Below are 1152126 nucleotides of genomic sequence, written 5' to 3'. Positions count from 1 at the left end.
AAAATTTCTGCTACCGGTTCACCAGAACCTGTCAGAACCTGCTGGATTTCACCCCTGCTCTGAAACCTCCATTTGGGAAGCTGGGCGGGGCTACATTCGGAGTATAAGATGCATTCAGATTTTCACCCTTTTGGGGGGGGGAAAGATGCGTCTTATACTCTGAAAAATATGGTATATATCAAAATCTGGTCCTGCAAGTTCTCACCCCAAGACTATTTTTTTTTCTGTCGAAGAAAATAAAATATATGAGCATAATTTATAACTGTGGCTACTGTGCAATTGATAAAAATTGCATATTTGCTTTCTCTCAACTTAATTCTCCAGTTGAATGAAGAACTGTTTCAGTGAAACAGAGTAGATCAAATGGCTCGGTTTTCTATCTGGGCGAATCAAGCGACCAAGCAAGTCCAAGGCTGGTTGCTAAGGTAGTTCTTATTTGTTGTGGAGAGAAGTATGTTCAACTGGTATGTGGCCATGAGATCAGATGTAACACATCTACCGGTAGGAACTCTGTCAATGCCTGTTAGATGTGCACATAAGTTAGGCTCGGGTTGTTGAGAGTTGATATCTACCTCCAAGATCAGGGGTGTCAAACTCACGTTGTCACGGCGTTTTAAGTGCTATTGCTGTTGCTATATTCCCCACCACCAAGTGGTGAATGACTCTCCCTCAGATTGTGTGTAGAATTAAAATGAGATTTCATCTTCAGGTCTTAGTTTCTGCATGCTGAGGGTGAAGTAGAGCTGGGTTAATACAGTACACCAAATACATTTATATGACGTATAATCAGAGGTGGGTTTCAGCAGGTTCTGACCAGTTCTGGAGAACCCGGTAGAGGAAATTCTGAGTAGTTCGGAGAACCGGTAGTAAAAATTATGACTCGCCCCGCCCCCATCTCTTCTCTGCCTCCTGAGTCCCAGCTGATTGGGAGGAAATAGGGATTTTGCAGTTACCTTCCCCTGGAGTGGGGTGGGAATGGAGATTTTACAGTATCTTTCCCCTGCCACGCTCACCAAGCCACGCCCACCATGCCACACCCACAGAACCGGTAGTAAAGAAAATTGAAGCCCACTCAATTTAATTCACTTGGGAGGAACACAAAGGGACGAAGTCAAAGGCTTCCCAGAAAAAAATAAATTATGAGATGAAATAAGCTGTGACTGAGACACCAGAGCAATGATGACACAGAGATTCACAAGTTCTTGTTTCCACTATATAGTACAAGTGACAAATATAACACACCTCTCCATGACTTGTACTGGAAGGTCCATTTATTCTTTACTTGCAGCCTTCCAACAGCGCAGGTGCATTTTTTAATAAGTGTACCGGTATGTGCATTCATATAAGTAATGTCATATTTTGCCGGGGTGGTGGTGGTGTTGAACAAATCAAGAATTTTCATGGAGAAAATATTTCAATTTACAACTCTATTTGTTTTTATGCCCCTGGATTTTAATCTCTGTTATGCAATACTGGCATTTTAACGTGTAAGTAACTTTTGCAATCCTTAGGAAATGCCAATTCCAATCGAATAATTAACAATGTTCAGGTTTTTGAACAAAATACAGTAGATAGTTGCCCATTGTTTTCTCTACATAGATAATTTGTAAAGCCACCGGATATGGCAATCCAGGTTCACCACCAAATGACAGCAGAAGGAATTGTCTGTATTTCTTTACTGCCAACATTGTACAGATCCTTTCACACCAGATCAGATATCTGTATAATTTCTTATGAGATCCAACCAATTCTTCAAAAACATTGAACAATGTACACTATAACACAGGGGTCTCCAATCTTGGCAACTTTAAGACTTGTGGACTGCAACTCCCAGAATTCCTCAGCCAGCTTTGCTTTCAAGTCTTTCAAAGATCCTGGAGCATAGGGGAGCTGCCAGAGGACTGGAAAAGAGCTGATGTAGTTCCCATCTTCAAAAAAGGAAAAAAAAACAGATCCAGGAAACTACAGACCTATCAGCCTGACCTCAATACCGAGGAAGATTCTGGAAAAGATAATCAAGCAACGAATCACCGAACACCTAGAAGCAAACAAAGTAATAATCAAAAGCCAACATGGGTTCGTCAAAAACAGATCATGCCAGACTAATCTTATTGCATTCTTTGACAAAGTGACAAAATTAGTAGACCAGAGGAATGCTGTCGATATAATTTACTTGGACTTCAGCAAAGCATTTGATAAAGTAGACCATAACCTACTACTAGATAAAGTAGAAAAATGTGGGTTAGACAGCACCACCACCAGATGGATTCGTAACTGGCTGACCAACCGCACTCAATGTGTAGTCCTCAATGGAACTACATCCACATGGAGGGAAGTATGCAGTACCCCAAGGCTCTGTTTTAGGCCCAGTACTCTTCAACATCTTCATCAATGACTTGGACGAGGGGATAGATGGGGAATTCATCAAATTTGCAAATGACACCAAGCTGGCAGGAATAGCCAACACTCCAGAAGATAGGCTCAAGTTACAGAAAGATCTTGACAGACTTGAACATTGGGTGCTATCTAACAAAATGAAATTCAACAGTGAAAAAAGTAAGATTCTACATTTAGGCAAAAAATACAAAATGCACAGGTACCATATATGTGGTACCTTGCTCAATAGTAGTACCTATGAGAGGGATCTTGGAGTCCTAGTGGATAACCATTTAGATATGAGCCAGCAGTGTGCAGCAGCTGCTAAAAAAGCCAACACAGTTCTGGGCTGCATAAACAGAGGGATAGAATCAAGATCACGTGAAGTGTTAGTGCCACTTTATAATGCCTTGGTAAGGCCACACTTGGAATACTGCATTCAGTTTGGGTCGCCGCGATGTAAAAAAGATGCTGAGACTCTAGAAAGAGTGCAGAGAAGAGCAACAAAGATGATTAGGGGACTGGAGGCTAAAACATATGAAGAACGGTTGCAGGAACTCGGTATGTCTAGTTTAATAAAAGAAGGACTAGGGGAGACATGATAGCAGTGTTCCAATATCTCAGGGGTTGCCACAAAGAAGAGGGAGTCGTGCTGTTCTCCAAAGCACCTGAGGGTAGAACAAGAAGCAATGGGTGGAAACTGATCAAGGAAAGAAGCAACTTAGAACTAAGAAGAAATTTCCTGACAGTTAGAACAATTAATAAGTGGAACGATTTGCCTGCAGAAGTTGTGAATGCTCCAACACTGGAAATTTTTAAGAAAATATTGGATAACCATCTGTCTGAGATGGTGTAGGGTTTCCTGCCTGGGCAGGGGGTTGGACTAGAAGGCCTCCAAGGTCCCTTCCAACTCTGTTGTTTTATATTATATTATATTATATTATATTATATTATATTATATTATATTATATTATATTATATTATATTATATTATATTATATTATATTATATTATATTATATTATATTATATTATATTATATTATATTATATTATATTATATTATATTATATTATATTATATTATATTATATTATATTATATTAAGTTGCCAAGGATGGAGACCCCTGCATAACAATCTAATACTATTTTCATTTTCTTTTGCAATTAATAGTGTTGTGGCTGCTGCTGCCTTGGCCATTCGATTTGTTAGTGACACTGCATATTTCCAAGGACATCCCTTGGTTCTGGTGTCAATAACAACAAAATATTTGCTAATGTCATTTAATCTGGTCTTCATAAATCAATCGTTTTGAAACAGTGGTAAAGCTGTGGATCAAGGGTGAAAACTATTGGTTCATAAGGTCACCCAGGTAAATCTTAGAGTTCCCTACAGATTTAAATACAATTCATGCATAAGTCTTCATTTTATCATATTCTAAAACTTGAGTGTATATCTGTGAGCCATTGAAAATGATATAACTGCAGGAATCCTTTAGAATATGATTGTGGCAGTGCCCCAAGCAGCTGTACCAAAATGTCAAAACGGCTTACACAGCTGACATAAGCTACTCAAAACAGAATATGGCAGCACCTCCATAAATTTTCTTGCTCTGGCTAAGCCCTGCTTAATTTAGATGTACCATATGTTTCAATCCTCCCTCACTCTTCCTGAAGCATCATCTAAGACAGAGCTGTGTTGTTCTCTCTGAAGGGGGCAAAAAAATACACACACACACACAAACACCAAGGAACCCTGAAAATTTTTCATAAGGCCGCCAAAGGATTTACCATCCTTTCTTCTACTTTGGACGTTTGTCTTTTTTTCTCCAAGTATCTGCCCTGTGGTTATTATTATTTTTTTAATCAATAAAGAACATGTCTGATCTCAGCCAAAACTCTGATCAAGAAGACGTCTGTTCGGGAGAGATAGATGAAGATGAAATCTTAGCAAACCTATCTCCTGAGGAACTGAGGGAACTACAGTGTGAAATGGAAGTCATGGCTCCAGACCCCAAAGTGCCAGTCGGAATGATACAGAAGGATCAGACGGAGAAACCCCCGACCGGAAACTTTGATCACAGATCTCTTGTTGATTACCTGTATTGGGAGAAGGCCTCCAGACGAATGCATGAGGATGAAAGGGTACCAGTCACGCTTTTACCCTCAGAGGTAAGGAGCAGGAAATGTAAATATTCTGCATACAGGTGCTGTTCCATATTTTATCGCCATGTTTGATGAGCATCTGCTAGCATGCTGCTCTTATCCACACTTCCAATAAATAGGTCTTGAATTTAAGCAGATGTATGCACTTTAAAATAGGCTTTAGAATATTTTTTTACATGTAGTAAACTAAGGCATGCTAATAATATATTTTATTATTCCTGCACTACACAGCAGATTGAACCTGCAAGCCTTTCTAGGCTCTGTAATTTTATGGTTTAGATAATTTTATGGATCCCTAGGATTTACGGGGATGCGGTGGCTTAGTGGTAAGACGCTGAGCTTGTCAATCAAAAGGTCAGCAGTTCAGCGGTTTGAATCCCTAGTAAGCTCCCGTTACTTATCCCAGCTTCTGCCAACCTAGCAGTTCGAAAGCACATAAAAAATGCAAGTAGAAAAATCGGGACCACCTTTGGTAGGAAGGTAACAGCGTTCTGTGCGCCTTTGGCATTGAGTCATGCCGGCCACATGACCACAGAGATGTCTTCAGACAGAGTTGGCTCTTCAGCATTGAAACGGAAATGAGCACCGCCCCCTAGAGTCAGGAACAACTAGCACATATGTGCAAGGAGAACCTTTACCTTTACCTTTAGGATAAAATTTACACCTCCAGTCTGGTTGAATAAAAAATAGTCTAAAATACATGATATTCCATGTATTCCTATTTACTGTTACCTGATACAAAAATATAAATAGCTATTGCAATCAAATAATCTTGAAATCCCAATCCAGCTAATGTATTATATTAATAATGAAAATTCCAGAAAAAATGTTTTTTCTTTTTTTTACTAATTTTATTGCATTTATATTCCTATATACCTGCCTGAGTTCCTTCTGGGCAGCTGAATAAATTTGTTCAATAAAAATAGCAATAACAATAGCAACATCACTTAGATTTATATACCGCTTCATAGTGCTTTACAGCACTCTGTGGGCAGTTTACAGAGTCAGCATATTGCCTGCATCTGAATCCTCATTTTATCAACCTTGGAAGGATGGAAGGCTGAGTCAACCTTGAGCTAGTCAGGATCGAACTCCAGGTTGTGGGCAGAGTTTGCCCGCAATACTGCATTCTAACTATTGCACCCCCATAATGAACAGTTATTAGATTAATTAAATTATGCAAACTAAACTGTTTCCTATACAGAGAAGAATATTTCACAAGATTTTTATCAGACAAAATCACAAAGGTCTGGAAAAAAGTCCATAAGGACCATCTTCACCTAATAAAGCCCATGCTCCACAAAGAGCCAAGTGAATCTGCCTAAGTCATACTATCTGGACCTTCTTTTGGTGTCTTCTGATATGTCTGACTTCATCTCCCATGAATTTTCTAAGTGCTACAACTCCCAGAATTCTTAGCAATGATCAAACTGAATAGGGAATTCTAGGAATTGAAGACCATGTATCTGCAAGTTGCCATGGTTTGGAAACATTGACTAAGCCGGTCCTTAGAGAAAATGATAGACAAGCTGTTGCATTTCCTAGGTTTTTTTCTGATTTGTTAGATGTGTTTCAACTCTTGTCTTATGATTTAGCGTCAATGAAATACCAGATATCAGTACAGAAGCAGATGGTTACTAAAGTGAAGTCTGATAATTTATGTATGTTTAATCATATTAAAAGTGGATAATCCTGTTAATAGGATCGACATACTTTTATTATAATTAGTTTAGCAGATTTAACAGAAATTTTATGGAGAGTATGCAATTATTTTAATTTAACTTGATTTTGACTTGATCAATTTTGGGAGGCAGGCAATCAATGCAGATATCAAAGGGTTAGTGAGTGACTCTCAGCCAGAAAAAAACTGCTTACCCATAGTATGTACAATATAGAAAGATTTCACAGATTCCCAGTAAAAGGCTGATACTAGAATTACCAAACAGATACATAGAATTAGAATCTTTCACCTGGTGCTGAGGAAATCTACTTTGATAAGTATTGTCTCAAAGGTGTTTTTTCAAAAGGCAATTGGACTTTCCTTGAGATTGGCAACTTTTAACACAGTTGTTAACAAGATGTAATATTATGCACATAATAAATTCTGCCATAGTTATAATTTTCGTACTTCAGGATAATCCCACATAGAATTCAGTTACCATCATCCAATCTTGAATTTACAAATAATCCCAGACTGAGAAGGAATCTGGCTGATAGAGTGATTGTAGGTGCTGTTAGCATGAAGATCAACAACAACAAGTCAACACCCCAAACTGAAAATTCTCTTCTTCGTAGGAAAAATATCCTTGTATTAATATAAGGCAGGCAGTTCCTGAAGTTCCTGAACCACTCAGTTTCTGAATGCACTGAATCCAAATTCTCATAATGAAATGTGAGTTTATTGATCCTCATACAATCCAGAACCAGATTAGGCAGTTTGCGGCCTCCTATGATGATGCTGATGTTAGAGAAGAATAAAGTTGGGTGTTGTCACTCACTGTTGTTAGCTTATACCCCACTTTATAACTCCTAGAATCCATACCAAGCAGTTTCCTGCATATCTTGAATAGCATCAGAGACAAGATCATCTTGGTAAGGCTCTTGAGGTATTCAATAACTAGACTGCCAAGAAGCCAACCTCATGCCATTCTCTGGAAGACATTAACTGATATGATGGTGTACAGAAAAAAACATTCCAGAGGTATTCAGTAAGCGTGTTCTGCAATAGCATTTAACCCCTAAAAGGGTATTGTATATATCATTTTATCAGTAAATTTACTGTCTATTTTGCTATTGTTAGTTGCGAAGTCGTGTCCGATCCATCATGACCCCATGGACAATGTTCCTCCTGTCCTATACCATCCTCTGGAATCCATTTAAGCTCACGCTAACTGCTTCAGTGACTCCATCCAGCCTCCTCATTCTCTGTCGTCCCCTTCTTCTTTTGCCCTCAATCTTTCCCAGCATTAGGCTCTTCTCCAGTGAGTCCTTCCTTCTCATTAGGTGGCCAAAGTATTTGAGTTTCATCTTCAGGATCTGGCCTTCTAAAGAGCAGTCAGGGTTGATCTCCTCTAAGACTGACCGGTTTGATTGCCTTGCAGTCCAAGGGACTTGCAGGAGTCTTCTCCAGCACCAGAGTTCAAAGCAGGGGTGAAATGCTCCTGGTTCGGACCGGATCACTTGATCCGGTAGCGATGGAGGCAGGTGGTTTGGAGAACCGGTAGCAAAAATCCCGGGGGCCCCCATGCCCAGCTGAGCCACGCAATCATCAGAGGGTTTGTTTTTTTTTTTACTTTTAAAAGCACTTTTCTTCGGCTGAAAAAATGACCATCAAGCAACTTAGCTGGGATCATCAGAGGAGCCTTTTAAAAGCATTTTTTTTACAACCTCTTCAGCTGAAGAGATTGTAGAAAAAATGCTTTTAAAAGTATATATATATATATATATATATATATATATATATATATATATATACAAGTTATATATACATATATATATAAAAGTTGGCATATATATATATATACAAGTTATATATACATATATATATAACAAGTTGGCAACGCCCACCCAGTCACATTACCCTCCCCCCAAGACATGCCCACAGAACCGTAGTAACAAATTTTACATTTCACCACTGGTTCAAAACCCTCAGTTCTTTGGCACAGTGCTTAAAAAATGAGTTTATGGAACCACTGAAAAAAGCTCTTGAATTAAGAATAAATTGTACATGAGATACATTCTGTCATATTGGAACAGGCTTAACTGTGATGAGAATAAGTTAACATCATGCTTCCTTTTCTTATGAGGTAATTCTCAAATTAAAGCATAATCAAATGTACAAATTCTATAATAAGGGAGTCATGTTTTATATTATTTCTCTCTTCTAAACCAGTCTTAGCAAATGATGCTTGGGAGTACAGAAGTTCGGAATGATGATCCCTCCATCGAGCAGATGCGGAAGGAAAAGAGATTGGTGGAAGAGCAGAGAATGAGACTGAAAAGTTACATCAGGGATGTTTCCAAATGATATGCATATTTCAAAAGAGGGCAAGCACGAAAAGGCACATAAGCAGGATTATAACCAGGCTCAGGTTTTAATTCCACAAAGTATAAACATGTATCCCTTCCAACTATACATATTTGAGTCATGGTGGCGCAGTGGTTAGAATGCAGTACTGCAGGCCAACTCACTGCTCATTCCAGGAGTTCGATTCTGAGCTGCTCACAGTTTACTCACCCTTCCATCCTTCTGAGGTCGGTAAAGTGAGGACCCAGATTGTTCGGGGCAATATATTAACATTGTAAACCGCTTAGAGAGGCTGTAAAGCACTATGAAGGGGTATGTAAGTCTAAGTGCTATTGCTAAATGTATTTGGCCCAATGGCTTGCCATAAAGTATGCTCTAAAGAACATGCAGTATGTAGACTGGACCAGAAATTACCAAAATGATTATGTTGTGTCTGCGCCCCCTGAGCCAGGCCCCCTACCAGAAAGTGACTCAGAAAGTGAGGGGGAAGGGTCATCAGGACTTACCTCTGGAGCACCGGCTTCCCTGGCTCAGCTCCAGAAGCCAGAGGCAGGCCAGGTGGAGGAGATAATGAGGCCTCCGTCACCTGACTCTTTCCCCACCCAGGCCACGCCTCCAGACTTGGCTGATGGCAATCAGGCCTGGTTGGACCCTAGGTTTCGTAGACAGGAGAGGCAGGAACAACAGAGGCAGGGGTGGGGCAGGCCTAGGAAGTGCTGAGTCATGGAGCCACACCCCACAGGATATAAAAGCAGCAAGGGCTGCTATACTACTTCGTGGCAAGCAAATCAACTGTTTAACTAGAGCTGAAGTACTGTTTGTTCCTGGTTGACTCATCGGCATCAAGAGAGATAACAGAGACACTTGGCAGACACTCGCTAGTTTGCTGCCAGAGCTGATAGTTGCTGGCTAATTAAGTCATTGCTCGGACTGAGGCGAGGGGGACAGAACAGATTATTTGGTGCAACTGCTACTCTAGCCCATTTTTTTTTAAAAAAAAATCTTCTTTAGATACCTGATTACTACTAGTTTTAAGTCAGTCCTTATTTTAAAAAACTAGGTTGAAACTAACTTGTGCAAAAACAACAACAACCAGTTACTACTCATCTTTTAATACAGGAAGGACAATTGTGCAGCACACAATAATAGCAAACCTGCATTTTGTTGACAAGAAAGTTAGCACAAAGGCCATTGAAATCTGGTTTTGGTTATGTACTATGAACAGAAAGGAAAAAGTAGGCTAGGAAAATGGCATAATTTAGGGCTGCAGGTTACATAGTAAGGCACTGAATTCCAGCATAAAACTGGTGTGTTGATACCTATCACTATCTTGAATACTTCAACCTTTGCTCCTCAAAACATGGGAGTTTGCAGGAGTGAGGGAATGGATGCCAACATAAGCTCTACATGGCTTAGGGGCAGGCTACATATGTCCCATCATATTGGCCCATCCCATCCAGTCAGGCAGGGAAGTCATCTTGCAGATCCCAACTTCTGCCACAGGGTCTAGGAAGACGCTTCTCTGCTGTTACCCCCACCCTGTGGAATATTCTTCCCCTGAAGGTGAAGCAGGCCTCCATGCTCTCCTGGCCTTCCGAAAGAAGTCAAAACATGGCCGTGAACCTATGGCATTCATAGCCATATCGATAGGCACGCAAGCTCAGCTCCAGTGCGCATGCGTGTGCGGCCAACTGATTTTCGGGCCTTCTGGGCCCACCAGAAGTAGGGAAACAGGCTGTTTCCCGCCTCTGGAGGACCTTGGGAGGTGGTGGGGAAAGCCAGGGTGGGAATGGCCAGCTCAACGTCACTCGAGGCTCCATTTTCAACTGCGGTGCCCTCCTGCAGCCCTCTGCCAGTGAAAATGGAGCCCAGGGGCATGCACGCGGCCTCCCCAACCTCCATTTTCACTGGCAGAGGCACTGTGGGCCAGTCCTTTACTGTTTCCAGGGTGGGTAAGTTTGACACCACTGGGCTAGGAGATCTCCAGGGTCCATTACAACTCTGTTATTCTGTTATTCTGAGATGGGCAGTCCAAAAATCTGAAAAATAAATTAATATCTTAATGATTATATTTTATGATGCCTTTCCTTTTAAACTTGTAAATCTTCATAACAGAAAAACAAATTCATCAACCTTCTTAGTCTCATTCAAATGATGTGGCAAAATGATTTAAAATTATTTCAGCTCTTAGCATTTTGTTTTTATAGAGACCCATCAGAGAATATTCTCAAGAAAATGTTGCCAATAGTAGCAGTGAAAAGCCAATGGCCAATGATGCTGCAAATGAAGATGTAAATGATTACAAAAAGAACAAACAAATGGATGAGGAAGAGGAAGAGGAGGAAGAGGAGGAAGAAGAGGAAGAAGAGGAGGAGGAAGAGGAGGAGGAAGGCGAAGAAGAAGAAGAGAAAGTAGAAGAATCAGAGAAGAGAGATCTGGAAACAAAAAAACTTCATGAGAATGGCAAAAACACACAGGAAACTAAAGGATCATCATACACAGAATCGGGTGAAAAAGAAGGAGAAAATGAAAAGAAAGTTTCAAAATTAAATATTCCCAAAAAATTAGCTCTAGACACTAGTTTTATTAAATTAAGTGCACGGCCTTCAGGAAATCAAACTAATTTAGAAGGGAGTCTAGAAAGAGTCCGGAGAAATGACCCAGAAATGACAGAACTCAACTTAAACAACATTGAGAACATCCCCAAGGAGATGCTAGTGGACTTTGTCAATGCCATGAAGAAGAACAAGCACATTAAAACATTCAGTTTAGCCAATGTTGGGGCAGATGACAACGTAGCTTTTGCTTTGGCCAACATGCTGCGTGAAAATAGGAGTATTACCACTCTGAATATCGATTCCAATTTCATCTCAGGTAAAGGGATTGTTGCCATCATGAGATGCCTGCAGTACAACGAGAAGCTTACAGAGCTACGTTTCCACAACCAGAGAAGTATGTTGGGTCATCAGTCAGAAATGGAGATTGCCAGACTCCTGAAAGCCAACCCTACACTTCTTAAGATAGGCTACCACTTTGAACTTCCAGGACCCAGAATGGTGGTCACTAATCTCCTCAGCAGAAACCTTGATAAGCAGAGACAGAAAAGGATGGAGGAGCAAAAACTGCAACAGTTAAAACAGCAGAAAGAATTCATTGCCATGTTGGAGAACGGACTTGGGTTGCCTCCTGGGATGTGGGAATTGCTAGGAGGACCGATACCGGCTTCAATGATGCCTCTTTCAATGGAACCTCCAAGGACACCAGTTCCCAAAGCCCCACCTGTTGGCCGAAGAAATGAACCTGCTATAAGAGAAGAACCTGAGAAGGAAAGCAGTAGTAACCTTCCCGCTTTCAAGATAGTGAAGCTCAAGAGGACAAAGCGCAAACCTTCTATCCAGGAATATGTAGAGCCAGCTGAAAAAACCAATCTCAAAGATGTGATTAAGACCCTTAAACCTATTCCGAGAAGGCGGCCCCCTCCTTTGGTTGAGACCACTCCAAGAGACAAGCTACTTAATGATATTCGCCAGAGTAATGTAGCTTATTTGAAACCGGTAAGTGTTGGGTGACTCAAGGAAGAACCAATGTATTGCAATATGAGTAAGTCCTTAGCTGTTGATTTGATTGCTGCTTTTAGAAAAGGCAGAAATAACAGCTGATAAAGTATGATTAGTATTATAGGTAGTCCTCAGCTTATTACCATAATGGAGCCAGCCCATTAGGGTCATGTCATAATAGTCATAAAGCAGGTCATCAATTTTACTACCTTTTTTGCAGTGATTGTTAAGTGAATATTGTAGTCATTAAGCAAACCCATTGTGGTTTTTTTCCCCACCAAAACCTGGAAGTAAAAGTCAGGTTTTGGCAAAAATGTCTTAAATCAGTCACATGATCATGTGTAAATGTTCATAAATGCCAATTTGCCAAGCACCTGGAATGTAGTCATGTGACCACAGGAGTGGGGCTGGCCACCAGAACTTCAGAACTGGGTTGTAAGTACCTTTTGGAATACGGGTCTGTGGTAACTTTGAATAGACGTTACATGACCAGTCGTAAGTCAAGGACTACCTCTAAAAGCTGTTCTCTTTCACACAACAATTCAATTTTAGTTATCATAGGATTTCTTTGCTTCAGCAGGAAGATAGGCAGCTTCATACTCTTCAGATATTTTGGAGGGGCCAGCCAGGAGTGGATTTTGGGAGTTCTTCAAACTGCACAGAATCTTAGCTAGAGGTTCTCCCGAACCCCTGCGAACCCCCAGCAGCCCATACCTGTATACAAGCCATTTTACAATAATATCTATAGGAAACAAATTTGATCTTTTCATATCCTCCTGCTCATAATATTTTTTCCTAGAATAAGACTTTTTTTGACTAAAATCAGAAAGAGTCCATGCAGACAAGTATTCTATAATGCTTAAATGGTTTTCTATATGTTGGCCTGTGAATTTAGGAGAATTCTTGTCAAGGGGTGAATGATCAATAGAAACAAGGAGGCAAATTAGTACATTTCTAAGTTGCGGATGTTTGGAACGTGCCCATCAATGGTGACTGCTAATGTAAGGTATCCTTTTGCTATGTAATCTGATAACCAAAAACGAAACTGCAATACTTTATAAGGATCTCTAGTAACGTTATATGGGCTTCAACTTAAAGCACTTGAAGTACTGTATCCATACACGTCTCTATGTTTCATGCAGGCACCTGCATACCCTCAAGGAAGTAGGTAAAAGAAAGCTAATAATTTGCTGCTTCACTGGGTTGATTTTTCCTTCTCTAGCCATTGCACTTGAGAATGTTTACAAATCCTTCGAAGTTGGGGCGAGGCTTCTCAAATAACGTATCTACTGAAAGCACTGTAGGAGATGAACTGCATTTTCTGCCACAATCCCCCCTTCTCATTTACACAGCAGGCTGGGTTTCATATCGAACCAGCTGTGGATTCAATGTCTCTCTTTAGATTGATTGGGATGCCTCAGAAGCTCTCACTTGGGGCAAGGCCAGTACGATGCACCTGTTAATGAGTGAAGTCATTCCCCAGTAGTAAATTATGCCTCCCTCAGAGGTGCTGATATAAGTTTCCAAGGTCAAAGTCAAGCAGTATATACTACAGCCAGTGGTAGTTCTTTGCACTATGGCATTATGGGTAAATTGTCTTTTCAAAAGAGAAAATGTAGGAAAATCCTAGTCAGTTTCAAATGTGATTGATCAATCAATTTATTTTCTGTCTTTATTATTTGCATAAATAACTTAAGGCAGTGAACATACCTAACATTCTTTCCCTCTTCTACTTTCCCCATATCAATAACCCTGTGTGTGGTGGGTTGGGCTGAGAGAGAATGACTGGGCCAAGATCACTCACTCAACTTTCATGCCTAAAGCTGAACTAGTATGCACAGTTTTTATTCTGGTGAAGGCTAGAAATAGTGTGTGGGTGTGGGAAACAGAACAGGAATTGCAAATCAACCCCTAGAAAATACAAATTATTAGTAATGATTATAGGATAAAAATTGCATTGAGATGAAGACTCTAACCAGATTTGGGTATAACTGAGTTTAAGTTCTGAATTTTGTGTTTAATGAGGGAGGGATCAGTACATTATCTGTGAAGAATTTTTAAAATTTATCTTAAAATGTACAACTTATTCTAAATATGCATAGAAACAATAAATTTCTACTTGCAAGTGGGAAAAACTTAAAACAGTATTAACATTTTCTTGTTTGTCAGATTCTTTCTTTGGAAAACCTTAATTGTTACTTAAAATTGCATTGAACTAAATCTGATACAAAAAAATGATGACAGCTATTAAGAGGTTAAGGATTTTTACCAGATACATAAAACATGATAAGACTGTTCCCAAACTCTTGTGGCCTTGATTTATTATGTTACTTGCATTCAGTAGCCACTTTGTTGTACGGGTGGAAACAAGCGTTTGGTGTGGGATACCACAGTAAATGTTTTACTTTTGGAACAGCAAAATCTTGGGTTATTGAATAGCATTTCTCTGCAACCAAGTTACTTTCCAAGAAAAATACTTTAGCTTCACTGTATGTTTTGTTACAATAAGAGCTGCTTTGATGTTTTGCCAGAAAGTTATGTCAAGAAATTGTTTTCAATTTTATTGTGTCTTTTACAACATTTATGCCGCTTATTTAATTTAAAAGCTTTCTCTCTGACGATTCCCTTCTCCAATTCATACATTTTATTACAATTCCCACACAGGTACCTGTTCCCAAAGAGCTGGAATAAAACACCCTGTTCTGCTGAAGGAAAAAAACTAGAAAAATGACCAGACTATTCAAGTGTTGCTTCAGAAGGTTTAGGAATCGATTCCTTCAGCTGGGTGTCATGAAGACATGGGAACAATGTTTAAAAGCATGCGGTCTGTTGAAGTGATGATTGCTGACTTATGATCTCAAGCAACCAGATGTATTTTTATTTTGGGGGGAGGCAGAAGTGGAAAGGGCTACTTCACCTGTCTCGTTTAATCATTGCGCCATCCCTGTCATCAGTTCTCCAGGAAAATGTACTGTCTCCATATGACCTTCTCTCCTACGTTTTACAGAAGCACACTGTGCATCCTGTTGTGGTATTATTGTTTCATTCTTCCACTCACCTGTAGTTGTGGGGCATACCTGCCAGTTTTAAAACCTTATCTTTTTGTTAATCACAACTAATTTTATTTTTGTTAGATGAAGAATGTTACAAGAGAAAATAAACACCAACTTTCAGATGAATATATCTGTTTTTAGCTTGAAGTAACTGCTATGGAGATTATAAACAGGGCATACTATATGCTTAGAATAGGGAGCTCTCTTCTCAAAATAAGTGTTCCTTTTTAAGATTTCTGCATATTACATCTTTGGGTCAGCAGTAGTAACTATGATAATAACCCGGCTCTACAGTAGTAATTTTGAAAAGGATTTGTGGGTCTTAGTAGACCACCACTTAAGTATGAGCCAGTAGTATGCTCCAATTGCCAAAAAAACCCAATGCCCAGTCTTAGACTGCATCAACAAAGGGACAGAATGAAGATCACAAGAAGTGATAGTATCACTCGGTATTGTACTAATAAGGCTGCACTCATCCATTTATGGTCACCATGATACAAAAAAAAGATGTTAAGACTCTAGAAAGAGTGCAGAGAAGAGCAAGATGGTAAGAAATCTGGAAGCTAAATGATATGATAAATAGTTAAGGGAATAAGATATATCTAGCCTAACAAAGAGAAGGATGAGGGGTGATACGATAGCTGCCTTCCAGTACTTGAGGGTGGTCACAGAAATAAGATCAACTTATTCTCCAAAGCACCTGAGGGCAGGCAAGAAGCAATGAGTGAAAATCTGTTAAAGAGTTACCCAACCTGGATATCTAAGGAAAAAATTCCTGAAGTGAGAACAATTAACCAAAGGAATAGCTTGCATCCCAGAACTGTGAGTGCCCCATCCTTGGAGATTTTTAAGAAAAGATTGGACAGCCATTTGTCTGGGATGGAATAGTCTTCTGTCTTAGGTCTAGGTCAATGATGGCTAACCTTTTTGTTGTGTGCCGAAAGCACGTGTATACACGCATGTGCGTGGCAGCATCCATAATGCAATGTATGTGTGACACCCTTTGTGCCCCGGCCCCTGTGCATGCATGCACGACCTCCCTGTGCTTCCCCTGCACATGCGCACATGACCCCCCCATGCTTCCCCTCCCCCACACATGCGCACGCAACCCCAACCCCCCGCATGCAGCACGACCCCTGTGCATGCGTGGCAGAGACCCAAAAATCAGCTGGCCAGCAGGAGAAGTGCACACATGCGCAATGGAGTTGAGCTGGGCGATGGTTCACGTGCCTGCCGAGAGGGCTCCATGTGCTAACTGTGGCATGAGTGCCGTAGGTTCACCATCATGGGTCTAGGTGGTCTTAGACCTCCAAAGTATCTTTAGAATCCTACAGTTTTTTGTGGGTGATAGAACTGGGCAGTCTTTTCCAACACTCAGGGAGATTTTTGTCAACGCTCCTTCAGCGTATGGCTCCTGGATTTGATTCCCAATCTCACCTCAGTTCCATTTTTTTTTTTTTGTTTACATTTATACCCCGCCCTTCTCTGAAGACTCAGGGCGGCTTACAGTGTATAAGGCAATAGTCTCATTCTATTTGTATATTTTTTACAAAGTCAACTTATTGCCCCCCCAACCATCTGGGTCCTCATTTTACCTACCTTATAAAGGATGGAAGGCTGAGTCAACCTTGGGCCGGGCTCGAACCTGCAGTAATTGCAGGCAGCTGTGTTCTTAATAACAGGCTTTACCAGCGTGAGCTAAACCGGCCCCTTTCAGGCACCACCACCACAATAATGTGACCCTGCCCACAGGCTAGAGGCAAACAAGTACGTAAGGCAGGTATAAATCACCTCTGAAGAGTTGCAGTTACAAATAGGAGGTAGAGCAAAAATCTGGATAACCACTAAATTACAGGTAGTCCTCGACTTACAATCACAATTGAGCCCAAAATTTGTTGCCAAGCGAGACAGTTGTTAAGTGAATTTTGTCCCATTTTGTGACCTTTCTTGCCAGTTGTTAAGTGGATCATTGCAGTTGTTAAGTGAGTAACACGGTTGTTAGGTGAATCTGGCTTCCTCATTGACTTTGCTTGTCAGAAGGTCGCAAAAGGGGATCACGTGTCCCAGGGACAATTCAACAGTCCTGAGTCAGTTGCCAAGGGCCTGGATTTTGATCACGTGACCACGGGGATGCTGCAAAGGTCCTAAGTATGAAAAAGGGTCATAAGTCACTTTTTTCTGTGCCATTGTAACTTTAAACAGTCACTAAATGAACTGTGGTAAGTCAAGGATTACCTAGAGTTTCCTGTATCTTTGTTACCGTCTAGTCATCAGCCTAGAACTGACAGCCTTAAGGTACCAAACCAACATCAGCAAGTTTCTAAGCATGGCATTTATTTCTTTTTATAAATCTAGGCACATGGAATTTAGGCAGTGGTTTGCCTTCCAAGCTTGTTTCAATTTAGTTTCTGAACGTTTCTTTACCAGACTAGGTAACATCAGTAGCAGGATTTTCTTGTCCTGTTTGTGAAGCCTCCAAGTAACATGTGTCATCTTCAGAGTCGACACTATTCTCCTTAGCTTATAAATATCTTGTGTGCCAGTGTGGTCAGTTGGTCGTTTGGTTGTTCAGAAATGTTCAGAAACTAAATTGAAACAAGCTTGGAGGGCAAACCACTGCCAAAATTTGAGTATGTCTAGTTTGATGAAAAGAAGGACTAGAGGTGACATGATAGCACTGTTCCAGTATCTCAGGGGCTGCCACAAAGAAGAGGGAGTCAAGCTATTCTCCAAAGCACTTGAAGGCAGGACAAGAAGCAATGGGTGGAAACTAATCCCAGAGAGAAGCAACTATGGAGAAATTTCCTGAGAGTTAGAACAATTAATCAGTGGAGCAACTTGCCTCCAGAAGTTGTAAATGCTCCAACACTGGAAGTTTTTAAGAAGAGATTGGATAACCATTTGTCTGGAATGGTATAGGAATGGCAGGGGTTTGGATTAGAAGATCTCTAAGGTCCCTTCCAACTCTTCTATTCTATTCTATTCTATTCTATTCTATTCTATTCTATTCTATTCTATTCTATTCTATTCTATTCTATTCTATTCTATTCTATTCCTAAAACAAAAGCTACAAGTATTTTTTATTATTTCAAATGGAGTTTAGTTTTCGTACTTCTTGATTAGGTGATTTACGTCATCAAGTTGTTGTCAACTCTTAGTGACCATATAGCAGGGGTGAAATGCTCCCAGTTTGGACTGGATCACCCGATCTGGTAGCAATGGTGGCAGGTGGTTCGGAGAACTGGTAGCAAAAATTCCTGCCCCCCCCCCATGCCCAGCTGAGCCATGCGATCTTCAGAGTTTTTAATTTTTTTTTACTTTTAAAAGCATTTTTTCTTCGGCCACAAAAATGCTTTTAAAAGTAAAAAAAAAGCCTCTGATGAACGTGCGGCTCAGCTGGGATCGTCAGAGCCTTTTAAAAGCATTTTTTACAACCTCTTCAGCCAACAAGGTTGTAGAAAAAATGCTTTTAAAAGTAAAAAAAAAAGTTAAAAAAAACGTCCACCCAGTCACATTACCCACCCCCTCCCACAAGTCAGAACCGGTAGTAAACAAATTTTATATTTCACTACTGCCACATAGTTTTCTCCTTGAGAGCCTGCCCCTCACCAGATCCTTCAGCTCTTCCAACACTGCACTCATCACTGTTGTAAAAGAGTCTATCCACCGTGCTGCACGGTTGTCCTCTTCTTCTCTTTCCTTTCACCTTTGCCAGGATTAGACCTTTTTCTAGAGAGCTCCCTGCATGGTATAACAGAATTACGATAATTCAAGCCTGATCATTTGTGCCTCAGTTGAAAACTCTGGATTGATTTGTTCAACGACCCATCGGTTTGTTTTCTTGGCTGTCTGTGGTATCCTCAGCAGTTCTCTGTAACATCAAAGTTCAAAAGCATCAATACTTCACCTATCCTGTTCAACTTTCACTTCCATAGAGTGTCAGAGGGAGCTATCCTGATTTGCATGATTCAAAATTGACTGATCAAAAGAGGTTAGCCATCACTTTCTGTTTTTGAATGCCTATCACTGCATGATACATCTTAATCACATCTAACAAAACAGATAGGTACAATAAGAAGAATAAAGTCGGCGCTATCAAGCAATCATAAGTTACCATGTATTGTTATAGTCCTCCTTGTCATAAGGCATAATCCTTTCCATGCACTACTTTATTATTCTGTTTTTAAATATGCCTTTATCTAAATTAGGTACAATATTTGGGCTACCAGATCTGTGCTGTGAAAATACATATAATCACTAGATGGCAGAATTTTCTGACATTCTCAATGCCATCAACTGGTTATCCAAATTTTCATTGTGGTAGCCCAACACAATATTAGCTTCTCCCCAAAGGCAGATAAAGCAGTGGTGAAAGAACCATTTAATTTGCTACAAAAACAAAACCTAAAACTATATGAGGTTATGAACTTTATTCAGTCATTGAAGAAATGCTAGCGAAGAATCCAAAAGTGAAGTTAAAGTCTACAGTAACAACTCTTCCAACTCTTACCTATGTTCCTAATAGGTAACATGGCTTACCTATTAGCTATCTTCTCCTTTTCACTTGGTTTTAGCACATGCACAATTTATTCCAAGACCAAATATGGAGGTTCTCTTCTTTGGAATTTTGCTTTATATAACAATTCCATAAGAATAACTTGGTAGCGTTAACTTTGTATAGAATAGTAATACAAAAACCTGAAAGGACCTCCTCTACCTTAAACTGATAAAGTAATTGTTACCAAGGGCAAATGTCAACCAAATGGGGTGCCTGTTAATTATTTATTGGAATGATGTATTTCAGAGACACATCTATTTAAATAAGGACATTAAGGGAACGTTGTTCAAAATTATAGTGGCATTTCTACATACTAAATACAACTTTACTATCTCATAATTTAATTAAAATGACAAAGCTGGAAACTAAACATTGAAAGAACCAATGCATTGTAAGACAAGAAGCAAATCAAATGTAGGTCGCTAGTCTTTTAATGCTGGAAAACACACACACATTCTCCACCAAATAACTTACTGTATTTTACAAGTAACTTTACAGTCTGCATGTAATAAATAAAATGTTACTATTTTAGTTCCAGTTCCAGACGGAAGAGCTTGGGATAGGGAGTTACAGAACTAATGTTAGTTAATATCAGTCTCACAAACGGAGAATTGGATGAATTTCTCTTCTAACTTGCTATTTGCTGCATGAATAATGCTGCACGTAAGTGGAACAGAAAAAGGAAAGGAAGAAGTTTGCGGTATTTTAAATATTATTTATTTTTCTTGCACAAAATTTAAATTAGGTGTCATTATGAGATATTAATAAACACTAAGATTTGGTTTTCCAGTCATACACTCATAATTCTATGTAATGGCAGATCTCAAGCCTGACATTTACTAAATATTATTACTAAAGCATGTATAATACCTGTGTGTGGGCATGCACAGAAAGTCATGTTCCTCCTGTTACAAAATTTGCCCCTAACAGTACAATTCTTCATATGCATACAGAAAGAACAAAGAAGGAATGTTATTGGCTAGATGTTATCTGTGCAAGCTTGCAACTCATGCAGGTGGGGTGGGGGAAGGATTCAGCTGCTAGATGGGAGACGGATTCAAATATCCCACAACAAAATGGGGATATCATACTTCTAATTGAAGGTCTCTATTTCTCCATAGGGAAACCATGTCCCACTCAAAAAGGATGTACATAAATTAAGGTTTATTTTTGCACTCAAAAACAGTCGTTTGGATAATGTGCAGTAGCACACAGTCACGTTGCTTGAAGGTCAAAAGAATACTGTGCATTTAGAATGGCCACAAAATATGCAGTTTGGAAAATACTTAACATAGAGATAAAAGAATCTGAAAGAAATTAAGTCTACCTTTCTACACTAGTGAATGCCATAAATCAGGGGGTCTCCAACCTTGGCAACTTTAAGCCTGGAGGACTTCAATTCCCAGCTTTGCTGGCTGGGGAATTCTGGGAGTTGAAGTCCGCCAGGCTTAATGTTGCCAAGGTTGGAGACCCTTGCTGTAAATTACCCAATGCATTTGTATCTCAGACACTTTGACAGGTTATAAATGGGATACTACTACCCTGTGCAGACGAAACCCAGACAAGTTGGGGTGTTTTATTTTGCCATACTTCAACTCTTGCAGTCTGCATCGACTTCCCGCTCGCAGACTGAGAAATGATGTTGGACAAAATGTACAAATTCCCCAATGCAAGCTGCCTGTTTAATTAATCCTTTGCTTTAGCCAGGTAATCGGCTAGTTTGGAAATGGTCTCCTCCTGTTGCTCGAGAAGATCCAGGATAATGCCCATGGGAGTCTTCTTTAAGCCAATGCTTTCTATCTTGTTCTCCATCTTGTTCTTTAAGTTTCGAAGCCTGAAGGATGCATGAAGAAACATCACTAGGGAAAGGAAAGCAAGAGTAAGCCACAGGTGTTCTTCCCTTAGATAAAAAAAGACTTGACAATGTTACAGTGGCAACCAACAAAACTGCTCTATTGACATACTGTGTTAAAACAATGTTGTCAAGGTTTTTTTAATATTGTTTAATATTGTAAATATTGTACCTTGATGAAGGTATCTTTTATGTACACTGAGAGCATATGCACCAAGACAAATTCCTTGTGTGTCCAATCACACTTGGCCAATAAAAATTCTATTCTATTCTATTCTATTCTATTCTATTCTATTCTATTCTATTCTATTCTATTCTATTCTATTCTATTCTATTCTTCAAGTTGAAATGATGAATTATAAGTAAATCCTTTCTAAGACTCCTATTAGCAACATTTTTAGCTAACATAGCCACTGAGAAAAACAAAATCCATTTGGGAGCAAAATCTTATCATGCATATGCACAACGTAACATTTATATTTTTCAGATCCTTGATTCTGAATGAAGAAATTATTAATTTTTTGTTCTGCTGGTGATGGAGTTCTGCAATCTAGCCTAGTCCAATTAATGTAATAGTTCATCTAAATGAACAGCTAGACAGATTTTTATGTATTTATTAATCCAATTCATACAGCCATCAATCTAGCCCCAAAATTCTTGGTGGCAAACAAAAGAAAATACTGCTAAACGTGGCTGCAGGCTTCACAGTTAAAACTGTTACCCTGCCATCTGGACTGTAAATAAAAATCCCTGCACCTGAATATCACTGGTAAAAGCATCTACTGATATCTCTGTCTATTTGCAGTTAATGAAAAATGTTTCTTGACGCCTAACGTTTTACAGAGAGAAATGAAAGCAGCTGCATTCAGTTTTATGCTTGGCTATGGACATAAGAAAAACTCACAGAACAAAGGAAACGTGATTCCAAACAGAAACACCATGACGCCTCCGAAAAAGGATATCAGGATGTAGCTCAGTAACATAATTGCTATGACAAAGGCAGCAGGATAGTGCTTCTTAAACTTGCAAATGAAGTCTTTTTTGTGGGATGCACACACGAATGCTGTGAAGACCAGGATCACCACAAGGATGCCAAGCAACATTTTCAGGGGATTCAGAAATCTGCAAAGATATGGACAATGGTGAACAGGGGTGAACGAGTGAGAATGGCACAACAGGACAAGCCAGCTTCTTTGTACCTAAGCAGAACCACGAGACTCTTGGCTTCAGATTCTCTGCCTGTGAGCTGATTAGTTTCCACCCATTGCTTCTTGTCCTGCCCTCAAGTGCTTTGGAGAATAGCTTGACACCCTCTTCTTTGTGGCAACCCCTTAGATATCAGAACACTGCTATCATGCCTCCCCTAGTCCTTGTTTTCATTAAACTAGATATACTCAACTCCAGCAACACTTCTTTGTAAGTTTTAGCCTCAAATCCCCTCATCAACTTTGTTGCTCTTCTCTGCACTCTTTCTAGAGTCTCAGCATCTTTTTTACATCGTGGTGACCAAAACTGGATGTAGTATTCCAAGTGTGGCCTTACCAAGGCTTTATAAAGTGGTATTAACACTTCACGTGATCTTGATTCTATCCCTCTGTTAATGCAATCTAATCCCTCTGTTAATGCAGATTGTTGAAAGCTGCCCAAAGTCACTGGGAGTCAGATGGAATACAAGTTTGAAAAATAATTGCAATTAAATTGAACAGCAGAATACAAACACACCACATTACAATTCTAATAAATAAGATGGTTGTAAAGTCCTTTGCATCCTAAAAACCTAACATAGCTCAGGAAAGAACTACTGGTATTTAAACTCCAAAATGGCAGAGAAGTATAGTTAGTGAATGATTAACAATGAAAAATATATACGCCAAGTCTCTTGAACTGTTGCCTTCATTTATACGACACACTGTGAGTGTGTGTGTGTGTGTGTGTGTGTGTGTGTGTGTGTGTGTGTAATTCAAGAATTTATTCAATTTTCTCTAAAACATCCTCAAGAAATGCCAGATGACAAGTCCCATCATCCCTAGACAGTATGGCAGACATTTAATTGGGGAAGACTGCATTAGATCCACAAATTTTATCTTCCTTATCTGCATCAAAGGAAACTATAGTTTGATCACTGATCGCAGCTAAACTATTGGAAAAGTTTTGGAAAATAATCATGATCTATCTTTGTTTAGTCAAAGAAGGATAATAAACCAATGGCAACTCTTACAAAACAACATGGAAGAACAGACCACTGGACTTTTGACTATGGTCACGGTGAAACATCCATAATAATGTTGTACTATGAAGTATATTTGGGTTGCCAGCTATGTTCTGGGCAAAGAAATATGTCCTGTTCCAAATGCCTAGTTTGTGAATGAACCATTCTTGATGTCCTGTCCAAAGCTAATTCTGGAACACTGCCTGCTATGACACGTCCACTAGCATCCACTCTCATAAAAATCCAGTAGGGTTCAGTTCGTTTAAGATTCATTGTCAAAATATTGGATGCCAAAGATACAGCTAGAATTAGCAAGTGTCAGCCACCTTTCCTTCAAAACAGTTGTTGACCACCTGCTGTTGTCATTTGAAATCCAGAGTGTCATACTATAAGCATGTCTGAGTCACTTCTGGTCAGCCACAGCTATATTTAGAGAAGCGGGGAGGAAAAAACCTTTCTGGAAATTCTGCCCGGAAAAACTGAACTGTTAACTCCAGGCAGAAATCACTGCTGTGTATTTATTTCATAGGGAATCACTCTTAAAAAGTAAGCTTTGTATACTGCATTTAGTACAAAAAAAAAAAAATTACTGCAACAACTTAATTTAAAAGACTATTGCTTAACACAATGTAAGCCGCCCTGAGTCTTCGGAGAAGGGCGGGATATAAATTCAAATAAAAAAAAATAAAAAAAATAAAAATAAATAAAAATAAAAGTTAGCTCAGAAATATTAGGCCAAGACTAAGTCGGGGATTAGTTGAACCCCATGCAAAGCTATCTTTCTAATGTTGTCCAGAGCCTAATCTATATGTACATGTTTAATCTACACCAGGGGCAGGAGTTTCAAAATCAAGGCCTTGGGGGCCAGATCTGGCCTGAGGGGTACTTCGAACTGGCCCACAGGGCCGCCCTGGAAACAGTGAAGTATTGGCCCGTGGTGCTTCTGTCAGTGAAAACAGAGCTTGTGAGCTCTCCCGAGCTCTGTTTTGGCTGGCAGAGGGTTGCAGGAGGCTATTGCAGCTGAAAATGGAGCTTGGAAGCCTGTTTTCACTGGCAGAGTGCTCGGGCCACCACAAGCGCCCCCGACATGAGTGACATTGAGCTGGCCACACCCACCCTGGCCACATCCACCCCTGCCCCCCAAGGTCAAACACAACCCTGATGCGGCCCTCCATGAAATTGAGTTTGACACCCTTGATCTAGGGGATGCAGTGGTACAACCGTTTAATGATGCTGGAACTGCCGGTCAGAAATGGATCAGCACTCCAGCTGTTTGAGACTGGCTCTGCGAGATGGGCCAAGCTCCCACTGCATGCTTCCTGCCCATCCAGCAATTCAAAATCATGTGATACTACAAGTAGATAAATGGGTACCACTTCAGTGGGAAAAACCTGTGTTTGTGAGCGCGGAGAGCAGAAGCCAGCACTTGACGTGAGCTGGACGTGAGCCATCGCAACACAAGGTGAAACGAGGAGAGACTGGTGGGGGAACCTGGAAGAGTCAGCAACCCAAATGCCACTAGTTTGCTGGTGTAAGCTAGTTCGCCCCCTGTGGTGCACCAGGATAGGCACGGAAGCACCAAACAGAAGGAACTAGCAATTTAGGTTGTCAAGACTGAATTGTGTCTAGCATGTGTAGAATTCCCTGACATTGTATGCCATATGCTAAATAAATACATACATCTAGAAGCATGGATTGATGAGCTGCTATTAGTTTGGTGAGTCACAAACTAATGCAGTACAAATATCACATTTCTATCAGGATGCAGAGCAAGGAATTTAACTCAGCTGATACGAAATTACATTTGAGTTTTTGGCTTCCACATTACACCTGAGCTACCATGTTTTGGAGACAGTAATTGTTGACCTTGCTACATGCCAGAGAGGCTAAGAGGAGTCACACTCTCTCAGATTAATCAACTTCAGAGGATTGTTTAACGGAAGCATTGACCGAGCCCTGACCAATTATTTTACAGCTGCTAGAAACTCTGGTCTGACACATGAAGGTGGTTGTATAACAAAACTCACATTTGTCACAGGTAACATCATACTGAATCCCCTGTCACGCATGGTCAGGTCACTTCTGGTCTAAGCAAAATTGACTGCTACTTAGGACACACACACCCCTCCACAGGGCAGCACCCTGATGGATCTGAAGCACCTTCAGATGTTGCTTAAGATGTTTTTCAATATTCTAACACAGGGGTATCCAACCTTGGCAACTTTAAGCTTTGGTGGACTTCAACTTCCAGATTCTGAGAGTTGAAGTCCGCCAAGGCTTAAAGTTGCCAAGGTTGGAGACCCCTGTTCTAACACGTTGCTGATTGTCTTTCAATATGACAGTCTTAGGGTGAACATTACTATCCTGCAAATCCTCGGAAGATGAAGCATCAGAAACAACGCACCAGAAGAGAAAGACCAGGTGTAAATCTGATTGATCCCTGATATGAACTCGAATAAACAAGTATAAGGCAAGAAAAGCTTTCATTTTTAAAGCTTATTGGTTTTTTTAAAATATTCTCATTATTTGGTGACAACTGCCTAGAGTTGCTTGACAGTGTGATTGGTATGTAAATCGAATAAATAAAATAAAAGCACCATGATTTCTTCTCTCCGGCTGCTTTATTTAAAATAATACGTTCTCTTAGGCAAGGATGATTTCCTGCCTAGAAAGATTCAGCACATTTAAAGCAGTAATCATAACAACAGCAGACAGATGGCAACCTTACTAGATTTGGCAGAAAGAGATCAGGAAAGGTTTACTAGGTTGCCATATGTTTCCCTGCAGTGAGTCAACATTCAATGTTCTAGTTTTTCATAAGACAGTGAATGGAAATAGAAACCACAATAAGGTGGAATTGCACACATGGGCAATTCAAATTGATATTTAGGTCTCTTGTATTGGGTCTGTTATCGATTCCAACCTTAAGGTTAGTGATGTCATCTGAATAAAACAACATAACCAAGATTAGGTTTTTAAAAATTCTGTAACAACAAATACCCTCTTAATGGTAAGCAATTAGCATGTCCCAAGATTAGCCATTCAGAATATTTAACTGCATAAATGTTTGTAGATTCATATAGTGTGTAACCATATGGAATCTTATTTTTAAACTAGATTCGAAGTAAACAATTCCAGTTGTTCTCAAAACTATCCACACTAAAAATTATTTCATCATTTTATTTCCCTATTGTTAGAAGAAATATCCTTCTGGGTTCAGTTCCAAGTGGGGGAAAAAGACACTGGACTCATGGAAGTTGCTTGGTAAGAAGGTTTATTGATGAACAGGATCACATGCCTTGGAGATCTTGGGCGAAAAAAGGACAGAGACACTGAGAGTGCCTGGATTTTATGCTCTCTGTTGGGCTTTGAATTTGAGCTTGTGTTCTGATTGGTTGTCAGACTCCCATGGGGCAGGGGTAACTTTGTAGGTTGTCTTTTGAGTCCCAGGCTGGGTTGACTCTTGCTGATTGATGATGTAATGAAAGGGCTTTGGGCAATTCCTACTATGGCTGTGCCTGAAGGAGGTCGATCTTTGCTGTGTAGAATAGACTGGCCCAGGACTTAATGGCTCACTGACAAAGGTGGGGGGTGGTGAGTTTCTGCCTCTCTTTTAGGGGAAATATTCTGCCCTTTTAATATTTCCGAAAATATTTCATTTTCTAGGAGAGGGGTAGGTTTTAACTTCCTACAGTATCTATTATGGCTATGCTGTCTTTTGAATTCTATTCTGAGAAGGTGGTTTGGAGCATGTATGAGTGTGAAATTGTTTTTAAAACAGCTGCAACTCGTTTCAAGACTGCATGACTGCCCTCTCTCCTCCAATTCACAGAAAAGTCATGGACCTTTCTGAGCACAATCCAAAATGTTCCACCTTAACAAATGTAATTTATATAGTATACAGTGGTATCTTGGTACTCAACTGCTTTCAAGTTCATCGAATTTGGTACTCAAGACTTTTTGACGCATTGCCCTGATACTCATTGTTCGTTTGGTACTCAACACAAAAGCTACAATTTGTCAGTATCATCTGCCTTGAGACTCGGTACATTATTCTTTATGAGGAAAATTTGTTTGGTTCTCATAATTTTTGGTACTCTTTGAGCCTCCCGGAAGCAATTAAGGATGAGTACCAAGGTCATACAAAAAACTCAGATTTTCAAGGATTCTATAGATTTGTGATGGCGAACCTATGGCACAGGTGCCACATCTGTAGGCATGTGAGCGTTGCCCTAGCTCAGCTTCAGCGTGTATGCGCGCGCTAGCCAGCTGATTTTCGGGCTTTCTGGGCCCACCAGAAGTCAGGAAGCAGGCCATTTCTGGCCTCCAGAAGGCCTCTGCGGGGTGGGGAAGGCTATTTTCACTCTCCCCAGGCTCCTAGAAAGCATCTGGAGCTGGGGAGGGCAAAAAATGGGCCCACTGGGCCCACCTTGCCATCGTGTGTCAAAAGTGGGGGAGGACAGGAGAGGTCATGTGCACATGCACGGGGAGACATTGAATTATGGGTGTGGACACGTGCATGTGTGATCTGCCTGCATCCCTCCTGCTTTTGGCATGCGATGGCAAAAAGCTTAGCCATCACTGCTATAGAGCTAGTTTAAAATCTTTAAAAATAGTGTTTAAATCAGTTTTTCCCCAATCAGATCCTTCTAGATATGCCAGACAATAATTCCCAATTCTCACTATCCCAAACCAGCACAACCATAGAGGAGCGATGTGTAGGTTTAATTCCTGTAATTCCCAATCGTCCCAATATGACTCAATGATTCAAAATTGCTATTAGTCATTTCACTAACAGACTAGATTTTCCTTTGAGTTGTCTGCTTCTGGTGCTCAAGGAATGCAGAAAACGAATAGCTGAGTTGGCAGCATGCATTACAATTTGGATGTACATTTCATTGTAATCAAAGATTTGCATCTTTGTAATTTAGAAATTATAATTTTTATTAAGAAGTTATTAAGAAGGCCAATAAGGGTTATGAACCATTTCCAACTCCTAAATATAAATGATATTTTAAAAATTGGGATAGAAATGTGTTTTATTCTGTTGTGGGAAGCCACCCCCCCACTCCTAGAAGAATGAAATATTTTGAGGAATATTAAAAAGGCAGAATATTGTATTTCCCTAAAGGGAGAAATGAAGACACATGCTCTTGGAGACAGAAAGCAGCTCCCACCTTTCTTAATAGCCCTCAGCAAGATGTCAGCACTTAAGAGATAAAGAGCTTGTTGAAAGAAGCCAAGTATCTAGGTAGCTTTATTCATAGGCAAAGCAAATACTGCAGGCAGAAATCCATTCAAGACATGATATTTTGAAATTCCCCGCAGCAAGATCTCAACAAAAGTAGGATTAGCACTCAGCCACAGTATGAATTGCTCAATGCCCCTTCACTGCATCACCCTCCAGAAACTTCAACTTCAGACTTATCTCAGACAAACATCTAGGATTTGTACTTTGCCTATAGAGCCAGCTATGATCCCTACCATTATAAACTCAGTGAGGGTCTGCATGAATGAGGAGATGGCTTGTAACACGATCCATTTATTGATGACAAAGGCAACTCCTGAACAGAATCAACATTAGAAAAAGTTGACAGCTCTTATATACTGAGCTGTCAAAACAACAACCAATAGCGAAGCCTTAATTTTCCCGCCTGAAGGGATGCACAAATAAACCAATCAGATCATGTCGCGTCAGCACGCTCTGCAGTCACAACACCTACATAAACCCTACATGGCCCCATAGGAGTCTGACAACAGCTAATAAAATACATGTTCTTGCACAAGAACAGGAAGTTCAAGTGCACAGCACAAAGGAGGTTTAAAACCCCCTCACTCTCAACTCCATTTTGTCAGCTGCACCAGAATCACAAACAGGTGCTTCTGTTCATCAAAAAATGGACCCTCTTTCTTCCAATCAGCCTCCAGCCTCCATTTTGTCTCCAGTGCCTTTCTCCCAGCTTGGAATTGAACCACATGGATACAGTATTTCTTCCCACACTGTCTTCTGGATAAATCAGCTTTACTAATAGAATTATTTAAAAATTTATTCACATTGTCCCAAACTATATGACATTATATCTCCACATATCCAAAACAGAGATAATAAACAGAGTATATTTACTACTCTTCAGTCACAAATTTTATTCCCGAATCCAAAATATATATGAGTTGGGGTTCCGATTCATGGTTTGACTAATATTGATGTAGAAGTAGCACCATCTATATATGCAGATCATAATCCAATATTGTAAAACTGAACATGGAAATCTCTAGATTGAACAAACGTAATAAAAACCATTTAAGTTTCTGAGACAACATTAGAGATACGTGTCAACAGAAATTGAAATGTCAACAGGAATTTAATTTCTGAAACTTCTAAATCACAATATGGGAGACTAATAAAGCATTTATGAGAAGGTTGTTCACTTTTCTTGCATCCAATAGAAAGCTGTTTAAAAGCATAAAGGTATCTTGCCAAATGATGTGAAACAATTAGAAAAAAGTCATAACCGAAAATTATATTGCAGATAGCAAAAATGGATGAATATTTGAATGGCATATTACTTTTAAAATTTACTGAACAACAAACTAAAAAAAAAAAAAAGTAAATTGCAATCATTTTCCTGGGCTCTAAAATCGACCGAAGTGCTGACTGCATCCCTGAGATCAGAAGACATAAAGCACTTGGAAGAACTGCAATTTCTGCCATGAATAATGTCTGGAAGAGTAAAGACATCAGCCACACAACCAAACTCAGATTAGTTAACACAGTAATTTTTCCAATTGCTACTTGTGCTGCGAAACCTGGGCCTGAAAAAGGTAGATAGGAGAAGAGTAGACGCCTTTGAACTGTGGTGCTCTGGAGGTGACTATTATGCATCCCGTGGACTGCAAAAACCACAAAAACAAAGCAGTCCTAGACCGAACCTCACCAAAAATATCACTTGAAGCCAAGATCGCCAAACAGAGACTGTCATACTTTGGTCACATCATGAGAGCTGACTCACTTGAAGAGCCAATCATGCTGGGAATGATCAGCAGAAAAAAGAGAACGGGGCCATCCTAGTACTTGCTGGCTGGACACTATAAAACAGGGGTGTCAAACTCAAGGCCCATGGGCCAGATCCAGCCAGTGGGTATTTAGATCTGGCCCACGGGGCTGCCCTGGAAAAAGCAAAGGACCGGACCGCAGTGCCTCTGCCAGCAAAAACGGAGCTTGGGAGGGGGTTGCAGGAGGCCATCCTGAGCTTCATTTTTGTCTGCGCCGTCCTCCTGCAGCCCTCTGCCAGTGAAAACGGAGCTCAGGAGAGGCATGCATGGGCTGCAGGATTTTGAGATGGCCATACCCAATCCGAGGTCAAACACAACCCCGATGTGGCCCTCAAAGAAATCAAGTTTGATAACCCTGCTATAAAAGATGACACTGAGATGACCGTGGCAGATCTGAAGCAAGACAGAGGGGCATGGAGACTGCTGATCCATGGAGTGGCCGACGGTTGGACACGACTGAATGAATGACAACAATAAATCTCATTAATAAATAACCAAATAAATGAATAAATATTGCAAACCCTGGGAATGGCTGGAAACTTTCTTCCTCGAACTTAAATTGCTAGTGCATTCTGAAACTGAGGAAAGAAGCAGCATAGCACCTATCAAACCTATCCCGGTATGCTTCCTACCATTATTTGGTCTTGCAAGAGCAACAGTTGAATCAGTGAGTCTGTATGCATTGTTATTTTTAAAAAATGTTAAGCCATTACAGAATAGCTTCTTCTCCAATGGCAGACATTCAGTATTGATACCATCTTATTGAAGATAAGTAATCCATCAGGCCTGATATCATCTGAAGTTCTCCAAGCTATAGTCATTACATACCATAGATGATATCAGAAGCAAGGTTAGTCATATGATTCCCCCCGTAAATATAGTTCTTGTTAAGAGAGATTTCCTGAGTGTTATCAGCCAGCACAAACTTCTTTGTAGATATAGAATAACTTGGTAGTACTCTGGTAATCTGAGGCTGATGTTATGTAGACAATGTTCAAACCAGAGAGACTTGAGAAGAACGTTAGTTCCCCTTACTGAGGAAGAGGTTTGTTTATTTATTTGTTATATATATATATATATTTTCTGAGGTTTTCGTGGGTGTTTGTATGTAGGTCTTTGGTTATTCGGGTTTTCTCCCACGTAAAATTGGAAGTGTCTTGGCGACGTTTCGACGAAGTCTCATTCGTCATCTTCAGGCTTCAGCTTCATTGCTCCCAGAAGCACGAAGCTGAAGCCTGAAGATGACGAATGAGACTTCGTCAAAACGTCGCCAAGACACTTCCAATTTTACGCGGGAGAAAACCCGAATAACCAAAGACTTACATATATATATATATATATATATATATATAGGAGAGGAAAGTATCCAGTATCAATAATCAACTGAATGGATGCTCTGTGCTCCTGCTCAGAAATAGAAGGTGTCCCTGGGTGGAAAATGTTGCCTCAAAAGTCAGCTGGTGGCACCACGAAACCAGCAACAACTATGCTAAAAGTTCCTCTGAATAAACAAGCAAACAAACAATCTGATGCTGGATTATTTTCCAACATCTGTTGTACAGGAAATAGAAAACATTCTCCAACCTACATATAGCAACAAGCAAAATGTTGGTTATGTGAACCACACAAAAGCAATGCAGCTACCTCTCCTGGAACCCACTAGCTTCCTGCTCACCCACAGCGGAAGTGTCAAGTACAAACTTAAATCTAGTATCATTTTTTGGGCTCAGAATGCCTCTAGGTTCCTGATAGGCCCCATATTTATATTTAGAAAATAAAAATGATAAACCCAGCCTGGTATTTTGGCTGTTTAAACCCCCATAATAATATAAGTATCAATAACTGCTGCGAGGGTTCCTACAAATATGGATATCTTCATGATTTTAAGAATCCGAAACCACTCCAAGGAAGCCCTGCAGAAGAGGAAAGTCTTCAAATGAAAGGATAAATGAATGGGGGAGGGGGCAGACTAACCCCAGAGGGGGCTGCCACTGTGAATGTCATTTGCTGGATTTCCAACCCCTTTGATTTCTCTATGGGTAATAACTCATAGCATCCTCTTCAGATCAAATTCTCATTTGGAGAAGACCAGTGGTGGGATTCAACTGGTTCAGGCCACTTCGGGTGAACCGGTAGTTAAATTGCTGGCTGGCTCCACCCCTCCATGCCCTGCCCCTTCCAGGAGTCCCCACGCACCCCATTTTGGCTCCCAGGGAAGCCTCCTAGGCCCAAAACCGGGTGTGTGTGGGGGCAGCACATTCTCCCCCACCCTGGCCTGTTTTTACGGCCTGTGAAGAAGGCCAAGTGCTGCCTGTCACACCTGGCCATGCCCACCATGGCCACACCCACCCAGACGGTCATTAGGGCAGAGAACTGGTTATTAAATTATTTGAATCCTACCACAGGAGAAGACCAACCTGAAGATAGCAAGGTGCCAAGCTTCAAGTGATGACATGTAAAATTATCGGTGGTTTAGAAACATGATGCATAAAAAATTGTCTTCTCCTATAGCCTCTTGCCCATCAACGGAAATATTCAAAGGCCCTCTTTGTTTCTGTGAGCTGTCATAAACGTTGAGGCAGATAGTTGTGATATAATCATTTCAAAGAAACAAACCAACTTTATCTGAGGTGGGGGCATTATAAAGCAGCACTGTGGATCACATATGCTACAGAGAACACCAATTCAATTTTAGAGAAGATATAAAGCGACATAGGAGATAAAGAGAACACACACAAATCGCAACATTAGACTCCAGTCACTTTAAACGAACAGCAATATAACCAGTGGTGGGTTGCTACCAGTGCTCCTCGGATTGGGCAAACCGGTAGGAGCGGGAGGCTCTGCCTACCCGCCTGGACGCCCTGTGCAGAAGCTTCTGCGCACAAGCATGTGCGCACGAGCGAACCAGTAGCAAACTACCATGTTTCCCCGAAAATATTTTTTTTGAACCCCACAATAAGTGCTTGGCCTTATTTTCGGGGAGTGTTTTATTATTTTAGGGCACATGGAGGAAACTAGAGGAAATGGCGGGGACCAGCTGCACAGGTGTTTAAATATTTTCGGAGAGGGCTTATTTTCGAGGATGGGGCTTATTTTAGTGCATGCACTCAAAAGCCCGATTGGGCTTATTATCAGGGGATGTCTTATTTTGGGGGAAACAGTGCAATATTTTACTTTTCACTTGCCAGGCCCAAGCCTGAGACAAGACGGTGAAATCCAATTGAATCCAATCCTTTAATTATACCTAATGGATAGAATCTTGCCAAACTAAAGCTATAATCTTCTAATCTACTAGATATACCAAGATTTTTTTTTTTAATTTGCATTTATATCCCGCCCTTCTCCGAAGACTCAAGGCGGCTTACACTATGTTAGCAATAGTCTTCATCCTATTTGTATATTTATATACAAAGTCAACTTATTGCCCCCAACAATCTGGGTCCTCATTTTACCTACCTTATAAAGGATGGAAGGCTGAGTCAACCTTGGGCCTGGTGGGACTAGAACCTGCAGTAATTGCAGGCAGCTGTGTTAATAACAGACTGTCTTACCAGTCTGAGCCACAGAGGCCCAGATTCTATGGTGTTGCTCTCTTAAGCCTCTTTCCCCTCCCTCATCCAGATTGGGACAGTGGAGTCTGTGAATTTGGGCAGCTCTCTGGGAAAGCCCTGTGTTGCTAACCCCTCCCCCCACTCCTGTAGGTGCACATTCCATTATATAACATGTCTTTTAGTTATAGACCATTGTATGTTAATGTATTTTATATATCAACATACAATAGTTTTAAGCAATAATTTGAAGCAGATAGTCCTTGATATACGACTATTTGTTTAGCAACAGTTCGAAATTACAAGAGCACTGAAAAAAGTGACTTCTGACCATTTTTAATGTTTTTTTTTTAACTTTTTATTTTTTAGCTTATATGTAACTGTAAGTCTATCAAAGTTACCCTAGGGTAAAATGGGTAACCAATGAATTTTATAAATAAAATATATTTTTCACACAACCAATGCAGCATCCCCATAGTCACATGATCAAAATTTTTGGCAAGTGGCCTGAATTTATGATGGTTGCAGTGTCCGGGGTCACGTGATCAACTTTTGCAACCACCTGACAAAATCAATGGGGAAGCCAGATTCACTTAACAATTGCAGTAATTCACTTAACTTGTAACAAGAAAAATTGCAAAGGGTAAAATTCACTTAACTGTCTTGCTTTTGCACTCAATTGGTCGTAAATCAAGGATTACCTGTAAATGGACTTCCGGTTTGGCACCGTAGGTGATGGCGGTGATCTTTACGATCACCAACCTCTGGATTATGTGGAATCGCTAGGACAGCTTAAATCTGCTGTCCAGCGTTTCGGAAAACCCCCTCTTCGGGAGAAGGAGAAGGTGGTGAGCTGAGGGCAGAGGTTGAATTTCCCTAAAGCCCCTGAGAAAAAGGGGTTTGAAGGGTTAAGTTCCCTCCAGTAACCCGAAGTGCTCCAGATCCGAGGATTCTTCTGCTTTGGCGGAACCAATCACCACGACCAAACGCCGAGATTTATTTTGGACAATAAAGGATTATACCGGACAGAACGAAAGTGGGAGAACTTTATGCAAGTAGCCAAGCCGATTCCCCGATACTTTGTAACAAGCTTGAAAACAGCAAGAAAATGGAGGCAAATTGTTAACAAGTTAACGAGTGGAAAGCGAAAGCGATACTTTCAGCGTTTGCCGTCTGCAGTTGGTAATTTGCATGTTACTTGCTGCTTTTACTCTTTAACTCTTTGCTGCCTGCTGATAGAATCTAGGGGAGATTTTTAAATACTGCTTTAAAAGACTGTGTTTCTTAGAGGTTAAGAAGATTTAAAGTGAATATTAAGTTGGAAATAAATAAATAAATAATTTTATAGAAGATGGCAGCCAAACAATTAAAGTCTACTGTAACAAAGAGCTCTGGAACTTTATCAGCTGGTGCCTCTCCAGCTCATACAGCAGAGACTAGAACATTGAATTTAGAGGCGTTACAAGAGAACTTAAAAGGCTTTATAGAAGAAAAATTTAAAGTAATAACTGATGAGATGTCTGAAATGAAAGAGCAGATATCAGAAATTCAAGTGGGAAATAAAGAAGTTAAAGAAGGATTTGTAATGGCAGTACAAGTTTGGCAACGAATGTGACTTTATTGGAAGCGGAGGTTGAAGAAATTAAGCAACATAATTTAAAATTAGAAAATAAAATGGATGAATTTCAAAGTAAAATGGAAAAACAGAGGATGAAATAGTTTTGATACAATATAGAAATATGGAATTTGCTCTTAGAATTCGAGGTTTGAAAGAAAATAAGGAAGAGAATTTAAGGAAATTTTTCTGAAGTATTTGCTGAGATATTAGCAGCTCGTCCAGCAGATGTGGCTTATCAAATTGATAAAATATATCGTGAATTCTTGGATAGCAAGGCAAAAAAGTTGCCAAGGGATGTTGTTATTTATTTTACAAACAGAACAGTGAGAAATCAGATTTTGCAAGCTTCATATAAGGGGAGAAGATTCAGATTGCTGGTCAAGATATTTTGATATTAAAGGAAATTCCACCAAAATGTTAAGGGCTAGGAAGGAATTTGCCTTCCTGGTGAATGAACTTAAAAACATCAGATTGAATATAGATGGGATATTCCAACTGGTATAATAGTATATTATGCAGGAAAGTACATCGTTTCAATACGGTTGGAAAAGCAAGAGAATTTTATGTTGAGGTATTAAAGTTGGAAGTCTTCCCCATTGGAAGCTAGAAGAAGGGGGGCTGAAGTGAAGGAAAGAGAAGTGAAGCAGGTACAAGAACAGATTGTGATGGAAGAAGATTTATTACAAGTGTTGGAAATACCTACGACGGGTTTAGATTCAAAAGAACAAAGGCTGACAAGAGCTGCTGCTAAACGCAAGGAACAAGAGATGAAGGCACAACAACAACTGGCAACTACTACAACGGGAGGAGCAAGGCCTAAAGTAAAATGTGATCTGCGGCTGGTGTTCCAAAAGTTTCCTTTGGCCGATAATGGCAATTAAACTATTATCTTGGAATGTTAATGGCCTGAATTCACCGCAGAAGAGAAGGAAAGTATTTCATTATTTGAAACAATTTAAAAATGACATTACCTGTTTACAAGAAACACATATTAGATCTTGCTAAATGTTGGAGATGCGATTGTGAAGATGCTACTTATTACCATATATGGTGGACTTGTAAAAAAGTTAAAGCATTTTGGATTAAAGTATGGTGGATCATGCAGAATATTTTGAAAAAGAAGATTAAGTTTACTCCGCAGTTCTTTCTACTAGGAATAATTATGGACTATACAGCTATAGAGACTAAATTGATTTTGAACTTAATAACAGTCGCAAGACTTTTGATTGCTCAGTATTGGAAGAAAGAAGAATTACCTACAATCAAGAATGGACACTCAAAGTATCAAATCTGGCAGAGATGACAAAATCTCCGCTTACTTGAAAGACTATACACTAGAAAAATATATTTTAGAATGGAAAATGTGGATTGATTATATTCAAAATAAGTATCAGATAAAAAAATATCGAATAGCATATGAGTAAATTTAGGAAATATTTTGTATTAGATATATTTTTGAAGGAGAGGGGAATTGAGAGTGTGACTAAGTGTGGTGTGACTAGAGATTATAATTTAGGAATTATTTTAGATTATGATTGTTAGTTTTGATACCCTGCATTTTGTTCTGGGAAGTCGGGGTGGGGGTGGGGGTAAGGGGAGGGAATTGGGGGTTTGGTAGAGATGGAGTGATGGTTAATGTACAGGGATTATTGAAGAAATATAATTAATGTAGGGTCGGGTCTGCATAGTTACCATTTTAGAACGGTGAGGAGGGAGAAAAGAGAGAGTAGGAGGTAGGAAAGAGGAGAAGAGGAAGGAAGAGGGATAGTAGAGGGAGAAGGAAGGTGGAGGGTGGAGGGAGGAGCGGATGTAGATAAGAGAAGGAGAGGAAGGTTTGGAAAGTAAAAGAAGGTAGAAGAGGGAAGAGTGTTAAAAAGGGTGGTGGTGACTGGGCAAGCCCGACTAATTGTATATAACTGTACATTGGATGAATTATTTGATATGATTGTAAAAATAAAACTTTTTATAAAAAAAAAAAAGGATTACCTGTAAATGCACGTTCCGTGAAGACAAAAATATTACCCAACAAACTTCATTGGTTATACTGAATATGTATTAACTGGCTGCATTTTATTTATACAATGGTAGCACCAAATGCATTTTCATATTTCATAATTTTTTCATGTCCAGAGGAAATGGTGTTCATGTTTAAGGAGAGTTATATCTTTTCAAAAGGTCATGTCGCCATAGTTAACTGAGAAATGCCTTTGAAATGCTGAATTATTTAAACAGTGACACATCATTTACTTTTTCAAGCAGCACCAATCAATACGGCTACTGAAATGCTAAACATACTCTAGACACAAAGTAGCACTGTGATGATTTCATCTTTATTGCTCCCATGAGCAGTGCAGAAACAAAACACTATTTTAAAGATACAGCTGCATTTAAAAGAGAGAGACACCCATTTTAAACAAAAGAATTTTTTGATAATCCCTTTAAAGGCCACTGATGGCCAAAATATATACTATTAGTCACATCTTACGTCATCAATGGCCTCCAAAGAGAAACTTAGTGTTCACTTGCTCCACCTCAAACCACACCTTAGAAAGCCTACAAACCAAAAACCTTCTGTGGCAAAAAATGCATTTTTAATTTTTGTTTTTTTTGCCGGAGCTGCATCCCTTGCAGTTTATTACCGAAAGCAGAAATATCTTTTTTTAAAATTATAAAATGAAGGATGAAAACCGGACTGCCTTGACTGTATCTAAATATTTATCCTGAGTTTACATCCAAGATTCTCAAATATGCCCAGCTCTCGCTTGTTAAAACCATCCCATTCGCTGCTTTACCACCAAGCCTGGTTAATTTTAGGAGGGCAAACAGCTGCGTATACATTATATTCCCTCCATCTTAAAAACGGGGAAGGTAGGCCTAATTCCGGGAGTTGTCACTGCAACGGGGCCGCGGTGCTCCAGGTGAGGAAGACGGACCAAGGCATTTGGGGGGGAAGCTCTCCTTAAGCGGAAGCCTTATTACTCCATAGGGTTGCTTCCCACATCAGAAGGGCAGCCTAAACGCAATCCTATTGCAAGCGATGCCATCCTTCCCCCCCCCACTCCCCACGGCGATCCTTCTGCAATGTGGGGCGGGGGGGGACCCCGAGAGAGAGCTTAAACTTCGCCGTCTCCCCTGCTTAGCTTTAGGGGGCAAAGCTATTCCCCGGGGATCCACGCCACTCATCCCTCCGAGACACACGCTTACCCCACGATGGAAAATACCGCGGCAGCCACCACGAGGTAATTGGTCTGGTAATAGAGCAGGTTGCTGACCACCCGGTTGTTCCATTTGGAGATGTCTTTGAAATCCGGCACGGCGAAGCGGTCGTGGCCCGGGATGAAATCATCCCACGATCTCAGCGGCGCAACTTGCACGTCCATAGTGACTCTCCCATCCGGCTTTCTGCGGCAGGAGCGGCGGCGGCGGCAGCAGCAGCGCTAAAAGAGGCGGCAGCGAGACGTCAGCACAACTGAGTTAAGAGCGACGGGCTGGCCAAGTTCATCAGCCTTGCATTTATAGTTGCCTTGCTTGCAAAATTAGCAAACACACACACACAGAGAATTGGTAGTATTTTCTGTTTTTAAAAAACCTCCTCTCCTTCCTTCTTGAAGTGCTTTTCGAAGATACCTAGGGACGTTCTGTTTCTTTTCCTAAAGCGACTTTTTTAAAAATTTATTTATTTTTGTCACAACATTATATAAAGCACATATAATGAAAGAAAACAATAGGACAGGAACGGTAGGCACTTTGTGCACGTATGCACACCCCTTATAGTCCTCTTAGGAATGGGGCGAGGTCAATAGTAGACAGTTTTTGATTGAAGATTTTGGGAGTTTGAGAAGAAATCACAGAATCAGGTAGTGTGTTCCAAGCGTTAACAACTCTGTTACAAAAGTCATATTTTCTGCAATCAAGATTGAAGCGGTTAACATTAAGTCTGAATCTATTGTTTGCTCTTGTATTATTGCTATTGAAGCTGAAGTAGTCTTTAACAGGAAGGACATTGCAATAGATGATTCTGTGTGTTACAGGTCATGTCGGAGTCGGTGGAGTTCTAAGTTTTCTCATATTTTCTCTCTCTTTCAAAACATTCTGTGAAATACCTCTGATTGGAGATGTTACTGTAAGGCAGAATAATTGAGTTGGCTTTAGTGTTTCAGGATGTGACCCTATAAGCCCTATAAGTGAAGAGTAGGGTCAGAATTTTATTTATTTATCTGTCAAGCATTTATAAGATAACAGATAAACGTAATTTGAGTGCATGAAAAAGATCAATTCAAGAAGACTGAATTATGACCTTGCAAGCATGGAGGAACATGTAATGAAATTTATTTAAGATCTGAAATGAACTTAAACATAATTTTTTTTAAAAAGGCCAAGATGTATTTATGCTAGTGGGTTAAACATAATTATAATATACAGGAAGTGTATTTCGTACATATCCACCATGCTATTTTCTGTTAGGGTAAACAAAAGTTATAATGTGTCAAAATGATATGTAATTAGTAAAAGTGATTGAAGTAAGATTTAAGAAAAGAAAAGAAAATCTAAACTAGTGGTTAAGGTGCTGGCCTCAGATTGAGGAAGTGAGTTCTAATTTTACTTTAGGCATAAAAAACCAGCTGGGTGACTTTGGATCAATCTCTCTCAGCCCAATGCACCTGTTGAGGGAAAATAGGAGGGAGGAGTATTAGGTACCTTTGCTCCCTTGAGTTATTTATAAATAATAAAGGCACAATTAAAAAAAATATAGTTTATACCAACAGTGTACCCTAGAGCTCTCCTTTACTCTTTCATCCTTGCACATTGTCCTTCCTTCCTTTTCAAGGCAAAGATTTATACGAAGCAGGTGTAAGTTTATTCATATGTAAAGAATGCTTGGAGCTATTGTACAATTTTTCCCTTGGCTTCCAGCTCAACTGGAATAAAGTGTCATTTATCCACCTCTAAGCCAATGAAAAGCTGGCCCTATTAATGACATAACCACCCACCAGCTGGATGGTAATGAAGTGGATAAGGTCGATGTTAGCCTTATAATTTTTTTTTAAAGTTAGGCTGAAATCCATCTGGAAACTATTTCGACATTGTTCTTGGCCTGATCATAACAGTATATAATATCTTCTTTGATCCAGTTTGTTCATGTTGTATCTTGACTAGCTTATCTTGTACAGGTAGTCCTTGACTTACAACCATTCATTTAGTGACTTCATTTAGCAGCACTGTCACATGATCAAAATTTGCACACTTGGCAACTGGCATGTATTTATGGTGGCTGCAGGTCAGGCTCTTTTGCAACCTTCTGACAATTGTCAATGAGGAAGCCAGATTCACTTAAGCATACTACTAAAGTTAGAAAAACTCCAGTGATTTACTTAACAAGTGTGGTAAGAAAGGAAAAGGAGCAAAACTCATTTAACAACTGTCTTGCTTAGCAATGGAAATTTGGTGCTCAATTGTGGTCATAAGTCGAGGACTACCTGTAGACCACGAATACCATGGTATGGTATATATGAATACCAATAGATCTTTCTCTCAAATAAGAGTGCAGGGACATATAGCATAATTTTCTTGCTCTGAATACTGATTTCATAGTCCTTCTCAAGCCTTTAACAATCTAGTAAATGTTTTATAGAAGTTTTGGAAAAGTGCAAAGTTGGAGATACAACTATTCCTTTGAAATGGTTATGTCAGTTTTAAAGATGCAATTACAGAAACTACATATCAATCAACTGTTCCAAAGGGGCAGAATCTATATCAGAAAAATCAGTGAAAAAAATGGAATACAGTTTCTCCTGCAGATCTTAACAATTGGGTCAGTTTATAGGAGAAGGGTGAGTGCTACCTCAAGTAGCTAGATCCTAAGTTTTAAAGTTTCTGAATCGGGTCTAAAAATTAATTGACTACTTGTGAAAACTTTTCAGTAAGGGAGGGGCCTTGTTGACTCTTCAACAGGATCTCTTCAATAACAAACTGATTAGATTCACTCCAGTAGCATACCCCAATTAATATTGCAACATTTTGCTGCAATAAACCCTCTTCAAGGTAGCTTATCTCAGATCACAATGGCTAATTTAGTTGCGAGTAAAGAATGACTCCGCAGCAATTCCAACTAATGCACTGAATGTAAACATATAAAAACACCTCGTGACTAATAATCTGTGAAAATCCATGGACCAATCTATGGAACTGATCTTTCAGAGTGAATTGTCAGAAAACAAATTCTTAGAGGAGCTGGGAACACATTAGTAAACTAGAAAATACAAGGAATGTGTACTAATTGGCCTCTAAAAAGGCAACCTTGAAGTGCCTGGGTTCTCAGTAAATCTTATCAAAATTTCTGTTGCAACATAATTTGTTTCTTTCTCATCTGGATGGTTCTTTCTTGAAGATAATGACAGTAGAAGGGTGGGGAAGTAACTTGAGGTTTGAATATTTATGCTTTCATCACCTTTTATTATACATATGTATGACTTATCACTTTCTGCTCCTTTCTGAAATGTATAGTGCATTCTTTCGTCTGCAGGCCTTCCAATATTCTCTGGAGGGAATTCCTCCAGTGTACACCATTAACAATAAGTACTGCAGTGAGCCTTATTTGCTTTGGGTTCCCTGTTTTGAATCAGCAGGAAACAACCTTTCTAAAACAGACTGAACTAGGAGTAAAACGTTTTATTCAATAATAAGCATCCCTGCCTAGACTGGATTTAATCTGTTGGCTGATTGTCAGTCAACCCATTATAGATCACTCCTAGTAAGGTTAAAGGATAGGAATAACTTTTTTTTTTTTTACAGATTAAGAATTGGAAGGGACCTTGTAGTTCATCTAGTCCAACCCCCCCAAGCAGGACACCCTACACTATTTCTGACAAATGGCAGTTCAGTCTCTTCTTGAAAGTCTCAAGCGATGAAGGTCCCACAACTTCTGAAGGCGAGCTGTTCCATTGGTTGATTGTTCTCAATGTTAGAAAATTTCTCCTTATTTCCAGGTTAAATCTCTCCTTGTTCAGTTTCCATCCATTATTCCTTGTCTGGCCTTCAGGTGCTTTAGAAAATACCTTGACCCCTTCCTCTCTGTGGCAGCCCCTCAAATACTGGAAGGCAGCTATCATGTCTCCCCTGGTCCCCTTCGCTAGACTAGCCATGCTCAGTTCCTGTAACCGTCCTTCATGTGTTTTAGTCTCAGACAAAACTTCAATCTAGAAGCCCTATTCAAAGATGCTCATCTTGCACTTCTTGTCTTTAAAAAGAAGACGGAGCATCTTTGTCTTTTAGTGAGTAATGCCTTATGTGAGAATCTTAATTTCATTAGAAGGAAAGTGATTAGTTTAGCAAGATTGTGGATTCAATAAATATTGAAGAAATCCACATCAATCCTCATTATGGCTAATAGAAAATTTTAGGCTGCCTACTATTTAATCCTAGAGTTTAATCGTTTCAAACTTTGCTTTTGGCGGGAAAAGCACTTATTATTTATTCCATCCCTACTGGTTTTGTTGCAGTATTAGGTCATTTTTTCCGGAGTCCCCATAGATTTTTTGGCTGTCTCTCCCCGCGATATCCCTTAGGTGACGCTCTACCGGCGCCCTGAATTGGTATCTCGTCCCTTTAGGACCTTAACATCAACTTAACGATTATCGTTCCCGTCTTTAAGAGACCAATTCAACACGTCCGGTTCCGATTTGCAAGCGACAAGAACCCAGCCTTAACCGCACCACTAGCGTTTCTTGATATACTTCTTCGATATACATGCTCAATCAGAGCAGCAAGCCCCGCAGTATTGATGTAATGGCTTGCTTTGCGAGACCCGCCGAACCTGACAACCGGAGGTGGCGGCAGTAACCTTCCCCTTTTAACTCTACATCGAACTCCGAGACCCAGCAACAACAAAGCTCTAACCCGCATCCCGCCGGCAAAACAGAACTCTATGGCTTCAGCACGTGGCCGGCAAGGCACTTCCTGTCGTGGTGCATTGTGGGAAGAGAAAAAAAAAAGGCCGGGGGGTTTACAATGGCGGATGGCGAGGAGCCGTAAGTACCACGGCGCCTGCTCGGTTTCCTTCCTTAATCCCTCCCCGCCGTCGCTGCCTGGAACAGGCTCCGGGATGGTGGCGGGGAGCCCCCCCCCTTTTCGCCTCTGCCCCCCCCTCCCATCCCCGCCCGCCTTCCTGGTCGTGGCGGGGGAGCGAGACTATGAGCCTGACCCGGTCGGTGACTGACCCTTCTTTTATTCTCTCTCGTTATAGGGAGAAGAAAAGAAGGAGGCTAGAGGAGCGGCGGCGGCGGCTAGCGGGAGAGAGGCAGAGAGAGATGGGGTCAGTGCGGGGGAGGGCAAGAGGGGGAGCGCTGAAGAGCAAGGAAGAGGCGAGGCGGGCGGGGGGGTGGCTGGGGAGCCGCGGACGCGGGGCTTGCTCGGAAGGGATGCAGGAGCCCGGCTTGCCTTACTTACCATCACCACCACCGCCCGGGCTGTTCCGCAGAGCACGTGGGACTAGCGCCTACGGCACTGAAAAGGTCGGGGCGGCAGCAACAGCAATGTTGTTCATGGCAGGAGGATTTGGGGGTGTTGGTTGGTGGTGGAGGATCTAAACTAGTAATAGTTTTACATATATACATACACACACACATATACATACATATACATATATACACACACACACATGTATGTGTGTATGTATATGTATGTGTGTGTGTGTGTGTATATATATCTATATATTCTGAGGTTTTCGCGGGTGTTTGTATGTAGGTCTTTGATTATTCGGGTTTTTTCCCACGTAAACCAAAGACATATATATGTATGTGTGTGTGTGTGTGTGTGTTTTCTGAGGTTTCCGTGGGTGTTTGTATGTAAACACCTAGCCTGAAGATGCCGAATGGGATTTCGTCGAAACGTCGCCAAGACACTTCCAATTTTACACAGGAGAAAACCCGAATAACCAAAGACCTACATATAAATATAAATATAAATATAAATAAGATAATTCCCAGGTCCTCGTATATATATTCTAAGATCACCCGATATAATTCTCTCCCTCTAATTTTCTACTCTGCTTGCCTTGAAACACAAATTGTAGAAACTATTTTGCAGGATTTGAAGCTGTCATATACATACATACATACATACATACATACATACATACATACATACATGAATATGTCATGGCATATTTGAGTCTTTTCCCATGTAAGGTTGAGAATATCTTGGCGATGTTTCGATGAGGTCTCACTCATCATCTTCAGGCTGCTTCTTTCAGCTTCATGCTAGTGCGAGCAAAGATGATGAGTGAGACCTCGTCGAAACGTCGCCAAGATATTCTCAACCTTACATGGGAAAAGACCCGAATATGCCAAGACCTACATACCTATAACCGTGAAAACCTACAAAAACACACAGACAGACAGACAGACAGACACACACACATATAAATGCGGCATGCATAAGCACACCAGCGTCCCTACCATCCCTGTCCTAATGTTCCCTTTTATTCATATCCATTTCATGTATTCAAATCATGTTTATACTTATATATGTTACCTAATACTTGTGCTTGACAAAATAAATAAATTATATGTGTGTGTGTGTGTGTATGTGTATATATATATATATATATATATATATATATATATATATATATATATATATATATATATATATATATATATATATATATATATATATTTTCCTGAGGTTTCATGGTGTTTGTATATAGGTCTTTGGTAATTGGGTTTTCTCCTCGTAAAATTGGAAGTGTCTTGGCGACGTTTGATGAAGTCTCATTCGTCATCTTCAGGCTTCAGCTTCCCAGAAGCACGGAGCTGAAGCCTGAAGATGACGAATGAGACTTTGTCGAAATGTCGCCAAGACACTTCCAATTTTACGTGGGAGAAAACCCGAATTACCAAAGACATATATATATATCTCTATATATATATCTATATATATATCTATATATATGTCTGTGTATAATCTAATAATATGATTCTAAAAATACGAGTTTCAGGTATACTTGTAAAGAAAGAAACAGACGTTCTGCGAACTCCAGAACTAAAATAATTAAAATTTTATTCTACTAAGCTTTCGTCAGCCATCTGCTGACATCGTCAGATATTAAACTACCATTACAGAGAACTCTGCCTTTATATGTCATTAGTCAATTTGGACATTGTGTGCGTGATAGGCCCTTCCAATTGCCTTCTGCTTAGCTAGGAGGGAGGAAACAGTAGGAATTAAGCCTCCATCAACCAGCATGACAGCAGCAAAAACAACACAGCTAATTACAAGTATAATTATATATACACGGCTTTGAATCCTGCAAAGTAGCTTCTACCTTTTGTGTTTTAAGGCAAGCAGAGTACAGAGGGAGAGAATTATGGGGTGATCTTAGAAAGGTAGTCCTTGGCTTACAATCACAATTGAACCCCAAAATTGATATTGCTGAGTAGGACCTTTGTAAAGTGAGGTCCCCCCCCCTTTGCAACTTTTCTTGCCATATTTGTTAAAGCGAATCACTGTAATATGGTGGTTAAGTGAATCTAGTTTCCCCATAGACTTTGCTTGTCAGAAGGTTGTAAAAAGGTGGATCACTTTTTTGACCTCGCGACACTGCAGCCCTCATAAATGTGAGTCAGTTGTTAAGCATTCCGAATGTAAATCACGTGACGTGGAGATGCTACAGTCATGTGTGAAAAAATAGTCATAACTTGCTTTTTTCATTGCCGTTGTAACTTTGAATGGTCACTAAGTGAACTGTTGTAAATCAAGGACTACCTGTATTCACTGATATAATTAGGTGTTTTTTTTTAAATGAAACTTGTGTGTTATCCAATCCCAACAATTAGGGGTAAATTACACAGGTACAAAATAGAAAACTAGCAAATTAGCAACTTAAAACAAATCAGCAACTGAAGACAAATACATATCTAATGAATGTTTGTGAAAAAGGATAGAATCCCTTTTCCTTAATTTTGGCAGATGTTTGTTCCATCAATATAGGCCACTTCATGGAATTATTGTTAAATATTTCTGCATAAGAAATTGGAAATGATGCCTGATGTATTTCTGCCTATTCTCATTAGGAGTAGAAAATTTGGGTTATTGCTGCATTAAGCTTTGTATAGTATATTGAGCAACTGGCAACAAGTGCAGTTGTTCCAATGCAGGGCTAAAGTCACGTCCAAGGCACATTACTGTCAAATTGAAGAGATTAAACATTGTAATAAGATTGTGGCAAGGGCTGAATTACGGTAAACTATATTTAACATGAAAAGAACTGGTCACAAGTATCTGTTAATCACAGATGTGGATTCCCTTCCTGTGTTGTTCCTTTTCTAATATCCACTTTTCCTGTCATTTTGCCATTTACCATCACCTTTGCCGATTGGTCTTTGTATATGGTTTTAATCATATTTATAAATCTCTCCCCAAAGTCGATCATTTTTAATTGTATTATCATAAATTGCCAGTTCGCGTTATCAAAAGCTTTCTGTGCATATATAAAAAACAGCAACACTATTTGCTTCTTTGAATGTGCTTCATAATATTCCAAAGTGTTTAATATAATCCACATATTGACTCTAATCTGCCTTTTTGGTAAGAAATTATTTTGGTCCATATATATAAACTCATTTAAAAGTTTTTTTCAATCTGTCAGCCATAATTCTTGCAAACATTTTATAATCCGCATTTAAGAGGGATATTGGCCTGTAATTCTTTACTTGTTGTAAATCCGACTCTTCGTTTGGTATCAAGGTTATATATGCCTCCATCCATGAGTCCGGAATCTTGGCTTTTAATAGTAATTCATTAAATACCTGCAGCATCACATTACTAAATACATCTTGTAGGGTTTTATATACCTTTGCTTGTAATCCATCCGGACTTGGTGTTTTCCCATTCTTTGATCTTTTAATTCCCTCCACTAATTCCATCATTGATATTCTTTCTTCTAGCATTTAAAAAAAAAATTCTGGAATCTTGGGTATTTCCGCTTTTTCTAAATATTGTTCTAATTTTTCTTCTGCAACTATCTCTTGTTGATACAGTCCATTATAGTATTTCTCAATTATTCTTTTCTTTTCCTCATTTTTGTAACATACATTTTCATCTTGGTCTAATAATTGACTTGTTAGCTTCTTTTCTTTCTCTTTTTTCATTTTATATGCTAGCCACCGTCCTGGTTTATTTGCATTTTCAAAAAGGTTTTGCTTTTTAGATTTTATTTTGTTTGCCAGCTCTTAATTTTCCATTAAGTTCCACTTGTGTTTTTTCAAGTCCATCAGATTCTTAATCTTTTTATCTTGTGGATTTTTCTGTAACTCCATCTCTAACTTCTTGTACTCCTCCTCTAATTTCTTATGCATTTATCTATTTTGCTTATTCCATTTTCCTAAATATGTCATTGTCAATCCTCTAATATATGCTTTGCTAGTGTCCCACACATTTTGTAGTGATGTATCTTCTTTCCTGTTCTCTTTAAAGAAAAAAGTCAATCTTTTTCCATGTATTGTTGAAAGCTCTTTTCATTTAGTAATTTTTGATTTAATGTCCATCTCATTTTTTTCTTGCGGCCCTTCCATGTCATTGTTATCGGATTGCCCATGTACTTGTTTCTATATCAGTCTTTTGTATTTTAGATATTAATTCTGTTGACATCCACATCATATCTATTCTTGACCAAGACAAGTGTCTATTTGAATAGAATGTGTACTGCTTTTTTGGGGGGTATCTTTGTCTCCAAGCATCTTGCTAGATGAACTTAATTCATCTAGCATTGTAAAAAATGTTTTTGGAAGTGTCTTTCTTAATTTCTTGTTCACTTTTTTGGATTTGTAATCCAATTTTGCTGTTGTTATTGACGGTGATGATAAGTGTGCTGTTAGTTTCTTCATCTTGATCTTTGTTTTCAAACCACAAAATTTGTAATCCAAATACTGAATATAGTTATAATCCACGTTTGTTATCTTAGTGTCCACAAATCTTCAGGTTCTTGTTACCCTAATCCATATAGTTTGAAGGCAATGGTAGAAAATACTAAACAAGATATTACACACACACGCACGCACACATACATACACAAAAAAAAACACAAAAAAGAGGTGTCTACCAAAAAAGAGAGAGAAAGAGAGAGAGAAAAGGAAAAAGAAGGAAAAAGAAAAAAAATCCCCAAAATGGATAATTTAAAAAAGAATGAAGAGGAGAGGAAAAAAAAGAGAAAAAATAAGCACAAAAAATAAAAAAATGATAAAAAAGAAAAATTATCCAAGCATTTAATCCCCAAAATTTCCAATGTTAGGAAAAAATCCCAAAATTCACAGTCATAAATCCAAAAAGGAAAAAATAATAATAAAGCAGTGAGTAATAAAAAATAAGACTAAAACAATAAAATATTTAATCTATTATGCAGCTGGTAGCTTTTTTCTTTTTTCTTACTCCCAACAAGTCACAAGGCATTTATCTTCAAAGTCTATTTCACAGTCAAGTTATTCAAGGTCATTCTTTATTCTTTTACTCCATTGATTTTCCAATATTCCCTTTTACACCACTAGATGGCACTAGATGTCTCTGCCATTCAGTTCCATTAATCATAAGTCTGTTTAGTCCAATGCAGATCTTTCCACTGTAAATTTTAAACTCCAAAGTTCATCCGTATTTAACAAAAATAAAACTCACTCTACCTAATTTGCTTTCCATTTATTTCCAAATCAGTTTTCAGATTTCTTAAAAATTGTCTTTTATTTTCTGGCCACCACTCTTTCACTGCTAGCACCGGAAATGGGGAGGTAGCCAGACATCTGCTTCCTCCCGTTTCACTTTTGCATTCTTCTTCAACTATAACTCTTTTTTTAAAACAGGGAATATAGTAAAAATAGGAGTCTTGTTTTCAAGACAATAACTTCAATCTCACCCAGATGATTTACCTCGCTTTCTTCTTCTCTCTTTGTGCCCGGCCGCTCCAGCTTTGAGACAGCTCCCAATAGCTGTCTTTCCAGTCGCTGAGTCGAAGGCTCTTTACCAGTGCTACAGGGAATTTGTGACTTCCCTGTTCACATCAGCCTGTGCCCCCGTTCTTCACCGTCCCTACGAGATGGCTACGGTCCTCTGCGGACCCCCAAATCGGCTGGAATGTTGATGCTCCTCCGGAGCCCCAAAGTTCGTCATATCGCTGCGGTGCTGGCCAGCCCCCCCCCTCCACAGTTCTTCCTCAGGCAATTACAGTTCTGTGAGAAAGTGTTTACCCCCTTTTGGATTTTCTAAAATGTTTTACTTCTTAGTCACCAAAAATGTCATCTACAGGTATACCTTATTTAGTGACTACCCTGGACAGTGACTGCAGTTACAAGAGTGATGAAATAGTAACTTTGCTACCAATACCTGCATTTATGACCTTTGTAGTGTCTTTCGATGACTGTTCATCATATAGGCAGTACATGTTGTCCTTCGCCTGTCCTATTCTTTGCTCTCCCGAGAAAGGTTTTCTAAACAAGCAATCTGCCTGAGCTGCTTTTCTGCAGCACTTCCCTAAAAAGTGCTAACTGCAAGTTAACAAACTCTGCTCTGTGATCTTAATTGATTAGAACCATCCTCTCTGCTGACTGACATGGACAAGATCCTAATCTGTTTTATACTAAAAGTTTTTATTTGCCTCCCAGGTGGCTGGTGGGGGGGCGGACTGCGCTGGTAGCTGCACCTGTACTAGGCAAACAGCTGGAACTAGCACATTCCTTTTGATGTGCTTACCCATTATGTACCTGCTTACTGAGTTGTAATCTCCCCACTGCCACCACCATGTAAATAGTAATGTCAATCCCCTTTTTTTACTGATTATCACTGCAGGATAATCAGGATGATGATTCCAAAGGGTGGAGGAGTGGGTATTCAATTCAATTCAAATCTTTATTTGAAAATAAAGATTTTTCTTCTTTGTGGGTAAAAGGAAACCATAGTCATGATCAGGTAATTTCCCATTTAGTGACCATTTTGCGTAATGACAACGCTGCCTGTCCCAGTTGTGACTGCTAAATGAGGGCTATTTGTACTAATGTTATGTAGCAGGACCTGAAATAACACTCCTCATAAAATTCCTAAATTGACAACTGGTAACCAATTATAGGAACCGTTTGGTTTCCATTCTTAAGTTGTACAGCAGATAATTGAATCTAAGGGGTTGTTACTTTTTTTTACAGCAGCACATATCCATATTGGATAATATTAAGAAATAAATGAAGCAAACATCTCATTTTACTTCAATTTGTTTATTAAGAAATATGAAACTAACATTAAATGTCAAAAATGTGGAAAATCCAAAAGCAGGAAAAACAGTTTTTCACAGAACTCTTATCTCTTGATTATCCAAGTTCAGATTGGGAAGAAGCCTACTAGGATTGAGTTTCTTCTCCTCTGATAGCTTTCTATATGCAGGGGAGATTCAGGAATATGTGAATTCAACCCCACTCTAAACTGGGTATCGTCCTTCCTACTTCATTAAGAACTATGATTGAATGAGAATTCCATTCACATATTTTAACCACGTTTTTGTAAAGGATACTTGCGTATCAACATTTTACCACATTAAAAAAAAAATCCAAAATCAGGATCTTAAATTTTGCCAAAAAAGTTATCTGCTTTTAAGTAAATGCTAAAATAAGTGATACTCCTGCAGAGATTAAAAAGGGAAGTGTGTCTTTCATGACATTTCATGTTTGCCAGCACATAATGTAAAAAGAAAATAATTAGCATTACGAGCAGTTAACTAATTACAGATGAAGAAAAACTGGACAAAGATAACTCTTGGTATGGTTACTCCCTAAACTTGTGATGTGATATTTTTTTTATTAGCATAATTTTCATACCATCCCAGTTTTATGGCTGCGGGCAGTGTACATGGCATAACAGTAGTCTTGAAATAAAGATTATCACACAAAAAATAAACATACTATTTTGGTTTTTAAAACTAAAAGATACATTTTTGTGGGAAAGGTATATTTGGGTTATATTTCTTGGGGATGAATGATTTTTCAAACACAATCATAAAAAAATATTTAAAATAAAATACAAAATTACATTTAAAAAATAATTTAAAATATTTATTGGCTGCAAAATGTACTATTTCTCAATTTTATAAAATGTGCCCAGTGTTTTGCATTTCAAACATTTTGAGCTTCATGCAGGTTGTTCTGGCCATGTCAGAAGTATTGTGCAGAGCAATGAGGAGATTACAGAAAAAATTCTTTTCTGTGCAAATAAAATTCAACATTTTTTTAATATTCATAGTCTGCACAAGTCTTTTGACTGTATTATTTATTAGATGTGAAAAAACCTATAGGTTTGAACAGCAGATTTAAATTAAAAACTTCCATACATGGGAGAAAATTATTTTCACTGGAATATTGAAAACAGTATTGGACAATTCACTATGTAACAACAAAATATGATTTCAAAGCTATCAAACTTAAGGAGAAAAATTTCTAACTCATATCTCTGATTTCAGATTTAAAGCAAACTTAATTTTGTAAGGCTTAGATGGAACCATTTTGAGCTTGGAATGTTCCAGAATAATCAGAATAACTCATAATAGAATCTATAATTTTATGATTGATAGTAAGTTGGAAATAGATTTTTATGAATTGAAAGCATGTTAAATTTGGAATGTTTCCATACCTTCTGCCAACCTACATTGTTCCCAGCAACTACACTTTCATGTTAATTTTTAACATTATCAAAGACTACTATTTATTTGTTTGATTTATACTCCACCTTTTAATAGATCCAGATGAAAACTTTCACAAATTGCCCTACAGTGAAGCATAGTTAAAAAGTAAACACATAATAGCAATATAATTGAAAATTTTTTAGAGTACATGTCTAAATTTTAATTTATTTAAATTAGGTATTTTAAAAGTATTTGGATTATTTATCAGATTTGAAAATGAATTATTCAAACAATCGATCTTCTTTTGGATTGGATGGCCTATATGCATCTATGTCAAATGCCCTAAGCTTAATTGGTTTTTTTGTAAACAGAATCTGAGTAAGTAGATTTTTGCTTTTTTTGTTCTTTTTCAGTTCAAGTAGTATTTTCATATTTATTCTAGAAAGCAACCAGAACATTCAGTATTTAAGAGTACATAACGTAATACTTAATTTAATTTTAAAAGGATTTTTTTAGTAAATCTACAATAAACAGGTATATGTTAATTGTCCATAATCAACACAGCCAATTTTTCTATAGCTATGTACTTTTATTTCCTTAATATTATCCAATGAAACTGATAATACCCCTAGCTCATTATGACTTGTACAGAGATAAACATATTTCAGCAGATCAAAGGGAAAGGCTAAGCTTGGAGGGATCGTGTATTTTGTCTATTTGTGCGTGTTTTCATACCCTTTTTGCAGCTGAGTTTCTATGTTCTGTGCAGAATGGCTGTTGATGGTGGGTGTGGGGACAATGGAGACTGGGAAGGTCGCTGGAACCATGTCAAGAAGTTCCTCGAGCGATCTGGACCATTCACACACCCTGATTTCGAGCCAGGCACTCAAGTGAGAAACGGTTCTTTTAAATACAAGTATTGTGTTGCAAACTATTGTGAATGCTTCTGTTTGTTATTCAATAATGAAAGATGAGCAAGTCTGCAAACTTCTAAAAATGAACCAACTACTTTTCTAATATTTTTGCAAAATGTAATATGTTAAAAGATCATGTTTAGTATCGAAAATAAGAATAAAATCTTGGGACACTGGGTAGAGAAGTATAGAAGCTGTATTGAAAAGAGTAATATAATATTGAATTTGCTTATTTCAGTTTTGTCATATATATTACCAATTTATAAGTGCAGTTCTTAAAAATCTTGAATTGTTTATCCACTCAAGATACTTAAATGCACATTTAACTGTAGGAAGATGGATAAGTTGAATGAATTTAACACTGAGCCTTTGGCCTTCTGGTTTAAAGAAAAATAGATTGCTATGGGATTGTGTGTTTCCTTCTCCCGACAACCTCATGGCATGTGTGCACACTTGCTGAATGTTTCTGGACATTGAGACTTTTCTCTGCATCTGATCATTTTGATATTGATTAAAATAAATCTGAGAGTACTCGTTAATGTTGTTCCAAACCCTGATTAATGAATGCACATACAATTTAAAGAATATAGTCTGAGAAGAATTCATGCTTATGTCAGTGGGATTCACTGCTGAATATATAAAAGCTTGTGTGTGCCTGTAAAACAAACGAAGTCTTAAAAAGTTATGATATTTATGTAGTTACTTACCAAGCACATCTAAATTATATTAAAGTAACCAAAATATTTTTTACAATCCCCAAGACATGTCACAACTTTTGAACTCCCCAATGTTTGGAAGTTGAAAGTTGAAACATTTGACACGTGTATTTGTACATGCACATACATTAAAAGACATTGCTTTGCCCAGAGAGGGAAGCATTTAAAGACAATTATAATGAGAATTTCATTGTATACATTATACCAAGTAATGCAGGGATATGCAGTCTGATGTTAAATCCATTGAGATTAATTGTATTGCCATTCAATTCTTTGCATTCTGCTTAAATATTTATTGCATGTAGAAGCATCAGTGCAGGATTTTCTGTACTAATTCTATACTGCCAGAAGGCAAATTCTAATCTACAGTGTATTGTACAAGTTTTGGCTTTTTAAGGTATTGTTTAATGCAATCATTTTGGTAAAAGTATTATGTTTTGCTTTCAATAAATTGCTTGTTTTGGTTCTTTACAGCCCCTTGATTTTCTCTTAAATACATGTAAAGTTCTAGTAATTGGAGCTGGAGGATTAGGATGTGAACTCCTGAAAAATCTGGTAATTTTTTAAAAATCTTTTTACATTTTACCTTATTCGCTTTATTTACTATGATAGTTCATTTTGCCTGGTTTCCTCTTGACTTATGCTAGTGGATTACGCCATGTGGTTTGATGTGCATATACATAAAATATAAGAGTTTTCAGGCAATAAGGTTACTACAAATAGCATGCAGAAATTTAAAAAAAATATACAGAATGAATAGATAAAACACATCTATCTGTCAGATTGTTCATATCTATGTAACCCTATAAAAGAAAAATATAAGCATGTTTTTTCAGAGGTTTATTTTATTTTATTTTATTATTTACATTTGTATACCGCCCTTCTCCCGAAGGACTCAGGGCGGTTCACAGCCAAATAAAAATACAATACTATAAATACAAATTAAAAATACAATTAAAAAACTTATTAAAATTGGCCAGGATTAAAATTTGGAACTAAAAACCCATTAAAACCCATTAAAACACTAACCCAGTCCAGCGCAGATGAATAAATAGATTTTAAGCTCGCGGCGAAAGGTTCGGAGGTCCGGAAGTTGACGAAGTCCTGGGGGGAGTTCGTTCCAGAGGGCGGGAGCCCCCACAGAGAAGGCCCTTCCCCTGGGTGTCGCCAGACGACACTGTCGCGCCGATGGCACCCTGAGGAGCCCCTCTCTGTGAGAGCGCACGGGTCGGTGAGAGGTATTCGGTAGCAGCAGGCGGTCCCGTAAGTATCCCGGCCCTATGCCATGGAGCGCTTTAAAGACATTCACCAACACCTTGAAGCGCACCCGGAAGGCCACAGGTAGCCAGTGCAGCCGGCGCAGGATAGGTGTCACTCGGGAGCCACGAGGGGCTCCCTCAATCACCCGCGCCGCTGCATTCTGGACTAACTGTAGCCTCCGGATGCCCCTCAAGGGGAGCCCCATGTAGAGAGAATTGCAGTAGTCCAGGCGAGGCGTCACAAGGCGTGAGTGACTGTGCACAAGGCATCCCGGTCTAGAAAGGGGCGCACTTGGCGCACCAGGCGAACCTGGTGGAAAGCTCTCCTGGAGACGGCCGTCAAATGGTCTTCAAAAGACAGCCATTCATCCAGGAGAACGCCCAAATTGCGCACTCTCTCCATCGGGGCCAATGACTCGCTCCCGACAGTCAGCCGCGGACTCAGCTGGCTGTACCGGGATGCCGGCATCCACAGCCACTCCGTCTTGGAGGGATTGAGCTTGAGCCTGTTCCTCCCCATCCAGACCCGTACGGCCTCCAGACACCGGGACAGCACTTCGATGGCTTCATTGGGGTGGCCCGGTGTGGAAAAGTACAGCTGGGTGTCATCAGCGTACAGCTGGTACCTCACACCGAAGCCACTGATGATCTCACCCAGCGGCTTCATATAGATGTTGAACAGAAGGGGCGAGAGAATCGACCCCTGCGGCACCCCACAAGTGAGGCGCTGCGGGGCCGACCTCTGCCCCCCCGCCAACACCGTCTGCGACCGGTCGGAGAGATAGGAGGAGAACCACCGATAAACAGTGCCTCCCACTCCCAATCCCCCCAACCGGCGCAGCAGGATACCATGGTCGATGGTATCAAAAGCCGCTGAGAGGTCTAATAGGACCAGGGCAGAGGAATAACCCCTATCCCTGGCCCTCCAGAGATCATCCACCAACGCGACCAAAGCCGTCTCAGTGCTGTAACCGGGCCGGAAGCCGGACTGGAACGGGTCCAGATAGACAGTTTCCTCCAGGTGAAGGGGGAACTGATATGCCACCATACTCTCTACAACCTTCGCCGCGAAGCGGAGGTTGGAGACTGGACGATAATTACCGAAAACAGCCGGGTCCAGGGAAGGCTTCTTGAGGAGGGGCCTCACCACCGCCTCTTTCAAGGCGGCCGGAAAGACTCCCTCCAACAAGGAAGCACTCGTAATCCCTGGTAATTTTTTAAAAATCTTTTTACATTTTACCTTATTCGCTTTATTTACTATGATAGTTCATTTTGCCTGGTTTCCTCTTGACTTATGCTAGTGGATTACGCCATGTGGTTTGATGTGCATATACATAAAATATAAGAGTTTTCAGGCAATAAGGTTACTACAAATAGCATGCAGAAATTTAAAAAAAATATACAGAATGAATAGATAAAACACATCTATCTGTCAGATTGTTCATATCTATGTAACCCTATAAAAGAAAAATATAAGCATGTTTTTTCAGAGGTTTATTTTATTTTATTTTATTATTTACATTTGTATACCGCCCTTCTCCCGAAGGACTCAGGGCGGTTCACAGCCAAATAAAAATACAATACTATAAATACAAATTAAAAATACAATTAAAAAACTTATTAAAATTGGCCAGGATTAAAATTTGGAACTAAAAACCCATTAAAACCCATTAAAACACTAACCCAGTCCAGCGCAGATGAATAAATAGATTTTAAGCTCGCGGCGAAAGGTTCGGAGGTCCGGAAGTTGACGAAGTCCTGGGGGGAGTTCGTTCCAGAGGGCGGAGCCCCACAGAAGGCCCTTCCTGGGTGTCGCCAGGCGACACTGTCGCTACCGATGGCACCCTGAGGAGCCCCTCTGTGAGAGCGCACGGGTCGGTGAGAGGTATTCGGTAGCAGCAGGCGGTCCCGTAAGTATCCCGGCCCTATGCCATGGGCGCTTTAAAGACATTCACCAACACCTTGAAGCGCACCGGAAGGCCACAGGTAGCCAGTGCAGCCGGCGCAGGATAGGTGTCACTCGGGAGCCACGAGGGCTCCCTCAATCACCCGCAGCTGCATTCTGGACTAACTGTAGCCTCCGGATGCCCCTCAAGGGAGCCCCATGTAGAGAGCATTGCAGTAGTCCAGACGAGACGTCACAAGGGCGTGAGTGACTGTGCACAAGGCATCCCGGTCTAGAAAGGCGCACTTGGCGCACCAGGCGAACCTGGTGGAAAGCTCTCCTGGAGGCGGCCGTCAAATGGTCTTCAAAGACAGCCATTCATCCAGGAGAACGCCCAAATTGCGCACCCTCTCCATCGGGGCCAATGACTCGCTCCCGACAGTCAGCCGCGGACTCAGCTGGCTGTGCGGGATGCCGGCATCCACAGCCACTCCGTCTTGGAGGATTGAGCTTGAGCCTGTTCCTCCCCATCCAGACCCGTCGGCCTCCAGACACCGGGACAGCACTTCGATGGCTTCATTGGGGTGGCCCGGTGTGGAAAAGTACAGCTGGGTGTCATCAGCGTACAGCTGGTACCTCACACCGAAGCCACTGATGATCTCACCCAGCGGCTTCCTATAGGTGTTGGACAGAAGGCGAGAGAATCGACCCCTGCGGCACCCCACAAGTGAGGCGCTGCGGGGCCGACCTCTGCCCCCCCGCCAACACCGTCTGCGGCCGGTCGGGGAGGTAGGAGGGGGACCACCGGTAAACAGTGCCTCCCACTCCCAATCCCCCCAACCGGCGCAGCAGGATACCATGGTCGATGGTATCAAAAGCCGCTGAGAGGTCTAATAGGACCAGGGCAGAGGAATAACCCCTATCCCTGGCCCTCCAGAGATCATCCACCAACGCGACCAAAGCCGTCTCAGTGCTGTAACCGGGCCGGAAGCCGGACGGGACCGGGTCCAGATAGACAGTTCCCCCCGGGTGAGGGGGGAACTGATATGCCACCATACTCTCTACAACCTTCGCGGCGAAGCGAAGGTTGGAGACTGGACGATAATTACCTAAAACAGCCGGGTCCAGGGAAGGCTTCTTGAGGAGGGGCCTCACCACCGCCTCTTTCAAGGCGGCCGGAAAGACTCCCTCCAACAAGGAAGCACTCGTAATCCCTGGAGCCAGCCTCGTGTCACCTCCTGAGTGGCCAGCACCAGCCAGGAGGGGCACGGGTCCAGTAAACATGTGGTGGCATTCAATCTACCCAGCAACCTGTCCATGTCCTCGGGAGTCACAGGGTCAAACTCATCCCATACAACATCACCAAGACCGCCCTCAGACGTCTCGTCCGAATCGCTGCAATCTTGGTCCAGACCGTCCTTCAGCTGAACGATTTTATCGTATAGATAACCGTTAAACTCCTCAGCACGTCCCTGTAACGGGTCATCCCGCTCCCCCTGGTGAAGGGGGGAGGGGGTCACCCCGAACAGGGCAGCTGGGCGGGTATCTGCCGGCGCAATGGGGGAGGCGTAGCAACGCCTCGCTTCCCTCAGTGCCACTAGGTAGGTCCTAGTATAGGATCTAACTAGTGTCCGATCAACCTCTGAGCGGCTGGACCTCCAGGAACTCTCTAGGCGTCTTCTCCGGCGTTTCATCCCCTCAGCTCCTCGGAGAACCAAGGGCGGTTGGGATCTATGCCGGGTCAGAGGCCGCAAAGGCACGACACGGTCTAAAGCCCCGGCCGCAGCCCGTTCCCAGGCTGCAGCCAGTTCCTCTGCCGTGCCGTGAGCCAGATCCTCAGGAAGTGGCCCAAGCTCCGTCCGGAACCTCTCTGGGTCCATCAGGCGCCTGGGGCGGTACCCACGTAATGGTTCCGTCTCCCTGCGGTGTTGGGTAGCGGGCAGAAAGTCCAGGCGAAGGAGAGTGATCTGACCATGACAAAGGTTCAATGACTATTTCCTTTAAGTCCAGATCTCTCGACCACTGACCAGAGACAAAAATCAGGTCCAGTGTGCCACCCCCGATGTGAGTGGGGCCATCCACTACTTGAGTCAGGTCCAAGGCCGTCATGGAGGCCAAGAACTCCCGAGCTACCGTCGATGACGAGCCGGCAGATGGCAGGTTAAAGTCCCCCATGACTAAGAGTCTGGGGGTCTCCACCGCCACCCCGGCAAGCACCTCTAGGAGCTCGGGCAGGGCCGCTGTCACGCAGCAAGGAGCCAGGTACGCGACCAGCAAGCCCATCTGACATCTATGACCCCACCTCACAAAGAGGGATTCACACCCGGATATCTGAGGTACAGTGGTCTCCCTCGGCTCTAGACTCTCTTTAATCACAACCGCCACCCCTCCACCCCTACCCTGGGCCCTCGGCTGATGGAATGCACGGAAACCCGGTGGGCACATCTCAACCAGGGGCACACCCCCTTCATTGCCCAACCAGGTCTCCGTAACGCCTATAATATCCTATAATATCCGCGGCACCCCCCTGAATTAGATCATGTATTAGGGGGGCCTTATTGGCCACGGACCGTGCGTTGCATAACATCAGACGAAGGCCCAGGCCCTGAGGGTCCTGACCATCCGGGGAACGGGTAAAGTTAGGGGGATCGGGGCACGCGATCGCCTGCATACATCGAACGCGTGACCCCCTATATCGATACGATCCCCCCCTTCCGCCATATCTGCCCCTCCCACTTACCGTGCCAATAGACTCACCCTCACACAAAGGAACACCCTCCCCCCCCATAACCTCCGAACCCATTTGATAATCGCCACGAGCATGCGCTGGAACTGGTTTCCCTCCCGACGGGCTACCCCCATCACCCGCCCTACCCTCCCACCCCTTAAAATGCCCTGTCTAAAACCCCAAAGGCTCTTTCTTCTCGCATGCCACCTCTGTGGGTCCCAAGGCCCGTCATTGAGGCCGGCCCTTGGTAGCGATATGGGCCATTCCTGCGAGGCGCAAGAGTTCACGTGCAGTGTAGCGCATAGGAAAGTGCGAATCGGCGAGGGATGCTAAGGTGGTAAAATCCCAAAGTAATAGAAATGGTGAGTCTTCTAGCGGGAGTCCAGTTGGTCAAAGGACAGATGGAGCAGGAACCGGATAGCGATAACAGAACAGGAACAGACAGGCCGACAGTCTCCATAGCGTGCCTATGGGAAGCAGTTCTACAGATCTTAATCAGGTAGACGTGGCTAGCGGTCAGCCCAAGTCCCTAGACCAGTCCAAGCTAGTCCAATCCAGTCCAATCCACTCCATCCCGCTGATGGAAATGCATGACCGCCCAGTTTAGATGACCCATGGTCCGGGATAGGGATAGAGGGGAGCGGAAATAAAATGGAGCAAGCCAGGCCATAAGGCCACAAAGGAAAATACGATGGAGCAAGCCAGGCCACCAAGGGCCATTCGATGACACATGATGGAAAGCTGCGACCAAACAGGCCACAAGAGGGGACAAACCTCAGCCACGGTTCCGGCCTCCTCTCCCACCGAGGCGTTACCACACCCATCCTCGGTGGGGCTGCCAAATACAGGGCGCCGTTGGACAGGCACCTCGCGGTCCACACAGCCCCGCCGGGCACAACCAGCGCCGATGGAACTGGCGCCGATGGAACTGGCGCCGAAGGAGCCGGCAAGCCCACCGTATATTTAAAATACTGGCAACTTTTACAAAATAATAACAAACATTAATTTATAAGGAAGAACTAGGTAGCCTTAGCCGCGATGAAGCCTAGATAAAAATTTTAAATTCTACCTGTAGACTTATAGGTCAAGTTGGTCATAAAGTGAAATGCAGTTTTGCATGGACAAAAGAAGGACATTTGGTTGTGTTATTAACTGACAGGGTTCATTTTAGTTAATTCAAATAAGAGGACACAATTGAAAAATAAGTTGTCATGAAAGTTATCCAGTCATACATCTCCATCCTGGCTGGACAGGTGATGCTGTTGTCATGCTGACCAAGTATTGGAAGGTGTCAGTGTCTGAATGGGAAGGAACTTAGTTTGACTCAACCCTGGCAAGATGGATTGGCTTTGGGTCTTTGCTGCCCCCCCCTCTCCCAAAAGGCCTGATGGTTTGTCATCTTTGATTTTGAACGGGATGGCACCCCTTCTAGATTCACAGCTTCTACTTGATGACCAAGTGACAAGAATGGTTAGGGGGACTTTGCACACAGATCCATCTTCTACACTAATTGCTGCCTTTCCTGGATGGGGAGTCCTTGCTCACAGTCACTCATTTTTGGATTACTGCAGTGTACTCTCTGTGGGGCAGTCCTTGAAAACCACCCAAAGGTTACTAGTTGTCACTTAATGATGGTAATTGGAATCAGAATTTCCATCCCCAAGTGATGTGGCCATAATGGGCAACATCACATAACTGTATTGTTTAGCAATGGCAATCCCAACCATTCCTATTCCCATCACAAGCAAGGTCAATGGGGAAGCTAGCAAGAAGTTGCAAATCCTGGGTGTCTCACAAAGAGGCTGATAAGTAGAGAAGTGGCTGCTGTGGTGCAAGCATGGCTCAGCAGACAGGAGGCGACTTATCTCAGGTGTGGGTGGATGAGTTGGAGGCCACTATGGTGCTGTGCTACAGAGTGCAGGCTGAGGGTGTGAGCTGGTTGCCAAGCATCCAAATCACTATCACATGTCTGCAGAATTGCTGAAATGTAACATTGAGCCGTAACTTCAAGTTGTTGCTGAATGAGTGGTCATTAACCAAGGACTACCTGTGAAAGTCCAGAACATAGCAGCGTAGTGTATAATGTTGAGCACCCTAGGTTCACCTATATTACACTGCTATTGCGTGAGCTGCTGTAGCTCCCAGTTTCATTCCAGGTGCAATTCAAGGTGCTGGTTATCACCTTTGAAGCCCACATGGCATGGGACCATGGTTTTCTGCCAGACTCTCTCTCCTTGAAGTTGTGTTCCCATCCCACAAAGGAGAAATACGTTCCATAGATTTTTATAGATTTTAGCTGGGCGGACTTTGTGAGCTGTATAGCCTCAAATAAGAGCTGGGGGACTATGACTTGTTCAGTTCCTTTATTATTAACTACAATACTGCCAAATATTGATAGTTTTCAAAAGCAGCAAGTTCATAGCTATGAAAACAATATATATTATTTTTATAACCTTCTTTTCTCCATCTTTGCAGGCACTTTCTGGTTTTAGACAGATTCATGTAATTGATATGGACACTATTGATGTATCCAACTTAAACAGGCAGTTCTTGTTTCGGTAAGCTTTAAACTTAACGCTTCTCTTTGGGGATGAACAATATCCTCAGACAATGCAGTATTACATCATTTTGTACAAAGATCAGTACCATTCCAACCTGAATCTGTTGGACTTTTTAGATCATCTAGGGAGAAATATGCCTAGTACCTCCACCATTAGCAAATAAATGCTGCTGAAGGAAGATGGTGCTACTTTTCAGGGGCAGCATCAGCCCTCCAGAGCAGACAGCCTAGAGATCAAATTGACAACATCCCTGAGGACATTTAGACAGATGTTGAAGATGGAAGCGTTAACCTATTTGGAGCTGTCTTTAATTGTATTGTTTACATTGGTCTTATTTCACAGTTGGAAGTTTTATTTTACCCCTGTACTCTTACTGTGAATGTTTTAAATTTCTACTGAGAATTGAAATGAAGCCAAATGCAAATTTAATAATAGCAATAATTTTAATTCTCTCTTTCCTAAACTATATCATCACTGTCTTTACCATTGCTTATCTGCCATTTTCAGTTTTTTCACAGTCTTATTAATTTGGGGGGATATAAGAAGTGTATCAATCAGGATAATTCTGTGAGGCTTATCTGTTACCCATCTATCAGATATCAAAAAAGCACTTTTGAGGAAATCTTGATGCTTGTTATATGAAACCACGATTCAATACATCTGTTCTGCTGGCAAGGAAAATATTTAATGTATGTACCAGACATTTACAAAGCTTGTTTCTGACAACAATTGTCCATTTTGTTATCAAGCCGTATCCAGGTCAATTAATAATATTTGGAAGCAAGAAACTCTCTTATATATGGTTCTTCATCAGGTTTAGGAGGATTTTTTTTAAAAAAAATCAGTGATATATATATGTATATGCAGAACCTTCCATTCTGCTTTGATGCTTTGAGCCATACTCTGATGTAAGATTGGAACATTTATTTGTGGAAAAGTAGAAGTCCACCTTTGCAATAGGAGGATCAGTAGGGTCTGCTGGAAGGTTTGAATCAGAGTTGGGTTTCAGCAGATTCTGACCAGTTCTGGAGAACTGGTAGTGGAAATTTTGAGTACTTCGGAGAACCGGTAAATACCACTTTTGACTGGCCTTGCCCCCATCTATTCTCTGTCTCCCGAATCCCAGCTGATCGGGAGGAAATGGGGATTTTGCAGTAACCTTCGCCTGAAGTGGGGAGGGAATGGAGATTTTACAATATCTTTCCCCTGGAGTTAGGTGGGAATGGAGATTTTACAGTATCCTTCCCTTGCCATGCCTACCATGCCACGCCCACCAAACCATGCCATGCCCACCAAGCCACACCCACAGAACCGGTAGTAAAAAATTTGAAACCCACCCCTTGTTTGAATGTATTAGAATTTCACCAGAAGTCCTGTTCTCAAAACAGTAGATATTGTGAAGCATCTAATCGTATTTTACTGAGGCTAATCAAGTCTTACAGATGTAGAAATCTGTTTATACAACCGAATATCTTTTTGAAGTTCCCCTTGTAACTCCCTCACTTATTCAGATCACAGGAGATTTGGGAGACATCCCCTTCCCACGCAATTGGGAAGGTGTGACGTTTCCCTCTGCATCATCAGAGACCAGACTGAGAAATAGGTGTTTGAAGAGATTTCACATAATTGGGTCTTAGGATTCAAGTAAAAAACTTGGGAGAAAGGGAGCCAGTAAAGTAACATGGATAGGAAACGCTTATTTAAATACATGATAACATTTAAGTCTGATTAAATTAGTAGTTATATAATTAGTAGTTTATTATTTAAACCTGTAACCATTTAACCATATGGCCCCTGGGACCAATTCTTGCCCCTGTAGAAATGTTGTTTCTATCTCCTTGGTTTTTTTTTACTTAGATGTTCTGGACTACTGGTTTTGGAAAAACAAATTTCAGTCACATGTAGTTTGTTGCAATTAAACTATTCCCAATTCTCTACTTTGTTGGTTTTATTCAGATCATAATCCTACTTTTCTGGATTACACCAGTATTGTACTGATTACAGTATTATTATTATTGTAACACTGTTATATTACAATACCTGTATTGATTATAACAGTATTGTAAAGAAAGGACATAAACAGGGTTTGTAAACTAGCCCCATGTTCTCCAAAGTTGCTTTGGGCTAATAATTGTGGTTCAGAGGGGAAACTGAAATAATTCATTTAAAAATTGATTGCTGGGAAAGTGTGAATTTTCTGTGTCATCTTTGATTTTGCCTACTTTGAAGAGCGGACATCATCATTGTCGATACAGAATACATTATGTGAGTGTGAGAAATTTAATGCTCTATCATGTACTGATGCTTTGCAGACCTAAAGATGTTGGGCGTCCTAAGGCAGAAGTTGCTGCTGAGTTTCTCAATAGCCGCATTCCCAATTGTGCCGTTGTACCGTATCCTTCCTTGAAGAAATACTGTATGATGCTTGGTTTCTTTAAAAAATAATTAAAAAGCACGGAATACTTCCAGAGATGGATAGCTGCAGTCCCATCTTTTCTTTATTGTTAGAGTCATTGTGTGGCATTAAAAGGCAGTGGTTATTTTTTAAACCTACAAGGAATATGCGTTCTACTTATTTGTAATACTATAATACAGGTAATCCTCCACTTAATACCACAATTTAATAATAATAATAATAATAATAATAATAATAATAATAATAATAATAATAATAATAATAATAATAATAATAATAATATTTTAATTTGTATACCGCCCTTCTCCCGAAGGACTCAGGGCGGTGCACAGCCAAAATAAAATACAAAAAGAACAGCACATACAGTACTAAGAACAACCCTTAAAAAACTTATTCAATTGGCCAAATTTAAAATACAGTAACACCCTATAAAATTTACAAAAATTTAAAACCCATAAAAGCAAATTAAAATTTTAAAAATCAAGCCAGTCCAGCAAGACGGAATAAATAGGTTTTCAGTTTGCGGCGAAAGGTCCCAAGGTCGGATAGTTGTCGAAGTCCAGGGGGAAGTTCGTTCCACAGGGTAGGAGCCCCCACATTTCTGTTGTTAAGTGAGACATTCTATTGTTAAGTGAATTTTGCTCCATTTTATGACTTTTCTTAGAATGGTTGTTAAGTGAATCACTGAAATTGTTAAGCTAGTAACACGGTTGTTAAGTGACTCTAGCTTCCCCATTGACTTTGCTTGTCAGAAGATCACAGAAGATGATCATGTGATGACCCAAGGACACCGCAGCCCGTCATAAATATGAACCAGTTGCCAAGCATCCAAATTTTGATCACATGACCACAGGGATGCTGCAGTGGTCATAAGTGTAAAAAAACGGCCACAAGTCACTTTTTTCAATGCTGTTGTAGCTTCGAACAGTCACTAAATGAACTGTTGTAATTCGAGGACTACCTGTAGGTAATTGCACCTTGGAATCTTCTTAACTAAGCACTTATTCTGAGAGATGTATTTTAACTCTGAAAGATTACATTTATTAGAATAATGCAGCATGAAAATAGATTGATTTTTCTAAGGCAATGTGGTACATTGCTGATGAAATATACAACAGCTGATGTTAATTTTTGCCTGACCAGGCTTGTGTACTCTCACTAACATTTTTTAAGTACTTCAGAGCCCTTCAGGGGTTGAAAACTATAAGGAAAAAGCACACTGTATAAACCCAGACATATCTATTCCAATAGGGATATTCAAGTCACTTTCCTAGAAAACTACAGGTAGCTTTTGACTTATAATCACCATTCATCACAGAATTTTGGTCGTAAGTTGTTGCGATCAATAAGTGAGTCCACATACGACCTGACTCAATTTTACAACTTTTTTTTAATGGTTGTTGAATTACCACAGTCGTTCAGCAAATCTAGACTATGGGTGTTTTTGCCATTTTCTGCTGGAAAACGGTAAAAATGTTGCAAATTGTGATTACATGACCATGGGACACTATAACAGGTCATAAATGCAAACCGGTTGCTAAGAGCCCGAAATGCAATTATGTCACGGCATGTATGTGTTTGTGTCAGTCATAAATTTAACGGCAGGCTGTAGTTTTTTAAAGTAGTTTTTTAAAAGTCCCATCATAACTTGAAACAGTTATTTTTTTTTATTTTTTTTTTGTTTACATTTATACCCCGCCCTTCTCCGAAGACTCAGGGCGGCTTACAGTGTATAAGGCAATAGTCTCATTCTATTTGTATATTTTTTTTTTACAAAGTCAACTTATTGCCCCCCCAACAATCTGGGTCCTCATTTTACCTACCTTATAAAGGATGGAAGGCTGAGTCAACCTTGGGCCGGGCTCGAACCTGCAGTAATTGCAGGCTACTGTGTTCTTAATAAGCCTTAATAACAGGCTTTTACCAGCGTGAGCTAAACCGGCCCTTATTAAGCAAGGACTACCTGTATAATACCAGAATTCTTCAGAAATTGCCAGATTGGTGTTGTCTAGAAGAAAAATAGAACATTGCAATGTTCTCCAGAACAGTAGTATTTGGACTACTGCTGTATGAGAGCTTGAATGGTCTATTGGGCAAAGCACTGGAGTAGGACTGAAGAAAACGCAAGTTCTAATTCTACCTTATGTATAGAAGCCAACTTTAGGCCATAGGCTCTTTCTCAATCAGAAGACCGCTCCAATCTTGATTGCAGAAAATATGACTTCAGTAACAGAGTTGTTAATACTTGGAATACACTACCAGACTCTGTGGTCTCTTTCCAAAATCCCCAAAGCTTTAACCAAAAACTGTCTACTATTGACCTCACCCCATTCCTAAGAGGTCTGTAAGGGGCGTGCATAAGAGCACAAGTGTGCCTACCGTTCCTGTCCTAATTTCCCTTTCATTATATCCAATTAATATAGTTATTACACACTTATGCTTATATATATGCTTATATATCGTATAGTTATTTCATGCTTATGCTTATATATACTGTTGTGACAAATAAATAAATAAAAATAAATAAAATAAAATAAAATAAAATAAAATAAAATAAATAAAGACAAAAATGGCAAAACCCTTCCAAAAATGTTGCCCCAAAACCTGCATGGACTTGTCCATTGTAGTTGCCAGGAATCAGTTCTGACTTGAAGGCAAAACAGAGAGAATATTCCAGAAACTTTTTGCCATGGTATTGGATTACATCCACAGCTATCTGTTTTTCTCCAGTTGTTGAAAATGGTTAGTTTATTCCATAAAAGCTGCTGAACTTCATCAATTTAATTTTAAACAATGTTTCAAATACTTCAAACATTAATCAACGGGGGAGCCTTTCAAAGCCATTAGTGTTAGTGTTAAATATTTGTTCTCTTTGTAGACTGTGATATTAATAGCCATTTTACAGCGACCCCATAATTGCATAAAATATTTCCTTTACTGTGTGCTTTTAGACATTATAAAAAGATTCAGGATCTGGATGAAAGTTTCTATAGACGTAAGTTGTCATGCCCTATTGTGAAAATAGCAATTCCTGTTTTGCCAAGTAAGATGATAATCCTTTCCTTAAGAAAGAGGAGAATTCTCAACCCATACACTGTAATTAGTATAGCTAATTATTTGGAACAAAGGAATGATTATATTTGTTTTATTTTAGAATTTCATATAATTGTATGTGGTTTGGATTCAATTATTGCAAGAAGATGGATAAATGGCATGTTGGTAAGTATTTTTATTAAAATTTGCGGGGGTGTTTAAATAAAATACTGACACTAGAATTCAGTAATTCAAGAATGTTTCATTTTTAGTTTAGATATAAAATATATGACAACATTCTTTTTAGGTACATGGTCATGCACATTTTTTTTCATAAATTTTTCTGCTTTCAGTCTTGGGTTAATGTTCAAAATCCACATAGGTGATTCACAAGATTATGACTTTTAGAATTACCGCAAAGAATTTCACATTGATTTTGACTGAACTTCAATAAATTACTTTGTTTTCCATTATTCTGAATGTTTTTCCCATTAATACGCGTTTATATATTTTATAAAATGTATATCATTTAATATAATCGCAGTATAATTTCAAGAATAGTTTTTTTAATTAAGAAAACAGATATATCAAATTAAAATTTGAAGAATGGCTTTAACACATAATTGCCTGAGTTGTATTTTTCACCAGCAATTTATTATGACAGTTGATAGGTTCTAATGAGCTGGCTGTTTTTAGAGGGTTTAAGCTGCTGACAACCCATGCTTTTCATTTGCAGTATGAAAATTAGAATAGCATTCTCTTGCAGTCAAAGGTTATATTGCATATATAAGATGTGTCAATATATACTTCATTTTCACTATAGGGTTGAAATTACTTGAAGAGGACAGTATCCAGTCAATGTACTTACAGAAATGAGACATAATAATTTCCTCTTAGTTTTGAAAGATGGATTGTTATAATTCTGTCACACTCTGGACCAGAAATGGCCACTGCTGTTAATCCTATAATTATTTCAGATACTACCACTTCTGCTTATCTTGCTGAATTATACATTTTGTTGCTGAGAGAAAGAAGGAAAGAACCTAATAAAATGCGTTCTATTTTGTTCCCTAGATTTCCCTTTTAAACTATGAAGATGGGGTGATAGATCCAAGTTCTATTATACCTTTGATTGATGGAGGAACAGAAGGTTTTAAAGGAAATGCACGTGTGATTATTCCAGGCATGACAGCTTGTATTGAATGTACACTTGAACTTTATCCACCACAGGTAGCTGAAAAATAATTGTCTTTTAAAAATAGTCAACCTTTTAAACCTCTTGAAAAATTCACGTTATTCATTTTTTTTTCCAGGTGAATTTTCCTATGTGTACAATTGCTTCAATGCCTCGTCTACCAGAACACTGTATTGAGTATGTTAGGATATTGCAATGGCCCAAAGAACAACCTTTTGGAGGTAAATCAGTAAACTCTGTTTAAAGCTGAATCAGTGTAAGAAATGAAAGAATAATGTACAGAATGTCTGTCTCTTTGTATGATACATTTAAGATCATGGTTAGCCTGTTTCATTGTATTGTAATTTTTCTGATTTTTTTAGAAAAAATCAATACTTGTAAAATTTATTCTAGTTATTAGTAGGCTGTAATGGAGCCTGCCTATTAAAGTTGTAAGTCTTGATAGTTGTAAAACGGGTCACCCACATGACTGACCTGATTTTATGACCTTTTATTTTTTGCAATGGTTGTTAAGTGAATGCCAAGATCATATTGTTTGCTTTAGAAATTTTTTGCTGAAAACCAAAAATAAATGACATGGTTTTTTTGGGGGGCAGAAATATAAATGTTGTAATTATAGGAACGCAGGACACTACAAACACTTCTAAATGCAGATTGGTTGCTGAGCGCCTGAAATGTCATGTCATTTCAGGGAGGGCATTTGGGGCCGAGTCTGTTAGAACTTTGAAAGATTGTACATTGTTCAAAGTATATAATTTTGATATAAGATAAATTACAAGTAATGAAGATTGTATGTTTAAATAAAGTGCTTTATCTATTCTGTTGCAGAAGGTGTTTCCTTAGATGGAGATGACCCAGAACACATACAATGGATTTTTGAAAAATCTATAGAGAGGGCATCACAATTTAATATTAAAGGTCTAACCTATAGGCTTACACAGGGTAAGATACAGCAAGAACTCTTGGTCAACTTTGTATTTTTTATACTCAGTGGTGACTTAGAATGGGCTGTGTTTTATTCACATGTTGCATGTACTCTGTTGTGATCCACAGAATGGACAGGGATGACATTTTAGAACCCATGTTTTCACAGTAAAATATGCCCTTTTCCAAAGTTGAAAAAAGCCTGAAAGTGTTAACTTTGGTCAGTTTATTTATTTATTTATTTAGTTAGTTAGTTAGTTAGTTAGTTCATTTGTTCATTTGTTTTGTTTGTTGCCCTTGTTATGAACATCACCACCCATGCGCCTTGTGATCCCAGGTAGGGCAGAGTCAGAATGTCTGGTACCAAGGAAAAATGGTTTCCCATTCCAAGTTATATGTTAACTGCTGCTGTTAATTCTAAAGATACTCTGCTTGGAATTTTTGTTAGTTGGTAAGTCAGTTCACAGGTATACAACATGTTTTATTGCTGTTTTCTATAAAAAAGAAATAACATGATGTATGGTGCTTCCCCAAATGCAGGAGTTGTAAAGCGGATCATTCCAGCAGTAGCATCAACAAATGCTGTAATTGCAGGTATAGTACTATCAGACATCAATTACTTGTTTGTGTTTAACAATAATGCTGGAGATTCCAGATAAAAACAGGGTAGTTTCTGATGGTTTTCTTTCTATACAAGACTAGCCTAAATAGAACAGAAAAAAAGAATTTTATGGTACACACTTAACAGAATAACTTAAATGTATCCAGAAAAGGAAGTTCATCCTGAGTTAAAAGGGACTTATTGCCAATAAACTATAGTGAAATTAATGAGGTTTATTTCCAAATAAATAAATTTGGATAGAGTTGGCTGAAAACAGTTGAGTAGAAGGTTAAGTCTTTAGAATGTTATATTTTAGCAATTCTATAGACAAACTAGATTTCAGGAACATAGGGTTAAAAGTTCTGGCTATGTTTAGTTTAATATATAACTTAATGCTAAAATTTCTTTTTCAACTAGAATCATGAACTGTATGGGAAAAATGCTGCTAATCCATCACTATTACCCGTAGTGTTTCCCTGAAAATAAGACCGTCTTATATTTTTTTGAACCCAGAAATAAACACTTGGCCTTGTTTTCAGGGAGGTCTTATTATTTTGGGGCGCATGGAGCAAGATGGGGCTACTCTTGCCGTCTTACCTGATTTCCAGCTCTGCATTTAAATATTTTTGGGTAGGGCTTATTTTTTTGGGAGGCTTATTTTAGCGCATGCACTCAAAAGCCCGATTGGGCTTATTATCAGGGGATGTCTTATTTTTGGGGAAACGGTAAAAAAATGGGAAAGGGGAAGCTAGGAGGGGTTACTTTTGGGGAGGCTTGTTTTATAGAAAAACCTTACCCAGTAGGTTTGGCTTTCCCTGTCCTTACTAACTTTCTAGATATTTGTGAAAATGGTGCTCTTCCTGAAATCTTTTAAGTAGTTAAAATTGACATATTGAAGGTTAACTATTATTGGCATGTAGTTTAGCAACTGCCTTGAACAGTGATGGTTCACAGTTATGACAATGATGAAAAAGTAACTTTGTGACCGATGTGCACTTTTACAACCTTGGCAGCATCTTTCTGTTTTACGGGTTCACCATTGCAGTCAGTATGGTTGTCCTATGCCTGGCTCTTTCTCTCCTCACCCCCTTTGCAGGATGGAGAGCTTGCTTCAACATCTCTTCCTGAGCTGCTTTCTCTGCAGCACAGTTTTTCCCTAAAAAGTGCTAAATACAAGTTAACAAGCACAGCTCTGTGACTTTAATTGGTTAATTAGAACCCTCCTACTTGCTGCTTCTGCTGCCTGATACTGACAAGACTTTATAATCAGTTTCACACGAAAGGTTTTTGTTTGCCTCCTAAGTGGCTGGGAGCTTGCTGTAACTGCACAACCCTATTTCCCCCCAAATAAGGTAATTATTTTCCCCCTGATAATAAGCCCAATCGGGCTTTTGAGCGCATGGCAATAAGGCCAAGCACTTATTTCAAGGTTCAAAAAAATATAAGACAGGGTCTTATTTTTGGAGAAACACAGTAGACAATGTCATAAGCACATTGCTTTTGCTCTTGCTCTATATTCTCCATTGTGTAATTGCTTACTCGCTAGTAATCTCTTTCTCACCAAAGTGCGTAAATAGAAGCATTAGTTTCCTTCTTGCTAATTATGCCAATGCTGGGGTGAGCATTCCAAAGAGGAGGGGAAGGGCTATAAGATTTGTTTTTTTTATTTGGTTTCCTTGTGAGTCAAGTTCCAGAAACTTTCCCTGCCCATGCTTAGTATGTAACTTTATTTAAATAAAAGCTGACTTTCTTAAATATAAACACATCAAAACTTTCAAGAATGTTTAAACACAATTAAAATTCTTATATTTCTAGATTGTTATAAACAGTATGTTTTACCTATACTTTTCCCTTTTAAATATTTAAATAATTTGGTTATTTTTCTATTTCTAGCTATATGTGCTACTGAAGTCTTTAAAATAGCCACAAGGTAACTTAATTAATATTTTTTGTCAACTAGCTGCTTATAAACACTTAGCAGGCTTCCTGCTTATAGACTAATAGTCGTTTCCTTGCAGTGCATACATGCCTCTGAACAACTATTTGGTGTTCAATGATGTTGATGGTCTTTATACATACACATTTGAAGCTGAAAAGAAGGTTAGTATTGCTGCTTACAGTTTTCTTACCTTTGTTTGGTTTTGATCTTCATTTACTTTATTCTCAAGTGCTGTACACAAAAACTCAAAAGTTTATTTAACTATCCTAATTCAAAATTCTGTATTCATCTGTCTTGTTGGCTATTGGAAGGGGCATGTTAGATGGTGGTAAGAACTCATCTGTTAAGGTTACTAAAGAAAATGTGATGTATTCCTGACCTAGAGTTGTCATTGGTATGGTAGTACATATATCACACTGATTCCAACGCTGGAGAAAATTAGCATATTTTAATAGATGCTTCAATTGAATTTTGTTCAAAAGCTGCAAGTACTCTAAGCCATTAAAATCACAGAATCAGCATACTTTGTCAAATGTTCATTTTACATCTATACAAGAAGTTGGTTATATAACTTCTTTTATGCTCCCCCATTATTACGCAAAGCAATTAGATTGGAATAATAAAAGGCTATAAATAGCATCCTTTGATGAGTTTCAGTGTATAGAAGTAGTTTCCATTAGTAGAAAGAAAGGGGATAATTTCCTTCCTCTTGCAGCCATCTACATATCTTTCAAATCTTTTCTGATTGCTATCCTTGTAATTTTTCTGGACTCTTGACCAAATAGTCTAGTTCTTCATTGTCTGTTGTCCAGCCGTAGGTTGGGCATGTGACTGGGCAAACACAGATTTCTTTTAGAACAGGTTAATCCTTTTTGGATTTGAATGCCTACCCTGTGTATGTGTATTTAGAATAAAAAAGAAAAAAAGCTCTGCCAATTTCCTTTTTGACACATAGGGATGCCAAAGTTAACATACATCTGTTCAATAGCAATATTTCAATTATAGGCTACAGACAATAACCAACTTTTATAAGGAGCAAAAATACTCAGTAATACCTGTTACAGAAATTAGCAGTTCTTAAGTACTCTTATATGTTGAAGTGTATAGCATTGATTGTGATTCCCATTTTTCTGTTAGAAAAACCTGATACAGCTCTATGCAAGCATAATCCCAAAGCACAGGGGGAGGCTAGGATATGACTAAAAATAGGTTTGCAAGTACACAGCTTTTGTAATTCCGGGTATTTACTTGTGGGAGCTGAAATTTGGAACGTTCAGAAAATCAGCTGTCCATCCCTGAATTCCACTTACTTCCTGAAATGCTAGTATAAGAATTTCATAGTCACATACAGTATATCAAACATCATTGATGACAGAGAATTTAGGATTAGTTAGTAAGCTGTCATGTGAACCTGAACACAATGTTAAGATTATATATGAATGTAGAAAGAAAGAATAACAGCAAAGAAAGCACTGTGTATTGGAACTGATTTTTTTTTTCATTTGAAGAAAATTCCTTTTATCTTTGGACAGGATTTGGGTCAATTTGACCGAGCAATCCGATTTCAAAATCATGGAGTTCTGACAGATACAAGGCTTTGCTTCAATAGAAGGGACTAATTGATCAGAGACTTCTATTGTTTGGGGAGGGGAAGAGTTAGTACTGGATCATTCAGATTTAAAAGTGCTCCTGATCCATTCCTTTCCTTTGGAAACTTTATTTCCCTCACCTCAGGAAAGGGGTGAGTACAATTGTACAAAAAGGTACAATTCTACCATTGAATTGTAGCCTTTTTGATTTCATTACTACTTTTTAAAATGATATCAGATGTTTCATTTGTTGCTTTCTAGGAGAATTGTCTGGCTTGTAGTCAACTTCCTCAAAATATAGAATTTTCTCCATTGGCTAAACTACAGGAAGTCTTGGATTATTTAACAAATAGTGCTTCACTGTAAGTATTGGATACAGTTATTTATAGATTTGTAAATAATATTAGAGTCTAAAAATGTAGGTTTGGTAGATCGGGTTTTAAAATTTTAACTAGTTGTCTTGATATTTTTTTCTTTGCACAGACAAATGAAATCTCCTGCAATAACTGCTACAATATATGGAAGAAATAAAACACTTTATTTACAGGTAACTAATATATAGTTGTGATTCATTTTAGCACTCACAAACATTCAAAATTTATGTTTGGAACTAGGTAAAATAATAGACTGCATGTTGTATATTTTCTCTCCTCCTGTAGTCAGTAGCTTCAATTGAAGAACGAACAAGGCCAAACCTTTCAAAGACTTTAAAAGGTAATCTTTAATAGTTAACAATTAAAACATGTTGGGGCATGCCACCAAATTAAAAAAAAACTGTGTGCATTCTTGATGCCTGTTTGTATTTATCTGGTATGCAATAGGTGTCAAAAAATGCTTCTAAAATTTGCTTTAGGCAAATATGGCATATGGCATTGGCATATAATAAAATACAGTGGCATCCTCTTACACATTAAAATAATTTTCTTCAAAGCTTGTAGGTTTTGAAACAGCAATATAAGGCAGGTATATCATACTATTAGAATGTATATACACAAAGTGATTAAAAACTGTCAAAGGGGTTTGATTTAGTTTTCAGTTTTTTCTAGACATGTGGAAGTTTTGTGGGCCACATTCACCTTCGTGAAATTCCCATTATATAACTGCATAGTGGAAAGAAAATTGAAGTCATGCAGTAAAGCACCCTTTTGCTGTGTCATTGCACCAGTGAATAGATTGAAAGAATATATGGACAATATTAGAGTAAATCATGTATATTACATAAAACCATCAATGACCAGCAGCTTTACAAATAATAGGAATGTTAAATTCCTATATAATCAACTGCTTTTGAGCTGCTTATGCAGCTCCTAAGTTTTTCTTATTTTCAGTGATGAGTTTACCTACCACTTGTATTAAAAAGGCAAAAACAAGAGTTGGTCTATTAAGAATCAACAGCTTGTGCCAACTGTAACAAAAGTGAATAGAATTTTAAAATAAAACTGATAATTTTATAATGATATTTTGGTATATGTTATACAGATAGTCCTTGTAGTCATTCGTTTAGCACTGAAAAAAAGTGACTTAGGACCAGTTTTCACACTTACGATGGTTGCACTATCACCATGGTCATGTGAACAAAATTGAATGCTTGGAAAATGGCATGTTATTTATGACAGTTGCACTGTCCCAGGGTCATGTGATCACCATTTGTAATCTCCCAGCTGGCTTCCAACAAGCAAAGACAATGGGGGAAGCCAATTTGCTAAACAACTGTATGATTCATTTAACAACTGCAGCTGTTCACTTAACAATTTTGGCAAAAGCTCCTAAAATGAGGCAAAACTCACTTAACAATTACTGTACTTTTTGGACTATAAGACGCTCTGGACTATTAGCTTTAGAGGAGGAAAACAAGAAAAAAAAATCTGCCTCTGCCTCCGCTCGTTTGCCGCTGCATGTTTGCTGCCGGTGTGGCCCGTTCACCATGGCCCATTTGCTGCTGGCATGGCCCATTCTCCACCACCCATTCGCTGCAGCTGCGGCCCATTCGCCACGGCCTGTTCACCGCCGATTGTGGCGAATGGATGGCAGGGATCCCTGCCACCTAGAACAGCTGATCGGCACCGCACCAACCTCCCTCCCCCCCACAATATTCGCTGTATAAGACGCACACATTTCCACCCACTTTTTGGGGGAGGAAAGTGCATCTTATTGTGTTGTAAATCTTATTGTGTTGTAAAATAAGATTTATTGTAATTTATTTTGTATTGTAAATACAAAATAAATAAATATTTATATTTTTATAAATATTTAATATATTTAATATATTTATTTAATACATTTATATATTTAATATAAAAATATTTAATATATAAATATATAAATAAATATTTATAAATAAATATATTGTAAATTATTTATTGTAAATCTTATTGTGTTGTAAATGTTGTACCTTGATGAACGTAGCTTTTCTTTTATGTACACTGAGAGCATATGCGCCAAGACAAATTCCTTGTGTGTCCAATCACACTTGGCCAATTAAAAAAAACAATTCTAGTCCAAAAAATATGGTACCTTACTTGACAATAGAAATTCTGGGCTCAATTGTGGTTGTAATTTGAGGGTTACCTGCAGACCAATAATAATTTTGAACAAACCTAATTATACATATTTTATAGAGAAGCTTTATATCTGTACTATTTCAGTTTTCTCCAAATGTGTTTTTGTTCCATAAAAAATCCAGATTTTATTTCCTGTTTCGATTCTGGAAATATCTCTTTATATAAAAATGACTTAAATATTATGCTTTTAACATTGCAGAGCTGGGCCTCGTCGATGGTCAGGAGCTTGCAGTTGCGGATATCACAACACCGCAAACTGTACTTTTCAGACTTCATTTTACTACTTGAAATGAATGCAGGTGATATAAACAGACACTGAAGAACATCTCCAAACTACTTCTGTACAGGGGAAAAAGCTTGAGTTATCCTGACATAATCTCTATTTATATAAGCATTGATGAAAGTTTAAATAAATTGCTCTTATTTTGGAACTGTTCTTGGAAACCAATATTTGGTTGATGTTACTTGTGTAAAAGCTCATAATGTACAGAAAGCTGCTGTATAGTAATTTTTTTCAATATGTAATCTCATATTGCCAATACTCTCCTACACGAAACTCCTGAAGGCCAATGGATTCATTCTTAAAACACCTATGAACTCTGGATGCACACAAGAGTACAGTGGACACAGATCTTAAATTGCATTTTAATATGTATACATAATTTAGTTCAGAGAACCAGTTTAATAAAACAGCCTATTTCTCATTTTAGTAAATGCCTTTATTGCGTTGTCAGTTATATGTACTGCCAAATTTAGATTCCCCCCCCCAAACTGAGTGAAAGATTGTACACAAGTACCATTGATGGATAATTAAATTTGTATATTGGCAAATATTAATTTGTGACTATTATGCATGGTGTTGCCCACTGATATTCAGGATTGGTGTTTCACTATTAGACTATTTATTAATAAATACTATCTAAAATTAACCTATTTTGTTAATTTATGTGGGTACTATGAGGTTGAAAACTGCAGAATGAATGTAAATTTTAATAATTGTTTTAAAACAAAAGCCATCTCTAAACAGATAACACTCAAGAAGCAACTAATAGTGGATAATTACACTGAGCTAGATCACTAAATCCACTAAATCCCACTGACAGTGTATGATATTGTAGTTTTTCTTCCTGTCTTCTACAAAAGAGCTCAACTGAAGTTCTTTGCAAAAAGAGCCTTTGCATGTTCCAAACGGGGTCCCTCTGAACCTCGCTGGGCTGTTGGCAGTTAATAAAACACCGCTTATTTAAAAATAAATTATATCGATTTAAATAGAGAGGAGAACCCGGTATAACCAGAAAAAGTCGAAAAGTATACCGGTGCGGAAATGAAAAATTTCTCCCCAGTGACGTCACGAAAGCGAGGTAGGGAGGAGGAGAAATTTACCACGACGAAATCCCTACGCCTGGGTGACCGGCGCTTCGCGTGACCATGGCAACAAGAATTGGCGTCACGTGGGCTGTATGCTGCGCGAGGGCGCGCCGGCTTGTTTTCCTACGTGGAAGCTGGACGACCGCGCCTGCGCAGGCAACGCGACCATCCTCCTGGCGCGTGCCATATCCGGGTTGGTAGTTCCGCCATGGCCGACGACGGGCGGCGGGTCGAGCATTACAGCTCTGGAGACCGCTGAGAGAGAAGCGAGGAAGGTCGAGGCGGAGGGGCCCGGTCGGGCTCCAGCAGAGGAAAATGAGTTGGTTCAACGCGTCGCAACTCTCGACCTTCGCCAAGCAGGCTCTGTCTCAGGCGCAGAAGTCCATCGACCGAGTGCTGGATATCCAAGGCGAGGAGGAAGAGGAGGGCGAGGGGGGTCCTGACGGAGCTGCCCCGTCCCGTGTAGGAGAAGCAGGTAAGGTGGCCGTGGAGGGGAAGTGGGAGGAGGAGGAGGAGGAGGAGGAGGGGGAGAGGTTTTACCCCTTCCCGTCCCTACCTCGAGGGACCGCACACCACGTAAAAATCGGCAAACCCTTCGCTTCAGGCGCCTCTCGTATACCTTCTTGCACGCCTTTGCCGCCTTTGGTGGCAGCCCTGTATTTTGTTTGTTTCTTAAGTGGTGTCAACATGATGAGGTCAACCCTTTCGCCCAGGCTTGCTTCTTGAAAAAGGTCTTCGAATAATAATAATAATAATAATAACAACAACAACAACAACAACCACAACAACATATATTTTAAGAAGATACTTGGTTGATACCTAGGACGCTGGCAGCAACCCGTATCAACCATGAGCACCAGTCAATCACGTTTGTAACACATTTTTAAGTGTTCAGTTGACTGAGTTTCATGTTTAATGAATAAAAATTAATAGTAATAATAATGATGATGATGCTTTGGATTAAAGGTAAAGAAGTTTGTGCAGAAAGTAACAGGTTACAATAACATTGGTTCTGTGATCGGATTCTGCATAATGAACATACACTGCACATTACTATGTGTTTTCTTGGACTATTTATTTTTATTTATTTATTTATTTATTTTGTCACAACAATATATATAAGCATTGTACAAAAGGTTATATAATATATAAACATATATATGAGTAAATATTAGGAGGTATAAGCATATATATATATATATATAGGAACAAGAAAAGAAAAACAATAGGATAGATAGATGGGGATTGAGATTGGGATTGGGAAAAATACAAACACACACACACGCAAACATACCTGCCGCTATCCTCATTGATACCGCACTTCTGTAAATATGTACCAAATTCAATTCCAATTCAAACCTTTATTGTCAATGCACAACATGTGTACAATGAGATTGGATAATAGAATAGAATAGAATAGAATTTTTATTGGCCAAGTGTGATTGGACACACAAGGAATTTGTCTTGGTGCATATGCTCTCAGTGTACATAAAAGAAAAGATACATTCATCAAGGTACAACATTTACAACACAATATATATATTATAATAATTCTTATAAGCCTCTTTTAGTGCAGCCCCCCCAACACAAAATACATCTCAGTGACTCATAAGTGAAAGAAAGAAAGAAAAACCCTAACCCAATAGATCATACTAACAGACACAGATTCCTATATACATATATGTGCATAACATAACATTATATTATATTACACCAATGTACCCATTAAATGTACCCATTAAAATGAATGGCTTTCATTTCCAGGAAGTTGGGAATAAAGTTACATTTCAAATTTTCTTTAAATGTGTCCTGATATTTCTAAGTCACCCACTTCTGTTCCTTTTAGACACTTAATCTTTATTTACCGTACATGAAATCCTGCCATGCTGGAATTAGAGGGATAGAGGGGAATAACAGTTCAGACACTTTAAAAACATTACATTTTACGCTTGTTAACTCATAACAATTGTGTGTTTTATATTTCCTGTTCTCATCTTTTGGTGATTCCATATTTTCTCTATTTCCTTTAGTTATATAATACGAGCATTGTTATTCGGTTCTGTTTATGGCTTTCTTGGTCTACAGAAGATCACATTGATGTACTGAGTAACTTCAGTATAAAAATTACACTATGATCTTGTAACTACTCTATCTGTAATAGTATAATTACACTATCCCAGAGGAGTGTTGAATTTGTTTTTCTAAAGTGTAGTTTGCCATGGCAAAGTTAATAAGTTACAGAATATTGTCATACTGAAATAGTGGGAGGAAAAAGTAAATTAATGTAGCATCTATTCTAACTCTATTAGAGTTAGATGAATTAGAGTTAGAGTTAGCACAATGAACTACTTGGAAAAAAATAGTTTGTTATAATCATTTTTCCTCTATTTTTTCCCTTTATTTGTTCAGTTAGAATGCAGTTGATGAGTAGATGCATTAAATAGGTGAAAGAACAGCTTTTCACAAAAGAAAACCAAAACATGAATTATTTTTGATAAGTCTTTTCTAAGAACATTAGTTCATTTGAATTATGCTGTCTTAGTAGTTTTACATATAAATACTTTGATTTCTCACAAATTGCTATATTCTTTTTTTTTTTTTTAATCACAACAGTATACGTAAACATCAACATAAAACAACAACACATCATAAAAGAAAAACATATATATAAGTAAAGGTATGCAGTAACTATATTAATTTGATATAATGAAAGGGAACAATAGGACAGGAACGGTAGGCACTTTTGTGCTCTTATGCACATCCCTTATAGTCCACTTAGGAATGGGGTGAGGTCAATAGTAGACAGTTTTTGGTTGAAGTTTTTGGGATTTTGAGTAGAGACTATAGAGTCAGGTGGTGAGTTCCAAGCGTTAACAACTCTGTTACAGAAGTCATATTTTCTGCAATCAAGTTTGAAGCGGTTGACATTAAGTTTGAATCTATTGTTTGCTCTTGTATTATTGCAATTGAAGCTGAAGTAGTCTTTTACAGGAAGGATATTGCAATAGATGATTCTGTGTGTTAAACAGGTCATGTCGGAGTCGGCGGAGTTCTAAATTTTCTAATCTGTTTTAATCTGTTTGATTAAATTGCATAAGAAATAATTATGTAGGTTTATAATATTGCCATTCACATTTCTAGACTATGTAAGGAATATAATATAATATCCTCCTGAGGAGAAGCCTTTGATCCGGATTTTGTGTGACATAATGTTTTTTTGGAGCTTTGAATTACCAGATATATATTTTACCTAAAACTTAATTAAAAATAGGAAGAAGGTAAACAATCTATAATGTAGTTGTGCAATGAACTTTTAGTACTTGAGTGTTTTTGTGAAGATGTTTGAAAAGTGTTAACAATTCAAAGTATACAAATATAATTTATAAACAGTGAAAGAAGCTGCAAGAATTTATTAAACAATATCCGGAATAACATATTTCTTTAACTGATGCATCATTAAAAATTCCTTATCTAACATGGATATTGTTTCTTGCATACATATGTTGCATCTGATTCTGTTGAGCCTCCCAAAATATAACTTTGTCCAATATAAATTTTCTGCAATTTTCTTTATAAATAGACTGTGTCAGTCTTTTAGATACATTGTTCTTGTAATTCTTAAAATTACCAATAACTGCTAACTGTATGTGTGAGACTTCTATTCTGTGGCTTTGCTTCTTGAGATACAGTTTTTTTGAAGTCCTTGTATGATCAATGCAAAACTTCCTAAACACTGATAGAATAGCATTATAATAGAGAGGACAGCTGTTTCTGTAGCAATGGTTCAGTGGACAATGGACTAACTTTTTTGTGCAGCATTTATATTACAACATTCCAAGAAAGAATAATATTCAGAAGTATTTAATTTGTTTTATATGTTAATTAATTATGTTAATTAAAGATATAAATATTAAAAGCACTATAGAAAATGCAAAGTCATATTGGAACAATATAAATATTTACATAAAATATAAATAGCAGAACTCTCAGTATTGAAAACTCGTACACTAAAGTGATGCTTATATAAATGATTAAGCAGAAATATGAGAAAGAGAGAGCATGAGCACTGTCTGATTTGTCAGGGAGTTCAAAAGTCTGAGAATAGCAGTGAATATATGTTAACTACATTTTATATTATATAGACCTAAGAATTAGGATTTACTATTAGAGAAACAAACTTTGGATGCCCTTTCTACTATGATTAAAAGAAAAAGGTTACCATTTTCAACTTCAGATTTTATTTGATCACGTTTACTGCTGTGTCTAAGATATAAACTTCGGCTGATTGTAATTTGTTTTGATTTAAAAGACTATTTTTCATCTAGAGATTTAATTTCAGTGAACTGTATTTAACTAATTCCAAATTATTTAGAGTCTAACATAATCCTTTAAATGCAGTCAGTTAAAAATAAAGCAGAAGATTCTAATTTTTAAATGAAGAGAACTTTAGAAAAGAAAACATAATTTATTATTATGCCTGGACGTACTGTAGCTAATACCTGCAACCAACTTTCCCCCCACCTTTGTATTGGTCTGTGATAAATAAAGGTATTTTTGAGAATCATGACCCTTTAGAAGTACAGAAAGGTAGAAACCTTGTGGGCATGGTATATGCTATATAAGAAATTAACTGATCTGGGTTGTTATGTAATTCTTAATATACTATATGTTTAACTGTTTACCTTTGATTTCTCTTTTTTTCTCATTTGTAATAGGAAAAAGTTCTTTAACAAGTGGAAGATGGGATACTTCTACTTGGGGGACCAATACAAATGTAGAAGCCCAAAGTCAGCCAATATCATCTCCTGCAGCCATTACCAAACCAGTTCAGAGAACTGTGGTAGATGAATCAGAATCTTTCTTTAGTGCCTTTCTCCCACCAACCGGTGTCCAGAGCATACAGCAAAGCCCAGTGGTATCTAAGCCACCTGCCAAATCGCAGCATCCCAAAGAAGAAATAAAAAGCACACTGCAGGAACCTCTGCATATTGACCTGCCAGAAACAGAAACAAAAGACTTTTCTGTAGAATTGAAGAGCTTTAATGATGATCAGGAAAACTTAGAGGAAACCAATTCAGAACCATTCAATCTCACCATCAGCTATGATGGAAACAATAGTATAAGCACTGGTCAAGAAGCATCTTCTCAGAATATCACAGTAGCAGAATCCATTTCTGTTGTGAAGTCAGATTCAAGAAGTGATAGTTCTGGGCATGAGAATGATATCTCTCCACAAGCTCTGCCAGTAGACACAAAAAATTCAAGTTTGGACACTAAAGAGCGAAAAAGCGAAGACAGGCAAAGCAATACCCCTTCACCTCCAATTAGCACTTTCTCCTCAGGGACATCTACAACTAGTGATATTGAAGTTTTGGACCATGAAAGTGTTATAAGTGAGAGCTCAGCTAGTTCAAGACAAGAAGGAGCTGATTCAAAAGCTAGTCTCCATCTGATGCAAACCTCCTTTCAGCTTCTGACGGCATCTGCTTGTACAGAATACAATCGCCTAGAAGATTTTAATAAATTGACAGAGAGTTGCTGTTCCTCTGATGCTTTTGAAAGAATAGACTCATTTAGTGTACAGTCTTTAGACAGTCGTAGCATAAGTGAAATAAACTCGGATGATGAATTATCAAGTCGGGGGGGTGTTTCAACTTCCATAGCTGTCAACTCTCCATCTCCAAAGAGTGATGAGACTGAACCTATAAAAAGTATGTCTGATGAAATCCTAACTGAAAATCTTGTCGTTCCCATGGAAGAAATGGAAATGGAAGAGAGTGGGCGAAGTGCAACCCCTGTTAATTCTGAACAGCCCGATGTCTTGGCTATTTCAGCGCAGACTGATGAAGAACAAAGTCAGAAGGAAGAGAAAGTGGTACTTCAGCTCCCAAATGAAAAATTGTCTAGGGTACAATGTGAAAAACAAGAGCTTTGCAAGGTAATACTTATTTTTATTTTTGTTCTCTTAAGATGGGTTATATCATGTCTCTCTAATGAAAAGTTGTGTGGCATTCTTCTCCTCAGATCTGTTTTGATGTGGTTTCTGTTTTATCTGCTTTTTATTTTTATCACAACTGGTTGCCATTGTTAATCAGATCCTCTATCCTTATTAAGTGATGTCAGATGATTTGCAGCTTTCTACCAGCTTCCCTCTTTGACTTTCCTTGTCGAAAGCCAGCAATGAAGGTTGTACCATTATTAAGCATGATGTTAACCATTCGTGATATCCTGTTACTCTTCCCGTTAACTTTGCTTGTTGGAAGCCAGGGGTGAAGGTTGCAAATGGCGATCACGTCACCCCAGAACTCTGGAACATTTTACTTGGAAGTCAATCACCAAGTGTCCTGATTACAATTATGTGACACTGATTGTTGTAAGTAGGAAGCTTGGTTGTAAGTACCACTTGTTCAGCCTCATTGTAAGTAGAATGCTGAGTGAATGGTTGTTAAGGACTATCTGCAGAGTGAATATTATAAAATAACTTCTGTGTCTCCTATTCATATGTGCATTCAATTCTGTGCACGAAATCATAGGTGGAAAATGTATTTTTGCTTTGGATTTGTTGAGATATATTTGATAAAATCCAAGCCAAATTTTATATCCTAGAAAATTGTTCCATTAAAATAGTTACAATTTTACAGTGGAGGGAATATCTTCTTCAATAAAATATTTTATGCCACATATTTTATCCAAGAATCTGCATTTTATATTGAATAACTCTATGGAATAAGTTTTTGTGTCAAAAAAGTCGTAGGTTTCAAGTTTCCAGAGGGCTTTAGAGCTGAGTGAGGCTTGAATTTGAGTCTCTAAACTTTAGCAAAAGTAGATCATTGCATAGTTCTATATATATTTATTTTATTTTATTTATTTTGTCACAACAGTATATATAAGCATAAGCATGAAAATAAGTATATAATATATAAGCATAAGTATGTAATAACTATATTAATTGGATATAATGAAAGGAAACAATACGACAGGAACGGTAGGCACGTTTGTGCTCTTATGCACGCCCTTACAGCCTCTTAGGAATGGGGTGAGGTCAATAGTAGACAGTTTTTGGTTAAAGCTTTGGGGATTTTGAGAAGAGACCATGAAGTCAGGTAGTGTGTTCCAAGCATTAACAACTCTGTTACAGAAGTCATATTTTCTGCAATCAAGATTGGAGCGGTTAACATTAAGTTTAAATCTATTGTTTGCTCTTGTATTGTTGTGATTGAAGCTGAAGTAATCTTCAACAGGAAGGATATTGCAATAGATGATTCTATGAGTTAAACACAGGTTCTGTCGAAGGCGGCGGAGTTCTAAGTTTTCTAAACCCAAGATTTCAAGTCTGGTGACATAAGGTATTTTGTTGTATTCAGAGGAGTGGAGAACTCTTCTTGTAAAATATTTCTGGACACGTTCAATTGTATTGATGTCTGAAATGTGGTATGGGTTCAAAACAGGTGAGCTGTATTCAAGAATTGGTCTAGCAAATATTTTATAAGCTCTGGTTATTAGTGTAGTGTTTCTGGAGAAGAAGCTACGTAAGATTAGGTTTACAACTCTTAAAGCCTTTTTTGCGATGTAGTTGCAGTGGGCTTTGGCACTTAGATCACTGGATATGAAAAATATGTTTGTTCTGCATAAAAAAAATCCTTTGGAAAGTTTCCAAATTGTCATAGGTTAACTCTTAAATTTCTTTGTAGCATTAAAGGAAGTTTTTGAGAAGACTTCTATGTTTTGTTTTTACATTAAAGCCCCCAAAGACTTCATTTTTAACAACTGCCATTTTTATAATCTACAGATTATTGATTCACTGACGGAAAAACTAGAGGTGAGGGAAGCACGTCTACTAAGTGTTAGTAAAGAAAAAGCACACTTAGAAGAAAGCTGTGATAACCTTAAAGAGTAAGTTTCCTATTCAGAGTATGTTAAAAGATTGTGATCCCTTTGGTAAATGGATGTTGATGTATTTTGCGTAAATGATTTTGTGTTTGAAATTTAATTTATTATAACTGCTCATTTAAAATCTTGAATGCAGTTTAAATGAATTAACATAAATGAATAATACAGAATTGATTGGAATCTGTTTAATAAGAAGGATAAATAGATACATAAGGCAACACCAACATAGCCACAGTTGGTCTCTGATGCTACCTATATGAACTGTGTCAAGGAATTTAATAAGAGCTTAGCTCAATCATTAAATAAAAATAAGACTGGAAAATATGACTGTGTGAGCCACTGAGTTTGTTCTCTTCAGTGGATGATACTCAATTGACTTTGTCACTTGTTTTAGTACCTTCAACTTGAGAACTGAAAAATACAGTTTGTAAGCTATTGTTTTATTTATATATGTATGTATGTATGTATGTATGTATTTATTTATTTATTTATTCGTACTTTTATACTGTATTTTTAGAAAGATTTCAAATGTATGTCAGCACACACATAATTATTTAATTATTTTATGTTTAGTGAAATCTTCAAAATGAAAGAAGAGAATAGTAGTATTTCATCTCTTAAGGAAGAATTTGCTCAACGAATAGCAGATGCAGAAAAAAAAGTTCAGCTTGCATGCAAAGAAAGAGATACAGCTAAAAAGGTAATTGCCCTTTGTTTATGAGTGAGATGTGTTAATCTCTGATCCATGTTATAAAAGTTACTTTGGAAGCCACCATAAATGATGTGAAATAACTATAAGGCTGGAGAAACATGATGTTTGGTAGAAAAGATTTGTGCAGTATTGGTTGATCAGACTTCACTGGAAGTATTCTGATATAATTATGGGAATACTTCAAGTTTCAGTACAATTTAAAATATTTCATACACCTTGAGAAAATCATAGACCTGATAGCAGTCATTTAAGTCATCAAATCTAACAATCTGCTAAGTTCAGAAATAGAGATGAACATGTTGTTTGTTGGCTCCATTACTGAACTATGAATATTTTCCTAAATGTAGTCAGAATTTCTTCATATAATTACTTCATGTCCTGCCTTCTATGGTGATGCAGAATAGGGATTAAATTTCTTTATTTTTTCAGATACTTAAAGAGTGGTATTACAGCTGTTCTCCTTTCTTCTCAAGGCTCAGTATATTTAGTTCCTTCTGTCTCTCTTCCTAGGATTTCATTTTTGGTTGTCTTCTATGAATTTGTTCTACTTTGTCTGAATTTTTGTTTTTGACTTACTTTATATTTTTACTTGGGTTATATGCTGCTCCGATCATAACTTTATTCTGAATTTATACATACCCAATACAATAAAACTATTTTTTTATGACCCTGTAATCCTTTAATTCGGGAAACTGGATGGAGCTGAGTGTTTATTGGCCGGATGCCTTTGATGCCACATGAAGTTCACAGCAGGTATTTTCTCTTTGTGCCTTAGGAAAGAAACATCTGCTGCTACCTAGGATTGAACTCTCAACCTTCCGAGTGGGAGGAAAGGTCTTCACCACTAGGCTACCCCGCCACTCAATACAAAACAAAAATTGGATATAAAAACTATACAATTGTATTATGAACAATATAAGAAATATGTCAAAATATGCCAGATAGTATTAACAACCCATACAATAATCCCCCTCACTGCAGATGGGTTCAAAGATGACAACTGAGATTCCAAAAGCACATCAGAAAACTCAGCTCTTAATAGTTTTTTGAAAGCTCAGGAATGACTGTTCCAGTAAGAGAGGACATTTACTGGGGAGGCCCTACTTCATGAGCCCTCAGATGAAACTTTCTTTTTTCAAGCCATGTTTAATGTATACAAATAATATGAATGAACTGTGTTTATCTTAGGAAATAAAGGTTCTCAAAGAAGATCTAGCGACTAGATTGAACAGCAATGAAACAGCAGAATTACTAAAGGAGAAAGATGAACAAATTAAAGGATTACTAGAAGAAGGTGAGTATGAAGTATTATTTTAAAATGGAACTTAGTTAAAGCAAATTGTAATATTAATACTTGTAATAAATGTTTCAACTGCTTGGATAATTTGAGTGGTGCCCCAGAATGTAAAAAGTTATACTCCTCTATTAGTTATGCATAGCATTAATTAATTAGATCCAATATTTCTTTTCAGGAGAAAAACTTTCAAAACAGCAATTACAAAATTCTAACATTATTAAGAAATTAAGAGCCAAGGAGAAAGAAAGAGAAAACACCAATACAAAGCAGAATAAGAAAATTAAGGAATTGGAAGAAGAGTTGCAACATCTGAAACAGGTTGGATTAATTTTTAGACTTTTAGACTGCACCCATTCTTCCTGGGCTGATTATTTTATTTTTGTAAATCTATCTCCTAAGGCTGAAAGCAACTGCCAAAAGGAAATGTACTGAAATGCAATGTTGTGAATTTCAGAGCTATTATGTTACAGCTCCAGCTTCCTTGTACAGATGTTTATATCTCAAGCAGTATGGGCAGACAAATCAGGAATTTTTCTACAGAAGACAATAGTTTAATACAGCAGTTTCTAGACTTCCTGACACTTTGGTTGTGTAAAATGATAATTGAATTTGTGCAACTCTCCCCTTGAATAATACTTCCATATTTTTCAATGGCAGACTTTTTGTTTACGTTTTCAGTGTTTTATTTTAAATAATTTTGAAGGGAATATTTCTATAGGTTGGGTGCAGACACATTCAACATGCACTATGGTGTCTCTTACTTTTATGACTGTAGAGCAAAAAAATTCCAGTAGTGGTTTATTTCAGGCTTCCATTATTCTCTTTTGCAGAACATTTGAAATAATTTGTGTGCTTTTGCTCTGTCTGAATGCATGGTACTCAGGAAATCACAATGAAAATTTGTTTTCAAAAATCAAAACATTTTTCTTTTTCATGAAAATGTCTAAAGTTAAATGGGGCTAAATAAATTGATAAATCAATACATGCTTAACTGATTAAAAACAATCTGGTTTGTTTTTACTTTTTTCGGACATACAAAATAAATCTTTGGAAATACATGCACTTTTTAATTTGCTTTTTAAAAAATTAAACATGAAGGCATGCAAGCACATCGCTTGCAGCAAAACTGTCTGCTGCTTTTGTCATACTTAAAATATTTTATACAATTAAATAGCTGGCTGTTTTGTTTTCACTGCTTATTTTTCTAACTATGTTTTTGCATTCTGACACAAGATATTCTGAAAGTCATTTCATGCATAAAGTAATTTCAATTGTTTCATAGATTAAAATCTGTAAATTAGATGGTTATAGCTTTTCTTTATTGCAGGTGTTGGATGGCAAAGAAGAAATTGAAAAACAACATAGAGAGAACATCAAGCAGCTAAATAGTGTTGTTGAATGCCAAGTGAAGGATCTTACACGACTTCAAGTAGATCTTGAAGATCTTGAAGAAAAAAACAGAAGTTCACAGGCAGCTCTTGATAATGCATACAAGTAAGTCTGTTATCAGAATAATGAATCAGGGCTAGGAATGCTTTCCCTTTTTAGCACTTAAATATTGTATTGTGCAACATGCGTGCTATTTCATTTTAAAATATCGAACAATATGGTAGGAGTCAGAGAAAGCTGCTGTCATAGAGGATATATCCAACATGATGCATTGATTCTGACTGCCAGCCTCCAAAAAGAATCTTGAAAAGTTGTCTCCTCTCCCTATCTCTCCCCTGTCACTGGGCCAGTATGATATATGTGCCCATTTTAAGCTGTAGTTTTTAACACTCTGCAGCCAATATACTTGAATATTGTGATATTTCGATTTTTTACTACTCTATTAATTATAATGGCATGGGGATAACAATATAAATTGAATTAATAAATATACATTAATGAAATACCCAATTTTATCAATTATTAAGTTATGAGCTTCTACATGCTCAGCACAATTTTCCTCATTTCTTCTTCCTATAGCCATTTTTATTGTTTGATTGTTGCTCTTGGTTGCTGTTTTATATTTTGTGTTTATATAATCTGTTTGTTTTATATTCTTTTGGATTTATTTTTCTGCTTTATTGTTTGTTTTTGTATATAATGGTGCCCAAAGCCACTAAGCTACTGAATTGGGTAACTTTATAAATCTGTCTAAACTAAAATGAACCTTTCTCAGATATTACTTCTAATCCTAGACCACATTTGGAGGATACCAAGATACAAATATTCAGATGATAATCCATAGATAATAATCCATCTCTTTTTTTCCAGAGAACTTGCAGATCTTCATAAAACTAATGCTGCAAAAGACTGTGAAGTGCAAGAAGCAGCATTAAGTCATGAAATGAAAGTTAAGGAGGAGCTGGGTTTAATTCTGGAAAAGGCCCAGGAGGAGGCTCATCAACAACAAGAAGCTTTAGCAATTCAGGTAAATGTTCAATTAAACGTTGAATAAGTCTTGCATGCGGTATTATAATACTGTCTTTTGCAATGTATTTTTCAGGGCTTAGATTTAACATCAAAGAAATATCTTGTGTCAGATAGTTAGACATCATCAGGCCATGTGTAAGTCTTGGGTATACACATTCAAATGCTCACCATCAATAACCTGCATTTCTTCCTAAAACAGTATTGAATTTAATACATTTCTTTATCCATTGTTTTCTTTAGCATTACTTCTCTCAACTTTGCCAGATATAATATTGTTTCTACTTATTATATGTTCAAAGTTTGAAAATTTCTGCTTTCTGATCATTTCCTCAAGGAAATGGAAGCAGTGATCTTTGTTTTGATCCAGAAGTGATTGGATGGTCCGTCTTACCATCCATGGTATTTTGATTGCTATTTCCAAATTAATACTTTGAAGATTTTACTTGATCTTTCTCTGAATCTGCCTTTTGCAATCATATTACAGTATCATTGCTTTTACTATTCTGATATTCCTTGTTCTTAAAAATTGGTGTTATCCTTAATGGTCTTGTTTTTCTAAACATATTTATAGTTATGAATAGATGAATTATTAAGACTGTTATGTCAGAAACAAGTAAACTGATGAAACTTTTTAAGTAAAATATACGTGAAAGTTTATATATTTCTGATGGATTACTACCTTTGAATGTTGAAGGATTTGTTTGTTCGTTTGTTTGTTTTATTAAATTTCTATGCTGCCCATTTCACTGTTGCATCAATTCTGCAGCAACATTTGTCTGTTATGGCATTCAAATAAAGCATTGTTCTTGTACCTCAAATTGTTTGCTGGTGATCCATACTATGCCTTAAAAATGTTAATTTATTAAGCAGAATAATAGTTCCAAACATGAATTTCCTAAATCTAGCAACCTGAATATATTGTATGATACTAGTAGACTAAAGTGTGCTAGATTTGCATCTTTAGTGTTTGGTCCATTGTATCTTTATTTCTGTTGTATAGGTAGCAGACTTGAGAATTGCATTGCAGCGGGCAGAACAACAAGCAGCTAGAAAGGAGGATTATTTACGCCAGGAAATTAGTGACCTTCAGCAGGTACCATAGCAGTTTCTTTTGAATTGATATAGTGTCTTTACTTTTTCCATAATGTTATAAAGCTACATTGACAGTTCTGATTTTCTTTCAGTGAGCAGAAGTAGAAATAGAAGTTATAAAGGGAGAAAATAATAGATTCTTTGGTAGTACTAGAACGATATACTTGTTATTTTGTTCTACATACAACAACTAGTCTGGGAAAAAGATGGGATAAAAATCAATGGTGCCTATTTAAATCACTTAAGATTTGCAGATGGTATTTTCTTCTCATAACATAACATAACATAACATAACATTTGCACAAAGCAGGAGAACCATTTGGCTTAATAATAAACCTGAAAAAGAGCCAGGTTACGTTTAATAAATTCACCAAAGAAAGAAAAAAATATATATCTGAAGAAGAACTAGACGTAGTAGACCACTACATACACCTCAGCCAACAGATCTCAATGGTGGGTGATACAATAAAGGAAATTGAAAGGCGTGTTAAATGTGATTGGCAGGCATTCGGCAAGCTAAGCATAATTTTCAAGAACAGCCTCCCCCTATGTCTGAAGGGAAGTTTTTGATCAGTGTGTACTACCTGCTCTAACATATATATGCCAGTGAAACATGGACAGTAACCTCACAATCAATACGAAAGCTAGGAATGGCGCAAAGAGCCATGAAAAGATACATGCTCAGCATTACAAGATAGAAAGACCTGCACATGGATTAGAGAACAAACAAAAGTATATAATATCATCAAGAGAATAAAAGAATGGAAATGGAAATGGGCTGGTCACATAGCAAGAAGAATTGATGGCAGGTGGACCAAGACAATCATAGAATGGATCCCACTGGATCAAAAGCATCCACAAAAGAGACCTAAAACAAGATGGATTGACGACATCAGCAAGTATTGCGGGCCTAATTGGCAAAAGAAAGCTCAGGACCGTATCAGTCGGAAACATGTGGAAGAGGCCTCCATCCTGCAGTGGACAGACAATGGCTAAAATGATGATAATGACACTGTGTATTGCAAACATTTTAAAACTTTTTTTAAAAAAAATATTTCAAACATGAAATAACTGTCTCAACTTTATTAGATGTGTTCTTAATCTGGAGTGCATTTATTTGGAGTTCAAACCACTTTTAATAAGATCAGAACAATCTAGACAAGATCAGCATGACCAATTTCCCAATTAAAACAGTTACTCCAAGCTCAGAGCAGGCGGTTCCATGCTATGCACATTTCTGTTAGGTACTTGAATTCAGTTTAGCATTCGTGTGTGAAATATTAACATAATTGTTCAGTAGCAGAATTTATCCTCCATAGCAATGTTAATTGTGTTAGAACAACACACTGCATGTAAACACCAATTAACATTCTTAGGGTTGTTTCCTGTAAGGAACTTGACCATATATATATGGCTCTGGGAAAATTTCACGTTACTCCTGGTTTTCTTGAACACAAGTGATACTTATCCTGCTTAAAATTTCAGAGACTTCAAGAAGCTGAGACTCGCAACCAAGAACTCAGTCAAAGTGTTACATCTGCAACTAGGCCTTTGCTCCGGCAGATAGAAAACTTGCAAGCTACTCTGGGAGCACAGACCTCGTCATGGGAAAAACTAGAGAAAAATCTTTCTGAGAGACTTGGTAAGGAAAAAAAAATTGTCACTCTCTTAGACCGAATGTGTCAGAAACCTTTTATGCAGAGCACTTTAGTTGATTGTGGATATGCACATATTCCTGGAATAATTAAATATGCATCCGACTCTGGAATTTCTGTTAGGAGCATTAGACTGGCTGTGATATCATGAACTAATTCATGTCCAAAAATGAATGGTATATATATCTACCTAAAATTGGCCCTTTGGCTGTAGTCATGTTAGTAGAATTAATGAACCTCATGTTTCATTTTGGCCTTAAATCTCACTTGGCCATATCAATCTGTTTTTCCAAGATTAAAAACAGCTTGGCTTTGTTTGCAAGCCAGTGCTGAATTTGTATCTGTTGTCAGTCTAGTGTGGAAACACTTCTTCCATCCCACACCTACCTGGTATGCTGCCCTTCAGGCAGCTATAGTCTTATTCCGTTTTTCATCTTATCAGAGAATTTTTTTTTATTCCTTTCAATCCACAATAGTTCTTAATAGCAGAAAGGCTCTTATTTGTCATTTGTGTAAAAACAAGTCAGTAAAATTAGAAAACGGTTATTGTGAGAGAGACTGGATATGGGGTAGGGAGTTACGGCAGGTAAACTTTCTTATCTTTTGTTCACAGGGTTGTTTCATTCCCCATTCCCACTCTTTATAGTGGGAAAGTAGCCTATACAAATATGGAGACCACCCTCAAAATGTCATTTCCATTTTCTTGCCTGCGTAGCACATCCAAAGGCCAAACTAGATGAGCGTGAAAATTTAATGTATCTTGTTTTTCCTCCTAAAAATAATAAATGTATGGTGAGGTAGTTATTGAGTATAGAAGGCAAATGAAGGAAAAGTTCATCTTTGTCATCTTATGCTTACATCCTGAAGAAATTTCTCTGTGTACCTGCCATTATCCTAGTGACAGATTTTCTCCCATGAAAGTAGAGTTTTGGGGGTTGGGGAGAAGGGGTCATTAGATTGACACATAAAAGAAGAATTAAGCTCTCCTCACAGTGCAGGGTAAAACTCTACTTTCATGGCAACAATTTTCAAATAACTATATCAGATTTAATGTATTGGATTGACTAGTTTGACTGATGACTACTTTGCTTCCCTGACAACATTTTTCATCAAAAGTTGTGCTTTTTAAAATACCAGATTGTAAACTCGTAAGAATTCATAGTGCACCATATTTTTATTCTTGCCACTAGGTGAATCTCAAGCTGCCTTAGCAGCACAGACTGAAAGAGAACGGGCTGCTACAGAAGAACTTCTTTCCCACAAGATCCAACTTTCTTCCACTGAATCACAAAATAGTCTCCTGAGGCAAGAAAACAGTCGCCTTCAAGCTCAACTCGAAGCAGAAAAATCCAGGCTAAAGAAACTAGAAAATGAAAACAATAGGTAAAATTTTATAATCTCTCAATTTCTGTAAAAACTGCATGCACATGGTTCAATGAATGAAGTTGGGATGTGATGGAGGTGTAATTTAAAAAAATATTTTGAAAGCAATTTCTGTAATGCTATTATATATGATGAATTAGGATCTTAACCACTGATACATTTGTGAATAGGTGCTGTTACCACAACATGCACCACTCCGTGGCAACCAAATCTAACTGTAGTGTTGATAAACACAGATGGTGATCATATCACATAGCCAAACTGATCACGTGTAGATTTAGTAAACAGTTGCACGTTTAATACCAGTTCAGGATATGTGTAATACCTTTTTTCTGTAATTTCCTTTTCACAAAGGTATGAAGTTGAGCTAGAAAATCTTAAAGAAGAATATGTAAAAGTTATTGAAGGGGCAAAGAAAGAAAAGGTTTGTTTAACTAACAATTCTTTGTATAATGTTGCTTCACCAGGAAAAAGAATCAGTTAATAAATATTATTTTGCTTTCCTCAGATGTTGTTATCTACTCAGTTAGAAATGGAAAAAATGAAAGTTGAACAAGAAAAAAAGAAAACAATATTTGTCCAAGAATCTGCAAGAGAAAAGGTACAATACTTGATCTTGTCTGTCCAATAATTCTGGATGTTAAAAACTTAAACAAATGTTGGAAGATGGGAGATATTTTGAATTTTAGTACTTTAGTTTTGGTTCATGTCTTTTTTTTTTTTTTTAGACTCAGGGCGGCTTAAATTGTGTTAAGCAATAGTCTTCATCCATTTGTATATTATATTCAAAGTCAACTTTTATTGCCCCCAACAATCTGGGTCCTCATTTTACCTACCTTATAAAGGATGGAAGGCTGAGTCAACCTTGGGCCTGGTGGGACTTTAACTTGCAGTAATTGCAAGCAGCTGTGTTAATAACAGACTTAGTCTGCTGAGCCACCAGAGGCCCCAGAAAGTCTTGAAAGTATCATCTTTTCTAGACAGCATCAATATAGGTTTTGCACTATATATTATATGCTTTGGGTAAGGAAGGATCTTTCTAATTCATGGCCTACTATTTCCTGTTTCATTGTGTTTCCTCTACTGATTTTGTTTTTCTCTTGGTTGTATTAAGAAATCCTCTTTTATTCTGTTGGAATATTAACTCGGACATAATTTGAGATGTTTATTTCATTGTATTAAATAAATTACAGCTGACACAAAACAGTAATGATTTCAGTAATGCATCAGGTACTAATAGAAAATTGAATACTCATGAGCCTGAGCATTTTCTGGTGGAATAGCAGGTTCTACATATAACTTAAAATGAAAGGGATAAATCTAGATCCCTGGTTGCAAAGTGGTTAGAATGCATTATTGCAGGCTAAACTTTGTGTATAGCCTGGAGTTCGATCCTGACGGGGCTCAAAGTTGACTCAGCCTTCCATCCTTCCGACATCAATAAAATAAGGACCCAGATTTTTGTGGGCGATATGCTGACACTGTAAACTGTCCAGAGAATGGTCTAAAGCATTATGAACCGGTATACAAGTCTTAAGTGCTATTGCTATTAAACTGTTTGAAAATAGGACAATTCTACTTGTAAGAGAAGAAATTGCATTTTCTTTGTCTGTACTATTGGAATTTATTATCTCTCCAAAATGCTATTTTGCATGGTTTTCTTGTTTCTTTTTCCTCTCAGGAGCGTAAATTATACATTTCATCAACAATGGAAACTGTTTCCAGCACCCCAACACTCTCACGCTCAAGCTCCATAAGTGGAGTTGATATGGCAGGACTCCAAACATCCTTCATATATCAGGTATTGCTCTTTATACATTTCAATCCTTTTTTGATATTTGTGCATGTTTCTGGAGCATTATGTTTAAAGCATTTTATTAGCATTTCTGTTGAATCCACTAAAAGCTGCTTTGCTCAGATGAGGGCATATTTTCAAATAGTTTTATCACTAAATGTGAAATAGGAATGGTAAAGGCCGCAGAGCAAAATATGGGGCATAAATAAAATTAGATTTTTGTCTTAATCCACTTTTGGTGAATTCAGATTAAAGTTTATATATCACGTGTAAGATCAGATAATAAAATTATTTTGCAGTAAACTTTCTCAAACATTAATTTATAACAGTAATCATTTTGCTACTATTATTTCCAAGGCATCTTTTAATCTCTTAAAAGTTACATTCATCTGTCATATGTAATCTCTTTCCAAACAATTAAATCTTTACGAGAAATGAAAAATATATTAGGCTGTAAAAATAGTGACTAGCTAGAGGGCATTTCATGCCTGTCATGGCTATGCAGGGATTTCTGTCTGCTTGGTCTGTCCACATTGCCATACTGTGACATTTTATTAGCTTTCTTTTCAGAGTTAAAAAAAAAATCAACATTATTATGGTACAAAATCATAAATAATGTGGCTTATTTAACTTCATGGTTATATTGCATTGCAGGATGACCAGTATGACCATTCTTTTGGTTCAGTGTCTGCAAGTGGGACCAATCTGTATGACGTAATGAGAATGGGAGCAGGTTCAAGTATTATGGAAAATCTTCAGTCACAATTAAAATTACGGGATGGAGAGATTTCTCATCTCCAGGTAAACAGAGAATCACGTATCAATTCTTTAGATAGTGTGTGATCAAGATTAATAACATGCCAGTCAGAGAAATTAACTAATATAGGTTCAACTGTAGTTGGATTAATATAGTAGGATGAGCATATATTTTAGATAGTTTCTCTTGTTACAAGCCAAAAATAAGAAGAAATAATTGAAATAATTACACCTACTGTGTTTCCCCAAAAATAAAACCCTGTATTATATTTTTTTGAACCCCGAAATAAGCGTTTGGCCTTATTTTCGGGAAGGTCTTATTATTTTGGGGCACATGGAGCAAGATGGATCCTCTTGCCGTCTTACCTGATTTCCGGCTCTGTCTCCCTAACCCTAACCAGAGGAAATGGCAGGGACCGGCTGCACGTGCATTTAAATATTTTTGGGGAGGGCTTGTTTTCAGAGGAGGGCTTATTTTTAGGGAAACACGGTAATAATTATTTTGCAAAGCAACATAGCTGAGAGAGACCTTTAGGGAGGAGGAATGATTGCACAGATAGAAGACTTTTCTAAATGTTGAGTTCATGAGCTTGCATTTCCTTAAGTCAAACCTGAGTTTTTGTGTACGCTAGTAAAGTATTTTCATTTATTCATTTTACTTTATCCTGTGTACGTCAAGTTAGAAAATATAGAAATTTGCAGTCTTTCCCAAGTTCACAGTGACTATTCAGACTTAACATTATAAATGAATGAATTGGTTTTAAAATGTATTCTTTATTTGTATTAGGGTCTTATTTTGCATACAGTACTATTAATATAAAATGTAGGTTTGCACTAGAAACACTTTAACTAATGAAAAACAAATTAAATTAAAAACTTAGTGAATGGGTTTTGAACTCTTATTGTCAAATATTATTTTAGTTGGAAATTGGAAATCTTGAAAGAACTCGATCAGTAATGGCTGAAGAGCTGGTGAAATTAACAAATCAAAACGATGACTTAGAAGAAAAAATAAAGGAGATCCCCAAGTTACGTGCACAATTAAGGGTAGGTTTCTGTCAATTTATTTCAGAATAAACTTAAAGGAGAGTATTACTAATGTAAAACCATGAAGTGAACAACAGCAACAGACTTTTGGGCAACTACTATTATTTTTACAATAAAAAAATAACTCTTGTTTTGACTACATAAAAAGGATTATATCTTATATTAAACAAAAAATTAATGACAGAAAAAAGTAAGAATCTTTGTGGGAACAGTTTTATAATTACTGGACAATATTGTTCCAGGATTTGGATCAGAGATACAATACCATTCTGCAGATGTATGGAGAGAAAGCAGAAGAAGCGCAAGAATTGAGATTGGACCTTGAGGATGTAAAAAATATGTACAAGACTCAGATTGATGAACTTCTGAAGCAAAGGCATAGCTAATTATTGTTCAGGTTTTGATCTGAAAACAATGTTGCATTAAACTGTAGAGCTGTTTCTGTACATGTAGTTAATTTGTAAAAAAATGTATTATAAATGATTATAATGTTGAGTTGATATGATGGCAGGAATCATTGTGCTTTTATGATGACCGGCTGTCAGCCATTAAATTATTTGTTAATATTTAAAATCTTTTATCTCCAGCTTGCTCTCGTCTCTCATAGTATACATATTTACTTGTACAGTAATAACTTTAATTGTGAAAACATATGATTGAAACTCTCACATTGATGGTGTTGTACTGTGTCCTTATGCCAGTAAAAGGGATACTGCTGGCAATTGGGATTCTCTTACCTCTGCAATTCTTGCATTGGTTCCAGATCTGCTCCTGAGAGGTTGGGAATCTCTGAGGAAAAAATACAAAAAATTGGAAAAGAAGAAAGCAAGAAAAAGTTATATTGTGAAAAAATATATTAATATGGCATTGGTTTTCAAAAAATGTATCTGAAAATTTGCACTGATATAAATTTACTTCTTCATACTTATCTATTCCTATATAAATGGATATTTAAAGGAAAATATTGTGGGTACTTTAACTATATTAATAGCAATGACTTGATTTGCTATAGGTAATAAAAGAATGGTATGTCTTTATATCCTTGGTATCCTGCTCATCAGGGGTGGGTTCTACTTATCTTTACTACTGGTTTCGCAATGGGAGCGCGCACACGCTCTCTTCGCTTGCATGCGCGTGCTTCTGCGCATGCGCAGATCGTATCTTATTACGTCCGGGCAGGTGGGTGGAGCCTCCCGCTGCTTTTACTACCAGTTCGCAAGAACCGGACAGAACCAGGAACAACCCACCACTACATGAGGTTTACTATACTGCCTCTTTAAAGCAAGCAACACTGAGCAACTTATATTTTAAAAGCAACCATACCCTCTACTTGATACAATTTGGTATATTTTTAAATGTTTTGCTGTGTTTCAGCATAATATAGAGAAACAGATAGCCTAACGTTTATTAGTTTAAAGAATTGTGAAAGGCAATGCAGGGATATGTTTGTAAGAAAGTTCACACTTAAATAGTTCTTTTTGCGTCGTGGCTTAATTCGGTGTTTGTCAGTGTGCTAATATTTCAAAAGCGAGTAAACCTGTTTCAAATGAGATGCAATGGTTTGAAGAACCATTTTTTAAGAAAATATTTGTCAGAATATAAATAAGTAATAGTATTGTACTTTAAATTATCTTTCTAGCTCTTTAAATGAAGCAGAAGAATCACCAATATCAGATTCTTAATATTCATACGGTTTTCAGAATATTACTGTTGTCATTTTATTGTGCTTCATTGTTTTTACATTGTTATAAGGAACTTTTTAGAAAATTAATTTTATTTTACTGAGATATTTGACTTGATAAATCTTTTAAGGTTTTAAAAATATATTCCTAAAAAGTGAAAAAATATTTGATATGTTTACCAAAACTTTACCTGCTGGCAAACAGATAAAGATCACTCTCTGAAAATATGGAGAGGTAACTTACTTCTTAGCTGGTTAACAGAATTATCTTATGTTAGTAAGATTTGCTTTCCCTGGGTTACTCTCTACAAAGGTTTCACTTAGCTTGAAGTAGAAACTTGGTAACTAACTTATATGAATCATACTCGGAAGAAACACATAATAATAACCTCCTGCAACTGAATTGTTTCTGAATAGTTAAAGAAAGTGTTATAATATGGGCTCCTGCTACACTGAGGAAAATAATTTTTTATACTATATGCAAAAAGCTGTAGCACAGATAGTGATATTAAATTATTCAAGAAAACGTGAAATGTTTATATTTTATAGTATGCATACATTTTCCTGACTATATTGAATTGCAGTACACACTAATGAGAAAATCTATTGACTCAAAAATAACTTGTGTTAGCAATTCAGTAATTCTGAAATAAAAATGAGCAATGGTTGCTGACAATATAATTTTCCTTTATAAGATGTGACTAATCACCAAAATAGTACATTAATGAATACAAAATAACATGATTATTGGATCTAAAATTCAATCTATGACTTTTTATAAAAAGATATGCATATTATTTAGTTTTAAATTACTTCTGTATTTTATTTGAATTACATTAATTTAGAATAAATATTCTTCACTTTTGAGAAGTGGAATACAATCTGTTATGGGGACACCTCTGTTTGCCTTAAGAACAAAATCCTTAAAAGGTTTTTAACTCAACCCTTGAATAAGTTGTCCTTTTAGATAATTATTATCACATGTGGCCTATTCATGACCATTGGTTAAACTTAGACCTATAATACAGGCAATCTGCAATGTATTTTTGGCAGTTTGACAGCCTATTTCCTTTACATTTCTTCAATTTACTAATTTCAGTCAAGAAATGTTATGTCTATGAAATTTAATCTACCTTTACATTTTAAAATAATTAAAAATTAAAAAATATATGTTTCAGACTGTTTCTCTCTTATTCTGAAAATAATTTGATAACTTTTAATGTGTTCTTCCCCTATAAATCTGTTCCACAGTTTTTGCATGTCTGTAGACACGTGATTGTTTTGATATGTACAAGGACATGAATATATTCATTTTATATTCTGAAAAATGGTTATCTTCATAATGTTAACATAAAAAGTGATTGCAAGAATTTATTATTTTTCTACTATAGAAATAAGGTTACACATTTGATTGCGAGGAATAGAGAATAAGATTTGAGAAACAAATTACTAAGAAATATATAGCTTAGCATATATAGTAAAATACTTCTGCCAATAGGCACTTTGGGCAACTCAGTACACTTCAGTGGGACAAATAATCAGGCCAGGTCCTTCTTAATATCCATTGGGAATATTAGTTTGGCTTTTAATAAAAAATATAATGAATTAGAGCATTATATTTTAGTTGTTTAAATCTTTATTCTGTCTGTATTAACATGATTTATCTTTTTGGCTATCTAAGAAAATCGAACATTTTATAAAGTAAATTAGTTTTAAATAAGGTGTATACATTAATATGTTACAGTACTATAAAACACTGTTAACATTGTGTAAATAGTATGTTTAAATTTTGATTGGTCTGAGTAAAATATTTGAAATAATACTTTATGTTTTCTTAAATTAAAAAATTGTATTCTGATGGCTGTTAATTAATTAATTAATTAATTAATTAATTAATTTAATCAAATTTTTATACCGCCCTATCTCCCGAAGGTCTCAGGGCGGTTTACAGCCCAATAAAATACAAATATAATACAAGATAAAACACTAATTAAAAAACTTATTTAAATAGGCCAAAATTTAAAATTACAATTAAAATAATAAAACCCCATTAAAATTAATTTTAAAATTAGAATTCTAGTCCAGTCCTGCACAAATAAATAGATGTGTTTTAAGCTCGCGGCGGAAGGTTCGAAGGTCAGGAAGTTGACGGAGTCCTGGGGGAAGTTTATTCCAGAGGGTGGGAGCCCCCACAGAGAAGGCCCTTCCCCTGGGTGTCGCCAGTCGGCACTGCCTGGCTGACGGCACCCTAAGGAGTCCCTCCCTGTGAAAGCGCACGGGTCAGTGGGAGGCAATCAGTGGCAGCAGACGGTCCCGTAAGTAGCCCGGCCCTAAGCCATGGAGCGCTTTGAAGATAGTTACCAAAACCTTGAAGCGCACCCGGAAGGCCACAGGCAGCCAGTGCAGTCTGCGCAGGAGTGGTGTCACATGGGAGCCACGAGGGGCTCCCTCTATCACCCGCGCAGCCGCATTCTGGACTAACGAGCCTCCGGGTGCTCCTCAAGGGAAGCCCCATGTAGAGAGCATTGCAGTAATCCAGGCGAGATGTCACGAGAGCATGAGTGACCGTGCATAGGGCATCCCAGTCCAGGAAGGGGCGCAACTGGCGAACCAGGCGAACCTGGTAAAAAGCTCTCCTGGAGACGGCCGCCAAATGATCTTCAAAGGACAGCCGTCCATCCAGGAGAACGCCCAAGTTGCGCACCCTTTCCATTGGGGCCAATGACTCGCCCCCAACAGCTGCAATTGCAGCTGACTGTACCAGGGTGCCGGCATCCACAGCCACTCTGTCTTGGAGGGATTGAGCATGAGCCTGTTTCTCCCCATCCAGACCCGTACGGCTTCCAAGCACCGGTACAGCACTTCAGCAGCTTCGTTGGGGTGGCCCGGTGTGGAAAACTCACACCAAAACCACTGATGATCTCACCCAGCGGCTTCATATAGATGTTGAACAGGAGAGGCGAGAGAATCGACCCCTGCGGCACCCCACAAGTGAGGTGCTTCGGGGTCGACCTCTGCCCTCCCGTCAACACCGACTGCGACAAACTAATAATAGTTTGCAAGCAAATAATCAGTGATTAAATAGGTTCTCAATGCATGGGTTGGGTTTTTATGGGTACATACGGTGATATAAAATTATCATGATTCCCTTTTAAGGTAAGCAAAAAGTATTAATAATAAGCCAAATATATTAAAGACGGAACATAGCAAAATGAAATATAGTTAAACCTAGTTTATAACATCATTTACTATTCTTCCCAGTGTTCATACAGTGCTTTCTAATATTGCCTTTTATTCTTTAAACTTCTCATCTTTTATTCTGAAGATCTCTTCAACTCCATCCAACCACAAAATTCTTGATCTTTGTTCTGTTGACTCATTCATTCCTCCTCGATATATTTATTTTGCAATTCTTCCTATATGGTCAAACTACCTCAGTGTACAGTGTTCATAATGGTTTAATTGGTATCTATTAGTTGTTGATGCTCATCTTTCATTGCACAACCTTCTTAGGTACCACATTCGCACTGGACTCACCTTTTTTGTTAGTCATGCTGTACCTGTAAGAAAAAAAATCCATCTGGTTCAGCCGGGAGAAAGGCTCTGGAAATAAAATGGAGGCTGATTGGAAAGAAGGATTCCATTTACTGACAAAGTGAATTGCCTTTATTTTTTCACCTAATAAAAATTAATGTTAGGACTTGTGGAGGAGATATTAATGCTAGTCATTTAACTATATGCTATTTCTTTTCTTGAAGCCAACAAAATATACAGTGTTTCAAACTTGAAATACTAGGGCATCAATTTTGTCATTGATTAAATTTTATGTACAGCGTTCAAAAAATACACAAAAATTCAGTGTTTCTCCCTTTTTAAAATAGAGGCAATTCTTTCTATTGTTTTTCAAGATTGCAAACTGTTGATTTCTGTGTTGCCATTTTATGAACAATTTAGAAACAAAGAAGTGAGTTCAGTACTTAGAGATTAATATCACAATACTGTGAGAAAATATCAGTGCCTTTCTGAATTTCAAACTTCTGTACCTTATTGCTTTATAAAACCATCCTTTTTCTGGGATATAACAGACTGAAATGAGAAAAAAAAGTGCATTGCAAGAAGCAAGAGAGCCTATATTCAACTAAAATCCTTAATTGTTTAATTTTTGAAAGAGAGGGGAACAAGGACTCTTCACAGAAAAAGACATTCAAATGGTAGAATTGGATGCCAAGCTGTGGCAAGTTTTTTTTTTTTTATTTTAAATTCATATCCCACCCTTCTCCGAAGACTCAGGGCGGCTTAAATTGTGTTAAGCAATAGTCTTCATCCATTTGTATATTATATTCAAAGTCAACTTTTATTGCCCCCAACAATCTGGGTCCTCATTTTACCTACCTTATAAAGGATGGAAGGCTGAGTCAACCTTGGGCCTGGTGGGACTTGAACTTGCAGTAATTGCAAGCAGCTGTGTTAATAACAGACTGCTTAGTCTCTTGAGCCACCAGAGGCCCTAAGTGAGAAGAGTATGATTGCAGTTCTGGATATACCCACTTCTGATCTAATTGTCTCCAAAAGAGGATGCTATGTGGCACATATTTGGCATACATTGTCTCAGTGGCATAAATCCTGTTGGTTAAAGAAAAAAATTAACTGTTTTTAATGAACTTAACGTAATCGTACTGGATCAATTAATTCTGGACTGGGAACTATCTTGTGTCACATAAAAAGAATATACCTGTAGAGATTGCAGAAGCATATTGGTGCAAATTTAAAACTGCAAATAGGCAGTGACTCTCTTCCCTCTCAAAAATTAAGCAATTAAGGATTTTAGTTGAATATAGGCTGTATTGCTTCTTTCAATCCAGTTAAATTAGGATTTAAAAGTTCTTAGGCGTTTTAGGACATCGCTAGAAAATTTCTTCACTAGGCAATTATGCTGCCATAACTACCGTAGCAATAGATGGTCTCCATTAGTGATATATCCCCTTAACAATACTGTACTGTAGTTGTGTAATGTTACAAAAACTTCATGTGAGACTTTGGAAGAGCATTTTCAATTTTGCTTTTGATAGCAATCCAATTTCATTGATTCATCAAAACAGCTAAAGACGTCTCAGAATTTGCAACCTAGATTATACAAGTTCCTGAATCAGAAACAATTTCAATTAGATGGGACAGAAGATTTTCTGGATACATTTCACTAAAGAAACAAATAATGAATCCAAGAATGAAGAAGACATCACTAGAAGAGTTTTGAATGAAAGCACACAAACAATATCCAAAGAGGACACTGAGGTCTTTGCTTCAACATACATTTTCTGAAAGATTAATTGTATTCACTACTATGAATAACAAATACTGAAATACAGTTGTCTCAATCACTTGATATTATTCCAGACATGGATATGATATCATCACATGTATTTAAGTCTCATTTTAAGATTTATAATTAATGTATTTTAACACATTGATCCAAGATTGGGAAAACCCAGGGTGACTTGGGCAAACCATTCCAGACCTTCCTACCTTGCGATTGTTTGCTACTGTGAATAAAGGAAACTCCCAATACAAGCCACCTTGAGCTGCTGAAGAAAAGGTGGGATAACAATATTTAAAAAGTGAAGATGCCCTGCATCGAGGGCATTCTTGGCAAGAATCATTTATTTTTCCAAGATCTTTTTGTAGGACGTTCCTCAACTTCCCCATCAAATCAGGCTCTGATTCCCTGTTAATCTTCGTTCCCTGTCCAACTAGGCTTCATCTATCCCTACCATGACTTGGATGACTGGGAAGCTCCATAGACTGTAAGGTGCATTTAGTTACCTTCTGTTATTCTCACCTGCTTCTTAATGAAAAATATGCCCTATTTCAATATTCATTCCTCCCGTTTTAGAAAGAAGTAGCCCTCGGTGTCCCTGATTTTCTTTTTTTTTTTTATATTTTATTTGTTTGGTCTTCCAGAGTTTATTAAAGTTCGAGACATACTGTTTTAAGACTCTCCAGGGCTTGGGCATCTTCCGAGATGACGTGAACGTGGGAAAGCGCCTCTGTTCACATCCCAGAGAGCTGTGGCCGTTGCCAAGGAGAGGCCCCCGGGAGACACCCACAGCCTGCTTGGATGCCGATCCTCCCGGTTAAAACAAGTCTCGGACTATCCGGCGCGGCACTCTTGCCCTCGCAACCCCTAGGGACGCAAGGCCGGCGGAGAAGTCTCTCCCGGCTTCCCCAATTGCGCTTCCCCAGCAGCGCGGCTCGGCTTCCGGAGGGCCGAGCCACCCCGCGCTGGCTCCTCCTTCCGCAGCTGCCATCGGGGCTCCCTGTCTGTCTGCCGGCCTGCCTGCCTTCTTTCCTCGCGGGGGAAGGAAGGAAGGAAGGTCCGGGCCGTGGCCAGAGAAGCTCCGCAGAGGCGGCCGCTGAGAACTAGGCGAGGTGCTTCTGCTCCCTTCGCTCGCCTTGCGCGCTTTTCCCATCGCGATCGGGGTTGGAGAGTTTTGGCGCGTCCCGGTGTAAGTGTGACTCTCCCGGGACGGGCGCTTGGGACCTTCCCGCCTTTCAGCCGCGGGGGGTCTTCTTCTGGGGGTCTCGCTCGTCCCGTCGGGCATTTGCAGCGGGGGACAGGGCTTTCGCTCCATGCCAGCCTCGTGGAAGAAAAATCGCTTATTGGGCTCTTCCCCTTTCGTAAAATGAGGCTGGCAGGAAATCCCATTCATCTCAAGCCAGAGTGTTTGCAAGCTCCAAATAAGAGATCTCTTATTTGATCAATCATCTCCATAAAGATCATTGCTGATTTTAGGGGTTGGGATTTCTGTTATCAGAAAATGCCTTCCTGAACAATTTTTTCTGGCATCTTTTCTTGCTCTCTTTTAAATATCCTCAGAAAGCTCACCTGCCCTGTGAAACTCTTATTACCACTGTTTTCATTACAATTTTCCCAAGCCGGTGGTCCAAATATCTTGGATGACAGACTTCCCTTTTCACCCATCTGGATCGGTCCTAGGAATGATAACTAAAGATCTATATGGGGCTTTTGTATACTCAGGCTTCCATTGTCCCCTTCCTCTGTTGTCTTTGGAAACTTGGCTCTAGTTTACGGAAACCTTTCCCCTTCCTCTCTAATTCTGCAGTGCTAACTTTTAAACGGTTTATTGCTGATTTACTCCTGTAGTTTTCATGCATTATTCCCTGTGCCATAATCTGAATTTACATTTTAGAATTTTACATGGGTGGTGGGTGGGATAAAGTGAGATACTTTTCAGATGAATAGAACAATATAAGATTGTTTCGGCTACATGTAGTTATACTGGGGCCACTAACAATGTTGGAATTTGGGAACTACAAGAATATAGCAAAGGCTTCAAGAAGAACTTTAGAAGAAGTCAAAAGCGTGACTTTTAAATTTGGAGATAGCTGTAGACATGAGGAACAAAAGAGGAAGAAAAGAGACAGCTTCTGTTTACCAAATAAATACCATCTTCTTGGAGATGAAATAAATGTTGCAATGAGAGAAAAGCAGTTTGCGGCAAGGTTCAGAATACGGTTGGTTTGGTTTTGTACAATTTGTGAACTCAGATTTTTTGGTTTATGACGCAGGATTTGGGGACAAATCCCTCTAATTCATTGAATGGCTGATTAAGTGAACCACAATTCTGGCTCCCCAGTTTTGGATCTGACACTGGAGAAAAGTAACCGGCCTCTTTCTAGGCAGTGTGTGAAGCAGTGTATGGACCTAAAAAGGATAGAAAGGTATGGTAGTGCTCATTACATTCAAGTCTGCTTTCTTTTTTTTTCATATTTCACATCTTGAATAATTTTTACTTACTATTTCTAACTCCTTTCCACATTTTGCATACATTTTGCACACTTCTTAACCTGAAAGGGCATAGAGATAATGGGCTGTTTCTCTGCCTAAATTAAGAACACAGGAATGCTGATGGTTGGCTTGGCTTCCTTTCCCATTCCACTTCTCTCCCTGCAAACCCATCTCTAAGAAGAGAAAAACCAAAAGATAGAATTAGAAGTTAAAATGGTCAATTTGAAATATGGGGTCAACATTTGAATACCTGCAGGCTAGTTAAATTTCATGCTTTAAAAAAAAGTGAAAAATAGTCCTGCATATTTTATATTATACATAACATAACATAACATAACAACAGAGTTGGAAGGGACCTTGGAGGCCTTCTAGTCCAACCCCCTGCCCAGGCAGGAAACCCTACACCATCTTAGTCAGATGGTTATCCAACATTTTCTTAAAAATTTCCAGTGTTGGAGCATTCACAACTTCTGAAGGCAAGTCGTTCCACTTATTAATTGTTCTAACTGTCAGGAAATTTCTCCTTAGTTCTAAGTTGCTTCTTTCTTTGATCAGTTTCCACCCATTGCTTCTTGTTCTACCCTCAGGTGCTTTGGAGAACAGCCCGACTCCCTCTTCTCTGTGGCAGCCCCTAGATATTGGAACACAGCTATCATGTCTCCCCTAGTCCTTCTTTTTGTTAAACTAGACATACCCAGTTCCTGCAACCGTTCTTCATATGTTTTAGCTTCCAGTCCCCTAATCATCTTTGTTGCTCTTCTCTGCACTCTTTCTAGAGTCTCAACATCTTTTTTACATCGTGGCGACCAAAACTGGATGCAGTATTCCAAGTGTGGCCTTACCAAGGCATTATAAAGTGGTACTAACACTTCACGTGATCTTGATTCTATCCCTCTGTTTATTCAGCCCAGAACTGTGTTGGCTTTTTTAACAGCTGCTGCACACTGCTGGCTCATATCTAAATGGTTATCCACTAGGACTCCAAGATCCCTCTCACAGTCACCACTGTTGAGCAAGGTACCACATATACGGTACTGGTGCATTTTATTTTTTTGGCCTAAATGTAGAACCTTACTTTTTTCACTGTTGAATTTCATTTTGTTAGATAGCACCCAATGTTCAAGTCTGTCAAGATCTTTCTGTAACTTGAGCCTATCTTCTGGAGTGTTGGCTATTCCTGCCAGCTTGGTGTCATCTGCAAATTTGATGAGTTCCCCATCTATCCCCTCGTCCAAGTCATTGATGAAGATGTTGAAGAGTACTGGGCCTAAAACAGAGCCTTGGGGTACTCCACTGCATACTTCCCTCCATGTGGATGTAGTTCCGTTGAGGACTACACGTTGAGTGCGGTTGGTCAGCCAGTTACGAATCCATCTGGTGGTGGTGCTGTCTAACCCACATTTTTCTACTTTATCTAGTAGTAGGTTATGGTCTACTTTATCAAATGCTTTACTGAAGTCCAAGTAAATTATATCGACAGCATTCCTCTGGTCTACTAATTTTGTCAAAGAATGCGATAAGATTAGTCTGGCATGATCTGTTTTTGACAAACCCATGTTGGCTTTTGGTTATTACTTTGTTTGCTTCTAGGTGTTCGGTGATTCGTTGCTTGATTATCTTTTCCAGAATCTTCCCCGGTATTGAGGTCAGACTGATAAGTCTGTAGTTTCCTGGATCTGTTTTTTTTCCTTTTTTGAAGATGGGAACTACATCAGCTCCATATACTATGGAATAGAAATCGGTTGTTAAATTTCTAGGATTTACAAGGCAAATCAAGTTAGGCTAAATCTAGATGAGTTTTTGTTGGTTGAGTTTAAACAGCATGTCCAGCCCAAGCCAAATAAATCACCTCATTATATACTATGATGTGACCTCTATTCAGTATATTGGACTATAGTATTTATTTAATAATTATAATTGTATAATAACAGTAAACTCTGAGCTTAATAGACTTGTTTATAAGGGCAGACTGTTAATTGTTAATTCATGCAATCAAATAAAATATTTTTTACAAATATTTTAATGTATTTATTTTGTAAATATTTAAAATACTAGATGAGATTTTGTGCATGAACAAAACCATATTAGTTTTTGTAACTAAAATTTAATAAATGAAAATTTATTGCTTAACACACAGGAAGTATTTTGAATATTTAGAAGTACAGATAGTCCTTGATTTACCACTGTAATTGCATCCAGAATTATAGTTGTAAGGTGTGCGGGACTGATTTTATGACCTTCCTTGAGATAGTTGTTAAGTAGATCACAGGTCGTTAAATGAACACCATGTTTGTTAAGCAATTCCATTGCTGCAGTTTTTTGGCAGAAACTGGAAGTTAACACTGGTTTCTGGCAAAAAAAAAAAAAGCAGTTATGTGAATGTGGGATTTTGCAAACGGACATAAATACAGGCTTGTTGCTGAGTGCCTAAAATATGGTTGTGCCTAAAATATGAGGCCTGGTCAAGGGACCTTCAAATCCAGTTGTAAGTATTCTTGGGGGAGGGGTGTTCCATTGGAGCTTTGAAAGATTGATAAACATCCAATCGTAAATGCATAAATACAGGTAGCCCTTGAGTTACAACCATTTGTTTGGTAACCATTCAAAGTTAAATGGCACTGAAAAAAGTGACTTATCCGTTTTCACACTCACATTCATTGTAGCATCCCCATGGTCACATGATCAAAATTCTGGCGCCTGGCAACTGGCGGGTATTTATCATAGCTGCACTGTCCTGGGGTCATGTGATCACCATTTGCAACCTTCCCAGCTGGCTTCCGACAATGTCAATAGGAGAAGCTAGATTTACTTAATGACCACATATTTCACTAAACTACTGGAATGATTTACTTAACAACAAAAAAGGTCATAAAATGGGGCAAACTCACTTAACAACTGCCTAGCTTAGCAATGAAAATCTTGGGCTCAGTGGTGGTCATAGGTTGAGGAGTACCTTTGTGCTGCCCACTTTATCCATTAGTGCATAAATCAATTAAATGATTTTTATTGCTTTTGTTTCTTTTTTTAATCCAGCATTTAGTTTAGAGCACTCCTCAGATCCATCGGCTTATTTTGGCTGTCATGTACTTTTTTTCTTCATCCAGTGGGTTAGTGTTAAGGTTATTGACAGTTACCTCTGAAAGTTTATGTCATATTGTAATCACAACCTAGGTATTATATTAATTAATTGATTATGTCTGCTGTAGGTAAACACCTTTTGTACATCAGATTTTCACACTAGTGGTGAGCAAAAATAAAAAAGCAAGAGCCAATTTTATTACCAATTTTTTTCCCTCCATAATACTAATATCAGTCTATCAGAGTTGGGTGACATATAAATTCAAATAAACAAGATCTTTTTTTAAAAAAATACACAGTTAGTAACAGCACTTAAAAGATGCAAACATATCCATTTGTATTCATGAAAATAATTCCAGATACTATTTTGTGTGGAGTTTGTATCAGATCTGATCTCACCTCATGTCTTAAAAAAACTTCTTACAATAGAGTTTGACTCCCTTCCTTAACAATAAGGCTAAATGTTTTTATTTTATTATTTATTTATTTATTTGTCAAGAACTATTAGGTAGTAAGTATAAATATGGATTGGATACATAAAATATATACAAATAGAGGAAACATTAGGACAGGTTCGATAGGCACGCTAGTGCTCTTATGCACACTCCTTACAGACCTCTTAGGAACAGGGTGAAGTCAACAGTAGACAGTCTTAGGTTAAAATTTTGGGGGTCTGGGGATGAAACCACAGTCAGATAGTACATTCCAGGCATTGACCACTCTGTTGCTGAAGTCATATTTTCTGCAATCTGTTTACATTCTGCAAATGTAAAAGTTTTTTTAATGCACATGTACAGCCTTATTTTCAGAGAAACAAGATAGACATTTTATGAAATTTAATACACTGTCTTATGAGATGTTTCTGCACTATGTTTATTTTATTTTCCATTCTTTTTTAGAAGCAGAGAAAATAGATCTCTTGGGAAACCTACATAGTTTCTCCTGTCTGATTCCCAAGAATCTCTTGGGGATGACAGATTTCTCTTACTCATTGGTTTAGTATCTATAATATTAATAGTATGCCAGTGTCAAGAATTTTTTGGTGTCAGGGAATATAACTGCATGAGTTTAAAAATAAACGTTCAAAGGCTGATGAATTGTTATTCTACAGCCCATAAATCTTTGGTGTGTTTACTTTAGGTTTTTCCCACTGCCATGTTAATACTGCTTACGTTGGGAGCTCTATTTCCAAAAATAGTGGCCAGGGGACCAGATGAACATCTTCACAATGGCAGCAACATTTTGCAAGAGCCAAGGTATCCTTATAAAAGCATCATGTTGCCAGAAGAACACATCCCATATTTTTTGCAAAATAATGCAGGCATTGCCACTGCTTGCAGGCAAGATCCCTTTTGCCCATATAAAGTAAGTATTCCTTTTCCTAATCCAATGGAGACTTGTTTCAGTCTTAGAATCATATTGGTTAAAAGTGATGCAAACATTAGATAAATTCCAATCAGTTTTTAGCTTCGGTGGTAGAATCATTGCCATCATTGCCACTGAAGATACTAGACCAGGGATGTCAAACTCAATTTCATTGAGGGCTGCATCAGGGTTGTGTTTGACCTTGGGGGGGGGCAGAGTGGGCATGGCCAGGTTGGGCATGGCCAGCTTGACGTTACTCATGTTGGGAGCACCTGTGGTGGCTCGAGCACTCTGCCAGAGAAAGCGGACTCCTGAGCTCTGTTTTTTTGGCTGCGATGGCCTCCTGCAACCCTCTGCCAGCAAAAACTGAATCAATCAATACACCGTCCCAACTGGAGATACCTCCCAGTCACACCACTCCAGGTGCAGGGCAGGCTGTCCTTGACTCTCAGAGGAAAGAATGTAATTATGACTAGTTATCTCCCAGCTCCATACAATCCCCCCTTCCAGTTTCCCACAGCACTAAATTTGGCAGCCCTGAAGACCCAAAGTAAAAGATGGCTTCCAGAGCTGACATGGAGCTTGAGAGGACCCGTGTGCGGCCCTCCCAAGCTCCATTTTCACTGACAGAGGCACCATGGGCCAGTCCTTCACTGTTTCCAGGGTGGCTCCGCGAGCCAGATATAACCACCTCACCGGCTGGATCCAGCCTCCGGGCCTTGAGTTTGACACTCCTTTATTAGACAGTGGATCCTTATTCCCTGATGATAGAAGAATAGGAAAACAATAGGAGTACATGAATATTGTTCACAGTGGCCAGTGCCCAGTGACCTATAATACCTTTTCCCTTGGGATTTGCCAATGCCCCACTCTCTTGGCCGTCCAGAAACATGTAAAAAGCTGGTTCTTTCTCCATAAAGTGAAGTTGGAACTTGGGAAATAACACATTGGAGGAAGAGGTTGGAGATACCAATTTTTCACTTTTTTCTTTGTTTTGTTTTATTGCTGTTGCAAACCTGCCAGAATTGTATTTTTCAAAGATGAATGGCCATCTTATATGTTGATATAACATAATAGTATATAATGCATAACTGGTGGCACTGAGTAATATGTTTACTCTGTTATATGTATTTATTTACTTATGTGTTAGAACACACTTCCCTGACCTTCAGATTACAACCTCCATAATGTCCAGCTGGAATGGATTTATAAGACTGTGAAAGGCTGTATTAAATTGACGCTTCTTTCTTTTGTAGTCTGGTGGGTATGAGTTTAGAATAATGATACATTCGTAGTTTTTTACAAGCAATGAATATAACAATATGCAGTTCTGATTTTTTATTTTTGCTTTGTAAAAAAAACAAACCCCAAGATTTAAAAAAATGTTTAATCAACTTTTTTCAAAAGCAGCAATTGACATCTTAATTGCATGATTGACTGAGTTAACTTCGATTGCATCATTTTAATGGTAATTTTGTATTGACAGAAACATTTGAAGAAATTGAAAGCTTGTTGGGGTTATGAGAAATCCTGCAAGCCAGAAAACAGGTTTGGATATCCAACATGTGATTATGCTGAAATTGGATGGTAAGTGAAGAAAAATGGATGAAATAAAATTTCATATGAAATTCAGTGTTTACATATTATGTACTTACTGAACACCTGAATACATATCATGAGTATTGCGAAATGGCTTCTCTCGGGTGCTTGTGCATTCAGACAATGTCTGCACAGGATGCTCTCTGTTGATATGGATGCTTTAGAAATTTGTCTTTTTTTTAAAAAAAAAAGTGAGATTCTTGATTTTTGAAAAAATAAATATTTGAATTAGAAAGTTCCACTTTGGTTAAGTTTTGTAATGTGGAGATCTCTGTCTTTTAAGAATACTGCAGAGGTTTAGCAACATGGAATCTTAAATTCGCTGGATTTGAAAGGGATTGTTGAATGACTGTTCCTGTGTATTTGCAAAACTTTTATACAGAAAAATGAAGATAGCAGAATGCTCATGGAACAACAAAGTTTTTCAAAGCAAACAGGTAGTTGGGGAAAAACTGCAGGAAAACACTCTCTCTTTCCCACCGGTATATTGAACATATTCAGGCCAGAAAACCCGAATTACAGGTGGTCCTTTACTTACGACCACAGTTGAACCCAAAATTTCAACTGCTAAGCAAGACAGTTATTCAGAGAGTTTTGCCCCATTTTGTGACCTTACTTGACACAGCTGTTAATCAAATCACTGCAGTTGTTAACTAATGAGCCGCCATGGCACAGTGGTTAGAGTGCAGTACTGCAGGCTACATCTGCTAACTGCTGGCTGCAGTTTAACAGATCGAATCTCACCAGGCTCAAGGTTGACTCAGCCTTCCATCCTTCCGAGGTCGGTAAAATGAGAACCCAGATTGTTGGGGGCAATATGCTGGCTCTGTAAACCACTTAGAGAGGGCTGTAAAGCACTATGAAGCGGTATATACTGTAAGTCTAAGTGCTATTGCTATTGTTATTGCTAGTAACACAGTTGTTAAGTGAATCTGGCTTCCACATTGGCTTTGCTTCTCAGAAGGTTGCAAAAGGTGATCACATGATCCCAGGACACTGCAACCATCATAAATACATGCTGGTTGCCAAGCATCCAAATTTTGTAATCATGGGTATGTTGGGATAGCCAAGTGTGGAAAAATGATCATAAGTCACTTTTTTCTGTGCTGCTGTAACTTTGAATGATTGTAAGTTGAGGACTACCTGTAGCTGGGAAAGAAAACTTAACAGTTTCCTGGTAGGAAGTGGGTAATGAAGAAATGAGTATGGCTAGAAAAAACTAGAAAGCATTAAAATGGTGTTGATAAAAAGGACAGATAGAATAATGGCGAGGAGAGTAGAACCATTTTATCTCAGTCCAGGGGTGGGTTTCACTTACCTTGGCTACCGGTTCGCTTGCACGCCACTTCTGCGTATGCGCAGAGCGTATTTAATAAAGTCCGGGGGGGTGAGGGGGGGGGGTCTCTTGCTGCTGCTGCTACTAGTTTGTCTGAACTGGGGTGAAGCAGTAACAACCCACCATTGTCTCAATCCCTTCCTTGGTTTGTTTATTGCATCATTTTTGTTCTTCACTTTCATCCTTCAGCAGAAATGAGAAAAGCCCTTGGATATAAAAGACAGAGGAAGCTTCATTTTATGAATAGATCATTTTCTCATTCACATGAACAAATCGTTTTTAAAAGTTCCTGTGAAGGGAAGTGAGGCCAGTCCAAACAAATCCAGGAAGTGGGATCACTCCATGGAAATCAGTGGAAGAAATCAGGTTGTGATCGGGGCAGCAATATGCCCACGAACATGCATTTAAGCTAGCATCTTCCACTTGTTAAATTAGAGAAGGAACTTATTTTGCTTGAAATCTTTAGGAAATTAAATTCCTGAGGAAGGTGGTTTATTGTCCCCCTGTAGAAGGTTAAGAGCTTTATAAGTGCCCTGCAGTGTTGTAACAAGTGAAGACTGAGTCAGGCCATCTTATAGGCATGGAACTAGGCATACAGTACACATACACACAATTCACCAATCTGGGACCACAGCTCTATAGAGTATGTATTCGGTAGCTTCTAGAAGTAAGTTCTGCACCTCTGAAGAAGTCTGAGGCATTCCAGGGTCTTCCAATCCTCTGCTCACAATAGAATATCTTATGCCACCAGGCTTGAAATTTTAGACCTGGACAACCTAGAACTACGCCGCCTATGATCTGACCTAAGCTTAGTACACAAAATTGTCTGCTACAACGTCCTACCTGTCAATGACTACTTCAGCTTCAACAATGATACACAGGCAAACAATAGATACAAACTCAAAGTAAACCACTCCAAACTCGATTGCAGAAAATACGACTTCAGCAACAGAGTGATCAATGCCTGGAACTCACTACCTGACTCTGTTGTTACATCCTCAAACCCTCAAACCTTTAACCCCTCAACCTTTAAAGCCCCCCTCATCTTTGATCTTATACAGCAGGGGTGTGGGGTGTGGACCTAATGGGCATTTCGGAGACCTGGTTGGACACTGAAGGGGGGGTGCCCCTTGTGGAAATGTGCCCACTGGGTTTCCGAGCATTTCATCAGCCGAGGGCCCAAGGCAGGGGTGGGGTGGTGGGGGTTATTATTAAGGAGAGTCTGGAACCGAGGGAGACCACTGTACCACAGATAACCGGTTGTGAATCCCTCTATGTGAAGTGGGGTCAGAAGATGCAGGTGGGCTTGCTGATCACGTACTTGGCTCCTCATGACAGCAGCCCTGCCCGAGCTGTTAGATATGATAGCCGGGATGGCGGTTGATACCCCCAGACTTATGGTTATGGGGGATTTCAACCTGCCGTCAACCAGTGAAGCATCAGTGGCAGCTCGGGTGTTCATGGCTTCCATGACGGCCATGGACCTGACCCAGTTAGTTAATGGCCCCACTCACACCGGTGGAAACACGCTGGACTTGATTTTTGTCTCTGGACAGTGGCTGAATGATCTGGAATTAGGGGAATTAGTTATTGAACCTCTGTCATGGTCAGACCATTCGCTCCTTCGACTTGACTTTCGTACCGCTATCCAACACCGCAGGGAGACAGGGCCGATGCGTTGGTTCCGTCCCAGCCGCCTGATGGACCCAGAGAGGTTCCTGATGGAGCTTGGGCCATTTCCTGAGGATCTAGCCCATGGCTCGGTTGAAGAACTAGTTGCCGCCTGGGAAAGGGCGGCGGCTGGGGCTTTGGACTGTGTCGTGCCTTTGCGGCCTCTGACCCGGTGTCGATCTCAACTGGCTCCTTGGTTTTCTGAGGAACTGAGGGAGATGAAACGCCGGAAAAGATGCCTAGAGAGTGGATGGAGGGCCAGCCGTTCGGAATCCGACCGAACACTAGTAAGGTCTTATATTCAGACCTATCTAGTGGCGATAAGGGCGGCTAAACGTGATTATGTTTCCGCCCTTATTTCATCGGCAGATAACTGCCCAGCCGCCCTGTTTAGGGTGACCTGCTCCCTCCTTCATCAGGAGGCGTGGGATGACCCTTTGCAAGGGCGCGCTGAGGATTTTGGACAATATCTGCTTGATAAAATCGCTCATTCGGGATGGTTTGGACTCAAATTGGGTAGATTCAGGCGGGATGATGGAGGTAAGTCTGGATGATATTATCTGGGATGAGTTTGATACCGTGATTCCTGAGGACATGGACAGGATACTGGGAAGGCTGAATGCGACCACATGTTTATTGGACCCGTGTCCCTCCTGGTTGGTATTGGCCACACAGGAGGTTACACGAGGCTGGCTCCAAGGAATTGTCAACGCTCTTTGACTGAGGGTGTCATCCCTACCGCTCTGAAAGAGGCGGTGGAGAGGCCCCTCCTCAAGAAGCCCTCCCTGGACCCAGTTGTTTTGGTGAACTACCGTCCTGTCTCCAACCTTCGTTTTGTGGCGAAGGTTATTGAGAGTGTGGTGGCACGGCAGCTTCCCCAGTACCTGGATGAAACTGTCTATCTAGACCCGTTCCAGTCCGGTTTCAGGCCTGGGTACAGCACAGAGACGGCTTTGGTCGCGTTGGTAGATGATCTCTGGAGGGCTCGGGACAGGGGTCATTCCTCTGCCCTGGTCCTATTAGATCTCTCAGCGGCTTTCAATACCATCGACTATGGTATCTTGCTGCGACGGTTGGGGAGTTTAGGAGTGGGGGGCACTGTTTTTGGGTGGTTCTCCTCCTATCTCTCTGACTGGTCACAGACGGTGCTGTTGGGAGGGCAGAGATCGACCGCAAGGCACCTCATGTGTGGGGTGCCACAGGGGTCTGTTCTCTCACCTCTCCTGTTCAACATCTATATGAAGCCTCTGGGTGAGATCATTCGTGATTTTGGGGTGCAATACCATCTGTATGCTGATGATACTCAGCTATACATTTCCACCCCTAACCACCCCAACGAAGTCGTTGAAGTGATATCCCGGTGTCTGGAGGCCGTGCGGGTTTGGATGGGCAAGAATAGGCTTCAACTCAACCCCTCCAAGACTGAGTGGCTGTGGAGCCGGCATCCTGGTACAGTCAGTTGAAGCCATTGCTGACTGTTGGGGGCGAATCATTGGCCCCAATGGAGAGGGTGCGCAACTTAGGCGTTCTCCTAGATGGACGGTTGTCTTTTGAAGAACATATGACGACCGTCTCCAGGGGAGCTTTCTATCAGGTACGCCTGATACTCCAGTTGCGCCCCTTTCTAGACTGGGATTCCCTATGCACGGTCACTCATGCCCTCGTCACTTCCTGCCTGGACTACTGCAATGCTCTCTACATGGGGCTCCCCTTGAAAAGCACCCGGAGGCTCCAGCTGTCCAGAACGCGGCTGCGCGGGTGATAGAGGGAGCGACTCGAGGATCCCATATAACACCTCTCCTGCGCAAGCTGCACTGGCTTCCTGTAGTCTTCTCGGTGCAATTCAAGGTGTTGGTTACCACCTTTAAAGCGCTCCATGGCTTAGGACAGGATTATTTACGGGACTGCCTGCTGCCACCTATAGCCTCCCATCGACCTGTGCGCTCCCATAGGGAGGGCTTCCTCAGGGTGCTGTCAGTCAAACAATGTAGACTGGCGACCCCCAGTGGGAGAGCCTTCTCTGTGGGGGCACCTGCCCTCTGGAATGAGCAGGATTACGACAACTTCCTGACCTCTGGACTTTTCGTCGCGAGTTGAAGACATATTTGTTCTACCGCGCAAGGCTGGCTTGAAATAATTAGTAATTTTAATTGGGGTTTATTATACTTTTATTTTTGTTTTTAAATTTTAAATTGGCCAAATTGAATTAGTTTTTTAACATATTTTTAAATTTTATATTATATGTATATCTATGTTTTATCTGGCTGGAAACAGCCCTGAGTCTTTTGGGAGAAGGGCGGTATAGAAATCAAATAAATAAATAAATAAATAAAATAAACCTTAAACTGTCTACTGTAGACCTCACTCCATTCCTAAGAGGTCTGTAATGGGGGGGCGTGCATAAGCGCACCAGTGTGCCTACTGTCCCTGTCCTCTTGTCCCCATTTATTTATACTCATGTATATACTTATTCCTGTTTATACTTACATGTTTATATGTTATGTTCATGCCTATGCTTGTTTTCTCATACATGTTTGACAAAATCAACCAATCAGTCAATCAATCAATCAATCCTGAAGGAGAAAATCTTGCATTCGGACCACCTCAAATGGATTCAGATGATTTACTTCAAGAAAGAACTGAATTCCCCCTCTCCTCACTGGCACCTCATGGAATTGAGGAGGTTCATCGCAGTTCAGAACAACAACAAAAAAATGTTTCAGATGGAAATGGAGTTGTTTGTTCTTGGATTGTTTCCTTTGAACAATATTCCTTAACATAGCCCAATATGTTGCTGGCTTTGTGAGAATTGTAGTCCATTCTGGATGAGAGCTGGAAGAAACGGCATCTGCCACCTTTCTCTATTTTTAACCTCTTGTATTTCCCCTGGATCTGTTCCAGAAAGGGAAGGAGAACAGCAAAGGCGAATATTTTTGCTCTTGGATAATGTTAGATACATTCCCATGATCCGTAGCCAAAAAAATCTTCATACTTTTCAACGAAGACCATTCTATTTAAATTGCCCCCTTAGGTCAACTCCAATACTAAACATTCTCATGTTTATTTTATTTTTAAATATTCATTGATGCATATATGCATTCCAAAATGTGAGAAGCATAGTCATTGTTTGGGCTAGCTTTTAAACCTTCTGATATGTACCAGAAATATATATATTAGTGATATTAAGGGTCTAATTTATAGAATAGAATAATTTAGCAATCTAACATCCATACCTTTTAATCTCTAGTAAAAAAATTGGCCAGAAAAGACTCTAATACTGGGAAATATGGAAAAAAAGAGAAGAGGATGACCAGCAACAGGGTGGATGGACTGAGTTACACTGGAGAGACATGATAGCAATGTTCCAATATTTGAGGGGCTGCCACAGAGAGAAGGTGGTCAAGCTATTTTCTAAAGCACCTGAAGACCAGACAACGAATAATGGATGGAAACTGAACAAGGAGAGATTCAAGGAGAAAATTTCTGACGGTGATAAACCAATGGAACAGCTTGTCTTTGGAAGTTGTGGGAGCTTCATCACTGGAGACTTTCAAGAAGAGATTGGACTGCCATTTGTCAGAAATGGTGTAGGGTCTCCTGCTTGGGTGGGGGTTGGACTAGATGACCTACAAGGTCCCTTCCAACACTGTTAATCTGTATCTGGTGATAAGTCACATTATAAGACTAGAAAGGCCAAATTAGGGATAGATCGTCATGGAGAAGATCTGTCTATGTGGTTGCTAGGAGTCAAAAACAACTTGATGGCACATAATCAGTCAAATAGCTGTCCGTCATTGACTTGATTTGGCAGCTGAGAAAACTTTTGTAATACCAATGTAGAATCCTGAGGTTGTAAGTCAAGAAACAACAAAAGAAAAAAAAAACATACAGAAACTATATATTGCCAAAAAACCTGCATGTTTATGCACAGGTAGCCACCATGAGGTTATCCTTTTTTTTAAGGATTTATTTACTTTTTTGCCTTAATCAAGGTATCCACAAGTGTTATTTTTTTCTGCATAGAGGAAGAACAATTGAAAACAATATCCTTTTTATTGCTTCACTAATTTAGGGCATTGTTTATAACATGGGTGTCAAACTCGATTTCATTGAGGGCCGTATCAGAGTTGTGTTTGACCTTGTGGGGAGGGGGCGTGGCCAAGGTTGGGCATGGCCAACTCGACTTCACTTGTATTGGGGGCGCCTGTAGTGGCCTGAGCGCTCTGCCAGGGAAAATGGGCTCCCGAGCTTCATTTTTGGCTTCCATGGCCTCCTGCAACTCTCTGCCATTTTCATTGGCAGAAGCACTGTGAGCCGATCCTTCACTGTTTTCAGGGTGGCCCCGTGGGCCAGATCTAAGCACCCCGTGGGCTGGATTTGGGCCCCAGGCCTTGAGTTTGACACCCCTGGTTTATAAGATTATGCAGCAGAACCTAGCAGTCTGTAGCCTGAGGTTTTACTGTAGTTCACTTTTCTCAAAGAGATTCCTTTTGTTTGTTTTGTATGTCAGGGCTAATACCATTGAGGAAGCCCAGGATATTTTCTGGAAGCAAGCTGATTTTGGTTACATTAAAGAAAAGATGAAAGATGTGAAGACTCATTGCAAGCCTAAGAATGTGGTAGGCATGTTTATTTTTATTTAAAAAGAATATAGACCACTCTAATCAACTGAGTGGTATAAAATTCTCCAGATTTCTAATTTGGGATTAAAAAGAGCTAATCAGATTTTAAAACTAAAAGCATTTGTTAAAAAAAGAAAGCTATATGAAATCTGGGAGTTAGTACTCAAAATATGATAAAATGAATTAATCCTCTAGTGCAGGGGTCAGCAACCTGCGACTCTGGAGCCGCATGTGGCTCTTTCGTCCCTCTGCTGTGGCTCCCTGTTGCTGGTCGGCTCCAAATTGATAGGGCTTTCAGTTAGGATAGGTAGAGGAAAAAGGATGCCGTGCTAGGAGGAGACTCTATGGTGGTGGTGGTGGTGGTGGAACTGGACTTCCGGTCAGCAGAGGAAAAAGGACGCCATACTAGGAGGAGTCTCTATGGTGGGAGAACAGGACTTCCGGTCGGCTTCAGAAATGAATGGGGGGGGGCTTCTGTTTAGGAACTTTGTAGCTCTTTGAGTGTTTAAGGTTGCTGACCCCTGCTCTAGTGGCATAGTACAAGAACCTTGCCTCTGAGTCTTGGTGGAATAACCAAATCTTCACCAACTTTCTAAAAATTGTGTGTGTGTGTGTGTGTGTGTGTGTGTGTGTGTGTGTGTGTGTGTTTCAAATATCTGGGGGGATGCTTATCTCAGCTACTGAGAAGTCATGTATCCACAGCCCAAATAGGGACAATGTCTAATCAAGGGATTATGAAATCCTTTCATCTAGAGCAGTGTTTCTCAACCTTGGCAATCTGAAGATGTATGTGGACTTCAACTCCCAGAATTCCCCACCCAGCACTCTAAAGTCCACACATTTTCAAGTTGCCCAGGTTGAAAAACACTGATCCGGATTGGAATGAATCAGGAGGGAATAATTGTGCAGTTAGGTGGTTCTCCATTTACAGCCATTTGTGTAATGATGGTTCAGGATTATGGCAGTCTCGGAAAAAGTGACTTATGACCGAAGCTGTCACTTAAACTGTCATATCCCCTCCACGGTTCCGTGATCACAATTTGGGCCTTTGGAAAATGGCTCACATTTATCACTGGTTGCAGTCCCGTGATTATTATTTGCAAACCTTTTGGTCAACTTTGGCAAAATATGTCCATTGGGGAAGATGGATTCACCAATCAATCCCCACAGTGATTTGCTTAATGAATGCCAGAAAAATTGTCATAGAATCCAGGTCCGACTTGACGTAACAGCTGCAATGACTTATGATGAAAATTCCGGTTGCAATTGTGTTGGTAAGTTGAGGGCTTCCTGCATCCAGGTCTTGAACCCTGAAGTGGTTTTTTTTAGATTACAGCCAGCATGTTGAATGATGAAGGTTGTGATTTGTGTCCAAGATGGAACTGTGCAAAGGCTGTGCAACACTTTGGATTCAAAGACAAAAACGTCTCGTTGAATATGGGAGCAGGGAAGATTAGCAGTCACTACCACCTCAGCCCCAATGAGTGACCTTTTTAATATTCAAACCCATAGTGCTGTAGACTTTTGATTTAGTTCGACTAATACATTTTCACTTGTCAGCCAGCCTGCATCATAGTAACCTACAGATCTCTATGTCATTTTCTTTCAGGGAGATTCTTCACTTGAATGTTCCCGTTACCTTCAGTATTGCAAAGCAACAGATTTATATATTGATTTAAGGCATCCGAAAAGAAACCATGATAGGTTTGTGCCAGCTTCGTATTTCATAATCATTCAATAATCCTGTTTAAGAAATTGCATTCTGAGTTTAAGGCACTTGGTCATGCAGCAACATTTTACTGTTTTTCTTCTTTTATTTCCACTTATTAATAGATCAATATTGGGATACAGAAATCTGCAGCATTTAACAGAGGGTGTGACTGATTTTCATAGCTGTAGAGAAAAGCTTGAAGAATGAATTACTGTAAGAAGCTTAAAGGATCAGAAATAATCTACTGTGTTTCCATGAGGGAACAGATTGGGCTTAGTCACCTTTATCAGTCCAGTATCTTATCTGCCACCCTCAACCACTGCTTCTTATAAGAAATTGCCTTAGATCAGATTAGATTTGTGGGCTATCTACTTCACTAATGTCAACACTGACTGGTAATATTTTCAAGAAGTTCAGACCTTAAGAATCTTGGAAGTTTTCAGTGATTCAACTTCTTCATGTCAAACTGTGTAAGCTGCCCAGAATCCCTTTTTGTGAGATACATATGTGCTAAAGAACTAAAGCTTATGCTCTTCCATTAAATTGTAACCATGTTCTATCGTATATCGGTTTCTAATAAGCACAAAAGAATTGTCAGAATCAGAACAGAGCTAGAAGGGACCTTGGAGTAGCAGATCCTAGACCAGTGATGGCTAACCTTTTTGCCATCGCGTGCCAAAAGTGGGGGGAGTGCTGGGTGTGTGTGTTACATGTGCGTGCCCACACCCATAATTCTATGTGCCCCCCCCCCGTGCAAGTATGCACAACCACCCCGCACTCCCCCTGCTTTTGGCACGTGATGGCATGGTGGGCCCGGTAGGCCCGTTTTTCTCTCTCCCCAGGCTCCAGAGCCTTTCTAGGAGCCTGGGGCGGGTGAAAATGGGCTCCCCCCACCGGGAGGCCCTTCGGAGGCCGGAAATGGCCCATTTGCTGACTTCCAGTGGGCCCAGAAGGCCCCAAAATCAGCTGGTGGAGCTGAGCTCACGTGCCCACCAATATGGCTTTGTGTGCCACCTGTGGCACGCATGCCATAGGTTCGCCATGACGGTCCTAGACCATTTTAGACAAGTGACTGTCCAGTCTCTTCTTAAAGCCCCCCAGGGATGAAGCACCCATAATTTCTGATGGCAAGCTGATCCACTGGTTAATTGTCCTCACTATTGGAGGTTTCTCCTTAATTCCAGGTGGCTTCTCTCCTTGATTAGTTTCCATCCATTGTTTCTTGTCCTGCTCTCTGGTGTTTTGGAAAATAAATTGATCCCCTCCTCTTTGTGGCAGCCTCTCAAATACTGGAATACTCCTCTCATGACCCCCTAGTCCTTCTTTTCTCCAGATTAGCCAAACTCAAATCCTACAACTGTTCTTCATATGCCTTAGTCTCCAGGCCTTTAATCATCTTAGTTGCTCTTTTTTGCACTTTCTTCAAATCTCAATATCTTTTTTGTAATATGGTGACCAAACCTGGCTGCAGCATTCCCGGTGTGGCCTTATTAAAGTTTTATAAAGCGGTACTGATACTTCACTGTTCTAAATGCACGTTGAGCATTGTAAATTTTGAAAGGGCCAAATAAATGAATACTTTTTTTTTTTTTCATGTTGTGGTTATTATAACTCTCCCTTCTTCAAACAAACTTTCTAACTTGCTAATTTGGGAAGGCTTCGGATGTAGGGAACTATTGTCAGCTTTAAGAGAGAGTCTTTCAAGTTGGAAGTACAGGAATAAATCATAAGCTGGAGGTTTACAGCAGGGGTGAAATCTAAAAATTTTCCCTACCGGTTCTGTGGGCGTGGCTTAATTGGTGGGTGTGGCTAGGTGGTCAGATGACTGGGTGGGCATGGCTAATAACAATAAATAATAAATATAATAACAAAGTATACAAAACAATAAGTGGTACCAAAAACCATCTTTCACACTTTACACACACACAACACAACACAACACAACTGACACACACACAATGTAAAAACAGCTGCACTTCACTCAAAATGACCCTTGCAACAAGCAGGAACCTCACACAGACACAAAAAGCTCAAAAACCAACTTTCACACTTTACATGTACACAACACAACACAACACAACACAACTGACTCACACACAATGTAAAAGCAGCTGTACTTCATCCAAAATGGCCCTTGCAACAAGCAGGAACCTCACACAGCCACAAAAAGCTCAAAAACCAACTTTCACACTTCACACACACACAACACAACTGACTCACACACACACACACACACACACAAAATGCCACATACAGCTTTGTGAGATTTTATGTGTTTGTATAGTTAGAGTGAAACACTACAGAAACACCAAATCTCAGAAAGCTGCAGAAATATTTTATTTTATTATTTTATTTTATTTATATTTTTAGATCAGGGGTCTCCAACCTTAGTAACTTTAAGGTTTGTGGACTTCAATTCCCAGAGTTCCTCAGCCAGCAAAGCAGGCAGATTAGTTGCTCACCGAGGAAATGGATTAGCTAGCAACTGAATCTGCCTGCATGCTGAAACTGCTTCTTTTGGGCTGGGAAAGCCATGCGTTAAATCAGTAGTTAGGTAAGTGCTTTAGAATCTCTTTTGTGAGATACATATGTGCTAAAGAACTAAAGCTTATGCTCTTCCATTAAATTGTAACCATGTTCTATCGTATATCGGTTTCTAATAAGCACAAAAGAATTGTCAGAATCAGAACAGAGCTAGAAGGGACCTTGGAATAGCAGATCCTAGACCAGTGATGGCTAACCTTTTTGCCATCGCATGCCAAAAGTGGGGGGAGTGCTGGGGGTGTGTGTTACATGTGCGTGCCCACACCCATAATACTATGCGCCCTGCCCCCCCCCCCCCGTGCAGGCATGCACAACCCCCCCGCACTCCCCCTGCTTTTGGCACGTGATGGCATGGTGGGCCCGGTAGGCCCGTTTTTCTCTCTCCCCAGGCTCCAGAGCCTTTCTAGGAGCCTGGGGCAGGTGAAAATGGGCGCCCCCCACCGGGAGGCCCTTCGGAGGCCGGAAATGGCCCATTTGCTGACTTCCAGTGCGCCCAGAAGGCCCCAAAATCAGCTGGTGGAGCTGAGCTCACGTGCCCACCAATATGGCTCCGTGTGCCACCTGTGGCACGCATGCCATAGGTTCGCCATGACGGTCCTAGACCATTTTAGACAAGTGACTGTCCAGTCTCTTCTTAAAGCCCCCCAGGGATGAAGCACCCATAATTTCTGATGGCAAGCTGATCCACTGGTTAATTGTCCTCACTATTGGAGGTTTCTCCTTAATTCCAGGTGGCTTCTCTCCTTGATTAGTTTCCATCCATTGTTTCTTGTCCTGCTCTCTGGTGTTTTGGAAAATAAATTGATCCCCTCCTCTTTGTGGCAGCCTCTCAAATACTGGAATACTCCTCTCATGGCCCCCTAGTCCTTCTTTTCTCCAGATTAGCCAAACTCAAATCCTACAACTGTTCTTCATATGCCTTAGTCTCCAGGCCTTTAATCATCTTAGTTGCTCTTTTTTGCACTTTCTTCAAATCTCAATATCTTTTTTGTAATGTGGTGACCAAACCTGGCTGCAGCATTCCCGGTGTGGCCTTATTAAAGTTTTATAAAGCGGTACTGATACTTCACTGTTCTAAATGCACGTTGAGCATTGTAAATTTTGAAAGGGCCAAATAAATGAATACTTTTTTTTTTTTGCATGTTGTGGTTATTATAACTCTCCCTTCTTCAAATAAACTTTCTAACTTGCTAATTTGGGAAGGCTTCGGATGTAGGGAACTATTGTCAGCTTTAAGAGAGAGTCTTTCAAGTTGGAAGTACAGGAATAAATCATAAGCTGGAGGTTTACAGCAGGGGTGAAATCTAAAAATTTTCCCTACTGGTTCTGTGGGCGTGGCTTAATTGGTGGGTGTGGCTAGGTGGTCAGATGACTGGGTGGGCATGGCTAATAACAATAAATAATAAATATAATAACAAAGTATACAAAACAATAAGTGGTACCAAAAACCATCTTTCACACTTTACACACACACAACACAACACAACACACACTGTAAAAACAGCTGCACTTCACTCAAAATGACCCTTGCAACAAGCAGGAACCTCACACAGACACAAAAAGCTCAAAAACCAACTTTCACACTTTACATGTACACAACACAACACAACACAACACAACACAACTGACTCACACACAATGTAAAAGCAGCTGTACTTCATCCAAAATGGCCCTTGCAACAAGCAGGAACCTCACACAGCCACAAAAAGCTCAAAAACCAACTTTCACACTTCACACACACACAACACAACTGACTCACACACACACACACAAAATGCCACATACAGCTTTGTGAGATTTTATGTGTTTGTATAGTTAGAGTGAAACACTACAGAAACACCAAATCTCAGAAAGCTGCAGAAATATTTTATTTTATTATTTTATTTTATTTATATTTTTTAGATCAGGGGTCTCCAACCTTAGTAACTTTAAGCTTTGTGGACTTCAATTCCCAGAGTTCCTCAGCCAGCAAAGCAGGCAGATTAGTTGCTCACTGAGGAAATGGATTAGCTAGCAACTGATTCTGCCTGGGTGCTGAAACTGCTCCTTTTGGGTTGGGAAAGCCATTCTTTAGATCAGTAATTAGGTAAGTGCCTTAGAATCTCTTAAAAGGAGGTTTTCTACAAGCTCTTCGGCTGAAGAGCTTGTAGAAAACATGTTTTTTAAGGTTCTGCTGATGAGGAACTCAGCTGCAATCGCCAGAGGAGCCTTTTAAAACTTTTTTTTTACAACCTCTTCGGCTGAAGAGGTTGTTAAAAAAAAGAGTTTAAAGGGTTCTGACAATCTCAGCTGAGCCGCCGGATCTCAAAGGTTTTTTTTTACTTTTAAAGGCATGTTTTCGGCTGAAGAAAAACTGCTTTTAAAAGTAAAAAAAAAAACTCTGCTAATGGTGCGGCTCAGCAGAGGCGGGGGTGCGGGGACAGAACCGGGAGCATTTCAGCCCTGGTTTACAGTCACGGCAATCAAGGAGGGTTTTTCATACCACCATTAAGCTTTCGGTTTGCAACAAAGTAATTCCTCTTTATCATCTATTGGAATTTCTTGGAACCTGTGAAACTTCAGAGCATGACATTTATATAATTCTTCTTGAGGTATCATAATCAACCAAAGCCTGTGGAGGCCATATCTTCGGTGATACATTTCGAGAGAAAGGAATTGTTCATGACTCCTTATGTGTTGGATTGTACATGGAAATATAGTACCCTTTCGTCGCGAGCTCAAAATATAGAACCTTTCGTCGCGAGCTCAAAACACACCTATTTATTTGCGCGGGGCTGGGTTAGCTTTTAAATTTATTGGTTTTAATGGGGTTTTTAGTATTTATATTGTTTTTTATTAATCTGGCTATTGAATAAGTTTTTTATGTCTGATTTTAAATTGTATTTATATGTTTGTTTTTTAATTGCCTGTGAACCGCCCTGAGTCCTTAGGGAGATAGGGCGGTATATAAATCTGAAAAATAAATAAATAAATAAATAAATACCCGAAGCAGCTAACAATCCCTTAGAATTCTTGTATGTTATAAAAAAAGAAAAATGTTTTTGTATATTTCTTGATTGCTTCTAGTGGGAGGAAAAACTGTTAGAAATGAACTAGATTTCTTTCCTTATGATCTGTTTTAAGATTCTAGCACATTAAAAAAAAAACGAAGCTCAGCCTAAGAGAAAGCATTTTCTAAATCCTAAATTTCAAAAATGAGCTTTTTTTTTTTGCTTTTTTTTTTTTTAAATCCCTGTTTTAACTTTTTTTCCTTCCCTGTTTAGATTTAATGAAGATTTCTTCAAGAAAGGTCAAATCGGTGGCCACTGCAATATGAATACTAAAGCTTTCCTTGTTGAAGGTCAACAAAAGAGTCCTTTGCAATCTTGGTAAGTCTTGTAAGTATGGTATTTTATTTCTTCACGACATCTTGGCAGAATGGGCATCTTCGATGCTCCTTTTCTGTTCCAGTAATCATGACTGAGCTATAGCAATAGCCCTTAGACTTATATAGTGCTTCATAGTGCTTTACAGCACACTCAAAGTGGTTTATAGAGTCGGCATATTTTCCCCAACAATCTGGCTCCTCATTTTACCTATCTCAGAAGGATGGGAGGCTGAGTCAAACTTGAACCGGTCAGGATCGAACTCCTGGCTATGGGCAGAGTTAGCCTGCAATACTGCATTCTAACCACTATGCTAAAAAGTTCAAAGAAGAGCAACTAAGATGATCAAAAGCCTGGAGACCAAACATATGAAAAATAGCTACAGGATTTGGGTTTGGCTAGTTTAGAGAAAAGAAGAATTAGGGGCAACCTGATAGCAGTATTTCAGTACTTGATGGACTGCCACGAAGAAGAGGGGGTCAAATTATTCTCCAAAGCACCAGAGAGCAGGATAAGAAACAATGGTTGGAAACTAATCAAAGAGAGAAGCAACCTGGAATTAAGGAGAAACTTCCTAACAGTGAGGACAATTAACCAGTGGAACAGTTTGCCTCCAGAAATCGTGGGCACTCCATCACTGGATGTGTCTAGACAGTCACTTATCTAAATTGCTATAGGTTCTTCTCCTTGAGTAGGAGCTAGACTAGAAGATCTCAAGGTCCCTTCTATTCTATTCTATTCTATTCTATTCTATTCTAATGTTATAAGATAGTTTTTCCCAACTCTTTTCAGCTGGTGTTTACTTTTGGAATATTGAGAGCATACTCAAGCTATGCTCAGAAAATGTGTCTCCAGAGAGTGGGGGGAATTTGCTTATTTACCAGATAGCTGCTATTACGAGTTTGGCTTGCTAGAAAAATAGAAAAATTCCCTTGTCAAAAGACAAAACTGGTGAGGATGCTCCCTACCACTTAGCCTAGCTTTTAGCAAACACTCTTTTTTGGGAGGAATAGGTAAATATGCTTGTAAACACAGCACCAAACTGCAATTACCTATAATTTTTATTTTCAAAGCATATCCACAGAGACAATATGGTAGCATTGTCCTGAGTCCTTCGGGAGAAGGGCGGTATAAAAATCGAATAAATAATAATAATAATAATAATAATAATAATAATAATAATAATAATAATAATAATAATAATAATAATAATAATAATAATAGCAATAAGTTGTTTATTTATTTATTTAGAAAACCTTAAAGAAGAAAACCTTTTACGCACAAATTCCAATCGTGCCTTTTATAATTTTGTCAACAGTAAACTTAAAGATTCAAGATCCATCCCACCACTAAAAGATTCTAACAACAAAGAATGCAATGACGAAACAGTCAAAGCAAACCTCTTCAACATTTTCTTTGGCTCAGTTTTTGTTAACTCCGATAACACATATCCAACATTCCACAAACGAACCAGCAATGACTATGATGATCTAACTCATATAGATTTCACAGAAGACAACGTTGGTAAAGCTCTTCACAACTTAAAACCATCGCTTTCTATTGGACCTGATGGTCTATGTGCATATTTCTTAAAAAAACTTTCCATTAATATAGCTGAACCCCTAAGTATTATCTTTGATAAAGCTTTCACTACCAGTTCTCTTCCCAAACTTTGGTCACTAGCCACAGTCATCCCCATCTTCAAAAAAGGAGACCCCAGCTTAGTCGAAAACTACAGACCGATCTCCCTTTGCTGCGTCACCTGCAAAGTCATGGAATCTATCATCAATCAATCCATTACCTCACACTTAGAAACTAACAACCTACTCTCCAACAAACAATTTGGTTTCAGGAAAAGTTATCATGTAACTTACAACTTCTCCACTGCAAAAACATATGGACTTCAAATCTAGATCAAGGCAAATCAATAGATGCAATCTACATAGACTTCTGCAAAGCTTTTGACTCAGTAGTACACGATAAACTTCTCCTTAAACTAACATCCTATGGCATCTCAGGACCCCTCCACAAATGGATATCTGCTTTTCTGTCTAACAGACAACAAGTGGTCAAAATTGGCAATGCTTTATCAAATCCTGTTCCTGTCAAGAGTGGCGTTCCTCAAGGCAGCGTCCTTGGACCAACACTCTTTATTCTATACATTAATGATCTTTGTGACCATATCTCAAGTAATTGTGTTCTCTTTGCTGACGATGTCAAACTATTTAACACCACAGACAACACTTCTATCATTCAAAACGACCTTGACCATCTAACCGCTTGGTCTAAAAATTGGCAGCTCCAAATTTCAACCAGCAAATGCTCAGTCTTACATATAGGAAAAAAGAACTCTAAAACTAAGTACATACTAGATGGACATTACCTTACAGACGACCCCCATCCCGTTAAAGACCTTGGAGTTTTCATGTCAAATGATCTAAGTGCCAAAGCCCACTGCAACTACATAGCAAAAAGCTCTAAGAGTTGTAAACCTAATTTTGCAGCTTCTTTTCCAAAACACCACACTACTAACCAGAGCATATAAAACATTTGCTAGACCAATTCTAGAATACAGCTCACCTGTTTGGAACCCTCACCACATCTCTGACATCAATACAATTGAACGTGTCCAGAAATATTTTACAAGAAGAGTTCTCCATTCCTCTGAAAACAACAAAATACCTTATCCCACCAGACTTGAAATCCTAGGCTTAGAAAACTTGGAACTCCGCCTTCGACAAGACCTAAGTTTAACTCACAGAATCATCTATTGTAATGTCCTTCCTGTCAAAGACTACTTCAGCTTTAATTGCAATAATACAAGGGCAACGAATAGATTTAAACTTAATGTAAACCGCTTTAATCTAGATTGCAGAAAATATGACTTCTGCAACAGAATCATCAGTGCTTGGAACAGTTTGCCTCCAGAAATCGTGGGCACTCCATCACTGGATGTGTCTAGACAGTCACTTATCTAAATTGCTATAGGTTCTCCTCCTTGAGTAGGAGCTAGACTAGAAGATCTCAAGGTCCCTTCTATTCTATTCTATTCTATTCTATTCTATTCTATTCTATTCTATTCTATTCTATTCTATTCTATTCTATTCTAATGTTATAAGATAGTTTTTCCCAACTCTTTTCAGCTGGTGTTTACTTTTGGAATATTGAGAGCATACTCAAGCTATGCTCAGAAAATGTGTCTCCAGAGAGTGGGGGGAATTTGCTTATTTACTAGATAGCTGCTATTACGAGTTTGGCTTGCTAGAAAAATAGAAAAATTCCCTTGTCAAAAGACAAAACTGGTGAGGATGCTCCCTACCACTTAGCCTAGCTTTTAGCAAACACTCTTTTTTGGGAGGAATAGGTAAATATGCTTGTAAACACAGCACCAAACTGCAATTACCTATAATTTTTATTTTCAAAGCATATCCACAGAGACAATATGGTAGCATTGTCCTGAGGGCGGTATAAAAATCGAATAAATAATAATAATAATAATAATAATAATAATAATAATAATAATAATAATAATAATAATAATAATAATAATAATAATAGCAATAAGTTGTTTATTTATTTATTTAGAAAATGTTTATGGCTGCCCATTTTAAAAAACATAAATCTAGACAGTTTATTAAAAATATATTTTTAAAGCTCACAACCAAGCAAAAATGTAATAGAAATAATCCACTACAAAAGGAAACAGAGCCACTATGTTAATATTTGTCTTACTACATGGTGGCTCAATTTCCTTTTTTATATTGGATTGTTTCTATTATATTTTTGTTCGATTATGAGCTTTTTAAATGTATTTTTACATTTACGATTTATATTTTACAATGTCAACTTATGTATTATACACTCCTGTAATATCCAGACTAATCAAGAAACTAATTAAGAAGACAAACAACCTAGAACTAAGGAGAAATTTCCTGACAGTTAGAACAATTAATCAGTGGCTTCCCTTCCAAAGTTATGGGTGCTCCATCACTAGAGGCTTTTAAGAAGAGGTTGGGCAATCATTTATCTGAAAATTGGTTTCTTGTCTGAGCAGGGGGTTGAACTAGAAGATCTCCAACCTTCCTTCCAACTCTGCTATTCTTTTATTCTGTTACTTAATCCCAGGGGAAAATAAAGTTAAAGGTTCCCCTAGGGGGCGATGCTCATCTCCGTTTCAAAGCCAAAGAGCCAGCGCTGTCCGAAGATGTGTGGTCATGTGGCTGGCATGACTAAACACCAAAGCCGCACAGAACGCTGTTACCTTCCCACCAAAGGTGGTCCCTATTTTTCTACTTGCATTTTTTACGTGCTTTCAAACTGCTTGGTTGGCAGACGCTGGGACAAATAACGGGAGCTCACCCCTATATGCGGCAATAGGGATTCGAACTGCTGAACTGCTGACCTTTCGATCGAGAAGCTCAGCATCTTAGCCCTGAGCCTGGCTAATTTCCCCTCAGGGAAAATTAGCCAGGTCTTAATAACTTTTCGAAAGGCTAAGAAGGTTGGTCTTCTAAGGCTAAGAATCTCAGAAGGGAGGCTATTCCAGAGGGCAGACATTGTACAAAGTAGCAACTTTCCTTAGTTTCCTGCAAAATGATCATGTTTAATGAAGGGGACCTGGCGCTACCCTGTTGTAAGTCACCCTTACAGCATTTTTTGAAAGCTGATGATTCCTCCTGGCAACTTGCTCATGCTAGACTGTTCTGTGGATCTTGCTAATTGGTCTCAAATTCTATCTGTTATGTAGCTGCAGTCACTAATAACTATGTCTTTGCTGATATAGCTTGAAATTCATGGTAAACACATTTGACATGAATCTTCCAATTAACTGGATCTATGAAAGTTGGACAGAGGGAATACTGTCTCTACTTTTCCCAACCCTTCATTTATAGATCAAAGACGTTGCACAAGGCTGAATTCAAAGCAGAGCTTAACCTTTTGAAGCCTTATAGAAGAGGCGTCAGTTACAATTAAAAATAATTTTAATTGTCAAATTCGGTAAAACTTCACCAACAGTAGCCGAAAGTGCATGTCGTGTATTGCTTAAAAATCAGACTGGAATATATTTTCGAAGCCTAATTTAAATGGTGGTAATTAGAATAGAATAGAGAATAGACTAGAACAGGTGCGTCAAACTCAAGGCCCATGGGCCAGATTTGGCCCATGGAATGCTTAGATCTGGCCAGTGGGGCTGCCTTGGAAACAGAGAAGGACTGGCCCATGGTGCGTCTGCCAGCGAAAATGGAGTCTTGGGGGGGGGCACTGGCAGAGGCCTGTGGGAGGCTGTCGTGGTCGATAATGGGGCCCAGGAGGGCTGCGTGCGGCACCCCTGAGCTCTGTTTTTGCTTCCAGAGGGCTGCAGGAGACCATTGCGGCTGAAAACGGAACTCAGGAGCCCCTTTTCCCTGGCAGAGCGTTCGGTCCGCCACAGGCCACACTGACACGAGTGACATCAAGCTTGCCATTCCCACCCTGGCCATGCCCCCCAAGGTCAGACACAACCCTGATGCTGCCCTCAATGAAATTGAATTTGACACCCCTGGACTAGAATAATTTGATTGTCACTTTGAATGTACACTAATCGGCATACATTAAAATGAAAATTCTTTGCATATAGCTCTCGAAGGGTCACCACCTCCAATATATACTATATAAGCTTGACTAAATAAATAAATAAATAAATAAATATGCATATACCCACATATATTATATGACACAGAGAAACAACACAGTCTAGTTGGATGTATACATGTACATGATGAGAAAAATGAAACTTTCGAATTTACCAGGTGGATGGCATAGGGAACAAAGCTGTTACAGAATCTGGAAGTCCTGCTAGAAATATTCTGAAATCTCCTTCCAGAGGGGAGCAACAGAAACAGGCCATAAAGTGGTTGTGTGGGGTCTCTAACAATGTTTTGAGCTCTAAGCATATAGCGCTTATAAGCAGTATCCGGAATGACAGGAAATGAGCTTCTTATAATCTTCTCGGCTGTCCTTATCACTCTCTGTAGGGACTTTCTCTTTGAGGCACTGCAGTCACCAGACCAAACAATGATGCAATTTGTTAAAACGCTCTCAATCTTGCCTGTATAAAAAAATGGCCAGGACAGAAGGAGAAGGATGTGCTCTACTCTACGATTCACTTTACAGGTTTGCTGAACTCCAGACTTACGCAGAGATGAGTTCCAGACCATTGGAAGACGGCAGCTGTGATGTCATTGTTGAGAAGCCAACTTATTTCATGAAGCTTGATGCAGGTACAAGGTATTTCAATGTTTTCAAATTCCAAAATGTAACCTCATTTCTATACTGATAAGACAGGCTCTATTTCTGTAAACGTTAAGAGGTACGGATTATAAACTTCAGGTTGTCCTTGACTTAAGACTGGTTGCATAATGACCATTCAAATTTACAATGGATTTGAAAAAAGTTACTTTTGACCTATCCTTGAAGTTATGACTACTGTACCATTCCACTGTCATGTGATTGTTTTTCATTTGCTTGTCAATTTGCTTGCATTTATGACCAATTGCAGCATCCCATAGTCACATGTTCACGTTTTACGACTTTTTTTGCTGTTTGTTGGCAAGATATGCCTTTTGGATAAGCTGCATTCAGACTTACAACCATGTGATTTGGGTAACAACTACAGTGATTCACGTAACGGCCATCATGAAAACAGTTGTAAAATTGACATCTGGTCATGTTGTGACTCAAGTTACGACCACAATGACTTACTGACTAAAGTTTCAGGTTCAGTTGTGGTCGTAAGCCTAGGACTACCTATGCTTTGATTAATCTCTAAAGTTAGTGTTTCTTAACCTTGGTATGTGGATGTCAACTTCTAGAGTTTCCCAGCTAACATGCTGGCTGTGGAACTCTGGAAGTTGAAGTCCATATGTCTTAGAGTTGCTAAAGTTGAGAAACTATGGTGTAAAGACTATTTGTGCATAAACCTATGCAATTGTTTAAAGCAGGGATCTCCAACCTTGGCAACTTTAAGCCTAGCGGACTTCAATTCCCATAATTCTGGGAGTTGAAGTCCGCCAGGCTAAAAGTTGCCAAAGACTTGGCACATTTGGTTCATATTACATTGATATGAACATGCCTTAATGACCTGATTCACACATAATGTGAATTAGTAATAGAGAGGCTTGTATATCATACTGAGCCCAAACTAACAAATCCAATATTTCCATTGCAGTTGTTAAGTGAATTCTGCCCCAATTTACCAACCTTTTTTTTTTTTGGCCACAGTTAAGCAAATCACTCTAGTTGTTAAGTATATCATGCAGTCATTGAGCGAGTCTGGTTTCTCCCATTGATTTTGCTTGTTGGAAGCAGCTGGGAAGGTTAGAAATTATGATTACATGACCCATTTGCCAGATGCCCTAATTTTGATCCCATGACCAAAAATAATTTGATCGTGTGAATTAGGAAATGATCGTTTCACATAGGTGGGAAAAAGGGTCATAAGTCACCTTTTTTAGTGCTATTGCAACTTCAAAGAGTCACTAAATGAATGGTTGTAAGTTGAGGGCTATCTGTATAGCTTGGAGTTCAGTGAAATAAGCTGAGCTGAGCAAACTATCATAACTTGATTTTTTTTTTACTGAACTCATTAAGGTTTTCTTAAAAACCTTTTTATCAAGGATATAAAATCCTTCAAGATTACTGCTCTGATCAAATTAGTAGCTTCTTATGACTGGATTTCATTTAAAACCCATATGCTGGCAATAATAATGAGCTAGTCTCAAAGCTCATCCTTGCTCAGCTTCTTAAATGTGTTTTTAATGGTAACTTCATGAACTAATTAAGTAACTCATAATTCTGTACCTGTATTTTAGCATTAAGTGGGACGCGGTGGTTCAGTGGCTAAGACGCTGAGCTTGTCGATCAGAAAGGTCGGCAGTTCAGTGGTTCGAATCCCTAGTGCCGCATAAAGGGGTGAGCTCCTGTTACTTGTCCCAGCTTCTGCCAACCTAGCAGTTCGAAAGCACGTAAAAAATTCAAAAGTAGGGACCACCTTTGGTGGGAAGGTAACAGCATTCTGTGCGGCTTTGGTGTTTAGTCATGCCAGCCACATGACCACACGTCTTCGGACAGCGCTGGCTCTTCGGCTTTGTAACAAAGATGAGCACTGCCCCCTAGAGTCGGGAACGACTAGCACATATGTGCGAGGGGAACCTTTACCTTTACTTTTATTTTAGCATTGTGGCATGGGTGCACCTATGGAACATAGTTTTTTGCATAAAGCCTTAGTTGTAAATGACTGTCTATGTAGTTCTGGTTGTGTTTACTACAACAAGCTTAATTTTTCTTCCTTCTTTTAGGTGTCAACATGTACCATCATTTTTGTGACTTTGTGAATCTTTACATCACTCAGCATGTTACCAACACCTTCAGCACTGATATCAACATTGTTATGTGGGATACTGTAAGTAGCAGCATAAGAATACTTAGGGTTAGGTTAGCACGTAACATTATTTGAGATATTATTTTTGTCTGATGTAAACAGTTCCAGGTTTAGGAGGAATTGTAATTATGCTATCGTGGGAGGATTGTTAATTAGTCAGCTGTAGATTGGTATAAACTACCGCAGTTAGCATGATTAAATGAGGTAACCATTTGCCTCATTTACCTTTTGGTTAAGGCTCTGCTCAAGGAATAAGATTTGGCTTTTTTATTAAGTTTTTAAAATTTTATTCTTAATGCTTATCTTCTTTCCCCCCCCCCCGGTCTATGAGGCTGTGTTTACCAAGAAATCACTCTACATCCAGAATTATGGTTAAAAGTGCTCGTGATGATAAATTGAGGCATCATTTAACTGGATCTGATTTTTTGACCTTTTTTAGAATAGAATAGAATTTTTTATTGGCCAAGTGAGATTGGACACACAAGGAATTTGTCTTGGTGCATATGCTCTCAGTTAACATAAAAGAAAAGATACATTCATCAAGGTACAACATTTACAACACAAATGATGGTCAATATATCAATATAAATCATAAGGATTACCAGCAACAAAGTTACAGTCATACAGTCATAAGTGGAAAGAGATTGGTGATGGGAATGATGAGAAGATTAATAGTAGTGCAGATTTAGTAAATAGTTTGACAGTGTTGAGGGAATTATTTGTTTAGCAGAGTGATGGCCTTTGGGAAAAAACTGTTCTTGTGTCTAGTTGTTCTGGTGTGCAGTGCTCTATAGCGTCGTTTTGAGGGTAGGAGTTGAAACAGTTTATGTCCTGGATGTGAGGGATCTGTAAATATTTTCACGGCCCTCTTCTTGATTCGTGCAGTATACAGGTCCTCAATGGAAGGCAGGTTGGTAGCAATTATTTTTTCTGCAGTTCTAATTATCCTCTGAAGTCTGTGTCTTTCTTGTTGGGTTGCAGAACCGAACCAGACAGTTATAGAGGTGCAAATGACAGACTCAATAATTCCTCTGTAGAACTGAATCAGCAGCTCCTTGGGCAGTTTGAGCTTTCTGAGTTGGCGCAGAAAGAACATTCTTTGTTGTCCTTTTTTGGTGGTTGTTAATCAAATGCTATGGTTAAATGAATCAATTTCCCCTAACGGGTGTTTTTTTTTTTGCCAGAAACCAGAAATAAATTCCACAAAGCAGCAAAAAATTGTTGTCCTGGGATTACAGGATGCTGCAAACAGCCATAAAGTTGAGCTGGTTGCCAAGTGCCCAAAATGCGATCATGTGACCGTGGGCTTTGGGGGCATCCATAATAAGTTGCATGGTCACTAAGTGGCTTGTTATAAATTGAGGACTACCTGCCTGTCTAACTTGTGGTTTTTCTGCTGGATTTCTCATTTGAATGTCTCCTATTTGGGAAAAAAAAAGCATTCTGTGTGCATTTTTGATACATCTAGATCAGTGGTGTCAAACTTGTGGCTAGATGTGTCACGCTCTGGCTGCGCCCATCCCTGGTTTAGCAAAGGGAAAAACTCGCAATATGTCCCGTGATATATTCGTGACGCCACGAGTTTGATACCCCTGATCTAGATAGTACTGTAATGTGAATTTGTCCTAAGCTATTCTATTTTCAAAATTGTTATGGTATATTTAATTCCTAGTATTGCCAGTTGATGGCGCCAGTGTACTGTTTTAACTCAACTGTATAAAGCTGAAGAAGTTTATGCCTTCTCTTGTAGGGTGCATTGGTTTAACTGTTGCAGGTTTACAAACCTTATTAATTTTTTGTTTATTTAGTAAAGCTGATCTTTCTTTTTTATTAAGTAAATTTTTACATATACAGCTTTCTACTCAAATGTCCCAAAGGTGCTCCCCCCCCCCCCCAGGAGACAATTGGACTTTCTTGTTTTTCTTTGAAGATATTTCGCTTCACATCCAAAAAGCTTCTTCAGAAAAACCAGAAAGTCCAGTTCCCTCGTGAAAAAGCACCTTTGGGACAACTATGACCTGGATGACTGAGAATCTCCATATACATTTTTCTACTCAAATGTTTGGAAAGTTTTAGCTTTTTAATAAAAAGTTAAAAAGTTCTATGTAAGTGAAATGAAACAGAAATGCAATTTTATATTAAAAAACCATGCTTTTAGCATGTTTCTGAACAAATATAAATGACAAATTCATTATTTATAAAGGGCCTTTGGTAACACATCAGTTCAGTATATGATGGTAGGATAGTTGTTAGATCAGTTTAGCACAGTGGTGAAATCCAATTTTTTTTACTATCGGTTCTGTGGCCGTGGCTTGGTGGGGGTGGTGTGGCTTGGTGGGCGTGGCAGGGGAAGGATACTGCAAAATCTCCATTCCTACCCCACTCTGGGGCCAGCCAGAGGTGGTATTTGCCAGTTCTCTGAACTACTCAAAATTTCCGCTACCGGTTCTCCAGAACCTGTCAGAACCTGCTGGATTTCACCCCTGCTTTAGTATCTTCCAGTTGTATTGAACTCTGATCTTTAATTGGCATTGGTTGTGTTGATGAGCAGACTTCCAATATTCTTCGAGTCTGTAAAAAACCTTCATATTTATTAAAATATAATTGCAAACATATGTGGAAAATGGAAAAAAACACCTTAGTTTAACGTGGTTAAATATGAAATTATGTGAACTTTTTAAAGAATATATTTATTGTACACTATTATTTCGGCTATTAAAATCAGAAAAAGAGCATTGAAACTGCAGAACAGAACATGTTCAGTTATCAGATCATATTCCTACAGTCTGCACCAATGTCGTATTTTTCTTCACATATCTTAGTTGTATTTTTTTTTTTAAATTTTTGGAGACTACTAAAATTTATATTTATTTTTACCATATCTTAATCTCCTTTATGCTGAATTCTTTTAGAAATTCGTTTGAATCTTATTGCTTGAAATGGACACATACAAATTTGGACTATATTAAGGGAAATCTTATTGGCATTGGTTTGGTGTTTTTTTTCAGAGTACATATGGATATGGAGATTTATTCAGTGAAACATGGAAGGCATTTACAGACTATGAAATAATACATTTGAAATCGTACGATTCAAAAAGGGTATGGAATATTGTATCATTTTAAAATTTTACTGTTTTATTTGAAACATAATGAATAATTTGTTTTGTGGTATTTGTGTTTAATGTTTTTGTAGTGATTAATTTCATCTGGTCCTTTGATTGCTGGTGTTGTAATAGTTAAAGTAAAGATAAGAATTTGCCTGTTTGCAGTTGACCCAGCTGCATAAACTAGGAAGTCATCTTACTTGAATTTGAATGAATCAAGGAACTACATTATAGTTTAATGTAACCTAGGAATGAATCCCAAAATACAGGAAGGGAAAGGGAAAGGGAAAGGGAAAGGGAAGGAAAGGAAAGGAAAGGAAAGGAAAGGAAAGGAAAGGAAAGGAAAGGAAAGGAAACTATAATAGTTCTTCCCAGTTTCACAAAACATAGCTTAAATTCAATAATCTTATTGATTATATGATAATTGATTATATTACATATGATATCTATCTATCTATCAAAAGCCACCTAGAATTGCCTAGAGTCACCTTGGTGAGATGGATGGTATGGAAGTCTAATAACAAATAAATAACAAATAATTCAAACTTTTGTTGTCCATGGTAGTAAAAATTAGTAAATGAAAGTGCATGTCTGGAATGGCAACATGATGCCAGTTACCTTTCAAAATCGTGCCATAACTTTCACCATTAAACTAGCATTACAATACTTCTTGAAAGTATTTTATGTTATGAGAGTTTATGATGATCATATATCACAAGAGAAATCACCCATCTCTCAAAACAAATGACTCTGGGCCGCGTACAACAAAGTTACCAAAAATATTCTGAACTACTTTCCATCGCAGTGTTAATACTTCATAACAGAATAACAGAGTTGGAAGGGACCTTGGGGGTCTTCTAGTCCAATTCCCGGCTCAAGCAGGAAACCCTATACTATTTCAGACAAATGATTGTCCAGTCTGTTTTTTAAAAACTCCACTGTTGGAGCACCCACAACTTCTGGAGACAAGTCGTTCTGCTAACTCCTTCAGGAAATTTCTCCTTAGTTCTAGGTTTCTTCTCTCTTTGATTAGTTTCCATCCATTGCTTCATGTTCTGCCTTCAGGTGCTTTGGACGGTAGGTTGACTCCCTCTTCTTTGTGGCAGCATCTCAGATATTGAGGCGCTACTACTATGTCACCCCTACTACTATGTCACTCCTTCTTTTCATTATATTAGACATACCCAATTCCTTCAACAGTTCTTCATATGTTTTAGTCTCCAGTCCCCTAATCATCTTTGTTGTTCTTCTCTGTGCTCTTTATTTGCCTCTCTCCTTATATATTAAGGAAAATCCTTGTAAATCGTTAATCTTCTTTTCCAGGTCTGCTTCAAAGAAGCAGTTTTTACACTATTGCCTCGAATGAGGTTTGGCCTGTTTTATAATACACCATTGGTGAGTAAATCTGGTGAGATTACCACACTCTTTTTTAAAAAAACACAAGCAGAATATTTGGGTCTGAATAAACATGATGGTTTTTATCCCTCTCTCTCTCATTCTATATTAAAGCATAAACATGTTTACATTTTATTCCTATGTCTGGTCTAATTGCAGATCTCCGGCTGTCATGGGACAGGACTATTCAGAGCCTTTTCCCAACATGTGTTGCACAGATTAAATATCACCCAAGATGGGCCTAAGGTACTAGTTCGGTTGCAATAGGAGTCCTTGACATATGACCATAACGTAGGCTGGGATTACAGTCATGCTGGTTATTAAATGGTTAACCATGTGACTTAGAAGTGTCAAACTGGTGGCCAGCGGGTCAGATGCGTCACCCACAGGCCACACCCACCCCAGCTCCGAGAAGGGGAAAAACATCACGTAACGTTACATGATGGCCACATGATGCCGCGAGTTTGACACTCATGTGACTGATCAATTTTACAAACTTTTCTGTAGTGGTCATTAAATGAATGTGACGGTGGTAATGTGAATATTGTCATTACGCAAATGCTGCACTCATTAAGTTAATCCATTGTCTCCAATTGGTGTTCTTTGCCAGAAACTAGAAGTTAATAGCAATAGCACTTAGACTTAGCAATACCGCTTAACAGTGCTTTACAGTCCTCTCTCAGCGGTTTACAGAGTCAGCATATTGCCCCAACAATCTGGGCGCTCATGCTGGTTAATTTGCAGTCATGTGACTGCAGGATATTGCAAACAGCTGTGAATGCAGGCAGTTGCTAAGCATGCAAAGTGCAATGATGTGACCTGGGGTGGGAGCCAGTTAATTGACTAATCATAACTTGAAGACTAGCTGTGCTGAAATGAAACTGAAATTGTATGCTTTCCCCCACTTCCTCCCAATTTCTGCTTCCAAGATTTTTCTCATAGCCTGAAAGTGTTTCTTAAAGTGTGGTCTGGGTACCACTGAGAGTCCTTTCAAGGATCTCTGAAATCAAAATTATTTAAAAGATCTTGACGATATTTGCAAAAACAATGTCTCTTCTCATTGTTACTTTTATTTTAAAAAAATAATAGGATTTTTAATGGAAAATAGGTTAGTATCTAATGGCTTTAATATTGCCATTTTTACATGAGTCAGTAAGTAACTATTCTATAAATGTGTCCATTTTAATTTTCAATACAGTAAATATCAGCAAATATAACTGACATAAGCAAAATCTCTTTTGGAGTCCTCCCTTAATTTTTTAAAAGTAGGAAGGAATCCTGAGAGAAAAGAAGTTTTAAGAAACTGTGTCCTCACAATTCTGATAGCTTGTATCGGTGTATTTGTAGTTTAAGTGTTCCTATTTTTACATGGGAAGACACTATAGAGAATTCTGTATTTGAAAAGATGGCTATTGCCAGAGAATTGGATTAGGGCAGAATATATTACAAGTTAACCCCATCCCCCACCACTATGTAACTGGTTGAGCCAATCATTTCTTTTCAATTCAAGATACCCACAAGATTGTGAGGATTTTGTCAAGCGCAGGAAATCAGGAACCGAAGCAGTTCAAATGAATGCAGGTTTATTGCATGCTAACATTCTCTACAAGAATCTGAACATCTAATGGTCCAAGTGAATTGGCAGTAGATAAGAATCAATGGAATTCAAGGTGGGCTGGACTTAGATATCTTGTGGGAACGAAGAGACTCAAGACTGATGGTGTGCTTGACCCCTCAAGGTCAGCCTGGTCATCTTCTACAGTTATTCTTGCAGGGCTCAAGCAAATGCTGGCTATATAGAATAGAATAGAATAGAATTTTTTATTGGCCAAGTGTGATTGGACACACAAGGAATTTGTCTTGGTGCATATGCTCTCAGTGTACATAAAAGAAAAGATACGTTCATCAAGGTCAGGGGCCGGGATAGCTCAGGCAATAGAGAAGCCTGTTATTAAAAACACAGAGCCTGCAATTACTGCAGGTTCGAACCCGGCCCAAGGTTGACTCAGCCTTCCACCCTTTATAAGGTAGGTAAAATGAGGACCCAGATTGTTGGGGGGGCAATAAGTTGACTTTGTAAAAAAATATACAAATAGAATGAGACTATTGCCTTATACATTGTAAGCCGCCCTGAGTCTTCGGAGAAGGGCGGGGTATAAATGTAAACAAAAAAAAAAAAAAGGTACAACATTTACAACACAATTGATGATCAATATATCAATATAAATCATAAGGATTGCCAGCAACAAGTTATAGTCATACAGTCATAAGTGGAAAGAGATTGGCGATGGGAACTATGAAACGATTAATAATATGCATTGTCAGTGGTGATATAGAGGAAAGAGAACATAAAAAGCAACCAACAAATAACAATACATAATGATAATTAGGATAGGGCCTTGGACAGCAAAGTCCAGTAGCTCTGATATATCCAGTCGCCCAAGAATAATTTTCACTACTCAAGAGTTTTCTTTTCTTCTACTAGGAAGTCTATTCTCTAAAAGCCACCTGATAAATCCTTGACCGCTGTTTGTTTCCTATTCAGTAATTTTCCTGATTTTTCAGTTAACTTGGTTGTTATTTTTGTCAGTTTTTACAAGCTGCGGAAGAAAAATTAGTTCAGTTCCTTAAAGTATTAACTATAGAATATAAAGCATATTCATCACGAGGGGCTTTCCACATCCATTTGCTACATGTTTCCTGCTGGTCTTAATAGATTTCATGCCGTTACACCTTTGTATTCCTTTTTTTACAATCTACCCCTGAGGATTAAATGATTTTTTTTTTAAATTGGGAAGGAAAATAACTTTATTTGGCGGGCTAATCTTACTTTTTTCCTCCATTACTCACCTGCATGTTAAGTGGCCCTGTTCAGATTCAGTAATAGTATTCAGTGATGCTGTCAACTTTATATTCAGTAAATATAAAGTATTTAAAAGCCCATGCCTCTTCAGGGACATTCTGAGTTGGCATAGAGATAGCTGAAAGACTCTTAAATGGCTTTGTTGTTTGTGGCAAATACTCCTACTAAAGCTTCAGCTGAGGTATTTGCGGCCTTCTTGCATATTCTATAAATGAGGTGATTAAAAGAAAAAGACAGTTTAATCGCCCTACTAATTGTTGCTGTTAAGGCCAGTAATTTTTTCTGTTGTCACTCTACTGGTTTTTTCTTTGTTTTGGTGCAATGAATTGATTAATGAACTGTTTTTGCTTAATTTGTTTGTTTTTGTTTTTCAATAGGATAAGAAAATCAGAGTTACAATACTTGCCCGGACTACAGAGTATAGAAAGATATTAAACCAGAATGAGGTTTGTTCATTTTTTACTTCACTTAAATCTCTTTGCTGTATGGTTGCCACATAGAAAAAGGTAACTTTAATACTGCCTTGAACATTTTTGTTTTTTCCTCTCCCTCTTCAGCTTGCCAGTGCTTTGAAAACATTGCCATTGTTTGATGTCCAGATAGTGAATTACAAATACAAGTAAGTATATTTGAAAGGAGAAGTAGAGCTGGTCTGCAATTCTTCATACCAAATCAGCATATGACATATCAGTATCTGCAGGGATGGGGGTCTGTCTGTTCTGTCGTGTCCTGTCCTGTCCTGTCCTGGTCTGGTTTGGTCTGGTCTGGTCTGGTCTGGTCTGTCTGTCTGTCTTTCTATCCATCCATCCATCCATCCATCCATCCATCCATCCATCCATCCATCCATCCATCCATCTTAGGAACTGCCCATCTTCTTCATAGGAGGACTCCAGGCGGTGTAGAAATAAAATGTGAAAAACTAAAATAAAACCTAAAATAGGCAAGGTGAGTTAAAGTTTTTACATTAAGAGTTAATTAAAAAGCAGGAGGGGAGGAGAATTTCAGGGCACTAACCAGCCCCATTGCTGCGTGCTCTTTGGTGAGTCCCAATCAATAAGGCCGAACAATCTTTAAATATTTATGGAAGGCCAGGAGAGTGGGGGCTCACCTTGCTTAACTGAGGAGGGGGAGAATGTTCCAAAGAGCAGGGACAGTGGGAGAAAAGGCTCTCTTCCCAAATTCTGCCAGTCAAAATTCTTGTAACTGAGAGGGTTAAAAGAACATATTTTCCCTTCCTACCCAGGTGGTACAGTAATGTGATGGGGTAAAGATGGTTTTTAGATAGTTTGGCCCTATGCCATGTAGGGCTTTAAAGGTCATTGTTGTGGTCCGCCAGCAGAGCTGGCAGCAGATTCGGACAGTGAGGTTGTGGAGGAACATGGGCCAGTCCTGGAGTCTGCAGAAGGCTCTGATGAGGGTTCTGCATCAGAGGCAGAGAGGGGACCGTATACCAGTTATCAGCTGCCTTCGGAGTCAGACATCAGTGAGGCAGACAAACAGCTGGAGCCTGTTCCCAGCGTGAGCATCTGCAGAGTTGCCAGACGACGGGAACAGTTAAAGAACAAGGGTTGATTTGGGAGTAAGGCCACAGGTGGATGATGAATGGCCCCTCCTAGAGGGAATAAAAGAGAAGTGAAAGGGGAGTGGACTTTGCAGGAGACAATTAATTCACTTATTTATTTTATTTATTTATTTTTCGTATTTTTATACCGCCTTTCTCCGAACACTCAGGGCTGTGTACAGCAGAAATAAAACATAAATATCGAAAAAAAATTAAAATAAAATAAACAATTAAGAATCTGACTGTCTGAGACACCTTGTCAAGTTTTGAAGATATTGGCCTGGCAGCTCTCCAAGCCAGATAAGGTCTGTGACTAAATTCTCCCTTGAAAGACATTGTTGGATGTGAATGAGAAGAATTCACAGTAACTTAATAAAAAGGGGTTTTTGTCGGGACAAGGAGTGTGCTTTATGCTCTTGGGAAACCTAAGTCAGAACAGTCATAGCTACCATCTTAAATTGGGCTCAGAAACACACCAGCATCCAATGCAGCTCGTACAGCAAAGATGTTACTTGCACTATTCTTATACGCAGAGGTGGCTAGCATGAGACCATCATCGATCCTCCTTACTTAATAGGAGTCTGTAGTTCAGAAGGTTCCCCACAACCTCTGAGGAGCAATTGCAGTGGGCTGAGAGCAAACATTCAATGTCTTCCGTTGGACAAGCCAAAATGCTTTTCCAAAGGCACCATTAGGTACAGCCCAATTGCTTTGAATTGCTGAAATTGTAGGACACTTTCTAATGAATGAACCACCATGATGTATAACAGGGTTTCTCTCTTACTTCTTAGAGTATACTTCTGAAAAACTTACTGACATAAAGAGCAGTCCATGGATTTGAATTTAGCAATGTGCATGTCTAAGCATAGCGCTAGACAATGAAATATACATTTTTAAAAAATGTATATTTGCATGGCAATCTTGTAAGGTGCTTCTAGGCAGTCAAATACTGCAGTGAATGGATCCATTGACTGACCAGTCTTAATCATAGACCCTCCTCCAGTTACCTTAAAATAGAATAACAGAGTTGGAAGGGACCTTGGAGGTCTTCAAGTCCAATCCCCTGCTTAGACAGGAAACCCTATACCATTTCAGACAAATGATTGTCCAATCTCTTCTTAAAAACTTCCAGTGTTGAAGTATTCACAACTTCTGGAAGCAAGTTGTTCCACTGATTAATTGTTCTGTCAGGAAAATTCTCTTTAGTTCTAGGTTGCTTCTCTCCTTGATTAGTTTCCATCCATTGCTTCTTATCCTACCTTCAGGTGCTTTGGAGAATAGCTTGACTCCCTCTTCTTTGTAGCAGCCCCTGAAATGTCAGAACACTGCTATCATGTCACTGCTAGTCCTTCTTTTCATCAAACTAGACATATCCAATTCCAGCAACCATTCTTTATACGTTTTAACCTCCAGTCCCCTAATCTTCTTTGTTGCTCTTCTCTGCACTCTTTCTAGAGTCTCAACATCTTTTTTACATCGTGGTCACCAAAACTAGATGCAGTATTCCAAGTGTGGCCTTACCAAGGCATTATAAAGTGGTATTAACACTTCAGTTGATCTTTATTCTATCCCTCTATTAAAGCAGCCTAGAACTGTGTTTGCTTTTTTGGCAGCTGCTGCACAGTGCTTGGCTTATATTTAAACAGTTGTCCACTAGAACTCCAAGATCCCTCTCAGAGTTACTACTATTGAGCCAAGTACTACATATGCATTTTGTGCATTTTGTTTTTCTTGCTTAAATGTAGAACCTTACTTTTTTCACCATTGAATTTCATTTTGTTAGAGAAGGAGATTTCTTATTGCTGGTACCCATCAGTGAAATTGTTTCCCCAGAAATAATGTGCAGGATGAACATTTTGAAAGATGTTATTATTTCAGGCACTTTAGGAAATCCTGCTTCTGTTTTGCCATTGGCTCTACTTTGATTTTTGTCAGCTGCATTTTCATTTGCTATTATTGCTAGTGGTTTTAATCACTATCATGCTGTCGTTTGGTCATTTTGTGTCCCTTTGATTTATATTGTACATTTAAATAGATTTGCAAACTACCTAGGGAAGTGTAGTTGCGAGGCAGTTTAGAAATACACAAGATGGTGTAGCTCAAGGACATTTTTATTTTAATGTGTTTCTTATGCATTACATTCCTAGAGGACTTTTTTCATAGCCTTGAGCTGTGTTCAAATGGTGATCTCTTGTGCTTTTTCTGGCATGCGCATACTTGTGTATATATGAATTTGTATTTGTATGTGTGTATGTGTGTGTAAAGGGATGTGATGGCTCAGTGGCTAAGACGCTGAGCTTGTCGATTGAAAGGTCGGCAGTTCAACAGTTTGAATCCCTAGTGCCGCGTAACGGGGTGGGTTCCTGTTACTTGTCCCAGATTCTGCCAATTTAGCAGTTCGAAAGCACATAAAAAAAATGCAAGTAGAAAAATAGGGACCATCTTTGGTGGGAAAGCAACAGCGTTCCTTGCGCCTTTGGCATTTAGTCATGCCACATGACCACAGAGACATCTTCGGACAGCGCTGGCTCTTCAGCTTTGAAACGGAGATGAGCACTGCCCCCTAGAGCCTTTACTTATGTGTGTGTATGTGTGTGTAGGTATATGTTGGGGTTTTTGCGTGTGTGTGTGTGTGTGTGTGTGTGTGTGCATATGTGTATATAGTCTTACTTATGCTGGTTTATATAGGGAGCTCGAATTTAAGGAGCAGCTGAAGATAACCCACAATTCTGATATCTTCATTGGAATGCATGGAGCAGGCCTTACTCATCTTCTCTTTTTGCCAGATTGGGCTGTCATCTTTGAACTGTAAGTCTTTCCTTGGTGGTTATGCTTATATGTTTAATATCTTTGTATGAGGGTGTGGGCATGCATTACACGAAGATGGATTTCCTGCTGCGGAGAAAGCTCCAAATTTGTGTTTTTTAATATATGCGTGACAGTGAAGGATGGCACGACTTCCTGTGTCACAGGAGCTGTCAAAATTACCTGGGTGGTAATTGGTAAAAATCAAGAAATGCTTCTTTGAATCGATGTGGTAACCCTGTTTGCTGACTTTTATTGGATTGAAGTTGACAGCAGGCAGCCTCCAGGCTAAACCCAGTCTCCTTTTCTGGGTGGTTTGTCAGAAAAACTAGTTGTTGCCTGGATCATTTTTAAACAGACCTTAAAAATCACATCTAATCTTTCACTCTGAGGCAAGTCATGTGGATATCAACCACAAAGAAGATATGCTTACTTTTTGTGGCTGCTTCTTTCTTTATCTTTTCTCTCATGAGAACATGGCCAAGTTTGTTGATTGGATTACTCTTGCTGCCTGTGAAGATACTATGTTTTAAAACTGTGTGTGACTGCTGCAGTTTTCTCTCTATTCTCTGGTTTCATAGGTGATACAACTACACACTGGCAATGATAAACATGAAGTATTTGATCTTTGGCTTTCCATAACTTGCTTCTCCTTTCTATAGGGACCGAGCTGGAAAAAAAAACCACAGCTGGTTAGTTTTCTGGTAAAACTGTCTCTGACAAATCCCCATCATTTCTGCATCTCTATAGGTACAATTGTAAAGATGAACGTTGCTACTTAGATCTTGCAAGGCTGCGAGGTATCCGTTACATCACCTGGCAGCAGAAGGATAAAGTGTTCCCTCAGGATGAGGTACTAGAAGGTTGAGTGGGATGGATCAGAAGTGGGTTTCAGCAGATTCTGACCAGTTCTGGAGAACCGGTAGTGAAAATTTTGAGTAGTTTGGAGAACCAGTAGTAAAAATTCTGACTGGCCCTGTCCCCATCTATTCTCTGCCTCCCGAGTCCCAGCTGATCGGGAGGAAATGGGGATTTTGCAGTAACCTTCCCCTGGAGTGGGGTGGGAATGGAGATTTTATGGTATCCTTCCCCTGCCACGCCCACCAAGCCATGCCACGCCCACCAAGCCATGCCCACAGAATCAGTAGTAAAAAAATTTGAAACCCACCACTGGGATGGATGGAAAGGACTTTATTTCCTTGGGTCTTAATTGTTTTTGTATTACCCTTCTCAGTTTTACATGAAATATGATTCTGTTCTACAGCCCAAATTAAATTCTCTGCTCTGATTAAGGAGTCATTTTATATTAATAGCTGGGGGAGGAAGAGTAATGAAATTAATTGGCCATTAGTTTAGGCTGTCAATAGCATTGCTGTGAGGGTTTTTTAACTGATACGGTAGTTTTGGGGTGGATCAATAAATCAGCTATTATGAATTATAATAATTACTCAATATGCTAGTTTTACCTCCATGCTTCCTTAAAATAATTTTAACTTCTATTTCTTCAGGGGCATCACCCGACATTAGGAAAACATCCAAAATTTACAAATTACGCCTTCGATGTGGAAGAATTTGTCCGTCTGGTTCTGTTGGCAGCTGATCATGTGTCACAACACTCCAAATGGCCATTTAGGAGAAAACATGATGAATTCTAGGTCAGATAATTGGCCTCCTTTGCAGAGTTTTTAAATACTAGAGTATTCAGAATGTCGGCTCTTTTGAAGTAGAATCATGAATTATGAACCTGTTTGAAGAGGGAGAAGTGAAAAAGGTTAAATGGGCAGGAGTCATATATAATGTCTCCCTCCAAGCATGTTATTTCTGTATTATTACTTTCTTACTGACAATCCCTGTCCTAATTTACTTGAGGAATTTGCATTATGCATGATCTATTTATTAAGGTGACCATGTTTGCACTATAATCTTCCTATTTATTTTAGGATTGTCAGCCTCATTGCTCCAGAGCAGTGAAGTGAAAGATAAGCACACTGGACCCTTTTCCCCCCTGCTTCTTTTTGTGACATGTAGCAAGACCTTGCAGCCGTGTTATCTCCTTCCTTCCTTCCTTCCTTCCTTCCTTCCTTCCTTCCTTCCTTCCTTCCTTCCTTCCTTCCTTCCTTCCTCAGGACTGACAGTGATCTGGAAATGAAAATCCAGCTGAGCTGCATCTAGTCAGTATTTTTTTTGTGTGTAATGGAAAAGCCAAGAAATCAGGTTGATAATGCAGCTTAGGTGTGACTTGCTTAAATGTTACACTTTTTTTAAAGGAGCAAATCACAGCTGAGGGAGGGGGATTTTGGCATGAAATTCACAGAGGGCCCCAGTCCTAATCAGCAGTGCAATCCCAATCTGGCACTCTGACTTCATTTTTAATTACAAGAGAAGTGTCTCTCTGAAATATGCTTATCCATGTTTTTGTTTCTATTGCTATATGCATTTCACATTATACTGTCATTATACATGTAATCCTTGGTTAATGGCCATTTATTCAGCAACCATTCAAAGTTATGACAGGGCTGAATGAGGAGACTTGTGCCTGGTCCTCAAAGTTGTGGCCATCGTAGTGTCCCCATAGTCTTGTGATCCTGATTCAGGCACTTGGAAACTGGCTTGCAATTACAATGGTTGCAGCATCCTGTGGTCACATGGCCATTATTTGCAACTCCCGCTGCTAGCTTCGAACAAGCAAAGGCAATGGGGAAGCCAGCAGGAGGTCGCAAATAGCGATCACATGACATAATGGAAGGTTCTTCTAATGGCAACTAGAGCTGCTGGAACTGTTGTCATAGGTCAGTGTAGTCATTGTCACTTCATGACAAAGTTATTGGTCCCAATTGCCATTGTTAACTGAGGACTACCTGCACATTTAGTTTTACTCATTAATCATTCCTCTTGTTTGCTTCCTTATGGGTGTACATGCTCCATTACACATGGGATAGCAGCTGTATGGATGAAATATTTTAATTTGTTACTGTAAAAGTTTTCTCCATGAGATTATGAGCCGTGGTGACGCAGTGGTTAGAATGAAGTACTGCAGGCTACTTCTACTGATCACCAGCTGCCAGCAGTTTGGCACATCGAATCTCACCAGGCTCAAGGTTAACTCAGCCTTCCATCCTTCCGAGGTGGGTAAAATGAGGACCCAGATTGTTGGGGGCAATTATGTTGACTCTGTAAACTGCTTAGAGAGGACCATAAAAGCATTATGAAGCGGTATATAAGTCTAAGTGCTATTGCTATTGTTATTTTACTGTGTTTATCTTAGCAATTTATTCATCTTAAATATTACTTTGTATATTTTTCTTACTTGGACAAAATTTTCACTCTTTTTAATCTTGATTTAGCTTGATAACCATGCTACAATCATTCTAACTTTGTCTAACCCTCAACATTATGTACGTCCTATTTAAACTTTTGTTACCATTGTTTTAAACAACTGCCCAAATGGTTCAGTGGGGTTTTTTTGGGGTGGGAGGGGAGAGGGAGAATGTATACAATTGTATACAATTGAATAGTATTTCCTAAATAATTTTCCATGAATGCACATCAGGGCTGTCAAACTCACAGGCCGGATGCATCACGCGCTGGCCACGCCCACACCCGGTTTAGCGAAAGGGGGAAAAGTCTCAACACATCACATGTCACCACCGTGACGCTGCGAGTTTGACACTCCTGAATGTACATCATTGGCTATTTTTCATTTAATTGCGATGCACCTTCCAAAAGTCCAAATGGGACTAGGATAGGATAGTTTCTTGTTACTAAATTTCTTCTTATTTCATATGAAAATAACCACAATACTAAAGTTGACTAGAATTAATTTTATCCCTTGCCATTGAGAGTATAGGACAAAAAAAAAGCATAAGAATGATATTGATTCTAATTTGCACTGTGTGTAGCTGGAATGCTTGCAACCTTCATTTAGGGTGTTCCGCCCTTGGCAAAAAGGACTCCTCCTTATTTGTATGCAAAAGTAGACAAGCATAAATATTTGGATGATACATAATGATTGATATTATTGACCCCTTTTCAAATAATCAAAAGCAATTGTTTAGAGAGTGGCCCTATTGGCTGTTGTGTTTATAGGAGCGGATAAAAAAGAGCAGCCTATGGACTCTTATAAGGAGATTCACCGCAAAAGGGAACTGAAGACTTTTGAAACGGGCTGGATTATGAAGATTTGCCTTTCCTTCTTAGACTGAGGAAATTGGTTGGGAAAAAAAAACTTGAAAATTGTACACAGACCACATCTTAAAAAGGGGGGAAAAAATACATGTCAACCAGTATCGAAGTGTTTTCCTTTGGAAAAAAAAAAATCAAAGGGAAATTTACTTTGTAAAATATAGGCATTTATTTGTGAATGGACATTTATACATCATGTCAGATCACTGTAAATATTTATTATCAGATGTGCCAGGGTTTAAAAATGTATGTTCTGCAACCATTTTTCCTCTGGAGCAAACATTTATTCCTTAATTATTGGAAAAGCATTAGGATCCTTAATGCATTCTCATCTGTCATCAGATTAAAGCTTTGGAGTCTGTCTTGGAAAGATACACTGACTTTGAATGGTCATCTTAATAACTAAGTGGGCAGCACACGGTCAAGAGCCCCGTTTGCTGTCCAGCACTGACGGTTAATTATCTGCTAAGAAATAGAATCAAAGAAAGCAAAGTGAGCTGGAACCTATTACTGTCCCAAAATAGTGAAGAGAAATGGAAGACTGTACTGATGAGTTTGGAGATTAGTTCATCATTCCTAGTGTGAGGAAAGGCTTGGCGAAAACTAATATTCATATTATAGTAATTAGAATAACTTTTGTTAGACTTAGAATAACTTTACTGTCACACTAATCGACATGCATTAAAATGAAATTTCTTTGCATGCAGCTCTGAAAGGGATACCGCCTCCAATATACACTACAGCAGGGGTGTCCAAACTTGGCGACTTTAAGACTTGTGGACTTCAACTCCCAGCTTTGCTGGCTGAGGAATTCTGGGAGTTGAAGTCCACAAGTCTTAAAGTTGCCAAGTTTGGACACCCCTGCACTACGTAAACATGACAAAAACTTGCTTCTTTCATGAACATCAAGTGGGAATGTAATATTTTGTCCATGGGTAGTTTCATGACAAACGTCAAAATCTGGATGTAGCATTTGGTGATACATGTATATATATGGATCTGAATGAAACCTGTACTGAAATGGGAACTGGATAGGCACTGGAAGAATAACTTAGATATTTGGGCAAGTTGGAGGCTTTCTCCGTCCACTCTCTGTTTAGCGAAAGACTTTCATTTTAACAATCAGGTTGTTAAGTGAAATGATTGCTGAGTGAACACCTGATAGAGAAAGAGAGAGGCCTACTGTGAAGATCACATTAAAATAAAGTTCTCTCTTACAGCTAAAGTACACCAGTGTTACTCTTTCCAGTGTGCATTGTTGTTAGGTGCACAAAATTTAGTCATAAATATGGACACTGATTGGAAAATGAATTATTGCCATCCTATTTGCAAATGGTCACTAACCAGGCTAGTTGCTAAACGAAGAGTGGGTGCAGTGACATGGCTATATAATGCCAGGCTTAGGACTCGCGTTAGATTCGTTGGAAATACTCCCCACAAAAGCTTATAGGGCTGTTTCATAAATTGTCTAGTAATTGCATATCTCTCTGTCATAATTCCAAAACTACATTTCTACAGTGTAATAGTAGGTGATGAATGCATGTTGATAATAATGTGATACAATAATGTAAAGTATTGCCTGAAAATATTTTGGGAGGCTATAATCAATACATAGAGAACAGTGACCTACACATTGTTTTTTTATATTATCACTCTGTTATGAAATGTTGCTCCATGCACTCCAGTTACTTATGTGCAGGTATTTCAAAATGTATGAAGCCATTCACTTGAAAAGAACAAGGATTTTTGAGGACTGGAACAGTTCATTTTATCTTTGAATACAGATTGAGAAGAATTGTGTTTAATTTTAAAGGCGAGTAAACTATTTCTTATTCATTTGAAAAGCTTTGTCCTATGCCACCAGTTTCTGAATTGGTTTTTGTTTTATTCCTGAACAGCCTTTTGCTATTGACTTTTTAAATAAAACCCTAGCTTTTGATCTTTGAGCATTTTTTATTTTTTGATAAAGCAATTTCTTTGGGGGGAAAAAAAGGTTTCAGTGTGAGATTTTGCTTTCTCTACATGCTCATCCATCCATTAGGGAGAGTGACTTTAAAAAGTTGTAAGGAGGTGTACTATTCGCAGTCCAATGTGTTTCATGCAATAGAGTGTATGCACTATGCAGTTATTTTATATATATTTTATGGTGTGTAATCTATTTGCAGGCTCCTTTATCATTTTTTTCAATATTTAATAGCCACTAGATGGTGCCAAAATACTGTCAGGTTAAGAATGATAATTCAAATGCTCTGGAGAATGAAATTTAGGATCTACAAGTATAGTTTAGAAACTCCAATATTCACTTATAATTAGATGTGAGCACACTAACAGAGTCATTTAATTATTATGGGTTGGGTCTAGGCTTAATTATATCTAGATTGAATTCAATGAAATCAACCGAGCTTAAGTTAATCACGACAAATTGATTTCCATTTATTTCAATGGATCTACTCGAAAGGGTAGATCCAACATGCAAAAGTTTTATAATCCCCTCTTTTTATCAACTAGGTCCTCCAGGTGGCGTACAAACATAATTCCACAGCACTATAAAAATGTCAACAATAAAACGTACAAACAAGCAGTTTAATGTATTTTAGCTGCAGATTAAAATGTTTGTTTTAATTGGAACCGTCCCTGTAAGCAGATGTTCGGTGATGATAGTTTGTTACATTTAACCTCTGCACATCTTGATGCAGCGAGCAGGCTTTTTTCCAAACAATACATTATTTGCCTTCTGGGCAAATGTTAACCTTGACTAAAGAGACTCGGCATTTCAGATGTGTCTTTTCTGTGATAAGCGCATCTGGATCTTCATAAACTATAGAAAATGGTGGGTTTTGCTTTTCCACATATAGATTGAGCTGTCAGATTAAAGCTTTTTCTAAGTCTTGGGGAAAACTGACTTCTGAGGCGTTCCGATGGGTAAAAAGTCTAGTCATCTATGACATATCAGTGACAACTATATTTGACTTTAGTGATGTCTCCCAAAACCATATTGTTATGCTATAACTCTGTCATTAATTCTTCATTTCTGAGGTATCCTTTCCCATATTTGTGATAGCCATGTGACATTGTGAAGCTCTTCAGTTCTGCCACACGTACATAGATTTCTCCATTAAAAGCAGGAGAAGATATAGGGAAAAAATTTGGGCTAAAAAAAAAAATCTAATTTCATCCAATCAAGACATCCCACAATAGTATTTAGCTAGTAGATATAAATAGAATTTGAGATAATGTGATGTACCTCTCTTTTGTATGAAATGACCGAAGCACGATTAAAACATTAATGAGGATCCTCCTAATTAAATAAATTAGGCTCAGTTTTTCAAATTAAGCTTGATGATAACAAAGAGTCTGGTTCCTTAGAAATACCGATACTCAAAATTTCCCCAATCCTCTAATGTCTGCAGATTCCTCAAATTAAATCCTTACTCAATTAGTATATATCATTATGGATATCATGTATGCTGCTGATCAGGTGACAACTTGCTAGTTGTTTGTTAAACATTTTTAATCCGGTTACCAAATTAATATATTTCCTGCTTATGTAATATGCAAACAATTAACCAGATTATCCTGGTTTATATAATTAAGCCAAAGGACACCCTCCCTTTCAAATTTAGCACATTATTGCTGCTGCTAGTTTGGTACTTGACATGGTTAAATATGTCATACAAGTCAACAGTTATCTATGCTGCTGATCTTATCCTATGTCCAAGGTAAGCATAGGAAAAAGAAATAGAGCCACTCTGATCTAGTCATTAAATCCTCAGGCTAGAAAGCAGGAGTCCAAAATCTGTAATCCTGTCACTCTCTCTCAGCCAAACCTACCTCACAGGGTTGCCGTTTTGGGGAAAATAAAAGGCAGGTGTGTTGAATATGTTCACCATCTTGAGTTATATAAATGAATAACAGACCAATCCCCAGAAAAATTGACAAGGCATGCTACTGCATTTAAACCAGAAGTGGTTTTCAGTCAGTTCGCGCGAACTGTTGGCAGAAATTTGGCCAAGGTCGCCAAACTGGTAGAGATGGTCGGCTGGCCACATCCCAAACCAGTCCCCTGGTTGCTGCTCGCTCGCCTCGCCTGCCATGTTTGTCACTGCCATGTTCTTTGTGCATGTGCATCCCATTGCCTTGTAAGTCCAATGGGATGCGCATGTGTGAAGAACATGGCGACGGCAGCAGCTTTTTCTGCGACCTCCGGTACTTTTTGGCGGCCTGCGGCCAACCACCTCAGCCACAAAATGGCTCTCAGGGAGGGTTCTTTGTTAGCTACTTTCCAGCAGCGGCAGCTGGTTGGGGGCCGCCAAAAACTCTGGTCAGCTTGCCTTCTGGACTCTGGACCAGCCGTCGCGGAAGGTAAGCAGCCTGAACAAAGAGGCGATGGTGGGGGAGGAAGCAGGGCTAGGTCTGGGGCCACTAAAGGAGGGGAAACGGGGGCGACTGGCGAAGGGAGGGCGGAGGTAGATAGGTGGAAATACCAAAAATTTTCCAACTTTTTCCTGCGGGTATGGCTAGGTGGGGAGGGGTCATGTGACTGAGTGCTGTGAGTGACATCAGTTGGACATGCCCACTCAGTCATATGCCCCCTCCCACCGAACCGGTAGCGAAATTTTTTGAAACCCACCACTAATATAAACAGACAGAAAACCCATACACTGATGATATTTCCTAGGTGAGTATTGAAATGCCTGTAAGCAAGCAGTCAACCTCAAAACATAAAATTTCTTTTCCACAGACACAAAAATATTTAAGAGTCTATGTGGCAGATTTACTTGTTTACATTTGCAAACATTAAGATGGCTTAGCACGCCGGCCAAAGCATATTCAGTGTGAATATCAGATCCCTATAGCTGTCTATGTTTTGGATCCATCCGAAAGATTAAATTAATTATAATTTTAAGACATATTACCAAGTTTCTCATATATCCCCGTGCACTAGGATAAAAATGTGCCAATTCATATAGCTTATAGACATCATGCACATGCAATGCAGATTCTAGTGTATTGATAAACAGTGCATGTAACTGTCTTAAATACTTTAACCTTCCGTATCCTAAGCTAGTTAGTAACCCCAGGACCTAAAGGATCAGAATTTGCAATGCTAATGGAAGCCATTTACAAAGCAGAATGTTTTGAAGAGGGCAGTTTGAATAAATTTGCCTTCTGTTTTACTAATGGGTGAATAGGAAAGTAGAAAATCATTAGCAATGAAATTGTTTTGAATAGATACCCACTCCTCAATCACAGTTCATTTATAATGCAGTTTTTCTGTGCAGGATGAAACCCTCCTAGCACAAAGAGAATATTTCCACTGAAAAAGTCAAATGAAAGTCAACAAATGATAAGAAGAAATATAGCCTGTAAGCAATGAAACAAAATGCCACTAATTTCCAGAACTTGGAATTAAAGCAGATGCAATATAAAAGGACTTTCAGAGAAGTCTTCAGCTGCAGCCCAGTACAAGCTAACCTCTAACGTGTTTTGAAAGGCAAAGGAATTTAGATTTGCTTCCTTACCATTCCTTCTTAATTCTTGCTTTCCGATGTCTGTATGCTCCACTGTCCACATTTAAAAAGAAAAAAAGGTTTTCTCCAGCCTTCCCCCACCCCCCGGCCCCGAGGCTCTCCAGAGGATAGAAATAGCCTGTTTCCTGACTTCTGGTGGGCCTGGAAGGCCCGAAAATCAGCTGGCCAGTGCACTCATGCACTCTGAAGCTGAGTTAGGGCAACGCTTGCGTGCCCACAGATATGGCTCCGCGTGCCACCTGTGGCACACGTGTCTTAGGTTCGCCATCACGGGACTAGGAGATCTCCAAGGTGTCTTCCAACTTTGTTATTATGTGATTTTAACATTGCACTGTTAAAATTGGTGTGACCATTGGAGACACTTTTCCTGGAGCTTGTACACCCAATGTAGAAGGACTGAGTTCATAATTTCATATAGAAATATGAATGGGGACAATTCCACATATTTTAGTCGACCATTAGTTTTATGCGTTGTAATAATTCTCAGTTTTTAAAACACTGTCCCAAAAGAAACTTTTATCCCTGTGTGGTTTTGAGAGGAGGGAGCTTTGTTCCCAGGCACTTACGAATAGTCTGGTAAAAATCTATACAAGGAATAGGTGGCCTTTTAAAAACTAACTGTAGATTTGGGATTTTAAATACCTCTAATAATCTCTGTCACGAAATACTGCCCAAATGGCGGCAGAAGAAGATATGGCCAACTGAAAACATTAAGTGTTGGATGTTCTGTGCTGGGAGACATTTGTGAGGCACCTCCAAAGCAGAGGAGCACATAAAGACAATTTATTGTCTCTTGGTGCTTTAAAGCAGGGATCTCCAACCTTTAAGACTTTAAGACTTGTGGACTTCAACTCCCAGAATTCCTGAGCCAGCAAAGCTGGCTGAGGAACTCTGGGAGTTGAAGTCCACAAGTCTTAAAGTTGCCAAGGTTGGAGACCCCTGCTTTAAAGAGAGCAATTAGTAGTGAACGGCATTTAAGAAAGATGCTTTTACCTGGTTAAAAGAAAACCCAATCACCACGCATACACCACTGGGTGAATCCCATGTAGCATGTGATTAAATCTTCACATGACAACTCAACCTTTCATAGAAGTTTAGAACTGCAGGATGACGCTGGACTTAAGACCAGCAATAAGACTGGCATGGAAGTAGATTTAATACAATTACTTCAGCCTTTCCTAGCTGCAGAGTTGATCCGTGGTCAGTTAGCATCGTTCTTATAGTACTCCTGTAGCAGATGGGCTCACGATGGAATTCCCCTGTTTCCATGTCTCTAAGTTCTGCAAATCGTAACAGAATAACAGTTGGAAGGGACCTTGGAGATCTTGTAGTCCAACCCTGTGCTCAAGCAGGAGACCCTATCCTATACCATTTCGGACCAACGGTTGTCTTCTTCTTAAAAACCTCCACTGATGGAGCATCCACAACTTCAGAAGGCCAGTTGTTCCATTGATTAATTGTTCTCACTGTCAGGAAATTTATCCTTAGTTCTGGATTGGTTCTCTCCTTGGTTAGTTTCCATCCATTGCTTCTTGTCCTGCCTTCAGGTGCTTTGGAAAATAGGTTGACCCCCTCCCCCCTCTTCTTTCTTATAACCCCTTAGATATTGGGAGACTATTCTCATGACACCCTTTGTCCTTTTTATACCCATACCAGATATATCCAATTACCAGACATATCCAATATCCAATTCCTGCAATCATTCTTCATATGTTTTAGCGTCCAGTCACATGGCTTCCCACAAAACTATTTTACTGATATATTGACCATTATTTGTGTTGCAAATGTTGTACCTTGATAAACGTATCTTTTTTTTTAATGTACACCGAGAGCATATGCACCAAGACAAATTCCTTGTGTGTCCAATCACACTTGGCCAATAAAAAAAATAATTCTATTCTATTCTATTCTATTATCCAGTGTGGCCCTTTTTCGTTACTTGTTGCTTTTGATGTACATTTGGTTTGCATGTACATTGAGAGCTTCTGCAATGGAGATAAATTTCTTGTGTGTCTAATCACACTTGGACAAATAAAGCATTCAATTCAATTCAATTCAACTCAGTTCAATTCAATTCAATTGTCTTGAAGAATGAAGAATTATACTCCAATAATTGTCATAAGGAAATGTATCTTATGCCAGGGTAATGTATATGTGCGTGTATGTGTTACATTCCTCGCTACTGATACTTAACTGTTCATGATAAGTCCACTGGCTGTTCAGCCTAACTTGAGATTCCAACCAGTTTAATCATAGCCATTCCTTCTTTAAACACAAAACAAATCATAGTTAAGCTCCAAATGCTGCAGGTTACAAAGCAGAAAGGGTCACTTACTAGTAAAAAAAGGCAGTTGTGTCATCCTTGGATGGCCACAGCTTAAATTGTTTGTCTTTCCATGGAATAGGTTAAATAGATTAGCTGACAATCAGATCAAGTGCTAACCTTTCCATTTCTGTCCTCAGACAAGTTTATCGTGATGGGGATGAGAATGGCTGCACATGCAGGATTTTCTTCTTCTACTTTACGAAATAATATGATGCCAGGCAATGTAATAATTCCGTCAATTATTATATTCCTTCTGACTGTGTTCTCTGGCGCAAAGCACTCTGTTGCTGAAGGGTGCCAGCACTTTCTGACAGAAGGAAATAAGGGACATCTTATAACTTTATTTTGTAAAATGATCTACTGCTTTGTTTCTCCATGCTAAACCAGGTCTCAGTGAATCACAATAAGAAAATGTACTATTAATAGTGCTCACTTAATGACCTTGGTGGGAAGGTAACAGCGTTCCGTGCGCCTTTGGCGTTGAGTCATGCCGGCCACATGACCACGGAGATGTCTTCGGACAGCGCTGGCTCTTCGGCTTTGAAACGGAGATGAGCACCGCCCCCTAGAGTCGGCAACGACTAGCACGTATGTGCGAGGGGAACCTTTACCTTTACCTTTAATGACCACAATTAGGATTGGCAACTCTGTTGTTAAGCAAACCTCACATGACCATGCCGGACTTACAGCTTTGCATTCACCAAAGTGAATCACCTGTGGGTATTAAGATGTCACATGATCATGACTCACAATTTTACTGCAAGCCATTGACTTTGCTTATTGGAAGCCAGCTGTGAAGTGTGCAATGATTGATCAAGACTGTGGGATGCTTCGATATTCGCAAGTCTGAGAACCCGGTTGTAAAATTACTTTTTCAGAAGCATAACTTTGAACAGACTTTAAACAGGGCAGTCATTAAGGAAATGGTATAGTTTCCTGCCTGAGCAAGAGTTGGATTAGAACAGGGGTCTCCAACCTTGGTTACTTTAAGACTTGTGGACTTCAACTCCCAGAATTCATCAGCCAGCTTTGCTGGCTGAGGAACTCTGGGAGTTGAAGTCCACAAGTCTTAAAGTGACTAAGGTTGGAGACCCCTGGGCCAGAAGATCTCTAAGGTCCCTTCCAATTCTGTATCAATACAAGAAAATATCTCTAGCTCAGGGTTGAAATGAGTCATTAGCACGGATAATGTTACCTAGTTTGGGTCATGAAATGTCTGCAAGAAAGTAAACAAATTCAGAGAGCACCAAAGACTCATCTGTTGTCATTTATTCTATTCTGTATATACAGGATAACATTCTAACCTATCAGACTTAATACTTTGGTCAGCCAAATCTAAGTTACTAAACCTTTACTTCCTCAATCAGCAGATTCCATCTCTTATTATTGCGCCCATAAAGCAAACAAACAGGTTTGGCTACTGACTTGTTTGTATAGGCATCTATGTAGGTGGTTGGATGATGCTCAGGACTGAAGGCTTGTGCCCAGAGCTGATATTCCACTAGGGCTGTTTGTCAGGGTTCATTATCATAAACCCAATCCAATGATTCTGGACCTGATTAACAGGCACGCTTTAGATTATAGAGGAGAAGAAAAAGAAACATGCTGGCTCTGACAGTCGTAATTAAAGGCCATTCTGATTATAACTGCAGTGGGGATTTCCACACTAAGCTAGGCAGCTGGAGGCAAGAGAAGGAATGATTACTGATTCAAGCAAGGCTACTATCGTTTCCTATTCAAACTGTAGGTTCAAGTGAAAAGGTTGAGAAAGGCATTGCAAAAGGGGGGCGGGGAGGAAGCAGCAAACAGAAGTGCAATCAAATAGACATTGGGCATCTGTATCAGTTGACTTGGCTGCTCTATGCAGGTGTGAAACTTTCCAAGTTATGTTTTCACATTGTTCCATGAGCAGAACAGTGGTGGGTTGCTCTCAGTTTGCCCCGGTTCAGGAGAACTGGTAGCGGCAGGCAGCAGGAGACTTTGCCCACCCCACCCCCTGGATGTCTCTTCAAATGCACAGAAGTGTTGCACGCGCGCCCATGCGCACGTGCCCATAAGCAAATTAGTAGTGACAGGATTTGAACCCCACTACTGGAGCAGAAGGTAGGGCAGGTTGTCCTAATCAGGAGAACTGAGTGAAATGATTTTAATTAACCTGTTCCAATTCAATCTGGTTTAGTGGCAGTGGTTTCACCAGAGGCCTGGCAAGGAAGAATTGGATAGTGCAGAATACACTAAACATTATATTCCCATATAACTTTTGGAGGGGTTGGCCTTCAAATCAGTCTTGACTTCCGGTGAATTTCTGGACTCGGTTTCTGCAGTTATCTCAGCAAGATTTTAGGCAGGGATTTGACATTGCCTCCTTCCTAAGCCTGAGAGAAAACAAATGGCCATGGATCACCCAACAGGCTTCATGCCTAAGATAGAACTAGAATTCCCAGTCTCCCAATTTCTGGCCTGGTGCCATAACTACTATAAAATTGACTTATAAAAGTGATTAAGTAGAATTTTAAAAAACATTTATTTGTAGTCAATAAATGATTATATTCTGTTTTGACCAGTCTTTGATGTGAGACATCTATGTAGAGTAGGATTTTTTTCCCACCTTGACAGCAAAGTCTTGAGATGGTTTTGTTGCTGCTTGTTGTAAACAAATACTCCTTAATCTTCATGATTTCACCCTTGGCAGGAATAGGTAAAGCAGTCCCAGAATAAAATAACCCAGATTTGCCATTTTGTCCCTGTCAAAATCAAGTAAAACTCGGATCCATTGAAATGAGCTGTAATTTATTGTGTTTTAGCGCCTATGTGAGCTAGTTGGAGCAACTGCATGCAATAGAATGCACCAAGTCAAATTCCATGCGTGTCCAATCACACTTGGCCAATACAATTCTATTCTATTCTATTCTATTCTATTCTATTCTATTCTATTCTATTATTTCAACCCATATAATACATGCACTGATAATACAGACATAATTGGGAGGGTATGCATTGCAGCTGTCTATGAAGGCCTCTGCTTAGCATCATCTCTCGAGTTCCTGACTGGCAGAATGGATGCAAGAATTTTTTTTTAGAATAGAATAGAATAACAGAGTTGGAAGGGACCTTGGAGGTCTTCTAGTTCAACCCCCTGCTTAGGCAGGAAACTCTACACCACTTCAGACAAATGGTTACCTAATCTCTTCTTAAAAACTTCCAGTGTTGGAGCAGTCACAACTTCTGGAGGCAAGTCGTTCCATTGATTAATTGTTCTAACTGTCAGGAAATTTCTCCTTAGTTCTAGGTTGCTTCTCTCCTTGATTAGTTTCCATCCAATGCTTTTTGTCCTGCCTTCAGGTGCTTTGGAGACTAACCTGAATCCCTCTTCTTTGTGGCAGCCCCTGAGATATTGGAACACTGCTATCCTGTCACCCCAGTCTTTCTTTTCATCAAACTAGACATATCCAGTTCCATCAGCTGTTCTTTATATATTTTATCATCGAGTCCCCTAGTCATATTTGTTGCTCTTCTCTCCACTCTTTCTAGAGTCTCAACATCTTTTTTACATCGTGGCGACCAAAATTGGATGTAGTATTCCAAGTGTGGCCTTACCAAGGCATTATAAAGTTGTATTAACACTTCATGTGATCTTGCTTCTATCCCTGTTTATGCAGTCTAGAACTGTGTTGGCTTTTTTGCCAGCTGCAGCACACTGCTGGCTCATATTTAAGTGATTGTCCACTAGGACTCCAAGAGCCCTCCCACAGTCACCACTATTGAGCAAGGTACCACATATACTGTATCTGTGCATTTTGTTTTTCTTGCCTAAATGTAGAACCTTACTTTTTTCACCATTGACATTCATTTTGTTAGATAGCGCCTAATGCTCACGTCTGTCAAGATCCTTCTGTATCTTAAGCCTATCTTCCGGAGTGTTGGCTATTCCTGCTACTGTAGCTTGGTGGCGTCTGTAAATTTGATGAGTTCCCCATCTATCTCCTTGTCCAAATCATTGATGAATATGTTGAAGAGTGCTGGGCCTAAAACAGAGCCCTGGGGTACTCCACTGTATACCTCTCTACTTTTTCTAGTTGTATTCTTGATTATTCTTTAATTGGTGTTTAATATTATTTTCTCATATTGCCTTGGAATAAAGCCCTAAATGCTCCTATTACGTGATCATTGTTTCTGAATCCCAAAGTACCTGTGACCCAGCTTGGCTGGGCTTGGGACAGAGCAATAGATCTAGTTATCACCATCTATGTGGACTTTAGTCCCCAGAATTCTCAGCATTGACTATGCTGGTGGCATATTTTTGGGAGGTGAAGTCTTCACACCCTGTTGAGTATACTACAGAATATCAATGGGAAATGTGAATAGGCTAAATCTTGCATGTAAAATCCATTATCCACAAAAAACAAACAAACAAACACATGTACAAAATTATATTTTAACAATCGTTGGTATAAAATCCCTTTCTTTTAAGTGATAAAACAGGATCAACAAATATCAGATAATGAAAAAAAAACTTATATGCATAATAAAAACTATGGATAGTGATTAATACATGAAGAGAATACTGAAAAATATGTAGATTATATGTCATGCTAAAATATAAACCACATTTTGGATGTGGCATCATTTCATGTGTAGAGCGGTTGTTTCAAATGGTTTCCAAATAAAATTGAATGGCATATCAGATTTACTTTTTAAACATTAAGTTATTTTAGGTCTTTGAAACCTATCCCCACAGTTTAGTTAGCCATCTTCCATAGAGGGGATCAAAGATTCTTTTCAGATAAAAATAAGCATACAGAATCCTTGCCACTGTTACAAATTCACAATGCCAGCTTGGTATACTTTACAGAAATATATGGGTTGCTGAAGTTTAATAAACATATCTCAGGATGGAATGGAATTATGGCTTTCAAAACCTGTTCCATTCTATGATGAATCATTTTCCAATACTGTTGCATTTTGCAACTCTGCTACTGCATACGGAAGAAGGATCCAATCTATTCATTGGATTTCTGGCATTTTGCAAAAAAGGAGATATATTTCCATAATCCCTTTGCAGCTGTGAAAATATTGAAACTCTTTTAAGTGTGGAACTGCACAGGTTAAGGCATAAAAGTTCTTAATTGTATCCCATTAATAAAATCTTGTAATCTCAGTAAATTGTTGTCTCTTGTCTAAGCAACTGAATTCCTTCCTCATAGAGGTTCTAGATATCTGAACAGGCAAAGGAGAGCACAGACAATCGGATAAGGAGGACAAATTTTTTAACTTTTGATATCCATAACAAAAGTTACAGCAAAAAGAGCAAAAAAAAAAAAAGGACTCGGGCTATAAGTTATATATACAGCATCAGAAAGACTGTTTGTTTTTTTCAACAGCAGTATTTTTCCAACAAATCTTTATTTTCACAAATACATGCTAGTGATAATATATATATTTAATGGCAATACATTTTTCAAACTTCATAAAAACATGTGACAAATCACGTGATCTACAGACTACAGTGATCATAGATTTGAATGGCTGGATTGAAACCAATTGCTGGAATGGGGAAATGAATAAAGCAAATCTAGTCCGTAAAGACTAGACAAGGAAAAGAAAGAATCAGACAAATTTCAAGGTCACACAATACATGAAAAGTTTGACTGCTGTTGTGAAAACAACCCAAACCCTCAGTCCCCTACTCCAACAGGACATTCAAAAAAGCAACATTTCATTTTAAGGTAATGCCTGCATAACAGAGTTGGAAGGGGCTCTGGAGGTCTTCTAGTCCAACCTCCTGCCCATAGCAGGAGATCCTACACCATTCCACATAAATGGCTATCCAGTCTCCTCTTAAAAACCTTCAGTAATGAAGCACCCACAACTTCTGTAGATAAGCTGTTCTACTAATGAACTGTTCACACTGTCAGTAAAATGCGAACAATTCTCCTCAGTTTCTCCTCAGTTCTATTTATCTTTATTTATTTATTTATTTTGTCACAACAATATATGTAAGTATCATACAGAAAGGTTATATAGTATATAAACATATATATGAGTAAATATTAGGAGGTATAAGCATATATATATATATATATATATATATAGGAAGAAGAAAAGAAAAACAATAGGACAGGAATGGTAGGCATGTTTGTGCTAGTTTGTTCTAGGTTTGTTCTAGGTTTGTTCTAGGTTGTTTGTGCTAGTTCGTTCTAGGTTGGATCTCTCTTTAACAAGCTTCCACCCATAACTTCTTGTCTTGCCCTCAGGTGCTTTGGAGAATAGGTCAACCCATTCTTCGGTATGATAGCCTCTCAAATACTAGAAGACTGCCATCATATAATTCCTAATTTTTCTCTTTATGACTAAACATTCTCAGTTCCCTCAGTTGTTCCTCATATAGTTTAGCCTCCATACCCTTTAACATAGACATGTACTCCTCCTGCCTCCTGCCTCATCATAAATTAAATAATGAAGGAAGAAGAGACAATTTGGATTGTTCTCTTCCTCTTTTCACTCAAACATTTCATAAGTTACTTAAAGTTATGAAGTGCCTTGAAAATTGTTTATTTCTGTGCGTATCAACCCAAACACAACTATGCAGCCTTCTGAAATTTCTGCCTCTTATATTGAGGTGATGGAAGCATAGGAAATATAAATTTGGGTATCGAGATGAGTACCATATACATTTAATTAATAAATCAAATAATAAATAATCCATTATAATACCCCTGTCAGAGTTGTATGATAGTAATATCATCTCATTTTATGGAATCCTATGAGTTCTTTAATCCTTGGCTTCTGTTAGTCCATATGTGGTCCATATGTGTTATAACACACACACACACACACACACACACACACACACATATAATATAATGTGTTATAACACACACACACACACACACACACACACACACACACACACACACACACACACACACACACACACACACACATATATATATATATATATATATATATATATATATATATATATATATATATATATATGTCTTTGGTTATTGGGTTTTCTCCGTGTAAAATTGGAAGTGTCTTGGCGGCGTTTGTGAAGTCTCATTCGTCATCTTCAGGCTTCAACCGTGCTTCTGGGAGCAATGTGTGATCAGCTGTTTCTTCCTTTTAACTGCTAGTGGGGGTTGAACTGATTGGGTGGGAGCTTGGCTGTGCTCTGATTGGATGGTGGGTTTTGTGCTCTGATTGGCTGGGGTGTGTCCTGTGTTGGTGGGGGCTTGGTTGTGCTCAGTTTAGTCAGTGTTGCAGGGGATTTGAGCTGGTGAGCTGCATAGCTGTTGTTTGGCTTTGTGGTGGTGCTACATCTTCATAGTGGGTGTCAGTCTGCTGCATGTATGGATTGGAGGGGTTTGAAATGGCTAATGTTGCAGCTGCGACATTAGCCATTTCAAACCCCTCCAGTCCATACATGCAGCAGACTGACACCCACTATGAAGATGTAGCACGACCACAAAGCCAAACAACAGCTATTCAGCTCACCAGCTCAAATCCCCCTGCAACACTGACTAAACTGAGCACAACCAAGCCCCCACCAACACAGGACACACCCCCAGCCAATCAGAGCACAAAAAACCCACCATCCAATCAGAGCACAGCCAAGCTCCCACCCAATCAGTTCAACCCCCCACTAGCAGTTAAAAGGAAGAAACAGCTGCGATCACACATTGCTCCCAGAAGCACGAAGCTGAAGCCTGAAGATGACGAATGAGACTTCGTCGAAACGTCGCCAAGACACTTCCAATTTTACACGGGAGAAAACCCGAACAACCAAAGACCTATATACAAACACCCGTGAAAACAATTCTTGAATACAGCTCGCCTGTCTGGAACCCTTACCACATTTCAGACATCAATACAATTGAACGTGTCCAGAAATATTTTACAAGAAGAATTCTCCACTCCTCTGAATACAACAAAATACCTTATGCCACCAGACTTGAAATCCTGGGTTTAGAAAACTTAGAACTCCGCCGCCTTCGACATGACCTGAGTTTAACTCATAAAATCATCTATTACAATGTCCTTCCTGTTGAAGACTACTTCAGCTTCCATTGCAACAATACACGAGCACACAATAGATTTAAGCTTAATGTTAACTGCTCCAATCTTGATTGCAGAAAATATGACTTCAGTAACAAGAGTTGTTAATACTTGGAATGCACTACCTGACTCTGTGGTCTCTTCCCAAAATCCTCAAAGCTTCAACCAAAAACTGTCTACTATTGACTTCACCTCATTTCTAAGAGGTCTGTAAGGGGCGTGCAAAAGAGCAGAAGGATGCCTACTGTTCCTGTCCTATTGTTTCCTTTCATTATATCCAATAGCCGGTTTAGCTCACGCTGGTAAAAGCCTGTTATTAAGAACACAGTAGCCTGCAATTACTGCAGGTTCGAGCCCGGCCCAAGGTTGACTCAGCCTTCCATCCTTTATAAGGTAGGTAAAATGAGGACCCAGATTGTTGGGGGGCCAATAAATTGACTTTGTAAAAATATACAAATAGAATGAGACTATTGCCTTATACACTGTAAGCCGCCCTGAGTCTTCGGAGAAGGGCGGGGTATAAATGTAAACAAAACAAAAAAATTAATATAGTTATTACATACTTATGCTTATATATATGCTTATATATTGTATAGTTATTTCATGCTTATGCTTATATATACTGTGTGACAAAATAAATAAATAAAATAAATAAAAATAAAATATATAACCCATTATTTTTCAATGCCTGTCATTTCATGTCTTTTTACTCAATAAAGATTGAAGTAATTTGAAATGAAATATTTAGTCTTGATAATACATTTATTTTGATCTTTGTAATTCCTCCTAATCAAGAGAGGGTTGATACGTTTTATTTATTTCTGTTGCTGTTATTTTATTGCGTTTTAAATGTTAGGCACTTTGAAAACCTTTGGGCTGAAGGAGAGAAGATAAATTGTTTGAATAAATAATTAGGAAGTGGAAATAACAGTATTAATTATTAAGTGTCCATTTGGAGTGGCAACCACTTACGATTTTTAAAAATTAGCAGGAAAGCAGTTTGGGAGAATGTGGACAAGGGAAGCTAAAACTTTCTCTTAGCCATGGGCTCTTTACATTTGATTTCTATGTCTTGTTAGCAGCATGATATTAGCACTAATCCCGATGGAACCAAAAAGATACTGAAATAGCAATATCAATAGCACTTAGACTTATATACCGCTTCACAGTGCTTTACAGCCCTTTCTAAGCGGTTTACAGAGTCAGCCTATTGCCCCCGACAACCTGGGTCCTCATTTTATCCACCTTGGAAGGATGGAAGGCTTAGTCAACCTTGAACCGATCAGGATTGAACTGTGGGCACGTTAGCCTGCAATACACATTCTAACCACTGTGCCACCAGGGCTTTTACATGAAAACAATTATTTCAGCCAGATTTAGTAGGCCCACCCTGCAGTAGATGGAGCACTGTATGATAAGAGACCATTGCTATTTATGGAAGTTTACTTATAGAATGCCTGGTGCGAACCCAAGGCAGCCATTTCTGTTTCAAACTTGCTTCAATTTCATTTCCTGCAAACTGGAAAAGGTGGTAAAAGCAACACTCTGAATTTGGACAAAGGGCCACATGCATTATGATGAGTGGGCAAAATTAGTGTCAATACAGTCACATTAACCTAGAATGTCTGGGGCAGGGGTCTCCAATCTTGGTCCCTTTAAGACTTGTGGACTTCAACTCCCAGAGTTCCTCAGCCAGCAAAGCAGTCTTACAGTGTCATTCAATTTTAAATTGTAAATAGTAAATTCAATTAAGGGGCGTGCATAAGAGCACCAGCGTGCCTACCGTTCCTGTCCTAATGTTCCCTTTGGTTGTATTCATTTTGTGTGGTTATTTCATGCTTATACTTATATATATTGTTGTGTTTGACAAAATCAATCAATCAATCAATCAATATAGTGTTAGTCTCTCAGGACATACAGTAAGTATGCATCTACATTCTTATATGGTGGGATGGTATCTTACATGCAATAAATCAATAATTCCAGTCAAGGTTTTCAAATATTAGGAATGTAAAATTTTCTCTTTCAAGTCTTCTATCAAAACTAATATGCTCTACAGAAGAAAAGATGTAGAAATCTCCTGTTTTCTTAGCTGGTTTTTCCTAGCATCTCAGTGCAGATTCAACTTTGAAAAAAAAAGTATTCAACAAGCACTAATGTTATTTATAAAGTGTTTCTCACCCAGGCATGGTCTAACAACATTAAAAAATTAAAAACTAAACAATTAAAATTAGAGAAAAACTAAAAATCAATATACAACATGATGTATTTATAGCCACAATAAAAATAACGCACAATCATAAAATCCTAAGCCTACTTTATTAACGTTGCTAATAAGATTTACAGCACAATGGCCCTGCTATTATTCTCGGCATCTGCTTACAATCACTTCCACAAATCAGTTTGCTTTAATAAATAAAATGTTTTCCACTCTTCCTTAAATGCATTCAAAGATCCATGCAACTAGAGTTGTGGGGCAGTAAGGATTCCTTAATTGGTGATCTAGATCTTGAAATTCACATAACAAAAAACAAAACAAAAAATCATGTAAAAAAGGTCTATGGAGATTGTCAGTCATCCAGGTCCTGGTTGTACCAAAGTTACTTCTTGAAAAAACAGCTTTGGGACATGTAGACACCTTTGGGAATAGAAATAAACTTTGATTTATTGATTGCATTGTATTATACACAGTAAATAGGACCATATCTTGAAGGGAACTGTTGTGGCCCGCCAGCTGCCAGCAGAGCTGGTGGCAGACTCAGATGATGAGGAGGTTGGGGAGGAACTTGGGCCAGTTCTGGAGTCTGGGGAAGGCTCTGATGGATGCTCTGCATCGGACACAAAGATAATGCCAGGGCTGTCTGACATTTTCCAGCCACCGGAGAGGCAGCTGCCTTTGGAGGCTGATATGAGTGAGGAGGAAGAACAGCTGGGGCCTGTTCCAGATGCACATATGCCCAGAGCAGTTATGAGAGGTGAGCAATGGAGGACAGGAGTTGACTCAGGAAGCAAAGCACACGTGGACGCTGAATGGCCCCTCCCTGGCTGGGGAATAAATAGAAGGAAAGGGGAGTGGTTGTCGTATGACACTACAGTTCGTATTTCTGGAGATTTTGCTCATTGTGTTTCGTGCATCAAAGACAGCTTGCCGGAACTTAATTTGCAGCCTTTTGGCTGGGAGCTCACAGCCTTGCAATTATCGCAAGGAATTGATAAAGTCTGTTACTGCAGTTAACTGCTTGAAGGACTATTGCCTGGACTTTTTGGTGGGTGAATGCAATTAATTAACAAGAGGTAAATAAAGGGGGGAGGGGTTTCATGACAAGGAGTCTGTTTCTTGCTTCTGCTAAGGCTGGGTCAGAACAGGAGCTGGGACAAATAGTGAGAGATGGCTTATTCCTGTTTACACGGGATTTTGGGTCTAAGCGGAAGCCAGTGTAAGGTCTAGCAATAGGAAGCTTTCAGAAACAAGGGAGATCCACTGTACTGTGTACAGGTAGTCCTCGACTTACAAGCATTCATTTAAAGACCGTTCAAAGTTACAATGGCACTGAAAAAAACTGATTTATGACCAGTCCTCAAATTTATAACCATCGCCGCGTCTCCATAATCATGTGATCAAAATTTGGGAGCTTGGCAACCAGAATGTACTTATAAGCATAGCAGCATCACCATGATCACTACTTGTGACCTTCCCAGTCAGTTTCCGACAAGCAAGCTCAGTAGAGGAAGTCAGATTCACTCAATAACCACGTGAGTCACTTAACAACTGAAGTAATTCACTTAACAACTGTGGTAAAAAAACCTTCGTCAAACTGGGCACAACTTGCTTAACAAAATGTCTTGCTTAGTAATGGAAATTTTGGTCATAACTGTGATCTTAAGTAGGGTTGGCCCTACTGGGAAGTCTCTTGAGACACAGAATTATCCCCTGAGAGTCCTCTGAGTCATCTTGACCCTGAGAACAGCAATTCCTTGGCTGACAAGTTCCTGCACACTTTCAGATATGTAACTGTGCTCATTTCCATAGACACCCCATATCTATCCATTTGATTTCACATGGAGACAATTGTGCAGGATTCATCGATACTCAGCTCTTCACATTTAGTATTTAGCAAATGCTGTTTTCCTACTACATTGCCTACTACTCTATAGAAATACTACCAGATGTAGGCTGGTTATCAGCAAGCTATCACAGTTGCAATACAACCTTTATGGTATAGAGAACAGGCATTGCCTTGAAAGGACTTTTGACCAGCATACTAGAGTCTATTTGTTCTGCTTTATTGTCCTTTAATTCATTGGTCACTGAAAGCTTTGGAGAGAAACTAGCTAAACCTGAGATTGGTAGTAACTTCATAAGATGCAGGGCTATGTCAGATGACAGCAAGAAAATTCCAAAATTGTGTTCATGTTTTTGAAAACGAGATGGAGAAAGTGCTTCCTGATGGTTGTTTGGGTAGGGTGCAACTGAACTCCTCCAGATAGGAAAAATAGGATAAAAAAAAAGAAAAGAAATTATATACAGCAGAATAAAAGTTGGAAAAGTTGAAAAGTTGGAGTTCTAGTCCAACCCTATGCTCAAGCAGTAAACCCTTTACTATCTCTATCATCTGTTTGTCTATCATCTATCTGTCGATCCATCCATCCATCCATCCACCCACCCACCCACCCATCCAATCAGCTCACATTATCCATTTTGCTAATGCAAGAACAAACTAAATCTCATCTCATCTCTTAAAGCACCGCCTCCCGCCCCCCCCCCCCCCAGCCTTCTTTTTCTACCAAAATTTAGTACCTGGGCATTTTAACAGCTTAGATAAAAAATAGAAATTTAAATTTATCAGTCCAAAGCATTCTTTGTATCTGTTTAGGATATATAGTCATGCATTTGAGATTCATCCTTTGACCGGATTTTAAATATTATTCTAGAAAAACAGTAAAACCCTTTGAAATCTCATTACAGTTTTGGAATCACTGTCTGTGCAAACTCAGTAAAAGTGGAATTATCCTCTGTGTACTGGAGACCTGACAGCCAATACGATATTCAGTAATCCTTCAAGAATTCAGGTAAAATAAATTGTTGTACCAGGAAATGCTTCTGTTGAATATAGAAATCTATACCTGGCATATAATGGGCATAATGGCTTGAATAGCTTGTTCTGTAAAAGGGATAAACAGATCATGCTTTCTTCTGCTTAAAATAAAATGCCATCAGATTATTTAAAAATGCTGCATGATCTCCTTATTACAAAAGTTTCTGAAACTTGAAAATCATGATAGATTATTATATTATGTCCTGGGCATAAACAAGCTGAATGACAGGAATTTAGACACGATAGGATAATGATGGATTTGGGAAAGATCAAGTTTCTAGAGCCTATGAAGAATGCTTTATTTCTTTCCATCATTCGGAATTGCAGCCATTACCTAGAGCTGTTTTCAAAACAGTCTGATCTAATCAATAAAAGAGTTTTACATCAAATGACTGCAACAATATTTTTCTCCTTTTTTTCCTTTTTGTTTCAAAACACTTATCTCTCTCCTGGATTCCCTGCTTCAAAGAAAATCATTAAGGTTATTAAGTGTAGTAATGATTGATTTATTACATAACATTCCAAAGTGTAGGCTTTGAACACTGAATTAAAAGGTCTCATATTCTCATTTTTTTTTCCTTAAGGGCTGAATACTAAAAATGCTGAGCAGATATTATCAAAGGCAGCCTTGTAACCAAGGGCATTGGAAGGTGGCTTTGCAGCATCTGAACTCTCTTCCACATTTACTTAGCTGTATTTTAATGACATGTTTAATATTCTGCCTAGGATTTGGGTGATAGTTCTTTTTTATTTTCTGAGTAGAAAAAAAAAATTGAGCGAGTGGGGAAGGTGAGTTTAAAGATATTGCTTCATACATGTCCTGCCGACTTATTGATTTATTTATTAAATTTTTATGCCGCCCATCTTTCTGGGTGGCTTACAAATTATAAAAAGACAAATAGAAAAATTATTAAAATATTAAAACTACACAAATTAAAAATTTAAAGCTATACAAACTAGGACTAAGAGACGAACAGCATGGGATGAGGTCTTTGTATCCTGTCAAGCATATCCAAAGAAGGGCGCCCCCCTCAGGCTCCCTCAACAAGTTAGAATGCAATGCACTAAGGAAAAATCAATTCCATTCTATTGAGGCCCCACATTCAAGTCCAATATACCTTGATGAACGTATCTTTTCTTTTATGTACACTGAGAGCATATGCACCAAGACAAATTCCTTGTGTGTCCAATCACACTTGGCCAATAAAATTCTATTCTATTCTATTCTCAATATCTGTGGGAGAAATGGATTCTCCCTTGCATTCCATTGACAGCATAATACAGTGATGGCGAAGGTTTTGGATTCAGCATCTGAACCCCAAATTTTCCAGCATCTGGAAAATGCCTAACTTGACTCTGTTGGTGTATCACCCCCCCAGCCCAAACAAAAGAGAAATGGGCTTGGTTGTCTTCAGACTCTCTTTAGCACAGTAAAAGATAACATTATTCAACTTTTTACTTTTAGAGTAGACAATAGCAATAGCGCTTAGGCTTATATATTGCTTCACAGTGCTTTACAGCTCTCTCTAAGCGGTTTACAGAGTCCGCATATTGACCCCCAATAATCTGGGTCCTCATTTTACCGACCTTGGAAGGATGGAAGGCTGAGTCAACCTTGAGCCTGGTGAGATTCGAACTGCCAAACTGCTGGCTGTCAACAGTCAGCAGAAGTAGCCTGCAGTACTGCACTCTAATCACTACGCCACCAAGGCTCTTAACAATAATATATACTAGCCATTTCTATAGCAACAAACCTATCACCAAAATCAAAATGTCACTTTTCCCATCACAAGCGCAAAATCCAGAAGTGGTTTCCAAATGGAAACCCCAAACTTTCTTTTTTTCCCTTTCTTTTCCGCTAGGTTTCTCATTATTTTCATTTTCTTTGTATTTTATATTCTAATTTATAAACTAATAAAAATATTTGTGATAAAAAAGAGAAATGGAAGTTAGCACAACTTCCTGAGGATCCGCAGGCTATATGAGAACACCCATCATGCTCATGCCATTTCGGCAGCCTTGGAAAAATGCACAAGAGCATACCCTGATCTCACACAATTTTCAGAGATTCCAGAGACCATACAAAAGTATGGCCCTCTCATGCAATTTCAGGACGGTCCAGATGCCCCATAAGAGGACACCTCATTCTCATGTGGCCTCCACAAACTACAAAAATCCTGCAAGAATAAGGCATGCTTTCAAAAACAGTTGTTGGTGAATGCTGGTATGTCACTCAAAATGTCATGGCGTTTCACCTTTGACATGCTTGTCATAGGTTTGCCATCACTGGCATAATGCATTGCTCTTAGACTTCACAACATACAAATTGATCTGCATTCCGCACCATCACAACCTCTTGATGCTGATTATGTTACGTAAATTACAGTAAAACAATAATGTTCTAGCTTAGCAATGATGCTTCATGGTCTCTTTCAAGAATCTTCATGGAAGAAAAAATAGAAGTAAAATAGAAAGACCATGAAGATCCATTACTAAAACCTGCACTGGCTTCCAGTTTGCTCCTAGGCAAAATCTCAATGCATTGGGTAGGAACAGCGTTCCCTGCAGAAACCTACCTGTCTACTGAAATGAATTTCGGAGGGTATGATGTGCATCTCCCACTCTTTTGAGATCTGTGTAGCTACGACAAAACAGAGGATGTTTGGCTGTCTCTATGCTCTAGAATTTCCAAAGTGTATTTTCATTTTGTATTTTCAGTAAGAGTCTTCCAGAAACTGAAGTTTTTCTCTTTTTAGAAAGATCATTATTGTACAAACATTTCCTGCTTTTATCGATTGCCATGCTTACTAATTTAAATCAAGCTGCATTAAAGTGTGTACTCCCCTTCATGGTCATCTCGGTTATGAAGGATTTGTCCTGAAAGACTGATCATCTGAACTTGCAGAGCCACATAGACAAACTGCATTTTTCTGAAACAAAAAAAGAAAAGAAACTATAACGTGTAGAGCTGTGGCTGAGGGAGGAATATTAACAATCAGCTACCATAAAAAGATGAAATAACTTTCTCTTCTCAGTCCTTTCTCATTGTAAAGAGAAAGCCTAGAACCTCATAAATCCAAGTGGTAGGATTTTAAAATTCTTTTAAAAGGGTTTTGTTTTGTTTTGTTTTAATGCTCACACTGAGTTCTGTATTTGTACTTTAAAGTCCTATTTCAACTTTTATGAGTTGGGAATCAGCTGGAATATAGAGGAAGATCAGAGTAGAAGCAGAACAATAGGATTGAAAGGGACCTTGGAGATCTCCTTACCTAACCCCCTGCTCAAGCAGAACCTGGAGCATTCCAGAAAAATGGCTCTCTAGTCTCTTCTTGAAAACCTCCAGTGTTGGTCCACCCACAATTCTGAAGAGCAATCTGTTCCATTGACGAATCCTTCTTACTGTCAGGAAATTCCTCCTTATTTCCAGATTGTATCTCTCTTTGGTAAATTTCCAACCCTTACTTCTTATCTTGCCCTCAGATGCTTTGGAGAATAGATTGACCTCCTCTTCTCTCTGACAACCCTCAAGTAAATATAAATATAAATATAATATATAAAGAGTGATATAAATTCTTTCAATAAATAAATAAATAAATAAATAAATAAATAAATATAAATTCGCCACGACTGCAAATAAATATATAATTAAATAATAAAGAAAAAGTAACTAAATAAGAAAAAGTTGTGTTGATTCAGGCTGAGGGCCTCTTCTGTCCAGTATTTGGTTCCCCAAATGATTAATCTGATAAGTATAAGGTGATCATTGGCAGGACCTGAAGAGCAATTTCTGAAGACATTCCCTAGCTACTGGGATTATATACAGCTTCTGATTCTGGAGATAATGTATAGCCATCATGATTAGTATCCACTAAGAGCTTTCTCCTCTATAAATCTGTCTCCTTCCTTTTAGCCCATCCAAGTCATCACAATATCTTGTGGTAGCAACTCTTCCTGGTTAATTATGGGTTTGTGCAAAAGTGCTTCCTTTCATCTGCCCTGAATTATTTGCCATTTGGCTACATTGGATCGCTCAAAAATGTGGAAAAAGAATGGGAAAGGGGAACAAAAGAGGGAAAAGAATTACTTTTTCTTCACTTTTTTTCCCACAAAAGTATAATTTTGTATCACTTTATCATGTCACAATTGACTATTTTTCTCCAATTTAGTTCCTTTCATTGCTGTTACCCTTTGTTGTTTGGCTTTTATTTAATTCACAGTTGCTTCAATCTAATTAATTTATTTTAGATTTTACATAATGCTTTATTACATTTGTGCGCTTAATAGTATTACAAATGGTATTTCACAAATAACAAATGAAATAATAATAATAATAATAATAATAATAATAATAATAATAATAATAATAATAATAATAATAATAATATTTTAATTTTTATACCGCCCTTCTCCCGAAGGACTCAGAGCGGTGAACAGCCAAGTAAAACAATACAATATATTACAATAAAAACTATTTTAAAAACTTATTCCATATGGCCTAAATTTAAATATAAAATACATAATATAAAAATAAACCCCATTTAAAACGAATTAAAAACCCCTATTAAGCCAGTCCTGCTCGGAAGAATAGGTATGTTTTCAGCTCGCGGCGAAAAGTCCGGAGGTCAGGAAGTTGTCGAAGTCCTGGGGGAAGCTCGTTCCAGAGGGTAGGTGCCCCCACAGAGAAGGCTCTCCCCCTGGGGGTCGCCAGCCGACACTGTTTGGCTGACACCCTGAGGAGACCCTCTCTATGGGAGCGTACCGGTCGGTGGGAGGCATGTGGTAGCAGAAGGCGGTCCCGAAGATATCCCGGTCCTATGCCATGGAGCGCTTTAAAGGTGATAACCAACACCTTGAAGTGCACCCGGAAGACCACAGGTAGCCAGTGCAGTCTGCGCAGGATTGGTGTTATATGGGAGCCACGAGTGGCTCCCTCTATCACCCGCGCAGCTGCATTCTGGACTAACTGAAGCCTCCGGGTGCTCCCCAAGGGGAGCCCCATGTACAGAGCATTGCAGTAGTCCAGGCGAGAAGTGACGAGGGTGTGACTGACCGTGCATAAGGCATCCCGATCTAGAAAGGGGCGCAACTGATGGACCAGGCGAACCTGGTAAAAAGCTCTCCTGGAGACGGTCACCAAATGATCTTCAAAAGACAACTGTCCATCCAGGAGAACACCCAGATTGCGCACTCTCTCCATTGGGGCCAATGATTCGCCCCCAACAGTCAGCCGCAGTTGCAGCTGGCTGTACCGGGATGCTGGCATCCACAGCCACTCAGTCTTGGAGGGGTTGAGCTTGAGCCTGTTTCTCCCCATCCAGACCTGCACGGCCTCCAAACACCGAGACAACATTTTGACAGCTTCATTGGGGTGGTCAGGGGTGGAAATGTACAGCTGGGTGTCATCCGCGTACAGTTGATAACTCACCCCAAAACCAATGATGACCTCACCCAGCGGCTTCATATAGATGTTGAACAGGAGAGGCGAGAGAACTGACCCCTGTGGCACCCCACAAAGGAGGCACCTCGAGGTCGATCTCTGCCCCCCTGCCAACACCATCTGCAATCGGTCGGAGAGATAGGACGAGAACCACCGAAACACGGTGCCTCCCACTCCTAAACTCCCCAACCGTCGCAGCAGGATACCATGGTCGATGGTATCGAAAGCCGCTGAGAGATCTAGGAGAACCAGGGCAGAGGAATAACCCCTATCCCGGGCCCTCCAGAGGTCATCCACCAGCGCGACCAAAGCTGTCTCCGTGCTGTACCCGGGTCGGAAACCGGACTGGAACAGGTCTAGATAGACAGATTTCTCCAGGTACTGGGGTAACTGATGTGCCACCACACTCTCAACAACCTTCACCACAAAGCGAAGGTTGGAGACTTGACGATAGTTACCCAAAACAGCTGGGTCCAGGGAGGGCTTCTTGAGGAGGGGCCTCACCACCGCCTCTTTCAAGGCGGTGGGAACAACACCCTCTCCCAAGGAAGCGTTGACAATTCCCTGGAGCCAGCCTCGTGTAACCTCCCGGGTGGCCAGCACCAACCAGGAGGGACACGGGTCCAATAAACATGTGGTGGCATTCAGCCGTCCCAGCAACCTGTCCATGTCCTCGGGAGCCACAGGATCAAACTCCTCCCAGATGGTCTCAACAAGACTAGCCTCCGTCACCTCGCCCGAAACTATCCAATTTTGGTCCAGACCGTCCCGAAGCTGAGCAATTTTGTCAAACAGATACCTGCTGAAATCCTCAGCACAACCCTGTAAGGGATCATCGCATCCCCCCTGGTGAAGGAGGGAGCGAGTCACCCTAAACAGGGAGGCTGGGCGGTTCTCTGCTGACGCAATGAGGGTAGAAACATAGGCCCGCTTGGCCTCCCTCAATGCCACTAGATAGGTCTGGGTGAAAGACCTATCTAGTGTACGGTCAGCTTCAGAACGGCTGGACCTCCAAGCGCTCTCTAGGCGTCTTCTCCGGCGCTTCATCTCCCTCAGCTCCTCGGAAAACCAAGGAGCTGGTTGAGACCTACGCCGGGTCAGAGGCCGCAAAGGCACGACACGGTCCAAGGCTCCAACCGCGGCCTGTTCCCAGGCCGCAACAAGCTCCTCGGCCGAGCCGTGGGCCAGATCGCCAGGGAACGGCCCAAGCTCCATCAGGAACCTCTCTGGGTCCATCAGTCGCCTGGGATGGAACCAACGCATTGGCCCATCTCCCTGCGGTGCTGAGCGGTGGTCCGAAAGTCCAGACGAAGGAGAGAGTGATCTGACCATGACAAAGGTTCAGTGACTAATTCTCGTACTTCCAGATCACTCAACCACTGTCCAGAGACAAAAATCAGATCCAGTATGTTTCCCCCAACGTGGGTGGGGCCGTCAACTAATTGGGTCAGGTCCATGGCCGTCATGGAGGCCATGAACTCCCGAGCCGCCGTTGACGATGTACCGGCTGATGGCAGGTTGAAGTTCCCCACGACCATAAGCCTAGGGGTATCAGCCGCCATCCCGGCTATCATCTCCAGCAACTTGGGCAGGGCTGTTGTCACGCAGCAAGGAGCCAGGTACGCGATCAACAAGCCCACCTGCACCCTACGACCCCACTTCATGTAAAGGGATTCACAACCGGCTATCTGAGGTACAGTGGCCTCCATCAGCTCTAGACTCTCTTTAATAACCACCGCCACTCCTCCACCCCTACCTTGGGCCCTTGGCTGATGAAATACCCGGAAACCTGGTGGGCACATCTCCACTAGGGGCATCCCTCCCTCAATGCCCAACCAAGTCTCCGAAATGCCCATAAGGTCCGCAGCCCCCCCGTATAAGATCATAAATCAGGCGGGCTTTATTTACTACGGACCTGGCATTGCATAACATCAGCCGAAGGTCCAAGCCCTGAGGAGACTGGCCACTCGGGGAACGGGAAAAGTCTGAGGGGCTGGAGCGCGCAATCGCTTTTAAACAGCGAGTGCGCACCCCCTGAACATGATACGGCCCCCCACTTCCGCCATATCTGCCTCTCCCACTTACCGTACTGATGGAACAGCCCTCTGGAATTGGAACGAGAAGCTTCCCCTTAACCTCCAGACCTGATGAAATATCGCTGCGAGCAATTGCTAGAACTGGCTCCCTCCCCAACGGGTTTCCCCCGATACCCGTTTTTACCCTCCCACCCCTTAAAAATTGTTTATCTAAAAAATCCCATAGGTTCTTTTTCAACGCATGCTATCTCTCTGGGTCCCAAAACCCGTCATTGAGATAGGTCCTCGATAACGTTGAGGGCCATTTCTGCGAAGCGGAGGACCCTCGCAGATGATGGAGTTCAGCCGAAGAATAAATCATATCTCGAATCAGGCATAAATGGCGCATAGATGAAAATGTGTCTCTCATCTGTAGAAGATGGTAAAGCAGTCATATTTGGGTCGATGACATAAGACCCAGAGATGGTAAAAACGATGAACATTCTCTCATGGAATCCTCTTTCCAGATGTTAAAATAGTCGGTGCCAGCATCCTCCCCCTATAAACAACAGACGCCCGAAAGGGTATGCAGGAGAGGAGGGGGAGGAACCAAGGATAGGGCTGATCTTAACCTGGACTAGCCAAAAAGCTAACCCGAAGCCCACACATGATCTTATAGCGATCCTAATAGGTAGCCCCAGCTACCCCCATCCACACTCCAGAATTCCAAAGGGGGGGGGAGACTAGCTCCAGAATCTAAATTCCCCAAGTCAGAGTCCTGAGTCTGGGGGGGGGGAAAGAAAGGAACATCCACGGAGAAATAAATAGTCCATCGCCGAATCACAGCAAAAACGACCCGGCCCGAGGCAGTCCATCCAGTCCAGAAAGTGTCCAAGGAAAGGGGAACGAGGAGGAAAGAGTCTACTGCCGTTTCCACCACCGGAAAGGCTCCGACGCCGTCCAAATCCACAACGGACGTCCTCGCCATCACCGTCGCGGCCACGACCATGCCCCCCCACAACGATCCCTGTGCCATAAAGGACCTCGCTGGGGCTCCACGATGTATTTCTGCTGTTCCGAGCGAAGAGTAGAGGCTGGATGAAACCCTCGTCGCTACCATCGCTGCCGTCACCCTCCCCCCGCAGCAAAAAGATCGAAACCAAGCTGCTGGGAGAGTAGGCCGGAGTAGGCCGATGTAGGCCCGAACGCCAGCCGGGAGAATAGGCCGGGGTAACAAACGAAGACCTAAGAACCTTGGCTGTTAGATATTGTAGAAATGCAGAAAGTAAATTAGGTAAGCAAAATTACCAGTAATTTCCTTCAGTAACATATGGGAAGATTTTTTAAAAAAAAAAACCTATAAATACCTATATTACTATTTTATATAACATATAAAAATACCTATTAAATATTTTCCCATGGAGATCAGAAAATAGAGAGTTCTGAATTTAATATATTAAACAATATTTAATCAATATAAACTAAATCCAAATTGCAATTTTTGCTTGCTTGATACTTTGCAGCAAAATCATTCTTAATTTTAAGTGAAACATTTTTAATATACCAATATCATGACATTATGAGAAAAATACATTATATATGTATCTTTTAATATATCTAAAGAAAAAACATGTCTTTAGATTTTTAAAGAAGACTGAAACTTTTTTCCGCAAAAAGTTGTATATTTTTGTTGTGGTCTGTGTGTGAATTGAAAAACTGAGAAGATATTGGTTGATGGAATTTTCCTCCTTTTTATATTTCTAAAAAATGGACATTATTGAATACTTGCATATATTCACATGCCAAACTCTTACACAATGTAAGCTGCCCTGAGTCTTCGGAGAAGGGCGGGATATAAATTCAAATAATAATAAAAAAAACCTAGAAACTCATCAACAAATGTTAGAGATTTTTACTTCCAGTTGGTCGTCTTCTTTGATGCCACCACATAATCATTCTCTCTTCCCATCCATCATAAAAGATTAGCCAAGCAAGAATGCTGGATAAAAATGAAAAGAGAATATGACTACTATCTGACCCCATGACACACCTATTGGTACTGGTAGAAAGAGCTGGGGTAGCTCCAAGCTTCTATTTGTTTGAATGGTCCTTTTCCCCCACTGCTTAGTGCAAACATTCTAAAACATGAAACAGCCAGAAGTAGCTACAGGTCAAATGAAAACAACAATAGGACAATCACATTTGATATGATGGCATTGTAAGTCCCTGAGTTCCTAATCATCAATATGGCCGTATGGACACATAATACGAAATTGAGGCATTTAAAATTCATATAAAAGGATTTTCTCTCCATTATGTTTTTAAATTGTTTTCAAAGTCATCCAACTGTGTTTCATTCTAAACCAGAGTGGAACAAGAGAGTACTATCAAAGAAAAAAAAAATCTTCTGACTAACAAATATATTATCACATAAGCTGGTGAACCTTTAAAAGACCAAAATAATCATTTGCTGAATCTAAATGGTTACCTCTATGGAAGCTAACCAGCCTGAGTTGACAAATGGAAAAGATATTTTTTGATAAGATGATGTAAAAATCTTGATGTCAGCATTAGACTACAAGGTGTGAAAGGAAGGGAGCTTTAAAAAGCCAGTAGGATCTAGGCTTCTTCAATAATGAATAACGATGCATCAGAGGAAGATGTCAGAGGGCTGAAAGGGCAGATGTGATATTTTAAAGTAACTTAGCACCATAGTAAATAAATTATGAGGAAGATTTGTACAGCCCTGAAAATAAATGAAGTTAGTGGAAAGGGAACTTTGGCTCTGTGACAATGTAACTTCAATATCCAAAGTGTTGTTTGCAAAGTGATGTTGTCCATCTATCTCCTTTGGTTTATAAAACAACATGGGAATAGGATCAAGATTCTGGTATTTTATCCAGACCATGCCTTCCACCCTTGAAATTTTCCTTCCATCCTTCTTCAGGGCTGTGAGCTGATTTTGGTGTCAGTGACAAAGGAAGCTCTGGACTCTGACAGATGATGCACCATTAGCCCTTTAGCTCTTTATAGTGGCAACCGTTACCTTCACTTTATTGAACATCTATAGTACCAGGAGGTTCCAGTGTATTGCTACTGCATGCTTATTCATTCAGGTCCTGATGGCCTTTTGCCTGAACTACTTCAGCCATCTTTGAATGCTCTTTTGCCTGGATACTGGGAGGTTTAAAATTGATTGATTTAGCGCTGGCTCTTTGGCTTTGAAACGGAGATGAGCACCGCCCCCTAGAGTCGGCAACGACTAGCACGTATGTGCGAGGGGAACCTTTACCTTTACCTTTTACTTCTCTTTTCAGGAATATAGCTGCACCCCCACCATATGAACAAGCATCGGAAATCACTTTCTCGTATCATTTTCAAAGACACATAGTCACAATTTTGGAATTTTCTTGATGCCACCAGTATCTTTATGACGCTTGCAAGTATGGTCACCTCCAGGTTTATGTGATTGCTCCCAAAAGCTTTCAGTAACCACTGAATTAGAGGACCATGAAGCAGAACAAGTGGACTATAATATATTGGTCAAAAGTTCTTTCAGTGGGATACTTGTTCTCTGTACCATAAAATGTTGTATTGCAAATTGTCATATTATAGTCTGTTACGCTGATAATTGACCTACATCTAATAGCATGTCTATAGAGTCCTAGACAATGTATGAAAATGGCATTTGCTAAATCCTGAATAATAAGTTGGGAAAGAACTGAGTATCTCCAGTATGAATTTAAACGGATTGATGGATATATGGGGCATTATGGAAATGAGCACAGCTACTTATTTGCAAGGGTCTGTGCAGCATTTATGATCTATAAGCACTTCCCCTTCCTAGTCAATAGCTAAGAAAAGAAATGTCTCAGCCAATCACTGTTAATTTGTTGGTCAGCCAGGGAGGAACACCTCAATCTGGCCCCTCTGTTCTATGTGCATGTTTGTCTATGTATGTTATGTATGGTGTGTGTGGGTGTTGTGTGTATAAAATTTAGAAACTCACAGAGCAATTCCCTCTGCGATGAAATATAATACAGTGATGGAATCCTGCCAAGCTGTTGTATGCCTAGGTGTCTTTGCCCAGTTCTGCCATAAAGAAGCCATGTCAGAATTAATAGGAGCTGAGAGAAATGGAACCAGACACCCACTGGAATGCCGGCACAAACAGTTTAACCCAACCAAATGAAATGCTTCCCTTAGTGCCTGTGGCTGCTTGAAATGGAAATGCAATGGTGAACGTAATATGATGGTGACCACTGCCCATAATAGCATGTGATTAGCTAAGGGATCAAGTACCTACTAACTGGAAGTGCCCTATTTAAAATACACGTACAATACGGTTTGTATGAGAGTCTTGCCTCAGAATAGTAGGAAACTATGCCCTTGATTTTTTAGCAAAGGCGGAGAGCCTGGGCAGCCCTGATGAGGCCTTCCCTAACCCATTAGACCAATTTTTCTCAACCTTGGCAAATTTAAGATGCATGGGCTTCAACTCCCAGAATTCCCCAGCTAGCCACGGTTGGCTGGGGAAATCTGAGGATTGAAATCCATGCATCTTAAAGTTGTCATGCTTGAGAAACGCTGCATTAGGCCACAGGACTCTCTATATTCTCCAATATTGCAAACTACTCTTGAAAGTGAAAGGAATTTCAAAGTACCTTTAGATATGGCAATGAGGCATGCTGGTTAAAAAAAATAAAATTTCCTGGGTGTACCTAAAACCATTTTTTTCAGATTGCCAGCTCCTCTATCAGCATTTTTTAGTTTTAAAAGCTTATTTGAATGGTTGTATACATCTAAAATAACCACACACTGAAAAAAAACTGTAGATAGTTTGTAATACTATAAGCATTAATTTCCCCGGGTTAATTAAAAGATAATGTCATTGAACTTGAAGATTGGAACTTGGTTACAGGCTGTAGCATTAAGATTAATGCAGTAGGAATAAGCAACGGATTTGCAGAAAATTAAAGCAAGGGAAAATAGCTTGTTCCACAAAGCACTAGGTTTGCACATAGTAGTGAGATAAGAAAGATCAGTACACATACCTGCCTGTGTAAAGAGAACAGCCTCCTCCAATCTGTACAATGTGAATGGTTTGGACTTCAATTCCCATATTTCTCAGCTGGCATAGTTAATATTGATTATGGGAGTTGATATCTAGCAATTAGGAGGATGCTTGGGTGGAAGTGTGCTTTAGAGCAGGGGTGTCAAACTTGTGGCCGGTGGGCCGGATGCGTCACGTTCTGGCCCTGGTTTAATGAATGGAAAAGAAGTTGTGATATGTCACATGACAACGTTATCAGTAACACTAGCAGAGTTGGAAGGGACCTTGGAGGTCATCTAGTCCAACCCCCTGCTCACGCAGGAGACCTGTGCCAGGGATTCAAACCGCCGAACTGCCAACCTTTCTGATTGACAAGCTCAGTGTCTTAGCCACTGAGCCACCTAGTCAGGCTCATGTCGTTGTGAGTTTGACACCCCTGCCATAGAGTATAATTAACAGATCAGTTTCCAATCAGTCATACATATAATCCGGTATGTAATTTTGATTGTTCTATGGATGAAAGCTACCAATCAGCAAAAAGAGAGAAGGTTGTTTATGGTTCAAGCTCCTCCATCCCAATTGGTTGGCTGCAGAGGGACTTGGTTTTACAGTTTCATCTCTCTCTTTCCATGTTCCATTACAGGTACTCCTCAATTTACAACAACAATTGTACAACAATTGTACAAACAACAATTAACAAAAGTTAATAAGTCAATGACATGGTCATTAAGTGAGACTGGCTTTTCTCATTGACCTTGCTTGTAGGAAGCTGGCTGGAAAAGTCTCAAATCTCGATAACATGGCCTGGGACACTGCAACTATCAAACCAGGGGTGAAATGCTCCTGGTTTGGACCGGATGATGTGATCCGGGTAGCGATAGGGACGGGCAATTCGGAGAACCGGTAGAAACATTTTTAGACATAGCAATTTAAAGTTAAGGAAGTTTTAAAGTTAGTTGCTTTTATCTAAAAATATAAATAAAATAAAATATTTTTGCAGCTTTCTGAGATTTGGTGTGTTTCTGTAGTGTTTCACTCTAGCTTCACAAACACACAAAATCTCACAAAGCTGTATATGGCATTTTGTGTGTGTCTCTCTCTCTGTGTGTGTGTGTGTGTGAATCAGTTGTGTTGTGTTGTGTTGTTTGTGTGTAAAGTATGAAAGTTGGTTTTTGGGCTTTTTGTGGCTGTGTGAGGTTCCTGCTTGTTGCGGGGGCCATTTTGGGTGAGGTGCAGCTGCAGCTGCTTTTACATTGTGTGTGAATCAGTTGTGTTGTGTTGTGTGTGTGTAAAGTGTGAAAGTTGGTTTTTGGTACCTCTTATTGTTTTGTGTACTTTGTTTATTATTTTTATTATTTATTGCTATTGGCCACGCCCACCCGGTCATCTGACCACCAAGCCACGGCCACCAATTAAGCCACGCCCACAGAACCGGTAGGGAAAATTTTTAGATTTCACCCCTGTATCAAACATGCCATTTGCTACGTGCCTGAATTTTGATGCCATGTCTGTGGGAATGCTGTGATGGTCATAAACACGAGGACCGGTCATAAGTCACTTCTTCAGTGCCACCGTAACTTCGAATGATCACTAAACAAATGGTTATAAGTTGAGGACTGCTTGTACTGGGGTAATACTAAATGAATGCAATCCGTAGCTCCTCTGGTTTTGTAGATGACTTGATCATGTTGCTAATCCCAGCTAATCCCTTGCCAGCTTTCTCTTTAAAGGCTGAGCTTTTGATCAGCTCAGTAAAAATGCCAAATTCAGGTGCTGTCACGAATGGGGAGGGTGTGTATGAAGACAAGAACGGGCATTATTGAAGTTTAGGCTTTGGTGCAGAGGAGGCATATGGGTTTCCTCCAGGCAGCAAAATATCCTGGTAACTATCGTAAGTGGTCATTTCCATGTCTGGATGGCATGAGGGTCTGTAGTCTCACAGAGCTCTTATCCTCATCATTAGCTCATCAGTGGGACCCTCACATTCACCTGGGAGCTTGATCAGAACTCCACAAACAGTACATGACCACACACATAGTAATCTCTTTCCATTATGTGTCTCCCCAGTTTCTTGGACTACAAGTAGTCCTTGACTTACAACAGTTCATTTAGTGTCTGTTTGAAGTTACAATGTCACTACCAAAAGTGAGTCATGACTGTTTCACATTTATAACCTACCGTACTTTTTGGAGTATAAGATGCACTTCCCTGCCCCACAAAAGTGGGTGAAAATTGTGATGCATCTTATACACCGAATGTTGCCGAAGGCCCACCCAGCCGCTGGCCCCCACCCTTTGGCAATTTTCACCCTCCGCGCATCACATTTTCGTCCTCTGCACACCCCGTTTTAGACCTGTTCCAAGCTGCGGGGATCGCGATAGCACATTGCCGCCGATCACTGCCTCCATACATTGCATTTTTGGCCTCCATGCATCACATTTTTGGCTGATTCCAGACCAAAAACGCAACACTCGAAGGTCAAAAACGTGACATGCGGAGGTGGCGATGGGCTCTGGCGATCCCACCAGATCTGGAACATTTGATTGGGGGTATTCCAGGAGGCCGATCCGACTGCCAATCAGCTGTTTGTGCTCAATCAGGCTGCGATAATGTGCTGAAGCTAACCAGGCTGTTTGCTGTTTATTGCAAGGACACTAGCCAGATGGATGCTGGTAGGCAGAGGCAGATTTTTTTCCCTTGTTTTCCTCCCCAAAAACTAATGTGCGTCTTATACTCCAGAGCATCTTATACTCCAGAAAATACGGTACTTGCATCCTCCTAATTGCAGCATTCCCATAGTCAGGTGATCAAAATTCAGAAGCTTGGCAACTGACTCATATTTATGGCAGTTGTAGTGTGATTTACCTTTTGTGCTCTTCCGTCGCAAAAGGTAAGCAAAGCCAAATCAACAGAGAAGCCAGATTCACTTAATAGATTTGACTCATATATTATTTGATTGCTGTTCGTATAAGGGGGCGAGAGATAAGTACCTTGATCCATATGTTAAACGTTTGACCTAGTGGGAGGCACTGATTGGTGTAAATTGCAGGGGTGATACAGAAATATAATTTTAGGTCATTTTATTCTAATTTACATATTTAAGTATTAAATTATTGTATTTATCCTGTAACTATTGTATTTTACCTTACTCTTATTTTAAATTGTTTGTATAGGATTTTATTGATAATACGTGTTTGAACCTTGTACGTTGATATGGCCTATAGGCTAATCAATAAATAAAGAGAAAATCAAAGCAAAACTAATGGAGAAGCCAGATTCTCTTCACAACTGTGTTACTAACGTAACGACTTTAGTGATTCGTTTAAAAATGGTGGCAAGGCAGATTGTCAAATGAGGCAAAAGCACACTTGACTGTCTTGCTTAGCGGCAGAAATTTTGGGCTCAATTTGGTCGTAAGTCAAGGACTACTTTGTACAATTTCCAAAATTGCCTTTTGGATAGACTCGATTTGGAATTTTGAGATTGGAATTTGGCACATCTAGAGGACATGCAGGTGGGCATGGCTAATTAAATTTTACTGCAAACTTTGAGGTGTCTTTTAAAAAATAGGATCAGACATCACCAGCAGCAGTGGCTAATCTAACACTAGGTGCAGCACTCCAATCCAAATACTTTAGGCAATCTGTTGCTAAAAAGAAGCAATGCTAAGAAATACTGATAACACCTTCTGTCAGAAGAGCAATACCATTTTCTAATTAAGCTTATTTCATATCAACCATTATGGCCAAAAAATAGCAGAGCAATATTTTCAAATTACACTTACATATGGAAGATCTAAAAATTAATTCCTCTGCCAGATGGAACTAACAATTCCAGATGACACAGACAAAGTGTCTTATAAGAGCAGATCTTGGTTGCTTTCATACCTGGACTGGGATTTCTTAAAAGGGCTGCCCAATTTAATAACAACCATATCTATGCTCACTAATAAATCCGTTGCAGATTTAACATAACATAACATAACATAACATAACATAACATAACATAACATAACATAACATAACATAACATAACATAACATAACATAACATAATAACAGAGTTGAAAGGGACCTTGGAGGTCTTCTAGTCCAACCCCCTGCCCAGGCAGGAAACCCTACACCATTTCAGACAAATGGCTATCCAACATTTTCTTAAAAACTTCCAACGTTGGAGCATTCGCAACTTCTGGAGGCAAGTTGTTCCACTTGTTGATTGTTCTAACTAAGGAGGAAATTTCTCCTTAGTTCTAAGTTGTTTCTCTCCTTGATTAGTTTCCACCCATTGCTTCTTGTCCTGCCTTCAGGTGCTTTGGAGAATAGCTTGACTCCATCTTCTTTGTGGCAGCCCCTGAGATATTGGAACACTGCTATCATGTCTCCCCTAGTCCTTCTTTTCATTAAACTAGACATACCGAGTTCTTGCAACCGTTCTTCATATGTTTTAGTCTCCAGTCCCCTAATCATCTTTGTTGCTCTTCTCTGCACTCTTTCTAGAATCTCAATATCTTTTCTACATCATGGCGACCAAAACTGAATGCAGTATTCCAAGTGTGGCCTTACCAAGGCATTATAAAGTGGTATTTATAATGATCACGTGATCTTCACGTGATCTTGATTCTATCCCTCTGTTTATGTAGCCCAGAACTGTGTTGGCTTTTTTAGCAGCTGCTGCACACTGCTGGCTCATATCTAAATGGTTGTCCACTAGGACTCCAACATCCCTCTCACAGGTACTACTATTGAGCAAGGTACCACATATACAGTACCTGTGCATTTTGTGTTTTTGTTTTTTTGGCCTAAATATAGAACCTTACTTTTTTCACTGTTGAATTTCATTTTGTTAGATAGAGCCCAATGTTCAAGTCTGTCAAGATCTTTCTGTATCTTGAGCCTATCTTCTGGAGTGTTGGCTATTCCTGCCAGCTTGGTGTCATCTGCAAATTTGATGAGTTCCGCATCTATCCCCTCGTCCAAGTCATTGATGAAGATGTTGAAGAGTACTGGGCCTAAAACAGAGCCTTGGGGTACTCCACTGCATACTTCCCTCCATGTGGATGTAGTTCCATTGAGGACTACATGTTGAATGTGGTTGGTCAGCCAGTTACGAATCCATTTGGTGGTGGTGCTGTTTAACCCATATTTTTCTACTTTATCTAGTAGTAGGTTATGGTCTACTTTATCAAATGCTTTACTGAAGTCCAAGTAAATTATATCGACAGCATTCTTCTGGTCCACTAATTTTGTCATTTTGTCAAAGAATGCAATGAGATGAGTCTGGCAGATCTGTTTTTGACAAACCCATGTTGGCTTTTGGTTATTATTTTGTTTGCTTCTAGGTGTTCAATGATTCGTTGCTTGATTTACTAGCTACCGTGTATCTCTGAAACCAGAGAAAAGTGAATCACATGTCTAAAAAAACTTGCACAGGAGGACAATAGTCAATAAATAGAAAAGTTGAAATGTAGAACAGGGGTGAAATGTAAAATTTGTTACTACTGGTTCTGTGGGCGTGGCTTGGAGGGGTGGGGTAATATGACTGGATGGGCGTGGCCAACTTTTTTTTTTTACTTTTAAAAGCATTTTTTCTACAACCTCTTTGGTTGAAAAATGCTTTTAAAAGTCTCCTCTGACGATCCCAGCTGAATTGCCTGATCATTAGAGGCTTTTCTTTTCTTTTAAAAGCTTTTTTTTTGTCTTTAAAAGAAAAAAAGCCTCTGATGATCAGGCAACTCAGCTGGGATCATCAGAGGAGTCTTTTAAAAGAATTTTTTCTACAACTACTTCAACTGAAGAAGTTTTAAAAGTCTCTGACGATCCCAGCTGAGCCATGTGATCATCAGACTTTTTTTTTTACTTTTAAAAGCATTTTTTTGGCCAAAGAAAAAATGCTTTTTTTAAAAAAAAAAACAACACCCTCTGATGATCATGCGGCTCAGCTGGGCATGGGGGGGGGAGGGATTTTTGCTACTGGTTCTCTGAACCACTCACCACCATCGCTACCGGATCGGGTGATCCGGTCTGAACCGGGAACATTTCATCCCGATGTAGAACTAAGAAGTGACCAAGATGTGACCATTAGAAGATCAGGTGACCATGATTCGGGAATCTCCAAGTACAGTGTGAATGGGTGCTAATCAGGGGTGTAATGCTACCAGTTCACTCTGGTTCAGGAGAACCAATAGCAGCGGCGGCACGTGGTTCGGTAAACTGGTAGCGGTGGCAGTGCGAGGAAGTAACCTGTTTTTGACCCTCTGCGCATGCACAGAAGGCTTTGCACATGCAGAGAGGGTCTACAATCGGACCTGACAATGGCACACGCACTTCCGAACTGGTAGGGAAGGTAAGTAGATTTCACCCCTGGTGCCAATGTATCTGCAGATACTTTCTTGTTCTTTGCCAAATCTTTAATCCCACCTACCATTGGGGAAAAAAATGAAATGGCGTTGGCTTACTACAGCTTTATCTTTGTTTGTTTCCAAGGCTATCTTGGGAACCAAATTCTCTTATTCGGTATTTTTAGAAAATAATAACTGCAGATAGCAGCAGTCTAGTAGTTTGAATGGAGGGACATTTACCCATTCATAAAATGTAAATTGGGTACTATGTTGTACAGAACGTTGGAAAGGCAGGGTCTTTGATGGATAGTGAGCAGGATCCTCACTGGTTATTCTTTGGTAAATGAGTATGTTGTGATTCATGTTGCAGCTGTTTTGTGAATGAGCAATAAGGTTTCACAATGACCGATATTTTTTGACAGCATCCATTCTTAAATTTTCAGATATACTGAACAAAAGAGATTGGGGGGGGGGGTTGGGTTCTCAGTCACTGAACTCAGTGATAGTAGAATAGAATAGAATAGAATATAACAGAACAGAACAGAACAAAATAGAGAGTTCGAAAGGACCTTGGAAGTCTTCTAGTCCAGCCCCCTGCAGGAAACTCTATACCATTTCAGACAAATGGTTGTCCAATCTCTTCTTAAAACCTCCAGTGTTGGTGCATTCAAAACTTTGGGAGGCAAGTTGTTCCACTGATAGATTGTTCTAACTGTCAAGAAATTTCTCCTTAGTTCTAGGTTGCTTCTTGGTTAATTTCCATTCATTTCTTCTTGTCCTATACCCACCGTCCAAATTTTGATCACATGACCATGGGGATGCTGCAATGGTTGTGAATGTGAAAAATGGTCATAAGTCACTTTTTTCAGTGTCATTGTAACTTTGAATGGTCACTAAACGAATGGTTGTAAGTTGAGGTTGTAGTTACCCGTACTAACTTAAGAACCATATACATGGACAGTAATTGATTTTGTCAATTGCATGTGGGGGTTGAAGTAAGTTTCTGGAATAAATACTGAAATTGTTTCTTCTAATTATATGAGCTAGAAACTTTGTCCGATTAAGCAAAAACAGAAGAAAATGTGATTCTGTTTGCTAGTAACAGTAATGCTTAATAAAGCATTAAAACTAACAAAATTCCCACGAGAATTAGTGTTGGATTGTTTATTTTTAGTTCTTAACCTAAGAACTCTAGAATTCCCTCATTTTCTAGCTCAGAGAATATAAATGTCTACCTTGAGTGAGTTCACATGTGCTCATTCTCAAAATATGATTCATGTTATCTTTATTCCCTTTTCTATGTTCCCATATGCAAAATAATGTTTATATATAAAGGCATTTTTGTAGACAATTATCCCTTAAAGGCTATATTAGAAAAAAATCAGTTGGCATTAAGGTTTGGACTGTGTGATGAATATTTTAATAGTTAAACATCTTGTGAGGGAGAAGAGGCGGGGTTAATGTAGAAAATAAATCTCACTGTGGCTTTTAATGTGCAAAAATGGACAGTGGTGGTTTAAAAAAGTTTCTACGAGGGCTTAGAACTGTACTTAGTCTCTCTACATCTGTAGCCAGTGATGTTTTATTGTTAGTTTCAAGTAATGTGCAAACTTTTTTCTAGTTTCAATGAACACTAAACTACGATAAATAGTTCAGGCATTTTCAGAAAATGACACTGGCCAGTTGAATTAAGTTAATTGCAGTCCTGTCAATTTCAACAGATAATTCAAAATCACACTGAGATAAAATTAATGTATAACTCAGCAGATTCGGCTTTCTCTCAGAGAAAACTGATACAGTAGAACCTCTGGTCACGAACGCTTCTGACCACGACCAAATCGGGTTCCGACCAAAAAAATTCACAATTTTTTTAAATCTGGTCACAAACACATACTTTTTTTTAATTTCATTTTGTCACAACAGTATACACAAACATTGTCATAAATAAAACAATATATCTTGAAGAATATATATATATATATATATAAGTAAAAAAATATGCATCAGCTATATTAATTTGATATAATGAAGGGAACAATAGGACAGGAACGGTAGGCACTTTTGTGCTCTTATGCACGCCCCTTATAGTCCTCTTAGGAATGGGGTGAGATCAATAGTACACAGTTTTTGGTTGAAGATTTTGGGATTTTGAGTAGACACTATGGAGTCAGGTAATGAGTTCCAAGCATTAACAACTCTGTTACAGAAGTCATATTTTCTGCAATCAAGTTTGAAGCGGTTGACATTAAGCTTGAATCTATTTTTTGCTCTTGTAATATTGCAATTGAAGCTGAAGTAGTCTTTTACAGGAAGGATATTGCAATATGATGATTTTGTGTGTTTAACACAGGTCATGTCGAATTCGACGGAGTTGTAAGTTTTCTAATCCCAGGATTTCAAGCCTGGTGGTATAAGGTATTTTGTTGTTTTCGGAGGAGCGAAGAACTCTTCTAGTAAAATATTTCTCGACTTGCGTAAACAAACACAACCGCACTGATTTCCCTTTCTGCATCATTTTTTTTGTAAGCACCAAATTTCCTGTTGTTTGTATACAACAGGGAAATTAGGTTTGGGTTGCGACCAAATCAAGGTTGTGATCAAAGTTATGAAATGAATTATGGTTGTGACCAGAGGTTCTACTGTATTACTCTGATGTTTGTGTAAAGGCTGAAGGTAATCAACAACTGGCAGATGACCTGAATGAGTTTTACTGCAGGTTTGAAAGGAAACTACAGCCACAACCCCCATCTCAGACACACCAGCAACAGCCAAGACTCCTACAACTGACCCCATTCCATTGGGTTCACAACCCCTAGTGATCACAGAAAAGGAAGTGCAAGATCTATTTCACAGACAAAAGCCAGGAAAAGCTCCAGGCCCAGACAAGATAACTCCTTCTTGCTTAAAAGTCTGTGCTGACCAATTGGCCCCCAACTTCACCCATATTTTCAATAAATCACTAGAGATGTGTTATGTTCCTTCTTGCTTCAAACGCTCTACCATCATCCCAGTGCCGAAGAAGCCCACCATCAAGGAACTGAATGACTACAGACCAGTTGCTTTAACATCTGTAGTCATGAAAACCTTTGAAAGGCTAGTGCTTTCCTACTTGAAAACCATCACGGGTCCACTGTTAGACCCCTTGCAATTTGCACATCGAGCAAATAGATCAACAGATGATGCTGTTAATATGGCTCTGCACTACATCCTACAACATCTTGAGTCTCCAAAGACCTATGCAAGGGTCTTCATTGTAGACTTTAGTTCAGCATTCAATACCATCATTCCAGACACTCTTCTAACTAAGCTAAACCAGCTACAGGTACCGGAACAGACTTGTAAGTGGATCACAAGCTTCCTAACAAACAGGAAGCAGCAGGTGAAGCTAAGCAAGATCACATCAAATACCTGTACAATTAGCACAGGGGCCCCCCAAGACTGTGTGCTCTCCCCACTTCTCTTCTCTCTGTATACCAATGACTGCATCTCCAACGATCCATCTGTTAAGCTACTGAAGTTCGCAGATGACACAACAGTGATTGGTCTCATTCGAGACAATGACAAATCCGCATATAGACGAGAGGTCGAACGACTAGCCTTGTGGTGCAACCAAAACAATCTGGAACTGAACACACTCAAAACCGTAGAAATGGTGGTAGACTTTAGGAGAAACCCTTCCATACTTCCACCTCTCACAATACTTGACAACACAGTATCAACAGTAGAAACCTTCAAATTTCTAGGTTCTATCATATCGCAAGATCTAAAATGGACAGCTAACATCAAAAACATCATTAAAAAAGGACAACAAAGAATGTTCTCAGTAAGCTCAAACTGCCCAAGGAGCTGCTGATTCAGTTCTACAGAGGAATTATTGAGTCTGTCATTTGCACCTCTATAACTGTCTGGTTCGGTTCTGCAACCCAACAAGAAAGACATAGACTTCAGAGGATAATTAGAACTGCAGAAAAAATAATTGCTACCAACCTGCCTTCCATTGAGGACCTGTATACTTCACGAAACAAGAAGAGGGCCGTGAAAATATTTGCAGATCCCTCGCATCCTGGACATAAACTGTTTCAACTCCTACCCTCAAAACGACGCTATAGAGCACTGCACACCAGAACAACTAGACACAAGAACAGTTTTTTCCCGAAGGACATCACTCTGCTAAACAAATAATTCTCTCAACACTGTCAAACTGTTTACTAAATCCGCACTACTATTAATCTTCTCATCGTTCCCATCACCAATCTCTTTCCACTTATGACTGTATGACTGTAACTTTGTTGCTGGCAATCCTTATGATTTATATTGATATATTAACCATCATTTGTGTTGTAAATGTTGTACCTTGATGAACGTATCTTTTCTTTTATGTACACTGAGAACATATGCACCAAGACAAATTCCTTGTGTGTCCAATCACACTTGGCCAATAAAAAATTCTATTCTATTCTATTCTATTCTATTCTATTCTATTCTATTCTATTCTAAAGAGCCCCAGGAGAAGAAAGAGGCAAAGGTATATCTATAAAAGAGAACATGTGAAGTTCATAGTTGAACTATGAGGTCCTTGGTCTTTTCTGAGCTTGGTTGTTTGCTTGCAGACATTTAATTAACTCACTAGATATCACTGATGATGTTACCTAGTTGGGTAATGAAACATCTGTAAGAAAACAACCAAGCTGAGAGAAGCTCTAAGGGTCCCAAATATTTATCTTTTTAGTATGGAACTGCAGTGCCGTAAGTCTTCTATAGGGTGTTGAAGCATATAGCTTCCTGGGACAGTTTCAGAGGTGGGTTTCAGCAGGTTCTCACCAGTTCTGGAAAACCGGTAGCAGAAATTTTGAGTAGTTCGGAGAACCATTAGTAAAAATCCTGACTGTCCCTGTCCCCATCTATTCTCTGCCTCCCAAGTCCCAGCTGATTGGGAGGAAATGGAGATTTTGCAGTATCCTTTCCCTGGAATGGGGACAAAATGGGGATTTTACAGTATCCTTCCCCTGCCACGCCCACCAAACCACACTCACCAAGCCATGCCATGCCCACAGAATTGGTAGTAAAAAAAATTGGATTTCACCACTGGACAGCTTTATTTCTTTCTTCAGCTATTCCTCTGGACAGAAGGATATTGATATTGCCTTGATTTTTACTATTCTGACCTATAAGCTTTAGAAATGCTTTCATTAAGAAAAATGAAAAAAGGTAGGCGAAGCATGCTGAACATGGCTCCTAGAATTTTTTCCAATATATTACCAGTGGGGCCAAACATTTCTGTAAACATGGTCATACAGAAGGCTGCAGATATATTTACTATGGGTTGCACAACTGGGAGGAGGCAGCCAATCTGAATGCGCTGGTTTCCCCCCCCTCCCTCCCACAGTTCCCAGCTGGATTGGGACCTTTTTCAAAGGTGATCTTTCTTTTCTGCAGGTTCATTTCCATATCAATTTTGGTCTCATTGTGATCAGATTTTGGAGAGTTATTGTATTGATGAATAGAACATCCAATCTCCTCACGTGAATACTTTTCTATACATTACTGGGTTGCAAAGAATAAATGATTCTTCAGAAAATAAAAAAGGGAGAAATAACCCTCCCACGAACACCCCTGCTGATCCAGCAGGGCCCTGCTTATGTTCTTATCTTCTTAATCCATTTTTGCAAGAATTCTTGCAATGGGTTTTGTTAATTACTGTGAAATTGCCAGCTGCATTTGGTAAGTTTAAATGCAGGCTTTTTAACCTACAATTTGACAGAGAGAACTGAGGACTTTTTCATTCCCAAACTTTCTATTCTGCAAGTTGAAAAAAAGAGGGATGAGAATTAAAAACGTAGTTGTTTTGATTATGACACCCTCATTCATTCTTACACATAAAATTCATTTAAAAATGAAAAACATTTGTGCATTGCTCTTCGTGTGAAGAATCTGAAATTTACCCAGATAATGCACATTTTAAAATAACTCTTTCCTTAGTGATGCTTCATACAGACTGAATATCATGTATTCAGGTAACTCTTTCCTAGACGTGCATTTTCATCAGACATTTGAAGAAAATTAAGCGTTATGGAGGATACTCAGATTTAAAAATCATTCGCTGATTTCTTATCTTTCCTACAAGGAGCTCTGTTGGATACACAGATCATTCTATTTTATCTTTAATGAAACCTGTAAAACAGACTAAACTAAAGGTCAAAGCCTCTTAATCAGCTTCATGGCTGAATAAGGGTTTGATTTTAATGATCTCCCTGGCCCTTTTAGCATCACTTCCGGATGTCTGACCTACTTAGTTCCCAATATTTACTGTTACTGGTCGTATTGCTTTAATCATATAGGAGATGAAGTAGAACACATCTCCACTTGTCCGCATTGGAGATATGGATCATCTGGTATGTGTATCCATGTCCCATAACACCAGAGGTGGGATTCAACCGGTTCGGGTGAACCGGTATCTCCAAGATCAGCTGGGAGTGAACCAGCTTGCTCCGACAATCTGTCGCTCCCCCCCCCATCTCTGCACTTTACTTACCTTTATCTTCTCAGCTGACTGACGTAGCAGAGTGTATTGCTGCGCCTCAGCTGTGTTACTCCCAAGTGGTAACACAAAAGGTTAGTATTTGTAAAACTGCGCGCAACGCACACAATCACCGAATTGGTTGTTAAACTGGCAACATCCCACCATTGCATAACACTGATTATATTAATGTCTTAGGGAGCACTGATACAAGAACCTTTATCTTCATTCTGATGTCTTCATTCAAGTTAGGAAAAGAAATGGTGACCAGCCCACTGGGCTTGAAACTTTTTGGGGGTTATGAATCTTGATCACCCCGTTTCTATTTTGCTTTCAGAGGGGAAAAAAATTAGTGTTATGCTTTTTGCAGCCAGAACACCTGGCATTCACTGGCTTTTATAAATTAATAATAGGCTGTTCCTTTCCATTAGCTTTACAAAAGAAAACACTGAGCAGTATTTTTGGCTAATTGTTCACCTAGGTTTAATGCTGAGGCAGAAGGCCTGCAGGTTTTTGTTACACACTCAATAATTCGAGAATGAGTATTTAGACCAGCCCTCCCCAGCTGCTATGAATATCCATATGGGTTGGATATATTCTCACAATTCCCTAACTGACACGCAGAAGGGGATTATTCGAGTTATTCTGTGGTAAAATAAGACAGTCGATACATTTTCTAAATAAATAAATAAATAAAGTCCAATCCATCTAATAGGCCTCAAGTTGGCAATACCCTAACTGACAAGAGAAAGGGGATTACCAGTAGTCCTCAATTTAGACCACAATGGAGCCCAAAATTTCTGTTGCTAAGTGAAACATTTGTTTTGAGTTTTGCCCCATTTTATGACTTGTCTTGCCACAGTTGTTAAGTGAATCACTACAGTTGGTAAATTAGTAACGCAGCTGTTAAATGAAATTAACATTGACTTTGCTTATCAGAAGGTCACAAAAGCAGATCACATGATCCCTAGACACCGAAACCATCATAAATACTAGTCAGTTGCTAAGCATCTAAATTTTGATCACGTGACCATGGGGATACTACAATGGCTATAAGTGTGAAAAACAGTCTTAACTCACTTTTTTTCAGTGATGTTGTAACTTTGAATGGTCATTAAATGAATTGTTGTCAGTTGAGGACTAACTCTATCAGAGTTACCTAAGCTAAGATAGAAAGCCAATAAATTTTATACATACATACATACATACTTACATGCATACATACATACATAGTGTGGAAGTCCAGTCCCTCTAATAGTCCTCAAGTTGGCAATCCCCTAACTGACAAGAGGAAGGGGATTATTAAAGATACCTTGAGGTAAAATAGACAGCCAATAAATTTTATACATATATACATACATACATACATGCATACATACATACATGCATGCATGCATATGTACATGGAATGGATAAATGGTATCCAGTCCATCTAATAGGCCTCAAATTGGCAAAATTGCCCTAGAGAATTGGATTATCCTGCAAACAAATGTTAAAGAATAAATACAGGATTAATAGCAAGATAGTGCACTGGGAAGTGGTTGGAAAGGAATGGTAACAAGTTTGATGTATGACTGATGTCACAGAAAAGAACGATTTGATGCTCCCGAGACTTCAAAATCAATAACAGTCAATAAGGAGGAAAAGAGAGAAATATTAAATTATGACAAACTATCTTCTGGAGGCATTTGCCAGTATCCAATTGCAGGCTCCAGCATATTCTTTTTTTTCCCCCCGAAGAAAGCCAAGCAAATTGTAATTTCAAAAGAAAGACCTGGCTTCCATTAGAGACCATTCGGTTACTCTAAATGGAGTTGCAGTATTTTAGTACACCGGGTAATTGAGAATGGCTTTTGTTCCCTAGCTGGTCTCATTATGCTTCCCCCTTCAGAAAGGAAGATTGGAAATAATCTTACTTAAACCAAGCGGCAAGCGACTTTAATCGCCCAGCACGGAGAGCACCAGAACTACACAGAGGGGAGTTTAAAAAAAAAAAATCTAAAAAAGGTACGAGAATCCTCTAATCTTTGGTTTAGTTGTAATGAAATTGTACAGGATAAAGAAGAAACAGATGGATCCTGATTAATTTTTCACTGAGAAGGGTGGAGGGGGGGTTGAAAGGGAGTCGGGGTGGGGGGAGAGAGAGAGAAGGAAAAAAACAAAATAAGCTGATCTTGATACCCAGCATCAACAAACAAACATTGACTGAGAACACCTCATACACGCAAAGCAGACACAAAAGTGCTGCAACCAAACATTATGATTCATATCTACGTTGGATACATAGCTCATGGGAGAATGACAGTATTTATCCTTCCTATTTAGCCAATTATTAAACAATGCAGATATGACTAACGTTGTTTTTGGGCCTTTCCTCAACATTTTTGAACTATAATAAATGGAATACAAGCATCTGCATGCAGTTGCCGTTTCTTCTTACTATGATTCACTGTTTCTTGCAGCTCAAGGTTAACTAAAAAGAGTAGCCGCCATTGGAAGGGCCTTCTCTGTGGGGGCTCCCACACTCTGGAACGAGCTTCCCCCGGGTTTACGCCAAATACCTGACCTTCGGACATTCCGTCGCGAACTGAAGACACATCTTTTTATCCGCACGGGGCTGGCTTAAATTGGAATCTTAAAATGGCAAATTTTAATCTCCAGGCTAATTTAAATAAGTTTTTTAAATTGTATTTTAACCTGTATATTGTATTGCTGGTTTTATCTTGCCTGAGTCCTTCGGGAGAAGGGCGGTATAAAAATCAAATAAATAAATAAAATAAATAAATAAATCATAATAAGTGATTGACTAATTTTTTCTTGCATAAATGATGGCAAAATATTGGATGTTGGGAGAGAGAATGTGGGACACAACCCAACCCAGATAATTGCAGGTAGAGATCAGGTATAGATTATGTTTTTTCTAGTGTGATTCCTTCCATATCTCTTAGGCCACAACTCCTCCCATTAATGCCGGACAGCATGGCCAATGAAAAAGCCAATGATAAAGCTTGATGAGTCCAAAGGGCGTCAGACTGCGAAATGCTAACAGGTTATTTTCTCCATCCAGTGCCTCTACATATGAGGGGAAATATGCCATTCCCCCCCAAATGATATTCTGTTTTACAGTCTGATTCTTGGACTTGTTTTATTGAAGGATTAAACCAATATTAGAGTCTCGGTATGTAACAGCATCACCAGACCTTCCCTGCAACCCTAAGAGCAATTTTGGCTGTTTCAGTCATTGGCTATTTGTTGTTATTTCGACAATGCTTTCATCCCTAGGGTTCTCAATGAGGACATCAGGCAAAAAGCAAAGGAAAAAAAAGAAAGAAACAGCAAAAGAAACAACCCTCTCTATACACAGAGAATAATATCAACCAGTAACATTCATAAAGAGCAGCTAGAATCATTATTAGCTTCACTGGAAATGCTTGGCTGAAGAGGAAAGACTTAGAGGAGGAATTAGATGTTACTGCAGAAGAAATCTATTCCTTTACTTGGGGGTGGGATGCAGGCCAGCATATCGAAGAAACGGTGGCCTTTTAAAAACATCTGGCTGGCTGTTTCACAAGCTATGATATCTTCATACAGCACCCAAAAGTTCAGATGCTTGTTCTGTTGTAACTAGAGTTGTCCCTTGAGGCACAAAGGACGAATCTCATGTTATTCTACTTTGGATAGATTATGCAAAGACTCAGCTCTTTAGAGAAGTCTCCAATGCTGGGAAAGATGGAAGGAAAGAGAAAAGAATGACCAGCTACAAGATGGGTAGATACAGTAGTCGTGAATGGAAGATCTGAAGGATCAGATTAGGGATTGTTTGTCATAGACTAGTAACGGCTAACCTTTTTGCTGTAGCGTGCCAAAAGCGGAGGGAGGGAGCGCGGGTGGGTCACGCGCACACGTGCCCACACCTATAATTCAATGACCCCATGGGTGTGCGACGCTCCTGCGCTCCCCCGCTTTTGGCACACGATGGCATGGAGGGCACGGTAGGCCTGTTTTTCACTCTCCCTAGGCTCCAGAGGCTTTCTAGGAGCCTGGGGAGTGCAAAAACAGTCTTCCCCACCCCCCTGGAGGCCCTCTGGAGGCTGGAAATGGCCCATTTCCCAACTTCTGGTGAGACCAGAAGGCCCAGTTTTGACCCTCCCCAGGCTCCAGAGGCTTTCTAGGAAACAACCCTCCCCAGAGGCCCTTCAGAGGCCAGAAATAGCCTGTTTCATGATTTCCGGTGGGCCTGGAAGGCCCGAAAATCAGCTGGCTGGTGCACGCATGTGCTCTGGAACTGAGCTAGGGCGACACTCACGTGTCCACAGATATGGCTCCACGTGCCATAGGTTCACCATCACGGTCATAGACAAACAAAATGCCATCAAGTCATTTTGAACTAACAACCACATAGATAGGAGTTCAAAATGACTTGATGGAACACCGTCAATCAATCACTGTTGCATTTTCCAACGGGTCACAATAGCAGCAGCAACGTTGTGTTAATCTTACAAAAACTAAACACTGACTGAATCTGGTTAGGACTTCGATTGGGGAAATCAAGAGGAAATTCCAAACATGAAAAATGGATTTGGACTCAAAACAGAGGCATCCCGGACATTGGTGAACCATTTTCTCATTGGGCCAAATAAACAAAATGGAAATGTCCTTATAGTTGCCACAAGTGGTCCGTTCTTGATTACCGAATGAATGTAAATGAGATTGAAATGTTTCTGTCCTGTGTATAATGGCAGAAAACAATTTCATTGCTGGTGTAACTTTGAGCGGTCGTTAAAATAAATGGTTATAAGTTGAGAACTATGTGTATCCTGAAGAGCTAATGTGCGATAGTAATAATATCCTGAAGAGCCAGGATATAATCCAAACGGGCAACATGGCTCTTTTATACCTGTTTCTGAGCACTGCAATGGGACATAGTTGTTCTGTTGTGCAGAAGTGCTGAGGTTAAAGAGGCTAGTAGCAAAAGACAGCAGGATGTACAGAAGAGTTTGTTTTTTTGATTATACTCCGTTTACAATGTGTAATTGAATTAGATTTTTTTGAAGTATATTTTAAGCCTTTTGCATTCAGCCTCTCTGTTCTTAATTAATCAGACCCTGCTAGCTCTTGTAAATTATTATGAGGCTTTCCATTAGCATTCAATTAGGTTACAGGATTTAGGCTTCTAAATAAAATGCCACAACAAAAGGAAGAGGATGCCTTTCATTTCCCCCCTTGAACCACGGATTAATAAGCAATTGTTTAATATTTTCCATTTGCTGACAATCTGTACCATTTTGTGCAGCAAATATAGGGAAGGGAAGAAAATTGAAGGACTGCTCTGTAACCTTTCAGAAATATTCATGTAATAGCAACAATAACAATATAAATGTCGGGTTTATTAAGCATACAGTACAGTGTACTCCTTTTGAGTGGGAACAACCTCAGTAGAATACAACCAAAGGGGCAAAAATAAGATTTGTGTATTTTTGCCCCATCAGTGACCTTCTGCTTTCTAATTTGAAGCAAGAATCCTTTCACAGGCTTTGCAGGTGAACTTTTCTGAGGTCTCAGGGTCATTCTATAGATCATTTGATGGCCTTCAGACATCATTGAATGCTGGAAGGGATCCTAGAGCAGTGGCCACCAACCTTTCGGACCTCAAGGACCACTAAATTTATAATTTTCAATCCCGCAGACCAATATGATCTGCCTAATGACCGACTGGGTGGGCGTGGCTAAGTGGTCACGTGACTGAGTAGGCATGGCCAACTCGATGCCATTCATGTCAAGGGGCGCCTCACCAGCCTCTACTCGCCCCTCCATTCCCAGCCACTCTTCACCTGCCCGCTCAGGCTCCTTAGGGCCCCAACAGGTAGCAGTTGTTGGAACTAAGCAGCCACCATGAGAAAGAGTCCATAGTTTGAGGACCCCTGATTTCATGCAATATAAAAAATGCAAATAATTTTTCTGCGGACCACCAAAATTTTCTCGCGGACCACCAGTGCTCCATGGACCACCAGTTGGTGACCACTGTCCTAGAGTAATGGGGCAGCCAGTTCTCACAGCCCCCAACACTAGCATAGTGAAGGATGGGTTCCTTCTGCTCCAAATGGCAGCATAAAGGGAAGAGATGGCATTGGCTGAGTGTGAACTGGCAAGGTAAAAATGCACTATGTCACTGCAACGTGATGACAATTCATCACTTCTTCCATAGGAACCACTTTAATCTGTGAGCTACATGTGATTGCATCTCCTGTTGGTTGAAATCTGCTAGCTTGTGATCACTTGTAATCACTTGTGCTGGAAGTGCAGTTTCCTATCACTTTTGGAAAGGGAGAAAAACACCATGTATTTCCTGAATCCCCTGTCTGTACTCAGCAAATACTGCAATTGCACCAGAGGGTGAGTAGGAGAGGAGTGAATCTGAGCACCTTAATCAGAACTAAGAGCTAGAAAGGATGTGTCAGATGCAAAGAAACAGGACCATAGGTTAAGTTGCAGTTAAAAAGATATATTGCTCAAGCCTACTCACAAGAATCTAGTCAATTAACCTTCAGTACAAAATTGGCACTAGATAAGGGTCAATGGAATTCAAGAAGGGTTGGACTTAAGACCTTTTGTGGGAATGTAATGACTCTAGGCTGATGACTTGTTTAACTCCAACTCCCCAGCTCTGCCAGCTCTTCTCTTACAGGATGTTTGGTTCTAAAATGAGTGAATAATAAGATCTTTGGCATTCGAATAATCCAATTTACCCTAAAAAACAAAAATCAGTGGTGATACTTAAAGAAAACTGAATACAACAGGGGACTCCAACCGTCGTCCCTTTAAGACTTCTGGACTTCAACTCCCAGAATTCCTCAGCCAGCTTTGCTGCCTGAGGGACTCTGGGAGTTGAAGTCCAGATGTCTTAAAGGGACCCAGGTTGGAGACCCCTGGAATAGAAGGCTCACTCTTAGACAGTCTTTTTAAAGTTGAACTTTATTTATATAAAAAAACAGTCCACTGTTTTCTGCTTTTGAGAGAAATTTTCTTTCTATCAGTGTTTAGGTTCCGTAAATAATGTTTATGGAAAAGTCAACAACAAAACGTCTTCATTCACTGCTGAGCCCAGACTTAGCCCTCTTGGGAATCTGAAATGTCTTTGTTCTGTTACCGGAGTACCAACAAGTAGGAAGCAATACACAGTTGAGTTCTTATAACAAAGGCATATTTAAAAACAGTGCATCTCAGGATTGGTGATCACACCTGCCTCAGAGAAAGGGCTGGATTTTATGCAGGAATAACCCGAAGGCATGAGGAGAAATGACAGTGAAGGAGAAATAGCAGTCATTGGGCAAACAGCATTTAAGCAGGACTGAGAGGATCATAAGAGGTTACTAGTAATCGATAGGAATCGAACCATAGCTTTGGAGGTGAAAGCAAGCCATGCTCAGTTCAAGCCATTCCCTCTGCTTTTGAGAGTTTTGGATAACTTGGGAAAGAGGAGACTGGCATATCAGTGGTGGGATTCAAATTTTTTTACTACTGGTTCTGTGGGCGTGGCTTGGTGGGCGTGGCATGGCTTGGTGGGTGGGGCAGGGGAAGGATACTGTAAAATCTGCGTTCCCTCCCCAATCCAGGGGAAGGTTACTGCAAAATCCCCATTTCCTCCAGATCAGCTGGGACTCGGGAGGCAGAAAATAGATGGGACCGGGGCCAGTCAGAGGTGGTTTTTATCAGTTCTCCAAACTACTCAAAATTTCTGCTACTGGTTCTCCAGAACTGGTCAGAACCTGCTGAAATCCACCTCTGTGGCACATGTACCTTAGTTTTGGGAGTCAAGAGTTCAGCAGGACAATGATGGAGATTTGAACAGCTAGGCTGATCTGGAGTAGCTAATGAGGAGAAACTGGCTAACTCCTCCAGGTTGCAATTACCAACTCAGGGCAGCTTGCGCTTCTGAGGTTTAAGGAGGCAACATACCAGGAAGGCTGAATTCAGCACTTTCTTGGGGATAAGACTACAAATCCAAGTCAGTTGAGGATCTTGACAGGCCCCTTCCATCTTGTGGTCACATTGATTAGGCCAAGATCCTGTCCATTAAGAAGACTTGGAAAAAAATAACTTGCAAAGACCCAGAGTGACTTCAATTCTCAATTAGAGAGGCAGAGGTCATAGTAAGGGTTCAGACAGGATTTTAATACAATATGCACTCAGTTGAGGGTGGTTAGGGAATGTGGAATCATCCCTTCACCCAGATGAAATTTACAAGTGGCTCCCAAGTTCTGAGTATCTTACAAATAGGCTATCTTTTTACATCTACTTTCAAGGTGATCAGCTTTAATGTGATTTGTAATCCAATCAACCTTTCAGCAGGTTGTCTTCTTTCTTGTTCTCTCTCTACAATGGCATCTTTATTCTTGCAGAAAGCGTTAAATCAGGGCAACAGCTCCATTTCACTAGTGGGAGTGGAAGAGGAGATTCCCAATACATTCCATGTTAGGAAGATATTTCTTTCTTCCATTATTGGGCTTTCAGAAGTGAGCGATTTCCCATCAGATGGGGGATCCCTTACAACTCTCTTTGAAAAAGACCTACTTTGAACAGAGGGTCCTTGAGTGGCTCAGACTGCTAAGACAGTCTGTTATTAACAGCAGCTGCTTGCAATTACTGCAGGTTCTAGTCCCACCAGGCCCAAGGTTGACTCAGCCTTCCATCCTTTATAAGGTAGGTAAAATGAGGACCCAGATTGTTGGGGGCAATAAGTTGACTTTGTATATAATATACAAATGGATGAAGACTATTGCTTGACATAGTGTAAGCCGCCCTGAGTCTTCGGAGAAGGACGGGATATAAATGGAAAAAAAAAACAAAACCAAGAAAGAACACCCACCCACCCCGATTCAGCGGAGAAATCCTACCAGTTCACACTGCTTTGGGCGAACCAGTAGCAATAAAAACTACCGGTTCAGGTAGTAAAAAAGACCTACCGGTTCCTGCGAACCGGTATTTCTGATGATCAGCTGTGCGTGTGATTTAAAATCGCTAGAAAGCAGGAAATCATAGCTGTTCCCCCCCCTCGCTTTTATATTTACCTTTTGAAGCCTCCCTTTTCTGCATGTTTTGTGAGCACTGCGCATGCGTGTGCACAGCGCGTGCTTGGTGCAGAGCAAACAGGTTCAGATTTCATCGCTGCCCTGACTCCATTGAAGTAGAGAAGAGGTACTTTTACTGAGTTTGAAACGATAGCAGTGAAAGAAAAGCAAGATCTGAGCCAAAAGGCTTGAAAGTTACATATTGAAAGTTTCCCCAAATCCCTCCCGCCCCCAGGCTGAATGTCCAATCCACATCCCACATAGTGTCATGTGGGGCACATCTTTGTCCATCTGGAGTTCCAGGATGGTTGGCCTTGATTGGGTGTAAACAGCTGGAGAACAAACCTCCCTTTTAGTTCACATGGGCCTTCATCACACCAGCACTGAAAATATTTACAGATCCCTCGCATCCTGGACATAAACTGTTTCAACTCCTACCATCAAAACGACGCTATAGAGCATTGCACACCAGAACAACTAACAAATAATTCCCTCAACACTGTCAAAATATTTACTAAATCTACATTACTATTAATCTTCTCATCGTTCCCATCACCAATCTCTTTCCACTTATGACTGTATGACTGTAACTTTTTGTTGCTATCATTAAGGGTTAAATTGCAACCTATGACCATCATTTGTGTTGTAAATGTTGTACCTTTGATGAAGGTATTTTTTTTCTTTTATGTACACTGAGAGCATATGCACCAAAACAAATTCCTTGTGTCCAATCACACTTGGCCAATAAAACAACTATTCTATTCTGTTCTGTTCTGTTCTGTTCTGTTCTACTCTACTCTACTCTACTCTACTCTACTCTACTCTACTCTACTCTATTCTATTCTATTCTATTCTATTCTATTCTATTCTATTCTATTCTATTCTATTCACACTTCCCAAACACCAATGCCATGCCCCCCCCACCCCGTTTCTATGGCAGCTGATAGCAAGCAGGCATCAAAGGGAAAACCCATGCTGGAGATCTGGCTGACACCTACTTCTATCTCTTTTGCAGAGATCGAACTTTTACAGGAAAAGCAGAAAAGTTGCCTAACCTTGGAGGTGGTGGAGGCAGTGTTGGTGTGCCTTCTTTTTATATTTTAAAAAAGGTTCTTGTACATTCCTTTGCTAATATGGGTAGTCCTCGGCTTACAACAGTTCATTTAGTGACCGTTCAAAGTCACGACGACAAAAGTGACTTAGGACAATTTTTCACAGTTACAACCTTTGCAGAATCCCTATGATCATGTGATCAAAATTCAGATGGGTGGCAACTGGTTCATTCTTAATGACCATTGCAACGTCCTGGGGCTCCTTTTACGACCTTCTGAGGAACAAAATCAATGGGGAAGCCAGGTTCACTTAACAACCAGATTACTAATTTATCAACTGCAGTGATTCACTCAACCACTGTGGTAAGAAATGTCGTAAAATGGGGCAAAACTCACTTAAAATATCTTACTTAAAAACATAAATCTTGGGCTCAATTGTGGTCATATGTCGAGGACTACCTGTTATCAGTATGGGAGCTCCCCTCTATTATGCAGCGACTTCTGAAAATCATCATCTCTGCACAACTGTACCTGGCTTCTTAATCAATGTTGCAGGCTCAGGTGATCCATTTCCAGAAGGAGTTGCAAGACAGAGAAGATTACCTGGATTACAGCACGAATGCATCTGTGAGGCCTTTTTATAGTTGACGAACAAAAAGGCCTTCTACCATAATCACCTCCTGCAAAGAAAAGCCATCTGCTCCTTCTCAAAATTCCATTAAGGATTTTGAACAGAATTCTCACCTCTTTATTTTTGTTTGTTCCTGTTAAAATTCATTTGACTTCACAGTGGAGCATATTACAAGGCAGCAAACAGATTGGCATGGTGCTATTTTTGGAATTTTAAATTAGGTTTGGAACTTTTGGACAGAAGCATGTTGAGCAGGTTCAGAGTGCCCTCTCTTCAGCATCGAATAATCATGGCCCACGTTCATCCGCTTAAAATTAGGAGCAAAATTCGAGAGGAGATTTCTCAGAGAGGGCTAAGCTCTTTCGCTTTTATTACTTTTATTGCTGAATAATAAAATTAAAAAAACCCACAAATATTCAAACGGGTGTCTTAGTCAAGGTTTCCATGACTGCAGCAATCTGGGTAAATCAAATAATTTGTTAGACTTCGTTATCTGCCATCCTAATTGCCGTGTGCAAAGACAGAGCACTTGTTATAAACCTATAAAAAGGGTTTGCTCTAAAACCATCTTTCTCCAACCTGATGTTTCTGAAGCTGTTGCATGTGGACTGAAAATGATGGGAATCAGCTATTTGAAGGAGTGTGGCTTGTTCTGGATGAAATTAGTTTGTCCATTATGTATTTTAATATTATAGACAAATGGACCCAGGCTTAAAGACAGGAGGTTAAATATGCTGAAGCAACTGGATATCTTTCAGTCTGGAAGACAGGAGCCAGAAGACAAAGGATTGTTTTCTAAACATTTGAAGGGCTGCAAGATGGTTTATTTGTGTTTTATTTTTAATCCATTCCAATGTTAGCCCTGATTCCAGTTTCAGTCCCGTGAATTTTGATTTGTGACTTTAATGTTTCAGTTTTACTATCTACGTCAGCACAACAGCACAACATCCACATGTGCAAGACTCCTGATAACAATTCAACATTCCTGGAACTGAATGATGTAGTGAATGCAAGTAACATTGGAAAAGATGCACTTAAAAATCATTGGGCAGCTAAATAGATAATATTGACATAGCGTCTGGACCACCGTATTAAGAATGCTGAATTATCTAATCCTGGGCCCATTACTCCATGACTCAAGTACCCTGTGGTTTGTATTGTCTCTGACCCCTATTTTAATTTAAAGTACACACGACTGCAAGTGACAGAAGATCAAATATGGGCGGAAGTCTGGTGTTTTTAAAGTTTCAGCAGCCAATGCACACATTTACAGGCGGTTCCAGGGGTGCTGTTTGAGCCAACAGAACGGTATAGATCTTCAAGGGGTTATCTGAGTAAAACAAATCTGCAGAATGAAGCATTGCCCTGTTTCCAGGGGTGAAATCCAGCAGGTTCTGACAGGTTCTGGAGAACCGGTAGCGGAAATTTTGAGTCGTTCGGAGAACCGGCAAATACCATCTCTAGCTGGCCCCAGAGTGGGGTGGGAATGAAGATTTTACAATATCCTTCCCCCAAGAGTGGGGAGGGAATGGGGATTTTGCAGTACCCTTCCCCTGGAGTGGGGGGGAATGGAGATTTTGCAGTATCATTCCCCTGCCACTCCCACCAAGCCACGCCCAAAGAACCGGTAGTAAAATTAAATTGAATTCCACCACTGCCTGTTTCTAATAAGCAGAAGTGAAGGAGACACCCCACTTTGCTTGGTAACAACAGGTCTTGTTACTGAGCAGCTACTGCTTGTGAGGTGGATTGCTTGAGCCGCAGTGGCCCCTTCTATTATATTATTTCAAGGTGCACACACCTCCAGGAAGGGAAGGGCCTCAACAAGGTGGATGATTTGCAATCTGAATTTTCTTTTCAGCCAGAACAATGGCATCCCAAGTTAGCTATTACTGTTACGGTATGCAAAAAGTCATGTTCCCACGAAGTACTGAAAATTATTTTAGCATTTGGAATTAAGAGAGCATTTCTTTCTAGCCGACCAGTTTAGGAATTGCCACAATTCCATGTCTGGTGCATACCTCTTTGTAGCCTAGCAGAACTGACCCATATGCAAAAGTATGGCAGCAATCTAGTGATAGTAGATCTCTTATAACCTTGGTTCCTTCTCTGATCAGTGACTGAAAGATTAGCTTTATCTCACTCTTATGGTCATCTTATATATGTATATGGCAATTTTCATGGAGCATTGGACATTTTGGGAACATGATGGTAATATCTCCAATGTTTCCTGTTTCTGGTCCACAATGCTGCCTAAGTTAATTGTGTGTGAAAACTCCAGCCAGAGTTACCCTGTGGTAAGGTGGGTGGCCAATAAATTTTAGAAATAAATGAATAGTACTTAGCAATAGCATTTAAGACTTATATACCACTTAATAGTGCTTTACAGCCCTCTCTAAGTGGTTTACAAAGTCAATGTATTGCCACCAACAATCCGGGTCCTCATTTTACCAATCCTGGAAGGATGGAATTCTGAGTCAATTTTGAGCTTGTCAGGATTGAACTCTTGGCGGTGGGCGGAGTTAGCCTGCAATATAGCATTCTAACACTGTGCCATCTTGGCTCTTAAAATAAATACATACATAAATAAAACTGCTCTTCTGAAATAAATCACCAATGACAAACATGCTTGGAACTGAAATACAAGCTGTTTATTAAAACAGAATCTTATTTTCAGAATTATAAAATGCAGTTCTTACTATTCATTTCTGTTTAATTAATAAAATCAAACCTGGCATTTTTGCAGATCTACCAAAAGGTTTTTTTTTACTAAGGTTTATTATTTTGCTCATGCAAATAAACTTGTCTGATCTGAATAACCAAATGGTGTTAGTTCCATTTTTTTTTGCAGTTGGATTTTGTGATGGAAAATTGTTAAAATACAATAATTAAAAAAAATCACAATAGATTACTATACTTAGTAGACTACTACTATACTTAAGACAAAGTGATCAATTGCTTATAGGATTTGTTATAACATGAGTGAACTTGTGGGAAACTAATTAGAACAGCTCATGGGGAAACATTTTTAAATGTGTTTTGTAGCTGAGTAACAATCAGGGAAAATGGATATCAGTGCTTGATTGGAATGTGATCAGGAATGGAAAGCTGAGGACATTAATTACCCTTTGTTGCACATATATAATTTCTACGTGCACAAATGTGGGCACGATGTTTAAAAGGGTTATGCCACATCAAAATATCTGCAATATATTTAAACATGATATAAAATAGGTACTCCTAAAATGAAGAGTTACTATAGACTAAATCCAGTTCAGCTTTTTTTCTCACAAGTATACACACTTGAACAGTTTACACAGTATAGATGAGTGGTGGCGAACCCATGGCACAGGTGGCATGCAGAGCCCTCTCTGTGGGTATGTGCACCATTACCCCAGCTCAGTTCCGCTGCGCATGCGCACCTGCCTCCCGTCGGCCAGCTGGTCTTTAGATCTCTGCCATGCATGCGTGGGGGTAGGGTGCATGTGTAGGGGGGCGGGGTGCATGTGCGGAGATGCGTGCATGCATGGGGCATGCATGTGTATGTGGGTTGTACATGCACAGGGGGTGCAGGCGCGTGTTGCGTTTTTTGTATGTACTTGTGTACGTGCGCTTTGGGCACTTGGTGCCAAAAAGATTCACCATCACTGGTATAGACCAGTGGTGAGTTGCCCCCGGTTCGGACCGGTTCTAAAGAACCAATAGTAAAACCGGCGGGAGGCTCCTCCCACTGACCCAAACTTCATCAAAACTCTTCTGCACATGCGCAAAAGAGTGCGGGCACACGCAAGCAGAGCACGCACATGGGCACGATGCGAACCGATACTAAAGGTAAGTAGAAAACACCCCTGGTATAGACCTAAAGTATCAGCTACACTTTTTAAGATCTCAAACACATTTGGGCCAGTTTTTGTTTGAGGAATTAAACTCCCCCCCTCAAAAAAAAGTGTCAAAAAGTTTACCTCACTTGCTTTGCTGACACTGTGACTTTCTATGTCTCTAAAACTGCATAAGATGTAGACCACAAAAGGCTTATTTTTGTTCAAGGAGCACAATTTCCCATAAGCATCTGATCCTTCCAGATAGCAATCCCTGAACAAGACTGGTGACTTCACTTCATTCTTTCCTAAGCAATGGAATCAGGCCTCTCACTGAGATTCAGCAGTGATCCTCATTTACCAAATATTTTGATTAGTTTGTAAACTATTTATAATAAGCAAAAGGGATGGAGAAAGGTCTGCTGTATATATATTAAAAGGAAGGTAATCTTCAACTTACAATCACTCGTTTAGTGACTGTTTGTAGTTACAATGGCATGGAAAAAACTGACTTATGACCCATCTTTGCAGAATCCCCACATAATCAAAATTCAGCTGCTTGGCAACCAGCATGTATTTGCCATGGTTGCAGTGTTCTGGGGTCGTGTGATTGCCATTTGTGACTTTCCTAGTCAGTTTCCAACAAGGAAAGTCAAAGGAGGAAACCAGATTCACTTAACAACCATATGATTCCTTTAACAACTGCAGCAATTCACTTAAGCATGCCAAAAAAAGGTCATAAAATTGGGTGCAACTCACTTAACCATCGCTTTGCATAGCAATGTAAATTCTGGTTCCTAAATGTGGTTGTAAGCAGAGAACTATCGGTATACATTTTTGCATGCTGGGAAAAGTTAAGTGCTTATAAAATAGTAATGCTATGAGAATGAAATATGCCAATTTGAGAAGAAAATAAGTGTGGCAAAAGTAGTTATAATCATTCCAGAAAAAACCTTCACTTTCAGGTTGATTCTAGATAATTAGGAAATATGTGGAAGTAGGCTACTCCCTTTATAGTTATGAATTCAACATTGGAAATAGACATAATTGGCCATGTTGACACCTTTGAGGATTATCCTGGCCAAAAATATCATTCCAAAAGCACTTCCGGCACAATCGGTTGAATGGAGAAATTAAGAGTGCAAAATAGATGCAGCTAAAACAAATCTTGAGAACTTTCCAAAAGTTCTCAATGGCTGAGTTAACCATCACAAGTGGAAATGAAGAGGGTGATAAAAGAGGAACCTGTGGAATTAATCCAGAAGACTGAGCAAAGTCTGGCCATTGCTGCCTAAAGAAACATACAAGGAAGGATGGAAGACAAAATTGTTTCAATTTTAAGAACTTTAAGAATGAATGGAAACTACAGGAAATTTTTTATTCTTTTGTGTTAGATGTACTTGACAAAAACAACTGATAAACCTTTATTTCTCAACCTTGGCAACTTTTATCAAATATGGATTACAACTCCCAGAATTTCCCAGTCAGCATGCTGACTGAGGAATTCTGGGAGTTGAAGTCCATACATCTTAAAGTTGTCAGGGTTGAGAAACACTGGATTAGCAAACAAAATATGCTGAAGGATTTTTAGATGACTGCCTTATTTTTTTCCAGACATGTTTTCAATTGCCTTGGTTGCTGAATTGACTGTGATATATTATATTGTTATTGCTTATAGTGGTAATTCTCCAGGAGCAGTTTTAATCTTCGCAACAAAGGAAATACGTAAGCAGTAGGCTCTCAATATTTATTTATTTAATGATTTTCATGGCTACTCATGTCAAAGCAATGACTCTGAGCAGCTTACTTCTACTCTTTTTCATAGTTTTCTAAACATCTTGATTTGTTCCTTTTTTCCAGCTTCCTGAGCCAAAGACAGGACACACATTTTTTAAAATGCAAGATTCAATTAAATCTGAACAGAGGTGTAGTATATCTGTGGTTTTCGGCAACATGTGTAAACTTCTATAAAATATTATTGTCTCTCCCTTTCCACCACTGGGTTTAAAAGCTTGCTGCCAAGGCTTCCAGTTACAATTGTATGCAATTGTTGCATGCAATTACTCTGAGAAAAAACTTCGCTTAGGAATCAGAGCAATTAAGTTGAACCAAGTGAAGAATGGGCTTAGGAGTGACCACTTCTCTAAGGTGGAGAGATTTCTGACAATCACTAACAACCAATAACTAACAGCAACTAGAACTCCTGTGCTGGAATTTTCCTGACAGCTGAAAGCAAGGATTCCATGGTCCATAGAGCCCGTCCTTCTAAACTGATTACGATCAAAGATATTAGGGTAAGTCCTGCAGGAATAAAGCATCACCTGCAGATCATTTAATTAAATTCTTCCTTGCAATGTGTTCTTTTTCTCAGGAAGTGACACATGGATGTGGTCTTGTTCCTTTGGGGTATCAGCATGAAGCACAGAGGTAAGAAATGGGGCTACAGTCCTATATACTAACTACATCCTTCTTAAATAAATGCTCTTGAAGCCCATGCAACTTCCTATGTTTGAGTAACAACTCCAAGCTAACACCTCAGTTGAAATCGAGCTTAACTTTTGCTTTCATTCACAACCCCACACTTGGAGGGGAGGGGAAATCCCTTCACTGCAGTGATTCCCTTAACTGTCCCAAGACAGGTCGCAAAACGGGGCAAAATTCACTTAACAAATGTCTCACTTAGCAACAGAAACATCGGACTCAATTGTGGTTGTTAAATCGAAGACGACCTGTAGTTTTCTTTTGCACCTGGAAGAGTGTCAAAAAGTGGGAGAGACACTTCTGCACTTGGAAGAGTGTCAAAAAGTGGGAGAGACACGCTTGCCTGCTTCACAATCAGCAATCCGTAGGAGATTAACAGAGTTGGAAGGGACTTTATAGGCCATCGAGTCCAACCCCCACTCCTCAAGCAGGCGACCTTATACCATTTCTGACAAATGGCAATCCAATCTTTTCTTGAAAGTCTCAAGTGATGAAGCTCCCACACCTTCCGAAGGTTCAACTCTGGGATCTCCCAACTAGATAAAGCGCACCTCAACGTTCAGCCTTTCCAATTCCGACACGGTTCTCCAACAGGCGGGAGATTTAGACCAGGGCGAGAAGCGCTCCTTCGCGTCTCGGGGAGAAATCAGAATTCCCTCCTTCTTCGGCCTTACCTCGAACTGAGCACGGGGATAGTGACGCGCACCGGAGGAGGAGTGTGGGGGGGAGGAAAGCAAACGAGCCTTCACTTTGAGGTGGAGAAGCAACGCCGGAGCCTGGGAAAGGAGGCGGGCAGCTCGTCCTGTCGCCCAATCAGGACCGCCCGACCCGGGGAGCTTTGAAAGAAGCTCGGCGAGCGCTCGCGGTCTTCTTTGCCGGCTTTCCAAGCAGAGCCGGTGGCCGCTCGGCTTCTGCTACCGTGTTGGTGGTCGCAAATTCCCGTCGTGGTGGAACTTTTCCTAGTGCTCTTTCTTACCGTTTTAGACCTATTGCTGTTTCTCTCCTTTTCTCCTCCTGGCTTTCACCTCTTCTTCTTCTTCTGACGACGACGAAGACCACACAAGCAAGGATCTCTCTTGTCCCCGGGCTCTTGGCAAACCATCCATTCCTTCCGCTGCTGGGTCGAGCTTTGTTTTTTTCATCCTGCTTCCCCCCCCCCCCCCAAGCCGCGAGCGCCAAGTAGCCCGTTTCGGTTCTTCGGCGCCATCCGAAGCTTTACCGTGGTGGGGAGGCTAAAGGCAAAGGCGGCTTTGAATGGGGTCTTGTGCTTGTTTTGCGCCGGTCTCCTGCCAGGCGGCTGCATCCTGAGCATCCTTCCGAACGCGCTCCAGGTAAGGATCGCGGGCAGGAAAGCCCGCGCGACGCTTTCTCTCCTTCCCGTGCAAGCGGGAAAGTCCTGCAAACGGGGTGGTGGTGGTATATAATTTCGGTGGCGCCGATGCAGTCGTTAAGTTGCGTGCGGGTGTTTCCCCTCCTACATATATAGTACTCGCGGGTCGAGAAAGGCTCTCTGCCTGATCCCGTGGCTGACACTGATCCTCTTTCCGAGGGGGTTGGAATCCACTGCAGTCGGGGGGTTGGAATTCACTGTGGCCAGCAATCGAGCGCTGCTTCCCAGTCCATCCTGGAGGAATCCCGGTCCGGTCAAAAGGCTCGATTTGCGGGGAAGAGAAGCTGCAGGCGAGAGGAGGAAGCGCTAGCGGGCGGCAGAGTAGGAGTTTGCAAGCGAGCCTTGGGAGCAGAAGCGTTTCTCCTTTCCCCCCTTAGGGACCCGGAGAACTGGAGCCGAGCAACTTGCAGAGCTCGCTGCCCCCCCCCCCGCCCCGGGAGCGATGGAAAAAGACCTTCGGGAGCCGGGCTGGTGTCATTTCCCACGCGCTTAGTTTGGAAAATAGCCACCCGCTGGATATACAGGTTGTCTTCGACTTACGACCACCATCGAGCCCAGTGTTTCCGTTGTTAGGTGAGACATTGGTAAGTGAGTTTAGCCTCCTTTTAAGCCCTTTCTTGCCCCAGTGGTTAAGGGAATCACTGTTAAGTTGATAAATGAGTCCACCGGTTGTTAAGTGAATCAGGCGGCTTCCTCATCGACTGAGCTCGTCAGAAGTCGCAAAAGGGGAAAATCACATGACCTTGGGGCACAGCAACGCTCATAAATACGAACCAGTTGCCAAGGGTCTGAATTTTGATTGGGGGGGGGGAGATGCTGCCAAGGTCATAACTGTGAAAAAAACGGCCGTGAGTCCCATTTTTTTCAGTGCCGTTGCAACTTTGAACGGTCACTAAATGGACTGTTGTAAATCGAGGACTAGCTTTGTGGCGATACCTTAGTCTCGATGACCCCTCTCAAGGTTGCCGGGGTTTTTTTCTTCCACCTCTGGCTTTACATAGGGCGGTCTCAATCCCCCTTTCCCCATAACTTGACCGGGGAAAGGTTAGCTGCGGTCACTCGTAGCCGAGAGTAGTGGGAGAACGAAGGCTGGCGGGACAGCCCGTTGCCGGCGGCGCTTCTACTCCAGAGGCTTCATCCTTACGGAGTTCCAGCAAACTTCCCTCCAAGATGGGGAGGGAAGAGAGCGGCCTGCAAGACGGTGGTGTTTGGCGCCGGAAGAAACCCAGGCACCGCCTTGGAAAGCGGGGGGCCTGAAACGCTCCTCGGCTCGCGGGGACGAGGAGCGAACAGCAAAGCCTCGGCCGCCCGTTGCTCCTGAGCCCAGGAGAGCCTTTGTTTCTCGGCCATGTGATCGGGCTAGCGGTGCAGCCCAGACGCAGCCTGCTCGCCCGCCCGCTCCTCTTTGGGTGGTTGCAGCGGGGTTTATCCCGAGGTCGGCTTGCTCAGCCAACGAATTCGATTGAGAAGCGGCACCGGAGTAGGTTGAGTGGGTGGTGGAGAACGAGGAGTCACTGCGCCCTAGCCTAGTAACTGCGCCCTATCCTGCGCTCAAAGGACATGTGAGCGCAAAAGGTCAATCCCTCCTCCTGGAGAGTTAGGCGCTTCCTTGCCACCCGTGTCTCCTAGACACACGTTGGTCCTCGTTTACCTGTTTTGGTGAGATGCTTTGGCGTGCAGAGGTGAAGAATGATCGGGGACGTTGGTGTTCATGGCTGGTGGACAAGGACCTCCTTGCCCCCTCCCCCGCCCTTCCATCTCTGTTTTAGCAAGGGTCGCTTTTTGCTTGCTTCCATACGTGCACCCTGAACCTGGTTGCAAGGAGCTATGCAGAAGGAGCCGCTCCCCCAGGCCCAACCAGGCTGGGTAAATGAGATTTCTGGCGTGGGGTGGGTTGTCCAGAGCAAAACAAAGCCTTAGCTTGCTTCATCTATAGATGCTCCTAATAGGATACCGCGGATCCTTCCTTTTGTTGGAAGACAAAGGAACTGCTTGGGGAAGTTTTGGTTCATTTATTCCCCGCTGCAAAGGAATAATTAGTTTTCTAAGTTACACTGTACAGCTTCTGAAGTTTTATATTCCTATCACAACTGGGGAAGGAGTGGCTTTGCTGATGAAATACAGCCATAGTGTTTTGTGTTCTTGCCATATTGGTGGACTTTGTTCACAAGCTGCATCTACTGACTTAGGGCGACAGTTTCATCCTACAGAATAACATTTCTTGTTCGGGTGCAATTGCACACTGCATGACATGAATTAATTGAATTCTGTTGATGTTTCTTCCAAGTACACGAGCAAACAATAGATTTAAGCTTAATATGAACCGTTCCAATCTTGATTGCAGAAAATATGACTTCAGTAATAGAGTTGTTAATGCCTGGAATGCACTACCTGACTCTTCCCAAAATCCCCAAAGCTTTAACCAAAGACTATCTACTATTGACCTCACCCCATTCCTAAGCGGTCTGTAGGGGCATGCATAAGAGCACCAGCATGCCTACCGTTCCTGTCCTAATGTTCACTTTGATTGTATCCAATTCATATAGTTATTTCATGCTTAGGCTTATATATATATGCTTATATATCGTATAGTTATTTCTTGCTTATGCTTATATGTACTGTTGTGACAAAAAAATAAATAAATAAAGTAAAAAAAAGTTATGTGGTAGATTAAGGAATGTAATATTAGGAACATAATCTTGATAAATTCAGACCTCTTATGAGTGCAATTTAATATAAAAATACTTATGAATATACAACCTTCTCTTGATCACATCTTTGATTCTGTTAAGTCTAGTATCAATACTTCAGCATTGCAGCATCAACTTCAATATAGTTAATATTTATTGACTTTTTCAGAATGGGTTTGGAATGTACCAAGGCTTGAACCAGGATAACTACTGGTAGTTAATAATTCCATGCAGTTTTCTAGGCAACATTTTCAGAAGTGGTTTATCATTGCCTCCTTCCTCTAGGGCAGAGAGATGGGGAAGGAGGAGGAGGGAGAGAACTGGTCCAAGATTACCCAGCTGGCTTTTTCTCTAAAGCAGAACCTTGAAGTTCCCTCAGTTTTTACCCTGGTGCCTTAACTACTGGACCAAAGTGACTACCATAAACAGGTTTGGCTGTAAAAGCATTTCTATCCTTTAAAGCTTCAATTAGTAATTCCTGGAATTTTTAGATACTCACTTGAGGTAAGCACCACAAAAACATCCAATTTTAATTCCATTTGCTATAAATGCTGATATTTGCAGTATACCAGACAGTATATTCTAAGATACATGCTTAAAAATTGCATGCGTACCTTTGCACAGACATGTTTCCAAATTGACACATTTTTCCCCCTTAAACAAGTTGCATTTACATAGCTGGCATTCATTTTCTGCATGTTTTGAAAGAGATATTTGAAAGAAAGCACCCTAAATTCATTGTTTTTAATTGTAGTGCTCTACTGAGTAATTGTGATTTTTCTGTTCATAGCAAGTAGTCTAAATATCATATTATTTGGCAGAAGTAAACAGCTCTGTCACCTTGCCCACTAAACAATAGAAATGTGTCTATTGTGATAACTTAAAACAACAATGATAATGAACTGTGAAGATAGTCTGTTCCAAAGAGACCATCTGGCTCTTTGCAGGCAGTCTGCTACTTCTATGGAAAAATATTAACAACTCACTGTATCGCTTAAATATCCATATCTATATATTTAGAATTTGGAATATTTTCATGACCTGGTTATCTTGCTAAAGGAGATGTCATCTCTTGAAAATGTTGAATCAGGTGTATTTTGATTAGGTGTAGCATCTATCCATATGCCTCACAAATGTGAACATACTGTGTTAAGCCATGGCTTCTTCAACTATAACATGGTTAATTTCTATTTTATCATAATTTATTGAATAAAACATGCTGAACAAGATGAAAAAAATTACATGATGATTTAATGTGGTAAATAAACCCAGCCACTGAGTTCAATAAGGCTTACTCACATTAAAGGTACATAATATTCACATGCTGTTTATCAGAATCTTAAGGAAAAATTTAAATTTTCCTGCAAGGAAATTCTGGAAAGAGGAAGAAAGCAAGCTTTTGTAACTGTGGACTTTCCTGATGACAAAATACTGTTTTATGCCAAACTCCCTTAATGTTTCAACAAGTTATTGAAGTATATTAGTGTCTTAGTAATACTCTCTCCACTTAACATTTAGAAGAATACTTTTGCTTATAAGCTGCTAAGAGGATGCCTAAGAGATGCTGAAACTTCACTTAATGGAAATCAAGTCTATGCTTACATTATTAATAAGAGAAAGTGGACCGTCCTCTGTTAGAAACGTTCTGTGTCACAATCAAAGCAAACTCAAATATGAGGCTTTTTTTTAATCCAGTCATTTTTGGCGTTACTAGATCTGGGCTGCAGAAATCATGATTCCACTAGAGATGGCAGCAAGAACAAGGATTTTGCTGCTAATTTCTCATCCAGATTTTTGTATCCCACAGTAGTCCCTAGCCATTTCAGCTTTGCTCTAAGTCTAAGAACCTAAAGAATTTGTGTATATGTGCATATGTATGTTTGTGTAACACATATCTAGATGGAAGCAATGCCTGTAGATTTCCATAGCAGTTTTTAAGAACCTTCCTTAAAGCTGAACATTTGGATTCCTTCAGAGGTGGTATTCAGCAGGTTCTGACCCATTCTGGAGAACCAGTAGCGGAAATTTTGAGTAGTTCAGAGAACTGATAAATACCACTTCTGACTGGCCCCACCCCCATCTATTCTCTGCCTTGTGAATCCCAGCTGATCGGGAGGAAATGGATATTTTATAATATCCTTCCCCTGGAGTGGGGTGGGAATGGATATTTTACAGTATCCTTCCCCACCACACCCACCAAGCCACGCCCACAGAACCGGTAGTAAAATTTTTTGAATCCCACCAGTCATTTGCTTCCTGAAGAAAGACATGTTCAATTGCACTAACTGTGTTTAGGTTTTCTCTTATTATTAAAACTCTTAAATGTCTCATTTCTCAATGTGTATATGCCTGCATATTACCATTAATTTTGGAATCTTTGTTCCTTGGAGTTAAGTGTGCAGGAAAGAGAGAGGTGCTGTTCTTGTTATGCTACCCTGAAAGTTAAGCCCCAGGTTTAATTAAGGTTTAGTTCATTTGAGTTTGATGCTTTCTCAGTGAAGGCCATGTTTAAGTAGCAAAATCTTACTGCCTCTTCTGCTTTGACCTGGATCTGTTTTTTTGCCTCATTGATTATCATTATTTTACATTTGTTCATTAACTCATTTGGGATATGAATACCACTAAAGAAAGCAAGTTGATGTGATCAAATACAGGTAGTCCTGAATTTACTATGACAACTGAGCCAAAAATTTATGTTGTTAAATGGGAGATTCATTAAATTGAATTTTGCCCCACTTTTACAACTTTTCTCGCCACATTTGTTAAGGGAATCACTGCAATTGCTAAATTAGTAACACGGTTCTTAAGTCAATCCGGCTTCCCTATTGATTTTGCTTGTCAGAAGGTCGCAAAAGGGGATCACATGACTCTCGGATTCTGCAAACGTCATAAATGTGAGTCAGTTGCTAAGCATACAAATGTAAATCATGTGACCATGGGGTTGCTGCAACGGTTATAAGTGTGAAAAATAGTGACAAGTGCTGTTTTAAAGAGCTGTTGTAATTTTGAATGGTCATTAAATGAACTGTTGTAAATTGAGGATGTTCTGTATTTTATTTATTTATTATTTATTTATTTATTAATCGTATTTATATACCGCCCTATCTCCCGAAGGACTCAGGGCGGTTCACAGGCAAATAAAAACACATAAATACAGATTAAAATAACAATTAAAAAACTTATTCTAAAAGGCCGAATGTTTAAAAACAATATAAAAAATAAAACCCATTTAAAACCAATAAATTTAAAATCTAATCCAGTCCTGCGCAGATAAATAAGTGTGTTTTAAGCTCGCGACGGAAGGTTCGGAGGTCCGGAAGTTGACGAAGTCCTGGGGATTTCACTTTCTTGGCTAGGAAATATGCTGAAAATGTTAATGGTATTTTTGTTATTGTGATTTATACATTGGCCATCTTTAATACTTTTTTGTTTTGTTTATCTGCACAGCCCTATTTTTCAGATAATTAAATTGCATCTGTGCTAGTTGATTCTTCTACCTGAGGTAAAACTTCATGTGATCCAGTAAGAGCAGTGAGGAGTAGCACCACTGATGATGCTTTAGAGCAGCCTACCCTAAGCCACTGTCCTTCAGGTGTTCAGCTATTTCCTTGAGAATGGTGGTGCAAGTTTTTGTCCACTGGGACTATCAGAAAAAAATGGAGAACAGGTGCTGAGGAAAGGCCAGAACAACTTGGGTGGTGGTTAAGGTGCTAAACTAGAAACTAGCAGACTTGGAATTCTGGTTTTTCCTTCCATACAAACTCTGGCCAGGTGATTTGGGCAAGTCTCTATCAACCCATTGAATTCCAGTGGTGGAATTCATTTTTTTTTACTACCGGTTCTGAGGGCGTAGCTTGGTGGGCATGGCGTGGCTTGGTGGGCATGGCAGGGGAAGGATACTGCAAAATCCCCATTCCCTCCCCACTCCTGGGGGAAGGATATTGCAAAATCTCCATTCCCATCCTACTCTGAGGCCAGCCAGAGGTGATATTTGCCAGTTCTCCAAACTACTCAAAATCTCCGCTACCTGTTCTCCAGAACCTGTCAGAACCTGCTGAATTTCATCCTTGCCCCACCCCCTCAATGGTTGTGGGCAAAATAGGAAGCGGTAGCATATCCTCTATTTGGAGCTGTATAAGTAATAAAAGTGGAATATAAATCTAATATATAACATTTAGAGTTGCTTTATTGGTGAGATGGCAGCATATGAATGTAACAAAATAAATATTTTGTGACAAAACCAGGCCACTTGTACATTATGCAATAAAAGCTGGATTTGAGAGTATTCATAACCAATCTATTTACCAAGTCACCAGGGCAGAATATATGAAATAAAATTGTTTCTTTTCTTTTTTCTTTTCTTTTCTTTTTTTTTTGCTACCATAGGGGTAGGTCCTCTAAATGTTTTGGGCATCAGCTTTCATTACCGAGCTAATATGGCCAATGGTGTGGGATTGTGGAAGCTATAGTTCTAATATTTGCAGAAATGAATAAAACCTACCAGAAATTGAAGTTGCCTATTCCAGTCTTTGCATACAAAATATGTGAGGCCATTAGACTTGTTTAATCCAATTAAGGGAAGTATTTTCCTTGGCAGCTTGCATGGATAGGTGCATATTGAAACAAACTCTGTAGAAAAGGATGGCCAGTGAATTCCTTGATGTAATTTATTTGAACTTGTGTATAATTTATTTTCAGTTGGCCAGGAAATGTTCATGAGTTGAATTAATTTAAATTAGAAAATAGTAAATAACTTTTCAGTTATCATGGGAATATTTAAATAAGCAGAATATTAACTTTGCTTGATAAGTTATTCCACTTTTAAAATGCAAGTTAGAAAATGACATTGGCACCTGTTGATTAAGAAACTGCTAGGGAATAAAAGAAACTGTTATAAGCATTCTGAGTTATTTTAAATTGTTTAAATTGTGTTTAAGGTTCTGCCCTATTTAAATTTGATAATTAGATTTACATGAAGAAAACAATCACGTTGATTACAAAAAATAGGAACTGTAGTTCAACACATCAGCAATTAGGCAAGGTTAAATACTGGAGCAAGGAATCACTGAGTTGGAAGAGGTCATTAAAACTACTAAGGACTAAATGTGTGCCTATAAAGATCCGGATTTAAAACATTAAAAGATGGAGATCATGCCCATTTCCCTTTGTGACTGATACTGCTGTCAGACTCTATTTTATTATTATTTTATTTATTTATTTATTTTGTCGAATACATATTAAATAATATATATAAGTATAAGCATGAATTGAATACATAAAATGAATACAATTAAAGGGAACATTAGGACAGGGATGGTAGGTACGCTGGTGCTCTTTTGCACGCCCCTTACAGTTCTCTTAGGAATGGGGTGAGGTCAACAGTAGACAGTCTTAGGTTAAAGTTTTGGGGGTTTGGGGATGAGACCACAGAGTCTGGTAGTGCATTCCAGGCATTAACAACTCTGTTACTGAAGTCATATTTTCTGCAATCGAGATTGGAGCGGTTCACTTTAAGTTTGAATCTATTGTGTGCTCGTGTATTGTTGTGGTTGAAGCTGAAGTAGTCATTGACAGGTAGGACATTGTAGCAGATGATTTTATGAGCTATGCTCAGGTCATACTCTCTTATTGTCTGGATATTTGCTCTATATTCCAGAAGAATCTACCTTCCTGTAGTTCAGATCCAATGATTCTGCATCCTGAAGTGTCAGCCTTCCTCTGTGTATTATTAGTTTGTCAAACTTATACACCTACTCTGAAGTGTTATCATTTGCGCTTGATTTTTCTTGTTCCTTCCAGTCATTATTGGACCAACTTCCTAGATCCTTCTATGTCAAAGGAGCTAAAAATCCACTTAATCTAGAGATCACTTGTGAATCCCATTACAAACTCAAGGTAAACCGCTTCAAACTTGATTGCAGAAAATACGACTTCAGCAACAGAGTGGTCAACGCCTGGAATGCTCTTCCCGAGTCCATTGTTACATCCTCTAACCCTCACAGCTTCAACTTTAAACTGTCTACCGTGGACCTCACCCCATTCCTAAGAGGTCCGTAAAGGGGGTGTGCATAAGCACACCCCCCCGTACCTACTGTCCCTGTCCTACTGTCCCCATTCATTTGTATTCATTTCTTCCGTTCAGATCCATGTTTATATTTATACCTGCTATCGTGTACAAGTTTGACAAACTAATAAATACATTGTCTTAACAGAAAGTACTAGATAAAAGTAAAGGCATTTTTGTCATCCACCTGTAAATGCATGAATGACCTCATTGTTTGGATCTTTTTTGTTAACTTTTTAAAATTAACTTTTATTAACTTCAACTGACAGAAGGTTTCAGAATTGACTTTGTTTTTTTATACTGCATCTAATTGTTAGTCTCTATGATGATCAGTTAAGAATGAAAAGTGCAGCTTAGAGACTTGAGAGGGGAGACTAAATATAAGAACTAATAATTGTATTAGTTTTGTTGGAAGAAATATCCATCTGGTTCAGTCCCAATTTGGGAGAAAGACACTGGAAACATGGAGGCTGCTTGGAAAGTTGGTTTAATGATGAAGCAGAACCACCAGCAGTCCTGGGTTCTGGGCAGCTGACCACATGGAGTTGAGGTTTTTATACCTTCTCTTGGGCCTTGAACTTGAGCTTTCTGTTCCTGTGCAAGAACATATATTCTATTGGCTGTTGTCAGACTCCCATGGGTTATGTAGAGGTCATAGCTGGCTCTGTAGGTGATCTGTGCTAAGTTTGTTGAAGTTTGGAGGGTGATGCAATGTCCTTAGGAGATTGTGCAATATGGTGAGCTCTGCTGCTAAATGGTAGTGGATTAATCCTATTATGTCCTGGAGGGTCATATCTTAACCCCATTACCCTGGAGCTGAAAGTCTTTTGTTTTGTAGATAGGCTGGCCCCTGGGAGGGAGATTGAGTCTGCTTACTGTCTTTTAAGAAAAACATGTTTCTTCACTTCTCCCTTTGGGAAATATAATATTCTGCCTTTTTAAATATTTCCTAAAATATTTCATTCTTCTAGGAGAGGGGTGGGTGCCAACTTTCTACAGTTTGTATCTATGACAGATAGGTATGATAAAGCAGTTGGAATTTTCTAAACAGTAGAATGATAACAAATGTGATAAATACTTTACTGGTTATTTCAGTAGTTCTAGAAAAGCAAGGTTACTTGTCCTGCAAACAATGAGTAGGCTGGATTTTATTTATTGGTAATTTTATAGGTATATGGCTTTAGTTATTTTGTATCCTAATTTCTTCCAGCAGGAGGTAAATTGGTCATTAACCTGAGATTTACAGGGCTTTTTTAAAAAATAAACCATGCACTCTCTGTGAAGTCAAACCCCAATATGTACGTTTTCTTCTCCACCCCCCCCTCCGCCGGTTTCAAAATGTATGAAGGGACCCAGTGTGGCTAACCAAATGGAATGGAGCATATACATCCAGTCCCTGATTCTAAGGATAAAGAAAGGCTCATTTAAAACTACAGAGAGAAACCAGAAGAATTAACATTAAAAAGAAAAATGGGTCCTATTGGAGATTTATTATCTTGATTTATACGTACATTTCTTATTCCTAATGTCATGCCCATATCATAACAGCTTAAAGCCATATCTGTCTTCCATTTATTTTTTGAGAGAGAACATGACATGCCATATTTTTTTACAAAATCTAGACAGCACAAAACTCAAGTTGAGCACAGAATGACATGCTGATCTTTTAGGTCTTCAGAATGATTTACCAGGTATGATTGTAAAGCGGCAAGTAACAGGCAGTCCTCCACTTACGACCACAATTGAGTTCAGTATTTCCATTGCTGAGCAAAAGAGTTGTTAACTGAGGTTTGCCCTATTTTATGACCTTCGTTGCCATAGTGGTTAAATGGATCACTGCTGTTAAGTTAGTAACACGGTTGTTAAGTGAATCTGACTTCCCCATTGACTTTACTTGCCAGAAAGTTCAAAAGGTGATCACATGACCCTGGGATACTGCAACCGTCATAAATACATGCCAGTGCCAAAAGGTCAAATTTTGATCATGTGATCACGGGGATACTTCAACAGTGGTAATATAAAAACTGGTCATAAGTAACTTTCTTCAGTGCTATTGTAATTTTGAACTGTTATTAAACTGTAGGAATTTAGCACCCACCCCCCACCTTTGCTAATGGGCCATCATCTGCATCATAATAGAACCCATCTAGAACAGAAACTCACCACATGGCAAGGCTCAGGCAAGCTTGAGGGACAACCTACAATGTTAGCTAAGACCCCCCCACCCCCTGGGAGTCTGACAGCCAATTAGGGTACTCTTCTTGTGCCCCAGGAAATTCAAAGCTCAGAAAAAGCATAAAACCAGGGAGCACACAGGATCTCAGCCCTTTTCTGTTCAGGAACTCAAGCCATGTGATCCTGACCACCATTAAACCATCTTTCCAAGCAGCCTCCATGTTTCCAGTGTCTTTGTCCCCACTTGGAACTGAACCCAGATGGATATTTCTTCCAACAAAACAAATGGTTGTAGTCATCCAACTTTTATCCCTATTCACTCATCGTTGCAGACAACACTGCAATCCATTCATCAAATTCATCAAAGGTTCAAAATTAGCATCTTATCACTGGCGTTCTGGTTCCTCCTTTTTTTCGTGCTATCTTATCTTATTAATCATTAAACATTATCCTTCAAGTTATCTTCCTGTCTTCTCTCTTCCTTCCCAGCAACAGTGACTTCATAGTTTATTTATTTATTTATGTCCTACCATTTTTATGTTTATTAATAACTCAAGGTGATGAATAGTTCCCTCTTTTTTGTTTGTGTTGGTTTTTTTTATTTTATATAAAAATACACTTCTTGGAAGAAAGAAAGACAATAGGACAGCTGGAAAACTCTTATTTTTTGATTGCTCAATGTAGTAAATTTTATATTACTCACTTTAACATAAAATGGTTAGAAAATAATTTAAAAATTGGCCATGAGTGGATCATAAAAAGCTGTGGACTGTTAAGAGATGTAAAAGTTTTTTAGGCTGAGAACTACAGTTCTTTGAATGATATATAAAAGCTTCAGAGTGCCAGATCAGCAAGTACAAAGAATTGGGCAGAGCAGCAAAATACTGAATGTGTTTGAATTGAATTTAAATATAATTAAACTAAGAGTTAGTTTACTATTGACTTTCTAAGCACATAATGATTACTCTCTTTTGTCACTTAGTATATGACAAACCTGTGATGTCTTTTACAGGATTTCTGGGCACGTCATCGAAGACTTTCATGAGCCTACTTGGCTGGGGTTTCAAGTTATATATTCCACTTACAAAAAAATAAGCTTATTTTATTCATCTGACTCTTATCAGTAAAAGTCAGATGGATACGTGCCCAAGAGAATACTTAAGAAAAGGGAAAATTGAAATTAATAATATTTTGAAAAAATAATAGATTATGTAGAATAGATACTTGCAAATGAGGAGAACCTTTGCAAAATGAAATCAGTTTTTTCCTTTTTCTTTATTTTGGACAGAGGGAGCTAATATGCTATAACCATACAGACATATAGTAAGCACAGTAGGAGGTCACATTTCAATTGGCCTCTCACTGCTGCTACAGTGAACATGATATATTAATAATGTGATTGATTTAAGATTTACCTGTTTTAAAAGGATGTGCAATGGCTGTGATTGATCCTACCACTCACTGTAGCGGAACAATGAGAATATCCCAGCAGGGTAAGTTGCTAATACCACACACAGAAATTAATTCTGCTTGCTTCAAGCATTAAATAATTAGAGGCAGTCGTCAAACTAACTTCATCAGTGCATCTAAAAAGAAGAAAAATGACAATCGGGTTTTTGTTCCCTTATCTTATCTAACATTCATAGTGATAAATTCAAAAACTCTCTGTGATTTGCTCCAATGAATTTCCACATTTCGAATAGGAAATGTTAGCCTGCCAAGCTTCCAGATTTGGCCTATATCTCCAAGGGTTGACAAGCACTTGATTTCTTGGAACTTCTATTTTAAAGCTTTCTGTCTCTCCAGAACTTCAGTGGAGCATATGTGCACACATACACACACATTTCTTAATGGAAAAAATGTGCGTGTGTGTGCGCGCGCACATCACCTCATCTGCATTCTCTGCTTTTAGGTGCCCCTGACCTTCAAAAGATATCAATAGATGGAGCGGTGGAAAGGAAGGAGTTGTGATCCTTTTTCTCCAACCTCCGTAATCTCAAGAATAACATATTGCATACCATACTCATCCACTATATAAATATATCTCTTTTGTATAGTGACAGATGGGTTAGGTGTGCTGTAAGTTCGGTTGAACTGAGATACAACAACTGTCCAATTATTCCATAAATTTCCATAGCTCAGGTTAGACTTGAACCTGAGATCTCACCCTTATTCAATACTCTAACCATTGTACTGTTCTTGCTACCCCTGAGCTTGGATGAAATTTATAGTATAAGAATTTATTTGCATTTGTGTTTGGTTTAACTCTTGAGTTTTAACAGCACAATGCTTTGCGAACAGCAGGAGCTTTGTACTTTAGAATAGCAATTTGAAGATATTGTCTTACAGATGTTCCAAACTGGAATTTTTCATTGCACAAACAGGTGTGCAGTTTACAAATCTTTTGTAAATTGGTATATCTTCCCATGTTTCCGGATTCAATATACAGATTTGGAGAATTCTGTACAAAGAAGTAAACATTTAGGAAAGCTGAGCAGACACAAAAAATATTTAGGAAAGATATCTCAGGTGTAGTCTTTTTACAGTTTCTTTATTCTTACAGATAATTCTTATAAAATTTGACAGAACTGAAGAATTACTTAAGTGCATGCAATATTGATATATGGATTGGATTTTTATTGATCTGCATATTGATGAATTATCAAATAGAATATACTTGCTTAAGGAACTATTTTGATCAGAATAAAGAACCTTTTCAATACATTGCTTGATGCTGTTCTCTGAAATGTTGCACAAAACCCCCTATCTGAATCAAAACAAAATTTCAGGAAGAAAGCATGATGCTATAGTGAAGCTATAAAGAGCCATGAAGAGAAGCTTTGATTTTTCAGTTATAGAGTCAAATGCATAGAAGAGGAAGTAGCAGAAGAGCAGACTTTATATAGCCTGCAATGTTAGAGAAAAAAAATGTAAGAAAGGAATTGTAAGGCAGTAGAACCCTTTAACAAACTTTAATAGGTCAGTATATCTAATTGCTTGGAGTCATTTTGTTTGAGATTGGTTACATTACAGTAAGTAAAAGAACATTTAATTGCACTACATTTTACAGCTTTGTCCTCTCCCACATTTTATTCAATATCTCCATGAAACCTCTCCATGAGTTCAAGGAGGGGGGGGGGGACTCAGTTGTATATCTCTACCCTAAACTCAGTGTAAGATTGTGGTGCAATCCTAATTCAGTGTCTAAGGACAGTTAGAGAGAAAGGCAAGTACAGATTCAACCAAGCAAGGTAGAGTTGTTCAAGGACTGTTCCATTTAAAAATAGTTGTGGATCCTTTTTGTGTGTGGTGTGCGGATATGTGTGTGTCTTTCTAGACTTAAGGCTCCTGCTACAGTAAAAGAGCAGGTAAAACATGTGATTGGGATAGGCTTCACCCAGGTTTTGTAGGTATGCTAGTTGCCATCTTTCCTAGAAGTAAGAGTACTTCATACCTTTTCCAGCTCTTTATTGTGCTATTATAATTTGCTTTTCATGGAGCTGACCTTGAAAATGATCAATACAGAATTCATTTTTCTGATGTGGTCATGGTTCAGACCAGGGGTGAAATGCTCCCGGATCAAACCGGATCGCGCGATTCAGTAGCGATCTTCGCCGGTAGATCGGAGATCTGCTAGCGATTGTGGAACAAAGCTCCGCCCACCCGCCCGGGTGTCTCATTACTTCCTGCTTTTAACCAGGAAGTAATGTGTTTTTTACTTTCTGTGCATGCACAGAAGGTCTGCGCACGCATGTGATGCATGCACGCACTTCCAAACCGGTAAGGAAGGTAGTAGATTTCACCCCTGGTTCAGACTCTGAATAATATTACACAATCTGCACTGGTTATCAATAGGTTTCTGGGTTGTATTTACAGTTATGGTTATCACCGCTGTCTGGCTTTTGGGAGCTGGGTATCTCTGAGAGTTCTTGTTACAGGTAGACTCTGTCCCTACATTTCATGCAAGCTGAAAGTGCTGATTGACAGCCCCTGGAATTGAGATGTTTGGTGAAAGCAGGCATTCTTTCTAGGAGTTGTTGGGGCAAGATAGTACTTTCCCTTTTGGCGTGCCTGAATGCCTTCGAGGAGTAGCTGAACCGTATGTTGTTTATTAAGTTAATGGCACCATCTAATATATTACTATAATCTAATGTATTCCATCTTTTTATTATTATCTTATTGTAGTTTATTGTGCTACTGTAAGGTTATATCATTGTATATTTTGAGTACCACTGATAGTCTCATCCTGACTCTGGGATATACATTTCATTGATATGTACATATGAACTGTATATGTGTATGTATATATGAATGAAGTTGAAAATGTATATATATATATATGAATGTACATATAGATATACATATATATGAAAATGAAATTCATATATATGTAGATACATTTGTATGTACATATACATATAGACATAATTATATGTATACATATACACATAAATATTCATATGTATATATGGATACACACATAAACACACACATGTATTCATATGTATACAGGAATACATATGTATATGTACAGGAATATGCATATTCATTCTATCCCTCTGTTAATGCAGCCTAGAACTGTATTGGCTTTTTTGGCAGCTGTAGAACACTGCTGGCTCATCAGCCAGTGTTAAGATTCCCCATTTGACAGGCTCTAACCTTGCTGAAGATTTCTTATACCCCGAACAAAGCAAGATCAATAAAGCATCCTTAATGCGCCCTAGGAACAATGCCACTTCAAACAATTGGGCTGATTTTTGATAGTTAAAAGATTGTTGACAACGTCTATACTGCTGAATTTTAACTCAGTAGCTCTTCTCCCCACTTCTCCCCTTGTTTACACAATTCCCCCTCTGTGCTAAATGACAGCTGGTTATTGACAATTTCATCCTTCGTAGTTCGTACCCTAGAGGACTATCTAGCTTCCAATGTATCTCCCATACAGAGGATCCACTGCTGATTTACTGAGATTTTCTCTCCTTGCCATTGCCATCTACTCTACGGAATTGAAGGAAAACATGGCTGCCATGTTTGAATGAAATGAAATGGGCTACTTGCAGGCATGACAAGATGGACCCCACTGAACCTTTTTTCACCTCAGGCACGCTCCTCAAAATTAGGCTAGGTTGCAATCCCAGAAATCTTCATATTAATTGTTTCTTCCATTAAAAGGATGGCACTTGCATGCACTACTGTAGTTCTAAATAAAATGGACACATTAGATCATTCCTCTTAACAGGTTCCCGATGTAATCTACACTCATGAATTGTAAGGCCACACTTGGAATACTGCATCCAGTTTTGGTCGCCACAATGTAAAAAAGACATTGAGACTCTAGAAAGAGTGCAGCGAAGAGCAACAAAGAAGATTAGGGGACTGGAGGCTAAAACATACAAAGAACAGTTGCTGGAACTGGGTATGTCTAGTTTAATGAAAAGAAGGACTAGGGCTAACATGATAGCAGTGTTCCAATATCTCAGGGGCTGCTACAAAAAAGAGGGACTCAAGTTATTTTCTAAAGCACCAGAGGGCAGGACAAGAAGCAATGGAGGAAACTAATCAAAGAGAAAACCAACCTAGAACTAAGGAGAAATATCTTGACAGATGGAACAATTGATCAGTGGAACAACTTGCCTCCAGAAGTTGTAAATGCTCCAACACTGGAAGTTTTAAAGAAGAGATTAGGTAACCATTTGTCTGAAATGGTGTAGGGTTTCCTGCCTAAGCAGCGGGTTGGACTAGAAGACCTCCAAGGTCCCTTTCAACTTTGTTATTTTGTTGTGTTCTGCAATGCTGTCAACACCTGGAGGATGGAAGCAAGGGTTATCTATATAATTTATCACAATGAAATGGCCACCTGTTCCTTACAAAAAGAAATGATGCTTTACATAAAATTTACATGTATTAATTGATATGTGCAGATGCAAATGTGGGAATAATCGTTAGAATTTAAAGCGATGCAGCAAAGGGGAAGACGCCAAGGAAGCGCCTGATGTGCTTGCTTAATTTGCTGCTTGCCCAGGTGCTGCCTGTTGGTGACAATGTTCAGGGTCCTTATTCTTTAAATCTTACGGATAAATTGTCCAGCTGGAGATCCCTTTAAAGTCAGATGTTCCTCTGTAAGATACAATCACTCTACTAATTTGGTTTGTTTTCATTCAAACTCTGGTACATTTCTAAGAGTCTGTTATTATACCCTATCACAACATACCGTAGTATTTCTCTAATCTAAGGGGGTCAAACTGGTGGCCCCCGGGCCGGATGCATCACGTGCAGGTCACGCCCACCCCAGTTCCGCAAAGGGAAAAAAGGTCACAATACATCACGAGAAGGCAACGTGACCACGAATTTGACACCTGCGCTCTAATCCTTGTGTCATCTGTATCCTGATTTGGCATCCTTGAAAGGGCTGACCTTTGGGCACAGACAAATGGCCTCTTTCTTGCCCTGTACTTTGTGACAATTTGTAGCTATTCCAGGCAGATATTGTTAATAATCCTGAACCTGTCATTGCTTTTCTCTTTTTCTGCTTTCCTCAATTTTCATATTCTAGCCCAGGGGTGTCAAACTCGATTTCATTGAGGGCCGCATCAGGGTTGTGTTTGACCTTGGAGGGGGTGGAGGGGGCTTGGCCAGCTTGACGTCACTTGTGTCAGAGGTGCCTGTGGGGGCCCAAGCACTCTGTCAGCGCAAACAGGTTCCCGAGCTGTATTTTTGACTGCAATGGTCTCTCGCAACCCTCTGCCAGTGAAAATGGAGATCGGAAAGGCTGCCCGTGGTCCTCCCGAACTCTCTTTTTGGCTGCAACAGCCGTCTGCAACCCTCTGTCAGCGAAAACAGAGCTTGGGAGGGCTGCCTGCTGTTTCCAGGGTGGCCCCACAGGCTAGATCTAAGCACCCTGTGGGCCAGCTCCCAGATCAGGCCCCTGTGCCTTGAGTTTGACACCATGTTCTAGCCCATTTTCTAATCATCTATGTGCATCGTCTATCCACACGTACCTCTTACTAATGTGTGTTTTGCTTCAGCCCTAATGATGCTCTTCTGAGTTTTCCAGTAAGCCTAATTCATTAGTCCTCAATTAAACACCATTCATTCAGTGACTGTTTGAAGTTACGATAATGTTGAGAAAGGAGACTTACAACCAATTCTCAAGATTCTGGCTGTCACAACATCCCCGTCAGTGGCGGGTTGTTCCCGGTTTGCCTTAGTTTGGGTGAACTGGTAGTGGCAGTGGCAGGAGGCTCCACCCACCCACCCAGACGTCATCAAAAACACTCTGCGCATGCGCAAAAGTGCCGTGCTAGCAAAGCGAGCACACCCGCCTGTGCACTACCGATAGCGAACTGGTAGCACTGGGATTTAAAACCCATTACTGATCCCGTGGTCATGTGATGGCAAACTGGGTGCTTGGCAACCATCTCATATTTAAGATGGTTGCAGCAGCCCATGGTCACATGATCATCATTTGTGATCTTCCTTACTGACTTCATGCAAGCAAAGTCAATGGGGAAACTAGCAGGGAAGGTTGTAAGTTATTATAGTAAGTCACTTGCGCCCTCTCGCACCTAGCAGTAGCCAACCCTCGCACTGCATTTCGTGGTTCACTCCTGTATCTTCCCTTGCTGGGCAGCAGCCACCTGTGGCTCCATTGTGCAGCTAGCAGGCAAGTAAGGCCATGTGCAGTGCCGTACTTGCCTGCTAGCTGCTAGAAAGCCACAATCCTTGCCTAATAACAACATTGGATAGTGCTGGGATTGCCATCACTAAGTGATATAATCATGTGACATCATGCTTTACAATCGCATTGCTTAACGATGGATATTCTGGTCTGAATTACTGTATTGTCATTAATTGAGGATTACCTGTACTTAGTTTTTATTGTCTCTCAGAGAGACGCTACCAGCTCTTTCTCTTATCTTGGTGACTGTCCCCATGATGAAAATGCATTTTTGTGGCAGGTGCTGAGAGCTTTAAAATATCTGTTTAGGTCCACATTTAGCAAAACCAGTCAGAACCAGTTTATGGGTATAAAATTGTTGTGGTTGTAGCATTGCAACAGTAGTTAAACTTTTAGCTTCTTGGCATTAAGGATTGTTTTTGCATTCCAAGCTCATTTTTGTCAAATAATCCTATTGCCCAACTATCCCTGCTTAATTTTATTTTTAGAATTAATATTCGCTAGCTGCAAAAACTTAACTAAACCATATTTTGCTTCCACTATGTCCACAGATTTAACTATATGGCTGTTCTACTTTTGAACGTGACTTCAATAATGAATAAATTATCTAAGCTAATTTGGAACTATATAGTAGATAGCAACAATGCTAAAAGATTCTCTTGCCATATATTTCTTACCACAAAACACAGTCTTGTTCCTTTCCTTTTTTTTAATTCCTTACTAGTTTTAGCTAAATTGCTTTACTGAAGATACGTTTATTTTTTTAAAAAAATCCTTTATGGATTTGTTGAAAGTAATGCTTTGCTGTTTGCAGGCCTCAAGCAAAAGATTTCACAGAGAAAAAGGCCTATTTTGAATCTATTCTTGGGATGACTATTGTCAATAAGGTTAACAAAGTTTACATGAGAAAAAATGGGTATCTAGGAGACTTTGCTTTCAATAACAAGTTTGCTTTAATGGCACATTGTGTAGCTGATAATACAGTGGCTTTAAGAGTTTTAGAAGAACTTGTTTATACTGCTAATTGAAATACTAACTATATAATTGCCTAAAAGAACAAGAGAAGGTTTGGAAGATATTGAGATGGTGTCTGGTGTCTTAATCTCACAAACAGGAGTTGGTTCACGTACTGACAGGAGGATACTTTACCATCTGCTTAAGAAATAGAATTAGCGATTGATCTGCTTGTTAGATCAAAGACTTTCATAAACACGACATGTTTATTCATTATAGTCATTACTTTGTGGGAAGTAGTTGTGCTGATAGTCAGTAATGCAAAACGTCAAAGTATTGAACTGTGCTTGAATTTTTTTTGCACTGATTGAGCCCTTGTGTGTGAATTGTATCAATGTACACTTTGTCAGAATACATATGAATATTTCCAAACATTACAGTTCAAACAAACAGTTCTGGGCTGCATAAACAGAGGGATGAATCAAGATCATGTGAAGTGTTAGTGCCACTTTATAATGCCTTGGTAAGGCCACACTTGGAATACTGCATCCAGTTTTGGTCGCCACGATGTAAAAAAGATGCTGAGACTCTAGAAAGAGTGCAGAGAAGAGCAACAAAGATAATTAGGGGACTGGAGGCTAAAATATATGAAGAACGGTTGCAGGAACTGGATATGTCTAGTTTAATAAAAAGGACTAGGGGAGACATGATAGCTGTGTTCCAATATCTCAGGGGTTGCCACAAAGAAGAGGGAGTCGGGCTGTTCTCCAAAGCACCTGAGGGTAGAACAAGAAGCAATGGGTGGAAACTGATCAAGGAAAGAAGCAACTTAGAACTAAGGGGAAATTTCCTGATAGTTAGAACAATTAATAAGTGGAACGACTTGCTTGCAGAAGTTGTGAATGCTCCAACACTGGAAATTTTTAAGAAAATGTTGGATAACCATCTGACTGAGATGGTGTAGGGTTTCCTGCCTGGGCAGGGGGTTGGACTAGAAGGCCTCCAAGGTCCCTTCCAACTTTGTTGTTATATTATATTATCTGTTAAAGGGGAACAGATTATAGCATCTCCCCCCCCCCAAACATTAGTAAATGTTATGAGATGTACATATGGAAAAGCTTCCTTCTGAATTGTGTTAAACAGTGTTTTAGAATAAAAATATGTAGAAGTGTGAACTGACAAAAGACGTACAAAACCACTGTGGCATTGGTAGAAAGTGTGGGAGAAAGAGAAAGGGGGGGAGGGATTTTCTCTAACAAAGATTAATTGATTATTCATTTGGAATAAACAAAAATCAGTTTAAATCAGCAATAGTCAATAGCATGGTCTTTTTAAAAAATAAATTTTTGCTTTTGAACAGATTTCTGTCCACTATATTTTCTAATATATAAAGAAGATAAATAATCATTACACCAAAAAGAATTGATTGTTGGCACATAGGCATCCATCCACAAAAATAAACACCGTGCCTTTTAAAAATATGATCTCCCAGGACTTGTGAACGTCAACTCCCAGAATTCTGGGAATTGAAGTCCACAGTCTTAAAGCTTGCATAAGAACACAAGTGTGCCTACCGTTCCTATCCTATTGTTTCCTTTCATTATATCCAATTAATATAGTTATTACATACTTATGCTTATATATATATGCTTATATATAGTATAGTTATTTCGTGCTTATGCTTATATATACCGTTGTGACAAATAAATAAATAAATAAATAAATAAAGTTTGAAGACCTCTGCATTAGATGTACAGAATGGCTGATGTTTGATTGAAAGATGGGGGGGAAGGCTGTGGGGGGAGGAGGAGGGGAAGATAAGTTTGTTATACAGATGCAGGAAACATAATTGTCACCTAACTGATGGGAAGGGACGCCTTTGAGTCAGTCTTGACTCCTGGCATTTACATGAACAAATCCCTGCAGTGTTCTTAGCAAGATTTCGGAAGTGGATTGCCATTGCCTCTTCCCTAGGGCTGAGAGAGAGTGACTGGCTCAAGATCATCCAGCTGATTTTGTGCTTTGGGTAAAAGTTGAACTCCTGGTCTCCAGGTTTCTAGCTCAGTGCCTTGACCACAGCAACGAAGTAGCTCTCTACCTCATATTAGTTATTAGTTATCAGTTATCAGTGATAACTGAGCTTTACAAGCCTGTTTTTTTCTGAAAACTTCTAAAAATTTTGCTGTATTAATATAGACCAGAGATGTCAAGCTCAATTTCATCGAGGACGGCATCAGGGTTGTGTTTGACCTCATAGGCCAGGGTGAGCATGGCCAGGGTGGGTATGTTATCGACCACGACGGCCTCCTACAGCTCCATTTTCACTGGCAGAGGCACTGTGGGCCGGTCCTTCGCTTTTCCAGGCCAGCCCTGTGGGTCAGATCTAAGCATCCCACAGGCCAGATTGGGCCCACAGGCCTTGAGCTTTTTTTTTTTTTTTTTACATTTATATCCCGCCCTTCTCCGAGGACTCAGGACGGCTTACACTATGTTAGCAATAGTCTTCATTCTATTTGTATATTTATATACAAAGTCAACTTATTGCCCCCAACAATCTGGGTCCTCATTTTACCTACCTTATAAAGGATGGAAGGCTGAGTCAACCTTGGGCCTGGTGGGACTAGAACCTGCAGTAATTGCCGGCAGCTGCTGTTAATAACAGACTGCATTAGCAGCCTGAGCCACAGAGGCCAGCCTGACACCCCTGATATAGACGGTATTAGAGTAGTTATATATACAGATAGTCCTGTATTTACAATTGGTGGCTTAATGACCGTTCAGAGTTACGATGGATTCAAACCTGCCCTGGAAGTTATGCTGCAATCCTACCCCAACCCCCCATTGTCCTGCAATGACACGATTGCATTTTAGGGGCTTGGTAACCAGCTTGCATTTACGACCAGTTGCAGTGTCCCACAGTCATAGGATCATATTTTGTGATGTTTCTTGCCATTTTCCAGCAAAAAGCACCTTTTGAATAAGCTGGACCTGGACTTACAGCCTTGTGATTCATTTAATGACAGTATGATTTGCTTCATGACCATTGTAATAACGGTACTAAAATTGAGTCCGGTCATATGGTGATTCAGCTTATGACCTGAATGAGTTACAGTCAAAATTGTGGTTCCATTGTACCTGTAAGTTGAGGACTACCTGTACTACTAAAACTCTTGTGTCTGTTTGATTGTAACCTTCACTTGGGCAAAAGGATGCATTAACAGGGCAGCACTTTTTAAATCGGTGTACCTCAAATAGGTTAACTTACAAAATGTGTCCAAATTCCAGGATCCACAGCTCGATTTAGGATTAAAATTGGGATCAGAATTTTGGTTGCTAAGCAGTAGGGCCATAAAGTGAGTTGTCACATGACTGCAGTAGTTGCAGTTATTTTAGTTATCTCTTTTGCTACTAGTAAGCAAATTTTACCAGTTGTTCTCCCAGGATCCAAGCCATTAAAAAAAAAAAAAAGGGGGGGGGGAAGCACAAGTAACTCTTTCCTGAGCTGGAGCATACCAAATGGAACTTTTCCCCATGTTGTTGTACCATATGGGAGTGGCTTTGTGTTGTGAAAAAGGAGAAAAAGTGCAAAGTAGTCCCTCTCTCAGCTTGAGGGTGCTCCTTTTCGCTGTACTCCAGGACTATATCTAGCTGGCTTTGGACTGTAGAAATTCTTTAGCAATAGCAATAGCACTTAGACTTATATACCACTTCACAGCCCTCTCTAAGTGGTTTTACAGAGTTGGCATATTGCCTCCAACAATTTGGGCCTTCATTTTACCCACCTCGGAAGTATAGAAGGCGGAGTCAACCTTGAACCTGGGGAGATTCGAACTGCTGAATTGCAGCCAGCTGGCAGCCAGCATAAGTAGTCTGCAGTACTGCATTCTAACCACTGCGCCACTATGGTTCCTCTTTAAAAAGTTAAAAGCCTCCCTCTGTTCTTTCTCATAGTGCAAAGCCAGTCCTGGCCCGCTCAAAAGCTCTTTGCAGTTTGCTCCTAGGCAGGGCTGGTCCTCTGCTTTGTGCTGTGAAACATAGCGGGGAAAAACCTCATCAACTCTCATTTTGCAGCACAAGATAGCCTTGTGTACCCCACTGGTCACACCAGGCACATCTTGTGAGCCGAGGGAGCAAGAAGACGGACCGGGGGTGGGTGGGGAATTGAAGTGCAGGGGGCTAAATGGACATCTGTGGGGGGGGAGATAGGCAGGTGGGAGAGTTGCAGCACCTCTGCGGTTGTAAGTGCAGGCAGGCACCTGAATTTTGATCATGTGACCATGGGAGTGCCATAACATCAGGGAAGGGTTGCAAGTCTCTCCATTCAGTACTGTAATGATTGGTTGCTGAATGAATGTTCGTAAGTGGAGGGCAGCTTGCAGTTTCCTGTACTGTTTATATACGTAGAGTAGAGCAACGTAATGACATTTTAACTGTGATGTTTTGTGTGTTGGTTAGGAAGACAGTTTCATTTTTTTAAAGTGCTGCTTTCTTACACCTATGTTCAGAACAAACTTTTGGACATTAATGCAGTGAGGCTGTTACTATTTTCATTCTCCCAATAGTAAATAATGCTACTTCCAAACCAGTTGCTTTCATTTTTATTTCCTCCACTAAACGAAGATGGAAGTGTAAATACTTTTAATCTGTGATCAAAGGAATGGAGGCCTAGAGGGGTAATTCTTGGTAGCTCTATGCACTTCTTTTCCTCCAGGGCGCTGGGAGATTCCACCTTGCTTGCTTTTCACAACGTGGTTAAAAACATTGCATGGTTGGCTTTAACTATCAGGGGCGAAGCTGGGTAGCCTCAGTTGTTTTTTTTCTTTCAAAGACCCTGTAATCCCTTGCATCAGGGTGGAATTGGGGTGACTTGAATGGAGTTGAGCCTTTACTGGCCGGATGCCCTTCCTGATGCCTATGCAGAGCTCACAGCAGATATTTTTTTCTTTGTACCCAGAGAGACAAATATCTGCTGCTATCTAGGATCAAATTTACAGCCTCCTGATCCTGAGGCGAGAGCTCCACCTCTAGGCCACTGCACCACTTAACTGGGCAGCCTCAATACTTTAATTGGTTTGGGTTGTGTGGGTTGAGCCTCCTCCTGTCTGGGTTTATTTTTATTTTGCCTTTGTTTGTATTTTGTTATAAACTGCCTTGCGGATTCTGAAGTAGGGCAATATAAAGATCTTTATAAATAAAGCCACAATTTGACTGAATAAGTACCTTTTTCCTGCTTTTGCAATTTATCTTCCCTTGCACCCCTCTATAACCAGCCATCTGCTTGGCTGGGATTTTTATCTTAAAAAAGATAACCATTCAACAGATGGAAAGGCATCATTAGATGAAATGTGACCAAAAAGCATGGCACATGCTGGCAAGTATGTCATTGGCATCCACAATAAATGTAGATCTGTCTTCTTTTCTGAAGGTATATATGATTATTAGCATGGGCTTCCAGTATATAAACAATCTCTGGTCTGTAGTATTTTGTATGCATATGCTCAGTGCGTATGCTTCATTTTTCTCCTGCTAGGTTGTGCGACAACTTTGGTAGTGTTAAGATGTCAGAAGATATGATTATGCTCTTAAACATCAGCACAGAAATGGACTCTTAATTGTGAAAGTAGGGGTTTGTGTTAGAGCAATAAAGCAGCTTTAAATTGTTTAAGGCTGTTAAAATAATCAAATATTCTTTAAATTACTTTGGAAATGGGTTTAAAGGAAGCCAATGTAGAGTGATGTATATTGGGACAAATAATCTGAACAGTGAGATTGAGGTCCATTTTTTTATCGCAATTCAAGCTACCAGATAATGCCGCCAAAATGGAACATTTTCTGTATGACTTTGCTGCCATCTAGTGGTCACCTGGATTTTACAGCCTTGGAATCAAAAATCATGCTTTGAACAAAGGAACTATTTTATGGTTCTTTTCAAGTATAAAATAACAAATAAAATGCACAATACCCGAGTGCCCAATGCTATAAGAACACTAGCATTTCCACTTTGTTAAAAATATGCAAGAGGATTAGATGCCTTTCAGGCAAATTCTCACTTTGAACGATGTACTCTTCTGACTTAGCAGATTGCAATAAGGCTACAGGCTCTGAAGTTATAAATATTAGAGAGACCACTGGTTTCTGCCATAGTTTTTTTTAAAAAAGAAGGCGGGGTGTTGGCAGACTGATGCACTTGGGGAAAATATCATGAAAGATCTATGAAATGCTGTGGTATAGCCAGTGGTGAAGCATGCTGGGAATTGTAGTTAAAGTTAATTCATCGTGTGCATTATTGTCAAACCATCTGGTTATCAATGAGATCACTATGCAGGTAAAGAAAAGAATAAACATATCTGGTTTTTTTTTATTCAGTCATTGTTTGTTCTTTGCTGCTGTTTGTTCTTTTTTTTCTTCTTCTTTTTATTTCTGGCACATCTCCCAGTTCTAATTTTGATTAAACATATATTTGGTTTCACTGCAAAGAAGTTTTAAACACCTGCTACTTTAATAAGGCTTTAGCTACAGATGAAGCAACAGAATGGAAGGTGATGTTTTTAGTTTAAGAAATGGAAAACTATCAGAATCAAAGATGTAAATAAGATCTGCTGCCAGATCTAGTTTGTCAGCTCCCTCTCCTCCAGTTGTTGAAAACATGGCTTCAGAGATAACATTGGCAAAGTAATATAATGAGAAAGTCCTCCTTTTCAATAAACCTGGTAGTTTATGGGAGAAATAATTGTGTCATATTAAAGTAAAGAAAAAATAAAATAAATTAGAAGATGTTTAAAGTCTGTCTAAGTTGATTAAAATTACATGTGATTAATTTAAAGTCTTGGTAGCTGATAAGAATAGTAAATTAGCTTAACAAATTGCAAAAATTTACACCACCTTACCCGATAATCCTGTCCATATTTGCTTGGAAGAAAGTCTTGCTATATATAGAAAGGTAATATTGTTCTCTCCTTACTAAATGTGTTTAGGAAATAATCTTTTTTTAAAAAACCTTTATTAACATTTTAAATCCTAAAATACAAGTAAAAATACATCTATAACAAAAATACATCCGTAATAATTATACAATTCAACGTCGTTCTGACAGTACATAATTCTTAACTTTGTTCATCTATTCCCACGTATTCCTACTTAATCAACATATTTAAACACATTTTATATCTTATTTTATTCTAAACATTCCTTATTTTTAATTTCTATCCATTGATATCAATTTTCCCAGGTTAAGTAGTATTCCGGGTCTTCCTTATTATTTAATTCTAAAGTAAGTTTGTCCATTTCTGCACATTTGAAAATTTTCTGGGTTATTACACAGTCTGTTAATATAGTGGACATTTTTAGGCTTGTGCGACTACGATTCTTGCTGCTGTGGTTATATGAATAATCAAATATTTAATCCTTTTAGGGTAATTTCCTTTAATAATCCCCAGAAGAAACAGTTCAGGTTTCAATTCTATATTACAGTATGTGATTTCTTTTAGCCATTTTTGTATTTTAATCCAGAATTTTTTGACTTCTGGGTAAAGCGACCATACATGGAAGTTGGTACCTTGTACTTGTTTGCATTTCCAGCAATTGGGTTTTAGGTTGGGGTACATTTTTGCGAATCTTGTTTAGGCTAAATGTCACCAATAGAACATTTTATACTGGTTTTCTTTATTTGTGGCAGATTTTGTTAATGTATAGTTTTTCTCTCAAATTTTTTCCCAATCTTCTAACTCAATATTGTGCCCAATATTTTTAGCCTATGCTATCATTGATCCCTTTAAAATTTCTCCTTCTAAATCAAAATTTAATAATTAATTGTATATTTTAATATTTTGGAAATAATCTAATCTGCTCTTATTTTGTGAATTATTCTTGCTAATTTGCTGTGCTATCATGCTTCAGCTTCCTCTTCATTAATTAAGGCATGAAGTCTCTGTAGCCATTTAATAAATGGAAAGTAGGAGTGTGGAAAGAAGGAAACATCTTTTCATATAAACAAAGAATTGGAAGGTATCTAAGAGGTCATCAGGCCCAACCCTCTGTACACTGCAGGATTCACTACAACAAAATTTTCTCCCTCTCTCTGTCTCTTGAACATAGATCCTGGTATAATTTCTGAGTCCTGGGTTGATCAAGTAGCATAACTGGATGTGATGCTTCCTGCAATGCATTTCCAAAGCTAGCAACTTCGTCCCATCTGCTGCCACCTGATCATTTTCATATTCAGTTGTTTTAAATAAAAAGAAGACTATGTGGAAATTAGGCATGGCTGCCCCTTTGAACTTGGACCACAAAACCCAAAAAGAATAACTTAATAGTAAATTAGATTTTTCTCAATCTTACTTGGAACTGTAAATGAAAAAAAGAACTATCAATAAATGGTGCCTAATTTATACAACACTACAAAAATACTTCCAGAACAGACGTTGGTGACTCTCAGCCCTTCTCAATCTATTGGTTTTCTTTTTTCTTTAGGTTCTTTTAATTAAAAATGAAATGGGTTAGTAGTAAAAAGCCTGTTCCTGCTGTAAGAATTGGAGGAAGCTTCTATTAAGCAGCTAATAATTATGGTTGATTTTGAAAACAGCTAAGCACACTTGGATCTGGTTAGTAATTTGATGGAAGATCAGAAAATTCCTAGCTATAGGCTGGAGGAAGGTGATGATAAACCAAGAAGACAAGGTGGATGAATCCATGTTGCATATTTAGAATGAAATGGTACAGTACAGTATAGAAAATATGAGTTGGAAGGGACCTTGGAGGTCTTCTAGTCTAACCCCCTGCTCAGGCAGGAAACCTTATACTGTTTCAGACAAATGGTTGTCCAATCTCTTCTTAAAAACTTCCAGTGTTAGAGCATTCACAACTTCTGGAGGCAAGCTGTTCCACTGATTAATTGTTCTAACCGTCAAGAAATTTCTCCTTAGTTCTAGGTTACTTCTCTCCTTGATTAGTTTCCACCCACTGCTTCTTGCTCTACCCTCAGGTGCTTTAGTGTTTGATATTCCACTGTTTTCAGTACCAGCAATTACAGGTTCCTTTTGCCACTTTGGCAATTGTAGTATTCTGTTTTAACAGGTTTTCCTGAGCAAGGATATATTCCATATGCTGCTGTATTGCAGATGCATCCAACTAAGACCATAGTGTGAAATTATGGATCCCTCTGTGTTGCATTGGCATCCTTAACTAAGCAACCTGTTACTTTCTCTAGATGGGAAGAGAATGGATCAGGAAACCTCCTTAGTCTGATACATAGAAAAAGGGCTTTCCCTTAAAATCACCATTCAGTGTAGATTTATTAAGTGAAGCAAGGAAGTCTACTGGTTGGCAGAAAGAACAAGGGTTAATGAATGAATGAATTAAAGTAATTAAAATTGTGAAGCCTAGATTTTCATTGACTCTTGTTGGAATCTTTAATAGGATGAACATCCAAGCCATGTGATAAAGCATGGGTGGACTGTATCAACCCTTGGCCATTCTTTTCATAGTTCCCAAAAGCCCGAACCATTTCCTCCTCTGGCTGAGAGAAAGCAGTGCTTCCGTATTCCCACAGCTGCTTCAGGGTGTTTCTTCCCTGCCATCAAAGCTCTGGTTCAGATTAGTAGGAGGAAGGATGCTGACACTTCTGGTTGCCTTGCTCAAGATATCTGCTTCCCTTTAATCGCTAGCATCAAGGAAACGGCAGGCTTTGGTTAAATAAAAGCTTGTAAGGAACACATAGCTGTGAGTAATTGGTTATTCTTCTCCTTATTCATATTCAAAGGAATAAAAAAAATTGCTGGGAGGGCGGAGCAGGGAATAGGAACCTAATAGTGTACAGGTAATCCTTTATTTACAATCATTTCTTTAGTGATTGTTCAAATAGCAATAGCACTATTCACAGTTCTTTATAGGTCTCTCTAAGCGGTTTAGAGTCCGCATATTGCCCCCAACAATCTGGGTCCTCACTTTACCCACCTCAGAGGAATGGAAGGCTGAGTTAACCTTGAGCCTGGTGAGATTCAAATTGCTGAATTGCTGGCGGCCGGTGATCAGCAGAAGTAGCCAGCAGTAATGCACTCTAACCACTGCGCCACCGTTACAAGGGCACTAGAAAAAAAAATGATGATTTTTTTTACACAACTGTTTCACATTTCCACAGTCACATGATCAAAATTCAGATCCTTAGTGATTGATGGTTGCAGTGTCCCGGGGTCATGTGATCACCTTTTGTGACCTTCTGACAAGCAAAGTCAATGGGGAAATCAGATTCACTTAACCATTGTGTTACCAACTTAACCAGAGGTGGAATTCAAATTTTTTTACTGCCGGTTCTGTGGCCGTGGCTTAGTGGGTGTGGCTTGGTGGGCGTGGCAGGGGAAGGATACTGCAAAATCTCCATTCCCACCCCACTCCATGGGAAGGATGCTACAAAATCTCCATTCCTTCCCCGTTCCTGGGGGAAGTATATTGCAAAATTTCCGCTACCGGTTCTCCAGAACCTGTGAGAACCTGGTGAACTTCATCCCTGAACTTAACAACTGCAGTGATTCACTTAAAAACTGTGGCAAGAAAGGTCATAAAACAGGGCAAGCCTCAGTTAACCACTGTCTCGCTTAGCAATGAAAATGTTGAACTCAACTGTGGTCATAAATCAAGGATTACCCTGTAATCCTATGGGTTGATAGGTGCTGTTTTGGTTATTGGAGCAAAATTATTAAAGTCTCCAGTGCTTTTCATCCCAGAGTAACATCCTGCCACTAATGAAATGAACAAAACCATTACTAGCTTCCACATTTTGCCAAGGACATGCATACATAGAATTTTTTGTGCAACATTTTAAAATAAGCAAACAGTTTTAGAAGCATAATGTCTAAAACAAGCATCATTTTTTATAGTGGCTGCAATCCAGTAGAAAATTAAGCCCATTGATTTGATAGGTCAGTATACCCCAGTCAGTTTTGGACTGTGCCCGATAAATATTAATCCTCAACCTTTGTTTTAAACAGATCTGCCCAATTCTCTATCAATTTTCAAATGAAACTTCATTATTCTTTTATTAACTCTAGCCAAAGCCAATGTGAAAGAGATTTTTTTTTAAAATTTGAATTTATATCCCGCCCTTCTCCGAAGACTCAGGGCGGCTTACATTGTGTAAGGCAATAGTCTCATCCATTTGTATATTATATACAGTCAACTTGTATTGCTCCCCCCAACAATCTGGGTCCTCATTTTACCTACCTTATAAAGGATGGAAGGCTGAGTCAACCTTGGGCCTGGTGGGATTCGAACCTGCAGTAATTGTAATTGCAGGCAGCTGTGTTAATAACAGACTGCATTAGCCTGTTGAGCCAGAAGAGGCCCTTATCATCTGGAAGTAAAATTTCTCAAGTGTTTTTATCAAGAGATATGTCAAATCTGTCAATGGGGGGTTGGACTAGATCAGGGGTCTCCAACCTTGGCAACTTGAAGACTTGTGGACTTCAACTCAAATTGAAGTCCACAAGTCTTCAAGTTGCCAAGATTGGAGACCCCTGGACTAGATGACCTACAACTCTGTTAATCTGTAAATGTAAGAGGTATTTTAAAAAAAATAGAAAATCCTTCATTCAGGATGGAAAACCTGAGGTTTCTGTCTGCATTTATGTTGCTCCTTCATGTTTTAAACTGCTAAGGCAGTTTAACATAGGGCTCTTGGGATCGGTGAGGGGCTATCCAGTGTTAATATGAGCAACATGTTTGTTGAATTGGTTTTTGTTGCCCCGAAACAGGATGAAATGTAAAATTTATTACTACCGGTTCTGTGGGCGTGGCTTGGTGGTGGTGGTGTAATGTGACTGGGTGGGCGTGGCCAACTTTTTTTTAAACTTTTAAAAGCATTTTTTCTACAACCTCTACGGCCGAAGAGGTTGTAAAAAAATGCTTTTAAAAGCCTGTGAAGATCAGGCAACTCACCTGGGATCTCCAGAGGGAAAACAGCTTTTAAAATGTTCTGACATTCCTAGCTGAGTGGCCTGATCGCCAGAACCTTTTAAAAGCATTTTTTACAACCTCTTCAGCTGAAGAGGTTGTAGAAAAAAATGCTTTTAAAGGGTTCTGATGATCCCAGCTGAGCTGCACGATCATCAGAGGCTTTTTTTTACTTTTAAAAGCATTTTTTTGACCGAAGAAAAAATGCTTTTAAAAGTAAAAAAACCCAAAACCAACCTCTGATGATTGCGCGGCTCAACTGGGCATGGGGGGTGGGCAGGGATTTTTGCTCTGGGAGTTGAAGTCCACAAGTCTTCAAGTTGCCAGGGTTGGAGACCCCTGGACTAGATGACCTACAAGGTCCTTCCAACTCTGTTAATCTGTAAATGTAAGAGGTCTTTTGCTACCGGTTCTCCGCCGCCACCATCGCTACTGGATCAGGCGATCCGGTCTGAACCGGGAGCATTTCACCCCTGCCCGAAAGTAAAACTTGGTTTTAACTTTGCCGAATTGTACTGCTACCCATGTTATAAACTTTGTGTCTGAATCAGGAACATCTGCTTCTGGATGGTTTTTTTAAAAAAAAAACAAAAACAACCCCCCCCCCACACCTCTTCTTGCAGAACATGAATAGTGAAGGGAGTTCAGCAGAGAATCACTGGAACGTGTAAAGGTTTCACTTTTACGTCCCACCGCATCAATCATTAATGGAGACTCTGGCAGGTTAAGCAGGCCTAATTAGCTGATTTACAAGAAGAATCACTTCCAAAAGAGGGTTGCAGTTCATTTGCAGCATGAAATTAAAAGCAAAACTCGCCCCCACACAAAAAGTTCTCATTGGATGGTAAATTAATGCTCATGTTTGCCCCTCCAAATGAGAGCATCAGGGCCTTAAAAACAATCTCATGCTTGAACTGGAAAGCTCCCTAAACTTTCAAAATCTTTGATAAAATGTCCTAGAAGATATGGGGAAAATAGTGCATTATGAGTGATTTTTTTGTTTATGAAATTTCTCCTCTTAGAGATGCTTATGTATCAAGAGCTGTCAAGATATTTTTCATAACTTTCTGCAGTGCTAATGCAATTAATAGCAAATCGGGATAATATGAGCCCACAAGATTAACCAGCAGCTATGAATTGTGTCTTTAAGACTGTTCAAATTGCCTTTCCTGCTTGCTGACTGTTCAAATTGCCTTTCTGCATGTCAGGGTGGCCAAAATTATTTTTGGAAGTCTATAAAGTAACAAAAAGCAGAGCAAGTATGTGGAGAGAAGTTTACTTTCTCACAAAATAAAACAGGCTGGTAATCAATTTGTGAAAGATTACAAGCTATGTAAGCTTTAGCATGTGAACATCTTTCAAAATACACATAGATGCAAATGTTGCACCTGTTTACATTCTTTTTTTTAAAAAAAGGCATCTTTTTCTAGGATTGTGAAGCAGCCACACAGATGTGGGAAAAGATAAAGCTGCGTTAAGGAGTTCTGGAAAGACAGTTGTAATTCTGTGCATTCCAAACTACTTTTTTTTCTTTCATATCAAAAGCTCCGCACAGCCCTAAGAGATCATCTCCATTTAATGACTCCGTAATCCCTTGCAGGTTGGAGTCTGGGCAACTGAATGGAGCCGAGTGCTTACTGGCCAGATACCCTTCCTCTTGCCACACAGCCCTAAGAGATAACTAGTAAAAATGTACTTCTTCACAGATAGTCCTCGACTTATCACAATTTGGAGCAGCATTTCTGTTGTTAAGAAGGAGGTTGTTAAGCAATTGTGTCCAGTTTTATGACCTTTTCGCCACAGTTGATAAGAAAATCATTGCAGTTGTTAAGTGAATTATGCGGTCATTAAGTGAATCTGGCTTCCCACCATTGACTTTGCTTGTCAGAAGCTAGTGATCATGTGACCTCAGGACACTGCAATCATTGTAAATACATATTTTGGTCACGTGACCATGGGGATGCTGGCATTGGTTGTAAGTGCAAGGACTGGTTATCAACTTTTTTCAGTGCTGTTATAACTTTGGCTAGTCACTAAACGAATCATTGTAAATCGAGGATTACCTGTATTCATTTCATAGCAAACTCATGAGAACTACAGCCATAATTAATAACAATTTCCCTTTGTTTGGAATGAGAGTCAGCAACATGAAAACGTGAGCTTTTAGTCTAGTGCAGGGGTCTCCAAACTTGGCAACTTTAAGACTTGTGGACTTCAACTCCCAGAATTCCTCAGCCAGTTGGCTGAGGAATTCTGGAAGTTGAAGTCCACAAGTCTTAAAGTTGCCAAGTTTGAAGACCCTTGGTCTAGTGGCAAAGGTACCAGGTTAGGAAGCAAGAGACTGTGAATTCCAGATCCACTTTAGGTATGAAAGCTGGCTGGATGATTTTGGACTAGTCAATCTCTCTCAGCTCATGCTATCAGGCTCGGACAACGATCCGGTCAGTCAGTTTCTGTTGCAATCAATGAATAAACCCTTGATTGATCTGAAAAAAAAAAAAAGTCAAACCTGCACTTGTCGAAAAATGCTAGGAAGAAAAACAAGGTCAATTATAAATAGGAGGAAATGAATTTTACCTGCATCTCGAACCTCTCCAATTTGGCATCCATCTATATCTAATACACATAATAATTTAATCCACGTTATAAAAATTTGCATATGTATTTCATCCTGCTTTGCAGCAGTTGAGATAAAATGCTGAAATAGATATTATGAATTACAGCCTTCAAAAATTTATTTTATTTTATTTATTTATTTATTTGTCACAACAGTATATATAAGCATAAGCATGAAATAACTATATGAATTTGATACAATCAAAGGGAACACTAGGAAAGGAACAGTAGGCACACTGGTGCTCTAAGGCACGCCCCTTACAGACCTCTTAGGAATGGGGTGAGGTCAATAGTAGATAGTCTTTGGTTAAAGCTTTGGGGATTTTGGGAAGAGACCACAGAGTCAGGTAGTAATTCACCACCAGGTCAAGATTTCTGTCATTCATCTATACCAGGGGTCCCCAACCTTGGCAACTTTTAGACTTGTGGACTTGCACTCCCAGAATTCCTCAGCCAACCATTGCAACGGTTCAAAACATGGCAAAATTTGTGGGAAACTTTCCTGCCTGTTGAAAAGCAGTGTTTCAGGACATCGTATCTGGGAATGAAGTCTCCAAGTTTTCTTTTTTCTTTTTAAATATACTTTATTAAACTTTTTTACATTAAAAACATAGAAAGAAAAAAAAAGGAAAAGGTTATATCACTTAAAAGCTATTTGTGGTGTTTTTCTTATAACAATAATCCGTGCAATGATTACAAACATTAAATTTGTGTTCTTGTATTATTTGTGTTCTTGTTTTATCTATTATTTATACTTAGTAACTAAATATCCTTGTCTATCTCCTTTCTATCCATTTATACCACTGTTCCCATATATTATAAAATACCGATGTCTCTTTATCTTTTAAACTCAGTGTTAGTTTGTCCATTTCTGCGCAGTTCATGACCTTTTGTATAACAAGTTTCTCTGTGGGTATACATGGCTGTTTCCAACATTGAGCGAAGGTCATCCTAGCAACAGTTAATATGTGTAGTATTAAATATTTTATACTCTTCACATATTTTTTTTTGAAAATCCCCAATAAAAAGAGATCTAGATCTAGATCCAATTGTTCATTCGTTATTTCCTGTAGCCACTCTTTAATTTTTAACCAATATTTATGGGATTCGGGGCAGGACCACCACATATGGTAATATGTTCCCTCTTTATTTTTACATTTCCAGCATATGGGGCTCATTTTGGGATACCAAGTCTCGAAGTTTTCATTGGCTGGTCTTGGTGGTGATACTGAAACTCTCCATAGAATAGAGCTGAGCCAAATTTTAAGCTTTTGTTTATCTTACAGAACTTTCCATGAGGAGAAGCTGTAATCTATAGGCTGCTTTCCCAAAGGTGCTTTTTCAAGAGGCAGCTGGACTTTTTGGTTTTTCTTTGAAGGTGTTTCGCTTCTCATCCAAGAAGCTTCTTTGGCTCTCACTGGATGATGGCGAATGGAAGGATTTATATGGAAGTCAGAGCTGAAGAAGCTTCTTGGATGAGAAGCGAAACGTCTTTGAAGAAAAACTGGAAAGTCCAATTGCCTCTTGAAAAAGCACCTTTGGGACAACCATGACTTGAATGACTGAGAATCGTCTGCTGCTTTGTTTCCCTGCTATACTGGGGACATCGGACCAAAGATAAAAGAAGCATGTAAATACATTTTAGCATTTGTATTCATTTGGGTGACCTTCCAAAATGTACGCTAAAAGCAAGAAGGTCTCCCTGAGTGCAGTATTATAAGACCAGATAACAGATTTGATCTGCCTTCTTTATACGCTCTAATCTTACTTAATGTGCACCTTATCTCATGTAAAGCTAATCTTGTGTGGAGATTTTGAAAGATATGATTTGATATAGTACTCAAATGCTTGGATTCTCAAGGTGACCTGTAAAAATGACATCTTCCAGAGAGGAAAGATTTCTCAGTCACTGCTAGCCATGAGGAGTTCTATTGAGTCTCCATGATTAGGGGCAATGGATGCTTGTTTGCAGTGAGCCAATAGGGATAGCAGCTGATGCATTCCATCCAGATGCCATTGTTGGGAGACCAACTGGATAATAGATCAAGACTGGGGGTTATTTTATTTTTCCCAGCCAGAGGGATGAATTAATTTTGGACTGCGTACTACCATTTCCCCCCAAAAATAAGACAGGGGATTATATTATTATAATATAATATATAATATATTATATTATTATATATTATATTATTTTTTGCTGCAAAAGTTGCATTAGGGCTTTTTTTCCAGTGGGTCTTATTTTGGGGGAAAATATGGTACTAATTGTGTCCATCTGGCTAATGATCTTAACTGGGGCTTATTTTTGGGGTAGGGCTTATATTACGAGCATCCTGAAAAAAATCATGCTGGGCTTATTTTCCGGTTGGGTCTTATTTTTGGGGAAACAGGGTAGTAGTGGAAAAGTCTATGTCAAACTAGGGGAGGGAACCCCTCTGATGAAAATGGGTGGAGCCATTGGTGGCACATGCCACTTACTCTCTCTTGTGGATGTAGACACATTAAAAGGATCATGGAACCTGAGAGATGGCTTGATATAAGGAATGAAATAGCTGGGAAGGGAAGTCAGATTCCATGCGAGAAAGGACTATTGTCTCACTCTCTCTCTGTTTCTCTGTCCCCCCACACACATTACTTACCCTGAAGTAAAACTCCAGTTCTTGTAAGATTGGATCCTGCAGCATTATCATGGGACACGTATATTCGTCTTCTGTTGTGTCTTGCCCGCTCTCACAGCAGCCGGGGCCTTCTTATCTGCTCCCAAACACGGAGGAATGTATGCCTCCCGGCCCCAGTCCTGGCTCCATGCCCAGACAAGCTGAAGAGGAGGGGGCACCTCCCGGTCCCAGCCCTGATTCCATGCCCAAGCAGGCTGCAGAGGAGGGAGCACCCCCCGGCCCCAGCCCTGGCTCCATGCCCAGGCAAACGGAGCAGCTAGACCCCTCCCCCTCCTCCATAGCATGTGAGCCTGAGGAAAGTTTATTTCCAACAGCTGCTGATTGGAGTGACCCTCGCATCAGAAGACTGGATAGGCGGAGGCAACAGAAGGAAGGGAGGGGCAGGCCTTAATGAGTGCTGAGTCGTGGAGCCACACCCCATGGCCTATATAAAGGATCTGCTTTCTGGCATCTCTGAGTCAGGCAAAGTCGAACTTATCTTGCTGAAGTCACTTACTGGTCTCCTGCCTGCTCTGAGGACTTTGCTAGGACTTTGGGCAGAGCTGCAGAGGCAAGCCTGATTCGGATTTCCCTGACCCGGCCGTCAGCGGAGGAGTGGGACACGACACCTTCATTCTTGTAAGAGATATATAGAAAATGAAATTAATTATGAAGTACGGGCAGTCTTTGACTTATAGCCGTAACTGAACCCAGTTGTAGTATGTGCTGGTCATAAAGCAAGTCATTATGTGACTGATCTAATTTTATGACATTTATTCTGCAGCGGTCATTAAGCAAACACAAGAGTTGTTAAGAAAACCCATTGTCTGCAGTGGGGTTTTGTGGGGTTTTTTTTTTTGCCTGAAATCAGAAGTAATTGTTGGTTTCTGGCAAAAAAAAAAAGGGTTACAAACCCTAAATGCAATTAGACTTGGGGTGTGTGTGTGTGTGCAGGCCGAATCCAGGTTGTAAGTTACCTTTTGGGGGATCCTTCACAACTTTGAAGAAATGCTAAGTGACCAGTTGTTAGACAAGGATTATTGACTGTTGACCTATTGACTGTTTTGTTTGTATATGTTTTTATTTTTCTTCTTGTACCAAAGGTGCTTTTTCAGTAGGCAACTGGACTTCAGTTCAGAAGAAGAACCAAAGAAGAAAAACAAAAGTCCAGTTGCCTTCTGAAAAAATACCTTTGGAACATGACCCGACCTAAAAGTACCTTTGGAACATTGAGAATCTCCATAGCCTTTTTTTTTCCTTGTAGGTTTTTAGTGGTGAATTTGAATACATACCTGATGTTGTGGTGATCTGGCTGTGACATCTGTTACTCTAGGATGATTCAGTTGATTTGACTGGCTAGGCCTGTATTTTCCTCTCCCACTCCCCAAAGCTGTGGGCTCACGCTGTGGGCTTATGTGCGTCTCCCCAAAGCTGTGGGCTCAGTGGAAGAAGACGACCATCCTAAATAGTGCTCTTCAGCCAAGAATATATGAAACTGGGTTCTCCTTGGTAGAACCTTCAAAAAGTCCAGGGGCACTTGTTATATTTATGAAAACTTTTAATAAAATGAGATTCTTTTTTCAGACTCTCATGACATTAATTTGTAATTTGCTGATATATTGTTTTTAAGTATTAGGATGTATACTACTTGGATGGAACAATATACTATGGATATAATTTCAAGATGATTATTAAGATATTACCTCAATATTATACCCATTAGGATCATTTAACACCTTTCCATGGTCTTGGAAAGGGTCCTGAAATTAAGCCCTGGATTTCCCCCAGTGCTGAGCTTTAAAAAAAAAATGTCAAAAGAGATATAGGTATCTAGGCTATCAATATTCAGTGTCTGGCCTCCTGCAGCAGAGGCCCGGCGGGAAAAAAAATCAATGCTCCAGTGAGCCATAAATTTTGAAAGCACTTGTGTAACATCATCTATAGTTGCCCTGTCTGATATTGGTAAACCAGAAGTAGATAAAGATATGTGGGAACTCTTTTCTGAATGTATTTTAGCCACTTAACTAGAAAAAAGATTGGATGAGATTGGGTTAATCTTTTAAGTGCAATTATTTATTGATCAGGCTTTGAATCATCGCACTGGTACAAATGCCTCTGTAGTTTCTTACCTGTGTTTTGCTTTCAGTCTGTGAATTATAGAAAATGAAGAGTGACATTAAACATGCCATCTTCGGGAATAAGTTACCAGACTGCAGCAGATGAAGAAGTCATGGAAATCAACGCCAATGTTCTCCCATTTTAAAAGATGCAGATAGGGAAAATGGCATTTTATACTTTCAAGATAATTTTAGAAATGCATTCTCTGAAATGGACGCAGTCCTTAACTCTACAAAGAAACACTTTAGCAGTGAGATCAATGCTTCCCCATAAGAAATAATTTAGAACAATTCAGGTTGGAAGAACAAAACAGAGACACATTATTTTATCATTTGACTAGTTATTTAGCACTTTCCTCTCACTGAAAGTAAATTGTGACTTCTTGATCCTTCTTCATATTGTCGAAGAACACAAACCGCCTTTGAAGAAAAGAATGTGTTGTTGTAGCTATGTTTAACTTATTTGATACATTTCACAAGTATATCGTTTGCAATCTCCCTTAAATCCAAGAAAGCAAAATGTTTTTGCTTCATCATCAACAGCCATCAATTCAGTGTGATGCCCAATGTATTAGTTATCCTGTGGTAGATGACAGGAGCGATCACTGAAAAAGTACATTATTTTGAGTGAAGTATAGGTTTTTCATTAAGTTGGATTGTCTTAATAATTTTACACGATATTTTTATTTATTTATTCTTGCAAGAGCCCAGAGTTTTCTATTCCATCTGCTTCCCAGTGCCAAGACAATAATTCATAAGGTAAAAGTAAAGGTTCCCCTCGCACATATGTACTAGTCGTTCCCGACTCTAGGGGGCGGTGCTCATCTCTGTTTCAAAGCCGAAGAGCCAGCGCTGTCCAAAGACATCTCCGTGGCCATGTGGCCGGCATGACTAAACACCAAAGGTGCACGGAACTCTGTTACCTTCCCATCAAAGGTAGTCCCTATTTTTCTACTTGCATTTTTTACATGCTTTTGAACTGGAACTATTGGGTCAGTTGGTTTTATGCACTAAAATTTAGGACGTGTGTTAAGTTTATTTGCCACTGAAAGTGATTTGTTTTATCATTGTTTTGGCATTTGTTTACACATGATATTGAGCCACAAATCCAGGCTGCAAAGGAGCCCCTGACAAGGCAAAGCTAGGGAATTGCATGATGAATTAACATGTTGTAAACCAGCTGCTATTTCTTTAGTTGATTTTTACTACAGCGCGATTTTCTTTTTTGTAATGCCGTTTGATTTCAGTGTGCTCAATTCTGCTTAGTAGCTCAAGACTGAAAGCCAGATCGAGATTGGTGGGTCTGTCTGACATGCTCATCTTCAGCCTCCGTTCACACATTTGCAGAATCATAGCTAGTTAGGGTTGGTGTGTAAATTTTTGGATAGATTATCCCAGTGGTGAGATTCAGCCAGTTCGCACCACTTCAGGAGAACCGGTTGTTAACTGTCTGAGCAGTTTGGCAAACTGGTTGTTGGAAGAAATCATTAGGGCAGAGAACCGGTTGTTAAATTACCGTATATACTCGAGTATAAGCCGAGTTTTTCAGCACGTTTTTTGTGCTGAAAAACGTCCCCTCGGCTTATACTCGAGTATATACGGCTTATACTCGAGTTTTTTTTTTTCTTCTTTTTTTCACATTATACCGGATGGTGCAAACTTGGCGGGCTTTTGCATTAGCGTGGGGAAGCCCTGCCGGTGCAGTGAGAGGGCGGGGCGGGGGAGCCGCCAGCCTTCTCGGCTGAGGGAGGGAGGGTTTCCCTGACCGGTAGCTGCCTCATTTCCCTCCCTCGGCTTATACTCGAGTCCCCAGTTTACCCCAGTTTTTTGGGGTAAAATTGGGGACCTCGGCTTATACTCGGATCGGCTTATATTCGAGTATATACGGTACTTGAATCCCACCGCTGGATTATCCCTGTATATTTCACCACCTTGCTTAGCAACCGAAATTCTAGTCCTTATTATATTCATAAATTGAAAATTACTTTAGTCAGAGTTCTTGAAACACAGTAATCTTTCTCTTGCTTTTTCAAATGGCTTTGTTATAGTAAGTAAGTCCATCCACAGAGATAAATACAAATTCCCCAGATGAGATGCTACCATTAAGTACAGACATACAGCTCAAAGCTTATTCCAGGTCAGATCGCAGTTTAAGTACATAACTTTAACATTTGAACGTTAATTCATCTTTCACCAACGTGTAGAACTGACAACAGCCCAGGAAATGCAAAAGGCAAGTTATTTTTAAATCTCTACCTAGCTGACTCCTTAAAACAAAAAACCGGCAGAGGAATATTTATCACCCTTTCTGGCTTTCCTGATCAATACAAGCAACGAAATAGCTGCTGCTTCCTGCTCATCAGGATTGGGGAATATGTATATAATTATATAAGCATCCCTTTTTCTGCCTGGCTCCTATGATATATATGAAGTTACTTTCTACGAGTCAGAGTATCGGCCCCAAGTAGTTTTCAACTGCGGTGTCAGTAGCTGTAGCTAAAATGCTTACAACCATCTCGCAACTCTCAAGGGTATGTCACTTTACAGCATGTGCTCCCTACCTAGAATAAAATTTCTGAAATGTTGTGACAACCTGATAACAGTGAAGATCCCTTGAAACAGTATCTTTAAGCTTCAGAACCGGCTCAGGATATTTTGGTGACTGAACTGATGACATCCTGCGCATAGGATGGCAACGGAATCATATTTTGACAGGCTTCTGACCTAAGGCCCGCATATTAAGTGAATGCAAGAAGGCTGTGTGACAACACACAGCATCCAACATCTCATCGCTACTTTGTACCTCGTGGATTTACTTCGCATGGGAGGCTCTTACACCATAGGACATAGGATAATAGGGTTGGAAGGAACCTTTGAGCTCTTCTAGTCCAACCCCCTACTTCACTCTGCTTAACAAGAAAGACTTGCTCTGCTTAATTTCTTAGGAGATAGGAGGCATTGAACACTCTTGAGGATTTTGGTTTTTTCTGTTAGTGGTCCACGGATACATAAAGATGAACAGCAGAATCATCATACTGGTCCCAATAAAACATAAGTGTCAAACTCAAGGCCTGTGGGTGATTAGATCTGGCCCACAGGGTGATTAGATCTGGCTCACTGGGCTGCCCCGGAAACAGCGAAGGACCAGCCTGTGGTGCCTCTGCCAGTGAAAACGGAGCTTGGGAGGGCTGTGTGCAGCCGTCCCAGGCTCTGTTTTCGGCCACGATCGTCTCTGCAGCCCGCTGCCAGTGAAAATGGATTCGAGGTGTATGTGCATGCCCCCGCCCCCCGAGCTCTGTTTTTGCCGGCAGAGGGCTGTTTTTGCTCACCTGACATTAATGATGTCGAGCTGGCAATCCTCACCCGGGTCACTACGTCCACCCAGCCCCCTGAGGTCAAACACAACCCAGATATGGGTTCAAATCAAACTCAATGAAATCTAGTTTGACACCCCTGCAATAAAGTGACCTTCTCTGCTGATATATTGACATTGGTAGTGGACCAAGTGCTCTTGGCTTCCATTCGACCTCTGGTGAATACAGGTAGTCCTCAATATACGACCACCATGAGCCCAATTTTTTTGTTGTTGCAAAGTGAGACAATTGTTAAGTGAGAGTTTTGCCCCGTTTTGTGATTTGTCTTGCCGCAGTTGTTAAGTGAATCATTCATTTGTTAAATTAGTAACTCGGTAGTTAAATGAATCTGGCCAGAAGGTCACAAAAGGTGATCACATGTCCCCAGGATGCTGCAACGGTCATAAATATGAACCAGTTGCCAAGCATCCGAATTTTGGTCATGTGACCTTGGGGAATGCTGCAATGGCCCCAAGTGTGAAAAATGGTGATAAGTCACTTTTGATCAAGTCCGTTGTAGGTTCAAATGATCAGTAAATGAGTGGTTGCAAATCAAGAACTACCTCTACATGTAAGTTTACAGGTAGTCCTCGACTTACAACAGTTCATTTAGTGACCGTTTGAAGTTAAAATGGCACTGAAAAAAGTGACTTATGACCATTTTTCACACTTAACAACCATCGGAGCATCCCTTTGGTCACGGGATCAAAATTCAGATGCTTGGTAACTGACTCATGCGACTTCCTGGGGTCATGTGATCTCCTTTTGCCACCTTCTGACAAGCAAAGTCAACGGGGAAGCCAGATTTGCTTAACAACCATGTCACTAACTTACCAACTACAGTGCTTCACTTAACAACTCCGGCAAAAAACTGCAGTAAAATGGGGCAAAATTCACTTAAGCCCGAGTGGCGCAGTGGTTAGAGTGTAGTACTGCAAGCTACTTCTGCTGACTGCCTGCAATTTGGCAGTTCAAACCTCACGAAGCTCAAGGTTGACTCAGCCTTCCGTCCTTCTGAGGCGGGTAAAATGAGGACCCAGTTTGTTGGGGGCAATGTGCTGACTCTGTAAACCGCTTAGAGAGGGCTGTAAAAGCACTAAGAAGGGGTATATAAGTCCAAATGCTATTGCTAAATGCTATTAGAAAGAATGTTCTTTCTGCGCCAACTCAGTAAGCTCAAACTGCCCAAGGAGCTGCTGATCCAATTCTACAGAGGAATTATTGAGTCTGTCATTTGCACCTCTATAACTGTCTGGTTCGGTTCTGCAACCCAACAAGAAAGACACAGACTTCAGAGGATAGTTAGAACTGCAGAAAAAATAGTAGCTACCAACCTGCCTTCCATTGAGGACCTGTATACTGCACAAATCAAGAAGAGGGCCGTGAAAATATTTGCAGATCCCTCGCATCCTGGACATAAACTGTTTCAACTCCTACCCTCAAAACGACACTATAGAGCACTGCACACCAGAACAACTAGACACAAGAACAGTTTTTTCCCGAAGGCCATCACTCTGCTAAACAAATAATTCCCTCAACACTGTCAGACTATTTACTGAATCTGCACTACTATTAATCGTTTCATAGTTCCCATCACCAATCTCTTTCCACTTATGACTGTATGACTATAACTTGTTGCTGGCAATCCTTATGATTTATATTGATATATTGATCATCAATTGTGTTGTAAATGTTGTACCTTGATGAACGTATCTTTTCTTTTATGTACACTGAGAGCATATGCACCAAGACAAATTCCTTGTGTGTCCAATCACACTTGGCCAATAAAATTCTATTCTAATTCTAATTCTAATTCTATTAACAAATGTTTCACTTAGCAACGGAAAGGTTGGGCTCAGTTGTGGTCGTAAGCCGAGGACTACCTGTACTTCTTAACAATACAAAGGCAGGGCTAGTATTCTTCCTCTTTCCAACCAGTTCCCATAGGACCTGCCTGTCTCAGTAAAAGAAAAACGATTTAATGGAAGGAAAGCAGCGTGGGCAGGTGGGCTAGAGGAAATCGGTCCCTGAAAACGGAGGCATGCCAAAGTAACCAACTGCTTGATACTTCCCAATCCTGGTCCGAGCGGAGGAGCAGGACATTCCATTACATCTGTTCAATTTTCTGTCCGTGCACAATCCTGAGCAGACAGTCAGTGCATTGACAGTCTTGAGGTCAGGATGTCGTGGACCTTATTTACCAGTTACGTAGCTAGCTATCATCGCACAGCAGCTGTGTGGGGGTCTCCCCCTCTGGGATCGCAGGTTCCTTTCTAGCATCGTGTGCTGCCTTAGTTTTTTGATTGAGGCTAAAAGGTGAATTGCTGGAGGGAAGGCCGCTGCCTGGTTGTGTAGCTTAAAATGTTTATTGCTGTTTAGGCCAGTTTGCCTCCATGAAAGGCAAATAGGATAAAGCTCAGTAACTCTGAAAAAAAGAACAAGAACTCAACTTTCAGGAAATCGTCTCTTGAGTGGCCAGCCGCGGTAGATCCGGCCAGAATAGGGAATAAGGTGCTAGTGACTGGGAAGCTTCTGTCTCAGTGGCTTGATATCTGGCACAGTGCGGAAGGAAAAAGATGAATGGGAGGCTGGGATGGCCCCGGCACATGAATATGAAGAATGACGCAATTTAATTTTCATAGGTGATTCATGTCCGCACAAAAGAGAATTCTCAGATTAGTAGCTTTGCGGCAAGGATGGCTGGCTTTGAAAGGAGTTGTCAGAGGGCAAGAAAGAGTAGAGAGAATGGAAGAGTATGGCACAGCAATTCTGTGAAATGAGTTGTAATGAGATTACGACCCAAAATTAGAAATATTAAATATCTTTTTATCGCTGTAAATTATAAGTATATAGTTTAATGATCTTCCTTCACTTCCCAGAAGGCAGGAATAATTTAATTGGACTCTGAAACAAGGATAGATTTCATTTAGACCTTTTCTGATTATTTTTAAAGCACGGCTGAAATGATAATGAAGTGCGCAAGCCACAAATGGCAGCAGCTGCTGTTGCTGGAGCCGATCTGAGAATTCTGCTTTAGAAAGCCACAAGAGGGCAACCTTGTAACGCTCAAGTCAGAAATTCACACCACAAACTTGCAGAATTCATGCTAAAATCCTTTATATACAGGTGCAGTTAGGCTGTCTCAACCTTTTAAGCTGATCTTTTGCCATAGGATAGCTTGAATCAATGATGTTTGTAAACTTTATGGATTTTCTCTATGAAGTTTTGTGTCTGTCTGTCTCTCTCTCTCTCTCTCTCATCACCTATATGTTTGTCTATCATCACATATCTATGTATGTTTGTATGTGTCTGTCTGTCTGTCTGTCTGTCTGTCTGTCTGTCTGTCTGTCTGTCTATCTATCTATCTATCTATCTATCTATCTATCTATCTATCTATCTATCTATCTATCTATCTATCTATCTATCTATCTTGTCTATCCGTCCATCTGCCCACCTAAGTACTATCATCTACCATCTACCATCTATTACCTATCTCTATTTATAAATGTCTCTCTCTCTCTCATCACCTATATGTCTATCTATCATCACATGTGTATGTATGTATGTATGTATGTATGTATGTATCATCCTCTATCTATGTATCTACCGTATCTATCCGTCATTGCCTATATATGTGTCTGTCTGTCTATCATTTATCTATTTATCTATACATGGGGCTCCCCTTGAAGAGCACCAGGAGGCTCCAGTTAGTCCAGAATGCGGCCGTGCGGGTGATAGAGGGAGCACCGCGTTGCTCCCACATAACACCCATCCTGCGCGGCCTACACTGGCTGCTGGTAGCCTTCCAGGTGTAATTCAAGGTTCTGGTCACTATCTTTAAAGCGCTCCATGGCTTAGGACCGGGATATCTACGAGACCGCCTTCTGCCGCCGATAGCCTCCCAACGACCGGTGCGTTCCCACAGAGCGGGCCTCCTCCGGGTCCGTCGCCCAAGCAATGTAGGTTGGCGATCCCCAGGGGGAGGGCCTTCTCTGTGGCAGCACTGGCCCTGTGGAATGAGCTTCCTCCAGGGTTACGGCAACTCCCTGACCTCCGGACGTTCAGGCGTGAACTGAAGACTTTATTATTTCAGCAAGCTGGACTAGCCTAAGAATAAAATATTTTTAGTTAATTTTAATGGGTTTTAACCGGTTTTCACCGTTTTAGTGATTTGGCTATTATAATATTTTGTTTTAATTGGGTTTTAAATTGCTTATTTATTATTGTTTTTTAATATGCCTGTGAACCGCCCTGAGTCCTACGGGAGATGGTGCGGTATAAAAGTATAAAAATAAATAAATAAATAAATAAATAAATAAATAAATAAATAAATAAATAAATAAATAAATAAATATTCTCTCTCTCTCTCTCTCTCTCTCTCTGTCTAGCTAGCATCTCAAAGGTGTTGGACTAAAGCAAGTGGCAGGAAAATCCCAGGATGCTTTGTGGGAATTAATTTAAGAGCAGAATAAGAATTCAGGCAATAACAATATGCCATGGGTTGGGATGAGAGCAAGTGAGAAAAGATAGCCTGTGGCATTTTTTTCCACGGAGAGGCATTTTTGTAAAATGGTGTGAAATATTTGATGGATGACTGGGTTATATATTTGTAACTCTGCTCTTGTTCAGATGTTGTCAAGGGTCTGTTGTACCTGGTATAAATGTTTCCTAGCCAAGTAGGCTTTTGTCGTGTCCCACTCCTCCGCTGAAGGCCGGGTCAGGGAAATCCGAATCAGGCGTGCCTCTGCAGCTCTGCCAAAGTCCTAGCAAAGTTCTCAAGGCAGGCAGGAGATCAGAAAGTGATTTCAGCAAGATAAGGTAGACTTTGCCTGACTCAGAGAATGCCAGAAAGCAGATCCTTTATATAGGCCATGGGGGGTGGCTCCATGACTCAGCACTTATCCCGGCCTGCCCCTCCCTTCCTTCTGTTGACGCCGCTTATCAATTCTCCTGAAGCGAGGGTCACTCCAGTCTGCAGCTGTTGGTAATTGACCTTCCTCAGGCTCACATGCTGTGGGGGAGGGGGAGGGGTCTAGTTGCTCCGTTTGCCTGGGCATGGAGCCAGGGCTGGGGGCTGGAGGCGCTTCTTCTTCCTCAGCCTGTCTGGGCATGGAGCCAGGGCTGGGGCCGGGAGGCATGCTAGGACATTCCTCAGCGTTCGGAAGCAGATAAGAAGGCCCCGGCTGCGGGGAAAACGGACGAGGCACAACAGCCTTGTCTCTGGAGAGACAATCTATACCTACTAGATGCAGTACATAGTGTGCACGCTGAACCTAGAACACATGGGGTTTTGCTCCTGCAAAAGTGCAGCAGGAGGTCAACATGATAATCGTTTAGTCTTTGCTGAATGTTAATTTTCAATATCCCTGAGGATTTATTGTTTTTTTAGATGGTTCAAGTTCCCCAATTTTTTTTATTTGGTAGAAAATAATTTGTTATTGACCAGCTCAGTGGTGAGGAGCTATGGCACCACCAAAGCCTAAATCACTGTTCTGACTTAGAAATTGGAGCTAGTCATAACTGAATAGTAGAAAATATGTTTTGTTCACAGATGGTCCTTGTCCTATTTATTTGCAATGCTTGTATGTCATCATATTTTAAAACAACTTCAATGGTTCACATAGAAAACACATAGAAAACTTTAAAACAAAATGCTGAGCTGCCTCCGGGGCTCTGCCAACTCCCCAACCTTCGGACCTTCCGCTGTGAGCTGAAGACTCTTTTATTCCATCGAGCTGGGCTAGCCTGAATAAGTAATTTTAAATGGGGTTTTAGTTTTCATATTGTTTAGTTTTTAATATTTTGGCCACTATTTATATAAATTTTAGTCTGTTTTTAATTTGTATTTATTGTATTTTTTAACTGGCTGTGAACCACCCTGAGTCCTTTGGGAGAAGGGCGGTATACAAATGTAATTATAAATTATAAATAAAGCAAAATAACCAACAAAAAAGCAGTTAAAACAATTCCACCTAAATCATCATCTTTGTCGTTGTCAATCATCTGTCAACATCCAAGACAGCGCGCTGTTCAAAGTTGCCACAATGCGCCATTTCGGAGTTGCCACACACGCGCAGGGGAAGGGGGTGCATGGGGGTCACAAATGGGGTGTCGGGTGATGGGACTCATGCTGGGAGTGGAGCCAGAAAGGCAAGCCAGCTGCAGTCAGTTCAGAAGCCATCCACACCTGAAGAGTACTTGCTGGAGGCCGGCCCAAAAAGTACTTGCTAGAGCCAGCCCGGAACAGGAGGATGGGGCCTGCTGAGTGTATAGCCAGCTGGTTAGCAGAAGTCAGTAATGCTGGCTAGAAATCCTTTTACTTGTATTGTTCACCACGTGCCAAGTGAGACTTCAGTAAAGAGACCCGTTCTGCGCAGTGTGGCAACAGTGTGGCCTCTTCTCTTGCTGGCTTGGTTTGAAACTGTGACATCAACATCTGCAGGCACATAACCCTACCGATAACAAATCAAATCCCTTATTAAAAGAGATTTAAGGCACAGTTATAGAGAACTTGTGGCCCAGGGTGTCCTGGAAACATGATCAGATGAAAACTAATTCTACTTTATTGCAAGGCTATATTTAAAGAATCTCATAAGTCTGAAAGCACAAATATCTCGCCATCTCTTTTTACAGCCTGATAAGTTAGGGAGGATCCTGACTTCCTTTCTGTTATGCAGCTTTGGGCTCTCCCCCCCCCCCCCCGTCCCCATTGATCTGGTTGTTCCTACACAGGACCTCTTCTTCCCTTCCCCTCCCCCAAGGCCATTCCCACTACACAGGGGTTAAATGAGCTCCAGCAGGAAAGTTGCATATAGAGTAGCTGCCTGTGAATTCCATGGTACTGTCCTTTATCCAAATGCTTTGTATGAAAAAGAGAGAATGGAGGGTTGTTTTTGTTTTTTGTTCATATCACTGTTTCTTTTAAATCTCAGAATCTGCTGACGATGGTCATCACTATAAAAGTATGTGTAAAAAATGAAACAAAGAGTTGAATCAATTAAAATAATACTGATGCTTAATTGCAGGTAGTCCTCGACTTATGACCACAATTGAGCCTCAAGATTTCAGTTGCTGAACAAGAGAGTTGTTAAGTGAGTTTCCCCCCATTTTACAATCTTTCCTGACACAGTTATTAAGTAAATCATTGCAGTTATTAGTAAGACAGTGATTCTGGGCTTTCCACCTGTCAGAAGGTGTCAAAAGGTGATCACATGAGCCGGGACCCTGCATTTGCCATAAATACAGTCCACTTGACAAGCATCCAGATTTTTATCATGGGATCATGGGTATGCTACAAGGGTCATATGTGTGAAAAATGGCCCTAAGCCACTTTTTTTCAGCACCGTTGTAACTTTTAATAAATGAATGTTTGTAAATGAATGCTTGTAACTTGAGGATTAACTATATTGTGATGTTTTTTTTCTCATCTACATTTTCAATGTGCTTCCCTCTTTTTCCCCCAATTTCCCCCTTTTGTATCACGCTATAAATTACCCTGGGGGGGGCAACTTTTAGTGGAATTTAGGAGTGTTCAAAAGGACTGTTCTAACCACGGGGGCCTCCAATTGTGCAAATCTGTCTCAGTGTTATCAAATGAGCAGATTTATTAAAAATGGCAACAGCACTTTAGACCGAACATATTGGAGAGAAAATTGCTCTGAGCCTGGAACATTTTATGCCACAAATGTGACTGTTAAAAACACCTGTTAATACCTACTGTTCAGAAAGCTTGATGGGCCTGTAGATTCCTGACAAACTGACAATTCTACTTTGGTGTCAGGTTGCTCAGAATTGACTTTAAAAGTCTACGTGCTTCATTGAAGGTCCATATAGTGGATTTTTTTAAAAAAATTCGTCTGAAAGTAAGGTTCAGAATTATGAAGAAAATGCTGCACTAAAGGGAGATGCGTATGCATAGTGGCGATTACCCTGTACTCTTAGCAGGCTAAACATGTAAAGCAATGAAACACAGTGTGGAGACCAATGGAAGCTTCTGAAGTACAGGTAGTCCTTGACTTACATCCACAATTGTAAGTTACAACCAGTTTAAGTTGGTTATTAAGATGTGATGGTTAAGCAAATCTGGCTTCCCTCAAAAGCCAACTGGGAAGGCCACAAACCAGTCTGCAGCCAATGTAAACACATGGTGGTTTCCAAGCTCCTAAATTTTAATCATGTGACCATGGGCATGCTGCAGTGGTCATAAGTGCAAGGACCAGTCATAATTCCCTTTTGGTGCCATTGTAATATCGCTAGGCAAATCAAGGACTATCCTGTAGCTGATTTAATTATTAAAAAAGAGATGCTTCATATGGGCTCCAAAATATCTCTTTCTAAGGATTTGCATAGCCATACATACCATCCGTGTCTATTCAGGCAGATAAGAGGTTTCTACATGCATAATATTCTCCTCATCAGAAATATTCGATTTATGAAGAAACAGAATCAGGATGACAACACTCTGGAGTTGGTAGGCACATTTAGACTGGATTATGTATATTCCCCAAGAATGGCAACCATTGGCAGAGATGGCTTCCCAAGATAGCTACTTTGGTAGCTCTGACCAGACAAAATAATACTTCGTTAAAAGCTCAGTTGATGAAGCTGTTTCCTACTTCCCAATATATGCTCTGCTTTCTTAGCTTAGTCTTGTCATTTTCTTGGCCAGAGGGAGAGACATCTAAATAAGGCACCGGCCAATTGTTTGTATCTTCTAAGATGGCATATAAAACCAGGCAGGGGCTACAAGCTCTCTTAAGAACCGATAGACTTCAAAGGCTTTGTGGCAGCCCAGCTTCTTATTCAATTATTATTGTTTTTAATTAAAGCAACCTTTTGAAAATGAAAATTAAGGAAGGAAAACCTGGCATGTGTTGAGAGGATGTGTTCATGGGCACATAGGGGTTCAGACACCTGCTGGTTTTTTTGGAGCTCCTTTCTCATCCTGTCTCAGCGATTCCTGGAAATCCCTTGGAAGCCTGTAATTGTGACAAAGAGATGTTAATGAAAGCAGCAGGACAAATGAAGATCATCGTAATTGATTTGGTCATGCCCTCTGGTCGTTCTATTTTGATTGAATATCCTTAATACGGTGAATCAGGTTCAAGGATGAGATTTAAAGGTTTAATTAATTGTTGAATTATAGTCCCCCAAATTTGGAATTATCTGCTTATGGAGAGCTTTGGATCTGTTTGAATATTGCAAAAAGACTGTTCTTGGGAAGACATTTGTGCACCAGACAGCAACGTTTTGGCTTGATGACATGTATCGTCAGCCTTTGAATAGTTCCTTCACTGACATAATGAGAGACTGAACAGGATGGTTTTGGGACAGTCAAAGTTTAACCTGTTATTTAAAAACATAAGTTATTTTTTATTTATTTATAAAATTTAAGTTATTGTATTTTTGTATTTTTTTCATGTTTTACTTGTGTGCATCTGTGTGTATACATTTGTGTTCTGTTTTTTTCTTCATGGTTCCAGTTATATTAAAGCAGTTTTTAAAAATATATTTCTATTAATATAGACAAGAATTATTTTTATTGTAAGATTACATTAACAGAATCAGCTGGGACTTGGGAGGAAGAGAATAGATGGGGGTGGGGTCAGTCAGAATTTTTACTACCAGTTTTCCAAACTAATCAAAATTTCCGCTACCAGTTCTCCAGAACTGGTCAGAACCTGCTGAAACCCACCTCTAATTCATGGGCAATATTTTTTTTATCAGAAAAGAGAAAGCTAAGGAACCAAATCATGATAACTCAAGAGCAGGTATTGTTTTTTTAATTTTTATTTTTTCACATTCAGGGAAATCCTTTCGCTGTACATGAAGTTAGGGCTAAAGCACTTTTTTTTAAAAAAATGGTCCAATCATTTAAAAAAGTAGAACAGAAACAGAGCTAATTGGCCTTTAGGGATTCGATGTTAACTATCCATTACAGTTCACGTTTGTTTAGGCTATTAAAGGACAGTCTGACTTGGACAGCAGATTATGTTAAGGATTTGGTAAGTGCATTTTTGTTTTACTTTGTTATTTTTTTGCTTTGATGATTTTTAAAGCTACCTGAACAATAGTAGCATGAGTTGATTTCCCCCCTTTTTCTAACATTTCTTGGAAAATGTAGTTCATTTACATAACATTTGGTGATAATAGATTCTTTCTCAGCTGCTTTTTAATAGCCTTCATTTTGTAAACGTTGCAAACATGGTATACTTGTTTATTTCATAGTTATAAATGTTACAAAGCACTTCTTAAAATGGTGATACTGTAGAGGGAGTAAGAACAAGCAGTGGACTGCTTATTTTAAAACATGAAGACAAACTGGGGAATAATTCAGATTAAATCCACATTCATATTGAATATTCATATTCAAATCCACATTCATATTTAATTGCTTGGCGTGTGTCTGGGTAAAATATTACACCCATTAAACATGATGATTATGCATGTGTGTTTGTTTGTGTGTGTGTGTGTGTGTGTAAAATTGTATTGAGAATAAATGATTATAGAGGGCTAGAAAAGGCATTTCATAATATATACATCTTGATGGGAAAAGCAGCAATTAGCTTTAAAGAATGTTGTGATTTAGAAAGTCATTATAATCAAAAGGTAAAATGCTCTTCTTGAACCTTAAGCCCCAATAATTTTGTTGCAATATTAACGCTTCCTGGGTCAAATTGCTCATTTGAACCTTCAAGTTTATGTATTGCCTGAATCTGGGCAGCTTCCTCTTAGTGTGTCGCGTAAATAAAAACCAATTATGAATCATGCTGTCAGGACTATAATGCACTGAATGGGGAAGCCTAACAGGTAAATATAAGAACCAATCAGAATGTTCCTACAGCAGGGGTGTCAAACTCCTCAGGGGTGCTTAAATCTGGCCCGTGGGGCCGGCCTGGAAATAGCAAAAGACTGGTTTGCGTGCCTCTGGCAGCCAAAATGGGGTGCAGGGGCCCATGCGCATCCCCTGTGCCCCGTTTTCTGCCTAGAAAGCCTCATTTTGGCCTGAAAAGTGCTGCAGGAGGCCATCCAGGCCTCCGGAAGGGCTGTGGGGGGACGCACAGAGCCGCCCCTCCATGCCCCATTTTGGCCGGCAGGGTGTCATGGCTGGAACCCATGTGCTGGAACCTTTGTGCCTTCAGGGTCCAGTCCTGCCACAATCCTACCGTAGGAAGTTGGGAGGGGGGATTACAAGAGTGAAGTAGATTTAGCCATCACAAAATTCTCTATAGAAGTTCAAGGCCATGGTATCCAGCAGCTGTGCAAAAAAGAAATTGGAGGATGTCTTCTGTTCAAGGAAGAACTGATTGGAACTGTGGTGGACATGTGGGAAATACGGGCAAGGCCTTGAACTTCCTTTTGGGTGAGGAAAACCCGGAAGCTTTCAGATTCGGGTTTTCCCAGATGTGCCAATATGACAATAACTTCTAATAAAAGTTAGGTTTGAGGAACTTCAAGCCTCGGAGTTTGATTTTGTTGGGGGTGTTACTTGGAACCCTGACACAGGGTGCTGCAGGAGACACCTATCCCGTCTCTCCCGCCCCCTCCTCCTCCCCCCTGGCTGGCCCGCGGAGGAGAATTACAATGCTGATCCGGCCCTCGAAGAAATCCAGTTTGACACCCTGCTCTACAGTAAAAATCAATCCTATCAAAGTAACCGTTATTCTAGTTACACCAGTAAAAGGGTGGGACTCACTGTTGTGTCTGTAAAAGTTACAGTACAGGAACAAGAACTCAACTTGGGTAGCTGTCAGGTTGCCTCTTTCTGCAGGCCACACATTTGGGGGAAGGGCCTGTGTGAATCATCGAAAGCATAAACATGACTGCTAATTAATAACTTTATTTTACCATGACACCAATGCTCAAGGGACTGGCTGCAGTTAAAACCCTCAGTGCTCCAGAAGGTCAGGAGAGATTGTGGTGTTTATACTATGTGTGTGAGTCATTACAGGCTTTCCCAGAATAGCCACGTCTAGTGTAAGCAGTACTCTATCCAAAAAAGAAACAACAACACCTCATCCAGCAGGATTTTCCTCTTACACACATGCTTCTGGTCTTATTCTGGATGCTACTCTTATTTACTTTAAGTTTCTTTCCATTTTGGGATTGTTTTTTTTTTTTAAACCAGTGAAAATGTGGGTGGGGTACAGATTTTATCAATACATGTAGCAAAATCAGGCATTCTGTTCTCTGCTTCAAGCATTTATGAAATATTTATTTTTATACATTTTTCAGGGCATGTTTATCATTAGGAAGAACATGGGTACTATTTGTCGTCCTTTCCCTAGCGGAGAGAAATTTTAAGAAGGACAAGCAGTCGTGTTGCATTCTTTAGATTTTTCAGGCTTTATTTTGAGGTTGCAGACTTTTTTTTTACCCTGTTCAACAATATTGGTGAAGATGTTTTGAAGTGAGGTTTTTAGTTGCCCACCTCCCTATAGGATCATTCACAGTTTTCACTTATCAGCTCCAATCAGTAGGACTGGGATCTCAAGGTTGGAAATTTATCTGTGTTTGTGTTTGTGCTTGTGTTTGTGTCTGTGTCTTTGTGTCTGTCTGTCTCTTTCTCTCTCTCTGTGCCTACCTGTATACCTTATATCCATCCATCCATCCATCCATCCATCCATCCATCCCAGAACAATTCTTGGTTATATTAAAATCATAACTTAGTACCATAAAACAGATAAAAGAATTTGATAATCACAGAGCCATAATTCTCTAATAAGGAGAATAGGGAGCACATATACTACCTATTTGGCCATGCATCTCTTATCCTCTCTGTTTGAGACCCGGCTCAAGCTGTAGCTCTGATTGAAAGAGACAATTATGTTGGGTTGTTTCATGGGAAAAAAAAAAAACCAAGTTTGTTGGTGCTGAAGAAAGATAAATGATCGCTACCCTCAAATTTACATGAGTGGTATGAAAGCAAAGGAAGGAAGAAAAGAAACAGCATGTATTTCTGATGCCTCTGCTATTTGTTTGGCATGGTTTGAGCCAAGATGTTTGAGAGAGAGAGAGAAGAAAAAGAAAAACAGAGTTCCTTTTATGCAACCCGGAATGCAGGAGCAGTCACTGATCAACCTGACCTACCAGTGTTCGTGCTTCTGCTGTGCGCCTCCCAGATATAATTGATCAGGTCAAATAAATCAAAGCCGCTATTCCATTTGTCAGGAGCTGAAGTAGCAGGATGGGATGTCATATTTCCTGCCTTGGCAGTCCTTCGCATATTCCCCAAGTGAACCCTCTTGTCTTCTCACTTCATCTCACACTGCCAATCCAATTTAATAGGCAGTAATAAAATGGGATGCAGAGTAGGGGCCTTAGTGCTTTCTATTTATGTGGGAAAAGTTCAGGTAGCGGATACACATCTGGTCATGCAGCTGGTTCAAGATAATTGCCAGGGGGTCTTCCGAGCTACATTGGATCTGTGTTTCCTTGAATCCCATCACTACAAGCAGGTCTTTGGTTTGAGAAATGGCTGGCAAAGAAGTCCCAGTGGTCTTTACTGACATATGTCCCACAAAATAATGAGCCAGCAAAGCTCCTTCCATCTCATAGAAATGCAGAAGCTTTTGTTGCAACTGTTTATTGTTCCTCCCTCTCCAGTCCCTGGGCTCAACTTGACCTTCAGCTACCAGGAGCTCAATTCAAGTCAGGCTTATAATAATGAATTATACAGTCCATTCCCCCCCCCCGCCCCCATAATAGTTACACACATTGGCTCAGGAAATAAACATGACAGAATTGTCTCTTTTAATGAAATGTGGCAACCAACCTGTTGCATTTCTCCAGCGGTCATAAGTATAGGTTGGGAATGACAGGTTTTAATTGCTACTTTCTCCATGATACTTTAGGCTATTTGAGGAAATGAATTATGAGATGGGGGAGAGTGGGGAGATTGAAGATTTTATCAGTATTATATGCTTGGAGAGGAATGTATATGCATGTTGTGGTCTGCCAGCAGCCTGCGGAGCTGGCAACGGAGTCAGACAGTGACGAGGCTGAGGAAGAACATGGGTCAGTCCTGGAGGCTGGGGAAGGCCTGGATGAGGGCTCTGCGTTGGAGGCAGAGGTGGGGCTAGGGCCATCGGGGAGTGAGGTGCGGATTCCAGAGCCTCCAGAGGCTGACAGTAGTGAGGCAGAGGAACAGGAGGAGCCTGTTCCTAATGCACACATGAGAAGAGCTGCCAGCAGGCAAGAGCAGCTCAAGCAAAGAGGACAACTCAGGAGTAGGGCCAAGAGATGATTGGCCCTTCCCATAAGGCTTAAAAGACCAGCAGCAGCGTTTGGATTCTTTGCTGAAAAACAATGTTGATAGCTTTGTCTTGTTGCATTTGTTTTATATTGGTTTCTTCTGAACTTTTGCCAAGAAAAGCCTTTGGCAGTTTGCCTAATTGGACCAAGGTTGGTGTTAGGACTGAGGAATTGTGTTGGGAGTAATTTGCTTTAATTTAGCTGAACTATGCTGAGAATGTATTAATTCTCAGCTGTTCTAATAAAGTTTGTTTGTTTTTACACTGACTGAGTTTCGTACTACCTACTTGGGCCTGGGTCACAACAATGCATGGCACTTTGGTCTGGGATCAATTTATTATTTATTTTATTTATTTAGCACATGGCCTACAATGTCAGGGAAATCTATGAATACTAGATACAATATGGTCCGGATATTCTAAATTGCTAGCTCATTCTCTTCAGCTCTTGCATGCCTCTCCTTGGTGCACCTTGGCTATACTGTCTGACTAGCGGCACTCAGGTTGCTGGCTCTTCTGGGCTCCTCCACTGGTCTCGCTTCGTGTTGCGTTGCCTTGCGTCCGGCCAGGTCCAACGATGGCTTCCGCTCTTTCCACACACATGAACGCAGCTAGGGATTAATTTAGAGAAGATGGATTAGGAATGTAGAAGAAATCCATTGCTGATTTTCTTGGAACACATTTAGATGTTGCAGTTCAACGCTACTTATAGCATCCATACTTCTCTAAAACTCACCTGAGAATTCTCTGTGGGATATTGCATGGGTATACATATATCTTATTTGTTAACTGGCCTATGCAAAAGAGCCTGCTGTTGATCGACTTTAGCGCTTGAAGGAAAGTGCTGGAGGAGGTCACTAAAAGTTGAGTCAGAGCCAGGCCACCTCACACAACCACTTTGTTTCGAGGCAAGCAGCTTCTGTGCATACAGAGAATGCAGAGGAACATTCAAAGTGAAGTGAAATGGCTGCTGTGATCTGGCAAGTAGAGTATTGCTTCAGTTTGCATCTTAAATGACTCCAACACATGGTTTAGTGTGTCTTTGTGACTTAAGTATAATGGGTGACTGAAAATTGAATTCTTTTCTCTGTGGAGACACAAAGAAGAATCATCAGTACTTCTGGAAATGCCCCTCTGATTCAGTGGTGGATTTCAAAATTTTTTACTACTGGTTCTGTGGGTGTGGCTTGGTGGGCATGGTGTAGCTTGGTGGGTGTGGCTTGGTGGACGTGACGGGGGAAGGATACTGCAAAATCCCCATTCCCTCCCCACTTCTGGGGAAGGATACTTCAAAATCCTCATTCCCTCCTCACCCCACTAACCTGCTCTGGGAAGGAATCAAACTCGCCCCTCTTAATTTCCCCAAATAAAATATTATTCATAAGAAAAGGCTCCCAGAAAAGCAAGGAAAAATCAAGCTGCTAACAAGGGAACCTGCCTGAGGCTCATTCCATATTCCTGCCAGCTGCATAAAGGAAACTTTGTAGGAAGAAAACAGCTACTGGTGCTTAGAGATAATAGAAAGTGGAAGCCGGAAGTTCGGCTCCATTTGCAAGCAGGCAGAAAACTCTGAATTCAAGACAGGATATTTCACAATGGAAATCGCCAAAACCTTTTTAGAAACACAAAGCCCATGTTGCACAAACCCCAAAACTTCAAAACCATAGAACCATATAAGAATCCTTCCTCCAATCCAGTTTGTTGTTCAGCTGACCCAGAAACAAACTGCTGAATATCACTTCTCTTCTGCAAGTAAAAACTTCCTTCCAGCAGCTGCTTCTTGGCTTGTCAGTTTAAAGTGACGGCCTCCTTTCCCCCCACTTCTTTGCCAAGCAATCTCCTGGCTGAAAAGCGAGCCCTGATTTTTTCCTTCTAGCCAATCAGCTGGGAGACTGGGAGGCAGTGAATAGATTGGGGGCGGGGCCTGGCAGATGTGGTATTTACCGGGTTCTCCGAACTACTCAAAATTTCCAATACCAGTTCGCAAGAACCGGTCAGAACCGGCTGAAACCCACCTTGGCTCTGATTATGGAAGAGCACATGATCAGTTGGGCATTCAAAGGAGTTTAGCCTGAAGAAGACACATGGATTAAGAATCCTGCAGGTACAATAACCTCTGCAATCCAGGGAGCAGAATAGCAAAATTAATAATTCTGAAAAGATTTGGCAGCATAGAAAATCATCTAGCTGAATGACTGAGGCAAAGGAAAGTATCAATAGTGTTGCGTGCCTTGGGTGCAATCCCAAAACATCACTTGAACACCGCCAGCATTGATAAAAGCACCATCAGTCAATTGCAAAAAAAACAGCTTTACTCAGAAAGAGCTTACGTCCTGTGACAATGCCTTTAATCTTATTAAACAATATCTGCTTATCCCGGGAAGGATTCTGTAGGTATATAAAAATGCTGGATCCAATCTAAACATCTGGTTGACTGTGTGACAGAGGCTAATCATCATCATCATCATCTGCACATTGACAAAATCTTCACCTCTCAATTACAAAAGACCACACTGCTGAGATCTGCACATATACTAAACCAGAGGTTATCAACCTTTCGGACCTCAAGGACCACTAAATTCATAATTTTCAATCCTGCAGACCACTAATATGATCTGCCTAATGACCGACTGGGTGGGCGTGGCTAAGTGGTCATGTGACTGGGTGGCAACTCGATGCCATTCATGTCAAGGGGCGCCTCACCAGCCTCTACTCGCCTCTCCCTTCCCAACCACTCCTCACCTGCCCGCTCAGGCTCCTTAGGACCCCAACAGGTAGCAGTTGTTGGAACTAAGCAGCCACCATGAGAAAGAGTCCATAGTTTGAGGACCCCTGATTTCAAGCAATATAAAAAATGCAAATAATTTTTCTGCGGACCATCAAAATTTCCACGGACCACCAGTGGTGACCACTGTACTAATCCACTACATCACAATATCCTAAGTTCCTGAGAAAAACTTGATGCATATGAAGGCTAACATCATCTAAAGAACTGGCAGCTGTTATTTTTGTGTATGTAATAATAATACAACCTTTTATACTCTTGTCTAATGCATTGTTCTTTTATTTTATTATCGTTAACATACAAATTACAGTAGTGTTACCATCTCTAAATGTTCATTCTCATAGATAGATAGATAAATAACTACAGGAAAGTGCAGAATTTATGAAAATGTGTATCTACTTTCTCGCTGATGTCTGTGGAGACCATCTTATTGGAAATTTTCTTGAATTTATTGCAGCTTACTTGACTATGCCTTGAATGCTAGTTTTCAAACAGTATTTAACACTTGGTTAAGAGAACAAGGAATTCACATGTAAGAATTATAGAGTGTATGGGCATCTGCGGGAGTGGGTGCAGTATCACAATCTAAGCTCTTCCTGTTTTGTGTATGTATGCAACATTGACACATGTACCTAAGGGTGTGGTTTGGATTATAATACTTGCCTCTTGTACAGATGTTGACTTCCTGCACGTCCAACTACTGATATAAAACTCAGGCGTAGAGATGTCAGTATTCTCATCTTAAGAGCTTCTGAAAAGTCCCTGAAATTTGGCAAGATGTTGAAATATTTGCAAGTTTAGATTTAGTTCATTTTTAATTGTTAGGAGGCTAGGTATATTTCTGGCTCTGGTAGATGTATCACTATCATGTTGTCATTACGGTTCCTAAAAACCTTAGTGCATAGCTAGATCTGGAAGAATCATGTGAACAATGTGAAAGAGATTATTATATCTTTCTTTGGTATAACAATGGTTTTAATTTAAAAAGTTTCTATCTTAACCAGTCCATATCCTCAATAATAATACAGTATTTTCCCAATCCCGTTTCTTCTCTAGGCTTTGGATGTGTAGTAAAATTTGGGTGCAGAAATGCTCGGATATATTTACAAATGGGAATCTGCATTTCTGGCAGAAAGTACCTGCTGCTAAGATTGCTGACCTGCAATAAAAATCTGGAAAAACTATCAAGGTAAGAAGTGCCCCCAATCCTTTAAACAGATCCTGAGATTTCTGAAATATTTGATGATAACATAAGCTTAATAAAGTTCTTTGAAGTAGTTTGTCTCCTTCGAAAGCAGATGTTTCAAAACTCTTTAGCTCATTGACCTCTTCATGACATTTCATTAACTCCCAAACTTTTATTATATGACAATAATTTAATAAATACTATTTAACTAATAATAATAATGGGAACTGAAGCCCACTCTCACTGCTGGCTGACCATTTAACGCTGAGCAAGATTGTCTTATCAGTAGCTACCTCACCTTCAAGATTAGGGACTGGCATGGAATTCTACAGAGGCCCCAAAAGATTAATTGAGTGCAATGAACTTTCCATCCTTAATAAAAAAGGGTGAAAGATTTATACCTCCCATCATAATCAACCCCACTTATTAACACTCAGACTTTCTAATCCCCTTGACCTACAGCCATTTATTGACCACTATAGGCCCTTTACAAACTGTACTTCAACTCCCAGAATTCCTGAGCCTGCAACCTTTAATGGGGCCACAAAATTTATGTGGAGGAGGTATAGAAGGCTAAGTGAGCCTGGAAATTTTGGGAGTGGGGATTTTGCAGCTTATTTTTGAATTAGGTAAAGATAAAGGTTCCCCTCGCACGTATGTGCTAGTCGTTCCTGACTCTAGGGGGCAGTGCTTTTTTGAATTATTTTTATTTTATTTTATTTGAATTTTGAATTATGCTAATGTTATTTTAGGGCTAATACTTTTAATTGCACTCGGATTTTGGCCATCATGATCAAAGAAGGCTGGAGAAGTTCCCACTTCTGGCCACAACATTCCCAGGGGAATTTGTCTGGGTTGGCTCGGGAAGGTAGGAAGTTAGCGGGGTGGTGGGAGGAGCGGAGGCTGCAGCATCTAGTGAAATTTTTCTTTAGAATATCTTTTCTAAAAAGTAATCCAAATTGTTCAAGGTTTTTTAAAATTATTATTATAAAAAAATTTATGCTGCCCATCTCCCCTACAAAGTGACTCTGGGTGACTTAAAAGTCTAAATCTCATCTTTATCAAATTTACTGAATATCATATTTAAATAGGAGACTTCTATGTGTTGTTGGATATACCGTGTTTCCCTGAAAATAAGCCCTCCCCAGATAATAAGCCCTTCCCCAAAAATAAGCCCTCCCCCGAAAATAAGCCCTCCCCAAAATATTTAAGTGCATGCACAGCCAGTCCCCACCATTTCCTCTGGTTAAGGTTAGGGAAAAAGAGGTGGCAAGAGGAGCCAGTCTTGTTCCATGCACCCCAAAATAATAAGACCTCCCTGAAAATAAGGCCAAGTGCTTATTTCAGGGTTCATAAAAATATAAGACAGGGTCTTATTTTCAGGGAAACACAGTACTATATGTTGTTGTATTTCCTTTGTACACTTTTCATGCAGGATTATGGTGGGAGGAGGTTTGCAAATAGGTTTCTATTTGATTTTTGCTCAATATTCCTTTAAATCATAAAATCTATGCATTGGAAGGAATTGAAGGATTATTTAGTCTGGGGTTTTTCAAACTTGGCAACTTTAAGATATGTGGACTTCAACTTTCAGAATTTGCCAGCCATCTTAGGGAATTCTGAGAGTTGAAGTCTGTACATCTTTAAGTTGCCAGGTTTGAAAAACCTGATATAATCAAATTCTTAAATAATGTTGCGTATGAATGCGAGATATTAATAAATTATATTCTATGGCAATAGAATCTATACTGCCTGATTATACTGTTTCACTATAAAAGCACTTTTTAATTAACAGTAACCAGGAAAAATCTTTAATCCAGACATACAACAATTTCTAATTAATTGTTGCTCATTAATTTTTGATCTTGGCTGCAACAATCTAGGCAATCAATAGGTAGAAATGAAGAGATTCAAAACATTCTAAATCTTGGTTGCTCTTTTTTCTATGAACCTCCCTCCCCTCCCCTTTTTTGTTGAGAATGTACAACAGGCTAGTAAAGTTTTTCTATTGGTCCCTTTGGAATTTTGAAAGTAGATTGTAGGTGTTCTCTCAAAAATTTTCACCTGTTGAGTTTTGCCTATTCCCAAAACAGCTGTGGATGGGTACAGAACACCTGTTTATCAGGATTTAGATGAATGAGTTTGTTCATTGTCCTGTCTTCTAGCTCAGGGGTCTCCAACCTTGGTCCCTTTAAGACTTGTAGACTTCAACTCCCAGAGTTCCTCAGCCAGCTTTGCTGGCTGAGGGACTCTGGGAGTTGAAGTCCACAAGTCTTAAAGGGACCAAGGTTGGAGACCCCTGTTCTAGCTGATCAGAATTATTTCTAGTACCCAGATGTTATCTTTTTTTCCTGCATCAGTGGGCATCATCCCCACCATTTTCTAAAGTTGCTTTATCAATGGGAGAAAAAAAAGGCTCCCCCCCCAGTGCTGGTACAGGTAGTCTTCAACTTACAACAGTTCATTTAGTGACAGTTTGAAGTTACATCATCACTGAAAAAAGTGACTTATGACCATTTTTCATACTTATGACCGTGGCAGCATCCCTATGGCCACATGATTTGGCTGCTCAGCAACTGGTTGATATTTATGATGGTTGCAGCGTCCCCAGATCATGTGAACACCTTCTGGCAAGCTAAGTCAAATGGGGGAGTCAGATTCACTTAACAACTGAGTTATAAACTTAACAACTGCAATGGTTCACTTAACAACTATGGCAAGAAAAGTCATAAAATGGGGCAAAACTCACTTAGCAAATGTCTCACTTAGCAACATAAATTTTGGGTTCAATTACAGTTGTAAGTCGTGGGCTACTTGCATTTTGAGATCTTGGAATAGGCTCCTTCCCAAAATTCCCAAAATTGCCTCCTTTGGATGTTATTTGGTGATGGGCTAAGCGTCTTCAAAAGTCTGAGAATGAACCAGACAAAGCTCATAGTTTCAGCCTCATAATGGAAACAGACAAAGAGCATCTCCAGAGACAGAAATTAGAAAGAAAAGATGTGCTGTTCTTCATCCTTTTTTGTAAAGCATGGCTGATTAAGAATTGACCTCAGTTTAGGTGTGAATGTGATTCTACCCCCTTAAGTATTATGTTTTTATTAATCCGTTTCATTTAATTTCCAGTCTTCATTAACTTTTCCTCTCCCACCCCTTTTTTTTTATAGCTTTTGCTTTGTATTTTACCCTGTTCCGCATTTATTATTGTTCTTTCATTCTCAATGGCTTCCTTCCCCCACCCTTGCCCTCCTTTTCTGCAGGATGAGCTCCTGTGCCAAATCAATGCTTCCATCTCAGTGGCTGTTCCTGGCATATGTGTTAATGGTGTGCTGTAAATTGTTGTCCGCAAGTAGCCATCCTCCTCGGGGACCGGCAGGTAGGAGCTTTCAAACTCATTAGGCGCTACCGAGGCCAATTAATAACACTCTCCAAATGTTAGAGTCCACTTTTTAGCCATAGATAATTGATGAAGCTGTTTGGCAATGCGGTTGTGATCAGAGCGAAAGAGACGAAAAGGTTACGAACTCACACATAAAGAAAGATGAATTATTGCTAAGCCTTAGAAGCAGTTCATGATCGTTGTCTGTGTCAGACAATTTCCTGAATGAATTCCTGAGACTCTGTGGATTTCAAATGTTCATGTTTTTCTTTTTCATGATACCCAAAACCCCCCCCCCCAAATCATAAAACAGAACCAAAAAGTGGAAGAAATATTCTCCAGAATTGTGAGCAGAGGAGACATTGTTCTCTCGTAAACAGTTTACACTGATTACCTGAATAGAAAAAAAAAAATCCTTTCCTGAACAGCTGTTGCAATCTCGAGCAGTTGGCATGTTCTCGTCTATAAAAAGATAAAAACAAGTTGCCTCGTGCTGTGGCCTCCTAGAGAAATAAATCAGCTTTCAAATGATGGGAAAGATGGGAAGGCTTTCAGCAATGGTGGGTTTCTACTGGTTCACCCCGGTTCGGATGAACTGATAGTGGTGGCAGCGGGAGGCTCCACCCACCCGCCCAGACGTCATCACGGATGCTCTGCGCATATGCAGAAGACTCTGCGCGTGCACAGAAGCGTCATCTGCGCACTCAAAGTTCCGAACCGTTAGCAAAGGTAAGTGGAACCCACTACTGGCTTTCAGTTAAATTTGGGTCCAAGCGCAAGGCTTTGGCAGTGGCACTGATAGCAAACCATAATAATGTTGAAGTAATGTTGAAGAGCGATGGCTCAGTGGTTGAAGATGCTGAGCATTTCAGCTGGAGAGCTGACAGCTCGGGTTCGAATCACCAGTCAAAAACAGAGTCATATACGACCGATAGGAAAGTCTTCATATTTAATAACTTGCATTGGAGGATGTCATCATCAAACGTTGCAGTTATATGCAGCACCTGTATCAGATGCAAGTGGCAGAATGCAATGACATTGTAACATACAGCTGTCTCCAGAGAAGCCCATTGGCTTTGAAGAATGCCGGGATCATCACAGCAGATTTACAATGTCAACTCACTTAAGGGCTTGGTCCTGAATCGCCTGTATAACGTTGAACATAGGAGACAATATTATCCTCACGAGACCTTTCCCGTGGGAGAAATGCCTTGCTTTGAGAAATTTGTCTCTGTGCTATAAATCTAAGGTTATTTGGATGAAAGCTGAGGAGTCTGCCTAGACAACTTTGGATTTTTGAACCACAGCTCATATTCTTTTCTGCCAGTTAGGAAAAAAAAATGATTTCGGTTAATCGATTGAAAGCACTGCACATTCGTCACACAAACTAGCGGTTCTGATCTTTGCCACAATGGCAGGGTTTTTTGTGGGGGACAAAAGATGAAATCAGTTTCAGCAATACTGTACAAGAGGAAAGGAGGTTGTGAAGTGAGTTTTGCCATTGGTTCTCAACCTGTGGTCCACAGACCCCTGGAGGGGTGCTATGTCCATGAAGGCTTGAAGCAATGTTATGATTTAAATCTTGAGTAAAGTCTTGGGGGTCCGTGGCCACAAAAGATATTTAAAGGGCCGGGGAGGGGGGGGGGTCCATGGTGGAGAAAAGGTTGAGAACCACTGAGTTAGGCTGATCCCTTTTCTTTGAATTGTGGCATTCATACACATAGAGTGAGAACAGCTGCGTCTAGCCAACCTTGGTTGTTCTTAAGAAGCTAAGCAGGATTGGATGGGGTCGCCAGTTGAATGGGAGATGACCAGAAAATCTCAGGGCTATGGATTAGATGGGAAAGGTTTCATTCAAAAAGAATTGTTTCATTGTCCACATATTTATTTATTTAATTGTTCTGAAAATCTCACAAAAAGGTTTAAAACACCAATCTAGAAAATTAAAGAAATAAAAGCAACAAATTAATGCTTAAACATTATGTTAATGTTAAACAACAATGTTTGAACTTGAAGATACTATGTCAGCCATTAACTTAATAATCACTATAGATGTTATCTTTGTTTTACCATGACTGTTTTAATATACGTGTATTGCCTCTATTGATGCTTTCGATTTTGTACCAAGTGCATGGCACCGAGGCTCATATAGATTTATTTAAAAAGGAATTGTATGGCTCCTTAAATCTCTTTTCCAGTGAGCAAAATTGGTCTAATTTGGGAGGGGGGAATTCAGTATATTAAGACATACTTTTGAATACAGGTACTCCTCGACTTACAACAGTTCATTTAGTGACCATTCAAAGTTACAATAGCACTGAGTGACTTATGATCGTTTTTCACACAAATGAACTTTATAGCAGCCTCATGATGATGTGATGCTTGACAGCTGACTCACATTTATGATGGATGCAGTGTCCCAGAGTCATGTGATTCCCTTTTGCGACTTTTTGACTTTTTGACAAGTCAAAGAGGGAAGCGAAGATTCAATTAACAACTGTGTTACTAACTTACTTGCTGCAGTGATTCACTTAACAACTGTGGAAAGAAAGGTTGGTAAAATGGGGCAAAATTCACTTAACAAATGTCTCACTTAAGTGCAGAAATTTTGGGCTCAATTGTGGTCGTAAGTCAAGGACTACCTGTACTACACCTGCAGTAGTGACCAAAATTGTGGAAATCTTTTGGGAAAAGTGTATTTTTTAGGTTTGATGGCTGATAACACCACTTTTTTGGGGAGTTTCAAGATAATGATATTCCACTGCTAGAATGGCCTGGGAATAGCCCAGATCTCAACCCAGTTGAAAATCTATAAAGAAACTTGTTAGTCAGAAGTGACCCAGCAATAAAACCGAGTTAATAGAAGCAATCATTCAATCTTGGTTTCACATTATAACAGCTGCAGAACTAAAAGACTTGCTTCATTCCATGGGAAGATATTGTAAGGGCGTAAATCATGCTAAAAGTTACCGAACTAAATATTAATTGACGTGATAATTTTTGTATATCTCATTTTTTCTATGGTGATAATTTTTGTATATCTCATTTTTTCTATGGTGATAATTTTTGTATATCTCGTTTTTTTCTACGTGTTTCACTTTTCTTCTTTATACTGTAACTGCTATTCTAATAGCAAATCCTTCATAAAAGTTATTGCATTACATTCTTGATTAAACTATCTTTCCATTGATATATAATTTTATGGTACTACTACAAAAAAAGGGGGTGTTATTAGTTAGTTTTAGAAAATACACTTTTCCCAAAAGGTTTCCACAATTTTGACCACTACTGTAAAGAAGTTTATCATCAGGGTATCATTTTGCTCTTTTATTCTTCTAAAATAATTTGAAATATTTACCTCTGCTCATTCTGGGATATTCTCTGGGGCACAAACAGGCAGTGGAGCTGCTCCATATGGCTCATGCCCATTGTATTTAATGATGTGGTTTTGAGGGCTATAGTTGCTATTTGTAATTGTGTGACAGTACCACTTTCTAAACAACAGGAACAGAAAAACAGAAAAAAGTACATGTATAGATTGGGTGATATTTGGCTTAATAGCTATAACTATGTGAGGGATCTTAGATTCTTAGTGGACAATCAATTAAATATGAGCCAACAGTCTGCGGCAGCAGCCAAAAAAGCCACTGCAATTCTAAGTTGCATTAACAGAGGGATCTAATCAAGATCAAGTGGGGTATTAATACCACTCTATAAAGCCTTAGTAAGACCACACTAGAATACTGCATCCAGTTTTGATCACCACACTACAAAAAAGATACTGAGACTCTAGAAAGAGTACAGAGAAGAGCAACACAGATGATAGGGGACTGGAGGCTGAAACATATAAAGAACGGTTACAGGAACTGGGCATAGCTAGTCTAGTGAAGAGAAGGATCGGGGAGACAGAGAAGAGGGGGACAATCTATTTTCCAAAGCACCCGAAGGCCAGACGAGGAATAATGGATGGAAACTGATCAAGGAGAGATTCAACCTAGAAATAAGGAGAAATTTTCTGACAGTGAGAACAGTCAACCAATGGAACAGCTTGTCTTCAGAAATTATGGGAGCTTCATCACTGGAAGCTTTCAAGAAGAGACTGGACTGCCACCTGACAGAAATGGTATAGGGTTTCTTGCCTAAGAAGGGGGTTGGACTAGATGACCTACAAGATCCCTTCCAACTCTGTTATTCTATTCTACATTTAGCAATTCCCTGTAGTTGCATAGCTTCTCCTACCCCCATATTAGTTGGGGTTGCAGTGAGGGTCAGTTTCTCTCTATAGATCAGGTCAAAATTACAGAGTACTTCTGCAAATAAAAATAATCCCTGAAAGGGGACAGGAGAAAGATGCGTTCCATGCTTTTTTGGGGGGATGGATAACAATTTAATAGAGATGTGGTGTTCATAAAAACCTATCTGTTGCAGTAATTGCAGCAAGTACTTGATATTCTGATTGTTTTGAAAAACCAGGGAAGGATGCCTGTCTTGTGTTGAATGCAATGTGTTTGGGATGTAGGGAATCTTGTAGCTTCTGTGGGGATAAAAATCCGTTAATTTGTGAAGCAAATTAAGCTAAGTAAATTCAGCTTATTTAAATATTTTCAAGGTGCGGAAATGATGTGTGTCTGTGGGAAGGACAGGATAATTTAGAATTAATCCAGCTTTAGAATCAGAATTAGAATTCTAATTCTAATTAGAATTATCCAGCTTTCCTGGAAAGTCCTATTTCATTTCATTGTAGCCAGATGCAATTGCAGCGTTAAGATGAAATTTTAGTAAATTATAAATTTAGAAATGCCTACTTTGCTACGTATTGCCCCTATTAAAATCAAATGTCGATGTCATGGTTCTGTGTTAAAGTTCTAATTAACACCATCTGCCTTTTAAGAAATCTGTGATTGCTGGCAACCCCTGACTTCATTTACCTAGTCCCACATCTAACAATTCAATGTGCAGAGATCTGTGTGCTCTTATCATAAGACGCGTCTAACATATGAATGTCTGAAAGTACAGTACCGGTAGTCTTCAACTTACAACCTTTTGTTTAGTGACTGTTTGAAGTTAGAACAGCACTGGCTTATGACTCTTTTTCATACCATTGCAGTATCCTCGTGGTCATGTGATCAAAATTTGGACGCTTCTTAACTGGCATGTATTTATGGTGGTTGCAGTCACCCTGGGTCACGTGATCACCTTTTGCGACTTTCTGGCAATTTAAGTCAATGGTAGAAGCCAGAGTCACTTAACAACATTATTCCTAACTTAACAACTGCAGTGATTCCCTTAACAACTGTGGCAAGAAAGGTCATAAAATGGAACAAAACTCACTTAACCATCTTGCTTAGTAACATAAACTTTGAGCTTAGTTGAGGTCGCAAGTCAAGGACCAAAGTGTACCAAAGTCGTCCTTGAGGATGAACTTCAGGGTTCCTTTTGAAAACATTTAGTGATCAAAATAAATGTGCATATTTTGAATGCATCAACATCCATCCTTGTTTAGCTTGTTAACCATTAATGTCTAGACAGTGTTCCAAGTATATTTTAGGTTTTATTTTTCTGGAATGCAAGAGAAGATGCAGTGGCAAAAACACGTTGACATTGGAATTTGTTTCCAACCTAGGATTCAATCACACCTCTTTAAAATTCATTCCCCATCCAGTCCCAAGAGAAATACCTGTGATGGGAATTTGATGCTGTGTATTGTGTGCACGAAAGATAAGTGCTCATTATAGGTGATGCAAATTCTTTCACTTTACAACTCAAGATTATGATTATACATTTTGGTAGGATTAAGACTGACTTTTAGACATTCCAGAATGCACCTTCTGATATTAAAGACTTTGCAAAATGTGAACCACTTGATGTGAAAGAAAAATAGATGACCTTATGGGTAATTGCTTCTGGAAACCTCAAAGAACACACAAGCAATATACTGTTGTCATTGCTAAGTTTTGCTTATTCTTGGGAATTGAAGCAAACAGTTTAAATTTGAGTGGAATGGAAGATTAGTCTATCACATAGGCTAAAACGTAGCCTGCCACATTCTTCCCCCCCACCCACCCCAATAACCTTGCTAAACTGCTTTGAGGTCACAGAATATTCCATTGTAACTGCTCAGGTTGAGATCAGTCATTAGGATGTTGATAAACCATGAAGTCTTTGTGAAGGATGTGAAGGGACTGAGAGAGAGATTTACAGAAAAAAATTGAGGGGAAGAAATAAGAAATAAGAATAGAGAATAAGATCCAAGTGGAAGAGAAGATAAAGCGAGAGAAATCAGAATGGCTGAAGGAAGGGTCAATAGGCAGATAACTAAAAAAGTTGAGGGGAGGAAGGAGATAATTTAGTTAAGATCAAGGATGTAATTGAGAAAAAGAAGAATTGGTTAAGACAACAATACACCCAAATATTCCATCTCTCCAAACTGCAAAAGGCAAGAAGTATTAGGTGATTCGATAATAAAGTAATACAGAATGAGCCAGGAAGCTTAAAAGCAGAGGTTTGAGATGCTCAGTCTAGGCAAATAGAAATGGCAGAGAATAGGAATGTAACTTGGATCTCAGTGCTAGGCTTCTGGGCTCTTGTTTATAGGAATCTTTGCTGCATTTAATCATATCAAAGCAGTAAAAGATTTGCTTGGTACACAGGCTGTACCTTATATGGGTTTCAGTTAATACTTATTCAAGGAATGTCTTTGATTTATGTCTATGTCATGGCCGTCGCTAATATTTCTGAGCAAACTGCTCAACTGATTCCTTGGAACCTTCTCCTGCTCTTCAGTTCACTAACACCAGGCAAGTTTTAGCAATGCCTGGCAGATTGATTTCTTCAGGCAGGGAGGAGTAGGCAATGAGATACCTGTGGCAGCCCTTGGAAAACTCAGCTTCATGTTATTCTCCTCTTTATATTGTTATGTTTTTAAAACTCCATCTTCTAATAGTAACTTAGAATCTTCATATCCAGGAATGTAACTAAGGCATTTCTAGAATTTGAATTAAAATTATTTCTGGCTACAATTCATCACTTTGTTCAGAAAAAGGCCTATCCATCTACCCAAAGAAAAAGATAAGTTATCCCGGTAGAAAATGTCTTAGGGTGTTGGAGGGAATGGTGGAGGATAGTCTCTCTCATGTTTGCCTTCTGGTAAACAAATGTTTTACAATCACCTTTGTATAATTTACACATTCACTGTGGCATCCATTTTGTGAGAGAACACTGATTTTGTGAGAGCCTGTTTGGTCTAGTGCCATGATGGCGAACCTATGGCATGCATGCCTGAGGTGGCATACAGCGCCCTCTCTGATGGCCTGCGAGCCGTCGTCCCAGTTCAGCTCTGCTGTGCATACGCATATGCCTCCTGCCGGCTCTTAAACTTTGGGTCTCTGCCACGCATGCGCGGGGGCAGGGCACGTGCGCATGTGGGGCCGCATGCACATGTGCGGGGCCTGCTGCAGGGGCCGCATGCACATGCGGGGAGTGGGGCACATGCGTGGGGGCAGGATGCATGCAAAGGGGGGCACGGTGCATGCATGGAGGCCAAACGTGCATTGTATTTGGGGTGTTTGGGCGCACAGGCATGCATGGACTTTGGGCACTTGGTCTGGAAAAGGTTAGCCATCACTGGTCTAGTGGTTAAGGCACCAGTCTAGAAAGTGGAAAACCATGATTTTAAGTCCCGTCTTAGCCATGAAAGTCAGCTGGGTGTTTTTGGCCCAGTTCCTCTCTCTCAGTTCAACTCACTTCACAGAACTGTTTTTGTGGGGAAAATGTGTTGGAGGAAGGAAGGAAAGACGAGGAAGACGTGTTGGATATGTCCTCAGGCTTGGGTTGTTTGTAAAAATAATAAAGGTGGGATACAAACAAATAATATTTTCAATATTCCAAATAATATTTTCAACCAGCCCTAAGTGGTTTCCTAGTCTTGCAAGAAAGATGAGACTAGAAAGGCTCACTCATAAGCAAACGTTGATGGCACAACAGGCTTTTGAGCCCAAAGATGCACAGATTCTATAGAAGGTTTTACTTGGTTTTATATTGCTGACCTCTATGACACAGCCCAGTTTTATAGCTTCTGAGCACTGCTGCAGCCTCCCCATAGCATTTCAGGTGCAGAAATCACCCAGGCATTTCCCCCACACTTCCTCCTAATGAATACAGGACTAATGCCCAGGGTAAAATTCTAGTTGTCAAGATGCCAGCTTCGAAGGGTAATCAGGAAGAGGAGAGTTTGTCATGAGACATGAAGAATATGTGAATCCTACAGCTTGGTTCTCCATCTAAACAAACAGCTGCATCATGTGGAGAGAGAAAATATGTGTCATTGACAGGACAGTAGGAGGAAAGCTGAAGTTAATAAGTTCACCCCTCCTCCTGTTATTCATTCCATTTTATATCCTGTTTCTATTTCCTCACTATGAATCTGAAGTTAATTTAAGGCAAGAAATCTTCAGGATGAATATATTTCTCTCTTATCTAAATCTAACCAAACAAGTTTCCCCTGGGTTTCAAAATGATCGAGCCATAGGCAAATACTTAGACAGCAGTTCATGCCCCAAGCGTGTATGCATATACAATGGAGGAATTAGATATGTATCTCCAATCAAAATTTGTAAGTAATTCTGGAGGAGAAAGATTGGAATGGAGGGAAGGAAAGGGAAAAACGGTGTCATCAAGGGGCAAAGTGTAGTGGTGGCAGTAGCATGGTGCCAGCACAATGGAAGTTCTGCCTCTTTCATACATGTTGTGGCGCCTCCCGACATTTTGGCAAAAATAGTAGGCCTCATGGATACTTCTGGGAAGAAAGTATCAGTTGGAATTTGATGGGCCACAGTTTTTATTTGGCTTGTAATACATTTATTTATTTATTTATTTATTTATTTATTTATTTATTTATTTATTTATTTATTTATTTATTTATTTATTTATTTATTTATTTATTTATTTATTAAACTTATATACCGCACCATCTCCCATAGGACTCAGGTCGGTTCACAGGCATATTAAAACAATATAGAACAATATAATAAATAAACATTTAAAACCCAAATTAAAACTAAATATTATCAAAGCCTGATCACTAAAACAATAAGAACCAATAAAACCCCCATTAAAATTTGGTTAAAACATTTTGTTCTTAGGCTAGTCCCGCACGCTGAAATAATAAAGTCTTCAGTTCACGTCTGAAGGTCCGGAGGACAGGGAGTTGTCGTAATCCTGGAGGAAGCTCATTCCACAGGGCTGGTGCCGCCACAGAGACGGCCCTCCCCCTGGGGGTCGCCAACCTACATTGTTTGGTCGACGGCACCCTGAGGAGGGCCACTCTGTGGGAGCGCACAGGTCGTTGGGAGGCAATCGGTGGCAGAAGGCGGTCTCGAAGGTATCCCGGTCCTAAGCCATGGAGCGCTTTAAAGATGGTAACCAAAACCTTGAATTGCACCCAGAAGACTACCGGTAGCCAGTGCAGGCCGCGCAGGATAGGATAAAGTGATCTTGATTAGACATTCATTCATGGCATACCAATATCTCATCTTGTATATCTTTTTGAAACTATAGGTGGGGTACTCTACATGGGAAAACAAATACACGGGAGAAGACCAAATGACAGGGCTTTTCTATAGCATCCGCTATTCTTTGAAGTTTTTGTTTGCTCCTTCCACTATAGGTACATGTCCCCCCTTAATCCTGTTCATATCTGGTAAACAAGTAAAATCTATAGAATTTCAATGAACCCTTTATTCAGCTGATTTGATTCAGGGTATCTATCATACACCTTTTGACTAAAGGATTTTTATTGTCCAGCTGGCTTTGTATTTTGTTTCTATGTTGCCATAGAAACACCATTCAGACTCCCTTAGGGTAGATAAATGCTATTAATGAATAATAAATAAAATAATAAATATTCTATAGAAGTATGGTGGGACCTCTAATAACTAAGCAGTCTAAGATGGATTTCCGTTTTGGTATTCACCTCATCCTGGACATAACTATTTTCCAATTAAAAATGAGGCATTTTACCAACTATGCTCTCAAACAAGCTCTTAACTCACTTGAGACTATACCTGCTTACATATTAAACTCTTTATGATTTCTGTGACCACTGTTTTCATTCATCATCTCGTTTGGAGCCATGCGAGACATTTCCCCTTAAACACTGGAATAGTCTAGACATTTACAAGAACATGAAATATTGGACCATGAAAGGACTTTCAAGGAAACACAATAAAGATACTAGCCTTAAATAATTTGGTGGAACAGACCTGATGCTTCTTGTAGTTGGAGACTCACAACTCACAAACTTCTTCAAAAATAAGGAGAGTAGTGAAAAACAATATTTGGCATGCTATTGATTCATCTTTTAAATCTGCTCTACAGTTACCATCAGAAGTTGCCTACACAGTGTTTAGATGCTGCTCTCCATCATTTTAACTTAGTTGATACTATACATTAATGACCTCTGTGACCACATCTCAAGTAATTGTGTTCTCTTTGCTGATGATGTCAAACTATTCAACACCACAGAAAATACTTCTATCATTCAAAACGACCTTGATCATCTATCCGCTTGGTCTAAAAATTAGCAGCTCCAAATTTCAACCAGCAAATGCTCAGTCTTACATATAGGAAAAAAGAACCCAAAAACTAAATACATACTAGATGGACATTACCTTACAGATGACCCCCATCCCGTCAAAGACCTTGGAGTTTTCATGTCAAATGATCTAAGTGCCAAAGCCCACTGCAACTACATAGCAAAAAAAGTTCTAAGAATTGTAAACCTAATTTTGCGTAGCTTCTTTTCCAAAAACACCACACTACTAACCAGAGCATATAAAACATTTGCAAGACCAATTCTAGAATACAGCTCGCCAGTTTGGAACCCTCACCACATCTCTGACATCAGTACAATTGAACGTGTCCAGAAATATTTTACAAGAAGAGTTCTCCATTCCTCTGAAAACAACAAAATACCTTATCCCACCAGACTTGAAATCCTAGGCTTAGAAAACTTGGAACTCCGTCACCTTCGACAAGACCTAAGCTTAACTCACAGAATCATCTATTGTAATGTCCTTCTTGTTAAAGACTACTTCAGCTTTAATTGCAATAATACTAGAGCAACTAATAGATTTAAACTTAATGTCAACCGCTTTAATCTAGATTGCAGAAAATATGACTTCTGTAACAGAATCATCAGTGCTTGGAATACTTTACCTGACTCTGTGGTCTCTTCCCATAATCCCAAAAGTTTTATCCAAAAACTTTCTACTATTGACCTCACCCCATTCCTAAGAGGACCATAAGGGGCGTGCATAAGCGCACAAACGTGCCTACTGTTCCTGTCCTATTGTGTTTTATATATATATATATATATATATATATATATTTGTTTTCTGAGGTTTTCGCGGGTGTTTGTATGTAGGTCTTTGGTTATTCGGGTTTTCTCCCGCGTAAAATTGGAAGTGTCTTGGCGACGTTTCGACGAAGTCTCATTCGTCATCTTCAGGCTTCAGCTTCGTGCTTCTGGGAGCAATGTGTGATTGCAGCTGTTTCTTCCTTTTTAACTGCTAGTGGGGGTTTGAACTGATTGGGTGGGAGCTTGGCTGTGCTCTGATTGGATGGGGGTTTTTTTGTGCTCTGATTGGCTGGGGGTGTGTCCTGTTTGGGTGGGGGCTTGGTTGTGCTCAGATTAGTCTGAGTTGCAGGGGGATTTGAGCTGGTGAGCTGCATTGCTGCTGTTTGGCTTCGTGTTCGTGGTCGTGCTACATCTTCGTAGTGGGTGTCAGTCTGCTGCATGTATGGATTGGAGGGGTTTGAAATGGCTAATGTTGCAACTGCGGTCTGGCTTCTGGTCCTTGGTCGTGCTTCCTGATCAGTGTGGGTTTGGGTCTGCTTTCTGGGTGGATGTGTGGTGGTGACATCCTGTGTGGACCTCGTGAGTGTGGGTCTGGTGTCATTCCTCGTGCTAAGGACTCGCTTGTCAATAAGGGCGGGTTTCCAAATGGCTGGTAGGCGGGAGGTATCATCTCGTTTGTTCATGCTGTGTGGGCGTTTTTCTATCTCGATGGCTTCTCTGATTATTCTATTGTTAAAGTGTTCAGTTTTGGCGATAGTTCTGGTCTTTTTAAAGTCAATATCGTGTCCTGTGGCTTTAAGGTGTTGGACCAGGGAAGAAGTTGGTTCCTCTTTTTGAATGAGTTCTTGTGTTCTTCAATGCGCACTTATTCTTCTGTTGGTTTGTCCAATGTATGTGGTGGGGCAGGCGGTGCATGGGATTTCATATACTCCTTGATTTTCTAACTCAATTTTGTCTTTGGGGTTTCTTAGGATGGTGGATATTTTTTGGTTTGTGCAGAATGCTGTCTTGATGTTGTGTTTGTGGAGGATCTTGCTGATTCTGTCTGTGGTGCCTTTTATATATGGGAGGAGGGCTGTGCCGTTTTCTTGTTCTCTGTCTTGGGTTTTAGTGGGGGGTTCTTTTTGGATTAGTTTGGTAATCTTATTTCTCTGGAATCCATTGGATGTTAGTACGTTTGTGAGAGTGTGTAGTTCGGTTTTTAGGTGTTGTTCGTCAGCTAAGCATTTTGTTCTAGAGATGAGTGTCTTGGCTACGGAGTTGATCTGTGCTGGGTGGTGGTGTGAGAGTGCGTGCAGATAGCGGTTTGTGTGTGTTTTCTTCTGGTAGATGGTGTGTCCTAGGAGCCATTGGGTTTCTTGTAGACTAAGACATCTAGGAAGGGAAGTTGGTTGTTAACTTCTGTTTCCATGGTGAACTGTATTTTGGGGTGTAGGCTATTGAGGTGTGTGAGGAAGTTGTCAAGTTTTTCTTTCCCGTGTGGCCAGATTATGAAGGTGTCGTCTACGTATCTGAGCCAGAGTTTGGGTTTGTGATCAGATTTTTCTAGTGCTTGGGTTTCAAAGTGTTCCATGTAGAGGTTGGCAATGACAGGTGAGAGGGTGATCCCATGGGTGCTCCTTCTATTTGTTTGTATTTTTGTCCGTTATAGATGAAGTATGTGTTGGATAGGCAGTGGTTGGTCAGATCTAGGATGTGCTTGGGGGGTTATATTTGTTTTGGATAGCTGTCAAGGCTTCTTTGATTGGCACTTGGGTGAAGAGGGATATGACATCAAAGCTCACGAGTAGGTCGCTGGGCTGTAAGTTTTGTTTCTTTATGATATCTATGAACTGGAATGAGTTTTTTACGTGTGAGGCGATGGATTCTGCATAGGGCTGTAGTTGTTTGGCGAGAAATTTGGCTAGGTTTTGTAGAGGTGAGCCTATGGAGCTGACTATGGGTCTGAGTGGGGTTCCTTCTTTGTGTATCTTGGGGAGGCCATAGAGCTTAGGGCATCTGGATGATTTCTCTCTGGGAATGATTCTTTGTTGGATTTCTTCGCTGATGGGGGAGGCTTTTATTTTGGATCTAGTGGTTTTTTCTAGGTAGGTGGTGGGGTCTGTTTTTAGGGGCTTGTATGCAGGGTCTTGGAGTAGGTTGGTTAATTTGGTTTGGTAGTCAGATATATATGTTTATTTGCTATATAATCTTTTTGTATGATACCTACATATATTGTTGTGACAAAATAAATAAATAAAAATAAATAAATAAATTTCTGCTTCTCCATCTCTGTCACTCATTCTCATGCTAAGGCACGGTAGCCCATTCATTTGTCTAGTCTGAAAGGTGTTTTTCAGTATAATGATCTACTTCAGTTAAGAAGTATATTTGGCTCTGTGTTCTGAATATTTAAGAGTTGTGGGGAATTTTACATGTGGGCATTCTTTAAACTTGGTAGAAGTTGCATACATTTTGAGAATCCATACTCTCTGAAAAGCTATTATGATGAATACTGCAATCTGCCATTTCATGCACAAACAACATTGCAAGCCTAATGAAAATTTAAGCAAATTAACCCACTTGAAGAGTCATCATGGTATAATGGTTACCGGCAGTGAAATTCATTGGGGCCAGGCTTATCATTATGAAGAAAAGAGAGGAAATATTTCATAGGTTGACTCAGCCTTCCATCCTTCCAAAGTCGGTAAAATGAGGACTCAGATTTTTGGAGGTAAATATGCTGACTCTGACAAATATGCATAGAGCTGTAAAGAATAGAATAGAATAGAATTTTTTTTTTTTTTTATTGGCCAAGTGTGATTGGACACACAAGGAATTTGTCTTGGTGCATATGCTCTCAGTGTACAAAGCACTATGAAGCGGTATATAAGTCTAAGTGCAGTGCTATTGCTATATTAGGTTTGAATGTGTTCAAAAGTGTTTTGGTGGAAGTGTTTAAAACTTCATGGAAAGGTGAGCTCAGAACCTCTCTGCTGTTTATTAAAGCAGTCAGGGCTGTTCAAATGATCTGAAGGGTTATGAGCAGTGGTGGATTTCAATTTTTTTTACTACTGGTTCTATGGGCGTGGTTTGGTGAGTGTGGCATTTTTTTAATTTGAATTTATATCCCGCCCTTCTCCAAAGACTCAGGGTGGCTTACATTGTATTAAGCAATAGTCTCATCCATTTGTATATTATATACAAAGTCAACTTTTATTGCCCCCAACAATCTGGGTCCTCATTTTACCTACCTTATAAAGGATGGAAGGCTGAGTCAACCTTGGGCCTGGTGGGACTTGAACTTGCAGTAATTGCAAGCAGCTGTGTTAATAACAGACTGCATTAGTCTGTTGAGCCACCAGTGGCATGATTTGGTGGGCGTGGTTTGGTGGGCGTGGCAGGGAAGGATACTGTAAAATCTCCATTCCCATCCCACTCCAGGGGAAGGTTACTGCAAAATCCCCATTTTCTCCTGATCAGCTGGGACTTGGGAGGCAGAGAATAGATGGGGGCGGAGCCCGTCAGAATTTTTACTACCGGTTCTCCGAATTACTCAAAATTTCTGCTACTGGTTCTCCAGAACTGGTCAGAACCTGCTGGTTACAAGGGAAGTTTTCCTAATTATTTTGCAGATAGCCTTATCACACACTTGCTTGGTCCCTGAAACAAGGGAGTGTCTATAGCCAAAAGTCTAAAAATGAGATTCTTTCTGCTTGGTCTCTCACCTCTCAGCCATCTCAAACAGCTCCTTGGTCTGCAGAATAGCTGTAGAAGAAGAAGCAGTAGTAAAAAAAATGCTTAGATGAATAATGATTGAAAACCAGACTGAACAAAAGTGAGTGAACACATGCTGCAGCATGATGGCTGGGGAATTCTGGGAGTTGAAGTCCATACAAGTTAAAGTTGCCAAGGTTCAGAAACATGGATGTAGAGGAGTGATTGGTGATGGCAGCTCGGTCCTTTGTTGAAATATGTATCCCCAGATGCCCAAGAAAAAAAAAAAGCTGAAACTAAGATGATAGGAGCTGAAATGGATGTATGGATGGGGGCTGCCTATTTATTTTGTTTGCTTTCTGGATGGTTGATTGCACCTCTCAGGGCAAGTGATTTTGTGAAAAGCTTCATAACATGTCAAAACAATCAAAATGTGTCCGGTGCAGGTAGTCCTCAACGTACAACAGTTCATTTAGCGACTGTTCGAAGTTACAAGGGCACTGAAAAAAGTGAATTATAAACATTTTTCACACTTGCAACCGTTGCAGCATCCCCTTGGTCACGTGATCAAAATTCAAATGCTTAGCAACTGACTCATATTTATAACGGTTGCTGTGACCCGGGATCATGTGATCACCTTTTGTAACCTTCTGACAAGGGAAGGTAGAGTTGTTTAACAACCATTTTACTAACTTAACAAGTGCAAGCATCCGCTTGACAACTGTGGCAAGGAAGGTCGTGAAATAGGGCAAAATTCACTTAATTGTCTCACTTAGCAACAGAAATGTTGGGTTCAATTGTGGTTGTAAGTCAAGGACTACCCGTAGTCCAAAAATGTTACAGAATCCCCACTTTAGACTATGTAGGGTTCAGATATTAGATACATTTGTACAGATCCATGCATACTTTGCATGAAGAAGTCTGGGTGCTACTTTGAAGAACCCCTCTGAATATAGGGATCTGTGTATCCACTGAGCTTTTCTTAGCAAAGGAAAGGAGGCCACACAGAACAATTCTTCCTCATGATTGTTTTCCTTCTCTTTAGTTTTGTAGTTTGTCAAGTCCCACTGTCGGTTATAGCTAGTGGAAAAAAATTGAAATTAAAAATGTTGCAATCTTGTCAAACCCACTAGAGGGCTCTGCAAGATTAAAAACGAGACACCCAGCTCCCTATCAAAGAATCAAAGTCACAATGTTGCAATTTGCTAATATGCATTATAATAGGATGTTTGCCTTTTCATAGGTCAGGCTTGGAAGATTCCAGCCTGTTTCTTGTGCTTGGCTCCTTTGATGTCTTAACATTTTATTCCCAATGTACATTTATGGATATTCTTGTTCCTTTAAAAATATAAAATAAAAAGGCTAGTTGTGGTGGAAAGCTGTATCGAATTGCTGGAAAATGAAAGAAAAAATACCTGTAAGAAAAATGGTTTTGTTTAAATAATGAATACTGGATTTTGGAACTTGTGTGTTGCTGAAAAATAAAGAGGGGAAGGAAAAAAGAATCTATAATTGTATCTGTTTTAAATACTATAGGGGACATAGTACACCCAGGATAGGTTTTTGACAAAGTCTTCCATTTAAATGCATAGGTAAACTTTCTCCTGGGAGTAATTCAGTGTTAATTTAGTCTTTTATAATGTAAAATATAGCCTCTGGTATAGTTTCTCAGAACATGCACTTTACAATGTGTTACTGTAGGAATAGATTTATATATTCAAGGGAGCTGGAAAAAAATTACAGATTAGATGATTAATATGTAGGTTTCAAGGGTCAGGCTTCATAATAATTAGGAAAGAATAATATTCCTTTTAGATATGTGGAGTGAACTTAAATTATCATAGCTCAAACAGTGAATGTCAACTTAACTCTGGCCTTTCTTTATCTGTGATCCATATATCTGAATCTTATTTTCTCTACCCCTACCCAGTAGGGTAGCCCTACTTACTCCAGAATTACTTCAGAGTTGCTGCAGAACATGCAACTTTTATTTAACTGACATTTTACCCAAATTACAAAAGGCAATGTAAAATATAACATAACATGAAATATAGTATTGAGAGTGAGTTTGGTGAAGTGGTTAAGGTGCTGGCCTAGAAACCAGAACACGGTGAGTTCTAGTCCTGCCTTAGGCATGCCTCGATGACTTTGGGCTACTCATTGTCTCTCAGTTAAATCACCACAAAGGATTGTTGTTGTAGGAAAAACAGGATCGAAAAGGAGTATAGATATTTTCCCTGCTTTTAATTGCTTATAATAAAATCTAATAAGTAAATCATTTCAATATTTTATTACCTAATTACCAAGAGCCGTGGTGGTGCAGTGGTTGAAGTGCAGTATTGCAGGCAAACTCAATCCACAGCCTGGCATTCGATCCTGAATGGGGCTCAATGTTGACTTAGCCTCCCATCCTTCCAAGATTGATAAAATGAGGAGGTAGATTGTTGGGGGCAATACGCAAATAATGTTTCTACATTATAAACCACCCAGAGAGTGTTATTTCTTCAAGATCTTCCCCATTGGCTACCATAATAGCTGTTATTCAATAGCAGAGTAATATGTAGATGGTCCCTGGTTCAATATCTCCATGACATAAGGTAGGATTGGAAAAGGTCCAACTCAAAATCATGGAAAGCCATTCTTAATTGGTATTGGATTTGATGCATCATTGGTCTTGATTTAGTGTAAGGCAGATTATGAGTTGGGGATTTATTTTCTTTTTGGTGCCTTCAAGTCGGCGGGGTATCCTGGTGACTGCCTGGACAAGTCCCTATAGTTTTTATTGGCAAGATTTCAGAAGTGGTTTGCCATTGCCTCTTTTCTAGGGTTGAGAGAGAGTGATCAGCCCAAGGTCACTCAGCTGACTTTGTCTCTTAAGGGTCTAACATAATATTGGGCAAGTTCTGTGTAGCACTGCTTAAAATACCATAGTTCTAAAGCAGCTCAAAAGCAATTTCTTGTTATTTGTTGGCGGTAGGATGAAATGTAGGAATACCCTGTCACAGAACAGTTTAGCCTCTATTTACAGAACTCAAATTGCAGGTTGGTGAACCTCTTGAAAATCACCTCCATTTCTGTGTTGTCCCATTCATCTAATACTTTTCTCTCTTTCTCCATTGCCTAACAGGCTAACTGGGCATTCTGGACAACTCTCTCAGAACAAGGAGTAATTTTATAGGATTTTGAGTTTGATTTCAGTTAAATACATTCTCATGATACCTCTCTTTAAAGAAATGTAATGCAGCTATCTTTTCCTGACTGCAGTTGAACTGCTTTGTTTCACTCACACACGCAAAAGACAGTTGGAGGGCAATGCCTGTTGAAAGAGGAGATTAGATATATCAGAGTGTGTTCTGCTGGGTAATCTCTTCTCATCTGACTGGAAATGATAGCTGTCAGAACGGAATGGAACAAACATTGGGTATCCATTAACTTTCTAGGATAGCAATTTTTAACGGTATACTCTAAAATAAATAAAAAAAAGTGTCCAAGGAGCTCAAACATTGATATTTGCATTACATGGTATGGAGTTTCTCTTCTTATTTCTATATAAGATTCAAAAAGCCTGTTTAGTTCTTCAAAAATACCAGGAAAAATGCTCTCTCTTTCTCTGTGAGGAACACTTAGACACAGACAGAAATGTTAGTTCCACAGAAGGGCACATGATTTATGGAAAGGGGAAAGATGCTGGCCCCAAAGTCCTTGCCCTATAACAGTGATAGCGAACCGTTTTGGCACTGAGTGCCTAAAGTGTGTGTGCATGCACACACGTGTGTATACCCAAAAAGCAATATGCACGTGCACCACATGTATACGCCTTGCGTATGCATGCATGATCCTACACATGCACGCATGACCAATATGCATGCTTATGCCCCGTGCATGCATGCATCCCCGCACCAGTGCCCCTGCCGCCTGCACATGCACCCACCCCCTGCACATGTGCGGCAGAGACCCAAAGACCAGCTGGCCAATGGGAGGCCCGCACGCATGTGTGGCGGAGCTGAGCTAGGGCGATGGCATGCATGCCCACAGAGCAGGCTCTGTGTGCCACCTATGGCACAGTGCCATAGGTTCGCCACCACTGCCCTATAATGTTGTTATATAATGTTATAGTCAATTCCCAGATACAGGCATTAGGATAAGCAGCAAAGAGGGATGCCTTACTTTTCATTGTTGTGCTGTTTAGAGAGATTTTACAGAGATGTTACGGATAAACACACTTCCCTAAATTTTCAGGCATCTTACTTTGGCACCAAAAGTGCGTAATCCGATTTAGCAAGTATTTCTTCTTAGCCTAGTCACGATCAATAATCAAGGCTATGACAGTGTAGGTTGCTCTATCATAATAAAGATAAAATGCAATATGTGTTATGAAAAAAAAAAATGGAGTCACTTCCTCTAGCCAAAGAAGGAATGGGATAAACACAATGCTGTCTGTCAGGAATACATTGTAAAGAACATTTCATTCTTAATAAAATGCCAGTTGAATGTTACGTTTCCTCCTTACAAGGTTTGGCAACAAGATTGAACTGTCACTTCCTGGAAATTTGGTGAATTTCTGCTGCTGATTTCACTCTTCATTGCACGGACCTTTTCAGAATCAAACCAGGAGACCTCAGGGGTGAAATTCAGCAGGTTCTGACAGGTTCTGGAGAACCAGTAGCGGAAATGTTGAGTAGTTCGGAGAACCGTCAAATGTCACCTCTGGCTGGCCCCAGAGTGGGGTGGGAATGAAGATTTTGCAATATCCTTCCCCAGGATTGGGGACGGAATGGGGATTTTGCAGTATCCTTCCCCTGCCACGCTCACCAAGCCATGCCCACAGAACCGGTAGTAAAAAAATTTGAATTTCACCACTGCAGGAGACCCAAGCGAAAGTGGAGATTGCTTTTACTTTTCCTGCCAGAGGTGTTGTTGCCTTCTTTTTTGTTTGAACCGTAGATGGAAGGAACAGTTCTGTCAAAAGAGGTTATGACCAGTGGATACTGGGCAGAGAGCAAAAATGCTTCTTAAATTTTTGGAACTGAAAGAGAAAGGGAAAAAAAAATGTTGCCAGAGTCCTTCGGGAGACATTTGCTGCAGCAAAGAGTCTTGAGGCCCAGCAAGGCTCTGATCCTCACATGAAGAATCTAGTAATAATAGATTGACGCTTAAAAATAATTCTATTTTGCTAATGGCAAGAGACGTTTCTTCTGTTGGAATGGATGACTTGTTTGTTTGCACCAAAGAATAACAAAGTCTGTGCTGAAAACATGCCCCTTAGCTGTTCCATATTGTTGACCGAAATAATGTTTCTGTGACAGTCCAAGGAATACCAGTGCTTCTGTGAAGCACTGATTAAGGATTTCACATTGTTTTATTGCTTTGCTTTTAATGGAGATGGCCAGTATTAATGCTCCTAAAACAATGGTTCCTAACCTGTGGGTTCTGCTTGTGGCCCACAAGAATGGTGTGGGGATCAAAACAGAACTAAACAAAAACATGCAAATGATTGAATGAACTCACCAAATCTCTCATTCATTCACATAAGTTATCGGTTTAAACTAAAACCATCATTGGTTCACTAACTGATATGATGGAGTAGGGATGCCACTTAAACATCTGCTGTATTGGCAATGACATCATCACCATGGTGGTGCAGTAGTTAGAATGCAGTATTGAGGCTAACTCTGCCAATTGCACCGAGTTTGATCTAAACCAGCTTAAGGTTGACTCAATGTTCCACCGTTCCCAGTTTGGTAAAATGCCTTATATCGAGTCAGACCAATGATGCATCAATTTTTTTGAGAATCTGAATTCTAAAATTGTATTTCTCAGGTCACAGTCGGACCATCGTTTCAAGATAAGAAATAAAAATAAGATGGAGTTACAGTTAAACATACAAAAAAAATCAGTGTGTACATTGCACTAAGTTAGAGTTTATTTGAACAACTGCCTAGGTTTATATAAATGAGCCCTGGTGATGCAGTGGTTAGAATGCAATATTGCAGGCTAATTCTGCCAACTGCCAGGAGTTCAATCCTGACTGGTTCAAGGTTGACTCAACCTACCAGCCTTCCAAAGTTTACCAAAGTTGGTAAAATGAGGATCCAGATTGTTGGGGGCAATATGCTGACTCTGGAAACCTTAGAGATGGCTGTAAAAACACTACAAAGCGGTATATAAGTCTTAAGTGCTATTGCTATCCATAATGATCAATGGCGTCATGGACTCCACACCATTCAGATTATCTCTTCTCTGCTTTGGTAGCTTCTTCCACCCATTATTACTAGTTTTGCCCTATGGACACAGCTAAAGTTCAGTAATGAAACCTGATATTTATGTTGACTATATAAATGCAGGATTATTTAATATAATATAAAATGCAGGATTATTTTTTCCTTGATTACCAAGAGCCGTGGTGGTGCAATGGTTAGAATGCAGTATTGCTGGCTCATTCAGCTCACTGCCAACAGTTCGATCTTGACTGGCTCAAGATTGATTGAGTCTTCCATCTTTCCGAGATTGGTAAAATGAGGGTAATGTTGGGTGCAATATGCTGACTCTGTAAACTGCTTAGAAAGGGCTGTAAATCACAGTGAAGCGGTATAGAAGTACTATTGCTATTATGGGGACTATTATCCAATTAGGTGTTCTAAGTAACCCTCAGTTCCTTTGATCTCATTGATCAATTTCCAATTGATCTTATTGGAATACATTTTTAAGGAATTGTTTATAGGTATGTCAACCTCCTGACTGAATGTTCAAACACATTCTAAATAATGAAAGCAGTTAGACCTTGGGATCAATTATCCATTTGCTGGATATGCTCAGACAGAGGCTTGATCCATCAAAATTCTTTCATTTGAATTTGTTTATTGGACTTAGTTACTCTTTTAAAGTCTAAGGTTCTATATTATCTGTCTTCTTCTTGTGCCATATCCATCATAGGACGTTGGCGATCATGTTGTTGATCCTATTTTTATCAACAGTTGCACGAAAAAGTCCTTCTGATTTTTGTCTAAACTAATCCTTTAGATTTTGAAGCCATGATGTTCTTCTTCTGCCTGGATCTCATTTGCCTTCAATCGTTCCCTGGAGGATTAAGTGAAGTATGCCATATTTTTCCAGCTGTCGCATCGCATGTCCAAAATATTCTAAGTTTTGTTTTTTTATGGTTGTGATGATTTCCCTTGGCTTTCTCAGGCGTCTTATCACGTCCTCATTTCATAGATATTTTCTATCTATTCTTGATTAAATATTGCAAAATATTGTGTGTATTTTGGCCATGGCTCTGTGACTACTGATTTTTGATGTGAATAAGCAGTAGACTGCTACAATGCATTGCTTGCTATATAGCGGGTATGTTGCACCTACATCACAAAGTGATGAGAAATTGAAGCATGGAAAGATGAAAAAAAAATGATAAAAAGAGAATTTTGCAAATGGTTTCTGTAAGGTTGAATCCAATTTTAATGAAGCTGATTTTATTGATACTGTTGTTGTTGTACCACAAATCATGGAACTGATATGTATGGCACTGGGAAATGAAGACATGTCAAGCTTGAATTGATAAATCAAGTAAGATATGACAGTCTGTAGAGGGAAAGAAAAGAAAAACGTTTTTTGGCAAGGACAGGAATTCAGGGTATTGCTCAATAAGCAGACTGAGAATCAGAAATCAGATTTAAATTACTGGGAGGTAAAATGAGATGTAGATAAATAAGTTTCCTCTAGTGATTATATCTCTTCTTGATGGAAATATTTAAGACAATTGATGTTCTTAAATATGCTTGGAAGTGTTTGTTACACTGGGGAACATTCTGAACATAGGTTGTAATGCCTCTTGGCTCTGAAGTGAGTCAAAGTATTGTCAGCTGTATTCCCCATAGTCAACAATATTAATGGATGTTCTACCAGAACAACTGATAACTTCAAGATGAGGTAGATGCTATTTACTATAGCAAGGTTAGGATTTGAGAGAGATAGGACTAATGCATGGAAGATGAAGAAGCTGCACATTTACAGGTATAAGTAATGCTGAGCAGTGTCTTACAGAAGGAGTTGGCAGTGTGACATCTTCTATATCCCTAAATGTCATCCACAGAATTCCCAAATTATTATTATTATTATTTTTTAAAAAACGTTAAAATGTTTTTAAGAATTCCAAAATCTCATGGGAAGGTTGAAACTCACAAGCTGTCAGTGTTCTTGCAGGAGTTCTCACAGGGGAAGCAAAATCTGATAAACTTCCACAATTTTGTAGAACTTGAGACAATTTTATTTTGAGGTGATTGATGACTTTTGCAATTCTTGATGAGGGCTCATCTTCAGAAACACCTTTTCCTCAGCTAGTGAGAACTTGGCTCAAATTGCCTGGCAGAAGGTGCAAATTTGGCAGAAGTTACTCATTTGATATGGCAAGACTAAGTGAAAAACTATTGTATTTTATTGTTTTGTATTTTATATGTATTGTTCATTTGCTTTAAGCAATTGATTGTTTTCTGTAAACACCAATTGGAGACCAGCAGGGTTTTTAATTTCACTGTTTCTTTCTACGTATTTCCCATGGTTTATTTTTGCTATGTTCTTTTCAGCCTTGGGAATAAAGAAATGTTGATTGTTGACATAACTAATATTTCCAACCTAGCCCTATGTAACCACTTCTGACTCCATAGTTGAACTGGTTATTTTCTGAATTAATGCAAAACACAATTGTAATTATGGTAACTTTAATAATTTTGTGACCGCATCTCTTACTTTTCATGTACTTTTATAAGAGTCATGGGAAGGAATATGTGTGTATGTGTGCCTTTATTGCATTTTTATGAGGGAAAGTTCAATGAAGTATCAGATACCTTTTATTCAGCAGGTATCAAATTAAATCTTGCCATTTCCATATGAGGGTAGAAAATGTTCTTCAAAGGCCTTGGAGAACTGCTTCCATCCAGGACCAGACTGCGCTGAACATGAAGGGCTAATAGTTTCCCTTAGGAAGATCATATGGTTTGAAAGAAAGAAAAAACCACCAGCAAAACATTAAGACTACAGAGAGTGTCAATCATCCAGGTCATGGTTATCCCTAAAGAAGCTTCTTGGATGAGAAGCGAAACGTCTTCAAGGAGGGAAAAAAAGCCCTAAAGAAAGTCCAGTTGCCTTTTGAAAAAAACACCTTTGGGACACTAATAGTGTTTAGTGACAAGCATAACTGACCTACAAATATACATAGGCACAAAGAAAAAAGCATTCAATGCAGTATAACAACACAGGGTCAAAATGTATAATATACACAGTAAAATATACTATGTTTCCCTTGAACTTGCCTTCAGAAATCATGGGTGTTCCATCACTGGAGGTTTTTAAGACGAGACTAGACGGTCACTTGTCTGAAATGATCACTTGTCCGCTTGAGCAGTGGGCTGGATCCTATTGCCATTGCCATTGGCATCCCATGCCATCCTATTCTTTCCCTCATAGCATGCTTTGAACACATAGACCCCCTTCTCTAATGTTCTGCTGCTATTGATACAAAAGTACAATTTTTCCATGTCGCTAACTAAGTTTTGGTTGACAGCAGGACTGGATGAATGATACAGAATTCCTAAAATAAAAATGCATACAACTTTGAAAAAAATAATCAGGTGCCAATTCCCACTCAAAACACATACATGTAAATTACAGTTAAAACAAAAATCTTAGTCAGATGTTGCACCTCAAGTGGCAACTAGCAATGATCTCTCAGATTTCTGGAATAAAATTGACCTGGAAAGTTTGTCTGGTATTCCCCAAATTTTCTTCCAAAGTTTCTCTGCAGAGTTAGCCAGGAAGGAAAGACCTGAAGAGAAGCAGAGGATCTAAACTTTCTGTATCGTGATAGGTGCAACTAGAGCTAGACTCTAAGGTGTAACCCTGGGATGCTACAGCTTGGAAGGTTGTCACCTGAGAGAAGTCCTTCAGGTGATGGTTGCAACAATATTTTTGACTGTCATCATCAACCTCTGGACGTCTGGATAGTTATTCCAAAAACCATTAAGGTCCCTAAGGATGGCGTAAATGTTGTTTCTTCTCTCACTGTTTTTAAAAAGTCAGATCTAGACATGTTCTGTCTGTCTGTCCATCTGTCCATCCTACACCTAAATATGCACATATAGACACATACACACACATCAGTGAAATTGACTTACCTTCCTTACCGGCTCAGAAATCTACACATCCTGCGCACGCCTGCGCGTCACATGGGTGTCGCTGGTGATTTGGTGATCGCTAACGGATCACGAGATCCGGTCAGAACCGGAAGCATTTCACCCCTGACACACACACACACACACACACACACACACACACACACACACACACACACACACACACACAATGTATTCTGACAATACAATATTCATTTCTAAATTAATTCTGTACTGCATGGTAAAATGATGTCTACAACAAAAGTAACTGCACACCGCTAAGCCTATTATGTTTGCTATCTAGAGATTTTTAGCTGAACTACTGCCCCTCATGGTTCTGCTGTCATATCAAATTATATTGTGCAGGGTGCTGAAACAACCAATTTGATATTCTCTGCATTGTGATAACAAGGACTAGGAATAAGATAAGAGTCCTTTTTATATATACAGTTGCAAATTTTCTTAACATGTTTTGATATTTGTCCTGAGCAGCAGATGGCAGTAGAACAACACACAGAAAGAAAATACATCAGGATTTAATTTACAAGTAGCATGTAACATTTATACCTTTACCACCTCCTGATTTTGTAGCACCACAGCTTCTCTATACCCAAAATTTGGTTGTGTACGGTCAGGAGGTAAGTCTAGTACCTTAATTCAGTAATTACTACAAGGATGAGGAAAAAACCCCCAGATAGTTCCATGCTGGTAGCTAAAGACGCAGGTGGCTGAGTCATACCTTGTCTATTAGAAATATGCCAGGATGAATTTCATGGGTCATATTCCTGGAATGAACAGAGTCAAGTCTAGTAAAAATCTTACTGGGGAGAAAAAATCCATCTAGATGCAAATCAAGCTGCTGTAATTAAAAGGTATAGAAATTTTGTTTCTGAAAAAATCAAACAGAAAGATATTTTCCTGAAAAAAACAACCCCAAAATATATTAAACATTACAACACCATAACTACATTGTTCACATTTTAAAAAACATTTGCCCTTGACGCATTTTCTGTTTCCAATATTACTTGTAGATAGCCCTTCCATTGGCAAGAAAATATGATGATGCATGGCACATTTGTAAGATGGGAGAATTTTTCACAACCAAACATCAATGTCTTGTACTGATTTTTTTCTCCTGGCATGAGTGCCCCTATCTCTCTGCTACAGAGTGCTGGCTCTGAAATGGTGACTAGCAAAAATTAGTCATCCATCACAAAGAAGTTCACACTTTTCAAAGTGCCTGCAAATGCCATACAACAATAAAAGTGAGATTTGTCTAGTAAAGGTCTTTCAAGTTATACTTGAAACTCCTGGATTTACTAAAGTTCTACAATTCAGATTATTTCCCACCCCTCCCACATTTGGGAGATAGCATAAGGATATTGATTGAATGTATTTTGTGTGGAAAAGCAGGATATTAATTTAAAGAATAGCTGCAACAGCATAATTCAGTTCTCTGTTAAACAAAGCATCTACATGAAAGAGAGATTTCCCAGCTCCGCTTCACAAGTTTGCTTTCAAATGGAGATAGCAGGCACTACCAGCATCATAGCCACCATGGCACCACCGGATGGGTTCCCACGGGCTCCTCTGATTAGGAAAAACAAATTTAAAGTGACAGAATGAACTAATCATAGAGCCAAATCTTGCTAGTATAATATCTTATTACTTAGGGGTAGGGGTGTCAAACTCAAGTCCCGTGGGCTGGATCTGGCCTGTGAGGTTGTCTTGGAAACAGTGAAGGACTGGCCTGTGATGCCTTTGGCAGTGAAAACGGAGTTTGGGAAGGCCAGGTGCGGCCTTGCAAGCTCTGCTTTCGCTGGCAGAGGGTTTCAGGAGACAGTTGCAGCCGAAAATGGAGCTCAGGAGCTCTTTTTTGCTGGCCGAGCGCTCCAGCCACCACAGGCGCCCCAACACGAGTGATGTTGACCTGGCCACCCCCCCCCCGGCCACACACACCCTGCCCCCCCCTGAAGTCAACCCTGATGCGGCCCTCAGTGAAATTGAGTTTGATACCCCTGCTTTAGGTTGATTCCCCATTATAAATATGTTAGATAGACATTTTGTTTCATTTACGCGAGTTGTGTTTTCTTAAGTATGAATCTACTGTTCTAGAGTTTTTAATGAAGCTGCCACAGACAGTCACAGATAGTTGACAGTGAAGTTTATATAGGGTTATTTTAAAACTGTCAAATATGGTTGTCATGCTTGGTAGTGCATATTCCATAATGTAACTAGTTTTATTTTATTTTTTATTTAAACGGTTTCAGTGTTGCTTCCCAATTTAAAAATCTGAAAGTGGTTTACAGTTAAAAATGACACTCACAATTAAACATAATAAGTTAAGATAATCAACAGAAAAATTATACACAAAGATGTTTTATAGAAATATACTACAAAAATAAAATTTAGCAGAACAAGCTAAAACCTTAAAACTAAAATCAAGAACAATGTTCAAAATCACAGCAGATTTAGTACTTTCTTAAAAGTATGTGTTACATAAAACGCAGTCCAGGCCTGAGTCTGCATCCATTTAACTTTAATTAGCAACATTCTAAGATAACGAGAGAGAATGAAAATAACTCTCCTGCAGACAGTTTTTTTGCATCATATGCAAGATTTAAAATACAGCTGGTGTAGCCTTCTTACTTTAAATTACCTGAAGCACTCTAATTTTCTCTAAATGAGGAACTGCTCAATCCTTTAATTATTAGATATTGCCTTTTTCTGCATTTTTACAGCTCTGTACTATCCTTTCTCAGATGATGTAATGAGGTTTGTGTACAGAGTATTCAGAAATCATATCATAGATTAATAGCAGTTTTACTTTAATTTTCTGAGCAATTCCTAGCTGGAAATTCTTCTTTCTTTTAGCAGCCTTGACATTTTCACTGAATTATCTGTCATGACTTCAAAATCTTGGTCGGTTCCTGTCAGCTGTAGCCTCTTTATATGTGAACTTTGTTTTTTGTTTTTCAAAATATACCAATGTGAATCATTTTGTGTTTGCTTGCATTAAGATGTATTTGCAATTCAAAATATCTCTATTTTACTTTGGAAACATCTTACAGAGGTCTGCATATTCCTTTTTTTAAAAAAAATGTGCCACAATTTGCACATTTTTTTTAAAAAAAAAAGGAATATGCAGACCTCTGTAAGATGTAGACTTGGTCATCTAATGCCTGCAGCCGTGTTCTAAAGCAATCCCACCTATATAACACATAAAGGAGCTATATTACATTGGTGCAATAGGACTGGGTATTTTGTTAATATGATTTATTGGGTTAGGGATTTTCTGTCTTCACTGTGAGTTGTATTGTGTTGGGGAGGGGAGGGGTGCACTGAGGGAGCTCAGCCAATCTCATTGTACATATGTTGCGCACTGACAATAAAGATTGAATTGAACTGAATTTGTGTCTTTTTCAGGGACTGAAAAGATTTAACAATTCAGCCTATTTACCACAGCCCAGGGCCAATTCTGTGCAATATTAAGGAGAAATTAATTATGAGTCTTGATTGTACTGAGGATACAATATAGATTTCTGTTTCCTTCTGTTGTCATTATGCTAGTGCATCTGGCCTTTAATTAGAAAGTTTTGGAACAATGACACATTCAGCATAGTTAAATATTTTGAGAGTTTAATCACTTGAAGTTTCAGTAGCTAATAATTATGTTATATTCCATGTTTTTTTAAAGATATTGTTAAGATAAATTCTTATAGATTTTTTATATATTCATTGCCTTAATAAGCCATGGGAATTCTAACACCTAAATGTTACTGAATTCCAGTGGTTATTCAACTCCCATGAAATCTAATCAGCCTAGTCAATGGTGAGGGATGCTGGGAGTTGAAGTCCAACAATCTTGGGAGAACCACAGTAGCTAATCCAACGTAACAGAGGTATACTTGGATGAAGTGTTTTGTTCTGTTCGGAAAAGAAGTCCAATCCTAGATCACTACCTTTAACAGCTGTAACTGGATGAGCCTTGCCATAAAAAAAAGGATGGTTATTGGTTCTGATGGCTTGTTTGACTTGTGTTTGATAGCTTTTTAAATGGCTATTCCTTTTTGGTGTGACAGAGACAAATGCATGCTCTTTAAATGCTGACTAATGCTTATTCAATTATTCAACACAAATATGAGCATCAAGATCAAGTTTTTTCTGATTACTTCCGACGTGTATCTTACTTCGGTCTTTTTTAAAAAAATATTTTTATTCAACATTTACATCTTTAAAATCTTCATTACATTTTTACAGCTTTCCGATACCAGCATCTTTAGTAATATCCATTTTATCTTTTGACCAACTATATACATATACATTTTGTTTGTTACTTATTCATATAATCACTACGTTATATATATACCTACTACACATTAAATATTGCATTTCACTATAATATCTTCTCTTGTACTATACATAATACATTAATTTTAGATTTCTTTTCTAGCCAATTATACCATCTGTTCCATGTTTAATAGTAAATCGTTTCCCCTCTGTCTTTAAGTTCCATCGTTAACTTATCTGATTCTGCACACTCTAGCACCTTTTTTATAATCATCGTGTTTGATGGAGCATGTTGTTGTTTCCAATTTTGGGCCTTACTTCGGTCTTACATTATGTCGCTATTTATATTTTACATATATACGCCTCTTGTGTGTGTAGAGTAAAATTGTCCTTAGAGCTTTCATTGCAGAAGATTCTGTCCATGAAAATCTCAAGTTGCTCAGAACTGGATCAGAACAAGCCCGTTTAAGATAGGACCCTTCTCCTTCTAAGGATACCACCTGGCCATCCTCTTCCGACAGAAAGCATTGCTGCCTGGCAACGATCCTTTGTCCTTCCTTGCCAAAGGTCTGACTGCAGAATCAGCGATGCTGTCTACATTTCAGATCATGCTACTCAGGGGAGACATTCAGCTGACCTTCACGAAGGGTAGGCGTCCTTGGAGCTTTCCTTCCACGAACCTTTATAATTGGCTGAGTTGATGAATACGGAAGGCATTCAAGATACCTGAAGAGCAGTAGGTTGCCCATTCCTGCTAGAAAATGTTGCTGAATGGCTGTGCAAATTCTTCCAAAGAATTACTGTGAAACGTGGAAGCATTTACACGTTTGAACCAATAAAGCAGCTGTGTCTTTTTTGAGGCTCCTTTGGTGGTTTTGGAAGCTGCTCACAGATCTTTCCATTATGTATATGCCAGATTTATAGGGAACCAGAGTTGGGAAAGGCAGATATACATGCATATTTTATCCAACCATCCTATTTAATGCCTTTGTATACCATTTCCTCTGCCTAGTTTCTCTATATTAATGAAATCAGGGAAGATATTAATATCAACATAGCATGGGACTCTCGCAGATTAAAATGTTTCAATGTGTAGTTTGTACTATTTATTGCTAGGTTAGTTGCAGTTAAGTGGATTTCTCAGATGTTTTCAGCTCTAACGGGAATAATCTCCTGAGCAGGAATCACTTCAGCCCAAATAAAAAGCAGATTTGCTTTGCTTTTGATATAGAATATGTAGCCTTCAGATCTTGGTAAATTAAAAGTCCCACTTTAACTCACCACTGACCATGCTGGCAGGGGTGGCAAAGAGGATATAATAATAATAATAATAATAATAATAATAATAATAATAATAACAACAACAACAACAACAACAACAACAACAACAACAACGCCGCTGGAAGGGACCTTGGAGGTCTTCTAGTCCAACAACAACAACAGCAACAACAACAACAACAACAACAACAACAAAGTTGGAAGGTACCTTGGAGGTCTTCTAGTCCAACAACAACAACAGCAACAACAACAACAACAACAAAGTTGGAAGGTACCTTGGAGGTCTTCTAGTCCAACCCTCTGCCCAAGCAGGAAACCCTATACCATTTCAGACGAATGGTTATCTAACATCTTCTTAAAAACTTCCAACGTTGGAGCATTCGCAACTTCTGGAGACAAGTTGTTCTACTGATTAATTGTTCTCACTGTCAGGAAATTTCTCCTTAGTTCTAAGTTGCATCTCTCCTTGATTCGTTTCCATCCATTCCTTCTTGTTCTACCCTCGGGTGCTTTGGAGAATAGCTTGATTCCCTCTTCTTTGTGGCAGCCCCTGAGATACTGGAACACTGCTATCATGTCTCCCCTAGTCCTTCTTTTCATTAAACGAGACATACCGAGTTCCTGCAACCGTTCTTCATATGTTTTAGTCTCCAGTTCCCTAATCATCTTTGTTGCTCTTCTCTGCACTTTCTAGAATCTCAATATCTTTTCTACATCGTGGCGACCAAAACTGAATGCAGTATTCCAAGTGTGGCCTTATAAGGCATTATAAAATGGTATTAACACTTCAGGTGATCTTGATTCTATCCCTCTGTTTATGCAGCCCAGAACTGTGTTGGCTTTTTTGGCAGCTGCTGCACACTGCTGGCTCATATCTAAATGGTTGTCCTTGATCTTATAAGTGTCCTTGATCTTAATAGTGCAAGTTTTGATGTGATTGCACAGAATCAGATTCTTTGAATTATTATATTTATTCAGTATATTTATTATACCCCAATTTTTCCTTTTATAGCATATTCAAGGCACCTACTCATCTACAATAAAGCACAGACAACTGAAACCTAGGAATAGCAACTGAAATGATTGTTTGGCTCAGAAGTTTTGGCTGAGAAGGAAGATCTTAAAAATGGGGAGTACATTCAACTCTCAAGAGAGCACACCCCATAATTTGAGCAGGAAGATACCATAATTGTGTTATCAATGGATAGGACAGTAAAACATAGATATATTTCACAGATTATCTATGGAGATTCTCAGTCATCCAGGTCATGGTTGTCCCAAAAGTGCTTTTTCAAAAGGCAACTGGACTTCCTTTGTGTTTCATTTCTCATCCAAGACGTTTCTTCAGTTCTGACTAACTGCTTTGGTCGCATTGGTGGATGATCTCTGGAGGGCCAGGGACAGGGGTTATTCCTCTGCCCTGGTCCTATTAGACCTCTCAGCGGCTTTTGATACCATTGACCATGGTATCCTGCTGCGCCGGTTGGGGGGATTGGGAGTGGGAGGCACCGTGTATCGGTGGTTCTCCTCCTATCTCTCCGACCGGTCGCAGACGGTGTTGACAGGGGGGCAGTGGTCGACCGCGAGGTGCCTCACTTGTGGGGTGCCGCAGGGGTCGATCCTCTCGCCCCTTCTGTTCAACATCTATATGAAGCCGTTGGGTGAGATCATCAGTGGCTTCGGGGTGAGATACCAGCTGTACGCTGACGACACTCAGCTGTACTTTTCCACCCCGGGCCACCCCAATGAAGTTGTTGAAGTGCTGTCCCAGTGTTTGGAAGCCGTACGGGTCTGGATGGGGAGAAACAGGCTCAAGCTCAATCCCTCCAAGACGGAGTGGCTGTGGATGCCGGCATCTCGATTCAGTCAGCTGCAGCTGCAGCTGACTGTTGGAGGCGAGTTATTGGCCCCAAAGGATAGGGTGCGCAACTTAAGTGTCCTCCTGGATGAGCGGCTGTCGTTTGAAGATCATTTGACGGCCGTCTCCAGGGGGGCCTTCCACCAGGTTCGCCTGGTTCGGCAGTTGCGCCCCTTCCTTGATCGGGATGCCTTGTGCACAGTCACTCATGCACTCGTTACCTCTCGCTTGGATTATTGTAATGCTCTCTACATGGGGCTCCCCTTGAGGTGCACTCGGAGGCTTCAGTTAGTCCAGAATGCAGCTGCGCGGGTGATAGAGGGAGCTTCACGCAGCTCCCACGTAACACCGCTCCTGCGCAGACTGCACTGGCTACCTGTGGCCTTTCGAGTGCACTTTAAGGTTTTGGTTATGACCTTTAAAGCGCTCCATGACTTAGGGCCTGGGTACTTACGGGACCGCCTGCTGTTACCGCATGCCTCCCACCGACCCGTACGCTCTCACAGAGAGGGACTTCTCAGGGTGCCGTCCGCCAAGCAATGTCGGCTGGCGGCCCCCAGGAAGGTCGTTCTCTGTGGGGCTCCCCCACTCTGGAACGAGCTTCCCCCGGGTTTACGCCAAATACCTGACCTTCGGACCTTTCGCCGCGAACTGAAGACACATCTTTTCATTCGCGCGGGGCTGGCTTAGATTTTATCGATTTTAAAATCTTTATTATTAATTTTAAATGGGTTTTAGTTTTTATATATTTTAAATTTTTAGGCTAATTATAGTAAGTTTTTTAATCTTGCATTTTAAACTGTATATTTTCTTGTCTGTTTTTATTTTGCCTGTACACCGCCCTGAGTCCTTCGGGAGAAGGGCGGTATAAAAATCAAATAAATAAAAAATAAATAAATAAATAAATAATGGTGGAAAATGAAAAGATTTAAGGACTGCAAGGAATATAAATCCTTCCATTGTCCACTATTCAATCAGAACTGAAGAAGCTTCTTGGATGAGAAGCGAAACATCTTCAAAGAAACACAGAGGAGGTCCAGTTGCCTTTGGAAAAGCACCTTTGTGGTATTGCCTAGGTTCTTTCCTACCTATTTGAATGTTTGTGAAGTTCTTACTGAATGAAGTGACCCCCTCGGATATTCAGCTTCAAAAAAGCCAATAGCCAAACATTAACACTTTCCACAGGACTTTAATATGATTCAAGGTTCATGTACTACTTTTTGCATTGTCCAATGTAGTACAATAATAAGTAGTACAATGCAGTGATGAAATCTGAACCGGTTTACTACTGGTTCGTGGCTGCACATGGGCTCTGCGTGCCAAACGTGTGCTGTGCGTGTGCATGAACAGTGCACATCATGCACCAAATGCGAGGTGCGCGTGTGCACGCAGTCCACACCAAAAGGAGGCATGGGAAGGAAGGTAAGTAGAACAGCGTGCGCGGGGTGTATGTGAGATCAGCTGTGGCGCATGATCGTTGGCGCCTTTTTAAAAAATCTAAAGTATTTTTTTACTACCTATTTGGGTAAATAGGTAGTAAAAAAATGCTTTAAAAAAGTAAAAAAAAAGATTCCAACGAACCCACGCCACAGCTGTGATTGTCAGAGCCTTTTTTTAAAAAAAAAATTAAATGCATTTTTTTACTACTTATTCAGCTGAATAAGTTGTAAAAAATGCTTTTAAAAGTTAAAAAAAAGGCTCTGACGATTGCGCAGCTCAGCTGTGATTGTCAGAGCCTCTTTTTTACCTTTAAAAGCATTTTTACAACCTATTCCTACCATTTGGGCGGAAAAAGCAAACGAGCCGGAAAGAAGCAACAAGCGGGCAACTGGGTAATTGGGTGGGTATGGACAGGGTGGACAGTGATTTTTGCTACCGGTTCTCCGAACCACCCGCTGCCATTGCTACTGGATCGGCTGATCTGGTCTGAATTGGATTTCACCCCTGGTACAATGGATTTGATTGTGTGGTAACTGATAGTAGACTTTCACCTTAAGGTTCATGGCCAAGTTGTTCCCCTGCAGCTATGAAACTGCTTTGTAAGTTGTCTGGCACAACAGCGATAACAAATATAAATACTAATAATGCCACAATCTCCATTTGCGAAAATTATTGATGTGCTAAAGCATGCTGCTTTATGCTACATAAATTATCTTGCAGAACACAGCAGCAGAAGTTGAGTTGGAATTTAAGATTGACCTGTCTGGCTGTTTGGATTAAATTAATATACCAAACGGTAGAAAAGTTAAAAACATTTATGGAACAATTTTTTTAAAAAAAATTAATTAAGAATTATCTTAATCTTTTCATTAAGATAAATGGTGCCATTTGCCAAAGGTGGCTGGTTAACACAATTTTGTGATTGAACCTCAAAAATTACTCCTTTTATATGTCTCAATGTAGGAGATGACCAAGGTGAGCCTGAGAGCAGGGTCAAATGCATCATTGGTTTGGAGTTGCCCCAAGTCCAGTTCCCCATAAATTCCGTTGACTCTTATATAGCGCAACTTTGCCTTGGATGTTAGTAGATCAGATTCTTTTGTATAAGTTGCATGAAATAAACTTGTACTTTTGAACTGTACCCCGGCTATGGTTTCTTGCACCTGACACTCAAGTAATATAAGGGCAACCAAGCCCTTAAGAAATTATATGGAGGTAGTGCATACTTTATTATTAACATTTCTGTAATACTTGAAAAATTTACATTGCTTTACAAATTTTATGTTATATATCTGTACTATGCGTGGTAAAACAAGCTGAGTGATCTTGTCATCAAGTAATTGTGATTTCTATGGCTGAACATTTTTGGTTTCTTCCTCCTCCTCCTCCCCCTCCTCCTCCTCCTCCTCCTCCTCCTCCTCCTCCTCCTCCTCCTCCTCCTCCTCCTCCTCCTCCTCCTCCTCCTCTTCTTTTCTTTTTGCGTAACCTGAGGATTCTGTGAGTACTTCTCCAGATTTTTTTTTGGGCAGAAAGTTCAAAACATTTTTAAAAGCCACAAAATAGCTGAAAAACAAACTCATTCCTTCACAAAAATGGGAGAGAATCCCAAAAGATCTCTTTTGTATGATGGACTTCCATCTACTTTATTCGATCACATTATCCACTAAGACCTCTGGACTTCCAAAATACATCCCTGCCATCAAATGTTAGCCTGCTCTTGTTCTCAGCATGAAGAAGAATGTAATTTTGTCAGGGAAAGAAAAGGAAATAAATAGGAAACTGCTCCTCAGATGTCCTGTGAGCTTTCAGGACTCAAGTTGGAGATGAGAAATTGAAAATGGCAGCGAAAGGGGTAAAGGGATAAACCCATTCAAGCCCATTATAAATTGCAGGAAGGATTTCAGAATTCATAGGCAGTAGATCAGTGGATGTGCATTTGTGAGGTTTTGGGGGATTTATACTCAGCAGTGCAGGATATCTCAATGCAAAAATTATTTATTTATTTTTTATGATGTACACTGCCCAGAGTCACTTGTTGAGATGGGAGGCTATAGAAATCAAATAAATAAAACATAAATAAAATACGCAGAATGCTACCCACTGCTAGTATATAGCCCTAAGATGCTTGCCTATAAGCACTTGTACCAAGCTCTACATTTTTACAGTGAAGATCCTTGAGGTGAAATCTTTACATTTACTTTCTCATAGTAGATGAAACACCATAGAGTCAGGATGCAGTAGGGTTTTTTTTTTAATGTCTGGCCCCAAAGGTGGTGTTCTCATGTATAAGATATTTCACTTAAACCAGGAGATTCAAATAACTGTCTCCATTTGGTAAAAGAGTGTTGTACTGCATCATTGACAAATCACACTCTCTTAGCTCAACCCGTGTCACAAAGTTATGACAATAGGTCTAGGGGAGCCCCCCCCCCAGCTGAGAGGGACGGTTTTAGCAAATGAAATTAAAATTCAGAAGTTCCTTACACATATCTCATCCCTCTGCTAGGATTCATCCTGCTGTGCTATGAAAACAATATTTTTTCATTCCCTATCTTAAAATGAGAATGAAAGTGACCTACTTATTATATTGGGAGTGTAATAGGATTAAAAACACATTGTTTTACTTCATCATTCCATATTAAAACATAGAGCTTAAAAGTTTGTGAACGTTTTTGAATGTTAAATATTTCTACATAAATGTGACTTAAAATGTTACCTGTTCTCCATGCAAATATTAAAGCTAGATATAGAGCCCCCAATTAAACATATGAGTTGAAAACTTTATACTTCTTCATTTATTCATTGATAAAAAGGATCCGGTGCTACATATTTGTGTGTAGAGAATGAAGCCTTGACTTTTGTTTACCTGTGTTATGGAAATCAAACTACTGGCATTACAAAGTTCTCAATATTATGCAATAGTGAGTGTTGTTGTTATTAGTTGCGAAGTCGTGTCTGACCCATCACGACCCCATGGACAACATTCCAATAGTGAGTGTATGAGACTTATTTTACTGAAATTCTTCAGGTGAAGAAATTATTCTTCTGCATTTTTCTCTTGACTAATTTGATATTCAGTCATGTGATGTGGAGGGAGACCTACTGCCGGAACTTGGAATTTGAGTCATAAATTCTCCTTTTTGGGTTGGTCTGAACTTTGAAAAGTCACTAAGCAACTGGCCTTAAATCAAGGACTATCTATATTTAGTAACAATGGATGATCTGAAGATTTACTACTGTGAGAAATGGATGAAAGTACTATCCATCTAGTAGAACACCTCATAGTTTTATAATATACACCTTTCTTCAAGCTAAATAATACTGTCGGTTTTCTTTGCGGCTGACTTGCTGTAGGCCGTTCATTGTTTCATTTTGTTTTTCTATTCCATTCCTCTCTTGACGGAGGCTTCACTTGGATTTGGAACAGGAAGCCCTGTCGGTTTTTCCCATCTGCAGTCATGTACATTGTTTCGTTAAGAGCAAAAATTGTACTTACTACCCATTAACATATTTCAGTGTAATGTGGGAAGCAACTCCCCCCCCAGAAGAATGAAATATTTTGGGAAATATTAAAAAGGTAGAATATTATATTTCCCTGGATGATAACAGATGAAACATGTTTTAAAGACAGAAAGCAGCTCCCTGCCCCCAGCAGATATTTGGTGCCCATTAAGAAAGACTGGGCCAGACTATCTACAAGACAAAAGACCTTCAGATCAAGAGTGATGGGATTAAGACGTGATCCTCCAGGACATAATAGGATTAACCCATCTAGCAGCAGAGCTCACCACATGGCACAATCACCTGGAAACATTGCATCACCCAGCAAATTTCAACCAAACTAGTTCAGACAAACATGATCCCTATCTGGCCCCATGGGAGTCTGACAACAGCCAATAGAATACATGTTCTTGCACAGGAATAGGAAGCTCAAGTTCAAAGCCGAAGAGAAGGTATAAATACCCCTCACTCTCAACTCCATGTGGTCAGCTGCACCAGAATCACCCATGTTGTTCTGCTTCATCATTATCCATCTTTCCAATCAGCCTCCATGTTTCCAGTATTTTTCTCCCAGCTTGGAACTGAACTAGATGGATATTTCTTCCAACAGTAACTTACACATGACCATTTGGCTTGCAAGGAATTGCTATTTTTCTACATCTGGTCAAATTATCCATATCCATCCATGATGATGTTAGTGAAGCCGTCGATTTTGATGTACATCAGAGGAGGTGGGAAAAAGAACCGGTGAAGAACAAGAGGTCTTTGGAACAGATGTGCATGATATATTTTTTCCCCAAACCATGTGGCATCAGTCATTTTGAGCCTCAGATTCAGCCATGTTGAAGAAGGTGATGGGGGAAACTTTAAGTATGGCAGATCTGCACAGACTACTCTGTCTGTTGCCACTGGAGTAGGAGGAGGTTGGGTAATCACTCTGCAGAGCTTTGAAAAACCCAGCAGGGAGAAGAGGACAGCCTAACCTCAGAACCTGGAGCAGGCTAATTTGACAATTCTTGCTGCTTCCTTGAGGCTGAGGTTCTAACCATTCTTGCCCCTAGTGACCTAATTATGATACCTGCCTGCTGCACAAAAACTTTGTTCTCAAGTAAGATTGCCACAAGGCGTGGGAGCTTTGTAGTAAGAATTCCCCATAAATTTGATTTTATCTGTCTGCTTCTGCTGCAAGCTGCTGACTTCAACAGTTTAACTGAGTTTAGAAAGCTTAACTTGTTTTTTTTTGTTTTGTTTATTTGTGCGTATGTTCCTCCCCTCCTCCTCTTTTGAATGAATAAGCCAATAATGATAAAAAAGTTGTCATTTTAATCTTTGTCTACTAATTAGGACCAGTACGATTGGGAACGAAGATGCTGAGTGAGTTGGTTCTCTCTTCCGCTTTGAAATTCTCCAGGCCTGTTATTGACCCCCAGGAGAGGGCCATAAAGAGAAGGGAAAGGATCAAGGGGAAATAATCACCCAGCAAGCGAAGTTCAAAACACAATTTTATCTGGGTTGGGGAAGAACTACCACTTGCCTCAAATCCCTGATACACTTGTTAAAATAAGAACCGAGCTTCTAAAGGATTTAAAAAGAAATGTCTATTGTATGCCTCTTCCTTGAAATAGATAGAGGCCTACAAAGAATTTTATATTGACTCTGAAAAGACTCTTCCATTTAATATCGTTTGATGATAAACATATTTGTGATAGTCCTGAGTATTTGAAGAGGCAATAAAGATGCTTTTTGAGGCAAAATCTCTTAAAAGTTGCAAGAGACAGAAAAAGCTCCCTTTATGGCCTGGGGGGAGTGGGCTTCATTGTCAGTGACTGAATGCAGTCTGTATACCAGAAACTAAGCAGTGATTTTACAGCTTTAATTAAAATCGGCCTGCGTCAACCAGCTTGGATAATTGCACTTTCTGTAGATTACTTTATGGAAAACAATTTCACATAGGTCTGTTTTGAAGCAAGGAATGTGCAGGAAACAGCAGTCACAGAGAACCAGTCATAATGTCATATAACAGGATATGAGAAGGGACTGACTTGATGATGAAGCCATAGCCATACTATGAGATTCTGTCAATGTAGCTTTACAATAAAGTAGAGTTAGTTCATATGGTTATGATTCTTATTTGGTGTATCTCAGAAGGCCAATTTCAGTCTTGCACGTCTGAAAGTACTATTTCCCCCTTCACTCTCTTTTATAGACCAAGAAATTAGGAAAGGTCTCTTCTTAGCTTCTTGCCGCACCCATTATCCAGTTGTGGGTTATGCTGTCTCTTATCTAATTGTTCCCTTAGCACTGTCTCTTGGCCAGTCTTCCAAGGTCTTTCCCACAGAACAGCATAGAAAATCATTTTCCTGCTGTTTTAAAATTCTTTATCAGTTATCTGAGAAAAGGTATCTTGAATACAGAGCTTTTAAACAAAAACTAACAATGCTCCCAAAGAAAGCTGCATACTAAATTAAATGGAAACTAGAAAACGTTACAACATGTACAGTATTTCCATGATAATCCAATTTTAATTAGTTGGGTAAACTCCAAAGATGAATCACAAGTTCTAAAACTATTTGCTAACCTTTTGCAAATGACAAAGATGCTTCATTGTTTAATAAGCTGTTCTCAGTTATTACTTAATTTATGATAGCTTTATTTTTAACGTTCTTGGTTATCTTGCTCAGCAGACCCAGCATTGCTGTTGTAAACTTAAGAACATAGCCATCCATTTCATGGATATCCTTATTTCCTCTTGGAACTTGGAAGGCACCAACAAACTTTAAAAGCTTTGAAGCCAATAATATATGAGTTGGTTGTCCCAAAGGTCAGGAGGCAACTGGACTTTTTTGTTTTTTCTTTTGAAGATGTTTTGCTTCTCATCCAAGAAGCTTCTTCAGCTCTGATTTGATAGTGGGGAATGGAAAGATTTATATTTCTTACAGACAGCTGGTCATTTGCATCCTTTTAGAGGGTCATTGAAGCACTGAGTAGTGCTCCTGGTCCTGTAGTCTGCATTTTTTTCCTATGGAAATCTATTTCTGCTCCCACACCATTCCAAGAGTATTCATCCCAAATTGTATAACTAAAAATCTGTAGTGATTCTCAGTCATCCAGATCAATGGATTTCCAGAAAAAAATTGCAGACTACAGGACCAGGAGCACTACTTAGGTGACCTGAGGACACAGATAAACCTCTAAGTGCTTAATGACCCACTCTAAAAGGATGCAAATGACCAGCTCTCTATAAGAAAAATATAAATCCTTCCATTCCACAGAGTGGAAGAAGCTTCTTGGATGAGAAGCGAAATGTCTTCAAAAGTAAAAACAAGAAAGTCCAGTTGCTTCCTGAAAAAGCATCTATGGGATAATCATGACCTGGATGACTGAGAATCTCTACAGACACTTATATGGGTTGATTGACTTGGCTTCAGAACAATTTTGCTATAATCCTAAAATCCCTATATTGTTCTTTCCTAACACTGTTTTCAATAGGTATCATAGTTAAATAGGAAATATTATCCAATGATAAATCCATTATTGGATCTTTTTTTTTTTTTTTGCTGTACAATGAAATTAGATTTCAAGTGAGCATTCCTCAGAAATGACTTCTAATTCTGTTGAGACACCTTCCTCTAAGACCGTACTTGGAGAGGTTGATTGTAGGTGTCTCTAATAATTTAATTTTTTTAAATTATTATAAATTATTATAAAAAATTATAAATTTTTTAAAATTTATTGTTTCCTTTCGTTATATCCAATTAATATAGTTATACATACTTATACTTATATATATGCTTATATATTATATAGTTATTTCATTCTTATGCTTATATATACTGTGTGACAAAATAAATAAATAAATAAATAAATAAATAAATAAATAAATAAATAAATTAATTAATTAATTTCAAAAGTTACTTTAAACATGGTTTATGTAACTCACTGGTATTTTGAACAGAAAGGTCTCTTGCCATATTTGAAGTTTTAAAAATAATTTGATCCATGAAAAAGGTTTTTCCCCCCATCTGGTGCCTTCTAAATTTTAGCTTGCAAAATGCTAGACTGGAACTTTTCCAATTTGAATTGGATAGCCTGTAATCCAATCCAAGTCAAATTGGACTAATTTCCAAAGCACCAAATTAGGCTGAATCAAATGTTGTGATCAGTGCTTATCCTAATATATAGTTTTGTTCCCCTTGAAAAGCACACAATAGTCTTTTGTGAGAAATGACAATGCAGCTATATAAATTACCTCTAGTGGAAGCAACAATTACAAACTCAGTGTATTATGCTAACATGCACACAGACTCAGCACTAAATGCTGATTGCCTTTTATTAGGAAGCAGCAGCTCAAAATACAAAGAAGGCTGTGGGTAACATTAACCTTTTTCAGTCTCTGCATTAAATAATTAAAACAAACCAGCCAGCCTTAAACTATCAATATATAGACTATTAGCAGAAAACCTTATTAGTTAGCAGAAAACCCTATATATGCATTATTCTTTACACTGCCCCACATTTTTTGATCTGCTGTATTAACTATACTTGTTAAGTGATGTAGTGAATACTGTTTCATTAAACGTTAAAGATTCCATTTCTTCTTCCAGTTGATACTATCCAAAGTCCTCTTAACTCTTTAATACTGAGATCTGTACACAGAAAGGCCAATCCTGAACAAGCTATCATACTTCAGTCTGGCCACAAAAGCTTGTACAGTTAGAAGGATTAGGTTTGATTCTCAGTGACTATCAGAAGTAGATAGCGGGATTAATATCTGATTCTAAAACTGTCTCCTATATAACTGAAAAATAGGCATTCATCTAAGCAGAAAATTAAAGGCTGCCTTCCACTCTTGACAATGAATTTCTTTTCACAAAGAAATTCAAAGCCATATATAATGAATGCTTGGAATTTCTCCATTCCTTACTTTTTCAGACTCCTCCTCCTCCTCCTCCTCCATCACCATCACCATCATCATTATCATTATTAGTCCTTGGTTGTTATTATGCCTTCCTTCTCTGTGAAGGCTTTCTTTTTGCTCAACAAAAGTAGGTTTCCCCGAGTCAGAAGACATCATGTCATTTACAGAAATTCATTTTCCTCTCTTAGTGGACATTCTCCTCTGAAACTACTCCTGCAGATTACATAAAGCTCCTTTTCTAATATAGAACCATCATCTGAAGCACTGCCACATTCTGATTAAGTCTAGCGGCTAATCCTAATGCCCATCCACTCAACAAACTGATTTCTCCATCCTTAGTGATGGCACATAATCTCTGGGTTTCTTGGGTTATGTTTAAATTTCAACTAAAATAAATAATCAGCAAAGATTTTGAAAAATAATGATTCTCACTGCTGGATCAAGACTTTCTTAGGTGGGCTTCCAAGGATATATCATTTCACTTGTGTTCTAGAGCAGGGGTCTCCAACCTTGGCAACTTGTGGACTTCAACTCCCAGAATTCCTCAGCCAGCAAAGCTTAAAGTTGCCAAGGTTGGAGACCCCTGTTCTAGAGTATTGGATGTCCACTCTTGATTGTCCTCTATGTCTTTTCTGTGAAACTCCTACATGACTTTCTAGGAATCACAAGTCTGTCTTATGTCATTATCACTCTCCATCACTCTCTCACAATATTTGCATATAAGCATTGGTAAAAAACCTCAGCCCTCACGTTTTAAGCTAAGTTGCAATTTAAACACAGAATCTAAAAAAGTTAGAATTGTTTTATTAAGTGAGAACACAATCTCTCATGACAACAGAGAACTAAAATAAACTAACAAAAACTCTGAGAAACTAACAATGGTTTGCCAAGATGTAGGATCAGTTAAGTTACAACCTAAATTATGAATCATGAGGTAAATTGCAAATACAAAGCAGAAATCAGGATACCGTGGAGAAAATTCAGAATTGTACGTTGAAGCTGCTGCAATGATGAAAACTCTCTGAGATTTTGTTGCAAAATATAATTCTCATCCTCCGTGTGTTCAGATTATTGGTCCCACCCATTCTGACAGCTCATTGGCTCATTACTTAATCCAATTTGGCCTTCATTTCACTTGGACTGGTTTCTTTTCAGTCCTGACTGACAATTTTATTTCAGGATTTGCTTACAAACAGTTCGCATCTTGTACATAGCTACTTGTAGTTCCCATATCTTTTGTTCAGCTGGCAATAAGAAGTGAACCATATCCTACTGCATTTTTAAAAGTTTGGTATCTGTAAAGTGACATAGTTCCAGCACAAGATGTAGTTTTAAATGCTAAAGTTAAATAACATAAAATAATATTAAACAATGCTAAATAAAAAAGCATTGCACCTTCAAAGATTCCCAACACCAGAGAGTGCAGATAATAGAGGGTAGAACAAGAAGCAATGGGTGGAAACTAATCAAGGAGAGAAGCAACCTAGAACTAAGGAGAAATTTCCTGATAGTTAGAACAATTAATCAGTGGAACAACTTGTCTCCAGAAGTTGTGAATGCTCCAACACTGGAAGTTTTTAAGAAGATGTTGGATAACCATTTATCTGAAATGGTGTTTCCTGCCTAAACAGTGGCTTGGATTAGAAGACCTCCGAGCTCCCTTCCAACTCTGTTATTCTATAGAAGCTAAACACAATTCACACCGAACTTAAATTATATCTGCCGGAGGACATAATTGAACATCTGTATGTCTAGAAGCATTCAAGAACAATCTTTGATGGGCAGCAGTTGACACATTGAGTTTTGAGAATTCACATGTAAAAGACCTCTATTTCAGGAATGTAGTTGCCAGAAGAAAATTGGATCATCATCCCTCCTATTTGTTGGTCTTGGCCAAAGAGATTCCTGATGGGGGCACTCTGACCTTGTACTATAGTGATGAGGAACAGCTTAGTCCTAAATAGGATGATTATCCCACAGTCTAGGCTTCTAGTTTACTTTGGGACCCTACCTTTTTTTCTATTCCTGTATTCTGGCTTGTTTCTTGTCCCAACTTCAGATTAGTTCTTTGGCTTTAATTTGCTCATCTGCCATGGTAACTTATAAGTATTGTAGAAGAGTAGTTCCATTCCTCATTCTCCTTCATATATTCATTACCAATTATACAAAAAACTATGGTTCAATTCCTTATTAATAAACATACTTCCTTAAAACAGAATGCACCCTATAATTTTGGGCATATAGATGTCTGGTTTTTTTAAATGCAACTTATTTTTGCAAATACTGAACCTTGCCTATTCTAATAAACATAGTTTTCTCAGACTTATGTCTAGTGTAAGGAATAGAATTTCTAGTATTTTACATTTTGTTAACATAAGAGCTAGCATTTACCATTAATTAAAATCCTTCTGTTGTTGTTTATCCTTAAGAATCCATTTCTCAGGATTACTCTAAATAAGGATTGATTTCAAACATAGGCAAGATTCACATCTGTTGAACATTGTCTCACACATCCTGTTTCTACTTCCAGTGCAATTCAGTGGAACTAACTGACTGGACAACAATTGTTCATCGTGGCTGAATGGCTGTTATTATATGTAATTAAAGATTTGATAATCGTGAGCTAAAGGCTAATTTCTCTTCCAGATCACCAGATTCATCTGTTCTGTTTATTGCTGGATTGCATAACCTCGGACTCCATTCCCCAAAAGCCTTCTTTTGCATTCAGCAATTAAATACTTTTCTTTTTGATATGCTACCTCCCTTTAAACATACACTTACATGAGGTGGAACTAAAAGAAGTGAACACGAAAGTCAGACAGAAATCCTTAAAAATCTTCTCTCCAAACTACAGGGTAACATGCTGTGATCCTGCTAGGAACTGGTTTATTTAGCATTTTGTCTTTTCATCATCCATTTTTCCCATGACGTACAATTGGATAACTTAGAGATAGTTTAGAGAGGACTGTAAAGCAGTACAAAGCGGTATATAAGTCTAAGTGCTATTGCAATTATTGTCATATCCCCTGTCCCTTATTTTCATTTTTATGTATTTTGAGGTAGTATGTTTCGTTCCATGTACACCATTCATTTTATTTTTTATTTTATTAAATTTTTATGCCTTTGCAGCTTTAGTGCCCATTCACTCAATTTAGAATTACCTTTTTGGTGTTTCTCACAAATGATTTTTAAAAATTACTTTATAATATAAAATACATAAAAATAGGAAAGAAACACTGGCTGAGAAGCAGAGATGAGCCACTGCCCTAGAGTTGGATACGCCTTCAGGGAAATCTTTATCTTTTTAATCTGGTACTATTAACAAACATGGCCATTTCACTCCATGTCCCTAAGTCCAGATCACTTATGAATATGTTTAAAAGCATGGATCTCAATAAAAAAACTGCAAGGGGTATGGCAACTTTATATACCCCTCTAGGAGAAGCTACTTCTCTCTAGTGAATTTCTTTCTGGGAAATGGAGTGAAAGAATTGATCCGCATGGCATGAGTGCTGTAGAAAAGCTTTATCATTACTTATGCTCTTTTGACTTCTTCTTAGAACAAGAAGAATAATAGATATTTCTCATAACAGCTTTGAAATTTTGATATGCTTCAAAACTAAAATGGATGTTGAGAAATAATTATTTTCCATTGTTGGACGTATTATTGAATTTGGCTGTACTTTTGTATGCCAGCAGTGTCATGCAGCTGCTAAAAAGGCAGCTATTATCTTGATGTACATTAACTGGAGCATAAAATCTAGATCTGGAAGGTAATTACTCCATCCTACACTGGCCTGGTCACGCCATTTGGAATACTGTATCCAGAACTGAACATGACAGTCTAAAAAGAACAAAGACAAAGTGAAATGAATTTCAGTGGAGGATTACTAAAATGGTGAAGAGTTTTGGGAGCCAAGGCCTGTGAGGAAGGTTTAAAGCAGGGGGTCAAACTCAGTTCTGTTGCGGGCCGCGTCAGGATTTTGTTTGCCCTTGGGGCTGGGGGGGCATGGCCTGGTCATCACGACCAAGTGGGTGGGCATGGCTGGACCTGGAGCGGCAGGGACTGGTCCCTTGCCGTCTCCGGGACAGCCTGTGGGCCAACTCCACAGCTTATCATGGCCCGAATCTGGCCTGTGGGCTGCGTGTTTGACAGCCTTAGTTTAAAGGATCTGGATATGTTTAGTTTACAGAAGAAGCAACTGAAAGAAGATAGAATACAGTCTTCAAAGATACCACATTTCTAAACCTCCCATCTCCCTCAAAGAGTTATTACATAGAACAGGAAATGAACTTATTATTAAAAATCTTCAAATTGAGAATGGATGATCATCTGTTAAAGCACTCTAGTAGATCTTACATTGAATAGACTTTTGGAGTAGGTGAACTTAGTTCCTTCTAACTCTGTGATTTCATGAATCTGGAAAATAAGCAACTTGACTAATTTTGTCGTTCCAGTTAAAAGAAACTGTTTTGTACTCTTTCTTTGATGGATATGACACACCTACCCTATTCTACAATGGTGGATAGCACTTCTAATACTGAACGTGAGCTATTTTGTTCTAATTGCTCACAATAAAATAAAAGTGTAATCCAATTAAGGATAGTTTTATTACTAGGAGAAAGAAATATTCTCTCTCTCTCTCTCTGTGTGTGTGTGTGTGTGGCAGATTTCTAGAATACAGTCCTTAAAAAAGTCAAAGTGAAATTACACTGAAATTTTTGTAGATTAGGGAGATTTAAAGAAAGTAGAGCTGGATATGGCTTGTAGATTTTGAACATTTCTTGACTATTGCCAATCATGCTGCTGCATTTCAGGATGCAAAAGGCCACAAATGGATGATAACTATTTTATAAGACCCTAACTAGACAAAGCATAGAGCTTTTGAGAATGGGCAAGATTTTTTTTTATTAAATAGGTAAATAAATAAATAAACCATATCTCCCAGAACCTGGGGGAAAAAAAAACAGTCAGTGGGAAAGATTGTAGAATGATAGAGATATTATGGAAATTGTTTTTCTCTGTCTCAGTGAAGATTACACCTTCACTGAAGATGGTGCATGGGCTCCCTTAAAAAGCTATTTAGTGTTCCAAAAACTGAATCGGGTAGATGGCAAAGGAAAGGAATTAATAGTCAAAGTGTTTTTCATTTTATTGCCTCACTTTGTTTCGCTCTACATTTTGTATTGCATACATATTGATAATATTGACTGTCTTCGCGCTGATTTTATGTCAGATTTGGATGGTTTTGCATAGACCTGTATTGGATTTAATCCAGACTAAATCAGTCAATGTGATGGTCACTTGTATTTCTGTTATCTTCAGTGTGAGTACTTCTGAGTGTTTTATATTGTTTTGCTGTGTTGCTTCTATTTTATTGATAACTTCTGTGAGTTATCTGGAAAAGATTGATATAAATGATAGTTAAAAAAAGTAAACATGAATGAATGAACAAATGTTTCCTGTGTGAAATTTCATTTCAGGTAACCATCTTGGATTCATGGTAGTCCTGACAATGGTTGTATGAATTCAGGTTGGATGTAAATAGCAATTTGCTCAATCTATTTTCTTAAGTGTAACCATAGCAGAAGAACCTGAGGTGATTACTCAGTAGACTAATTTTTTTCTGGTTTGGTGACAATTCTAATTTTATCTCAGTGCCCTTGGAACATAGTAGAATCAACATTACTGACAGGAAAGGATGCAGTAGAAGAATTAGAATGAACATATAATTGCCTGTGACAAAATTCGGAATGGATACCTTCTGAAATGTCAATTCTGCAAAGTGAAGAAGAACCAAAATAACCAGAGTTATTTGTTCAACTTTACCTGTATTGGGAAGAAGTAATTGGGTAAAGTTGAAAAGATTACTTTTTACATTAAAATCAGGGTCATTTTGACTAAGAAACACCCTTTAATATTTGAATTCCTAAATATTCATGAAATATTTCACACCTTTCTAGATTGGATCCATAATCTACTTTTGTTCTATTGAGAATAATGTAAAGCTTTGTGAATGACTTAAATTTTGAGATTCAAAAATGTCTATTGAGATTCTCAATCATCCAGATCATGGTTGTCCCAAAGGTGCTTTTTCAAGAGGCAACTGAACCCCGAAGATAAAACTGTTAAAAAAGCTGTTAAAAAAGCCAACACAGTTCTGGGCTGCATAAACAGAGGGATAGAATCAAGATCACGTGAAGTGTTAGTACCACTTTATAATGCCTTGGTAAGGCCACACTTGGAATACTGCATCCAGTTTTGGTCGCCACGATGTAAAAAAGATGTTGAGACTCTAGAAAGAGTGCAGAGAAGAGCAACAAAGATGATTAGGGGATTGGAGGCTAAAACATATGAAGAACGGTTGCAGGAACTGGGTATGTCTAGTTTAACAAAAAGAAGGACTAGGGGAGACATGATAGCTGTGTTCCAATATCTCAGGGGCTGCCACAAAGAAGAGGGAGTCGGGCTGTTCTCCAAAGCACCTGAGGGTAGAACAAGAAGCAATGGGTGGAAACTGATCAAAGAAAGAAGCAACTTAGAACTAAGGAGAAATTTCCTGACAGTTAGAACAATTAATAAGTGGAACGACTTGCCTGCAGAAGTTGTGAATGCTCCAACACTGGAAATTTTTAAGAAAATGTTGGATAACCATCTGACTGAGATGGTGTAGGGTTTCCTGCCTGGGCAGGGGGTTGGACTAGAAGGCCTCCAAGGTCCCTTCCAACTCTGATGTTATGTTATGTTAACACCCAGACACAAACTGAGCAACATGATATATGCAATACAATGCAGTGAGCCATGTACATTGGCAAAACAAAACAACCATTTAAGAGATGCATGACACAACATAGGAGAACAAAGCCATCAGGACTAGATTCAGCAGTCCATCTGCATTTAAAAGAAAAAGGCCACTCCTTTGAAGACAGCAAAGTCCACATTTGGGACATAGAGGGCTGCTGGTTTGAGAAAGGGGTCAAAGAGGCCATTTATGTCAAAATTTTAGTTTTTTTTACACACGTATCGGCAAACATAAACTGAGATGTAAGTGTAAAGCATAACATCTAATTGTTCCTGCCTAATTTCGTAAAAGTTTATTGGTTTTCTGTTCATATAAATAACTGGAGGACATATGCCATTAACAACTGTTCGGTAGTGATTGTTTAGTAGTCTTTCTGCATTTAAAAAAAACTTCTATTTATCCTACAGATTCAGCTCTAGTAATACTAATGTGCTACAGACATATTACTAGATAAAGTTTCTCTTGTAATTTTACTGTTACAACTAAGCAGAGCACTTGACATACGTTGCTTTTCCTTTTTTGGTCTAAACATGTCACACTACTGAGCTAATTGTTTGGGATTCTGTTTAAACAAAGCTATTTTCTGAGCTTTTATTTTCGTCTTTGCCCCTGCTGATAGTCTCAAAAAGAAAGGTTGAAAAAAGACAAGTTGCCTTGGGGATTGGCTCAGTGGCTAAGATGCTGAGCTTGTCAATCAGGAAGGTCAGCAGTTCAGTGGTCTGAATCCCTAGTACAGGTCTATGTGAGCAGGAAGTTGGACTAGATGACCTCCAAGGTCCCTTCCAACTGTAACCTCTGATTCTCTTAAGCTTGGCTCAAAACTAGTATCTCTTTATGTTTATGTCTCCTTTTCATGATGACCATTGCCTCTTTCTACATTGCAATTGGGCATTTCATTTGAATTTTTCTCATATGGCCTTTGAATTTTCCATAAGCATTTCCAGCACATTTATTTTCCAGAGCGTATGCTAAAGTATGTTAACTAATTTGTATAATTCTCTGCTTTACTTGTACCTGCACTAAGAAAAGCTTGGCCATTGGAATGAGATTTCAGAAATGTCCCTACTTCAGTTGGCTTATAAATACACGTAGGCATAAGAAAAGCAAAATCTACTTTCACATGAATTCAACTCATGAGTACTTCCCTGTAGAGTTCCTGTGATATAAAAACATAAAACAGAATCCAGATTATTTTGAAGCAGCCATTGTAGAGTACCATAAGAACAGGTATATAGAGATCTAATCTTCTACCAGGGAAAAGTCATATATTAGGCATGTTTTGACCAATTTAACTCCTACTGATTTCAGTGGGGGGTTTTCTTAGTAGAACTGAATTTAGATTTCACCCGTTAATGAGCATTGCTGCATCAGATGAAAGGACTGTTAGTCCAGCACTCTTTTCTCACAGTAGCCAGCTGGAATCCATAAATAGGATATTTCTGTAGTGATACATTCTCTAGCAACTGAGTAGCTGCCTTTTGATTTGCAAACAGCTGAAAAGTTACTCTAGCCCAAGGAATAATTAATGCTAAGAAAACCTATGGAGGGGTATCTGGAAGTTGAGTCGTGGCAACTGGACTTATTATTTTTGGTTGGTTTGATATGTTTTGCTGCTTCAAGGGGTCATTAAGTGTGACCTTTCTGATGAACCCGTGACTGACAGTCTTCCTGAAGACTGATGAATGACCTGCATAAAAAATGGGAGACAGGTTGTGTCTGAGACCTCCAGCTTTACTAAGGGAAGAAATTTCCATTTTGGTATAAATAGATTCCTTCATACCTCTCTCAAACCATCTATTTTCCATGTCCAAAATGGGAACATTTAAGACCACTTCACAGGTTCACTAGGGAGGTCACATTTAATCACCCCTAAGAATTTTTAGGGGTTGGTATATTCCAGTGAGACTCCGCCTACTCAGATGGCCCCTAAGCAACTTGATCAGACTGAAGAACCTACTTGGATAAGCAACGAAAGGTAACAACCCAATAAAAAAAAAAACAAGTCTAGTTGCCATGACTTAACTTCTAGATAAATCTACCTGGATGACTGAGAATCTTCATCAACATCCCATGGAGGGGATGTTGCATTCCATTGCATTCCACCCACTTATATTCAGTGGACTCGCTAGAGCAGCTGCTGTACTCATGGACTTCATAGCATGTCTTGGGACTGATTGGATGAGTTTGTTTGTTGATCCCCATGTGCCGAATTCTACCTGCCAATACATCACTTCTGAAGGGCATCATTGTGCACAACTAATTGTTAACTAGATGCCATTATATGAACATGATCACTGAGAGTCTTGTCAGGCTTCAAAACCCAAGAAAGACATGTTGATGTTCTTCTAAGCAGTTTCTTTGATCATTCCCCATATCTATAAACAAGAATCTTGCCAAACTAAAGCAGACTACTTACACCATCAAATATATAGTCTGAGTACTCCTAGGGAGGAGCTGTTTTGATTCTCTACCTCCCAGACAAACTATTTAAACTTTTCTGTCTTTGGTCCTTTGGAATGTCCTCTCTCTTACATTTCACCACAGGTCTTAGAAATACATTCCTCTCATATGTTCTAATTTTGCACACTGATTATGTCTTCATTTAAACCACTGTTCCATTTTTTTCTCCTTCCTGGTGTTTTCCCGTGAGTGCATAATGCCTGTATTTTTGGATCAACCAAGTGTTGATCCATTGGTTGTGACAGGAATTGACCAGGGATTGTATTCACTTACCTTTGCTACCGGTTCGCAAATGTGAGTGTGCGCACGCAGAGGGTCAAAAATGGGACATGATGACATCAGGGCGGGTGGGTGGAGCCTTCCGCAGCCACCACTATTGGTTTGCCCGAACCGGATAGAACTGGCTGAATACCACCACTGGAATTGACCCATCAACCTGTTGCCCAAGCTTGATATTATGGACTGAGAGAGAGAGAGAGTGACTGGTCCAAAGTTACCAAGCCAGCTTTCTTGTCTAAGGTGGGACTAGAACTCACAGTCTCCTGATTTCCAACCTAGTGCTTTGCCCACTGATCCAAACTGGCTCTCTTTAAACCACCGTTTACTGTAATACTGCATCTAAACGGAGGAACTGAGCTTCTTTTAATTCTGATAAGTAAATCAGAACCAGACTGCTGTTTCAATAATGGGAAGAGGAAGAAAGAATGGAGTAATCAAGAGCTCACTCATAGATCTGGAAACTACGGTTTCCTATTGTCACTATTATCAGTTGCAGCTCTTATCTGACCTCTCACTGAATATATGTAGTCTCTTTTTAAGTCAATCTAAGCAGCTGCCCATCTCCACGTTTTGTGACAGAAAATTCTGCAAATAAATTGCTTTGGGTATTTGCCTTTATTTCTAAACAATCTTTCCGATTTTTTTCATTATTCAGAAAGTCCCAAATGTTCTCACCTAAATTATTAAGCATTCTTTGCAGGAATTCAAGTGTAATATGCTGTGCTGCATTGAAAGCACCTGCAGGGCACTTTTTAGGTGGCAAGTAAATAGGACTATTTTCTTACTATTGCTAAGAAGTTATGTGATTGTCATTAGGTTGAATTGTTCATGTTTCATTTAAATTGTGTTTCCAGAAGGTACACGTTTCTTTAGGACAAGCAGAAATGAAAGCTGGTTGATGGCTTTGGGCCAGTCACTCTCTCTCACCTCACAGTGTAGTTGTGGGGGGGGGGGGAAAGGGAGAAGGAAGGAGAATTAGGTATATTCGCCATCTTGAGTTGTTTATAAATATAATAAAGGTGGGATATCAATAAATAAATAATCACATTTAAATTTCAATAGCACTCCAAAGGCAACTATCAAAATTTGAGTTGGCTGTCCAGATGAAAAAGTAGGAAGAGCCAAAAAGTCATATTTGACTCAGTTTTAATTTACAATATATAAAAGTCTACTTTTGAATGATTTTCCTATTTTGTCTTATTAAAAATTTGAGTTTGGTGTCAATTTTAAAGTCTCTCTAGGTGGTATATAGGATTCTCAGCCTGTCATTCCCTGGTAGCTGTGTATGGAACAAAACTGTTGGAATTTTGTTTATCATATTAATATTTGGATGGTTATTGACATGCAATAATATATTTTGTAATCAAAGATCCGAAATGATATCTAATACTTTACATATTATTACATGTATGTTGGTATTCATTCTACAAATTAAAAATTACAAATCATTACAAAAATCATTCTTGAACATTGAACCCAAATTTCTAATGCAAGTTAAAATGTTCACATGAAATTTTCATTTGAACATTTGTGAATTGACACTGGAACTGATGTTGGCTTCATACAAAAACTATGGACTCAGAAGTTTCTCATGGACAGGCTGTTTTCCTTTCTTTCTAAAAAGAATACTAGAATACTTTTAATAAATTACTTCCTGCAATCACAAGACCTGGTTGCATCCTTTATTAATTAATTAATTTATTTTGTTCATTGGATTTGCTTGCTGCCCATCTCACTTCTTTGTTATTTGATCAAGTACTGGTTATTGTGAATGGAGCAAATAGAGATATCCTATACTTTTGCCTGATTCAAGTGATATCAGAATATGGATTCTAATGCAAGTCTGTGAGAAAAGACCAAACATTTTTATGGTTATAGCAATAGCACTTAGACTTATATGCCGCTTCACAGTGCTTTACAGCTCTCTGTAAACCACCCTGTAAAGTGGTTTACAGAGTCAACATTTTGCCCCCAGCAAACTGGGTCCTCATTTTACTGGCCTCAGAAGGATGGAAGGCTGAATCAACTGAGGCTGAGTCAACCTTGAACCTGGTGAGATTCAAACTGCCAAATTGCAGGCAGTCAGCAGAAGTAGCCTACGTTACTGCATTCTAACCACTGCACCACCACAGCTCTTATTATGGTAATATTCTTAGATTATGGCGATGTCATGTAGTCCTTAGTACATATTGAGACTGAGATCCAATGGAATGTAGATCACTTTTTCTGGTTGATAGGTTTAAAAACTCAACTGGCAATTTAAGCAGTTCCATTCTGATTATATTTTTAGAAATGGGTTTATTCATAATTTAAATACCACAATATTTAATACATCAATGCCAAATTTTAAAGAATCTCTTTTAATAATTTTTTTGTAATGGGCTCTTTTATGGGTCTGGGCCTCAAGAGGGATTTGCATGGATTTGTTCAGGCATTCCTCAGGAATCAAGATTCAATCAAGGATGTGGATGTGTGTATTTACAACGAGAGAAAAAGAGAAAGAGAGGGAGGGAGAATGAGAGAGAGAGAGTGAATGAAAGAGAGAGAGAATGAGAGAATGGTGGCTAAGAAATAGATTTTTAATGTCTTCATAATTGGACTATTGCCTTTATTTGCTTCATCTGAATAAGTTTGCTTTAACTAAAAAAGGCCTCTTAAAGGATGATGCAAACGTTGAAAGAAGACCCCATTCCTAAGAGGTCTGTAAGGGGCGTGCATAAGAGCGTGCCTACCGTTCCTGTCCTAATGTTCCCTTTGATTGTATCCAATTCGTATAGTTATTTCATGCTTATACTTATATATAGGCGTTCTCCTGGACGATCGGCTGTCCTTAGAAGAACATTTGATGGCCGTTACCAGGGGAGCATTTTATCAGGTTCACCTGATTCGCCAGTTGCGCCCCTTCCTTGATCGGGACTCCTTACGCACGGTCACTCATGCCCTCATCACTTCCTGCCTGGACTATTGCAATGCTCTCTACATGGGGCTCCCCTTGAAGAGCACCAGGAGGCTCCAGCTAGTCCAGAATGCGGCCGCGCGGGTGATAGAGGGAGCACCGCGTTGCTCCCATATAACACCCATCCTGCGCGGCCTGCACTGGCTGCCGGTAGCCTTCTGGGTGCAAGTCAAGGTGTTGGTTACCACCTTTAAAGCGCTCCATGGCTAAGGACCGTGGTATTTGCGAGACCGCTTTCTGCCACCAATTGCCTCCCAATGACCTGTGCGCTCCCACAGAGCGGGCCTCCTCAGGGTGCCGTTGACCAACAATGTAGGTTGGCAGCCCCCAGGGGGAGGGCCTTCTCTGTGGCGGCACCGGCCCTATGGAACGAGCTACCTCCGGGGTTACGCCAATTCCCTGACCTCCGGGCCTTCAAACGTGAACTTTATTATTTCACCGAGCGGGGCTAGCCTAAGAAATATTTTAGTGAAATTTTAATGGGTTTTAATCGGTCTTTGACCGTTTTAGTGATTTGGCCATTAAATATTTGCTTTTAATTGTTTTTAAATATTGTTATTTATTATATTTATATTTGTATTGGTTTGTGTATTTTAATATGGCTGTAAACCGCCCTGAGTCCTTCGGGAGATGGTGCAGTATAGAAATGTAATTATAAATAAATAAATAAATAAATAAAATATATACTGTTGTGACAAATAAATAAATAAATAAATAAATAAAATAAAAGTTTTCTAGTATTTGCGAAGTGCTGGGTCATTCTGGAAGACTAATGATTAGTCAAGCAGCAATTAATGTCTCCAGCCCAGCCTGCTAGAAATAGCTCTTGAGAATCCAGTCATTTTAGATTGTAATGTATGCCTCTCATATTAAAATGTTACTTCTTGTTCCAGATCCAAGTCGATTGGTGTCATGCAGCCACCTCGGTAGCTTTCTAATTCTGTAAGAGATATTAGCAAATGATTACAATGCTTGGCGATCAAAGCAAGAAAATCATTGTTTAAACAGTTCATATTAAGAATAGCATATTCTTAATAATATGTGTGTGGGTGCGTGCCAATATTTATCTGTATTGGCAAAAAATTTTTGGAGCACATGGTTATGTCAAATCTGCTTTGATTTATCAGCCATTTTCATCCAGTGCCATGCTTTTCCTGGGTGAGCCTTTGACTTGTATCTGATTTAAGGTCACCTGCACTACTTATTTTCAGGGGACTTCAATCTCCATATAGATGTGACCTCTGATGTTCACCAGTAAATGCTGTTATACTATGATCTCCTCTTACATTGTCAGCATTTTCTTTGGCTGGTGCGTGTGAAAGGTCAGGCTTTTGATTTAGTTAACTTCTTGGGATTCTCATTACCAGGACTTGAAGGTGCCCACCTTGACTTTTCATTTTACACCCACCTTCCCTCAGCTTTCTAATTTCATACTAATAATGTGCTTGAAAGAAGCAGGCAGTTTTCTCAACTTTGTGTACTTGTGGGATGAAAGGTAATAAAATTAATTGGTGTTTGTTTTCCATCCATAATGCAAGCTTGCATGTTTATATTTTGAGTCTTTATCATCATGTTTTCCTGTCCCATTGTTAGCTTTTTCTCTAAACAATTGTGTTAATTCTTCAATGTTCCTTCTGGATGCGCAGGTTTGTTTCCTTTAGTGCTTTGATATTTCTACCAGGGGAAAATTGAAAGCAATGGAACTAAAGTTGAAGCACAGAGAGATAAGGCGGCTCCTGTTGGAATTCTGCATGTCCAAACCAGATCAGTAATTTGGAGCTGAGAAAGAGATAAATGGTCTTGAATTGTTTGCAAGTTTGTGAAACAGGTCTCTGATCTCTACTTTTGTGTGATACATGTGTGCTGGTGGGGATGGTGTTGGCTTGAGAGGAAAGGGTGTACAATGGCTTTGAAGCAAACATCATATAACTGCATGACCTCTTACCCTGAATTTTTTGTTACCAGCTGGCACAGATCTAAGAGCAAAAGCAGTAGCATGAAAGGACAGAGAAGCAAAGGGTGGGAGAAGTATTCTCCCTTAACCACCTTTTTCCTTTCATTCAGCTCAAGATGGGGAAAAATAGCTGGATTTCATTCAGTGGGTGGTTGGAGCCTAACCAACAAAATGCAGGGGGCAGGGAATGAAAAAGTTGTTCATTACTGTATGTGTTTTACAAATATTCATGCTGATGTTAAAAAAAATGCAGAGTTCCATTTCATTTCAGAAAGCTTCCTGTTATTTATTTTGGATTCTTTAAATTCTAAAGTTATGATTATAATTGTCGTTTGTTTGGAATTAAAGGCAGCTTCAAACTTGTTATTTCAAGAGGCTCTAATAGCTTAGAAACAATTAATGAACATTTTCTGAAAGTGATTACAAAGTGAGGTTTGTGAACTTTTAAAGTCTCCATTATGTTTATTAGCAACGTGGTTATTCCCATTGTTTCCTAGTGCTCAAAGCCATGGAAAAGTGGCTACAATCTCCTTATGGGGAAAACAGCTGCCTGGAGCACATGTGGGTGATCTCCCATCTTCTCATAATCCAGAGAGATTCCAAGCAAATAGTCTATTCACCAGTTCTTTGTCTTTGTCATAGTCATCAGCTACACCTTTACAGAGCTGTCTTTAGTTCACCATACCTCTTTTAGCAGTCTCCATATTCAATGGACTTTCAGATGAATTTTACTGTGAACTTCATTCACAAACAGGAAATCAAAATCTGAGGATTTTTGGCATAGGTCAAACAGTTCACTAAATATATTCCATTTATGTCAATTTATATCATTTAATGATGTAATAGATGCTTTACGTCATTTGTATCAGTTTCCCTAATTTCCCTAATTGCATTATAGACATTTGCATCTCTTTTTGTCATTGGCGTAAGTATATAATTGATGTTGCACAAGAAACGTAAATTGATGTATGCAATGTAAAAATGTCAAGAACATAATTATGCAAATGATATACATTGCATCAATTAGGTAAATTTGGATTTAATAGACATTTGGCTTTAACAAGCATCCCTGTTCCCCAAATAGTCCATTAAGTTGAGGTTTTACTGAACAAAATATTGCATTGTGGAATCATCACCTGAAGGCTCTTTAAACAGTTGTAACATGACCTTGCTATGTTTCTCCAGACAGCAATATACACTGTACAAATTAGAGATCTCTTTTTGTAATGCCACTCTGTGCTGTGAAATACTAAACATATATTGAAGCTGCAGTATGTCAGAAATTTTTTCAGTGATTTGGATCCTCCTTAGCAGTTCAGATATTTTAAACAGTACAGGTAGTACTTGACTTATGGCCTAAATAGAGCCTGCCCATTATAGATATAAGTCATAACAGTTTTAAAGTGGATTATCCACATGACTGATTTGATTTTACTACCTTTTTGTGGCAGTTGTTAAGTAAACATGCCGGTTGTTAAGCCAATGCAGTGGTCAGTACACAAATCGATTTGTTCAGTATGGGCAACTTTTGCAAAAACTGGAAGTTAATGCCTTTTTATGGGCAAAAACATTGTAAAACACGGACATGTGATTACGAGAGAGCCAAAAATGTGGGTTGGTTGCCAAGCACCTGACATGTGGTCACGTAATTAAAGGGACATGGCGCTGTCAGAACTTCAGAACAACGTAGTACGTATCCCTGTGAATGTCTGTCATAACTTCAACTAGCTGGTAAACAGCCAGTTGTAAGTCAAGGACTGTCTAGTTCAGGGGTGGTCAACCTTTTTATACCTACCACCCACTTTTGTATCTCTATTAGTAGTAAAATTTTCTAACTGCCCACCGGTTCCACAGTAATGCGCCGTGTATCATCGTCTGTATATGCCTCTCGCACATTGTGGATTGGGTTGGGAAGGGCGCTGGCTACCAGCTCTGCTTGTCTGTTACAGCTGGGTGGTGTGGGGGAAGATGCGCGAGCTATTCTGGGAGGAGACTGTTTTGTTTGTGGTTGCACTATAGCATCATTTAATTTTACTTAGGTAACATGAACTAAACTTATGTGCGGGCAATACAAATAGTATATTTTCAGAAATTTAAATTGTCACGGGGAATTTTATGAAAACCTAATGAAAATGTTTTTAAATAATGCTATGAATTTTTTTTAAAAAGTCAATTAAATTAAAAAAAAGGAAAGTGCTTCAGTATCGGACAAAACCTCTACTGCCCATCATGAAAGCTGGAACGCCCACTAGTGGGCGGTAGGGACCAGGTTGACTATCAATGATCTAGCTGTTTTATCTTTAAAGAGTGTTCTGGGAAGTGAGCTTTAAGAGTTCTGGTGACTTCCTCAGGAAAATCAAAGAACGTGACTTTTCTCAAATCTACTCAGGTTCCTTATTGAGAAGGGCATGGGAACAATCAGGGGTGTTATGGCTTCCAAAGGAAAAACGAAACTCCCTGAAAAAAGGAGAGCCTCTCATAAGCACAGAAAGAACCTCTGAACCTCATATGCATGGAGAGGAAGTGACTTGATTTGAAAACACAGATGTATTTATGTATTCTACTGACAAAATTTATTGACAGCAGAGGTCTTAAAATTATGCTTTCTGTTCATAAATGTGCATACATTAGTTAGATTCATGTGGTTCTCTGCTTTGCATGGACACCACTGTTTTCATGTCTTAATAAGCAGAAACTGAGGTAAATATGAGAGGCAAAGAAACATTTGCTGGATTAACTCAAAAGCCTAGCTAGTGTAGTATTTGGAGAGGAGATATGATGGATTTGAACCTTCAAATATCAGAAGGTTGTCACTTGGAAAAGGGAGTGGACTTTCATGTTCCCAGAGGGCAGGATTAGAATCAGTAGGCTTAACTAAAAGGAAGCAGATCCAGGCCAGAGATTGGGAAGAGTTGTCCTGATTGTATGGTCTGCCAGACACAGCCATGTTTCTCTCAAAGATGTCCTACAATGATCTAGGGGGTTTTATAGGATGACCTCTAAGACATCTTCCAACTCTTATGATTCTGCAGTTTGTTTCTATATACAGGCTGTAAAGCAAATGATATTCCTCTGATTGCAGAATAAAATTTAGACCTTAATACCTTAATACCTCCATTCTCCATGAATTTCTCTAATTTAAAGTCACCCAAATTGAATGTCAGGACTATATCTGAGGAAATTCCAGATTTCAGTTGTGTATTGTGTGAAGAAAAACTTCTTTTTGTTTCTTCAGAATCTCCCATCACTAAGTGTTATTTGTTGACTTCAAGGCCTCTAACATATCCCATACTATTTGTTCGTTCATTCATTCATTCATTCATTCTCTCGCACACACACACACACACACACACACACACACACACACACACACCCATCCATCCATCCAGCATATTTCTGTACTGCTCAGGAGCTCTTTCTAAACTGGAAAACCCTCTGTGATATTGGTCTGGATGTCTCATATATGATTGTAAGCCTAGATGTATTTATTAGGGAATTTGGGAGTCAGTGAAGGGCTCTAATGGATTTGAATGTATATTGGCTTAGGTTCTTAAATTAAAAACAATTCTTGTCTTTCACTTGATGCAGTTGGGATTCCTGGACCCGAATCCACAGTTTGAATAAAAGAAATAAGCATGATATTACAATAGCCACACCCCGACTGATCTCTGACTGCTAATTTTGGGAATCACAGTTCGGCATGACTTCAGGGCACAAAGCTCTAATTTTTTACTCCATAGTGCTTCATTTTTGTGAGTTCTACTGCTCATGATCTTAGTCTCTAAATTCAACATGCAATTGCTTAAAATTAGGCCAGATTAAATCCTATATTTTTTCAATACAATATACAAATGGATGAAGACTATTGGTTAACACTGTGTAAGCCGCCCTGAGTCTTCGGAGAAGGACGGGATATAAATTCAAATTAAAAAAAAAACAATCAACAGGTCTCTCCTACACAAATTATCAAGAGAATAATCACCTCCATTAACACAAAATTATTAGCAAGCTATTAACCTGTTTAAGTCATTTAAGTGTACAGAAAGGTATTTATTTTTTATTTGTTAGCAAAATAAAATCATCTGTTTATAGCAGCTTGGAAATATTCACAACAGATTTTAGGAATTGATTTTTTTTTTGAAAGATATGGAGATATAAAGATGTTGCCTGCTTATTTATTTCTCAGTTTGTAATGTACCCATTGCCCAAAGAGCTTTTTCTTTTTTTTAAATGCTATTACTTAGATGTTAGACATGTCCATAAAATATACAGGCTGTCAATAAATATAATATAGTGGCTATGATCAATTTTTTCAGTACAATGATAGACCTTTTTGCAACTTTCAGTAAAATGGATGATTCATCCCAGAGATGAAGCATATTTTGTTAAAAGGGTGACATTGAGGGGATGGGGATCTCGGATATTCTATTATTTGTTTCATATTCGCCGTTACATAGTTTTCATTGCAGCTGTTTAGGTCTTTATGTAAGGTTGTGGTTCTTTATTATACATAGAAATGCTGTAGAGAAAATATATTAGAGGGCTAATCTGAGTCTTCATTGGATCTGAATTCCAGTTGTCTAATTTCATTTACTTATGGAGTGACTTCAGATTGTTCTCAGCCCTTTTTTTATATTTAGCATAATATTAGTGTTAAAAATGCAGCTTTAAACTAACTTGAGGGTGCAAATGAGCATCGATCACTGATTCTTTTAGGATGTAGGCTATGTTGAATAACATGTTAATTTTGGAATCTTGATTTAATAAACAGAATGAGGACAAGTAGCATACGAACAGAAATGCATTCAAGCTTTACATGAATGAGTAAATAAATCTGAAAGCAATACCTCCGCATCAATCACTATCAGAAATGATCTTAAAATATTATGGTTTAGTAAGCAAGGATTCATGGTTTAATTCAAATTTATGCTTAGTTTCTATTCTCCTCTATGAGGAAGTAAACAGGAATTTTAAAAATTTATGAATGACTCTGGCCTTTCAAAATTATAAAAGTATTTTTGTTCGTATGTGGGAACTTGTATCTTTAATTCTATATCCCCTTAGTTTCAAAAGTCAATTCACATTTTTGCCTGGCTTTGCATATTATATGCAACCTGATGAACATGTTTTACTGTTCCCAAAAGACTGTTGCCACATTCTACACATCGCCAAATATCGCCAAAACTGTACACTTTAACAACAGAATAATCAGAGAAGCCATCGAGATAGAAAAACGCCCACACAGCATGAACAAACGAGATGATACCTCCCGCCTACCAGCCATTTGGAAACCCGCCCTTATTGACAAACGAGTCCTTAACACGAGGAATGACACCAGACCCACACTCACGAGGTCCACACAGGATGTCACCACCACACATCCACCCAGAAAGCAGACCCAAACCCACACTGATCATGAAGCACGACCAAGGACCAGAAGCCAGACCGCAGCTGCAACATTAGCCATTTCAAACCCCTCCAATCCATACATACAGCAGACTGACACCCACTATGAAGATGTAGCACAATCACGAACACGAAGCCAAACAGCAGCAGTGCAGCTCACCAGCTCAAATCCCCCTGCAACTCAGTCTAATTTGAGCACAACCAAGCCCCCACCCAAACAGGACACACCCCCATCCAATCAGAGCACAAAAAAAACCTCATCCAATCAGAGCACAGCCAAGCTCCCACCCAATCAGTTCAAATCCCCACTAGCAGTTAAAAAGGAAGAAACAGCTGCAATCACACATTGCTCCCAGAAGCACGAAGCTGAAGCCTGAAGATGACGAGTGAAACTTCGTCGAAACGTTGCCAAGACACTTCCAATTTTACGCGGGAGAAAACCCGAATAACCAAAGACCTACATACAAACACCCGCGAAAACCTCAGAAAACAAATATATATATATAATATATAATAATCAGAGAAGCCATTGAGATAGAAAAACGCCCACACAGCATGAACAAACGAGATGATACCTCCCGCCTACCACCCATTTGGAAACCCGCCCTTATTGACAAACGAGTCCCTAACACGAGGAATGACACCAGACCCACACTCACGAGGTCCACACAGGATGTCACCACCGCACATCCACCCAGAAAGCAGACCCAAACCCACACTGATCATGAAGCACGACCAAGGACCAGAAGCCAGACCGCAGCTGCAACATTAGCCATTTCAAACCCCTCCAATCCATACATGCAGCAGACTGACACCCACTATGAAGATGTAGCACCACCACAAAGCCAAACAACAGCTATGCAGCTCACCAGCTCAAATCCCCCTGCAACTCAGACTAATCTGAGCACAACCAAGCCCCCACCCAAACAGGACACACCCCCAGCCAATCAGAGCACAAAAAAACCTCCATCCAATCAGAGCACAGCCAAGCTCCCACCCAATCAGTTCAAACCCCCACTAGCAGTTAAAAGGAAGAAACAGCTGCGATCACACATTGCTCCCAGAAGCACGAAGCTGAAGCCTGAAGATGACAAATGAGACTTCGTCAAACGTTGCCAAGACACTTCCAATTTTACGCGGAGAAAACCCGAATAACCAAAGACCTACATACAAACACCATGAAACCTCAGAAAACAAATATATATATATAATATATAATAATCAGAGAAGCCATTGAGATAGAAAAACGCCCACACAGCATGAACAAACGAGATGATACCTCCCGCCTACCACCCATTTGGAAACCCGCCCTTATTGACAAACGAGTCCCTAACACGAGGAATGACACCAGACCCACACTCACGAGGTCCACACAGGATGTCACCACCGCACATCCACCCAGAAAGCAGACCCAAACCCACACTGATCATGAAGCACGACCAAGGACCAGAAGCCAGACCGCAGCTGCAACATTAGCCATTTCAAACCCCTCCAATCCATACATGCAGCAGACTGACACCCACTATGAAGATGTAGCACCACCACAAAGCCAAACAACAGCTATGCAGCTCACCAGCTCAAATCCCCCTGCAGCTCAGACTAATCTGAGCACAACCAAGCCCCCACCCAAACAGGACACACCCCCAGCCAATCAGAGCACAAAAAACCCTCCATCCAATCAGAGCACAGCCAAGCTCCCACCCAATCAGTTCAAACCCCCACTAGCAGTTAAAAGGAAGAAACAGCTGCGATCACACATTGCTCCCAGAAGCACGAAGCTGAAGCCTGAAGATGACAAATGAGACTTCGTCAAACGTTGCCAAGACACTTCCAATTTTACGCGGAGAAAACCCGAATAACCAAAGACCTACATACAAACACCATGAAACCTCAGAAAACAAATATATATATATAATATATAATAATCAGAGAAGCCATTGAGATAGAAAAACGCCCACACAGCATGAACAAACGAGATGATACCTCCCGCCTACCACCCATTTGGAAACCCGCCCTTATTGACAAACGAGTCCCTAACACGAGGAATGACACCAGACCCACACTCACGAGGTCCACACAGGATGTCACCACCGCACATCCACCCAGAAAGCAGACCCAAACCCACACTGATCATGAAGCACGACCAAGGACCAGAAGCCAGACCGCAGCTGCAACATTAGCCATTTCAAACCCCTCCAATCCATACATGCAGCAGACTGACACCCACTATGAAGATGTAGCACCACCACAAAGCCAAGCAACAGCTATGCAGCTCACCAGCTCAAATCCCCCTGCAACACAGACTAAATTGAGCACAACCAAGCCCCCACCCAAACAGGACACACCCCCAGCCAATCAGAGCACAAAAAAACCTCCATCCAATCAGAGCACAGCCAAGCTCCCACCCAATCAGTTCAAACCCCCACTAGCAGTTAAAAGGAAGAAACAGCTGCGATCACACATTGCTCCCAGAAGCACGAAGCTGAAGCCTGAAGATGACAAATGAGACTTCGTCGAAACGTTGCCAAGACTTATTTAGACCTTTGCAAACACTGATAAAGGCCCAAAGTCAGAAAGTACATTATATTACTTCTGGTAAATGTATCAGATTGAACTTTTTTGTTTTACTTTCTATCTGTACATTAAAATTCTGGATGTAAGAGTATGCCTCAATCAGTAGATTGCCTACTTTAATAGAAAATAAGGTTACCTGATTGGATTGCAATGCAATGATGTAAATAGAATCTTGTTGAATAATGCTTCCAGTAAGTTATCATGAATTGATCAAACACTTGTTTTTAACCTATAAAGCACTTTATGGCTTGCTTCCCAGGTATCTTAAGGATTGCCTTTTTCAGTTGGAATTAACTTGACCAGTGTGCCTCTCAGGGAAGAAATTATCTTAATTTATGTAAGGTAAAGGCAAGAGGAAATCTGAAGCTGGTTCTTGGTAGCAATCTATGCCCTATGGAATAGTCCTCCTGTTAAGGTCAGGCAGGTGCTTAGCTATTGGAAGCCCATGTAATTACCAGATTGCTTTTAGGTTTTATTATGTGATTACAACAGTATACAAATTTGATAAAAAGAATTATTCCATTGTAATGGATTGCATGACATGGATGAGTCACACAGTGTAATAGGTGAAATGATGGGGTGAGGAGACTGTGATAAGATTTCTCATAATTCATCCATGAACTGCTTTTTCTGAAAAAACAAACAAACAAATGTCCTTTGTAATCAGAGGACATATAACCTATGCCTTTTTGTTCGTAGGTCTCAACCAAGTTAAGCAAGGGACCTGCGAGGTGGTTGCAGTACATCGGTGTTGCAACAAGAACAGGATTGAAGAGCGGTCACAGACGGTCAAGTGCTCCTGTTTCCCAGGTCAGGTTGCAGGCACAACACACGCACGGCCATCTTGTGTCGAAGGTAAGGATCTTCCTTTACCTTATTGGCTTCAGAATTCATAGACTCTCTCCATCTCCTTGACTTTGTGTATTCATAATTGATAGTAACAAGCATAAATCCTTCTCTTTATCAAAGTTAGACATATGTTTCTTTACATGTCATTGTTAATTAATTTATATAATTGATGCAGTTAATTAGTTATAGCAGTGATCCTAACCCAAAGGGTCAGTCTCCAAAAATTAAGTATTTGTTCATGCAGCCTTTTGCCAGAATGATTACTTGTTATGTAATAGATATATTTTTGACCTCTTTGCATGGAAAAAATCTACTTTGAACAAGTCCTAAATTGAACAAAGGCCTTTTGGATAATTAATCCAGGAATAGACAACTTGACCCTATTTGGTATTTTTTTAGCCAAGAAAAAAAAATCAGGATAAAGGAATTAATTATGCAAGAGCAGTTAGCCTCCACTAAACATGGCCATAAGGGACGCGGTGGCTCAGGGGCTAGGATGTTGAGCTTGTCGATCGAAAGGTCGGCAGTTCAGCGGTTCGAATCCCTAGTGCTGTCGTGTAACGGGGTGAGCTCCTGTTACTTGTCCCAGCTTCTGCCAACTTAGCAGTTTCGAAAGCACGTAAAAATGCAAGTAGAAAAAATAGGGACCACCTTTGGTGGGAAGGTAACAGCGTACTGTGCGCCTTTGGCATTGAGTCATGCTAGCCACATGACCACGGAGAATAGAATAGAATAGAATAGAATAGAATAGAATAGAATATGGCCATCACCACTTTTCCCCTCCCTCCAATTCCACAAAACCAGAACAGATCTACCACTTTTGTCCACTAAATCTCTTGTAACCATGTAAAATCTGGACTTTGAAGCATGAAGAAACCACAGTAGGATTTCGCAGTTGATAAGAGGAATGGAATTACTTGTTTCATTGAACCCTCATGGGACAGTAGTTAGAATGCAGTATTGTAGGCAAACTCTGCCCACAGCCTGGAATTCGACCCTGATGGGGCTCAAGGTTGACTCAGCCTTCCATCCTTTTGAGGTTGGTAAAATGAGGAGCAAGATTGTTGGGGGCAATATGCTGACATTGTAAACTGCCCAGAGAGTGCTGTAAAGCACTATGGAGTGGTATGTAAGTCTAAGTGCTGTGCTGTTGCTATTCCTTATCCATATCCTACCATTCTTGTAGATGGCTTATATAAGGTTCTGGTTTTATTTTTATCCCCATGATAGCAGCCTTAAGGAGGAAGATAAGTCAGAGACAGGGCAATCCACACAGTCATCTATGGAGTTTCCATGTCTAAAAGAAATTAGGTCCATTATATACATATAAAGCAAATTGGAATCAGGGATTCAGTGACGTCAGCAGAAAATGAAGACCGTCTTCTGGTTAGTTTCACAAGGCCATTTTATTTATTTTATTTATTTATTTATTTAATTTTGTCATAACAATATACACAAGGATAACAAGCATAACACAAAAGATTATATAACATATAAACATATATATGGGGAGAAACAAGGTAGTATAAGCATATATATATATATAGGGGAAGAAACAATAGGACAGGAACGGTAGGCACATTTGTGCTCTTATGCACGCCCCTTAGAGTCCTCTTAGAAATGTGGTGAGGTCAACAGTGTATAGATTTTTAATAAAACTTTTGGGGTTATGAGATGAGACCACAAAGTCAGGTAATGCATTCCAAGCATAGATAATTCTGTTACAGAAATCGTGTTTTCTGCAATCTAAACTGGTGCGGTTGACGTTAAGTTTAAATCTGTTGGTAGCTCTTGTGTTGTTATAGTTGAAACTGAAGTAATCATTGGCAGGAAGGACATTACAACGGATGATTCTATAAGCTAAACCCAGGTCCTGTCAAAGGCGACGAAGTACCAAGTTTTCTAGACCCAGGATATCAAGTCTGGTGGAATAAGGTATTTTATTGGTTTCAGAGGAGTGAAGAACTCTTCTCGTAAAATACCTTTGGACCCGCTCAACTGTATTGATATCGGATATATGGTATGGGTTCCAGACAGGCGAGCAGTAATTAAGAATTGGCCTAGCAAAAGTTTTATATGTTCTGGTCAGTAGCGTTGTGTTTTTGGAAAAGAAGCTACGTAGAATTAAGTTTATATTGATTTATCTACAATAAGATTTATATTGATATATTGATCATCAATTGTGTTGTAAATGTTGTACCTTGATGAACGTATCTTTTCTTTTATGTACACTGAGAGCATATGCACCAAGACAAATTCCTTGTGTGTCCAATCACACTTGGCCAATAAAATTCTATTCTATTCTATTCTAGAATTAAGTTAACAACTTTTAGAGCCTTTTTAGCTATATAGTTACAGTGGGCTTTGGCACTTAGATGGTTAGATATAAAAACTCCAAGGTCTTTGACAGGGTGGGGGTCATCAGTGAGGTAATGTCCATCAAGCATGTACTTAGTGATTGGGTTCTTTCTTCCAATATGTAGGACTGAGCATTTGCTGGTTGAGATTCGTAATTGCCAAATTTTAGACCAAGTGGTTAGATGATCAAGGTCTTTTTGAATTGTAGATGTATTGTCAGTGGTGTTAAAAAGTTTGACATCATCAGCAAAGAGAACACAGTCACTTGAAATATAATCACAAAGATCATTTATGTATACTATAAAGAGAGTTGGTCCAAGAACGCTACCTTGAGGAACACCACTCTTGACAGGAACAGGATTTGATATAGCACTACCAACCTTAACCACTTGTTGTCTGTTCGACAGAAAAGCAGATATCCAGTTGTGTAAGGGTCCTGAAATGCCATAGGAGTTTAATTTTAGGAGGCCATGCTAGTAATGAAGAGAGGAATGGTGAGACCTGTTTCTGTGAGATTAAACTACATGTGGAATGGGCATTTCTGTCTTAAAGGTAAAGGTAAAGGTTCCCCTTGCACATATGTGCTAGACGTTCCCGACTCTAGGGGGCAGTGCTCATCTCCATTTCAAAGCCAAAGAGCCAGTGCTGTCCGAAGACGTCTCCGTGGTCATATGGCCGGCATGACTAAACACCAAAGGCGCATAGAATGCTGGTACCTTCCCACCAAAGGTGGTCCCTATTTTTCTACTTGCATTTTTTGTGTGCTTTCGAACTGCTAGGTTGGCAGAAGCTGGGACAAGTAACGGGAGCTCACCTCATTACACGGCACTAAGGATTCAAACCGCTAAACTGCCGACCTTTCGATCGACAACCTCAGCGTCTTAGCCACTGAGCTACCGCGTCCCTTTCTCTCTTAGAGCTATTTAAAAAATACTTGCCATTTGAATTATAGCCTGGTTGAAAGGTAGAGGCAACATATGTGGGAATACAGGTTTTGAATTTAGCCATCAACCTCTTTAGGCTGAGGCCTAAAGAGCAAAGTGAATTTGTAGTACAACTACTTGAGCTGAGCTGAAAGAAATGGATGTTCACTCAACTCTAATTCTCTTTGCTGTTTTCCAAAAGTCATCTTGATTTTTGTTGTTCAGGCTGGGTAACCCTGATAGTCTCCTGGTTACAGTTGCTTTCCATAATTTGCTTTTGTGTTTAAATGAGAATTTTTCTATATCGATATATATTTTCTGTTTCTTTTCTTCCTCTCTGGCAATGCATAAGAGCAGCCATCCTCATCTTGGACCTTCTGAAACGATATCTGTTATTTGAATTTCTTCAGCAGATATTTTCATTTCCAATGAAATACATTTCTTTGAGTTAAATGTATATTAATGGCTGAAATTTAGATTGCTTTAAAGAAAATCAAGAAATTGCTTAATGTGACGCTTCCCTTTCCCCTATTCCCCAACATTAACATAACATAACATAACATAACATCAGAGTTGGAAGGGACCTTGGAGGCCTTCTAGTCCAACCCCCTGCCCAGGCAGGAAACCCTACACCATCTCAGTCAGATGGTTATCCAACATTTTCTTAAAAATTTCCAGTGTTGTTTCGCTCTTCTGCTGGATAGTTTTTTGTTGAGCAATAAGAATTATAAATTCTACGTAGTGCTTCTGTCAACAGCCGTGAACTATCCTAAGATATAAAATGTTAAGAGATTTATATGTAAATGAAAGCAAAACAGTACGTTATTTAATATCTTCCTGCTAATTAATATTGACATAGAAAGTGTATTTATTAAGCTACGTAGAAGATACTTAACTTCTCTTTTCATTGCTTTCCACACAAAACCTTATCCTTCTAAAATGAATTAGTAATAACACAGAACTTCATTTTCTTTGAGTCCTTCGGGAGAAGGGCGGTATAAAAATCTAATTAAATAAATAAAATAAATAAATAAATTCTCTAATTTCTCTGATGTTTTAATCTATGAATTAACCCAATGGTAAAACATGCTTTAGTCAAATTATATATTGTAGTTGTGCTGCTAACATTTGAACCTTATCTCTAATGTTTATGTCTTCCACAGAGTTTGGAAGAGATATCAAATTTATTTTTCAAGTAGTTTAAGTGTTCTGTGGAAAGACAGCATTACTTTATGGGCTTTTAATCAATAATGTTTCTATGGGTGATAGAATTAGTAAGACAATGGGAAGAAATGTGAACTGAAACAACAGCAAAAAAACATATTAGGGAGGCAAGCTCCAAGAGTACCAGTAGGTGTGACCGAGGCCCAAGTAGTGATTACCAAGGACAATTCAGTCCTAAACAAACTTATTTTATTAAAACAGCTGAGAATTAATTCATTCTCAGCTTAGTCCAAAATGAATTCTTCATAATCAGTCCTTCGGCCTTATCACCAACCTTTGTTGTCTTTGGCAACCTGCCAAAGGCTTTTCTCAGCAAAACCCCCACAAAGTTCAAGAGATGCTGACAAGAAGCAATGGAAATCAACACTGCTTTTCCACAAAGAACCCAACGACTCATTGCTGTTCTTTTAAGCCTTATGGGAATGGCCAATCATCTTCTGGCTTTACTCCCGAGTCGTCCTTTTTGCTTTAGCTGCTCTTGCCTTCTGACAGCTCTCCTCATGCATGCACCAGGAACAGGCTCCTTCTATTCCTCTGCCTCTCTGCTGTTCGCCTCTGGAGGCTCCGGAGTCCGCGCATCACTCCCAGATGGCCCTGGCCCCATCTCTGCCTCTGACTCAGAGCCCTCATCTGGACCTTCCCCTCAGTCCAGGACTGGCCCATTGTCCTCCCCAGCCTCCTCATTGTCCGACTCCGCTGCCAGGTCCACAGGCTGCTGGCGGACCACAACACAGATATAGAATACAGAAAAAGAGAGTTGGAAGGGACCTTGGAGGACTTCTAGTCCAACCCCTGCTCAGGCCGGAAACCCTAAGATCTCTGGACAAACAGCTGTCCAAACTCTTCTTAAAAACCCCAGTGATCAAGAAGGACAGAAGCCTAGCTATAAGGATTCGTTTGTGTAGAACCCTCACAAGTGGTGGGTAAAGCAGGATGAATGGTGTTGTTCATTCACTTATTTTGGATACAATTGTTTTGCACTAAGTCCCCATTATGTTTTGGATGTTGACCTTTGGTTTCCTCCTGGTTAGAAAGCTTTTCATTCAGAGATTAACATAATGTAACTGATGCTAGTATTGGTTTTATGTTTTAACTTTTGTATTTTTTTAAAACCTCAGCTCCTTTAAATGTTAATCCTAGCATAAAGGGGGAGTATAAATTTTCTAAACATTAGATACACAGATACACACACACAAACACATACACACACACTTCTGTATGTTTTAATTGCCTCAGAAGATATCTGAAATACATTTGACTGAATCTTTTCACAAGTAATCCCCTCAGTCCGGAGAAATACAGAGTAAACTTTATCTCCCCAAAAGCATTTATGCATTATCTCAAGTTGGGTGGAACATCATTTATTTTTGATTTGTTGAAATCTTAGGTGTAAGATCAGTTCCCTGAGACATCTTATTTATTCCCAATGTCACATATTAACTTTTCTTATTCAGAGATTAAATGTTGCTTGTACGTTTACTTTTTGTAACTCATATGTTTGGGCAAGCAATTCAAAATTTAATCTCTCTTACTCTCTCCCCCTTCTCTGCCTCTGCCTTTGCCGCTCCCCTCTCTCCCTCCTCTCTCTCTCCCCCTCTGCCTCTCCCTATCTCCTTCCCTTCCCCTCTCTGTATGTATCTGTATGTGTGTTTGTATGTGTGTACATCTATTCCAAGACAAAGCATTTTATATACTATGCACCGTGAAACAATATACCTTATGATATGGAATAAATTCAAGATGTAGAATAGAATAGAATAGAATAGAATTTTATTGGCCAAGTGTGATTGGACACACAAGGAATTTGTCTTGGTGCATATGCTCTCAGTGTACATAAAAGAAAAGATACGTTCATCAAGGTACAACATTTACAACACAATTGATGATCAATATATCAATATAAATCATAAGGATTGCCAGCAACAAGTTATAGTCATACAGTCATAAGTGGAAAGAGATTGGTGATGGGAACTATGAAACGATTAATAGTAGTGCAGATTCAGTAAATAGTCTGACAGTGTTGAGGGAATTATTTGTTTAGCAGAGTGATGGCCTTCGGGAAAAAACTGTTCTTGTGTCTAGTTGTTCTGGTGTGCAGTGCTCTATAACGTCGTTTTGAGGGTAGGAGTTGAAACAGTTTATGTCCAGGATGCGAGGGATCTGCAAATATTTTCACGGCCCTCTTCTTGATTCGTGCAGTATACAGGTCCTCAATGGAAGGCAAGTTGGTAGCAATTATTTTTTCTGCAGTTCTAATTATCCTCTGAAGTCTGTGTTTTTCTTGTTGGGTTGCAGAACCGAACCAGACAGTTATAGAGGTGCAAATGACAGACTCAATAATTCCTCTGTAGAATTGGATCAGCAGCTCCTTGGGCAGTTTGAGCTTACTGAGTTGGCGCAGAAAGAACATTCTTTGTTGTCCTTTTTTAATGATGTTTTTGATGTTAGCTGTCCATTTGAGATCTTGCGATATGATAGAACCCAGAAATTTGAAGGTTTCTACTGTTGATACTGTGTTGTCAAGTATTGTGAGAGGTGGAAGTATGGAAGGGTTTTTCCTAAAGTCTACCACCATTTCTACGGTTTTGAGTGTGTTCAGTTCCAGATTGTTTTGGTTGCACCACAAGGCTAGTCGTTCGACCTCTCGTCTATATGCGGATTTTGTCATTGTCTCGAATGAGACCAATCACTGTTGTGTCATCTGCGAACTTCAGTAGCTTAACAAATGGATCATTGGAGATGCAGTCATTGGTATACAGAGAGAAGAGAAGTGGGGAGAGCACACAGCCTTGGGGGGCCCCTGTGCTAATTGTACAGGTATTTGATGTGATCTTGCTTAGCTTCACCTGCTGCTTCCTGTTTGTTAGGAAGCTTGTGATCCACTTACAAGTCTGTTCCGGTACCTGTAGCTGGTTTAGCTTAGTTAGAAGAATGTCTGGAATGATGGTATTGAATGCTGAACTAAAGTCTACAAAAAGGACCCTTGCATAGGTCTTTGGAGACTCAAGATGTTGTAGGATGTAGTGCAGAGCCATATTAACAGCATCATCTGTTGATCTATTTGCTCGGTATGCAAATTGCAAGGGGTCTAAGAGCGGATTCGTGATGGTTTTCAGGTAGGAAAGCACTAGCCTTTCAAAGGTTTTCATGACTACAGATGTTAGAGCAACTGGTCTGTAGTCATTCAGTTCCTTGATGGTGGGCTTCTTGGCACTGGGATGATGGTAGGCGTTTGAAGCAAGAAGGAACATAGCACATCTCTAGTGATTTATTGAAAATATGGGTGAAGATGGGGCCAATTGGTCAGCACAGACTTTTAAGCAAGAAGGAGTTATCTTGTCTGGGCCTGGAGCTTTTCCTGGCTTTTGTCTGTGAAATAGGTCCTGCACTTCCTTTTCTGTGATCACTAGGGGTTGTGAACCCAATGAAATGGGGTCAGTTGTAGGAGGCTTGGCTGTTGTTGGTGTGTCTGAGATGGGGGTTGTGGAGATAGGTGGCTGTAGTTTCCTTTCAAACCTGCAGTAAAACTCATTCAGGTCATCTGCCAGTTGTTGATTACCTTCAGCCTGGGAAGGAGGTTTGCCATAGCCGGTGATATTTTTAAGAGTTTTCCACATGTTTGCTGGTTCATTTGCTGAAAATTGATTCTTTAGCTTTTCAGAGTAGCTTCTTTTTGCTGCTCTTATCTCCCTTGTTAGTGCATTTCTGGCCTGATTGTACAGCATTTTATCACCTTTTCTGTAGGCTTCCTCTTTGGAATGTCGTAGCTGCTTAAGTTTAGGTGTAAACCAAGGTTTGTTATTACTGTGTATTCGCAAGTTTCTTGTAGGTACACATAGGTCTTCACAGAAGCTGACATATGATGTTACAGTATCTGTGAGTTCATCCAGGTCTGCAGAGGTATCTTTAAAAATATTCCAATCAGTGCAGTCAAAACATGCCTGTAGCTTTAATTCTGATTCCTCCGTCCAGGTTTTCACTGATTTATGCTTAAAATACGCATCTAAATGGCAGAGGTAGATTCCCTTTGGTTTCTTTTTTACAATATTCTAATATTTGCCCTAACAGATCTTTCTTGAAACTGTTTACTGCATATATTTTGAGATTTAACAAAGGAAATATTATGTATGCATGTATTAGATGTACAAAACAGGCAACTCTGCATTTCCCCTTTAGTATGATAGCTTAGAGTGGGTTTTTTAAAAAATATATACTATAAACTCTGAGATAATTTATTCTATATTTAAGGCAGGAATCCATGTATGTCCACTTACACTTTGCAAATCTTATTTTGGGGGGATGAATGCAACTCTGTGAAGTTTCTGTACTGCAGAAGCCTTAAGGAGCTTTTTAATTAAGGTTGGCTGTTCCTGCCCTCACTTGTGTAGCTAATTATTTTCAGTATACATTTCTTTTTCAAAGAGCTAACCCATCGTCCCCAATTTGGGCTTAGTAATAACTTAAACATTTGTGAGTGTTTGTGTGTGTGTGTGCCTATGTGTGTATACACACACACACACACACACACACATACACACACACACACACAAAATATGTACGTATACGAATATACTTAAAATCTGAGAGCAAAATGAAATATCAACTAAGGCCCTAAATTTATTCAAGGCACTGTAAAACTATATCAGAATAGAATCCCAGATAGCAGATAGCTTAATGTAATGGAAAGATTCCATGCAGGGAGAAACACAAGTTAGGCATATAACTTTTGTAATAAATTATTCTTCAGGCTGATATTTCTGTGGAAAAAAATAACTTCCACTAGGAAATTGAATGTTGATTGGTAATTTTAAGTGACTGAACTCTAGCTACAGCTAAGATTCAGTCTTGTAGCCTTCCCTGAGGGAGAAATAATGATTCTGCTTAAATGGCTGAAGTACACAGATCAGAGTCAGAAGAGACAGAAATGAGAGAAAGGAAGGAAGTGATAAAAGTTTTCAGGATATCAGTCTAACCAATAGGAACATGTTCCACAAGGACTTCCAGATTATATCTTTCAGGAAAGAGATAAAAGATAAGCCCCTTTGTTGCCCCTCAAGGTCTGTAGATACAGAAACTTTCTGCAAACTGAGCCGAATTCCAGCATTTCCCTTCTTAATGGCTGTTGCACCAGTTCATAAATCCCTCTCACTTCACAAAAGAGTTTATACTGATCTCTTGATAGTGTCTTGGTGAGTAGTCTTCTTCTATCTTTTCCGGGCACAAAAAAAAACCCAAAAAACACTTCTGCTCAACAAACCCATCTCACATATGATGGTGCTTGATATCCATATCCATTGTATGTGGAATAGCTCTGAACTGGAAACTAGAGGGTAATTTTTGGTTGTCCGTATGCATGATTATAGATTTGGACTCATCTATCCTGAAGATTAGTAGTAGTTGGTGTGGCCTGGTTAGCTCTTGACAAGCTTGTGCTGCAGATATGTATCCTAGTTCTTCAATCGGATGTTTTGAAAAGGAAAAGACATTAGGTTATACTAATCTCGGCAAGCAAACGATTTCAATTTAGCACCCAATTTATCTCTATGTTTTGTAGTTAGGAAAATCTTGATTCTCTTGCAGCCAACCATTTAATGGACACATCAGTCTGCTGTCTTCCTGACTATGCAAAAAGAAGCAGATGATCCTAAGCTAACTTTGCAAACTATTTTGCATTCTCTTGATCTTGGCCTTCTAGGGTAAACTAGAGAGGCATCACAACCACATGAGATAACTCTACTTTAATACAGAGCTACCTTAATAGAATCTTCCAAGCATGAAAGTACAGACCACACTTGGAATATTGCATTCAGTTTTGGTCACCACGATATTAAAAAAAAAAGATGTTGAGTGCAGAGAAGAGTAACAAAGGTGATTGGAGAACTTGAGGCTATAATATATGAAGAACAGTTGCAGGAATTGGGTAGGTTTAGTTTAAGGAAAAGAAGATCTAGGGATGACATGATAACAGTGTTCCAATATCTGGAAGGTTGCCACAAAGAAGGAGGGGGGGTGTTTCAACCTATTCCCCAAAGCACCTGAAGGCAAGACAAAAAGCATTGGATGGAAACTTATCAAGGAGAAAACCAACCTAGAACTAAGGAGAAATGTCCTATCAGTCAGAACAATTAATCAGTGGAATGACTTGCTTCCAAAAGTTCTGGGTGCTCCAACACTAGAGTTTTTAAAGAAGAGATTGGATAACCATTTGTCTGAAATCATTTAGGATTTCCTGCTTGAGCAGAGGTTCCTTCCAAGTCTATTCTTCCGTTTTACCTGAGCCTCCTGCCTGCCATCCAGTTGCTATAAGTAGTCCTTAATTTACAACCGTTTTGTCAGTGTCTGTTTAAAATTATGATGCTGAACAAAGAGAGTTATGACCCCTGCCTGAAGTCATGTGTAACTTAGTCATGTGATCAAAATTTGGGCACTTGGCAATGGGCCTGCCCTTACAAATACGATGGTGCTGCAACTCCCACCCACCTGCTTATCTCTAACCCCAACTCAGCCGCCCACCCAGCCCACCAGGGTGCACAAAGTTGTCATGGCCAAAACTCATTCCCTGGCAACTCCCCCCCCCCCCACTGTATCCAGATTGCCCGGACCTGCTCCCTGCTCCACCACCCAGTTTATTTACCAGTTTATGGTAGATAAACGGAAATTAAAATCATTAATTAAATCCAAAGATATTTCCCACAATTTTAAAGAAATATTCTGTTCCAGTTTCATCTGGACCTTAAATGGCTAAAGACTCAAGAGGTTGGTGGTGTGGCAATAACTACCTTCTGAAGGGTGAAGATAAATCTGAAGGACTGCTGAACTTGGACTAAAATTTTATATACAGATATGTGTTTGTTGCAGTTTTTAAATATAATTATTTAAATAAAAACATTTAATTAAAACATTTAATTAGTACTTTTAGGAGAAACTAATAATGGAGGGCATAGAGATGGGAAGGTTATAAAACTGCTAGGGAGTATGTTTTTCTGGTAAACTAAAAATATGTATGAATATTCCTTTGGCTTAGTTTGCTAAAGGGGTATTGGAAATCTGGATACAGTTTTTTGAGATGAAAAATGGAATACAGGTAATCCTAGGCTTACAGTCATTTGCTTAGTGACCATTTGAAGTTATAACAGCAGTGAAAAAAGTGACATATAACCAGTAGTGGGATTCAAGTAATTTAACAACCGGTTCTCTGCCGTAATGATTTCTTCCAACAACCAATTTGCCAAATTGCTCAGAAAGTTAACAACCAGTTCTCCCAAAGTGGTGCGAACTGGCTGAATCCCACCATTGCATATAACTAATCTTTGCATTTAACATCTCCACAACTTTTGACATCAAAATTTGAGTCAACTGCTTGTCAACCAGAATTCATTTGTGATGGTTACAGCATCCCAGGGTGAGTTGAGATTTTTCCAGCCAGCTTTGGACAAGCAAAGTCAATGAGGGAAACCAGATTCACTTAACAAGTGTGTAATTCACTTAACAACTGCAGTGATTTGCTTAATAACTATGCCCAAAAAGGTCATAAAATCAGGTGCAACTCACTTAATAACCACTTCGTTTAACAATGGAAATTCTGATTCCAATTGTGTCCGTAAGTTGAGAACCACCTGTATTTAGCTAGTCTCTGTGAGGATTACAGAGAAAAAGGTAATCTTTACGTTAGTTTGGAAGCACAAAAGAGAAAAAAATTCTAAGCGTATTGTCCTAAGAACTAAGGAGAAATTTCCTGACAGTTAGAACAATTAATAAGTGGAACGACTTGCCTGCAGAAGTTGTGAATGCTCCAACACTGGACATTTTTAAGAAAATGTTGAATAACCATCTGACTGAGATGGTGTAGGGTTCCTGCCTAGGCAGGGGGTTGGACTAGAAGGCCTCCAAGGTCCCTTCCAACTCTGTTGTTATGTTATGTTATGTCCCTACTTCAGCACAACAGAAGTGAAGCTCTTGATACAATGTCAGTCAAGGCTTCAGGTCACACCATGCCAAGCAAGGTGATGGGTGCCAATATGGTCTGGGAAACAATTTATAACTCGGCATCGATCTGAAGCTAGTTATATTTTCTTGGGGAGAGTTATTTAAAAAGGCACAAGAGCCAAAGACATTACATAGCTGCCTTTACTAAGTCAGCAGAAGTGTATCACCTTCAAAGCAGAGTTGTTTAATCTCACAGCATTCTGTTCGCTATTTTTTTAAAAAAAATTGCCAATATTAGATGCTACAAGGCGGTTTCATGTTAGAGAGTCAATTGAGTCCTTGCCCAGGATTCACCTCCAACATTCAGATCAAATGAAATGAAATGAAATGAAATAGGGCCTCTGGTGGCGCAACAGGCTAATGCAGCCTATTATTAACAGCAACTGCTTGCAATATTGCAGGTTCAAGTCCCACCAGGCCCAAGGTTGACTCAGCCTTCCATCCTTTATAAGGTAGGTAAAATGAGGACCCAGATTGTTGGGGGGCAATAAGTTGACTTTGTATATAGTATACAAATGGATGAAGACTATTGCTTGACATAGTGTAAGCCGCCCTGAGTCTTCGGAGAAGGGCGGGATATAAATGCAAAAAAAAAAAAAAATCAAATCAAATCAATCTTTTTTAAAGTCAAAGACCAGCATAAGGAGGATGGGATATATATTTTTTTTTAAAAAAACCATGTATTTTGAATACTGCTGCACAATATTACATGTTTTAGCAGGGTTGGTATCTGTGAGGAGCAAGGAGGGATACAATTGTCCTGTATACACGATATCTGGAATCTCTTGCCCAATTCAGTTGTCTTAGCTATTAATTTTCACAATTTTAATTCCAGTTTAACTTTTTGTGGATCTTATCCCATATTTAAGAGATTCCTAAGGGTGGGGATGCATAACTGCACCAACGTGCCTATTGCCCCTTTCATATTTTAGTTTTTTTCATTTTGTTCATTCAAATTCAAATTTGTAATTTTTGCTTGATGGATGGATGGACAGATGAACAGACAGACAAATACATGTGTGAAAAGCTGGTATAGAATAGTGCAGAATGCCTAGGAAATCTATAGAATATGTGAGATTTAGACAAAATATGAAATGTGTTATTTTAATGTGCTATATCAGGGGTGTCAAATCAGATTTCATTAAGGGCTACATCAGAGTTGTGTTTGACCTTGGAGGGTCAGAGTGGACGTGGCCAGCTTGACATCACTCGTGTCGGGGGCGCCTGTGGTGGCCCGAGCGCTCTGCCAGCGAAAACGGGCTCCCAAGCTCTGTTTTCAGCTGCAACAGCCTCCTGCAACCCTCTGCCAGCAAAAATGGAGTTCAGTTTTTAACTGCAATGACCTCCTGCCAGCAAAAACAGAGCTCGGGAGGGCCACACACAGACCTCCTGAGCTCCATTTTCACTGGTAGAGGCACTGCGCCAATCCTTCGCTGTTTCCAGGGTGGCCCCGTGGGCCAGATTTAAGCACCCTGTGGGCCAGATCTGGCCCCGGGCCTTGAGTTTGACACCCCTGTGCTATAGACTTTTTTTAGGTATTGTATATAATACCAAGGCATTTTGCAGAATGACAAGGCATGTCTATTAAGGCAAAGTATGAAAAGAGAATAATGAAAAGGGTCTTACGTTCTCCTGGTTTCTAGCCAGGCACCTTAACCACTAAACCCAACTGATTCTCTTCCATTGTGGGGTTGTTGTTGTTGTTGTTTTTGATTGATATGCTAAAGACATGGGTATGCTAAGGAAATGTCAATAAACTTTTACTTTTTCATGTTCTAAATAAGTACGTTAAACTTATTGGAGCTTCTTTACCCATTCCCTTTATTTAGTTTTCTTATGGCATCCCTACAGTTTTTTTTATACAAGTTTTTATAGCATAGCATAGCATAGCATAGCATAGCATAGCATAGCATAGCATAGCATAGAATAGAATAGAATAGAATAGAATAGAATTTTATTGGCCAAATGTGATTGGACACACAAGGAATTTGTCTTGGTGCATATGCTCTCAGTGTACATAAAAGAAAAGATACATTCATCAAGGTACAACATTTACAACACAATTGATGATCAATATATCAATATAAATCATAAGGATTGCCAGCAACAAGTTATAGTCATACAGTCATAAGTGGAAAGAGATTGGTGATGGGAACTATGAAACGATTAATAGTAGTGCAGATTCAGTAAATAGTCTGACAGTGTTGAGGGAATTATTTGTTTAGCAGAGTGATGGCCTTCGGGGAAAAACTGTTCTTGTGTCTAATAGTTCTGGTGTGCAGTGCTCTATAACGTCGTTTTGAGGGTAGGAGTTGAAACAGTTTGTTGATTTTTAATTTCCCCCCTCCACAGAAACACAATTCATAAAATAAGTAGTGACATTAAGTGGGCATCCCTACAGTTAAGTAGTGTGTGTACCATTTGTGCTGAATTCCAGTGATTCCAGATGTTTCAAAAAAGAGTCTTCGCAACTGCATACATCCTAGAGACCCAATGTGGTTGACCATTATCACCAAGGCTCACCAACAGGGGAGCAAGCTATTGTAACCCTTGAATAATGACAATAGTGTCACTTCATAAAGAGAATTTTTCTGTAAGTGCTTGTCTACAATGTCCCATTTTAATTGCATTCGGCCTCCCATTGTTTAAATGTTGTACTATACCCCCTTAAGAACCCTTGAAATAGTATGTGAGATAAAAATATTGGCTACAAGTCTGCTGTGTAGAAACAGGGAGTGGATAAGATTATTGCCTTATACCTGCACTAGAACAAGGAATAAACAAAGAAACAATTTAATTCAAAACATATATTTTTACTCAAGGGTCACTTTGCTTGTATTTTCTACATTTTGTTTTCTTCTGACCTTCTCATTTACAGTTTACCTCCCCAAACCAGAATGAGATGATTATAGTAGAGGAAAGCTTTTCCCCTAAAAAAATGAGATTTTAAAAAAATATCACAAAATAGCTTTTAAACTTTCCCTGTTGCTATAATTATTCTTGCACTGAGCAGAGGATTCTACAGGTAGTTCTTGACTTACAACAGTACATTTAGTGATTGTTCAAAGTGACAAAGGCATTGGATTTGATGACCATTTTTCACACTTATAATCATTGCACGACCCCTACAATCCAGCATTCAGATGACAGATTAATAAAGTTGGAAGGGACCTTGTAGGTCATCTAGTCCAACCCCCCGCCCAAGCAGGAAACCCTGCACCATTTCTGACAAATGGCAGTCCAATCTCTTCTCAAAAGTCTCAAGCGGGATTGGACTGCCATTTGTGATCAGATGCTTGGCAACTTGTTCATTATTTATGATGCTTCCAGTTTCCTGGGGTCCTATGATCCCCTTTTGCAACCTTCTGACAAGCAAAGTCAATGGGGACACCAGATTCACTGAACAAACGTGTTACTAACTTAACAACTGCAGTAATTAATTTAACAAATGTGGCAGGAAAGGTCGTAAAATGGGGCAAAATTTCACTTAATTAATGTTTCTCTTAGCAACATAAATCTTGGGGGTCAATTGTGGTCATATGCTGAGGACCACCTGTATTTGATGACTTTAGCAACCCTTCCTCAGCCCCATATAAATTTGTGCATATGTATGTGAGTATATTTATTGGTATTACAATTGTATGTTTAAAATATCAACAGTATTAATTTCAATACTCATATTAATTGCACATATTTATCAAAGCCCTATTAAGTAATTTATGACATTTTGTGTGGTGGTATTGAAGGGAATCAACATAGGCATTAAGTGAATCTGTGGCAGTTAAGTGAACCCATTGTTCTCAATGGTGGTGTTCTACCTGAAAAAGCAAATTTTGGTCATATTTTGGCAGAAACATAAATGGCAGGATGCTATCAAGGGCCATAAATGCAAGTTGATTACTGAGCACCCAAAATACAGTCCCATAACTGCAAAGGCTGACCATCGGAACTTCAGAACTAAGTTGTAACCAGTGGTGAAATGTAAAATTTGTTACTACCGGTTCTGTGGGCATGGCTTGGTTGTGGTGGGTAATGTGACAGGGTTGGTGTGGCCACCTTTTTTTTTACTTTTAAAAACATTTTAATGCTTTTAAAAGGCTCTGATGACCCCAGCTGAGTTGCCTGATCATCAGAGGCTTTTTTTTTACTTTTAAAAGCATTTTTTTTTTGGCCGAAGAAAAAATGCTTTTAAAAGTAAAAAAATATATCTCTAACGATCGCATGGCTCAGCTGGGCATGGGGTGGGGGCAGGGATTTTTGCTACCGGTTCTCCGAACCACCCGCCACCATTGCTACCGGATTGGTGATCCGAACCGGGAGCATTTTACCCCTGATAGTAACTAGCTTTGGAGAAGTCTAAACAGCTGCTCATATGTAGTAGCAATAAAAGAAAAAATATTGTGCTTGGTTGTGTTTGCCGATGGGTCAAAAAAGTTAGGCTGATGATGACTGTGTTCACACAAAACCACATCCTTTTTTTTATTTTTTGGGATCAAGGATTGTTGCTGCCTAACTTTACTAGTGCCTTCCCAGAGGCCCCTGTGGGTTCAGGCAAAATAGGGCTAGGATTGAGGGGAAAAAATGCAGGAACCATTGCAAAGATCATAAATCGGAGCATGCTATTAATGTTTTATGTTGGAGAAACTTTGCTTGTAGGGAGAGAGAACATAACATATAACATAACATAATAACAGAGTTGGAAGGGACCTTGGAGATCTTCTAGTCCAACCCCCTGCCGAGGCAGGAAACCCTACACCATTTCAGACAAATGGCTATCCAACATTTTCTTAAAAATGTCCAGTGTTGGTGCATTCACAACTTCTGCAAGCAAGTTGTTCCACTTATTGATTGTTCTAACTGTCAGGAAATTTCTCCTTAGTTCTAAGTTGCTTCTCTCCTTGATTAATTTCCACCCATTGCTTCTTGTTCTACCCTCGGGTGCTTTGGAGAATAGTTTGACTCCCTCTTCTTTGTGGCAACCCCTGAGATAGAGAGAGAGAGCTTTTCCGTGGGTTGATTAAAGCAGAGAAAGAAACACAGCCAAAGCGATCGTTGGAAGATAACGGCAATCAGCAGAAAGAAACTCAAATAGTAATTAAACGAAAAACCCATCCTGCCAGAAGCCTCGAATCTGATAAATAAAGGAAAGCCCAGTCTTTTCAAGTGAAGCTTCACTTAAACACTATCTCATTTGTGAAATGGGCCTAATAATAGCTATCCTGTTGCAAGGTTTAATTAATATTGGTACAACACTAGACAGCATACTAAAAAGCAGAAACATCACCCTGCCAACAAAAGTGCATATAGTGCATATGCAAAAGTGCATATATAGATGGTTTTCCCAGTTGCAATGTATGGCTGTGAAGGTTGGACCATAAGAAAGGCTGAGCGCCAAAGAATTGAGGCCTTTGAATTCTGGTGCTGGAGAAGACTCCTGCGAGTCCCTTGGACTGTAAAGCAAACAAACAAGTCAGTCCTAGAGGAGATCAACCCTGACTGCTCTTTTGAAGGCCAGATCCTGAAGATGAAACTGAAATATTTTGGCTACCTAATGAGAAGGAAGGACTCACTGGAGAAGAGCCTAATGCTGGGAAAGATTGAGGGTAAAAGAAGAAGAGGACGACAGAGAACGAGGTGGCTGGATGGAGTCACTGAAGCAGTAGGCATGAGTTTAAATGGACTCCAGAGGATGGTATAGGACAGGAAGGCCTGGAGGAACGTTGTCCATGGGGTCGCAATGAGTTGGACACGACTTCGCAACTAACAACAACACAACACTTTGCAGTTCCTCAGCTCCGTCCATCTACAAATGCAGATACTGTAGCCATAGAAGTAAAACCAGATCATTAGAACAAAAGAATGCCAAGGAAGTGGGGGGGGGAGATAAGAGAAAGCCGGTGAAAATTGGGTGAATTGGAAATAGCCGGCAAGCTTTATTGACCTGCTTATCTTCATCTTTTATCAAGATGATGGAATGTACTGCATCACTGTCCCTGCAGGTCTGAAGGCTAAATGTCACAGGACTTTTATATGTGTGTGTATATGTGTGTGTGTGTGTGTATAAAATTTGTGTTTTGCTGATAAAGAACTAAATGGAGACTAGTATAGATCTAATTCAAGCTATTTACAGTAGTTCTCATCAGCTAGCCATATCCTTACTTGGATTCGAACTTGGATCCAAGTTAAGGGAATGGCTAGCTGATGAGAGTTAAATAGCTTGAAATAGATCTATACTAGTCTCCCTTTATTGCTTTATCAACAAAACACAAGTTTGGTACAAAATAGTTTGTCATGAAAGCGACTGCCTGAGGACTCCTGCATTAGAGTTGAAAGGCAAAACGGAAGCAGTATGCTCCCTCCCATATTGGGGCAGACCAGGTGCTTCGACACAAGAACACTGTATCTATATCTATATATCTATATATCTATATCTATCTATCTATGTATGTAAATACATATAAACACACACGTGTGTGTGTATATATGTCTATATATATTTGCATGTACATATTGGACACTTGTGCAAAAGAGGTGGAGCTTGCAGCATGATGGTGTGATACTGTTGACAAAAAGAGCAAGTTCCAGGGAATACCAAATATTGGAAATACGATCAGATTTATTTATTTATTTATTTATTTGTATTTGTATACCGCCCTATCTCCCGAAGGACTCAGGGCGGTTCACAGGCAAATAAAAAACATTTATGTACAAATTAAAATAACCATTAAAAAACTTATTCTAAAAGCCAAATTATTAAAAATAATATAAATATTAAAACCAGTTTAAAACCCCTATAAATTTAAAATCTAGTCCAGTCCTGCACAGATGAATAAATGTGTTTTAAGCTCGCGACGGAAGGTTCGGAGGTCCGGAAGTTGACGAAGTCCTGGGGGGAGTTCGTTCCAGAGGGTGGGAGCCCCCACAGAGAAGGCCCTTCCCCTGGGCGTTGCCAGACGGCACTGCCTAGCTGACGGTACTCTGGGCCAGATACTGGGTTTGTACTATCATATGTGGTGGACATATCCAAAGGCAAAAAAATATTGGACAAAAGTACATACATGGTTAGAAAAAGTGGTAAAGCAACATATAGATTTAAAACCAGAAATATTCTTGTTAGGTATTCTACCAGAAAAGTACAATTAAGGGAATACATATTTAATTTTACATGTGTTAACAGCAGCAAGAATTGTTTTTGCACAACAATGGAAAAATGAAGAGATCCCTACAGATGAAAGTGTAATAAAAAAAATATTAGAATATGCAGAGATGGATAGATTAACACTAAAAATAAAGGAGAAGGAAGAAACAGAATATTTTTTGACATGGGATTCGTTTTATCAATGATTAGTTGACAGGAACAGAAGTTAGAAATTCAAAAGTCTAAAAGAATGATAAACTATACAATGAAGGTCTATTAGTATAGATAAGCAAATACTATTATTATGTGATTATTATAATGCTATTAATATTATTGCTATTACTATTATTATTTAAGAGGCGTATTCTTAAGATAGTCGAGAATGCCAGTAAGGATTGTTGATGCTATTATACATCTCGGCAAAAATGATCTGTCCCAAAAGGATGCACTTTCTGTGCAGAATGATTTCCAGAGCTTGGGGTATGAGCTTAGTAGTATAGGTTATAGGCTTATCTTTTCAGAGGTTTTACCAGTATATAAGGAACAAAAAGGTAAAGGCCAGCGTATAATGAAGTTTAATGTGTGGCTAAAGGAGTGGTGTAAAAGGGAAGGCTTTGGTTTTATTAATCATGATGTCTGCAACTGGTCCAATGAAAAACTATACAAAAGAGATGGATTGCATCCATCAAAGAAAGGGTCTGAGTTACTTAGCAATAAATTCACAGATTTTCTGGAGAAACATTTAAACTGAACAGTGGGGACAGAGAATTAATTGATACAGAACATTTCTGTCCCCAGCAATCCAAAATTAATAGGGTTATCAGTGCATGTAACAGCAGCAGGTGAAGCTAAGCAAGATCACATCAAATACCTGTACAAGTAGCACAGGGGCCCCCCACCTTCTCTCTGTATACCAATGACTGCATCTCCAACGATCCATCTGTTAAGCTACTGAAGTTCGCAGATGACACAACAGTGATTGGTCTCATTCGAGACAATGACGAATCCGCATATAGACGAGAGGTTGAACGACTAGCCTTGTGGTGCAACCAAAACAATCTGGAATTGAACACACTCAAAACCGTAGAAGTAGTGGTAGACTTTAGGAGAAACCCTTCCATACTTCCACCTCTCACAATACTAGACAACACAGTATCAACAGTAGAAACCTTTAAATTTCTAGGTTCTATCATATCGCAAGATCTAAAATGGACAGCTAATATCAAAAACATCATCAAAAAAGGACAACAAAGACTGTTCTTTCTGCGCCAACTCAGTAAGCTCAAACTGCCCAAGAAGCTGCTGATTCAGTTCTACAGAGGAATTATTGAATCTGTCATTTGCACCTCTATAACTGTCTGGTTCGGTTCTGCAACCCAATAAGAAAGACACAGACTTCAGACACTTCCTGGTTGGCTCCGTTGGCAATGGAGGTGATCTTTCTGGTCACCAACCTCTGGATCATGTTGGACTGCTAAGACAGCGACAATCAGCTGTCCAGCAGTTCGGAAACCCCCCTCTTCGGGAGAAGAAGCGGTGGTGAGCAAAAGGAAGCAGAGGTAGAGCTTCCCTAGAGCTCCTGGAAGATACCAGGGGGCTCGAAGGGTTAAGCCCCCTCAGAACTTCAAAGTGCTCCAGAGCTGAGGCTTTTTTCCTGCTCCGGCAGACCTAATTGCCGCGACCAACTTCCGGGACCAATTTTAACTTAAAGAAGATAATACCGGACTGAACAGAAACAGGAGAGCTCTAATTATAAAAGCAAGTAATCAATCAATTCCCTGTTATTATTTTTTTTTTAAGTTTTGGATTTGACTTCAAAGTGAAAATGGCGATCGTTCTTTAATGAGCTACGCAGTTGAAAACGAAAGTGTTACAATTCTCTGTCTACTGTTTATTGCTGAAGGCCAGCTGGAAATTTTTTAAACATTGTAATGAGAAGGAGAAGAAATCGAGATATTGAGACTGATTTAAAAAAAAAGACTTAAAAGGTTTATCGTAATATTAGCCGGACCAATTTTAACTTAAAGAAGATAATACCGGACTGAACAGAAACAGGAGAGCTCTAATTATAAAAGCAAGTAATCAATCAATTCCTGTTATTTTTTTTAAGTTTTGGATCTGATTTCAAAGTGAAAATGCCGATCGTTCTTTAATGAGCTACACAGTTGAAAACGAAAGTGTTACAAGTCTCACTGTCTGTTGTTTATAGCTGAGGCCAGCTGGAAAAATTTTTTTTTTTAAACATTGTAATGAGAAGGGAGAAGAGATACTGAGACTGGAAAAAAAAAAAGACTTAAAAGGTTTATACGTAATATTAAGTTAAAGAGAAATTTTAAGAGATGGCAGCAAAACAATTAAAGTCAACTGTTATAAAAACCCCAGGAACATTAACACCGGGAGTCTCTCCAGCAGATACAGCAGATACAAAATCATTAAATTTGGAAGCACTTCAGGATAACCTGAAAGAATTTATGAAAGAATCTCTTAAAGATGCTATGAATTGGCAAACTTCCCAGATAGAGGATAAGTTTAAATTAATTACAGAAGAAATGTCAGAGATGAAAAAACAGATGTTAGAAATTCAAACTGGAAATAAAGAAGTTAAAGAAGGTTTGGTGTCAGCAGTACAGGGTCTGGCATCAAATGTGATTTTATTGGAGCAGGAAGTAGAAGAAATAAAGAAAGTTAATTTAAAATTGGAAAATAAGATTGAGGCAGTTCAATGTAAAATGGATAAAGTTGATGATGAAATTGTTTTGGTACAATATAGAGCTATGGAACTTGCTTTACGAATCCGTGGACTTAAAGAATGTAAAATGAGAATTTGAAGCAAATTTTTTGGAGGCCTTTGCAGAGATTTTGGCAGTTCGGCCAGCAGATGTGGCCTTTATATTGATAAAATTTATCGTGTGAATTCCTGGATAGCAAGACAAAGAAATCTTCCCAGAGACATTGTTATTTATTTTACTACTAGAACAGTGAGAAATGAGATTTTACAAGCTTTTTTTAAAGGAGACAAGATTCAAGCGGCCAAGATATTTTAATACTAAAGGAAATTCCCCCCAAAATGTTGAGAGGTAGGAAGGAGTTTGCTTTTTTGGTGAACGAACTTAAAAAACGTCAGATTGAGTATAGATGGGACATCCCAATTGGTATAATAGTTTACTATGAAGGGAAAGCACATCGTCTTAATACAGTCAGTAAAGCACAAGAGTTTTATGCTTATGTGCTTAAGGCTGGAAGTCCACCATCTCCGGATGGTAGGAGAAAGGAAGGTGAAATTAAAGAAAAAGAAGTGATAGTAATGGAAGAAGACCGTTTACAAGCGTTGGATGTGTCTAAGATGGGATCAGAGATTCCAAAAGAGCCAAGGATGACAAGAGCAGCTGTCAAACGCAAGGAACAAGAAGAAAAGGCTCAACAGGCTCAATCTGCTATTACCAAGACGGAAACAGTGGGAGGAGCAAGGCCCAAAGAAAGATATGATTTGCGGCTGGTGCTTCAAAAGTTTCCGATTGCTGATAATGGCAATTAGACTTTTATCTTGGAATGTCAATGGATTAAACTCACCACAAAAGAGAAGAAAGATATTTCATTATTTGAAGCAATTTAAAAATGACATTGTATGTTTACAAGAAACACATATTAGAACATTAGACCAGAAATATTTGATAAATTCAAATTGGGAATACATTTTGTTGCATCTGCTACAGAAAAGAAGAATGGACTAGTTGTTTATATAAAGAGTAATTTATCTGCAACATTAATTGAAGCGGATAATCAAGGAAGATATATTGCTATTGAACTTTTATTGGAAGGAGAAAATACTTTTAATAGGAGTTTTATGCACCAAATCAACAACAAGAAAAATTTTATAAGTTTTACATAAAAGAATAACATCTTGGGATTATAAAACTTATATATTAATGGGTGATTGGAATGGAGTGATGGATACCCAGAAAGATAAAAGAAGTCTTAGAAATATTTCCAATCGTGTAAAACTGCCAAAGGCATTCTTTGATTTGATGGAAGATTTAGAATTGAGAGATGTATGGCGAGAACGCAATGAAAAAGAGAGAGATTTTACATTTTTTTCTGACAGACATCAATCTTTTTCTAGGATTGATTTCATTTTAATTACTAATGATTTGTTTTTCAGAGTGAAGAAGACAAAAATTTGTTCTAGAACCTTGTCTGATCATAGCCGGTATGGATTGAGTTAGATCGGGAAAAAGAGGCCAGGAGGTCGTGGAGGATGAATGAGAACTTGTTTAAATATGAACAAAATGTAAATGAATGTAAAACTCTAATGAAGGAATTTTTTTCTTTGAACATGGATAAAGGGACACCTATAGAGATAGTTTGGGACACCAGTAAAGCTTATATGAGGGGAATTTTATTAGAGATGAATAATAAATATAGAAATAGACTGCACAAAAGGCGAAAAGAACTAGAAGAGGAAATTAAAAGGAAGGAGCAGTTATTGGTAGGCAATCCAGGAGATAGTAAAACAAAAGAGTCAATAAATATATTAAGAGGTCAATTTAATATGTTAATGGCAGATCAGGTGGCAACTAATTTACAATATGTAAGACATAATTTGTTTAATAATTCTAATAAACCTGGAAGGTGGTTAGCATATTTATTAAGAAAGAAACAGAAACGACGATAATTGATAAAATAGAATATAGAGGTAAGGAAGTATATCAGCAAAATTTGATTAAAAAAGCTTTTTTAGAATATTATACTAAGTTATATTCTAGAGATGTGATTAGTGATAAAGATATAGATAGATATTTACAGGACCACGGTATTTTAGAAATTACAGTAGATCAAAGGAAGACTTGAATCAATTAATTTCTTCAGAGGAAATAGTGTTTGCAATTAAGCAGCTTAAAGCGAATAAAGCACCAGGTACAGATGGCTTGACAACTACTTATTATAAAAATTTACAAAATGAGATGATTGTACCACTTAAGGAGTTATTTAACAGAATACAAAGGGGAGGAGAAGCTCCTCCTTCATGGAGGACAGCTTTTATTTCATTAATACCTAAAGAAGATCGAGATGGTGTTAAACCAGAGAATTATAGGCCAATATCGCTTTTAAATACTGATTATAAGATATTTGCTAAGATACTAGCGAATAGATTGATGCCACTGATGAATCAATTAATTCATAATGACCAATCAGGATTTATTAAGGGGAGACAGATGAGATATAATATGAGACAAATTGTAAATTTACTTGAATATTTGGAAGGAAACAGCCAGGTTTCAGCAGCATTCCTCTTTTTGGATGCCGAAAAAGCTTTTGATAGATTGGATTGGCAGTTTTTGTTTAAAGTAATAGGAAAAAATGCAATTTGGGGATTATTTTATTCAAGCAATTAAGGCTATATATCAAAAGCAAACAGCTCAAATAATAGTAAATGGTGGATTAACAGAATCTTTCAAGATTGAGAAAGGGACTAGACAAGGATGTCCCTTGTCACCATTATTATTCATTCTAACTTTGGAAATATTATTGAGTAAGATATGTGGTTTAGATCGAATAAAAGGAATTAGAATTAAAAATCAAGATTATAAATTAAGAGCGTTTGCAGATGATTTGGTTGTTTCTTTATCTCAACCAATACATTCAGCTGTATATTTGATGGAGACAATTGATCAGTATAGTAAGGTATCTGGGTTTAAAGTGAATCAACAGAAGACAAAAATGATAATTAAAAATATGAATACACATCAGAGAGAAGAATTAGAAAGAATAACTGGATATGAAGTAGTTAAAAAGGTTAAATACTTAGGAGTATACATTACAGCATCGAATGTAAAATTATATAAAAACAATTATGAGGTATTGTGGGGAAAAGTAATTAAAGAAATGGAGAAATGGAAGAAGTTACAATTATCATTGTTGGGAAGAGTGGCAGCTATAAAAATGAATGTTTTGCCTAGATTTTTATTTTTGTTTCAAATTATTCCAATTTTGAAGAAAGATGCAAATTTACAAGAATGGCAAAAAGGGATTAATAAATTTGTATGGAAGGGTAAAAAACCGAGGATAAAGTTAAAAATAATGCAAGACGTTAGGGAAAGAGGGGGTTTAAAAATGCCTAATTTGAAATTGTACTATGATGCAGTTGTTTTAACTTTAATTTCTGATTGGATTAATTTAACAGAGGAAAGGATTTTGAATATAGAAGGTTATGGTTTGTTATATGGATGGCACGCATATGTAATATATGACAAGAAAATTGATAAGACATTTAAGAATAATATGGTCAGAAGTGCGTTGTTGAGGATTTGGAAAAAATATCAATATAAGTTAGATGGAAAGATACCAATATGGACCATCCCCAGACATATGATAGAGAATATAAATATATTACAAAAAATGGAAGTTATCACTTACAAAGAGCTTTTGACTATGGAAAAAGGGGAATTACAGTTGAAATCTAGGGAGAAATTGAGGATGAAGGAAGAAATTATACATGGTTCCAGTATGGACAATTGCAATCTAGATGGAAAATAGATCAGAAAATTGGTATAAGGCAAAGTGATGATAATCTGGTAAAACAAATAAAAGATCAAGGTCAACAGCATATAAAGAGATTATATAATGTATTGGTTGAAATTGATTCAGAAATGGAGTTAGTTAAAGATTGTATGGTAAAATGGGCACAAAATTTTCAACAACCTATAATGTTAGAAACATGGGAAAAATTTGGGTGAGGAATGTTAAATTCACGCAAGCACAAAATTTAAGAGAAAATTTTATAAAATGTTTTATAGATGGCATTTAGATCCTAAAAACTGTCATGTATGTATCCAAATGTGAAAGCAAAATGTTGGAGATGTGATTGTGAGGATGCTACCTATTATCATATATGGTGGACTTGCAAAAAGTTAAAGCCTTTTGGATTAAAAATATGGTGGATTATGCAGAACATTTTGAAAAAGAAGATCAAGTTTGTTCCACAGTTCTTTTATTAGGAATAATCTCAGATTGCACTGTTATAGAGACAAAACTGATTCTGAATTTAATAACTGCTGCAAGATTATTGTTTGCACAATATTGGAAGAAAGAAGACTTACCTACAATTGGAGAATGGATTAGTAAAGTATCAAATTTAGCAGAAATGGCAAAATTTCTGCCTACTTGAAAGACTGTACACAAGAAAAATATATATTGGAATGGAGGAAGTGGATTGATTATATTCAAAATAAGTATCAGATTAAAAAATATCAATTAGTTTTTGAGTGAAGTTAGGAATTATTATGTATTAGTTTAAGAAAGAAGGGAATTGATAGTGTGATGGTGTGAAATGGAATATGTTTTATGTTATATTTTAGATTATGTTTGTTAGTTACAATACCCTGTATTCTGTTCTGGGAAGTCTCGGGGAAGGAGGCGGGAAGGGAAGACTATAAATTGATTGGTTGCCATTGTACAGGAATAATGGTAGAATTAAACAAGTTGGAATGGTGTAATGTCGGGACTGCTCGGCAAACACTCCCGAAGGAAAGGGTAAGGAAAGAGGAGTAAAGAAGGAAGAAAGTAGGTAGGTAGGTGGGTAGGGAGGAAAGAAGGAAGGGAGAAGAAAGGATAGGAGGAGGAGAAGAAGGAGAAGATAGAGGGTTAGAAAGGATGGTAGTGAGAAGTGGGAAAGAGGAGGGGAAGTAGGAAAGCGAGGAGAAGGTGGTGGGGGAAGTTTAAGAAGGATGAGAAGGGAAGAAAGGATTAAAGGGGGGAGTGGCAGTCGAGCAGCCCTGACTGAGTATAATTTGAGTATAGGACTGATTGTTGGATAAGTGATTGTATTGTACACTGGTCAAATTGTGGGAATTATTATGGAAAAATAAAAAAATTTTGCAAAAAAAAAAAAAAAAAAAAGAAAGACACAGACTTCAGAGGATAATTAGAACTGCAGAAAAAATAATTGCTACCAACCTGCCTTCCATTGAGGACCTGTATACTGCACGAATCAAGAAGCGGGCCGTGAAAATATTTACAGACCCCTCGCATCCTGGACATAAATTGTTTCAACTCCTACCCTCAAAACGACGCTATAGAGCACTGCTCACCAGAATAACTAGACACAAGAACAGTTTTTTCCCGAAGGCCATCACTCTGCTAAACAAATAATTCCTTCAACACTGTCAAACTATTTACTAAATCTGCACTACTATTAATCTTCTCATCATTCCCATCACCAATCTCTTTCCACTTATGACTGTATGACTGTAACTTTGTTGCTGGCAATCCTTATGATTTATATTGATATATTGACCATCAATTGTGTTGTAAATGTTGTACCTTGATGAACGTATCTTTTCTTTTATGTACACTGAGAGCATATGCATCAAGACAAATTCCTTGTGTGTCCAATCACACTTGGCCAATAAAAATTCTATTCTATTCTATTCTATTCTATTCTATTCTATTCTATTCTATTCTATTCTATTCTATTCTATTCTATTCTATTCTAACATAGATGTCTGTGTGGATAAGATTATCAGCCCTGCTATCAAGCAAAACCAAGCATTTAATAGTGAGTGCCATACCATGTGCACTAATCAAACAGGTGGCAAGAAAGTAGGGGCAGTCAGGCACAACACAGGTTATGTAGACAGTAAAGACAAGGTTAATCAAAATGGACTCAAATGTCTATACACCAATGCACAGAGTATGAGGAGTAAACAGGGTGAATTAGAAATTCAAGTAAATGAGGGCAGATATGATATTGTTGCCCTTACGGAAACTTGGTGGGATGAAACTGACAAATGGAACATACAGCTAGAGGGATATAAATTATTTAAAAGAAATAGACCAAATAAAGAGGAGGTGGAGTTGCTCTCTATATAAGAAATAACTACATCTCTACAGAAATAGAGCACAACAATGATGAAAATCATCTTGAATGCATTTGGGTCAATATTAAAGGGAGGGAAAATGATATTGCCATAGGTCTATACTATAGGCCACCCAACCAAACAGAGGTAGTAGTCAGCTAACTAAGGTATGTAGGAAGCACATCACAGTAGTAATGGGGGATTTTAACTACCCTGACATCAACTGGGAGACAAACTTTGCACCAAGTGGAAAATCCAACAGGTTCCTAACAAACCTAGCAGACAACTTTGTTTCCCAAAAAGTAGAGAAGGGAACAAGGGGAATCAGCCATATTGGACTTAATTCTCACTAACAGAGATGAAATGATAGAAGGTATTGAAGCTATAGGAATCTTGGGGGCAAGTGGTCACGCAATATTGAAATTCAACATTATGCAACACAAGTAGTAGAACAAAGTCAAACTAGAGTCTTGGACTTCAAGAGAGCTAATTTCAATAAACTCAGAGAGAGCTTGAGAAGGATTCCATGGATGAGAATCCTCTAGTGGAAAACAACTCAAGAAGCTTGGGAAATTTTGAAAAGTGAGATTATAAAAGTACAGTCTAGCACAATACCAATGAGGAAGAAAAATAAGAATAGATCTCAAGAGAAACCAGCATGGATGCATAAAGAACTATCCGACAAATTGAAAGACAAAAAGGACAAGTATAAAAAATGGAAAGAGGGGCAAATAACTAAGGCAGAATATCAGCAAATAGCCCAAACCTGTAAAGATGAAGTGAAGAAAGCTAAGGCTCACAATGAACAAAGGCTAGTGACAAAAGTAAAAAATAACAAAAAAAGCTTCTTCCAACATGTTAAAAACAAGAAAAAAGTCAAGGAAACAATTGGCCCATTGCTGGGAGAAAGTGGCAAGAAGGTGACAAGCAACAGGGAGAAAGCAGATCTACTTAACTCATTTTTGCATCTGTCTTTACACAAAAGGAAAAAACAATCCAACCTATCAAAAACAGCACCACAAAAAACAGATTAGAAACACAAGTTAAAATAGGGGGGAAAATGGTAAGTGAACATCTGTCTACCCTAGATGAGTTCAAATCCTTAGGACCGGATGGATTATACCCCAGGGTTCTGAAGGAACAGGCAGACGAAATCTCAGAACCACTGAACTATATCTTTCAAAGATCCTGGAGCACAGGGGAACTGCCAGAAGACTGGAAAAGAGCTGATGTAATTCCCATCTTCAAAAAAGGAAAAAAAAACAGATCCAGGAAACTACAGACCTATCAGCCTAACCTCAATACCAGGGAAGATTCTGGAAAAGATAATCAAGCAACGAATCACTGAACACCTAGAAGCAAATCAGGTAATAACCAAAAGCCAACATGGGTTTGTCAAAAACAGATCATGCCAGACTAATCTTATTGCATTCTTTGACAAAGTGACAAAATTAGTGGACCAGAGGAATGCTGTCAATATAATATACTTGGACTTCAGTAAAGCATTTGATAAAGTAGACCATAAACTACTACTAGATAAAGTAGAAAAATGTGGGTGAGACAGCACCACCACCAGATGGATTCGTAACTGACTGACGAACCGCACTCAACGTGTAGTCCCCAACGGAACTACATCCACATGGAGGGAAGTATGCAGTGGAGTACCCCAAGGCTCTGTTTTAGGCCAAGTAGTCTTCAACATCTTCATCAATGACTTGGATGAGGGGATAGATGGGGAACTCATCAAATTTGCAGATGACACCAAGCTGGCAGGAATAGCCAACACTCCAGAAGATAGGCTCAAGATACAGAAAGATCCTGACAGACTAGAACATTGGGCGCTATCTAACAAAATGAAATTCAGTAGTGAAAAAAGTAAGGTTCTACATTTAGGCCAAAAAAACAAAATGCACAGGTACCGGATATGTGGTACCTTGCTCAATAGTAGTAACTGTGAGAGGGATCTTGGAGTCCTAGTGGACAACCATTTAGATATGAGCCAGCAGTGTGCAGCAGCTGCCAAAAAAGCCAACACAGTTCTGGGCTGCATAAACAGAGGGATAGAATCAAGATCACGTGAAGTGTTAATACAACTTTATAATGCCACACTTGGAATATTGCATTCAGTTTTGGTCGCCACATTGTAAAAAAGATGTTGAGACTCTAGAAAGAGTGCAGAGAAGAGCAACAAAGATGATGAGGGGAATGGAGGCTAAAACATATGAAGAACGTTTGCAAGAACTCGGTATGCCTAGTTTAACGAAAAGAAGGACTAGGGGAGACATGATAGTAGTGTTCCAATATCTCAGGGGTTTCCACGAAGAAGAGGGAGTCAAACTATTCTCCAAAGCACCCGAGGGTAGAACAAGAAGCAATGGGTGGAAACTAATCAAGGAGAGAAGCAACTTAGAACTAAGGAGAAATTTCCTGACAGTTAGAACAATTAATTAGTGGAACAACTTGCCTGCAGAAATTGTGAATGCTCCAACACTGGAAATTTTTAAGAAAATGTTGGATAACCATTTGTCTGAAATGGTGTAGGGTTTCCTGCCTGGGCAGGGGGTTGGACTAGAAGACCTCCAAGGTCCCTTCCAACTCTGTTGTTGTTGTTGTTATTATTGTTGTTGTTGTTATTATTATTATTTTTCAAAACTAACTATACCTATACCCACTGTTCATGTAGATATTGATTTTTCATGTTTACTAAAGAAAAATGTATAAATAATATACAGTATATATATATATATATATAAAAGAAAACCGGTGAGTTCATTTTATTGAATAGACTTGATCAGAATATTTTTCAATACAATACACTTTATGAAGAAGAGCAGGTAAAGGTGTTATTTGAGTACTAGGAGGAAGTATGGCGATCCATTTTAATTACTGCATGCAGTTCTCTGTTTGAAGTCATTCAGTATTTGAAGAACTGTCTGGTTTAAGTTTAGTTCAAAGATAAAGAGTGTTAAGAAGGGAGAACAGTGATCTTTAAGCTGCCCTTCATTTATTAGAGGTGGGACAACATATGACACGTAAAATATTTATCAGGCAGCTTCTCTTTCATTTTGTATTTGGTTTTGGTGTGTGTGCAGATACTGTGATTGTTGCAATTGTTGGGCAGGAGAAGGGGAACTTCATTTTCCTCACCATGATTATTATTTTAAAATATTCATTGACATCAATTTTAAGATGTCTTTAAAAAAAAAACCAAATCCATTGGTACCATGAGAGTTTTAAAAAGAATTAATATGTCAGAGTTCCCAAGTTTGATGGAAATTTATTACCTTGAAAAGTCAAGGGTTGTGTCATGCTCCCATCAGAGCCTGAATCTGCGAAGGAGGATAAGCCAGAGCTGGAACCAATGGAGATTGAGGGGGCGATTCATTGGCTTTGGAGGAATGTGGGGAGGAGCAGGCCGAGGCAGCCCAGGGCCCCTCAGTATTGGGACCAGTGATGGGTTGCTACCAGTTCGCCTCGGCTCGGGCAAACCAGTAGCAGCGGGAGGCTCCGCTCACCCGCCCAGACACTTCTGCACATGCGCAGAAGTGTTGCGCATGCATGCCCATAAGCAAACCAATAACAACGAGTTTTGAAACCCTCCCCTGATTGGGACGGCTTGTTAGCATGGAGGAACAGGGGCAGGATGACTGAGAGAGGGCAAGCAGTGAACATGAGGAACAATGGAGCTCAGGTGATGAACCTGAATCTCCTGATCCCCAAGCATGGACAGTGAAGAGAAGGCGGGAACAGTGCAGGCCAACCCGCCGAAGAGGGAATCAGGGACTCTAGAAGAGGGCGCCCCATCCCTCTTCACAAGGCATACCTGAGATTTAAGGAGACACTGTGGGAGGGACAAACACTGAATTGGGAGAGTTTGGTGTGCCAGTACAGACATTTGGAGTTTGCAGGACTGCTTGCTTCTTCCTGACTTCATGGACTTGTTCCTGACTACGTGGACTCAGTACTTTTCCCCCTACTTTGTAGACTCATTGTTTGTTCCTTGTTTCATGGACTCATTCCCCTATTGTTTTGCTGGACTTGGTGCAGCCAGAGGTTGCCGTGTGTATGTATGCGCTTTGCTCTGGGACTTGCTAAGAACGTTGGGAGTGTTTGGGGGGAAATTTGGACCATTAAAAAGGAGTTGAAACCCTCAGCTGGCTGTGGGACCTTCATGCCTTGTCCCAGGTCATCACAGGTTGTGAGAATTGGTTGGGATATGGATGTAAGATCTACCAAGAAATACCATGGTTGTAGGCTAGACTGGAAAGTAAACTAAGAACAATAACAACAATAATCCCAGAACAAGGTAATGACAAACTACATGCATATTCCTTTTTTTTAAATGCAATTTTTATTGAATCAGATTTTAACAAGAAAAAGAGAATGCCAATATTAGAAAAGAAGCAAAGGAAACGAAGAATAGTAAATAAATTTAAAAAAGAAAAGAAAAGAAAGCCAAGAAAAGATAATAAAGAAATGACTTCCTACCTTTTTGATAGCAATTATAAATATATTTATATTTTGTCTTCTCTCTCTAATTTCCTTCTTTCATAAGCTGCACTTTCTAATCATCAAGCTCATAAATCACAAGGGTTTTTCCCCCCTCTCTTTTTCAGAAATAGGTTCATCGTTTCCAGGCACTAATGGTTGACCTTACTCTAAGTAAACAAGTTAATTCTGCCATCTCTGCTAGTTGTGTCATCTTCACCATCCACTCCTCCACTGGGGGCATATCAGAATCTTTCCATTTTTTTTGTGCATACAGTTTCACAACTGTGTTCCAATATCTCAGGGGTTGCTACAAAGAAGAGGGAGTCAAACTATTCTCCAAAGCACCTGAGGGTAGAGCAAGAAGCAATGGGTGGAAACTAATCAAGGAGAGAAGCAACTTAGAACTAAGGAGAAATTTCCTGACAGTTAGAACAATTAATCAGTGGAACAACTTGCCTGCAGAAGTTGTGAATGCTCCAACACTGGAAATTTTAAAGAAAATGTTGGATAACCATTTGTCTGAAATGGTGTAGGGTTTCCTGCCTGGGCAGGGGGTTGGACTAGAAGACCTCCAAGGTCCCTTCCAACTCTGTTATGTATGTTATGTATGTAAGTGTTAATGTATAAAAATAATCTTCCATGGGTCTTTTCTAGTTGTCTGGTTTTAGCTGAATCTTGGTCTTTAAAATTCTTTATGTGGAGCGTATGTATTGGAATTCAAAATTTCCTGGCTTTTTTACAAGTCCACCAGGCATGCTAAAATTATCCTTTATGTTTCCCACATTCAGAACATAAAGTACCTTTATACACTCTGGCTAATTTTTCTGGAGTCATATATTGATAGTGCATCATTTTACGGAAATTCTCTTTTGAATGGTAATGTAAATTTCAAACCTTTCAACCATATTTTCCCAATTTTCCAACAATATGTTATGTTATATTAGATAAACCCTTTAGCCCATTTTATCATACACGCTTTCAGTTGTTCATCCTCCAAATTTCAGCAAGAGTTTATACATTTTGGCAATTTGATGCCCTTCATTTGTACATCATTCAGTTTCAAACTGTGTCTTTCATTGCTCAATTCCAAATGTCCTGTTATCTAGCTTAAATCTTTTCCTTAGCTGTGAATATGAAACCCTTATCTGTCTGCAGTCAATTGTTCTCTTGATGTCAATTTATATACTCCATGAAACCAATTTATATACAGGTTTACAACAGTTAATTTAGTGACTGTTCAAAATTACAATGGCACTGAAAAAAGTGACTTCTGACCATTTTTCACACTTACGACCGTTGCGGCATCCCTATGGTCATGCGATTTACATTAGGATGCTTGACAATTGTCTCACATTTATATGACGCTTCCAGTATCCCGGAGTTATGTGATCCCCTTTTGCGACCTTCTGACAAGCAAAGGCAATGTGGAAACCAGGTTCACCTAACAACCATGTTACTCATTTAACAACTGCAATGATTCACTTAACAATGGACAGGTTTAGGACCCGGGTATTTGCGAGACCGCCTTCTGCCACCGATTGCCTCCCAACGACCTATGCGCTCCCACAGAGCGGGCCTCCTCAGGGTGCCGTCAACCAAACAATGTAGGTTGGCGGCCCCCAGGGGGAGGGCCTTCTCTGTGGCGGCACCAGCCCTATGGAACGAGCTACCTCCGGGGTTACGCCAACTCCCCAACCTCCGGGCCTTCAAACGTGAACTGAAGACTTTATTATTTCACCGAGCGGGACTAGCCTAAGACATATTTTAGCGAAATTTTAACGGGTTTTAATTGGTCTTTGACCGTTTTAGTGATTCGGCCATTAAATATTTGCTTTTAATTGTTTTTAAATTGTTATTTATTATATTTATCTTGTATTGGTGTGTGTATTTTAATATTGGCTGTACACCGCCCTGAGTCCTTCGGGAGATGGTGCGGTATAGAAATGTAATTATAAATAAATAAATAAAATAAATAAACAAATGTGATGAGAAAAGTCATTGAACGGGGCAAATTCACTTAACAATTTTCTCATTGAACAACACAAATTTTGGGCTCAATTGTGGTCGTAAATTGAGGACTACCTGTACTCCATGAAGGTACACATATGTGCTAGTCATTTCCAACTCTAGGGGGCAGTGCTGATCTCCATTTCAAAGCTGAAGAACCAGCGCTGTCTGAAGACGCCTCTGTGGTCATGTGGCCAGCATGACTAAAGGCGCACAGAACACTGTTACCTTCCCACCAAAGGTGGTCCCTATTTTTCTGCTTGCATTTTTTACGTGCTTTCGAACTGCTAGGTTGGCAGAACCTGGGACTAGTAACGGGAGCTCACTCCGTTACAGACCACAAGGAATTTAAACTGCTGAACTGCCGACCTTTTGATCGACAAGTCTTAGCCACTGAGCCACATCTATATTCTGAGAAGAAAAAGTTCAAGAGTTTGCATTTTAAGGCAGTGTTACAGAACACGGGGGCAACTCACACATCCCGTTCCTGTGCCTGATAGCCTTAATCCAGATTGGACCATGAAGGGTTAACCCATCCAAAAACAAGAGAGCAGGCATGCAGGCCATTGGTTGTATTCAAGCCTATTATGTACACTGTTTAAATCATAGCATTTATTCCTAATTGTGCCTCTATACATATACATTAGCCTATGCAATTTTGTGCTATGCAATATCATTGCCTTTTATTCGTTGTATGTAGCCACCTGAGAGCTTAATGCTGCAGCCAGAGTCACTCACTGGCAGGTCTCTGTTTTCTGTTTCTTAGGGATCCTGTGAGGCTCCAAAAAATGGTCTTGATGCCTGCTTCTCCCCCAGTTCTATTGATTTGCTCAGCTCTCAAAGCAGCATAGCAAATGAAAAGAAGAATTAAGAAATGGAACAGAAAGGAAAGGGAGGGAGGGAGAGGAACCACAGTGATTTTCAACTGCCTTTCGCTGGCAGTCGGAGGGCTCCAGTGGAGCCACGGGATATTGTGTTCTCTAAAGGTCAACCTCTTGTCTCTTTTTAAACAAGCCGTAAACACTTGAATTCAATGTGATCAAGAGATTTAGGCTTCTCATCTTTTTTTTTTGAGGGGGGGGGGGCGAATAAACACTCTTGACCTGGTCGTATCTCAATGGAGATTGACAGCCTCTTTCCAGAAGACAAAGCCTTTTGTCCTGCCATTAAGTTTTTTTTTATTTTTTTATTTGCATTTATATCCCGCCCTTCTCCGAAGACTCAAGGCGGCTTATACTATGTCAAGCAATAGTCTTCATCCATTTGTATATTATATACAAAGTCAACTTATTGCCCCAACAATCTGGGTCCTCATTTTACCTACCTTATAAAGGATGGAAGGCTGAGTCAACCTTGGGCCTGGTGGGACTTGAACCTGCAAGCAAAGCATTTGCCAAACGTTAGATTGCAATTCTGATGTTTGCCAGCTGGCTGGGATTGATGGGGGTTGGAGAACCCCACATTGTGAAGGTGTAACTACAGTTACACCTTCGTACCACAAAGTATTCTGTATACCACATGATACTGAAAGGATTTGTATGAAATATTACAGACAATAGGGGTTTTTTCCCCATGGTAATTTCTCTTAGGACACAGCATTTAATAATAAGGTTGGAAGGGATCTTGGAGGTCTTCTAGTCTAACCCTCTACTTGAGAGATATGTAAACCTAAATGATTTAATTCCATAATTGAAGTATGCTTTCAGTTGGCCCCTAAAGTCTCCCTCGAAAATATGTCCATTCCTTTTTTAAAAAAAAACTTAAAGTTTTTAGAACTACTTTGAAAGTTTCATTGCAGTAAGGGTAAAAATAGTTCTTGATCCCATTGGAGTGTTTTCATCAAATGTAGTGTTGGTATTATTGGTGTTGGTGTTGTTCTGTAACCTACATGAACCTGTGAAAGGAAAAAAAGAAACATGCATAGACATTTGAGTCTGTGAGGAAGTTTATCTCTGGAAGGAGGATGCAGTTGTTTGGGAAACTCCAGGTTTGTCTTCTCCAGTGATAGCAATTACTAATCTTAATCAGAAGATTAGTAGAATCCTATTATGAGTGGAGCTGCACGGAGGGAAATGAGCCTTATTCATACTGACACTATACGGATCAACCTCACTGGAGTTAAACTCCTTTTAAAGATTTTTCCAGTGGCTTTGGGAAAACAGTGATGCTCCCTTGGTTTGGGGTAAGTCTCCCTGGGAAGAAAGATGAAACAGTGAATAGATACCAATAAAGGAGAATATTTATAGCTCAGGGTTGAAATGAGGGATCCCTGATGCTCTCTGAGCTTGCTTGTTTTCTTGCAGACGTCTCATTACCCAAACTAGGTAACATCAATCTAGACTAGCGCTGATGATGTTACCTAGTTTGGATAATGAAATGTCTGCAAGAATACAAGCAAGCTCAGAGAGCACCATGGATCCTTCAGATGAATAGATGTGTGGGCATCATATGCAATGTGGCCCGGCTGGAGTGTGTTGTGGTCCACCAGCAGCCTGCAGACCTGGCAGCAGAGTCGGACAATGAGGAGGAGGCTGGGGAGGACAATGGGCCAGTCCTGGAGTCAGGGGAAGTTCTGGACGAGGGTTCTGCATCAGAGGCAGAGATGGGGCCAGGGCCATTTGGGAGCGATGCGCGGACTCTGGAGCCTCCAGAAGCATACAGCAGAGAGGCCTGTTCCTACTGCATGCATGAGAAGAGCTACCAGAAGGCAAGAGCAGCTGAAGCAAAAAGGACGACTCAGGAGTAAGGCCAGAAGATGATTAGCCACTTCCATAAGGCTTAAAAGAGCAGCAATGAGCCTTTGAGTTCTTTGTAGAAAAGCAACATTGAATTCCATTGCTTCTTGTCAGCGTCTCTTGAACTCCGTGAGTTTTTTGCCAAGAAAAGCCTTTGGCAGGTTGCCAAAGACAACAAAGGTTGGTGATAAGACCGAAGGACCGTTTATGAAAAATTTGTTTTGGATTGATTGATTGATTGATTGATTTACTTACTTACTTACTTACTTACTAATTTATTTTATTTTATTTTATTTTATTTTATTTTATTTTATTTTATTTTATTTTATTTTATTTTATTTTATTTATTCAATTTGTATACCGCCCTTCTCCCGAAGGACTCAGGGCGGTTCACAGCCAATAAAATACATATAAAAGACATATCAGACAAGTTAAGAACAATATAAAAAACTGATTCAATTTATGGCCAATAAAAACTAAAATAAGAATAAAACCCCATTTAAAAACTATTAAACATTTAAAAACCCCATTAAAATATTTAAAACCCCATTTAAAACCCCATTTAAAACTGCATTTAAGCTAGCCCTGCGCGATGAAACAAAAGCGTCTTCAGCTCGCGTCGAAAGGTCCGGAGGTCGGGGAGTTGACGAAGCCCCGGAGGCAGCTCATTCCAGAGGGCAGGAACCCCCACAGAGAAGGCCCTTCCCCTGGGGGTCGCCAGCCGACGTTGTCTGACCGACGGCACCCGGAGGAGGCCCTCCCTGTGGGAGCACACAGGTCGATGGAAGGCTACTGGTGGCAGTAGGCGGTCCCGTAAATAACCCGTTCCTATGCCATGGAGCGCTTTAAAGGTGGTAACCAGCACCTTGAACTGCACCTGAAAGACCACCGGGAGCCAGTGCAGACCACGCAGGAGAGGTGTCACATGGGAGCCACGAGGTGCTCCCTCTATCACCCGTGCAGCCGCATTCTGGACCAGTTGGAGCTTCCGGATTAAGTTGAGAATGAATTAATTCTCAGCTGTTTTAATAAAATAAGTTTGTTTAGGACTGAATTGTGTTTGGTAATCACTTCTTGGGCCTCGGTCACAACAGAGTGGGTGGGGGCCTAAACTGGAACCACAAGTAGCCTTTAGGACCAAAACTGTTACCCATGTATAAGATAAGCCCGTGATAGACACCCAGAGAGATGCAGGTATTTCTCCAATGGTATGTATGTTTTACATCCTGGAGCCTTGTGGAAATTCTGCAGATTCGCTGCCAAGATTTAGAGGGCTAATTTGACAATATTAAGATACTGTTACCAGGTTTAATGACATGGAAGCATTAAACTGAATTGGGCCTTTAGTTAGGGAAAGAAAAAATTGTGTTGGATTCCTTCCACCCACATATTTTTTTTTTAAATGTGCCCCAAGTATATCACTTATTTATTTTATTTTTTATTCATTTATTCAGTTGCCATAGCCGCCCATCTCAGTCAATGACGCTTACATTCCACTTACAGAGAAAGTGCAGCTTTTTCCTGGAATAACTGTTTAAACCAGAAAAAAATGCGCGTGCACACAGAGAGCGGGAGAGGGAGAGGGAGGGGGAGGGAGGGGGAGACAAAGAGAGAGAGTGTTAAGGTTAGGGGTTGAGACAGGCAGACTTTGGAGAGATTATTGGTATTTGATATTAAGTAAACTTCAGACATAAAGTTATTTCTATCTGCTGCCTGTACCGAAATGCACAGGGGAAATGAAATAATTGCATCAGCACCCAAGCTAGCAAGTCTACCATTATCAATCTGCTGTCAGTTAAGCTAATTTAGATGTTGAAGCAAAAAAGTGCCCTATGAATTAATAATCTGCTGTTTCATCTTTACATGTAAGAAGTGGGATTTTATACCCCTTCTGTAGAATGAGGAATTGTAACTAGGAGTGAAGGTTCAGATATCGCAGACAAAAGAAAATAATAATAATAATAGCTAATCAATTTAATATTTGTTTTCATATTTCAATTTCTAATTGAGTTTGTTTTGTGAACCAATATCTTGTCTAGTAACTTTATTTGAACTGATGAATAGCTTCCATTCAATCAGATTACAAGGATGATAAAGATGTCACCCACCTACCCTGCCAGCTCATTTCACAAAACTTAATATGAATAACCACAATGAAAAAATGAAAAAAGTAGTCTGGTTATTAGAAGGAACTGTCTGTTTTTGCTGTGGTGCCCTGGAGCTGGTTAACTCCTGTCAAAATTAAAGGAATATAGATTGCAACTGAGCAGAATGAGACTCAGTTCTACATATACTGGTTACAACTAAGAAACTTAATCAGTCTAAATGGGTGTGAGTTGTATAAAGAAAGGAAGGTACAGCTGACCTTGTCGGAAAGAATGAACCACGGAAGGTGGATTTGCAGAAAAGATTGATCAGTTTTGAGAAAGAGGAAGACAGAAGAAGGAAACTCAAAATAACTCTTAATTTTGTTGATGGGAGAGGGTGAAACTTGGGCAGATTGTTATTCTAATTTAATAAAGCATTCCTCAGTTCTGTGCTGTAGCTATTTCTTGGCCTACTGACAAATTGGCATCATGACTGCATACATACAGGTCATTCTCCCAAGGAGCTGCAGTGTTGTGGCTCCAGCGCCCCCCGGGCCTGGCCCCCTGCCAGAGAGTGAGGGGGAAGGGCCGTCAGGGCTCCCATCCACAGGGCCGGCCTCTCTGGCTCAGCTCCAGTAGCCAGAGGCAGGCCAGGTGGAGGAAGTAACGAGGCCTCTCTCTCCTGTATCTTCCTCTACCCAGGCAATGCTCCCAGACCCAGCTGTGGACAATCAGACCTGGTTAGATCCCAGGTTTCGTAGACAAGAGAGGCGGGAACAACAGAAGCAGGGGTGGGGCAGGCCTAGAAAGTGCTGAGTCACGGAGCCACACCCCACAGGGTATAAAAGCAGGAGGGGCTGCTATACTACTTCGTGATGAACAAATCAACTGACTGGAGAAAACTTGAGCTGAACTATTTGACTGAGCATTTGGCTTGGAGTGCTGTTTGTTCCTGACTTCCTGGTTGACACGCCGGCATCAAGAAAGATAAAAGAAAACCTTGGCAGACACTCACTGGTTTGCTGCCAGAGCTGATAGCTGCCGTGGACTAAATTGTCAGCTAATTGAGTCATTTCACGTGCCTCCCGGACTGAGGGGGGCGGGGACAGAATATGCAGAGTGTGCCAGAAATGGGTTGATACAGTGGATCTGCCTGGAGACCGAGACATAATTTTTATGGTCATGCCTCCATCGACTCCAGTTTTTTTGTCTCAGACGATCTGTCGAGACATATTTGCAGATCCTCTGGATCAATATATATATAAATTTATATAAATGTATAAAGAAAAAATGTGCATCTTTGTAGTATGCAAATATTCTGAGACAGAGTGAAGTCTGTATGAGCCTTCCATCCTTCCTGGGTGGATAAAATGAGGACCCAGGTTGTTGGGGGCAATATGCTGTCTCTGTAAACTGCTTAGACAGGGCTGTAAAGCACTGTGAGATGGTATATAAGTCTAAGTGCTATTGCTATTACATAGTATTTGTCACTTTTTTGAGAAAAAGGAAACAGGAGCCTAGCACTGCTTGTCCAATAGAAATTAACAAAAGTATTTCTATCTTGCCCTATTTTTGCATTTTATTTGGGTTAGTGAGAAGCAGTTGTACAGCTGGCAAGCTGGCATTTTCTTTACAGGGCCTGAAGTTCAGGAAGAAGGTTGATGTGAGAACTGCTTCCATTGAGAAAATGGTGCAATGCAATGAATTAATTAATGAAGCAAGGACTGATTACAGCAATTTCAGCAGTTCAGTTTCAGCTATATCACACTACATTGCAACTTACCCAGACATAAATTTGCTGAGCTCTTCAATATTGTTGCTCTCTGGTTATATCTCCTATTTATCAACATATTACAGCTGTGGTAGCATAGTGGTTAGATTGCAATATTGGAGGTTAAGTCCATTCCCACTGCCAGGAGTTTGATCATGATTGGCTCAAGGTGGTCTCAGCCTTCCATCCTTCCGAGATGGGTAAAATGTTGGGGTCATTTTACCCACCTTGTAAATCAGGGGTCTCCAATCTTGGTCCCTTTAAGACTTGTGGACCTCAACTCCCAGAGTCCCTCAGCCACCTGGCTGAGAAACTCTGGGAGTTGAAGTCCACAAGTCTTAAAGGGACCCAAGGTTAGAGACCCCTGTTGTAGATTGTTGGGGGCCATAGGCTGACTGTAAACCACTTAGAGAGGGCTGTAAAGCACTGTGAAGTGGTATATAAGTCTAAGTGCTATTATTAATGGAGGCCACCTATTAAATAACCAAGAGGACACTTATACTTATCCATGCATAGACCTAAGGGAATCTGAAAAAAGCTTATTCAGTGAAAAAGATTAAACTCCTGGTAAAGTTTGTGAGATTGAGAGAGAGCTCATAGGGCAAATTTAGTTCTTTTACAGAGATGGCAAGGTTTAGGACAGAAATACAGTGTTGAGGCACAAGGTCATATCCTGAAACTAGACAGATGAGATTCCCCTCCAAAAGTACATTTCCTTGGTTACAGCGCCTGACACAAATTTTGGAGGTGTGTTGTACTGTGCTTAGAATCATAATGGCAACTTGTAAACTGCTTCTTACCTTGGAATTACAGTAACCACAGTAACAAATTACAGTAATTGCAATAATGACTGCCTGTATCATCCAGATTACAGGGAAGAAAAAAAATCCAAATGTGATTGTGAAAATTTCCAAAAAGACCTCTTTAAACTGTGTGAGTGGTCAACCAAATCAAAAACCAACTTCGGTGTTATGAATAGAGATAAAGCAATGTAATTGCATGAAAAATCTTTCATTTTACATAGACACTGAGGCAATCTGGGGCATCAGGCAAAAGATTTTAAAGATTTTAAAGTCACAGTCCTCAGCTGGAGATGTTAACTTGATGTGAGGCACCTGTGAAAGAGGCAATGATCCAGGTTAGGGAGTAGAGAAGACGACAATCAAAAACGATCAGGGGACTTGAATGCTTTCCTCAACGGAAGCAGTCAGCCTCAGAAATAAGAACAGTGTCCTAGTTGTTAACATTTAGAAAGCTCTTAATGACCCGGCTGTTTCGCAGAGATTTGGGGATTGAGGAAAGAACAAAGCACGTTCCTAGAATAAGTGCAGGTGCTGCTTATTATGCTTGGCTGTTGTGAGAATCAAAATAGTAACGTCAGATGTACCTTGGCCTGATCCAGCAGAATTGTTTTTGTGTTCAGAGGAAGTATGTGTTCCTGATCTGTTCTTTGATCAAGCAAATGTGTGGTTAAGATTGCAAGAAAGCACTTTGACTAGAGTGATGTTTCTCACATTTGGCAATGTTGAAATGTTTCACTTCAGCTCCCAGAATTCCCCAGCTGGTATGTGTGCCAAGGTTAAGAAACACTGAACTGAAGGTGCAGAAATTCTGTTGGTTCTGTTATAATTCATGAACACATTTTCCATGAATTTTATTGTCCAGTTACTTGGACAAATCTGTTAATTTAATACCTACAATATTCAAATAATTTTCCTATAATCCAGGGACAAGGAGTCCGCTCACATCAATAACTAAGGGGTGGATGAAGCAACTATGTAATTTTCAGACACCAGAGTGGCAAAGGTGGAAATATCCAAAGTGAGAAATGGTCTCCAGGGTGTTTGTGACAATGTAGGAAGAGCAGATATGCGCAGTCTCCTCCTCACCAACACTATTGATGGATTTTACAACAGTGTAAACACTTTGAAAATTTAGTATCTTCTAATGAGCATCTTGTTCACTTGCTCACCCTCCTCAAAAGATGCAAAAAGTCACACTACTCTCATTTTAAGTTATCTGCATTCCCTGTCTTGAAAATCATTTTGTTTCAACAGGCAGTTGGTCTTTAGGCTGACTGTGGGCATTCATCCATACTATGATTGTTAGTGTGGCTGGTTTTAACAGGTTTGAAATATTCTGTTCCTGCTTGTTCCTTGAATGCTGCCCTGAGTCTTGCTGTGTGAGATGTATATAAATATTGTAAAACAGACATACAGCTGCTAATCTTCAGCTGATTATTTTGAAATTGCACTGTTGGCAAACGTTCCCTTATTTTTAGCTTGTGGCATTAGGATACTGCATTGAAAGCCATTCTCGCTTCCTGAGGTTGTGTCCTAGTCATTCATATGTGAAATGGCATGTGGGAATAACCTGGGAGACAGGCGAGGAAGAGCCACAGAGTAGGCAACTGGCAAACAAGAGGCATCTGAGCCTGCAGAAGGAATGTGAGCATGGCAAACTTCTCAGGAAGGACCTTCCCTAGTTTCTTGGATTGTAAAAGTGAGCGGGGAGATTTGCAAGGTTCTATTAATGTAATCTGAAATGTTAATGTAATGTGAAAAGAAGGACTAGGGGCAACATGATAGCAGTGTTCCAATATTTGAGGATCTGCCAGAAGGAGGAGGTCAACCTACTTTCCAAAGGCAAGACAAGAAGCGATGGTTGGAAACTAACCAAGGAGGACTAAGGAGAAATTTCCTGACAGTGAGAATAAACCAGTGGAATGTCTTGCCTTCATAAGTTGTGTGTGGTTCATCACTGGAGGCTTTTAAAAAGAGACTGACAACCATTTGTATGAAATGGTATAGGGCTGTGGTGGCAAACCTATGGCACATGTGCCGGAGGTGACACACAGAGCCCTCTCTGTGGGCACGTGAGCTGTTGCCCCAGCTCAGCTCCGCCCCCGCTGCACATGTGTGTGTGCCTCCTGCCGGCCAGCTGATCTTCGGGTCTCTGCCACGCATTCGCAGGGATGCGCATGTATGGGAGTGCACATGCGCAGGGCACGTGTGTGGGGGTGGGGCACATGCACATCCAAGGGGTGATGGGGCGCATGCAGAGGGCCCGCATATGTGGGTGGTGCATGCAGGGGCCTTGCATGCATGCGGGGGGTGGGTGTGGGTGATATGTAGGGCCCTGCGTGCATGCGCAGGGCCGTGCGTGCATTGCATTTTGGGGGTTTGCGTGCACACTTTCAGCACTCGGTCCAGAAAAAGTTAGCCATCACTGGTATAGGGTCTCCTGCTTGAGCAGGGGCCCTTCCAACTCTGTTATTTTGTTAATCTTACAATACAGTTATAGCTAGGTGTGCTTCTTGTCGGGACTATCTCATAAGGCTGATTTTGTTTGTTTAATCAATTTTGATCATGCTTTTATTACTCAAGGTGGCAAGCCTACATAATACTCTTTCCTCCTCCTAGTTTTCCCAACAACAATGCTTTGAAGTGATTTGAGATGAAAAAGAGTGACTGGCCCAATATCACCCAGCCAGCCTTAATGCCTAAAGCAGAACTAGAACGCACAGTCTCCAGGTTTCTAGACCAGCATTTTAATCACTCAGTTGCATTAAAAATTGAGTGGCATGCTTGGTAAGTCCTTTCCTTGTACTACTTTCTGAAGAACAACCCAAGAATAGCTTTTTGGGTTATGGGTTAATAATGAAGCATTATTTCAATATAGCTATTTTAGATCAAAAGTAGGAACAACATTCATAAGTCACATTTCATATACAGTAAATTGGTTAGGGTTCAGGACTTAGACTGAAGGTAATGTAGCTTCAGATTATCATATGACCACTGTGTATCCTTGAGCCATTCTCTCTCCCTCTTTCTCTCTCAACCTACACACCACAAGCTTGTAATGAATACAATATTTGCAAGCTACCTTGAATTCTCTTTAAGTAGGAATAATAATAGTAGTTATAGTAGCTTGTGGAGATTTTCTGTGTGGCCAGTATCCATGTCCAAGACCAATTTAAATCTTCCCTCCCAGTGCATGGATGTAATTGTACATGGTGGGAGGGGGGGGAGTAAGGGAGTAAGACAGAAGCCTATCGCCATTCATTTGCAGCTTTGATGGTATTTTATTTGTTTTTTTTTTACTTTATATCCTTTTCTTCTTCAACTTCCTAACTGGATAGTAGAGAGAACTGGATAGTACACTGGAAGACCAGTTTGGTCTAGTTAAGACACCAGGCTAGAAAGAGGGAGGCTGGGAGTTCAAGTCCCACCTTAGCCATGAAAGCCAGCTGGGTGACGTTGGGCCAGTCACTCTCTCTCAGACGAATTCACCTCACAGGGTTGTTGTTGTGGGGATAATAGGAAGAGGAAGGTAGGTTAGATATGTTCACCATCTTGAGTTATTTGTGAAAATAATGAAGGTGGGATACACACATACACACACACGCACAAACACATATATACATAAAAGGTAAAGGTAAAGGTTTCCCTCGCATATATGTGCTAGTCGTTCCCGACTCTAGGGGGCGGTGTGCTCATCTCCATTTCAAAGCTGAAAAGCGAGCGCTGTCTGATGACGTCTCCGTGGTCATGTGGCCGGCCAAAGGCACATGGAACGCTGTTACCTTCCCACCAAAGGTGGTCCCTATTTTTCTACTTGCATTTTTTACGTGCTTTCAAACTGCTAGGTTGGCAGAAGCTGGGACAAGTAATGGGAGCTCACCCCGTTACACGGCAGCAATAGGGATTCGAACCGCTGAACTGCTGACCTTTCGATCGACAAGCTCAGTGTCCTAGCCACTGAGCCACCACGTCCCATACACACACACACACACACACACACACACACATATATATAGGTCTTTGGTTATTCGGATTTTCTCCCGCGTAAAATTGGAAGTGTCTTGGCGACATTTCGACGAAGTCTCACTCGTCATCTTCAGGCTTCAGCTTCGTGCTTCTGGGAGCAATGTGTGATTGCAGCTGTTTCTTCCTTTTTAACTGCTAGTGGGGGTTTGAACTGATTGGGTGGGAGCTTGGCTGTGCTCTGATTGGATGGGGTTTTTTTGTGCTCTGATTGGCTGGGGGTGTGTCCTGTTTGGGTGGGGGCTTAGTTGTGCTCAGATTAGTCTGAGTTGCAGGGGGATTGGAGCTGGTGAGCTGCATTGCTGTTGTTTGGCTTCGTGGTCATGCTACATCTTCATAGTGGGTGTCAGTCTGCTGCATATATGGATTGGAGGGGTTTGAAATGGCTAATGTTGCAGCTGCGGTCTGGCTTCTGGTCCTTGGTCGTGCTTCATGATCAGTGTGGGTTTGGGTCTGCTTTCTGGGTGGATGTGTGGTGGTGACATCTTATGTGGACCTCGTGAGTGTGGGTCTGGTGTCATTCCTCATGTTAGGGACTCCTTTGTCAATAAGGGCGGGTTTCCAAATGGCTGGTAGGTGGGAGGTATCATCTCGTTTGTTCATGCTGTGTGGGCGTTTTTCTATCTCGATGGCTTCTCTGATTATTCTGTTGTTAAAGTGCTCAGTTTTGGCGATAGTTCTGGTCTTTTTAAAGTCAATATCGTGTCCTGTGGCTTTAAGGTGTTGGACCAGGGAAGAAGTTGGTTCCTTTTTTTTGACTGAGTTCTTGTGTTCTTCAATGCGTGCACTTATTCTTGGTTTGTCCAATGTATGTGGTGGGGCAGGCGGTGCATGGTGGTGGGGCAGGCAGTGTGGTGGGGCAGGTGGTGCATGGGATTTCATATACTCCTTGATTTTCTAACTCAATTTTGTCTTTGGAGTTTCTTAGGATGGTGGATATTTTTCGGTTTGTGTAGAATACTGCACTTTGTAGAAACCAAGGCATTTTCTATTAAAAGTATTCACAAGAGGAAAGGAAGGAAGGAAGGATTGGAGGAAATAGGAGGCAATTCTTGTGGCTGGCTACAGGTAAGGAAATCAAACTTGCCAAATACTTGCCACTCTCCCACCTGGAATTTTGTTATGGGTAGATCCAGAGTAAGTGATAAGCTTTCAATCTTTGAGTGAGAGGCAGAGGTTTGTTGAGGAAGGAGCTCTTATCCACTTCCCTAGAAGGGAGAATTAGGATTGTGTTCATGGTGAGAGAAGAACATGGCAGAGATGAGAAGATGTGGACTGCGCAGCTTTAGGAAAGGTTCTGGGTAGGGAATGAGCAGCAGATTGTCATCCCGCAGCAGCAAGTAAGGACAGCTCAGAAGGTCTTTTTTTATGTTGATATGAAAGATCAAACACTTTTCTGATAAAATTGCTCATCTGGACTCCACCTTGTTCAGATCTGGACTCCACATTGGCAGAACCAAAGGAAATAATTGGGGCAAAGTGTGATGAGGTCAGTGGTGATATTCAGCTGGTTCTGACCGGTTCGGGTAAACCGATACCGGAGATCACAGGTGGGCCTGCCCACTTGCCCTGGTGCTATGCCATCCTATTTAGCCACGTTTTCAAGGCCGGGCGCATGTGTGGAAGGCACGTGCATGAGCAAAGCACATATGTGGAAGGCTGGGCGCATGCGCGGAAGGCACACATGGGTGGCGAACTGGTGGTAAAAATATGTGAAACCCACCTCTGGATGAGGTGATGAGGGATTCTTCTGAACTTGAGACATCCCTCCTCAATAGGACCAAGAGCAGAAGAATCAGTCCTTTTCAACTGCTATCCCATCTCTATGGAATGTACCCGCCTCCAAATTCCAGAGCAATCCAATGATCCTGTTTCAAAGAACAAAGATCTAGGTTTTTTTTTTAAAAAAAGAAACCAACCCAATGTCTTGAATGTTTTAAATCTTTCTGATGATCTGCATTAGAATCTCCAGAGCAGAGCAGAATACAAATATCGGTGAATAATTAAATGCCTACATTTCAGTTCCTTTCAAACCATAGCTTGGAGAATTGGAAAAATGAGATGTGTGAATTCTTTTTGAAGATCCTTTTGATGTGAGAAGAAGGATACTGTTTACAGAATGCCTCCTAGAGGAAGGTCCTTAAGGATATGCATATGAGAATAATTGGGCCTAAAAATTCATTCATGAAATTGTGGCGACTCAAACAACTTCCTCAACGCCCTTCCCTAAGGCATTTATTCTTGACCGTTGTTTCACAAACTGCTGTAAGAAAAAAATGTAGAATTTCAGAAGCTATTTCCAGCATAGTGAAAACCAGGATGGGGCTACTCAACAGGAGAAGAAAATAAATTAAAAATGCCAATTTCTCTGTGTGCATAGAAATGTTTTTTCTGTTTTGTTGTTTTTAACTGACATTGATTTTTTTTTCTTATGTGGTTTTGAAATGTTCTTTTCCTAGCATTTAATGGGTTTTTGTGTGTGTGTAACTTTCTGTCAAGAGAACCTTAGTTATTAACTGGATTAGAAGGAAGGGGGGGATATTCTCGTTGGAATCTGTTGCATGAACTGCAATTTATTATCCTTTCTTGCACCAATTCCATGGTATAGCAAGGGCCTTTCCTTTTCCGATGCGCTATCCCAAAGATGCTTTTCTGCAAACAGCAACAGGATTTGATTTCTTGATTTTTTTCTTGAAAATTTTTCGCTTCTCATCCAAGAAGCTTTTTCAGTTCTAAGTACCATATTTTTCGGAGTATAAGTTTTTGGGGAGGAAAATAAGAAAAAAGCTGATTGGCAGGTGGATTGGCCTCCCAGAATACCCCCAATCAGTTGTTCCAAGAGGTTAATTTTAGCAACAGGTTCCTTGGTTGTGAGCTCTGTGCCTTGCTTTTTTTTTGCTTCTTTTTTCTGCCTCCGAAAGCCTCCGAAACAGAGCTTCAGAAAAAAAGCTTCTGAAGCTCTGTTTAGGAGCTTCTTTTCTGAAGCTCCGTTTGGGGCTTTTTTACTGAAGCTCCGTTTGGGGCTTTTTTTCTGAAGCTCTGGGGCCTTTTTTTTCTAAGCTCTGTTTCTGATGCTTTTTTCAGCCTCTGAAACCTCTGTTTGAGAAGCTGGGTGGGGTTACATTTGGAGTATAAGATTTTCACCCTCTTTTTTGGGTTGGAGACCCCTGCTGTAAGAGAAAGGTGGTGTCATGCTCCCCCGTCTCTTGTTAAATTTCAACATAGCTTCTTTGACTCTTCTTTCAAGCTTCTGGTCCTCTCTGTCTAGAATGTGAACCTTGTTCTCTTCAAAGGATCTTTCCTTTTCCCACAAGTTAATTAGAACTGAAGAAGTTTCTTGGATGAGAAGTGAAATGTCTTCAAGCAAAATACAGTTGGGAAAAAAAAGGTGGAGGAAAAAACACCGTTTGGGATAACCATGGCCTGTATGACTGAGAATCTCCATAATTGTGTTGGCAATGAAACTCCCAGAATTCCCATCTAGCCTGACTTTTGGCCTGCAGCTTCATCACATTTGGAGATGCCAAGAGTGGGAAGATCCAGTAGCTATTCGCTGCTTTCTGGGTCCCATTTGTTGCATGTAGTTCTGAAATGACTTCATTTTTGCTTTCCAGCTGCCATTGTTATCCAGAAGTGGTGGTGTCATATGGAACCTTGTCTGGAAGGAGAGGAATGTAAAGTTCTTCCAGATTACTCAGGTTGGTCATGCAGCAGTGGAAACAAAATTAAAACAACCAAGGTAAGTGGTTGGATGGATGGCGTCACTCCCTGCTCTCAAGCTGACCAATGTTGGGGGCTATGCTGACCTTTTTAAAAAAAAAAAAGGATGCCCAAGAGAAACCAGATTATCATAATGGGTGGGAAAGGAGAATTTAACTTACTCTGTTTTCTTGAGATCTAAATTTCCTCTTGAAATAGAGTTGGCTGCCCCCTCTCCCCTACAGGATGGAAATCATGTATGTCATTAGATGGAAATTTTATGTTTTTCTCCATGGTTCAAATAGCAGAGGTAGATGCTTTATGTACTATGAAAATGTCAAAGTTTCTTCTAAAAATCAAATTCAGAAGCACACACAGATAACTGATTCAGCTGGATTCATTAAGTTCTTTATATACATATTAATAGATGAAGTATTTACAATACAATAGATTTCTTCCAGTGTAGCAGTTACAACACAAGGCAGGAGAGAACAGTTAGTTTCATTTCAGCAGAGCAGACCAGCAGACAAGTTCACACACTGGTTTCAGTTTCAATTGTCTGCACAGACTCAGAAGCTGCAGACTAAGACACGCCCTGGCTCCAGTCTGTCTCAGCTCCCAATTGACTAACTTGGTTGCTATGCCTATTCATTGGCTGACCTTGTTACCATGTCTCTTCCAGTTCATGAATAATCTGACAGAAAACATCTCTCTGCTGAACTGGGTCCTAATCCAATCTTTTCTAATTTTAATTCAGAGGTGGGATTTCCAATCACATCTCCCTCCATTTGTATAATTTTCTGCACTAAGCCTGGAATTTGTTACAACAAAGACCTCTTGAAGAACATGTGCGCACAGGCCCAGATACACAGACACAAACATCATTCACCTTGGTGCCGGTTCTGTGGGAAGGGGACATGTATATTGCATCAGTCTTTTGGGACTGTAATTCATCTCCTGTAGTAGTTTAGTTACTGAAGATGAAGCCATGAAGTGTACGGTCAGGCTTTATTAATTACCATAATGTCCCCAAAGTCAGTGATTTGTGCCTCCTGTAATAAGGAATGAATGACAGTCTTTTACGGGAAAGAAGTAAAAGACTGATACTTGAGTCAAGGTTGAGCTGAGGTTGCAGCTTCTTTCTTTTTTTAAAGTGACACCCATCACAAATCATTAAGGCTGCCTTTCTCTCAGTGTCCACGCACTGACTTTGATTTTTGGGTCATACTAGAGCAAGAATTCTCACAAATGCATGCAATATCATTGTCTGGTATTTCAGTCAGCTGAGATCACTGGTATGGAAGGGATGGAAAACTCTACACATGCACAATGAGTGTCCCATCTTTATGTCCTATGACTGAAGGTGGAATATTTTCTGAGTCAATCATCAAGTTTCCTCTGCACCTGATTTTTTTTTTTTTTTACAAAAGTATAGGGATTATTTTAAATAGGCAGTCCTGGTTATCATCTTTATTTTCAAGAACATAGGGACCTACATAACATTCTATAGACTTAAAATAACATAATAGTCATAATAATAAGATACAGTCCAGTGTAGGGTAGGTAATTTGATGTTCTCAACAGGTTTTGCACTTCAGCACCCATCAGACTTAGCCAATATTGCCAACTGTGGAATTAGTGGTCCTAAATCTCTTTAAGGGTACAAGTTGCCTCTCCCAAGCCAGTGCTTTGTTTAAAAATAGATACATTTGCTCCCTCCTTTCCTGCCAAAACAAAAGAAAAGCAAAGTCAATCTGAGGACTTTATAAGGAGGACCTTGGTGAGCCAAGTCTGTCCATGAGGACAAATTCAACAAATTTGTTTCCTGGGAAGTGCAAGATTTTTAAAGCTGATGGAAAAAAAAACCCACAAAAAACCAAATAGGCTGAAACCAAAGAGTCTTTTTTTCAGTATATCTTTGCTGCCATTTGTTGGTCATCTGGATTTTGTGACTGGTCTCAGACCTTCTGGCAAGGTGCAAACCATAGTTTTCAATGTTCTTGTTATCAGCATTCCAGAAAACCCCAACTCCAATTAAAAACTCTGAGGCAAGGATTTTCTTCAAGTTCCATTTATTAGAGTAGGTATACTGGCACATCTGGAAAAAGCCGAATCTTCCGGGTTTTCCCTCAGTAAATCAAAACCTCCAAAACCATCCCCTCACTCATCAGTCCATCACATGCTCCAATCACTATCCTTCTCATCTTGAGACATCACTCCAACCACTCCTTCTCCAGATGCAGGATTGTCCTGATCTTGACCGAAAGGAAGAATGCTATTTTGTCTAAATACATTCCCTCTACTAAATCCCCCCTCCTACTTTCCCATACATGAGAAGGTGGCAGCGTGGAAGCTTCTGGGACTAATATGGCTTCCAAAGCTGACACTTGTTTGGGATTTTTTTTTCATACCAAATTTGAAAACCTGAGGTAAGCCGACTCTGAAAACTGGAGATGTGTAAACTTAGGCTATAAAGAAGAAGAATTGACAACTAAGCAGGTTGTCGGCACTCTGTGATTTGTTTGCCAACTTGCTAAATATATAGATAAAACCAAGACTAGCTTGTCAATTGAGAAAAAATGATCCTCTCCTAAAACACCTGGTTGATTTTGCCTCGAAGTACTTAGAATCACGCTTTGCTTTTGATATTGATATTTTTCATTCTTATACAGAGATGAATGTAAAGGATGGGCTTTCAAACCTTCCCGACAGCTTAAGCCTGTGTTAAATTTCAAGCATAAGGCACATGAAACATGGCAAGCTAAGGAATATGCATGAACTCTGAAAAGTCTTTTTCCTTTTTGTGCAACAACAAACTTTATTTCCTACAAAATGGAAGCTTTGATCGTGATGCCAAAATACTTTGAAAAGCGTGATGACTTACTGCTTGGATTTGGGCAATGAGGGAGATTTCCATTTTCAACCATGGAAATGTGGAGGTGTGGGAGATGAACTTCCATCAGTGTGAGTAATTTCCTGAAAAAGGGGCATCAAAGTGCTCATAGTCCACAAGTCACTTCAGCTAAATAAAAGATGTGCATACATTCACATGTAAGCATGCATTCTGTACTTTGAAATAAATGGGGCAGTCCCATGTTCACAGAAGCATTGCATGTATATTGGAAAGCATGTGACTGGAGTCACTAACTCACTAACTATGTTGGACTAAATGGTTAAGGCTCAAAAACGAACTATATTTGCCTTAATACAGACCCATCCCAGTTAACCAGATAACTTTTAAGAGGCAAACCAAATGCCTTGGATCTAAGCTTAAGTGAAATGCTTTTTAATTAAGGTAACTACCGTATTTTTTGGAGTATAAGACGTACCTTCCCCCCCCCCAAAAAAAGAGGGTGAAAATCTGGGTGTGAATGTGAAAAAAGAGGGTGAAAATCTGGGTGTGAATACTCTGAATGTAGCCCCATCCAGCTTCTCAAACGGAGGTTTCAGGGGCTGAAAAAAACATCCGAAACGAAGCTTCAGAAAAAAAGCCTCCAAACAGCTTCAGGAAAAAAAGCACCCAAACAGAGCTTCAGAAGCTTTTTGTCTGAAACTATTTTGGAGAATTTCAGAGGCAGAAAAAAAATGTTTCAGAAGTTTCAGAGGCAGAAAAAAAAAGGGAAAAAAAGCAAGGCACAGAGCTCACAACCAAGGAACCTGTTGCTAAAATTCAACTCTGGGAACAGCTGATTGGGGGTATTCCGGGAGGCCAATCCACCTGCCAATCAGCTTTTTTCTTATTTTCCTCTCCGAAAACTAAGGTGCATCTTATATTCCAAAAAATACAGTAAATAAAACTCTGTGCATTCAGAACTTTGTGAATTAACTTTTGACTATCTCATATTTAAAAAGAGGAGGGGGCAGGAGACTCTGCTAACATCTGTGAGAAGCTTATGGTAGACATAAAGGGCTCAATGGAGGCCTGGTCTAACCTGGAATATTTGATTATAATTATTTGAACTTCACTCTGATCTGGCTTGCTTGAACATAGGATGCTGCTCCTAGGCACACTGACCTGAAGATAAATTCTTTTGTATACAGTATGGCTTTTTTCTAAGATGCACACACATGGCATAACTCTGCCACAGGCCTTTATTAAAGCACCAGCTGAAAATTTCAATCCGATCTGTATTAGCTGGTCATCTGACATTGGTTTAAACTTCAGCTTTCAGAAACCTGTTGGGGCTGGTTGAAGTTTGCTTTGATGCAGACATTACTGTCATCATTCACAAGCTGAAAACTCTGCTAGCTTGAAAAAAAAAGGTGCAGATGCAATATATTCTGCTACAAAATGAGAGGTATGCCCCCTGTTGTACCAGTGGCCAGAAGATCAGAGATTACTCAGATGAAAATTATTTCTTCTGGAATGTATGAACTAAAATGAAACAGAATAAATCTGTTCTGGAAAACTGAGGGAAAAGAGGGAGAAAGAAAAATTCTTTTATACAAGCGCTATTGATTTCACATAGGTACTTCTGTTAGTGTTCATCTATCAATTTGTGCTGGTTCCATTCAAGCTTCAAGGCAGTTCACAATCTAATAAAAATAACACAAATAGTAAAACCACAAACGCTATAATGCACATCGTTTGGTCCTCGTATTTTAAAGTTCATAATAAAAATATATCCGTTATTCCACAGATCTGCCATCTGTGTCGGCACCTTATACCCTGAATGCTGTATAAAGAGCACCATCTTTATAGACTTAAAAACACAATAGGGAGAGAGCTATTCTGACCTTCGGAGATAAAATAATCTTATCCCAGGAAGTTAGGTTTTGCAACATGCCTTCTCCGCCCATATATAGTAGATAAGCAGATCCTATTTGGAACAGATCACCGGCATTCGGTGCAGCATTGGTATCATTTTACAATAAGACCTCTCATCTGTCTGCAGGAAGGCAGTGCTTCTTGCATTTTAGGTTGTCTTCAAGGGCAGCCCCATGTAGAGTGAGATAATAAGGTCATGTTCAAGCCCATGGCGATAAGAGCATGAGTCAGTATTACCAGAGCCTGCTATATATGCCACTTTGGGTTTATTCATTCAAGTCTTTCTAAGCTGATTTGAGATATAAGCCATCAAAAAAGAATGATAGCAAACCAAGAGACTCAAAGCATAACAGGGAAGCGTAAGCATGTGAGTTCTTCGCACACGTAAGGTAAGATCACAATGAAAATAATAACAGTTTCAAGCCCACTTATTACACAGGCTGGGTGGAGCAATGATCCATCACTGGTAGCCTCTCGTGCAGTTGGACATGTGATAAAAACACTTGGGGAAGTCACCAGAAGCCGACACAATCTAAAGAAAAAAATAAATGTCCATGCAGGGGCCAAAGACCTGGCAGACCTACATAGAATGCAAATGAGCACAAGGATTTTCTCCTCTTCCACAAGGGTGAATCTAGATTCAAACTCTGATTTGGCCTTTTGTGCACATCTACAGTTTGAGATTAACTACTGTGCTGAATTAGCACCCGGGAGTGCCCTTAAACTGGCTTTGCTTCATTAAAGTAACAAGCTATTAACTCCCCTCTTCAAAGAAGAGATCCCCGAGTGTGCAATCTGCGTCCAGTGAAGTCAATGGCAAAGCTCCACTTTGATCTTAATGGGTTGGCATTGCACCCAAAGGTGCTGCAAGTATCTTTAATTTGCTAATTTGCCTGTGATGAGGCTTTTCCCCATTCTTCTTGGGATCTCAGTATGCTTTTCTCTGGGAGAGGAAAAAAAACCAAGGGGCAGGGATATTCAGATAAGACATTAAGCTTCCTTTCACACTGTGAATTCGTGTAGGTATAACGATGAATGAACTGGCTCAGATCCCTTCTGTGCTAACTAAGAGAACAGAAGCAGCTCATTAGCAAAAGGCATCTCTCCATTCAGAAAATCCTGCACGCACACCTGTGGCCTCACCTGTGCATGCAGATCCATTCAGAAACAAACATACCTCTTTATAGATGGAAGATAAATGGATAGTAGAGGGGGTAAAACTCATAAGGGTAACAAGTATTCTGCTCCCCATCTCCTCTTTTGCACTCACAATTAAAGGTGAGTTTCAGTAGCTCAAAAATCCATGGCTTAAGTGAAAGCACGCAGAAGGATTACTACTTCCCTAGTCAATATTTTGTAAGTTAGCTGACCTCCAAGCTCCAGCAGGACAGCCATATCTTACCAACCAGAATAGAAGACCACAGCATAATACACTTGCACATTGTCAGAAAGATTTTTATCTTGGATGGCAGGTGCTGTGTTTAAAATTTTTAAAGAAGAAAGCCTCTCTTTTGGGTGTTTTGATCTGAAATCTTGCATACAGCAGAACTCAGTGGCCTAAGTGGGGCTTCCAACTGGAGTATGCAAAAGAACAGGCAAGGAAGAATAGGCCTCATCTTCTTATCAGTATATATACAATATCCAGATAATGGAGCATTGCATAAAAATGCAGTTGAATGCACATTTTAATCTATTTTTAAAGGTAGAAGGAAAATAGATGGATAGATTTTTGGAATTACATGCATGACATTCTCATCCATTCCTATCTACTTTCTACCTCTTTGGCTTGAATGAATCTTTATTCTAAGCCACAATATTATTTAGTTTCGGCTTAGCAGGTTGTGTGAACACAACCATAGTAAAGCATGATTTACAGGAAGTCCTTGACTTACAACAATTTGTTTAGTGACTGTTTGAAGTTGGCACAGAGCTGGCAGCAAATTCGGACAGTGAGGAGGTTGGGGAGGAACGTGGGCCAGTCCTGGAGTCTGGGGAGGGCTCAGACAAGGGCTCTGAGTCGGAGGCAGAGGAGGCCAAGGCATCTGGTAGTTCTTTGCTGCTTCTTGGAGTCTGACATCAGCAGGGCAGAAGAACAGCGGGAACCTATTCCCAATGTGCGCATGCACAGAGCTGCCAGAAGACAGGAACAATTAAGAAAACAGGGTCGACTTGGAAGTAAGGCTTGGAGATGATTGGCCCCTCCCATAAGACATAAAAGAGACGCGAACAAGACATGAGTTTTTGCAGGAAGCAATTAGTTCATCTGGTTGGTAAAAGATTGAAAAGTTCTGTTTGACTCTACTAAGTTTAGCCTTTCCCTGCATGTGGCAATTAGTTCTCTGGCAACATTTCAAGGGAGATAAAGTAGGTGTTTGTAAACACTCCCCTGAAAGACTGTTAGAGAAGCCTTTTGGATTGGGAATGGCAATAATTCATAGCCGTATGAATTAAAGAGGTTTGCCGGGACTAAGATAATGCTGTATACTTTCTAAGGAAGCCTAGGTCAGAACATATGCTAATGATTGTTGCAGCATCCCTGTGATCACATCAAAATTTGGATGCTTGGCAATTGGCATGTTTTATGACAGTTGTAGTTAGTGTTCCAGCACCCACCTGATAATCTTTTGTGACCCTCTGACAAACAAAGTCAACAGAGAAGCCAGATTTACTTAACCACTGCAGTGTTCACTTAAGATGTGTGGCAAGAAGTCGGAAAATGGGCCAAAACTCACTTAACAACTGTCTTGCTTAGCACTGGAAATTTTGGGCTCAATTGTGATTGTAAGTTGAGAACCATCTGTACACAATAGCAATAGCACTTATACTGTATACCGCTCCATAGTGATTTACAGCCCCTCTCTAAGCGGTTCAGAGTCAGCATATTGCCCCCAACAATCTGGGTCCTCATTTTACCAACCTCAGAAGGATGGAAGGCTGAGTCAACCTTGAGTCGGTTAGGATTGAACTGCTGGCAATCTGCAGAATTATCCCGCAATACTGCATTCTAACCACTGTACCACCAGGGCTCATTTGTATGAACCTAGGCAGTTGTTCAAATAAACGCTTAGTGCAGTGTACACATTGATTTTTTTTTTGTATGTTTAACTGTAACTCCATCTTATTTTCTTGATACGATTGGGACTTAAGAAATATAATTTTAGAATTCAGATTCTCAAAAACATGGCTCATTGTATTTGGCTCTCCTTTTGTAAAAATAGAACACATTAAGACATCGTGTTATTATTGTTATTTGCTTAAAGAATAATTCTAGATTTAAACCAAAAAGGGTTATTTACTGTATCTTCTGTGCTGCTTCAATTTCTCAAAGAACTTATTGCTGATATTATCCATTATGGCATAAAATGTTTTATAAATTTATCATATTTTTTGGAATATAAGACACACTCCCCTCCGCCAAAAGTGGGTGAAAATTTTGGTGTGTCTTATAGACGAAATATGGGCCTGTTTTTGGCCTCCTGAACCCTCTGTGCGTCACATTTTTGCCTTCCCCAGCCCCCAGAAGCACTCTGCAGGCCAATAAAAGGGTGAATTTTTGGTGAAAACAGGCCCATTTTTAGGAAAAATGGGACGTGTGGAGCACTGCAGGGTGCTTCTGGGGGCCGGGGAGGGCAAAAATGGGACACGCTGAGGCCAAAAACTATTTCTTTCTTGTTTTCCTCCTGAAAAATACGGTATGTATCTCTGTGTATAAATGACAGGTTCCATTTTGTTTCCTTGGAAATTATCACAGCAATGTTAAATATTTAGCTAGTTACTCACACCCTAGTAGAAGACCTCCAAGGTCACTCCTAACTCTTGTTATTCTAGTGCATTGCATTGCATTCCATTCCATTCAAGGAACAGTTCCAAACACTTACAATAAAATGATGAAAGGGCTGGAGCAAGTCCCTTAATTGAGCAGATTGAAATATGAATAACTCTTTAGATTGTGAATAATATCACCATGGTGTACAGCAGGGTTGTCAAACTCAATTTGATTGAAGGCCTCATCAGGATTATGTTTGACCTTGAGAGGCTGGGATGAGCATGGCCAGCTGAACATCACTCGTGTCGGTGGTTGCCCGAGTACTCTGCCAGCAAAGACAGGCTCCCAAGGTCTGTTTTTGGCTGCGACGGCATCTTGAAACCCTCTCCCATGAAAACAGAGCTTAGGATGGCCACGCGCAGCCCTCACGAGCTCCATTTTTGATGGTAGAGGCACCGCGAACTGGTCCTTAGCTGTTTCCAAGGCAGACCCGCGGGCCAGATCTATGCACCCACTTTCGGCCAACAGGCCTTGAGCTTGACACCCCTGGTGTACAGGTTCAGAAGTTACACCACATAGGATTACCAAAACTTGGTTACAATAAGGTTCAGTTAATAATGAATTTACTCAGAAAAAAAATGAGGACAATCCATGGGAGCCAGTTAATGCAAGTAGCCAGTTTTATGAAAATTTTCAAACTACGATATTGATATATTTATTTATTTATTTATTTATTTATTTATTTATTTATTGCATTTTTATACCGCCCTATCTCCCTAGGGACTCAGGGTGGTTTACAGCCAGATAAAACATACATATAAATACAGAATAAAACCACAGTTAAAAAACTTATTAAATAAGGGCGAATATTTAAAATAGAAATACAAATAATAAAACCCCATTAAAAACCAAATTCAAAATTTAAAAAATTCTAGTCCAGTCCTGCGCAAATAAATAGATGTGTCTTAAGCTCGCGGCGGAAGGTTCGAAGGTCAGGAAGTTGACGAAGTCCTGAGGGAAGTTTGTTCCAGAGGGTGGGAGCCCCCACAGAAAAGGCCCTTCCCCTGGGTGTCGCCAGTCGGCACTGCCTGGCCGACGGCACCCTGAGGAGTCCCTCTCTGTGAGAGCGCACGGGTCGCTGAGAGGCAATCGGTGGCAGCAGACGGTCCCGTAAGTAACCCGACCCTATGCTATGGAGCGCTTTGAAGATAATTACCAAAACCTTGAAGCGCACCCGGAAGGCCACAGGTAGCCAGTGCAGTCTGCGCAGGAGAGGTGTCATATGGGAGCCACGAGGGGCTCCCTCTATCACCCGCGTAGCCGCATTCTGAACTAACTGGAGTCTCCGGGTGCTCCTCAAGGGGAGCCCCATGTAGAGAGCATTGCAGTAATCCAGGTGAGATGTCACGAGAGCATGAGTGACCATGCATAGGGCATCCCGGTCTAGAAAGGGGCGCAACTGGCGAACCAGGCGAACCTGGTAGAAAGCTCTCCTGGCGACGGCCGTCAAATGGTCTTCAAAAGACAGTCGTCCATCCAGGAGGACGCCCAAGTTGCGCACCCTCTCCATTGGGGCCAATGACTCGCCCCCAACAGTCAGCCGCAGCTGCAGCTGACTGTACCGGGATGTTGGCATCCACAGCCACTCTGTCTTGGAGGGATTGAGCTTGAGCCTGTTTCTCCCCATCCAGACCCGTACGGCTTCCAGGCACCAGGACAGCACTTCGATAGCTTCGTTGGGGTGGCCCGGTGTGGAAAAGTACAGCTGAGTATCATCAGCGTACAGCTGGTACCTCACACCGAAGCCACTGATGATCTTACCCAGCGGCTTCATATAGAAGTTGAACAGGAGGGGTGAGAGAATCGACCCCTGCGGCACCCCACAAGTGAGGCGCCTCGGGGCCGACCTCTGCCCCCCTGTCAACACTGTCTGCGACCGATCGGAGAGATAGGAGGAGAACCACCGATAAACGGTGCCTCCCACCCCCAATCCCTCCAACCGGTGCAGCAAGATACCATGGTCGATGGTATCAAAAGCCGCTGGGAGGTCTAATAGGACCAAGGCAGAGGAATAACCCCTATCCCTGGTCCTCCAGAGATCATCCACCAACGCGACCAAAGCCGTCTCAGTGCTGTATCCGGGCCGGAAGCCGGACTGGAACGGGTCTAGATAGACGGTTTCATCCAGGTACCGGGGTAATTGACATGCCACCACACTCTCTACAACCTTTGCCGCAAAGCGAAGGTTGGAGACCGGACGATAATTACCTAAAACAGCTGGGTCCAGGGAAGGCCTGGAGGAGAGGTCTCACCACCGCCTCTTTCAAGGCGGCCGGAAAGACTCCTTCCAACAAAGAAGCATTCGTAATCCCCTGGAGCCAGCCTCGTGTCACCTCCTGCGTGGCCAGTACCAGCCAGGAGGGGCACGGGTCCAGTAAACATGTGGTGGCGTTCAACCTACCCAGCAACCTGTCCATGTCCTCGGGAGCCACAGGGTCAAACTCATCCCAAACAATCTCAACAAGACAGCTCTCTGACATCTCACCTGGATCCACCCAATTTTGGTCCAGACCATCCCGAAGCTGAACGATTTTATCGTATAGATAACCACTAAACTCCTCAGCACATCCCTGTAACGGGTCATCCCGCTCCCCCTGTTGAAGGAGAGAACGAGTCACCCGAAACAGGGCTGCCGGGTGGTTATCTGCCGACGCAATGAGGGAGGAGACGTAGCAACGTCTCGCTTCCCTCAGTGCCACTAGGTAGGTCCTGTTATAGGACCTAACTAGTGTCCGATCAGCCTCCGAACGACTGGACCTCCAGGAACTCTCTAGGCGTCTTCTCCAGCGTTTCATCCCCCTCAGCCCCTCGGAGAATCAGGGAGCTGGTTGGGACCTACGCCGGGTCAGAGGCTGCAAAGGCACGACACGGTCCAAAGCCCCAGCCGCGGCCCGTTCCCAAGCCGCGACTAGTTCCTCAGCCGTGCCGTGAGCCAGCCCCTCAGGAAACGGCCCAAGCTCTGTCTGGAACCTCTCCGGATCCATCAGGCGCCTGGGATGGAACCAACATATTGGCTCCGTCTCCCTGCGGTGTTGAGTGGCAGTCAGAAAGTCCAGGCGAAGGAGAGAGTGATCTGACCATGACAAATGTTCGATGACTAAATCCCTCAAGTCCAGATCCTTCAACCACTGACCAGAGATGAAAATCAGGTCCAGTGTGCCTCCCCCAATGTGAGTAGGGCCATCTACTACTTGAATCAGGTCCAAGGCCGTCATGGAAGCCGTGAACTCCCGAGCTGCTGTCGATGACATGCCGGTCGATGGCAAGTTAAAGTCCCCCATGACTATAAGTCTGGGGGTCTCCACCGCCATTCCAGCAAGCACCTCCAGGAGCTCGGGCAGGGCTGCTGTCACGCCGCAAGGAGCCAGGTACGTGACAAACAAGCCCATCTGACACCTATGAGCCCACCTCTCAAAGAGGGATTCACACCTGGCAATCTGAGGTACAGTGGTCTCCCTCGGCTCTAGACTCTCTCTAATAACAACCGCCACCCCCCCACCCCTACCCTGGGCCCTCGGCTGATGGAATGCTCGAAAACCCGGTGGGCACATTTCAACAAGGGGCATGCCCCCTTCAGTGCCCAGCCAGGTTTCCGTAACGCCCATAAGGTCCGCGTCACCCCCCTGAATAAGATCGTATATTAGGGGGGCCTTATTGACTACGGACCGTGCGTTGCAGAGCATCAGCTGAAGGTCCAGGCTCTGAGGGTCTTGACCATCCGGGGAACGGGAAAAGTCAGAGGGCTCGGGGCGCGCGATCGCCTGCAAACATCGAGCACGCGCCCCCACAAAACGATACGAGCCCTCACTTCTGCCATATCTGCCCTTCCCATTTACCGTACAAATAGGACCACCCTCACCGAACGGAACGCAATCCTCCCCCATAACCTTCGAACCTATTAAATCGCAGCCACGAGCACACGCAGGAACGGGCCCCCATCCCGATGGGCTACCCCCAACACCCTCCTTTACCCTCCCACCCCTTAAAAATGCCCTATCTAAAAAACCCCAAAGGCTCTTTCTCTTCGCATGCCACCTCTGTGGGTCCCAAGACCCGTCATTGAGGCCGGCCCTGGTAGTGAAGCGGGCCATTCCTGCGAGGCGAGGGCACCTCTCAGGCGCAAGAGTTCTGATAGCAAATATCGCATAAATAAATAAATAGAGGATGGAAGGTGACGAGAGGTGGTACTGTCCCAGGATGGCAGAATATTACACAAAAATCATCAAATGGACTCTTCAAATATATAAATATTTGAAGAGTGACTCTTCAAATATATAAATATACTTTATGCAGTATTAATTTTAAAACTATTTTGAAAATGGTTACCTAAGTGTGAAAGCCAGACAAGAGTGAGCATCCACTTTGTATATTGATTATACAGATTGTGCCATCAACAATGAAAGCTTTGGTATTACAGGGATGGGAGGAAAATGAGAACCTTATTCTCAGGATAATGCATGAAAATCTCCTTACAAACGATTAGGTATTTGAAAAGTCGCTCAAAGCTTTTAGCAAGGAAGGCTTCAACTTTTTTAAAAGGAACTTATTCCTCTCAGCTGCACCGTGGAGCAGCGCCTAAAAAAGTCATTTGATGAGAAAAAAGAAAAAGAAAAGCATCTACAAAACCAAGGCTAATGATGCTTTTGCATGTTGTTAATAGCTACAATAACTGTTTGGACAAGATGAATTCTAGCAAACAGATAAGCCAGTTTTGAAAGGATTACAAAACTAAATAAAAATCAGTGGAATGTACTTTATTGTTTACATTCAGGGAGCACAATTAACTGAGCTGTTTCAAAATGTACATAAAATGTATTGTGAAAACTTAAAGGCCGAGGTAGTTATCTGAAACAAACTAAAAGCTTTTGGATATTCCTTATCTTTTCTCAGCATTTACCTAAGTATCTGAATAAAGTTCTTTTTTTCTCTGATTCCAGAGAGTCCTACTAATCCTTTAACTCTGCTGTTACCTTTCTTCCCTTTATTGGTGGGCACACACACCTGCCCCTTGAGGAAATGGAGCTATGCGCACAAGCACCTGCCATTCACAAGCAACCATCCCCCCCCACACCCCACTGGTCCAAAAAAGGTTGGGGATCACTGTCCTAGTTGATATTCATAAGTTGCCAATCTTCTGGAAAAAATGGATGTGTGACTTAATTGAAGCACCCTCCAAGCATTGAGTTACTGTATCAGTATTCTTGCTTGAAATCTCACAGTATTTGGTATTTGGACTACTACTATTGCTGCAACACGTCTATCATCATCACATTTTGTCAACAGGTTAAAATTCACCTCTTTCCCAAGCCATTGGTTCTCTCAGATGCTACTGCAAAGATCTGTCTGCGAGGATAATGTACTGGTTTTATCTTTGTATGTGTTTTATCTTCATTCTGCATATTTAAACTTTCTGAAGAGGTTTTAAAAACCAATTACCAGCAACAATATTTATATGTATGATTCTCTCATTTCTCTTTTCCTTTGCTTGCAGGTGACACGGTAGCACAAAGTAAACATGTGTCGAAGTTGGAATAATGGGATTTACAACCAAATTTCCTAACTGCTGCACAGAGACATTTACTTGGCAAGGAAAGTGTCAAGTTTGTACTGTCAACTTTTCAAGTTAGCTGGCAAGAACTAGAACTGCCTTCTTTTTAATGATGACAGCACTCTTCAAAACACAAATTTCTTATAAAGGACTGTAAAACAGGAACTGTAAGTCCAACTCTTTCATGTTCAGGATGAACAATTGTTAAAAAGGGAAGCCAAAACATTTAGTGGAGTGTATCATCTAGGATTTGATTTATGATATTTAAATGCTCAAACTGGGTTCGCATAACTTGTGGGAATAATTGGATGAAGAAGGAGAAATAATTCAGATGAATATGGTAGGAAAGACAATTGAATTAATGTTTTAATATTCACATCAATATATTTTTATGTAGGATTTAATAAGAATTAAATGAGCTCATAAAGTAAAACATGATGCTCAGTAAATTGTAGCTTATGCCAATCTTTATATTATGTTAACAGTCTATGTACAACTTTGTTTCTTTCCATCTGTACAGTGTTAAAGGGAGTAGAGAACATACTTGTTCTACAAGTAGATAATGTTTACAGCTTCAGACATGTCCACCCATTTATAAAATAAAATTATAAGTACTGTTCTGTTTCACTGCAGCCAGAAACAGAAAGAAAATGCAAGCATTGGTTAGAAATTTCACCCAACTCAAGGAATATTGAGGTCTCAGTTCTCACTTTGCTAGTTCCGTATACATGTGGAAATTAATAAGCTAAACCACTTATTTAAAGTCCACAGGCAGTCAATACATTTTTAAGTTAATAAATGAAATAAAATGTATACATTGCTGGCATTTTCAATTGATGATGGTTATGGACAGATGCATTTAGAAATCAAATAAAATGAAAAGGGAACTATTTTGTTCACATTTGAATGTGAATGAACTGTATTTACTGGAAAGGAAGATTACATTTCCTTATCCATCCTCCCACATCACCAAAACAGGAGAGTCATTTGTGGTATACACTAATAATATTGTGCAAATGTACAATATACAATATGCAAAAATTCAATCTATCAAAGAAATATTTTTTTTGCAAAAGCTCTGCATTAATCATCATTGCAAACCGAAGTGTATACATACATATGAAGAAGAGCACCAAACTTTATATATGGTGATGCAAACCTGGAAAAATCAGGTTCAACAAACTGAACTTGATAGATTTGTCCATCCATACTGTATATTCCACATGCAGAATTAAAACCTTTAGTCATGCTAACATCTATAAACTCACATAGAGTAGCAGTGTACTGTATAGCAACACATCTAGCCCTCTGTCTTTCACATATAATATTATGACCTTTTAATTGGATGTCCATATCAATGCACCAAAAGGTACAGGAAAATCTTTGGAATGGGGACAGCCCATCTATGTTTTAGTTGCCTGTATTGGTGCTTAATTATGTTTAATCTGATTTCTGATCTTGTGAGCTGAGTCAGGGTAATGTCCTTCATGGTGCCAATGAAGCAAACTGGAAAACGTTGATTGTAAAACACAGAGCATCTGGGAACTTTGGATTAAACTGCCAATATTTTACCTAGGTGAGAAGAATCTCTCTTTTGCTTGGCTTTTGCTTGCTGTATACCACTATTTAGAAGTATACTTATGTCCTCTAAACAATGTTCTAGGTAGAAGAAATGCCACCTCTTTCAGTTAGTTGCTATTTATGATAATTAAATATGCAGTTCTTTAGGAGGCTACATTTTCTAGTTTGTATGATTTCTAACATGTAACTGTTTCTTATTACTTTAATTGTATTTCATTCTGGGTCTCATCTTTCCCCCAAGGTTTGCCTTTGTTTTGTTTCAGCTTATACAAAAGAAAGTTCACTTTTAGTCTTGTCCCAGATGTATCAACTTTACTTTGAAATACATTAAAATACGTTTTTAAACGTTTTTAAATTGTATTTTTCCCTACTAATTTACCATAAGTGAGCCTGTCATTGCTGTATTTGCTGTATTTTTTCCCTGCGTTGACATACAACTAATTTTTATAGATTCAGAAATGCCAAAAACATGAAGTGGATGTTGCACTAATGTATTCACTCGGGTGTGGAGATTTTCTTGTAACAGTGCAAAGTTGTTTAGAATTAATAACCATTGCTTGGCTTTTATTTTGTGAGGCGCATTTTGAGATACTCATACATCATTCCGAAATCTTCACAGAACTCCTTTTTAAAAATCAGGATAACAGCTCTCCATTTTTGCTTCAGAGTTTTAATTTTAATAACTGGTTAGGGTTAGTTAATGGAGCAGCTGTTCCCCACCCCCTCACACACACACACACACATACACACACACACACCCCCCACACACAAATTATTTGGAAAATTACTTGATTCTCTCCTTGGAGACAAATGCAAAAACAACTTTTCCCATTTTTTTAGCCACTCAAAATATTGGGACTTAATAATAATGGCCATGTAGCGGAAGGGGTGCTCTGCTTGCTACAAAATGGCAGCCATAGTGAGCAAAGCCTTAGCAGTAGATTGAGGTTGCTGTACCTTTTATGTGTTCATCCTTTGGACCCTCTATAATATCAAATTACCCTTTATCTTTTCTCTGGACAGATGAACGTGTTCCTAATAAAGAATGAAGATGCAACAGCATATGTTTTGTTTCATTACTTGTTTGGAATGCTTGTGGGAACTTATACGGCATGTTTGGAAATAAAGATGGAACCAGGGTACTGATGATGGCCTTTTCATTTTACTAGCTTTCAATGAATGGATGGATGGATGGATATGCTTTGATTTGACCAGATTGGACAGGCAGTCTGACAGTTTCAAAGGGAGGAATCTGCAGACACTCTGCAATTTATGGATAAACAATTTCACCTTGATACACTTTAAATTTCAATTTTCCATAATCCTTTTAAAAGATATATTTTAGAGATTTTTACACACGCAAAAGATAAACATGAAAAAATTACAGAAAAATGAGATTAAGAAAGAAAAGATAGAGGTAAAAATGCAGAAAAAGAAAAAGACATTTAAAGAAGTGACTTCTGATCTTCTTTACAGCAGGTACAAACCAGTGGTGAAATCCTACCGGTTCGCACCGGTTTGGGCGAATCGGTAGTGATAAAAAAACTATTGGTTCAGTGAACTGATAGTAAAAAAAAAGCTACCGGTTCGTCCGAAGCGGTATTTCGATGATCAGCTATGTCGCACGATTTATATTCGCTAGGAAATCCTGCTTTCCTAGCAAATCTAATTTTTTCCTAGCAAATCTAAATCCTGCTTTCCTAGCAAATCTAAATTTGCTAGGAAAGCTGTTCCACAGCTGTTCCCCCCCTCGCTGCTCTACTTACCTTCAAATGGCTCTTTTATCCACACAAAGCACACATTTGGTGCGCACTGTGCATGTGCACGCAGCATGCATCTGGCACGCAGTGTGCATGGACGCGCAGAATACATCTGGCGCAAACGCACATGCGCAGGCAGCGAACCGGTAGAGGTGGAGGATTTCACCACTGGTACAGTATCATTCCATCCCACTTAAAATTATATTACACAGTTGCTTCTTCAATCTCTTTCAGTCGTCAGATCCAAAAATAATCAACTCGTTTCTGTCCATTTTCAGCAAAATGTCCATAAAGGTTTTCCAGTAAAAGTACTTATTATCATATTCCTGATCAATGTTATATTCTTTGTAGAGTGGAAAAATAATTTTGGAGTTAGTGGGAACAGGCACCCATAAAATCTAAATTAATCTTAACTAATTAAACTTAATTCCTCCCCCCCCCCCCCCGTGTCTGGCTTTCTTCTTTGTCTTCTAATCTTAAATGTTTTTATTTGTTCATAATTTTATCAGTTGTGTTTTAGGATGGGTGATTTTAATGTTTTTTTTAATGCTTTTATATTGTAAGCTGCCCAGTGTCGATGAATACAAGATGGGCCGCAAGTAAATTTCATAAATAAATAAATAGTTCTTCAGAAGGAATGCCAAGCATCACAACATTTTTAAATATTTGTAAATGGAAAGTGGAAAAGTTGGGGAAAGAGGGGAAGAGATTCTGCCTAGGACACAATAAGACAAGAGAGGCAGAATCTTAACCGTCAGAAGAAGAAACTTAGAAAGGACCCACGCTAACGGATCAAACAATTAAAAGGGATTGTGGCAGGAAGTTTGTGCTTATAGACTTGCAAAATTCTGTTAATGCAGCTTTACAATAAAATAGAATTAGTTTATCCAATCCTGTTTCCTGTCTGATTTATCTGGGATGATTGACTAGATCAGTGTAAGGACTGAACCCTTGAATGCTCTTTAACACAGATTATTTGGTTAGTGATATGGTCCATTTGGTTAGTGATATGGTCCACTTAACCTTTGGGAGGAAGTTAGAGAACGATTTGAATTAACTGTTTGAGTTTTTTTATGGACCATTAAATAGTTTTATTATTTGTATAGGAGAAAACATGATGGTCGGATTCCGAAAGATCTCCTGTATGGAGAATTAGTGCAGGGAAAGCGCCTCAGAGGGAGACCACAGCTGCGATATAAGGATATCTGCAAGAGGGATCTAAAGGCCCTGGGAATGGACATTAACAACTGGGAAATCTTGACCTCTGATTGTTCAGCTTGGAGGCTAAAAACACAGCATGGCCTTCTCCAATTCGAAGAGACATTTGTTCGGCAGGCTGAGGCAAAGAGGCAGTCCCGGAACCAGCAAAATCTGAGGGCTGGGCAGGGGACAGAATATATCTGCCCTCAGTGTGGAAGGGATTGCCACTCTCAAATTGGCCTTTTTAGCCACACTAGATGCTGTTTCCAGAGCACAATACCATAGTCTTTTGAGACTAGATATAGGACAAAATAATAACAACAATTTAAAAAAAAATCTTACTAAGATTACCTGTGCTATCCTTGTTGTGTGTATATTTACTACACAATGCCTTTTTATAAGTTCAACAGCAGTTCTTTCCTGGTTTTACCACACACACACACACACCTTCACAAAAATCCCTGCAGATGAAATATTTGTAGGAGAAATTTACATCCAAATAAGATTAAATTAAACATCAGCAATAAAACTGTCAGACCCTAGTTGAAGGTGGTAGATCTCCAGCCTTGTATATAGCATGGCTTCAAAAGAGGAAAACAATATAATTATTCTTCCTTGCCAAGTATGGGCACTGAAAGAACTACGTTTGATAACATACATTCCTTTGTATCACTGATTATGGATTAGTAACTGATTTAAAACAAACCAAAGAGCAAGCAGGCATCAGATTGCAGGAATAAACAAACACTATTCATTGTGTGCAGATCTACTGACCTGCACACTAATGCTTTGGGTGGCACCCAAATTTAATAATTGAATTGTGCTGGTGAATGGGCTCCTTAGGATCACTGTTGCCACAACAAATTGGAAGGTATTCAGATTGGGGCTCTTAGGACAGGAGCCAAGATAGTAATGAAACAACAGCTCCTAAAATAAGCTCTCACCCCTCTAACATATTCCCATGACCTAAAAATGCCATCCAGAGACAAGGAAAGAACATGGGCCAGCTCCCATAATGATACTGGGGCCTACAAGTCAGGGGTGGGTTCTACTTACCTTTACTACTGGTTTGCAGCGTGTGTGTGCTCTTCTGTGCATGCGCAGAAGCTTTTGCGCATGTGCAGAAGAGTTTTGATGACATTTGGGCCACTGGGCGGAGCCACCCGCCAGTTTTAGTACTGGTTCTATAGAACCGGTCCGAACCGGGGGCAACCCACCACTGCTACACATCCATCAAAGCTGAACAAAGGAGGAGTTACTCCCAGTGGTAGGATTCAAGTAATTTAACAACCAGTTCTCTGCCCTAATGATTTCTTCCAACAACCAGTTTGCCAAACTGCTCAGAAAGTTAACAACCGGTTCTCCCAAAGTGGTGCGAACTGGCTGAATCCCACCACTGGTTACTCCTATCTTCCCACTGCAGGGACAACGAAAAATGTGAGTAACGGATCTATAGCTTCAGGATTCCCTTCACCCCCAAAGAATATGACAACACAAAAGCCACTAACAAAACAGCTCCCCCTTCCCCAAATTCTCCCAAGATCTCAGTTCCTGACACTCCCCAGACCAGGAAGATAGTGAAGATAACTTTCTGGAACAAGTATCCTGCTCTCTCTCTCCCTCTCCCTCCCTCCCTCCCCCCTCTCTCTCCCTCTCACACACACCTATTCAACTTCCCACAAGGTCTTTCTTTTGTCCTTAATTTTCACACTGCACTAACTAAATACCTGGATAGGTGGCTCAGTGGCTAAGCTCAGACACTGAGCTTGTCAATCAGAAAGGTCAGTGGTTTGAATTCCTAGTATAGGTCTCCTGTGTGAGCAGGTGGTTGGACTAGATGACCTCCAAAGTCCCTTCCAACCCTGTTACTGTTAAATGACACTTCAATCAACATGGACAGATTCCAACCATTCATTGTTCTGCAATCGGGGTTAAAATGGCAGCAGAAGCTGGCCATGCTGATGTTCCAGCAGCCTATCCTATGTCAACAGAGCATCCTGAAGCACACAACCATTGCTGCGTGCTACAGAAAAACAAACAAACAAACAAAAACATTAGAAATCCACTGGAATGCCCATAGATGCAACAGCCTCAAGTTTATTGTATCTCCCTATCACGGCTCCTAAATTGTGAAAATAGGACAATTTATTCGAAAGCATTTCACTGCTTACCCAGTTCATGAAAGGCTAAATTCATATTTCTGAATTTCCCACCTCACTCACAAATGAGTGAATTTCTGTGGCAGACACATCATATCCAATATGTCAGAATTTTTTAAGGAGGAGTTAGTCCGTGACTTCATCTCTAGGAAAGTGATAAATGGTCATGACCCGCATAAGAGCCATAAAAACATGCTCCAAAAGTAGTAAAATAGCTAGACTTGCCAAGAGCAAGGGGGCTAAGCAAGGAAGCCAAATATATAAAGAGAGAATTCATGGAGCTGAGGAAGAAAATTAGCAGACATCAAAACAACAACTCTGACATAGCCTCCCAGAGTTGGTAGTGAAAAGCAAGGCCAGCACCTACTTAACACATCTGCCCCATTGAGATGCTCATCTAAATCATGTCACATCTCAGTCTCTTCTTTGACTCAGACACATACAGAAAATTGCCAGCAGCCTCCTCTGACTCCTTCACCAATAACAGGGACCCTGGCAGTGACTCCATTCCAGCAATAGTCAAGGAGAGACCCAAGAGAAACTGTCTCAAAGAAACAACCTTCAGCCAAAGACTATAGAAATCCAAACTTGAGTAAATTTAGGAAATATTTTGTATTAGATATATTTTTGAAGGAGAGGGGAATTGAGAGTGTGATTATGTGTGGGGTGACTAGAGATTATAATTTAGGAATTATTTTGGATTATGATTGTTAGTTTTGATACCCTGCATTTTGTTCTGGGAAGTCGGGGTGGGGGAGGGGGAGGGGAATTGGGGGGTTGAGGGTAAAGGATGGAGTGATGGTTAATGTACAGGGATTATTGAAGATGTATAAATATAATTAATGTAGGGTCGGGTCTGCCCAGTTACCATTTTAGAACGGTGGGGAGGGAGAAAAGAGGAGAGAGTAGGAGGTAGGAAAGAGGAGAAGAGGAAGGAAGAGGGGTAGAAGAGGGAGAAGGAAGGTGTAGGGTGGAGGGAGGAGAGGATGTAGATAAGAGAAGGAGAGGAAGGTCTGGAAAGTAGAAGAAGGTAGAAGAGGGAAGAGTGTTAAAAAGGGGGGTGGTGACTGGGCAAGCCCGACTAATTGTATATAACTGTACATTGGATGAGCTGTTTGATATGATTGTAAAAATAAAACTTTTTTATGAAAAAAAAAAAAAGAAATCCAAACTATAGGTATCTAAGTCCTTCATCTACTTCCAAATTTCAGCAGACTCTCTGGGCCCTGCAGGACCCTGACTCTCCTTAAATCTCTTCTCTCACTGAACAAGCCAAAGGATGTCCCTCCCCTTGCTAAAGAGTTGGGATCCCTGCTTGTCAGTGAACCCACAATTTTGCTGCTCATGCTTTTTGGACTCTTTGCTAGAACATACACTCTCCTGCCCCGTCACAAAAAGTGAGGCTTGGCAGATAAACTGATGGCAGAGAAGGGAGACCAAGAAGTCGATGATACCCCACTCCCCCAGTGGGAGAAACTATTGCCCTGCAAAAATTACCCACCTAGCCCCTGGCTCATTGTGCATCTGCTTTACATCTTCACTTTCTCACTGAAAAATATTCCTCCTCCAATACAACCTTCCTATATGTTGCTTTTACAATTTTTGACTCCACAGGTAAATTGTGGAGAAAACTGGATGCCTGCTTCGTTTAGTATGTGTGCTCCATGAAGGGACTTCACTCAAACTAAGGGGCCCATCTCACCTGTGCCATTGGAGCCGAGGAAGGCTTCAAGCAAGGCTGCATAATTCCTTCCTCCCTTTTATTCAATTTCTATATGAACTCCATGGTGAGCCATCTCCTCAACATGAACTTTCACACCCCAAAACTTGCTGGAAGTTTTACTGTTCCAATTTACTGTTTTACTATATTCAGACAATACAACAATACTTTCAATAAGACCTATTGTCCTTCAAGGAAGACCAGTTAAAATTCAATTTTCAGAAAATTAAAACCATGGTATTTCCCAAAGGCACTCCTCAAAAATAGATGACCACAAGATTGTGTTTCAAATATCTGGGAGTGGTCCCATATTCTGCCAACAGAAAGAAACAATCGGGACCATATTGCTGAAAATGCACAGAGGAGTTCATCTATCATCCTAATTCCTCAAGTCAAGGGGTGGCCACTATACACCTGCAGCCCTCAAATTATTAGAAGCCAAACCAATAGTGCCATTTCTTGTCCAACTGGGCCTCTTCTTCAACTTTGCACCATTAAAACTTGTTCAGTCCGAATTACTAAGACTGGCCTTTCAAATCCCAAAATGTTTCTAATGCCACCTTGAGATTGGAGACAAAAACCTCATGACGGAGGAGACTAGAATATTGTTCTGTCCCCCTCGCCTCAGTCCGAGCGATGACTTAATTAGCCGGCAACTATCAGCTCTGGCAGCAAACTAGCGAGCGTATGCCAAGTGTCTCTGTTAGGCTTCAGTTGGTCCAGAAAGCAGCTGCGCGGGTGATAGAGGGAGTTCCACGTAACTCCCATGTAACACCTCTCCTGTGCAGACTGCACTGGCTACCTGTTGCCTTCCAGGTGCATTTCAAGGTTTTGGTTACCACCTTTAAAGCGCTCCATGGCTTGGGACCTGGGTACTTACGGGACCGCCTGCTGTTACCTCATGCCTCCCACTGTCCCGTACGCTCTCACAGAGAGGGACTTCTCAGGGTGCCGTCAGCCAAACAATGTCGGCTGGCAGCCCCCAGGGGAAGATCCTTCTCTGTGGGGGCTCCTACTCTTTGGAATGAACTTCCCCCTGGATTACGTCAAATACCTGACCTTCGGACCTTTCGTCGCGAATTGAAAACATATTTGTTTATTCGCGCGGGGCTAGCTTAAACATTTTTAAACTGTTTAGCTTTTAAATTTTAAATTCTATTTATATTTTAAATTGGGGTTTTTTAGATTTTAATTATTTTAATTTTTCGGCCAATTGTGTAATAAGTGTTTTAATTTAGTTTTTTAATATTGTATATTGTGTATGTTTTTAGCCTGGCTGTACACCGCCCTGAGTCCTTCGGGAGAAGGGCGGTCTAGAAATTTAATAAATAATAATAATAATAATAATAATAATAATAATAATAATAATAATAATAATAATAATAATAATAATAATAATAATAATAATAATAATCTCTCTTGATGCCAATGAGTCAACCAGGAACAAACAGTGCTTCAGCTCTAGTTAAGCAGTTGATTTACTTGCCACAAAGTGGTATAGCAGCCCTGCTGCTTTTATATCCTGTGGGGTGTGGCTCCATGACTCAGCACTTCCTAGGCCTGCCCCACCCCTGCTTCTGTTGTTCCCGCCTCTCCTGCCTATGAAACCTAGGGTCCAGCCAGGCCTGACTGCCATCAGCCAGGTCTGGAGGCGTGGCCGGGGGGGGGAAAGAGTCAGGGGAAGGAGGCCTTGTTATCTCCTCCACCTGGCCTGCCTCTGGCACCTGGAGCTGAGCCAGGGAAGCCGGTGCTCCAGAGGTAAGTCCTGACGGCCCTTCCCCCTCACTTTCCGAGTCACTTTCTGGCAGGGGGCTCGGGGGGCGCAGACACAACAAATATGAGTAATCATGCTCAACAACTGTCTCAAACTTTTTTCTCTTTCCCCTTGGCCTTGCCCTATTACCTATGAAAGATGACTTTCACTCCACATGGAAAAATGCAGTGGCAACTAAAATCTCAACCTTGAACTTCTCTCCAGGTGTACAGCATGGAGATTATGATCAGACCAAAACATTCCTTAAATGATGTGAAGCAGACACAGAATCCAAATGGACCTGGGCCCCAACCTTTCTTGCCAGTAAATCCAACAGGTACTTTGTCTCTCCCGTGACATACTTAACTAAGCTTGAAGTACCTAACCACTAGTGGGCCTTTACCCTGGCACAATGTCCCTCAGCTGTCCTTGAAGATTGATATAGGAAAATCCCCAGCTGGAGAGACAATGGCCCTGTGACTCTGGACACATGAACACAACAGAGAATGTACTTGTATGTAGCCAGTGCCTGTATTACACAGACATTGATACTAACCTCATCTTACCATTATTGTATAAATACCCAGGAGGCACAGAACAATTCTACACCACGCTGCTGGCTGCAGATACTAATCTTGCTACAACTTAGAATGTTGCCAGGTTCTATGCAGCAGCACTTAAAATCCATCAGATGATATAGCCTGTGCTACAAATTAGTTTTAATGAGCATCTAGTTTAGTTATCTAAAAGTACTTTTTATTGTGATAGATTTAGTTTGCCTTACACTAACTTTCAGATGTTTGCCTAGATCTATTTATTTTACTCCTCCCGTTAGATTTTTAGATGCTTGTTTTTGTATATACTTTATCCTTTAGCTTTTTTTAAAAAAAGACTTAGATGTGACTTTTATGCTGTTTAATTCTGTGTACCCCAACCTCCTTATGTTACTATGTTTTTATTTTTATATGTGCTTTTAATAACTTTTAGCTTTTTTACTAATGATTTGCATCCCACCTTCCTTATGCTGTTCCATGACCATTATCAAGATTTGATTTGATTATCAGATTGGAAAAGACTGTCTTAAAAGCTATTTTGATACATCAAATTAAAAATAATACTCATGAGAGGGAAGGACAGCACTAGCCATAGATACTAGGAATACATCACTTTCTTTCTTTTTTAAAAAAATGTTATTAAAGTTTATTTTAAGTTAAAATTCAAGTACAAAAATTAAGAAAATTAAGAAAGGAAAAAAGAAAGTTGCAAAAAAGATAGAGAAAAGATTTTTAAAATAGTGAGCACAAACAAAAGTTAGAACCTCAAGCTTTTGTTTTGCATTTCTAAATATTTCAAGCCATTTCTAGAGCAACAAAATAATTAATCATTCATTTCATTTTTTTTCATTTTTGAGTACAAAATCTAGAAGTGGTTGTTTTTGTGGGGGAGGGAAAGGACGAGGAAGGAGTATTATGTATGTTCACCACTTTCTTGATGAAGGTATCTTTTCTTTTATGTACACTGAGAGCATATGCACCAAGACAAATTCCTTGTGTGTCCCATCACACTTGGCCAATAAAAAATTCTCTTCTCTTCTCTTCTCTTCTCTTCTCTTCTCTTCTCTTCTCTTCTCTTCTCTTCTCAAGTAATAAAGGTGGGATAAAAATATTATAACAACAACAGCAAATAAAATGGAACAGTTCATTTAGTGACTGTTCAATGTTACAAAGGCACTGAAAAAAGTGACTTAAGACCATTTCTCATATGACCATTGCAGCATCCCCACGATTTACATTCGGATGCTCGACAACTGGTTCATATTTATCACCGTTGTAATGTCCCTGGGTCACGTGATCCCCTTTTGCGACCTTCTGACAAGCAAAGTCAATGGAGAAGCCACTTTCACTTGACAACCATGCTCCTAAGTTAACTGTGGTGATTCACTTAACAAATTTGAGTCGTAAAATGGGGCAAAATGCACGTTACAAATTTCTCACTTAGCAACATAAATTTTGGGCTCAATTGGGGTCATAAATCGAGGACTACCTGTATGCAATCTGTAGCTATTGTATTTGTATTGCTTGGGGAAAGTTCTTTTGTCCAAATAGCAATGCTGGTTTTGAGTACTGCCTATGTTGCCATTAGCAGTGGAACATGACTATAGCAAGTATAGGTCCTTGAGTGGCTCAGACTGCTAAGACAGTCTGTTATTAACAGCAGCTGCTTGCAATTACTGCAGGTTCAAGCCCCACCAGGCCCAAGGTTGACTTAGCCTTCCATTCTTTATAAGGTAGGTAAAATGAGGACCCAGATTGTTGGGGGCAATAAGTTGACTTTGTATATAAATATACAAAAGGATGAAGACTATTGCTTGATATAGTGTAAGCTGCCCTGAGTCTTCGGAGAAGGGCGGGATATAAATGCAAATTAAAAAAAAAAGTATGGGCCAATGGTGGGTTTCATTGATTTTTTGCTACCGGTTCTGTGGGCGTGGCTTGGTGAATGTGATGTGGCTTGGTGGGCATGGCATTTATCGGTGAGCGTGGCTTGGTGGGCATAGCAGGGAAAGGATATTGTAAAATCTCCATTCCCTCTCCACTCCAGGGGAAGATTACGGTAAAATCCCCATTTCCTCCCAATCAGCTGGGACTTGGGAGGGAGAGAATAGATGGGGGCAGGGCCAGTCAGAATTTTTACTACCAGTTGTCTGAACTACTCAAAATTTCCACTACCGGTTCTCCAAAACTGTCAGAACCTGCTGAAACCCACCTCTGGTATGGGCCATTGAAACCAGAGGTGGGTTTCAGCAGGTTCTGACCAGTTCTGGAGAACCGGTAGTGGAAATTTTGAGTAGTTCAGAGAACCGGTAAATACCACCTCTGACTGGCCCCACCCCCATCTATTCTCTGCCTCCAGAGTCCCAGCTGATGGGGATTTTGCAGTCCCAGGAAATGGGGATTTTGCAGTAACCTTCCCCTGGAGTGGGGAGGGAATGGAAATTTTACAGTATCCTTCCCCTGTCACACCCACCAAGCCATGCCCACCAAGCCATGCCACGCCCACAGAACCGGTAGTAAAAAAAATGGAAACCCACCACTGATTGAAACACAATAATGGCTTCAGTGGACTGACTGACCAAGCAGGCTTTCCCTTAAGATCCTATTGATAGGAATTGCTCTTTGAAACAATTTCGTACAGAGCACCATGAGATGTGTTGGGGGATTAAGATGCTGGATTGAAAACAAATTGTTTTCATCAAGGCTGTAGTTCCGAAGAAAATTACGTTTATAATTCCCGATTTCATTTTTGCCTCTGTTAATTAGAAATCTCAAAAAATAGCATTGTGTCTTCTTCTTCCTAGCATTATTCCCATGTTATGGCAGGGTCCGCTTGAAAATAGCATACAAGTTGTATGTACATTCTCAAGAAAGGGAGATACCCATCCCAGAAATCCATCTGAAATGGAAACTCACAAGTTATGAGTCAGAGAGAGGCTTAATAGATGCACCTCCCTAAATTGATCAAGGGAATTCCACTTTTGTAATCTACTCTGTTTTTCTCCAGAGTGACTCCATCTTGCCATTATAAACTAATTTAAGAAGTAACCCAAACACTATGGATATTATTTAAATAATCTTGTGACCCCTTAAAGATGAAGATTTTTAAGTATAAGAGGTCTTGGATTTTGGAGACTGTATCTCCTTTTTTGGGAAGATAACATCTAGTAATCCATCTGCATGGAATTGTTCAAGCATTTTTCCTTTTTACTTGTTTGTTTATTGAACTCCACCCATAAACTACAGAAGAGCCATTTTGCCAAGGTATCAGACTAGAAACCAGGAGACTATGAGTTCTAGTCCTACCTTACACACAAAGCCAACTGAGTAACCTTCGGCCAATCCCGGGTTCTCAGATTCAGGAGGGAGGCAATTGTAAACCACTTCTGAAAATCTTTGCCTAGAAAATATCTCAGATTAATAAAGTTTGGTCCAGTTGCCATGATCCAACCTTTAGACACCTTTGGCCTGAATGATTCAGTCTTCACTGACATATTTTGTAAAGAAAACTGCATAAATTTATCCAATCAGTCTCCAGAATCGGACACAACTCAACAGAAGAAGAAAAAACCCTACAGATCTTTTAAATTAAATACCCCCTCCCCCTAAAGTAACCTCTTTGCAGTCGTTAAATCGATGTAAAATATGTTGAGATATAGTGTAGTAAAACTAGAGCTTTATGAAACTATAGTTGCATTCCAGATGCCTCTGTTTTTCTTACAAACATATGCAAGAAAATGAGACAACAACGAACAGATCAATAAATGAATGCTTTGAAGTCTTCCCTTGATTATTAGGTGTGATTAGCAAATGCACTGAGAAATACTTGAATCAATTTACACAGGTATAAATCAGATACTGCAGTCAGGACAGAAAGTAATCCTGACATCTTTACCAATATAATTATTTATAACAAAACAGTAATTGATTAGTATAAATTATTAGCAACCACACAAATAAATCTTGTCCCGGATGATCTGCCGTCATTCTGCCTCATCGCGTCTTTCCGTAATGTACCCATCACCATTATAAGTGAGCCCAGCCATCTGGTTGCTGACTCTCTTCCTTCCTTCCTTTCCTTCCACATTTCCCAGAATAGCCAACTTTTCAAAGGAAGTTGAGTTTTGTATAATGTGTCCAAAATACATAATTTGTACCTGTGCATTTGTGCTGTGTGGGAATTCTGCATTGATTTGTTTTATAATCCGTTTGTTTGTCATTTGGAGTATCCAGGATATATTCAAGCATCTTCTCCAACACGAACATTCAATAGCATCAGTATTCTTTTTCTTCTAATTCTTCAAGTCCAACTTTCACTTCTCCAGGGTACTGCAGGGAAAACCATTGCCTGAAGAATTCTGTTCAATGCAGATACAGTTATCACAACATCTGGATAGCTTTGCTAGGACTTTCATTGCTGTTCTACCAAATGTTATTCTATGGTACAGAATGGAGTGCTGATTCCTTTACTGTTTGGTGGTTATAAAGGCAGAAGCTATCTACAGCTTCAAGGTTTTCATTGCCAATTCAAAAGCTAATTGCTACATCTTCTGTCATTAGTTTGTCTTCTTTATGTTTACGCCTGTTCCCATTTTTTTCACCATTCTTCTTGATTTTTATTACTCAGTCTTTCAGATTCTTTGCATTTTTGGCTGTCAGACTAATGCCATCAGCATAGTGGAGGTTATTGATGTTTCGTCATCCAATTTTAAAACCACACTCATCTTCCAATCCAGCTTCCCTTAAAATATATTCAGGATAAAAGTTGAATAAATAATGGGAGAGTATACAGCCTTGTCTCACTCCTTTACCAATCTCTATTTTGCCATATTCTGTCTCTACTGTGACTTCCTGATCTATATATCAGTTTCATATGAGAAGGAGATGTTGCAGTGGTGGGTTTCAATTTTTTTTACTACCAGTTCTGTGGCTTGGTGGGTGTGGCTTGGCTTGGTAGGCGTGGCTTGGTGGGTGTGGCAGGGGAAGGATACTATAAAATCTCCATTCCCTCCCCACTCCAGGGGAAGGATACCTCAGAATCCCCATTTCCTCCCAAGCAGCTGGGACTTGGGAGGCAGAGAATAGATGGGGGCGGGGCCAGTCAGAATTTTTACTATCGGTTCTCCGAACTACTCAAAATTTCCACTACTGGTTCTCCAGAACTGGTCAGAACCTGCTGAAACCCACCTCTGAGATGTTGTGGGATTTCCATTTTTCTAAGCATGTTTCACAACTTGACATGATGGACACAATTGAATATGATCAGTGGAATGCCTACTGTGCAAAGTAAAGAAAATTATACAAAGGATACAGAAACAACAAAGAGGAGCAAAATATGACTTAACACAAAACAAGAAGGCATATATAAGCGTCTCGGACAGACACCCCCCACAATTCACATGAGTATAAGAAAGGGAGAAGATAAGGACTTTCAAGATTCTATTACTGTAGTCCATCTTTAAAAAGAATAGTTTTAGTCTTCCATGGAGTTGTTTCTTTGGTCTGCATTGTGGGAGTGACATCAGCCTTGCAAGTCTGATTATAGCAGTGGCAATAGCACTTAGATTTACACACTGCTCCCTAGTGATTTACAGCCTTCTCTAAGTGGTTTACAGAGTCAGCATATTGCCCCCAATAATCTGGGCTCTCATTTTACTGACCTCAAAAGTGTGGAAGGCTGAGCTAGTCAGGATCAAACTCCTGGCAGTCTGCAGAATTAACCTGCAATACTGCATTCTAACCACTGCGCCACCACGGCTCTTATTATGCTTCACTTCATCCTTCACTTATCCTGAAAGGGATTAGGCTGTTGGGTATGTACACATATACATTTATATTTCTACTCCTAAGCAGAAAATAACGCCACAGCATGGTGGCTAACTTCCACCATGTTTTCCTTAACTTTCCTTCCATATATAGTAATTGTCGGTTTTGTGTCTAGCTGTTCTCTTCCCTCTCAGTGATCCAACAAAGAAAATGTTACTTACTGACAGACTCTCTTGGAGAAATAGCAGTATTGTTTTGAAAGTGCTTCCCTCAGCATGTGACACCAGCTGAACTGTGCACTTCAAAGCCAAGCTGATGCTGCTAAGGACTCTTTGACATTTTTTGTAGCACACCAGGCAGTCCAAAACTGCTCCAAAGCCATTTTATAGCTTCCAATCTGATATCCAAAGCAGCAGGATACAAAAATGCTGGACACATTTGCCTTTGTTTAGAGATATAATTCGGTAACATAAATGCTGTCTGCCATTTTGTTGATCAGGTTTTTATTTTATAATGCAGTTGATATATGGAGTTGCCAAGATCTATCTTGAAGTCATTCCGAGGTCTACATCAAGATTATACTATTATTTAAAACAGAATGAAGTGAAATTTAGAAAAAAAAAATCCAAAACATTTTAAAAAGTGGAAATTAAATAAAAACGAATGATTTTTGTCATTGGGATATTACAAAGGTACACTATTTTCTTCTTCTAAAACATTTTATAATATCTTGAAGCTGTTAATGATACGAAAACTAGTGCCATTCGACAATCTTTAAAGGACGCAATACTAAGGTTAAAATAAGCACAAGCTTTATTTATTCATTACTTTCAGCCATAGGGAATGTTCACACATCATGCTAAATCATATAAATGGTTTACAACTAGGCAGTTTACCACCACTGTGGCTAAGATAATTACCAGTAAACTGTTTGGGTATTCTGGGTTGTTGGAGTTTAGTAGATGAATACTGGCACTATGTTTTGTTAACTAAGCTCTATGGTTTTAACACATTCTGTGAACCCAACTATATAGTAGTGGCCAAAATTGTGGAAACCTTTTGGGAAAAGTGCATTTTTGAGGTTTGATGACTAATAACACCACCTTTTTGGGTAGTTTCAAGATAATCATATTCCACTGCTGGAATGTAGCCCACACCTTAACCCAATTGAAAATCTATGGAGCCAACTAAAGAAACTTGTTAGTCAGAAGCGACCCAGCAATAAAACCCAGTTAATAGAAGCCATCGTTCAATCTTGGTTTCACATTATAATAGCTGCAGAACTAAAAGACTTGGTTCACTCCATGGGAAGACGTTGTAAGGCCATAATTCATGCTAAAGGTTACCCAACTAAGTATTAACTGACATGGTGATAATTTTTGTATCTCTCGTTTCTATGGTGATAATATTGGTATATCTTGTTTTTTTCTATGTGTTTCACTTTTCTTCTTATACTGTGACTGCTATTCTAATAGCAAATCCTTCATAAAAGTTATTGCATTACATTCTTGATTAAATTATCTTTCCATTGATATATAATTTTATGGTACTACAAAAAAAAAGTGGTGTCATTAGCTAGTTTTAGAAAATACACTTTTCCCAAAAGGTTTCCACAATTTTGGCCACTACTGTAGTACTCTATAGTGAGGTGTTTCGTTTTTGACTGAAGGTTTTGCAATCTATGAGAGATCACAGCTACTGTGATGTATTAAAGAAACCATTCTTAAATAAGCTGTATCAGTGCAATCTATGTATAACCTAGAAAAAAATCACATCAATTTCCTTCTTTTTAGAATAGAATAGAATAGAATAGAATTTTATTGGCCAAGTGTGATTGGACACACAAGGAATTTGTCTTGGTGCATATGCTCTCAGTGTACATAAAAGAAAAGATACGTTCATCAAGGTACAACATTTACAACACAATTGATGATCAATATATCAATATAAATCATAAGGATTGCCAGCAACAAGTTTTAATGTCCATATGAGCCAGGCCTTTTCTTTTTCATAAACTGAATGATGGACATGGATCTTACTGTAATATTGATTCATCTCTTCCTCCAAATTTAAGCAGAGTGAAAATGTCCCATGAGCTCACAGCAGTTCAGCAAACTCCTCTGAGACTTCGTCTTCCTGGAAGGAACATTTGACTGCGCAACATGGTCATGTCATTCTTCTCGGAGCCCTGCACAAGGGAAAGAGCCTCTGAGGAAAGTCCTACTTTGCTGCAATCTATAGGGCATATTATTGTGAAAGGCAGGAAAACACCCAATGTTTCAGCCACTTTTCCATAAATGTGTTAATCCTCTCCTATCTGTATCTAGCCCAGCAGCATTATGTGGAGACATTTCATCAAATGTCTGCAGTATACTGTATATTTAGCATCCAAAGACAGAAAGTAATTTGATTTACACTGATCCATATAGCTCTACCTCTGTTTTTTTCCCAAGTGATGTGTATGATTTTCCAATCGCTTACTTGCTAATTTAAAATTTTTTTAAAAAAAATCCTGCTGCTTTCTGCTTTTTGTGAGATTTTATGATCACAGTGAAATAGTTATTTTTTAAATAGGTGCTGAAATAATTTCTTGAAAATTTAATCAAATGGGGAAAGAAGCAACCCATACATCACTTCCTGCAATGCAATGGGAGAGTACACACTAGAGGCACAGCACTAACAAAAATGCTGTGATATCTGGGCAACCTTCTGGATGGTATCACTAGTGCTAGCTTGTTATAGGTAGTCCTCAATTTACAATGGTTCACTTAGTGACCGTTCAAAGTTAAAATGGCACGGAAAAAGGTAATGAATGTCTCACTTAGCAACAGAAATGTTGGGCTCAATTGTAAGTCGAGGACTATCTTTATTTATTTATTTATTTATTGAAGTTATAAGGTCATTCCACACATAATTATGACTCTGGGCAGACAATCCAGAGTCAATCAAAATCAGACACAGTAATTAAAAGGTAAAGATTCCCCTCGCACATATGTACTAGTCATTCCCGGCTGTAGAGGGTTGGTGCTTATCTCCGTTTCAAAGCCGAAGAGCCAGCGCTGTCTGAAGATGTCTCCGTGGTCATGTGGCCGGCATGACTAAATGCCAAAGGCACATGGAACGCTATTACCTTCCCACCAAAGGTGGTCCCTATTTTCCTACTTGCATTTTTTACGTGCTTTCAAACTGCTAGGTTGGCAGAAGCTGGGACAAGTAATAGGAGCTCACCCCGTTACGTAGCACTAGGGATTTGAACCGCTGACCTTTCAATTGACAAGCTCAGTGTCCTAGCCATTGAGCCACCACGTCCCATCTTTTATTTTTTTATTATTATTATTATTGGATTTTTATACCACCCTTCTCCCGAAGGACTCAGGGCGATTTACAGCCAAGATAAAACAGCAATAATATACAAATAAAACAATAAATTAAAAAACTTATTAAACATAAGGCCAGATTAAAACATTTAAAATCATAAAACCCCCATAAAATTTATAAAATTTATATCAAATATTAAAACTATTTAAAATTCCTATGCCAGTCCTGCGTGAATAAACAGACAGGTCTTCAGCTCGTGGCGGAAGGTCCGAAGGTCCGGCAATTGACGAAGTCCAGGGGGAAGTTCATTCCAGAGAGTGGGAGCCCCCACAGAGAAGGCCCTTCCCCTGGGGGCCGTCAGCCGACATTGCTTGGCGGATGGCACCCTGAGAAGTCCCTCTCTGTGCGAGCGTACGGGTTGGTGGGAGGCATTCGGTAGCAGTAGGCGGTCCCTTAAGTACCCTGTCCCTAAGCCATGGAGCGTTTTAAAGGTAGTAACCAAAACCTTGAAGTGCACCCAAAAGACCACAGGTAGCCAGTGCAGCCTGCGCAGGAGTGGTGTTACATGGGAGCCATGTGCGGCTCCCTCTATCACCCGCGCAGCTGCATTCTGAACCAACTGGAGCCTCCGGGTGCTCTTCAAGGGGAGCCCCATGTAGAGAGCATTGCAGTAATCCAAGTGAGAGGTAACAAGAGCATGAGTGACCGTGCATAGGGCATCCCGGTCAAGGAAGGGGCGCAACTGGCGAATCAGGCGGACGTGATAAAAATCTCTCCTGGAGATGGTCATCAAGTGATCTTCAAAAGACAACCGCCCATCCAGGAGAACGCCCAAGTTGCACACCCTTTCCACTGGGGCCAATGATTTGCCCCCAACAGTCAGCCGTGGCTGCAGCTGACTGTACCGGGTGCCGCATCCACAGCCACTCTGTCTTGGAGGGATTGAGCTTCAGCCTGTTTCTCCCCATCCAGACCCGTACGGCTTCCAGACACCGGGACAGTACTTCGATAGCTTCGTTGGGGTGGCCTGGGGTGGATAAGTACAGCTGCGTGTTGTCAGCGTACAGTTGGTACCTCACCCCAAAGCCATTGATGATCTCACCCAGCGGCTTCATATAGATGTTGAACAGGAGAGGCGAGAGAATCGACCCCTGCGGCACCCCACACGTGAGGCGCCTCACGGTCGATCTCTGCCCCCCTGCCAACACCGTCTGCAACCGGTCAGAGAGATAGGTGCCTCCCACTCCCAAACTCCCCAGCTGGTGCAGCAGGATACCATGGTCGATGGTATCAAAAGCCGTTGAGAGGTCTAATAGGACCAGGGCAGAGGAATAACCCCTGTCCCTGTCCCTCCAGAGATTTATTTATTTATTATTATTATTATTATTATTATTATTATTATTATTATTATTATTATTATTATTGATTTTTATACCACCCTTCTCCCGAAGGACTCAGGGAGCCTAATAAAATACAATGTATAAACATTAAAAGAAGTTAAAAGAAATATTATAACGTGGCCAAAATTTTTAAAATTTAAAATCCAAGATCAGGCACTTGACGAAACCAGGGGAAGTTCATTCCAGAGAGTGGGAGCCCCCACAGAGAAGGCCCTTCCCCTGGGGGCCGTCAGCCGACATTGCTTGGCGGATGGCACCCTGAGAAGTCCCTCTCTGTGCGAGCGTACGGGTTGGTGGGAGGCATTCGGTAGCAGTAGGCGGTCCCTTAAGTACCCTGTCCCTAAGCCATGGAGCGCTTTAAAGGTAGTAACCAAAACCTTGAAGTGCACCCGAACGACCACAGGTAGCCAGTGCAGCCTGCGCAGGAGTGGTGTTACATGGGAGCCATGTGCGGCTCCCTCTATCACCCGCGCAGCTGCATTCTGAACCAACTGGAGCCTCTGGGTGCTCTTCAAGGGGAGCCCCATGTAGAGAGCATTGCAGTAATCCAAGTGAGAGGTAACAAGAGCATGAGTGACCGTGCATAGGGCATCCCGGTCAAGGAAGGGGCGCAACTGGCGAATCAGGCGGACGTGATAAAAATCTCTCCTGGAGACGGTCATCAAGTGATCTTCAAAAGACAACCGCCCATCCAGGAGAACGCCCAAGTTGCACACCCTTTCCACTGGGGCCAATGATTTGCCCCCAACAGTCAGCCGTGGCTGCAGCTGACTGAATTGGGGTGCCGGCATCCACAGCCACTCTGTCTTGGAGGGATTGAGCTTCAGCCTGTTTCTCTCCATCCAGACACGTACGGCTTCCAGACACCGGGACAGTACTTCGATAGCTTCGTTGGGGTGGCCTGGGGTGGATAAGTACAGCTGCATGTTGTCAGCGTACAGTTGGTACCTCACCCCAAAGCCATTGATGATCTCACCCAGCGGCTTCATATAGATGTTGAACAGGAGAGGCGAGAGAATCGACCCCTGCGGCACCCCACACGTGAGGCGCCTCACGGTCGATCTCTGCCCCCCTGCCAACACCATCTGCAACCGGTCAGAGAGATAGGAGGAGAACCACCGATAAACGGTGCCTCCCACTCCCAAACTCGCCAGCTGGTGCAGCAGGATACCATGGTCGATGGTATCAAAAGCCGCTGAGAGGTCTAATAGGACCAGGGCAGAGGAATAACCCCTGTCCCTGTCCCTCCAGAGATTTATTTATTTATTTATTTATTTATTTATTTATTTATTTATTTATTTCAATTTTTATACCGCCCTTCTCCCAAAGGACTCAGGGAGCCTAATAAAAATACAATGTATAAACATTAAAAAGAAGTTAAAAAGAAATATTATAACGTGGCCAAAATTTTTAAAATTTAAAATCCGAAGATCAGGCACTTGACGTAAACCAGGGGGAAGTTCATTCCAGAGCGTAGGAGCTCCAACAGAGAAGGCCCTTCCCCTGGGGGCCGCCAGCCGGCATTGCTTGGCAGACGGCACCCTGAGAAGGCCCTCTCTGTGTGAGCGTACGGGTTGGTGGGAGGCAAAAGGTAACAGCAGGCGGTCCCGTAAGTACCCGGGTCCTAAGCCATGGAGCGCTTTAAAGGTGGTAACCAAAATCTTGAAGCGCACCCGAAAGACCACAGGAAGCCAGTGCAAGCTGTGCAGGATTGGTGTTACATGGGAGCAACGAGTCGCTCCCACTATTACCCACGCAGCTGCATTCTGAACTAGCTGCAGCCTCCGGGTGCATTTCAAGGGCAGCCCCATGTAGAGAGCATTGCAATAGTCCAAGCGGGAGGTGACAAGGGCATGAGTGACCGTGCATAAGGCATCCCGGTCAAGAAAGGGGCGCAACTGGCGCACCAAGCGTACTTGGTGGAAGGCCCTCCTGGAGACGGCCGCCAGATGATCGTCAAACGACAGCCGCCCATCCAAGAGGACACCCAAGTTGTGCACCCTCCGATGGGGCCAATAACCGCCCCACAGCCAGCTGCGGCTGCAGCTGACTGTACCGGGTGCCGCATCCACAGCCACTCCGCCTTGGAGGGATTGAGCTTGAGTCTGTTTCTCCCCATCCAGACCCGTGACGGCTTCCAGGCACCGGGACAGCACTTGACAGCTTCATTGGGGTGGTCCGGGTGGAAAAGTACAGCTGAGTATCATCAGCGACAGATGATAACTCACCCCAAACCACTGATGACCTCACCCAGCGGCTTCATGTAGATGTTGAACAGGAGGGCGAGAGAATCGACCCTGAGGCACCCCACAAGTAAGGTGCCTCGCGGTCGACCTCTGCCCCTGTCAACACCGTCTGCGACGGTCGGAGAGATAGGAGGAGCACCACCGATAAATGGTGCCTCCCACTCCCAACCCCTCCAACCGGTGCAGCAAGATACCATGGTCGATGGTATCAAAAGCCGCTGAGAGATCTAATAGGACCAGGGCAGAGGAACAACCCCTATCCCTGGCCCTCCAAAGGTCATCCACCAAGGCGACCAAAGCTGTCTCAGATTGTGACCGGCCGGGAGCCCGGCCCGGACCGGGTCTAGATAGCCACCTCCATCCAGGTACCGGGGAACCTCCCATGCAACCACACTCTCTACAACCTTCGCCACAAAGCGAAGGTTGGAGACTGGACGATAATTACCCAAAACAGCTGGGTCCAGGGAAGGCTTCTTGAGGAGGGTCTCACCACCGCCTCTTTCAAGGCAGCGGGAAAACCCTTCCAACAATGAAGCATTTATAATTCCCTGAGCCAGCCTCGTGTCACATCCTGAGTAGCCAGCACCAGCCAGGAAGGACACGGGTCCAGTAAACACGTGGTCGCATGTAGCCTCCCAGTAACCTGTCCACGCCTCGGAGCCACAGTCTCAAACTCATCCCAAATAACCTCAACAAGACGTGCCTCTGCCATCCCACTTGGATCATCGCAATTTTGGTCTAAACTATCCCAAGCTTGAACGATTTTATCGTGATAGATAACCATTAAACTCTCGGCACGCCCCTGTAGGGGTCATCCCGCCCCTGTTGAAGGAGGGAGCGAGTCACCAAACAGGGCGGCCGGGCGGTTATCTGCCGATGCAATGAGGGTGGAAACGAGAACGCCTCCCTCATTGCCACTAGGTAGGTCTTAGTAAAAGATCTCACTAGTGTCCGATCAGCCTCGGAACGGCTAGACCTCCAGGTACTCTCTAGGCGTCTTCTCCGGCGGTTCATCTCCTCAGCTCCTCAGAGAACCAGGGAGCCAAGTGAGATCTACGCCGGGTCAGAGGCCGCAAAGGCACGACACGGTCCAAAGCCCCAGCCGCGGCCCGCTCCCAGGCCGCAACTAGTTCTTCAGTCGTGCCGTGGGCCAGATCCTCAGGCAACGGCCCAAGCTCCGTCCGGAACCTCTCAGGGTCCATCAGGCGCCTGGGCGGAACCATTTAATTGGCTCCGTCTCCCTGCGGTGGTGAGTGGCGGTCCGAAAGTCCAGGCGAAGGAGAAAATGATCCGACCATGACACTGGTTCCGTCACTAAATCTCCTAATACCAGATCATTAATCCACTGTCCAGAGATAAAAATCAAATCTAGTGTGCCTCCCCCCATGTGTGTAGGGCCATCAATTACTTGAATCAGGTCCATGGCCATCATGGAAGCCTGGAACTCCTGAGCTACCGTTGATGACAAGCCAGCCGATGGCAAGTTGAAATCCCCCATGACCAAAAGTCTGGGAGTCTCAACTGCCACCCTGGCAAGCACCTCCAGCAGCTCAGGCAGGGCTGTAGTCACGCAGCAAGGAGCCAGGTACACGATCAACAGACCCATCTGATTCCTATGGCCCCACTTCACAAGGAGGGATTCACAACCAGATATCCGAGGCACAGTGGATTCCCTCGGCTCTAGACTTTCTTCATCAACCAACGCGACCAAAGCCGACTCCGTACTGTATCCAGGCCGAAAGCCGGACTGGAACGGGTCTAGATAGACAGATTCATCCAGGTATTGGGGTAATTGACGTGCCACCACACTCTCTACAACCTTTGCCACAAAGCGAAGGTTGGAGACCGGACGATAATTTCCCAAAACAGCTGGGTCCAGGAAGGCTTTGAGGAGGGGTCCCACCACCGCCTCTTTCAAGGTGGCAGGGATAACCCCTTCCAACAAAGAAGCATTGATAATCCCCCAGAGCCAGCCTCGTGTCACCTCCTGCGTGGCCAGCACCAGCCAGGAGGGGCACGGGTCCAGTAAACATGTGGTGGCATGCAACCCCAACAACCTGTCCATGTCCTCGGAGCCACAGTCTCAAACTCATCCCAAATAACCTCAACAAGACGTGCCTCTGCCATCCCACTTGGATCATCGCAATTTTGGTCTAAACTATCCCGGTTGAACGATTTTATCGTATAGATAACCGTTAAACTCCTCGGCACGGCCCTGTAGGGGTCATCCCGCCCCTGTTGAAGGAGGGAGCGAGTCACCAAACAGGGCGGCCGGGCGGTTATCTGCCGATGCAATGAGGGTGGAAACGTAGGAACGTTTCGCCTCCCTCATTGCCACTAGGTAGGTCTTAGTAAAAGAACTCACTAGTGTCCGATCAGCCTCGGAACGGCTAGACCTCCAGGTACTCTCTAGGCGCCTTCTCCGCGCTTTCATCTCCTCAGCTCCTCAGAGAACCAGGGAGCCAAGTGAGATCTACGCCGGGTCAGAGGTCGCAAAGGCACGACACGGTCCAAAGCCCCAGCCGCGGCCCGCTCCCAGGCCGCAACTAGTTCTTCAGTCGTGCCGTGGGCCAGATCCTCAGGAAACGGCCCAAGCTCCGTCCGGAACCTCTCAGGGTCCATCAGGCGCCTGGGACGGAACCAACGCATTGGCTCCGTCTCCCTGCGGTGGTGAGTGGCAGTCCGAAGGTCCAGGGGAAGGAGAAAATGATCTGACCATGACAAAGGCTCGGTCACTAAATCTCCTAATACCAGATCATTAATCCACTGTCCAGAGATAAAAATCAAATCTAGTGTGCCTCCCCCCATGTGTGTAGGGCCATCAATTACTTGAATCAGGTCCATGGCCATCATGGAAGCCTGGAACTCCTGAGCTACCGTTGATGACAAGCCAGCCGATGGCAAGTTGAAATCCCCCATGACCAAAAGTCTGGGAGTCTCAACTGCCACCCTGGCAAGCACCTCCAGCAGCTCAGGCAGGGCTGTAGTCACGCAGCAAGGAGCCAGGTACACGATCAACAGACCCATCTGATTCCTATGGCCCCACTTCACAAGGAGGGATTCACAACCAGATATCCGAGGCACAGTGGATTCCCTCGGCTCTAGACTTTCTTCATCAACCAACGCGACCAAAGCCGACTCCGTACTGTATCCAGGCCGAAAGCCGGACTGGAACGGGTCTAGATAGACAGATTCATCCAGGTATTGGGGTAATTGACGTGCCACCACACTCTCTACAACCTTTGCCACAAAGCGAAGGTTAGAGACCGGCCGGTAATTTCCCAAAACAGCTGGGTCCAGGGAAGGCTTCTTGAGGAGGGGTCTCACCACCGCCTCTTTCAAGGTGGCAGGGAAAACCCCTTCCAACAAAGAAGCATTGATAATCCCCCAGAGCCAGCCTCGTGTCACCTCCTGCGTGGCCAGCACCAGCCAGGAGGGGCACGGGTCCAGTAAACATGTGGTGGCATTCAGCCGCCCCAACAACCTGTCCATGTCCTCAGAAGTCACAGGGTCAAATCCATCCCAAACAGTCTCAACAAGACGAGTCTCCAACCTCTCACCTGGATCTACCCAATTTTGATCCAATCCATCCCGAAGCTGAACGATTTTATCGTATAGATAACCACTAAACTCCTCGGCACAGCCCTGTAAGGGGTCCTCCCGCACCTCCTGTTGAAGGAGAGAGCGGGTCACCCGAAACAGGGCGGCCGGGCGGTTATCTGCCGATGCAATGAGGGAGGAAACGTAAAAACGCTTCGCTTCCCTCAATGCCACTAGGTAGGTCCTACTATAAGACCTAACTAGTGTCCGGTCAGCTTAGGAATGGCTGGATCTCCAGGCACGCTCTAGGCGTCTTCTCCGGCGTTTCATCTCCCTCAGCCCCTCGGAGAACCAAGGAGCTGGTTGAGATCTACGTCGGGTTAGAGGCCGCAAAGGCACGACCCGGTCTAAAGCACCAGTCGCGGCCAGTTCCCAGGCCGCAACTAGTTCCTCAGCCGTGCTGTGGGCCAGAACCTCAGGGAACGGCCCAGGCTCCGTCAGGAACCTCTCCGGGTCCATCAGGTGCCTGGGACAGAACCAACGTATTGGCCCCATCTCCCTGCGGTCCAAAAGTCTAGGCAAAGAGAAAATGATCTGACCATGACAAAGGCTCGGTCACTAAATCACCTAAATCCAGATCATTTAACCACTATCCAGAGATAAAAATCAGATCCACTGTGCCTCCCCCAATGTGAGTAGGGCCATCAACTATTTGTGTCAGGTCCAAGGCCGTCATGGAGGCCATGAACTCCTGAGCCGCCGTCGATGACAAGCCAAGATGGCAAGTTGAAATCCCCCATGACCATAAGTCATGGTCTCATATACATGCATACATACATACATACATACATACATACATACATATACATACATACATACATACATAACCAAAGACCTACATACATACATACATCTTTGTGTTTACCTCACACAGATACTTGTGGTTGAAATAATAGGTTTTCACCCAAGCATCCGACCCACATTTTGTACTCCAGCCATAGGAGAGGGCTTTGCATGCGTCAAACCTCAGCACTGTGGGGCGGTTGTTACCCTTCAGGATCGTGGTATGGTTGATATACCATAGCCTACCTCCTCCTTGTGGCTCTGGTCTGTACCAGGCTTTTGGCACTCCGGTATATAATGTAAAGTTAAGGCGGATGGGTGTTGTAGGATTATAACAAACTAGCTTCTGGTTTTCTTTACAGTAACTGTACATAGTTTTGTTATGCACACAGTTCTGTTTCATGGGCTTACAATTCCTAGGAGCCTGCGTATGGTAGACTAAGGTGTTGATAAGCATCTGTCCTATTTTGGCTTTCGTTATACAGGGCATACAGGTGTCGTCCGTCTTTTGTGTGGGACGCACCTGTACCTTCTTCCTTGGGCTGCTGGTACTCATGCCTAGGAGGACACGCCGGTTTAAAGAGGTAGTCGGTGTCGGCGGCCTCCGTTTGACTGGTGAGGGTGAGGTAGGGAGCGATGTGGGAGACGTCCCCGGTTGTGGGGGGTTTGATGGGAAGCTAACAGTGGCCCTAGCTTTCCTTATTTCCTGTATCTTCTTCTCCGGTATGGTTTCGGGTTCTGTTAGCAAGTCATCAAAGACTGTTAGGGACTTTCCTGGTATCACCTCAAACCCCTGAAGGTGGTGGCCTGCCCCGCTCCTTGCTGCAGGGGCCGGTGTAGCCGGCAGCCGGTAGCAACTTACACCCTTAGGCCCCTGACACCTCTGATACACCTGCAGGTGGTTTCTCCTAGGGTGGACAAAGAGACATGAAGTAAGGTTAAACAGAGTACAGTCTCTAGGGACTCTACGCCAGTATGATACTTCCCCTGCTGAGTCATACATTCCGTGCAAAGCCCTAGGTTTTCTAGGTCCTCTAGGTCTCTTTTATGCCGCTTTTTGTTTTGGAGGTCTGGGCCGTCTCTTGGGGCCTGCATCCGTGGTGTGACCACGATATGCGGATCGCTCAGATAATACAGGTTCCATCCCAACCCGCTTTCAGTTGGGTCACCATCGTAATGCGATCCCAGCCCCAGAACAAGGGTGGACCACAATCAAGTGTTATTGGTACTATTCCTTTATACTGCGCTGACAGGCACATCCCTCTTCTGTGCACGTATCCCACATACCGACAGGCCTCAGGGTTTATCGGCCGTCGCACACGACAGGCTTCCGCTGTAATTTTGTCAAACACTCGTGGGTGCTGGCACGGGTGTGGTAATGTCCCTGTCCAGCATTCAGGAGTGAAGGTCAGAGGTGGAGGTCCCCCACAATCACCGATGCCGATGGCATAAGACTGGGTGATTCTGGGTCTGTCCTCAGGGGGGCTCCATTGTCCCATGTTACGGGCACAGGCATTATTGTTTTCGCCAGCGCTATAACCATAAACAATAGTAGCAATCTGTTGATCTCTGCCTTCATCCCTGTTCTCAGCACGCTGTGTACTTGCCGTTCTAACAGTTGGGCACAGTTTAAGAGTATAATAGGTGGTATCTCCCACCACCAGGTAGTGCCCCAACACATCCTCTATGACTTTGATATCACACTCTAGAGTACACCCGGTACACAATACACAATCAATACAGTGCGAACAGCAACAACATCCACAAAGACAAGGGCAGAACCAACACATAGGTCTTGCGGTCCGATCTTCTCCCGTGAGTAGAAGGTCAGCTTCCGGAGTGACCTGTCAGGGGTCTTCACTACTGTGCGTAGGGAACTCTATTGCCGGTAAGAGTTCTGCAGAGCAGCGGCAGTGAGATGGCGTCTCAGGGTCCTGAGGTGTCCCCTTCCGTATTTTAAGACACAAGACACACAAACAGTCCAAGCACTACAATAGTAATCGCTAAATGGGCATAAAGCATTTGCAGGGAGATTTGGGATGGATTGTTACTATGGATCGGCCTCGGTCTCAGATTGTATGGGTGTCCACCCGGTTGTACAGTCCATTGTTGGTCTGCTGCTTTCTTAACTCTAGTCCAATGTATCCATGATTTCGATTCAGCAATCTTAACAGCAAGAGGGGATGACATGATTACAACGTACGGCCCTTTCCATCTCCCTTCCAACTGCTCCTTTTTCCAATGCTTCACCCACACCCTATCCCCAGGTTGGAAGGAGTGACATTGCGTGATGATTCTGGGTGGGGATTGTTCTAACACATAGCTTCTTAGTTTTGTCACCTGTTTATTTAATTCCTGTACCATCTCCATGGTCCAAACACCCCCCTTATGTCCCAAATCTGGCCACCCGGCTAGGTTTCTCCTCAGCAACACTGGCGGGCGACCATACATCAACTCAAAAGGCGACAACTTATGCTGTCTTCTGGGCGCACTCCTGACTGCATACAGTGCTAAGGGCAAGGCGTCTGGCCACTTTAAGTGTGTTTCAGCACATATTTTAGTTATTTTCTCTTTTAGGGTTCTATTCATTCTTTCTACTGTAGCGCCTCCTTGCGGGTGATAGGCACTATGGAATCGCCACTTTATCCCCACAGCTTGGGCTAAAGCCTGGTTGATGTGATGTATAAACTCAGGCCCATTATCCGAAGAGATAAAGGACGGGTTGCCAAATCGGGGTATCACCTCTTTTAACAACAGGCGGGCCACCTCCCGTGCTTGTTTTGATTTTGTCGGGAACGCTTCTGGCCAACCAGTATACATATCCACCATTACTAACATAGCTTTGTATAGTCCACATCTAGGCATATCGGTGAAGTCTATCATGATGGAGTCCATGGGGAAATACGACTGGGGAATTGTTCCCGGAGGGATTATAGGACCTTGTCTAGGATTTACTTTAGCACATACTTCACATTGAGTTGTCACCCTTGCTACAATACCAGCTAACCCATCAATATAATAGTCTCTGCCTAGCGCAGTCTCAAGAGCGGTCTTTCCCATATGGGTAGTTTCATGAGACAATTGTACTAGAGGCCAGGCCGCTGAGGCTGGCACGTATATTCTTCCATCACCTAAGGTATACCAGCCGTCCTTGAGGTCAGCTTTCAGGTCGTTTACTGCCTTTGCACATTCCGCCTGGGAGTATGAGGGCTTAATAGTGGGAGGGATAACACTTAAATCCTGGGCTATAAGAATGGACAGGTCTGGGGTGACATCATCCCTAAGGGCCGCAGCCCGCGCCTCCAGATCAGCTGCTCTATTTCCAAGGGCTACCCTATCATCACCACGTTGATGTCCCTTGCAATGCATCACTGACACTTTCTTAGGTTTCTTTACTGCATCAATGAGATACTGAATCAGGTGTCCATGTTGAATGAACTTGCCTGCCGAATCTCTAAACCCTCTTTCCTTATACACTGCCCCATGGGCGTGCAACGTCAAAAAGGCATACTTGCTATCTGTCCACACGTTCTACGTCTCGTCCTCCCCCCTGTTCAGAGCTCGTATCAGAGCCCACAATTCCAGCAACCTCGCACTCCTCTTACTTCCCAACGGTCCACTTTCTATTATTCTACTGTCATCAACTATTGCATATCCCGCTACTCTTTTGCCCTCATGCATGTAACTGGACCCGTCAGTGTACCAGTTATACTTTGCGTTTGGTAAGGGGATGTCTGATAGGTCTGGTCTGGTGGAATATACATTATCCAACACATGCAGACAGTCATGTTCCAGGGTTGTCTCAATTGGTAACAAAGTTGCGGGGTTGAGACGCGTGGACACATGAAGTCTGACGTGTGGGTTTTCAATCATCATGGCTTGGTATTTCACTAGCCTCTGGTTACTGATCCACAGATGTCCCTTGTTATCCAACACGGATTGGACCGCATGTGGGGTGTGTACGTTAATGGGGCATGAAAATGTCAATTTATTACAATCCTGCAACAGTTCAGCTATGGCTGCTAAGACTTTCAAACAATGGGGCCACCCTTTCGCCACTCCATCAAGCTGCTTTGACAAATACGCAATCGGCCGTTGCCACGCCCCTAACTGCTGAGTCAACACCCCTAAGGCTATGTTTTGTTTTGTATCCACATAAAGGTTAAAGGGTTTTTCCAGGTTTGGCAATGCCAACGCTGGAGCCCTAGTCAATTCCTTCTTTATCTCTTTGAATGCTCTGCTCTGTTCCTCAGTCCAAACAAACTCATCAGAGTTGCCCCTTTGTAGAAGCATAGAGGCGCCAATAACGCCAAATTGGGGATCCAGATTCTACAAAAGCCTGCTAGCCCTAGAAAGCCTCGCAACTGTCTCCTTGTCGTGGGCTCTGCTATAGCCAACACTGCCTCCTTCCGTTCAGGGCCTAACGACCTTTTCCTTGTTCAATGTCGAGCCTAAATACCTCACCCGTTGCTTTACTAACTGAGCCTTGTTCTCGACGCCCTATATCCACACTCTACCAAGAGAACAAACAAGGCTTTGGTGTTTTCCCAGCATAAGTCCTCAGTCTGCCCAGTAACCAGCACATCATCCACGTATTGTAACACTGTGTCTCCTTTGTCTAGGTACATAATATTGTAAATCCTTCCTAGTGCCGAACAACAGGGTGGGTGAGTTCTTGAACCCTTGGGGTAGGCGTGTCCAGGTGTATTGTAGTTTAGTTCCCGTGGTCGGGTTTTCCCACTCAAATGCAAACAACGGCTGGCTCACGGGGTGTATTGGGATCGTGAAAAACGCATCCTTTAAATCTATGACCAAAAACCACTTGGCTTTAGGCGGGATCAGGCTTAGTAATGTGTACGGGTCGGGGACAGCCGGATGGATCGTCACTGTGACGTCATTAATAATCCTAAGATCCTGTACCGGCCTAAAGGAGACCCCATCCGGTTTCCTTATGGGTAAGATCGGGGTGTTCCAGGGTGACTGGATAGGGACCAAGATACCTGCCTTCAGGAACTTCTGGATAATTTCAGAATGGCTGAGCTCACGCGAACACGGCCTTTGCCTTATGTGTACCGGTGTGGCGTATGGTTTCACTTCCACGATCACTGGCGGATGGTGAGCGGCAAACCCAGGAGGGTTATCTTCAGCCCATAGCTCTGGCACGCCAAACTCCTCCCATTTCCTGTCCTCTGTAGCCTGTGCCACCATTAGCCTCCATACGGAGTCAGGATCGTGGCTGACAGTGATACTTTGTTTACCCTCATTGAAAGATATGGTGGCTCCCAATTTGCTAAGCATATCCCTGCCCAGTAACGGAATAGGGCATTCAGGTATGTAGAGGAACTCATGTTGGAGTTTTGATCCTTATACGTGCATGTTACTGGCTGAAGGATCTGTCTTTCCACTACTTGGCCTGACACACCTTGTACCCTTATTTGGTGCATCCCTGGTGCAGTGATCAGATTATTCACGCACCTGTGTCTACTAGGAAGGTTGTTTGTTGGCCCCCAATATTCATAGTAACCAACAGCTCAGGCGGGGCCTGCTCCAAGCCTGGTCCCCGTCAGTCCGACCATCCTGTTCCCACTAAACCAATCTCCTCTACTGCCTCCGAACTCCCATAAGCTCTACCTCATGTGCCCCTAGCTCCTCGGCTTCCAAACCCTCGCCCCCTCGGTGGGGACCGGGGTGGCGGTACTGCCACATAACCTCCTCTTCCCATCTCACCTCTGCCTCTTCCGGTTTGCCTAAACCCAGGCCTATATCCTCTCATTCTGCGACTTGGCAATAACCGACGTGGGCATTCTCTTTGCCAATGCCCTTCTGCTCCACAATGCGCACATTGGTTCAGACCCAGGGTCCGTCCTCCTTGCAAAGCCACCGCTAACAGTTCCGTTTTCTTGTGCATACGAGCATCCCTTTCTTTCTTTTCCACCTTGTCTCTATTCACATACACTTTCCTAGCTACTTCCAACAATTCAGTAGTATTCTTCCCTAGAGCTCCCTCTAGCTTTTGCAACTTCTTCCTGATGTCATCATAACTGCGCTATAAACCTTTCGTTAAGCATGCGCACATTCTCCGGTTGCCTTGGGTCAACCTGTATACAGCTCATAAGCCTCGATCAGCCTTTGCAGAAAGCCTTCTGGGCTCTCATCCGCCTCTGCATGATCAAGGAAGGCTTAGACATGTTGACCGGAGGCTTCCTGCCCTTCTCAACGCTTCCACAGTCAGGTTTTGGTACTCTCTCAACCGCGCCATTTGATTTGCCTCTTTGGGATCCCATCCCGGATCCCGATCAGGGGCCCGAACCGCCAGTTCGGTCCCACGTCCGCCATATTAGGGAACCGTTCCTCATACAGGTCCTAACCGCCGCTTTCCACTTTTCCTTTCCTCAGGTGTCAACAGCATTCAACAACTGCTGCACATCCTGCCAATTGGGATTATGGGTTTGCATAATGGTTTGAAACAGGTCAGCCATTTCCGTCGGCTTACTGGACAATGGCCCATAATGCTGTTTCCAATTCAGGAGGTCAGTTGTCGAAAAAGGAACGATTGAAAGCACGGTCGGTACTCAACTACTCCTGGGGATTCACTACTTGCTGATCCATCTGCCTTAACGGTGCCACAAACTCATCCTGGGCTGCAGCGGCTGCCGCCTGCCTTGGCGGCTGCTGCCCTGGTTGTTACCCTTCAGGATCGTGGTATGGTTGATATACCATAGCCTACCTCCTCCTTGTGGCTCTGGTCTGTACCAGGCTTTTGGCAATCCGGTATATAATGTAAAGTTAAGGCGGATGGGTGTTGTAGGATTATAACAGACTAGCTTCTGGTTTTCTTTACAGTAACTGTACATAGTTTTGTTATGCACACAGTTCTGTTTCATGGGTTTACAATTCCTAGGAGCTTGTGTATGGTAGACTAAGGTGTTGATAAGCATCTGTCCTATTTTGGCTTTTGTTATACAGGGCGAACAGGTGTCGTCAGTCTTTGTGTGGGACGACCTGTACCTTCTTCCTTGGGCTACTGGTACTCATGCCTAGGAGGACACGCCGGTTTAAAGAGGTAGTCGGTGTCGGCGGCCTCCTCGACTGGTGAGGGTGAGGTAGGGAGCGATGGGAGACGCCCCGGTTGTGGGGGTTTGATGGGAAGCTAACAGTAGCCCTAGCTTTCCTTATCTCCTTTATCTTTTTCTCCAGTATGGTTTTGGGTTCTGTTAGTAAGTCATCAAAGATTGTCTGGGACTTCCCTGGTATCACCTCAAACCCCTGAAGATAGTGGCCTGCCCCGCTTCTTACTGCAGGGGCTGGTGTAGGCGGCAGCCGGTAGCAACTTACCCCCGTAGGCCCTTGACACCTGTGATACATTTGCAGGTGGTTTCCCCTAGGGTGAACAAAGAGGCATGACGTGAGGTTAAACAGGGTACAATCTCTAGGGACTCTACGCCAGTATGACACTTCCCCCTGCTGGGTCATACATTCCGTACAAGGCCCTAGGTTTTCTAGGTTTTCTAGGTCTCTTTTATGCCGTTTTTGTTTTGGAGGCCTGGGCCGTCTCTTGGGGGCTGCATCCGTGGTGTGACCACGATATGCGGATCGCTCAGATAATACAGGTACCATCCCAACCCGTTTTCAGTTGGGTCACCATCGTAATGCGATCCCAGCCCCAGAACAAGGGTGGACCACAATCAAGTGTTATTGGTACTATTCCTTTATACTGCGCTGACAGGCACATCCCTCTTCTGAGCACGTATCCCACATACCGACAGGCCTCAGGGTTTATCGGCCGTCGCACACGACAGGCTTCCGTTGCAATTTTGTCAAACACTCGTGGGTGCTGGCACGGGTGTGGTAATGTCCCTGTCCAGCATTCAGGAGTGAAGGTCAGAGGTGGAGGTCCCCCACAATCACCGATGCCGATGGCATAAGACTGGGTGATTCTGGGTCTGTCCTCAGGGGGGCTCCATTGTCCCATGTTACGGACACAGACATTATTGTTTTCGGCTAGCGCTATAACCATAAGTAATAGTAGCAATCTGTTGATCTCTGCCTTCATCCCTGTTCTCAGCACGCTGTGTACTTGCCGTTCTAACAGTTGGGCACAGTTTAAGAGTATAATAGGTGGTATCTCCCACCACCAGGTAGTGCCCCAACACATCCTCTATGACTTTGATATCACACTCTAGAGTACACCCGGTACACAATACACAATCAATACAGTGCGAACAGCAACAACATCCACAAAGACAAGGGCAGAACCAACACATAGGTCTTGCGGTCCGATCTTCTCCCGTGAGTAGAAGGTCAGCTTCCGGAGTGACCTGTCAGGGGTCTTCACTACTGTGCGTAGGGAACTCTATTGCCGGTAAGAGTTCTGCAGAGCAGCGGCAGTGAGATGGCGTCTCAGGGTCCTGAGGTGTCCCCTTCCGTATTTTAAGACGTACACAAGACACACAAACAGTCCAAGCACTACAATAGTAATCGCTAAATGGGCATAAAGCATTTGCAGGGAGATTTGGGGATGGATTGTTACTTGCGGATCGGCCTCGGTCTCAGATTGTATGGGTGTCCACCCGGTTGTACAGTCCATTGTTGGTCTGCTGCTTTCTTAACTCTAGTCCAATGTATCCATGATACATTGATTTCGATTCAGCAATCTTAACAGCAAGAGGGGATGACATGATTACAACGTGGCCCTTTCCATCTCCTTCCAACTGCTCCTTTTTCCAATGCTTCACCCACACCCTATCCCCAGGTTGGAAGGAGTGACATTGCGTGATGATTCTGGGTGGGGATTGTTCCAACACATAGCTTCTTAGTTTTGTCACCTGTTTATTTAATTCCTGTACCATCTCCATGGTCCAAACACCCCCCTTATGTCCCAAATCTGGCCACCCAGCTAAGTTTCTTCTCAGCAACACCGGCGGCCAACCATACATCAACTCAAAAGGTGGCAACTTATGTTGTCTTCTGGTGCACTCCTGACTGCATACAGTGCTAAGGGCAAGGCGTCTGGCCACTTTAAGTGTGTTTCAGCACATATTTTAGTTATTTTCTTTTAGGGTTCTGTTCATTCTTTCTACTGTGGCGCCTCCTTGTGGGTGATAGGCACTATGGAATCGCCACTTTATCCCCACAGCTTGGGCTAAGGCCTGGTTTATGTGATGTACAAACTCCGGCCCATTATCTGAAGAGATAAAGGACGGGTTGCCAAACCGGGGTATCACCTCTTTTAACAATAGGCGGGCCACCTCCCGTGCTTGTTTTGATTTTGTCGGGAACGCTTCTGGCCAACCAGTATACATATCCACCATTACTAACATAGCTTTGTATAGGCCACATCTAGGCATATCGGTGAAGTCTATCATGATGGAATCCATGGGGAAATACGACTGGGGAATTGTTCCTGGAGGGATTATAGGACCTTGTCTAGGATTTACTTTAGCACATACTTCACATTGAGTTGTCACCCTTGCTACAATACCAGCTAACCCATCAATATAATAGTCTCTGCCTAGCGCAGTTTCAAGAGCGGTCTTACCCATATGGGTAGTTTCATGAGACAATTGTACCAGAGGCCAGGCCGCTGAGGCTGGCACGTATATTCTGCCATCATCTAGGGTATACCAGCCGTCCTTAAGGTCAGCTTTCAGGTCGTTCACTGCCTTTGCACATTCCGCCTGGGAGTATGAGGGCTTAATAGTGGGTGGGATAACACTTAAATCTTGGGCTATAAGAATGGACAGGTCTGGGGTGACATCATCCCTAAGGGCTGCAACCCGCGCCTCCTGATCAGCAGCTCTATTCCCAAGGGTTACCCTATCATCACCACGTTGATGTCCCTTGCAATGCATCACTGACACTTTCTTAGGTTTCTTTACTGCATCAATGAGATACTGAATCAGGTGTCCATGTTGAATGAACTTGCCTGCCGAATCTCTAAATCCTCTTTCCTTATACACTGCCCCATGGGCATGTAACGTCAAAAAGGCATACTTGCTATCTGTCCACACGTTCAACGTTTCGTCCTCTGCCCTGTTCAGAGCTCGTATCAAAGCCCACAGTTCAGCAACCTGTGCACTCCTCTTACTTCCCAACGGTCCACTTTCTATTATTCTACTGTCATCAACTATTGCATATCCCGCTACTCTTTTGCCCTCATGCATGTAACTGGACCCGTCAGTGTACCAGTTATACTTTGCGTTTGGTAAGGGGATGTCTGATAGGTCTGGTCTGGTGGAATATACATTATCCAACACATGCAGACAGTCATGTTCCAGGGTTGTCTCAATTGGTAACAAAGTTGCGGGGTTGAGACGCGTGGACACATGAAGTCTGACGTGTGGGTTTTCAATCATCATGGCCTGGTATTTCACCAGCCTCTGGTTACTGATCCACAGATGTCCTTTGTTATCCAACACCGATTGGACCGCATGTGGGGTGTGCACGTTAATAGGGCATGAAAACGTCAATTTATTACAATCCTGCAACAGTTCAGCTATGGCTGCTAAGACTTTCAGACAATGGGGCCACCCTTTCGCCACTCCGTCAAGCTGCTTTGACAGATACGCAATCGGCCGTTGCCACGCCCCTAACTGCTGAGTCAAAACACCTAAGGCTATGTTTTGTTTTGTATCCACATACAGGTTAAAGGGTTTTTCCAGGTTTGGCAATGCCAACGCTGGAGCCCTAGTCAATTCCTTCTTTATCTCTTTGAATGCTCTGTTTTGCTCCTCAGTCCAGACAAACTCATCGGAGTTGCCCCCCTTTGTAGAAGCATAGAGGGGCGCTGCCAATAACGCGAAATTGGGGATCCAGATTCTACAAAAGCCTGCTAGCCCTAGAAAGCCTCGCAACTGTCTCCTTGTCGTGGGTTCTGCTATAGCCAATACTGCCTCCTTCCGTTCAGGGCCTAACGACCTTTTTCCTTGTTCAATGTCGTAGCCTAAATACCTCACCCGTTGCTTTACTAACTGAGCCTTGTTCCTCGATGCCCTATATCCACACTCTACCAAGAGAACAAACAAGGCTTTGGTGTTTTCCCAGCATAAGTCCTCAGTCTGCCCAGTAACCAGCACATCGTCCACGTATTGTAACACTGTGTCTCCCTTTTGTCTAGGTACATAATATTGTAAATCCCTTCCCAGAGCCGTTCCGAACAGGGTGGGTGAGTTCTTGAACCCTTGGGGTAGACGTGTCCAGGTGTATTGTAGTTTAGTTCCCGTGGTCGGGTTTTCCCACTCAAATGCAAACAATGGCTGGCTTATGGGGTGTATGGGGATGGTAAAAAACGCATCCTTCAGGTCTATGACTGAGAACCATCTCGCTTTTGGTGGGATCAGGCTTAGTAATGTGTATGGGTTCGGGACGGCCGGATGGATCGTCACTGTGACGTCATTTATAATCCTAAGATCTTGAACCGGCCTGAAGGAGACCCCATCTGGTTTCCTTATGGGCAAAATCGGGGTGTTCCATGGTGACTGGATAGGGACTAAAATACCTGCCTTCAGGAATTTTTGGATAATTTCGTAAATGGCGGTAATCGCTTCACGCGAACACGGCCTTTGTCTGATGTGTACTGGTGTAGCAAATGGCTTTACTTCCACAATCACCGGTGGATGGTGAGCGGCAAACCCAGGGGGGTTGTCTTCCGCCCACAGTTCTGGCACGTCAAACTCCTCCCATTTCCTGTCCTCTATAACCTGTGCCACCATTAACCTCCATACGGAGTCAGGATCATGGCTGACAGTGATACTTTGTTTTCCCTCGTTGAAGGATATGGTGGCTCCCAATTTGTTAAGCATATCCCTGCCCAGTAACGGGATAGGGCATTCAGGTATGTAGAGGAACTCATGTTGGAGTTTTGATCCCTTATATGTGCATGTTACTGGCTGAAGGACCTGCCTTTCCACTACTTGGCCCGACACCCCTTGTACCCTTATTTGGTGTATCCCTGGCGCAGTGATCAGATTATTTACTACGGATCTCCCCGCACCTGTGTCTACCAGGAAGGTTGTTTGTTGGCCCCCAATATTCATAGTAACCAATGGCTCAGGCGGGGCCTGCTCCAAGCCTGGTCCCCGTCAGTCCGACCATCCTGTCCCAACGAGACCGATCTCTTCTACTACCTCTGAACTCCCGTAGGTTCTACCTCGTGTGCCCCTGGCTCCTCGGCTATTAAACCCCCGTCCCCTCGGTGGGGACCGAGGTGGCGGTGCCGGCACATAACCTCCGCTTCCCATCTCGCCTCTGCCCCTTCCGGCATGCCTATACCCAGGCCTATACCCTCTCATTCCGCGGCTCCGCAACAGCCGACGTGGGCATTCCCTTTGCCAATGTCCTTCCGCTCCACAATGCGCACATTGGTTCGGACCCAAGGTCCGTCCTCCGTACAACGCCACTGCTAACAACTCCGTTTTCTTGTGCATACGAGCGTCCCTTTCTTTCTTTTCCACCTTGTCCCTATTCACATACACTTTCCTAGCCACTTCCAACAATTCAGTGGTATTTTTTCCTAGAGCTCCCTCTAGTTTCTGCAACTTCTTCCTGATGTCGTCATAACTCTGCGCTATAAACCTCTCATTTAACATGCGCACGTTTTCCGGTTGCCTTGGGTCAACCTGTGTATACAACTCATACGCCTCAATCAGCCTTTGCAGAAAGCCTTCCGGGCTCTCATCCGCCTTCTGCATGATCAAGGAAGGCTTAGACATGTTGACCGGAGGCTTCCCTGCCCTTCTCAACGCCTCCACAGTCAGGTTTTGGTATTCTCGCAACCGCGTCATTTGGTCTGCCTCCTTTGGATCCCATCCCGGATCGCAATCAGGGGCCCGAACCGCCAGTTCTGGTCCCACATCTACCATATTAGGGAACCGTTCCCTCATACACGCCCTAACCGCTGCTCTCCACTTCTCTTTCTCATCAGGTGTCAACAGTGTATTCAACAACTGCTGCACATCCTGCCAATTGGGGTTATGTGTTTGCATGATGGTTTGAAATAGATCGGCCATTTCCGTTGGCTTACTGGACAATGGCCCATAATGCTGTTTCCAGTTCAGAAGGTCAGTTGTCGAGAAAGGAACGTACTGAAAACACGGTCGGTACTCAACTACTCCCTGGGGATTCACTACTTGCTGATCCATTTGCCTTAACGGTGCCACAAACTCATCCTGGGCTGCAGCGGCTGCCGCCTCCGCCTTGGCAGCTGCTGCCCTGGTTATTACCCTTACTGCTGTAGCCGCGGCTCCTTCTTCCTCGCTCTCCACTTCCGTGTCCTCTTCCACCCTCTCTGACTTTGGTGGTCTTCCCCTCTTTGACTGCTTCTTCGCTTTAGGGCGAACCACTGGCTCACCCCCATCGGCTCCCTCGGCCTGGTCATCTTCTTCTCCTGCCTGTGGCTGAGGTGGGGGTGGCGCTCCCGGGTGCGGCGGGGGTGCATATGGCGGGGGTCTCAGGATAGTTTCCTCCTCCTGGGCCAATATCTGCTTTTTGGTATCTGATACCTTCGTTTCGGATACTTTCGCATCTTTCACTCGCTTAGTGGCTACATCCAACCTTTTTCCTTTCCCCTTTCCCCGCGGGCGGGCTACACATAACCGGACCATCTCGGCCTGACACTGCAACAGGTCATCAGCCTGTTCATCCACTGCATTAGACCACTGGTCAATGTATGGGAACTGATTTGGGTATTTTTCCTCATTTGCCGCTATCAGGTTCCATAGGTCACTGATAGTCTGGCACTTAAACGAGCCCTCGGTTGGCCAGCCCGTTCCCAGGTGTGGCCACAGTTTTTGGCACAGGAATTTGAGCCGTTCTCTGGTCACTGGGGGGTAGGGAACCTTGTACTGTGTTTTGTTGTAATATTTCTCGAACCCTTTCAGCATGCAAGCCAAGGGGGTGCTTGGCGTGCTACTACCTCCACCCATCCTAACAACACTGCCAACGGCCCGTAGCGCCGGACGTTCCAACGGTCGCTAAGCGGAAACCGCGTTGGCTTAACCACCCACACAGCTTAACCGGACTTCGTTAGGACAGCCGTCCCGAGTCCAGGGGGGTGATCGGGCCCCCTCTTCTGTCTTCAACTGAGACAGGTACACAAACAGTTTACATATACTCGCCTGCGGCGTCTTCACACACACGTCCTGGCCAGGATTCGGTTCAGACCACCGTTCCTTCCCGCAAGAGTTCTTGGACTAGCCGTCAGCACGGTCGATCCCGCCGAGGTGTCACTGCCGTCTCCCGGAGGAAGGACCCCGTGGCGCCTGGAGAATGTTCAGGAGTGACCCTGGTGGGCCCGAGGGGTCGGGCTGCCCTCAACGAGATGTCGCCTCGCTTAGTGTCCTGCCGCGTCGCCATGAAGCTGTTGTAGAAAAGACAAGACACAAGCCAGCTCCTCTGGGAAGGAAGGGTTTATTATATATGCGCAGGTTCAAGTACAGAACAAGGCTGTAAGTCTGAACAAATTAGGGGATTTCCAGCCAGGCTTTATATACCTTATAGCTACGTGCAAGCAGCAAATATGTTATCTCAGCATGTTACATTCCATATATGGGTATAGTTCCAAGAATAACAGAAATGGGGAACTGATATTATATCAGGGGGTCACACAGACAAGTTTACAGTTATGGCAAAGCATAATATCTGCAACGGCAGCAGGATGTGGTTATCTGAGCTCAGCATATTTCTGGGTGGTAGGGGGTATATGGTCCACCGGAGGCAGCTGCTTATCTGTTTCAGCTGACAAGGCTTTTTACTTGCTTGACCAAAGATGTCTCTAAGGCCTACTGCTTGATACCTGTCTGTTTGTTTCTCATATTCCTTTACCAACCCACCTTATATATATATATATATGCAGGTTTTGCTATGTTCGGGTCTTTTCCCGTGTAAGATTGGAAATATTTAGGCAACGTTTCGATGAGATTTCACTCATCATTTTCAGGCTTTGGCTTTGTTCATTGGCACATGGAACGCTGTTACCTTCCCACCAAAAGTGGTCCCTATTTTTCTACCTGCATTTTTATGTGCTTTCAAACTGCTAGGTTGGCAGAAGCTGGGACAAGTAACGGGAGCTCATCCCATTACGCAGCACTAGGGATTTGAACTGCAGAACTGCCAACCTTTCGATTGACAAGCTCAGTGTCTTAGCCAATGAGCCACCATGTCCCTTTAACAGTAATTATCCAAAGGGAAAAAAACTGAATAAAATCAATAGAACAACCTTATTATATACTTAGCTGAAGTTGAGCATACCAAGCAGAACAAGCTCAGTTACCACCTTGGTCCAACTCAGAGGAGAAAAGGCAGACTTTCTCAACTCTTACCAGACTGTCTGAACATCAGAGAGATGAGCCGATTCCCAAGGGCAAGAGCAGCAACCAAGAAGGCTCATGTCCTCTTTCTTATTGATGACATTCTCTCAGAGGGAGCTCTGAGGAAGGGAGGCGACATTCTGATCCCTTGCTACCAAATGGGACACACAGAAATAATCAGAGAAAGGCTGTCCTGCAAATAACCTGGCCCTTTGCAATTTAGAGCTGTAGTGGCGCAGTGGTTAGAATGCAGAATTGCAAGCTAACACTGCTGATTGCCAGAAGTTCGATACTGAGCAGCTCAAGACTGACTCAGCCTTTCAGCCTTTTGAGGTCGGTAAAATGAGGACCCAGGTTGTCGGGGGCAATATGCTGACTCTGTAAACTGCTTAGAGAGGGCTGTAAAGCACTATGAAGCGGTATATAAGTCTAAGTGCTATTGCTGTTTATTAGTGGCAACCAATACTTGCATTACCACCCAGAGGCCTATGGGAATCTAGAGCAGCTCATGAAATAATTATGTTACATGAGTGTTTTGAGGTGCATTGCTGTTTTTGCATAGAACCAGCTGCTACAACAAATTTGCTGAAAATATTTTTTAGCCTTCAACAATATCAACTCCTTACATGGAAGCCAGCGTGCATATCCTAAATTGCCTACTTTGTTCTAAAATGACAGATTCCATTTTTAAGGGAAGGTGAGCATCATCCCACAACTTTGACTTCTGATAGATAAAAAAATGATATATTTTACACAAATATATGAAACATGGAATGAGGCATATACCTAGAAAAGCTGAACAAGATTTCAATTCTAGCACTAGAAAGTGAGATCTGGCTTAATATCTTCCTAAGGGATGTTGCCCCTAATTGTTTAAGAACTGACATATGTCTACAGCTAGCTAACATGGAGTAATTAGATTAAAGCAAACTGAATTGTGGAAAAATAGGACTTTTCTTTCACAGCAGATCTGCAGATCCACCTGCCAATCGATAGTACATTATAATTAGGTTTTCTAAATGCATAGCATACTGTCCAAAATCTGACAGCAAACAATAGATATAGTTGTTGTGCTGTTGTTCACATTAAGTAAACAAGCAATTCTTTTTTAGGTACAGTGTGAGCCAAAAAAAATAAAAGCCCAGCTCATGCATTTTCATCTTTGGAAATACATAGGACTATTAGGCAAACAGCTTGGTGAATATTGCTCACTTTATTTCATGTGCATCCTTGGGAGAGGGTGCTTCAAAATCTGCAAGATGATGGGTGGTCCCTGGAGCAAAATCTTTCATTGCAGCTTTTGCCCATTGCAACAGACAACACAATATCATTTGCAGGCAGGGATGAAATGCTCCCGGTTCAGACCGGATCGCGCAATCCAGTAGCGATGGGGGCGGGTACTTCGGAGAACCGGTAGCAAAAACCCCTGCCCCCCCACCGCCCACGCCTCGCTGTTCCTCTTCTCTGTCCCTGAAGCTCTCGGTGGTGATATAGCTGCAAACAGCCTTAAATGACTGCCGCGGCGCTTCAAAGGGCTGCACTACAGCTGATCAGTGCTGTAGGCAGCTAGTAGACTGGTGCCTCTATTTTTAAAGAAGGTAGACCGGTACCTCCCAAAAAAAGGCAATTGGTAGACAGGTGCCTCTATTTTTAAAGAAGGTACACCGGTGCGCTCCCAAGTTTTGTATACTTTATTATTTATTATTATTGGCCATGCCCATTCAGTCACCTGACCACCAAGCCACACCCACCAATTAAGCCACACCCACAGAACCGGTAGGGAAAATTTTTAGATTTCACCCCTGTTTGCAAACCCACTCATTTCCATACAAATATAATCGTACCCTCTTAAAATTGAAGTATTATTGAATTGGGTAAATATTTTTTTTAAAGAATCTTATTAAACTTTATTATAAAATACAAATAGAAACAAAGATCCAAAAAGAAAAGAAAAAAGAGAATGAGAAAAATTGCAAAGATACAGAAGGAAAAAGAAAAAAAAGCAGTGCATTTTTTTTAGGGTAGTAGAGTACAAATAAAAAAGGCACAACCTCAACTTTTTGCTTTATATTTCTCATTGATAGAAAAAAACATTTCTACAAAATTAATATCATCAAAACCTGAAATCAAAGTTTCATTTTTTTCTGTTTTCAGCATAAAGTCCAGAAGTGCTTTCCAAGTGGAAACAAAATGGGATAATGAAGGCAACTTTGCCATCTCTCCCAACCCCATCAGTTTTAATCCATTCTGCCATTGTGGGAATTACAAGAGGGGCCTCTGTGGCTCAGGCTGCTAATGCAGTCTGTTATTAACAGCAGCTGCCTGCAATTACTGCAGGTTCTAGTCCCACCAGGCCCAAGGTTGACTCAGCCTTCCATCCTTTATAAGGTAGGTAAAATGAGGACCCAGATTGTTGGGGGCAATAAGTTGACTTTGTATATAAATATACAAATAGAATGAAGACTATTGCTAACATAGTGTAAGCCGCCCTGAGTCTTCGGAGAAGGGTGGGATATAAATGCAAATAATAATAAAAATTAATGTGTCTTTCTATTTTTTGTGCTTATAGGATTTTCACCATTATCAACATATATATAGTAATAAAGTTCTTCCATTGGGTAAGTGTGAGGTATGCAAATGTGAGGTATGCAAAAATAGCACAAATGTTTCCTATGATAGCCTTTTTTCTTACTGTCCATCATAGAATAGGATTCATATAATACTGTAGTATTGGATTCAGTAGGAAGCGGGGGGAGGGGCAAGGAAACCACAAGACTGATAATAATTTCTTCATGGACAACTGGATATGTAAAATGATATAAATGTTTTGGTTTTTTTTAAAAATGTATGCAGATGATAGACTATTCTTCTAAATGATAACCATCTCCTCACCAACAACAAATACTCTGATATGGAATGCAAACACAACAGATGCACTGTCAAAATGCAACACCCTGTACTTCATCATGCAAATTTATCCACAGATGCTTTCCAACAGAGATTAGAAGGGAAATAAAGGTATTAATGCACGGAACAGCCTTGTAACCAGGATCTTTTAACAAAAGGCCAAGGTTAATAATTCATTATTGGCAAGGGCAAGCTTCTGTATGGATCTATTTTTAATGCGAGTGATTGTAAACACCTTCTTGTCGTGGAGTCTCCTATTGTGTTGGATGGTGCTACCGACATACATAAAATCACAGGTAACAAAACCAAGTGACTTTTCCCCCCCTACATTATATGGATCAGGTTGCTCTTTGGTCCTAACCTTCCTCTATTTTATTGAAAAGGTTTCAGGCAAAAGTAACTTTTCTTAAAAAAATCAAACAATAAAAAGCATTTTAGCTCAGAATGAGATGGTACAGAAGAAACACCCAACTGCATTCTTTTCTCTTCTCTTTCAAGAAAATTGATTAAGCTCTACATCAGTGAATTGGCTTAATGAAAAGACAGGTCTGTAAGTAATAGCTGCTGGACGACTTTCACAGCCTCAGAAGACTGTCCAAATTTCAACAATGGCCACATATATTTCTTGGAGACGTCAGAACTAACTATTATGACATATTCCTTAGCTACGTCAGTGGTGGGTTGCCCCCCGTTCAGACTGGTTCTCTAGAACCGGTAGTAAAACTGGCAGGAGGCTCCGCCCACTGACCCAAACATTATCAAAAACGATCTGCGAATGCCCAGAAGCTTCAGCGCATGTGCAGAAGAGCGCATGTGAGCACGAGCGGAGCAAGTGCGCTTGCGTGGGCACGATGCAAACCAGTAGTAAAGGTAAGTAGAACCCACCCCTAAGCTACGTGGACAGCTTTCAGAAAACTTCAGCTCTTTCAGAATCCTGCAGGCTGGTGCTGATTCAGGTATTGAAATAGCTCCATTGAAACCATTCAGATTGCAGGCTATTCCAATTTTTAAAGACATATATGCATTGCAGTCAGTTATTTGTTACACATCAGTTATGTCTATGGAGATTTTCAGTCATCCAAGTTATGGTTGTCTCAAAGGTGCTTTTTCAAGAGGCAACTGGATTTTCTTGTTTTTCTTTGAAGACATTTCGTTTCTCATCCAAGAAGCTTCTTCAACTCTGACTGGATGGGAATGGAAAGATTTATATTCCTTGCACACAACTGATCATTTGCATTCTTTTAGAGAGTCATTGAGGCTGCTTGGAGGTTTGTCTGTGTCATCAGGGTCACCTGAGAAGTGTTTCAATGCAGCAGAATCCCCTTAATTTAATGTATCAAAAGGAAAATTTAGAGAAAGGAAAGTGTTTGAAAATAACTCTGAAGAAATGCTGATCAACTGCTGAGACTCCATCAACATTTGTTTTAAACAATCATTAGAAAATTTCAAAAGAAAATGGCATACCAGAGATAGCTTTTCAAGACTAAATGGTACGTATCCCTCCTTTGGCATCATATAAAGTACAAAAACTTTGATCTTTCAGTTTTCGACAGTTGAGTCCCACTTATCAGGCCATATATCATTAGATCAAAATTAATGGAGTGAATGTCAACAGTGTCCAATGTCAACAGTGGACGAGAAACACCTTTGGTATTTAAGTAGCGTTGTTCCTTCTTCTGAATAGCACAACACAGATGGACCATTGCTGAGTTCTCATGGGAGAAGCCAAAAGGCTAGTATGCTTTGGATGCTGCCAAATTACGGGCTTGTTAGGCATGATAGGAGAGCATCCAATAAGTTGCCTTTTGCTCCTGGAAAAATGTGGGATGTAAATCTAAATAATAACAACTAATTGACCATGATTTTATACCTCAAGTCTGCAACAATTTCAGAATGATGACCCTATCATGGAACCACATGGAACTTGCCTCTCTTAATCCTCTTGATTAATTATTTATTTTCCTGACTTGTGTATTGTCCAAGTAAGAAGTGTCAATTGGCAAATTATTAGGGTTCCTAAGTAGATCTTCTTTCTGTTTTAAAGCCATTTTCTTCCCAATGGCACAAAAGAGTGAGAGAATAAATAATGTCTCTGTGTATTTAACTATAATGGTTAAGTCTAAAAACTATAAGGGAGGGCTTCTCCAACTTGGTGCATGGACATCTGGAGCTCACAGCAGCCCCATACTAGAGAAACATCTGTGATCTTGATCCTTATTTGTATCAAGGCACTCGTGACTGATGATCAATCTAGTGCTTAGAACCACTTAACTCTGGACTGTCCTTGGACTAAATTTAAGATTTTATTCTGGTAGTTCGGCTCACCTAGTGTTTCTATTACAAAGGTTAACCATTGGATTGTCCTTTGACCATACTACTTTTGGATTTAAAATCTCTGCAAGTTACTTTACAGGTACTTTTCTTCTCATGCTCTCCTCTTCTCCCAGGATAACCCAAGGACAAGACTGAAATGCCAGGGCAGCTCCCTCTGAAAGTCTTCATCTGGATTTAAGGTTGTTAGATTATTAGATTATGTTATGGTCCCAGGAAAGACGATTGCTTGCTTGCTTGACTAATTGAAATGTGTTCTGCTCTAACCTACAAAGCCAGAATTTAAAAGTAGAATCATCCAGTAAAAGTTCAAACAATTAAAATATTTATATAATATAGGAAATAGTTGCCAGAATACATAACAATAAAAATAAATCTAGGTAATTCAAAAGTTTCCAAGCAGCAGAATGTTTAAAATTAGTACATTCATTGATTAGCCTCAGTTAGAATAGAAATAGAACGTACAAAATTGCTTTAACCAAAATTGCTTCAAGCCCATTTATTCATTCATTTGATTTTGATGAACACTTGCCTTTGCTGTGTGTACAGATAGGAGCAATTTCTGAAGCAGTTCAGAACTATGAATTCTGGGATCCATCTCAGGCCCAGTGAGGGATTCTGAAAGTGGAAAATGCAATTGAGCTGGAGAGCACTGGGTTGGAGAAGGTTATGTTGAGGTTCAGAAACTCTTCTGTCACTGTCCAGCAACATCTTAATCTTACAGGCTAAGCACACAGCTGTTTAGAATCCTGTTTTGCTGAAAGAAGAGCTAATTCACATAGTTCAGTGGTGGGTTTCACATTTTTTTACTACTGGTTCTGTGGGTGTGGCTTGGTGGGTGTGGCATGGCTTGGTGGGCATGGCTTGGTGGGCATGGCATGGGAAGGTCATGTAAAATCTCCATTCCCTCCCCACTCCAGGGGAAGGTTACTGCAAAATTTCCATTTCCTCCCAATCAGCTGGGACTCAGGAGGCAGAGAATAGATGGGGGTGGGGCCAGTCAGAATTTTTACTACTGGTTCTCCGAACTACTCAAAATTTCTCCTGCTGGTTCTCCAGAACTGGTCAGAACCTGCTGAAACCCATCTCTAACATAGTTGTTTTTTTGGTGTGTGTTTTTTGTTCAATTAATTTACGTAGCTGCCTATTTTGTGTACATGACTCTATATGGTTTACATTAAAAATAAAGAAAATATGCTTTTCTCCCACAACACCTGAGTCACGTGGCTCTAGATTAACTGAAGGCCGTGAGGGAGAAAAGCATATTTTCTTTTTTGTCACCGGGGTCTCATTCCGGCCGATGTGTTGACTAGTAGTGTCGGTTTGGCACCTCCGCCCTTCGGAGGTAGATACATTATGAGGATGGGCCGGGAAAGAATCTCTCATTCTCTAACAAATGGAAATTGTTATTCGGAACCTTTAGCTTTACCATAACTGGTATTGGTGGTCCCTGTTTTATTGTAAGGCATCAGCTACTTCAGCAGTCAATATGTTATAACAGATTGAGAAGAAACAACAGAAGGAAATTTAAAACTAAGCACTCTACATATATAAATGAAAACTATATCTGAAGCTACAGTAAAAAAAAATAAAGAAAATACATAGAGTTTAAGAAAATGTTAAAATGATCAAGGGTTGGCTGAGAAGCGGAAGTAAAGGATTGCCTTGGAAAGTTTTGATCCATGAGAAGGTGAAAGAAATAGTCCTAATAAATGTTTCCATCTACTGAAAAAGAGTTCTTGGGATTATGTGATCTGTCTCTGCCTCATAAATTCTGTTGTTCTCAGTGAGAATCATAAAATCATTCATAAACAATTCAGTTATATTACCCGGACTGAATTATTGTCAATCCAGTAAATTATCTCTATAAAATAGGAAGGGAGCCCATTTTGTTTTATCCAAACAGAAAAAAAAAGGTCTTGGCCAGCATTAGCTATAATCATATCTGCATAGCTCAGAGAATTAACCACGGTTAATACTGTAGATATGCACAAAATTGCAGCATAAGGTTGGTTCATAATAAAACAAAAATCGTAGCGTTATAAATTTATGGCACAACATTGCTGGCAGGAGTTAAAATAAGCGGATGATGATAAGCACCACTCGAGATAAGAGTTACTGGCGATGGAATGGAATGGAATGAAGGCTACCCCAGCTAACCTGACTTCTATTATTTTTATTTATTTATTTCAATTTTTATGGCCACCCATTTTGCCAATTTGTCTCTGGGAGGCTAACACAATTTTTTTAAAAAACCCAATATGAAAGCATATTTTTATATTTAAAACAATAAAAATACCACTTCCAGCTGACTAACACTGACTGTTACTCCCAAACATACCATTCAATTATTCTGAAAACAGCTAGGTCTTCTGTGCACTTATAACTAGCAGGTTACGGGGAGAAAGGGAGTCTAGGCAAGCTTCCTGAATTGATGCATCTCCCAGAAACAAATACAGGTAGTTTTCAACTTACAACCATTCATTTAGTGACCATTCAAAGTTACAACAGCACTGAAAAAAGTGACTTATGTCTGATTTTCACACTTACGACCATTGCTGCATCCCCATGTTCATTTATTAGTATTAGATCATCCCATGCTACTTAGGATTTCTAGCATTTCTGGTCTTGGGCGAGTACTTCAGCATCTTCCCATTTGATAACATAACATAACATAACATAACATAACATCAGAGTTGGAAGGGACCTTGGAGGCCTTCTAGTCCAACCCCCTGCCCAGGCAGGAAACCCTACACCATCTCAGTCAGATGGTTATCCAACATTTTCTTAAAAATTTCCAGTGTTGGAGCATTCACAACTTCTGAAGGCAAGTCATTCCACTTATTAATTGTTCTAACTGTCAGGAAATTTCTCCTTAGTTCTAAGTTGCTTCTTTCTTTGATCAGTTTCCACCCATTGCTTCTTGTTCTACCCTCAGGTGCTTTGGTGAACAGCCCGACTCCCTCTTCTTTGTGGCAGCCCCTGAGATATTGGAACACAGCTATCATGTCTCCCTAGTCCTTCCTTTGTTAAACTAGACATACCCAGTTCCTGCAACCGTTCTTCATATGTTTTATCCTCCAGTCCCTAATCATCTTTGTTGCTCTTCTCTGCACTCTTTCTAGAGTCTCAACATCTTTTTTACATCGTGGCGACCAAAACTGGATGCAATATTCCAAGTGTGGCCTTACCAAGGCATTATAAAGTGGTACTAACACTTCACGTGATCTTGATTCTATCCCTCTGTTTATGCAGCCCAGAACTGTGTTGGCTTTTTTAACAGCTGCTGCACACTGCTGGCTCATATCTAAATGGTTATCCACTAGGACTCCAAGATCCCTCTCACAGGTACTACTATTGAGCAAGGTACCACATATACGGTACTGGTGCATTTTGTTTTTTTGGCCTAAATGTAGAACCTTACTTTTTTCACTGTTGAATTTCATTTTGTTAGATAGCGCCCAATGTTCAAGTCTGTCAAGATCTTTCTGTAACTTGAGCCTATCTTCTGGAGTGTTGGCTATTCCTGCCAGCTTGGTGTCATCTGCAAATTTGATGAGTTCCCCATCTATCCCCTCGTCCAAGTCATTGATGAAGATGTTGAAGAGTACTGGGCCTAAAACAGAGCCTTGGGGTACTCCACTGCATACTTCCCTCCATGTGGATGTAGTTCCGTTGAGGACTACACGTTGAGTGCGGTTGGTCAGCCAGTTACGAATCCATCTGGTGGTGGTGCTGTCTAACCCACATTTTTCTACTTTATCTAGTAGTAGGTTATGGTCTACTTTATCAAATGCTTTACTGAAGTCCAAGTAAATTATATCGACAGCATTCCTCTGGTCTACTAATTTTGTCATTTTGTCAAAGAATGCGATAAGATTAGTCTGGCATGATCTGTTTCTGACAAACCCATGTTGGCTTTTGGCTATTACTTTGTTTGCTTCTAGGTGTTCGTGATTCGTTGCTTGATTATCTTTTCCAGAATCTTCCCGGTATTGAGGTCAGACTGATAGGTCTGTAGTTTCCTGGATCTGTTTTTTTCCTTTTTGAAGATGGGAACTACATCAGCTCTTTTCCAGTCCTCTGGCAGCTCCTGTGCTCCAGGATCTTTGAAAGATATAGTTCAGTGGTTCTGAGATCACGCCTGCCAGTTCCTTCAGAACCTTGGGGTGTAATCCATCCGGTCCTGGTGATTTGAACTCGTCTAGGTAGACAGGTGTTCACTTACCATTTTCTTCCCTATTTTAACTTGTGTTTCTAATCTGTTTTTGTAGTGCTGTTTTTGATAGGTTGGATTGTTTTTCCTTTTGTGTAAAGACAGATGCAAAATATGAGTTAAGTAGATCTGCTTTCTCCTGTTGCTTGTCATCTTCTTGCCACTTTCTCCCAGCAATGGGCCAATTGTTTCCTTGACTTTTTCTTGTTTTTAACATGTTGGAAGAAGCTTTTTGTTATTTTTACTTTTGTCGCTAGCCTTTGTTCATTGTGAGCCTTAGCTTTCCTCACTTCATCTTTACAGGCTCGGGCTATTTGCTGATATTCTGCCTTAGTTATTTGCCCCTCTTTCCACTTTTTATATTTGTCCTTTTTGTCTTTCAATTTGTCAGATAGTTCTTTATGCATCCATGCTGGTTTCTTTTGAGATCTACTATTTTTCTTCTTCATTGGTATTGTGTTAGACTGTGCTTTTATAATTTCACTTTTCAAAATTTCCCAAGCTTCTTGAGTTGTTTTCCCCCTGAGGATTCTCATCCATTGAATCCTTCTCAAGCTCTCTCTAAGTTTATTGAAATTCAAGCTCTCTCTAAGTTTATTGAAATTGATGTTTAGAGCCTTTAAGTCTTCCATGAATGTTCTTTGTCATGTATTTTGAGAGTGTTCTCTTGGTTTTTTTTGGCATAAGGATAGCTTCATCTCATCGCCAATTTGGGGATTTGATTGTTCACCATAGCAAGTATATGACCCGCAAGTTGGAGTCTTCTGTGTGCAACAATATTATGTAGCTTGCGGGAGAAACTCTTTTGGAACACTTCTTTGTTAGTAATATAAGCTCAGACTGCCCAAGGAGCTGCTGATACAGTTCTACAAGGGAATTATTGAGTCTGTCATTTGTACTTCTGTAACTGTCTGGTTTGGCATAGCAACCAAACTGGACAGGTACAGACTTCAACAGATGGCTAGGATTGCAGAAAAAAAACAATGGCAACTTGGTTGCCTTCCATTGAGGACCTGTATACTGCATGAGCCACAAAGAAGGTTGAAAAAATATCTATAGTCCTCTCACATCCTGGACATAAACTGTTTCAACTTCTTCCCTCAAGATGATGCTATAGGGCAGGGGTCTCCAACCTTGGCAACTTTAAGATTTGTGGACTTCAGCTTTGCTGGCTGAGAAACTCTGGGAGTTGAATTCCACAAGTCTTAAAGTTGCCAAGGTTGGAGACCCCTGCTATAGGGCATTGCATGCCAAAACAACCCGACACAAGGACAGTTTTTTCCTTTCATGCCATCGCTTGTTAAACATGTAATTCCCACATCACTGTCTTAGGCCTAAGTATATCTAATCATGTAGCAGGATTGTATTACTATTATCCTTCTCACCTTTCCTTTTACCTACTCCTCTCTTATAACTATCACTTGTTGGTTGTATCATATGATTTATGATGATTATCTTTTGATCTACACTTCGTTGCTTGTATGTATACTGAGAGTTTATGCATGGGAGACAAATTCCTTGTGTGTCCAATCCCACTTGGCCAATAAAGAATATTCTGATTTTGATTCTGGTTTTGAAAATGGTGAATCCTTAGGATTCCCCATGGTCACATGATTAAAATTTGGATACTTGGCAACTGGCATGTATTTACGGCGGTTGCAGTATCATGAGTCATGTGATTATCTTTTGCAATCTTTTGACAACCAAAGTCAGCGGGGAAGCTCCAGATTCACTTAACAATTTAACAATTGAACAACTAGACACAAGAACAGTTTTTTCCCGAAGGCCATCACTCTGCTAAACAAATAATTCCCTCAACACTGTCAGACTATTTACTGAATCTGCACTACTATTAATCTTCTCATCGTTCCCATCACCAATCTCTTTCCACTTATGACTGTATGACTATAACTTGTTGCTGGCAATCCTTATGATTTATATTGATATATTGATCATCAATTGTGTTGTAAATGTTGTACCTTGATGAAGGTATCTTTTCTTTTATGTACACTGAGAGCATATGTACCAAGACAAATTCCTTGTGTGTCCAATCACACTTGGCCAATAAAATTCTATTCTATTACCATACTAATTTAACTGCAGTGATTCACTGAACAATTGTGGCAAGAAAAGTTGTAGAAGGGGCAAAAACTCGCTTAACTGTCTTGTTTAGCAACATAAATTTTGGACTCAGTTGTAGTCATAAATTGATGATTACCTGTATGTTGCATTTTGTATGTGGCCATTTTCAAAAGAGTCCAGTGAAAAGTCAGAGTGTTGCAATCAGCAATGCCGGTAGGATTCTCCAGTGATACAATTATGTAATTTTATTCTCTGAATGCAATTGATCTATAAACCCTCAGATAGTGAGGGACATAATTTCATATATTCAAAATGTGGTGAGCCAGATAAGCTGTGCCTGAGAGACCCTTTTACATTTGGGGATTGATAACAACCACAACCAACAGGCAATTTTCACTGTCTGCAATTTTTGTATTTCGACTTCTCTCTCATTTTCCAACTATCTACCATTTCCTAGTTTCAAGTAAATACTCCATACAACTGATGAAGTGGTTTGTGGTCCATAAAAGATACCTTTCATAAAAAAAATTCTATCCACAGTCCACTTTTTCAGCTTTTGTCACTTTAAAATATACACTATTATTCCATGTTATTTTTCACCCCAAAATGTGGCATTAAAGATGCAGGGAATATTTGTGTACATCTTATTCAGGAAAATATGTGTTTGAGTTAAGCAAGTGCCGACATTATTGTCACTTCACTAATGTCTCCTTACTTCAAGTACATCTATTTCAAGTACATCTTCCTCAAAGAAGCTTCATCTTCAAGGTAGCGAAAGTAGAGAGAAGATATAGCTTCTTTAAGATAGTACCAATAGGTGCAGTTGATATCCAGTCCTATTCTGCTTCAAGTATGCAAACCCATTTCTCTCTCTCTCCCCCTCTCCGTCTCCCCCTCTCCCTCCCTCCCTCTCTCTCTCTCCCTATCTCTCTCCCTCTCCCACCCACCCACTCTCCCTCTCTCTCTCTCTCTGTAATATAGTCCACACGGATTTCAGTATTTTAGAAGCTAGGCAAGTAATATGACAGTATTTATGTATTTTTTTATATAGCAAACAATGTAATGTAATGGATTTGTTTTTGCTATTATTATTATTGTCTTCATTAGGCAAATAAATAGTTTTTTTTTACAGACAAATAAATTCTGTAAGTTGTTTATATCATTTTGTCTTTCGGTGCCCTTGACAAAGGATCATATCCAATATGCATCTGGCTGTTGACTATAAAATATTTACTTACACTCAGGACTTTTCAGCTCACTTTTTTTCCTTCTTGTTTGCCACTGAAAACCATTTCCAAGCAGTTGAGTTTCCGTGTAACTTGTCAAAATATAGGCTTAAATAGATGAGCCCAATTACATGAAAAGACTCTATGGCTGGCATGGTCCCCTCTAGAGGACTGTTTCCATTGACCCTGAGATTTTCTTTTCGATAAGGCCAACGGGTTAAGTCATTTCTCTGTGAGCAATATAAATTCTAGTGCAGCCACATGGATTCCCTCATGGAGCAGAAGCATCTATAGATGGTAAATATCAGGCCTGCTAACATGTGATGTGGACCAGCATGAAATACTCTAAGTGCCATTCTTATTTTTATTTTTTTGCTGCAAATGACTTTAGAAGTCTTTTACCCAAGACTTATCCTCTTTCCAAAAAAGCACACTTCTTCTTTAATTAAATATGAAGCAATTATATAAGGCATTATAGCTGTAATTTGAAATTCCCACAGTACTTTGGTTTTATAATTAGCCCGTTGGCATAAAAACCGTTAGCAGATAGTGGCTCGCACTGAAAATGTCTCTCTGCATGTGTTTTGTCAGTGCTGACTAGCCAGAGACATGACTGCCATTGCTTCCATTACCTTAAATCAGGGGTCTCCAACCTTAACAACTTTAAGACTTGTGGACTTCAACTCTCAGAATTCCTCAGCCAGCTTGTTGGCTGAGGAACTCTGGGTGTTAGAATAGAATAGAATAGAATAGAATAGAATAGAATAGAATAGAATAGAATAGAATAGAATTGAATTTATTGGCCAAGTGTGATTGGACACACAAGGAATTTGTCTTGGTGCATATGCTCCCAGTGTACATAAAAAGGAAAAATACCTGCATCAAGGTACAACATTTACAACACAAATGATGGTCATAGGATACAATTTAACACTTAATGATAGCAATAAAAAGTTACAGTCATACAGTCATAAGTGGAAAGAGATTGGTGATGGAAATGATGAGAAGATTAATAGTAGTGTAGATTTAGTAAATAGTTTGACAGTGTTGAGGGAATTATTTGTTTAGCAGAGTAATGGCCTTCGGGAAAAAACTGTTCTTGTGTCTAGTTGTTCTGGTGTGCAGTGCTCTATAGCGTCGTTTTGATGGTAAGAATTGAAACAGTTTATGTCCAGGATGTGAGGGATCTGTAAATATTTTCATGGCCCACTTCTTGATTCGTGCAGTATACAGGTCCTCAATGGAAGGCAGGTTGGTAGCAATTATTTTTTCTGAGGTTCTAATTATCCTCTGAAGTCTGTGTCTTTCTTGTTGGGTTGCAGAACCAAACCAGACAGTTATAGGGGTGCAAATGACAGACTCAATAATTTCTCTGTAGAACTGGATCAGTAGCTCCTTGGGCAGTTTGAGCTTTCTGAGTTGGCGCAGAAAGAACAGTCTTTGTTGTCCTTTTTTGATGATGTTTTTGATGTTAACTGTCCATTTGAGATCTTGCGATATGATAGAACCTAGAAATTTGAAGGTTTCTACTGTTGATACTGTGTTGTCAAGTATTGTGAGAGGTGGAAGTATGGAAGGGTTTCTCCTAAAGTCTACCACCATTTCTACAGTTTTGAGTGTGTTCAGTTCCAGATTGTTTTGGTTGCACCACAAGGCTAGTCGTTTGACCTCACGTTTATGTGCGGATTCGTCATTGTCTCGAATGAGACCAATCACTTTGTGTCATCTGCGAACTTCAGTAGTTTAACAGATGGATCATTGGAGATGTCAGTCAGACAGAGAGAAGAGAAGTGGGGAGATCACACAGCCTTGGGGGGCCCTGTGCTAATTGTACAGGTATCTGATGTGATCCTGCTTAGCTTCACCTGCTGCTTCCTGTTTGTTAGGAAGCTTGTGATCCACTTACAAGTCTGTTCAGGTAATTGTAGCTGGTTTAGCTTAGTTAGAAGAGTGTCTGGAATGATGGTATTGAATGCTGAACTAAAGTCTACAAAGAGGACCCTTGCATAGGTCTTTGGAGATTCAAGATGTTGTAGGATGTAGTGCAGAGCCATATTAACAGCATCATCTGTTGATCTATTTGCTCGGTATGCAAATTGCAAGGGGTCTAACAGTGGATCCGTGATGGTTTTCAAGTAGGAATGCACTAGCCTTTCAAAGGTTTTCATGACTACAGATGTTAAAGCAACTGGTCTGTAGTCATTCAGTTCCTTGATGGTGGGCTTCTTTGGCACTGGGATGATGGTAGAGCATTTGAAGCAAGAAGGAACATAACACATCTCTAGTGATTTATTGAAGATATGGGTGAAGATGGGGGCCAATTGGTCAGCACAGACTTTTAAGCAAGAAGGAGTTATCTTGTCTGGGCCTGGAGCTTTTTCTGGCTTTTGTCTGTGAAATAGGTCCTGCACTTCCTTTTCTGTGATCACTAGGGGTTGTGAACCCAATGGGATGGGGTCAGTTGTAGGATGCTTGGCTGTTGTTGGTGTGTCTGAGATGGGGGTTGTGGAGATAGGTGGCTGTAGTTTCCTTTCAAACCTGCAGTAAAACACGTTGAGGTCTTCTGCCAGTTGTTGATTTCCTTCAGCCTGGGAGGGAGGTTTGCTATAGCTGGTGATATTTTTAAGAGTTTTCCACATGTTTCCTGGTTCATTTGCTGAAAACTGATTCTTTAGCTTTTCAGAGTAGCTTCTTTTTGCTGCTCTGATCTCCCTTGTTAGTACATTTCTGGCCTGATTGTACAGCATTTTATCACCTTTCCTGTAGGCTTCCTCTTTGGAATTTGGGTGTTGAAATCCACAAGTCTTAAACTTGCCAAGGTTGGGGACCCCTGCCTTAAATAATTTGCTCTGTTCTCTCAACAGTACAAATGGGGTAACTCCACAAGCAATTAAGATCACTCCATTTCTACCTCATAGTTTTCATTCAGGAGGTTTCACTGAAAAGTCATTGGTTTTTGGGAGCAAGTCTGTGATAATACAGGTGTCTAATCCCTACTTTGATATCATCAACAAGTAATCCTTTGCTCAAACATTTGACGCACCAGCTCAGTATGTGATGGATCGGAATCAAGTGAAAGCTGACATGCTTTGAAGTTTGGAACTACATTTCCTTTAACTCACACTGAGCCCTGTGGAAAGGGAGGCACAAGGCCCATCCGAACTGTAAAGAGCAAACCCAACAAAATCCAACCGTGGTGTGAAGCAACAACAGTTCTGTTCTGTTTCCCGATCACCAAAGCTGAAATTTCTTCAGTTGGGGAAGCCGTGTGACCCCTGTGCTCTTGCCATGAGAATGTTTAAATTAAATTGCAGTCTCTCTCTGAAAAGGAGCTGTCACTGCTTAATTAAAAGCCCACTCTCTTCTCATCTGCCTTGACTTCTAATTCCACTAATTCCACTGTGATGTGGAGACACACACAGCACTTTGTCCTCCTGGCTGGTAATTAGACTTGGTGATGCAGCTTTCCCATTTATAGCACAAATCCCACTAATGATGAATGGAGTAGGCTTATGAAGTGCCTGACTGATACTAAAGGGTGGAGGGGCTTCCTACGCAGCTACTGTGTGGGCAAGTAAATCATTACCTTTTTAATGGCCTGATGATTGCTGGGGAAGGTCAAAGCATGGACTCTCAACAGGAAGCAGGAACAAAGCTTTCAAGATACCGCTGCTTTTAAAGATATGTTTGCTGGTACCGCTGCTTAAAAATGATGGTTGGTTGTTGCCAGTTGTGATTTCTGTTATTTATTGCTGGGTCAATCCATGTAAGTTGACATGATTATATTTTAGAGGGATAGAGCAGAATTGGTTAAAGGAAGGATGGATTCATTCAGGTTTTGCTGTTTCAATAAATTGTGCTTTCTACATCATTCTAGAATCCTTGGGATGAGGGACAGCCCAAAATACTTTAAACAAATATTGGAAAACCTAAAGAGAAAAAAGAGACAGGTAGAAATTTAAGGGTAGCTTGATAACTATCTAAAATTATCTTTAAAATGTGGGTGACATGATAGCAGTATTCCAGTATCTCAAGGGCTGCTACAAAGAAGAGGGAGTCAAGCTATTCTCCAAAGCACCTAAGGGTAGAACAAGAAGCAATGGATGGAAACTAATCAAGGAGAGAAGCAATTTAGAACTAAGGAGAAATTTCCTGACAGAACAATTAATCAGTGGAACAACTTGCCTCCAGAAGTTGTGAATGCTCAAACACTGGAAGTTTTTAAGAAGAGATTAGACAACCATTTGTCTGAAGTGGTGTAGGGTTTCCTGCCTAAGCAGGGGGTTGGACTAGAAGACCTCCAAGGTCCCTTCCAACTCTGTTATTATATTATACTTTGAAGAAAGAAAAAAAGTTTCCCTTCCATTCTAATCATTCATCAAAGTACTATCAACAATTCTCTTTTCTTGCTCTGAGCTTCCCAACAAGAACATTAGTATTTATGGGAACCGGGATTCTTCTTTTGGTTCTAGTAGTTACATTTTGCCAACTAATGCTGGGTATTTTCAAAATGCAAAAATGTAATTACTGCACAGAAAAAACATGATATCGGTGGCACGGAATCTCAAAGAATATACCTACATAGAAGAATACTATCTGAATTAGATTTATTCCAATCACTTTATAAGGGATTTACACACACACACACACACACACACACACACACACACACACAGCAATTTCATTAGCACCTGATGAAAAGCTGATATGCTGCACCACAGCTGGAAGCCGCAAACTCACTTAATGGTTGCAGGATAAGTTGCACAACACCAAGTGCTCTCTTTCAATAAACTGATGTTGCCACTTAATTATTTATTAGATATTTTACTTTAACTAATATTAAGAGTCAATGTGATGATGTTTCATCAATTAATAACTTACAGTTCAATGTGAAATTTGTGACAGTTCAAACCATAAACAATGCACCAAGACAGGGTGATAGCAACCTATTTGATCTGTAATGCAGCTCAGCTAAACAGCTGGACGATTCTTGAAACCATTCTAATTTTATAAAGAGGGATTTGTCATAGTACCTTAAAGTACTAGCTGTGGTGATGAGGGACTCCTCTTACTTTTTGGCCAATTGCTCAAGTAATACACCAAATATAAGTCAGATTAACTGTGTTAAAATCTAACACAAAATAGATTTAAGCTCACATTCAATTAACTGCTGATCTCATCATTATTCTCAATTTACCAACATTAGCCTTTGACTCAGCAGCAGGCCAGGAGCCAAGAAAGGGAGGCCATGCGTAAATAGTTCCACAGCAGGTTAGGATTATTTCTTGTATCTTTTTTTTTTAAAGAGAACAAAACTTGAACATGTGATGGATTGTAGGTTCTCATAGATCATATGCTTTTCATGCAGTCTCTTTCAGGTTCAGACTCCTTTATTACAAATTTTGAAAAAGAATCAGAGAAGAGACAGGTAAGATGCCTGTGATGAATGGTAATGATCTTATCCATTCAGTTGTGACTGACTCTTGGCCAAGATCTCTCCATGTCTTCTCTAATCTTGCAATATTTCTTTGAGTTGTTCTATACTCTGGCTTGTGTCAGCTTTGATCGTGTCCAGCCATTCTGTTCTTTGATGGCCTGCTTTCCTTTTACCGCTAACTCTTCCAAACATAGTTGCTTTCTCCAGTGAATTCCCCCACATGACATGGCCAAAATAAATCAGACACAGTTTTGTGATTTTTGTCTTCCAGTGACATGTCTGGTATACGATGCGCCTTTGTGTCCTAAATCTGAATGGTTCACGAATCTGAACTCATAATAATTTTTTTTTTGTTTACATTTATATCCCGCCCTTCTCCAAAGACTCAGGGCGGCTTACATTGTGTAAGGCAATAGTCTCATTCTATTTGTATATTTATATACAAAGTCAACATAATAATAATAATAATAATAATAATAATAATAATAATAATAATAATAATAATAATAATAATAATAATAATAATAATAATATTTTAATTTGTATACCGCCCTTCTCCCGAAGGACTCAGGGCGGTGAACAGGCCAATAAAATACAAACAACAACAAACAACCAATTAAAACAACCCTTAAAAAACTGATTCAAGATGCCAGAAAATTTAACTTATTGCCCCCCCAACAATCTGGGTCCTCATTTTACCTACCTTATAAAGGATGGCAGGCTGAGTCAACCTTGGGCCTGGTGGGACTCGAGCCTGCAGTAATTGCAAGCAGCTGTGTTTAATAACAGGCTTCTTACAGCCTGAGCCACACTGCGGCCCTTATTAAATGAGCTTGTAATGTTTCTAATGTTGGCTCCAGGGTAGACATTTCTGCATTTGAGTCCCTTTAACTCAATATTGTTTGTCTAAGTCTGCAACACTGATTTGCAACCTCCAGAGGAAAGGGTTCATTTGCCCTCACTGATATCCTGTGGAGTCTGCTTAAAATTGTTCCTTTTTCACTTTGTAAGATATTTCTGTACAAGTAATCTCACAGCAAAGGGGATCCCAATGAACATCCAGGCCTCTTTTCAGCCTCACCCTTGTGTTTTCAGGGGTGTGCTGATGTCCAGAATAGCCTTACCTCACCCAGTGTAAGGCCTGGCCTCTCCCCCTTATTCAAGAAAGTAAAGACTCTTGAAACTTAGAATTTCAAAAGGAACCTTTTATTGAAAAGGGGTGATAGCAAGGCAGATTCAAAGCAGGCTCTGAGGTCCCTCAGAGCATACAACTAGAATAAAAGAAATTAGAGACTCCTCCCAACAATCCAATCTGCAGGTGTGAAGATCCAGCCAATCTGCAGGTGTGAAGATGTTATTGTACTGGTGGCTCTGAGAAAGAGATAAGAAAACTTTCTCAGGGCCATCTTCTGCAACGCAGTTCACATGCCCTATTCTTCCCTTAAATTCCCCAAGAGGTGAGAAACTGCCAGGCAGCTATGGGGCCAGGCAATGGTTATAAATCAGGTGAAAGGTTATACAAGAATGCAAGCAGGGTATGGGATAAGGAAAAGAAAGTAAATGTATCAAGTATAGAATCCCCCCCCCTTTCTGCAGAAGAATGGCAGATCACGTATCTGACACCCAGGCCCTTAACGCACAAAAGTGAATGCTAAGACAGTATGTATATGGGTGTTGTGACCCAGGTTCCTGGACCCGGACTCCTGGACTCGGATGATTCAGAAAGTGAGGGAGAAGACCTGGCCAGCCCTGCTTCTCTTGAGCCCTTTCCCTCCCTGGCACCCACTCAAAGGGATGGGGAGGGGCCGGCACAGCCTGATTCCATGGAGCCTCCTTCTGATTTGGCAACGCCCCAAGAACAGTTTTGGAGCGATGCAAGGTCACGTAGACGTAATCGCCGTGCGCAGCAGCGGAAGAGTTGGGACAAAGCCAAGTCATAATTGTCATGCAGTGACATCTGCAGAGACTATAAATAGGAGGCGGGACTTCCTGGTTTTTTGTCTTGGACAAAGTAATGAGTTGGCGCGAGTAATGAGTTGGCGCGAGCTAATGAATTGGCGCGAGCTAACTATTTCAATGGAGGGAAGAATATATTCGTGAGTAATTCTGGCCTTATCTATAATTTCCTCGTTATCTCCAGAAACTTGGCAGGCCCGTGGGTAGACGTGGCCAGGACATGTATCTATGTAAATAAAAGGGAAAAAAAAGGAAGGCCTCTGACGGACTCTTTGCTGGGAGTATTGGGGGAAGGGAAACAGAACAATGGGGTTATGTGGGGATTGTTGTAGGACAAAAGGAGATAAGAAAGGAGCAAGGAGACAGGGAAGCAGGAATTGATGTCTGGAGATTTACAAACATTACGAGCAGGCAAGAGGACTATCAGTCAACTGCCAGGATCACAAGCTACGATAAGCTGTATATTCTAGTGAGATTTCTCTCTGACGTTTGGCTCCGGAGCTCAGTTGTAATGCCCAAAGCAACACTGCTTAAAAGCAGAGCTTGGAGCTTAACTTTGAGCTTGGCAGTAACTAGAAAGGGGAACCTCACTGAGGCAGCATCTCATCCCAACTAGTGCAAGAACTTTTTGGGAAGTTGTATGCTACTTTACTGTAAGGTTTACTTATTAATATGTCTAAGCTCATAACTGCCAATCAAGAGACTTAAACAGAGGCTTGAGTAAAATAGCATTTAATCCTGATCAGGTTCAAATGGATAGTCGTTCCAAACACATAATGATACATGCAAGGAAGGAGCTACAAAGTCATGAGAGAAAGCAATGTCCTCTTATACCCAAAAGGTCATAAATCCTCAACTCTGGCATCTGCGTATTCTGGAATCTGGTTTGTATATTCCCATAGTAAAAGTCAGTGAATGTAATTTAACTCCAGATTTACATCCCTCTGAATTGTTTATCTTTCTCTCCTTTGTATTCTAAATTAGTCACTTGATCCCCTGGAGGATGACATACACGTTCTCAGCCAGAGTGGGGTGGGGAGAAATCAAATGATGGGCTCTGATCAAATGATGGGATGTATCCTGACAATTGCCAGACACTTTCGAGATGAGGTTTCAATAACAATTCAGGAATTTACTCAATGTGACCTCAACACTCCAGGACGCCAGCATGTCTGTCTTACAGCTTCAAAGGCACAATACATATATCAGTGTGGCATGTTTGTCCTATGTCAGTGCCACAGGAAACATATATTTACATCATGCAGGTATATCTCTTCCCTTACATTCCTAATTCTAGTATTTCAGTATATATGTTCCCTTCATTACCAACTTTGAGACTGAGTATTAAAGATACAAGCAAAGCAAAGGTGATTAATAAGCCAGTATTAGAACATATAACCCAAGACAGGTCACTAGAAGGTAAAATCATAAAACTGTGGCTCACTTAATTTGGCCAAGTCATGTGAGGGAATTCACTGGAGAAAGCAATTATGTTTGGAAGAGCTAGCAGTAAAAGGAAACAAGGCCATCAAAGAACAGTGTAAGATTGGAAGATGTGTAGAAATAACCAATAACCCATAAAATAACCAAGAGTCGGACATGACTGAATGGATAACATCATTATCACCTTCATTAAAGATATGAGTAGAAAGGACTGAATATTAGACCCAAATTTACGTGGCAACATCAACTTGCAAGGCCTAATGCAGAGCAATAGCCTGTTGTTGGTATGCTACAATAAAGCATTGTATACAGATTTGTTATGCTGTGGTGTATCCGGTTTTTGAAAACAAAGAACCCTCAAAGGGTTACAGTAGTATATTTATTAACGATTACTGTATTATTTTATCACAACTGTTATATTTATTACTGACTCGTAAGCCACTTAGAGTCAGTCAATTTGAAGCTGCATAAAAGTTGTAATAAACACGTGTGCCATACATTTTATAGGATATTATCTTTTTCACCAAACAGCTACCTGAAATGATGGCCCAGGAAAAACCCTCAGCATTTTTTTATGGGTCTAAAAAATCCCTGGATTCCTTCAATTTGGGGGAGATGAGCATGTTATATTTTCTTTATTCATAGCTTTGGATTTACATTACCTACCGGTAGTCCTCAAATTACAAACCACAATTGAGCCCAAAATTTATGTTGTTAAGCAAAACAGTTAAGTGAGTTTTGCCCCATTTTATGACGTTTCTTGTCACCGTTAAGTAAATTTTATTAATTCACTTAACAGTGAATTCACTTTATGTATTAATTTACAGCTGTTAAGTTAATAATACAGTTGTTAAGAGAATCTGGCTTCCCCATTGACTCTGCTTGTTAGTTGGTCACAATGACCTCAGGACTCTGCAACCGTTTATTAAAATGAGCCAAATGGCAAGTGTCTGAATTTCGATCACGTTAATACGGGGATGCTACAATGGTCGTAAGTGTGAAAAACGGTTGTAAGTCACTTTTTCAGTGCCGTTATAACTGAATGGTTGCAAGTTGAGGACTACCTATATTTTCCATAGGACAGACTGCCAACACAATTCTAAAAAAAACAAATACCATCACTTAAAAATCATTCTCAGGCAATAACTCTATGTAGACCAGATATCAGAGGTGGTATTTAGCAGGTTCTGGTCAGTTCTGGAGAACCGGTAGCGCAAATTTCGAGTAGTTCGGAAAATCGGCAAATACCACCTCTGACTGGCCCTGCCCCCATCTATTCTCTGCCTCCTGAGTCCCAGGTGATCGGGAGGAAATGGGGATTTTGCAGTAATCTTTCCCTGGAGTGGGGAGAAAATGGGGATTTTACAATATCCTTCCCCTGTCACGCCCACCAAGCCATGCCACGCCCATCAAGCCATGCCCACAGACCCGGTAGTAAAATTTTTTGAATCCCACCACTGCCAGATATCATTTGATGATAGAAGACAAATAATGGAAGGAATGTTTATTTGGCTTCTTGCACCAATTGGCAATTAGAGTTGAAAGTAAAAAAAAAAATATCTCAGAAGAAAGCCAGTGGTGAACCATCTCTGCATTTTTATTGAGCAAAACAGCCCCTTGTGTGTTCACGTAATCACCCAGAATCAAACTTAATCCAAAGGAAACTTTACCTTTATAAATTGACAAAAGGTAATAGAGGAATTAAGTAGGGAATGGGAATTTATGGAGTTGGTTATATATAGCAAAGGAGTTTTCCCTCAAGGTCATCTTGCATAAAACGTTGACTTTACAGCGATTTTAGAGAGGAGTAGCTATAAAAACAAGGAATTGAACAGCAGACAGAGAAGATGTCAGGTAGATTATTAGTTTGACAGACTCGGGAGATTTAAATGCAGGTGCAGCCTGGCAGGAGCAGATTAAATAAATGCTGACAGTCAGGCAAGACGCCCAAACAGGATAATTTTCCCAAGAGACTATTTGTTTGTGGGTGGGAGCCTATGCATTTGGTGCAGAAATTGCCAAAGGTAACCTGGATGTAAGAAAATGTTTAATAAGATGTACCTGTGATAAGATGGATCACTGTTGATTTTTAAAGGCCTCTTCTTTAAGGCCTCTTCTTCAAATATCTTCTTCTTCTCTTGTCTTTTCAAGAAATTGTCCCCTGGTTATACTTACTAGCTCAGGGGTCTCCAACCTTAGTAACTTTAAGGCTTGTGAACTTCAACTCCCAGAGTTCCTCAGCCAGTTTTGCTGGCTGAGGAACTCTGGGAGTTGAAGTGCATTAACCTTAAAGTTACTAAGGTTGGAGACCCCTGTAGTAGCTTGGTTAAATCTGTCTCTTCCAGAAGTGTTCAATTTAGATTTTTTTTAAAAAAAAGCCACATAGTTTTTCTGGAATATTTTATTTGAAGGCACAATCACCAAAACTCTTTATATTGTCTAGAAACCATCATATCTCATTTCTTTTCTCAAGGATTTTATGGAACTTTTTGATAGCATTTCTGTGTAGCACTGATTTAATGTTTGTGCTATCTTTGTGAAATATTTGCTATCTTTGAAATTGGTTCTGTGGAAGCTTACAAGTTAATTGATGATGATGATGATGATAGATACAGTAGATAGACTGATGATAGATAGATAATAGATAGAAGATAGATCAGTGGTGAAATTCAATTTTTTTTACTACCGGTTCTGTGGGCATGGCTTGGTGGGCATGGTTTGGTTTGGTGGGAATGACAGGGGAAGGATACTGCAAAATCTCCATTTCTACCCCACTCCAGGGGAAGGATATTACAAAATCTCCATTCGCACTCCCATCTGGGGCCAGCCAGAGGTGGTATTTGCTGGTTCTCCAAATTACTCAAAATTTCTGCTACCAGTTCTCCAGAACCTGTCAGAACCTCCTGGTGATAGGTAGGTAGGTAGGTAGGTAGGTAGGTAGATAGATAGATAGATAGATAGATAGATAGATAGATAGATAGATAATATATAGATAGTCAGATAGGTGATAGATGATTGATAGATAAGCAAGAAATTGATTCATTACATTATATTTAGAAACCCATATTCTCAAAAGGAGAATATGTAGGTTCTTTGCATGGTCCAATGTGAGCTTTATTATTTTGGACCTTTTTTCCTGAGTGCTTGATCTATTATTTGCACATGGAGTACTGCAACATTAGAGTATTTAAATGATTGGTGTAGAACGGCTGTAGGACTTGAGTTTCTGTTGTAGAAAGATAACTTCCAGTTATTTAATACTTGCCTCTATCCATTGTGCAAATAGTGACTTTCAGCAGTAGGAGGATGTGTGACGGGTGATTTTTTTTTTAAAGCTTTCAGTATAATTTCCTTTTTTTCCCCTTTTAACCATAAATTGGTAAAACTGAAAAATAATTTGGAATCTTATCTGCAATTTTAGAAGTATATCTAGAAGCGAAAGAATATGTTATAGAATTATAGTAAATATATTATAGTACATTTAAAGATAAATATGCTATATAGTCTTTTAGTACTTTACTTATAAGCTTTAGCCATCCAAAAAAACAACATCTGTACTTGATTAATTTTGCTTTCTTCTAGGAGCCTGATTTGAAAGGGAAATATGTTTCTAATAAACTTTAAACTCATTAGTAAATTGGGATTATAATTATGGCTACTGACATAGATTTCAAGAGCAAATTATTTTTTTATTAAAGGCTCTGGTTCTTGGTAAATATTTACTCATTATATACTTCGACTTCTCACTAAGGAATAAGGGATTCTAATGGTTTTTTTGTATGGTGGTGGGAAGGTAACTGTTGTGTCTGTGCCCCCCGAGCCGGGCCTCCTGCCAGAAAGTGACTTGAAAAGTGAGGGGGAAGGGCCATCAGGACTTACCTCGGGAGCACTGGCTTCCCTGGCTCAGCTCCAGGAGCCAGAGGCAGGCCAGGTGGAAGAGATAACGAGGCCTCCGTCCCTGACTCTTCCCCCCCCCAGGCCACTCCTCCAGACCCATCTGATGGCAATCAGGCCTGGCTGGACCCTAGGTTTCGTAGGCAGGAGATGCGGGAACAACAGAAGCAGGGGTGGGGCAGGCCTAGGAAGTGCTGAGTCATGGAGCCACACCCCACAGGATATAAAGGCAGCAAGAGCTGCTGTGCCTTTTTGTGGCAGGCAAATTAACTGCTTAACTAAGAGCTGAAGTTTTTTCCTGGGTGACTCATCGGCTTCGAGGGAGATAACAGAGACACTCACTAGATGCTCGCTATTTTGCTGCCAGAGCTGATAGTGCCGGCTAATTAAGCCATCACTCGGACGGAGGCGAAGAGGGATAGAACAGTAACAGTACTCCGTGATGTCATGCTGGTCATATGACCACGGAAATGTCTTTGGACAGTACTGGCTCAATGCCCTTGAAACAGAGATGAAGTCGGCAACATTTAATGTAAAGATAAAGGTAAAGGTAAAGGTAAAGGTTCCCCTCACACATATATGTGCTAGTCATTCCTAATTCTAGGGGGCGGTGCTCAAGCCAAAGAGCCAGCGCTGTCCGAAGATGTCTCCATGGTCATGTGGCCGGCATGATTAAACGGCTAAAAGCACACGGAATACAGTTACCTTCCCACCAAAGATGGTCCCTATTTTTCTACTTGCATTTTTTACATGCTTTTAAACTGCTAGGTTGGCAGAAACTGGGATGTGTAATGGGAGCTCATCCCATTACCAGCACTAGGGATTCAAACTGTTGACCTTTTGCTCGACAAGCTCAGCGTCTTAGCCCCTGAGCCACCACATCCCTTCATTAGTAAAATTTACAGGGACTCTATTACCTTTTATTTTGGGTTGTATATGTCAGGTGGAAAAGAATTTTGAAAGACTTCATAGAATAAGTCCATAGATATAGTGGAGTAGTCAGAGACATCATTTGGGAGTGGAGGAAGGCACCAACTTAATCTGTTATAAAATAGGAATTAATGCAAACTAAGACCATAAGTTTTTTTAATATATTGTTTTCCATTTTAAAATATTTCAGAGCTCAACAATAAAATTCCCCCCCTTTTTAGATAGAAAAAAAACAAAAAACATTGATGAATATAGAGGATATTTTGCTCTATAAGAGCCCTGGTGGCGCAGTGATTAGAATGCAGTATTGCAGGCAAATTCTGCCCACAGCCTGGAGTTTGATCCTGATGGGACTCAAGGTTGACTCAGCCTTTCATCCTTCTAAGGCCCATAAAATGAGTACCCAGATTGTTGGGGGAAATCTGAAAACAATGCTTATATTGTAAACCACCCGGAGAGTGCCGTAAAGCACTGTGGAGCGGTATATAAGCCCAGTGCTATTGTTATTGCTATATTAGAGCTCTTAGGACAGTGATGGCTAACTTTTTTGCTGTCATGTGCCAAAAGTGGGGGAGCTCGGGGGGGGGGGGCGGCAGTTGCATGCATGCGTGCTCACATACATAATTCAATGTGTCCCTCCCCACGCTCATGTGCTTGTGACCCCCCCCGCGCTCCTCCCACTTTTGGCACACAACGGCGCGGTGGGCCAGTAGGCCCATTTTTCGCCCTCCCCAGGCTCCAGAGGCTTTCTTGGAGCCTGGGGAGGGTGAAAACTGCCTTCCTCAGCCCCCAAAGACCTTCCGGAGGCCGGAAACAGCTCGTTTCCCGACTTCCAGTGGGCCCGGAAGGCCTGAAAATCAGCTGGGCAGCATGTGCATGCGTGCTGGAGCTGGGCTAGGGCAATGCTCGTGTGCCCACAAATAGGGCTCTGTGTGCCATAGGTTGGCCATCACGGTCTTAGGAGAACAGTGAATGAGCAATGCAGATGGCCTCCTGCACAATCAGTAAATGAATATTTCCCATAATGGTGTTCAAAAGGTATTTAGCTGACCAAATCCATACAGATTGGAATAGTTGCTAATTATTCTTGCAGTCTCAGGGGATCGTTAACTGCTGACAGAACAGAGTTTTTTGCAAACTAATTTACCTAATCCCATCAGAGCATGTTGTTTTTCATGAACCAGACATTGCACCAGGAGAGGTACAAGACAAGATCAAGGGGCTAAGTTATAATGAAGAGCCCAGCAGGGATGAGTTTCCTGCTGAGTTTATTAATTTTTTAAAATGTAGACTATTGGTCCAACCATGTTCTGTATTTTTGCAGGTATGCGATGTGGAAGAATGCAGAGATCAAAGGGCTTTGAAATGATAACATCACAAGGCCAGATTCCTTACAGCAAACACAGATCTGCATACATTATGCCTGACTAGTACAAAAAAAAATACTCTCTCTGAAGTCATGATAACGTTAGAAACAAATATTTACATTTTGATGAATTATGCCTGCTTACGTACATAAGTAAAGGTAAAGGTTCCCCTCGTACATATGTGCTAGTTGTTTCCAACTCTAGGGGGCAGTGCTCATCTCTGTTTCAAAGCCAAAGAGCCAGCGCTGTCCAAAGACAGCAGTCATGTGGCCGTGGTCATGTGGCCTGCATGACTAAACGCCAAAGGTGCACGGAACTCTGTTACCTTCCCACCAAAGGTGGTCCCTATTTTTCTACTTGCATTTTTTATGTGCTTTCGAACTGCTAGGTTGGCAGAATCTGGGACAAGTAACAGGAGCCCACCCCGTTATGCGGCACCAGGGATTCGAACCGCTGAACTGCCAATCTTTCAATCGACAAGCTCAGTTTCTTAGCCATTGAGCCACCGCGTCCCTCTGCTTATATACATACTTGGGTTATTTGATAAATGGTAATTATTCTGGAGTTTATTATTGTGAGAATAAAAATGAATACTGCCTCTATGTACTGGTAGTCCTTGGTTTACAACCACAATTGAGCCCAAAATTTCTGTTGTTAAGTGAGGTGTTTGTTTTGCCTAATTTTATGACCTTTCTCACTGCAGTTGTTAAATGAATCACTGGTGGCTTGTCCATTGACTTTGCTTGTCAGAAGGTCGCAAAAGGTGATCACATGACCCTGGGACACTGTAACCGTCATGAATACATGCCAGTTGCCAAGCATCTGAATTTTGATCATGTGACCATGGGGATGCCTCAACGGTCGTAACTGTGAAAAATAGTCATAAGTCACATTTTTCAGTGTCTTTGTAACTTTGAATGGTCACTGAATGAATTGTTGTAAGTCAAGGACTACCTGTATTCTGCTTATAGAAAAGGAAGGCTATAAAAGGGAATAAATAAATAGTTGTAAATCATGGACAATATCCATACTGGCTAGAAATTATAACACATCTGGAAGGCACCAGAATAGGGAAGATTGACATATATCTTAAGAGTTAGTATTCCTACATTTCAGGAATCTTCTTTAGTATCTGTATATCTGTACATTTATTTAGTATCTGTATATGTGTATAAACATGTTTTAAATAGCATGGGCACACATACGCACATGCACACATAAATACATATACAAATAGATATGTGTGTATCAGGGGTGGTTCCACTTACCTTTACAACCAGTTTGCAGCAGGATTGTACGGGAGTGCAATCCAACCTCCTGCTCGGTGTAAGAGCTGCTTATTCACAATGAGATTTTTATGAGTCCATTCCAGCTTTTACTGTTGCTTTTTCTTAAGTTAGAAAAGAAATCCTGGCAAGTTCTTGTCAATTTTATCCTAAAAAAATTCTTCCTGAACACCATCACTCTGCTAAACAAATAATTCTCTCAACACTGTCAAACTATTTACTAAGTCTGCACTACTATTAATCTTCTCATTGTTCCCACCACCCATCTCCTCCCACTTACGACTGTAACCTTGTTGCTGGTATCCTTAAGATCTATATTGACTGTTTCCCTATAATTATCATTAAGTGTTGTACCTTATGATTCTTGATGAACGTATCTTTTCTTTTATGTACACTGAGAGCATATGCACTAAGTCAAATTCCTTGTGTGTCCAATCACACTTGGCCAATAAAAAATTCTACTCTACTCTACTCTACTCTACTCTACTCTACTCTACTCTACTCTATTCTATTCTATTCTATTCTATTCTATTCTATTCTATTCTATTCTATTCTATTCTATTCTATTCTATTCTATTCTTGCCTCAATTTTAGGGTTGAGAGAGACTGAGCAGCCCAAGCCACTGACCTGACTTCATGTGTCAAGTGGGAATAGAACTCACAATCTCCTGATTTTTAACCTGGTGTCACATTCTTACATTCTGTTCTGTCCCCCTCCCCACCTCACATAGAAGAACGCAGGAGCGAGCGTCTAACAGTCATTTATTCTACAAGTGACCTGAATTTCCTTTGTGGATAAAAGACTTGGCAGCTACAGTTCAAATGCCTGCCAAGTTCCTTATCACTGGCAGAGACGGTAGTCCACTTGTCCATAGGCCGTTGCCGGGGCAGCCAAGAGTACACAGAATAATTTCTTCACACAGTCCAGGCCTTAACTCAAAAACAGCCAATCCGAAGTTCATGCTTTGCAGTTTTTGTCCATCACAGGGGCTACAGAGCAACTCCACCTGCTTTTATTCCCTGTGGGGTGTGGCTCAGTGACTTAGCACTCTCTGGGCCTGCCACACCTCTTCCTTTGCTGCGCACACTTCTCCTTCCGACGCTGCCTTCCGATCAATCCTGGATTGATCCTCCTCACCCTCTGTCTGTCTTCTTCCTGGCCTTCAGCTGGCACCTGAGGCGTTGCCAGAAAGGAGGGACCTGGAGAGGGAGGCCTTGTCGGCTCCTCTCCCTCACTCTCAGAGTCATCCTCCTCCATGAGGATAGGCTCAGGAGCCAGAGTCACAACACATTCTCCTCCTCCCTTTACAATTTCCCTTGGCAACATGATTGCTCAATACTGGTTGGCTAATTGCTCTTTGGAAAGCAATCTGAGGGATTATTGCAGAATCAGCCTGAGAGGCAGCCATGTATAGAATGGCTGGTAAAAGCAGCAACCAGCTTTCAACAGGGGCTGTGGGCAGAAAGTTGGGGAAATAGTAATGTCTGGACACTATCCTCTGTAGATCTATTTTGCTTTGCTGCCTGGGGCAACACTACATTCCACCCAAGGATAGGAGCTTGGATTTCTTTCTCTACCTCAGTTATCAGTTTTGACTAGAATAGTAATATGACCAGTGCCTAATCATTCCTGTTTTTTCTGTTTTGAAGTCCTCAAGATTACCTTAAAAATACTTGCAGTGCCATTTGGCTATCATTTGCTTTGTTAATGCTTCTCTTCTGTCCACACATCAGCTTCATCTATACAGGCCATTTTATCCTGCTTCTGTAGGAGAAGCAGTGGCAAAAGATAGGGGCAGAGTTAAAAGAGGGATCGGCCTAGAATCCTGATGTATCCACAAGTGAACTAAATCTACTCTCGCCCCTTAATTTGGTTGATCCTTATCTAACTCCAAGCAGGTGCTAGCTGTTAGTTGTGAAAATTCACGTAGGCATGGTTAGCAATAAATCAGTTTAATTGGCTCTTCCTGTGTGGATGTGATCTTCCGCACGGACAGGTTCATAATTTAGGTTCATAATCTACATTACATGCTAGCATCTGTTCTCATCTATGAAAGTTCCTACTCTTAGTATAAAACCACTTTCCTCTATCGTGATGCCGATCATCTCTGGATTGGGTTTCACGTTCAGCTTTCACCTCCAGTAAGGACCAGCTGGATTAGTCTGAACTGCTGAAAAGATGGAGTATCACATCTTTGCTGCGCACGCTTCTCCTTCCGATGCTATCACAACTCTGAGCTTGTTTGGCATATGGAATTTTCTATATATTTCTGGTAACGGTAGTTCTGCATGGAGCAAAATGTATTTAAAAAATATAAGGTAAAAGAAAGCAATGGCAGCATTTTTTCTGTTCCTTTTGCCTCTTTATGGTGATGAAGATGATGTTTCTATTTGAGCAGCTGCTAAATCTTGTGAATTATAGCTGAAAACAGTGCTCAAAATGGAAATTTAATCTGGATAGGACCCCTTGCTTATATGGTGTGCCATTCTACCAGCATTCATTTCCATTTCATTCTTATGTTTTTGTGAGTTAGATTTGGCATGTCTAATATATTGTAAAAGCTAAAGGATAAGTATTTTCCTCACTGTTTTATTAATGACCAATAGGGTTTGTACCCTCAAGGCCTACTTTTTAGCATAATACTTTCACATATGCATACTCCATACTTAAATGGAATAAATTTATGAAAATGGTTTAATTAATTCTCATCACGAACTAGAACAAAACAAAATAAAATAGGTAAAGGGTTGTGGTGCATATTAATATCTTTTATCGGAATGTAAGCTGCCCAAAGTTGCATGACTGCAAGATGGTGCATATAAACATAATAAATAAATGCATCTGTGCTAGATATTTTCTTGATGTTTATTTTTTCATATAAAAATTACCATTTTGGATTTTTTAAAAATAAATTTTATTAATCTTCTATTAATTACATTCCTTAGTCCTTAATAAACGCTGGGTTGTCTGGGTCTTTGATTTTCTTAACAATACAAATGCCATTCTTACTGTCCACCCCATTTTTTCCAACCACTGGTAAAATAAATTCCAAGTTTGATAATATTCTGGGTCTTCTTTCTGTTTGATTTTCAATGTAAATCTTTCCATTTCTACATAGTCTAATATCTTCTTAATTATCTCTTCATCTTGAGATGCTTTATTTTTATTTATTTATTTATTTTGTCACAACAGTATATATAAGCATAAGCATGAAATAACTATATGACACATAAGCATATATATAAGTATAAGCATTAAATAATTATACAAGTTGGATACGATCAAGGGGAACATTAGGACAGGAACAGTAGGCACATTGGTGCTCTTATGCACGCCCCTTAGAGACCTCTTAGGAATGGGGTGAGGTCAATAGTAGATAGTCTTTGGTTAAAGCTTTCGGGATTTTGGGAAGTGACCACAGAGTCAGGTAGTGCATTCCAGGCATTAACAACTCTGTTACTGAAGTCATATTTTTGGGAATCAAGATTGGAGCGGTTCATATTAAGCTTAAATCTATTGTGTGCTCGTGTATTGTTGCGATTGAAGCTGAAGTAGTCTTCAACAGGAAGGACATTGTAACAGATTATTCTATGAGTTAAACTCAGGTCATGCTGAAGGCGGCGGAGTTCTAAATTTTTTAAGCCCAGGATGTCTGGTGGCATAAGGTATTTTGTTGTATTCAGAGGAGTGGAGAACTCTTCTTGTAAAATATTTCTGGACACAATTGTATTAATGTCAGAAATGAAGTGTGGGTTCCAGACAGGCAAGCTGTATTCAAGAATTGGTCTAGCAAATGTTTTGTATACTCTGGTTAGTAGTGTAATATTTCTGGAGAAGAAGCTGTGCAAGATTAAGTTTACAACTCTCAAAGCCTTTTTTGCACTGTAGTTGCAGTGGGCTTTGGCACTCAAATCATTTGATATGAAAACTCCAAGGTCTTTAACGGAGTGAGGGTCATCTTCAAGGTAATGTCCATCAAGCTTGTATTTAGTGTTCTGATTCTTTTTTCCAATGTGTAAGACAGAGCATTTGTTGGTTGAGATTTGGAGTTGCCAAATTTTTGACCATTCTGACACAAAGTCAAGGTCTTTTTGAAGGGTAGCCGTATTGTTGGTAGTTTTAAATAGTTTAACATCATCGGCGAAGAGAACACAATTACTTATAATATGGTTACAGAGGTCGTTAATGTATAATATGAAGAGTGTTGGTCCTAGAACGCTGCCTTGGGGGACACCGCTATTGACAGGAGCAGGATTTGATAGGGCACTGCCTATTTTGACTACTTGTCTGTTTGACAGGAACACTGTGATCATCCCAGTGCAGAAGGCAGGTGAAGCTAAGCAAGGTCACATCAAATACCTGTACAATTAGCAGGCCCCCCCCCCAAGGCTGTGTGCTCTTCCCACTTCTCTTCTCTCTGTATACCAATGACTGCATCTCCAATGATCCATCTGTTAAACTACTGAAGTTCGCAGATGACACAACAGTGATTGGTCTCATTCGAGACAATGACGAATCCGCATAGAGATGAGAGGTCGAACGACCAGCCTTGTGGTGCAACCAAAACAATCTGGAACTGAACACACTCAAAACTGTAGAAATGGTGGTAGACTTTAGGAGAAACCCTTCCATACTTCCACCTCTCACAATACTAGACAACACAGTATCAACAGTAGAAACCTTCAAATTTCTAGGTTCTATCATATCGCAAGATCTAAAATGGACAGCTAACATCAAAAACATCATTAAAAAAGGACAACAAAGAATGTTCTTTCTGCGCCAACTCAGTAAGCTCAAACTGCCCAAGGAGCTGCTGATTCAGTTCTACAGAGGAATTATTGAGTCTGTCATTTGCACCTCTATAACTGTCTGGTTCGGTTCTGCAACCCAACAAGAAAAACACAGACTTCAGAGGATAATTAGAACTGCAGTAAAAATAATTGCTACCAACCTGCCTTCCATTGAGGACCTGTATACTGCACGAATCAAGAAGAGGGCCGTGAAAATATTTACAGACTCCTCGCATCCTGGACATAAACTGTTTCAACTCCTACCCTCAAAATGACGCTATAGAGCACTGCACACCAGAACAACTAGACACAAGAACAGTTTTTTCCCGAAGGCCATCACTCTGCTAAACAAATAATTCCATCAACACTGTCAAACTATGTACTGAATCTGCACTACTATTAATCGTCTCATAGTTCCCATCACCAATCTCTTTCCACTTATGACTGTATGACTATAACTTGTTGCTGGCAATCCTTATGATTTATATTGATATATTGACCATCAATTGTGTTGTAAATGTTGTACCTTGATGAACGTATCTTTTCTTTTATGTACACTGAGAGCATATGCACCAAGACAAATTCCTTGTGTGTCCAATCACACTTGGCCAATAAAATTCTATTCTATTCTATTCTATTCTATTCTGTTATCCAATTATGGAGGGGACCGGAGATGTTGTAGGTTTTAGTTTTAGTTTTAGTTTTAGTTTTAGGAGAAGTTTGTCATGTACTACTGAGTCAAAAGCTTTACAGAAGTCTATGTAAATTGCATCTATTGCTTGTTTTTGCAGTGAAGAAGTTGTAAATTACAGGATAATTTTTTTCTGAAACCAAATTGTGTTTCTTCATCTTTCTAATATTGTGTGAAACTAATCCTCGCTGCTGTTAAAACATATAATACTAAATACATACCTCCCTTATCAACAATTAGTTTTTGGCAAAACTGTCATAAATTGCAGTCACATGACCACAGGACACTGCAAACAGCTGGGCTGGTTGCCAAGCACCCAAAATGTGGTCATGTGACTGCAGCGGTAGGGATGACATCACACATTCTAAACTGAGTTGTAAGTAGCTTTTGGGGGGCAGCAGGTCCATTATAACTTCAAATGGTTGCTAAGCAACCGGTAATAAGTTGAGGACCAGCTGAAAAATTATTTTTCATGCAATTTGTCCTTCTCCTGCTTTTCAAGCCACATAGAGTCATTATTTCTTTATATACTACTACAAATATTTGTTTTTTCTTAACTGGAAAGGATTTTTTTCCCTGCACAATTTGATTCCAGACAGTCATAAATATTGATCATACCCAAACTGTGATATATATATTCCCCATGGAGATGATTTTTTTTACCTATTCTGGAAACTTGTTAAGAATTTCATCTTTAGCCAGCCTTGTAAAACTGTACTACTAATAATTTAGGTCTTTCTACTTAAATTATTTATATTTTCCGTTAACCTCCTTAATATGGATAGAAAGGCAAAGATATATACTGTAATAATAAAGAGAAAAAATAGTTGTAAATGAAATCATTATGTTCTCAGGCAAATAGGACAACAGTCACACATTACAGTCAGTTGGGAATAGCCAGCATGGTACAAGCATATACCACAATATCTATCATCACCACCAACACAATATTCAGCACTCCAGAGGGTTAATGTCATTGCCCAGAGGATCATTGGTTGCCCTCTCCCCTCTTTGGAAGAGCTTAATAGCTCCTGCTGCCTTAAGAAAATTCAAAACATTCTTAAAGATTCATCTCATCCTGGGCACCCTTTTTTTGAACTATTACTATCTGGCAGATGGTACAGGACAATTAAAAACAAGGACAAATAGGCTGAAAAACAGCTTCTACCCCAGAGCAGTAACCATATTGAATTCTACTGTATAGTGCAATACTAATGCAATATCAGGGGTTTTCAATTCAATTGCATAGAATGTGAAGGATGTGTGTTTGTGTTTTATTTTTACAGTTAGAATGTACACTGAAGATGGCATTTTAGTTTCATTGTATGAGATGCAATGACAATAAACTAAACTAAACCAAACCAAACTATTGAAAGTTACAAAAATATCAAAATCTTGTGAAACTGTCAAAATTGAATGAAGAACCATTGCACAAGATCTTTCAGGATCTCAATAATTTTGTACAAATTGTCCTGAGATTTTGGGGACAAGAATATGATTTCAAAAGCTAGCTTAAGAAAGTCCCAGATTCTCTGTTTTATGGAGGATACTCGAAGGCTGAAATGATTTGCAACTCCTACAGCTGTCGGCTTCATGCAACATGTAATCTCAGCCACCATCTTGCTGCGTCATTCTAATTCCAGTCTCAACTTGATGCTGAATATGATTGGAGATCTACATCTGAATGTATTAGAAACAATGTAAAAAAGATGTGAAGACTCTAGAAAGAGTGCAGAGAAGAGCAACAAAGATGATTAGGGGACTGGAGGCTAAAACATATGAAGAACGGTTGCAGGAACTGGGTATGTCTAGTTTAATAAAAAGAAGGACTAGGGGAGACATGATAACAGTGTTCCAATATCTCAGGGGTTGCCACAAAGAAGAGGAAGTCATGCTGTTCTCCAAAGCACCTGAGGATAGAACAAGAAGCAATGGGTGGAAACTGATCAAAGAAAGAAGCAACTTAGAACTAAGGAGAAATTTCCTGACAGTTAGAACAATTAATAAGTGGAATGACTTGCCTGCAGAAGTTGTAAATGCTCCAACACTGGGAATTTTTAAGAAAATGTTGGATAACCATCTGACTGAGATGGTGTAGGGTTTCCTGCCTGGGCAGGGGGTTGGACTAGAAGGCCTCCAAGGTCCCTTCCAACTCTGTTGTTATATTATATTATATTAATGTACTTCCTCAACAGCATCCTATATATTACAAATAGTTCTAAGATTAAGGGTTATTATTGGGTCAGCCTATTTGCCTTGGTTCTGGGGATGTGTTAAATGATCAGCAATCAAGCAGTAAGCCATATTCCAAACAAGGAACTATCAACCCAGACAAACAATCAAACCAGTGGTGGGTTTCAAATTTTTGTACTACCGGTTCTGTGGGTGTGGCTTGGTGGGCATGGCATGGCTTGGTGGTGTGGTTTGGTGGGTGTGGCAGGGGAAGGATACTGTAAAATCTCCATTCCCTCCCCACTCCAGGAGAAGGATACTGTAAAATCTCCATTCCCACCCCACTCCAGGGGAAGGATACTGCAAAATCACCCATTTCCTCCTGATCAGCTAGGACTCGGGAAGCAGAGAATAGATGGCGGGGCCAGTCAGAAGTGGTATTTACTGGTTCTCCGAACTACTCAAAATTTCTATAACTGGTTCTCCAGAACTGGTCAGAACCTGTTGAAACCCACTGCTGAATCAAACTGTAAATAACAGCTTAATCCAGGAACTATCAAGAACACTACAATGAACACGGATAGGCAAAGCCACTTGTATATAAACAGAGATCAAGCTCTCGTCCCTCATAGCACTGATGAAGTTACCTGGGTGGGTAAGGAAACATCTGCAAGAAAGCAGCCAAGCTCAGAGAGCACCAAGGACCACCCTTTTCAACTCTGAGCTACAAGTATTCTCTTCTATTTTTTTCCCTGTATATGCTCCATCACTTGAGATTTTTAAGAAGATATTGGACAACCATTTGTCTGAAATGTATACAGTGTCCTGCTTGAGCAGGGATTTGGACTAAAAGACCTCCAAGGTCCTCTCCAATGTTTTTATTCTGTTATTTTTCTTTAATATTTGACCTCTTCAAGCAACTCATCATAGGAAGGAGTGGTTCAAGATTTTCTCCTGATGGAAAAAACAGATTCATTAAACCCATTTTTTTTCCACTAGCATGTGCAATCATGCCACATATACTTTTGGAAAATAAATGTTCAATAGTGCTTTTTAAGTCTGTTTCTCAGATACCATACTAAGAAAATTTTAGAGCATACAGGACAGCCATTTTCAGGTTTGCTGGGGGTGAATTTTTAATTTTTAACATTTGGGGGGACCTCCAGGGATACAAGAAGCATGGAGAGAGATGCTAGGAACCCCGACACTGTGTGAGCTGACAATGTTGTCCATTTGTGTTTTTTTTATTTTTTTATTTATAATTACATTTCTATACCGCACCATCTCCCGAAGGACTCAGGGCGGTTTACAGCCATATTAAAATACACACACCAATACAAATATAAATATAATAAATAACAATATTTAAAAACAATTAAAACCAGATATTTAATGGCCAAATCATTAAAACGGTCAAAGGCCGATTTAAAACCCGTTTAAAATTTCGCTAAAATATTTCTTAGGCTAGTCCTGATTGGTGAAATAATAAGGTCTTCAGTTCACGTTTGAAGGCCCGGAGGTCGGGGAGTTGGCGTAACCCCGGAGATAGCTCGTTCCATAGGGCTGGTGCTGCCACACAGTGTGTTGTTGGGAACTTGAAGGAAATAGTTCTATTTAGTTCAGCAATGTCTTTAAAGACTTCATTTAATTCTTATTTTTACAAGCAACAGACTGCCTGGAAGAATCATGTTGCCAAATTGCTTCAGAGTTAACCTCTTGATTTTGGGGAAGCCCAGGGGCTGCAAACATAAGCTTGGAGGAGATAAATATATTCCCCAAGACGGGGTGAGGTGAATATTTCCTGCATTAGAAAAATGAAAATCATATTCAACCAACAGGACAGTTTGTTTCCCTTCAGTAACTGAAGAGGGGAAAAAACCCCCAATAAAATCAAAGATGACTATCTTTTTCCGCTTATTCCCCATCTTTATGTGGTTTGATTGAAAAGCCAGTTCTGGTGTCATATCCACAGCATCAAATATAATATCCCCCAATTCAAGGAATGAAAGCAGATCACATTAAGATCATCACCGTGTAGCTTTTTTCTATCAGGAAGAGACCTTTCCCACATGAGCAGCTATATAGATTTTGCCTGCAAGGGCTGCAGAAGTTGTGTGCTAGAAAGGAAGGGCTGTATGTTGATGATGGCAAAGGGTGAAATTAGTTGTCCCTGTTTTATATATAGCTAAATCTCAGGGGGACCCTTTTTCATACAACTCTCCATCTCATATTATTTACTGGGAGGACCGGATTGGTTCATCATTAATGCAGGAAAACAAAAATTACCTGCTATTGATTTCACACATGCAGATGGGAAGGATTTTTTTAAAAAATTATTTTGTGCTGACAATTCTGGCACCAAGCGTGTGTTCCTAGCCATCCATTAACAATCCCCAGATGTCACTGGGAACATTTTTCTTCTTTTTCTGTCCACGCTGAAAAGTATTGCTTTTTTATTTCATGGCTGACAAAGAACAGGTGTAGTTCTCTTTCTAAGCCTCCCATAACAACGATCTTTTAGCCAGATTTCACCATGAAAGGAAAAGCAAAACAAAACATCCGAATGTATTTATTTATGACTCAAATTTATAGGGCCACCTCTCTCATACGAAGTGATTCTGGGTGGGATAATTTAGCTCTGGGACAATGCTTCAATCTTTTCCCTCCTGGATTTTGTTTTGTTAATATAATATAATGTTATAATGTAATATAATATAATAATATAATAATGTAATGTAATGTAATGTAATAATATGATGTAATGTAATATAATATAATATAATATAATGTAATGTAATGTAATAATATGATGTAATGTAATATAATATAATATAATGTAATGCAATGCAATGCAATGCAATGCAATACAATAATATACAGTATAGTATAATAATAGGAGAAACATAGCAAAAGGCCATAAAGTGGATTTCTTGTACATAAGATGGATCAAAAGAATCTTACTGATGGTTCTTATCCTAGGAGGCTTCTTGAACCATTTAGCATTTCAAGGCTTCTGGAGGCTTTTAGAAAAGGTTTGAAAAACTTGTGCAAATGCGATGGTCATCTTGTTCAACTTCATAATTTGATTCTCTTAAAACAGGATGTAAACTCTCATAAAACTGACAAATCACGTTAGAGGCCTGTACCAAATCATAATTTTTCCCCACTTAGCTCAAGTGTTTCCCCAACCTAGTCTTCTCTTAAAACTTCCATCAATCAATCGATCAATCAATCAAAGCAGAGCTGGAGAGGACCATGGAGGTCTTCTAGTCCAACCCCCTGTTCAAGCATGAGACCCTATACCATTTCAGACAAGCGGCTATCCAGTCTCTAATTAAAAACCTCCAGTGATGAAGCACCAACAGGCAAGCTGTTCCACTGGTTACCTCAGGAAAATCTATTTGAGACTTCTCAGGAAACAAAAACTGAATAAAAAACTGATGGTGGCCTTCTACCGCTGCACCATAGAGAGTGTTTTAACTTACTGCACCTGTGTATGGTTTGCCAATTGCACAGTGGCAGATAGGATAGCACTCCAGAGGGTTAACATCATTGCCCAGAGGATCATTGGTTGCCCTCTTCCCTCCTTGGAAAAGCTTTATAGCTCCCACTGCCTAACGAAAGTTCAAAACATTCTTAAAGATCCATCTCATCCTGGGCACTCTTTTTTTGAACTATTACTATCTGGCAGATGGTACAGGACAATGAAAAACAAGGACAAATAGGTTGAAAAACAGCTTCTATTTCAGGGCAATAATCATATTGAAGTCTATGGTATAGTGCAATATTGGGTTTTCAATTTCAAATATATAGAATGTAAAGGATGTATTTTTTGTTTTTATTTTTATAGTTATAACATATACTGAAGACGGCATTTAACTTCATTGTACCATGTTCAACGACAACGAAGTAAACTAAACTAAACTAAACTGTAGCCATTTTCAGCAATTTTCTCTGGTTGTACTTAGACTAAATCTGAGGTCTTCGGCCTCAAAGCTTTGGGTAATTCCTGGCCTCATCTAGCATTTACTTCATCTACTACTGAAAAAAATTATTCTGTTGGTCCAACATAATCTCAACAATATTATCCAGTATTACCATTTAATGGTCTCAATTTTTCTGTGTCCAGTCCTTCAAATTCAAACAGATCACAGTTATATGTTGCAACTGGGAAAAATCGGTTCCTGATAATCCGTTCTTTTGCTATTAGTTAGATGTCTTTGCACTTTAATATTTTATTTCGATCAGGCTAGTGACAGAAGCCCAGGTGTCAATAACTGGGACTTCTGGAAGATGGTTCAGTCAGAGCTATTTTGAAGAGACATTGATTTTATTTACTTATTTCATTTCTCCAGCTACCCATTTCAACCTAATGAGACTGGGTGGCGAACAACTCTAAAACAATTAAGAATTGTATAAAATAAATATATATAGCAGCTGAGAAAATTATAGTAATTGTCAGTAAAACTAAGATTTAACATTGATGATTGAATATTTCCCCCTTGATATTTGTAATTTATTCTTGCTTTTCTGTTGATGAAAATGGCAGAAATAATGTATGCTTTACTGTTTTATCACGTTCTGTAGATTTTTATTGGCATTGTACTGTGGATGTTTTAGTGTTCCATAGACATCTTAGTTCTGTCATGATTTGATGTTTTCATTACTCCAACGGTGGATACTTTTAATTGAGAATTAGTAATTAACATGAATGTTTTGATCAATACTTTTGTAGGTGTTTTTTTTTTAAATTGTGGATCTTTGGGAAACTGACATGAATTTGCACAAGGTGGTGCCATATAAATCCAACCAATATCCCAAGCCGCAGTTGTCCCCTTTGTTACCCTCCCTGGGAACTCTTGAACCTAGAGAGTTAAAATCAACAAGCAAAAACAGATGTCTTTATGGAATGTCTTCTTTTTCTAGAATCCATCAAATGTTGGCAGTGTGGTTTCAGTTGCTCTCCTTAATCCAACTTGTATATTTATATTTATAGAGCCATGATGGCACAGTGGTTAGAATGCAGTTCTGCTGACTGCCAGTAGTTTGCATCTCACCAGCTCAAGGTTGATTCAGCCTTCCATCCTTCTGAGATCAGTAAAATGAAGAGCCAGATTATTGGGAGCAATATGATGACTCCATAAACTGCTCAGAGGTGGCTGTAAAACATTGTCTTTTATTTATATATCTATATCTATATCTATATCTATATCTATATCTATATCTATATCTATATCTATATCTATATCTATATCTATATCTATATCTATCTAAGTCCTATTGCTATATTTGGCAGTTTTCATTCTACATAGTACTGGAGGCCAGCATGTTACCAGTTCATCAGAGATTAAATTCCAGGAAAAGCTTCCTTAGATTGATGGAAGACTTCAAAGAATTTGAAAGCAAAGTGGACCTATGTAAAGTTACAAAGAACCAAAACTGGATGGAATCAACAGAGGAGCTGGCACCTGGGATTGGTGAAATCTGGGAAGTAGGGAAATAGTTGAATAGACTGTGCAAAGGTACTAACGAGATCCAGAGACACACTGAATAAATGGGACTACCCAGTGGCTTCTGCCATTTGCGATTCTGGTGACATGCAGACAACAACATATATGTATATCTGTCCTTCAGATCCTTGAGGATATCATGGCAGCATAATGGAACAAAATTAATGTTGTTGGTTTCTGGGCAAGATCTGTTTAACTTTAATCTTTTATTTTATATCTTATGTTGTATAATATGCATTATTTTAATTGTTATGAGTCTGACACAAATAAACAACCAGTTTATAGGATAAGCACAATTGTTTGGTAGTTGACTCATTTGTTAGCACTCTCCTTTTTCTGTACTTGTTACGATATTATTTTTTTTTGTTTACATTTATACCCCGCCCTTCTCCGAAGACTCAGGGCGGCTTACAGTGTATAAGGCAATAGTCTCATTCTATTTGTATATTTTTACAAAGTCAACTTATTGCCCCCCCAACAATCTGGGTCCTCATTTTACCTACCTTATAAAGGATGGAAGGCTGAGTCAACCTTGGGCCGGGCTTGAACCTGCAGTAATTGCAGGCTTTGTGTTCTTAATAACAGGCCTTACCAGCCTGAGCTATCCGGCCCCTAATATTGTTGTGACCTAGGCTCACTTAGGCATAAAAGACACACTTAGTCTTAAACAACCCTATTTTATTATAACAGCTGGGAATTACTTCATTCCCAGTTTAGTCCAAATTAATTCCAAAACAAGTGCTTCAGAAAAAGTCCTTTAGCCTTATCACAAAACTTTATGGCACCCTTTTCTTGGCAAAGCCCCGCAAAGTTCAGAAACAAGAGAGGCTGACTAAAAACAGATGTAGCAACGTTGCTTTCCTACAAAAAGCCCAAGAGCTGTTGCTGCTCTTTTAAGCCTTATGGGAGGGGCCAATAATCTCCTGGCCTCCTGAGTCGTCCTTTTTGCTTTAGTTGCTCTTACCTCTGGCAGTTGTTCACATGCATGAATGCACTAGAAGCAGGCTCCTCCTGTTTCTTTGCCTCTCTGCTGTCTGCCTCTGGAGGCTTTGGAATCTGCCATTGCTCCCAGATAGCCCTGGCCCCATCTCTGCCTCTGACTCAGAGCCCTCATCCAGGCCTTCCCCTGACTCCAGGACTGGCCCATTGTCCTCCCCAGCGTCCTTACTGTTTGACTGCTGCCAGCTCCACAGGCTGCTGGTGGACCACAACAGATATTGAATGTAGTAGCTGGAACAGTAATAGGCCAGAACATACAGTTGTAAATGATTAGTTAGATAGAGAGTATTGACTCATGCATGATGCAATCTACGCTATGATTGGTTGCTACAAGTATAAAAGAGGAGTTTCTCTTTTTTGTATCTGTTCCATGTGTGTTATATACTGCTTAGCTTGCCTCCTGATACTCCTGTGTTCCTGACTATCTTGTGTTTTTCCTTTTTGGATGATGCCAAAGACTACCATAAGTTTGAATGCTATATATATTGATATATATAAAAGACTACAAGTTTGTGTTGGTGTCCCCCAACTTCACCTGGACAGCTGCTGTGCAATTCATTAACTATATATTTATATTAGGGGTGGGTTCTAAATTTTTTTACTACCGGTTCTCTGGGCGTGGCTTATTTTGTGGGCATGGCTTGATGGTCATGTGACAGTGGGCGTGGCTTGATGGTTATGTAACTGGGTAGGCATGGCCAACACAATGTCACTCACGTCAAGGGGTGCCTCGCCTGGCCCCTCCCCTTCTAGCCATTCCTTGTCACACCCAGCCTCAATGTATCTATAGTTCTGCAAAAATGTTGTTCACCTTTTTTCAACTTTATTATCTACATACTATAGATGCACTTTCATAGACCACTGTAAGGAGAAAATGGCTCACATGCTTTGCCCAAGAGTGTGATAGGCACCAGGCTTTTAAGGGGGGAGAAAGAAGGGGAGAATGTATTTTCCAAAGCACCAGAAGACAAAACAAGAAGCAATGGATGGAAACTAAACAAAGAGAGAAGCAACCTAAAACTAAGGAGAAACTTCCTGACAGTGTGAACAGTATAGGTTTCAGTCATAATTTCACATATAAAATAGCCATTCGTGTAATACAACCTGCATATTGTTCAAAACAGTCATTAGTATTATGGCTGATGTTTGACAGCAAGCCTAAAATCCCCATTCCCTCCCACTCCAGGGGAAGGTTACTTCAGAATACCCATTCCCTCCACATTCCTGCCAGCTGCATAAAGGAAACTTTGTAAGCAGAAAACAGCTACCGGTGCTTAGAGATAATATAAAGTGGAAGCTGGCAGTTCGACTCCATTTACAAGCAGGCAGAAAATTCATTCAAAACAGGATATTTCACAATGGAAATTACCCAAACCTTTTTAGAAACACAAAGCCCATGTTGCACAAACCCTCAAAACTTCAAAACCTTAGAACCATATAAGAATCCCTCCTCTTATCCAGTTTGTTATTCAGCTGACCCAGAAACGAACTGCTTCTGCAAGTAAAAATCTCCTTCCAGCAGCTGCGTCAATTTAAAGTGATGGTGTCTTTTTTCCCCCCCCTTCTTCTTTGCCAAGCGATCTCTGGCTGAGAAGCGAGTCCTGATTTTTTCATTCTAGCCAATCATTTGGGAGGCTTCTTGGCTTCTCAATTTAAAGCGATGGTGTCTTGTTTTTTTCTCTCTTCTTTGTCAAGTGAGTCCTGATTTTTTCCTTCTAGCCAATCAGCTGGGAGTCGGGAGGCAGCAATAGATTGGGGGCAGGGCCAGGCAGAGGTTGCATTTACCTGTTCTCCGAACTACTCAAAATGTTTACTACCGGTTCGCAAGAACCGGGGAGAACCGGTAGCAACCCACCACTGATTTATATGAAATATAAATACTGTAGATCTTTCCACTCCCTTGGCCAACTGCTGGGTTTTCATACCTGCTAAACAAATGCAGGGAGTACTTCAACTGAATCATACTGTAAGATGCTAAAGGGTTTTGCTGGTATTTCATAAATTCTTGCAGCTTTGTTGTCAGCAATACTTTAGGGCTCATTTAACTTCAGTTATTAGAATGTCTGGCTCTAGTTCAGTTATCATTATAGTATAATATATATTATAATGAAATATATATTTCATTAATTTTGGTACAGTTTTTATAGATATTCATGCCACCACCTCTTTATATCTTCCTTTTCCAGCAGGAAAAAAACCAGCAAAAACAATCTTTGGGGGTTTTGTGCTTGGTTTAAAGGTTTTATGGAATTTCCTTAAATAAACCTTTTGACCTTCCCATTTTATAATTATCCTGATTTCTTTGCATTGCCATTTACATATAATTCATCTTTTATTGCTTTTGCTTGAAATTGAGTAGCTGAGGAAATTTTCTTCTGTCTCTTGTCTATTGCTTTCTGCCTTTCTTCGGCCTATTTTCCATGTGTGAGTGAACAACCATTTTAGGTTCCTTGCTTTTTAAATTTGTGGATAGTGTTGTTTGCTTCATCTTTAACGATGTCATAAATTTCAGACCAGAGTTCTTCAGAAATTCTACCATTAAGTCTATTAAATCTATTCTTTACCTTCACATATAAACAGAAGGAAAATTGCTGAGATTGTAACTTGTTGATTGGATGATTTTATTTCAGTTGTAATTTGTCGATAGGGAGTGCATGATTGGAGCTACAGCCAGCACAACGTCTTATTTTTGCTGTCTGAATAATGCTGCTTGTTAATCTTTGTTTGCACTATATACAATCAATTTAATTTTAGTATTGTCCTTCCAGTAATGATCATATATAATCTTTTAAGCTGTTGAAAGAATCTAATTGCTATAAATATTGCAATTTCTTGGCAGAACTCTATTAATTTTTCTTCTGGTTAATTTTATAAACACAGAGGCAAATTTCCTCATTATTTCAGGTGCATCCTATTCATCTTGAACTTTAGCATTCTAGTCTCTTATAATAAATATGATGAGGGTGGTGGTTTAGCATTGTGCTGACAAAATACAGTTGTTTAATTTCAACTACTTTAGCCTCTGTGGTGAGAGCATAGACTTGGATCACCAATAGTATTTATTGGCTTACTTTACAGTTGAAATCTATTATTTTGTGGGTTGTATCCAAGCATTAACTTGATACTCTCAACTTAGTATTGATGGCTGCTTCAATTCCTGTATGGTGTTTTTGTCCCTAATGGAAGACTGATATGAAGTGACTCATTCCAATCCATTTCAATTCGCCAGTTCCAAGACTTTTGGTATTTCGGCTTCACGTTTTTATTCTTCAATAACAACTTTGTCTTATTTCATGATTCTGACATTCAGAACATTTACAACACAGGTGCCAGCATTATACATATCTGTGCAGACCTTTTGTTTGGCCTCTAGCTATATAGACACTGAATATCCTTTTGACTTTGATCTATTCTTATCATAAAAATTAGATTTGTTCTTTCCTTTTCTCCTGCAGCTTATTGGATACTTTCTGACCTGGGTAGGCCCCCCCCCTCCTCCATCATCATCATCATCATCATCATCATCATCATCATCATCATCATCATCTTAAATAACCATTGGAATTTTTAGCATAATATAAGAATGTTTTGCAATTTCCTTCAATGCTATGCTAATAATATTGTATTGCTGAATGTGTGCGTGTGTGTGTGTGTATCTGTGTGTGTGAGGAGTGGGCTGCTGGGAGTTCACAGGGGTTCGGGAGAACCTCTAGTTAAGATTCTGTGCAGTTCAGAGAACCTCCAAATCCCATTCCTGGCTGGCCCCGCCCACTCTGCCCTGTCCCTCCCAGGAGTTCCCATGCAGCCTGTTTTGGATGCAGATAAGTGCAGAGCACGTGTGGAGCTCAGGGTGGGCAAAAAATGGGCCTACTGGAAGTTTGGGAAGGACAGAAATGGGCCCGTTTCTGATCTCCAGAGTGCTTCCGGAGCCTGGGGAGGCCGTTTTTGCCCTCCCGGAGGCTCAAGGAAAGCCTCTGGAGCCTAGGGAGAGCAAAAATGCACCCCCCACCATGGTGCAAGAGGCCAACCAGGCCATGCCCACCCAGCAACCAGGCAGAGAACACCTTGATAAATTTTTGAAGCCCACCCCTGGTGTGTGTGTGAATATGTGTTCATAATTCCACCAACTAGTTCACCAGAACCGAAGAGCATGTTCTCTCATTGGTGGATGGAGTAATTTCCCTATTGAAGAGCAGTTTAATGGACACTGGGGAACTCAGAATAAACCAAATGTTAGTAGCTGTTGATCATTAGTTGAAATCTATCAGCCTTGGATTGGACCATTGTGATAAATGGCATTCGGCCCTCAGAGACTTACAACTTCAAAGTATATCCTTCATTTCCTGGAGACTAGATAACTACTTCCTATGGCAGCAGGAAGATTGGTTTGAAAGTAGAGGATTCTAACATTCAGATTCCCTGTCAGACCCAAGGGGCAAACCTGACCAAGAAATAGCCTCCATGAAAGTCTAAAAAATAGATATTGACTATAGTAACATAATCATGTGAATCTGATTATGCTACCCCTCTTCCCTCCAGTCTAACTTCAGCTACTATTTATTTATTTATTATTTATTAATATTTTTATACCGCTCTTCTCCGAAGACTCAGGGCGGTGTACAGCCAATAAAACGACAAGAATCCCAACAAATTTAAAATAAAATATCAAATTTAAAAAACTGATTCAATCGCTGTAACTTAAAATATTAGCTAAAATTTATCAAAACTAAACTTGGTAAAACCCTATTAAAACCCACTAAAACCCCCATACTAAAATCAGTCAGGCTAGCCCCGCTTGGTGAAAAAAGAAAGTCTTGAGCTTGCGCTTAAAGGTCTAGAGGTTGGTTTAAATAGGTAATATCTTCTAAGGTATTTTGGATTTTGCCCACTCTATTGTACAAAATTTCAGAATATCTATGGAAATTCTCAATCATCCAGGTCATGGTTGTTGAAAAAGTGATTTTTTTCAAAAGGCAACTGGACTTTATTTTTTAGAATATTCTTTTCTCTTTTTGTATGATCTTCTTTTTTATTTTTATTTATTTATTTTGTTGAGCATGTATTAGATAATATATATAAGTATAAGCATGAATTGAATACATAAAATGAATACAATTAAAGCATGCTGGTGCATTTATGCACGCCCCTTACAGACCTCTTAGGAATGGGGTGAGGTCGACAGTAGCCAGTCTAAGGTTAAAATTTTGGGGGTTTTGGGATGAAACCACAGAATCTGGTAGTGCATTCCAGGCATTGACCACTCTGTTGCTGAAGTCATATTTTCTGCAATTGAGTTTGGAGCGGTTCACTTTAAGTTTGTATCTATTGTGTACTCGTGTATTGTTGTGGTTGAAGCTGAAGTATCTGTCCATTGATATCCTTTAGTTTACCAACTTGAGGTTATAGCTGTCTTCTAAGTTTACAGGTGTTATAGAAGACTTTGTTTCTCTGTGAATGTTTGGTTTTTAAATAAAAATAAGCAAATAAACATATATTTTCATAGAAATGAATTGGCTATCATCTTTGTTTCAACTTGGTTTGAAACTTGCACACAATGTCTGTGAACTTTTTCACAATCAATCTGTGTCCAGATATTTACTGTTGTAATTTAATTCTTTCATCTCCCTGTGCTAGTAATAGAGTAAATCTGACTATGGAGATTCTCAGTCATCCAGGTCCTTCTCTCCACCTCCTCCTCCTCCTCCTCCTCCTCCTCCTCCTCCTCCTCCTCCTCCTCCTCCTCCTCCTCCTCCTCCTCCTCCTCCTTGAATAAGAAGTGAAATGTCTTCAATGAAAAACAAAGCCCAGTTGTCTTTTGAAAAAGTATCTTTGGGATGGTAAAATTTGACTTCTATGTACTTCATCTAGTGATGTCTACATACAGTATATGTTGTGTCTTGCCCGCTCTCACAGCAGCCGGGGCCTTCTTATCTGCTCCCGAACACGGAGGAATGTATGTCTCCTGTTCCCAGTCCTGGCTCCATGCCCAGACAAGCTGAAGAGGAGGGGGCACCTCCCGGTCCCAGCCCTGGCTCCATGCCCAAGCAGGCTGCAGAGGAGGGAGCACCCCCCGGCCCCAGCCCTGGCTCCATGCCCAGGCAAACAGAGCAGCTAGACCCCTCCCCCTCCTCCACAGCATGTGAGCCTGAGGAAGGTTTATTTCCAACAGCTGCTGATTGGAGTGACCCTCGCATCAGAAGACTGGATAGGCGGAGGCAACAGAAGGAAGGGAGGGGCAGGCCTTAATGAGTCATGGAGCCACACCCCATGGCCTATATAAAGGATCTGCTTTCTGGCAGTCTCTGAGTCAGGTAAAGTCGAACTTATCTTGCTGAAGTCACTTTCTGGTCTCCTGCCTGCTCTGAGGACTTTGCTAGGACTTTGGGCAGAGCTGCAGAGGCAAGCCTGATTCGGATTTCCCTGACCCGGCTGTCAGCGGAGGAGTGGGACACGACAGTATATAAGTGTAATCTCAGTTGTTGGAAGACAGTTAGCAATGAGAAAACAATGGTTTGGAAGAAATTCTGCTTCATTTCTGTTTCCTAGGCCATATCATCCAGCTATGTTTTCCTTCCCACTATTTCCTCTTTTGGCATTTTAGTCTCCAACCTATCGTGCTTGCATGTTCTGTTGATTTCAGATTGGACTTGACTGTTGAACTCATCAACCTGTTCTTCCGCATCAGCGGTTGGATCATAAACTTGGATAACTGTCACCGTAAAGAGTTCTCCACAAAGTTTAATTGATATTATTCATTGACTGCATTGTACTTGAGTGCAGTCTTTCAGCTATCCTTCCTGTCTCAGAAAGCAGTGCCATTCTTAATTTGTTTTTCGTGTTTTGAGTACTAAACAATGTAATCTTCTGACTGAAAAATGCCCAGTGCCAGTCCATTTCAATTTGCTGATGCCCAAGCTATTTAATGGGTAGTCAATTCATTTCAACTTCCACTTTGTTGAGCTTCTTTGTGTTCATGCTTCTTATGTTCCATTTTCTCTTTTTAATTCTGTCTTTGTGGATTAAGATTTTTTTTGAGTTTCGTATCAGCAACTAGATGTCACAGAGACTTTAACATAGCCACATTATCAACACCATTAGTAGTCCAAATATAATCATCCTCAGTAGAATTTTGAGTGCCATCTGACCTGAGAGACCCATCATCGGGCATCATATTGCCAATCACTTGAATAGTGTCCATTCCTACCTATCTTTTATCCATGATTGTATTTCTTGGAAAAACACACCACTACCTCTTTCCACACAGAATAAAACAATGCTTTTGGCATTGTCACTAAAAGGAGCATATGCCCCCAGCATCTTTTTATATTACTGCTAGCCAATATATTTATAGATCTCTGCATACTTTAGCTGGGCAGCTGTTACTTCCCACTTTGGGTAACTCTGCTGTGTCTACTTCTCGGGCTGGGGTGGGCTGCTTGGGGTTTGCAAGGGTTCGGGAGAACCTCTAGTTAAGATTCTGTGCAGTTCAGAGAACCCCCAAATCCCACTCCTGGCTGACCCTGCCCATCCCAACCCAACCCTCCCCTTCCAGGAGTCCCCATGCCCCCGTTTTGGATGCAGGTAACTGCAGGGAACATGTGGAGGCTCAAGGAGGGCGAAAAACAGGCCTACTGGAAGTTCGGGAAGGCTGGAAAAGGCCCATTTCTGGACTCCAGAGGGCCTCCAGAGCCTGGGGAGGCTGTATTCACCTTCTCGGAGGCTCGATGAAAGCCTCCGAAGCCTGGGGAGGGCAAAAACGCCCTCCCCACATGGTGCAGGAGGCCGATTAGGCCATGCCCACCATGGCCACGCCTACTCAGCAACCGGGCAGAGAACCTCTTGCTAAAATTTTTGAAGTCCACCCCTGCTGAGGGCTGTCCACACATCCCCATTCCACTTCCTTCACGGGAATGCCCTCTTCACCATGAAGAGGAAGTATAGCAAAGTGTAAGGCAGACATCACAAGTTTGTTCCTTGAAAAAAATGTTTTGGTACCTCACGTTTTAAAAATATTTCTAGCCCTGCTCTGCTGAGTGGCCTTTTTGGATCTGGAGTTTTGATTGTACAATCTGATCTGGAGGATAATAAATGCCTCCTTTGCTTTTCAAAAGAACAAGACTGTCAAGATTGCATGTATTTGCCCATGGAGACTATCACTGAGGAGAAGAAATCTCAAAGGTCAATCAAGTAATTCATCAAAAAAGAAAAGAAAAGAAGAAGAAAGCTATGAATCGTCATTGCTGTTTTAGTTGTAATTTATGCAAAAACAGGGTCTGTTGTTATTATGTCTTGTCTTGCAAACATCACATACATAGTTCATACATTTTTACAAAATATTAAGGGACAATCCCCTAACTCACAGCCATTAACAAAAATAGTAGGGGCTCACTGTGCTGAGAATTGCTCTTGAAATACATATGGATTTGCTATCTGATCTAATTTAAACAATGTCATACAATGGAATAGATTGCCATCAACTCTGTCATGCTTGTCAGAACATGGCAGTTGAAGAGAAGATGGCCCTTTCCCAAGTGGAATTCCTGGTAAAAAAACTATTATTTAATAGAGTTCTTTTTATTTAAATTTGCCTATCTAACTTTCTGAATATCTTTATCTCCATCTCCATCTCTCTCTCTCTCTCTCTCTCTCTCTCTCTCTCTCTCTCTCCCTCTCCCTTCCTCTCCCTCTCCCTCCCTCCATCCATCTATCTATCTATCTATCTATCTATCTATCTATCTATCTATCTATCTATCTATCTATCTATCTATCTATCTATCTATCTATCTAATATAATATATAATATGGTGTGTGTATCTATGTATGTATAGAAATAACAAAAAACTAAAAGTGTAATAACAAAAGAAAATAGAAGAAAGAAAGAAATAAGAAAGAATATAAAGACATTTAAAAATAGTAGCGTCCGGTATTCTTCACAGTATAATTATATTTTAAGCCCTCTCTCTAAAGTCATACCATGAATGTCTTTCTATAATGTATTCTGTCTAAGCATCAAAATCTAAACCACAAGTTCATTTTTTCACATTTTTACGCAAAAAATCCATAAAGGATTTCCAGTCCCCAACAAATGTAGATATTTTCTTTTCTCTAGTCAGAGAAGTCTGTTTATTTATCTCAGCAAGTTCTCTCAGTTTCACCAACCATTCCTTTATATTGGCTAGCGACAAGTCTTTCCATCTAATATAATAATATATAATGCCACAGTAATGATATATTGAAATAACCTTCCATGGTTTTTTTCCTAACTTTTTATCCATCAAGCCTAAAAGGAAAAGTTCTGACTTCAACTGAATATTAATCTTTAATATCCCTTGTATTAATGTATGAATTTGAGTCATTTTTTTAGCTTTTTACATGTCCACCAAATATGATAAAATGTTCCTTCAGATTGTTCAGATTTCCAACATACACTTGAAATAACTTTGTACATTCTGGATAAATTCTCCGGTGTCGTGTACAAATGATACCTCATTTTATAAAAATTCTCTTAAAGATTATTACATAATGAACATTTCAAACTTTTTAATCATATATTTTCCCATAGATCTATCTGTATATTTTACAGGTACTTCGAATTTATGACCACAGTTGAGCTTGGAATTGCAGTTATAAGTTGTTGCAGTTAAGCCAGACACTCATGTGACTGCCTTTCTCAACAACTGCAATCCCAGGTCTCTTCTTTGTGGTTGTTTAGTGACCACAGATGTCATTAAGATGAGAATGGAGTGCTTTAGGGCAAGAGGGAGACCCTTGTGTAATGGGTCCCATGGATGCCAGCTCAGAAGACGAGGAAGAGCCAGCTCTGGGATCATCGGAGACAAACAATGGGGAGTGTCAGGTGGACCTGGAAGGCTCCATGACAGGAGCAGATGGTCAAGGCAAGGTGATACAAAGAACATCAGGGGAATCCATGAAGGAACGACTGGACAAATTTGAACCAGCCTTAAATTATAGATAAATCCATTGTCCTATCAAAGCAAAGCTGCTTTCTGCTTTGCTTTGATCTATCTATCTATCTACAGTTGAAAGCCTTATGAGGGAGAATCAGAACTACTTCAGCTTCAACCACAACAATACACGAGCATACAATAGATACAAACTTAAGGTAAATCGCTCAAAACTCGATTGCAGAAAATACGACTTCAGCAAAAAAGTGATCAATGCCTGGAATGAACTACCTGACTGTGGTTTCATCCCCAAACCCCCAAAACTTTAAGCTTAAACTGTCTACTGTTGACCTCACCCCATTCCTATGAGGTCTGTAAGGGGTGTGTATAAGCACACCAACGTGTCTACCGTCCCTGTCCTAATGTCCCTTTTAATTGTATTCATTTTATGTATTCATAATCATGTTTATACTTATATCTCTTACCTAATCATGCTTGACAAAATAAATAAATAAAACTAAAAATTAAATTAAATTAAAAATCGATTCAGAAGCGGGAACCATTCTGAAAGCAGCTGCAATTCTTATGATCTCTCAAAAGAAGGCAAAAGAGGAGATTCAGGATTGCAGTTGTTGAGGAAGCCTGTTTCTTTGTGTTACAATAGTCTGTTTTGATTTTGGACAAAATGCCAATGAGCTCTTGGGATGAAATTGTTCTTGGACCAGTACGTTTGATTAGGGTTTAATTAAATTTAATTAATTGAAACAGAACTGAGCAGTTCCAACCTTCTTCTTAAATCAAATCCTGATAACATATTTGGGTCTTGAAAATGATGCTCTATGCATCAATTACGTCCCAAGAAATATTAGGTAAGGCAAGAAACCTCTCAGATTAGGAGGATTTTTTTGATGGCAAGAACTGTCAACCAGCGGAATGGGCACCTTTACAAAATAGTACATTTTCCTGGAATCTGAATCGCCATCTTACTGAAATGCTTTAGCAAGCAGTACCTGGATTACATAACCATTAAGTTCCTTCCAGCACTACACTTCTATGAACAATATAGCTTTTTATCATATTGTAAAAAGTTGCTGAAGACATTCTATTTAAGACTGAGTCACAATTCTGCTTCCACTCCTTGTTGATATCATACAAATTGGGGGCACTGAAGGAAAAGACAACTGTATGCCCATTAGCTTCTTCATGAGATAGGATTCTGTTAATGCAGGGATTAAAGTTGCATCAATGCCTAAATTGTGTATAATTGCAAGAGAAATTATCTTTCTTCTGGAAACATTGAATTGAATTATATTGAATCTGTAGGAATGATAATTATGGAAGGGCATGTCTCAGAAAACAAGTGCCTCATTTATATAATTCCTGAATAGGTCTACTTGGAGTCATAAAGTTTTGGAGCAGAAGAAAAAAAGATTGTCCTAGAAAATCTGTAGCCAAATTAATCTATGTAATAGTTGACTATAAATTTAGGAGGTATCTAGTGGAAAAAGTTATACCAAGAAATAGTTCTTTTGATGCTATTTGTTGAAATAGCATAATTTTGTACAGCATAATCTGTAACTGGAAGGAAAGAATAAGAAAGGATTGGTTGCAAATTGCAGAAGTCTAGTCATATAAATGCTAATTAAAACATTTGGCAGGACAATTTCTCATATTTTTCTAAACAAAGTAGGAAGCAAAATAGCTACATTAAGGATAATGGAGCCTGTTTTATTATTATTAAGATTTCTAAAGAAATAGCAAATGACAGCCTCACCTTTCTAATGATGTCATGCATCACTGTCTTACCACATAATTGCTGGAAGCTATTTCTTTTCTTTATGTCTTCTTTAAAACAAACAAACAAACTTGCTCATCCTTGCTCATCCTTTTTCTAGACATATCATTTTAGACAGCAAACAAATATTGTGTCAGCTTTGGAAGCCATATTAGGCCGGAAGCTTCCGTGCTGCCACTTTCTCATGTGTGGGAAAGTTGGAGGGGGGATTTAGGAGGGGGGTTCTCTTTGGACGTAATAGCATTCTTCGTGTCGGTCAAGGTCAGGCTGATCCTTCATCTGGAGAAGGAGTGGTCGGAGTGCTGTCTTGAGATGGGACGGATGGTGATTGGGGCATGTGATCGATTGAGGAGTGAGGTTTTGGGAGTTTTGATTTACTGAGGGAAAACCCAGACCACTCAGATTTGGGTTTTCCCAGATGTGCCAGTTTACCTATCCTAGTAAATAGAACTTTGAAAGATGCTTGCTTTGGAGTTTTTACTTCTGCAGGTTTTTTTTTTCCTGGAACATTGACATTTTGGATATTCTGCCACATCAAAATAAGCTGCTTACATGGAAAACCTGAGAGAGCAAGATTTCCAGTTTAGATCTCTGTGATATGCTAGATTTTGATGTATAGACTTGCTGAACCTCAACTGTAAAAACTAATTCATATATAAGTAAGTTTGCTCTGTATCTGCACAGACCTATTAAAAACAGTCTGCTTCTTTCTGTCCCAATTCAGCAGTCAATTCTAATACAAATATACCCGTTTATAGGTAAACTGGTAGAATCTTTTTTTTCCCTATATAGAAATCAGTCTGAATTTATTTGCAGATATAATCTCTAGATAGCATAAAACATAATATTAATCTGTCCATGCTGAATCATTCTACGAGCCAAGTCTGGATAGCAGGAAGGCTCTAGTTTGATCAAATCCAGGCAGGATTGGGTTTTTTGTTATGTTTTGTCCAAGTTGGTTTTGAAATTGTGGGCTACCCACAAGCACCTGCCATTTTCATCAGTGGTGGAATGCTGCCGGTTTAACAACTGGTTCGGTGAGCGTGCACTTTGCATGCTCACGTGTGCACCTGAGGCGCTTGTGCGCAGTGTTGAAAATGGAGCATTTAGAAGCTCAGCTGCTTAGCTTCCAAGTCAGCAACGGTAAGTAGAACAGTGAGGGGGAAAGAAATCAGCTGTGCTGCATGATTGAGATGAACTACAAAGCAGGAAATAAAAGACAGGATAAAGTGGGGACGGGTGGGCGGGGCTAACTGCTCGTTGGAGCTACCAGTTCACCGGAATTAGTCTGAACCGGCTGAATTCCACCTCTGATTTCTAAACTCTCACACCTAAATACACATGGGAACTGAGAAGCATTTTGCTAAAAAGTGTTATTTTGGATTTAAAACCTGTGCACATCACATTCGCAAGAGAAGTAACCAAATGGAATATTTATTTATTTTATTTATTTATTATTTAAATTTGTATACCGCCCTTCTCCCGAAGGACTCAGGGCGGTTCACAGCCAGGTAAAAAATACACAATACACAATAAATACAATTAAAATACAATTAAAAAACTTATTAAATTGGCCACAATTAAAAATTTAAAATAAAAACCCATTAAAACCCATAGACTTAAAAAACTAACCCAGTCCAGCGCAGATGAATAAGTGAGTTTTAAGCTCGTGGCGAAAGGTTCGGAGGTCCGGAAGTTGACGAAGTCCTGGGGGGAGTTCGTTCCAGAGGGCGGGAGCCCCCAATGAGAAGGCCCTTCCCCTGGGCGTCGCCAGACGACACTGTCGCGCCGACGGCACCCTGAGGAGTCCCTCTCTGTGAGAGCGCACGGGTCGGTGAGAGGTATTCGGTAGCAGCAGGCGGTCCTGTAAGTAACCCGGCCCTATGCCATGGAGCGATTTAAAGACAGTAACCAACACCTTGAAGCGCACCCGGAAGGCCACAGGTAGCCAGTGCAGCCTGCGCAGGATAGGTGTCACTCGGGAGCCACGAGGGGCTCCCTCTATCACCCGCGCAGCTGCATTCTGGACTAACTGTAGCCTCCGGATGCCCCTCAAGGGGAGCCCCATGTAGAGAGCATTGCAGTAGTCCAGACGAGACGTCACAAGGGCGTGAGTGACTGTGCACAAGGCATCCCGGTCTAGAAAGGGGCGCAACTGGCGCACCAGGCGAACCTGGTGGAAAGCTCTCCTGGAGACGGCCGTCAAGTGGTCTTCAAAAGACAGCCGTTCATCCAGGAGAACGCCCAAGTTGCGCACCCTCTCCATCGGGGCCAATGACTCGCTCCCGACAGTCAGCCGCGGACTCAGCTGACTGTACCGGGATGCCGGCATCCACAGCCACTCCGTCTTGGAGGGATTGAGCTTGAGCCTGTTTCTCCCCATCCAGACCCGTACGGCTTCCAAACACCGGGACAGCACTGATAGCTTCATTGGGGTGGCCGGTGTGGAAAAGTACAGCTGGGTGTCATCAGCGTACAGCTGGTACCTCACACCGAAGCCACTGATGATCTCACCCAGCGGTTCATATAGATGTTGAACAGAAGGCGAGAGATCGACCCTGCGGCACCCCACAAGTGAGGCGCCGCGGGTCGACCTCTGCCCCCGTCAACACCGTCTGCGACGGTCGGAGAGATAGGAGGAGAACCACCGATAAACGGTGCCTCCCACTCCCAATCCTCCAACCGGCGCAGCAGGATACCATGGTCGATGGTATCAAAGCCGCTGAGAGGTCTAATAGGACCAGGGCAGAGGAACAACCCTATCCCTGGCCCTCCAGAGATCATCCACCAACGCGACCAAAGCCGCCTCAGTGCTGTAACCGGCCGAAGCCGGACTGAACGGGTCCAGATAGACAGTTTCCTCCAGGTGCAGGGGAAACTGATATGCCACCATATTTCTACAACCTTCGCCACGGCGAAGGTTGGAGACCGACGATAATTACCTAAAACAGCCGGGTCCAGGAAGGCTTCTTGAGGAGGGCCTCACCACCGCCTCTTTCAAGGCGGCCGGAAAGACTCCTCCAACAAGGAAGCACTGTAATCCCCTGAGCCAGCCTCGTGTCACCTCCTGAGTGGCCAGCACCAGCCAGGAGGGGCACGGGTCCAGTAAACATGTGGTGGCATTCAATCTACCCAGCAACCTGTCCATGTCCTCGGAGTCACAGGGTCAAACTCATCCCAGACAACATCACCAAGACCGCCTCAGATGCCCCGTCCGAATCACCACAATTTTGGTCCAGACCGTCCCTAAGCTGAACGATTTTATCGATAGATAACCGTTAAACTCCTCAGCACGCCCCTGCATCGGGTCATCCCGCTCCCCTGGTGAAGGAGGGAGCGGGTCACCAAACAGGGCAGCTGGGCGGTTATCTGTCGACGCAATGAGGGAGGAGGCGAGCAACGCCTCGCTTCCCTCAGTGCCACTAGGTAGGTCCTAGTATAGGATCTAACTAGTGTCCGATCAGCCTCTGAACGGCTGGACCTCCAGGAACTCTCTAGGCGCCTTCTCCGGCGTTTCATCCCCTCAGCTCCTCGGAGAACCAAGGAGCCGGTTGGGATCTGCGCCGGGTCAGAGGCCGCAAAGGCACGACACGGTCTAAAGCCCCAGCCGCAGCCCGCTCCCAGGCTGCAGCTAGTTCCTCTGCCGTGCCGTGAGCCAGACCTCAGGAAGTGGCCCAAGCTCCGTCCGAAACCTCTCTGGGTCCATCAGGCGCCTGGGACGGTACCAACGTAATGGTTCCGTCTCCCTGCGGTGTTGGGTAGCGGTCAGAAAGTCCAGGCGAAGGAGAGAGTGATCTGACCATGACAAAGGTTCTGTGACTATATCTCTCAAGTCCAGATCCTTCAACCACTGACCAGAGATGAAAATCAGGTCCAGTGTGCCTCCCCCGATGTGAGTGGGGCCATCCACTACTTGAGTCAGGTCCAAGGCCGTCATGGAGGCCAAGAACTCCCGAGCTACTGTCGATGACGAGCCGGCAGATGGCAAGTTAAAGTCCCCCATGACTAAAAGTCTGGGGGTCTCCACTGCCACCCCAGCAAGCACCTCCAGGAGCTCGGGCAGGGCAGCTGTCACGCAGCAAGGAGCCAGGTACGCGACCAGCAAGCCCATCTGACATCTATGACCCCACCTCACAAAGAGGGATTCACACCCGCAATCTGAGGTACAGTGGTCTCCTCGGCTCTAGACTCTCTTTAATAACAACCGCCACCCTCCACCCCTACCCTGGGCCTCGGCTGATGGAATGCACGGAAACCCGTGGGCACATCTCAACCAGGGCACACCCCTTCAGTGCCCAACCAGGTCTCCGTAACGCCTATAATATCCGCGGCACCCCCCTGAATCAGATCATGTATTAGGGGGGCCTTATTGGCCACGGACCGTGCGTTGCATAACATCAGACGAAGGCCCAGGCTCTGAGGGTCTTGACCATCCGGGGAACGGGAAAAGTCAGGGGGATCGGGGCACGCGATCGCCTGCATACATCGAACGCGTGACCCCCAAGACGATACGATCCCCTTCCGCCATATCTGCCCCTCCCACTTACCGTGCAAATAGACCCTCACACAGAGGAACACACTCCCCCCCCATAACCTCCGAACCCATTTGATAGTCGCCACGAGCATGCGCTGGAACTGGTTTCCCTCCCGACGGGCTACCCCCATCACCCGCCCTAACCCTCCCACCCCTTAAAAATACCCTGTCTAAAAACCCCCAAAGGCTCTTTCTTCTCGCATGCCACCTCTGTGGGTCCCAAGACCCGTCATTGAGGCCGGCCCTTGGTAGCGACGTGGGCCATTCCTGCGAGGCGGGGGCACCTCGCAGGCGCAAGAGTTCATGTACAGTGTAGCGCATAGAAAAGTGCGAATCGGCGAGGGATGCTAAGATGGTAAAATCCCAGAGTAATAAAAATGGTGAATCTTCCAGCGGGTGTCCAGTTGGTAGGAGGACAGATGGAGCAGGAACCAGATAACGATGACAAAGCAGGAACAGACAGGCCGGCAGTCTCCATAGTGAGCCTATGGAAAACAGTTCTACAATAGCTCTTGATCAAGTAGAAATGGCTATCGGTCTGTCAAAGTCCATAGACCAGTCCAAGCTAGTCCAATCCAGTCCAATCCACTCCAAAACCCGCAGATGAACATGCATGACCACCCAGTTTAGGTGACCCAAAGTCCGGTATGGGGGGGGAGGTGGAGAATACGATGGAACAAGCCAGGCCACAAGGGGCCATTTGATGACACGCGATGAAAAATGCGGCCTAACAGGCCAGAAGAGGGGACAAACCTCAGCCACGGCTCCGGCCTCCTCTCCCACCGAGGCCTCACCATGCCCATCCCCGGTGGAACTGCCAAACACAGGGCGCCGCTGGACAGGCGCCTCGCAGTCCACAAGGCCTCGCCGGGCGCAACCAGCGCCGATGGAACTGGCGCCGATGGAACTGGCGCCGATGGAACCGGCGGGTCCACCGACAGGCGAAAAAGTGGGCTGGGATTCACGCCGCGAAGCCGTCGGAGCCGTCGGAGCCAGGCCAGGACCGCCGACGATCTCATGCCGCTGGAGCCTGGCCGGGATCGCCGGGATCACCGCTGGGGCAGGGCCGGAGCCGAGGCCGGAGCCCGCAGCCAGATCGTCGCTGGGGTAGGGCCGGAGCCGAGGCTGGAGCCCGCAGCAAACAGCAGGCCTCCCTCGCCTCCCTCGCGTCCTCGCCTCTCCAAAAATGGCCGCCCTCTTCCGGACCGCCGCTCCGTCCCTCGGCCCGTTCTCGGCTGTCGCATGTCCGAGAGGCCACAAACCTCTCCAGCGGCAGCCAGACAGATCGTACCACACGCTGAGGGACCGGAGGAACCTGGTAAGTCAGCCCGAAGTCACCATTTCAGGGAGAAGCCGCCACCGCCGATTCGGGCTCCTCTAAACAGCTGCCATTCTCGCGCATGCGCAGAGCCTTAATCTGAAATAAATGGAGTTGTAACAGGTGAGCAGACAGGCAAGAGGAAAAACAAATCTAAATTCAAATTCTGATCAGTTTTTAAGCTCCCCGATGAGTGAAGGCAGCTTTCTCTCCTTCTGTTATCCTTCCTTTGGCAGCCTGGATCACCATTTCTTTCTTTCTGCTGATGTTTTAAGTGATTTGTCTGGTATTTTAATTTAAAATTTGCTTTTAACTGGATGATTGTTAGACACACTGAGTGACAGTTTTTGGCAGACATACTTTTGTAAGACATAAATCCAATACATCACGCTGAGCGCGTGATGTGATGTGATCATATGATGTGATCAACGTAACTGAATCAAAATAATCAAGAAGAGTCAAATGAATTTCAATATTAGCTTAATTATTTCATGGATCTGAAGTTTGGGAAGAAGTATGGAATGGGTATTTTTCAGAATATTTTTTTAAAAAAGGACTACACTGAATCCTCTGCTCTAAATCAAAGTCAGGTTTACTGAAAGTTGAACTATTTCATTTGAAATATTGGGACTGAAAAAGTAAAATAAATTGTTCTAATCTCATAAATGCACTTTGGTTAGAACAACTAAACAGACCTGTTAAAATCCAGTGGTGTATTATGATTTAACTATTAATGGATTATTGTTATTAGGTTACTGTTACACAGTAAAGCTTCATTGGGACAAAACTGTCCATAAGAATCTAGAACATTCTTAGGTCCATCTGGTTGGAATTTAGGCTCTTTATAAAGCATTTATAAATTTCCCATGTCATCTCTTGATCACAGAAATGATTGAAAACAAAGGACAAAACAAGCTGCATGTGAGAATACTATGACAACGGGCGAAACACCAGTTTTTGTGTTTCTAGACACATTTCTTGTGTTTTAAATGAATAACATTAAAAAAGGTGTTTACTTTTATGTATTTATACATTTATTCAGTTATTTAGCTTACAGTGGGTTGTAATAACTCAAGGCCAAAACGCACAGACAATCAACTTCCTGTAGTTCCTTGGTGAGCATGTGAAATCAAAACACGATTTCCCAAATGACAATGAGAGGAAAATCTTTTGTCTGAATGAGAAGAAATATAGGAAAGGATGGGGCCAGATTTGTTTTTTCTCCATTCTCTCCTTAACTGCCCCCTCTAAAGCAAATTAAAGGTTTTTTTGGGGGGAGTGGGTATGACTGTCTCTGTTGAAGCAAGGAGGGGCATGAGGAATCTTACTGTACGGCTCAGTTTAGGAAATGATCCCCTCTTTTTTTAAAACATACTACAGTCAAATGATATATAAAATAATAGAGAAGAATGTTTGAAGCTCAGAGTTGAACTGTGGGGTCCTTGGTGCTCTCTGAGCTAGCTAGCTAGCTAGCTAGCTAGATGATAGATGATAGATAGATAGATAGATAGATAGATAGATAGATAGATAGATAGATGATAGATAGAGATAGGTAGACAGACAGACAGACAGACAGACAGACAGACAGACAGACAGACAGACACCCTGTTTTTCCCAAAATAAGACATCCCCTGATAACAAGCCCGATCAGGCTTTTGAGCACATGGCAATAAGGTCAAGTGCTTATTTCAGGGTTCAAAAAAATGTAAGACAGGATCTTATTTTCAGGGAAACACGGTAGATAGATAGATAGATAGATAGATAGATAGATAGATAGATAGATAGATTTCAAAACTCAAGAAAGAAAAACCCCAACTCCATGATTTGTAGAGAAAGGTATCTTTTACTGAGCATGAACTGAAAGCAATGAAAGTAAAGCAAGTTCTGAATAGTAGGAGTGTCTTACACATACATATCCCTCATTCATCCCTCCTCCCTCCAAAGGTCAAACAGCCAGGTCCAATCCATTTCTCCTCAAGTTTCACGTGGTGTTCTTCTTCCGATGATTTTCACTTGTCTGGTATGCAGAGTCCATTGGCATAAGCGCGCTCCTGGAACTTGAATCAATGGGTTTTGTTTCAAGATAAAATTCCTCTGCCCCCTTATGGCAGCCGAAGCAGCCTTAAAGGAGCATTACTCCATTCCCAATAGTTAACACTAAAGAAAACTATATAACAATTAACTAAGCAGCAAAACAATTAACTAAGTAATGAAACAAGTAAAGTAGCATGCAGAGGCTGACAGATAGATAGATAGATAGATAGATAGATAGATAGATAGATAGATAGATAGATGATAGATAGATAGATAGATAGATAGATAGATAGATAGATAGATAGATAGATAGATAGATAGATAGATACTTGGCCAAGTGTGATATGCTCTCAGTGTACATAAAAAGAACAGATACATTCATTAAGAATCATAAGGTACAACACTTAATGATAGCCATAGGGTACAAATAACCAATCAAATCACACTAGGAAACAATCAATATAAATTGTAAGGATACAACAACAAGTTACAGTCATAAGTGGGAGGAGATGGGTGATAGGAACAATGAGAAGATTAATAGTAATAGTAATGCAGACTTAGTGAATAGTTTGACAATGTTGAGGGAATTATTTGTTTAGCAGAGTGATGGAATTTGGGAAAAAACTGTTCTTGTGTCTAGTTGATGATTTTCTTGCAGATGCTTCATCACCAAACTAGGTAACATCTATCATGGGTGCTATTCAGAAGGTTCTGACAGGTTCTGGAGAACCAGTAGTGGAAATTTTGAGTAGTTCAGAGAACCAGCAAATATCACCTCTTGCTGGCCCCAGAGTAGGTTGGGAATGGAGATTTTGTAATATCCTTCCCCCAGGAGTGGGGAGGGAATGGGGATTTTGCAGTATCCTTTCCCTGGAGTGAGGTGGAAATGGAGCCACACCCACCAAGCCACACCACGCCTACCAAGCCACTCCCACAGAGACGGTAGTAAAAAAAGTTGAATTCCAGTACTGACATCTATCTAGGTAATGAAATGTTTGCAAGAAAACCACTAAGCTTAGGACCCCCTAAGATATGTAAAACATTCCACTCTCCACTATTATATTTAATGTAAAATTCTATAATACCATACTTTCTAAAAATAAGGTTGATTTGTTCAGACTTTAGTTTACTACCTAGTGAATGTATTCATTATATTGGTCCTTATCATGCGAAAGATTCCCAGCAATTTAAATCAAAATCAGCCTTACATCTTCTTTGGGATAGGAATTAGCCTAGTGCAGAGGTCTCCAACCTTGGTCCCTTTAAGACTTGAGGACTTCAACTCCCAGAGTCCCTCAGCCAGCAAAGCTGGCTGAGGAACTCTGGGAGTTGAAGTCCACAAGTCTTAAAGGGACCAAGGTTGGAGACCCCTGGCCTAGTGAATACATTTGAATTTTTGATAGAATGTTGTGGAAAATTGTAAGAAAAATATCTGCCCTGGAAGAAGAAATCTCCCATTCACCGACGGGTTTCTGCAAGGCATGTGACCTGTCACAAAATAGCAACTAATCAAAACCAAATTTGTGAGTTTATTCTGCTATCATCTCCATCTCTGTTCTTCTCTTGTCAAAATCAAACAAGGCTTGTCAGAAAATGTGGTATTCGATGGTAACTTGCTTTCCCCCCCCCTCTTTTACTCCCCCCCGCCCCGGATCTTGCATCAAGATTTACTATTCCACATTTTTATTTTCTAATAATGCTTATGGCTTGCAAAATAGAGGGAGACATTATTCTGCTTAATACCAGTTCTGCATGGCAGTTATAGTAGGGAAAAAACTTTTTTGAAATAATCCTATAGATGATGGCTCAGAATTAATACTTAGAAAATTCATGGAAGTTTATTCTGTGTTAAATATTTTTGACGTTTTGACTTCTAATCTCCCCAAACCCTTCAAGTATAGAATCACAATTTATTTTTGAATTCTAGGGATGCTCTGATAAAGCACACTGTCCAAAATTAATGGGTTCTTCTTTTAGTTATCTGAATTGTGCAAAAATAAATGTTGACACGAATATTGTGTTCAGCAGCATGTGGTGGGATAGATACAGTAGATAGACAGATGTTAGATAGAGGATAGATAGATTTTTCCCCACAAATTCCTCAGCAATTAAATATGGTTTGTAAATCTGAAATGCCTAAATTCTGAAGATCTAAAATACTAAGCAAATGTCACTGGGGGGAAAAAAAACTTCTCAAACCAGCTGGTTAGGTACAATTAAATGTGGTTCACCTAACCTGATTGTATGGTTAAATCAGTGGTGGGTTGCCCCCGGTTCAGGCTGGTTCTATAGAACTGGTAGTAAAACTGGCGGGAGGCTCCACCCACTGACCCAAACATCCTCAAAACTCTTCTGTGCATGCACAGAAGAGTGTGTGTGCGCGAGCAGATTGAGTGCACGCAGGCACAATGCGAACTGGTAGTAAAGGTAAGTAAAACCCACCCCTGGGTCAAATGCCCAACCTCTTAACTTTTCCCTGGCAATAATCTACTACTCCAGCTTGTTCAGTCATCTCCTTGCTCCTGTCTACACTTCTTCCTGTCACCCTCTTTTCTAGTTCCTTTGATTCTGCTAAGCATAGTAATTTTTTCCCAAATCATCCCTTACTTGCATAATATACCCAAAATATATGAGTTGGGGCCATTGTCAACTAATTCACCTATCTTAGAGCTTCCTCTTCTGATTTTATTATGTCAAACTGCATGCGGTATGAAGCTCAGCAAATGAATATATGCACACTTGAGAAATTGCTACAAAGACAAGTCCTTTAGGCCAGATTCTTTCATTATTTAAATTAATGGGAATGTAGATGTTGATGCCATGCGAAGGAAGAGATGTTTTAAAGAATAGGTATTGAACACATCAAAAGCATCTGAGAATTGTACTTCCCACTTATGTTTTATTGAAAGGCAATCTATAGCTCAGAACATACCAGATGCCTCTGCTTTCCATTCAATACGTTCAAGATATATAATAAATAATATCCAGTGAGAGTGTAATGAAAAAGATGCATTAACGTGTTTTGTGACTGCTATAAATTATACTCAGCGAATGCAATGGGTTCATGAAGAGGGAATTGATGGAAATGATCTCAGTTACTACAGGGGCTGTTAGAACTAGGCAGGCAGAACCTGCTCCAGAGACACATGAATCTTTCATGCACTTTCCCTCTGAATGCTGGATGCACATTAATGACAGGGCAGCGGAAGGGGAATGATGAACCAACTGGGGCAAACACTCCATTACCAAATGTAATTTTTACATTCAAATGCACTTCAGCCCACCAAAGACTTTGAAAATGGATCCATGCATTACCACCCGAATGAAGGAAAGTCCAAGAAGGAGAACTGGCCACAAGAGCACGGGCCAGCCCTTGGTGACTTCCTGTCACCTTCCAGCACAGCTTATCTTTCCTTGCATACGTCTCACATTTGCCATTCACTGTAACAGAAAAGGATTGTTAACACACACTCGGCAGAGTTTCTCCTTGTTCAGTAGACTACAGGCAGAATTTTGACACCTAAATATTTTAGAATGTCATATTTTAGCAGCCTTGTCATGTACCTCAGTGTTTTTCAATCTTAGCAAGTTTAAGATGCATGGACTTCCACTACCAGAATTCCCCAGCCAGGAGTTGAAGCCCACATATCTTTGCTGATTGCTGAAGTTTATGCTGCTAAGGTTGAGAAACATTAATATACATTAATAAATAAATAACTTATGATGGGGTTGGGTGGGTAAGGTTAGCAAGGGTCCAGGGCAATGACAGAGAGAAACAACTTGGGTTCTGAATTATTATGAGAAAAAAAACCAACCACCCTTAAGTGCCTGTAAAGGTATGTGGGAATGATCTTGGAAAACAGAAGGGAGAACTGCAGACTATCAATGGTTACAGAAGCTATGTATGCATAGTAAATGTGTCTGAAGAGACCCTCCCTAGTTTTTTGGACTGTAAAGGTGGGGGGCTGGGTGTTGTACTTTCAGGCTTGCAAGATTCTGCTAATGTAACCTTCTAACCAAGATAGGATTAATGCTTCTGGATGTGCTTCTTAATCTGGGCTACTTCGCAAATCTGACACTGCCTTAAAGGGACTACAGTAGATATGTTTTCATTTTATTTATTTAAATTGCCACATATGTGAGATTCACAGTATCTTCTTCATTACCAAATACAGAAGAAAATAAAGAAAATAAATAGATTAAAATGGACAGGATGTTTCTGAAATTTGTGCATGCAAATCAGGGGTGGGTTCTACTTACCTTTACTACCAGTTTGCATCGTGCCCATGCGCATGTTTTGATGATGCTTGGGTCAGTGGGCGGAGCCTCCCACCGGTTTTACTACCGGTCCTAGTCTAAAAAGAAAATCTCTCTCTCACACACATACAGCCACCAATCCCCCCACATATATACAGTTCATACACATTGTGTGTGTGTGTGTGTGTGTGTGTGTGTTTCAATCATTTATATATCACCATCCCAGGATACAAGATGGTTCACAATTGGTAAAAGAACATAAAAACAACATTGAAACCCTTCCACATCATAAAAATGCTACTGGCAATTCAATTCGTTTCAATAATAACAACAGCAGCCATACCAGTGTATTGTACAGTACAAATTGTGTACAACATGAGACTCTTTCCTTCCCCCCCCCCATGAGAAGTTGTGGGATGTGGGGTAAACAGCTGGGCTTTTGTGTTGTAGTTCTTGTACTCTGGGATTTATTTTCCCTAGAGATTCATTGACCTTTATCCTTTTATCCTTCTGTAAAGCACTAAAAGTACTTTATTTTATGCGTCCCTTAGTTTCTAGAATAGGGCAGGTTGCCAAACATGGTAAAACAAACAAACAAATTAAAACATTATTAGATCATTTAAATTAACAGAGAGAATCTTTATGCCTGGTCAGTTTAATGCCCAAATGATGATGGTTAAATTCTTGGCTGTTATTCCCCTTTAAAATGATTAACCTTTGATACTAAAAATAGTTTCAAATTTTCAAAATCAGGACTATCTTGATTAAAGTCAGGGATTCTGGTAATTTTAAGACTCAACAAGCAACATTTAAACATTTAAATGATTAGGGTTTTCATCTCGAAGTGACAGAAAAACAGAACTCAAGGGCCTCTGGTGGCTCAACAGACTAAGACAGTCTGTTATTAACACAGCTGCTTGCAATTACTGCAAGTTCAAGTCCCACCAGGCCCAAGGTTGACTCAGCCTTCCATCCTTTCTAAGGTAGGTAAAATGAGGACCCAGATTGTTGGGGGCAATAAGTTGACTTTGTATATAATATACAAATGGATGAAGACTATTGTTTAACATAGTGTAAGCCACCCTGAGTCTTCGGAGAAGGGCGGGATATAAATGCAAAAAAAAAAAAAAAAAGAATGTATTTCGGGAATATAACAAAATTGGTTCTTAAAAAAATTCACTCCTGTCTCCAATCTCAACTATTTGACATATAAGAGTAAAGCTAATGGTAGCAGTGGATTGATGTAAAATTTTATATGCCTGTATGAAAACATTATAATAGATGGATCATCACGGAGCTACTTTGACCAATGTATAATACCCAAAACTTGGCAATGAACATGGGAGAATCCTTTTATGAAACACATTCTCTGATGAACTGCATTGCAGTCCTTTCTCTTCCTATTTTTTTTTTCATTTATACCCTGCCCTTCTCCGAAGACTTAGGGCGGCTTACACTATGTTAAGCAATAGTCTTCATCCATTTTGTATATTATATATAAAGTCAACTTATTGCCCCCAACAATCTGGGTACTCATTTTACCTACCTTATAAAGGATGGAAGGCTGAGTTAGTAAGTTAGTAAATAAGTAAGTTAGTAAGTTAGTAAGTAAGTAAGTTAGTAAGTTAGTAAGTTAGTAAGCCTCCTCCAATTCTGTCTTCATAGCGGCTAACTTGGTTGGGCCAAAAGGTAATAACTGGTCAACACTGGTCAGTGAATTTTTATAGCAATGAATAGGATTCCTTGTTCCTAACCCTCTAAAGTTTCATCTCTTTTGGAGTTATATTCCTTTGAACATATGAAGGATAAAAGCTATGTAAAGTGTTTAATACTTAGTATAACAATAACCGTTTATTACTGGTCAAACCGTTTATTACTGGTCAAACCGTTTATTACTTCTACTGGTCTCCTCAAAAGCTCCATTAAATATTGCTGAATTCCAGCAAAACTCCTAAGGAACTTTTAAACTGTTTTAAAGTGCCTAAGAGGGATTGTTATAATTATGGATATCAAGGGTCCCCCCACCTTGTGTATGTACCTTCAGATTAGTTTTTTTATTCCTTTTTTTTTCTCTTTCAGAATTGGTCTGTCGAAGCTGTCAAAGTGTTGTCCCGTTGCCTGGAGGCCATACGGGTCTGTATGGGGAGAAACAGACTCAGACTCAATCCATCCAAGACGGAGTGGCTGTGGATGCCGGCACCCCGGTACAGTCAGCTGCAACCGTGGCTGACTGTTGGGGGCGAGTCACTGGCCCCAACAGAGAGGGTACGCAACTTGGGCATTCTCCTGGATGGACGGCTGTCGTTTGAAGATCATCTGGCGGCCGTCTCCAAGAGAGCCTTTTACCAGGTTCGCCTGGTTCGCCAGTTGCGCCCCTTTCTGGACCGGGATGCCTTATGCACGGTCACTCATGCTCTCGTCACTTCTCGTCTGGATTATTGCAATGCTCTCTACATGGGGCTACCCCTGAGGTGCACTCGGAGACTCCAGTTAGTCCAGAATGCAGCTGCACGGGTGATTGAGGGAGCTCCACGTTGCTCCCTGGTAACACCACTCCTGCGCAGTCTGCACTGGCTACCTGTGGTCTTTCGGGTGCGCCTCAAGGTTTTGGTTACCACCTTTAAAGCGCTCCATGGCTTAGGGCCCGGGTACTTACGGGACCGCCTGCTGTTACCTTATGCCTCCCACCGACCCGTACGCTCTCACAGAGAGGGTCTTCTCAGGGTGCCGTCCGCCAAGCAATGTCGGCTGGCGGCCTCCAGGGGAAGGGCCTTCTCTGTTGGAGCACCTACCCTCTGGAACGAACTTCCCCCCGGTTTGCGCCAACTACCTGACCTTCGGACCTTTTGCCGTGAATTGAAAACTTATTTATTTATCCAAGCGGGACTGGCTTGATTTTTAAATTTTCAAATTTTTAATTTTTAGTAATTTTATATGGGGTATTTTAGTCTGGGTCAATTTGACGGTTTTAATTTGGCCATTATTGAATATGTATTTTAATTGATATTTTAATTTTGTATATTTAACTGTTTTAATCTTGGCTGTACACCGCCCTGAGTCCTTCGGGAGAAGGGCGGTATAAAAATTTTAATAAATAAATAAATAAATAAATAAATTTCTTCCTTCCGAGGGCTGAGAAAGAGGTACTGGCTCAAAGTCACAGTTCTAGGTGGAACTAGAACTCACAGTGACCTGGTTTCCAGCATGCTGCCTTAACCGCTACACTAAATTAGCTTATACTCATACATCTTATATGATAAGCTGTATGACTCCCAGGATCCAAAGGAAACCTATAATACAAATACTGTGAGAGGAAATTTCTTTTTGTGTTGATGGGTGAACCAAAATAGATATCATTGGAACCACTGAAGCTGATAAAAACATTATGCAGTTAGAATTAGACAAGAATGGGTCAGCGGCCTGGGTGACAGATAGATGAAAATCAAATTTAATCCTTTACTTGTTTAGAATGTGTCAGAGAATTTATTATACGCTATGGTATGAATTTATGATATGATATGCCAGTAATGTGCAACTCTTTTCTAGTTGAAGGGCATACAAAGACACATTAGAAAGGTATACTCCAAAAAGTAGGTGGGTTTATGGCAAAGAAGGAAATAGAGTTGGGATGGAGTCTAAGCTTTATTTCATTTAGCTTTATTTCATTCAGATTTAAAATCACTTAAAATTAGTGTCAGGGTTCCAAGTAACACCCTCAACAAAAGAAGACTCTGAGGCTTGAAGTTTCTCAAAGACAATTAGATTATCCAGTCCTTAAATTTACATCTCCCATCTGTTATGTTTAAATGGTGGCATGAAAAACTGGATTATTTGAGGGACTGCCTCTCCACAATCACATCTACTCATCCCATCAGGTCCAACAGGAAGAACATGATCTAGGTCAGGGGTCTCCAACCTTGGCAACTTTAAGACTTGTGGACTTCAACTCAGCTTTGCTGGCTGAGGAACTCTGGGAGTTGAAGTCCACAAGTCTTAAAGTTGCCAAGGTTGGAGACCCCTGACCTAGATTCTCTTTCTTGAGGGTGCCATCTGATGAGGTCAGGGCATTTTTGTCACGATGTCCATCTTTTGTAACATTATTTCCCCAGAGATTAGATTGGCCCCAATACTGTTGGTCTTTTGGAAGGCTTTAAAGCTAAAGTTCTATCACTGGGCCTGAAGAGCCAGGTATGAGTCTGAAGGTGTGCAATGGCTATGTTGGTTTCTGTTGTGTGTGGTTTTTTTGCTTGGCTGTGGATACTGTACATGCTGTAATTTCTTTATTTTTTTATGTTTGTATCCTGCTTTAATTATGGTAAACTATGCCAACTCATGAATTTGAGAGAGGCAACTGAAATAAAAGAAAAATTAAAAAAATGAACTTTAGAGAGGACTTGGTCTATTGATCACATATTGGAACAAGCATTCTGATGAACATTATTCTATAATATTGTAGCTGGCTTTTATTAAGGGTAATAGCCAATATGATTTACATCTTTATTCAAATAAAATGGTTCATCTTTTCTTTTCCGTCTACCAATTTTTATGGAGGTATTTTAGTACCAAAGATTCCCCCCCCCCCATAAAACAGTCAATCAACAACTGTTTCTCTCTTAGATGCAACATGGAACCATCTTAGCTTCTGATAAAACTTAATTTGAGAGTTCAGAACTCAGTCCAATATTTTTCTTTGCTACTGAATGAAAGCCCCTGGCTGTAATTTTAGCCATTTCCCACTCTCTTTTAAAAATTAGGTTAACACACGGACCCATGGGAAATTAAAAGTTATGCACACTTTTTGTTACTTTGAATTGACCTCTTATTTTATTTTAATGTAGATTTTAAAACAGAATAACAAAATAACAGAGTTGGAAGAGGTCTTGGAGGTCTTCTAGTCCAACCCCCTGCTTAGACAGGAAACAACACCATTCCAGACAAAAGGTTGTCCAATCTCTTCTTAAAAACCTTCAGTGTTGGAGCACCCATAATCCCTGAAGGCAAGTCATTCCACTGATTAATTTTTCTAACTGTCAGGAAATTTCTCCTTAGTTCTAGAGCAGTTCTCTCCTTGATTAGTTTCCACCCATTGCTTCTTGTCCTGCCTTCAAGTTTTGGAGAATAGATTGACTCCCTCTTCTTTGTGGCAACCGCTTAGGTATTGGAACATTGTCATCAGTGGTGGGTTTCAATTTTTTTTACTACTGGTTCTGTGGGTATGGCTTGGTGGGCGTGGCAGTGGAAGGATACTGTAAAATCTCCATTCCCTCCCCACTCCAGGGGACGGTTACTGCAAAATACCCACTTCCTCCTGATCAGCTGGGACTTGGGAGGCAGAGAATAGATGAGGGTGGGACTAGTCAGAATTGTTACTACCTGTTCTCTGAACTACTCAAAATTTCTGCTACCGGTTCTCCGGAACCTGCTGAAAACCACCTCTGATTGTCATCATGTCACCTCTAGTCCTTTTTTTCAATAAACTAGATACAGTGTACCCAATTCCAACAATCGTTCTAGCTAATTAATAGATGAGAGCAAGCAGACCCATTAATCTCTTTTAAAATAAATAAAAAGGGTGTGGTGCCTGAAATAGATGGAAGAGGTTAAGAGTCAACCAGCATTAGTTGCAGTGGAAAACATGCCAAAAGATCCAATGCTAAACTCTATTTGTATAACTCTGCATCTCTGCAAGTAAGGCTGTAGGAATCCTTTTGGGTGAGATCTTTGTTTCTGGTACTGAGCTGGATCTTTGAAATCTGTTCAAAGCCATATTATTTATCTATTATATATAAATCACTATTTAATGCGGCCTATTATTTTCTCATCCCAGAGTTCCCACACAAAGCATAAATGCCTATGCTGAATTATCCTATTTGGACATACTATGTGAACACTTAGCTTTCTGCAAAAGACAGGAATGCTGGGAAAGATAGAAGAAAAGAGAAGAAGAGGACAACCGGTGTCAAGGAAGATGGACTTGGTTAAAGTGGCAATAAGTGGAGATTAATCTGTCAAGCTACTGAAGTTCGCAGATGACACAACAGTGATTGGTCTCATTCGAGACAATGACGAATCTGCATATAGATGAGAGGTCGAACGACTAGCCTTGTGGTACAACCAAAACAATCTGGAACTGAACACGCTCAAAATCGTAGAAATAGTGGTAGACTTTAGGAGAAACCCTTCCATACTTTCACCTCTCACAATACTAGACAACACAGTATCAACAGTAGAAACCTTTAAATTTCTAGGTTCTATCATATCGCAAGATCTAAATGGACAGCTAACATCAAAAACATCATCAAAAAAGGACAACAAAGAATGTTCATTCTGCGCCAACTCAGTAAGCTCAAACTGCCCAAGGAGCTGCTGATTCAGTTCTACAGAGGAATTATTGAGTCTGTCATTTGCACCTCTATAACTGTCTGGTTCGGTTCTGCAATCCAACAAGAAAGACACAGAGGATAATTAGAACTGCAGAAAAAATAATTGCTACCAACCTGCCTTCCATTGAGGACCTGTATACTGCACGAATCAAGAAGAGGGCCGTGAAAATATTTACAGATCCCTCACATCCAGGACATAAACTGTTTCAACTCCTACCCTCAAAACGACGCTATAGAGCACTGCACACCAGAACAACTAGACACAAGAACAGTTTTTCCCTGAAGGCCATCACTCTGCTAAACAAATAATTCCCTCAACACTGTCAAACTATTTACTAAATCTGCACTACTATTAATCTTCTCATCGTTCCCATCACCAATCTCTTTCCACTTATGACTGTATGACTGTAACTTTGTTGCTGGCAATCCTTATGATTTATATTGATATATTGACCATCATTTGTGTTGTAAATGTTGTACCTTGATGAAGGTATCTTTTCTTTTATGTACACTGAGAGCATATGCACCAAGACAAATTCCTTGTGTGTCCAATCACACTTGGCCAATAAAAAATTCTATTCTATTCTATTCTATTCTATTCTATTCTATTCTATTCTATTCTATTCTATTCTATTCTATTCTATTCCAAAGTGGCAGTGAGTGGACTGTTGGAAAACCTGAAGGACCACAGTATGGACAGCATAGACCAGGGGTGTCAAACATGTGGTGTCACGTTGTCATTACATGACATATTGTGACTCCCCCCACTTTGCTAAACTGGAGGTGGGTGTGGCCAGCGTGTGAGCCATCCAGCCCGCGGGCCACAAGTTTGACACCCCTGGCATAGACAGAAAATCTATGTGGTTGCTAAGAGTTGATGCCAACTTAATGACAGATAATTTATTGGTCAATCAATCAATATTATTTTCAGGATAGAATCCATACCATGTTCTCCCTTTTCTTTATGATGCATTTGAGTTTTCAATAGCTAATTTATTCATTTCAATATCTGATGCATCTCTAAAGTTTCTAAATTTCACCCCAAAAATATGAGTTGATTATCTGCTGAAACAGCTATAATTAAAAAACAACAACCCTTTGTATTATCAATTTTGTATTAGCTAAATGCAAAATGCTATTAATACATGAATCAGTAAAAGCAATAATATATTATAATCTCCTGGGAACCTGGGTTGATAGTTATTAAAGATACATATTTCCAGCTATGAAGAATCCTTTTGTTTTATTCATATATCACTTGATGCACAACTCTACTTCTCTTCCTGCAAAGTGATTATTTTTCTCTAAATACACAAACAAATCTCCTTGTTATCATTAGTATTAATAGTAAGAGTATCCATCATTTTATTGTTTTATAATATGCAAGGTTTTCTCCAATATGGAACACATTTATTTTGCAGTTTCAACAAACAGTAGTTTCAACAAACCTAATATCAGTTATGCACAAGTAAGCCCTATAGACTTCAGTTGGTTTATGCATAAATAGCTGCAAGCAAAATTGCATCATTAATATATATTTAATATTAACAATAGGAGAACCTTATATTTAACTTACTTGCTAGGTAGCCATAGGGAGCAGGGAATTTCCTGCAGGCAGGTGAAGAAATAAGCATGCAAATAATTTCCCTGTCAAATGACAACCTGTCCACTGCCTATAAAATTTTTTCTGTAGTTTAGTTCACTTATTTTCAAATAATTCACATACGTTTCCTTGGGAGAAAGTTTAAAACAGTTTGACAGGATCAGCTAGCTAACAGTGGGGATAAATAATACTGCACCTGGGGCAGAGGCAATAGCTACCATCATTTCATTTGGACTGCTCTACTCTGGGGCCAAACTCAGCATGGGATGATTGATCTGTTTAGATAAACAATATAATTACCATTAACAATTGTGTTTAATTTATTGCTATGATTGCAGCTAATTTGGCCTCAAGAGATATTAAGATTTGTGCCTAGGTCATATTCATGTACTGCAGATTTTATTTATTAAACAAATGACTGCAGGTTTTTTTTTGTTTACATTTATACCCCGCCCTTCTCCGAAGACTCAGGGCAGCTTACAGTGTATAAGGCAATAGTCTCATTCTATTTGTATATTTTTACAAAGTCAACTTATTGCCCCCCCAACAATCTGGGTCCTCATTTTACCTACCTTATAAAGGATGGAAGGCTGAGTCAACCTTGGGCCGGGCTTGAACCTGCAGTAATTGCAGGCTTTGTGTTCTTAATAACAGGCTTTACCAGCCTGCGCTATTCACCGGTTTTTATTTATTTATTAAACAAATGACTGCAGATTTTATTTATTTATTAAACAAATGACTGCAGATTTTATTTATTAAACAAATGTATATAGCTGCCCAACTCTCACACAATGTTTCTGGTATAGAATGTCCTTTCTTTCTTTCTTTCTTTCTTTCTTTCTTTCTTTCTTTCTTTCTTTCTTTCTTTCTTTCTTTCTTTCTTTCTTCCTTCCTTCCTTCCTTCCTTCTTTCCTCCCTCCCTCCCTCCCTCCCTCCTTCCTTCCCTCCCTCCCTCCTCATTCACATACTTCCAACAATATAGGCACTCTAACCAGGAAACTGTAAAATGGGAAAAATATTCCAGGTTAAACCATAGAATAATACATTTTTCTACATGTATTATCACTGATTTACTGGAGAACTACGAGAAAATGTCTAAGGATAAAAGGTTTGTAAGTTTGTAAGTGGAAGCTGCACACATGAATACGAACATTCTCATGCAGATATATAAGTGAATATCATATATATATGTACACAAGTGAATATCTCTACCTCAGATATAGGATGTGGGTGAAGGTTTGTTCTCTGAGCTTGTGGGTTGGTTTCTGAATGTTTCGTTACCAGGCTAGGTAACATCTTCAGTGGAGTGTTCTTCTGTTTATAAGGGCTTCAGGTGGGGGTGTGTCAAGTGAGGGTTTTGTGATGGGTCAAAATAAAAATCAACTGTACGCATTGCAACCAATTCTACGTCATGTCAATTAAAAACCAGGATCCATGAACAATGGCTGGCAAACAATGGCCCCCCACAGCAGCAGTTCACCTCCCAATGACCCTAACTCAGGGGTCTGCAAACTTGGCTCTTTTAAGACTTGTGGACTTGTGGACTTCAACTGTACACCGCCCTGAGTCCCTCGGGAGAAGGGCGGTATAAAAATCAAATAAATAATAATAAAATAATAATAATAATAACTCCCAGAGTTCCTCAGCCAGCAAAGCTGAAGTCCACAAAGTTGAAATCCACAAGTCTTAAAAGAGCCCTAACCTGATGTACTCTCCTTATCACCCTACAAGACCCATCACAAGACTCACTGATGACTCACAGCTGACCCATCAAAAAACCCTCACCTGACATACCCACACCTTTTTTTATGATAGATAGATAGATGATAGATAGTCAGATAAAAAGATAAATATAGACATGATAGGTATGTCTATATAGGCATCATAGGCAGATACACACACAAACACACAATTACACATGCATATAATGCTGATAAGTAGATGGTCAGAGCCATGAACCAAGGGAAATTTGATATTATCAGAGCAGAAATGTCAAGATTCAACACCAACCTTCTGGGAATCAGCAAATTGAAACAGACTGGAATAGGTCATTTCTCATGAAAGGATCATCAGTTCTATTACTGTTGACAGGAATCATAGAAGAAATGGAAAAATCATCATTATTAACAGAGGAATGCTAAAGTCAGCACTTGAATATCACCTGAAAAATGACAGGATGACCTATATTTGAGTCCAAGGCAAATTTTTCAGTGTTGTAGTGATGTGGTCCATACTTGGATTCAGATACAGAGGAAGATATTGAAGAGTTATACAGGTAGGCCAATTTGCAATGCCTGGTCAATATGACACCAAAGAAGACGTCTATTCTCAGTCTATTATCACGGTTGTCTCAAAAGTGCTTTTTCAAAAGGCAACTGGAGTTCCTTGGTTTTTTTTCCTTGAAGTTGTTTCACTATTCAAGGAAGAAGCTTCTTCAGTTCTGACTGAATGGTGGGGAATGAAAAGATTGATATTCCTTGCAATCATCTGGTCATTAGCACTCTGAAGGTTGGTTATGAGGTCTCTGAGAGTTTTTGAGGCCATTTGGGGGCTTATCTGTGCCAGATAAGCACATAAACAGGGGGCACAGATGGCCCACACTTAATCTGAAATAATTCTGAGGTTGCATTCTACAAATTGCAAATTAACTCAAAACTGTGCTTCAGGAACAAGTTAATCCAGACATATGTATGCTCAGAGTTGAACAATAATTTTTAATGTTCAGAATACTCATAAATCTGAATTTATTAGGTAATAGAGGTTTAATGGAACATGTGTTGGAATATTTCTCCTTTCAGGAGACATTAACAATGGTGTGCACCTTTCTGATGATTTAAACAAGGAATTATTATTACTATTGTGTATGTTGCTAGAAAATTAAACATAGTAGAGTTAATCAAACTTCGTGATGAAAATTCCCTTGAGAATGTAATTGTTAGTCTGGAAGCATACCAGCCTGCTTTGAACCATGAAACCAAAGGGAATTCACTAAACAAGATAAAAGGGAGAAATGTGATTTGTCGTTATTGTAATAAAAGAGGACATATTAAAAGAGAATGCAGATTGTTTTACAACCAAGAGAGATAATTGGTTCAAATGTCCTAAAAGAAAAGTCAAGCCTGCAGAGGGAAGGCAAACACAAGCTGAGGGCATAAAAACAAAACAAAGTAAAAATCAGTATATGCTATTAAATAAATACTTATTTGAAATTGGACAGATTTTGAAATTTAAACAGAATAGCACTTTTTTTTTGTTGGATAGCAATGCATCAACTCTATCTTCTATCTATCTATCTATCTATCTATCTATCTATCTATCTATCTATCTATCTATCTATCTATCTATCTATCCTATCTATATATCCTAGGTTTAGAAAACTTGGAACTCCGTCGCCTTCAACAAGACCTAAGTTTAACTCATAGAATCATCTATTGTAATGTCCTTCCTGTTAAAGACTACTTCAGCTTTAATTGCAATAATACAAGAGCAACCAATAGATTTAAACTTAATGTCAACCGCTTTAATCTAGATTGCAGAAAATATGACTTCTGTAACAGAATCATCAGTGCTTGGAATACTTTACCTGACTCTGTGGTCTCTTCCCATAATCTTAAAAGCTTTAACCAAAAACTTTCTATTATTGACCTCACCCCATTCCTAAGAGGACCATAAGGGCTGTGCATAAGCGCACAAACGTGCCTACCGTTCCTGTCCTATTGTTTTTCTTTTCTTCTTCCTATATATATATATATATATGCTTATACCTCCTAATATTTACTCATATATATGTTTATATACTATATAATCTTTTTGTATGATGCCTACATATATTGTTGTGACAAATAAAATAAAAATAAATAAATAAAAATCTATCTGTCTATCTATCTAGCCCACCCACCCACTCACCCACCCACCTCTATCTATCTATCTATCTATCTATCTATCTATCTATCTATCTATCTATCTATCTATCTATCTATCCATCCATCCATCTAGCTATCATCTATCTATCTCTGTGTATATGTGTATACATGAATATGTATTTGTGCATGTATGAATTCTGTGTCTCTGTCTGTGTCTGTCTGTCTCTGTTTATATACATACATCTGCATATACATACAAACAAAATATCTACAACAAAGATGTGTTTAAAAGTCTTGATGATTCCTACCAAGGAGTAGTTAATTTAGAAGTCCCAGAGGTGCTTCTCCCCACCCCAAAAGGCAACCGGACTTTGTTTTTCCTTGAAGACTTTTCGCTTATCATCTGCTGAAGAAGCTTTTTGGATGATAAGCAAAACGTCTTCAACGAAAAACAAAGGCCCTTTGAAAATAAATAAATAAAGCAGCCATGGTCTGGATGACTAAGAATCTCCATAGACATTAATTTAGCAAAAGGCATGTCAGTAGATAATATGCGGAAAAAGAAGCATTAGATTGAAATGCCAGATGAACAATAATGAACGCAAGAATACAATATTGCAAGAAGCACGATTTTCCTGAATTGGATGCAAATTACATAAATATGTGTAATCTTACAGAAAATGATTTTGTAATTTTGCTTCAAAATAGACTTTGCACCATTGCAAAGGACAACCAAATAATATTTGGTCTGCTTTAGGCATGAAAGGCAATTGGGTGACTTTGGGCCAGTCTCTCTGTCTCAGTCCAACTCACCTCACAGGGTTGTTGTGGGGAAAATAGGAAGAGAAAAGTGTATTGGATATGTTTCCTGCCTTGAGTTATGCGTAAACATAATAAAGGCGGACTATAAATACCATTTTTTTTGACTATAAGAAGCTCTGGACTATAAGATGCACATTACATTTAGAGGAGGAAAACAAGAAAAAAAATTCTGCTTCTGCCTCCGCAGCCTGTTCGCTGTCGCCACGGCTCATTTGCCACAGCCCGTTCGCTGCTGCCGCCTGTTCACCATGGCCCATTGCACTTGCCGCCTCCTGTTCATCACTGCTGCCCATTTGCTGCTGCCGCCTGTTCGCCGCCTGTGTGCCGCAGCTCATTCAATCCCTCCCGCTGGCAATCCCTGCCACCTAGAACAGCTGATTGGCACCACACCAACCTCCCTCCAGCCGCAATATTCGCTCTATAAGACACATAGACATTTCCACCCACTTTTTTTTGGGGGGAGGGAAGTGCGTCTCATAATCTGAAAAATATGGTAAATAAAAATGTTGAAAGGAAAGCACAATGAAACAAAGGTGCCTTAAACTTAAAAATACTGTAAAGCAAACAGGGTTGCAGAATGCATACATAGATGCATAATAATAATTCTGATTAATAGAATAATACTTAGATACAGCGATGAGTCTGCTATTACAAAAGAAAAGATGAGGACTTTGCAATTGGCTTTTGTCCTTGCAAGAAACACAGGGAATCGAGTTGTGATTATTTTTTAAAAGGAAAAGGAAAAGAAATAGTTTTTTCCTGGGCCTAAATTCAATCAAATCAACCAGCTATTGGGACTTATTTTTATAGACATTTGTGATCCCATGCTAACCAAAGTAAAAAATGGGAAAAATTAATCTTTAATATTGATACATGGTCACTTAAATATATATTTATACCTTTTTCTTAACCAATATGGGGAAAGTATTTGATAAATGCGAACTTTACTATATTCAGGTAAAAACTAGTTCCACAGCAAAAGAAAGCAATTAATGTCTGATAATAGGGGAGAATATTGCAACTGGGAACTCGAAAAAGATTTTAACAATAAAGGCATAAAACATGAAAAAAGCTCCATAAAGCTACAGCCTAGAGCAAAACAGACTGTGGAAAGTAAAAACAGAAATCAAAACTCTTCTATGCATGATACAGTGTATTCTGGTTGATTTAAGGTTTTTAGATGATTTGTGGGGAGAAAATCTTGATCCAGCTACTTATTTACAAGTTGTTTACCAACAATAAAAGATTCAGACGGACTGGGAACAAACTCATTATGACACCCTTAAAAGTATTGGGGTGCAAGGCTTAAGTATATTTTCATAAGGAATAAAAAAAAATACCTGAAAGCACAAAAGCCAGATAGGAATAATGCTGTCAAATAGGACAATATAAATAAATCTGTTTAAATTTTGGACTTAAAATCTGGAAGAGCAAATATGTACAGTATTGTTCATGTTACTGAAGAAAAAAATAACAACTCAGATGAGTTGCAATATTTACCTGTTTACCAACCACTAGTTCATCAACTGTACAAAGTTATGACAGTGCTGAAAAAAAAAAGAGAGATTTACAACAGGTCCTTGTAGTTGTAGCTATGACAGTATCACCACAGTCACCAAATTGATTCCAATTTGGGTGCTTGGCAGTCAAAGCATCCCACAATCATGTGATCACCATTTGTGACCTTCATTGGCAGCTTCCAGGAAGTTGCAACTCATGGTCATGTGACATTGGGTTTAACCAAGCGCTACATACAACAATAAAGCAATTGACATGTAGATAAAGGAGATCCAACACAATTGAGAAAATAGCTCAGCCAACCAAGCTAGGTTGGTTGAAACACTCTGAAACAGTACACCACAGTTTTAATCAAGAGAAATTGCCATATATAGAAGGTAAGTAAACTCTATTCTATTCTATTCTATTCTATTCTATTCTATTCTATTCTATTCTATTCTATTCTATTCTATTCGATTCGATTCGATTCGATTCGATTCGATTCTATTTATTTATTTATTTATTTTGTCACAACAATATATATAGGTATCATACAAAAGATTATATAGTATATAAACATATATATAAGTAAATATTAGGAGGTATAAGCATATATATATATATAAGAAGAAGAAAAAGAAAAACAATAGGACAGGAACGGTAGGCACATTTGTGCTCTTATGCACGCCCCTTATGGTCCTCTTAGGAATGGGGTGAGGTCAATATTAGAAAGTTTTTGGTTAAAGCTTTTGGGATTATGGGAAGAGACCACAGAGTCAGGTAAAGTGTTCCAAGCACTGATGATTCTGTTACAGAAGTCATATTTTCTGCAATCTAGATTAAAGCGGTTAACATTAAGTTTAAATCTATTGGTTGCTCTTGTATTATTGCAATTAAAGCTGAAGTAGTCTTTAACAGGAAGGACATTACAATAGATGATTCTATGAGTTAAACTTAGGTCTTGTCGAAGGCGACGGATTTCAAGTCTGGTGGGATAAGGTATTTTGTTGTTTTCAGAGGAGTGGAGAACTCTTCTTGTAAAATATTTCTGGACACGTTCAATTGTATTGATGTCAGAAATGTGGTGAGGGTTCCAGACAGGCGAGCTATATTCTAGAATTGGTCTAGCAAATGTTTTATATGCTCTGGTTAGTAGTGTAGTGTTTTTGGAAAAGAAGCTACGCAAGATTAGGTTTACAACTCTTAGAGCCTTTTTTGCTATGTAGTTGCAGTGGGCTTTGGCACTTAGATCATTTGACATGAAAACTCCAAGGTCTTTAACAGGGTGGGGGTCATCTGTAAGGTAATGTCCATCAAGTATGTACTTAGTGTTTGGATTCTTTTTTCCAATATGTAAGACTGAGCATTTGCTGGTTGAGATTTGGAGTTGCCAAGTTTTAAACCAAGCGGTTAGATGATCAAGGTCTTTTTGAATGGTAGATGTATTGTCTGTGGTGTTAAATAGTTTGACATTGTCAGCAAAGAGAACACAATTACTTGAGATATGGTCACAAAGATCATTAATGTATAGTATGAAGAGTGTTGGTCCAAGAACGCTGCCTTGAGGAACGCCACTCTTGACAGGAACAGGATTTGATAAAGCATTGCCAATTTTGACCACTTGACACTTCTCTTGTGTCAAAAGACCAATGTTATCTAGCTTGATAACAAAAGCTTTGTAGGAAGAAAACCAAGCTTAGTAACATTACAACATGACTCTGAGTTACTGTCGGGCATGGAAAAACCAGGTCCACATGGAAGGTTCAATTTAACTGATTTCATTGCTAAAAGCCTATGTGCAGGAATCTTCTCAACTAATGGTTAGTACCTGGTTAGAGCTAGATAAAGTTCAATGGCAATCAAGAAGGGTTGGATTTAGTTCGCTTGTGACTACGTAAGGATTCTGAACCGATCCTTCTTTTTACCCTTTCCCTGGCTCTGCTAGTCCTTCTTCTACACATTTTAAGTTCTCCATAAAACTTTGTTTCAGCTTGTCCAGTCCCAGTGAAGGATCTGATCGACAGATTGTACATTCTATGCAAAGACTCCTTTTTATGCCCTCACTCTTGTTTTTCTTTCGTACAAGGTGGCCTCAACACCCCTTTGATTTTCTTGGAATTCTGCTGAGCTCAAAAAGGCATTTGATGTATTTGAAATGAGACCTTTTTGAATCTAGACTTTTTGCTCTTTGTACTGCAGCTGACTGACGTGTTTCCCTCTAGAAAGAAAACATATTGGACAATTAATCATTTTGTTCTCCCGCTGCTATCTGATGCTTTTAGTTGATATGTTGCTTTTTAATATTTTCTTTCATTACTTGTGCTTCCTTCCAGGGCAAGACAACCAACTTAGAAACCTCCAAACCCATACTACAAGTAAAACCAATTCATTCAGATTGTAAAACTATAAAGAAGCAGAAAAAATGGAAAAATCTGTGTAACAGTGGTAAATATCAGATCTCTTTCCCAAACAATCAGGACTAGCAACCTAAAAATCTGATCAGCAATATTTGTTAGTGGAAAGGTTAAAATAATGACACAAGAATCTGAGTGAGCACTTAACTTTCAAATGAGGCATTTATAAACAAAAGAGTTGTCAGCTTACGATCATTTGTTTAGTGACCATTCAAAGTTTCAATGGGACTGGGAAAAATGACTTACAACTAGTCCTTGTACTTATAACAGCATTCCTGTGAACATCATTTGCAGCTTTCTCAGCCAGCTTCCAGCAAGCAAAGTCAATGGGAGACCCAAACTCCTTCCAATTTTTTCCCCCTCTGCTGGTAAATGAATGAATCTTGTCACTGAGGATTGTGAAAGAATTTCCCCTTCATATGGAGAAATTCTGAGGGGGAAAAAACCCCCATCTTTGCCCAGTGTTGCTAACTATCAAGCAAGTAAGCATTTTTATACCACTCTATAGTACAGTGATGGCTAACCTTTTCTGGACCAAGTGCCCAAAGCGCACACCTGAACCCCCCAAATGTGTGTGGCCCCATGTATGCACCTCATCCCCGTGCATATACATGTGGCCCCCTGCATGCGCCCTGCCCACCCCCACGCACACATCTGCCCGCAAACTCTCTGCCCCCGCGCATGCATGCGTGACCCCCTGCACATGCCCCACCCTACGTACAGTATGCACGACAGAGACCAGAAGACCAGCTGGATGATGGGAGGCACACCTGCACGTGGCAACAAAGCTGATCTCGGGTGACGGCTCTCATGCCATCAGAGAAGGCGCTGAGTACCACTTCTGGCATGCATGCATAGGTTCGCCATCATGGCTATAGTACTTTACAGGACTCTCTGGGTGAGTTACAATGTCGGCATAGTACCCCTAGCAATCTGGGTCCTCATTTTACAGACCTTGGAAGGATGGAAGGCTGAGTCAACCATGTCAGAATCAAGCTGCAGACTGTGGGCAGAGTTGGCCTGAAATATTGCACTGCATCACCAATTTCAACAGTTGAAATACTCTGTTGCAGATTGGAGCTAGGATACGAGATCATCTATCTCCAATCTACAACACAGTCCTTTCATCAGTTCCAAGAAGGCTCCACACCCATTTGCACCACTGAGGTAACCCTGATGACACAGATAAACCTCCAGGTGACCTTAACGACTTGCTAAAAGAATGCAAATGACCAGCTGTCTGCAAGGCGTATAAACCCTTCCATTCCCCATCATCCAGTCAGAACTGAAGAAGCTACTTGTATGACAAGTGAAACGGCTTCAAAGAAAAACCAGAAAGTCCAGTTGCCTCTTGAAAAAAGCACCTTTGGGACATACTGCATCACCAGTTGAAGAAACAGCTGTGATAAGGAGATAGTTCTTTCCCCTTCTTCTATTTTTGCCCTCTCTTTCTTTGGTGACTTGCCCCCTACTCACACAGGTCTTTTAGTTTTCCTTTTCAGAATGTTTTTGTGCAGTTGCATTAGCTTCTTCTGCACTGTTCCCTCTGTTGAAATGGTTTGCGATTGTGCTTTCAATAATTATGGTACAAAAAATGGAGAAAAGGGCAAAACCCAAACAACACTAATTCAACATTTCATGAGCATTGAGGCTGAAATAACACATTCCCCATTAATACAATGTCATTGCATCTTTGTCTCATCTCTCATTTGACATTTACAGTGCAATGTTACAACTCTTTAATCAAAATCATGTTCCAAGTGGTGGATATATATTGTAGTACTAATTAAATAAGACCTGTAATAGAACACCATTGTGCATTCTGTCATCTTATTCACTAGAAGAAGTGATAGGAAGATACATGCATATATGTTTGTGTGTGTATGTATGTATGTATGTATAGATAGATAGATGATAGATAGATAGATAGATAGATAGATAGATAGATAGATAGATAGATAGATAGATAGATAGATAGTCCGTCCTCAATTTGTGGCCACAAATGAGCCCAAAATTTCTGTTGCTAACTGACACATTTGTTAAGTGAATTTTGCCCCATTTTATGATCTTCTTGCTACAGTTGTTAAATGAATTAATCCAGTTGTTAGATTAGTAACACTGTTGTTAAATGAATTTGGCTTCCCCATTGATTTTGGTGACTAAATGGTGGACAACCATTTAGATATGAGCCAGCAGTGTGCAGCAGCTGCCAAAAAAGCCAACACAGTTCTGGGCTGCATAAACAGAGGGATAGAATCAAGAACATGTGAAGTGTTAATACCACTTTATAATGCCTTAGTAAGGCCACACTTGGAATATTGTATTCAGTTTTGGTCGCCACGATTTAAAAAAGATGTTGAGACTCTAGAAAGAATGCAGAGAAGAGCAACAAAGATGATTAGGGGACTGGAGGCTAAAACATATGAAGAACGGTTGCAGGAACTCGATATGCCTAGTTTAATGAAAAGAAGGACTAGAGGAGACATGATAGCAGTGTTCCAATATCTTAGGGGTTGCCACAAAGAAGAAGGAGTCAAACTATTCTCCAAAGCACCTGAGGGCAGGACAAGAAGCAATGGATGGAAACTAATCAAGGAGAGAAGCAACTTAGAACTAAGGAGAAATTTCCTGACAGTGAGAACAATTAATCAGTGGAACAATTTGCCTGCAGAAGTTGTAAATGCTCCAACCCTGGAAATTTTTAAGATGTTGGATAACCATTTGTCTGAAGTGGTGTAGGGTTTCCAGTGACACCACTGCCAAAAGAAGTAGCTTTTGATTTTTTAAGTACTTATAGTACAATTATAAATTTACCTTTAATCTATAATTGCAATTTAACTCTCTTCTTTCTATAATCTATCTTATCTAATCATCCAATGCATACAAAGGTTTCCCACCCCTATTTTATTCAAAAAGTCCATGAGGGGTTTCCAATCAATTAGAAACATAGGTATTGTCTTTTCTCTGATCAAAGAACTCAATTTAACCATCTCATCAAACCCCTTCATCTCTAACCATTACTCCATTGAGGATAGTGTCGAATCTTTCATCATTGTGCCTATGGTAATTTCGCTTCAATTGAGAACCACATGTACAAAAACAAAGTTCCACAACTTTTTCCTAATTGTTGGTGCATTAGTCTCAAAAAGAAGAAGAAGGAGGAGGAGGAGGAGGAGGAGGAGGAAGATGAGGACGAGGAGGACGAGGAGGAGGACGAGGACGAGGAGGACGAGGAGAAGGAGAAGAACCTGTGTCCAAAACAAGACAGGAATATTATTTATTTACCACCTTTATTGTTAGTAATCAAATATTTAAAATGTAGCCCCTAGGCTAAAAATGGTTGTTTGCCTTTTTTGTTGTTGTTCTGCAATATTTGAAGGCATGACAAGAAGGCTTTCAAATTGATGCTGGAATGCTGGGACATGTCTATTCAGACAGAGATTCCGATCACGCAGACGGTGTTTTTCAAAGTGATACCTTATGGATGCAAAAGTTGGACTTTGAAGAAGCAAGATAGGAAGTTATATTGATGCTTTTGAACTTTGGTGCCAGAGAAAACTCCAGAGCATATGGTGGATATCCAAGACAATAAATAAATTGATCATACAACAAATCAATTCAGGGTTCTTACTTGAGTCACAGATGACCAGGCTCAAAATATCATATTTTGAACACATTTTGCGAAGACTTAGCTTTGTTGAGAAGTCAATAATGCTGAGAGAAGAGGATGAAAAGAGAAGAGGATGACAAGCAGCAAGATGGATGGACTTGATTATTGTGGTGATGCTCCACTGTAGGGGGAGAGAGAGAAAGGTCTAGGTTGAAAAACTCTGTCCACATGGTCATAAGGAGTTGACACCAGCATGATAGTACAACATAAACAATCACTCTATCTGAGGGCTCTTGAGCCCTTACCATGAAGTTAGTTAACAGACTGGACAGGACAACGTGCCACCTGATCATAGTAAACTGTGATTAAATGTACCGGCATCTCTATTGAATGTAAGAATTAAAATCTAAAAGTCCATTTAGACCAGGGGTGAAATCCAGCAGGTTCTGACATGTTCTGGAGAACCGGTAGTGGAAATTTTAAGCAGTTCAGAGAACTGGTAGTGGTAATTTTGAGTAGTTCGGAGAATCGGCAAAAACCACCTCTGGCTGGCTCCAGAGTAGGGTTGGGGTTGAAGATTTTAAAATATTCTTCCCCCCAGGAGAGGGGAGGGAATGGGGATTTTGCAGTATCCTTCCCCTGCCACACCCACCAAGCCATGCCCACTAAGCCACGCCCACAGAACAGGTAGTAAAAATATTTGGATTTCACCACTGATCTAGACATATCCATTAGCTTCCTAGTTTGGGTGTCTGTGGATTTATTTCCTTTTCTCTCCCTCTGCCCTCCCACATCTGTGACTACTTTAACTTGGGGATGAGCTATATATATCATATTGATTCAACCATGTCAAGACTACAGTGCCACAGACCCAGAGGAAATCATTGGCACTTTCATTGTTTTGAAATACCAGAAATTCTGAAGTTAAACACTGATATACGCTGGATGGATAGATTTTAAAGGAAGCCTTTTCTTCTGGACCTCCCAAATTGTGGCATCCATCCGTTTCTCAGCTCTTTAAGGCATATGTGGAGAAAGCAAATTATAGCACTGAGAAGAGATGCTTCTCTACCTATTCACACTATTGTATGAAAGAGTGTGTCAGAGTAGCACAAATCCCTGAATTATTTATAAAGAGCTTCTGTGGGATGGTAGTTAAGGGTCTGTCAGCATTTTCAAAACTCCTAGATTTGCAAGGCACTTTACCATTTCTGCAGCTACAAAATGTAATACGAGAAATGACATTTTGTTATACAGTATATTTTAAAAAGTATTACATACTTACACATATTGTTTTCCCCAAGGGCTCGAGGTTTTCTCCAGCTTAATTCTCGTAGCCAAGCTGAGAAATTCAGACCAAAAAGGATCAGGTGACTAAGATACAATAATGATTTGAATGCAGGTTGATATACAGCTAAAAGTCCAAACTATTTTGACTTTTTCCGTATTGATATTTCACAACTTCAGGAAAATAGAATCATAGCATCATTAAGTTTAAAAATCATCAATTCACTACACTATGCCATACGTCACTAAAAAGATAAAAATTGTATTGATCCATAAATGTGTAAGATTGAATTTCACTCTCTTATTTTTTTTAGTTTCTAACTTGTATTGAGACAACTCCTGGAAAGAGTATATAGACTACATTTTTTTAAAGCATAGTTGGTGTGTGAGATTTTGTGAGGTCTACAGAGATAACTGGACCACAACTAGCGTTCAGTGAGGCAAATGCTATTTATAACATTTACCACAATAACATCACTTTGGGCCAGTCACCTTTCTTAGCCCAACCCACCTCACAGGGCTGTTGTGTAGAAAATAGAAGGAGGAAGGAGTATTATGTATTTTCACTGCCCTGAGTTACTTTTAAAGTAATAAAGGCAGGAATATATATGTATGTATGTATATATATATATATATATATATATATATATATAAATATATATATATATATATATATATATATATATATGTAGGTCTTTGGTTATTCGGGTTTTCTCCCGCGTAAAATTGGAAGTGTCTTGGCGACATTTCGACGAAGTCTCATTCGTCATCTTCAGGCTTCAGCTTCGTGCTTCTGGGAGCATAACATAACATAACATAACATAACATAACATAACATAACATAACATAACATAACATAACATCAGAGTTGGAAGGGACCTTGGAGGCCTTCTAGTCCAACCCCCTGCCCAGGCAGGAAACCCTACACCATCTCAGTCAGATGGTTATCCAACATTTTCTTAAAAATTTCCAGTGTTGGAGCATTCACAACTTCTGAAGGCAAGTCGTTCCACTTATTAATTAATTAATTGTTCTAACTGTCAGGAAATTTCTCCTTAGTTCTAAGTTGCTTCTTTCTTTGATCAGTTTCCACCCATTGCTTCTTGTTCTACCCTCAGGTGCTTTGGAGAACAGCCCGACTCCCTCTTCCTTGTGGCAGCCCCTGAGATATTGGAACAGAGCTATCATGTCTCCCCTAGTCCTTCTTTTTGTTAAACTAGACATACCCAGTTCCTGCAACCGTTCTTCATATGTTTTATCCTCCAGTCCCCTAATCATCTTTGTTGCTCCTCTCTGCACTCTTTCTAGAGTCTCAACATCTTTTTTACATCGTGGCGACCAAAACTGGATGCAATATTCCAAGTGTGGCCTTACCAAGGCATTATAAAGTGGTACTAACACTTCACGTGATCTTGATTCTATCCCTCTGTTTATGCAGCCCAGAACTGTGTTGGCTTTTTTAACAGCTGCTGCACACTGCTGGCTCATATCTAAATGGTTATCCACTAGGACTCCAAGATACCTCTCACAGGTACTACTATTGAGCAAGGTACCACATATACGGTACTGGTGCATTTTGTTTTTTTGGCTTAAATGTAGAACCTTACTTTTTTCACTGTTGAATTTCATTTTGTTAGATAGCGCCCAATGTTCAAGTCTGTCAAGATCTTTCTGTAACTTGAGCCTATTTTCTGGAGTGTTGGCTATTCCTGCCAGCTTGGTGTCATCTGCAAATTTGATGAGTTCCCCATCTATCCCCTCGTCCAAGTCATTGATGAAGATGTTGAAGAGTACTGGGCCTAAAACAGAGCCTTGGGGTACTCCACTGCATACTTCCCTCCATGTGGATGTAGTTCCGTTGAGGACTACATGTTGAGTGCGGTTCATCAGTCAGTTATGAATCCATCTGGTGGTGGTGCTGTCTAACCCACATTTTTCTACTTTATCTAGTAGTAGGTTATGGTCTACTTTATCAAATGCTTTACTGAAGTCCAAGTAAATTATATCGACAGCATTCCTCTGGTCTACTAATTTTGTCATTTTGTCAAAGAATGCGATAAGATTAGTCTGGCATGATCTGTTTTTGACGAACCCATGTTGGCTTTTGATTATTACTTTGTTTGCTTCTAGGTGTTTGGTGATTCGTTGCTTGATTATCTTTTCCAGAATCTTCCTCGGTATTGAGGTCAGGCTGATAGGTCTGTAGTTTCCTGGATCTGTTTTTTTTTCCTTTTTTGAAGATGGGAACTACATCAGCTCTTTTCCAGTCCTCTGGCAGCTCCCCTGTGCTCCAGGATCTTTGAAAGATATAGTTCAGTGGTTCTGAGATCACGTCTGCCAGTTCCTTCAGAACCTTGGGGTGTAATCCATCCGGTCCTGGTGATTTGAACTCGTCTAGGGTAGACAGATGTTCACTTACCATTTTCTTTCCTATTTTAACTTGTGTTTCTAATCTGTTTTTTGTAGTGCTGTTTTTGATAGGTTGGATTGTTTTTTCCTTTTGTGTAAAGACAGATGCAAAATATCAGTTAAGTAGATCTGCTTTCTCCCTGTTGCTTGTCATCTTCTTGCCACTTTCTCCCAGCAATGGGCCAATTGTTTCCTTGACTTTTTTCTTGTTTTCAACATGTTGGAAGAAGCTTTTTTTGTTATTTTTTACTTTTGTCGCTAGCCTTTGTTCATTGTGAGTCTTAGCTTTCCTCACTTCATCTTTACAGGCTCGGGCTATTTGCTGATATTCTGCCTTAGTTATTTGCCCCTCTTTCCACTTTTTATATTTGTCCTTTTTGTCTTTCAATTGTCAGATAGTTCTTTATGCATCCATGCTGGTTTCTTTTGAGATCTACTATTTTTCTTCTTCATTGGTATTGTGTTAGACTGTGCTTTTATAATCTCATTTTTCAAAATTTCCCAAGCTTTTTGAGTTGTTTTCCACTTGAGGATTCTCATCCATGGAATCCTTCTCAAGCTCTCTCTGAGTTTATTGAAATTAGCTCTCTTAAAGTCCAAGACTCTAGGGTTTTTTGTGTGTGCTCTGATTGAAGATGTAGCATGACCACGAACACGAAGCCAAACAGCAGCAGTGCAGCTCACCAGCTCAAATCCCCCTGCAACTCAGACTAATCTGAGCACAGCCAAGCTCCCACCAACACAGGACACACCCCAGCCAATCAGAGCACAGAAAAACCCCATCCAATCAGAGCACAGCCAAGCTCCCACCCAATCAGTTCAAACCCCACTAGCAGTTAAAGGAAGAAACAGCTGCAATCACATTGCTCCCAAGACGGCTGAAGCCTGAAGATGACATGAGACTTGTCGGCCAAGACACTTCCAATTTTACGTGGGAGAAAACCCGATTAACCAAAGACCTACATACAAACACCCGTGAAAACCTCAGAAAACAAACATATATGTATACACATACATACATACACATACATATGTGTGTGTGTGTGCGTCTATACATACATATATATATATATACACATATATACATATACATATATACATATATATATATATATATATATATTTGTTTTCTGAGGTTTTCACGGTGTTTGTATATAGGTCTTTGGTTGTTCGGTTTTCTCCGTAAAATTGGAAGTGTCTTGGCGACGCTTCGAAAGTCTCATTCGTCATCTTCAGGCTTCAGCTTCAGGTTCTGGGAGCAATGTGTGATCGCAGCTGTTTCTTCCTTTTAACTGCTAGTGGGGTTTGAACTGATTGGGTGGGAGCTTGGCTGTGCTCTGATTGGATGGGGGTTTTCTGTGCTCTGATTGGCTGGGGTGTGTCCTGTGTTGGTGGGGCTTGGTTGTGCTCAGTCTAGTCTGTGCTGCAGGGGGATTTGAGCTGGTGAGCTGCATAGCTGTTGTTTGGCTTTGTGGTCGTGCCACATCTTCATAGTGGGTGCCAGTCTGCTGCATGAATGGATTGGAGGGGTTTGAAATGGCTAATGTTGCAGCTGCGGTCTGGCTTCTGGTCCTTGGTCGTGCTTCATGATCAGTGTGGGTTTGGGTCTGCTTTCTGGGTGGATGTGCGGTGATGACATCCTGTGTGGACCTTGTGAGTGTGGGTCTGGTGTCATTCCTCGTGTTAGGGACTCGTTTGTCAATAAGGGCGGTTTCAAATGGCTGGTAGGCGGAGGTGTCATCTCGTTTGTTCATGCTGTGTGGGCGTTTTCTATCTCAATGGCTTCTCTGATTATTCTGTTGTTAAAGTGTTCAGTTTTGGCGATAGTTCTGGTCTTTTAAAGTCAATATCATGTCCTGTGACTTTAAAGTGTTGGACCAGGGAAGAAGTTGGTTCCTCTTTTTTGAATGAGTTCTTGTGTTTTTCAATGCGTGCACTTATTCTTCTGTTGGTTTGTCCAATGTATGTGGTGGGGCAGGCGGTGCATGGGATTTCATATACTCCTTGATTTTCTAACTCAATTTTGTCTTTGGGGTTTCTTAGGATGGTGGATATTTTTCTGTTTGTGCAGAATGCTGTCTTGATGTTGTGTTTGTGGAGGATCTTGCTGATTCTGTCTGTGGTGCCTTTTATATATGGGAGGAGGGCTGTGCCATTTTCTTGTTCTCTGTCTTGGATTTTAGTGGGGGGTTCTTTTTGGATTAGCTTGGTAATCTTATTTCTTTGGAATCCATTGGATGTTAGTACGTTAGTGAGAGTGTCTAGTTCGGGTTTTAGGTGTTGTTCATCAGCTAAGCATTTTGTTCTGGAGATGAGTGTCTTGGCTACGGAGTTGATCTGTGCTGGGTGGTGGTGTGAGAGTGCGTGCAGATAGCGGTTTGTGTGTGTTTTCTTCTGGTAGATGGTGTGTCCTAGGGAGCCATTGGGTTTTCTGTAGACTAAGACATCCAGGAAGGGAAGTTGGTTATTAACTTCTGTTTCCATGGTGAACTGTATTTTGGGGTGTAGGCTATTGAGGTGTGTGAGGAAGTTTTCAAGTTTTTCTTTCCCGTGTGGCCAGATTATGAAGGTGTCATCTACATATCTGAGCCAGAGTTTGGGTTTGTGATCAGATTTTTCTAGAGCTTGGGTTTCAAAGTGTTCCATGTAGAGATTGGCAATGACAGGTGAGAGGGGTGATCCCATGGGTGCTCCTTCTATTTGTTTGTATTTTTGTCCATTATAGATGAAGTATGTGTTGGATAGGCAGTGGTTGGTCAGTTCTAGGATGTGCTTGGGGGGGTTATATTTGTTTTGGATAGCTGTCAAGGCTTCTTTGATTGGCACTTGGGTGAAAACCTCAGAAAACAAATATTGCACCTCTACGGGGAGGAAATCCACCATCTGACCAGGACCTATGAAAAACTAGAAGTCCAAAGAGCTTCCATTTTATGTGACCTCGCATTCCTACGAAACTGCCGCGATCAAAATTTAATCCCCAAATGCTTCCAATTGAAATTCCACTCCAACTCTGCAGCCACCAAACGCATCCTAAAAAGAACAGAATTGGCCTTAATCAGAAATGAACTTCACACAAAAAGATTCCTCCTAGATCAAATCAACAAAGATCTCCTCACACTTCACCTCAAACTCAGCAACAAGATGCACCCTGCACTTTGGGACAAATCCAAACAACTTGCCGCCTGAGAGCCAAACACAGACCACCCTCAAGACAGACACGCACACCAACAAACTCAAGACTACAAGAACGCCAGAAACAAACCCCTCCACCCTCACAGCAACACATGAAACAAACAGTGCATAACATCTCAGATAGGATCCTCACCAAAGCTGAAACTGATGTCCTTTCCAAAGGATTCAACTTTGCAGTCACTCCCAAATACATCCCCACTGAAACCATTATATGCGGAGTTGAAACCAGCCTGACCAAAATCAACCCCGATGACGCTAACAAAATCAGACTCGAGATCTCCAACATCCTCTGCACCAGCAAGCCACCCAAAAGCAACTTACCCAAAGAGGAACAGACAGCACTACTTAACCTGAAAAAAGATACCAGCATAATAATCCTACCAGCAGACAAGGGCAACGCCACGGTGGTTATGAACACATCTGACTACCAAACCAAATTAACCAACCTACTCCAAGACCCTGCATACAAGCCCCTAAACACAGACCCCACCACCTACCTAGAAAACCACTAGATCCAAAATAAAAGCCTCCCCATCAGCGAAGAAATCCAACAAAGAATCATTCCCAGAGAGAAATCATCCAGATGCCCTAAGCTCTATGGCCTCCCAAGATACACAAAGAAGGAACCCCACTCAGACCCATAGTCAGCTCCATAGGCTCACCTCTACAAAACCTAGCCAAATTTCTCGCCAAACAACTACAGCCCTATGCAGAATCCATCACCACACGTAAAAACTCATTCCAGTTCATAGAGATCATAAAGAAACAAAACTTACAGCCCAGCGACCTACTCGTGAGCTTTGATGTCATATCCTCTTCACCCAAGTGCCAATCAAAGAAGCCTTGACAGCTATCCAAAACAAATATAACCCCCAAGCACATCCTAGATCTGACCAACCACTGCCTATCCAACACATACTTCATCTATAATGGACAAAATACAAACAAATAGAAGGAGCACCCATGGGATCACCCTCTCACCTGTCATTGCCAATCTCTACATGGAACACTTTGAAACCCAAGCTCTAGAAAAATCTGATCACAACCCAAACTCTGGCTCAGATATGTAGACGACACCTTCATAATCTGGCCACACGGAAAGAAAACTTGAAAACTTCCTCACACACCTCAATAGCCTACACCCCAAAATACAGTTCACCATGGAAACAGAAGTTAATAACCAACTTCCTTCCTGGATGTCTTAGTCTACAGAAACCCAATGGCTCCTAGGACACACCATCTACCAGAAGAAAACACACACAAACCGCTATCTGCATGCACTCTCACACCACCACCCAGCACAGATCAACTCCATAGCCAAGACACTCATCTCCAGAACAAAATGCTTAGCTGATGAACAACACCTAAAACTCGAACTAGACACTCTCACTAACGTACTAACATCCAATGGATTCCAAAGAAATAAGATTACCAAACTAATCCAAAAAGAACCCCCCACTAAAATCCAAGACAGAGAACAAGAAAACGGCACAGCCCTCCTCCCATATATAAAAGGCACCACAGACAGAATCAGCAAGATCCTCCACAAACACAACATCAAGACAGCATTCTGCACAAACAGAAAAATATCCACCATCCTAAGAAACCCCAAAGACAAAATTGAGTTAGAAAATCAAGGAGTATATGAAATCCCATGCACCGCCTGCCCCACCACATACATTGGACAAACCAACAGAAGAATAAGTGCACGATTGAAGAACACAAGAACTCATTCAAAAAAGAGGAACCAACTTCTTCCCTGGTCCAACACTTTAAAGTCACAGGACATGATATTGACTTTAAAAAGACCAGAACTATCGCCAAAACTGAACACTTTAACAACAGAATAATCAGAGAAGCCATTGAGATAGAAAAACGCCCACACAGCATGAACAAACGAGATGATACCTCCGCCTACCAGCCATTTGGAAACCCGCCCTTATTGACAAACGAGTCCCTAACACGAGGAATGACACCAGACCCACACTCACGAGGTCCACACAGGATGTCACCACCACATCCACCCAGAAAGCAGACCCAAACCCACACTGATCATGAAGCACGACCAAGGACCAGAAGCCAGACCGCAGCTGCAACATTAGCCATTTCAAACCCCTCCAATCCAGACATGCAGCAGACTGACACCCACTATGAAGATGTGGCACGACCACAAAGCCAAACAACAGCTATGCAGCTCACCAGCTCAAATCCCCTGCAGCACAGACTAGACTGAGCACAACCAAGCCCCCACCAACACAGGACACACCCCATCCAATCAGAGCACAGAAAAACCCCCATCCAATCAGTGCACAGCCAAGCTCCCACCCAATCAGTTCAAACCCCCACTAGCAGTTAAAAGGAAGAAACAGCTGCGATCACACATTGCTCCCAGAAGCACGAAGCTGAAGCCTGAAGATGACGAATGAGACTTCGTCGAAACGTCGCCAAGACACTTCCAATTTTACACGGGAGAAAACCCGAACAACCAAAGACCTATATATATATATATATATATATACATATACATATATACATATATAGGTCTTTGGTTATTTGGGTTTGGAATCCATTGGATGTTAGTACGTTAGTGAGAGTGTGTAGTTCGGTTTTTAGGTGTTGTTCGTCAGCTAAGCGTTTTGTTCTGGAGATGAGTGTCTTGGCTACGGAGTTGATCTGTGCTGGGTGGTGGTGTGAGAGTGCGTGCAGATAGCGGTTTGTGTGTGTTTTCTTCTGGTAGATGGTGTGTCCTAGGGAGCCATTGGGTTTCCTGTAGATTAAGACATCTAGGAAGGGAAGTTGGTTGTTAGCTTCTGTTTCCATGGTGAACTGTATTTTGGGGTGTAGGCTATTGAGGTGTGTGAGGAAGTTGTCAAGTTTTTCTTTCCCGTGTGGCCAGATTATGAAGGTGTTGTCTACGTATCTGAGCCAGAGTTTGGGTTTATGATCAGATTTTTCTAGAGCTTGGGTTTCAAAGTGTTCCATGTAGAGGTTGGCAATGACAGGTGAGAGGGGTGATACAGCAATGGAGATCACCAGCTCAAATCCCCCTGCAACTCAGACTAATCTGAGCACAACCAAGCCCCCACCCAAACAGGACACACCCCCAGCCAATCAGAGCACAAAAAACCCCCATCCAATCAGAGCACAGCCAAGCTCCCACCCAATCAGTTCAAACCCCCACTAGCAGTTAAAAAGGAAGAAACAGCAGCAGTCACACATTGCTCCCAGAAGCACGAAGCTGAAGCCTGAAGATGACGAATGAGACTTCGTCGAAACGTCGCCAAGATATATATAAAATATTTCACAATTGGAACTATTTCCCTTTAGTTTAAAGTAACTCAGTTGAATTTCTCCATTAAAATAACCTCCCAATGCTTAGGCCTTTCCGCACTTGCATTCAGCTATGACAGGGATGTCAAACTCAAGGTCTGGGGGCCAGATTTGGCCCACAGGGTGCTTAGATCTGGCCCATGATGTCAACCTGGAAACAGTGAAGAACTGGCCCGTGGTACCTTTGCCAGCTCCATTTTCGCTGGTAGAAGGTTGCAGGAGGCCATCACAGCTGAAAATTGAGCTTGGTAGCATGTTTTCACTGGCAGAGCACTTGGGCCACCACAGGCACTGCTGACACGAGTGACATTGAGCTGGCCATGCCCATCCTGACCACCCCCACCCAAGCCTCCCTGAGGTCAAACGCAACCCTGATGTGGCTCTCAATGAAATCGAATGACACCCCTGAACTATGACATAAACCTGCATTGGCAATGAATGTTTCATGCCATAACCTCACAGGACTGCCTTTGTCTCACTTCTTAAGCCCTGCATGAATCAATTTAAACTAGATCCTTAGCTGTTTTAGTGCTAAAGTTGCATTTTCCCTTGGAAGCAGATTGCAGTTTTGCTATTTCTGCATTCTGTTTATGATTAATTGGCTATTTGATCAATGATGCAGTCTGGTGACCCTCTAGACGGTGAAATCAGCCTGGCATTTATTGGCCAAATTAGGCTGCTCTTGGCGTCTCTGCGGTCTTTTAGCACAATCTGTTTCTTCAAAACTGAATTTCCCCCCAGTGCCCACCAAGTTTCTGGCTCCAAGATTGGATCAGCCTGAATAGCAGCTGACCAGGAGAATACCCGATGAAGTGGAAGAGAAGGAGCTGGCTCTCTCTCAATTGATTCCTGATATCCTTTCCAGTCCCTGCAGAGATGCCAAACGGATGCCGTGCTCAACAGACCTGTGAGAGAGAGTGAGCTCAAGAGGGCTACCCTTCCACTATCTGGATCACAACAAAAGTCATCAATCAAGACAACCAATGCTGTCCCAGGCCTGAATTTCTAAACCAGCTGAGATGACAGTATCTGAATCGGAGGCCTCAGTTTCCCATCAGCTGGCTTGTTAAGAAGTTGGTGTTGATTGTCATCATAACTGACACGTTTAGGGATGTTTGGGGTAAGCAGGACTTGATAAACGATGAGTTTCCTTACTCTTGACAGCTTCTGGATTTATACTGTTCACAACAGCTGTTTTTACAAGATCTCCTGCCCTTCTGGGTGGTCTGAGAATAAAACAAGAATCTCTAAACTTGGAAGGAAACGTACTTGGCAGATGTATGGTAATAGCAGCTGGGATTCTTCAGGCTTGCCTTCACTTACAGCTCTACATATTTGTTTAAACTATTTTAGACGGTTTTTTCCCCTAGAAAAAATGGGCTTCTTGCAGCTTTCATTAGAATTAAAATCATATTTCATCCCATTTTCCCACACTCAGGGAGAAAAAAAGGACCTCCCCCCCAAAAAAAAAACAAAAAAAACCTCTAATGGCCTCCAAGAACTTTTTCTGAAAGCCTGCTGGGTTTGATGAACTTCACTTAGGATTATATTCTAGTGGAGGTGTAGAGTATTCTGATCTGGAGCATGCAAGAGTCGAATCCAGTGGAAGCTCTGTTGCTGTACTTCTATACTGACCCCTTTTATACTGATTGATCTCTCAGTAGCACTCGATACCATGGATCACAGTACACTTTTGGTCCTCTCTGATAGGCGTGGGGGACCAGAGGTGCAGTTCTTCTGTAGTTCTGGTCCTTCCTGATCAGGGTTGGTGGGGGAAGAAAAATCAAGCCTACGGGCACTCCAATACAAGGTATCTCAGAGTTCAGCCTCCACTGGCTTAGGCTGAGGTACCATCCCTATGTTGACAATTTCTAATTCACTCTCTCTCTGGAATCGTGGGGGGGGGGAGATATGGTGAACCATGATGCTTGGAGGCTGTGAGGGACTGAATGGGACCAACCAAATTTAGATTTAAACCTTACAACTGGTTATGAGCCTAAAATTTATTTTATGAGTACAACATTTCTTTAATTTACACACACATACACACAAAGAGAGAGAGAGAGAGAGAGAGAGAGAGAGAGAGAGAGAGAGAGAGAGAGAGAGAGAGAGAGAGAGAGAGAGAGAGAGACAGGAGAGAGAGACAGAGAGAGAGACACAGAAAGAGACAGAGAGACAGAGAAACAGACAGAGAGAGACAAAGAGAGACATACAGAGACACAGAGACAGACAGAGAGAGAAAGAAAGAAAGAGAGAGAGAGAGAGAGAGAGAAAAATCTATACAATCTGAAGAGAAATCAGAAAATATAGTCTAGCATACATAAGCAAGTATAAATTTATGCATATAAAGATAAATCATCAAAACATATGTGTGTACAGGTTCAACCACCAACTTTAAAATAAATTTAAAAAAAAAATCCTCCAAGCCACCTCCTTGTGCTCTAATGTCTTCTAGAGATCCTGTAAATATTGTCAATCCAAATTCAACGGATGTGCTCTAAATATTATAAATTCTGGAAAATCCCATTGTCATAAAGTGTGATAATACAATAGAGCCATTCTTATAAAGGACGTTTTCACAGAACACAGTGAATCTAATGGCTGATGCTCTGTCATCTGTCTTATTTTCAGCACAATAAATGTAATGGCTTTGTCAGAATGATGAAAGAAGAATTTTAGTATAGAAATGCCAACTCCAGCTTCTAAATATATGGCAGCAATGAGAGGCCACAACATATGTACAAAATATGTACATATTGTGTGCATTGTAAGGTCACAGTGTTTATTTTTAAATTTTATTTATTTATTAAATTCGTTTGCCGACCATCTTGCTGCAAGATGAGTTGATATTCATCTTGTCCTTTGTTCCCTTGTTCCATTTCTCCTCCTCCACACCCAATGCCTATGGTTCCATATGTCCATAATGGACATTGGGAATATTTTTCAATGGAAGACAACTTTATCTCATCCTCTTTGTGGATATGGATCCCACTTTTAAGGTAGTACCTTTTCTATCCTGGCCCTGTCAGAATCCAATTTGGTTCTCATCATCTGGTTTGGTCCTGTTCTGTCTCCTTCCCCACTTCAGACCCACGAGCTGGCCTTCAGCCAGTGGATTCATGGCTCTTATCAGTCCTGGCAGAGAAATTGCAGCTGCCTGCCAAAGTTCAAACAAATGACTCATATAGCAAGACTTTCAGCTCTTTTTTTTTTTTTTACATTTATATCCCGCCCTTCTCCAAAGACTCAGGGCGGCTTACATTGTGTAAGGCAATAGTCTCATTCTATTTGTATATTTATATACAAAGTCAACTTATTGCTGCCCCAACAATCTGGGTCCTTATTTTACCTACCTTATAAAGGATGGAAGGCTGAGTCAACCTTGGGCCTGGTGGGACTAGAACCTGGCAGGCAGCTGTGTTTAATAACAGGCTTCTTACAGGCTTCTTTTTGAAACGGATCAGCTAAACTTTGCTTCCCGTGGAGTGAGAGCAGTCCCAAAGCTCCTTATATATCCTGTGGGGTGGGGCTCCTGCCCCACTCTTCCTTTTGATGATGCTGCCTCTCTAATCTTCTGAAGCACGGGTCAAGCCAAGCTTGATTATTATTATCAGCTGAGTCTGAAGGTATAGCCTGGGGAAGGGAGGAATCGGGGGATGACGGCCTCATTAAGTCCTCCGACTGGCCTGGTTCTGGCTCCTGGAGCTGAGCCAAAGGAATCAGTGTTCCCGAGGTAAGCCTTACTGGCCCTTCCCCCTCACTCTCGGAGTCACTTTCGGGCATGGGACCAGGTTCGGGGTCTGGAGTCACAACAGGTCCTCCATGGTCCTCCTTCAGCCAAATCCACCGGATGATTCTTTAGTTGGTGAAATGGGCCAGGTTTTTTTTTAATAATGGTAACAGAGTTGGAAGAGACCTTGGAGGTCATCTAGTTCAACCCCCTGCTCATGCAGGAGACCTAAACTAGAGATTCGAACCCCCGAACTGCCGACCTTTTCGTTTGACAAGCTCAGCGTCTTAGCCACTGAGCCACCTAGCAGTGCGGTTTATGCCAGGTGAGCCACCTAATCCTAGGTATCAGCTAGGATTCCTTGTTCCCTCCTTGTGCCACTCCATCAGCTGCCCTCCTTGTGATAGATCTTGAGCAGGGGTGAAATGCTCCCGGATCGGACCGGATTGCGTGATCTGCTAGCAATCATGACCGGTAGTTTGATGATATGGTAGTGAAGCTCCACCCAACCACCCGGGTGGCATTACTTTCTGCTTTTAAAAGATAAAAAAAAGGCTCTGACGATCACGCGCCACAGCTGTGATCCATCAGAGCCTTTTTTTTTACCTTTTAAAAGCATTTTTTAACAACCTATTGCCTGAATAGGTTGTAAAAAATGCTTTTAAAGGTAAAAAAAAAGGCTCTGACGGATCACAGCTGTGGCATGCAATTGTCAGAGCCTTTTTTTATGGGGGTGGAGGTGGGGGAGTCCGTTTTTACTCGCAGCAGGCTTTTCTGAAGCCTGCTAGGCAAAAACCGGGGGTGGTGGAGTCTGTTTTTGAGAGAGAGAGAGAGAGAGAGAGAGAGAGAGGAGGGAGGGAGGGAAGAAGGGAAGGAAGAAGGGAAGGAAGGGAGGGAGGGAGGAAGGAAGGAAGGAGTGGAAGGAAGGAGTACAAACCTGGCACTAGACGCAGCTTCGGAGGATAATCCAGGGCTGGAAAGGACCTGGAGGTCATCTAGTCCAACCCTGCTCCAGCAGGAGATTGTTAGTTTCTGTCTTTTGATTTGGTTACATAGCCACGCCCACCCAATCACATGACTCTCCTCACCAAGCCATGCCCACCAAGCTATGCCCTCAGAACTGGTACCAAAAAATTTAGATTTCACCCCTGATCTCGAGTGTGATTCCAGCTCTGCTGAACTCTATATGGAGAAATGGCTCAAACTACAAGATAGGCAGCACATAAATTTAAATAAATAGCTTTTGCTTTCTTTTTATTCATAACTATCTCCCCCTTACTTAATATGTCGTTCTTTATACCACGGGTCTCCAATCTTGGTCCCTTGAAGACTTGTGGACTTCAACTCCCAAAGTCCCTCAGCCAGCAAAGCCAGCAAAGCTGGCTGAGGAACTCTGGGAGTTGAAGTCCACAAGTCTTAAAGGGACCAAGGTTGGAGACCCCTGCTTTATACTATACTAGGCTAAACATTTGTTTCTTTCCTTTCCTTTCCCTTCCTAGGAATTACTTTCAGGCTATACTGCTACTTCTCATCTCTTTTATGTCTGTCTGTCTGCATCTGCCTGTGTCAAGAATCTTTCATTCATAACTCCATAATTCTTTTTCCAATCTCTGAAGTTTATTTCTTCCCTCTTTATCTTTAGGACAGATTTCTTCCCCCTCCCAGAAATCCTCAATTTTGAATTCTTTGCAGGCTTCATGCTATCTGCCAAGGAGCTCCTATCTCTTCTCTTGATCTTTACTTTGATTTATTCCATTTACGTTTAACATCACCAGAAATGTATTTCCTCTGCTTTTGAAAGTTTTCCAGCTACAGATTTGTGTAACTGGAACCTAACACCCAACTAGGTTGCTTGTGTTAGCAAACCTGTCATTTTTTTTTAACCAGACTTAGTTATTTACCATCTCTATCGTAACTTTCATTTGATTGATTGACATTCTGTCTTTTCTCCAGGAGTTCCTAAATTGCTGGAAAAGCAATTCTCTGCATTATGACATTGCCAAATTTTGATCTGGCAATGTGATCTCTCTGGTCTGCTGTAAAGGAGTCAAGAGCTACATGTAGCCCATGGGCTGTTTACTTTTGCTGAAGAAGTCACAACTGAAATCAGTTAATAAATTATGATATATTGGTTAAGTGAAAGGGCCTGGAGCATATTGTTAGATGTGCAGCTTCACTGATTAAAAAAAAGAGAAAACTAAATAAAAATATAGCAATTCAACAAAATCTCTGTGATTGTTGCTGGGCCTAATTCTTTACTCGGTGTCTTTTCCAAAGCCAAAAAAACTGATGCAAAGGGAAGTTATCTTAATAGAAATAGTTTTCCATATATTTTTACACACACACACACACTCTTCCAGAAAGAGTTAAAGAAAGTGTTGTTTCATACAAACCTCTCTCTTTTGTTCCCTCTCTCTCTCTCTCTCTCTCTCTCTCTCTCTCTCTCTCTCTCGTTCTCCCTGTCTCTCCCCCTCTCTCATTCTCTCTCTCTCTCTTGTTCTCTCCCTCTCCTTCCCCCCTCTCTCCCTCTCCCTCTCCCTCTCTCGTTCTCTCTCTCTCTCTTGTTCTCTCTGTCTCTCCCTTTCTGTCTCTCTCTCATTCTCTCTCTCTCTCTCTTTTTGGTGAGAACAAGCTTTGTTAATCTATTTCTTTAGAGAAAGAAAGAAAAAAACCTTGATATATTCTTTTCATCACGAGAAAAGGGGTTTTGCTGTTTGTTTTAATCCCTATTGACAATGTTGGTAATGAGATTGCATTTGAGAGAACAGGATCTGAGAATAGCTCACAGCCAGACGTATCTAGCATCTTAGATATGTTCATGCTCAAGCACCGGGTAGATTTTAGTGTCCTCAAGAATCAGAATGCTCAGCATTACAATTCTTTCAATCTGCTCTTTTTAATCATCCTTGCCTCTCTCTAAATTTGTCAGGATGCTTCAGATTCTTCCTCTATCGCTTTTCTGTTTTCAAATTGTAAGTTTCCCAGTGTCATTATGAAATCAAGCGACTTCCAAATCCAATTACACACATATACACCCATGCTTTGCAGAAAATAATACAGGAAAATTGCAGGTTTGAAAAGTTTGGTCTGAGGAAACTTCAAAGAATTTATAATTGAATTAAAATATTTACAGACCCCTCGGATCCTGGATATAAACTGTTTCAACTCCTACCCTCAAAACGACGCTATAGAGCACTGCACACCAGAACAGTTTTTTCCGGAAGGCCATCACTCTGCTAAACAAATAATTCCCTCAACGCTGTCAAACTATTTACTGAATCTGCACTACTATTAATCTTCTCATAGTTCCCATCACCAATCTCTTTCCACTTATGACTGTATGACTGTAACTTGTTGCTGGCAATCCTTATGATTTATATTGATATACTGACCATCATTTGTGTTGTAAATGTTGGAGCTTGATGAACATATCTTTTCTTTTGTGTACACTGAGAGCATATGCACCAAGACAAATTCCTTGTGTTTCCAATCACACTTGGCCAATAAAAAATTCTATTCTATTCTATTCTATTCTATTCTATTCTATTCTATTCTATTCTATTCTATTCTATTCTATTCTATTCTATTCTATTCTATTCTATTCTATTCTATTCTATTCTATTCTATTCTAATTCTATTCTATTCTATTCTATTCTGTTCTATTCTATTCTACTCTATTCTATTCTGTTCTGTTCTATTCTATTCTATTCTATTTATTTATGTTATGTGTGTTGGTGAAGTAGTAGGTTATTTATGTTATGTTATATTATGTTATGTTATGTGTGTTGGTGAAGTAGTAGGTTATTTATGTTATGTTATATTATGTTATGTGTGTTGGTGAAGTAGTAGGTTATTTATGTTATGTTATGTTATGTTATGTTATGTGTGTTGGTGAAGTAGTAGGTTATTTATGTTATGTTATGTTATGTTATGTGTGTTGGTGAAGCAGTAGGCATGAGTTTAAATGGACTCCAGAGGATGGTAGAGGACAGGAAGACCTGGAGGAATGTTGTCCATGGGGTCGCGATGGGTCGGACACGACTTCGCAACTAACAACAACAATGTGTGTTGGTGAAGTAGTAGGTTATTTATGTTATGTGTGTTGGTGAAGTAGTAGGTTATTTATGTTATGTGTGTTGGTGAAGTAGTAGGTTATTTATGTTATGTTATGTTATGTTATGTTATGTTATGTTATGTTATGTTATGTTGTTATGTTATGTTATGTTATGTTATGTTATGTTATGTTATGTTATGTTATGTTATGTTATGTTATGTGTGTTGGTGAAGCAGTAGGCATGAGTTTAAATGGACTCCAGAGGATGGTAGAGGACAGGAAGACCTGGAGGAATGTTGTCCATGGGGTCGCGATGGGTCAGACACGACTTCGCAACTAACAACAACAATGTGTGTTGGTGAAGTAGTAGGTTATTTATGTTATGTGTGTTGGTGAAGTAGTAGGTTATTTATGTTATGTTATATTATGTTATGTTATATTATGTTATGTTATATTATGTTATGTTATATTATGTTATGTTATGTTATATTATGTTATGTTATGTTATGTTATGTTATGTTATATTATGTTATGTTATGTTATGTTATGTTATATTATGTTATGTTATGTTATATTATGTTATGTTATGTTATATTATGTTATGTTATGTTATGTTATGTTATGTTATATTATGTTATGTTATGTTATATTATGTTATGTTATGTTATGTTATGTTATGTTATGTTATGTTATGTTATGTTATGTTATGTTATGTTATGTTATGTTATATTATGTTATGTTATGTTATATTATGTTATGTTATATTATGTTATGTTATATTATGTTATGTTATGTTATGTTATGTTATGTTATGTTATATTATGTTATGTTATATTATGTTATGTTATATTATGTTATGTTATGTTATGTTATGTTATGTTATGTTATATTATGTTATGTTATGTTATGTTATATTATGTTATGTTATGTTATATTATGTTATGTTATGTTATATTATGTTATGTTATGTTATGTTATGTTATATTATGTTATGTTATATTATGTTATGTTATGTTATGTTATATTATGTTATGTTATATTATGTTATGTTATGTTATGTTATGTTATGTTATGTTATGTTATGTTATGTTATGTTATGTTATGTTATGTTATGTTATGTTATGCTATGTTATGTTATGTTATGTTATGTTATGTTACGTTATATTATGTTATGTTATATTATGTTATGTTATGTTATGTTATGTTATATTATGTTATGTTATGTTATATTATGTTATGTTATATTATGTTATGTTATATTATGTTATGTTATGTTATATTATGTTATGTTATATTATGTTATGTTATGTTATATTATGTTATGTTATGTTATGTTATGTTATATTATGTTATGTTATGTTATATTATGTTATGTTATGTTATATTATGTTATGTTATGTTATGTTATGTTATGTTATATTATGTTATGTTATATTATGTTATGTTATATTATGTTATGTTATGTTATATTATGTTACCCAGCTGTCAGCAGAGGAGTGGGACACGACAGTTATGTTATGTTATGTTATGTTATATTATGTTATGTTATGTTATATTATGTTATGTTATGTTATGTTATGTTATGTTATATTATGTTATGTTATATTATGTTATGTTATATTATGTTATGTTATGTTATGTTATATTATGTTATGTTATATTATGTTATGTTATATTATGTTATGTTATATTATGTTATGTTATATTATGTTATGTTATATTATGTTATGTGTGTTGGACCTGGGCTTTGGGTGTATTTTTTTTTTAATTTATTGCTTTTTTGTTTTGTTTTTAAATTTATTTTTGGCGGCTCAAAGTTGCTTTAGCAAGATGAGCAATCATTTATTGTTTCAGTAAATCAGTCATTTAAAGCATGTTGCAGTTGCAGTCACCTCTTCAGATAGTTGCTGTGCCCCTTCTCTTTTCCTAGTGCCATTCAATGCACATTACCCAAGATTGTGAGCTAGACAAGTCCATTTTTTAAATACTTTACTGAAAAGTCTTATAAATACCAAACTTATTCTCAAACCAATCAAGCATGTTAGCCTATTAGCAAGCACGATATTACCTGAAGATTGCATTTGAGAGAACAGGATCTGAGAATAGCTCACAGCCAGACGTATCTAGCATCTTAGATATGTTCATGCTCAAGCACCGGGTAGATTTTAGTGTCCTCAAGAATCAGAATGCTCAGCATTACAATTCTTTCAATCTGCTCTTTTTAATCATTAGGCTTAATTGTCTGCTCAAAGTAGTCAGAAGTAACTCTAGGCTACTTGAAGTTGTCAAGCACTCTGCTGAAACTAATTGGCAAGCCAGGTGCAATATGATTATCACTGGGTTTTTTTTTTGGGTGTGTGTGTGTGGGGTGCAATCAAGAAACAGAACAAAAAATAGTAATGCTCCAGATAGAAAATTGAAATCTAGACTCTAGCAAATACCATAAAAATTGTAGTAGAATATAGCAATGTTATTGGGCCTACTATATTGTTATAGTAGCAATAAATTGGGGGGGAGGGGAAATCACAAACAGTAATGGAATTGAAAAGCTGAATGGCCAAACCATCAGGAGTCATCAGGCTGAAGCCTACAAGTATAATTGGGTGTTTTACAGTTGGCTAACATCAAGAACATAAAACAAAAAAAAAGTGATTAGTAAAGAACAAGTCAAAAACAAGCATTGATGCAAGTTAACTATTGGAATTTACCGAATGTGCAGAAAACAAAACACGAATATCAAAATAATATAATAAAAGCAAGGACAGAATGCTGGCAAGGAAAAACACTGCATGGTCAATATTTACAAAAGGTTGAAGACCCTGAGCTAAACCGGCCCCTTTTCATCAGTACAAGTTTGATTGGGCTTATTCTATTCTATTCTATTCTATTCTATTCTATTCTATTCTATTCTATTCTATTCTATTCTATTCTATTCTATTCTATTCTATTCTATTCTATTCTATTCTATTCTATTCTATTCTATTCTATTCTATTCTATTCTATTCTATTCTATTCTATTCTATTCTATTCTATTCTATTCTATTCTATTCTATTCTATTCTATTCTATTCTATTCTATTCTATTCTATTCTATTCTATTCTATTCTATTCTATTCTATTCTATTCTATTCTATTCTATTCTATTCTATTCTATTCTATTCTATTCTATTCTATTCTATTCTATTCTATTCTATTCTATTCTATTCTATTCTATTCTATTCTATTCTATTCTATTCTATTCTATTCTATTCTATTCTATTCTATTCTATTCTATTCTATTCTATTCTATTCTATTCTATTCTATTCTATTCTATTCTATTCTATTCTATTCTATTCTATTCTATTCTATTCTATTCTATTCTATTCTATTCTATTCTATTCTATTCTATTCTATTCTATTCTATTCTATTCTATTCTATTCTATTCTATTCTATTCTATTCTATTCTATTCTATTCTATTCTATTCTATTCTATTCTATTCTATTCTATTCTATTCTATTCTATTCTATTCTATTCTATTCTATTCTATTCTATTCTATTCTATTCTATTCTATTCTATTCTATTCTATTCTATTCTATTCTATTCTATTCTATTCTATTCTATTCTATTCTATTCTATTCTATTCTATTCTATTCTATTCTATTCTATTCTATTCTATTCTATTCTATTCTATTCTATTCTATTCTATTCTATTCTATTCTATTCTATTCTATTCTATTCTATTCTATTCTATTCTATTCTATTCTATTCTATTCTATTCTATTCTATTCTATTCTATTCTATTCTATTCTATTCTATTCTATTCTATTCTATTCTATTCTATTCTATTCTATTCTATTCTATTCTATTCTATTCTATTCTATTCTATTCTATTCTATTCTATTCTATTCTATTCTATTCTATTCTATTCTATTCTATTCTATTCTATTCTATTCTATTCTATTCTATTCTATTCTATTCTATTCTATTCTATTCTATTCTATTCTATTCTATTCTATTCTATTCTATTCTATTCTATTCTATTCTATTCTATTCTATTCTATTCTATTCTATTCTATTCTATTCTATTCTATTCTATTCTATTCTATTCTATTCTATTCTATTCTATTCTATTCTATTCTATTCTATTCTATTCTATTCTATTCTATTCTATTCTATTCTATTCTATTCTATTCTATTCTATTCTATTCTATTCTATTCTATTCTATTCTATTCTATTCTATTCTATTCTATTCTATTCTATTCTATTCTATTCTATTCTATTCTATTCTATTCTATTCTATTCTATTCTATTCTATTCTATTCTATTCTATTCTATTCTATTCTATTCTATTCTATTCTATTCTATTCTATTCTATTCTATTCTATTCTATTCTATTCTATTCTATTCTATTCTATTCTATTCTATTCTATTCTATTCTATTCTATTCTATTCTATTCTATTCTATTCTATTCTATTCTATTCTATTCTATTCTATTCTATTCTATTCTATTCTATTCTATTCTATTCTATTCTATTCTATTCTATTCTATTCTATTCTATTCTATTCTATTCTATTCTATTCTATTCTATTCTATTCTATTCTATTCTATTCTATTCTATTCTATTCTATTCTATTCTATTCTATTCTATTCTATTCTATTCTATTCTATTCTATTCTATTCTATTCTATTCTATTCTATTCTATTCTATTCTATTCTATTCTATTCTATTCTATTCTATTCTATTCTATTCTATTCTATTCTATTCTATTCTATTCTATTCTATTCTATTCTATTCTATTCTATTCTATTCTATTCTATTCTATTCTATTCTATTCTATTCTATTCTATTCTATTCTATTCTATTCTATTCTATTCTATTCTATTCTATTCTATTCTATTCTATTCTATTCTATTCTATTCTATTCTATTCTATTCTATTCTATTCTATTCTATTCTATTCTATTCTATTCTATTTGACTTCAGGAGGAAGAGAGATGTACGTTTACAATTGAACTTTATTAAAGTAAGCATGGCCATAGATCTTTGTTATCCCTAATACCTTGAGACCAAGGGATGTTTTGTTTTGCTTTGCTTTGAAATGAAAAACATTGCCTCCTCAAACAAGTTCATCGTTTTTCTGAACCTTTCTCAACACACTTGAGCTGACAGGGTCTGTGGATAGTAGCTAGGCAGGCATAGCTGAAATCCTTTCATAGCTCAAAAAGTAGTAGAAAATGAGCAAAGTTAAAATATAAAACCTTGGCTCACAACACACCAGATTTAACTTTGGTTGAAAGAAAGAAAGTGTGGATAATTGAGGCAATACCAAAAATTAGTAAAATAGAAGACCAAGAACTGGAGAAGAACACAAGTATCAAGGTCTGGAAACTGAAGTGGAAATTGAAGAGTCATAAACCAGCTATGGTGGTCCCAGTGGTTATCAGCACATTGGGTGTCATACCCAAAAAAAAAAAAAAATCTTAGATGGCACTTAGAAAATCTGCACATTGGCAACATTTCCATCACTCAATTGCAGACTCTGCTTGGATCCACACATATACCAGCAGATACATTATGATGTCCTAGGTCAGGGATTTGCAAACTTGGCTCTTTTAAGACTTGTGGACTTCAACTCCCAGAGTTCCTCAGCCAGCTTTGCTCTTATGCACGCCCCTTATGGTCCTCTTAGGAATGGGGTGAGGTCAATATTAGAAAGTTTTTGGTTAAAGCTTTTGGGATTATGGGAAGAGACCACAGAGTCAGGTAAAGTGTTCCAAGCACTGATGATTCTGTTACAGAAGTCATATTTTCTGCAATCTAGATTAAAGCGGTTAACATTAAGTTTAAATCTATTGGTTGCTCTTGTATTATTGCAATTAAAGCTGAAGTAGTCTTTAACAGGAAGGACATTACAATAGATGATTCTATGAGTTAAACTTAGGTCTTGTCGAAGGCGACGGATTTCAAGTCTGGTGGGATAAGGTATTTTGTTGTTTTCAGAGGAATGGAGAACTCTTCTTGTAAAATATTTCTGGACACGTTCAATTGTATTGATGTCAGAGATGTGGTGTGGGTTCCAGACAGGCGAGCTGTATTCTAGAATTGGTCTAGCAAATGTTTTATATGCTCTGGTTAGTAGTGTAGTGTTTTTGGAAAAGAAGCTACGCAAGATTAGGTTTACAACTCTTAGAGCCTTTTTTTTTTTTACTAATTTTTTTTTAATACTAATTTTTTTTTTACTAATTCCCCAGCTAGCTTTGCTGGCTGGAAGGGTTCTGGGAGTTGAAGTCCGCCAGGCTTAAAGTTGCCAAGGTTGAAGACCCCTGAGCTAAAGAACTAGCAGCTTTGACTCCACATTGTTATGTATATAGTAATAATAATAATAATAATACTGCAACTTCTAGACAGGACTTGAAAGAGCTAGATTACTTCATCGATCATCTGGTATCTTTCAAACCACAAAGCTCCATCAATATATGAAAAGAGAAAAGTAAATCTAACGGGGCAATCTGTCTACGTGAACTTTATTAAAGTAAGCATGGCCATAGATCTTTGTTATCCCTAATACCTTGAGACCAAGGGATGTTTTGTTTTGCTTTGCTTTGAAATGAAAAACATTGCCTCCTCAAACAAGTTCATCGTTTTTCTGAACCTTTCTCAACACACTTGAGCTGACAGAGTCTGTGGATAGTAGCTAGGCAGGCATAGCTGAAATCCTTTCATAGCTCAAAAACAAATCTGGTTATCTTTTTTCAAGTGCTATAAATAAGAGGACAAGTTAAGGCTCCCAACAAAATAAAGAGAGCAAGTAAATGGTCAGATTGAAAGAAATCTACCACTTACATTTTGCCAAACATAAAATCATGTCTTGTGGGTTCACTATTATTTTGCCCCTGAACTGATTCTCCATTGAAACTCCAAGTTCTCATACAAAAAAGATTTTAAAAATCTGCTGAAATAAACTTTAAAATAATTTTACAATCCCCAAAAGGTTATATTACCTCTTTGCAATTTTAATTTGGCATTACAACTTTGGATTTTTAAGATGTGAAACTTAATAGCTTTAGTTCTTTGGAAATGTATTTGGAAGTAATCCTATAACTAAAGTATTAAATGCTGTCAGGTAGAATCTGGATGGAGGCAATTATAGGGGTTTGCAACCAAGTGTGCCAATTCTCTAACACAAGGATGAGCAACCAGGGCCCATTAGAGGTTGTGAAATTAAGCCAAATCTATGCTAAAGGACAATGAGAGTTTCAGTTAAACCATTACAAACAGCCCCTTGTAGACTTCCAGCTGCTATTTGATCTCCATTCAGTGGCTCTAATTCCTTCTTCTATGATCTTTCCTATGTAAAATTAAGGTAAGCAGCCAGCTCCATTTTGAGTCTCTGTAGAGACTCCCAATATGACAACATTAATTTTGGGAGGGGGAAATCTCCATTTCTGGATAATGCAATTTCCCCCCTTCTTTCTAAAAAAATATTAAAATATTGCTATACTCGGCCTTTCTGGTGCATATGTACCATTCTGTAATGAACAGAATACAGATTTCAGACCTTTTGAAATAAAAAGCAAAACACAATCACAATGATGAAATGAAAGCAGCAGAACCAGCAAGTAATATCTTTATGGAAAATGTGCATGGCCTATGCAGTGTAAGCTTTTCTGGACTTACTAGCAAAAATCCACTGATGTGGATACCACCTGGTTCTCAAGGCAGGAAGTTACATTGCTGAAGACTATGGAGACAATTATTTTTCTGGTTCATAACTCATAAAGTAAGAAAACCAGGCCACGAAAGAACACAGTGGCTGGACACCATCAAAGCTGACACCAAAAAGAAGCAATGCAAGATTGGAAGACATGGAGAGACCTGTACCGTAGAACTTCCAAGAGTGGCACATGACTGACTAAATAACTTTCGTCATCATTATGATCACTGCATAAAGTAGGTACATTAAGAATTTATTTTTAATACTGCTTCTGAAACATTCAAAGAACAAATGTGCAATATTCAGGAATAATCCAACACTTTTCCTTCAGGTCTGACAAGATTACATACATGAGATGGGATTGTAGTAAGGAACATAGTAAGGACAAGCAGGATTCCTGAAGGTTCTGCTTGGCTTCCAGTGATCATAAGCAAAAGTTATTTTTAGATCTTGCTGATCAAGGCGGGGAAGTTAGGATTTTAGAGGATAGGGTTGCTATGAGGGTTCTTGTGCTGTGGTTCAATTGGTTTCTGTCTTTTGAAAAGTAAGAGACTATTTTATGAGAGTCAAGTTCCATTTGGAAGTATTCCCACATAAAATTTGATCTTGGCCATCAGATGGCATTGTCGCACTTATCTTTCCAAGTAGTTAGAAGGTATAATTTATGATACATTTTCATATTCAGAGGGGGGAAAAATGACAGTATCATACTCAGTCTGTGGCCTCTTAACATTTTCAGCTCACCAGATGTTCCTCCTCTGTTTAAATAGTTCTTGATGGTTGCAAAATAAAATAACATTGAGCCATAAAGAGATTGGGGTCATAGTATGAAGAAATACAGGTGAGTGACTGTGATGATAAAATATGTAACTCACACCAACAGCACAAAGGATGGTTAATCTGTAAGCGTTATATAGACAATTTCATTTTGTAGATGATTCTGAAAACCGATCACCCTCCTGTCTTCTCCTGATTGTCCTCTGCAGATGTAACAAACTGATAAAATTCCTAAAACACATTGAATCCTTGACTTTCTGTTTGTAGGAATTCTTGAAAGAGAGTATATATGAAAGACAATATTTTGAGGACAATTATTTATATATATTTTAAAATAAAAATTTTAAGATTGCAAAATTATATATATAAAATTATAGTTGCATACACTTTGGAAACTGAAGTCATAGAAACAAGGACAAATTACATAACTGTTGGGAACCCAGATTGTTGGGGGGGGGCAATAAGTTGACTTTGTAAATATATACAAATAGAATGAGACTATTGCCCTATAGGGTATAAATGTAAACAAAAAAAAAAAATGTATATTGTAGGTACCATCAGTGAAAGAATTCTGAGTGGTGGGATTCAGGAAGAGAGAATATTCTGCTGTTGACTTCATTCTGTGGAATATTATCACCCCCCAGAGGTGAGATGGGCCCCCACTCTCCTAGCCTTCTGGAAAAGCATGAGAATATGGCTCTGTTATCTTGCTTAGTGCTCACAAGGGAGCATGCAGCCATAGGGACTAGTAAGTGGCCTGAAAGCCTTCCCCATGCCATTTTATTTTTTAATCATCCTTGCCTCTCTCTAAATTTTAATTTGTTTTTTTTAAATACTTTTTAATTGTCAACTCACAAAGCATTCCTGGCCTGCTATCAAGATGCCATAGGCTAAGCAGATGGGAAAATGCATCATGGCAGCCAAAAACAAACATTCCAGACATATCTCTCTCAAGGCTGTCTCCCAAGTTTACCCACAGCGGCCAGAGGGGAGTTATCTCTAAAACCCATGAAATTGCTCCATTGGTGAATGTGACTGATGACACACCCTGGGAGAAGGGGGGAAACATGGTCAAGATTGGGTCGTGAATTACATGGGGTCAGAGTTGGCTTCACTTGGAACGTGCTGACATGAAGCTCCTAATAAATGACTGGATTTCTTTTGGAGCTTGGATCGAGGCTCATGATTTAATTAGGGCATCCATCAGAACCCTGACATTAATGTTTTAATTGTATACTATCTAGGGCCCCTCTTTGAGGGAGATGGATGGTTTTAAAATTTGAAAAATAAATGAAGAATTTTTGGGAGGCAAAGTGCTGGAAGGTCAGATATCTCCAAAGCTCTGTATCTCCAAGCAGTGCATTGGGTGATAGGATGAACTTTTTGCTCTTATTCCAGGGGTGAAATCTAGAAGGTTCTGACAGAACCAGTAGTGGAAATTTTGAGTAGTTTGGCGAACCAGCAAATACCACCTCTGGCTGGTCAAAGAGGAATGGGGATTTTGCAGTATCCTTCCCGTGCCATGCCCACCAAGCCACACCACACCACACCACGCCCACCAAGCCACTCCCACAGAACCAGTAGTAAAAAAAAATTGATTTCACCACTGTCTTATTCCAATTTTTTCTCACCTAGGATTCCTCCTCTTTGTTTTGATGGAAAAAATAAGAACCTGAGGGAGTCTGCGAGCTGAATGCTTTAGAAAAGAGCAAAATATATACTTTCATCTTTTTCAGACCTTAACTCCCACCTGCACACCCGAGAGGTCAAGCAATGAGTCTGAAGCCCTGCAAAACACAATTTTTCTGAACTGAGTTTTTGTTAGAACTGAGATACGTGGTCCATGCAGATGATCCATAACCTTTCAGACAGACAGAGAGACAGGCAATCAATCAACCAGTCAGTTAGTCAAACATGCACACACAATTAATTGAGATTGAATCCGGCTTTTTCTTCTCTTTTTCCTTCTCCCCTTCCTTGGTTAGAAAAACTCAGTATCCTTTTTAAGTAAGAATTAAGTAAGTAACTTCCTTCTGCATATTCCAAAGTCAGAGAAATGGTGATAGTTAGTGAGTACTTGACCCTTTCCTGGCATTTGGAATACCCTTATACTGTGCACATGGGTCTAAGTATTTCCTTATCGGGCTATAAAGTGTGAATTAAATTACAATATGATGGAGGAGGGGGTGGGGAATTGCAGTTTGTAGCAATTCCAAACGTAGGAAAATCTTCAGCGGTGCATAGGATGATTCAGTGAGCTGTGGAAAACTTCAGAACAACTCAAGCCTTCAAGTTTTTCTTTTAACAATCTAAAAATCCCCCTTCTCCCACCCACCCACCCACCCACCCTGGCACCAAAGAAACAAGCAGCCATAGCTAAGCATTTCATCTTGGACGAAGCTTATAGAAATAATAAGACAAGTCAATTAATGTAATGCTCTGTTGCTTCAGGATAAAACATGTAAAGGGGAAAAAAATATGGAGCTGTTTACCGTATGAAATCAATCAACTACGAAACCAAGAAAATAAAAGTGGTTGGTTTCTCCCACTCCTAAAGAAAGAATAATTTCAGTCTATCTCCCCAAAATGTAGCTGCCAACACAGGACTTCATTAAAGCCTTTAAAATGCCATATTGTAGGGCTGTGCAAATCCTTTGTGATACTACTGCTCCATAAACTATGCTGATTCTGATTTGGCTTGCCTATGCAATTCAATATGCTTTCTACCATCTACAGCAGGGATGGGTTCTACTTACTTTTACTACTGGTTTGCATCATGCCTGCGCATGCGCAGAATACTTTTGATGATGTTTGGATCAGTGGGCGGAGCCTCCCGCCAGTTTTACAGTGGTGGGATTCAGCCAGTTCGCACCACTTTGGGAGAACCGGTTGTTAACTCTCTGAGCAGTTTGGTAAACTGATTGTTGGAAGAAATTATTAGGGCAGAGAACCGGTTGTTAAATCACTTGAATCCCACCACTGCGGTTTTACTACTGGTTCTATAGAACCGGTCCGAACTGGGGGCAACCCACCACTGATCTACAGTATAAATCTCTCCTGGCATAGGTGCTAGTTATTTGAAAGCCACCTAGTTTCTGGCCGTCCTTTATGATTGGGCAGTGTAGAAGTGTTCCAAGTCGCCTTTACTTTTTATTTTATTTTTATTTTATCTAGCAGGTTCTAGGAAACATTCTTTTTTTGCCACAGCACCTACATTCTGGAATAGTATCCCCTCAAAAGTCTGTATTGCTCCCACCCTGGTATCCAGCAAATCACTGAGAGGATCACAGAGGCTAAAATATATGAAGAATGGTTGCAGGAATTGTGTACATCTAGTTTAATGAAGAGAAGGACTAGAGGTGACATGATAGCAGTATTCTAATATCTAAGGAGCTGCCACAAAGAAGACGGGATCAACCTTTTCTCCAAAGCACCTGAAAGTAGAAAAAAAAATAGCAATATTTGGAAAGTAATGAAGCAGAGAACTACCTTAGAACTAAGGAGAAATTTCCTGACAGTTACAACAATTAATCAGTGAAATGACTTGTCTTCAGAAGTTTGGGTGGTCTATCTTTAAAGGTTTTTAAGAAGAGATTGGAGAATAGGATTTCCTGCTTGAGTAGGAGGTTTGACTAGAAGACCTCCAAGTTCTCTTCCAACTCAGTTATTTTGTTATTCTCTTATTCTCCTTGTTTTTGAGGTAACGTGGATATGAGCTTTTCAAATGTATTATTGGTATTTTTCTCTAAACTCTATGATCTACATTCTTTTATTGCTAATTCTTATTTTTAAAGTTGTAAACCACCCACAACCTTGTGGAATTGGGCAGCTCTAAACTGTTAACATCACAGCATTTGTCAGTTAGGAGGTATCATAAGAATGCTGATGGATTAGGTTACAGTAAGGATATCTTACTGCATATCAATTTCTTTTCCAAGATATTCTTATATCTCTTGGATTATATCTCTTGGATCTCTTGGATTATAGACAGCAGAACCATTTTTTATGGATTATTTTATTTTCTCAGGTACTGAAGGTCAACCCTCTGAGGACTGCCTTCACATGGCTATTAAATTGACCGATGTTTTGGTTTGTACAATATATTGATTCATGAACTAATCAAACGGGTTGAGTTCAAATAACAGAGTAAGCTGCAAGAAGCATAGCCGCAACACTAACTAAACTCGGGAAGTCATGCCAACAAACTTACTAGATCTCTCTTGGATCAGGCTATGCTTACAGTTCATACCTAATCCACCGGAATCATCTTCTTTGACTTCAAGGGGCTTATTTTCAATTATGTGAATACAGAATTGCAAAATGTATTGTGTGCAGAAGAACATTTCAGGAGAGAACAAGGCAGTCCCTTCGGTTAAAACTGCTTTTGATTTAGGCTCTGTTGAGATTTTGTTACCCTGTGTGGCTTTTAACAGTTCACAGTGGGAATGCAGCATTAATTCTACACTCTGGAGACATAAGAGGTCCCAATTTGTATAACGTCCAGGCCAGCTGACGGTTTTGTCCTTCCTAAACAGCATTCTTAATTAGAAATGGATGGAATCAAGTAGACATGTGAATTCTGAAATTTGAAGAGAGATATATTACCATTAATGAAGTCTGCCAAAGTCTTAGTCTGACAGCCTTAGCCTTATATAAGGCTAATGAATCCTTTAAGCTATTTTTTTGCTAGTAGAATTTGCACTGAACTTTAAAAATGGTCCCTATCTGAGCTTTGTTCTGTGGGAATCTGAACTGCTCTGAAAGCCTGACAAGGGCAGGGTAGAGGGAAAAGGTTGCTGAACATCAGATTAAATCAAATAATTGGCTACTCTCTATTTAAGAGAGAGAGAGAAAAGGAAAGTGCTTATATGGGCCCAATAGAGCTGAACAACCTGCAGCTGCTTACATCTCCCCAAAGATTTGGAAGTAGCTTCTAGAGCTTCTATAAAAGTTATCAGTTTGTAATTTTTAATGCCATATCAAAGGGAGGTCATTCAAAACCTGGGGTATAATCATACTAATTGTAATTAATGTCATTTTAACATCAATTGGATTTAGTTTTTGTCCTATTTTTCTACTTGCATTTTTACGTGCTTTCAAACTGTTAGGTTGGCAGAAGTTGGGACCAGTCACCCCGTTACACGGCACTAGAGATTTGAACAGTTGAATTGCTGACCTTTTGATTGACAAGCTCACGTCTTACCCACTGAGCCACTTTATTTACAACTCTTACTTCTCCCAAATGTTTGTACTTCTGTATTGAATCCTAGCAGCTGTTTTGGAGAAACAGACTTCTATGCAGAGGAAGCCTGCCAGTAGCTTGAGGGATTATCTGCAGGAAATTTTGATAAGGGAGGCATTTGCTAAAACTGGGGAACGGAAGCAGAGGAGTTTTGTAGGAAGGTTCCTATCTCATCTGGGCACAAATTTCAATATGCACCAAGAAAAGCAGAAACCTGATTCTGAGAGCCTTCATTGGAAACAATATTAGCAAAGGGTATGTAAGTAAACAGGCAGGAGATTAGAAGAGCGCATCCCTATACACCAAACAACAATCCGAAGACATGATGAAAACTCCTTAATTTCACAATACAACAGACTCAACTATAGTTACAACTGGGAAAAGATGAGCATCCTAGACCTAAGAACAATACAAAAAATGCTACAGAAATCCTGGAAGTCTGGCATTCAGATAAATCAGCCATCAACAGTCACATAGAGATAAACAATATCTACATATCATTCAAAACAGACAATTCAAAAGCAAAAATAAAATAAAATCCAAACACCTGCTCACCAGCATTTGACACCCAAATGAGCAGGGATTAATATCAAGATTAACACCAGACTGACAATCAAGAAGTAAACCATACTACCCACTAGATCAAACCAGGCTAGAAAGCAGGAGACCATGAGTTCAAGTTCTGCTTTAGCCATGAAAGCCAGCTGGATGATCAGCCTGTCATTCTCTCTCAACTCAACTCACAACACACAGTTGCTGTTTTAGGGAAAATAGAAGGAGGAAGGTGTGCTGGATATGTTCACTGCTTTGAGTTATTTATAAAAATAATAAAGGCAGGAAACAAGCAACAAATTAATTAATCTCTTTATTCCCATCTAGTGGGCATCTGGGGTTTTGAAATCCAACTCTGGTAGCCCTTAAGCAGCATTAACATATTAGAGGAGAATGGAGGACAAGAACATAAAATGACTTAGTAAAAGGGTTGGTTCAAGTAGCAAGCGGGAAAGGCTTAATTTGATTCATGGTTTAATAAAGAGATACCTAATTTGGATTTCTGAGAATTATGCATTAAAATATGGACTTGATAAATCAAAAAGTATTCATAAAATTCGTACATCAGTGAAAATGGTGCAGAAAAAAAATGCACATTAGAGAAAACAGAGTGTTAGAGAATGTTAGACTGGGGAAAACAAGGCACGGAGATGCGTATATTGTGAAAATGTGCATTGCATGGTGTAAATTTCTTTTTTTAAAACAGTGAACAAAACCAACTTGGTCCTCGAAGGTTAAGATGTTGGAGAGATGAATTTTCTAGGAGGGATCATCTCTTCCTCCTCCTTCTCCACATCTCCTCCTCCTTCTCCTCCTCCACATCTCCTCTTTCTCCTCCTCCTCCTCCAACACCACCACCACCACACCAGTTTTTCACACTATCTCAATTCTGCCGAGCGAACTGATTTTGTCAGTGTGGAAGTTAGAGCACCAGAGTTTCTAGCAAGCCCAGTGAGTATCAGCTTCAGAAGCCATCAGGATGTGTGAGGCAACAGAAAGAATAAATAAATAAATTACATAAAAGCAACACTCTGCATGGCTCTTTGAGGCACACATGCTTGGTCTGCCAAACTTTTTAGTCTTAGTGGCTTAGTCTTGGAGCGCCTGAAGGCTGAGCCAAATAAAGCATTAAATGAAAAGGAAGCTGTTTGAATGGAGAACTGAAAAGCACCATGGCTCGCATGCTCATCTTCAATGCCTCTGAAGATATTTCCTTCCAAACCCTTTCTGAGAAGCAGCACTGGAAGAATGATAAAAATGTCTGATTCTAACTGTCCACATACTTCTAGTCTCCCAGAATTTTTTTTCCACCAAAAACAGAGGCTGAATTAATGAAGTTCATGTCTTGAATATGTTGCCCATACCTCCAATGAAGCTGATGAAGCTTCACCTCATTTAATAGGAAGCTGAAGGGCACCAAGAAGTGATAGGTGTCCAAATCCAGCCATGTTAATAATCCTCTTGTCAAAAGACTTCAGGAGTTCAGTTTGTATGAATTTTCATTAGGACTGATGGCTAGAAGTGTCTTTGCACAGATTTGTCTGTTGCGCCAATTGCGTTCCTTCCTGAACCATGGGGCCTTGCTCTTGATTTGTCACTTCCCATTTGGATTATTGCCAACTACTGTCCATGGGGTTGCCTGGAAGATGACTTGGGACTGATCCAGAATGCAGCATTGCACACAGCGATGGGTACCCTTAGATTTGTTCACATTATACTCCTGTTGCATAAGCTGCACCGGCTCCTAGTTTCCTTTTGGTTGCAATTGAAGGTGCTGGTTATGGCCTTGAAAACCCCTATACATAGCATGGGACAGGTTATCTGCAGGGTTGCCTCTGCCTGAAGATAACTGCCCATCCTACCAGATTGGATAAGGTGGCCATGCTGCTAGTCCCTTCCATTAAATGCTGTTGTTTTATGAGACCTAGGAAATGTGCCTTTTCTTTGGCAACCCCTGCTCTATGGAACACCCTTTCTCTGAACTTTAGCAGGCTTCCTTCCACCCTTTTCACCTTCTGAAAAGCTCTGAAGACCTGGTACCCCAAACCTCCCCCCACCAAACAAGTGTTGTGATAGGGTAAGATTGACAAGAGCACTTTGTGACAAACTGCATATTTTGCTTTGCATAACCAGACACAGACTTCAGAGGATAATTAGAACTGCAGAAAAAACAATGGCTACCAACCTGCCTTCCATTGAGGACTTGTATACTGCACGAGTCAAAAAGAAGGCTTTGAAAATATTTACAGATCCCTCACATCTTGAACATAAGTTTCAACTCCTACCCACAAAACGATGCTATAGAGCACTGCACACCAGAACAACTAGACACTAGAACAATTTTTTCCCAAATGCCATCACTCTGCTAAACAAATAATTCCCTCAACACTGTCAAAGTATTTACTAAATCTGCACTACTATTTAATCTTCTCATTGTTCCCATCATCCATCTCCTTCCACTGATGACTACTTCCACTTATACAACTTTGTTGCATGCATCCTTATGATTTATATTGATATTGTTTCCTGATTGCTTATTTGTAGCCTATGACTATCATTAAGTGTTCTATCATTAAGTGTTAAATTTGTACCCTATGACTATCATTAAGTATTGTAAGTGTTGTACCTTGATGAAGATATCTTTTCTTTTATGTACCCTGAGAGAATATGCACCAAGATAAATTCCTTGTTTGTCCAATCACACTGGGCCAATAAAAAATTCTATTCTATTCTATTCTATGAAAGTTTAACTATGGTACCAATTTCATTTATTTATTTTATTGTATACAATGTTTTAACTATTGGTTGCATGATGCCCAGTGTTTGGTACAAGATGATTGGCTATATAAATATTTTAAATAAATAAAATGATGGTGCAATAAATGTTTTAAATAAAGAAGTAAATAAAATAAATAAATAAATGAAATTTATGTGATGTATTGGCAGTAGCACCTCACAAGAAGAAATATAAGGACAAGGCAAGACAACCAGGACACAAAGTAGTTTTGATTTAATTTACTTTTGACTTAAGTATAATTAAAATCAGGTTATAGAAATGACATAGAGAAATATTTTTCCCTGCATATAATTATCATTTTGTGGCAAGGATCAGAGGACTTTCATTGCAGTAGATGGGTAGGGTACCATCAACCTGTTGACTATACTAGTGGCCAAAATTGTGGAAACTTTTTGGGAAAGGAAAGATAATATAATCAAGAATGTAATGCAATAACTTTTATGAAGAATTTGCTATTAGAATAGCAGTTACAGTATAAAGAATAAAAGTGAAACATGTAGAAAAACAAGATATAGAAAAAATATCACCATAGAAAAAATGAGATATACAAAAATTATCACCATGTCAGTTAATATTTAGATTGGTTATCTTCCCATGGAGTGAACCAAGACTTTTAGTTCTGCAGCTGTTATAATGTGAAACCAAGATTGAATGATTGCTTCTATTAAGTGGGTTTTATTGCTTGGTCACTTCTGACTAACAAGTTTCTTTAGTGGGCTCCATAGATTTTCAATTGGGTTAAGGTCTGGGCTATTCCCAGGCTATTCCAGCAGTGGAATATAATTATCTTGAAACTCAAAAAAAAAAAAAAGTGGTGTTATTAGCCATCAAACCTAAAAAATACACTTTTCCCAAAAGGTTTCCACAATTTTGGCCACTACTGTAGATTGGAACATATAAAGAAAATCGGGGAAGAAGGCAGTGGCAAGACACTTCATTGTTGTCACCAAGAAGTCAAGATGGCCAAGATACCTAAAGATTTGAGTTTAACAGAAGCTATAGACTGATAAAGCTATCGGAATAATAAGTTGTTCACAACACTTCTAGCTGATAATTTTTCAAGGATTTGTTTATGGGGATCAATGTGGTTTTTTACCTAAAAGACAGTTAAAGGACACTGTTAAAAATGTGTTGGACATTTTGGAATATTTGAAGCACCATAATGAAAAGCAAGATTTTCTTAGATGTAGAAAAGATTTATAGCAATTTGTCTTGGGCTTTCTTGTTCAAGGTTTTGGAAGATAAGAATTTTGAAGATAACTTTATAAAATGGGTAAGATTGATTGACACTTCACAGAAAGCACACACAATTGTTAATGAAGATCTAACAAAACTCTGAGAGATACAGAAAAGAACAAGATCTGATGCCGGCTGTCTTGCTTATTCTGATTCTTGAAATACTGAATAGAGACATGAGAGGAGAGGAGAGGACTGGGGGAGTAAATATTAAAAATGAAACTTGTACATTAATGGCTTTTGCTGATGACTTGGTGCTGGTTCTGGAAGGTCTTTTAAAGGGAATTTAAACATTAATGGGCAAATTAAAATAATTTGGTATGTTAGTAGGTTTCAAGGTTAATAAGCAGAAGACAAAGATGCCAATAAAATATATGAAAATAGAAGATCCAACAGACCCAATGAATAAAAGAATAAAATATTTTAAGATATATGAGGTAAAATATCTAGGTATCACTAAGAAAAATATGAACTGCATGTTATTTCAAAACAATATGAAGACCAGGAATGAAGTAAAAAAAAAAAAGACTTGTTAAGGTAAGAGAAACTACAACTGTCATCGCTGGGGAGAATTTCCAAGATGAAAATGAATGCCTTCTCTCGAAAACCAGTATTGCTTCAGACAGTACTGGTTTTGACAACTGATGCACTATATAAACACTGGCAAAAGGCTATTTCTAAATTTGTATGGTGGGGAAAAAAACACAATTTAAATAAAAGGTGTTATAAGATGAAAAAGAAAGAGGAGGATTGGGATTACTTGATCTGAAATTGAGTTATGCAGCTTCTTGTTTAGTTTGGATGAATTGTGAGTGATCTTGAGAAGTAGAAGGCTCTTGGAGTTAGGAGGGCACAACTTGGGGTTTGGGTGGCATGGATTTTTATGGTATGAGAAAGTTACGGCTAATATGGATTTTAAAAATCATTAAGTTAGATGTTCCATATTGAAAATATGGAAAAGAAACAAACCAGGTTGTGCCTGAAAACATCTTTGTGTATTCACAAGATGGATTTTATAGATGAGAAATAATAGACAAACACAACTGGCTAACTTATCCTGAAATACTAGAATTTTGTTAATGATAATGCCAAATAAAATCAAGAGAACTGGTGGCAGAAGCATAGAGTTGTCAATGGTTCTGTTATTTACAGTTATTAGAAAGATTTAAACTAGACAAAAGAATTAATAGTTTTGGCCATAGTAAAACTAGGTTTGAAACAGAATTGTATGCAAATAATGAACATATAATTGCTAAAATGTATCAACTTTTATCAAAAATTGAAATGGAAAAAGAATGAAATGGAAAAGAATATATGATAAAATAGGCTAAAATTTTTGGTTTTAATGTACAAATGGAACAATGGTATGTGATTGAAAGGGATTGAACTTTACATTATGTTATAATCTTAAAGAATTGTTTTAATAAAATGATGTACTGTTGGTAAATGATACCAGAACAAGCCTATTGATGATTGGAAATTCCTTATAGATTTTTGGTCATAAAGCAGCAGGACATTTCACTACAATCACCAAGAAAACAAGATGGTCATAGCCATGTAATCAAAATAGTTGAGCTTCACTTGAGGAAGCTGTCTCCCCCCACCCAAAAAAAACATCCCAAGTTGTTTTATATTAGATAAATTGAATTTTGAGTTTTATACTATAAACAGCAACAACAAAATCATACATGCATGCATATGCTGGGAGAGAAAAACATTTAGAACACCTATTTCAATGCACATCTTGGTTGGCTGTTAAAGGAAATTTAAATCAATGCTAAAGTTCAGTGATGCATGAAAGAGTGACATGACCTTGAAAAGATCTGGTTTGTCCCAATTTGAGGTAAATGCACATCCTTCTGAAGCGAGGTGTTCTCTTTCCAAATATTCTACATATATACACAGATGATGGGCTAGAAGTTGTTTAGAATCTATACTCAGCAAAGCTGGCTGAGGAACTCTGGAAGTTAAAGTCCACAAGTCTTAAAGAGACCAAGGTTGGAGACCCCTGCTTTAGACGCTTCTTCCAAGAAGATTAATTCATCCAATTCTCTCTGAGAAAGCTGAGAAAAGGTTTGGATGGTTCCTTTGGAATGTGAGGAAGGGTCTTTTTGAACCCCTCTGCTCAAAGCGTGGAGATACCATGCCCCTCTGTGGTTCATAGCAACAGAAGTATCCCATGTGTGATATAACATGCATGTTCTAGTGACATGGGGAAGCCCTTAAAGCACCCGTGTCAAGCCTTCAAGAAGACATTCTGGGTTTGGAAGAGTCCAGTCTCTTGAAATTATTTCTTCAGTGCTCCTTAGTAGCTGTTCTGACTTTAGTTTGCTGGTCCTTCTCTGAAAGATAAAATAAATCCTTCAGCCTGGCATTTTTATTTTTTATTTTTTTGCTTTGAATTAGAGTTGGTATTTCCAAACCAAATGAAGTTTGGAACACAGTAGAAGAAGCTTTCAAAGTTACCTGCTTTTCCTTCAATCTATTACACATTTTATGTGGATAATTACGCTCTGTAAAGATTATTGCTATATGCAAATTGGATACACAGATGTTTTCAACCATGGAGAAATTTCCTGACATTAGAACAATTAATAAGTGGAACAACTTGCCTGCAGAAGTTGCAAATGCCCCAGCACTGGAAATTTTTAAGATGTTGGATAACCATCTGTCTGAGATGGTGTAGGGTTTCCTGCCTGGGCAGGGGGTTGGACTAGAAGGCCTCCAAGGTCCCTTCCAACTCTGTTGTTATTATTGTTATTATTATGTATAAATTGCAGACATACAAGTTAGAGAGTCAGAATTTGTGACAAATCCAGATGTTGGATCTGTCATTAGGTTTGTAACAGCTTGTAATGAAGAGCCATGGTGACACAGTGGTTAGAATACAGTACTGCAGGCTACTTCTGCTGATCACTGGCTGCCAGCAGTTTGGCAGATCGAATCTCACCAGGCTCAAGGTTGACTCAGCCTTCCCTCCTTCCAAGGTGGGTAAAATGAAGACCCAGATTGTTAGGGGCAACAGGCTGACTCTGTAAACTGCTTAGAGAGGGCTGTAAAGCACTTTGAAGCGGTATATAAGTCTAAGTGCTATTGCTAATTAAAGAACCAAGTCACTTTTGCTTTGCGATCAAACTGACTTCCCTAGAAACAAGTCTTCTAAACCAATGTTTGCCTTTTATATTTATAAGACTTGGGCTATTTTCTCTATAACTATTCCAATCTTCTCTTGGATAGGAAGGCAGCAAGAATGTCTGTGGGTGTTTGTGTGTCTGGGTGTGTTTTTGTGTGTGTCTGAAAGAGACCATAAACATGGAACAAAGTGGAGAATGATTAAATTCTAATGTTTGTAAACTATTCTTATTCCTATAACTCCCAACAGCCTTGCCTAGTGTGAATGATAAATGCTGAAATTACAATCAGCATAATCAGACAGCTGGATAGAGCTAGACAAAACTAAACAGAGCCTTTATCCTTAGAATTTTGAGGCCAAGTTAAATCCAAATTTTATGCACATCTACTGTATTAATGAGTATCTTTAACTCCTTATCCGCTTCTAAGCATACAGTATCTTTGTTCAGAATAATCCCTATCAAAATGAAATTCAAGTAGGTTTGCAGGTTTGCCTAATAGTACATTAGATATCAATTTAACAATGACTGCACATGATTGCCGATCTTTCTAGAGAGCAAACACAAGGTGGCTGTAAAAGGCAGGTCATTTCCTACCTATCAGACCTCAAGCATTCAGTCCAATTTCCGTTAGAAAAGAATTAGATTTGCTTGATAGGATGCAAAAACTAATCCATCCCAAGTCAGACTGACTTACTGGACAGCATCAGAAGTTTGCAGCTTTGAAATAATTCCTTTTTCTTCTTCTTTCATACAATTGTTGGGTCAGTGGCAAGACATTGGTTTTCCATTTAATATGTTATTAAAGAAAAGTGAATATGATAGTGGCCCTTTCAATGTTCACCTTCTCTTTCTAACTTATAGAATATATAATACTCTTCTAAGCTTCCTTCTTGTTTGGTTTTTTAAATATGGAATCCACAGGAAATTCTGAATAAATTGGCTGAAGCTTTCTGTTATATCAAATGAAGCTCGGTATAATGTCATGTTTTATAATTGGATCCTTGTTGAGTTATAAATTTATCTGCAAAGCAGCTCCATGTGGATAGATTGTGGGTAGCATGTGGTATGTAGGTAATATGTACAGGGCGTTGATAGCATTTAATTGGGTATTCTTCATAGCTCATGAAAGAAAATCTACTAAAACATTGATGGACATTTTTCTGGATTCAGAGCATGTTCTTCACTAATAACCTTTTTTTCACCTTTGCATGCAGGAGTGATATTTCAATCTGTCCCCAGTCTTATCTGCTTGAACTTCTGCACATTTAGCATTTACAGAAAGAAATAGTGGAATGTTCCCAAAGTCATTTAACTTGGGAAAGTTAAAGGGGATGGGCTGGATTTTCACTTCATATATTCATTTCATTATGGTAATACTGGAATGCATGCTTAGATGTAAAGGGGCACCATTGTCAAATCTAGAGGAATTGATTGAATATCTAGGCTGAATTGATGAATATCTTAGAATATAATAACTTTGATTTAATTTCACAGAAAGTACAGGTATATTTTAACATTTTAACATCTTCTCTTCCTTGTCCCTATTTTGATCTTTATCTTCAGGAGAAAAAAAATCCCATTTTAAGTGAATTTAAATAGCATGATTTGGAGATGTTGCTTGATGTTTACCTCTTCTTCTTTCCTTCATGTCTGGAAGGTTTTATACATAGGCTAGCCTGGCTTTGAGGGTTTCTACTCCTGACATTTGGGAATTCTGCCCTATCAGATTTGGTTTAGTTGGGAAATAAATTCAGTCATGTTGCTGTTGTTGTTGGAGAAATAGACTGATTTATCTGAACTCACTTAATGTATAAAATTATTTTTCTCTGATCTGATACCATTATAATGACCCATTATATGGGTCCTTGAGTGGCGCAGACTGCTAAAACAGTCTGTTATTAACAACAGTTGCCTGCAATTATTGCAGGTTCAAGTCCCACCAGGCCCAAGGTTGACTCAGCCTTCCATCCTTTATAAGGTAGGTAAAATGAGGACCCAGATTGTTGGGGGCAATAAGTTGACTTTGTATATAATATACAAATAGGATGAAGACTATTGCTTAACATACTGTAAGCCGCCCTGAGTCTTCGGAGAAGGGTGGGGTATAAATGTAAATAAATAAATAAATAATAAAATAAATAAATAAATAATAAATAATAAATATTGTAAATTTAGGCCATCTTTCAAAAGAAATATGGCAGAGTTAAAAGGTTGTAGAAAATGTACCAAATCCATCCGAACAAAATTCAGCAGTCCATCTGCATTTAAAAGGCAAAGGTCACTCTTTTGAAGACAGCAAAGTCCATGTTTTGGATAGAGAGGACCGTTGGTTTGAAAGAGGGGTCAAAGAGGCCATCTATGTCAACATTGAAAAGTTCTCTCTCAACAGAAGGGGAGGGAATACAACATCTTCTGTCTCCAGTCTATAACACAGTCCTTTCAGAAGTTCCAAGAAGGCTCCACACCCATTTGCAAGACTCAAGTGACTCTGAGGAGACAGATAAACCTCTGACCTTAAGGACATGCTAAAAGAATGCAAATGGCCAGCTGTCTGCAAGGAGTATAAATCCTTCCATTCCCCACCATTCAGTCATATCTGAAGAAGCTTCTTGAATCAGAAGCGAAACATCTTCAACCCCCACCCCCCCAAAAAAGGTCCAGTTGCCTCTTGCAAAAGCACCTTTGGGTTTCACAATTAAGGTATGATTATAGGAAACATGAACGCTTCCTCTCATGTAACCGTGTTGTCTTTTTGTAGACTATGGAAGCTGTTCCTCTTTTATTTCATCCTGTGAAAAAAATTTCAAGTGATATATACATCTTAAAGACTCAGAAGCTGTTATCACCCAAGTGGGATATTTATCTCCAGGAATTACTATACCTTTTTCTTTGAATAATCCCTTCCCTGTTTGCCAATTTCCATCCAAAAGCAGCATGGAGATTTGGAATGAGAATTATTAGAGGGAGAAACCAAGAGTGAAAGCTAAGTACTTTCTCTTGAGCTGAATGCCCAAACTTCTCTTCTGAGCTATGATTGTAAAAAGCCCCTTGAACTTGAAGGGGCCCATCTCCAGTTTTCTAAATCAGGGGTCTCCAACCTTGGTCCCTTTAAGACTTGTGGACTTCAACTCCAAGAGTCCCTCATCCAGCAAAGCTGGTTGAGGAACTCTGGGAGTTGAAGTCCACAAGTCTTAAAGGGACCAAGGTTGGAGACCCCTTTCTAAATGATCCTTTTTGTAACACTCCCTTCCCAACTTAAATTTCTCTAGACCTAGTTGTACCAGATATGTTATAGTTACCAGTGGTATGGATAGGTCAATCCTGGGTTCCATAGGATGATTCCTTCTACTTTATTCATCAGGTACAGGGAGTCCTTGACTTATGACTACAACTGAGCCCAATATTTCTGTTGCTAAGCAAGACAGTTAAGTACATTTTGCCCCATTTTATGACCTTTCTTGCTACAGTTGTTAAGTCAATCACTGCAGTTGTTAGGTTAGTAACATGGGTGTTAAGTGAATTTGGCTTCCCCATTGACTTGGCTTGTCAGAAAGCCTCAAAAGGGGATCACGTGACCCCGGGACATTGCAACTGTCATAAATATGAATTGGGCCAAGCGTCTGAATTTGGTCATGTGACCATGGGGATGCTGCAACAGTTTAAGTTTGGGGAAAATAGTCATAAGTCACTTTTTTTTCAGTTCTATTGGAACTTCGAACTGTCACTAAATGGACAGTTGTAAGTCAAGGACTACCTGTATTGAGCTTGATTTTAACCATACCTAAGTAGATTCATATATTTGGAGTAAATGCAATGCTATGCGGATTAGTAGAAGCAATATTGTGGCTCCGTTCATAGAAAGTAAAGGAACAATTCCAGTCATACTTTAAAATCTATTATTACTGTACACATGACTTTGCTTTTAACTTTTCAAAAGTGTTGATAATTAAACCCGTTGCTTTTCTTTCATGTAATATCAGAGTGGGACTTTTCCTATTAAAGTTTTTATCATTATGACTGAAAAAGTCAAAGTTCCTTTCGCTAGAGGGGTAGCTATATAAATTTGTTTAATAAAATAAAAATAAATAAAATGAAACAGTAAGGCGAAACCCATGACAGTGCAAAATCTGTGTTTTTTCTAAAATACCATAAAAATGATTCTCATGAGCAAACAACAGAAGCCATAAAAGTTAGCAATTGCTTTTTCTTTCTTTTTTTTTTTACTAGGCTTGTCTATATCAACTATACAAAGTCTGTAGACAATTGTCTGTACAGGGATTTTTCTTTTTAAATAAATGAACCTGCAGTTTACGAAAAGTTGTCCAGTGAATTTCAGAGCGCAGGTTGGGTCTGTTTAATTACTAAGAGTCTCTTTTCTTTTCTCTCTGGGACAATTCTTGGCCCTGGAAAATGTTCCCGGAATCACGTATCAATTAAGTATAAAGTATGTTTAATGTAAGCAAAGCCAGCATGCAAATGTTGCACGAAGAGAGAGAGAGAGAGAGAGGGGGAAAAAAAAGACTGCAGAACACAGGAATATGAAAAACAAAAATTGAATTCCCTTCAACCTCTGGCTGACACAATCATCATTGTAACAAAAAGGAAGAAGCATTCCAATTATTGAGTCAGTCTTCATCCTTATTCATGTTCTTTCTTCACCGGCGTCTCGATCTCCAAAGCCCTTATCTCTTTACAATTAAATAAAGCAAAATTAAAGCAGTTGCAGCAAAGTGTGGTTCGCTTCAGTTTCTCAGCGAGTCAGGGTTTATTTCAAAATATTTTATATATTTATATATTTGTAAATGATACAAATAAACATGGTCCATCCACCTGTACGGGACCATTGTTCATCTTTCAGAATCGCAAAACTTGCTTCTGTTGAACAGCTTGCCAATGTCTCTTCTCTTTCTCTCTCTCTCCCCCTTCTCTTCTTCTTCTTCTTCTTCTTCTTTTTCTTTTGCTGTCCGCTCTGATTCATTATTTGTCTAGGGTGTTTTGGCTCTACCCAAGCAAAGCCATTGCAGTTTCCTCTGGTGCAGAGTTAAAGTGCAAATTAAAAACAAAAAGAAAACAAAAACCATTTGGCTTGTAGAAGTTGGAGATGGTTTAAGGTTCAAAGATTTCTGCCTTCTATCTGCAGGGAGTTCCTTCACAGGCTTCTTTCAGAAGAATTTTTGTTAGGTCCTCGGATGAATCTGCAAGGACAAACCAAAAAAGAAAGGATTATGCTCAGCCCCTTGAAAGCTATCTTGATTCTTCAATTCAGTGGATGGAAGCAGACCTTTCCCCAAAGCTGCATAGCCAAGGTAAAAGTAGCCAGGACAGTGTGCTCAAAATCAGACCAGAGAGAAGTGGAAAATTAGGGGAACCAATACAAGGACCTCTCTCTCTCCAGATGATCTGATTCACATGGAGAGAAGCTGTGGGGGACTGGGGACTTCTTTGGAGGACCATTCGGTGTTTCAAAGAAGGTGTTGCATCTCTATGGTCATTTCTCTGTTGCCTGCTAGAGATAACATCTGGCAGTCAAAATTTTCTTTGTGGCTGCTATTGGAATACCAACCTATGGAAGATATTCTTCCTCTGCCATCTCCTGCCCTGTCTTTATTTCTGCACACAGGTACCATCCTTTGAACTTCCTTTGCTTTCAGATGCAAACATGCAATCTTACATTGAACACAAACTATCCATTCTGGTCCCTGAAATTCTGGTTGTATGAATGAGGCAACAACACTCAGCAGTCATCAACATTTGCTGCAGATTGGGCTAAGATTTGGCCAAGCTAGAAGAGTTTGGTTTCAGGGAATACATCATTGAGGGTGCCTTTAAAAATCCTAGTGAGCCTTTCAGTTTGCAATTTTCTAAAACTACCTCTGGGAAATAAAAGTCTGAAAATAGCCAGAATGATTCTTTGTAAGGGTGGGAAAAAAAGGTTGCACATAATTATATGTGTCAGTACCCACTCTTGCACCTTGTCATGCTGAAATCAACAAAGGTAGTCAGTCATTTAAGAGAGAAAGGGGGGGGGAAGCTAAGGTTTGTATAAAAGGTCAGGAATATTTTCTAGAGTAGCAGGAATTCATGAGAACTTTGTCAGTGAGGCCTGTTAGCGCTTTCACAGAGATTTTAATTGAGAAAAATGGCAGCAAATCATAGAGAGGTTAATTTGCTTCCCCCCCTCTCCCTTATATGAGAAGCTGGCAAGTTTTATCAGTAAGATTTTGATTGACTGATTGATCAGTTTATGTATTTATTATCTATTCCTTCTGACTCCCAACAATTCTGGGGGAGATGCCTTACTGGATTGTTCATAGGAAATCTCACAAATTGCCAGTTTCTAACAACATTTATATGTGTGTGTGTGTGTGTGTTGTGTATGCATGTATATGTATGTATAAAGGTAAAGGTAAAGGTTCCCCTCGCACATACGTGCTAGTCGTTGCTGACTCTAGGGGGCAGTGCTCATCTCCGTTTCAAAGCCGAAGAGCCAGCGCTGTCCAAAGTCGTCTCCGTGGTCATGTGGCCGGCATGATTCAACGCCAAAGGCACACGGAACGCTGTTACCTTCCCACCAAAGGTGGTCCCTATTTTTTCTACTTGCATTTTTACGTGCTTTCGAAACTGCTAGGTTGACAGAAGCTGGGACAAGTAACGGGAGCTCACCCCGTTACACGGCAGCAGTAGGGATTCGAACCGCTGAGCTGCCGATCTTCCAATCAGCAAGCTTAACGTCCTAGCCCCTGAGCCACCATGTCCCTAATATGTATGTATGTATATATATATATATGTATATGTATATGTATATGTATATGTATATACATATATATGATGGCATTATAATACTACACCATCCACAAGGTAGCTGCTTTTTCATGTGTGTGTACATATATACATACATATATACATATGTATGTATATATGTATGTATATATGCATGTATATATGCACACACACACACACACACACACACACACACACACGGTGTAGTATTATAATGCCATCATTAACAAAATTTTACGATAGCCCTGTGAAAAATTTGCCAGCCACTTGAAAAGATCACAATTCCCTGTTTTCATAACTCTGTTTTATGACTTTATGCAAATTTCATCCAGATCTGAGGAAAAACAAGAGCCACAAGTTTTCAGAGCAGTTTCAGTGGAGGTGTTTTGCAGCAAAAAAATAATAAAAAATGGTCTTGTGCCATCTGAAAACTAACAATGTAATTATCAGATATTTTTGGTGTATCACAATCCAATATATCAGAGGCATAGAATATAGTCCTGGGAATGGAACATATACATGCAAAGAGAGAAGAGAGCAAGAAAGAGAGAATGAGTGAGTGAGAGAAAGTGTGTGTTTGTGTGTGTGTGTGTGAGAGAGAGAGAGGGGGGGGAGAGAGCGCACATAGCTCTTGCTGGAGAGAGGGGAATGGAAAAGAGACAATTGCTTTAAAGGCAAATAAACATAAACCTGAATTCTGCTGTGATACAAATTTGAATATTTGCTTAGCTTACATACTCTAATAAGAAAGCCTGGATTTATCCAACCCATAAGAAATGTATTCACTTTGCCCGATTTATTTTTCTTCTGTTAATCAGTGGAACAATGAAGATACATTTCATTTGTCTTTTTTTTAAAGGCAACTGGACTGTTTTTTCTTTGAGGAGGAAGAAGAAAATATTTCACTTCTCATCCAAGAAGCTTCATCAGTTGTGATGGCGGGATGGGGGTGGGGATTGAAGGATAGTACTGACAGTAAAGATTGGATGGTAGAGGGATGGAAGGATAGATTCTGATAGGATGGTGGAGGTGGAAGTGGGGTTTGGAAGGATTGTATTTATTTGCAGTCATCTGGTTGTTAGCACTCTCTGAGATTTGTTGAGACCACTTGAAGGTTTATTTGTGCCTTCAGAGTCACCTAAATCAAGGTGCAGTTGATTGTGGAATCTTCTTGGAACTGCGGCAAGGGCTGCATTGTAAACTGGAGATAGGTGGTGTCTTATCCCCTCCCCCCAATTGAGGAAGGCTTTCAATTCTAACATAGATGGTGTTGTGTCTTGCCTGCTCTCACTGCAGCCGGGGCCTTCTTATCTGCTTCTGAACGCTGAGGAATGTCCTAGTATGCCTCCCGGCCCCAGCCCTGGCTACATGCCCAGACAGGCTGAGGAGGAGGAAGCACCTCCCGGCCCCAGCCCTGGCTCCATGCCCAGACAGGCTGAGGAGGAGGAAGCACCTCCCGGCCCCAGCCCTGGCTACATGCCCAGGCAAACGGAGCAACTAGACCCCTCCCCCTCCCCCACAGCATGTGAGCCTGAGGGAGGTCAATTACCAACAGCTGCCGACTGGAGTGACCCTCGCTTCAGAAGAATTGATAGGCGGCGGCGTCAGAAGGAAGGCCTGGATAAGTGCTGAGTCATGGAGCCACACCCCATGGCCTATATAAAGGATCTGCTTTCTGGCATTCTCTGAGTCAGGCAAAGTCGAACATATCTTGCTGAAGTCACTTTCTGGTCTCCTGCCTGCCTTGAGGACTTTGCTAGGACTTTGGCAGAGCTGCAGAGGCACGCCTGATTCGGATTTCCCTGACCCGGCCGTCAGCGGAGGAGTGGGACACGACAGATGGATTCTTTTACCCCCCTTTCAAACCAATGCTCCTTTCTATCCAAAATAAGGACTCTGTATCCAAAATGTGGAGTCTACAAAATGTAGAGTTTACATTGTGCAGCCCTTGCAGCAATTCCAAGAAAATTCTGCAACTAATTGCACCCTGATCCAGGTGACCCTGAGGGCACAGATAAACCCCCAAGGACCCTCAACAGTTCTCAGAGTATGCCAATGACCAGAGGACTGCAAAGAAAGACAATCCTTCCACAAAGACACACCACCATCCTATCAGAACCTATCCTTCCATCCCACTCCCATCCAGTCACAACTGACAGTATCTATCCTGCCCTTTCCCTGCCATCGGAACTGGTGAAGCTTCTTGGATGAGAAGTGAAATATTTTCTTATTCTTCCTCCAAGAAAAAAAACACACCCCACAGCCTAGTTGCCTTTTGAAGAAAAAAAGCACCTTTGCGACAGCTATGACCTGGATGACTGAGAATCTTCACAGATACATTTCTTTTAATTCCATTCCACCAGAAAACTGTTTCTCCTTCCCCAGCTGCATCCATTGTCTCTTTGCCCAGGATCTCTTTCCCCACTATGCTCATGAATCATTTGCTGCTATGGCAGTCACAAGCACAATGTATATGGAGGTACATTCACATCAGTCCTGGATATTAAATACAATTTGGAAGATTGACCAGGTAGATGGATCTGACAGCACCAACATCACTACCACCACCTCAATTCTTATTATGGTCTGTAGCAACATTGATGACTCTCAAAATCGTTTTTCTTCTTTTTCTTCTTCTTCTTCTTCTAAAATCCTAGGAGATTCCTTAGAAAGAAATTCTATTTGAAGAAGGTACACATTATACTCATTTTTGAACAAGTTCAAAGTATTTGTTTACTACTTTTCAATGTCAAGTAAGTTCCTATTCTGGGTCAATCAATCAAGCAAGCACTGCCTTCTCCATTGTTTTCATGTGTTCTTCTTGCTAAGTTTCTACCCCATTAAAAGTGTATAGACTGGGATGAATGGGGGGAGGGGGGAAGAGAGGAGGAAATAGCATTCCATATTATCCCAATTTATCTCTCTTCACTAGTTTTGAGTTGGCTTTTCCCTTTCTCATCCTCTAGTCTAAATGTGTTTATTGTTTGTCATTTAGATTTTTATCCTCTGAGTTCAAATGGGTTCTTATATGGGGATTTCCTTTCATCTTATTTTCTCAGCCACAACCCATAAGGTAGGCTGGGCCGAGAGACAGTGACTCTCTGATAGTCTACCAGTGAGCCTTCATGATTGAGAATGAATTTGAGTTTTCAGCTCTCCAGTCTTAGTCCAATGCTAGCTTCATGATGGAGAAGTCTACCCTCCGCCAAGAAAATGAGCACTTTTTTTACTGACGAGATGAATCCTTTTATTTCACTCATCAGGTGGAGACTGAACATGAGATTTCAACCACTGACAATAATTTTACAGATCAAGATGAAACAGATCAATGATGCCAATGTTGCTTAAGACTCAGCATGCTTTAGCTGTGATGGTTATGTATTGGTGCTTGCTTAATCACGGTGTCATTTCTCATTGTGTGCTTAACTGAGTGCCATGCCATTAAGTTGTGGACTAATTATCTCCCGCGTGTGGATCTTCCTTTGTTAATGGTGCTCCTAGAAGTGAAAATGGATTCACTTAGTTTGGTAAGCCAGTTTGGACACATCAAAAAAAATATGAGGAAAATTCAGAGGAAGAGAAAGCATGGCCATTTTCATCAGGGAGTTTCATGCCTGTCTAGGGAAGTCCCTTGTGTTCCTAAGAAATGTGGGGTAGAGCGATAGCTGTTTCCCCAGGAAGCAGATGGCTTGCAGTGCAGATCTATGGAAGAAAACACCACAGATATTGGAGGAGGGGAGATTGATGGTGAAATGGCACCTGAACAGAGGCAGAAAAATAGGTTTTTCATTTGAGTTTGCTCCTTCTAAGCATAAAAGCCTGAACTTTGACATCAGATGCTTGTAGTACACCTTGTTCTCCTGAAATGCTCAAAGTAACTGAAGGGATGTTTTGTACTCATTCAGCTTTTGATGGCAAAAGTGAGCTCTAAATAGCTCGTCTTTTGTCGGAAGGAAATAAAATAGGTCAACAAGTGACTCAATGCTGGTGCTGCAATAGGGTTTTTGTTGCCCACAATGTTTTCTTTGATAACTTCTGATTTTTGTTAATTTCAGTAAATGAAGGGGAGTGTTTAGCTTGACCCAGGAGGCCCAGGGATATCAAAGTTTAGTGTGGAAGATCACCAAATAAGCTAGCAGCTACTAAAAGAATGCTTAAGACCTGCTGATGCAGTTCTACAGAGGAATTATTGAGTCTGTCATCTGCACCTCCATAACTGTCTAGTTTGGCTCTGCAACCAAACAAGACAAACACAGACTTCAACGAATAATTAGAGCTGAAGAAAAAACAATTGCTACCAACCTGCCTTCCATTGGGGATCTGTATACTGCACGAGTCAAAAAGAGGGCTGTGAAAATATTTACAGACCCTTCACATAAATTTATGTCCAGACCCTGGACATAAATTGTTTCAACTTCTACCCTCAAAATGATGCTATAGGGCACTGCACACCAGAACAACTAGACATAAGGACAGTTTTTTCCCAAATGCCATCACTCTGCTTAACAATTAATTCCCACAACACTGTCACAATAATTTACTAAGAATGTATTACTATTATTCTTCTCTTCCTTCCTAATATCTATCTCTTCTCATTTATTACTATAACCGTGTTTTTTATTTTATTTATTTATTTGTCAAGAATGTATTAGGTAATTTATATAATTATAAACATGAATTGAATACATAAAATAGATACAAGTAGACAGGTACACTAGTGTTCTTACGCATGCCCCTTACAGACCTCTTAGGAATGGGGTGAGGTCAACAGTAGACAGTCTTGGGTTAAAATTTTGGGGGTTTTGGGGGTCCAGTGTATTCCAGGCATTGACCACACTGCTGCTGAAGTCATTTTTTCTGCAATTATGTTTGGAGCGGTTCACTTTACGTTTGTATCTATCGTGTGCTCGTGTATTGTTGTGATTGAAGCGGAAGTAGTCATTGACAGGTAGGACATTGTAGCAGATAATTGTATGAGCTGCATTTAGGTCATACTGAAGACAGAGTAGTTCTAAGTTTTCTAGGCCCAGAATTTTAAGTCTGGTGGCATAAGGTATTTTGTTGCGAGCAGAGGAGTGGAGGACTCTTCTTGTGAAATATTTCTGGACACATTAAATTGTATTAATGTCTGATATGCAATGCAGGTTCCAGACAGATGGGCTGTATTTGAGAACTGGTCTAGCAAATGTTTTGTATGCTCTGGTTAGTAGTGTGATATTACCATAGAAGAAGCTATGCAAGATTAGGTTTATAACTCTTAATGCCTTTTTGGCGATGTTGTTACAGTGGGCTTTGGCACTTAGATCATTTGATATGAGTACTCCAAGGTCCTTGACAGAGTGAGGGTCATCTACAAGGTCGTGTCCACACAGCTTGTATTTTGTGTTCTGATTCTTTTTGCCAATGTGTAAGAAAGAGCATTTGTTGTTTGAAATTTGGAATTGCCAATTTTTTGACCATTCTGACATAAAGTCAAGGTCTTTTTGAAGGGTAGCAGCATTGTCGGTGGTGTTGAATATTTTTATATCATCGGCGAAGAGAACAGAGTTGCTTATAATATGATTGCAAAGGTCGTTTATGTATAATATTAAGAGTGTTGGTCCTGGAACGCTACCTTGGGGGACACCGTTATTTACAGGTGCAGGATTTAATAGGATGCTCCCTATTTTGACCACTTGTTGTCTGTTTGACAGGAACACAGCTATCCAATTATGTAGGGATTTGGTGATGCCATAGGATTTTAGTTTTAGAAGTAGTTTGTCATGTACCACTGAATCAAAAGCTTTACGGACATCTATGTAAATTGTGTCTATTGCTTTGCCCTGATTGAGTTTTGTAGTCCATATGTTTTTGCAGTGTAGAAGTTGTAGATTACAGGATAATTTTTTTCTGAAACCAAATTATTTATTAGAGAGTAGGTTGTTTGTTTCTAGGTGGAGGGTAATGGATTGGTTAATGATTGATTCCATGACTTTGCAGGTGATGCAACATAAAGAAATTGGTCTGTAATTTTCAACTAGGCTGGGGTCTCCTTTTTTGAAGATAGGGATGACCATGGCTAGTGACCATAGGTTGGGTAGGGAGCTGGTCCTGAAAGATTTTTCAAAGATTATGCTTAGGGGTTCTGCTATAGCAGTGGAAAGCTTTTTTAAGAAGTATGCACATACTCCATCAGGTCCGATAGATAGAGATAGTTTTAGTCTGTGTAGCATCTTTTCAACATTATCTTCTGTTGCTTGTTGCTTGTATCTTTCAATTTATATTGTTTTTATTTGTTTCCTAGTACAATTTGATAGCTTATTAGTAACCTTGACTATCACTAAGTGTTGTATCTTTTTATTCTTGATGAATGTATTTTATTCTCCTTATGTACACTGATAGCATATACACCAAAGACAAATTCTTTGTGTGTCCAATCACACTTGGCCAATAAAGAATTCTATTCTATTCTATTCTATTCTATTCTATTCTATTCTATTCTATTCTATTCTATTCTATTCTATTCTATTCTATTCCATTCCATTCCATTCCATTCTGAAATAATTGAGGATGATTTCAAGAAGGAAGTAGAAGAAGGAAAGACTGAGAAGGGAAAGCATTAAATGTTTCCTCAGGACCGGGTGGTTCAGAGAACCGATGGCAAAAATCCCTGGCTCCGCCCCCTGCCTCTGCTGAGCTACACCATCAGCAGAGGTTTTTTTTTTCCAACTTTTAAAAGCAGTTTTTCTTCAGCTGAAAACATGCCTTTAAAAGTTAAAAAAAAAAGCCTTTGAGGCTCCCGCGGCTCAGCTGAGATTGAGAGGTTGAAAAAAAAAGGCTTTAAAAGGCTCCTCTGGTGATCCCAGATGAATTCCTCATCACCAGAGCCTTTAAAAACATGTTTTCTACAAGCTCTTCGGCCGAAGAGCTTGTTAAAACAATTATTTTAAGAGGTTCTGGGCTGCAATGAGGGAACTTCAGCTGAGATCATCAGAGGAGCTTTTAAAATCTTTTTTTCCTCTGGCGATCCCAGATGAGTTTCCTGATCCTCACAGACTTTTAAAATAATTTTTTAACAGCCCCCACTTACAAAAGCTCCCACCCATGCCCACCCAATGCCCCCTCCTCACTTACCTATAATTGTTGCTCCTTTCATGCTTTACTTCAGCTACTGTAATCAACTGACTCTGCCTGCCTAAAATCCATCTCCTCTGAGCAACTCAATCTGCCTGTTTTGCTGGCTCAGGAACTCTGGGAGTTGAAGTCCACAAACCTTAAAGTTACTAAGGTTGGGGAGCCCTGATCTAAAAAAATAAATAAATAAACTAATAAGATAAAATATTTGTGCAGCTTTCTGAGATTTGGTGTGTTTCTGTAGTGTTTCACTCTAACTACATAAACACACAAAATCTCACAAAGCTGTATGTGGCATTTTGTGTGTGTGTGTGTGTATGTGTGTGTGAGTCAGTTGTGTTGTGTGTGTGTAAAGTGTGACAGTGTGAGGTTCCTGCTTGTTGCAGGGGCCATTTTGGGTGAAGTGCAAGCTGCTTTTACATTGTGTGTGAGTCTGTTGTATTGTGTTGTGTGCGTGTGTAAAGTGTGAAAGTTGGTTTTTGGTACCTCTTATTGTTTTGTATACTTTGTTTATTATTTTTATTATTTATTGTTATTGGCCATGCCCACCCAGTCATCTGACCACCAAGCCACACCCACCAATTAAGCCACACCCACAGAACTGGTAGGGAAAATTTTTAGATTTCACCCCTGCCTCAGGGATTTATAGGATACCAATCCACTCTAAAGTATCATTTCACTTTTTCAAGAACTTCAATGGGGAGGAGGAAAACTGATGTATGAACCCCAAATTTTTAGCCAATAGCAGGGATTCTCCCTTTTTATTCACTTTTGAATAAAAAAAAGAATGAACTTTTTTTTTTAAGTGAGGGCTGCCATTGGCCTTTGAGTAGAATGCAGGAGACGATATTCACAATTTGGGCAAAGAAATTGCTGAGAGCGGATCATAAATGATATTTGATTTAATGATAATGTAATTAAATGAAATTGATTAAAAAAGAAGTCGTATAATCAGCTTCCCACATATTCAATATTTTCTCCCTTCTGTCACATTAAAAAGTATAATTCAGGAGCAACATTTGGAAGGGCTCTAGGGTAAGGGTTGCAGGTTGCACTTCCCTGTTTTAAATAAATGAAGGGGCACATATGCCAAGCAGGATGTAAGGGCAATCTGGCATGGTTTTTCTTTTCTTCTAATGAAAGAACCCCCAAATTAAAATTGCAATTGCATGCTGTAACAACGATTACCATGCTCCCACTGAGAAATTATACAGAGGCTGGGAAAGTAATGGGAGAGAGGACATAAACAATGAAAAGACTGCAGGTTATCTCAGTGGCAGCTTATCTCTTAAGCAGCAACTCAGCCCAGGTGGCAAGGAACCTGGGAGGAAGCATTTCAAATCATTCAGGGGCTTTGCCTGAATGAACTCATGAGGGTTGGAAATTCCTTTTGTCTTTTCTAAGACTTTGCATTTACCCCAAGACTAGCATTAAAAAGACCTTCCAGAAATCAAGGTAGTTCTTGCTTCCCTGATGCTGCCTAGTTGAACGGGGCCTTTTATGATGCGGGATTCAAAATCACTTTCAAAATGGTCTTCAACCCAAACCCCATGCAGATAATACACATTTTTATTTTGCTCTTCTTCCTAAAGAAAGCCTAAAACAGTTGTTTAAGAACCTCATCTTCAATAAAAGAAGTAAGAAAAGCAATCCAGTCAGTGGTGAAATCCAAATATTTTACTATTGGTTCTGTGGGCGTGGCTTGGTAGGCATGGCAGGGGAAGGATACTGCAAAATCTCCATTCCCTCCCCACTCTGGGGCCAGCCAGAGGTGGAATTTGACAGTTCTTTGAACTGCTCAAAATTTCCACTACCAGTTCTCCAAACTGCTCAAAATTTCCGCTACCGGTTCTCCAGAACCTGTCAGAACCTGCTGGATTTCACTCCTGAATCCAATCAATATAAAGGGGCATGATTGGAGGCCTGGGGCTGGTTGTGGCTTCGGAAAGCCTGAATAGAGCTCCCAACTCCCAAAGGTGAACTGAGTTTATAAATTCTGAGAAGAGAATTTATGAAAAATATGACTGAAGACTAACTGTAATAGCTATATTTAACTACTTGTACCAAATAAAGGGATGCGGTGGCTCAGGGGCTAGGACATTGAGCTTGTCGATCGAAAGGTTGGCAGCTCTGTGGTTCGAATCCCTAGTGCTGCCGTGTAATGGGGTGAGCTCCCGTTACTTGTCCCAGCTTCTGCCAACCTAGCAGTTTCAAAAGCACGTAAAAATGCAAGTAGAAAAAATAGGGACCACCTTTGGTGGGAAGGTAACAGCGTTCCGTGCACCTTTGGCGTTGAGTCATGCCAGCCACATGACCACGGAGACGTCTTCGGACAGTGCTGGCTCTTCGGCTTTGAAACGGAAATGAGCACCGCCCCCTAGAGTCGACAACGACTAGCACGTATGTGCGAGGGGAACCTTTGCCTTTACTTTTACCAAATTTAAATATAAATTAAATTAAATATAGTGCTTCACCAATTTCCCTGGTGCTACTCACTTCTTGTCAGGTTCACCATCGTGTCCTACCATTCTGTTGGAGGGTGGGGAGGAAGACCTGCTGGCATTTTTCACATGCTTTTGCTTTTACTGTAACCGCTTGGGGATTAGGGAGGGGGATTGATTGTCTTCAAGATGGAGCAGACTCCCTCCCAGCTGGTTCCAGCTTGGTTTCAAGGCCACCATGTCCTGAGAATGAACTGCAGTTTCGAAAGCACGTAAAAATGCAAGTAGAAAAAATAGGGACCTTGCACCTCAGAATTCTCAAAACAACCTTGTGGCATCAAATTGGCTGCCAGTGGACTGGTCGGGGTGGGTGTGTGGGGAAATGGAAGAATTGCTTTGTGCTTTGAACAGGATCTTCAGGTTCCTCCTGACTTCGCTGCAACCACTTTTTCTCTCAATAAAAGTTCTTTTGATTCAATCCAATGGAGTCAAGGGCCATGCTTTCCTGAGGGACTAGCTGGGGCACATCCTTACACTTATTTTCCCTATCCTGTCCATACTGGGAAGGACAATCCCTCGCATTAATGCTCAATACCACCTGAGGGTCCAAGTCATTTCTGAATGTATCCTATTGTATGTCTTTCTAAAGTTGTGTTGACTCAATCATTATATGTCCCTGAATGAGATATTCCTCCTTAAGTTCACCCCACTATGTTATCCTCACAAATGGCTGCACTTTCTGCAATATATTCAAACAGTCAGTCAAAACATTGAAATGCATAGAATACTTTAAACAAAGTTATGGAAACAAAGTCCTGCCAAGAAGGATTTAAAAAAAAGAAAAATACAGAACATGGAGGGGTAAAGGTGTTACTCTATTTTGAAACATTTAGGAAGATATCTTGGGAATTTAATTGAAATGAAATCCGATAATCCATACACAGTGGAATAAGCCATATATTTGAATATTAACAAAGCTTCCAAATGCCTAAAAAAAGAAATTGAGATGTTAGGTTTTAATCCATGGCTAGTGAAAAGCAGAAAATATGCAAAGAGAATGAAGGGAACCTTATATGTAGATTACTGTACGCAACACAGATGGACTGAAAATATATATGAAAAAAGTTCTTCTGAAGTGCTACAATCTGTCCTCTAAAAGCTATATGATTCTTCACTATTTAAAGTGATTTGCATTGGAAAGAAGTTGAAGAACGTCTGCATTAGGTGGACATACCATGTCTACTTAAAAAAAAAAAGGAAAGAAAAATATATGGTTTACCGAGTCTAATCTAGAGTTTTCAACTCTGAGACTCAAAACTTCTGACATGAGGGAAAAGACCAAGACATAATCAATCACATTTTTATATTTATACATTTCTCCTTTTATTGAGACACCTATTGTTCAGAATGTTTGATGAAATGTTCTGAACAAATCAGAAGCCACATTAGCGCAGAATACATAGAAAGATGGTTTTGTTCTCGTATCTTGCTTAACTGGGTCAAAAATGGATTAACATGTCAAAAGAATTCTCTAACCATAACTCTTACTGTGGCGTCTAACTTAGAGAAGTATAGTTTTCACTCCCAACAACCCAAATTAATCATGCTGTATCATGAAAACTAATAATACTAACTGTCCTTTCCAGTGGTGAAATCCATTTTTTTACTACTGGTTCTGTGGGCGTGGCTTGGTGGGTGTGGCAGGGGAAGGATACGGCAAAATCTCCATTCCAACCCCACTCCTGGGGAAAGTATATTGCAAAATCTCCATTCCCACCCCACTCTGGGGGCCAGCCAGAGGTGGTATTTGCCGGTTCTCCGAACTACTCAAATTTTCCACTACCGGTTCTCCAGAACCTGTCAGAACCTGCTGGATTTCACCCCTGGTCCTTTCCCAGTTCCCAATTCCAAGCTAAACCCCTAGAGTTGCACTGTGAAAATTGGGCTTCTCAAGGAATTATTTTTTAGATTTTGCCATATATACATGGGGTGTGTGTGTGTGTGTGTGTATGTATGTATGTATGGCAAACAGGACAAGTTAGCGTCCTATGAGAGGATGACTCTATAGATCCTACCATGCAAAGAGGACCAATGAATTCTTCTTCTTCTTTAGAAAATAGAGAATAACATGTGTTTTAATTCCATTTCTGAAAGTGTTCCAAATCAGGCCACTTTGGATCTTACCCAAAATCATGTTGCACCCAAATCCATGATGTTTGGAGTAAAAGCTCCCCAACATGTTCTCATAGTCCTGATTTCTGTCCCTGACTAAGCATGGAACATCTGAGAAAGCCAGAAAAGAAAATGCTCTCATAAAAAAGCAGGGGAAGAAGCAACAGGAGGCAGCCATTCCCATTTTGCACCAATATTATTGCAACCATATAAACAGATTAACAGAGTTGGAAGGGACCTTGTACGTCATCAAGTCCAATCCCACACCCAAGCAGGAGACCCTACATCATTTCTGACAGATGGCAGTCCAGTCTCTTCTTGAAAGCTTCCAGTAATGAAGCTCCCACAACTTCTGAAGGCAACGTCTTGTTCCATTGGTTGATTGTTCTCATTGTCAGAAAATTTCTCTTTATTTCCAGGTTGAATCTCTCCTTGTTCATTTTCCATTCCTTGTCTGGCGTTCAGGTGCTTTGGAAAATAGCTTGATCCCCTCCTCTCTGTGGCAGGCCCTCAAATATTGGAACACTGCCATCATGTCTCCTCTGGTCCTTGTCTTCACTAGACTAGCCATGCCCAGTTCCTGCAACCATTCATCATATGTTTTATCCTCCAGTCCCCTAATCATCTTGATTGATCTTCTCTGCACTCTTTATAGAGTCTCAACATCTTTTTTTATAGTGTAGTGACCAAAACTGGATGCAGTATTCTAGGTGTCGTCTTACTAAGGCTTTATAGAGTGGTATTAGTACCTCACTTGATCTTGATTGTATCCCTCTGTTAATGCAATTTAGGATTGCATTGACTTTTTTGACTACTGCCAAGGGTTGACTCATATTTCATTGGTTGTATACTAAGACTCCAAAATCCTTTTCACAGTTACTGCTAATAAGCCTGATTTCACCAGTCTATATGTGTACTTTTGTTTTTTCTTGCCTAAGTGTAAGACTTTACTTTTCTCTACATTGATTTTCATTTTGTTAGATAGGGACCAGAATTCAAGGCTGTCAAGATCCATATGGATCCTTCTAGGGTGTTAGCTATTCCTGCCAGCTTAGTATCATCCACAAATTTGGTAAGTTCCCTTTCTATTCCCTCATCTAAGTCATTTATGAAGATATTGAAGAGTACTGGGCCTAAGACGGAACCTTGTGGTACCCCACTGCTTACTTCCCTCCATGCAGATGTAATACCATTAAGGACTACTCATTGAGTACAGTTTGTCAGCCAGTTACAAATCCATCTGGTGGTGATGCTGTCTATCCCACTTTTTTCTAGCTTACCAAGAAGTAAGTTGTGGTCTACCATATTTTGCTACGAGAGTGGCGTGGTGGCTTCACAATCAGGAGGCTGTGAGTTTGATCCTAGGTAGCAGCAGATATTTCTCTCTCTGAGCTCAAAAAAAAATAAAATCTGCTGTGAATTCTGTGTAGGCATCAGGAAGAGCATCTGGCTAATAAATGCTCAGCTCCATTCAGTCACCCCAACTCCACCCGGATGCAAGGGTTTTCAGGATCATTAAAAGAAAAAAAATGTTTTTTACTATGTGAATTTACAGTGTTTTAACATCCAGTGATAAGGAAAGCATCAACTTACTCTGGTGGTCTTGACTTTATTGCCAGTTGCACACATCCATCCTGAATTGTCAGGTAATGTCTTGCATTCCTCACCCTCTAGGCAGGGCTCCATCTCACACCACCATTTCCCGATGACTATTGAGGCTGAAAGAGAATGGACAAAGCATTTGTGAATGAAGCTTGCTGCCTCCATGAGTTTACTTTGCCTCATCAAGAAGAGGCTTCCCAAAGGAACAGAGCTCGTTCCTGTCCTGCATCAAATCCACATCCTTTAAATTGAGCACAGGTGTGGATTGCTCCAGGCTGATGATAGGTCATCAGTCCCCTCATGGGATAAAAAAAGAAGAAGGTGTAAATGAGAATGTCAGATGAATCACAGGGTGGAAAAGGAACAAAATCTACTGTGAGTGAAAAAGGAGGGATATGATAGTTCTTTGATCAAGCACTGCAATTCAGTTCAGAGGACACCATGTATATGGACCAGTCTTTGTAAACAGATTTATGTTTAGCTTATATACATTACTGCTGTGAGAAACATGCTTTAGATCTGGGGGTCCCCAAACTTGGCAGCTTTAAGACTTGAGGACTTCAACTCCCAGAATTTTCCAACCAGCATAGTTGGCTGGATAATTCTGGGAGTTGAAGTCCTCAAGTCTTAAAGCTGCCAAGTTTGAAGACCTCTCCTGTAGATCATGAAAAATATCTCCCCCAGGCTCCCATCAATTCAGGAAATCTTTTTGATTCAGTGGACATCCTTTGCAAGCATTCTACAAGCATTTAAGAAGCTTTCACAATGTGAAAAGGCTGTCTGCTGAGGATGTCATAATTCTTGGTGAAGAGGGGAAATGAGCTATGTGAGATGACCTCATAGGGGAGACCATGCCTCCTCAGGTCCTTTGATATCTACCTCGGTTCCACAAATAACACCTCCCAAACTACCAGGTGCCTTGACACTCTAACCAGTGTTACAGAAGACATGCACGGTAGAAAAAAAAATAGGTTGAACATTGTATTATTTTGTCGCAATGTTTCAGAATATGAAAACTTGCACTCTGATATTACCATATGCAATTCCGGGAGCTATTAAAATTTGATAGTGTGGTTTGAAAACCATGATACAATTTACAGCTTCTTTTGGGAACTAGATTCATTCTTTGCCAGTATGCTAGTATATTTTTATCAAATGAAAAGGGGTGTGTGTGGGGGGGGGTGTTGTATTCTTTTACAAGAAATGCATTGACAAGAAATTGTTTCAAAATTACTTGTACAGGGGATGGTACAGTGGCCTAAAACTAAGCGAGGACTATTTAACTCCAGATAAAGAAATCGTGTTTGTTCACATACTTAGTTGATATGCTGAGGCCTATTGGATCCCTCTATAGAGGTTTCTGCATAACCTGCTGCTCTCAGTGCAAGGACAACACCTTTAACTGAAGTCTTGATGTCATCTTCAATAGCAATAGCACTTAGCAGTAGCACTTAGACTTATATACCGCTTCACAGTGCTTTTTACAGCCCTCTCTAAGCAATTTACAGAGTCAGCCTATTGCCTCCAACAATCTGGGGCCTCATTTTACCCACCTCAGAAAGATGGAAGGCTGGTATACCAGAAGGATGGAAGGATGGTATACCAACCTTGAGCTGCTATGATTTGAACCACCGAACTGCAGCTAGCAGTCAGCTGAAGTAGCCTACAGTGCTGCACTCTAATCACTATGCCACCTCAGCTCTCAACCTGTGTGTAACCCACTGTGCACACAACTTCCACCCTGCACTCCATTTTTTTCTGGTTCCAATGAAAGGTACTGTTTTTCAACTTTGCTGGCAAGAATGATGTAGCTCAGACTGTCTGCTGTGCAGCATCACATTAAAGGCAAGGCAACTGTTTCATCATGCTACATTTGTCTACTGACTATACAAGTCCTGGTTCTCCATGGTCCTTCCTTTGCAATTAGTGCATCATAAGGCACTAATTTGAATCAATGTAGAATAGGCTAATTTACAGAATGCATTCAAAATCCAGGACCCGTGATCCTCAAGGGGCTGAAATTCAGGGCAAGCAAACCCCAAACCTCTTATTGACAGTCATAAGGATAATAGAGGGAAAAAACTATGCATTCAGCCTCCTCACTCTTCCCTGACCTCCATGCTCTTGGACTGGAATCTGTCCATGATTCTTGGGCTTATTGAAGCTTTCTTAAAGGAACATACAAATAGGACTGGGAGACTGGGGTTGCATTCACTCTGTTGGAGTGTTTGGAATAGAATAGAATAGAATAGAATATAACAGAATAGAATAGAATAGAATAGAATAGAATAGAATAGAATAGAATTTTTTATTGGCCAAGTGTGATTGGACACACAAGGAATTTGTCTTGGTGCATATGCTCTCAGTATATATAAAAGAAAAGATACCTTCATCAAGAATCATAAGGTACAACAGTTAATGATAATCATAGGGAAACAGTCAATATAATTCTCAAGGATACCAGCAACAAGGTTACAGTCATACAGTCATAAGTGGGAGGAGATGGGTGATGGGAACAATGAGAAGATTAATAATAGTGCAAATTTAGTAAATAGTTTGACAGTGTTGAGGGAATTATTTGTTTAGCAGAGTGATGGTGTTCGGGAAGAATTTTTTTAGGATAAAATTGACAAGAACTTGCCAGGATTTCTTTTCTAACTTAAGAAAAAGCAACAGTAAAAGCTGGAACGGACTCATGAAAAGCTCATTGTGAATAAGCAGCTCTTTCACTGAGCAGGAGGTTGGATTGGATGACCTCCAAGTTACTTTCCAATTTAATGCTTCTTTGACTGCTGAATGCTGTTTGCTCATGAAAAAAATAAATAAAGCAAATGGACCTTGCTTTCCCAAATGGGGGTGGAAAGGATAAAGAAACACGGAAATCTACTAACTGGAGGTCGTGGTAACTGCTATCAAGACAGAGGGCCTGGTCAGCATTATTGTCAAATCTTGAAAACCAGACAGTTAAACTGGCTTCAATTCAGCTGATATCAGCATGGAAGACAAGCAGTTTAAAGCTGATTAAAGAATACATTTTTTAAAAAAATGGTCATCTTTTTCCCCCCTATGGATGTATTAATGTGGATGATTGCCAAGAGAATTAGCTTGCAGTAGCTCCAGAGGTATATATGTGTGCATGGATGTATATATTAATCTATAGTATACTATCCTCATGTCTATTTGATATGTTGTAATCTTCAATTGGGTGGAATGGTTCATCACAGGGCAGCCATTTTTGAATCAATATACAATAGATTAATTTATAGAATATGCCCAAAATCCAGGATCTGTGACTCCTGTGGGGCTGAAATTTGGCAAAGTTTTGGATGCTTCAGTGGCATCACATCTTCCAACCACATTTCCAAGAAACCCATAAGTTGTATAGCTCTACCTTCTTTCTCTCCTCTCTCTGACCTCTGTGCCTAACTGGCTGGTAGCAAGGCCTCACTGAGGAGCAACCATTGGCTGCTTTGGAATTGGGCCCAAAATTTGAAATCTTTTAATGGTGGCAGCCACTGAGAGAAGAACAAAGGAGCAACTTGGATGTCTGCTGTCAAGGTAGAACTGGCTTGGGGGTGCCAGTGGTTGATGGATCTTCTTCCCTGGAGGGAAGGGTCCCTTGGGGACAGGCCAGAATGGGAAGTGGGATGAAGTTTACTCCATCTGTACTAACTTTGTTACACCATCACACAACTAAGCATCAGTTCGATGGGTCACCTGAGGAGAGGGCTTCACCAGTGAGCTCCTGAGGGTCATGAGGGGGGAAGGAAATGGTGGAAGTCTGTATTTTATATGGAAAGGGGAAGGACAGGAGAGAGGCTGGGGTGCCTACTGCTCCTGGGGTTGTGCTACTGATGGATGAGCCGCCACCTCTTCTACCTCTTTGGGAGGAGGAATCCATTGGAATGGTAAATGGGGGGGGGGCATTTTACCTCATATTCTGCTGCTCCTTTTGTTCCTCCTTCCCCCAGCAAGGGCAGTTCTGCAGGTCAGATGAAATTGGGACGGGGGGGAGGAGGTTTCACCAAAGCTCTCCTGAAAGTCACGAGTGAATGGCACTAGTTTATATTACATTTGGGAGGAAGAATGCTGCAATAGGTCACAAGCTATATATCTCTATCTATCTATCTCTATCTATCTATCTCTATCTATCTATCTATCTATCTATCTATCTATCTATCTATCTATCTATCTATCTATCTATCTATCTATCCACCCGCCTCCCATCTATAACTAGCTCTGTCGGTTTTACTTTAGACATGTTAATTGATGGAGGCTCAGCTCCTGTTGCTTCCTCCGCTATCTCATGCTGCTTGGGCTGCCCATCCCCTATCCCCCATCATGGATGGGCCTATCATGTGCAAAATGGCCAAATTGATCAATGATGTATAAAGGCGAATATCTCTTCAATGGTAGTTTTTACACTCTGACGATGCTAGCAGAGGCTAACAAAAGCTAAGTGGGTAATATATTTTAAGTTCCGGAGATTGCGATGTCTGTCTCTTCTTTTATAGCTACACCTGGAACTCGCATTTTTAGAATAGTTTGCAATACACACTCACGCACGCACACAGTGTGTGTGTGTGTGTGTGTGTGTGTGTGTGTGTGTGTGTGTGTGTGTCTGGAGCCCCATCATAGTGCAATATTATGTTAAATGGGAACAATGGGAGTTAAAATTAAATATTGCTGAAGAGCACCAAGTAGGGCAGGTAGCTTGCCCTACTTTATATAAAAATGAAATCAGGAAGTTTTTTCAAAAGTCAACTTTGTTTCTTTAGATAGGTACAAATAACTACTTTCGATATATAACTAAATTGTAGATGAATCATTGCCCGCTGAGCTGAAATGTTGAAATACTTTAAAAGCCAGGATGGTACAATGGGAATATTATTCCTCATTTCAGATAAGTAGGAGTAAATAATCATTTATTTGATTTAATTTTGGGAGAAACCAGTAGTAGTTTTTTTTTCTGAATTGTGAATGTCTTTTTTATTATACTTATTTTTATGGGAGTTTTGTTTATGTATTATTATTTTCAAACTTATTTAGAAGAAGGGTTGTGGACCATGCAGGTATGAAAAATAGATTCTCTGCTATTCGTTAATGTATTGTATAGAATAAAATCTTTTTTTCTGACTTCTGTGTGAGCCTGAAAAAAGGACATGGCTGCTTTCAAAGCCATATTAATGACTCAGTTCACTGTAACAGCCTGTGTTGTGACCTAGGCTTCCTGAGTCATTAAAACACATGAGTAGTGCCAAAAACCTCTTTTTTTGCAACAGCTGTGAATTACGTTCATTCACAGCTGAGTCTCAATTAGTTGCAAAAAGTCCTTCAGGAAAAGTCCTTTATCTCCCTTGACACTCTGCCAAAACCTACCTAGCAAAGCCACACAGATTCCAGAATCAAACAGCCGACTGGGAACAGCATTAACAACGTTGCTTTCCTGCAAAGTGCCCACGTGACTTTGCTCATCTTTTAAGCCTTATGGGAGGGGCCAATCATCTCCAAGCCTTACTCCCGAGTCATCCCTTTTGTTTTAACTGTTTGAGGCTTCTGGCAGCTCTGCGCATGTGCATTCTAGGAACAGGCTCCTCCTGTTCCTCTGCCTCTCTCCTGTCCGACTCTGGAGGCTCTGGAGTCTGCACATCACTCCCAGATGGCCCTGGCCCCATCTCTAACTCCGACACAGAGTCCTCGTCCGGGCCTTCCCCACATTCCAGGACTGGCCCATGTTTCTCCCCAGCCTCTCACTGTCTGACTCCGCTGCCAGCTATGCAGGCTGCTGGTGGACGACAACAGCCTGTTTCAACAAATACCAGAGAAGTGCTATTCGCACAGTGGATTGAAAGTCCTTATTTTCAATCATCTTGAAGCACATATTGCTTATCCCAAGAACCGCTAAATAATCTAAATTTCTTTGTTCCCCAAAGCAATATTCTTCAATAGTGTGTAAATAAGGTTTACTAAAGCAGAGTAATAAAGTGTACTAAGGGCAGAGGTGGGATTCAACCGGTTCTGTCTGGTTCGGGCAAAACGGTAGTGGTGACTGTGGTAGGCCCTGCCCACCCGTCTGGACATAATGCTGTCCTATTTTGCCACTTTTCAAGGCTGGGCACATGCGTGTAAGGTGCACACATGAGCAAAGAGCATGCATGGAAGGCTGAGCATGCATGGAAGGAGGACATTTGCAAACTTGTAGGGAAGGTAAATGAATCCCACCTCTGACTAAGGAGATGGAAAAAGCCTCCAAATGCCAAGTATGGGCCTATGAACAGTACATGGGACTTTAAAAGGAGAAAAAATCCCCACCTAATCAAGTATTATATGTTATCTATAAAGTCCTACATGCAATAGACAAAAGGGACCATCTGTGTCCCATAACATCTGCCTGATGATTCAATACTATAAGGTTGGTGCGATCTGGACCCTTTGATTCAGGAATGACATTTATCAGGATCTAGAAACGTGCCTTCTCGCTAGCAGCACCTGCTTTCTGAAATCAGGCTCCCTGAGGGAAAGTGAGACCCCTGGTTTCATTGTGCCTGCCATGTTTTATCTTTTTTTTTTTTAAATGTTTTATTGATTTTATTGTAATTTCTTTCTTTGATAGTTGCGAGCCACCAAGAGTCATTAACAGTTGGATGATGTCATTACTGAATTAATATAAGTTATTTACAGTGATTTTGGCTGCGGGGTTGAAAATAATTTTGCAAGGATTTATTCATGAAGATTAATGAGGGTTTTTAACCTAAAAGACAGTTAAGGATTCAAGATGGGCTGGACATTTTGCAATATTTGGAGAAACGTGATGAAAAAAAAGAAGCTGCATTGATTTTCTCATGCATAGGGCTTTGACAATTTGAACTGAGCTTGCTGTTCAAAACTTTGGAAGAAATGAATTTTGGAGATAATGTTATAAAATGGGTAAGATTGATTTACATCTCACAGAAAGCACAAATAATTGTTAATGGACAAGTAACAAAAACGATCAGCTTTTGCTTAAGATTTCTGCTGGTTTTGGAGCATCCACTAATGGGAATAGAAATATTACTAGATAAATTAAAATAATGTGATATGCTAGCAGGTTTTAAAATTAATAATCAGAAGATGAAGATGTTAACAAAAATATGAAAATAGATGATCAAATAGAACTGATGGAGAAAACTAGTTTTAAAAGTGAGGAAAAATGAAATTTGCGGGAATTGCTATGACAAATATTAATTGTGTGCTAATGCGAAGTATTTCTGTTAAGTTATGAAATGAAATTAAAAAGAACATTCTAAAATGGGAGAAACTACAATTGCCATTGCTGGGGAGAATTTCTGTGATAAAAGTGAATGTTTTGCTTCAAATGATCTTTTTGTTTCACACAGTATCTAATTTGATAACAAATGTACCATTTAAACACTGGCTAAAATATTAATATTAATATTAAGGGACTCGGTGGCTCAGGAGCTAGGACATTGAGCTTGTCAATCAAAAGGTCGGCAGCTCAGCAGTTCGAATCCCTAGTGCTGCCATGTAACAGGGTGAGCTCCCGTTACTTGTCCCAGCTTCTGCCAACCTAGCAGTTTCGAAAGCACGTAAAAATGCAAGTAGAAAAAATAGGGACCACCTTTGGTGGGAAGGTAACAGCGTTCCATGCGCCTTTGATGTTGAGTCATGCCGGCCACATGACCACGGAGACGTCTTCGGACAGCACTGGCTCTTCGGCTTTGAAACGGAGATGAGCACCGCCCCCTAGAGTCAGGAATGACTAGCACATATGTGCGAGGGGAACCTTTACTTTTACCTTAAAATATTAAATCTAATTTTGGCAAGGGAGCCACATGTTAAATATACAGTGTTACAGAATGTAAAGGAAAGAAGGGGAATGGGTTTAACTGATCTGACATTATATTTTGTAGCTTATTGTTTGATTTTGATGAAACAATGGGTGCTGCTAAGAAATAAAAGACTTTTAGAGTTAGGAGGACATAACCTGAAACTTAGGTGGCATGGATGTGTATGGTATGATAAACTCAAGGTTAATATACAGTAGTTTTCAGACATCTTGGTTACATGTGCCATACTGAGAATATGAAATTGATACAAAATCAGGCTGTATAAAAATGTAAAACATTTTTATGGCTTGATCAGAGAAAAGGCAATACTTATAGTTATTGTGACTGGAAACCACTCATGGACTTTTTGCATAAAAAAAAGAAAAAAATAACTTGTAATTTATGATTTGGATGATTAGACAGATTATAGAAAGAAAAAAGTCCTGATGAACTCTAGAGAGAAAGAGAGAGGTTAAAATATAATTGTATTGTATTTTTAACTTCCCCATTACCTGGATGAAACTGTCTATCTAGACCCGTTCCAGTCTGGTTTCAGGCCTGGGTACAGCACGGAGACGGCTTTGGTCGCATTGGTAGATGATCTCTGGAGGGCTCGGGACACGGGTTACTCCTCTGCCCTGGTCCTATTAGATCTCTCAGCGGCTTTCGATACCATCGACCATGGTATCTTGCTGCGACGGCTGGGGGGTTTAGGAGTGGGAGGCACCGTTTTTTGGTGGTTCTCCTCCTATCTCTCTGACCGGTCACAGACGGTGCTGGCAGGAGGGCAGAGATCGGCCGCAAGGCACCTCATGTGTGGGGTGCCACAGGGGTCGGTTCTCTCGCCTCTCCTGTTCAACATCTATATGAAGCCATTGGGCGAGATCATTCATGGTTGTGGGGTGCAATACCATCTGTATGCTGATGATACTCAACTATAAATTTCCACCCCCAACCACCCCAACGAAGTCGTTGAAGTGATGTCCCGGTGTCTGGAGGCCGTGCGGGTTTGGATGGGGAAAAACAGGCTTCGACTCAACCCTTCCAAGACTGAGTGGCTGTGGATGCCGGCATCACAGTACAGTCAGTTGAAGCCATCGCTGACTGTTGGGGGCGAGTCATTGGCCCAAATGGAGAGGGTTCGCAACTTAGGCATCCTCCTGGATGGACGGTTGTTCTTTGAAGAGCATATGACGACCATCTCCAGGGGAGCTTTCTATCAGGTACACCTGATACACCAGTTGCGCCCCTTTCTAGACCGGGATTCCCTATGCACAGTTACTCATGCCCTCGTCACTTCCCACCTGGACTACTGCAATGCTCTGTACATGGGGCTCCCCTTGAGGAGCACACAGAGGCTCCAGTTGGTCCAGAACGTGGCTGCACCGGTGATAGAGGGAACAACTCGAGGTTCCCATATAACACCTCTCCTGCGCAAGCTGCACTGGCTTCCTGTGGTCTTCTGGGTACAATTCAAGGTGTTGGTTACCACCTTTAAAGCGCTCCATGGCATAGGACTGGGTTATTTACGGGACCACCTGCTGCCACCTATAGCCTCCCATTGACCTGTGCGATCCCATAGGGAGGGCCTCCTCAGTGTGCTGTCAGTCAAACAATGTCGACTGGTGACCCCCCAGGGGGAGGGCCTTCTCTGTGGGGGCACCTGCCCTCTGGAATGAGCTGCCTCCAGAATTACGACAACTCCCTGACCTTCGGACCTTTCATCGCGAGTTGAAGACGTTTTTATTCTACCACACAGGGCTGGCTTGAAGTAATTAGTAATTTTAATAGGGGTTTATTATAGTTTTATTCTTGTTTTTTAAGTTTTAGTTCGGCCAAACTGAATTAGTTTTTTAATAGACTTTTTAATCTTTATATTATATGTATAATTGTGTTTTATCTGGCTGGAAACCGCCCTGAGTCCTTTGGGAGAAGGGCGGTATAGAAATCAAATAAATAAATAAATAAATAAATAAATAAATAAATAAATAAATAAATAAATAAATAAATAAATAAATAAATAACTGCTATGAAGAAGATTGGAAGCTACTTCTTTATATATTTATTCATATCGTTTTTCTTTTTCTCTATTTTCTTCTGCCTTTTTTCTTTTTGCACTTTTCTTTTATTTCCCCTTTCTCTTTCTTCTTTTTTCTTCTACTTTAGTTAATATTAGTTCCTATTACTATTGTCTGTCTGTCTGTCTGTCTGTCTGTCTGTCTGTCTGTCTGTCTGTCTATCTATCTATCTATCTATCTATCTATCTATCTATCTATCTATCTATCTATCTATCTATCTATCTATCCATCTATCATCCAAGCATCCATCCATCATATCTATCTATCTATCTATCTATCTATCTATCTATCTATCTATCTATCTATCTATCTATCATCTATCTATCTATCTATCTATCTATCTATCTATCTATCTATCTATCCATCATCCATCCACCCACCCATCCATCCATCCATCCATCCATCCATCCATCCATCCATCCATCCATCCATCCATCTATCTATCTATCTATCTATCTATCTATCTATCTATCTATCTATCTATCTATCTATCTATCTAAGTATGTATGAATGTATTTATGTATGTATATATTATGTGCAACATATTCCTATAGATCTAAGCCCTGAGGAATTCCAAATTCCTTCTTCAGCTTTCTTGAATGAGACAGAATAGTACATAAAGATACATACAGATACATAAAGACTGTACAATATTTTACAAGGGAAGGTAAATACTTTAGTTTTAATTATTTAAATTGATTCACTGGACAACTCTAGTGTATTTGCTGTACATTCCAAGTTGCCCCCCCCCTCACCCCCAGGCCCTGCTTCTCTCTTACACACATACACAAAACCACTTGCTTCCTCTTGATAATTGGAAAGAAGTTATACGGGGAGATCTCTCAAAACCAACTGACTGAACAGGAAATGATCTCCCACTGGTGTATCATGAAATGTCCATGGACTATTAAGGAGCAGTGGATTATTCAGATGCTTTCACAACATTTTATTAAACCAGATTATAGGTAATGTAATATACTAGCACTAATGATGTTACCTAGTTAGGGTAATGAAATGTTTGCAAGAAAACAAGCAAGCTCAGAGATCACCAAGGACCCCTCAAATAAGATACTAATCTGAATAGAATATGTTTAATGGAAATGTGGAGAACTGTGTCTCTACAAATCAGCTCCAAGCACGATGATGCAAATTGAGGTCCAACATCAACACATGGGAATGCTGGCTGCCTCAACGCAGAAAAGCATGCATGACTATGCGTGCAGCACCTCTTAAGAATGTTCAGAGATAATATTTCAAAATGTATAACTTCAAAAGGAAGAAAAAAATAGATCCTCTGCAGAGTTTTCTCGTTATTTATGATAGCTGTACCTGAAAAGAACCAAATCCTATTAAAGATGAACTTGATTAAAACAGCAAACAACTAGTCAGGCATCTCATAAAATCCGTAGCTGGCACCTCACCTTTAACACAAACATTCGCTTGTGACAAGCAAAGGATACATTATAAATGCAAGTACATCAGCCCAGAAGACATCTTTAATAGAAATCTGAACAGGGCTACAGGTTATTCCTACAAATTAGGTGGGATAGGATAAATGTCAACTATTCTGATAGAAGAAAAAACCAAACAAAACAAACTTCTGGATGACAATGCCTGCAGGCTAGCAGTCTAATCCAATCTTTCAGCATTGAGGATGCCTGGGGTCGCATATCTTCTGCATCACAGGAACAAGGCTTATAGCTTTCCTAGGCAGAAGAATCTCAAGAAGATGTTACTCAAGAAAATACAGGGGGTTTGGTATTTATACTTGCAGCTATTTTGAAGTGAACACCTGGTTTCTAGAAATAATTCCATATCTGAGCATAGCTTCAAAAAGAAAGACTCTCTAACAGAAGGAATTCAGATAAGTCCTTGTTATCAATGGCTTGTTCGTATTGGCTGAATAACTTACAGTCTTTAAAGGAAAAAGAAATTCAGATATATATATTTTTGAAACTGATTATTTGTATCAATGTCTTAGGACACAGGTTACTCCTCATCTTAAAATATTGACCTGAGAACTAGTAACCGAATGATATCAATACAGTGGTAGGATTCAAATAATTTAACAACCGGTTCTCTGCCCTAATGATTTCTTCCAACAACCAGTTCACTAAACTGCTTGGGCCTCTGTGGCTCAGACTGGTAAGACAGTCTGTTATTAACAGCAGCTGCCTGCAATTACTGCAGGTTCAAGCCCCACCAGGCCCAAGGTTGACTCAGCCTTCCATCCTTTATAAGGTAGGTAAAATGAGGACCCAGATTGTTGGGGGCAATAAAAGTTGACTTTGTATATAATATACAAATGGATGAAGACTATTGCTTAACATTGTGTAAGCCGCCCTGAGTCTTCGGAGAAGGGCGGGATATAAATGCAAATAAAATAAATAAATAAATAAATAAATAAATAAATAAATAAATAAATAAATAAATAAAAAGTTAACAACCGGTTCTCCCAAAGTGGTGCGAACTGGCTGAATCCCACCACTGTATCAATATTTTGTTAAGACTTAGATTGGTATTTGAATGTGGATTTATCTCGATGTGGATCCATAGACTTCATCAGCTGGACCTGGGGTGAGTAAAACATTTCACAGCTTTATTTCCCCCAGAATTTTACAGTGCTTCCTAAAAGTTCATAGGATAGGAGAAATATGAACAATGCATGTGGAACTCTCAGTGAAAGAATAAATATGAGAGAATGGTTGATTCCCAGTCTTCTCCTATTTGTGGAAGGACAACTCTATATCCAATCCATTCATAACAGAATATTTGAAATAAAATACCTGAGTCATATTGCTATTTAGCATGAACATACTGATCTGAACTTTCATCAATCAAACATTTCATCCCCTAAAACTGGTGTTCTTCAACTTACCTCCCATTCATAACACTGCTTTCAATCTAGATTTTAAAACAATGTGCAGGGCCGATTCAGTGAGAATTCCTTCTACATATGGGTAGATAGGACTGTAGTGGTTCCGGAGTATTATATGCAATGATACATATTGTTCAAGTAAAATGTCTTATTCATTTTATTTTTTTTAATTGAAAATAGAGGACACAGAGAGTTTGAAAGTTTCCTATCTTTCAAACTCTCAACAGGGGTTTCTTCTAATGAAGGATCGTTGAAAATCAACCTAAAGTTTAGATTAAGACTAAGATTAAGATTGCCAAATTTTGGCTGTAAAAATCCAGAATAGGTAATGGTGGGGGGAAAAAAAACCTTTTTGGTATCACATTGTTATCATTTAGTAGTCATCCAGGTTTGTGCAGTTCATCTTAGCTGAAGCTATTAGAGATACTAAGAATACCTTCTCCATGCACTTTCATGCCAATCCATCTCATTCCCATTCATGCCCTCAGCTTTAGTAGATGGTAGCATCTAGTTTGGCTGGGTGATATATTGGAACTAAGCAGGCTGGGCAATATTTGGAAGAGGGAAGGCCTGGGAAGTCTAGGATTTTAGACTAGACTGGGAAGATAAAATGCTTCCCAGAAAAAAAGGCAAGTTCCATAAAACTGCCAAGAAAACTGCATTTATGCAGTAATTAGGAGTTGACATATGGGTACTTTTTCATATAATTTTCCCTTGGGGAAATTATACCTCTTCAAAATTATGATATATTTGACCATTCTCTAAAATCTTTAAAGTAGCTTGCTGATTTTTAAAGGGTCATCATAATCTAATTTTTGATTTGCCTAATTGGTGCATTGGGAATTGCTATAGACTCCTTATTGTCCTTTTCACCAAGAATTTATTTGTCTATAAATTTATAAAAATGGCTAAATTGTCATGATTATCCTTAAGGAACTGTGTGAAGGTGATATTTAAGGGATGAAACTTTACATTGGATTCTTTAACTATTTTCAAAAATTGTACATTGTAGGAATAGCAATAGCAGTTAGCTATTATCATTTCAATCTATTACTGTTTCATCATACTTTACAGCCCTCTCTAAGTGGTTTACAGAGTCAGAACATTGCCTCTAATAATCTGGGTCTTCATTTTACTAGCTATAGAAGGGTGGAAGGCTGGGTCAACTTTGAGTCGGTCAGGATTGAACTCCAGGCTGTGGACAGAGTTAGCCTGCAATGCTGCATTTTAACCAGCGTGCCACAACTGTTCCGGAGCCATAGTGAGACTGTGCAAGAATTTCTAAAATGATTCCAGAAAGCACTGTTTAAAATAGCATGCCATTTTTGGTTCTTTTCATTTGAGATGTCCTGTTGCATCACTCTGTGTAACGATATACAAAGTATTCCTGATGGTTGCTCTATTTCTAGCCATTAAACAAACAAACAAACCCTAAGAGAGGCTTGTCGGTGAACTGCTTGAAATATTGGTACAGAAAAAAATTGCAAACCAATTGTAGCGTTTGGTGCGGTGCATTCCATTTTAATCTAATCTTCACTACCGAAGGGCAAAATAAATACCACTTCAATAGAGAACACATTTTAGCTGCTAAAAATGAGAAAGGAGTTTGTTAGCCTAATGAAAACCTATCCATTTTGTCTTCGTCATTCAATAAATTGTGATTTATTTTGTAAATGGATTAGATTAAGGAAAAATCTAAACTCCCTGGGACTGATTTTCACCAGTGATGGAGACTTTCTATGAGGAAAATGACAAAAAAAAAGCATAGGAATGGGTAAAGCATTTTGGAAGGCAAATTCTGATCTATAAAAATTGGATGTTTAGGATGTTTATAACCCAGTCACTTATTTCTTTCCCCTCCTCTCAAAATTTAATCAAAATCGAAAAAGGACATATAATGTGTTCTTATGACATACAGGTATACCTTCCTTATTTTATAACAAGGGAGTTAGAATATCGGGAATGTGGAGATTCATGAAGAAAGTATAAATAGTATAATATAGCAACTGAAATACTATGCATTTCACAAAACAGAAATAATTTGCTCTGGGATTTGTAAAGTTGGAATCTGACAGCCTAGAAAAATAAAAAATGGAAAACAAAAGATTTGGTGCAGAAAAAAGGCTGTATTAAAGAAACTGTGGATAATTCACAAACATATTTATACATAGACATGACGGCATATAGACACATACACACACATATGTATATATACATAAACACACATACACCTATAATATGATCGTTTTAAAGCAAAGGTACCAAACTGGTGACCCGCAGGCCAGACGCATCATGAAGTGAAAAAGCATCATAAAATGTCACATGATGGCAACATGACCAGAGGTGGGTTTCTGCAGGTTCTGACCAGTTCTGGAGAAACGGTAGCAGAAATCTTGAGTAGTTCAGAGAACCGGTAGTAAAAATTCTGACTGGACCCACCCCCGTCTATTCTCTGCCTCCCAAGTCCCAGCTGATCGGGAGGAAATGGGGATTTTGCAGTAACCTTCTCCTGGATTGAGGAGGGGATGGAGATTTTACAGTATCCTTCCCCTGCCATGCCCACCAAGCCATGCCCACAGAACCGGTAGTAAAAAATTTTTGAAACCCACCACTGAATGTGACACCATGACTTTGACACCTGTGTTCTAAAGAATCAGTTTTAAAATATGGTGGTAGCTAGTACATGTTCCAGCCAACTCATTTTCAGTAAACACCAGCTTCATGTTATGGCTTTAACCCCCAATTTCCTGCTGATGTTGATCATCAATCCCCAGCACAGTGGAGATGTTGATCAAATAACAACACATCTGACCTCGCCCCCCTCCACCCCCCTCCCCAATGTCTCCTTGGGTTTTAATGTTGATTTTAATTATCTATGTTTTAATTGTACATGTACAGATATATTTTTATGATTGTAAGCAGTTCAGTGTTATCATATGGTAAGATGGGAAGCCAGTCAATTGAATGAATGAATGAATGAATGAATGAATGAATAATGATGCTTGAACAAGTGACAAATCATATGGGTTTGCATCTAAGAAGGAAATAAATGTCCCAGAAGGAAGTTCTGGGACATCTTCTAGAAAGCGAATACGGATTGAAGGCTGGTTTAGGTTGACTCTTAGGATGAGTCAACCTAAACCAGGTTGAACCTTCATAATTTGAATGATGTGCCAATCTATGACTTGAGCAAAGGCATATTTTTAGCAGATGTTGGGTTTGGACATCATTGTGACAATCCTCAGATTTCCCAGGGGCGCTGCTAGTACCTTTCTTTTCCAATGAATTGTAACCATCTATAACAGCCCTTTACAACTGTCCTTTGCACCCTTGAGCAGACTTTAAACAAATCTGTCTCATCTTCTTTTATTTTCACAGTTACTGCACCCTTTCCGAGGTCATTTTTCTTTAGCGGTTTGATTTCTTTAGATTGTTTTACTTTTTAAGTCTGTGTGTCTGTTTTCCTTAAATAGTTCTGCTTTTTCATTGTTGAAATTGTAATTTGGAATTCTACTCTTTCATACCACCACCTCTTTAATTAGCCATTTTATATCATTACCTCTTATACTAATCTACTTATTAAAATATTGAAACAAGTTTACAGTAAAATCACAACCACTTTAGAGCTATATCAGAACAGAGCAGATGTTTTTATAATAGGCTGACTTTTAGAAAGGGAAGAAAAACCTGTGAAGTTATGTTTATAGAAAGGGATATTGAGTACTGACAAACTTTGGGGCATTTTCACTTTAAACAGTGACCTCATTTTGAGATCTATGATGTTATTATTAGACTTAGAATGTTCTAATATATAATATTTGGGGAAGAAGAGCAAGTTTTCAGAATGGAGTGGGTAAAAATCCACACACCAATAAAGACTAATTTTCAATCGAAATATAAGTATTGTCATCTGATGCTCAAAATATTCCCTTGTGTCCTCTAACTTCTGATGTTAACAATTGTGTATGAGAAGCCAACATACTGCAAAACAGAACAGCAATGATTAGCTTCATATTTATTTCCAAAAATGCCTCTGGGCTCCAAAATTTTTACCATTGCCATAATTTTGTGAGGTCCATAAAACTAGACTTTAATTTTTCCAAATGTGTCCATAGTCCAAAAGGATTGCCCAAACTTCACTCACTTGGTTATTATTTTTTTTAAAAAAATCTATCCATGCTATAAAAGCATTTCTATCCATGCTGATATGTAGATACAAAAACAGTGATCCTGAGATCCTTTTTTAAAATTAAAAACAAGGAACAAAATTGCCTTAATCAAAACAAATTCTAAGAAAGACACACACTTGAAAAAGTGTGAGGCATAAGAACACTGGGATCATGGTTTTAGATGGCATTATTTAAGGTACCATATTTTTTGGAGTATAAGACGCACCTTCTCCCCCAAAAAGAGGATGAAAATCTGGGTGTGTCTTATACTCCAAATGTAGCCCCGCCCAGCTTCAGAGGCTGAAAAAAGCATCAGAAAAGAAGCCTCCAAACAGAGCTTCAGAAAAGAAGCCCCCAAACAGAACTTAAGAGGCTTTTTTCCTGAAGCTGTTTCAGAGGCTTTCAGAGGCAAAAAAAAAATATATTTTTCTGAAACAGAGTTTCAGAAGTTTCAAAGGCAGGGAAAAAAAGCAAAGAAAAACAAGGCACAGAGCTCACAACCAAGGAACCTGTTGGTAAAATTCACCTCTGGGAACAGCTGATTGGGAGTATTCCGGGAGGCCCATCTACCCACCAATCAGCTTTTTTCATCTCAAAAACTAAGATGTGTCTTATACTCCAAAAAATATGGTAGTTATTCAGCTATAGCATCTTACTGTAGACTATACCAACCTTTGAACTATATCAACTAGAGCTTATTAACTGGCATCCAGATCTTCCTTATTTTTTGAAAGGGTGAAGGAGACTGAAGCCAAAGGCCTCTCTGAAATTGGGACACAAAACAAGCTTTCTACTGTTTTGGATGAAGGCCAAAATATACCCTACACACTTTCTTTGTGATTAAACAACCCCTCCTACTTTCTAAATCCCTTCCCAAGTTAGCTAGTGGATCTTCAGTTCAGCCCGTGTACTGCTTGAGTTTACAGTAAGCTGCAAATCCAACCATTACCTCCACCTTTGAATAATACAATGAGTCCAAAATGAGGTAGGGAAAACTTCCATTCAATGTGATTTTTGACAAATTCTTTTCTTTTAAAATGGGATTTTCTATCATTGGACGTAAATTATCCATTAAAGAAGTATTAAAACTAGGAGAGGAGGGAAGGGATTGAAGGAAATGGCTACAGAATATTGAAGGTGTCTAAATGGGTCATTTACTTACTACTTACTTGTAATAATTAGGGCAGATGGCAATATTGGGACTAGTTGGGTGAGGACAGGAGGTATAGACAGATGGTGATGGCACAAAGAAAGAGTAATGAAGAGAAGTTAGCCTGATTTCTGGTTTGACCTAATGCATGGTCAAACCAGAACTGGTGGAGAAAAGGGTAGACCAGGCTAACACTTCTGGGGATGTTTTTAAATGGCCTCTGGGAATAATTTATAACCTACACTAGCATTAAAGCATTGACATAATGAAAATGGCCATCTTGATCAACATTTAGAAGAACATTGTTTTGGGCATGGGTGACAAACTCATGGCGTCACATTGCCATCACATGATGTATCATGACATTTTTTCTCTTCGTGGAGCTGGGATGGGCGTGGCCTGCATGTGACTCATCCAGCCTGCATGCCACCAGTTTGACACCTCTAGATAGGGCTACCAAATCTGGGATGCAAAAATACAGATGGCCACTAGATGGCAGAAAACCAGTAGCGTTTTCAAAGTCTACTTGCTGCTATTTAATGGCTACCCTGAGTTTTGCAACCTAGTAACATTAGTTAGACTATTGAAACTGACTTTTTTATTCATTTTTAATGCAGTGAGAAAACGTTAAATTCAAACGGCTATTTTGCATTTAATATTTGATGTGTTTAAAGAAAAGGAGGTAAGGCCAGAGGTAGTTTTGACTGCCAGACTGTGACCCTAATGGTGCCTTAATGTCTGGAAATTATTTCCAAGAATGATAATATGAGCACATTGAAGGGCATTAAATCCTGGAGACTTCTTTAGAAGATGCCCAGAAAGATTCAGTGCCATACAATTTCAGGATTGTCCCTTTAAGCTGTTTGGTTCAGAGGTAGGTTGCACATACTCTTACCACCAGTTTGCCACGCAGACGCATGCTTACTTCGCATGTGCGCGCAACTTCCACACACGCATCTGGCCTTCTGAGCATGTGCTTTGCTCGCGCATGCACCTTCCACATATGTGCCCAGCCTTGAAAACATGACTAAATAGGACGGTATTACCCACAGTCGCTGCTACCGGTTCGTCTGAACCAGCTGAATACCACCACTGGTTCGGTTGTATTGAAATAACCTTAATTAGTATATAGGAATAGAGCTAATGACTTATATGGAAAATTAAAATCCAGAAATAAGAGAAGATGCAGCTATCTGGGATAGATAGTTACTGTGAGGAAAATCAAACCTTTGGCAATTGTTTATCTGAAAGTCTTAGGAAGTTTTACAAAGAACAAGCGAATCACAAACGCTGCATCTTGCCTTACAATGTGCCATTATTTCTACCAGAGTCACATCCATGGATGCAAAGTGGTATTTTATTTATTTATTTATTTATTTATTTATTTGACAAACACAACACTATATATAAGTATAAGCATGAAATAACCATACGAATTGGAAACAGTTAAAGGGAACATTAGGACAGGGACAGTAGGCATGCTGGTGCTCTTATGCAGACCTCTTAGGAATGGGGTGAGGTCAATACTGGGTACTTACGGGACCGCCTGCTGTTACCACATGCCTCCCACCGACCCGTACGCTCTCACAGAGAGGGACTTCTCAGGGTGCCGTCCGCCAAGCAATGTCGGCTGGCGGCCCCCAGGGGAAGTCCTTCTCTGTGGGGGCTCCCACATTCTGGAACGAACTTCCCCCGGGTTTACGCCAAATACCTGACCTTCAGACATTCCGTCGCAAACTGAAGACGCATCTTTTTATTTGCGCGGGGCTGTCTTAAATTGAATTTTATCTTTTATCAATTTTTAAACGGGGTTTTTAGTATGGAAATTTTTAATTTTAGGCTAATTTAAATAAGTTTTTTAAATGGTATTTTAATCTGTATATTGTATTGTTTTATCTTGCCTGTACACCGCCCTGAGTCCTTCGGGAGAAGGGCGGTATAAAAATCGAATAAATAAATAAATAAATAAATAAATAGTAGATAGTCTTTGGTTAAAAGACTATTTGTTTATTTATTTATTTATTTATTTATTTTGTCACAACATCATATAAAAAGATTATATAGTATATAAACATATATATGAGTAAATATTAGGAGGTATAAGCATCTATATATATACACAGAGTTGATATCCATCATTCAAAATCATATCCTGATGAGAGTTAGATGCATGTCACATTTAAACCAGCTGTCTTTGACAAGTAGTGATCTTTTATATCATTCGGTAATAAAGCAGAATTTTAATAGAAGTTGGTCTACCTAGGCAAAGTTGCTAATACTTTTTTCCAATTGTCTGTGCCTTTAATTAAAAGCTTCCTGTGAGAAATTCAGCCTGATGAATTGCTTATTTTTGAAAATGGGTAGGAAATAGGTGATTAATTTACTTTTGTTCCATGATATGGATGGGGAATTCCAGGGCGAGGAGAAGGAGGAGGAGGTCTCCTAAGAAAGCAATGGTAAACCATTTCCATAGTGTCATGAATAAAATTGGATAGATGAGCTCATTTAATTGCCTGGGTCTAGCCCGGCTCAAGAGGGACCTTACCTTTACTTTATTTCTTAAATAGTCTTTCTTAAAGAATAGCCACACTTGTGATTTATAGCATTGTCCAATCACCCCTATAGTGATATAAAACCTGCCCAAATTAGTGATCTATTACAACAGGGATGGCCAGATGACAGTATAAATCACTAGCATGGATCAGACTTTTAATTGCCCTGGTGTCAGACTCTCTTTGAGTAAGGAGGAAAGGATGTAATTATTTCTTTTTCCCCCCCTTCATCTTCCAAAATTGTGAAATACAGTATTCTCATCTACATCTCCAAACTTACTTGAGAATAATTTTAAGGTAAATGATAAAAATGATATGAAGAACAGTTGCAGGAACTGGGGATGACTAGTCTAAGAAAGAGCAGGACTACAGGTGACATGATAGCGGTCTTCCAATATCTAAGGGGCTGCCACAAAGAAGAGGTCACCTATTCTCCAAAGCATCTGAAGGCAGGACAAGAAGCAGTGATGAAATTCAATTTTTTTTTGGCTTAGTGGGGGTGGTGTGGCTTGGTGGGGGTGGCAGGGAAGGATACTGCAAAATCCCCATTCCCTCCCCACTGCTGGGGAAAGGATATTGGAAAATCTCCATTCCCACCCTACTCTTGGATCATCCAGGGGTGGAATTTGCCGGTTCTCTGAACTATTCAAAATTTTTGCTACCGGTTCTCCAGAACCTTTCAGAACCTGCTGGATTTCACCCCTGACAAGAATCAATGGATGGAAACAGTGGCATAGCCTCAAACTGACAGGAGGGAAGTTCAAAAATAATCTCAAAAATAATCTTATTTCACAGAAAGAACAGGGGAAGCTTGGAACCACCTTCTAGTGGCAGTAGTAGGTCAATCGTCAGTAACTGACTTCAAACATGTTTTGGATAAACACATGTCTATCATCCAACATAATAAGTAATAAATAAATAAAACATTTGATAATAAAATAATAAATACAAGAAATAGAAAACAAAAACAAACAAAAACCTCAAAGGGCAGACTCGATGGGTCTTTTTCTGCCAACAGTTTTACATGTTTTTAATTTATCAAAGAGAGTTCCAACCTAAAATTAAGGAGAAATTTCCTGACAGTGAGTGCAATTAATCAATGGAGCAGCTTGCCTTCAGAAATTGTGGGTGCTCCATCATTGGAGGTTTTTAAGAACAGATTGGACAGCCACTTGTCCAATGGTATCTCCTGCTTGAGCAGGGGACTAGAAGACCTTCAAGGTCCCTTACAATCCTGTTATTCTGAGAAGGAGAAATGTTCTACACAGTCTTAGAAGATGAAGGTTATTGCTCCAGTCCATGACTTGTTTTGCTTTTCAAGGAGAGCTTCAAGGACATCTTCCAGCCTTTTAGCTCTAAGAGTGGGCCACCTCTCACATTTGTCTGACAGATAAAAGTACCAATCCTCAGCTGAAATGTTTGGGTGTCTTTTGTGTAGTCATTTGTCCAGAGGAAGTGGGTATTGCTGGTGCCCACTCTGCATTTCTCTCTTCAAATTGGTCGTATAAGATGGAACCAACCTGTTCTTTAGAAAGTGGATAACCTTGTGCAGAAGCTAAAGCACCACTCCCCAACTGTCATATCTCCCAAATCTACTATTGGTTGCAGGGTAAAATGTAGTAGTAAGAGGAAGGAATAGCATTCATTGAAGAAGGAACAGACTTGGGCTTTGTGTATCCTTCACTTAGTTAAAATTGCTCCTGAAATAAACACATCTGAGCCCCTTTGGGGGGGGGGCTGCAGATTACAATGTGCTTTACTTGTTCGTAGACAATAGGAGCTATAAAAGAGCATTTTAGTAAACTATTTTTTGGTTAGCAAAGGTTTACTTTTAGATAAATGGTACTGTCACTGGTTGGTTTTGACTCAGCTGCACTATTCCATAAATACATGACCTACAATGTACCTTCAGTATGTTCAGAGCTAGACACCAGGCACCATTCATGTCTCCTAAGACCCCAAACTTTTCTGAGGAGAATTTCATAAATGGTGAGAGCACTATCTTTATCTCTATATATTGCTGCTGCCATTAGAGGAGAGGTGGGGTTTTATGGATTTTTATGTTGTGGATTTTTAATGTTACAAGCTATCCTTGTATGTGCCTTTCTGTGAATTGGGTGGCCATATACATCTCTCTCCCTCCCTCCCTCCCTCCCTCCCTCCCTCCTTCCCTTCCTCCCCTTTCTCTTCCTCCCTTCCTCTTCCTTTATCTATCCCTCTCCCTCTTTCTCTCTTTCCCTCTTCCAATTGTAGGGTTCCTGAAGTATTCAGTTAGGCCGAGTGCAATGTCCTAGCCACCCTCCCCCCCGATACAGACTGAGACATTGAAATCATCTCTGGAGCAAAACTACCCAAACCCAAACTGTATGCCATGATGCCCTGGGAAATGCAAGGAATGTGCAAATTCTTAGACAAAAACCTAGCAAGGGGGTTCATCGAGCCAGCCAAGCCATGGGTTGCAGCCCCAGTCCTGTTCAAAGAAAGAAAAAGATGGAACTATGAGATTATGCATTGACTTTAGAGGTATAAACAATGTGGGCATACACAACCTATACTCCCTCCCTCTCATGAAGGACATGCTATCTCACCTAGCCAAGGGAAAAGTCTACCAAATTAGACCTCAGAGAAGCAGGGAAGGAGATGAATGGAAAACAGCATTCAACTGCCCCCTAGAGGGCTTCCAATCCAAAGTGATGCCTTTTGGACTACAGGGCCCCCCAACGGTGTTCATGCAGTTAATAAACAAGGTGCTGCATGAGTACCTCTATAAGAGGGTCCTTGTCTAGATGTACAACATCCTCGTCTACACTGAGACCATGAATGACCACATACCCCTAGTTCGCCAGGTACTGGAAAAACTTCTGGGGGGCCTATCTGTACATCAAGCTGTCAAATTTCATGAATTTCACTGCACATGGCTAGACTATCTGGGCTACCAAATATTAAATAAGGGCATAGAGATGGACCCAGCCAAAGTACAAGCTGTCCTAGGCTGGCAGCCTCGTCACGCCTGCAGACAGCTACAAAACTTCTTAGAGTTTGCAAATTTCTACAGACAATTCATCCTCTCCTTTGCAAAAATTCCCAAACCCATGACAGACCTCCTAAAGACAGGGAGCACAGGGACAACCTCCACAGTGGGACCTAACCTACCAACCTCCTTCTCCCTCTCCCTCTCCCTCTTCCTCTCTCTCCCTCTCTCTCTCCCCTCTCTATCTAGATTTTTAAAGGTTGCCCATTGTATGCTTAATTCATGCGGATATTCTACCTACATGGATTCTTTAATCTCAGAGCCCCCAGATTCTGTAACATTTGTCAAAACTTTAACTGGATGTGATTGGCTTCAAACATGTCCTTTCCCTCCTTATGCTTCCTTTCCTTATGCTGACCACAGCGTTTCAGTATTAGTAGCTGTCCATGATCTTTCTTCAAACTCAGCTCTCCTTTTAGAAAGCAGACTGCAGCTTATGGCAGTAGCATTTCTGCAGTTCATTCTAAATCTGCATGAATGCAAATTGATGGATGTAGTTATGCGGCCTTGAAAATGACTCAGCTAATGAAGATTTCAACACTGGCTGCAATGGCATGGATGTAGGAATTGATTAGGTTTTTCTCTAAAAGGCAGCAATCAATAGTAGCTGGCTTTTCATTTCTGAATGGCATTAATTTATCTAAAATAAACTTGAATTGTTCTTCCTGAAGCCAAGAATTTAAGAACATCAGAATGTGAAAATCCTCAGCTGAAAAGTTGGCGATTGTGATATACTGTAATAACCTCCCTTTAGTTAGAAGATTGCTGATCTACATGTTAGAGTCATGTGTAGAATTTTTTAGAATTTAACTTTAAATTGAATTTAATTACTTATTCAGCTCAGAAATATAAATTAAAACTAACCCTAATGGAAATACAGCCAGAATCCTCCAACCCCTAGGAATAGCAATAACCCACAAACCCACAACCACACTCCACCAGGAACTATCCAGAAACAAAGATAAAATACAGTAATTTAAAAACTCAACTGTAACCATTGGAACCAATTCTATGATAGACAAACATCATGTCAATTAAAAACCAGGATCCACGAAGACCAGCTGGAGTCAAATGCCAGGATCCCAAATCCTTAATCTCTACCCACACTGACACCAAACAGCACCAGTTTGATTGGAGCAACACAACAATCATCGGCCACACTACACTACCACCCACCACACTTGTGAGTTCATCAAAGCCTGGCACTCCACAAGCAATTCATCAACAGATACATTGACCTACAACCAGCCTACAAACTCCTCGGAATCCAAATCAACTGCACAGCCAACTAGAGACAGCACCGACCCTCAACCAACCGACCAACCAACCAACCAACCAACCAATCCACACGCACACACCAGCAGTTCACCTCTCAATGACCCTGATCTGATGTAACCTCCTTATCACAAAACCCATCACAAGACTCACTGATGACTCACACCTGACCCATCACAAGACCCTCACTCGATACACCCACACCTGAAGCCCTTATAAACAGAAAAACCTTGACATTGGCATCCCCTAAACTCTGCTGAAGATGTTACCTAGCCTGGTAATGAAATGTTTGGAAACCAACTCGCAAGTTTGAAGAATGAAACTTCCCCCTCAAAAATTAAACATCCCTGATATGACAGATCACTATCAAGCCTCAGTTTGTATATATCTAATAAAGGGGAATACATGACCTTTTTGGATAGTTGATTTCACTGTTGGACTTTTCTAATTCTCTTTTACCCAACATTCAATCATATTTCGCCTTTCTCCAATTTAATTCCATTATACCATGTTCTGAATTCTGGAATGATGAGACTTTGTTGTGTATGTCTTTCTTTTGTTAGGTAAAGAGTCCTATTGTATCCCCTCTTAAATTCTTTTTTCAGATAAATAATCCCAAATTACTAATCTCATTTCACAGGACTTCATCATCCTTGGTCATTCCCTTTCCTCTAAACGCCTTTTGAAGTACAATTCTTGGAACTAGACACAACATTTTTGGCACAGGAAGTTTTTGATTTACAACAGTTCATTTAGTGATGTTCAAAGTTGCAATGGCACTGAAAATGTGACATGACTGTATTTCCCACTTACCGCCGTTGCGGCCTCCTCACGGACAAGCAATCAAAATTCAGATGCTTGGCAACTGACTCATATTTATGACGGTTGCAGTGTCCCAGGTTCATTTTGTGATCACCTTCTGTCAGCTTCTGATAAGCAAAGTCAATGGGGAAGCCAGATAACAACCGTGTTACTAACTTAACTGCAGTGCCTCATCTAACAACTGTGGCAAGAAAGATTGTAAAATGGGGAAAAACTCACTTAACAACTGTTTCACTTAGCGACAGAAATGTTGGCCTCAATTGTGGTCGTAAGCCAAGGACTACCTATACTACCAGTGCAAAATAAAATAGAAATATTTGCCATCTACATAATATAGTTTTCTTTATTGTCATCACATCATATTACTGATACAGATTCAGATTTTGCAATCAACTACTGTTCCAAGATCTTTTTCACAGTTACTGTTGCCAAGTTGTTATTCCCAACCAGTATTAAGGAATCTTGCAATATTATTGGTAGAGTATGGGCAGATACTGGGTATCAATTATTTTTATATAGTTTCATGATATTTAATAATTACTCTACCTCATTGGCTAACTAACTTGTTATGGCCAGTTAGGACAATATTCAGGTTATGAGATTAATTGGCAAAAATCTTATTTATTTCTTTTGGGATCCAATATATTAATAGATCAATGTAAGAAGTTAGGTTTTATAATCTGCATGAAATATATAAAATATTTACAATTACATATACCATCCTATATCTCAAAATATATGGAAACATATTAAAAACTATAGAGAAGATTGCTATGGATATTAAAGGTGGGTTAAAGTTCCATTAATTCAGTGGAATAATGATTGAATTATAGAGAGGTATTCTGATGTTAATTCAAATTGGTATTTTATTCAGATAGATAGATTGGGGACATTTGTATGAGAAGGTAGTCTTTCAGAAATATATCTGGACATTAATTTTGTCATCTATATTTTCTATGGAAAAATTGTAGAATTTGATCTTTTTTTAAAATGAATTCCAGTGAGCGTGGGAAATAGCTAAGATAATTATGTTGAAAGACCAAAAAAGTACTTCTATCTTGAATATAAAGGGTTGGATTTGAGAAATGTATATCATGTTTGAAAAACCAAACCAAACCCTATTTTTCCTGATATCAAAATGATGCAGTATGTTTCCTTTCGCATATATTTCATAATATTTTGCAGGAATGTACAAATTGTTAAAGGTAATTTGCTCTCTATCTCCTATCATCTTGAAGGAATCTCAGGAAAATAGAATCCATTATGCCAGTGATGGCTAACCTTTTTGCCATTGCGTGCCAGGAGGGGGTGAGTGGGTGGGTGTCACGCGTGCATGTGCCCACACCCATAATTCTATGCACCCTTCCCCTGTGCATGTGCGCACAACTCCCCCGCTCCCGGCACGCAATGGCCCGGTAGGCCTGTTTTTCTCTCTCACCTGGCTCCAGAGCCTTTCTAGGAGTCTGGGGAGGGCAAAACGGTGGGACCGGAAGTTGGCAAACGGGCCATTTTCGGTCTCTGGAGGACCTCTGGCGGGGTGGGGAAGGCCTTTTTTGCCACCCCCAAACTCCTAGAGAGGCTGAGCTCACATGTCCAGTGATATGGTTACATGTGCCACCTATGGCACACGTACCATAGATTTGCCATCATGGCACTATGCCATATCAGCTATACCCTGATAAGCAGAGACACGTTAGAACCTTTATTGAATCATAGAATCACAGCGCTAGAAAGGACTTCAGAATCTTCTAATCCAACCCCCGACTGAAGGCAGGAGCCTTATAACATCCCAGTCAAATGGTTGTCCAGTCTATTGTTGAAAACCTCCAGCGATGAAGCATCCACAACTAGTGGTGGGATGTTGCCGGTTTAACAACCGATTCCGTGATTCGCTTGCACAGTTTTACAAATGCTAACCTCCTGTGTTACGTCTTGGAAGTAACACAGCTGAGGTGCGGCAATCTGCTCTGCTGCACCAATCAGCTGAGAAGATAAAGGTAAATAAAGTACAGGGGCGGGTGGACGGGCCAACCTGATCGTTGGAGCGAACTGGTTCACTCCCAGCTGATTGTTGGAGTTACCGGTTTGCCCGAACCGGTAGAATCCCACACCTGCCCACCGATAGAATCCCAGTCCTGCCCATAACCCAGGAGGCAAGCTATTCCATCAATTACTGGTAATTGTTCTCATAGTCAGAAAATTTCTCCTTACTTCTAGGTTGGCTCTCTCTTTAACAAACTTCTTGTCCTGCCCTCTGATCTCTTACAGTTAATCTCCTCTTTTTTGTGACAGCCCCTCAATTACTGGAAGACAGTTACCATGTCCCCTCTAATACTTCTCTTCCATAGGCTACACATGCGTAGCTTCTTCAACCATTCATCAAACAATTTAGCCTCCAGGCCCTTTATCATTTTTGTTGCTCTTCTCTGCATGCTTTCCAGTGCCGCAACATCTTTTTTTTGTATTGTGTTGACCAGAATTTGCAGAATTCCAAATATGCTCTCACCAATGTAGTATAAAGCAGTACTACCACTTCTCCTAAACTCCACTGAACATGCTATGTAGCCAGGTAATGAAATGTTCAGAAACCAACCCACAAGCTTGGAGAATGAACTTTCATCATTATCCTACACCAGTGGTGGAATTCAATTTTTTTTACTATGCAAAGTATGTGTGTGTGTGTGTGGGGGAGAGCAGTTGTAATTGGCACTCAATCCTTTCTTCTTTAGTTACTGTCTAATAAGAACGCTTACTGCCTCCCTCTGATTAAGGGGATACAACTCCGTCCATTGGGAAGTTCTTTTTCCTATTCTCATTTAATATGTGGGGGTTTTCATTCACATTATAGCTGTGTACAGATATTCCTATGAGAATTCTTTTCTCTTTTTCCATTCCATACCAAATAATTAATTTTGAAAAAGAAAAAGTGAAGATGTGATTGCCATCATTTAATTGAGATGCCGTCAGATCCTAAATTTTGCTCAGTGTAATGGGGGAAACACTGCTGAAAAACCAATGTAACTCAAAGGCCAGACACTCCCACATATTTCTGTCAATAAAATCTGCTCTGCTTTCTTGATCTTGTTCCAGAATCTCATAACACAGAGTGACCTCCATGTAGTAGTTCAACCAACCAGTCAGTCATTAATAACTGTACAGGCTTTTAACCCTTTTAACTCTTACCTAGCTAGTTTGCTGGGAAACTGACACCATACATCTTAATTTACTGTTGTCTGTAGTGTTCGTTTACAACAAAAATAAGAAAATGGACCATAAGACCAAAGGACTTGCTAGAATTTGAACTGAAATAGGAACAGAACACAATTTGTCCCTTTTTTTAAAAGCTGACTATTAAATGTATATCTTTAACAAGGGTTCAGTATCACAATAAAATACCAAAATATTTTTTTTAAAAAAACCCCAGAAAGGATCAGGATTTGATAATAAAATTATTGTTTTATATGTCTTACATATTAACATTAAATGCGGATATACATCTTTTTATTAATCTGAACTTGGTGAATTGCATAAATGTAGGGGTGCTATTCAGCAGATTCTGACAGGTTCTGGAGAACCCGTAGCGGAAATTTTGAGTAGTTGGGAGAGCTGGCAAATACCACCTTTGGCTGGCCCCAGAGTGAGGTGGGAATGGGGATTTTGCAGTATCCTTTCCCTGCTATGCCCACCAAGCCATGCCCACAGAATCAGTAGTAAAAAAATTTTAATTCCACCACTGCATAAATGTATATGAAGATAATTACAGTGCAGGCTAGTTGGCGTGCACAATAAAATGTAACTATGGCAGGAATAGAAACCAATGCTCTGATTTTCCCTCACCCCGTTACTAATTCCTTGATGAAGGTATCTTTTCTTTTATGTACACTGAGAGCATATGCATCAAGATAAATTCCTTGTGTGTCCAATCACACTTGGCCAATAAAAAATTCTATTCTATTCTATTCTATTCTATTCTATTCTATTCTATTCTATTCTATTCTATTCTATTCTATTCTATTCTATTCTAATTCTCATTCAGTTTGAGGCAATCAGAACTGTTTTCAATTTTCCTTCGCCCCCCCCCCTTTTTAAAAAAAGAACATTTCAAGGGAACTCGTACAGCTGTTGTGTGATATTCCTACACGGGTTTTTTTTTTTTTTTAGCGATGAGAAGGCAAGGATGTACATGAATGTGTTTTCTTCGATTGCACCATAATTTCTCCAGTGATCTGAAGTTTTCTCACTCCCCTTCAGGGAAATCCCTAGAAACAATATTCCAAGAGAATATAGAGGGTTTCGGGGTGTGTTTTTTTTCAGATTGACAAGCACAGGGAATTGGGAGAATGTCAGAATGACAGGAAGAAGACAACACCATTTCCAACAACACAGTAATTCCAAAGCACAAACAAGAAAAGCTCTTAAGGAATTCTCAAGCACCTTGAGAATAATACAACTCCCCCTCCAAAACAAAATGCCTATTTCTCAGGGAAAGAAAACAACTCAGCATTATTGGAAGGAGAGAGGAAAGTGGAAATGATTTCATAGAAACATAGAGAGTTTTTGGCCACCATATCAATGCTTTGCCATTGTCTTCTTCTAGGATCTTCCTCCACTCCAAAGTGGAGGAGCTAGATGGACTCCTACTGTTAGCCAGTTAAGGTAGTCCAGACAAGAAGCTGAAGAATGAAAACCAGCCCTTTCTTCATTGTAAGGTTACAGGAACAAAATCTTGTAAGACTGAAAGGATGTGTTCCCTTCTCTCCTTTTACTCTCTGGAAAACTAGAGAGGGTCCCTTCTGAAATGCTTCCCATGCCCTCCTGTTTTTCCCTGGACTGAGATAGCTTTTACATGCTGGTTGTCCAGTCTGTGTCACTTCCTCCTGTCTCCCAAGGTCATTCCACATATCACTACACCTACATTACTTAGCTTCAAAGGCTAGACACCATCAGATAAATCCTAGTGTTTGTATTACTGAGTAAACTTCTCCTTAGCCTAAACTTTTAAGGGGACCATCTGTCTCTGTCTCTGTCTCTGTCTCTGTCTCTGTCTCTGTCTCTCTCTCTCTCTCTCTCTCTCATCCATCATCTCTCTTTCCCTCCCTCCCTCTACATTTACATCTATCATCTATCTATCTATCTATCTATCTATCTATCTATCTATCTATCTATCTATCTATCTATCTATCATCTATCTATCTATCTATCTATCTATCTATCTATCTATCTATCTATCTATCTATCTATCTATCTATCTATCTATCTATCTATCATCCATCATCCATCATCACTCTTTCCCTCCCTCCTCTACATTTATATCTATCTATCTATCTATCTATCTATCTATCTATCTATCTATCTATCTATCTATCTATCTATCTATCTATCTATCTATCTATCTATCTATCTATCTATCTATCTATCTATCTATCTATCTATCATCTATCATCCATCATCCATCATCACTCTTTCCCTCCCTCCCTCTACATTTATATCTATCTATCTATCTATCTATCTATCTATCTATCTATCATCTATCATCATCTATCTATCTATCTATCTATCATCTATCTATCTATCTATCTATCTATCTATCTATTCATCTATCTATCTATCTATCATCTATCTATCATCCATCATCCATCATCACTCTTTCCTCCCTCCTCTACATTTATATCTATCTATCTATCTATCTATCTATCTATCTATCTATCTATCTATCTATCTATCTATCATCTATCTATCTATCTATCTATCTATCTATCTATCTATCTATCTATCTATCTATCTATCATCTATCATCATCATCATCCATCATCACTCTTTCCCTCCCTCCTCTACATTTATATCTATCTATCTATCTATCTATCTATCTATCTATCTATCTATCTATCTATCTATCTATCTATCTATCTATCTATCTATCTATCTATCTATCTATCTATCTATCTATCTATCTATCTATCATCTATCATCCATCATCCATCATCACTCTTTCCCTCCCTCCCTCTACATTTATATCTATCTATCTATCTATCTATCTATCTATCTATCTATCTATCTATCTATCTATCTATCTATCTATCTATCTATCTATCTATCTATCTATCTCCACCTCCACCTCCACCTCCATTTCTATCTCTATATATACAGGTATAATAAATATGACATCCTATACTTTTATTGCGAAGACATTTATAATTTTATCCTGCCATGCTGAACTTGAACTGCAATCTGTAAATAATTCATTTCTAAAACATATTCAACTCTTTGCCCAAGATCATGGAGAACAAAAGCTGGCTAAATGAGATGGTATGTGTGAATGACCTTGGAAAAAGTGGCATGCTGCCTAGGGAGCAATTAGATAAGAGAACACATAGTCTGCAGCTGCAGAATGGGCTGGCCAACAGAGAAACTCAGGAAGGAACGTCTCTAACATCTCAGGCTGTAAAGGAAATGGCAGTGGATTTGTAGACTTGCAAGCTTCTATTAATGTGGCCTTAAAATAAAATAAAATTAACTCATCTGGTTGTTTTTCCAGTCTGGTCTACCTGGGAAGGCTGACACTGGATGAGTAAATGACAGGGTCGTATGTCAATGATAGCCATTAAAGGTGGATAACTTGTTACAATAATTTGTTCCCAAAGGAACGTAAGAAAGGCAATGAGACTTAAAAGAGTAAAATGTTAAATTTCTGAATTTGAATTGCTGAATTGGAAATGTCTAATATTAAATAAAACCTGATATGCATATAGAGGGATATGGTGGCTCAGTGGCTAAGATGCTGAGCTTGTCGATCGAAAGGTCAGCAGTTCAGCGGTTCAAATCCCTAGTGCCGCATAATGGGGTGAGCTCCCGTTACTTGTCCCAGCTTCTGCCAACCTAGCAGTTCGAAAGCACGTAAAAAAATGCAAGTAGAAAAATAGGGACCACCTTTAGTGGGAAGGTAACAGCATTCAGTGCGCCTTTGGCATTTAGTCATGCTGACCACATGATCACGGAGATGTCTTTAGACAGCGCTGGCTCTTCAGCTTTGAAACGGAGATGAGCACCATGCCCTAGAGTCGGGAATGACTAGCACATATGTGAGAGGGGAACCTTTACCTTTAATATGCATATACATGCACATACATTTCTATGGTATATAATGATGATAATTTTATTTCATGTGTCAAGTTGAGAATAGACAGCCCTTTCCACCCTTCCAAATACATCTCACAATGCAAGCTAAACCTAACATTTTGTCAAATTAACTATAACTAACATAAAAGATAGGATGTATTAATTTATGATGACTGCCTTTTGCATGGACTTTTCAATTATTTATATTTTAATTTAAATGATTAATGAAGCCATTTCTAATAAACAGTTTATATTCACCAAAATACTATAAACTGCAAAGTGTGTGTGTATGTGTGAAGAAATGTTTGATGCTGCAGATAGCTCCCATGAATAAAATATAAGCTACTGTGGGTCAAAGTTTATATGACCTTCTCCCAAGTTGTGAGGGACCCCGCCACCCATGTAATTGTAATTTGGTTTGTGATGCAGTGCATAGACTGTATCAGAATGGGCCATTGTTGTTCGAAGGCCACACTTGGAATATTGCATTCAGTTTTGGTCGCCACGATGTAAAAAGAATGTTGAGACTCTAGAAAGAATGCAGAGAAGAGCAACAAAGATGATTAGGGGACTGGAGGCTAAAACATATGAAGAACGGTTGCAGGAACTCGGTATGCCTAGTTTAATGTAAAGGAGGGCTAGGGGAGACATGATAGCAGTGTTCCAATATCTCAGGGTTGCCACAAAGAAGAGGGAGTCAAGCTATTCTCCAAAGCACCTGAGGGTAGAACAAGAAGCAATGGGTGGAAACTAATCAAGGAGAGAAGCAACTTAGAACTAAAGAGAAATTTCCTGACAGTTAGAACAATTAATTAGTGGAACAACTTGCCTGCAGAAGCTGTAAATGCTCCAACACTGGAAATTTTTAAGAAAATGTTGGATAGCCATTTGTCTGAAATGGTGTAGGGTTTCCTGCCTGGGCAGGGGGTTGGACTAGAAGACCTCCAAGATCCCTTCCAAATCTGATATTATTATTATTATTATTATTATTATTATTATTATTATTATTATTATTATTATTATTAATAATAATAATAATAATAATAATAATAGGAAATCTGATATATGACCACAAAGAATAGGATGGGTCTATCTCTTGCCATCAACAACCACCATAGCTTGAGCTATGTTGTTATTTAATTTATAATGGAGCCAATATTTAAAATAAGAGATTGCATATTTTGCACTATAGGTAGTCCTCAACTTACATCCACAACTGAGCCCAAAATTTCTGTTGCTAACCAAAACAGTTGTCATATGAGGTCTTCCCAATTTTATGACATTTCTTGCCACAGTTGTTAAATGAATCACTTCAGTTCAATTAGCAACACAATTAAGTGAATCTGTCTTCCCATTGACTTTGCTCCTCCGAAGGTCTCAAAAGGTGATCAAATGATTCTGGACACCACAACTGTCACTAATATGAACCAATTTTCCAAGTGTCTGAATTTTGATCATGTGACCATGAGGATGCTACAAGGCCCCTGTGAAAAATGGGCGTAGGTCACGTTTTTCAGTGCCATTGTAACTTCAAACAGTCACTAAATGAATGGTTGTAAGCAAAGGACTATATGTATTACAATGTACTTCAAAGGACTCTAACCACTGCTAGACCTGTGCCCTGGAAACAATACAACTCCATCATAAACACTAAAAGAGAATTGGTTTTTGGAAATTGTGTGTCCATTAAGACAATCATAGCTATATCTAATACACTGAAGTCACTTGTTTTCAGACCATGTCTGCATATGGAATTAGCTTATGAACAGGCAAGTGGCTTTTAGTATAGTTGATTTGAAATAGTGGCATATGTTAATCTCTTGGTATTAATTACTCAAAATTGGCTGATGATTTTTCTTCTCCACCCTCCTTTCACATTTTAACCATAGCCTCAGGAAATTTGGATTTATGCTAACTGTTGATAATTTCCATTAATATTAATTGGATCATTATAGTTACATTTTCCAAGCAAATTACCATAGTTTGAAATTATAGGTGAAAATCCATTTCCTTACGTTTCTATTTTATTTTTTAAGAGGTAATTGTTTCTGTACTCCCTCCCTGCTATGATTTTAAATTCCTATCCTTTATCTCACATTTTCCTTTAAATTGAAAATGCTATAGCATTACATGCAAAAAAGAATCAATCTCAGAAAGGAAAGAAGAACCAAATATAGATTAAAAAACTGCCTCTCCAAAAGATTTTGAAATATGAGGAGGTTGGCTCTGCATGTAAGATTAAGGGAAGATATGTGCATGAGATAAGTTCACATTTTACCACAGGAAAAGTTTTTTTTTTCCCCAAAACATGGGCTGTTCCAAATTAGAAATATTTTTATCCCCTAAAGCTACAATCAAGATACATATTGCCTCCTCATTTTGAAAAGAGAAAAATTAATGAGGAAGAGAAACAATAAGTGCAGTTAGATACTTTTTATGTCAAAAGGCTACCCTATCAAGATCCGTGCCAAAACCATGATGTCAACAAAACAGTAATATCCATGTGGCCATGCCTCTATATCAGTGATGGCTAACCTTTTTGCCATCGTGTAAGGGGTGGGCGGGGGAGGGGGTGATCAGGGGAGTCATGCATGTGTGTGCCCACACCCATAATTCTATGTGCCCCGGCCCTGCTCCCCCCACTTTCGCCCTCCCCAGACTCCTAGAGAGGCTCTGGAGGCTGGGGAAAGCAAAAAACGGGCCTTCCCCACCACCACTTGAGGTCCTCCGGAAGCAGGAAACAGCCTGTTTTGGTGGGCCCAGAAGGCCTGAAAATCAGCTGGCATATGTGCGCCGGAGCTGAGCTCGCATTCCCACTGTTTTGGCTACACATGCCACCTGTGGCGTACGTGCCATAGGTTCACCATCACGGCTCTATATTAATGGCGCCATTACATATTTGTGTCACAATGCATTTGTCTGAAACAAATGTATAAATTGCAGCATGTTGGGGACGCTAGTAACCATGACAGAATGTTACGTTTCCTTTATGCCACTCTTGTTCATGGCTTTGTGAGAATAACCAACAAGCAAAAATAAACACTGGGAAGAATGTTAAGGGTATTGTTTACTAATTCGTTATTTCATCAAGAATCTAGTTACCTTTAATGTAACTTTATTGATAATGTAATTATATTTATTTTTCCTGAGTTTTGCAGGTGATATTTATAGACTATTACAGTAGAAAATTTTTGTCACTTCTAAAATTTAAACTTCTGGGACACATTTAATGGATAACAATTAATCAGTGGAACAACTTGCCTCCAGAAGTTGTGAATGCTGCAACACTGGAAATTTTTAAGAAGATGTTGGATAATCATTTGTCTGAAGTGGTGTAGGGTTTCCTGCCTAGGGTGGGGGTTGGACTAGAAAACCTCCAAGGTCTCTTCCAACTCTGTTATGCTGTTACATGAGTAGTTATAACCATACGTTCAGCAACCATTCTGAGTTACATTTGTGGGGTGAGGGCATGAATTGAAGAAGGGTAGAAATAATTGATTCATTCCTCTGGCAGAGGAGGTATTGTACAAGTGGATTAATGTAACTGGATATTACTCTGAGTTTTAATTGGAAATAGCTTTAGATAAATCATAATAGACAAATGGTTGATAATAAATAGAAATATAACTAAAATTGTATTGGATCCAGATGTAGCGATGCTTAGACTCAAATAAATGGCTGAGGTACCTGATTAAGTTCTGTTGATTTTAATGGATTTACTCTAAACACGATTAAGCCTACTTTCAATTTAAGAACTCCTACACCATGATAATTAATCTCCATTTATGAAAGGCTATGTCTTAATTTTATATTTAATTTTCAAGGCAGTAATCCTAAAGATAATTAAATAGCAGGAATTAATGATGCCCATTATATCATATCACCATGTCACCTTTATCAAGATTCTATTAAAATCTACCTGCTGTAAAGCCTTCATTTATTTTTTTTTCCTTAGTAGGGAGCTCCACATTCAAAAGCTGGTACCAATAAATAGCAAATAATTCCTGTGAAATGAAGGAAGGAAAAAATGAATGCTTTTTCCAGAGGCAACTGGACTTGAAGAAGAAATGGAAGCTATGGTTTCTGCAGGATGTTTTCTGCTATGTGTCCCTTTATTGTTGAATACAGGCTCAGGCTGTTGGGGATAAATCTATGTTGTTTACATCTCAAACTGAAGTGCAAATGGTTTCTGTAGTCTGCAATTTTTCTGGAAATCCATTCATACTCCCACACCATTCATTCAAAGGGTGCTCATCCCAAAGTGCATAGCTAAATGTTTATGGAGGTTCTCAGTCATCCAGGTTACGGTTGTCCCAAAGGTCCTTTTTTTCAAGAGGCAACTTGCCCCTTGAAAAGCACCTTTGGGACAACCATGAACCATTAAAAAAAAAAGGAGATACCATATTTTTTTGACTATAAGATGCTCCGGACTATAAGGCGCACATTAGCTTTAGAGGAGGAAAAGAAGAAGAAAAAAATCTGCCTCTGCCTCCCAGCATCTATCTGGTATTCATCTGGTTAGCATCCTTGCAGCAAACAGAAAAAAGCCTGCTCAGTTTCAGCAGTTATCGCAGCCCCAGCACGTGACTTTTCAGGGCTTTGCTCTGTTGTGCCTACCGCTGGTCAACTGAGCTGAGCTGCCGCCGGCGGTGGGGAACACTGCAGCTGATTGGTGGTTGGATTTGCCTCCCAGAATACCATCGATCAGCTGTTCTAGACGGCGGGGATCATCGTGGCCCTTTTGCCGTGACCTGTTTGCCCGCAATTGGCGGTGAACGGGCAGCGGCAGCAATAGGTGGTGATAGACAGTGGCAGTGGCAATCCCCGCCACCTAGAACAGCTGATCGGCACTGCACCAACTCCCCTTCCCCACCCGCCACAATATTAGCTCTATAAGACGCACCCACTTTTCCACCCACTTTTTTTGGGGTGGGGGGAGTGCATCTTATAGTCCGAAAAATATGGTACTGAAAGGCGGTCCCTCACATTTGATACTTAAGATTAAGTCTACTCCTAATTTCTTTCTAATTCAAATTATTTAAGTCTTGGTGTCTACTAGAGCTTGCTGATAGTATGAAATATTATTACAGAGCACAATTTAACTAGGAAATCTTTAGTATGGGACAACTATGTTCATGAATAATTGCCTATAACTTAAACAGGATGTCTGTAAGAGATGTTTTCTAATGACCATTGTTGTGTCCATAATGCATTCTTTATTTAATGAATTGATGTCTCAGTTCCTTTAAGCTGCTATGAAAAATCTTTTGTCTGGAACATTCCTCAATAGGAAAATAAATGATTTTAAGTTTAGCTCAGAAATGATATACTGTAAATATTTCACTATTTACTTTATTAATCAAATTCTGTATTTAAAATTAGTGGCTCACGCCCCCCTCCACCCCGGCATTCCATCTTGTCTGATTGTCGGAGACTGTCTGGAAAAGTCCCTGCAGTTTCCTTGGCAAGTTTTTTTTGCAGAAGTGGTTTGCCATGCTTTCTTCCTAGAGTAGAGAGAAACTGACTGGTTCAAGGTCACCCAGTAGGTTTCATGTCCCATTTGGGACTGAAACTCATGGCCACTTGATTTCTGGTCTAATGCCTTAACCACTACACCAAACTGACCCTCGATTTACACCATTTTATTTGTTAAAATTATTTGTTATTAGTATATAATAAATAACTACAATTTAATGTAAAATATGGTAAATAAATATTAACTACAGAATATGATTAGTGATGTAGACAATGAATTTCCGCAAGAACCAAATTAGCCCTTCACCAACCTACCCAATGAAGTAAAGCAAACTAAACCAAAGCTACTACAACTCCCATTTCAAGCACCACAATGTACCTCCAACCTTGGTGAGTAGTGCAAAATCTAGCCAACCAAGGAAAATGTAGGTTGCTATTCCTCCTAAAATCATGACCCAGATGCAGCAAGCTCCCAGGACACCTTCCTCCATCCACTGATAGCCTCTTAGACCCTGATGTCCACTATGTAAATAAATAAAAGAAAACAAAGGTTCAACAGCCTCAATAGAGAGTAGAACTCTATAGAATGGAGAGACTTGCTGAGAAACAAGCTAGGTTTATGGATTCCTGGCCTCAATCTGTACCAAGCCTGGGATGATGTTTACAGTTGCCATTTTTAAAGGTATTGATAAAAGGGATCCTTTCTTCTAAAACTCTTGCCTAGCAAATCATTGGACTATGGCAAATATTTAGTCTGCTGCAGTGGTGAAATGTAAAATTTGTTACTACTGGTTCTGTGGGCGTGGCTTGGTGGGGGGCGGTAATGTGACTGGGGGGTGTGGCCAACTTTTTTTAAACTTTTAAATGCATTTTTTCTACAACTTCTTCCTCTTTTGCCTTTAAAAGAAAAAAAAGCCTCTGACGATTAGGCAACTCAGCTGGGATTGTCAGAGGAGCCTTTTAAAAGCATTTGTTTACAACCTCTTCAGTCAAAGAGGATGTAGAAAAATGCTTTTAAAAGCCTCTGACGATCCCAGTTGAGCTGCACGATCATCAGAGGCTTTTTTCTTTTTACTTTTAAAAGCACTGTTTCAGCCAAAGAAAAAATGCTTTTAAAAGTAAAATAAAAAACCGTCTGATGATCGCGCAGCTTAGCTGGGCATGGTGGGGGGGACAGGGGTTTTTGTTACTAGTTCTCTGAACCACCATCGCCATCGTTACCAGATCGGGTGATCCGGTCCGAACCGGGAGCATTTCACCCCTGGTCTGCTGTCTTGTTGACTGCAGTGCCAGCATTTAAACTTACACCTCTGGGCTGTGAGCTGCGCTGAGTGCAATTCAAGGGGCTGATATTCAGTTACAAAGCCATTCCTTGTTTAGGGCCCAGTTATGCCTCACCAGTTATTTCTACTCACATCACTGAGTCTGATAGAAGAGATATTGCTTCAGGTCCCTCAGTTAAAGAGTATCATCTAGTCCAGGGCTGTCAGTCTTGATTTCATTGAGGGCTGCATCAGGGTTGTGTTTGACCTCTGAGGGGCTGGATGGACGTGGCCAGGGTGAGTGTGGCTACCTCAACATCACTTGTATCAGGGGGAACCTGTGGTGGCCCGAGTGCTCTGCCAGCGAAAATGCGCTCCCAAGCTCTGTTTTCAGCTGTGACAGCTTCCTGCAACCCTCTGCCAGTGAAAATGGAGCTCGGGAGGGCCACGCCTGCGAGATCCAGTTTTGGTTGCAGAGATGCCATGGGCCAGTCCTTTGCTATTTCCAGGGCAGCCTTGCGGGCTAGATCTAAGCACTCCTTGGGCTGGATCTGGCCGATGGGCCTTGAGTTTGACACTCCGTCTCTAGTAAGACTCAGATGGTAGGCCTTTTCTCCTATTTTGCTTGTCTTTTGGGACATTATTCTCTAAACTTAGAATTGACCCTAACTGCCAGCCTTCTGCAAGGCTCTGAAAATATTGTGTTCCTGAATTTGGGATTTGGATGGTCAGTGTCCATGAGACATCTATAATTGTTAATATTTGACTGTTTTTGCCTTGTCTTCTGGTTATATGTTTTATTCTTTCTGCTGGTTGTGCTTTGACTGAGATCGATGGTTTGAAATTTGAATTAATTTCTTAATTAACCACTAACTGAGATTGTTTTCAAAAGAGACTGTGACCATGTTGTTGTCCCAAATCAACTATACGTAAGTAAGATTCAGACTGGGATAGACAACTCATGGCAGATGTTACTGAATGACTGTTCTCAACAGTGCTAGTATGGAAATGGTATCTGGAAAAATTGGAATATATCTGGAGTATTCCAAGTTGCCTAGCCTTCATTTCACCTTCATTATTGTTAATTCTTTCATCAAAAATTAATAATCTTTAAAGTAATAGTTAAGCAAAGGAAAACATAGTTCTATAACTGTCTACTAGTTTTTAATATTTAACGCTCAGAATAGGAGTTGGTTCTACTTACATTTACTACTGGTTCACAGTGGGATTGTGTGCACACGTGAGTGAAGCAAGCACACATGTCTTTGCTTCTGCACATGCACAGAAGCTTCCTGATGACGTTGGGGTCGATGGCCGGAGCCTACCCCTGGTTTTACTACCAGTTCGCAAGAACCGGTCCGAACTGGGGGCAACACACCACTGACTCAGAACCATATCATCTGGAAATCCCAAAATAGATTTTTCCCCCAGGAAAGCAAATTTTAGGGAGATTGTATTCATAAGAACACTCCAGTATTTCTAGAAATGTAGACTGAACTGTTATCATTTTCTACAAATACGTCTTGTGAATCTACAAATTTCCCAACCTTTCTTTCCTACTTGTCACATACGTATGTGTTATATGTTACAAACCAAGGTGTCCTGTTTGGAAACATGCTCTTGGAAAAGCTATCTGGGGACAGAACTCGGTTTTTAACGACTCCCCAATTCAAAATCATTTTGAAAATAAGGGCTAAATAAATAAATAAAACCAGTCAAGGAGAGAGAAAAACTAGAACTAAGGAGAAATTTCCTGACAGCAAAAACAATTAAGCTGTGGAATGGTTGCCTTCAGAAGTTGTGGGTCCTTCATCACTGAAAATTTTTAAGAAGAGATTGGACAGCCATTTGTCCAGAATGGTATAGGGCAGGGGTGAATTTCAGCAAGTTCTGACAGGTTCTGGAGAACTGGTAGTGGAAATTTTGAATAGTTCAGAGAACCGGCAAATACCACCTCTGGCTGGCCCCAGAGTGGGGTGAGGTTGGAATAGAGATTTTGCAACATCCTTCCCCCAGGAGTGGGGAGGGAATGCGGATTTTGCAGTATCCTTCTCCTGCCACGCCCATCAAGCCACACCTACCAAGCCACACCAAGTCCACCAAGCCACGCCCACAGAAAAAAATGGTAGCGAAAAAAATTGGATTTCACCACTGGTCTCCTCCTTGAGCAAGGGGTTGGACTAGACGATCTCCAAGGTCCCTTCCAACTCTGTTATACTATTCTGTTAATCTCTCATGGGAAGATATATTAGGAACTTATCACTAACTGGGCACCTGACCAAAATTAAGCAAGCATGCAGCCGTTTTCCACCAGTGATTGTACTTACATTTAAATTGTATCCCTTATTTTCAAAGTTTTGTTAAGAGTAAAAAAATTAGCCCAGCAGATTTCACACAAATCTGTTTTCTTTTCTGATGTCATGTAAATGGCCACTCCAATCAGTGGACATGTGATTGCAGCTAAGAAGAGGGACAGGCACCTCTGTAGCTTCATTAGTTTCATTTTTCTGAAATTATAAACATAAAAACTAAAAATAAAGACAATAAACATTATTCAAGTCCACAAATTACTACATCTCTCCTTTGGCATCAGGAGGTGAACACCTTTTCTGAATAATCAAGACGAGAATCAAAGTGAGCCTTCTGATCAACTGCCTAAGTGGTCATACTTGAGCTGCAAATTATTTGCATGAATTAGATGATAAAACAGTATTTTTCTATTATGCTTCAGCAAGCAGGTGCTAGCTAAATAACTCTTAACTTTTCTTAAGTACCTATTGATTACAGCCAATAGCAATTAAAAGTAGAAGACAATTAAGTTTCAAATTTAATGGCGTTCAGTTCCTGTTAAATTATTGGCTGTCCTAATCAATTCATTGTTCTAGGTACTAGTCTATTTCAGGGACTTCTAGTTTCTCCAAAACTGCTTACTCTGAAAATATAACAACAATAATTATTATTATGGACTGTGAAATAAATAAGAAAGGATGATTAAAAACTGAATAGCCCACTGGGGTGACAAATGCAGTAGCTTATTGCAAGCCATTTTTATTTAGTTTTACACCATAATTTTTGTTAGTTGCGAAGTTGTGTCTGACCCATTGCAACCCCATGGACAACATTCCTCCAGGCCTTCCTGTCCTCTACCATCCTCTGGAGTCCATTTAAATTCATGCCTACTGCTTCAGTGACTCCATCCAGCCACCTTATTTATTTATTTATTTATTTATTTATTCATATTTTTATACCGCCCTATCTCCCTAGGGACTCAGGGCGGTATACAGCCATCTAAAAACAACATAAATATACAAAGTAAAACATTAGTCTAAAAAACTTATTAAATAGGCCGAATATTTAAAATAGACATATAAATAATAAAATCCCAATTTAAAACCAAATCTAAAATTTAAACAATTAAAATTTAAAAAATCTAGTCCAGTCCTGCGCAGATAAATAGATGTGTCTTAAGCTCACGGTGGAAGGTCCGAAGGTCGGGAAGTTGACGAAGTCCTGGGGGAAGCTCGTTCCAGAGGGTGGGAGCCCCCACAGAAAAGGCCCTTCCCCTGGGCATCACCAGTCGGCACTGCCTAGCTGACGGCACCCTGAGGAGTCCCTCCCTGTGGGAGCGCACGGGTCGGTGGGAGGCATTCGGTGGCAGCAGACGGTCCCGTAAGTAACCCGGCCCTATGCCATGGAGCGCTTTAAAGTTCATTACCAAAACCTTGAAGCGCACCCGGAAAACCACATTCATTCTCTGTCGTCGCCTTCTTCTTTTGCCCTCAATCTTTCCCAGCACCAGGCTCTTCTCCAGTGAGTCCTTCTTTCTCATTAGGTGGCCAAAGTATTTCAGTTTCATCTTCAGGATCTGGCCTTCTAAAGAGCAGTCAGGGTTGATCTCCTCTAGAACTGACTTGTTTGTTCGCCTTGCAGTCCAAGGGACTCGCAATAGGTTTATGCATTGATGAGACATAATGTGTGAGCACATTTAGTTTTATCTCCATATTTGCATGGAATCTTGACAATCTTGACAAAAGGGATATATCGCTCTTGCTGTGAGCCATAGTGGTTCAGTGGTTAGAATGCAGTACTGCAGGCTACTTCTGCTGACTGCCTGCTGCCAGCAGTTCAACAGTTCGATTCTCACCGGCTCAAGGTTTTCTCAGCCTTCCATCCTTCTGAGGTCAGTAAAATGAGGACTCAGATTGTTGGGGGCAACATGCTAACTCTGTAAACCACTTAGAGAGGGCTGTAAAGCACTGTGAAGCGGTATATAAGTCTAATACTGCTATTGCTATCATCCCTACTTGATAACATTAATCTAGTATTTCCATGTCTGCTAAATGCATGAAGAAGGAAATAATGGGTCTAGATAAAGTTATACACGGAGAAGCAAAATCTACCATGATATACAGTAGTCCAAAACAACCTCTTGTTTTGCAAACTATATCACTACATTTATGGTGAATAGAAGAATTCTAGTTGCGTGGAAGTTTTAGAGTAAGCAAGAAAGAGTTGATGAATTAATGTAAGGACAAATTTCAGCAAATTTCAGATAATGATGATAATGGGAACATATTTAGCTTTTAAATGACACTTCTTCAATTTACATGATTATAACAAAACTGTAGACAACCACCTGCCTTTGGTTTCTTTCTTTCTTTTTAAATGAATATTATGCCAGGGTGCCATGTTTGCCAAGCTTCCATGCTTTTCTTCACATTCTATGGATAGGCTATCGTTGGCCATAGAGAGAAGTAAAACATTGGATTTATTTATTTATGTAGTTAATTAATCCCATATTAATATAGATCCAACCTTTTCTACCCTTTCCAATTCTCCCTATTGACTGTAACACAGTTACATTAGAATTCTGCTGGTAGGGAATGTTTGTTCGTATGTATGCGGATAATTCTGTAGGAACAGGCATGAGGAGACTTGTGAGTTCTAGTCCCACTTCAGGCATGAAAGCCAGCTAAGTGACTTTGGGTAAGTCATGCTTTCTCAGTCCAGCTTACCGATTGTTGTGGTGGGAGTAGGAGGTAGGAATATCAAGTATGTTCACCACCTTGAGTGGTGGGAAAGCCCTTGCTAATCATTTCAGATCTTGCCGACATGAACCAAAAAATGAGAAACTGAGATGTTTTGTAATAGGAAAACAGTGAGTCAATAGTAGCCAGAAATGGCAGACAGTCTGGATTCAAACAACATGTTTAACCATAGGAAAACTCCTGGCTATTTTATGGAGCGGTGACGACCAAGAAAAAGTTAGTGACATGCATGCCAACAAGAATCAACTCGGTGTGTTTTGCACCTTTTTAAGTAGCTCTACTGGCTGAGAATGACGTAAGTGGTAGTTTTAAGGTCTCTGATAGGTGCCAGTAGGGGAAGACTATAGTCTTTTGCCATTATTTAGTTTTTTTAATGGTTTTTGAGGGCATAAGCACTCTAGCACTTTTTCTTTAAAATTAGGTCTTTTAAAAGCATTAACGTTTTATTGATATTAGATTGGAAAAGGTCATCTAAAGTAATACACTTCAAAATAGTGCTTCAATATAAATCTAATGCAATTAAAATGCATGTATACCCTATATATATATCTCAAGCACTAAAATGATGAATATAAAAGCACCTCTTGGGCGTTTCCTAAATACCACCAAAATTACCAATTGCATTGTCTTCTGTCCTATCTAATAGCTTTCAGCAACGACAGCAAATGATCAAGATTTGAAAACTCATTAATTCTTTGAAGTGGAGAACAGCTATCTTTTTTCTTATGCTTGTAGTAAGAACTGCATATATTGCTGCCTATTTAAAATCTCAACAATATGTTCTTACTTTTGGATTTGAGTTTTCACTAAGACTCTGGCTTAAACCAAATCCCTTGAGATTGATTTGAAACACTACAGTGGGTTATGCATGTAAATTAGTTGGGAAGATTTCACTGGCTTATCTGAAAAACTTTGGTAGAATTTAGGAATTTCAGTTCTAACAATCATTAACTTTTCATAACAGAGAAATCAAAGTTGCTTTGTTGATAGAACATCTGATTTGGAAACCTTCCCTTATTTCTTAGATAGAGGGGAGTAGAATGCGATGCTTTTTTTTTTAATTTGCATTTATATCCCGCCCTTCTCTGAAGACTCAGGGCGGCTTACATTATGTTAGCAATAGTCTTCATTCTATTTGTATATTTATATACAAAGTCAACTTATTGCCCCCAACAATCTGGGTCCTCATTTCCTTTTTGATTAGACAGAAATCTACTTCAGATGTAAGAGTCTATTTTTTATACAGGAGGAGGGGGAATAGGAGGAGGAGGAGGAAGAGAAGGAAGAAGAAGAAGAAGAAGAAGAAGAAGAAGAAGAAGAAGAAGAAGAAGAAGAAGAAGAAGAAGAACAACGTGCGTACCATTCCTGTCCTAATGTTCCCTTTGATTGTATCCAAATTTCGTATAGTTATTACACACTTATGCTTATATATATGCTTATATATCTTATAGTTATTTGTTGCTTTGCTTATATATACTGTTGTGACAAAATAAATAAATAAATAAATAAAATGAAGAAGAAGGAGAAGGAGAAGGAGAAGAAGAAGAAGAAGAAGAAGAAGAAGAAGAAGGAGAAGGAGAAGGAGAAGGAGAAGGAGGAGAAGAAGAAGAAGAAGAAGAAGAAGAAGAAGAAGAAGAAGAAGAAGAAGAAGAAGAAGAAGAAGAAGAAGAAGAAGAAGAAGAAGAAGAAGAAGAAGAGGTTGTTTTTGTGAGCTATTGAGAAAAAATCTGGGATAACTGAAGTCCAAAACATTTGAAAATTGTAGCAACAGCAAGGGCTTTGCTCTTTAGATGCTTTTTTAGTTAAATTGTCACAAATGAATGCCATGGTCTTTTATTATAGGTTAACTGCTTAACCTACAAATTCCTTGACTTTCTACATTGAAATTCATTCTTCAGCCAAGACATAATGAGCAAACTCCTTCTGTTCGGCATGTGGTAGACAACGAGGAAGAGTTGTGAGTAAAGGGAAAGTGTGCTTTGAAAAACAACACCAGCATTAAAACTCTTCTCATGTTCCCCTAAAGTTTAAATTCAGAAATAGCATCACATTTTAGCAGAGAATTATTTTAAATATCCATTAGTGAAATAATATTACTTCTTGTTTACAACTGATTTTTTTTGTGTGTGACAGCTAATCCCCAGTCCTGATGTTTGCTTGTTTAGTGCCTTCAAGTCAGCCATAACTCCTGTTAACTGCCTAGACAAGTCCCTGCAGTTTCCTTGGGCAAGATTTTAGAAGTGGTTTTCCATTGCCTCTTTCCTAGATCTCAGAAGGTATGACTGGTCCTAAGTCATCCAGTTCCATCTGTGTCTAAGACAAGACTAGAGCTCATGGTCTCCTGGTTTCTAGTCTGGTGCCTAAAGCACTCCACCAAACTGCCTGTCATCATCATCATCATCATCATTTTTCTCTTGGATTACTACAGTGTAGCTGAAGCACTATAACCTGCCTGGAAGTAACTACCATTCCTTGTGAATCAAAGACATTCGCAAGATCTCAAGCTTTTATGAACATAAGAACATAAGGATTGTGTCATTGAGCTAGAAGTTTAACCTACTTCGGATGTGCCTGTGGGGTTAGTGTCCAGTCCAAGATACATCATGTTATTTCTTCGTTTAAAGATTTTGAAGTGGCTACTCTTGCATGGTTTTGCCTCTTGTCCTGAATTTTTGTTTTATTTCACTGACATTTGTATCGCTTTTGCTAAAATCCTTATGTAGGCAGAAAAGAAGGAGCAGAGCACATTGAATTCTTTTCAACATTTTTTCCCCAGGCAATCAAGCATACTGTTCTTATTTTATTTTCAGATTAGTTCCTGCTTATATTATGCTCATCTTTAAGAGGACTTTGCTGCAAAATAAAAATGCACATGGATGGATGTTGTGGTCGCAGTCTTAGGCATGCTTATTTGGAATTAGAGTAAGGCCCTTCAGAGTGAAACTCTGAAGATGAGACTGCACATCGCCACATGTAATTATTTATTATGCTTTCTTTCCTGATCTTCCAGATAATTCATTGTGGATGATGATATAATTTTGCCTTTTCATAGGAACAACTCTTTGAAGCATGCTAAAGAGCAGTCAGAGGGAAAAAAAAGAAAAAACCAGCGAGGGCCCAGAAGAGGCAGAGAGCATTTCTAGGTGGCTATGCTGTCTCTTATATTTTTTTGTAGCAGAAAATAAACAAATCATTTCATATTTTTGGTAAGAAATTCATGAATGGAGGTGGGAAGATGCAACCTTCTTATCTGAGGGAGACAGTTGTTCCTTGTGTCTTTCTTTTGGAGCCCCCCTTTCTTTTGGAGCCCCCCTTATGAGCAGCCATTAGTAGCCAAGAATCATAAGACATTAGCCAAGAATCATCTCTCTCTCTCTCTCTCTCTCTCTCTCTCTCTCTCTCTCTCTCTCTCTCTCTCTCTCTCTCTCTCTCTCTCTCTGTGTGTGTGTGTGTGTATGTGTGTGTATTTACAATCAGGCTAAATTTTGCAAACACAACCCTATTCCAGCCTTAGATCAAAATATGGATCTGCAGCATATTATGCCATAAAACTAATTCAGCAGATGGTCTGTTTTAAGGGGGAAAAAACATAATAAAAGAATGGGTTCTCTATTGTGCTTCTTCCTTTCTTCCAAATGCTGGCGTTTCAACATATCCCCAGCTCTCTAGTGTTCAGCAGAATATGCTTTTACCAGCTGCGAATTCATCCCAAAGCTTCATGCATTTGCTTGAAATAATTTTGCTTCCAACAGAGCTTTGTCGAGTTGTGTTTGTACCTTGACAGATCTGAATAAATTTGTGACAATGCCGTGGAATGGCATAAAAGTCTGTTTTGTTTAAGTGGAAGCCATGCTCCCAGATATGTGCAGAACAAGCATCTGTGGGATCTCTAAGCAAAGGCATAAAGGATTAGATTAGGTCTCTACTCTAGAAAACGGTACCCTGAAAATGCCTGGTTTCCTGTGCTTTAAAAGAGCAAATGTGAAACTCACATGACTGCAAAAGAAAATATTGACATCCCTAGGGTTCTTTGCATCTTGCTTAATGGTTAGAGCATCTGGTGCTCTTGAAATGTGTTGGAAATGAAACTTTTAACCTTTTAGTATTGTGGGGCCCTTGGTGCTATGTGAGCTTGGTTGCTTTCTTTCAGATGTTTATATTTTGACTGGGTCAATATACTTTTTACACAATGCTAACATTAATAATACAATTAAATATACATAATCTTTGTCTTCCAACTTCTAACCTTAATATACACATAGTAATTATAATATATATATTTATATATCAGTGTATATAATGCTATTTTCCCAATTTGTACTCATTCCAATTTGTACCCCCCGTCTTTGTTGGGGTTCTTCTACGTTCACATTTTGTCTTTACACAGTACCATTCTCTCCTTACGATTCTTTTGCCACCGTTTGCCTCCCACCGACCCGTGCGCTCTCACAGGAAGGGACTCCTCAGGGTGCCGTCAGCCAAGCAATGTTCCACCCTCTGGAACGAACTTCCCCCAGGACTTCGACAACTTCCTGACTTCGACAACTTCCTGACCTTCGGACCTTCCACCGTGAGCTGAAGACATATCTATTCTTCCGCACAGGACTGGCATAGAATTTTTAGAATTTTTATTATTGGGTTTTAAATTTTAATGGGTTTTATGGTTTCTAAATGTATTTTTAAATCGGGGCCAAATTGAATAAGTTTTTTAATTATTGATTTTATTTGTATTGCATTTATTTACTGTAGTTTTTACTTGGCTGTGAACCGCCCTGAGTCCTTTGGGAGAAGGGCGGTATAAAAATTAAACAACAACAACAACAATAATAATAATAATAATAATAATAATAATAATAATAATAATAATAATAATAATAATAATAATAATAATAATAATAAATCACTTTCTCCATAAATATATTTAAACATCAATAATATTTCTTCATACAATGTGTTTGTTGTCCCCTGCTTCATTACTCAACTAGATAACAAAATTACTGCAGCAGTGATAATGTTACCTAGTTGGGTAATGAAATGTCTACGAGAAAATAACCAAGTTCAAAGAACATCAAGGACCCCACAGTTCAACCTCAGGTACAAATAGAGATTGTTCTTGACCTATAACCATTTTTAGCCACGGTTCAAATTTACAAGGACATTGAAAAAAGTGACTTACAACCATTTCTCACATTTATGACTCTCATAGCATCTTTACAATCACATGATCAAAATTTGGGTACTTGACAACTGGTATGTATTTAATGGCTTGAGGTCACATTATTACTATTTGTGACTTTCCTAGCCAGCTGTCAACAACCAAAGTCAATGGAGCAAGCTGGATTCGCTGGATTCACTGAATGACTTCCTGATTCACTTAACAACTGTAATGATTCACTTAACAAACATGAGAAAAAAGATTGTAAAATCAGGCACTTAGCAACCATCTTGCTTAGCAATGGAAATTCTGATCTAAATTGAGGTCATAAATTGAGGTCATCAGGACTATCAACAACAATCAACAATCAGAACAGAGCTGGAAGGGACCTTCGAGGTCTTCTAGTCCAACCCCCAGCTCAAGCAGGAGGCCTTATACCATTTCAGACAAGTGCCTGTCCAGTCACTTCTTGAAAACCTCCAGTGATGAACCACCCACAACATCTGACGGCAAGCTATTCCACTGGTTAAATGTTGGTATTTTAATATTGACTGGAGAATACCAAGTCTGGCAAGGCTTTTGAGACTACAAGACCATCTGAGAGTCTGGAGGGCACAGAGTATGCTATTTTTTCTAGTCTGACCTCTACTCTACGAAGAAAATTACCAGATGATCCTTGCCAGACACTATCTCATAAGCTAATTTACCTGACATAGCTATGGGAAGCATAGCACAAGAATCACTGGAGCAAAAGGAAGCACATTTAAGATTCTTTGAAAAGAGATGATCTGAACACAGTAATATATTTGATGTATAGTTTGGTTAAAACCATCTGAAATCAGTGAACCTATTTATCTATTTACAACCTATTTATGAGTAACATGTCATACCTTCAACAATTCAGATCTCCCTCTCTTTTTCTTCTCTGGGAAACCTTTAAACTTCTTTTCTACCAACCTGCATTGTTTTGTCTACTGCACCCCCTGCCCCTGAGCCGGGCCTCCTGGCTGAGAGTGATTCAGAGAGTGAGGAGGAAGAGCCGACAGGGCTTCCCTCTGCAGAATCTTCCTCTCTGGCTCCGCTCCAGATTCCAGAAGCAGGCCAGGTGGTGGAGGAGGAGCTGACATGGCCTCTTTCCCCCAACCCCTCCTCCTCCTCCCTGGCAGAGCTCCAAGAGCCAGTTGTGGAGAATCAATTGTGGTTAGACGCAAGGCAGCGACGCCGAGTGAAGCGTGCGCAGCAAAAGGAAAGGAGGGGCCAGCCCAGGGAGTGCTGAGTCACGGAGCCACACCCCCACAGGGTATAAAAGTGGGCGGAGCTGCCTTTGGGCTCTGTGACGGACAAAAACAGACTTTTGGGAGCTTTGGCTGTGCTGTTTGTGATTCAGACTTTGGCTTCTGTTTATTTCTGCACTGCAGTTATGCTGGTCTGAGGAGAACTTGGCAGGCAATCGCAGGTTCGTTGCCAGAACTGTTATCTGTCATCGGAGTAAATTGTTGGCAAAGAGAGTCAGCTCGCGTGTTGTTTTGGTTGTAGCTGGGAGGGGACAGAACATGCTTGTAGCATCATCAATCATCTCTTTTTAACAACCCCATAATCCCTTGCGAGGTGGAGTCTGGGCAACTGAACAGAACTGAGTGTTTACTGGCCGGATGCCCTTCCTGTCACCAATGTGGAGTTATATTCTCAGAAGATATACTCTCAATGTGCCCAGAGAGAGAAATATCTGCATCTACCTAGGATCGAACTCACAGCCTTCAGATTGTGAGGTGACTGTAGCATCATCAATGGTAATGGGAAACTCAGGGGCCCTGCTGAAGTTATTGATGATTCTATGAACTCGTTCCATATCCTTAGGTAGATATGTTTTGGATTTTTATACATTGAAAACTGGGCAAACAAGACTATTCTAATATTATCTATAAGAAGATAATAGAGAGGCATAGTGCCAGGGGTGAGCCAAGTGATGTTACAGCATCGCAACACAAACTCTTGTATGTAACTTCAGGGTGTAAGCAGTGTCTGTCTTGTTATATCAGGACTCATGTTTTGCATTTCTGCGCAATTGTGGTTAGCAAAAAGCATGTGGAGGCAGTCCAGTTGTTTTTTTTTTTTTTTTTTTATTCAAAAAGTTTTTATTAGTCAAAAAAGGTTTATACAAATACATATCAGGTATGGTAAATTTTCAGTTTTCTTATCTAAAATAAGAATTTTACTCAAATTTTTTAACACATACAACAGCCATATGGCAAGCAGGTGACACGAAGTAGCTAAATTTACAAATTTTAAAAACGTAATAAAGAAGAGTCAAGAATAAACAGAATATCGTACAAAAGAGAATAAGGAAAACCAACACAATCCCAAATATCTTTATCACTTCCTAGTTTTGGATCTCAGAACTCTGGGTTCAGCCTGACCCAACTCCAGGGCCGCAACAGCGGCAGCCGCTTCCGCCCCATGATCTATAACCTCCCGTTCTTCAATTCCTGGGTCATCTGATTCCAGGAGGCTTTGTGTTCCTCCACATAGGCCGTAGCCTCCATAATTGTACTGATTTTTTCGTAATGCCCTCCCGGAAAATCATCAATCCTCTGGCATCAGCCATCTGAAGCCCACTCCTTCTGGTACAATTTGCTTGACAAAAATAATATTTCTTTCTTTTTCACGTACCTGTCTGGGAATCTGCCTCAGAATGGCTATCTCCTGCCCCTGTAAATCAGTGCCCCACTCCTATGTTTTCTAAGAATTTCATCTCTCGTCTCTCTTCTCACAAATTTGACATGAACCTCTCTGGGAACTGCATGCGTGCGTGCATATTGCGAATTAACTCTATAAACTCGATCCACATCCCAATTCATGAAATCAACACCTCTCCCAAGAAATTCTCCCAACAATTTAGTCACAACATCTCTCAAGTCTTCTTGGTCCACTTCTTCCAAATTTTGAAACCTAAGGAAATAAGACATTTTATCCATCTGTAGTCCAAGCACAGCATTGCCTGTCGTCTCCTCTCTTTTCTGCACTGCCCGCATCTCACCCTCAAACCTTCCACTTTCTGCTTGTTTTCTGCTGAAACTTGTTGAGTATCCTTTAAATCCTTTTGGATAGTCACAATTTCTGCTCTTATTTCATCAATTTCTTGTCCATATTAGATAACTTTTCCAAAATTCTCTCCATCTCTCCAGCAGTTGGTCTCTGACCTTTTGCCATTAAGGAAAAAAAATACAAAATCCTCAGGCAGGCACAGTATCCTTGTAATTTCCTCCGGATCCACCAGGGGCACTCACAGGAGCAACGAGTCCAGAGTACAGTTAGTCAACCAGGAAGCCGAAGGAAGTGATGTCATCAAAATTCTCATAGTGAAGGCGGAAGCTGGGCGCCACCACTGTTCCCCAGAAGGAGGGGGCCTCAAACCTTCCCTCCTAAATTTCTCCATCACCTCTTCTCTCCAGAGCTCCACAAAACCGGTAATCTTCTTATTTTAAGTTCTCCTCTCTCCAGAATAACTCGTGCTCCTTCCAACCGCAGGGGAAAAAACCCCCGCACTCCGGAGCACTCCACTCACGTTTACCGATATTCCCTTCCCTTCTCCTCCTCAATTCTTCTCCGTTCCCTGCTCACCACCAGGCTGCTGCAGTTATAAATCCAAAGCCCCGGTGTCACCGGGCACAGCGGCCCAGGCGACGACCAAAATAATGGCCGCGGCCTGTGGCCTCCGGACCCCGCCAAGCCTAGGACGCGCCAGCATCGGTCCCCACAGTCCTGTATGTCGGCTGGGAGACCCCTGGCGAGCCGTCCGTGCGGCAGGTGTCCTTTTCGGAACACCTGGCCCCTGAGGGCCTCGGCGGCGGCCGGATTCGGGCGCTGGAGGCAGGAGAAGCCTTCCAGACGTCCGTTGCCGCTGGACACCGGAAGTCGTCTCCTAGGCAGTCCAGTTGTTGAACTGCTTGATGCAGATGACATTAGATGGATAATAAATCTGAGCTGGAACCATAAGATCCTCCTCTCTATATCCTTTCTCTCTCTAAATATATTAATCATTTTAAAAATAGTAATATTTTAAACATTACAATTAAAAAGATATAAAAAATAATAGAAACTAAAAGAGAGAGAAAAGAATACAAAGAAAAAATAGAAAGTGCAGGAAAGAAAAAGAAGAAAGTAAAATAGAAAAGAAAGAAAAGACTATAGTGAAGGAAAAGAATTTTAATAATTTAGTACCTTCTCCTAAAATACAATAAATTGTTTCTTCTTTCCATAGCTCATCTCTTATCTGTAAACAAATCCTAAAACTCATCATTCTATCTTGATTGATAAAAGTCCTTTAAGGATTATCAGATATAACAATATATCAACTTAACCTTGATCAAATAAACCAATTTTATATTCCTTCTTTTTATTTTTAACAAACTTGATCTTCATAATGTCCTAGGAATTTTCATTTTTTTTCTTTGTCCCTTCTCACAAAATTCTTCAAAACTTTAACAAGCCTCTTTTATAAATTCAGTGTAGGATAATTATCCAGATCACTATTTTGGTTTGTTATTTGCATATCCCTTTTAAATATTAAGACATCAGCTGTTTTCATTTGCATATCCAGTGTAGCATCTTTTTCCATATCATTTTTGTAGCCTGTCATTTCTACAATGTCAGACACTTGTAAAATTAACTCTGATTATTCGCAAATATTCTTTCAGTGTTAAACTACTTTGCTCCATTCTGTATTTGTAAGCCAAATTTAAGTGTTCTTTTTTAATTGTAATCTTTCATTCTTCTAGTGTCCAAATCCCATTTTATCATGTTTTTCCCCCCAAAGAATTCAAAACAGAATTTTGCCACAGGAAGGATTAATTCATAATTAATTTCAAACTCTTATTTTAAATTCAACTGGCTGCTGGCTGCTTAGTCTGTTTATAACTTTCCAAAATAAAAATCTAATTGGCATTTATTTCCTTCTCCCATAAAGGCCCTGACTGGGGTTTGGGTGAAGATAGCATTCCCTCAATTCCCAGAGCACTAAACCCACTGGAGACTGGTGTCCTCATGAGAAGCAATTGTCTGGAGCACTTGTGGGCAATCCCAAATCTTTTCCATATTCAGATCTTCATTCTGCCACGGTAGTTAACTCTCCTCTTAGTGGAGCTACCGTCTGTTCATCGTTTCTTCATATAGAGTCTATATACATTAGTTTATGTGGAGAAAGAGCTTGAAGGCACTAAAACTGTTCTTCTTTGGCCAGATGTCTAACAATATTATTTTTAGAACATTGATCCTGTCAAACTGAGTGTAGAGAAAATCTACAAATCTTACTGAAGAGATAAAAACCACAATAAAACTCCAAAAAGAAATCTAAACATCTAAATGTATGATAAGGCTGCATCAATTATGTTAATCCAAGCATTCCATACCCTCTTAAATTGTAAATTTTACATTCCTGACTTTTGGAATCTATTTACGTGAACAAAATTTGACTAACTCATTACAATTATAGTTTACTGGAACAGTGATAAACTCAGTTCTAAACCTTTCTCCTCTCCTTTCCTCTTTTTATTCATTTGCATATTGTTATTTTAAGTATTTTTACCCAACCCTGCAGCTAAAGATGTTCTGTGAATGGCTTACTAAAATAGCATCTCAGACTAACAACAGCTCAAATAATAATAATAATAAAGAATGGGAGAGATAAACAGAAAACTGCAAGCCAACTCAAGAATGTTTTTCATTTTATGAACTCTTGTGAGAATAGAATAGAATAGAATAGAACAGAACAGAACAGAACAGAACAGAACAGAACAGAACAGAATAGAATAGAATAGAATAGAATAGAATAGAATAGAATAGAATAGAATAGAATAGAATAGAATAGAATTCTTTATTGGCCAAATGTGATTGGACACACAAGGAATTTGTCTCGGTGCATATGCTCTCAGTGTACATAAAAGAAAAAATACATTCATCAAAAATCATAAGGTACAACACTTAATCATAGTCATAGGGAACAAATAAGCAATCAAATCATATTAGGAAACAGTCAATATAAATCGTAAGGATACCAGCAACAAGGTTACAGTCATACAGTCATAAGGGTGAGGAGATGGGTGATAGGAACAATGAGAAGATTAATAGTAATGCAGACTTAGTAACTAGTTTGACAGTGTTGAGGGAATTATTTGTTCAGCCGAGTGATAGTGAAAAGAAAGGATTCCCAAACTACTGGTCTTTCTATAGGCCCAAGGATTTCCATATTCCGGAAACTTCGGTATTACCTTCTGTTTCTAAAATGATGCAAAACAAGCACCTTTGCAATGTTCAGTCTATTCATTTTTTTTTTACAGGTTACAATAATTTATTGTATTAACTTCAGAGTTGTGTTAAACTTCAACCACTCTGAGACCTGGCTTGATTTCATTCTTCAGAACTATTCCCCAGTACCACAGAACAAGTCCTTTGGCTCCGACCAATCTTTGACCTTTTCTTTATTACCTTGGATTTCTCTCTGAAAGATTCTCTTGCCATTTGGAATTCATTCTCTGCCAGACCTTCAGACCAAAATTTCCAGTGGGGAGAACTTCAATGGGCATCAGAGGCAATTTAGTGAAAGGTTTGATTGCGCAATATATGGCTAGTTTCATTTGCCTTGATTTTGTATGGCTTTAAAAACTAGGCTGCAGCTGGGACACCAGAATGAATGGAACTGAAGTGCAATAGTCATCTTTCACTAGACATCACACTCCCTTTTTCATCAAAAAGGAAATGGAAAAAAAATGGCTTGAAAAAGTCAACTGGAGAGTGAATATCAGACTAAGGATGAGGTCAAGAAGTTATAGTGAAGGTCTAGAACTACCTATTGTGTACTGTAGCTTTGGATTCAAAGGTATTGTAGATTCAGTGTCATCTCTGTAAAAAAACAAATTTATGGAGCATTTCATATGTTGGACCAGAACATTGAAGAAAAGAAGAAACACTCCCATTGAAACCACTTACTGTCCAATGGATGATACAAAAGGAGACCAAAGAAAAAGACTGAATTTGTGAGCAACTGCAATATAGTTAAATAGGCATATACATATGGGTGAAGAGTGAGCATAGGGAGATAAAGGAATTGGTAATCTCCACCCAATAAAAGGGGGACATGGTAGCTCAGTGGCTAAGATGCTGAGCTTGTCAATTGAAAGGTCAGCAGTTCAGTGGTTTGAATCCCTAGTGCCGCGTAATGGGGTGAGCTCCCATTACTTGTCCCAGCTTCTGCCAACCTAGCAGTTCGAAAGCACGTAAAAAATGCAAGTAGAAAAATAGGGACCACCTTTGGTGGGAAGGTAACAACATTCAATGCACCTTTGGCATTTAGTCATGACCACAGACCACGCTGGCTCTTCAGCTTTGAAATGGAGATGACCACCGCCCCCTAGAGTCGGGAACGACTAGCACGACTAGCGTGGGGAACTTTTATATTTACCCAGTAAAAACATTTGGGATTTACAGGGAAGGGGGAAAACAACTGTGGAGGGCAGGACACTGTACCAACTCAGAACAGAAGTGCAACAAAGTCCCATTTCAAGGAAGCAAATTGGTTGCGGGAAAAGATTTCCAGACTAGGGATCATTCTCCATATGAGGTGAGAAACCTTAGCAAAGCTATTTATGGGATTATTCCCATGTGGCAGTTCTTTCCCCTTTTTTCTGAATTTGAATTAAGTTCTTTTGATGGATAACTTGAACGCTGCTTCAAATGGTCCATTTCCCTTTTTTGACCCATTTTGGCATAATTATGAAAGCTAAAAACCAGGTATTTGTTTTTTATCACAGAATTTATAAAGGCCCAAATTCTTATGCCAAAGAATTCTGCCCTTTGAAACTGCTCCATTAAGCTTAGTCAGGTTGGTCAATAATGAGAGTGAGGTGAAGACATAGAAAAGCAACATCTATAGGTTCATTGATTCAGTCTTAAACCAGCAAACAATCAATCTAAATATATTTGAATTTAATGTACCCTTGGGAAGGATCCAATCCAAACCCTTACTTTCTTTATTAGCCTGTCTTTCAGTATGACTTGAAATGTAGCATTTCTCAAATGAAGATAATATGCCAAAATGTACATGGAAGTTGTACATGATCAAATACATAATACCAAGAATTCTGAGCAAATAGCTACTGTAGATGTTGAATATTGCTGTATGAGTATGCTTGTTTTCCTTTTGAAATGTCAAGTTCTGCATCTCCCTGACTTTAAAGGTAAAGGTTCCCCTCGCACATATATGCTAGTCGTTCCCGACTCTAGGGTGCGGTGCTCATCTCCGTTTCAAAGCTGAAGAGCCAGTGCTGTCCATGTGGCAGGCATGACTAAATACCAAAGGCGCATGGAACGCTGCTACCTTCCCACCAAAGGTGGTCCCTATTTTTCTACTTGCATTTTTTTAGGTGCTTTTGAACTGCTAGGTTGGCAGAAGCTGGGACAAGTAACCGGAGCTCACCCCATTATGCGGCACTAGGGATTCGAACCACTGAACTGCCAATCTTTAAATTGACAAGCTCAGCATCTCAGCCACTGAGCCACCCTTATAAAGTCCCTGACTTTAGAAGGTAGTAAATAGACCTGAGTGTAGAATGATATTTTTTGTGTCTGTTCTTGCACCTCTCTCGACAAAATGAAGTCATCAGAATTCCTGAAATAATTAAAAAAGATGGTACAAAATCTGCTGTTTGGTTTCCAGAGGTGCTGTAGAAAGAAAGGCTATAGATTTTCCTAGAATGAAAAAATAGTTTACCCATCCAGCTCGTTACTCTTACAGATATACTACATTAATAACAAGGAACCCTGAGATTTCTCCTTATGAAGGCTGGTGCACACCTAGAGGGAGGAGAAGCTGACTCATTGGATTTAAAATAACATTTTATTTTCTTTCTGTAGAACTAAGAATTGATTGAAAGTACTTTTAAGGAGTTGAGAGAGAGAACTGTTCTTTGATAGCATCTAAGGTACATATTAGATAAATAGAAAACTATTGGCTTTTTGATTGTGAGCAATTTCCCCTAGATTCAAAGGCTGATATTGAGGAGTTATGTAAATAATACAAATTATTTATCAAGGACCAGCTCAGAGGCTACCAGAAACAAGTGCATGCCATTTCATTAGCTCCAAATTTCACATTATTTAACTCTTGTTCGAATATATTTACTGGTATGTGAATTTCTTCTGTCTTTTGCATTGCAGGCACCCAAATTAAAAGCAATACAAACCAGGTTCTTTGGAGATGGGGGCCAAATACACATTATTGGAACTGTTTTGATATCTTCATCTTCTGAGAAAGATGCTTCACCGCAATTAACTCTTCCAACTGTCTTCTAAAACTAAGAAAGGCTTCCACACAAATTGTGCACACAGTACATTGTACATGTTGTGCTTGCCAGGAGTGTTGGATTACAGAGGTTGCACTTGGGGAAAATGATGGTCTAGAAAATATTAACGCAGTGGTGGGATTCAAATAATTTAACAACCGGTTCTCTGTCTTAATGATTTCTTCCAACAACCAGTTCACCAAAGTGCTCAGAAAGTTAACAAGTGGTGCGAACTGGCTGAATCCCACCACTGTATTAACGCTATTGGTTCGCTTCATATCATTATTCCTTTACTTGAAGTACATGCTGAGAACTCCGTGAAATTCAAAAGCTAGGCAAGATTTCAGCATTAAACTGGTTTGTGAGCAATTGATCACTGGACAAATGTAATATGCATATATCTAATATAATAAAGTGTATATTTATTTAAGAACTACAGCAACTAAATATCTCCCAGTTTACAATAACAGTTTAGATGGTGACCTCTCTGAAAATATTTAATAATAACAACAACAACAGCAGCAGCAGCAACAACAACAACAACAGAGTTGGAAGGGAGCTTGGAGGTCTTCTAATCCAACCCCCTGCCCAGGCAGGAAACCCCTACACCACTTCAGACAAATGGTTATCCAACATTTTCTTAAAAAATTCCAGTGTTGGAGCATTCACAACTTCTGCAGGCAAGTTGTTCCACTTATTAATTGTTCTAACTGTCAGGAAATTTCTCCTTAGTTCTAAGTTGCTTCTGTCCTTGATTAGTTTCCACTCATTGCTTCTTGTTCTACCCTCAGGTGCTTTGGAGAATACTTTGACTCCCTCTTCTTTGTGGCAACCCCTGAGATATTGGAGCACTGCCATCATGTCTCCCCTAGTCCTTCTTTTCATTAAGCTAGACATACCCAGTTCTTGCAACCGTTCTTCATATGTTTTAGTCTCCAGTCCCTTAATCATCTTTGTTGCTTTTCTCTGCACTCTTTTTGGAGTCTCAACATCTTTTTTACATTTCATCTCTCTTTTTCTCTCTCTTATCTATCTCTGCCTTAAATCTTATATGAGATCACCATCCTATCTCAGAAAATGTCAGCAACCTTACACTTAAACAGTGCAAGTCTTATGACATCTCAAGACCATTTTTAATTTGCATGGCAGCCTAGAATGACAGAAACGATGCATTATTGATCCTTGCTATTTTATTTTATTATTTATCATTATTTTTTATTTTATTTTATTTTATTTTATTTTATTTTATTTTATAATTTAATTTAATTTATTTTATTTAATTATATTATATTATATTATATTATATTATATTATATTATATTATATTATATTATATTATATTATATTATATTATATTATATTATATTATATTATATTATATTATATTATATTATATTATATTATATTATACTATTTATATCATTATTTTATTTTATTTATTTATTTGTCATTATTGTATTGTAATGTATTTTATTTTATTTTATTTTTCTACTCATGAAGTGTTAGATAATATTGCACTTTTATGGCACTTTGGCTTTCCCCTACTTAGACCCTCCAAAGACTGACAAAGGTCTGGGAATTTCAATTTTCTTAATTCAAAAGCTGACATCATGCCAGACAAATCTTTTTACATTCTTTGACAAAGTAACAAAATTAGTGGACCAGTGAAATGCTGTGGACATAATTTACTTGGACTTCAGTAAGGCATTTGATAAAGTAGATCATAACCAGGGGTGAAATCTATTATTATTTTTTGCTACCGGTTCTGTGGGCGTGGCTTTGTGGGCATGGCTTTGTGGTCACATGACAGGGTGGGTGTGGCCAACTTGTAAAATGTGGTGAAACTCACTTAACAATGCTCTTGCTTAGCAACCAAAATTTGGGGCACAATTGTGGTCATTTTCTTTCTTTCTTTCTTTCTTTCTTTCTTTCTTTCTTTCTTTCTTTCTTTCTTTCTTTCTTTCTTTCTTTCTTTCTTTCTTTCTTTCTTTCTCTTGTCTCTCTCTCCCCCTTCCTCTTTCTTTCTCTTTCTCTCTTTCTCTCTGTCTCTCTCTCTCTCTCTCTCTCTCTCTCTCTCTCTTTCACACACACACACACACACACACACACACTGGTCTGGGCACATAAACAGAGCACTTCCTGGGGAGTTTTCCTACCCGGACGCTCCTGGCAGCAGCAACCGTGGCAGTGGCAGTGGCGGTGGCAGCAGAGCTTCCCTGGGTTCCCCGCATCCCGGAACTTTGCTGCGCCAGGATGTTTTGCCACATGGAAGATCCTGGCAGCAGTGGCGGCAGTAGCAGAGCTTGCCTGGGCTCCCCCACCATCTCAGAACTGCGCTGTGCTGGTGAGTTTTCCCATGTGGACGATTCCGGCAGCAGTGGGGTGGTGGCAGAGCTTGCCTGGGCTCTCCTGCCATCCCGGAACTGTGCTGCGCCGGGGAGTTTTTCTGTGTGGCCATGGTGCCAATGGCAGCAGCAGCGGCAAAGCACACCCTGTCCTTCAGGGACCCAAAGGTGGGTGGCCCGGCCCAGAAGTGGTGCGTTCTCCATCATGGGCTGGATGCGGGGGGGAAGGCAAGCGGGCGGCAGTTAGCCAAAGGCCCCGTGGAAGCCAAGTGCAAAAGCCGAGCGCACCACACTCAAAAGGCAAGTGAGCCTTGCCAGGTCCGCCCCCCCAAGGCCAAGCACAGTGGGTCTCCCTCCCCCTCCCACTGCCAGCATTGGCTTACCTTCTCAATCCTCTCCCTGCAGCCCTGCTATGCTTCCTTCAGTTTCTGCCTTCCACGTGGCCTTCTGCTTGCCTGCCTTCAGATTGGTTCGGGGGCGTGGCCAGCCAGATATTGCTACCAGTTGTCCGAACCAGCCACAATCTCCGCTACCTACTCACCCGATCCGGTAGCATTTCTCCCCTGACCACAGCCTACTACTTGATAAGAGACAAAAATGTGGGTTGGACAGGATCACCACCAGATGTATTTGTAACTGGCTGAGCAACCACACTCAAGATGTAGTCCTTAATGCATCTGCATCTACATGGAGGGAGGTATGCAGTGGGGTACTCCAATCTTAGACTCTTCAATAACTTCAATGATGTAGATGAGGGGATAAAAGGGGGACTCCTTTTGTTTTTACTAATATTTCAGTGGGAGTAACTATCCCCTCTGCAAGAATCAGAAAGAATTGTAAAAAGTGGTATCTCTTTAGGCAAAAACAGCTTGAGTTTCATACAGTATAATAATCTTTCTGTAAACATGATATGCAAGTTTACACAATGCTGTTTTATACTGTGGTCTGTACAGAAACTGGAATATATAAGCATAATGTGCAAAGATAGGAGAAAGGACTATTGCAGTCAAATGGTATCCAAAGAAGTAGATTATTCTATGAAATCCAGAAACAAAAAGAATATAATCATTTTTTGAACAGTGATTAACAGGCTAATGCAAATTTTATGGCATTCTTGTCTTTGACTCATAAATTTTTAGATCTCTTAGAAAAAAAGGGTTTTTTAATTGTTCGCCTTGATTGCTTTTAAAATTAAATCTTACAATGAAAGAAATGGCAGTGTTTTGAATCTGTCTGATTTCTATTTGCAAAGTTCTTTTACTTCTTCTCCATAGCAACGTCATGATTTTCAGAAATCTCTATATTTTGTATTTGCTGTTAAGTTTTTAAGAGCAAGACTGCAGCTTTAATGTTTGACAGTTTTAACCAAATTCATTTTGTGTTCATTTCCAAATCTGCATGGAAGCCTTAAGTAACAGCAATATTAAAATCTTGAGCAGTTCTCTTGATTTCAGACTTCTTTGCGGTTATAAAGTTTTACCCATATTCATAGGACATTCAGTATAAGCTACTTGCCGTCAACACATGATGGTCTGTTCCGTGTTGTCCCAGCCACTTTCCCCGGTAGACAGGAACACTTTACTGTCTGTGATCTCTCCTCAATTCGATTCTTATTACAACATCTGTGCGCTGCTATAACTTCACATGTTCCTCCTTCTGAAAACAAAGGAAAAACATAATTGCTATGATTGCTCTGGATAGTAAAACAATCATCTAAATACTTTATATCTGGGTGGAGTTAAAAGAAAGGATTTCAAAAAATGTAACCTTTACATACAATGCAATAAACTACAATAAACTCACAAGAATATTTGTTTATTCAAAAATATTGAACCTAGAAAGAGATGCAAAGAAAGTTAAAAAAATAATGTTACTATTTTTTCTGATCTTCTGAACTATTATGGAACTATACAATCATGCATGTATAGATATATATAGTATAGACTTTAGGAAAAACCCTTCCATACTTCCACCTCTCACAATACTTGACAACACAGTATCAACAGTAGAAACCTTCAAATTTCTGGGTTCTATCATATCGCAAGATCTCAAATGGACAGCTAACATCAAAAACATCATTAAAAAGGACAACAAAGAATGTTCTTTCTGCGCCAACTCAGTAAGCTCAAACTGCCCAAGGAGCTGCTGATTCAGTTCTACAGAGGAATTATTGAGTCTGTCATTTGCACCTCTATAACTGTCTGGTTCGGTTCTGCAACCCAACAAGAAAAACACAGACTTCAGAGGATAATTAGAACTGCAGAAAAAATAATTGCTACCAACTTGCCTTCCATTGAGGACCTGTATACTGCATGAATCAAGAAGAGGGCCGTGAAAATATTTGCAGATCCCTCGCATCCTGGACATAAACTGTTTCAACTCCTACCCTCAAAACGACGCTATAGAGCACTGCACACCAGAACAACTAGACACAAGAACAGTTTTTTCCCGAAGGCCATCACTCTGCTAAACAAATAATTCCCTCAACACTTCAGACTATTTACTGAATCTGCACTACTATTAATCGTTTCATAGTTCCCATCACCAATCTCTTTCCACTTATGACTGTATGACTATAACTTGTTGCTGGCAATCCTTATGATTTATATTGATATATTGACCATCAATTGTGTTGTAAATGTTGTACCTTGATGAACGTATCTTTTCTTTTATGTACACTGAGAGCACCAAGACAAATTCCTTGTGTGTCCAGTCACACTTGGCCAATAAAATTCTATTCTATTCTATTCTATTCTATTCTATTCTATTCTATTCTATATGTCTTCTCTATCTGCAACCTAGCTATGAGCTGACTGTTTAATATCCAGGAAGATCACTGTTTTATTTTTTTAATATAAAGAGCCATGATGGCACAGTACTTACAATGCAATATTGCCCACAGCCAAGAGTTCAGTCCTGACTGGCTGGCTGATTATGAATTAGAGTTGGTATTTCCAAGCCAAATGAAGTTGGAACACAATAGAAGAAGCCTTCAAAGTTACCTTGCTTTTCCTTGAATCTATTACACATTTTATGTGGATAATTACGCTCTGTAAAAATTATTGTTATATGCAAATTGGATACACAGATGTTTTCAACCATGGAGAAATTTCCTGACAGTTAGAACAATTAATAAGTGGAACGACTTGCCTGCAGAAGCTGTGAATGCTCCAACACTGGAAATTTTTAAGAAGATGTTGGATAACCATCTGTCTGAGATGGTGTAGGGTTTCCTGCCTGGGCAGGGGGTTGGACTAGAAGTGTACACTAATCGGCAAACATTAAAATGAAATTTTGTTGCAAACAAATCACCACCTTTCTTGCCACTGTCATTAAATGAATCGCTGCACTTGTTAAGTTAGTCACACAGTTGTTAAGTGAGTCTGGCTTCCCCCTTGACTTTGCTTGTCAAAAGGGAATGATGTGATGCCACGACACTGCAATCACCATAAATGTGAGTCAGTTGCCAAGCATCTAAGTTTAGATCAGGTGACTGTGGGGATGCTGCAACAGTCATAAGTGTAAAAAATGGTCATAAGTCCATTTTTTTCAGTGCTGTTGTAAGTTTGAACAGTCACTAAATGAACTGTTGTTGTCGTGTCCCACTCCTCCGCTGACGGCCGGGTCAGGGAAATCCGAATCAGGCTTGCCTCTGCAGCTCTGCCCAAAGTCCTAGCAAAGTCCTCAGAGAAGGCAGGAGACCAGTAAGTGACTTCAGCAAGATAAGTTAGACTTTGCCTGACTCAGAGACTGCCAGAAAGCAGATCCTTTATATAGGCCATGGGGTGTGGCTCCATGACTCAGCACTCATTAAGGCCTGCCCCTCCCTTCCTTCTGTTGCCTCCGCCTATCCAGTCTTCTGATGCGAGGGTCACTCCAATCAGCAGCTGTTGGAAATAAACTTTCCTCAGGCTCACATGCTGTGGAGGAGGGGGAGGGGTCTAGCTGCTCCGTTTGCCTGGGCATGGAGTCAGGGCTGGGGCCGGGAGATTCTCCTTCTTCTGCAGTTTGTGTGGGCATGGAGCCAGGACTTGGGCCGGGAGGCATACATTCCTCAGTGTTCGGGAGCAGGTAAGAAGGCCCTGGCTGCTCTGAGGGCGGGCAAGACACAACAGTTGTAAGTCGAGGACTATCTGTACTCCTTCCTGAATGGTGCAGGACACTGACAGATGCGGTATGTCTAGTTAGAATCTGTATTCCAGATAAGAATGAAACCACATTCTACAGTATGAGCTGTGGTGGTGCAGTGGTTAGAATGCAGTACTGCAGGCTACTTCATCTGACTGCCGGTTGTCTGCAGTTTGACATTTCGATTCTGACCGGCTCAAGGTTGACTCAGCCTTCTATCCTTCTGAGATCGGTAAAATGAGGATCCACATTTTGGGGGCCAATATGCTGACTCTGTAAACCTCTTTGAGACGACTGGAAAGCACTGTAAAGTGGTATATAAGTGTAAATGCTGTTGCTATTGCTACTACAGTATGCCTTATGCACGGTCACTCATGCTCTCGTTACCTCTCGCCTGGACTATTGCAATGCCGTGAAAATATTTGAAAATATTTGCAGATCCCTCGCATCCTGGACATAAACTGTTTCAACTCCTACCCTCAAAACGACGCTATAGAGCACTGTACACCAGAACAACTAGACACAAGAACAGTTTTTTCCCGAAGGCCATCACTCTGCTAAACAAATAATTCCCTCAACAGTGTCAGACTATTTACTGAATCTGCACTACTATTAATCGTTTCATAGTTCCCATCGCCAATCTCTTTCCACTTATGACTGTATGACTATAACTTGTTGCTGGCAATCCTTATGATTTATATTGATATATTGATCATCAATTGTGTTGTAAATGTTGTACCTTGATGAAGGTATCTTTTCTTTTATGTACACTGAGAGCATATGCACCAAGACAAATTCCTTGTGTGTCCAACCACACTTGGCCAATAAAAATTCTATTCTATTCTATTCTATTCTACATGGGGCTCCCCTTGAAGAGCACCCGGAGACTTCAGCTAGTCCAGAACGCGGCTGCGCGGGTTATTGAGGGAGCGGTTCGGAGCTCCCACGTAACACCTATCCTGCGCAGACTGCACTGGCTACCTGTTGTTTTCCGAGTGCGCTTCAAGGTATTGGTTACCACCTTTAAAGCGCTCCATGGCTTAGGACCGGGCTATCTACGGGACCGTCTACTGCCGGCCTCTATCTCCCATCGTCCAGTGTGTTCCCACAGAGAGGGACTCCTCAGGGTGCCGTCAGCCAAACAGTGTCGACTGGCGGCCCCCAGAGGGCCTTCTCTGTGGGGGCTCCGACCCTGTGGAACGAACTTCCCCTCGGGCTTCGACAACTACCTGACCTTAGGACCTTTCGCCGCGAACTTAAAACCTATTTATTTCGTATGGCTAGACTAGCTTGATTTTTACCTTTAATTTTAATTGAATTTGATGGGTTTTTAAATTTTTGTAATTTTATGGGGGTGTATATTATTTTAATTTTTGGGCAAATTTAAATCAGTTTTTTAAGGGTTGTTTTAACTATTGTGTATGTTTGTATTTTATCTGCCTGTTCACCGCCCTGAGTCCTTCGGGAGAAGGGCGGTATACAAATTAAAATATTATTATTATTATTATACTTCCAGTGCTTTAGGCAAATACCCTTCCTCCATAATTAATGATTAGCTTGTCTGCACTTGGTGCCTTAAAACTGTGAGATTGTTGCATGTTTACATAATGGTCATCTTTGGCCTGAGAACCACAGACTCCCACCTCACCCCCTCAGCTCTTGCAAGTACACAGAGTTGCAAGAAAAGCTGCATTCATTGGTTATTAGTCCAAGCAGCCACTGCGTAGGGAAAAGTATTGGTCAAAGTGCCCTGTCAGCTGACAGAAACCCAAGACTTTGAGCACTGAATACCAGACTCCATAATGCACATGTAATGCTTAAGTGTTTTCTTGCGCAACTTTAAAAGCAAATCATGTAACCCAATGCCAAAATGAGCTATACAAAGATAATGTTGGAAAAATGAAAAACTGAGCAAAATTGATGGATCTACCAATTCCTTCCTATGCTGGATATATTTCAAACTATGCAGATGATCAATATCTCTTTGGAAATATCGTAGCAATTAAGTGATAGCAGAATCTCTCTTGCAACTCCTTAATGTCACCTATGTCACAATGACCTTATTGAGGATGGGGGTTGGCTGGTTTCCATGTTTGATGTATTGTTCTTGTGATAAGCTGGCCTTTCGAAAAAAAAGAAGGTGGCACCAGCCCAGCCACTTTAAATGTCATATCCTAAAACTGCTTGCTAAGAGTCAACCCCTAATGTTTGTAGTAAGCTTGATGTAATTTTAAATATTCAAACCTTCAGCTTTCAGGGTTGAGTCGATCAAAGCTGGTTAATGTCTGTTAAGGTAAAAGACTTTAGGTCATGCTCTCAGGGGGTTCAATATTGATGCGTTTGCAAACTGAAAGCAAGTTAGACTACAAGGTTAATATTTAATTCTTCTCATCAAGAACAGTTTCCTGTATGGCACAGAAACAGTTTTAGTTGTCTCTGACCCAACTCTTTCTGGGAGCGTTATCAAAGCCCGTGGCATTCTACTCCGTTTAAACCTCTTGTAGCAGAAATGCAATGTGAAAGAATTAACATCTCCTGAGATCCAAGCTTTGAATTTTACAGAAAAAATTGTACGCAAACCTGTTCATCCGTTCCCATCCGTTGACATTAGAAGGGAGTTAATTGGTTATTGTTAGCATCAGAACCTTCAAGGTATCAAGCTCAGTAATCTTTTCTAAGATCAACTGCAGTTAGACTTCTTAGCTGTTATTTATGCTGTTGCTTTCTTTTTCATAATATGCAAATAGGGAAAAGGGGGTGCGATGGCTCAGTGGTTAAGATGCTGAGCTGGTCAGCTGGAAAGATGACAGCCTGGGTTTGAAATTCAAGCGCGGTGCAACAGGTTGAGCTCCTGTTACTCACCCCAGCTTCTGCCAACCTAGCAGTTGTAAAGCATGCAAATGTACTGCATTCCATATTTTCATGCTGGCCACACGATGGTGGAAATGTCTCTCAGACAATGCAGGCTCCCTCGGCTGAGAATTAGATGAGGACTGCCCCCATAAATTGAGGTGGACAGGGGAAACCTTTAAACCTTTACATCAGTGGTAAAATTCATTTTTTTTTTTACTACTGGTTCTGTGGGTGTGGCTTGGTGGGCATGATGTGGCATGGTGTGGCTTGGTGGACGTGGCTTGTTGGATGTGGCAGGGAAGGATACTGCAAAATCTCCAATCCCACCCCACTCTGGGGCCAGTTCTCCGAACTACTCAAATTTTTCTCCAGAACCTGCTGGATTTCACCCCTGCTTTACATAGGGAAAATTTGTTATTGTTCAATTGCTAAGTCATCACTGACTCTTCGCAACTCCATTGACCATAGCATGCCAGGCCCTCCTGTTCTCCACTGTCTCCCGGTGTTTGCCCAAATTCATACTCCTTGCATCGAGGACACTATATAACCATCTCATTCTCTGCTGTCTCCTTCTCCTCTTGCCTTTCTCTTTTCTAACATCAAGGTGTTTTTCCAATGTGTCCTGTCTTCTCATTTGGTGGCTGACGTATTTCAGCTTCAGCTTCAGTATCTGTTCTTTCAAAGAACAGTCAAGATTGATTTCCTGTAAGATTGACTGATTTGATCTCCTTGCAGTCCAAGGGACTCTCAAGAGAATTCTCCAACATCACAATCTGAAAGCATCAATTCTTCGGCGCTCAGCCTTCCTTATGGTCCAGTTCTCACAGCCATACATTACTGTTTGGAAAACCATAGCTTTAACTATATAACATAACATAACACAACACAACACAACACAACACAACACAACACAACACAACACAACACAACACAACACAACATAACATAACATAACATAACATAACATAACATAACAACAGAGTTGGAAGGGACCTTGGAGGTCTTCTAGTCCAACCCCCTGCCCAGGGAGGAAACCCTACACCATTTCATACAAATGGCTATCCAACATTTTCTTAAAAATTTCCAGTGTTAGAGCATTCACAACTTCTGCAGGCAAGTTGTTCCGTTATTGATTGTTCTAACTATCAGGAAATTTCTCCTTAGTTCTAAGTTGCTTCTCTCCTTGATTAGTTTCCACCCATTGCTTCCTGTTCTACCCTCAGGTGCTTTGGAGAATAATTTGACTTCCTCTTCTTTGTGGCAATCCCTGAGATATTGGAACACTGCTATCATGTCTCCCCTAGTCCTTCTTTTCATTAAACTAGACATACCAAATTCCTGCAACCGTTCTTCATATGTACTCCACTCCTCCGAATATAACAAAATACCTCATGCCACCAGACTTGAAATCCTGGGTTTAGAAAATTTAGAACTACGCCGCCTACAACATGACCTGAGTTTAACTCATAGAATCATCTATTACAATGTCCTTCCTGTCAAAGACTACTTCAGCTTCAATTGCAACAATACACGAGCACACAATAGATTTAAGCTTAATGTTAACCGCTCCAATCTTGATTGTAGAAAATATGACTTCAGTAACAGAGTTGTTAGTGCCTGGAATGCACTACCTGACTCTGTGGTCTCTTCCAAAATCTCAAAAGCTTCAACTAAAAACTATCTACCATTGACCTCACCCCCCCATGTTTTAGCCTCCAGTCCCCTAATCATCTTTGTTGCTCTTCTCTGCACTCTTTCTAGAGTCTCAACATTTTTTTACATCGTAGTGATCAAAACTGAATGCAATATTCCAAGTGTGGCCTTACCAAGGCATTATAAAGTGGTATTAACACTTCGCGTGATCTTGATTCTATCCCTCTGTTTATGCAGCCCAGAACTGTGTTGGCTTTTTTGGCAGCTGATGCACACTACTGGCTCATATCTAAATGGTTATCCACTAGGACTCCAAAATCCCTCTCACAATTACTACTATTGAGCAAGGTAACACATATACGGTACCTGTACATTTTTCTTTTGCCTAAATGTAGAATCTTACTTTTTTCACTATTGAATTTCATTTTGTTAGATAGTGCCCAATGTTCAAGTCTGTCAAGGTCTTTCTGTATCTTGAGCCTATCTTCTGGAGTGTTGGCTGTTCCTGTCAGCTTGGTGTCATCTTCAAATTTGATGAGTTCCCCATCTATCCCCTCGTTCATGTCATTGATGAAGATGTTGAAGAGTACTGGGCCTAAAACAGAGCCTTGGGGTACTCCATTGCATACTTCCCTCCATGTGGATGTAGTTCCATTGAGGACTACATATTGAGTGCGGTTGGTCAGCCAGTTATAAATCCATCTGGTGGTGGTGCTGGCTAACCCACATTTTTCTACTTTATCTAGTAGTAGGTTATGGTCTATTTTATCAAATGCTTTACTGAAGTCCAAGTAAATTATATCGACAGCATTCCTCTGGTCCACTAATTTTGTCATTTTGTCAAAGAATGCAATAAGATTAGTCTAACATGATCTGATTTTGACAAACCCATGTTGGCTTTTGATTATTACTTTGTTTGCTTCTAGGTGTTCAGTGATTCGTTGCTTGATTGTCTTTTCCAGAATCTTCCCTGGTATTGAGGTCAGGCTGATAGGTCTGTAGTTTCCTGGATCTGTTTTTTCCCCCCTTTTTTGAAGATGGGAACTAAATCAGCTATTTTCCAGTCCTTTGTTATGGACCTTTGTTGGCAAGCTGATGTGTCTACTTTTCAATATGCTGTTTAGATTTGCCATAGCTTTCCTCCCAAGGAGTAAGCATCTTAATTTCATGGCTGCAGTTGCCATCTGCAGTAATCTTGAAGCTTAAGAAAAAATAAAATTTCTCTACTTCCATTTCTTCTCCTTCTTTTCTGTAGGAACCCTTCAAAACTGGAAGGGAAAATTTAGGAAACCAAATATTTTTATTCAACTTTGCTGCAAGGAATTTTTATATACCTTAACAGGTGCTGTTTTTCTATAGATGTTGTACAATGTATACACTCAGTTATTCAGCTTTTAGTTATTTCATAGTTTCATCATTAGATGTTTGAAATGTTGTAATTTGTTTACGAATTGTTAACTGTAACACACTTTAAAAGATTCTGGGAAGCAGGGGGTGAAATATCATTCAGAATAGTTCTATAAATATGTAAAGAAAAATCAACATTCCAGCTCTGCTATTTGCTAATTAGAACTCTTGGAATAGAAAAAAATACTCTACCAGAGTAGATTTTCTCTCTCTCAACCTTGGCAGCCTATGCAACTATTCAGGCCTTCTGGTGGCTTATTTACATAAAAGATGTGCATAGTATTTATATTGGTATAATTACAACTTTCGTGATTGTGTATCAGGAGCCTTTTGGATGCTGATGCTGAATCCTCTTAAGTTGGTGGGATGCTTCAAGTCAAATCTTTTCCCTAAGATTTGACTTAACCATCTAGTTTTTATTTTTATTTTAAACTAATTTTTATTTTTATTTTCAGGATGGCATTTGTAAGCTGGGTGCCTATCTTGCTCTCTGAGGGATGTTTTGCTGACAGAATTTCTGAAACCTGAGGTAGCTTCATGGGTCTCCTCAGTACAATATTCTGCTTGCTATAATAGAATCCTGTGTCTACATGCGTGTTTATCAAGAGTCCAAAGCTGAGGTCATTAGAAAGCCTGGTTAATAGATTCTGGAACACTTGTGTGACCTGCTTTACAGAGTACAGCTCTATCACTTCATTTTTGAAGTGATGTCTAATCTAGTTAACAAAAAAAAAAGGAACCTAAGAAGAGAACTGGATCATAAAATCGCTTCTTTTAATAGAATAACAGAATAATAGACATGGACGGGACCTTGGAGGCCTTCTAGTTCAACCAGGTGACTCAACCAGGTGACTCTCTATCATTTCAGACAAATGGTTGTCCAATCTCTTTTTTAAAAACCTTAGTAAAGAAGCACCCACAACTTCTGAAGGCAAGTCATTCAGAAGTTTTGAGTATTTTGGAGAACAGGTAAATACCACTTCTGACTGGCCCCACCCCCATCTATTCTCTGCCTCACGAGTCCCAGCTGATCGGGAGGAAATGGGGATTTTGCAGTAACCTTCTCCCAGGAGTGGGGTGGGAATGGAGATTTTACAGTATCCTTCCCCTGGAGTGGGGTGTGAATGGAGATTTTACGGTATCCTTCCCCTGCCATGCCCATCCAGCCATGCCACTCCCACCAAGCCACACCCACAGAACTGGTAGTAAAAAAAAATTGAATCTCACCACTGCATGTTACACATATATATGCACATTTGTGTGTATATAAACATACACACTATGCACACATATACTCTGCTTCTGAGTATGTATATGCATAGATGTACAAAAACATATATAAGCTTTTAAATACATACAAAGATACATACACACAGAGAGAGAAATTTTAAACATGGCATTAACGCTTGACCATATGGAATAATACTGATCAGTCTTTCCACTTCAGCAATAAACAAGCCAGTTTGTTAGTGGAGGGTAAACACGAATAATCAATTCAAGGTTGTAAATCCAGGATTGCATCATTTTTCTATCACAAAAGAATATTATTTTTGCTGTGTCCCATATCTAGTAAATCCATTATACATTCTTTATATGGTGATAATTTCTAATTGTTTGGCATACAATTCACAGTTACTTTCACATTTTTTCAACATGTTATTATTCTCAAAATTATTAAGGATGGTGAATACAAATGGGACAATGGGAAGTCCTTATCAAATGGATACATTTTCCCTCCATCATTTGATATTTCCAAAACAATAAAATTGAGAGCAAAAATTAAAATAAAACATTCTATACATAGGCCTTTATTTGAGGTGTGGTCTGATTCAGTTAAAAGATAAAGGAACATAAATGAAAATGTGAAAAATGTTGAATTAGCCTCATGTACATATAATAAAGAGGTTACATAATCTTTATTTATATATTTGTTAAATAGAATTTATAATTTGGCCACGCTCGGAGTCACTAATATAGTCCTTCAAATGTCCATCTTAATTCTATTCTTTAATTGCCTATAAAAATACAGTAGATTTTCAGTAGTCCAAATCACAGTTCAACACTGATAGTAATTTAAGAATTTTTAATACTGCTAATGCATCTGGACCAATTGTAAAATCAGAAACTTTTTTAATCGAATATACTGCCATTCCACAATTTTAGACGATCAAGATTCTTCTTGAAAGAGTTCAGTTGGATTGAAGTACAATTAGTAATAAGGGACAAAATTATACTTCTATCCCAACACCATGTAGTCATGACATGTGGTCTTTAATGCTGGGCATATGATTTATATTTATTATTTACTTGTAGTATTGATAAACTAATTTGACAAGGATTCCAGGAGGTTTATTATTCTAAATATAAAGTCCATAAAACTAGCCATAAGAATGCCCATGAAGAGACAGCATAATTTATTTTTTTTAAAAAGAAACATACAATAATTGACTAACATTAATTAAAAAAATAATTAATATCTGTGGGAAAAAGTTCAGTGCTGACCACTTTCTTGGATGTCACAGAGAATGGTGCAATCTGGTTCTCCAGAGATATGCTGGATAAAATAAAAAGCATCATGCTGCTCCCATGGGATTCATTGATTATTTATTTATTTACTTTTGAAATTTCTAGGCTGCTCTAAACTGTCATGATTCTGGACATACAGCAAAAATGCACAAAGCCTAAAAAATGATCCAAGTCTGGAAAATTAACAACCACTCCAAAATACCCATCCAAAGGGACCATCATCCAGTTTAACCTACACCTGAGGAATGAGTTTAATGGCTCATTTTTGTAGGGCCAGAGGTTGAAGGAACATGGGATTTGGATCCCAAGACATAACACATAATTTCTGTATAAAAATAGGTTGTGTTTACCTCCAGGTACTTTAACGCCCAGATTGCTCTTAAATACCTGATATGATGGCCCAGGGATGCCAATATTAGACTAAATATATGAGATAGAAGACATTCTTGACAAGATTCATGACGCATCTTGAAAAGTGAGGACATAATTCCCTCTCTTGTCCCAAATGTGATTTTTCAAAAGGCAACTGGACTTTGTTTTTGAAGTGAAATGTCTTCAAGGAAAAACAAAGTCCAGTTGCCTTTTGAAAAAGCACCTTTGGGACAACCTATAAGAGGACTATATAACTTATAACTTATAAGAGGACTTATAAGACAACTTATAATAGGACTGTAAGGGGCGTGCGTAAGAGCACAAAAGTGCCTACCGTTCCTGTCCTATTGTTTCCTTTCATTATATCAAATTAATATAGTTATTGCTAACTTTTGCTCATATATATGCTTATATGATATGTTGTTGTTTTATGTTGATGCTTGTGTATACTGTTGTGACAAAATAAAATAAATAATAAATAAATAATAAATAAATAAATAAAAACCATGACCTGGATGATTGAGAATCTCTATAGACAATTCCCTCTCTTCTTTCCCTGCCTAAAGGATAAGAGTATCAAGTTTCAGTGCTTGAAACACTGAATACAAAAGAAGTTAGACACATCTTGTTCCAAAGGTTTCTTCTGGGATCAGTGAGACACCCGCCCCCACTACACCACCAATTTCAAGATACTGAATTTCAAAATTGATAGTTGTATAATATTATCCAAGGCTTATTGCCCCTTCATAAAACCAGATTGTGCAGGAGACATAAAATGTCTTCCAGAATGTCTGTCAAAATTTTGGCATCAACATTTAACAAGGAAATTGGACAGCACCTTGTGCAATCTGTAGAATCTTTAACAGCTTTCAAAAATCAGTAATATAAAATTCTTTGTAGGAATTTGGGAAAAAAATTGTTCGAAAGAGCAGTAGGTTTATAATCAATATATTTCTTACATCACCCAATTGGATGACCACTGGGACTTGAAGCTTTTCCTATTTTCATAGATTTAATAGAATCTATTATTTCCTGAAAAATTACATGCAGCTAGAGTGACCACATAGTGGTCTATGTTGGTCACTACCAACACATAGTGTTGGGTAGTTTTGGGAAAGTTATAGTATTGTTAAAATGACTGTTTTCATTCGGAGTGATCTTTGACTCAGTATCATGAGTTTAAAGTAAAACATTAAAAAGTGCTGATTAGATCATAAAGGAGAATATTTGTAGCTCAGGGTTGAAATGAGGAGTCCTTGGTGCTCTCTCTGAGCTTGGTTGTTTCTTGCAGATGATTCATTATCTAACTAGGTAACATCATCAGTGTTCAAATATCTGCAAAAAAACAATCAAGTCAGAGACCACCAAGGACCCCTCAGATCACAATCTGTTTGTCTGTCTCTACTGTACACATTTTAAATTCTCTTTTAAAAAATTGATTCTTTCTCCTAGCTCTGGATTAGACTGACATCATTTGTATCCCACTGTTTTGTTCCGCTCTGTTATGTACAAATTAATTTTGTACTAATTTTTTTCTTGATGTGTAAGCATTGCATTGGTTTTAATTGTATGTTGTCCAGAGTCTAGGTTGAGTGAGCCAGTATTTATAAAACTAAATTTCAAATAATAATAAATAAATAATCCTGGGCATCTTTGGTAGTAGAAGTAATATTATTTTATTGTTGCTGTTTCAGGTGATAGTTATAATTTACCTCAAGTGTGTCAAACTCCCAGCCCATGGGCCAGATGCATCACATGCTGGCCCCGCCACCCCCCGGTTTAGTGAAGGGGAAAAAAGTCCCAATACATCACGTGACGCCGCTGTGACAGCGCGAGTTTGACATCCCTGATTTACCTAATATCCTCTTTTCTCAAAATCTTTGCTGGAGAGAGAACAAGATTACTTCATCCTTTTTGTTTGTATTTGCTAATAAGCTTTATTGAATGGTTTGCACTTCTTAACCATTTGTGAAGACAGATCTGGAAATGCAATTTTTTTCTTTGCATTCGATTCTGGCCATTCTCCTTGCTATAATTAATGCAGGACATTATCCCTACTCTATATTTTTAAAATCTTACAGTAATAAGGCTGAGCTTCTATAGTGAATGGAAACAAACCCATGTCATAAGCGGTTTCAATTTATAACTTGCACTTGAGCTGCAGTTTAAGAAATGAAATAAAAATCTCACATATAAATGTCTTTGTTAAAGACTGCTACAATAGATCTTGCCTGGTGCTATAAAGAATATTAAAATGATATTTTTTTAATGAAAATTGAATGTTTAAATAGATCATCCCACCTTCCAAAATGATTGTTTTTCTTTTTTTCTTTTCAAAACTGTTTCAATATTGGTGACATATTGTCATTTAGAATTTTCAAGCCAGATAATTCTATTTCATGTGAATTCATCACTAAACTTCTAAATCAACTTCTGCTGATTTCTCTGTTCCACTAAAAAACCAAGTCTTTGCTTCACAGCCCTCCAAATTGCCCCATTTCATTTCTTCCACTGTGGTTTTTATCTGTATGAATTCAGCTGGTGCTATAACTCCATAAAAATGGGGAAGAACTGTTAAAGTCACAAGCGATCTACATAACTTTCTTTTGCTGTAACTTTCCCTGTAACCTCCTCTTGTGGATTAAGAAGAATAACGTTCAGCTTTTCTTTGGCTTCCAGAAGCTTTGATGAGGATAGGGGTATTCCTTCTCCAAGTTTTCTGCCTTCACTGCCTCATACCGTAATTTATCATCCCAGAACTGTAATTTAAATGATGAAGGACAAAGGGGGCTTTTTTGCATACAAATTAAGCAATGGGACTTATCGAAAGATGAGAAAATTTCCTCTTAAATTGCTAGGGTATTGAGTTTGGACATTCAGCATCTTGCTAAATTAATCAAAATTAATTTTCAGCAGAAGGCCAACAGAATGAATTGGACATCGGGTCATGTACACCCTGGATACATTTTCATTAGTACCATATATACACCAATCAGTATATGTTCGTTTTGTTTGCTTTTCTTGTGATGGATTCTTTGGAACAAGGCACATTTCTGAAGATGAAGAATAAGAAGTCTAGGAATTAATACTGGAAAGATCATGGCAGATTAGTCAGTCCTATGATGCTAACCTTAGGTAGCTATGATTATTTGGAGAAAAAGAAAAGGATAGGTGTCAGGGTTCCAAGTAACACCCCCAATGAAATCAAACTCTTAGGCTTGAGTTTCCTCAAAGCTAATTTTTATTAGAGATGTCATATTGGCACATCTGGGAAAACCGAAATTTGAGAGCTTCCTGGTTTTTCTCACCCAAGAGAAAGAGAAAAGTCAAGTGCTTATCACCCACATGTCCATCATAGGAACCAGTCAGGTACCCTCCGGAACAGAAGATACCTTCTCATACTTCTCAGTCCAGTGCAGGGCACAACGGCCTTGCCTTTCTAGAAAAAAAATGTTATTTTGACTATATATCATCATCACTCCATACAATTTTCCCCCTCCCATTTTCCCACAGTGGCAGGCCTCAAGGCTCAGAGGTGAAAAGATGGCTGACAATAGACTTGGGTGAAATGGAAGATTTTATCATTCAACTTTATTTCAAGTAGCTGTGAGTTATTATATCAGTAATCAATAAGTCAGCTCCGTACTAATAAGTTCAAGGAAAATGTCAGTCAAAAGGTGGCAGAAAAAGCTATGAGTTTCAATTGTTATAGTGTGAGAAAAAAATTCTTGTGAGATGGACAGCTATATGATAAACAAGCAAATAACATTCTTACACAGAGAGCAGCCAATGGTTTCGTTTGGCTTCAGTCTAAATTACAACAAATATTTTTATCTATCCACTTCATGTTGAATTGCAGAGAGAGTTCTCCAAGTCTGAACCTAATAAAGGAAACAGTGTTTGAACCAAGTCTGAACTTAGTAAAAACCAACAGTACGTAGTCTGGTAAACTCAGCTCTGGCTAAGCGTTGTGTATGAGTGGGCCAGCTTGTGGCCTCATTTCAGTTCAATCCCACGTCATAAAATAAGTTTATTTTTATTTATTTATTTATTTGCCAATCATATATAAGATAGCGGGTAAAAGTATAAACATGATTTGGATACATGAAAAGTGTAAGTAAAAAGGAATATTAGGAGAAAACAAGAGGCAGGTAGAGAGATTGCATTGATTATAATCCAAAGAAATTCTAAAGGAGCTCTAATGGTCCCTGAGAATGTATTTTAACAGGAAGATTTTTCACAAGGGAGAAAAATGCTCAGGAATTTGAAACAAAGTTTAGCCTTCCAATAAATAGAAGAAGGCCAAATATTTATGGTGATGTATGTAATTATAAACTGTTGGACATGTTGGGATTCTTTTTAATTCATTTTCGGTGCCACTAGTCTTAATATGTTTGTGTTCTCTCCCCCCTCCCTACTTTAAACAGTGAAGGAATGGGAAACTTTTTAATATAAAAGAAGAGCCACAATGACTCAGGTGAAAGGGGAAATTAAAGAGTTATAAATGTATATTCTAGTTCATAGGCTTCTAAAAATGGATTATTGATTCAAGTGTTTTGCACTTCCACAAAAAAATATTATTGTCCCTTTCATAATGCCTATTAAGGGACTTGTATAAAATGTGCATTATTGACCTCATGCATCGTAAACACACCAACAATTTGAAACGTTGTCAAGAAAGATGGTAGGGTATCCTTAAACATTTCATAGTCTGCAAAACAGTTCAGCTCCTGGCTGTGTATAAGTAAGTTGAAAAGGCTCCCTTGGCATGGAGAATGGATTATGCTGGCCCTTAGTAAAGAAATGTTCTGAAAAGTGTGGGATTTCCTCCCCTCCACCTTCAACATATGGGAATTTTAGGTTCTTATTCCATCTTTGGTTGCTGCAACTGCTGCATTTTACAGCATGGCAAGATTATTTATCTGGATAGGTGAACAATCTGCCAGAAAATTTAGATTTAGTAGGTAGAGCTAGCATTCTAGACAAAGCAGAAAACAGACAGCCTGTTTTAGAGTAGTCATCCAAAACTATGTGCTTACGAAAGAAAGGTACAATTCCTGATCAAATACTTGCAGTGCAACACATTCAGGAACATGTATTAATTAAGAAGCTAATTACTATTTTCATATTATTATTTGGGATAAAATCATTGTGAATCCTGAGGAGAAAAATGCAGCATCTTAAAAGTGAAGGGGGGAGGATTGCAAAACACCCCCTTTCTTACCCATTATCAATGCAGTGCTCTTCTAACTACGGATGTGGGCTGCCGCAAAAGAGGCAGGAGACTTTATCTCCCCACATCACCTGGAAAAGCAACAGATGTCTTTAGCACCCGTTAAGTTGGAAGCTCGTGGGAGGAGGTTGTGGGTGTGATATATTGTATGGAGTTCAATTCTCCCGCAGAGGAACATAATAAGATAATCTGGGAAGAATCATCTGCCACCCAGGCCTAATTTATATTAATATATTTATGGCTTAGGTTGGAATTTTATGGTCCCTAAGGCAGCATTTTAGGAGACAAGACTCCAGCCTGGAAGAGGAAAGTTACCCCACATGGGCATCTGCAGCTAATCATAACAACAAGAAAGTGGCGGCATGCCGATGATGACATCATCATGCAAATAGCACAATCATACTTGCCTTCTGACATCTGACACAACTATGTAAGTCATGTCAGAGTATATTCATGAACTGCAATAGCGCATAGCAACAGGTCAGCCAATAAGGGCTGTTCGGTAACTGAAACATAGTATTTGTTGTATAAGAGACAGTTGGGAGCCTGGGCGTGGCTTAACTGTTCTGTATGTAAGCTTGAGGGCATTAGCTTCTCTCTCCCCGATTTTGCCTTCTCCATTTTGTGCGGTGTTTGTATTTGCTATTTCTCTTCTCTACAACGTGGAAAAACCTACAAGGGTATTGTATGCCTTATGTGTTGTTATGTATATAAAGACGTTTTGAATCCTGTTTAATAGTCTGCTTGCTTGTGCTGCAACAAATTCTGACAAGGGCCTCTGTGGCTCAGACTGGTAAGACAGTCTGTTATTAACAGCAGCTGCTTGCAATTACTGCAGGTTCAAGCCCCACCAGGCCCAAGGTTGACTCAGCCTTCCATCCTTTATAAGGTAGGTAAAATGAGGACCCAGATTGTTGGGGGCAATAAGTTGACTTTGTATATAATATACAAATGGATGAAGACTATTGCTTAACATAGTGTAAGCCGCCCTGAGTCTTCGGAGAAGGGCGGGATATAAATGCAAATTAAAAAAAAATAGCATTTGCAGAATGACAGCACACACATCTTCTCATTTGCTGTCTGTGGATGGCCACTTGGAGGAAGATAAATGGAGAAATGGCTGGATTTGGGCAAATGATGAGCTGAAGATCTCAGTCTCCCAACCCTCATAGCAAGCAGGCAAGGATTGTCTTCTCACATATTCCTTCCAGTCTCAAATAATTTAATGCCTTAATTCTTTGAATTATACCATCTTTCCTCCAATTCATTGTGTTTTTTTAAAAATGTTAACACAAAATGTTTTCACACTCATGGATGTATCATTAAGGAAGGAATATTTATTGAAAATTTAATTGAAAGTCTGAACACTTGAAAATAATAACATTTATATCTCTATTGTAAAGCCATTTTACCAAGCCATGTCACCTCATGGATGTCTATGATTGGGTAAGTTTATCTTGGAGAAGATAGAAGACATGATAGGTGCCTTCAAGTATCCAAAAGTTTCTCATGTAGAAGATGGAACAAAATTGTCCCAGAGGAGAGGACAAGAAACAATGGGTTTAAATGACAATGTGGTAGAGTTTAGTTGGATCTCAGGAAAAAAAATAGTTGTTTCAACAATGGAACAGACTCCACTGAAGGAGTTGGAGAGTCATGCTTGGTGGATTTAGATCAGGGGTCTCCAACCTTGGTCCCTTTAAGACTTGTGGACTTCAACTCCCAGAGCTTTGCTGGCTGAGGGACTCTGGAAGTTGAAGTCCACAAGTCTTAAAGAGACCAAGGTTGGAGACCCCTGATTTAGATAATCTCCAGGATTCCGCCCCCCACTTTTTATCTATGATTGTAGGTGAAATATTTAATTCCTAATAGGAACCTTCTGTGTGTAACAATGACATAAAGAATATCATCAGTCAAAGTTTTGTGCTCACATGCCTAGAGGAAGCCAAAAGCTATTTCTTCATCGCACACATTTCTTTCTATCCGGTTTGGAAGTAATAACATTTATATTTTATAGTTCAGAATTATAACGTACCGCTTAGCAAATGTTAACAGTAAGCAAATGCTGCTACATTTTATTTTAAAGACCTGATTTGATGACACGCTGTGGAAGTCATTAACAATGACTGAGGCAGGTAAACTTACAGTCTTTTTTTAAAAAACAGGGATGGCAATTTAATCCTATTTGACTCTGCTGCATTACACAGAGCTTCCTGCGGCAATCAGAGAAGTTGTTTAACAAAATGATGAACAAGTTTTCATTTTGCTTCCCTGAATGCATGAATATGATCTGAAGCCTAAGACCATCAAGAATTCACTTATTCTGGCCACCAGGCACACGTTAAGCTATTCAGGGCCATCTGTGCTTGAAAAAAAAAATAATCAGCTTAATGGACCTTCCTAGAGTAGGCTGGCCATAAAGAATGCATGTATGTGAGCATATCAGTTGTAGCTGAACACTGTGGATGTTTTTTAGATATGTAGATAAAAGCTAGCAAATGTCATATGTGGGTATGTATGTGTATAGGCATACGCCTACATAGATCTTGTACACGAATGCTGATTTTGTGTGCTTCAGTTCAGAAACTGGAGAATTATATACACCTCATTTAGCAACAAGGAACTTTTCCTTTAATTAGTAGTTTTGGAGGTGAAAAAAACCTCCCCCAAAAAAGGATGAAACTACCATATTTTTTGGAGTATAAGACGCACCTTCCCCCCCCAAAAGAGGGTAAAAATCTGGGTGTGTCTTATACTCCAAATGTAGCCCCACCCAGCTTCTCAAACGGAGGTTTCAAAGGCTGAAAGAAGCTTCAGAAAAGAAGCCCCCAAACAGAGCTTCAGAGGCTTTTTTTCTGAAGTTCTGTTTCGGAGGCTTTCAGAGGCAGAAAAAAAAAGCAAAAAAAAAAGCAAAAAAAAAAAAAGCAATGCGCGGAGCTCACAACCAAGGAAGCTGTTGCTAAAATTCACCTCTGGAACAGTTGATTGGGGGTATTCCGGGAGGCCGATCCACCTGCCAATCAGCTTTTTTCTTATTTTCCTCCCCAAAAACTAAGGTGTGTCTTATACTCCGGTGCGTCTTACACTCCAAAAAATATGGTAATTGCTTTCTGATGGACAAAATTGTTCCTGTTGGTTATTGGAATTTTTTTTGGCGAGCAATCACGAAATGTGTAGTCTTTAGATAAAGAAATCTTCTCCTTGGATGATTGTGAAAGAAATGAGCAAACAATTTTTGAATTCATGTAATAGAGTCAGTGACTGGGAAGGAACATTTAATAAGAGTAGTTGACTCAATGAAGCCTTCAACTGATATTAGAATCCAAGTGACAAACCAGGAGAATTAGGGCAGAGCACCTTCTGCTGTTCCTCAGTGCCTGGCCTTCCATTCCCTTCAACATTATAGGTCTCTATGAAAATATCTCTTGGGAAGAGGATTTATGGATGATTGAGGACCATAGGAGACAGCACAACTATAGCCCAACCCAGCTCTGGCCTCTTTGGTGGCCTAATTTAAGAAACCTCACAAAAAAGGACTGTTTTGGAGACCAGCAAAGAGGCAAGAAGGGGTAAACCATGGTTATGTGCTCATTTTTAACAATCTAGGCTTGTTTCATAAATGGTTCATAAATGGTTTAAATATGAAACATACAAACAAGCGTAGACAGGCTACCTTTGAATATATATATTTCATAAGCACTTCTTGAAATGCCAATGAACAAAATTCTCCATTAAATTGAAGATGTAATCCAAACCGAGGGTAAGTTTGTGGGGTCCTTGGTGCTCTCTGAGCTTGCTGGTTTTCTGGCAGACATTTCAATAACAAACTAGGTAACATCATCAGTGTTAGTAGGGGGTGGTGTTTTTTCTCATTTTATATACTGATGGCTTGCCTTATCAGTGTTTGGGGTATGTTTACTGATAGATGAATTCTTTTTCTGTAAAAATGACTGTGCTTTGAGATCTCCACCATCTCAAATCAATGCCTTCAGTTTCCCCTCCCTTTCAATGTAAAGCAGGGGTGCCAACATCAAGGCCTGTGGGCTGCATCCAGCCCACAGGGTGCTTAGATCTAGCCCTAGAGCTGCCCTGGAAACAGCGCAGGACCGCTCTGTGGTCCCTCTGCCAATGAAAACGAGCTCATGAGTGCCTCCCAGGCTCCATTTTCAGCTGTGATGGCCACCTACAGCTCTCTGCCAGTGAAAATGAAGCTCAAAGGGGCTGCACATGCCCTTCCAAGCTCCATTTTTGCTGCCAGAGGGCTGTGGGTGCTGTCACCACAGAAAACTGAGCTCAGGAATCTGTTTTGCTGCAACAGCGCTCAGGCCACCACAGGCGCCCCTGACAGGAGTGATGTCAAGCTGGCCATCCCTCCCTGCTCAAACCCAACCCTGATGCGGCCCTCAATGAAATCGAGTTTGACACCCCTGATGTAAAGGATGGACTTTGGAGGGAAGTGATTACTGCCTTCTAATCACTTTTTCTATAGCTATATTTTAAAAATTAAATTACTCTGTAAGTTAGAGTTTTACTACTTTTTACTACTTGTTCATAAAGGACAGCTGGACAGAGATTCTCGTACTTGCAATCTGAATGTAATCTATTTTCACTAACATTGGAACTTCAGAAAGCCAGGAATCATTCTGAGGGAAAGAATTAACCTGCTTTTATAAAATTAACCTTGGCTGTTCACTGCTGCTGTAGCCAAATTGAACTGTGGAGTAATCTAAAAATCACAGGCAAAGGCATTTAAAATCTGGCTTAATTTTTTTTAAAGGGGGAGTCCAACTTCAGTGTATCAGCCACGGGGGGATGCATGCTTTTAATAATTTCTTTGCCTGCCAATTTCCTATTGCAGCTCTCCTCTCCTCACCTCCAAAAACAGCTGTTCTCTCCATCTGTTTCATGGATACATGATGCTTAAAAAACATATCTGGTTAGATAGCCTCAGGTGATGAGCAAGAGATGCAGTTGAAATTAATGTGCCAATGTGGTGTAGTGGTTAGGGTGAAGAACAAAGACTTGGGATATCGAGGAGAAGATCCAGGTCATTTTGACATGAAATATCGCCAAACTAGGTGTCTTCAGTGCTGTATTTGAGAAGTTCATTTATCCCACCAAACACTTTTCTTATTAAATTCCATGCATTTCAGGTCACTCTTCAAGCTTGTCTAGATCTTTTTCTACTTTGTTTTTTCTCCTTCTTCTTTCTTTAGAGAAGTTCCAGCTATGTCATTTGCAAACTGATAAAGAACCCCCAACTTTTTATCCAATTCATTGATAAAAATGTTGGGGGACAGAAGGAATGGAAGATAGTGCATGAGGATGGGAAAGAGAAGAGAAAAAGAACCAAGTGGTATGTAATGATTAAATATCTTAAAAATCCCACCTGGAAAGGAGCTGGGTGTCTCCCTGCCTCTGTCCCATGCCATCTCAAAAATCTTTTACTTTTTACTACAAAATTACTACAAAAATAATACATAAATAAACATGCAATTTTCATAGATCAGAGGTGGGTTTCAGCAGGTTCTGACCAGTTCTGGAGAACTGGTAGTGGAAATTTTGAGTAGTTTGGAGAACCGGTAGTAAAGATTCTGACTGGCCCCACCCCCATCTATTCTCTGCCTCCCAATTCCCCCTGCCATGCCTACCAAGCCAAGCCACGCCCACCAAGCCACACCCATAGAACTGGTAGTAAAACATTTTGAAACCCACCACTGTCATAGACACAGAGTATAGTGCAGTGATGGCGAACCTTTTTGGCATCGAGTGCCCAAACCAGAACGTGTGTGCACGCGCGTGTACCGGAGCCCGCACTGGCCAGTTGGTCTTCTGGTTTCTGGCACACTGGCCAGTTGATCTTCGTGTGTACTGGAGCGCTGGTTTCTGTCCCCCCCACCTCAGTCCGGGAGACACGAGCGATGACTTAATTGGCCGGCAATTCAGTCCATGGCAGCTATCAGCTCTGGCAGCAAACTAGCAAGCAACTGCCAAGTTTCTCTGTTATCTTTTCTTGATGCCGGAGAGTCAACCAGGAAACCAGGAACAAACAGTACTTCAGCTCAAGTTCTCTCTAAGCAGTTGATTTGTTCGCCACGGAGTAGTATAGCAGCCCCCGCTGCTTTTATACCCTGTGGGGTGTGGCTTCATGACTCAGCACTTCCTAGGCCTGCCCCACCCCTGCTTCTGTTGTTCCCACCTTTCCTGTCTATGAAACCTAGGGTCCAACCAGGACTGATTGTCCTCAGCTGGGTCTGGGAGCATTTCTGGGTGGGGGGAGATACAGGAGACAGAGGCCTCGTTATTTCTTCCACCTGGCCTGCCTCTGGCTCCTGGAGCTGAGCCAGGGAAGCCGGCCCTGCAGAAGGGAGCCCTGACGGCCCTTCCCCCTCACTCTCTGAGTCACTCTCTGGCAGGGGGCCAGGCCCAGTGGGGGGCTGGAGCCACAACAACTGGAAACCTGCATGTGCCGGCCAGCTGTTCTTTGCATTTCCCGGGCTCCAGCATGTATGAAGATCAGCTGGGCAGCACGTATGCATGTACCAGAAACCAGAAGAGCAGCTGGCGATGGTGCACATGCTCACAGAGAGGGCTATGCATGCCACCTTTAGCACATGTGCCATTGGTTCACCATCATGGGTATACTATGTAGTTGAATGTCCAGTACACATGTAACTTTTAGAAAATGAAACAAAAAATTCCCATGGGTTGATATAAAAGTGATGCCACATAATTTGATAGATATGCAGACAGACAGACAGAGAAATAGATGAATAGATAAAGTTCTGAGGGCCTTTCCAAATAAGATCACATTCTTCTGATCCATAGTCTGCCAGTATTTTAATTCTATCTAGTTTCTACACCAGGCTGCAGAATGAACTAATTATACAGTAAATTGCACATTAAATTAGGATGAAATCATACCCTAAATTGATTTGTACACTACATTAAGAATTCCATAACTTAACTATTACCATTTTTTTTCATATTACAAGAAATCTTAGATTCTTTTCTATCATTCCTTTGAGCTGGTAGGGAAATCTGGCTTTCATTCTGGAATAGTCATCCATCCTATTAGGTGGAAAGATGATATACCGACTGGACAAGAAGCTCATTATTAGCTTCTTAGACGTTTATTAGCAGTTCATAAGACATGATCATTGTCTCTCCAAAATATTAGTGATCTGAAGTCAATGATCAAACATGAGAATAATAGACAATGCTTAATCCTGTCACAGATACGTTCTTGTATCTGTTTGTAGTACTAATATACAATAATGCAATTTTACTGATATTCACCAATCTCGTGTCCTTTTATGAACACGATAGAGCAACACTGGGCAACTCAATGCCACAACAAATGTCAGTAGAAACAAGCAGCCACAAATTTATGTGTCGAATTAACAAAATGATCCAACTGTTCCCAGTTCATGCTAACAAGGATTTGTGAGAGTTGTGGGCATCTTTCTAAACATCTCAAATTAATCTCAGGGGCTGCTACAAAGAAGATGGAGTCAAGCTGATCTCCAAAGCACCCGAGGGCAGGACAAGAAGCAATGGGTGGAAACTAATCAAGGAGAGAAGCAACCTAGAATTAAGGAGAAATTTCCTGACAATTAGAACAGTTAGAACAATTTCCTGACAATTAGAACAGTTCGAACAATTAGCCAGTGGAACAACTTGCCTCCAGAAATTGTAAATGTTCCAACACTGGAAGTTTTTAAGAAGAGATTGGATAACTATTTGTCTTAAATGCTTTAGGATTTCCTGCCTAAGCAGGGGGTTGGACTAGAAGACCTCCAAGGTCCCTTCCAACTCTGCTATTCTATTCTAACTGCAAAGATGAGCATTGCTTCTCCATTATGCGCACTATTAACGTTTGAGTCACCCTGTTGAGAAGCATAGAGCAAATCTTTTAGATCTCTGGTCATATTTGAAAGCATATCAATGACCAATAGGAGAGGAGACATGTACAAAATGCGTAAGGTCAGGCAGAAACATCCAATGATCAGGATGGCAAAATAGCGAGACTGCTGTTTTAGTGAGAATGCTGCCTTTGGCAAGCATTCACTCCTGCAACAGATTACATATTACCCTTTACCATCTACCAACATTTCCATGTTACATTTTTCCATCTAGTTGTCTATTTTAGGAACTATTTTACCAGGGGATATCCATTCATCTACTTCTTCTAGTTCTCTACCATTTCTGTATCACTTACAATGCTTATTCACGCCATTTTTCTTGTCAGATACAAGTCCCCAAGTCTTAAGGTACATTAATTTCAGACTCATCCTGCTTCTTACATCTATTGAGCCAGTATTTGCTGCAAATCATTTGCCAGCAACACGTTATTGTTTGCATACCACAGTAGCCGCATGCTTGGGTCCCCAACCAATATTCCTCCATCACCAAGTCCCGATGGACTTCTCTTTGGATGGTAGACAAGAATATAATCTGTAACAGACTCCCATGATCTGATGTCTTACTTCTAGTCCTTGCGGTATTGCATCTCACCATGCTGGATTGCTTCCGCTAACTAAAAAGTATTGACAACAAGTCACAGCTGTGATGTAAACTATTTATATCTAAAAGTCAGGGAACATGGTGGTGCAGAGACTTAATAGCAATAGCAATGGCTATTATATACTTATATACCCCTTCACAATGCTTTACAGCCCTCTCTAAGTGGTTTTACAGAGTCAGAATATTGCCCCCAACAATCTGGGTCCTCATTTTACCCACCTCAGAAGGATGGAAGGCTGAGTCAACCTTGAGCCTAGTGAGATTTGAACTGCCAAATTGCAGGCAGCCACCAGGCAGCAGAAGTAGCCTGCAGTACTGCATTCTAACCACTGTGCCACTGCGGCTCATGATGCTAGCTGTGCTGAACAATTGCCAGGACTCCGGTGGTTCAAGTCCAGGTCCATGGAACAGGGTGAGCTCCCATCTCTTGGCCCTAGCTCCTGCCCATCCAGCAGTTCAGAATCATTGTTTGTGAAATAGAAAGATATACCGCTATTTTGGTGATGGGAAAACATTGCCTGAATTCTGCACAAGGAGCTGGAACTGAATCTGAATCTGGATCTGCCCAGATGTGATTAGCAGAGGATCAGTGGAGGAAAGCCCTGGATGAGCCCATTCCCTTTGAGAATGCTGCAGGCCAACTGATGTGATGTGGTGTACCAATGCAACAAACAGACAAACAACTGTTGGTTGCCAGGGCTTTTTCCATGTGCATAACACTGTAGCCTCTTTGGCCTTGTATGCCATATGCTATATAAATAAATAAATCTGAAAGTCATTAAACTTTTTCAATGTGCCCTGCCTGCCACTCCATCAAAGTCATTACTAAAAGATATTTCCAAAATGGACCAAGACGAACCAAAGGCAATGAGGCAAATCAGTGATCATTTGAAGCCCTGACTAAAAGAAGCTCAACTTTGCCAACATGCCTTGCCCACGGCTGGTGAAGTCTTCCTTTGGAGAGGTCAATTTTGCTATGTCAGCCTTCTTAGCTTTGCCATAATTTAGTGTTAAAAGGCCCGGCATTCTTTGTGGATTTGTGCTTAAGGCAGGATTAGAACTCATGGTTTTCTGATTTCTAGCCTAGTGCCTTTTATCACTTTATCACACAGATGCTTAGTGGAAAAGTAAGAGCTTCATTTTTATAATTTGGGAACATTTTTATTCTAAAGTTGGTGGGTCAATTCAGCATTGGGTCAATAGATACAATTTAAGATCTTTGGGTGGACATTTGGAGCTAAATTGCATCCTCCCCTCCCCCCCCCCATCCATACAATATTCATCTTGAAATAGCTACACCTGGTTTATGCTTCCCTATTAGAGTCTACGGATAAAAATATATATCTATGAATCGTATCTCAAATTTTGAAGTAGCTCAGATTAAATTTTATTTGCCCTTGAAATTTAAAGTGCCAACTCTGGTCGAATTAAGCTCTCTTTGAATGTTGACATTTCAGTTCAAATAAAATCAAGACTAATTTATACCAGCTTAGAAAAAGATTTTCTATATTCCCACCATCAGATCACACTAGACTTTACAGAAAATAGTTTGCTCTGTAAACTGAAAAGCCTTTCGTGCGTGGTTGTTACAGCAATACATATTTATTTGGTTATTAGCACAATTATGTGCAATTGTTGGATGAACAAAGGAAGAGATATTTCCTCTTGCAAGAAATTCTGCATAATGCTGCTACTTAGATGTCTCTTTCTAAGGTTCATTAACTCTGCCAATGGAAAATTATTTTCTCAGTCATAAGATGGAATGATTGGAATCTCCAGATAGGTGGTCTTTTCTGTAATAATAAAGCTATTACACTACAGTAGGTTTCCTGAGAAATTCAAAGTACGGTGGAGGCAGTGGAGATAAAAATGGAAACACAGAAAATATAAACAAAAAAAAAAACAAACTTTGGCAAGAAGTGTTCACAGGAATCTCATATATATACATAAAAAATAACAATTTGCTTCTGGCAAGAAATGGAGGGTGCTACAAAGGAGAGCTATAGAAACAGCATAATCATCGGTTGAATTGGCTCTTCTGGTTTAGATGTGAAACGTTCCATCTTGTTCTGCTTAACTGTTCTTTGCTGACTTGGGATCCAGGAGATACGTGTAATACTTTTACAGCCAGGAGCTATGTTTGAAAATGATAATATAAGGAAGAAGCCAAAAATATTACCAAGATGGAAACATTTTGTGATGAGCCGGTGTGGTTAGAGTGCAGTACTACAGGCTACTTCTGCTGATCACTGGCAGCAGAAGTAGCCTGTAGTTACTACTTCTGCTGCCAGTTACTACTGCTGCAGTTTGGCAGATCGAATCTCACCAGGCTCAAGGTTGATTCAGCCTTCCATCCTCCTGAGGTTGGTAAAATGAGGAGCCAGATTGTTGGGGGGCAATATGCAGATTCTATAAACCACTTAGAGAGGGCTGTAAAAGCACTGTAAAGCGGTATATAAGTGTTATTGCTATTTTTTTCTCTGTTCCACCGAAATGTGTTAAGACTGTGGACTTATATTTGAGGGGTCCTTGGTGCTCTCTGAGCTTGCTTGTTTACTTGAAGACATTTCATTATCCAAACTAGGTAACATCATCAGTGCTAGGGAGCACTGCACTGGCACTGATGATGTTATCTAATTTGGGTAATGAAATGTCTGCCAGAAAACAAGGAAGCTCAGCGAGCACTAAGGACCCCTCTATGTCAACCCTGAGCTACTAATGCTCTCCTTGATTAGGACTTGTATTTCCTTGTTATTTAAAAGCAAACAGGCCATTGCATTTATTGGATGGCATTCTACAAATATCTGAAGGGATGTCAGAGGTAACGGGATGATACTCAGAGGCTTCCACAGGAGGTCAAACCAGGTAGTCTGATGAAAACAATGATGTATTGCTCCAGTGCAAGCCCTACCTATTTTGTATTTATTTATTTATTTATTTATAATTTAATTTCTATACCGCCCTTCTCCCGAAGGACTCAGGGCGGTTTACAGCCATATTAAAATACAGGATATAAATACCAAATTTTAAAAAAAATTAAAAACAAATATTTAGTGGGCCAAATCAACTAAAACGGTCAGAGACCGACATAAAACCCCTTTAAAATTACAATTAAAATACACTTAGGCTAGTCCCACACGATGAAATAATAAAGTCTTCAGTTCACGTTTGAAGGTCCGGAGGTTGGGGAGTTGGCGTAACCCCGGAGGCAGCTCATTCCAAAGGGCCAGTGCTGCCACAGAGAAGGCTCTCCCCCTGGGGGCCGCCAACCGACATTGCTTGGTCGACGGCACCCTGAGAAGGCCCACTCTGTGGGAACGCACAGATCATTGGGAGGCTATCGGTGGCAGAAGGTGGTCTCGTAGATATCCCGGTCCTAAGCCATGGAGTGCTTTAAAGATGGTCACTAACACCTTGAATTGCACCCGGAAGGCTACCGGCAGCCAGTGGAAGCAACGCCGTGCTCCCTCTATCACCCGCGCAGCCGCATTCTGGATGAACTGGAGCCTCCTGGTGCTCTTCAAGGGGAGCCCCATGTAGAGAGCATTGCAATAGTCCAGGTGGGAAGTAACGAGGGCATGAGTGACCAATTGTGGCATTGCAAACATGTCCAAAGCAGGTAGAGTTTCTTGTGTAATGGTGCGACCCTGCTCATTTTAATCAAGCAACCAGCGTTGCAGACATTCATGGGCATATTTATTCTTTTTGTCCTTGATGGCAAGAATAGTTCAAGTTGGAACCAATTTCTAAGGAAGATGTTGAGCTTCTTCACTATTCACTATTCTTCACTAAATATATTTAAATAGAGGCTAGATAACCATCTGTCAAGTGTGCTTCATTTAGGATTAAATTTAAAATTTAATTAGCATTGAACAACAAGGTGGATTCAATGTCATATGATCTATTCTGATCCTCTCCCACTTCCATCTTTTCTATCCCATTGTGTCTTTCCAGGAACAAAGAATTGTTCAGGGTCAGGATAGCATAGGGTATAAGGCTGCTCATTCAAAATTGGTCTCTCCCAAATAATTGTCTTTCTCTGTTTGAATTAGGGAATTTGAATTATAACTCCCCTCAAGCGCTGGAGAACATTTCATTGTCACAGTGTCTGTTCACATTGCAGACTATCACACCAGATACAGTATCTGGAGAAAAATTATCTTGGATATCTGTATTATATTGCTTTACTCCTCATGTGAATGCTTATTTCTTAACTTTTTAATGTCTTGACCTGTTTGAATAGACACATTTTTTTTACAGAATAGAAGAACATCCATAAAGAGAGTTGAGGCTGTTTTATGGGCCTACAAATGCTGGCCTTCTCCAACAAGGCCTAAAGCTTGCGAAAACAGGTCTAGAGGGAGTCCCTGCTCATATTCACTGGAATCTGCTTAAAATTGCTCTATATTTAAAAACTCGAAACAGGCAGAGCCAATAGACACATGGCGGTGTCTAGTTCTTTTATATCCTTATAAAGTCAGTAAGAAGTCGTATATAGGCAATGAGTTGGGGCTACTAGAGGATGGATGACCTTAGACATCTTCGCTTTTCTGAAGGCTATCTTATGCCCACTATCAGGGATGCTGGAGGTCTGCCAATTTTATGAGTAAAAATAACTAATGAAAAGTAGTGACATTTCTGATCTTGTTAACGGAGGTACATTACTTTATCTTTCCGGCTCAAGAGCGATGCATGGTCTCTGAATAGCATACTTGATGGTTGCACTTGAAAAAGAAGATGGAATGAGAGAAAGAAAAGGGTGAAGGAATGGTGTGGTAGCACAACAATGGATTTGCTTTGCTTTAGTTACAATATGAAGAAGGCCGTGGTGGCTCAAGGCTGTAAGAAGCCTGTTATTAAAACCAGCTGCCTGCAATTACTGCAGGTTCTAGTCCCACCAGGTCCAAGGTTGACTCAGCCTTCCATCCTTTATAAGGTAGGTAAAATGAGGACCCAGATTGTTGGGGGGGCAATACGTTGACTTTGTAAATATACAAATAGAATGAGACTATTGCCTTACACACTGTAAGCCGCCCTGAGTCTTCAGAGAAGGGCGGGATATAAATGTAAACAACAACAAAAAAAAGAGCAAGGGGGAAAGAGAAAGTATCGTGCTCCAGAATGTAACTTTTATATTCTATATTAAAATATAAAATATTTTATATTTTATATTGTGTTGTAAATGTTGTACCTTGATGAACGTATCTTTTCTTTTATGTACACTGAGAGCATATGCACCAAGACAAATTCCTTGTGTGTCCAATCACACTTGGCCAATAAAAAATTCTATTCTATTCTATTCTATATACTATTATTGCTCTCTAGCCCCATCTAGTGGCCAGAAGGGCAAATATGCCCCAACATACCATCTTTAAATACTGTTGTTGCTCTCTAGCTCCATCTAATGGCCAGAGAGACAAATACCAAGTATATTATTGGAAGATGACTCAACCCCTTTACCCATCAGCCTGCACTCTCAAAACTAGTGCATGCTGAGAAGCCAAACTCCATTTCCTTTAGCATTTGGAGAAGGCAGAAGCACAAAGAAGAATCCATCTTAATCTGTGGCACGTGGTCATCCAAGGACAAACCATATCTGACACACAGAGCATCACTGGTGACATTTAAATTGCTTGTATTTATTAATTGTCATGTTCAGCAGTAACTTAATACTGTCTATCTTGTATTTGGTTCTCATTGTATGTATCCTTATTTTCTCCAGTTTCACTGCATCCTGTTCTTTCAGTAAAGCATTCAGATCTACGCACATGGTCTGTATTGGAGGATAGGTGGGTTTAGCTGTATGTTGAGCTGCACACAGACAAACGTGTAGTGAGGATAGAACAGAAAGAGAGAGAATAAAGCCATCAGATATAAATAAAAACAACATAATCCTCTCACTGGCATTTGGCACCATCTAGACTAGCAAGATATACCCAAATTGTAATGTATCTTTAAGGGTTTTGGAGGGAAAATAAGAGCGGGAAATAGCACGTTGCTAATTGGCTGAAGCCTCCAGCTGAACTGTATATAAGGAGGGGTTTTACCGTTGTTTGCTGCTGGGTTCACTATAAACTAAAGAGCTGTTGTTACTCATCTGGTCTCCTGCCTCGTTATTGCCCGAATCTAACACTGGCGACGAGGATGGGATCTCAAGGCAAAAGAGCACCAGGAACGAACCCAGCAAAATAAGGGCGGTTAGCAACGATGTCCAGCTATACACCGCCAGCGCCATTCGACCCAGCCAAAGAAAAATGGGGGTCATACATGGCTCGCTTCGAGTGTTTCCTCGAAGCCAACAAGCTCCAAGGAGTCTCGGACAACAGGAAATGGGCGTATTTCCTGAGTCACTGCGGTCCAGAGGTTTTCGACACCGCGGAATCGCTTTCTGAGCCAACGCCAGTACAGGCGGTACCGTGGCAAACTCTGCAGACTGTTTTGAAAGCCCACTATGCACCAACGCCTTCCAAGTTCGTTCAACGGTTCGAACTAAGGCAGCGCATGCAGCAAGAGGGCGAGTCCATCAGTGTGTACATGGCAGCACTGAGGAAAGCCGTGAACCATTGTGAGTACCGAGACTTGGAAGACGCGTTGCTCGACCAGCTAATTTGCGGGGTCAGGGACATCCGTTTGCGACGGCGGCTGCTGTCCAGAAGCAACCTAACGCTCGCAATCGCCCTGGACGAGGCAAGGGCTCACGAGATGTCTACCCAAGCGGCAGAAACACTACAAAAGCCGGTCGCGCCAGGGGCGACAGCGAAAACAACCCCGGTCCACAACGAGGAAGTCCAGGCCGAGTCGGAAGAGGAGGAAGAGGAAGAAGTCTTCCACACCGGGAGGCCGGAGAGGGAAGACCGGGGCGAATGCGCGAGTTGCGGGGGCCAACACCAACGGCAACATTGCAAATTTAAGGATGCCACGTGTCGGCGATGTGAAAAAAAAGGGCACATCGCGAAAGCCTGCCGAGCGCCCCAACCTTCCCGCCAAAAATTCAAAACGACCAATCAAAGCGCGGGAACCGCGAAACGGCCCGGGATTGGTCAAGGGAAAAAAGGCGCGAAGTTGAATCAGACCGTCGTGAGAGTGGGCCAGGCATCAACGCGCCTAGAAAAAAAAATCTTTATTAAAACACTCATCGAAGGAGTGCCGTGCCGAATGGAAGTGGACACTGGATCTTCAATTACGATCATGTCCTGGAGCAACTTAGAAAAAAACTTGCCGGCTATCGCGAAACACAAACTGCGGCCACAGAAGCTACGAGTGCAGGACTATCAAGGGAACAGGATCCCTGTTCGAGGGGCGACGACCGTCCACGTCAAGTATGGACAGTTCGAAAAAACTCTGCCCATCACCATCGTCGATGGGACTCTGCCGAGTTTGTTGGGACTAGACTGGTTCCGGGCATTGGGCATGGGAGTGACCGGAGTCTTCCGAAATGAAGTCGACCTCAAGGATGAACTCATGAAGGAGTTCGAGGACGTTTTCAAAGACTGCCTGGGCAAGTACAAGGGGACCCCTATCTCCTTCAGCCTAGACCCTCAAGTTGCCCCTATCCGTTTAAAGGCTAGGAGGGTTCCCTTCGCCCTGAAGCCCAAGATTGACCGGGAACTGGACAAACTAGTAAGCCAGGGGATACTAGTGCCAGTCGACCATGCGAAGTGGGAGACCCCGATAGTCACCCCAGTGAAACCAGACGGGTCAGTCAGGATTTGCGCCGATTACAAGGCGACGCTAAACAAAGCTTTGCAAAAAAGCGCTTACCCCGTCCCAGTGGTGCAACACTTGCTACACTCGTTAGGGCAGGGGCAGGTTTTTGCCAAACTAGATTTGGCCCAAGCCTATCAGCAGTTACCCGTAGATAGCAGCACGGCCGAAGCTCAAACAATCGTAACGCACAGGGGTGCTTTCAAATGCACCAGGTTACAGTTTGGGGTCAGTGTGGCACCAGGGTTATTTCAAAATTTAATGGAGTGGCTTCTGCAGGGGCTCCCCGGGGTGGTACCGTACTTTGATGACGTACTGGTATCCGCCGACAATATGGAAGAACTTGGGGTGCGACTGAGAAAAGTTTTAAGTATTTTCCGGTCCGCCGGTCTAAAAGTCAAATTAAACAAATGCCAGATCGGGGTAGGATCCGTAGAATTCCTGGGCTACAGGATAGACAGGGAGGGGATCCACCCCACTGAGAGCAAGGTTAGGGCAATCAGAAAGGCCCCAGCACCCCAAAACAAAACAGAGCTGCAGGCGTTTTTGGGTCTGGTAAATTTTTACGCGGTTTTTTTAAAACATAAGGCTACTATAGCCGAGCCGCTACACAAATTACTAGGAAAAAATGCTGCATGGTCTTGGGGAAAGGCAGAAGCTAGAGCATTGGAAGCAGTAAAGAACCTCCTGTCCAGTGATAGCCTATTGATCCAATACAATAGCACACTGCCATTGGTGCTAGTCTGTGATGCATCCCCCTACGGGGTGGGGGCTGTGCTCAGCCACAGGCTACCAAATGGCACAGAAGCACCCATAGCGTTTTACTCCCAAACAATGTCCTCGGCTGAAAGGAACTATAGTCAGTTGGATAAGGAAGCCCTGGCCATAGTTTCCGGGGTAAAGAAGTTCCATGAATATGTTTTTGGTCGTGACTTCGAAATCGTCACAGACCATAGACCCTTACTGGGGTTGCTGGCTGGCAACCGCCCAACGCCCGTGCCACTTTCGCCCAGGTTGACCCGTTAGACTATTTTCCTGGCTGCCTATTCGTACAAACTGCTACATCGGCCAGGAAAGGAGTTAGGGCATGCAGACGCTTTGAGCAGATGCCCACTACCAGCGACTATCGAAGACCCCATTCCGGGCACACCTGTCTTGTTAATTGACTCTTTGGACTCTAGCCCAGTCACTTCCAAGGAGGTGGCTCGGGCTTCTTACAAGGACATTACATTGCGAACTGTAATTGGTTGGGTTCAAAGAGGATGGCCCGCTGCGGGCGGCGTTTAAGGAATATGTTAAAAGCGCTGGGAATTATCGGTGCTAGGGGGTGTTTGCTCTGGGGGATAGAGTGGTGGTCCCAGAGAAATTATGGAAAAAGTTCTGGAACTTCTGCACGAAGGCCATCCTGGGATCGTGAGAATGAAGGGTTTAGCCAGAAGCTATGTGTGGTGGCCCTTGATGGACATGGAGATTAGCGATAGGGTTGGGAAATGCCAAGCATGCCAGGAATCCAGACCACTACCACCAACGGCCCCAATCCGAGAGTGGGAAAAACCCCAGGGCCCATGGTCCCGAATCCATATCGATTTTGCCGGCCCCTTCCACGGCCAAACATTCCTAATAGTGGTAGACGCATTTTCCAAATGGCTGGAAATCATTCTAATGAAATCCATGACCGCCGAGGTTGTCATTTCAGTACTGAGACACCTTTTTGTAACACACGGGTTACCAGACACCCTAGTTTCAGACAATGGTCCGCAGTTCACTGCAACCCTATTTGAGGGGTACTTGGCGGAAGAGGGCATCCGGCATGTCCTCTCGGCGCCTTTCCACCCTGCGACGAACGGCCTTGCAGAGCGTTTCGTCCGGAGTGCAAAAGAGGCATTGTCCAGACTCAGGCCAGGCGATTGGCAATTAAAAATTGACACCTTCTTAGCGGTACAACACAGAACCCCTTGTGTAGCGACTGGCCGCAGCCCAGCCGAGCTACTGATGGGGAGAAAGCTTAGATGCCCGTTAGACCGGTTAAACCCGAACTACACACCAGATGGGTACAAAACAACACCGGGCAAAACAAGAGAATTGACAGTAGGGAGTTCCGTATGGGCACACAATTATGGTGAAGGCCCAAACTGGCAAAAGGGAACAATACTAGAAACAACCGGGCCCAAATCATATCTCGTAGAAATAGAGGATGGCCGGGTTTGGAAACGCCACATAGACCAGTTAAGAAAAAGAATAGCCACAAGTCTAGAAACAGAAGAAACAGGCCCTGACTATCCAATGATTGAATCCACAGCTAACTCAAACCCGAGAATACCGCAGGACTTATCTGAGTTCCAGCGACACCAACCGGTCCCTCCGAAGGAAAGCAGGAACGACTCTGCAAGTAATCCAAGGCCGGATGGCCTGGAGGAGGAGCTGAGAGGAACGAACAGTCCCTCCGGCCAGCTCGACTCACTCCCAGATAATGAACTGCGCAGGTCCGAAAGAATTAGGAGACGCCCTGCGTACTTACGTGACTACGTAGAAAAATAATTATTCATTTTATGTAAATAGGGGTAAAAAGTTTTCTGGGAGGGGAGGAGTGTAATGTATCTTTAAGGGTTTTGGAGGGAAAATAAGAGCGGGAAATAGCACGTTGCTAATTGGCTGAAGCCTCCAGCTGAACTGTATATAAGGAGGGGTTTTACCGTTGTTTGCTGCTGGGTTCACTATAAACTAAAGAGCTGTTGTTACTCATCTGGTCTCCTGCCTCGTTATTGCCCGAATCTAACACAAATCTAAGCCCGAACTGTTGGAAATGTGGTCAAAAACAAGGTACCCTCTATCATACATGGTGCTTGTGCCCTGAAACGAAAAAAATACTGGAAGAAAATACACAGGTGGTTACAGGAATTAACAGGACTTCAGATAGAATACACCCTGGAACTATTTCTCCTAGGGATAGTTAAAAGAAAATAGGACGGAAGAATAATTTACATCATTTTACACATAACTGCAGCAAGGGTAGCTTTTGCGCAATGCTGGAGAAATACAACTATACCTTCCGAAGGTTTAGTCATTAAAAAAATATTTAACTGTGCAGAAATGGACAAACTGACAATTGAACTGAAAGGACAAATGGATTCGGAATACTCAGATTCGGAGTATGGGAGAAGTGGTACGACTGGATTGAGAACCGAAAAAACGAAGAAGAAATAGACAAAATAGAAGTAGAATTAAAATGTATAGTAAAAATGTATAGAGTGTATTTGAATTGGAATGTTATGGTATGTAAATGGTCCCAGTTATGCCTAAAATGTGAGTAAGGTTTGTTTAATTGTAAAAATGTGATAAAAATAAAATAAAATTTAAAAAAACAACAACATAATCCATAAAGAATGTACAATGACAATGAGGCTCCTACGTTAAAGATACTGAAAACAGCCTAATATATGGACTTACTTACAGCACCCTAATTAACATTAATCTTCATGAATAGAATAGAATTTTTTATTGGCCAAGTGTGATTGGACACACAAGGATTTTGTCTTGGTGCATATGCTCTCAGTGTACATAAAAGAAAAGATACCTTCATCAAGGTACAACATTTGCAACACAATTGATGGTCAATATATCAATATTCATGAGAGTGTTATTAAATAGAAATAACAAAAGTGGATTAGAAGTTGGCACCGAACATCCTCAGCAAAGGCCTCGTAGAGAAATAAGAGGATAGAATCAATAGGCTACCTTGCTAAACACAATATGATGGGTCAGTAATCTTGCTTTGTGACTTAATGACATATGGAACTGGTTACCAGATTTTAAATGAAGGCATTTGTAACAGGTTACAAGGTAAGCAAATATAAAGCATAAATAATTACAAACAAATTAAGATAGGCACAAAACAGCATGGGAATAAGTATGTAACCTTTTTTTTTTTTTTTGGCTGCTGGTCTAGAGTTATGGATGCATAAAAAGTGAAAACGCTATTTCAAGTCCACTTCCGAACTGCAATATCTATACATATCGTAGCCCATAATTACACTTCATTTCTGTATTTATCTAGATGCTGTTGATTTCAGCCCAGCAAAATCCCTAAGCAAAATGAGGGGTCCTAAATGCTTATTTATAAAGTATCCTATTAACATAAAACATGCTTACATGGGTCTTACAGAAATGGCATCTAGATTAATGAATACTTAGCTCTGGGAAAGGAAAATACGAGAAGTCATTTATATGGGTTTCCTGGGTTTTATGGAGCATCCCTGAAAATAACTAAAAAAAACCCCATACATACATAATACAAATATAACTATCATGCTACATATTTGTTCTGGACTAGGCAATGTTATATTCAAAGCACTAAAAAGAAGTAAAAAATAATAAGGGCAAGAAATAAAAGGTATCAGATAAGAATAGGAAAATAAAATATAGTAAAATCTAGCCTACACTGATGCTAATTGATTCAGTATCATCAGTATCTTCACCATATCAAAACACTGTTTTCTACATGGCTTTTTTTCCTTAAACCAATCTTGTTAACTCCATCCATTCACAATTTTCTTCATCTTCCACAAGTCTGGCATGGGTATTGGGGGTGGACAATGACATCAGAAAGGTGGGCATGACAGATGATTGGCAGGACCTGCCCCTTTTAAAATGTATATGACACACATTTTATGATCCCTCCTCCTCCTCCTCCTTCAAGGAAAAATAGTCAGTACAACATAAAAAGTAAGTAAGTAAGTTTGGCAATGTTGAAGCTTGCTAAGTAAATCATTCAGCAGACTTTGACTCAAAAATTTTGAGGACACATATAGACTGAAGGCGACATACCAGTAGTTGCTTTATGTTTTCCTCCTTAACATATAGTTTACAACTTGTTCACCCTCAACCAGCTCACACAACTTCCCTGCACACCAGCAGTTCACCACCCAATGCCCTGACTTGATGTAATCTCCTTATCACCGATGACTCACACCTGACCCATCACAAGACCTTTACTTGAAACACCCACACATGAAGCTCTTATAAACATAAGAACACTGACATCCTCTAAACTCCGCTGAAAATGTTACCTAGCCTGGTAGCAAAACATTTGGAAACCAACCCGCAAACTTGGAGAACAAACCTTCACCCTCACTCCTTACTTAGCTGTCTTCAGTAATTTCCAAAATATATATTTTAATTTTTTTAAATCAAAATCACTCTGTATTTTTTCTGTCTCTTTTAAAGCTGTTGTTTCTTCGTTTTCTTTAGCTCTGTTCTTTCCATTTCTCTTTTCCTCCATGTACACATTATATACTAATTTTGTTTTTGCAGCAGCCATTCTAATACCGTGTTTCTCTGAAAACAAGACTGGGTCTTATATTAATGTTTGCTCCAAAAAATGCATTAGGGCTTATTTTCTGGTTAGGTCTTATTTGGGGGGAAATACGGTACTAAATGCACCCATCTGGCTGACAATCTTAACTTTATTTTTTTTTGTGTGGGGGGACGGTTTATATTACGAGCATCCTGAAAAATCATGCTAGGACTTATTTTCCGATTGGGTCATATTTTGGGGAAAACGGTATATTCATTCTCTCCCCCCCCCTTGGTATCCCTCCCCAGCCTCTAGCTCTTTCTGCCACTGTTGTTGTTCTGTCTTTGTTCTGTCATGTGAAAAGAAAGCCTTTAAAATAGATGCTGTGCTGAACATTATGGACATTTTAAATATGGAGAACTGCTCATCTTTGTGAAATGCACCTGTTTGCAATGGTTGCTCCCCTCCTGTGCAGTAGCCTGTTCTCTTATATTCAGACCATCATCCCTCCAATGTGTTTCCGCAAAACTGTGAAAACCTCTCCAAGGGACAGGCATTTGGATACTGTTAAATTTGGATCTATTCCTGGTGGATGGCACCATGATGATTTGTACTGAGTGTTGTTGTTTTTTGTCTTGCTGTTTTTAATCTTTTAAAAGTTGTGTGTCACTCAGAGCTTGTTGGGTAGAAATGATAGAAACAAACACATTTTTATACTTTGATGTTTGAGTGTATGCAAAACATAGTCGTTTATTTTTTTCCCTTTGATGTTCCATGTGATAGTGCCTGAATTCAATATCATTTGTGCTTATTTGAAACATCTACGTTACAAGAATTGCTGAAGGAAACATAACTCAAAATGTATTCCTTGGTTTCCTTAGCTGTTTTGTCCCATCCAAGCTGTAGATGTGCTTTTCCCAACTGCCTGCAAGTTTTCTTAAAGAACTTAGCCTTGAATTCCATTCTTTTCAGATAGATAAGATAATAACTTTAGAGAACAACATGATGCACCAGGCTTTCAAAAAATATTTAATGGCAGTTGCTAAAGAGATACTCATCTTTGTGCTTTGTAGGAACCTATTTATTCTGACCCTGAAAATTTGATCCAACCACTTTGGCAGTTATAGGCAGGCATTTGTATGCACATTTGATTGCTTTTCTGTTTAATTTGTGTTTATGGTCTTATTAGAAAGCAGAACAGAAGCACTATATATATAGTCCCTAGAAAATGCAACTGGAATTGTTTGCATTTGAATTAATTTGCTGCCCTGCCCCAGAGCTATATCTGCCGAGTGAACATTTAATGTTGAACATTAATTATTCAAACAAAATAAATGGTGCAAAGCCTGTTGTTTTCATTAGTTTGCTCTCCCTAGATTAAGTCTTATTTGTGTTGGTGGTTTTCCATAGGAAATAAATTACTAAAGAGGCTATTTGGTAAAAGTGATGCTTAAGATGACGTAAAGTGTTCATGGATCAATGCCACCAGCAAACCAACTCCCTGCTGCTATTGTTCACACTGTCCCATGCTATAAATATTGCTCTAATTGCAGCCTTGAGTTATTTCAGATGTTCTGGGTATTGCCATGATAGAGTAATAATAATAGCTTTCTAATCCTTTCTGTCTAGGAATCTAGCACACCAATGCCATCTTATCTATTGAATACTTTGTAATGTTCCTTTATTGTAGAATTGGCTAGCAAATTAATTGACACCAGCAATAGCACTTAGCAATAGCACTTAGACTTATATACCACTCCATGGTGCTTTACACTATGAGCCGTGGTGGCACAGTGGTTAGAGTGCAGTACTACAGGCTACTTCTGCTGCCTGCTGGCTGCCTGCAATTTGGCAGTTCAAAACTTATCAGGCTCAAGGTTGACCCAGCCTTCAATCCTACTGAGGTGGGTAAATTGAGGACCCAAATTGTTGGGGGCAATATGCGGACTCTGTAAACCGTTTAGAGAGGGCTGTAAAGCACTGCAAAGTGGTATATAAGTCTAAGTGCTATTGCTACAGCAGGGATCCCCAACCAGACTGTGCAAGTGAGTGAAGCTCCATCCACACACACACACACATGGGATCCAGGCAGTATGTGAAACTACACACACCCAGTCCATGGATAAATGGTCCTCTATAGAACCAGTCCCTGAAGCCCAAAAGGCGTTCATTGGAGTTCAATCCTGATGGATCTCAAAGTTGACTCAGCCTTCTGTTGTGCCTCGCTCGCTCCCCCCGACGCAGCTGGGCCCCTCTTATCTCCTGCCAGATGCTGATAGTACAGAAAAATGTCCTGGCATGCCTCCAGCCTCCAGCCCTGGCACCATGCCCGGACAGGCCGAACAAACAAACCTCCCTCCGATAGCATGTGTGCCTGAAGCCAGCCACGAGCTGGGATTTCCAACAGCTGGAGACGAAACGATGCAATGGATAGATCCACGCTTCTGGAGAATGGAGAGGGGACGTCACCAAAAGGAAGGGAGGGGCAGGCCTGGATAAGTGCTGAGTCATGGAGCCACACCCCATGGCCTATATAAAGGATCTGGTTTCTGGCATTCTCTGAGTCAGGCAAAGTCTAACTTGGATTGCTGAAGTCACATCCTGGTCTCCTGCCTGCCCTGAGAACTCTGACAGAACTTTGGCAAAGCTGCAGAGGCTTTGCGGCCACGCTTGATACGGACTTCCCCGACCCGGCCGTCAGAGGAGGAGTGGGACACGACAGAGTGTTGTAAAGCATTATGGGGCAGTACATAAATCAAAATAGTAAATGCTATTGCTAAATGCGTCTACCTTCATTCAGCGACACTGAGCCTGCGTCAACATTTGCTGCAGTAGCTCTTTTGAAAACTTTATTATATTACTGCTGCTTGGAAGATTTACAAATAGAATCTTTGCCCCAGCAATAGTTCAAAAAGACTTGCTGTTCAGAGCCATTGTCAGAAGATTGTGCATTATATTGGAAGTGGCAGAGTGTGAATAGTTGACATGGGGCTTTCTGTGGAGGAAGCTTTATACACAGCATGCCTCTTTTGCTGAATACCATCTATGCCTATGAGGCATTGTATACCAGTAAGGGATATGTCAATGCCTTTTGCAACACCGCTTGAGTTCTGATGCCAATCATCGAAGGGAAAATGGAAAAAAGCTAAAATGCTTTTTCCCCCTGTCAAGTCCTCCCCACTCCATTCACATCAAGGTAGGACATGTCAAATGTCAATCTTTTACATACTATAATGTAGGTGGGAAATATATGGAGGCTTGCAGATGTACCCATAGGTACTCAACCCTTTCTCAAATATTTTCCTCCCGAATCCAATTATTTAACTACCGTAAAACAGCTATGTTTGGATGGATAGTGTAATATTTATGCCAGATGGAGGATTTATGCAGGATGGAATAAATTCTTCAGAGTTCGGCCCGTAGCATATCAGATTTCAGAACTGGAATTGAATGCAATCAGCAGGAAAGAGAAAGGGGTCTCTGGGTGGACTGCAGAGTGGATAGGTGTGTGGGTGGAGGCAACAATCACAAATGCTATCAAAAATCCAGGAGTGAATAAGGTGGGGGGGGGATAATGGATGTATCATGAAATCTACTTCTCAATTCCCCCCTCTCCCCCCAAGAACAGCCAAATTAGCTAGTTTGGGTCTAATAGTTATGGCACCAGGCTATAAAGCAGAAGACCATGCAGTCAAGTCCTGCCAAGAAGGGCAAGGCTTAGTCATGAAAGCCAGATGGGTGACTATGGACTAGTCACTTTCTCTCAGCCCAACCCACCTCATAGGGTTGTTGTTGTGCGAAAATAGGAGGAGGAAGGTGTGTTGGTTATGTTCGCCTCCTTGACTTTGTATAACTAATAAAAGTGGGATACAAATGAAATAAATAGTAAATTATGCTGTCTGATCTTCTAATAGTCCTGGGTAATGGAGCTACCACATAAGCTTAAGGAGCTCATTATTTCTAGCCCTTAGCTGTTCTAGTCTGTGTGCTCTTTAGGCTACAAATTCCTTGATTCCAAACATAATGCTTGACTTATAAACTCCTTTCCTGTTAAAAATATACACACAAGAAAACTTACAATTTAAAGAACATAACCAGCAATCCAACTTCAACAATATTAAATGTGCGGGGGGGGGGGGGAAGGAAATTAAAACTTGAAAAAATTGAATTTGGGGTTTCCTGCCCATTTCCAGGAAGCTTAAGATGCTATAGGAACAGTACTTTCAGTGGAAGATAGTGACTGGCTCAAGAATCCTAGTTTATGGGCAAAAAACCAAGAATAAAATTAAAAGTAATGCAGGATATAAGGGAAAGGGGGGGTCTTAAAATGCCTAATTTAAAATTGTATTATGAAGCAGTTGTTTTATCATTAATTACTGATTGGATTAATTTAACTGAGGAAAGAGTTCTGAATATAGAAGGTTATGGTTTGTTATATGGGTGGCATGCCTATTTATTATATGATAAGAAAGTTGATAAAATATTTAAAAATAATATAATTAGAAATGCATTATTGAGGGTTTGGAGGAAATATCAATACAAATAGATGGAAAGATTCCAATATGGGCAAACCCGAGACACATGATAGAAAATATAAATATATATCAAAAGATGGAGGTAGTTACTTATAAAGAACTTCTTTGTATGGAAAAGGGGGAGTTACAATTAAAATCTAGAGAAAAGATGGGGGAAGAAGGGAAAAATTATACATGGTTCCAATATGGACAACTACAAGCTAGATGGAAATTAGATCAAAAAATAGGTGTTAAGCAAATTGAGGATAATTTGTTAAAACAAATGAGAGATCAAGGTCAACAGCATATTAAGAGGTTGTATAATGTATTAGTAGAAATAGATTCAGAGACTGATTTGGTTAAGGATTGTATGATTAAGTGGGCACAAAATTTTCAGCAACCAATAATGTTGGAAACTTGGGAAAGAATTTGGGTGAGGAATGTTAAATTTACACAAGCGCAAAATATGAGAGAAAAATTTTATAAGATGTTTTATAGATGGCATTTAGACCCCAAAAAATTGTCATGTATGTATCCTAATGTACAGGCTAAATGCTGGAGATGTGATTGTGAAGATGCTACTTATTATCATATATGGTGGACTTGCAAAAAAGTTAAAGCATTTTGGATTAAAGTATGGTGGATCATGCAGAATATTTTGAAAAAGAAGATTAAGTTTACCCCGCAGTTCTTTTTACTAGGAATAATTATGGATTGTACAGCTATAGAGACTAAATTGATTCTGAACTTAATAACAGCCGCAAGACTTTTGATTGCTCAATATTGGAAGAAAGAAGAATTACCTACAATTGAAGAATGGACTCTTAAAGTATCAAATCTGGCAGAAATGGCAAAAATCTCTGCTTACTTGAAAGACTATACACAAGAAAAATATATTTTAGAATGGAAAATGTGGATTGATTATATTCAAAATAAGTATCAGATAAAAAAATATCAAATAGCATATGAGTAAATTTAGGAAATAATTTGTATTAGATATATTTTTGAAGGAGAGGGGAATTGAGAGTGTGAATAAGCGTGGAGAGACTAGAGATTATAATTTAGGATTTTAGATTATGATTGTTAGTTTTGATACCCTGCATTTTGTTCTGGGAAGTCGGGGTGGGGGGTGGGGGGTAAAGGGGAAGGGAATTGGGGGGTTGAGGTTAGTGATGGAGTGATGGAGTGATGGTTAATGTACAGGGATTATTGAAGATGTATAAATATAATTAATGTAGGGTCGGGTCTGACCAGTTGCCATTTTAGAACGGTGGGGAGGGAAAAAAGAGAGAGTAGGAGGTAGGAAAGAGGAGAAGAGGAAGGAAGAGGGGTAGAAGAGGGAGAAGAGTGTAGGGTGGAGGGAGGAGGTAGATAAGAGAAGGAGAGGAAGGTTTGGAAAGTAAAAGAAGGTAGAAGAGGGAAGAAGGTTAAAAAGGGGGGTGGTGACTGGGCAGGCCCGACTAATTGTATATAACTGTACATTGGATGAATTATTTGATAAGATTGTAAAAATAAAACTTTTTTTATAAAAAAAAAAAAAAAGAATCCTAGTTTACTGTCATGGTTACACAAAGTGTTGAATATCATTATCCAAGGTTCTGTCTGCTCTTTTGAACATGAAACCATACTGGTACTTCCTCTTCTCTCTGAAACTATGGGTAGATTGGATTTCTTTTCTACATTAATTTCATCCCCCATAAATTCATTGAGTACCAGTGCGAGTTATTACACACAAAAAACCCATTTATAATAGCATATTAACAATACGGGGGAAAAAATCCCTAAAGCCATTTAAAACACTAAGATAAAAAAACTCTTCACATTTCCCCCCCAAAATTATAGAGCCATTCTTTGGTAAAGATGACTAGTTCATAATTCAATGCAGAAAGGATCGTCTTCTGTAAAATAGAAAATCTGCGCTAAATGCACAAAATGGAAGTTCTTAAACTGTCATCACTTATTCTCCGCTTTGCTAATCCACCCACACTAGAGAGAATGTCGGTAGGTCTAATCCCATTTGAAGAAAAGGACAACATTATTACTTTCTTGGAGCAAACTTTTGTCTCTGCCTTCTTCCTGGGAATGGCTTGCCTTGATAAAGAATGAAATTTCAGAAGGTTCCAGCATTTTGTTGCCTATGATAACAATTCTTTGGTGATTCACTTTTTTGTCGGGAACATGACAGTATCTCACATCTCAGTAATAGCATTTCAAGTGTAAAAAAATAATGAAAGAATTCATCCGTAGACAAACATTTTCAAAAAGATAACCCTTTTCCATGCCTATGTGAAAGTCTTACAACACTTAATAAAACCAGAGTGAAAATCCTCATTCTTGTATCTCATAATGAGCAAAAGGTTAAACAGAGAACACTTACACTCCTTCCAAATTCTGGAAGACACCAAGATAGCAATAGTAACAGCAATAGCACTTAGACTTATATATCACTTCATAGTGCTTTACAGCCCTCTCTAAGTGGTTTATAGAATCGGCATATAGTCCCCAACAATCTGGGTCCTCATTTTACTGACCTTGGAAGGATGGAAGGTTGAGTCAACCTTGAGCTGGTCAGGATTGAACTGCTGGCAGAGGGCAGAATTAGCCTGCAATACGGCATTCTAACCATTGTGCCCCCATGACTCTTATAATGATGCATAGTGCATATACAGTTTTAAACCAAGTATTCTGCATTCAGTTTCAAGAAACAAAGCAAAGGAAACTACACAAGCCATTGACTACAATAGAGGAGTTTCAAAGAAGCAGTCATGCTAACAAAGTTGCAGAATGCAGCAATATAGTGTTGAAGAATGAATAGACAGTCTGAAAGATTTATGTGCCTCACTCTTGATGGCTCTAACCTTATTACTTACTATATCAGGGTTTCAAAAGGAAACATGGTTACTTGTTAGCGAAGTCTCATTGTTCCTTACATTGGATAAACTAGCCAGGTCTTATGGAATTGGATGATAATCATAATTATAATAATAATTCCTGATTCTGCAACCCAACAGGCAGGTAGGCCTCTTTCCTCCCCCACATTCCTTATCTTGCCTTTCTGCCACTAAGCGAGCAGTTAGGCTGCCGTGGCTGGGCCTGGACAGCTATTCGGTGCAGTTCCTACGGTTATGGGATTATTGTTTTTGGATCAGTAGTGGTTTAGCCACTGTGAACCAACCTAGGCCCCCACCATCACTAATGATGAGAAGGAATTAACAAAATTCCACACCGGATTGGTCGTCGCGTGGGTCAATAAGGACCGTGTCAGATGCTATGGCTCCTGGACATCTGTCGAAAAAGGGGCTACAGGGCTCAGTTGTTACTGCTAGAGAACCAGGGCATGCAACTGCAAAGTGACTAAAACAAAAGCACAAAACTTGGACAACCAAAGAAAATCGAGAAATCATCAAATATTATTACAAGGCAGAACCAACAGCCAGGGGATTTCAAAAAAGAATGATAAAACTGTGGAAGAAAAAACACCCGGAAAGTGATGTAACTGAACAAAGATTAATGGATCAAAGACTCTATCATCCGCAATAAAATTTTCACAGATGTGGAAATGCAACATCCAGAAATATTGGCTAAAAAGAAAACAACACGTAATGATGAACAGGCTGAAGAAACTGTTCCAACACCTGAACAAACTGACCAACCAGTGGAAGAAATCAACATACAGGATGAAAATCCTCCTATGCATCAACTTGAAAGTGCAGAGCTAAGTCAGTTAGCAAAAATGCTGAAAGAAAAAAAAAAAAGATTTGAAAACCACATCAAAGAAAACATAGAAAGAAAAAGACTACCTACCATTCCTCGCGGTCGACCTCTGCCCCCCTGTCAACACTGTCTGCGACCGGTCGGAGAGATAGGAGGAGAACCACCGATAAACGGTGCCTCCCACTCCCAACCCCTCCAACCGGCACAGCAGGATACCATGGTCGATGGTATCGAAAGCCGCTGAGAGGTCTAATAGGACCAGGGCAGAGGAATGACCCCTGTCTCTGGCCCTCCAGAGATCATCCACCAACACGACCAAAGCTGTCTCTGTGCTGTATCCGGGTCGGAAACTGGACTGGAACGGGTCTAGATAGACAGCTTCATCCAGGTACTGGGGTAGCTGCCGTGCCACAGCACTCTCTACAACCTTCGCAGTAAAGTGAAGGTTGGAGACCGGACGATAGTTACCTAAAATAGCTGGGTCCAGGGAAGGCTTCTTGAGGAGGCGTCTCACCACTGCCTCCTTCAAGGCAGCAGGGAAAACTCCCCCCAACAAAGAAGCGTTAATAATCCCCTGGAGCCAGCCTCGTGTCACTTCCCGGGAGGCCAGCACCAACCAGGAAGGGCACGGGTCCAGTAAACATGTCGTAGTATGCAGCCTCCCCAGCAACCTGTCCACGTCCTCAAGAGTCACAGGATCAAACTCATCCCAAATAACCTCCACAAGACGCGACTCCGCCCTCCCACCTGGATCATCCCAATTTCGGTCCAAGCCGTCCGGGAGCTGAACGATTTTGTCGTATAGATAACCACTAAACTCCTTGGCACGGCCCTGCAACGGGTCATCCCGCACCTCCTGATGCAGGAGGGAGCGGGCCACCCGAAACAGGGCGGCCAGGCGGTTATCTGCCGACGCAATGAGGGTGGAAGCGTAGGAGCGCCTCGCCTCCCTCATTGCCACTAGGTAGGTCCTAGAATAGGATCTAACTAGTGTTCGGTCAGCTTCTGAACGGCGGGACCTCCAGACACTCTCTAGGCGTCTTCTCCGCCTAGCCTCCCATTGACCTGTGCGCTCTCACAGAGAGGGCCTCACAGAGAGGTGCCGTCAGCCAAACAATGTCGACTGGCGGCCCCCAGGGGAAGAGCCTTCTCTGTGGGGGCACCTATCATGTGGAATGAATTACCTTTGGGACTACGTCTACTCCCCGACCTCCGGACCTTTAAGTGCGAGCTCAAGACCTTCTTGTTTCACCGAGCAGGGCTGGCCTAAGGGCAATTTTAATGGGTGGTTTTATTGATGATTTGGTTTTATAGTTTTACTTGTTATTTTAATATTTTGGCCTTTGGAATCAGATTTTTAATTGAAATATTGTATTTTAATTTTTGTTTATGTCTTTTAACTTGGCTGTAAACCGCCCTGAGTCTTCGGAGAAGGACGGTATAGAAATGCAAATAATAAATAAATAAATAAATAAATAAATAAATAAATAAATAAATAAATAAATAAATAAATAAATAAATAAATAAAATGGTACTAAAAATGCAAAATGAAGAAAAACAAATTTAAATATGGCATGGATTGATTACAAGAAGGCATTTGACTCATTACCCCACAGCTGGATTAACACCTGTCTGAAAAACTTTGGAATCAGCAAAAATATTTGTACATTTTTGAAAGCAAATATGGAAAAATGGAAAACAGTTCTAACAGCAAATGGGGAGAACATTGGTGAAATCAACATCAGACGAGGAATTTTCCAGATGGACTCACTTTCACCACTACTGTTCAACATCACATTAATTCCACTGACAATAATCCAATGAAACACAAACCTGGGATACCAAATCTCAAGCCAACATGGCAAGATAAACCATCTACTATACATGGATGACTTAAAAATGTATGCAAAAAGCCTCACTGAACTTAAATCAATACTCAACATAGTTCAACTGTTCATCAGTGACATAAAAATGAACTTTCGACTTGAAAAATGTGCTATATTATCCATGCAGCGAGGAAAAATGAAAAAAATATATAGAAGGAATAGAACTGGGAAATGGAAACATAGCAAAAGCATTACTAAAGGATGATGGTTACAAATACCTAGGCATATTGGAAGCAGAGAACATCTTGAATGGAAAAGTCAAAGAGTCAACGCAAAAGGAGGGTCCACAAATTAAAATCAAAGCTGAATGCTGGAAACATAATTAAAGCCATTAATACATGGGCAGTTCCAGTGATACGCTACTTAGCTGGAATCATCGACTGGACTTTGGCTGAACTGGAAAATGTGGACTGGAAAATGCACAAACTTTTGAATAAGTACCATGCTTTACATTTATGAAGTGACATCAACATTGTACCGGTCAAGAAAAAAGGGAGCAGAGGATATTGCAAATCCATCAAACCGTAGAAGAAGAAAAATGAAGTTTGAATGATTATGTGATCACAGTACAGAAAATTGCTGCAGGCTGTGAAAACAGAGAACATTATAAAAACAACAGAAACAAAGGCAGAATATAAGGAAAAACAGCTGGATGACAGAATAAATAGATGAAAAACCAAAGCTTTGCATGGACAGCATTTGAAAAACATTGAAGGAAAATGTGATGACAACTTTACATGGCCATGGCTTAAGATGGGAACCCTCAAGAAAGAAATGGAAGGTTTAATATTCGCTGCTCAAGAACAAGCACTACAAATTAATGCCATGAAAGCAAAGATACAAAAATCCACCGACAGTCCAAACTGCTGACTTTGTAACAACAAAGTCGAAACTGTTTCACATTTAATATGTGAATGCAGCAAAATCGCACAAACTGATTACAAAGCTAGACATGACTGAATTGCTAAATTAATCCATTGGTCATTATGTAAAAAATACAACTTACCTGTAACCAAAAAGTCAAGGGAACATAAAGTGGAAAAAGTTACAGAAAGTGAAGATCTTGTGGGACTTTCGAATATAGATGGATCATCATTTGGAACACAACATGCCAGATATCACAACTGTTGAAAACTGAAACGTGCAATTTATTGACATCGCGGTACCAGGAGATGCCAGAGTCGAAGAAAAAGAACTGGAAAAAATATTGCAACCTGGCCATCGAAACTACATGGCTATGGATGAAACAGATAACAGTGATACCCATTGTCATCGGGGCACTTGGTACCATGTCCAAGAATTTTATAAGATATATCAACAAAATGCAGCTTCCTGCAATAACACCAGCGGAACTGCAAAAAACTGTGCTACTTGAAAGGAACTTGGTTGATATCTAGGATGCTGGCAGCAATCGGTATCAACCATTAGCACCAGTCAGTGGTATTTGTGATGCATTTTTGAATGTTCAGTTGACTGAGTTTCATGTTTAATGAATAAAGTATATAATAATGGACTCTTTGTCTATCCTCATCTATGGTAACATCCAAAACCAGCAGAAGGACACTTCAATTTTCCAGGACACTTTCTTTCTGACGTCAAAGTGTCCATCATAAAGCAGAGAACGGACAGGTCCATTATGCTATGAAGCCAGAGCTGGAATGTATCTCTTTAAGCTTCTCATCAGGACAAGAATATCTGTGCCACATTATATAGCTACCATGTGAATGAGTGAATGGGCACTGCCATTTCATAATTCAGTGCCTGAACCTTCTGCATTTCACTTTTTTTTGTGATTTCACCTTTGGCAGATAGATAGATAGATAGATAGATAGATAGATAGATAGATAGATAGATAGATAGATAGATAGATAGATAGAGATGTAGATACAGATTTGAACTTAAAAACAAGATAACAATATATCCACCTGATGATGTGAATTGTTGTCTACCTATGTTTATTCTAATGCTTATTTATTTTTAAAGTCTTATTTATTTTAAGATCTTATTTATTTTTAAGATGCCAAGATCAACCAATATGGAAAAAGCTGTGGAAATTGTTACAATGAATTGGTAAATTCTATTGCTTTCTTTTTGAAGGATGATTAATTACCAACCATTTATTCCAGTCAAAGCAATGGTGCTAAGATGATGGTGAACACAGATGCAGTCATGACTTCAAAAATAATTCCTTCATATTTCTCCTGGGTTCTTTTCTCCCAGAACATCACATCTTGGGGATTGGAAACGTTGTTTATGGAGATTCTCAATCATCCAAGTTAGGGTTGTCTGAAGAACTGAACTGAAGAAGTTTCTTGGATGAGAAGTTAATCATTCTCAAAGGAGAAAAACCAAGAAAGTCCAGTTGCTTTTTAGAAAAGTGTACTATGGGATTGGAACCAGGCTTTTTCTATCCAGGTTCCTCCAATTTGTGGTCACATTTTGCTTTGGGGTAAACCTAAATATTTATCATACGCCCCCAGCTGCTTTATGCTATTTAATTACGAGACATCTCTTTGACAAAAGTGTTGTAGCAAATGTGCTTTATGTGACTTGGAAAAATAAGTCTGGCCTCGTTCAGAAGCCAACTAGAATCATGAGGAGATGAAGCTTAATTAGTCTGCCATGAACTTTCTATGGATTTTTCAAATCAATTATGCCAATTTATATCCAGATATAAAACCCCAACATTTCTGAACATGTACATTGCCTTGGTTTGACATATCATTTGCAGGGCAATTCAAAGGATATCTTTTATATTACTCTAGTGTGCACTTGGTATGCCAATTATTCTGTTAGAAGATTTTAAAGTCAGGTTTTGCCTTAAAGGGAGCATAATATATTATGTCTACCGAGTGTATTCTCCATGTCTGAAAACTAATGTCTCTTCATCTAGTGGTCTCCACATATTTTAGTGGTAGCTCAAATCCATGGCCAGTAGCCATGTTGAATGGTCTGTGGCTTACAGAAATTCTTCTTCAAAACATTGCAGAGCTCAGAACTAAGAAGGATACAGTGAAAAAATAAATGATTTTAAAAGAAACCTGTTAATTCTTTTTCTTCTGGCCTCCATCTCTGTTCTGCTTTTGCCTTGACCATCATAGGGGAATACTATGGAAAATAACCATGCTATTCAGAGCCATATGCTCTGAATCGAGGTGTTTGAAGATTTTACATAGTCTGTATTGTACAGAGTGAGACAATCTCCTAGACTGGAGTATAGGTTAGACCTAATTTCTCTTCACATTTCACACATTCCTAAATATAATAATGCAGCTCTCAATTGAGATTAATACGTATTAATCTAGATTTTCCAATCAGGGTTGACCTCTGGCAACTAGATGGACAAGACCATCTAGTTTTTCTGGCAATGCTTTCCAAAGTGGTTTTTCAGAGCCTTCTTCTCAGGGCTGAGAGAAAGCGACTTATTCATACTTAAAAAATGGGAAGGGTGGCATTTGACAAAGACTACTTTAAGCCCCTTCTGCAATTCACAGCATTGTATCATTCACCAGTTACCAGTCCTTCTAAATTAGTGTCAATCAGCCTAGCTAATATCATCACAGATGACAGACTTTTATTCCTTATTGGCAAAATGATGAAATAGATGCTATTACCCATGTCAAAAAAAAACAAGCCAAAGAATGGCATTATATTCCTATTTCTCATGCACGTCGAATTTCTTAATTTAAAAGCGCTAGTGTAGATTGCAAAAAGTCCTACAAACAGTAACCATGGTTAATAAATAGCTGTTTTCATTAGAACACAATCAAACGTTCCCCCCCCCCTCTGCCCTTGCACATTGTTGTCAACATGCTAATGTAGAATACAATAATTTCCTATTCAGCATCAAATGTTGGAATTTCCATATAAATCAAGCTCTTTTAACATCTTTGTGTCTTAGCATGATGCCAAGCTGTGAATTTAAATAGTGGCATGTCTCATATTTATTTGTATAGACTGTATTTAAGTGACTAACTACACAATATTAACAATATAAATTTGACAATTTTCAGCCTACCATGTGAGCTGTTGTGATAAATATTGTATTAAGTGACAACCCTGCTGAGTGGCTAATGAGTTCATTGTGCCCTTTCCTTTTCTATCCATAGACCCTGCTTTGACTATCAGTATTTATGGGGTGATAGCTGAAGCTGTTGACAGAAGTGTGTGCTGGCAGTGACAGGACAAAGACTAATGGTTGGGACGTGTCACTGATTATATTAAGAACAAAGTGACAAAAGCTAAAGTCAGCTCCTGTAGTGGGAGATGCCATTTTCTGCCATTTCAGGGGCATCCTTCCAGCTTTTATGGAGGGCATTCACAGGAGTACCTAACCACAATTCAGATAGTAACCCTTACCGAGCAAAACGTATGTCAGGCAAGGTAGAATAAGGAACTCTATCTATTTTCTATGGCTGCTTCTCATATATTTAATCATCTCCTCCTGTCTCTTATATTAAAAATCAGAATTAGGCAGTATAATTTATTCAGAATTTTGGGGATTGCATTGGGCGCTGGTGCTTCATATTCTTTAGTCATGGTGTAAGTCAGGGGTGTCCAAACTTGGTCCCTTTAAGACTTGTGGACTTCAATTCCCAGAGTTCCTCAGCCAGCTTTGCTGGCTGAGGGACTCTGGGAGTTGAAGTCCACAAGTCTTAAAGGGACCAAGTTTGGACACCCCTGGTGTAAGTGAATAGAAATTTTAAAAAAAGTTCACGAATGACACTTGCACCTTGTTGTATCTGTGAATGTATGCAAAAGAAGCTTGTAATGTAAACTGTATGGGCTGGCACACGCGGGTTTAGAAATGGCAGACTTTACAATTGTATGTTCTGTGCTTCTCTCTGTTTATGGCTTGATCTAAATATCTAGTCCCTTTAAAAAAAGGGATGCAGTGGCTCAGTGGTTAAGACGCTGAGCTTGTCAATCGAAAGGTCAGCAGTTCGAATCCCTAGTGTCACGTAACGGGGTGAGATCCCATTACTTGTCCCAGCTTCTGCCAACCTAGCAGTTCGAAAGCATGTAAAAAATGCAAGTAGAAAAATAGGGACCACCTTTGGTGGGAAGGTAACAGCATTTTGTGTGCCTTTGGTGTTTAGTCATGCCAGCCATATGACCACGGAGACGTCTTCGGCTAGCGCTGGCTCTTTAGCTTTGAAATGGAGATGAACACCGCCCCCTAGAGTCGGGGACGACTGGCACATATGTGCGAGAGGAACCTTTACCTTTTTAAATATCTAGCAGAACAAGAACATAACATTGTAAATTTTAAAATTGTAAAGTAAGTAAAATTGGATGGGAAAATTATCTATGTGTTACTAGTTTTCTAAGTTTCCAAAAGAAAATCTTCCCCTCCTTGGAAATGCTGGAAAATGAATCAAGAACATTTTTCACATGATTCATGATCTCCAATTCATAACCCTTTATCTTTTGTCCTAATATTTATTATACACCATCTTTCTTTAACTGTACAGCTGAGTCACCTCCTCAGATCAGACACAGAAAAGAATATTTGTAGACATCTTAAATGACTGAAATTGAGATAGCGGAACAGACAGATTAGCTGATGGAGATGAAGAAGCAGGGGTGAAATTCAAAATTTTTCCCTATTGCTTCTGGCTTGGTGGGCATGGCAGGGGAAGGATACTGCAAAATCCCCATTCCCTCCCCACTCCTGGGGGAAGGATATTGCAAAATCCCCATTCCCACCCCACTCTGGGGCCAGCCAGAGGTGGTATTTGCTGGTTCTCCGAACTAATCAAAATTTCCGCTACCAGTTCTCCAGAACCTGTCAGAACCTATTTGATTTCACCCTGTGGAGAATATATTTTAAAATTATTAGCTGCATTAAAAACTCACTATATTAACAACAAAACAACAACAACAATAACAAAGCATAGCACTCAAATGTCCTCTATTGCCCAACCTGGTGGAGCATTATAAAAAGTGAGGCCCCTGTCTGTGGCCTAGTATATAGTTCAGGGCATGTTATCAGCTCATAACTTTACGATTACATTATTCAGAATATAGAGATCTCTGATAAATAAAATTTACAACCTTAGTTTTATTTTGCTAGTTTTTAGAGGTCATCTGATTTTCTCCTGGGCTGTTTTTTTTTTTTTAAAAAAAATCCCACCTGTCATCTTGCTGAATAGTTTTTGCTAAGGATAGACATTCTCGACAATGTTACAGCTCCCAGCATCTATCTCTCCTGCTGTTGCCTTCAGTAAATTTCCTCTAAATAAGCCATTGTTTGTCTGGCTGAAGACAGTTTTCTGCTTGGATGGCTTAACAGGGCAGCCAAGCATTGATTTATGGTGTGTGAAAGAGGCTCTGTTCACATCTGAGAGGGCCAGAGAATACTTTTTTACTGTCTCTTGGAAAGCCAGAATTAGAGAAAGGACAAATCCTAAATCTTGGCTGTTCATGATATGTTCATGCCATCATCTTTCTTTTGATTGCATTTGGGAACTATGAAGCTAGGTTTTCAGTTTGGATAAATTAAGGCCGATGGGATAAATTGAGACAAATGGGTGTTTACATTCCCCGGCACCTGATCTTACATGCTTAGCAGAGTCAGACATCTGATTAGGTTCATCAGCCAACAGTTTGAAGATGTATCATAAAGGTACTACACATGAGCCAAGCCCCAATGCAGAAAACCTCATTGATTCATCTATGTCTCCTGTTTCTTTAGCCTCAGGATACACTTGAAGAATACTTTAAATCTTTCCCTAATAACTGTAATGCCACATTTCCTTGCCAGAAGTATGGAAATTATTTTATTTTATTTTATTTATTTTATTTTGTCAAACATGTATTTTAATGACAGATACAAGTGTAAACATAATTATAAATACATGTAAAGGATATGAATAAAAGAAAACATTAGGCCAGGGACAGTAGGCATGCTGGTGCACTTATGCACACTCCTTACAGACCTCTTAGGAATGGGGTGAAGTCTACAGTAGACAGTCTAAGGTTAAAGTTTTGGGGATTGGGGAAGAAACCACAGTCAGGTAGTGCGTTCCAGGCGTTGACAACTCTGTTACTGAAGTCGTATTTTCTGCAATCTAGTTAGGATCGGTTTACCATGAGTTTGTATCTATTGTGTGCTCTTGTATTGTTTTGGTTGAAGCTGAAGTAGTCGTTGGCTGGTAGGATATGGTAGCAGATGGTTTTATGTATTATGCTTAGGTTGCCACTCAAAGATATATTTTTTTTCCTCAACTTTCTAGGCTAGTGAGCAGCCTGGGATGTCCTAATGGACTTCCCATTAAATGACTAACCAGATTTGGGGATCGGCCAATGTCAGCTAGTGCTACCACCCACTGCATAGTGCTACAATATAAAAAGAGTCCTGCTCTTTGTTTCTCACAGTGGGAAGCCAGATACTGAGGGTTCCATAAGAGCAGAAAAAGCAGATGCAACGGAGACTCTGAAACCATCATTAAGGACGTTTCCTCCAGAGATGGCTTCTAATGAGCAGACCAACCTCTAGAATCATAGAATTGTAGGAGTTGGAGAAAGCTACCACATGTATCTAACTACAAGATTTATCCAACTGCAAAAATGCAAAGGAAACCAATTAAACCACCCTGAGAGGTGGCTCTCCGGGTTCTTCTTAAAAATCTCCAGACACGTAGAACCCTCCCCACAACCTCCACAGGCTGACAATTATTCCACGTGACTAATATTCCTATTGCAAAGAAAAAAGTTTTTTTTAAAAAAATTCTATGTTATGATGAAACCTGCCTTGCAATTTCTTAAAGTTTTATTTGCCTAATAAGAAGGCTTTCAACGGCTGGTCTGACTTTCTGTAATAGATCTTTCCATCTGTCTGAACCTTTGCTGGCTATATAGAACTGCCGGTCTGAAAAGATGAGATGGGAGAATTTGTTTCCTCATATTTCCTGATTCCTGCCCTGGGCAGGGGACTGGAGTAGTAGACCTCCAAGATCTTGTTATGTTTTGCCTCCTCTGATTCTATGCCTTAAGATTTAGTTGAAGCTTAGGTAGCCAGAAAGGCTGAAGACTGCAGAACAGGTAACAGTCCACCAAATTGAGGAGGTGGTTTTACACCCAAGGTGGGTTTCAGCAGGTTCTAACCAGTTCTGGAGAACCGGTAGTGGAAATTTTGAGTAGTTCGGAGAACCGGTAGTAAAAATTCTGACTGGACCCGCCCCCATCTATTCTCTGCCTCCCAATTCCTAGCTGATTGGGAGAAAATGGGGATTTTGCAGTATCCTTCTCCTGCCACGCCCACCAAGCCACGCCCACGGAATGGTAGTAAAAAAAATTGAAACCCACCACTGGTTTACACACATCGTTCGGACACTTTGTCATTAAATTGGCGCAAGAACATGCTTCACCAATGAGAATTCCATAGCAATTCTCTTTTCTTCTGAACTTTTAAAAATAAGTTCCTTTTCATCAAATGTAGAAAGCATTATCTTCAGTTAGTGGGTCTGAATACATTTAAAGGATTACAGGAGGGGGAAAAAAATAAAAAACTGTTGAGGTCAGCCAGAAATACAAAAGATATAGCCGGTGATAATTGCATGAAGGCTTAAACAGCTGTAAAATAATTATGCTGACAGCTCATAAAACAATGTGGATGACAACACAAACAACTTGGCATTAGTAAGTTAATTAACACTTTTGTAATCAGACAAAATCCCATTATCTCAATTCAAGCTACGTGTGGCAGAATTACCTCCTTCAGAATCGCCCCTCTATTGAAATACATGTGAATTCCTTTAGTTCTTATATTAATGCAATGCATCTTCCAGCAGTCAACACCCAGAAAAGCAGGGATTAACCCCAGACAAACAATCAAGCAGAAAACAATATCTTAATCAAGGAACTACCAAGGAGAAAATTATATCCCTATCAACACTGGCATGGCAAACTATTTTTTAGAAACAGGGGGGAAAAACCCACACTCTCTAACACTGTTGATATTACCTAGTCAAGTAATGAAATGTCTGAATGCAAACGACCAAGCACCAAGGACTCCACATTTTTATCTATAATTATATCTATTTAGAAAGTTAATATGTCTATTTGAAAAGATAATATCAGCAGTCATGATTCCCCTTCTCATATACCAGAAACCCTGTGATTAGAATATACGCCTTCCTTTGAATACTTGGTATGGCAGATGTCCTGTTGCTTTTAAAATATAATTGGATTTATTATATGGAACATCTGGCTGTTCTTTCTCTAGCTATAGTAATGAACTCTATGACTATATCTTTAAAGTAACCTAAATGATTTGAAAGCTAAGTAGCTATGCAGTTAAGCAGGTGGAACATTAGCGCAAAAGAGAATAAGAAAACCTCTACTAGATCACTCCAATAGCTCATCCTGTTGAACATTCTGACCTAAACTGGTGGTTGATATTCCAGAGGTACTGTATAGCCCTCTTTCCCTTGCTCCTTGATATCTCTGTGTAGAAAATGCTTGAGATATATCAAGACTAGTTGCCCAATTCCATATAAATGTTGCTTGGGCCCCCCAACACGAGTGATGTCGAGCTGGCCATGCCCATCTCGGCCCCCCAGGTCAAACACAACCCTGATGTGGCCCTCAATGAAATTGAGCTTGATACCCTTGATTTTGACAAACTTGAACATTGGGCACTATCTAACAAAATGAAATTCAATGGTGAAAAAAGTAAGGTTCTACATTGAGGCAAGAAAAACAAAATGCACAGGTGCAGTATATGTGGTACCTCCCTCAACAGCAGTAATTGTAAGAGGGATCTTGGAGTCCTAGTGGACAATCATTTAAATATGAACCAGCAGTGTGCAGCAGCTGCCAAAAAAGCCAACACAGTTCTGGGCTGCATAAACAGAGGGATAGAATCAAGATCACGTGGAGTGTTAATACCACTTCATAATGCCTTGATAAGGTCACACTTGGAATACTGAATCCAGTTTTGGTCACCACAATGTAAAAAAGATGTTGACACTCTAGAAAGAGTGCAGAGAAGAGCAACAAAGATTAAAGGTTAAAACATATAAAGAACAGTTGCTGTAATTTTGTATGTCTAGTTTAATGAAAAGAAGGACTAGGGGTCACATGATAGCAGTGTTCCAATATCTCAGGGGTTGCCACAAAGAAGAGGCAGTCAAGCTATTCTCCAAAGCACCTGAAGGTAGAACAAGAAGCAATGGATGGAAACTAATCATGGAGAGAAGCAACCTAGAACTAAGGAGAAATTTTTGACAATTAGAACAATTAATCAGTGGAACAACTTGCCTGCAGAAGTTGTGAATGTTCCAACACTGGAAGTTTTTAAGAAGAGATTGGATAGTCATTTATCTGAAGTGGTGCAGGGTCCCATGCCTAGGCAGGGGTTGGACTAGAAGACCTCCAAGGTCCCTTCCAACTCTGTTGTTCTATTCTACTTTTTCCTCCCCCTGTTTTGCAAATAATTTTGCAAAAACCTTGGAGTTTTGTGTGAATAAACTGTCTGATCAAGCTTGACTGGCATTATGGCAAATTTACAAGAATTTATGAAAAGTAAATTTTATTGAAAGAAGTTAGGCTACAATAAACAAACAATTTTCAGCAATAGCTGTGGTTCAAGAGTAAATCCTTTATATAGGAGAATTGTTCAAACCTGCCTTTTCTCTTCTTTCTGCCATGGACAAACTAACTGGTCTCCTCTTTTAAAAAGCTTGACTTGCTTTTATCTGCTCAGTTCTTCTCCAATGGCCAGATATTTTTTTTAAATCTTACTTCCTAGTTTTACTGTGTGAAAACTTGGTATATATAGTAAAGAGATCTATAGCCTGATATTTTTCATATATTTTGTATTAAGGTTCTCTAGTCATTGTCATTATGACTTGGACTGATAACAATTTCAATCCAAAATTTCTGGTAGGCCCCAGATTGTCTAGGAACATATCCAGCTCCTGGAAAACAATTTACAGGATGTACATTTTCAGAATAACATTGATATTCTGTCTGAATTCGCTCTGACTTTTCTAAGAGCAACTTCACAGTTCATAGGCAAATTAATCTTTGAGAATTTCTTTCCCTCCTTCCTCTTGTTAAAGTCACCTAATGTAAACGGTTCTTCAACTTTCAGAAAAATGATCTTTCATATCTGATGAGTTGATACTATATGAGATATTATTATTGTTGTTGTTGTTGTTGTTGCTTGGTAAAATTCTCAGCAGATTACACAGCATGTCCTGTGCTTGGTGTAAACTGCAGGCTAGACTTTTTGATTCTTTAAATCACCAAACACGAGGGAAAGTGATTTTTGCTGCTTGAAGGATATTTGCCTACAGCATAATTTCAATAATGGCAGTAATATCAGATCGCATAGAGTTGAGGCTTTCACTCTGCAGAGCTGAAAAATGATGATAGGGTTGCACTGGGAATTTTCCCTTCAGTTTAAATATTTGAGACACGGTTGTCTCAGACAATCATAATCCTTTGGAAATTACCTTGCTATCACAAGAAGTGAAAGATGAAAGATATTATAATTAAGATGTGGAAATCTTATTTTCAGAAAGATTTTAAAGAAAAGAAAGAAAAGCAATCCAGGGCTTATATTTTGGTTAGACTATTCCTACATTCAGCTCATGAATCCTGAAAATTAAAAAAAAAAGTTTGGTGATAGCAAATGTTTCATTTATTTCATTTATTCGTGTATTTCTGTCCTCATCTCTGCTTTAAATGCATAGATTCTCATTCATTCCAATTCATTTGCTGTAACATTACCATCAGGTAAATTATATTTAGTACAGACTGTAACATGACTTGGATTTGCCTCACTGAGGCATTTTGAAACATTCTTCAGCTTTAAGTAGAACTTGCAAGTAGCTTCTGGGTACATGAGGTATATATGCAGAAACCTATTCCAACAATTGTCAATCTTAGGAAGAAACACAGGAGCAAAGCAATAGCAGCGGCTGTGGTCTTAGAACAGGGGTATCAAACTCAAGGTTCATGGGCCAGATCTGGATGCTTAGATCTGACCTGCAGAGGCCCCTTGGACCTCCCAAGCTCCATTTTTGTTGGCAGAGGGTTGCAGGAGGCTATCACAGCTGAAAATGGAGCTTGGGAGCCCATTTTTGTTGGCAGAGTGCTCAGGCCACCACAGGCACCCCCTGACACGAGTGATGAGTGGCCATGACCACCTGGCCTCGCCCCTGAGGTCAAACACAACCCTGATGCAACCCTCAGTGAAATCAAGTTTGACACCCCTCTCTTAGAAGTATCAGATTATCTTGCTTTTCAAAGAATGTTTAAGTGGGTATTTTGCTCAAACATCATCAAAATTCCTCATCACAATGCTAATTTCAACTGTGATTGTCTCCAAACAATGGTTTGCAGTTGGGAGGCAATTTTTAGTCATAGCTTTAGTTCTCTCAAATGGTGCAGCAAACCACTATTGGAGTGTACTAAGAAAGAAAATACATGGTTAAAAAAAAATCTAATTGTATTTTTCAGATGACCAGGCTTCATGTATTTGAACTTTACTCAATTTTAACTTTGAAATTTCTGGATTTTTCATTTTTTTAGATTTTTTTAGAGCTACATAAACTTGGCACCAAACAATTAAGAATAATCTTAATGTCCCTTGGGACAATTCCAAAGATGCTGCTAACGATCAAAACTGCTGGTCAATGTTTTCTGCACAGGACATGTTGTTGTTGTTGTTGTTGATGATGATGATGATGACGATACATAAAGTGGGGAAAGACCTGGATTTCTAATATTTAAAAATGAAAAGTTCTAGCATGGTTGTTGCCTACTTATGTTAGCAGAATAATTTCTAAGAATCAATTGTTGGCAATGTGAATGAGAATTCTTGCTGAAAGCCATATTGAATGCAACTGACTTTGTCATGAAAAAAACTTAATCTATTAAAATGTCAATCAGAGAACAGACATTTGACAGATATTACATGTGGCATGGACTATGACCACCACAATCACTTATGCGATAGCAATATCTTCAGATTTCCTGCAGGCAGTTATAATCCTGAAAATATAACCTAACACAAAGACAACACAAGAAAACAACACTTCAACAATTTGTGGGTCAAGTGAGAAAAACAAAAAAACAACAAACAAAACCCAACATCAAAAAGGTATTAAAAAGAATATGCAAAAAGAATTCAATCTGGATTACAAATTGGCAACACATTGGAATTATAACCAAAGTCTTATGGATGAGTTAGAATAAAAATCTAATATTTTTAAAAGAATAATTCATAAAAATGTAGCATTTTCTGGGGATTGTATTCTGCCGCTCGGGTGTTACTCCAACAAGAAGCCCTCTTTCTATTAGCAACTTGGTACACTCTGTCTTATTTTAAGGTTCAGGTAGGTATTTATGGGAAAAGGTGATCTTTCAGGTAACCTGTCAGCTTTCATTCATTCAATGAATTGGGCTTAGAAACATGCCTCTGTAGACCTTGATATCATTGCTCTGTAACAAAAGGGGGAAAATGTGGCTCAACCACTGTGGACTTTTCTCTCTTTATTTGCGTTTTGTGGGATTTGGGAAGGAATTTAACAGACCTTGAAATCACTTGTACATAGTAAGGTATCTGACTCTTGAGATTTTCCTTGAGCCTATCAAGGACTCAAGTGCTGCTGCTGCCTGGCCTTTTTCGCATGCATATCTAAGACAAATGAGTAGCAAAGATCCTTGTCTAAGAAAAAGTTGAACATCCATCCCGAACATCTCTAGGGACTTCTTACGTCTCCCCATACTTATGAAGTAGCATCCGCTTGACTAACTGTGCTTACCGAAAGGAACATGGCTCTCTAATATAAAGAATATTGATCTGCTAAGGCAGGGCTGGGCAACTATGGCCCCTTTATGACCTATGGACTTCAACTCCCAGAAGGGGAGATATTTGGGGCCATAAAACTCTTGAGGAAAATGTAGTAGAAGGAAATTTTCTCTAAGAAAAAAGCAGCAACTACAATCCTGAAACGTAATAAGGCTCAAGGAAAGGTTAATTTGGTCTGACAGAAAAAAATTTAAGTCATTAGAAAGCTAACTAACTGGACATTTAGGTTTAATGGTGTTTAGAATGGGCCTGAAGGGCAAGTGCAGGTTTTCATTTTCACCTCTCTTCTGCTGTTAAAACAGGGATGCTAAAGACATGTGAATAAGTGCCTTGATGTGCATTCACATCTAAAAAGAAATCGTTGAAGAAACTTGTACCAGACATTGAAAAAAAAAGAAAAAGGAAATGACTTTAGCCTTCTTTGGGACTATGGTCTAAATGATTGTATATATGTGTATACCATTGTCAGATTTGGAAGCCATACTAGGCCGAAGGCTTCCATGCGCTGCCACAATTCTCCTCTGTGGGAAAGGAGGGGAGGAGGGTGGTAGTGCAAGGGGTGATTAGACATAATAACATTTTCTGCCGGTCAAGGTCAGGCTGAGTTCGCATCTGGAGAAGGAGTGGCTGGAGTGATGCTTCGACATGGAACGGTTGAGGATTGGAGCATGTGACCGGCAGGGGGTCATGAGGGTGGAGATTTTGGGGTTTTTATTACTGAGGGAGGAACCGGAACCCCCAGTTTCGGTTTTCCTCCAACTGTGCCAGTTTACCTATGCTAGTAAAAGAACTTTGAAAGATGTTGGTTTCGGAGTCTTTTCTGCAGGAGAGGTTTTCTGGAACGTTGACAACCATAGGAAGCATGCCAAGTCCTGTCCATTTGCTGAAACCAGAGGATATTTCCATGCCTCCTCAAGCACACTAACATTGGTTTGGGAAAGGTGTCAGCTGCCACTTCACACTTTCATTTTGCAAACATTCAGTACCAGCTGTCATAAACTAAGGGGGGGGGGTAGGTGGGAGGGGGGAGAGTTCAAGGGAAATGAAGGTTCACTGGATCTCTCCAAGAGAAGTTTCAAGGTTGGGAACAGAATGCAGCGGCATACCAAACCTACACCTGAAGTGACCGTTCTAACAACATCTTATTTAAATTTGATTGGACATGGGGGTGGCAGCAGAGGTGGTATTCGGGAGAACTGGTAGCGGAGATTGCAGGTGGGGTGGGCAGGCTGCCCCGGTGCTATTCTGTCCTATTTAGGCATGTTTTTGAGGCCGGGTGCATGCCCAGAAGGCACACGCATAAGCACAGCGCATACGCAGAAGGCCAGGTGAATGCACGGAAGGTGCACATCCATGAAGCGAGCATGCGCATGTGGGGTGAACCGATAGTAACAAAATGTGAAACCCACCCCTGGGGGGCAGGGATGGAAGGTAGCTATGGGAAGGAAAGGTTACATGTGGGGACTTTTGACATGTACCTTTCAGTTCTGGTTTTGAACTACTCTAATCCACTTTACTTCTAGTAAACTATATCTTTCTCAAACAAAATGGAGTTAAGGAATGTTTTTAATTAGAGATTCAAATTGAGACAGGTCTAACAGAAGGCAGAACAGGACAATAAAATGTACATTTATCTATTGAGTGTCAAGGTTCCAGAAATACCTCTTCTGCGTAAAAGAGACTCGGAGGCATCTTTTCTTTTTCTCAAAGTCCTTTACTAGCATGAGGAGACTGGCACACGATGAGTGCAATTCCCAAAACTGAAGTTCCGGATTCATTTCCCCAGTTATACAAACCCCAATAGTCCCACCCCCCTGACCCCTCTGACGATCACACGGTCCCACGTTCTTCCAGTTCATTCGAGTAACTTCTTGCCACTCTTCCTGCAGACGTGAACACCATCCGACCTTGACCGCTGGAAGAATGTTACCATACCCCTCAACCCCCCCTCCTCCCCTCAAGATAAAAATGTGGCAGCGTCTGGAAACCTAAAGTTTAATATGGTTTCCAGGCCTGACATTGAGTTTATAAGGCCACCCATCTCATTTACATGTGACTCTGGGTTGCATACGCAAATAATCATGAGACAGGTGAAACTTTCCTTAAATGAATTAATGAATTTAAGTGTGTCCATGTCTGCATGCCTTAAAGTCAGTCTTGATTCTTGGTGACTACCTGGACTAGTCCCTGCAGTTTTCTTGGCAAGATTTTGGGGGAAACTTGCATTCTTCTTCCTGGGACAAAGAGATAATGACTGACCCAGTTGACTTTGTGCCTAAGATGGGACACACACTCATAGTTTCCCAATTTCTAGCCTGGTGCTTTAACTATTATATCAGACTAATTCCACTCTTAGCTCAAGTTGAAAAAAAAGTAAGAAAAAGAACACAACCAAAAGGCGTATAATTATGCATAAGATAGATAAATATGGAAGAAGAGTTTCGGAGGGGTTGTTTCTAACTGTTGATGAATCTGATTATCTTCTGTGAGAACAAAGATTGAATAGAGCGAGCTTTAGTCTGAGCCAACATTACTCTCCACCCTGTCCCATGCATGCTACATCTCTACTAACTATCTCCAGATTTGGAAATTGTACGTTTTGAGAAAGTTAAGATGTATTATTTCCTTTTTCAATAGAAAGCTGCAAACATGTTTTTTTCATGACATGATTCAACCCTTTTACTTCATCCTTCAATCTATCTCCCTATCAGATCTTTGGTGTCAGTTCTTCATCCTTGTCCTCTCATTGGCTTAGTTTTTTAGGATGGTCATGTGCTACTTTCCTTTTCTTTTCCTTTTTTGAAAGTTTCTTTTAAAGGGCTGTTTGATGACCACAGCGGTGATGGGTTGCTACCTGTTCTCCCCTGTTCGGGAGAGCCGGTAGCAGAGATGTTGAAGTGACAGTGAACCAGTTCGAACCCACTACTGGACCACAGCTATTAGAAGGGAGATCAGGGGCCTTAAAGTTGCCTTCACATGTCAGGACTCACTCATCTAGAACCCAAAAGCCAATCTGGTGGCCCATTAAAGTATTGAACTAGCCACCAAATTCAAGTTCATCTTCAGTCAAAGAAATCCAATGGACCACTTTTGGCCACTCATCCATTTTTTCAGCCCAACCATGGAGCTAATACAATGAGGGGGCAAAATGGGAAGAGAGACCTCTGCATGAACTGCTTTGCTTCTGAATGAAATGTGAAGTTACATGAATGAAATAATGAATGACATAATGAATGAATGAATGAATGAATGAATGAATGAATGAATGAATGAATGAATGCATGCATCGTATTATCCCTAATGTGCATTGACACATATGTCAGCATAATGAAAATATTATAAAAAATGTTTCCCTCCCCACTTCCGCCCCCCCCCCTTTTGGTGATATTTAAGCAGCCAACAAAGTTCTTAGCATGCTGCTAGTGTGAAACCAGCTGAAACCAGCTGAAATCTTTCATTATTTATCCTTTGGTTGACTTTTGGCTTTTGAAGAATTTCTCTTCTTTTCTAATATGGTGCCATCATAAAAAACACAGCCTTATGAACAGCCTCACAGTAAGTATATGGGTTGTTGGGCTAGGAAGAAGGAAAGGAATACTGAAATGAGGAGGGGAAGAAAGGCTTTTAAATAGGTAAAGAAGAAATTAAATTTTCATGGGAATGGTGGGACCTGGACTAGGATAGATTTCGAAACAGGTTACAATAAACATGTTATTTTTCATGTTTGAGAAAAGGTGGACATAATGGAGTTTATTTTAAATTAGTCTAAACTGAGCTATTTGTCTGTTCGCCCATGATTCAGGTCCAGGTTTATCATACTTTTTTGATTTAATCTGGGGATTTAATTTATGAATCCATTATCTAAATTTACAACTAATGTGGTAACTCCTACACAGATATTAGAATATGTGAGAAAAATACATGTTAGGGGGCTGATCCCAAATTTCAGCAGCTGTATCAAATAAGAGTTCTAAATTCTCAGTAACCATGGCAACACGGAATCACTGCATTTGAAAGAGAAATACCAAATGTGGCTTGACTGAAATGGATGACTTTTAATTTATTATCAATTTACACAATAACTTTTTAAACTTATGTTCTTCATTATGAACATATTGCTATACTTATGGCTTCCTGCCTGAATTAACTTTTTTCTAAAAAACAAAGTTGGCAAATCTACAATGTTTAGATCTATTTTATTTGCTTACATGCCTTGTATATTTCAAGGGATGGGAAGTACAGGATAATGGGAGGGGGAAGAGACTAAGAAAATACAATTATTTTTCCCAAATTCCAACTCTTTTTCATCTATTTATTAATGAGCAATAGGATGAACTCCATCTATTTTAAATGTATTAAATACTGGAATACAGGGAGTCCTCATTTAGTGACCACCACTGGGACCAGCAACTTGGTCATTAAGTGAAGTGATGACTAAATGAAACCTAGATTGTGGTTATGATCTTACTGCTTTATAGGCCTGCAAAGGTAATAAATGTGAATTTTCTCAAAGGTGCTTTTTCAAAAGGCCATTGGATTGTTTTTTCCTTGAGGAAAAAGAATACATTTCGTTTCTCATCTAAGAAGCTTCATCATGATAATTTTTCTCCCTCAAGGAAAAAGCAGTCCAGTTGCTTTTTGAAAAAGCACCTTTGAGACAATTATGACCAGAATGATTTGAGAATCTCTACAAATGTTAATTTTATTTATAAATTTTATTTATAAATTTATAATTTATAAATGATATAGGGTCTTCTGCCTGTGATAGGGTGGACTACAAGACCTCCAAGGTCCCTTCCAGCTCTATTCTGATTGATTGGTTTTGTTATTTATTTATTTATAATCTAATTGAACATAGGTTCAACTTGAAATCTACAGTGCATTGTGGACAGCACAAAATACAGTAGGTCTTCTACTTACGGTTAGTTGCTTAGTCATCATTCGAAATTACAACGGACCCCCCCCCCCAAAAGGTACTTACAATCCAATTCCTAAATTATGAAAGATAGGTCCCTCCCTCCCATGGTCATGTGACTGCCTTTTGGGTGCTCAGCAACTGACCTACATTGATGGCTGTTTGCAGTATTTCATAGTCACGTGATCGTGATTGATGATGTTTTTGCTGAAAACTGGCATTGCGAAAGGAGAGAAGCAACCTAGAACTAAGGAGGAATTCCTCATAGTGAGAGCAATTAACGAAAGGAATAGCTTGCCTTCAGCAGTTGTGGGAGCTCCATCACAGGAGACTTTCAAAAAGAGACTGGACAACCATTTATCTGAGATGGTATAGGGTCTCCTGTTCGAGCACAAGGTTGGACTAAAACACCTCAAAGGTACCTTCCAGCTCTAGTATTCTATGTTCTTCGGTTTTCAACAAAAACACCCCATACTAATGGTTTTGTTTAACAACTACCCATTCACTTAATGAGCCATGGTTAGTTGCTTAATGAGGACTGCAACTACATAGCAAAAAAGACTCCAAGAGTTGTAAACCTAATCTTGTGTAGCTTCTTTTCCAAAAACACTATACTACTAATCAGAGCATATAAAACATTTGCTAGACCAATCCTTGAATACAGCTCGCCTGTCTGGAACTCACACCACATTTCAGACATCAATACAATTGAACGTGTCCAGAAATATTTTACAAGGGGCATGCATAAGAGCACAAAAGTGCCTACCGTTTCTGTCCTATTGTTCCCTTCATTATATCAAATTAACATAGCTGTTGCATACTTTTACTTATATATATATATATATTTCTTTTATGATGTGTTTTTTTTTATGTCGATGTTTGTGTATACTGTTGTGACAAAATGAAATAAAAAAAATAAAAAAAAGAAGAGTTCTCCACTCCTCTGAAAACAACAAAATACCTTAAACAACAAAATACCTTATCCCACCAGACTTGAAATCCTAGGCTTAGAAAACTTGGAACTCCGTCGCCTTCGACAAGATCTAAGTTTAACTCATAGAATCATCTATTGTAATGTCCTTCCTGTCAAAGACTACTTCAGCTTCAATTACAATAATACAAGAGCAACCAATAGATTTAAACTTAATGTTAACCGCTTCAATCTAGATTGCAGAAAATATGACTTCTGTAACAGAGTTATCAGTGCTTGGAACACATTACCTGACTCTGTGGTCTCTTCTCATAATCCCAAAAGCTTTAACCAAAAACTTTCTACTATTGACCTCACCCCATTCCTAAGAGGACCATAAGGGGCGTGCATAAGCGCACAAACGTGCCTACCGTTCCTGTCCTATTGTTTTTCTTTTCTTCTTCCTATATATATATATATGCTTATACCTCCTAATATTTACTCATATATATATGTTTATATACTATATAACCATTTTGTGTGATGCTTATGTATATTGTTGTGACAAATAAATACATAAAAAATAAATATAAATAAAACTCAAATTGATCACATGATGAATATTAAGGGCAGACTCTATTATGATCATAAATTGAGGAGTACTCAATCCATATTCCAGAAATAATCCATAATTCCAGACAATAATTTAGACTTTTGCGACTATGGTACAAAAATGGAAGGTGTGATTTTTCAGATTATACATGAGATCCTCCTGAAATGATACGCAAAAACATTTCTTGTCTCTCTGCCTAGAACGAGCCACTGCAATCATACAGAATCGTACAGAATAATCCATAATCACCAGTCTGAGAAATTTTGTTATGACTAGGTCATGTATCAGAGCTTCTTATCCTTGTGATTTGACAGAAACAATTTTTATCTCTGCTTCGAAGGAACCATGGCAATTGCATTGATTATTTTTGATGTTATCATTTTATTCATTTATTTATCTAATTTATATAGCCGCCCATATCATACCTTCTACTATTGGTATTGTATGATTGTATTAGTTTGTCATTTGTCGTTTGTATGTATACTGAGAGCTTGTGCACCGGAGACAAATTCCTTGTGTTCAATCACACAAGGGCCAACAAAGAATACTGCATTGCATTGCATCACCAAAAGTGACTTTGAGCAGTGTACAACAAAGCTTTTGTACTAAGCCATGGTACTAAAAGTGGCAAAAACGAAGATCAGAGGGATGCAATCTTATGGAATTTTATGAATCTTCAACTTACAACAATTCATTTAGTGACTGTTCAAAGTTACAACCGAAAGAAGTGGCTTATGACCATTTTTCACACTTATGACCATGGTCACATGGTCCAAATTCAGACTGCTGGAAACTGACTCGTATTTATGACGGTTGCAGTGTCCTGGATTCATGTGATCACTTTTTGGGACCTTCTGACAAGCAAAGTCAATGGGGAAGCCAGATTCACTTAACAACCGTGCTACTAACTTAACAACTGCAATGATTCATTTAACAATTATGGCAAGAAAGGTCATAAAATGGGGCAAAGCTTACTTAACCAAATGCGTCATTTAGCAATATACATTTTGGGCTCAATTGCGGTCGTAAGTCGAGGAGTAACCGTATATGAAATCATCATAAATACATAAACCATGCCTACCACCAATGCTGGCATGAAATCTTGGTTTATGAAAGTCATCTCGAGATCTTGGTTGGGCTGTCTGTCTGTATTGCCTCTCGACTGTTTTGAATGCATAAAGACTATTACAAAAGAAAATAATCCAGCCTGCATTTATTGCATTCACCATAAACACAACTGTAAAAGGGAAAAAAAATCTATACAAAGAAAACAGAGTGTATCACTGCAGGTTGGAGAGGAAAATTCAGATCAACAAAGCATAGCAGGAACTACACACATCCTCCTGGTCTAGTTGTGTGTAAATATACATTTCTTCTCAATCCTATAAAGCAGGGGTCTCCAACCTTGGCAACTTTAAGCCTGGAGGACTTCAACTTCCAGAATGCCCCAGCCAGCTTTGCTGGCTGGGGAATTCTGGGAGTTGAAGTCCTCTAGGTTTAAAGTTGCCGAAGTTGGAGACCCCTGCTATAAAGCTTTTAAAGTGGGCATGACTGTATTTTAAAGCGAAACAGAGGAAACAAAAAACCCATCACTGTTATTTTCTGCATGTATGAAAAATTGGTGATTCTTATTACCTCACTGAGAGAACCTTTGCAATTGTCAGATATGATAATGTAAATTTACTCCTGCTGTCAAAGATTTTAACCCTGCTAAATACAAGGATTCTTATAAAAACAGGTTACTATAGTTACTACAGTCTGGATACTTTTTTTTTTTTTTTTAAATGTAAATGTTTTAGGGTGACAGTGCTGTTGTATAAAGAGCTGAACTGTTTTTCCAAAAAAACTTTAATCCAGGGCACCATATGAACAGCTTTGATTCTAAATCTGCTGATCAAGTCCAGGACATTAAACGTAGAAGACTTTAAGGAAACGAGCACAATTCTTCAAGGCAGAAATGAAAACTAACAAGGGTATTACTGTCTTTTGAAAGCTTAAAAAAAGATTAACATTTTTTTTCTTGTAATTTTCTATTGAGCATCAGCATAATTGTTGATGTGGGGAACGTTTCTGTATAAGCCGCTATAATACATACGTAATCTTTGAAAGGTGTCTAAATGTGCAGGATGTAATGGCTTTCTAATTTTGTGGATCTGCTTCAGTTGGCTTATCAATCCACCGACCTCCTCTTTTGTTTGCCCCCCTCAACCACTCCTATTTTGAAAATTGAGGGGTTAAGCCTTCTTAAAACAAAAATGTCTTTCAAAAATCTTTCAAGCTCCAAAGTTCTCCAAAATATAAAATTGAGCCAAATAGTTTCATCTTCGCCCATCTCATCTCATAATTGGATACACTCCTTGAGGATGTTTTACCCATGTTACTCTCTTCTTAAACAGGACAAAGCTGTTTTAATGAGATTCTCCTCTACTTCTCTCTCATGTTAATTAAGGAACAACTCTCACGGTCTTGGATAAAATCAGATTCAGAGCTCAGCTTTCTCTATTCAATGGATCAGCTTCCTTATTATCCAAGTGCACCATATTTTTCACAGGCATTTTCTTTGTCAAAGAAAGAGGAGGGTTAGCTGAAAATTACTACTGGGAATTCCTTCATTCTCAATCCAACCTCTTATTAAAGTTCAAAGGGTATGCCATGCCCTATGACTTATGGACCCTTCCACTGCTAAATAATGATTTTGATCACTGTTTTCTTCACTGATAGTTCGTTTTTTCCTTTCTGAGTATTGGTCAGGATCAAAAATTATCCATCTCTTGAAGATGTCACTGAATAGTGCTAGGTCCCTTAGAATTAGCTTCTTGAAATGGTTTAGTAACCAGAGTTCTCTGGGTAAATGACAATGCATAGTTCAAAATCTAAAGCAGTAAAAAGTACAAAAATGATGTAACCATAACAATAGTACAATTCATTCATTATGAACAACTTAATTAAACATTAATTAATAACATTTAAGCAACAAACAAAAGAATAAGACAATTAAATGTATAAAGAGAGTGTGAGAGAGTATAATCTCTAGATTTAGATTTATGCCTATATGTATAATATAACTGTACTTTTTCCTTCCTTCCTTCCTTCCTTCCTTCCTTCCTTCCTTCCTTCCTTCCTTCCTTCCTTCCTTCCTTCCTTCCTTCCTTCCTTCCTTCCTTCCTTCCTTCCGACTTGACTCCTGACAACTGCCTGGACTAGTCTCTGTGGTTTTCTTGGCAAGATTTCAGAAGTGATTTGCCATTACCTTCTTCCAAGGGCTAAGAAAGAGTGACTGATCCAAAAGCAGATAGCTGGTTTGTGGCCATGGGTGGGACTGTAACTCACAGTTTCCCAGTTGTTAGCCTGGTGCCTTAACCACTATACCAAATTCCCTCATGGCTATCATCACCTACAGATATATAGAATATATTCATTTATTTATCAAATTTATACAACTGCCCATCTCACCAAAAATGATTTTTATAAAATATCAAATTAAAACTCATTTCAATAAATCCCATAGAGCGAAAAATAATAAACTATAGTGAGGGAGGGAAAAATGGCAAATCTCTGGTTGCCAGGAGATGACATAGCTAGGCCTTGAGAGCTTTTTGGAACATCAAAAGGGGAATATCATACTGAAAAGCTACTCCTTAATATCAAAAGGGGAAGAGTTGTATCTTAGCCTGGCATTAAAACAATATTCAAGAGTGAGTGGGCATTCCCCAGATTGTTAGTTCAGCATTGGGAAATTCTTTTCTCTTGTAACTTGAAGATTAGTAATCCATTCATTTCTAAGAAAACTATAGAAAGATGGGAAAAGAATTCAACAGTTCTAAAATTTATCAGGTAGAAACTTCAGATGCCATATTAAAAGATATACATACATACATTTATGTATGCATGCATGTGTATATATATATCTACACTGTACACAAACACATACATATATATACTGTATACATATAATATGTGTGTGTGTGTGTGTGTGTGTGTGTGTGTGTGTGTGTGTGTATGTTTTCTGAGGTTTTCGCGGGTATTTGTATGTAGGTCTTTGGTTATTCGGGTTTTCTCCCGCGTAAAATTGGAAGTGTCTTGGCGACGTTTCGACGAAGTCTCATTCGTCATCTTCAGGCTTCAGCTTCACGCTTCTGGGAGCAATGTGTGATTGCAGCTGTTTCTTCCTTTTTCACTGCTAGTGGGGGTTTGAACTGATTGGGTGGGAGCTTGGCTGTGCTCTGATTGGATGGGGGTTTTTTTGTGCTCTGATTGGATGGGGGCGTGTCCTGTTTGGGTGGGGGCTTGGTTGTGCTCAGATTAGTCTGAGTTGCAGGGGGATTTGAGCTGGTGAGCTGCACTGCTGCTGTTTGGCTTCGTGTTCGTGGTCGTGCTACATCTTCGTAGTGGGTGTCAGTCTGCTGCATGCATGGATTGGAGGGGTTTGAAATGGCTAATGTTGCAGCTGCAGTCTGGCTTCTGGTCCTTGGTCGTGCTTCCTGATCAGTGTGGGTTTGGGTCTGCTTTCTGGGTGAATGTGTGGTGGTGACATCCTGCGTGGACCTCGTGAGTGTGGGTCTGGTGTCATTCCTCGTGTTCCTTCATGTTCCTTCCTCGTCATTCCTTCGTGCTTCACCTTCGTGAAGCACGAAGCTGAAGCCTGAAGATGACGAATGAGACTTCGTCGAAACGTCGCCAAGACACTTCCAATTTTACACGGGAGAAAACCCGAACAACCAAAGACCTACATACAAACACCCGTGAAAACCTCAGAAAACAAATATATATATATATATATATATATATATATATATATATATATATATATATATATATATATATATATATATATACGCACACACACTTATACATACACACTAGTGGTGGGTTTCAAAAATTTTTACTACCGGTTCTGTGGGTGTGGCATGGCTTGGTGGGTGTGGCTTGGTGGGCATTGCAGGGGAAGGATACTGTAAAATCTCCATTCCCTCCCAATCAGCTGGGACTCGGGAGGCAGAGAATAGATGGAGGCAGGGCCAGTCAGAGGTGGCATTTATTGGTTCTCTGAACTACTCCTACCAGTTCTTTTCTCCTACCAGTTCTCCAGACTCTGCTGAAACTCACCTCTGACACACTGTATACGTACTCTATATATATTGTGTACTGTATAAACTAATGTATACGTATACTCTGTATTATTATTATTATTATTATTATTTATTGGATTTATAAACTGCCCTTCTCCCGAAGGACTCAGGGCGGTGTACAGCCAGGATAAAAAAGAACAATATACAGTTAAAATACAATTAAAAAACTTATTATACAGTATGGCCGAAATAATTAAGAATTATGAATCTAAAAACCCCAATTAAAACTAGAGAGAAAATTTAAAATTTAAAATTCAACAATTTAAGAAAGCCCCGCACGAACAAACAAATATGTTTTCAGTTCATGCGAAAAGTCCAAGGTCAGAAATTTGACGAAAACCAGGGGGGAGTTCGTTCCAAAGAGTGGGGGCCCCCACAGAGAAGGATCTTCCTCTGGGGGCCGCCAGCCGACATTGTCTGGCGGACGGCACCCTGAGAAGGCCCTCTCTGTGGGAGCGTACGGGTCGGTGGGAGGCATAAGGTAACAGAAGGCGGTCCCGTAAGTACCCAGGTCCCAAGCCATGGAGCGCTTTAAAGGTGGTTACCAAGACCCTGAAATGCACCAAAGGCAACAGGAAGCCAGTGCAGTCTGCGCAGGAGAGGTGTCACATGTGAGCTACGCGTGACTCCCTCTATCACCCGCGCAGCTGCATTCTGGACCAACTGAAGCCTCCGAGTGCATCTCAAGGGGAGCCCCATGTAGAGAGCATTGCAATAATCCAGGCGGGAGGTAACCAGAGCGTGAGTGACTGTGCATAGGGCATCCCGATCAAGGAAGGGGCGCAACTGGCGCACCAGGCGAACCTGGTGGAAGGCTCTCCTGGAGACGGCCGCCAAATGATCTTCAAACGACAGCCGTGCATCCAGGAGAACACCCAAACTGCGCACTCCCTCCTTTGGGGCCAATAACTCGCCCCCAACAGTCAGCTGTGGCTGCAGCTGACTGTATCGGGATGCCGGCATCCACAGCCACTCCGTCTTGGAGGGATTGAGCTTGAGCCTGTTCCTCCCCATCCAGACCCGTACGGCCTCCAAACACCGGGACAGCACTTCGACAGCTTCGTTGGGGTGGCCCGGGGTGGAGAAGTACAGCTGAGTATCATCAGCGTACAGTTGATATCTCACCCCAAAGCCACTGATGATCTCACCCAACGGCTTCATATAGATGTTGAACAGGAGGGGTGAGAGAATCGACCCCTGCGGCACCCCACAAGTGAGGTGTCTCGCGGTCGACCTCTGCCCCCCTGTCAACACCGTCTGCGACCGGTCGGAGAGATAGGAGGAGAACCACCGATAAACGGTGCCTCCCACTCCCAATCCCTCCAACCGGTGCAGCAGGATACCATGGTCGATGGTATCGAAAGCCGCTGAGAGGTCTAATAGGACCAGAGCAGAGGAATAACCCCTGTCTCTGGCCCTCCAGAGATCATCCACCAACGCGACCAAAGCTGTCTCCGTGCTGTATCCGGGTCGGAAACCGGACTGGAACGGGTCTAGATAGACGGCTTCATCCAGGTACTGGGGTAGCTGCCGTGCCACAGCACTCTCTACAACCTTCGCAGTGAAGCGAAGGTTGGAGACCGGACGGTAATTACCTAAAATAGCTGGGTCCAGGGAAGGCTTCTTGAGGAGGGGTCTCACCACTGCCTCCTTCAAGGCAGCAGGGAAAACTCCCTCCAACAAAGAAGCGTTGGTAATCCCCTGGAGCCAGCCTCGTGTCACTTCCCGGGAGGCCAGCACCAGCCAGGAAGGGCACGGGTCCAGTAAACATGTCGTAGTATGCAGCCTCCCCAGCAACCTGTCCACGTCCTCGGGAGTCACAGGGTCAAACTCATCCCAAATAACCTCCACAAGACGCGACTCCGCCCTCCCACCTGGATCATCCCAATTTCGGTCCAAGCCGTCCCGGAGCTGAACGATTTTGTCGTATAGATAACCACTAAACTCCTCGGCACGGCCCTGCAACGGGTCATCCTGCACCTCCTGATGAAGGAGGGAGCGGGTCACCCGAAACAGGGCGGCCGGGCGTGTGTGTGTCTCTGTTTGTGTTTATGTATATAGCTATAGGCACAGGTAAAGAAAGGTATCCAGCATGATTATACATCAAGGTATGCGGGACGTTGTTACCATCCTACAGAAGTGGTTTTATTTTATTTTTCTTATGCTGGTCTAGGATCGTAATAAAGAGTTTGATTTCATTTCATTTAACATATACATACGTTAAAACAAAAGTTTAAGTTTATAACCCTGAGCTCTACCTACTGCTGATGTTTAAACCACAACAAATCCAGACATTCAGACATTTCTTGCCTAGCTTTCATTGAATGCACATCACCATTATCAGTTTTAGATATCCTCAGGAAAAGATCTGGAGATGAGATTCCGCCCCGCCCCGCCCCCCCCACATCATGATATTGACATTCAGGTCAAGCTAGTTTGGCATTGTGAGCTGATATTTTCAGACAAACGCCAGGGTTAGTGTTCACATCCAAAACTGTCTGTAATACCCTTTCAGAGCAGAGTGGGGTTTTTATATGTCCTGGGTTTTTAATATATGACATCAAACCCATGAGGATTTCTTATCTGGTTGAAGTTTCATGTTAAGCTTTTTAATCTTGCTTTTTGTTGTGATTTACCTCTATTATGGAAACCAGGTGTTGTGTTTATGATGTTCGTTACTTTAAATTATTCAGTTTGATGTCATTGGGGCAAATGAGGAAGAGTGGGAGCTTAGCTTGCTTCAATTACAATCTGTCTCTGAGCAGCCCTGTTTACCTACCCAACTCAGGTGGTGATGTGAGGGAGCCACAAAGTCAGTAAATAAGCAACAATTCTTTGTCACTTGCCTTCTCTAAATATCAGAAGGGAGACAGACTGCACTGTTTCAACTAACAATAGTTATGGCCTGCAGGAGTGCACACAAATGTAATAAAGAACATTTGTCAAGCATTTATGACAGTGATGGCAAACCTTTTAAAGACCGAGTGCCCAAACTGCAACTCAAAACCCACTTATTTATCGCAAAGCACCAACACAGCAATTTAACCTGAATAACGAGGTTTTACTACCTTAAATAATGATAAACAAGAAAGAGTTCAGTTAAATGCTCTAAGAAAAACGTGATAAATGCACTTTTATGCCCCTTCATTTCCCCCCCGCTTTTTGAAATATTACATTTAGCAACAATAAAAAAGAAACACTTTTGTAATGTTGTTTTTCTTTCTGTCCCTCTCTTTTTCTCCCTCTTTCCCCGCTGCAGGAGAGGTGCAATGGAGCTGGGCTGGGGCGTGCCCATAGAGACTGCTCAGAGTGTCACCTCTGGCTCGCGTGCCATAGGTTCGCCACCACTGATCTATGAAAAACTATATCCAACTGTGTCTAAATTCATACCAAAAACTAATTAAAGTATTCTTGTTTTCTTTCACCTAATCTGTGATGGAAAAAAAAAAGACAATGCAATTTACCAGCAGCAAATTCTAAATTTTGCTTAATGGTCTCTTTCAGCAGAATAATTAAAATTCATCTGACTTTTCTTTCATCTGTGCTCTTCAAAGCATCCAAGTGCTATGGTTGACTAGCTAAATTATATAAATCAACTTCTATTTCTATTGAATAGAAATCATGGGTATGTCGATAGCAATCCAGAACAACCATTTAATGGAATACTATTAACAGTAAGTTGACAACCTTATCCAGGCTGAGCCAAGAGAGAAAACAGTAAAAATGTGGCAAGCAGAGCAGGCCAGAAACTGCTGTAGATTTAAAAGAATCAAAAGTTAATAGTTTTAAATAGTTTTTATTGTAATATATTGTATTGTTTTTACTTGGCTGTTCACCGCCCTGAGTCCTTCGGAAGAAGGGCGGTATAAAAATTAAAATATTATTATTATTATTATTATTATTATTATTATTATTATTATTATTATTATTATTATTATTATTATTATTATTATTATTAAGTTTGATATATATTAAATAAATAAATAAATAAATAAATAAATAAATAAATAAATAAATAAATAAATAAATAAATAAATAAATAAATAAAATCAATTTGGCATTAGATGTCACACAAGAAGACCAACCAGGATAAACTTGACCTATGACAAGAGCTTTTCTATAAAAACAAGTTTGAGAATTGCAATTCTGATGAAGGGATTTTGGGGGGGGGATGTCTCAGGACCGGGACTGCCCTTTACCGTTTAGGTTAATTTTGGCAACAGGGTCCAGTGCAACTTAAATTTTTCATTTCTTTTCATCTTCTCTATGAAGTTGAGTGGGCATTGTATGAGGTCACCATCTCAAATTATGTTATTATAAATACTCATGCATGTGGGGAGTGTAATCTTGTCTTTCCAGAGGCCTTGGAAATCAGATTGCACCATCTTAGTTATCAAATCATATCTGAAACAATTTGAGGAAGGCCAGCAGGCCTAAAATTAAGGTATTTTTGAAATGAAAATATAGCATGTGATGCAGTGGTGGGTTCTAACCAGTTTTACTACCGGTTCGCATCACACACATGCTTTATGTGTGATCACCGCGCCATGCTTGCTTTGCTCGCACATGCACCAAAGTTGCAAGCAGATTGAGTAAAAAAACAGCTGAGGCATGGCAATCCACTCTGCCACGCCTTACAGCTGAGCTAAAAACAAAGGAATAAAGGTAGGTATAGCGCAGGGGAGGGCGGGAGGGCCCAGCTGATGTTAGGAGTGAACCGGTTTGCTCTCATATCAAGATTTCCACTACTTGCTCTACCGAATCGGGGAGAACCAGTAGCAACCCACCACTGATGTGATGTGATGTGATGTCTATGATTCTCTTAGACTTTATGGAAATTTGAACCTGGTATCTTAATTGCTAGTCCTGCTTGCAAGCATCATTTCAAGAATCCCCTTCCTTTTACAAAGGCAATTATTTTTTTGTTGAGCATTCAATGGGGGAGATGAAAAATGACTTACAAAGACTTCCAGCATTCTTTTTTCCCCTAGAAACCAATTAGGGTCTCTAATTGTCAACCATTCTGCCCAAGGCAATATCATTTGTCATAGTCCAAGCACTAAAAAGTTAGGAATGAATAATTAAGGTTATCATGCATCTTTCACCAAATCAATGAAATTAAACAATAACAACAGATTAGTTACTGTTAAGCAAAGAAACAGTGTCTTAATCATGGAATTAATGACTCCCTTTGTTCTTGAAGGACATTATTCTACAAGCTCAAATAAAGTGTGCAAATATTTGCCAGTGATACATGACACATTCCTTCCATATGTACCCTCAACATCAGAGGACTTTAAATGTTCTAAAATAGGTTGCACTTCTATTTATCATTCATTTTTATATTAGATTTAAGGTGAAACACATTTTGAAATTATTTTGTTTCTATAAATCTTTAAAAAAGAAAAATATACTCAAAAACAGGAGTGTGAGTATCCTGTGGTTCTAGAAGCTTTCTTTATGTATGTATGTATGTATGTATGTATGTATGTATGTATGTATGTATGTAATGTTATGTATGTATGTATGAATGAATATATGTGTGCAGGTATATATTTAATCAGTTTGCTGCCCATCTCACTACAAGGTGACTCTAGGCAGTTTACAACATCAAAATAAAGCCATAAATATACATATATCAATGTATAAAATCACAATAAAACTACAATGAAAATACACATTTTTATATACACAATTTTAACCATCAACATTTTCTGGTAAATATAGGCATTTTAAATACTTACTTTTTAAAAGCAATTTAGCAAAATTATTTTCTACACTCTCCTTCCCTAAATAGTTTAAACCCTAAAAGTTGTTTAAAACCTGAATCCAAGTTTCAGTTTTCCCAACTCAGGCATGTAATTGATTGAACCTGTGGGTCACGATTTAATTTAAAGCTCATTATTGAAAAAAACATATTGATCCCCATCTAAGAAAAGTTGTTTATGCGTATTCTGTTATTTAATTAATTTACTTAATTCAATGAAGCAGGACTAAGCTTATTTAGATTTTCAAACAACTAAATATTATCATCAATGCGGGTGATGAATCACTGAGATATTAGATTCACAATCTTATAGTGGATATGAGATATCTATGTCCATATACATATGAAAAAATACTATTTGAATTGCTAATATATAACAATTCAAATAGTATTTTTTCATATGTATATGGACATAGATATCTCATATCCACTATAAGATTGTGAATCTAATATCTCAGTGATTCATCAGCCACATTGATGATAATATTTAGTTGTTTAGTTGTTAGCACAGCTTATTAGGTCGTCCTCAAGTATCCATTAAAGTAATTACACAGTAGTTGCCATCACACCAATGAAGCATTCTATCCTGGATAGTCTAGCTGACATACATATCTATCACAACACTTAAGAACAATCTGTACAAAGCAATTAATTAACTGGAGCTAATAACAAACAAAGGCAGATTTTTTTTTTGTTAGATAGCTTCTGTAGTTTAAGGAAAATGAAAATACAGCAAGTCTGGCAAGCCCTCTAAAGCATCTTTTAAAGCTGGAGCAGGTTAAAGGTAAAGGTAAAGGTTTCCCCACACATGCATGATAGTCGTTCCCAACTCTAGGGGATGGTGCTTGTCTCCGTTTCAAAGCCGAAGAACCAGCACTGTCCGAAGACGTCTCCCTGGTCATAACTAAATGTCAAAGGTGCATGGAATGCTGTTACCTTCCCACTTACATTTTTTACATGCTTTCGAACTGCTAGGTTGGCAGAAGCTGGGACAAGTAATGGGAGCTCACTCCATTACACGGCACTAGGGTTACACAGCACTGGAGCAGGTTACTTTGCCGCGATTAGGGACTGTGTTAATTTTCAGTTATTACTATTATAGTCTGTCAAGGCTGCAAAGAGACAGGATTAAAAGCAAGGCTTAAGATGGGCCTCATTTTCAGATATTGAGAGGATGGTTTACGACAATATGTTTGAGCTGGTAGAAGATTAAAACACCTATCGTAGCCAATATTTTTGTCTCATCGTTATTTATTTAATAATATTGTTAATTATTAATCCTTGCGAATATATTAATATTATATATTCATTAATATTTATTTTAAACACATATGTTCCTAAGTTTTACTATGAAATTTCAAAAGCATGATTCTGAGAGTTTCAAAAATTGGTCTGGGGAACTATATGGCCCTCGTGGATCGCAAGTTATTCTATAGAATATTCTTTTTTTTTTAATTAAAGAGTTTTACAAAGAATTTTTTTCAATACATCCCACTCCCCTCCCCCCCCCTCTTCACCCCCCCCCCGACCTTCCCAGAGCAAAATACAGGGTATAAGATCTAACAATCATAAGCTAAAATACACTAATTATCCATAAATTCCCATCCCTCCCCTATAACCTCAACTCTCCTTCTCAATAATAAAGAAAAAAAAGGAAATGTTCATTCATAAGATATTTGATACTTCTTCATCCAATAATTGTTCTAATTGTAGTCAGTCCATCTTATTCATTCCAGTATATTTTCTTGTGGGTATTCATTCAGATACACTGAAATTTCCACCATTTCTAACAGTTCAGTACTTTTAGCATCCATACCCAATAACATCAATTACTAAATAAACATTATCTTCTTCTAGATTTTTTTTTATATAATCAACCAAACTTTAACATTTTATAAAATTTTCTCTCTTAACTTTTTAACTTATATACAGCCTTTAGAAATTCCTTCAACTCTTCTTGTAATTTATATATTTGAGCTAACGAGGCACCAGTTTCCTTAAAAACAGCAGGCTTTAATTGCACAAAAGCCATCTTACTTAAACTTTATACTTTGCAACAAAGTCAAATCTGTTCATAAACTCCTTATTTGGATTGGGTAAATCAATTCTGCAGTCCTTCAACTTTTCTCCTTAACATTTCTTCACATAAGTATAAAATCCAGCAAGTTTAAACAAAGTAAAGGGCGCTAACGATGCTAACAAAGACTTCCTTAACTTTCGTTTTCACCCCCTATTAAGCAGAGGCGTCATTTCCTTTCTTCTCAAGTACCGTTCAAAGATTGAGTTGAGGTCTGGTGCTTACATCAGCCTGTCTTCCTGCCTTTGCTCCGTCTGCTTAAAGTAAATTAAGATTGATCTTCATCTTGATAGCAGAGATGGTTGCGGCATTTTGTTCTGCATTAATAAATTAATGCAGAGGATCCCTGATCTGGAGCTTTCTCCAGGCTTAAATAGGGAGCTCTCACCCTTTTTGCTCCTAGAATCTTTTCTGGGGCTGTCGGGGAGCTCTACCTCCCCCTGGCAGCTCACCTTTCCCTCTTCTCCTGAGGGAAAGGTTTCCAAGCCGTCAGACAGCTGATGAGCACTGTCTGAATGACTTTAACGAGATCACGGGGCTGACGGTCCAAAAGGACCGTCTCCAATGCCTGCAGCACCACCGGAAGCCCACCTATAGAATATTCTTATAGAGGGAAAGCTTTCTCAACCATTTTCCCTCAGGGTCTCAAGCTGAGAAGAAAAAAAAAGTAATTGGTTCTCTACTGGGGATCTGAGTGCAAAATTACACTCGGGAGTGTTTGTTGAACTATGGAACATCTTGATGATAGATCCAGAAAAAAAAGAAAAAAAATCTGGAACAGATCAAGCCCCGGCATTCACAATATGGCATGTCTCCAAGATTTCTGTGACATATTTCAGGACAGCCATGAATTAAAAAATGCTAAAGAAGTTGCTAGGTGTCATGCAGCATGGCTGCACTTTTCCCTCAGAGTTTGCCCGCCACTCAAAGAAAAGTGTCATTTTGTGCTGTAGTTACTGTGATGTTCTATGTTAATGAATTCGCCAGGACCTTGTTCTATTTATCCAGTCATTTAGCTTTCTTTCATGCCAAGTCCAAGCCTCTAAAGGGCACTGCCAATTTAAAAGAACTCACGTTAAAATATGCACATTAGTGCTGTTTTAGGAATAAAATCCTTTTTATTCTGCCCCCAATTATGGTATCTTGAATTTCATTACAGCAGGAAAGGTTAGAAACTTTTTATCAAGCAGTCATTTACGGGGATTTATCTGAGTGTAAAATATAATTAATCATCTTTTGTCATGTCTATATTATTCTCCAGTAGTCTCTGGAGCCAATCACCTTTATTTCTTCTTCATTTGTATTCCTCTGACCTTCCTTTTGTCTCTGATACCAGAGACCTCAGGTAAATTCCGGCTGACTGCTCCAGAAGAAGTGGATATTGTTAAACCATTTGTCAGCCACATTATCAGCTCACAAACACACAATCTCTCTGCAAATGTTTAGCATTTCCCCCATACAGCGCAATACTGCAAGTATTACCCATGGATGGCATCTGCCAATGTTGACAAAAATGAAAATTTTGACACTATTGTAAATAATAAAGCAGTCCTAGAAAGATTATTTCTCTGGAGCCTAAGCTATCCACAAATACAATTTGCATTTTGTGCCTACAGCTGTTTCAACATGACTTGTTTGCTGTGCTTCATTTAAATGATTTGATTTGTCAGATTTCAGGAGTGCTACAAGTTCTCCAGTGGAACGTCACAGGTATCCAAGTCGGGGTACATCAGATGTTCATAACTGTGTATATGGATACTCATAAGATCTGAGCAAAATTTGAAAGATCATTAGGGATACACTTAACAGCAAGAGAATGAGTTAGAGTATGAAAAATATATGAATTTAAAGACTTCTCAATTTTTAAAGATCAACAGAATAGAAAGCCCTTATTTAGAAATGCCATCTTGCAGATTCTTTTCCTTGTTTATGGCAATTACCAAAGCTTGAGAATCCTATTACCATCAATCTGAAACTAATTTAAGTGAATGAAGATTTAATACCTGTGCTTGTTTTTTTTTAATGTTCACTTAGAAAGAAGTATTTTCAATGGAGAGGATAAATATTCTGGCAAATTATGGAGTCAAACTTTTCCAAGTTCTTTTTACATAGATTTTTTTAGGAAGATCATACTTATTGGTTCTGACTTCTGGGTCAGTCTTCCAAACTGGAGTCTGTCTTCCAAACACACCAGGAAACCATCAAACTGAACAAAAACAATGTAACCTGTATCCCAGTTTATTTATTAAATATTTACATACAAGATTTTAACTCAATTAATACCCCAAAGCAAGTTTACAATTAAACTACACATTTTTTTCCCTGATCATTGTGGATTTTAGCAGTGTAATCCAAAACGTGGCTATTTAAAGTAGATCTTCTAAAATTACCCAAGCCTATAGTTGATTTTTAATGGTTATATTGATTCATTTAGTTGGATATAGAGAAGATTTTTTAAAAAAATAGATACATCCTAGAGATGATTTATCTACAGTAAGTAGTTACTAAGAATTGACACTGACTTGAGGGCATATAGTCATCATCATAATCATTTGGTAGATCAACTCTGAGAAGTTTGCTTATTAAATCTTATGCAACCAGACTTGAAATTCTGGCCTCGGACAATCTGGAACTGCGCTGTCTGTGGTCTGATCTAAGCATAGTACACAAAATTATTTGCTACAACGTCTTACTGTCAATAACTTCTTCAGCTTCAACCACAATAATACGCGGGCAAACAATCAATACAAACTCATGGTAAACCGCTCCAAACTCGATTGCAGAAAATACGACTTCAGCAACAGAGTGGTCAATGCCTGGAATGCTCTACCCGACTCTGTTGTTACATCCTCAAATCCCCACAGCTTCAACCTCAAACCGTCTACCGTGGACCTCACCCCATTCCTAAGAGGTCCATAAAGGGGGCGTGCATAAGCGCACCAGCGTGCCTACCGTTCCTGTCTTACTGTCCCCATTTATTATCACTGTGCTAAACAAATAATTCCCTCAACACTGTCAAACTATTTACTAAATCTGCACTACTATTAATCTTCTCATCGTTCCCATCACCAATCTCTTTCCACTTATGACTGTATGACTGTAACTTTGTTGCTGGCAACCCTTATGATTTATATTGATATATTGACCATCATTTGTGTTGTAAATGTTGTACCTTGATGAACGTATCTTTTCTTTTATGTACACTGAGAGCATATGCACCAAGACAAATTCCTTGTGTGTCCAATCACACGGCCAATAAAAAATTCTATTCTATTCTATTCTATTCTATTCTATTCTATTCTATTCTATTCTATTCTATTCTATTCTATTTTATTCTATTCTATTATCTGTACTTACTTCTTTTGTTTATGTTTATGTTTATACCTATACCTGCTATCTTGTACATTTGACAAATAAATAAATAAATATATAAATTGTGCTCATCAGAATAGTTACTAGCTCATTGGCGTAATACAACTGGCAAGTCACCATTCAATGTAAGTAACACTTCTCTGTTTGGTGTATCCCTCTTATCATCTTTATCTCTTTCATAGTTATATTCAATTATTGTCAAGAGAGACTTTCAGTTCTACCTAACCAGAGTGTCGACTGGCATTAAGCAAGGCAGGTTCAAGATGGAGTCATACTTTTCAATAATCTTCCAGTGGTCTTCATTGTAGATAGTAAATGCATTTAGGTAGTAAATGCATTTAGGTAGTAAATGCAGTTAGAACAATTAATCAGTGGAACAACTTGCCTTCAGAAGTTGTAAATGCTCCAACACTGGAAATTTTTAAGAAAATGTTGGATAACCATTTGTCTGAAATGGTGTAGGGTTTCCTGCCTGGGCAGGGGGTTGGACTAGAAGACCTCCAAGGTCCCTTCCAACTCTGTTGTTGTTGTTGTTGTTGTTGTTGTTGTTATTATTATTGCTATTATTATTATTAGATTAAGAGTTCTGGTTGTGTAGTGATTACAATGTACTCTTGCAGGCTAATTCTGCCTACAGCCTGGAGTTTAATCCTGATGGGGCTCAAGGTTGACTTAACCTTCCATCCTTCCAAGGTTGGTAAAATGAGGACCCAGATTGTTGGGGGCAATATGCTAACATAGTAAACTGCTCAGAGAATGCTATAAAGCACTATGGGTCAGTATATAAGTCTAAGTCTCATTGCTATTAGTAGTTTTATTGGTATTAGTGCTATTGCTATTTTTTTTTCAGTGAAACTGTCATGTATATTACTAATATTTTATAAAATGATCAATAATGTTAGTTGAGACTCTTTGGTCTGATCCATTCTTGTCAAAAGAAACAGTCAATATTTCAGGTTCTTTAAAATCACTTATTAATAAGTTCTGATTCTAATTAATAAATCCTAAATTCCAGAAAAGGTTATCAGAAAGAGAAACCCCATTTATATTTAAATCAAAGTAGAAATGTTGATAAAGCAAAGTAGGTCCTAAATCATGATTCAGATTAAATTTTATCAGGCTTCTCTGATCTACAAGATATATTTAAATACCCCCCAAAACCCTTAAGGCTCCTGTTGGAGGAAAGCTTGTTATACTCTTAGTTGATAGTGTATTTTTCTTTCAAAGAGTAACTGGCTCAGAATTTATACGCCTTTCTACTGTGTGTAAAATAGCACCAAGCTGAATTTTACCAAAAATAAAAAAAAATGCAAGACTTTTCACCTCTAGAATTGTCTTCCCTTAAAGTTGGAGCTTCTCTCTATTCCTTAGTATCCCAGGGAGATCACAGAAAATTCCCGCTTCAATTCTACATCTAAGAAACCATATAAAACCAGCCACGAGGTAATATAAGAAATATTTGCTGCTAGGACTGTGTTATAACTTAAATCCATTAAAAATGTGAATTTTATGTTTAGAAGAATTCAGTCTTGCAGATTTTAAAATACTTTTTAAAAAAAAGAAAAAATGGTTTATATAGTTGGCTATTTCAGAGAAAAATCTACACAAATTGTCACAACAAAATCAGTAAAGAATAGCAGCCAAAACAAGGAAAAGGTATTTCCACATTACAGGCAGTAAATTGTGCAGTGTTTGTTAGTATTTATTAACGCTAACAAGCTACATTTCTTGATGTAATCTCAAATTCTATCACAAATCAGTTTAGAAAGAGTGTATAAGTTAGACTGCAATGGTTAGCACAATCTTGCTGGTCTTATCTGTTAAATTGCTTTGAAGCAAAGTTTCTCTGTGCCCTTGATCATGTTTGAAAAGTATTTGTCGGCGGCTTCCAGACAAGATGACCATTGACTTTGTAGCTTTCAAATATTTTATGATATAATTTTCTTTTAATAGCCACCTTCTTTCCTTGATGCCATTTTCCAGGTTTCTGATGGATGGCAAAAACTGGAAACTCGAGCAACATTCATTTATCAAACGGATCCCTCTGCAAAGAATTTAACTAGATAACAGAAGCAACACATACACATACCCTCACATACCAGGTTGTGGGCTTTAATAGCAAGGCCTAATGGTGAAAATCAAAAGGTGGCTGTTTGATAGCATCACACTGCATTCAGAGATAATTTCTTGATGGAATGTATGACAGGAAGGAAGGAAGAATTATTACTTTAGCATTAAGAGTAATTCATCTGCTAAATTGCGTCCAAAACTTCATGGCCCCATGGACCATAGCATCCCAGGACATCCTATCCTCCACTGTCTCCTGGAGTTTGCTCAAATTCATGTCCATTGTGTCAATGGCACCATCTAATCAAGCATTGAAAGTAACAGTGGCTATATTGGTCACAAAGGAAAAAAACCCCATATTTAGAAGGAATAGCTTTAGAATAGAATAGAATAATAGAATTATTTATTGGCCAAGTGTGATTGGACACACAAGGCATTTGTCTTGCTGCATACGCTCTTGGAGTACATAAAAGAAAAGATACATTCATCAATTAGTTTATCAAACTAACGGAAAGATCAGAAAACAGTTGTCAGAAAAGAATATTGCTAAAGTGGAGGAATGAATAATACATTTGTAACAGGTAACATTAAAAAAAATCCTCCTGTTTTAGTAATTTTAACCATTCTGCCTCAAAAGCACTGTTCTTGGAAAATAAAAAAAGCATGCACTGAAGTTAAGAAGATGTAAAACTGAGACACCTCAATCTTGCAGAGTATATAAATTCTTACTCTGTTCTGCTTGAAAGAAAGTTTGAAAGATTAACCATGCTGTGCCTTGAACAGAATACTTTGTTTGATTTATTTGTTGTTATGTTACATTTATATTCCTCAGAAATTCAAGGTGCTGTTTAGACTAAGTTCTCCATTCTTCATTTTATCCTAATAACAAGTCTGTACAATAAGTTACTAAGAGGGAGATTATGTGGCCTATCATTTGTGAGCTTCAACCTGGGTTTTCTGTTCTGACAATGGCTCCCTTCTGGTGAAATCTTATTTATTTATTTGCTTGTTTTTTTCTTTTTAACAACCTTGATTATTTCTTACAAACATTCAGCCAAAGGGAACATTATTAGCTATCTTGATATCAGTTTCAAACTGTAAATCTAGGATGTATTGTATGATACATTTACGATTTACTATACATTTACTATTTACTAAATCGGCACTACTATTAATCTTCTCATTGTTCCCATAACCCATCTCCTTCCACTTATGACTGTATGACTGTAACTTTGTTGCTTGTATCCTTACGATTTATATTGATATTGATTGCTTATTTGTGGCCTATGACTATTATTAAGTATTGTATCATTAAGTGTTAAATTTGTACCCTGTGATTATCATTAACTGTTGTAAGTGTTATACCGTGATGAAGGTATCTTTTCTTTTATGTACACTGAGAGCATATGCACCAAGACAAATTCCTTGTGTGTCCAATCACACTTGGCCAATAAAAATTCTATTCTATTCTATTCTATTCTATTCTATTCTATTCTATTCTATTCTATTCTATTCTATTCTATTCCATTCCATTCTATTCTATTCTATTCTATTCTAAATTTAGGAATGTATATATGAAGTGGCCAATCAAGAAGAAGACATAAATATTCTGCATACTAAATGGCATCAGATTTCTGCTTTCCTTTTTTGTTATCAAAAGAACTGTAACACTTTTTTTTTCACGTCATCAATCTAAGCTGAGGGGGCTTAAAAATCTTTAAAAACCACAACATGCTCTGAAAGGAGTTTTTCCCCCCCTTCCTTGTACATCCCAAAAATATTCCAAATTTTTGTGACTGTTCTCTTTCAACTGAATTGAAAATAATTTTTTTTAATTGTTGAGAAGAAAAGTAAATAAAAGTAATGCTTCATGGATGAGGTGGAGTAGAAATCTTAATGCCCTGCCTTTAGTTGTGAATTCATTTTGCAGATAAAATTTTCCAGCTTTCAATCTTTCAATCACATTCCAAGGAAAAACATCATATTACTAACTCTTCCCATGTGCCTCGTTTGGGTTGGGAAGCATAGATGTTAGATCAATATTACCTGATCCCTTTTATTGAGGTATATAGTATTTGTATATTTCCCCCCCTTGCTTTTAATTGTACACCATCCAGAGCCATGGACAGATTGTGATGGGTGGTCTCTAAATTAGATAGATAGATAGATAGATAGATAGATAGATAGATAGATAGATAGAGATAGTCAGATGATAAATAAATAAACAATAGACAACTTAATACGAAACATGTGAATCTGTGCATGAACACTCCCCTTCTCCATAAAAGCCTTATAATCATAAGTTAAGCTTAGTGCAACCACTACCCATGTTTTTCTTGCCTCTGAGACTGTAACAAGATGACATTTCATCTGCTTCCAAGGAAAGTCATACGAACAGCACATAGACATAAGTAACCTAAGATAGGAAATCAATGAATTTTATAAGCTTCTTTTTTTCTGTCTTGCCCCTTCCTAAATTTTGTGATGAATAAGCAGGTTAGCATGCAGTAGCTTCTCTAATAAATCACAGTTAAGTCTCATGGGAAGAAGAGTCCGACAGTAGAGAACTTGGCTGATGAAACTCTCAATACGGACTGAAAAAGTTACCGTTTCTATATTTAGACTTCAAGCAATGGGCCAGATGGTTCATCTTCAGGACAAATATATAATTGGCTTGAGATACATGATTGGGCCAGGGCAAGAAGTAGCAAGTGAGGTCTGGCAATGATGGAGAAGGTTGTAGAATCATGGGTCAAGGACCTCAATGAGAGACCCCAAGCAGGAAAAAAACAGGGCTATGCTAACCTACAGTAGCCTAGTTGCCTTTAAAGAAGAGCTAAATTCATCTCAGAGGGTACTACATGGGGAGAGCAATGACAGTTTTAGAGTACAATTCATTTTTTACTAATCCTCCCAAACTAAAAAGCTCAAGCAAGATGACTCTTGATTTATTACAGGTAAATCAGAAATACAGTATGTAACCAAAAAAAGACATGAAATAGGAACAAGCAGCTGATAGATAAGTTGTCAGCCCTGGAGGCTGTCTTTTTCTTTGGATCTTCAGGGCTAGTGCTGTGGGAAACTGGGAGTGGGGATTGCATGGAGTTGGGGAAACATCTAGCCATAATAACATTATTTCTCTGGGAGTCAAGGACATTCAGCCTGCACCTGGAGTGGCATGACTGGGAGGCATCTCCAGTTGGGATGGTGCATTGATTGGACCATGTAATGGACATGTCAGTGCAGGGGAAGGGACTTGGATTTTCCTTTGGGTGGGGAAAACTTGGAAGCTTTCAGATTTGGGTTTTCCCAGATGTGCCAATATGGCATGTCTAATAAAGTGGAACTTTGAGGAACTTCTATCCTCAGAGTCTTCTTTTGTGTTACTTGGAACTCTGACATAAGCATCTTCTGAACTGTCTCCTGAGAAGAAGACACTTAATTTTTCTGGTAACTAACCATCACCTGAGGCTGCAGAACTTTCAAGCCAAGATCAGAGGGATAGGCCTAAGAAGAATGGTCAAAGAGCATGGACAAAATAGAAGGAGACAATGGATGAATTCCCTTCTGGGGTTAAGACCCTGACAGCCCTAAAAGGGGCAACCCAACAAAGGGTCCCAACTGACCTTTGCAACATGAAAATGGCTACTAGGTAGGGCTCATACAAAAGTCATTTGATTTAATTTTCTTTGGCGGATCTTTGTGTCTCTGATATTCACTATTGTAACGCTAGACGTGTATTTCGGTGTCCATTGTCTTAACATTACAGATTCTATATAATTACCATTTTTTCCCCTAAAAGCTTAAGGTCGTATTTGATTTACATTGATGCCAGATAATGAGATTAAAAAAACTAGAATGCCCACAGGTTTTGTAGGTTTTGCACCAAGTGTTAGGTTAGCTAATCTAGCAATTAAGCACATTTTTAATGATCTATGAGCAAGTTGAAAGAAAACAAACCCAAAGTGCAAAGTTGATTGTAAGTTGGGAAATTCAAGCACCACAGGTCATTAATTATCAAAGACATCACGGTTATGCTTCCTGCATTATTATAGGGGCTTCTTTCTCATTGGAGATGCATGAGCAAGCTGTTGAATAATGGGATGTGAAATATCCTTAATAGGAGACTCGGATCACAGTCTTTGGGAGTTTTCTACCTGTCTTTCTGTTCCTTTGATGGTTTACCTGCCATGTACTAACTAGAGATTCCATCCATTTTTGCCAGCCTTATCTTCAATGGTGAGTAGAATCAGCCATTCAGAATGGAAGGGCATGATCAAAAGACCCAACTCATTTAGATTCTGCCTATAAAACTGTGAGGTTGGAAGATTAAGTCTGCAGATTGAGGATTCAGTGTTTAAAAGCATGCCTATGAAGGGAAATTTTCAACCCTTCCTCCTTAGCCAAATAATTTATTTTTAACATTTATATCTTGCTTTTCTGTTAACATAATCCATTAAGTTGCTTACAGCAATTAAAAATTAAAACAAAATTAAACAAATGTATTATTACTAAACAACATTTAATACATTTTAAAACAAAACAGTTAAAACAAAGAATAAAAATAAACTAATTAAATTCAGGGGCGAATTGGAATCAATGTCATTAAAACCAAATCAATTCATCTGGAAATTCATATATCCAAAGCAATGAAAGCAATGACCTGAGAAAGGCTTTTGTTAATGATAATGGTCAAGCTGACAGCTAGCATAATTGACCCATACTATATTTTAGTTAACACATTTTCTTTTGGAGGAAGAAATAAAATGAGAGATTTGCCATATAAGATAACATTCCTCTAGGAATGTGAGAAGTATGTTTTTCTCTTCCTCCAATGTGACAACTCAATGCTATTGAGAGAATGCTGTAGCTTTTTGTTGATATGATCTTGTGTTCTTTGTTGGAATCGGAAAAGATTGGAGACATCATCAAATCTAACTCCATGAGGCCATTTCTGCTCTTGCCACGCTAAAAGGACGGTTATAGTGGCATTTTACATAAACAGAACTAGCTATATAGTTCTGTTTCTATCTCTATGGACACCCTAATTACTTTACTGCCTTGACTTCTTCAAAAATATATATCCATCAAATTTTTTGAAAAATGGGAAAAGGAACTGAAAATAACAAGTCAGTCAACTGAATTTTTGCCGAATTGTGCATTTGACCAGCTGAATGTTCTGTCTGGTTTTGCTACCCACAGACTTGACAGGAAAAAAAATCATAAATAATTGTACAAATCTTCAGTCACACTTATCTTAATATAGATATTTTATTGTGCACTTTTATGCACTTCATAAGCAACTTTTCCTTGGGAAAATGCAGTTTATATAACTTTCCCTTGTGCCCATATTTCTTGCCAATGTTCTCTTCTTTCTTTCTTTCTTTCTTTCTTTCTTTCTTTCTTTCTTTCTTTCTTTCTTTCTTTCTTTCTTTCTTTCCTATCTATCTATCTATCTATCTATCTATCTATCTATCTATCTATCTATCTATCTATCTATCTATCTATCTATCTATCTATCTATCTATCTACATTCTTAACATTAATATAGTTGTCCAATTTTCAATCAACTCTGAGTGGCTCCCAATCAAAAATTAAAAGAAATATAAAATCATTTTTAAAATTATAAAACCTCAGCCAAATAAACATAAAACATTAAAAACAACAAAAACCTATTTAGGTTAGCAAATACTAATTCTACTCAGAAAACAATAATTCTACATGCATGGTCTTTGATTTGCATATGTCATGTGGGTTTCTTTATATATTTTGCAAGTCAAAACTTGACAAAATTCTGATGAATTATATTATTTTTTCTACCTAGAAAGGGTAGAGGGAAAAATAAGTAATTAAAAAGAAGATTTCAGTGTACTAGCTTCTCCCTGCAGTAAATCTACAAGATTCTGCACTAAATTTTATCCACGTAAAAGCTCATAATTTAAATGAGGCTCACATGAAGTTCAAGGAAAGAGAATCAGAAGTGTGGCAAAGACTGGTTTATTTTATTTTGTGTTAATATTATTGACATACATAATTCCTTGGATCATGTGATGTTCTGTTCAAAGTCCTTTGACAGCAAATTTATTTTGCTGTGTGTTACAATATTATAGTTCACACTGAAGTAACTTAAAAATTATGATTCATCCCATTTGTAAACCTACAAATTATCACTTATTTCATTCACCCACTATAGAATTGTTTGTTAACCTTTATAGCCTTGGGCTAGACAGTGTATCTAATAGGATCAAAAGGTAATTATGCAAAGAAAAATAATTTATAATTTGTGCAGGTTAGTTCATTAGGGCCGTGGGTGGCTCAGGCTGTAAGATAGCCTGTTATTAAACACAGCTGCTTGCAATTACTGCAGGCTCGAGTCCCACCAGGCCCAAGGTGTTGACGGTGTTGACAAGAGGGCAGAGATCGAACGCGAGGCGCCTTACTTGTGGGGTGCCTCAGGGGTCGATTCTCTCGCCTCTCCTGTTCAACATCTATATGAAGCCGTTGTGCAAGGTCATCAGTGGCTTCGGGGTGAGTTATCAGCTGTACGCTGACGACACTCAGCTGTACTTTTCCACCCCGGGCCACCCCAATGAAGCTGTTGAAGTGTTGTCCCGCTGCCTGGAGGCTGTACGGGTCTGGATGGGGAGAAACAGACTCAGACTCAATCCATCCAAGACGGAGTGGCTGTGGATGCCGGCACCCCGGTACAGTCAGCTGCAACCGCGGCTGTCTGTTGGGGGCGAGTCATTGGCCCCAACAGAGAGGGTACGCAACTTGGGCATTCTCCTGGATGGACGGCTGTCGTTTGAAGATCATTTGGCGGCCGTCTCCAGGAGAGCCTTTTACCAGGTTCGCCTGGTCCGCCAGTTGCGCCCCTTTCTGGACCGGGATGCCTTATGCACAGTCACTCATGCTCTCGTCACTTCTCGTCTGGATTATTGCAATGCTCTCTACATGGGGCTACCCCTGAAGTGCACTCGGAGACTCCAGTTAGTCCAGAATGCAGCTGCGCGGGTGATTGAGGGAGCTCCACGTTGCTCCCGGGTAACACCACTCCTGTGCAGTCTGCACTGGCTACCTGTGGTCTTTCGGGTGTGCTTCAAGGTTCTGGTTACCACCTTTAAAGCGCTCCATGGCTTAGGGCCCGGGTACTTACGGGACCGCCTGCTGTTACCTTATGCCTCCCACCGACCCGTACGCTCTCACAGAGAGGGTCTTCTCAGGGTGCCGTCTGCCAAGCAATGTTGGCTGGCGGCCCCCAGGGGAAGGGCCTTCTCTGTTGGAGCACCTACCCTCTGGAATGAACTTCCCCCCGGTTTGCGCCAACTATCTGACCTTCGGACCTTTCGCCATGAATTAAAAACTTATTTATTTATCCAAGCAGGGCTGGCTTGATTTTTAAATTTTTCAAATTTTTAATTTTTAGTAATTTTATATGGGGTATTTTAGGCTGGGTCAATTTGACGGTTTTAATTTGGCCATTATTGAATATGTAATTTAATTGATATTTTAATTTTGTATATTTAACTGTTTTAACCTTGGCTGTACACTGCCCTGAGTCCTTCAGGAGAAGGGCGGTATAAAAATTTAAATAAATAAAATAAATAAATAAGGTTGACTCAGCCTTCCATCCTTTATAAGATAGGTAAAATGAGGACCCAGACTATTGCCTTACACAATGTAAGCCGCCCTGAGTCTTGGGAGAAGGGCGGGATATAAATGTAAATAAATAATTAAAAAAATTAAATATACACAGAGATAAAAGCTTGTAACTGCTTCCATCTAGCTTTTTTCAAAAGATTTGCTTAAATAGTTCTCAAAAAATTCTAGACAAATGGAGAATCCTTTGTCAGGAAGTTTTGGCTGGGAAGCATCCAAAACAGAATTGCTGGGCTCTATTTTTTTAAGATCAGCATGTGATCAAGGTGCTGGAAATATATAGATTTGTTCATAATAATCTCCTGGACATGCATCCAGTGGTGGGATTCAAGTAATTTAACAACCTGCCCTAATGATTTTTTCCTAATGATTTTTTCCAACAACCAGTTCACCAAACTGCTCAGAAAGTTAACAACCGGTTCTCCAGAAGTGGTGCGAACTGGCTGAATCCCACCACTGCACGCATCCCTACACACACACACACACACACACACACACACACACACACACACACACACACACACACACAGAGAGAGAGAGAGAGAGAGAGAGAGAGAGAGAGAAATGTGCAGATGATGATTGTGCTGCTATCCACATTCTAATCTGGAAGCAAACCCCATTGTCTCTGCTGTCTGAATAAAGAGGGTGCTATCAGGGAGACAGGGGTGATTAGGGGACAGGGGCTACAGCCATAATCCAAAGGCAGAGCAAAATTGGAGAGACTTCCAGCATGATCTGAACAAAGTCATGTGGATGTTTAACCCACCTTCCTTCCTACCAGCATCAGACGTAGTAGACAACTAGCTCATGACAGGTAGTCCTTGGCCATTTGTTTGGTGACCGTCTAAATTTACAACGGCACTGAAAAAGAGACTTATGACCAGTTTTCACACAACTTTTGTAGCAACCCTGTGGTCGCATGATCAAAACTGGGCCATACAATAGTTGCACCGTCTTGGGGTCATGCAATCATTTTTTTTTTATTTGCATTTATATCCCACCCTTCTCCGAAGACTCAGGGGGCTTACACTATGTTAGCAATAGTCTTCATTCTATTTGTATATTTATATGCAAAGTCAACTTATTGCCCCCAACAATCTGGGTCCTCATTTTACCTACCTTATGAAGGATGGAAGGCTGAGTCAACCTTGGGCCTGGTGGGACTTGAACCTGCAGTAATTGCAGGCAGCTGCTGTTAATAACAGACTGCATTAGCAGTCTGAGCCACAGAGGCCCCAGAGATCATCATTTGTAACCTTCTCATCTGGCTTCCAAGAAGGAAAGTCAGTGGAGGAGCCCTGATTCCTTTAATAACAACACGATTCGCTTAAGAACTGCACTACTCACTTAACAACTGCTACAAAAGGCCGCAGAATGGGGCAAAGCTCACTTAACAACGGCTGCACTTAGCAGCACAAATTTTGGGCTCAATTGTGGTCATAAGTCACAGACTACCTATATGCTCCAAAGGGAATCTATGATGGAAGGAGAAGGTAAAATTAAATTAAGTTAAGAGGCCAGGTGTCATAAGGTAAATTAAATTAAATTAAAAGGCCAGATGTCACAATGTAATGGATGTCCTGCCTCTTTTTACAGGCATGTGACACATATAAAAAAGAGGTGGGGCTTTGATTGCATAGTCATGTCCTCTATCTTTATTTTTTTGACCTCACTCCCCACAGTTGCCCTTTGGATTTATCAGACGCCAGTAATTGGTTTTTTGCTTAAGCTACTTGAAATACTTTTAGTGCCTCCTGCATCCCACAGTTCTAGAAGCTGCCATTTCATCCTAGGCTTCTTGGATGAAAAAGCCCTAACACTGGAGTAGGCCTCTCTTTTTCATAGTCCATCTCTCTACACATCTCACTGCTGGTTCTCAGTCCTGGAATAATGTCTCTGCTGGCTGAATAGAGAGGGTGCTACCTGGGAAATGGATGTGATCAGGAAATTAGGTTCAAGAAATTAGGTTTAAGAAAATGTTGGATAACCATCTGTCTGAGATGATGTAGGGTTTCCTGCCTGGGCAGGGGGTTGGATTAGAAGGCCTCCAAGGTCCCTTCCAACTCTGTTGTTGTTATTATTATTATTATTAAGAACCTCACCCAAGGGCTACAGCCATAATCCAAAGACTTCCTATCTGCAGTAGAGAGTAACCATAAAGCAGGATGAACTACCCAAAGTTCTGAAGCACGTAGAACAGTATTCTACAATACTTTTGGAAGCCCCAAAATAGGTGTCATCCCAAATTTAAAATGCAGCTCCATGGTTTACCATTTTTCTCTCCTTTCTTCATCTTGCCACTTACTTACTCATTGAGACTCTGATCTGATGTATCACTTCCTTTCCACTCCTCTTCTATACAACTCTTTTTTTGTTATGAGTAGTATGTTCCTTCTCCATGGTGATGCCTTCTCTTGAATGTAGCGTTTCTGAAATAAGCTACATACAATTCTTTTTTTTTTGTAAATTGGATTGTAATTCCTCTACCTTGCAAATAGAGCAAATCACAGGTTGCATTTTACTAAACCATATGAACTCCTTATTTATGTTTAAGGCATTCCATAAACAATTTACAAAGCAGAGCTGTTTGTCTCCATATCACCACAAGCTGAAGGAAACAGATCGTTCTGTGAGTCTCATTCTGCCTGGGCTAAAGGAACCTGCCTGTTTGCAAATGCCTAATGGCAGAACACCTCCGCTATGCAAAACAATTGTAAGAGGCTGCTATGGAAGCCTAAATTGATTTCCTTCCCTGAAATCATAATCTAATCCCATTATGGCTCCCTAAATAGGTAGATATTGTGTCAACACAATGCACCAAATGTTGCTAAACTATAAAAGCTCCAAAGAAATATGTAACACAGGACATAATTACCAAGGAAATTATAGTCTGCAAATTCGTTTAGAAAAGATGGTTTACAAAAAAAAGAAAACATGCATAAAGGAAATATCGATTGTACTTCTTAAGTTTCTTTTGAGGGGAACTTCTATGGAATAACAGTCTATGTAATAAGATGCTGCCTCTGATATTAAACAAGCAAGAAGACTGCAAAGAAGGAACCCCACATACAAATCCCAGAAGGATTTGCAAACTGCCAAATATTCTTCAGTTCATGGCTTGACAGAAAAACCAGTCTGATGTATTGTTTATTTCTACAAGAGAGATAAGGGGATGCAGTGACTCAGGGGTTAGGATGTTGAGCTTGTTGATCGAAAGGTCGGCAACTCAGTGGTTTGAATCCCTAGTGCTGCTGTGTAACAGGGTGAGCTCCCGTTACTTGTCCCAGCTTCTGCCAACCTAGCAGTTTCGAAAGCATGTAAAAATGCAAGTAGAAAAAATAGGGACCACCTTTGGTGGGAAGGTAACAGCGTTCCATGTGTCTTTGGCGTTTAGTCATGCCGGCCACATGGACACTGGCTCTTCAGCTTTGAAATGGAGATGAGCCCCTAGAGTTGACAACGACTAGCATGTATGTGCGAGGGGAACCTTTACCTTTACCTTTACAAGAGAGATACACACAAACATAAAAATATATCTCTGGAACTATACTATTGTGAAACGGCCTTGAGTTACTCTCAAGGTTATGGGAAAAAGACTGGGGTGCAGAGGTGGGTTTCAGCAGGTTCTGACCAGTTCTGGAGAACCGATAGCAGAAATTTTGAGTAGTTCAGAGAAAAGTAAAAATTCTGACTGGCCCTGCCCCCATCTATTTTCTGCCTCTCAAGTCCCAGCTGATCAGGAGGAAATGGGGATTTTGCAGTAACCTTCCTCTGGATTGGAGAGGGAATGGAGATTTTACAGTATCCTTCCCCTGCCACGCCCACCAAGCCATGCTCACCAAATCATGCCCACAGAACCGGTAGTAAAAAATTTTTGAAACTTAATGTACAGGGATTATTGAAGATGTATAAATATAATGTCCAAGACAGAGTGGCTGTGGATGCCGGCATCCCGGTACAGTCAGCTGAGTCCACGGCTGACTGTTGGGGGCGAGTCATTGGCCCCGATGGAGAGGGTGCGCAACTTGGGTGTCCTCCTGGATGAACGGCTGTCTTTTGAAGATCACTTGACGGCCGTCTCCAGGAGAGCTTTCCACCAGGTTCGCCTGGTGCGCCAGTTGCGCCCCTTTCTAGACCGGGATGCCTTATGCACAGTCACTCACGCACTCGTGACGTCTCGTCTGGATTACTGCAATGCTCTCTACATGGGGCTCCCCTTGAGGGGCATCCGGAGGCTCCAGTTAGTCCAGAATGCGGCTGCGCGGGTGATAGAGGGAGCCCCACGTGGCTCCCGTGTGACACCTATCCTGCGCAGACTGCACTGGCTACCTGTGGCCTTCCAGGTGCGCTTCAAGGTTTTGGTGACAATCTTTAAAGCGCCCCATGGCATAGGGCCGGGTTACTTACGGGACCGCCTGCTGCTACCGAGTACCTCTCACCGACCCGTCCGCTCTCACAGAGAGGGACTCCTCAGGGTGCCGTCGGCTAGGCAGTGCCGTCTGGCGACACCCAGGGGAAGGGCCTTCTCTGTGGGGGCTCCCACCCTCTGGAACGAACTCTCTCCAGGACTTCGTCAACTTCCGGACCTCCGAACCTTTCGTCGCGAGCTCAAAACACACCTATTTATTTGCGCAGGGCTGGGTTAGTTTTTAAATTTATTGGTTTTAATGGGGTTCTTAGTATTTATATTGTTTTTTATCAATCTGACTATTGAATAAGTTTTTTATGTCTGATTTTACATTGTATTTATGTTTGTTTTTAATTGCCTGTGAACCGCCCTGAGTCCCTAGGGAGATAGGGTGGTATATAAATTTGAAAAATAAATAAATAAATAAAATAAAATAATTAATGTAGGGTCAGGTCTGCCCAGTTACCATTTTAGAACGGTGGGGAGGGAGAAAAGAGAGAGTAGGAGGTAGGAAAAAGGAGAAGAGGAAGGAAGAGGGGTAGAACAGGGAGAAGGAGTGTAGGGTGGAGGGAGGAGAGGATGTAGATAAGAGAAGGAGAGGAAGGTTTGGAAAGTAAAAGAAGGTAGAAGAGGGAAGAGTGTTAAAAAGGGGGGTGGTGACTAGGCAAGCCCGACTAATTGTATATAACTGTACATTGGATGAATTATTTGATATGATTGTAAAAATAAAACTTTAAAAAAAAAATTTTTTTTGAAACCCACCACTGCTGGGTGGGGGCCTGGTCAACCCAGGGCAACCTGAGCCACAGCCACAGCGCAGCTATGAGGCTTTTTTAGAATTTAGAATCTGAATATTCATTTCAATGCATTTTTAACATCTGTTGTTCCTAATGGTTTATTTATTTATTTTACTAATCTTTTGCTCTGAAGAATCTGAGATCACTCATATCTGATTCTGACTGTCTTATATGCAGGAATGATCAACCCTCGCCTGCCTTTTTTCCTTAAATAAAAAACAACAACATATTGATCTGCTTGTGCTCTGGAAAAGCTGCTCCTCACCAGGAGATCTCAGAAATTTAGCGTTAAGGTATTGAGATTTAAAAGCTGACCAGCTGTAAAGCTGATGCAACTGTAAAGCTGATGCAACTGTAAAGCTGATGCAATGAAGATGAATCAGCATTGGTATTGCTGGTTGTAGACTATGAAGGGGTCCACAAAGAATTTTTACCACTTTAAGAGGTGGTTATATAAGGCAGCCAGGAGAGGGCATATTCTCCTTCCTTGTGTCCAGTATTCATTGCTGAGTTCTCCATGTAGAGTTAAGATGATTGACTGCTTATCAGGTATTTGCTGAATCAAGTATATGTCTTGTATATAAACCACTGTTAATTGTCTACATCTCTGTGTGCTGTGTTTTGCTCCTGGGTTGACTCCTAATAGTAGTCACACTGCAAATGCTCTGACATTTAGTTTCTTATGGTCAATTTTGAGTCAAGCAGGCTGAAAGCCAAGAGATTTACAATGTGCCCTTAACTGCTGTGCAGCCTTGATGGACATTTGAACAGCAAATGTCTGATCTTCTTAAACAGTTTACAATTTAATTATTTTACAACCTAAGAGAGATATTCTGAATGGCAGTTGAGATCAAAGATCACAGATGTCTTCTTTTCAAAATTAAGAAGATATTCTAAAGGATTTCAATTTAAAAGCAAAAGTTAACAAGACTGTGATCTAAGAAAGTTTCAAACAGACAAAGAGACCAGTTAATTCAAAAATAGAAGATTATTTTTTCTGATGAAACTACCTTTGAAAATAGTAAAATTAATTAGATTAACAGATCAGATCTTTTTGGAAATACTGTTTATTTTTAAGAAATGGTGTAATTTGTAGATTATTTAAAAAAGAGATGATATAAGCTAATTTTTGAGAGTATAACTATGGAGAGTTAATTGGGACTAAAGTGTTAAGATAGAGAGATGCAAAACATAAAAAGAAAACATTACTTTCACCATTGTAACTGATATACTTTAACTTTCTCACCATGGCAACCACAAGGAAAACTGACAAATTGGGAGAAAGGCCCAGGGGTTCACTAGAACAACTTACAGATAAAGGCATTTCACCAGATTTATTGTAGAAAATGTTTGAAGAATTTGGCAAAAAAGATGACTGTAATGGTTAAAAATGAAATAGAAGAAAGATTTGCAGTGATAACAAAAAATCTGAAAGAAGTTAAAAGAAAACTATTTAAGAAAATATTAAAAAAAACAGGCCAACTGACTGCAGACTTTTAAAAAATTACTGGCAAAATAGAAGTTTGGAAAAAAAGACAAAAATTATAAATAGAAAGATGGAGAAAGATTTGAAGAATTTTGCATTATTGGAACTGAAAGAAAAATAATTTTGTTTAAGATTCAGAGTGTTCCAGAAAAACATGGAGAGTATATTAGATAAAATATTTAGGCCAGTGAGGAAAATGACATCGATACTGTAGTTGGTAAATTCAATTTCAAAATTAAGAAATATTCCAAGGAATCTCCTCCTGCATTTTGTCAGGAAGAAGACAAGAGATTAAATTCTATAACAGTTTTTAATACTATTGTTTTGGATAGTGAGATGAGTGACATATAAATTCAATAAATAATGGTAGAATGAGTATTAAATGATATGCTGTAAATGTAATTGCACTTCAGGAAATTCCTATTAGACTACTATGCAAGAGAAAAGTTAACTTTTTTTCTCACAAAGTTAAACAGAAAGAAATTGGATAACTTGGAGGGAGGGATTTTTATTTTTAAACAACAAAGATTTAGGCTGAACACCATGTAGAAAGCAAGTGATTAAAAAATAAATAAAGAAGAACTGAAGAAGACACAAAGCGAAGTAACCATGATGGATGAGACTAAACAAATGCCACAACAGATATAAGGCACCAAAGAGAATTCCATGTTGGATGATACAAGTGTTGACTTTTCCAAAAACTTGACCAGATTATAGATTGTAATTCCTTAACATGGCATATAAGTGGCAAATGCCCCTTGAAAGAAAAAATAAAAGTTTCATTATTTGAAAAAAATAAAATAAAACAATAACTCACGAAAACCAGGAATTTATTTCAGCAAGATTTAAAAATCAGTGGAGCTGTTTTGTATATAAACCTCCCAACTATATCCAAAACTTATATTGAGTAATAATTATGGTAGATATGTTGGGATGGAAATTAATCTACAGGGGGCTAAGACTTTGATATTGGGAATTTATGCCTGAAATAAAGATAAAACAGCATTTTAAAAAGGACCAATACATCTGGGCTTCTGATTCCTGTGGACATTTAAAGGTAGACTAAAACATGCTTTAGGGAAGGTAGAATTATTCTAATTAGTATATATGTTCACAGAATGGACATAAATGAATCAATGGATTAGCTGGGAGAGATAACTTTTTCTTGTCTATAATAATTCATATAATATATTTGAATTAGATATCTATCTAGCTACCTAGGAGATATTAGGTATTTTGGAGGCTATCTAGTTCAGCTTTCCACAATCTTGGAAACTTATAGAGGTCCATTCTTCAATTTTGAGAATTCTCAACAGAAGTTATGCTAATTTGAATCTGGGGCAAAGACCTGAAAGAACGAAGCTAAATAGCAACACAGAAAAGGAAGAATTAGCTTGCTTAAACATCTCCAAAAGTAGCTCATTCCATTGCTGTTCATTTCTCAACCTTGGAAAGTCTACAGATAATGGGCATAAATTAATAAGAGTATAAGATGGGTCTGTTATACATCATACTTTTTTCTTTTTAAATTTTTCTTCACAGCAGCAATATAGATATCAATTACTGAGCAAGTTCGTTATACCTTTTGACTTATGTGCAAAGCAGAGCTTTGCTACTTTATTTAAAAAAAAAAACCACACATTTCTTACTAAGGTATTTGTCTAGTAATTAGTGAACTGTCAAAGCTTGTTATGTTATCGCCTAGCGTTTGGTGTGCAGTATCCTTCTTGCCATCATTGATTCAGTTGGTTTGCTATTAATATGCAGCTATAGTCTAGAAGAAGTTCAAAGGGTAGAATTTAATTATGAGACCAAATTCATAATTTTCAATTATTGTGGCACTAGGGAGCTGCCCTTGAAAAAGGGCAGATAAAAAACAGCTTTGCACTCTTCATAAATGTATGAGTAAGTAGCAAAAGCCGACAGAAATATTTATCAGGTAAGTTAGTTAAGCCAGGAACATTTGTACCTTCTTTGGAAAGTAATCCCTTATGTTCACTTCTGCTGTAAAGCAGTTCACTTGTGCAATGTTTGCACAAACCTGTCTCAAACCACTACTCATCCTTTTTGCTTCCTTTCCCTGCTGAGGAGTACAAATTAGGATCCTTCCATCCCATCTACACACACACACACACGCACACACACACACAACTTTTCTCTTATTAAGTCAGGCCAAGCAATGTCTGCCTTTCACTGTTGTTTGTAGCTCCCCAAATCTTCTGAGAACATGCAGGCAAACTCCAAACAATGGGGAGACAACTTGCCAATTATTTTCAGCAAAAGACAACCTGTTCCAAAAGTTATGTTCTAGCTGTGCTATTTCTAGAGACCTCTATGACAGCCTCTGATGATGCCAAAATAACAACATGCATGTGATGATGTAGAAAATGACATTCAAAAATATTATTATGGCACTATTTTGTCTACTGAGTTTCTGGCTGATCTCCCCTCCCCCCCTTTTTAATATGGCCTCAATTGCTGAAAATATTTGAGAAATATACTTCTGTATCTTTTTAGGAAAGACAGTGTTTCAGTGGTGAAATCCATTTTTTTTTCTACTGGTTCTGTGGGTGTGGCTTGGTGGGCGTGGCTTGGTGGGTGTGGCAGGGGAAGGATACTGCAAAATCTCCATTCCCACCCCACTCTGGGGACAGCCAGAGGTGGTATTTGCCAGCTCTCTGAACTACTCAAAATTTCCGCTACCGGTTCTCCAGAACCTGTTAGAACCTTCTGGATTTCACCCCTGCATTGTTTCCACTTACAGTTTCTTTTCCATGATCTTTTGCTCCAGAAAAGCTTTCCTTTTATAAGCCACCTGGAGTCACCTATGTGTGAGTTGAGCAACTACGTAAACTTGTAACATGACATGATGTGACTAATGTAACATAACGTAACGTAATGTAATGTAGTAATGTAACATAACGTAATGTAACATAACGTAACATAATGTAACGTAACGGTACTGCTTTATAATGCCTTGGTAAGATCGCACTTCGAATATTGGATCCAGTTTTGTTGACAAAATATATCGAGACTCTAGAAAAAGTGCAGAGAAGAGCAGCAAAGATGAAAAGGGGTCCAGAGATTAAAATATAAGATGAATGGCTGCAGGATCTGAGTATTACTAGTCTAACAAAAAGAAACACTGTGGATGACATGAGAGCAGTCTTCCAATATCTGAGGGTTTGTCATAAAGAAGAGGGGGTCAACCTATTCTCTAAACACCTAAAAGCAGGACAAGTTATTTCTTGTCCTGCCCTTAGGTGTTTTAGAGGAAAGGTCAAAAACTTATGAAGGAGAGATCCAACCTAGAACAAAAGAGAAATTTCCTGATAGTTAGAAAAAATAACCAGTGGAATGGATTGTCTTCAGAACTTGCAGGTGCTCCATCACTGGTGGTTTTTACGAAGAGTCATTTGTCTGAAATGATATAGGACCTCCTGTTTGGACTAGAGTGTTGGACTAGAAGTCCTCCAAGATCTCTTCCAAAATAACATAACATAACAAACACAGCATCAATGGCTCCGGGGTACAAAATAGAGGATTACAAAATTCACAGCCAAGGATTGGCAGCTGTAGAACACACCATGTAAACTTGATTTGGCTGCTATACCGCTGTTATAAAATGTATTAGAAGATCTTACTGGGAAATTGTTCCTTGTCTACTTTTTTTACATTCATTTTGCCACTTCAAATAAGTGGGAAAGCATTATGAATGAACAGACCTTCCAGTGAATCGAAGATTGGAGTGCCCGGAAGAAATAAATCTGCCAGTCTTGTTTGACTTATGTTGTTGTCATCATCTGACAAGAAGGCCAGATGCGAGGGCTAAAGCTGCCGTTGCCAAACCAAGGAGCCTAAGATCAGACAGCAGCATGATCAAAACATTGTGTTTTAACTTCAAATCATTTATCTCAGAAGCCAAAGAGCCAATGGAGCAATGCCCAGGAGAATGATTCTCAGCCTCATCACTCAAGACTGTTCTCAATTCCATTCTAGCAATTGTAATGCTTATGATACAAAGTAAAACCACAGTTCTTGCTCTTTTTATACTTCAGCATTCGTGCTTTTTGGAATTTCACAATACAAATACTAAATGTAATTTTTTTAAAAAAAGTCTCACATTTGGTAGGCTTGACTACTGACTCATATTTATGATGGTTGCAGTGTCCCAAGATCATGTGATCCCATTTTGCACCTTTCTGACAAGCAAATTCAATGGGGAAGCCAGATTCACTTAACATCCATATTGCTAACTTAACTGCAGTGATTCACTTAAGAATCTGTATATTGCACGAGTCAAAAAAAGGGCTGTGAAAATATCTACAGATCCCTCACATCCTGGACATAAATTGTTTCAATTTCTACCCTCAAAACGATGCTATAAAGCACTGCACACCAAAACAACTAGATACAAGAACAGTTTTTCCCCAAATGCCATCACTCTGCTTAACAACTAATTCCCACAACACTGTCAAATAATCTACTAAGACTGTATTACTATTATTCTTCTCTCCCTTACTAGTATCTATCTCTTCCCACTTATTACTATAACCATGTCATTCGTATCTTTCAATTATATTGTTTTCATTTGTTTCCTAATATGATTTGATAGATTAGTAATCTTGACTATCACTAAGTGTTGTATCTTTTATTCTTGATGATGCGTTTTATTCTTGTGAAAGTACACTGAGAGCATATGCACCAAAGTCAAATTCCTTGTGTGTCCAATCACACTTGGCCAATAAAGAATTATATTAAAAAAAAATGTGGCAAGAAAAGTTTTAAAATGGGGCAAAACTTACTTAATGAATTTCTCACTTAGCAAAATAAATTTTGGGTGCAATTGTGCTCGTAAGTCGAGGACTGCCTGTATGCTTTGGGACTTTCTATAGAATAAACAAATACAGTCCTGTCCTATAACCTTCATTCAATATAGTCAGTTTATTGAGTCAGGACTCTTAAAACTCACCAAAAACTTATTTCCATCCAGAAAACTTTCTCATTCCAAAATCTTATCTAATTTACCAGCCACCCTGGTATATATTTTTATTAGTAGCTATCAGTTTGTGAAAGTGAATTTTTAATCTTATTAGTGAAAATGCTTTGCAAAATCCTGTATTGGAAACATATAGATTTTATACAAAATTCACAGCAATTCTACCCAAAATCGCAAATCAGGGTGGAAATGTGATGACAAGAACTCACGATTAGAAAGCTGAGAACCTATGAAAAATTGAAATAAGGGGATGTCCTCATATCTATATATAGAAAGAGATAACCTTTAACTCCCCCTCCCCCAGTGCTCAGAAGCATTGATTTCTGCTCCTACTTGGTGATGTCTGTTTCAACTGTTGCAGAAAATATCATTGTTTAGTGATTGGAACACAGAAGGAGAGATTGCTCTGTATCACTGGAGAATTCTATAACTTCTGTCTGTCAGCTAAACTACCTTTTTTTTTCTTTTAAACAAGAAAATTGTTTGCTGCTCTGGCCACTTCTATTTTTGATTGCTTCAACTTTCTCTTTTCATGTATCCTTTTGTGTTATTCCCATAAAAGATTCTACTATTTAAATAACCTCTATGGTCATGTCTCCATTGAGTTCTCTGATCCTAGACCCTGACTCTTCCCTCTCTACGGTCTTTGATCCTCCATCTCTATCATCTGTCCTTCTCTCCTTTGCCCCATGGAGCTTCTTCTTACACAATGCATGATGCATGCAGTATGCTATTTCTAATCTGCTCATCACATTACAAAAACCCATATAATAAAGCTGGAAAAATGCAGAAGAGGGCAACCGAATTGATCAGGATTTTTCCTATGAGCAAAAGCTAGAAAATCAGGGCTGCCTCCGATTGGGAAAACAGTGATGACCAATTATGCACAAAATGGACAAAGTAAACAGGGAGAAGGTTTTTTTAAACTCTCTCTTAACATCAGATTTGAAGCTGATCTGAAGGAGGATTAGAAAATGCTTTTTTACACTCACAAGGACAAATAGGTTGAAAAACAGCTTCTATCCCAGAGCAGTAACTATATTGAATTCTACTGTATAGTATTAATGCAGTATTGGGGGTTTTCAATTCAATTGTATAGAGAATGTGAAGGATGTGTGTTTGTGTTTTATTTTTATAGTTAATATAATATAATATAACAACAGAGTTGGAAGGGACCTTGGAGGCCTTCTAGTCCAACCCCCTGCCCAGGCAGGAAACCCTACACCATCTCAGTCAGATGGTTATCCAACATTTTCTTAAAAATTTCCAGTGTTGGAGCATTCACAACTTCTGCAGGCAAGTCGTTCCACTTATAATATACTGTTATATATTATATAACATATATATATGTTATATACAATTATAATGTACACTGAAGATGGCATTTAATTCCATTGTACAAGGCGCAATGACAATAAAGTAAACTAACTAACTAATTGGTGTAATTCATTACTAATGATGGTCACTAACATTTATTTATTATTATTTATTTATTTATTGTTTATATTTATATACCGCCCTATCTCCCAAAGGACTCATCACATGGATGACTTTAGGAGGTGATTGGTTATATTTGTGGAAAACAACTCTATTTTGGCAGATTTTTCTCACCTATCATTTGGAAAACAGGGACTTCTTCTCTGAATTAACAACTCTTATTTATTATTGCAGAAAACACCAGTGTATTTTAGTCATCTCTCTTTGACAAATTAATTAAATTCCTCCATCCCTCAGCCTAACTTCTGAAGTTTAACAGTTGGTATATTTGTATTGCTTATGTAGTTTACATTTACTTTGATAAAGAAAAATCAAGGATAAGTCTGTAACTAAACAGATAATGTTCTGATTTTGGACAGACATTAACAGTTTAATACACAAGGGCCATAGAAATAAGCCATTCAAAAGAAACAACAAAACACTAAAAAGGAAACAAAAGAGACCAGAACACATTCTCTTCAAATGCATCCCCTTCAGCAGCCAACATACAGATAAACAAGGATTAACACCAGACAAACAATCAAGCAGAAAACAATACCCCAATCAAATAACTACCAAAGAGAAAACTATACCCTTACCAACACTGGCATAGCAAGCTACTTTATCTAAACAGAAAGCAAACCTCACTTCCTTATGTTTGTGTGTATTTATGTATTTATGTATGCATATATTATGGGCAACATACAAATTTAATAAATTAATTATTATATTTTTCTCATATAGTTCCTGTAGATCTAAGCCCTGAGGAATTCTAGAGTCAAATTCCTACTTCAGCTTTCTTGAATGAGACAGAACATTGGATACCTAAAGTTGGTGTAATATTTTCTTTATGTTCATTGTATGCTTATAATGGAAGGTAAATAAATAGCTTCATTTTTATTATTATTTAAATTGATTCACTGGACAACTCCAGTGTATTTGCTCTACATTCCAAGCTGGGGGCCCCTCCGCCCCCATTCCCTGATTCTCTCCTACAAAACCACCTGCCTCCTCTGGATAATTGAAAAGAAGTTACACAGGGAGATCTCTCAAAAATAACTGAATGAACAGGAAATGATCTCCCACTGGTGAATCATGAAATGTCCATCCTGGACTATTAAGGAGAAATGGAATATTCAGATGCTATCACGACATTTTATTAACCCAGATCATAAGTAGTACATTAATATACTAGTACTGATACTAGCACTGATGATATAAAGATAAAGGTAAAGGTTCCCCTCGCACATATGTGCTAGTCGTTCCTGACTCTAGGGGGCGGTGCTCATCTCCGTTTCAAAGCCGAAGAGTCAGCGCTGTCCGAAGACGTCTCCATGGTCATGTGGCCGGCATGACTCAATGCCAAAGGCGCACGGAACGCTGTTACCTTCCCACCAAATGTGGTCCCTATTTTTTCTACTTGCATTTTTACGTGCTTTCGAAACTGCTTGGTTGGCAGAAGCTGGGACAAGTAACAGGAGCTCACCCCGTTACACGGCAGCACTAGGGATTCGAACTGCTGAGCTGCCGACCTTTCGATCGACAAGCTCAACGTCCTAGCCCCTGAGCCACCGCGTCCCGTACTATATATATATATATATATAGTATATAGTGATATACTAGCACTAATTGGATAATGAAACATCTGCAAGCAAACAACCAAACTCACAGAACACCAAGAACTCCATAGCTTACTATATTTATGAGGACTATTCATCCCAGGCTGTAGCACTTCAGTCATCAAAAGTCAAATGCATGCAGCCCTAACAATTGAAATAAAGCTCTGCTTTCTACCAATATATATACATTCCATTGAAATCATGTCAGAGTATATTCATGAACTGCAATAGCGCATAGCAACAGGTCAGCCAATAAGGGCTGTTCGGTAACTGAAACATAGTATTTGTTGTATGGGGCCATAAGAGGCAGTTTGGAGCCTGGGCGTGGCTTAACTGTTCTGTATATAAGCTTGAGGGCACTAGCTTCTCTCTTCTCCATTTTGCCTTCTCCGTTTTGTGCTGTGTTTGTACTTGCTATTTCTCTTCTCTACAACATGGAAAAACCTACAAGGGTAATATTTGTCTTATGTGTTGGTATTGTATACAAAGAAGTTTCTTAAATAATTTGAATCCTGCTTAATAGTCTGCTTGTGTGTGCTGCAACAAACTCTGACAAATCAGATGCCTTCTTTCTACATTATTTTATACAGATCACTTGCACAGGTCCTTTAATATTATTTTTGGTTTTGTTTTAAAAAAAGAGAAACGGTCGTATTTCTATGTCTTTTTTAAAAAAACAAACCCATCATTGTACAGAAGTGTAAAAAAATAGAAAGGAGAAAGATGTTTTTAGGCCCTCTTGAACTCAAGAGTGCAAGGGACAAATCAACTTAAAGAGGAGTTGAAGAGGAATTGAGTGCTTGAATTTCAGATAAAAATGCAACCCAGTGGGATAATCATTTTCTGGAATGCTTTACATTGTTTTTACATTGTTGTTGTTGTTTTTACCTTTGCTTACATAAAGTGTGCTATTCAAAGCAAGAGGCTGATGTCTGGCATCATTATTTATTACTCTTCAAATGATGAAAGAATGTATTGTAAGTCTATATCTGTATAGGTTTTAGGGCATTGAGCCTGTAATTGCAATCGAAAGCATGAATCTAATGACAAAGCTTCTGGGATACTTATTCAGAAAGTTAAAAGAGTGGCAGAAAACTGTTTAGAGAACAGAGCAGTAAAGTTACAGATGAGACCTTCCAAATGTTGCACCTTGAGATTTAAACCACTTTCCAATGCCTGAAACTCTCGTCTACAATCTGATAGCAATTTGTTCTTCTACTCAGTTTTCTGATTTAAAGATTGGTGCAAGGACTTGGGTAAAATGTTACCAAATGAAAACATTAACTAAGATCTCTAGACAGTGCACAAATCTGACTCTAAATCAACTACAAAAAGTCAAGGATTTTTGTAAAGTACCAAAAAATGTATCTGAACAATTTAACAAGAGAAAGATGCTTATTTGGATTTTTGTAAAGTATCAAAAATATATCTGAACAATTTAACAAGTGAAAGATGTTTATTTGGAGAAAAATGACTCACGTGGCAGCAAGGTCTGAGACCACTGAATGAAGGAACTAAAGTAAATCAATTTTTAGAGGAGATGCAATTCTCGCATCAGAAAGATTTTAATAAAGAATGGTGGCCTGTCAGAACAGAGTTCTAGAAGTGATGGTGTATTTTTCGGGAAACACTGTTTAGGAAATGCACAAGGAAGATCTGTCTCACCCACCAACGCTAACACAGAAGTGGGGAACTATGGCCCCTTTATGACTTGTGGACTTCAACTCCCAGAATTCCAGCATGGCTGGCTCAGAAAAGTCCACAAATTATAAAAGGGCCATTGTTCCCCACCCCTGCACTAACACTTCCGGAAATGGGATTCAGCCGATTCTGTCCGGTGAACCGGTAGTGGTGACTGTGGGAAGGTCGCCCCCCCCCCCCGCCTGGATGTAATATGTAAGTACTGCACATGCGTGGATGGTCCTGCGCATGCACAGATGAGGCACACACACTCACATTTGCAAACCAGTAGGGAAGGTAAGTGAATCCTACCTTTGCTTGACTTCACTATTGCAGTCACCTCCCTAATCCAGCTAAAGGCAAATCAGATTAATCCTACTCTTTTCAGGAAAAGTTATGTGGACTTTCATGCTGCAGTGTTACATAATATATACTATTAGGAAGGCATATAAATGACCCCACAAAAAAAGGTGCCAGACTTTGAACTATCATGTCAGCAATAGATAATCCTGGCATCTGCTAGGACTCTCTGCATAACTGGGGCAGAGTATCCATCCGTCAGTGTGATGAGGGCCCGACGTCAAACTTTAGATCACAACATGACTGGCTGTAAGCTGAGCACATATACTGGTCCAGTATCTGATTTTTTAAAATATAAATGATGGTGTGTTTCAATGCTTAGATGGCTTAGACCAGTGTTGTGTCCCCTGCCCACTTCACAGAGAAGACGCAGAGAAATGCATCCCACAGTCCTTTATATTTGCAACAGACCTGATTTTCTGTAGTGAAAGCAAGACTTGGCAGCTACAGTGCAACGGCCTGCCAAGTTCCGAGTTCTTTATCTCTTACTGAGACAGAAGCCCATTTGTCCAAGATTGATTGCCAAGAGCTCACAGAAAAAAGCCTTTGCACAGTCCAGGCCTTTAACTCCCAAACGACCGATCTTCAGTTCACATTTGGTAGCTTTTGTCTGTCACAAGGGCCAGATGGCAACTCCACCCGCTTTTATCCCCTGTGGGGTGTGGCTCAGTGACTCAGCACTCTCTGGGCCTGCCACACCTCTTCCTCTGCTGCGCCTGCCTCTCTTTCCGACGCTGCCTAGTCCTCTATCTTTGGGGGCTCTGACACGCCTTCTTCCCGGCCTTCCGCTGGCACTTGAGGTGTTGCCAGGAAGGAGGAACCTGGAGAGGGAGGCCTTGTCGGCTCCTCTCCCTCACTCTCCGAGTCATCCTCCTCCATGAGGACAGGCTCGGGGGCCAGAGTCACAACAACCAGTGGTGTCAAACTCACACTGTCACGGCGGCATCACATGACCTATTGGGACTTTTTTCCCCTTCGCTAAACAGGGAGTGGCCGTGGCCAGAGGATGATGCATTCGGCCTGTGGGCCAGGAGTTTGACAGCCCTGGCCTAGACATTGATACTTGGAACTAGATCATTTTGACATTGATATTTAATTGTGTTTACTGAACTAGGTGAAATGTTAATATATATTGCTAGTCCATATATGATATGCCATATACTAAATAAATAAATAAATAAATAATAGACTGCTCTGTAAAGCTATACTGGTAGTCCTTGACTTACAACAGTTCATTTAGTGACTGTTCAAAGTTATAACAGCACTGAAAAAGGGGATTTTTGATCATTTTTTACACTTATGACCACTGCAGCATTCCCACGGTCATGCGATTTATGATATTTGAGTCTGCTAGGGTCAGGTGATCCCCTTTTGTGACCTTCTGACAAGCAAAGCCAATGGATTTGCCAGATTCACTTCAAAACCATGTTGCTAACTTAACAACTGCAGTGATTCACTTAACAAATGTGGCAAGAAAAGTCATAAAATGGGGCAAAACTCACTTAGCAAGATAAATTGTGCTGCGGTGGTGCAGTGGTTACAATGTAATACCGCAGGCTACTTCTGCTACCTGCCAGCTGCTGCAATTTTGCAGTTCGAATCTCACCGGGCTCAAGTTTGACTCAGCCTTCCAGCCTTCCGAAGTGGGTAAAATGAGGACCCAGATTGTTGGGGGCAATAGGCTGACTCTGTAAACTGCTTAGAGAGGGCTGTAAAAGCACTATGAAATGGTATATAAGTGCTATTGCTATTTGTTGAGTCAGGACTCTTAAAACTCACCAAGAACTTTTTTCCATCCAGAAAACTTTCTCATTCCAAAATATTACCTGGCAGCTACTCTGGTCTATGTATTTATTAGTAGCTATCAGTTTACGAAACTGAAGATGATGATGATAACTGTTATTACTGCCAAATCTCTAGAATAAGTCATGGATTTTTGACAATTTTTTTGCAGGATGGAAGATGAAAGGTGTCTTTTACACAAGCTGGGTAAACAACCGTCTCTAAGGAGCTCGATGGGGAAAAGGGATAAATAGCCTTTATGGAACTTTTATCTGGTGAGAGAATCTGTATGCTATGAAAGAGAAGTATTAAGGCATATTTTTGGATGTAGTTTTAAAACATTTAAAATGTATATAAAAGCAGCAGGGGACGCCTTTAAAGTTATTTAGCATGAAAGTCCAATAAAACCTCCTTAGGTTTCGGCAGTGTGAAGTGATCTCTTTCACAGTCGGTATTGTTAGCCAATTCTTATATTCAGAAGTATTTGGAACAAAGGCCCTGTATTTAATGATCTATGTCAAATCAAAGAAAGGTGGAGTAGGGAAGGACTGATTGTGCCACTCACTGGGATTTACATGTAGTGCAAATTCAACCTGAAAATGAGGCTTATTTGTCCAAGGTTGCTTAAGAAGAATGTAAAATAAATAAATAAATAAAAAGCAAGGAATGAAAGGAGGAAAAAAAGGGCAGAAAAGGTCACGGGCAAACCCACACACTTTAAAATACAAAGCTTCTTGATTAGGCATTCTTTGCTATTGGAAGATGGTTGGAGTACTCTTGGAGTAAGTGCTTCCTGTTGGGGGAGCATAATGGGAGCAGTCAGCTTTCATCAGTCATTGGATCCCTCCTCAGGAGAAGTCACTCCCACCAAAATCAAGGGAATCCACTTCACATAATGGACCGAAGATTGGAGCACAGGAGATCTTCAGGCACCTTTTTTTCCCTCACGCGGTTTACAAGAGGGGCACACGTGGGGGAAATGCAACACACTGGCAGAAAACTTATTCCAGTTTGTTTCCCCTGCAAAGAAACCTCTCTTGTGTAGGCGATAGCGAATTCAGTGATTGTGTCTTGTTTCAAGTGGCTAAAAATTGTTTGTGTGGGATTGTATTGCTCCTCATAACAACCCCATGGGGTAATCTGGATTTATTTTGGTTGCTATATTTAATTCCCTTCTTTTTCGCATTATGGATAGCAAATTAGCAATACTAAGTTCCTTAGCAATCTCCCAAGAAGACTCAACTACCTCTAAACATGTTTTAGTTTCTGTCACATTGATTCAACATTCAAATTCAGTATGGACCATATGGAGCGTTAGACAATTTGTCCCAAAGAATATAGGCATAAATGCTCCACGAAGGGAAAATTGAGCAACGAATGTAAAACAGTCAGATGGTTAACAAGTGTAGGGAGATCTAAACACAATATAGAAAGGTAGAGATGAATGCAGTTATGTAAATGATTTCAAGCAAGATTTGGTGGAGGGGGGTATTTGAAGGACTTGTAAATGACAAATTAAAAGCATGGACATAACAGAAACTGGGTGAAATTGATGAAATATTGATATACTCTTAGAAAAATTACATACAAATCTATTCTTAATCATGCCAAAATGTCATTCGTGAAATACGGAGTTTAGGTCTCTATACTTGAAACCTGCTTTTCAGCATGCTAGGAAAAAAAACTTCCTAATTTTTCAGCTCAGCAGTGAAACCAATTGCTTAGGAAGGGAATAGGCTCCATTCAGTGGCTTCATTCAAGATAGTTATTTGTATTCAATGGAGCAACCTTTGTCATAAAAGTTTTAATTGGGGTCCTTTACAGAGTGCAGGATTGGACTCAAATATTCAATTTATCCCTTACAGTTCTACAATTTTAGGAAAGATAGGAAACCATGATCCATTGGGTCATCATTTCACTATATTTTCTTACCTAAACAGACCATGGGTGGCAAAAAAAGCAGTAGGAGCAGGAATGACTTCTGACTTTCTGTTGGCTTCCCTATTGATTTTCCTTAGGTGTCGCTGGCAGTGAGCTTTGGGGATTTTCCTTCCTTCCTTCCTTCCTTCCTTCCTTCCTTCCTTCCTTCCTTCCTTCCTTCCTTCCTTCCTTCCTTCCTTCCTTCCTTCCTCCCCTCCCTCTATCCCTCCCCTCCCTTCCTTTTATCCCTCCCTCTCTGTCATTATTTCATTATCTTCCATCCCTTCCTTTCCGACCATTTTCCTCCCTTCCCGAAAGCAGCTAAGGGGAACTAGTGGTGCTATAGAGCCTGCTGGATGCCTATATGGACGTACTATATGGATTTTGCTCTCCTGCAGATGTGGGAGGTTCATCACTGGACGCTTTCAAGAAGTGATTGGGCTGCCATTTGTCAGAAATGGTGTAGGGTCTCCTGCTTGGGCAGGGGGTCGGACTAGATGGCCTACAAGGTCCATTCCAATTGTGTTAATCTAAAATCTATTTCTATTCTGGATTTAAGATTAATATTTTATAGTTAATTGGTGGTATTTGTTTAGATTATTTATTAATATTTGTATTTTTTGTTTGTTATTTTTACTATGTGAGGCACCCAAAGTCACATATATGAGATGGGCAGCTATATGGATGGATAAATGGATGAATGGATGGATGGATGAAAAAAATCTTATACCTGGCTATATAAATTTCCTTTTGATTTATCAGCTTTGGCATTTATTGTATAAGTATCCTTTTTTTCCTTTGTTTTTTTTTTTAAACACCAAACACTATGTAAAAAACCCGGGTCTTAGTAACGTGCAGTAATGATCATCTAAAATGTGAAAGACAATTATAGCTGCCAGCACCATGGTGTAGAGGCTTTGAAAAGGTCACTGGGGATATTTCTTTGTCCACCTAATAAGCTGATGAAAGTTTTTTGATCAAATGATTTTTCCCCCCTGGATAAGTGCTGGAGTTTAGAGAATGCTTCAAATTATAAAGAGTACAGTATACATATAGGGATGCGGTATACATCCTGGTTATTCCAAGGTGTTCTTCCCTCCACTAAGGAGTAGCATTATGCATGAATTAGCTCTGAACAGCTCTCACAAAGACAGGAAATAAGAGAAGTTAAAGACCCAAATAATTTCAGAATGGTTGTTTACCACGCCACTGATACCTGCTTTCTGAAAATCCCACTCCAAGTTCAATGTAGTTTTATCCAGAAAGAAAAGAAGGGACAAACCATTTTGACTTGTAGTTGCTAAGCATATTATTACTCCTACAATCCTCTCAGTATTAGGGTGATAATTTCTGCAAAGGGAAACAGGGTCTACTCTTGCAGAGCTAAGCTTCTTACACCGTTTACAACTTTGCTTTCCTGGGATTTAACTCTTCCCCTTCCCATGGATTGAAGGCTTCTTAGATGTGTATGAATGACCCCTAATGTGATTGTAATCAAGTGGGGAATTTGAATTTAGAGTCGTAGCATAGATGACCCTGCAGCCTGCATAGGTTGCTGGCTTTTAGTTAGACCATCAACCTGCTTATAACTTATACATAACTTATACATAGGATACCTTCCTGTATTGAATGCTACAAAATAATGCTTTAAAAAAAGCATTGCCTGGACCAGACCCATAATCAATTGTGTTGGGACTACAACCGCCCCAATTTTCCACCCAATATGATCAGAGTAGGTTAGGCAAAAAAAATCTTTACTGCAACCTTCCAGGCTTTTATCAAAATAATATATGCACACACAACACGACCCAAAGTTTTACATTAATTTGATGCTTTTTCATAAAATCTCATAAGAAAGCAGCTAAATCTGGGAAGACTGGCAAAATGTGACAAGATTTCGTTGCAGCCTTAGGAAGTTTTGGAATTTTCACAGAAGACCTGAATGTACTTATATTGTATTCTTACATGAGGCTTGATGAAAGTTTTGTGAACTTTGTGGAGGGGACGGAGAGGTCTTAGTGTGCTCCAAGTCACGATAGTGAGATCCCCATTACCATATTACTGACCACTCCTCTAGTTGTGGAATACTTTCCACATATCTATGAGGAGGGAAGGGGTGTCTTTGTGGTTTAAATTTCATTTTGAACTTTGCCCCTGATTTATTCTTTCTTTGGCTCTCTTTCAAGAATGCAATATAAAAAGTGTCACTCTGGAGCCCTAAGATGAAACAGTAGTTCTTAGAAAAATGAATGCTGAGAGCAATTTCACACTTGAACTTTTCTCACTGGTGTGGTTTTCGGTCCCCATTGTGTATATCGGTTGCCCAACATTTGCAGCAGAAGGGAAATGAATTGTAACCTGTCCACATGTTGCCTAAGTTAGACTAAGCAATCAGGAAAAGTAATTTCTGATATGGCAATAGCAACAGCAGCACACAAATACAAGGAGTCCTTGACTTATGACCACAATGGAGCCCAACATTTCTGTTACTAAGCAAAACATTTGTTAAATGAATTTTGCTCTATTTTATGACTTGTCTTGCCACAGTTGTGAATAGAATAGAACAGAACAGAACAGAATAGAATAGAATTCTTTATTGGCCAAGTGTGATTGGACACACATGGAATTTGTCTTGGTGCATAAGTGAATCATTGAAGTTGTTAAGTTAGTAACATGACTGTTAAGTGAATCTGGTTTCTTCATTGACTTTACATGACACAATGTCACAAAAGGTGATCATATGACCCTGGGACACTGAAATGTCCTCAATTTGAGTCAAGTTGCCACGCATCTGAATTTTGATCACATGACCATGGGTGTTGCAATGATCATCAGCGTGAAAAAGGATCAAAAGTCATTTTTTCCAGTGAAATGTTGTAAGTCAAGGACTACCTGTATCTTATTAAAAGCAGTTTACAAGATGGTTTAGAAAGAAACTATTGTTCTCCAAATTTCCCCCTACATTGCAGCTCTATATTGTATTTGTGATCTTTTATTCTCTGAACTATATTGAGTTGTAACATGCCATTCCAACAAAACATGGTTTACTGGCAGATGAGTAAGTTCAAATGTATGTACCTTTCTCTTTTCCCAGTCCTTCTCAGCTTTCCTGACAAGCTTCTGCAAATATTTTGTTTTCTCAAATCAGTTTCTACCATGCTGACATGAAACTACTTCTGAAAACTGGGATCTAGAAAGTCTTCTCCATTGCAAGGACCTATTATAGCTGAGCACAGGCCACGCAAGTCTTGACTTATATTCAAGGCAAAATAGATAAAGGCAAAATAGACAATATGTCAATTATCATTGGTTCATATATATGGCACGCAATTGAGTTGTGACTAAACTTTTTATTATCTGAAAAATTTCAAATTTTTCAACCCATTTCCCTTTCAAAGAATTTTCACCTATGTACAATTTGCAAACTATTTTCTCCATCAAATATCTATTATCTATTAGCTTTGGTTCATGAATTTTCTGATCCATATTCCTTTACACATGACACATTCTGCTTAATATTTGCTGCAAAATTTTCAGCTTTTCAGTCAAGGCACTTCATGATCTGCATAGAAAGGTATAAGCATTTCATGTCCCCAATCAGAAGACCTCTAACATTACCCAAGTGTTCATATATATACATAGAGAGAGGTCTTGTGATTGGGGACACATGCAAACTTTATTTCTGCATTGACCATAATCAATACAATCAATACCACACATTCACACATACTGGTTCTTATGCATTATACATACTTATTTTAGTCCTTGTTTAATTCTATTGCATTCACTAAGCATTCCTTATGTTCATACTTGCTTCCGTCATATACCATTCTTATTTCACCAACCAAACAACCTCCTACTTCCTATTTAAAGCCATTCGTTATATCATACGTTTTCTCTAAACCAGGGGTGTCAAACTCATAGCCTGTGGACTAGATGCGTCATGCATTGGCCATGCCCACCCCCAGTTTAGCAAAGGGGAAAAGAGTTGCGATAAGTCATGTGATGATGTGTTGTCGCGAGTTTGACACCCCTGCTCTAAACCAGCAAATGTGCAATACACCAAGGGTGTCAAACTGGCGGCCCACAGGCCAGATGCATCGTGCACAGGCCACGCCCACTCAGCTCTGCAAATACAAAAAACATCACTATACATCACATGATACAATTGAGTTTGACACCCGAGCAATAGACCTTTCTCACATTCCTACATGTTACTAAAGAGCAAATATCTGGTTTGCTGACCCTGCAGGGCACAAATCAGTACTATTCAATATTGCCAGATTTGTCGGATTGTGTTGAACGCTCATAACAGAAAGAACAAAAACAACAATAGCAACAGAATATATATGGAGTGTTTTTCCAATCTAATTTGGCTTAAGAACTTTCTACAATAAATGCTGTATTGTAGAGGTCCACTTAATGGGACCAAGAAGAATGGTTCTCTCTGTGTAGTGACTCCCTCCCTATAGAATATCATCCCTACAGAAATAAACCTGGCTGCCTACTTTGACACTCTTCCAAAAGGACCTGAAGATATGGTTTTAGCAAAGGACCTGGAACCCATCAAGTCATTGGTTTGATTGTTGTTACTGGGGAAGGGTGGGTGGGAGGGAATTTACCAGGTCTTGTATTTGGGGTTTTATTTTTATAAGCCATCCAGAGTCACATGAGTGAGTTGGGCGGGCATATTAGCTTTCTAAATATTATACTAAACATAACATAACAAAATAACATAACAGCATAGCATAGCATAGCATAGCATAGCATAGCATAACAACATAATATAACACAACACAACACAACATGACACGACACGACACGACATGACACAACATGACAACATAAATATGTTACCTACAGTGGAGGAACGATTGGTGACATTGATGGAAATTGCTGAGATGGCCAACCTGATTTCTTTCATCCCCGAAAGACAATATCTATCTGTATTGCCAATGAAAAACCCTTTATAGACCATTTCTGCGAATCAGAAAAAATGGCCTTATGATTTATGATTTTGATAATTAGAAACGATAGATTTTAGAAGAGTAGAGTTATGTTGTAACCTTAGAGCAAGAGATAAATTTATAATTCTACTTATGGCTTTTATAAAGAAGATCAGAAGCTATATATTTTTTCTTTCTTTGCTTTTGCACTTTTAGCTTTTTCTTTGATTTCTTTTCTCCTTACTCTCTAGTCATTCCTATTAATTTTTGTCTCCTTTCTTAAAATTGTGTGTGTGTGTGTGTGTGTGTGTGTGTGTGTGTGTGTGTTTTCAGCCTATTTTTCTAATCATATTGACACCTAGATCTTTTGAAGCCATTGGGTTTTACATGATTCTGGCTGCGATTTGAAAGGTCACTTTGGAAGCCATGAGAAGATTTAATATTAAAGGGGCAATCAGTGTTGCTGGCAGGAGATTTATGATCAGAATGTTGACATTTTAAAACAGTTCAGAACAACTAGGTTTGTGTCCCTATGTATTGTGTTGGGATGTTTGAGAGTGTGACATCTTGAGATCCTGGTGTGAAATGTCTCCCACGAGTCTTCTTTTTGTGCCACAGGGAATTGTTCCTCTCCGCAATTAATGAAACTATTTGCCATTTCCTGTCTTTTCGAAGAGGGAATAATAGCAATAGCAGTTTATATATTGCTTTACAGTGCTTTACAGCCCTCTCTAAGTGGTTTACAGAGTCAGCCTATTGCCCCCAACAATCTAGGTTTTCATTTTACCCACCTCGGAAGGGTGGAAGGCTGAGTCAACCTTGAGCCTGTTGAGATTTGAACTGCCAAATTGCAGGCAGCCAGCAGTCAGCAGAAGTAGCCTGCAGTACTGCACTCTAACCACTCTGCCACTGTAATACACAGGGGGAAAATATCCTTAAAATTGTATTAGTTCATTGTTAAATAAAATAGAGAGAAATAGAACAATGTTCTCCCATCCTATTCTCAGGAAAATACAGATAATCCTAACCTGTTCACTTGAATGACACAATCCTTCTCCATAGCTAGCCTGACCAATGCAGATTTCTATTATCATTAATATTGTGGGGTCCTTGGTGCTCTCTGAGTTGGGTGGTTTTCTTGCAGACAATTCATTAGCAAACCAGGTAACATTAGCAGCGCAGTGTGTGATTTGCTCATACATTTCCTCATGTATTTGCAAAGAGATATCTGATCAGTGGCTCTCTCATCACAAAACTAGCAGAGAAAAATGCATGATTGTTGATGTTTAAAAATACACACGAAATAATTGACAAACTAGAAAACTGGTGTTATGACTTTCTTATTAAAAACTAGGAACAACTTCTGGTCCTGGCGCTCTCCAAGCTTGGTTGCTTCTGTCATCCACATTATGTAACCTCCTCATTGCACTGATTATTAGGGCCGGTTTAGCTCTGCCTGGTAAGGCCTGTTATTAAGAACACAAAGCCTGCAATTACTGCAGGTTCGAGCCCGGCCCAAGGTTGACTCAGCCTTCCATCCTTTATAAAGTAGGTAAAATGAGGACCCAGATTGTTGGGGGGGCAATAAGTTGACTTTGTAAATATATACAAATAGAATGAGACTATTGCCCTATACATTGTAAGCCGCCCTGAGTCTTCGGAGAAGGGCGGGGTATAAATGTAAACAAAAAATAAAAATAAAAAATTATGTTACTTAGTTTCAGTGGTGGGTTTCAATTTTTTTTACTACTGGTTCTGTGGGCGTGGCTTGGTGGGCATGGCAGGGCAGGGCAAGAATACTGTAAAATCTCCATTCCCACTCCACTCAAAGGGAAGGTTACTGCAAAATCCCCATTTCCTTCCGATCAGCTGGGACTTGGGAGGCAAAGAATAGATGGGGGCGGGGCGAATCAGAATTTTTACTACCGGTTCTCCGATAGGAAAAATTTCCGCTACCGGTTCTCCAGAACTGGTCAGAACCTGCTGAAACCCACCTCTGCTTAGTTTGCTAATGAAATGTCTGCAAGAAAACCACCAAGCTCAGAGAGCACCAAGGACCCCACATTTCAAGCCTGAGCTACAAACTATTCTCTTCTATTGGTCCCATAAATATTCTTTGAAAAATATTAGGTTTGCATCAATGTCCTTGGAGGGAAAGAGGATTACTTATGGGTATTTTTGATTATATCTTCCCTTTCTGAAGCTTAGACATAATTGTTACAAATCCAGCCATAAGGCTGAATCAACTGTATCCTCTGGATATTATTACATTACATTGTCCAAGAAATGCAGCCAGCTGAGCCAATGGTGAGGACTGTGATTTGCCAACTTTTCTATTGATTCAAGTAATTTATCTGAAATGTGTGTTTTGGGGATACTTAACATAAAGCTAGGGGACACGGTGGCTCAGTGGCTAAGATGCTGAGCTTGTTGATTGAGAGGTCAGCAGTTCAGCGATTCGAATCCCTAGTGCCGCGTAATGGGCTGGGCTCCTGTTACTTGTCTCAGCTTCTGCCAACCTAGCAGTTCAAAAGCATGTAAAAAATGCAAGTAGAAAAATAAGGACCACCTTTGGTGGGAAGGTAACAGCATTCCGTGCGCCTTTGGCATTGAGTCATGCCAGCCAGATAACCATGGAGACATCTTTGAACATCTCTGGGTCTTTGGCTTTGAAGTAGAGATGAGCACCCCCGCAGAATTTATTTATTTATTTATTTATTTATTAATTAAACTTTTATACCGCCCTTCTCCCGAAGGACTCAGGGCGGTGTACAGCCAAGATAAAAAGCAGTAAGTATACAAAGTTAAAAATCAATTTAAAATACCTATTCAATAGTGGCCGAATTAAAACCGTCAAATTGACCAACCTAAAATACCCCATATAAAATTACAGAAAATTTAAAAATTTAAAATTTAAAATTTAGAAATTTAAAAAATCTAAAAAATCAGTCCAGTCCCGCTTGGATGAATAAATAAGAATCAGGAACGACTGGCATATATGCGCAAGGAGAACATATACCTTTACCTTTAACATAAAGCTGATTATGATTCAAAATTTATTAGCTCTACGTATGTCCACTTTGAGGTCCCACTTAATGAACTGAAAAATCACTGTCTTTTAATATATAATTTCATGCTGTTTACTTACTGTATCATTTTTATAATATTTCAATGAACAAAGAACTGAGGAAATAAACAAAAAAACCTGTGTGTTTTATGCAGGACAGTCCAAGCTTTTCTTCATTTACTATAAAAAGTTTACAACCTATAGTTTCGACTTGTTCTAGCAGAAAATAGACTTTAGCAAACAATTTATTCTTCTCTTGGGATCCAAAACCTATTTTTCAAATGTACATAAATGTCTTTTGTCTATATATATGTGTGTGATAAGAATGTAAAGTTTTCTTTAAAGAAAAAGGGGATTAAAAACACAACCGTACTACAGTTTTATTACTATTATTTTTAATTTATTCTCTGTGCAGCTTGATTTTCTACTAGAAAAAGAAGTTTTAAAAAAAGGCTGTGAATAATCCATCTAAACCCATCTAAAGATTGGGTGAAAATGACAGAATGATATGACAAGATACCGTTTGTCTGAAGGGATTGGAAAAGACCATTTGCCATCTCTGGACTTAAAGGAGCTTTACAGTTCTTCCCCATGAACTTGGCATCTTTTGCTACTTGTTCCTATAAGGCAACTGCAAATCCTGAACTGATGGGCTATAACAGGAGAGTTTCATCACAGGCACCTTAAGCTCCTTGCTGTCAACATAGGCAGTCCTTGCTGATTTTATGAATACTCAGAAACATCCAGCGGAATTCTTTGTTCTAAAATGAAACCATGATCCAGTCCATATTTTATTTATTGTTATGTCATCGCTATCTTCGTATACCATATCTATTCACCAGGGGCCTCATTTTCTATGCCTATTGATTAGTTCCAGGGAAATGCTGGTTTTTACCAGCATTTATTAATGATAGATAGATAGATAGATAGATAGATAGATAGATAGATAGATAGATAGAGATAGAGATGATATAAATGATATAGATATATGTTATGTATGTATGTATGTATGTATGTATGTATGTATGTATGTATAGATAGACAGACAGATAGATATATCGTAGATAGATAGATAGATAGATAGATAGATAGATAGATAGATAGATAGATAGATAGACAGATATATAGATATAGGTATAGTACATAGTATTCATTTCTTATGCTTTATCAGTTTTATATTTGTATCAGCTTGGTTATTTAGGTAGATAAAGTTTAAAATGATAAAACATGTATAAATCATCAAGAAAGATGAGGAAGACACAGTTCAAATATTATTCAACTACAAGTCTATAAATTTTTCATAAGTTCATTTGAGTACAGGAGAACAGCTAAGAATTTATGAAAAGAATAGGTTCATACAGTTAAATTATTTTTCTAGGATGAAGTGGTTGCAGTTCTTTTTTTTTTATAAAAAAGTTTTATTTTAACATCTATATCCAATAACATATTTAGTGTACAGTCATATACAATTAATTGGACCTGCCCGGTCACCACCCACTTCCTTTAACTCTCTTTCCTTCTCTACCTTCTTCTACTTTCCACGACCGTCCTCCCCTTCTCTTATCTACATCCTCTCCTCCTTCCTCCCTACTCCTTTCTTCTCCCTCTTCTATCTCTCTTCCTTCCTTTCCTCTTCCTCCTCTTTCTTTCCTACCTCCTTCTGTCTTCTCCTTCCTTCCTTCCCATCATTCTGAAATGGTAGCCAGGCAGCTCCGACCTTACATTAATTATACATCTTCAATCATCCCTGTACATTAACCATCAATCCATTTTCTACCCTCATCCCCCCTCCCCCTCCCACCCCCTCCCTCCCCCCTCCCCCTGGGACTTCCCAGAACCGAATACAGGGTATAAAACTAACAATCAAAAATTAAAATATAACACAAATCATAATCCAGTCACTCCTTAAAACCTTAACTCCCCTTCCAGCAACAAAGAAAATATATTTCTTCCATTATATATCAGACCATTCCACTCCTACAGTTCTCAGAGACTTCCAATTGAGTTGGTGTTTGTTCTTCAATAAAATACATAGTTTTTAATATCCAACCTTCATCAATCAATATCAAAACAATGTTCCATCTTCCAATATTCACCAGAGATTCTTCTGTAATATCTTTCTTCCTTAAGCAGTCTCTCAAGAATAGTTCCTATTTCCAACTTAGTTTCTTAAATTTTACTGTCCAATCTCCAAAGGTAAACAATAATCCATCTTTTCATATCTTTGGTATCATTTACATACATCAAATAGTATTACTAATATTATTGTTAATCCTATATTATCTCCACAATATATCAGTTGCAGTTCTTTTTGAGTCAGAATTGACTCCTGGTGATTGCCTGGACGAGTTCTTGCAGTTTTCTTGGCAAGAATATTGGAAGTGGTTTGCCATTACCTTCTTCTTTCTATGGCTGAGAGAATGTGATTGGCCCAAGGTCATCTGGTTGTCTTTACTTAAGTTAGGACTAGAACTCCCAATCTCCCAGTTTCTAGCCTGATGCTTTAACTCAGGGCTGTCAAACTCATGGCCCGCGGGCTGGATATGTCATCCGCTGGCCACGCCCATACCCGGTTCAGCAAAGGAGAAAAAAGTCATGATACGTCACGTGATGACGCTGTGATGATGTGAGTTTAACACCCCTGCCTTAACTACTACACTAACTACATTTTCAGGATGAATTTAGAAAACAGGAAAGCTAAAGATGGAGATTTCAGCACATTGGACAGCTCACTGAAAGTTAACAACTGTCTGATGCTAGATTGAGTTTCATTTTAGCATAAAACTGTCATATACTCCCTCTGTCCTTCGTGCCAAAGGGAGGAAAGGAGACAAGGAAGAAATGAGGAGAAAGTGGGTGGTGAAATATTATGGCTTTGAGGTTGGCATTTCTCAGCTCAGAAGTCTTACATTTTAGCAACCAAAGACAGCAACAAGGACATGTTTTGGTAAAACTCCCCACTTCCTTTAAATTGTCTGTACCGCATGTATGTTGGGACAGGTGAAACTATCCTTCATGCCATGTTGGGTCCCTCCTTTATGAAGGCTGAAATAGCAAAAGAAAATTTGGAGAGGAAAGCTTTACAAAGAAATGGCTTCTGCTACTGCGTACCACTACTATAGGTAAGGAATATGCTCTATCTACATCCACATCTATATTCACCTATATCTATATCATCTGTCACTGATGCCATCATCTATTTGCATCTAGTATTGAAAGTTTTTATATAAAAGATAAAGTTGAAAGAATATAAAGAGAAGTTAGGAGAAGAGGAAAAAAGAAAAAAGGGAAAGCAATACAGTTAAAGAAAGAAAATAAGAGAAAGAGATAATTAAAGCAACGATTTCTGATTTTTGCAGCAGTTACAAGCAAACTGATTATCCCTCTTCCTGCTTTCAAATTGCATTACAGAGATAACTTCTGTCCTATATTTAGCACCTCTTTCAACCAACAAATGCGGAAATCACACTTTTCTAATTTTCAGCAAGATGTCCATTAGGGGTTTCCGGTCTTTTACAAAAGTACTAGTTGTTTTATCCCTCGCTTTGCCATTTCTGCTGCCATCTTTCCAATCTATTCCTCCACTGTGGAAATGTCAGTTTTTCTCCACTGATTCACATATAATCATCTTGCTGTAATTGCCATATATAAAATCAACCTTCTAAAGTCTTTTCTAAATGATTATCTGTACGTCCAAATAAAAAAATAACCTTCTGGTTTCATCTTAATATTTATTTTCAAAATTATTTGTGTCAACATATCTCTGTTTTTCTTTTTCATAAGCCTACCAGGCATGGTAAAAACGTCTCTTCATGCGTTTCATATTTCCAACATTGACTACAACTACCCTTATGCATTTCAGATCATTTCTCAGGTGTACATCAGCAGTAAATCATTTTATTAAAAAAATTAAACCTCTCTTAAATTGTAACATGTGAATTTTTACCCTTTTACCCACATTTTCTCCCACTGATTCATTGTATGTTGTGACCAGAATTCTTAGTCCATGTTAACATGCAATCTTTAACATGTTCTTCCATTTCAGATCAACAATAGTTTATATATTTTTGCAATATCATGTTCATCATTTGTTCATAGCTAAGTTTCAAATTCCATCTTGTTATTAAATTCCAGTTCCTCTTTTCCTTCTGTATTAAATCTTCCTCTTAGTTGTGCATATGGAAACAATTGGAAGCTAAATCCCTTTGCAGTCAATTGTTCTGATTTTTTTAAAAAATGTGCCCAGTTATGGTTGGAGACATTAATACACCAGAAAAGTTCTTCATGTTCCTGTACTAAGGCAATATACTTAAAATATTTTCTTGAAGATGCTACCTGTAAAAAAAAAAGCTGAGAAAATGAAGAAACACTTTATAAGCAATCCTATGTAGCAATCTCCAAAGGCAGGCTGCCCTAAGCATGCTCTATCCTTTGCCAAAAAACAGAGCATCTTAAACGACCAAATCTATTTTGGAGGTTTGCACCTGTTTTTGTACTTTCTATATTTTTTTCACTGGAGATATATCTATATATCTATGTATCTCTGTATTTATATATCTATATGTCTATATCGATATATATCTATATATCAGTGGTGAAATCCAATTTTTTTACTACTGGTTCTGTGGGCGTGGCTTGGTGGGTGTGATGTGGTGTGGCTTGGTGGGCGTGGCTTGGTGGGCATGGCAGGGGAAGGATAGTGCACAATCTCCATTCCTTCCCCATTCCTGGGGGAAGGATATTGCAAAATCTCTATTCCAACCCCACTCTGGGGCCAGCCAGATGTGGTATTTGCTAATTCCGCTAATGGTTCTGCAGAACCTGTCAGAACTTGCTGGATTTCATCCCTGCTCTATATCTCTATCTTTCTCTCTGTGTGTACCTGTATATGTATATGTACATACACACACACACACATATACACATACATCAGTGGTGGGATTCAGCCAGTTCACACCACTTCGGGAGAATCGGTTGTTAACTTTCTGAGCAGTTTGGCAAACTGGTTGTTGGAAGAAATCATTAGGGCAGAGAACCGGTTGTTAAATTACTTGAATCCCACCACTGACATACATATATAATATATGACATGAATAGGGGACATTACTAAAGATGATTAAGAGTGCTTGGAGTACTTACTTGTCCATTCATATTTTTTTTCCAACTTAAGCTATATCACAGGAGGGTTTGAAGATAAATTGAGCAAGTGCGAGAACCTTATGTAATTTTGAGTTCTAGCAGAATAGTAAATAGTTCAGGCCTCAGTAGTCTTGGGGTTCTTAGTGGTTAGCCTAAGGCTTGGTAACAATACCCATATCCAATGTCTATCTGCAAAACCAGCACTATTGAAATGGTTGACTGTTTCATGGCATCTATTTGGCTACCACTGAACAGTACACTCTGTTGTACGCTACCACTGAACAGAACAATATCCATTAGGAGTCTTGAGGTCAAAGCTATCTTGCAGCTATCTTGCAGATTCAGTGCTGCCACACTGGAGCGAGGGATAGGAAGGGGAGGATTAGAGATAGCTGGGATTGTGTAGTCAAAATAAAATACTTTCTCTAGGGAACCAAGGACGTTCTCACACCTGGCCAGAGGAAGGAGGAGTGATGTCACCATACCTAAGGACACTGCAGTGATTGGGCCATGTGACTGATTGTTTGGGGTTGAGGAAAAAACTTTTACTTTTATTTAGGTGAAAACCAAAGGGCCTTTCAGAGTTGGTTTTCACCAGATATGTGCCAATATAGCAATAGCAATAACACTTAGACTTATATACCACTTTACAGTGCTTTTACAGCCCTCTCTAAGTTTGGGTTCTCATTTTACCGAACTATCAAATTGCAGGCAGCCGGCAGGCAGCAAAAGTAGCCTGCAGTACTGCACAGTGGTTAGAGTGCAGTACTGCACTCTAACCACTGCGCCACCCAAGGCTCTCTGATATTTCAAATAAAGCTATTCTTTGAGGAAATCACTTACCTCAGAGTTTTTGCTTGCAATGGATCTATTTGTTGGAACCCTGACACTGCTGATTGATCGGTACATTTTTGTTTATTTAGTCTATTTGATATCCAATCTTCAACTTGAAACAAGATTTTTTTTCCATTGAAGGTCAATCTGTTATTTACACTTTTTTATTCATAATGTGCAACGCTGTGTGCAGCAGATCACTTCTGTAGTAATGTCTCCAACCATAACTGAATACATTTTTAAAAAATCAGAAGCTCTAAAATATCTCTGGCTAGATAAAATGAGCTTAATTAAAATATATCCTGTAGTATTTGAACATTACTGGCTGTGGAAGTCAGATTTTACAGGCAAGATTACGGAATTAAATTTAAAAATCTTTATCCTCTGGAAAGAAGTGCAGCATTTAGTGTCATCTTCATATTTTGCTTCTATTGCCAATCACTAGGGCAAAATATGATATATTTAATATGAAAATATTAAAAAATAAAAGCTATTAGAGGTAGTGTGGCAGCCTTAACTTTCAAGCAAAAGCATAAATAAATAAAATAAACCTCTCAATATGCTTCAAAAGTTGGTTCTGTGGAAAAAATCAAATTGTGGCTCAAAATGGCTCAAATAATCTGAGTTATTTTAAGTATAATGATCCTTAGCAAGAGGTGAAATATGTAAAATATATATGCAAATACAGTATATTACTCCAGTTTATCATGAGAAAATAAAAAATATACAAAAACAATAACAGTCATAGAGTCCCTATACCTAACCATGAAAAATTGGTTGGGACAAACAATAACGCCAGATTTATTTCCTTAAAGCAGTTTCCAATTATGTGGAATATAAATAACCCCCTATGGATGCAGGAGAAAAAAAAATAAACATACAGTTTCTGAGATTGACTTCTTTGGCAATGCATTTTGTCTTTTAAATTAATGTTTCAAACTTTTCACTCCTGCTTAAAAACGCTGCTTTCTAAAACCATCAGGAATAATTCCTATTAAGGCTCAAATCAGCCTCTATTTTTTCCTCGATTAGCTGAGAAACATTTTTGTAAGCTATGCAGCAAGGCGTGCATTGATATTTCTAGCAGTTGTTTTCGGACATTTGGCTGGTGTAATGCTGTGCCATATCTCATCTGAACTTTTCATGCAAACAAATTCATGTGCAGACACCCAGAAAGAGTCACATTAAGCATATATTTTCATGAAGATTTCTTAGCTGTTTTCCTATGCCATGTAAATGCACTCAATCATTTGAATTTTCATATTCTAATCAGAGCTAGTCAGGAATACTGGTAAGGCAAGTTTTAGCAATTAGGTTATTCTTCATAATATGTAGCAGAAGTGTGTATAGAATTAATGAAACAAATAAATATTAGTTTACATTTTAATATTTTACATTGTATTATATATCTGGAGTGGTAGACTTTTCTGCCTAGAGAAACCATACTTTATTTAATGATATATCTTCTACTCCAGATATATGAGGCAATGTAAAATATTAAAATGTAAACTAATTTTTACTTATTTCATTAATTGTTTCATTAATTTCCAGGGTAAAAAAATCATTTTCTGGAAATGTATGATACATGGACCAGGCTGGATTTTATGAAAGGGATTAGTGAGGGATTGATTTGAAATAGATTTATTCAGCTGGTAGAGATTTAATAATAATAATAATAATAATAATAATAATAATAATAATAATAATAATAATAATAATAATAATAAGCTACCATCTCAATGTAACTTTATGTTCCCTAGACAGATAATAAGACTAGTAGAAAATCAAACATTAACTGCTAAACAAATGAAAATAGCACCCAATAATTCAACCTGACAATAATAGTTAAGCTGTTCTACGTAAGCATAGTACACAAAATTGTCTGCTACAATGTCTCACCTGTCAACAACTTCTTCAGCTTCAACCACAATAATACGCCGGCAAACAATCGATACAAACTCATGGTAAACCGCTCCAAACTTGATTGCAGAAAATATGACTTCAGCAACAGAGTGGTCAATGCCTGGAATGCTCTACCCAACTCTGTTGTTACAGCCTCAAACCCTCACAGCTTCAACCTCAGACTGTCTACTGTGGACCCCATCCCATTCCTAAGAGGTCCATAAAGGGGGCGTGCATAAGTGCATCAGGGTGCCTACCGTCTCTGTCCTACTGTCCCCATTTATCTGTACTTACTTCCTTTTTTATGTTTATGTTTATACCTATACCTGCTATCTTGTACATGTTTGACAAACAAATAAAATAAAATGAATAAAATGAGATAATCAGTTCTTGAAAAGATATTCCAAAGGAAAAGAGATAAGGGCATATGACAGATCTTCTGAAAAGAAGCCATTCTCATGCACTGGAACCAATATTGAGAAGACTTTGGCTTCAGTTTTCATGGGCCACATTTTCATCAGTATGAGCAACCTTGGTGTTATATGAGGAGGCCTCCCTTAAATAACCAGATGTATAGAACTCTATGTAGTGGCTCAGTGGCTAAGATGCTGAGTTTGTCAATTAAAAGGTTGGCAGTTCAGCAGTTTGAATCCCTAGCACCATGTAATGGGGTGAGTTCCCATTACTTGTCCCAGCTTCTGCCAACCTAGCAATTATAAAGCACGTAAAAAATTGAAGTAGAAAAATAGGGACCACCTTTGGTGGGAAGATAATAGTGTTCCATGTGCCTTTGGCATTTAGTCATGCCGGCCACATGACCAAGGAGACACCTTCGGACAGCACTGGCTCTTTGAAACAGAAATATGCACTACCCCCTAGAGTTGGGAATGAGTAGCACATATATGCGAGGGGAACCTTTACCTTTATAGAAATCTACAAATTAAAACGATCCCTTTGAACTGGACTCAGAAACATAGCTATAAGGGGCTAGTTTCTTTCTTTCTTTCTTTCTTTCTTTCTTTCTTTCTTTCTTTCTTTCTTTCTTCCTTCCTTCCTTCCTTCCTTCCTTCCTTCCTTCCTTCCTTCCTTCTTTCTTTCTTCCTTTCTTTCTTTCTTTCTTTCTTTCTTTCTTCCTTCCTTCCTTCCTTCCTTTCCCAAGATAAACTTTTTTTGGTTTGTATTAGTTGAGTCCTAGACTAGCTGTGGTTTCTGGACTGTCTTCAAATAAATATTAATCATCTGGCCTAGAGGTTTGCTCATTTACTGTTTTAATTTATATGGCCTTCCATGACTGCGGGTGGCTAGCCACAGTTAAAAACAACATAAAACGCATAACTATAAAAAATAACAAACACAAGTTAACAGAGATGGAATTACTAGAGCCAAGTTATGCCAATGTAGATTTATCAGTCTCAGTTGCTAGAAAGCTGAGGGTGCCAGTAAACCAGTGAAACTGCAGTGATAAAAATGAATCAAATACCATGTTCAGTTTACTAAACAGCAACTCTTCTTAAATATTTATTTGAGATGTCAGGTCACAGGTAAGAAAGCCTGGGGATTGGGTTGTGATGTAACCACATACATTTCATCATTTTCATGTTATTATGGTTTATACTGGAGGCCCAGGGATGTTACTTATCAAAAGAGATCTATTTTTGCAAGAAAGCATTTTCAATATATGGACTCTTCTTACTGGGTCTTGAGTTCATGTTATCTCTAATCATAATCCTGTGATCAGGGGACTGGAGGATAAAATACAAAAAGAACAGTTGCAGGAACTGGGTATGTCTCATTTAATGAAAAGAAGGACTAGGGGTGACATGATAGCAGTGTTCTGATATCTCAGGGGCTGTCATAAACAGGAGGAAGTCAAGCTATTCTCCAAAGCACCTGGGGACAGGACAAGAAACAATAGATGGAAACTAATAAGGAGAGAAGCAACAATTAACCAGTGGAACAACTTGCCTCCAGAAGTTGTGAATTCTCCAACACTGGAAGTTTTTAAGAAGAGATTGGATAACCATTTGTCTGAAATGGTATAGGATTTCCTGCTTGAGCAGGGGGTTGGACTAGAAGACCTCCAAGGTCCCTTCCAACTCTGTTATTCTGTATTCTAATCTCTGTTTGGCCAGTTCCTTTTCCAAATCAGCCAAGTTAAGATTTCTTCCTCTTTAAAAAAAATTAATATCTATGGAAATTCTTGGTTATGGTTGTCCCCAAAGTACTTTTTTAAAAAGGCAACAGAAGAAATGAACTCTTTGGATGAGAAGAAAAATGTCTTCTAGGAAAAATAAAACCCAGTTGTTTTTTGAAAAAAAAAACCACATTTGGCTTTAAAAACCCAATATTTCTCATTTTTGGCTCAGAATTGTGTCTCAAAATGCACAGATCTCCTTGTATTCCTACAAAATTCTCCTTTTTGCGTGAAGCCTTGAAACAACTTCCTAGTGCATATATCCTGTGTGTATATCCTGGTTGAAACTAAGACAAAATACATATACCTGAAATAGTAACACACTACTCCGCTGTTTGCTCATTTCTCTATTTCCCTCCCCTTCTTATTTGGCATCCCCTGTGTTTTTTCTACTTGGAAAGCTAAGGACTTGTCATACTCATTCTTTATAAAGCCTGATGCACCCAGATGGTACAGTATAAATAGAGTCTCTAGAGTTATAGAACAGGAGACAAGGTGTTGTGGGAAGAAGAAGGGAGGTATACAGGGCATAGCTGCTTGCCCCTGTAGGTTGATAATATACCACTATTGTTTTCTTAGCCAATTATCAGCTAAATCTCACTAGTCCACTCATAATAATTATACCTCCTCCTCATTTGCTGTTTTTTATATTTAACCAAGAGTGCAGAGGGAATGCATGTATGTTTTTCTCCACAAACATTTTTGTACCGTAAAGCAAAAACTATGAAGGTTTCATAGCTGTAGCAACAATCATTAAAAAGAACCATTTAATTTTTCCATCATATCGTCACTTCTGTAGAACAATTCCTCAATCTTTCTGCTCACTGCTCATTGTGCTACAAATAAGTGTGTGTGTGTGTGTGTGTGTGTGTGTGTGTAGGTCTTTGGTTGTTCGGGTTTTCTCCCGTGTAAAATTGGAAGTGTCTTGGCCAAGACACTTCCAATTTTACACGGGAGAAAACCCGAACAACCAAAGACCTACATACAAACACCCGTGAAAACCTCAGAAAACATATATATATATATGTTTTCAAAAAGCAAAACTGTACCAATCTTTGGATCAAGTGAAAAAGCACAAAATGGACTGTGTATCCTTTTTTTAAAAAAATGGCTTGAAGGATCATATTTTTAACAGGGGAAGATGATACCGAAATCAGAAAGTGAAGCTCATCATTGCAACGAAGAAAGATTTCACCTTGTTATATTCTGTTAGTGAATTTTTGTACCAATTAGTCAAGGAAATGTTCTCAATCAATTTTATTTAGTCTGGAAGAGCTGAGCCAAAATGAGATGTACCTTCTTTTGGAAAACTTTCACAAGATTTCACCCATGGCAGTAACTGGGAGATTACAACTTCTCTGTCCTAGATGTACAAGGCATTGTCCTCACATTTAATTGGCTTTGCAGTGTTGTAACATTGGTTTTATAGTATTTGTGCATCCTAGTGTCTAATGAATCCTGATTAGTTGGAGTCCCTCTTTTTTAATTTGAAAACATTGATTTTTTTTTAAAAAGTCCATTTGGGGGAATTAGACTATTTAAAATGTGTTAAATGTTTCTTTTTTTTTTAAAGGCAAACTTTTCATATTAGCTCTACCAATCATATTCTCCATGATGATAGAAAATATAGATGTTAAAGAAAAAGAAATACGATTCTAATTGAAAAAGGAATCTTTTTACTGCCTGATAAAAGGAAGATCTATTTTTGTAAAAAAATCTCTTGTGACTTACAGCTCAAAAGGGGATGGATAGTTGAGATACAGCTACATTATGCCTCTTGAGATAGAACTATCAGTTTCAAACTCAACATTTAAAAGGATTAAATCAATCCTGACATCATGGTTACATTTATCAATGATGCTAGTTGTGACAAAGGATCTGTCCATGCAACAAATAATTCAGATCCGTTTCTTGATGTTCTTGACATAAATGTACATTAGTGAACATCATTGCGCTTTGTTCAATATGAGGGCATAATCAGACACCTCTAACTGTGGAACTGGCTAGAAGAAATGATGAAATAACTGATTCTTGAACAGCTCTTGAGTCAATGCTGTTTCTTGAAAATAAAAATAAGTAGCAGTGTACTAAGGGTGGTAAATCTTAAAAGCTTGATCATATTCAACATACTGTAAATCTGATCATTATTAGTCTTGTGTGTGTGTTGGGAAGAGTAACATGTTCTTCAAGTTGTGAATAGAGCTAATACATGCATTTATGCTGCTATGTTGCTATACTTCTATGTTATAAGTCCAAAACAGAGCTCTGCTGATATGCTTCTTGTTTGCATGACTGGCAGAGAAGACACATGCAAAGAGAATAGCCAGTTTCCTTCGCTTATGCGTCATGCAAGGTTTGGGTAGCCAATTCTGCTTGAATCAACCTGAAGTCTAAGGATATTTTTGACTATTCTCATTTCTTGTTAGATACAGAGTTGTTCTGAAATGTTCCAAAGTACCGTAAGAATGGGCCTCTGGTACTATTCACTATGAAAAAGAAGTAAGATGAGAGGATAAGATGGAAAATTATGTTGCTATATAATTTTATTTGCTTCCAAGCAGTGTCACATGCCTTAAAGAAGGGAGTGGTTTGACCTCTTCTTAGCAGATGACTCTTGGATCCAACTGAGTTGGATAACTTTTGTTGAGTCTCCAAATTTTTCTTTTCAGGAAAGGAATTCTGATTGTTAGGTGCTCATTTTAAGGGCGCTATGGGTGAAGGAGATTATCTTTTTTGGCCAGGATTTAGGATGGGTTATAACACCAAAAAAGGACTGGTTGTATATATGGATCACCTCTGAGAAACTCAAAATGAAATTGGTATCAGTTCTAGCCCTCCTTAGTGACAATAGATTGTCAATAGTATTGACAATGACAATCTATTCTCTAGAACTGGGGTCCTCAAACTTGGCAGCTTAAAGACTTGTGGACTTCAACCCCAAGAATTCTCCATGCTATGCTGGCTGGAGAATTCTGGGAGTTGAAGTCCACAAGTCTTAAAGCTGCCAAGTTTGAAGACCACTGCTCTAGAATGACTTTAGGGCTTGGGAATGGGGAATACTGTTCTGGAGTGGTTCTTTTCTTTCCTCTGTGGACACTTCCAGTGGCTGTTGGGGTGAGGATGGGGAGAAGTCAATCCCTAGGCCTCTGCAATATGAGATATCTGTGGGCTTGGTCTCTTTCTCCTTTTTCTTCTTTTTTAACATCTACATGGGATAGATAATGGAGGAATTCATCTGAAGGCAGAAGATGCAATATCGTTGATATCCATCACCCCTGGCCAGTCAGGCAATGCTATTCAGGTGTTGGCCCAGTGATTCAGACGGGCAGATCTGTCCCAACAAATTAGAATGGCTCTGGGTGTGTGCACCAGTATCTGGTGATATCTCATTTTGACTCTATCTGTGTAATATTCCTCTATACAAGGCTGGTGCACAATTTGTGGGGGTCCTCCTGGTCTCACAATCCTGCTTGAGGGACAAATCATGGCCAAGAGAGGCTTTGCACAGATTCTTCGTGCGCATCAATTGCAGCCATTCCTGGAACAGAATATCTTGCTTAAAATCACTCATATCCTGGTCACTTCCTGGCTAGATTACTGCAACATGCTCTAGAAGGCCCTTGAAGACTAGTCAGAACCTACAACTGGTCCCGAATGCAGTAGTGAGTAAAGTTTGGCCATATAATACTGGAGCTACATTGACTTCCAGTATCTTTCTAAATATAATCAAAGGTGCCGGTTATCATTTTTAAATTCCAGAATGCACACAGTGGCAGGCTATTTGTCAGATTGCCCTTTTCCTTAGGGGATCCATCTATTCCACCCTGTTGGATAGGTGGGCACACTCTAGTCTCTTCCCTTAAATGTAAGGGAATGTAATATGCCATATTTTTCTGTCTATAAGATGATACTTTTTCTTAAAAATATTTATCTAAAAATGGAGGGGCATCTTATATACGGGTGCTTGAGAGGAGAACTGTGGCTGCAAAACTGCCGATACCTTATTTCTGAAAACTAGCCTCACAAGCAAAACTTCTGATTACAGAGACCAGCTAACAGGTTTTCTCCAATCATGAGCCTTATGTAACTGACATCAGCTGATGCTGCGGAGAGCGTGTAGCCAGTGTCCAGATGTGACAGGGAGCAGTAATGTCAGAGTGTTCTGAGCCCATAAAAATTTCAGAAAACAAAAAAATAAAACCGGTACCGGTAAGCGACCGTCTTACTTTGCAAAATATTCTATTTAATGTTTAAAATATTGATTTCTGAATTTTGGGCAAGAAAAGTGGTGTGTGTGTGTGTGTCCTATATATGGAGGCATGTTTATAGATGGAAAAAAATACAGTAAGCCATTGTAAATCAAATAAAAAAAATAAGATATCTTAAAAGGCGGAGGAAGCAATATAGCAATATTTGAGATAATGAATGTATTTCTCCTATCGATAGTATATATTGATTTTGTAATGGTATTTGGAGTGGTAGATAGGCAAAATCCTGATATAACTGAACTTCTTGAAAATAAAACTGAGACCCAGAATCCAAAACAAAATTTTTGGGGTGCAATAGATTGTAGGGTCCTCAGATTAATCTATAAACCACCTTCCATCTTAAGCATCTTCTATGGCTCTGAAACGTTAACAGGCCTTCTTTTGAGAACTTGCAGATGACTCCAAATATTATTGAGACAACTTTAAACTGAGCTCTCCTTTTAAATGCTAGTGGATATTCTGACAAAATATGGCAAGTAGTTTTCATTAAAAAAGGAAAAGTTTAAGAAACCAATACTCTTAGAACACTAATGCTACTTGTTAACTTGGCAGTGCAATCAATATAGTTCTAGCTGTGGATGTCAGTTTCTAAAGAGAAACAGAAGACATTTCTGTGGAGTGTTATCAATGAGACATAATGGAATATTGATATTAACACTACTGCATTCAAGCATGACAACTCAGGGTAATGAGTAAGTGTCAACTTTTTTTTGAAAGTTTACATCTATTTTAATTGTTGTCATTACCCAACTGGGTGTCTTTCTTCTACTGCTATTCCTATAGTGACTAGGAAGGAAAAATAGAACAAGGCCATCTCCTTGAAAGCAGATCATATCATAGTGTATGCAAAATGACTATTTTGTCACTATTTATCATGAAGACTCATTGGGAAAGACCCTAACGTTGGGAAAGATTAAAGGCAAAAGGAGAAGTTGGGAAGATTCTAAGAGACAATGAAGGATAGGGGGGCATGGTGTGCTGTGGTCCTTGGAGTAGTGAAGAGTTGGGCATGACTTAGCGACTGAACAACATAATGTTTCAGTGCAGCTGCTATAATCCCCATCTTATTTTTCTGTCTTCTCATGTTTGTTCAATTCCCACATATTGTCAGCTTTGGAAGCCATACTAGGCCGAAGGCTTCCACACGCTGCCACTTTCTGCTGTGTGAGAAAGTAGGAGTAGGGGGAACACTGTCACATATCCTATTTCCCCGAAAATAAGACATCCCCTGATAATAAGCCCAATCGGGCTTTTGAGTGCACGCGCTAAAATAAGCTTCCCCTTGAAAATATTTAAACACAGAGCTGGAAATCAGGTAAGATGGCAAGAGGAGCCCCATCTTGCTCCATACACCCCAAAATAATAAGACCTCCCTGAAAATAAGGCCAAGCACTTATTTCGGGGTTCAAAAAATATAAGACAGGGCCTTATTTTCGGGGAAACACGGTAGTTAAAAAACAACAACACTATATGAATGTTACAAGGTACTCCACTGCTTTTTAAGAGCAGTTTTTAAAACATACTCTAAAGGTTGCTAATCATCATGGATCATTTAGTCTTTCATGGATCTGCTGCTAAATCTTGGCCTCTTGAAAAAAAAATATTTAGAATGTTTCAGAGTGCACATTTCTTTCTTCTGGAACAGCAGAGGGTCATGCCCTAGAAAGTGCTTGACATTTAAATATTGCTGGAGAATATCAGAATAAGTGGATGAGGCCACCAGCTCACAATTATGGCATGCTAATTATGCACTGAACGATTTTGTCCAGACACAGACTTTGTAACCATGTGTGTCATTCTACTGGATTGCCTACTTTTCGGTTGGAAGTGAGGAAACTTCACCATCACCATGATCAAAATTATATAAATGCTTGTCTTATCTGAGTGGGGAGTCCTAGGATTGTTTGAGTCTTCTGGGATTTTTTTTTCCTCAAACAAACTTGTCCAAATATGCCATGCTATAAAATTTATTTATCAAATTTATATGCCACCCATCTCGGTGACTCTGAGAGGTTTACAAAATGGTCAAATATATTAAGAATGAGCTATTCATGGACAGCAGACTATTTATGGCCTCCAATATTCTGTTTGCACTGTTTGCACAAGATCTTGCACTGAAATTGGGTGATTAAGTTACAATTTTCAAAGACATTGAAAGGCTTGACCTGGGAGTTTTAAGAGTTTTTAAAGGTGAGACTCCATGGAGGTAAAACCTCCATGGTAAAGCGACACTCCCATTTCTACTTTTAAACCATCTCATTCCTCCTAAATCAATGACACAACCTCAGCAGCAGCAACAACAAAATGACCATAATAACATGCTTATGATGGCAGGCACAATGGCTCTTTGGATATTATAGCCCTTGACCCATAAGGAGGTCTGGTTGATCTTCTGAGAAATGGACAAAAAGTTATTTCTGTGTACTTCTATGAACCCCCAATGAAGACAACACAGCCTATCAAAATCAAGACAGTGGCTAAACTCTGTATTTGTAGACAACTCTGGGAGTTGAAGTCTACAAGTCTTAAAGTTGCTAAGGTTAGAGACCTCTGCAATAGAAAACCAGGTAGCCGTTGCCTTCAATCCAATTCAAATGGAAATCCTCTGTTTCCATCCCACTGTAGTCTGATCTAAATGTTAGTTAAAAATAACATGAGATTTATCTTCTATGCATCTATAGCAGTTGCTAGTTTTGACCCAACTCAGGAAAGGCTGCAGCTGTGTCTCCTAGTTTCCAACACAGTCTGCATATTTAGGGAGGAAATATAGCAAGCAGGAGGAAATATAGCAAGCAGGATCTCAGAAGGAACAAGGTGGCTCAACCATAGATGCTCTGTAAGAGTATAATTCTTGAAAAGTGCCCCAAACCTTCCCCTCACTGATCCTATTAGCTTCAGAACATTAAGCTTCAAAATCAGCCACTGATGCATAAAAGGTTTATCAAAAGCTTGAACTAATTTGGAAGTTGCTTTCTGAATGACTCTTAAGGGAATCCAACATTTGAGGGTCATTTTTAATATCTTAAGTAATAGTTTAATATCTACCTGACATAAGCAATAGTCTATAAATTGCAATAATTTGGTCCTAGCAAAGGTCTGAAACTGCCATTCCTTTGCTCTTTAGAAATCCCTTCTGGCACTTAATAAATGTATTTTTATGAACAGGGGAAGTGCAGTATATGATGGCTTCTAATAAAATAGCACCTCTGCCCATAGGTAAGGGAAATCCATTTCCCCTTCTAAAACATTCTAAAGCTGCAAATGATATTTATTTCCATATTTTCTTAGGGGAACTTTCTTAGGCACACCCCAAAGTCTTAAGTGGGGATAAGCAGAATATTCTTTTTCTCTTAAAATCCAATTTAAATACTTAGGTGGATTGTCCTTTTATTATGATTTAGAGTGGCACATCTATGGATAAATTCATTGTTTCTGAGTTTATTGGCGTTATTGCGTTGCCTACTATGAGCTTTTGTGGGCTAAGATGGTTTTTGACGAATAATCCCAATAGTTTCAACGTAATTAATTTGCACCGACAGTCACTGGGATTTCAAAAGCACAAGCTGATTTCCATCTTTTAACCATACCAGTGTTTACTTAAGGCTAAAATAAACTAGATAAATTGCATTTTACTTATTCAGATAATAACTATTGAACTTTTCATAGATCTGTCAATAACACAGTGTATTTATAGCTTTTCAGATTCACAAAAATTAAATGGAATCTTGCAACTAGGAGAAAGCTTAGTATATTGTAGATATGGTGTAGGGCACCTTTGACTAAGCTAAATGTATGCTTTTGGTTTGTGTGAAGGTGTCCCCACTTACACAGGTTGTGTTAAGTTTGGTGGTCCTTTGGAAAGCCTAAACACTAATTTCTTCAGGGCATTAAGCTAAGACCAACTCTTTGAGATGAGCCTGGAATGTGTATATCACAATCAACAGATCATTCAGGTTATCAGTGATGAGCTGCATAGTATGATGCATCATAACAACTGATACTTGAAGGACCTTTTCAAAATTATTGGGTGCTCTCAGATGGGAACGTTAAGGTTCCCATGCCACAATAAATAATATCAGAGAAGTTAGAGATGGCATTCTTAAGTTGTGGCCCATATCTTATGGAACAGTCTTCCACCAGAGGAGACAATGTTGACAACTCTGGCATCATTCCAGAATATTGGTGTGTCCAGTTTCTTGATAGCCTTGCCAATATGTACCTGGGTGACTGCCTAGATTAGGCATTCCTTACCATTTCTTAGAAATGGTAATGACAATGAAGGTGGATCTTCCAGTTAGGATAGCTAACTTGTAAACATTTTGGGGTTTTTTTTTGGTAGGCCTTTAATTTTTTTTTTAATTTTTTTTTTATTTATTTATTTATTTTATTTATTTATTTTTCAATCATATATAAGACAACAGGTAAAAGTCTAAACATAATTTGGATATAGGAAAAGAATAAGTAAAAAGGAATATTAGGACAGGGACGGTAGGCACGCAGGTGTGCTTATGCATGCCCCTTACAGACCTCTTAGGAATGGAGTGAGGTCAACAGTAGACAGTTTAAGCTCAAAGTTTTGGGGGTTTGGGGAAGAAACTAGAGTAGTACATTCCAGGCATTGACCATTCTGTTGCTGAAGTCATTTCCCGGGCTAGTCCTTGAAATTTTCTGGGTAAAATTTCAGAAAGGGTTTGCCATTGCCTGTTTCCTAGGGCTGGGAGAGAGGGACTGGCCCAAGGTTAGAATATCCTGGTTCAGATAGGGACAATTTGCATATCAGCTGGGCAAAGACTGTCCTGCCACTTGAATGGCAGTCAAGAGTTCAGGAGGACTATATGTTGAAACCACATCCTTTGTGGGAGGTGTGACCCTGCTCTGAGTAAATATCTGGACCAGTAGTGATATTCGGTAATAGATGGGGTGACTAGCAATTCCATTTTGATACAATTCAATCTGAGATTGCTTTGCTCTAGCCAGATTGTCACAGCTCCAGGCTTCAAGACTTCCATCATTTCCTCGGGTTATGAGTGTCATTGACATACTATGACATCTTACTCTGAACTGACAAAGTAGATTTCATGCCCTTGTTGAACCATAGGGGAGGGCACCAACTGAAGCAGTGTTGCCCCCATTGAAGCAGTGGAGCCTTGACTAGAATTTCTCAGACATAAAAGAGCAAATGGTGCTCCAGCTCCAGTCAACCCTTTTAGTGGCAGACAAGTATACATAGTTGATGACATAAAAGATCTCTGGGAAGTATAACAGGACAAATGGAGCACATTCTTCCCATCCCACTCCAAATCCAGGACCCAACAAAAGTCATCCACCATTAGTTTTGTTTCTTTCCCATGACTAGGTCTCAATCCCACTGAATTCAACCACATCTACTTTTAGTAGTATAAGCCACATTATGTAACAAAGCTTTCACTGAACTATTGATCATGCTCAGAAAAATCACTCTGCTGTTGCTGGGCTTGTCTTCTATAAATTATGAAGACATGGCCAATTCAAATGTGTCACTACTTCACCTTCTGTCCAAATCTTACATCTCTATCAGGAATGAAGGTTCTGGCAAAAAACAAAAACCCACCTCACAGTTTCCAGAATGTTTTATGGGTGGCTAAGATGCTGAGCTTGTTGAGCAAAAGGTCAGCAGTTCAGTGGTTTGAACCCCTAGCGCCGCATAATTGAGTGAGCTCCTGTTACTTGTCCCAGCTTCTGCCAACCTAGCAGTTTGAAAGCACATAAAAATGCAAGTAGAAAAATAGGAACCACCTTTGGTGGGAAGGTAACAGCGTTCCGTGCACCTTTGGCATTTAGTCATGCTGGCCACATGACCATGGAGATGTCTTCGAACAGCTCTGGCTCTTCGGCTTTGAAACGGAGATGAGCACCACCCCCTAGAGTGGGGAACAACTGGCACATACATGCAAGGGGAACCTTTACCTTACAGCAAGGGCTGTGTATTTTCTGTTTGGTGAAAGCGCTTTCCATCCATCCTTCCTTGCATCCATCCATCCATCCTTCTATCCATCCCTTGTTGAAGGTTTGCATAAATGGCTCAAGGCCCTTACAAAAGCAGGACAGTCTACAAAGGACATGACTTAAACCAATTGTAGGAATATAAAGTACAACAAAACAATAAATATAATATCAGTTTAGTTCTCTATTTATTTGATTTATGCCTGCCTTTTCCACACCATTCCCAGAAAAAAAAAATGGTTCTCAAAAGTAAAGTAAAGAGAGAACTGAAAATCAAATAAAAATTAAGACAATATAAAAATTACACATATAGATGTAGGAGAATAAAACAGATACAATGATAGTTTTTATTAAAATAGCTAAGAAGATGAGTAGAAAATATATTTCTTTCAATTTTCTACACCTTAATAATATTCCTCCTGTGTTACTTTTCTTCCAAGCTAGACAATTTTACTATCTTTTTTAAGCAAAGGGAGGCATGCTGGCCTACACAAATTAATCACTTCCCTCAAACAAAGGGGCTAGTCCTATTTTTTTCCATTTTAACTACCCATGAAAGGTAAGATTTGAATGGACCCATGGTAGATCTAAAAGGAATCCAGAAGAACTAGGGGAAAAAAAAAACATTTGCCATGTTAATGGTTTATGTCCAGATCAACACTAATCTGAGTAAATGTACTGAAACAAATTAAAAGTTTGTATTAGACCAGGGGTGTCAAACTCGATTTCATTGAGGACCACATCAGGTTTGTGTCTGACCTTCAGGGGATGCGTTGGGTGTGGCCAGGGTGGGAGTGGCTAGCTTGTCGTCACTTGTGTTGGTCTGAGTGCTCTGCCACACACAGCCCTCTCAGTTTTTGCTAGCACATGCACTGCGGGCCGGTCCTTCGCTGTTTCCAGGGCAGCCCCACAGGCCAGTTCTAAGCACCCCACGGGTTGGATCCGGTCCCTGGGCCTTGAGTTTGACAGCCATGTATTAGACAATTTCCAAAATCTCCTTCAAATATTACATTCTACACATGTCTGATTTATGAATGACTTTCTCTTCTGGTGAAAAAGAGATCTGCAAAATTCAGAAAACTTTACTAATAGATGAGAATATTTATAACTCAGGGTTGAACAGTCCTTGATATTCTCTAAACTGGCTTCTTTTCTTGCAGATGTTTCATTACCCAATCTGGTAACATCAGCACTGCAAGAAAATATCCAAGGTCACCAGAGAAAACTTTGCTCATGCAGGATCAAAGTTGACAAAATAAATGTTTTCATCACTGTCCTCATTTCTGTGAGATGTCTCCAAATGTTATCTCTGATTTATCCTGAGGTATTTCAATTAATATTTAATCCTTTACTTTTGCTATTTCGCTGAAGTAGGGATTGTTTTTAAAGTAAGGATTTACCAAGAATTGATTCAGGTGTAGTAAGAAAGAGGACATTTAGAAACAATACTGTCAACTATGTGAACCATTTCTGAATACTACAGATAGGCCAGGATTTAAAAAATAATGTCAACAAATGCTTCAGGAATTATCATTGTAGAGCCGGGGTGTGAAACTCGTGGCCCGTGGGCTGGATGTGTCATGCTCTGGCCACGCCCACCCCTGGTTTAGCGAAGGGGGAAATCATGATATGTCACGTGACGACAATGTGACACCATGAGTTTGACACCCCTGTTGTAAAGAATCTGGAGGGATTATCTCTGTTTTTCCTTAATACATCTTCTGCCAACTCACGGTATGTGTGAAAATTATGATATGATGATATCTAAATATTCTGAAGCTAAGCTAGTAAAGTCTTTATATTAAAAGTTCAAGTAGTCCTTGGCTTACAACCACAATTGAGCCCAAAATTTATGTTGCTAAGTGAGACATTTGTTAAGTGAGTTTTGCCCCATCTTACAACGTTTGTTAAGTGAATCTGGCTTCCCCATTGACTTGGTTTCTCAGAAGGTCGCAAAAGGGGATCACGTGACTCTGGGACACTGCACCGATCATAAATATGAACCAGTTGCCAAGATCCAAATGTAAATTATGTGACCATGGGGATGCTGCAACGGTCACATACACAATGGTCGTAAGTTTGAAAAATGGTCATAAGTCACTTTTTCAGTGCCGTTGTAACTTCAAATGGTGACTAAATGAATGGTTGCAAGTCAAAGACTACCTGTAACTATTGTTTTTGTCTTTGAATTAAAAAATGTATAACTAAATTAAAATATATTTTATTCAAGGAATCATTCAGATCTATCAAGCCAGGGAGAAAACTGGACTGGAGTGGCAGCCAGCTGAAACATTAGCCCTCAACTGATTTGTCCACAACAACAAAATCACATACGTCTCTTCTACTTTTGGACAAACAATTTAATGCAAATAGAGTAGAGTGTGTGGAACCTATTACTAACTGGAGGAGGTCAGTAGTTGCCAGGTTAGATGTGACTAAGCAATCTCAGTATGACACTGGCAATCTTTCAGAGTTCATTAGGCAGTACAAATCGAAGCATGTACTTAAAATGAGAAGGCTGCTTGATCATAAAGTTGTCTAGCAATATAGAATTACAGACTACGGCTATTCCACATTCCTGCCCTAAAAGAGAATATTTTGGAGAAGAGACACAGAAAATATCCCCCAGCTGTTTCTCTGACACATTTGAAATCATTCAAATCAGAAACAGATCCTTTAGATCAGGGGTGTCAAACTCACGGCCCATGGGCCGGATACGTCATGCACTGGCCACGCCCATGCCTGATTTAGCAAAGGGGCAAAAGTCACGATATGTCATGTGATGCTGCTGTGGTGACGAAAGCTTGGCACCTCTGCCTTAGATTAAATGGCATCTTTGTATTAATATATATATATATATATATCTGGAGTGCCAGTTTGATGCGCTGGTTAAGGCACCAGGCTAGAAATTAAGAAACTAGTCTTAGGCACAAAACTGGTTGGGTGACCTTGGGCCAGTTCTTCTCTCTCAGCCAGAGAAGGAGTAATTTTACTTCTGAAATTTTGCCAAGAAAACTTCAGGCCACTGCCAAGAGTCAAAACTGGAAGGTGTCACTGTTAGTATAATTTCCTTACTTAAACTGCAAAGGATAGAAGAACTAAACATATCTAGTATCTGTCCACCTTTTTCTACAACAGCCAGACTGGATCTCTATTTCCATTTCTATCAGGGGTGGGTTCTACTTATCTTTACTCCCAGTTCGCATCGTGCGCATGCTCGCTCTGTTCGCATGCGTGTGCATTCTTCTGCGCATGCGCAGATCACTTTTGATGAAGTTCGGGTCACTGGACGGACCCTCATGCTGGTTTTACTACTGGTTCTATAGAACCAGTCCGAACCAGGGGCAACCCACCTCTGACTTCTATGGTCTTCAAATCTCTTCACCCAACCTGGGCCTACTAAAACTGCAAAACCATTGTTTCCAATGTGCCCCCCCCCCACAAAAGACAGCCTTTAGAGGCAAGCTACAGAATACCAAGTGGTGTACTTTAAGTTTGTGATTTACCCTCTCCTACCACCAAAAAAAAAGGAACGTGGTGGCTCAGGGGCTAGGACGTTGAGCTTGTCGATCGAAAGGTCGGCAGCTCAGCAGTTCGAATCCCTAGTGCTGCCGTGTAACGGGGTGAGCTCCCGTTACTTGTCCCAGCTTCTGCCAACCTAGCAGTTTCGAAAGCACGTAAAAATGCAAGTAGAAAAAATAAGGACCACCTTTGGTGGGAAGGTAACAGCGTTCCGTGCGCCTTTGGCATTGAGTCATGCCGGTCTTCGGACAGCGCTGGCTCTTCAGCTTTGAAACGGAGATGAGCACCACCCCTAGAGTCGGCAACAACTAGCATGTATGTGCAAGGGAAACCTTTACCTTTACCTTTACCAACAAAAAAGAAGGGAGATCAGAGTGCCTCAAAAGGGCATCTTAACTGGTGGGGGGGGAACAGACCGGACACTTTGGTGTGGAGCCCTAAGTGGCAACTACATCAGCAGCAAAGCCTCCCACAGCAATGAGGTTTTAATAATGTCAGGCTGAGTGGTAGATCCATATTGTGTCACTATCCATGGGCTTGTTTACAGACAAGAACTCGGTGATCAGCAAAGCCATTTGGAGAAGGTTCTTTCATATGAAAAATACCTTATGGGCAGGCATATAGTAAAGTGACCAGATTTCAGCGATGGCAAAGCGGGACACCATTGACAGGAGAGGAGGGAGGGGGGCTGCGCATGCGTGCTGAGCCTTGCCATCTGCCTGAAGGAGGAGGAGTGGCTGCTGCTTCTCTGCTCTTCCAGGCAGGCTCGGCTCTCCTCTCGGCTCTTCCAGGCAGGCTCGGCTCTCCTCTCGGCTCTTCTCTTCCTCTCGGGTGAAGTCAAGCGGCATCTCTCCTCCCTCTCGCGCCCCCTTCTCTGTCACTCCCCCTTCTCCGTCTCCTCCTCTTGTGTTGCCGCCTCCCATTTTCAGAATGGGAGTGAAACAAAAAAACAAAAACGGGACTTTTTGGAATTGCCGCGGGACGCGGGACAAATTATTAAAAAGCGGGACTGTCCCGCCAAAAGCGGGACGTCTGGTCACTATAGCATATAGCAGAAGCCCAATTTTTCTGGGAAAGTGACCTCTTTCTGTCCCTTTCCCTACCCACCGATGTCACTGCAAGGTACTATTTCATATTACTTTCCCCTTCCATTTTATTATGCGACGTATTCTTTTCTGGCCCTTTATTGGCTGGACAATTGTCTGGTTCCACCTCTGGAGGATGGTTACACCTCCATCCCCTGGTGCAAACTAATACATCCAATTCACATAATGACTAAGATGGCCAGACCTGGGCTGCACAAAACCAATCACAGCACCAAAGAGGTACAATGATAACACTTTTCTGATTCCTAGTGGTTGTTTTGATTTTAGCAGCCCGAATATGATCGACCAATTCTGAGCTGATCCTGCAGACCAGAAAACAGTGATTGTTTAATTTTCACACTGTTCCCATTTTTGAAAGTTAGTCCCTAGCTGTTTTTTTTTAAAGACTTCATAATGTGTACTTTTTGTGGCACTGCTGAGGGACATTAACCTTGCACCTTCCTATGCTTTGAAATCATAGATTGATGTGGAAATTTAATACAAGAGACAGGAATAAATACATGCTGGGAAGTGGGCAGAGAAGGAACAGATTGATCCACCTATTTCTAATGGACAATTATTTCTTAGTCAGGATATTTGGACCACAAGAAAAGCTCAAAATAAATATGGCTTATCAGCTAATGTGCCGTTGACTTCTTCCCTGAACAATGTCAGTTTCCTGTCTATCTTTTGTTCCAAGATTCATGCCAACTCTAAAGCACTGTATTCACTTAAAATGAAGACAATATTAAATTTAAGAGGACATTCCAAAGAAAGGGGAGGGAACGAGGGGGAGGGAGGGGAGAGAGAGAGAGAGAGAGAAAGATGCCATATTTCATCACCATATCAATTTAGGGTTTAGGGTAGTGGAGATTCCTCTTCAAGAAGTGTGGTTTTGTTTTGTGTGTCCAGCAACTTAACCGACAAACCATACTGGCATTTAGAAGTTGGACTTTAAAGACTTCCCAAAAATATTTATTTATTTAATTTATTTATTTATTTTGTCACAATATATATAGGTATCATACAAAAGATTATATAGTATATAAACATATATATAAGTAAATATTAGGAGGTATAAGCATATATATATATAAGAAGAAGAAAAAGAAAAAGAAATAGGTAGAAGGGGCGGCATTGTCACTAGAAGATTGGTTCAGGAGTGGCATATATATATATAAGAAGGTTTGTTTGCTTATAACAAATGAAAAATACAGATTTTAATGCAATCACTTGCATTAAGTTGTTTTTCGGCACTGTTATGTATGGGGTTAACGTGGGCTGAATATTAAAAGATGTATTCTGTACCCATAGTGCCTGAAATATACTTCACAATTTTTTTATTTAAAAAAAAATTATAACTGCATTTAGCCTGGGCTACAATTCAGTAAATAATGAATGGAGACAATTTATTCTGAGGGAAATAAAACCCTCAGGTAAAAAATAGTTTAGTTTTCCATGGAAACCAAACCATTTCCAAGTTTTGGAGTAAATTAACAACAGTGTGTTAATTTGAAGCCCAGAACAACGCCAGGGAATCAAGAGTATCTATCTATCTTCTCTCTTTCTCACTCTTATTTCTTGCAAGTGCCTTTTATTTAATGCAATCTAATCCATCCAAAGTGGAGGGGGAAAATGTTTTTGTTCAAGCTAGAGTATTTCTTCCAGCTCTGAGGAGAAGCAATCTCCAATTGGATGGTTTAGTAGTATCCAGAAAGAGGCCAAACTTTTTCAGTAGCACGGAAATCTTCTCATGCTTCTCTCCAATTTGCAGAAGTTTGATCAAAGGTCTCCTGGGGGAGGCACATATGAAATAGCACTGCTTTAAATGAGAATAAATGTCAAGCACTCAAAATTGCCAGCACGGACGAAGAGTGGAAAAGAAAAGCTCACAACCTTATACAGGCTTTATTAATATTATAAGATATAACAAAGAGAGAACCAAACGGAGAACTTTGTAAATACGTCAAGTTCTTTTTTTTAAAAAAAATATTTATTAAATTTTCAAACATTAAAATACACAACTTCTAGGCACGTTGCCCACCTGCTATTTTCTTTCCTTTTCATTTCCTTATGGTCTCATCAAATTTTCAAAACATTTTCTGCGGGGAAAAAAAAACCAAAACAAAGCCTATCTAGAAATGTCAAAAAAACCAAATACGGCTCTATGAAGGAAAATTAGAATCTCAAATGTTAACCCTGAGTTTCTCTCTGATTTCAAAGTATCCACTTGTAGGTTGGAAAATACAACCTTACAAGATTCTTTCTCTCCTCCTCCCACCCCCCACCAATTTCTAAAACATTCACTTTGTCCTTGATTCTTGTACTGCAACAAAGGTTGTCCTTTTATAATTCTGCCATCATTCAGCACTGACCCAATCCTCAGACAGGCTTTAAAAAATATTTATTAAATTTTCAAACATTAAAATACACAACTTCTAGGCACGTTGCCCACCTGCTATTTTCTTTCCTTTTCATTTCCTTATGGTCTCATCAAATTTTCAAAACATTTTCTGCGGGGAAAAAAAAACCAAAACAAAGCCTATCTAGAAATGTCAAAAAAACCAAATACGGCTCTATGAAGGAAAATTAGAATCTCAAATGTTAACCCTGAGTTTCTCTCTGATTTCAAAGTATCCACTTGTAGGTTGGAAAATACAACCTTACAAGATTCTTTCTCTCCTCCTCCCACCCCCCACCAATTTCTAAAACATTCACTTTGTCCTTGATTCTTGTACTGCAACAAAGGTTGTCCTTTTATAATTCTGCCATCATTCAGCACTGACCCAATCCTCAGACAGGCTTTAAAAAAAACCTCAGTCTTAGCAAGAATTCTCTGCACTGAGGTTAATTGAACAGTTACTCTCAAGGATAGATATTCTACAAATTATAGTGAATCAACAACTAAGGAACATTTTAGACTTTACCAATTTTACCCACTCCAGTAGAAATAAGAATCTTAACTGTTTGGAACTGGCAGGTTACATTTTTAGCCAAAAGAATATTTCTTTTAATTATATCAGCATTACCTCTACATTATGGTTTGCTGTTCAGTTCATACCTGGCTGTCATAGTTTCTCTAAGACAGCAATGGGCAAATGTACATGAACAATGATTGGGGATGATGGGAACTGTGATCTACAATACTTAGAATTGGACTGGCTCTCCATCCTTGCCCTGCAAAATCTAAGTAAATCTAAGTAAATCTAAGTAAAATTTTAGCCAGAAGGCAGTTTATACTGATAAGATATAATATGCGCTGAAAGCCTGGTGCAAAAACTTATAGACAGTTGGAGCTAGTGCTATAGGAGATATAGTACTATAGATTCTAAAACTGTTGTGTTCCATATTGTTCCACATGAGACATATATTAAATGCTCTCTCTCTCTCTCTCTCTCTCATATTTATATCTATCTATCAGTCATCTATCTATCATCTATGAATTACTAAATTAGTAAAACAGTAACAATAAGGCCCATTCTCCTACATATCTTAGTGTTTGGTAACTAATGCTCCTCAGCATTAGTTAAAGAGGAAAGTATAATAGTATTTTGCTACAGAAAAAATGATCATATTCAACTTTTAGCAAGCAGTCAGAGTAATAATATGTCTGCCATGCTGGGAATAATAAAGAACTAGAATGAGGTTATATGGAATAATTTTTCAGCCTTAAGGAATAACTGCAGTAAAGATCGATATGTCATGGATTAGGACTTCATTCTTTAAAATTAGCCCTTTAATCAACTGGATATTATTTAACTCTTAGGTTTATATCCCTCCTTCCCTTCAAGTATTCAGAGTAGTGTACTTCATTCTAAGAACTAGAGAAACCAAGTCTGAAAGAGCCATTCAAGTCATTAGGTCTAGCCAATTGTCCACTGTGGGAACTCCAAATTGAAGCCTAAAGGACAGATGGGTCTTCAACTCTCTGTTTGAACATAACCAGAAAAAGGAAGTCTATTAGTATCCCAGCTTTTGTCAAATTGCTCTTTCCATTAGGCAGTTTTTTCCCTATCATTCAACTGCAATCTACTTTCTTATTACTCTAGGCCAGGGATGTCAAACTCGTGGGCTGGATGCATCACACGTTGGCCACACCCCACCCGGTATATACTTCTCAGTGATCATGCCAGGCTATCAGCTGCAAAAATCAGATAGTCAATTAAATTTGAATTTTAAATAAAGATGGACTTGGATCATATGTAAAGGGATGCACTCCTTCCTCGGGCAGAACATAAGGCATCTTTGTGAGAAGGTGCTGAACTTCAATTGTTCATGCCTAATTAATAAATAGGATGAGCTCCAATTGTGGGACAGAAAAATCTGATAAAATCCCATTGTTCACTTATACGGTTTTACTTTAGTCTCTTTTCAAACAAAACCAAATTCAAACTCAAAAAATGGGTACTGCATCCTCTGGAGACAAATACTTGCAATATGTTATTTTTCTAAAGGGGAACATTATTTCTCCCAAATAGGCATATTCTATATATATAAAAAAAAAACCCAGAAAATTTAGTACATGTAATAGATAGAAACATAAGGTGGCTGCTTGTATAAATTGGAATATGTGGCTTAAAGTGGCAAGCTGTACCTGGAATTTAGAAAATACATCTAAAATTTTTAGAAATGAAACCAATGTTTTTTCTAAAATTTAGTTATTAGGTAAACCACATTTAGGAGAATTATATTACCGCTATAATTCAATTACGTTTTTGTCCATGGTAAGCAGATGCTTGCGAGAAATGGTATGTTCAGTGTAAACCCAGAACAAACTTTATTTATTTATTTATTTATTTAATTTTATTTATTTTGTCATAACAGTATATATAAACATACACATGAAAATAACTATATAATATATAAGCATATAAATGAGCATAAGTATGTAATAACTATATTAATTGGATATAATGAAAGGAATCAATAGGACAGGAACAGTAGGCACATTTTGTGCTCTTATGCACGCCCCTTATTTATTTATACACCATTATATCTAATGGTGCAATTCAGCTAGAAAGATTGATTAGTTCACTGGATATACAAACTTCCATTCAAATGAGATGAAGTACAGATTATCAAAATAATTGTAACAAGCCACTAAAATCCTAAATGACAACAAAATTTAAAGTGTTCTAATCCAATTCAAATTCCTTTTTTTTCAGTTTTTCAACTAATCCAAATTCCAATCTTCCAGAAGTGTTGAAAATTACCTTAATGTAGTTATTTTCCAATATTCCTCTCTGTGGGTCTTACTGTAAGTAGTGACTCCATGGACCCATCCATTTACTTGTTCACAATGTAGAAATATTTTTTGCCATTATTTTGCGTGGTAATTTTTTTTTCTTAGTTCCTATCTAGCCTAGAGCCTTGTAATTTCTGGCTGGGAATGGTAAAAATTGCAGTCTCAGTACAAATGGAGATAACCTGGCAAAAGGCTATGATGTACACCATGGGAATATGAAGCCAAGATTTTCTTTTGCACAACAGGCATCATCATAATCTCTTAAAACTATCCTAATCTAGATTTTTGCTCAGGGGCTAGGACATTGAGCTTGTCGATCAAAAGGTCGGCAGTTCAGCGGTTCAAATCCCTAGTGCTGCCTTGTAACGGGGTGAGCTCCTGTTACTTGTCCCAGCATCTGCCAACCTAGCAGTTTTGAAAGCATGTAAAAATGCAAGTAGAAAAAATAGGGACCACCTTTGGTGGGAAGGTAACAGCATTCTGTGTGCCTTTGGCATTGAGTCATGCCGGCCACATGACCACGGAGACATCTTCGGACAGCGCTGTCTCTTCGGCTTTGAAACAGAGATGAGCACCGCTCCCTAGAGTCGGCAATGACTAGCACATATGTGCGAGGGGAATCTTTACCTTTACCTTTACTAATCTAGATTTACTCCAAGAACTAAATATCTCTTTGCTTAGGACTGGTTTGCTGTTCCTAATTTCCTGACCATGTCAGGCTGAATAGCTAATAGCATGTAGGCATATATACCGCTTCATAGTGCTTTACAACACTTTCCAAGCAGTTTGCATGTTGCTCTGACAATCTGGTTCCTCATTTTACTGACCTCGGGAGGATGGAAAGTTGAGCACTTTGAGCCATCAAACTCCTGGTTGTGGGCAGGTTAGCTTGCAGTACTGCATTCTAACCACTGCTCCAGTGGTGTTGAGGCTCCAGTAGACCATCTCATGCCATCAGAACTACTGACTGAGCAGCATTCCTGATCATTGGGTTGAGCTCTGCTTGAATGGAAGAAAGCTTCATCAGAATTCTCAGGATACAGACCAAGGAGAAAAAGGAAGTTATATTGTGCCCATGCTAATATTTTGCTCAAATATAAGGTCTCAAGTGGCTTAGACAAAGAGTTGATTTATGCAAGTAATTCTTTCCCATTATACCAGCAAAGAGAGGCCAATGATGTGTGAATTATCCACCTTATTACCCTCTTAGTGTTCCATTATTCAATTATTATTGTATACCATTAAAATATAGATGCATCTTGCTGCAATACTAATGAGTTTTATTACTGATTACACACAAACACACACACACACACACCCCATTTCTTTTTTATTCTCTCAAATATGATAAGGAAGAATGATGCACAGTTAGAGTCTGTAGTTATGTCAGAATTTCTGCAGTGAGTTCCTTCCCCTCTTCCTGGAATGTGTTCCATCAATATATTATAATACTATTCTGGAATTCATAAATAGCAATATCAGAAGGGAATGTGCTATATATGTCAGGCTCATCCCATCCACCTATAAATCTTATCATGGTGAATTAGGCATTCTAAAGCAAAATTATACTCCAATTGTATTGTTTCTATCTCCTAAATCCTTGCATTTCTGCATTTGGGGTGCATGGAACAACATAAAAGCATAACATTTTATTTTTGGAAACCAGCTGTGTCTTAATTAAAACAAAGGAGATTTATACATATACATTATTTTTTAATCACTGGAAAGACTAGCCATTATGACATCCTATTCAAGTATAATGCGATATATGGAATCAAAAACAGGAAGGCATATAAAGGCTCTATTAAGAATTGTGGTAGTAAGAATTGTGACTTTGAAGTTAAATTGATATTTAAGCATGAAAACCTGTAACTAATTACATACTTTCTTGGATCAGAAAAGTGCTTAATTGCATGTGTTATGTGCCTGTTCTAGGGGAAAAAATTTTTGGGGGAAAAATACTTGTTTAATATTTAGAAATAGCCTAAAGTAATGCATGAAAGGATCACACATTCTCTGTTTATCTTCTCAAGTTTGAAACAAAAGGAGATTCATATGGTATGCGAATGTGAAAGGTAATCTAGCATTTATAAAATACTCAAAAGCGTTTATTAAGAAGTCACCAAATTTGATTCACTAACATGCACACAGAAATTTTAGAAGCATTTTCTGAAGATGCTTGCGAGAAATGTTATAAATCTTTTTGAGATCTTTACTCCATGTATTCTCCATGTATTCTCATTTACATATCAGACAATTATATATTTGGGGATAAAACATTCAAATTTCAAACTAATTATAGAAGAAGAATGAAATTTACATATGCATTAAAAAAAGGTCAAACCAAATACTTTACCATCAAGCAGATAAGACAGAATATAGTGCTGCTATTGATTGAACAATTAGAGATCATATTATCCTTGTTATGACTATTAGCTATATGTCTTAAATAGGGGGCAATCTCTAGATAACTAACAAATAATATTCTGCACCACCACCATTCCATCAGCAATGAAACTCTAATGGGCCCTCAAAGTCCTATATTTCCGGTCAACTTAAAAAAACAACAACTTATGTTTTGTAATATTTAATTGGGTGTATTTTTCCTTCCTATTTTTCTCCCTTTGTATTAATGCCTTTAATTTTAATCCTCAAGGCTAGGGGGCTGTAAGGCTGTTTAAAGTTAAATGAACATTGCTTATTAACACCAGTCACTTTCTCTGATATATTGTTTCCCTTTTAGCAAAGCTGTTAAGTCTTAAGCCAGAGTTTTTATCTTCAGCTGTAAAACCAAATTTATTTTGAGCAAGAGCAATTCATTACAAAATTCGTTTTTTTTAAAGTGCTGTTTTCCTGCATGTGCTTTTTCTTAAACTGGTACTGGGATATTGTTCTGTCCAAACTATCACATCTACTTCTTTATTTATTACACCATGCAGTTTTGAATTTGCTGTGGCCAGCTCCCAGCTGAATTAATTTGACAACCAAGATGTCTCCTTTGCTATCTCTGTTTCTCTTGTCACCATGGTCCACAGCTGACAAGGGTAAGGAATGAATATCTACTGGGTCACCTTGAATGAATTTTTGTTACTTAATCTTACAATAGAACGTAATGTAAGTTTTGATAGCCATGTGAATGTCATACAATAAATCATGAAGCAGAATTTGTGCCACTTGCTTTAATTTTGGGGTTATTAGGATAAATAAGATAAACAAGGTATTCCAAGAGTACAAAAATCAAAAAAACTCTGCTAAGGACATGATACTTTTTTTTTTAGTAAAGTCTACATTATCCCATATTTGCTTATATAAGTTCTTGCAAGTTTGGACATTTTGGTAAATGTATTTTAAATGAATAGACCAGTTCATCACTAGATTAAAAGAAATTTCACTGAACTAAAAGTACTTCTACTCTTTCAGTATATGTTTATTAATAAATAGTTATACAGTATCTCAGGGATTGCAATTTTATTATGTTTGGGGTAGTCAGACCCTAGAAAATCAAAAGTAAATCTGTAGAAGAACATGAATAGCCTCTAGGAAGAGAAGGATAACTACCCAAGAATATTCTTCATTTCTTCATTGTTTGGGATATTTATAGTAAGTTTACAATCTTGCAAACATATGGTGTCATTTAACAAATGTCTGGGTGCAATATTATTATGCTCCAATTAAAATCTGAATAAGATAAAATTAGGATAGGATAGGATAGGATAGGATAGGATAGGATAGGATGCCAGTTCACATAAACATTTGTATTTTTAAACCTTGACCACTTAAGATATGTAGCTGGGGAATTCTGGGAGTTGAAGTCCACACATTTAAAATGGCCAAGATTGAAAAACAGTAGTATTTGGGAATGATGCAATACTATTCCTCTATTTGTCCATTATCCAATTCCCCTCTCTTTTCTCATACCTTGTGGCTTTATTGATATAATAAGTAACCAGGTTGGTGCAAGATCTAGCAAATGTATGAAGACAAAATCCTAAATTTAATAAATGCTAAGCTTAATGTCTTCGGACAGCGCTGGCTCTTTGGCTTTGAAACGGAGATGAGCACCGCCCCCTAGAGTCGGCAACGACTAGCATGTACGTGCAAGGGGAACCTTTACCTTTACCTTTTAAGCTTGATTTGCTTTTGATTGGCATGTTGTGAGAACATAGTTCCAATCGATCCACTTATGGTTCCATATATTTTGAGCAGTGAAAAAAAAAAGATAGATTCAGTAATCAGATTTAGTGTCCTGTGCCACAAAGCACACAAAGATAAGCACAGCTAAATGCTCAGTTACGGACAGATACATTATTTTTAATTCTCTTTTTACCACATTCTTTTTTCTCCCCTCACACTAGCTGATGGCTCCTGAGGAATGCCTTTATTAATGCCTGATTAAAACAATGAGAACAATTTATATTGTGAGAATTTGCTTCTTGGGATAGCAATCACTTGTACTTTCCACCAAGACGAACACAACATCAGAAGGAAATATTGGAAAAAGCAATGAACAGGAAGAGCCCATTGATCCTCATATGAAAAGTTACTCATGCTTCAAATCCCACAAGGGTCCAAGTGACAAAGGCTTTGATGAGAGTGAAAGGTGTCTCTACTTGTACCTTTCTGACTAATTTGGAAAAACACTTTTCTATAACTGTTCTCTTATTCTCAAAGCACCAAATTATTTGTTCAATGATCAGATCAAGAGAGAGACATATATTTGTTCTAATACAAATGTGAAGGATGCAGTCAAGGAGATGATATGACTTCACCTACCCCAGAGTGAATTGGCTACACCTTGTTGGGATCCCATCCCCTTTTCTACCTGTACTTGTACAGCTTTTGTCACATAGCTCAAAAGCAAAACATGACTGCTGTCTGACTGCTACTTTCCCAAGGTGATTGGGTTTTACTAAAAACGCATCCAACATGTTTTAGCAGGAGAGAACTTCACTGTGCTTCCAAAATAGCTATTTTTACTCAGCCTGACCAGAAGGAGCTATAGGAGGGGGAAATTTAATTAAAAGTCTAAGTACTTCACAAAAATTTTGAAAATTGCAAATGAAATGGCAGGATCTTATAAGCCAGTGATGGCGAACCTTTTTGGCACTGAGTGCCCAACCCGGAATGCGCGTGCATGTGTGTGCATGTGTGAGTGCCGGAAACCTGAAGACCAGCTGGCTGGCGCGCATATGCCTGTTTTGGGGCCATTTTGGGGCCGTTTTCAGGCCATTTTTGGGGGGCTGTTTCCAGGTCATTTTCCGGCCATTTTTCAGGCCGTTTCCCAGTGCTCCAGCACCCACAAAAGACCATCTGGCCATATGTGCACTGGAAACCAGAAGAGCAGCTGGCGACGGTGTGCGTGCCCACAGAGAGGGTTCTACGTGCCACCTCTGGCACGTGTGCTATAGGTTCGCCATCACTTTTATAAACAAACCACCATCCTAAAATGAAAAAACAACAACACCTTCTCATGTAAAAATAAAACTGGAACTTCCAAATGAATAGAACATAATTGACAGAGTAGATTTTATCATAGTTTTTAGTTGTTATTTATTATTTTGTACTAGAATTTTTAATTGTATATTTACCGAGTGTTTTTATTTCTTCTGGTCTCTGGTCTGTGACTGTAATAAACTGAATTGTAAGTATAACTGAATAGAATTGGATCAGTTTTCCTTAGACTGATAAACCTTAAAAATAGGAGCTCTGCAGTCCCAAACTGAGATTTCTTTATTTAGATTTTGCAATTGTCTGACTCCAGAGCAACTTTGGCTGCTTCACAATATAAAAACACAGGCTGTAAGGTAAAAATGAAGTAGGATGAAAAACAATGTTAATAATTAAAACATATGAGAGGAATTCTGAGAAATATACTCAATAAATGGGAAAATTGGGGTTGTCTGGACATCATAGTGGAAAACATTGAAAAGAAAATGAATACAGCAATAGAGAGAGATAAGAAGGAGGAGAGAGATGGAAGAAAGGAGGAGAGGAAGAAAGGAGAAGGAGGAGAGAGATGGAAGAAAGGAGGAGAGGAAGAAAGGAGAAGGAGGAGAGGAAGAAAGGAGGGGAAATAAGAGTAGGAGAGAAGGTTAGATAGGGAGGAAGAATGGAGGAGGGGGAGAAAGGAAGGGGAAGTAGAGAAGGAGTAGGAGAGGAGAGAAGAAAACAGAAAGGATAAAAGAAAGGAGGGAGAGGAATGAGAAAGAGAAGAAAGATTCTGTAAAATGAAATAGATGAAATGGAAGAAAGACAACCCTGAACATGTTTGAATATATCAGGATAAAAATTGAATTAGCTAAAAAATAATAAAAGAGAATATATATTAGTAAAAATGGAGAAATTAGAACTTGAGGGTGAAAGAAGATGTGGTTTATATAAATGAGCATAGGAATATTAAGACATGATTAAAATATGGAAAGAGAATATTTTGGCAGAAATTATATATATATATATATATATATATATATACATATATATATATATATATATATATATATATATATATATATATATATATATATATATATATATATATATATATATATATATATATATATATATATATATATATATATGTCTTTGGTTATTCGGGTTTTCTCCGTAAAATTGGAAGTGTCTTGGCGACGTTTCAACGAAGTCTCATTCGTCATCTTCAGGCTTCAGCTTCGTGCTTCTGGGAGCAATGTGTGATCGCAGCTGTTTCTTCCTTTTTAACTGCTAGTGGGGGTTTGAACTGATTGGGTGGGAGCTTGGCTGTGCTCTGATTGGATGGGGGTTTTTTTGTGCTCTGATTGGCTGGGGGTGTGTCCTGTTTGGGTGGGGGCTTGGTTGTGCTCAGATTAGTCTGTGTTGCAGGGGGATTTGAGCTGGTGAGCTGCATTGCTGTTCTTTGGCTTCGTGTTTGTGGTCGTGCTACATCTTCATAGTGGGTGTCTGTCTGCTGCATGTATGGATTGGAGGGGTTTGAAATGGCTACTGTTGCAGCTGCAGTCTGGCTTCTGGTCCTTGGTCATGCTTCATGATTAGTGTGGATGGGTCTGCTTTCTGGGTGGATGTGTGGTGGTGACATCCTGTGTGGACCTCATGAGTGTGGGTCTGGTGTCATTCCTCATGTTAGGGACTCGTTTGTCAATAAGGGCGGGTTTCCAAATGGCTGGTAGGCGGGAGGTATCATCTTGTTTGTTCATGCTGTTTGTTCATTCACAAACAGCATATATATATAAACAAACAAATACAGGATGTATCAAATAAATAAAAAAAAATAGAGGAAACCGGCAACTTATATCCCTAGTTATATAACATATATTAAATACTTCTAACAAAGAGAGTTCCACCGACCTTACTCCCAGGCTTATAAACTGTATGTGTAATATATGAACAGGTTTACACATAGAGTAGAAAATGTGACTGTTCTAGTAGCCATTCCTTCATCCATACGTTGAATACACACAACATGGAATGGAAGAGGACCCCTTACATATTTACTCATTTCCTGATTTACTAACTGATCTCAATTAGCAACAGTGCAATCCCACTCACTATTGTACTTGCAGATGATTGTGCACAGGGATGGTTTTCACTTACTATCCCTACCATTTCACAAATGTGACAGTCCACACATGTGCCCAATCTTCCGTACATGTGCTTTGCTGGCATGCGCACCTTCCGCGCATGCGCCTAGCCTCAAAAACCTGCCTAAATAGGATGGCATAGAGCCAGGATGGGAGGGCAGGAGTGGGCCCACCCATGATTTCTGCTACCGGTTCAGGTGAACTGGTCCAAACCGGCTGAATGCCACCTCTGATGATCGTGCATATGAACCTCTTTCTCTCTCTACCTCTCCCTGTCTCTCCCCCCTCCCTCTCCCCCCCTTTCTTTGGGAAGAAAACTTTTTTTTAAAAAAAAAGGAAGATAACCTGTAGGCAATGGATATTCATCAGTGGGGAAACTCTCCCCATTTCTCTCCTTATTCCTTATAATGTAGGAAGAACCAACTGCAAAACTGTAGAAGCCTGAAAGAGGGTTGTCTGGTGGAGAAGCAGTTTTCTTGCGTATCCAATATGCAGAGAAAAGTTCATTTTCAGAAAAGAGCTGGCAGAGCAGAGCCTTTTTCCCTTCCTTTCCTCCCCCCCCCCCCCCATAGCACTTGGTCTTTTGGAAGTGGGCTTTTGAATTCCTCATGAATCATGACCATTTACCAGTGAATCTAATTTCATCTTTATTTTTTTCTTGCTGAACGCCATGTCAAGTTCAAATGTGTTATTTTATCTTAAAATGGCTCATGGTGACTCAAAGATCTATAACATTTGTCTGAAATGGTATAGGGCAGTGGTGGCTAACCTTTTTGCCATCACGTGCCAGGCGGGGGGGGACGTGTGCATGCATACCCACACCCATAATTCTATAAGCTCCATCCCCGCACATGTTCATGCGACCCCTCCCGCTTCCCCCACTCCTGGCATGTAGGCCAGTTTTTCTCTCTCACCTGGCTCAGGTGAGCCTTTCTAGGAGTCTGGGTGTGTGTGTGAAAAGGGCCTTCCCCACCCCCTGGAGGTCCTCTGGAGGCTGAAAATGGCCCATTTGCCAACTTTCGGTAGGACCGGAAGGCTCATTTTTTGCTGTCCCCAGCCTCCAGGGCCTCTCTAGAAGTCTGGGGAGGGCGAAAATGGCCTTCCCCAACCCCCCTGAGGTCCTCCGGATGCCAGAAATTTCCCGTTTGCCAACTTCTGGTAGGACTGGAAGTTGGCAAATGGGCAATTTTCATTTCCAGAGGATTTCCCCGGGGGTGGGAAAGGCCGTTTTCCTCCCCTCCAGACTCCTAGAGACACTCTGAATCCAGGTGAGAGAGACAAATGGGCCTTCCCCACCCCACCCTGAAGCCCTCCGAAGGCAGGAAGCAGCCTGTTTTCCTACTTCTGGTGGGCCCAGGAGGCCTGAAAATCAGCAGGCTGGTGCGCACATGCACGCCGGAGCTGACCTCACATGCCCACTGATACGGCTATGCATGCCACCTGTGGCACGTGTGCCATAGGTTCGCCATCACGGGTATAGGGTCTCTTGTTTGAGCAGTGGGGGTTGGTCTAGAACACCTCCAAGGTCCCTCCCAGTTCTCTTATTCCATGTTCTAACTCATTTTCTCTTCTTCTTTTTGTAATAGGCAACTATGGGGCATGCTATGGGAAGAATCCCCATATTTCCATCCTTTATCTTTAGATCTCAAGCATCATTTTGAGGGCCCAAACACAAACTTGTGACTTAGCCCCTTTCCTCCAATATGCATCCCAGATAAATATTACCATGACATTATTTTTTATCCTTTTTGAATTTATGCCACAGTCAATTTCAGGGCCCACAAATATTTCCCTCCTTGTTTTCCTTTTAAGACAAGCAAAACATTCACTCTGAAGACTTTTTGCTGGTTGTGATGGCATTTTGCTGTCAACTTCGTAAACAAAAAAATATGAGTGAACCAACGCAGCTGCAAACATTTTACAAATTGAGCAATTAGTTTTAAAACTAGTTTTATCTGGCTTTTTCATTGCAAAGTCATGAATTATCTCCCTAAGGTCAATTTATCTTTCAAAGTATTTTGTCTATTTTGATAGACAAAACACTTAGTGAATGGCATTAGCATTCTTTCCCTGTTAGAAAATGTCTAGTATTACTGATGAGTGCTGGCTTGCTGGAATATCTTTCCACTTCTACCCGATCATTGGCAGTGTGCAAAAATCCATATGGCCGTACCTACACTTCAGTGAAATTTAATTGCAGTTTTTTCCTTTAAAAAATCTTTTGGAAATATTAGTTTATAAAGCACATAGGAATAGTTCATAGATCTGAAGCTCCCCCTGCCTTCCCTTGGGATGTATATTTCACAAAGGAAATTATCGAGAAATTCTTTAAGATGCAGTAGGCAATTACTTCCATACACACTGGGCTTGCATTCAGCAGCTACTCCAGCTGTCCATTATCATTGTTTCTTCATCTGTATCCCAGCTACAACTCTTTCCTGCTTATTTATTCCCAAGGAATTTAACTGATCCATAACTCAGTGGCCCATATCTTGGGACCATAGCCAGGTTATATAGCTATGTAACTGGTCTCAATTTCAAACAGCTGTGGTGGAACAAATAGCCATGATAGCACAGTGGTTAGAATGCAGTATTGCAGGCAAATTCTGCCCAGAGCCAGGAGTTCGATCCTGACAAGCTGGAGGTTGACTCAGCCTCCCATTCTTCTGAGGTCAGCAAAATGAGGACCCAGAGTGTTGGGGACATTATGCTTACTCTGTAAACTGCTTAGAAAGGGCTGTAAAGAGCTATGAAGCAGTATATAAGCCTAAGTGCTATTGCATCTCTGCATTATTGACAAACTATTTTTCCATCATTGTAACTGAAGGTATTAGTTTTAATCTATCAAGATCTACAGTACATGGTTTGGATCCAGATATCTGCAGGATTACCTTCTCTACATATAAATAACCCATTTGGTACATGTTCCTGACAAAACATATTTTGTTATTAATGAGAGGTAAAGTAGCAGGATCAACAGACCATGTTTCTCAGTTGCAGCATCAATGAAATAGAAAATCTTTATACTTTAGGTAGTGTCCATACTGATGGCCTTCTGGGAAATGAGAAAAACTGATAAGCCCGAAGATGCTTGGAGAATGTTGGACATCATCTGCCCTTTGCATTGTGGAATAATTGTACAATCTCATTTCTAATCTGTTTTTACTACTATATTGTTGTAAACAGTGGGAATCCATGCTTGCTGATGTACAATAAATTAATTTGGTATTTGATGGACCTTGAAAGAGTATATTGCAGACAGAAGCACAAAACTCTCAAATCATAAATCCTAGAAAAAAAAGAACCGTCTATGCTCTAGGTCTAGACTATTCATTGGTCACACACATTATTCCATTCCAGCAAACTTAGCAACGCCTCCACAATTAGAACAATGATACAAGGAAATCAGTTCCCAAACACTTTCACAGGAATAATCTAACTTTAATAATCTCTTACTGCAATAAATTAAAGTATAAGATTTAGTCAACCTTTAACTGAAAATGCAACGCTAATGGTAATTTCATGGGCAACTACCACAACATTTCAGACTTGTTAGACTAGAACTGGAAATTGAAGAAATATCCTTTTTTTAAAAAAGCAAAAGTAAGCTATTTTGATATTGTAGCTATGAAAAATACATGGAGGTCTCTAGGAAACCCACAAAAGTTGACTTCAGCTTAAAAATGATTTTGAATGTATCTCTATTTCCAGGTTGCCCTGTGGTGAGTACAGACTACCAGCACTTTTTGGAGGCAAACATAGACATTATGTTCTTCTACTTACCCTAATCATATTTTCCTGCTCCAGGTTGAAGGTGGTATCATCCAGCTTGTGCCGGCTATAGATTTGCAGCCTCTTTTGCTCTGAAGGTGCTGGATAGGAAACCATACTATCATAAATGGCTGAGGGGAAAAAACCATGAAATGGTGCACCCATGGACCCCTTCATAATTTCAAATCAGGGATGTCCTGCATGTGAAGAATGTGTTTATAACTCCTAAACTATTTTCTTAGTAAGAAAATGCTGGAAAATGAAGGAAGGAACATTTATTTTTTAAAACTTGTGATTAGGCCTGCCTTGTTGTACATTCTAATGTATTGAAAGTGTTGGCCAGTGGTGAAATCCTCAGAAATCTGCTACCGGTTCTGTGAGTCTGCTTCCGAGCGCGTACTTCAGCTGACTGCTGGCTGCATGCAATTTGGCAGTTCAAATTTCACCAGGCTCAAGGTTGACTCAGCCTTCCATCCTTGTGAGGTGGGTAAAAGGAGGACCCAAATTCTTGGGGGCAGTATGCTGACTCTGTAAACAGCTTAGAGGGGGCTGCAAAGCACTGTAAAGTGGTATGTAAGTCTAAGTGCTATTGCTATTTAGCAACTGTTCAAAGTTATGACAGTGTTGAAAAAGTAACTTCATGTGATTTTTCATTTAATGACTGATAGTGACTGAGTTGTGGTGATTAAGTAATGATTAGCTGTACATCTATATTATGTGTAGATAGAAATGTTAAATTTTGTATACTTATATTAGATGAATATATAAAAGTATTTATGACAGTATATAAAAGCATTTATGGCAATAAGATTGACCAATAGAATTGAAAGTATTGGTAATTGGCAATTATTTTTCTAGAAGAGAAAGCTGGGAGGACAAGGCAACAGAATCGTCCAATTGGCAACTCTTAGACCAGCAATCACAATTAAACCAACAACAACACAGAACAGGAACATCTTAAGGGTGCATTATTGATACATTAATCTTTAGTGGTTTAGAACAATCTAGGTCTGGCCCCTAGATTCATTGAATTTTTCCAAGTACATGATGAATGAGACATTTCATTTCAGCTGACTTTTACTCTTTAATAAGTGTCAATCATATTTCTTAGGTGGTAGATTTTCTGAAACCAATGTGTCTTATATTTTGAAATGACAGAATAAACACGAACAGTTTATTGGTTGGTTACTTCATGGATAGATTAATGCAAAGCGTTCTATGTGGATTTACCAGTAAAAGCTGTTCGGAAGCTGCAGCTGGTGTAGAATGCAACATCACAAGCAGTGATGGGTAGATGACACACCAACACTCATGGTCCATGAGTTGTGCTGGTTAGAAGTTGGTTTCAATGTTCAATGAAGTTTAATGTGTTGATTTGTCACTAGGTTAAGGAATCACCTGTTTCTTATGGTTTCTTTAGGATTGGCAAAGTTGGCTCATTAACGGCCCATCAATTAAGCAATGTCATCTGATGGGACCCAGGAGATGAGTCTTTGTCACAGCATCTATTCTCTGGAACAGCAGGTACCTTGAGATTTCCATGTTTCCATGTTTCTTCCACCTTACTAGACTTTAAAGGAGCATTTTAAAGCACTTTGTTGTGAGAAGGACAGTTATATAAATAAATAACATAGCTCTTTCCCCAGGACTTGGGTTAAGGTATTTGAAGGTCTTTTATCTGTTTTTATTTTTGTGGGCAGGGAAGAGACTTGGCTGCTGCTATCTTTTGGACTTTATTTCACTTTTTTTGTTGTGTTTCCATATTACCGTCATTTGAGTTCACTGAAATACAAATACATGAACTTGGGTTTCATATTACAGAGGCAAGAAAAAAAAAATCCATTTGCCCTAATGAACATTTCACTTTTAGGCTGTAGGGACAGGAAAAGGAATGGAGCCAAAAGTAATAAAGCCAGAAACCTTTAAAACCATAAAGTACTGGAACTTTATGTCCATAAAATCCCCCACCCCTGGTGGCTTTTTATAAAAAACCACTTAATAACATTAGCCAGTGTGTGTTGAAAATACTAATTTGGAATTAAATTGTTTGCTGAGCCTGTGATTAATAATTAAAGAGGGTGTATCACAATGGAAAAACCTTCCAAGATGTTGCAGATTTATTCAATCCATCATCTCACTACTCATTGTATGCCTTTGTAATCTGTTGCAAATGTTTGTGTTTTTTTAGAAAAGGGGGAAAAATGAGAGAAAATACCACTGAGATCATTAAGATGCCTTTGCATGAGACTCCTGATCATTTTGACTACCAGGCAAGCATAGTTATTTGCTAAGAGATTTAGAATGAGTTCTAAGGAAACACATCACACTCCTTTGTTTCAATGAAAAGTAGTCAATAAACATAAAAAAAAAAATCAAAAAAAATCAAGGCTTTGTAATTGTCAAATATTTGAAAGGAATGACAACAAAAAAGGAACACAAATTATTAGGAGCGAAATTAGAAAAGACTTAGTCTTGTCCTCCTTTCACTTGCTAAGTGGTACTCTGCTCCCTCCTGCTCATTGCCAATGTCAGGCACAATTCTCACCTTGTCCCATCAATATCTCTATACTTAAGATTCTGCTGTGCCAAAAGTTGCACCAACTTGCACCACAAAATCTAGGATCAGTATTCTGTCCCCTTTCCTGTTGATGACACACATCAGCAACCCCAGTGGTGAAATCCAATTTTATTTTACCACTGGTTCTGTGGGTGTGGCTTGGTGGGCGTGGCAGGGGAAGGATACTGCAAAATCTCCATTCCCTCCCCACTCCTGGGGGAAGGATACTGCAAAATCTCCATTCCCTCTCCACTCCTGGGGGAAGGATACTGCAAAATCCCATTCCCACCGCACTCTGGGGCCAGCCAGAGGCGGTATCTGCTGGTTCTCTGAACTACTCAAAATTTCTGTTACCTGTTCTCCAGAACCTGTCAGAACCTCCTGAATAGCCCCCAACCTTTTTGGCTCCATGGACCACCGGTGGCAGGGTGGAAGCGGAATGGATGATTTCATGAGTGCAACCTAGCTCTCATGCATGTGCAGGTGAAGCTTTGTGCACTTGCTAGCTACTTGAGCAGTCCGGTTCCCAGCGGGCCACAGACCAGTACTGGTGTTGAGGACCCCTGACACAGATCAACCTTCATCAGGTCTAACAGGAGTTAGCAGGCATGGCAAAACTGCAAGAAATTTAGATAGTTTAGGCCAAGAAACTCTGGCATATATTATGTTCTTTTTTTGTTTGTTTGTTTCTTGTCCTTTTATTCCTCTTATGGCCATCTGAATCCTAATTTGTAAGCTGCCTACCAGTAGCTTGGTAACTGAGGCAGCATAAAAATTGATACATAAGGAAATAAATAAAATGTATGTGCAAAAATAGCTGAATGATATATTTCTTTGGGTACTATTTTCTTAAGGATGAGAAAAAGCCTGATCATTTACATAGTACTTTCAAGTGGCCAACCAACTTCACATACACTATTCTACTAAAAAGGAGCTGGTGTGATGTTGTAATGAAGGCGTTGGGCTAAAGTTCAAAAGATCCAGGTTGAAATCCACCCTCAGATATGGTCCTCACTCAATGACTTTGAGCTTGTCATTGTCACTTAGCCCAATATACCACTCCTGGGGGGAAAAAACAGGAGGAAGAAATGCAATGCGTGGTTCTTTGAGCTCTTGAAGAGATGGTATAATATGCAGTTAGCAAATGAATAATTAACTTTTACATTTGCAATGACTGCTTTAAAGTTACTTGATGATTCTCCCAAGAGAGTTACTTGCAACTCCTAGTAAGCAAAACCAGTTTCAGCATGCAGACATTTAATATTTATTGTGTTTGATGAAATGGGCATTTTGTAGACAAGCGGGTGTTACTCATATTGTAACAGATTCCTTTTTAGCCACACTAAAGAATTCTCTATAGGGAAAGAAATGGAATAAATATTTAATATTATTAAGGTAAGATACATTAGTACCGTTGCAGACAAAAGGATTAAGAGCATGGATGCTGAGAAAGAGTATCTAAACTTATCCAAAGCATTCAAGGCAAAGGTGAAATTCAATTCTGGACAATTTGAAACATAGTTTAGTGCAGGGCTATGGGCCGGATGTGTCACGCGCTGGCCTCGTGTCCCCCCCCCATTTTAGCGAAAGTGGGGGGGGAGTCATGATACATCCCATGACACTGCCGTGACAACATGACTTTGACACTCGTAGATTAGTGCAATGTTTGAGAATCAGTTTGGTGTAGTTGTTAAGTAATCAAGTTTGAAACAAGGAGATTGTGAATTCTAGTCCTCCCTTAGGCAGTTAGGTAACCTTGAGCTAGGGTTCCCCCATTGTCAGCAAGAAGCAGACAATGGCAAACCATGTCCAAAAGCTTCCCAAGAAAACTGCAGGAGCCGTGCAGGCAGTTACCAAGAGTAAACTCTGACTTGCGGTACACACAGCACACACATTTACAGCCCAACAGAATCACATTACTAATCTGGATATTTTTTCATTATCATTTTTTTCCCTTAACCCTGCACACAGTCACTCATGTCCTGGTCATTTCCCAATTATTTTATTGCAATGAGCCATATCTGGGGCCACCCATGAAGAGTATTTGGAAGCTACAACTGGTACAGAAATGCCACATGCCATTCTGGAGGTCCCTGTGGGGGAGTGCACATATGGCACTGCTATTATATGAGCTGCAGTGGCTGCCAGTTCAGTTCCAAATCTAATTCAAGGTGTTGGTTATCACCTTTAAAGCCCTTTAAGGCATGGGCCCAGGGTGAGGAAATGCATTACCTTTTGGGACTAACCCACCTCACTTGTTGCAGTGGAAACGACCTACTTTGGATCTCATTGATCAAAAAATTTCAGTTGGGAGGGTTTGGGAGAAGAGCCTTTTCTGCTGTGGCCCCCATCTTCTGCAATATTCTCCCATCAGAGGCAAGATCCTTCCCCACACTCCTGACCTTCTGGAAGAAGCTAAAAACTTGGCTTTGCTTCTTGACCTGGAGCCTTGATACAATGGGAGTGGTTCAGTGGTGGGTTTCTACCAGTTTGCTCCAGTTGGGGTGAACCGATAGTGGTGGCAGTGGAAGGCTCCGCCCATCTGCCCGGACATAATCATGGATGCTCTGCACATGCCCAGAAGCATCCTGCGCACTTCCAAACCAGTAGCGAAGGTAAGTGGAACCCACTAATGGAGTGATTGACAGAGTAGAGATGATTCCCATCTCCAGGATGTCTATTATCTTTAATTTTTTAATTTTTTAATTCTAATTTTAATTGTTTTAGTACTTTTTAACTTTTTGTTATATGATAAGCTTCTCAGAGTTGCTGTATTAGTGGAATGGGTGGCATAGAAAACAAACAAACAAACAAAACAGCTTCCAGCCACCTGGGAGATAAATAGGATTTTAAAGGGAACAGTCCAGTTGCTGACATGTCAGTTACCTCATCTTATTATGTTTCAATAAATCTTGTTACAGAAACTCTGAAAGAAATTTGCTTCTATAAAAGCAGAACTTGATACTTACATTTTAAGTCATGGTTACTCTGCCGGGAAGTTATTAAATGGTTGGAGTTTGGCTACAATGCTCAATTCAATCAGAGCAGAAAGCATAGAAGGCTGCTCATAGCCAAAGATTTAAACCTTTTAGTCCCTTTTACAACAAGTCCCTGGGGCTATAGACCTTTCCACCTGAGCTCTTTGTGAGACAACAACAGTAGTTCACATCTCAACATAGCACTATTCTGTTAGGTCACCAGCTATTTATATGCAACACTGTCACTAAAAAATGATTAGGATCATATTGGAGAAGTGTCACAATGTGTAATTTTTGGCTCAGTAGTAAGTGGCAGACACATGGTATTTTAATTACTCAAAGCACGACAAAGGAAAGGGTTGGGCTGCTAAATTATAATGCTTGGTAAACTTTCCAAAACATTATTGTTGGCTGTGCTGATTCATAAATTGCTTTGTAATTTTAACCTTCTAAGCTGGCATTTATGGTGCTTTTTTTAAACATTCCAAAAGCCATATGTTTATAGCCATATGCATTTGGGATGCTCACATCAACCCTTAACACGCATTTGTTCTGCCTTGACAATTTCCAAACATGATTTTATTGGTTTAAAAAAAAAAAGTGGGTTAAAAGTGGGAAAGATTGTCTAGTCTTTATTTAAATTTTCTTAACTCTATTAAGTGGCCAAATTAAATTATGTTAATGAAATCCTGAACTCTGTTATGAAAGGATAGGATGAAGAACTTGCTAATGAAAGTTGAGATTAGCTGGAAGATTCATTCCTATCCCCTACGCGTTGGAAACTTCCAGGAATATCATCAAGGCTGAGGGATTAATCCCCAGAAGATGTTCTGCAAAGTGATACGTACAAAAGTGATGGGATTTTGATCCTGATGCTGGATCTTCCATCTTTCATGGGACCCTTCTGTGGAACCCAACTTTTTCATTTCCACCGCAGATTTCTATCTCCTGTCAATAAGACAGAGGACTTTCTTACTTAGCGCTTCCCAGAGTAAGTTGATGGAGTAGGGAATCAGGAGAACATTTAATTTAGTCTCTGGAAGATAAAAGTTTTGTGATGCGGTCATGATCTCCATCAGAGTTATTTAGCATGCTCTCAAAGTACAAAATGGGGACAGGCGGTTGCAACAGGTGGTTTACTAGGGGTGAATCCATGTCTGCTTATTTTGATTTTTAGGCTGAAAATTGAAACTGGCAGTAAGAAGGCCTGAAATATCTCCGTTCAATATTTTGATGTAACTCATATCTTTGCTTTACAATGCATCTTTCCTATTAACATACACGGAGGAAAAGAGAGTGGAAGAGGGCAAAACAGGCCAAAATGCTTAAATTGTATTTTAAATACAAACATTCCAATGTGGATGTTTGTGCGGATATATATTTTTAATTGAAGGTTAAAGCAATAGAGAAATGGAAAGGATTTATAGGTGAAAGCATGTAAAAGTGAAATGGATCAGAAATAACCTAATTTAGATGCATTAGATGAATCGACAAGAAAACAGGAACGGCTCAAATCCCTTGAAAGTCCTTGCAATGTTTTATTCAATTTCACTTTTAGAAAGGATTTGATAGAAAGATTTGTTACATTGCCAGCCAGAGTAAAAAAGAAAAAGAAAGAAAGAAAGAAAAAACATAACAACTCTAAGACACTGTTTTCCTAGGACATCTTCTAGGATGGAAGGTGCTGCTGGTATACCTGACAGAAAAAGTAACTTTTAAAATATTTTCTTTAGACCCTAAGTCATTATCTAGGCTCCCTACAAGTTCCTTTGCCAGGCTAAGGTCTAACAATAGGCATTTGCTCAGTTCCCATTTTGGAATGAAGACTAAGGACCACAGGTAAGTCACACAACAAGATGGTTCAGGGTGAAAGCTTACAGTGTATCCTGAAGTGCTTAGCTTCTACTTGTTGCAATATGTGAGATTAATGTCCATGCAGAAAGCAAATCATACACAAAGGTCATTAGAGAGCAGAAAGAATGTTACTTCTAATAATAATAACAGAGTTGGAATGCACCTTGGAGGTCTTCTAGTCCAACCCCCTGCCCAGGAAGGAAACCCTACACCACTTCAGACAAATGGTTATCCAACATCTTCTTAAAAACATCCAGTGTTGGAGCATTCACAACTTCTGCAGGCAAATTGTTCCACTGATCAATTGTTCTAACTGTCAGGAAATTTCTCCTTTGTTCTAAGTTGCTTCTCTCCTTGATTAGTTTCCACCCATTGTTTCTTGTTCTACCCTCAGGTGCTTTGGAGAATAGTTTGACTCCCTCTTCTTTGTGGCAACCCCGGAGATATTGGAACACTGCTATCATGTCTCCCTTAGTCCTTTTTTTCATTAAACCAGACATACCGAGTTCCTGTAACTGTTCTTCATATGTTTTCGCCTCCAGTTCCCTAATCATCTTTGTTGCTCTTCTCTGCACTCTTTCTAGAGTCTCAATATATTTTTTACATCGTGACGACCAAAACTGAATGCAATATTCCAAGTGTGGCCTTACCAAGGCATTATAAAGTGGTATTAACACTTCTTTTAAAGAGAGAGCTTGACAAAAAGAATAAGTACTTCAAGAAAGTAAAATAAGTAATTAGTAGACTTTCATACATCATACCCTTTTCTAAATTCAATCTAAACCATAATCCTTCAGTTTAATGTACTATAATCCCATCCCAATACATGCATGCTCTTTAGAGCAGAGATTCCCCCACTCCTGGGCCCGCCAGGATCACAGGCTCCATTTGTGCACACGTGGGATCCAGGCAGTGTCCAAAACCAAGCCCCCTCCCCCCGCCCCCGGTCTGCAGAAAAACCAGCCTCCATGGAACTGGTCCCTGTCACTAAAGAAAATTTAAGACAACAGTTGGGGATTGAGGAAGAGGTTACATTCTCTCTGTGATCACTTCTTGCTGTTTTGAAGTTGGCCATTTCCATGTGTGAACTCATAGCTTTTTATATGCTTAAAGGAGTCTATTTTAAGAAGACTCCTTGATATGCCTGTATGTCAAGATAACACTGAAAAACGCCTTCAGTGTTACCACAAGAGTGGTAACTTTTGTCCAAAGTGTTTTTCAGTTTTGAAGTCTTGGGCTGACCAGGTTGGTAGTTCCAAGCTTCCACCTGAATTTGCTATCTGTTTTTTTGTGCCTAAAGTAGGGTTTCACCCATTAGCAACTTGTTTATCAGCAACCTGCACTGGAGTTGTAAGTACTTCACAGTATTGGCGTCTACTTTCCCCTATCACTAACTAAATTAATCCACCTAACAATGGATTAATTAGCTGATGCGGATAAAGTGTCATTTTGACCACCCTTAAGTGTCAATTGCCTTTTGAGGTTCTCACAAAATATTTTATATTATTGCCATTATTAGTGAGATACTAATTTGCAAGGAGCAAAGTGTAATCTTACATTATACATTTAAGTTTCATTTTGTTTCTTTCAACAATGCAATTAACCCCAAACCAGAACTATAATTTATTTTGCTTAACTGCGCAGCATATTTTAAAGGGCCCTTAATACAAATAGGGCTATCCTAACATATTTCTGGAGATCACTAGTTGGAATTTTCTCCAGCTCTTTATGTAACAAAATCCATTGTTTCCAGTGGTGGGATTCAATTTTTTTTTTATATCGGTGGCGTGGCTTGGTGGGCGTGGCAGGGGAAGGATACTATAAAATCTCCATTCCCTCCCCACTCCTGGGGAAGGTTACTGCAAAATCCCCTATTCTCCCGATCAGCTGGGATTTGGGAGGTAGAGAATAGATGGGCGGGGCCGGTCAGAGGTGATATTTACCGGTTCTCTGAACTACTCAAAATTTCTGCTACTGGTTCTCCAGAACTGGCCAGAACCTGCTGAATACCACCTCTGATTGTTTCCCAATAAAAGTACTTAATAATGTAGTCAACGTCCCATAGTCAATGTCCCAACATTGTCGCAATAATTCCTAAAAAGAAAGGCACTTTTCTGAGTCAAAGATTATTTTTCCCAGACTGCTGTTGAATCCATCTCCAACTTGGCTTTCATTTGGTGAGATTAAAACAAATTTAAAATAAATAAATGTCATGGGAATATGTGCTGCCATACCACCTTTATATCAAGAGTCTTTTATTAACAAATTAGTTCCATTCTGAAAGGGAGATAGAATCTGTGGTGAGCAACTGATGAGCCAAAAGCCAAGTATTATGCCGAGTTTCTTTTTGGTGGCCTACAGAGCTAACCAAGATTTCAGTCCTGAATAGTAGTGGCAGGAAATTAATAGGTTCATTATGCTCAAAACCCCAGAAAAAGGGAATTTGTTAGGGCTTCTGTGCTTGTGGTATGTCTACTAGGTAATGTGTGTTGTGCTCATATGTTTCCTGATGTATTTGCAAATGGATATCTGATCAGTGGATTTTTCATCATACATTATAAAACTGGCAGGACAAAATAGATGATTGTTGATGTCTATAAATACCCATGAAATAATTGACAGATTAGAAAACTGGTGTTATTAAAGACTACATAGGAACAATTCTGAGGGGTCCTTGGACCTGGTGCTCTCCAAGCTTGGTTGTTTTCAAACTATGAAAACTCATCAGTGCACTGATTATGTTACCTAGTTTGGTAATGAAATGTCTGCAAGAAAACAACCAAGCTCAAAGAACACCAAGGACATATCATTTCAATCCTAAAATACAAATATTCTTCTCTATAGGAACAACTCTATCAGAAAGTACATATTATACATTTTTATAAATAAAAGATACTTTGGCAAACACAAAAGTATCTTCTCTTAACCCTACCATCAGTGGCATTTTTAATCCATATGATGGTGTCTGGTTGGTTGCTCACATGACTGCTTCAATTTCTCCTACTCATGTCACCCACTTCTTCCAAGCAGTAGAGCTGGCTTTTGTAGTCAGTCTTTGAAAATGGGTTATTCTTATTTGATGGATGGTGCCAAGAGATACACTATCCTGACAGACAGGAATAACCCAACCTTTCTGAACAACAACAACATTCACATCAACATTTCTTCTGTTCTCCCAAATACATTTTGATGATGCAGTTAATGTCATGTTTTGTTTTTTTGTTTTCACAACAGCCTGCGAAACTGAATGCTTGGTCCAAATACGAAGCTCCACTACAGCTTTTTCCTCCGCAGATTTCATTTAGTTTACATTATTATGACAGTGCCAAGGGCAGGGAACAATAAACTGTAAAGACATCAGTCATGCTAGATATGGAAGCAACGACATGTGGCTCTATTAAAATAAAAGACACAGCATCATGGGAATCTTAACATGGCCATGCAGATGTCCAGTGGGTGGTGCTGGCTTCATTCATATGTAGTCTTGAGGGGCCCTGTGACTAATCAGTGATATAACAATAACAAACAGTACTAAGAGGAGCTTCTGGTTTGTGCATATGATAACTCTGGTCAATTTGCTGCTTATTAAAAATGCTCCACAAGATGTTTGTTATCTGTAAACAGCAAATGAAAATCTTCCTTTCAAACTTGTTATCACCAACAGTTGGGAAAGGTCACTCTGACTGTCCCCTATACCTTGAGCTTTGCATAGAAATGAGCTGGATAATTATCCTGCATTTTAATTCCAAAGACTTTTTGATAGTAAGTCTTTTAATACTTTTAACAAGTAAGTAGCTTGTTGCAGTTTTGAAAATGTTGCAGTGCAGGATTTTATGAAATGGTTGATCAGTGCCATTCCAAAGCACAATTTACAATGGCATTGCTGACTTTAAAATTAAATTTATTTCCATCTAATGATCTTCCCTTAGAAGTCCTACCACCGTTAGAAGTGTACAAACATAGGAAGTTTAATTAAGCCTTTGATTTATTTAGTTCAGTCTTTTTCAAACTTGAGAATGTTAAGATGTGTGAACTTCAACTCCACACATATTCTAGTCAACACAGCTGCCAAACACTAAAACACTGTTTTAGTCCAATGTAATCCTCACTGGCAACATCTATCTGAGGTCTCAAAGAGAGATTTTTCAGCCCAACTTGAGATGTGAAAAATTAAAACTGGGACTTTCTGTACTTCATGAAAAGTATTGGGTCTACCACTGAGCAATGGAGATGAAAGGGAGAATGACAAAGAGAAAACTCAGTGCTGTGCTTCAATACCAGTAGAATTTTGAAACTATATTTTCCAGATTTGAAATGTTATCTACTTATACCCTGTTTCAACATTTGTTCTGAATACCTATATCAATTTACTTTGTTCATTATTGATTTCAGTTTCATAGAGGAAACATCTTTGAAAAGTTTCATATTGACCATTTCAAGCCAATAAATATGTGCCAGAGGCATCATTTCTGAAAAATCAGACAAACTTATTAGAACTACTGCAAAAGTTTGACAATGGAAGACATTTTTTTTCTGAAAAGACTTGTACTGATACTGTAGGACCTGATCTAAACATTAGCAGCAGGGGTGAAATGTTCCCTCGCCCGATCCACTAGCGATGGCAGCTGCTGGTTCGGAGAACCAGTGGCAAAAATCATTGGCCCTGCCCCCCTGCCAGGTTTGTTTGTTTTTTACCTTTAAAAGCAGTTTTTCTTCAGCCGAAAACATGCCTTTAAAAGTAAAAAAAAGCCTTGGAGGATCCTGCTGCCCAGCTGAGATCGGCAGAGCCTTTAAACTCTTTTTAAAAAAGTTTCAAAAGGCTCCTCTGGGGATCTCACCTGAGTTCCTCATCAGCAGAACCTTAAAAAACACTTTTTTAAGAAAAAAAAGAAAACCTTTTAAGAGATTCTAAGGCACTTACCTAATTACTGATCTAAGGCATGGCTTTCCCAGCCCAAAAGGAGCAGTTTCAGCAGGGAGACATAATCAGTTGCTAGCTAATCTATTTCCTCAGTGAGCAACTAATCTGCCTGCTTTGCTGGCTGAGGAACTCTGGGAATTGAAGTCCACAAACCTTAAAGTTACTAAGGTTGGAGACCCCTGATCTAAAAAATATAAATAAAATAAAATAATAAAATAAAATATTTGTGTAGCTTTCTGAGATTTGGTGTGTTTCTGTAGTGTTTCACTCTAACTACACAAACACACAAAATCTCACAAAGCTGTATCTGGCATTTTGTGTGTGTGTGTGTGTGTGTGTGTGTGTGTGAGTGAATGAGTGTGAGTCAATTGTGTTGTGTGTGTGTAAAGTGTGAAAGTTGGTTTTTGAGCTTTTTGTGGCTGTGTGAGATTTCTGCTTGTTGCAAGAGCCATTTTGGGTGAAGTGCAGCTGCTTTTACATTGTGTGTGTGTCAATTGTGTTGTGTTGTGTTGTGTTGTGTGTGTGTAAAGTATGAAAGATGGTTTTTGGTACCACTTATTGTTTTGTATACTTTGTATACTTTGTTTATTATTTTTATTATTTTTATTATTTATTGTTATTGGCCATGCCCACCCAGTCATCTGACCACCAAGCCACGCCCACCAATTAAGCCACGCCCACAGAACCGGTAGGGAAAAGTTTTAGATTTCACCCCTGATTAGCAGACATAAGACAAACTATGCAATAAGACAAACTATGGAAGTTATTCCCCAATATCACTATTCCCACTTGACTTGCGCTCTCTGACATTAAGAACAAAATGGGAATTGATGAAATAAATGAGATTTTTGGATTATACTGAATAGGTTATATCTGGTTAATTCACATCTGTGAAATAAATGGGACAAGACATTTAAATAAAGCTTCCATCATAGAGGGAAGGAAGTTTTATGGTTGTTTTGGAGGTTTTGATTCTGTTTTGTAAACTCCTCAGGGTTATGGCACATAAGATAAGATAAGTAGCTATCTTCCTTCCTTCTTTCCTTCCTTCCTTCCTTCCCCTTAATGCTATAGCTTTATTTATTTTTTTACAAGACAAGTTCTAAATTCGGGCTTCTGGGTGACGCCACCTTTCTCGCTGGGTGCTAATTTATGGCACTCCGCATTGAATATGGTAAAAGCCGGTGATAACAGCTGTTCCCGGCTTAATTTCCCTCTCTGGTTGAAAGAGAGAGAAAGAGCAAGGGGGGGGATAGTGGTAGATTCCCCTAGGGGCTTTGTTTTTGTAATGCAAAGTCCTGAAAGATCGAATCCCCTTGAACCCTCCCCCACCTCCAGTATTCACTGCGCTCCTGAAAAAGCAGGAAAAGAGGAAGGTGTCCACTTCTGCTAACAACTGATTTCTTTTTGTGGTTTCTAAAAGCAGACGGAAGAAGCGTGAGTGAACAATTATTGGTTTGCAAGTATTTTTGATTTTCTGACTTCCACCTTTTTTTAAAAAAAAGAGAATCCCCCCCCTTCTTTTAATTGTTTAAAATGGCGTTTTAGAGAAACTGAAAGCAGAGCGATACATCAAAGGGAGCCTTGCTGTTGAATCGAAACTGAATGGAGATTTTATCTTATTGTGTTTGACTGTGGACTGTTGGATTATATTACGTTGTTTAAGTACTTTACAAGGGGATTCTCAGCAGGAACTTTGCCATGAAGGTTCTTTCAGAAGAATGGATTCGTGACTTTATACAGGACTACACAGAAAGTATGTATTTAATTATTCAAAAATACGAATTGATAAAAAATGGGGATGTTTTGGATGAGAGCTTGGAGCAAATTAACCAGTGCAATCACTCGGAAAATGGAATGGAGGAGATACAAATAAAAATGGATAAATATGAAGATTTGATCGTGAATAAACAAGTTGATGTAAAGAAGTTTTCTTTAAATAGTTTGGATGAAATGCCTGAATTTGTGCTATAGGAGATTGTCCCTCGAACGGAAAAGACTCACAAGCTTAATGTTTCCCAAGAGTTTTCTTTTTGGACTGATGGAATATACGGCAGTAATTTTTGGATTCTTGGACATAAGAAATTACTAGGAAATATTGTGATTGACTTTTTAAAAGGAATAATGAAGAAAACACAGAGATTAATGCATCAAAAAAAATGGCAAGAGACAAAAGTATTATCCTTGAAACAAGGTTTTTTTAAAATATTAACAGACAAAAATATTAGTGTCCCGGAAAGACAATTTGTGAGGAAGATCTGGAAGAAATGGGTTGATTATATGTTTTATATCTATCATAAAAGACTAGATATTTGGATCTATACTGGATTTTGATGAGGAAGGACTAAAGTTGAATAGATATTGTAATTTTCTGTATTGAAATTTTATAAGATGTTGCACTAAATTTTAAATAGAATATTCTCAAAAGATCTTATGTAAGAAAGACATGGGGGAAAAATTATATGGTTATAGAAGTTATAAGGGACATATTTTTTGAATTGGATTGGATTTTTATGCTTTAGCTGGTTTTAAATACTTTAGGATTAATTTGTTCTATTGATTTATATATTTTACTACTGTTAATTCTTAATTTTTATTTTTATTTTTGAAGGATTTTGGTTATGTTAGGAGGAAGTCAGAGCTAGAGAGGAAAATTGGTATAATAGTTTTGGGGAAAAATTTTTAGCATATGTTTGTTTTATTTTTAACTATACCTTGTGCTTGTTCCGGGAAGCCAGGGGGGAGGGGGGAGGGTATTAGTGAAGGGAGGGGGGTTGGGGGGAAAGGGGGGGGAATTTTTTTTTTGTAAAACTTTTTGAATAAAAAAAAAGAAACTGTCTTTTTCCTAAAAAAAAAAAAAAGTTCTAAATTCAAATATTTTATGGTTATGCTTCTAATTTAAGGCTTTAGGATGCCACAGGATTCCAAATAGTATTGAGTCTAATCTTAATATAAAGTAATGTGGGAAATTGAAATGGTGGTTATTCCTAACCATCCAGAGTATTAGAAAAGGACTGATATGGACCAGGCCTTATGTGCAGTGAGGCAATTGATGCCAGAAAGTAGCTATGTTTTGTTGTGATTAGAACTTGAATATTTGGCATGGGCCATGCTCACTTAAGCATAGATTTTTCTCTAACTCATTAATTCACAGTTTTGCAAGAATACAATAATGCTTTGAAAGGAGCCAGGAGAGGTATTTGTCAGCATCAGGGGAACTCTGCAATTTTGTTTCTTACAGTGAAAGCTTCAATAAAATTACTATCCCTTCATTTCTTCTCTTATTTACAGGATTAAGTAGCAAGGCAGATGGCTAAGTTTCACAGATACAAAGAGGGGTGTTTTTAATTGGCTTTTTTTTTCTTAAAAGGATTGTTTCCCAGTTTTGTTCCTGAATATTTGGCCTAGCCTGGAGATTTAGGAAACACAGTATATAGCTTAAACCTTCAAATACTTGCTTGGCTTCTCCGGGTTGTGCAAACAGGGAAATTATTTTACAAATGTGCAAAAATGCCACAATATCTTGTTAAGACTAATAATGACATTTCAAGAATTTGTCCCCACAAAGATTATTTAATTAAATTTCACCATGGATTTTCCTTCCTTCCTTCCTTCCTCTTCCTTTTTCTTTCTTTCTTTCTTTCTTTCTCCTTCCTTCCTTCCCTTCTTCCTTCCCTCCCTCCCTCATCTCTCAACACCAGCACAGCATAAACGTTATGTAACCCAATAAAGACACTCCAAATAACTCTAAACCATAAGAAAGTGTTTCATTCTTTAGAGTAAAGCAACTTGTAGCTCCTTTTGTTACAAGATTAAGGTATCAAGTAATGCATAATTATTGTCTGAACAAACTATACTTTTCACTCTTATACCTCGAATCTTCTTTCATAAGCAATCAAGTCAGGAGTGCTATTCAGGAGGTTCTGAAAGGTTCTGGAGAACTGGTAGTGGAAATTTTGAGTAGTTCGGAAAACCAGCAAATACCACCTCTGGCTGGCTCCGGAGTGGGGTGAGAATGGAGATTTTGCAATATCCTTCCCCAAGGAGTGGAGAGGGAATGGGGATTTTGCAGTATCCATCCCCTGGAGTTGGTTGGGAATGGAGATTTTGCAGTATCCTTCCCCTGCCACACCCACAAAGCCACGCACACAGAACCAGTAGTAAAAAAAATTGAATTCCACCACTGAACTAAGTATACTAAAAGTAAGCGTTGTGTTCAATTTTGCTTAAATATGTTTATTTTTTTTACAATATTTATCCAAAGGATAAAAAGGGGTGAGATTATTGTAATCAAACTAAAAGATAAAATTTCAGAAATAGTAATAGAAAAAGTAGTTAGCTCTTCCCCTCTGAAGAACTGGGAAAATATATATTTATGCCGATACATAAAACGTTTGGATAGCTTATGGTTGTCAAATGCCTCAAAGCCTAAGAGAGATATCACTCTTTCCTTGGACCTATAAGGAGTCTGCATTAATCAATGGCATAAAATCATTTCGTTTGAGCAGTAACCTGACCTCTTGTTTTGAACTGTCTCAGATCTGAAAACTCAGATCTGGGACAATGGGAGAAGATTGCTCTCCAGAGACAGATAGATCACACTTCAGTCAAGCAGGCTTTCTTGCTTCAGTGAGTTGGGCATGCTTTGAATTAGAATCTCTGTAATATCTCTGTGCAAAGGGGAATATATGGTGTATTTTCCAGCACATGCTGCACAGTTCTAGATCTGAATCAAATTACTTGTAAGAGAATTTAGGAATAGAAACATCAGAAACATCCCCTATTCATAATAAATCAGTTTAAAAGCAGGGGTGGGCTTCAAAAATTTTAGCAAGGGGTTCTCTGCCTGGTTGCTGGCTGGGTGCAGCAATGGTGGGCATGACCTAGTCAGCCTCCTGCACATTTTTCCTACGTTTTTGCCCTTCCCAGGCTCCAGGAGAGCAAAAACGGCCTCCCCAGGCTCCAGAGGTCCTCTTCCAGTAGGCCCGTTTTCCACCCTCCCTGAGCCTCCGTGTGCACCCTGCACTTACCTGTATCCAAAACGGGCCACATGGGGACTCCTGGGAGGGGAGGGGTGGTGGGGCCAGCCAGGAGTGGGATTTTGGGGTTCTCTGAACTGCACAGAATCTTAGCTAGAGGTTCTCCCGAACCCCTGCGAACCCCCAGCAGCCCACCCGTTTAAAAGTCTTTTAACCTATAGTCCTACATGTACTTGTCTGTTCAATGGGCCTTATAACTGAAGGAATCACGAGCAATACATGGCTGAAGTTTAATTGGCAACAACCTTAAGCAACATGTCCCATAATGAGGGATATTTGGAACTGTATTTCAGCAACATCTTGATGACCACAGGTTACCTTTGTTGTTGTTGTTGTTGTTGTTGTTGTTGTTGTTAAAAAACACACTTTTGCTTGTACATGTCCCACAAATTTTGTATGACTGTGTCCATTATTTTAACTCTCTAATGCCTCTGAAGAACAGGATTCTAAATTACGGTATATATATTTCTATTGTTGTTTTAAATACAACTTCAATTGCACCAGGGCATTAATGTTCTAAGTCTTCTTATGTGTCCTTCTTGTGTCAGCCAATGTAAGAGGAGATTTGAGGAAAAGATATATATTGAGGGATCCCTTATACTTCTGAATTAAATGTATTTCAATTCCACATTTGACAGGGAACTGGATTCCTTATACGAATAATTTTATTATCTTTCACAAAGTGTACCCATAAAAAACATAAACCAACAAGAGAAAAGACAAAGAGTAAAAAGAGAATGGGAATAGAAATGCAAAAAGTTATAAAGATATATATAAGATATATATATATATATATATATATATATATATATATATATATATATATATATATATATATATATATATATATATATATATATATATATATATATGTAGGTCTTTGGTTATTCGGGTTTTCTCCCACGTAAAATTGGAAGTGTCTTGGTGACGTTTCCAAATTTCCAAAAAACAAATATATACAAATTTCCCAAAAACAAATATATACATATACATATACATATACATATACATATACATATACATATACATATACATATACATATACATATACATATATATATTATATATATAGGTCTTTGGTTGTTCGGGTTTTCTCCCGTGTAAAATTGGAAGTGTCTTGGCAACGTTTCGACGAAGTCTCATTCGTCATCTTCAGGCTTCAGCTTCGTGCTTCTGGGAGCAATGTGTGACTGCAGCTGTTTCTTCCTTTTTAACTGCTAGTGGGGGTTTGAACTGATTGGGTGGGAGCTTGGCTGTGCTCTGATTGGATGTGGGTTTTTTTGTGCTCTGATTGGATGGGGGTGTGTCCTGTTTGGGTGGGGGCTTGGTTGTGCTCAAATTAGTCTGAGTTGCAGGGGGATCTGAGCTGGCGAGCTGCACCGCTGCTGCCCGGCTTCGTGTTCGTGTTCGTGCTACATCCCCGCAGTGGGCGTCAGTCCGCTGCATGCATGGATTGGAGGGGCCCGAAGTGGCCAATGCTGCAGCCGCGGTCTGGCCTCCGGTCCCCGGTCGTGCCTCCCAATCAGCGTGGGTTTGGGTGTGCCCTCCGGGCGGATGTGTGGTGGTGACATCCCGTGTGGACCTATATATATATATATATATATATATATATATATATATATATATATATATATATATATATATATAAATATATATATATATATATATATATGTAGGTCTTTGGTTGCTCGGGTTTTCTCCCGTGTAAAATTGGAAATGTCTTGGCAACGTTTCGATGAAGTCTCATTCGTCATCTTCAGGCTTCAGCTTCGTGCTTCTGGGAGCAATGTGTGATCGCCCCACCTGCCCCACCACATACATCGGACAAACCAACAGAAGAATAAGTGCATGCATTGAAAAACACAAGAACTCAGTCAAAAAAGAGGAACCAACTTCTTCCCTGGTCCAACACCTTAAAGCCACAGGACACGATATTGATTTTAAAAAGACCAGAACTATCGCCAAAACTGAACACTTTAACAACAGAATAATCAGAAAAGCCATCGAGATAGAAAAACGCCCACACAGCATGAACAAACAAGATGATACCTCCCGCCTACCAGCCATTTGGAAACCCGCCCTTATTGACAAACGAGTCCTTAACACGAGGAATGACACCAGACCCACACTCACGAGGTCCACACAGGATGTCACCACCACACATCCACCCAGAAAGCAGACCCAAACCCACACTGATCAGGAAGCACAACCAAGGACCAGAAGCCAGACCGCAGCTGCAACATTAGCCATTTCAAACCCCTCCAATCCATACATGCAACAGACTGACACCCACTATGAAGATGTAGCACGACCACGAACATGAAGCCAAACAGCAGCAGTGCAGCTCACCAGCTCAAATCCCCCTGCAACTCAGACTAATCTGAGCACAACCAAGCCCCCACCCAAACAGGACACACTCCCAGCCAATCAGAGCACAAAAAACCCCCATCCAATCAGAGCACAGCCAAGCTCCCACCCAATCAGTTCAAACTCCCACTAGCAGTTAAAAAGGAAGAAACAGCTGCAATCACACTTTGCTCCCAGAAGCACGAAGCTGAAGCCTGAAGATGACGAATGAGATTTCGTCGAAACATCGCCAAGACACTTCCAATTTTACGCGGGAGAGAACCCGAATAACCAAAGACCTACACACACACACACACACACACACACACACACACACACACACACACACACATATATATATATATATATCTATATTTGTTTTCTGAGGTTTTCACGGGTGTTTGTATATAGGTCTTTGGTTGTTCGGGTTTTCTCCCGTGTAAAATTGGAAGTGTCTTGGCGACGTTCGACGAAGTCTCATTCGTCATCTTCAGGCTTCAGCGTGCTTCTGGGAGCAATGTGATCGCAGCTATTTCTTCCTTTAACTGCTAGTGGGGTTTGAACTGATTGGGTGGGAGCTTGGCTGTGCTCTGATTGGCTGGGGTTTTTCTGTGCTCTGATTGGCTGGGGTGTGTCCTGTGTTGGTGGGGCTTGGTTGTGCTCAGTCTAATCTGTGCTGCAGGGGGATTTGAGCTGGTGAGCTGCACTGCTGCTGTTTGGCTTCGTGTTCGTGGTCGTGCTACATCTTCGTAGTGGGTGTCAGTCTGCTGCATGTATGGATTGGAGGGGTTTGAAGTGGCTAATGTTGCAGCTGCGGTCTGGCTTCTGGTCCTTGGTCGTGCTTCCTGATCAGTGTGGGTTTGGGTGTGCTTTCTGGGTGGATGTGGTGGTGACATCCTGTGTGGACCTCGTGAGTGTGGGTCTGGTGTCATTCCTCGTGTTAGGGACACGTTTGTCAATAAGGGCAGGTTTCAAATGGCTGGTAGGCGGAGGTATCATCTCGCTTTGTTCATGCTGTGTGGGCGTTTATCTCGATGGCTTCTCTGATTATTCTGTTGTTAAAGTGTTCAGTTTTGGCGATAGTTCTGGTCTTTTTAAAGTCAATATCGTGTCCTGTGACTTTAAAGTGTTGGACCAGGAAGAAGTTGGTTCCTCTTTTGAATGAGTTCTTGTGTTCTTCAATGCGTGCACTTATTCTTCTGTTGGTTTGTCCAATGTATGTGGTGGGGCAGGCGGTGCATGGGATTTCATATACTCCTTGATTTTCTAACTCAATTTTGTCTTTGGGGTTTCTTAGGATGGTGGATATTTTTGGTTTGTGCAGAATGCTGTCTTGATGTTATGTTTGTGGAGGATCTTGCTGATTCTGTCTGTGGTGCCTTTTATATATGGGAGGAGGGCTGTGCCATTTTCTTGCTCTCTGTCTTGGGTTTTAGTGGGGGTTCTTTTGGATTAGTTTGGTAATCTTATTTCTCTGGAATCCATTGGATGTTAGTACGTTTGTGAGAGTGTGTAGTTCGGTTTTAGGTGTTGTTCGTCAGCTAAGCATTTTGTTCTAGAGATGAGTGTCTTGGCTACGGAGTTGATCTGTGCTGGGTGGTGGTGTGGGAGTGCATGCAGATAGCGGTTTGTGTGTGTTTTCTTCTGGTAGATGGTGTGTCCTAGGAGCCATTGGGTTTCTTGTAGACTAAGACATCTAGGAAGGAAGTTGGTTGTTAACTTCTGTTTCCATGGTGAACTGTATTTTGGGGTGTAGGCTATTGAGGTGTGTGAGGAAGTTTTCAAGTTTTTCTTTCCGTGTGGCCAGATTATGAAGGTGTCACGATCTGAGCCAGAGTTTGGGTTTGTGATCAGATTTTCTAGTGCTTGGGTTTCAAAGTGTTCCATGTAGAGGTTGGCAATGACAGGTGAGAGGGTGATCCCATGGGTGCGCCTTCTATTTGTTTGTATTTTTGTCCGTTATAGATGAAGTATGTGTTGGATAGGCAGTGGTTGGTCAGATCTAGTATGTGCTTGGGGGTTATATTTGTTTTGGATAGCTGTCAAGGCTTCTTTGATTGGCACTTGGGTGAAGAGGATATGACATCAAAGCTCACGAGTAGGTCGCTGGGCTGTAAGTTTTGTTTCTTTATGATCTCTATGAACTGGAATGAGTTTTTACGTGTGAGGCGATGGATTCTGCATAGGGCTGTAGTTGTTTGGCGAGAAATTTGGCTAGGTTTTGTAGAGGTGAGCCTATGGAGCTGACTATGGGTCTGAGTGGGGGTTCCTTCTTTGTGTATCTTGGGAGGCCAGAGCTTAGGGCATCTGGATGATTTCTCTGGGAATGATTCTTTGTTGGATTTCTTCGCTGATGGGGAGGCTTTTATTTTGGATCTAGTGGTTTTTCTAGGTAGGTGGTGGGGTCTGTTTTAGGGGCTTGTATGCAGGGTCTTGGAGTAGGTTGGTTAATTTGGTTTGGTAGTCAGATGTGTTCATAACCACCGTGGCGTTGCCCTTGTCTGCTGGTAGGATTATTATGCTGGTATCTTTTTCAGGTTAAGTAGTGCTGTCTGTTCCTCTTGGGTAAGTTGCTTTTGGGTGGCTTGCTGCTGCAGAGGATGTTGGTGATTTCGAGTCTGATTTTGTTAGCGCCATCGGGTTGATTTTGGTCAGGCTGGTTTCAACTCCGCATATAATGGTCTCAGTGGGGATGTATTTGGGAGTGACTGCAAAGTTGAACTTTGGAAAGGACATCGGTTTCAGCTTTGGTGAGGATCCTATCTGAGATGTTATGCACTGTTTGTTTCATGTGTTGCTGTGAGGGTGGAGGGGTTTGTTTCATGCTCTTGTAGTCTTCGGAGTTTGTTGGTGTGCGTGTCTGTCTTGAGGGTGGTCTGTGTTTCGCCTCCAGACGGCAAGTTGTTTTGGATTTGTCCCAAAGTGCCGGGTGCATCTTGTTGCTGAGTTTGAGGTGAAGTGTGAGGAGATCTTTGTTGATTTGATCTAGGAGGAATCTTTTGTGTGAAGTTCATTTCTGATTAAGGCCAATTCTGTTCTTTTTAGGATGCGTTTGGTGGCTGCAGAGTTGGAGTGGAATTTCAATTGGAAGCATTTGGGGATTAAATTTTCATCGCTGCAGTTTCAGAGGAATGCGAGGTCACATAAAATGGAAGCTCTTTGGACTTCTAGTTTTCATAGGTCCTGGTCAGATGGTGGATTTCCTCCCGTAGAGGTGCAATATTTGTTTTCTGAGGTTTTCACGGTGTTTGTATATAGGTCTTTGGTTGTTCGGGTTTTCTCCCGTAAAATTGGAAGTGTCTTGGCGACGCTCGAAAGTCTCATTCGTCATCTTCAGGCTTCAGCTTCGTGCTTCTGGGAGCAATGTGTGATCGCAGCTGTTTCTTCCTTTTAACTGCTAGTGGGGTTTGAACTGATTGGGTGGGAGCTTGGCTGTGCTCTGATTGGATGGGGTTTTTCTGTGCCTGATTGGCTGGGGTGTGTCCTGTGTTGGTGGGGCTTGGTTGTGCTCAGTCTAATCTGTGCTGCAGGGGGATTTGAGCTGGTGAGCTGCACTGCTGCTGTTTGGCTTCGTGTTCGTGGTCGTGCTACATCTTCGTAGTGGGTGTCAGTCTGCTGCATGTATGGATTGGAGGGGTTTGAAGTGGCTAATGTTGCAGCTGCGGTCTGGCTTCTGGTCCTTGGTCGTGCTTCCTGATCAGTGTGGGTTTGGGTGTGCTTTCTGGGTGGATGTGTGGTGGTGACATCCTGTGTGGACCTCGTGAGTGTGGGTCTGGTGTCATTCCTCGTGTTAGGGACACGTTTGTCAATAAGGGCAGGTTTCCAAATGGCTGGTAGGCGGAGGTATCATCTCGTTTGTCCATGCTGTGTGGGCGTTTTTCTATCTCGATGGCTTCTCTGATGATTCTGTTGTTAAAGTGTTCAGTTTTGGCGACAGTTCTGGTCTTTTTAAAGTCAATATCGTGTCCTGTGACTTTAAAGTGTTGGACCAGGAAGAAGTTGGTTCCTCTTTTGAATGAGTTCTTGTGTTCTTCAATGCGCACTTATTCTTCTGTTGGTTTGTCCAATGTATGTGGTGGGGCAGGCGGTGCATGGGATTTCATATACTCCTTGATTTTCTAACTCAATTTTGTCTTTGGGGTTTCTTAGGATGGTGGATATTTTTTGGTTTGTGCAGAATGCTGTCTTGATGTTATGTTTGTGGAGGATCTTGCTGATTCTGTCTGTGGTGCCTTTTATATATGGGAGGAGGGCTGTGCCATTTTCTTGCTCTCTGTCTTGGGTGTTAGTGGTGGGTTCTTTTGGATTAGTTTGGTAATCTTATTTCTCTGGAATCCATTGGATGTTAGTACGTTTGTGAGAGTGTGTAGTTCGGTTTTTAGGTGTTGTTCGTCAGCTAAGCATTTTGTTCTAGAGATGAGTGTCTTGGCTACGGAGTTGATCTGTGCTGGGTGGTGGTGTGAGAGTGCATGCAGATAGCGGTTTGTGTGTGTTTTCTTCTGGTAGATGGTGTGTCCTAGGGAGCCATTGGGTTTCTTGTAGACTAAGACATCTAGGAAGGCAAGTTGGTTGTTAACTTCTGTTTCCATGGTGAACTGTATTTTGGGGTGTAGGCTATTGAGGTGTGTGAGGAAGTTTTCAAGTTTTTCTTTCCCGTGTGGCCAGATTATGAAGGTGTCGCTCACGATCTGAGCCAGAGTTTGGGTTTGTGATCAGATTTTTCTAGTGCTTGGGTTTCAAAGTGTTCCATGTAGAGGTTGGCAATGACAGGTGAGAGGGTGATCCCATGGGTGCGCCTTCTATTTGTTTGTATTTTTGTCCGTTATAGATGAAGTATGTGTTGGATAGGCAGTGGTTGGTCAGATCTAGTATGTGCTTGGGGGTTATATTTGTTTTGGATAGCTGTCAAGGCTTCTTTGATTGGCACTTGGGTGAAGAGGATATGACATCAAAGCTCACGAGTAGGTCGCTGGGCTGTAAGTTTTGTTTCTTTATGATCTCTATGAACTGGAATGAGTTTTTACGTGTGAGGCGATGGATTCTGCATAGGGCTGTAGTTGTTTGGCGAGAAATTTGGCTAGGTTTTGTAGAGGTGAGCCTATGGAGCTGACTATGGGTCTGAGTGGGGGTTCCTTCTTTGTGTATCTTGGGAGGCCGAGAGCTTAGGGCATCTGGATGATTTCTCTGGGAATGATTCTTTGTTGGATTTCTTCGCTGATGGGGAGGCTTTTATTTTGGATCTAGTGGTTTTTCTAGGTAGGTGGTGGGGTCTGTTTTAGGGGCTTGTATGCAGGGTCTTGGAGTAGGTTGGTTAATTTGGTTTGGTAGTCAGATGTGTTCATAACCACCGTGGCGTTGCCCTTGTCTGCTGGTAGGATTATTATGCTGGTATCTTTTTCAGGTTAAGTAGTGCTGTCTGTTCCTCTTTGGGTAAGTTGCTTTTGGGTGGCTTGCTGCTGCAGAGGATGTTGGTGATTTCGAGTCTGATTTTGTTAGCGCCATCGGGGTTGATTTTGGTCAGGCTGGTTTCAACTCCGCATATAATGGTCTCAGTGGGGATGTATTTGGGAGTGACTGCAAAGTTGAACTTTGGAAAGGACATCGGTTTCAGCTTTGGTGAGGATCCTATCTGAGATGTTATGCACTGTTTGTTTCATGTGTTGCTGTGAGGGTGGAGGGGTTTGTTTCTGGCGTTCTTGTAGTCTTGAGTTTGTTGGTGTGCGTGTCTGTCTTGAGGGTGGTCTGTGTTTCGCCTCCAGACGGCAAGTTGTTTTGGATTTGTCCCAAAGTGCCGGGTGCATCTTGTTGCTGAGTTTGAGGTGAAGTGTGAGGAGATCTTTGTTGATTTGATCTAGGAGGAATCTTTTGTGTGAAGTTCATTTCTGATTAAGGCCAATTCTGTTCTTTTTAGGATGCGTTTGGTGGCTGCAGAGTTGGAGTGGAATTTCAATTGGAAGCATTTGGGATTAAATTTTCATCGGGCAGTTTCAGAGGAATGCGAGGTCACATAAAATGGAAGCTCTTTGGACTTCTAGTTTTCATAGGTCCTGGTCAGATGGTGGATTTCCTCCCGTAGAGGTGCAATATTTGTTTTCTGAGGTTTTCACGGTGTTTGTATATAGGTCTTTGGTTGTTCGGGTTTCTCCGTGTAAAATTGGAAGTGTCTTGGCGACGTTTCGAAGTCTCATTCGTCATCTTCAGGCTTCAGCTTCGTGCTTCTGGGAGCAATGTGTGATCGCAGCTATTTCTTCCTTTTAACTGCTAGTGGGGGTTTGAACTGATTGGGTGGGAGCTTGGCTGTGCTCTGATTGGCTGGGGGTGTGTCCTGTGTTGGTGGGGGCTTGGTTGTGCTCAGTCTAATCTGTGCTGCAGGGGGATTTGAGCTGGTGAGCTGCACTGCTGCTGTTTGGCTTCGTGTTCGTGGTCGTGCTACATCTTCGTAGTGGGTGTCAGTCTGCTGCATGTATGGATTGGAGGGGTTTGAAGTGGCTAATGTTGCAGCTGCGGTCTGGCTTCTGGTCCTTGGTCGTGCTTCCTGATCAGTGTGGGTTTGGGTGTGCTTTCTGGGTGGATGTGTGGTGGTGACATCCTGTGTGGACCTCGTGAGTGTGGGTCTGGTGTCATTCCTCGTGTTAGGGACACGTTTGTCAATAAGGGCAGGTTTCCAAATGGCTGGTAGGCGGAGGTATCATCTCGTTTGTTCATGCTGTGTGGGCGTTTTCTATCTCGATGGCTTCTCTGATTATTCTGTTGTTAAAGTGTTCAGTTTTGGCGATAGTTCTGGTCTTTTAAAGTCAATATCGTGTCCTGTGACTTTAAAGTGTTGGACCAGGAAGAAGTTGGTTCCTCTTTTGAATGAGTTCTTGTGTTCTTCAATGCGTGCACTTATTCTTCTGTTGGTTTGTCCAATGTATGTGGTGGGGCAGGCGGTGCATGGGATTTCATATACTCCTTGATTTTCTAACTCAATTTTGTCTTTGGGGTTTCTTAGGATGGTGGATATTTTTGGTTTGTGCAGAATGCTGTCTTGATGTTATGTTTGTGGAGGATCTTGCTGATTCTGTCTGTGGTGCCTTTATATATGGGAGGAGGGCTGTGCCATTTTCTTGCTCTCTGTCTTGGGTTTTAGTGGGGGTTCTTTTGGATTAGTTTGGTCTTTTAAAGTCAATATCGTGTCCTGTGACTTTAAAGTGTTGGACCAGGGAAGAAGTTGGTTCCTCTTTTTTGAATGAGTTCTTGTGTTCTTCAATGCGTGCACTTATTCTTCTGTTGGTTTGTCCAATGTATGTGGTGGGGCAGGCGGTGCATGGGATTTCATATACTCCTTGATTTTCTAACTCAATTTTGTCTTTGGGGTTTCTTAGGATGGTGGATATTTTTTGGTTTTTGCAGAATGCTGTCTTGATGTTATGTTTGTGGAGGATCTTGCTGATTCTGTCTGTGGTGCCTTTTATATATGGGAGGAGGGCTGTGCCATTTTCTTGCTCTCTGTCTTGGGTTTTAGTGGGGGGTACTAACATCCAATGGATTCCAGAGAAATAAGATTACCAAACTAATCCAAAAAGAACCCCCCCACTAAAACCCAAGACAGAGAGCAAGAAAATGGCACAGCCCTCCTCCCATATATAAAAGGCACCACAGACAGAATCAGCAAGATCCTCCACAAACATAACATCAAGACAGCATTCTGCACAAACCAAAAAATATCCACCATCCTAAGAAACCCCAAAGACAAAATTGAGTTAGAAAATCAAGGAGTATATGAAATCCCATGCACCGCCTGCCCCACCACATACATTGGACAAACCAACAGAAGAATAAGTGCACGCATTGAAGAACACAAGAACTCATTCAAAAAGAGGAACCAACTTCTTCCTGGTCCAACACTTTAAAGTCACAGGACACGATATTGACTTTAAAAAGACCAGAACTATCGCCAAAACTGAACACTTTAACAACAGAATAATCAGAGAAGCCATCGAGATAGAAAAACGCCCACACAGCATGAACAAACGAGATGATACCTCCGCCTACCAGCCATTTGGAAACCTGCCCTTATTGACAAACGTGTCCCTAACACGAGGAATGACACCAGACCCACACTCACGAGGTCCACACAGGATGTCACCACCACACATCCACCCAGAAAGCACACCCAAACCCACACTGATCAGGAAGCACGACCAAGGACCAGAAGCCAGACCGCAGCTGCAACATTAGCCACTTCAAACCCCTCCAATCCATACATGCAGCAGACTGACACCCACTACGAAGATGTAGCACGACCACGAACACGAAGCCAAACAGCAGCAGTGCAGCTCACCAGCTCAAATCCCCCTGCAGCACAGATTAGACTGAGCACAACCAAGCCCCCACCAACACAGGACACACCCCAGCCAATCAGAGCACAGAAAAAACCCCATCCAATCAGAGCACAGCCAAGCTCCCACCCAATCAGTTCAAACCCCCACTAGCAGTTAAAAGGAAGAAACAGCTGCGATCACACATTGCTCCCAGAAGCACGAAGCTGAAGCCTGAAGATGACGAATGAGACTTCGTCGAAACGTCGCCAAGACACTTCCAATTTTACACGGAGAAAACCCAACAACCAAAGACCTATATACAAACACCCGTGAAAACCTCAGAAAACAAATATTGCACCTCTACGGGGAGGAAATCCACCATCTGACCAGGACCTATGAAAAACTAGAAGTCCAAAGAGCTTCCATTTTATGTGACCTCGCATTCCTACGAAACTGCCGCGATGAAAATTTAATCCCCAAATGCTTCCAATTGAAATTCCACTCCAACTCTGCAGCCACCAAACGCATCCTAAAAAGAACAGAATTGGCCTTAATCAGAAATGAACTTCACACAAAAGATTCCTCCTAGATCAAATCAACAAAGATCTCCTCACACTTCACCTCAAACTCAGCAACAAGATGCACCCGCACTTTGGGACAAATCCAAACAACTTGCCGTCTGGAGAGCCAAACACAGACCACCCTCAAGACAGACACGCACACCAACAAACTCCGAAGACTACAAGAACGCCAGAAACAAACCCTCCACCCTCACAGCAACACATGAAACAAACAGTGCATAACATCTCAGATAGGATCCTCACCAAAGCTGAAACCGATGTCCTTTCCAAAGGATTCAACTTTGCAGTCACTCCCAAATACATCCCCACTGAGACCATTATATGCGGAGTTGAAACCAGCCTGACCAAAATCAACCCCGATGACGCTAACAAAATCAGACTCGAAATCACCAACATCCTCTGCAGCAGCAAGCCACCCAAAAGCAACTTACCCAAAGAGGAACAGACAGCACTACTTAACCTGAAAAAAGATACCAGCATAATAATCCTACCAGCAGACAAGGGCAACGCCACGGTGGTTATGAACACATCTGACTACCAAACCAAATTAACCAACCTACTCCAAGACCCTGCATACAAGCCCCTAAAACAGACCCCACCACCTACCTAGAAAACCACTAGATCCAAAATAAAAGCCTCCCCATCAGCGAAGAAATCCAACAAAGAATCATTCCCAGAGAGAAATCATCCAGATGCCCTAAGCTCTACGGCCTCCCAAGATACACAAAGAAGGAACCCCCACTCAGACCCATAGTCAGCTCCATAGGCTCACCTCTACAAAACCTAGCCAAATTTCTCGCCAAACAACTACAGCCCTATGCAGAATCCATCGCCTCACACGTAAAAACTCATTCCAGTTCATAGAGATCATAAAGAAACAAAACTTACAGCCCAGCGACCTACTCGTGAGCTTTGATGTCATATCCTCTTCACCCAAGTGCCAATCAAAGAAGCCTTGACAGCTATCCAAAACAAATATAACCCCCAAGCACATACTAGATCTGACCAACCACTGCCTATCCAACACATACTTCATCTATAACGGACAAAATACAAACAAATAGAAGGCGCACCCATGGGATCACCCTCTCACCTGTCATTGCCAACCTCTACATGGAACACTTTGAAACCCAAGCACTAGAAAAATCTGATCACAAACCCAAACTCTGGCTCAGATACGTAGACGACACCTTCATAATCTGGCCACACGGGAAAGAAAAACTTGAAAACTTCCTCACACACCTCAATAGCCTACACCCCAAAATACAGTTCACCATGGAAACAGAAGTTAACAACCAACTTCCTTCCTAGATGTCTTAGTCTACAAGAAACCCAATGGCTCCCTAGGACACACCATCTACCAGAAGAAAACACACACAAACCGCTATCTGCATGCACTCTCACACCACCACCCAGCACAGATCAACTCCGTAGCCAAGACACTCATCTCTAGAACAAAATGCTTAGCTGACGAACAACACCTAAAACCGAACTACACACTCTCACAAACGTACTAACATCCAATGGATTCCAGAGAAATAAGATTACCAAACTAATCCAAAAAGAACCCCCACTAAAACCCAAGACAGAGAGCAAGAAAATGGCACAGCCCTCCTCCCATATATAAAAGGCACCACAGACAGAATCAGCAAGATCCTCCACAAACATAACATCAAGACAGCATTCTGCACAAACCAAAAAATATCCACCATCCTAAGAAACCCCAAAGACAAAATTGAGTTAGAAAATCAAGGAGTATATGAAATCCCATGCACCGCCTGCCCCACCACATACATTGGACAAACCAACAGAAGAATAAGTGCACGCATTGAAGAACACAAGAACTCATTCAAAAAAGAGGAACCAACTTCTTCCCTGGTCCAACACTTTAAAGTCACAGGACACGATATTGACTTTAAAAAGACCAGAACTATCGCCAAAACTGAACACTTTAACAACAGAATAATCAGAGAAGCCATCGAGATAGAAAAACGCCCACACAGCATGAACAAACGAGATGATACCTCCGCCTACCAGCCATTTGGAAACCTGCCCTTATTGACAAACGTGTCCCTAACACGAGGAATGACACCAGACCCACACTCACGAGGTCCACACAGGATGTCACCACCACACATCCACCCAGAAAGCACACCCAAACCCACACTGATCAGGAAGCACGACCAAGGACCAGAAGCCAGACCGCAGCTGCAACATTAGCCACTTCAAACCCCTCCAATCCATACATGCAGCAGACTGACACCCACTACGAAGATGTAGCACGACCACGAACACGAAGCCAAACAGCAGCAGTGCAGCTCACCAGCTCAAATCCCCCTGCAGCACAGATTAGACTGAGCACAACCAAGCCCCCACCAACACAGGACACACCCCCAGCCAATCAGAGCACAGAAAAACCCCCAGCCAATCAGAGCACAGCCAAGCTCCCACCCAATCAGTTCAAACCCCCACTAGCAGTTAAAAGGAAGAAATAGCTGCGATCACACATTGCTCCCAGAAGCACGAAGCTGAAGCCTGAAGATGACGAATGAGACTTCGTCGAAACGTCGCCAAGACACTTCCAATTTTACACGGGAGAAAACCCGAACAACCAAAGACCTATATACAAACACCCGTGAAAACCTCAGAAAACAAATATTGCACCTCTACGGGGAGGAAATCCACCATCTGACCAGGACCTATGAAAAACTAGAAGTCCAAAGAGCTTCCATTTTATGTGACCTCGCATTCCTACGAAACTGCCGCGATGAAAATTTAATCCCCAAATGCTTCCAATTGAAATTCCACTCCAACTCTGCAGCCACCAAACGCATCCTAAAAAGAACAGAATTGGCCTTAATCAGAAATGAACTTCACACAAAAAGATTCCTCCTAGATCAAATCAACAAAGATCTCCTCACACTTCACCTCAAACTCAGCAACAAGATGCACCCGGCACTTTGGGACAAATCCAAACAACTTGCCGTCTGAGAGCCAAACACAGACCACCCTCAAGACAGACACGCACACCAACAAACTCCGAAGACTACAAGAACGCCAGAAACAAACCCTCCACCCTCACAGCAACACATGAAACAAACAGTGCATAACATCTCAGATAGGATCCTCACCAAAGCTGAAACCGATGTCCTTTCCAAAGGATTCAACTTTGCAGTCACTCCCAAATACATCCCCACTGAGACCATTATATGCGGAGTTGAAACCAGCCTGACCAAAATCAACCCCGATGACGCTAACAAAATCAGACTCGAAATCACCAACATCCTCTGCAGCAGCAAGCCACCCAAAAGCAACTTACCCAAAGAGGAACAGACAGCACTACTTAACCTGAAAAAAGATACCAGCATAATAATCCTACCAGCAGACAAGGGCAACGCCACGGTGGTTATGAACACATCTGACTACCAAACCAAATTAACCAACCTACTCCAAGACCCTGCATACAAGCCCCTAAAACAGACCCCACCACCTACCTAGAAAAACCACTAGATCCAAAATAAAAGCCTCCCCATCAGCGAAGAAATCCAACAAAGAATCATTCCCAGAGAGAAATCATCCAGATGCCCTAAGCTCACGGCCTCCCAAGATACACAAAGAAGGAACCCCCACTCAGACCCATAGTCAGCTCCATAGGCTCACCTCTACAAAACCTAGCCAAATTTCTCGCCAAACAACTACAGCCCTATGCAGAATCCATCGCCTCACACGTAAAAACTCATTCCAGTTCATAGAGATCATAAAGAAACAAAACTTACAGCCCAGCGACCTACTCGTGAGCTTTGATGTCATATCCTCTTCACCCAAGTGCCAATCAAAGAAGCCTTGACAGCTATCCAAAACAAATATAACCCCCAAGCACATACTAGATCTGACCAACCACTGCCTATCCAACACATACTTCATCTATAACGGACAAAATACAAACAAATAGAAGGCACCCATGGGATCACCCTCTCACCTGTCATTGCCAACCTCTACATGGAACACTTTGAAACCCAAGCACTAGAAAAATCTGATCACAAACCCAAACTCTGGCTCAGATACGTAGACGACACCTTCATAATCTGGCCACACGGAAAGAAAAACTTGAAAACTTCCTCACACACCTCAATAGCCTACACCCCAAAATACAGTTCACCATGGAAACAGAAGTTAACAACCAACTTCCTTCCTAGATGTCTTAGTCTACAAGAAACCCAATGGCTCCTAGGACACACCATCTACCAGAAGAAAACACACACAAACCGCTATCTGCATGCACTCTCACACCACCACCCAGCACAGATCAACTCAGAGCCAAGACACTCATCTCTAGAACAAAATGCTTAGCTGACGAACAACACCTAAAACCGAACTACACACTCACAAACGTACTAACATCCAATGGATTCCAGAGAAATAAGATTACCAAACTAATCCAAAAGAACCCCCACTAAAACCCAAGACAGAGAGCAAGAAAATGGCACAGCCCTCCTCCCATATATAAAAGGCACCACAGACAGAATCAGCAAGATCCTCCACAAACATAACATCAAGACAGCATTCTGCACAAACTAAAAAATATCCACCATCCTAAGAAACCCCAAAGACAAAATTGAGTTAGAAAATCAAGGAGTATATGAAATCCCATGCACCGCCTGCCCCACCACATACATTGGACAAACCAACAGAAGAATAAGTGCACGCATTGAAGAACACAAGAACTCATTCAAAAAAGAGGAACCAACTTCTTCCCTGGTCCAACACTTTAAAGTCACAGGACACGATATTGACTTTAAAAAGACCAGAACTATCGCCAAAACTGAACACTTTAACAACAGAATAATCAGAGAAGCCATCGAGATAGAAAAACGCCCACACAGCATGAACAAACGAGATGATACCTCCGCCTACCAGCCATTTGGAAACCTGCCCTTATTGACAAACGTGTCCCTAACACGAGGAATGACACCAGACCCACACTCACGAGGTCCACACAGGATGTCACCACCACACATCCACCCAGAAAGCACACCCAAACCCACACTGATCAGGAAGCACGACCAAGGACCAGAAGCCAGACCGCAGCTGCAACATTAGCCACTTCAAACCCCTCCAATCCATACATGCAGCAGACTGACACCCACTACGAAGATGTAGCACGACCACGAACACGAAGCCAAACAGCAGCAGTGCAGCTCACCAGCTCAAATCCCCCTGCAGCACAGATTAGACTGAGCACAACCAAGCCCCCACCAACACAGGACACACCCCCAGCCAATCAGAGCACAGAAAACCCCATCCAATCAGAGCACAGCCAAGCTCCCACCCAATCAGTTCAAACCCCACTAGCAGTTAAAAGGAAGAAATAGCTGCGATCACACATTGCTCCCAGAAGCACGAAGCTGAAGCCTGAAGATGACGAATGAGACTTCGTCAAACGTCGCCAAGACACTTCCAATTTTACACGGAGAAAACCCGAACAACCAAAGACCTATATATATATATATATATATATATATATATATATATATATATATATATATATATATATATATATATATATATATATATATATATATATATGAATAACGACTTTTGATTTCTTTTTCCAATGGTATTTGACTCTTAGTTCAAGACTGTAATACAATGTCCATTTTCCTTCAAAAAAGAAAAGGGGGAATAAAAAAATCTGGTTTTTTTCCCTTTTAAAATTTTCACAATTATCAAATTCCTGTCAAATTTTGATTTTTCTTCAAAAATCCCCCAAAGGTTTCCAATTGTAGACAAATGGGTGTTGGATTAGAAGACCTCAAAGGTCCCATACAACTTTGTTCTTCTGTTCTTCTATTCTGTTAATTTCTTCAGTGATTTTTCTCTCACAATGATCATTAACTTAGCCATTGTTGCCAGTTCTGTCGTCTTTATTAACCACTCCTCTATCCATCAAATCTTTCCAGTCCTGAGCATATAAAAATTGTGCCACTTTAATCATATTTAATAATAAAACACCATTTTTTTTTCAATAGGTTATTCATAAAACCTAACAAAAAGGTTTCTGGTCTGAACTGTATATTAATTTTCAAGATTTTTTTTGAATTACATTACTAATATCTATCCAATGTTGCTTAGCTCTTTGTCAAATCCGCCAAAGGTAATAATAATTTCCTATTTACATTTCCAGCAACTATTCAGGGAAACTATATTCCAACATCTTCTTAGCCAAGTCCCAAATGAGTTAGAAGTATGGAAGCAGATCTACTTAAAAATGCCATTTCACCACCAAAGCATAATATAAACGTAATGTATTAAAGGGCTACATTTGCCTGAAAAAAAAATACACAGGTACAGGTTTATCTCTAAAAATGCTTTTTATAAACAAAACATCAGTAATTTACTTAAATGAAGGCTCAGATGACTTAAAACAAAAATCTAACAGTTTTGAAATGGCTAAAACCAAGAGACTTCTGCCACAGCTTCTATCTAGCAAAGTAAAAAGTAGACAAGATATTCCTGTGTCAACATTCATTGCAAAATAATTTCTTGCTCATGCCTTGTGAATACCACCAATATTCTTTGAGTGCTGATGCTTAAAACATTTTCTAACTTTAACAGCTCCAGTTCATCGATACTTTTCATATGGCTCATAATTTGTCAGGAAATATAGGAAGATCTAAACATGTATAATGGTCCAATTTGATTGCGTTACTTTTCATTTTCAAATCAGCTAGTACAAACAGCTCAGGCAAGATGTGACTCTGAAATATATATATTGCTCTTCAGAAATACTCTAATCACTTTCAGATAGAAGGCAGTTTGGGAGTGAACTGATGGAAAGTGAAAAGGTTGGATCCTCAGGTTTTGGATGTGTTTTAAAACTTCAAAATGTTATTGTTCCAATGTGATAGATTTTTAACTCTCACATGCCTACAAGCTAATTGGACAAAAATGCAAAACAAAATGAAACAAGGAAAGGCAGAGGAAAAACATAGATTTATAAATCAGGGTGTTTTTTTTTTCAGTTAAAAAAAATACTGCATCAGAATTTTGCAGCACCAATCCTTTTGAGAGAAACCCTGACGAACTATATTATTAATGGAGAGAGGGTTCCTTCCTGATCAATCACGGACTGACATGATACCTATGCAACTTGGTTGCTGCCTATTTGTTATGTAGCCTTCAAAATTAAATAGGTCAGGTTCCATTTAATCTCCACACCCTGATTCAAAATCTCTGCTGGGGTTATGAGACTTTTGCTTTATCTCCCATTAAAGGCAGGCATTGTAAAACTAGAGAGTTTGGTGCACTTGCTTTATTTCAGAAATCACAGTGTTTCTTGATAGGAAAATTTATTCAAGGCTCCACCAGGTAAAATCCACAGAAATCAATGTTCTCTACCTATCCCTTACTTTTAACCTCTAGTGAGTTGGAAAATACATAATATCAGCAACAGAACAGAAGCCAAAAACCCTAGAGATGTCTTAGCTGGAGGCAGGATGGGTTCAAATAATTTTAAAATTTATGAACAACCATCCTGGAGATTCTTCTCTCTTTAATAAGTAACTGTAATGGCAGAGGAATTAATTTTGCAGGTTGGTGCTTGACTTGGTTATCTAATAAATCTAGTAAATCTAATAACTAAGATTTGTTAATCTTGAATGGTATTTAGGAAAGTAACATCCTGGTGTTTCTGGGATAAATGCTACTGTGATTTTGGGGATAAGGATCATTATTATATAGTTGTATACAGAGGTGGGCTGCTGCTGGTTCGGACTTATTCAGGAGAACCAGTAGTTCCAACCACTGGCTGGGCCTGCCCACCCGCCCTGACAGTATCCCATCCTATATATCTCACTTTCTGGCTCGCTTGCCCCGCCCTCGCAGCCCAGCTGTACTCACCGTGGCTGCCCAAGGTGTGCTGGAAGTCACGTGCATGAAATTGCCGTGTGTTTCAAGCTGTGTGCTCACATTTTTGGTTCTGTACTAGGCGAACTGGTTGTTAAATTAAGTGAAGCCCACCTCTGGTTGTGTACTATGTTATTATTACTATTTATTAAATTTATATGCCACCCATTTCATGGTTCAAAGTGACTCTTACAGTTTCTCATATAATAATAAGGCAGCTACCTCCTGGCTTTCATGCCAGTATGAACCTAGAAATATTAGAAGCTGATCAGGTGTTTTAAAGGACATATTTCTGATTCCACAATGTGTCCCAAATTCAGTCCATCTGGCTGAGCATAGAACTTCACAAACAGGACAGGATTTACAATGATGCTTGCTTAATAACACCCTAAATAAGTATAGGTAGTCCTTGACTTAAGACCACAATTGTGCCCCAAATTTCTGTTGCTAGGTGAAACTTTTGTTAAGTGAGTTTTGCCTCATTTTACAACTTTTCTTGCTACTGTTGGTAAGTGAATCATTGCAATTGTTAAGTTAGTGACACAGTTGTCAAGAGTATTTGGCTTCCCCTTTGACTTTGTTTGTCAGAAGGTTGCAAAAGCTGATCACATGACCCTGGGACACTGCAACTGTCATAAATATGAACCAGTTGCCAAGCATTTGAATGTTGAGTATGTGACTATGGGAATGCTGTAGCTTTTGTAAGTGTGAAAAACGGTCATAATTAACTTTTTTCAGTGCTGTTGTAACTTTGAAAGGTCATCAAATGAACTGTTGTTTCAGGACTTTGTGTATATTACAGGTTTTGTTCCCACAAAGATAAACTAGAAGATTAAATAGTATGTTTTTGAGTCTGTTTATGTATATGGCAAATCTAGACAGCATTCTAAAAAGCAGAGATCTCACCCTGCTAGCAAAAGTGCATATAGTCAAGGCTATGATGTTCCTAGTTGCACTGTATGGCTATGAAAGTTGGACCATAAGAAACGCTGAGTGCAAAAAAATTGAGTCCTTTGAACTCTGGTGCTGGAGAAGACTCCTGCGAGTCCCTTGGACTGCAAGGCGATCAAACCGGTCAGTCCTAGAGGATATCAACCCTGACTGTCCTTTAGAAGGCCAGATCCTGAAGATGAAACGGAATTACTCTGGCCACTTAATGAGAAGGAAGGACTCACTGGAGAAGAGCCTAATGCTGGGAAAGATTGAGGGCAAAAGAAGAAGGGGACAGCAGAGGACAAGGTGGCTGGATGGAAGCAGTAGGCCTGAGCTTAAATGGACTCCAGAGGATGGTAGAAAACAGGAAGACCTGGAGGAACATTGTCCAAGGGGTCACAATGGGTCAGACACAACTTCGCAACTAACAACAACAACATAAATACACCCATCTTTTTTTTTTATTTACATTTATATCCCGCCCTTCTCCGAAGACTCAGGGCGGCTTACAGTGTATCTGCACACATACACATATCTGTACCACTATTTAAACTTCTCTTTCTCTCTCTCTCCCCTCTCTCCCTCCCCCTCCCCCACACACATGCACTGATGAATAGAGACCAACCAAGGCAGAGAGACAGAGCTTATAAATTATATCCTTTGCCTCAGGCTTATAGTATATCTTGCTGTATCATATACAGCTTTGCACAATTTCTATGATATTTTGCATCAAATGAGAAGAAAACCAAATAAAAACAATTTATGAAAACTAATAAATGCTATTTTTCCTTCAATACTCCTACAACTGTATCCTTTTTAATTTCCACACACACACACACACACACACAAAAGCTTACCTGTGAATACTTCTGCACACCAGGCATTTTTTTTTCAAAATGTCTATCATCAACAAATTGAAAAACATGAAAGGTGTCTAACTTCAACAGCCACAAAATTCCTTCATGTATTTGTCAAAGAAGTTTGTATGCTAGACTATTTCTTTGAATTCTGCCAAGCGGTATAAATTGCCTAATATGAAAGATAGTGTTTTGGGGGAAATTATGAAAAAGTGTGTGTGGGAACTGGATTTTAAATATTTAAGAAGGTCCATTTAGGCTTCCTCAATAAGGGAAGTGCTTACAGTAAATTTATAGAATTGCAATCAATTTGGGTGTTTATATGTGCAAAACTATCTTGCTTCGAAAGAGGCGCTTGATCTCTTACTTGTAAAATAATGTTTCTCCCTTACATAGGGTATTTTGGCTGTGAAAATTTATTATTTATATCCTATCTGTAGTACTTTTAGAAACAATAGTGAACATATTCCTTCCTTCTTCTATTTTCCTCACAACAAAAACAACCCTGTGAGGTGATTTGGGCTGAGAGTGATTGGCTCAAAGTTATCCAGCTGGCTTTCATGACCAAGGCAGGACTAGAACTCATGGTCTTCCAGTTTCTAGTCTGATGTCTTAACCGCTAGACCCAAAGTATAAAATATCTCCTTTTCATTGCCTTTTTTCATTCAGTTGTCATCTACTATGACATTTCAGAGTTCATACTGAATGATAAACTGTCTAAGCTTTTAAAGTGGATTTTGAAGTCAATATACATGGATATCTAATGCCCGGATTCATTTATAGAATTATGGTTTTAAAATATGCAAAATACTTCAAAACTGATGTTTGTCTCTTACAGCAGATACATTTTAGTCCAGAATGCGGCTGCGCGGGTGATAGATGGAGCCCCTCGTGGCTCCCGCATAACACCCATCCTGCGCAGGCTGCACTGGCTACCTGTGGCCTTCCGGGTGCGCTTCAAGGTTTTGGTGACCACCTTTAAAGCGCTCCATGGCATAGGGCCGGGTTATCTACGGGACCGCCTACTGCGACCAGATACCTCTCACCGACCCGTGCGCTCTCACAGGGAGGGACTCCTCAGGGTGCCGTCAGCTAGGCAGTGTCGTCTGGCGACGCCCAGGGGAAGGGCCTTCTCTGTGGGGGCTCCCGCCCTCTGGAACGAGCTCCCCCCAGGACTCCGTCAACTTCCGGACCTTCGTACCTTCCGTCGCGAGCTCAAGACACATTTATTCATCTGTGCAGGACTGGCTTAGATTTTAAATTCTATAGGGGTTTTAATTGATTTTAATATTTATATTTCTATTTTTAATGATAGGGCATTGGAATAAGTTTTTTAAAGATTATTTTAATTTTATGTATCGATGTTTTATATGCCTGTGAACCGCCCTGAGTCCTTTGGGAGATAGGGCGGTATATAAATTTAAATAATAAATAAATAAATAAATAAATAAATTTTATACGTAGCAAGTGCTTTTGTTCACAAGTCCTCTAAAAATCACCCACAGTATCTTTCCAAGCATCACTTTTAGGTGAATTATTTCATTTAAGAAATATTTCAAAATAGACTGCAGATGATTTTGTGAATTATACACTCATTAAACTGCAACAGTTTCTATTTTGACAGATTGTAATAATTTATTTGAAAAGTAATCTATGCCTGTTTTAAAATGTTTGGACTACTTGATGTTGTTTTAAATAAAGAATAGAATAGAATAGAATAGAATAACAGAGTTGGAAGGGATCTTGTAGGTTATCTAGTCCAATCTCCTGCTTGGGCATGATACCCTATATACCATTTCTGACAGGTGGCAGTCCAGTCTCTTCTTGAAAGTTTCCAGTGATGAAGCTCCCAGAACTTCTGAAGGCAAGCTGTTCCAATGGTTGATTGTTCTCATTGTCAGAAAATTTCTCCTTATTTCTAGGTTGAATCTCTCCTTGATCAATTTCCATCCATTATTCCTTGTCTGGCCTTCGGGTAGTTTGGAAAATAGATTGATCCCCTCCTCTCTGTCTCCCCTGGTCCTTCTCTTCACTAGTCTAGCCATGCCCAGTTCCTGCAACCGTTCATCATATGTTTTACCCTCCAGTCCCTAATCATCTTGGTTGTTCTTCTTGGCACTCTTTCTAGAGTCTCAACATCTTTTTTATAGTATGGTGACCAAAACTGATGGAGTATGCTAGGTGTGGCCTTACTAAGGCTTTATAGAGTGATACTAGTACCTCACTTGATCTTGATTAGATCCCTCTGTTAATGCAACTTAGAATTGCAGTGGCTTTTTTGGCTGCTGCCGCACACTGTTGGCTCATACTTAATTGATTGTCCGCTAAGAATCTAAGATCCCTCACATAGTTATGGCTATTAAGCCAAATATCACCCAATCTATACATGTACTTTTGGTTTTTCTGTTCCTGTTGCTTAGAAAGTGGTACTGTCACACAATTACAAATAGCTACTATAGTCCTCAAAACCACATCATTAAATACAATGGGCATGAGCCATATGGAGCAGCTCCACTGCCCGTTTGTGCCCCAGAGAATATCGCAGAATGAGCAGAGGTAAATATTTCAAACTATTTCAGAAGAGTAAAGGAGCAAAATGCTCCTTAAAGCTCTTTAGGTGTAGTACAGGTAGTCCTTGACTTACGACCACAACTGAGCCCAAAATTTCTGTACTTAAATAAGACATTTGTTAAGTGAGTTTTGCCCCATTTTACCAACTTTTCTTGCTACAGTTGTTAAGTGAATCACTGCAGTAGGTAAGTTAGTAACATGGTTGTTAAGTGAATCTGGCTTCCTTCATTGACTCTGGCTTGTCAAAAGGTCACAAAAAGGTATCACATGACTCTGGGACTCTGCAACCATCATAAATGGGAGTCAGCTGTCAAGCATCACATCATCATGAGGCTGTTATAAAGTTCATATGTGTGAAAAATGATAATAAGCCACTCAGTGCTATTGTAACTTGTCAGTGCTATTGTCCAGTACTATTTGTCAGTGCTATTGTCCAGTACTATTTGTCAGTGCTATTGTCAGTGCTATTGTCCAGTGCTATTGTACAGTAACTCAGTGCTATTGTCACTAAATGAACTGTTGTAAGTCGAGGACTACCTGTATTCAAAAGTATATCTTAATATCCTGAATTCCCCCCCCCTCAAATTTTGCTCACTGGGAAAGAGATTTAGGGAGTCATACAATTCCTTTTTAAATAAATCTATATGAGCCTCTAACTAATGAGTGATTTGTGCTCCTCCATTTGTATCTGGGGGAGTATGGAAAGCTAAACTGAAATTAAGTGAATGTAAAATAAGCAAATATGAATATGAACATAAACTGAAATGAATTTGGAGTACAGTCAAGTAAGGATGACAATAAAAATGAGGAAGAAATATCCTAATCATTGCTGCCATTCTTCCATAATAAATAGAGGCATCACATACAATCACTCGCATCAAACATCTGGCATGAATGTAAGTAAATGTGAGCAAACAGCAATTGTGTTCCCTCATTCTCTCCCCATCATTTCACCACTCAGCCTCAAAGGCTGAAAGAGTTCTTCTTCCTACACGGTGCATTTTGCACAAACGACAAAGCACTGAACATTCTTCTTTTTCAATATGATTGTTATGGTGCCAGTCTTTCCAGCATAATGGAATTCACAGGTTCTGAAGTGGGATAAGGAAAGTGAGAGAGGTTATTCCATCACGGCTTAGATTAAGCCTCTTGAATTATACCACTGGGAGTCAGGTTCTTCTACGGAAGTTGAGATACTGGACTACTGGATCTTTGAGTGAATTGATCAAGCTTTTTATAACTACCCAACTCTTCATCTTGTTATTATTGTTTAAACAATAACTTGTTAAAAAATACACACCAAAGAGCCAAAAGTCCATGTAGTAATTGCAATAGCATTAAGACTTACTGTATATTGAACTTCCGCTTGGCACCACCTTTCTCGCTGGGTGCTAATTTATGGCACTCCGCACTGGATATTGTAAAAGCCGGTGTAAATAGCTACGAACAGCTGTTCCCGACTTAATTTTCCCTCTCTGATTGAGAGAGTAGGGGAAAGAGCAGGGGGGAGAGTGGTAGATTCCCCCAGGGGCTTTGTTTTTGTTATGCAAAGTCCCGAAAGGTCGAATCCCATTGAATTCCTCCTATCTCCAGTATCCAGCGCGTCTCCTGCAACAGCAGGAAAAGAGGAAGGTGTCCAAGTTCTGCTAACAATTGATTTCTTTTTGTGGATTTCTATAAGCAGACGGAAGAAGCATGAGTGAACAATTACTGGTTTGCAAGTATTGTTGATTTCCTGACTTCCTCCTTTTTTTAAAAAGAGAATTTTTTTTCCCCTTCTCTTAAAATGGCGTTTGAGACTAACTGCAAATAGACCGATAGCCTTGCTGCGAAATCAAAACTGAATGGAGACTTCATCTTATTGTGTTGGATTCTGGATTGTTGGATTGTTGTTATTTGCTGGCTGAGGAACTCTGGGAGTTGAAGTCCACAAGTCTTAAAAGGACCAAGGTTGGAGACCCCTGCTGTAAAGCACTCTCTGAGTGGTTTGCGGTGTCAGTATATTGTCCCCAACAATCCTCATTTTACTGACCTCGGAAAGATGGAAGGTTGAGCCAACCTTGAGCCTGTCAGGATCAAATTCCTGGCAGTGGGCAGAATTAGCCTGCAATACTGCATTCTAACCACTGCACCACCACGGCTCTTATGTAGCCATATTTGTTTGCCTTAGCTCAAGAATCAAACAAACCAATAAATTTTAACAAGGACACCATGAACTCATAATCCATATCTAGATAAATTTAGATCAGCAAGACCAGGATTTTATAAACATATTCAGAAAGAGGGACTTCATATTGTCTGCCCCATTTGATGTAATTAAATAGCTGGAAAAAGATAAAAAAAATTGTCTCAAGTGAAATATTAATCTGAATATTTCTTCCCTATTGCTCTTTCTTTTAGTCTAACAGAATCTGTGTATATTAAATCTCAGCGAATGATATTTACAACTTGGTGTGTCTCCCACAGACCAGGTGTTATGTTTCTGTTTAAAGCAGAGACCTAAATAAGATGCCAGTGACAAATTCACACTTTTACCACTCAGGAACAGGCATCCAATACTTATTAGGCATTAAAAATTACTCCAAATTAAGATGTGTGATACAGATGGATCCAGGCAAGCGAGGTGTCTGCCAAATGGTTTTGAAGACCAGAGATTTTGCTCTTATGTTGTGGGCTTGCCTAGGTCTCCACTGCCGCACTCCTATCTATTTTCCATCTCATGTGGCAATCCCACAGCTGTTGAACTTCATTTCCTTTTGCTTCAGTAACATAGCCATCTGGAAGAATCTTACTGTGTACTTCCACTTAAATAGCTCTTCATCTGTTTTCAAATCTCTGCAAGCATCTTCCATCTCACCTACCACCTCTGATTTCTTTCCCCATCTGGCTTTGTGTTTTTCAATGCAAGAGTGGAAATGATTAAAATGAAATACAGCCCATGAAATTTCATTAAGCTGACTTCTCTGGCTGTAGCCTCTCAACCCTCTTGCAATCATTCAGCTTGACTGTATGAGAACATAAAGTATGTGGGGTTGCATGAACCAGCAACACTCCAGTGACCTCCAGAGGCTGACTCCATCTTCATTCTCCTGCTTTTTCTACATTCTGATCCAAAGAAGACTGTTAGGACATTCACATCAGGGGTGAAATACTACCGGTTCGCACCGGTTTGGGTGAACCAGTAGTGATAAAAACTACCGGTTCGGGCAAACCGATAGTAAAAAAAAAAGCTACTGGTTCGGGTGAACCAGTAGTTAAAAAGCTACCAGTTCAGGTGAACCAGTAGTTAAGAAAAGCTATCAGTTCTTCCAAACCGGGTTTCCAACAATCAGCTGTGCTGCACAATAAATCCTTTTTCTAGTGAATCTAAATCACGTGGCACAGCTGTTTCCCCCACCCTCACTGTGCTACTTACCTTGTCAAGTCTTCTTTTTTCGTGTGAAGCGTGCATTTGGTGTGTACTGCACATGCGCACACAGCATGCTTTTGGAACACATCGCGCATGCGTGGGCTGCGAACCAGTGGCAATCCGCGGAGGATTTCACTACTGATTCATATGAATGTGCCTATAAAGGCTCCTCATAATAGCATAGGTTTATAGGTAGAGAGAACTTCCTTAACATTCCCACTCAAATCTTATCTCTGTCCAAGGATGAAATTAAGGCACCAGGCTAGGAACCAGGAGACTGTGAGTTCTAGTCCCACCTTAGCCATGAAAGCCAGCTGGGTGACTTTGAGCCAATCACTCTCTCTAAACTCATCCCACCCCACAGAAAATTAGGAAGAAGATAGGGTGTTAGGTATGTTGGCTGCCTTGAGTTATTTGTAAAAATAATAAAGGAAGGAAACAAGTAAGTAAATTCATAAGAATGTATTGGATCAAACCAAATGCTCACCCATTCCAACATTCTGTCTCCATTGTGACAAATCTGATGTGTTTGGGAAGCAAGACACGGCATGCATCTCATAGCATTGTTCTGCTTGCGTTCTCTACTGATTGATATCAGAGGGAAAGCTGCTTCCAACAATAAAAGTAACAGATGCCCATTGCTACCTGTAGGTACTAGGAGATTTATTGTTGATCCGTATTTTCTAGTGTACCTTTAACACTGCCCAAAGTGATGGTTATTATAAATTTGACTCTAAATGTTGGGGGAAAGCATTTCTTTTTGTAGATCATGAATTTCACAATACAATAGATATTCCTGGATTTTAGTATTACATTAGAACAGGAACATTTCTCCCTATCGATCTCCACTCTCTTTGTAATATCACCATATATCTTACTGACTTCCCTTATGCCTCCAACTCAGTGTTGCTGTTTTTTACTTAACTTGAAAAACTTTAAGGGTTTTGTTGTTTTAGTTTCCTTTTCCTAGCGGCAATCCCATTAACGTTGACATTTATATCCTTTAGTTTAATTTCTGGGTTGCATATGACTTAATGCAGGGGTGAAATCCAGCAGGTTCTGACAGGTTCTGGAGAACCAGTAGCAGAAATTTTATGTAGTTTGGAGAATCGGCAAATACCACCTCTGACTGGCCCCAGAGTGGGGAGGGAATGGAGATTTTGCAGTATCCTTCCCCTGGAGTAGGGTGGAAATGAAGATTTTGCAGTATCCATCCCCTGCCACGCCCACCAAGCCCATAGCACACCCATCAAGCCACGGCCACGGAACTGGTAGTAAAAATGTTTGGATTTCACCACTGACTTAATGCCCTTCCCTTCTGTGTCCTTATCCTGTTAGAATAGGCAACAAGACACTTCTGTACTCTGTGACAACACAAAACCCCTGGATTTAAGACCAGTGTCTTTAGACAGACAATTATCTATGCTGGAACATGCTGGATTATGACAATTTATTTCCCTTTTTCTTCTGTGAGAAGAAGATATGCTATCTAATTATATGCTTTCAGACTATATTCATAGGCCAAAGTGGGGTGGTTGTTTTTTTTTTGCCACTTAGTAATGTATCTCATTCAGTGTGGTAGAATGCTACAAAATTGTAGTTGGAAATAGCCTGCCCGAAATATTTACTTCTCATGATTTGCATTTCAGATTTTAAGAAATAAAATAGATATAAAAATTATATATGATAACGTGCAATTGAAACAGGCATTATCTTAGTATTTTTCCAGCATTTCTTTCATTCTTCCCTTTATCCATTAAACATTATTTTAGTAGAAAGAAGCTTTTGAAGAGTGAAGTATTTGAAAGGTTTCTGTACAATGTTTCACAAAGAAAAGAAAAAAAAGACCCAGCAAAGTTTTTTGCTTTCTGTTCCTTGGCATAATAGAGATAAGCTAAATACTTTCTAGCGTAACATTTTTAATAATCTATTCTCACTTAAGATCTCATGGACCTGCCCATCTCATTCAACTCAATTTGGAAAGAAAAAATATTATTTCATTAATCAAAACCCAATCCTAAATCCTAATGCATTCCTTTTTTAAGATCATGATGCATTTTATCATGTTGTTATAATATATACACACACTTGGTCATATATATAGAATAACAAAATAACAGAGTTGGAATGGACCTTGGAGGTCTTCTAATTGAACCACCTGCTGAGTCAGGAAACCCTATACCATTTCAGACATATGGTTGTCCAATCTCTTCTTAAAAACCTCCAATGCTGGAACACCCACAACCTCTGGAGGCAAGTCATTCCACTGATTGTTTTCACCATTAGGAAATTTCTGCTTAGTTTTGGTTGCTTCTCTACTTAATTAGTTTCCATCCATTATTTCTTGTCCTGCCTTCAGGTGCTTTAGAGAATAGGTGGACCTCCTCTTCTTTATGGAGACATTGGAATACTGCTATCATTGGAATGATATCTTTAGACATTGGAATACTGCTATCATGTCATTCTTAGTCCTTCTTTTCATTATAGACATACCCAATTCCTGCAACTATTTGTCATATATTTTAGCCTCCAGTCTTTGTTCTTTGTTTCTTCTCTGCATTCTTTCTAGCATCATAACATCATTTTTATATCCTACCGACAAAAACTGGATGCAATATTCCAAGTGTGGCCTTACCAAAGCATTATAAAGTGGTGCTAACACTTCACGTAAACTTGATTCTATACAAACAGGTGTCAAATGTCACATTATCTTTTTCAGTGCAATGTTGATTATGGTAAAGGTAAAGGTAAAGGTTCTCCTCACACATACGTGCTAGTCATTTCCGACTCTAGGGGGCGGTGCTCATCTCGGTTTCAAAGCCGAAGAGCCAGTGCTGTCCGCAGATGTCTCAGTGGTCATGTGGCCGGCATGACTCAATGCCAAAGGTGCACGGAACTCTCTTACCTTCCCACCAAAGGTGGTCCCTATTTGTTCTACTTGCATTTTTACGTGCTTTCGAAACTGCTAGGTTGGCAGAAGCTGGGACAAGTAACGGGAGCTCACCCCGTTACATGGCAGCACTAGGGATTCGAACCACCAAGCTGCCGACCTTTCGATTGACAAGCTCAATGTCCTAGCCCTTGAGCCACCACGTCCCCTATATTGATTATGACCCCATCTCAAATAGAAAGGCTACTCATAAAAAAAAAATTCTCAGGAAAAAAGATAGTAATTGAGGAGCAAGGTAGAGCAAAATGGCTGCTGTAGAACACTGAGGAATTGTTATTTCAGTTATAGATAGGATGGGATATACCAGTGGTTCTCAACCTATGGTCCATGGACCTCTGGGGAGCTGTGATGTTGTCACAGAGGGTCCATGAAGGTTTGAAAAAATGTTATGATTTAAGGATCCGTGGCCATAGTCCATGACCACAAAAGGTATTTAAAGGGGGTCTGTGGTGAAGAAAAGGGTGAGAACCACTGAGATATAATATAAAATTGTTTTGATGAATCAAATTGTAACCAAGAGACAGAATATAAGAATACAAAAGGCATGTGTGCTTGTTGGGTGCACACAAATTGTTGAATCACGGGACAATTAAAAGCTAAGTTAAGACTTGATTGTTGATTCCCCCCCACACACATCCATTCTTTGATTCTATGTACAAGAAGTATCCTCCCTTCCCCTCATATTTTCTAGCCATCCTTCCCATCATCTTTGTACAGTTAAAGGTGTGTTGATCCTATGCACATATTTCTGAATAGGCATTTAACTTTTTACAAAAAGGTAAAAGGTTTTCATTGAGAGAAGGTCTTCATAGTTACCTCAGTAACACTAAAATTTGTTTTCCTACCTATAATTGTGGGCAAACTGAAACATGTAACTAAGGATGTATGATGCCAAATGAGGCAGCCACAGTTTTCTCAAACATAATGATTCCTTGATGTGAAGCCAGCTTTCCAGCTCATAAATTAATCACCTAGTCAAATTACAACTAGATACAAATCATTCTTTGTTGAACCTTGGCTTTTCTTTGTACATGTGTCTGACTTGGACTCTGAATCTGTGCATGAGATGAAAGAAAGAACTTTTGGCAGTTGGAATTTTATAGTAAATTGACTGCCAGCATTCAGAAATAGCAATAGCAATGATACTTAGATTTATATACCACTCCACAGCCCTCTCTAAGCAATTTACAGAATCAGCATATTGCCCCCAACAATCTGGGTCCTCATTTTACCAACCTTGGAAAGATGGAAGGCTGCGTCAACCTTGTCAGGATCAAACTCCTGGCAGTGAGCAGAGTCATCCTGCAATATTGCATTCTAACCACTATGCTACCACAATTCTTTGTGGTAAGAAAATTGGAGAAAAGGATAATTGGTGGACCTCAGGCAGTGCCACCCATCCAGAACCAAAGTTGGAAGGTTCCCAGAACCAGGAGAACTAAAATCCAGAGCTACTTACTGTAGTTCTGTTTTTTGAGCTGACTCCTGTTGCACCCCACAGCCTCCCTCTCTACTGAGACAGAACCTCCACAGTATTATTCAGGTGGCCTGGGATGCAGGTGTAAAGTTTGATGTCATCAAACTACTGTTGATACTTAATCTCAAACTGTCAGATAACACCAAGCCCTGAGACAATCCATAAAGGAGGGGCTGATCCCCCCCACATCAACACTAACTGGAACCAAACCCAAAGGAGAAGAAGAACCAGACAACACTATACCATTCATCCTCAAATCCTAGAGATGGTCTAAAAGGAAACCATGATTAATGGTCCTGAAAGCTGCTGAGAGTAAAGATGGATGGACTACCACCATCCAGCTCCTTTCAGTGGTCATCCAAAAATACAATCAATGCTGCTTAGCCTCATCCCCAGACCTGAACCCTGATGGAAAGGATTTTTCCAGAATCCTCTAAAGCTGCAGGCAACCACTTTCTCTACAACCTTCCCTAATCAGGGGAGGATGGAAACTGGACAAAAATTATCCAGAATGGTAGAGTCTCCTGAAGATGGTATCTTGAAGAGGGAGTGAATCGCATGGCTCAAAGACAGGATTTCATTCCATTTTCTGTTTCTTTAGAGTGAAAGGAGATAAGAAAAGAAAGGGCAGTCTAGGCATGGTTTACATAGATGTGCATAACTTTGCAGGAGACTGCACTGAAAATGGATCTAGATAAAGGTAAAGGTTCTCCTCGCACATATGTGCTAGTCATTCTTGACTCTAGGGGGTGATGCTCATCTCCATTTCAAAATCAAAGAGCCAGTGCTGTTCGAAGGCATCTCCATGATCATGTAGCCAGCATGACTAAATGCCAAAGGTGCACAGAATGCTGTTACTGTTGTGGCTCCACCTCCTGGTCCTGGCCTCCTGGAGCCGGATGACTCGGAGAGTGAGGAGGAGGAGATGAAAAGGCCACTTCCCCCCCTGGACTTTCCTCCTCCCTGGCACTGTCCCAGGTTCCAGTTGTAGGCCAGGAGGAGGAGGAGGAGGAGCTGACAAGGCCTCTTTCCCCCGACCCCTCCTCCCCCTGGCAACGCCCCAAGAACTAGCTGCTGAGGCTCAATCTTGGCTAGATGTGAAACAGCGACGCCGAGATAAGCGTGCGCAGCAGAGGAAAAGGTGGGGCAGGCCCAGGGAGTGCTGAGTCATGGAGCCACACCCCACAGGGGATAAAAGCAGGGAGAGTGCTCTGTAGGCCCTTGTGTCGGACAAAGTTACGGACTACTGGCTCTTTGACTGCTTTGGACTGAAGGCTGGGATTTCTTGTGAGTACTTTAGATCATCCTGCAGACTCCTGGTTGCCCTGGCAATGGGCACGCTGCTACTTGATAAGGACTTGGCTGGAAGGAACGTGAAGGAACGCTGCCAGAAATTTTCATTGCCAGAAGAAACCCGGCCAAGTGTAAATAATTTGCTGGCAGACGGCCTCGGCTGGCGTATTGTTTTGGGGAGGAAGGGAGGGGACAGAACAGTTACCTTCCTACCAAAGGTGGTCCCTATTTTTCTACTTGCTTTCAAACTGCTAGGTTGGCAGAAGCTGGGACAAGTAACAGGAGCTCACCCTGTTATGCGGCACTAGGGATTCGAACCTCTGAACTGCTGACCTCTCGATCTGCAAGTTCAGCATCTTAGCCACTGAGCCACCACGTCCCTTTTATGGACTAGATACTAGATGTTAAATAAAGGAAATAAGTATGAAATGGTATATAACCCTGAGTTTTCTACCAAATCCTGAGAATTTCCAGGAAGCCCCCAACCTACCCACCACATTATTGGAAGCATGAATAGGTATGGGTGTATCTGTCTCTATTTCTTCTATCTTTTGACTGACAAGGACAGATGACAGAAAGGAGACAAATAGAGAAAGACATTACATTATTTAACATTATAAATAATTAAATTATTTTACCCAGTTACAAACATTTTATTAACAAACAATTTGCAAGAGGACAAATGAACAAAAGAAGATGATTAAGTAAAAACTAGGCAATTGGAAAATGACTGCCTTTACCGACACCGACTCTCCAAAAAATTAATATATGTATCCCCTGGGGGGTTGGGGGAAGGAAAAGAAAAGGTGAGGAATGTGAATGACTGTCAGGAAAATATAAATAAATGAAGGAGACTCAGTGGGGAAAAAAACAAAATGTTCAAAAATTATCAGTTGTTCAGAACTGTAATTTAATCAGAAATGGAAAATCAAGTCACATAAACCCATTTAAGCTGATACTTTGTGTGACAACATTGATCTTTCATCCTCCCTTTTCCATCAATATAACCGTATTTGGGTATCTGATGGTGGTTTAATTGTCAAACTAATTTTGATCTGATGATTGATCTATTAACTCTAAATCCATTTATTCCCCTTCTCTCCCTCTTCCATCAGATTGATGTTTTTTGTAAAAGCTTTTAATTTTCCCCCCTCTGGTTTTAAATGGAAACCATAGAATGGAAATTTTTAAACCAAGACAAATGGAATTAACTCCATGTGTGGATAAATTAATATGTTAAGAAGGAAGGCCTGGTAAATTAGAAATCAAAGTCATTGCTTCCTTCAAAACTCATTAACAGATTAACAGAGTTGGAAGGGACCTTGTAGGTCATCTAGTCCAATCCCCCACCCAAGCAGGAGAACCTACAACATTTCTGACAAATGGCAGTCCAATCTCTTCTTGACAGCTTCCAGTGATGAAACTCCCACAACTTCTGAAGGCAGGCTGTTCCATTGGTTGATTGCTCCCCTTGTTCAGTTTCCATTCATTATTCCTTGTCTGGCCTTCAGTTGCTAACCCTAACCTATGCCCAGTTCCTGCAACCGTTCATCATATGTTTTAGCTGCCAGTCTCTAATCATCTTGGTTGCTCTTTTCTGCGCTCTTTCTAGAATCTCAACATCTTTTTTACAGTGTGGTGACCAAAACTGGATGGAGTATTGTAGGTGTGGCCTTACTAAGGCTTTATAGAGTGGTATTAGTACCTCACTTGACCTTGATTGTATCCCTCTATTAATGCAATTTAGGATTGCTTTGGCTTTTTTGGCTGCCGCTGCACACTGTTGACTCTGGCATAAACCAGTGCAGGTGGTTACAGTGGTACTCGGCACACTGGGAGCTGTGCCTAAAGACCTAGGCAAGCACTTAAAAGCAATTGGTGCTGACAAGATCACCATTGGTCAGCTGCAGAAGGCCACCTTACTGGGATCTGCTCGGATAATTAGCCGATACATCATGCAGTCCTAAACGCTTGGGAAGTGTTCAACTAGTGATCTGTGATATGAAATCCAGCATAGTTATCTTGTTTGCTGTGTATACTGTCATTTTGTGTGAATAAAATAATAATAATAATATTCTGATTACAAAGCTAGACACGACCCAGTTGCTAAATTAATCCACTGGTTATTATGTAAAAAATACGACTTGCCTGTATCCAAAAAGTCATGGGAACATAAAGTGGAAAAAGTTATAGACAATGAGAAGGTGAAGATCTTTTGGGACTTTAGAATACAGATGGATCATCACTTGGAACACAACACACCAGATATCACAGTTGTGGAAAACCAAAACATATAATTTATTGACATCAGGTTACCAGGAGATGCCAGAGTCGAAGAAAAAGAACTGGAAAAAATCATGAAATATCGCAACCTAGCTTCTAATAGATAGATAGATAGATAGATAGATAGATAGATAGATAGATAGATAGATAGATAGATAGATAGATAGATAGATAGATAGATAGATTAGCCTATAGACCATATCAAGGCACAAGGTTCAAACATTAACATTTATTTATTAAATCTATTAACATTTGCAAGCTTTATTAATGCTGCTTAAGCATTACACACACATACGCACACCTCGCTTTGCTACAACCTAGCCAAGTGATGCATGGGGACTGGGGAATAGAATAGAATAGAATAGAATAGAATAGAATAGAATAGAATAGAATAGAATAGAATTTTATTGGTCAAGTGTGATTGGACACACAAGGAATTTGTCTTGGTGCATATGCTCTCAGTGTACATAAAAGAAAAGATACCTTCATCAAGGTACAACATTTACAACACAATTGATGGTCAATATAGCAATATAAATCATAAGGATTGCCAGCAACAAGTTATAGTCATACAGTCATAAATGGAAAGAGATTGGTGATGGGAACTATGAAACGATTAATAGTAGTGCAGATTCAGTAAATAGTTTGACAGTGTTGATGGAATTATTTGTTTAGCAGAGTGATGGCCTTCGGGAAAAAACTGTTCTTGTATCTAGTTGTTCTGGGGTGCAGTGCTCTATAGCGTCGTTTTGAGGGTAGGAGTTGAAACAGTTTATGTCCAGGATGTGAGGGATCTGTAAATATTTTCACGTCCCTCTTCTTGATTCGTGCAGTATACAGGTCCTCAATGGAAGGCAAGTTGGTAGCAATTATTTTTTCTGCAGTTCTAATTATCCTCTGAAGTCTGTGTTTATAGGATAGGAGTGCGCTGTTGATGCAATCAGCCATGGGCCAACCTTCCTTTTTAGCCAGTGCCTGCCTTATTCCATTATGTATCACCTCAGTTGTCCTTCTCTTGACAGGTTGTGGGTCACTTGTGATTTATTGCATGGCGGTTAACTCTCCTAGCCTACTTTTAGAGTTGATTTCCTTTCTTTTTTGACTTGTTTGCTCTTGCATTCTTCTCTAGGGTCAAATATTTATCAAAGTGATGAAAGGTTGCTTATTTTGCGGCATGACATTTTAGTACTTCAAATACTTTTGTGATATACTTTCCTACTTAGGTAAGGACCATATAGTACTGTTTTCCTTTTTGAATATTAATAAAAACAATCATTAGTACAGTCCTGTGCTTTCCCAATTAGATGGTCTCTCTCCAAACCTTCAAAAAAATTATGAGTTTTCTTCAATCAAGCCTTCATTCTGATTTATTAGTGAAATGAAAATCCAGAATGCTTGTTTCTTTATTAAAATGTATACTAGGTTGAAAACTAGTCTATTGAACCTAGTGCCTACATTTGCAAACTACATGAAGTTTGATTACATTGGGGATTTATGTTTGGTTATTTTAATATTTTGCTCTTCTTATCTCATTTGCTATGAGGACCCAACTCATTTGATTTATGATTCAAAGTATACATCAAAATGAGTGGCTTCAGTAAATAATTGTATTATACAAACATCCAGTAGATAACACTCCCTATTTTTAAGCTTTTTTATTTTATTTTGTGGAGGTTTCTTTTTATATGCTTGGTTAAGAACCTGTAGTGTAGAATGGTGCAATGTGATTCTATGACTGAAGTATATGGTTCAGTTTTAAGATTTTGGGTGCTATTATTAAAAAGGACCTAACCTGGGGCACTCACATTGCAGCACTGGTCAAAAGGGCCCAGCAGAGATTATACTAACTGTGACTTCTCAGGAAACAACAACTGAATGGAAAATTGCTGATGACCTTCTACCACTGCACCATAGAGAGTATTTTTAGTATGGTTTGCTAATTGCACAGTGGTAGATAGGATAGCGCTCCAGAGGGTCAACATCATCGCCCAGAGGATCATTGGTTGCCCTCTCCCCTCCTTGGAAGAACTTTATAGCTCCTGCTGCCTTAAGAAAGTTCAAAACATTCTTAAAGATCCATCTCATCCTGGGCACCCTTTTTTTGAACTATTACCATCTGGCAGATGGTATAGGACAATAAAAACAAGGACAAATAGGCTGAAAAACAGCTTCTATCCCAGAGCAGTAACTCTATTGAATTCTACCCTATAGTGCCATATTAATGCAATATCAGGGGTTTTCAATTCAATTGTATGGAATGTGAAGGATATGTGTTTTTGTTTTATTTTTTATGTATAATGTAAACTGAAGATGGCATTTAATTTCATTGTATGAGGTGCAATGACAATAAAGTAAGCTAAACTAAATCTTCCCAGTCCTAGAGCATTTCAATGAATCATGCTTCACATAATACCATTTCTGCTCTGGAATGATCCGTTCTCTTGGTATTCAGCCCTGGTTCAAGACGAAATCAACTATCCTGGAGAAAAAGAAAATCTGGCACCTACGATCATCCCCTATTCAGTTTGACCATCCAAATTAAAGCATCTGTGATAGATGATCCTTCACTTAAATCTTGAACACATTAGTGTAACTACTGTGCCAGTTTTCATGGTCTGAAAAAGTTTTAAACCCTCATTCGAGCATGATAAAGAAGGGATTGTGGCATTCTGTGGGACACCCTCTAGATATCATAGCTCTTTGAAATATAATATCGAAGCTTATTTCAGTGTTTCTTCACTGGGTTTCTATTTTCAGTAATAATCTTAGTGCCATTTTCTGAACATGTTTCAATGCTGCTGAATATTTCTTCAAGTGTGACATCCAGAATTCCACACAGTACTTGTGCTGTTTGATCAATACAAAATAGAATGGAACCATTTGTCTCATTATTTGAAAACTACACTGTATTTCTGTTGATGAAGCCTTAAAATGTATTTATGTATTTTGTTTCTCAGTTACGTCACATTGCTTACTCCATTATTTTAACTTAGAATGTGGGGGAAAATTGTATGTCATCTAGTCCAAACCCCCCACTCAAGCAGGAGACCCTATACTATTTCTGACAAATGGCAGTCCAATCTTTTCTTGAAAGTCTCAAGTGATGAAGCTCCCCCAACTTCCGAAGGCAAGTTGTTCCATTGGTTGATTGTTCTCACTGTCAGAAAGTTCCTCCTCATTTCTAGGGTGAATGTCTCCTTGGTCAGTTTCCATCCATTATTCCTTGTCTGGCCTTCATATAAGATAGCAGGTTAGATGGAACACATTTGTACATAGTCCTCAAATGTGAAGCTGGATGCTGTAATTAAGGCAAATTCTTATTTGAAATGAAGGTGCAAGAAAATGGATAGGTTGACCTAAATTCATAAAATGTAAGGATTGGAAAGAATTTCGGGAGCCATGTAGTCCAGATTCTTTGAATAACCAGATGCTTGAGTGCTGCAAGGAAAAATAATGGGAAGAACACATCAAGAATAAAAGGACTAGTTCTACTAGATGGGTTGGAGAAGTCATTCCTTAGACAAGTAGCAGTCAATGGAAGATTTAGTCAGCTAAGAAAAGCAAGCAATCAAGCAAACAAAAAACCCTCAAGTACAAAAAAAGGGGACATACTCTACCCTGTAAAGGAAAGAAAAAGAGGTTGGTGATGGAATATCAACAGGCTTGTCCAGAGCCACCCATCCTTGAACTGGCAGAAAATTACACTGGCAGGACTCTATTACTGTGTCAAGGTCATCTCCTACATTGTCAGCTCTGCCATCTCCACTACACTTTGCTAAGTTTGCTGGCATCCTGCCATAAATGGAGGGAGAGGGGAGAGTCATTTGGTAAAGATGTGCAGGAGGAAGAAGAAGGAGGTAGAGAGGGGAGGGAGTGGCATTGACAGAATCCAGATGTGTGGAAACCTGACTAATCCAGTTGCCCAAGGACACCTAGCCTGGGAAAGAATGCAAAACCATTTCAAGATGTGCCTGACATCAAAGTAATTCCCAAAACATTGCACCAAGATTCTATTGGACACTGGTGATCTAGTTGAAATGGGGGAGGGTGATGACATGGAGAGGAAAAGCTTGCAACTTTGTGCGGGAATACTCAGTTCTAGCCTGCTTTTGCTGCCTTAGTAAAAGAACCTATCACGACAACCAAATGGAGTCTAGAGTCTTTCTTTCCTAAGGACTTAGCTGGGGCAAGCCTGGCATTGATTCCTATTCTGCTTCTACTGTCTTTGTTTCCAACATCTGTTAGTTCCCCAACTTTCAACTGAAGCAATGAATGACAAAGCCTAATAGATTTTATTTCCTTGAGGCCAGCTTTGGGTGATGTTGAAATAAGAGCTAAACACTACTTAAACAATTCTATAGCTAAGGGTGACTTAAGATTGTTTGACATACGGTTGTTTGCAGACTAATTGAAGGCAACCTCTTAGGGACTTGGCAGAAAAAAGAGGTTGCCAGGGGATGTTTCTGCCATGGTTAAATTTACTAGAGAATGACTCTATTTTTTTAAAAAAAAACCACTGTAAAAATACTCTTTGTTAATAATAAGTTTCATGACAAATAACCGCAGAAAACTATTTGCACAAAAATGCTAACGTACACTTAGTATATTAGTATATCAAATATACTAAGACTGATTGATTGGGCTATCAAAATAGCAAACCATACAGTGAAAATAGCAATAAATAAAGAAAAGAAGGAAATAATGTAAGTATGTTGCAAATTAATAGCAAACCCATAGACATTTATCCTGGGGCACACTTTGTTTTATTCCATTTCACATATTAAAAAAATTGAAACAGTTCACTAAAATATCTTCTACCTTACAAGAAAGACTTTCTGTCATGGCGGAACGGATATAAATGTGTTGCCTGCTTGGCTGACAGTCTACTCTGAAGATTTATTTTTTAGAGATATAATAGCCAAAGCCATATTTCCCTAGTGATAAAAAAAATCCTTTTCATAATCCCTATGAAATCCTGCAGGGCTAAAAAGCAATGAAGAAGATTTCTAATGGTAAGTTATAAATCCTTTTAGAAAACATCTTACTTTAAAATAATTCAAGGAGAATTGGGGAGAAAACTGAGTATCAAAGAATGAAGTGGCATTATTTAGAAATCCTTCAGCAAGAGCAAAGGGACTCCTTAGGATCAGCCAATTCAAAACTGGGAAATTGAAAGCAAAAGGAGTGATGATGGAGGAGAAGGAAATTTTCAACGTATAATACTGGATTTAAGAACCATAGCACATGGATTGCATTCGTGTCAACTTGTCAAGACTTCCATTAGTTTAGCAAGTCCATTGCTGATATCTGGGTCTGTTTTTCATCTCCTTACTACTATTGTCTGTCCTCCTGCATTCTTTGAACTGACAGATAGGAAAAAGTGGAGCAACCACCAAATCCAATGAAATATTTCTCTCTCTAGCTGGACTTAATGGTAGACAGAGAAAGCAAATGAAGGGCATATCCCAAAAAAGGAAAGCCGGTGGAAAGTCCCACTGACCAGCCATTCTCAGCTACCATTGTGTCCATGTCTACCAGTACAATACAGTCCACTGTGTCTTCAACTTCAGGTTCCGCTACTAGAACTACTGTTGATTCCATTATTGCTAGGAATGGAAAACTCACTCCATTACTGCTTTGTATGGATCTTTTAAAAGTATGAATAGAAAAACTAGGTACTTTCAGATGAGAGAGAGAAAAAAAGCAGGAGCTATCTAAATTCTTTAGAGATGCTCAAAGGTGGTTCCTAAACACAATAACACAATGCCATCCATGAACATTAACTATTGGTATCAAGCATCCAAATTTTCTGATACAGGACGTAATCACAAGACAACCTTATCTCATGCTCCATGATCTTTTTAAAATCGTCAATATTGCTGGCTATTGCCTATTTCTATTTATTCTGTACATTTTCTATATTAATCTGCTCATTAGTTTTTAAATCTGCACAAACATTTATACTTGCATAATGCCGAAACTATCATATTAAAATAATTTCTCAAGGTGCCATGTAAAATATTCTGCCCATCTAGAAATTCTTTTCTCTGAATGCATGTTTTTCTAGTCTTTTTTTCCCCCCCTAAGCTGAAAAATGCATTTGGAAGTGCCCAAATCTGAGGAAAACAAAATTTCCAATCCATATAAAGAGTTAAAGGAGGTGTTTGGATTTATTTCTGAATGTGTAACACTAATTTCTTCAATCAGCTTTCATTGTTTTCTCTCCATCATTGTAACCTTCATCATGCACTAACAAACAGGCCAACAGGTAAAAAATAATAGAAAGCATTGATGTTGCTAAGCTCAATATAGACAGACAATGATTACTTCCATTACTTCATTTAGTAATGCAATTAAGCCTTCAAATCTCAGCAATTCTTCAATCTACTTTGTTTACTATATCATATAGTTGGGAGGAAGTCAGAAGGCAAGCAACTGAGTCTATTTTTTTTAATAATTAGAATTTTTGATATTTATAATTGCACCAAACAGATGTGTTGTTTATATGTCAATGTTTAGCAAAAAATGGATGACAAATCTGCTATTTACCACAGTTATATTATTATTATTTTCAGTTTTCTCTCTTTCGCTATTATTTTTGCCATGTAATATATAGCTTATAGCCTTGGTCAGTTGGGAAATCTCTGCAAATTCCCATGGAAAGAAGCAAGATACAACATTAAACCCACACATGCATTTATCCCATACTTCTAAAGCATATTCTTCAGTTAATAGTTGAGTGCTTGGAAGTTGAAATAATAATAAAACAGCAAAACAACAACAACAACAACAACAACAACAACAACAACAACAACAACAGAGTTGGAAGGGACCTTGGAGGCCTTCTAGTCCAACCCCCTGCCCAGGCAGGAAACCCTACACCATCTCAGACAGATGGTTATCCAACATTTTCTTAAAAATTTCCAGCGTTGGAGCATTCACAATTTCTGCAGGCAAGTCGTTCCACTGATTAATAGTTCTAACTGTCAGGAAATTTCTCCTTAGTTCTAGGTTGCTTCTCTCCTTGATTAGTTTCCACCCATTGCTTCTTGTTCTACCCTCAGGTGCTTTGGAGAACAGCCCGACTCCCTCTTCTTTGTGGCAGCCCCTGAGATATTGGAACACTGCTATCATGTCTCCCCTAGTCCTTCTTTTTATTAAACTAGACATACCCAGTTCCTGCAACCGTTCTTCATATGTTTTAGCCTCCAGTCCCCAATCATCTTTGTTGCTCTTCTCTGCACTCTTTCTAGAGTCTCAGCATCTTTTTTACATCACGGCGACCAAAATTGATTGCAGTATTCCAAGTGTGGCCTTACCAAGGCATTATAAAATGTTACTTTATGCTGGAAATGACATATGTTTAATGAAGAAAGGTTTTTGTAACATAAATCAATGAGCATGACTTTACATCCATGGGGACTACACAACAGTGATATCATAGTCAAAGAAATGAGAGTAACAATAAAGGATTCATATGATCTGTATGCAGAACATGAATAACCCAAGACCTAACTTTTGGAATCTTATTGTCTATTGTGGGAGTTAGTGTGGTGTATTGGTTAAAAAGTTGAACTAAGACAGGAAGGACTCCTCCAGAAGCCCACTCTTTGTTATGGACACTCACTAGGTCCATAACGTAGTGAGCTCTGAAGAAGAGAGCTGAAGAAGCTTCTTGGATGTGAAGCAAAACATCTTCAAAGAAAAACTAGAATGTCCAGTTGCTTCTTGAAAAAAGCACCTTTGGGACCACCATGACCTAGATGACTGAGAATCTCCAAAGACACACACTAGATGATCCCAGTCACTATTTTTTTTATACCGCTTGTCCCACCACTTTATTGTTACGGACTAAAAAATAAATGAATAATTGACTAATATTTGATCATACTAAAAGGCATTAAAAATAGAGTACCCCATACTCCAACCATCCATCTTTACAATCACACTGGCTGATTGCTCCCTTAAATTTTGTTTTTGTCTTTGGTGTCCAGTCTCTGGTAATAATTGTGGACATCAGCCTTGTTTTTATGAGACAGCTAGGAAGAAAATTCTAAATTTGAGTTAGGATGTCAGGATCCCTGAAGAAGTTTTTTCTTATAATGTCCGTCCTGTCGAAGACTACTTCAGCTTCAACCACAACAATACACGAGCACACAATAGATTTAAACTTAAAGCGAACAGCTCCAATCTTGATTGTAGAAAATATGACTTCAGTAACAGAGTTGTTAATGCCTGGAATGCACTACCTGACTCTCTGGTCTCTTCCCAAAATCCCCAAAGCTTTAACCAAAGACTATCCACTGTTGACCTCACCCCATTCCTAAGAGGTCTGTAAGGGGCATGCATAAGAGCACCAGCGTGCCTACCATTCCTGTCCTAATGTTCCCTTTGGTTGTATCAAATTCATATGGTTATTTCATGCTTATACTTATATATATTGTTGTGTTTGACAAATAAATAAAATAAAAAATAAAATAAATTCACTTCATATCACAAAACTTCAAAATCTGTTGTAGTTTTGCAGTGAATGTTGCAACCTGGATCTTTATATCTGTCCCTCTTGTTTAAACCATATTTCTGGGGGTGGGGGTTGTCTTTCTTTCAGCCTGCCACACTGTGGTGAGATGAGGATCAGGCTGCCACTAGTCAACAGATTAAATTAAGCCCTGTAGCGCCACCAGTTGAATTTCTTCAATTCAGCTGTTAAAGACCATGATTGAACAGAAAAGGTAAAGCCCGATCTTAGAGGACTCAGCTAGCTAGGAGGGGTTCTGCAGATTCTGGCTCTGGGAAATCTGGGAAAAGAGCCCTACCACAAACTTCTGGGCCATGCGAAAACTGCCTCATCAAAGTCTCCAAGGCAAATGCCCGAGTACAAAATAGGCAGAAAGAAAAGACTGGCTTATGTCTCTACTGGTTCCTCCTTACATTCTGTTGGCTTCAATTTATAGTTTGAAGATTGGCTTCTTTCTGTTCATTTTTAGAAACTAAACTGATATATGCCAAAACATCTTATTAAAAAATGTTTACAGGCTGGAGTTTAGAGGAGGAGGAGGAGGAGACAACAACGAGATCATCTGCATGTCCTCCTTTCTCTTTTGTTCAACAGCCTAATGACACACATGTATCACCAACGATTTTCTTTCTCAAGATTGCTTTTTCTTTATAGACTTTATGTAGTCGGTAACTTTGTTTTAGACTGCTGTGCTGTAATATGGAAAAAACAACAACCCTACTACTCAAATCTTGACAGAATGGCCAAGAAGGCATTTTATACCAATGCAACACTTCCATTTCAACTCAGTATGCTTAGACTATTAGCTTGGTTCATACGTTTATTGCAAAGTGCCATGAAAGAGTTTTATTAGCTGGACTGAATACTTTTTTAATTAATGCAATAATCATATAGTGCATATTAAAAGCACTTCAGAAATTAATGGGTTTCTCAATATATACACCATATTTTTCGGAGTATAAGAAGCACCGGACTATAAGGCACACTTTAGTTTTTGGGGAGGAAAATAGGGGGGGGGGGAAATCTGCCTACCAGGTATTCATCTGGAAATCCCCTGCTTGGGGATAAAAAACTGTTTCTAAAGCACAACTGATCTTTGGAGGGAGAAGCAATGAGAAAAGCAGGCAAATCACGGAGATCGCTTCACTCGCTAGCGCCTCATTAGGGCTGAAAAAAAACTTCACAGCTGAGAGTTGGAGGGAGCAGGCAAAGCATGGAAAATTGCTTCACTGAAAAAAAGGTTAGCATGGAGATCATTTCACTCACTAGCATCGCTAGCGCCTTGTTAGGGCTGAAAAAAGCTTTGAAAAAGCTACATTCGGAGTATAAGATGCACCCAAATTTTCAGCCTCTTTTAGGAGAGGAAAAAAGTGTGTCTTATATTCTGAAAAATATGGTAGTATCTGATATTTTATAGATACTTCTTATAGACCGCTAATAAGATACTTCCAGAAAAAAGAAACAAAGTTTAACTTTAATGTGACAAGGCAGAGAAGTACTAATAATGCAATTGCACTATTGCATTCTCACAATGGATGGGCGAAGGTATGCTGAAAATGATTTCTAAAATAACATTTACCATAGGGTACAATATCAGGAATCGGATTGGGATATGTTTATAAAGCTAGTAACATGATAAATGGCATTTTATTTTTAACCAAGATAAATGGCATCTTCCTTAGCATTTCTCCACCTTTGAGTTCTGTGAAGAAAAAGGAAGCTATTGGCTAGCTATCACATACAGTGCCTGCTCTGATATTGGGAAGAAGCTAATCTTGTGTCAGCTAATGATTGCATAATTTTATGGGCCTAGGCACCCAGCCAAATTCAAAGCATTTTTTTCTTTCTCCTCTTTTTCCTGCCTTTCCCTTTTCTCAGAAAAAAAAAGAAAAGGAATCTAGATAAAAATACAGAGCCTTTACAGTTAAAATTGTACAGTTGCCTATTTTAACAGTTTGCAGTGTTCTTCAATCCGGGATGCCATGTGATAATCTCAGTAAAAATAATAAATTGGATAACTGTGACAGGATTATCTGAGACGCACGATACTTACTAAGCATTTGATAATGGAAGAAAATATTGCCTGCACATTCAATTATGTCATAACAAGTGCCAAATCAGACAGAGAATATTTGCATTTTTTCACATCCCATTTTTTGGCTGAGTTGGTTCACACATTTAGCTGCCAATCATCAAGGCTTCAATTATAGACACATGAGGTCTATATTGAAGTTGACAACAGCAACTTCAACTTTACTGTGTGTCAGGAAATTGTTATTTGCCTAATTAGTTGGCCAGGCAATATATAAACTAACTATGTATGTTTGTAGAAAGGCATGATATTGCTTTAAGGCTGTGCTGCATCATTGCAAGCATCCTGATTGGTTGAGCTCTGTAGCCAATGTATAAAAGGACTACTAAATTATGGCTTGTGGGGAATCTACAGGGACGCTACAGCATTGTAACCTAATGACATGCTGCCACTGTATATTTGAGCTTTATGATTGTTGCTTGATCATGGCTAGTTACTGATTCCTCAAGATACTGACTGTTGTGAATTGAACAGAACTGAAAGAAGACCTTGTTCGTTTTACAAGTCTACATTGATAAGAAGACTGACTGACTGACTTTGTATGTGTATGACCTGGAATTGTTTTTGGACTATGACTTTGCCTTTTCCCTAAAAGTAAAGGAATATCAAACCCCAGTTTGTCTGCAAGTGACTGTTATTGTATACAACCAGTCTCAGTCGTTTTCATGCGTAGGGTACTCTGCTCAACAGTCCACAATCTTGGTTGTGAACCCAGATTACCCTTAACACTGTGTAAAGACAATGTCATACTAATGAAAATTTATATTATTCCAGTATAATGGTATAATGGTTTCTGGGATAATTAATTCATACATTCAGCTATTACCCTCAGAATGCATAGAAATTAAGTGATGTAGATGCATGCATGAATCAACTTCATGGTCATGGTCAGATCACTCTCTTCTTCGCCTGGACTTTCTGACCGCCACTCAACACCGCAGGGAGACGGAGCCAGTACGTTGGTTCCGTCCCAGGCGCCTGATGGACCCTGAGAGGTTCCGGACGGAGCTTGGGCCATTTCCTGAGGGTCTGGCTCACGACACGGCTGAGGAACTGGTTGCGGCCTGGGAACGGGCCGCAGCGGGGGCCTTAGACCGTGTCGTGCCTTTGCGGCCTCTGACCCGGCGCAGGTCCCAAACGGCTCCTTGGTTCTCCGAGGAGCTGAGGGGGATGAAGCGCCGGAGAAGACGCCTGGAGAGTTCTTGGAGGTCCAGCCGCTCCGAGGCTGATCGGACACTAGTGAAGTCCTATACTAGGACTTACCTAGTGGCACTGAGGAAGCGAGGCGTTGCTCGCCTCCTCCTCATTGCGTCGGCAGATAACCGCCCAGCCGCCCTGTTTCGGGTGACTCGTTCCTCCTTCATCAGGGGAGCGGGATGACCCGTTGCAGGGACGTGCTGAGGAGTTTAACGGTTATCTATACGATAAAATCGTTCAGCCGGGACGGTTTGGACCAAAATTGCAGTGGCCCAGGGAGGCGCCCAAGGGTGGTCTTGGTGATATTTTATGGGATGAGTTTGACCCTGTGGCTCCCGAGGACATGGACAGGTTGTTGGGTAGGTTGAATGCCACCACATGTTTACTGGACCCGTGCCCCTCCTGGCTGGTGCTGGCCACCCAGGAGGTGACACGAGGCTGGCTCCAGGCAATTACGAGCGCTTCCTTGGTGGAGGAGTCTTCCGCCCCTTGAAAGAGGCGGTGGTGAGACCCTCCTCAAGAAGCCTGCCTTGGACCCAGCTGTTTTAGGTAATTATCGTCGGTCTCCAACCCGCCGCGGCGAAGGTTGTAGAGAGTATGGTGGCATATCAGTTTCCCTTACACCTGGATGAAACTGTCTATCTAGACCCGTTCCAGTCCGGTTTCCGGCCCGGTTACAGCACGGAGACGGCTTTGGTCGCGTTGGTGGATGATCTCTGGAGGGCCAGGGATAGGGGGTGTTCCTCTGCCCTGGTCCTATTAGACCTCTCAGCGGCTTTTGATACCATCGACCATGGTATCCTGCTGCGCCGGTTGGAGGGATTGGGAGTGGGAGGCACCGTTTATCGGTGGTTCTCCTCCTATCTCTCCGATCGGTCGCAGACGGTGTTGACGGGGGGGCAGAGGTCGGCTCTGAGGCGCCTCACTTGTGGGGTGCCGCAGGGCCGATTCTCTCGCCTTTTGTTCAACATCTATATGAAGCCGCTGGGTGAGATCATCAGTGGCTTCGTGTGAGGTACCAGCTGTACGCTGATGACACCCAGCTGTACTTTTCACACCGGCCCACCCCAATGAAGCTATTGAAGTGCTGTCCCGGTGTCTGGAAGCCGTACGGGTCTGGATGGGGAGAAACAGGCTCAAGCTCAATCCCTCCAAGACAGAGTGGCTGTGGATGCCGGCATCCCGGTACAGTCAGCTGCAACCGCAGCTGACTGTTGGGGGCGAGTCACTGGCCCCGATGGAGAGGGTGCGCAACTTGGGCGTCCTCCTGGATGAACGGCTGTCTTTTGAAGATCATTTGACGGCCGTCTCAGGAGAGCTTTTACCAGGTTCGCCTGGTACGCCAGTTGCGCCTTTCTGGACCGGGATGCCCTATGCACGGTCACTCACGCCTCGTGACGTCTCGCCTGGATTACTGCAATGCTCTACATGGGGCTCCCTTGAAGGGCATCCGGAGACTGCAGTTAGTCCAGAATGCGGCTGCTGGTGATAGAAGGAGCCCTCGTGGCTCCCGGGTGACACCTATCCTGCGCAGACTGCACTGGCTACCTGTGGCCTTCCGGGTGCGCTTCAAGGTGTTGGTGACCACCTTTAAAGCGCTCCATGGCATAGGGCCGGGCTATTTACGGGACCGCCTTCTGCTACCGAATACCTCTCACCGACCCGTGCGCTCTCACAGAGAGGGACTCCTCAGGGTGCCGTCAGCTAGGCAGTGCCGTCTGGCGACGCCCAGGGGAAGGGCCATCTCTGTGGGGGCTCCCGCCCTCTGGAACGAGCTCCCCCCAGGACTTCGCCAACTCTCGGACCTTAGAACCTTCCGTCGTGAGCTTAAAACACACTTATTTAGGTGCGCAGGACTGGACTAGGTTTTTTTAGATTTTTAAATTTTTGAAATTTTAAATTTTATATTGATTTTAATTGGTTTTGGTAATCAGGCTGGTTAGAATAAGTTTTTTATTTGTGTTTTAATCTGTATTTATATGTCCTTTTTATATGCCTGTTAACCGCCCTGAGTCCCTCGGGAGATAGGGCGGTATACAAATGTGATCAATAAATAAATAAATAAATAAATAAACTTCAATGTTGAGTGAATAATGATAAGAAACTAAGACATGTATGTAGATAGATGGATTGAGTTAGTCTCAGGAAAACTATAGAGCAGTAAATGTTACCTATGGAACATCTTTGTCCCATTGCATTAGCCAGCCCCGCCCAGTCCGGCAGGGAAAGTGCATTGCAGATACTGTCAGCCAAAGCATGAAAACTGGTGGTGTCCAGGAACAGAGGCTTCTCTGCTGTTACCCCCACCCTGTGAAAATTCTCTGCCCAAAGATAGGCAGGTTTCCTGTTTCCTGGCATTCTGGAAAGATATGAAACATGACTCTGCAGCCTTGCTTGGGGCATGCAGAAGAGCATGCAACCATGGTACAGGTTAGCACCCTGAAAGCCCTTTCAATGTCTTTTAATTAATATTTAACATTGCTTGCCTCTTTTTAAATTTATATATGATACATCGTTCCATATAACGATGGAACTTAAAGACAAAGGGGAAACAGAGTATTATGAGATCTATGGTACAATTGGCTAGATAATAGATGCAAAGGTTAGAAAATTAATGATGAAAGAGTATCAATAAGCTAAAAATAAACACAGTTACAAAGCTATACGGAAGAACACGTATTGCAAGCAATATTATTACTAGACTGTACATAATTGTAAATCAAAATATATAGATAAATGTATAGAGAATTACGTTATAATCATGGAAATAATAGATATAAGTATGTTGTATAATATCAAGTTTCTTTTTTTTATGGACTATACTGTATGAATAAGAGAAAAATGGTCTTAATTAGGATGTATAACATCATATATATTTAAAAAGGTGTTGATACAACCAGTATATCGCTGTTACAAAATTGAAATGAAGGAAAATGTACAACAACAAAAATAAATAAATTTATAAGTGGTTGTTTATGTATTTAATATTTTATTATTATCCTGTCCAGGATATCTCTGTGAGGGAATGAGGGGATGATGTTAGAATTAGATAGATGATAGATGATAGATAGATAGATAGATAGATAGATAGATAGATAGATAGATAGATAGATAGATAGAATAGAATAGATAGATATAGACAGACAGACAGACAGACAGACATACTCCTAATGAGACAACTTAAGACCATTAATACTCTTATTACATGGACTAAGTAAGACTAAGACGAACTACAATTTTGCTTCTTAAACTGTGAGTGCATTGTCGAGTGCAGGGCCGGTTTAGCTCTGCCTGGTAAGGCCTGTTATTAAGAACACAAAGCCTGCAATTACTGCAGGTTCGAGCCCGGCCCAAGGTTGACTCAGCCTTCCATCCTTTATAAGGTAGGTAAAATGAGGACCCAGATTGTTGGGGGGGCAATAAGTTGACTTTGTAAATATATACAAAATAGAATGAGACTATTGCCCTATACATTGTAAGCCGCCCTGAGTCTTCGGAGAAGGGCGGGGTATAAATGTAAAAAAAAAATAAAAAAAATATATATATATATATATATATATTTAATTTCAGTTCTATTAGTGTATTTTCTCTCTTTTGTATTAATCTTAACTTTGAGTCAGGGAAATGGTTCTCTCTATTGTTTGCTTTTCAACTTGCTCTTAAATTTAAGGAATTCCTGTAGCAGAGCAGTGTGTACACTACAGCATGAGCTAAAAAGATGAACAAATAGCCCTCTGAATCTTGCTCTCTAATCATGATACTGAAATTCAGTTTTCAGTTTGCTCTTTCATATATTTACACTGATAAAAATCACACTAAATATCATATGTATCTTATGTCATATTCACAGCATCCATAGTTTCTCTTGGTGATTCCAGCCATACCCATGCTTTCTGAGCAGAGAAATTCAAAATAACTCATGCTGGCATGTGTGCGTATGCCCGTATGAAGAGATTCTTAATTGGTGGTTGCCCAGGCTTTTGCAGCCCAGATATGGTAGTGTGACCTCAATACCCTGGAATGAATTCACAGACATGAGATTTTCTAATTTCACCTATTATGATCTGTTAGCTCTGCCTAATTTACTCTGCTTTACTTTTAACAGCTCTGCTCTCTGCTCCCTGCTCCAGCAGCTCTAATTCTGTATACAGTGGAATTCTCCTTGGTTTATATCTGAATATGAGTAGGATTCCAAGAAACTAAATAATCCTATCCTGTGAATGACGTGAATATTTATTCAATGTTAACTGAAGGAGAACACTAATGCCAAATTGCTACACATCTTAGAGAGAAGGATGCCCTCATTGAAATTATAATTATCTTTCAGAAAACTGATTTTATCTTTTGTTACTACATGCTCCGTATACTTTGAGACATAGAAAACTCACAGCTTTAACTGCAGCAGTGATTCATTATGGGAGTTGTTAAAGCTGTCTTAATAGAGCAATTTCAGACTCCCTCTACTGTATTCTTAGCAGGCTTTCCTTTAACAAATATCCTGTTTTTAAATGTAAAGATATATTCCAGCAGGGAAAGTGTCTGTAGTTTTATACAAGCATTCTGAAGCCAAGGCTACCTCACCTACCTGAAACTATGAGTTTGTACTTGTAGTACAAGTGCTAGATTTTGTTAGTGTGTCCTATACTTGCAGCAAGTGTCATCACTATGGTTCCTAACTACCTCCTTGGTTCTGCTAGACTGTCATGGAGATGGGTTGTATGTACGTTGGTATGTATGTATGTATGTATGTATGTATGTACTGTATGTATGTATGCATGTACTGTATTTTTTGGAGTATAAGATGTACTCCCCCCCAAAAAAGAGGGTGAACATTTGGGTGCGTCTTATACATCGAATGTAGCTTTGCCCACCCGCTGGCCCCCACCCTTTGGCCTCTGCATCCCAGCAATTTGCCTCCTTGCAGCAAACAGCAAACTGTCGTGTCCCACTCCTCCGCTGACGGCCGGGTCAGGGAAATCCGAATCAGGCGTGCCTCTGCAGCTCTGCCAAAGTCCTAGCAAAGTCCTCAGGGCAGGCAGGAGACCAGAAAGTGACTTCAGCAAGATATGTTTAGACTTTGCCTGACTCAGAGAATGCCAGAAAGCAGGTCCTTTATATAGGCCATGGGGTGTGGCTCCATGACTCAGCACTTATCCAGGCCTGCCCCTCCCTTCCTTCTGTTGCCTCCATCTATCAAGTCTTCTGACGCGAGGGTCACTCCAGTCTGCAGCTGTTGGCAATTGACCTCCCTCAGGCTCACATGCTGTGGAGGAGGGGGAGGGGTCTAGTTGCTCCGTTTGCCTGGGCATGGAGCCAGAGCTGGGGGCTGGAGATATTTCCTCCTCTTCAGCCTGTCTGGGCATGGAGCCAGGGCTGGGGCCGGGAGGCATACTAGGACATTCCTCCGTGTTCGGAAGCAGATAAGAAGGCCCCGGCTGTGGTGAGATCGGACGAGACACAACACAAACAGCCTGTTTCAGTTTTAGCTTCAGCACAGCCTGATTAGCATAAGCAGCTGATTGTCGGTTGGATTGGCCTCCTGACCATCAGCTGTTTCAGGCTGCAGGGATTGCCATTGCCTATTGCCGCCTCTGCGAGCTCCATTTTTGGCCTCCACTGTTTGCTGTTCGCTGCCTGGAGGCAAATTGCTCGGAGGCAGAGGCAGATTATTTTTTTCTGGTGCTAATCAGGCTGGGCTGAAACTGAAACTGAAACTGATTTTTTTCTTGTTTTCCTCCCCAAAAAAGGTCTTATAGTCTGGAGGATCTTATACTCTGAAAAATACGGTATATATTAAATTTTTATACTGCCCATCTTACTAATTGTGCCTGGCAATTTACAACAACAATTCATTCATATATTTATTTATTGTATTTGTAAGTTCATCCAATTTAAACAAGGAGACTCTGGGCACCCTTATAAGATTTGCCAAAGGTCAGACAGTATGGCATACCTCACATTTTCCCTATCAGAGCCTTAATGCCACCAGAATGTTGGATCAGAGGTGAAGGGTCCTTTGCATTCTTCTCTCATTGTCTTTCTGTATTTTTTTACAAACTTCTTAATTCTTTCCATGTTTCAATTCATCCACTAAGCAGACAAACAGAAACATAGAATCAGAATCATGTGAAATATTGGTATCACTTTATAAAACCTTAGTAAGACCACACCTGGAATACTGCATCCAGTTTTGGTTACCACACTATAAAAAAAAGATGCTGAGATTTTGGAAAAAGTGCAAAGAAGAGCAACTAAGATGATTAAAGGTTTGGAGACTAAAACATATGAAGAATAGTTACAGGATTTGGGTTTGGTTAGTCTAGAGAAAAGAAAGACTAGATTATACTGATAGCAGTATTCCAGTGTTTGAGAGGCTGCCACAAAGAGGAGGAGGTCAGCTTATTTTCCAAAGCACTAGAGGGCAGGACAAGAAACAATGGATGGAAACTAATCAAGAAAAGAAGCAACCTGGATTAAGGAGAAATTAACCAATTAACCAATTAACCAGTGGAATGTTTTGCCTTCAGAATTTGTGGGTATTTCATAACAGGAGGTTTTTAAGAAGAGACTGGACAGCCACTAGTCTGAAAGGGTTTGCTATAGGGTCTCCTGCTTGAACAGTGGGTTGGATTAGAAGACCTCCAGCTCTAGTCTATTCTAAATATGAAAATACAATTCTTAGAGAATTAGTTATACCTTCCCATGAGTACTGGTGCTAGGCAGAAAAAAGATTTGGCATTATCTTCATCACTTCTAATTCAGTTTGGTGAAAAAAGAATGTCACGGACCATTTGGATCAGTGGTGGGATTCAGGCGGTTCTCTCCGGATCGTGTGAACCGGTCGCGGCGACTGCCCGGATGTAATGCACAACTATTGCACATGCACGCTCACATTTGCGAACTGGTAGGGAAGGTAAGTGAATCTGACATCTGATTTGGATGTAATATAATATTCCTATCTACCTTCATCAAAAGGACAGTGTTTTTCATTGTACCGTTATCTCTTCAGTGCTCTGCAGGGTAGCTTTAAACCCTGAAGGAAGATATTTGAAGGGTAACCTTTTGTTTTGGGGGGGGGTCTCAGTTTCACTGTCATGGCAAAGTTCTTGGAGAAGGACTCCTTTTCCAGGAGAAATTCTCTATCAAATTTCTCTGACTATGGAGATTATATGGAGAATTTCAAAAGAACATTTGTATTTGCTGCCAATCAATGCAGAATGTGCTGTGCATTAGATACAAGAAAACATATATAAAAGTGCTATTTATCAGTTTCAAAGTTCACATCAAATGGATGAAACATATTCAATTTTTGGTTAAACCTATATAAAAAATAAATACATTTTTGAACTCATATCTCCTGTTAAATGCAAATAAGCATGAATTTATCTCATGCCAGATTACATTTGATCAAGTTGTAGTTTGACTTTTCTGGAAGATTATTGTGAAAATATCATTGGGGTGAGAACAATGTTGTGTTGTTCACTTTCCTTTATATACTGATCATATTTTTTTAAAACAGAAGTTTATTGCTGCACCAGCTTACATTATATTCATAAAAGCCGAGACATTATGCAGCCATCTGTATGCATCAGCAAAACAAATCCTTCAAAATAAAACAGAACAGAATCAAATTTGTTCTCCAAAACCTTGGGTTAGGGTGGTTGGGGCCCCTGATAGATTGTAATAATAACAACAGAGTTGGAAGGGACCTTGGAGGTCTTCTAGTCCAACCCCCTGCCCAGGCAGGAAACCCTACACCATCTCAGTCAGATGGTTATCCAACATTTTCTTAAAAATTTCCAGTGTTGGAGCATTCACAACTTCTGCAGGCAAGTTATTCCACTGATAAATTGTTCTAACTGTCAGGAAATTGTTTGAGGGTCTGGGTGTGGTTAGCCATATGTTCTTGTTTGTATTTATTTCTTACTTCTTATTTAATTATGCTTATATTCTTATTTGTTTATTGGACAGCACTTAAAATTTGTTAGAAGTGGGATGGTCCCTAAATGAATTGAATTGATGTGGCTTGACTTGAACTGAACGGAACTGATCTGAATTTGAAGATAGACTAAATCCTTCTTGAGGCTATGGGGCAGGGGGAAATCCAGAAAGACTTGCCCAATAAATCTCTATGGAAAAGATGGATTTGCAATAGTTTTAAATTCTGCCGACAAGTTCATTCTAAATGAGCCCATCCAAGAAGCATGAGGGGTTAAGAAGTATGATATATCCCTGAAAGTAAGACCCTGTCTTATATTTTTTTGAACCCTGAAATAAGCTCTTGGCCTGAAATAAGCATTTGGCCTTATTGCCATGTGCTCAAAAGCCTGATTGGGCTTATTATCAGGGGATGTCTTATTTTGGGGGGAAAAGGACACACACACACACACACACACACACACACACACACACATCAAAAACTATTCTAAAAATATGAGTTTCAGGTGTATTTGTAAAACAAAAAACAGACATTTTGTGAGCTCCGGAACTAAAATAATTAAAATTTTATTCTACTAAGCTTTCGTCAGCGATCTGCTGACATCGTCAGAGTTAGCTTAATACTCTGTATTAAACTAAAAGTTTTCTGAGGTTTTCGCGGGTGTTTGTATATAGGTCTTTGGTTATTTGGATTTTCTCCTGCATAAAATTGGAAGTGTCTTGGCGACGTTTCGACAAAGTCTTATTCATCATCTTCAGGCTAGTGTTTACAGCTTCATGCTTCTAGGAGCAATGTGTGATCACAGCTGTTTCTTCCTTTTAACTGCTAGTGGGGGTTTGAACTGATTGTTTGGGAGCTTGGCTGTGTTCTGACTGGGTGGAGGTGTATTCTGATTGGTTGGGGGTTTGGCTTTGCTCCGATTGGATGGTGGGGTTGTCTGTGCTCTGATTGTCTGGGGTGTGTTCTGTTTGGGGGGGGGGCTTGGTTATGCTCAGGTTAGTCTGAGTTGCAAGGGGATTTGAGTTGGTGAGCTGCATTGCTGTTGCTTGGCTTCGCGTTCGTGGTCATGCTACATCTTCATGGTGGGTGTCAGTCTGCTGCATGTATGGATTGGAGGGGTTTGAAATGGCTAATGATGCAGCTGTGGTCCGGCTTCTGGTCCGTGGTCGTGATTCATCATCGGTGTGGGTTTGAGTCTGCTTTCTGCATGGATGTGTGGTGGTGACATGCTGTGTGGCACTGACGCCAGACCCACACTCACGAGTGCCACACAGCATGTCACCACCACCACACATCCATGCGGAAAGCAGACTCAAAGCACAGCCAACCCCACCATCCAATCGGAGCACAGCCAAACCCCCAACCAATCAGAACACACCTCCACCCAATCAGCCAAGCTCTCAACCAATCTTTTCAAACCCCCATTAGCAGTTAAAAGGAAGAAACAACTATGATCACACATTGCTCCTAGAAGCATGAAGCTGTAAACACCAGCCTGAAGATGACGAATGAGACTTTGTCGAAACATCGCCAATACACTTCCAATTTTATGTGGGAGAAAACCCGAATAACCAAAGACCTACACACCCACACACCCACACACCCACCCACACACCCACATATATATATACACACACACACACACAAACGTGTGTGCGTTTGTGCGTGTGTGTGTGTGCGTGTACGTGCATGAGCCTTCCCTCCTGGTCACATGAACAAAAGTGGCCTAATTTGTGCAACATGACAGAGAAGAGTAGAAATCCATAGAGAGGCAAAATTAATGTACAGGGAGTTCTCGATTTACAACAGTTAGTTTAGTGACCATTCGAAGTTACAACGGTGGTGAAAAAAGTGACTTATGACAGTTTTTTCCACTTGTGACCCTTCAGCATCCCCCATGGTCACATGATTAAAGTTCAGATGCTTGGCAACTACTTCTTATTTATGATGGTTGCAATGTCCCAGGGACATATGATAACCTTTTGCCACCTTCTGACAAGCAATGTCAACGGAGAAGCCAGATTCACTTAACAAATGTGTTATTAACTGAATCACTGCAATGATTCATTTAACAACTGTGGCAAGAAAGGTTGTGAAATGGGGCAAAACTCACTTAACAAATGTCTTACTTAGCAATGTAAATTTTGGGGTCAAGTTTGGTCATACGTTGAAGACTACCTGTATATACCCTTAGACCTCTCTCACACATCCTGATTAGTTCCTATCAGTGTTTACATTTTCCACATGCTCTGCTCTAAATATCTGCATTATTCTGTGAATAATCATCATACCTGGCTTTTCCTGGGAGAATGTAGCATAGCGATTTGATAAGTGTGAAAATGAAGACTATTTACATTCACCTTTAGTTTTTTTACTATAAGCTTTTTGTTGTCTCTTTCCCTAATACATGCCTTATGCCATTTTCTTATATATGCATTTTTATTTACAATTTCTGGGCTAAGAACAGCATGGCCAAATGAGGAAGCAACAGAATATAATGCCAAAAACAATCTACTAATCCACTGGGATGTAGGAGATGACCAGGCTGAGTCCGAGGGAGGGGTCAAATGCGTCATTAGTCTCAAGTCCCTTCATACCCATATGAGATCTAAGTCCAGCCCATCTTGAATTCTGTTGAATCTTATCTCCTGCCAATTTGCTTTGACCATTAGTAGTTCAGATTCCTGTAGACAACATGAGCAATAAACCTTTATATTCATTTTAAACAGCCTGGACTTCATGAGTTTCCTGTGCTTGGCAGGGAAACGTGACCACAGTTACAATACCCTGCTAAAAAAAACATGTGTCAGCGTTCCAGAAAATCCCCTCCTGCAATAAAGACTCTGAAGCAAACATCTTTCAAAGTTCTTTTACTAGCATAGGTAAACTGGCACAGTTGGATGAAATCTGAATCTGAGGATCCAGGTTTCTCCCTCAGTAATACAAACTCCAAATCCCCACCCTCATGACCCCTCTGCCGATCACATGCTCCAATCTCCAACCGTCCCAACTCGAGACATCACTCCGGCCACTCCTTCTCCAGATGTGGGCTCAGCCTGACCCTGACTGGCACAAAGAATGTTATTATGTCTAATACCCCCTTGTACCACCACCCCTTCTCTACTTTCCCACACAGGAGAAAGTGGCAGTGTGTGGAAGCCTTCGGCCTAGTATGGCTTCCAAAGCGGACAATATGACTCAAACAAAATTGTATGATATCTGTAGCATTTATGCTTTTTCCTTTGTATTCTCTCTCCTTAGTACTCATTTCCCATGTGGGTTACACAATCATGCTCAGCCGGTTAGAAATTTGGAAAGGGTAGGGAATGTAAAAACTATGGGGAAAAAAAAAAGGAAAGCTGAAAAGCATTTCATATCTTAATGTATCTACTCAGTGCAAGGATGACTGCAACTGGTTCCAGTTTGATCAATATAAGATATAAAATGCAACCATAACCAAAGATTCTTAAGAATCCTTTCCACTCTGAAGTAATCCATCATGTTTTGAAGCTCAAAAATTAACTCGAAATTCATAGTAATTGTTTGCAATCACTTGAATCTGAGTGAGTCTAATGCAAGGGTTTGCTCTTTGCTCTTATTTATGAAATTATATCCATTTTCATGGGATTCAGGGTGGTGCGGTGATTAAGGCATTTGACTAGGAAGGTAAAGCCAAGTTTTATTTCTATCTTAGATAAAGATGTTGGCTAGTCAGTCCCTTTCTCTCAGTGAAATAAAAAGAAAATCTATCTATTCACCTGCATTACATCAGCATGGTACTCTAAAATCCATAAACTTCAATAAAGAAGCTTTCATTCTGCAGTGGATTGATTCAGACTGGTGTTGACAATATATTTAGAAAAGCAAATACATTAACATACTATACATATGCATCATGCTATAGTTGTTCAGTGTCAGCCTTATAGAATAGAATAGAATAGAATAGAATAGAATAGAATAGAATAGAATAGAATAGAATAGAATAGAATAGAATTTTTATTGGCCAAGTGTGATTGAACACACAAGGAATTTGTCTTGGTGCATACACTCTCAGTGTACATAAACCACATTATGTACAGTGTACATAAACCACAAAAAGGGATTAAGAATTAGTAAATCAAAGAAATTAAAGGCATGATTTTTTTAAAAAAGGAAATGTAGCTACACTTTCTCAAAGAGTGTACATTTTTATAGCTCCCATGTTTTGCTAATATTAGATTCTGGTAGTACCATATGAGACACATGTCTTTTAAATTCCAGTCACTCTGCTGTGGATTCTTTGTTCACCCCACTTTGTCTACTTCCAAAATCAACTTTTTTATTTTCATCCAAATTGCTCTGCAATTCCTTTTTCACTTTTAATCTTATGTGTTTCTCACTCTCCGGGCTACATTCAAGGCAACTATCACCTTCTCTATGCAAAGTACACAATATCTTTCATCCTCATTTTTTGCAGCCCTCATTATTTTACATGCAGGGGCTCTTAAACGATTGGTCATGATCCTTCAGAGGAGTGCTAAGCATATTCCTTTGCAATCTGATCAAAGTTGCCTTAGCTAAGTTTTGGATCCCTGTCAAAAATGGCTTCAGGTTTGATCCTTCCTTTGGCTGCTAAAGCTTGCAATAAAGGTCTTTGGTACTACAAAGTTCCAAAAACTCTGTGATGTAGATTTAAAAAAACACCTCGCTGTCAGAATAAACAAGCAAAAAAAAAAGTCATCTAAGCAGCAGGCAATTGGGAGGAGGCAAGGAGAGATGGGATGTTGATTTCCAAAGAGCAGCAAGGAAGACAATGAAGTTTACTGGGACCAGCATTGCAAGCAGTTAGAAGAAGACCACACGAGGGGCCACACCAGGAATAAATTTGTGCAAGTCGAAAAGATTCAGACACCATTTACTGCTCATGAAAGTATCATCAAAAACAAGCAAAGGGGGGAAAAAACCTGTCTGACCAACAAAGTCTCAAAACAGATGGTGAGAATACACAGATGAGTTGTATGCCAGCAACAAAGACACCCGGCCTCCCAACGATGATGAGGAAAAAAGGAAGCAGAAATAGAACAGCCATCCTTCAGGAAGAAGTCACATGGGCAATGAGCCAGCTGCCATGCTTACAACAATACCCCAGAGGCTGATATACTCCAGAATTGCTAAAATCTATACAGCCCACAACCATCACAGCCTCGTGCGAGAAATTTTTGTCGTTTCCACTCCTCCTCTGACGGCCGGGTCGGGGAAGTCCGTATCAAGCGAGGCTGTGAAGCCTCTGCAGCTTTGCCAAAGTTCTGCCAGAGTTCTCAGGGCAGGCAGGAGACCAGGATGTGACTTCAGCAATCCAAGTTAGACTTTGCCTGACTCAAAGAATGCCAGAAAGCAGATCCTTTATATAGGCCATGGGGTGTGGCTCCATGACTCAGCACTTATCCAGGCCTGCCTCTCCCTTCCTTTTGCTGACGTCGCCTCTCCATTCTCCGGAAGTGTGGATCTATCCATTGCATCGTTTCGTCCCCAGCTGCCGGTAATCCCAGCTCGTGGCTGGCTTCAGGCGCACATGCTATCGGAGGGAGGTTTGTTTGCTCGGTTTGTCCGGGCATGGTGCCAGGGCTGGGGGCTGGAGGCATGCCAGGACATTCTTCTACACTATCAGTCTCTGGCTGAGATAGCAGGAGATGAGAGGGGCCCGGTTGTGGCGGGGGGGAGGGGGAGCGAGGCACAACAATTTTGTGAAACGAACACATGGCCACAAGATTGGAAACTACTGTTGTTCATACCATTGTCAAAAAAAAAAGGCAACTCCAGGGATTGCTCCAGTTATTGCACAATTGCCCTCATTCCCCAGGCTAGTAAGATTCTCCTTCAGATCATACAATGATATCTAGAGTCAACCTTCAAAAGGGAATTACTAGTTGGTTTCAGAAGGGGTCATGGCACTCATGATCATATCGCAAATCTACTCTGGATCATTGTGAAATCTCAAGTGTACCAAAAGACCATCTACATCTGCTTTATTGATAAAAAAAAACACTTTGATTGTGTTGATCATGACAAGTTGAGGAGAGCCCTAGAAGACCTGTGGATGTTACAGATCAGATCAAGTTGGAGCAGGGGCTGTACACAATTCACAAAACCACTGCACAAACACCATATAGAGACACCAATTGCTTCAAGATGGCAAAAAAGAATGTGGCAAAATTACATTCTTTCACCTTTCTTATTCAACCTGTATGCCGAAGTGATCATGAAGAAACTGGAACTTGAAGAATCAAAAATCAAAGTAACTTCTGGAGAGAGGAACATCAACAGTGTTCAGTATGCTGACAACACAACTGCCAGAAACCAAGAAGGCCTGTAACATCTGATCAAAAGGATTAAAGAAGAAAGGGAAAAAATGTGGTCTCTTCCTGAACATCAAAAAGAGCGAGCTCATGACCAATGTGAGGAATGGCAATGTCAAAATTACAATTGACAGGGAAGATATTGAATGCTTTCCTTGGACTGCAGATTGATCAAAGCAGTGAATGCAATCCAGAAAGAAAGCATTGACTCGTAGTGGGTCACCGAGCCTTGGTGAGCATGAACTGAGTATGGAAAAACAAGAATGTCAGCCTGGCAACTAATTAATCTGCATTATCTTTTTTTTCATAGCTACCTATAGCTTTAAAAGTTGGGCCACGCACACAAAAAACTTGACAGAAAAAAATCAGCTTGTTTAAACTGCAGTGTTGGAGAAGGCTCCTGTGCATTTCTTGGACAGAAAAGGTGACAAACAATCAAGTACTGGAGCGTATAAAACCAGATATATCACTGGAAGGCAAAAATCACAAAACTTTGCCTTACACAGCATGCAATCAAACTCATTGGAAAAGGCAGTTATGCTTAAAATGGTCAGCCATAAAAGGAAACAGCTCACCCCAAAATACAGTGGCCAGTCACCCTCAAAGGTGACACCAGCCAGAGCATAAAACAACTGAGAAAACACAATCAGAAAATGAAGAGAGAGAGCTAATCCATAGGATTGTTAAGAATCAGACACAACTGAATAGATAGCATTGCATTATTAAAGTAAATAATGCAATTCTTGCCAACCCCTAAATCCAATTTTATATTACATTATGATCCTATGCTATGCTATGCTATGCTATGCTATGCTATGCTATGCTATGCTATGCTATGCTATGCTATGCTATGCTATGCTATTATACACACAGAGAGAGACATGTATCCATCCACCCACCCATCCATCTATCCGGGCAAGAATGTCCAAATTCATGTACCATTTTAAGGTATAAAGGTGCCACAAAGAACTCTGTCTTACATGTATTTTTCTCAATTGCCATGTCTTTCACTTCGCTATTCTACCAAGTATGTTTTTTGATACTCTCCACTAGACTCAGTCCACAATTATCTTTGGCTATAACACAATTATTTTAACAGTGTTCCTAGGTATTTCACATCCTCTTTCCTGCCTTTGCTTTCAGTTGTTCACTTTTACTCCAGTTTCTTTTACATCTTTGTTTATTTTTAATGTCCACGATGCACACTTGATATGGCCAAAACAATGTTCTGTTCTAAATTCACAATCTCATCACTTTTTAATCCTTCACTAATTAACTCAATAATTTACCACAGACAGCATGCTTTCGATTGATATCCATTCCTTCATGCTGTGCATAAATGAATAGATCTATGATCAAATAAGTGCATACTCATCAATTTCTATTCTTTATCATTCTTGGGTCCACAAGATCAGACCACTTTTTTCTCAAATATATTATATTCCTCTTTCTCTTAGCTACAGTGGTTAAGGTGTTAGACCAGCACTTAGGAGACCTTAGTCCTCAACAACTTTGCAATGGATGCTCACTAGTTGACTTTGGGCCAATCTTTCTGGCTAACACCAATTACACTTATAAAGTTGCTGCTGTGGAGAAATATAGAAGAGAGGACTATCACCTTAAACTCCTTAATACACTGGTGAAATACAAAACAAATACACAAACAGACCCCTCACATCCTGGACATAAACTGTTTCAACTCCTACCCTCAAAATGACGCTATAGAACAACTAGACACAAGGACAGTTTTTCCCCAAACTCCATCACTCTGCTAAACAAATAATTCCCTCAACACTGTCAAACTATTTACTAAATATGCACTACTATTAATCTTCTCATCGTTCCCATCACCCATCTCCTCCCACTTATGACGGTATGACTGTAACCTTGTTGCTTATATCTTTACGATTTATATTGATATTGATTGTTTCCTGATTGCTCATTTGTACCCTATGACTATCATTAAGTGTTGTACCTTAGAATTCTTGATGAAGGTATCTTTTCTTTTATGTACACTTTTTTTTTAAATTTACATTTATATCCCGCCCTTCTCCGAAGACTCAGTGTATAAGGCAATAGTCTCATTCTATTTGTATATTTACAAAGTCAACTTATTGCCCCCCCAACAATCTGGGTCCTCATTTTACCTACCTTATAAAGGATGGAAGGCTGAGTCAACCTTGGGCCAGGCTTGAACCTGCAGTAATTGCAGGCTGCTGTGTTCTAATAACAGGCTTCTAACAGCCTGAGCTATCCCGACCCTATTGAGAGCATATGCACTGAGAGCATATGCACCAAGACAAATTCCTTGTGTGTCCAATCACACTTGGCCAATAAAAATTCTATTCTATTCTAAAATAATCCTTCCTTCCTTCCTCCCTCCCTCCCTCCCTCCCTCCCTCCCTCTCTCCCTGTTACATTCTAAGTCCCAATCTTCTATATGCCATGATTGTTACCATGAATGTTGACTTCTTATCATGGCTTTTCACATTATGTTTTTTAATTATGCAGGAAGATACTATTCTGTGCAAGTAATGAGTTTTAATCTAGAGATTACTTTGCAAGTGAATATATTGTTGCCTGCATCCTGCCATCCTGAAGGTGCATGCATCACATCAGTGCACCACCCAAGATGCACCAGACTTTAAATTTATCTGAACATAGTCTTATTAGCACAGGAAAGATCAATTGTTCCATTTGTAAATGTGAAATGGAATGCATCATATAATTCCTATGGTACTATATTTGGTATTATATTACTTAATATATTACTTAATATCAACCTCTACTGGCTGCTTTGAGAAAAAAATGTTTTCTCCATCTGTTTGGGGAGCACATTGCAGAGGGAGATAATTTTGAGCCGTATTTGTCAAATAAAGTTAGATTTAGTGCAACAATACTGTTAGTCATAAAGGGAAAACACAGATATTTCCTTCTTTATAATTAGATGTTTCCATTGATATCTTCAGCAAAGCTACGTTACAATGGGAAACACATTTCTTGCCTGGAAGGGGCATTGCAATTCCTGAAATTTGTCTTGCCCTTTTGAGGGGTAGAAAAGGCACCAGAGAGCCCTGTACTACTGATTGAACTGTCATAAATCTATCAACTAAAAATGTGAGAGAATGTTTATATATCCCCTGTTGCTTTTGGTTATATTTTCACGCTTCGCATTGGAAAAGGAACTGTAAAAAGTGATGCTCTGGAAAGGAAGGTAATTTCAACATTAGTAAAGGTAAAGATTCCCCTGGCACATATGTGCTAGTCGTTCCTGATTCTAGGGGGCGGTGCTCATCTCCTTTTCAAAGCCGAAGAGCCAGCGCTGTCCGAAGACATCTCCCTGGTCATGTGGCCGGCATGACTAAATGCCAAAGGCACATGGAACACTGTTACCTTCCCACCAAAGGTGTTTCCTATTTTTCTACTTGCATTTTTTTATGTGCTTTCAGATTGCTAGGTTGGCAGAAGCTGGGACAAGTCACGGGAGCTCACCCTTTTACATGTGGCGCTCGGGATTCGAACCGCTGAACTACCGACCTTTCGATCGACAAGCTCAGTGTCTTAAAAACTTTTATGCATGGTCATCCTGTAAGGAAACCCTGCTGGGATAAGCATGCTAACTCTGCCTTCCTTCTGCCTCCATTCCCATTTTTGCCACCTTCCGTATATATTCAGAAAGATTTCGATTGATAGAAAGAACCCTCCTTGTCCATAGCAACTACTCCCAGGAACTAAAACCCTGTAAGCAGTGGTGGGTTTCAAATTTTTTACTACCGGTTCTGTGGGTGTGGCTTGGTGGGCATGGCTTGGTGGGCCTGGCAGGGGAAGGATACTGTAAAATCTCCATTCCTACCCCACTCCATTCCCCATTTCCTCCTGATCAGCTGGGACTTGGGAGGCAGAGAATAGATGGTGGCAGGGCCAGTCAGAAAGTTTACTATCGGTTCTCTGAAATACTCAGAATTTCCACTACCGGTTCTCTAGGACTGGTCAGAAGCTGCTGAAACCCACCTCTGCCTGTAAGTGCACACAAGCCTCCCCCGCCACACCCAAAGGATATCTTTATATGATTGGATGGAGTTCATCCATCTTCCAAGTCCCACTGCCATCCAGGACCATTAGCTGCACACCACATCCTGCCCAATATCTGAGATCTCTGCTAAGTCCCCCCTGCTAACAATGAAGTACATAGGGGAATCTTTCTGCTGTGCTTTGTCCTTCTTTGACTCAGAATATTTTTGTTTCTTTGTCTAAAGCAGGGGTGTCAAACTCAAGGCCCGTAGGCCAGATTCGGCCCATGGGGTGCTTAGATCTGGGCCATGGGGCCACCCTGGAAACAATGAAAGACCAGCCTGTGGTGTCTCTGCCAGCGAAACAGGGCTCAGGAGGGCCACACGCAGCTCCATTTTCACTGGCAGAGAGTTGCAGGAGGCCATCGCGGCTGAAAACGGAGCTCAGGAGCTCGTTTTCACTGGCAGAGTGCTCGGACCACCAGCACGACATGAGTGATGTCGAGCTGTCCATGCCCATTTCAATGAAATTGAGTTTGACACCCCTGGTCTAGGCAGGCATCTATTTGAGATGGATAGATTACCTAATACACTGTTTCTTTTAAAAATGTTGTTCAAAGACATTTGGATTTTTCAGATATGTTCTCTTTGGGCATGTGGATCTCTACTTGGTCACATTTTGACTTGAATTGCATCACTTGGGGATGCTTATCCATTCAAGTTTGCTATTTAAAAAATTCTCTTCATTTCTCTCTTATTCTCTTATTCCTATGCTCCTTGGTATGTATTCTTCATGAGACAAATGAAATCACAAAATTGTTACTATTGCTCAAATAAACCACTAAAGTTGTGCTAGGGACTTGGGTATCAAAAAGAGCTTTGGGGCATCATCAAAAAAATTTGTTTCCTTTCAAAGGGCTCTTGAAAATAGAAATATCTAAAACTCACCAAATAAATGCACAGGGTCAGTGACCCTGAACTGCTCAGGTAATGGAGGTAGCTAATTCAGGAAGCATGCACCTGTTCTCAGTGACTCCCATCAAATAACTTGATCTGATTGGCTATGTGCCTTATGAGGTCATCATTAATTGTCTGGGATTATATATGGATAAACAAAGAAAAAAAAGAATAGCAAAAATCTTTTAAAGAGAAAAAACAATGTAACATTTTAAAGAGGATGATGATGATGGTAATAATGCTGAAGATTATTGGTTTTTCTTTTAAAATATTAAAATATTTTTAATATTTATTAAAATATTAAAATATTTGTAATATTTAAGAAAATATTAAAATATTTTAAAATGTTAAAAATGTTCTATTTTTTCCCCCAGACCTATATTTGAAGATGTCGACTATGCATTTTGATTAGTCACTTACATCCTCAATAAAAGGTGGCATTTTTTTTAAAAAAAAATGTCTACAGTGAGATTTCTACAGGTATTTATGTTAGACAATCCAGTTTAGATTTGATGCTGATGGAAAAAAAAAATAATATCTGACATTCTCTTATGAAATTCAGGCCTCCATTTTGATTCCAGTCCTACCCAGAAGGCCTATCTGGAGCAACCACTGCATTGTGTGCTGTACCTATACATAAAGGAGCAAAGTCTGTTACTGGAAACCTCTTTTATGAATCACATTATTAATCATTCTGGCAGGGTTCCCTGGATGGTGCTAATTTAAGAGAAGTGACAATACAAGAGAGGCACTTATTGTAATTACTGGCAATTACGGACTGCAGTTTAGCTGGCCAGTTTCACAGTCGCTGGCGCTGCATACATTGTGGCTGTAATTGAAGAGAAGTTCTAATTGCTTTTTTCTAACTCAGTGGTGGGTTGGCCTTATTCTGGAGGGGTTTCTAATGGAGAGGGGTACCCAAACAAGCACAACTCATTGGTGCAAATCTTTGGCTCTATACGACAGAGCAAGGACATAGTGAGAAGGTATAATATATAAATATTAACATAGCGAGCAGGTATAATATAGGAGGAGGCATACAATCCTTGTATAAGCAGAGACATAGAATCAAACTCACATGAAGTATTAGTACCACTTTACAAAACCTTAGTAAGGCCAGTGGCTAAGATGCTGAACTTGTCAATCAAAAAGTCAGCAGTTCAGTGGTTCAAATCCCTAGTGCCGCTCCCATTACTTGTCCCAGCTTCTGCCAACCTAGCAGGTTGAAAGCACATAAAAAATGCAAGTAGAAAAATATGGACCACCTTTGGTGGGAAGGTTACAGCATTCCGTGCGCCTTTGGCATTTAGTCATGCCAGCCACATGACCACGGAGACGTCTTCGTACAGCGCTGGCTCTTTGGCTTTGAAAGGGAGATGAGCACCACCCCCTAGAGTCGGGAACAACTAGCACATATGAACGAAGGGAACCTTTACCTTTAGGCCAGAGCTGGACTACTGTATTCAATTTTTGTCACCACCTAACAAAAAAGATGTTGAGACTTTGGAAAAAAGTGCAGAGGAGAGCAACGATTAAATGCCTGGAGACTAAAATATGTAAACAACAATTGTAGGAACTTGGTATGGCTAGTCTAGAAAAAAGAAGGATTAAGGGTGACATAATAGCTGTATTCCAGAATTTGAGGGGCTGCCACAAAGAAGATGGGGTCAACTTATTTTCCAAGAAGGCAAGACGAGAAACGATGAATGGAAACTAATCAGTGAGAGAAGCTATCTAGAACTAAGGAGAGATTCCTGAGAGTGAGAATAATTAACCATTGGAATTGTTTGCCTTCAGAAAATATGGGTGCTTCATCACAGGTGGTTTTTAAGAAGAAACTGGACAGCCACTTGTCTAGAAAGGTATAGGGTGTCCTGCTTGAGCAGAGGTTTGGACTAGAAGACCTCCAAGGTCCCTTCCAACTCTATTCTGACTGATATTGATTGAAATCTCTACCTTACCTTTAAAAGAAGCAATTAAGGTATTCTCAAGTCATCCTTAACTCTTACAAATCTGGGTAACAATAAATAAATCCGAATGTAAGAAGATCAATATTTTGGTCCGGTTGGCATTTTAAAGATCCCATGCATATCCATAATGAGACTTGATGAATATAAAGTGGGTTTTGTGGTCTTCAAAATTAATAATTTACTAGGGAAAAAAGAATGCATATCAGAGAGAAATTCGGGGATAAACTTACTGTAAAAATCTACTTTAATTGGCATCCCTATATGGCAGTTTCAAAAACTGGTGCAAATCTATTTTTTGACCCAAGAAACAAAAGTGCAGAGCTTTTGAATTAAAGATTCAGTGGTTGGGATTAAATGGTGTTTTTGACCAGACAGAAGGATATTAGCAATCTGCATACATCTACCTTGTTGGCAGGGTTAAATTCAAGATGAGATATTCCCCATATCCAGGTATAAAAGGCTTTGGGCTGGTTTGCCAATGAATCTATGAATTTTTTTTCCCCCTAGAATGGTTTCCAAAACTCAAAACTGTGAACATTTTACATCAGTACCGGCTCTCCTCATTACCTTGGGAAAGATCCAATGGCAGGAGACCAGTTTCTTGCACAGTCTTGCTTTCTGCATACATTATGTTGGAAGAGGCTCTTGAATCAGTGCTGCCTCAGCAGGAATCACTCTTTGTAAGGATATATCACCCTCATTCTGCTTGAGGAACAGCCAGTGCTACAGCTATACGAGAAGAAAAGGGCTCTAAGCCTATGGCATTGCTTGGAAAGTCAAATGAAATTGTACTAAACTCTTTCAGCTCTGCCTCCCTGGCCTGTCATTTAATCCTGAAACAATGATGAACTGTAAAATGTAGGAAGATGCTGACAAAATAGATGTACGTTTAAAAATACCCCAAATCCTGATGTTTTTCAGCATGTAGTTATTGCTGCTTTCATCATCGTTGTTGTCATCATTGTCATCGTCATCATTTATTTATTTTATTTATTATTTTATTTATTATTCAAACTTTTATACCGCCCTATCTCCCGAAGGATTCAGGGCGGTTTACAGCCTTATAAAACATAAAATATAATATAAATACATGTTAAAACCACATTTAAAAAACTTATTTCATTAGGCCAAATTTAAAACTATAGTTAAAATACAAAACCCCATTAAAATTAAATTTATAAAAAATCAAACCCTAGGCCAGCCCTGCATGGATAAATAGATGTGTCTTAAGCTCGTGGCGGGAGGTTCGGAGGTCGGGAAGTTGACGTAATCCTGGGGGGAGCTCGTTCCAGAGTGTGGGAGCCCCCACAGAGAAGGCCCTTCCCCTGGGTGTCACCAGTCGGCACTGCCTGGCGGACGGCACCCTGAGGAGTCACTCCCTGTGAGAGCGTACGGGTCGGTGGGAGGTAGTCGGTGGCAGCAGGCGGTCCCGTAAGTAACCCGGCCCTATGCCATGGAGCGCTTTGAAGATGGTCACCAAAACCTTGAAGCGCACCCGAGAGGCCACAGGTAGCCAGTGCAGTCTGCGCAGGAGAGGTGTCACGTGGGAGCCATCTCTGATTTTGGTGATTTTAACTTTTAAAACCCATATTATATTTTTCCAAGCTGCTTGATAGGATTTGATGGGTTCATTTGGTTATAATTACATCATCCTTATTGTAGGTAACCCTTGATGTACAACCAATCATTTAATGACTGTTAAAAGCTACAAGGCGCTTGAAAAATCTCACTTACAATCTGTCCTCAAAGTTATTTTTTATTTATTTATTTTATTTTATTTATTTGATTTTTATACCGCCCTTCTCCCGAAGGACTCAGGGCGGTTCACAGCCAACATAAAACACAATCATAAATAGAATTTTAAAAAAAGTTATGACTGCCACATTACTCTCTTGGTCATATGATCATATTTTGGATACTTAGTAATCAGCTCACATTTATGACCAATTGCAGCATTATCACATTTCGCAAGGTTTTTGTGTGTTTTTTGCCATTTTCCAGCAAAAAATAATAATAATAAATGCTGATTGCATAAACTGGATTTAGAATTATGACCGCCTGATTGCATTTATGATTAAGGTGACCCTCTTAATGACCATTGTAAAAAAAAGTCATAAAAACAAGTCCAGTCATGTGGTGACTCGACTTATGACCACAAGTGATTTACAATTGAAATTCTAGGCTCAGTTATGGTCATAAGGACCAGTTACATTATTGTATTGCGAAGAAATGTTGTTCTATATGGCATTTGATAAATGATCATTGTAGTACAACATTGTAATTACCAACGCAGGTAATCTGTCAGGATTAAAACACTTCTAAAGCATAAATACGTAAGTATGAACAAAGGATCAAGTATTCTGTCCCTCTTGCGAAATCATTGTGTGTCACTGTCAGGCCCACCCAGGCTTTCTTTAATGTCTTTCTTCCATTAAAGAGTAGTATTGATCATGATCACCATTTCTCATACATTTAGTTTGGATGCAATTCTTATTGGGCATTGGGTCTGGAGCATTTATCCCTGTCCACAAAATTGTTCTTTCTTTGTCTTTTCTAAAAATACCTGACATAACAGCTATTTGGCTGCCCAGGTGCCATTTTTCAAATACATACTGTACATAGTTTTATATATTTGGTAGCAAAAGTGTCATAAAAAGAGATTTTAAGAGAGAGCAAATGCAAATTTGTAATGCTAGGCTGAAAAAGCAATTTGGCCTCATCCTTTTCAGGAACAGCAAAGCTTTTTAAACTTAACTGAGTAGATGCTCTTTTTTAAAAAGAAAAAGAAAAACAAGAAAAACTTGACTATTATATTTGACATTTGAAGGCATGCAAAATGTTTTGGCTATTATTCGAGTTCCTTTTCCAATGATCAAATGGCCAGAAGGTAGAGAGCAAAACTGGTTATTCTCAAACCACATTTCAGGGGAATAAAAACTTTAGAAACTAATTTTCTGCCTGCTTCCTGTTTTTATATGTGGTGCTTTCTGAGACGTTTAGCAAAAATGCACTATTGCATACTTGGACTTGAATTCTAATATTTTATTTTTACCTCTATATTTAATCTATATAAATAGGCTAATCTGCATTCACATTAACAGTGTTGATTTTCTATATTTTCTCATTGCTTGATATTCTTCTAACTAAAAAGGACCAGATGCTTTCACCAAATCTCAATCAACATCATTATCAAGCCAGGAATGAATGATCCTATTCACTTTATTGTTTTGGTTCTTTTTTTTTTTTTTTTTTTGTTCAAAAAGTTTTTATTAGTCAAAAAAGGTTTATACAAATACATATCAGGTATGGTAAATTTTCATTTTTCTTATCTAAAATAAGAATTTTACTCAAATTTTTTAACACATACAACAGCCATAAGGCAAGCAGGTGACACGAAGTAGCAAAGTTTGCAAATTTTAAATACGTAATAAAGAAGAGTCAAGAATAAACAGAATATCGTACAAAAGAGAATAAGGAAAACCAACACAATCCCAAATATCTTTATCACTTCCTAGTTTTGGATCTCAGAACTCTGGGTTCAGCCTGACCCAACTCCAGGGCCGCAACAGCGGCAGCCGCTTCAGCCCCATGATCTATAACCTCCCCTTCTTCAATTCCTGGGTCATCTGATTCCAGGAAGGCTTTGTGTTCCTCCACATAAGGAGGGGGGGCCTCAAACCTTCCCTCCTAAATTTCTCCATCACCTCTTCTCTCCAGAGCTCCACAAAACCGGTAATCTTCTTATTTTAAGTTCTCCTCTCTCCAAAATAACTCGTGCTCCTTCCAACCGCAGGGGAGAGAAAACCCCCGCACTCCGGGCACTCCACTCACGTTACCGATATTCCTTCCTTCTCCTCCTCAATTCTACTCCGTGCCCTGTTCACCACCAGGCTGCTGCAGTTATAAATCCAATGCCCGGTGTCACGGGCACAGCGGCAGGCGACGACCAAAATAATGGCCGCGGCCTGTGGCCTCCGAACCCCGCCAAGCCTAGGACGCGCCAGCATCGGTCCCCACAGTCCTGTATGTCGGCTGGGAGACCCCTGGCGAGCCGTCCGTACGGCAGGTGTCCTTTTCGGAACACCTGGCCCCTGAGGGCCTCGGCGGCGGCCGGATTCGGGCGCTGGAGGCAGGAGAAACCTTCCAGACGTCCGTTGCCACTGGATACCGGAAGTCGTCTCTCGTTTTGGTTCTTTTTTACAGGTATGATCCTTTTAAAAAGATACAACAGAGATCACCATAGCTGATCAATCCATTGTGTAGCTTGCAACAATGGCAACTGTAAAAGTGGATTTCTATTTTAAAATGTACACCTTTGTCCTGGCTCACTATCTCAAATCACAGCCCCTCCAATCATTTGTGTGGATAATTTCCCACACTTTTCTGTCACATGATTCAAGAGTGCAAATACAGAAAGTTTGCAACAGAATGGCAGGACCAGAACTTCACAGGAAGCCCACTGAGCTGAACAGATTGTTCTCTGAAGCAGCCTGCATATGGCGTTAGTTCTAAGCAGCTAGTGTACTGTTGATAGCATCTGTGAATCGCACAGAAGGGAGACACTATTTGTATTTATGTGTACTACAGCCAGACTTTATTCCAAGGAGTACAAGGCACTGGCAATACACCTGGTTCCTCCATCTTGGGCCTCACTGAAATCTTGTGATGAGTTAAGAGGATAGACCATGAGGAGATTAAATTCACTCAGTGGATTTTATAGCTAAGGAGCTTGTTGTGTTGGAGGAACAAGAGACAAACAATTGATTGAACAATTTTGTTCGGATATCGCTGAATGAGTCCTTCCTACTAGATATGTTGGTTGGACTGTTGGGAACTACAGTTCAGCAGGATCTTCTGGAAAGCCACAAGTGAAGATCAAGATATTCTTGAATCAAGCCTGACTCCTGTGATTTAACTTTAATGTACTATTACTACTAAAAACAACACAGCAATTACTACAATTGAGACAGACTGTTTCTTCTTTATTAACTTTTCCTTGCAGTTTAACCTAGAAGTTACAAGAGATGTTATAGTTATGGTCTAGTCAAGATTACTTCATTTTTATTTTCTGCACAAGCAGCTCTAAATTTCTTTGGGTTATTTCATAACCATGCCTTTTTTTTCCAGAACTGCTTCTCAACATTTGAGCAACAATTGGAAATAATTTTATAAAATAATGTTAGCATTTCTCCACCATAGTTATAATCCTTAAGCTACAAACCTGGACAAGTTTATCCAGGAATTAATCTCAACAAATTGAATGTGACAAACTTCCAAAATTATATCCAATCTTTTTCATTTTAGAATTGGCTGGCTGGTCAGCCATGTTGCTTAGCCCTCAAATACTGGATAAAATGTGAAACCTAAAATATCTAGAAGTCTATAACTGGTCATTGGCTGTTTTGCTTGTAAATTTATTCATTTGTCCAGAAAAAGAAAAGGAGCTGATGAAATATAATCCCATTAAACCTACAGAAACCAACTTCTGGATGATTGTACTTTAATAATGAGCAACAAGATTCAAACATAAATCCATGAAAGTATTTTCAATTTTCATTTGCCTACTGAAATTCAGTTCTGGAAGCAAAGACAAGAAATGATAAAGCCAAGATAAGTGTTACGACTATGTGGGCTTTGGTGGTCTCTGAGCTTGATAGGGTTTTTTCCCCCCAGATGTTTCATTAACAAACTAGGTAACATCATCAGTGCCTTCATAAGTGTTATGATTAAATGGGTGCTTTTGGACTAGCAAAAGTAGGTTGTCTGGTCCAGGGGTCTGAAAAATTGGCTCCTTTAAGACTTGTGGACTTCAACTCTTAAAGGACTTCAACTCAGGGAGTTGAAGTCCACAAATCTTAAAGGAGCCAAGTTTGCAGACCCCTGGACCAGAGAACCTACTTTTGTAGCTATTTTATGAATGCCTTATGAAAGTTCTACTTTTGTGAATGTCTCACAGCATGTTCTCAACATTCCAAAGGAAGCAATTGTCCCCAAAAATTTCCCTACTTCAAGATCCCAGTGCTCTTGGGACTAGCATTGGAATAACATACACTAGCCCTGCCATATTAGGTGGGGAAAAATAAACAAAAGGAAAAGCATATTCCTTCCTCAGTGCACAAAGAACGCAATGTCCATGATAGCTGTATCAGCATCTCTCCTTTTAATGATGACTGTGGCTGCATGAAACTTCAAAAGAGAGCTTTGCTTTGACAAACTTCAAACAAAGCACCCCCTCTCCAAATTGGTTTGCAAAGCTACATGCTCTCCTCATTTTTTAAGAGTGAAACAAAGTGACCCTGTTGTTTGCCGCTGCTTTGCTTTTAGGTTTCTCCCACAAAGCTTACGCTGCTGGAGAAAATGGAAGATACTTTCTTCAGTCAATGCTATGAGGAGAAGTGGAGATGAGAAGTTGAGAAACTCTAGCCAAAAGAATTCCAGTCTGGGCAGCTTCATCAGATACTGATTGGATTGCCCAGAGTACATGCTAAGGACAACAGCCCAGTAGTGCCTCCAAGTTAAGAAGCTGTGGTGTATAGAGGTAGTCTTTGACTTAAAACCATTTGTTCAGTGACTGTTCAAACTTACTTGAGCTGTGGGGTGCAGTGGTTAGAATGCAGTACTGCAGGCTACTTCTGCTGACTGCTGGTTGACCGTAGTTTGGCAGTTCAATTCTCACCAGCTCAAGGTTGACTCAGCCTTCCATCCTTCTGAGGTGGGTAAAATGAGGACCCAGATTGTTGGGAGCAATAGGCTGACTCTGTAAACCACTTAGAGAAGGTTGTAAAGCACTGTGAAGCGGTATATAAGTCTTTGTGCTGTTGCCATTGCTATTACAATGACATTGTGAAAGGCAGGAAATCAGGAACCAAGGCGGTTCAAATGAATACAGGTTTATTGCATGCTAACTCTGTCTACAAGAATCTGAACTACCAATTGTCAAAGCAAGTTGACGGTAGATAAGAGTCAGTGGAATTTTTTTTTTATTTGAATTTATATCCCGCCCTTCTCCGAAGACTCAGGGCGGCTTACATTGTGTTAAGCAATAGTCTTCATCCATTTGTATATTATATACAAAGTCAACTTTTATTGCCTCCAACAATCTGGGTCCTCATTTTACCTACTTTATAAAGGATGGAAGGCTGAGTCAACCTTGGGCCTGGTGGGACTTGAACTTGCAGTAATTGCAATCAGCTGTGTTAATAACAGACTGCTCAGTCTGTTGAGCCACCAGAGGCCCTAGGTGGGCTGGACTTAGAACTCTTGTTGATATGCAGTAATTCAAGACTGATGATATACTTGACCCCTCCAATTGGGCTCGGCATGCTCATCTCCTACAGGCATTGAAAAAATTGACTTATGACCAGCCCTCACACTTACAATTATTGCAGCATCTCCATAGTCATGTAATCAAAATTTGATTGCTTGGCAACTGGAATGAATTTATGATGGTTGCAGCAGACTGAGATTATGTGTTTGCCATTTGCCACCTTGCCAGCTGCCTTCCAACAGGCAAAGTCAATGGGGGAACTCTGATTTGCTTAATGACTCTGTGCTTCATATACCAAGTGCAGTGATTTGTTTAACAATCATTACAAGCATGGTGTACAACTTACTTAACAACCACTTTGCTTAGCAATGGAAATTCTGGTGCTGATTTTGGTTGTAAGTCAAGGACTCAGTTTATTAGAGGCAATCTTGTAGTAGGCAACTCTGCTGCCCAGTCTGGAATCTCCTTTGGTCTAGTACCAAAAGTTTTGGCTAGTGCTTCAGAGGAGAAAAGCAACAGATCTTTCTAAAGGATCAGGTTTAACCTTTCAATTGGTACTATGGAAAAAATATTCCAGGCTGAGTGTGCAAGTGCAAGACCAAAGCATGTGATGGCATATATCCTCTCCTACAAATCTTTCTGCCTATCAAGTAACGCTTCAATTATTGCCTTTATCGGGTAGGGGTTTTTTTTTTCTTAAGAAAGAAAAGACTTTGGGCACAGGGGCACCCCAATTTTGGAATAGTGTTACCTTTAAAGTGCCATTCAAAATGGAAACAACAGCAACAGAAATCTCACACTCTTTGGAATCCACTACTTTCAGTGTGTTTCACTTATATTTTCATCTTATTGTACTGTTGTTGTTTTTTTTAAAAAAATATCATTAAACCAGCCAGAAATCTTTGGTGATATGACTTGATACAGTATAATAATATCAACAATACTTAAGACTTATATACCACTTCACAGTGCTTTGCATTCCTCTCTAAGTGGTTTAGAGAGTCAGCATATTGCCCTCAACAGTCTGGGTTCTCATTTTACCCAACCTCAGAAGGACGGAAGGCTGAGTCAACCATGAGTCAGTCAGGATCGAAGGAAGGAATTGAACTCCTGGCAATGTGAGCAGAGTTAGCTTGCAATACTGCATTCCAACCACTGCCCCACCACAGCTCATTATCTTTCTATTTCAGGATTAAATCTCAGCCTCTAAATGTTTTAAAACTTCAGCTATAGCTAACATGCCTCACTGCTGCTTGCCTTTATTTAGAAAAGAGTTAACTGCCTAACTTTCTTTCCTTGGAAGAAAATCCAATTACTCATGAGGAGCCATTTAATGTGCATTTGAAGAAGCTACTTCTGAAAACTGCATTCAGATTCCATTCTGTTAATATGCGACACAATACATTACACCACACTTGAGACAATACACAGAGCCACAACGAGTTCCTGAAGTGTGCTGGCGCATGAGAACGCATGACTTCTAATTCATTACTGCCTGATGTTTTGACTCTGCTGCTCCATAGTCAGGCTTAATTAGGGGGAACTCGAGGTGCCGCATTATCTCCTAATGAAGGCCAATTAAGAATAATTAACCTTTGAACTAATTCCCAGCCATGATGGACAGTGAGCAGTCCTGGGAAAATGGATTTGAAAAGGTGAACTTGAACTAGTAGCATGAATGGTGGCGGCTGTTTTGAAGGTGTTAGAGAAGTCATTCCTGACTCTAGTTTTAATTCCATCCAGAGTAACAGGGCATCCTGACATATTGATTGATAAATGAGAACAATATATAAGCTGTCATGCAGGCTAAACATTTATAGCAATTTATGCTGAAACATGTACTTTTCTACATTTGCAGCTATTGTTCTGTGTTATCAATATAGCGTATTGATGTAAACCATTTCAGTCTTAATAAAATATTCATTAGCCATGCATTATATTCACCTTATTTGTAGTTTGGTCATAGATACACAGACATGCCTGTACATTCCAGTAAAGAAAGGAAATCAAAATCAAAATACAGACATCATCATTGTCATCACTGTCGTCATGATCAAAACAGGGGAGATTGATAGATATTCAGCTTCCTAAATCTAGGATGTGGACATCGACCTGCAGGCAAACTTCAAATACGAAGGAAGCATCGGAATATCTAAGGAACAGAGCATACCCATGATAAGCTGATGTTTTCAAAGCATGTTTGCACAATTCTTGCTCTGTGTTTCAGTAAAGATAAAGATTTTCCCTGTCCAGTTGTGTCCTACTCTAGAGGGCAGTGCTCATGTCTGTTTTTTAGTTGAGGAAGCCAGCATTGTCCAAAGACATTTTCATGGTCATGTAACCAGCATGTCTATACACTACAATGCACACAATGCTGTTACCTTCTCACTGAAGTGGTACCTATTTTTCTGCTTGCATTTGCATGTTTTCGAATTGTTAAGTGGGCAGGAATTGGGCAGGATTTGAAGCTCACTCATCACATGGTGCTTGAGTCTCAAACCCAGGCTGTTAGCTTTCCAGCTGATGACCTCAGCATCTTTAACCACTGAGCCATCATGCCGCATCATATTTAAGTACCATATGCATATTTTGCTTCTGACAAATGGGGAAAATATTTTTAACGAGTTTTGAAATATATAAAATTATGCCCTTCCCTATCTCCACTTAGCAAATATGGACTGGTCAGATGTTGAGGTAGCCAGAAACCCAAGGATAAAATGTCCTTTCTCTCTCTACTCCACCTTTGATTTCTTAGCAGTGGAGATAACTTCAAACAACTGCAATCATAAAGAAGAACAAAACTCAGAAAAATTGTACAACTACATGGAACTATCTACTTAAGAGGTGCGTGCAAGTTCGTAGAAGAGAATGGTATCAGTTTTGGCCTAGTTCAATTAAGAAACAAAACAAAACTCTGCAAGTACACTTTTGAATGATTGATCAATGAGAACATTTGCAGCTGAACCATCGTGCTTTCTGAACTTGGTTATTTTCTTGCAGACTTTGCAAACATTTCATTATCAAACTAGGTAACATCATCAGTGCTAGAAAACAGTGATAGAAAACAACGAAGCTCAGAGAGCACCAAAGGCCTGACTTTTAAATGAAGATGAAGTAATCTAAAGTCACAAGCTCTGTGAAATCCTGCATTTTGCTAGCGTTTGTTGTCTAGTTCCCCTTCACCGGTTGTTTTTTCTTAAAAGAAAGAAAAATCCTGTCCTTTTCTATGTCCCGAAAGGCAGCAACTGCCAATTTTTAAAAAGTTATATCCAGGGTGATTGTGGGGGAGGTGGGGATGGATCCAGTAGGAAAAGTGGTTGTGTAATTGTGGTTATGTAATTTCTCCAATAGAGGAATTAATAATAAAAAAAAGAATTTGAAACTGCTGTTTCTGCTGTTCACTAAGGGTAATTTTATAGTTGTTGAAATCTGTGTTGTGTCATGCTTCAGGATATTTCGAAAGGCTAATAATTCTCCATTGAAGTGTTAGTACATTTTGCTCAAATTTACACAACATATAAAAACACAAACATAAGTTAGGGAAGCTTGTGACAGGGTTCTTATAGACTACAGAGATATTACTTAAAATGGCTGTGTCAAATGATGTGGCTCAAGGGACTACACTTATGAAAAGTACAATTGTTTAAGAGATTTTCAATCTTTATTTCTGTGTCCCTGAAATTTCCTATTCATTCTTAGCATGGGACTTTTGACAGGGAGGATTCTTCCTCATCAGCAATTCTTGGAATGCCCATGGGATCACACACAATTGCATGGTCATTCCAGAAGCCATTGTTGAAGCAAACTGCTTTCTAACTGTGAACAGAATACATGTTAAAGTAAGAAAAACTAATGAAGTAGATATTCTCAGTTTGCCCTTCTACCCTTAGATTCTTTCAAGAATTCCAATAACAGTACAATTAACTTTTTATTTTGCCACTCTATCCAAAACGTTTAATCAGCCTAGGATTCCCTTCATATCCAACTAAATCAATTAATCAGTCAGTCAGTAAAAATCCTTATGAATAATTAGCTGCAATGTGGATGGAACTCTCTGATATGTACTTCATTGTATCTTGCAAAGAATGGAAGTCAATACAGGTGCAGGTTGTGCCCTGAGAATAATCCTATGTATCATGAACCCAGCTTTCAATTGTTGGAGATGAAGGGTGACCTGTAAAATCTATTTCTTTCATTAAAAACCAACAGCTTTTATTTCCAGGATGTTAATTATCCCTTGCAAATCATCAGTGTGAATTATTTTAGTATGTGTAGATTAGAGACGCTCAGTTATTTCCCAATGAAGATAATTTCTTCAAAAATAGTGAAGACTCTGGATTCTAGTAAAGTGAAAAACTTGAGTTTTTTGTACACTTATTTCAAAACCTTAGACTCTCAATACATTGAATAAAAAAGCATCTTTTTAATGAAATCCATATTAGTAGGAGAACAGAAGTAAAGTTTGATCTTTGGTAAATTCAGGTAGACAAAAGTACTTACATTAAGTATGTTTACACTTAACTGTAGAAATCAAGGCTTTAGTCCTATAGAAAGAGAAGAAATGAGCAGAAGGGCTGAAGTGTTTTGCCACATTCTCAAACAGTGGCTCTATGTCAGGGGGGGTCAAACCAGTGGTGGGATTCAGCCAGTTCGCACCACTTCAGGAGAACCGGTTGTTAATTTTGTGAGCAGTTTGGCAAACTGGTTGTTGGAAGAAATCATTAGGGCAGAGAACCAGTTGTTAAATTACTTGAATCCCATCACTGGGTCAAACCCAAGGCCCAGGGGCTAGATCTGCCCCATGGGGTAGTAGATTTGGCCTGCAGGCCCACCCTGGAAACAGTGAAGGACTGGCCCATGGTGCTTCTGCCAATGAAAACAGGCTCCCAAGCTCCGTTTTCGGCTGCCACGCCCCCCTGCAACCCTGTGCCAGTGAAAATGGACCTCGGGAGGGCCATATGTGGCACTCCCCAACTCCATTTTCACTGGCAGAGGGTTGCAGGAGGCCATGGCAGCCCAAAAATGGAACTTGGGCACCTGTTTTCACTGGCAGAGTGCTCAGGCCGCCTCAGGTGTCCCCGACAAGAGTGATTTGGAGATGGACAGGCCCACCCTGGCCCCTCCACTCCAACACAACCTTGATGCGGCCTTCAATGAAAATGAGTTTGACACCCCTGCTATATGTGATGCACAGTTTTTAGATTTAGTTCCTGGTATCTTTAGAGAAAAGAATTTCAAATACAGGTTGTGGAATAACAGAATAACAGAGTTGGAAGGGAGTTTGGACATCTTCTAGTCGTTGGACCCCATACCTTTTCAGACAAATGGTTGTCCAGTCCCTTTTTAAAAGCTTCCAGTGAATTTTGTTCGAATCCAACAAAAGTCTTTTCATTATCATTTAAGAAGCTGTGATGTCCTGTCTTATCTTTGCTGGCTTCTTGGGAAGGAATTCAGTGATGGAGTACCCACAACTTCTGAAGGTAAGCAGGGTAATTGTTCTCACTGTTAGAGAATTTCTAGTTCTAAGTTGCTTTTCTCCTTGATTAGTTTCCACCTATTGCCAGAAAGTAATCAAGGAGAGAAGCAACCTAGAACTAGGGAGAAATTCCCTAACGGTGAGAAAAATTAAGCAGTGGAATGGTTTGCCTTCAGAAGTTGTGGATAGTCAATCACTGGATTCCTTGCCAAGAAGCCAGCAAAGTTATGGTAGGCTATCACAGTTCCTTATATCATGATGAAAAGAATCTTGCTGGATTCAATCAAAATTCAGGTCAAAATTCTAGCTAATTTTGCATTCTCTACTCACAAGGACCAGTCAGCTCCCATTGGGAAATACAGAAGCAAGACAGAATTGTAACAATCATTCCTATTTACATTTCTCTACAACTATTGAGAATTATATCACTTCTGATACTTGATGCTTGTTGACACTAAACTGCATTAGCCATTTGTTTTTGCAATAAATTTGGAGCACTCCATTTTCTCTTTTTGTTGTAGCCACTTCATATGATTTGGTGTCATTAGTAAAATTGGCCCTCTCTACTGCTCACTTGTTATTCTAATATATTTAGGAGGGAATATAAATTCACTACTCCCAATAAAAATCTTGTTGACATTTTTTTTGTGACAAAGTTGTCCACTGAACCCAGCTGTCTGCTTTTGCCAATTGTTTATCAATTCTTATTTTCTGAGGGTCTTTGAAGGACACTGGAAGGTTGTGCTGCCAGTTTTCAGCAAAAAAAGACTGAAAATTGGTGATAATAAAAACACTTTGTCTTATATACCACTTCACAGTGCTTTACAGCCCTTTCTAAATGGTTTTCAGAGTCAGCATATTGTCCCCAACAAACATTTTACCCATCTCAGAAGGATGGAAGGCTGTGTCAACCTTGAGCCGGTGAGACCTGAACTGCCAAATTGCTGGCAGCTGCTCCTCAGCAGAAGTAGACTGCAGCACTTCGCTCTAACCACTGCACGACTGTGGTTCTAGAAAGCGATGTGCTTTCCTACCAATGTTTAGCAAGGAATGATGGAAAATAGGTGTGTTAAGCCAACAAAAGTGACCCAGTTTAATAAGAATAACCCAAAACCACATATGTGAAAGATGAGGCTAACATCCTATTCAATATGTCATTGCATCATTTGTGATTTTTTACTGTCTCCAACTAATGTTAAGAGTGTTCAGTTCTGGCCTAAAAACATATTACCAAAACTAAAGAGATTTGGAACTGTCAATGCCCATATGAGAAGCCTTTTGAGAAATCTAAGAAAAATGCTGTTAAATTATGTTGTGAGGAGTCCTTGATACTCTCTTAGTGAGCTTAGTTGATTTCTTGCAGATGTTTCATTCTCCAAATGATGTTCTCCAAATTCTGTTTTGTTTTTGATACCTTTTGATACAGTTGCTGGAGGGCATCTATATTTAGAGTGCCTTCCTCCAAGGCAAAATCATGGCACCAACATTCAATGGTGGGGATATGAATCAAGAGCTCCTGGAATCAAACCCTATTTCCAACCTTCCAACCAAACCCTGAAAAGTACAGGAATTAAAATAATTTTTAATAAAGACAGATATCACACAAATTAATAATATCTGATGTTTGGTGTAAAATTAATCTGATGGTAATTATTTGACCTGCCAAATTGCCAGTGCCAATTAAAATAAAATAAAAGCCATTAAACCCTTTTGCAATGCTATTTTCTTTTTCTTTCTCTTTTCCCAAGTCCAGATTTTGTTTTAGGGATTCTTGACATGAATGAAGCTCAGTAGTAAAGCTCTTTGTAAACTTGTGAGATACAAACTCAATTCTCATAAATCCAGCATGCCAGCAACATACCTTTCATCTGAAACATTTATCTATCTTCTTTGCCTTTCTTCTAAGAACATCTCCAACCATCCAGGCACCATTTCTACATAGTCTTTTCCCATATGGGCACCCTATTTCTAAGTAGGATTCTAACTTGAGATCAAAACTAATTCTGCAATTAGCTCTTTCTCTAAGATCTATAAGAATTATTTACAACCATTTGAGATCTAAAGATCTGTACCATCTTCAGCTTTTTACCTTTGCTAGCCTTTCCCTGTATAATCTGCAGCATTTGAGATCTGCTGATCCTACCAGCAGATCTCAAATGCTTTCTGTATAGGGTTATCTGCCTTGCTTAGGAAAGTTTTGAATTTGGTTTACCTCCCCCACCCAACCCTCCAATACTCACAATTCATCAGTTTGGCCTAGTAAAGAGATGAGCAATTATATTTTTTGCAAGTTAGACATTTTCTAGGGAATGCAAATACAAAAATAACAAAAAGTTTAGGGGGCTGGAGGCTAAAACATATGATGAACTGTTACAGGAATTAGATAAGTCTAACAAAGAGAAGGACTGGGAGTGACATGATAGCAGTCTTCCAATATTTAAGTGCTGTTATAGAGAAGGGGGGAGAGGGTCAATCTATTCTCCAAAGCACCTGAGGGCAGGACAAGAAATAACAGATAAAAACTTATCAAAGGGAGCTACAACCGAGAGCTAAGGAGAAATTTTATGTCAATGAGAACAATTAATTGGTGGAATAGCTTGCTTTCAGAAGTTGTAGTTGCTCCATCACTGGAGGATTTTCAGAAGACATTGAACAACCATTTGTCTGGAATGGTATAGTGTCTCCTGCCTGAGCAGGGAGATGGACTAGCATACCTCCATGGAAACTTCCAACTCTGTTATTCTGTATTATGAAAGCATTTAAGATCCGCCAATAGAATGGTACAAGCTCAGTGTTCACTCTTTTTATTTCAAGCTCTCTGGTGGCTGAATATAGGCAGTCCTGTGTTACAAAAGCATTCTGCTCTGACCCTTTATATGTTAGCCCGCTTTTGCATAAATTGTATCACCATGTACATTGTGCCCATATGCCACTTAGCACCTGCACAAAAACCCAGCTATGCTCTATGGAAAAAACCCCATTAAGTCAAGTATATTTATGTCTGTGTAACCCAAGGCATATACTGTTGCAGAACTTCACATTAATTCATTTGTGAATTAACAAACAACCTTTCATCATCCTGTCACAAAAAGTGATGCAAATAAGTTTTAGTGCTCTCTCCATATGTATTAGTTTCATGTGCTTTTGTACATTTTTGGGTAGATTGCAAAACATTCCTCCTCCTAGATGTTATTGCAAGGGACAATTAGTTTTTAAAATTATTAACAAATTCATTGAGAAGCCTCTGGATCTTTCCGTTCACCATGGTGTCAAAAATGCATGGTGGACCAAAGCTTATGGAAACAGCATGCTAGCAAACCTTTTTAGAGTAATGTAAGTGCAAATTCTGTAGTGAGGAAGACAACTTAAAACGAAAGATCACAGCAGCTCATTTCTAAACTGCATTAAATGAAAATTAACCAAGGACTTGGAGGTAAATTGTAGGAAGTAGTCTCTTAATAATGAATAAAATAGTTAAAAGCAAGGGAGCCTCTAAAGAATGGGAGAACACAGTCTTTCCAATAGTGACTGGGAACCAAAGCTGAGTGAAATTTACCTCAGGATCATAAAAACTTTGTAATTGATAGGGACATGCACTGTCCAGGAGGGAGGGAGGAAAATCACTCTTTTGAAGAACTTCTAACTGTGCAACTAATTTCTCTTTATAGGAGAAGACAAGAAATTATACCAAACAAGATTACTTGAAGATACTTGAAGTTTACATTTCCTGCAAACCTAGCAGTTTAGGTTAGGCAAATGCAAGTAGATGAATAAGTACCACATATAAGCATTCAGCATTCTGTGTTTCTCTTATGCTTTGTGCTGCAGCGTGATGTCATGCTGGTCACATGACTGCAGAAACATCTTCAGACAATGCTAGTTCTTTGGCTTAAGAAATGGAGATGAGCAGTTCCTCCTAAAATTGCTTAAGACTAGCAAGATTAAAGCCAGCAGGGACACCTTTATCTTTTACTGTATGCGATGTATACTCTATAAGTTAATCAGTTTTCTGATTAGGGTTAAATCCTGATAAGATGGAAAACCCAATGCATTGATGAATGTAGAGCCTTTTCCCACAAGCATCCAATTAGTGCTCTTGGTATAGAGTTGGAACATACCAGCAGGCATGTTCCTGCTACCTCTTCACACCTTCATACCTCAAGGCCACATGAAAGTACCTTTAATATATGAACTTATCATAGCCAAAGACTCTTCTACATTCATACCGATCAAAACAATCTATTATTTTACTTCTTCATCACCAACAGCTCTTCTCATCCTCACTATTTTATTTCTTTCACCTAACTGAAGCTGTTCCACTGGAAACAAAAACACAATAGTTTAATCCTTATTTCTCTCTGGATAAACATAAATCATTTGTGTTCTCCATTTCTTTGACACAAATGCTGAAATCATGTTAGGAGATAATATAATGCAGTTTACTGAGTCACAGGGTAAAGAGTTCCAGAATTAAGTTTGCTGTAAGCTATTTCAGCAAATGCCCAATTTGATAGACCTCTTCAACTGCTCCCTGCAAATGGTCAATATAGAGCACTATAAATCTCCTCAACACATACGTCTCCTTTTACAGTGAATATGAACATATCAAAGGTCAAAGAAAAGTATGAAACATTTCGCCTTCGTTGTTTCTTAAAAATAATATACTTGCTCAGTATATAAAAGCTACCACCAACAAAGTCTGAATAAAACAGTCAGTGTATGTAGGAGAGGAGGGGGACCCTACTATTTAGAAATAATAGTTGCAAGCTAAGTATGTCCCCTTTCACTTTGTATTTTTCAGTTTAGCTTTAAAAGATTGGATTGTTTGAAAATCTGAAGTAATCAATATTCCAGCAGTGCAAACTTCCCATTGAAGGCGCACTAAGAAGAGAATGCCATTGGCTATGTTACAGTGGTCACAAATAATTGGCTAGGGGGAAAAAAATCATTCTCCATAAACCATTTCCAAAAACAGACCCATTAAAATTGAGTGATGGAAAAAAGCGGGTGTTATATGGATCAGCAGGCTGAGGAGGGGTTAGCAGAGTGCTATTTTCAGTTATAATTGCTATTTTATTCTCCTCTTCCTCCTTCTTCAGTCCAAAAATATCTATACCATTTCACAATTTGGGCTCATTTATTTTAGGCCTCTATAATCTTATCCAGATATACTGTATCTTGCAAACCTGGTGTAACCGCCCTGAGTCCTTAGGGAGATAGGGCGGTATATAAATTTGAAAAAATAAATAAATAAATAAATAAATAAAATATGGGATGCATGGATGAAAATGGCCATACACTAATGCAACACAAAAATTTCAACCCTTGCATTTTCTTTTTCTTTGCTATTAGAGCCTCAGTGGTGCAGTGGTTAGAATGCAGTACTGCAGGCTACTTCTGCCAACTGCCAGCTATCTACAATTTGGCAGTTCGACTCTCGCCAGGCCCAAGGTTGATTAAGCCTTCCATCCTTTTGAGGTGAGTAAAATGAGGACCCAAATTGTTGGGGGCAATATGCTGACTCTGTAAGCCCTTAGAGTGGGCTGTAAAGCACTATAAAGCAGTATACAAACCCAATGCATTGATGAATGTAGAGCCTTTTCCCACAAGCATCCAATTAATGCTCTTGGTATAGAGTTGGAACATACCAGCAGGCATGTTCCTGCTACCTCTTCACACCTTCATACCTCAAGGCCACATGAAAGTACCTTTAATATATGAACTTATCATAGCCAAAGACTCTTCTACATTCATACCGATCAAAACAATCTATTATTTTACTTCTTCATCACCAACAGCTCTTCTCATCCTCACTATTTTATTTCTTTCACCTAACTGAAGCTGTTCCACTGGAAACAAAAACACAATAGTTTAATCCTTATTTCTCTCTGGATGAACATAAATCATTTGTGTTCTCCATTTCTTTGACACAAATGCTGAAATCATGTTAGGAGATAATATAATGCAGTTTACTGAGTCACAGGGTAAAGAGTTCCAGAATTAAGTTTGCTGTAAGCTATTTCAGCAAATGCCCAATTTGATAGACCTCTTCAACTGCTCCCTGCAAATGGTCAATATAGAGCACCATAAATCTCCTCAACACATACGTCTCCTTTTACAGTGAATATGAACATATCAAAGGTCAAAGAAAAGTATGAAACATTTCGCCTTCGTTGTTTCTTAAAAATAATATACTTGCTCAGTATATAAAAGCTACCACCAACAAAGTCTGAATAAAACAGTCAGTGTATGTAGGAGAGGAGGGGGACCCTACTATTTAGAAATAATAGTTGCAAGCTAAGTATGTCCCCTTTCACTTTGTATTTTTCAGTTTAGCTTTAAAAGATTGGATTGTTTGAAAATCTGAAGTAATCAATATTCCAGCAGTGCAAACTTCCCATTGAAGGCGCACTAAGAAGAGAATGCCATTGGCTATGTTACAGTGGTCACAAATAATTGGCTAGGGGGAAAAAAATCATTCTCCATAAACCATTTCCAAAACAGACCCATTAAAATTGAGTGATGGAAAAAAGCGGGTGTTATATGGATCAGCAGGCTGAGGAGGGGTTAGCAGAGTGCTATTTTCAGTTATAATTGCTATTTTATTCTCCTCTTCCTCCTTCTTCAGTCCAAAAATATCTATACCATTTCACAATTTGGGCTCATTTATTTTAGGCCTCTATAATCTTATCCAGATATACTGTATCTTGCAAACCTGGTGTAACCGCCCTGAGTCCTTAGGGAGATAGGGCGGTATATAAATTTGAAAAAATAAATAAATAAATAAATAAATAAAATATGGGATGCATGGATGAAAATGGCCATACACTAATGCAACACAAAAATTTCAACCCTTGCATTTTCTTTTTCTTTGCTATTAGAGCCTCAGTGGTGCAGTGGTTAGAATGCAGTACTGCAGGCTACTTCTGCCAACTGCCAGCTATCTACAATTTGGCAGTTCGACTCTCGCCAGGCCCAAGGTTGATTAAGCCTTCCATCCTTTTGAGGTGAGTAAAATGAGGACCCAAATTGTTGGGGGCAATATGCTGACTCTGTAAGCCCTTAGAGTGGGCTGTAAAGCACTATAAAGCAGTATACAAATCTAAATGCTATTGTTATTGCCATAAGTGTTGGATGCTCATTTTTCTGTTTCTCTGTTTTGTATTTTATTCTTGTTGACAACAAAAATAACTATATTTTAAAAAGTTCAGTCCTTGCATTATAATTTTCCCCTGTGCTGTTTTTGTTTAAGAGAACATGTCCACTGTAGTAAATAGTGGTTTCACAAAGCCATTGTGGAAATAAAGGGGGACAAATTCACTAATCTTTTCCATAAACCAGATCATGAACATCAACTCATTAAAAAAAATTGAGATGGGAATACAATGAGTGTCTTCAGATACTGTGATTGGAGTGATCAATAGTGGTAGCATGGTAATAAGGCATTTCTTATTCAAAGATATACCTGTCAATAATTGAATCTAATCATTCTCTACTCTTCTTTTATCACATTATGCAATCTTATAAATGAGAAAAAAAGGCTTCCTTCCTTCCTCCCTCCCTCCCTCCCTCCTTCCCTTCCAATTTGCTTAAGGAGGTATCTATTTCTAATTTAAAAAATGGTTAAAATATTTAACAAAGAATATTGTTTTGGATTTCAGTTTCTGTTTGATACATATGCTTAGGAACCTAAGGCTCCTAAGTTCTCAGTGCAAATTAAGAAATTATGTTGAATATCGGTCTCATACTCAAAATTTCAAGCTTGTTCATGTTTTCTGTAGAATCATTCTGTATTACTAATATTAAAATGTTTCCAACACTTTCATTCACAGCCATAAAAATCTCCATTCAATGCTCTTAAAAATCTCTGTAGTACATCAGCATTATCTTCTGATTTGTTCTGATTATTGTATTTTATTTAGCATTTACCTTTCAGAACAAACAGTGTTTTCTTCCCCTACCATTGAATGTTTTCATTTTCGTTAAGTAAAGATAAAGAAAGGGTTAAATCAGGTATATTTTATTTTTTTCAACTACAGCTTGATTTTTTTACCTCTTATGAGATTGATTTAATTCCAAAGGAAATGCCCTAGAAACCTATAGGCACATGTTTTTATGTTACATTGCCAGGGGCTTATACTTTCAAAGTTATTTCTATTTTTTTGTATTTTTATCTTTTAATTGCTAAAAACACTGCTGTGTTCTGACAATCTCTTAGGGGGAGGACAACAAATGAGGCATCCTGCAGATGGTTGACAATAGCATTATCTACTACTGAGCTGTTATGCTGAAGCAAGATTTTGAGATTTCCAACCTTCTACTTTATGTGCTGATAAAATGTTATAGCATTCTGTGTGTTTCCTTAATATGGACATTTTGAGTACTTTGAATTTACTGCGAAATTCTGAAAAGTGTTAATTGTTATGTAGGAAAGCATTCTGGACATTTTTATACCGAAGTTTGAACTGCTAAGGTTCTTATTAAAATTAATATAATGGTTCATGCTCAAAATATTTTTTTTCTTATTGTGCCATCATGATAAATGACTTTTTAAATTGGGCCTTCTTGGGGACATTAGTTGTGCAATATAATATGGGATGACTTATAAGATTATTGAACTTCCTATACTTACAGAGTGTGCAATATTGGAGTTAGAAGGACCTTCAATCCATCTCTCTGCTCAATACAAATTATAGCATCTGTGACAATTATAGGAAACCTACCATCTCAATAGCTAACTGCTTCCACTGTTCATCTGCTCTAGTCCAGGGATCTGAAATTTGATTTCCTGTAATTTAAATCATTATTCTATGTCCTGCAGACTAGGATATTAGATATATCATGGCTTGCTTCTGAAGGACTGCCTATTTGGGTAGATGATCACAACACTTCTCAATTTTCTTCAAAGCTAAACATACACATACCTGGGATAATATCCTTAGCTATCATAGTCCCAGTTATTATATGGATTTCCAGTTCAAATCATTTGTATTCCTTTCTTCTTAACATCTTCCATTTTCCTAAATCATTCTTAACATGTGAATCTAGAATTGGCACAGTGGGTCTAACCTTACCTCTTACGGCTTAAGAACTGATCCTAAGTCAGTTGCTAATCTCTCTCTCTATATATATATATAAGCCAAATCCACTCAACTCATCATGAAATCTCCAGAAATGTAAAGCCTACAAACTTGAACTTTGGCACATATGTTCCTCTTGGCTTCTAGGTGCTCGCTAAGAAAGAATTTTTCAAAATGACCATCAGACCATTAGTATTTCATATACAGTATATTCACATGCTCTGATGCTAAGGAGTTAGACGTTCTACTCCCCCTCCCCACCTGAAAAGTTCCAATTGCCACTTGGCTCACCTTCCGTTACCTGAGGTCAAACTGGCAAACGTTCCACTCCTTCACTTAGGGGCGGTCTGGGGCTCCTTACAGTACTAAACGTCCCTACTTCACCAAAATGTCTATGTCTTCCACCTATGGAACTGCTTCCAGACTCAAGGCGGTGGAAGAGATATTCCCCTATGTGTTTCAGTCCCCAACCACCACTGAGCCAATGGATTGTGAACTGAATTTCTCCTGGCTGGTGTCCCAGCCCCAACTCACTTCTTATACCAGGGTTCTCCAACCTTGGTCCCTTTAAGACTTGTGGACTTCAACTCCCAGAGTTCCTCAGCCAGCTTTGCTGGCTGAGGGACTCTGGGAGTTGAAGTCCACAAGTCTTAAAGGGACCAAGGTTGGAGACCACTGCCTTATACTGACCTCCTCAATTCAGACAGATCTGTTCCTTCTACTGTAACACCAGTTAAAGGGAAAAAACTGTCTTTCTGCTGCCTGGAAGTGCAACGGATGCTTCAAAATGAAGCTTTTGGAGCCAGAGAGGTGAAAGAGGGAAATTTTATGTCAACATTCAAAGTGCAGGGGCAGGTTTACCACAGGATAGGGAGTATCACGGCGGAGTCTCCATTTCTCAGCAGCCTTCATTTCTCCAGATATACTTTGTTGGTGACAATGACAATGAAAATCTGTCAAGGGAATGCTACAATGGTCGTAAGTGTGAAAAATGTTCATAAGTAGCGAAGCACAGCTAGTATGCTATATATAAAAAGGGGACAAGGCCTAAGTTTACCAAAATCGATTTTTAAAATGTGTATAATATATATAGTGTATATGTATAATAAATTACATTTATTGTGCTTTCATTTATTTTAACTGATGGTGGAGATATTGGGATCACAGAGAACATTATTTACAAGTTTCTACCTGCAGAAGATCAAGAAAAAATGCTATTTAGAACAAAAAGACCACCCAAACCTAATCATGATAACTCATTGTGAGGAGAAGAATTTAGTTCTCATATTTTAGAATGAGAAAGGAATAAAAATTCCAAAGGATAAGCATGGAGAATTTGGATTAAAAGGAAGAAACTGCTCAGTGCTTTGTAAAAATAAATAAAAATCATTATAGCATCCTTTAAAATACACGCTGTTCAGTTTCATTTATTTTATCCATCACAGAAGATGTCAATCAATTCTCTGAGCGTGCATTAAAATCTTAGCTATGCCTCTTTCCAAAAGCAATAATACAAATGAGAAACTTTATTTTTCCCTTTTTAATGGACCCCTTAGGAGCTCTTGTTACTTAGATTCCATGAATTTTTGTCTAATTTAATGAACTGCTATAAGTTAAGAAAGAAGCAAGTAATTGAAAATGTCAGGAAAGACATTCAGAAAGCTTCAGTGCTGTGCCCAGGAACTTATTTGTAAGGCAATGGGACTGAGTTCTGAATGCGTTAATCTGAATATCTATCTATCTATCTATCTATCTATCTATCTATCTATCTATCTATCTATCTATCTATCTATCTATCTTTCTATCTTTCTATCTATCTATCTATCTATCTTCTTAGGTTTTCACGGGTATAGGTATGTAGGTCTTGGCATTTTTGGGTCTTTTCCCGTGGAAGGTTGAGAGTAGCTTGGCGACATTTCGACGAGGTCTCACTCATCATCTTCAGGCTGGTGCTTTCGGCTTTGAGCTCCTGTGGGCAAAGCGTGGTCGGAGCTGCCGTTTCTCTATAAATACTGATGGGCAGGTGGGGAGTGTTGCTGTGAGTGGGTTGGTTGGCTGTGTGGTTGCATCTTGATTGGTAGATGGAATGGGTGTTTACAGATTGGTCGAGGTGGGGAGTGTTGCTGTGAGAACTGATTGGTAGATGGAGTGGGTATATATTGGTAGATGGAGTGATTGGTAGTTGTAGGTCTTGGCATACATATATGCCAATACACCCACCCACACCCACCCACCCACACGTTTCATTCTTTTCCCCATCAATTCTTCCACGACAACTATCATAAGTGTACTGTTTTTGGGATAGGTGCAGCTTTGAGTAATGAACTGGCTATAAGCTGTTGCTTTATATTGCTCAATCGTGATGGGAATACATAGCTTAGCTTCTTGTTAGCTGCAACTGAATTGCCTTAATGGGCTCTGGGTCTGTTAGTTGTGCTTGTCCCTGATTCCACTTGGAAAATAGGCTCTATCTTAATCCCTGATTCATCCACAGAGGATTCATAAGTAGATGCTTTCATTTTATGCTTAACAAGAAAAAAAAGTTTAACTTTCCATCTCTAAATATGTTTAACTCTCCCATCTCCCAATTCATCTTCTCTTTTTGGAGAGTTTTCCACTTCTTCACTTCTCTTGGGTTTGGTGAAATTATAGCAACACAGACATCATTATTCTAAAATTCCAGTCAATGTCTATGGAGATTCTTAATCATCCAGGTCATGGATGTCCCAATGGTGCCTTTTCAAAAGGCAACCAGCCTTTCCTTTTCCTTGAAGATGTTTCACTTGTCATTCAAGAAGCTTCTTCAGTTCTTCAGTCAGAATTGAGGTAGATTCTTGGATGAGAAGTGAAACAAAGGAAAAACAAAGTCCAGTTGCCTTTTGAAAAAGCACCTTTGGGCCAGTCAATATCTGAAATGAACTCCACTCAAATAGTGTTAGTGGCCTACTATTAGCTTGTCCCAAACACCAACATTGTCCTGGCTGCCTTGAGATTAACCAAGCCATTGACTATCTAAGTCAAGGGTGTCAAATTCAATTTCATTGAGGGCTGCATCAGCATTAAGGTTGCCCTCAAAGGGGAGAATGGATTAGTAAAGTATCAAATTTAGCAGAAATGGCAAAAATTTCTGCCTACTTGAAAGACTGTACACAAGAAAAATATATTTTGGAATGGAGGAAGTGGATTGATTATATTCAAAATAAGTATCAGATTAAAAAATATCAATTAGTTTTTGAGTGAAGTTAGGAATTATTATGTATTAGTTTAAGAAAGAAGGGAATTGATAGTGTGATGGTGTGAAATGGAATATGTTTTATGTTATATTTTAGATTATGTTTGTTAGTTACAATACCCTGTATTCTGTTCTGGGAAGTCTCGGGGAAGGAGGTGGGAAGGGAAGACTATAAATTGATTGGTTGCCATTGTACAGGAATAATGGTAGAATTAAACAAGTTGGAATGGTGTAATGTCGGGACTGCTCGGCAAACACTCCCGAAGGGAAAGGGTAAGGAAAGAGGAGTAAAGAAGGAAGAAAGTAGGTAGGTAGGTGGGTAGGGAGGAAAGAAGGGAGGGAGAAGAAAGGATAGGAGGAGGAGAAGAAGGAGAAGATAGAGGGTTAGAAAGGATGGTAGTGAGAAGTGGGAAAGAGGAGGGGAAGTAGGAAAGCGAGGAGAAGGTGGTGGGGGAAGTTTAAGAAGGATGAGAAGGGAAGAAAGGATTAAAGGGGGGAGTGGCAGTCGAGCAGCCCTGATTGAGTATAATTTGAGTATAGGACTGATTGTTGGATAAGTGATTGTATTGTACACTGGTCAAATTGTGGGAATTATTATGGAAAAATAAAAAAAATTTGCAAAAAAAAAAAAAGGTTGCCCTCAAAGGGCCAGTTGCATGTAAGACTATGATGATTCACAGTGGCTGGGTAGGCATGGCTGAGCAGTCACAGCTGGGTCACCACGACTAGATGGGTGTGGCTGGGTGGGCGTGGCTGGCTTGACAGTAGTACTCAGGACAGTAGTTGGATTTGAATTTGGAAAGAGGGCAGAGAAGCACACTGCCTTAGTTGTTTCTGTCTTTTGATTCGGTGAAATAATCTATCAGGGCTATAAATATCTTCCTAATGCTACAGAAGTGACATCTACTTGGAACATCACAACAACATCACTTTCCTTGTATGGGAATATCAGTAAGGGCATAAATAGTTGTTATGACTTCTCCAGTCTATCTTTAGCTCAACCTGCCTAACTCAATAAATGGGCTGCAACTACCAATCTATAGAGCTCAAATATAGATGATTCAAATTTTTTACTGAATTAGTCCCTAAGTCTTATCTATAAAATTAAGGATCAGACTGTTAGTGTCAAGGTATTATTTTCCAAGGGCTGAAAAGGTCATGTTTTGGTGTATCGTAGCAACCATTTGGAGTCTAGTATGTGATGCAATTCATTAGCTGATTTTATAAAAGGTAGAATCAGCCATCAAAAAACCTCACTGAATAATTGATCCAAAATATGTGGAGGAGTCAGAAATATCCCACTTTTGATCTACCATTCAAGCCTAATTAGAAATATTCACTTGAAAGCTTTCCTTATTTATAGTAATTAATATAATGTAGAATTAGAAATATTCTAACTCAAGCTTCTCTGATAGTTAAGCCTATTAAAGTATCACTTACCCAATAGGTTATCCTGAAAATGCAAAACTCCTCATCCCATAATTCAGTGCTAAAGCATATTCTGGGCAACATACAGATAGCCCTTGGCTTACAACCACAACTGAGCCCAACATTTCCGTTGCTAAGCGAAACATTTGTTAAGTGAATTTTGCACCATTTTATGATCTTTCTTTCCATGGTTGTTAAGTGAATCTGTGCAGTGTTAATTTATTTATTTATTTATTTATTTATTGATCTCTGGAGGGCCAGGGACAGGGGATATTCCTCTGCCCTGGTCCTATTAGACCTCTCAGCGGCGTTCGATACCATCGATCATGGTATCCTGCTGCGCCGGTTGGGGGGATTGGGAGTGGGAGGCACCGTATATCGGTGGTTCTCCTCCTATCTCTCTGACCGGTCGCAGACGGTGTTGACAGGGGGGCAGAGGTCGACCGCGAGGGGCCTCACTTGTGGGGTCCCACAGGGGTCGATTCTCTCGCCCCTGCTGTTCAACATCTACATGAAGCCGTTGGGTGAGATCATCAGTGGTTTTGGGGTGAGATACCAGCAGTACGCTGACGACACTCAGCTGTACTTTTCCACCCCAGACCCCCCCAATGAAGTTGTCGAAGTGCTGTCCCGGTGTTTGGAAGCTGTACGGGTCTGGATGGGGAGAAACAGGCTCAAGCTTAATCCTCCAAGACGGAGTGGCTGTGGATGCGGCACCCGATTCAGTCAGCTGCAGCCGCGGCTGGCTGTTGGAGGCGAGTTATTGGCCCCAAAGGATAGGGTGGGCAACTTGGGTGTCCTCCTGGATGATCGGCTGTCGTTTGAAGACCATTTGACGGCCGTCTCCAGGAGGCCTTCCACCAGGTTCGCCTGGTTCGGCAGTTGCGCCTTCCTTGATCGGGATGCCTTATGCACAGTCACTCATGCGCTCGTTACCTCTCGCTTGGATTACTGTAATGCTCTCTACATGGGGCTCCCTTGAAGTGCGCTCGGAGGCTTCAGTTAGTCAGAATGCAGCTGCGCTGGTTATAGAGGAGCTACGCGTAGCTCCCATGTAACACCGCTCCTGCGCAGACTGCACTGGCTACCTGTGGCCTTCGGGTGCACTTTAAGGTGTTGGTTATGACCTTTAAATCGCTCCATGGCTTAGGACCTGGGTACTTACGGGACCGCCTGCTGTTACCACACGCCTCCCACCGACCCGTGCGCTCCCATAGAGGGACTTCTCAGGGTGCCGTCCGCCAAACAATGTCGGCTGGCGGCCCCAGGAAGGGCCTTCTCTGTGGGGCTCCCACACTCTGGAACGAACTTCCCCGGGTTTCGCCAAATACCCGACCTTGGACATTTCGTCGTGAACTCAAGACTCATCTTTTTATCCGCGCAGGGCTGGCTTAAATTGGGATTTTAATGTTTAAATTCATTAATTTTAAACGGGGTTTTCTTAGTATGGTAAATTTTAATTATTGGGCTAATTTAAAATAAGTTTTTTAAATCGTATTTTAAATTTGTATATTGTATTGTCGGTTTTATTATGCCTGTACACCGCCCTGAGTCCTTCGGGAGAAGGGCGGTATAAAAATCAAATAAAATAAATAAAATAAATAAATAAATAAATATTTCTTTGGGATGCATTTCACTTAATTATAACAGCTGACACATCTGTCTAATGCACTGTTTTTTATATACCTGAGCCCACTGTGTAACTAAATCAATATATTCTATTGGGGGGGGGAGGCTGCACATAATATATAGAACGTAAATTCTTTATTTCTCCTACTATTACTTAAATTGCAGAGAGTGAACTATCTGAGATCCTGGAAAGTATCCTGATACAATTGGATCTGTAGTAAGGGGAGGGGGGAATGATTGTACCAGTTTCTCGTAAGACACAATGGTTATTCTTGCCACAGCTTTGCAGAAATGGCACTTTTGAAAGCTACTCACTTTCTTAAAGGCACTTGCACAAAGCCACTGAGGGAGTTCGTAGCTTATCAGGAATTTGAAGCCGGTTTTCCTGAGCCTTAGCCCAAAAGCTCATGTGCTGGACTCACTAGGGAATTACATGCCAATAGTTTATCTGCTAAGTTTCTTACCCTTAGCTCGAAGATCGAAAATCATTAAAAAATTGTAAATCCTCAGGAGACATGTGATAAAGATTTAAATGAGGCAGTGCTGAAAAACGCTCTCAATCTGACACGTTTAGCAGATTAAAGTATTATATGGATTATGGCTATAATCGTGTTGCAATTATGTGTTGTCATCGAATTTAGCAAGATCCCCTACCTGGAAACTTGAGAAAATGAGTTGAAGCCAAGTAGGCAACTTAACATATAGACATTTCTCCTTTTGTACTGTACATACACAATATGGGCACAGAATATTAAACTCTTCAGAGGAGTAGCCTGGCTAGACCAGGGACTAAAATCATTCTAAAACCCTATCTGATCCATGCCTATTTAGTTGGACACATGAACATCTCTGCATTTAACATTTTTGCTATTTTAGCTTCTGTAATTTTTTTATTTTTACTTCTATATTTCAGCAGAATATATCAGTTTGACTAGATGGTAGCCCTTAGCTGAGCATGTTTGATCTTGAAAAGTTGAATAGGATCAGATGAGGTTAGAATTTTAATAGGAGGCTAATAGAAAAACATTAAGGCTATAAGCCATACTGGATTTTTTAAAAGATGCACAACTTTTCCAAGATTTATATAACAATTTAGTTGAACACTAAACAATTTTTTTTAATGTACCAGTTTTGTTCATCAGCACCAGATTTGGCAGTTGGGGAGCTCCAGGGTCTAGAAAATAAGAGACTTTTGGTCTGTAGACATCCCTATTTTAAACCAAGATGCTATGGTGATGTTTGCAACTGAAACAATGTTATATTCAACTTTAATATTATATAACTTTGAAGTAATATAAATTCTGAAACCCTGACCTTCTTCCCCATCATGTTAGCTTTTGAGTCTTGCAGCATTCGTTGATCTTGAGAAACAGTTTCAGAGACACCTTGTACACTTCATTGGTAAATGCAATTTGCTGAAACTGTCATAGATCAAATAATCTTACAGAAGTAGACCTTGCTCCTTTCCTACAATATTAAGTAATTATTTCCTTGTGGTCCTTTCTTTCTAAGCAAAAAAGTGTTTTGCTATTTGTCCCCAATCTTATTGACACAGCATACACGCATTGACTTGCGTTATCATACAGCTTTTATAGCTTATTGTGTGATAACCAACTACAAACTGATATTTATATACCCAAAGATGTCCCCAATGTCTTAAACCCTCACTAACTGATCTGATATAGAGGTGAAGGGCATAACCTTCTTGTTTTAAAAAATCAATATTGCTTCCCAGTGCTGTTAAACAACTCTGTCTTAAGTTATAATATCTAGTATATTACCCTGCTGTCACAGCCTACCCTTTAAATCACCAGAGCCTCAAATTTACTAGCTAACCAAGTGGGGGAAATGCTGTGTCAGTAATAAAAGGGATCTTTTGCAGCTTAATTATGAAATTGTGGCTGCAGGATGCACAGGGCTTTCCTGATTCGCCTCTACAATGGTTTTGCTTGGGTCTCCTATTCTGCCTCTCTTCTTTAGATGGAAAGTATCTATAGTTGGCAATGGAAAAACCATGTTTGCTCTCCTATTTATTACAGCCATAATCTACCCTTCCCCTAAAGCTTTTAAGCAGTATATAACCCAAAGTTTTCATTCAAGGCACAAATAATTACGCTTAAATTATCCTACTTCAGGCACATTATATCAGTGGTAGTCAACCTGGTCCCTACCGCCCGCTAGTGAGCGTTCCAGCTTTCATGGTTGGCGGTAGGGGTTTTGTCCGATACTGAAGCACTTTCCTTTTTTTTTTTAATTTAATTGACTTTTTAAAAAATTTTCATAGCATTATTTAAAAACATTTTCATTAGGTTTTCATAAAATTCCCTGTGACAATTTAAATGGCTGAAAATATACGGTTTGTAATCGCCCGTGCATAAGTTTAGTTCACGTTACGTAAGTGAAACTAAATGGCGCTATAGTGCGACCGCAAACAAAAGAGCCTCGTCCCAGAATAGCTTGCGGATCTCCTCCACACGCCACCCAGCTGTAACAGACAAGTAGAGCTGGTAACTGGCGCCCCCCCAAACCCAATCCACGATGCGTGAGAGGCATGCGCAGACGACGATACACGGCGCATTACTGTGGAACCAGTGGGCAGTTAGAAAATTTTACTACTAACAGAGATACAAAAGTGGGCGGTAGGTATAAAAAGGTTGACTACCCCTGCATTATATTAACACTTAGCTCTCTGGAAGAACGCGTCCAAAAATATTTTACTAGAAGAGTTCTTCGCTCCTCCGAAAACAACAAAATACTTTATACCACCAGGCTTGAAATCCCGGGATTAGAAAATTTACAACTCCGTCGACTTCGACATGACCTGTGTTTAACACACAAAATCATCTATTGCAATATCCTTCCTGTAAGACTACTTCAGCTTCAATCGCAATATTACAAGAGCAAAAAATAGATTCAAGCGTAATGTCAACCGCTTCAAACTTGATTGCAGAAACTATGACTTCTGTAACAGAGTTGTTAATGCTTGGAACTCATTACCTGACTCCATAGTCTCTATTCAAAATCCCAAAATCTTCAACCAAAAACTGTCTACTATTGACCTCTCCCCATTCCTAAGAGGACTATATGGGGCGTGCATAAGAGCACAAAAGTGCCTATCGTTCCTGTCCTATTGTTCCCTTCATTATATCAAATTAATATAGCTGATGCATATTTTTTTACATATATATATATATATTCTTCATGATATGTTGTTTTATTTATGACAATGTTTGTGTATACTGTTGTGACAAAATGGGAAGAAAAAAAGAGGCTCTAATGCTGGGAAAAGTGGAAGGAAAGAGAAGAGGATAACCTACAGCAAAATGAATGGATTCAGTGACAGTGCACCATTGGGAGACCTGAAAAAAACAGGTTAGAGATAGATTGTCATGGAGAAACTCTATCTCTGTGGTTGCTGGGATTCCAAAATGACTTGATGGCACATAATCAATCAATCACAATTTCTTATCCATTTTACCTTGATAAAAGCTCTGTGAAGTAGACGCTTGGTTTGTAAAAGGGATGACATGCAGAATGTATGGGGAGACATTACACCTTTGCCTTTTGCAGTGCTGATAGCCTGAATCAGTTTCCCTCTCCCCTTCCATCCCATGCTTGCAAACATGCTCAAAAAAGCTTTGGTAAACTATTTGTTAAATAAAAGTATGTATACATACTAACATTTCCCCATTCAGTGATTCCGAGTATCATCATATTTCTAATCTATCAGATAAGGGCTTTCTAAATTGGTAAGCATGTCTGTCTGAGGGAAGGGTGTGAAGAAGTTCTGGGTGTGTGAATATGCAAAGCATTTTTTTAAAAAAAGAAAACATCTCACAGCAAAAAAGCAGTAATTTCTAAATAAAGATCTAATAGAGTAGAGTGGGCGGGCTTTTGAAAAAGAAGGAGTCAGTAGATTGGTGGTAGGAAAATGACATGTGGACATCTGATGAGAAGATCAGCAGCAGATTACTGTAAACCAAAGGAATGTGTGTGTAAAAATATACAACATTCTTTTACACAAACAAACAACAGTGGCCAGATAAAAGATAAATTGGGGTAAGGAGATGTAAGAGTTAAAAAAAAAAACCCAGGTAGTGACCTTATGCCAAAGAGTTTAAACCCCCTGCTTTAGATAATGAAAAGATGCTGGCTTGTAATTTCACATATTACTTCATAGCTTCAACTTATCTTCCAAAAGACCTCAAGGGAGGACAAGAAGCTTATCAACAGAGATATAACACAGAATTAAGAATAAATTTCCTAACAATGAGAACAATCAGTCAAATGGCTTGCCTCCAGAAGTGATGGGTACACCATTACAGGTTTTCAAGAAGAGATTGGATAGCTATTTGTCCAGAATGATGATATAGGGTCTCTTGCCTAAGTGGTGGGGAGGTTGGAGTAGAAGATTTCCAAGTCCCTTCCAACTCTGTTATTCTGCATTCTATTCTGTATTCTCAGACCATAAGAAAGACTGAGTGCTAAATAATTGAGGCCTTTGAACTATGGTGCTGGAGAAAACTCCTGTGAGTCCCTTGGACAGCAAGGTGAACAAATAAGTCAGTCCTAAAGGAGATCAACCCTGACTGCTCCTTAGAAGGTCAGATCCTGAAGATGAAACTGAATTACTTTGGCCACTTAATGAGAAGGAAGGACTCACTGGAGAAGAGCCTAATACTGAGAAAGATTGAGGGCAAAAGAAGAAGGGGACGGCAGAGAATGAGGTGGCTGGATGGAGTCATGAAGCAGTAGGGATGATCTTAAATGGACTCCAGAGAATGGTAGAGGACAGGAAGGCCTGGAGGAATGTTGTCCATGGGGTTGCAATGGGTCAGATATGACTTTGCAACTAAAACAACATTCTGTATTCTAAGGGGCCTCTGGTGGCTCAACAGACTAATGCAACAGACTAATGCAGTTGACTAATGCAGTCTGTTATTAACAGCAGCTGCTTGCAATTACTGCAGGTTCAAGTCCCACCAGGCCCAAGGTTGACTCAGCCTTCCATCCTTTATAAGGTAGGTAAAATGAGGATCCAGATTGTTGGGGGCAATAAGTTGACTTTGTATATAATATACAAATGGATTAAGACTATTGCTTGACATAGTGTAAGTTTTCGGAGAAGGGCGGGATATAAATGCAAATAAAAAAAATATATTATTTGGGGTAATGGTAATTATAAGACTGAGTTAGATTTAACATGTTTTTTTTTTTATTCAAAAAGTTTTACAAAATTTCCCCCTTTCCCCCCCTCCTCTCCTCTCCCCTCCCTTCACAACACCCCTCCCCCCCCCGACTTCCCGGAACGGGCACAAGGTATAGTTAAAAATAAAACAAACATTTAACATGTTTGTTAAAGCAGTATGTTCTCTGGCTAGAAACATCCAACAGCTTCTTTGGTTCACAATCTGTCTTCTGGATAAGATAAGCCAACTCACAGTGATGTATGTCTTCTGAATGTTTGCACATTACATTTATATTTTGCATGAGTTTCATTCAGATAACTTTGGAATTTAATCCTGCTCTCACTCTTATCATCATCTGAAAACTGACAAGAGCTCAATTATTTAAATATTGAACGAACCAACATTCATAATAGCGGACTGTGTGTTCTTGCTTCTTTTTCTTTCTTCTCAATTCAGCTGAGCCATGTATATTTGGCTGTATTGGCACTTACCCTGCTTGACATCTTTAGCCCTCAAGGATGCTCCAAGCCCCAGACACCTCACAGAAACATGTTGCGCCGTGCAATCATTTGGGAGCTCAGAATAGTTGGAAACTCATCTTATAGGCAGCTTCCATTCATTAAGCATTAATATCGTGTAGTAACAAGGCTATCCTAAAAATTTTTGCTTCAGCGAAGCAAGGCAGGGCAAAAAATTGCTCTTCTTAATGTGACTGAAACTGGAAATAGGTGGAAACTGGTCTTTATAAGAAAAGGCCAGTTGAATTTGCAGTATATATACTTTTCACTGTGTTTGGTTTTTAAACTAGCAGATTGGGACAAACTTGTTCCACGACAAAAACCCTGAAAAGTCATAGGGACCTCTGGGGAGGAGGAAGTGGTGGCTGATTGAGTGTTAATTAACCACTTCAGTGGTAAAATCTTCCTCGGTTTGCCACCAGTTCGCTGCCGCGCATGTGCGGTGAGCACCAAATGCAAGCTGTGTGCGTGCATGCACAGTGCACACCAAACACACACTGTGCCTGCATGCGCAATGCATGCCAAGTGCACACTGTACACACATGCACAGTCCGCGCCAAACATGTGCTTCATGTGGAAAAAGGAGGCTTGGGAAGGTAAGTAGAACAGCAAGGGGTGGGGAACAGCTGTGCCGCATGATTTAGATTCACTAGGAAGTAGGATTTCCTGCTTTCTAACAATTTTAAATTGCACGGCACAGCTGATCATCAGAAATACCGGTTCAGATGAACCAATAGTATATTTTTACTACAGGTTTGCCTGAACCAGTAGTTTTTACCCAAACCGATGCGAACCGGTAGCATTTCACTGCTGCTCCACTTGGTTTTCTTTCTTTTTCAGGAGTTCCTCTCGAATTAAGGTGGAAGATCCGACTGTCAATCCTGAAGCAAACCTGGCTGAGGCCATTTTTATGACTTCAAGGTTGCCACAAGTGAGGGAAGGGGGGAAAATAATTATATGAGGTTTTGTAGTCAAAATAAAAAGTTTTCCTGTGGGAACCAAGGACATTTCAATAGGTGGCGGGGAAGAGGCGTGAGTAACTGAGCAACTGGCTGGCACCTCTATTGGACAATGTAACTGATGGGGAGGGGGAAAGGGGAAACTTTAACTTTTAGTTGGGTGAAAACTGGGAACTTTCAGAGTTGGCTTTTACCAGATGTGTCAATATGATGTATCTAATAAATTGTTCTTTGAGGACTCTACCTGCCTCGGAATTCTGCTTTCAATGGGTGCTGACAGTATTGCTTTTAAAAACACTGTGCAGCTTTCCTTTTCCTTAGTCCCATTCCTACAATTCAAAGTGTATAAGTAATCAGGAATGACATGCTCCATGATGTTTATCATGTAATTATCGCATTATTATTTTGCATCTTTTTCATTGTGCACAGGGTTTAGAACTGTATGCACTAAGATTTTTGAAAGTGAAAACTACCTTCTTGGTAAAGCCACAAAGTAGGTTCAAGTAAGAGACATCTTCTCAAATTGTTCCTCATGTTCCAGACCAGTTTCTTTCCAAATGGTGCCCTTCTGGTATGATGAAATGCTATTTCCCAGTCATCATGGCAAAAATCTAGAAGCCATCGGGGGGGGGGGGGAAAGCTGTATTACAAGCAGAATATCCCAAGTTTGGTTTCCTGAACTGAAAAATGTCAGTTTTCCTGAATATGTCAGTCAGTTCATGTCCCAGGACTACTAATAAAAAAGAAAAACAAGTACCAAAACGTGTCAGGCCAAATTTTTTAAAAAATGTATAGGCATTTGGCATTATTCCATTTCTCTCTTTTTCTCCTTCTAGATGAGCAAAACCTGTTGGTTTTCAGTTGCTTTGGTGTATTACTTTGGTACATCACTTTGTTGTATCATTTGCAATGCTACGCCGTTTGGTTTGAACATTTATAATAATGACCTGCTTGTTCTTGTCTGCCTGTTGTATTTTTTTTTCTGAATGGAATTATCATTTTATGAAAGATCCAAAGATCTTCAGAATGATTTTATGGTTTCTCAAGGGAATTATTGTTATCATAGCTAAATAATCTTTTGCCATGTTTGTAGAAGAGCATGGCTCTTTTTGAATTTTGGAGGCTGCCTTGGTTTGTTTTCGTTCCTGCCCATAGAGTATACTTCATCCCACTGCTGTCTTCTGACAAGGATTGGGTACATTGTTGGCTGAGCAATTCAAAGGCATGGCTGTGTGATGTCATACTCCTTTTCAACACTTCATAACCAAAGAGATACTGTGGGGAAGGTATTGGTTACACCAAGACTGGAAACTCATAGAAATTCACTAGTGTTTTTCAGTCTTGCCCACTTTAATATGGATGGATGGACTTCAACTTCCAGAATCCTCCAGCTAGGATAGTTATTTTAATCATTCAGTGCAATCTCCTCATAAATTCTATTCTTGGAAATAAAATGATAAGCTTCCCTCATGGAAGCTACAATAAAATCTTAGAGGAAAAGCAGCTTGTAAATCCAACATATAAATTAATAAAGAATCTTACTTAAAACATCTTCTTTCCTCCTTCAATGTCCCAGTTAAATGTAAATTAACAAATATTGTCTTGTTAAACGAAGCACCTATAAATCTTAGTCATAACCCTACTAGGGTTACAGAGAAAATATACAAGAAAAGAACACATACATTTTAACAATAACATTTGTTAAAATAATGTTTATATTTATGAGAAAGAAAATTTCATTTTACAAGGGACATAAAAGACCTTAAAAGGGCTAGTTACCAAAACTGAATATGATTTCCCAAGGTAGATTGAAAGTTAGTTTTAAAAAATCCCAAAACTAAATTATGTATTGCTTCCTGCTGTGGCAAGGATAAATACTGTGGTTAGGTAAAGTAAGCCTAATTTAATAAAATGAAGTCTCCTTTCCATATTTCTACATTATAAGAAACTCTCCACACAAAGACATAAAATTTAGAATATATGGATTGTTTGCAAATTCTGTTAAGATATTATATTTAATCTTTAACTCCCCAAATAACTTAGGACATGCTTTCATTATTTTTTGTTGTTATGCAGATGTTCAGTCACCAAGAGTTGACTTTAAAGATTTTCCCTTTAAAGATTTTTCATTCTTTCAGAGAAATGTATTCACTTTATGATGTTCTTTGTCTTAATAAAAGGAGTTAAGAACAAATCTTTCCAACCCTACTTTTGAACTAACTTTAAAAAGACAGTTTAATTTTGGAGTTGTACTTTTAATTTATTAATTTTGTTTTTCTTTTTTTTTAAAAAAAATATTTGTTCATTGTAATGAAAATTTTGGCATACTATCTGTTATTCATTAGGGATAACAGCTGTCTGATCCCTGCCTTTGCTGCTATCAGGTGAACAAGACTATTTTTTTTAAAAAAAATCTCATTATACTTCATTATATATGGTGCCATGGATAATGGCACTTCTTAAACTATCTTAATATACTTATTGTCTTTTTTCCTTGTCACCTCCTTCTCTTTCTTATCCTCTTCTTTCATAAGGAGGAAGAAGAGGAGAATAGAGGTAGTCCTTCACTTACAATAGTTCGTTTACTGACCGTTCAAAGTTACAATAGCACTGAAAAAAGTGATTTATGTCACTTTTCACACTTTGCATCAGCCCCATGGTCATGTGATCAAATTCAAACGCTTGAAAACTGACTCATATTTATGACGGTTGTAGTGTCCTGAGTTCATGTGATCACCTTTTGCGACCTTCTGACAAGCAAAGTCAATGGGGGAAGCCAGATTCACTTAACAAACATGTCGCTAACTGAACAACTGCAACGATTCATGTAACAGCTGTGACTCAAAAGGACGTACAATGAGGCAAAACTCACTTAACCAATGTTTCACTTCACAACAGAAATGTTGGGCTCAATTGTGGTCATAAGTCAAGGACTACCTGTATACAGGTATCATGCTATATAATTATATTAAAATATATATGGCCCTGATTTGTTGAAAGCTGAAAAAGAGCTATATCACAAAAGTCTGATAAAAATATACCCACTGTCAATGCTTGATAGAACAAGGCCAAAGAAATCCATCCTTGAGGACCCACCAACAGTTCTCATTCATTTTGATTTATTTCTTTTTACTCAAATAGTAAGTCCAATGCCAGCCACTGTGTTTTCTTTTTTCCTAAAATGCAGGGTCCAGCAGGATTCAGTAAAACAGAATGTGGCAGAGGTACCTCAAGTTGGTGCTTGCTTTCATAATACAACTGTTGTTTTTCAGTCTCTTGAGGCACCTTTGACTGACTGATGGACGTCATTTCACCATAACTCTCTTTCAATAAATGCTGCTTTGAGATCCTTCAAGCTGTCATCTTGTTTACTGTTGGTCCACCTTAATTGTTTTTCACTTTTTTCAGGCACCAGGCCAAGTCTTCTCCATTGTCTCCTGCCTTTGTATTATGTGTCCAAAATATTTAAACTTCCGACTTATTATTGGTGCCATTTAGTTTTATTCCACTTAGTATTAAATAATGCTTTCTTCTTGTCGCCCAACCATTCTTATCACAACAATTTTATCCACATTTTGAAAACATCTCTTTTAATTTCTTCAGTCTTTCGATGTTCCGGCTCTCATGTTACAGCTTTAAAACCAAGTTGGACAATGCTGAGTATCCACTCTCATAGATATGTAAGCAGGAGGGAACAAGATTTCCTTTCTGTGTCCAGCTAAACTTATAGAGGGAAGAGGAGGAAGAGGTAGAATAACAGGATAACAAGTTGAAAGGGACCTTGGAGATCTTCTAGTCCAGGGATGTCAAACTGGTGGCCCACAGGCTGGATGCGTCATGCATAGGCCATGCCCACCCCAGCTCCATGAAGGGGAAAAACGTAATGATACGTCACATGACATATGGCGAATTTGACACCCTGTTCTAGTCCAACCACCTGCTCAAGCAGGAGATCCCTATTACATTCCAGACAAGTGGCTGTCCAGTCTCTTCTTAAAAGCCTTCTGTTACGGAGCAGCCACAACGTCTGAAGATCTCAATGGGATTCTTGAGCAAGGTCCCATCAGATCTGACAGCAGATTTTCATACACAGCAATCAGTTGTAGCAAAGTCTACAAAAGCAAAATATCCTAAGGTAATATTTATCTCATGTTTAGAGAACAAGATTTTTCTCTAAAGGACATAACTTTTTTCCTTTGATAATCACGCAAAAGGAAAATACTTCCTGACCAAGGCAATGTATTAATTCATACAATAATAGGATTAACTTTACCTTACAATGTTTTGAGTAATTGTCATTGATATGTACAGCAGGATACCGACTCTGAATTATCAGTGGCTTATTCTGAACTCTCCTTAACCTTAGGGGAGAAACAAATCTGTACATCTGAAGAATGTGTAAGAAAGGGCTGGGAAGTGACTTACCAGGCTAACACAGCCTGTTATTAACACACAGCTGCCTGCAGTTACAATTACTGCAGGCTCGAGTCCCACCAGGCCCAAGGTTGACTCAGCCTTCCATCCTTTATAAGGTAGGTAAAATGAGGACCCAGATTGTTGGGGGGGCAATAAGTTGACTTTGTATATAAATATACAAATAGGATGAGATTATTGCCTTACACAATGTAAGCCGCCCTGAGTCTTCAGAGAAGGGTGGGATATAAATTCAAAAAAAAAAAAAAAGAAAGTCGAATCAGTGAAAAGAAACATAGCTGATTGAGACAAGGAAGGGTTTTGCTGCAGAAAAGTGGTAGAAAATATACATGTATAGATATTATGGTTTTAAAGCAAAGCTCAAGATCATGAAAGTGTGAATTCTCTTTGATGGTAACATTGTGCCATTACTCAACTTTGCAGCTCTTTTAACAAAAAGAGAGAGAGAGAGAGCGCTCTTTTGGGTTACGACAGTTCATTTCTAAACAGAAAGACATATCAATAATGCCTTCTGAACAAAAGAAAGTATGGGTGAGTCTGATCTCCTCTATGTTACGTATAATTTTCAATATACCCTTTCATTGAACTCATCCAATTTCGTACTCAGAAAGGGTATGCCTGTCACACAGCAGATCATGGCCTCTGAAGATGGGTAGAAGATACTGAATACTGAATATTGGCTTCCTTACTTGCTTTATTTATTTGTCACAACAGTATACGCAAACACTGACATAAAAACAATAACATATCATATAAACATATAAACATGTATATAGGCTAAAATATAAATAAAATATAAAATATAGGCTAAAATATGTATATATATAAGCAAAGTATTAATCTGATATAATGAAAGGGAACAATAGGACAAGAACGGTAGGCACTTTTGTGCTCTTATCACGCCCCTTATAGTCCTCTTAGGAATGGGGTGAGGTCAATAGTAGACATTTTTTGGTTAAAGATTTTGGGATTTTGAGATTTTAATGTTTCCATAGTAAATTAACACTCTCTAAATGAATTTCTGCATCACCCCCTCTGATAAACAAAAGTAAAAGATAACAAAAAAAGTTTTTTCCAATATATAAATATAAAAAATAGGCTAAAATATGTATATATATAAGCAAAGTATTAATCTGATATAATGAAAGGGAACAATAGGACAGGAACGGTAGGCACTTTTGTGCTCTTATGCACGCCCCTTATAGTCCTCTTAGGAATGGGGTGAGGTCAATAGTAGACATTTTTTGGTTAAAGATTTTGGGATTTTGAGATTTTAATGTTTCCATAGTAAATTAACACTCTCTAAATGAATTTCTGCATCACCCCCTCTGATAAACAAAAGTAAAAGATAACAAAAAAAGTTTTTTCCAATATATAAATAACAAGAAAAAAAATCAAGGAAAAAGTTGATCCACTAAAGAGAGAAGACAGCAAGGAAGTAACAAGCAAACAGAGAGAAAGCAGAGCTGCTTAACTCATCCTTTGCATCGGTCTTCACGCAAAAAGAAACTATAGTCCAACCTACCAGAAACATAAAAAACAGACTGGAAATAAAAGTTAAAATAAGCAAAAAAATAGTAAGAGAACACCTATCTGATCTTGATGAATACAAATCACCAGGACTTGATGGATTACATCCCAGAGTTCTAAAGGAGCTGGCAGACGTCACCTCAGAACCATTGCACCACATCTTTCAAAAATCCTGGAACACCGGGGAACTACCAGAAGACTGGAAAAGAGCTGATATGGTTCCCATCTTTAAAAAAGGAAAAAAAAACAGACCCAGGAAACTACAGACCAATCAGCCTAACACCCATACCTGAGAAGATACTGGAAAAGATAATAAAAAAACAGATCTGCCAACACCTAGAAATGAGTAAATTATAACTAACAGCCAACACAGGTTTGTTAAAAACAGATCATGCCAAACCAATCTTATCTCATTCTTCAACATGGTGACTAAATTAGTAGACCAGGGAAATTCTGTGGACGTAATATGCTTAAACTTTAGCAAGACATTTGACAAAGTAGACCACAACCTACTTCTTTGTAAGCTAGAAAAAAAGTGGGTAGCTTCACCACCAGATGGATTCACAACTGGCTGACAAACCGTACTCAACTAATAGTTCTTAATGGGTCTAAGTCTACATGGAGTGAAGTAAGCAGTGGGGTGACTCAAAGTTCTGTTTTAGGCCCAATACTCTTCAATATCTTCATAAACGACTTAGATGAGGGAATAGAAGGGGAATTCATCAAATTTGCAGATGATAGTAAGCTGGCAGGAATAGCTAATACCCTAGAAAATAGGCTCAAGATCCAGATCGATCTTGACAAACTTGAACACTGGGCCCTATCTAACAAAATGAAATTCAGTGTAGAGAAAAGTAAAGTCTTACACCTAGGTAAGAAAAACCAAAAACACACATATAAACTGGGGGAAACCAGACTTAATAGCAGTGACTGTGAGAGGGATCTTGGAGTCTTAATGGACAATCAGCTAAATATGAGCCAGCAGTGTACAGGGGCAGTTAAAAAAGCCAACACAATCCTAAATTACATTAACAGAGGGATACAATCAAGATCAAGTGAGGTACTAATACCATTCTATAAAACCCTAGTAAGACCACACCTAGAGTACTGCATTCAGTTTTGGTCACCACACTATAAAAAAGATGTTGAGATGCTAGAAGAAGTGCAGAGAAGAGCAACCAGGATGATTAGGGGACTGGAGAATAAAACATATGAAGAACGGTTACATGAACTGGGCATGGCTAGTATAGAGAAGAAAAGGATCAGGGGAGACATGATAGTTGTCTTCCAATTCTTGAGGGGCTGCCACAGAGAGGAGGGGGTCAAGCTGTTTTCCAAAGCACCTGAAGGCCAGACAAGGAATAATGGATGGAAACTGACCAAGGAGAGATTCAACCTAGAAATGAGGAGGAACTTTCTGACAGTGAGAACAATCAACCAATGGAAAAGTTTGCCTTCGGAAGTTTTGGGAGCTTCATCACTTGAGATTTTCAAGAAAAAAATGGACTGCCATTTGTCAGAAATGGTGTAGGGTCGCCTGCTTGAGCAGGAGTTGGACTAGATGACCTATAAGGTCCCTTCCAACTCTGTTAATCTGTTAAATAGCAAACTCAGATTACAGGGGAACCGACTGGGGAAACACAATGGAGTTGTGCAGGCAGGCAGAAGTAAACAAAGAAACAACAAAAGAACAAATACAATAAATGGCTAAGGAAGCAACCCTCTATCCACTTAGCAAAAACAGTTCCCTGGTGAAGACTGAGCAAGTCTCTTTTACAACTTTTTGCAACCAACCACGGCATAGATATGCCTCAGGGACATCTTTTTTCCTCCACACTTTAATGAAAACACTTTAATTTCATACCCAACCCATGAATGGGGCAGCTTTAAGTATTAAAGCAGGATTTTTCATCCTATATTAAAGCTGTCCAAGGGCAATTTCATGAGCTGTAATAGAATAGAATAGAATAGAATAGAATAGAATTTATTGGCCAAGTGTGATTGGACACACAAGGAATTTGTCTTGGTGCATATGCTCTCAGTGTACATAAAAGAAAAGATACGTTCATCAAGGTACAACATTTACAACACAATTGATGATCAATATATCAATATAAATCATAAGGATTGCCAGCAACAAGTTATAGTCATACAGTCATAAGTGGAAAGAGATTGGTGATGGGAACTATGAAACGATTAATAGTAGTGCAGATTCAGTAAATAGTCTGACAGTGTTGAGGGAATTATTTGTTTAGCAGAGTGATGGCCTTCGGGAAAAAACTGTTCTTGTGTCTAGTTGTTCTGGTGTGCAGTGCTCTATAGCGTCGTTTTGAGGGTAGGAGTTGAAACAGTTTATGTCCAGGATGCGAGGGATCTGCAAATATTTTCACGGCCCTCTTCTTGATTCGTGCAGTATACAGGTCCTCAATGGAAGGCAAGTTGGTAGCAATTATTTTTCTGCAGTTCTAATTATCCTCTGAAGTCTGTGTTTTTCTTGTTGGGTTGCAGAACCGAACCAGACAGTTATAGAGGTGCAAATGACAGACTCAATAATTCCTCTGTAGAATTGGATCAGCAGCTCCTTGGGCAGTTTGAGCTTACTGAGTTGGCGCAGAAAGAACATTCTTTGTTGTCCTTTTTTAATGATGTTTTTGATGTTAGCTGTCCATTTGAGATCTTGCGATATGATAGAACCCAGAAATTTGAAGGTTTCTACTGTTGATACTGTGTTGTCAAGTATTGTGAGAGGTGGAAGTATGGAAGGGTTTTTCCTAAAGTCTACCACCATTTCTACGGTTTTGAGTGTGTTCAGTTCCAGATTGTTTTGGTTGCACCACAAGGCTAGTCGCTCGACCTCTCGTCTATATGCGGATTCGTCATTGTCTCGAATGAGACCAATCACTGTTGTGTCATCTGCGAACTTCAGTATCTTTGCACATATCATCAGCTGGGTTTAGAGTTTAGATTTTGAGCTGTAGTAAAAGCCAGTTGGCCTACAATAACTGTATGCAGCTTAATTGTCAAGCTGTGGGCTTGCCATTAGACTGTTCATCTAAAGACATATTATTGTCAAAGAATTTATACATGGAATCAGAGCCCAGGAAAACAGTAACTAGCTCAGCACTTCTACAGTCGATAGAAGGAGTGATGCTTTTGAAAGACCAGTTTTGAGATCAATTTTTTAAGCAAAATAGAGATTAATATGTGCCAAATTATTCATTCAAGTAACCCCACAAATCTGGGGATATTAAGCTTTCCCCACAGTTTAGAGCAGACAGTTTTTACAAATATCTCGTGCTCAAAATAGGTTCTGTCTGGCAACATTCCTCAGGGTTGTACATAAAAGACAGATGACAGGAAATGTATAAAGATGGTAAGCAATCAGGGTTGACAGCAGCAAAACCAAAGATATAGGAGCTATGGCATCTTTTTGGCATATTAAACTATTTTTTTTAAAAAAAATTACTTAGGACAGTTTTTAGAAAAATAAAAACTAAAAATTTCTATAACCACTTTACCTTTTTCCATTTTTACTTCTTTGACTGAATAAAAAACAATCATGTTTTAATGGTACTTTACAATTCTCCATGCCTTTCTTTTTTCTTTATCCCTGTTTTTTTCTCTTGTCCCTCTTCTCTTGCCATCTTCAATTTCCTTTCAAATAGGTCAGTATTTAAGTGAACAAGATAATTTCAAACTGTCCCTTTAAAATTGCTATCATTTTGCTTCATCAGTTATTCTTTATAACTTCCACTGCGGGTAGGTCACTCAGGAAATAAATGACTACTTTGAAAGAACATAAAATTAACATAGTAGTATATATGATGAGAACAGACCCTAAATATGATTTCATATTCTAGTTCTGGAGACAAAATGTTGAGATGATTTTCTTTCGAAATGATATACTTTCCATTCTAGCCCACTCTTCTTATGTTTACAGAAATATATCTTCCCATTAGGCCCTTTTTGCACATTCCATATGTTGATGGGAGCTGCCAGCTTTACCTCCCCAATGGTTTGGCCATTTGAAGTCCCTTTGAGCATCCCACTTCCCCAGTCTTCTAGCTTCCTCTTCCTACTCTACTTTCCTCTGGGCCTCGGGCCACCAATAGCACCCACCACAGTTCTTCCACCCACCCCAGACTACAGCTAGTAAGCAAAATTTTATTCTTTTCCTCCTCATTCTGCTTCTTGCCAGCTATCTTCAAGCCAACAGCCATATGTAAGCAGAGTGCAAATCAGGTGGTTAAGCAGTCAACAATGTAGATGCCTCAGTATACCATTTTAAACTGTTCCCCCAACTCTAGCACTAGCACTTAAGACTTATATACAGCTTCACAGTGTTTTACAGCCCTCTCTAAGCAGTTTACAGGGTCAGCATATTGTATGCTCCCCCACCCCGACAATCTGAATTCTCGTTTTACTGACCTCAAATTGATTGGAGGCTGAGTCAACCTTGAGCCGGTGAGATTCAAACTGCCAAATTGCTGATAACCGGCAGTCAGCAGAAGTAGCCTGCAATACTACATTCTAACCACTGCGCCATTGCCATTCAGCCATGATTTGAACCAATCAGACACTGCCTTTTGCAATGCCCAGGTTCTTCCCATCCTATATCATCTGAGCTCTATATTTTAGGTGGATATTTAACAGGGAAGCTAGCATATCTATATTGGCTGATGCAGGAAAAATCATATATGCTGTGTCAATCTGATCAGGATTACAGCCAAAGGCAATAAACTGGCTGCCAGTTCACTGTGTTACCCTTCAACATTTACAAATGAGAATCGGGACACGCTGGTAATTCCTCAATTTCATACTGTGGCTTATGTTTGTGCCCTTTGCTCCACACTTACATATTGCTGAGGGCTCTGCTTTGCTTTTGTAGACTGTATTTGTTGACTTTGCAATTGGTCTTCCCCTACCTATTTGAAAGCAGACCATTTAAAAAAATAATAATAATAAAAAAAATAGAATTGCTCTTTCAGCCAGAAATCGCTATTGAAAAATGCACCTCCGACAATGCCTTAGCCACACTTCATAATATATCCCAATCATTGCAATTCAGTAAAGAGCAGGTGTGGATTAAATGACAGCCTAGCATTCAAGGTACTTGGATAGACAACAACCTCCCATAAGGCTTAAAACAGACCAGCAACAGTGTTTAGGCTCTTTGCCAGAAAACAGTGTTGATAGCTTTGTCTTGTTGCATTTGTTTCATATCGGCATCTTCTGAACTTTTGCCAAGAAAGGCCTTCGGCAGTTTGCCTAATTGGACCAAGTTTGGTGATAAGGCTGAGGAATTGTGTTGGGAGGAATTTGCTGTAATTTAGTTTGGACTGCACGGAGAATGAGTTAATTCTCAGCTGTGCTAATAAAGTTTGTTTGTTTTTACATTGACTGAGTTTCCTACTACCTACTTGGGCCTGGGTCACAACAGAGGGCCATCAGGCAGTGTTGAGGAGAACAGCTGAAGGGATTGGCACTTAGGTCTTCCCAGAGAGGGTAAACTAAAGCACTGACTAACTACCAAGCTAGGGGTGGGCAACCATTTCTCCACTGAACCCACATTTCTTCTGAGAAGCAACAGGCAGAAGCAAACAGTAGTGTTTTCTGACACCTCTTCTCTCTCCCTCTCCCTCTCCCTCTCCCTCCCTCTCCCCCTCCCTCCCCTTTTCAAATAGATATGGGACAGTAGTTCATCTTACACTGACCCCTTGCAGAGAGATCTTCAAATAAGGCTAAGGATCACACTGAAAATTGTTCAAAGGTTGCCCTTCACTGCTGATTCCTATTCTAAACACAAGTCTCACATTCTAACCTCCTACACTTGAGATCAGTGTATGATAAGATTTGAGGTAATTAAAATTGCACATATTCAGAACACATTTTTCAGTGCCATGAATTTCAGGTTGAGTCCTGCCTGGATATTCTGTGCCATGTTTGCTGATGACCAAGGAGGAGCAGGCAGGAGACCTTATTACTATGTCAGCCCAGGAAAATGAAGCCCAGAATTCAGCTGTTCATCTTTTCTGAACTGGTCTAACTATTCATCTCAGCCATTATAACATTTTCTTTGTCCTTTACATAGCAAAGCAATAATTTAAATGAACGATTTAGCAGGCCTCTACAGGAATCTTAAATGGGAGCTTTTAAGATGCCAGAATCTGAATGGAATTGTTTTCTTTCTTTTCTTCCTTCCTTGCTTGCTAACCACCCCTATACCAAGACAGACACTCACAATTTTTGATTAAACGCTAACCCTTGTGAGAATCATCAATATAAAAGATGAAAAATGCAAGCCAGCTTTGCAGAAATTCATTAAGCACTGTACCATAGATGATTGCAGGTGCACCTTAATGAATTACATGACTATCGAAATGCAATTAAATGCAGCTGCATATGTTTACAAAACTACAGAACCAAATTACAGGTATCGCTGGCACCCATAATTCATCCATAATTGACAATTTTCATATTACCGGAATAAGGAATCAAGTCATGCAGATGATTACTGTATTTGCCTTTCAGCACTGGAGACTTGGAGGCTCATTTCTTATGCAGCACCATAAATGAAATAAATTGCAGGCTAGGATTGATGGGAAAGTAAATGTGCCACCGAAAGTCAGATTCAGCATCCTTCCAGCCCACCCCCAGCCCCATATGGGTGCAGTTAAAAGTGTTCATCCCAAACTGGTTTTCAATCGCATCCAGATCAATTCTTATAGAACTGTTAGAATTCAGGCCCTCCAGTCATATTTGCAAGCCATTCTTAGGGAAACAATAAACCCAACTCTCCTCGCTTTCACTTTTTCTTTCCCAACTGCAGGTTGAAAACATTTTCAGCAACTCACTACGGGTAGTCCTCAATTTAAGACCGGTTCCTTAGCAACTGTTCAAAGTTGTGACAGATCTCCCTCCCAAACGCTACAGAAGTTACAGCTGCTGTGGCTCCCCTGTGATTATTTGCCCTTATGTCCAATGCAGGGAAACCTATCTCCCCTCATCCCATCCCACCAAGTTTCTGCAGGCCTTGGGTTTATTCCCCCCTCCTCACTGAGTCACTACAGGACTTAGCCTTTCCTCTGCCCCCCATTATCCATTTCTAAGAACTCATACCAACTGGAGTTTGAGCTGCTAGCTACAAGCCAGCCAGGACTTCCCATCCTGTCACTATAAATGTCAAGGGGGAGGGTTATATTTGACAGTAGACGGGTGATATCCTCTCCCCATGCTAAGGCTCACTAACTAATAAACAGAATAGGACATGAACTGCATTTGTTCAATCCAGCATCTGTTCCAAGGGCAATCAAGTGAATCCAAATCTTCCCTGCCTAGCCTGGCTTTGGATGAGAGGAAATGTTACCATCCTTTGTCCATATAGATTCACTTCGTCCTTTGAAACAGAAATAAAGGTAAAGGTTGCACATATGTGCTAGTCATTCCCAACTCTAGGGCATGGTGCTCATCTCTGTTTCAAAGCCGAAGAGCCAGAGCTGTCCAAAGACGTCTCCGTGGTCATGTGGCTAGCATGACTAAATTCCAAAGGCGCATGGAACGCTGTTACCTTCCCACCAAAGGTGGTCCCTATTTTTCTACTTGCATTTTTTACGTGCTTTCAAACTGCTAGGTTGGCAGAAGCTGGGACAAGTAATCGGAACTCACCCCATTATGCGGCACTAGGGATTCGAACCGAACTGGCGACCTTTCGATCGACAAGGTCAGAGTCTTAGCCACTGAGCCACCGCGTCCTTGTTTTGTGTTTGTTTTCAAAACATTACTTCATTGAAGAAAGAGTGTTAAAAGGAAGTGGGATGGATGGATCCCTGGGTAGTTTTGCACAGGAGGATGTGCTGTGTGTTGGGTGCCTAGAAAAGAAGGATGTGTAAATGGAAGTACAACTGAGGTTCAGGGGTGATGTAGTCTAACCAGCATGGCCATGGATGGAGAAATTGGATGATCACCAAACTTCCCGGATTCCTCCTTCTCTTGGTCTGATTCCATTGCTACCTCAAACGCTATGTATTCCAACCCCCCCCCCCATTCTTTTATATTTCAAATAGGGCCAAAAGCTTTGAAAATCAAACAAGATGCAATTCCCTACATGGTGAGGGATTAAGCTGCTCTCAGAACATGATGAGATTGATGAAAAGTTTAGCATCATTTTTATTTTTGTCCCCAGGATTCCTTCCTATTCTCCCCCCTCCCCCCTTTTTTTTTCTGGGAAGAAACAAAGACTTGGGGTTGTGCTTAGCGATTCTGTTGTTGGTGATAGAAAACAGCCAGACCTCACTCTCAACTGCCAAGGGGAAAAGAAAATAAATTGCCCTCCTTAATTAAGGTTCCTGCATCCTGAAGTAGGACGCTTTACCAACTCGGCTGAGTTTGTAAATGACAGAATACAAATCTGTTGATGCAGATGTTTTTGGGTGATGGCGGCTTATCTGTGATGCTGAGGAAAGCAGCCATGCCTTTTGCCCCAGTGTATAAAGAAAAAAGAAACCTTCTGCGGCCATATTTCAACACTGACAGGCCCCGTATCTCAGTGTTTTATTTTTAAAGGAAACAGTCATCTATCCTAATATTCTAGCCCTAGCAAATAATAAAAATCAATCTTTATATTTCTGCGAAGAGCATCCATATTATTCCACCATATCTATACAGATAACGTGCATTCGCTTTCCATTTCCATTAACATCATTAATAGCTGGACATTCAACCTACTTGTAAACAGCTCCGTTTGGTGTAGAAGTTTTTAGAGGCCTCTTTGTCTTCGTTACTGTGCATAAGAGAAGGAAGCAGGTTGTGATCACTGCTGCCATTTTTCAAGGCTGAGTCCCATACATGTGTACCCTGTGCTGGGTGTACATGTGTACATATACAGATGCACATTTCGGGGCTCTAGCTTTTTTTGCAGTTTGTTTCCTTATAGTCTTGTCAATGATCAAAAGGGAAATTGTAATAGCTCGGTGTATTATGTCAAAGCATATTTACTCATGCAGTAAGGCTGTATTACTGTTGAGCTTCTCATTTTTTCTATTACTTTCTCTTATTGGTATCATTATTATGATTATTATTACTTTGTTGTTTTGTATGTACACTGAGAGTTTATGCAGCGGATACAAATTCCTTCTGTGTCTAATCCTGCGGTTCTCAACCTGTGGGTCGGGACCCCGTTGGGGGTCGAATGACAATTTGCCAGGGGTCGCCTAAGACCATCGGAAATATGGGAAGTATACTTGCGAGTCGAAGAATCGCGCTCCAATGGTTGACTCCACAAGCTAGCTGCAGGCTCTTCAAATCGCTAGCCAAATTCGGCTTCCGGCGCAATGAATTAAAAAATAGAGAAATCTTTGCTCTGATGTCTCCCTCTCAAGCCAGCTGCAATCACTCCCAATCACTAACCTAATCTGGCTTCAGGCGCGATAAACTTAATAGGGGAGGAGTCTCCACTTTAATGCCTCCGTCCTCAAGGCAATCGCAAGCAGTTCAGATCGCTAGCCAATACGGCTTCAGGCACGATAAATTCAAAACAAAAATAATTTTATGGTTGGGGTCACCACATCGTGGGGAATTGTATTAAAGGGGTCGCCACATCATGGGGAATTGTATTAAAGGGGTCGCAGCACTATAAAGATTGAGAACCACTGTTCTAATCCCACCTGGCCAAGTATTCTATTCTATTCTATTCTATTCTATTCTATTCTATTCTATTCTATTCTATTCTATTCTATTCTATTCTATTCTATTCTATTCTATTCTATTCTATTCTATTCTATTCTATTCTATCCTACCCTACCCTACCCTATCCTATCCTATCCTATCCTATTCTATTTTCTAGTCTAGTCTAGTCTAGTCTAGTCTCCCATTCCATTCCATCCCATCCCGTCCCATCCCATTCATCTACAAACACTAGGAGAAGAAGGGAAAGGAAGAAGTCAATATTTCAACAATTTCTAGAATTAAAGCATATCAAATTCCCTGCAGATATTTTTGCTCTGTAGACAAACAGCTACTGAGAACGCAGACATAAGAGGTGTTGTTCAGGAGGGGATTTGTGTATACCCACATCAGAAGTTTAGCTCCCTCACTGACTTCCCATATATGGTATATTGTATTTCATTATACCATGCCTCTTAAATGAACTTCCTCCACTGAAAAAAGTGGTACATCTGAAACAATGTACAGAGTTATCTGAAATTAATTGCTCTACCTCCCCCTTTTACTTGAAGGTTCCAGGTACATTGCTTGATGTTTTCACTGATGCAGGAAAGTGATTTTTTTCAAGCTAAGGACACTCTGGTGCTTTGAATAATGCACCAGGCACCACACTCCTAAAAGCAGCAGGACCAAACAAAAACTACATTTGATTCACTTTAATTAAAATGGATGCATCACAGTTAATACCATATTTACCCAAAAGGAAGATTGAGCACAAGATAACACCTCCCCTTGTTCCTGAAAGAAGATTAGGGGGAGAAATAATCTCATATCGTAATATATTCTTAGTAAAACTGGCAAACCCCCTTCCCGCCCATTTTTAAGAGAAATAATTTGTGGGAGGAAAAAAAGAGACTTAAATCTTAATTTCAGTAACTACAGTGTCATTGCTTCCCACATATATTTAAATTATGTCCCCTTTCTTGACAGATTAAAAAATAAAAATGGATTAAAAGAATTTGAAGGGGCTCCATCAGCCACTCCCTAGGCCTTCTGCAAATGGCTAGAGCAATATTTCTCAAACTTGACAATTTTGAGATGTATGTACTTCAAGTCCTAGAATTCCCCAGCCAACTATGGGAATTCTGGGAGTTAAAGTCCATACATCCTAAAGATTCCAAGGTTCCAGGTTGAGAAACACTGGCAGAGAGGATAACCTCTGAGGCTTATAACCTCATACTGTCTGTAGGCTACATTGCTTTGAAGATCCACCAATCATTCATGCAATTCTGCCTGCAGCTGTGTAATAGAAAAAAGATTGGGGCATTCAGGCGGTTAATAGCAACAGAGACGAAGTAATCTGGAGAAGTTTAAAGCCTTCCCTTTCCCAGTAGAAGATTGCTGTTTCTCTGCTAATAGTATGGTACCGGAGAAGGAGAAGTAATAGTATTTGTTAGAATTAATGTTCTATCTTTTTCCCCAAATTCCTTTCCCTCAACCAATAGTAAAGGTAAAGGTTCCCCTCGCACATATGTGCTAGTTGTTCCTGAATCTAGGGGGCCGTGCCCATTTCCGTTTCAAAGTCGAAGAGCCAGCACTGTCCGAAGACGTCTCCATTGTCATGTGACCGGCATGACTAAACGCCAAAGGTGCATGGAACACTGTTACCTTCCCACCAAAGATGGTCCCTATTTTTCTACTTGCATTTTTTACGTGCTTTCAAACTGCTATGTTGGCAGAAGCTGGGAAAGTAACGGGAGCTCACCCCATTACATGGCATTAGGGATTCGAACCGCTGAACTGATGACCTTTCGATCGACAAGCTCAGCGTCTTAGCCACTGAGCCACCACATCCCTCAACCAATAAAACAAGTTAACTGTTCATTTGGTCAAATAAATGATAATACAGTCTATAAAGCATTTATATAATTTTGTTATTTCTCTAAAAACTGTCCTATGTGAAAACATTTTTAAAATAACAGTTTGGCATGATAAAAAATGCAGATGTTTCATTATCCAAATTAGGTAACCTCATCAGTGATGTTAGGTAATTTGGTAATAAAACATCTGTAAGAGAACAACCAAGCTCAAAGAGCACCAAGGATCTCTCACTTACTCTATTCTCATCTGTTCCCTCCATTCTTTCCCTTCTTGCACACCTTCTTGTACAACTTCAAATATCCATCTAGTGCACCCATTATGACTTCTCCTGGCTCAGAAGGCCTTGATCACTGTTACTCATACTTTAGTCACTTCCCATTTGGATTATTACAATGTGTCAAATGTGGAATTGCCCTTAAACAGGTGAGCAGTTATGGGCATCAGTCAATTTATCAATATAACAGCTCTGCTTCAAGAGATATGCTGGCCACCATATGTGTTTCTTCATGCAACTCAAAGTCTAAGGAGATTCTCAGTCATCCAGGTCATGGTTATCTCAAAGGTGCTTTTTCAAGAGGCAACTGAACTTGAACTTGGAGTTGGAGCTGAAGAAGCTTCTTGGATGAGAAGTGAAATGTCTTCAAAGAAAAAACAGAAAGTCCAGTTGCCTCACCTTTGGGACATGCAACTCAAAGAATATTAACTTCTTCAAGACCCCTCATATTTTAGGGTCTGAATATTGATAGGATTGCTTATTTTTAACCATTTCTAACATGAAACCATTAACAGTTTCATTAACATGAAACCATTCAACAGTTTCTATTGTGAAACGATAAGTCACTGAAATAGAATATGCTGAGATCTACGATTCAGGATTGATTTGCTTCTGCCCCCATTTTTCTTTCTGGCATCAGAGAAGCTCTGACTTCCCTTGACTTTTGCAAAGCTGCTAAGACCTGACTTTTTCAGGGCCACACATTTAGGAGTGTGCTTGTTTTGTTTCTTCCTGAGAGTGAATGTTGTATGCTGCAAGATGGACAGAATGAATGAATGAATGAATGAATGAATGAATGAATGAATGAATGAATGAATGAATGAATGAATAGGTTAGTTCTCAATGTGGCGGATGCTGTCATTGGGAATCCAGATTGTTAGGAATATTATGAGAGTATAGATATGTAAACTGTTTATGGTTTAGGTCTACTTGGAGTAGCATATGTTTAGTAATATAAACAAATGAATGAACCTCATCTAGTTTCTTTCTAACCCTTTTCCCTTCTAAAACATGATCTATGCTCTTCCTTTCTGCATCATAGTCATGTTATAAAGGCCGAACTTCCCAAACATCCCTAAAAGGAGAGATATAGCTTTCATCAGCTAAAATTACCAGTGTCATGGACCATAGACATACAGAGGTACATATTCAGAATAGTTATCAATATACAGCACAGACTTTGCTACATGAGAGTTTGTAGAGGGAACATCTGTTTTTTTATGCTAGTTGCAGCGAATAAGAGGAAAGATGCGTTTAAGAGATTATGTCAAAACCTACAGAACAACACAAGTCAGTCCAGCTGACTTCATGGATACCACTTTGCCGTTTCCTTGGCAAAAAATACAAAACACTTTGCCTTTGCCTTCTTCTGGGATGCATAGTGCTGCATAAATGACAAAAATATGTATTATTTAGAGTAAAAAGAGCTGCCTCCTGGAAATTGACTATTAAAAAGTAGAATCCATTAGCCCCTGTAAGGATAGGTACAAGCAATTCTGTTTCAGTACCAGCAAAGCTCTTTCCCCCTCTGGAGACTATTCATTGCACATAAATAGGCAAGCATTTAATCTTAAGGGTGAGGGGGAGAAGCTGGCACATGGTAAGCTTAAACAGCAGGCTAATTCACATGCCTTGGTGTGAGTACCTAAGGGATGCATACAAAGCCCTGTCATGCTCTAATTGGACGGAAGCCCCGTTGGGGGGAATTGCCGCCATGTAAGAGTTGCACACAAATAGAGGGGAAATTGTGCAGTGGCCACAATCACTGCAAAGTAGGCAAGCTATCTGTGCTATAGAGAAAAAATGAAATAGTCGCCCAAATATCTAAAAAGTTTGACACCATTGAGAAATATCTGTGATAAAAAGCATGGGTGATTCTTGCAGAAATGTAAAGGTAACAGAGAAGCAAAAAGGGGAAGCAAATATCCAGTTGATATATAAAACAATGATGGAGAAGATAAACCTACCCATTATTTTAGTTGAAAAGCACCTTAAATTGGCATCAGAAAAAAACCCACAAAAAACACCTGAATGTTTTGACAAACAGTTGGCCTCTGGTGGCTCAGCAGACTAAGTCTGTCTGTTATTAACACAGCTGCTTGCAATTACTGCAAGTTCAAGTCCCACCAGGCCCAAGGTTGACTCAGCCTTCCATCCTTTATAAGGTAGGTAAAATGAGGACCCAGATTGTTGGGGGCAATAAGTTGACTTTGTATGTAATATACAAATGGATGAAGACTATTGCTTAACACATTGTAAGCCGCGCTGAGTCTTCAGAGAAGGGCGGGATATAAATTCAAATAATAATAATAATAATAATAATAATAATAATAATAATAATAATAATAATAACAACAACAACAACAACAACAACAACAACAACAACAACAACATTCCCTTTTCACAACCTAAAAGTATATGCTGTAATAGCAAGTTCCAAATAATGCCCATAGATAACAGGAGGAGGATTAAATAAAAAAGCCTTGGGAAAGAAAAGAGAGAGAGAAAAAATATTTAGAAAATGAATCTGTTCATATGTTTTACATAACCAGAAATGAAATCTGACAGCAGTAATTGATAAGCACTTCATATTTACTAAGCATTTTCAAAGTTACATAATATTGACAATTCAAAGCCTCACGCATAACTTTTTCCCTTTCAATTTTAAGGAGATTTTCATGAGATTGATTGATTGATTGATGAGATTTGGAGGCCACTTAACTACAAAATGTCTGGGGGGAAAAAAAAGAAAGTCAGGAAACAATAAGAAGGAAGACAATAACTAGAAAATTCTCATGTGTCCAGACAGCAGACTACCTCAAACAGAATATATCACAGATGCCTGGAAAACCAGCCACGATTTTAAAGACTGAGCACATCATCAGAGTAGGTACTACGTGGATTTCTGAGACAATATTGCATTTTATCAAATGTTCACAATTTGTTAAATTGTCACCACATAGAATATAGTTCAGAGAAGATCAGAAAATTGATGCTATCCATTCAGAATTGTACCATATGAGAAATTCTCAATTGTTGTACAGTTGAAGCACAGTTATATTACAGCAGTGTTTCTCAACCTCAGCAAATTTAAGGACTTCAACGCCATCATGGCTGGGGAATTCTGGGAGTTGAAGTCCACATGCCTTAAATTTGACTGAGAAACACTGTACTACAGGAGTAAGCAGTTTCTACTGAAACTGAATATGGGGGGGGGAAATATCTCTTCTGAATTCTAAGATGAGCCTAGACAGAATGTTCAATGAATAGACAGGCACATGTTTTTCACCCATAAATATATTTGGAATTTTGAGAGCATATCATGGACAATTTCTCAAAATGGCTGACATGGTGGAAGTATCTACCAGAAGATAAAGCACTGAAATTCTTCCTAGCTGAACTCCAAGCAGTCAATAAAAATTCTACATCACTATTAGGGAGGGGGAAAAAAACATTTTATTGTTTCTTAGGAGCACATAGAGTGTCAATGAAGTCAATGCATTTCTTATCAATAAAAAATATATTGGATACTGTGGCCCCCAGAGCTCTATGGAGTAGATTCCCTCCCTGCCCCTCATTTATTTTTTGGAGAGACTTCAAGGAACCTAACTTATAACTTAAAATTCCTGAAAGTAAATATAAAATGTATTTCTGCCTCCTGCCTGTCATGCTATGCAAAGTCAGATGCAGCCTTCAAGCTGGCAGAAGTGATGCACTCTTCCCCTTCTGTGTCTTGGGCTCTAATTAAACCTAAAGATACACAAGCAAAACACTGTATATTTCTGCTTTGTTTACTCCTGTTTCATCCACTCCCTTCCCATCTGCACTTGTTGAATCTTAGATGTGGCACTCTGTAGAGGAAACCCATCATCTTTGCTGATATTATATAAATAACAGTAAACAATGCAACAGCACTAGAGATGAAAGAATTTTACATACCAACGCAAACATCCAAGCTGCAAGGTCTTAATCAAATTGCATATGAGGAAACTGGTGAGAATCTAAAATCCAGACCGCAACATTTCTTCTATACTCTTTGAAAAAGTCAGGCATGTACCGTCTCAGCCTTACTTTGAATGCTTGATAACAGCTGAATAGGGCATCAGCAATGAGCAAAGGTCATTTAGTGGAGTCCTTGGTCTTCTCTGAGCTGGGTTGCCTCCTTGCAGATGTTTCATTATATCTGTAAGCAAACAATCAAGCTTAGAGAGGAACCGGGTGTGCATAAGAGCACAAGCGTGCCTACCATTCCTGTCCTATTGTTTCCTTTCGTTATATCCAATTAATATAGTTATTATATACTCATGCTTATATATATGCTTATGTATTGTTTAGTTATTTCATGCTTATGCTTATATATACTGTGTGACAAAATAAATAAATAAATTAAATAGGTAATGACTTCAATGCTAGAAGATAGAGGGATTTGCTCCCATATACAGTAGCTTGCCTGTCAGCATTTATCAATGCTGACAGGTTTCTTCCTTGGTACTTTCTTGATTAGGTTTGTAAGATAGTAAATCCTCGATTAGGTATTGTTTACTGTTTGTTTCTTAGTGTTACTCCTTGTGTTGATTGCTGGTGAGATGTTCTGTCTTTTTGTTTCCTTTTTTGCTTTTTTTGTTGTCTCTTTTGAATGATGTGAAGAAATGGTTTATCCCTATCTGCCGGTTGATGGCTAATTTGTCTGAAATTTGTCTAAACCAGGAGTTCCCGAGTGTTTTTGGATTTACCTTAGATCTTGGATGTTCGCAGTTTCCCAGTTGAAACTATGATTAAGTCTGCCCATGTATTGTGAATTTTTTAAAAAAAATCATTGTGTCTTTTGACTACTAGTTGGTATTCATGGATGCATTCTGCTAGTCTTCTGCTTGTCCATCTTACATAGTCTGTCTTACAAAAGGTATAACAAAAACTGTTATAGCTTCTACTGTATGTTGTAGATGACTCCTGCTTCTATTTCTTGGATTACTGGGTCTTTTTTTTTAATTTTCATTTATATCCCACCCTTCTCCGAAGACTCAGGGCGGCTTACACTATGTTAGCAATAGTCTTCATTCTATTTGTATATTTATATACAAAGTCAACTTATTGCCCCCAACAATCTGGGTCCTCATTTTACCTACCTTATAAAGGATGGAAGGCTGAGTCAACCTTGGGTCTGGTGGGATTAGAACCTGCAGTAATTGCAGGCTTGGTTTGCTTAACATGTTTTGGAGGCTTCAAGTTGGTTTCTGTGCTGTGATGGTGCCCTGTTGTTATAATAGTCTATTAGTGGTTTCTAATAACCTTTTGAAATTATCCATAATTTCTGTTGGTTGTGTTATAGTGGGCTGAGTGTTTGATAAAACTGTTGTGGGTATTTACTTTGCTGGAAGATGTTGTATAGGCAGTTTCCTTTTTCTAATGTTCTGCTGCAGTGCATTTGTCTGAATGTTTTTCCCCAGCTACTTTTATGGAAGGTTGGGTTTTTACTTTTACTTTCATAGTAGAGCACTTGATTAGTGTGGGTGATTTTGCAATAAACTTGCATTTCTAATTTGCCACTATTTCTTCTGCTGGTGAGGATATCCAGAAAGGATAATGTGTTGTTTTCTTCTTCCTTTGTGAATCTTACTCTTTTGAAGATGTTGTTGATTGTTTATTTCACATGTCTTTTCTAGTTCTTTTTTTTATTATGATGGTGTCATCAATATACCAATTCCATACTTTAGGTTGTAGAATAGAATAGAATAGAATAGAATTTTTATTGGCCAAGTGTGATTGGACACACAAGGAATTTGTCTTGGTGCATATGCTCTCAGTGTACATAAAAGAAAAGATACGTTCATCAAGGTACAACATTTACAACACAATTGATGATCAATATATCAATATAAATCATAAGGATTGCCAGCAACAAGTTATAGTCATACAGTCATAAGTGGAAAGAGATTGGCGATGGGAACTATGAAACGATTAATAGTAGTGCAGATTCAGTAAATAGTCTGACAGTGTTGAGGGAATTATTTGTTTAGCAGAGTGATGGCCTTCGGGAAAAAACTGTTCTTGTGTCTAGTTGTTCTGGTGTGCAGTGCTCTATAGCGTCATTTTGAGGGTAGGAGTTGAAACAGTTTATGTCCAGGATGCGAGGGATCTGCAAATATTTTCACGGCCCTCTTCTGGATTCGTGCAGTATACAGGTCCTCAATGGAAGGCAAGTTGGTAGCAATTATTTTTTCTGCAGTTCTAATTATCCTCTGAAGTCTGTGTTTTTCTTGTTGGGTTGCAGAACCGAACCAGACAGTTATAGAGGTGCAAATGACAGACTCAATAATTCCTCTGTCGTGTCCCACTCCTCCGCTGACGGCTGGGTCAGGGAAATCCGAATCAGGCTTGCCTCTGCAGCTCTGCCCAAAGTCCTAGCAAAGTCCTCAGAGCAGGCAGGAGACCAGTAAGTGACTTCAGCAAGATAAGTTCGACTTTTGCCTGACTCAGAGACTGCCAGAAAGTAGATCCTTTATATAGGCCATGGGGTGTGGCTCCATGACTCAGCACTCATTAAGGCCTGCCCCTCCCTTCCTTCTGTTGCCTCCACCTCTCCAATCTTCTGATGCGAGGGTCACTCCAATCAGCTGTTGTTGGGAGTAAACCCTCCTCAGGCTCACCTGCTGTCTAGCTGCTCCGTTTGCCTGGGCATGGAGTCAGGGCTGGGGCAGGGAGATGCTCCTTCTTCTGCAGTTTGTGTGGGCATGGAGCCAGGACTTGGGTCGGGAGGCATACATTCCTCAGTGTTCGGGAGCAGGTAAGAAGGCTGCTCTGAGGGCGGGCAAGACACAACATCCTCTGTAGAATTGGATCAGCAGCTCCTTGGGCAGTTTGAGCTTACTGAGTTGGCGCAGAAAGAACATTCTTTGTTGTCCTTTTTTAATGATGTTTTTGATGTTAGCTGTCCATTTGAGATCTTGCGATTGTATGAATGGAGGGTGCTATAGTTTCTAAACACTGTACTATAATCTCTGCTTTGAGTCCTGAGAGTAATAATTCCACAGGTGTTCCTCTGCTTTATTGGCATATTTGTCCACTAAATGAGAACTAGGTTGGTTTGCATTTTCTGAACATGGAGAAATGCTTTTCTCCTAGAACAAAAGGTGAGACACGTCTCTCCACTATGAACCTTTGACTAGCGATTTATAATTTCATATACATTCATAGTTATTGTATGGATACTGACTGTGGTGCTGGTGAAATTATTTTATTGGGTTTTTCTTTCATCCAATTATTTTAAGCAGAACCAGCAACACCACAGTAGCTATCATTTTACACCTGCCACAGTAGTCTGATCCTAGAATGATGTGGTAAATTTGGCACGAAGTAGAGGTGAAAATGGTGACCACAAAATGATCATGTTGGTGTTGATGGTTTTGATTTGAGTATTATTTGACAAGCATGACGAACATTTTTTTCTCTATAGGAAGCGGGTTACTTAGCAAAAGAAATGTCTCAAATATCTTCTGAGAAATTTTGGCTCAGTTCTAATTAGTAGTCACAAAGGAGAAAGTAAGTAGCTTATTTTTGATTTTGAGTTGCGACAGCCGTATTGAAAAGTAACTAGGATGTCTGTTACTCTATAAATAATAATAAGGCAAAATGTATATTAGGCAGTGATAGGCCTCCTTAATGTTTTATTTAGATGAGCATGCAAATACTTTTTTTTTCTTTTTGCTATGGCATCCCCCTCCTCCACAATGCCAAATTTACTACATAGGCTCATTAGCACCAGTGATGAATATTGGATGATCAGCGTTCGTTTTATGCTGTGCATTCAGATTGTAAGCCAACTGCACATGTCCTGAATAATATCCAGATCCCTCCAGATTCAATGACCCTGAAGAATTGTTTCTGTGCAGCAAAAACTCCATCCCAGCTGAATTTGCTTATAGCAATGCTTCATTTGATAACCACTCAGCAGGAAAGAATGAGACAGGTGTCCTGAGAAAAGCATTAGAGACATTTTAAAAATTAGGTTAAAGTGAAATAGTCCTGTGGACAGAATTGGGTAGGTGTGTATATGTGGGGGGGGGGGTTAGGGATGGAGGAACCTGGTTGCCTACTCTCTCTATATATATAGTGAGGTGGGGAAAAAGATAACACTTTTGTTAATAATAAAATAACAGAGTTGGGAGTCACCTTAGAGGTCTTCTAGTCCAATCCCTGCTCAAGCAAGATCCTCTATACCAGTGATGGCAAACAAAGGTCATGCAGAAATGTCACACAGACTCTTATTGGGGCCGCACTCCGGAAAGCCGAACTTCCGGATTCTAGTGCGCATGCACACCCAACAATCAGCTGGCCGGTGCACATGTGCACACCGGTTTTCGGCCCTACTGTGCACACAAAGGACAGCTGATCGTCATGTGCGCATGCACGCCAGAAACCCAGAAGACAGACAGGTAAGACCGCGCATGCTGGGTGACATGGCTTCATGTGCCACTTTGGGCACGCGTGCCATAGGTTAGCCATCACGGCCCTGTACCATTTCAGACCAATGGCTGTCCAATCCTTTCTTAAAAACCTCCAGTGATGGAGTACCCACAACTTCTAAAGGCAAGCCATCCCTCTGATTCTGTCAGGAAATTTCACCTTTGTTTTAGGTTACTTCTCTCCTTGATTAGTTTCTATCCATTGCTTCTTGTCCTGCCTTTAGGCGCTTTGGAGAATAGCTTGACTCCCTCTTCTTTGTGGCAACCCCTGAGATATTGGAAGACTACTACCCTGTCCTTTTCTTCGTTAGACTAGACCAAGGGTGGCAAACGGGCAGCCTGCAGGCCGGATGCATCATGCACAAGCCATGCCCACCCCAACTCTGTGAAGGGGGAAATGTCATGATACATCACGTGATGGCAACATGATGCGGCGAGTTTGACACCTGTGGACTAGACATACCCAATTCCTGCAACCATTCATCAGATGTTTTAACCTCCAGACCCCAATCCTCTTTGTTGAGCTTCACTGCATTTTTTTCTAGAGTCTCAACATCTTTTTACTATCGTGGTAACTCCATACATGGTCTTACAAAGGCATTATAAAGTGATACTAACACTTCACACAATCTTGATTCTACCCCTCTGTTGATGCAGAGAGAGTTCTGAGAATGTTTCTATTTAGAATAGAATAGAATTTTTATTGGCCAGATGTGATTGGACAAACAAGGAATTTGTCTTGGTTCATATGCTCTCAGTGTACATAAAAGAAAAGATAGGTTCATTAAGAATCATAAGGTACAACACTTAATGATAGTCATGGGGTACAAATAAGCAATCAGGAAACAATCAATATCAATATAAATCGTAAGGATACAAGCAACAAAATTATAGTCATAAGTGGAAGGAGATGAGTGATGGGAACAAGGAGAAGATTAATAGTAGTGCAGTTCTAGTAAATAGTTTGACAGTGTTGAGGGAATTATTTGTCTAGCAGAGTGAAGGCGTTCGGGAAAAAACTGTTCTTGTGTCTAGCTATTCTGGTGCGCAGTGTTCTGTAGAGTCGTTTTGAGGGTAGGAGTTGAAACAGTTTATGTCCAGGATGCAAGGGGTCTGTAAATATTTTCACAGCCCTCTTTTTGACTTGTGCAGTATACAGGACCTCAATGGAAGGCAGGTTGGTAGCAATGTTTTTTTTCTGCAGTTCTAATTATCCTCTGAAGTCTGTGTCAGTCTTGTTGGGTTGCAGAACCAAAACAGAAAGTTATAGAGGTGCAGATGATAGACTCAATAATTCCTCTATAGAACTGGATCAGCAGCTCCTTGGGCAGTTTGAGCTTTCTGAGTTGGCACAGAAAGAAGATTCTTTGTTGTACTTTTTTGATGATGTTTTTGATGTTAGTTGTCCATTTTAGATCTTGCGATATGGTAGAACCTAGAAATTTGAAGGTCTCTACTGTTGATACTGTGTTGTCTAGTGTTGTAAGAGGTAGAAGTATGGAAGGGTTTCTTCTGAAGTCTACTACCATTTCTACGGTTTTGAGTGTGTTCAGTTTAGAACATTCTGATCCATCAGCCCTTTAAGGTAGGCCAGGTCAGGAAACAGATTCCACAAGAAATACTGGAAATCTACTTATTGATATATTAATTGATTAATTAATTATATTTGTTTGACTTCCCCATCTCACCAAATGGCTCTGGGTGCTGAAAAAAATAAAAATAAAACCAAAACAATACAAACATTAAAGTATATCACAGCCAAGAAAAAATCACTCATCATGATGATTAAGTTAAACCATTCAATGGGCCCATCCTCACACTTGGGGTCCCAGTTCTGGGTACAAAGCCAGATCTTATGAAAAGTCAGCAGGATGGGAGACATTCTGATCACCAAAGGGAGACTCTTCCATAAGGTGGGTGCCATGGCAGAAACGGCACATCTTCTAAGCCCCCATCAACTAGCATTCCTTGGGCAATGGGACCTAAAGCATGCTTCTCTTGCCAGACTGGATCAGACGGGTAGAGACAATAACTCAGGTCAAAGCCATGATGAACTTTAAAGGGGACAACCAACACCTTGTATTGCACCTGGAAGCACACTGGCAGCCAATGAATCTCACAGGATAAAGACATTACATTGTCAAGCACAGGAAATCAAGGGACCTGGCAGTTCAAATGAATATATAAGTTTATTGCAAGTTTAAGCTCTCTACAAGAATCTGAACTACTAATGGTCAAAGAGAGTTGGCTCTACCAATAAGAGTCAATGGAATTCAAGGTAGGCTGGATTTAGATCTCTTGGTGAGTGTGAAGGGATTCAAGACCAATGATGCATTTGACCCCTCCCTCAGAGTTAGTTGGGTCATCTCCTGCATCCATGTGCCAGATAGCTGGCACCATCTACTAGCCATTTGGTACCATTTAAACTTTCTGGGTCCTCTTCAACGGCAGCCCATGTACATTGGATTTTAGTAGTCCAGACAGAAGGGCATGAATCACAATGAGCAGGGCCTCCCAGTCCAGGAATGTGTGCAACTGCTGTACAACCTGAAGGTGTGCAAAGGACCTTCTTGCACCTGCCATTTCAGCAGGATCCATGAACCCAAGCAAACCCTCCAAATTCTCTGTTGGGTCTGTCTGAGGCAATGCCACCTCTCCCAACATCAAGGACAGGAAAGCTTCAGCACCAGAAGGTACAAACACCAAAAATCACTCAGTATTGCCAGAGTTTTGCTGAAACTTTGCTGAAACTGTTGTGCCCCATCCAGACTCCACAGCCTCCAGACACTAGACAAGATGTCCATGGCATCAATCGGGGAACTTATACAGTAGATTATAATAACAAAATTTTGAAAGTCTGACAATCAAGTCACACTTTGCTAACTGCCCCATTCATTCATTCATTCATTCTCCAATGTTCTCTATAACACCTTATTAATCTAATTTCATTTCATTTCATTTAATCCTAAATGAATTATAAACCAATTTGCTCATCTGCTTTCAGGAGTGTTATCAGTCACCTTTCAGAAATCCTAGAGAAAGGATGATCATCCATACAAAGGAAGAAAGAGGAAATATCTGTAACTTTAAAGGATAGAGAATAAAGGAAGATGATAGACTTTGATTAAACAAAGAACCCAAACATCTTGCTATCAATGCAGTGTTTCATAGAAATCACCAGAGACAGGAAAAAAAAAAGGAAAATCATGCCAAACTGTCTGGTTGTCCTTTCCTATTATTACCTTTGCATATTGGAGAGGTATTAGGAATGTAATTTATATTGAACTCACACAGTATTTGACAAACATCCAATGCTATTTTGGCTAGAAGTCATGTTAAATTGGCACTAGAGAATTAAATACTAATCAGGGAGTAACGTAGAATACTATCAAACTGGATAACATTTTAAATGTCAACAAAGAGATCTGTAGCATGTAAATATGTCTGGGAAAGGGCTACATGCTGGCCATCACAATTATCAGGATGCAAATTGCAGCCCAGATGTCAGCTGCGAACAGAGCCAAAGACATCGGTCACTCTTGCCTAAAAAATCTGATGCAGAAGACTTGCCTTAAAGTCAACATGTTTTGGAAAAGTTGACAACCAAGAGGCAACCAAGTTGACAGTATCAGTCATGGAAAACAAACACAGAACCAAACTGAAATTGACAGATTCACCCATCCTTAGCCAGCCTAGATTTCATCCCAAACACTGCATTTCATGTGCAGGAAAATGTGCAGGAACTCAGAAATGGGATTTATTTTGGTATTTATTAAAGATGTTTTTAACTTACTCTGTGGGGAGAATTTTTAAAATACTTCTATCATATTGCCCAGAGAAGAAAACCATCTACAGGTAGCCCTTGATTTATGATCGCAATTGAGCCAAAAAAAAATTCTGCTGCAATGCAAGACAATTGGGAGTTTTATGATCTTTCTTGCCATAGTTGTTAAATGAATCACTGCAGTTGATAGGAACACAGTTGTTAAACGGAGCTGGCTTCTCCATTGACTTTGCTTGTCAGAGATTTGCAGATGATCACATGACCCCAGGACACTGCAACCATCATAAATATATGCCGGTTGCCAACCTTCAGAATTTTTGATCGTATGCAACGGTCATAAGTGCGAAAAACAGTCATAAGTAACCTTTTCCAGTGCTGTTTTGTAGGAAATGACCAGACCGAGCCCAAAGGCAGGATCAAATACATCATCAGTCTGAAGTCCCTAGACCCCCTTAAATTCAGCCCCCACTTGAGGACCTTTTGACTCTTACTAGTACCAGTTTGCCTGCACCATTAGTAGATCAAATTCTTGTGTATAGATTGCGTGGCATAAGCTTTTGAACTCTATCTCGGCTCATTATTTCCCATGCCTGACATGCTGTAACTTCAAACAGTCACTAAACAAACATAAGTCGAGGACTACCTGTAATTTAAAAAGTATAAAAGTATTTTTAAAAAGGGGGCGGGTGAATTGAATTGTTGACTAAATGCCCAGGATCAAAAGGGAAAGATTATTTCCTGCTTGGACTAAGTCCCTATATTTTTTTTATATATATATTTTATTTTTATTTTTTTATTTTTATTTGAATTTATATCCCGCCTTTCTCCGAAGACTCAGGACGGCTTGCATTGTGTTAAGCAATGGTCTCATCCATTTGTATATTATATACAAAGTCAACTTTTATTGCCCCCAACAATCTGGGTCCTCATTTTACCTACCTTATAAAGGATGGAAGGCTGAGTCAACCTTGGGCCTGGTGGGATTTGCAGTAATTGCAAGCAGCTGTGTTAATAACAGACTGCATTAGTCTGTTGAGCCACCAGAGGCCCCTTATATGTACTGTAGTATGACTTCCCAACCTAGTTTTGGCTGCTTTTTGTCTGATGCCATATCCTGGTACTTTATTGGGTCCCTAAGAATCAGGATGAATTACAATCCACCCCACTAACCTCTAGGAACTTGGAACCCATGGAAAGTAACTGAGGACACTTCACCAATATTGACAGGATCCATTTTTATGACGAACAGCTTGAAAAATGAGAATGGGACTATCAACCTAACAAATTGTAAATTATTCAAGGCTTCACTGTTAGCATGAAGTAGGTACTAAAATACACTCATTTTTTTGTAAACTGCACATATTGTAAGTCCTATCTTTCTCATGCAAATTATTTTATTTAATTCCATACTGCCAACAAAATACAATGTCTGTTAGAAAGAAAGCAGCCCACCTGAATAATAATCTACAATACATCCAAAACCTAAATATGGCTTTTCCCTCTTTCATGTTTAACAAATATGTTTTTCTTCAGGTGAAAATAATCAAGGTTAGAAATGGTTAAAGAGAATTCTTCACTTTGCACCTGCCAGGAAAGAAGGAAGCAGGTGAAACATTGTATTGGCAAGAATTTAACCCCGCCGCTCCCCTGGGAACCATGTCACTCAGCATTTGAAAAACCTGTGAGATAAAACCCCACATACAGGTGGCACAATCCACACAAACGTACTTTGTAACTAATTAGCGTTATAATCATGGGAGAAAAATATAGCATCGTTTAACTTATTTTTATAGAGAAACTATTGTTCCTTATGTAATCCTTTAATTCAGGAGTTTTAAAACTTTTTCAGGCTGTGGAGCAGGTTACTTAAAAAAGAAAGCTGGACCCCACCCCCTAATCAAGAGGCAAAGTCCTAGAAATAGCAAACTGGCTCTATAAAAGTAAATTATTTTTCTCCTTGCTCTTTCATGGAAACTCATCACATTCCAGTAGAAAAACTCTGGGTGTCCTGGGACACAGTTTGAGAAACCCTGGTCTAATTCATAGAGACTAAACTTTTGCATTATTCAGCTGTGGAGAAGATCTGGATATGTTTTCATCTAATAAAAATGAGATTCATTTTGTCAGATTATCGTATCAGTTTCATGCATCAGCTATGAATCTCATCTTCGGGTTGTCTATTTTTTTTTAATGGAATTTTTATTTTTTTATTTTTAACAAACAGACATATATAAAATCATCATCAACCCAAATACATTGTGTCGATGGGTTGATTCCCAATCCTGTGTGCCCGTATACATTCCAATTAATTTATCTAAACTTACATTTTATCAGTATGATATGTATCTCAACTATAATCAAATAATTTCTAATTAATTATAACATTTCAATTTCTCCCTTAAAATCAACTTTCCAAATTAATAATATGCATCTTCAAGTCCATTCCCTAAAAACAATTATATAGTTTAAACATTTCCCTATATTCAAACCTTTCTTAATTCCTTTTAACATAATTCCCCTTCTAACCATTGATTAAAAAGATCCCATATCTTATAGAATTGTTTATCCTAGGCCAGACCCCTCAAAATGCTTGTGGGAACATGACGATTCCAGATTGCTTCATCTCTTGACTTCTTCCTCAAGTTCTGCCTCTCCTTCTCCTATAGCCATGATGTCAAATGTATAGCACACATGCCAGATGTGGCACACATAGCAATCTCTGTGGGTGTGCATGCCGATGCCCCAGCCCAGCTCCAATCGCGTTTCACCATCACTCAATCAATTCCAACTTCTAGCAAAAGGAAAAGATCTTGCAAAGTTGGAATTGATGGAGTGAACTTTTTCACTCATGTGCTTCGCGATGGGGGAGGCAGGGTCCCATCCTCCTCCTGAAGCCCATTACGACATGGAGCCACAATGTGCAGCTCTTTCACCCCTCTGCTGCGGTTCCCTGTCACCCTGTTTCAGCAGAGGGATGAAAGAGCTGTCACTCTGTCGCAGCAGTGGTGATGGGCGGAGCCTTAGTGCAGGAGCGAAGTGTCCCTAAACTTGAGGGCTGGGAGAGAACAGCGGGGTGGATCTTCTGGGGCGGGGGGCATTCCACAAGCCTGGCCTTCCTCCTCCCTCGTTGGCGGGGCCAAGAGTAAGAAGCGGGTGGCTTGGGGAAGTGCTTCCCTCTCCCAGCTGAGCGCCAAGCACAAAAGGCCAGCAGTGGGGTGGGGTGGCAACAGAAGCACCCCCATTGGCGAGTCGGACAGTGGAGAGGCCTCACAGTGGGACATTATTTAGCACCTCCAGATGTGAGCTGCCGTCTTTGAAATGCACTGTACTTTTGAGGAAGTCATGTTGAGGGCAGCAATGAATGGGGCCATGGGGCAGCAGCAGAGATGTCAGGGCTGCTCCCACCCTCCTCAGCAAGCCAGGCCTGGAGGAGTGCGGAGAGTTGCAGGCCGAGTGCTGGAGCGTTAGAAGGCACGATCCCACATTGCCCCAACATCCATTTCTACTGTGCGCTCCTCTGTCCCAAAGTGGGATTGAGTGGAAGGGAGTGGGAAGGGAGCAGGGAGTAGGGGAAGGGTAGGGGGGCTTCTAGGAAGAGAAGCCTGGCTGGCTTTCCTTTTGGTGTGTGGCAGGGGGAAGACCCAATAAAAATCCAATTTCCCCCAATAAATGGGGAAAATAAAGGACCGGTGGTCCAGAGCCCAAAAAGGGGGGCGGAGTCTGTTCAGAGGATCAGAGAGGAAATCAGTTGAAATCTGGGTGGGAGGCTATTCAGAGAGGGATCTGCCTGGGTCTCTTCTTCCTCTCTCCCCCTTAGATTCCCCCCGCCTGGCTTTCTTCCCTAGCCTTGTTTTAAGGGGCGGGGGAAACAAGGTGGGACAATAGTAGCTAAAAGGCTGTGAGCGGGGTTAGGGTTAGGGTTTTTAAAGATGAGGATGGGGAAGAGATGCCATTTCCCAAGGACCCAGGGAAAGTGGAATAAAAATCTCTCTCTCTCTCTCTCTCTCTCTCTCTCTCTCTCTCTCTCTCTCTCTCTCTGTGTGTGTGTGTGTGTGTGTGTGTGTGTATGTGTGTATATGTGTCTGTGTAAATAACAGCCAGGATAGCTTCAGCCACAAACAACAGCTGCTGTTATTTTTGCTGAGAGCTTCTAAGTTACACAGTATTCTTTAATAAATACTAACAATAACGAACCATCATATACAGGATTAAAGGAAGAAAGGTGAAATCAAGAGAAGGGGGGAAGGAAGGAAGGAAGGAAGGAAGGAAGGAAGGAAGGAAGGAAGGAATAAGGATGTGATGGCCTTCCAGAGGCTACTGCACTACACTCCCATCATTCCTGAGTTGTGCTGTTAAAGAATCCAGTGCCACCACGGAGAAGTCAGGTTGTGAAAGAGTGACTGAAATTCCTCACAAAATCTCATTACTCAGGTTAAATTGCAATGTTGGAACTTTGTGATAAATAAGTAGGTTTTGGGTTGCAGTTTGGCCATTCAGTCCCTAAAAGGTTCACCATCACTGTCCTATAGTATTGGACACACTGTCTGAATGCTAAATTCAGTGGCACCTGTACCAAGTTCTTCCAGATCTCAAGCTATGAGATCTCCTCCTCAACAGCTCTGCCTTGGTCCTTTTAAGTGGAGCCGGTACAGGTTGAATTAGAGAACTTGTGCTTGAAAATCAATCAACAGTTCTTGGGACAGATTGTCTTTACATAATTGATATTATGGCATCAAACCCAAAAATTTAAGTCACATGTTTAGGTTGCAACGGACAATATAGAACCCTACTTCCTCTCATTAGAATTGTTTTTTTAAAAAAATAGGCTGAAACTCAAATTTATGGAAGCAATCTTGACTTCAAATATTGACAAATATGAATTGCATGGTTTTTAGTTAGTGGAATTAAGGAATCAGGGAAACAAAGAAGCCAGTTTAATTTTTTTTAAAAAAATCCTTCCTTTGACAAAAATGCACACCTACCGAAAGAATGACCAGTCTCCATTTGATGAGGAGAAAGTCATCCTGTACTTACAGCTATACTGAAGGCAAATAGAATGGCTTTAGATTTGCCTCAACCAAGACAACAATTATTGCCAGAGCCCACTGTAACAACATTGCCAAAAAGGCTCTAAGAGTTGTTAACCTAATCTTGTATAGCTTCTTCTCTGGAAATATTGTACTGCTAACTAGAGCATACAAAACATTTACTAGACCAATTCTCGAATACAGTTCATCTGTCTGGAACCCGCACTCCATATCAGACATTAATACAATTGAGCATGTCCAGAGATATTTCAGGAGGAGAGTCCTCCATTCCTCTGGTCGCAACAGAATACCTTATGCCACCAGACTTGAAATGTTGGGCTTAGACAACTTAGAACTAAGCTGCCTTCGGTCTGACCTAAGTGTAGTATATACAATTATCTGCTACAATGTCCTACCTGTCAGTGACTACTTCAGCTTCAACCGCAACAATACATGAGCACACAACAGATACAAACTTAAGGTAAACTGCTCCAAACTCGATTGCAGAAAATACGTCTTCAGCAACAGAGTGGTCAATGCCTGGAATGCACTACTTGACTCTGTGGTTTCTTCCCCAAACCCCCAAAACTTTAACTTTAGATTATCTACTGTTGACCTCACCTGTTGTGCCTCGTCCTCCCTCCTCTCCTCAGCCGGGCCCCTCCCGCCTACACCCGGGCCTGTTATCAGACTCGGAGTCTGATAATGAAGATGAACGGCCTGTCATGCCTCCAGCCCCCGGCCCTGGCCCCATGCTCGGACAGGATGTCAGGAATGGACAAACAAACCCCACTCCTACAGCGTCTGAGCAGGGAGCCAGCCACGTGCTAGAATTACCGACAGCAGATCCAGCTGAAGAGAATTCACAATGGGAGGATCCTTGTTTCCGGAGATCTGAGAGGCAATGCCAGCAGAAGGAAGGGAGGGGCAGGCCTGGATAAATGCTGAGTCATGGAACCACACCCCACAGCCTATATAAAGGACCTGCTTGTGGCATTCCAACCTTGAGTCAAGCAAAGTCTCATCTAATTTGCTGAAGTCACAACTTGGACTCCTGCCTGCCCTGAGAAACCTGGAAGGAATTTGGCAAAGCTGCAGAGGCTTCGTGGCCACGCTTGATACGGATTTCCTAGACCTGGTCGTCGGAGGGGGAGGGGGTCACGACATCACCCCATTCCTAAGAGGTCTGTAAGGGGTGTGCACCAGCGCACCAGCGTGCCTACCATCCCTGTCCTAATGTCCCCATTTATTTGTCCCCATTTCATGTTTTCATGATCACATTTATACTTATATTTGTAATCTTATGTATGCTTGACAAAATAAATTAATAAATTGATAAATTACAGGGACTTGAGTTCAGGCCACAAAAATATCTTGAGGAAGCTTCTCAGACAAGACCTTTCCTAGTTGACACTGAAATAAAGTGAGGGAGATGGTTGCACACATCCAGGCATGGAAGATTCTGTTACTAGAGCTGTTCCAATAAAAGTAATCCTGACTTATATGGCGTTAGTTTCTTATTCTGGTCTATCCTGTTAGGCCAACACATTGCCATAGATTTCATTAAGGACTCTTTTGTAGCAGTAAGTAATCTGAAAATTGACAGCTATGCTTGCAAAGCTAGATTCAGATACTATCATTGCTCCTATAGAACTGAAGCTGCCTTGTAAGGAAGATGGGCATTTCTAAAACAAAAAACAAACAAACAAAAACCCTCCCTCCATAGCCACTAACAGTTTCTCTAAAGCTTGCTCTTTTTGAAGTTTTTAAATTAAATGCCAATTGCCACCTAATAACAGCAACTGAGAGCCAGTAGAATTACAGAATTTAATTAATTAAGCTGAAGGCAACTTATTTAAAAACCTTCCCACAATGAGTTCTGCAGAGAAGTTCAGTCAAGCGGTAAATGTAACCAGAATTCCAGCACCAAAGCCTTCTGTCTACCAATTCTTGACTCTGTCCAAGTAGTTATTAAATGAGATAATAACCACTGAAGTGAAGTAGCAATAGCCCTACATTTACTGGGAAAGCTATTGAACATAATCATTTGCACACCAAACTGGATTTACATTTTTTTTTAATGTAATGAAGTTCAAATTGCATCCATTTAAAAACCTTTCCATTGGCATGCCGAAGTGAATACATGAAATGGCAATAGAAAGGTCTGAGCAGGGTGTCAGTTTCAAATGAGTTACCAGTCAATGCATTTAATTAGTGCAGATTTAGAAAGAAAGAGTGAGCAAATACAACATATAGGATGCTTCAAGGATCTCCAGAAGGATTTTCAGCGTTAGCCAGGGCCAATGACTATATTCCTACAAATTGCTGACACTACACTGACCTACCTATGTCATTATTTTGACTACAATATAGAAGATTTTCCCCCCGTTCCTTTTAGATTTTCAAGTCTAGTTTATATCTCCAGGATTTTTTGTTGTTGTCTCACATCCAATCGCTGATCAGAAGCAACTCCGATTCCCTTTTTTAAGATCAACCGATGTTGATTATCAAAATATGTGGACATTTATTTAGTCCATCAGATGAAATACATTCAATACTTTCTGTCTTTGAGACAAATATATCAATGTCCAGAGGAATTTTCTGATCTAGAAATTCCATTTTATCAATGCCCTCCTCTAGTTGACTTCTCAGATAAAATGCCATATGTCACAAAGACTGATTTTTTATTTATTTATCATATATTAATTCTCACCAATAACCAACATTTTTCCATTGTTCCTGAGAGAAGCAAGCAACTTTAAAGAGAATAGAGAAAATGATGTGGTTACTATAAATGTATCATTTCTACTTTCTATCTTCCCTGCCTAAATGGTAGGTCCAATCCAATTATTGGTCCTGTTGTTTTATAATTTACTATGGATCTTACTTACTGTATATTTAAGAAAAGGACAAGCCACAGGAAAGTGACAGGAGTCTAATTTTCTTTACATTTACTTCCATAACTTCATAAATAGTTTGCAAAAAAGCTCTGTATGAAACTTTATGTGACTGAATGAGAATTAGAAGTTGCCAGTAACATATTTAAAATAAATAAATAATTAAAAGGAGACTATGACTATGGCTCTTAATTGTACTTGTGCAAGCCATTTGAGGTCATGCTTTGCCTTGACAAAAATCAATGTGAAGCATCCAAATTTGCACCCTTTCCCTGTGGAAGATTCTAAAGTGTTTTATTTTGTGTCATTTTGATACATTGTACCTTAACAAGGTGAAACAAAGTGTTGTTATACAGGGTTAGTTTTTACATTACCTAAAGTCATAGGTAAATTTTGTCGATGTGGTTGCTAGGAGTTGAAAACAACTTGATATCACATAGTCAATCAATCAATCACTCAATATTGGAAAATATTGGCTTATTTATCTAGCCTGTCTTTCTGTCTGTCTATCTATCTATCTATCTATCTATCTATCTATCTATCTATCTATCTATCTATCTTCATCCATCCATTTATCCATCCATCCATTTATCCATCCATCCATCCATCCATCCATTTATCCATCCATCCATCCATTTATTATTCCACACAGCTGTATTCTGCTAACTGGAAGTACTCAAAAATAACTAAATGAGCAAATATTTTGAGTAATAGAATAATAGAGTCGGAAGGGACCTTGGACGTCTTCTAATCCAAACCCCTGTTCGAGCAGGAGACCCTATACCCTTTCAGATATAAATGTAAATTATAGATATATAAATGTATAAATAGGAATATATATTTAAATATAAATGTGTATGTATGTGTGTATGTAATATATAGTATATTTAGTTCTACCTTATACAATACATAATCTTTGGTAATAGGTGAAATGTACCAATAGTATGTATCTTGTGGTTCAACCTCTTCTCTCAGTGTCTTGAAGTTTTGACTTGCTATTTTTTTTAAAAAATCCTTAATTTAACACAATGGATTATTACAAACTGGCACAAGTCAAAAGATTAGTGCTTAATAAGAACTTCAGTGAATGAGGAACTAATGAGAGCAGCTGAACCGTCCAAATATTACTGTAAATCCATGCAAAAAAATTATGCTCAAATTAAAAAAAACAATAATGAAAGATGGGTTTTGAAATTCTTTTTTTTTAAAAAAAAATTCTAATTCACCCTTTAAAATCTTGCTCTGTTAATTAGTAGCATCACAAAAATACAAATTGTGGTATTGGATTCCAGCCAAGTTTGAAAATGTACAGTAATCTCTTGCCAAATTAAACAGCCAAGATAAAGTTTCTTAGTGGATGGAGAGAAAAAGGGAACCCAGCCATTAATCAGCACAACTGCAGGAAAATACTCAGAGGTACTTTTCCAATTTGCATGGCATTTATAATGTATGGACAGAATTATCCAGATAACAATGGAAACTCACAAAACTAGTTCATTTGGGAGTGATATCATAGCTCACTGAAAAGAGTACTGGACCAAAGCACAGAGTTCAAATTTTCCAAAAGCCCAATTCAGGCACTGGGATGTAAAACCATGTATTGGCCTTCTCTGTGGGGGCTCCCACCCTCTGGAACGATCTACCCCCCCGGACTTCGTCAGCTTTCGGACCTTCGGACCTTCCGCCGCGGGCTTAAAACATACTTATTTAATTGTGCAGGACTGAGCTAGATTTTAAATTTTGGGTTTTAAATTGGGTTTTATTCCTATTTTTAATTGGACGGGCTTTAGAATAAGTTTTTTAAATGTTTTATATTGTATTTATATTCTATTTATCTGTTTTTAGTGCCTGTAAACCGCCCTGAGTCCCTTGGGAGATAGGGCGGTATATAAATATGATTAATAAAATAAATAAATAAATAAATAATAAATAAGTATTCCCTGGTCATAAACTAATCAGTTTTTCCAATGTATTGGACTTTGCTTTTGCTTTTCTCCGTATTTGCTTTTCTCTGTGTCAAAAAGCTTCTTTTTTCTATTTCATGCTTTGGGACCTTTTTAGAATATTTTTTTAATTAAACACAGCAAAAGAAAAAAAAAGGAAAGGAAAAAAAAGGAAAAAGTCCCAAACAATAGCAGCAAGAATGATAACAGCAGCCACTGTGACAGAGTCACAATTGAAGAGTCAGTTTGGTGCAGCGGTTAAGGCACCAGGCTAGAAATCAGGAGTCTGTGAGTTCTAGTACCACCTTAGGCACAAAGCCAGATGGGTGACCTTGGGCCAATCACTTTCTCCCTAGGAAAGCAAAAAGAAACCAATTCCCAAAGAACTTTATGGGGGGAGGGGAACTGCAGGAACTTATCCAGACAGTTGCCAGAACCAACCAATATGAAGGCACAACACCACTCAACCTCCCAAAAACTCCATTATATATATTACCAATGTTCATTATTTCTTTTTCTTTTGGAAATATTTTACTATCACAAAATAGCAGAGACTTCTGGTTTTTGTATTTTCCAATTACACATTTCCTCTATGTAGCTTTCTGAGGATGCCCATAATAGCATTAGCAATAGCGTTTAGACTTATATACCACTTCACAGTGCTTTACAGCCCGCTCTAAGCAGTTTACAGAGTCAGCATATTGCCCCCAACAATCTGGGTTCTCATTTTACCCATCTCAGAAGGATGGAAGGCTGAGTCAGCCTGAGCCTGTTGAGATTTGAACTGCCAAATTGCAGGCAGCCAGCAGTCAGCAGAAGTAGCCTGCAGTATTGCATTCTAACCACTGTGCCATCACAGCTCTTAGACTTCTGATCTCAAATTTCTTCATGATGTCTTCCATAGGGATTTAACTGGAGTAGAAATAATGGACTGTTGCACAATGAAACAACAGAATTCTCACATCCCCTTTATCCATCCCACAAAATAACCTGCACCCCACATATATGAATTTTAGCAATTATTTTTCTTCCTTTAAAAACAGTCAATGTTGATTTCTTTCCCCTAACTGAAGGAGAAAGTGAATGGATATGTTTCATGAGATGCCTGGGGTAATGTCTTGTGACACTAGTAGTTGGTACTGGGGATAGATGACTAAGTGGTCACTCCAAAGTAGAGTGTGCCACCAAGCTACACCCACCAAGACACACCCGCTAAGCCATGCCCACAGAACCAGTAGGGAAAAATTCTGGATTTCACTACTGATCTGTATGCTGATGACTCTGTCAACACTAGGCAGAATTAAAATTCTGGAAGTCTTAGAGACAGTAAAAGATCAGAATGGAAGGATAACCTGAAGTAGAACCTTTATAAGATGGGATTGGAATTTGTCCATTTTGCTATCTCCTGCTATAACTCCAGACAGGATGAAAATTTCCTGAAGCAGCAGATAGAATAGAATAGAATAGAATAGAATAGAATAGAATAGAATAGAATAGAATAGAATAGAATAGAATTGTTTTATTGGCCAAGAGTGATTGGACACAAAAGGAATTTGTCTTAGTGCATATGCTCTCAGTGTACATAAAAGAAAAGATACGTTCATCAAAGTACAACATTTACAACACAATTGATGGTCAATATATCAATATAAATCATAAGGATTGCCAGCAACACAGTCATACAGTCATAAGTGGAAGGAGATTGGTGATGGGAACTATGAGAAGATTAATAGTAGTGCAGATTTAGTAAATAGTTTGACAGTGTTGAGGAAATTATTTGTTTAGCAGAGTGATGGCCTTTGGGAAAAAACTGTTCTTGTGTCTAGTTGTTCTGTTGTGCAGTGCTCTATAGCGTCGTTTTGAGGGTAGGAGTTGAAACAGTTTATGTCCTGGATGTGAGGGATCTGTAAAGATCTGTGACTTGGTCTTCTCCAAGATTCAGAATTGCTGCTGAAAGGTCATAGGGAGCTTCAGTTCATGTTTGGCTGGTGTTTTAGTTGCAGTCTTCTTGTAATGGGAGATCCTGGCAGTAATCATGTCTAGGGGAGATCTTTCTTTGAAAATTACTCAGAAACTACAACAGGTCTAAAATGCGGCTTCCCTCTTGGCAAGTGAGAGCTGCTGCAAAATATAGTATCAATTTGGAAGGTGTTGCATTAGCTCCCAATGGTTTTCCAAGGAATATTTAGTGCTGGTTTTATAAAGTCAGTTATGTTTGGCTTGGCTCCCAGGATGGTCCAACTCTATCAGATAAAATGTCCAGGCAAATCATCTCAACAAGGGATGTTGCATATTCTACTGCCTTTTTCGTGAAAAGGCAGGAGGCAATATTTTTCCATCGTTCATTCCGCCATCTTTCTGGAACAGCTAGCCGCCAGAATTTTGGGTGGCACACCCTCTACTAATGTTCAGATGGCAGTTTGGATAGAACACTTTTAATCTGTAATGTAAGAGAGGGGATGGGAAAGCCTGGGAACAGAATCAAAAGTGGGATTAACCTACAGTCGCTATGTAGCCACCAACAGACCAAGTCCAACCAATCTTGAATTTCATTGACTTTTATTAGTGCCAAAATAGTGCTAACAGTTAATTGAGTAGGTTCCCATGCAGTGGTGGGTTTCAGATTTTTTTACTTCTAGTCAGGGTGTGGCTTGGTGGGTGTGGCTTGGTGGGTGTGGCAGGGGAAGGATACTGTAAAATCTCCATTCCCTCCCCACTCCAGGGGAAGATTACTGCAAAATCCCCATTTCCTCCTGATCAGCTGGGACTTGGGAGGCAGAGAATAGATGGGGACGGGGCTAGTCAGAATTTTTACTACAGGTTCTCTGAACTACTCAAAATTTCCACTACCAGTTCTCCAGAACTGGTCAGAACCTGTGGAAACCCATCTCTGTTCCCATGCATAGGCATGAGTAACAATAAATCAGTCTTGTAATCCTGGTCTTTCAGGCCTGTTAATAATAACCATTTACTTGGTTTGCAAATGTTGGCTAAAGTGGTTTTCTTATCAACTTTCGTCATTTTATGTTTTTGTTTGACAGCTATTTTGATTCTGATGACATTGTAAGCTCTTCCTGGAGTATGGTGGTAAACCAGAACAAGTAAGTCAATCATCTTGTGGCTTAAATTATTTGCATCTTTATATAATGACATCATTATGTAAACGACATTTATCATTAGAAGTGAGAAAATTTGTGATTTAATGGACATTTGGGAATAAAAGGCAACCCTTACCCCAAATTGTCCATTAAATTAAAGTTTCATTGAACTGGGCGATTATATGTTGACCTGCCTTATTGAACCTTGCTAATTAATAATTTTGAATTAATGCTTGCCTGGTTTTTAGTTCATAAGACTCAATTTGCTTATTCAGAGATACTCATCTAATTTTGTGAGTATGCAATATGATAAATAATGGAATGCATTGAATCTTGTAAGTAAATAGAAATGATAAAGAACACAACCATGTCCAAGCATACCACTTGCTTTTGCAAATAGCAGCTATGATGAGAAAGAAAAGGTGGCAAAGGGCTAAATTCTCATCCTATTTCATCCCTAATCACACTCTCAATCTGAGCCTCTTTCTCATGCTTGATAATTATTATTTTTTAAAAAGCATCCATATAAACCAGTTATATCGAGTACGATCTTCCCATTGCGATTAAAATGAAAGCAGAGTAATTGTGTTTTTGTATTGAGCCAAACATGAGTAATGAGTAATAAGAACTTGATAATTTATGAATCATCAATTAGGAATAAAGCAAAGCAATGTGCAAGTAATACACTTCACCTTTCTGAACCTATCTAAAAGTTGTTATTCAATAGTAATTTTTAATATGGCAATGTGGAAAATTAAATACGAGAAAGAAGGATAATTGTAGTATCTTTGAGGGATGGGGTGGCTCAGTGGCTAAGATGCTGAGCTTGTCGATCGAAAGGTCAGCAGTTCAGCGGTTGGAATCCCTAGTGCTGTGTAACAGGGTGAGCTCCCGTTACTTGTCCCAGCTTCTGCCAACCTAGCAATTCGAAAGCATGTAAAAAATAGAAAAATAGGGACCACCTTTGGTGGGAAGGTAACAGCGTTCCGTGCGCCTTTGGCGTTTAGTCATGCCGGCCACATGACCACAGAGACGTCTTCAGACAGCGCTGGCTCTTCAGCTTTGAAACATCCCCTAGAGTCAGGAACAACTAGCATATATGTGCGACGGGAACCTTTACCTTTACTTTATCTTTGATTGGCTTTAATTAGATTACATGGCAATTTAATGAAATCACATCTAGTTTTTGTCCTGGCCCCACCTGCAATATGGTACAATATACAAAAAAATATACATATAAAAAAGCACAATACTTTGATTTTGGTCATGACTGCTATCTTTTTTTTTTAACCACCCCACTCTCCTCCTCAACTCAGCTGAGAAAATGTTGAAGAACCTTTGCTCTGTCTTAAAAGCATTCCTTGGAGATCCTAATTCAGATTATTTTTAGGAAAACAAAATCACGGTTAATAATTCAGAGTTAGTTTGATTGCAGAACTATTAGAAACATATTTATCTTGAAATACGTATCTTTATGCTTTCTTATTATATTTTAAAAGCTGAAACAGCATATTCTTCCCCAAAAATCCTTCTCTGACTCACAATAACATCACCCTCATTATCAATTGCAATGGAATTACTGTAGCCGTTCAAAATAATTCCTTATGCGATACAGATACAATACTAATTAAATGGTGTCAAGGTACATATGACTAGAAATAACATGATAATAATTCCAATAATCCCATGGTGGCACAGTGGTTAGAATGTAGTATTGCAGGGAAACTCTGCCTACTGCCTGGAGTTCGATCGGCTCAAGGTTGACTCAGCCTTCCATCCTTCTGAGGTCTGTAAAATGAGGACACTGATTGATAGGGGCAATATGCTGACCTTGTAAACCACTCAGAGAGTGCTGTAAAGCATTATGGTGTGGTATATAATAATGTCTAAGTGCTATTGCTATTGCTAATTCACCTACCCATAGGCATATATTAGCAGTACTATGTTTTACAATAAAGGCATGGAAAAAAAACAGGTTTTAACAATGATTGGTTTGACAATTCTGAACAATTTCTTGTGTCTTTCTCAAGATTTAACCATCCTTCCCTCCCCCCAGCTTTAAAATAGCACTTCTTACATAGCATTGCAACTGCAATGCCTGAATAAAGGATAAATCTAAAATGCTATTTTCAAATCAGCTCACCAGCAAACAATTATTTACCAGGATAAAGAAAAATCCATTGAAAAAAATTTAATCTGCTTTGAAAAAGAGTTAACAATCATTCTCAAGGCATCCTGCAAACTCTAAAAGCTTTGAAAGAAAGCTTTGTGCTTCCCATTGTTGTGAATGCAGAACCTCTGGTTGGAAGGCAGATGGTTTAGCATTGTGTTTAGCTATATTCTGAATGAAGGACAACAAACAGCCTTGCAGGAAAGCAAGCTTAGTAGCGATTCTAAAATCACTTCAAGCAATCTCTTGAAAGAGAGATAAGTGTGCATAATTTTTAACTAATTCATACTGCTTTTTCAGGAAGGGCTTTAATATCTCGTGTTCTTGGTTTGTAGGGCATACTCAGTTATGATACGTTTAATTATATTTTGACTAAAAGAAAATTGGCTTAATTCACACAAAGTAAACACAAACATTATGAATTTGGCACAATGTGTGGATCCATTCATTCCCACCAGTTTAACAGAATAAAAGAATAACAGAGTTGGAAGGGACTTTGGATGTCTTCTCGTCCAACCCTTTGCTCTGGCAGGAAACCTTATACCAGAGTTCCCCAACCTTTTTGGGTGGCAGTCCAGAGGGTGGGGAGGAACAGGCTCCTTTAGGCACGCATGCACATGAGCAAATGGGGCTGCAAGCACACAACGTTCACGGTGACAGTAGCACCCATGTGGGGCTCACAGTGAAGGTGGAATCCGCGTGGGGCTCCTGCAATGCTAGTGCAAATGGGGTATGTTCACACACACATGTGAGCACACTGGCCAGCCATTCACGTGGCCCGGTGGCCAAGAGTCCATGGTCCAAGAGTCCATGGTTGGGACCCCTGCCTTATACCATTTCAGACAAATGTTGTCCAATCTCTTCTTAAAAATTTCCAGTGTTGGAGAAAAGTTCTAGTGTTGGAGTTTAATGCCACAGACATTTATTTCTTCCCTTTCTTTGGGATATACTATCTCAATCCTATACTATTAACCTTATCCAAACCCCTTACAAGTTTCTACAAATTGTACACTATGTCCCCTATGAACGGATCCAGCCAATGATAGAATTATTTGCACGGCTGTGAGTCAGCATGGGGTAAAAGATAAAGGTAAAGGTTTCCCTTGTCCAGTTCTAACCAACTCGAGGGGGTGGTGCTCATCTCTATTTCTTAGCTGAGAGTGTCAATGTTGTCCAGAGACATTTCCATGGTCACGTGGCCAGCATGACTATACACCAGGGTGCACAGAAGGCTTTACCTTCCCAGTGAAGTGGTAGCTATTTATCTACTCGCATTTGCATGCTTTCAAACTGCTAGGTGGGCAGGAGCTGAGGTAAGTAATAGGAGCTCACCCCATTGTATGGCACTCAGGTCTTGAACCCGGGCCTTCAGCTTTCCGGCTGATAAGCTCAGCATCTTTAACTCCTGTGCCATTGTGCTCCTTACGCATACCCAGCATGGGGTATGACTCACAAACTGAGAGCAAATCTAAAATTTGTAGAGTCTAGTTTTCATGCAAGACTTTTTCTATTGAAACCCCGAAGTGTAGTATCTCTCTTTTTATAACAGAGGAGTTCGGTCATTTTTGATTCCACATCTAATGGTCTAACTTCTTTCTAAATAGCATGCAGGAAATTTCATAATATCTTCTGACTGCTAGTTGATGTTCATGGATGCACTCTGCTAGTCTTCTGCCTGTGTCTTACATAGTGGCTGTCACAGTCTTTACATTCTATGTTGTAGATAAGTCCTGGTTTTTTCCTCTTGGGCTACTGGATCTTTAGATTTACTTAGGATGCTTTGGAATGCTGTAGTTTGATTTGTGTGCTAAGACAATACCCGTGGTTGTAATAAACTTCTGGCTGTTTCTGACCCAGCTAAGTCTAAAAATGCTAGGGAATTCCTGGAAGCTTGACATTCAGACAAACAGCCTTCGATGGGTACCATTAGGCTACCAAGACCAAGAGAGACAAGTTTCAATAGTTCTAAGCAGATGTTTTTTTAATTTTTCCTCACCTCCATACATTAATCTTGTCAAACTAAAGCAGACTACTTGCACCATAAAATATATTCTGGGAACTATTAAGGAAAAGTCATCTTCATCCTCTTTCTCTCACACAAACTATTTAAACGGCATTGTCTCTTGCTCCTCTGGGATGCATTCCCTCCCTCCTGGGAATCTGGACAACATTCCTTCACAGATACCTAGAGCTAAATCATATTTACATACCATTGGAAAGAAGCAATGAAAAAGCTAAGAATGAATCAAAAAGACCAGAGCACATCTTCTCCAGCAACCAACATCAAGACAAGCACCAGACGAACAATCAAGCAAGAAACAGTACCCTAATCACAGAACTACCACCAATATTTGCAGAGCAAGCTACTGTATAGAAACAGGGAGCAAACCCCACACTCACCAGCACTGATGTTGTTATCTAGTTGAGTAATGAAACATCTATAATCTATCAACCAAGCTCAGAGAGCAGGGAGGGACTCCACAGCTCAATCCTGAGCTACATATATTCCCTTCTATTAGAATTAAATATATAATTTCATTATAAAAGAGGATCCTTATTCTATTTCCTGCTCCTCAGCACATATTAGTAAAATGAGCTGGAAAAGTTGTCCTTCCTTTAAAAAAAAAAATGTAGTTTGTGTTCAATTAACAGCCCTCCCCAATCCTCTCAAGATGTTTTAAATTCAGTTTGAACATTATGTTTTATCTCAGGCCTTCGGCCAAATGGATAGATAATTCTTCTTTTGGGTTCCAAGCAACTCACATTTTATTACCTTTCATGCAGTGAAGGCATTGCTTTCATGAGGAGGAAAAGCTGCACTAATTTCCATGATCATGATTCTTGCCCAAATTTGAAATTAAGGCTTAGAATCGTAATAGATGTCCTGCCATCAATCATAATAGATGTCTTGCCACCAGAACCAGCTACTGGGGTGAAAATATAAATTATGTAAATTACAACTGGTCTTGTAATGAAAATCAGAGACTATAATTCTCCCTCCATTTCTCCATGAAGAGTACTACACTTAATTGCTACTAGAAAGCTAGAAAACAAAAGCTGAAAACAGCTTTTTCAATAGCTGAAAACAAAAGGTTGACATGTTTCCTTAAGTCTTTGGGGATAGTAGTTCTGTTATGACAAACAGAATTCACATTGCATGGGGAATCAAGGCACAGAAGCATCTCCCAAGGTGAACAAAGTTTTGGTGATCAAAAGAGGATGCATTATGGAGAAGAAACAAATCATGCATGGGATTGGTGATGATGATACATTTTGGTAGGTCAATGAATAAAACTAGGAGCAACATCATGTACAGAAAATTTTCAGTTTTGGAAATTCTCTCTCTCCCTCTGTGTCTATGTCTGTGTCTCTGTGTGTCACTGTCACTGTCTCTGTCTCTCTGCCTCTCTCTCATTCTCATCCTAGATTTTGTAAAGCTGCTTCACTGGATAACTTTACTATAATTTCCTGCAGCTGTGTCACCAAAACTTTTGCTATTGGATGCCAAGAACTGAATTTGATCTCTACCCATGCAAAACATGAACAGTGCTACCGAGCTGTGTTTTCTCAAATTTTGAGCTACAACTTTAATTGTTTGAGGTTCAGTCCAGTAAGAGAAACAGATGATAACTGGCAGCAAAGAAAGAGATGAACAATAGCACCAAAACAAGGAGATTTAACCATGTGTTAAACGATCAAACAATATCCTTCATTTCACAGGCTAGCAAAATAATTCTTAGGATTATCTAGTATGGATTAAAGTCCTACATGGAAAAGGAGATGCCAAATATTCAAGCTAGTTTTAGAAAAGGCTGAGAAACATAACTGCTGATGCATGCTGGATAATTGAGAAAGCCAAACAGAATAAAAAAGTCAGTCAGGGCTTCATTGATTATAGAAAAGCCTTCAGTTGTGTCAATAATGTCAATCAATGGAATGGACTTAGAAAAATGGAAGTCCAACAACAAGTCATTGTTCTCATTAGGAACTTATATACAGGCCAGGAAGCCTCAGTATGAATAAAACATGGTAGAACAGACTGACTCCAAGTTGCCAAAGGAGTGAGACAAGGTTCTAGAATTATGTATTTATTTGTTTGTTTGTTTGTTTTATATGCTAAATATATAAACTATATTACAAAATAAATATAATTTTAAAATTGGGATAGGAAACATTAATTACCAGAACTATGCTGGTAAGACTATTGAAAACAATAGCCCCAAAATGCAAAGGATCTACAGCAGAGATGAAATCTAGTTACCTTACTTACTGGCTCAGAAGTGTGCGCACGCATCACATGCACCTTCTGTGCATGAGCAAAACCTTCTTCGCATGTGCAGAAGGTAAAAAACACACTACTTCCTGGTTAAAAACCAGGAAGTAATGACACCCGGGTAGATGGGCGGAGCTTCGCTCCTCCGTCACTACTGGATCACCAAACTACCGGCCACAATCGCTATCGGATCGTGCGATCTGGTCTGATCAGAGGTGGGTTTCAGCAGGTTCTGATCAGTTCTGGAGAACAAGTAGTGGAAATTCTGAGTAGTTAGGAGAACCGGTAGTAAAAATTCTGACTTCCCCTCTGCCCCATCTATTCTCTGCCTCTCGAGTCCCAGCTGATCGGGAGGAAATGGGGATTTTGTAGTATTCTTCCCCTGCCATGCCCACCAAGCCACACCCACAGATCTGATAGTAAAAAAGTTTGAAACCCACCACTGGGTCCAATCCGGGAGCATTTCACCCCTGATCTACAGTAACAAAAGTCAAGGAGGACAGTGAAAAGGTGGGATTAAAACTAAATATAAAGAAGACCAAATGAATGAAAATAGATCCAACAACCAGCCTTTGAACTGACCATGAAGATATTGAAGCTTAGATAGCTTCAATCATAAACAGTAAAGAATCAAATAGTAAAGATGGTCTTAGAAAAAAAATTCAGATGACATGATGTGCAGTATCTATACTTACAAAGATCAGAATAGGGTCAGCAGTGGTATTCCCTGTGTGACTCTGTGGAAGCAAAAGCATATGACAAGATCTCTAAAGAAGAAGGAAAATAATTCTTCAATGGGAATGAATGGAGTTTGGCTATAAGAGTTGAAGACATGTGTGGGGGGAGAAGGGTTCAGAGAGCTAGGAAGTAGTCAAAAGATTACTTTAAGTAATTACTTAATTACTTAAATTACTTAATTACATTAAGATTAGAAGTAAGGAGTAGAAGTTTAATTCTGTATACTGAAACAACCTTCTAGTACAGGGGTATCAAACTCAAGGCCCAGGGCTGGATCTGTCCCACAGGGTGCTTAAATCTGACCCGTGGGGCCACCCTGGAAACAGCAAAGGACTGGCCTGCAGTGCCTCTGCCAGCAAAGGCACAACAGAGAAATCTCTGTTTTCAGCTGGGACAGCCTCCTGCAACCCTCTGCCAGCAAAAACGAAGCTCAGATGGGCTGCGTGTGGCCCTTCTGAGCTCCATTTTCACTGGCAGAGGGTTGCAGGAGACCATCCCAGCCAAAAATGGAGGTTGAAAGCCTGTTTTCGCTGGCAGAGCACTCAGGCCACCACAGGTGACCCTGACATGAGTGACGTCAAGCTGGCCACGACCCCCATGGCCCCCCCATATCAAACACAACCTAGGCTGTTAGGTTGTTCTGACCTAGGCTTCTTAGTATGAAGCAAAGTCTTAATCCCGATAAAACCTTTTTTATTAACATGATTGTGAATTCCGTTCATTCACAGTCAACAAGGCTTTGGCAAACAGTCTTTCAGAGGAATGTTTATCAACCCCCACCTTATCTTACTTGGAACACTGCCAGAGAACCAATTTCCAAATGCAGAGCAAGGCCAAACTTGGCACTGAGTCTATTAGAGTCATGAACAGAACTTTCCAATCTTGAAACGAGATGAACTAATTGCTTCCTGCAAAAGCCCACATCCCGTTCACTCCTCTCCAAGGTATGGCCTTACTCCTGAGTCTACCCTGATTTCTTAATTGTTCTTGTCTTCTGGCAGTTCTGTGCATGTGCACATTGGGAATGGGCTCCAGCTGTTCCTCTGCCTCACTGCTGTCTAAGTCTCTCTCTGCCTCCAATGCAGAACCCTTGTCTGAGCTTTCTCCAGCCTCCAGGACTGAGAGGTGACATCAGCAGAAGGAAGGGAGGGGCAGGCCTGGATAAGTGCTGAGTCATGGAGCCACACCCCACAGCCTATATAAAGGACCAGCTTGAGTCAAGCAACTTTGAGTCAAGCAAAGTCTCATATAATAGTATAATATAATAGTTCCCATCACCAATCTCTTGCCACTTATGACTGTATGACTATAACTTGTTGCTGGCAATCCTTATGATTTATATTGATATATTGATCATCAATTGTGTTGTAAATGTTGTACCTTGATGAACGTATCTTTTCTTTTATGTACACTGAGAGCATATGCACCAAGACAAATTCCTTGTGTGTCCAATCACACTTGGCCAATAAAATTCTATTCTATTCTATTCTATTTAGTTTGCTGAAGTCACAACTTGGATTCCTGCCTGCCCTGAGAAATCTGAAAGGAATTTGGCAAAGCTGCAGAGGCTTCGTGGCCATGCTTGATACAGACTTCCTAGACCCGGTCGTCAGAGGGGGAGGGGGACATGAGACTGTCCTTCCTTCAAAACTATTTCCAGGTGGATCAAAAAATGTCCTGGTGTTATTTTATTTTCTTGTACAACAAAAATGTCTTTAATTCTTTCTTCCACATGCCAGTTTCATGTCATATTTTTTATTTTTAAATGTTTTTAGAGATGATAAACTTGATGTCAGAGATTTTATTGCAATTCATTACATAAGCTATTCTGTAGGTGTTTTAATATATTTATTTGCTTGCTGAAGTGCAAATTAGAAACATTCAAATATATAAATAAAGGCTGCCCTTTAACCGCAGAGCCTGGGGTTAGATACTGAAATCCCTTGCTAATTTTTTCCCGTCCCAAACAATTAAGCATAAACTTTCAACTTGTACCCTGAAGGCGGTGTGTACACTGGTGAGAGCCAGTGATAATTGCTTGCGGAATCTAATGGCAAAATCTAAATCTAATTGCTTATTAGATTTACTGCAACAAGCAGTGGTATGATTAGCCACAGTCTCCAAGATTGAGATATGACCATTAAACCTCTAGGATGCAGTATCTGTTCATAGCTTATCATAAAGTAGTACAACATCCTAATTATTAATACTGATATGGAAGCGCTAAGAGGATGGGCACAAAAAGAAAAAAAAAAGCAATAGGAAATGCTGGGGGATTAAGAAATGTGTTCACCTTTCAATAAAGAAGAAAGGTGAAATACTCATCATCAGTGATCAATTGACTCCCTAGAGATTGCATCAGATTGGCTTGGAATAAGCTGACTTTCTCCTTCATTCTCAAGAAAATAGCTGCTTGAATTTTGAAATCAAGTCAAATTCCCTATTAAAATTGACCGAGACAAAATTTCTCCCTTGATTTCTATAGACGGACTTGAAGAAGAGGGAGCCCTGAAAACAATGTTTGGGATGCAAGAGCTATTACTAAAAGCCCTGCTTCTTACTGAAACAGCTTTCCTCCAATTGGTGCCCTCCATGTATGCTAGTCTACAACAGACAGCTGTTGGGAGGTGAAGTCAGATATATTGAATGGATACCAAAAAAAATCCTGAAAAGTTAAAACTTAAGAAATTTCTGGTATTCCTTTATTTTTTTAAAGAAAACATTTTTCTGAATGAGAGTTCTCCAAGAAGTTTTTACTGCCCTCATCACCATCCCTCAGAAGATGGATTTTTAAAATTATGAGATAGTTTATTCATTCCTACTCATTCCAACTTGGGGCAAAGCTTATTCTTTTTCTTATATTCCTCAAGAAGATCCCAGAATAGCTTGATTCATCCCTTCATCTATCAGGTGGAATGTGTTGTTCTTCTCCCACCCCTAAGAAGGACCAGGTTCCTCCTCTTCAGAAGGGTCAGAGGGCACATAGTAACTGCCTCCCAGTTCCTGAGGGACTGTCAGAAAAAAGTGGGGATTGATTTATTCTCTAAAGACCAGAGGGCAGGATAAGAAATAATGGGTGGAAGCTTGTTACAGAGAGATGCAACCTAAAAGAAATATTTTTTTTTCTGACAGTGAGAGCAATTAATTCGTGGAATAGCTTCCCTCCTGGGGTTGTGGGTACTCCATCACTGGTGGTTTTTTTGGGTTTTTTTTTTAAAAACATACTGGACAACCATTTGACTGGGATGGTGTAAATCTTCTGATTTGAAGAGGTGATTGGATTAGATTAGAAGAACCTCAAGGTCCCTTCAAAGCCTATGGATCTGTAAAATACACCATTGTTCCTTCTCAATCTATCCTTCTCAAAGAATAGATCTTCATTTTCCTCAGACTTTAGGCAAACTCTTTCTAGCTACACTGATTTCTTTCTCCAAAGTGTTCTTTGCCCTTTTTTCCTGATATTTTTAATTATTTAACCTTGCACTATTCTTATTACTGACTCTACTTTTTCAGAATTCCGAATAGCATTATGTTTTTGTAACATATCACGAAATCTTCCTTAACCCTTATGCTCATGTGCAGACATTCCTACAGCAAAATCTTTTTTTCCTCTTTTTTAAGAAAAAGAGGCAAATTGTCTTCCCAACCCCCGCCCCCACCACAGGAAAAAAGAAGTCTTTTTTTCTTTCCATCCATGGCTGACCAATAATATAGGAACTGTTCTGCTTTACAGTCCAACTTTTTTTTTTAACCTCTGATTCATTTTCATAATTTGAAAAATTGTGTTCTCCATTTATCCAAACAATTGATGTTCTGTACAGGGCGTAGATAATGCAGAATAAACAGAGAGGAAATATTTAAATCAATACTATTATATTTAGTACTCTGCCTTGCCACTCTGAAACACAGCAATTGCCCATTCTTTTATAGAATACTCAGCTCAGATTTGAGAAGAAAGCCAAGATTTGATCTCATTCATCGCCTTCTATTATGACTGCGTTTGAAGTAGATTTTTAAGATGCAGTTAAAATGTGATTCATAACGGAGAAGAAATCATTAGGCTGCCTAGGAAAATGATACTTTCAAATACTAGCCTGAAGAAGCGGAAACTTGTTGATGAAACTAGGACTAGGGTCATTTCTTTTGTCCATAATAAATGAACTCATTGAAAATAACTCAGGAAAAATGCTTTGGTCTTTCCCAAACATCAGCATAGCAGCTTCTTGCTATTCACTGAAAGAGCTTGACTTTCCCAGAGTTGCTGCTGTTTAAGGACTTGACTCATTAAACTTAGCTCTTCAAAGCAGCTGCCTTTATTTGTTTGTTTGTCTGTCTGTCTGTCTGTTTGAAACAAGCAAAGTCTGAAAAAAGGGAGACAGTTTTGAGAACTAGCTGGGAGACAGTCTACTCTTGGTGTTTCACCAAGGCTCAAAGCACTTTCAAATCCTCTGTGAAAAATGCACAGAATATTTTTTTATTTATGAAATAAATATTTCAAAAGCTCACCAGTTGCAAGTACAATCTGCTTCTTTTAAATAGTGGTGCCATGAGATGCCTGCAATTGAAGATCCATTGCTATAAACTCGGTGGTAGATCACTTCCTTAGTCTGCCGAAAGTCCTAAATTGCATTTATTGTTAATCAACAGTAGTGAATTAGATGCGTGAATAGTCTGAGTCTTTATGTCCCTGGGGAAGAAAATGCACAAGTAGTCCTTGACTTATGACCACAGATGAGCTTCAAATTTCCACTGCTAAGCAATACAGTTGTTAAGTGAGCTTTGCCCCATTTTATGACCTTTCTTGTCACAGGTGTTAAGGGAATCACTGCAGTTATTAAGTTATTAACATGACTGTTAAGTGAATCTGGCTTCCCCATTGACTTTGCTTGTCAGCAGGTCACAAAAAGTGATCATGTGACCCCAGGATACTGCAACCATCATACATACATGCCATTGACAATCGCCTGAATTTTGATCACATGACCATGGGGAATGCTGCAATTGTTGTAAGTGTGAAAAAACAGTCACAAGTCACTTTTTTCAGTGCAGTTGAATGGGCACTAAATGAAAAGTTGTAAGTCTAGGACGATCTGTATGTGATGGTGCATATTTTAAAACACTTGGCTCACACATCAGGGAAAACTGCAGGAGAGGCATATGCATGGGTATTTTAAATATGTGAAATAAAGAGATCTGAATGTGTCAATGTCTTGTCCTTGACAGTTTTGCTGGCATGCATAATTAATTTCTATTTCTTTATTTTCCATCCTAAGAACAAAATGGCTCACAATGTAAAAATATCAAAGAAACAAGGGAAATACCATAAAACTGCATACATTGACCTTACTATCATGCAAAAAAATTTTTTTTTAAATTTGCATTTATATCCCGCCCTTCTCCGAAGACTCAGGGCGGCTTACACTATGTTAAGCAATAGTCTTCATCCATTTGTATATTATATACAAAGTCAACTTATTGCCCCCAACAATCTGGGTCCTCATTTTACCTACCTTATAAAGGATGGAAGGCTGAGTCAACCTTGGGCCTGGTGGGACTTGAACCTGCAGTAATTGCAAGCAGCTGTGTTAATAACAGACTGTCTTAGCAGTCTGAGCCACCAGAGGCATCTTTTGTGGCATCTATCCATTGCATTGGTTTCTGCGTCCTTCCATAAACTTAAGCAAAATACTAAAATGTTACATTCTTTACTCTTTTCTAGTACTATCTCTTTTCTTCTCTTCAAGACCATTCCTAGCTTGTTAGCTTGGATGAATCCTTTTATCCCCCTGACAAAGCTGCTGTTGAACCCAAATCATGAATTTGGTTACCTGCTGTTTGAGTCTTTTTTTTTAATGTTTGCCAGGAAGAAATCAAATTCTGCTTTTGAGACCCATGGTTTAGGGAACAGTTGGAGACAAACTAAGATCTGGTAATTATTAACTGTTTTTCAGAGTATTTTAATCAAATTGCTCTGCTCCGTGGCGCCAAATAATGACTTAACTTTCACTTAGTATCCCCATGATGCCTTTAAAATAAATAATTTCCCTGACCTTTTTTGGACATTTATGTTCTAGATTGAGCTTGGAAGTGGTGGACTTATTTCTCCTCTATATTTGAAAGCTTTGTCTCTTTCTTTATATTCTCCACTCCCACTTTTCAAAAGCAGTCATCGTCTTCCTACCATCCCACTGGGTCCCACATTCCCCTCTTATGTGCTCTAATTTGTCCAAATCAAAGGATCTTACTGGGAAGCAGCACGGGGGCGAGAAAAGGCCCACCTCCCACACGGAGGTTTGAGAGTTCAATCTAGGCAGCAACAGATCTTTTTCCAACAGAGCGCAAAGAGAAAATATCTGCTGTGCACTCTGCACAAGCATCAGGAAGGGCATCCGGTCAGTAAACCCTCTGTTCCACTCAGTCACCTTGACTCCACCCCAGTAAAAGGGATTACAGGTGTCCAGAATTAAAAATATCGTGAAGAGGTGGTCCTCAGCTTACAACTGTAATTGAGCCTGCCTATTAAAGTTGTAGGTCAAGGTTGACTCAGCCTTCCATCCTTCTGAGGTGGGTAAAATGAGGACCCAAATTGTTGGGGGCAATAGGATGACTCTGTAAACCGCTTAGAGAGGGCTGTAAAGCATATAAGTCTAAGTGCTATTTCTATTGCTATGATGATCGCAGAGCATGTCACCTAAATCAGGGGTCTCCAACCTTGGTCCCTTTAAGACTTGTGGACGTCAACTCCCAGAGTCCCTCTGCCAGCTGGCTGAGGGACTCTGGGAGTTGAAGTCCACAAGTCTTAAAGGGACCAAGGTTGGAGACCCCTGACCTAAATGACCAGTCCAATTTTATAAATCTTTTTTTGCAGCAGTCATTAAGCAAACACCACAGAAATTAAATGTTGTTTGTTATGGGACATTTTTGTTGGAAACCAGCTAGTTTGGGGCAAAACCATCAACAATTGTGGTCATGTGACCATGGGACAGTGCAGATAGCCATAAATATGGGATAGTTGCCAAGCACCTGAAATAGTCATGTGACCACAGAGGGAGAGCTTGGACATTGAAACTTCAGAACCAAGTCATAAATAAGTTTTGGGGAAAGGGTCTGTCATAACTTCAAATGGTCATTAAGTGTTCCTGACCTGGTTCCCAAACATGACAAGCATGCCATTTGTTAACTAAATGTTCCCTTTATTAGGATGCCCGCAAACCCAGAAAAGAGTCTCTCTCTCTCAGCAGGCTAATGAAGTCTCTATGGAAGGGGAAACCCACTCCCTTTCCCCCTGAAATGGCTCCAACACACCAGGAGTCTCTCTCACTCATCACCCTCATCACGAAAGTCCTGGAAGGTGTGCTTGCTCTTTTTCCAGTAGCACACACACACACACACACACACACACACACACACACACACACACAGAAGGCACACCTGATTCTCAGCACCGCAGATTCCAAGAAAGCAGTCCGATACAGTTCCAGACAGGATTCAGAAGTTCAGACTATCAGTGGCTGACCGAAAGAGAGGCTAATAATTGTCTGCCACAAGTATTCATCCCCACATCCTACCTTTTACCCCAGAGCTAGGGTGGGGCTTAGCTAGTGGCTCTTCCATCCTGAGAACCGGTCCATAGAGTCCTGCTGCTCTCCTCTGCCTTCTGTGCAACTGCACGTCAGGCACTGGACCCAGTTGTTCTTCCTCTTCTTCATCAGCCACCTCCGGATCTGGGGGCTGTTGACTCCATCTGGGGTCTAATAGCCCAGGCTCCGCCTCTATTTCTATCTCAGACAGTTCCAGTCCCTCTTCCCCCTCAGATTGCCTTGATGCTGGCCCCGACTCCCACTCCACCTCCTCATCTAATTTGGCTGGCAGAGGGGGCCGGTAGCTAACAGGCCACAATATTAGGCCACCAATAGTAAGTCAAGCTGTACAATACACAATCAGTGGTGGGTTTCACTTACCTTTGCTACTGGTTCACTCGCACACGTGCCACTTCTGTGCATGCGCAGAAGCTTCTGTGCAAGCACAGAGCGTATTTGATGACATCCGGGCAGGTGAGCGGCGCTCCCGCCACTGCTACTACCGGTTTGCTGAACCTGGGTGAACCGGTAGCAACCCACCACTGTACACAATGGTTGTAAATCAACACACAATGGCATTTCTAGTGCCCATATACTACCTCCCTTTTCACTAAAGGAAAGATCACCATCTGGTTTTGGTTATCTGTTTCCTCTTTCTCCAGGATCATAAAGAGATTTGGCTCTGCCTGCTCCTTTCTCAACCTTATACCATGGAGAATTCATTATGCATGCCCACATTCCCATTTGGGCTTTTCTGTCACAAAGATAAAATAGCTAGAACTAGTATTCTGATTCACAGGACACAGTGCAAACATTTTATCTCAACCAGTTGTTTTTATTATTATTATTATTCTACATGCCTTTGGGTATATACAATCAGCTGGAAGTCTTTTGAACTTGAATGCCTGTCTGACCTAATTCTTCCCCATGGTATAAAAGCATGAATGTTTATCAGACCAACAAATTCCCCTTCTTTAAGAATCAGAATGGCAATTTGGACAAATTATTCCCCAGATTAGAAGTCAGCAGTAGCTATTCCCCAGGGTAATGAAAAGAAAGTATAAAAATTTGCTGTGTTCAGGACACGGTTCTGAAAATAATCCTGCTACATGACTCTGTCTCCATATATGAGAGTTTGTTTGTAACAGAGGATACCCAAGTACAGTTTCTGAATATGACTTTATCTTTTCCCCCTCCTTTCTTCTCCCACCCAGAAATGGCTTTCTATGCAGATTATCTTCATAAGGAATAGTTCTACTGTAAACTATGGATAAATATTTAATGTTTACTAAGTTTTGCTACTAAGTTCAGCTCCTTATCAACAGAGTCACACGTATCTGAAAAATACGGCTTGAAGCTTAACATCTCAAAAACTAAGATCATGGTTGTCAGCAAACAACCCATTAATTTACTACCGATAAATTCAGAAGGAATACCATTAGAAAAAGTTGAAAGGCTCACATACCACAGTTCTAATAAACATGAAAGCTGTGACATAACCACTGAAGTAAAGACAAGGATAGAGAAAGCTCAAATAGCATTCTTCAAAATGAAAAAGGTCTGCAGTCATGACATAAGCCTAAGACTGAAAATGAGGCTTGTCAGATGTTACATCTTTTCTATCCTGCTCCACGGAGTAGAGAGTTGGTCTCTGACAGAAAGTCACTTGAAGAGACTAGAAACATTTGAAATGTGGATTTACAGATGGCTGTTACGTATAAGCTGGGTTGACAACATCAGAAATGAGGAGGTGATAAACTGCCTGGGAAAGCCAAGGGAAATCATCAAAACCATTAAAAAGCAAAAGTTAGAATATTTCAGACATGTGATGCAACACCCAGAAAAATAAGGCACCCTTCACTTAATCCTCCAGGGAAAGATTGAAGGCAAAAGAGGTCCAGGCAGAAGGAGAACATCATGGCTTCAAAATGTAAGAGACTGGTTTGGGAAAAACTCAGCAGCACTTTTTCGTGTGGCTGTTGATAAAAATAGAATCGCCAACATGATCGCCAACATCCAATGATGGATATGGCACAAGAAGAAGAAGAAGAAGTTTTACTAAAGATCATTTTCAGCCAAGTGATAGTAAATAATGCAAATTGAAAGAAGTCTTAGCAGCATACCAGGCATACAATAGGCTTGAAATTATATAAATAAATAAAGCTGCAGATAAAATATACACCCCATTCCCAAATCAACATTATCTGTTATAGATATAATTGATGTCTGTTTTATCTCTCAGTTTCTCTCCTAAGGTTGTATGCAACAATTTTGAAAAGTGATAGTTTCAGTGAAAACAAAGAAAGGAAAAGAAACAGCAAGCTTAAAAAGACAGCGAAGAATCCCAGAAAGGATATTGGAAATATTGGCAAGAATATTGTTACAAGATTGGAAGACTTGCCTGCAAAGTATAACAGATCCAGACAAACTTTCCAAGGATTTTCTTGGCTACATTCTCAAGTCATTTTAGTAAGGAAATTCTCAGCTGATTAGTAAAGTCTGACATAATTCCTCCCAGCAATGACCTGTCCAGTGATGGGTTTCAAAATTTTTTAGGACTGGTTCTGTGTGTGTGGCTTGGTGGGCGTGGCTTGGTGGGCATGGCAGGGGAAGGATACAGTAAAATCTCCATTCCCACCCCACTCCAGGGGAAGGTTACTCTAAAATCCCCATTTCCAACAGCTTGGGAGGCAGAGAATAGATGAGGGTGGGGCCAGTCAGAAGTGGTATTTACCAATTCTCCGAACTACTCAAAATTTCCGCTACCAGTTCATCAGAACGGGTCAGAACCTGCTGAAACCCATCTCTGAACCTGTGTCACTTCAGTGTCTCTGAATGTGAAAATACAGTAGAATATAAATGTTGAGGAAAAAAAATAAAGATTTTGAATTTTGTAATCTCTAACCATATTGTAAGATGATGAATTTTGAACTCAGAATTTAAACAGTATCTCCACTATACCAGCAAGTGTGTAAATAAACTGTAAGTATCTGTTAGTATCATTGTTTAGTATCACTTCTTTATTTGTGATGTAGGTGACTAGAAAAATTATGTCTAATGATATTACATATACAAATTACATCAAAAAACTGTAATTGATCCATCAGGAAAGGAAGCAATGCATGGAGAATAATGGATTTCTTGGAAATCTGAATTACTGAGAAGAATAGATAAGCACTTTAGCTCTTGGACTATTTGAAATACTTTTCAAGTCTAGTTTGAGTCTCTCTCTCATATTTCTGTGTTTTAAAAAAATGAATGGGAAGGAGGACATATGAAAAGGCCTTCTGGGCATTTATATATTTCCCTGGTTGAACAATTGCACTTTGAAAAAGACTCTGGAAAAGAGTCAACTTTCATAGTGACATGGGCAGCATACAAATTTAATAAATAATTAATAAAATAAACAAAATGGTAGGGACTCAAATGTTTGCTTGTAATGAAAGACTAATTATATCCCAGAGGAAAAATAAAGACCATTTTATTTAAAGCAGAAGTGGGATACTTGGAAGGCCTTTTTTAAAAAAGGTTGGGAAGCCCTACACTTTATTAAAAAAAAAAACAAATCAGTCCCCAAGCACAAAAATAAAAAATAAAAAAATAAGAATTGCAGCAGCCTCGTGGAAAACTGATTTATCTGACCTTTGTTCTGTCAGGTGTGTGTATGCATAAGGTAAACTTGGCACATTAATTTTAGCAGAGATTTAACATATTTATTCCACTTTTATTTCCTTGAAACCTACCTATGTATATACACAATCACACTTGGAGACTTGTCCATGGCATTACGTAGGGCACTTGGGGAACAAACATAGATCTGGAGAATTCACACGCTCCTTTGGCCATGGGTTAACAACCTTTATATAAAGGTGTCCCCCTCAGAAGTTTGAATAAATTTTCAAGATGCATTTTCTCCCATCCCACCAAATGCCAATTAAACCTAGCCAACTTCCAATTAAACTTACCCAGTATACTTCGGCACAGCTTTGGAAATTTATCAAACATGAAATTAGTTTTCAACCACACCATGGAAATGCTGGAAATGAAATAATTAGGTATTTCCCTCAAGATGTGCGGTTGGCCTTGAAGCTGATTAACAAGCAGCAAAATTTGTCAACATTTCTTACTGACCTTAGAGGGCTGCTGGAAAGTTGATCTTGGCAAGGCGGCTGCATTTGGCCTCAGAGAGGTGCTTGGTGCCACGTTGTTGACATGTTGCACTGCAGCATGCAGACTGACAATACAATTTGTCGCATTGAGACGTTTCTGGAGCCTCTCCTACAGCACATCGAATAACTCAAAAAAGATTCTGCGTAAGTACTATGAATACTATTAGGGATGGTTAATAACTTCAAGTGTGACATGGTAATATTGCATGTTATGACGACTTCCTATGTCATGTAGAGTAATTTTACAGAATAACAGATTTGGAAGGGACCTTGGAGGTCTTCTACTCCAACCCCCTACACCACTTCAGACAAATGGTTATCCAATTTCTTCTTAAAAACTTCCAATGTTGGAGCATTCATAACTTCTAGAGGCAAGTTGTTCTACTGATTAATTGGTCTGTCAGGAAATTTCTCCTTAGTTCTAAGTTGCTTCTCTCCTTGATTAGTTTCCACCCATTGCTTCTTGTCCTGCCCTCAGGTGCTTTGGAGAATAGCTTGACTCCCTCTTCTTTGTAGCAGCCCTTGAGATACTGGAATACTGCTATCATGTCACTCCTAGTCCTTCTTTTCATTAAATTAGACATAAGCAGTTCCTGCAACTGTTCTTCATATGTTTTAGCCTCCAGTCCCCTAATCACCTTTGTCACTCTTCTCTGCACTCTTTCTAGAGTCTCCACATCTTTTTTACATTGTGGCGACCAAAACTGGATGCAGTATTCCAAGTGTGGCCTTACAAAGGCATTATAAAGTGGCATTAACACATCACGTGATCTTGATTCTATCCCTCTGTTATTGATTCTATCCCATCTTACCAAGATGTGTGTTCATAAGCCTGTTTACTGGACTCTAAAAAAGGGAAAACTGATAGTAATTTTATTCAGTTTTTCACACATTACAATTAACATTTCTTAATAAAGTTGTATGTAAACCCTATAACCAGACTAGATGCTTAAAAAAGAGGAAAGAAACTAAACTACCTAAAAGGAAAAAAATAGAAAGCAGAAGAAAAGAAACAAAACATTGAGGCAATAATTATCCACTGAACCTAACCTAACCTAACCTAATCTAACCTAACCTAACCTTCCCTGGGTAATAAGCTAATAAACTTAACAGACTAGAAAGGAAGAGACAAACTAATAGAAATCACCCAAAGTTTTCAATTTTGAATAGAAGCATGATGAAATAGTATTGGGTCTTCAAAAAGTAAGAAGTTCCAAAGTATAATAGCTTCAAGCGAGAAAGTCTACCAAATAGTCCATATTTCTGTCACCTCACCACACAGTGACTCTAAGCAAGCCTTCTTGCAATGTTCTTATGAGATGGGCAAATTCAATCTTGGCACAAAGTGATACTAGGTAACCCCATGCTTTATGATTAATGACTTTCTAGCGCTTTAAATTGGACCCAGAAACCTGCAGGTAATCAGTGCAATCAATTTAGTAGTGTAATGTTACTCTACTAAAATGAGATTTTCCTAGCTGCTGTGTCCGAATTTGTGGTGATCCAGCCAGCACACCAAGCAAATAATTCATCAGGATTCATTATATAGAAGAAACTTCTTTATATACAAAAATATAAAACACGATGCATGTATATAATACCCATGCAGCTCTGGCAACTTGGTAGAGAGAAGACGAAGTAACAAGTACTCTCAAGCAAAGACAAATGAATTCTCACAGCACAGAACAGTTAAGCTAAGCCATGCTCAGGGTCCAAGCATCTCACATGGATCACACAACAAATCCTATGTCACCAAACAGTTCCCATTGACTGACTTGTTACTATGGCTATTCCAGTTCATAAATTCTTTTACACTGACATACTGGGTTTTGGATCACCTGCAGCTTCCAGAGGAATTATATTTTGACTCTCCTTTGATAGAAAGCTACAGTAATTCAAACATTAAAAGCTGACAAATTTCAGTAAGCCAGCATTTAGAGTCTTCCATACAGGCATTGTGTAGAGTATATAATCCTCTATTTGGCAACAATCCAAAATCAAGATAGATTATTCATAGACTGAGAGATTCCAAATTTGAAGGATTATAATAAAACATATATTTTTGATCCTTAATTTGATTCTTAATAGTGTGTGGTAGTGTGTACCTGTAAGCTCATCATTTTATTTTAACAAAATCTAGCAACTTCAGTCTGAAAGCAAACAATATACTTTATATAAAGCAAGCAATAATACCTTATATTCAATTTATTTATGCCATTTACATTAATCTGATATTTGTTTGGAAGTTGCCAAAGTATTTAGTTTTGACAAGAAATGTTTCAAAGAGGAGGTGTTATTAAGCATAAACTTTAGCAATGAAATTGCACTTTAAAAGAGACATTGTTTTCATTTATAAGCATACTGAAAGGTAAATTGCCTTTAAATCTTTGATGTTTTTATTCCAAAAATCAAAGGGTGCTAAAGATATCCTACTTATCAACTTAGCACAAAGCTGTTACTCCTTCCAATATTTTTGTCATATGCTGTTTTATTTGCCTTATTAAAATCTTTTAGCATATGTAGAAATTTTTCATACATCTATCCATTCTTCAGTGATAGCATGAAATTTCATTCGGAAACAATACTCTTGAAGCACCTAAATAACAGAATATCAAAAAATTAAGTAAATTATATCAATATTGAATTGGCTTAGAGGTTAATACATCTGCCTAATGCAAGCAAGCCCAGGTTTGAATCCCAGAAGAGTATGCTAGCTGATGAGAGCTAAATAGCTTGAAATAGATCTATACTAGTCTCCCTTTATTTCTTTGTCAGTAAATATAAATTTAACACAAAATAGATTGTCGTGTAACTGACTGCCTGTGCGGGCTCCTGGACTGGGGCTGAAAGGCAAAAGGGAAGCAGTATGCTCCGAACAGTGTTATCAAAAACATTTTTTAAAGAATCTGGTAAACCCCTTGCCATCAAAGAACAGTTAACTAATTTGGTCAAAAACATCAGAAAAAAAGGAAGAATAAAGTAGATGAACAGAAGAAAGAAAAGAAAGGAACTAAAGGACACATTATATAGGGAGGTTCTGTGACTATTTCAGCAACCATTTCTTTAATAACGAGAAAATATGTACCGTATTTTTCGGCATATAAGACGCACTGGGGTATAAGATGCATCTTAATTTTTTTGGGGGGGTGGGGAAACAAGAAAAAAAGAATTCTGTCTCTGCCTGCCATAATCCTGATGCTGGTAGGCAAAGGCAGAATTTTTTTTCTTGTTTTTTAAAATGTGTTTAAAATCTTGTGCCAAACGTGGCGGTTGCACACCCAACCTGCCACAGATGAATGAATGAAATAAATGGTGTGCACTTGTGCAGCCACCACATGGAACAAGGCGGCGATGGCTGCGGCATTTTCAAGGAGAGCGGCTCCAGTAACTTTCGGACGCTTGTCTTTCCTGGCCGTGTGGCAAAAGAAGAGCAGGTGGCGACTCTGAAGAAAGGCCAGAGTCGGGGAATGGTACATTCCCTGACCCAGTTGAGGCAGGCAGCGAGCAGGTGGGCGGCTTCGGGGCCTCGGGGAATGGGGCGTCCCTGGGCCCCGGCCCCTGACCCTGATCGGTGAACCAGCCCCAGTCTTCACTACCTATCCGGTAGCATTTCACCCCTGCTGAAAATGTCCAAAGGGTGGGGGCCGGCGGGTGGGTGGGGCTACATTCAACATATAAGACGCACCCTGATTTTCACCCTCTTTTTGGGTGTAAAAAAGTGTATCTTATATGCCGAAAAATACGGTATATATAGAAAAGAGGAAACATACTAATGGGAACAGCACACAAAGCCTGTATATGAAAAGGAGCTGAGAACTTATCAGTTTTGACCCAAATATATCTTCCAAGCTTATTAGGTGCAAAAAAAGAACTTTCAGTAGCAATCTATGACAAAGATAGGGATAAAAGAGATTGAGATATAGCAAAAATATGTCTGGGACTTTACCATTTATCTTTCCAGATTCTTGTTCTAGTAAAATCAAGAAGAGAAGCAATTTAAAATTGGTTTGCCCTTCCTTCCTTCCTAGGGCTGAGAGAGGGTGTCTGGCCCGAAGTCACCTAGCTAGTTTTTTGTCTAAGACAAGACTAGAACTCAGGGTGTCCTGATTTCTAACCTTGTGCTTTAACCACTGTATACTATCTCTCTGCTTAGAATATCAGTCTCATCTTTTCTTGTGTGGATACAATAGTATAAGGTTATGTTAAGAATTCTGGGCTGGTACTACCTTTAATGTCATATCACATGGACTCCTGAAGAGATATATGAAAAAATAGATTTTTATATTTCAAGGATCCAGCAACATAAAAGATTAGAATACTGGGAAAAAAGCCAATTACCCAGAAGTGTTTTGTGCCATTGTTTTTATTATATTAAAAGTTAAAATCTTAAACTATTACCCATTTCTCGTGATTAAAAATCTCTTTACTCTTGTGAGACACAACCATTTCCTTCTAATGATAAAGACATTTCTAACCATCCATGAGGAAAGAAAAAAACCTATTTCGACAGGCTTAATTCTGCAAGGCTACAAACAATAACAAAATCAAGTCATTTCAGGAATATCACTGAGCAACATAGAGATAGATTCTTCAGTGAACATTCCCATGAAAATTTACAAAATAGGAAGCAAGCACTGCGAATTGTGTAGGTAATATTTGCATATATGAGGTAGAATTTACTTACAAATACACAGCATCCTATGCCCATAATTACCTTTGTAGGGTAATTAATTCATGTTCCACAATCAAATACTCATTATCCTCTTTTAACGACCCCGTAATCCCTTGCATAGTGGAGTCTGGGCAACTGAATGGAGCTGAGTGTTTACTGGCCGGATCCCCTTCCTGTTGCCAATGCAGAGTTACATTCAACAGATATATTCTCAGTGTGCCCACACAGAGAGAGAAATATCTGCCTCTACCTAGGATCGAACTCACAGCCTCTTGATTGTGAAGTAAAAGCTTCACCTCTAGGCCACCATACCACTCTATTCCACAATCAAATAATGCATGTGCCTAAATAGATGTTCTTCACTTTATTCCTTCTTGGAGTAAACAGCATTAAGCAAAGGAATAAGAAATAAATTAAAGGAATGAAATAAGGGAAAGGAATGGGGGAAATAGCTAAATCTAATCTACAGCCACATCATTCAGAAACCCTCTTGATGCCTTTCTATCCTGGCAAAGCAATCTTGTACCCAGAAAGTCCATATACCGATTTATACAGTGTCTTTATTCTTTCAAAATGCTCACTACCTGTTTTTTTTTTCAAGATCTCATCAGTTCTACCCAACCACAATTTCCCCCTTTTTACTCAATGCATTCACTCTTCCTTTATATTTGTGTTTTGGGATTTGATCACATTCATTTTCTCCATCTAGCCAAAGAATCTCAGTAGGTTCCTTTTTCCACTGGTTACTCACTTTTATATTCAATCTACCTTCATTCATCACCCAATCATTCCTGATTTTATCTCTTTCGTATTTTTATTCTTAAAAACCCTGTTCCTGTTGTATTCAACTTTTATATATCTCCTGACAGACCTAACTCTCACTTCTGTTATAATGAAATGGGGAAAATGTGCTTTTATACGCGGTTTTGCTTCCTTGGCAAATACTCTTTGTTGACTCTACCTAATCCTTTTCTGCTCAGATTTGCATGGCTGAAAATATCTTCAATCCTTTCCCCCATTTTTAACAATTTTCTACCAAGGTACACAAGTTCATCTACTTCAGCAGTTCTCAACCTGTGGGTCGCGACCCCGTTGGGGGTCGAATGACAATTTGCCAGGGGTCGCCTAAGACCATCGGAAATATGGGAAGTATACTTGCGAGTTGAAGAATCGCGCTCCAATGGTTGACTCCACAAGCCAGCTGCAAGCTCTTCAAATCGCTAGCCGAATTCGGCTTCAGGCGTGATGAATTAAAAAAGAGAGAAATATTTGCTCTGATTCTCCCTCTCAAGCCAGCTGCAATCACTCCCAATCACTAGCCTAATCTGGCTTCAGGCGCGATAAACTTAATAGGAGAGGAGTCTCTACTTTAATGCCTCCGTCCTCAAGGCAATCACAAGCACTTCAGATTGCTAGCCAATACGGCTTCAGGCGCGATAAATTCAAAACGAAAATAATTTTATGGTTCGGGGTCGCCACATCATGGGGAATTGTATTAAAGGGGTCACCACATCGTGGGGAATTGTATTAAAGGGGTCGCAGCACTATAAAGGTTGAGAACCACTGATCTACTTGATCTCATTTTCACCATGCAATGATTCACTTTTGTCTGTCAGATCCTCCTTACATCGTACAAACTGCTACAAATCACTCAGATTTTTAGTGAATCACTAAACATCCTCCCAAATTACATTTGTGTCCTCTATCTCTAATATCACCAAAAATATTTCTTATACAATTGCCCATCATTGCATTAAAAAATAATAGGATAAGAATCACACATTCTTCTCTTATTCCCTTCCTAATATTGAAACATTTGCTAAGCATTTATTTATTCATTTATTCACCCACACGCTTCTCTTCCATTATATACCAGCTCTTTTCATACTCAGCAACCCACTTTTAACTCTATATTCACTTCTCTAAACAAAGAAATGTGCAGTAAATGTTCTTTCTCATATTCATGTATTTCTTTAAAATCTGGTCTGTTTGCCTGACAAAAACCCACAATGCATTCCTTAAATTTTGTTCACCATCACCTCTTGCACCTTTACGATCAGAATTCTGCCTGGCGTGTTCTCAGCCATACTTAACAAATTCCCCTATAGTTTTTACATCCGTTCTTGCTACCTTTCCTTCTACTCAGGGGAACCATCCCAGCATTCTTCCGATCAGGCACAGATGGAGATTTCCCACAGAAGCTAAACAATTTCCATACGCAAACCACATCCATATTTTAACATCCCTCTAGTTTGCACAGAGGGTTAGAATATCTGACAAAAATGCTCAGATCCCCACTCAATAGTGAAGCTCAACGATGAGCACCATCATCAATGTTGAGGCTCATCATTCAGCTTCACCGAAGAGATACCGTGTTGGATAAGGGAAAAAGAACATTGAATTCCTTTAGGGAACACTGAACAGTTGCTGATTCTTTGGAGAAAAAAAAAAGGAGGTGTTAACAGTTATTTATTGTTCATTAACTTATTAATTATTTATTAAATTTGTTTGCCACCCATCTCGTGCAAGGTGACTCTGGGTGCCTTACAATATCAAAATAAAACCATATATATATAAATGTATATAAGGGATGTGGTGGCTCAGTGGCTAAGATGCTGAACTAGTCGATCAAAAAGGTAAGCAGTTTGGTGGTTCGAATCCCTAGTGCTGCCGTGTAACAGGGTGAGCTCCCGTTACTTGTCCCAGCTTCTGCCAACCTAGAAGTTCGGAAGCAGGTAAAAAAATGCAAGTAGAAAAATAGAGACCACATTTGGTGGGAAGGTAACAGCGTTCCATGTGCCTTTGGCATTTAGTCATGCCAGCCACATGACCGCAGAGATGTCTTCGGACAGCGCTGGCTCTTTGGCTTTGACATGGAGATGAGCACCACCGCCTAGAATCGGGAAAGACTGGCACATATGTGCAAGGGGAACCTTTACCTTTTTTATATATGTATATGTACATGCATATGTATATATGCATATATGTACAAAATCACCATAAAAATGCAGGTTATACATCAAATGTGGGGAAGAAAGAAGCATTTAGTACAGGGGGGGAGATGGGATCCGATAGTGGTCTATCAACCACCCCCAGTGTGATACTCTCCCCTTTGGGGCCCCAAGTCAACTGGCAGAGCCAGGTTTGCAGGCTCTTGCAAAAGATCAGGTGGGAGCCAAGCTCACCTCAGGCGGCAAGATATTCCAAAGGTCTGGGGCCACAGAAGAGAAGGCTCTTCTCCTGGACCCCACCAACCGGAATTCCTTGACTGACAGGATCTAAAGTGTGCCTCCTTTGCACCTATGAGGTGGGGCAGGCCTGTCTCATAGGGGTTCCTCAAGTAACCAGGACCCATGCCATGCAGGGCTTTATTGGTAATAACCAACAATTTATGCACCTGGAAGCATTTAATATTGAATTACTTACAGCTAAAGCTCAACCCTGTTTTTTAGAGGATATGTGGCACAGGCAAGATCTTTGTCCCCTTTTTCCTCCTTCTAAAATTTTAGTTTGCGATTTCTTCTTCTTATGCACAGTAGGAGTTCTGAAGGTACATCTAGAAAGCTGATGGTCACCTTTAAAGCCCTACCTGGCTTGTGACTACCTTACCTAAGGGGCTGCCTTTTCCCAAGAGTCTCTACCCATCCAATTCAATCTGTAGATTGGGCATATTGCAGATCCCATCAGCCAAAGAATGTCAAATGGCAGGGACTAAAAGATGGGCCCTTCCTGCAGTGGCCCCTGCCCTGTGGAATATCCTTCCTAATCGGAGATTAGGATGGCTAACCCTGTTGGCCTTACATAAAGCTTTAAAAACCTGGCTTTGCTCCCGAATTGGGGGTGCTGAATGTGTTAAGAACCATGTTTCTTGGCTTTACTGTAAAACGGCCAATGATCTTGGCTGCTGTATATATTAATTTTCAAAAATTTTTATTATAAAATAAAATAAAAAAATATTATCATTATTATTATTATTATTATTATTATTATTATTATTATTATTATTATTATTATTATTATTATTATTATTATTATTATTATTATTATTATTATTGCACCAAGACAAATTCCTTGTGTGTCCAATCACACTTGGCCAATAAACATTCTATTCTATTCTATTTTATTCTATTCTAAATTGTTTTTATACTTTGGAATTGTAAGCTGCCCAGAGTCATTGACTGAGATGGGTGACTATAGAAAATGAATGAATGAATGAATGAATGAATGAATGAATGAATGAATGAATGAATATGTCAACTATTGATCAAAAATCCTGTGAGAGGTGGGTATGTAGGCCTTTGGTGTACGTAGGCCTAGGTGGGTATGTAGGCCTTTGGTGTATGTAGGCCTCAAAGTGGACAAGTCTGAAACTCAAAATATTTTCTTCTTGATCCACTGATGGCACTGTCCATTCACTGAGGGATCAGGGAACTGAAGATGCTGAAGAGGAGGGGAAAAAAAGGAATGGATGGGTGGAAGAAGAGCTACAAGAAAACTGATGGAGTCTGTGGTGTGTGTGGTGGTGACAAGCAGATTCTCCCAACCACAGAAGGGACAGCAACATCTGAAGGGGGTAATGGTCATGGTGAGAGAGAGAGAACGAAGTAGTGTTGAGGAAAGAAGCTCTTTGGGAGTCACAACAGAATTGGAAATGATCAGCTTTTTTCAGGAAGGAAAAGAGAGGAAGGAAAGCTGTTTTGAGTCTTCTCTTTCCACTTTGTCTTTAAAAAAGCTCGCACGCTAGGGGAAAAAAAAGAAAATAAGGTCAAATTATTATCAGAGGGGATAATAATGTCAGAAAGCAAAGCAATTAAGTAATGGGATTAAAATAGCTAAAGGCAAGTTAAGGAAGCCAGGTCCTGCTCTACTTAGTTCTTAGTGGAAGAAAATATCTGTAGAAATAAGAATAGAATTAAAAATAAGTTTACAGTTATAGGCTATGATTAGGAATTACCCAGGTAAAAAGAGCATTATTTCTGAATATGCAAGACATGCATAATTCATCCTGTTATTTACTGTAGCAATTACATCAATTTAATTGATAGAACATCCTTATATCCAGATCTTTTTCTCTCCCTTCCTACCCTCTGCCTGGAGGACTACTGCAGTTTTTGGTTTCCAGTGACTTTGAGAAATTTGTCTTTGCCTATATATTTATGTCTTCTTGCATATTTATATCCCACTTTTTTATTTTTATGAATAAATTAAGGCAATAAGCACACAACGCTCCTTCCTCCTCCTATATTCCACACAATAACAACTCTATGAGGTGAGTTGGGCTGAGAGAGAGTGATTGGCCCAAAGTCACTCAGCTGGCTTTCATGGCTAAGGCAGGAGTAGAACTCATGGTCTCCTTTCTAGCCTGGCATCTTAACCACTACAGTAAACCTTCTCTCCCTCTCTCCCTCTCTCTCTGTCTGTCTCTCTGTCTCTGTCTCTCCCTCCCTCCCTCCCTCTCTCCCTCTCTCTCTCTCTCTCTCTCTCTCTCTCACACACACACACACACACACACACACAGATGATAGATAGATAGATAGATAGATAGATAGATAGATAGATAGATAGATAGATAGATAGATAGATAGATAGATAGATAGATAGATAGATAGATAGATACATAGATAGATAGATAATAGATAGATGATAGAAGATGGAGGGATGGAGGGATGGAGGGATGGAGGGATGGAGGGATGGATGGATGATAGAGAGATAGACAACATGACATGACAGACAGACAGACAGACAGACAGACAGACAGACAGATGCAGTTGAGTGCTTGTATATATACAGTAAATGTGTATGCATGGTGGCTCAGTAGTTAAGAAGCTGGGCTTGCCAGTCCAAAAGGTAAGCAGTCTGAGACTCAGACTCCCATTTCTGCCCCTGCTCCTTCCAACCCAGCAGTTCAAAAGCATTCAAATATAAAATAGACAAAAAGATACCACTTTGGTGGGAAGATAAAAGCATTGTGTGCACCTTGGTATGTAGTCATGCTGGTCACATGACCACAGAAGTGTCTTCAGACAATGTTGGCTCCCTCAGCTAGGAAACAGATGAACACACATACACACAGAGTCAGATACAACAGGACAAGAAAACCTATTTTTTATCTTTTTATAAAACAAAAAATACACCTGTATGGTCTTTGGCTACCAGTCAGTAGGGTTCTAGTCTCAATCAGAGAGGTCAGGTGATCATGACTAAACGGATGTGATTTATCAAGAACATTTGCAAAACCATGAGCCAACTTGACAATTACAATAGCTGTAAATTCTAAAGTAACCTAGCCTGTTATCTACATATATATTTGTGCACATAAGGTCAGAAAAACTACCATGTTTTCCTGAAAATAAGAACCTGTCTTATATTTTTTGAACCCCGAAATAAGTGCTTTTTTATTATTATTATTATTATTATTTATTATTTATTTGATTTTTATACCGCCCTTCTCCCGAAGGACTCAGGGCGGTGTACAGGCAAAAATAAAACAGATAATACAATATACAATTTAAAAAGCAGATTAAAAGACTTATTTTAAAATTAGCCTGATAGGTTAAAATATACTAGACTAAAAAACCCCATTTAAAATTAATTAATAAAAATTTAAAATTAATAAAATTCAATTCAAGCCAGCCCCGCGAATGAAAAGATGTGTCTTCAGTTCGCGGAAAGTCCAAGGTCAGGTATTTGGCGAAACCCGGGGAAGCCTGCTCCAGAGTGGGAGCCCCACAGAGAAGGCCCTTCCTGGGGCCGCCAGCCGACATTGTTTGGCGGACGGCACCCTGAGAAGTCCCTCTGTGAGAGCGCACGGGTCGGTGGGAGGCATGTGGTAACAGCAGGCGGTCCCGTAAGTACCCAGGCCCTAAGCCATGGAGCGCTTTAAAGGTCATATCCAATACTTTAAAGTGCACTCGAAAGGCCACAGGTAGCCAGTGCAGTCTGCGCAGGAGCGGTGTTACATGGGAGCTACGAGTAGCTCCCTCTATCACCCGCGCAGCTGCATTCTGGACTAACTGAAGCCTCCGAGTGCACTTCAAGGGGAGCCCCATGTAGAGAGCATTACAATAATCCAAGCGAGAGGTAACGAGCGCATGAGTGACTGTGCACAAGGCATCCCGATCAAGGAAGGGGCGCAACTGCCGAACCAGGCGAACCTGGTGGAAGGCCCTCCTGGAGACGGCCGTCAAATGATCTTCAAACGACAGCCGATCATCCAGGAGGACACCTAAGTTGCGCACCCTATCCTTTGGGGCCAGTAACTCGCCTCCAACAGTCAGCCGCGGCTGCAGCTGACTGAATCGGGATGCCGGCATCCACAGCCACTCCGTCTTGGAGGGATTAAGCTTGAGCCTGTTTCTCCCCATCCAGACCCGTACGGCTTCCAAACACCGGGACAGCACTTCAACAACTTCATTGGGGTGGCCCGGGGTGGAAAAGTACAGCTGGGTGTCATCAGCGCACTGCTGGTATCTCACCCCAGTGTGATACTCTCCCCTTTGGGGCCCCAAGTCAACTGGCAGAGCCAGGTTTGCAGGCTCTTGCAAAAGATCAGGTGGGAGCCAAGCTCACCTCAGGCGTACACCGCCCTGAGTCCTTCGGGAGAAGGGCGGTATAAAAATCAAATAAATAATAATAATAATAATAATATTCCAAAGGTCTGGGGCCACAGAAGAGAAGGCTCTTCTCCTGGACCCCACCAACCGGAATTCCTTGACTGACAGGATCTAAAGTGTGCCTCCTTTGCACCTATGAGGTGGGGCAGTCCTGTCTCATAGGGGTTCCTCAAGTAACCAGGACCCATGCCATGCAGGGCTTTATTGGTAATAACCAACAATTTATGCACCTGGAAGCATTTAATATTGAATTAATTACAGCCAAAGCTCAACCCTGTTTTTTAGAGGATATGTGGCACAGGCAAGATCTTTGTCCCCTTTTTCCTCCTTCTAAAATTTTAGTTTGCGATTTCTTCTTCTTATGCACAGTAGGAGTTCTGAAGGTACATCTAGAAAGCTGATGGTCACCTTTAAAGCCCTACCCGGCTTGTGACCACCTTACCTAAGGGGCTGCCTTTTCCCAAGAGTCTCTACCCATCCAATTCAATCTGTAGATTGGGCATATTGCAGATCCCATCAGCCAAAGAATGTCAAATGGCAGGGACTAAAAGATGGGCCCTTCCTGCAGTAGCCCCTGCCCTGTGGAATATCCTTCCTAATCGGAGATTAGGATGGCCCCCAACCCTGTTGGCCTTACATAAAGCTTTAAAAACCTGGCTTTGCTCCCGAATTGGGGGTGCTGAATGTGTTAAGAACCATGTTTCTTGGCTTTACTGTAAAACGGCCAATGATCTTGGCTGCTGTATATATTAATTTTCAAAGTTTTTTATTATAAAATAAAATAAAAAAATAATTTTATTATTATTATTATTATTATTATTATTATTATTATTATTATTATTATTATTATTATTATTATTATTATTATTATTATTATTATTATTATTATTATTATTATTGCACCAAGACAAATTCCTTGTGTGTCCAATCACACTTGGCCAATAAACATTCTATTCTATTCTATTTTATTCTATTCTAAATTGTTTTTATACTTTGGAATTGTAAGCTGCCCAGAGTCATTGACTGAGATGGGTGACTATAGAAAATGAATGAATGAATGAATGAATGAATGAATGAATGAATGAATGAATGAATATGTCAACTATTGATCAAAAATCCTGTGAGAGGTGGGTATGTAGGCCTTTGGTGTACGTAGGCCTAGGTGGGTATGTAGGCCTTTGGTGTATGTAGGCCTCAAAGTGGACAAGTCTGAAACTCAAAATATTTTCTTCTTGATCCACTGATGGCACTGTCCATTCACTGAGGGATCAGGGAACTGAAGATGCTGAAGAGGAGGGGGAAAAAAGGAATGGATGGGTGGAAGAAGAGCTGCAAGAAAACTGATGGAGTCTGTGGTGTGTGTGGTGGTGGCAAGCAGATTCTCCCAACCACAGAAGGGACAGCAACATCTGAAGGGGGTAATGGTCATGGTGAGAGAGAGAGAACGAAGTAGTGTTGAAGAAAGAAGCTCTTTGGGAATCACAACAGAATTGGAAATGATCAGCTTTTTTCAGGAAGGAAAAGAGAGGAAGGAAAGCTGTTTTGAGTCTTCTCTTTCCACTTTGTCTTTAAAAAAGCTCACACGCTAGAAAAAAAAAAAAGAAAATAAGGTCAAATTATTATCAGAGGGGATAATAATGTCAGAAAGCAAAGCAATTAAGTAATGGGATTAAAATAGCTAAAGGCAAGTTAAGGAAGCCAGGTCCTGCTCTACTTAGTTCTTAGTGGAAGAAAATATCTGTAGAAATAAGAATAGAATTAAAAATAAGTTTACAGTTATAGGCTATGATTAGGAATTACCCAGGTAAAAAGAGCATTATTTCTGAATATGCAAGACATGCATAATTCATCCTGTTATTTACTGTAGCAATTACATCAATTTAATTGATAGAACATCCTTATATCCAGATCTCTTTCTCTCCCTTCCTACCCTCTGCCTGGAGGACTACTGCAGCTTTTGGTTTCCAGTGACTTTGAGAAATTTGGCTTTGCCTATATATTTATGTCTTCTTGCATATTTATATCCCACTTTTTTATTTTTATGAATAAATTAAGGCAATAAGCATACAACGCTCCTTCCTCCTCCTATATTCCCCACAATAACAACTCTATGAGGTGAGTTGGGCTGAGAGAGAGTGATTGGCCCAAAGTCACTCAGCTGGCTTTCATGGCTAAGGCAGGAGTAGAACTCATGGTCTCCTTTCTAGCCTGGCATCTTAACCACTACAGTAAACTTTCTCTCCCTCTCTCCCTCTCCCTCCCTTTCTCTCTCTCTCTCTCTCTCTCTCTCTCTCCCCCTCCCTCTCTCCCTCCCTCCCTCTCTCTCTCTCTCTCTCTCTCTCTCTCTCTCTCTCTCACACACACACACACACACACACACACACGTGACAGATAGATAGATAGATAGATAGATAGATAGATAGATAGATAGATAGATAGATAGATAGAGGGATGGATGGATGGATGGATGGATGATAGAGAGATAGACAACATGACATGACATGACAGACAGACAGACAGACAGACAGACAGATGCAGTTGAGTGCTTGTATATATACAGTAAATGTGTATGCATGGTGGCTCAGTAGTAAAGAAGCTGGGCTTGCCAGTCCAAAAGGTAAGCAGTCTGAGACTCAGACTCCCATTTCTGCCCCTGCTCCTTCCAACCCAGCAGTTCAAAAGCATTCAAATATAAAATAGACAAAAAGATACCACTTTGGTGGGAAGGTAAAAGCATTGTGTGCACCTTGGTATGTAGTCATGCTGGTCACATGACCACGGAAGTGTCTTCAGACAATGCTGGCTCCCTCGGCTAGGAAACAGAGATGAACACACATACACACAGAGTCAGATACAACAGGACAGGAAAACCTATTTTTTATCTTTTTATAAAACAAAAAATACACTTGTATGGTCTTTGGCTACCAGTCAGTAGGGTTCCAGTCTCAATCAGAGAGGTCAGGTGATCATGACTAAACGGATGTGATTTATCAAGAACATTTGCAAAACCATGAGCCAACTTGACAATTACAATAGCTGTAAATTCTAAAGTAACCTAGCCCGTTATCTACATACATATTTGTACACATCAAGTCAGAAGAACTACCGTGTTTTCCTGAAAATAAGAACCTGTCTTATATTTTTTGAACCCCGAAATAAGTGCTTGGCCTTATTTTCAGGGAGCTCTTATTATTTTGGGGTGCATGGAGCAAGATGGGGCTCTTCTTGCCATCTTACCTGATTTCCAGCTTTTTCTCCCTAACCCTAACCAGAGGAAATGGTGGGGACCAGCTGTCAGCATTCCAGAAAAACCCCAACTCCAAGTAAAAACTCTGAAGCAAGCATTTTTCAAAGTTCTATTTACTAGAATAGGTAAACTGGCACATCTGGGAAAACCCAAATCTGAGAAGTCCAGGTTTTCCGTCAGTAAATCAAAACCCCCAAAACCATCCCCTGACTCCTCAGTCAATCACGTGCTCCAATCACCATCCGTCCCATCTCAAGACAGCACTCCGACCACTCCTTCTCCAGATGCAAGATCGGCCTTATCTTGACTGACAGGAAGAATGCTATTATGTCTAAAGACAACCCTCTACTAAATCCCCCCTCCTACTTTCCCAGACATGAGAAGTGGCAGCATGGAAGCTTCCAGCCTAATATGGCTTCCAAAGCTGACAGCGGCTGTACATGCATTTCTATATTTTTGGGGAGGGCTTATTTTCAGGGAGGGCTTATATTACCGCATGTACTCAAAAGCCCGATTGGGCTTATTATCCGGGGAGGTCTTATTTTCAGGGAAACAGAGTAGAAATCTGAAGGTTCCTGATTTTTTTAATATATGCAAAAGCACACTGCAGTATGTATTTTTAAATCAAAATTTTTAAATGGGTTTTATGTCAATCTATGACCGTTTTAGTTTAATTCGGCCTATTAAATATTTGGTTTTAATTCTGTTTTAAATTTGCTGTTTGTATTTTGTGTTTTTAAATATGGCTGTAAATCGCCCTGAGTCCTTCAGGAGAAGGGCGGTATAGAAATTAAATTATAAATAAATAAATAAATAAATAAATTCTATAATTTGGTTCTGGAGTCATTCAACATTCACTCTTTGTTCCATAGATATCTAATAGTAACTAAGCAGCAACATTTGAACACATCAATATTTTATGCTGCTCTAAAAGCCACAAATGCCAAACTCTAAATTGTGTGAAAACATCCAAGGTTTCTATCGTCCAGAATGTAATTGCAGTCTTGGGATTCCTGGGAAGAACTTGCTGGAAAATAAGAAAAGCTTTTTTGTTCCAAACAATAGTGACAAGAGCTTCACCAACTTTACAAGTAGAAAAGCGTTTCCACATTTTGTTTTCATCTTGATTTTGCTGATCAGGAAAAAAAAAATCTCAGCTGGACTTCATGTAAGGAGAAACTTACATGATGTTTCTTTAGAAAACAATACACCAAATGCATGGGGAAATATTTTATCCTTCTATATCAGTGGGCCAAAAATACTCTGAAAACCAAGAGTTTTGTTTTTTTAATAATATCAAATACATCAAACTGATTTTGCTAGTGAATGAATCTTGCATTTTTATGCACCTACTTACAATTAGGAAAACAAATGTTCAAAGACACCCTGCCCTCAAATTTTATCACATACTCTTTGCTTGCTGCTGAATCGAGCAAAAGTATCAATCAAGCATAGAGCTACAAAGGCAGATTAAGGGGGAAATCCTACTAGTTATTGCAGGGGTCTCCAAACTTGGTCCCTTTAAGACTTGTGGACTTTAGCTCCCAGAGTTCCTCAGCCAGCTTTGCTGGGAGTTGAAGTCCACAAGTTTTAAAGGGACCAAGGTTGGAGACCCCTGAGTTATTGGGAAGGTTTATACTGGCTCTTGTTCCCCGCTGATATGCCTGAATTAATTCTTAAAGTACTTAGCTTTTTCCTGTCCCTTGTTTTGGGATGACCTGCACATTCCTACCTGAACAGGTGAATCCAATCAGTGGTGACTAGACAAGGCTGATTGGTCCCTTTGGGACTCCAATTTTGAGTGTCCCAGGACTTAATCCCTTCGCTAAACCTGTTTGACATCCACATAAAGCCACTGAGGGCATCCCTCAATTCAGAGTATCATCAATATTTCAATATCAAGGTCAAGCAGGGGGTTTGCATTAGAAAACATCAAAAAATCTCTTCCAACCTTATTATTCTATGTTTTACTTTCTGTAATTTGCAATACATAGATGATATCTCGTTATATACATATCTCTAAGATGGGCTAAATCAGGGATGAAGTAGAAGTCCTTCCTTAGTGCCCAAAGGATATATCAGAGATTAGAAAAAAACTAAAACTCCATCCTTCCACAAGGGAACAACCAGTAATTCATAAGCCTACTGACTCCAGGGTGATACCAACTTTGACTTTTGACAGAGCTGTGCTTCCTCGGAGCGAGCAAGCTTACAAATCAAGGCATCTCTCTGGGCTTGCATCTCCTGTTGAAAGAGCAACTGGAAGCTGTGGCGAGCACAGTTTTGCCTACCTCCAATTGGCTTGCTAATTATAGTGTTAACTAGAATTGGAGGCACGAGGACAGCTGTACATGATTGGATTAGATTACTAGAGTTGGAAGGGACCTTATAGGTCATCTAGTCCAGCCCTTCCCCCCTCATGTTCTCGTCATCATCTGATTGAATTAATGTTATTCACTCCAGATGAGGCTGTCCCTGAAAACCAAGTAGGAAGATTAGCCCATCTACAGTGCAGCAGTCTTGGCTCTCATACATACACCATGGCTGTGGGGGATGCATTGATTACTGGTATGGTTTTGAGTGCTATTTACGTGTGACTGTTACCTATAAAGCCATATATGGCTCAGGGCCTATGATCTACATATCTTTCTCAGGTGTATCCTGCCTATTCCGTCTGGGGGACCAGGCAATACTAGGGCGATTAAGTCTTTTTCTGTTGAGAAGTGTGATGGGAAAGGCATTCTCTGCAGATGCTCCCTTTATCTGGGATAGGTTGCCCTGAAATTGTGATTCCTCCTCTCATAGCCTTCCATTGGTTTATACAAAGTTGGCTTTTCCGGAAGATCTTTGCAGATTAATCTGTGTAAAGCTGCTGCTACCAGAATGATTTCATAAACCTGTAGAAATTTGTTTTATATTGTAATTATATAGGTCACATTATAATGTTTTATTCATTATGGATATTTAATATTGCCTAAAATCCCAGGTGACTGAGGCAACAAATGTATTCCGTAAATAAATAAATAAAATGTGTGTACTCATTTGTTTTTGTGCCATTTTTTTTAATGCTGCTGTTTATTTGGATTATCTTTACGACCACCCAACTTGTAATAATGGCTCTGGGTGACTTACATGTAGTTACAATCATAAAACAGAGAAAATAGAAAATAGAATCCAAATATCTAATAAGTAAAGACAATCATAGCACCTTTGCATTCAAACCATTTCCTTTCTAGATGGACTCATTCATCATTCTAGTCCAATAGCCAGTAGGAAAAAACAGACATTCATACAAGAGACTCAGGACCAACTGAATCTCAAGGGCAAAACTATTCTATAGGCCAGGCACTGTGGTACAGAGGACACATTTTCTAGCTCCCACATTGTATGCGAGAAGGGCCCTGAAGTATCAGTCCCACAAATAACCCAACCCTATGCTATGAAGGGCTTTATAGGTAATAATCAGCTTTTTAAACTCAGAAGCCTATAGTTTGCTAGTGCAACTCGCAAAGTAGTAGCATTACATGGATACCCGTGGCATCCCATGACTTGTCAAGTGCAAACAACCCAATCCACAAATGAAGGGCACAAGTTGACTTACTTTATTATATTCTACCTATAATACAAGAGTCTCCCCCAGTCTGCTTCCCTTTTCTTGGGAGCAAACCTTCTGTAAGGGCCTGAAGACCTAGATGGCTTGGGACCCCAAGAAGGGAATATCACAGTGGAAGTGGTTGATGAATTAAAAGGCAATCTTACCTCCCCCCTCCCCATGCATCCTGCTCAGTGGTGGGTTTCAAATTTTTTTTACCAGTTCTGTGGGTGTGGCTTGGTGGGCGTGGCAGGGGAAGGATACTGTAAAATCTCCATTCCCACCCTACTCCAGGGGAAGGTTACTGCAAAATCCCCATTTCCTCCTGATCAGCTGGTACTTGGGAGGCACAGAATAGATGGGGGGTGGGGTCAGTCAGAATTTTTACTACTGGTTCTCCAAACTATTCAAAATTTCCACTACCAGTTCTCCAGAACTGGTCAGAACCTGCTGAAACCCACCTCTGATCCTACCCCCCTTTCCCCATCTTTTAACTATAATTTTATCTTTGATTGTAACTCATCTTTATCATTTTAATCATATTTATCTTTTACTGTTTTAATGCTTTGTTGCTGTTGTGTTGTTCTCAATTAACCTTTCATAGCCCTGGATTTCCCAAATGCTTCTGACCCTACCCTACTTAGCTTTCTAAAACAGCCGACGTCACTTAGGGCTACTATTCAACGGGGCCTTGTTATTTATATTACGAACCTGCAGTCTAAACCTTTGTTCAAAAACCTCAAGTTTGTAATCCAAGAAGGAGAGGAGCAGAGATGATAGTAGGCACATATCACTTTAAATAAGTGCCACCATATCTCATTTCTGAACACTATCCAGCATTAAAGAAAATCCCTGTAGGTAAAAGGTAGCGTATCAGAAAGTATGCTAGAAACTTTCATTTTTGACATGACAAGGTTGTGCCTCTTAAACTTGAACATTTTGTATCAAGGACCAAGACAGTTTCCCACAGGCACATAACTGCCAACTGTAGGTACAGGATGAAGGACCCAAATGGCTTTTAGATCTGATCTGTCATGACTCTTAGAGAAGCTACTCTGATGTTCTTAAGGACACAATAGCATCCACCTTGATATTTAATTTTTATTGTCTGTCAGAATAACAAGGATTATGATAACTGTAAAACACAGAGAATCCACCTGTGATTTTAGACTGAATCACAATCTTCTATTTGGAACAAAAGACACCTTGCAAGTAGCACACAATGTAGCTGCAAACAACGTTGACTGGAGATTTTAAAGCCCTGTTTTAAATATAAAGAAAAAAAGCCATTATGTTTCAATGAGTACTTCTTAATCGAGGATCCTGATAAAATAACATTATCCTTTTTTGCTGCCCTGCCATCTCTATCTGCTCAAATATAATTAGGTCACTCTGCAGGATGGATGCCCCAAGATTAGATGCTTATTTCAACTGAAATAAAACTGAAGATGTAAAACTGAAGGGAAAAATCTGCTGAATTACATTTCATAGACTATGATATCATACCTGGGTTGTAAAAACTGCTAGATAGCAGCAAAGAGTTTTCTGTATATTTGCTACAATCTAGTGATCAACTAGAATTTTGGAGCCAGATATGGTAGACATAGACATTTTCCAGTGTCTTCTACTCCTGCTCTTAATGTTGTACATTAAATAGTCCTTTATCGTGTGGCAAAAGGTCATTTTGACTATAATATTTAGTGGGGTTCACGTACTATATTAAACTGCAATGATATTTGTGTGGTTTTGGCATAAGGCATCTATGAACCCGTATATTGCAGTTAGTAAATTATGGGTAATCTATGCCTCAACAATCTCCTCAACAAAGTATCATTAAACTGTGAACCCACAGTAATATACTAAGTAGCCCTACATATGGCTGCCATATCTAGATACTGCTTTTTAGTGGAAGCAAGGAGATTTATAGAGCTCTAAGTAGAATGGCCATCCAGATTCTTTAAGCCCAAATATAATAAACATATACCTTTGTGCAAATGAACCTGTCCTGTAATTCAATAATAAGTCTGCCTTTGCTACCAGAATATACATTAATTCACAATCTAAAAGAAGACATCAAAGGAAAGATGGAGATAGCAAATACAGGCACTAATTCTTGAAGTTCACAACTCCATCAGCATCTATTAACTAACTCAATGGACAGAGATACAATAGTTGATGCTGGGTATTCTAACCATGGAGGGGTGCGATGGCCTAGTGGTTAAGATGTGGGCTTGTCAACCAGAAGGTCAGCAGTTCAAGACCCAAGTACCGTGTGATGGAGTGAGCTCATGTTCCTGCCTCAGCTTCTGCCAGCCTACCAGTTCGAAAGCATGAAAACACAAGTAGATAAAAAGGTACCACTTCAATAGAAAGGTAACAGCATTCTGTTCCCCTTGGCACATAGTCATGCTCATCACATGACCATGGAAGTGTCCTCAGACAACACGGGCTAAGAAATGGAGATGAGTAACTCCCCCCCCAAGACTCAGACACAACTAGACAGAGGAAACATTTATCTTTGCCTTTATTCTAAACATCTAAACAGCAGCTGTCTATTTTTATAGTTATACTATTTGAACCTTCTTCTCTGCCTTCTGCTATTTTATCACGAACAGCAGGTCTCTTCATTAGACAGACCCAGCCCTGTATTAGTAAAAGGAGAAATAAAGGATGGGAAGAGATATTGGAATATGACAATTGCAATTAATTCTAGAGGAACATTTCTGAAAATAACAATCATGGTCTCTTGATTAGTAGAATCAATATTACTTTTTGACTATATTTCAATAAAAGCTAATTTTACTCCTATTATCCATTAAAGTTTAATTAACTCATAACTGCCCACTCTGCTTAACCTCCTTATCAAATCCAAAGGATCTGGCTGCAGAATCTACAGACAAATCAGATGGATAGATTATTATTAGGCCTAACCTTCTCTGATGAATAGAGTTTACACAGTTCAATACTGAATGTTTCTTTCCTTCAACTGAATGAAGGTATAGATGTATTTCATGGAAGCTTCATATTTTTCCTGTTTAGCTATGTCTGTCTGTCAATCTGTCTCTCTCTTTCTAGTTATCTATAGCATCTCCCTGAATTCTCATTCTCTCTCTCTTTTCTCTCTCACCTTTGATTGTTTCTGCTGTTTGAATGAACAATATTTATTGAGTAGATTAAAATATACGAAATCAAAATATTTAAAATCCATAGAAGCACACACAATTCTCCATATACCTTGTTAAACGAACTTTATATTCTGTGCACCTTTTGCAAATATATCCTTTTCAAATTCCCTCCTTCCTTCCTTCCTTCCTTCCTTCCTTCCTTCGTTCCTCCCTCCCTCCCTCCCTCCCTCCCTGGGTTTTTTGTGTGTGTACAAAGGAGAGAAACTGATTCTAGTAAACAAATTATGTTTTGGTGTTCCCGTTCTTTTTTTTCTTTTTTACAATTTATATTCAGAGATTAGGATTCAGAATCATAGTGGTGATCTATGGTTTTCGTTATTTGGGACACTGGTAATTTGACAAGCAAAGAGATTGACTTATGCCTTGAAGAGACATATCCTGCATGAAGAAATAAGGCCTGCCAGCATTGAATTTCACCAGCATTTATTTACATTTAAATAAATATCCCCCCCCCGTTTTAACTGATGATTTGATGGTTGTCCCTGTTGTCCCTGAGGAAATGACTCTGTGGGTAATAGATAACACTGTTTTGTTTTGTTTTTTCCAGAGTGATGTATGCAGAAGATGGAAACATCAAACACTTTACATCTCAGAGGTTTAGGATGTTGTGGATTTGCCTGTCAGTTACTGACACATGATTACTGGTCAGATTTCTTATCTGACAGAAGGAAATTAACAATGGCCTCAATAACTTGAGATGTTCCTCCCCACAAGCAAGCAACACTGACAGTGTAACTGTCTTGTTGTGGGGGAAAAGAATCCAAGTAACATTTAACTGCATTTTAACAGCTGAACTGCAAATACAGATTTCTGTTCAGGTCAGGAATTCTGTGTTTCTCAGGTCCCACGGTTAGTCATTTCCATGTTATTTATTTGTTGGTTTGTTGATTGGTTTGGCTCTGCCCCTCTCACTGGTTTTTAAGCCATTTCAGTGAACTCTTTCAATGAAGTAGGAAAACGTGGACAGCAGGAGCCAAGGGTTTTTCCAATTTGCAAAGCCTTGCTTCAATGATAAAGAGTGAGCTCCTTCCATCAAGTAAAGTAAAGTATGCTGTTATGACAAATAAATAAATAAATAAATAATAAAAAGTCTAGCTGCACCAGTCATGAAGTAGAGTGCAATCAATCAATGCTCAAATGTTTATCAATGCATTGCCTTTGAAGCCCCATTGAAACTCTTCTTGTGTTTAACTCAGTTTTCTCACTCTGGAAACTAAATTCAATAATGGTATCATGAATCCTGTTGTGGGTTTCAGTTTAGGGGCTCCTGCTTTTTTTACTCTCAGTTTTCATTCATTTTGTTGAAAGACAAATTCCTTCCTCCCTTCCTTCCTTCCTTCCTTCCTTCCTTCCTTCCTTCCTTCCTTCCTTCCTTCCTTCCTTCCTTCCCTCCCTCCCTCCCTCCCTCCTTCCTTCTTCCCTCCCTGTTTTCTTACCAGTTTCTTTCTTTCTTACTAGCTGTCATTCAATTGAACGGAAGACAAATTACTCTTCTTTCTTACCACTTTCTGGCTTTCTTACCAGTTTTTATTCATTTTGATAAAAGCCAAATTACCCCCATTATCCCAAAGTAATTTTCCATCATCGCCTTATTGACTTCTAGGTGACTTTCAGTATCATTGGCAGAGTATCCTTCTGGATTAACTCAGATGATTAGTGGTGGTCAGCATAATGTTGTGCTGATTCACCTCCCTTCTCCAAGGATAATTCAAGTTGGTGATGACTGGGGAGGAGATCCACTCTCAGCCCCTACTGTGTGGAGCGTCACAGCGATCAGTGTTCTAACTTGTCCTATTCAACATATACTTGAAACTGCTGGGTAAACTCATCCATTACCACACAATTGTAGATCTCTGCTCCTGGCAAGTGATGCTCTGGATATCTTATCTTATCCTGGTCTCTGGAGGCAGTGAGAGTCTGGATAGGGAACAACAGCTTCAACTGGAAAGACTGAATGGCTTTGTGTTTTGGACTATATTGCCTTTGGTGCTGGATGGGGTTCCACTGCCCCAAACAGACCCCGTGTGTAATTTGGGGGTCCTCCTTGATCAGTGATGGCTACCTTTTTGCCATCGTGTGCCAAAAATGGGCAGAAGGTAGGGGGGAGGTCATGCACACACGTGCCCACACCCATAATTCTATGTGCCCTGCTCCCTGTGCATGTGGATGCAACCCACCTGCACACCTCCCACTTTTGGCACACAATGGCATGGTAGGCTCAGTGGGTTCATTTTTCATTCTTCACAGGCTCCAGAGCCTTTCTAGGAGTCGGGGAGGGCGAAAACGGCCTTTCCCACCCCCAGGAGGCCCTCTGGAGGCCGGAAATGGCCTGTTTGGCAACTTCTGGTGGGCCCAGAAGGCCCGAAAATCAGCTGAGCTGGCCTGCACATGCATGCGCACTGGAGCTGAGCTCGTGTGACCACCGATATGGCTCCATGTGCCACCTGTAGCACGTGTGCTATAGGTTCGCCATCACAGTCTTAGACTCACAACTTCTGCTTAATGAGTGGGTGGCATTCATGTGTAGGAGGGCCTTTGCACAACTCAATATTGTTCACCAGTTGTGCCTGTTCCTAGATGTAGTTCCTTGTGCTCTGCCAAATAAGTCCTGCTGCCTTTTTTCTCACAGGCATTTCTGATGCATTGATTTACTTAATTAACTAATGAACCTTGTTTGATCTTGGAAATCTAAGCAGGATTATACTTGGTTAGTGTTGGATGGGAGAGGACCTGAGGTGTGGAGAGACTGGGAAGTAAAAAAAAAACATACCTAGAAGGAAGAAGTGCCAAATGTCTTCCATATCGTTATCAAGAAAATTACATGGTTGGGTCCAGGAGGCCATTAATAATTGAGAGCAACATGAAGGAGACTTTAGTAAATTAAAGGTGATTCACTTCCATTCCCCTTGGAATGAACTTCTGAAACAGATGGTTCAAATAAATAATATCATTTCCTGGTTTATTCAGAAACCTTACCTTGTGCTGTCAAAAGTTCGTCTGAGCAACAATGAGGTTTGCTTGTTTTACTTACAGGAATTTGAGAGGAAATAGACTAGTTTCCTCATGAAAGACCAGAATTTAAAAGCAGGAAAGCATAATTACTATATTATCCATGGGTACTTAACTTTATCCTAATGCAAAGTCAATGAAACAAGATGGATGTGAAATAAGTGCTAGTACAATAATCAAGGATTTGGGTTAGGATTAGTAAGGAACATGTTCAAATCCTGATCCAGGTACAGTGAATCAGTCATTCTCTCATCTCAATCCATCAGTTTAGTTTTTGTTAGCAATGAATCAATCATTGCTCACACATACCCCTCCCTGAGTATTCAAGAAAAAGAACACAATATAAACAACCAATGATTCAATCTGTCAATCAAATAATTACTAACAACACTTTCATGGACAATTTTTATTATTGATACACGAGTAAAAATTGAGGGACGTGATGGCTCAGTGGTTAAAAATGCTGAGCTTGACAGCTGGAAAGCTGGCAGTTCAAGTTGGAGACCCGAATGCCAGGAAACAGGGTGAGCTCTCGTTCCTGCCCATGAAGGAACGTGCTTTTTCATGCTTTTGAACGAAGCAGTTCAAAAGCACGAAAATGCAACTAGATAAATAGGTACCACTTTGGTGGGAAAGTGACAGCATTCCATGCACCTTTGGCGTATAGCCATTCTGGACACATAACCACGGAAGTATCTTCGGACAATGCTGGCTCTCTCATCTTACGGGACCGCCTGCTGCTACCGAATACCTCTCACCGACCCGTGCGCTCTCACAGAGAGGGACTCCTCAGGGTGCCGTCAGCTAGGCAGTGCCATCTGGCGACACCCAGGGGAAGGGCCTTCTCTGTGGGGGCTCCCACCCTCTGGAACGAACTCCCTCCAGGACTTCGTCAACTTCCGGACCTCCGAACCTTCCGTCGCGAGCTTAAAACACACTTATTCATCTGCGCAGGACTGGATTAGATTTTAAATTTACTGGTTTTAAATGGGTTTTATTATTTATTGTTTTTAACAATTCGGCTTTGTGGAATAAGTTTTTTAATTGTTATTTTAGCCTGTATTTATATGTATTTTTTACTTGCCTGTGAACCGCCCTGAGTCCCTAGGGAGATAGGGCGGTATATAAATGTGAAAAATAAATAAATAAATAAATAAATAAATAAATAAATAAATAAATATAGACTAAAACTCAGAGTGAAAGAGTTGCATTTAAACTTTTTAGAAGGTTTTTTTTAATGTTACCTATTCCCCTCAATAGGTAAGCAGCAATGGATTTTGTGACATCTAACTCCTTCAGTATTTAACTATGGACGTGCTAAACATCAAACTGCATTTCCAGCAATGCTGAAATTATATGTAAATGAAAATTACGATGAATGTATTTTTAGGATGACTATGATCATGATTTATCACTTACATCTTTTATATACACTGAGAGCTTATGCACCGAAGACAAATTCCTTGTGTGTCCAATCATACTTGGCCACTAAAGAATTCTGCTCTGTTCTGTTCTGTTCTGTTCTGTTCTGTTCTGTTCTGTTCTGTTCTGTTCTGTTCTGTTCTATTCTACCCTACCCTATCCTACCTACCTTACCCTACCCTACCCTTCCCTACTCTATTATATTAAATGCCACCCAAAATTTCCTGTGATGTCTCTCCAAGGGATAGCTGATGCATCCATCCTTTGTTGCTTGGAGTTTTACAGTGTTCTGATATAATCAGCTTTTCTGCTGAATTTGTAGCATTACTTCAAGCATCAACAAGAGAGAGAAAAGAAAAGAGAAACAGAGTAAGAGTGGAGAGGCGTGGAGTGAAGTGGAATGGAGTGGAATCTCCACCCTTCCTACTGATTGCCATCATAGCAATCATAGAAGGGGCTCGTACAGAAAAAGCCAACAAGTTCTCAATAGGACTTATATACACACATTCATCTACAGTGCCTCCATGAGCAAATTTAAGAAGATTAGGAATTCCTTCCTTCCTTCCTTCCTTCCTTCCTTCCTTCCTTCCTTCCTTCCTTCCTTCCTTCCTTCCTTCCGTTAAAAATTTGTTTGCTTTGAAGAAAATATTTATTTATTTTAATTGACTCGGCATTTCAAAGCATAACAACCACAAAAAATATAATAAAAAAGCATATTACAGTAACAACCCAAACATATAAAATACCCACAAGGGGACCAATTTGCTCAATGGTTCATAACATTCTAAAATGAGCATTTAAAATGCTAAAATTCAACCATTTATTAAAACCTGCACACATATAAGCAATACCAGCAGCTAGTATACACTTTTAAAATGCCATAGCACATTGGAAAGAATTAAGTTGTCCATATTTCCACATTTGAGAGGTGATGTGAGCTGTCAAACCTCCCTTTGTCGTGTATATTTGAAATAAATAGCCTACCACCCTTTATGTGGGTTATAATGCTTAATAAACCTCAGCCAACATATTTAAGGGTTGTATTTATAGAGAAGGAAAGGCTCTTCTGTTCGAGCACTAAGTTCTAAGGAAGCAGGACAGGAACCTTCCAGATATTTTAGACTACAAACCCCATCAGCTCCAGACAGCATGGTTTTTGACACATGTTTATGGGCATTGTAATTCAAAGTATGTAAAGGTCACATAGTTGCCAGTTGCTGGAGGATAGCCAGAATTTGCTGTCAATTCATATAGATTCTAATCTGCTGGTGTGGTGTCTAGTAATATTTTTGCTATGATATTGGTATATTAAAAGGTCTAGAAAACTAAAAAAACATCTTTTCCTGGTAATGGAAGAGTAATCAAGTAGGAAGCAGCCATACTTCACTGAAAAAGCCATTCTGAAGTCACTGAAAATTCTTGTTTCCTAGAGAGTTACTCACCATACTTAAACTGGGTTCTTTTATATGAATTAACTCAATCTGTATCAGTTCTTTCATTCATTTATTCTTTATTTTTATTTTTTTATTTATTAGTCAAGAACATATTTGGTAATAAGTATAAGCATGGATCAGATTCATAAAATAGATACAAATAGAAGAAACATTAGGACGGGGAAAGTAGGCACACTGGTGCTCTTATGCACGCCCCTTACAGACCTCTTAGGAATGGGGTGAGGTCAACAGTAGATAGTCTTAGGTTAAAATTTTGGGGGTTTGGGGATGAAACCACAGAGTCAAGTGGTGCATTCCAGGCATTGACCACTCTGTTGCTGAAGTCATATTTTCTGCAATCGAGTTTGGTGCGGTTTACCTTAAGTTTCTATCTATTGTGTGCTCATGTATTGTCGTGGTTGAAGCTGAAGTAGTCATTGACAGGTAGGACATTGTAGCAGATAATTAGGTCATACCAAAGGTGGTGTAGTTCTAAGTTTTCTAAGCCCAAAATTTCAAGTCTGGTAGCATGAGATATTTCGTTGTGAGCAGAGGAGTGGAAAACTTTTCTTGTGAAATATTTCTGGACACATTCAATTGTATTAATGTCCAATATGCAGTGTGGGTTCCAGACAGATGAGCTGTATTCGAGAATTGGTCTAGCAAATGTTTTGTATGCTCTGTTAGTAGTGTGGTATTACTGGAGAAGAAGCTATGCAAGATTAAGTTTACAACTCTTAATGCCTTTTGGGCTATGTTGTTACAGTGGAGTTTGGCACTTAGATCATTAGATATGAGCGCTCCAATGTCCTTGACAGAGTGAGGGTCATCTACAAGGTTGTGTCCACTCAGCATGTATTTTGTGTTCTGGTTCTTTTTTCCAATGTGTAAGGCAGAGCATTTGTTGGTTGCGATTTGGAGTTGCCAATTGTTTGACCATTCTGACACAAAGTCAAGGTCTTTTTGAAGGGTGGCAGCATTGTCAGTGGTGTTAAATATTTTTACATCATCAGCAAAGAGAACGCAGTTACTTATAATATGATCACAAAGGTCATTTATGTATAGTATGAAGAGTGTTAGTCCTAGAACACTGCCTTGTATGTGTATTTCTAACTCCTGAAGCCAAATAAATGATTCCTGAGTTAAAACCTGTTTAGTTCCTCAAATACTATGCCAACAAGTATCAGTCCTAAGGAAAACTCACCCAATACTCAGAAAGAACAGAAGGTATCATGGAGCTGAGTGTAAATAACTCCACTTCAGTGGTGGGATTCAGCTGGTTCAAGCTGGTTTGGGTGAACTGGGAGTTAAATTGCTGGTAGGTCATGACCTGCCCTTTCCAGGAGTCCCCATGCACCCCATTTTTGCTCCCAGGAGGCTTCAGGGAGGCCTACTAGGCCCAAAATGGGGGATGGTGGGATGTCCCCCTGTGGCTTCATTTTTGCTCCCAGGAGGGTGCAGGAGGCCAAGTGTTGCTTGTCATACCCCCTGGCCATGGCCACACCCACCCACCCAGTCATTAGGGCAGAGAACCGGTTGTTAAATTATTAGAATCCCACCACTGCTCCACATAGTTTTCCTGATAATACAATGGAAGTGGTGATCATTGCCTTTAGAAGACTGAAAGGATCAATATGCAAAAGTATAAATAGGTGCACTCCCTCCCTGGCCATTTTTTTCTTGCAATTGTTGGCCATGGGACTTCATTCCTTATTGCTCAAGGACTTTGAGTCATTATTCAAAGGAACCAGCAAGAACACTCCGACCAACACTGAGAGGGCAAACCTCTTGTATAATACCAGGTATATAAAAAGAGAACAAACTCCCCCTCCCTCTCTTGTAGAACTGACGATGTTGCTTAGCTGGGTAATGAAAGGCCTGCAAGAAAACAACCAAGTTCAGGAAGCACTAATGACCCCACAGTTCAACCCTGAGCTACAAATATCCTCTTCTATTGATAGTCATTACTTTGAATGACATCTAGGATTCCAGATTCTAAGAAAACCACTTTGTGGTGCTAATTAATTAATTATTTAAAAGACCTGCAGGGGGGGAAAGAAATAGGCCAATCCATTCTGAAACACCTGCAGTTTTCCTTGTTTGTTTCCTCATCTATAAAATCAGTAAAATAAGTAAATACATAGTCTGACACTTAAGCATTTGTGTATGTATGTATGTATGTATTCATGTATGTATATACTTGTGCTTATATGTGGAGGAACATTTAATGACAAAAAATAATCTAATGTGTTGTTCTTCTAACAGACCATTTTCCAGAAAGAGAAATATAAAGGAGTAGAATTGTTCTGTGCCACATGAATAGGCTTTCTCGGTCAAGTTATGTTGAAATGAAATATTAATGCCTTATCATTTGTCATGTGTTAATTAGCAGAATAAGCTGTTGAAAGTCTAGATTGCCATGCAAATGTTAATTAGGTCATAATTTATGTTAAGCATTTCTGAGCAAAGGAGTCCAACATCTCATTTAGTAGCAACTGAACTTTGGAAATAATTTCCATTTGTAAGAGCTTTTTTTTCCTATATAAAACTGACAATTGTTACAGGTTAATAAATACTGGAAGAAATATTGAAATACTTATCATCTGGATTAAACACCCACACATTATAGGCACTAAAGCTTGATTTTGGTTTTGAATTTTTTCCTTGTATTCATAAAACATAGCTGTTAAAGTTTGATTTTTTTTCTTCTTCTTCTATGCTACAGCGCTTTTCAAACTGGAAGCTTGCTTATAAAATGCCTAACTGAACTGTGATCCTATCATAGACACAATTGTCGCTAACATTATTTTGTTCTGGTGAATGGCATATTGAAGTCCTTCAAACATTATTTCAAATATCCAGTAATCCATTTGAGAATCTATTGGATATTCAAGGTGAGCAGCAGGCACTCAGAACTATAATTCTCTGTTGCCCTGTTTGATGCAAGCACAGCTGAATTCAGAGGGCCACATTGTGCTTATAATATGAATTTTATATGATGATAAATACCAGAAATGTGGTTATTGCCTATGGTTATGAAAATTCTTTTCTTGCTAGAAGTTACTATGTTCTTTGCACCATCATTACTATGGTTCATTGCACAGCCAGATGTTCAGACAGGCGCTCTCTTTTTTTTATGCCTATTGAATCCTTCCCAAAGATCTGGGATAGGCAGATGTGGATGCTTGATAGGGTTACAAATATCATCCAGGATTTAAACTGTCCCAAGTAAATCTTTCTTTTGCAGTTCACTGATGGTGAATTTGCCAGTGATGATGGTGTTCAAGTGATGCTCCAAATGTTTTGGAGTTGCACCCAAGATGCTTATTACTACTCATACTATCTTTGCTTTCTTTTGCCACAGTCCTTCTATTTCTATTTGTAGGTCTTCATATTTTGTAACTTTCTCCAGTACTTTCTCTTCTATTCTGTTGTCTCCAGAATACTTGCCCCTGTCCAGGTACTATCCAGATTCTTTTTTGTCTCTCTTATCGACAATTTTTAAGATTGAGGTTTTATGGCCTAGATGCCTGTCTGTTTGAATTCTAAAGTCTCAGAGCAATTTAGCTTCTTCATTTTCTATTACTTTATCTATTTTGTGGTCCCACCAGTTCTTCCTTGCTGGCAAATGTGCATAGAAGAGCAACAAAGATGATCAGGAGACTGGAGGTTAAAAAATATAAAGAACAGCTGCTGGAACTGGGTATGTCTAGTCTGATGAAAAGAACGATTAGGGGAGACATGATGGCAGTGTTCCGATATCTCAGGAGCTGCCACAAAGAAGAGGGAGTCAAGCTATCTTCCAAAGCATCTGAAGGCAGGACAAGAAGCAATGGATGGAAACTAATCAAGGAGAGAACCAACCTAGAACTAAGGAGAAATTTCCTGACAGAACAATTAATCAGTGGAACAACTTGCCTCCAGAAGTTGTGAATGCTCCAACATTGGAAGTTTTTAAGAAGAGATTGGATAACCATTTGTCTGAAGTGGTGTAAGGGGTTGGACTAGAAGACCTTCAAGTCCCTTCCAACTCTGTTATTCTATTTTAATCTAGTGGTATTTCTCACAGATCTTCCAATCCACCATTATTGTTACTTTGTCATACTGTTGTTTGTAGACAGTCTGTTTGATCTTCTTGCAGCAGCTAAGTAGTTGGTCCACTTCAGATTCTTTGCAAAGGTGGCATTTGCTGTCTGTCAATGTCTTTTCAATTTTGGCTTTGTTCTCAAGGCCAGGTCTTGTGCAGTCACAATTAGCCCCTTTGTCTCTTTCTTCAGCTTTTCTGCTCTTTTATTTATTTATATTTTATTTTAGGAAATTTATATTGTCGCCTACTTGCACTGGGTGGCTCAAATACTTTTGCCAGTGCTTGTTTTTATTTACTTTGCCTGCTTTAAATATATATATATATATTGGCCATATAATACTTTGCTTTGCCAAGTCTCTTTTTTCCTTCTTCATTCGGTCTTTCTTGTAGGCCAGTTGGTGTCTCCAATATTCAGTAAGCCTGCCATGATATACTAGCTTCAATGCATTTTCTTCACCAAACTTCAGATATTCTTTCCAATGCCCTCTTTTCTTCTTCAATTATTAATTACTTGCAACATTCCACATCCACTTATTTTCCTTGGTAAGTAAAGACTTGCTATGTGAATGAAAATCAATTTCATTATTTTTCCAGTCTTCCTAGAATCCATGGCTTTTAATTCTGCTTGAGACAATCAGTCAATCTAATGACTGGAATTGTCCAATGTTGATGGCATTTCTTCCACTGAGTTTAGATTTTAAGAACTTCTTCACTGTCCTTATTTATTCATTTCTAATCTTCTTGACTTTAGTGTGGTTACATTTAATTATTCTTTGTTAAAAGTACAAGAACTAAAAGAATTAGTGTGTCTAATACGTCAGACTTCCTAAACCTTATCCTTCAGATCTGCTTTCTTACAATTCTTTCTTTCTCGTTAGCAATTCATCTGGAAGGAATTATGAGATTTGTGGGCTACAAAACTTGTAAATTTGTAGAATGTGATTATAGTTCAATATTGATTCCTAGTTCTATTACCACATTCGGGGGGAAAAAGGGAAATGGGAAACAGAAGGATTTAGTGTTTTTGGCCAATCTAACAGTAGAGTCTCATGAATAGATTCAACCGTATTTTCAATTGGGAAATTGTTGGTCTAAGCATCTTTGGCCAAGCTAAACAAATAAACAAACAAACACTAAGGAATTCCTTGAAGTTTGGCATTGAGACTAATCAGCCATCAATAGACATGTAGAGGTAAACCACATTTACACACCATTCAAAAGAGACAATAAAAAAGCTGAGAAGAAAACAAAATGTTCAGAGTACATTATCTCCAGCAGTCAACATCCAAATAATAATGAATTAACACCAGACACACAATCTAGTAGAAACCAATACCCTAATAAAGAAAGTACAAAGGAAAAACCACATCCTACCAATACAGGTAGGGCAAGCTATTGTACAGAAACAGGGAGCACTAGCATTGATTATGCTATCTACTTAGTAATGAAATGTCTGCAGATAAACAGCTAAGCTCAGAGGCCATCAAGGGCTCTATATACAAGATAACTCCTTCTTGCTTAAAAGTCTGTGCTGACCAATTGGCCCCCATCTTCACCCATATTTTCAATAAATCACTAGAGATGTGCTATGTTCCTTCTTGCTTCAAACGCTCTACCATCATCCCAGTGCCGAAGAAGCCCACCATCAAGGAACTGAATGACTACAGACCAGTTGCTTTAACATCTGTAGTCATGAAAACCTTTGAAAGGCTAGTGCTTTCCTACTTGAAAACCATCACGGATCCGCTGTTAGACCCCTTGCAATTTGCATACCGAGCAAATAGATCAACAGATGATGATGTTAATATGGCTCTGCATTACATTCTACAACATCTTGAATTTCCAAAGACCTATGCAAGGGTCCTCTTTGTAGACTTTAGCTCAGCATTCAATACCATCATTCCAGACACTCTTCTAACTAAGCTAAACCAGCTACAGGTACCTGAACAGACTTGTAAGTGGATCACAAGCTTCCTAACAAACAGGAAGCAGCAGGTGAAGCTAAGCAAGATCACATCAGATACCTGTACAATTAGCACAGCCCCCCCCCAAGGCTGTGTGCTCTCCCCACTTCTCTTCTCTCTGTATACCAATGACTGCATCTCCAACGATCCATCTGTTAAGCTACTGAAGTTTGCAGATGACACAACAGTGATTGGTCTCATTCGAGACAATGACAAATCTGCATGTAGATGAAAGGTTGAACGACTAGCCTTGTGGTGCGACCGAAACAAATTGGAACTGAACACACTCAAAACCGTAGAAATGGTGGTAACTTTAGGAGAAACCCTTCCATACTTCCAACTTTCACAATACTAGACAACACAGTATCAACAGTAGTAACCTTTAAATTTCTAAGTTCTATCATATCACAAGATCTAAAATGGACAGCTAACATCAAAAACATCATCAAAAAAGTTCAACAAAGAATGTTCTTTCTGCGCCAACTCAGTAAGCTCAAACTATCCAAGGAGCTGCTGATCCAGTTCTACAGAGAAATTATTGAGTGTGTCATTTGCACCTCTATAACTGTCTGGTTCGGTTCTGCAACCCAACAAGAAAGACACAGACTTCAGAGGATAATTAGAACTGCAGAAAAAATCATTGCTATCAACCTGCCTTCCATTGAGGACCTGTATATTTCACAAATCAAGAAGAGGGCCCTGAAAATATTTACAGATCCCTCACATCCAGGACATAAACTGTTTCAACTCCTACCCTCAAAACGACGCTATAGAGCACTGCACATCAGAACAACTAGACACAAGAACAATTTTTTCCCGAAGGTCATCACTCTGCTAAACAAATAATTCCCTCAACACTGTCAAACTATTTATTAAATCTGTACTACTATTAATCTTCTCATTGTTCCCATCACCAATATCTTTCCACCTATGACTGTATGACTATAACTTGTTGCTGGCAATCCTTATGATTTATATTGATATATTGATCATCAATTGTGTTGTAAATGTTGTACCTTGATGAACGTATCTTTATGTACACTGAGAGCATATGCACCAAGACAAATTCCTTGTGTGTCCAATCACACTTGGCCAATAAAATTCTATTCTATTCTATTCTATATTTCAACCCTGAGCTACATATATTCTCTTCTATTACATGCTAAAAGCATCTGGATTATGATGGAAATCACAGAGTAACTCTAAGATGAATGAGTTTAAGTCTAAGAGGTGCATATCGTTATTGTAAATATTGCATGCAATCCTGACATTATTAAAGGTGAAGTCCAGAAAATAGTAAGCCCAGCCAGACGCTATTGAAATCAGTCAGAATGCAAATGTAGATTCAATCCAAGGTGGAATATTAAATAGAAGCAGAAGCCAAGACCAACAATCCAGAATTCAACAGTACAAGTCTAGCTTTATGGACAGTCCAGAAGTCAATAGGAAAAGATCTGGTTGAATGTACAGGGTTCATGAAATGGGCAGGATCCAAAGCCAGGACACATTATCTGGTTCTAGCTATCAGAAACAGAGTTCTTAAAACACAGATATTAATCAGTTTTCTGTAAGCACACTGTGATTTTTTTTAACATTTAATTATGATTGAAATTATTATTCACTGTCTTCCTTTAAATTCCATATAGTGGGGTAGAGAATCAGGTATTGCTGAATTACAACCCCCAATAGACCCAAAACAGCATGATCAGTGGTGAGAAGTGCTGAAATCTGTAATTTAACAATATCTAGAGAACTACATTTTCCATCCATCATAAATATCAAGTTACCTGTCTCACTGGAGTCAGCAAGTCTCACTTCTCATATTTACTGGATATCACCATGCATCATTAAAATATGTAAGAAGTGCATGTTCCAGATCATAATCTCAGTTTGTAATATGATATGTAATTTGATCTACAGAATTATAAGAAAGCACTTGTAGTCTCATGACTGTTCCTTTATGATAAAGATATAATCAATATACAAGAAGGAGGAGCAGGAACTTTAACAGTAGTAGAATGATTTTTGCTGCATTGATATCCCACCACATATCTATTAATTCCAACTCATTAATTAGAAGTTTAAAAGTGTTTCTCTGGTTATTTTTCTTCTTCTTTGAAGGTCACACTTGAAGGTTTATCTGAAAGGGGACTCAGTGCTAATTAAATTCTAACTGATTGCTGCTAAAGAATGAAATAGGCCTGTCGCAGAAAATTGCAATGTAATGGATTGGAATCTCTATCTCAATCTCGATCTCGATCTCGATCTCGATCTCTATCATCTCGATCTCGATATCTATCAGCTCTAGCTCTAGCTCTATTGGAGTGGTGTTAAACTCATGTCGTCATGGCAGCATCAAGTGATGTATCAGGACATTTTCCTCCTTCGCTAAGCTGGGCGGAGGCAGGGCCAGCATCTGTCCTGTGGCTGCGAGTTTGACAGCCCTGCTCTATCGCAATTGCTATCTATCTCTATCTCTCTCATCTCTATCTCTAAACTGTCTCTATTTCTATTTCTAATCTATTTCTCTCTCTGTCTCTCCCTTTTTCTCTCTTTATCTCTCATCATCTCTATCATCGCTATCTCTAATCTTTATCTCTAATCTCTCTATATACCTTTCTCTCTGTCTATCTATCTATCTATCTATCTATCTATCTATCTATCTATCTATCTATTTATCTATCTATTTATCTATCTATCTATCTATCTATGTTATCTCTATCTCTAATCTTTATCTCTAATCTCTGTCTTTATTTCTATCGCTAAACTCTATTGCAAATCTCTCTATATCCGTCCGTGTGTGTGTGTGTGTGTGTGTGTGTGTGTGTGTGTGTGTGTATCTGTATCTCTACCTCTCTACTGCTCTTTCTATCTCTTGCTCTCGCTCTCTAGCTCTCCATTTCTACCTCTTCTGCTAATCTCTATATTTCTATCTCTATCACTATCTCTCTCTCTGTCTAATTTGTGTAGCTGCCCATTTCACCAAATGTGACTGGGCAGTACACAACAAAGTTAAAATAGTGAATAAATTCATAAAACCACTTATTATTATTAATTATACAAACATTTTAATAAACCTATAAAAAACAGAACAAACATAGAAAAATCAAAAATTGTTATTGTGAATAATAATGGATGTTAATAATAATGGAGCCATCTCATAAATCATCTCATAAACCTCATGGGGTTCCCAGGCTTTTGTAGCATAACCATGTCTTCAGGGACTATTGGAAGCTCAGAAATGATAAGGCCCATCTCACCTCAGAGGCACTTCTGCATTAGCTTAGATTAACAGAGTTGGAAGGTACCTTGTAGGTCATCTAGTCCAACCCCACCCCCCACCCCGCCCAAGCAGGAGACCCTACACAATTGGCAGTCCATTCTCTTCCTGAAAGCCTCCAGTGATGAAGCTCCCACAACTTCTGAAGCTGTTCCATTGGTTGATTGTTCTCACTCTCTACTGCAGAAAAGGCTTGCCATCTAGGGACCACCAAATGTAGCTCCCTAGCTCACAACACTCATAGCGGACTGTCTCTGCTGGGTCTAGTATGATGGGAAGATGAAATCTGAGAGTCAGTCAAGTAATTCTGTCCCATGTCATGAAAGGCTTTAAAGGTTGACACCAGCAGCTTAAATTGGACCAGGAGAGAGGTTAGTAACCAATATAGCTCATGAAGCAAAGGCATAATGTGTGTTCTGCCAGAAACACACATAACAGCTTATTCAGCTGCATTATGAACCAGTTAGATTTTCCAGATGCTTTTCAAGGGAAGCCTCATGTAGAGTGCATTGCAATAGTCCAACCAGGAAATGACCAGGGCATGAGTGACCATGAGTATTACAACCAACAGCACACACAAATGGCTAAAATGACACTTTCCACTATTTATGGATTCTGATTCTGGTGATCAGTAGGAAGTAACCCTGATCTAAATCCTGGTTAGAAAAAGAAGATTGTAACCTCAGAGTCACTAGGAGTCGGGCCATTGGTAAATCACAATATCTGACCTCTAAGGATTACTGGCTGGTCCTATCAGATTAATAATATTATTATTGAAGCAAGGCAGAGGGAGTGAAAATTACTGCAACTGGACTTTAGGGGTAGTAAAGGTAATTTCCTTTAAATTTCCATTGTCATGCCCTGTGGGGGCCCCTACCCTCTGGAACGAACTTCCCCCAGGACTTCGTCAACTTCCTGATCTCCGGACCTTCCACCGCGAGCTGAAGACGTATTTATTCTTCCGTGCAGGACTGGCATAGAATTAGTTTTAATATTTGTAATTTTAAATGGGTTTTATGGTTTATGTATTTTAATTCAGGGGCCAAATTTAATAAGTTTTTTAGTACTGTTTTTATTTATATTGTATCTATTGATTGTTGATTTTATCTGGCTGATTGTTGATTTTATCTCCCTGAGTCCTTCGGGAGAAGGGCGGTATAAAAATTAAAATATTATTATTATTATTATTATTATTATTATTATTATTATTATTATTATTATTATTATTATTATTATTATTATTAAAATCCCCCTTCTGTGGAACTACTTGATGATCATGACTTTGTACTATAAACATTGGAACTGTTAGCACTCTTTTGTTAAAAAAACAAACCTCAGGATGTTAATTAAACAGGTACATAAATTTATCACAAGAACTGCCAGTTGCTGAGAGCCTTTAAGAGTAAACAACTTTCCGAACATGTAAAAATCCACGCTATGGAGCTAGCAGAGCATTGAAGAAAGAAACAGGTAAATCACCGTATTTTTCTCACCTTCACTTTTAAATGAATTGAATTATAAATCAGCTCCAGGTTGGCTTCTGTGCTGATTTTATTACCATTTCATTATTGTTACTATTTATTATTGATACTATTGTTTTACAATGATACCCTTGAAATATTTCCAAACATTAACTTAAATGGAGGTTATTAATCATGTATCCTCTTAAAAGTCACATTTATTTTTTATTTTAATTTATTATCTTATCCGTTGTGACCTATGTTTGGATACATCTGTGGTGGCAAAAAGGAACCTCGCAAGACTAAATATCTTTTTTATTAGTTTACAATAAAAATACAAAAACAAATAATAGGAAAAATAGGGGAGAGAAAAGGGAAGAGAAAAGTGTAGAAAAGAAGGGAAAAAGAAAGAAAAGGAAATGGCTTCTGACTCCCCTTGATGCAGTAGAATAAAAAGTAAAATCAAATCTCAACTTTTTACTTTTACATAATAGTATAAACTAGCCATTTCTTTAATAATAGCAATAGCACTTAGTCTTAATACAGTGCTTTACAATCCTCTCTAAGCGGTTTAGAGTCAGCATATTGCCCCAACAATCTGGGTCCTCATTTTACCCACCTCGGAAGGATGGAAGGCTGAGTCAACCTTGAGCCAGTGAGAATCGAACTACCAAACTGCAGTCGGCAGTCAGTCAGCAGAAGTAGCCTGCAGTTCTGCATTTTAACCACTGCGCCACCATGGCTCAATAAGAAATCTATCTAATCATTAAAACTCAAAATCAAAGTTGTTGTTGTTGTTGTTGTTGTTGCATCTCAAGCACAAAGTCCAGAAGCAGTTTCCAAGCAGAAACAAAAGTAATTGTGGTTTGGAAAGACAAAATGTTCAAGAAAGGTTATGGGCAGATTAGCAGCTAGAGATCAGGACTGTCTTATATTAGGTAAAGATCCCTGTGCTCTCTCTCCACAGTGCCCTCTCCACATCAACTCATATCGGTCATGTGAAGAGACAGAAGAATAGGCATATTACCATACTACTGATAGAAGAAATTCTAAAAGCAAGTCATTGAGAGAACTCTGGTCCTCCAACATACAGCATGAGTAAATCAACAAAGATAGTGGCTGTTATGTATTGAATACACAGAGTTGTGTTAAGGCCTGCTAAAGTGAAACTAACCTTTAGATGACCCTAACTGTTAACTTCAACTGTTTTGGAGGGAAACTTAAAACATTCATATTTGGGTGGGCTTTTTCAAGTATTATGATTGGTTGAGGCCCTGTGGGCCCAGAGTATAAATTGCAGAAATTTGCCTGTTGTTCAGCAGTTCCAGTTGAGTCAGTAAATGCTATTGTATCTAGGCTGTCTGTTCTTGCCTACCGCAGCCCACAAGATAACAGTGGTGTCTTAAACAAGATAAATCATAGAAAACTAAGAGTTAGCTGAGTTCATTTAGGCCAGGGGTCTGCAACCCACGGCTCTGGAGCCACATGTGGCTCTTTCATCCCTCTGCTGCGGCTCCCTGTCTCTCAAAATATACATCATAACCGCCAATGTGCGACACGTAGCACGTGATTTATTGAGCTTTTCGACCCATCTTTTTTTTTGGGGGGGGGAGTTCAAAATGTTTTTGTCGCATGCAGAAATAAAAATGTGTTTTCTCTGTAGCAGGTCACTGATTTCATAAATGCAACACACTATAGTTTTTTTATATAGAGCATAAAGGTAAAAAACGATATATACAGTGTTATCTTCATTTTAGATGTCGAAAGGGTTTTGTGGCTCCCGGTGTTTTGTTTTCTGTGGGAAATGGGTCCAAATGGCTCTTTGAGTGTTTAAGGTTGCTGACCTCTGATTTAGGCTATAAGCCCAACCTGTTCAATGCAAGTGTTCCCCAGTTAAAACATTCCCGACAGATGGCTTGCCATCCCCTTTCTGAACAATTGTAGTGAATGGAATCTCCCTCAATCATTTGTTCTATTTTCAAGCTGTAAACGTGTATAGTTCCCTACGTTTCTTCTCATCATCCAGATCCAGTGTATTTGAAACTGTCTTAAAAAGGTTGTATCTAACATTGGAAATAGCACCCTCTCCACTCTTGCTTAATGCTTTATATATAAGTAGACAAATTGTGCCCCATTGAGTCATTTTTTCAGAGATGCTTCCTTACCTAAAACACAAAAACAGAATGAGCAAGAGTGGGCACTCCTGTTGGAGAAGGAGTGACTTCCAAAATCCTGCCACCTTCCCCTTTACTTTTCTTTGTGGGAAGCTGGCAGTAAGTGTTAAAAATCCCCTTCCCCTTCTTTCATTTCATTTCCCTTCCCTTCATTTCTTTTCCCTTTCCTTCCCACCAGGCAGGTAATCAGCTGCTGTTGAGGCAGGGTGGGAGGCAGTGGTGGGTTTCAAAAAAATTTTACTACCAGTTTTGTGGGAATGGCTTGATGGGTTTGGAGAAGCAGGGGAAGGATCCTGCAAAATCTCCATTCCCACCACACTCCAGTGGGAGGTTACTGCAAAATCCCCATTTCTTCCCGATCAGCTGGGACTTGGGAGGCAGAGAATAGATGGGGGTGGGGCCAGTCAGAATTTTTATACCAGTTCTCTGAACTACTAAAAATTTCCGCTACCGGTTCTCCAGAACTGGTCAGAATCTGCTGAAACCCACATCTGGTGGGAGGGAATGAACAAACGATTAGCCCAGTATGAGCACAGATTGGACTGGATCATTAGAATTTCTTCCTTCAAATGTCTCATAAGCAACTTAGTTGCCGCGATGTAAAAAAGATGCTAAGACTCTAGAAAGAGTGCAGAGAAGAGCAACAAAGATGATTAGGGGACTGGAGGCTAAAACATATGAAGAACGGTTGCAGGAACTGGGTATGTCTAGTTTGATAAAAAGAAGGACTAGGGGAGACATGATAGCATGTCTCTGGTGGGCCTCTGGTGGCTCAACAGACTAATGCAGTCTGTTATTAACACAGCTGCTTGCAATTACTGCAGGTTCTAGTCCTACCAGGCCCAAGGTTGACTCAGCCTTCCATCCTTTATAAGGTAGGTAAAATGAGGACCCAGATTGTTGGGGGCAATAAAAGTTGACTTTGTATATAATATACAAATGGATGAGACTATTGCTTACACAATGTAAGCCACCCTGAGTCTTCGGAGAAAGGCGGGATATAAATTCAAAAAAAAAAAAAAGCAGTGTTCCAATATCTCAGGGGATGCCACAGAGAAGAGGGAGTCGGGCTGTTCTCCAAAGCACCTGAGGGTAGAACAAGAAGCAATGGGTGGAAACTGATCAAGGAAAGAAGCAACTTAGAACTAAGGAGAAATTTCCTGACAGTTAGAACAATTAATAAGTGGAACGACTTGCCTGCAGATGTTGTGAATGCTCCAACGCTGGAAATTTTTAAGAAAATGTTGGATAACCATCTGTCTGAGATGGTGTAGTGTTTCCTGCCTGGGCAGGGGGTTGGACTAGAAGGCCTCCAAGGTCCCTTCCAACTCTGTTGTTGTTGTTGTTAACTTTGCTAGTGGGAAGGTGGCAAGGAGTATAAGAGCATTGACAACCGTATCACTTTCTTCTGGATTCTCCATTGACTTGTGGGAAGCTGTCAGGGAGTGTTGAAAATGAAGATTATGTGATTGTGGTTGACTGCAGCAGCAGCATTGAATAGCATCAGCACAGCAGTGCTGAAGTAACAAAAATATAATTCATTCCATCAGTAGTAGTGGGACCCAGCATTCTTTAAGCCCATTTGAGGTACCTTTGTTGACAAAGTTTTATCCTATGATGCAGCGTGTCACCCAACTGATGCTTACAAAGTATCAAATCGACAAGAGTTTGAGCACTGTATGGATAATGAGATCAATATATTGGTTTAGAACTGTGAGGAATTCCTAGGGAAAAGCCAGAGAGTCAGCTAGGAGTCTCTGATTTAAATCTCATATCATGCAGACTCACACAAGGCAATTTTATTTTCTTGGCCTCGGCTCATCCTTTGCAAAAAGCATTTATTTTAACTGTGTCTGTGTCCTACTAGTAAAGTCACAGAGGAGATAAATATGACTACTGCAATGGTTTGTGAAAGGAATAGGTGAGAAATGTACTGAATGTAGGAACACACACTATCAATATTTACATGGGTGGTTGTCCTTGTGTGTTAACAGGGACAACTCCAGGGTGGAGAGCATTCTCAACAAAATGCCATTTAGTGGACTTCCTATCTTGATTGCTGTCCTGTCTGCAAATATTTTGCAAAAGCAAATAAATAGCCATCACTTTACATGTTGGGAAATGTCCCCAACAGTATGATTGTTTAGTGTTCAAGGAGAGTAGGAAATTTAAAAATGTATTTCCCAGAACTACACATATAGAGGGAAATTGAAGACAGCAGCATTCTTAATGATATCCACTACTTCCCAATCATTGTGTGAAGCCTATTCATAATATTATCGATTTCATTCGACCCTAGAGATGTGCAAATTATTTAGAAGAAGTATTTCATAAAGAATGTTAGCCTGAGATCCTCGGTGCTCTCTGAGTTAGCACTGCATTGCACTGATGATGTTACCTAGTAGGGTGATGAAATGTCTCCAAGAAAACAACCAAGGTGAGAAAGCAACAAGGATCTCACAGTTCAATCCTGAGCTACAAATATTCTCTTGTATTGTGATGTGGTGTGTGTTACTACTCCTCATTGCAGCTGCGTCCTCTGGAAGGCTTGAGCAGCTGTGTTGAAGATTCTGCCTGTGGAAGTTTGTTCATGGACAGCTGCTTAGTTTCTCTGATATCCCAGCAAAAGACTGCCCATATTTTCCAGAGCCTTATTACACACAACTGAACAATATCAAATTTTCCTGTGTATTAAAGAAATAAACAAGGGAACCAAAATGACTTTCCTATGAGACAATGTGAGATACTGTTCTTGAATAACCAAATAACCAATTATAGAAAATTCTCTACAGAACCTTTTTATATATTACTGTAATGTTTTTTAAATTCAATTCCCTCTACAAAATGAATACTTCACAGGAGTCTAGGAAGTTATAATTGGTATTAATTTAATTGATTGGACATTCAGATAATACGTGAATAAATGAATTCAGTTTCTCTAGGGAAAATAACAAAAATGGCCAATCAGCGATAGACACCAATTACTTTACACACACACACAAAATAGAGGACCTGCAGATAAGTAATTAATTAGCGCAGTCGACAAAGCAAAGAGAATCTAGCAAGTTTTAAAAGAAAAGAAAAGAAAAGAAAAGAAAGCTCAGCAGAGGAAGTTTTGAATCAGTTGCTGCACATGTGTTTGAATCAATAGAAAGGAAAAGATGCCTGGGAGTTTGTGTCACATAAAGGGTGTTTATTTTGAATTAGTTTCCTGCATGAACTAACCTACTATTGTGCAAAATCCCTATGATCCAGCTTGGGATGGTGGTTAAAGGTATCAAGCTAGAAACTAGGACAGCAGAAGTTCTAGCCCTAGGCATAAAACTGGCTGGGTGACTTTGGTCCAGTCAATCTTTGCCAGCCCTAGCAAGAAGAAGGCAAGGGCAATTCACTTCTGAAATTGTTGCCAAGAAAACTGCAAGGACCTATTGAGACAGTTGACAAGAATCAAGACTGACGTGAAGGCAGGGAAAAAAAGTATATGTTAATAAGTCAGCATCACTCTGCTAAGCAAATAATTCCCTCAACACTGTCAAACTGTTTACTAAATCTGCACTATTAATCTTCTCATCATTCCCATTACCCATCTCCTTCCACTTATGACTGTATGACTGTAGCTTTGTTGCTTATATCCTTATGATTTATATTGATATTGATTGGTTCCTGATTGCTTATTTGTACCCTATAACTATCAATAAGTGTTGTACCTTATGATTCTTGATGAACGTATCTTTTCTTTTATGTACACTGAGAGCCAATAAAAAATTCTATTCTATTCTATTCTATTCTATTCTATTCTATTCTATTCTATTCTATTCTATTCTATTCTATTCTATTCTATTTTCTATTCTATCATTCATAAGGTGGCTGAAATCAACCAACTTCAGGGACATCCATGCATTTCAATGTACAACTATTCTTAGTTGGGCAGCTAAATTATCTGACATATTAGCAGAACAATAAACAGCTTCAGGGAGTATGTTAAAGAGCAGTAAATTAATTGCACTTAAACAGCAGTCAGTGTAAATGCTGAAGCTGCTCCAACGCTGTTAGAGATTTCAAGAAAATTTTGATTTATAGGATGAGCTCTTTTGTGATCCAGCACTGGACTTTTTCTTATTAGAAATACATCCTTATGATCCTTCCTACTTTGGTAGTAAAGGCTGGATGGCCACCTATCACTAGTAACACAGCAGTTCTCCTTTGCATTGGCAGAAGGTAAAGATGACTTTACAAAGATGATCATGTGATTCATTGATTACTTGCCTGAAAGTAATCCATAGGATCTTTTAAAAAGTTCGTAAACACCCCAATGAGACCATTTTATCACCAAACCAACTCTAAGTGTAACTATGGGTTCAGAAACTAGTGACAGTCTGCCACATGATCACTGGCATGTTACAGGTTCATGAAAACAGAAGTGTTCTCTTATTTGCCTGAAAATAAGGCCCTGTCTTATAGTTTTTGAACCCCAAAAAATATTGGCCTTATTTTTGGGGAGATTTTATTATTTTGGGGTGCATGGAGCAAGATGGGGCTCCTCTTGCTGTCTTACCTGATTTCCAGCTCTGTCTCCCTAACCCTAACCAGAGGATATGGTGGGGACCATTTCAGGGAGGACTTATTTTCGTGGAAGGCTTATTTTCAGGGAAGGCTTATTTTCAGGGAGGGCTTATTTTGGTGGTGTGTGTGTGTATTGTAGCACATGCTGTCAAAAGCCTGATTGGACTTATTATCCGGGGAGGGCTTATTTTTGGGGAAACACAGTAGCTTACCAGTCCAATTAGACTCATTCCCTATGCTTTGCATAGTGATGAACCAAATCATGAACAATATCAAACTCTTCTGCCTATTAGATAAAAAAAAGGACCAAGCTTTTTTCTTGTGACATAATATACCAGGAGTGTCAAACTGGTGGCCCACAGGCTGGATGCATTATGCGCAGGGTACGCCCACCCCAGCTCTGTGAAGGGAAAAATGTTGTGAAATGTCACTTGACGACAATGTGACACCATGAGTTTGACACCGGTGCTCTAGACCCACCTTGATCATGAAACTTAACTCTAGATCTAAGCATGTTTTAGGAGGCTGGTAATATCTGCCATGTAATTACTCACATAATATCTTAAGAAAAAAACAAGAACAACCAAAACCTCAATCCTAGTTCTTGGTATAGGAGTGTACTTCTTGGTATATCTCTTGGTATAGGAGAGGTGACTTTTATTAATCCAATTAAGTGTGGCAGCACTTGATCTGTGTGTTTAACTGGGCCAGCTCCTGAATCCTAGTTAAACGTTAACGTTTAATAAGGAACAACTTTATACATAGGGAGGAGGAATGACAGTTTAGCCTGCTCTGGATACCTGTTTTCTCCAGTGCCTTTTTTTTAAAAAAAAATCTCTTTTTTAACATGAGGTTCTGAAATTCTATTTTCATTAATCTAGAGGTAGTAATAAAACATCCCGAAGACAAATGTGGAAATGTCATATATTCTGTGATACCTTGCATCAGTTAGGATGTAGAACCATCTACAGGATGGTTCATCCTGTAACATGAAAACTACCCAGGGCGAACCATATAAAACATCAGAAGGCAAGACAAGAAGCAATGGATGGAAATTAACCAAGGAGCGAAGCAATTAAACTAATCTTAGCTTCCCTGATTCAAAATAATAAGTCAATGGGAAACATTTAGTGATTTTGACATTTTCCAGTGCAATTTTGTGATAAAAAAAAGTGCAGCTTAAAGGCACCTATTAGGAAAAATGCCTTATTAAATGTATACACTAGGGGAACTCTAATTTAAAAAGTGGTGTGTTAGGGCAAAAGGCCAGCAAAAAGGTAGGGACTATAAACACCTTCATCGTTTGCTGATCACCTTTTGCTACCTTCTGACAAGCAAAGTCGATGGGGAAGCCAGATTCACTGAACAACTGTCTTACTAACGGAACAACTGCAGTGACTCACTTAACAACTGTAGCAAAAAAGGTCATCAAATGGAGCAAAGCCCACTTAACAAATGTCTCACTTACTGACATAAATGTTGGGCTTAGTTGTGGTCGTAAGACGAGGACTTCCTGAAGGAAGATGAATGTGCATGAAAATGTGCGAACAGTTGTATGCAATCTGTGTGTGTGTGTGTGTGTGTGTGTGTGTGTGTGTGTGTAGAGGGGCAGTGGGATGACTCCCCAGGATGCTTCCCCATATACTGCTCCAGATGTCATCTTGGAGGTGGTGAACCAGTTCCAGACATGTCTGGAGGGGAGTTGGTCAATCGCTCCGAGCAGCCAGCTGAGAATTATTTGGCTGAAGGTTGTTGTGATTTCTGCCTTGCTTTGGATTGATTTGGATCGTGCCTTGTGAACTCTGGACTTGTCTTGCTTCATGAATCCTATTGTATTGTGGATTGAATTTTGCCTGGTGGGTTTATCTTGTTTGGGAAACTGTCAAGTGCCTTGTGGACTGATTGGCCATTGCTCTGTGGACTAGCATTGGTCTACCTTTGGCTGGACTTAATTGGGACAGTGCTTGATTTTTGGTGAAGGGAATTGCTGAGGAATATCAATAAACCCCCTAAACCACCGTTTTGTGTGTCAGTGAATGGGACACGGCAGGACAGGCATTGTGGGATAAGAAATATACAGTTTTGGAAGCCCTGACAATATGTAAACTACTTGACAATATATAATATATAAAAGTGAAAAATAAAGATTGTCCGATCTCTAGATTCTGCCAATGCAAAGACATAATGGCTGGGATTCAAAGAATTACTAAACCATCCCTAAAGAGATAAGCATCAGCAGAGAAATCAGTTATTCATTTTGCATTGTAAACTCCTTTTGAAATAAAAAAAGCCCCCTTCTTTTCAAAAGTAGTTTTTTCCCCCCCCAGTATCAGCCATTGCTATTCAGGAAATATAAGCCTGGATCACTTAGGTATGCATAAGCGGTCACACACTTCTTTAAACCCCAGGAATGAAAAACAAATTATCCTAAAACCAGATTATAATTAAAAACAGCTGGCTGCAAATTTGCAAAATATCATCTGTACCAGCTACTTGTTGACTTATTTGTCAGAATTATTTGTTGGATTAGTTCTTATATCGCTTTCAACTGTAATGTATTTTGGTTTTGCTAGAATAATATATGAACCCATTTTTTTTTCTTTTTGAAAATTATGGTTGATGGCTTGGATCTTAGTACAGATCAGGGGTGTCAAACTCAAGGCCTGGGCGCCGGATCCGGCCCACAGAATGCTTAGATCTGGTCTGCAAGGCTTCCTTGGAAACAGCAAAAGACCGGCCTACAGTGCCTCTGCCATGAAAATGGGCTCCTGAGCTCCATTTGTGGCTGCGATGGCCTCCTGCAACCCTCTGCCAGCAAAAAGTGAGTTCGGGAGGGCTGCATGCAACCTTCCCAAACTTTGTTTTCACTGGCAGAGGGCTGTAGGAGGCCATCACAGCCACAAATGGAGCTCAGGAGCCTGTTGTTGCTGGCAGAGTGCTCAGGGTGCCCCCAAATTGAGTAATGTCAAGCTGGCCATGCCCACCCCAGCCATGCCCACCCCAGCACCCCAGGTCAAACATAATCCTGATGCGGTCCTCAATGAAATCGATTTTGACACCCCTGAGATAGATCAATTGTCAAAAGTGGATGATATATAAGCCATGACTAAAACAAATCAATGCTATCCAAACTATCCTCACAAGAAGATACTCTAATGAGATGATGGAATATGCTGAGATGAGTAAATTGACATTTGAAATTAGAGATCAAGAAGATAAGCAATACTACAAAATATGGGAGCTATTTTATTATTAGCTAGAAGGAAAGAAATGCTAGAAAAGACCCAGATTGAATAAGAGACCTAGATGATCTAAGACAGATGTATGAAAGAGATGTTTATCTTGAAATTGCACGAGAAGATAAGTAAACACTGCACCAACACATTGTAATTGGTTTGATGAGATTTTTATGTTTGTTTGTTGCCAAAAATTAATATATATATTATATATTATACTCTATTGAAAAGAGAAATATTTTCCTTTCAGTTTTGAATCACAGAAAAAAAATGTTCAGGGCAACATTTTCAGAGGTTCAGTAAAACATGTTGTACCTATTTCGTTTTTTATTGGGAAGAGTCTTAGAATAATCAAGTGTGATTAAGGTATTGGACTAGGACAGGGGTCAGCAACCCACAGTTCTGGAGCCACATGTGGCTCTTTCGTCCCTCTGCTATAGCTCCCTGTTGCTGGTCAGCTCCACAATTGATAGGGCTTTCAGTTAGGACAGGTAAAGGAAAAAGGATACCACACTAGGAGGAGACTCTTTGGTAGGGGAACCGAACTTCCTGTCAGCAGAGGAAACAGGATACTGCGCTAGGAGGAGACTATGATGGGGGCACCGGACTTCCGATTGGCTCCAGAATTGAACGGGGACTTCTTTGAGTGTTTAAGTTTGCCAACCTCTGGACTAGGAGCAAGGAGACCAAAAGTCCTTGTCCCAAAAGGCAACTGGACTTTCTTGGTTTTTTCTCTTCTCATCCAAGAAGCTTCTTCAGTTCTAACTGACTAGTGGGGTATGGAAGGATTTGTATTCTTTCCACTCTCCACAAGTCAATTAAAACTGAAGAAGCTTCTTGGAACAGAAGTAAAATGTTTTCAAAGAAAAAAAAACAAGAAAGTCCAGGTAGCTTTTGGGATAAGCACCTATGGAACAACCATGACCTGGATAATTGAGAATCTCTATATACATATTTCTTCAACCTTCCACCAAGGAAATTTGCTGGATGACTCTGGATCAATCTACTTCTCAGCAAGGGGTGAAATCCAGCAGGTTCTGACAGGTTCTGGAGAACCGGTAGCAGAAATTTTGAGCAGTTTGGAGAACCAGCAAATACCACCTCTGGCTGGCCCCAGAGTGGGGTGGGAGGGAATGGAGATTTTGCAATATCCTTCTCCTGCCACACCCACCAAGCCATGCCCACCAAGCCACATCCACAGAACCGGTATTTAAAAAATTTGGATTTCACCACTGCTCTCAGCCCTTGACTCACCTGGCTATTCTGAGGAACAATAGATGGAGGGTGCAAAAAAGGTGGGATATAAATCTAATAAACATTGTTGGCTCTTTTTCATTAAGCTATAATTCAATGTTATATAAATAAATCTTTTTCCACACACTCTTCAATCCCCATTCCCACAACTATCAAAAACGGGAGGAGATCAAAACCTCACTCTTCTGCTTTTAAATTAAGTATAGTTTTCCATTGTGTCTGATCTGAAATAAATCTGGGATTTATTTAAAGTACAGATGGGAGAAATGAGGTAATGGCTTATTCAGTCTGAGTCAGTCACCCAGACCAGAGGTTTAGTCTTACGAGCTTTCAGACTTGTGTGGAATCCATCTTTACGGAACTTCTTTCCTGAGGATGGAATCCAGAACGAGTCCAAAACCTTGGGAGACTAAACTTCTGGTTCTGGTAACTGATCCAGATTAGTTCTTGCAACGATATCCCTGAGACACATATATTTGCCTTCTTTTGTAATGGCTTATTGCAGGGGTCTGCAACCTTAAACACTGAAGGAGCCATTTGGACCCCTTTCCCACAGAAAAGAAAACACCGGGAGCCACAAAACCCTTCCCGTGCCTGACTATTTCTTGAGCGGCCATACAACTAGCATACGTAGTTGAATTAAATGTTCTGTTTTCTTCCAAATCTTTTCTTTTCTTGGATTTATCCATGGTTGGCCTACTGGGGGTTGAAAAGCTCAGTAAATCATGTGCCGGCGGGTGTCGCACATTGGTGGTTGTGAGGCATATTTTGAGTGACAGGGAGCCGCAGCACAGGGGTGAAAGAGCCACATGCGACTCCAGAGCCGCAGGTTGCTGACTCCTGGCTTATTGTATACAGCATCTTAATGCCCAAGTATAGAACTCAGATAAATGTACGTGTTAAAGTGCCTTTGAGTTAGTCTTGGCTCCTGATGTCTGCCTGTAGTTTTCTTGGCAAGGTTTTTTAAAATTGGTTTGCCTTTGCCTTCTTCCCAGGGTGAGAGAGAGGGACTGGCCCAAGGTCACCCGGGTGACTTTGTGCCTAAGGCAGGACCAGCCAGTGCTTAATTGCCTATCCGAACTGGTGCTCTAAATGCGTAATGATAACAGAGTTGGAAGGGGTCTTAGAGGTCATCTAGTTCAACCCCCTGCTCACGCAGGAGACCTGTATTAGGGATTCAAACCGCCGAACTGCCGACCTTCCTGATCGACAAGCTCAGTGTCTTAGCCACTGAGCCACCTAGTCAGGCTAGCATAAAGAAGTATAAATGCTGGCATCAAAATTTGTGCACCTCTTCAGCCACATTTCTACCTTTGCAAGTATCTACATTTTGTATAATATTATTTTGAGTGCTGAAAAAAAAAAGTGATGCTTTGCTGGAAATTAAAACCAAATCAGAGCTAAACTAAATTAAACTAAAGGTCATAAGAATTCTCCAATAATTCAATTTAAAAATGTAGTTAAGTTAAAAAAAATGGGGGGGAAAATGAAAGAATGTCTATGGAGATTCTCAGTCATCTAAGTCATGGTTGTCCCAAAAGTGCTTTTTCAAGAGGCAACTGGACTTTCTGTTTTTTCTTTGAAGACGTTTCGCTTCTCAATCCAAGAAGCTTCTTCAGCTCTGACTGGATAGTCAGTCAGAGCTTCCATTCCTACCATCCAGTCAGAACTGAATAAGCTTCTTGGATGAGAAGCAAAACATCTTCAAAGAAAAACCAGAAAGTCCAGTTGCCTCTTGAAAAAGCACCTTTGGAACAATGTGAAAGAACAAATATCATGCCCATTACATGTTCTGTACACATTTATTTAACACTTGGATCCAGTCCCTCATCTCTTTGAAGGAAAGAATCCAGTTGTTGAAATACACAAGTAGATGAAACAACGTTGAAGGAAAGAAAAAGTGTAGATTTCTCAAAGAAAAACCATTTCATAAATGGGACAATTGGGAAAACCGAAAGCCAAAATACTAAATAATACACACATACCTCCTGTACTGCTTTAAGGCAAACTAAATGAAATTACTAATGGTACATTGGTACCGAATAAACTAAAATTGTCTAGGAACACTAAATCAAGATATATTATGACTCAGGCTAATGCATGTCTTCAGCCTCTAAGGACATAGAGTGTATGGATCCATGAAAGAGAAAGAATCCTTTTCTCTTGCAGAAAAGGAGTTATGACCTCATTCTGAAAGAGAATGAGTCATCTTTTATCTTCTTTTTCTACCAGCAGTCTCCCATTGCTAAATATCATTTTTATAAATTCCTTCCTTTTGCGGTGCTTTCTTTGCTGTGACTACAGTTCCTGAAATCCTCAAGGCCTACTGCTGTGTCCCTGGTACTTTCTTTAAGTACTCTGTGGTTATTGTTATCTGAGGGTTTCATTCAATCTGATCATAACACACATTCAAGAAATACATTTATGGCTCCAGTCAATCGCACAGGAGAAATGCCTTTGAAAAATAATCGCCTTGTGTTTCAGATATACAAACGTCTGCACAGCAAGGACACGTTTTGTATTATTGCACACGAACATGCAATCGGTCTGATACAATGCAGGTAAAGAGAATGAACAAACTTTTCATGACTTTAACAATTTTAATTAAGGAGAAATTTCCCGTCAGTGAGAACAATTAACCAGTGGAAACAGCTTGTGTTCAGAAGTTGTGGGTTGTTCTCCAACAATGGAGGTTTTTAGGAAGAGATTGGACAACCATTTGTCCGGAATGGTATAGGATCTCCTGCTTGGGCAGAGGGGATAGACTCCAATGTCCCTTCCAATGCTATTATTTTGGATTCTGTAATTTATTAATTAGATCTGAGAGAACACTCAGATACATATCAATCACATGTCTATAAGCAAATGTGTCAGAGTTTGTTGCAGCACACACAATCAGACAATGTATTCAATTATATATAAGAAACTTCTTTATATACAATACCATACAGCAGAATTCAGCATACAATATCAGGAACACAGAAACAATATTCATAGAAGCAAGTCATTACAGAGTAGAGAGATACAAAAGCTAATATATTGTACAGACAGAGCCTCTCACAGAGGCTCCATACAGAGGCCAAACCAACTCTTATATACAGTTCAGCAAGTCTAAGCCACGCCCAGACTCCAAACTGTCTCTTATGGCCCCATAAAAACAAATGCTATGTTTCAGTTTCCAAACAGTCCCCATTGGCTGACCGGTTACCATGTCTATCCAAACAGTCCCCATTGGCTGACCTGTTACCATGCATATCCAAACAGTTCCCATTGGCTGACCTGTTACGTCTATCCAGCCATGTCCCCATTGGCTGATCTGTTGCCTATTCCAGACTATGAATATTCATACTCTGACAAAATGTACTTTATTTTATGATTGAAGCAATTCAACCACTTCAGCAGTGCGTGGGTGAGGAATTTTTGCACACATTTTCAATACCCAGGTGTTTGTTAATTTGAAAACTATCCATTGGTTTTGCTTCCTCTAGAGCACTTGAGGCCAGTCACTTTTGGAAACATATCAACCTGAGAGAGTCAGCATCCAATTACTGATTATAGGTTAACACTGTGTCATAACCCAAACTTCAGTGTGTCAACGAAATATAACCATATTATCAATTTCATTCCCAGACTGAAATTGTGACCAATAATTGCAGTATTTTCTCTATTTTTTTGAAGATTAGGAACCAATTAACTGATTTTGTTCTAACTTCAGGTGTATGCATGAACAGTCTTTTTGAGACTTCTTATTTTAAAGGCAATAGATAGCCATGGTATTCTATACTTTACAAGAAGTGCCATAGGCCAGGGGTCTCCAACCTTGGCAACTTTAAGCCTGGAGGACTTCAAATCCCAGAAGCTGGCTGGGGCTTTCTGGGAGTTGAAGTCCTCCAGGCTTAAAGTTGCCAAAGTTGGAAACCCCTGCCATAGGCAATATTTCTTCTTCATTTTCTTGCATTGTTGATCCTCTCATGGTGCCAAAAGCTGGGTCTGCAAATTATATGAAGTCTCTAGCTCAAAATGTCCTTGAGTCCCCCAAATCTAAAGACTCTTTACTCTGAGTTTAAGTAAATTTTCTAGAAACATATATTGAATTGAAAAAAAAAATTAAAGTCTCTAGTTACCTGTAGCAGTTGAGGTTTCAAGTGACAGAATATATGGCTGAGGTTGCATCTAACTTTAAATATGCTCAAATTCAGTTGCAAGCAAATGGAGAAAAGGACAACTCCAAACAACCATGTAAATCATTTAAATTTCATAGGAAATGTGATATGGTGATTATGGTTAATAATCATTATGGTTATGGCTATTCTAAACACTGAAGTGGGAGTGAAGAATGGAAGATTAAGTTAAAATACGACAGCAATTGGTTCCTGACTTGGGCTGCTATGAACATTACCAAAACAGAATCAAATTATAAATTTATAAATTTAGCTACATGGTTTGCTTATCACAGTACACCTCACTTACTATTTGCTGAGGATTTGCCCTGACAATGGATTCCCCCATCTTATAGGCATCGCACACTGCTGAACACAAAAGAGATGCAAGTAGTATTTTTCTTAGAGAAATGGAATAAATCTGCCCATCTGGATAATTCATGGCACATGGATGATGGTGATGATGATGATGATGTTGGAGGCAAAATCTGATGAGTTCCAATTGGCCTAGCAAGTCTGTAGTGGAACTTTTCATTTCAATCCACTTTCTAGACTTGATGCCTATTTGGCAATGTTGTGGTTTGGAGACCAAGTTTCTGGTTGGAAAGCCAGAACCTCAGCTTCTACAACCGTTACTGTCTGTCTCTCTGTCTCAATTTCTTTTTTTCCCAGCAGGTCTAAAGCTACAAAGTGTGCCATCGTGGTACTGCAGGAAGCTCCCACCATCAGAGAATGAAATATTTTGCGGAATATTAAAAGAGGCAGAATATTATATTTCCCCAAAGGAGAAATGAAGAAACGTGTTCTTAAAGGCAGAAAGCACCCCCAGTTTTCCTGTATGTGGTAGTGAAACAACCTCCAGCAGAAGGCTTTAGAGATGGATATTTTGTGCCCATTAAGAAAAATTGGGCCAATCTATTCCCAAATTAAACATCTTCAGCTCCAGATGATGGGATTAAGAAGGACAGGACGTGATTTTTAGGACATAATAGGATTAACCCACCACCATTAGAATAGCTAAAGGCACAAGGCTCACTACATTGCACAACCCTCTACAGCATCTTTGCACAACTCTCTGCAGCATCTCAGAAACCTATAAAAACCCATATACTCATCAAACTAATTTGTCAGCTGTCCCAGAACTACATGCTGTTGTTGGTTCTGCTCATCAATAAATAGAATCCTTCTTTTAAATAAAATAAAACCTGCAATCAAAAAATCACCTCCAAACCCCCCATCACCCATAACAATCAACCAGCCATCCCAGTATTCAACCAAGTACCCATCCCCCTACCTCCCATTCAACCAACCATCTTACCAACTATCCAACCAACAGCCATCCAATCAACAATCCAACCAGCCATCCAACCAACCATCCAACCAACCATCCAAACAGCCATCCAAGCAGCCATCCAAGCAGCCATCCAAACAGCCATCCAACCAGCCATCCAAACAGCCACCCAACAATCCACCCAACCAGCCATCCAAACAACCATCCATCCAAACACCCAAACTACCATCCAACCATCTATACAACCATCTATTGTCCACAACCCCCAACCTACTAACACCCAAACTAGGTATGCACGCCTTACCTCTTCAACACCAATCATATCAGATCTCAAATGCAAATTGATAAATGCAAGAAGCATAGTCAACAAATTACCTGAATTTATCCTCTTATTAAACAGTGGCACATTTGATATCATTTTTGTTTGCGAAACATGGCTGAATTCATCCCTTCCTGACTCCATTATCTCAAACAAAGAATATCAAGTCTATCGATCAGATCGGGAAAACCGAAGAGGTGGTGGAGTGGCTATCTTTACAAAAGACACTGAATCTAAAAATATCCAAGTAGCACATAAACTCTCTCTTCCTGAAACCATAGTATGCGACCTATCCCTTGACACTACTCTTGATTCTTACTATGCTACAGAGCCCCCGACTATGACATTACCCACGCAAATATGCTAACCTCAATGCTAACATGGACTACCTCTTGCCCATACCCTCTTATCTTCCTTGGTGACTTAAATCTACCTCTCATTAACTGGACAACCAATGAATGTTCAACTGACCCAATCCATACTACACTATACAACGCTGTTACAAACCTAGGTCTTGAACAACTTGTAACTAACAATACAAGACTCAACAACTGCCTTGACCTCATCTTCTGCAACAATCCAAACTCAATTTACGGTATACAAATTAAAGAACCTTTTTCAAACAGTGACCACTGCATGATTGATTTTCGTCTCAATATCGTCCATACTTAATTCGTCATAACACCAGAACTCCCAACTACAACTTCAAGAAAGCCAATTCGACCTTATAAACAACGATCTTTCACTTCTGAACTGGCAAAATCTGTTTGCAACCTGCATAACCGCTGATGACCTCTATAGAATCTTCCTACTTGAAATCAATAGAGTCATTAAATTATATGTACCACGAATGACTACCATGTCCAAGAAAAACAAACTACCCATATCAATAAAAAAGCTTCAATCAAAAAAAATCCTCTGGAAAAGAAACAAAAAAGGCTATGTTACAAACTTCAGAAACCGTTACAGAAACATATGCAACCAAATTAAAACTGAATGCACAAATTACCACACCAAGCAAGAAGAAAACCTTCTACGCACAAATTCCAATCGTGCCTTTTATAATTTTGTCAACAGTAAACTTAAAGATTCAAGATCCATCCCACCACTAAAAGATTCTAACAACAAAGAATGCAATGACGAAACAGTCAAAGCAAACCTCTTCAACATTTTCTTTGGCTCAGTTTTTGTTAACTCCGATAACACATATCCAACATTCCACAAACGAACCAGCAATGACTATGATGATTTAACTCATATAGATTTCACAGAAGACAACGTTGGTAAAGCTCTTCACAACTTAAAACCATCGCTTTCTATTGGACCTGATGGTCTATGTGCATATTTCTTAAAAACTTTCCATTAATATAGCTGAACCCCTAAGTATTATCTTTGATAAAGCTTTCACTACCAGTTCTCTTCCCAAACTTTGGTCACTAGCCACAGTCATCCCCATCTTCAAAAAAGGAGACCCCAGCTTAGTCGAAAACTACAGACCGATCTCCCTTTGCTGCGTCACCTGCAAAGTCATGGAATCTATCATCAATCAATCCATTACCTCACACTTAGAAACTAACAACCTACTCTCCAACAAACAATTTGGTTTCAGGAAAAAGTTATCATGTAACTTACAACTTCTCCACTGCAAAAACATATGGACTTCAAATCTAGATCAAGGCAAATCAATAGATGCAATCTACATAGACTTCTGCAAAGCTTTTGACTCAGTAGTACACGATAAACTTCTCCTTAAACTAACATCCTATGGCATCTCAGGACCCCTCCACAAATGGATATCTGCTTTTCTGTCTAACAGACAACAAGTGGTCAAAATTGGCAATGCTTTATCAAATCCTGTTCCTGTCAAGAGTGGCGTTCCTCAAGGCAGCGTCCTTGGACCAACACTCTTTATTCTATACATTAATGATCTTTGTGACCATATCTCAAGTAATTGTGTTCTCTTTGCTGACGATGTCAAACTATTTAACACCACAGACAACACTTCTATCATTCAAAACGACCTTGACCATCTAACCGCTTGGTCTATAAATTGGCAGCTCCAAATTTCAACCAGCAAATGCTCAGTCTTACATATAGGAAAAAAGAACTCTAAAACTAAGTACATACTAGATGGACATTACCTTACAGACGACCCCCATCCCGTTAAAGACCTTGGAGTTTTCATGTCAAATGATCTAAGTGCCAAAGCCCACTGCAACTACATAGCAAAAAGCTCTAAGAGTTGTAAACCTAATTTTGCGTAGCTTCTTTTCCAAAACACCACACTACTAACCAGAGCATATAAAACATTTGCTAGACCAATTCTAGAATACAGCTCACCTGTTTGGAACCCTCACCACATCTCTGACATCAATACAATTGAACGTGTCCAGAACGTTACAAGAAGAGTTCTCCATTCCTCTGAAAACAACAAAATACCTTATCCCACCAGACTTGAAATCCTAGGCTTAGAAAACTTGGAACTCCGTCGCCTTCGACAAGACCTAAGTTTAACTCACAGAATCATCTATTGTAATGTCCTTCCTGTCAAAGACTACTTCAGCTTTAATTGCAATAATACAAGGGCAACCAATAGATTTAAACTTAATGTAAACCGCTTTAATCTAGATTGCAGAAAATATGACTTCTGCAACAGAATCATCAGTGCTTGGAATACTTTACCTGACTCTGTGGTCTCTTCCCATAATCCTAACAGCTTTAACCAAAAACTTTCTACTATTGACCTCACCCCATTCCTAAGAGGACCATAAGGGGCGTGCATAAGCGCACAAACGTGCCTACCGTTCCTGTCCTATTGTTTTTCTTTTCTTCTTCCTATATATGTTTATATGTGTATATACTATATAATCTTTTTGTATGATGTTGTGACAAAATAAATAAATAAAATAAAATAAATCAGTTTCCATTTTATTTCCAGAGCCTTTCTCTCAGCTTGGAACTGGACCAGATTTTTCTTCCAACAGTACTAAGTTCTAAAGAGGAATTACTAAGGAAATAGTTACTAAGAATTACTAAGGAAGTACTAAAGAAGTAATACAGAGGAAGTACTAAATTCTACAGAGGAATTCCAACAGTACTTCAGTTCTAGAGAGGAATTATTGAGTCTGTCATCTGCACCTCTATAACTGTCTGGTTTGGTTCTGCAACCCAACAAGACAGACAGAGACTTCAGTGGATAATTAGAACTGCAGAAAAAACAATTGCTACCAACCTGCCTTCCATTGAGGACCTGTATACTGCACAAGTCAAAAAGAGGGCTGTGAAAATATTTACAGACCCCTCACATCCTGGACATAAACTGTTTCAACTCCTACCCTCAAAACAACGCTATAGAGCACTGCACACCAGAACAACAAGACACAAGGACAGTTTTTCCCTGAATGCCATCACTCTGCTAAACAAATAATTCCCTCAATACTGTCAAACTATTTACTAAATCTGCACTACTATTAATCTTCTCATCGTTCCCATCACCCATCTCCTTTCACTTATGACTATAACTTTGTTGCTTATATCCTTACAATTTATATTGATACTGATTGTTTTCTGATTGCTTATTTGTACCCCATGACTATCATTAAGTGTTGTACCTTAGAATTCTTGATGAACGTATCTTTTCTTTTATGTACACTGAGAGCATATGCACCAAGACAAATTCCTTGTGTGTCCAATCACACTTGGCCAATACAAAATTCTATTCTATTCTATTCTATTCTATTCTATTCTATTCTATTCTATTCTATTCTATTCTATTCTATTAAGTAGTTTGTCCTAAGTCTAAGATATGTTATGGAAAATGTGATTGATTTGCTTTCTTCTATAGATTGCCTGATGGAAAATTCCATTCCTAATGATTATCTTCTCAGGAAAGTTCCTGGCTCCTTGCTTCATTTCTGCATAAAATAATCTTGAAAGTCCGAACTATCATAGGATATAACCTGACACAGAAATAGCCTCAACGTACAGCCACATTCTTCCTTCTTCTATATTATTCTGTATGATCAGAGCTATATGGATGTTCAGAAATCAGGAAAGACATTTCTCAAACTCCAACTCTTGAGCCATTTTTACCCAGCAGCTGCATCTCAGTGGCAGCAATCTGGACAGCTAGATGGCAGCTAAAAAAGACAAAACCTCTGGCTCTTTGCTTCAGCCTAGTGTTGAACAGATTGACAGGTGAAGAATTGCTTTGGGAAAACGATGTGGAAGTATCCAAGAGCAATATTAGAAATGATTGCATGGAGCAGCTGGACTTTACAAGCACCTCTCTGGCCTACGTTCTGTATGGCGATTGGTGGCAGCTTTTCTGAATTGGGCTAGATGACATTTGATTTTTAGTCAGAGAAAACTGCCAGTCACTGGTCTTACAGGGTCACACAGATCAGCAGCATGGACAGCAGCAGCGCAATATGGCCCTCTTCTGGATGTACTTGCTGAAGAGACAGCATAATTTGTGCAGGTATGATTTCTCCCTAGCTTCAGAAAGGGAGGAGGTTCTAGTAATGTGGCTGTATCATTCAGTCCTGTGTCACTATATAACAATTTATCGCTTAAAAAAACCCCTCCTCTTATCCTAATATCATGCTTTCCATTAGCCATGTTATGTAGCGGTGGTGGGTTGCTACCGGTTCGCACCAGATTGAGCGAACCAGTAGCGGAGGCGGCTGGAGGTTCCACCCACCCACCCGGACGCTTCTGCGTATGCGCCAGCACGAGCGAACCAGTAGTGATGGGATTTGGAACCTACCCCTGTTGTGTAGGGATTGTAGAAGGTAAAAATCCAAAACATCTAGATGGATGTTGGGAAAGGTCAGGAAAGGCTGTTCCAGATATATTGTTGTATTGTTTCCTGATTGCTTATCTGTACCCTATGACTATCATTAAGTTTTGTACCTTAGAATTCTTGATGAACGTATCTTTTCTTTTATGTACATTGAGAGCATATGCACCAAGACAAATTCCTTGTGTGTCCAATCACACTTGGCCAATAAAAATTCTATTCTATTCTATTCTATTCTATTCTATTCTATTCTATTCTATTCTATTCTATTCTATTCTATTCTATAATATCTGACATCCCAGATATTGCAAATATTTCTATGTTTAAAATCAGAAGCCATTCAGCAGAGAATACCTCTCATGATCTATCATTTTTACATCCCATACTTCTCAATTGTATACTAGGGTTGCAGAACATTTATATTAATCTGAAATGTGGTCTTCAATGACCATAGCTTACATACATCACAATGAATCCGTGCCACAGCTTAAACATCTTCAGAAAGGATTTTACACCCCTTTACAGCAAACGTTTGCACAGCAAAATAATATGATTGCAGCCAGATAATACCTAATTTTTATCTATGAGAATTTTAGAAATATTTTGGAAAGAGTCTCCCCCGTCCCTGCTTTCATTTAATAAATGGTATTGATTCTAATTTAGCATCTGCTCTTAAACTATAGGATTAAATCTCCTAATTAGGAGAACATTTATTAGGGGGAGAAAATTTGATTAAATAAAAGGAAGAACTAACAGAATGTCACTGATAATCCTGCCATTTTCCCTCTGCCTAGATACAACTTCTTGTGATTAAAAGTACCACACTAAAAAGTGCAGGGTTGTCTACTTCACCTTTATTTCTGTTCAGCGGTACAAATGGGTTTTCAGAAGAGACTTTACAAGAAGAAGACTAAGTTTTGGGTCCAAAAATATAACACAGCAATACAATGGGTTTGTGGATTGGATCATGTCCTAATTTAGTTCAACTTTTTCTTACAGTGGCCAACCAGAATCTTCTGGGCTTCTTTCAAGCAAGCAGTGATGACATGTGTCCCTTCCATCATGGTGTCTGAAAGTAAGCTGCCTCGAACCCTGAACTAACCTTTTTGTGTTTAACGCCACCAACCATTGATTTACCTGTCTTCATAAATTAATCCAATCTACTTTTAAAGGCAGTCACGTTAGTCCTCTTTGTGATAATGAATTTTACAGATTAATTATTCCATAAAGTCTGAATGGTTTAAATAAGGTAAATAGGTGGACTTGGATTACTATGAAATAAAATAAGGAGGTTTTCTCTGGTTTATGGCTTTAATAAAGCAGCCAATCTAACTATCACGGTCTTGCTTTCTCAGTTATGAAACCAGGCATTGAATAAGGGGCAAAACAACTGGAAAAGAGATTTTTCAATGATGCTCGGAGGAAAGTCTGTCACCAAATGTTTGCAAAGATTAATTTAAGCTTTTCGGTTTTCATGAGTCTGAAAGATACTATCAGAAGAAGAAGGCGAAGACGAAGATGAAGACGAAGACGAAGATGAAGAAGAAGAGGAGGAGGAGGAGGAGGAGGAGGAAGAGGAGGAAGGAGAAGGAGAAGGAGAAGAAGGAGAAAACAACACAGTGGGTTCTGTTCTATAAACAGTGAGAAAGACAGACTGAAGAGACATTCATTGCATATTCAGATGTGTTTGCTAAAATCAATAGAAATCACTGCACTTTTTTCCTTTAAAAATTGGCTGTGGACTGATTGTTTCCTGTTTACATCAAGAAGAGATCCCAAAGGGGCTTTTTCAAGAGGCAACTAGACTTCCTTTGGTTTTTTTATTGAAGACATTTTGCTTCTCGTCCAAGAAGCTTCTTCAGTTCTGATTGAATGGTGGAGAATAGAAGGATTTATATTCCTGGTGATTAGCATTCTCTCTGGGAGTCATTGAGGCCCCTTGGAAGTTTATCTGTGCCCTCAGGGTCACCTGAATAGTGCAAAGGGCACAGATAAACCTCCAAGTGGCCTCAATGACTCTCAGAGGGAATACTAATTACCAGGAATATAAATCCTTCTATTCTCCATCATTCAGTCAGTCACTGAAGAAGCTTCTTGGATGAGAAGGGAAAGGTCTTCAAGGAAAAAGAAAAAGAAAATCCAGTTACCTCTTGGGGAAAAAAGCACTTTTGGGACAAACATGACCTGGATGACTGAGAATCCTCATAAACATTAAGAAGAGATAGTTGGGGATACTGCTATTGAAATATGGCAGATCTTTGCCTTTGTGCTATGTATGTCTGGAGGAGTTGATTGCTACAGAAATCATCAGCCAAAATGTTCTCTTGAACTCAGTATACTTATATCTATGCTAAGATCACTACACCTTTTGGGGAAATGCCAAATGCTCTTGTTGAATCAGTCTCAGGTGACTAAAGAGAAGATCCTTTTTGAAATGATCCCATTTTCTGCTCCTTGGATAACTTGAGATTTGCCCCAATTTGCTCCTTTTGTGGCAGTGAGCGACTGAATTTTCTCCAGACCTATCTTGCTATTTGCAGTGTCCTGGCTCCTGAATTAAGGAGACTAAATTCTTTGTTTCCTGTTGAAAACAGCCCAAAATATACCTTTTAAAACAGGGAAATAGTTATTGTTCTTAATGATTTTCATTTGCCATTTGAAACTGGCTTTAATGCTTCCTGGTTTCAAGTTGGATACTCTATTTTATCATAAACTACCAAGAGACCTCAATGATCTGCAGCATAATGAGTTTAATAATTAAACACTCTGATACTTGGCTATGTGCATGACTGGGAGAGAGATTCTTTTAATATATTCCTGTTCAGGGTTCCCTTATATTCTTGTTCGCCCCAAAATATTATAGTGCAACCTCTGTGAGATAAAATCATATTTTTATCTCTTATACAATAGCTACAACTGTAAGGAAATGCTGTGGCAGTTTCCCAAAGAATTTCACAAGCATTTATTTTGGGGAGCGTGAGAGTCCATGATACTACTCTTACTATACAATTTTTATTGCGATTTTATAGTCATGGCCCATGGCTAATAGATAAAGAAACAGAAAAAAACCAATCCTTGATAGATACAGAAGAGATAAACCCTCCAGAAAACTATGCAGCTAATGTCCATTAGGACATTCTGGAACTGCTTTCAGGATGCCATTGAACTGAGTTATTATAAAACAGTGCCTTATCTTCAAGGATATTAGTCTTTGTGTCAAATTCAATGGAGACCTCTGTAAGTGTGAAGACTCTGGTGCTGCACAGCATCCTTTTAGAATAGAATAGAATAGAATAGAATAGAATAGAATAGAATAGAATAGAATAGAATAGAATAGAATAGAATAGAATAGAATAGAATAGAATAGGAATTCTTTATCGGCCAAGTGTGATTGGACACACAAGGAATTTGTCTTGGTGCATATGCTCTCAGTGTACATAAAAGAAAAGATACATTCATCAAGGTACAACACTTACAACACTTAATGATAGTCATAGGGTACAAAGTTAACAATTAATGATACAACACTTAATGATAGTCATAGGCTACAATTAAACAATCAGGAAACAATCAATATCAGTATAAATCGTAAGGGTACAAGCAACAAAGTTACAGTCCTAAGTTGAAGGAGATGTGTGATGGGATTTCAATGCTCTTTCTCGGAAAATAATGATCATGTGGCATAAAATAGCCTAAATAAAATCAGAAATATTGCTATGTTGCCTGTGGACTGTGGTGACATCATAGGCTTGAAGCACATCCAGAGGTTGGACACTGTTCTTCAGGTTTATCTTTCTCTGACATTTCTTCGGCTTCTTCAGATCAATCACTCCCTAGGGTGGATTTTCTTCCAAAGCTACATAGAAGGTTTGTGCAATATCTTTGAGAACTGCAACTGCAGAATCAGCACGTGGCCATCTTTTGAGACAGCTCAAGAAAACCCATACTTGAGGCAGAAGGAGCACCAGCTGCTCTCCTCCACTAGGCCACTCCAACACTCCCCCCCCCCGTGTATCCTTTGTCTGGCTACTACAGCACCAAGACTCCCCTCCAGCTGCTTAGTGGCCCTATTGGGAAGTCTGCAAATGCAATGCACTGCTTATCTTCTTTTATATTAAATAATTCTGCACATGCCCTTCTAATGCAGATTACAAGCTTCACTCAGGACAATGACCTAACACACTGAAGATCAATGCAACATTTAAGATGCTTAAAATTCCTCAAAATAAAATTACTCAGGGACAAGCCTAAAAACACTTACAAAAATAAAACATTTGTTAAAGATGATAATGTATGCAAAGCCAAAATATATAGCATTTTTTCAACTTGATATTGCTTACAGAGAAGGCACAGTGTTTTATGAAAAGAAAGGTCTTCATCTGTTGGCGGAACACCAGCCTTCTTTAACATAGAACCCAGACTGATGTAGCTAGAAAAACAGAAAGTAAATCTACTTCAAATAAAGTACAGTTTGAGTAATTCAAATGCAAAACATGAAGATATGATCAGGAAGAAAATAGATTAGAATGTAGTAATGACAGAGGAACCCTAGGAGAAGAAGAGGCTGGGGATGGAGTTAAGAGAGTTATCAGTCTGGAGTGATTACGTTGCCACAAGCAATCCAAGTCCAGCCATTCTTGAATTCAGATGGCTGGTGTTCTGGGGAATTCTAGGAGTTGAAGTCTACAAGCCTTAGAGTTGCCAAGGTTGGACACCCTGGTTTAATGCTTATATGGAAGACAACCAAGGAATGTAGGCTATTTTGTTGTTGTTAGTTGCGAAGTCGTGTCTGACCCATCGTGACCCCATGGACTATGTTCCTCCAGGCTTTCCTGTCCTCTACCATCCTCTGAAGTCCATTTAAGCCTACTGCTTCAGTGACTCCATCCAGCCACCTCATTCTATGTCGTCCCCTTCTTCTTTTGCCCTCAATCTTTCCTAACATTAGGAACTTCTCTAATGAGGCCTTAGATGGCCGAAGTATTTGAGTTTAGATTGGACCATTAAGGAAAAAACTTTCTGGATGTTCATATTGTTGGCCCAAAAATAACACGAATCATATAAGTTCCAGGAGTTTAGCCTGAGAGGGTCTTTATCTTTATATCTTTATAGTTATAAGGATTTCCTGAAACTAGCTAGATATTCTGCATGGGGTCCTATTGTCACTTTATGACAAGCTAAGTCTCTCTGCAATAAAGCTGGTCCTTCAGTAGCCAATATTTTGCAACTCACAGGAGCCAGTAAAACTCAGAGCATGCAGTGCAGTCAAGAAGAGGAGATTTTAATTTTATGAGTCCCAGGTTGCTTTAGTCAACAAAGGCATGTGTTGTTTGGGCCTCGGGATTTTTGGATTCAGCAGGCATTGCTTTCTCAAACAATGTGACTTTGTAGCAGGAAGAACAGATTTACAAGTCTTACACTCAGAGCAAATGATCAGCAAGGACAATTACAGTAGTAAATATCCCTTCCTTATGATGGTAGTATTTTATTTTGAAAGGCATCACATAAATTCTAAAATAAAGGATTGTGAATATTTTTTCTCCTTGAATTCACGTTTTGGCTCCTCCAGCTCTCCCTCAAACATGCTGGAGTACTTCTAAGTATTTAGCTCCAATATTAATTCTTTGGCCTTGCAAATCTTTTATTTTCAATCCCAGACCAATATGACAGATTACAACTCTAATCTTTTTATTTATTATTATTATTAAACATAAAAATTCAATGTCTACATAAACAGTGTTTTGTCTGGGTACAGTTAATTTTTAGAAATAGTAATAATATTCATGATCACTTAATACTAATAGTATTTGCTTAGTTACAACTCTAATCTTGTCCTAATTGTGTCTGCTTGTACTATCACTAGGAAAGAATAGGAAAAGACTATCTGGTCCACCCAGACAGAAGAGAAGATACATACCAAAGAGAACAGCTGCTCATATTCAGTAGATAACTCTCCATTGTCTCCTTTTTACTTTTATGGGTTAAGATCAGATGTTGCATCTGAACCATTATACTATGTCTACTATTCTTCTTTCTCCCAGATGAACTGAAGAGCAACAGTAGGTGGCACATCTTAGCTGGAAAGCCTAAGCCCCCCTCCCCTCCCCCAAGGAAGCTACCTTTACCTGCTAAGCAGAAGGATCAAACTCTCCTATCCTAAATGTTTATATCACTTGTCAACTCTACTCTTTCTCTCCTGGATAACCTGTGTATTGTACATCACAAGACTGGAGGGAGTGGGGTTTATGCTGTCACTTCTTGCCATGTTTCATTAGAAAAATCTAGTGGAATTTTACAGTCGATTCAACACATTTAAAAGAAAAGAGAAAGGTCAGAATATGCACTCTCAAATAAGGACAGGTTTCACATGCACACAACACAGGTCTGTCTACTTTGTATAACTTCTCTGCCACTTCCCATTGTTACCACACTACTCTGGCTCTCTGATACCCTAAATATTGTACAGGTAAAAACCCACTGATTACAGAGAAAGTTGATACAAGCTAGTAAAGGTTGTCTCCTTGTCTCAAAGTTCACAGGATGCAGAGAAAAAAGAATCTCTGAGATGCTGAAGTTAATAGAAAATTAGAGTAATCATAACTGACTTCTTTCAAGACATGCTGACGCTGTAGTTAAGATGTGGCCAGATCCCTGAAGTTGAAAGAGTGAATTTAGTTGGGCAAGAGGAACAAATTTGTGAGGAGGGCAGAGAGCTGATTTAGAAACAAAGCAAATCCCCAGGTTGTTGAATGGTGGAGGGAGAAGAAAAGAAGAAAGAAGGTATGATGGGAAGCAGCTGAGTGGGAAGGGTTCCATCAGAAAGATTTCATGAATAAGTAACAGGTATATTTTTCTCCCTGCAAAACTTTGCTCAGATGGGACATCACTCTGAGTAGCTAGCGAGGGAAAAGGAAAATTTGGGATGTGCAAAGAATTCAGAGGAATTGGTAGCTTGCCCAACAGAAACAGGAAGAAGTTGCAAGTTTCATTAATGAAGAACATAGAATAAGGGCTGGAAAGGACCTTGTCCAAGGTCCCTTCAAGGGGTGGGATTCTACAGGTTTGGACCAGTTCGGGTGAACCGGTAGCTCCAATGATCTGCTGGGAGCGAATCGGTTTGCTCCAATAATCAGGTGGGCTTGCCCGCCTCTGCGCTTTACTGACCTATATCTTCTCAGCTGATTCGTGCAGCAGAGCGAATTGGTGCACCTCAGCTGTGTTACTCCCCAGCAGTAACGCGGAAGGTAAGTTTTCATAAAACTGCGCAGGCACGCAAAGTGCACGATTTCCAAACCAGTTGTTAAACTGGCAGGATCCCACCACTGGTCCCTTCCAACCCTATTATTCTATGTTCTTCATTAGTGAAATTCCCAACTTCTAGTCCAACGCCTGCTCAAGCAGGTGACCCAAATGGCTGTCCAGTTTCCTCTTGCAAACCTCTTGCAATCACCCAGATCACTTTTGGGATTGTTGAGGTTTGAGCAGCAATGAAAGAATCAAATGAACAAAGCAAAACTTCTCAACAGGAAGGAGCCAGCAGCCAGAGAAGCTACCTGCCTGAGACTTCTTGCTGAGAGCAGTTAACAGAAGAGGGAAATGAATTGGCTTGATTGTGCGCTGTGTTTTTGAAACGTTCCGCACCTTTGAGGCGACTGCTCAGTCTGCTAGGTGAGAAAGGGAAAGCACTGCGACTTCAGAACAAGCCTGCCTTCAGGACATGAGAAGACACTCTTGGGTTCAACAGCTTTGTGTTGTTTGTACCTGAACTAGACTGTTCGTGCATCTAAATGTCTTGATAAAGTCTACAGGGGCATGCAGGGAGTGGGGAAGGAGGGTAACTGATGAAACTTATTGCAATCCAATCATGAAATGACAGAACTTGCATTATGATGTCACAGTGCCTTTTTTCTCACACTGGCATCGTCCTAGTGAGGGCTTAGACTCTTCTTTAGTGATATAAATAAAAAACGGTATAACTAAATTGGAGATTATTTTTTTCCCTAAATGGAGAGAAATTATCCCTCAGAGTCCCTCTCCCTTCGTTAGTAGCAGAACTGATTAAATAAATTATAGAGGGGTTAACATAAATTCTGCTGTGAGACCTCAACTTCATTTATATAATCAAATAATTTAATTTATTGTGGCATTACAAAAAGGGCCTGTAAATGTTTTCAGAATGAATGAGTGCAAAAGAATACCTGACATGAAAAGGACGGAAAGGAACTAAGAAACGGAAACCCAAAAAAAAAAAAATATGACAGGAAGACGGATAAAATGTTTTAAGATTGTTAATGAAATTCACACTTGAACTACTAAAGCTGACATGCATTCTTTTTTCCCTCTTTTTAAATTCACAGGAAACAAAAATGTCACTGTGAAGAAATATATCATCAGTTTCAACAAGGACCAGAAAAGATTTGATAGAAAATTCAACGCATAATGTAGAGTTTTATATTTTTCATGCAATAGTCCAGCTGTTTCATCTTCTGCAGGAGGAAGAGGATAAAATTTTCTCCCAAAAGATAAAACTCGTTCAAAATATTATTGATCTATTTTCTTTGGTGCTGAAAATGAATATTGTTTTAGATTTGATTTGTTTCTAATTATTCCAGGATCATGGTTTGGAGAGTTCGATTTTATTCCCTACGTTGTATTTGTTGGACTGATAATTGTGATCAACTCCATTCCTATCAGATTACAGAAAATTTTACAGATGGCACTAAGCTAGCAAGAATAGCCAACACCTCAGAAAACAAGCTCAGGATTTAAAAAGATCTTGACAGACTTGAGCAATGAGCCCTATCCAACAAAATGAAATTTAGTGTGGAGAAAAGTAAGGTTTTACACTTAGGCAGGAAAAACCAAAGTTATAAATACATGCAAAAAATACATGCATAAATGCAAAATCTGGCTCAAAAACAATAACTGTGAATGGGACCTTGGAGTCCTAGTGGACAATCAGTTAAATATGAGCCAGCAGTGTGCAGCAGCAGCAGCAGCCAAAAATATCTAATACAATCCTTGATTGCATAAAATCAAGATCACGTGAAATATTAGTATGGCTTTATAAAACCTTAATAAGACCACACCCGAATGCCGCATCCAGTTTGGGTCATCCCATTACAAAAACAATGTTGAGACTTTGGAAAAAATGCGAAGTAGAGCAACTAGGATGATATAAAGGCCTGAAGACTAAAACATATATGAAGAACAGTTGCAGGAACTGAGTATTGCTACTCTAGAGAAAAGAATGACTAACGGTGACATGATAGCAGTATTCCAGTATTTGAGGGGCTGCCACAAAGAAGAGGGGGTCAACTTATTTTCCAAAGCACCAGAAGGCAAGACAAGAAACAATGGATGGAAACTAATCAAGCAGAGAAGCATTAAGAATTAAGGAGAAACTTCCTAACAGTGGAACAGCTTGCCTTCAAAAGTTGCTTCATCACTGGAGTTTTTAAGAGATTGGTCAACCATTTGTCTAAAATTGTATAGGGTTGAGCTGGGATTGGATTAGACCTCCAAAGTCTCTCCAAACTCTGATACTTGCTATCTTGTTATCCGAGGAACTATTGTACAAAAGAGGTCAGGTAGCAACTGAGAAGGTCTTTCTTCATGGAACCTGTAGATGGACCCATCATAAGAGAAGGGGCCATAAAAGTTTTAACAGACAGGCAGAAACTGTTGGTACTGATAGTATAATATTTGTAGCTCAGGATTGAGGTGAGCGAGTTTTTGTGCTCTCAGAGGTTGGTTGTTTTCTTGCAGACATTTCATTACCCAAATTAGGTAACACCATCAGTGCACTAATGCTGTAACCTAGTTTGGGTAATGAAATATCTGCAAGGAAACAATTAAGCTCTTGTATGAAATGGTGTAGGGTCTCCTGCTTGAGCAGGGGGGTGATTGCACTAGAAGGCCTCCAAGGTCCCTATCAACTCTATTCTAATTGGTTGGTTGTTCTCTATTCTCTATTCTAATTGGTTGGTTGTTACTACCTATGCATTTTGCATTCTTTGTACGTTTCATGTAATCCAGAGGGAACTTTCTGGCCCCTAAGGAGACTGCTACAAATCAGGAAAATTGGAGAAATCACCAGAAAAATCTCAGCCTGTACAAAGTGCAGCAACTGAGCATGGAGTTAAATCAAGTAAGCGCCTTTCATGCATCAATTTACACTCGGTACATGTACCATGGGCTGTTAAATTCTGTGTGCAGTGCTGTTCTAACCTGTTTTACATATAAAATATCAACTGTTTCCTTGCATACATTAAATATTTTGATTGTACATGGAAGAAAGTGAGATTTCTAGTTCACTGAAACATAAAATGTTTCTGTCATTGGTTTGTCCAGTTGAATATCACTTATTACTGATTGATATCAGCTCTCCAAAGTTTAAGTAGGGTCAGATATCTTATCTATAATAAGTCAGATGATCATTAGATGGGAGCAAAGAGATAATATAGAATATCTACCAGTATTGCATATTGATAATCTAGATTTTGCACTGTAGATACAGAAGACTTCCTTGAAACCTTGACCTTTCAGTTCTGGCATTTCATCTTAAAACTTTTGTGATCATTCATGGCCTTGTGGAAATGGACTGTGCCTACAGGGTTAAAGGTTATCTTCGACAGTCATTTTGTCAATTTTTCATTTGCCCATGAATAAACTTCATTTATCCACAAAGAAATGCACTGAGTTATAATCCTCATCTGTCTTCTCAATTGTATAATCAGGATATATTTTTGCCAAGGGGAAAAAGTTATGCAACAATCATTCAGAGGCTGCCATAGGCAACTCATTTTAGTTACTATTCTAATCTCCACTTCTTTGGGTTAGATCAATGGTGTGTTGGAGCCATTGCATACTGGCTTCCAAGAACCTGTTGCTAAATTATTGGGGATTTTGTAAGTCAGCCGAAAGCAGAGCTGAACTCTTGACACCTATTTTGCCAATCAATTGTTCCATGATTAAAAGCATCTGGTGTCCACAAATCCAGCAAAGCCAGCTCTTAAACATTACTAACACAGCCTTGGTTAGAATTCAAGGTACTTTTGGAACAGAACACTAAATGAAGCAAATTATCCAATACAATACAAAGTATAAAAGAACTTTTATGTATGAATACAGAAAAAAACCTGAATCTGAAGTTTCCCCTTGGCACTCCAGGGAACAACCTGATTTGAGAATGCACAGATAGTCCTTGACTGACAACAGTTGATTTAGTGACTGTTCAAAGTTACAGAAGGACTGAAAAAAGTGACTTATGACCGTTTTTTCCACACTTACAACTGTTGCAGCATTCCCATGGTGACCTGATTAAAATTCAGATGCTTGGCAACTGACCGATATTTATGACAGTTGCAGTGTCCGCGGTCATGTGAACATTTTTTGTGACATTCTGACAAGCAGAGTCAAAGGGGAAGCCAGTTTTACTTAACAACCATGTTGCTAATTTAATAACTGCAGGGATTCACTTAACAACCATGGCAAGAAATGTCATAAAATGGGGCAAAACGCACTTAACAAGTGTCTTGCTTAGCAATGGAAATTGTGGGCTCAATTGTGGTCATAAGTAGAAGAGTACCTGAATATGTATTCACTACTTCAAGCACATTAAAATGTGCTTGATTCATTTTTGTGGAATGGATCATAGTCTTAAATAAGGGGTCTTCAACCTTGACAACTTTAAGACTTGTGGACTTCAACTCCCAGAATTCCTCAGTCAGCTTTGCTGGCTGAGGAATTCTGGGAGTTGAAGTCCACAAGTCTTAAAGTTGTCAAGGTTGGAGACCCCTGGTCTAAATTGCCTAGCATATAGCTTTTAAAAATGAGAACCCAACTGGAAAAAAAATGGCAGCTCACTACATTTGATTGTATATGTAAAGCCCGCCTTCCAAGCCCTCTTTCTGGTTAAATCTTTCGGTTTTGCCATCTTGCCATCTTTGAATGTTGAGTTCTTTTGTATTTAAGAAAGGTACTTAAGAATTTGTGGAAGTTCTTTTTACATAACATGAATTACAGTCTTTTTCCATCCTTAGGCTAAAGCTGCGGCCACATTTGTTATTTCCTGATTCTAACAGACATGGCCACGGATCGATCAACCAGCAGAATATTTGACAAGAAGAGAAGTCCTGTTCTTTGATTTTTCTCCCTCTTGATTAATAAGGTCACAGTTTGTAACACACAATTGTAAGTGGCTAAAACTGGCCTTAAAGCATATTTAAAATAATAGGATTGTGTTAATGAGATCTTTAAGTCAGACACATCATTAAGCTATGCTTTGAGTTATTCAGAAGCCGCTGCTGGGCTGCAGCCATCAAAAGCATCAATGGATTTCAGGCAGCCCTGACTGTAGGAAAGAATGCTTAGAAAGAGAGGACCTTCTTCTAAGAAACTATCATAATTTATTTTTGCCTCAAAAGAAAGCAATCCAGCAAATAAAAGCTGTTTGGGTAGGCTTCATATAGCCTTCCAACAGAATTTCCCTAATCAGATTGGATTCACTTCAGTTCTCTTTGCTCTCTCATATTATACCTCAGAGGGTTTCAAACTCTGGTTCACAACTTGGAAGGTGTCACCTTTTAAAAAAATAAAATAATAATTATTTAGGAAATAATAATAATCCGGTTTTGGCAGACAATAATAATAATTTGGCAGACAATAATAATCAAGTTTCGATAGACAAAATGATTAGTTACTCAAAATTTGCTCTCCTCTGTCTGGAAAAAACAGAAGTCAGTCTATAGTTACCTAACACAAAGTTTAAGCAGTGGTGGGTTTCAAATTTTTTTACTACCTGTTTTGTGGGCATGGCTTGGTGGGCATGGCCTGGTGCATGGCCTGGCGGGTGTGGCAGGGAAAGGATACTGCAAAATCCCCATTTCCTCCCGATCAGCTAGGACTTGAGAGGCAGAGAATAGATGGGGGCGAGGCCAGTCAGAATTTTTACTACCGAACTACTCAACATCTCCAGAACTGGTCAGAATCTGCTGAAACACAGCCATGCTGTGAGTGACTAGTTGTTGGTTTTATGCTGACTGGTGCATATCAGTATATTTGTAATCTCTGGAGCACATACAAAAGCCTACGTGTTGGTGAGCTTTGGTAATTTTATTCACTGTGTACAATTTCTCAGCCATCAAAATGGAAAATCTTTTTGCCGAGTATTAAGAGAAAAGGTAATGATGACTTTCTACTGATAGTGTTGATAAAAGTAAATCTAAGTCCAGAAATTGTGAAGCTGAAAGTACCTTATCTTTTGATAAGAGGTTACTATATATTTGATTCTTGCTTATTACTAAACTGAGTGGGAATTAAATAAATGAAAGTATTATTCCGGTATAGGGCTATCATGGTATCAAAAGTTTCAGACCCCTCCTAAAGGTATTTATTCAGTCCAATTATCTATTAGAAACTAAAAAAGACACTTCCTGTATTTGAAATTATTCAGACTAAAATCTGAGTTCCCAGATACATGAAAGGTAAATGACCTGCTACAAATTATAGGTCTAAGTGGGGATCGCAGGTTGCCCCTAACTAGTTTTCCACACAGGAGCAGGGCAGATACCTGGTTACCATCTTTCCCAGTGACAAGGTAGTTTGCATTTTTATTTAAATTACAATCACCATTTTAAAATTTTCACCTAAACACACAAATCATTATTTGCAAATCTGTATTCCTCTTTATTCATTTTTTGTTAAGCTGCCTTCCTGGATGAACCTCTTCAAATCTTTTCATGCTAAGAAAAGGGCTCCATCTGACAAAACTATCACCAACCACTTAAAATGGGAAACACCTTTTTGTTAAAAAAAAAAAAAGGTTTTCACCTTCAGAGCAAAAAGCTCTGTTTAAAGAAACAGAGTTGTTTAAAGAAAAAAAAATCAGTGTTTTTCAAAGCCCTGATTTAATCTGCAACTAATGTTGATCTTTTTTAGGTTTTTTTCCTTTCTCCCTTGAAAGATTTCTTTTTCTCTTTATCTCTTTATCTCTTTAATTCTTTTTCTGTTTCTTTCTCCCTTTCTCTTTGCCAAGGAGCGTTAACCCATATGAATCTAACTGTGGGCAATGCACAATTCTAGAGCTTGAAACCTGCCTTCCTTATTGATTTTCTGACTGTGCCAATGACATAAAAGCTGGTGTGATGACAGAATGGGACAGCTTGACACAGCCAACTCGCCATGGCCAACTCACTATGGCCAACTCATCAGAGTCTCACTATAGGACAACTCCCTGTGGGGACAATTCAACAATTCAATTTAATTATTTAAAATTAATTTTTAAAATATTTTAATTTTTGCCACTCTCCTTTGGCATCCTTTCTTTAATGGTTCTATTCCACTGTTTCTTCAATATTAGTGTAATTTTTGTCCCATAACAAGTTGTCCTATGTTGAGTTGGCCACAGGGAGTTGGCAGCGGTGAGTTGGCCATGGAGGATTGGCCATGGAGGATTGGCCGATGCCATGAAGCTTCTTGTTCTCTCCACCTCTGCTCCTACTTTTTCCCCTTCCTCTTTGTCTCTGTTGCCCATGGATCATTTGTAGTTGGAAAAAAAACCAGTACCATCTTTTCCAATAATAGGCAAGATAGTATTCAGCTACCTAAGAAATTATAATAGCAAACAAAACCAATAGGACAGAATAAGACTGAGGGGTTTAACACAGAAATTGACTAAGACATGATGCTTTGTTATGCTAATTTTTTTTTTCTCCAATCCACCCCCACATTGTGTACTGTAGCTTTCCACAACTTGATGCCCATCAGATGTGTTAAGCCATCACAACCATGAATTTAGTCTAGTTTCAATCTGGTGGAGTGTACTTTGGTAGATAGTTAGGGATGTTCTGACTATATAGCACATGTTACTGGCAAGCAGTGGATTCCTGAGATGTGGACTTTTCTCCTACATTTTAGAGATGAGCTTAAGGCAGGACTTGGGAAAATGTTTCAAGTTCTCTTTTTCCCTAGCTATCTTCTATAGTTAGCAATAGCAATGGCATTTAGACTTATATACTGCTTCATAGTGGTTTACAGCCTTATCTAAGTGGTTTACAGAGTTATATTGCCCACAACAATCTGGGTCCTTGTTTTATTAAACTTGGAAAGATGAAAGCTGGGGTGATATGATCCCAGTTCAGACCGGATCGCCCAATCCGGTAGCAATCTTGGCTGGTGGTTCAGAGAACTGGTAGCAATCGTGGTGCGAAGCTCCGCCCACCCACCCAGCTGTTGTTACTTCCTGGTTTTAACCAGGAAGTAATGTGTTTTATACCCTCTGCGTATGCACAGAAAGTTTCTGTGCATGTGCAGAAGGTGTATGCATGCATGTGACATGTGTGCACTTCAGAACTGGTAAGGAAGGTAAGTAGATTTCACCCCTGGATGAAAGGCTGAGTCAACCTTGACCGGTGAGGATTGAACTCCTGGAAGTGAACTGAATTAGCCTGCGATACTGCATTCTAACCACTGCGCCATCATAGCTCTTGTTTAATGGAAATTGAAACAATATCACAGACCTCCCCAACTAAGGATCAAGAGTTTAGGTAGCCATGTATCAGGGCCAATGTGGTACATGGTTTCTTCCCTACCCTTCTCAGAATATAAACAGGCAGCAAATCCCACTCCCTTCTAGCACTGATGATGTTTCCTAGTTTGGGTAATGAAATGTCTGCAAGAAAACAAGCAAGCTCAGAGAGCACCAAGGACCACTCAGTATGAGCCATGGTGGTGCAGTGATTAGAATGCAGTACTACAGGCTACTTCTGCTGACTGCCAGCTGCCAGCAGTTTGGCAGTTCAAATCTCACCAGGCTCAAGGTTGACTCAGCCTTCCACTCTTCTGAGGTCAGTAAAATCTGAGGACCTAGATTGTTGGGGAAAATAATAATAATAACATAGGTCTATGAAGACCTATGTGTACCTACAAGGAACTTGCATATATACAGTAACAACAAACCTTGGTTCACACCTAAACTTAAGCAGCTACGCCATTCCAAAGAGGAAGCCTACAGAAAAGGTGATAAAATGCTATACAATCAGGCCAGAAATGTACTAACAAGGGAGATCAGAGCAGCAAAGAGAAGCTACTCTGAAAAGTTAAAGAATCAGTTTTCCTCAGCAAACATGAGGAAAACTCTTAAAAATATCACCGGCTATGGCAAACCTCCTTCCCCTCCTTCGCCACTTCTCTTCTCTCTGTATACCAATGACTGCATCTCCAACGATCCATCTGAAGGTAATCAACAACTGGCAGATGACCTGAATAAGTTTTACTGCAGGTTTGAAAGGAAACTACAGCCACCTATCTCCACAACCCCCATCTCAGACACACCAACAATAGCCAAGCCTCCTACAACTGACCCCATTTTATTGGGTTCACAACCCCTAGTGATCACAGAAAAGGAAGTGCAGGACCTATTTCACAGACAAAAGCCAGGAAAAGCTCCAGGCCCAGACAAGATAACTCCTTCTTGCTTAAAAGTCTGTGCTGACCAATTGGCCCCCATCTTCACCCATATTTTCAATAAATCACTAGAGATGTGCTATGTTCCTTCTTGCTTCAAACGCTCTACCATCATCCCAGTGCCGAAGAAGCCCACCATCAAGGAACTGAACGACTACAGACCAGTTGCTTTAACATCTGTAGTCATGAAAACCTTTGAAAGGCTAGTGCTTTCCTACTTGAAAACCATCACGGATCCGCCGTTAGACCCCTTGCAATTTGCATACCGAGCAAATAGATCAACAGATGATGCTGTTAATATGGCTCTGCATTACATTCTACAACATCTTGAGTCTCCAATGACCTATGCAAGGGTCCTCTTTGTAGACTTTAGCTTAGCATTCAATACCATCATTCCAGACACTCTTCTAACTAAGCTAAACCAGCTACAGGTACCTGAACAGACTTGTAAGTGGATCACAAGCTTCCTAACAAACAGGAAGCAGCAGGTGAAGCTAAGCAAGATCACATCAGATACCTGTACAATTAGCACAGGGCCCCCCACAAGGCTGTGTGCTCTCGCCACTTCTCTTCTCTCTGTATACCAATGACTGCATCTCCAACGATCCATCTGTTAAGCTACTGAAGTTCGCAGATGACACAACAGTGATTGGTCTCATTCGAGACAATGACAAATCCGCATATAGATGAGAGGTCGAACGACTAGCCTTGTGGTGCGACCGAAACAATCTGGAACTGAACACACTCAAAACCGTAGAAATGGTGGTAGACTTTAGGAGAAACCCTTCCATACTTCCACCTCTCACAATACTAGACAACACAGTATCAACAGTAGAAACCTTTAAATTTATAAGTTCTATCATATCACAAGATCTAAAATGGACAGCTAACATCAAAAACATCATCAAAAAAGTTCAACAAAGAATGATCTTTCTGCGCCAACTCAGTAAGCTCAAACTATCCAAGGAGCTGTTGATCCAGTTCTACAGAGGAATTATTGAGTCTGTCATTTGCACCTCTATAACTGTCTGGTTTGGTTCTGCAACCCAACAAGAAAGACACAGACTTCAGAGGATAGTTAGAACTGCAGAAAAAATAATTGCTATCAACCTGCCTTCCATTGAGGACCTGTATATTTCACAAATCAAGAAGAGGGCCCTGAAAATATTTACAGATCCCTCACATCCAGGACATAAACTGTTTCAACTCCTACCCTCAAAACGACGCTATAGAGCACTGTACATCAGAACAACTAGACACAAGAACAGTTTTTTCCCGAAGGTCATCACTCTGCTAAACAAATAATTCCCTCAACACTGTCAAACTATTTATTAAATCTGCCCTACTATTAATCTTCTCCTCGTTCCCATCACCAATCTCTTTCCACCTATGACTGTATGACTGTAACTTTGTTGCTGGTAATCCTTATGATTTATATTGATATTGATTGTTCCTGATTGCTTATTTGTACCCTATGCTTATCATTAATTGTACTCTATGACCATCATTTGTGTTGTAAATGTTGTACCTTGATGAAGGTATCTTTTCTTTTATGCACACTGAGAGCATAGGCACCAAGACAAATTCCTTGTGTGTCCAATCACACTTGGCCAATAAAAATTCTATTCTATTCTATTCTATTCTATTCTATTCTATTCTATTCTATTCTAAATATGCTGAGTCTGCAAATCACTTAGAGAGGGCTGTAAAGCACTGTGAAGTGGTATATAAGACTAAATGCTATTGCTACACTTCTTTTCCACAGGTGCAAAATATATATTTCAGGCATAGTGAGCTTTGTTTCAAATAATAATCAAATATTATGCAGACACACATATTGATACTTTGTAAAGTGAAGCACATTTGTTGCTCAACAAAACACCATTTCTTAAGCTATTTTCATGCATTTGATCTGCAGCAAAGAGAACAGATTGAATTATCTGTGTTCAAGACAAATTTACTTCAGTGGATGGTAATACTGTTGCATTGATACCAATGTAATCTCAGAGCAGGTTCAGAGGAGGAGTAGAGCTAAAAGGTTAAACACACACACACACACAAAACAGCACTACAGTTTTATTCAAGCACAACTGGATAATTGCAAAGGTTAATTCAATAATGGCGGAAGGATAATTGCTTTTGTATATTTTAAAAGTTCGCAAATGGCATTTAAACTCCATTTGTTCACCAGTGGGATCATTTGCAATGTTTGGATGGGAAAGGCAGAAGGGAAACTATATTTGAAAGCAGGCTTTTGTTTCAAGAGTTTTAAAACGCAATTAAATATTTTTGTAGCAATTGGGTTCTGAAGAAGGCTACCAAAATATTCAAAACCTGATGAGCTTAGTGCTTGCAATAAAGGCCTGAGGAATGTGGGGGGGGGGACAAATATATTTTGTTTGTTTACTGGATTTATAAGGCCTCCCAACTTAAGCAAACAATAAGCCAAAATGAGTATGGCATACAAAATATAAAATGATGACCAGACACCATAATAAACTACTGGAAGGGGATTCCAGTCAACAGCCCTAAATACTTGGGGGAAGGAAGGTTTTAATGGCTTTTCTAAAGGTGAGAAGAGTAGGGGACTTTGGTATATAGAGATTATTCCTGAGAATAGGGGAAGCTACCAAGAAGGCACACTTCCTAATAATAGCAATAGCACTTAGATTTATATACCACTTCACAGTGCTTTAAAGAACTCTCTGGATGTTTTACAATGTCAGCATATTGCTCCCAACAATCTAGGTCCTCATTTTATCAACCTCGGATGGATGAAGGCTGAGTCAACCTTGAGCCACATCAGGATTGAACTTCAGTCTGTGGGCAGAGTTAGCCTTCAATACTGCATTTTAACCACTGTGCCACCAGGGCTCCTAGGTCCCATAAAGTGAAAGATATAAAAGAAGGAAATCTAGAACATACTCTGTGGGAGCATTTGGGACTGGCAGATGTCCTTGGGAGAAGATGGTCCTTCAAATATCCTATTCCTATGCCATGTATGGCTTCATAGGTAACGGCCACCACTAGAAATTCACCCAGAAATCTATCACCGGCCATTGCAGTTTGTAGAATATTGGTGTTATATGGTATAGCAAGCTGTGCCCATAACTACTCATGTACCAAATGGTCTTCAAGGGTAGCCATGTAGAGTGCATTGTGATAGTCCAACTGGGAGGTGACAAAAGTGTGAATGGTCATAAACCCAACAAATCTGAAACATTAAGTAATTCACTTCAATAGACCAAGGAGAAGAAATGGTATTATGAAGTGCCTCACTTTCTAAAGTAGTTTATCTGAAGGATTTTGCTGATCCTTTAAGCACACACACCTGGAAAGAAGCCTGACTGAATCCAGCAGGAGATGTTGCTAAACAGATGTGCAAAGCATTGCATTGTTGATTTTTGGTTCCTTTTCCCTTGACTCATAAAGGAAAAGGAGATCCCCTTAAAACTTTGCATTTATTTTTGAATAAAGCATCTTTTATTTGTTCTTTTACATTTACAAAAAGGCAGTAAGCAACCTGCCTTTTTAAGGTACCAATCTTCCCCGAGCATTTTATTGGCATCTATCAATGTCTGTGTTTCAACTAACTTATTTGAAAAATATTGTAATGAAATAATATGAATTAGTAAGCTGGTATGCTGCAAAATAAAACAGAAGCCTGCAACATCATATTAATTAGCAGCAATTTGCTAGTTTCTGGTAATTGAGTGTTTTATGAATGCTCATGGCTCATTTTATGGATATACCTACCATATGGTCTCTAAATTGTACATCTCGAGGTCCAAAAATGTTGCCTACTCTGAGTTTACAAACACTCATGTACATATACACAGTCAGAGAAAGAGAGACAAATCCAAATACATATTTGCTAATGTCCCCCAAACCCCATAATCTAACAAGTCAGATTTAAAGGAATAACGAAGTAATACATTTGCCTCCTCTTACCATATTTCTTTTGGGATGGCTGCTAAGAAATTATTCATCCCACTTCTATACTCTCTAATTAGAATGCAGTATAATTAAAGCTTCAGAGAAGAAACCAATCCATAGTTCTCATTTGTGGCACAAACACCCAGTCTCAAATTATTATATTTTGGACATATTATTAGGCAAAGACCAAGCTCTCTTGACTGACGTCTTTAATGCTGGAAAAGATGGTAAGAATAAAAGAGGATGATCAGTAGTCAGATGAGTTACAGCAGCAAAGGGTGTAACGTGAGAAGACCTAAAGGTCCAGACTGAGAACAAACCATCCTGGAGAAAACCTATGCAGTGACTAAGAGTCAACACTGACTTAGTAGCACATAGTTAATAATAATCGTAATTACGACTAGCAGATTTGGCTTGCAGTAATCCAAACTAAACTAAACCAAACTAAAATTAAACTAAAATTAAACTAAAGTAATCCAAAGAAGAGTACTCCACTACTCCGAATACAACAAAATACCTTATGCCACCAGACTTGAAATCCTGGGTTTAGAAAATTTAGAACTATGCCGCCTTCGACATGACCTGAGTTTAACTCATAGAATCATCTATTACAAAGTCCTTCCTGTCAAAGACTACTTCAGCTTCAATTGCAACAATACACAAGCACACAATAGATTTAAGCTTAATGTTAACCGCTCCAATCTTGATTGCAGAAAATATGACTTCAGTAACAGAGTTGTTAATGCTTGGAATAAACTACCTGACTCTGTGGTCTCTTCCCAAAATCCCCAAAGCTTCAACCAAAAACTATCTACCATTGACCTCACCCCATTCCTAAGAGGTCTGTAAGATAAGATCACAATCATGCCTATTGTTCCTGTCCTATTGTTTCCTTTCATTATATACAATTAATATAGTTATTACATACTCATACTCATATATATGCTTATATATTGTATAATTATTTCATGCTTATGCTTATATAGACTGTGTGACAAAATAAATAAATAAATAAATAAATAAATAAACAAACAAATAAATAAATAAATAAATAAATCCCTTATTAATTGATATAAAAGAAATACAGGAACTTTCTTATATATATATAAAAAGATGTTTAAAAGAGGGGGTCAACCTATTCTGCAAAGCACCTGAAGGCAGCACAAGACATAATGGATGGAAACTAATCAAGCAGAGAACCAGTCCAGAAATAAGGAAAAAATTCCTGACAGTTAGGACAATTAATCAGCGGAATGGCTTGTCTCCAGAAGTTATGGCTGCTCCATCACTGGAGGTTTTTAAGAAGAGATTGAACAACTATTTGTCTGAAGTGGTATAGGTTTTCCTGCTTGAGCAAGATTATATATACTAGAACAGAGATCTCCAACCTTGGTCCCTTTAAGATTTGTGGACTTTAACTCCCAGAGTTCCTTAGCCAGCTTTGCTGGCTGAGGGACTCTGGGAGTTGAAGTCCACAAGTCTTAAAGGGACCAAGGTTGGAGACTCCTGTACTAGAAGACCTCCAAGGTCCTTTCCAATTGTGTTATTCTTTGTTGCCATTTAGTAATTGTCTGAATTTTTGGAACCCCAAACCTGATTGCCTTACTGTAATGACAGTATCAACATCCAACTTGAGTATCCAAATAAAAGTCCAGGATCAAGACTTTTCTGAAAAGCTTACTGTTTGTTGAATACATAGCATGATAATGATGAGGTAAAACTAACTCTGATTTTCTCAGGCAACAGTTCACAGTATTAAACAATTAAATTCCCAGCGCAACCCCCAGAATCCATGTACACCACGGGTGTCAAACTCATGGCGTCACATTGCTGTCACATGACATATTGTGACTTTTTTCCCTTTATGAAGCTGGGGTGGGCGTGGTCTGTGTGTGATGCATCTGGCCCACTGGCCTCCAGTTTGGCAGTCCTGATGTAGACCATGTAAACAAGTTCTCTTTGTTATGGGAACTATCTGCCTTCTTCTTCACACCTGTTGATACGTCCTTGAAAAGTTTCCAGACTCTCTTGAGTTTCAGTGAACTGCAGAAGTTTTGTTTCTCCAACTAACCCATTTGTAATCAACACCTCCCCTCCTCTACTTTAATGACATGTTGAAATGAAGAGGCACGTAGCTGCCAATATTTCACTCTTGACAGATAGTTCTGAAAATGAGATAGGCAGTCTCTAAAGTTGTCAAATAAATAAACAAGCAAAAATAGCTTCCAGAATATCATGGAGCATTTTACGAAAGGAACTATTTGGGATTATCTTTAAAAAGCTTCATAACAAGGATTTCTGAGGAAGGCTAAGCTTCAGTCAATCGAATTCTTACAAAAATATTTCACTTCATTTCTGAAACATGTCTGAAACTCTGTCAGATGGCTGAGAAGTAGCTTCTAGTTGGTTCAACCTAGACCTGGTCTTTTAATTTGAATGTTGGATTTTCAATGAATTCAGAGGAAACTGTGCCCTTTTTATGAGTATGACAAATGACTCATCTACAGGAAGGTAGATTGTTTGAATATGGCTTCTTTCTAGTTCATGCCATTAATCTATCCCCCAGCTTCCTGAGATCTGTTTCAGTGTCACATAGCTTTAACAATAACCATGTATCTTTTAAAGTCTGTCTCTTGATGAAAAATGGGGAGTGGGAGGGAAACCCTCTATGATATCCTTGGAAATATTTCTAACAGCACATTTGTTACTCAACCGGTCTGTTAAAAATACTGACGGGTATATATTTGCTGGCATTTTCCCTATTAGTTTTAATCATGAAAGCAAATGTGGTTTAGAAATTATTTCTGAAGGGAAGAGAACTTCAGAGAAATTCCCGTGGATGATAAGTATTCCTGCACTTGTGAGTTATCAGATCCCCAATATTTGGATATTTTTTCCTTTCCTTGTACAGACTTCACCAATTGTCTGAAGTCCCTCTGATTTATACATTTTAGTTACATATCAAATAAGGAATCATAATAAGATAATTCATCCTACTTTTTTTCTCTCCAATAACTACACACTGTTGTAAATACTACCGGGAAGTCCTGATCTTCCCCCACAAAAATGTGAATTTTCTCCCCATTTACTTCTATTTTCCACCAACTACAAGTTGCAATATAAAGGCACAGTTCTATACTTGCTTTGGATCAAGCACGGAAAACAAAAAAATCTGACATGATGTTACATTTTGATTTTTGTTTATCCAATGGACATTTTACCACAGTGAGAAAAAACACTGAAGTAGAACTTTCAATTTGTTGTGATATAACTTGATTAAAAGGACAGGGACATGTGTGTATGTGTTTATTTTTTTAAAAGGAATCCATTAATTATTTTTGAGGGAGAAACAGATGGTAGTGTTCATTAATTTATTTTTACTCCATAAGTATACCTAGCTCCTTATAAAATTTTGCCCCTAGCTCATCAAAACATTGTAATCCATAAAAAAATTAATTTTAAGTTTTTATTTGATCCATAGCTACTTCCTATTCCTCACAGAATACAGAAATGATTTGGGGAGAAGAGGCAGGAAAGAACCCGGAAACACAAAGAAGAAAATAAAAACCTATACAACACTTAGATTTTTTTTTAATGGATCATCTTTTTGGATTAATATCTGTTTGGGCAATTTATTGGAACCAGCAATTATTCTTACTCAAGAAAAGACAGCATTCTAGACTATTGGTAGTGCAATATTGGAAGAAGGAATATCTGCCTACCATGGAAGAGTGGATATTAAAAGTAGTGAATTTAGCAAAAACCTCAGTGTACCTGAAAGACTATTCACAAGAAAGATATACACTGGAATGGAGAAGATGGATTGATTATATTCAAAACAAATATCAGACCAAGAAGTACCAAATAGCTTAAGAATGAATAGAAAGTAAAAATTGTATTTGTATATTTTTCTTTATGTAAAAGGGGAGTTAAGGCTCTAGGGGAGGGAGGGGAGTTTATGGATAGTTAGCATATTCTAGTTTATGATTGTTAGATGTTATACCCTGTATTTTGCTCTGGGAAGTCGGGGGCGGGGGGATTGGGGGAGGTGGGAGGGGAGGTGGGGGGGGAGGGAGAGGGGAGGCATATGTGGAAATTTTCTGTAAAACTTTTTAATAAAAAAAAAGAAAAGAAAAGACAGCATTCCAACACATGAAGGAAACAAAGCACATTTTAAAATCCTTTGTCTGAAGTGACTGCAGAGACAATAGGAAAGTGTGAATTGATAGGAATGAGCCGAAAGTCACAGCTCCACCTGGCTGTTCAAAACTTAATTAGAACACATTTGATAGTTGAGGAAGAACTTGGGGATTCTACAAATCATTCAACACATTCTACAGCTCAGAAAGACCAGTTAATAACATGAGCAATTTGAAGTGAGAATTATTACCTAAGCAAGCCTAAATGGGTGGCATTCAGGATATCTAAAGGACCAGGTTTTTCCATATGTTCTTTCCTCAGAAGTAGGTCAAGACACACCATGAGGGTGTGACATGATAGCAGTGTTCCAATATCTCAGGGGTTGCCACAAAGTAGAGGGAGTCAAGCTATTCTCCAAAGCACCTGATGGTAGGACAAGAAGCAATGGGTGGAAACTAATCAAGGAGAGAAGCTATCTAGGACGAAGGAGAAATTTCCTGACAATTAGAACAAATAATCAGTGAAGCTTTCCTCCAGAAGTTGTAAATGCTCCAACACTGGAAGTTTTAAAGAAGAGATTGGATAATCATTTGTCTGAAGTGGTGTAGGGTTTCCTGCCTAAGCAGAGGGTTGAACTAGAAGACTTCCAAGGTCCCTTCCAACTGTGTTATTCTACTCTACTCTACTCTACCAACAACAACTACAACATATAACACTTCTTGGCGCTACTCTGACTGGTCGCTTCACTGTCACCAACCATGCTCACCTTCTTCATGCCCAATAAAGGTGTTACCTGGTCCTGCTGGTGGGAAGGAAAATGTGGAACTTTGAAATGAGAGCTGAATTCTCGTTTCAGGGCTGTTAGCATCATTCCCTGAGATTTCCAAAATGCAATGGCTAAGGTGATCTCTAAATCAAAGTGAACAGTCATGTAGAAGTGCCAAAGCACTCACATAAACAAAATGGCAAAAGCGTCTTTTTATTCTTTATCCTTATTCTACAAAGCCTGGTCTAGACAAGAAATGCACACCTTTGTTAGCAGTCATTAATTAAATAATGGATTTATTTTTCAGTATTCCCAGAGGTGGTACACCTAGACAAATTCCTCCAGATTAGTCCAAAAGCAGAAATACCACCTATATACAAAAGAACTGAGGTGGTGCAGTGGTTAGAGTGCAGCACTGCAGGCTAATTCAGCTGACTGCTAGTTGCAGTTCGGCAGTTCAAATCTCACTGGATCAATGTTGACTCAGTCTTCCATCCTTCCGAGGTCGGTAAAATGAGGATTGAGATTGTTGGGGACAATATACTGACTCTGTAAATCGCTTAGAGAGAGTTGTAAAGCACTTTGAAGAGGTATATAAGACTAAGTGCTATTGCTGTCTCAAACCCCAAAACTAACCTTTATACAACCTTATTTTATTTTGAGAAAGATATACTTGCTGGCATGTCTATGTTTGTATTGCTGAAGAGGAGTGATTGGGGGGAGGGGATTTCAATTTGTAGACAAGAGGTAGCCGCTTTCTGTCTAGCTCAACAACCTTATTTTATTTTATTTATTTATTTTGTCACAACAGTATTTATAAGTATATGCATGAAATAACTATGAGATATATAAGATATATCTAAGCATAAGTATGTAATAACTATACGAAATTTGGATACAATCAAAGGGAACATCAGGACAGGAACGGTAGGCATGTTGGTGCTCTTATGCACACCCCTTATAGACCTCTTAGGAATGGGGTGAGGTTGATAGTAGATAGTTTTTGTTAAAGCTTTGGGGATTTTGGGAAGAGACCACAGAGTCTGGTAGTTATCCTCTTACTCAAATCTCAACATTCGAGGTCCCTTTCTGTATGTACAGAAAGATTATTATTTATTTATATTGATTCAGAAGCAGGAATAATTGTGCTTGATTGTTCTGAGAATTAGCGGACATGGAAAGACAGATTTGACAAAAGTACTTTTGGGAGGGTAGAGCACTGGTTAAAAGGCAAAACTCTGGCATTTCTATTTCCCATTTCCAGATGCTTATTACAACACAAATATTACTTGTGTCACCTGTAATCAGCAAAAAATACATATAAAAAGCCTCTATCAGTTTCTATTAAGTTTTATAATATTATAGCAAGCATCTTAAGAGAAAAGGACAGTTCTGCCAAATTCAATTTCAAATTGTCCCACCAATAGTTTCATCCTCTTTCTTCATTTGCAGTTTTTTTTAATGTATGCTACTTAAAACACACACACACATACTTTTCCTGTCTATACATATATTGCAAAGCAATTTTCTCTAATGCAATACAATTTTAGACACAATTTTCCTTAATACCATTTTTTTTTACTTTTGGAAAAGTGCAGATATTAGTGTATAAACTGCACTCTGGGTAAGATATTGTGATACTCCACTGTTTGTTGAGGTCACAGATTCTAGAAAACCTGATCTGCAACAAAATGAGATTCATTCTAATGAAACAGGACAGATAAAGGTCCAGTAGACAAAGCCTGAATAGAACAAGTAGATGGACAAATGGACTATCCCAGAGAATTTCTCTGTTTACATCAGACACCAGTTTTAAGAGGTGGAATTCAAACGAGGCTACCAAATATAAATTTCAAGAATGAAATGCAAGTACAGAAACTGAACGTGCTCAAAAGCCACATCAAACCCACAATAATTAAAAAGAAAGTATCTGGAATTCAAGTAATAAATTTAATTTGTGCAAACAAAGAATTTCATTCCATTTTTCTGTAAAGTTTACATTTGCTATGACAACTAATAGAAAATCTTGGATTGTTATCAGTAAAAACCTGCTCACCCAGTGTAATATAATGGATAATAGTATTGGATTAGAACCAGTGTGAACCATGTTCACGTTCATTCTTGGTCTAGGAAAGTCACAAGTTGATTTGAAGGCAGTTCTATTTTAGATGGATTTATCAGAAAAGATTGTTGTTATGGGGAGAAAAAGGGAGAAAGAGTGGAAAGTAATGTGCCTTGACATTCTAAAACAAGGGTGTGCAATGATGGCCCTTTTATGACATGTGGCCTTTAACTCCCAGAATTCCTGATCCAGTTTGGCTCAGGAATTCTGGGAGTTGAAGTCCACAAGTTATAAAGGGGACATTGTTCCCCACTTCTGTTCTAAAAGAAAGGCAGGATGTGAATCTAATGAATAGTGAGTATATAAATGTTGCAGTTGCATCTTTAGGAAACTTACAGATGCTGTAGAAACTTGTCAATCAGCCAATTAAAAAAAAATATATTGGAAAAGAAAATATGCATGGCCAAATGTAATATTCAAAAAGAACTAAAATTGCATTATACTGTATTATTTCTGAAAATGGAGAAAAAAAATTACAAAAAAATGCATTTTTAGCTACACCAGGCAGAAAAATCTATTCTTCCACCAGAATCTTAAATTTCTGTATCTGTTCTATGATGTAGTCTACAGTTGTCAATACATTACTTTAATGTATTGTTTTGACCAGTTTTTAATGCACATTTTAGCTCTTTCCATTGCTATTACACTCGAAGCATGATTAATACATTTTATTAAACTGCAGCTATAAAATGACTAATACATTTTGGAAATAAACAAATAATTAACATATTGAAATGTTAAGAGAACAAATAAATAAATAACTTCTTCAAAAATGTTCTGAAAATATTTGTTTATGTGTGTGTGTATATGTGTGTGTGTGTGTGTGTGTGTGTGTGTATAGAGAGAGAGAGGGAGGGAGGGATGTGGTGGCTCAGTTGGCTAAGACTCTGAGCTTGTCGATCGAATGGTTGGCTGTTCAGCAGTTCGAATCCCTAGTGCCGTGTAAAGGAGTGAGCTCCCGTTACTTGTCCCAAATTCTGCCAACCTAGCAGTTCGAAACCACGTAAAAAATGCAAGTAGAAAAATAGGGACCACCTTTGGTGGGAAGGTAACAGAGTTCTGTGCGCCTTTGGCTTTGAGTCATGCCGGCCACATGACCATGGAGACGTCTTCGGACAGAGTTGACTCTTCGGCTTTGAAACGGAGATGAGCACCACCCCCTAGAGTCGGGAATGACTAGCACATATGTATATACTCTTAAAGTGCAAAGGTGGACTGGGAACATTTGCTTTCCAATTTAAAATCTTTGGAAGGCTGAGGGAGATGGTGGCAAATCACACAAATGTGGGTGGAACTATGGGTTTGAGGAGAAAGTGTGGAAAGATTTTCAGTGTTGTCCCTCTTTTAGGCATCCATTGCAATTTTCCTTATGATTCCCTCCTCAAAATAGTAAAAAACAAAACAAAAATCTGTCAGGTTTTCAGCAGTCAGGGACATTCTGTTGTATCAAAACATTATAGTCAGCCCAGTACTTCCATTTATTGTTGATCAATAGTTTTTAATCAACATTTTACTTTTCTGTGGTCCATAAATGTCTTGTTCTCTCTTTCCTCCATCAGTAGCCCATCATGAATTTCAGGTCTGAGATGACATTGTGGCAGCGATTCCACCTACACAGTGAGTTATAACAGCAGTGCAGACCAAGGGTGACTGAGACTCAAGAAGTGGGATTACCCACTTGGAGGGTAATGATTGGAGGAAACTTGTTAAGTCTCAGAAACAAGAAAGCCCCCTAAGGAGACATAAATGTAAAAGAAATTCTGTTTAACAGTTACAGAATACTGAATGGAAGGTGGGAGAGGCAGTAGAATGAAACGAGAGTGGAGTACACTACATGATTCAACAAAGCAATATATTGCAGAACAAACTCTGAACACCTGTTCTAATGCAGTGTAAAAGAAGGTTTTAAAGGGGACAAAATTGGGGAATTTATAGCTTGATACATTGATATCTGCATCATTACAGCAGAAACAATTAGAGCCAATTACAAGTTTCCATGTGGTTCAGTGAGAATGGTAAGCTAAACAGAGCAAGCTGTCTAATTCCCCATGCATGCTTTAGAAGACACCTAAAATTGTTTCAAAGGTACTTAAATAGCTTCTTCTCTGGAAAGATTACACTACTAACCAGAGCGTACAAAACATTTGCTAGACCAATTCTCGATTACAGCTCACCTGTCTGAAACCCACACTTCATTTCGGATATTAATACAATTGAGCATGTCCAGAAATATTTTACAAGAAGAGTTCTTCACTCCTCTGATCACAACAAAAAACCTTATGCCACCAGACTTGAAATCCTGGGTTTAGAAAATTTAGAACTACGCTGCCTTCGGCATGACCTGAGTATAACTCATAAAATCATCTGCTACAATGTCCTTCTGTTGAAGCTTCAACCACAACAATACACGAGCACACAATAGATTTAAACTTAAAGTGAACCGCTCCAATCTTGATTCTAGAAAATATGACTTCAGTAACAGAGTTGTTAATGCCTGGAATGCACTACCTGACTCCGTGGTCTCATCCCAAAATCCCCAAAGCTTTAACCAAAGACTGTCTATTGTTGACCTCACCCCATTCCTAAGAGGTCTGTAAGGGGCGTGCATAAGAGCACCAGCATGCCTACCATTCCTGTCATAATGTTCCCTTTGATTGTATTCAATTTGTATGGTTATTTCATGCTTATACTTATATATATTGTGTTTGACAAAATAAATAAATAAAATAAATAAATATGGGTGGCTCCCATACTGTACTCCCAAAGTTCCTGAAGGTTTTGCCCTAAGTATCACATCCTTGGGCTGTCTCTGATAGTAATAGCAATAGTGCTGTGCTGTGCTTTAATTTGCAGGAATAGCAATAGCAATAGCATTTAGACTTATATACCACTTCATAGTGCTTTACAGCCCTCTCTAAGTGGTTTACAGAGTCAGCATATTGCCCCCAACAATCTAGGTCCTCATTTTACTGACCTCAGAAAGATGGAAGGCTGAGTCAACCTTTAGCTCGTCAGCATCAAACTCCTGGCAGTGGGCAGTCAGCCTGCAAAACTGCATTCTAACCACTGTGCCAGCACGGCTCTTATTAATATTGTGAGTTGAACATGAAGACCTGAAAACTTGGCCCTCCTTTATGCACAGTTAACATGGGCAGTTTCTTTTGGGCACAATTTGCAAATCCAGAAATCACTTTACTTTAAAGTAGGACTAATACAACTCCAGAAGTAATAATAGAATTTCACTATATAAGACTGTGCTTTGGGTTCTTTAAGAAGGTAAGTCTCCTTCCTTGTGGGATCTCCGATGTGTATCATACTCTCTTTGGAAGGATGCTAAAGAAATAACATACTCTGTTGTCTGCTATAATTATGGTAATCTGACATACTTATAAATATTTCAAATATTTACAAGTTCTAAAAGGTATGCCATGTTTAAACCTTTAATGTTTCTGTACATTTACAGCTGTTATCTTCAAAGGTAAGACAGATAGTAGTGTATCTAACTAAAGAGAGATAATAATGTGACCTGTTTGTCTTGTATCAGTGTTAAGAAATAATTTCCTGATTCTAGTTTGATTCCAATTTTCAATAAGCTTTAAAATTATAGTTGCCCTATTAAATTTAATGGAAAGAATGAGGGGGGAGAAAAGTGTATCCTCACCAGGTTTATTCTAATAAATCATGGTTTATAAGTTTGGGAACATTGAATCTAATCAGGTTGATGAGATTCCCTTCATATAAAGGTATTATCTTAATTAGAAGAGTTATTAGGAATATAGTGTACCGATGTTCATTGGACTTCCATGCAAATGTATAAATAAGATTTCATTTTTAACCTTTTAGGAAAGCTATTCCTAAATTCCTGGTATTGGGATTCAGTTACATATCTAGGTAGGTCTTTTCTTTATTATTTTATTCTACAGACAATATAATAAAATTGAGTTTACAATTGCTGCTGAGCTGTTTCTGATAGGTAGACGCCTCTGCAAATTTTCAATTTCCTCTCTTTAAAAACTACAAATACGAGAAAGAAGTGAGGTGGAGATATTACAACAATAGAAGACTGGAAAAAGGAGGTCAGTAGCACATGAATGTTGTTTGGTAGACATAAAACATTCATTTATACAGAATGAATGGACATACTTCATTTTTCCTTTTATTTTAGAAGGAATATTCCAAATTATGCAGCTTACTTCTTGGTTCATGGACTGCAATGAGTTGTTCTATTGCTTAGTAAGTTAATTCACTTCCATTAATAGCCAAAATTCTTCAATGGGACAAGATTTATTTTTTTTGGGGGGGGAACCATAACACAAATGTATGCTGTATTGCAGACTGCAATTACCTGCCCAGAACAAACAGGATGGAGTTCCCCACACACTGTTTAATTCTTAAATGAAGTTTAGCAATACAGAACAGCTCTGTTTAGAGCCTCTGAAGCTAGTGAAAAATATAAAATCCCAAGAGGCGGCAAAACCTTGCTCTTAGCAAATCTCATTTTCGTGATGGACTAGAAATGAAAATGTATTTTTTTAAAAAAAAAATCTGTTTGCTACAACAGCAGGAAGAGGAAAGACAGAAATATTCATTTAATCTTAAGTGGAAAAGATACCTTTTCCATTCACGGTAAGTCTATACAAGCTAATAATTAAAGGCAAGCATCTGAAACAACCAGAGCAGAGACTGCAGATCTCGCCTTTGAGAGATGCATTTGTCAGTTTGTAATTTTCCTGAGGCCTGACGAATCAAAGCAATGCCTCCTTGTAGTAATGACAGCAAATACACAAACAGCTCTGAGTGCTGAAAGGCTCTGGTTGAATCACCCTGGCTTCCAAATTTGCACTTCAAGAAAGCCAAGCATGATGTGTCAGTGTGGGAGAGGGCCAGAAAATGCATCTCACATTGCAAATGACAAGGCACCAGAAAGAAAAGGCTGGGCACTTAAGGCCTTCACCCTTTTAGGTCCGGATTTCCTATTCTGTGAATTTTCAGGTCAAGTGCAAGCCACATGCACGCTAATAGAATAGATGTAAAATTAATGCTGCCTCTCCAGGATGAGCAAATAAGAACAAGAGAGTTTCCATGCTCCTGGCTGTGGGTTTTATACCACGTAGTGAACCACCTTTTATGGATGCTAGGCTCATTCAAGCTCATCATGTTGAGTACCAAAAAGGTCCATCTTTGTACTCTATTTTTTTTTCCTACGATGGGCAATGTGAACAGAGAAGCACCAGAAGAAGAGCTTAGAAGTAGTATTCCTATCATGCATTTCCCCCGCAATAAAAACTTCTCCATCACTACATGTTATGGATAGTGAAGTTTCTAATAGACAACCCAATCCCATCTTTTTTTCTTTTTTTTTTTACATTTATATCCCGCCCTTCTCCGAAGACTCAGGGAGGCTTACACTATGTCAAGCAATAGTCGTCATCCATTTGTATATTATATACAAAGTCAACTTATTGCCCCCAACAATCTGGGTCCTCATTTTACCTACCTTATAAAGGATGGAAGGCTGAGTCAACCTTGGGCCTGGTGGGACTTGAACCTGCAGTAATTGCAAGCAGCTGCTGTTAATAACAGACTGTCTTAGCAGTCTGAGCCACCAGAGGCCCCTACTTGTTGCCTCTCCCTGCTCCATAATTTTGAAACCAAAAGGTTAACAACCTTAAGTAAAAGGCAATCCTCGAACGCTAACATAGATGATTATCATTATTCCACTGTTGCTCTTTTATTCTACCAGGGGTTAAAGCAAAAAATTAAGAAGTAATTTATCTTTCTAGCTTGGCCTTCCACAATGTATTAGCATCCACATATACCAAACTACAAATCTTGTTATCTCCTACCAAGTTAGCTATGGATAATGAAAATTATATTTCAGGACATTTTGAAAGCTCTGGCTTGGAGAAGGCTGCTCTTGTTTATTAATTCAGTAACTGGTAGATTGATGTTTTCCTTTACATTCCTTGTGGTTGTACTTCTAATTTCCTCTGTGCTTCAAATGCTTTTGGGTAGCTGATTCTGGCTTGTTCTGTTGTTTTACACATATATTGGTGAAGTCATTCTCAAGTCCATTTCCTGTATGTCCCCCTGTATAGATGAAAAGGTTTTTGGGTGACCATAGTTGTTCTCCCCTTGTGCAGTTTTAAACCCCTACTCCAAAGCAGACATTTTATTGCACTTATCAGAGCAAGTGTACCAGATTCCAGTTGGGCCTGACAAATAAAGAACTCAAACCTTGAAACCAGCTTTCATTACAATTCATAAAAAAGCACAGCAAACCATTGCATTTAAGTCAGGGGATCTGGCCAGCAGGGTGCTTAAATCTGGCCCATGTGGCTGGCCTGGAAATAGCAAAGGACTGGCCCGTGGTATCTCTGGCAGCCAAAACAGAGTGTGGGAGGGCGCTTGTGGGCCCCCCGTGGCCCATTTTTTGCCTGGATGGTCTCCTGCACCACTCTGCTGGCCAAAACGGGCTGTGGAAGGGCCGTGTGTGGCCCCCAAGGCCCGTTTTGGCTGGCAAAGTGCTGCAGGAGGCATCCATTCTGTCTTCCCAACCCCGGCCAGCCTTCAGAGAAGAACTACAATGCTGATCTGGCCCTTGAAGAAATCCACTTTGACACCCCTGATCTAAGTAGTCAATGTGTTGCTCTGCATATGAAGTAACCTTATAATAATAGCCACTTTGTACCAAAGGTGCTTTTTCAAGAGGCAACTGGACTTCCTTGCTTTTCTTTGAAGACATTTCGCTTCTCATCCAAGAAGAGCGGAAGAAGTTTCTCTTTTGGGATGACCACAATCTGTATGACTGACAACCTCCATAGACATTTAGCTACCTTGTACATTCCTAAGGAATTCTGTAGAACAAGGGAAGCTGTGATAGAAGTCTCCTACTTTTAAAACAAGAAGCCAGTCTAGCCACTTTTTTTTTTTTTTACTTGGCACTAAAAAGACATTTTAGCTAAGCATGTATTCTGAAAGCAGTTTGTATGATTTCTTGGAGTGTCGGTATATTCTGCAACCTCAGAAAATCAAGCAAAACGGGTAAACTTCAGGTACTTATGAGTGAATGTACTGGGCAAGCAAAGCCTGCCAGTGCTGAAGAGTAGTAATGAACTGTCACGTTGTTTTCACATTGGTAAGAAAGTGAAAGCAAAAAAGATTAATTCCTACTTTTTGCAGCAGATGTTGTACATCAAAACTGCATTACAAGTATTTGAAGCTAGCATGTGCTAAGCAAACCAAGAAAATGATGCCTGTAGTGACCCTTCCCATTTCTCTCTCTCTTTCTCTCTCTCTCTCTCTCTCTCTTGAATTCCCTTTAAGTACTTTTTTGTTTCCAATTCAATGGACTCAGGATTGAAGAGAAAGGTTGGCTAGATCCAACAGAAAGCCAGGTGCTAAAGAGGACCAACAAAACCACTACAGGGGAGCCATGGAATTGAAACAGCAGGTGTTTCATCATGAAAATCCCCCATCTAAGCTTGTTTTTTGAGAGCAGAAGTAGAAACTATCAAGCATGCCCTAGATGTCTTTGTGCCAATACAATTTAATTAAAACAACTGAACATTGTGCTCCAATTTTGCTATAATAACCTTTCAGGTTTTTTTTTTTAAAAAAAATAAAAGTTAACCCATGTTTATGAATCCCATTTACAGTTCAGTTCAAGAACAATAGAAGTTGTTTACATTTGATAATATTTAACATGCTATACACTGATCTTTAATTTACAGAGGCAAGGATGCAGAAGACAAGTTGTTTTCTTCCATTTCTTTGCGCTTTGATAGTTCTACTCCCAAATTCGATTGTTTGGAAAGGCTCTTGCCTCTTATAAATTAGGGACCCTGACAATGATTATAAACTAGCAATGAAATATTGTAGCACATGACAATGGAGGAGGAGATATAGTTGACAATCAATTATGGCTGGTTTTATTCTATTAAAAACAGTGAAGTGTCATAAAACAACAGTCACACATTAGAAAAATTATCTATTTATCCAACTTGTCTGATTTTTAATCCCCCTTTTTCCCCCTTGCTGTAGTGTTTCAATCTTCCTTAAACAGTAGCTAAGTCAAAGTGGCTAACTCAGAGTAAATGATGAATTCCTAATAATATCTGTCTGAAAAATAGCAAATGCTTGGAGACAAAGCTGAATATGTTAAAAACCTCTGCTCGTTTTCATCATTAGCATATTTTCATTCTTTGCTGGGTATATCTCCCACATGCATTATCCAGTCAGATCACCAATGTGCATGTGTCTGTGTGCACAATTTCCACATTACGCCAACAGAACCTTCTCAAAACAAACAAACAAACCATGCAGCTGTATCTTTCTAGAGGTTCCTTGGAGCCTTGCCCTCTACAGACTTGTAGCAATGTGAAACCATCGTGAGCATTTCTGTCAAATTCCACTCATCTGTCAGAGTAGTGGATTATTTCTTGAGAGACTGAAATTGGTTGCCTTGGATCAGAACACCATCAATCTTACTCATGTAGGGTGCAGGCTGACTGCTTCAAAGTCTCACAAGAGGAACAGCTCTGCTGTTTCTAAGTAGGTGATGAGACAGTTGTAAAATCTTCACTCCATCTATATCACAGCCGCTGCGAAAGACGTGTCATATTTCCCATTTCGTCAACATTCTGTATGCATTCTATGCCATTCTTTTCTACTTCAATAAAGGAGGCAATTTTTCAAGCTTAGGCAAATACTCCAAGCCACAGGGATATCTATCCCTCATCTATCTATCTATCTCCCTCTCTCTCTCTATCCCTCCCTCCCTCCCTCTCTCTCTCATGTCACTTGTTTCACCTGATCGTGCAAAAATGAGATCCCATTTTCCTTTTCGATGTTTTGTAAATTATTATTTATAGACTTGCTAATCCATTGTGTCGTCATCAATGCCATAGGACAGAGACCACTTTTCCTTATCTATAGGCGTTTGGTATACTTCTTTTAATGTTCTTCCAGAGGAAAGCATCTAAACAGTTTGCCTAATAATTGTCATTTTAATCAGTAAAGGTAGAAAGTTGTACATGAACAATCAATGTTTAAAGCTTAAAACTGAATACATCAAATGCAATCCATTATTATTTTCTCCTCTATTCAAATGATGGATGTACTAGTAATGTTTCAATCGAGAAAATGAGTGCTCTAGTGCAACTTGTCATTTTTGGGCTTATCTAGGAAAAGTCTTCAATCAATCGTTTTTCTATTGTCCTTATGAATTATTGTTAGTCATTCTTTCACAGACTATTCCATCTTGGATCAGAGATTCAGTGAAGTCTGAAGTTGAATCCTACATTAAATTCTCAGTCCACACTGTATGAGCCCATGTTTTCATCCATCCATCCTCATACATTTAGACCTGATCTTTGAGAGTAGATTTTAAAATGGTATCACGTCATGTCATCTTGGAACAACAAAGCCCAAACAAACAAGCCCCACCATCGTCATTTTGTTTTCCTAAGCCCTTCTTTCCAAAGCCAAACTTCCAATAGAGTGGCCTTATATAGATCATTATGATTGATCATTTCCTGAATCATAAGCCATGAAGAAAGTCCCAAACAAACCGTCAGCCTTGAAATATTGCATAGTTGATCTCCACTTGAGAAATAGGATTGTAATGAAATGCCTTAAACTCAATCTTACCTTAATCAATTTCTATTTCCAGCACAAATATCCTTTTCCTTCCTTCAATCTCCAAGCATCTTTAGAAATACTTCTCATTGAATGACCATAAATCACCATCTGTGACAAATTCAGGCAATGGCTCACTGTTGTTCACACTCCGTGCCATCATTTTGGGAGAACAAATATTTTTACAGCATGGGGATTAAAGTAAAGGGTCACCAAAAGATGATTTGAGCTGCAACTATAGACTCACTTAGCAGGGTGTAAGTCTAAATGGTACAATGGTATACAAATAGAACTAAGAATATGCATATCATGTATAATATATGCTTATATTTTCTCTGACAGGTCCTCCAAGGTGTTAAAATATACCCACTGGGAAAGATATTGCTTTCTCCTTGGTCTTTCCTACCTTTCCCAGACCCACAATTTAGGCACCGGTCCCTTTGTGGATATTTGTTTTTAATACAGGGATCTAATGCCTCAGTTGCCCACTCCCCAGCCAATAAAAGCTATACCTTAAGCTCTGTAACCTGTGACTTTTAATAAGGTTGATTTTCTATCCACCTCCACATATATCACAGTGCATTAAGTAAAGACAGAATTGTAAACGGCATGAGTTACCCACAGTGACCTTCCAATGTAAAGTGGGAAAAAGAAGTCACAGAGAGAAAGAGAAAAACACAAATACACAACCTAAAGAAAGTGTTGTACTTCCCTTCCAGACGAGCAAACATTGAGTTGCCTACATTATCAGATTTTTTTAAAAAATGTGACCTGATTGCACATAATCCATACTCACAGGCCTACTCTGGCATCTCTAGCAGTCTCCACTGTGAATAATCTTACCTGGTCTGGGCAGATGCTGATGCTGCTGAAATGTTTGCTGAAGGGACCCTTGACAGAGCAGTACAGCACAGGCACTTATCCACAAATACAGGACCCAGGACATTGCAGAGACCATGGCCATTCTCTGAAGGGAAGGGAACGGAAGGGAAGAGTTAGCATTCTCACCAAGCAGGATCACCTTCTATTAGTTCTTCTTCCCATCTTTCATCCAGGCTGTGGTTTTCATATATCAAAGAGCATATTCAAGAGACCTTGAGACCTGCTTCTACATCAACTTTAAATAATTCAGGAGCATAAATGAAATTTATTTGTCAAAGAAGCCCAGGGCTAGTGGAAGCCAAGCTGCTGCTGATGAGCTTGGCTTGAATTATAAAAGTCACACTAATATGTGCTGGTCTTCCGGAGGGCACACTTGAAGGCAGAAGATTAGACATTCATGCCTTGCTAAGTTTATTTATTTATTTTAACCATTTATACTTATGCCATTTATACTTTGCAGGATTATACCTCTGGGTTTTCAATCATCCACTATAAGTGACACTAACATTTCCTTTCATTTCTGTTGTGGGTATGCACAGTTGACAGTCAACTGTCTGAAAGGATAACTCTCATTTTCAAGAGTTATTCCACACAGCAGCAGGAAGAAGCACAAGGAATACATTGGAGGCTATTTTCTCCTTGTTACATTCTGTTGAACAGGAAATGGGAGTATCACTCCTACATAACATCCTTTTTGCTATTGAGGATTGCTTATTATGGCACTAACTCTTCCATTTACATACATCAAAGTACAATCTCAAAGCTTCATAAAATACTAGCTGTACGGCTGAAAGTTATTGTGTATAATCTCCCTGGCCAGTCTGGGAATTCTGATACCTTTCAGTATCATACTTAACTGCATCAGGCTCAACTCTCAGGCCATTAAAATTTTATTATCATCTGGTCTGCCAAGCAAAGGAACGGTTTCTCAGAAACATATGCTTCCTTCCCCCATTTTAACAAAGCAAAGCCACCACCTTTCTCCAACCTTGTGTTTTATCTAAATTCACCTAACACAAAAACTCATTTGTGTGCCCTTTGGCAACTAACAGAAAAGAGCATTAGTGTGAATGGCATGCTCATTCCCAAAATGTAAGATCCTTCTTTGTCAAGGCCCAGTTTGTGAACCCTTGATTTCATTTTTGTGGCATCAACGATTGTATGGTTCAGATGGTCTCCGTGTAAAAGTGTACGTGTGCGTGTGAATGCATGCATAAAGTTCACAGCCTCTCTGCAATGCTTTCGATGCCTGCCAAGTGTTGGCTATTCCGTGCACTGTCCAGCGTTTCAAGCAACTCCTTCTGTTGCTTTTCACATTGCCAAATTAATCAAACCACAGGCACAGTCCTTACTCAGCCAATGACAAGATAGCATTTTCTTTCTAATAACCCAATCAGTGGAGCATTGGGGTTTTTTTTGAAGACGAGGGGGAGAAAAGATTTCCAGACTCCAAGAAACCCCCTTCGATTCTTCAGGATTAATTTGGAGGCAGTTAAGACTAAGGCTAAAATGAGAAAGGGGGAGAAAGAATCACCCTTCTGTTTTGGTTAAGCAGAAAAGATCTGATCCACTGCAGTGTGTCAATGTCAAGCCGAGATGTAACTATGTTTTTGCGATTAACTATTTTTAAGCATCACTTAACAATGATAGCTGTAAAAGGCTGTTGGTCGGAAAGAGGACAGCTCAAGCCCAACTTCTTAAAGGAGACACTTAATATTGCAAAATGGCAAGAGACGATTGTCTCCAGCAGCTGCCATTTAAATTGCCTTCTCTGCCTATCTACTATACTTGTCCAAGTAAATAGCAGTTTACTTTACAGCTTCACAGCTCTTTCTCTTTCTTTCTTTCTTTCTTTCTTTCTTTCATTCATTCATTCATTCATTCATTTTCTCTGTCTGACTTTCACTTCACTCCAAATGAAAGACCCTCTCTCTCTCTTTCTGCTTCCTTCTTTACAGCCTCCCCCCCCCCACCCCACCTACCCACCCCCAGAACAAAGCATCCTGCGATCCTACAATCATTGTATCCAAACCCATGCAGAACCGGATCGATTTAAAGAGTGGTCTTCCTCCCCCCTCCCTGCTTTGCAAGGGAGGGGTTCACTCATGACATCAACAAACATTAAAGGAAGAAAAAGATGCGCGTCAGTGGAGTCTTCCATCCTTCAAGTGCTCTAATTCAACCTGAACTTTATTATTATTATTGTTATTATTATTTACTTTATTCATTAAACTTGAAACTCAAATCAACTGAACATTCAAAAAGGCATCACAAATATCATTGACTGGTGCTAATGTTTGATATGGGTTGCTGCCAGCGTCCTAGATTATATTATTACTTTATTTATACAAAATGACAGTATACACAGCAAACGAGATAATTATGCTGGATTTCGTATCACAGATCACTAGTCGAACACTTCTATTATTAAACTATTATTATTATTATTATTATTATTATTATTATTATTATTATTATTATTATTATTATTATTATTATTATTATTATTATTATTATTATTATTATTATTATTATTATTATTTCACCAACTAAGCAGTGAGCAAAAGAAGAAGGAAAAAGCGGTGGTAGGAAGAACACAAAGAGCCTCTCTCACCTTACCATGATCTTTGAACCACATGGAAGACATTATTTTAAATCCCCTTCCCCTTTATCTGTCCCCCCCCCCTTCCAGTTTCAGCATCCCAACATCCATCTTGAGAGGGGAGGGGGGGAGGCCATCATTTTAATGAACTTTTATCTTCTGGAAATCGCCCCAGTTCTTTGCCTTTCCTGAGGAATGCTTCGCCTTCTCCCTCCCCTCCACTCCTCCCCAAACCTGCCCGATTCTTGTTTCCTAGAGATGGGGTTCCTAACCCCAGCAAAACCCCTCGCAAGCTACGGGCGGAGGAAGCTCTTCCCCGGTTTGCGCTCGGCTGCCTCCGAAGTCTCCGAAAAAGCTGCCTTACCTGAGTACTGCAAGCCAAAGCAGAGCGCTCTGGAAGCATACATTGGAAAGATTTTAACACTTTTTCAAATCCATTTGGATGGACCACAGTGGGGGGCGATAGAAATCCGCTTCAGCCCTCCGGGGCAAGCAAAAGAATGGTCTTTTTTTTTCTTTCTTCCCCCTCGGGATGTCTTCTCCTGAAGACCAAAGGCAACCCCAGGCGTCTCGGATGGACTGGTCGGCGTCTCTCTCTCTCTCTCTTTCCTGCCCCACCACAGTGTGGCTGGCCGGACTCCTCCGTCCAACTGTTAGAGAGACATCCAAGCTGGCTCGTCTCTGCTCCGGGTCTCTCACAGGCTGTCATAAAAGTAGCCAAGGTTGGTGGGACGGAAAACCCCCGTCATTTCACCTTTAAATCACTCTCCCGAGCGTCGCCCTTCTGGCTTGAGGAGACCTTTGGAGTGATCTGGAGATCATGCGTGGCTTCCCGGACACTTCAGCTGGAAGAGCGGCGGCCGTTGAATGACAGACAGGGGCTCGCTCAATCGCTCGCTCTCCAAGGTACTCCGCGCCGGAGTAAAAGCAGATAAGGTACTGTTAGGCTAAAGCCCAGCCTGGCAATACCCGGTGCCGATTGCCTGTTTTAATATATATCCCCGGGTTCGGTGAAAGTCTCGCATCTCTTAAAGGGACACGACCCCCTTGACGGTAACCAGCAGCCCCGGATTGCCTCACCGGCTCAACTCTCCTGCTTTCCACACCCGCCGAAAGCTGCTTTTTAAAGACGGGCAGGGTTGAGCATTTCTGCCACTCGGTGTGTGCCTGCCTGCCAGCCAGCCAGCCAGCCAGCAGCCAGGGGGTTCTCCCTCCTCCCCGCAGCATCAGAGAGAAGGGAGGGGAAAACCCCGGGGAAGCAGGCTGAGCATGGGCAGGAAAGCGTCGGCAGTTCAAAATGTGACCAGGCAACGTTGGGGTGGGGCGGGAGAGGAGGGAAGAGTGGGGGGGGCAGGAGGGGGGAGAGAGGTAACCCAATTAGTCATCAGGGAAAGGAGTGTGCAGAATGGACTCCTCAGCTTTTTCCCTAGAGAATGCCTTGGCATTTGAGGGTGGCTACAGATCCCCCCCCCCGAGAAATACACAACGCCCCTTCCTTAATATCACCAGTGGTCCTGTGCCACTTTGCAGAGAGAGACGGAGGGATAATTATGGTGTTATTTTCCCTCTTTATCAGAGGGAAAGCAAGGAGTTTTGGTGCATCCGATCAAAGGAGTGTTGCTCAATGAAACCAGTAACTCTCTGAATGTATAAGTTGACACAATAACCAGATCAGGACACCAGCCCTCTTTTTCTTCACCCTGCTAGACCTTCCGCATTGTCCCCCAAACGGGTACATGGTTTGCGAACGATTAAAAACTGATCCGTGTTTAAATGTTGGCAATTCTAGCTTTGTGCAGGTATGTCAATAACCAGGCCCTTAGTTATCTAAAAATAAGTATAGCCAACAATCTCTAGAAGGTGCCCAGATAATTTCTCTCTCTCTCTCTCTCTCTTTTTTTTTTGGAACCATCACTGTTATATATTAAATTGGAGATCCAAAATAATTCTTGGCAGTCAAATGATAATGCTGTGAATTTCTCTCTCTCCTATACATAAATACACACACACACACACCTTTCATGCAGATGTGAATGTTTGCAATTAAGTTATTAACCATAAACAAGACTGTTGACATTTATGTGCTCCCAAAACTGATTCAATATTGGTTTTTTTTCTTTTTCCTTTATTGAATTTCTGCCCTGTGTTTCCTTTTTAAGCACCAGGTTTGGAGCTATGACAAAGTCATCTAACTTATCAATTAAAACAATCGAAATGAAAAGAAACACAAAATATAAATTAAAACAACATTAACAGCCAATATCTGAATTAAAATAAAACATAGACAAATCAGATCTTCCACCTCCTAGGAGCCAGGCAACCTTTCCTGCATACCACACAGACAAGTTCCTAATAGAAAGGTGATCTTCACTTTTGAAGTGAAGGCCTCCTCTCCTGCTGATTTTAGTATCCAGGAAAATTCATAGCAGGAAAGGCAGATCTATGGATGGTTAATCCTGAAGGTATTAAGAGCTTTATGGGTCAATACCAATATTCTGAACATAACAGAAGACTTTCCTGATCTTGGAGAAGCTTCCAGTGAATGCTATGTGAGCTGATGGGTCAATACCAATATTCTGAAGGCCACTAGAAGCTACTTCTGATCTTTCAGAAAAAGCATCACATGATCCCCATAAGCCGCCTAGCTAGCACGTATTTCATCATTTGCAGACTCAGAATGCATTTCAAGAGTCGCTCTGCTTACGGGATATTGCAATAGTTAAAGTGTGCTGCAGCTGATGTGTGGATAATGTGTGGTTACTTCAGTATGGTTGCTTCAAAAAGGGTTCTGGAGAGAAAATCGAGAGAGAAAGAGAGAGAATGGAGAGAGAGAGAAAAAATGGAGAGAGAGAGAATGGCGAGAGAGAATGGAGAGAGAATGGAGAGATAGAGAGAGAGTATGGAGAGAGAGAATGGAGAGAGAAAGAATGGAGAGAAAGAGAGAAAATGGAGAGAGAGAGAGAGAGAGAATGGAGAGAGTGAGAATGGAGAGAGAGAGAAGAGAGAATGGAGAGATAGAATGGGGAGAGAGAATGGAGAGGGAGAGAAAGAATGGAGAGGGAGAGAGAGTATGGAGAGAGAATGTATATATAGAGAGAGAATGGAGAGGGAGAGAAAGAATGGAGAGGGAGAGAGAGTATGGAGAGAGAATGTATATATAGAGAGAAAATGGAGAGGGAGAGAGAGAATGGGGGAGAGAGAGGACTGGAGAGAGAGAATGGATAGAGAGAGAGAGTATGGAGAGAGAGACTGGAGAGAGAGAGAGAATGGAGAGAGAGAGAGAGAGAGAGACAGACAGACAGACAGACAGACAGACAGACAGACAGACAGAATGGAGAAAGAGAGAAGTACTTTGTACTTAGTACTTATGCTAAATACTGGTTTTTTACAAAATGAACATAAGCCAGTCAAAATGAACTGTAGTTTATTTCCCATTAAATGGAAAAAAGTTGCTAAAACTTGTAAACATCTCTCTTCCTCAGATCAACAAGAGGAAAAACTGGTTAATTTTGCAAGACATGTTATTGTATTTTAATTTTGAAATAGTGAAGGACATCGTACATAGAATAATAGGATTGGAAGGGGCCTTGGAGTTCTTCTATTCTAACCTCCTGCTCAAGCAGGATACCCTATACCATTCTGGATCAATGACTGTCCAAATTCTTCTTGAAAACCTTCAGTAAGCACCCACAACTTTCAGAGCTGTTCTTCTCACTGTCAGGAAAATTTTCCTTAGTACTTGGTTGGATCTGTCTTCGATGATGTCCTATCTGTTACTTCTTCTCCTACTCTCAGGTGCTTTGGACCCTTTCTCTGTGCCAAACTCCTCAAGTAGTGGAAGACTCCTATCATATCATCTCTAACCCTCCTCTTGGTTAGACTAGGCATATGAATTCCCTCAACCGTTCATCATATGGCTTCTCCTCCAGATCCCTTATCATCTTTGTTGTTCTTATCTGCATTCTTTCTAGGGCTTGCTTCAAAATGCTTTCTGTATCACAGTGACCAGAACTGGATGCAGTATTCTAAGTATGGTCTTATCAGTACAGTATGTATGGACATCTCTGGAGTGAGGGGATAAAACTTAGTGCCTTCTTTCTTCCGCTCTGATCATACTCTACCATGAGGGCTTTCTTTAATGAACAATTTTTGCATTGTTACATTTATTTGATGCCAACAGTTTAAAAGCAGGAATAGAATAGAATAGAATAGAATAGAATAGAATAGAATAGAATAGAATAGAATAGAATAGAATAGAATAGAATCTGGAAGGGACCTTGGAGGTCTTCTAGTCCAGCCCCCTGCTCAAGCAGTAGAACCTATACAATCTCAGACAAGTCACTGTCCAGTCTCTTCTTCTTTCTTACTTGTCCTTTCCTCTCCTCTCTTATATTTATACTGACAATATGGACATCATATTTGCAATTCTGGTGAGCAAGTCTCGCTGACCTCAGTTGAACAAATAACAAACCAAATAAGCATAGAGAGAATTGGGTTTAAGCATTTGACTTCAAGCAAGTTTAGGAATGCCAGTTCCTTAATGAGATGTAAGTACATCCAGTGAACAAGTATCAGATAAAATACATTGTTTTCTGCTACATGCAAGGTCTTGACATGAAGGCATACACTATTTCAGTAGCAATACAACAAGCTCCAAAATGCACCACCAATTCAAATCTACCGTAACCTTCACTCCATCTTTAAGCCACCAACATTTTTGTCTCTTGCACCCCTTCTCCATATCAAGAAATTTCTCTAGAATAGATGATTCATGAATGGTAGATTTAGATTTTCACACTGTTCTTTCCTTTTTAACATGCAAAGTATCTCACTTGCCAGATCAATTAATAAACAGCTACAATTATCATTATGCCAATAATCTTCTTTGCTAAGTTTCAGAGATATCAATTAGCATTGAGAAATGAAGGAGGTAAGACAGTGGCATGCTAAGATCTCCAAAGGCAACACAACTAAAATGTTCATTCCTTTGTTCAGAGGGCTATTTTATATACTAGTAACTCTGCTAAGCTTGTCAAATACTACCCTATTCTTCATTGTCATTCTTTCCTGCCAAAAAACAAAAGGAAATTGCTTTGTTGTAATTGGGTAATTTGGCACCAAATCTCAGTGGTGGGATCTAGGGCTGGAAGTGGGGCGTGCAAGAATCATAAAACTGAGCTTGGGGTTACATTAATGGCACTTCCACTAAAATGCACTCAAGGCTGATCTAGGTTGTTTTGACTACCTTCCAACTATATATACTTGTGAGCTAATAAAGAACTCCTCATCAATCAGTCCTTTGTGACCAATAACTGAGCACAAAGAACTAAAACCAATTAGTGTTTTTTTTTCCAGCCAGTAATAAGAGTGTTATTTCATCTTTAAATCCAGGATGAAATGCACATCTCTTCTTTTTCCCAAAAAATAAAAGTGTATCCAATAGAAGAAAACACACATATCCCAGGGTTGAACTATGGAATCCTTGGTACTCTCTGATCATGGTTATTTGCTTGCAAATGTTTCATTACCCAACTAGAGAACATCATCAGTGCCAGTGAGTGTGGGGTTTCCTCCTTGTTTATAAACAGTAGCTTGCCCTGCTAGTTTTAGTAGGAGTGTGGTTTTCTTCTTGATAGTTTCTTGATTAGGCTATTGTTTTCTTCCTGGTTGTTTCCTAGGTGTTAATCCTTGCTTATCTGAGTGTTGGGTGTTGGAAAGAATATGTTCTGAACTTTTTGTTTTCTTCTTAACTTTTTAAAAAAATCATTGCTTTTGAATGGCAGATAAATATGGTTTATTGCTTGTGGTTTATTTATGGCATATTCATGGATTATTTGTCCAAATGCCAAGCTTCCAGGAATTTCTTAGAGGTTTTAGATTTAGCTTGGTCTAGGACAGGGGTCTCCAACCTTGGCAACTTTAAGACTTGTGGACTTCAACTCCCAGAGTTCCTCAAGCCAGCAAAGCAAACTTTAAGTCCACAAGTCTTAAAGTTGCCAAGGTTGGAGACCCCTGGTCTAGGAAGCTCACAGTTTCCCAGTTGTGATTATGGTTGAGTTTGTCCACATTTTGTAGAGATTGAGGAGTTGTTGTTGTGTCTTCTGAATGCTGGTTGGTGTTCATGGAGCAATTGGTATTCAAGGAATTTTAAATAAGATGGACTATTTAGATTGTTAACTGACCTAATTTTTTTTTATCTCCTTGAGAACAGTAAAATACATTCTTAGCACATATACCATAGTGGTTGCTTTCACACCTGCTTTGAAGTTGTGGTTGCCAATTTTAACTTCCAGGGAAAACACAAAGCAGAGGAAACTCGTCTTCCCAGGATCCCACTAGACATACATATGGCTGTTACCTGCAGCTGTAAATTAGCTCAGGGTAGCACTTTGAAGGGTTCGCTTTGCCCACTTGTCTTATACATCAGCACTTTCTGAAAGCAGTAAAAACAAGGCTGTGTGTAGCAGATCCAGCCTCTGAGCTCCAAAAACACAAAAGAGTTAGGAAAGGATGTGGGAGAAGGAGAAAGATCTCTTCAATGATAATCATTGCAAACCAAAAAGGAAAATACATCGAACTATTCATGCCACATTTGAAAAATAACAACATGACTTGCAAAATAAGCTCCGTTAAAGAAGACTCAGAAGCTATAACTGGGGTCAACGAGGTGAGATATAATCAGGCTTCCAAATAACTTAGGGAAGAATGGGTATTAGAGTCTCTAGCGCTTATGGTGTGACTATATGTCTGCATAACGTGTCAAATGCTTCTTCGGTATCTAAGTGCAGCTGGCTCAATTGCTCTCTGGAGATCTCCCCGGGCTGCTTTTATGCTGGCAGGCATGTCAGGGCACGTTTCTAGTTTCAGATTTCTCCCAGTGCCATTGATTCAGGACAGTATGGAAGGAGTTTGCTCTCATTGCGGGTGATTGAAAATGCCGTATAGTGCCCTGCCAAGGCAACAAAGCTACGATAGCAAGAGCACTCATTCTGAGAAGCCATTTTCTAGCATGTTCTGAACCCTAAAATTCTCAGTGAGCCTTTGCAAATGTAACCGTTGCCCAGGAGTACTCCTTCACCCTAAGAATCTGGCACATGCACTGAAAATGGGGGTGTTCCTGTAATGCTGATCTGCAGACTGAGAGACTGCTGTAAGTGCAGAGTTTGTTTGGGTGTAATAATATCCAGCCCCAAAGTTTCTCCAAACATGTATCCTCATTTTTCTGTATCCTATATTGGATATCATTCAGATCGAGGAGACCCGGGGTGAAATCCAGCAGGTTCTGACAGGTTATATCAAATAGTTGTTGCATACTTTTGCTCATATGTATGCTTATATGATATGTTGTTGCTTTATATTGATGCTTGTGTATACTGTTGTGACAAAATAAAAAATAAAATAAAAAAGGTTCTGGAAAACAGATAGTGGAAATTTTGAGCAGTTTGGAAAACCGATAGCGGAAATTTTGAGTAGTCCAGAGAACTGGTAAATACCAACTCTGGCTGGCCCCAGAGTGGGGTGGGAATGGAAATTTTGCAATATCCTTCCCCAGGAGTGGGGTGGGAATGGAAATTTTGCAGTATCCTTCCCCTGCCAAGCCCATCAAGCTACACCATGCCCACCAAGCCATGCCCACAGAATCGGTAATAAATTTTTTTGGGATTTCACCACTGAGGAGACCTCTCAGTTTTTCAAACTCCTTCTTGATGGTTTGCAATATTCTGCTCGGTTCTAATGCAGTTAGCTCACAATGGGGACAAGAATTTCTGTTGCGAAACAAGGGTTGTTTTTTTAAAAAAATCAGTTGTTCTCCAATTTTATGATTATTATTTTTTTTGCCATAATTGTTAAGGGAATCGTGGCAGTTCTTAAGGGACTCATCTGATTATGTGAATTTGGCTTCGGTTGACTTTGCTTGTCAGAAGCCCCCTGGGGAAGTGGCAAATGGCAATCCCATGACCCTAGGACCATTGTAGATATACACTAGTAGCGGTAGCCAAGCGCATGAACTTTGATCATGTGACTGTTGGAAGAAATATCCTTCTGAGTTCAGTTCCAAGTGGGGAAAAAAGACACTGGATTCATGGAAGTTGCTTGGAAAGAAGGTTTATTGATGAACAGGATCACATGGCTTGGAGATCTTGAGCAAAAAGAGGGAAGAGATGCTGAGAGTCCCTAGGTTTTATACCCTCTCTGGTTTTAAACTTCCTGGGGCACAGGAAGAGTATCCTGATTGGTTGCTCTCAGAGGTCATAGCTAGCCTTTTAGGTTGTCTCTATGTTAAGTTTGGTTGAATCTTGATGGGTGATGCAACGAAAGGCAATTAAATGCCTCTGCCTGAAGGACGTAGATCTTTGTTATGTAGAATGGACTGGCTTGTTTATGGCCCATTAACAAAGGTGGGGAGGCTGAGTTTCTGCCTCCCTTTTAGGGAAAATATTCTGCCCTCTTAATATTTCCTAAAATATTTCATTTTTCTAGGAAAGGGGTGGGTTTTAAGTTCCTACATGACTATGGGGATGCTTTGATGGTTGTAAGTACAAGGACTTGTTGTAAAACACATTTTTCACTGTCACTGCAATTTTGAACAGTTTCTAAATGAATGTTTGTACGTCAGGACTACTTTTACATGTGTGACCCAACTCTTTGATAAGAGCTGAATTTCAACTGACTCCTTATATCTAAGTTGCTGGCATGATATTGTTGGAAGAAAAATCCGATCTGGTTCCAAGCCAGGAGAAAGATGCTGGAAATAAAATGGAGGCTGGCTGCAGTTAAGATCTCTGTTTATTTGGATGCCAGAAACTTCAGTGACAGCAGCATGCTTCTGGAGTGGCTGACTAAGTGGGGTTGCGATAGGTGGGCTTTTATACATTCTTTGGGGTTTTTTGTTTGAGATGCCTGTTCGTTTGAAATATACTTTGATCTGTGCTTGAGTGTGCCTTTTCAATATTCTAATTATTGTCACCTGACTCCCATTGTAGCTGGGTGTTCCAAGTAACACTCCCAACCAAAGAAGACTCCAAGGCTAGAAGTTCCTCAAAGTTCCATTTTATTAGAGATGTCATATTGGCACATCTGGGAAAACCCGACTCTGAAAGCTTCCTGGTTTTCCCCACCCAAAAGAAAGTCCAAGTCCCTACCCCAGCACCCACATGTCCATCACATGGTCCAATCAAGACACCGTCCCAACTGGAGATGCCTCCTAGTCCCACCACTCCAGGGTGAAGGGCAGGATGTCCTTGACTCTCAGGGAAAAGAATGTTATTATGGCTAGATATCTCTCCAACTCCATACAATCCCCCTTCCCAGTTTCACACAGCACTAAATGTGGCAGCCCTGAAGATCCAAAGTAAAAGATGGCTTCCAGGACTGACACTGGGAGGTCATGCCCTGTCCTTGGAGCTGGGTGTGTAATGTAAATTTTAGGAGTCTTTGTTTTTCTACTTTTTAATCCCATCAGCTCCAGTCTTCTGTGAGAGCTGTGGCTGAAGGTGTTTTATTTATGAATATATGGCCTGGCTTTCTTAATGGGTACAAAATATCCATCTCTGAAGACTGCAGGCTTCTGCTTGAGGCTGTTTTCTTGTAACAGGAAGACTGGGGCTGCTTTCTGCCTTTAAGAATTCTGGTGTCCATATGATCTTCCTGTTTCTGGCACACATGTGCATGCAAAAACCAGCTGGCCGTCCCACGTGCACGTGCCGGAAACAGGAACCTCAGCTTCCCGGTGCTGAGGTTCCTGTTTGGCTCTTCTGGTTTCTGAGGCTCTTCTGGTTTCCAGTGCTCCCACGCACATGAAGACCAGCTGGCAGGCACACTGGAACTCAGAAGAACAATGGGTGATGGCTGGCATGCCCAGAAAGATGGCTCTGAATGCCATTTCTGGCACACGTGCCATAGGTTCTACATCACTGGCATAGTGCTTCCTTGAATGACTTTTCATTTATTTATTTAACTTTTTGCTGGCATTTATTTGGGTCAACTAAAGCAATGTATACAATTAACCCTCCTGCCTCCTGCTTTGCCTCACAATAACAGTCCTGCAAGCCAGGTTAGGGTGAGAGAGAATGAATGGCTCATAGTCACCCAGCCAACTTTAATGCCAAGGGAGCATTAGACTTCACAGTCTCCCAGTTTTTAGCCTGGCAACTTAGCTACTACATTAAACCAGTTCTCACATTTCACATAGCTTTTCCTATCAGCTGAAAATTTCTTTATTCACAAGTTTCAAGAACATTTAATTCCCCTTGGAAGATTTTGTTTTCAATATTTACATTTTTGTTCTCTTGTTTGTTAACTGATTTTACAAGGTTTGTTGTTTTGTGTTATTCTTGCCTTGCAAATTTTTCCCCCAATACACAAACACACCATCTCACCCATGAGATAATATGCTCTGAAGGAATAGTACCAGCAGATTTAACTAGTGAATAAATACATAATCATCTTGATTTTGGGAGAGGGAGGACGGAAAGGAAGTAAAATAATATTTAAAATGCCTCAAGTACCATTAGCAATGATTCACAGAACAATATTCCCCTTCAAAGAGGAGGAAGATAATAACATAACATAACATAATAACAGAGTTGGAAGGGAACTTGGAGGTCTTCTAGTCCAACCCCCGGCCCAGGCAGGAATCCCTACACTATTTCAGACAAATGGCTATCCAACATTTTCTTAAAATTTCCAGTGTTGGAGCATTTACAACTTCTGCAGGCAAGTTGTTCCATTGATTAATTGTTCTGTCAGGAAATTTCTCCTTAGTTCTAAGTTGCTTCTCTCCTTGATTAGTTTCCACCCATTGCTTCTTGTTCTACCCTCAGGTGCTTTGGAGAACAGCCCGACTCCCTCTTCTTTGTGGCAACCCCTGAGATATTGAAACACTGCTATCATGTCTCCCCTAGTCCTTCTTTTCATTAAACTAGACATACCCAGTTCCTGCAACCGTTCTTCATATGTTTTAGCCTCCAGTCCCCTAATCATCTTTGTTGCTCTTCTCTGCACTAATATACCAAGGCGAGTGGGAAAAGCCACATATACTTTGAATCCCTGACATAGATTTCTACTCATCTAGTTTTAGCCTGATCAATGATAATTTTAATAAGTTTCATTAAGAGTTACAGTATGGTGTTATATGTGTTTCCTTAGAAATAAACATCATTGATTTCAGCGAGAATTATTAGTTCAGTTCCAAAACGTTAAGTGAGATTGGTCTGTTCAGTGTTTGAATGGGAGACTTTCAGAATTTCACCAGAGAATTTTGGGACCACCTATTTGTAAACTAGTTGGAGAGAAGAAGAAATTTGTCCAAGAAGAAAGCAACAGCAAACCACTTCCCATTTTTTGTCAAGAAAACTACAAGGGTCTCTCCAATACATTTATTGACCGGAGTTCACCGAGGTAGGTAAACTATAGTTGAATAGCTCCAGGAAGATCCGAAACTAACTTTTCCCCCCGTCTTCCTGGCTTTGTTTGGCAGCTCTCCCAACATTCAGTAGCAAAATGAACACTGCAATGTTCCGCCATTTTAATCAGAAAGCTGCACAAGATACATTCGGGCCTCAAAGTGAAGCCAATACAGTAGTGGCCAAAATTGTGGAAACCTTTTGGGAAAAGTGTATTTTCTATAACTAGCTAATAACACCACTTTTTTTTAATAGTACTATAAAATTATATATCAATGGAAAGATAATTTCATCAAGAATGTAATGCAATAACTTTTAGGAAGGATTTGCTATTAGAATAGCAGTTACAGTATAAAGAAGAAAAGTGAAACACATAGGAAAAAATGAGATATACAAAAATTATCACCATGTCAGTGAATACTTAATTGGGTAACCTTTAGCATGAATTGCAGCCTTACAATGTCTTCCCATGGAGTGAAGCAAGTCTTAGTTCTACAGCTGTTATAATGTGAAACCAAGATTGAATTATTGCTTCTATTAAGTGGGTTTTATTGCTGGGTCGCTTCTGACTAACAAGTTTCTTTGGTCGGCTCCATAGATTTTCAATTGGGTTAAGGTCTGGGATATTCCCAGGCCATTCCAGCAGTGGAATATCATTATCACGAAACTCCAAAAACAGTGGTGTTATTAGTCATCAAACCTCAAAAATACACTTTTCCCAAAAGGTTTCCACAATTTTGGCCACTACTGTGTGTTTAAGCTATAAGCTAAATTTTCCTGCAACTTAAGCAGGTCTCCTGGTGTACATGCAATTTTCTCTGTAACAAAGGAGGCCAGATTTGTCATTTCAAAATATTGGTTTGATTCAACTTTCCATCCTAGGGCACAATTCCTACTATATTCCTGTAGAGATTTCCCATTCAAGTGACAAGCAGAGCTGGTCCTATTTGATTTCAGAGCTCAGTTAATTTGTTTGCTGAAATACTTAGGCCTCAAAATTTTACAAAATTAGGTCCTCTTGCAATTGTAAATGAGGATGTGTGATTCCCCCACAAGGATAAAATTGATGAGCTCTGCAGGCAAAATGACAAGGCTGTCAAAATGTACTCCAAACTTTGCTTCCTATTTTGCTGTGCGAGTTTGAGTGGGGACCAAAAGGAAGCAGGTTTGAGTGGGCTCCTGCTTTGCCTGCATACGTCTGATCCAAACATTGTGCCCTTTCCCTGTCCTCCAATCTAACATTAGGATTAAAAATACCTAAAATAATATTTAAAATGTCCGAAGTACCATTAGCAATGATTCACAGAACAATATTCCCCTTCAAAGAGGAGGAAGATAATATACCAAGTGGGGTTGGAAAAGCCACATATACTTTTTCAAAAGCTCAGGAGTGTGAAGATCAATCTAATATCAAAGCACTTGAAGGCAGAACAGAAGGCAATGGATGGAAACTAATGAAAGAGAAAACTAACCTAGAACTAAGGAGAACTCTCCTGACATTTAGAACAGTTGATCAGTGGAACGATTTGCCTCCAGAAGCTGTGGGTGCTCCATCACTGGAGGTTTTTAAGAAGAGATTGGTCCCACCATCTAAAATTATTTAGGGTTTCCTGCTTGAACAGGAGGTTGGGTTAGAGGACCTCCAAGGCCCCTTGCAACTTTGTTACTCTGCTAATATCTGGGGGAGGGGACTATTGTTCAAAAGATTTCAGGTGGCAGTCAAGGAGGTCTTTCTTCATGGATCCTGTAGATCAGGGGTGTCAAACTCGCATCATGATGGTGGCGCCATATGATGTATCGTGATTTTTTTTCCCCTTCACTAAACCAGGCATGGGCATGGCCAGCGCATGACGCATCTGGCCCGTGGGCCATAAGTCCATCCCCGCTGTAGATGGACCCTCCCTAAGAGAAGGGACCAGAAAAGTCTGAACAGACAGGCAGAAACTATTGGTACCGATAGTATAATATTTGTAGCTCAGGATTGAGATGAGGGAGTTTTTGTGCTCTTCGAGTTTAATTGTTTTCTTGTAGACATTTCATTACCCAAATTAGGTAACACCATCAGTGCCCTAATGCTGTTACCTAGTTTAGTTTAGTTTTTTAGTTTTATTAAATTTTTATACCGCCCTTCTCCCAAAGGACTCAAGGCGGTGTACAGCCAAGAGATAAAAAATATAAAAAATATACAATTAAAACAACAGTTTAAAACCGAGCAAATTAGAAAAAAATGGCCAGTATTAAAAATTTAAAATTTAAAATTCCAAACCCTAAAATGATGATAAAACCCCAGTTAAAATTTAAAAATATTAGGCCAGTCCCGCTTGAATAAATAAGTGTGTTTTTAGCTCACGGCGAAAGGTCCGAAGATCAGGCACTTGACGTAATCCAGGGGGAAGTTCGTTCCAGAGCGTAGGAGCTCCCACAGAGAAGGCCCTGCCCCTGGGGGCCACCAGCCGACATTGTTTGGCGGACGGCACCCTGAGAAGACCCTCTCTGTGTGAGCGTACGGGTCGGTGGGAGGCATAAGGTAACAGCAGGCGGTCCCGTAAGTACCCGGGTCCTAAGCCATGGAGCGCTTTGAAGGTGGTGACCAAGATCTTAAAGCGCACCCGAAAGACTACAGGAAGCCAGTGCAAGCCGCGTAGGATTGGTGTTACATGGGAGCAACGAGTTGCTCCCACTATTACCCGCGCAGCTGCATTCTGCACTAGCTGCAGCCCCCGGGTGCACTTCAAGGGCAGCCCCATGTAGAGAGCATTGCAATAATCCAAACGGGAAGTGACAAGAGCGTGAGTGACCGTGCATAAGGCATCCCGGTCAAGGAAGGGGCGCAACTGGCGGACCAAGCGTACTTGGTAAAAAGCCCTCCTGGAGACGGCCGCCAAATGATCATCAAACGACGCCCATCCAGGAGGACGCCCAAGTTGTGCACCCTTTCCATTGGGGCCAATAACTCGCCCCCGACAGCCAGCCGCGGCTGCAGCTGGCTGTATCGAGGTGCCGGCATCCACAGCCACTCCGTCTTGGAGGGATTGAGCTTGAGTCTGTTTCTCCCCATCCAGACCCATACGGCTTCCAGACACCGGGACAGCACTTCGACAGCTTTGTTGGGGTGATCCGGGGTGGAAAAGTACAGCTGTGTATCATCAGTGTACAGATGGTAACTCACCCCGAAACCACTGATGACCTCACCCAACGGCTTCATGTAGATGTTGAACAGGAGAGGCGAGAGAATCGACCCCTGCGGCACCCCACAAGTGAGGCGCCTCGCGGTCGATCTCAGCCCCCCTGTCAACACCGTCTGCGACCGGTCGGAGAGATAGGAGGAGAACCACCGATAAACGGTGCCTCCCACTCCTAAACCCCCCAACCGGTGCAGCAAGATACCATGGTCGATGGTATCGAACGCCGCTGAGAGATCTAATAGGACCAGGGCAGAGGAACAACCCCTATCCCTGGCTCTCCAGAGGTCATCCACCAACGCGACCAAAGCTGTCTCTGTGCTATACCAGGCCGGAAACCAGACTGGAACGGGTCTAGATAGACAGCTTCATCCAGGTACTGGGGAAGCTGCCATGCAACCACACTCTCTACAACCTTCACCACAAAGCGAAGGTTGGAGACTGGACGGTAATTACCCAAAATAGCTGGATCCAGGGAAGGCTTCTTGAGGAGGGGTCTCACCACCGCCTCTTTCAAGGCGGCGGGGAAAACCCCTTCCATCAAAGAAGCATTTATAATTCCCTGGAGCCAGCCTCGTGTCACCTCCTGAGTAGCCAGTACTAACCAGGAGGGACACGGGTCCAGTAAACATGTGGTTGCATGTAACCTCCCCAGCAACCTGTCCACGTCCTCGAGAGTCACAGAATCAAACTCATCCCAAATAACCTCAACAAGACGAGGCTCCGTCATCCCGATTGGATCATCGCAATTTTGGTCCAGACTATTCCGGAGCTGAACGATTTTATCATATAGATAACCGTTAAACTCCTCGGCACGTCCCTGCAAGGGGTCATCCCGTCCCTCCTAACAAAGGAGGGAACGGACCACCCGAAACAGAGCGGCTGGGCGGTTATCTGCCGATGCAATGAGGGTGGAAACGTAAGAACGTTTCACCTCCCTCATTGCCACTAGATAGGTCTTAGTAAAAGACTTCACTAGTGTCCGATCAGCCTCGGAACGACTGGACCTCCAGGTGCTCTCTAGGCATCTTCTCCGCGTTCATCTCCTCAGCCCTCGGAGAACCAAGGAGCCAATTGAGATCTACGCCGGGTCAGAGGCCGCAAAGGCACGACACGGGTCCAGTAAACATGTGGTTGCATGTAACCTCCCCAGCAACCTGTCCATGTCCTCGAGAGTCACAGAATCAAACTCATCCCAAATAACCTCAACAAGACGAGGCTCCGTCATCCCGACTGGATCATCGCAATTTTGGTCCAGACTATTCCGGAGCTGAATGATTTTATCGTATAGATAACCGTTAAACTCCTCGGCACGTCCCTGCAAGGGGTCATCCCGTCCCTCCTGAGAAAGGAGGGAACGGACCACCCAAAACAGAGCGGCCGGGCGGTTATCTGCCGATGCAATGAGGGTGGAAACGTAAGAACGTTTCGCCTCCCTCATTCCCACTAGATAGGTCTTAGTAAAAGACTTCACTAGTGTCCGATCAGCCTCGGAACGACTGGACCTCCAGGAGCTCTCTAGGCGTCTTCTCCGGCGTTTCATCTCCCTCAGCTCCTCGGAGAACCAAGGAGCCAATTGAAATCTACGCTGGGTCAGAGGCCGCAAAGGCACGACACGGTCCAAAGCCCCAGCCGCGGCCCATTCCCAGGCCGCGACTAGTTCTTCAGTCATGCCGTGGGCAAGATCCTCAGGGAACGGCCCAAGCTCCGTCTGGAACCTCTCAGGGTCCATCAGGCGCCTGGGACGGAACCAACGCATTGGCTCCGTCTCCCTGAGATGGTGAGCGGCGGTCCGAAAGTCCAGACGAAGGAGAAAATGATCTGACCATGACACTGGTTCTGTCACTAAATCTCCTACTTCCAGATCATTAAACCACTGTCCAGAGATAAAAATCATGTCTAGTATGCCTCCCCCGGTGTGTGTGGGGCCATCAATTACTTGAATCAGGTCCAAGGCCGTCATGGAAGCCTGGAACTCCTGAACCATCGTTGATGAAACAGTTTGGGAAATGAAACATCTGCAAGAAAACAACCAAGCTCCAAGAGAAGCGCACCAAGGACTCCTCAGAAACTATTGAACCAGGTAATCCTGACGGTACTATTTAGGGCTTTAAACATACAATACAGGTGAATAATGGGATTCAGTTGGGGACCAAAGCTGAATGAGCAGCCCTAAAAAAGGCACACAGGACCCTCCACCAGAAGTGCTACTCCTTCCTGGATACCCCATACACCATCCTTACATTATAGATATTATAAATCTTACTAAAAGTTCAGTTCCTTATTTTTATTCCAATAAAGCAAAACCAAATGAAAATAACCAACAAGAGTACAAATCTCACCTGTCCAAGTTTGACAGAGATGCTATTTTGAAGATACCATCCTTCATACCAGCCCTGTACCGAGTCTATAGAACACACACTTTCAGAGGAGTCTGGGGAAAAAAAATATGTCAGGATGCATCTCTTTCCCAAAGTTGTTAAATGATTTGGGGGCCTATTTGATTGTTTTTGTTTTTTTAAAGCCACCTTGAATATTTTCCAAAGTAGAACAGAGAAATAGAATGCAAATGGATGAATAGATGAATCTGGAAAGTATCACAGTGACATTACGTGGATCATGACATCATCCTACAAATGATATGAAATGTGTAATTGTATAATGACACATGCATCATGATGTTATCATTCAGCTGATGTGTCTTACACATTTATTTTGGACTTGTAATACAATTGCATAATTGCAATCCTTTGTGGATGGATGGCATGATAAGTGCGACATCATTTTGGTGCCATTTATTTGTATGCCAAAACATACATAAGTGGATTTGTTAGGGACACTGCTCTGACCATCTCTACCAATGCATACTTAAGCAAGAAAATGGAAGGTATGCAGAAATCTCGTCTTCTTCTCCTTGACCTATTTAAAACTTTTTTTCTCAAAAAGAAGATTTATTTATTTTTTTAAAAAAGATAACTGTGACTCATTGGGCCCGGATACAAAAACATTGTTCTTTTTTTGAGATGCTAGGGGAAGAAGAAAGAATGCGCGGCTCCCCCCCCAACCTTGAAATATTTGTCAAGGAAGTTTATATGTAACATTTATTTTTAAACTATAAATGAATGTACTGCAGAAGCCATCAATAACTTGGAAACAATGATGTACAGCCATGTCCCACTCCCAAAAAAGCTGGAAAGAATAGCTAAGAAAGGTGACCCATCTCAGGGAGTGGCGAAACCATACCAGAGCCTCTTGAGTCCCTTTGACAAATCGGTTCACATAGTACAAAAACAGAAATATACTTGACAAATCAATATTTCAAAATTATGTTTTTGTGTTACATAAAAGTGAATCTGACAGAGCATAAGTTCAGGACTACTTTGTGGCAATGAGAGAAATGAAGTCCTTTCACTTCTTTATCCTTATTGCATTGGTGGGCTATCATTTTTTTTAATTTTTATTTATTTATTTTGTCACACAGTATATATAAGCATAAGCATGAAATAACTATACAATATATAAGCATATATATAAGTATGTAATAACTATATTAATTATATTAATCCAAAACCAGGTTAAAGCAGAATAGAATAGAATAGAATAGAATAGAATAGAATAGAATAGAATAGAATAGAATAGAATAGAATAGAATAGAATAGAATAGAATAGAATTCCTTATTGGCCAAGTGTGATTGGACACACAAGGAATTTGTGTTTGGTGCGTACACTCTCAGTGTACATAAAAAGACAAGATACATGCGTCCAGAATCATAAGGTGCAACACTTAATGATAGTACCAGAGTACAAATAAGCAATCAAATCATACTAGGAATCAATCAATATAAATCGTAAGGATACAAGCAATAGTTACAGTCATGCAGTCATAAGTGGGAGCAGATGGGTGATGGGAACGATAAGAAGACTAATATTAATAGTAATGCAGACTTAGTGAATAGTTTGAAAGTGTTGGGGGAATTATTTGTTTAGCAGAGTGATGGCGTTCAGGGAAAAAACTGGAAAAAAGGGACAATTATGTTAAAAAGGCAGAGGGGAACACTAACCTTCCCAGGACTCACTTCTTGCATCTTCAGTCCAATTGGTAGTGCCAAGTCTTAATGTACTTCTGGAAGGCCAGAGAATGGGGGGGGGGTGGTTCCTGACTTACCTCTGGGTGCCAGCTGATCCATAGGGCAGGCGAGAAGGATACTAAGATCTGTGGTGAAGCCAATAAGACTGGCTTGTGACACAGATTCTGACACTGAAAAGCTTCAGCTTCAGCTGTGCTTTCTCAGCCTCATAAGAAAACCCATGAGGCTGATCAAACACAGGTGTTAGGTTTGGGTATTGACGAGGCAGGAGACCAGGTTAGTGACAACAGCTCTTTAATATAGTGTGACCCAGCAAACCTTCTGGAGAAAAACCTCTCCTTATATACACTTCAGCCAGAGGCTGCATCCAATCAGAAGCGAGATACTTCCCGCCTAAAACTCCCGCCAAAACTTACAGTAATACATTACACTCCTTCCCTCCCAGAAGGCACTTTGCCAATATTTACATATTACTTCTCTACGTAGTCCCGCAGGTACGTGGGGCGTCTCCTGACTCTCCCGGACCTGCGCAATTCACTTTCTGGAGTTGAGTCGAGCTTGCCGGAGGGGCTTTTCGTTCCTCTGAGCTCCTCCTCCCGGCCATCCGGCCCTGGATTATTTGCCGGCTCGGACCTGCTGTCCTCTAGAGGGGCCGGAGGTGTCGCTGGACCGCCTGACTCAGATAAGTCTCTGTTTGGTTCTACGCTTTCTGTTTGTTCTTGGCTCCAGTCAGCTGTGGGGTTAATTAAATCATAGTCAGGGCTGGTCTCGCCTAATTCTGCCTTATCGCTCAATCTGTTTCTTAATTGATCTATGTGGCGCCCAAACTCTGCCATCGTCTATTTCCACTAGGTAAGATTTGGGGCCCGTTTGTCTATGACTATCCCCTCTTCCAGCTTGGGCCGTCGCTGTAATTATGTGCCCACACTGAGTCTCCTATGTTTAATTCTCGGATTCTATCTGGTTTTGTTTTGAACCCGTCCTGCACGTAGTTCGGTGTAGCCGGTCTAGCGGGCACCGTAGCTTCCGCCCATTAATAGCTCGGCTGGGCTGCGGCGGTGGCCACACAGGGGTCCTGTGTTGGACGGTTAGGAATGCGCCGATCTGTGCCTGCCAATCGCCGGGCCGCTTCGTGATAGCGCTTCTTCGCACTCCGAACAAAACGCTCAGCAAGGCCGCTCGACGCAGGGTGGAACGGCGCTGAGAGGGCATGTCGGATGCCCTCTTCAGCCAGGTACCCTTCAAATAATGCTGCGGTGAACTGTGGGCCGTTATCGGACACGAGGGTGTCCGGTAGCCCGTGCGTGGCGAAAAGGTGTTTTAGTGCTGCAATGACAGCTCCCGCGGTTGTGGATTTCATTAGATGATCTCCAGCCATTTGGAGAATGCATCCACCACAATTAGAAATGTTTGGCCGTGGAAGGGCCGCAAAATCAATGTGTATGCGGGACCAAGGGCCTTGGGGTTTCTCCCACTCCAACACTGGGGCCGAGGTGGTAGTGGTCTGATTCCTGACATACCTGGCATCGGCCAACCCTGTCACCGATTTCCTGTCCATTAGGGGCCACCAGACATAGCTCCTGGCTAGCCCTTCATCCTTACAATTCCTGGGTGACCCTCATGCAGTAGTTCCAGGACTTTTTCTCAGCTTCTCTGGAACTACCACCCTATCCCCCAGAGCAGGCACCCCTTGCACAGACAATTTCTTTTCTTTACAAACTCTCTAAAACGGTCGCCCGGTAGCGGGCCATCCCTTTGAACCCAACCGATTACAGTTCTTAAAACAATGTCCCGGTAGGAGCCACATATACTTTTTCAAAAGCTCAGGAGTGTGAAGATCAATCTAATATCAAAGCACTTGAAGGCAGAACAGGAGGCAATGGATGGAAACTAATGAAGGAGAAAACTAACCTAGAACTAAGGAGAACTCTCCTGACATTTAGAACAGTTGATCAGTGGAACGTTTTGCCTCCAGAAGCTGTGGGTGCTCCATCACTGGAGGTTTTTAGGAAGAGATTGGTCCCACCATCTAAAATTATTTAGGGTTTCTTGCTTGAACAGGAGGTTGGGTTAGAGGACCTCCAAGGCCCCTTGCAACTTTGTTACTCTGCTAATATCTGGGGGAGGGGACTATTGTTCAAAAGATTTCAGGTAGCAGTCAAGGAGGTCTTTCTTCATGGATCCTGTAGATCAGGGGTGTCAAACTCGCATCATGATGGTGGCACCATATGATGTATCGTGATTTTTTCCCCCTTCACTAAACCAGGCATGGGCATGGCCAGCGCATGACGCATCTGGCCCGTGGGCCATAAGTCCATCCCCGCTGTAGATGGACCCTCCCTAAGAGAAGGGACCAGAAAAGTCTTAACAGACAGGCAGAAACTATTGGTACCGATAGTATAATATTTGTAGCTCAGGATTGAGATGAGGGAGTTTTTGTGCTCTTCGAGTTTAATTGTTTTCTTGTAGACATTTCATTACCCAAATTAGGTAACACCATCAGTGCCCTAATGCTGTTACCTAGTTTGGGAAATGAAACATCTGCAAGAAAACAACCAAGCTCCAAGAGAAGCGCACCAAGGACTCCTCAGAAACTATTGAGCCAGGTAATCCTGACGGTAATATTTAGGGCTTTAAACATACAATACAGGTGAATAATGGGATTCAGTTGGGGACCAAAGCTGAATGAGCAGCCCTAAAAAAGGCACACAGGACCCTCCACCAGAAGTGCTACTCCTTCCTGGACACCCCATACACCATCCTTACATTATAGATATTATAAATCTTACTAAAAGTTCAGTTCCTTATTTTTATTCCAATAAAGCAAAACCAAATGAAAATAACCAACAAGAGTACAAGTCTCACCTGTCCAAGTTTGACAGAGATGCTATTTTGAAGATACCATCCTTCATACCAGCCCTGTACCGAGTCTATAGAACACACACTTTCAGAGGAGTCTGTGGGGGAGGGAAATGTGTCAGGATGCATCTCTTTCCCAAAGTTGTTAAATGATTTGGGGGCCTATTTGATTGTTTTTGTTTTTTTAAAGCCACCTTGAATATTTTCCAAAGTGGAACAGAGAAGTAGAATGCAAATGGATGAATAGATGAATCTGGAAAGTATCACAGTGACATTACGTGGATCATGACATCATCCTACAAATGATATGAAATGTGTAATTGTATAATGACACATGTATCATGATGTTATCATTCAGCTGATGTGTCTTACACATTTATTTTGGACTAGTAATACAATTGCATAATTGCAATCCTTTGTGGGTGGATGTCATGATAAGTGCGACATCATTTTGGTGCCATTGTGATACTGCTGTGAACATTTCTATCAAAACATACATAAGTGGATTTGTTAGGGACACTGCTCTGACCATCTCTACCAATACATAGTTAAACAAGAAAATGGAAGGTATGCAGAAATCTCGTCTTCTTCTCCTTGACCTATTTAAAACTTTTTTTCTCAAAAAGAAGATATTTTTTTTTAAAAAAAGATAACTGTGACTCATTGGGTCCAGACACAAAAACATTGTTCTTTTTTTGAGATGCTAGGGGAAGAAGAAAGAATGCACGGCTCCCCCCCCCCCAACCTTGAAATATTTGTCAAGGAAGTTTATATGTAACATTTATTTTTAAACTATAAATGAATGTACTGCAGAAGCCATCAATAACTTGGAAACAATGATGTACAGCCATGTCCCACTCCCAAAAAAGCTGGAAAGAATAGCTAAGAAAGGTGACCCATCTCAGGGAGTGGCAAAACCATACCAGAGCCTCTTGAGTCCCTTTGACAAATCGGTTCACATAGTACAAAAACAGAAATATACTTGACAAATCAATATTTCAAAATTATGTTTTTGTGTTACATAAAAGCGAATCTGACAGAACATAAGTTCAGGACTACTTTGTGGCAATGAGAGAAATGAAGTCCTTTCACTTCTTTATCCTTATTGCATTGGTGGGCTATCGTTTTTTTTAATTTTTATTTATTTATTTTGTCACACAGTATATATAAGCATAAGCATGAAATAACTATACAATATATAAGCATATATGTAAGTATGTAATAACTATATTAATTATATTAATACAATTATATTAATTAATTAATTATATTAATTAATCCAATTATATTAATTATATTAATCCAATCTTGATTGTAGAAAATATGACTTCAGTAACAGAGTTGTTAATACTTGGAATACACTACCTGACTCTGTGGTCTCTTCCCAAAATCCCAAAATCTTCAATCAAAAACTGTCTACTATTGACCTCACTCCATTCCTAAGAGGTCTGTAAGGGGCGTGCATAAGAGCACAAGCGTGCCTATCGTTCCTGTTCTATTGTTTCCTTTCGTTATATCCAATTAATATAGTTATTACATACTCATACTTATATATATGCTTATATATTGTATAGTTATTTCATGCTTACGCTTATATATACTGTGTGACAAAATATATATATATATATATATATATATATATATATATATATATATATATATATATATATATATATATATATATATATATAAATAAATAATTGGATATGATGAAAGGAAACAATAGGACAGGAACGGTAGGCACGCTTGTGCTCTTATGCACATCCCTTAATCCAGCAGTTTTTTTTTAAAAAAGCATGGCCATTTCCTTTCTAGAGAAAGCACAGCTGGCAGCAGTCCAAGCTGGCTACTGGAACTGTTTAGCACTGACTAGTCAGACTTGCCAAAGTGTTGGATCTTCTTGGGGTGCTTTGGACTAATTCCCACTGTGGTTCTACAAACTTTTGTGTTAAAGGTGCAGAGCTATTATGAGCAGGGGAGAAGGGCACCCTATAATGACTCTCCAGTATTGTGGGGCGCACTCTGAGCTTGGTTGTTTTCTTGCAGATGATTCGTAGGGTTTGCTCTCTGTTTATCTACAAGTGACTTGCTCTACCAATGTTGGTGGGAATGTTCTCTGTAGTTCCTTGATAGCATTACAGCCTCTGCTACAAACCCTGAAAGTGACTGAAAAAAGCCAAGCTCCAAGGAGCCCACAATTCAACCCTGAGTACACATATTTTCTTCTATTGGACTCTCCAGTAATTTATACTAATTTAATAAATGTTTGTTGTTTGTTTGTTTGTTGGTTTATCAAATTTCTACAATGCCCATCATGCTTGCATTCCTCAGGGTGGGTTACAGATAAGACAGTGAAATGATATAAATGCTATGGGTAAAAGCAAGTTAAAACCAGGTTAAAGCAGAATAGAATAGAATAGAATAGAATAGAATAGAATAGAATAGAATAGAATAGAATAGAATAGAATAGAATAGAATAGAATAGAATTCCTTATTGGCCAAGTGTGATTGGACACACAAGGAATTTGTGTTTGGTGCGTACACTTTCAGTGTACATAAAAAGACAAGATACATTCGTCCAGAATCATAAGGTGCAACACTTAATGATAGTCATAGAGTACAAATAAGCAATCAAAACATACTAGGAATCAATCAATATAAATCGTAAGGATACAAGCAATAGACTACAGTCATGCAGTCATAAGTGGGAGCAGATGGGTGATGGGAACGATAAGAAGACTAATATTAATAGTAATGCAGACTTAGTGAATAGTTTGAAAGTATTGGGGGAATTATTTGTTTAGCAGAGTGATGGCGTTCAGGGAAAAAACTGGAAAAAAGGGACAATTATGTTAAAAAGGCAGAGGGGAACACTAACCTTCCCAGGACTCACTTCTTGCATCTTCAGTCCAATTGGTAGTGCCAAGTCTTAATGTACTTCTGGAAGGCCAGAGAATGGGGGGGGGGGTCCTGACTTACCTCTGGGTGCCAGCTGATCCATAGGGCAGGCGAGAAGGATACTAAGATCTGTGGTGAAGCCAATAAGACTGGCTTGTGTCATAGCCCAGGCTCATGACACAGATTCTGACATTGAAAAGCTTCAGCTTCAGCTGTGCTTTCTCAGCCTCATAAGGAAACCCATGAGGCTGATCAAACACAGGCAATGGCTGAGAGAGTCAGAAGAGGATGGCATAAGATCTCCCAACCCACACACACAACAATTAAGAGAGGAGAGTAGAACATCAAAAGTCTGTTAGGCTCCTCACCAAGCAAAGAAGTTGGTCTTTTGATTATGACAAGAGGCTGCAGCCTATATCTGCTCTGCCTCTGTTCTCTATGCTGGAAAACAATATCTGGCCTCTGGCTTGTGCATGACACATATATATAAATCTAGTCTTGAATTTCTGAAACTTTGGCTGACTGAAAATCTTGACCTGGCTCTTTAAAACTTGCACCAAATTTGTGTTAAAACCCTTGAACACTTCTGCCTGAGTTAGCAAAGAAGCAGTCTTGCTTCTTTGTTAACTCTGCTGCCTGGAAGTAAAATTGATAACCCCATGACAAAATATGTTTGTGGGTTGGTTGGTTTGTGTATGTGACTGAAACCTGAAGCAGTACAGATTGAGGAACTGAATGGGGGTTAGATGTTTTATGGTTGAAATGCAGAGTTTAGCTGAAGTTAGGTGAGAAGAAAAGTGGAGAAGGAAAATCAAGGATAGCCACTCATTAGAGAGAGGGGGTGCTCTTACTTATTGTGTCCTCTAGATCAGGGGTCTCCAACCTTGGCAACTTTCAGACTTGTGGACTTCAACTCCCAGAATTCCTCATCCAGTTTTGGCTGAGGAATTCTGGGAGTTGAAGTCCACAAGTCTGAAAGTTGCCACGGTTGGAGATCCCTGATCTAGATTGACTGAAGTACAGATTGGATAAAGATGAGTAAGGTTATGGATATGAATGTTATATGGGTGGACTGCTGGCATGATCTGTACTGTTGAATCTCAGGCAACCTATTTTTGTTGTTTTTGTTGTTGTTCAGTCGCTAAGTCATACTTGACTCTTTGCAACCCCATGGACCATAGCATGTCAGATTCCCCTGTCCTCTGGAGTTTGCCCAAATTCATGTTCATTGCATCAATGACATTATCTAATCATCTCATCCTCAACCGTCCCCTTCTCCTCTTGGTCTTCAATCTTTCCCAACATCAGGATCTTTTCCAATGAGTCCTCTCTTCTCATTAGGTGACCATTGTATTTGAGCTTCAGCTTCAGTATCTGTCCTTCCAAAGAACAGTCAGGATTGACTCCCTTAAGGATTGACTGACAACCTATTTATTTATTTTGTCAATCGTATATAAGATAACAGTATAAACATAATTTGGATACATGAAAAGAGTAAGTAAAAGGGATTAAAACAGGGACGGTAGGCATGCAGGTGCACTTATGCATACCCCTTAAAGACCTCTTAGGAATGGGGTGAGGTCAACAGTAGACAGTTTAAGCTTAAAGTTTGGGGGTTTAGGGAAGAATCTACAAAGTCAGGTAGTGCATTCCAGGCATTGACCACTTTGTTACTGAAGTCATATTTTCTGCAATTGAGTTTGGAGCGGTTTACCTTGAGTTTATATCTATTGTGTGCTCATGTATTATTGCAGGTTGAAGCTGAAGTAGTCATTGACAGGTAGGACATTGTGGTAGATACTTTTATGTACTATGCTTAGGTCAGACTGAAGTCAGCATAGTTCTAAGTTGTCTAAGCCCAAAATTTGGAGTCTGGTGGCATAAGGTATTTTATTGTGGGTAGAGGAGTGGAAAATACCTCTGGACTCTCTAGATCGTATTTATGTCTGATATGCAGTGCGGGTTCCAGACAGATGAGCTGTATTCAAGAATTGGTCTAGCAAATGTTTTGTATGTTGTTGCAAATTGTTGGAATGCAAATCAATTAGAGGTAGATTCTGTTGGCAAGGAGAAAAGCAGGTATATTCTCATTTTGATAGGTCAAAGAAGCTGTGATGGAATTGGCATTGCCTTCAAAGGGAAAGGTTACCACTTATGGAATTGATCCCTGTCCCTCCTAGGCCCTGGAAGAGGGAGGGATTGTTTTGCAGTGGTTCCTTCCATAGTGGTCAGATCCACTCAAGGAGGTGGGAGATCAGCCAGGCAACCCATTCATTTTAGGGTCCTGAAGTAGGTTAAATCAATCATTCAAGTAAATAAAAGCGTACTTTCTTTTTTTTTTTCACTGAACCTTGAAACTGGGAATTCCTTATGGTGTAATTTCATTTTTATAGAAGACTGGCATATTAGACTTGGGAAGGGGACAATATGCATTTGGAGAATTTATGAGGCTTTTCATAAGTGGCCACAGTAGTCGGTATCATTAAATACCTATTTAGCAGAAGGAAAACTAGTGCAGTTTCTTCTCCCTCCATTCTAGCTTTCCAGTGTATTCTGCCATCCTAACTTACTGTCTTGTGCCTGACCTACATTTTTCAATTAACACCTGGAAGGGAGGCTGCTTAGACAAGCTAATTCTTCCTATTTATTCTTGCAAGTTGGGAGATAACAAACTTTTTGCTCTAACCCCAATCAGATAATTATTTCTCTTTTGTCATAGCAAAAGAGATATGCCTGCTAGATACTTAATCCTCATTAACATTTAACCTTCTGTTTCTGGTGCCTAAACTAAGCAAGTCTGCGGGTGGAGGGGGAAAGAGAGGTTGCAGGGCTACACAGATTGCCCAAAGAAACCAGCCCTTTTGTGACACTTATTCCAAAAGTCATCCTTAATGTTGGAGATAATAATAATAATAATAATAATAATAATAATAATAATAATAATAATAATAATAATAATAATAATAATAATAACAACAACAACAACAACAACAACAACAACAACAACAACAACAACAAGAGTTGGAAGGGACCTTGGAGGTCTTCTAGTCCAACCCCCTGCCCAGGCAGGAAAGACAAATCGTTATCCAACATTTTCTTTAAAACTTCCAGTGTTGGAGCATTCTCAACTTCTGGAGGCAAGTTGTTCCAATCATTAATTGTTCTAACTGTCAGGAAATTTCTCCTTAGTTCTAAGTTGCTTCTTTCCTTGATCAGTTTCCACCCATTGCTTCTTGTTCTACCCTCAGGTGCTTTGGAGAATAACTTGACTCCCTCTTCTTTGTGGCAGCCCCTGAGATATTGGAACACTGCTATCATGTCTCCCTTTGTCCTTCTTTTCGTTAAACTAGGCATATCGAGTTCCTGCAACTGTTCTTCATATGTTTTAGCCTCCAGTCCCTTAATCATCTTTGTTGCTCTTCTCTGCACTCTTTCTAGAGTCTCAACATCTTTTTTACATCGTGGCGACCAAAACTGAATACAATATTCCAAGTGTGGCCTTACCAAGGCATTATAAATTGATATTAACACTTCACGTGATCTTGATTCTATCCCTCTGTTTATGCAGTCCAAAACTGTATTGGCTTTTTTGGCAGCTACTGCACACTGCTGGCTCATATCTAAATGGTTGTCCACTAGGACTCCAAGATCCCTCTCACAGTTACTACTATTGAGCAAAGTGCCACATATACGGTACCTGTTCATTTTGTTTTTGATTTTTTTGCCTAAATGTAGAACCTTACTTTTTTCACTGTTGAATTTTATTTTGTTAGATAGCGCCCAATGTTCAAGTCTGTCAAGATCTTTCTGTATCTTGAGCCTATCTTCTGGAGTGTTGACTATTCCTGCCAGCTTGGTGTCATCTGCAAATTTGATGAGTTCCCCATCTATACCCTTGTCCAAGTCATTGATGAAAATGTTGAAGAGTATTGGGCCTAAAACAAAGCCTTGGGATACTCCAGTGCAAACTTCCTTCCATGTAGATGTAGTTCCATTGAGGACTTCTCGTTCCATTGAGGGCTATTCAAGATCATCTGGTAGATTAGGGAGGGACCCTCTGGCTCTGTGAATGTCAACATTCCAACTAATGAGCCCAACCAATACAGCACTCCAAGACTTTTCTCAAACAACTGTTTTATTGAGTAAAATTTTAAAATTTCCCCCTCCCCCCAATGTGTGGTGAGCTGAAAAACGGAAAGATGGCTGCGGCAGGCCTGATCTGTTTGGAAGTTGACTGTGAGTTTATTTGAGGAAAAATTATTAATAAACTTTATGCAAAGTGTGTTGCTATCCTGGATCTCTCTTTGGTGCATTTATTCTTTGGTATCCATCCTGCAAATCCTAAATAAAGTGTGGGCACACAAATCAGCAGCAAGACTCACTTTGATCAATGTTATCCAAAGAGTATATGAAGAGGAAGATTCTCAGACATCCAGGTAGAGTTGTCTGGAAGCTGAGTCATGGTAACCGGACTTCTTCTCCTTGTTGGCTCGAAAAGCAGCTTATCCAAGTAGCTTCTTCAGAAGCTTCTTCACAAGAAAAGAAGTCCAGTTCTTATGACTCAACTTCCAGACTCAAAGATGGCACAGAGCTGAACCAACCAATCATTTTAATTTTGAAGAATGTCCCTGGAGGCAATATCATTATCTAAATGATATTCAGATAAATTACTGAAGGTACAGATTACCTTACAGATCAATATGTCTTCATATTGATACCTAAATAATAGTTTTTGATACCATTCTCCAGTTTACTTTTTTCCAAGAGGTTCCATATAGTTGTGCAGTTGTGCTCTCTATAGATAGCTACTGTATTTTTCAGAGTATAAGACGCTCTCGACTCTAAGACACACCTACCTTTTTTGGGGGAGGAAAACAAGAAAAATAAAATCTGTCTCTGCCTCCCAGCAATTTGCCTCATTGCAGCGAACTGCCCATTTCAGGTTCAGCTTCAGCACAGCCTGATTAGCACAAACAGTTGATTGTCGGTTGGATTGGCCTCCCAAAGATCAGCTGTTTCAGGCTGCAGGGATTCCCATAGCCTATTGCCGCTTCCGCACACCCCATTTTCCAGGATGGGGGTGGGGTGGGGGCCTACATTTGGTGTATAAGATGCACCCAAATTTTTACCCTCTTTTGGGGGGGGAGTGCATCTTATATTCCAAAAAATATAGTATGTAAATCTGTTCTGGTTATCTTCTGATGGATAGCAGCTTCAGCTGCTGAGATTTTCAGATCTTCTAATCTTGTTCCATACTTTAGACATTTAAATTGATATAACACTTTCAAAATTTGGAAGTGTTTTTTTTGTGTTGTTTTGTTTTTTAAAACCATTAATTGGTAGTCTTTATTTAACGGTAACCTACTTTGGATATTATAAACATGATGGCAATGCAGGATAGACTATCAATCCATCTGTCACTTTTCCATGAGACATTTGTGTTCTGAGAGGAATTGGAAGAGACTCCCACAACCTCTTTTTTATTTGGCAGAGATTCTCTAGGCCTTCAAATAATGAGCATTCCTGACAGGTGACCGGGGCCTAAGAAAACTATACCAATGAATTTATTTTTGCAACACAGCTATTAAAAAGAGATGTTGGCTGTCACATAAAAGATGATGGGCAAAATCTGCCTGTCAAATTTGAACTTCTAGAGATCTGATTGTAAAGGGAGCAGGATGAATAAAACAAAAAATGTTTACCATACAGAAACTTATAGGAAGATTGTAGTAAGGACCTTAAAATGATTCAAAACTATCATCAGACTCCACCATATCAACTTTCACTCTAACCCAAACTGGCGGCCTGCAGGCCAGATGCGTCACACATAGGCCACGCCCACCCCACCTCCTTGAAGGGAAAAACGTCATGATATGTCTCATGATGGCAACGTGATGCCACGAGTTTGACACCCATGCTCTAATCCTTTCTACATTTTTATACTCAATGTCTCCACTGAAAAAAAAGGATGTTCTGGTGAGATTCATCCTTTATTTTATCTAGTCCGCGAACCAAAGGATGGCCTTTATTAGTGAAGTACAAAATTATTCTTCCCCCCCATCCCCATTGTATGTATTAATGAACCGGAGCAACTTGTGCGTGTGTATTTGTAGGTATGCGTAGGTATTCTTTTGCCACTGAATGGGTAAAATTGTTAAAGATGTCATGCAGCTGTTGTGATGGAATGTGCAGCTGAAGAAGTGGAAGGAACCTTGGCAATTGCATTTTGTTTCCCAGGAAGGTGGCAGCGATTTCCAGAGAGAGGCCCAGAACTGAATGCGCAGCCCAGAACTGAATGGAGGAGGGAGGAAAAGGTTCAGGGTATCCACACCCTAGACTCTCCCAGGATTTATCTATTAAGTTATGAGGTTATAGATTTAGTCGGGCAAGATTTTATCTATTGTTGTTGTTGTTAGTTGCAAAGTCGTGTCCGACCCATTGCCACCTCATGGACAACATTCCTCCAAGCCTTCCTGTCCTCTACCATCCTCTGGAGTCCATTTAAACTCATGCCTACTGCTTCAGTGACTCCATCCAGCCACCTCGTTCTCTGTCGTCCCCTTCTTCTTTTGCCCTCAATCTTTCCCAGCATTAGGCTCTTCTCCAGTGAGTTTCTATCTATTAGATGCAAGCAAATAAAAATCAGGAGTCAGCTAGATTTCAGGCCTGACATTATATTTCCCTTCAGAAATGCATTTGTCTCCTGAACAAGGAGTTCTAAGCATGAACTGAAGACAACATTTATCATCAGGAAAACAACCATGCATTAGTCAATTTCTTCACACCTCTGCATCGGCAGCAAAATAGCACAGAGGCTGTAGTTGAATCTGTAGTCTATGATTCTAAACATTCAAATCTGCAGGTCCATGTTCTGTCTACTTCTACTGGCATGGAATATGAAAAACAACAACAAAAACAAAAACAATCCATGAGATGTTACTTGCTTGGTTCTCTGGCCAGAAGAAAACTGAACATTTGGATAGAATAACTTGTACATCCTATGGTTCATTTGGGTTGCTCCAGTAGACTGAAAAATAACCGCAGCTGGAATTTCCTTTATTCATGCAGTAATTGATGCTGTGGAATTATTTAGTGATGATTCCTACTGAAAGCAATACACTTATACTTGGATAATTGGGCACAGCTTTGCTTGTAGCTGCAAGTTGCTCCCCAGTCTCTTTTTAAGCTCAGTTCGCTCCCACTAATATTTTATATTTATTTTCCTTTAAGACATTGTAAGTAACCTACAGTAAATTCTTGGTCTTTGATTTCTTGTTCTAGTCAGAGTATTCAGAACACATAATTAAAAAAAATTAAGCATGTAAGTAACATAATGTCTGTGATCCCTTGTTAAAAATATCTCAAGTAGCAATTGAGTGATAACTTTACCAGTACCAGCAAAAATGTAACAGCACAGAAAGCAATCTTTTGAGTTTTCCTTAGACTCTCATTCAGGCTGAATGGTGGAGGTAGGGGAATGGGAGGGATGAGGGGAAAAGAATAGAACTCCTTCTCAGATGGTCAAGACAGATTAGAATGAATATTCATTCTGGATGTTATATCATAACAACCATTCGGTTAAAAAGAAATGCAAAGGCTAAATAAATATTTGAGACTAATGAATAAGGGTTATATCAGAGTTTGTTGCAGAAATTGAATCCAGAAAGCACACACAGGTAAACTGATTCAGCAGGATTCATAAACTTATTTATATACATAATAACAGATGAAGTAAATTTTACAATACCAATAGTTGATTCTTCCAAAGTGGTAGAAGTTAACAGGCAGAGGAGAAAACAGATGAGTTTCAGTTCAGAGTTCAGAACAGGCAAGCCCAGACTTGTTTAGTTCTCAGCACAGAATCAGACTCAGAGCTTAAAGCTGCAGGGCTAAGCCAAGCCCAGACTTCTTAAGTTTCTGTTACCATACAGTCCCCATTGGCTGATTTTTTACCATGTCTATCCAAAGTCCCCATTGGCTGACTTGGTTGCTGTGCCTATTCATTGGCTGATCTATTCCAGTCTATGAATATTCATACTCTGACAGGTTAGGGTTAAGGCAAGGATTAAGGTGGACACAAATGTAGGTTACCTAGGAACTATCTTACCTAAATGGGATTGGCCTGCCCCACTTGCACCAGCAGAAGGGGCATGCTGAGGACCCCATTGGCCTAGGAATTGCCTCTCGCAAGATCCAGGAGAAGAGCCTTTTCTGCTTTGGTTCCCTTCCTTTGGAACACAGTACCACTCAAGGCAAAATCCATCCCCACCCGGATGAGGTATGCCATATTAGATGGGGTACAGTACTTTTGTGTCGGAATCACTGTGGGGTACTTCTGTGGGGAAAGGATTTGCCAATGATCTCATCATTGTCCAAGAGATGCACGGTTGGGGGCTCCTTTCACATCCCTGTGAAGTTGCCCACCAAAGTGATACCCATTTATCTACTTGTGGTTGGCCGCGTTCAAACCACTGGGTCAACTGAAGGCGTGTGAAAGGTGGTCACCCTGCCCTGCTGAGCAACGGGTCTCAATCATGAGGCTGCTGATCACTCGCCCAGTGTTCTAACCTTACAGGATGAGCCACCGTGCTTCTACTTCTGGATCAGGTTTCTAGATTAAATAGATGATCCCACCTTCACCCCATTGTATACTCCCTCCACCTTGACTAATTCACTGTGAATGGTGTTATATTTACTGTTTTAATGTTTCATAATTATTATTTTCAATCAAATGGCAGGCTGCCCTTGGGTAAGTGAGATGGGCAACATATAAATTTAATAAATAAAATTAATTAAATAAATGGAACAATGATATGCTATTTTTTAAAATACAGTCACACCATCAAAATCAAACCCCGAGCAAATCTTCATTGGCAAACACTAAACCAATTTGTTTCTTAGAGACAAATTAGTACTACACAGAATCAGAGAATGCACTTCTCTTAACTGATATTCTCCTTCTCAAAACTGCTTCAAATAATAACCAAGTATTATAATAAGTGCCTCCTAAATATACAAATGTACAACAGGCACAGAATTGGAAATGGAAATTGGAAATGGAAGAAGATGAGCTAAATTTTCTTGCAAAAAAGATGAACGAGTGAACAATAATGTTGATTACCACCCTATATTATACTATAGTAATTAGCAGTATAAGCTTCTTAGCTGTTTTGCACAACTATGTTCTTCTTTTCTGGGTTATATACTCCATTTAAGACCCACTAAATTCCAATCCCCACAATCAGATTTTCCATAGTTCTAATTCATTGGTCCCCTAAAATGTGCAACAGTCTGTTCTTGCCAAGGGCTGTACTGGAATATGACCATAATGAACTGGATTTGGAGAGTCGATTTGCATTTCATTAGCACATAATTTATATAATCAACATAAAAGTTGCATGATCATGTTGGATGCCAGCCACAGTTGATGGATAAATTGCCTTGTGTGCAATTTCTATTATGAGAAGTAACTGTTCAAAGGATGTTGGGGGTGGTGAGCAGATATCAATTGAGATTTCAAGTTGTACTCATCATAGTTCAGCAATAAAAATGTTTGCTCATGAATGGAAAAGCACTGCTGAGAAAAATGAGAGGGGCTAAGAAAGTTCGTGAATAAAAAAAGCTTGCAATCTAATTTTTCAGTGTCCACAGTAGGCCTTTTTATTAGCAGTCTGGCACTCTTAATGTCATTGTTATGAGCTGTTTTTATTGAATAACAAAATGATTCGAACAGTCGTTTAATTAAGGTATTGCACTGGGAGAATGGAAGATGAATCTTGTTGGAACAAGGATTTGCTTTAGCAGATGTGACCATCACCTTGGTAGTTCCGTGGCATGGAAGGAGATGACATGCATTTAAGGTGATATTGGGAAGGTTGTCTACAAACATGAAGATCCTCCGTACAGACTCAGAAATACTGAAACAAGACTAGTTGTATTGAAGGTGGCATTCTGAAGCTTTATGGATAGATATATGGATAAATATGAGCTCCAGAGGTGCAGCGGTTAGAATGCAGCATCGCAGGCTAATTCATTGCTCCTTCCAAGAGTTCAATCCTGAGCAGCTCAAGGTTGACTCAGCTTTCCATCCTTCCGAGGTTGGTAAAATGACGTCCCAAATTGTTGGGAGCAACATGCTAACATTGTAAGCCACTTAGAGATGGCTGTAAAGCACTATGCATATAAGTCTAAGAGCTTTTGCTATTTAGGGGAGATATGACGAGATGTAAGAGAATCGTAAGAGCTCCATTTTCAAGCTGTCACCCTCCATTGCCCTTGATCAAAAGCTGCGGTGGTGCAGTGGTTAGAGTGCAGTACTGCAGGCTACTTCTGCTGATCACCGGCTGCCAGCAGCAGCAGCAATCTGCAGTTTGGCAGATTAAATCTCACCAGGCTCAAGGTTGACTCAGCCTTCCATCCTTCTGAGGTCAGTAAAATGAGGACCTAGATTTTGGGGGGCAATATGTTGACTCTATAAACCACTTAGAGAAGACTGTAAAGCACTGTCAAGTGGTATATAAGTCTAAGTGCTATTGCTATTGCTATTATATTTACTACTATTCTCAGCCCTCACGGTAAATGGGCCTGTTGACTGAGAAGAAGCAGTCATAGGCTCAGAATGAATCTATTTAAACCCTGTCTTTCCACCCAAAAATGAATCTCGGCACACAGAAGAGAACAGCTCTGCACAAGAGACAAGAGCTCTGTTTTCAGCTTGAAGCAACTTGTTATTCATTCAGCTAGAGACATCATCGTAGTGGAAAAATACTGCAGATAAGGGGTGAAATCCAGCAGGTTCTGATAGGTTCTGGAAAACTGGTAGCGGGAATTTTGAGTAGTTTGGAGAACCGGCAAATACCATCTCTGGCTGGCCCTAGTGTGGGGTGGGAATGGAGATTTTACAATATCCTTCCCCTGCCATGCCCACCAAACCACACCACGCCCACCAAGCCACGCCCACAGAACCGGTAGTAAAAAAAATTGGATTTCACCACTGCTGCAGATGTATATTTTATCTTTATGTTAGTGGTCAACATGTGCACCTCCAAATTATAAAATATATGACACATGCAAATATGTAAGGAGCACGTTTTCTTGCAACATGAGGTTACAACATATATTCTGTCATTTTGACAAATCTCCGATGGCTACGACACCCCTGAACTTAACTTTAGACAGTATTCTTTGTTTTGCATGCCGTGTCTGTCCTTCCAGGAGGAAGAGAGAAAGGAGAAAGAGAGAATAGCTATCAAGTTAGCTCTTCTCCCTTCATCATCACAGATAGAAAAGGCTACAATTGGATACTGGAGCCATGGGTGCTGCATTTCATACTGTTTTTTTTTCTTCATAGCATAGAATATAAGGGTTGGAAAAGACCTTGGGGTCCAAATCTAGCAATGTAGGAATTTTCCATTACATCATCCTGGGCAGATTATAATACAACCTCCTTTCAAACATCTGCAGTGAAGGAGAGATTATCACTTCCTGAGATAAATTTTGGACATCTTTTAATGGAAAGGGATTTTTTCTCCTGCTGTTCAGGCAAAATCTACTTTCTTCCAATTTGAACCATTGTTTCCAGTCCTGTTATTGAAACTATTCCACAAAGCGATTTCTCCTACTTTTCATACAATTGGAAAGGAACATATCTCCCTGCAATCTTTTTTTTTTCTTCCATGATAAACATACCCGGTGCTTCCAATCAGAGGGCCAGTGGGTTTCACATATTCTTACCATTGGTTTGCCCCATACGTGCACACTCACTTCAATTGTGCGCATCCCGCTCATATGCCTGGCCTTTCACGCATCCGCTTTGCTCTCATGCCTTCCGCGCATGCGCCCGGCTAAACATGGCTAAATAGGATGGCATTATGCCAGGGCAGATGGGCAAACACGCAGTCACTGCTACCATTTTGCCCGAACTGGTCCAAACTGGCTGAATGCCACCTCTGCTCCCAATCATTCTTCTTCTTTAGTTTTTATTAAATCTCTGCAAGGGTCAGCATGAATGAGGAGACGGCTTGTAACACGAACAACTCCAGAACAGAATCAACACTAGAAAAAGAGTTGACAGCTCTTAAAATACTGAGCTGTCCAAAACAACAACCAATAGCGAAGCCCTAATTTTCCCACCTGAAAAAATGCGGAAATAAACCATTCAGATCGCATTGCATGAGCATGCTCAATACGCCTTTGGCAGCTCCACAGACACAACAGTTTTTCTTTCCAGATTCCTCATTATCTGTTTCCTCTTCTCTGGACATCTGTCCATCTGTGATTGAAAATGTGGAACCTTGAATGTGGCACCTAGAACTTGATAGTCTAGAACATGGGTGTCAAAACTATGGCGTCACGTTGCAGTCATGTGACATATCATGATGTTTTTCCCCTTCACGGAGCTGGAGTGGGTGTGGCCTGTGCATGATACATTCAGCCCGCAGGCCGCCCATTTGACATCCCTGGTCTAGAACCAGTCACATTTTTCCAGGTGCAGTCTGATCATTCTAAGTGGCAAACAGCTATGATTTCATGACACTATACTTTTAATCAACCGTATATGATTTTTACTTTTATTTTTTTGCAGTTGCTTCACACTGTTGTTTCATGTTCACACAAACTTGCATCACATTATTAGATCATTAATTCAAGAATTCCCCTAAGAAACTTTCAAAGCACCTGGGATGACCTCACTGTAGCCACAGCAGAAGCAGTTAGATGGTTAGGTTCCTTAGAGACTGAATTATAACATCTATCCTATTGCAATTCCATGGCTCCATATTATGGTGATTTTGTCATAGTGTAACCTTAAACTAAATGTATATATCAGTGATTGCATGACCTCAGTAGATGCCATTCACTAAATAAACATATAGTTTATTACAGGGGTGAAATGCTCCCGGTTCGGACCAGATCAGGCGATCCAGTAGCGATGGCGGTGGGTGTTTCGGAGAACCAGTAGCAAAAATCTTTGCCCCCTCCCCGCCCATGCCCAGCTGAGCCGCGTGATCGTCAGAGCCTTTTTTTAACTTTTAAAAGCATTTTTTTTTTAGAAAGAGGTTGTAAAAAAATGCTTTTAAAAGGTAAAAAATGCCTCTGACGATCACAGCTGAGCTGCCAGATTTCACCACTGGTTTATTAAGATCCTCTATATTCTTTTCACATGCATCATTTCCCAGCTTTGTCCTTCCCTTCCCTACCACATCTTATACCCAGAATTTTCTTTCTCCAGTTGAGGTCATTTCCTTCACCTATGTTCCTCTTTCTGCCAACTTGACTCTCAAAACAGCCTCTGAAGTGTTTACTATTTCCCCTGTCTCTGTGCCATCTTGAAATCAAACAATAATATTTTCCAAGCCTATATCTAGATAAGTTTACAAATATGTTGAAGAGAAGGGGATCCTGCAATATTCCGATTTACATTTCACTCTTTTCACTGCTTGATGCAGAACTTCTAATGTTCATTTATTGACTAACATTGTTCAACCAGCCCTGCATTCATCTAATGGTACAGTACCACAGCCCAGCCACATTTTGTCAGCTGGGAGATTTTGCTGAATTTTTTGATAAAGTCAGGATACTTAATATTCACTGCATTCTCATAGTCAAATAAAGGTTACTATAAAAAAAAAGATCAAGCTGGTTTGGCGGAATTAAATCTCAATAAAATAATTTTGGCCCCTGCCATTCTATCTTCCCTTGTGCAGTCATTTAGCAACTTGCTGGTAAAGTTCCTTGGTGAATGTACCTATTTAATTATTTACTTGCTTATCCAACTCATGTGGCTGCGCACCTATCTCTGGCCTCAAAACAAAGATAAAAAGAAAGAATTCCACTGAATTCCTCTGCCATCAAATAAGACACCTTGGAGGCACACTAAAACCACAAAACTGCTAAGCAGCTAGAACTAAGCATGCTAACATTCTGACCTCAGTGCCTGGAGGAAGTGCAGATCTTCTATAGCTTTGTAAAAGACCAATAGAGTAGGGGCGATTTCAGTTTTGTTTAAATGTCTCTTTTAATTCTTTGCTCAGACAAAAACTTCCAGGGCACCCACAGAAGTATCCTAGGCACCCTCTTTCTCTCTCTTTCTCTCCCTCCCTCCCTCTCTCTCCCTCCCTCCCTCTCTCTCTCTCCTGTGAACTCTGCATAGCATCAGGAAGGGCATCTGGCCAGTAAATGCTCAGCTTCATCCAGTCATCCTCACTCTACCCTGAATTAAGGAATCACAGGGCTGTAAAAGGGGGAAAAAAATTTATTATCATATTATGCAATCATTTTTCCAGTATCTTATTTTGGAGGCCTTTGTAACTCTAGTGTGCATTAAAATATGCTCTAGTTTTTCTTTCTTCAGGTTGATGTGGTCTCTTTCTTGAAACAATCTGCTACTTTTACCTTACCAATTAATTGTTCCCTATTAGGTAGAGCCAGATGTAGGAGAGCCAATCAGTTATCTTCTTCAACTCAAGAAGAGTTTGTGTTAGCTGGTTTTTCAGACTTCTGAAAATGTCCAGATACATGAGGGTGGAAGTGTTTTT

General features: G+C 39.8%; 8 protein-coding genes and 1 long non-coding RNA gene across 17 annotated transcripts; 5 read left to right on the top strand and 4 right to left on the bottom strand.

The window, feature by feature from the left end:
* Nucleotides 1–4034: 4034 nt before the first annotated feature.
* On the top strand, nt 4035–14926 carry LMOD3 (leiomodin 3). The gene is made up of 3 exons (XM_058170353.1): nt 4035–4545; nt 10774–12120; nt 14788–14926. Exons 1-3 carry the CDS (start codon nt 4252–4254, stop codon nt 14812–14814), a joined length of 1668 nt encoding a protein of 555 aa, XP_058026336.1. The 5' UTR covers nt 4035–4251; the 3' UTR covers nt 14815–14926.
* A 5132-nt stretch (nt 14927–20058) lies between these two features.
* On the bottom strand, nt 20059–39468 carry ARL6IP5 (ADP ribosylation factor like GTPase 6 interacting protein 5). Its single transcript, XM_058170359.1, has 3 exons — nt 39222–39468; nt 22491–22708; nt 20059–21593 (listed from the first exon to the last, which is right to left on the bottom strand). The coding sequence occupies exons 1-3, from the start codon at nt 39395–39397 to the stop codon at nt 21421–21423; spliced, it is 567 nt and encodes a 188-aa protein (XP_058026342.1). The 5' UTR covers nt 39398–39468; the 3' UTR covers nt 20059–21420.
* Nucleotides 39469–43986: 4518 nt separating this feature from the next.
* On the top strand, nt 43987–77912 carry UBA3 (ubiquitin like modifier activating enzyme 3). 5 transcript variants are annotated; one of them, XM_058170358.1, is made up of 18 exons: nt 43987–44044; nt 44260–44328; nt 53432–53552; nt 54767–54847; nt 62640–62722; nt 65038–65118; nt 68093–68136; nt 68296–68360; nt 69249–69404; nt 69488–69590; nt 70198–70311; nt 70834–70887; nt 72788–72824; nt 72913–72994; nt 74684–74784; nt 74906–74969; nt 75082–75136; nt 77183–77912. In XM_058170358.1, the coding sequence occupies exons 1-18, from the start codon at nt 44025–44027 to the stop codon at nt 77269–77271; spliced, it is 1419 nt and encodes a 472-aa protein (XP_058026341.1). In that variant the 5' UTR covers nt 43987–44024; the 3' UTR covers nt 77272–77912. The 5 variants fall into 5 exon arrangements, with proteins under 5 accessions (XP_058026341.1, XP_058026337.1, XP_058026340.1 ...); XM_058170355.1 differs by having other exon boundaries at nt 44026–44044; nt 53409–53552; XM_058170354.1 differs by lacking the exon at nt 44260–44328 and having other exon boundaries at nt 43999–44044.
* A 586-nt stretch (nt 77913–78498) lies between these two features.
* Nucleotides 78499–101247, top strand: TMF1 (TATA element modulatory factor 1). Its single transcript, XM_058166813.1, has 17 exons — nt 78499–78826; nt 83067–84289; nt 86141–86244; nt 86815–86941; nt 88142–88247; nt 88426–88568; nt 89578–89744; nt 90510–90666; nt 91669–91761; nt 93246–93402; nt 94606–94798; nt 95153–95222; nt 95307–95399; nt 96480–96599; nt 97248–97394; nt 98271–98396; nt 98639–101247. The coding sequence occupies exons 1-17, from the start codon at nt 78667–78669 to the stop codon at nt 98780–98782; spliced, it is 3330 nt and encodes a 1109-aa protein (XP_058022796.1). The 5' UTR covers nt 78499–78666; the 3' UTR covers nt 98783–101247.
* LOC131190021 (uncharacterized) lies at nt 94642–106236 on the bottom strand. Its single transcript, XR_009153200.1, has 4 exons — nt 106060–106236; nt 103615–103680; nt 99134–99185; nt 94642–94778 (listed from the first exon to the last, which is right to left on the bottom strand). It is a non-coding gene; the product is annotated as an uncharacterized LOC131190021 (long non-coding RNA).
* A 132-nt stretch (nt 106237–106368) lies between these two features.
* On the top strand, nt 106369–201868 carry EOGT (EGF domain specific O-linked N-acetylglucosamine transferase). 5 transcript variants are annotated; one of them, XR_009153199.1, is made up of 19 exons: nt 106371–106580; nt 107665–107817; nt 112103–112327; nt 113814–113914; nt 121444–121552; nt 123165–123259; nt 129074–129178; nt 135329–135435; nt 137512–137615; nt 140603–140695; nt 142024–142095; nt 142255–142341; nt 145336–145404; nt 145516–145577; nt 149208–149327; nt 150075–150177; nt 150833–150979; nt 174391–174494; nt 185290–190284. XR_009153199.1 is itself a non-coding variant. In XM_058166814.1 (18 exons), the coding sequence occupies exons 3-17, from the start codon at nt 112118–112120 to the stop codon at nt 150977–150979; spliced, it is 1584 nt and encodes a 527-aa protein (XP_058022797.1). In that variant the 5' UTR covers nt 106371–106580; nt 107665–107817; nt 112103–112117; the 3' UTR covers nt 201770–201868. The 5 variants fall into 5 exon arrangements, 4 of the variants coding, with proteins under 4 accessions (XP_058022800.1, XP_058022797.1, XP_058022798.1 ...); XM_058166814.1 differs by lacking the exons at nt 174391–174494; nt 185290–190284 and adding an exon at nt 201770–201868; XM_058166817.1 differs by lacking the exons at nt 174391–174494; nt 185290–190284 and having other exon boundaries at nt 106369–106580; nt 121444–121549; nt 150833–162351.
* Nucleotides 201869–216624: 14756 nt separating this feature from the next.
* On the top strand, nt 216625–412775 carry TAFA4 (TAFA chemokine like family member 4). Its single transcript, XM_058166818.1, has 6 exons — nt 216625–216741; nt 278656–278788; nt 282046–282161; nt 347796–347951; nt 397961–398085; nt 412131–412775. Exons 2-6 carry the CDS (start codon nt 278709–278711, stop codon nt 412140–412142), a joined length of 489 nt encoding a protein of 162 aa, XP_058022801.1. The 5' UTR covers nt 216625–216741; nt 278656–278708; the 3' UTR covers nt 412143–412775.
* A 36293-nt stretch (nt 412776–449068) lies between these two features.
* Nucleotides 449069–452062, bottom strand: LOC131190484 (protein NYNRIN-like). Its single transcript, XM_058167809.1, has one exon. It carries the CDS (start codon nt 452060–452062, stop codon nt 449069–449071), a length of 2994 nt encoding a protein of 997 aa, XP_058023792.1.
* Nucleotides 452063–586402: 134340 nt separating this feature from the next.
* TAFA1 (TAFA chemokine like family member 1) lies at nt 586403–1113728 on the bottom strand. The gene is made up of 5 exons (XM_058173044.1): nt 1113525–1113728; nt 1110520–1110643; nt 665185–665325; nt 602144–602268; nt 586403–587239 (listed from the first exon to the last, which is right to left on the bottom strand). The coding sequence occupies exons 1-5, from the start codon at nt 1113561–1113563 to the stop codon at nt 587222–587224; spliced, it is 447 nt and encodes a 148-aa protein (XP_058029027.1). The 5' UTR covers nt 1113564–1113728; the 3' UTR covers nt 586403–587221.
* Nucleotides 1113729–1152126: the final 38398 nt, after the last annotated feature.

This window comes from Ahaetulla prasina, chromosome 2, assembly GCF_028640845.1.
Source record: "Ahaetulla prasina isolate Xishuangbanna chromosome 2, ASM2864084v1, whole genome shotgun sequence".
NCBI lineage: Eukaryota > Metazoa > Chordata > Lepidosauria > Squamata > Colubridae > Ahaetulla > Ahaetulla prasina.
Note: the sequence above shows the minus strand (reverse complement) of the source record. Positions and strands in the feature narration are given on the sequence as shown.

Bases quoted from the DNA above. Each gene is read 5' to 3' on its own strand.
- LMOD3 (XM_058170353.1), top strand. From the start codon at position 4,252: ATGTCTGATCTCAGCCAAAACTCTGATCAAGAAGACGTCTGTTCGGGA. The intron at 4,546-10,773 runs GTAAGGAGCAGG...TTGTTTTTATAG, and splicing joins TCACGCTTTTACCCTCAGAG to AGACCCATCAGAGAATATTC. The intron at 12,121-14,787 runs GTAAGTGTTGGG...ATTCCCACACAG, and splicing joins ATGTAGCTTATTTGAAACCG to GTACCTGTTCCCAAAGAGCT.
- ARL6IP5 (XM_058170359.1), bottom strand. From the start codon at position 39,397: ATGGACGTGCAAGTTGCGCCGCTGAGATCGTGGGATGATTTCATCCCG. The intron at 22,709-39,221 runs GTAAGCGTGTGT...ATATCTTTGCAG, and splicing joins GCGGTATTTTCCATCGTGGG to ATTTCTGAATCCCCTGAAAA. The intron at 21,594-22,490 runs GTGAGTTTTTCT...TCCTTTCCCTAG, and splicing joins AATCACGTTTCCTTTGTTCT to TGATGTTTCTTCATGCATCC.
- UBA3 (XM_058170358.1), top strand. From the start codon at position 44,025: ATGGCGGATGGCGAGGAGCC. The intron at 69,591-70,197 runs GTAAATCAGTAA...ATTCTGTTGCAG, and splicing joins CAAAGAACAACCTTTTGGAG to AAGGTGTTTCCTTAGATGGA. The intron at 74,785-74,905 runs GTAAGTATTGGA...TTCTTTGCACAG, and splicing joins TTAACAAATAGTGCTTCACT to ACAAATGAAATCTCCTGCAA.
- TMF1 (XM_058166813.1), top strand. From the start codon at position 78,667: ATGAGTTGGTTCAACGCGTCGCAACTCTCGACCTTCGCCAAGCAGGCT. The intron at 89,745-90,509 runs GTAAGTCTGTTA...CTTTTTTTCCAG, and splicing joins GCTCTTGATAATGCATACAA to AGAACTTGCAGATCTTCATA. The intron at 94,799-95,152 runs GTAAAATTTTAT...CTTTTCACAAAG, and splicing joins CTAGAAAATGAAAACAATAG to GTATGAAGTTGAGCTAGAAA.
- EOGT (XM_058166814.1), top strand. From the start codon at position 112,118: ATGTTAATACTGCTTACGTTGGGAGCTCTATTTCCAAAAATAGTGGCC. The intron at 135,436-137,511 runs GTACAAGGTATT...TCCTTCTTTTAG, and splicing joins TTTCATGAAGCTTGATGCAG to GTGTCAACATGTACCATCAT. The intron at 145,578-149,207 runs GTAAGTATATTT...TGGTTTATATAG, and splicing joins ATAGTGAATTACAAATACAA to GGAGCTCGAATTTAAGGAGC.
- TAFA4 (XM_058166818.1), top strand. From the start codon at position 278,709: ATGGGAATCTGCATTTCTGGCAGAAAGTACCTGCTGCTAAGATTGCTG. The intron at 282,162-347,795 runs GTAGGAGCTTTC...TTTTGTTCGTAG, and splicing joins TCCTCCTCGGGGACCGGCAG to GTCTCAACCAAGTTAAGCAA. The intron at 347,952-397,960 runs GTAAGGATCTTC...TTTGCTTTCCAG, and splicing joins ACGGCCATCTTGTGTCGAAG to CTGCCATTGTTATCCAGAAG.
- LOC131190484 (XM_058167809.1), bottom strand. From the start codon at position 452,062: ATGAATATTGGGGGCCAACAAACAACCTTCCTGGTAGACACAGGTGCG.
- TAFA1 (XM_058173044.1), bottom strand. From the start codon at position 1,113,563: ATGCTTCCAGAGCGCTCTGCTTTGGCTTGCAGTACTCAG. The intron at 1,110,644-1,113,524 runs GTAAGGCAGCTT...CCTTCCCTTCAG, and splicing joins CTTTGGCTTGCAGTACTCAG to AGAATGGCCATGGTCTCTGC. The intron at 665,326-1,110,519 runs GTAAGATTATTC...CTTTGTTTTCAG, and splicing joins TCAGCATCTGCCCAGACCAG to AAGGAGGAACATGTGAAGTT.